The 920,000-nt window shown below is 36.3% G+C and overlaps 2 protein-coding genes, 1 non-coding gene and 3 pseudogenes across 3 annotated transcripts; 4 read left to right on the plus strand and 2 right to left on the minus strand.

The window, feature by feature from the left end:
* Positions 1-6,643: 6,643 nt before the first annotated feature.
* LOC119057931 (nascent polypeptide-associated complex subunit alpha-like) lies at positions 6,644-34,016 on the minus strand (annotated as a pseudogene).
* Positions 34,017-51,826: 17,810 nt separating this feature from the next.
* LOC119057929 (adenylosuccinate synthetase isozyme 2-like) lies at positions 51,827-54,723 on the plus strand (annotated as a pseudogene).
* Positions 54,724-74,913: 20,190 nt separating this feature from the next.
* On the plus strand, positions 74,914-75,036 carry LOC128628235 (uncharacterized; annotated as a pseudogene).
* Positions 75,037-267,325: 192,289 nt separating this feature from the next.
* ARHGAP15 (Rho GTPase activating protein 15) lies at positions 267,326-900,854 on the plus strand. The gene is made up of 14 exons (XM_053670683.1): positions 267,326-267,449; positions 296,898-297,076; positions 343,122-343,190; positions 358,287-358,348; positions 373,918-374,005; positions 395,573-395,662; positions 573,891-573,989; positions 575,237-575,348; positions 633,537-633,659; positions 663,947-664,045; positions 693,885-693,962; positions 767,697-767,831; positions 838,496-838,601; positions 900,491-900,854. Exons 2-14 carry the CDS (start codon positions 296,912-296,914, stop codon positions 900,672-900,674), a joined length of 1,410 nt encoding a protein of 469 aa, XP_053526658.1. The 5' UTR covers positions 267,326-267,449; positions 296,898-296,911; the 3' UTR covers positions 900,675-900,854.
* Positions 352,987-356,612, minus strand: LOC119047885 (L-lactate dehydrogenase B chain-like). Its single transcript, XM_053670684.1, is given in 3 exon segments — positions 352,987-353,244; positions 355,924-356,429; positions 356,432-356,612. Coding segments are annotated over 3 exon segments (945 nt in total).
* LOC119055706 (small nucleolar RNA SNORA48) lies at positions 609,279-609,414 on the plus strand. Its single transcript, XR_005083738.2, has one exon. It is a non-coding gene; the product is annotated as a small nucleolar RNA SNORA48 (small nucleolar RNA).
* Positions 900,855-920,000: the final 19,146 nt, after the last annotated feature.

The following is a 920,000-nucleotide window of genomic DNA, read 5'->3' on the forward strand; positions in this document are numbered from 1 at the left end:
AATTCCAAAGCATTACTATTCTAAGTAGAAATTATTAGCTGGAGTATTAGCTAATACTCTACTAGCTACTTCTTCCCCTACTTCTCCTTTTTTTCCTAAACGCTGTTCATGATTCTGTGAGCAAAAATTTTAGAACCTAAAAGGTACTCTTCAAATTAATGAAATTAAGTTTTATTAATAAAAATTTACAGTGTCCTGGATAGTGTGGTTCATTTGGTAAGGCATCATCCCACAGACCAAAAGGTCACCCTGTCGATTACCCGTCAAGACACATGCCAGGGTTGTAGGTTCAGTGCTTGAGTCAGGCATGTATGGAACACAACCGATTGATATTTCTAGCTAACTCTGATGTTTCTCTCCTTCTCTTTCTTCCTCCCTTCCTGCCCTGCTTCTCTCTCTCTCTCTCAAAAAAAAAACTAAACAAATTAATAAAAACACTTAGAATACTATACCAGTTTTGAAAATCTTAATGGTAAAGTTAATTTTGAACCAGGAAATTAAGTACACATTGATAGAATTTTAAGAATAGTATTTAGGTGAGGCCTCAAATGAAGTTTCTTTTATAACATAACAGACCTATTTATTGCCCCAATATTTTATAACCTTATTTTTCTCTTTAGCTAAGTTAATGATGCTCAGTATATACATTCTTTGCCATTGAAAAAATAGTAAAAGCATCATTTTGTTTCTTCATATATATCCCTGTCTTTCATGACTGAAATAACGTTTCCTTTCAAATGCTGCTTTACTATCTATAGCAGTATAAATTTAACAATAATATTAATACTAATCAGTGAAAGAATTAGCAAGTAAGAAAATATTATTTTTACAAATAAAAAATAGTACCAAAATATCCCATTTGGCTTCCCATTGCATTCACTCAGTATTTATTTGTGACTTCTTTGAAATCATGCTATTATATTCTGTGGCAGACACTGTTGGTCACCTACGCAATAGCATTATTTCCCCAATTTTTCTTTGTTAGCCTATCCACAAATCTACTCACACTTAAGGTGGCCACATGTTTTAGAAAGATGGACTCCTCCTCAGACCTCGCTTGAGGGTGACTCTTGCTTACTGAATGTCATGGCAGTTCTACTCCTCCCAACACTGAATGCTTTACGAAAGAAGTTTTCATGCAATTCCAGATAAGAACAGTGTTGAAGAAAACTTTCTTGTACTTACAGAAAATATTTTTATCTCTCTTAAAGAGGTTCATCTTCTCTTTGTCCCATTTCACATTTAGATGGTTGTATGAAGGTAAAATGTTAACAGCCATTCAGTTATTGTGACACCGAGAAAGGCCATGTCTGAGGATATTGGCCAATAGGCTGAGGATATCTGCACAGAAAAATTAAAACAACTGGGTGTCTGACGATTTCATGAGCCACTGATTTAACAAATTTTGAACGTCCTTCTTTGAGACTCACTACATGAGGTCGTGTGTCCTTATTGTCTAAGCAAATTTAAGGTGGGTGTGGTGTTATCTGCAGGTGAAAAGACCAATATATCTCACATTTAGGATACATGTATATTTATTATAAGATTTTACTTTTGCTCCAAAATCTTGGATCTTTTAAAGAAAATGTCAAATCCATGTTTTCGGAAATCAAACATTCTCTCAGATAATATTGGTGAAGCTGCTACAGGGCAAATTTTGGAAGGATATGTGCTATTTTTCAGGTGTTAAATGTGAAATCAGGAATTTCCATTTAACTTTGGTAACTATACTGCTTAGTACCATATTTTAAAGTATAGAAGAGTAAATAATGTTGAATTAATTAGACTTTAAATTTAGCTATCATTTTAGAAGAGCTAAAATTATCTTTATATACATGTTATTATATATTATTTATCTTCAAAACATCTTAGACTAATCTGTTATCTGTGTCAACATTGCACAAATGATGAGATTTGTATCTAGAGGTCTCACTGAACTTCCAGAGAATAATAGGAAACTACAAAATTTCTTGTTTGAACAGGTGGTCTTTTGATTAATGCTCTAGCACATAATTTTATCTCTGTGCAGCCATTTTATCAAGAAAGATAAGTGTTTTATCCTCTGACTGGTCAAAGAATAAACATCAGGCACCAGTTAAGGTATAAACTAAGAGAATAAACCACTTGGAGACCCATGAGCAGTGAAACCATACCTGCAAGAGAATCTTTCCAGTAGAGAAGATCATGAATTCAGAATTCAGAGAGCTGTGTGAAAAAGTGTTTCTCATTTGTTTATTTTCTGGTCACTGACAATTGTTAGATGATACATGTCTGTCTTAAAACTAGTTGCCCAAATATTTCAAGCAAATCACAAATAACCAATGTAATCCAAGTCCCTTGGACTTCATCCTCAATATTCCACAATAAGATATATACTACCTCGGTACCAGATTTAAATCAATAGAAATGACTGGTGATATTTTTTGACTGATTCATTCATTTACATGAGACATGAAACAGATTATTGCATTTCAGGGTAATATTTTGCATACAGATATTGTCATTACTTTCTACAGTTACACTTTTAAAAAGATTTTATTTATTTATCTTTAGAGGGGAAGGGAAGGAGAGAGGGAGAGAACTACCAATGTACGGTTGCCTCTGGTGTGTCCCCTGCCAGGAACTGGCCTGCAACCCAGGCATGTGCCCTGATTGGTAATCGAACCAAGACCCTTTGGTTCACAGGCCCGTGCTCAATCCACTGAGCTACACCAGCCAGGGCTACTGGAGACATTTTCAGCTCATATATTCACAGTTCATAGTTTAATAGTGTGCAAACATCATCTAGAAAATTGTTGGTATTACTTATACACCACCTCCCATCAGCAGCTAAACATTTTTTCACTAAAAAATTCTAGTAAAAAACTTCAAATTTGAAATGTAGTTATAAATCCACTTACCTTCTTTGAGAAAAATTTGAAAGTTCCTGTAATTTATCTATTCAATTTCAGTGTAGTTCATTTTAAATGTCCTTTTATAAAAAAAGAACATTTTTAGATTAATTTTTTTCACAAGTGTTTTTTCCACAGTTTTAGCGTAGATCATAGTTCTGTTAGAAACAAAGAAGAGGCTCTTCAACTATCAGCTCTGTCCCATGGGCCAAGTGAAAAATCACCAGGAAGTTAGTGGACAGGTGCGGACTCCTGTGAGGATGTTGCTGGTTACCTCGGTCTGCCGGTGCATCTGTTGGATTCAAAATATAAGCATATGTGCTTTATATAACTTCCCAGCTCTGTCATGTTTTTACTATATTACTTAAAGGTAACATACTTACTGGAGACTGGTAGCCCTCCAAAAGCCCAATTTCCTTTCAGCAATGTGTTCATGTGGATATGTATCTTCCTAATTTCATAATTTACTTAGCTCTCCCAGTGAATTTTGATATACTTACTGAATAGCTGCATGAGAAAACTAAGTATCAAGTGAAACTAAGTAAGGAGACCATAAGACTGGTATCTTAGAGAAGAATTAGTCGGTAGAGAGTAGGTTATGCTATGATAACTATCCAAGGTCTCTATTTTAACAAAAACAAAGGTTTCTTTCTTCCTTGTACATAACCTATTATGGATTATGACATATTCTGGACAAACAGAACCCTGGCAATTGAGACTGCACTGGATTTATGCCTCTACTACGTGGCCATAAGGCCTAGTTTGCTGTTGCCTCGGGGGGAAGAGAGAGCTCTAGAGTTGCACGTAGGGTTTCTGAGCACTGGCTGAGAGTGACGCACACGGCCCCGCTCACAGGCCAGAGCTCTTCACATGGCCACGGGGCCAGGAATGCTGGGTGCAGATGGAACATGGAGCAAATGCGACAGTTGCTGCCATAGTGGGAGTCTGAAAATACTCATGTTTCACACTGATAACAACAAAAACAAATTCTGCTAATATTCCAGAAAAGAGTGAAAATGAACAGCAGTATTTTGTAACTCTGATGTAACCAGGCATGAGTTGGTAACTGGATACCCTTTTATTGATTGATTTTATAATTTCCATACTGAAAAGTATTTATATATTTTAATTAAAGTTATTGGAGTAATATGGTTTAATAGGATGACATAGGTTTCTTGTGTACATTTCTGTGATATTAAATCTGTAAATTGTACTCAGTACTAAAGTCAAACCATCTTCCGTCACCATATGGTAGGCCTCCCCTACTCCCCACCTCCTGAGAGCTGACTCTCTGGCAACCACCATATTGCTGTCAGTGTCTAAGAGTTTCAGTTTTATATCCTACATATGAGTGAAATTATATGGTTCTTAGCTTTTTCTGACTGACCTATGTCACTTAGCATGATATTCTGAAGATCCACCCATGTTACCATAAACGGCAGTATTTCATCTTTTCTTATGGCTGAGTAGTATTCCACAGTATATATGTCCCACGTACTCTTTATCCTATCATCTATGAAAGGAAATTCTGGTTGTTTCCAAATCTTGGCCACTGTGAATAAAGCTGCAAGGGACATAGGGTGCTTTTATCTTTGTGAATAAATGTTTCTGAGTTTTTTAAATATGTCTAGAAGAGAGATTGCTGGGTCATATGGTAACTCTATTCTTAGTTTTTTGAGAAATCACTAGACTGTTTCCCATTGAGGCTGTACCAGTTTACATTCCTATACACTAAATAAAGTTTCCTTTTTTTACATCAGCTCTCCATCACTTGTTATTACTTGTCTGGTTGATAATAGCCATTCTAACCAGTGTTAGATGTTATCTCATTTTAGTTTGATTTGCATTTCCCTCATAGCTAGTGAATTTGAACATCTTCTCATATATCTATTGATCAATTATATATCTTCTTGGGAGAGGTGTCTGTTCAGGTACTCTGCCCATTTTTTAAATATAATCGGATTGTTTGTTTGGTTAACTTTGTTGAGTTTTATGATTTTTAATATATTTTGGATGTTAAAATCTTGTCAGACCTATTGTTTTCAAATATCATCACACCTTTGTTTGGCTGCCTTTTTGTTTTGTTGTTGGTTTCTGTTGCTGTGAAAAAGCTTTTTAGTGTAATATAATCACATTTATTTATTTTGGCTATTACTTGGGATAAAATTCATAAATTTTCTCTATGACCAAGGTCCATAAGTTTAGTATCTATGTTTTCTTCTATATAATTTATTGTATCAGATCTTATACTTAGGTCTTTGATCCATTTTGAATTAATTTTTATATATGGGAACAAACTTCAGTCTAGTTTCATTCTTTTGCAGGTGGTTTTCAAATTTTCCCAGCACTATTTATTGAAGAAGCTTTATTTTCTTTATATGTGTTTTTGGCTCTTTTGTCAAAAAGAGCATTATTTGCCCATATGCATGTGGTTCTATTTCTAAGGTCTCAGTTCTGTTCCATTGATCTGATAAATTGAGATTTAGATTAGAGGAACATGAAATGTTAAGAGGCTAGATATTAAACACATCCTAATTCTCCACTTGTCTTTATAAACTTTCTTTCTCTTTTTGCATTGTATTCATAGAGCAAAAAATTAAATAACAAAATATGCCTTTATTTTTAAAATTGTAAAATTTCATATTGCCTTAGCATATCATGGCTTTTAGACTCTCAGTACAGCTGGTGATTACATGCCCATCCCTACTCTCTGTAGGTAGACAGTCAAGGAATCACACAGTGTTTAAATGACTACCATTGTTCTTCAGTTGAAGCACACAGCCACTCTATGTCTTGTGAATCCAAGTCCTGTGCTCATATTTTGCTCACTTTGTTCTATATTTTGAAAATATCTCTGTTTTATTCATCTCACCCACTAGACAGAGTTCTCCTTAAGGCTGAGACATGTGGCTTTTTGGCCTATGTTAATCTATGTTGTATGGATTACTTATCTGATACAGGTGTTCTGACCAGGAATTCACTGTTCTATACACTTCAAATGTCTGAGGGGGCACAACGAATTTTCACATGAGTATGCTGATGTCACCAGGTCCATGTGAAATGTTTTGGCAGGTATAATAGCTGATATCCATTAGCATCCATAACAGTATTATAAAGCTCTAGATATACCAACTATCCAGGATAAGCCACTATTGTCAAAAAGAAGAGAGAGAGAATGGGAGAGACACTGTTCTAGGCATGTTGCTTACATTACATTATGTAGTAGTGACAACAACCATATTGACACATGGGTTAACTGGCTCAGAGATTCAGTGCCTTTCAAGAGTCAGTGTTAAAGCTGAGATTTGACATCATGTCTACCTGATTCTAAATTTTGTGTATGTCCTCAATTCCACAATGACTCTCCCAGATTGAGAATATGTAGCAAATAAATATATCATCATGAAAAATCATCATGGTCCTCCTTCTCTTTTGTTCCTCTGTCCTTAATATTCTACTTACTTTTACATTGGGCAGAGTTTCATTCCCCTATACCAGCAGTAAGACCACCAATGAATTAGCTTTGTTAAATAAGTCTGTAGTGCACGAGGATTACTGTTAGTGCATAGATGTCCTCAGACTAGGTAAACATATTTTGGGGAAAACATGAAGTTTGTGAGAATGGTTCCCTCTCTTAAATATATACCAACCTTTTACAAAATGGTGAATGTATCGGGATTAAAAGGGAAAGAGGCATCCTGCTTTCTTCTGTAATTTTCCAGTCCTCTTTCTACCCCGGAAAAGACTCTTGTGGCAATTCTTCTGTTTCTTCACTGGAGGTCAGAGACATTTCTGGTCCTAGAAAGACATCAGATATGTATTCATTTATTCGTTCACTAAACATAGATGTGTTGAATAAATATTTATTGAATTTCTGAATGTGAGATACTATATTAATTCTGTAAATTGAAAGTATATTTAGCATTCTCTTTCAATTTATAGTAAAAAAAAAAGAAGCAGATGGAAGTGCATGGGGGAAGAAAAAAGAGACGTTATCCCCTCTCTTTCATTTCAAATATAAAATGAACAATTTCAATGTCTAATAAAATTTTCAGTTTGATGATATTGGGACAAAGAGAGCATCCAAAGTCTTTTAATGTAACAGAATCTTGGCTCTCATCCATCTTTCTAAGTCTTGGATATCTGTATCAGAAGAATAAGCCAAACATTCTATCCACCACCCACATTTTTGGTGTCATTTTCAGTCAGTTTCTTACATTTATTATTCTAGCTAGCATCATGTTTTCCAGCCAGTGTAACCTGTTCCTGATTTCTAGGGTTATAGGTCAGGTTGTTTAAGTGGATCTTTGTGCTGAATGGGAAGTGGCTTTTTGATATATGCCTGATCTAAATGATAGGGAATACCTATGTCATGCAGGTGGTATGACCCAGAATTCACTGTCTTAGATACTTCGAAGGTCTAAGGAGGCATCAGGATATGTTCACACTTAAGCGTACACTGATGTCATGAGATCCAGGTTCAATATTCTGAACTTGGGGTAAGACAGAGGCAGGTGGTTCAAGTTAAGGAAACCAATTCTTACTATTGTTTCTGGGTATAATTTGAATGGGCTTTCTTGGACTTGTCTGTTATTCCTGTGTGTATTGTCAACTTTTGATTAGAAAATGAAAGAAAAAACTGCGTTTAAAAAGGTGATGTATTTTTTTTACATTCTTCAAAAGAAAAAAAAAAGAAGTGAAATCTGTATCTTCTCCCCCTGAACCTGACTACTGGGCTTTTGTATCTTGACAAATAAAATGAGGTGAAAGCAATGCTGTGTGACTTCCAAGTGTGGTTCAGAAAGGGCCAGGCACATTCTGCTGTTTCTCTTGGAACACTGCTGTGGGAGCATTAGGCCGTCATGTACAACGTTCACCTTGAACTGCCACAAGGAGATACCATGTTGAGAGAGACAAGGAAGCCCACAGAGTCCAGCACTAGACACTTGAGGGAAAAAGCCTTCTCTGCGCCCTAGCCCAGTTGGTATCTGACCACTACCCTATGAAGTATCTTGAGGGAAAAAATGGCTTAGCTCAGTCCCATCAACTCCCAGATTTGTGAGTAAAAATAAATAATTTCTATTGATTTAAGCCACTGTTTCAGGATGGTTTATTACATAAAAGTAACTAAAGCACACAGATTGTCACTATGATGCTGTCCTTATACAATGCTTACCCATGTTTAGGAAAGAGAAATATTCAGTCGTTTGATCAGCATCTTTGACTTTCTCAGATATAAATAAAACTTTCCATTGATTTACTGGAGAAACTTATTTGTGGAACTGTAGTTCATGTATGAATTTAAATAAATAGAACTTCCCCTTTATTCCTAGTTCTTAATCTATGATATATTAACTCCAATCAATAAAAGGTATATGTGTGTGTGTGTGTGTGTAGATGTGTTTATACATAAACATATATAAATTATATAATATATATAAACATTAAGCAAATTCCTAAGATAGTTAAAGAAAGTGTTTCATTAGAACAAATATGACAAAACAACCTCTGTAGTGCTGAGAAATATAAATGCCTTCACTGTTTAGAGCCTGGGGATGAGTCACCCTCTCAAGAAGAAAGGAGTGCCAAAATAATGGATAGTGAGCCAGTGCCCAGCACTGCAGGTAGGGACATAGTTAACAGGTCAGGTAAGTGAAGAACCTCCTTCCCACCTGAAGATATACAAATGACATAAACTTTTCAATATACATATCTTTTTCAATATGTCAGAGGGCTAGCAAGAGTTTAAGGAATTAAAATTTGATTAACTTTTCAAGCATGTGGCATATTAGTGTATACATGAACTCTACCTAATTGTTAGTTTACTCGTTTCATTCATAGTCAAACAATTTTAATCAGTATTATATATTATGAATTCATAAAATATTGATCAAAATCAACATGCTAACATTATAGCTTGAACATTGTAATGACATCACTAATAATAAAAACATTAAAATATTCTATAAAGTAATGATAAAAGTTATTATTTCATTACATGTTTTGCATATTTAGGTCCAAATTAAAGGAGAGATGAAATAAAATAGTAAAATACATATACTTACATAATATATGGTGTCTTTTAAATATATTTAAAAATAAAATGTGGACTAACAATCTAATTTTATATGTATAGTAAGAATTTATATATATATAACTAAATTAACCTTATAAAAAAGAGAAAAACATCAAATAATGACTCCATTACTTTAAAATTTCTTACCAGAAGTTTGTACCTATAAACTTTACTTTTTTTCTGTACAGATCAATTTTAATGTATGTCCCTGTGCATGTTGGATTGAATTAGATATTTTAACATAATCCTATTAATTATTAATATTTTCTATGAAAACTTAAAAAAGTAATTAATCAAACTAGCTTTCATCAAGAGTGTCTCTATGTTGTCACTGATTGTCTACTTTGAATAACAGAAAACTTAAATAAACATTAATTAAAAAATAGTAAAAATTTCTAATTTGAAAAATAATAATTAACTTGTAAACCAAACTTTATCCTCAAATTAATTATGAGGTGTTGTCCTGAAACCCTCTTTAATTCCTTATAGGAATGAATAAAATCTGTTTGATTAGATGAACAGGAGATTGTTTACAACAGTAAACATTTACAAGGTAATGAATATGAGTAATGTCAAAGTTTAAATAGCACAGCCAGTGTTAATTACCATCCCCAAGTGATGATTAGATTAAAAATGAAATAAAAACGGAAAGTTTCATTGTATGACATACTGATAGTGCACACTGTAGTACAACAGTATAAGAGTGCCTCCAAGTGGAACTGACCAAAACTCTATACGAAAAATTGATACACAAAACCTAAAAGTATCTTTAAATATCTACACTTAATCTCTATTTATCCTCAAAATTGTAGATTTTAAAAAACTTGTTAACTATACTTTTCTGATATAATGTTCAGGAGGTGGATAAGTATTTCATATCTATTACATTTGTACAGTAAGATCTGTTTGTGTTACACCATGCCTCTCTTTTCTAATCTTCTTAGGAATAATGTTCAGATTTGCTAGATCTTAAAGGATAGGAGAGAAAAAGGACTTCACTTCCACTCATAGAATCTTACAGTTGTATGACCATTCAATTCCACCCCTCCAATTTTACAATTAAACATAAAAGTTTAATCGATTTATTCAAGATCATCCTGGTTAGTGACTTAACTAATGAAATCTGTCTTCTTGGAGTTGTAGTTTAGAATTATTTCAAATACATTTGCTATGACACCAAAATTAGAGTCTTCTCCATGCTTCAAATAAATACACTTCTAGTACATGTCATTTTTTAAAAACTCAGCTAAACTCTAGAACATAAAATAAATGTTTGAAGTCACCAAGGCAAGGAGTGTTCAGAAACTGCGAGATAAACTGATAGTTTCCATAAGTCTTCTTTTAAAATTAGTGAATGTTTAGAGTTATAGAATTTTATGTTACAGAAAATTTTAAACCAGGTAAGAAAAAAAGATACCTGGACAGTAATAAATAGGGCAATTGATCTTGTAATATAATTTAGAGACTAAAATTTGTTTGCTCTGGAAAGCTAATCATAGAAGCAAAAGTTATTTTCAAACTAATTTGATTTGTAAATACTACTATTTCCATTAGTTTACCACTCTTTATGATGTTAATTCTAAATTTTATCTGTCACCTTCTATTTTCTCTTCTTCTCTTCTGTATAACTGATTCCACTAAGGCACTCTTTTCCCAAAGTTGTCACAATAATGTCATTTTTTTCCTAATTTATATTCATTTTTTGCATCTAATTGCTTTTTATCACTGTTTTTCTTTCTTTCCTGCCACTTCATGGACAACTGCCTTGGAGTGAGTAAGCCAATATCTATGACAAGATTAAAGCTCAGTCTCGGAGGGACAATGATGTAGATACACAGAAAGTGAGAAATTGTTAAATATAGAAAAGTGCACGTAGGATTGGTATATATAATATGGGGTATTGACTTGTTAATCTATTTAATGTAATGCTGTATATCTATGAAGCTATTTTACTATGAAATTAGAATAAAATATAAAAATGTATCATTTACTTTTACCTATTTCTAAATTGCCTTTCGATAATTGAGCTCACATTATCTACAGTTTTCATTAATTTCTTCAGCTATATTCTATTTAAAAATTAAATATGTTTTAACTTTTTGCCTATATTCTACCCCTTTTAGGTAGTTTTAATAATGACTTTTATTTTTTAGTGGAGTCTTTACTACCTGCTAATCTGGACTCATGTCAGAGTTTCATTACTACACTATTTACTCCATCTTTGAGATCATTAATGAGGCCTCAGATGAGACCAGGCTGACATTCATTGCTATGGCACCCAGAGAACACGACATTGTTCACCATCACTCTGCAATTCAAGCCCAGTGTCCAGATTTTAAACACTATGACAATGCTCTACACAAAGCCTTTTTAAATTAACTTCTCTGAATAAAATTTGTGACTGAAATTTAATGAGACACATCAAAACTTGGCTATCATTAATACAGTAAGTCCGTAGTTGTTAATCCTGCTATTGTTCCCACATTGACTATTCATGTGTTTATTTTTCCCAAAGTGTGTTCTACAGATATTCTCCCTGATATTTGTGTTCATTCTGTTAGTAATGAAAGATAAATGTGAACCTTCATCAATACCTCAGTAACGTTAGTTTGGTAAAGATGTTCAGCTTTTCATATTGCATGCCATCTAAATCCAGATGCCATCTAAATCCAGATGGCATGCATATATCAAAAGTAAATATATAGAATTATAAAACCCAAGTTAATATTTTGCCACATTTTTGTCTTCCAGAATTAGAATAAGCAACTGAAAATGAGTAAACCACATATTTTCTGAGCTTTATGCTAATTAAATATAGCAATAGAGAAAAATCATTTTAAAAGACAAAAAAAACCCTACAGATTAATCTGTACTATAAGATATTTAATTAAATCTAATAGTAACTTATTTGCATATATCAACTCTAATTTTCAACCAGTTGACACTATTTCATGTTATCTAGGGAAAGATGTGAAATCACACACATTTTGTACTTAAGTGAGAATTTCCAGGGAAAATCATTTTGAAATTAATGTAATACAAATATATGTATTTGATCACTATGGTTGTTAGAGACTACTGAGCAACTGCATTTGTTCCACAAATGTCTTAAAGTCTGTGGACAAAACTGACCCCCCTGACTAAATTAAACACAAAAGAAATCTCACCATTCCTGACAGCAGGAATTGTCCAAGAGGGTATCATGCTAAGTGAAAGAAGTCAGAAAGAGAAAGATGAAGACCATGTTATTTCACATATCTACGGATTCTGAAGAACAAACTAAACCAGCAAACAAAGTAGAAACAGACACAAATGCAGAAAACAAACTGATGTTTGCCAGAGAGGAGGGGTGTGGAAGGCTGGGGAGGAAAGGGGAAGCAATTCAGAATTACGAGTCACTATTACAGAATGGTCATGAGGATATAAAATAAAGCATAGGAATATAGTAAATAATATTGTAATAACTATGTATGGGGTCAGTTGCCTCTTGAAATATCAGGGGGATCACTTTGTAAAGCATGTAATTATGTAACTACTATGCTATAAAACTGAGTATAATATAAAATAATATTTAATGCTATCTGGGATGAAAAACTAAATTAAAAAGTACTCAAAGGTAGGAAAATATAGTATTAAAACTAATACAGAATTTTTCACTAAGTGAATGCTATTTAGACTAATGTCAATGAGTTATATTCCCTTAGTCAGTTAATCTGCCTCAGAATTACCAGGTTTGGTTTGTCAACTACTGAATCAAAGTTTCTGTGATATAGCAGATTATAAAACTTCATGGATGAGTTGTGCAGTCAGCAAGTTTGGAAATCATTATCTTACAGGCCATATAAACAATAAATGAATGCATGAATGACTGAATTAATTGACCAATCAAAATATTTAGGTGTTTTCTAAAAACACATGGTGAAAAAACTAGAGTGTTTCTATTACATTAAAAGAGAATAGCATCATAGAAGCTTTTTAAAGTTGATTATCAGCATTAATAAAATTTGACAGCCAGATAATTACTCAATTTATCTGCTTATGCTATGTCTGTTGACTAAATATGATGTATATTATAACTGTTTAATGACATATCCAAAGTGGCAGATTTAAATGGTATTCTTTGAATTAAAATGACAGTTAAAGCACTGGTCATAAAGCTATTTATGTTTATCTCCAAAGATTTAGAGATATTCGTATTGGTCAAATTGATGTTACCCATTGACCTGGAAAACTAAGTCAAAACCCAGTCACCCACAAAGGTATACCTGAATCCCTTGACCGCTGCTTTTAGATTCCAAAATCAATATTCTAAGTCACAAGCTACCTGATTTCTCCAACTGTCACAGTAGGATAAGTGTATGGAGTAAATGTAAGTTTAAGAAAATCTTTCATTATTTACACTTCATATTTGATTTCTTTAAACATGTGAGTTTGAAGAAAATTATGTCTCAGTCTCTTGTTAATAGAATGACCTAAGCCAAGGTATCTTAATTTGTGATCTCTAAAATGGAATGATAAAACCAGTGTGAGGGCTTTCTATCATATAAGATGAATAATTGTGACAAAAGCACAATGTCTGAAACCTAGTGGAGTCTTTGTGAATGTTTTTTCTTTCTTTTTTAAAAAATAAGTGACTTTAAAGTTATCATGATGACAGGCACCCAGAGGTTACTAGTCTTGAGGGCCTGGTTGCAAAAATTTGACAGCTGAGATTCTTGCCTAATATAATTAAACACATGACTCTTATCTTAAGTGAACAGAATTCAGTGAGTTTACAACGTGCTTCTATAAAATTTTGGGATTCATGACTTTGCCCCAGCAGAAATGTTATACTGAGTAAGAAGCAGATGTCAGGGGCAGTTTTGTACATGCTGTGAGTCACATTCCCTAGAGTGAAGACCTGGACAGAAGGAACGTGTCTTTGAGGAGAGAGCCGTGGGGGGAAGGTCCCTTTTGCACTGATGCAAATAGTCCACCTAATCTTTTAATTATTAGATGACTGCAAATTCGCTGTTGGCTGTTAGACATAGCTAAGAGGGTACTACAACTAATACACAGAGCTATGTTGTCAATCTTGTGCATTAACATATAAATGGAATCAAAATAAATAATATTAAGAACTTGTAAATTACTTCTGTTTGTGATGCTTCGGACTTGGTTGTAGAGGTCAAATTCACAGCAAATTTTACAGAAATTACCTTAATTTTCATCAATATGCTGAATACCTAAAACACATAATCACAAGATGATAAACATTTTTAAATATTGAAAATACGAAAAAAGCCTTACCCATTTCTTCAAGGACTGTACAATTTTACCCAAATTAATATTAATAGTTATAAAACATTTAGAAACCAAATAAGGAAAATGTTGTGTATACACACAAAAATAATGATTAAAATAGAAATATATATATAGACTGTAACTTAGAAAAGTTTAATGAGACAAACAGACTTCACTTAGTCATAAGATTTTTGTGAGAATGAGGACCATGTGAAAATTGTGTTAGTTTTATTTTCTCACTTGGTACTTATATTCACATCTCTGTGAGTTTTTTAGAAATGCACATATGACGTATTGCTTTATTTTGAGTTTCTCAAGCATTACAAAATATGAAATTGTGGTTCATCAAATTTAATAAAGAAAAATAGTTATTCAAAATCAGATAAAAACAAAAATAAAAAGTAAGAAACAGATTAAGAATGACAGAAGGTAATATAATAGAAGTGATATTCACAAGTGCTATATACATCAAGTAGTAATATTTGTAAACCAATATCTAATTACCAAAGAAATCAAACACTCTATGTAAAAAAAGAAAAGAAAGGGAATATAACTCATTGACATTTATTTTTACATTACAAAAATAAATTTAAAATATGAATTTTAAAATGTTTAAAGCAAATCTAAAAGACATTTTTTTTCTTTTTTTTAAAAGATTTTATCTATTTATCTTTAGAGGGGAAGGGACAGAGAGAGGGGGATAAACATCAATGTATGGTTGCCTTTCATGCATCCCCTGCTGGGAACTGGCCTGCAGGGAACCAGCCTGCAACCCAGGCATGTGCCCTGACTGGGAATCGAACCGCGAGTGTCTGGTTCGCAGGCCCGTGCTCAATCCACTGCGCTACACCAGCCAGGGCCCTAAAAGACATTTTTCTTAAAGAGAAAAAATGTGTAGTAAGAGAACACCTTTGGTAGTAAAATATAAACAGAAGACCTCATTATTGTTAATGAAATTATATAATAGATTAATAGATTAATTATTTTATTAAGATAAACAGAACTATTTGTTTTCACAGAAATTGTTTTTAAGAAAATGAACCAATGTATCTATGAAGGAGTCATTTATGCTTGGACAGAATATGTACAAAATAATTTAGTTGCTAAAAGGAATACCCATGTTGACATCACTAAGTTTAGCAACTATGTGTTCTATTTAGCTTTCGTTTTCTCTTTAAGCTACCCAAAATTCCCCTCTGCTCAGCTTTTTAAAGAAGACATTAGATAATGATAATGACTCTTCACTGTAAATGAAATGCAATGCTTATTTTTTATGTTTCTTTTAAATTATAAAATTACAATTTTTTAATGAGAAGATCTCAGGGCAGCAAGGTCAAAGGAGAAAAAGGGAATACAACATTTTAATAGTAATACATATTTTAGTGTGAATGAAATATAACAAGTGTTTATAGAAAACATATCATTGTTACAAAATATGTTGGACAATGTGGAACCTTCGAAAATTAACCAGGAAATGTATTTTCATTTTTATTTATTTTATTTTTTTAACTTTTTAAAAATTTAATTGTTGTTAAAGTACACTTTTCTGTCTTTTACTCCCATCCCAGCCCATCCCCAGTGCTCCCCACCTCCCTCCCATTTCCACCCCCCTTAGTTTTTGTTCATGTGTCCTTTATACTTGCTCCTGTGAATCCTTCCCCTGAAATTCTCTCCCCTCCCCCTCTGGTCAGTGTCCGCCTGTTTTGTATTTCAGTGTCTTTGGTTATATTTTCCTTGCTTGTTCATTTTTTTGTTTAGCTTCCTGTTAAAGGTGAGATCATATGGTATTTATCTTTCAATGTCTGGCTTATTTCCCTCAGCACAATGTTTTCCATTTCCATCCATGTTGTTGCAAAGAGTAGGAGCTCCTTCTTTCTTTCTGCTGCATAAAATTCCATTGTTTATATGTACCATAATTTTTTGATCCATGCATTTACTGACGGGGACCTAGGTTGCTTCCAACTCTTGGCTATTGTAAATTGTGCTGCTATGAACATTGGGGTGCATAGGTTCTCTTGGATTGGTATTTCAGGGTTCTTAGGATATACTTCTAACAGTGGAATTTCTGGGTCAAAAGGCAGATTCATTTTTAGTTTTCTCAGAACATTCCATACTGTTTTCCATAGTGGTTGTACCAGTCTGCAATCCCACCAACAGTGAACTAGGGTCCCCTTTTCCCCACAACCTCTCCAACATTTGTCGTTTGTTGCTTTGTTTATGATAGCCATCCTGACTGGTGTAAAGTGGTATCTCATTGTGGTTTTAATTTGCATCTCTCTGATAGCTAGCAATATTGAGCATCTTTTCATGTGTCTCTGGATCCTCTGTACATTACCCTTGGAGAAGTGTCTGTTCAAGTCCTTTGCCCACTTTTTAATTGGGTTGCTTGTCTTCTTAGAGTGGACTCATGTAAGTTCTTTGTATATTTTGGAGATTAAACCTTTGTCTGAGGTATCATTGGCAAATATGTTTTCCCATACAGTTGATTCTCTTTTTATCTTAATATTGTTTTCTTCAGCTGTGCGGAAGCTTTTAATTTTGATGAGATCCCATTTATTTATTCTTTCCTTTATGTCCCTTGCTCTAGGGGATATATCAGTAAAAATATTGCTGTGTGAAATATCTGAGATTTTCCTGCAATGTTCTCCTCTAGGACTTTAATGGTTTCATGACTTATATTTAAGTCTTCTATCCACCTTGAATTTATTTTGGTGTATGGTGTAAGTCAGTGCTCAATTTCAATTTTTTGCACGTAGGTGTCCAGTTGTCCCAACACCATTTGTTGAAGAGGCTATCTTTACTTCATTTTATGTTACTGCCCCCTTTGTCAAACATTAATTGACTGTAGAGAGTTGGGTTGATTTCTGGGCTCTCTGTTCTGTTCCATTGGTCTACGTGCCTGTTTTTATGCCAGTACCAGGCTGTTTTGATTACCGTGGCCTTGTATTACAGTTTGGTATCAGGTATTGTGATCCCTCCCACTTCGTTCTTCTTTCTTAGAATTGCAGCTGCTATTTGAGGTCATTTATGAGTCCACAACCAGCAAAATTCTTTGCTTTCAAGCATATAGAAAAGGGAGCATATAGTTTTACTGCAAAATATAGTGTGGTGTTGACCATAAAGTGTTTCGATTTTGCATAATACAGACATACCTAAAAAGCCTCAGAGGAAATGGTTTTCACTTCACTAGGGAGAGAAATGCATCAATCATGGTATATTAATAAATGTGTGTCCTTTAGCTGGATTTCAAAGAGCATTCAGACAGGAAATATGCATGGGAGAGAAGCACTTTAGAGCATAGTTTTTAACATTGTGGAGACAGATAGGATCCATCTTTGGGGGTAAAAAGGATGAGACGGAGTATACTTTAGAGCAACAAGCTCTTACACTGACTGACCATTGAGTGAGTTCCTCCAACAGGATGAGAGGACTCAGTTACTCACCCACTGCTCACTTAGAAATACAGCTGGCATCTGTACTGAATTTTTCTAACTTGGTGAATCTTTCATATATGCAACTCTCATTCAGGAAACTGAGTATCACACTGAGCAAATTCACTTAGGTTTCCTGTCATTGGAAGTACTTTTATTTTAGCTAAGATTCAGAATTTTTCTTTGGTTAGGTTTGAATAAAATGAAGATTGCAAACCTGGAGCCAATACCATGTTAGTCGAGCTTCATATTACAGTTCATTGTTTTATTTCTTTCCAAGTTTAAAAAAATTTTTTTTTAGTAAACAGCTTTTAGGCTTGCATAAACTATCCAGAACAAACACTGCATTTTGCCAGGAAAAGCTAATGAAGCTCTCATTAAAAAATTGGAGAGGCTTTACTTTCTAGAATTTGACACCAAATCTCAAAATGTACATCTGTGTCATTGTGACAAAATTGCCCAAAAAAGCACAAAGGCATTTGTTAATTATTCATGAGCAATTTTAAATTTCTTCTATAGAAGATTAATAATTATTGTTTTTAATTTATAGCTTTTAACTGCATAGTGTTCAGCATCCAATAAAAATATATTGGGTAAAATTTCACAGTGTTCAGAGAAACACAAGGAGTGAATGAGTGTGAGGTTGTATTGGCAGTAAAAGCTTCCCTCTGAAAAGCAATTCTTTTGTTTTTTTTATCTGCCTCTGCAGATATTGCTTGAAACATACAAGGGTGATCATATCTTTCTCCAATCTACTTTACATTCTGCAATGCCCATCAGAGCATCAACTATGCATGAGTACTAAATAAATATCATTAAAAATAATGTCCATATAATCATGACATGAAAGACTTAGAAAATGGGCCCTAGGACACATATAAAGTAATATCTATGTTAGAGATAATGAATGGCAAAAATCAGTAGTTCTCAAATCTAAATGTGAATGAGAACCATCTGGGATATTGGCTGCCGTCAGGTAGAAACAAAGTGCCGGGCTGGATAAAATTAGGTGGAGGGCTGGATTCAGACCGCAGGCCTTGAGTTTGCCACCTGTGTCTTAGTGTCTTAAGAGTCCACATTTTTACCAACCTTTAGACAACAATGTGCCAGTGTTGATGGTTTGTAGGCCACAGTCGGAGTAGTAAGTAATAGAGGACAGTCAGATAGCCTTGGAGTAATCCAGAAAGGTGTAAAGTCAGAGAAAAGATTTTAATACATATGCCCAAACAAACATGTGGACCAGGAACTCACTGGCTCAGGAAAGAGCATTTAATCCATGCCCAGTTATGACACTATTTGTCAACAAAACTTGTTTGCCAACCATACAAACTAAGCCCTGATTCTGGAAATAATAACCTGGCCATTGGTCTTTCAGCTAAAAAGTTTCTCTTTGTAAGCAGCTTAGCTAAATATCTAGAAAAATAATTAGGTCCTATGAAGAGATAAAGAATTAAAACACTTGAGAAGGAAAACAGAATTAAGAAATGTGAACCAAAAGAAAAAAAAGGTAACTAATCCATTTCCTAGAGAAAATGGAGTGGAAAGATAAGATGGGGAAGATGGCTGCTTTGGTCACATGGCTCAAAGAATAGTTACTTTTTGAGCTTCAACATATCTCTTTTTATTTTTTCTTGCTCAGCTATATTTCTTTCAGATTTTTTCCTAACATCATTTATTAGTTTCAAATAACCTTTTTATTGTCTTTGATTCATAGTTACAATTCCCTCTTAACTTCACTATGCAAGTACAATCTCTATCAAAGCCCAAAGGGATACTTGGGCAAGTTAAGTTCTTGGGGCTTCACTTTTCCCTGTAAATCCAGAAGTTCTCTTCCTAGTTCAACTCTGAGTTAATGATAAAGTCAGGATAACAGTAGAGTTAGTTAAATTTTCAATTCACTTCTCTCTCAACATTGTCACTGTCTTTTTTTTTATCCCACAAGAAGCCATTAGTTTATTAATCATAGAAACAGCACAGATTTCATATCAAGCTGCAGTTCCTCCTTGAAAATATGAAAACGGTCCTCATATTTAGATGCTTACCTTGTTAATTCCAGCAACATTTACAACATCATTTCTATTGTTCTTCAGGGCTCAGACTGCCTTAGATCTCAGCACATTTGCTTGTTACATAACTGATTCTTTGTCCTTAACTTCCACACCTGTCTCATCAACTTCTTTTTCTTCACTCTCCTCTTATTCAGTTGGAGTCTGGGTGCTTTTCTGAATGTTTGAGACAGCTTCACATTGAACTTTGAATTTCTCAGCAGCTGCTAGCTGTGGGCTTGCTGAGATAAATCCTCAGTCTTGGCTTTCCCCCAAACTATGTAGGTATCTGGGCTGGGCTCCTGTAGACATCTGATTTTGTGATGACAAAGATATTTTTAGATTTCTGGATTGGTTACCCTAGTAACCCCTGTCACCTGTCAAAAACCCAGTTTGGACAGAGCCTTTTCTGTCTTCACTCTGGCTTTGTATTTCTTTACTGACAGGTACTTCATCAGTTTCAGTTCATGCTGCCCGCCTGGCTTGTTGTGTGAACAAGCTGGTGTGAACTCTTGTTCCTGAAGCTCTGATATGATTTCTTAACTGTCAGATTCTGTTTCAGACCCTGCTTCACTCTGGGGTCGTAGCAAGTCCTCCTCTGTAGCAGGGACAGTTTCTGTGGCTTCACCAAGTATTGTGCCCAGACATTGGCAGGAAGAGACTAAGCAAAAGTGTCCTGCACTGCGGTTTCAGAAGTATCCCTGGAGCTCTTATTGTATTGGGGTGTAATGTAAGACCAAAGAGCTTGGAATCAGAAGATCTCCTGGGTTCAAATTCTGGCTCTAGTAACCTTGGGGAATTGATTTAATCTTTCTGAACTTCAGTTATCTCCTCTATCAAATAAAGGAAATTTCAAAGGGATGGTTTAAAACAGCATGATAATGTTTGGTTAGCCACCTATAACCACCTCATAAAAGTTATAAAATAAGAATTACCATTAAGCAATAATTTTGCTATTATATAAGTTATTCATTGAGGGATCATAAATTAATGTTTTATAATGCTATCCTAATATGTTTTATTACTCATATTTCAAATCAAACTTATGATTAATAATTTTTTATTCCAAATAGAATTTGTCCATACTTATTTTCTAAAACAAAAGGGTGTATTCTACTAATTTATAATCATAACAAACTCTTTTATGTTCAATATTTTAAATGATTAATCTATTTTTTTAAATATAGTACCTCCCCCCCTTTGCTTCTTACTTGGAAGGGTTCTGCTCATACATTTATCTTCCTTAGGTAGTGGTCTTCCTCATGGCTTGGTGCCTCAGGCCAAATATTTGTCTCAACAAACCATAGGCTGGGAATGAAGTTAATCAGTTTTGTATGATGTAAAAAAACATTAGATTCACTTCTGAAACTTCTCTAGAATTAGACGATAGAAATAAAGATGGCATGACACATATACTATTTTAATTTTGAAAAAGCTGTAGGATTTAATATATAATTTCAAATACATGATTTTCAACAAATACACTTTATTCCCACACATTAACAGCAATACAAGTCAACAATCAAAAATTGAATTTTGACATCTTTGAAATATCTCACCAATATCATATACACAACTAAGGTTTTTCTTGGTGGTAAAAAAATAACTATAATAATAAGTTCCCAGGAGCCCATGCTTGCAAGACTGGAGAAGAGGCAAGGGAGCTGCATAGAGAACAAGCAAATCAGCACTCGTTTTCACTCTTGTTCATGGAATTGCAATAAAATAACCAAAATATTTATAAAAAGTTCTCCACCTAAGGAAATATGTATGGTAAGGTATTTCTACCTTCAGTTTAGGACCAATGCAGTGAGACTGAACTTCAAACATGCTTGATACCTTTTTAAAAATATAATAATACATATTTATTTTTAGATAGAGGGGAAAAGAAAGAGAGAGAGGGAGAGAAACATCAAAGTGTGGTTGCCAATCACATGCACCACACTGGGGACCTGGCCTGCAACCCAGGCATGTGCCCTGACCAGGAATCGAACCAGCAATACTTTGGTTGACAGGCCAGTACTCAATCCACTGAAGCCACAGCAGCCGGGGCTCTTGATACCTTTCTGCTCCTCCCTTGGCCCAACCACCAAAGACAATGCAATGTTTTAGAACATTTTAACTTTTTGATTAAAATTGATTTTAAATAAAAATTTCTAACTTAAAAATAATAAAGGTAGTATTTCCAAGAGAGATTAACTAAGAAATAATTTTCAATTTCTGTTGGTGAGTTCCTTGGAACAATAAAAATAAAAAAATACAAATCAACAACTCCTCTATATCTGCTTTTGTTTTTCATACAAACCTATGGAGTAGTCAATTATCAGTAAGACTAAATGAAAAAATTGTGACTAGCCATGTTCATAACTTACCAAATGTCACACAGCTAATAAATAGAAGAACTTTGTATTCTTCTAAAACTGTGTGTTAAGGGTTAGATCACTTTTTCCTAATCCCAAAATACATTATTACTTTTATGATGTTATAACATCGATAATAATTTTAGCCTTCCTAAAATGAGATGGTTTTTGAATAGAAGCTCTCATTTGCTTTGTAACTCAATGATATCATGTGCCTGACTGGGCTAGACACTGAGAGTATAACTGGCCAGGAATACAGGGTCATGGCAGCATCTCTGAAGCTTGCTGTAAGTGACCTAAATAAAGAAAACTCAAGTATAATAACAGCTCTATTATAATATGTAATAGTGTCCCTTTTGCCTGAGAGAGTTAACATACCTCACTGAATGCCATGTTTGATATCAGGCAGTAAGTGAGTCATTTGGGAATGGAGATCAGTGACATCCCCACATTCAAATCAGTTGTAGAATAATTAACCAAAACTAAAAACCAGGAAATTCAAAAATTGAAGTGCTCTTCAGTGCACTTTTATATCACCAATCATCATTGTACATTAATGTACAGGATGTACTTGTGATTGAGGATAGCAGCCTTGACAATTTAATGAAGAAAAGATAAAGCTCAGTAATCCTATAGACAGCAAAGCTGATCTCCTATTTAGCAACAAATGCATTAGAAATCTTCCATCATTAAATTATACACCAATCATGGTATGAAATGAAAAGAAACAAGTCCAAATAGGTTCTCTGATACAATAAAAGTATTAAGAATGTAAATCCTTATACTTATGTAAAAAAATCTACTAATCTATGAGCTGATTGTATAGTGATATTAACAGGAATAGTTCTACAGTTCTTAATCAGGGAAAAATTCATTGAAATTCTAAAGGATTTGCCTAAGAAATAGACATAAGTTCCAATAGATTGAGCAAATAATACGCACCATTTTTAAACTTATAAGGACATGTATTGAAATAATACTACAGTTGCAATCATAGAGTCCTGAAGGAAATAAAATAGCCTAGCAAGCAGAAAGCAATAAAAAATGTTATGTACTTTATATATAACTTCTTTAATTAGACTCTAGAGGAAAAAACACTGGAAGATTTTGGATTAAATTTCAATGGTTATGATGTAATTTTCTAACAGCCTTCCAAAAAATCAAGTTCAAGAGACGAGATAACATTTCCTTTAATCTCAAAATATCTATACTGTACCCTTAAATAAAAATAAATTTATTGTTAAACTTTTTGCTTTACAAATATTCAGTGTCATCTGTAAATCATAGCCAAGACAGTGACCCATATATATTTAAATATGTATAACTATAAAATTTGACTACAGATAAATATACAAAGTGTAAGATTTTTAATTACTTTAAGATAAACTTATTAGATTATATTATTTAAATGACTAGTATCATTTGTCAAAATAATTTTTTGCTATATTTTGAACCAAGTCTAGAAATACAAATACAAAATGTTCAAAAAGTGTTGGGACTTCTGGCCCAGATGGAGGCATAGTTGGAAACACAGTGCCTCCTTGCATAACCAAATTTAAGGACAGAAAGATTTAGAAACAAAAACACAACCAGAACAGACAGAAAATTGAACTGTACGGAATTCTGACAACCATTCATCTAGACTGGTAGGAGGAGCAGAGTCAGTGGCCAGCTGAGAGGGGTCCTGGCAGGAAAAAGTGGTGGTTGACAGACTCTGGCATAGAGAGGAAACAAGCAGACCCAGGGAGATAGGCAAGATGGTTGGCTGACCGTGGACACACATTTGCATGCAGATAAACCAGTCAAAATGGGCAGTGAGGCAAACTGCACAACCCAGGGCCCCAGTGCCAGGAAATAAAGCCTAAAATCACTGATTGAAAACATTTGTGGGAGTTTGTGGGAGTTGAGGTGCCGGGAGAGACTCCTAACCTCACAGGAGAGGTCGTTGAAAGAAACCACAGAGTCCTAGAATGTACACAAGCCCACACACCTGGGAATCAGCACCAGAATGGCCCAATTTGCTTGTGGGAAGTGGCAGAGGGGACCAAAATCCAAGAGAGAGCAGAACAAATGCCACTGCTCCCTCTCTGACCCTGCCCCCACATACAGTGTCACAACCCAGTGACCTGGGTTGCCCAGCCCTGGTATACACCTAAGGATCTGCCCCTCATATGTAACAGGAACAACCACACCAAAAATTATGACTCAAACAGAAGAAAAAATCAAAGCCCCAGAGCCAACATTTTTAAGCGACCAAGAGATAGCCAACCTATCAGATGAACAGTTTAAAACTCTGGTGATCAGGATGCTCACAGAACTGCTTGATTTTTGTCACAAATTAGATGAAAAAATGAAGGCCACACTAAGTGAAATAAAGAAAAATGCACAGGAACCAATAGTGATGAGAAGGAAATTGGAACTCAAATCAATGGAGTGGATCAGAAGGAAGAAAGAAAAAAACAAACAAAATGAGGAAGAAGCAAGAATTCAAAGAAATGAGGAGAGGCTTAGGAACCTCCAGGACATCTTTAAATGTTCCAACATCCAAATTATAGGGGTACCAGAAGGGGAAGAGGAAGAGCAACAAGTGGAAAAGTTATTTGAACACATAATAAAGGAGAACTTCCCCAATCTGGCAAAGGAAATAGACTTCCAGGAAGTTGAAGAAGCTCAGAGAGTCCCAAAGAAGGCGAACCCAATGAGGAACACACCAAGGCACATCATAATTACATTAGCCAAGACTAAAATGAAGGAGAGAATTCTAGAAGCAGCAAGAGATAAGGGGACAGTCACCTACAAAAGAGTTCCCATCAGAATGTCAGTGGATTTCTCAAAAGAGACCTTACAGGCAAGAAAGGGCTGGAAAGAAGTATTCCAAGTCATAAAATGCAAGGACCTACATCCAAGATTGCTCTATCCAGCAAAGCTTTCATTTAGAATGGAAGGGCAGATAAAGTGCTTCTCAGATAAGGTCAAGTTAAAGGAGTTTATCATCACCAAGCTCTTATTATATGAAATGTTAAAGGGACTTACCTAAGAAAAGAAGATAAAAAAGATGAACAGTGAAAAGACAGCAAACTCACAGTTATGAACAACCACACCTAAAACAAAAGCAAAGTAAAAGGACAGCTAGATCAGGAGTGGAGCCACAGAAATGGAGATCACATGGAGGGTTAGCAAGAGGGAAGTGGGAGGAAGAGAGATGGGGAAAAGCTACAGAGAATAAGTAGCATAGATGGTGGGTAGAAAATAGATAGGGGGGAGGGCAAGAATAGTATGGGAAATATAGAATCTAAAGAACTTGAGACGTGTGGTCATAAACTAAAGAGGGGGGATGGTGGGGGAGGGGGTGTGCAGGGTGGAGGGAAATGAAGGGGGGAATGGGACAACTGTAATGGCATAATCAATAAAATATATTTTTTTAAAAGTTGGAACTTCTCTTCAGAACTATAATTCAGAACCACAGACAGAAAAGACCTATTTTTCTTTATTTTGTTTTTTAGTAATTATAATAACCATCCTGAGACATTTTGTTCACAAAACTTGGACCCAATTGGTTGTAGAATTTTGTAGATATTGTGTTTAATTTCAATGAAAATACAACACATAAAGTAGCAGAGTGTGGTTGAGCATCCTCCACTTCTTGGCTAGGTAATGCTGGGCAAGTCATCTTAACTCTCAGGAATTATTTCCTTATCTTTTATTTGGAAATGAAATAGCTACTGATTTTTTAAAAATGTTAGGATTGTATAATATCAAATTTAAGAGTAATATTATGAGATTTATAAAGGTATGTAGATAATAGCTATTAATTTTATTATTTTATTTTTTTAATTTTTATTTAGTTATTTTTCAAGTACATTTTTTGTCTCTTTCTCCCATCCCAGCCCCCCCCCTGTCTCCCCCCTCTCTCCCATCCCCCCCCCAGTCCTCATCCCTGTGTCTTTCATACCTGTTCCTCAAAATCCCTCCCCATTTTTTCCCTTAAATTCCCTTCTTTCTCCCCTCTGGTTGCTGCCCCCTTGTTCTCTGTTTTTTATTTTAAAATAGAATTGTTAATAAAGAAAACTTTGTCAGCAGACAGATCACTGGAATTGTTCTCTTGTTACCCCTCAGATATGTAGGCACAGAGAACGATTAAGGAAAGAGCTTGGCTTCCTGGACCTGGAGCCTGCGTGGAGTTCTTCTGGAGGAGGAGGAGCTTCGCAAATTCCACTCACCCCTCTCCACGTAGTCACACTTGACATTTTTTAGAATGTGTATTTCTTCATGTTTTAGTGTTTATTCTATTGCAGTTGACCCAATAAGTTTTTAATTTTAAAGAAAACATTTTCCTCATTTTATGAATTGATAGTAGAAATATGTGCCTTCACTCCAAGCATTTTCTTCTTGCTAAGATTTCTCAGTGAGAGTGACTCCCAGACCCTTTTTGCTCATGTGTTCACTCTTCTCCAGGAAGAAAGTGAGTTAACTGGTGGTTCAGTTGTGGAAACTAACAAGACATGGCTGACCTAGCACTGCCTTTTCTCCTATTGCTGGCAGAGTGTGTTCTCCCTATTCTTTGGTCTTTGAGCTTTAAGAACAGGTATCATGCTAAGTGAAACATGTCAGACAGAAAAAGTCAAGAACCATATGATTTCACTTAAACGTGAGATGTAAAACCAAAAGCAATAAATAAATAAACAAGACACAACAACAACAACAAAAACTCATAAACACAGACAGCAGCATGGTGGTCATCTGAGGGAAAGGGAGTTGGGGGGTTATAAAAGGTGAAGGAATCAAATATATAGTGAAAGAAGGAGTACCAACTTTGGGTGACAAATTCACAAAGCAATATACAAATGTTTTATAGAATTATACACTTGAAACCTACATAATTTTATCAACTAATTAATGTCACTCTGATAAATTTAATTGAAATAAAATTAAAGAATTAAAAAAAAGAAAATATTGGGTTGGCCAAAATGTCCATTTAGAGTTTTTTCCATAAAATAAAAGACACATTTTAAATTTTCACCAATAATTTTATTGACTTGGATATTTTGAATATGTCATCTACCTCCCATGTGGTATAACATTGGTTGTTTTCAATTAATGTATTGACTTGATTCCTATCAACTTCAATTGGTCTACCTGATCATGGAGTATTGGGAACCACTCTGCCTGGTTTCAGGAAATGTAACTGCTCCACATGGATAAGGCGGAGTGAGCGACCTTCGGTCTGTGAGCCACAAAGGAGACAAAGCTTATCTCCCTGGCAGCAGTTGCTTCTGCTTCATCCTTCTCTGTCCCCAATGCTTGGTCAGTTAGTCAATGACAGGTAAGATCCCTCAAAGGAGGGGCCACCTAAGCCAGACATGATCACTTGGGAGGCCCTCAAGGAAGGACTTGGGGGCTACAGCGAAGAGGGAGTGATGGACCCTCACCCCCTGGCTATTCTTACATAGCCTGAGTCCCCATTTCCATCTTAGAGAAGCACTTCCTGGCTCTAATCCACTTAAGGCTAAAAACCTATGACTGGGAAAGCAGTGCAGCCCTTTGCCAGCTAGAATGGGTTCCAGGGTGATCGGGCATAAGAAAGAGGTCCTAAAGTCCTGTGAAGCCTGCTTTGCTAAGAGTGCTTCCATTTATATGATAAGGGTCCAAGCAGGAAATGAGTATGTTTCCCAAAGTTTTTGCACCCCCCTTACCTAACAGACATTGACTCAGATTAAGCCCTCAGATCTCTTTGAAATGTTATCTATTGTTTGATCCTTGCCACCTGACATCGATTGATGAGCTTTACCTGTATTCCTGTGTGTTATGAACCTAATAAAAGCCCTTGGGGAAGGGGATCTTGGTCTTTTTCCCATGAGAGATTGACCACCTTTCCTCCCCAAGCAGATCATGTCTTGGTAGTATGATTTTGATCTGTGGCTGATGGCAGGACTTGCGGGCAAAGTTGCCCCCACATCAGAGCTTTGTCCAGAAAGAAATCTCCAGCACAAAACTTTGCAAAAGTCTTTTGACACATTTGATCAGTTACAGAACTTCCGCTATAGACTGAACAAATCTTTTTTTTTGTTTTTGGCTTTTCAGTTGCATTGTTATCTTTCTTGAAATAATAAAGTATATGCCAAAAATATTGCCTTTTTCCTTCCATCTTCAATATTAAAATAGCAACAAAAATCATCAATTTTTATAAGCCTTTTTACATGATAGCTGTTACAATACAATCTAACAAAAGTGCTTTGAATGAAGCTAAAGACAACTAAGTGCTACTAGGGTCATCATCTGGAAAAAAACAAACAAAATTTATGGCCAAGCCAATATACTTCATTTTCAGGTTTGTAGATTTTAGGTCATCATTTGTGAGTCTTTATTTTATTTTTATTTCCCCCCCCCCCAGAATTTTTTTTATTTTATTGATTATGCCATTACATTTGTTCTATTTCCCCCCTCCATTCCCCTCCACCCTGCACACCCCTCCCCCCATCCCCCCTTTAGTTTATGACCACGTGTCTCAAGTTCTTTAGATTCTATATTTCCCCTACTATTCTTACCCTCCCCCTATCTATTTTCTGTCTTTAATTTTATGTTTTAAAGTCGTGGAAGAACAGTTCTATGTATATTTTCCATGACATAGGTATTCATCTTTTGGAATTTTAAAATTGCATTCAAATACAGTTTAAAAAGGGGGTTTAGAATGGCTAATGTGCAGATGGAGTCCTGCCTGGGTCCAGCACCGCTGAGGCTGCATGGGAGAGTCTGCGTGTTTCTGGAATGTACTTAGGAGGCTAATTTGGCTCACATGCTTTTGCCTACAAATTAGATATTACCAGATTCAAGGTGACATTGGAATCTATATTTACAATTTAAAACACAAACAGTCATCTTCTACAGACCCTGGTAGAACCTCTAAACACGAATACTGAAAAAAATCTACCATCAGCTCTGAGAGTAGCTCAAAATAGAAATAACAAAATGTATAAAATAAACTGCTGGAAATTGGTATAGCATCTTCTAGTGACTCCAGATAAGTTCAACTCTTACAAGTTGAATCTTGGCAGGAGTCTTAAAAAAGCCATTCAGAGTTAAAATAATCTTTTAATTTTGCACACAAATATAAATATTTTAGAGTTCTATAGTCAAAAAATAAGAAAATTCTTTAGCATGTTATGTGTATCCTTGTCATTGTTAATCGAGCTCCAGATGAATAGAAATAATCATAAATGCATAAAGTTTAAATCCATATAATTTAAATTTTCTAAAAGCCCCACTTAAAATTTACAAAGATAAAATACATTCCAATAACATCTATGACTGAATATATCCAAAATGTTATCACATATTAACATGTAATCGATATAAAACAATGATAAGGTAGTTTTATTCATTTTTTCATATAAAATATTCTAAAGTCTGGTATGTATTATACAATGATCTCAATTTTCACTACCCACATTTTAAATGTTCATTAGCCATATATGTTTAGTGGATACTGTATTTGATAACATGCAGCTATAGACCTTTAATAAAACATTATGTCAAAACATTAGATACTCACAAATTCAGACCTATTTTAGTAAAACTTCATTAACTAAAATGAGTGAGAAATGAAAAATTCCAGTTGAATTTTTTGATTGACTTATGTTTGGGATATATACACCCACCAAACATGGGTTTGTATAAAAAGTTGTGTATTTATTCTTACATGTTTAACCTTTAGTCACCTTCAAAATACTCTCCATCCGATGTACCATATTTTTCATACTATAAGACACACTTTCCCCTGAATTTGGAAGGAATAATGGTTGTTGATACTGCTGTTGAGTTCTGTTTACATTTGCATTGGTGAAATATTATGTTATTTATATTATTAAATATCTTATCACATTTTTTGCTTTAAGTTTTTTTTAAAAATTTCCTCCTCTAAAACCTAGGCATGTCTTATGGTCTGAAAAATATAGTAGTTCAGCTATCAAGACTTTTTTCCACTGCTCAAAACAATTTATAAACTCATCAATTTTGATACCTTTTAGTACTTCTGCCATTTTTTGTTTCACCTCTTCCACACTGGCAAAATATTTTCCTTTGAGGACCTTTTTTCATCCATGGAAACAAACAAACAAAAACTTCACTGGGATGCGATAGGATAAATGGTCTGGAAGATAGGGCACAGGGGTCTTTCTACTTTTGGTCAAAAACTGCTGAACACTCAGTGTGGTGTGGGCAGCTGTGCTTGTAAATAACTCACGGTGTAATGGGCAAACCCAATGAAAGAATTTTCAAAAAAAATTCAACGAAACTGATTGCAGCCTCTCATGACAGTGCCAGTGGGTACTGTTACACATGGGTTCCTAGAGCACCCACCTAGCGGGGGAAGCCTGTACTACAAGGGGCCTGCCCTCCAGAAGATAATTATTTTTTTTCAGTCTTCCCTCATATATCCTCTTTCTTTGCTTGATTAGGTATCATTTAGCAACAATATTTTTATATTTTTAAAGCAAGTGAGACGATAAACAATTTTTTAATTTTTTTTCTTAAAAGAGAAGGAACAGATGCATGTGGACTGATTCATCTACCATGCAATCCTAGCTCATATAATTTTTCCCTCAAATATCCTGCAACACAACTGGTCACCTAAAATATCTTAGAGATTTAGCATAATGAGGAATCAAATGCTTTGTTTCTATTATTAACATATTCTGGTTCTTTGAGTTGGCTGATTCCCTCAGCTTTGTGCCACAAAATTCTGAGGGTTTTTTTTTTGTTTGTTTTTCCAAAGCAAATAAATGCAGAAACTAAAATTACAAATAGATCACACTTAGGGACAATATAGGTCAACTCAGGGCAGCTGATTCTGTGCTTGTTAAGATATTCAACAATTACATACATGACATTTCATTCTCTTTTTTGTGCAAAATAGACATTTTGATGACACAGCACATTTGGTAAGGACAAACGCCTGATATCTCAGATGATATACAACTTTCCTGCAGATATTTTCTTAAATTAGGCTTTAAGCTTAAATTCTCTGATATTTTCTTCCATCTTTTCATCCACCCTCTTATTCCTCAGGACCTCTCCCAAGAGAGCTAAAAGGGCAGGAGTGAATGTCTGTCTCGGCCTTCCCGGACCCCATTTTAAGTCCATCCCGCTCTCACTATTCAGTCTTAAAGTCAGAAAAACACTTTTAAATGATAGATTGTAGCTGAAAATGAACTTCAGAAGCAGTGAAAATAGTTTACATAGTATGTTATGATTGCAGTTATTTTAAAAGCAAAGGTGTGCATATAAAATTATGAAAAGAAGCCAAATATTATTAAAAGTTGGTTTCTTTGTGTTAAGAGGTATGCTTATTGTTGTTTCCTTGTTTATTGTGGTGTTTTGTTTTTAGCATGCAATAAGCATTGTATTATTTTTAAACCATAAAAAACTTCATAATCAAAAGTAAAACAGACAAAATGTGTAGCATTAGACAAATAGAGAAAACTATTTTGAAATCTCTAAATGCACAAGGGCCTCAAAAAGACTGTCTCATTTTATCAATAGTTGACTGAATTTTAAAAAATGCATTCATACAGTAAATCGGAAACTGTGGAAGGATAAACACCTCTAATACAATTTAACATTGTATCATAATATTATATTCGAAAGAGACCCTGGAATTTATTTTGTTCCTCATTACAGAGTTTTAATATTGATTGTCATTGTTTTGGGTCAAAATATTTAATTTCTATTTCAAATAACCTTCCAAGCAGCACTGGTGTTGCTTATTCTCATTCATTTGCTCATAGTAAAACCTTCCCTTTCAACTATTATATATTCTCCTATTTTTCACAGCAATTATGATTAAATCCTAAACTTGAACATGAGAATGTAACTCTTGCTCAAAGCTAATCACACAGTAAGTGTAGCTATCGATGAACATTCTTACTGCTTTTGTAGCATTCATTTATTTAGACAGACAGGCAGGCAAAGTGTTTATATTTCTGCATCTTTCTTTAATTTAATTTTTAAATGTTTTTATTATCAGACAGAAACAAAAATATTGTGACAGACACATATATTCCATCATCCAGATTTAACTGTTAACATTTTGCCACAGTTACTTTATTCTTTATTTTAAAGAAATAAAACATTTCATAAATAGTGAAAGCTTCCCACTGTGCTCTATTTCCTTCTTTTCTTTTTCATCCAAAGGTAAAAACTATACTCAATTTATTGTATATTATTCTTGTGTATGGTGTCATTTTCTAGTATTTTAAGTTCATAAGTGGTAAATCATATTGTTCCTCATTTTTACTCTCACAAGTGGCATGCATCACTTTGTAACATTGCATGTTTAGTTTTTTAATACTATCACAGTTAACTCACATCTAGCGAATTTATTTTAATCACTAATAATTTATCTATCCATTCTCGTATTGGTATTTAGATTTTCTTTGAAATAATAGGAACATCTCATCATGAGTATCTGTGTGTGTGTGTGTGTATTCCACTAAAGTCGACACATTACAAAAAGAGATAAAAAATTCTGCATCACACAACATGACCATCGTGATTTTTCTAGCTATCACCAAATGCAAATCCATAACAATTGTGTCCATATACATTCTCTCTAGCCATCTACATATGTTTATAGCCTCCAACGAACTTGTTGGAATTTTGATTGAATTTGCAATAAGGTGATATATTAATTTGGAGAGAGTTAACATATTTATATGATTTATCTATGCATCCTTTTATGCATACCATTTATGAACATGGTACATGTTGGGAGAGAGATTTCTCCTTTGGCCTCTTTTATTCCTACTACTTACTTTGCTGGCTGTGACTGCCCCCTGGTGGACAGGGACAGGACATTCCTCAGTATTGTTCACTAGCTGAGAGATGAGGTAATGCCTCCCCTCATCTCAAAAAACAAAACCAACAACATGGATGGAACTGGAAAGCATTATGCTGAGTGAAATAGGCCAGGTGCTGAAAGACAAATACCATATGATCTCACCTTTAACAGGAAGCTAAACAACAAAACAAACAAGCAAGCAGAAAAAAACAAACAAAGACACTGAAATAGAGAACAAGGGGACAGTGACCAGAGGGGAGAGAGAAGGGAAGTTAAGGGGAAAAAGGGGGAGGGATTTGGAGGAACAAATAGGAAGGACACAGGGACGAGAACTAAGGGGGATGGAAATGGGAGGGAGGTGGAGAGCAAGGGGCGGGGGAGGCTGGGATGGGAAAAATAGACAAAAACTGTACTTGAAAAATAACTAAATAAAATTAATAAAAAAAAGAAAAAGAAAGAAAAAGAAGAAACAAAAACAAAAAAAACAAACAAACAAAAATAAGCTCACTTGCTGCCTGCTATGGAAGCAGCGGACTCCTCAAACTCAGTGTCACTCTCCTGTAATTCAGCCCTGCACTGTGCAGGCATCTCACTGGGTCCACCGTCTTCCCCATGATTTCGGAGGGTGAGGTGATGGTGACCAAAGCAATAGGCAGTTCTCTGCTGCTTCCTTAGCTGTTGAGTAGTGAACTTTCTCTGTCTGTAGTTCAGAAGTCTTGTGCCTTCTGACAGAATCTATAAAATAGTAACAGGCTAATTTGCCAACGTTTGAGTAGGGTAAAAAGAAATCTCACAGTCATTAGCATATATATTTTATTGAACCCTTTTTTGGAAGCCACAATACAGATTTATAATTTTCTGTATAAAGGGTTTTATTTTCTCTTGAAAATAGGAAGGAAGGAAGGAAGGAAGGAAGGAAGGAAGGAAGGAAGGAAGGAAGGAAGGAAGGAAGGAAGGAAGGAAGGAAGGAAGGAAGGAAGGGTAGAAAATGTGACACTGAACTGATCAAGCAAAAAAAAAAAGCTTCAGTCACATTTGGGGTTATGGCATGCTGAATGCCACCGCTGTGCTCAACTACCCAACCTGTTTTACGCATGCCTTGTGCAAATTCAAACCTGTCTCCTTAGCCTATTTTACTGTAGTTATTTGGCTGCATTTGTTTTTTCATACTGTCCCTCAAGAGTATAATATGGTCTGTATGAACCTGGCCATAATTTATACACTTGGAATTTGTTATGTAATATGCATATGTCATCTTTCACATACATTTAAGATCATCACTGCTCACTTCAAACTGTAAAGTCATCCATAAGACGCTGATTATATGTATTCTCCTTCCTTTCTATCTCACCAGTTAGCACAATATAGAATTCCATGTGTTTTACTCATGAAATAAATACAACCGACTGACAAACTAACTGATTATCTAAGCTGGACGCAATTTTAAGATGTTCACAACAATTACTCTCACTATCTAAGATTATAATCATAATAATCATTTTCATTTGTATAATGTATTAAATATTCTAAAACCATTTTCATAAACATTATTTAATCTGACCTTATAACAAGAGTGGATCTACATAATAAACATAAGTAGTATACATTCAGTCAGATAAACTGATTATATACACTTCTACACATAAACTAAGCTAACATTATGCAAGAATAAAAAGTCAAAGGATACATACACTTGTAATTTTTTCCTGTGGTGAGCATTCATCCAAATCATTTACGTTGACTTTGATCAAGACACATCATTTCAAAAGTACTTTGATCTGTTTTAAAAGAAAATTGCCCTTGGGGTATTAATAGACTGAGCATAAGAAGGTAAATTATCTTTTCAGATTCTGAATTAGATAGTTTTGCATAGCCAAAATGTCTCAGGGCTGGAACATTACCATTCTCAATTTAATTGATACATGTGGTCATAAGGTTTTTTTCTCCTTCTTCCTCATTCATTTGTAATATTGCTTCCTGCACTCCAGGTCTAAGACATTTCCATGCTCAATCATGTTAAAGTGTAAAATTCTTTCTCAATGTGAACATCACTAGATGGACTGTGTCTTTGAGAATAATTAGTATCTAGAGACGCAATTTAGTTCTAATGTTCAACACAGATCCTCATTTATCAATGTGTGTTTCCCATGTGTCACATTGCTGTCTGGAAAGTGGGTCACAGGAAGAACAGTATTGACTTGTAAGGTCGCATAATCAAAGATGCTGTTGCAGTGAAAATGTATGTTCTCACAGCAATGACATCTAAAGGTCACTGTAAGGACAACCACAACTGCTGTATAATGATGACAGAAATTCATCTAATTTCTCAAAGTGGAAGAAAAACTGTTTTGAACTGAATAATATAATATTATAAACCTAGGGATATGTTTATGTATGAAGAGTAACCTTCAAATAGCCCAACCAGCTTAAAGATAATACAATAATTGATATGACTACAATGTCCATTAAGATTTTAATTTGAGACAATGTTTTCAATAATATAGGTGAAGACATTGAACTACACAGATCAATGAATGAAGATCTGACTATAGAGGAAGGTGTTGCAACCAAAGATAATGTTGACATAAATGATTTTAAATTACAGGTGAAAGAAATATTAAAAGATATAAAGGAACAAAAAAAGAGAGTTAAGGAAGGAAGAAAGGAAAGAAATGAAGGAGGGAGGAGTTTTAAAGACTAATTCATATATACTTTTTCAAAATGGCCATTAAAGCAATATATGATATGTGTCATGTAAACTATATTTGCTTTGGCATAACCTAAATTTTTATAACATTACCAGTTAACTTCTACTTTTAATAAATCTTTTCAGGGCCTATTTTGTTCATGGTAAGTGTTCCCAGCCTTCATTGACTTCAAGAGCTTTCCTCGCTGATGAAGAACGATCATTACTCACAAAAGTAATGCTGCATACACTATCACTGGGAAGGCAAGAGTGATGCATTTTATGCCAGTAAAAAATAAATAAATTACATTGTTTAATTAATTTTAGCATTATAGACTCTTGTCACCTAATTCATTTATATGATAAGCTTTTGAATGCTTATTATACTACTGTCATTCACTTCAGGGATAGAGAAAGAAGGAACAAATTCTGAATTTAAGGAGATCATAATGAAGGTGAAAAAACAAATATAGAAATAGAAATAATTCAATGTGATAGATAGTATGAGAAAAATGAAGGTTTTCCTGGAAAACCCTGAGAGTTTTGTTCCACCATGTATTTCAAGTGTCATCATTAATATGACATTTCTCAATAGGGAGCCGCCATCCTAAAGATTATGGTAAGTATTATAAGGACACAGAACTTTTCACTTTAAATAGTTTTATTTTACAATAAGAGAGAAAAGGTCCCCTGAAGTCCAGTCACACATTTATTTATAAGATGCTTGTACTACGTATGTTAGTCTGCATTTTCCTTAGAAACAGAAACAACCGGAAGTGTGTGTGTGTGTGTGTGTGTGTGTGTGTGAGAGAGAGAGAGAGAGAGGGAGAGAGAGAGAGAATAGATAGATAAAAGGATTTATTCTAAGGAAATGGCCCACTTGATTGGAGGGCATGGCAAGTCCAAAATCTAAAATCTGCAGGGTGAGGTAGCAGACAGTAAATGCAGGAAAAATGTGAGATTACAGTTCTAGTCCAAAGGCAGACTGGAGGCAGAATTTCTCTTGCCAGAGGACTTCTGTGTTTCCTCTTAAGACCTTCAACTAATCGATTGAGAATTAACAACATAATGAAAGGTAACAAGCTTTACTTAAATTCTATTGACTCAGAGGTTAGTCACATCTAAAAATTACTGAAAAAACAATACATATGTGGATATTTTACCAAAAATAGGGAATCATGAACAGCCAAGTTGACACATGAAATTAACCATTACAGTAGCTTAGGTTAGTCGCTGTGTTTATTGTGTTAGGGCTAATAATTTTGTGTGAATGAATTTCAGGTAAAATAGTACACCTGTTGTCTCTTCCTAATATTTACACTCACAGAAAACAAGCAAGACTCCGATTGCCAATGGCAAATGTGTGTCCATCCTTGTCACTGATGGAATTAATCTATTAACAATCTAAAAAAACCTGAAGACTAATTCTCATTCTCTCTCTCTCACATCTCAGATATAAGACAATTCTTCATACGGGCAGCAAGTTCTTTTTATTACAGATATAAAGACATGCTTTCCAATTAGCATTATCAGTACATAGCTGAGATTTTCCACTTTCGCTGCCTCCTAGAAATTGCTAATTAGTTGGTTCTAAATTCATAATAGGGGGAAATAGTGTACTTACTAGTGTTCTAAAACCATAGCAGTCTGTGCTGTGTCCAGGACATTGAGAAATAAACAAAGACTGGTACTTAGTGACTGAAATCACAAGTGAACATCAAACTTTATGGGAAGTCTCATGGGTTTCTTTAGGTTTTCTTCTCAATTAACGCAGATAATTAAGGTGAAAACTGAAATGGGATTGTCCTCAGTGAGGTATTGCAGTTCTTGGGTACTTTGTCTACTAGTGAGTAGCTATCATTACAAACCCAGGGACATTTAATAAGAATTGTCCTGAGTCTGGCTAGGTCCTTAGGAGGGTAGAAAATGTGGATGCTTCCAACTGACCTTCACCTGATTCTTTTACAGATAAGCACCCCGGAGGCCAATATTAGATTGCACAGAATAAAAACCTTGAAGTACTAGTAAAATCTCTCATATAAAAGCCTTCTAGGCACTTGTGGATGGAGTCATTTTTTTCCTACTTTTATTGTAAATATTTCTTAGCCAAGCCTCTAGGCCTGAGCTTTAACTTGGAAGGCACTGTGGTGCTCCGTCACAGCCTTAGTTAATCAGCACTGGATGTGCTGTCTAAATTCTGCTCATCCATTGCTGTCTGGGGCTGCATTCAGGGTCAGTAGAACTGTGGAGGAGCTAACCTCTTAGAATGATGGGTCTCATCCACAGGCTGAGGAGTCAGCTCATTGATTCCACTTTTATAAAAGAATTAACAATGACTACATGGCAGGAACCTAATGGTTCTCTATTATTTAGGCCAGAACATTACTAATTAGAATGGAAACAGTTATCAACTCATATGTGTAAATATTCAGATGTCTACTACCTGAATAGCATTGGAATTACTATTACTAACTTAGAATAGTTGTTCTTAAACTGCATTCTCTGAATCAGCAGCATCAGCACCATTTGAGAACTATTTAAAAATGGAATTTCTCAGGTTTTACCTCAGATCAACTGAATACCTGAATTGAGTATGTTTTAAAACCAGGTATCATGACACTAGAATTAATGTTCTATTAGGAAAGCAGATAGTGAGGGAGCAGATAAAAACCATCAGTGTTTTCAACTGAAGAAAAATTTACAAAACTCCTTAAACAACAGTTTTCATGAATGCAAGTATAAGTGTTAACTCTGGGTTTACTTTAATTCTACTGAAATATTTAAACTAGTTTTATCATTTTGCTTCTCATTTTCCAACCCTTCTAAAAAAATAGCCTTTATACAAAAACTGAGACACTTGCAAGCTGATGATTCATTATCAATTTGTGAGGTATAAATATGCAGTGAAATTTTCAACTAAAGGATATTAATAACTGGCAATTTTGAAACTGTTTATTATATTATTTATAATCAGCAGTTAACAATGCTTTCAACATTCTGGGTTCATCAGGCATTATAAAACTCAAGACTAAAACCAAATTTCTGGATTTAGGGTTAAAATATTACATTTATTATCTATTTCTTTCTTGTGTAGTCTAATTCCTATGCTGAATCTTAAGAATTATACAATTCAATTTTATGTTGAAATTATCTAACATTTCTCTTTAAAAATATATACCAAAAACATACATACATGTCTTTCTAAAGTTTTATCTAGCACATTTGAAAAATACGCAATTATTCTGTTTGCAAAAATATTAAAAATCAGAATTGTGAAGTTATTCACAGTGAGCTATACTCTTTTCAACCAAACTTCAGAGACTGTACTTGAATAAAAGCTTTGCTCCTAATCATAGAGAATAAACACATTGACCTTACCAGATACAGCAGCTGCACTAAATCTGAGATGATTCATTAATATCCTGCTGAGGAAAATTAAAACCCCAACAACCTGGAATTGAAGCTGTAAAGTGACATTGACTGTAAGACACGTTCTAATTTTAGAATGTTAATATGTATAAATAAGTGAGCCTTAGACTGATAAAATCAACTATATTATTTTTGTTTACCTTCCTTTTGGCATTCTTTTAAAAAACGCCAGAGGTTTGTTCAAATTGAGTCCACTACTTCTAGAAAGCATATTATATCTTTAGAAAACTTCTTGTTAGAACAAATATCAAACTCTACAATTTGGATTTTTAATTTAGCTTATCCACAATTTGTAATATGAGACTGAGTCATTGGTCAAAATGAGGAAGACCTAGATTAACATTTATTAATGATTCTTCGTTGCCTATAGGAGCAAGTGCAAACCCTCAGCGTGACCTGCAGGCACTCTGGAGGCAAGCTTCTACCTTCCTTATAACACCTTGACTCAACTTCTCTTTTGCACCATATATCACCCCCAGACACAATGCAATAATATCCAGGGTCCACAAACTATTTCGTACCTTTGTGGTTTGACAGATGCTCTTCCCATTGTAGACTCCATGGAATATTCCTCAACATCCTTACAGCCCTTTACCAGCCAGTTCTTCCTCTCTGAAGACTTTTCTAACCTACTTATAAAAAAATTGCCTTTAGTCACTAAAATTGACTTTAGTTAATAATATACATGGTTTGGGTGAGATTATAGAAGTTTTCTCTCTTTGCTTCATTGTCTACTTTATGAGAAAAGTTCTACAATTAATGCATATTATTTTATAATGGTAAAACCATACTTAAGAATTCATTTAAAACCTTACAGAACAAATTTAGTAACTTTAATGTTAACATATTTCTCAACTTGCTTTCTGACCATCCATCCCTTTTTCTTTTTTATTATTTCCCTTTATCATTTGTATGCAATTTCATAAATGCATTTCTTACAGGGAAAGGATTATTTAATGTGTTTCCCTAGATCTCACAGTGTTAAAACATTTTACTGAGACATGCGGATAAGCATAAAATGGTAAATTATAGATAAAATGTATTGTTTTAAGTTCCATAGCTATTATTGTGTTCCACATCCTTGCAAACTTTTGTCATTTAACAAAGGTGAAACTCAATGGTTAGGCACTTCATTTAACAGAATGGACAGGAAAAGTACACCCACATATTCATTTATTTTTATTTCTCATTTATTAATTCATTCATCTGTTATTCGTTCAGTGCAACTTCTGTTGTAGGTCCTCAGCTTGAGCTAAGTCTCTCTTCCTATTCTTTTAAAATGGAAAGTGTCCCAAATGCATTCTTCTTCTACCTCCTATACCTCAGTAGCTTGGTCTCCATTAGTTTGTACATTGTATTTTTTTTTTACCTAATGCATTTTTCAAATAGGAAGTCTCCAAACTCTAGTGTTGATATAGCATGCCATCTTCTATTACCTGTGCATGTATAAAGGGTGAGGCAAAAGTAGATTTACAGTAGTGAGTATATGAAACATGGAGTTTATTCTTTATTATTTATTAATTACTGTATTTTCCATATGAACAACTGCAAAGCTACCTTTTACAGCCCTACCAAAAACAAAACAAAACAAAAAACAAAAAGGATTCCTTGCCCTGGCTGATATGGCTCAGTGAATTGAGCACTGTCCTACAAACCAGAAGGCTGCCAGTTTAATTCCTTGTTGGGGTACATGTCTGGGTTGCAGACTGGCTCCGTAGTTGGGGACATGCAAGAGGCAACCACACATTCATGTTTCTCTTCCTTTCTTTCTCTCTTCCTCCCTGTTTCTCTAAAAATAAATAAATAAAATCTTTTAAAAAAGATTATTTAACCTGCGACATACAATGTTCGGCATCTATTAAGTCAGGAAAGAAAAAAAAACTAAACCTACTATTTACTTATTCCTGCCTTCACCAACCATCTGAAAAAAAGATTGATGCTTTGAGGTAATATTGACTGTTACAAAGTCAGCACAGAGTTTCTTTTAACATTTTTAGCATAGGTTATGGGCTCTAATTGATTTAGAAGAACTGAAAAGGTTTACAAAATGGAAAACAGCCTCGTTCCTGCCATCAGTTGTGAGCTGCCCTGATACGTCCATGTACAGTCGTACTGGACAAACACCACAACGGCTGTGAACAGCCTCAAGCATCATAACAGTGATGCCAACTAATGAGAAGCAAAGGTCGCTATCAGAATACGGGCAAAGAAAATCATAAAGATGACTGTATTTTTATACTCAAAATTGTTTCATCATTTGCAAGAATATTGCTTTGCATTCTGTTTTTTTTTAATTTGGTATGTTTCCGATTAAGAAACAATGAATCATTTTTATGGAAAAAATACTTCTCTAAGACTATTGAGGCATCAATTTGACATATTAGATTTTTGTGCTATCCCGGTTTCTTAACATTGCAGGCAGGAAAACTTTACATACATAGTATGAGGCAACAGATAGGAATAAGTTCTAATAAAGCCTACTCTGTAAGAGTATTTATTATGCCTCTCTAGAATAAGTATTCTAAAGGGGAATTATGTATTAAATCTACCCAAGCAGCTCTCATTTGTCTTAAATGCATTTGGAAAAATGAAACAAAAACTCATATAGAAAAAACACAAAATAATTTTATGAAAAAGACTATATTCTTACTATAGAATATTGACCATGTTGTTAAGTAAAATTCATTAGAATTCTACTAATCCTGTGCAGTGAAACTACCTTGTCATTATGTCTCACTGAGGAATAAGGGGAATTCTTAAATGAGAGATTTGGTGTTTGGTAATGCTTCAGTCAGGATTATCTTTTTTATTATCCTAATATCTACTCCTCTAAGGTAGATGAGTCTATGTTGGAATGGTAGGCATGCATTATACCAATGCATTGTATTAACTAAAATAATTTCTAGGGTTTAGATTTTCAGTTGTTCAGAATTCAGATTCTAAGCTCTATTGTGACTCCAGTTAGATGTAATAAAGTTCCTTGATTTTTATTCATTCTACAGAATGTTAACACCTTTTCAAATTAGGAATTGTCTCTTTGTGCACTGCTGTTACCCTCAGGTGTATTCCTCCCAAATGTATGTCTGTAAGTAGGTGTCAAATTATAATACTTCTATGGTCTACTCTCACCTGCAGAAGAGGTAGGAATGCAGACTGGTGAAGCCTCTGTGGAAAACAGTATGGAGATATCAAAAAAATTAAAATAAGTCAGTTTTTTGACTAGTGATCTCACTTCTGGGAATATATCTAAAGAAATCCAAAACACTAATTCAAAAGAACCTAAGCACCCCTATGTTTACTGCATTGTTATTTACAGTCACCAACGTATGGAAGCAGCCCAAGTGTCCATCCTTAGATGAGCAGGTAAGCCACCAATGGGACATTTACACTTAGCTGTGAAATTTTACTCAGCTGTAGAAAAAGAAGAAAATTTCACTCTTTGCAGCACCACAGATGAACCTGGGGAACATTATGCTAAGTGAAATAAGCCAGTCAGAGAAAAACAAATGCTGTATGTTTTCACGTATATGTGGAATCCAATGAACAAACTGAACTGACAAACAAAATAGAGACAGGTTCATAGAGAGCAGGCTGACAGGAATTGAAGGTGGGAGTTCAGGTGTTGGAGGGATGGAGCAAAGTGGAAAAAGCACTCATGGACTTGGACAACAGTGTGGTGATTGCAAGGGGGAGGACAGTATAAGGAGGTTAAATGATAACAGAAAAAAAAAGGTTCTGTAGATCCTTGCTTTGAGATTCATACAAAAGTTTTCCCAAACAGAAAATCTGACAATATCAATATGAGTGCACTCTATTAAATTACCTTCTTTTAACTCTGAAATTTACTTTTTGTTCCTATTTTGCATCCATGGCTGTATGTCTGAGTTAAGGTTCTTTGTTTAACACATAACAGGAACTTTACTCAGGTTAGCATTAAAAAAATAGAAAATGTAGCCATTGACTGCAACAGAAGGTAGTGATTTCAGCTTTTGGGTGGAGCAGAGCACACTGGGCAAAGGAGCCATCAGCATCTTGCAAGAACGAGAAGCCAGAGCAGGGCAGATGAAGTCCTCAGCCCAGCAGGGCAGAGCCTCCAGTGGCTGATGCCAAGGAGGATCAGTGTTTTATGGAGCAGCACTCTGGTATGTGGAGCCTGGCTGTCTCGGCAGTGGTCTGGAGCCTCCCTCAAGTGGTGTACTCCACCCCTCTGGGTCTCTTGATAAATGTCTTGACACATCTGATGGCAAGTGGGGAACTTGCCTAGGAGGCTATGTATATGGGTGGTCCTGATCTGCAGACACAGGTATCTTAGGTGTGTCTCCCTGCCAGATGTGTCTGGCATGACTTAGTTTCCCTCTTGAACCAAAGTATTATGGCTGACTGCCAACCATCTTGGTTGACATGAGTGACTCCATTTTGTTTTATATACTTCATGCTATCTTGACTGGACCAATCCCACTTTATCAGTCCTACTCTCCATAGAAGCATACAGCAGGCAGTGCCATTAAACTTGTTCTAGTGCCATACTCCACCATAGACCATCCACTTTGCACTGTAATGCAATGAGGATTATACACAAGAATTGCTTTACAGTACATTGCATTATATTCTCCAGTCAGATAAGAAATGTTTTTCTGGGCCCTGGCTGGTGTAGCTCAGTGGATTGAGCTCTGGACTGCAAACCAAAGGGTCACAGTTCAATTCCCAGTCAGGGCACATGCCTGGGTTGGAGGCCAATCCCCAGCAGGGGAAGCACTAGAGGCAACCATACATTGATGTTTCTCTCCCTCTCCCCTTCCCCTCTAAAGATAAATAAATAAAATCTTCAAAAAAAAAAAAAGAAATGTTTTTCTGAACTTAAAATCAGTACTATTTACAGCATGTAAAAATTCAAATTATTGTTGTATATCAGCTATACATCTGTCTATCTCTGAAATAGATAAGTTTAAATTGATCACAAAAAATAAAATTTTAATTATTAACAATTTGTCTAAAAGTGAAAATGTATTAGTTATTTGTAAAAGTCATATAAACAAGCAAAGAAACATTTTTTCTTTGTTTTAAAATGTGGACTTCTGTTCCATAATAAGAAAATATTACTTGGCTCAAATTAAGCCTGTTTTTTTCCAATCATCACATAAGTTACAGAGACAACAGGAAATACATTTTTTCTATAGTTGGTATAATCAAGTTTCTCCAGTTGATTAAAAATAATATGTTAGCACTGAATCTTTTTCGCAAGATCTCTGACAACCACCATATTCTTTGCTCAACCATCTGTTTTTCTTGGTCATAACAAAAAAATCTTAACTTTTGTAACACCCATAGCAAGCTACCCCCAAAACATATTTCAATTGACTTCAAGAATACTCAGCACTTGGATTCTTACCCATGATGTGCAAAGAAAACATGAAAACTGTTCAAAGAACTATGTAAATGAAGTAGTGTTGTCATTGGGACCAGGCACAGATGCCTTCACTCTTCTGCACTCTGGATCCCAGCAAACTAAGGGCAAACGTTCTTATATATTGAGACATATTGCAAAATAATGTATCTTAAGGAACAAAGTGGAATTACAAACTAACTCTCCATGATGTACTCTAATACATACATTTTTACAAGTCATCCAGTCTATGTGACAGTAAAACTTAAAACTAAGTTTTCCCTTATAAACCCATCAATCATTAAAATGATTATTGGCCTACAACATCTGTGACTTAATTAGAACCAAAACATTTTCTTTCATTGACACCTAACAGCTTCTTTGCTCTAATTCTAATTCTATAATATTTTCCTTCAATAAACATAACACTAATTTGTATATGTTCAAAGTTATGAACACAGGACATGTTACATGAATGATACAAGCAAGGGCCCATTGTGCCCCACCAGTTACCCATTATGCATCAGGGGAACTTGAGTTTTTCTTGAAATTCTGGGCTTCTCTCCCTTAAGTAGCAGGCTCTGACTTCATCTGAGCTGTTCTTGGAGAAACCTTGAGGTGGAAGAGGTTTGTGATAACACAGGGAAAATAGGAAGAAAATAGGTTGCTGCTTTACATACATACATACATACATACATACATACATACATAAATAAATAAATAAATAAATAAAAATAATTTCTCGTAGAGGATTTATAATTATTCTAAGTTTCTTTATTCACCAGCAAGTTAACTAAGACTTCATGTCCTCAGACTGTGGAAGCAACTTCCATCCCTTATAAAGATTATAACTTTTGAGTCTGTATATGTTTTTCTTAAAATGAACTGGAAAGTCTTCTTCAATAATCATAGTAGTTGTTTATTCAATATCTCAATAGTTTGTTTAGAAACTCAGGCACAATCCCTATATTGACGTTGAAAAGCAGAAATTGACTATGTGAATGGCTGTATCTGGAAATAGCTTATTTCCAGCCATATGTTATTGTGTTCCTGCTTCCCTTGTGAGCTGTCTACATATTCGAAGTGTTTTGAAGATAGAGAACAATTGTATTCACCTGTCTTCACCTCTAGGGTATAGAACAGTGTTTGTCACATAGAACAAAACACGCAAGAGATGTATTTTCTTGAATATGAAGGAGAGAAATTAACTCAATTAAGTCTCTGACTGCCCCTTAATCATCCATAGGTTGTACTAAATCAGCTTTGTGATTCTGCCAGATCTCTGTGTGAATATTTCCACATTCTACACAGTAACAGCATTCCTCTTGTTGTTTCTCCTTTTGCATAAAAGCATTTTATTAAAATATTTACAAACAAAGATTTGTCATCCTGACAAAAGCGCATTTTTATTACATTCAGACAGCAATCCTTGCAACTGAGAGTTACAACAGAGTTCTGCCAAAAAAAGTCCACATTTATAATAGCATTTGTGGATTTATGGGTAATACATAAAGAAGGGCCTCAGTGGTATATGGGATAGTGATCATTGTTGGACAAGGCATTTATGGTTTTCTGTAGTCTCAACTACTTCAGAGAACTTAGTAGTCATCCAAAGTTACTCCTGATGAATGATTGCAGCTTTCTTTCAGGCATTCAATGCAGGCCCCATTGATTCTCTTCATGATTTATTAAACCAGGGCACTTTTGTGATAAAGCAACAGAAGTCAGATTTCACTGTAATAGGTTTTGTGATGGTTTGTAAAAAGGTTTATGAAGGAACATGAAGATGTATATTGCTAACTTAAGTGTGCACTTATTCAAACAAATATGACTTGCTTTCAAACCATTTCAAAACTACTCATAGTTGATGCTTGCATCAATATAGAATTTTTAGACAGTATTTTGAAACATTTATGCAAATACAGTGTTTATAGAACAAGTGCTATTTTAACTAGGACTTGGTTAGAAAGAGAACAGTCTCATCCATAAGACCAAGATCTGGGAACCAAATGCCTGAAAATATTCGGGAAAGACCATGGGAGATAGGTACTCATCCTCCAAAAGGACACCTTTTAAGATGTTTGCTAGGCATGTGACCTCAGAAAGGTCTCAAAGTCAGTAGTGAAGACTCTACCATGGAGAAAAGAGACAAGAAAGGAAACATACTCCTGGAAGAATGGAGGACAAGAGAATGGAGGATTTTGGTTCAGTGGAATTTGAATACTATTTAACAAACTGAGGAAGGACCAATTATATGTTGATACAACAGGGTTGCAATAATGAGAAATGCAGTGTAAAGCAGACTGCTGGTCACAGTCAATGAAAAGCCCAGCTTCTAGTCTGGTGCATAAGGTCAAAGTAAGACCAGAAGCCTGGCTGACTTAATCCTGCAGAAAATCAATAATAGCCCAAAGATTTTTCTTTTAACCTAGTCACGGGTTTCACATTCTTTTGAAGAACTTAATTTACGCAAGGAACTTAAATGGCTACAGCATCATTTAAGGGGCAAAGAACTGTAGAAGCTAAAAGCCTGGCAGACTCTGCATTCACTGCATTTGCTGCCTCTACAAAGATTGTGGAGACCTAAGGGCATTTAAAAGAGGGAGAGATTATAAACCCTTAAGTGGCTGTCTAGAATATTTTAGACAAAAGTGTGCAAAAGGAATATAACTTTAGTTTGCTGATATGTTTTGCATTTTTAGAATAAATACAAAGGAATCAGGAATTTTCTGGCCTTTCCAATAAGATAGAATGTTGGATAAAGGAAAGATGCACTCCTAGGTAGAGTATTGACGGAAGAGTTGGCATTTTCATACCTTTCAGTTACTGGTGGAGTCAACTCAGTACCTGGAGACAGGAACTGGAGGAGGGAGGGAGACAGAGACACGCCCTCGTGATGTGTTTCCCTCCCTTTTAAATCCATGCCCTTCCTTATTGATCTTGATTCTTACCATATCACTCTGTGTCACTCTCATTTACTGTGACTTTTTTCTTTTAAAGTGACATTTTCTTTGAAATGGAGGAAAGAATAAGAAACAGAAGGCAGAACATGTTTTAAAAAGGAGCATCAATAATTTTATAAGTGAAGTTGCTTTCCTTATCATCCTTCATCTTTCCCCATCTCCTTTAACAGTTTAAACCTGAAAAATCAATCCACAACTGTATGTTGGTTCTTTTTTCTCTAGGTAAGAAGTAATTAGTGTGTGCTGTGAGCTCATAATTCAGAAATAAGATTTCTGAATGAGATCACTGCTTCTATGAAAAGGTTAATGAAATGGGGCCTGCTTTGGAGAGTGCATTACTTTATGCACAGTGGATGGTGGGAAGCTTCATAATAAAGCATAATTGGACTTTTCATAATACATTTCATAGTTACCATCAATTTTGACAATAGTTATTTTTTCTTTTTAAGTTTGAGTTTCACAACTGAAGTATTTAAAACATATAAATAAACAAAATAAGTCTGAACTGGGCATCAGATCTAAACTCTGCAAGAAACTAAATGCAGAGTTAGTATGAGCAGAACTGAAGACAGGGGGCTTCTGAAATTTCAGGGGACTCCTGAAATGTTTGCCACTTTATACACATTTTATAAGTGGATTAATATGCTTGCCCTTCTTGCCAGCTACCATGCGTTTTCTCTCTCCTCTGTAAGCACAAAGATGCAAATATAGTATCCTCATTTTTAATGCAAAAAGATGAATCTAGGTCATTAAATAATTTATGCTGTTGGGAAAGATTTACACCCTTCTAAATTCTGTGGGAAGAAGCTTGATTTCTTGCTTAGGTGTTTGATTTCAGTATGTGACCCTTGAGCCAGTGTCTTAAACTGCCTGAGTCTGCTTTATCTTTTGCAAAAGCAGGGGCAAAAAAGCCCATTTTACTCTTTTTATCGTTGTCTCTGCAGATAATTAGATTATGCATTGCACAGCCAGAGTTATTTAAAATTTTACAAAAATACAGGGTATCGGGGTTAATCCTGGCATTCCAAAAATCACTTATTTTTCTAATACTGAGACCACTTGAGTTGATTCTTAGAATATTGAGAGCTTTTTGAGGATATGAATGGTCCCTGCCAGCTTATAAAAAGATCTTAATTATAACAGCAAGAGTGCAATCTTTATTCACATAATAAATATTTATTCAATATGTACGATTCTGTACCAGCCATTACATTAGTTGCTACGTACAATGATGAAATAAACATAATCAGTATCCTGGTAAAAGTTACATCTTATGATGAAGCAAATTATTTTACAAGAATTTTATTGAAATGTGAGAAATAAGTTTTTCCATGATAGCAATTACTTTTTGAATGTAGGGCTATGAAATATTCATAAAACCATATACAATTTGAAATCATTCAACCCTCTTCTTTTAATTAAATCTTTGATTCTTAGTATATAGGTGAGTAAAAAAAATAGAAGAAATCATATATATATTTATACATACATATGTATATAACCAACAATTTATTTTTCTCTGTATCATTTAAACCTAGAATTCAAATTCTAAAAAAATAGCTAAGTTGTTTTATATATACATATATATATATATATATATATATATCTTATTGATTATGCTATTATAGTTGTCCCATTTTATTCTCTCCTTTATTCCCCACTGCCCTGTATCCCTCCTCCCACCCTCATTCCCTCATCTAAATTCATGTCCATGGGTCACACATATAAGTTCTTTGGCTTCTCCATTTCCCTTAATATTCTTAATTTCTCCCTATTTTGTAACTACCATCTATGCTTCTTGTTCCCTGTACCTTTTACCCCATTCTCTCCCTTCCTCTTCCCTGCAAATAACCCTCCATGTGATCTCTACTTCTGTGAATCTGTTCCTATTCTAGTTGTTTGCGTTTTTTTTAAAGTTCAGTTGTTGATAGTTGTGAGTTTATTGGCATTTTACTGTTTGTATCTTTTATCTTCTTTTTCTTAGATAAGTCCTTTTATCATTTCATATACTAAAGGCTTGGTGTTGATGAACTCTTTTAATCTGACCTTATCTGGGAAGCAGTTTATCTGCCCTTCCATTCTAAATGATAGTTTTGCTGGACATAGTTAATTTTGGATGTAGGTCCTTGCCTTTCATGACTTCAAATACTTCTTTCTATCCCCTTCTTGCCTGCAAGGTATTTTTTGAGAAATAAGCTGAAAGTGTAATGAGTATTCCTTTGTAGGTAACTGTTCCTTTCCCCTTGCTTTTTTAGAAGTTTCTCTTTATATTTATGTTTATTCTTGGATAATATAATTATGATGTACCTTCGTGTGTTCTTCTTTGGGTCCAACTTCTCTGGGTCTCTCTGGGCTTCCTAGGCTTCCTGGAAGTCTATTTCCTTTGCCGGATTGAGGAAGTTTGTTTTTTTCTTTTTTTCATTATTTGTTCAAATAAGCTTTCTATTTTTGCTCTTTCTCTTCTTCTGTCACCCTTATGATTCGGATGTTGGAATGTTCAAAGTTCTCCCAGAAGTTCTTGAGCAAATAATGGACTCCCAGAAGTCCTCATTTTTTTTGTGAATTCTTGTTTCTTGGTTCTGTTCTTATTGAACATTTATTTCCTCCTTCAGCTCCATTGATTTGAGTCCCAGTTTCCTTCCCTTCAGTGTTGGTTCCCTTTGTTTCACTTTTTATAGCTCTCACTTTTTCCTCTATTTTGTAACCATACCTAACCAGTACTGTGAGCATCCTGATTACCAGGGTTTTGAACTGTGCATCTGATAGGTTGGCTATCTCTTCATTTCTTTGTCGTATTTTTTTTCTGGAGCTTTGATCTGTTCTTTTGATTGGTCCATATTATTTTGTCTCCACATGCCTGTTACATAGAAAGGGGCAGAGTGTGGTGATCACCAGGGTGTGGCAACCCATGAAGCTGTGACATAGCACTGTATTTGGGGAAGGGGTCTGAGAGGTGACAATGCTGCTTCCTCGGCTCTTGGCTGGCTTTGAGTTACTTTCTCTGCCATAAGCAGAGAAAATAAGCAAATTGGACCCTGTAGTGGTCACTCCTGGATGGGTGATTTTGTGTACATTCTAAAATCCTGTGGGTCTTTCCTAGGAACTCTCCTGTGAGGCTGGGAATTTCTCCTGCCGCCTCAACTTCACAGGTGTTTTCAGTAAGAGGTTTTGAGGCTTTATTTCCTCACACTGGAACCCTGGGTTGCAAAGTCTATCTCGATCCCCAATTGTTCCTCCTGATTTATCTGCACACAAATTGGGGACCACCTGGTTCACCAGCTGCTGTCTTGCTGTGAGTCCTCTCCACCCGAGCTGCCTGTCTCTGCCCCTCCTCTACAGGTCTGGATGAATGTTTCTTCCCTAACTCCTTGATTGTCAGACATACATACAGTTCAATTTTCTTTCAGTTCTGTTTTTGTTTGTTTTTTGGTTGTGCAAGGAACCACAAAGTGCTTCTACCTATGCCTCCATCTTGGCCGGAAGTCCCTAAGTTGCTTCTACAGTTTACCAAGATTGACTTAGGTAAAAATAAACAGACATTAAAGATGATTTATAGCTAGTAAATATTTATCAAAATCAACTTAGTAAAGGTTTGATCAAGTTAGTTAAAGTCAACACAGTGATAACATAGCATACCTTAAACTCAGGAATGATGATAGCTTTGAATTGGTGGTCAAGAGAATTGATGCTACATTTTCCTCAGTCAAACCTCAATTCAGCATTCACCAGAAGTTACAAGAAGGCTATGTTCATATTAGTTCTGATTACTATAAGGATAAGCCATAAAATAAAATAAAATAAAATAAAATAAAATAAAATAAAATAAAATAAAATAAAATAAAATAAAAATTTTTCTAGCAGGAATTTTTCTATTTTTTCTTCCTCAGTAAACACATAGATTATTGAATCTTTCATAATTCTGGTTCTTGTTTTGCTTCATGTTTTTTAATTTAGCTATGAAATGCTATTGAAGAAATCACTTTATAGTAAATAGAGAAGCAATATCCAAAGGTATTTTATCATTCATGAAGAATATGGATGATTTTAAAATAAACTTTAGATGTAAGAGGTAATAATTAATATGTAGTGATTAAGCAGATATCACATGGACCAGACATTTTGAGTTTAATATGAATTTTTAAGTTCACAGTGTGTAATATTGGGCTGTGTTTTTGTTTCTTTGCCAATAAAATTAGGATTATCATATTACCTGCTTCATGAGGTTGTTATAGAATTATGTAAGTGAACATTTAGACAGGAGATTGTCTTAGGACAATGCTGCACAATATTTAGCACAGTGATTGTTTCTTAAACAAGTAATATACACAGAGACAAAACTGTTCTTAGGTGTTTCAAAATGCATTCCAAAGCTAAATGAAAACAAAACCAACTAACAAAGAATTTTGAAATATCTTGAATTATAACAGTCTCATTAGAATAAGTAAATGACCCTCAAATATGACCACCTAGAAGAAAACTTTAATTTGAATGTACAAATAGAAGCATGCTTCTTAGAAGCTACTTCATTTCTATTGAATTGCACCTTAGATGATGGCCTAGCTCTGTATGCTAATCCTATCAAAGATGTTGCTTTTTCTGTTCAGCTTCCTCTGGAATGGTAAGGGAGCTTTGAAATTGATGACAAAAGTGAGATATAGTATGGTAGATAAAATAGATAATTCTTTTTCTGAACTAATAAAATATCATTAGCTCTGTAGCTAAAATAAAAAAGTAATAAAGTACAGTTATTAGGAATATGAGCTAGAATTCCTGAAAAAATAGATAGAAATATAGGAAGACTAGAATTTCCCAGATGCGGTTGGCCTGGTTAATACTGCAGAGGGCCTTCTTTTTTTTTTTTTAACAAAATAATCTTTTTTTTAATTTTATTTACTTATTTTTCAAGTAGTTTTTTTGTCTATTTCTCCCATCCCAGCCCCCCTGTCCCATGCTCCCCACCTCCCTCCCATTTCCACCCCCCTTAGTTTTCGTCCCTGTGTCCTTCCTATTTGTTCCTCCAAATCCCTCCCCTTTTTTCCCCTTAAATTCCCTTCCCTCTCCCCTCTGGTCGCTGTCCCCTTGTTCTCTATTTCAGTGTCTTTGTTTTTATTTCTGCTTGCTTGTTTGTTTTGTTGTTTAGCTTCCTGTTAAAGGTGAGATCATATGGTATTTGTCTTTCAACACCTGGCCTATTTCACTCAGCATAATGCTTTCCAGTTCCATCCATGTTGTTGCAAAGGGTAGTAGCTCCTTCTTTCTCTCTGCTGCATAGAATTCCATTGTGTATATGTACCACAGGTTTTTGATCCATTCATTTACTGATGGGCACCTAGGTTGCTTCCAGCTCTTGGCTATTGTAAATTGTGCTGCTATGAACATTATGGTGCATAGGTTCTTTGAAATTGATGTTTCAGGATTCTTAGGATATAATCTTAGCAGTGGAATTGCTGGGTCAAAAGGCAGGTCGATTTTTATTTTTATGAGAAAATCCCATACTTTTTTTCCATAATGGTTGTACCAGTCTGCAATCCCACCAACAGTGATCTAAGGACCCCTTTTCCCCACACCCTCTCCAACATTTATTGTTTGTTGCTTTGTTTATGATAGCCATTCTGACTGGTGTAAAGTGGTATCTCATTGTGGTTTTAATCTGCATCTCTCTGATAGCTAACGATATTGAGCATCTCTTCATGTGTCTCTGCAAAGGGCCTTCTTTTTAAAAACAAAACTGCTCTGGAGCAAGAAGATGGTGATGGAGTAGGACGGAGTGGATTCCATTTCCCCCCACACATGCGAGAAAATTCTGGCCAATCTACAGAGGAATAGCACAAACAGCCAACATTTCCCCAGCATATATGAAAATAAGAGACCAGAAATTATAATGGTCACTGAAAAACCAGATGGTAAGGAGATAGCTGCAGAACAGTAGGGTCTCAGCGACAGGAGCAAAGACAGAAGGAGCAGCAGCCTCAGGCAGCACTCAGCACCCGGTGCCTGGTGCTTCTACCTCAGACTCTTGGGGAGCCTCAGGCCTGCAGAATGGTCCTCGGGAGAGAGCTGGGTTACCAGCTCCCTTCCTCTCTGGCCAACCAAGGTTGAGCAACACCAGGGAGAGATCATTTTGCTTGAGTTTGCAGAGAGGGTGATAAGGACAAAGAGCTCTGATCAGCCACAAAGTCTGTGGTCCCCAGCTTGGGAGAGTTGAGGTGCAGTGTTGGGCTCGGACTCTGAAAGTCACCGATCTGACTGGGGGATTAGGCTGTGCTGAGAGGCAGGCTTTCATAAGGAGAAAATTTTTGGTAAGTAAACTGAAGGATTCTCCTGCAACAGCCACTTGGCCCGCTCCCCACCCAGCCTGGCAGCAATCCAGAGGTTGGGTGGAAGCCCTTGCATTCCCTCACAGAACTGGGAAGGGTCTCGGCCAGATCCTTCAGGACCCAGGCAGCCTGGCTGGAGGGTGCGTACCCCGCCACATCCCAGCCCACAGTGATGACCCCCAGGGAAAGTGCTCTGAAGAGGACCTAGATCCCCTTCGTGGAGCGCTGAGGAGAGGCACCAGGTTAGCTCTTGGGAGAGTGCTCACAAAAGACCACAAAAATCACCCCTCGGCCTGCTGCATCCAGGAACACAAGAAAAAACAGTTTGGCCAGTTTGAAAACAAGAGTTTTTTTTTAAAGTAATCTTGTTGCAACTTGAGGAAAGGAATTTATTTTCTATATGAGGCTCTCCATGAACCACCAAATAAAATCTTGGTAGAAGAGGTAAATACAGTACTTCTAAATATCAATTTTGGAAATTATCCCTTTATAAACTCTTCAAACTGTACAGTTGGAGGTGTTTGTAGCAGATTGAGTATGCCCCTCAAAATGTTGGAGAAGTGTATGGAGTTGTGAAAGTTTACACAACTACAGTTGGTATTGATGCCTTTGCTACAGAGGAAGACAATGAAATTGGAGAATTATTACAAAAAACGGGTGGAGAGTTTGGTGTAAGTACTGGAAGAGAAAGATGGCATGGCTGGTTGGACCTCATTCTGCTAAAATATCCTCACATGACTAATGGATTTACCGTGTTGGCATTTGTTTACAGAAATCAAAGTTGGAGTTGCATACAAGTTAGAAGGTAAACATATTCCTCATTTCCCAGCAAACCAAGAGGGATCGATAAAGTTGATGTTCAGACTCTTCCAAGATGAAACACAGACATATCAAATGTGAGGATATTTAAAGAACTACCTGTTAATGCACAAAATTATACTCAAAGTATTGAATATAAGTTTCAAATTCCAGTTAAATGGATTGGTGTAGGAAAATCCAGAGAATCAATGGTTCAACTCTTCTAAGGATTGCCAATGACGCAAGAAAACTTCTTGAGAGTGAGTAAAAAGAAGTTCTTAAATATGTCATTCATGATCTACAAATTTCAAGAATAGAGACATTGAGTTGTAAGCGCTACACTGTTTCCAGTCTTTTCAGATGACTGGCTGGCATGGAGATAAACTTTGGCACATTCCAGTGTCAGCCTTCCTGGCTGGCATAATTGGCATAATTGCCAAAATCCATGGCTCCTACTGCTCACGGTGCCACATTTTCTTTAATGTTTAGTAATAGTATAATCCATGTAGTTTGAAAGCTAAAATAACTACTTTCTATGTAATTTTTCTTTATTATTGTCATTGTATGTCCATAGATGTTACCTCTATTAAATGATAAGAACGATCAACACAGGTTTGGACAATTATTTGTACATTCTGATTATTCAGTTCTGTCATTGTAATCTTTGCTGTTAAAATGATAATAAACGAGTTCTGTAAAATTTTATAATGCTATAAATTCTGTTTAAATTGTGTACTGCTTACTTTCTTCTCAAACCACTGCAAATTTGAGATTTGGCAGGGGAGAGTGATATATTCATGAGTCCTTTAATTTTTACAGAACACAAAACTTGTTTTTCTTTATCACATTAAACATTTAATTAGATGTACAAAGAAAAACGGTTTTCCTAAAACAATACTCTTAATGTTAAAAATATAGTCATTAAAAGATCTATTGTGATATTTGATAAATATTTTCTTTTATTCCAGACATTAACTCTGACATGTATGGTTTCACTATTTTATCTTGCCATTGTTTCTAAATCCAGTGGATTGATTTTGCAACATTGTGCCAGCCCACATGCCTATAAAATCATCAGTAAGTGTCCAGATGAATCCAAATGATTTTTCATGCTTTTCTTTTTCTTTTCTTCTTCTTCAAATAGTGCTGTTTTAACAATTAGGCTTCCCATATGGTGTTGTAAATTATTCTTCAATGAATTATTTTATTTTATTATTTTTAATCCTCAATCAAGGATATGTTTTATTGATTTTAGAGAGAGAAGAATGGGGGAAGAGAGAGAGAAAACATTGATATGAGAGAGAAACATCTATCAGTGGCCTCCTATATAAGCCCTGCCTGGGATCAAACCCAAAACTTAGGTATGTGCCCTGATCAGGATTTGAATCTTCACATTTTTGGTGTTCGGGATGATGCTCCAACCAACTGAGCCACCTAGTCAGTACTTCAGTGAACTATTTTGTATGTTTAAATTAGGTTCCACTTAAATTTATTTTATCGTACCATCCATAGTTGATTAAAAAAAGGCAGATATTTCTAGTAAGAAAATTATATATATATGGCAGGTTACTATTTAATGGAAGTGCATGACAAATTTAATTTTAAAAATTTTACTTAGAATTCCATAGCTTTTCCAGAGTTTCTAAGTAGTACAGCCTTGCCATTGCTAATCAAAATAGGTGGAGTTGCTAAAACTGTGTTTTTATAGCATTTTGCATAAGATTGGGAAAATAATAATTCACATAATTTAAATACCGTATTTTTTGGACTGTAAGGTGCAATATTTTATCACATTTTTTTGCTTCAATTTTTTTCTTATATTCCTCCTCTAAAACATAGGTGCATCTGAGGTCCACACCATAGGACACACATAGGTTTTAGAGGAGGAAAATAGAAAAAAAATTGTGAAGCAAAAAATGTGGTAAAAAATGCATCTTATAGTCTGAAAAATGTGACACTTAACAGTTAAGCTATTATATTTGTAATAACATATTTGTAGTAGTCAAACCATTGCTATTGCACTTTGGGGCTTAAATAGTTGCAGTGTTAAATCTGAAATACAGGTAGTGTGAAACCCTTAAACTTTTTGAGACTTATTACTGCCTAGTAACTGTTAATAATTACAGGAAACAATCTGTAGCGAAGATTAACAAGGAAGAGAAAATGAACAGTGTAATCACAAGAAACCATGTACTTTATAGCTCCTTTTACCATAATATTAATTGGTATTGATGTATGAAACCCAATTGTTGGTGGTGCTCCTCTGAGCATCAGATTCTAAATGGGCTTCAATCTTCTTTCGGTTACTTCACTGAGAAAGCTAATTTTAAAAGAACATTTAAATTCTCCAAAATCCTATTCACAAATACAGTTGTAACTTATGTTTCTATAATGATGGTTAGTTAAAGTCTATAATTTAGGACATTTCTCTGGACAATCACTTTAGACATAGTAAAATGTAGCATTGATCTTAGGAGAGGCAAAACTATATAAACATTATTTTTGTAGTGTTCCAAGTCTCTGCTGAATTTAGTGGGTTGATAAGATTCATGTGGTATGGGTATGGTTTTTGCAATATTTAAATAGAAGACGTATGAAGATAGTATTAGTTCATTTTTAAATGTAAAATACTGGTCTACAAGTAAAGTGATGGTATACTCAAACAGCTTCCATTATTAGAAAATCATCACTTAGTTAAACAGACATATCTTTAATTTCTTTTTTTATTTTATTGATTATTCCATTATAGTTGTTCTATTCCCCCTTTCATTCCCCTCCACACTGAACCCCGCCCCCACCATTCCACCCCTTTAGTTTATGACCATGTGTCCCAAGTTCTTTAGATCCTGTATTTCCCCTACTATTCTTGCCCCCCCTATCTATTTTCTACCTACCATCTATGCTACATATTTTCTGTACCTTCTCCCCCCTTCTCCTCCTCCCACTCCCCTGTTGACAACCCTCCATGAGATCTTCATTTCTATGTTTCCGCTCCTGATCTAGCTGTCCTTTTAGTTTGTTTGTTTTTTTAGGTGTGGTTGTTAATAACTGTGAGTTTGCTGTCCTTTCACTGTTCATATTTTTTATCTTTTTTCTTAGATAAGTCCCTCTAACATTTCATATAATAAGAGCTTGGTGATGATGAACTCCTTGTATTTGACCTTATCTGAGAAGTACTTTATCTGCCCTTCCATTCTAAATGAAAGCTTTGTTGGATAGAGCAATCTTGGATGTAGGTCTTTGGATTTCATGAGTTGGAATACTTCTTTCCAGCCCCTTCTTGCCTGTAAGGTCTCTTTTGAGAAATCCGCTGACAGTCTGATGGGAACTCCTTTGTAGGTGACTGTCCCCTTATCTCTTGCTGCTTCTAGGATTCTCTCCTTTATTTTAATCTTGGCTAATGTAATGATGATGTGCCTTGGTGTGTTCCTTCTTGGGTCCAAGTTCTTTGGGACTCTCTGAGCTTCCTGGATTTTCTGGAAGTCTATTTCCTTTGCCAGATTGGGGAAGTTCTCCTTTATTATTTGTTCAAATAAGTTTTCCACTTGTTGCTCTTCCTCCTCTGGTACCCCTATAATTGGGATGTCGAAGCGTTTAAAGATGTCCTGGAGGTTCCTAAGTCTCTCCTCATTTTTTTGAATTCTTGTTTTTTCATATTTTCCTGTCTGGCCATTGTTTTCTTCCTTCTGGTTCACTCCCTTAATCTGAGTCTCAGTTTCCTTTTCATCGCTATTGGTTTCCTGTGCAATTCCCTTCATTTCAATTAGATTTGCCCTCATGTGTTCCTCTAATTTGTGACTAAAATCAACCAGTTCTGTGAGCATCCTGATCACCAGTGTTTTGAACTGTGCATCTGAAAGTTTTGCTACTTCTTTGTTGCTTAGAGTTATGGGCTCTGGGGCTTTGAGATCTTCTTGAGCCATTTTTGGTCTGTTTGGGCCATAAGTATGAGGAGTGGAGCCTTAGGTGTTCACCAGGGTGGAGCCTCTCAGGTCGTTGGTTTGTGAGGCTATATGTGGGGGTGGGGTCAGAGCGGGGAAATAGCAGTCCCCCTCTGCTGCCTCTCACAGCTGGGGCCTGCTCAGTCTCAACTCACTGCCCACTCCCTCGCTGGTGTATCTGCGCCTGCAACCACAGTCAACCTGCCACCCTGCGTTCTCGCCGGTCTCTCAGTGGGTCACTCAGTAGGTCGCTCAGTGGGTCTGCCTGTTGCAACCCCATGCCTGGGATCCTTGCGCCTGAGTCCTTCTGACCAAGTTTTCCTGTGCAACCCCGCTCCACCAGCTGCTGGCTTAGCCCCTCTTACCGGTCAGGCTGAAGAATTTGTTGTTATCAGACTTCCGAAAATTTCAATTTTCTGTGTTCTGGCTGTGTTTTCTGTTGCTAATATTTTGTTGTCTCTAAACTTGGTTGTGTGAGAAAGCATGGCATCTCTGCCTATGCCTCCATCTTGGCAGAAGTCTAACTTTAAACTTTTTTGATGCTGTAGATTCCAATCTGTATACCATTCTACATTTCTAAAAGCGAAACTTCCCAAGCAAAGTAATCAACCAAGTTTCTTAAGAGATTACTTCAAAAACTCATAGCTCATACTATAGTCTTAAACCAAGGTATTTTTGAAGTTCAATAGCTGACCTATTTGAAAGAAGTTTTGATGTTTCATCACAGTTTTCTAGTTTTATTTTTCTTCAAAACAAATAGTTTATACCATAAAAATCAAGTGAAAAAATAATTGGTGACATAAGAGAACTTTCTTGTTTCAAACAAGATACAACTATATAGTATAAAATGATATAAATTTTTTTAAAGAAAATTAGATAGTTTTGAGGGCCTCAAAGGATGACCTGACCCTGTCCCACTGGTCACTGCAGCTGCCTACCATGGTCAGGAATGGTTGACAAAAGACCAATAGTTCAAGAGGAACCTAATTTCAGGTCTGATAATTTTATTTTCTTACATTGGAGACTGTAAGGAGCAAGCTCCAAGAGTAAATGTCAGGGCATGAATATTTAGGAGAGATCCTTACTGCTCTCCAAGTCTTTCTGTAAAAAATTTAATGTTTCTTTATCTTTACCACAAGAAGACAGAGATAACTAAGTGCTATATACTTAGAGTGAAAAGGGAGCAGAATGCTTAAATGTTCACAGTGATAGATGGCACAAAAGCCAAATTCTGAAAAATGAAAGTAAAAATTCATGTTTAAAAATCAGTGAAATTATATACCACAGTAGAAACTAAGAAGATGCTTTTTGATGACAGGCTGAGCAAACTTTTCTTTATATGAGAATATGTGAGCCTTTGACTGATCATCCTCACTTATCCTTCCAGCTCTATTTATTTCTGCCTTACTTTGAACCTAGAGGCTTGGTGTATGAACTGCCTCATTTGGGCAGGCTCTCCTGCCTTCTGAATCATGGTTGGGTTTGGACACCGATAGTGTCCAAAAGAATCACGACGAGAGATAAGAGTCAGAAGGAAACAATAGGTGAGGTAACTTATTATACATCCCACTTATCCCTTTCATATTTTACCCCACTCCCTCTGTTCCTGCAAAGACAAGTTTTGGCAGTGGCTGCCTTTTTCTCCATGACATATAACTATCCATTTTCCCTGAGCTCCAGATATTGCCTCTCTTGTTGGATCTATAGGTGTAGGGTTGTAACAACTTCCTCTTTGCCATTCCTTACTAATATCTCTCAACTTTGCTCATATTTCTGTAAATAATCCTGTCCTCAAACTCTCTTTGAGTACCTCTTTGAGTGTGCAATTTATTACCTGATATTGAGTTTAGACCACCCTCAGGAAAGAATGAGAGAAAAAGATGGAGGTAGAAATTACTGGACTCCAGATTAACTATTTACTCAGAAAACATTAGAAGCCATGGGCTTTCTTTGAGGCAGTAGATGCTTTTCCACTAATAGAAGACATGTTATACAAAAAAACAAGTAAAATTCTATTAAATACATAAAATATTTCTCATTTTGTATACTTGAGTTTGAGGCCTTTAAAATTCAACCAACTACATATAAAGACATTGTTTTTCAATTTTTTGAAAGTCATTCAAATAAATTTTGATGCATTCCAAAGGACATCATTTTTAAAAAAATTCACTGTATTATTGTTAATATTATAATTGAACATTAGTGTCAAATGTAGTTAGACAAGTGAATAAATATTCAAAAAACAAATAAACACAACCCACCATGGAACAAGAGACAGTAAAACAATCCACACATTCACAGAAATATATTTCCAATCTCATTAGATTTAAGGAGCAAAGTGAAGAAGTAGTTTTACTCAGACTCGGGGACCAACATTATTTGGTAGAAGCCACAATATATCCATACTAACTCAGCAGCACATTCTCTCTGTATAATATTGCTTCTCAAATTTGGTGTGTATAAAATTTATATGGGTGATTGGTAAAATGCAGACTCCTAGGGTTTGCCTACAGAGATTCTGATTTAGTTGAATATGATTCAGTGTTATTAGGCTAAGGAATATGTATTTTAACAAATATCTTTGATAATTAAAAAATACATAGTCCATTTTCCTGAGGGTTTTTATTATAAACAGTTGCTAGATTTTATCAAGTGCTTTTTCTGCATCTATTGATGTGACCATGGAGCTTTTATCCTTTGTTTAGTTTTGTGGTGAATTTATGATTTACAGATTTTGTACCAACTATGCATCTCTAGAATAAACCCCACTTAATCATGATGTATGATCTTTTTAATGTGCTGTTGGATCCAGTTTTTTAATACTTTGCTGAAGATTTTAGCATCTATGTTTATCAGATATATTGGCTGTGATTATTTTCTTTGTAGTATCTTGATCTGGTTTTGGAATTAGGGTAATGCTGGCCTCATAAAATAAGCTTGGGAATTGCCCTTCATTTTGAATTTTCTGAAATAGCTTGAGAAGTTTAGGTGTTAGTTGTTTTTTTTTAATGTTTGGTAAAACTTGTGAAGCCATCATCAGTCCAGGAGGTTTGTTTTTTGGGAGCTTTTTGATTACTGCTTCAATTTCACTAGGTATAATCTGACTATTTAGATTCTCTGATTCTTCCTGATTCAGTTTTATAAGGTTGTGTTTCTAGACATGTATCCATTTCTTTCATATTCTCCAACTTGTTGGCATACAGACATTCATAATATTTTCTTACAAACCTTTGTATTTCTTGGTGTCAATTTTTACTTCCCTTTCATTTCTGGTTTTATTTATCTGTGTCCTCTCTCTCGTTACTTTGATGAGTCTGGTTAAAAGTTTGTCAGTCTTGTTTAATTTTCAAACAACCAGCTCTTGGTTACATTGATCTTTTTGTATTGTTTCTTTACACTCTGTTTTATTTCTGCTCTTATTTCTATTATTTCCTTGCTTCTTCTCACTTTGGGCTTTTTTTTAAACTTTTTTTATTGTTATTCAAGTACAATTTTCCGCCTTCCCCCTCCACCCCTTCCTGCTGCCCAACCCTTCTTCCCTCCCTCCTGTTTCCACCCCCCTTTATTATTGTCCATGTGTCTTTTGTAATTGCTCCTATACACCCTCCAACCTTTCCCCCCATTATCCTCTCTCTTCTCCCCTCTGGTCACTGTCAGCCTGTTCTCAATTTCAACGTCTTTGGCTATACTTTGCTTGCTTATTCATTTTGTTGATTAGGTTCTTGTTAATAGTGAGATCATATAGTATTTGTCTTTCACTGCCTGGCTTATTTCACTTATCATAATGGCCTCCAGTTCCATTCATGCTGTCACAAAAGGGTAGAAGCTCCTTTTTTCTTTCTGCTGCATAAAATTCCATTGTGTAAATGTACAATAGTTTTTTGATCCATTCATTAACTGGTGGGCATTTAGGTTGCTTCCAGCACTTGGCTGTTGTAAATTGTGCTGCTATGAACATTGGGGTGTATAGGTGCTTTTGGATTTGAGTTTCAGGGTTCTTAGGTTATAATCCTAGCATTGGAATTACTGGGTCAAAAGGCAGCTATATTTTTGGATTTTAAGGAAATTATATACTGTTTTCCACAGCAGTTCCACCAGTCTGCAATCCCACCAACAGTACACTAGAGTTCCCTTTTCTCCACAACCTCTCCAATGCTTGTTGTCTGTTGCTTTGTTTATGATAGCCATTCTGAGCAGAGTGAAGTGGTATCTCATTGTGGTTCTAAGTTACATCTCTCTGATGACTAGCAATATCAAGCACCTTTTCATAAGTCCCTGGGCCCTTTTATGCCCTCTGTGGAGAAGTGTCTGTTCAAGTCTTTTGCCCACTTTTTATTGGGTTGCTTGTCTTGTTAGAGTGGAGTCGTGTGAGTTCTTTATATATTTTGGAGACCAAACCCTTCTTTGAAGTATCATTTGAAAATATGTCATCACCATACAGTTGGTTCTCTTTTTATTTTAATGCTGTTTTCTTTAGCTGTGCAGAAGCTTTTTATTTTGATGAGATCTCATTTGTCTAGTCTTTCCTCTATGTTCCTTGCTCTAGAGAACATATCAGTGGAAAGATTTTGGAGTGGAATATCTGAGATTTTCCTGCCTATGTTCTCCTGTAGGACTTTATATTTAAATCTTTAGCCACCTTGAATTTATTTTTGTTTATGGTGAATGTTGGTGGTCGAGTCTCATTTTTTTGCATGTAGCTGTCCAGCTCTCCCAACACCATTTGCTGAAGAGGCAATTTTTCCTCCATTTAATGCTGCTTCTTCCTTTGTTAAATATTAATTGACTGTAGAAAGTTGGGTTTATTTCTGGGCTCTCTATTTTGTTCCATTAGTCTACGTGTCTGTTCTTATGACAGTACCAGACTGTTTCGATTACAATGACTTTGTAATACTGTTTGATATCAGGTGTTATGATCTCTCTTACTTTTTTTTTTATTTCTCAGAATTGCTTCAGCGATTCAGGGTCATTTACAGTTCCACATAAATTTTCTAAGTGTTTGTTCTATGTCTGTGAAATATGCCACTGGTACTTTTTCAATCTATAAATTGCTTTGGGTAGTATGGACATTTTGATAATGTTAATTCTTCCAATCTATGAACACGGTATATAACTCTATTTGTTTGTGTCTTCCTTGATTTTTTTCTTCAGTGTTGTGTAGTTTTCTTAGTACAGGTCTTTTACCTCCTTGATTAGGTTTATTCCTAGGTATTTTATTTTCATTGCTGCTAAGTCAAATGGGATTTTCTTCCTGATTTCTGTTTCTGATGTTTGATTGTTGCTACAAAAATGTTTTGATTTCTTGGTATTGACTTTGAATCTGACTGTTTTGCCAAATTCACTTATTAGGTTGAATAATTTTTGGTGGAGTATATAGGATTTTCTATGTACACTATCATGTTATCTGCAAACAATGACAGTTTTGTCTCCTCTTTTTCAGTTCAGATGCCTTTTATTTTCTTTTCTTCTGATTGCTGTGGCTAGGACTTTCAATACTATGTTGAATAGAAGTGGTGAAAGTGGACAACCTTTTCTTTTCCCTGATCTTAGTGGAAAAGTTTTTAGTTTTTTCCCATTGAGTATGATGTTGGCTGTAGGTCTCTCATGTATGGCCTTTATTAGGTTGAGGAATGCTCCCTCTATTCCCACTTTGCTGAGTGTTTTTATCATAAATGGGAGCTGTACCTTAATAAATGCTCTTTCTGAATCTATTGATATGATCATATAAATTTTCTCTGCTTTTGTTTATGTGATGTATTACATTTATTGATTTGTGGATATTGAACCATCCTTGCATCCCTGGAATGAATCCCACTTGGTCATGATGTATGATCTTTTTGATATATTGTTGGATGTGATTTGCCAATATTTTGTTGAGAACTTTAGTGTCTGTGTTCATCAGTAATATTGGTCTTAAGTTCTCTTTCTTTGTTATGTTTTTATCTGGTTTTGGGATTAGGATGGTGCTGGCTTCATAAAAAAACTGTGAAAGTTTTCCAACTTCTTGGATTTTTTTGAATACTCTGTGAAGGATAAGGGTTAGCTCTTCCTTAAATGCTTTGTAAAATTCTCCTGTGAAACCATCTGGTCCAGGGCTTTTGTGTGTCAGTAGTTTTTTGATTACTGCTTCAATTTCATCTTCTTTTATTGGTCTTTTCAGGCTTTTTGCTTCTTCTTCACTGAGTTTTGAAAAGTTATATTTTTCTAGAAATTTGTCAATTTCATCTAGGTTTTCAGATTTATTGGTATATAGTTCTTTGTAGTAATTGCTTACAATCCCTTGTATTTCTGTGGTATCAGTTGTAATCTCTCCTCTGATTGTGTTTATTTTGGTCCTCTTTTTTCTTGGTGATTCTGCTTAAAGGCTTGTCGACTTTATCTTTTCAGAGAACTTTCTCCTAGATTCATTGATCCTTAGGATTATGCTCTTAGTCTCTATGTCATTTAATTTTGCTCTGATCTTGGATATTTTCTTCCTTCTAATTGCTCTGGGCTGTCTTTATTGTTTGTTTGTTTGCTTGTTTGTTTGTTTTTAGTTCTTGTAGGCATGGGGTTGGATTGTTTATTTGAAATGTTTCTATTTTTTTTAGGTAGGTCTATATTACTATGAACTTTCCTCTCAGGATGGCCTTATCTGTGTCCCATAAGTTTTGGGTTGTTGTGAGTTCATTTTCATTTGTTTCCAGAAACATTTTGATTTCTTCCTTGATCTCATTCCTGACCCATTCATTGTTTAATAGCATGCTATTCAATCTCCATGATTTTCGGTGTTTTTTTTTTTTCCTTTGGGGTTGGTTTCTAGTTTCAGTCCCTTGTGTTCAGAGAAAATGCTTGGTATGATTTCAGTTTTCTTGAATTTGTTGAGGCTTGTTTACTGTCCCATCATATGCTATCTTTGAAAATGCTCCATATGCATTTGAAAAGAATGTGCATTTTGTTTTTTGGGGATGAAATGTTCTGTATATATCATTTATGTTTATTTGATCTAGAAACATTGTTCAATGCCACTATCTTTGTTGATATTTTGTTTGGAAGATCTGTCCATTTTTGACAGTAGGATGTTGAAATCCCCTACTATAACTGTGTTGCTGTCAATATCTTTCTTGAAGTTCTCCAAGATTTTCTTTATGTATTTGGGTGCACATATATTCACAATGTTCATCTCTTATTAACTACACACTAATATTTCTCTCCCTCTCTTGCTCTGTCCCTTCCTTCCTCTCTAAAAATAAATAAGATCTTTAAAAAAGAGTATTTTAATAACCTTTTCAGACCATTGTGTATATTCTTTAATGCTATATCAAAACTCAGCAAGTGATAGTTTCTTAAAGGCAATTGCAATGTAAAAATTTAATTATATCAATAAGTTTTAAATGCTATTACTTAAAAACCCATTACATTATACACATTAAAGAGATTTTTACCCATAGTAAGATGTGTGTCATGCATCTTAAATATGAAAAAATATTGATTTTTATGAAAAATATTGATTTTTCTCATTCTGCAGTGTTTCCCAAATTATGGACCATTTGTTTTACAATATCAAAATGACAAATTCTAATTTCACCTTGAGAACAAAGACGGTTTCTTCTCTATAGTACTATTGTTTTCTTACTCCTCGAGATGATATTCTGATTCAATAAGTTAAAATATGTATGGTCATCCTGTTATGGGTATACTTTTAATTTACAGTATTGTTATCTGCCTTTTGCTAAAGACTCTTTCAGTACAAAGCATACACTCATAATGTGCCTGCTACGAGATATGTGGCCTTCAAGATCTAAATTTCTTTATGTATATATTTAAAGCCTTCTCAACATCTTGTATACTGCTCTCAGTGTCTTGAATTCAACTTGTTGGACTTGACTTTCCACTTATGTATTCATCCTATTCTGGAAAGTTCTTTATCCTTTTGACCAGAAAACTCTTCCTGCCTACAAAAATGAGATTAGCCATTACATGAGGTAAGCCTCTTTGACCATTCAGAATAAGATATATAAGAGTTCCTTCTTATATATCATCTGATCCTATAACTCTTTTGGCCTTTTTTATGAATTGCAGAAAGGCATGCCTGCTAGTAGGATGCAGAAAGACACATGGCTTGGGAAGTAGATAGTAACTAATACAATGAGACCCAGGCATGTCTTTCTCTTACTGAACACAGTCTCCATTAAGGAACAGGGCTGGGAGAGAAGAAATGGCTTTGATTTTAAACACTATTTAAATTTCGGCCAGGGACCCTTGTAAGGGTACACTATGCAAAATCCTTTTTAGATGTCCTCATCCTATCACAGCACTTTGCAGAGTACAAAAGCATTTCACTAGAAAAATATAAGCACCAAGAGGGGAAAATCTTTATTTGTATTCTCAAGATGCAGCACAGCATTTGACAATTGAAAAGCGCTCACCAAATGGATATTGAGTGAGGAAACATTTGGCAAAACATGCCATAATGAAAAGCTATATACAAGAAAAAAATGACAGTCATCAGGGACATATCTTGGAGCTTTTGTCACAGTATATATGTATTTTCTTTTCACTGACAACTTCACCACATCATCCATCTTCACAGGATAAGATAGTATAGAAAGCTAACACATTAAAATTAAATTACTCATTGGAAAATGTTGTATCTTATTTTCAAAATATGAGTGTAAATCAGAAAAAACACATGAATAAAAATATTTAAATATTAATTTGACTAGTGGCAGAAAGAGAGAAAAACAGCAATTTTCAAACCTGCTCAGGATTAACAAGATCCTGAGGAAGAGAGAAGCCATGGAAAGAATGTTGACAGTTGTTCTTGACAAGTGTGGGCAGTGAAAGGTTTTCTTAGTCTCTGCCCAGGAAGAAATGCCAATCAGCCACAAAGTTAGGCAGTATAGAGCATTATTGGGGTTTGCACGCTCTGGTGAGGTTCTCTGGTCCCCAGAGTGGGGCCAGGGAAGTGAGCCCAATCAGGGAATGTGGTGGGGTTTTATTTTGGTTGGATCTCTTCATGGGAGCTGGGGATTGGTCCCTTTTGAACAAAGTGGCAGTATATCATTGAAGGCTTTCCTCAGGCTCAGGTTGCTAAGCAGATAAAGCCCGCCCTTTTGGCTCTCAGGTTTGATGTCAGCCATCTCTTCCAGGTTATAGTTCAGCCACCATTTTGTCCTACCCCACCCATCCTAACATTCTGACCTCTTTGATAGGCTAAGGGGCGCTGTGTTCAATCTGGCTACTTCCTGCTGTCAGGGGAGCATAGAGGGGAGGGGCTAGAGGTCGGCAGTTTCTTATCTAGGAGGCAAGGTGGGTGATGATGCTCTGTAATCCTTTTAAGTTTGCATGGGAGATAGGAAATTGGGGTTGGGATGAGAAAAGGTGGGGCAGTTTTAGGCGGGTGACAATGAGGGGTGATGAGAAGCTGTGGTTGGGATAGAAGTGTTCCATACTTGTGGGTTGACAAGGGAAGGGGAAATGGGTGAAGCTGCAGGAGGAATTGGACTTTCTAACAGCAGGAGGATAAGAGAGGAGGAAGGGATCAGGTTTTGCATGATCTGAAGAGTGACGCCTAATTGGAGAAAATTCCATCCTAGAAGTGGAATAGAGCAGGAGGGTATGACAAGGAATGAATGGGAAAAGGGAAAGCTGTCCAGACTGTAGCTAAGCAGGAGGTTTTGCCACAGGCAGGACGGGGTCCTGTCAACCCCCATGATGAGATCTGGGAAGGGGTAAGAGGTCCTGAAAAAGATGGTAAAACAGAGTTGGTAGCCCCTGTGTCCACTAGGAAAAAGATGGATGTACCTGCTACCTGCAGCGTTACCCTGGGCTCAGTGAGGGTGATGGGGGCCTTTGAGTCTGGGCTGCTTCAATTGCCTAGGAGTCCAGGAAGGTCCAGTTAGGCCAGGGAAGAGTCCACACCTTGATCAGCTGGTCCGCCGAGTGGACGAGCCTCAGAGGGAACAGGCATCCCTCCAGTGGCCAAGCTGTTGGCAATCTGGGCAAGGCTTGTTGGTGGCCAAGGTTGAAGACACTGGCGGGCCCAGTGCCCTTCTTTGCCACACTTGAAACAGGCCCCTGGTGGGGTGTTCTTTGGCCTGGACTTAAGCTTCGCCCCCATGCTGGTGTTTGCCACCAGCGGCAGGGCCGCTAGCATGGCTTGGGTTTGCAGGGCTACCTTTTGCTGTAGGCGAGCCTGGTGGGCAGCCTCAGCCTCTGCTTCTGGGTTATTGAAAACCTTAAATGCCATATTTACCAGATCTCGGATGGGGTTTGGGGGCCATCCTCGGCCTTTTTCAGTTTCCTTCTAATATCTGGATCTGACTAGGAGATAAAGTAAGTAGCTAAAACAGTGGCCCCAGTGTTAGAAGCCGGGTCAAGGTGGGTATGGAGCACTATTGCCTCAGCTAGTCTGTTGAAAAAGAGCGCCAAATTTTCTCCGGGGCCTTGGGTGACCTCTCTGAGCTTATTGTAATTGACTGCTTTCTGGGCACATTGGTGCATACCTGCTATCAGGCACTCGACCATTTGGTTGCGGCACCTCTGACCCGCCTGTCCTACCTGGTAGTCCCAGTCTGGTTCCGCCTCTGGCACGGCTTCAGCCCCCATTGGCATGAGGGGATTGGTTGTGTGGGTTTGATCTGCATGAGCCCTAGCTGCAGTCCAGATGCAGCCCTGCTCGTCCAGGGTCATGGTGGAAGTTAAAATGATGTGCAGGTCATGCCCTGTGAGGTCATAAGCCTGGACTAGGTACTGGAATTCCCTGATAAAATTGGTAGGGTTAGTGGAGAACAAGCCTAGGCATTTTTCAATTGAAGAGAGGTCATTGAGAAGGGAACATGGACCCGAACAACACCTTCTACTCCCTCCACTTCCTGGAGGGGGCAAATACAGGAGTCTAGGGGCTCTGGATTCAGGTGGGTGTGAGTATGTGAGCTAACTGGGGAAGAAAGGTCTTCAGAGGGAGGGGGAGAATCCGGTTGAGAGAGGAGGGCCAGGGCTGGAGTAGCCGTTGGTGGTAGCTGATAAGGAGGAGGAGAAGAAGCAAGATCTTCAGGGGAATCAGAGAAAGAGGAGGGAGGGCCTGGGGCAGTAGGCTTAGGCAACCGGATGGATTCAGGGTTCCCTCGGGCAAGGAGAACTTGGGCTGTGAGCATTGGGCACACAGATCCGGGCAGGAGTGCAAGGCCCAAAAGCCCTGAATGTAGGGGACCGCAGACCATTTGCCAGTCCGTCTGCAAAAATTATCTAGGTCGGTAAGGGTAACGAAATCGAAAGTGCCTTTAGGAGGCCAGGTTTCACAATTATCGAGCTGATATAACGGCCAGGCCGTAGTGGATAGAAAAATCAGCAATTTTCGCTTGAGGCCAGGATCAGTTGTTAGCAAATTTTTCAGGAGGCACCCTAGAGGTGACTTGGGGTCTGGTTTGGACTCCTGACCCCCCCATTCCTGGTCCCACGAGGAGCAGCAGATGGGAATTGGCATCCCTCTACCCAATCTGCTGCTCCGGTCAGGTAAAAATGGGGATCTAGACCCAAGGATGTCTCCTCCAGTGCCTAGAGCCTCTCAGCGCAGGGAGAGCAGTCATTCCCAGAAGGATTACCCCGATGTAGTGCTGCGATTTGGTGGAAGCAGTCTCTCCCAGCAGACAGGGGCCCAGAATCAGTGTTTGGGGACCAGAAACTTAAGGGCAAGGGCACTTACCCTGGTTCTTTGTCCGGACTAGTGGGGTGGCCCTGAGGTCTCCTCCGGGAGTACGGAGAGGAGCGGTCTTCAGCAGACAACTCCTCCCAGGTTTTGGCACCAAATGAAAGGTTTTCCTAGGCTCTGCCATGGAAGAAAATGTCAATCAGCCACAAAGGTTAGGCAGTATAGAGCTTTATTGGGGTTTGCGCTCCCGAGCAAGGTTCCCTGGTCTGCAGAGTCAGGCCAAGGAAGTCATGCCCAAGCACGGTTTTATTTCAGCTGGCTCTCTTCATGGGAGCTGGGGATTAGTCCCCTTTGAACAAAGAGGCAATATATCATTGGTGGTTGCTATGCGGATATCTGTTTTGGCAAAGCCCGCCCTTTTGGCTCTGGTTTGATGTCGGCCGTCTTTTTCTGGGTTGTAGTTCAGCCGTCATTTTGTCCTACCCCGCCCATCCTGACACATAGCATCCAGTAGTGAAAGGCCACGTGGTTGTTGAATGATGGGGAGAGAGAGAGCCCTGGAGACAAAACCACTATTTTTTCTTCTTAAAGGAGCCAAAGCATAGGTTTTGTGTTCACAGCCACTCACTATGGGCTTGAGTGAAGAAGAGTCTGTAGTGAGAGACACTGGGGAACTATATCCCCTCACAGGGGAGCAGCTGTGGGGATTCCTGTGCCAGGATATACCTTGATCCTATAGCAGCTATCATTCTTGAGTAGAATAAGCCCCTCTCAGAAGAAAAGCAATTACCCCAACCTGTGGGATACTACTGCCTCTACCCTCTGGAATCCTGCTTGCCTCACCCTGAATCTCATTTTTATTTGTTTGCTTTTGTTGTTTTGTTTTCTTTTTTTTTTCTTTTTCTTTTCTCCCATCCTGCATCTTAACCTCAGTTGAGGAGACAGTAACATATGCATACTCAGGGGTGTCAGAGACTGACTTTAGGTTGTACCCAACCCATACACTTTCTCAGGAACAAGACAGTGCTTCTTTTTTATGGGAAAACCACAGAAACACCCTCCTGGTTTCCAGTAGACCCAAAATCTGGGCTCCAGAGGCCCCATGCACTGTCCTAGTAGGCGCTCAGTCCTGCTGAGTTCAGAGACATAATTACAGACAGACTCAGATAAATGGCTCAAGATCAGGGTAACACACCCACTATCTTCCCTGAAGTCTAAAGGCATCTCCCACAGAAGATCCAGGGGCCCCATTTCCCTAATTCCACCTGAAGTTTTTTCCGAAACAGTTGGATCAGTGACTAGTTTAAGACTGATAGGAGATCTACAGGCAATGTTAGGCAGAGGCAGATCCTGAGGTGCCTAAGGATGTTTGTGGACACTCCCCTGGAGCTGTGCTGAAAAAGGGCAAATCTGCAGTGCAGCTTGGTCCATCCTGTGTGCAGCCAAGCCCAGAGGGAAGAGCCACAAACTGTGGATCTCTTGTAGTTTCAAACAGGTTGCTGAGGGCTAGATGTAGACAGCACCTCACATTGGCTTAAACCAATCTCAGACAACATCAGACTCGTATAAGAGGTAGAACCCAGGTGGTAAACAATAACCTCTGCTGAGACAAATTCCACTTTATTTCTTTTCATTATTTTTGTTATTTTTTCTATTTCATGGCCTTTTTTATTATTTTATTTTTCCTTTTCCATCCTCTATTTTTGTTGTTATATTTTTCTTCACATCTCTTATTTTACTCTTACTTTTGTTTATTCCATTTTTCCTTTCTCAGTCCTTTTCTTAATTGTGTTATTCTCTTTCTTTCTTTGTCCCTTTTCCTGTTTTTGTCTTTCTATTCACGGCTCATATAAGTTCTTTTCTTTTTCTGCTCTCATAATCTTTTTTCTTTCCTTCTGTCTTCCCTTATTCTTTGCTCTTTCTCCCTACTTTCTATACTATTTTATTGCTCTTTCCACCTGTATCATTCTTTGCTCTTTTGTCATTGATTTTTCAGTTGGTGTTGGGGGAAGTTTATTGCTTGTTTTGTTTTTTTGTTGTTTTGCTTTGTTCTGTTAGCACCCATACAACAGTGCACAAGGTGAGGTGGGGGTTCAGCCTCCTAGTCAGCCAGCCAGAGGGGAGATCCCACTAACCAAGGGGCCAACAACAATCAGGACCCAAATAAAATAGGAGAGCCCACATAAGCCATCCACAGGATATTCCTAGAGTATCCTGCTCAGGAGATCAAGAAGACTGCCCCACTGGGTCCCACAGGACTCCTAACACAGAAGGTTGCTCCAGAAGACAGGGAGTCAAAGAAGATTTATCTAATACATAGAAACAAACAAAAACAGAGAGCTAAAATGGTGAAGCAAATAAACAACAACAACAAAAAAACCCTCCAAATGAAAGAAAAGGAGGAATTCCCAGGAAGAGAGCTAAATGAAGTCGAGGTGAGCAAATTATCAGAAATAGAATTTAAAGTAACAGTCATAAGGATGTTCAAGAAACTGGTGAGAACTAAGTCAGTATGAAAAGAACAAAGAAACTATGAATAAGAGCCAGGAGGAAATGTAGAGTGCAATATCTTATATGAAGAATACACTAGAAGGAATTAAATGCAGGCTAGACAAAGCAGAGGATTAAATCGGGGATCTGGAAGACAATGGAGAAAAAAGAAACACCCAGCCATAACTACAAAAAGGAACAAAGAGACTTAAAAAGAATGAGATGGTTTCAGGAAGCTTTAGGACAACATGAAACATAATAATGCTTGCTTGATAGGGATACCAGGAAGAGAAGAAAGGGAGCAAAGAATAGAAAAACTGTTTGAAGAAGTGATGACAGAAAACTTTCTTAACCTGGTAAAGGAAAAAGTCACATGAGTTCAGGAAGCACAAAGCCCTATTACGATGAATCCAAAGGGATGCATACTAAGACATATCACAATTACAATAGAAAATTTAAAAGACAAAGAGATAATCTTAAAGGCAGCAAGAAAGAAGCAGTTAGTTACGTACAACAGAGCTCCGATAAGGCTAACAATTGATTACTCAATAGAAACACAATAGGCCAGAAGGATCTGGCATAAAGTATTCCACATAATGAAAACCAAGGACCTCAACCAAGACTACTCTATCCAGTAAGACTTTTGTTTTAAGGAGAGAGTGAAATAAAAAGCTGCCCAGACCAAAACAAAAACAACAACAACAAAAAATGGAGTAAAGGAATACATTTTCACCAAACCAGCATTGCAAGAGATACTAAAGAGTTTCCTCTAAGAAGAAGAGGAACTAGAGTGAGGAACACAAGTACAAAGGGAAAAATGGCAATGAACAAGTACCTATCAATAATTACCTTAATTGTAAGTGAATTAATTTCTCCAATAAAAACACAAAGGGTAACTAAATGGATAAAAAAAGCACAACACATATACTTGCTTTCAATGAGACCCCCTCAAATCAAAAGACTTACATAGGTTGAAAGTAAAGAGATATAAAAATATATTCCATGAAGATGGAGAAGAAAAAAAAAGCTGGGATAGCAATATTTATATCTGACATAATAGACTTTAATACAAAGGCCATAACAAGAGAAAAAGGTGGTCACTACATAATACTAATGAGGTCAACAAAACAAAAAGACATAAACATATGTCTTTTACAAGGTAAGTGCACCTTGTAAACATAGGTGCACTCAATATAGGAGTGTCTAGCTACATAAGGAACATCTTAGAGAACTTTAATGAAGATATCAGCAGTGATATGGTCATTGTAGGGGATTTCAACAACCCACTCTCACCAATGGATAGATCTTACAAATAAAATAAAAATCAACAAGGAAAGAGCTACCTTAAATGACACACTAGATCAAATGGATTTAATTGACATTTACAGAACATTTCTACCCAAAGCAGCAGAATACATATTTTATCAAGTGCACATGGATCATTTGCAAAGATAGATTGTATAGTAGTATGTAACTATACTACTATATACAATATTTGCAAATCAATAAATGTGGCATATCACATGAACAAAAAGACAAAAATCACATGATCATATACATAGATGCAGAAAAAACATTTGATAAAGTCTAGCACTCATTTATGTTAAAAACACTCAGCAAAGTAGGAGTAGAAGGAGCACAACTCAACATACTAAAGGCCATATACAAAAAACCTATGCCAATGTTATATTCATTGGGCAAAAACTAAAAGTGTTTTCCTTAAGATGAGGAATGACAATAAGTGGTCATCTTTCTCCATTTTTTTTCAATGTAGTACTGGAAATCCTAGCCAGAGTGATCAGACAGGAAGAAGAAATAAAAGGCATTCAAATTAAAAAAGAAGAAGTAAAACTGTTATTATTCGCAGATGACATGATATTTACATAAAAAACTCTACAGGCTTCACCAAAAATGTTTTGACCTGATAAGTGATTTCAGCAAGGCAGTGAGATACAAAGTCAATATCCAGAAATTTATGGCATTTTTATGCACCAATAATTAACAGAAAAAAAAAAACATCCCATTTACTATTGCAACAACAACAGCAAAGAATAAATAAATAAAGTACCTAGGAACAAATTCAACCAAGGAAGTAAAAAACTCCTAAAACTGAGGGGTAGTGTGGGCTGAGTAATGAGGAAAAATGGGGACAACAGTAACTGAACAATAAAATAAAATGTAAAAAGACCTGTTTTGGGAAAAATATAGAACATGGTAAAAATAAATTGATGAAATACTAATATGTGGAAGCATACACCCTGTTCATGGATTGGAATAAGTAACCTCATTAAATGTCCATAACACCTAAAGCAATCTATAAATTGAACACAAATTCCACCAAAATTCCAATGCCAAGCTCTGTGCAGTGGCAGTATCGTAGCCAATGAGGTTTATCCGAGGCGCAATTATTGCTAATTGAAAATTCCAATGCTATGTTTTACAGATCTAGAAGAAATATTCCAAAAATATATATGGATCCATAAAAGACAATAAATAGCCTCAGGAACCTTGAGCAAGAAGAGGAAAGTTGGAGACTGTACTACCTGATATTATACTCTACTATTAGGCCACTATAATCAAAACAATCTGGCACTGTTATAAGAATAAGCATTTAAAAGAATGGAACAGAATGGAGAGTTCAGATATCAACTTACATCTTTATGATCAATTAATACTTGACAAAGGAGGCAAGAGCATGCAATGGAGTGAAGTCAGCCTCTTGAATAAACGATATCAGAAAGAACTGGATAGTACATGCAAAAAAATGAAATTAGACCACCCTCTTACACCATACACCAGAATAAACTCAAAATGGATAAAATAGTTACATATGAGTCATTATACTATAAAATCCTTGGAGGAAAAGGTAGGCATTAAAATTTTAAATCTATTATGTTGCAATATTTTTGTGATATATATTGTAGTGCTAGGGAAACAAAGGAAAAATAAACAAATGGACTACTTAAAAATTAAAAAGTTTCAGCAGAGCTAAAAACATCGTCAAAATAAAAATGCAGTACATACCTGCCAACAATACTTTTGGGAAGCATTTAATCTCTAAAATATATAAAAACTTCTAAGACTCAATACCAGGAAGACAAATAGTCCATAAAAAAATGGACAAAGGACTTGATAGACACTTCTCTAAGGAGGACATAAAGATGGTCCATAAGCATACAAAAAAATACTCAGTAACACTAGCCATCAGGGAAATGCACATTTAAAACTCAGTGAGATATTACCTCACACCTATCAGAATGAGGATAATCAATAAACCAATAAACAACAAGTGCTCAAAAGAATGTGGAGAAAAGGGAACCCCAGTACACTGTTTGTGGGAATGCAGACTGGTGCAGCCACTGTGGAAAACAGTATGGAGTTTCCTCAAAAAATTAAAAATGGAACTGCCTTTTGACCCCATATTTTCACTGTTGTGAATAAATCCTAAGAATCCCCAAACACCAATTTAAAAGAATATATGCACCCCTATGTTCACAGCTGTGCTATTTACAATAGCCAAAATTTGGAAACAGTCTAAGTGTCCATCTGTAAATGAGTGGATTAAAAAAAAAACTGTGATACAATTATACAATGGAATACTACGTAGCAGTAAATTAAAAAAATCCTTTTTATGACAGCAGGGATGGAATTGGAGACTATTATGCTAAGTGAAATAAGCCCGTTTGTGAAAGACAAATACCCTTTGATCTCACTTATGAGTGAATCTAATGAACAAAATAAACTAAAGAGCATAACAGAATCAGAGGTAGAGAAACATGAAACAGACTGACAGCTGTAAAAGAGGAGGGGCAAGGTAGATAGTGTTGAGAGAAGGTAAAGGAATTAATAAAAAAACACATGTAAATGAGCCCTAGATATAAAAAATGGTGTGGGAATTGACTGTAGGAGTGGGGGGCATGCTGGGTGCATGGGGTAGGGAGAAAAAATTGGTATGACTGTAATGGCATAAACAATAAAATATTTAAATTAAAAATAAGTATTATTTAAAATAAATCATATGCATTTTTGTTATACAGTTGTTAGTTAATTTATTTTGGTATAACCATTGATATTTTAAAACAATATGACATTCTTCAAGCAAGAGTAGAGAATATTACAATAAGACATCAGGTTACAATACTATAGAAATTGATGCCACTATGGATGGAATAGATTTCTAACTAAATTTTTATAAACTTTCAGTAAATCATAGAAAGCTTATTAGTGATTTGTTTTCTTTTTGTATTAACATCAAAATTTTAATAACAATTTACAATATGTATAATTTACACTGGATATGCTTATAATTTTTGATCATATCATATTTGTCAAAAGTTAATATTACTGTGCATAATACAATTAAAGGAGACAACCAGAATTGAAATATGACATAGCCATGAAACTTTCAATATACTCATCCTTTATTTAATCAGTCAGAATATTTTCCTGTCTGACATTTTCAGTATTTGCCTGTTCTTTTCATCATTCAGTCTTAATCCTTATTTAAATAAGAATAAGCTTATGAAAATATCATAACTTTTTCCCTTTCCTTGATTTTAGCAGAAAACAAAACACTTCACATGGTTCTTTTTAATCCCTCCTGAGAAGTAATTACTGTGAACATTTTCTTGTTTATTCTTCCACTCTTTCTATACATATTTCTCTACACACTATTCTATACCTCATTTATTTTCCTCCAATATAAATAAATCTAACATTTATTTAAATCTAACAGATTTATTTATTCAGACCTATTTCATTTCTTTTCATGACTACATAAATTCCATCATATTAATATGTTGTAGCTGATTTAAATAGTTCTTTATGACAGCTTTTTAGCTTTTCCTAAATCTTTTCTATCTCTACTGCACTGAAATGCATATTTTCATGCATTCATTTTTTACAAGTGAATGTAGCTATAAGATACATTTTTAAAAGTGAAATTCTTGATTATTTCCTGCATTTTTAATTTTGATTGATATTATCACATAGTTGTCCATTAAGCTAGAAGCAATTTATATTATCACCAGCCACATATAATTTTAAGCATTTGTATTTTAGAAAAATAATTCTGTGTGAAACTGGAACATGGCAAATAACATGATATGTGGGATGTTAATTAAGGAGTGAATACAATAGTAGTTTATGCAAGTAGCACAAAGGTAATAAGAAGCAAGGGCAAGTATAATTTCAAGAAGTATTTAAGTAGTAGAGTTGAAAGGATTGATATAATGATACTTTTGAGTGCTCTATTCATAATGGCCTTAAGTATATCTTTTACTAAATCATGGAAACTGGAGCTTTAATAATTCAAGAGACATTCAACCCATTACCATCTCAACCTTTGACTTGTCAGCCTCTCAGTTACTTTTGCCAAATTCATACTTCATTAATGTGCTACTAAAATGAATTCCCTTTGTCAAATGTCTCTACTGTTCGACATTAAGCCATTAACATGGGCCCTTCTCTCTCAAAATCTTTGGCCTTAAAGGTTACCAAACTTGAAATTCAAGTACTTGGGCTTTATCCTTAAAAGTCTAAGAAAAAACTATTACTAAAACTTCTTCCATGTTTAACTTCCAAATTATATCAGGTTCATTATTAACAACTTTATATTCCCTAGAGGAGACCATTCCTCATAATTTCATGTGAAGAAACATTTGAATTTCCTCTGGAGAGACTAAAATTCGTTAAGGAATACGAACAGCAACTCTTGATAGAAAATGCATTGTGATCTCTGTGTAGGCTTACTAAGGTCTTAAATACATCCCCTATGGGTAAAGATGCCTGTGTAGGATGGGTGTACTGCATACTTGGATTCAGCTTTAGGTATAAACTTCATGCTAACATCTTCGTAATCTAAAGCTGACATAAGTAACATTAAAAGAATGGTAGAACAAATATAAAAACTAAACAAACCAGTTATTTTAAAGCAGTCAGGATGTTTTCTGCTTTCTAATTATTAGAATCTTGCATACTCTTTTTAAGGAAGTTGGTTTACTATTCCAGGAAAACTATACAGTGAAGATGTGCATTTTAAAATGTCGAAGCTGTGAAGCAGAGAAGTAACTTTTAGCAAAGTAATTGCTTTGTAAGATAACATGAAGAGTTTAGCCATCTTGCAAGAATTGCATATCTGCAGATTATGCTTCCCTTTGAGGAATTTTTTCCAAGTGTGGATTTAGAATGTGCTATCTCTGAAAATTACATCAAGCCCTCGGGGGAAATTTTTGTAAAAATAATGGCCACAAGATGTGAGCAATAGAGACCTCAAAGGATTTAAGGAAAGATGAAGACATCCAACTAACTAGAGCTTGAAAATAAATTGTACATTGGAAATAAATTGGGCTTGGCTAAACACTGGACTCTTGCATTGAATTGCTGATGTCCCACACTATTATTATTTGTGACAAAAACTTGTTTGTCAGGAAAGGGCTGATGCAAGTCTATGCTATTCTAAAACAATTTTTCAATTGCAGGCATTGGGTTGACCTCTGTGATTGCAGATAAAATCTTCCTTAAAGGAATTAAAAATACTATGACAACCATCCTAGGAAAAGGTCAAGCTGGGGACAATGAACATGCTAAATCTTAGATTAGAAGAAAAGAAAGACACTGCCCCACTCAGGGGAATAGGTAGTCATGTTTAAAACCACTCTTAAGTGTTTGGGCAACAGAGGAATTCCAGGGGAGGAAAATTAGCTATTACCACACAGATACAGAATTAAAACCAAATATAAGCCATTTTATTATGAATGTTCTAATAGTAACTCTGGTTTAGGGGGTACACTTGAACCAACATCTAGTACTAGAAATATATTACAACCCAAATTTTGTTTCTCTTATTTTATATCTTAATTTTCAACGCTCTCAGTGGAAAATTAAGGGAAAGTTTTATGCCCTTGCTTGAGATAAAAGGACAAGTGAGAATAAACTACATTCAAAGACAGCATACTCATTTGTTCATTCTGCAAATGTTTGTCTCACCTGACACATACCAGGCACTATTATAGATGCAAGGGACAAATTGCTGAGCAAAACAGTCTTGCTGAATGAGAGAATGTTTCTCATAAAACTAACATTCCATTGTGAATAGATCAACAAAATAGAGAATGGGAAATTTTTTAAATAAATAAATAATACAAAGAATTTCAGATACTAACTACTCTTATCAGAATAATAAAATCACAATGAACATAGAGGTTCGCATATGCTTTTGAATTAGTGTTTCAGATTTCTTTGGATATATTTCCAACATTGGAATTACTGGGTCAAAAGGTAGTTCTATTTTTAATATTTTGAGGAAACTTCATATTGTTTTCTAAAATGGCTGTACCAGTCTGCATTCCCACCAGCAGTGCATTATGGTTCCCCTTTCTTCACATCTTTGCCAGCACTTGTTGTTTGTTGATTTATTGATGATACCCATTCTGATAGTTGTGTGGTGGTATCTCATGGTGGTTTTAGTTTGCATTTCTCTGATGCTTAGTGACATTGAACATACTTGCATGTCTATTGGCCATCTATCTGTATGTCCTCTTTGAAGAAGTGTCTATTCAGGTCCTTAGCCAATATCAGAAAATATTCCAAGTGCCCACCAGTAGATGAGTGGATAAAAATCCTATGGTACATTTACACCATGGAATGCTACTCAGTTGTAAAAGAAAAAAAATCTTACTCTTTGTGACAACAGAGATGGACCTAGATAATATTATGCTAAGTAAAATAAGCCAGTTGGTAAAAGACAAATGCCCTATGATCTCACATGTGGAATCTAACGACAAAATAATTTAACAAACAAAATAGAAACAAAGGCATAGTTACACAAAACAGACTGACATCTATGAAGGGACAGGTTTGGGGGATGGGTGAATCAAAAGATGAAGGGATTAAGCAAAAAATATATATCTACTTCACACAGACACAGACAGTAGTGTGGTGATAGAGGGAAAGAGCAGTGGGGGAAGGTGAAAGAGCGACAAAAAGAGACTTTACTTTCGGTGATAGAGGTACAGTTCAGTATTTAGATGATGTTTTGTTGAGTAGTACACTTGAAATCTGTGTGATGTTCTTAACAAACAAATGAATTTTGTTTGTTACTCCAATGAGTTCAATAAAAAGTAATATTAATTAATTACAGTAAGTTACTGCATGGTGAGGACATTAGATAGGCTTTTCAAGAATGGCCTCTCTTAGGCATGACTGTTGAATAGGTACCAGAGATTATGAGGATATCTATGGAAAGTTGAGTAAAAAGTATCCTTTGGCCTTGAGGACAAGCAGAGTGGTAAAGTTCAGCAGATGGGTGGAATAAGAATCAAACAAACCAGAACCAGATGAGGAGGAAAAGTAGAAAAATAAAAACCAGCTTGCTCTCTAGAATATGCAAGTATACTCTGGAAATTTTCAGAAATTCTCTAGAACAATTTTAAGTCGGTGTGCTACAAGATTTTTTAAACATACAGTACTTTACTCTTTTTTCCTTAAAATGTCAAATAAAAAATGACAAAGGCCAACACAACAATATCTGTCTGATTTGAATGAATCAAAAAAGGGGAAGGATTTACAGGAACAAGTATAAAGGACGCATTAACAACAACTAAGGGGGGTGGAAATAGGAGGGAGGTGGGGGACACGGGCGGTGGGCTGGAATGGGAGTAAAAGACAGAATACTGTACTTGAAAAATAATTAAATTTAAAAAAGGTCCTTATGCTAAAAAAATTACATCTATTTTTGTCAGATAATTCAGGGTTGTCATTATTGAAATGCAATTTTGAAAGAAAATATGAACTACTTTGATACTAATAGACAGGCAAACCCCGACCATACCATTTACACTTATATCTTTTAATAATGTAAAATAACTAACTTGTTCTGAATACGTATTAACTTTTGAAGTTGATCACATATATATTTGACATAGAAATAATCTTCTATTTCTATAAGTCTTCATAGACTCACTCTTCACAACAAGCCCTGATTTCCACTGGGATCTCTGTTTTCCCAAGCAAGCTGACTATCCCATAATGCTAGGGTTACACTTGTGTCCTACCCTTAACCAATGAGTGCATTCTATTCATTCCAGTGATCTGTTTGAGGATAAGCACTAGCTCTAAAATAATCTAATCAAATTGAATGTCCGTAGGTTTTCAGGATTTCTGAGGTTAACATATAAAGAAGGAAGCATGCAGTCCTTGTTAGGGCTAAAAGCCATCTTCATATCATGAATGAAAAAGTCTTAGGATGATGCCAATAGCATTTACGTAAAGTAGGAAAGCCAGAAAAGAGTCTTGTCCTAGGGAATATCCTTGAATCTCAAAATTAAACCTCTTCAGAAGATAAACTACATCAAATTTTCTATTTATATAAATCAAAAAATTCATTTTATTATTTAAGCCATTTTTGCCATATTTATTTATTGTTACTTCCAAAAGCAACTACAAAAATGTATTATAAATTTTCCTATAAAATGAAGACAAGCTTATAGTTCATCAGAGTGAAATGACTGAAATATTTGTTAAATGATGGAATTATTATGAGAAAAGTGGGTAGACTAAATCTCAAATCAGATCAGAACTATATGAAAAAAGTACAATTTTTGACATTTCTGTTTCAGGAAGCTTGAAAATTCTTAAAAGCATCTAATCAATCCTCCTTATAATATATATCTAAAGTACTGAGGTTATAAATACTTTTATTCATATTTTATATAAGGCAAAATAATTCAAAATTTTTGTAATCCCATTTATCTAAAAAAATGAAACTACTTACCCCAACACACTAAATGTAACTTGGCAGTGAGACATGACGGTCTTGAGTTGCTTTAAAGTTCGATTTATCCCCTGGCTGATGTAGCTCAGTGGATTGAGTGTAGGCCTGAAAACCAAAGGATCAGGGTTCAATTCCCAGTCAGGGCACAGCCTGGGTTGCAGGCCAGTTCCCAGCAGGGAACACACAAGAGGCAATCATACATTGTATTTCTCTCCCTCTCTCCTTCCCTTCCCCTCTAAAGATAAATAAATAAAATCTTAAAAAAATAAAGTTCAATTTAGTAGACAACTAAAAGTGTTAAGTCTTTAAGCACTTTTTAAAATTTTTGGAATGGGAAAACCTGGTGAGGAAGAAACTATTCAATGTTCAATTGAATAAAACATTTCATATGTGCTAAAGTGTATGTACATTTGTGTATGCTAGTTGTACTATTTTCAAATAATACTGTCATCCTCTTAAGACTTAATGTTATTTTCATATACTGAAAAATAACAACTAGTATGAATTCATCACATAGAAGCCGGTTTTGAAATACTATTTTAATAATTATATTAATAATGGTGAATGATAAATTTTATGTTGATTAAACTATTCCTCTCATCTCAGCCTCAGTGTTTCTTTGAACTAATAATGCATATCTTGAGAGGCCAGTTATCAGAGTTAGAAACACTGACTGTGTAAAAATCATCTACTTTAACCAGGTGAGACAATTAATCAACAAACTGATAATCATTGCTTTGCTAAAGTAAGCATATAAATATCATGACTTCTCATAGTAATCTTCTGTGAGTTTTAGTCTCATTGTTTAATATTAAACATTGCACATATGTTGGAATTACAGTTAGTAAACTCATGCTAGGCACATTATCATTATTAAATGAGTGAACCCTGCCTCCAGGAACATCACAAAATCTGGTGCTAATGTTAATGAACTTAACTCTTAACTACTCAGTGACTTCTGTCCAAATAGTCAAGTGTTCTTTAAATGTCTTTGTTCTGTAAATATCTTTGTCAATGGTGTGTCTTCCATTGATTAGTCAAGAAACTAAATACATTTTAAAATTACTTTTTAGAAAATCACATTAAAATGAAGAGATAATTTATTTTTGTAAAGGTAGACTCTTACATGGTGTTCCTGGAAAATGAGTCAACTTTAATTCTTAAATACTTTCTAGATTAATATATGTTACTAAGAATTTCATTTTGGTGTGCACATCTATCAATTTAAGCTTCTAATTGGAATATCCTGGCCACGAAAAGTCACCTTAGATACTGCAAGGTCGTGACTTAGAAAAGTTAAATACTATTTCCAGTAATGTTCTCACAAAATTAATAAAATCTCACAGATTTATCTGATTCAGGTAAAAATAATAATTAATTAAAAATAGTTATAGAAAGTAAAATTGGTATATCTGTTTTTAAAATATTACAGGCTGGTTTTGGAATTAAAATTTTCAATTATACACCACTTTCTAAAATTCTTAAAAATATTCAGGCAATGATATAAAGCAGCTTTTTTGGCAAATAAATACATTTATGCTATAAAAGTTATTAGGCAATGTAGAAAAGTAATTAACTATGTAAAAGAACAGTGTTACCCTGATCTTGAGGGAATTTAGCTAGTGGATTATTGACAAATGAAATGTCTCTACCTTCCAATTAATAGCATTAACAACATTTATCCTTAAGACTTACTTAGGATTTTTTATTTTGAACTTCTCAGTGTAAACAGCACTAAGTACAGGTCAATGGAAACATTCCTGGAGTTCATTTCATAAAGGAATATCACCTTTATTTTTCTAATCACTGTCCCATAGGTGATATGAGCCCACACACCAACACAGTAATTAAATCTTCATGGTAGAGTTTCTCATCACCTCTTTGATCATGATGTATAGTGCAGACATGAGATTCAGTTTTGTGCAGGGGTTTGTAGGGATGACTGAGTAGAGAATGTAAGGTAACGCTCAGGTACAGTGTGTGATTTCAAGGATTAAGTGGGGAGGAGGCAGTTTCAATAAAAAGGTTACAGTACATTATAATATTTAAGGAAAGCAAATAAATACAAGAGTTTTAGAAAACAATTCATCTTTAAGCTCCAAAGAAAGTTTTGTAATTTTAACTCGGTCATCTCATTTTTGAGAAATGATTTTAATAAAATATATAAAGACCATAAGGATTCTAACACCTATGTTCATCATAGATGAACATAGAGATATTGAACATAGAGAAGATGAACATAGAGATATTGTTCTGCAGTTTTATTTCTTTGTGTCTTTATCTGGTTTTGGAATTAGGATGATACTGGCTTTGTAAAAGGAATTTGGGAGTCTTCCAACTTCTTGAATTTTTCTGGAATAGTTTGAGAAGAATAGGAGTTAGTTCTTCCTTAAATGGTTGGTAAAGTTTACCTGGGAAGCCATCCAGTCCAGGGCCTTTATTTGCTGGGAGTTTTGGGGTTACTGCTTCAAGTTCATTAGTTCTTATTGGTCTATTCGGGCTTTCTGCTTCCTCTTCATTCAGTTTGGGAAGATTGTATGTTTCTGGAAATTTGTCCATTTTGCCCGGGTTATCCAATTTCTTGGCATAGAGTTGTTCATAGTAATCTCTTACAATCCTTTGAGCTTCTATGGTATCAGCTGTAACTTATATTTTATTTCTGATTTTGTTTATGTGGGTCCTCTTTTTTCTTGATGAGTATGGTTAAAGGTTTGCCAATTTTGCTTATCTTTTCAAAGAACCATCTCTATTTTTTTTGATCCTTTGAATTGTTCTTTTAGTCTCTATGTTATTTAATTCTGCTCCGATCTTGGTTCTTTCTTTTCTTCTACTCGCTCTGGGCTTTGTTTTATGTTATTCCTTGAGTTCTTATAGATGTAGGGGTACATAGTTAATTTGCAATTTTTCTATCTTCTTTAGGTAGGCCTGTATTGCTATTAACTTTCCTCTCAGTACTGCCTTCACTGTGTCCCATAGGTTTTGGATTGTTGTGTGTTCAATTTCATTTATTTCCAGATACTTTTTGATGTATTCCTTGATCTCATTGTTGACCCATTAACAACTGTATAAAAAGAAGATGGTCTTTGTGGTGAAAATATAAAAAAATTCTAATAATATAATATTCAGTTAGCTTGCTTATTTCATATATGCCTACTCAATAAAAGTTTTCATATTAATCTATTTATTTAACAAGAATTTATTGCCTTCACTACCCTGAGACATATTTTAAGTGTTGGAGGTAAAGTGGTCAAATGTTTACAATTTTGGTCTTATTGCAAGTAACTGCGAATCAGTCACCATCACTTATAATACTCGTGAAAGCTGCACAAACACATGAAACGATGGTTATAAATTATACAATTATTCACTTAAAATATTTACAGATAAGTTAAAAATGTAACAAAAAGCATTCTCATGTATCTTTCCCGTAGATGACCACAAAGATAACATTTTAAATAACAAATTACAACTGTCAAAACCAGAAAATTGAATATAATACCCAGGTATAAATTTAACCAAGAAGGTGAAATACCTGTACACTAAAAACTACAAAACATTATGAAAAAATTGAAAAAGATACAAATAAATGGGAAGATATTCCATGCTCATGAATTAGAAGAATAAATACTGTTAAGATACTTATACTACCGAAAGCAATCTGAAGCTCCAATGAAATTCATATAGAAATTTCAGTGGCATTTTTTTACATAATTTTTCACAGAAATCAAACAAATAGTCCTAAAATTTGTATAAAGCCACACACACACACATACACACACACACACAAACCAACAGCAACAAAGAAAATCCCACCAAAATAGCCAAAGTAATTGTGAGGAAAATAAATGTAATAAAGCTGGAGGCATACACTCCATGATTTCAAACTGTATTACAAAGCTGTAGTAATCAAAGCAGTACTGGATTATCATATAAAATGCACATAGATCAATGGAACAGAATAGAGAACTCAGAAATAAACACACATATATGGTAAATTAATTTATTATAAAACAGCCAAGAATACACAAAAAGAAAGATGGTCTCTTCAATAAATGATGCTGGGAAAACTGAATATTCACTTACAAAAGAATAAACTGAACCACTATCTTATACCACATGCAAAAATAAACTCAAAATGAATTAAAGGTGTAAATGTAATCCCTGAAGCCATAAAATTCTTAGAACAGAATATAGGTGCAAAGCTCCTTGATGTGGGTCTTCATGATACTTTTTAAATCTGACACCAAAAGCAAAGGCCACAAAAGCAAAATTTAATATGTGTGATCATGTCAATCTAAAAAGTTATTGAAAAGCAAAGGAAATCATCAACTAAATGATAAGGCAACTTATTGAGCAGGAGAAATATTTTCACATCACATATCTGATAAGAAGTTAGTATCAGAAATCTGTAAAGAACAAATACATCTCTATACCAAAATAACAACTCATTACAAAATGACCAGAAGACCTGAATAAACAGTTTTTAAAACAAGAAACAAATGTGCAGTGTTACATAAAAAGATGCTCAGCTTCACTAATTAAAAAGGATATATGAATCAAATCCCCAATGAGATATTTATCATCTCACATTTGTTAGAACAGTTGTTGACAAAAAGAAAAGAACCAAAAAGTGCTGGAGAAAAGAAAACCCTATACACAGTTGTTTGCAATGTGTTCTGTTCTATACAAAAGAGTATGGATATTCCTCAAAAAATTAAAAATAGAACTACCATATGATCTTGCAATTTCACTTCTGGGTGTTTATACAAAGTGAAAAAAAAAGCACTAACTAGAAGATGCATACAGGCCCATGTCCATTGCAGCATTATTCATAATAGCCAAGATATGGAATAAAACAACCTGAGTGTGCATCTATTGATGATGATTGAAGAATGTGTGATACACACATGTATATACACACAGGAATACTGTTTAGCTATTAAAAATATAAAGGAAACATGGTATTTGTGACAACATGGATGGACCTTATCATGCTAGGTGAAATAAGTCAGACAAAAAGACAAACACCATATTATCTCACTTATATAGAGAATCTAAACAATAGAACAAAACAAACAAAGAACAAGATCATAAATACAGAAATCAACAGCTTCCTGCTTGTCATATGTGAGGGTGGGGTTGAAATGAATGAAGGGCTATAAAATTCACAAACTTCAATTTCTAAAATAAATAAGTCATGGGGATATCCCCCATGTATAGCATGGTAACTATAGTTAATACTGTATTTTTCAGACCATAAGATGCACGTAGGTTTTAGAGGAGGAAAATAGAAAAAAAAATTTAAAGAAAAAAATGTAAAATATTTAATAACATAAATAACATAACATTTCACCAATGTAAATGCAAACAGAACTCAACAGCAACATTAACAACCATTATTACTGACTTTAAGCTGTAAGTACAGAAACCCCTCTGATCATCAGGGAATCCCAAGAACTCCTCATCACTACTGTCCACATTTATGAAGCTCAGTTCCTCAGAATCACTGGTATCACTGTGATATAGGAGTGATATAATGACATCTTCATAGAAGAAGTCATCCTCAGAGCCATTTAAGGCACTGCTGATGCCACATTTTTGAAGGACCTCACAACAGTTTCATCCTTAACTGACCGCATGAGGTTTTCACCCACTCACAAACTGGGGTAATAGTGGGCCTCTTCATTCCTTTAGTTGGTGTCATATCATGGTTTCCACCAGCCATCCATTTGTACCACTCTTCTCCCATGAAAGCTTTAAATGGCTTGTTGATGGAAATGCCCAAATGTTGCAACTGGCTGGTAAGCGCCCCCAAGAATTACAGCTAGCTGGGTTTCTCTTCTTTAAGTCTCTTTTTTGTGGTTTCAGTGATATGTGCCCTAAACTGTTCAAGCACTAACAGAGCAGATTTATTCAGATGCCCTCCAGGATGTTTGAACCACACTTTTTCTATCCATGTCTTCATCACATTTCCATCCATCCATGCTTTGTCATGAACATGAACAATAAGTCCTCTTGGGATTGCCTCTTTTGGCATGTTTTTTCTCTTGAAAATCAGCATTGGTGGCAGTTTGGTGTCATCTGCACAACAGGACAACACAACTGTGTAATGGGTTTTTATCATGCCCTGAGGTTTTCACAGTTATGGTTTTGGCACCTTTCACATCAACAGTTTCGTTTGATGGAACATCAAAGGTTAATGGGACTTCATCCATGTTCCCAATATGGCTTATTTCAAATTCATTTTTCTTTCTTGCATCCAGAACAAACGTGAAAAGACACAATATTGGATTCATATTCTACAGGCATTTTTTTTGTGCAATCCTAGTTTTGGTGTGCGTAACAAGGCCACATCTCTTTGTAAATCTGTGTCACCATGATGGTGATCCAGCGAAGTCTTCGATGCCTTTCTCTGCAGCAAGACTTTTGGCTTTGTGTTTGATCATTTCTGTAGATACTGAAAAGCCATTGTTCCTGTGACGTGTGATCCACTCTTTCATATCCACTTCTAACTGTGGCCATTTTGCAGCACACCCACAAAAACATTGTTTTGTTTTGTCCGTTTTTTGCAGTTGATCCTCCTTGTTTCCTCCATTCCCGTACCATTGTTTTCAGTTGGAGGTGGCCCAAAGTGTCTCTCCCCTGCTCTGTTCCCCTGTTCTTTGGCATACTTCACTACCTCCAGTTTAAAAGGCATTTTTAATGAAATCCTTTCCTGCTTTGACATCTTTCCACAATTATGGTAGATTCATCAGGAAACTGCGGTACACTATTGTATCTTTCTACAATCAAATACAGTAAGGACAGAACTATCAGCACTGTGTCCTTCAGAGTTATGGGTGCGCTGTAGCTGAGAACATGAGTGGATGACTCACTGTTATGGGGAGATCTGCTGCTGACACTGTTATGGGGGGATCTGCTGCTGGAGGGCCACAGGTTGTGCAACACTCTTGTGCGGGGACAGCAGTGTTGCACAAACTGTGTGGCTTTGCAGCTGTTGTCAAATTACAGCTCGCATCATGCCAACCTTCCCAAGCATGATGGGAGTGGTAGTTTTGCAACAGCTGCGGGGCCACACTGACAGGTGACCCTGCGGTGGAATTTGCCTATGTTAATGTTCATGGAGAACACACGAATCATGTTATGGAAGCACGTAGGGGAGCCACAGGCTTCCTTCTCCTAACGTGCCCGCACAGCCTGTGCCTCCTCCCTAGCACTATAGCATGCTGCAGCGGGGACTCCACTCCTGCCTCCCTTGCTTCGCACTGCCCGGACACCCCCTCCTCCCAGCCCAGGGCCCACAGCATCACTCCACTCCTGCCGCCACTGGCTTCCTGCAGCAGCAACCCTGCTCCTACCTCCTGTGACCCCGCTCCGTTGCCTGGCCGCCAGGTAAGCTACATTTGAACTATAAGACACACCACATTTTCCTCCCAAATTTGTGGGGGAAAGGTATGTCTTTTCATCCAAAAAATATGGTAATGCTTTATTTCAGTTTTGAAAGTTGCTAAGAAAGATTTTAAAAGTTCACATCACAGGAAAAAAATTGTAACTATGTATGATGACCCATTGGAACTATACTTATTATGGTGATCATTCCAAAATATAAACAATATCAAATGTTGTACCCCTGAAACTAATACAATGTTAAGTATCAATTATAACTCACATAAAACTGAAAATGACATTACCATGATACTAATAACTGTAGATCTTAGTGGGCTTAAGATATCTAACTGTAGATTTCTCTGGGTTTACAATCATTTTTGTGCATGTGCAGTTCCATACAATTTTATCACATGTATAGATCTGTAACCACCACCACAACCCACAACCAGGATATGTTAATATTACCTCATTTCAAACAAAATTCATCTTGTTATACTCTTGTCATATTTCCCCAAAACCTGAACCACTGGTCTATTTCTCATTACTCCAATTTTATGATTTTCAGAATGCTATAGAAGTGGAATCATACAATATATAATCTTCTGAAAATAGCTTTTAATTTTTCACTCAGCACAATGCTCTTGAGATCCATGCAAATTTTTACATGTCCAAGTAGTTTGTTCTTTTTTATTACTGAGTATTGTTCTCTTACATATGTATCCCACAGTTTGTTCACACATTCATCTAAGAACATTTAATAATTCATGTCTAGTAATATTAAAGTAACATATATGTTATATGCATATTTTAAAATTATAAGAGTACATATGCTAACTTAAAGCCTCAAATCCTAGCAAGATTATTTAGATTAACAAATATTTATTAGTTGAATTGATTTCTAGAAAAATGGAAAAAAGAGTATTCATTTATTTTGTGAAAGGACGTATAGTGACTTATGTCATGATTTTATTTTCATAGAGATCTATTTTGAGAAGAGCATGGGCTATGGAACCTAAATATTTAGCTTCCAGCTCTTCTTCTTAATAGGTATGATACCTTCAATATCTTACTAATATTTTTCTCTGTACTATAGGTTATCTTTTTATCACAATAAAAAAGTATGAAGTATGATTTTTCAGTTTCAGATAAGAAAATTGAGGCTAAGCAAGTAATTAACTAATACAAATTAATAAAAAAAGGCCAACCATAAGAAAAAATTAAAAATGAAAATTAATAGAATTCCCAATAGTTATTTTTAAATACTAAACTATTTAAAAATATTTAAAATAGTAAGCAAATGCATATTTATCTCAAAGTCAATATTATTTTTAACTATCAGATTATGAAATATTTTTTAAATTAATAAATACCCAGCACTTATTACTTAAGGAATTAAAAGTTGACACAAAATTACAGAGGGCAGTTGACTACAAATAATTTCACTAAGATGGTTTAATAAATCCACCTCAAGTATTTTCTTAAAAAAATAATTATATATGTGCACATACAGTATGCATACTTAGACATAAACACATACATTTATGTGTATGCTTGTATAGTGTATGTTTATACTAATAAAAAGTTAGTTTACTTTAAATATATAAGGAAAGGAGAATGATTATAAAAATAAAATAGCAATATGCATGGAATTTATAATCTAATTAAAATTAGTGATCTCTATAATTCATATATTTCCATTTTCAGTATAGTATAATATTTATATATTACAACATTATATATATCTAAAATAAAATATGCATGTAAAAATATTTACTTTACATTGTAAAGCCATTTTCTATGCTTAAAAATCACTTCTCACTTGTGTCTCATTTGACTTCAACAATAATCATTTAATGTCACTATTGTTCCCATTTTGCTAACAGAATCCCCAGACCTAAACTGATAATTTACCAGTATCTCAAAGATAGTGAATTGATGAATTCCCTTCTAATGATCATGTTTTTTCTCAGCGTGCAATATTCTATGTATTATATCATACTGACAACATATGAAGAATTACAAAATGTATTTAACCCTATTTATGCACTTTAAAACTTGCATTTGCATAAGTAGTAGCTTTAAGTACACAGGCCTAAAATGATTATAGCAATTTTTAAAAAAACTATTCAGCGCTTAACAAATGTAAGCTGTGAGAAATGCATTTTCTATCAAAAGAAAGATTGTCAATTAGCTAAACATTGAATGGAACACTGCCATCAAAATTTCCAATATTTGTTTTCTAGGAAGGGCATTGGATTTCTCTGTAATGCAAGCACAGCCCAGGGGTGCTATATTTAAAACTGCATTGGCATTTCTATTAAAATCTCAGGTTTTCAAGGGTTTATGCAAAAGCCAAAAAAATTCTACTCGACAGAAAGGCAGAATTGAAAGTCTCTGTGGAGACTGTTGTTTTCCCTTTTCATATAAAATCAGCCTACCTGCTTGTTTCCTTCATGGAATTCAAACACTTTAGCTCAAAACTGAATCTTAGATAACTATTAATCTATTATGATATATCAGCACTCTCCCAGTCTGAGGAAATGAGAGCTAGTCATACTGTCTGAAGGAGTGACTATTTGAAATTCTGTTCTGATAAATCTAAAATGCTTTTTGTTGATACTAATTGACTCCAACCCCAGAATATTTTGAATCATTATGCCAACAGTTTACGGAACAAAGAAGTGAAATGGTAGGTTTCCTGTATTATTGAGAAAACTCTGATTTACACTGTATATTTTGAAGAGTGACATGATCCAGTCAGCTATCACTCAGAGTCACATGAATTTAAAAACTCAGTCTTTGTAATTTTTTTCTATTATTCAATTACATATGCCTTTATAAATCCTAGAATTCTCTGCTTAGAATCATATTATTAGTGTGGGAATAGAGAGAATTGATGGAGATAGATAGGTCTGTCCTCAAAGAGCTAACAATTTCATTGGACAGGTAGGGTAAACCCAGGAAGCAGTGTGATTCAAATACATAACTGCAATCGATGTGAAGCATTCCCTAAAAATGTAGGTTAAAAATCTTGTGTTTTTGTGTAGAATTTACCAACCAACCTTACTTCTTAAGGACTTTGTGACTGAAAAGAATATAACACAATGATATACATAAGGAATATTAGAAAATAGGTAATTAATGATCAAACTTAGTTTTCTTATCTAAAAGGCCAGAGTTTAATGTGATCAGTGCTTTTTAAAGAAGGACTTAAAGTTACACCCCTCTTAGTAGTTATGAAATCAATGAATAGGTCACACCAGTAATCTCCTTCAAAATAAAGTAGTATAACATAGATAAAATAGAAAAATATCAAAGTGTATCACATAGGGTGTTATTTCATAAAACTTTAAAGTTGTGTGTTCATGTATTTAAATATATTTCCTTTTATGGGTTATAATAAATGAAGTTTAAATTAGATGAACTAGTTTCATGATGTATCTTATGGTCCATAGTTTTAAACTGTCTCAGATTTCATCAGGCTATAGCAACACTACAGAATATTAAATATTAATTACCACTGGCTTTAAACATTTATGAAGAAATTCCTCCCTTCTAAAATCCTTGTACTCCCAATCTGTTTATTGTATAGAATATGAAAGTTGGTGGTATTTCACATGTATAATATTTTCTAGTATATATATCTTTTCTACACTAGCATTATTTTGTAGGCATTGTCATATCTGTCAATGCTGTGAGTCTCATATCTGAGACTCATTACCAGTCCAATAAATCTCTGCACATCTGTATTTCATGAACCCTATCCTGTTGACCCTGAAACACCAGGGCTCATTCCTGGAGTCTCAACTCACTTTACGAACTGATTTCTTTCAACTTCTAACTTTGGTCTTTTTTTTTTAAAGCCAGAGATCAAACTGTGCCCAGATGGCTGGTATAGCAGTAGATGATGCCCATCTTTTGTATATTTTGTTACTTCATTCTTCTCTCCTGAAGTGTTCCCGAAGAACCCCTTCCTCTTCCTCCAGCCTAAAGATAACAATTCTTTGCATAGATCTTTATCTTATTTGCTCTTAGTCTCCAAACTCTTTCCTGGCTGAATTATATAAAGTCTTGAGCTCAGGGCATTGTATTTCTCATGTCCCTTTGACAGCTGAATATTTGATGTGTTCTTATTGGTAGGAGCTCAAACAGATCAGAAAGTGGGATGAAGAGATGTTTCCTACTTCTGGCTCCTGCAAGCTGGTAGTTGTTCAAGACTGCTAGAAATGCAGAGAGTGGCTGAGCCTGACTTATACAGCCCTATACAAGTTTTAAATACTTTCCAGAAGAATCTTGTTCTGGCTCTGGTTTAATCCATGAAATAACAGCAGCAAATATTGGCCATGGGTTTATTAGTAGCTTTAGAAACTTATTTGTTCCCCAAAGGTACTTGAAGGAGGTTGAGATATTTTTCAATAAAATTCATTCTCCCTTATTTCTACATATGGACTATATTCCTCTGCTCCACAGAAGCACACATGACCACCTGATGTCTTTTGACTCATGTGATGTGATATAGTAACAGCATTGAAGTAGTGAGCCTTGATCTTATTGGGCATCCACATATGTCTGTGAGAACCTTGGGAAGCTCCTGGCTGTTTACCAGAAGAAAATGTTTCTTTTGGCTTCAGCACCTATAGCATAGGAACTCAGAGTAAACATGCATGAAACAGAACCATCCCAGCTTACATGAAGACCTGCACCATGAAGCTGAATTCTCAGGAATAAAAGCTATCATTTGCTAGGGATTTTACAATTGTCATGCAGACCATGCTATTCATATCGTAGATTTCTATGACATTTTAGGTTGGCCTACCTTGTTGACTTATCTTTATGCATTTGCTGAGGTAGGTAACCTTTGCAATCAATATTCATGTAATCATGACCTCGTCATTTTGACCTGTTGTGATTCGCTACACACCATCCAATGATTTCACTTAGAGCCCTAAGAAAGTGAAAATGTGATTTACTTTTCAGGACCTGAATAAAACTTTTAAGAAATAATGTTTCTCAAAAATGATATGGAATTCTGCTTAAACCAAACATTGCTTATCCTTTATTCATTTATGTATTCATTAATCATTATTTCAAGTAAGGGGATACAACAGCAAATCAAATGAAATTCCCTATGAATGAGGTGAAAACAGACTACAAAACCTAAACTCAGAAGTCTGTAATACACTGCCATAGGCTGTTTTAGGCAAAGTGCTCAGTGAAGACCTTTGGTCTTCTGTTAGAGTTGTAGTAAACACTAACAGAGCCTATATCTCTGTGCGTATGTGTGTGTGTATATATGGGTGTGTATATATGTTGGGAACCACCCTGCCCAGTTTCAGGAGCTGTAACCCCCTCCATGGGTAAGGCTGAGTGAGCGACCTTCGGACCATAAGCCACTAAGGAGACAAAGCTTATCCCCCTGGCAGGAGCACCACTTCTGTTCCTTCATCCATAACTGGCCTCCAATGCTTGATCAGTTAGCCAATGATGGGTAAGATTCCCCAAGAAGGGAACCACCTAAGACAGGCATAATCACATGGAGGCCCCAGGGAAGGACCTGAGGGACTATGGAGAAAGGGGGCGATGGACCCTCACCCCTGGCTTTGACAAAGCCTGAGTCTGAGAGAAGTCTTCATAAATTCCTTGGCTATCTTGTCTCCTCTGCCTGACTTAAGCCTGAAACAATGACAGAGGGCAGTGCAGCCCTGTGCTGGAAAGGGTGGGCTCCCCGGGTGATCAGGCCTCAGAAAGGATATGTAAAATTCTGTGAAGCCTGCTTTGCTAAGAATGTTTTTAGTTAAATGATAAAGACCAGAGCAGAAAAAGAGTTTATGTTCCCAAAGATCTGTAGCCTTTTAGCTGATAGACACTGATTTAGAAGAAGCCCTATGGTTCTTTGTATCCTATCTACTGTTCACTGCCTGACAATGATTAATAAGTTGTGCCTGAACTCCTGTGCAAAAAAAATCAATAAAAACCTGTCTAGGCAAGGGTAAGCACACTTTCTCCTTAAGACAGTTGCCAGGCTGTTCAGAGGCACTCCTACCTTGAGGGAGTAGCCGTGCCATCCCTTTTCCTCCAAAGGACTTGGTAGTCCATGTAATTTTGTCCCATGTCTCATCCATGATGCCGCGGACACTGTGGGTGGTGTCTGTGTCACACACACATATATACACATATATATTACATATATGTGTATATATATGCAAATTGCATACACAAAAATTACTTTGTATATATGATTAACCCAGAAATAATACTTTTGTTTTATTCAGTGATCATTTTTTTAAGAGTTCCTATGCCTGTCAGAATACCTAATGATAAAAAAACTTGGCATTTATTAGAAAGTTACACACAGAGTACCTTTCAGAATCCAACAGTAAGAACTGCACCCAGATGTATCAAGTGATTGAAACACAAAATTAGAAAATTATCCCCAAACTGCTTTTTTATTTTTTTTCTTTTTCTGAAACTGTATTGTCTTTTTGTTTTTGTTTTTGTTTTGCTTGGTGAATGTCCACTTTATTTCTTTCTCTGCAAAATGTCTTTCTCTAATTGCACATGACTTAACATGACTACTATATTCCCAAATTGATAGATGTCATACAGAGATAACTGGCATTGGTAACATCCTCCAATTCCAAATTAGCAGTAAAGGGGATATTATCAGCACTGTCCAAACTCAAAACTTCTCTTCATCAATGATTGTCAGTGTGTTTCCTGGATCTGTAATGGTAGCATCACCTGGGAATTTGTAAAGATGCAAATTGTCAGAACCAGGTCCAGGTCTACTTTAGAACTGTGGGGTAGCAAACAGAGTTCTGTGTTTTTTCAAGCTTTTGGGGTGATTTTGATGCTCATGCGTTAAACTTGATGATCTCTGTTCTGTTTTGTGTCTCCAACATTGATGAAATTAACTCTAGGTAGATTACTTGGTTTGTATAAAAAACTTTTTCATATTTCTGACCCATGAGGTGAAGTGGAAAATGGTTATTAAGAAAGAAATTTTCTTAAAATAGAAAAAAACATGCAATAGAGCAGAAAGGGCTAACTTCCTTCATATATTTTCTAGAATCTTTCTCATCAATTATTTTATCTTCGAAATAAATGGTTTCCTTCTATATGAAAACTGGGTTCCTTTTATTACTATAAAGTTTAAATATAACACTTTTATTAAATATAAGAATTGTTTTGGCATTCATGTAAGTCATAACTTGAAACACACAGGAAACATGGGTTTTTATTTATTTATTTATTTTTCACATGGATTAGTTCCAAAGACATTAAAAGGCATTTATATGGCTCCTAACAAAAAGCAGAGTATTTCAATTTCTCCTATATTGAGTTTTGAATTTTAAAATAGCACAAATGTTGTTTTTAAAGCAGTTTGATGACTAAATAATTCCTCGGAAATTCCAATGACACTTAGTTCATAAATATTAAACAAAGCTATTTGACTTTCATAAAGTCTTTCATCTGACACCCTTACAAACTATGTTAGTATTAAATTAATAAAGGCAGTAGTGAGATTTCAGAGCATTACTTGTTCCAACTGTTTTCCAGTGAAAGTATGAATGAAGGATTTGGGATTTGGGGAGGAGAAAATTCTGGTGATTTAAAAATCCACTATTTATTCTGAAGTAGAATAATATAGTCCAAGGCACCAAATAAAGGAAACTACAAGCTATGTCCTTTGTCCTTCAAGATATTACGACCTGGGAACATTTATTTTGCCTTAAAGAAACTGATTGAAGTGACCCAGGGCAGAGCAGAATTCACATAGAGTTTTGCAAGCAGATAATACGTGGGTGAAATGGAAATGGGGAAGACTTGTTTTATATCAAGAGAAAGCAAACTTTTGAAGGGTGGGAGAATTGATCCTTTTATTTGTGCTAAATACTAATAGGGCACAAAATAACTTGATGTCTTTTCAAAATCTCTTCTGTGCAGTTTACTACTTTTGCTTCTCAGTTTTCTCTCTCAAATAACAGCTGCTTAAAGAAATCATAGGAAGTGGGACAAAAATACACTTGCTCTAGAGGCAAATAAAACACATTATAGAGACACATTTCATATAGAAGGAAACACAGAAAGAAGGATGCTTTCATGGTAGAGACAGGGAGAAAAATAAAACAAGACCTGAACATATTTCAGTGACGGCATCCAGGTGCACAAAGAAAACAGTGAGAATTAGAAGGTGCTGAACAACTGAAATCTGAAATGAAAACTGTAGTGTGAAGATAGTGAGCTTTTGCTTTTAAATACTATTTAAACTTTAATGCATACAAAAATGCATACATAAAGAAAAAAGACCTGAACTCACCAATAATGTAAAAACTATAACATTTCATACCTGTGTGCTCCTTCTTGACTTTGTCACCATCCTGATTTTTTTCTTTTATTGTAAAATGGACCCTGCCACATGCACATGTCAAAAGGAAGGTTGATAATTATGACATCAAAATGTGTGCTCTGATAAAGAAGGAGGCAAATCATCCTGAAAGATACATTGTAGATGATTAAGCTTATTTTATCTATATTTATAATTGGTAATATATGAGAGTAAAAGTGAGACAAAAACTCAGCAAAGAATCTGAACAAGCAATATATATATATGACTCAAATAACTCAAATATATATATATCTTATTTCTCATTAATAAGCATAGTAATTTACTTATAAAACATTACTTTATTACTTATAAGATTAGAAAATTTTAAATAATGAATATTAATATGACAACAGTGCATTAACAAATTGTAAGAAAATATTTTTTATTCTTGCAGTAGAGTAATTTTGGATGAATTTGACAATATTTGTTAACATTGAAAAACACTTTTTAAAGATTTTATTCATTTATTTTTAGAGAAGGGAAAGGAGGAACAAAGTGAGGGAGAGAAACATCAGTGTGTGGTTGTTTCTTGTGTACCTCCTACAGGGGACCCAGCTTGCAACTCAGGCATGTGCCCTGACTGGGAATTGAACTGGTGACCCTTTGGTTCACACGCAGGCCAGCACTCAATCCACTGAGCCACACTGGCCAGGTCATATTGAAAAAAATTTATATGTACTTTTGTATACTGTGATGTAGAGACTGTAATTTTAAGTGTTTAGATTAAAAAAGCAAATTTACAAAATATGAAGACATATTAGATTGTTTTATATTAATTTTATGTGAAACTTAGAGACTAAAATAATCACAATTCCAAAAATAGAAAAATAGTTATATCTAGTTTGTTCATCTGATGGATTAATATCTAGGAGCTACAAGGAATCAACTAGACCTATGTGAGTTAGCATGAACAGATTCAAAACACATTTGAGTAAAAAAAGAAAGCAAACTTTATAATCATGTACACTTACACTATTATTTATGTAAAAATGAAAACCTGTCCAAAAATTTTATTTGTTTTTGAATCATGTATGTAGATATATAAAGTCTTTTTATTTTCTCCTAGAGGATACATACCATATTCTAACAAGAATGAGGAAAGGAGATGGTGGTGATAAAAAAAGAAGTTAAGCTTCAAATGTAATATTTACATTATTTTCAAAGACCAAAGCAATAACATATTGCTTGTATAATTTTTAAAAATAAAGATGCAATTAAATAAGATCAAGGAAGCACTTCCAGGGAAGTGGAAGCTTGAATCACATACTTAACTTGGACTCTAAATGTGTATATTATCACAGGAATGAATGCACCAGATTATCGTAGCATGGGACATGCATATATTTGCTCTTCCTATGATTCTATTTTCACCTAGCATTTTAGGGTTTGGTACCTACCTCCAAAGAAGAAGTATGCTTAGCTTAACAGAATAAATGTATTCATTTATTGGATATCGTGTGTCCACCATGCACCAGTCACTGCTCTGCATAATAGGGCTCTAACAGTAAACAACAAGTAATAGTTCCTGCTCTGTGAAGCTTTATTGTGGTGTAATATATTTTCTAAAGTGTTAGACAGTAGCAAATTATATGGATAAAAACTAAATAAAAAAGGAGACACAAAATTTGATGAGATAGTAATTAGAGGTAAACACAAGAATCATTTGGTTACTATAGGTTAACCTGTAGTTAACCTAAGATTACTATTTTAAATAGATTAAGACTTAATTATTAGTTAACCTATAGTAACCTAAGATTATTATCCTTAATAGATTAAGACTTTGATTCTTTTTTTTAAAGATTTTATTTATTTATCTTTAGAGGGGAAGGGAAGGAGAGAGGGAGAGAAACATCAATGTATGGTTGCCTTTCATGCATCCCCTGCTGGGAACTGGCTTGCAGGGAACTGGCCCGCAACCCCGGTATGTGCCCTGACTGGGAATCGAACCTCGATTGCCTGGTTTGCAGGCCCCCGCTCAATCCACTGAGCTACACCAGCCAGGGCTAGGACTTTGATTCTTAATCTGCATTAGATGGGAAGTAGTTGGCGAATTTAAAGCTAAGGAAATTTTACTAGGATCTTTCTAGGTGCTGTGCTGAGGATACGGGAAAACAGAGACAGGGTGAAAACGATGACATTTTTTTAGTAGGTTACTACAGTAATCCAGGAAAGAGTACTTGTTGGTCTGGACTGATGTGAAAGCAGCGGAATGGTAAGAAGTGTTCAAATTCTAGATGTGTGTTGAATGTAGGATGGTTGTGAAGGTTTACAGAAATAGGAAGCCAGAGATGAGTCCTAGGCTTTTCATTGAAGTTATAAGGATCTACTGGCAACTAACTAAAGAGGATAAACCTGTACACAGAGCAGGTTTGTGTGAATGATCAAGAACTGTGTTGAATATGTTCAAATTAAGTTAGATATTTCTTAATATATGGCTGCTCTAAATCTCATTGTAAATTAATAATAAAAATTCTAGTTAATATCTCATTGTTTCAGAGTGGAGTGAGTGTCCTATTCTCTGTATCATAGCAGGGCTATCACGCATAGGTATGATTATGAATACAAACTGTAAAGAAGAAAAAAGACTGGATTTTAGGAAGAACCTCTTAGCAACCTGCTGGTCAGTCTGCCCTGTGACATTTTGTGAGGACATCTATGATTCAGCATCTACCTGCTCTCAAGCATCCAAACTATCGTGGGGAAAATACATGTAACTGAGAACTAATGCACCCAATCCACCATTTAACTTGGAAGAGAAGAGGGGACAAAGGCAAGCAGGTGCTCCTTCCAAAAGCATTTATTTAGATCTACTAAGAAAAAGGGAGCAACTAGCAAAAGAGGAACTATGTGCATGTACTTGGATTTGGCTGCAGTTGGCAGCTTTTCACATGTATCTTCCTGAAGGTTCAAGCATAAGGAAGCAGTCTCATCAAATTCAGAACAAATTCAGTTGCTGTCAGTTTCCTTTTTTATTTATTCCTCCTTCAAAGGCTTTAGCAAAAACCACCTAAACAAAGAAACTTTGGTCAGAAACACATATCTCACATTGAAATGTAATTGCTTATAGTAGTTGCTTCTAAGGATTTTGTCTTCTAGAAATTTCACAGTCCATGAAAAAAAAGATAAAAAAATAGGTTTCAGAAGTACATTTTATTTACTCCAGAGGATGCAATGTATGTTAGGACAAATTAACAATGTGATGCTTTAGGGATGAGCCTCAAAGAAGGTCAATATTCATTTAACTTATGGAACTAAAAAAAAAAACTAAAGTGTACTGGATTTGTTATTTTGATCCTAAAATGAATGTATATTTATCAAAAGATAATATATTAATATAACATTTTAGATTTCAATTTTAAAACCTTACTATAAATGATTGCAAGTTCAACAGAGCCTTCTCTTGAATGAGTGATTGTGTTGAAATCGATAATGTCCACGAACAGCAGTCAGCAAGGTAGAAACTGCAGCATAACTGTCATTGCCCGTACATGGAAAACCACCAAAATGCTGAATGTAAACTTGCAGAAAGTGTGGTATTGGCTTGTCTCCAGTGATAATACTGGAGCAGATGCATCAGTGAAGACACTGAATCCTACAGTGTTTAACAAAATTCCTGACATGGTACTTAAAAGTAAATAATACTCACATAACTTCAAAGTTGTCTTAAGAGCCCATTCATTACTAAAGAGTTTTAATTCTTTTGTGCAAATTTTAAAGAAATGTTATATCATCAACATTTTTTTAATGTATAGAAATATATATTTGTTCTAAGGGTTGAAAGTACGTTTTCACTAACACATAAACAGTCTCAGACCTTGGCACTGGGATTATTTACAAAGGTAAAATTTGAATTATAAATATTTGGGCAAAGAGAAAATTACATCTTCTGTTTTTCTCCCCAACTTGAAAATCTTTTCTCCATAATCGTATGTATGTATCACATATGTTCCATATATCTATATCTATATACAGATATATATTTTCTTTATGCAACAAGCCTCACCACTGCTTCATGTTTTTTAAAAATTGCTCCTTCAGAATAGAATTTAAAAGTATTCTCACATCTTATAAGCTTTAGGCTTTTTTAAAAATTAATTTTATTTAGTTATTTTCCAAGTACAGTTTTTTGTCTATTTTTCCCATCCCAGCCTCCCTGCCCCTTGCTCCCCACCTCCCTCCCATATCAACATTTTGAGGCTGATATTAATGACTGGATTAAAAAATTTGTCAGAGCCCTGGCTGGTGTGGCTCAGTGATTGAGTGCCAGCCTGCAAACCAAAGGGTCACCAATTCCCAGTCAGGGCATGTTCCTGGGTTGCAGCCAGGTCAAGAGACAACCACACATTGATGTTTCTCTCCCTCTCTTTCTTCTTTCCTTCCCTTCTCTCTAAAAATAAATAAATAAAATCTTTAAAAATTTTTGTCAGAAAAATTGCAGACTGATTATGTAAAAACTTTAGAAATAACTAAACCAATGTACTCTGATTATTGTTTCCCTATATGCATGTATAGTACTATTGATAAAAATAAAACCATATCTCCAAGTCTAGAGAAACTTTGCAGCATAAAAGTATAAAATATGAATCTAAGTGAAAATTAGCATTGAATTGTAGTTTAGTTGGCAACATTGTTTTTATATGTAACAGTAAATCTTAGAGTAAATTATGCTTTATAGTCAATGAAATACAATATATGCTTTAAAGCGATAGGTTTCTGTCTGAAGAATGATCAAGTTACCTTCAGAATCTGTCATATCAAGGACATGCATTGGGTGGTAATGATGAGATCTAGTGACACTAACTTTCTGGGAGACACTCTGTGGCAAAGCAATTTTGCTTTATTTTGCTGGTCACAAATGCAAAAATGAAAACAATTGGTATGAAATAAATTATCTGGTCGACATGATTGTTTACATTAACTTAGTGTCCCAAACATGTTTATGAACCTTTTGCACGACTCCTTATATGCAAAACAATAATCCACCTGCACATTGTGGCAGTAATTCTTTCACCAAACACAGAGCAGTGAGACTCAAGATAACCACTTTCAAACTATCTACATAAAGTTCAAATATAATATCAAGCTTAAATCAGTGAAACTATCTTTGCAGGGATGAGAGAAATATGATCCCTCTAGAAAATCTAGGAAAAAAGTATAACCATTTGTTTCTTTGATGATAGAAAAATAATTATTATTACAATTAAACCAAATCTATGAGTCAAGGGTCATTTTCTCTGTACCACATATGAGGTAGCATCCTAGTTATTCCCTGTCACCTACTCCTGCCTTATTGTGGTCATTGCCTCCATTATATTAGTATTTTATATTTTTATTTATTATGACCTTTTCTCAAAAGACAGCATAATCTTTTTGAGAGCAAAAGATTTACTCTTTACTACTGGACTTTTGTCTCCTAGAAAGTTCTTGATGTACAGGAAGTTTTAATAAAAATATTTATGTAATGAGTGAATAAATTAGATGTTCAGAAAAATCTTTCGATAGAAACACCAAGTACTACCTATATGCAATATGTTGTTGAGAGCGAGACACAGGATGGCGTGAACCTTATTCTATATATAAGAAGAAACACATTTAAGGGTATGTGTATATGTACTTTTTGAGGCAAGTAGACTTATTTGTGATGTCCAAGGAGAGAGGTATTCTCAATCTACAGGGTAAGGCAAGACTTAAGAAAATTAAACTTGATCCTTCTTTTGTTCTCTGGCTTTTCTTGTTTTCCATTTCTTCCTGAGATGGTTTAAGAAAAATTTAATGCCATCTATTTTATGACATAGAACAATTTTGTGATAGCTTTAAGAATTTTGAGAATAATTTTTGTATCATACTGAAACTTAAATTACTCTGTTTTCTTTTAAATTGCTACGGTTATCTATTTCTATCATAAACTCTCAAAAAAGAGGTTTTCTTTAACTTTGTAATTTTAACTTCTGCTTAAACTAGGAATAAATGTTTTAAATAAGCTGTAAGTAAAATTACTTATCAATTTTATAAAAATTTAAATAAGTTGCTGTTTAATGTTTTTCTTTAGATCTTAATATTATTCATAAGTGAGGTAAGTACTGATAAATTAGATCTTAGTATTATCCATAAGTGAGGTCATTACTGATAATTTTAGTAATGACCTCACTAATGGATAATAAGTGTGTATTACATTTATTTGTAATACAGATGTGTTTGTATTACACATTTGACCTTAATCCATAATACATAATTTTGTAAAAAGCATTTAGTGGATAGATAATACAATATATGGACATTTAGAGAAACTTACCAATCTTAAAAATATTTTCTTTTTTTGCAATAAGTACTGGCAAGTATATTTCACATCTAGAAATGTATCTAACCACAGTTACAGAATTAATTAATTTTTAAAATTATCAATCACTTTCATACGTTTTCATTCATTATGCAATCCTATGCAGAAGAAACATTAATGAATTCCTGTTAGTTAAGCTTTAGAATTAAAAAAATTTAACCTCATCTCAAAGTCTTAGATTATTACTTCCACTATGATGAAAACTAATATAATGAAGCATCTTCTAAAATGATTTAACAAAAGTTGAATACTTTCTTACCTGGCTCTCTCTAAAGCTCAAAACTTTTTAGAGCATAATAATAATACTAACTATAACTAACATTTTTGCTTCAAATTTTAATCCTCACCTGAGGACACTTTTATTATTTATTTGAGCGAGAGAGAGGAAGTGAAAGAGAAGGGGAGGGAGAGCTCAACATCAAAATGAGAGAAAAACATGGATTGGTTTCCACCCTGACTGGAGATCCAACCCACAGCCTAGATATGTGTAGTGACCCAGAATCAAACCCGTAACCTTTTGGCGTAGGGGATGATTGTCCAACTAACTGAGCCACTCTGACCAGGGCACAATAAACACTTTTTGTCCTGATTCTCACTAATCACTAGTTTAACTCTGTGTAACTAAAGCACCAAATATTCTACACATATTACTTCATTTAATTTCAAAACAATCCTATGAGGCAGATGATATTTCAGAGTCCAGGAAAAGCAATACGGAGAGGTATGTTGGAAAAGCCTACAGTTCTACAGTTGGGTGTTTCTTTTTTATTTTTACTCTGAACACTTATACTTCTGGTTGCTAACTATGTGGGGAATTTGCCTCCCACATGCAATTCTCCACACACCAGCTGGGTGTCTTACAACTCAATTCGGACACTCTCTACCTGGAGACAGGTTAAGGGCTCAGTCTCAAAAGACTGCTCCCCACCACTTCAGATGTCAAGAGCAAGTTATAGGTCCTCGGGTTACCCACAATTCTATCTGAATTAGCTACAAATTGGAAGTTCCCATTACCCCATCCTTGGTTTCCATTAATTTGTTAAACAGGTACACAGAGCTCAGGAAAACCCTTATTGTGTGTTTATCAGGTTACTAAAGACTATGAAGTAAAGAGTGAGATTAAGAGGTACTTAGGATAAGATTTTGGAGGGTCCTAAGCACAGGGTATTCTGTTCCTGTGGAATTGGGGTGCATCATTTTCTTGGCACATAGATATGTACATCAACCTGGAAACTCCTGGGAGCTACTACTCTTGGGATTTTTAAGGAGGCTTCCTCACATAAGCTTGATCAATTCATAACTCCATTTCCAGGCCCTCTTTTTGCTCTGAATAATTTGGGGAGGGGCTGAAAATTCCAAGTTTTAATCATGGCTCAGCCTTTCTGGTAACTAGTCCTCATCCAGCAGCCCACAAAAAGCCACTTCATTAAAACAAGAGTGCTTCTTGTGATTTATATTTTATTTTTTCCATGGTCAATTAGCCCCCTTAAACCTCTTTCTTCCTTGCAATCACCACACTGTTGTCCATGTCTATGAGTCCTTTTACCTTCTTGCTTGATCTTTCTATCCCCTAAATTCCACCCTCCATAGCTGTCATCCTGCTCTCTATCTATGAGTCTGTCTTTGTTTTGCTCACTAGTTCAGTTTCTTCATTAGATTTTTACATAAAAATGAAGTCATATGGTATTTGTCTTTCTCTGACTGGCTTATTTCACTTAACATAATGTTCTCCAGGTCCATCCATATTGTCCCAAAGGGCAAAATTCTCTTCTTTTTCACAGCCAAGAAGTATTCCATTATGTAAATGCCCCATAGTGGTTTTATCCACTCATCTGTTGATGAACATTTGGGCTGTTGTATATCTTCAGTAAATACCACTGCAATGAGTGTAGGGGTGCTTAGCTTAATCACGGAGACAACCACATCAGGCTGTCTTCAGCAGCCTGGGTTCAGCTCCTAGGGGTGGGGCAGAGTGATTCTTGTGGATGGGGGGCTATTGCTTCCTCTCAGGCAGATGCCATTCAGAGAGGAGTGCTCTTCCTGAAAAAGATGGCTTCTGCACTATGGGGCATGACTCGGCACAGGGGTCCTGGTGGCCGTTCCTTCAATTCTCTCCCCAGAGTCATGAGTCCAAGACCCTCCTCACACATCTATAATGTAGTCCGCCCTCCCTCTGGCGGAGTCCAAGGTAAGGGGCTGAAAACAAAATTTTGTGCATTGGCCTTTTAAGAGGCTGACTGCATCTCTCACCATCTCTCCCTGGTGGACAGGAACTCCACTGCTTTTCACAGCCAAATGCTATTTGGGCCCCTTTCTTGTTTTTGGTGCTGTGGGCTGGGGATCTCAGCTTGGAGTTTAGACCCCACATTTCTCTGGGGAACCTTCCAGCCTTTGAAATATCTCTCTGGATCTCTAGCCATCACCCGCGTGATCCCAGCCATCCTTCTCATGCCTCCTCTGCACTTCATCCCGGTATCCTTGTGGTGAAGTGGTTTCTTCCATATGTCCTCGTTTATAAAGCTTCACTCCAGCTAGGGTTCAACTGGTTATTCAGGATGATTTTTCTTTATTTTAGTTGTATTCCAATTTGGTCCTGGATGGAGGTCAGTGTGGTTTCCTCTTACTCCACTGTTATTTTGTCAATCTGCTCCTTGTGTTCTCACAATGTAGAAATTTACAAAGGTTTTAAGAGCTCTGTGCCAGAAACAGGGAGTGGAAACTGATAGATAGTTTTTCTATCATTTCACGACATAAAGGGACTTACCTCAGATTAAAGAGCTTTATACAGAATGTGAGTTGTCTCCAACTCTATATCTTAAATATTGACCATGGTGCTATAAAGAAATGCTCTGTGGTAATTAATTATTTTACATGGTGCAGCTTTGTTAGTAACATAGAAAACTTTATTAGAGTAGAATGTGGTTGATGAACACTGTTATCTCTAACACTTCTATATCTCAGACCTCACTTGAAAGGATTTAAACTGAGCTATATTTGAGAAAATATCTATAGTGGTTAATATACTATCTTAGTACCAAAAAATATACCAGCTACTATGATAGCATATCTGTAAATTAAATTAGATCTCCAATATTTCTTCCTCTGTTATTCTAAGTAAAATATCACGGTGTGTCTTTAACACTTTATAATCTAGTTCTAAACTTTTAGTACAGATGGGTTTTTCCTTTGACTCTTTTTTATTTTTGGTAATCATTACTCATTTGCTGTACAATTTATCAACTATCTAAATATATTTGAATGTAAACTCATTCAAAGTATGCAAACCATATTCTAAAAAATTTTTACTTGAGCCAGAGGATATTCCTTGAAGACCTCAATAGGCCTTGAAAACAATCCATAGAATGACAGTTTGCAGTTTCTTTTATGCATTTGTACTTAGGGAGGGAACATAAGGAAGAGAACAGTCAGGCAGGATAAAGCAAAGCAGGGATGGGATTACACCATCTCATGAGTATAAGTGCTCTTTTTAGGGAGGTTTTTCTTCTGAGAGGTCTGAGAAGAGGAATTTCAAATGCATTAACCTAGAGGCTCGGAAACAACTGCCCAAGGCTTGCTTAAGGCAAAGATAAAGCTTTTTGTTAAAGAAGTTATATGCCTGGGGCATGACTACCCACTGTGACCTGCCCTTTAGTAATTTACAGTCAGATCACCCTGTGAGGTTATTTTCCATAAAACCACTTTTTTTGGTCCACAACGTTTAGATCAAAGGATAGGGGGTTCCAGAACATATATATTCATATTCTTACTTATAGATCATGACATTTCTTATATAATAAATATTAAGTAAATATTTCTAAGAGTGAACAACCATAATAATGGTAGCAGAACTCAAGAGTTACAGATTTGAGTCTTAGTTGATAGGCATGATTGATGAATGCACGCAGAAACTGTTATTCCAGGAACTGGAATGTGTGACCATGGGACTCCAGGAGGTTGAACAGCAATTCATCCTTTGTGCCCCAGGGGGTCTGCAAGCAATGGAGATGGTGTCTGGGCCATTGTTTTCCAGAGAGGAAATGAAAGCAATGTAGATAAAGAATCTTTGAGCAACAGATAAAGAAGTATTAGGAAAACCTCTGCAGGAATATAACTCTTTTCCAATCAAACTTTTTCCAAACTCTTTTCTTAACTTTTTTTATTAAAAGGTTGGCTTGAAATGATGTGTTAAGACAGTTTTTGAAGGTACATAACTTGCTGTCTTCTCAGATAACCAATCATCTGAACAAAGCACCCATAGAAATCTGACCCTTGTCTCAACTTACTGGTTCTGGTAATGACAGGCAGTATGGACACTGACTTTTCTGGTTTCAGTAAGAATCAGAAAGGTAATTTTTCAGAAAAAAATAAAAATAACTCAGATGTTCCTGTACAATATCTACTTATTAGCTCTGCAATTTTCTCAACATGAGAGAGTTTTGATGCGCTATTCCTGTTGAAGTAGGTAGATTACTTGAGTCCTGTGACAATTTTTTTAGGTGGAATTCTTTTGGAAAATATATTTGACAAATAATTACAAACATTATGCTTTAGATTCCTTTACACTCAGTGTGTATTTTCCTTTCTTTTTAATTTTTATTCTCTATTTTTTACTTTCTTCTCTTTTTAATTCCATTTTCAGGGAAGAGGCTTGGATTGTTAGCAGGGGGTATTAACATATGTATTCAGTGCTGTTTTCTACAGTTTGTAGGTTATCTATTTTTTGCGTACTTATTTTCTTCAAATACATAGTAACATAAGCACACAATATATTAATGAAGGAAACAAGTGGGAAAAGATTAAATATAGTTCAACCATTGTGTGTTGTGCCTGTGGACATGATGTTGGGAATCTTCATGGAAATATATAGGTGAGACCCTTGAAGAGGTTTGACATTTGGTCCACTGGGCTAAGACACATGCATAAAAATGAGAGAAAAAATTGCAACAGTTAACAAGCTAATGAAAAATTTCTATTGAGATTAAAACCTAAATAATCAGATGGTAGTTGCTGGTATTTTTCTTAATGTGTATACTTACCATTAAAAAAATCTCTGTAATCTTTTAAGGTTTTGAAGTAAAATTATTTTTTATTTGTTTTTATTTACTTGTTGTTCAAGTACAGTTTTCTGTCTTTTACTCCCATCCCAGCCCACCCCCCCAGAGCTCCTCCATCCCTCCCATTCCATCCCCCTTAGTTGTTGCCCATGTGTCCTTTATACTAGTTCCTGTAAACGCTTCCCCCTTCCCCCTGAAATCCCCTCCCCTCTGGTCGCTGTCCCCCTGTTCTCCATTTCAGTGTCTTTGGTTATATTTTGCTTGCTTGTTTGCTTTGTTGTTTAGCTTCCTGTTAAAGGTAAGATCATATGGTATTTGTCTCTCAACACCTGGCTTATTTCACTCAGCATAATGCTTTCTAGTTCCATCCATGATGTTGCAAAGGGTAGGAGCTCCTTCTTTCTTTCTGCTGCATAGAATTCCATTGTGTAAATGTACCATAATTTTTGGATCCATTCATTTATTGATGGGCACCTAGGTTGCTTCCAATATGTGGCTATTGTAAATTGTGCTGCTATGAACATTGTGGTGCATTAGTTCTTTTGGATTGGTGTCTCTGGGTTCTTAGGATATACTCCTAGTAGTGAAATTGCTGGGTCAAAAGGCAGGTCCATTTTTAGTTTTCTGAGAAAATTCCAAACTGTTTTTCATAGTGGTTGTACCAGTCTGCAATCCCACCAACAATGGATTAGGGTCCCCTTTCCTCCACAACCTCTCCAACACTTGTTGTTTGTTGCTTTGTTTATGATGGCCATTCTGACCAGTGTAAAGTGATATCTCATGGTTTTAATTTGCATCTCTCTGATAGCTAGCAATACTGAGCATCTTTTTATGTGTCTCTGGATCTTCTATATTGTCCTCCTTGGAGAAATGTCTGTTCAAGTCCTTTGACCACTTTTTAATTGGGCTGCTTGTCTTCTTAGAGTGGAGTCATGTAAGTTCTTTGTGTATTTTGGAGATTAAACCCTTATCTGAAGATCATTGGCAAAAATGTTTTCCCATACAGTTGGTTCTCTTTTTATTGTAATACTGTTTTCTTTAGCTGTTAAAAGTTTTAATTTTGATTAGTTCCCACTTGTTTATTCTTTCCTTTATGTCCCTTGCTCTAGAGGACATATCAGTAAAAATGTTGCTGGATGAAATATCTGAGACTTTCTTGCCAATGTTCTCCTCTAGGACTTTAATGGTGTTATGGCTTATATTTAAACCTTTTATTCACCTTGAATTTATTTTGGTGTACAGTGCAAATTGGTGCTTGAGTTTAATTTTTTTTGCACATAGCTGTCAGATCTCCCAACACCATTTGTTGAAGATGCTATTTTTACTCCATTTTATGTTACTGCCCCTTTTGTCAAATATTAATTGACTGTAAAGACTTGGGTTTATTTCTGGGCTCTCTGTTCTGTTCCATTGGTCTATGTGCCTGTTTTTATGTTAGTACCAGGCTGTTTTGATTAAAGTATCCTTGTAATACAGTTTGGTATCAGGTATTGTTATCCCTCCTACTTTGTTCTTCTTTCTCAAAATAGCAGCTGCTGTTCGGGCTCATTTATGGTTCCATATAAATTTTAGAAGTGTTTGTTCTATGTCTGTGAAATACTCCATTGGTACTTTAATAAGTATTGCACTGAATCTGTAAATTGCTTTGGGTAGTACGGATATTTTGATGATGTTAATTTTTCCAATCCTTGAACACAGTATATGTTTCCATTAGTTTGAGTCTTCCTTGATTTCTTTCTTCAGTGTTATGTAGTTTTCTGTATATAGATCTTGTATCTCCTTAGTTAGGTTTATTCCCAGATATTTTTTTGTTTTTGCTATATCAAATGGGATTCTTTTTCTTGATTTCTGCTTCTGCTGTTTCACTGTTAGTATACAAAAATTCCTTTGGTTTCTGGATATTGACTTTGTATCCCACTGTTTTTTCAAATTCATTTACTAGATCAAACAGTTTTTGGGTAGAGTCTATAGGATTTTCTACATACACTATCATGTCATCTGCAAACAGAGACAATTTTGTTTCCTCCTTTCTGAATTGGATGCCTTTTATTTCCTTTTCTTGTCTGATTGCTATGGCTAGTACTTCCAATACTGTATTGAAGAGAAGTGGTGAAAGTGGACAACCTTGTCTTGTTTCTGATCTTAGTGGAAAAGCTTTTAGTTTTTGCCCATTGAGTATGATGTTGGCCCCTCATATATGGCCTTTATTATGTTGAGGAATACTCTCTCTATTCCCACTTTGCTGAGTGTTTTTATCATAAATGGGTGTCGTACCTTATCAAAAGCTTTTTCTGAATATATTGATATAATCACGTGATTTTTGTCTTTGCTTTTGTTTATGTGATGTATTACATTTACTGATTTGCAAATATTGAACCATCCTTGAATCCCTGGGATGAATTCCACTTGGTCATGGTGTATGATCTTTTTAATATGTTGTTGGATGTGATTTGCCCATATTTTGTTGAGGATTTTGCTGTCTATGTTCATCAGCAATATTGGCCTTAAGTTATCTTTCTTTGTTGTGTCTTTATCTGGTTTGGGGATTAGAATGATGCTGGCTACATAAAAAGAGTTTGGAGTCTTCCATCATTTTGGATTTTTTTTAATAGTCTGTGAAGAATAGGTGTTAGCTCCTCCTTAAATGCTTTCTAGAATACTCCTGTGAAACCATCTGGTCCAGGGCTTTTATGTGATGGGAGTTTTTTGATCACTGCTTCAATTTCATCTGCTGTTATTTGTCTGTTCAGGCTTTCTGCTTCTTCTTGATTGAGATTTAGAAGATTATATTTTTCTAGAAATTTGTCCTTTTCACCTAGGTTTTCAAATTTCTTGGCATACAGTTCTTTGTAGTAATTTCTTACAATCCTTTGTATTTCTGTGGTGTCAGTTGTAATCTCTCCTCTTTCATTTCTGATTGTTTATTTGTGTCCTCTCTCTTCTTTTCTTGATGAGCCTGTTTAAAGACTTGTCTATTTTGTTTATCTTTTCAAAAAACCAACTCCTGGATCCATTAATCCTTGAAATTGTGCTTTTAGTCTCTATGTCATTTAATTCTGCTCTGATCTTGGTTATTTTCTTCCTTCTACTTGCTCTGGGCCATCTTTGTTGTTTTTCCTCAAGTTCTTTCAGGCATAGGGTTAGGTTGTTTGTTTGAAATGTTTCTATTTTTTTAGGTAGGCGTGTACTGCTATGAACTTCCCTCTCAGGACTGCCTTGGCTGTGTCCTATAAGTTTTGGGTTGTTGTTAGTTCATTTTCATTTGTTTACAGATACTTTTTGATTTCTTCCCTGATTCCATTCTTGACCCATTTGTTGTTTAATAACATGCTACTCAATCTCCATGATTTTCAATATTTTGAGTCTTTTTCCTTGGGGCTGGTTTCCAGTTTCAGTCCCTTGTGATCAGAGAAAATGCTTGGGATGATTTCAATTTTCTTGTATTTGTTGAGGCTTGTTTTGTATCCTATTATGTGGTCTATCTTTGAAAATGTTCCATGTGCATTTGAAAAGAATATGAATTTAGCTTCTTTGGGATGAAGGGCTCTCTATATATATATCAGTTAAGTCCATTTCATCTAGGGCATTGTTCAATGCCACAATATTTTGTTGATATTTGTTTGGAAGATCTGACCATTTTTGACAGTGAGGTGTTAAAATTCCCAAATATAATTGTGTTGCTGTCAATATCTTTCTTGAAGTCCTCTAAGATTTTCTTTATATATTTGGGTGCTCTTATATTGGGTGCATATATATTTACAATGTTTATGTCTTCTTGGTGGATTCTTCCCTTGAGTACTATGAAGTGACCTTCTGGGTCTCATTTTATGGCATTTTTTTAAAGACTATTTGGTCTGATATGAGTATTGCTATCCCGGCTTTTTTTTCCTGTCCATTTGCTTGGAAAATTTGTTTCCAGCCCTTCACTTTCAGTCTGTGATGGTCTTTTGTCCTGAGGTGGGTCTCTTGTAGGCAGCATATGTGTGGGTCATGCTTTCTTACCCATTGAGCTATTCTGTGTCTTTTAATTGGACCATTTAATCCATTAACATTTAAGGTTATTATTGATAGGTACTTATTCATTGTCATTTTTACACCTGTGTTTCTCTTTGTCTCTCTCTTTTCCTTTCCTTCCTTAAAGCTGTCCTTTTAATATTTCTTGCAGAGCTGGTTTGGTGGCGGTGTATCCTTTTATACTTCTTTTGTCTTAGAAGCTCTTTATTTGGTGTTCTACCTTGATTGAGAGCCTTACTAATAAATTAACCTTAGTTGCAGGCCTCTGGTTCTCATTATTTGGAATATTTCTTGTCATTTTCTTCTTGCTTGGAGCGTTTCCATTGAGAAGTCAGCAGCTAACCTTATTGGGGCTCCCTTCTATCTTATTACCTCCTTTTTCTCCCTTGACGCCTGTAAGATTTTCTCTTTGTCTTGGAATTTTGCCATTTTAATGATCATTGAAGTGAGCTTCTTTGGATTCCTCTTGATTGGGACTCTCTGTGTTTCCTGGATTTGTGTGACTTTTTCTCTCAGCAAATTACAGAAGTTTTCCATCAATATTTTTTCAAATAGATTTTCTATCCCTTGTTCTTTTTCTTCTCCTTCTGGTATCCCTATTATTCAGATATTATTATGTTTCATAGTGTCTTGCATTTCTCTTAATTCCTCTTCATTCTTTTTGAGCCTCTGTTCTTTTTCTTGCTCTTTCTGGGAGTTTTTTTCTACTTCGTCCTCCAACTTGCTTATCTAATCTTCTGCTTCATTGAGCCTGCTTTTGATTCCTTCCACTGCGTTCACCAATATCTGAAATTGTATTTTTTATTTCCTCTTGACCCTTGCTGATAGTTTCTATTTCCTCTTTTATGTTGATATAGTTTTCAGTGAGTTCATTGTAATTACCCTGTAGTTTCTGGTAGCTCATTGTGAGCTATTTGAACTTCATGATAACCAGTGCTTTGAATTCAATATCTGATAGCTGAGTGTTTTCTATTTCATGTAACATTATTTCTGAGGCTTCTTCCTTTCTTTTCCTTTCATTGGGGGTTGTTTCTTTGTCTTCCCATTGTATGCGAGACTCGTTAGCTTCAGCTTTTTAAATTGATTTGTTCTGGCTTCCTGGATTTATATTGTGAAGTTCTGCGGTATAATACCTTTGCAATTAATTGGTGTAGTCTCCTTGATCTCCCAAGCTCACTGGTCTTGTGCTGTCCTTTACATTGGCTCTGAGTTTGTCTTTGGGTTTTTTTTTTGGGGGGGGTTTCTTTTGTGGGTCCTTCCCACCAGCTGGTGAACTGATGGTCCCTATGTCCACCACCCATTTTAATTTGTTGTGCTGGTGAGGGCAGGTTGTGTTAAAGCTAGTTCTTCTGTGTGTACAGGGTTTTGATGATTCTCTTTTGCTCTCATTCAGTTGTTTGCCCTGGGTAATTTCTCCACTGTTTAGTTGTATTTCCAGATACGACTTTGGTTGAGGTTTGTGTGGTTTCCACTCCCTCCTTCACCTTCTTCTGTTGTTATCTGTTGGTGGTTCCTTTGTTGTTGGGTTTCCTTTTCCAGTGGGTATGCTGGTCTTCACCGCTTCCACCTACTCTTTTCTCCTTGTGATCAGTTGGAGGAGAAGGCAAAATCATTTATGACAGCAGGAGAGTATTCTATGATATCTACAGTAGCAGCCAGTAGAGAAGAGATAGGAGATACCCTGGCTATGTACAGCAGTAACAGTAATCTTCAACCTAACTGGCCACTTTTTAGAAAGGATAGAAAGAAGATAAGGCTCTTGTTAGGGAGATAAGTTTAATGAGTTGGATCTAGAAAGCAGTGAGGTTGAGGGAGGTCAGATTATGAGGTAAGGTGAGAATAAAGGATAGTAAATAGGTATAGTGTGAGAGAGAATAGAGTTAACCACTACAGTATTGTAGTTTAGGCAACAATGAAGTGGGCTAAGATCTGGGGTGGGGGGTGTTGTGTAGTAGTTAATATGTGTAGTATGTAATAGCTATTATTTACAATAATATTAGAGCAACAATCATATGACAGAATCTATGAGATACCAAGGTTAGGGAGTATTGGTCCTTCAGTAGTGTGCTAATGGAACAAGGGGAAGTAAAGGGCAGTGAATTAGCAATACACTATGAATGAGGGGACAGGGGGAACCTGTCAAGTGATATAATATATCCAGCCAAGGTAAAGAAGACTATACAGAAAGAGGAATAATACAAAGATACTATTAAAATAAAAGATATAAGAATAATAAAAAGTAATTAGGACAAATACCATATGATCTCACCTTTAACAGGAAGCTAAATAACAAAATAAACAAGCAAATAGAATAAAAACAAAGACACTAAAATAGAGAACAAGTGGGCAGCCACCAGAGGGGAGAGGGAAGGGAATTTAAGGGGAAAAATGAGGAGGGATTTTGAAGAACAAGTATGAAAGACACAGGGATGAGGTCTGTGGGGAGGGAGGGGATGGGAGGGAGGTGGGGAGACGGGGTGGAGGGGGGGTTGGGATGGGAGAAATTGACAAAAGAAAACTGTACTTGAAAAATAACTCAATAAATTTAAAAAAAATAGTACAAATATTGATACAGAGTGCAGCCGGGGGGGGGGGGGGGCAAAAACAGATTTGGAATGGTGTCCAGAATTCAAAGTGTATAGGAATATTGGAGAGACATATTAAGATGTCCTCACCGCCAGGGGGAAGAAACGAATGGAGCAGGGCCATTGAGAGCTGTTTTGCATAACAACAGTTTTGCAGCTAACCTCTGGAATGATTATTTAACATATCTATAACCTTTAACTAGTTTCATAGATATGTTAAATAGCTGTGGCCAAGTTTGGAGTGAGGGAGAAGGGAGTAGCAGGGACTCAGGATGGAACTAGGAGGACTCAAGATGAAACTAAGGGGCTACGCTCCTGAGTGAGAAGGCCTGTGAGAGAGCTTGGAAAAGATGGGCTCTGGGACATGAGGGGATAACTGCCCAGGTGAAAGGGAAAAACCACGCAGCTTTGCCAGAATGGAGATCCCTGCAGCCAGGTGAAGAAGAAAGCCACATGCTTTTGGTGGAGTGCGGACTCCTGCAGCTTTGGTAGAAGAGGCCCACGCGGCTTTGGGGTGCCCCCTTTGGCCGCGGGGGGGGGGGGCTGAAAAAGCAAGAGAGACTTTGACTGGAACTGGGTACAAAGGACTCTTGCCAGTGGACCATGAGAGGGTACCACAGTACTTTGGATTACCTCGAGATCCTGCACAGTGACACAGCTGACGGTGCCAGCGGCCTGCAACACAGACGTGTGCTCTTTTCCTGATTTACGGTACCCGGAGCTGGGACAGTGGGAGAAGGGAGCGCTGTGTGGTTGTAGGTGTTTACCCTAAAGGACTTTGATATTTTAGTGGTGGCATTAGGCCTGCATAGCATTAAATAAACATTTTGTTTCCTTTTCACAAATCTCTGGCATTAAGAGATGTCTTTCCAATTGGCAGCGGACAGAAGGGCCCAATAGATTTTAGTATTTGGTTTTTGGGAGGGGCCCCTGTTGTATAGCAGTTTTGGGCATCCCTAGGTGGGCCGAATATTGTATTGCCCCTCCCTCAGACCTCTTATTCGGTAACAATATGCAGTAACTTGTAGTTTTTCTGATATAGCAAAGTGAAATTTGCCTCTTTGTCTCTACTGTTGGGATACCCCCTCTTTGGGTCCAACTCTTGTCTTTTTGCCATTCCATATTTTTTTTCTCACTTGTGGGGGGGCAAAAAGAGAAAAAGGGCAGCAGAAAGGTGGAAAAAGTAGTAAGTTTGGAAAGAAAGGTAGAAGCAATAAAACGTGAAAGAAGGAAAGAGAGGAAAAAAGTATTGTAAGATAAAACAATAATTAAGGCAAAAAATAAAAGATTACTTAAAAAAAAAAAACAACACCTCTTGTTGGTTTCCAGCTGGCCAAACCGGTTTTTCCGGTGTCACTGGCGGCAGCAGTCTGAGGTGCGATTGGTATGGCCCTTCTCCCTTCTTGGTGAACTCAGCCTGTCTCAGAAGTGTTCTCCCAAGATCCAGACTGGTGCCTCTCCCCAGCCCCCCACTGAGAGCAGGCTTTCCCCAGGAGTCACAGTCCTGGGCTGGGGTGTGAGCACAGGCTTTTGGCCAGGCTTCCCCTGGTCCCACAGGCTTGGGTGTGAACCTTTCCCCATGCTACGGGGAACGCAAGGGCGACTCTAAATTCTCCCAAGCCTGCGACCACAGACTCCACGGGTGATCAAGTCCCCACTGTTTGCTTCCTTGTGCCCATTCCTCTCTCTGACACTTCAAGCAAACAGGTATCTCCTGGTGTTTTTGAAGCTGTGCTGAGCTGGGTAGGGAGGGCGCTGATGACCCTGCTCTCTCCCAAGGACCTTGCTGCCAGCCCTTGGCTCCCAAAGAGTCTGCTGCAGACCCAGCCAGGCCCCTGGTGCTGGGCATGAAGAAGGCGGCAGCCTCGGCCTGCGGCCTCTGCGCTTGTCCCTTGGACTTTATTGACCTGTAGCCACCTCCTCACAGTCTGGTCTTTCAGTGTCTGCTACAATTTCTAGACTCCTATCTTCCAATATTCTTGGGCACTGTTGGCTGTTTGCTATGTTCCTCATAGCAAATCAGCTAGGTTTTTCTCCCTTGTGTAGGGGGAAGCAGAATCCTCTTTGTCCTACTCAGCTGCCATCTTCCCTGGAACTGAATTCTTTCCTGAAGTAAATTTAAAACAAACATTTCACAATAAAAATGCCAATTTGAGCATTACATTTTATATTTTATCCTGAAATACTTATGAGGTCTCTCTTCCATTAAATCTTTACCCCAATAAGTTTAAAAGTCCCCTGAGATTATCCATGTTAGTGCTTGTTGGTTAATACTTATCTTTCAGCAATAAATATTCTTATTTTAAAATTGCTTATGAAAGTGTTAAACTAGTTCAGAAAATGAACACATATTTTTCCCTGATAAAATATTAAGATGATTAAAATAAAGCGGTAGGTGTATGGGTGTTTACCACAACACCACTAAAGCTTAGGTGGTTCTGCTTACACAGTCAACTCAATAATCATCAGTAGAGATCACTGGCAAGTCGATTTGACAATAGCAATGAAGGTCAATAGTACAGATAGTCAAAATCACTCCTCCAATTTCCCTGCTTCCTGGCCTATTTACACAGCCGGGCAGTCATGATTCCAGGTACTGAATTTTCCTCTAGAAGCCTGGTAAATTTCTATGTAAAAGAAATTCTGGTTCATTGTATATGTTATCAAAATATTTTTAAAAAGTGAATAAAATGCAAGGAGAATAATTTATAAGAGCCAATTTAGGATTTTTTAAATATTATAATGATATAGGAAACTTTGAAAAATCTCTGTTTAACCTTTATTTGCCCAGGCCCCAGGCGCCCTGGGGAGAATGATGGGGCTGTCTAGGATAAGTAAACAACAGTGCATTAGCTAGGACTGAGATTAACACCCCTGCTGTTAAAACTGACCCTCAGGTTTGGCCTTTGTCCTCTGCTTCTACCCCTTAGCTAGAGCTAACCTCCGCATTCCGCTTCTGTATCCCGCCTTGCCACGTAGACAGAAGACCCTGTAGACTATAAAAACCCCAAGAATCCTTTGTTCATTGCTCAGAATTTGGAAATGATTCCTCTGAGCCCATGCATGTAAAATAAACCTCGTACTCCAAAATCCCTCGGTGTTTGGTCGCTTCATTTCCCACAACAATAATAGACAATCAACATAGTTAGCTATCAACTCAACAGATATCTATTGGGTGCCTACTCTCTGTGAAGCATATAGTCTGAGGAAGAAAGACAGTGCTACTGACCTGCTGGGAATATATGTAAAGAGGTAAACAAACTGAATTATTTCAGAGAGTGAAAAATGCAACGAAAACTTAAGATGGGGGAGGAATGACGTCAGGTATTTAGGGAGAGTCTTCATTGGATTGGACTTTTGAATTGGACTTTTGAATTGAGATTGTGATGGAAAAGTTGCAGATGCTATGAAAAGTTTGGAGAGAAGAGTTTTCCAGGCAGAGAGAACAAATGCAATAGACTAAAAGTGAGCAAAATGATCATGGTTGTGGAATGGAATGAGGCCAATACGGCTGGAAATCACTAAGCAAGGAGGAATGCGATATGAGTTGAATTAAATTATGTAGTGCCTTGTTGACTATGGAGAAAGTTTGTCTTTTGTTTTTTGTTCACTGTACTTTGCTGAAAGGTTTCATGGTGCAAGCAACACAATACATTCACTTTACACATTAAAAAATAACCCAGGTATGGATAGAAATGGTTTGTACCAGTGGGGAAATATATCTTTAATACATGTAGTTTTCTCCTTTCTTAAATTAAATTTCTCATTGATAAATGGAAACAAAAAGATAGTATGTTGTGCTGGCTGCTGTAGCTCAGAGGACTGAGCTCAGGCTATGAACCAGAGTTGCCAGTTCAATTCCCAGTCAGGGCACATGCCTGGGTTGCAACCCAGGTCCCCAGTTCAGGCCATGTGAGAGGCAACCACACATTGATGTTTCTATCCCTCTCTTTCTCCCTCCATTCCCCTCTCTTTAAATAAATAAATAAAATTGTTAAAAAAAGATAGTGTGTTGGATTACTATTACAAAACTATACATACCTAGCTTTTCATGCTTTGTCACAGACTTGCAATTTCATTCATGTGCATTTCAAATACAAACATTTTTAATCATTAACTTTTATCTTAAAGACATTCACTTCTTCCTAACTAACCTAAATTTTCCTGGATGGTGGGGGAAAATTAATGACAGTTAATTAATTACTCCAGCCCAAAGATACTACTTTCCATAGATGCAACCCTAGATCTCGTTTTACTTCAGCCCTTTTCGGAGAAATGCACATTAACCCTGGATGATTGCAAAGGGTAAAAATCATCACTAGTTCACATCCTAATGGCCCTGCAAAACTAAAACCTGATGGGCTAAGAGTAAATTTAAAATCTAAACCACAGTGTTATAATAATTTCAGTTCTGACATTTAATAGATTTTTTTAATCCTGCAACAAGAGATGTGATAGAAAGAATTGATCTTGTTGATTTTGTTATTCTGCATGAATATAAATCAATATTAACAATGTCATTTAGCATTGCACATTCTGGCAAAAAAGTTTTTATCATTCATAAAGTCAGGTTGAGATTGTTCTCTATTGTAGTGTTACAGCCTGCTTCCAATGGAAAAAAATTGTCTTCAATTGACTAGTCATTTATCTTGGTGAGACATCACGGGCAGTAGATGGTATCAACAAGTAGGTATAGGAAAACTGCCATCTTTAATTCTATTGAAAAGAGGAATTGGGATCCCTGAACTTCTACTGGCTGATTTACAAGGAAGGTAATACAATTTGTGATTTAAATACAATTAAATGTAATATGTTGTTAGTCTTCTTTTTTTATCACTTCTTTAAATGCAGGGTCAACTGTAAGTCTAGGAAATGGTCAGTAGTATGCAACTCAATTTGGGGGTAATTAACTTGGATTTACCACTGGCTTGGCATTCAAGCTTCCTAAAAATTTCATGGTAATCACCTGTGTGTTATGAGTAACTTTAACAAATTCTACACACATGAAAATAAATAAAGAAACTCAAAGACTAAAAAAATATACCTGATACCATAGTTTTTCTCCTACATTTGATTGTAGATGATCAAATTGCAAGAAACATTTGTAGAGAAACACCAAATTTATACTTCTAAACAATTTTCATAAATGTTATTTAAGATAGAATTATGCATTAGTACCATTATTTTAACAAAACAAAGTTTCAGAACATAAAATTAACTAAAAGATTATATGAAAAATTTGATGTACCTTATGTCCTTATCATAAAATGTCAAATATAAGTGGCCCTAATAACTATTAACCAATATTAATTTCATCATTTATGATTTTAGCTATTGTACCTTATCTTTTATATTGTATAAGCTTTAGTTTTCATATGCATTTCTATCTATGTATATATATATACATACATACATATATATTATAATTGATTTTTTACTAATTTTTCTATCTGATGAGTTCTATGGCATTTTGCAATGCTCTTCTTTCCATTTAAACTTATTCATCTCTTTCATACTTTTAGTTATTTAGCAATAAACTTTAATTTTGGCTTAATTGTCTATTTTTCATCTTTAAATATACACTAGTATTTCTATTAACATTTATCAAAACTTTTATATACTGACTAATCCATTTTTACCTTTCTTAAATTAGAAAAAAAATGTTCTAATAAAATTCTGCCATACTGCCCATTCAGACAATTCCATGATTGCAGAAATGAACAATCTTCTCACAAATGGTTTTTCCCAGTGGATTAAATGTAAAATATTTCGAAAATATACAATATTGTTTTCTTAAAATCCTACTTACTTTCAAAAATATTAATTTATAGTTTTTTAATATAAATCACTCATATGTAGAAACACTCACTATCTGTCATCTATTAATATTTACATTTATTAGTTAATGTATATGTGTGATGTGTGTGTATTTTAAGTAATCAGTTGGTTTTATATTTGGAAATTTGTTGGTTTGGTATAATTATCTTAAAATTATGTTTAACCAAACACTAAGAGTAATAATTTAAAAATTATATGCATCTTTTGTTTATATTACTTTCCTCTATTTTCTATTGGCCAGTTTCTATAAATATTGATTAGTGCTGGGGCATACCAGCTAATATTAGTATCAACACTGTTTACCCACTTCAGCAAAGATACTGGTGTTTGTCTTCTCCTGCACAGCATTCATACCAATAACAGTAGGAGTGACCTGCACATATTACAAGTATTTTTTTTGGCTGTGAGAAGTGTTCACTTGTGGAGTGGACAGAGGAGAATAGGAAAATAGCAAAAGTCATTCATCTGCTTATAGAAGCCCTTTCTACATAACTTAGCATCCTGCTGTTTGGCTATTATTTGTTGAACCAAAAAAAATTTGAGATGAGGTCAAAATTCAGTCAGTTCGACTACTATTTTTTTCAGCCTGAGGCACATTCCTACAGGACTGATTTTAATGTAGTTTATCTTCTTCTTCATCCTAATCTTCTCCACTCTCCTTCCTCTCACAGAGAAAAACAAAACAAAACTAATCAATAACTTTAGATTCATCAACCAATGAGCACACCTGTATAAAATACTATACTGTTAACACAGCCTTGTTGCAATGTGCCCTTCACACTATTAAAAAGAAAACAGCGATTCCCTTTAGCTCAAAGGAGCTTATGGTTAAAAATTATTCACATTTTGAAGCCAGGGTCTTTCCCAAGATAATCCTTCTCCGTCCCTACCTGGTATTCCATCTTTCATATCCACAGAAAATTTGTATTAGGAGATGAATGTGATACAGGAGAAAGAGATACTCCCTGAGCATATAATTATTTTCCTATAGCCATAACTCCTCTAGTGAGCCTCCTATGCAAATATTCCTACACATGTGTTATCTCATGGAGAAAGACAGATGAGCAAACCGACACTCACAGGTTGTCTTTACCAAAGGCTACATATTACAAAGAGGCAGATCCTCTATATGAATTGTGTTCTGACTTTAAAGTCAGCATTCCCTCCTCCCTGTCTTATAACCCCTGAAGCAAATCTCAACACAGCTGACAATGTAACACAGCACAGTGAACTGAGTTCTCTTATCCTGCTCTTGAAGAGCTGTTTGGTCTGATTATACAGCATCAGTTTTTTTTTTTTTAAGAAACACAAAACCAAAGAGTCAGTCTTGTGTCCATTAGAGTAAGATATATGCATATTTAAAGTGTTTTAATGTATTTCCCAGTGGCCTGCCTCTGGTAGCTTCAGATTCCAACAATCTGAACTCATTCATTCACATTAGGCATTTCTTGCTCATGGTTCAGGATGCAAATATTTCTGGAACAAGAAGAGCATGGAAATGGGTGTCAGCTATTAGTTTTCTACATAATTGGAAAGGTCACAGGAAGGGAACACTGTACAAATTTAAGTGAGAGACTGAGGAGAATTAAGGATCATACCTACAAACAGGCTTGTCCAGCTCACAATTTCCCTGATATTTGACCTTGCTCATAAATCAAGAGATTATACAAGTTAGAAACATAACTAGCTGATGAACATCTTTAAAATGCAGTGATGCGTACAGGTTTTTAAGAAAAACTGATGTTTTAAAAGCTCTTTTTGGGCACTTGAGTTTAGCGTCAAGTACAACTATGTCTCTCTATGGCAATTTTGCTGTGTCCCACTATGAGACAGGATTCGGATAAGGGCAGCAACCAACCAACTTAGTGTAGCAACTATCACATTTTGACCTATGCACAGCCTCTGCTTTTATGATGCCATCTGCCAAGAAATAAATCATCCTACAGTTGACTGAGTGTGCCCTATGCTCATTTGCTTGACTGCAGTTGATATAATTGACTGACAGCACTAGAAAAAGAATTGGGAAAAGAGGCACCAGTATTGTCAAGTGGATGTCACCTGACCCATAACTTCCAAAAGATGGTCAGAACACAGATGGCCTGAGAGAAGCAGCCTTCCAAGGAAAGCATAGACAAGAGTACAGAGTGTGACCATGTGGCATCTCTCTCTGTGTTGGGAGGGGCTGCATGTGTAGAAGAGAAAACCAGGAGGGGCATTTTACATAATTAGAAGGGTAGTCTCATTGAAATAGGTAGTTCATGTTAACTAATAGATCATTTTAAAACTGTAGAATTCACCAAAGTAATTAAATATCATAATTTGGGTTTATTTTTATGCTGCATGTGACATCTCAGCACAGTAGCACTTACAGCACACTGAGGAAAAATTGTCTTTAATGAGCATTCTGTATAGGCTATGACTTTCATGCTTATTATTCATCCATATAAAAGAATTTGAAATTATTAGAAAGTCAGTGTCCAACCAGAACAGGATGCTTTATATATACTAAAAGTTTGAGGTGCTTTTTGGGAGGACTGAATTAAAAAAAAGAATATGCAGAAGATAACTGAACCCGTATCTGTTATGAGAGTCAAATACATGTTACTCCAAGTATTTACACACAATGGACTATAACATCCACACACTGGAATTTGTTATATCCTTTGGTTCCCTCCTTCCTCACCACCCATTGAAGAACTAATGGAAACCACTGACCAGAATTTTTCGATGATCTGATTAGATTTTTTGCCTGTACATCTCTGTTTGGCTTCAGAATTCTTATTACTCATCATATATTACTTTTTATGTAGTATTTTTATTTTTATTTTTATTAATTATTTTATTATTGTTCAAGTACAGTTGTCTGCATTACCACCAGCCAGTCTCCCCACCCCAACCATCCCCATCTCTCTTCCCTGCTTGCACGCCCTCCCTCAGTTATGTCCATGTGTCCTTTATAGTTGCTCCTGAAAAGCCTTCCTCTGTTCTCCCCCATTATCCCCTTCCCCCTCCCCTCTGGTTACTGTCAGATTGTTCTTAATTTCAGTGTCTCTGGTTATATTTTGTATGCTTGTTTGTGTTGTCATTATATATTTCTTAACACTTTCTTATTAATCACTTCAAGCACTTTTGAAGTTTTAGTTTTGCTATTCCAAGTTCAGTATACTGTGTGTGTGGATTGTTCTTTGCTTAGTGGTCTTCTAAAGTGAGAGAGAGAGGATTTTGGGGATCAAACTTCTCTTGGACTATCTTTTGAATAGTCAATCTAAAAAGAAAAAAAAACTTGTGTAATACTTGTACATCTTGATTCCCTACCTTTGAATTTTCCCAATCTTACAATCTTGAATACTTGGAAATCTGTTTTGTAAGTAGATTATCAGGGCATCTTAATTACTGTAGGGCAGCAGACTATTAAACCCCAAATATGCCACTTGAAAAATACCACATAGGTATTTTTTTTAGCTCAAGGCAATTGAGAATTGTATGCAAAAAGTTCTCTGCCCTCCCCTATTTGTCCAAGAGCAGGACACAAATATAAGAGATGCCCATCCCTTTTCCTGTCTCTGCCAGAAGGGACAAAATTCAATCATTAAAAACAATTTTAGACTCTAGTGGTCAGGAGACAGCACCAAAGGAATTTACATACCAGCTTCACTAACTAGCCTCTAACTGCCATTAGTTTTCCATATATTTGCCTTTTTACAACTTGCTACCTGTAGAGATTCAAGGTCCTTTCTACTTCCTTAAAAATTTGATAGTCTTTGGTAAGGTGATATAAAAGGCTAAATTCTAACCAAATTTTTGAGGTACATCTGCAGCTAGTTTTATGTACTACATGCATGATGAACATGTGGATAAACTTTTTTTTCCCTTATTAATTTGTTCTTGGCCAGTCTGATTTAAAGGTCCTCAGCTAAAGAACCCAAATGGGTAGTGGAAGAAATTTTTCTTCTCCAACCTTAGTTCATTTCAAGATTCTGTGTATTTCTTTGTAAATAATTATGACTATATCATTTCAATATGACATAATATTCAATGTAAGAATCCTGAGTCCCAGCTATACAATGCACCTCACCTTGCCATATAATATAGATCTCAAGATTGATAGTGTGAACAAACTTAGTAAGCTCTCATGCAAGGAGGTAAATGGGAATGTCAGCATGGCAAATAAAAGAAACAACTAATTAATCTCTCAGCATTGACACTTGGTCCTTTAAAGTAGTTAAATAGTAATGTTATGTGGCATCATTGTGACTTCAGGGTTTAGAAATCTGTAGCAGGATTAAAGTTGAAGGAGTCATAAAAACAAATATGTAAGATCTTGTAAGGATTTTTTTTTACTCCTTGTAAGGAGTAAAACCAATGAAGCAAGAAGGTGAAGAAAGACTGAGGGTCACACGTTCTGGAAATAGGAGATTCCACTTAAGAGAAGTTTCATCAAGACAGACCCTTAAGTAATAGAAGATCATCTGTTTATCGAGCAGAAATGCCATGATTCACTTAGCATAAGGGCACAATGCAAGGGGCAAAGAACAAAAGTTGTTAAATAAAAAGCCCTGCAATTAAAAGAGCTTTAAAGTTGTGTTTCTTATTGATAGTCTGTTGATACTCTGCACATAATAGGTGTCCAAACAACACCATAGAATTATCATCTGGGCACAATAAACTATTCCATATTAAAAGAGAAATGGTGGCCTTTCTCCCCTGAATATGTTTTGACTTTGGAGATTTAGAATGAGCAATTCCCATCACTGGTAGAGGACCATACTCTGAATATTGAGTTTACATCTGTCCTTTGCTTGAGCTACATTATAATAGTTTAATATTTAAAACAACACTGCTGAAATAGTTTTTATACAGAAGCCAGTTAATAGATTGTGATATAAGTTACAAGAAAGTGCAATACATTTCTTCAAGGTGCAAAGCAAGTGCAGTTATGTCTCTGCATGTGTCTCTGTTGCTCATGTATTTTAAATGTAAGTTGTTTTCTTTTAAGAGAAAATATTCTATTGAATATTGATGCAAAAAGATTATATGTTTCTGTTTCATTTTCCTGAGTTGTAAAACTCATTTTCTAACTCTAATGAGAGTTTCCTAAAATATTCCATAATGTTTGTAACAAATCCAGCTTTTAAGGAAGCAGATTTATATAAATTACAACTAGAATTTTCTTGTACCTATATGCAGTTTCTTTCTCACATTTTATTCAGGCTTATGATGATTTTATCTATAGATATATCTAAGTATGTTTTGAATAGTAGGAAAAAATTAAAATTTGAATTTGGACCAAGAATTCAAAGTGTGTTACCAAGGCAAACAGGTCTTAAATACTAAATTGTAGGTAAAATAAAATTCTCCTGAAGATGCTGAATTATAGAGTATATATCTGAACAGTTTCAAGTTGTAACCTAGTAATGAAGACTTCTTTATATCACTACCTACAATTACCATCATTAAGAAGAGTATGATATCATATGCAAATGAATGACCAATATAACTCCACCTTAGGAGTTTCCTGGCTTTGGAAGTTGGAGCATCATACAAATGGACACATTTGAATCTGAACATCACCATACATTTGTCTTTGTTAAGTGTGGGGATGTTTCTGCTGGAGATAGAACTGGTTTTGAGATGGACAGAAAGAGCTATGTCTTTATCTCTGGTATGACTGGACATCCGATTTTTTACTAGGTCAAGGTAAGGGGAGTGGAGTTTATAATGTTCTATTTATGGTCAGAAATCCCATGATGACACCCCAGATTAGCTTCTTCACTGAAACTTTGTAAACGGCTTAACCAGTTAAATGAGTCTGGCTTGACTACCTAAAGAGACATTGAGTGCTTTTGAAGGGAGTACTCCCGAAGACAAAATTTTTCGTGCAGACCTTGGCTGTTCAAGTCAGATACTCAGCCCAGTTCCAGCACACAGAGGTTGGGCCAAAGGTGAGCTCATTCTATGACTGTCTTCTGGATGGCAGATGCTTGCCTGCATTTTCTAAACAAAAGCCTCAAGTCAGGGTACTCTGTGGTCTGGTGAGTCAGTTTCAATATCTAAACTGATGAAGACAATATAGCCCCAAAAGTAGAATAGCTGAGTCATTGGGTATGTTCCTTTTTCATTTCAATAAATTACCAAAAAACCCTCCAAAATGTATTTACTAGACCATTTTTCCTCATTCTCTCCAGTTCCAGATGTCATCTGAATTTGTAATTTCTACCAATGTGATTGATGCAGAAGTTATTTCAGCATATCTTTAAAGTGTGTCTCTTTTAAAAATTGTATTGCCTATTCTGGTTTTCCCTTTTAAATTGCACAATTTAGTCTCTTACTCATTTTCTTTTTGTTCCCTGTCTATTTTCCTGAGGAACTCATTAAATATTATCAATATTAAACTTTTTCTAATTTGTTACTTTTCTGTTGGCTGGATCTAATGTATCTCCACTTCAGTTTCCTCCTTTGTAAACTAAAAATAGTAATTGTATTTATAACTCTTTTTTCCTCTAAGGATTGAATGAGATAATGCAGATAAAACACTAGTACAATGTTTTCAATACACAGTACTTTTTAAATTAAGACTCTTTCAAATTAAACTAACACTTTTGTTGGACCTAGATATACATGTAAACTTAGATTTAAATTTAATTTAGTCTAGATTGAATAATTTTTCCAATACTGTATTTAATGCTGGACCAAGATCTCAGGCTAGACACAAGGTGTTTAGAGTATGCACTGCAGTGGTATGAGGAGGTAATGTGGCCGGGAAACCAGGAGTCATTACTCTGCTCTTGAACTCACATTAGCCTGGCACTCTTGCCTGTGTGGGGAGTGACTCTGGCCTTAAACCTGACCTACCTTTCTGCAACAAGCACCACACTGTCTGCATTGGGTCACAGATGTATTAATTAATGCCACGTGTTTATATTTTCAAAATTGCAACACTTTGATCACCATTAGTCTTGCCCCTAGTGCATGATTTATCACCCAACATGATAAAATATTTTGGAAAAAAATTATAAAATATAATGTCTAAATTGTGTCTGATTTTTTTTTTACTGAGAAAGAACAAACCTAGAAGGGAAAGAAAAAAATCACACTGCTAATGTCATGACAGGAACTAGAATCATAGATTCATAACTTCATGAGACAAGATGTTTGAAAAAATTATATTATAGATATTGGCAAATAGAAATAGATATGAAAAATGAAGAAAGCAAAATGTTCTTATAAGTGCATGGAGTTTTCTCTTAGTAGAAACTTTTCCTTTCAGTTATTACTAAATAAATTCTGTAAACATTAAAAATGTTTCAGAAGTTCTCAGGAAATAATTGTTAAAGTAAACTGCTGGTTTTTTATATATCCCCACTCCAGTGTCCTTTTTTTGGCTTTTGCAATCAATATCTCTTGGCCATATTCTTTAGTAGCAAGTAGTTCTGGGGAATATTTTGCACTCATGTATCTATATCAGATTAGCCTGCAGTGTGCATTGTCCTTGGCTGTGTGTGCTCAGCTTAGGTTGGCAAAAACATTCCATCTGTTAAAGTTCATTCCTGAGGAACTCTGATAAGACCAAAGAGCACATGAAGACACAAAGGAACAGAGGGCTGTGTGAGCTCCCCTGGCTGGGACTAGCACAGGCAAAAGGAAAAGGAACAGCTTCCTGTGTGCATAGACTCTTCTCTAGAACCCTCTCTGACTTCCTTCATGTGGGATCATCATTACACTTCCCCGTTTCCATTCGGACACACTTTCAGAATACTTGGAACCATTAATTTTAATCATGGTCTCTGAAAACCTAATAGATTAAATATAAATGTGAAAGGACTGCTTTTTGGGGGAAACTTTCAGATAAGCTAAGGACCTTTATTATATTAATCAATAAACTCAGATAACTAATCAAGTGGATTACCAGGAATTGTGGATTTAGAGACTGTATGTGTGCTAGACATTTTCAAACAAAATTAACCTTCTTATGTGGTCCAGTGAGCAATAGGTGACTTCTGCTGTGTTCTTTGGATTATCAACAAAGACTTATTAGACAGCACACTGTTCTGTAAGCAATATGTCAATAGGCTCAAGTCTCACAAACAAAAGTGCTCCTTTTATCATGTTGCTCTGTAATTGTACTGTGATTCAGATAGAGACAAGAAGCAATAGTAATAGAAATTAGTTATATCTCATATATCATGAGACATTCCTTTAATAAGCAAAGACTCTGGGTCAACTCTTAGGCAAAGAGGCAGAATTTCAAAGAATAAGCTTTTCATAACATTTCTTTAGCACCAAATATAAGCACAATATTTTTGTGGGCATACACTGGAAATAATTAGTTCTTACTATGTGTGTATATTTTCCCAAACACACCTATGATGGCTCATAACAGAGGCAGCATTATTTTTGAGAGTCGGCTGTGAGGGTGTGATAATGAAGGAAGAAGCTCTGATAAAGCATATTCCTTTCCTAGCGCCTCTACAGCTAGAGTTTAACAGTGGGTGGATATATTTATTAATCCAAAGGAAATCTGTTGGATTTATTGGTGGAATTTTCTTCTGTTTTATTAATATTGCATAATTCTGTAATGCTTTACTTATAAAATTTTGTGATAGTAAAATTCTACATTAAAATATAGTTCAAATCCTTGATATTAAAAGATCTTTAAACTCAAGATTTTTAAATTGAACATATTATGTGTGTGAAATAACTTTACTCTTGTCTACTTCTTATGTGCCTACTTCCCTAAGGTCCCATGTTCATTTCCAGTAATGTTGGGTCAAGACTGTAAACAGAATCCCAGGTTCATGGTTTAGAGTTTTGTTTTATTTTTTGTTTGTTTGTTTTTAATTTTCTATTGCATTAGCATAATGCTTCTTTTGCTCTTGATTACAAGTAGTGATATTTTAATATATTTAATTTATGAATTTATCTGGTTAATAATGTATCCAGGTAAATGGAGGCAATGCAGAGGCAATCTGATTAAGTAACTTAATTAATAATATTGAATATCTACTATGGTAAAGGCAGTATGAAAAGATAAAACCTCATGCTCAACTAACAAATAACCTAGTGGGAGGTAATCACACATATGATAAATTGAGAACTCAGCCTGTGCTAAGGGCTATAAAGAGCAGCACAAAAAGTGCTAGTGTTAGGGGGTGAGGAGAAGAGCCGAGATGTTTGCTTAAACTAGATGTTTATTTTTAGACTTAGGCAGAAAACCACACCTGGCCGTGGGCAGATGTTTCAGGGAGTTTAGCCAAGGCCTTGAAGTAATCTCTCGGACACCCGTTAGGGGAAAATTTTTACCTCAAGACATGGCCTGAGCTCTACAATTCAATCATCAGTAAGAGCTCGAGCTGCTCACGAGCTCCACGGTCCACTCATGAGAAAGACCACGAGCCCTGACATAGCCCCGAGCCAATTGCTAACCGCCACCCTTGCTTCTGTGAACCCGCTTGCTTGCCCGCCCCTATAAGAGCCCTAACCTGTGAGCGCTTGGCGCGACTCTCATTTGCAGCCATTCTGGCACTCCTGTGTCTCCAGAGGCACCCCGAGAGTTCGCCCCTGCGCAGGTAAAACTTTGAAACTTTGGCCAATAAAACACCTCTGACTACCCAGCAGTCTCTGACCCTTCTTGCTCGCAAGGACGGGATGTAACACTACGAGTGCAAAAACAAAGGGACTCATGTTTTTTAGTAAAGAAGGAAAATACTGAAGAATAAGACTGGAAGAGAAGAGACAAGGGTGAATGAGAAAGGAGATTAACATGAGATTCTCACTTTAAAAGAAGTGATAGGAACAAGTGCTTTTAATATAGGGGCTGTAAGCAGAGAAGACTGGATTTGCCAATCAGGAAATCTCAGAGGTTTACCAGAGAGGAAGTTCAGTTATACAGAGAAAGCAGAAGTAAGATTTAAAAGGTGCTGGACATTGAGGGAGCATATTAATGGCATCTCTACTCTGCTCTTCTTTCTGAAGCCAAGAGAAAACTAAGAAAACTAACAAAGCAAAAAGAAAACTCTCTTTACTAATATAGTAGTAGCTATAATTCCAAACCACCAGTTGTGAAGAATAGCTGCTGAACACAATAAAGTTTCAGAACTAACAAGTCTGGGTGCAGGTAGTATACTCATATCTCATGTGGGCCCTGGAGTTCTCTCAAGGCAGGTGACATGTTCCAATGGGATGCAGTGACAAATACCTTATCCAGAGCAGTAATTCTGGAAAATTGGATAGGCTGGGGAGCAATCTCTAAACTCCATTCCACACTGAGTATTGGAAAGAGACATAAGACTGGAGAAGGAAGTACAGAGATCATCCATTATCATAAGAAACTGCAATCAATATGGCAATGGAGGAAACAGTGCAGCAATTTGCTATATACACAATAATAAGAATTAGCTAAGTCATGTCACAACACAAAAACCTGTGTCACCTGGACCTAAGCTCTAGGACATGCTGGTTTCTTTCATTAACAACAAGAAAAAAAGAATTAAGCCATACTGGATATATAAATCCCCCTCACACCTCCCAAACACCTAAGTCATGCTTCTGAGTTATAGAAGACTTTAACACTCTCAACACATAATTAATTAAATAAAACGTCATGGGAAGCATTATAAAACAAATAATAATATCTGACTAAACTATAAAAAAAGCTTCACATTTCAGATAAAAATTTAAGTTGATTTTTGGAAGAGGCAATCAAGAGATAAAAGAATATTCAAACCAGAAGGGGGTAAACTGCATGAAGGAAAACACAAGGATTGTGAGAGTTGGGACGAATTCTCATGCTGGGTTTGAGACTACAGCATCCATGGGGAAGAAGGGCCTGAAAGGAGACTCCAGAGGTAAGCAGAGGCCAGAACACAAAGAGCCTTGTAGAAGATGTCAAGAGCTTCATACTCTCTGAATACTGTTTTAAAAGGCCTTTTATGAGCATTTTAAGAGATGATTAGAAATATTAATCTGTGGATGACTTGGAGTTTAGACTATAGGGAAAAATATAAAGACAGAGAAAATGTTGGGAGACCACCCAAAAGAAGTCACGAGGTGATGACAGATTAGACTGGGACAGGCAGTGACAGTGAACGTGGGATGGAGGAAACAAACAAGCAGTTGTACTTGGACAAAGTGAGGGTTTCACACTTTATATAAAGTTCCCACAGGGTACTAAATGTACAGCGAAAACTTCATTTTAATTATAGCAATCAGAACAAATCATAGCACAATTCCACATAGTTTACAAAAACTAAAATCTGAATGACATTTCTCTTATGGTTTCTTAAAGTAGAATCATGTTTTGAGGTAGAATATACATAAAGTGAAATTCATTCTTCTGCTTCTTTTATTCCCGGCAGTTCTCTCAAAAACAGAAAGACAACTTGGAGTTCTAGAAGAGCCCAATTCATTAAGAAACAAAAGAAATTGGGTTCAAGGATACAGTCTGATGTAAATCAAACAACTAAGTCACTGAGAATTCAACTGATTTTACCATGTTCCTTTAATTGTCCATGATGTCTGAGATTATTCATTCATAGAATGCCTTTTCTTGCTCCAGGGATATGCGTGTTTAGTTGGGGCAGAATACACTTAACATTACTTCTTTCTTATGTTTTTACTTCCACAAACTTATTTCATTTTACAGAGAATCTCATTCCAGTATTGATTCTCTGTTCTTCTCATCAAATCACACTGTGCTGAACAACAACTCTATTCTTTCATTCCCACCAAATATAACACAGGCACTAGACTTGTGGTTGTAATTTTAGATGCAATAAAGCTCATATTGCAGGACAATATCATAAGTAATCATCAAGCTTCTTTGTCTATCTCTTTTCTTTCCTGGAAGGTCACTTTCCACCTGCAGGAATCTTAACACTATTTCCAGTTTCAAATGCTAGAGAAGATGGATTGACTTTGGGTGGTGGGCACACAGTGCAATATATAGATTTCGTATCATAAAAATGTACACTTGAAACCTATATGATCTTATTAACCAGTGTCACCCCAATAAATTAAATAAATACATAAGTGAGTAAACAAAATGACAGAGAAACGTTGCTTTCTTTTTCTCTCACTCTTAGTTATATTCACTCTACAGAATGATATGCTCTAGAGAAAACTTTTGGTGTTGGTTTGACCTTTTTCCTTAGTACTCAAAGAATTGAGAGGGCAAAAACTTGCCTTAAACTTTTGAACATATTAAGTCATTTCTGAATCACTAAATACAGTTGTTGTTTTTTTGCCTCACCAAGAAGATAATAATAGTAAGGTTAAGGTGAAACATAGAATATTGGAAGCCATTCCAAGTTAATATAAAAAGATCATAATTTTTTTGTGTAACAGCATAGTATTCCATTGTGATGGAGTATTTTGATCAGTCTCTTATGCTTGGACATTTAGGTAGTTTCCAGTGTTTTTCAAATAAAAATAATACTACATTTAAAATTTAAAATAAAAATTAATAAACTACTACCTAATGCCATGTCTAAGGAATAAAGCACTGTGCAGTCTTTTTGTTTTGTTTGAAGGCATATGAATATGTGCGTGTTTACATAGAGAGAGGTATTAAAGAAAGAAAGGTTTTGGCTTCATATGGTGGCAAACGCTGAAGAAAAATTTGTCTTCTTATTCAATGATCAGCCTGTTTTTAGGAATTACTACATATGAAATCAGTAGAGAATGTGTAAGGCAGATAAATCTTGTGCCAATACCCGAAAAGCAGGTTTAATAGAAAACAATACCTTAAGGTTCCAAATACAGTTCACACAGAGAAGGTGCTGGTATGCTTTCAAGATGTCTCTTCAGGAACCTGAAGGTGATAGTCATTAATCACCTTGGCCACTACAGAATTGGGGCAAAGGGGAAAAATGAGAACAACTGTAATAGCATAATCAATAAAATATAATTGAAATAAAAGAAAACTAAAGATACTATATCAAACTCTTGATAGTATCAAAGCTCCAAATACACAAAACATAAATGAAACAAACAGGCTGGAATCTTTCTGCTTTACATTATTAATTGTAATGTAATCAGCAACAAGGTCATGTTCACCAATCAGAAATATTGTGTATCTTTAAGGAGGGTATTTTCTTTTTCTTTCTTGTTTCTTTTCTTTTTCTTATTAAATTTGAGAACAGAAGCCTTAGTTTAAACAAATTAGGTTAGATTCTCAATAGAGCAGTCATAATGTGTTGGAATTTTATCCCAGGATTTCTAATCAGCAGAGCACTGTGATAATACACCTATATCCACACATCGCATGGCTTTTTAAAGGGCCTTCTTTTCATATACATATGGAAGAAAAGATGCCTCAAATATCAATTATTTCAAAACAAATAAGCAAATATATTTCTTGTAGTGGTTAACTTCTACAGAGACATTTTCTTTTTATTCTCTACATTTTCAATCAAAAAGCAGCTTTAAAATCTAGCAGTCTCAGCAACCAATCACAGAAAGATGCTTAACAAAGTAACTTTTGAGCAATCATAATCCTAGGTTTTGAGTCAGTTTTGCTGACACGTGCACTGGCTCCCAGTGCCCGTGGCATCATGGATGAGACATGAGACAAATTCAGATGGACTACCAAGTCCTGTGGAGGAAAAGGGACGGCATGGCTACTCCCTCAAGGGTGTAGTGACTTGGAGTGGCCTGCAACTCTCTCACGGGGAGAGGGCCCTGACCCTTGCCTAGACAGGCTTTTATTGGTTTTTTTGCACAGGAGTTCAGGTACAACTTATTAATCATTGTCAGGCAGTAAACAGTAGATAGTATACAAAGAACCATTAGGATTTCTTCTAAGTCAGGGTCTATCAGCTAAAAGGCTACAGGACTTTGGGAAAACAAACTCATTTTCTGCCTGGGCCTTTATCATTTAACTAAAAGCATTCTCAGCAAAACAGGCTTCTTTTGCCAGATCACCCTGGACCCCACTCTAGCTGATAAAGGCTGCACCACCTTCCCTGACACAGGTTTTCAGGCTTAAGTGGATAACAGCCGGGAACAGCTTTTCCCAGAGGACATGGGGATTCGGGCTATGTCAGAATAGTCAGGGGGTGAGCGAGGGTCCATCACTCCCTCTTTGTTGCAGCCCTTGAGTCCTTCCATGATGGCCTCCCAAGTGATCATGTCTTGTTTAGGTTGCCCTGCCCTCTGAGGGGTATTACCTGTCATCGACAATGGACCATGCATTGGGGGCAGGGAAGTAATCAGGGGCAGCATTTGCTGCCAGAGACGGGCTTTGTCTCCTCCTGACTCACATTTCAGAAGTTGCTCACTCAGCCTTAGCCATGGGAGATGGTTACAATTCCTAAAACCAGGTAGAGCAGTTCCCAACATCTTGCTTCTTTATGTCAAGTTATACCTTAGACTTTTGAAGTGTGTAACAGGTGGAAAGGAAAAATCTCTATTTTCAACAGTAAAAAAACTCAATTCAAATTAAATGATATTCTAAGAAAAAGATTTACTGTAAAAAATAGATCAAACTAAACTTTCAGTCTAATAAAAATCTATAACTAATAATATTCCAACAATAAACATTAATTATGAGGAATGGACTAAAAGTCTGCAATTCTGATAAGAAATATTTATACTCATTTCACACACTGAGAGCCCTACTTAATGTTGGCTTATATGTATACATTGACCCCATGGCATACATATAAAGTTACATATTGGCACCTGATAGATGAGATCATTAGTATTTGAATTACTTTTAATAACAATTTTATTTTAAATTATTTTTGTATAGATAAGTCAGTTTAAATACTTTTAGAATTTACTTTGTTTTTCATCAAACCAATTATGCACTTCTAGATTTTCTCTTAGTAAAAAGAAAAATACTTTTGAGTTACTTTGTAGCTCTTGTATCAATCTGCATAAATGAAGCCGCTTTCTGGGTTAGACTTAAAACATATAAATAAACTAAATGAGAAAGCAAGTGAAGTTTATAGTGATGGACATTTAATGCATTAAAAATGTTACTCAGAAGCAATCAAATGAATTTTCATACTCTTGAGCTTCATAGCAATCATATTGTAAATTTTTTTCAAGAGGTGAGACTTCCAGCCAAATGATTCTAAGACTTTCAACTCAAAGCCTGAGGTGAGGCTTGTTTGTAGAAAGCTGATACTCTTGAGTTGATCAACTTGTTACACCATATAAGGTCAAGTAAATCTTTAAGGAGGTTGTTACAGGTTGAATTGCATTCCCTAAAAAGTCATGTGCTGAAGTCCTAACCACTACTACCACAGAATGTGACCTTAATAGGGTTAAAATGAGGTCATTGGGGTGGGCTCTAATCCAATGTGACTTATGAAGAGGGTTTTTGGAGATAGGGATACATACAGGAAGAACTCTGTGATCATGAAGACAGCCATTTACAGGTCAAGCAGAGAAGCCTAGGACAGATCCTCCCCTCCCGGCCCTCAGAAAGAACAAATCCAACACCTTGATTTTGGACTTCCAGCCTCCGGAATGGTGAGGTGATACATGTCCATTGTTTAAGCACCCAGTTTGTAGAGCTCTGATATGAAACCCCTAGCAAACCAACACAGACTGCCTATAACAGAAAACAGTATTCTCAGACCAAGGAGGATTTATGGAAAACAGAGACTTGACTGACAGAGAAAATTCACAAACTCTTTCAATCTGTGCTAGAATTTGGAGTGGAGTGACCTTAGGACAAGGGACAGCAACATTTATTATAATAAAATTTTATGAGAACAGGGACGTATTTATTTATGTATTGTCCTGTGGCTCTTTTTATGTTACAGTGACAGAACGAGTCCTTGCAGCAGAGAGAATATGTTTCACAAAGCCTAAAATACTTGCTCTCTGGACCTTGAAAGAATGGGTTTTCCTGGTCTCACCCAGGACAAGATCACTGCTGGGCATCCTATCTACTGGGTCTTTCTATTGCACAATGTCACAGGATCCCTAGACCATGACTTTTTAGAGTAGATCTCAACAGAATTAAAATGGATGAAGAGGAAGAAAATTAAACCCTTCATTTACTTCTTCATCCCAATCATGAGCTGGAGACAAATCCAAAGGAGAAAGAACTTCCAAGTAAAATCAATAAAGGCACTGAAAGCAAGAGTTGTGAAAGGAACAGTTATTCACAGTCTTAAGGCTTAACCAAGATTTTGGGACCCATCAATATTACATATGTTAATTAAGCAGAAAGTAATTTTTTAAAGGTAGAGATTGCAGTAAGCTCCATGTTCTTTGTGAAAAGGCCATTGAATTTCAGGAGAAAACCAAAAAAGATTATTGAGAAATTACAAAAGCCCATGCCCAAAGTGGCAACTCCTACTTTGAAAAAAAAAGAAATTTGAATTTCATCATTTCTAAGATACTATTGATATAGTGGTATATTGATATTTGTCATTTATTCCAGAATTTGTGATCAGTGCAAAAACCAAAGAGGACTGAACAATGAAGCATTTTCTCTTGCAGGGTGGTGTAATGACTCATACAAATTCTAGCAAGTGGGACGAGTCCAGAGCAAGTGCCGACTGCTGAAACATTTTTTTCTTGTCAAAACACAATGATCGCAGGATTTGATGAGTTCTATAGCCAGTGAGCACTGAGGTATGACTGCACACATTTGGGAGAACACCAAATCCTCAATATGCTAAAAGTTTATCAATAGAGGGAAATTTTTCTGAAGAACAAAAATGATTGGTTTATGTCAATGTAGACATGACTTTGGAAGAAAATAATAAATGCAATAAATGTTTTTATAAAGAAGACTCTCCCAAGACCATGAAGGCATATTAAAGAAATTATTCTACAAGGCCTACAAGATGTTGAGCTGTGCAACAGTCAAGCCACTGGCACTGAAACAGTAAGAAGTATGTTCATGCTTTTCACTAAGATGACACCAAAAGCAAAGAAGGAAGCTCCCACCCTTCCCAAAGCAAAAGCTTTGAAAGCAAAGAAAGCAGTGACAAAAGGCATCCACAGTCACACAGCAAAAAGATCTACACATCCTCCTATTGGCACATATGCCAAATAACCTCCAGACACTCCAGGAACATATAAAGAATCCTGTAACTGAAGAAGATCCAGAAGCTAATCACAATTTGAGAATGCTATGTTCAGCTTATTTCCCTTTCCTTTTTATAGAATATGGAAAGAGTTCCTGGGTTGCTAGGAAGAGTAAAGAGAAGGGAGAGAAAAGGAAAAGGGAGAGAACTTTGATACATATAATTACAAGCATAATATTTATGTGCATGATGCATTCTTTGCACAGGAGCTGTCTCAATAACCCTCAAGGGTTCTTTACTGCTGTCACTTGAGTTCTATATCTCCTCTCTTAGCAAACTCTCCTGGCTATTGTTTCTCGTAGTTGCAGATGGGGGGAGTGGGGAGGTGGTGACTGTATAGGAGGTATGTGTAAAGGTGAGAGATCGTTCTTCCCAACCTCTGGTGCCAACGATTCTTCTCTCATTTCTAATCTTACACTCATTTTTCCATAAGAAAACAAGCCATTCTGGCAGTGCTATGGCGAGTGGGGAGAAGCGGGCAAAGGAGAGCTGGGAAGGGGAGAGAAAGAAAATGAATTTATTATCTACACGTGTGGGCCCTACAGGAGCTACCACTCAGGTGGACGCATGAGTTTTAAGCACAATTTGTTTGAAGAGCAGAGGTCTGAGAAAAATTAATGCTAATTCATAATGAGTCATACTTTGGGCCAGCATGAGACTGGATAACTTAGTTTACAATTGTGCTTTTCTCTCACATAAGCACGTTTTAAAACTGACTTTCTAAGTAAAAGAAGTTTCCTACCTATTTGTCTGTAAAAGCATCAGCAGTGAAATAACACAATTAATACAGTGAGGACAGAGTTCTGCCTGAGTGGTTGCCTCCTCATCCTCGATCACCGATGGGGCTGACAGAGGACACATCTCATCTTCCATGTGTATTTATTTGAGTGCTGAGTTCAAATTTGACACATAACACACCAATGCAAAGCCCTGAATTCTAAATAAAATCTTCAATATTTGTTTTCTAGCTCAACAAAAAACTGTTAATGAATCCAATTTAAGTCTAAGAACAATATTTATACCTCTTTTATTGGGTCAGGCTTAAATGGTCTTGATGAAAAAGAGGCCCAGCACCTGTAAAAGCAATCAGGTGGAGATAGATTGTATGTCTGTAAAAAGTCTGCAAAGGTTCAATGAGGTAGTCTAAAGACAATTATATTTCCAAATGATTCGAAGGAAATATAAGCCAGAAATTACTGTTATTCCCCTTATAATTAACAGAACTCTTAGTAGAACACAATTATAAACATGTGTATTTCTGGGCTATAGTTTAAGCACATGGATTAATTGCCAATGAAACTGCATTTTGTACTGTCAGGAGAGTTGTAATACAAACAAGTCACTAAAGTTCTGATTTATTTGAAGAAGAAGTAGATAAAGAGAACAATCTTTCCCTAATGTATTAACATTATACGTGTATAGAAATATATAATGAAAAAAGTAACAAGCCAATTTATCTAGTCAAGACATGTATATGATCATTTAGACTTTTTTTTTTAATTTGGCATATCTACAGCATCTGTTATTCGGGAGTTTAGTATTTGCCTAAATTCTGGTAACTTTTCACTGTGATTGAGGAGTCTGATATACTTCCTGGAAAATTACTGTTTTTAAAACTTTTCTAATTCCTTTGAAAATTTAAAATTGGGAGTAACTGATCATTTAAATTTTTTCATGGAACACATTAAATATAAAAGATCTCAGCAAAAGCTTCTATAGGTATAAGTTATATTTTAAAATTTAAATGGAAAAGGTGAATCTTTTTCACAGAATCTATTGTTATCCTTGGGAGAAATTGAAGTTATTTATTATCTTTTGAGAAGTTAATTATATTAATTGTTTGCATTGGGTTAACAATGCCAAATGGAAGAATGTGAAGTAATTGAATAAACATTTTGTACATTTTCTTCTATTTCAGTTGATTTATCATTAGTGAATAAGGATGAAAATGCCATCTATTTCTTGGGAAATTCTCTTGGCCTTCAACCAAAAATAGTTGAAACATATCTGGAGGAAGAACTACAAAAGTGGGCCAAAATGTGAGTATGATTTCAAAAGTTATCACTCACCATCTCATGTTAGAATTTTAAAAGTCACACTAGATTGTCTAATATTTGAAAAGTGTATAATAGAATTTTAGGACAGAAAGAAATTTTAGTGATTATGTCACTGAACACTATAAACAAGGAAATAAAATTATTGAGGGAGGTGTAAGAAGTTGAGTGAGACTGAAGGCATTTTCTTCCCAAACGGAGCATGATTATTAAGAAGATGCTCCACTGGGGCTTAGCTAAGCAGCTTCACCCCAACCATTCAGGGATCTTAAATCAGGGTCCATTGTTTTCTCCATCCTTTTCCTTCTACTTTTAATTTTCTGCCTGAGAAAACTTTCCCACAATTGATTTACCCAAATGCATAGTGTCTTTAATCTAAAACTTTTCCAATACCCTGATTATCTCTCCTGAATATCCATTGTTTTAATGGGCAGTTTAAAGATGACTATTTTCATCAGTTTCATATTCTTAGCTACATTATAAATACCTAATCTTATGTATTTACTATAGTTCCTCAGTTAACTACTGATAAAGCTAAAACTAGAAATACTTTCAAAATATTTGTAACTATTTACAGTTTTACATATTTAAAATATTAAAAATAAATAGAAATATTTTAAAACATTTTCTAATTCTAAAAAGTAGTTATGAAGGGAGGAGCCAAACTTGAAGGTCATAAACAAAAAAGTTGAGGAGAAAGAAATCAAACCATGTGAGAACTCAAAAGGAAAGCCATTGGGCTCCCATAGAAACCCAGAGTGTCTGTTCCATCTCTCTTTATTCATTTTGTCACTGGCCTTTTATACTTGGAATAGTATCTGATCTTTAAAGTTAGTTTGCAGCTATTAAATAACACTGCAAAGTTCTCAATTTCAGTGGTTAAAATATATGTTCATAACTTAACACAAAATATAGAGATTTATATGATTCATTAAGCCTGCTATTTATCCACATAGCTTTTATGCATGCATTAAAAAATAAATATAACTACATTTGGAAGCAGTTTGTACTAGCAGGTTTTATATATTTTAAATGATGGTTAAAATTAATAAGAATGGTTAATATTCATTTTTGCCCCTAATGTAAAAGAGAGCAGAGAATTAGGTTGAACGAATTTGAACTTCAGAGAATGTTCTTGACTCTTGGATATTCAATCAACTATGCTGTGCATTTTTAGCCTCTAGGTACTTTAAAATATGCTGCCTTGCTATCCTGTTTATATCCTTACGATTATCCTACTTTATTCAGGGAATGGTTGATTATTTTCGAGACTGAAGTTATATTTCTGAATAGTGCCTCTCTGTCATAACGCTTACCCTGCTATAATTACCTTTTAACTTTACATTTTGCCTGTGACAGTAGAATATTACATAATCTCACAACTTCTTTCCTAATTTTTATTACACAGATTATTCTGAAAGTAGGTGCATTCTAATGCTTCAAGCAATGCAAACTAAATTGAAAAAAAAAAAGATTTCTTTTGAGCAAAAGAATAGGTAGCTAGTTTGCTTAGCTTTGTCATTGTTTTATTTAGCTGTTTTGTTTTCAGTGGGGCAAGTCCACATGGTGGCCCTGCTTGCCCACTGATGTCAGTGGAGTGTGACATGCATGACTGCAATCCCGTGACCTCCCACCCCATCTCCCACCTTTGACCTCAAAAGTGTTTTTTATTTCTTTGCTTCTGAATGTTTAGTTTAAAATCCCATTCTGACCTTTTCCTGCTAAGATTCTGCTGGGAGGAAAACTTTTATTCCACCAACTCTAGCTCTTTTGGTTGGGGGCCTCTGCATTAGTTAACAACTACCAGATTAACAAGAGAAAAAAGTTTATTTCACGTGCAGAAGCACTCTACAGGGAGTCGTTCCCTGACCTGCCAGGAGTACAGTCTTATGTGCCAAGCTAACAAAAGGGGCTAGTTTTAGGGCTTCAGTAGGAAAGCACAGAAGGTTCCATTAAGGCTTTTCATGGTGATGATCATGTGCGGTATCCTTCCTGGCTGGAAGCTCCAAAAGAGGGAGACCGATGGCAACAGAATTCACACCTCCCAGTGCTGTGTCACCCACCTTCTGAGGGAAGTCAGTGGCAGCTGTATTTTTGCAAGGCTCTGCTTAAGTTTAGATGCTCTGTCTTTGGCTACTGTTTGTTCACATGCTTCAGTGTAAAGTAATCATGCCAGTCTTGTGGGCTGTTGTACATTGAAATTGTTTAACAGGAAAATAATAATGTTAACAATTTATAATCTAAATAGTCATAAAAATCACAGTGCTTTAACTAAGTGAGATTTTGCTCTGGGATAATAGTGTCAAGTCTCTGATTGGCCATCCATGACCTGTAAGGTAGGAAATGCCACTTGGTTCATGGTTGTCATTTTTTGTCTTAATCTTTTATGGCCTATTGCAGACATACTACCTGCTTATCTACTACCTATTTATAAAAAAAATCACTCATCAAAATGTAGCTTGATCTTATAATTCATGTGGTACAATCTTTGACTGTTACAATAAAGAAGGTCAAGATTTGAGAATGTTTGAGATATTTTAGGACCCAAGTGATTTCTTCTAAAAGTTCAAGTTATTCAAGACAAAACCAAAAATACAGCACTTACCTCCAGGTTTGTTAAATGCTTATTATCGTCATTTCCCAATATCACTTTCAACTCTGTCATTTTTCTAAATTAGATTAAAACATTTACTTTGGAGAATGTATTTGTGTTGTGAGATGACAATATTTAGATAATATTCTGAAATAGAAAATATTTACAGTGATTTGACTCATTTGATATATAATAACTATCAGCAAAATGGTCTCATAACAAAAAGAAAAACAACAAGATTAATATATAACCAAGTAACCTGGGACACATCCACATGGCACCTCTACACGTGACCCAATGATTAGTGTTGAAGGAGGCAGGTTTTTATTTACAGGTTTCCAACCTTGGGGCAGGGGTTCTGGGAGAACTTCCGTTCAGAGCCCTGTTCTCTCACAAGATTCAGCACTTCTCTTTGTCCCCATCAGGCTATAAGCCAAAAACATGCCCAAATGGTCCCCATATTCTTAACTGTTTTTAAGCCAGCTGTGCTAACAGGTCTCCATCCCCTCTGGAAGGTACACTCATGAGTTTCAGAGTCACCTCCTCTCCCAGCAGCTCTCTCCTTTAAGATCAGGGTACATTGTCTAGGAAATATGTGCCTTGTCACACTGGATCATGGTAGAGTCCAGGGAGACACACGTCCCTAAGGGATGTTCTCTGTACATCCCTCAGAGAAGCAGAAGTCTGCACTCCTGGTCACAATTAGGTTCCAAAGCACCACCCATGAATCTGCTTGGTTAGGCAGGTCCATGCACTGCTCCATCAGCTCTCTCATGACACCCTTTCCTCAGCCCACATGGCTGCCTTCCTACCCCCACATGGTGGAATCCTGACTCCTACCAGCATGCCATCTACCTTACACAGCAGCCCTCATTGTGGACCACTTCACTGCAAACTGCATAACTGCTCACTGCTTCCTCTCTCAGGCCTCAGGACAGAATCCCCCTTCAGCCTGCATGGTTGCTTCTCTACTCTTCTGGCACTCACAGCAGAATTCCCTTCTCTTTCAGCCCACCCTCATGTTAAATGCTTGACCTGGGACTTCCTACAGGACCTCACATCTGGTCCCTCCTACAATGTGCTACTTTTTCCTGAGTTCCTATATCTTTTACCTTCTTTTGGCTGCCATCTTTAGTCAGGGCATGAGTTCTCCATGACACAAGAAGTCACTAATTCCCTGCTTCTCACACAGGCTCTGCATAAACTCCCCCAACTGCATCCTGAGTCACTATATGCTCCGAAAGTCATGTAGTCCTTTTGTCCTGAGCAGCAATCTGCTTCCCTTCAGGAAGGATGTGGATATCAACTTTCCACTGTTGTGAAAAGTGTCTTAACTGCCATGTCATCTGCAACCCCTTCCCACAACCATGGGCTGTGGTGAACTTCTCCTATATTCTGGGGACCACTGCTTTGCACCTTTTGACAAATATGAACCCTGTAGGTACACTAGAATGAGCAGGCAATGAGCTTAAAGAATTTTTTGAGAACATTTTATATTAAATATTTACTAATGGTCTAAGTTATGTCAAGGAGAATAACATGGGTTAACAATCATAGTGGTAAAGTGAAGCTACATTACAGAACAGGGACATGGGGGGTATCATATACTATTACTGAAAGGACCCCCCACTAGGTTTGCTATGTCTGCCGCCAGAGGAAAGATGTCTCTCAATGTCAGAGATTTGTGAAAAGAAAAGGAAATGTTTATTTAAAGCTATACAAACTTAAAGTAGTGACCTAATGTCTTCATTAAAATATTAAAGTCCTTTAGGATACCCACAGATACACACAGTCCTTCCTTCTCCCTCTGCCTTAATCTGTGGTACTGTATCTCAGGAAAAGAAGTCCATGATCTGGGCTCCCACCAGCATCAGCTGTGTCATCACCAGGATCTCAAGTTAATCCAAAGTCATGTGGCACCTTCTCATGGTCTACTAGCAAGAGTCATTTCATGTCTTTTTTTCCAGGCAAAGTCTTTCCTGCTTCCTAAGCCACGTGGCCAAGGAGCACCCCAAAGCCACATGGCCAAGGAGCACCCCAAAGCCATGGGGTCCCCACTCTGCCAAAGCCATGTGGTTCTCTCCACCAAAGCTGCAGGGGTCCCCACCCTGGCAAAACTGTGTTGTTCTCTTTTCACATGGCTGCTGAGTCTAGGTTTTAAATCCCTGTGACAACATTCTTCTCTACCCCCATTTCCAATTCCTCATACAATCAGTTACACCTACCAGCACTCCTGTATTATTCCAGGCTTACTGGGCTGCCATCATGAGTCTGGGCAGGTGTGTCCCCATGGTATGGAGCCAATCATCTTCGAGCTCTTATGCAGGCACTACAACCAGGGGGAGCTGCCCCCCCCCGTTGCATGTTGGGTGGAAATCACTTCCATCCCCCTGGCTCAAAGCATGGCCACAGATATTTAACATATCTATGCAACCAGTTAAAGGTTATAGATATGTTAAATGACCATTCCTCCAGAGGTTAGCTGCAAAGATGTTGCCCTACAAAACAGCTCTGCATGTTCCTGCTCCATGTGTCCCTTCCCCCAATTCATACCCGTGGTGGGGGGGAGGGGGAGGACATCCTATATATTTTTCTAATAATTCCTGGACACCTTGAGTTCTGGACCACATTGTAAATCCTTATTTGGGATCCCCCTTTTGTCTGCACATTCTATCGGCTAGAAGGGAAAGATATATAGCAATCCTAAAGAGCAAAATTGCAACTTGAGTGATGTATATTAAGACCCTAAGTTTTAATCACAATATGTTAGGTCTTTTGTGTTGACATATCTGCTAGATAAATGGTTTTATTTCTTTTTCAGAGGAGCGAAAAATTTGCTGTAGTTGTATCTTTATAGGAATCCATCTAAAAAGATAACATTTTACATAGGGTTATTAAAGAAGAAAATAGCCCACTGAATTACATATTGGGAACAAACACATTGTTTTGCAGACAATGACTTGTTTTATATGGCAGTGTGTACAGAAGGGGCACTGGTGAGACCCACAGGAGACCCACAGACACTGCAGTCTCCTTAAATGTGTTTCTCTCTTTAAGAAAAAGAAGACTATTCTATCTTCCTAAGTCTGATAGCTGGGTTTGTGAAATAAAGTGGCAACAGGCAGATTAGCAAGAGAAATGACATAAAAATTTAATAATTTTTAAAGTTATGTATATGAAGGTATCACTGGAAACAGCAAAAGTGATACTCTATAAATGTAAGAAACATCCAAACCGGTAGAGAACTGTTATGAGTTTATTTGGGCCAAACTAACAACAATTGTTGGGAAGCAAAATCTCAATGGATTGAGAAAATGCTCTGGAGAATGGCAGGTTTGCAACTAATTTTGTGCATTACCATCAAAGCAGGAGGCATAGGAAGTTAAGGTGAAGTTGATTGGTAGTAGATTAGACAGGTAAAGTGGGGAAATCTGTGATTAGGTAAATCTAGCCACCTACAGAAGTAAAATGGATAGGCGCTCACTTTTATGCAGGTGGGCGTAGGACAGTTAACATTTGACATTTACGTCAGGTAGAGCTGCTCTGCAGAGAACAAGACAAATAGTGAGGAGTTCCTTGATCTCACGCTCTGCTGGGAGATTGTGCCTTGAGGCATCTGGGAAAATGGGATAACTCCAACATTCAAAGGGTACGTGATCATAGATACAAAAAGACAATAGACAGGCTCAGATAAAGTAAAGACTAACTTTTGTCGAGGAAAACAACAGCCTAGGACATGACTTCCTGCTATGACTCACTTTCAGTTAGGAAGTTTTCATTTCAGACCACCCTCTATGATTACTTTAGGTCTCTGAGTCTGTAAGGCCCACCCTGCAGGCCTCCTCTGAGCTTGTCAGGTTCAGTAGGTGGCTTGTTTTTGTACACAACACCCCCCAAAAAATGCAGTTTGAGAACTTATATGTTACCTCAGTAGGGGAAAAGTGGGGAGGGGTGGCCACTTAGGATGCAGTAAATGATTTTTAGGAAAGACAAATGGGCCCTTTGAAGAATAGATCTGAGGTACAGTTTGTGACAGTTTGTCTGGGTGTTGTGTCAACTTCTAGTCTCCTCTCCTGTGACAAGAGTCAATCTTCCCTGGTTGATGAAACTTCTTGGGGAGAGGATTTATGACAATTGACTTCTTTTTGGAAAATCTGCTTTCAGGCAAGTTAAGGGAAGTTCAGAGACCATCTCTGTATGCATTTGCTATTTTTGAGGTTTCTTCAGCTCAAAATAATCCTATGCCAAAGAAGAAAATTTTAGTGTGGCATAATCTGCTGTCCTTCAGTATGAATAAGAGAGTACATGACATGACATGTTACAAAGATTTTCCTGATATCTCCATTTGTGATCATCAATTAAATCACACACACACACACACACACACACAAACACACACGAGCTGTGATATCATGAAGGAAAACTCTAAAATCATTTATTTACTTATTGGCAGGGAGGGTTTTTTAAAGCAGGGCCACTTTCCCTTTTGTAGGATGGTTAAAGCATAGTCCTATTGGAAAGAGGATCTATGTTTGATTAGATTGTATATCCTGAAATTGAATTTCATGAGCAAATACTGCTTCCTGGACTTCTCAGAGAACACCCCACTCCTGGCCAGGTATGCCCTGGTGTTAGTGGTAAAATGGCACCTGAATGTTACTGGTGATTGGATCTCAGTTCAGCAACCTTGGTATCTGAGTTCCAGCTAAGCACAAATTCCATGCCAAAACTCAAATACAAGCAAAAGTTCATTTAGAAAGCCACAGAGATAGAAGTGAGCCATGGAAGGAATGAGCCAGGCGGGCTGTGTTTGCTCAGAAAACAAGTTATAGAGGCAAAAGAAGGGTCCTGGGAAATTAGGAAAAAGAAGGCAAGGATATATTGATCCGGGGGAAGTCGAGGGGAAAAGGCTTTGCAGAGCTCCAGAGAAAGAAAAAGCCATGCTGAGTTCTTCTTAAGGGCTTTCAAGGGTGAGGATTTTAGAGGAGGTCCCTGGGGAGGATCTCAATAGAATATTCATCAGCTTTCCAAGTGTGTCCTTTCAGCGTGTGGTCTCCACTGATTGGTTGGTGCCAAGGCAAGGGGGTCGGTCATTAGTCACTGCAGCTGGTCCTGATGTCAGCCATGGCATTGCCGGACATGGCCTTGATGGTTTTCTGTGCCTTGAGCTGAAACACAACTGAGGCTTAGATATTATCTTCCAGCAGTTAATGCTTAAGGGAGAAGTTGTGCAAGGGTTTGTATGGAGGTAATGTGGGGTTATTTTCTGGCCTAATGGCTAGTGTCATGCCAGGGAAGGAAAGGTCAGAGGAGGGTCAAAGCCTCCTGACCAGCAATATGAAAGGTCAGGGGATCTAAACCACGTGACCAGGGACCTGCTAGGTTAGATAAGATAGGTCACCCTGTGTGTGACATGCCAGCCCATCTTCTCCCCTTGCTAGCTCCCCAGGGATTTCTGCCTTCCTGACCTTGAATACCTAGCTTATCTTTTCTATTCTGCTCACATCTGTCTGTGAGTTAACCCTCTCCTATCCTCTTTCTAGTATTCGTAAATGAAGATTGCAACTATGTTGCAACTTATTTTAAGCAGTTTTGAATGAAAGTGATGTATTTTTTTCTTTAATATAAATGCTTATAACTGCACTCTACTCTACATCTATTCTTTCCATTGACAGGCCACTTTACTTTGAGTTTATTTGGGTAACAGTTTATAAGTACATTTTATTACCCCAGGCTAGTGGCCTGACAAAATGAAGAAGCAGATTCTGTGTATGGTATTTTAAAGGGACAGAGATGCCAAAAGCATTGCAGGAAGAAACATATTCTTAAAGATTATTACCACTACCACAGTGTCTAGTAGAGTGAGAAGTAGGTGGCATAATATTCTGAGATATAAATTCTCTGAGGCAGAACATAGAATTTTACTACCTAAATGTAATAAGATGTATTGTGCTCTCAGGGAAGGCCATCGAGCTCTGTGTGATTAAAATAAAAAAGGATTCAAGTATCTGCCTTTAACTACCATTTAATGATAATGATTTTTGTCTTTAGCATTTATATTTGATGTCAAGAACAAGCCAAGCTGCAGGCTATCTAATAATAATATGAATAATAATAACTAACAATGGCCCTTCTCTTCCTCTTTAGATCTTACAATTTATGTTTATTCTCATAGACAGCCCTCTTCCCTCATCTTAGTTTATATTGTAATTGAAATATTAGTTTTCAAATTGTCCTGTACAGCACATACCCATGAAAGAAAGGAATTTTAACATTAGATTCACATTAGTAAAGAGGACTCAGAAAAGGCCTAGTGTATAGCAGTATTCTTTTGCATGTTATTTTATTTAGTTTTTGTGGCAATCCTTTCAAGTGCATATTGTGACCCATTTACTTTTAAAGAACTGGAAGATTAGCCCTGATAAACTTCTAACAAAGATAGTCTCATAACCATCAGTGACATTGAACTGGCTCAGACTAGGTGATGAAAAGCAGCTGTTAACTATTCAGGATTTTTGCTGATACCCTGAAGGCAGCCACAGTGGGGGAACTCACACCATAAAAATCAGCCAAGTTTGAAAAACAGGGTGCCCCTTCTCCAATTTTTCCACTGCTCTCTAGGGAAGGAGAAGAAATCCATGCCCTCCACCTTCACCCAGGCCTCCAACCTTGAGTTGTTAGCTGAAACATCTATAATAAAAGACAGATTAACAAGAGAAAAACTAACATATTTATTAGCATGTATCCCTCATGTGTACATATGGGATAGCCAGGGGAAATGAATAACTTCCCAAGGTGGCTTAGAATTCAGGCTTAACTCCCATCTTAATATGGAGAGGGGCAAGAGAGGGTAAATGATTTTTAGAAAAGATGAATAGGCCCATGAGTAATAGATGGGAAATAAGAAGTTTGTGACAAAGTTTATCTGGATGTGGTTTTGACCTCTAATCTCTTCTGCGATGAGTCAGTCTTCCATGGTTGATGGAATTCCTACAGAGGGTATTTATAAAATCTACTTTCTCTGAGGTATCTGTCGTTTGGCAAAGAGAGGAGCTTGGAGGCAGCCTCCCTGCACTTGATGTTTTTCAGCTGTCTACAGTTCAAAGTAATGCGCCGCGAGATATTTTGAAGGTGGCACATTCTGCTACTCTTCAACTCTAAGAACAGGCGTAACAACTCACTACCGCCAGCTTACTGTATTTCATTCCCAGTCTGCTCTATGCAAAAATAAAAAACAAAAACAAAAATGAAACAACAAAAAAACCCCGTGGTTGTTCTTTCTTCCAAGTTTACATAGGTTTTCAACCCCTAAAAATTAAGAACAATTAATTAGGAGCTTCCTAAAATAGAAGTTTGTGACAGCATTCAACCTCCCATCTCTACCCCCACCTCCTGGCTTTGACCCTTTGTTTAAAATATTTATATTGTCATATATTTATTTGCATTCTTCATTTGATGAAAACTTGTGAGTTGAAGTTCTCTTGTATTTTATTTATTCTTCTATTATGCCTACTGGGATACTCACTAGAATAATGAAATTAATCTGAAATATGATAGATGAAATTGCTAGACATAGGTCAAGATGTAATATGAACTTTATTTCCAAGTTTTTTTATCTACCTAAAATGTCATCATAAGTATAACTATATTGTACACACTTTTTAGAGAATGTAACCATAATTTATTATTGAATTTGTAATTACTGTAATGTTTAGCCTCAGGAAAGGTGTGTTTTATTATAGATACTACATAAGCTCCAGGTATACAAGTAGTAACACAAATAGTGTTGACATTTTGAAAATAATTTTTAAAAGTATCTTGGATTCTAAAAAAAGTTATGAATAGTATATGGGTAATTTCCCCTACACCCTGCAAAGGAAGTGAGTCAAATAAATTTTTAAATGCCAAGTTAAAAAACAGAGTTCTCCAGCATTGCCTTTGGTTTTAGAAGCATGTTTTGCATGTAATTATTAAAACATTACAAAGCTCATGTAGAATTGTCCAGTTGCTAATGATGATATTTGAAAATATCACAAACACACACACAGAGGCAAGGGAAGAATGTTTATGCCCTTTTTCCCTTTCAGGGGAAGCTATGGTCACAACACAGGGAAACGTCCTTGGATTACAGGAGATGAGGTTGTCACAGGCCTTATGACAGACATTGTCGGTAAGTACAAAACAATTTATCCGAAAATAATTACACAGACCTTATTATTTAATAATAGACATGGATTATGAAGTCAAAACCTTATTGAAAAACATCCTGATTTTCCATTTTAATCCATAATAGTGAAGAGCAAGCACACTTTTAATTGGGACTTGATTGCTATAGACTAAGAATATAACTAGGTTATTTGGTACAAAAATAAAACATGTTACAGCTTTCCTTGTCTATTTTAAAACTAATATTTACTCTGTAGTAAAAAACACATGCATTGCATTAACTGTAATTAAACAAAATTCATAAAAATTATCTTAAGTGAAATTTCTAAGATTTTATTATATAGTAAAATAAATTCTAGCCTTTACATGGTAAAGGCTTAAAACACCAATGATCTTTTTTTTCTGTTCTTTTCTTTTTTGGTTCCTTACAATTTAATCCATGGAGCTCTGTTGAAGATTATAATGAGCATTATTTAAAATAACAGTTTATGCTGTTTTTTGGTCTATAATGTATTTTCTAAAGTGAGTTATGTGTACTCTTAGTGGTATTCAAGTTAGTTTTACATGGTAAATGTATTAACATTTTGATAAGTATTTACTTAATTGGGTTGAATACTCCATATTGCCTGAAATCTTATATGAAATTTAGGTTTTAAACAAATGAAAAATAATATTTAAGCAATTGGAACGGTGTTATTTGGAAATATATGGAGGATTTAGGAGAATCTCGACTTTCAAAAGGCTTTTTCAAAACTTTTTTTTTATAGGCAAGTATAAAAACATCTTTATTTTACCCCAATTGTATCTTGGCCAGTAATCAGAAGACAAAATCAACTTGAGGTGGTGAAAAAAAATGGAATTAGAGTGAGGAGAGCTGGGTGGCTTAAGCAACAAAAATTTTTCTCACGGTGCTGAAAGGAAGCAAGATGTCCAAGAACAAAGGTTGTGTTCTGGCTTGGCCTCTCTTTCTGGCTTATAGATGCCACCTTCTGTGATCTCACTGAAAAAGTCTTCTCTGTGACACTTGGACGACCAAAGATTCTGACATTTTTTCCCCATACAATGGCCCCCTAGAATCACCTTATATCAAATTCTACCACATGGAGAAAAAAGAGTATACTCATGTTTAAAACAGCACAAATTACCAGACTTTTAAGGATAATCAAAATATTTAAAAAACAAAAAACTTTATAGAATGGTTGCAAGCAAAAGCAAGATCTACATCCAACTAGTTATTTTAAATAATTTTAAGCCCTACGAATTTCTACCTGTTTTATATTATAAAATCAGCATGTTGACTTCTAGTTTATGATAATCAGTGAAGTACAAACTGAAAACCCTTCTATTCCAAACACAGAGAGGTGGTACAAAAATTTAGTTAACAAACATATAGTACCTTTAAAGAATTAAACTGAGATCATTACAAACCAGAAACATTGCCATTGCTGAAGAAAGGAGCAGTGGAGAGTCTGGAAGGGCAGGATCTGGGGGGCCGTGTGCAGGGCCTGAGTCCAGGACTGTCCCGTGAAGCCTCCTGGCATTTTAGCTCAGCTGTTCATGCCGGGGCTTGAAAACAAAAGCCATACTTTTTTGTCAGCCTGGTTCTGAGCATTTGAGGCAAAAACCGAGCATTTTCTGCCAGACCAGCCAGGTTCTTAAAAACACAGCACTTGTTCAGGCTGTGGGCATTAGTAAAAGGAGTGCATATTCTAATGGAGGAACTCACCCCCTGAACAACCCTGAATTGTGTCTAAAGACATAGTAAGCATTTGTTTAATAATGCTTTCATCTGTGTTCACTTTTCAGAAGTCACTTATATTCATTCAAATGTCTAACATGTAAACAAAAAAGCCTAAAATAGCTCCTCCACTAATTTGACCTGAGAATATATGTTTTCCTTAGCTGTGGATCTTTTTTCTCCCTCTAGGTTTGCTTTCAGAATATAAATTCTATTCTGATCCTGTTACTTTGTGCTCAATATTTATCAGTCTCTAAAGAGGAGTTAGGATGTTTATATCCAGTCCAGGGAAGTGGTCAGCCGATATTATTTAGTGAGATTTATTTATAAAGCCAATAAACCCTGCAAGAAGATCTCCTTTGACCATTGAAAAGTATATAGCTCTTTTGCTGCTTAGTAAATATGCATGTGTTTTGTTGCCTAGTAAATAAATATATGTCACAATAATCCCTGAAATTTCAAACCAGCCACCCATCATTATCATTTCTAAGGAAAATGAAAGAAAGTTTGGATTTGTTTAGAAGGCTAAAGACACTGAAGTTACTTAATTTTTTAAAGAATATTTATGAACTCAAGCCTTAGGGTGTTCTTCTAGTCTTGGAAATACCATGCAAAGTTATATAACATGTATGGGACAAAATTATCTTAATTATCTGTGTTTCTGTCATATTTCCTTTGAAATATTGTCAGTAAATGAAGGTAATCTTTATTTTAATTATTATTTTATTGTTTATTTATTTTTTTGTTTTTGATCTGAAATATACCAATTGACAGCATCTGCAAAAGTTTATTATGAGCAATATTTTAAAAGCTTGGTATTTTCTTTTAATTTGAGTAGCTATTAGGCCAAAATTCCTTTACTCTTAAAATTGTATGTACTAGTCAGAGAAATGGTTCTTCAATCACGTGGAAAAAATGAAAGATTTCACTTTGGTTTAGTAGAAACACATCCTTTAGAAGGTGTTGGCATATATTTATCTTGTTTGTTGCAAATCCCATGCAACTTCCTTTTCTGTCTCAGTTGCTAGAAAGTTCTGAAAAAGATTGGTCAACTTTAAAATAGCAAAAATATTTAGTAATACTCATTTGTTTTTAGTTGCATATATTGTACTCTATAACTACTTTTATCATTTTTTTCACACTGTAATACTAGAATCCTGGAATCCTCTTTGAGAGCAGAATTGGTTAACAATCACAAAACACTTAAAATGACGGTGTGGTAAGTACAGTAAAAGTCAGCAGAAACCAAATTTGCTTTTGCTGCTTGCTAGGCAAATGGACGAGTTCTGAATTTTGGTCTGTGATTGACTGACTCCTCCAGGTTCTTAAAACCACAGCCTTTATTTCATCATAAAATATCTCAGAAAGAAGTAACAGGAAGATAATAAAAATTATTGTGCTGTACAAATTGATAGAGTAGATAGAAATGAAGAAGAGACAATGAACAAACAGTATTTACGCATAGACATAGAAAAGAATATCAATTTCAGATGAGAAGAATATGTATTAAGGAAACATTTTATATAGAGCCAATGATTCTTCAAAAATGTAATAATGTTCTCTTATAATTAATATCATATTATCAAGATACTAGAGATAGAATTGCTGAAGAATATTATTAGTACTATTACTAAGCCTACTTTTCCCCGGGTACATGAAAATCACAAAGGTCTAGAGATACATGCATCTCGGCTTATAATATTGTTGTAATGTGAACATAAATCTGCTTTATGAAATTGAAATTGACCCTCAGAGAAGAAGTCATCCCTGAAGGCCCTCCAAGGAGTCTGAATGCTCAGCCATGCACTGGCCACCTTGAGAAGCTAAAGGAATTTGCTGCTTGAAAGATAAACTGGAGAGTTTTCAAACTTCTCCCAGCCACAAACTTTACATCCACAATAATATTTGCATCTGCTTCATAAAATAAACAGAAAAGAATATGGAAGTTGCAAGACCCATCATGAACCCTGTTACCAAGTGTTAAGCATCTGGGCACCCTGTCACGTTCAATTTGCAAAATATTTGAAAATAAATTACAATTAGAAAGATGGAGGAGAAAGTCTGTGAATTATATGGCTTCCTATATTTGATGTACAGAGAACAGGCAATTTTCGTGTAATTGTGAACAAAGACTTTAATTACATTTTTTTCTATGAGAGGCTAATTATTTGTCTTCTACTTCCTGTGAGACTTTGGGCAAGTTGGTTCATCTCTTTGGACATCCTTTTATTCATTGATGAAATATGAGAACTCTAAGTAGATAACCTTATCAGTTTACTATGAAGACTATATGAGATAATACATGTCACATATTTAAAAGTGTTGGCTCATAGTATGGGCTCAAAAAACTTTAGCTTGCCAGGCAAAGAAAGAAGAAAGTATTGTTTGCATATATATAAGCTCAATAAATAAACAAGCAGGAATTCACTTTCTGGATGAGAGATGTGGTTCACACCCACCTCAGATGAAGTGATTCAAATCTTAACATGTACTGCAGTGAGTTACAGGATGATCTTCAAAGTGAAGACACTTTCAGGGCCTGATAAGCTTTGGGGAAGCTTTTTGAAAGAATTTCCCCCAATACTTGTTGATGATGTAACATTATTTTTTAAGCTCTTTAAAAATGAAGAGAAACAAAGAAAAGCAACTTGAAAAAATTTTAGGTTTTATTTTAAAGATTTATTTTCTTAAGGAATGCTGACAATATTTAAATATGTTAGAAAAACAATGATGGTTTCAGAAATACAATTAGAACTGGAAAAGATATGTCCATTGGGTCACTTTTCTATTTAAAATACACTAAAATAATTTTTGGCCATTTGATGTAAAGAACATTTTATTCTTCAGTGCCTTTGGCTTATATTTGGAATGAACACTTCTTTTCTTTTTTTTTTTTTACTAAAGGAACTTTTTTAAAAAGATTTTTTAAAATTTATTTATCTTTAGAGGTAAAGGGAAGGAGAGAGGGAAAGAAACATCAATGTATGGTTGCTTCTCATGTGTCCCCCACAGGAAACTGGCCTGCAACCCAGGCATGTACCCTGACTGGGAATCGAACCACAATCTTTTGGTTCACAAGCCCGCACTCAGTCCACTGAGCTACACCATCCAGGCCATGGAATGAACATTTCTGTTAGTGTTCTGAAGCTGTAGTCATAACACCATGCTCAGGTATACATATGTGTGTGTGTATGTGTGTCAGACTGACCCAGTTCTTCACAAATTTCAGTAGCACATGAGGACAGCATTTTGAGAAGCATCTGGTTGAATTTTTATTTTGAATGTCCCAAGGCAGAATAATTTTCATGTGTTTGGGCAGACAAATTATTCTAGTCATTGAGGGATTCTTTACAAAGAATTGATTCGGTGTTAGTTTCTGAGGGGAGGAGAGCACAATGCCAATTGTGTGTCTGGATTAATTCAGCTCAGTACATCTGGCTCATCTCATTTTCATGCAAGAAAAAAATATAGGTGACCTCAGATGAGTGCTGCATTGTATGGAGGACTAAAGTTTTCCAGGAATTTATAATCATTTTAATCAGAAAGTAATCAAAATTGGAATTAAGCAATTCCAATTGCTTAATTGGAATGTCTGAGCTTCTATAGAAATTCTCCCCTACCCCATCCTGACTCTTCTATTTCTTTAACTGCATTTTGTGATTTTTTGGTGTGTGTTTTCTTCTCCTTGCTCTTTCAATGCTCCCCTTTCTATTAATTCATTGTCTCTTTACTTTTCCTTCCACTCTCCCTGATATTTTATTGCAATAAATGGTTTTCAGAAACCATTGTAAATAACTGTGTAAATAACTAACAGGGAGTTAAGGATAATATTAGATTACAGATCTTAGATAATGCTTTGTTGTGCAAATAATAGCAAAAATTTATACCATCATGCAGAGAAACAAACATAATAGAGCTGGCATTATATCTTTTACCAGGTTTCAAAAAGATTGTCATATGATAGGAGATACATGCCATGTACACATCATAAGCACATCATATCCATCTCTATGAAGTATGTTTAAGATAAATTTTAATTAGTCCTTGGAATGTAGAATCAGATTGTTTCTACTGCCCCTTGACTTCAGATACTGTACATCTCACAATGACCAGGCATACACCCACCTTGCATATCAAACCCTGCATTTCGAATGGGGAAATCCATTTGCCAAGTGCAACAAGAGGTGTTTTTTTGGGCTCTGTGTTTGTTGTTTCTGTATGAAGACACAGCTTCCTTCCTAAATGGATATGTTGAAATTTAAATGCATAAGTTGTACAATTATTTCTAGTGGCCTCCCCTCAAGTAAACTAATCCTGTAATGTATCTTTTATTTAGAATAATTATTCCAATTACTGTCTCTTCTATTACCATGACTCTAGTAGAAGCATCTCTTTGCATGCAGAATAGAGAACTTGTACTATACATTTTTTCTAATATTTAGTTCAGCTTTACAAATATTAAAGCTCATACCCTATTTTTCCCAATGATGGTAAAGAGGCATTATTCTGATTGCACAGGTCTAATTGGCTTCAAGTGACAACATGAGAACTAAAAATAGAAAAAGTATTATTATTGTTTTTAATAGGCTCTGACTTTATTGTCCAGTATGTACTCTAGGTCTGTTTCTACCACCAAAACCCTCAGTAATAGAAATTGAATAAGACATGATTGTGTAGTGGATATCTTAATTTTGCATGTTTTTCCATCAGACAATACTTATCTATGTAAATTATCTTATATCAGTGTGTATAAATAAACCCCAGGGCTATTTAGATATTTGTATTTTTATTTACTATCTCTTTTGTCTTCTAACCTATCACTTAGCTCTCTGGAATAAAAGCGAATTACGTTTGGTGTAGCAGCCTTCTTTTATGGAAGGTGTATTTTAATTTGACATTAGAAACAATCAGCTTAAAAATGTGATTAGATTTCATCTCATTTACAATTTCTTTTGGACATACACTTACCACAAAATTGTGCTCTGGGGGAATTTGACCAACTAGCTGATAATAGAGCAAATCATTTCTAGTTTACAGGAAAAAACAAATGCTTCATTATTTTGCTGTTATTATTTACTATATAAAAATAAAACATATTTTTTAGCTGGCTATGTGCATTAAGTCCAGATATTGTTTCATAAATGAGTCAAGTGGGAAAACTTCCATTTCTTTGTGATGACACATCAGATGTGATCTTATCCCTAAAAACATTAAGGAGGAAAGAGTAAAACCTTTCTACATTGGTTTTTCAAGTATCTTTAGCACTAATAGAAACATTTTAATAATGACATATTTACTTTGTAGGAGCCAATGAAAAAGAAACAGTCCTAATGAATGGTTTGACTGTTAATTTACATATTCTACTGGTAAGTTTCCTTTTCCACCAATGTTTAGTATACATTCATTACAGAATCTGACATGTTTCTATCTTTAATTCATGAGCATCTGGTGGTTTACTTGCTTAAAAATAAGTCATGAGGTTATTTTCATTTTTAGCAGGAAATGATGGACTATGATAAAATAGCTTCTTCATACTCATGGGAGAGTTGACTCTTGCAAAGAGCTTTAGAATAATGAACAACTCTTATCTCCGAATGTAAGGAATAAGAGTCATGGTGGATAAAAAAAAAAAAAAACCTGCTTGCAAGCACGCAAACTAATGATGTACAAATGCTAGCAAACACTGAACTTTATGGAGAGGTAGTTTTTCAATATGCTGAAATTTAGCAGGGGAGGATTATGGATCATTATGGTTCAGTAGATTAATTTTTTGAAATAGATTTTAAAAATAGATTTAAAAAGAAATAGATTAAAAATAGATTTGAAATAGATTTGAAAATAAGATTAAATTGGAGAAAAGGGACCTATTACCTGAAATGAGTTACCATGCTTAAGGTGCTTCTTATACTCTAAGTATTTAATAAATGTCAAATATTGGATTTGCCAAAAAGTTTCCAAGTTTCTTTTTCTCAAAGATGGTTTTAATAGCACTTAGTTGTCTTTAACTTCATTCAAAACAATTTTGTTAGGTTTTATTGTGACATTATGACAACTGTCATACCAGTGTGCATTAAAGAAAAAACTTGTCAAGATTGGTGAATTTTTGTATGGCCATTTTAATACTGAAGATGGAAGAAAATATGCAATATTTTTGCCATATTAAGCTTTATCATTTGAAGAAAGGCAAAAACACAACTGAAATGCAACGAAAGACGCAGAGAAGGTGCTATGAGAAACCAAAGGTGTCAAAAGTGGTTTGTGAGATTCTGTGCTAGAGATTTCTTACTGGACGATGCTCCATGGTGGGGTAGACCAATTGAAGTTGATGACAACCAAAATGAGACATTAATTGAGAACAATCAACACTACACCCTGCAGGAGATAGTAGGCACACTCAAAATATCCAAGTCCATAAAGTTATTGGTGAAAATGAAAAATGTGTCTTGTATTTCATGAAACAAAACAGGTGGACTTTTTGGCCAACTCAGTATATTCTGGATTTGAAGTATAACATCTACAGTAATTGCTTGATGTTTTGAAATTTCTTCTTAAGTTTTTGTTAACATGTCTATATGACCAAGATGCACAATGAAGATATTAATATTTCATTTTAGTAAAATGGAGAAATGATTACTAATACGACTAAAGAAACATACTTATCGAGTATGTTAAGTATCAAGGTAAAAAGCATAGTTTTAAGTTCAGACACCTCTGGGTCTGACTCCCACCTAAGTTACTTAGTGCCTGATTGAATTTGGACAAGTTTTTTGGCATTTTTAAATCCTAATATTATTCTTTCTAAAAATGAGAGAAATAGTACCTCCCTTGTGGGTATGCACAAGTGTGAAATGTAACGCCATGTGGAAATTGCTTTAGCACTCAGACCAGTGATCGGCGCCGAATCACCGCAGTGATCATCTCCGTTGCTGTTACTGTCATTCTCCGCTGGGAGCTGAGGGGAGAAATAAAAGGGCCCCACTGCACAAACGAGCCATTTCTCCCTGCTGCCTCTAGAAATGTGCAATGTTTTATATTAGGGTTTAGGTACTTTTTAGTTGGACCTAAAATAAAATTTCATAAAATAATAAAGCAGTGAAAATATTCTGCACTAGAAACCAAATCTGCAGTGGAAGGTAAGTCAACATAAATAAGACATGTATAGACCATGAGATTTCAGTCTCACAATAGAGAAATTACCACTGAATGCATTGGGAGGATAACTTTTAATTGAAATTTAAATAACTTTAAGGGTTTGTATTTTGAGATTCACATTTTCTCCTGAATTTGCTTCTACATCAATAAATAAAATGAGCCAGTCTTTTTTCTTTTTATAATTCATTAGAAATGAGGCTAATTGGAAAATACGCTCAACAGACACCTAGATGTGTAATTAATGCATTTAAAATGCTGGACATTATAAAACGGTATATAGTTATAAAATAAATAAATATATAATTGTGCGTTAATGCTTTTCTCAATAAATCCATTTTATTGCAGTTATCATTTTTAAGCCTACACCAAAATAGTATAAAATTCTTCTAGAAGCCAAAGCCTTCCCTTCAGACCATGTAAGGATTCTTCAAATTATATTTATATGCTGCCTATTCTTTCTAGAAGAGTGTATCACTTGCCTGACTTGAATGTTTATTCTCTATTTTTTTCAAGTAACCTTAGAATAAAAGATCTGCCAAATGTTTAATTTAGGCATTTTTTAAAAAATAGATTATATCTTTATTTCTTTTGTTCAAGTAAAGCATGTGCTAAAGAATGTAAGAATTGAACTGGGACATTGATTTGTTAGTGTTTTCTAACAACATTGAACAAACTGCTGATCTAAGTCTAGTGCAGTTAGAAAAGCTTTGTTGATTCATGTTACTTTTTTATTTTATATAAAATCAAACTGATACATAACCCATGGCTTAACCCTTTAGATACAAATAGTAATGTAAACTCTTATCTGTCCATTTTGATAGCATGCTAGCATAAATATTGAAAAATTACTTACTAGGTAGTAAAAATATTTCACATGGTTCACTAAAAAATTATGCCTCTTTACCAGCTATTCAATTAAGAAATCCAATCATTCCAGACACAAATACAAATAAAAGTGTATTGCACATTTCCATTTTAATGTCAGAGAAACTTTTGTCTTTATATTTTCACCATTAACTATTCTAGCCCAAATCTTGTAATTTTAAGTCTTTAAATTGTGTCCATGTTAATAGTCATTACTATAGTAAAAAAAAAAAAACAACACACACACACAAACCCTCAGTTAATATCTTGAAAGAATTCAAGGTCACTGTAATTGCAACCCACTCACATCTTGTACTTTCAAGGGAGAGAAATATTGATGTTCTTTCCTTTTACTAGCTTACTCTTTCTTGGGTAAGCCATTTCTGTACGCTCTGTTCTAGACTAGTGAGTTGACAGTACTCACTTTGGTTATTTTGTAAATTCTGTTTTGACTTTCATAAGTGATTTTATATCCTATTCTAAAATTTTCTTGTAATCCCATGAAGCCTAGATCACTCCTGTGTTTTCATGTATCTCTATTATTTAGTGTTTCAAGGAATGTTCAGATTCCTAAATGTGTCAATTAAATTAACCAGTTCTTCTCTAATGTGTTATGTTTATCATTTTTAACCCTGACCTTTGAATTAATATAACAATACACATTTATTGTTATTTCATTATGTATTTTCAGAGTTTATTTCAAAGTACTTGTATATATTGGACTTGATTCAATAAATTATCCTTGTTTTCCAGTATGCTGTTGAATCCCAGCTGCAACTTCACAGACTCAGCATTGAGAAAAGCATGCAGATGATAAAGCCAAGAGAGGTATATGAGAAACAAATAAATATTCATCATGCCTCTATTTAATATTGATTTTTAAAATCTTCAATTTATTATCTTCCTTATTTCAATGGAGCTTTCAAGGAAGTGTAAAGGACCTATATTTGTATAACAGATCATTTTTCTAAGAATGGAGAAGTTACCCAGATATATAATTATTTTTATTTTTGAAAGGCTAGTCATATTACAAGCATGTTGTTTTACTGTGAAATTTTAATTTCGAATGTCATTGTCTACAGATGAAAATAACATTAAAAACTAGTGATAATGTTTTGGAACTGCTGAGTGATGCCAGTCTTTTATCTCTTCTTAGTCTAAGGATCAAATGTTTTCTTCTGAGCTCAGACTAAGGTGCAGGGAGGGATTCATATAGTAGAAAAAGCTTAGGATTTATAAGTGGCTAAGGTACCCCTGAGAAATTTCATACCCACCAACTTACTGGGTAAAGGACTTTAGGAAAGTTACTTTATCTCTCTGGGATTCCTTCATATTTAAACAGGTAACAAAGGAAATACCTAAAAAATTTGAGCATGGGTTCGCGATCTAAATATTGCTCAATTTACATGAATACAGGCATGTCTAAACTGTAGAAACTTTGACACACAAACCCTGCAGCTTGTGAATTTTCACACTAAGAGATTTACACAGAATAAATTTTAGTTTTCACAAATGATGCTACTAGGCTGTTAAACCAATGTTTGAGCAATTGTTCTCTCAACCCCGAATACTTGGAGGAATTAAAATCTACTTCATTCACTTTTATTCGTTAATATGCAATAAATCAGTGAAACAGAAAGTTCCCACACCTGTGAGAGGATATGTTTTTATAGGTCACATATAAATAGCTTATGTCAAACAAAAATGAACATAGCCACCAATGTGTCACGTCTTAATTTTAAAAATGACAAGTGTTGTGAAGCCTCACTGGGCAGTCATAATCTTGGGGGCACTTTGGGGCATCAGTAGATTAGAGCAAGTCAACACAAAAGAGGACCATATCCCAGGAATTTTCGACCACTTTCCTCCATGGCACACATAAACTGATTACTAAAAGTCTGTGGCACACTAAAATATGTTATATTTTTGCCAATCTGACAAAAATAGGTATAATGTTGATTCTTTCTCCTTGGGTGGCTATTGGGTTGACTATTCTCATTTTTTTACTTAACAGCCTCAAGGAAAAAAGGTCAGCATTCATGGCTAAATAGTTGAGTATTGCATGTTTTGAAAATTTTCTCAGCACACCAGTTGAAAATGGCTGCCATATTCTATATTTAATAAATATATTTATTTGCTTAATACTGAGTCTTAAAATAAATACCACATATTATTATATTGATTACTTCCCCTACTCATTTTGAAATTATGGTGGACACAACATATTAGAGTCTTTTAAGAAAAGAAGTTCTATATTACTGTATTATTACTTTTATTGATTTTTGTCAGAATTACTGAAATTATTCTTTTTTGTAAATAAAGTATACATCACTTAACAAGTTAGAGATTTCAATATCAATATTGTTTTTATAGATTCCATTCTGTGAACAAGTCCTAAGCTTTTAGTTGAAGTTAGGGTGTGTATTATGTTTGCGATATACATAATTTGTGTCTGACATGGGATGCAGTAATTAGCAAGCAGAAAGAATTGTCAAAAATTAAACATAACTGAAGGAAAACTTATGAATACAATAACAAATTTTCCTCAGATATTAATACAGTTAATAATGCTTTGACCTCCCATTCATGTGAGATTCAGTCCTGGAGAAGAGTCCTTAACACTTTATATATAGATACAAATTGTTGTGATAACAAGTTGATACTTCCTGTGTAGCTGATTTCTTTTGTTCATGTTGTTTGTAAGACCAAATCTAAATTCATTCACAATTTTCACTGAGTAACCAATCATTAACTTAGCTAGGGAAGTGTGAAGAAAAATAGTCTTAATAATTGAGTTTTATTGATATTTTTCTTCATGTTTGAGTTTTGATCTTCAGATTGCTATGGAGGAGATTTCATGCTTCAGTTAATAGAAGATCTTGGTTAGGCTATATTCAGATGAAAGGCACATACGCTTTATTTCTAAAATATGCATGTGTTTTTTATTTGAGCTGAAAATAATATATTACATTGAAATACTTATTTCTAAAAATTATCTCACTATTGAATATTCCATAAACTTTTACTTCCTATGTTATATTGAATAGGAATAGGAAGGAAACACATAATTGATCGTTAAACATAATATACACTTTATAAAACTTTTTTTACTCTATTTATTTTTTAAAAGACTTTATTTATTTTTAGAGTGTGGAAGAGAGAAAGGAAGGGAGGGAGAGAAACAACAATGTGTGGTTGGCTTTTGCACACCCCCAACTGGGAAACTGGCCTGTAACCCAGGCATGTGCCCTGACTGGGAATCAAACCAACAACCCTTTGATTCAAAGACTGATACTCAATCCACTGAGCCACACCAGCCAGGACGAAACATTTCATTTTAAAGGATGCTTTCTGAATAGATTATGCAATAAAATTACTACAGAAAGAAAGGACCTCAAATAATATTCTGTTAAAATTTAACACCAGTTTAAAGAATATTTGACAATTTTATGATACTATTATTTATGTAATTCCTTATTTATTCAACAATGATTTAGGTTTATACTGTGTAAAAGTAGAGGTAAAATTGCTACAAGATATCTGTGCAAACAGGGTTGTGAAATGAGAGAGAAGAGAGAGGCTTCGGCAAAGGAATGTTTCCATAGAAGTTACATTGCGGTCAAAATCTGCGTTCCCCAGGCAAGTGAAGAAGGATAGAGTACCCTGGAGACAGAGGAGGATTTACGCAAATAGATGGTGGGTACCCCAGAGGAGAAGCTGGAAAGGGCCAGATTCAATGCAGTTAAAGGCCATACCAAATAAAATGAGTTACATTCTGAAGTTAATGGGTGGTTCTTTGAAGAGGCCCAGGGAATCACACAATCAAGTAGGTGATGTAGGGAGTGTATTGGAGGAAGGCAGGCTGGCAGTTCTTAGAATGATTAGAAGACCACGGCAATAATTCCGGGAGTGGTTATAAAGCAAGGTTCTCAATGGTTGTATCAATCTAAGTGTGAGCCCTGTGGGTAATTTTATTAAAATCTGTTAAGAAATATTTGTTTATTTGAAAATTTGCATGAAGTAGGTACTCAAGTATGGGGTTTACATTTTATCCCATTCATAGTTTTTACTTACTCTTTTAAGTAAATTTAAGTAAGTATAAAATTTACTTTTAGAAGTAAAATAAAAATTTTAACTAGCTGGGGAAGTTTGTGGGAACTGTGAGTTCTTTCTTTTTATGATGCTGCCCTCTAGTGAACCTTTGGTGAAATCACTCTGTGATAATCAAGTTTGTATCTTCTGGTCTTTTAATCAATTATGTTTGATGCCATCGATTAAGACAGAATTGTACACACAGTAGAACATATTGTAGGAGGCACAAGTGGTTTTATTTTTAAGTGGTGTCACAGATGTGACCACAGGGCTTTTAGTAATTAGTTAAGTGTGAAGTTCCATAGTTCCTCATTGTGCCATTCTTTATAATAAACTGATAATAAAATAAAAGTGCTATCCTTTCTATTTCTTGAGTTTTCTAAAAGAAGTGTGGTTTGCAAAATAATATCTATAAAAATTAGTCTAATTGAGTTAGTCTAAAATTTTAGTTAAGATGAAAACTCATTGGTCTGCAAAAGCAAGTTAATTGCATTTCTTTTCTATCATTCCTAAACCTTATGTTAGAATGGATAATCTATTGTATTTTTTTAAAGATTTTATTTATTTATCTTTAGAGGGGAAGGAGAGATGGAGAGAAACATCAATGTATGGTTGCCTTTCATGCGTCCCCTGCTGGGAACTGGCCTGCAGGGAACCAGCCTGCAACCCAGGCATGTGCCCTGACTGGGAATTGAACTGTGATTCTCTGGTTCGCAGACCTGTGCTTAATCCACTGAGCTATACCAGCCAGGGCCAATATGTTGTATTTTTATGCTATACATTGCTTATTTTTTTGTGAGAAACAAAGCCCAAATTTATACCCCTGAAAAAATTAGTTATTTTTTACCAGTAAAAACTTTTCTGAGATGCTACTTATGTCCACATGATAATGAGCAAGATTTCTAATTAACTAATTCTTCGATATATTAATATTTGTAAAATAGAAGCTATGCTTTATAGTAAGAATCAGAAATTCTTTTTTTTCTGCAAGAGGTGGGGTAGTAAATAATTTATACTTTACCAGCCATATGGTCTCTGTTGCAGCTACTCAATTCACTTACAAAAGCATCAACAGATAATATACTCAAGCAAATGAGAACTTTGTGCTCAAATATAACTTATATAAAAACAGTTTAATAACTTTATTAAAAATAGTTTCTACCCTCTCTTCTAGGTGAAATTCTTATAATACTGGTTTGGGTTATTCTTAAGTGACGTTAGAACAATCTAAAATTGGTCCCTCTGTAATTATTTCCTTCAAAATATCAATTGGTAGATATTTCTTCAAAGTTGCAGAAAATCTAAAGCTTTGATGTAACATATCAAATGTAACATATATGCTATTAGCAAACTAACAATACAGAACTCAGAGGTAAAACATTTTTGCAAGGTGAACTGTCACCCCTATTTAATAGCCAGTTGTTTTTTGTTTTTTTCACGCTCATGTAAAAAGTTGTCTCTTTTAAAAGATTTTATTTATTTATTTATTTATTTACTTACTTACTTACTTACTTACTTACTTACTTATTTATAGAGAAAGGAGAATGGAGGAAAGAAGAGAGGGAAGGGAAATATCAATGTGAGAGAGAAACATCGATCAGTTGCCTCTCACACCACCCAGGCCAGGGATCAAAACCACAACCCAGGCATGTGCCATCAAACCAGTGACCTTTTGCTTTGCAGAATGATACCCAACCAACTGAGCAACACCGGTCAGGGCACAAAGTTGTCTTACTGTGAAGTGAATCACTATATTCTCTAAGTAAAACTTAACATGATATGCAGAAAGCTAAATGATTTTGATGGTTACTTAATTTAGAAAATTACTACTTGGGTACAGTTTGGATAATACAAATTCACTAATCCAGATTGTCCTTCTGGAAGAATTTGTTTCTAAAACACTGAATTCTACTAGGCAGACATAAAAAACACTTGAAGCCATATAAGTAAGCAATGAGAGAATAAAGTCAGACAATACGAAGCAGTTAAAGATTCAAGTCAATGTATGTAGAGAACACAGTGTAGAGTCAAAAATATTTTTAAGAGTTGTGTGGGGGAGGAACAAACTTTTCTCTATCATCAAGGTTTTCTGGCTGAATAATAATCGAACAGACATAAGACAAATTATGCAAGAGAAAATATTAGCAAGAGAAAATAACTAAGTTTAATGCATATGTCTGTATGGGAATCCTGCATATGTGACAGAGTCAGAGGCCCCACAAGCAGAAATGGCTCAGAATAACAAGGGGATGTGGGCATGTAGGACACGCAGAGCTAGGGATGCAGTGATGTGCCTGGGAGGCTTCAAAGAGTCAGTGGGAGATCATAATAGAAGATGCTTATTAAATACAAGTTATATCTGATGATGTCTTATTACGGGCAAAACCCCAAATTCACTTTTTTTAGGTAGTTAAAGGGAGGTGCAGGAATTTCTCTTGAGTCCGCTGCTAAAGTTGACATTAGCTCTAAGTAATCTGCCTACTATTGAAGCGCATCTTTGTATTTATTTATTTATTTTACATCCAAGTCTAAGTACTTTAAAGTGTTTTTTTAAATAAATTTATTTACTCATTTTCAGAGAGAGGGGAAGGGAGGAAGGAAGAGAGGGAGGGGAACATCGATTGGTTTTTTGTGCATGTTCCCAACTCAGGATCAGGCCTACAACCCAGGCAGGAACCCTGACTGGGAATGGAACTGGCCACTTTTTGTTTTACAGGCTGGTGCTCATTTCACTGACCCACATGAGCCAGGGCATCGCTGAGGCACATCTTGGTGTGACTCATTCTCAGTGCCCCACAGTTATCTTTATATCAGCTGATTGAGGCAGGACTTGGTCTCAGGAATCCTGCTAGTCTCAGCTGAGCTCATGCAGGTATCTCTAGCTAACTGGAGGAGGGTGGGGAGCAAGCAGATCCAGGCTGAGCTCACTAAGAATGATTCTGATCTAAATACATTTCTTTCATCTTCCATCTGGGCAGCAGGTTGGCTCATGCTATCTCTTCTCACAGAGATGGCAAAGGGCAGGAGAGACCATGCCTGTCCACTCAAGTGCTTTTGAGATTCTGCTTGTAATACATGTGCTAACATTCCTTGGACCAAAACAACTTATCTGGCTCATCCCAGTGGCACAAAATTGAACCCTGCCCACAGGGTTATCTGGCAAGGAGCATGAATATAAGAAGGGACAAAGAATTCCAACTGTTAAGGAAATTTGTCACAGCATGTATGCACTTGAGTCAATTAAATTAAATGTGGCTTGATGTGAGATTAAGTGATAAACTAAAAACTTCCATTAATTCCTTCAGTTCAGTAGGATACACTACAGCAACTGTTCTTGAATGTGAATTTCAGTAACACAAAGCTTTTATAAATTTAAAAATCACAGAAGACTCAAAACGGTTTCATGTTACATGTATATCTATTTGTATTCAATGAAATGACAATTTAAAAAAACTTATAGTTTTTATTTATTTCAGAATAGCAAATTAAAAACCAATTACATTTTAACATAAATTATGTATTGTTAGAAAAACAAACTTTTCTGAAACAAGTAAAAAATAATGTTTTAATTTGATAAATTCTTTTATTCTCAGTTTAATAAAAATAGCTATTTTTATATTTACTTCTGCCTTCAATCTCTTGCTTTTTTTATCCTTGTGAAGAATATGAAGAAAATTGCTCCTCGTGTGGATACGGAGTCAGAAAAAGCAGAAGTAGTTTAGTTGAGGATGTTTTTTGATAATGCACCAGAATTTGACAAGTGAGGACTTCTTGGAGTAGTAGTGTGGAATGTGAAACAAAATGACTAAACTTTATCTCCTTTGCTCCAGGAAAATTTATTGGTCGATTTTGCATTTTGAACAGAGCTGTAATCCATGATGCATTACATTAAGCATTGGTCACTTGGTTTTCTGAGCTATGAAGATTTTCCAAATGTTTACATATTTCATTATGTATTATTTCAAAATTATATATCACTACTAAGCTAATTAGAAACATTTTTAAATACTGAGGAAAAAGTAATATCCACAAAAGTGAATACAAGTTTCCTAAAGTTCTAACATCTCTTGGGAAGTTTTTTTCATTGGAAACAAATACTATGAATTGTTTTCCTCGAATTGACCAACTCATATGATTCATACTATTACTTATCAGTTTCTGTTACATGAAAAAAAGTTATTTATCAAGTAAAAGTAGCTTGTTGAGATGCAACTTAAATTATAACAGTAAGTGCATTACTTTGAGACAACCATCCTCAAAAGGTGGTCAAATACTTTATGCATACTTCAACTTTATTAAACCTTAAAAATATGAAAAGTTAGGTTTTGCGTTTTCGTCTTTTGAATGAAAATGATTCAAATGATGGATCTAAAAATTTATCATTTTTGCAGATTTATCAAAGAGCCTTTTAAGTAAAACCATCTTTCTCCCCTGCAGTTGAATGGCTTTAGGATGCAGTGACCACTCGCAGAGTTTGGTGCCACTGGCTGGATTTCTGCTAAGCCGCCAGTGGATGAGCAGTTTTGCTTAACTGCTTTTGCTTAACACTACAAATATCAATGCAGTGAAGGAGGAAAATAACGGCTTGGTATTATGAAAATTGTTTTGACCTACAAGAACTTTGTGAATGCCCAGAGTTTTGTGGTTCTCACATAGTGAACCAGAGAACCAAAGGGTGATCCATATTTATATTGACTATTACAGCAGTTTGTCGAAGATTCTCTTAAAGATATTCACACTTATTATTTTTAATTACTAAGCAAATTTAAAATGTGTTATTATGTTTTTTTTCCCAGGGTTGTTTTGTTGGCTTTGGTCTAGCACATGCAGTTGGAAATGTTGAACTCTGCTTACATGACTGGGGAGTCAGTCAATTTTGCCTGCTGGTGTTCCTATAAGGTACAAAGTAGTTAATATATTTATATTCTTTTATTCCACATTAACATTAACCTAAATTAAAAAAACATAGAGGTGACCAGTTTTAACTATTGGAATTACTTTTGCCCGTTTCTTTTAGTAGTGTACTTCCCGATTTTAGTTAATTATAGTCATACAATAGAATAGTATGATAATTAAATTTGGTGTTTCCATCCACTGTTCAGTATTTATTCCCTCAGTTCTCTGGCTGCTATAAAAAGTCAGAAGGTTATGAAAAAGAAAAAACAACTCCACACTTAAAAGTTATTTTAAGTTAATTAAGGTTTTTAGTTAGGTTTTATTTGGTATGCTGTGAAATTTATGTATACATGAATTATCTTACATGTAATTATCTTATATGTATAAGATCATTATCATGAAATTGAATTGATAGTGACATTTAAAGACAATTTAATTAACAGGGAGCATAGGAATAAAACCAATTTATTTTAATTTAGGCAATTTTAAAACATGATAGTTTTATTATTATTTAAATATTTTTGTGACAAAATAATGAAAATTAATTAATTTTGAAATTAGATGGACTTCAGTGGAACTATTATCTACTAGTCAGGGCAAAATCTGGCCAAAATAATGACTATTTATTCTCAATTAATAATTCTGTGTTTCCTTTGTTTTTCTTTGAATAAAGTGACCCAAAATTCTGTTTCATTATGAGTGCTTAAATAATCACAAATTTTGAACTGGTTAAAAGTTGGCTTCATAACAAAAAAAAGTCTGGTTACATTGTTTATCTTTGACATATATTCAGATGAACCCATGTAATTTAATTTATTTTCAATCCAGTATTTAAATTCAGGAGCGGGAGGTATTGCCGGCGCCTTTGTCCATGAAAAACACACCCATACAGTTAAACCAGCATGAGTATCATTTTAAATTCTCCTTTGGTGATGAATAAATTAATCTGCATTAATAAAATGCTAAATTTATGTGACTTCTTTAAGATGCCATCCATTATGAATATGCATTGCTTATAATTATTTTACTATTGTATTAACAATGATGTGCTTTATCAGAAAGAAATTCAACTGGTTGAGTAAAATAAATCACAAAAGGGAGACTCCAGTGCCAAAAATGAGTTATTGGAATCACGTAGAGCAGATGGTTTAATGCAAAGAGATTTCTTTTTTTCCAAAAATTAGACTTCAGAAAAGTTTTGATTTCTCACATTGATGAATAAATCAAAGGCAACCAAAGATATTTCTAATAGAGCCTTAAATGTAGTGTGTTGTTATTTAAGTCACATCTACTGCTGAAGCTACAAACATAACATGATGGTCTTGTAAGGAATATCTTATGCCCTAAAAGATTTTATAATCTATGAAAACTGAAAAATCGGAACACTAAACAACTGATTAACTACATAAAAACTAATAGTTCTTCTCTGTTATATAAATTCATTTTTTAGAGCAAGTGTAAATGCAAATGTGATACGCCAACATATTTACACATTTTTATGTGACTGGGGAACTCACAGTGTACCTTTTCCTGTTATCTGGTACGAGGGGAAAATCATATTCTGGAAAAAAAAAACCTTTCATAGTTGTATCCAAGTATGTGTGATAAGGAGACTGACTAAACTCTTACTAGGTAATATAATAGAGTTCAATTAATTTTCTTAATCTTCTCAGCCCCTGGCTGAGTGGCAAAATCTTTACAAGAATCGAAGCTGAACTAGTAGTAAAGCTTGGGGTAACTCACATTTCTGAGATTCTGTATACATAAGCCCTAAAAATCTAAGATAATTTTTTATGTTTCATTTACTCATTTCTACAATTTCCTTAAGATTCTGAGTTTTAACATTAAATAGATCATTGTCTCTAGACAGGTATTTCGTCAGGCAGATGCTTTCCTCTACTGATTCTCAATACATTAAATTTTTCCCTGTGCCCCCAATTCTCTGAAAAGAATATAAAGCATTTGTTATAAGACTGCCATGCATGTAGGAGAAAGACCCATCTAGGCAGACCAGATTCACAGGACAGCTCGACTGCTTGCTGGTCCACGATTTGAAGAATGTTTCTTGGTGTCTTCGTGTTCCGTTCTAGCCTCTAGTACAGAGAGTATCAGCATCTACCTCATTGACAGTTGTGTGAGACTAAAATGGTGTGATACACGTAAAGCACTAAGCACAGCCCACAAGTATTATATGTGGTCCACAAATGTAAGCTGAGAACTTCGTTGCCTCTCTGTGAAGTGGCATTTTTGACTTACAGACTTTTGCCTAGCAGAGCTCATTTCTCTCAAGGAGAGAATATAACCCAAACACTATGTTTTCTGACCATTAGGACATTATACAATTTTGTACCTATAACCAAGTTCATTTCCACAGGCCTTTGACAGACTGACTATGCAAGTTTCCATTCTTGATTCTCTCTTTTACAGGCCTTTCATCTTACTGGCTTATCTTACTAATTAATGAGTTGAACAAGATCTTTATGCATGTTCATTTTTTTATTTGTATAAGAGCCATGCTTTTGACTGTTTTTTTAAATACACTTTATTAACTATTGTTGAATTTTAACTATCTGGCCTTAGAGACTGACAAGACTCAAATCAGGCTTGACTCACAAAATCTTCCTTCCAGGAAAACATGGTTGTTGTTAGTTTGTTGTTGTTTGTTAGTTTGTTAAAGCTTCTTTTATGTGATGATTAGTATGGCTAATTTCAATGACCCCAACTAATACCCTCTAGGGAAAGTAACTGATATTGATCTTACAAAATTTGTTGCTTAAAAACGGGTGACATCTAGTGGCTAACTATGTTATTTCAGATAAATAATATCCAAATAACATTTCCTGGTGGAGTCCTTCATTCCTTATCAAGTATTTTTAAAGTATATACATTTAAATTAGTTATTATTCCGTATCATTTGGCTACATATTTATAGTGCAATAATTTAGTCATCAAAGCCTCTGATAAAGAGGTAGAGCAAGATGAAAGCAGGCAGTAAAGTGAGAGGGATTCTAGGTGCAAGGTTAAACAGCCCACACCTGTGTTCATCAGAATGGGGAAAGAAGGGCATTGGGCCCACCTGGCATAGAGAGGGGCCCAGGATATGAAAATATGCACTCTAAAAGTGTAATATTTGGTATATAATTTTGAAATATCTTTGATATGATGTTTCCATTAGCAACTGGTAAATTACATCTCTACCAAGATATTTCACTTCCTTTTTAGTTTGTTTTTTTAAATTAGGCATTTGGCCATTGTTCAATATTGATGTCCTAAGACTTTTTCCAAGAACATTTGCCAATAAAGGGAATGAGTGAAGGTCAGAGTCAATCAACTTCATTACACATCATAACTCAAACCGCTATTCTCAACTAGAATTTGAACTTTTCCTAGTTTATCATCACTTTATCTCATTCCAGTGTCATATGCTAAGTATCTAATGTAGCTACAAATTATATTAAATTGGGACTGATCTTAAGTAAATACTATGTTGTACATTTTTCCTTGAGGGCTGACTGTAATTGTCCATAAAGTTGGTAATTGTTGCTCTGAGATATGAAGGGAAATACTTTCAATTGTAATAATTTGATGGTCAGGTATATATCACTAAAATAAGTACTTAAATACCTTTCCATTTTTATTTTTAACTGTATAAATGTTGTTTTTCTAGTGCACTTTGGATCATTACTTAATCTTTTGATTTTAGTGACTTCAAAAATAGGTCAAGCCCATGGACCCTCTTCTGTAGGTACCCATAGACTGCAATTCAAGATCCCACCATCCCCTCCCCACAGTGTTCAGAGACACTCTAGCATGAATGCAGGAGTGGATCGTATGATGTGTTAACATTCATTCTACCATTTTACTTTTTCCCCTGTCCAGTGACATCACGCATACTACTAAGCTGCTCTTCCTCACTTTCCATGATGCTGCAACATACTTCCCAATGCTCCTACATATTCAATCTGCTGAGCTGCTCTTTTCCCTGGGATTTTTTAATCCCATAAGAATCCCACATTCTGAGTGACCAAGAATGATGACTAATGATCATTTTGATGGCCATGCTAGAATTTCAAATCATGCCAACACATTTGCATAACATCTAGAGGTGTTTCACTGAAGACTTTAAATGGATGGCATTTTTAAAACTTTATTAAGAGCTTCAGTCATCTCCTTTATTGTAATAAGTAATTTGCAGGTCAAAAAGCACCAGCCAAGGAGGCTGGCTGACTTTAGTGTGTGCCTGGGGCAAATTTTAGAACTCAGAAATGTAGTTTTTTGGGGATTTTATTATTACCAGTTGGCAACTTGAAAAAAAGCAAATTATACAATATTTATAAAAGGCTAAGAAAAGATAAAGGTAAACATCAACATTTTATCAAAAAGATATAAAAATGATAAGCCATGCTTGGCCCGACTTTACAATGAAGGCTACATGAAGAGAGCATCTAAAGCATCTTTGTTCTGGACAATGCTCACTTGGTACATTTGATTCCACATCCTCCTCTAGACAATACTGGAGAATGCCATAATCCACAGCTCATCTGTAATTTAAACTATGTTTGGTATCTCAGTAATCCTTTCTGGTTTACTAAACTTTACATCTTTGCCCAGTACCTGCATAAGGTCATCTTGACAAGGACTGAAAGAACACAGACGTATAGGTGGCAGTAGCAAGGTGGTGAATTCACAAGGCTCCTATCCATTGGGATAGGCCGGTATCAGGAAATTCTGAAGTGACAGTTTTCACAGAATCTCTAGTTGAAATGTGACCTAGACTTCTCAGAATATCTGTTCTAGCTATTTAGCTGATTACTGGTGTTAATTGTTTAGTTATTAACATGGATGACTTCTCAGCTATGAATTCTTGACCTCTCAGCAGTATCAGATATACTTGACCATCTCCTATGTCATTAACGTTACCTCCCATGGCTCTAAGCTTCCAGTGTACCATTTTCTCTTGCTCCTGTTCCAAAGTAGGTGATTACTCTTCTATATTCTAGAAGACTCTCTCAGTGCCCCAATCCTTGGTCCTCTTGCCCAGGAGTATTTCTTCTACAATCATGAATGATTTCAACAACAAATATTTGTGGAGGACACCAGTTTACACTTCTATCTATACCATTTGCTTACTTTTTAACTCTTATTTTCATCTGACTGGAAATTATAAGAGTTCCTGATTATCAAAGCATTTCTTCAGTCCCCCAAAAATACATGATAATAGAGGAAAGCAAATGCTGATAGGAAACATTCACTATGAATTACCCACGTATAAAATTAGCACTTATTTGGCATCTTTTCCTCCCAGGTAGTATTAGCATCTATATCTATGAATTACTATAAAAAGTACTTGGCCTCTTGCCAATTATAGATGTTATAAAATATCAGAAAACATAGTGAAAATATAATAAAATGTATTGTAAAGTAAAATATTTCAAGAGATTCAGGAATTCATTATACAATTGAGATTAACAAACTACTGAATCACAAAATCACAAACAATGAGAGTCTGTCAGAGTTAGAACCATTAACAGATGAAGTAGAGGAAATTGATATGGTACTTCAAAAACAAATAACTTGAGCATCAGGAATTAAAAGAAAAAGATGAATATTTAAAAATTTTTTGTAGATATGATCATCTTTATGGTCATGCTGAAAATGTTAAATGTAAAATAAAAAAGATTATATTTTGCTATCATTGCATTTGCCAAAATACACCAAAATCAAACTAGATTTAGTATTTATTCACTTTAAAAATTAGCATATTATAATTTTAATCTATATATCATAAAATTTTAATTTTAAATTTTATATAATGTTAAGCTCTATTACCAGAGCATATCACTGAAATATTTTATTTTTTCACCATTGATTACTATAAAAGTATAAAATTGATTTACTTTAAATGGATCTTTTAAATATTTTATTTGTAATCAAATAAAGAGGACCTCTAATATATCCATATAACTTTCTAATCTCAGGAAACTTCCATTTTAACTTATTCCAACAAAAGTGTTCTTTCTAACATGCTCACAGCTTTATCATATAACAAGAATGACCTGAGTGAATTAAGGACATATAAAAATATAGCCAACAAATATTTTTGTATAAGAAACTTTCATGAATGGAAATAAATATAGGATATGCCTACAATTTTTAAAATCTTATACTCTGTTTAGAGAAATACAGTTTCAATAGTCAAATAAATGATTTGAATAACAGGTCACACAAAGGTAGAAATATGCCACAAGGCAACTCCTTGGTTGGTGTGAGATGGATTCCCAGACACTGCCATAGGGACAGCAGAGGGACAGATGACTTTCACTCAGAGCTGCTTCAGAACATCTTGAGCAGGTGTAGGGCACTTATAGGTACAAATCCTTTACAAATTGGAATGCTATGTTAACTAAATGAATAAAGTTACTCTGTTACTTTGAAAGCTGAAATAGTTGCCTATGACAGAGACTTCACTTGATTAGTTCCATAAATATAAGGAAAACTTACCTAAACAACATTTCTTAAAGGTATATGTCAAGTAATCTTTTCCTTTTCATACTCTTCACTAAAAATTTTATGGAATCTGAGCTATTGGCTTAACATTTAAGATTTCGACTTTTATCAAAAAATTGTTCTTTATCCCCATTCTATACAATATTTTGAAATTACAGAGGTAAAGTTGATTTTGCCTCATGCTCTCACTGAGTTCCAAAGCCATGCTGCAGGAGTAGGTTATACCTGTCCTAACTCCTAGTGCCCAGGCTCTTACTGTAAGGATTACAAAGGGAGACAAATTGATTGAAGGAAAGCCATCGATGGAATTCTGACACATAACCCACACCTCTCTCCTTCTGAAACCTCAAACTTTATTTTCTCTTCTAATATTTCAATCTAGTGTCTCTGAAGATACAGGAGGTCATTTATCCTTTAAGACACAAAAAGTAAAACTTATCAAAGAGCTTCAGCTCTTGTTTTAATTGTTTTGGGTTTTATCCCTAAAGTGACCTTTGAAATCTGTAGGGTTTGTTGTCATTGTTAATATTAACTACGAAGAGTTACTGCTAAACTTTTACTTGTTCCTGTGGAGAAAATACATGTGTCTGGCACTTTATGATTGCCAGAAAGTCACAGTGAGTGCAGCGACACATGCTGTGTGGGGCAGCATGGAGGACTGCTGGTCACACACAGGCCCACTGAGTCCTGGTCGTCCAAGACTGGGCAGCTTAACTTCACACACCTCAAGACCATGTGTAAAACGTAGCTCAGAACAAAGGTCTGAACACACCTGATCCATTTTCTCTCTGCTCTCTTCTTTTCATTGTACTCCAAAGGAGATTTAATTGGATGGGAATTATCCTTTTCCCTAGAGTTGACATTTGTCTTCATCATAGCCAGTTCATGGATAAATAGCTTGCCTTGGTACCTATATCAATCCATCTTCAATCTGCTTTGGCCAATCACAGAAGACTGGATACAAGCCATGGCAACTGAGGCAGAAAAGGACAATTTAGCTATTTTTATTTTTAAAGGAGGCTACTTGACAAATTGGTAATAAATTAATTCTGAAATTCTTAAGTACAGGGACATTGTCACTTTGATCTTTACTTCCATTATCCATAATGCCTAAGAAAATATTTTTTGTTTAATATATAGCTCTTTCTCGACTCTTAACATAATAGACAAACCATTTTCTAGCACATGAAAGCATTTCTACTTTACAAGTTATTCTGAAGGGCTATGACTTGCCAAGTACTGCCAAATTAAATATGTATTTCCATATGCTTCTACAAAGACCAAATATATTCATGAAAACTAGCTGCAGACACTTAAAATATTTTATAAGCATTTATTCAACATGGCAAATAGTTCTTTCTAAAGTTCTAAATGCAGACATTCCTTCTGTGTGCTTTTAACATCAGCACTGACTCAAAGTATTATAAACCAATATTTCAAAAATATAATACATTTTAAGAAAGTTTATTCAGGAAATTTTCAAAGGCCTTATTTGTTAATAAAGCTTTCATACAAAGAATTTACTTAACTCTTGTAAGGACAACACATTATTCTGGAACTTCAGGAAACAATTTTCATTAACTAAAACTCATAATATCAGGACGTATTTATAAAATAACTATGCTTAATATACTGTTAGCTCATTGGACATATTTGAAGATGCTGCTTATTGAATAATATTTGAAGATGTAATTAAATATGTAATGGAAACAATTCATATTAATATAAATAACTGCTTGAAAAGGACGAAGGAGATGTAGATAACCAAGCAGTAATTTTGGAAGAGTGCTCCAGGAAAGGGAATATTTTGTCAAAGGATCCAAGGGCAGGAGTGTGTCTTGACTGTTTCAGGAGCATCAGTAAGGTCCCCATGGCTAAATAGATTGAGCAAGCTGGGGATTAGTAGATGAAATTAAAGAAAGAAAGGGCCCCAGAAATTCAGGCTCTTATAAGGCAATATGGAGACTGGGGACCCATTGCCCATTTTGCCATAAAAGTGATGTGACATAGCAGCTTTTAAAATAATCTTTTTGGTGGCATTGTTAGGAATAGACGGTATGAAGATAACGGTGGGCTTTGGTAGACCTGCTGGGGAACCATTATGGGAAGCAGGCAAGAAGTGACCACAACTCAAGGCAGGGGAGTAGCAGAGAGGTGTGACGAGAGGTTGTAGAATTTCGGATCTATTCTAAAAGGTTGGTTGTAGCACTCTAAATAAGAATAGAAACATGAATGCCAGTTAAGGAATGTTTGCAATCATACAGAAGAGAGCTGCTCATTATCTAAAATATGGCAATGGAAATGAGAGGAAGAAAGCAGGACAGGGTTCTGAGGAAATTGAGAGCACAGAGAGAAAAGTGTGGGTAGATGGGCAAGAATGAAATGAGAATCAAATATTCATTCGATGTTTGGGAGAAAAGATGCTAAATCATCAATCAAATGTCATACAGTTATTTTATTTATTAACTTTAAAAATATTTCTTGAGCATCTACTCTAAGCTAAGCAGTATGCAAAGCACTGGGGACACAGGCATAAATGAAACCCTATGTCCTAGAATTTACTATTCAGTATGAAGAGTGAAAAAGAGAGAGAGGTTAAAGAAATTTTTGCTGAAGAAGTAACATTGCAGCTGACTGGAGAAGTCCTCCTGACTCTGTGTCAGACTGAGGGAGGGCAGGCAGTGATGGGTATTCCAGGCAGAGTGGTTTTACCTGCATCCACTCTGGGCCAGGGCATTGAAGTCTTTGCATTCCAAGGAAGCATTTCAATTTTTATCTTAAAGATAAAGATGAACCATTGACTGTCCCTCTGGAACAAGTTTACAAATACAGGTCTTTTCCCTCACCAGTTCTTAGTTTGCTCATAGGAAAAAATAAATGGTTAGGCCTGAGTGATCTCTAAACTTCCCTTCTAGATTTTAAACTCTCTGATTCTCAAATGATGAAAATGAAGCACCTGAATAAGGGGCATTGCTGGTTGGGATAGTTCAGAATCTAAAACCAACTTGGTCTAAACCTGTGTGTCATTGACTATTCAGTGGCTTTGGTGAGCCTCTTTCCCTTCCCCTTTGTTCGAGAGGTGCATGCCATAAAGCACAGCGAGTACAAACAAATTTGTAACAAACTTTACTACAACTCGCTCATCTTTACCCTTTTCTCAAGTATAAGAAAATTATATGTATATAATTCTTAAAATTTAGCAATCAGAATTTTGTTATGAAAATTAAGAATATATCAAAGCTATGTGAATAAATAAATGTCTCATTACTTTCTGAATAAAACAGCCTTTGTGTTACTTTTGATTTTGTGAAACATGACTATTTGAAAAAGTTTTAAGTAATACACTTTTACTTGAGGTTAGGTTATAGGGGGCACTGGGATGGAAGATGACAGGTTCCAACTTATCCCCAGTTGCTATTGCAGATTTTGCTTATGAATGATGTCGTATCCCAAACGTCCCATGTTTTTGCAATGCTTTAATAGTTTGTCTCACTGAACACACTTTTTGAGACCATGAGCACAGTAAAAATAAATTGTATTTAGTGCCAAGTTGTGGCCTTCAGAGAAAGAAAGAGAGAGAGAGGAGAAGGGAGGAGAAGTAAAAAGAACAGAGAAGAGGAAAGGGAAGAGGACAAGAAAGAAAAGGGAAAAATAAAAATTTGTCTCAGGTTCATATCTCTAAGCATAGACTTATGTTATTAAATGTTAAATGATAAATGGTTAAATTAAGAGACATATAAAAGCAGCCTTTAATGCAATTGTACCTTCTTAGAAAAAGCTGTGATCTCATTTTTATATTTGTTGGATTTTGCTCCAGTGATTAATTGCATATTTAACACAGGCTAAGAAAACTGGGATAAGTTATTTTGTTTAGTTTTGGTGAAGTACAGAATAAGAAGAGGTAAGGGGTTTGCAGAATAAGTTAAATTAATTCAGTGCATGAAATATTTAGGGATTTATACTGAAGATGCTGCCACTAAAGGCTTATTAAAGAGATCGAGGAGAGTTTGGATAACTCATTTCATAATTCTTAGCTTGCAAAATCACATTCAGTGGGTCCCTGGTGGTTCTCTCTTACTGAATCTGAATATTGTGCCTCAAGATGCTATTATAATAAGTGATGCTTTCCATTGGGCAATATTTATTTGAAATTTCTTTTAGGAAATGTATAATGTTCAAAGAACACTAAGCATATTAAAATCTTTCCTTTTTTATTATTTATTGAATTTCTTCCAAGATCTTTTCTCTGAATTATGTTAATATTTTCATTCTAAGTAATCTAACTCCCTGCTTAATTTTAAATTTTTGATGGCAAAGGATTCAAATTTCTAGTTTATGTACTATGAGATTGCATCTTAATTGTTATTGTTCATGTTCAGTTTGTAGGAATGATTTATGAGCTTGTGATAATAGCTACTTATAAACTAATTTAATGGTTTTTAATTTTACTGTATTAACTTAGAATATTGTTCCTTAAGATTCATGCCAAGATTTCATTTAGACTATATTTCTATTGTATTTTGATTTTACCTGTCCTGTGTTCCAAGTGGTGGAAACTTTAAAACATATTTAACTTTTCCCTAGGTTCTTTGTGATGTATTTTGAGTTTGAATGAATAATTTCTGAAGTAAGCACTTCTTGATTTGACTTTAAGCAGCTCTCCATCCATCTGTAAAGACCTCAGGGTATAAAATATGAGTGATGTGCTTACCTAAGTTCCCTAAATTACAGCCTAGTTTAGTGCATTTTGAAGAAGAGAAACTGACTATAGAAATGATAAGAGAACAGAGAAAGTCAAAAGAATCCTTGTTAAGGTGGGAAAAAAAGCATTGCATATGTAAAGCACATGGCTGCCATCTAACTTGGCATGCTAACACTGCATGCTGCAGTGTTTAAGTAATTTGGAGAATATTGCTGTATAGAATTTCAGATTTGTTTTTAAATATTCTACCACTGGTGATTTTGCTTTTGATTATGAATATACTTCAGCATTCTTTCTACATTTGGGCTTCATCTGCTATAATTGTGTTATGTTAAGCTATTTGTCAAGCATCTTGAAACCTCAATTTCCCTATCTGTATAATGAGGGTAATAGTAGTATCTACTTTATAGGAGTATTTGAAGATTAAGGGACTGCTTAGAACAGTGTCTTATAACAAGGTTCACTTAACATTTGTTTTTGTTGCTCTCAGGATTATTGAAAAAACTACAAGAACCTAATGGGAAAAAAAATGTGCATTTCCCTACCTTAAACTTGTTTGACCGTTTTTACAAGACTTTTGCTAACTGAAGAGTCACATCACCTGGGCTCACATTCACATTCTATTATTTAGAAGACAATATGATGGAAAGAATTATCTAACATATTCTTTCAGTAAATAGATTTTTTATATTCTTACTTTATTTAAATGAACAATGTTCTCCAAAATTTTAAACTGGTTGTGCCAAGAGTTATATTATGATGGGCTTTTATATTTAAAATATATAATTGATATTGTTTTTCATGAAAATATTCAAATAACCTAAAAATGTTAGCTATTAAAAAAGTGACCTAAAGAATATTATTATTTCATAAGGGATTATAGATAAAATAAATAAGATTAAAATGTCATTTATTATAATGCCCAATTAAATGATTAAATTTCTTTTTATCGAGTCAAAGTGTATAACAATTTATTTTTAAAAGATGCAATTCTATTTAGAGGAAATAACATTTAGAATTTCATTTAGATTGAAGACAGATAGTACCAATGATTAAAGGAACATGGTAATTATTAATACTTAATATCAGAATATAGATGCAAAGGGAAAAAAGCATCATAAGAAAATCAGTGACAGTTTGAAATAATTAACCAGTACTGACTGTGAAGTACACATGAGATGGAATGTATTTCCCCATTTTTTAAAGGGCTTCTTGGCAGAAAACTGTAAGAGAGTTCGTATTTATCATTTGTTTAGTTATTTTGATGAATATTTTCTTCAGGTAATTGTTTAATCACTGGACATCACTGTCACATCTGGATACTAGACTTCTGTGGTACGTTAAATAGGAAATTATATTATTCTCCTGCTCTGGAGTAATTTGACCCATTTACGACTAGTCGTTAGGGAATTATGGTCTAAAACATGTCTATAAAATCTGTTATTTTCTTCTGCTTCTCTTACTCTACTTTCCTTCTTTGAGTAAATTCAATATTTATGTTGATGAAACTGACACTTATCTTCCCGAGTCTTTGGTTTCATTTCTTTCAGGGTTTAAATCCATTCAATGTCCCACTCCTGATAGGAGTTGTCAGCAACTCTGTCTCCCTCAGCTCTGCTTAATATCAGACATGTAGGTCTGAGTCCATTTTCCCTCTCGATTCTTTCCATTTCACTATGTGCCCTGAATCCTTGCTTCTTATTGAAGAGTCATAGGTCCCACTATAATTAAGAGGAAAAGGGTCACTCAAAGGCATGAACACTAGGAAGCAGGGATTGGGAGGGGTACCTGGCCACCCTTTTGTTGGGTTAACATTTGTTTAATTAATTCTTACCCCCAGCCACACCTTGTGAGGAGGGACCCTTTTTATATGTAAATACAAAAATAATTTTTTTAACAACTGTAGTTTTTTCCCTTCTCTTTCAAAAGACATAAAATGAAAGTACAGTCAATTTTTCTGTTCCAGATGATGGTGAATGGATCACGTTCATTCAGGGAGGAACCCCTTTCCTACTTTCTCCTTTTCATGCAAACACAATCTGAGCCTCAATAGAGAGGCTGAGACTGAGATTTCCTTAGTGCCCAGTACAGTTCCCTGTCTTCTGAAAGGGTCATCTTTGGATAAATACACATTACAATAAACATCAAATAACAATATTTGGTAGGGTGGTTTTCTTTTTCCATTCAATTTTACTCATTGATGTAGCTCACTTATGTGTCCAAATTAAGTAAGCCAGATTCTGATATTTAATGCAAAAACATTTTATTTCAGAACTTTGATAAATATACATTTAATTTTATTATTGATTCCAGTGCATTAGTAAATACACAAAAATGAAAAAGAAAGTTGCTAAATAAAAAAGCATTGAAATAGTCTCTCCATTTTTATAGTGATCCCATTCAAAAGAAATGAAAAAATATTGCCTTTTGTAAAAAATTTGATAATTTTTAAGAGCTATGTATATATATGTCATCAGGTCTTAAACTTAGGTGGGCAAATACTTTTATTTTCTTCATACTAATCTATCAACTTATTTGATACTGGGGATACCATCTTGTAACTTCTAGGTAAACTGAGTAATTTTCTGATTTTTCTCAGTAAATTAATAGTTTAAGCACTGTCGGTAGAGAGCTTGCTTCTTGTCCTTTGCCCTTAGGAAGACATCTAAGGTGGCAGGGATGAATGATACTCAGAGCACGCAGACATAGGTATGGATGAGGCACCTGGTGCATAGCCACCCCCTGGAATCTATTACAATGTACTTGGCACCTCTGTGACCATCTTCTCTCTACTGCTGCATGTTCCAAGATATTTGTGGAATTACCATGACCCCTTCCCCTTTATGCCAACCCTCCAGCTCCAGTGAAGATGATGAGTATTTCAGTCACTTCTACTCCCTTCTCTGAGGGCACAGGAATCTGAGACACTTGGGTCTCTTGGGAGAGTATGAGTCTAGGTTGTAAACGGAGGTACTATCTCAGGTCCATTCTCCTAACATTTTTATATGAAGACTGTGGTATCAATTTAGCATAAAGAGATTATATACAAACCCTTTGGAATGCCTCAGAAGGTGAGGGAATATGGTTGAGGCAATTTTTATCATTAGGTCCTCCTCAACACATCCAAAGTTCCTACTGACCCCTCAACCTCTCACTCCCATCCCTGAGAACTTACTTACCTGGGACAAGGTGTGCAGCGTGGCTCAGTAGTAATAAGGTGAACCCAATCTTTCTCTTCCAACTTTAAAGCTTCTCTTTCCTTAGCGTGAGAAAACTTGAGTTTATTCATGGGTTACATTCATTGTTTCTTCTATTCTCTTTTTTTTTTTTTGCTCTTTACAGCACAAAATCTGTGCTGGGCCATATGAGACATGAGACAATTAGAATTATAAAACATCTGCCTATTGCAAACCAGAAACATTGACTTTTAAAGATGACTGTCTCTGCTCTAAATTTCAAAAGCCCAGTTTAGAAGTCATAGCTAAAAGGTGTTTTGGTACTATCTGCAGTGCTCTCCACTTAACAAATGACCCCGAAGCAATGAAATTTAGTGGTTCACTCTGGAGAAGGAGTGGTAGGAAACCATTTGTAAATGATGAAAAAAATTCTTGATTAATATCTTCAAGGATTTTACTATCCCAAATATTTTCCCAAGCAATATTATATTAATAGTTGTCCCTAAATCCATACATTTTTCAGGTGAGGGGAAACTGGGAATTAATGTATGACCAAAATAGCATAGTAATGGGAGAAGAACCTAAACTAGACCATCCATTTTCTAATCAGATTTAATACTTTATTCTGGAAAAATTATTTAACAATTCTAAACTTTAATATTAAGCACACATCTAGAAATTTAGTGAACTTTAAAAACTAGCAGAACCCATTTGGGTTAAAACAATATAGCACAAAAAGAAGAGTAAGAGTGGGAAAGGGAGGTGAGAGGGGATTAGCCCTCATAGTCTGTCTGTGTTGGGAATGTAAGACAGACCAGGGAGGCACATCATGCAAACTGCTCAGTGAGCCAAACAATGAATTGGCATTTGGTGGTCACTCACAGTGTCCGCGGATACAACTGAAAATCGGATCAGTGTTCAAATGCTAGTGACCGAAGAAAGAGCAAACAGTAACCGCCTCTCCTGGAGGCACAAATATATATGCTACATGTAAGCTGAGATATTTGTTTGTTTACTTATGTGAACAATATTCCTTCTTATTTCCTAGGTAGATTTTTTTCTCTTTCTGCTTTGTTATTTTTTTAACCTGTTTATAGGGAAGAAGGTTGGTGATATGCAGGATTACTGAAATATAATCATTGATTTTTGAGCATATAAATAAAACCATCCCAGACAATTTCCTTTAAAGCAAGACTTTTGGGATGGACAGGAATAAATCACAAAGAATTGGCGATTTACATTTTACCTAGTAACAAATAGTATAGTTTAGGTAGAATGTCAACCTCAAACAATGTGAAATTCATTGTTGAGGTCTTAGAAATAAACCCAGTGGCCTGCATGGAATTTCAAGTAATCCAAAAAAATGTTTTTGCCTGAACTGAGGAAATGCCTTTTCTATTTCCTCCATTTTGAAATATATCCTATCTCCCCTACATTTTCCCACTGACATTTCAAATTCCATCATTTAGCTCTCAGTTCAAACATCAAATAATCCTAGAATAGCCTTGGCACTCAGAGTTTACTGTGTTAAAATTTTGGCAAGTTAACTTTTCGATAAAACTTGCCCTGAGGTTTTGAAAATAAAAAGCAGACATCTTTATAGGTAAAGTAGTAAGTTAATTACTATTATGTAAACTTCATGGTTAGTGATTATTTTGACTGGAATGTATGTAACCATAATTCAAATTGTTTTTTAATAGATACATCCTTCAACATGAAAATATATGTTTTAGAAAAAATTTGGCTATTTTAATAAAATAATTAAGTACTTTTTTTCTATACAATATAAATTCAGATTTTTTGAGTGTATGTTATAAATTACTACCAGAAAAATTTCTGGTATTTTGTTATAACTATCTTTTAAATTAATTCTTAATGTTTTTCAAAGTAGATATACATTATGATAAGTTTCAGCATCTCATATGAAAATATGGCATAAGTTTTTTATTTCCTCTCAGTTTACCCCATAACCAGGATCAAAATGGGATCTGAACTCAAGTCTAATATGAGTTCATATCACAAGCCATGAGATTTATTTTGCTATTTTTATTTATTTTTCAGTTAGATTCTCTGGTTATTCAAGATTTCATTTTATTAAAAAAAAACAATTTATTAAGAAAATAGTTTATTGTTGTTCAATTACAGTTGTCCCCATTTTCCCCGATTACTGTCCTCTACCCTACCCACTCCCCACCTGCCACATTCAACCCCCCACGCTCAGTTGTCTTTGTCTAGGGGTCCCTTATGCATGTTCCTTGACCTGATCTCTCCCCTTCAATCCCCTGTTTTCCCCCTCCCTCCTCCCCTCTTGTCACTGTCAGTTCTTTATTTCCATGTCTCTGGTTTTATTTTGTTCCCTGGTTTGTTTTGTTGAGTAGGTTCCACTCATAGGTGAGATCATATGGTATTTGTCTTCCACTGCCTGGCTTATTTCACTTAGCATAGTGCTCTCCAGTTCCATTCCTGCTGTTGGAAAGGGTAGAAGTTCCTTCTTTCTTCCTGCCGAGTAGTATTCCATTGTGTATGGAATGGAATACTACTCCATTCCATACAATTGTGGTATATACTAATATATACCACAGGTTTTTGGCCACTCAAATACTGATGGACTCTTAGGCTGTTTCCAGCACTTGGCTATTATAAATAATGCTGCTATGAACACTGGTTCACATAGGTTCTTTTGAATTGGTGTTTCAGGATTCGTAGGGTATAATTCTAGCAGTGGAATTGCCAGATCAAAAGGCTGTGTCATTTTTAGGTTTTTGAGGAAATTCCACACTGTTTTGCACAGTGGCTGTACCAGTCTGCATTCCCACCAATAATGTACTAGGGTTCCCTTTTTTGTACAACCTTGCCAGTGCTTGTTGTTTGTTGATTTATGATGGTCATTCTGACCGCTGTGAAGTGATATTTTATTGTGGTTTTAATTTTCATCTCTCTGATGGCTAGTGGTGCTGAGCATCCTTTCATATGTCTCTAGGCCCTCTGTATGTCCTCCTTGGAGAAGTATCTGTTCAGATCCTTTGCCCATTTTTTTAATTGGGTTGTTTATCTTCCTGGAGTAAAGTTGTGTGAGTTCTTTATAATTTTGGAGATCATACCCTTGTCCGAAGTATCATTGGCAAATACATTTCCCCATATGGCCGGTTGCCTTTTCTTTTTGCTGATGTTTTCCTTGGCATTGCAGAAGGGTTTTTTTGTTGTTGTTTGTATTTGGTGTAGTCCCATTCATTTACTCTTTCCTTCATATCCCTTGCTCTAGGGGACATATTGGTGAAAATATTGCCGTATGGAATATCTGAAATTGTTCTGCCTATGTTCTTCTCCAGGACTTTTAAGTTGTCACAACTTATATTTAAGTCTTTTATTCATCTTGAGTTTATTTTTGTGCTTGGTGTAAATTGGTGGTCCAGTTTTATTTATTCATTTTATTGCATGTAGTTGTCCAGATCTCCCAACATCATGTATTGAAGATGCTATTTTTACTTCATTTTATGCTCCTGTCTGCTTTGTTAAATAATAATTGACCATAGAGAGATGGGTCTCTTTCTGGGCTCTCTGTTCTGTTACATTGGTCTATGTGTCTGTTCTTATGCCAGTACCAGGCTGTTTTGATTACAGTGGCCTTGTAATACAGTTTGACATCAGGTATTCTAATCCCTCCTACTTTGTTTTTCTTTCTCAAAATTGCTGGGAATATTTTTCTGTATTTGTGAAATATGTCCTTTTGAATTTAAATTTTTATTTTTTCTATTAGTTTCATTCCATAAACAATAATAGATTTAGCAGGTTTTCTCTTTCTCCTATTTATTCTCTCATTAATCTATATTTCATCAACTTTTACTTTCTTAGAGTTTACTTTGTATTTCTTGATCTGAGTGTATTTCTGTTCCTTTACCAGTGAGTTATAGATTACCAGTGAAATAGTTCACTTCCCTCTACTTTACTAGTTGCCTAGTTTTACATTATCATATAACATTTCCTTTTTTTTATGTTCTGTCTTCACATTTGTTTAATCCTAGTTTAATAATTAAGTGCATTCATTAGTCACCACATATCTTTTTGCCATGATTTCCCATTCTTCTCCTGGCTGACTTAAGTTAACCCTCAGGTAGATTTCAAGAAGAGGTCATGGGAAAATTATTAGCTGAACTATTGTTTGATCAACACTAGTAACCTTCATATAGTCTGGCTTACCCCCCCAAAATATTTATAATTATGTTTTCCTTCTCTTTCTTTGAGTACTATAGGTGTTTCTACAGTATTCTCTGTCATTATGGTTGTATTAGATAAACTTGAAGCCAACCTGACGTTTTTCCTTGGTTCTGTTATCACTTTTTTTTGTGCTTGGAACCACAATTTTTTTCCTCATCTATAAAATCTAATCACTCTAATAAGCTATAAATACAATTAATGACACTGGGTTAAATCTTCCAAATCTTTCAGAGACAACATTGCATTTCTTTCAATATGTTGATTCAAATCAGTTTTTATTTAATCAAAATTGTCCTGAATTACAACTTTTTCAAAAGCTTTTCTTTTGCTTTTTATCTTTGAGAGCTCACTTATTATAGAACATTTTTGTCTGATAATTATGTTTATAATTTTCTCCCTAAACTATTTTAAATCTTTCCCTTTTCTTTTCCTTTTTGTTTATTTCTTTTTCTTTGCAGCTATCTTCTTTGATGTCTTCCTGGTAGTTTCCTGACTGCTTTGCATTCTTTCCAAATTCTTCTCTTTTTTGTGTGTTTTATTTTTATTTTTTTACTCTTTTCTGATTTCTGTGAACTTATTTTTTAACTCTCCTATTGTCCAGCTATATCAGTCTTATTCCTGCAATTCTACTTAGTAATTTTCTGTCTTATAGAGTACTCTTTTATTAAGTTTTTATTGTTTTATTTATTTATTCACTTGCTTTATAGTCTTTTAAAAGTAAAAATTTGCCCTGCCTGGTGTAGCTCAGTGGATTGAGCATGGGCCTGTGAAGCAAAGGGTTGCTGGTTTGATTCCCAGTCAGGGCACATGCCTGCTTGCCACCCATTTCCAGGTCCTGTGTTTAGTTCTGCAACCACACACTGTTTCTCCCTGATCTTCCCTTTCTTCCTCTCTCTAAAAATAAATAAATAAAATATTTTTTTAAAAAGTAAAAATTTATTTTGGTAAACTTGATTATCAGATTTATTGTATTACTGTTTCTTCAATTTTGTGTTTTTCTCTATTTTGTAATTTTTCATCTAATATGCATGCACACACATACATGTATGTGATTTTCCTATGTATCTTGCATTTTGTGTCTGGCCAATTAACATTTGTATTAAAATATGAAGGCAATCAATTTGTTTAGAAAATTATTCAAAAATTTCAACTATTATACAGGTTTTGTTATAGCATTTCTCTTTAGGGTTTTTATTGTAAAAATATTGTTTTAATTGCTTTTCCTTTTTGAGCTTTATCTTTGTTTTAAAATAGAAAAAAACTCACTATTTTTGTTTTTCATTTTATTTTAAATAAAAAGGTCACTATCTAATAGCTCTTTGCAAAAACAATGTAACTCTTAATAGGAATAAATTGATTTTATCCTTATTCTTGATAAGGTTATAAGCATTCATTGTTTTAAGATATCATATAGAATTTACATACTTAAGTATTTGATGGTTCATATCACAAGTGGTTTCACTATGCAGGCCCTGGATTAATGTGCTAACTGTGCTTATTTTTGTAGACCAAAATATCTAATGATGTTATTTATATTTTAGGTTAGTGGGATGGTTTGGTCATGAACTCAGCACTAGATTTAAAATGGATAACAGTAAGTGTACTCCATTTTACTTTGTAATTTTATTTTAACTTTATCTTAATTTTCATCTGTCTTTGTGTGATATGTAATATACATGCCACATGGAGAGGGCACTTCTAAAATGCCACTGAGAATTTTTAAAATAAGAAATGACATTTCCAGTGTAAGACTAAGTGTTTGTAGCTTTTAACATGATTTTGAGTCTATCCCTTTGTAGGGAGATCAGAGGAAATAAAATCTAACATGAAGGGCTCAGATCTCATCAATGTGGAGTATCCAAAACACGAGGCAGTGAGGACAAGAAGCAATTTTTGGCTTGAAGTCAGACCCAGAGAGACTTGGGTATCATTCCTACTTTACTGCTTAATACTTCTGTGATGCTACACAAGTTACATCATCCTGTTTTTTTTTCTTCTTATTCTTCTTACATATCTCATGTGAATAACCTCTCTTTCAGGATTTGGTTGGAGGTTAAGGACAATTTCAAACAGCGAACAGCAGTGTTGTTGAAGAAATGTTCCTTTTTATCTCCTCCCAATTTTTCCTTCTTTTGTAACTTTTGCCACTTACTAAACAGTAGCAGTTAAACCCCAGTAGGTAGAAATGAACGTACACCAGGCACAGTGGGCTCCCAAGTTTCTTTTCCTCAGTAACTGTTTTCAATCACGTGGGATACAAAAAACTTCACAAATGTTGTGAGAGTTCAACTTAAACAAACTTGGTGGTTCCAATTGCTTTCAACCCTGAGATAGTATTTTAACCCAATTCACATTTGTAGAAATCAAGATGCAAAGGATCAAGATGGGCTCTTCTAGTCAAATCAGGAGGTGTCTTTTTTATCTTGGCTGCTGAAATAATTAGCTATATTGTTATTCCAGTTACTTAAATTCTTTGTGCTGGGTTTCTTATCTGTAAATGAGGGAACTGGACCAAGTATTTCTGTGAAGGGCTGGATAGGAAATATTTTAAGCTTTTTGGGCCAAACTGTCGCTGTGGTAAATGCTCAGCTCTGCCCTTGTAGTGCTAAAGTCATCATAGACATACATAAATGAATGAGTGTGGCTCTATTCCAATAAAACTTTATTTACAGAAACAAATGGAGCGTCACGTTTGGACCACAGGGCACACTTTGCCTAATCTGGATTAGATGAATCTCTAAAGATACAGAATCTTCTAAATTTCTTTCAGGTAGTTTTAGTTTTAATTGGGACTCTAGTCAGCAATCTTAACTCTATTCGATTTAACTTTCTACTATTCACTCTAATTCATTCTAATTAGTATACCATCTGGCATTTACCTTTTTACTATATCGCACATAGGCAGATTGTTTTTTTTAGACCTCTTTTATTTTTTTTTCCTAAGAGAAGCCATTTGACCTAGAGCTGAAAGTCACCTTCAGAAGTCATTTTATTCAGATGTCTGTCTTTGGGCAACATTACAATTACAAGCCATTTAAATCCTGATACTTTTCTGTCATTGACATGGTTACATACAGAAAAGCAAAGCATGGAATCGGACAAGGAATATGGCTTTGGGAATAGCAGAGGTAGGGGTCCAGAGAAGCTTCTAAAAGAGGCCATTTTTATCTTCTGTCTAAGGACTCTAGTTTTTGGCAGGTCGACAAAAAGGTGAGGGTAGGGGAGATAATCATTGCCAGTGAATGGGGAAATGTGCCAGTTTTTAGATCCAGTTTTCTCTTAAATATCACAGAAGTCTTGCAGATAAAAATATTTTAATTTTATCATTTGTCTCTCTACTACTTTACTGTTATTGAAGAAAATCAAATAATGAACATTTTTAAAGATAAATTCTATAAACATGACATGATATTAATTTTTCAGAGTTGTAGTTAATCCCCGGGGCCCATGGATTTAGAATTTCAAACCCTCCGATATCGTTGATCTGTCCCTTACAGGCGAGTTTAGAGGTAGGTGATCTTTGCTGCCATCTTCCTGCATCTTTACGTTTTTGGTACCTGACCTGGGCATGTTGTAGTACTTTCACTGATAATCAGTGAGATTTTAAGTGTGCACTGTGCACAAACGCTGTACACAAACGCTGTGCTAAGGGTGGTTTCCTCCTTTAGGACAGTGACTGTGTGCGAATCGTTACCTTTTGTGTAGATACCCAGTCCCTAGCAGAATGCTGGGCACTTAGTAAATGTTAAACAGAACAAATGAAGGGAGACATATTTTTAATCTCACTTCGAATTTGTGTGAACTTGAATGAGTTATTTAATCTTCTATTGGTCTCTCTATGTACAAAATAAACATTCAGTAGTTAATTCTCAATTAATCCAATCATTCAATATTTATTCATCAAGAAAGCGCCATGTGACAGACGATGCTGTGATTACTGGGGAGTCTGCTTCTTCTAGTTCTGTGAACCAACGAGCTGAGAAAGTGCCGTGTGACGAAGCTATCGGAGGACCAGCTTTAAGGAGGGAAAATTAAAAAAAAAAACAAAACATGTATGAGAGAGGGAAGATGGCAACGGAGTAGAACGGAGCAGATTCCATTTCCTGGTACACATGGGAGAAAATCCTGGCTGATCTACGGAGGAACCGCGTAAACAGCGAACAGTTCCCCAGCATATGTGAAAATAAGAGACCAGAAATTATAAGGCAACTGAAAAACCAGACGGTAAGGAGATGGCTGTGGTAGAGTCTCAGGGACCAGAGCAAAGACAGGAGCAGCAGCGGCCTCAGCCGGCACCCAGCGCCTAGCACCCAGCTCCCGGTGCATCTCCCTCGGACTCTTTGGGAGCCGTGGGCCTGCCAAAGGGTCTTTGGGAGAGAGCTCGGTTATCAGCTCCCTCTCACCACCACCACCACCCAGCAAGGTTGAGCACCAGGAGAGGCCTGTGGGCTTGAGTTTGCAGAGAGGGTACTAAGGACAAAGGGCCGAGATCAACCCCGGACTCCGTGGTTGCCACCCTGGGAGAATTGAGAGGCGCAGTGTTGGGCTCTGACTCCGATAGTCACCAGTCTGGCTGGGGGATTGGACTGTGCTGAGAGGCAGGCTTTCTTAAGGAGGAATTTTCTGGAAAGTAAACTGAACGATTCTCCTGCTACAGCTGCTTGGCCCGCTCCCCACCCAGTGTGGCAGCGATCCAGGGGACGGGCAGAAGCCCTTGCATTCCCCCACAGAACTGGGAAGGTCAGCGCCAGATCCCATGGGACCCGGGCAGCCTGGCTGGTCCATGCACGGGCCTGTATCCCAGCACGTAGAGTGGACCCCCCCACCCCAGGGACAGTGCTCTGAAAAGGACCTAGATCCCCTTCATGGGGTGCTGGAAAGAGGCGCCAGGTTACCTCTTGGGAGAGTGCTCACAGAAAGACCACAGGAATCATCCCTCAGCCTGCTGCAGCCAGAAAAACCGGTTTGGACTATTTGGAACCAACATGAGATGTTTTTTTGTTTTGTTTTGTTTTGAAGTAATCTTTCATCATTTTAATGTTATTTTTGTTTTATCTTTTAATACTCTTTTCCTTTCTTGTCTTCTTTCCTGTTTTATTCCTTCTTCCTTTCTCTTCAGACTTGCTACTTTTTTCTCCCTTCTCCTGCCTTTTTCTTTCTTTTACCCACAAGTGACACAAACAACTGGGAACTGGGAAAAGACCAGAGTTGGACACAAACAGAGGGCCTCCCAACAATAGAGACAGAGAGACAAATTTCACTTTGCTAGAGCAGAGAAGCCACAAGTTGCTGCATATTTATATTATTTTTTCATTATTCCCACTTATTTTATATTTTAATAGTATCTTTGTATTCCTTCTCTTTTTATATAGGCTTCTTTGCCTTGGCTGGTTATATTTTATCATTTGACAGATTTTCACTGTTCTCTCCTCCACAGTGTATTACTAATTTTCTACACTTTACACCACTTGTTTTCATTTAGCACACTACCCAAAGTACTATACTCCTTATTCATGTTATCCTGATCAAATAGAGTCTGTCATATGATTGTTGCTCTAATATTATTGTAAATAGCTGTTCTATACAACTGTAAATACTACACAACACATCTCCTGGTTCTTAGCCCACCTCACAGTTTCCTGAATTCTATTACTGTAGTGATTAACTCTATTTGCTCACACACTATACCTATTTATTATCCTTTACTCTCACCTTACCTCAGAATCTGACCTCTTACAACCTCACTGCTTTCTGGATCCAACTCACAAGACTTCCCTCCCCAACAAAAGACTTATCTTTTGTCCACACCTTCTTAAAAGTGTAAAGTTGGGTTGAAGAATACAGTTAACACTATATATAGCCTAAAGATCTTCTATCTCTTCTCTACCTGCTATGACGGTAAATATCATAAAACCCTCTCCCACTGTCATAAACCATTTTGCATCCCCCTTCAACTGAACACACTCACAAAAAAGGAGCAGGTGGGAGTGGAGGACACCAGGATATACAAAGAAGACTGTATGACAGAAGTTCACACTATAAACTCAGGGAGTCAGAACAGATCAATTTAAGAAGCTGAGGCTGAGAAGAAGAGTCTCACAAACAGAAGACAAAGAAACAATCCCCAAATGAAAGGGAAGGAAAAAGCCTCAGAAAGAATGTTAGATGAAATAGAGGCAAGACAACTATCAGATATTGAATTCAAAGCTCTGGTTATCAGGAAGTTCAAAGAGCTCACAATGAGCTACCAGAAACTATAGGGGAATTACAATGAACTCACTGCAAACTACAGCAACATGAAAACGGAAATAGAAACTATCAGCAAAGGCCAAGAAGAAATGAAGAATACAATTTCTGAACTGAAGAACACAGTGGAAGGAATCAAAAGCAGGATCAATGAAGCAGAAGATTGGATCAGTAATTTGGAGGACAAAGTAGAAAAAAACCTCCCAGAAAGAGCAAGAAAAAGAAAAGGAAACACAGAAAGAATGAAGAGGAATTAAAAGAAATGCAAGACAATATGAAATGTAATAATATCCAAACAATAAGAATATCAGAAGGAGAGGAAGAAGAACACGGGATAGAAAACATTTTTGAAAAAGTAATGGGGAAAAACTTCCCTAAGTTGATGACAGAAAAAGTCACACAAGTCCAGGGATTACAGAGAGTCCCGATCAAGAGGAACCAAAAGAGGCCCACTTCAAGACACACCATCATTAAAATGGCAAAATTCCAAGATAAAGAGAGAATCTTAAGGGCAGCAAGGGAGAAAAAGGAAGTAACATACAATAAAGCCCCAATAAGATTAGCTACTGACTTCTCAATGGAAACATTCCAAGCAAGAAGAGAATGGCAAGAAATATTCCAAGTAATGAGAACCAAAGGCCTGAAACCAAGGCTACTTTACCCAGCAAGGCTCTCAATCAAGATAGAAGAGCTTCCAAGTCAAATAAAGAGCTTCCAAGACAAAAGAAGTCTAAAAGGATACACCTCCACGAAACCAGCTCTGCAAGAAATACTAAAAGGACTGCTTAAGGAAGAAAAAGAGAGGGACAGAGAGAAACACAGCTACAAAAATGGCAATGAATAATTACCTATCAATAATAACCTGAAGTGTAAATGGACTAAATGCTCCAATCAAAAGACATAGAATAGCTGAATGAATAAGAAAGCATGATCCACACATATGCTGCCTACAAGACACCCACCTCAGGACAAAAGACCTACACAGACTAAAAGTGAAGGACTGGAAACAAATTCCCCAAGCAAAGGGACAGGAAAAAAGTTGAAGTAGCAATACTCAATCAGACAAAAGAGACTTCAAAAAAAGGCCATAAAGAGAGACCCAGAAAATCACTTCATAACACTCGAGGGAAGAATCCATCCAGAAGATATTAACATCATAAATATATAAGCACTTAGGACCACCCAAATATATAAAGCAAATCTTAGAGGACTTCAAGAAAGATATTGACAGCAACACAATTATAATAGGGGATTTTAACACCCCACTGTCAACAATAAACAGATCTTACAAATAAAATATCAACAAAGATATTCTGGCATTGAACAACGCCCTAAATGAAATTGACTTAACTGATATATATAGAAACGTTCAACCCAAAAAAGCTAAATACACATTCTTTTCAAATGCACATGGAACATTTTTAAAGATAGACCACATGATAGGACACAAAATGAGCCACAACAAATTCAAGAAAATTGAAATCATCACAAACATTTTTTCAGAGCACAAGGGACTGAAACTGGAAACCAGCCCCAAAGGAAAAGATCCCAAACACTCAAAATCATGGAGACTGAATGGCATGCTGTTAAACAACAAATGGGTCAAAAATGAAATTAGGGGAAAAATCAAAAAGTTTTTGGAAACAAATGAAAATAAATTCACGACAACCCAAAACTTATGGGACACAATGAAGGCAGTCCTGAGAGGAAAGTTCATAGCAATACAGGCCTACCTAAAAAAGATAGAAACATTTCAAACAAAGAACCTAACCCTACGCCTGCAAGAACTCAAGGAACAACAACAAAGACAGCCCAGAGCAAGTAGAAGGAAGGAAATAACCAAGATCAGAGCAGAATTAAAAGCACAATTCCAAGGATTGATGGATCCAGGAGCTGTTTTTTTTTAAGATAAAAAAAATAGAGAAGCTTTAAGCAGGCTCATCGAGAAAAGAAGAGAGAGGACACAAATAAACACAATCAGAAATGAAAGAGGAGAGATTACAACTGACACCACAGAAATACAAAGGATTGTAAGAAATTACTATGAAGAACTGTGTGCCAAAAAATTTGAAAACCTAGGGGAAAAGGACAAATTTCTAGAAAAATATAATCTTCCAAAACTCAGTGAAGAAGAAGTAGAAAGACTGACTAAACCAATAACAGCAAATTAAATTGAAGTAGTAATAAAAAATCTCCTGAAGCACAAAAGCCCTGGAGCAGATGGTTTGAGGGGAGAATTGTACAAAGCATTTAAGGAAGAGCTACCCCTATTCTTCACAGACTATTCCAAAAAATCCAAAATGATGGAAGACTCCCAAACTCTTTTTATGAAGCCAGCATCATCCTAATCTCAAAACCAGACAAAGATACAACAAAGAAAAAAGAAACTTCAGGTAAATATTTCTGATGAACATAGACGCTAAAATCCTCAGCAAAATATTGGCAAACCGCATCCAACACTACATTAAAAAGATCATACACCATGACCAAGTGGGATTCATCCAAGGGATGCAAGGATGGTTCAATATTTGCAAATCAGTAAATGTAATAAATCACATAAACAAAAGCAAAGACAAGAGTCACATGATCATATCAATAGATGCAGAAAAGCAGTTGATAAAGTACAATAGCCATTTATAATAAAAACACTCATCAAAGTCGGAATAGAGGGAGCATTCCTCAACACAATAAAGGCTATACATATGAGAGACCTACAGCCAACATCATAGTCAATGGGCAAAATTAAAATCTTTTTCACTAAGATTAGGAACAAGACAAGGTTGTCCACTTTCAACACTTCTATTCAATATAGTATTGGAAGTTTTAGCCATGGTGATCAGACAATAATATGAAATAAAAGGCATTCAAATAGGAAAGGAGGAAACAAAACTGTCACTGTTTGCAGATGACATGACAGTGTACATGGAAAATCCTATACAATCTACCCCAAAACTGCTTGACCTAATAAATGAATTTGGCAAAGCAGCAGGATACAAAGTGAATATCCAGAAATCAAAGGCATTTTTATATACTAACAATGAAACAGCAGAAGCAGAAATCAAGAAAAAAATCCCACTTGATATAGCAAAAAGAAAAATAAAATATCTGGAAATAAACCTAACCAAAGAGGTAAAAATCCTGTATGCAGAAAACTACACAACACTGAAGAAAGAAATCAAGGAAGATACACACAAATGGAAACATATAATATGTCCATGGACTGGAAGAATTAATATCACCAAATGTGTGTACTATCCAGAGCAATTTACAGATTCAGTGCAATACCTATTAAAGTACCAATGGCATATTTCACAGACATAGAACAAACACTTCAAAAACTTATATGGGACCATAAATGACTCTGAATAGCAGCTGCAATTTTGATAAAGAAGAACAAAGTAGGAGGGATCACAGTACCTGATATCAAACTGTATTACAAGGATACTTTAATCAAAACAGCCTGGTACTGCCATAAAAACAGGCACATAGACCAATGGAACAGAACAGAGAGCCCACAAATAAACCCAAGTATCTACTGGCAATTAATATTTGACAAAGGGGGCAGCAACATAAAATGGACTAATAATAGCTTCTTCAACAAATGGTCTTAGGAAAACTGAACAGCTACATGCAAAAAAATGAAACTCGAGCACCAACTTACACCATACACCAAAATAAATTCAAAAGACTTAAATATAAACTGTGAGACTATTATTTTAAAGTCCTAGAGGAGGACATTGGCAGGAACATCTCAGATATTTCACCCAGCAACATTTTTACTGATATGTCCCCTAGAGCAAGGGACATAAAAGGAAAGAATAAACAAATGTATATCATCAAAATAAAAAGCTTCTGCATGGCTAAAGAAAACAGTATAACAATAAAAAGAGAACCAACTGTATGGGAAAACATATTTGCCAATGATACCTCAGACAAAGGTTTAGTCTCCAAAATATACAAAGAACTCACACGACTCCACTCTAAGAAGAAAAGCAGCCCAATTAAAAAATGGGCAAAGGATTTGAACAGACATTTCTCCAAGGAGGACATATAGAGAATCCAGAGACACATGAAAAGATGCTCAATATCACTAGCTATCAGAGAGATGCAAATTAAAACCATAATGAGATACCACTTTACACCGGTCAGAATGGCTATCATAAACAAAGCAAGAAAGAACAAATGTTGGAGAGGTTGTGGGGAAAAAGGGACCCTAGTTCACTGTTGGTGGGATTGCAGACTAGTACAACCATTATGGAAAACTATGGAATTTTCTCAGAAAACTAAAAATGGACCTGCCTTTTGATCCAGCAATTCCACTGCTAGGACTATATGCTAAGAACCCTGAAACATCAATCTAAAAAAAACTATGCACCCCAATCTTCATAGCAGCACAATTTACAATAGCCAAGGGTTGAAGGAACCTAGGTGCCCATCAGTAAATGAAAGGATCCAAAAGCTATGGTACATTTACACAGCGCAATTCTATGCAACAGAAGAAAGAAGGAGCTCCTACCATTTGCAACAACATGGATGGAACTGGAAAGCATTATGCTGAGTGAAATAAGCCAGGCAGTGTAAGACAAATACCATATGATCTCACCTTTAACAGGAACCTAAAGAAGAAAACAAGCAAACAAGCAAAATATAATCAAAGACACTGAAATACAGAACAGGCTGATTGGGACCAGAGGGGAGAGGGGAGCGAATTTCAGGGAAAAGGGGGAAGGATTCACAGGAACAAGTATACAGGACAAATGGACAAAAACTAACAGGAGTGGAAATGGGAGGGAGGTGGGGAGGAGTGGGGGGGTGGACTGGGATGGGAGTAAAAGACGGAAAACTGCACTTGAACAACAATTAAATTTAAAACAAAAGAAAAAATGTATGAAAAGTCAGAGTAAAACCAAGATTGGGTAATATTTTTTCATGAGGTCCAGTAATTTTTTTTTTAAATTGGGGCTTCTGTGCCACTATATCTATATATAATTTCTGCTTTTACTGGCTGAATATTTTTCTTTAAATTCATTCATATTTATTTACTTAAATAAAGTTACTCTTACCCTATATAATAATTTCCAAGGAATCAATTTAGTTTCCTAGATATGCATAAATATCTGCCTATTTCTATGTTTCTAGATGTTCATATGTATCTTTAACTATATATTCCATATGTATTTACCTGTATATTCCAGCTAATTTCTGGATATTAAATTGATTTCCGATTGAGAGTAAATTAATTTAAGTAAATGTATTTTAATAATTATATAGCATATCCTAATATTAATAGGTCTATTAAGAAAATATATACTTTATACACATATTTAAGTAAAAAAAAGTGTGCATATATATTTCTAATAGATATTTCAAATATATAGCTATTCAAATAAAATTTTTAGTTTCAAAATGTAGAACCTCCTAAAATAATCTACTTTATGATATTTTAGGAAACCGTTCATGGAGTGACTGGATAAAGACTCAAAATTTCTTCTAAACCTAAAACTCTAGCAATATGTCAACAATTATAGCAGTTTCTCATTTTGCCCACACGGCGGCAGTACCAAGTTCCTCTGTTTTTAAACAACTACCACTAGGTTTTGATAATCCACTCATTTCATTCCATCCCAGTTTAAAAAGAGCAAGTACTCAGTTTGACCACTAGATGGAACTTGTGCTGTTCAAACTGTTTAGCTTTTTTTTTTTTTTTTTGAAGCTAAAGTAGAAGCAGGAACGAGATTTTTTTCAGTGATATATTTCGAGGGAGAATATGCTTAACAAATTAGATAATGATATTTGAATTGTTTTTATAATATAAATTTAGAAAAATACGTTAATCATTTTTAAACAAAAGAAAGTTTTGCTTACTTTGCCAGTTTATATCAGGGAGAATGAGTTAATTATTTGAAACAGACACAAAGGCATATTAGGAAAAACCTAGTACCTAAAGTTATTTCCTCTTATTTTTTTCTTATCTTTGTAAGTACTCATCCATATCAAGACTTTTTCTTTTATACATTACAGTTGGGTATTTCCTCTACAGTGGGCAGGCTCTTCCAGGAAGGATTCTGCCCCTCTGCAATGGGAAGAGTCAGATTCTTATTTCTCCTACCACTAGTTTCCTATCAGAGTGAGTTTAGTCACCTAGACAAGGTTTGTATTATCATCTGAAATGGGAAGACTGATTTCTCTTTTTCTTTAATTTTAACTTAAACCTAGCAAAAGGACCTAAGAGCCACCAGAAGAGGGAGGTACATTTCCCTGGAGCTTCTTATCACCTAAGTCTCTCTCTCTCTTTTAAAAAGACTTTATTTATTTTTAGAGAGAGGGGCAGGGAAGGAGAAACACAGGGAGAGAAACATCAATGTGTCAGTGCCTCTCATGCACCCCCTACTGAGGACCTGGCCTGCAACGCAGGCATGTTTCCTGACTGGGAATCAAATTGGTGACCCCTTTAGTTCTTAGGCTGACACTCAATCCAGTGAGTCACACCAGCTAGGGCTCACTAAGTATTTCTTTGAAGCCTCATAGAAACACCTTATTGAAGCCATTCACTGTTGAGACTATGTTCTAACTAAAATTATGTTTAAGTAATCAAACCTTATGTTGAAGGAAGGTTTTTTAAAGAAATTTTTCCTCCACATCATAAATTGCAAAATTCTGAAGTTACGAACTTATACATTCCATTGCTTCCCATTCTCTTCCTAGTGGTAAACTATTCTGCTTTCTCGATGATTTTGAGTTTGCCATGTCAGTATGCATGAGTAAATTACCTGTGCTGATACTTACTTTGTTTAAAAGTTATTGCATGTAAAACATATATAATTGAGGCTTGAGTAAATGAGATAAATAAATATGTGAATAAAACTACTTTTCTTTGTTGTCCCCACTTCTCTTTCAAAATATATTGTACACTGCCAACTGTCAACTGCAGGAGAGATTCTTTACATAAGAATCAGTGTTCATGACCATGATCTCAGAGTTACAGTATGAGTTTCAAACAAAGATTAAAATGGCTTTGTTTACAATTATATACATTTGATTGACACTTTCAAAGTAACACCTTATAATCAGTATCAAACTGTCTTTTTCTTTATATTCTTGCCTCTAAATCATTTATGCAATACCTTTAAAAGTATTGTAGGTGAAGGAAAAGAGCCCGAGAGTAGGAGCCAGTTGGCAAATACTCACCCCTCATGGGGACACTAAGTGCGGCTTATACAAATGACAACTACTTGTCCATAGTTTTGCCTCAGATTTTAAAGTGAAGATGTTTAGACCACAGCACTTCAGAGGTCTCCTCAATCTTCCAATTACAAACTGGAAATTAAATAATATCTATGTTGTAATTTGAAAGATCAAATTTGTATGTAGAAATATACTTGTATACACAACTTTTAAATCCTTCCAGGACATACATTTAAAATAAAATAAATAGCTTCAAAATAAAAATTCGACTATTCAAATGAAATACATGGGAAGTCAGAAGAAATTTTTTATATATTGGCACAAAAAGTTATTAGGGAGCCATTTTTAAGAATTTAAGAAAAAATATGACAATTGAAATCATCAATTGTCTATCTTTATTTTTTCTATTTAAATTTATCTAACTTTTCTAGCTTTGCATTCTTTTTACTCAAGAAAAAAGAAAAAGAAGGAGAAAAAACCCACGTAGAGGAAACTCTGCCCAGAATTTTGTTATAAACTGAGTATTTTCAAGCTATTTTTTATTTTTAAAAAATTATTATTTCAGTACTTGTGGGGGCGACTTTTCCCTCAAGTTCCCCCATCCACCATGGATGAAAGTAAACAAGACATGACATGATCTGCCTGGGGAGGAGAGGTGGCCAGTTTCTCAGGGGATAGAAGGCCTTGAGCCCCTTCCTCTAAGGCTTTTATTGGGTTGTAATACACAGGAATACAGGGTGGCAATGATCAAATAGTAGATAACATTTCAAAGAAGTCTGAGGGCTTAGACTGAGTCAGAGTCTGTCAGGAAGAGGGTTTTGCAGAAACTTTAGGGTTTCCTGCTTGGACCTTTAACATATGAATGAAAGCACTCTTAGCAGAGCAGATTTCACAGGTTTTTCAGGAATTCTTTGTGATGCCAGATTTTTTACCCGGGATCCACTCTGGCAAGGCAAGTAACTGCACCCGTCCCCATCAGATATTCAGACTTGAGGGGATTAGAGCCAGGAAGTGCTTCTTCCAGAGGACATGGGTACTCACTCAAAGCAGGGCAGGGGGTGAGAATCCATTGTTCTTTGTTGCAGCCCCCGGAGTCCTTCCATGATGTCATCCCAAGTGATCGAGTCTGGCATAGGTTGCACCTCAGTGTTAGGAGACTTACCGGTCATGGACTTCCAACCAAGTTTTGGGGGCAGGGAGGAAACTGAGGCGGCATTCGCTACCAGAGACAAGCTTTGTCTCCTAAGTGGTTCACATTCTGTGTGTCGCTCACTCATCCTTAAGTATAGGAGGTAGTTACAACTCCTGAAACCAGGCAGAGGGGTCCACAACAAGTACTGAAAGCACAGAAATAGCAAGAAGCAAAGAACAAAATAGGATCTTTATTTCCTCTTTTATTATCTGTTAACTCCTCCTATTAGCCCACCTTGATAGTTTTATGCAATGTTTCAGAAGAGACTTTTGTACTCTGTGAGAAGACCTTTAGGGCATCTAAGAATGCAGCTACCCTTGTAGTTGTAAAGGGGAAGATAGTCTTAGATTTAAGTTATTTTGTTGTTAACAAAGAATAGCAGCAAGTTAAACCTGAAATATTTCTTATAAAATGGTTTCCAGTTACCAAGATAAATCCTCAAGAGAAAAACTTCTTATAAAAAGTATGAATTTAAATAATATTCCCCAAAGTCTTGCTAACCTATGAGCACAAATGAACATTAAAAGTACGACTTCACACATTGCCCCTATCTGCATCTTCTGTGGCCCACATCAGAACCCCCCAAAATTCCAGAATTATTTATTAAAATTTCTTCAAATAATTGTTTATGTCCCAAGTGAAGCTTTAAAAATATCCTCTAAGTTTTTGAATTCCCAACCTGCTAGTCAAAACACTGGTGGGCCACGTCTTGCCTGATGATGCCCCTGTACTCTACGAGAGTGCTGTTTCTTGAACCAGGCTCACTTGTTCTAAAACTTGGAGGATTTCCTTGAGTCCTCATTGTGCCAGATGTGTTACATTCTGTATTAAACAAGGAAATGAAGAGCTGCTTCCTACCAAACTCCATGTAACTGGGGTTACCTGAATCATTAAGAAGTACAAGTGGGGAGTTCTGGCCAAGATGGAGCCCTCGGTAACAATGCTTTGTTTCCTCACACAACCAAAAGAAGGATAACAATCAATTTAAAAACCAAAAACAAGCAAAACTACCCCAAAAATCAAACTGCTTGGAACTCCAACAACCAAGAAGATAAACATTCATCCAGACTGGTTTGAGGGATGGAGACAGACAGACAGGTGGACAGGACCCCTGGCAAAGCAGCGGGCTGCGTGGACAAGGCAAGGGCTGGTGGAGTGGGAGCACCCACATTCACACATAGATGAGCCAGGAGGAGCATCAGGGAGTAAGACAGACCATGAAACCCAGGGTTTCAGTACAGGAAACTAAAGACTCAAAAACCCCTGGCTGTAAAAACTTGAGGGAGTGCAGCTGCAGGATGAACTCCCAGTCTCACAGGAGAGTATGTTGGAGAGGCCCACAGGGTCCTAGAATGTATGTAAACCCACCCACCCAAGAATCAGCATCTGAAAGGGCATAGTCCACTTGTGGGAAGTGAGGAAAGTGACATAAAGTGGGGTGAGAGTCAAACAAGTGGCTTTGTTCCCTCTCTGACCCAACCCCTACAGAGAGCACCACAAGAGCAAAGAGGACTGCCCTACCCTGATGAATAACTAAGGCTCTGCCCCTTACAATGTCATAGATGCAAGACAAAGAAATATGGCCCAGAGGAACAGATCAAAATTCCAGGTAAAGAACTAAGAGATGAGAATATAGAAAATCTGTCTAATGCAGAGTTCAAAACACTCGTAATCAAGATGCTCACAGAAATGATTGAGCTTGGTCACAAAATGAAGGCAGAAACAAAGGCTACAGAAAGTAAAATTAAGGAAAATATATAGGGAACCAACAGTGAAGGGAAGGAAACCGGGACTCAAATCAATGATTTGGAACAAAAGGAAGAAATAAGCATTCAAGCAAAACAGAATGAAGAAACAAAAATTCAAAAAAATAAAGAGTGACTTAGGATCCTTTGGGACAACTTGAAGTCCAACATTCTACTCATAGGGATGCAAGGAGGAGGAGGAGGAAAAGAAGGGGGAGGAGGAGGAGAAGAAGAAAGGGAGGAGGAGAAGGAAGGAACTGAAAACTTATCAGAACAAATAAAGGAGGAAAACGTCCCCAATTTGGTGAAGAAAATAGACTTATAGGTAGTCCAGGAAGCTCAGAGAATACCAAAGATTTTAGAGCCAAGAAGAAACACACCAAAACATATTATCTTTAAATTACCCAAAATTAAAGATAAGAAGAAAATCTTAAAAGCAGCAAGAGAAAATGAGACAGTTACCTACAAAGGAGTTCCCATAAGACTATGAGCTGATGTCTCAAAAGAAAACTTGAAGGCAAGAGGGGGCTGTAAAAAAGTATTTGAAGTCATGAAAGGCAAGGACCTCCATCCAAGATTACTCTACCCAACAAAGCTATCATTTAGAATACAAGGACAGATAAAGTGCTTGCCAGATAAGGTCAAGCTAAAGTTCATCATCACCAAGCCCTTATTGTATGAAATGCCAAAGGGACTTACCTAAGGAAAAGAGGATAATAAAAAATCGCAACAGTAAAATGACAACCAACTCACAACTACCAACAACTGAACCTAAAAAACAAAAACAAACTAAGCAAACACCTACAACAAAAATGGAACCACAGAAATAGAGATCACATGGATGGTTATCAGTGGGGAGTGGGAGGGAGGAAATGGGTGAAAAGGTACAGTGAATAGAAGCATAAATGGTAGTACAAAATAGACAGGGGGAGGGTAAGAATAATATAGGAAATGAAGAAGCCAAAGAACGTACATGTATGACCCATGGACATGAACAAAGTGGGGAGAAGGATGCTGGAGGTTAGAGGAGTGCTGGGTGGAGGTAAATAAAGGTGAGAAAAAATGGGATAGTTTAACCAATAAAATATACTTTAAAAATCATAAAAATGAAGTACAAGTGGGCATCCCTGCCCCACAGAAAGAAAGCAGAATTATCTTCTGGTAGGTAGGCCCCGTGCAGTACAGGCTTCCTCCACTAGGTGAGTGTCCAGGAACTCATCTGTATCAGTGCACCAGCAGCCATTGTGAGAGGCTGCATTCAGCTTCAGTGACTTTTTTTGAAGATTCAGTGCATTTGTCTATTTCATGGTGGGCAATGTATTAATGCATTTGCCCACATCGAGCTGAGTGTTCAGCAGTTTTTGACCAAAAACAGCATGACCCCTGTACCCCACCCTCCCTATTCACCTAATCTTGCCCCCAGAGACTCTATTTTTTATTCACCAGATGAAAAGAAGTCCTCAAAGGAGATTGTTTTGCCCAGGTGAAAAAGGTGAAACAAAAAATAGCAGAAACAACAATAAAAGGCATTAAAATGGATGAGTACAAAACTTTTGAGCAGTGGAAAAAATGTCTTGATAGGAATATTGCATCCATGGAGAGTACTTTGGAAGTGACAAGTTTAAAGATATAAGGATAAATATACCATTTTTAGTAAATAAATTTTATTTTGGGGGGCCCCTCATATACTGTAATAAAAGTTATGCAAACATGGTCTCAAAACATCTGTGCTCACCCTTCTTTATTGTTTCTTTTCTTTTTTCCATTTTCAAAAACTAATTTTTACCATAGATCTTAGGCACTTCAACATAACATTTTTTTTCTTTCACTGTTAAGAAGAGAACTTTTACCTTTTCACTTAAAAAACAAACTTTATAACTCCTTGGCATTTCTGAGTTGCCAGAATCACTACTCTTGCACTTTGGGGTCATTATTAAGTAAAACAAAGACTTGCTTGACTGGAAGCACCAGGATACCATGACCGTCAGTCAATGTGGGAATGGTGCTAAGGAACAGGATGCACAGCATGGAAACACTGAGCAAAGAGATGCTCCCATTCTGGGCCAGAGGAGAAGTGCAACAGGTTTTCGTCATGCTGCTTAGAATGGTGCACAATTTAAAACTTATGAATGGTCTATTTCTGAAATTTTAATGTAATATTTTTGGACCTTTGATGGCAGGGAAAACACCATGAATATGAGGGCATTACTGTGTCCTTCTCACTGGGCTCTCAGATGCCTGCTGAAACAGAGACAAGCTTTACTTGTAGCTGACATTTCTCCCAGCTGTGGACATCATCTATGAGGTCTGGTTGGCAGGAGAGACGGAAGCCATTCTATCCTCCCTTTGGGAGATGAGTGGTTCAGGCAAGAGACATGGTAAAACAGGTAGTTAGAAGTGGTCTTACTTTAGATGTATTTTAAAGATAGAGCTGCCAGGTGTTGCAGATGGACTTGTGTGAAATTGTTTGGGAAATAAAAAAGTCAAGGGTGACACCCAAGTGATGGACCTGAGCAACTGGTAGGGAGAGAATTGTCAAAATCTGAGGAGGTGAGGGCTGTAGGAGGAAGTGACTTTGGGAGGAATATCAGGAATCCAGTTTTGAATATGTTTATATTGAAATGCCTGTCATATATGTATCCAACTAGAATGCAAGTAACAGTGGGATATGTGATTCTGGGTGAGAAAGTCCAGGTTGGTAAAAATTGTCTTGTTTTTCAAATGAATGTTTGTAGAGAAAATAAAAGGTTAGAAAAAAAACTGCAACTCCCTTCCTCTCCTTCAGCCAAATCTATAGCCTCCATACAATAAAAGCAAAGAAAATATAGGCCTAAATTGTTTGGGATTTATTAGAATGCCTGCCCACACATATGTGCATATATGAGTGTACAGACATAAGTGTTTTTACAGGCTTTATAAAGTCTAGCTATCACCAAATGACCCTGTGTTGGCTCTGTGGCGTGACATGATAGACTAAAGGGACAGTAAGTGGCACGCCAGTGCATCACACTCTGTCTGAAGTTCATTCAGCTCTTCGATGTAGGATGTATTTTTAAACTCTACTTGACCTGAAGGAATAAGCTAGAAAAGCGTGTCTGTTCTGACCTCTAATGATCTAACACCAGTTATTGTGTGCCCTTGTCACTCATCTTAATGTAAGACACCTCAGGCAGGGAATTGCAGTGCTTTCAGACCAGTGCTAGAGTTTAATGGTGAAAAAGAATGATGAACGAAGAAAAAACAGAAAAAAATAAAGGAGAAAAAGAAAGTCTGCTGCTTCAGAACGAATAAATGTATCATCTAACATTTTTGCTTTCTTGTCTGATAAAACTTAGCTTTATTATTTAACTGCTTGTTTTCTTAATGTTGAACTGGTGAGATTTAGGAATTGGTAAAACAGTTCTAAATAATATTTGTAATACCAGCTTCCACACATGTGTGCACATGTAGCTCTTATTGTATCATTTTGTGGGCCAAACTTTCTATCACAATAGAAAAAGAGTCTCCTTTGTTATAATTGTAACAAATGGTTTTGGAGAAAGTGTTTGAATTTTATGATACTTAAATTTATTTATTAGGGGATGCTTATACTAATTACACTAAGCTAATTTAAAATAAATCTGAAGGAACATTATATCGGCTTTATTTTTAGTAGGAAAAGACTTAAAAGACCACATGTTTTTACAAAAGGCTGTTTAAAATGGGATGAGTTTTGGAGATATTAAATGTGGTCATTTCTTTGTTTTATGCATGATTTACAGTTAAGTTTTACTTCTTTGTAAATCAAAGGATTAACATTGTTTATCTGACTGTTTCTCGTTCTACAGATCTTTAACAAAGCAACCATGAAAGCATTGAGAAGAAAGTCTATTTTGCTTACTGGTTATCTGGAATACATGATCAAGCATTATTATGGAAAAGATAAAGCAGAAACCAAGAAACCTTTTGTGAACATAATTACGCCATCCAACATCGAGGATCATGGCTGCCAGCTGACATTATCATTTTCTGTTCCAATAACATATGTACTTCAAGAACTAGAAAAAAGAGGAGTGGTTGTAAGTATATCTTTTGCTTCTACTACTAGGGTTTTCTATGCATTGCACATTAGGGGTAAAATCTGGATTATTTGGTTCATTCATTGTTGCTTGTTATTTAACATCAATCAGACAGTTAGTAAGGATAAATTAAGTGCCAACTAAATATTCAGCACTTGCTAATTGAAAGACACGGAGATCTGTCATCTCAGATAAAAGAGAAGAAACTACAAATTTTACATATAGAGAACAGCTTTATGTAATTCATTCACTTTCTTTATAGCTTGAGCAGCAAATATTGTTTCATCATAATTAGGATATGTTTTAAGCCATTTTTACTAGTAAAATTCCTAATATGCATTTATTGAATAAACAGAATTAAAGAACAATTCAATATGATGGAAGGAAAAAGAAGTCAGTCTTATTTTGTTGTTTGATTAAACTAACTTATTTTGAACATTGTCACTTGTCATAAAATATACATGGACATATCTCAGGAATGTTAACATTGTATAAAATAATTTCTTTAACCTTTGGACCTGAAGGGCCTTCTCAGTCTTTTGAAAGAAGCTAGTAAGTGTTAACAGAATAATTTCAGGAAAAAATGGTGATAACAAATCTATTTCCAGTGAGAATGTAATCTAGGGACCGTTCCACCCCTGTGGTCCTCTGAAACTTTTAGAAGAGGTCACCACAGATTCTGGAAGCACAAGTCGGGATATCAGCATTTCAAACCCATCCCTGCTGTGTGCAAGCTATGTGCTCTTGGGCAAGTTAGTTAACATCTGTTTTTTGGTTGCAAATGTGAGGTTGTTCAGAAAGTATCCAGCCACACAATATGAAAAACAGAGACATTTACTGAAGATAAGTAGATACAAGTAACATTTTATATAGGATAATGATGCCTCAGTCCCCTTCAAATTTGGTATTTTGGGACCTCACACACTTCTTGCAGTCACCATCAGCTGTCCTGTTGTATTTTCCTGAATCTCACTGACAGTCTAAAATCTCTTCCCTTTCACAAGACGTGATGCATGAGTGGGCACATTGTTGTGATAAAGCTGCTGATCACCAGCTGCCCATGATCTTCTGAATCATCCGAAGTTTCCACAGAGTAATGTTCATGCTTAACACAAACTCTGATGAGGATTTGTTGTTGTGCTCACTCAATCATATTGATTGTAACTGCCACACAATGCACACGCTCACTCAATGGCGTCTACCGCCCCCACTGACTAGTACAGTGAAGTAGTCATTGTTCACACATGCTCATTCCAGTTCATTCTCCTTGGCTGCCAGGTTACATCAGTGTTGTACAAACTGTTCTTGTTACATTAACAATGGTTTGGCTTTTTCTGGACAGACCTTGTAAACTTTCTTCAAGACGTTGATATGGGAATTAAATGGATCTACACACATAAACCATTTACTATGCTGTCTAGCCTGTAGTGGATATTTCTTAAGATAGTTGTGATGATCTTCAGGCTCAGCCAACTTCTCTTGGTCCATTCATAATATTTCAGCAGTCTCAGTATAAAACAAGATTAATTTTACACTGTAATAAATAATAAAAACATTTATTTGAGCAAAACGAGATACAGCCTGGGAATACAGGTTCAGGTACTAATCTAAATTGTGTTCTCTCTCCATTTCCCTGACAAAAGGGAGGCTGACTTTTATAGTGAAAGTTTCTAACTAGGTTTCCAATTATGTCCATTTTATGTAAATAAAGTATTCAAATTGTGCAGTTTTGATTGGTCAGTGCAGATTAAAATAAGGATACAAATTGTGCTATTCTAAGTGGATTGGCCAGGTCTCATTCTGTGAGAAAGATAAAACCAGGGTTTCCCCCCAGTTGTTGACTCAGATAGCATAAACAAGCTGTGGGGAGCCAAGAGTTTAATCTGAAGTGTTTCTAGGTGTACCAAGTACTTTGCGTGAAGAGCCCCAGTCCGCTAATGGTCACCAGACTCTTATCGAAAAACCAAGCCCTTTGTTCATCCTGGGCAGTCCATCTCAGCATAAAAAATTTTTTCAGTATTCATATCAAATGAATTTTCTTCTCCATGCCCATGCCAGGAGTTCAGTCAGCTCCTTACCTGCAAGGTTAAGAATTACATAATTCAATGCAAGGATAATTGCCTAAGACTTTGAATAGTGTCCAGTACTCATTCATTTAAATTCATTTGAAAGATTCCAGACTTCCCAGGGTCTCCCCACAGACGAGTCATTTATATGCTATATTAAATGTGTATAGAAGATGATTGCTGCCCCCTGGCTTGTATAGCTCAGTGGATTGAATGTGGGCCTGCAAACCAAAGGGTAGTGGGTTCAATTCCTAGTCAGGGCACATGCCTGGGTTGGAGGCCAGGTCCCCAGTGGGGGCCACGTGAGAGGCAACCACACACTGATGTTTCTGACCTTCTCTTTTCCCCTCCCTTCCCTTCTCTTAAAATAAATAAATATAAAATTTAAAAAATGATTGCTGAATGGACTTCACAAAGTACTTTTGCATATTCATGTAATGAGTCATTAATATTTTAGTTATAATTAAAAGGAGGGTTTCAAGCAACAAGAAACACTATATTTTAACTAAAGTGAAATCAATATGACTATTACATATAAGTTTGTCTTTAATTCAGATATTCATTATGAGAATAATGCTAACTGTTGTGACTTTACTTTCCCTCCACAGTGTGACAACCAGGAACCAAATGGCATCCGAGTGGCCCCAGTTCCTCTCTACAATTCTTTCCATGACGTTTATAGATTTATCAATCTGCTCAATTCTGTACTTGATGCTGCAGAAGAAAAAAATAGCAGTGTTTAGAGCAAATTAAGCAAATGATATCAAAAGCTTCTGTGATTATTTCATTATTTTTATTCATTTTAATTAATAGAAATATTAAAACATTATTTTTCTGAGAAAATTCCATACTGTTTTCCATAATGGTTGTGCCAGTCTGCAATCGACCTGCCTTTTAACCCAACAATTCCACTTCTAGGATTATATTCTAAGAATCCTAAAACATCAATATCAAAGAACCTATGCACCACAATGTTCATAGCAGCACAATTTACCTTAGCCAAGAGTTGGAAGCAACCTAGATGCCTATCAGTAAATGAATGGATCAAAAAATTGTGGTACATATACACAATGGAATTCTATGCAGCAGAGAGAAAGAAGGAGCTACTACACTTTGAAACAACATGGATGGAACTGGAAAGCATTATGCTGAGTGAAATAGGCCAGGCATTGAAGGACAAATACCATATGATCTCACCTTTAACAGGAGGCTAAACAACAAAACAAACAAGCAAACAGAAAAAAAAAGACACTGAAATAGAGAACAAGGGGACAGCGACCAGAGGGGAGAGGGAAGAGAAGTTAAGGGGAAAAAAGGGGAAGGATTTGAAGGAACAAATAGGAAGGACACAGGGATGAGAACTAAGGGGGGTGGAAATGGGAGGGAGGTGGGGAGCAAGGGGCAGGGGAGGCTGGGATGGGAGAAATAGACAAAAAAAACTGTACTTGAAAAATAACTGAATAAAATTTAAAAAATATATATATATAAATAAAAAAAGAAAAAAATGATATACATAACAAAGACAAAAGTTTCATAAGTTATTCACCTGTGATCTGATGTTTATTACTCTTTTTTATCTTGTTGCTATAATTGTTGTTTGAAATCCAAAATATACAAAGAACTTACACGACTCCACTCTAAGAAGACACCCAACCCAATTAAAAAATGGGAAAAGGACTTGAACAAAAACTTATCCAAGGAGGACATACAGAACACTCAGAGACACATGAAGAGATGCTCAATATCATTAGCTATCAGAGAGATGCAAATTAAAACCACAATGAGATACCACTTTACACCAGTCAGGATGGCTATCATAAACAAAGCAACAAACAACAAATGTTGGAGAGGTTGTGGGGAAAAGGGGTTCTTAGTTCACTGTTGGTGGGATTGCAGACTGGTACAACCATTATGGAAAACAGTATGGAATTTTCTCAGAAAAATAAAAATCGACCTGCCTTTTGACCCAGCAATTCCACTGCTGGGATTATATCCTAAGAATCCTAAAACATCAATATCAAAGAACCTATGCACCACAATGTTCATAGAAGCACAATTTACAATAGCCAAGAGTTGGAAGCAACCTAGGTGCCCATCAGTAAATGAATGGATCCAAAAATTGTGGTACATATACACAATGGAATTCTATGCTGCAGAGAGAAAGAAGGAGCTACTACCTTTTGCAACAACATGGATGGAACTGGAAAGCATTATGCTGAGTGAAATAGGCCAGGTGCTGAAAGACAAATACCATATGATCTCACCTTTAACAGGAAGCTAAACAACAAAACAAACGAGCAAGCAGAAAAAAAAAAACAAAGACACTGAAATAGATAACAAGGGGATAGTGACCAGAGGGGAGAAGGAAGGGAAGTTAAGGGGAAAAAGGGGGAGGGATTTGGAGGAACAAATAGGAAGGACACAGGGAGGAGAACTAAGGGGGGTGGGAATGGGAGGGAGGTGGGGAGCAAGGGGTGGGGGAGGCTGGGATGGGAAAAATAGACAAAAAACTGTACTTGAAAAATAACTAAATAAAATAAAAAAAAGAAACACAGTAAATTAATTTTTCCACCCACTCATGGGTTCTGAATCATTTTTCAAGGATGTCTCTTATATAAAGTTATCATATTTTCTTTATTTTAAATGGGAACTCTCCCTGATAAAAGACATTTGATGTTACTCTGTCGCTGAAATAGTAAAATAAGTAACCTCATGATAAGTGGATTGAGGATTAGAATTAGGAAATGATTGCTCCCTCACTCAATCTCTATCCCAGATCTGGGAACCTTTCTTATCCATGATGGAAACTTTAGTTGCTCTCAGCCCTGCTGGATTTCCATAGTTTTAGGCTGTCAATGCCATTACCATTATTCATGGATTGACAAAATGTTCCATATTTGAATATATTCCCACCAGGAAAGAGTGACTGTGACATGAATACTTAAATACTGAAATTAATTTGAATTAAATCACTCAGACAACGACTTTGGATGTTAGAGTTAAATAAAAAGATGCAGACCACCATCACCAACACCAGCAGCTACAGACATTTATCGAGAATGTACCATGTACCATGCATTATGCTGTTCTATGTGTGTTATCTTATTTAATAGAGTAGTTGCATAATTGCTTTAGTAAAACTTCCCACTCCAACTTCTAGCAAAATTTATCTTTATATATGGAGAAGTTCTCAAAACCTTAAAGCTCAACCATGTACGACCCCATGTAGAAGAAATCGTTTTTGAACCTCAGCAGGGTAAACAAAAGAGATATGGTTTTATCTCTTCCAGAATATGTAGTAAGTGGGAAAAACAGAGAGCAAACATCTAAACACCCAGGTAAATGTATAATTAAAAACTGTAACCACTATAAAAGACAAACATGATGCTATAAAAACATTTCAGTGGTATTAATTAGGCAATTGAATAGGGAAGGTGTATGAAGGTACTTATGAGCTTAAGTTCTAAAATATTTCATACTAATCAAGTTAAAATTACATCCACTTGTATATACAAACCATTTATGCATGATCAGCACTATGTCCTTATCACCCAGGTTAAGAAACATGGCATGAGAAATTCCCTCCACCCTAGCTTGTATCCCCCTCCACCCCCAATCCAGAAATAATTACCAAATTTCACTTTCTATTAATCATTTCCTTACTTCTTTAAAGTTTTGCACCCATGCGTGTACTCACAAGAATATATCAGTGAATTTCGCCTGTGTGTGGGCTTTGCATAGAGGTATACTCTATTTATTCTTCTGATTGTTTTGCTCAACATATTTTTTGAGATCCACCCACCCATTGCATATTCTGTTTTCATCTATTTTCATTGTTGCTCAGTATTCCTTATGTAATTGAAGTTGTTACTTCATTCTACAATTAATGAATGTTTTGAGTTGTTCCTTTTAAAAAAATATTGCAACAATGCTGTTGTTAACATTCTTAGGATATATGCTCAAAAGTTTGTCCAGGACATAAAACTGAAAATGCTGGGGACAGGACACACACATGCTCAACCTCACTACGTGCTATGAAACTGTTTTCCAAAGTGGGTGCACCAGCTTCTGTTCCAAACATAGGAGGTGAGCGTTCCCTTGCTCCTGATCTTTGCCAACTGTAGCTACCTGTTGCTTTTGTCATGTACGCAGATGAAAATAGCCAAGGTAATTATTAAAGTAATGGAGAATAAATGTATAATTTCCACACAAGTAGCAGGAAATAAACAGAAGGAGACACACTAGAAGCCCACAGACACACACAGGCACGCAGAACACCCGTACATTGCAATTTATGCTTCAGAAACCATTGTTAATCTGTGGATTGAGCCAAGACTAGAATTTAACATGGATTTGACACTTGCTCAGCTCTTTTACCTACCATATTCTCATTATTTCCCTCCTGCATAGTTTTCTTTGTGGTGAACACTCCTTCAATAAAACATAGTTATTTACACATAATTTTGGACCAGAAGATGCACCTAGGTTTTAGAGGAGGAAAATAGAAAACAAAATTTTGAAGCAAAATTGTGATAAAAAATATTTAATAACATAAACAGCATAATATTTCACCAATGTAAATGTAAACAGAACTCAACAGCAGCATTAACAACCATTATGCCTCTCAAATTTAAGAAGGAGGAAAAAAAGTGCGTCTTAGAGTCCAAAAAATAAGGTAAATCTTCACCTCAAGCTCTACTTCTAGGGAACCAGATCTAAGACAGTATTTCCTTTATTAAGTTTTCCTAATCATAAGTATTTTTTATTCTATATCTAGTATATGATGAATTTGTAGTTCTATTTATATATTTTCTCACACGCAATGTTTGTTTCTTCTTGGATATTGTAATTGTTAACTTTAAACTACTCATTTATCTTGACCTTTCCCAGAATTATTGAGAACTGAGTTAAAGTGTGTTTTTCAAAAGATATTGTTGTTTCCACCAGTTGCCCATTGTCACTTCTGAAACAAGAACATTTTTAAAAATTTACTTATTTTAATTGTTCAAGTACAGTTTTCTGTCTTTTACTCCCATCCCAGCCCACCCCCCCAGTGCTCCCCACCTCCCTCCCATTTCCACCCCCTTAGTTGTAGTCCATGTGTCCTTTATACTTATTCCTGTAAACTCTTCCCCCCTTTCCCATGAAATTCCCTCCCCTCTCCCATCTAAAGAACTGACACAAGAACATTTTAAGTTTTTGTCGTCAGGCTTTTTAGATCATATGAATACCATGACACTGGATATATTAATCCCCATGAAGGCCAATTTATAGTTACAAATTCTCAGAAGAAATTAATTTACTTGCTGACCCTTTACATATTCTTTGGTTTTCAACATTATATAAAACTCTCCTATCAGCTCTTTGACCTTGGCCAGTCCCAGGCTTGTTCCATGTCTTGTTTAGTCATCAACATTGAAGGTCAAGGACTCTAGGATTTGGCAGAAACTCTAAGGATGAAAGCCATGCTTTATTCCTAAGTTTACTTTGATTCTTGTTTGCCTCCCAGCTTTCTGCTCTTATTTCCTTTTGGGGTTCTGAGAATTTCTTTCATGCCAACTCATTTTAAAAGACTTGTTTTTTGCTGTTCATCATTTTTTTTTCTGGTGTCTAAAGCCCCATAGAATGCTAAAGTGTCAAAATGTTTAAGACTAAAACCAAAAATATGATGTATATTTTTTCATATGTGAACAATGGATTATGCTTTATCAATAACTCAAGCACATTGATAAAAATGCCAATACTTTTGTAGTTCATTGTGTAGTGTTAAATTATACTTATTGTTCAAGACTTACTAGAAAAAAGGCTGGTGTGAAGTCAATGATATTTGCAAATGAAAAAAATACATATTTTTCTGTAGTTATCTCCTGCTCAGTATCTTTCCACTTACTCTTGAGTTCTACATAGGTTTGTACTCATGTTGTGACACATTTCATAAGCTAAAGTTACTAGAGCATTTCTAAGATTGTTGCATAATCATAAGAAAATAACTTGTAAACACTTTGGAAGCATCATGTCATAAAGCACAGATGGAAATCACTGGATCAGGGGCCCTGACACTGAGATTATGGATTGGATACTAGTAGTGGCCATTGTCCTGTGACTACATGTTTGAGAAAGATGCATTATTTTCAATCACAGCAAGATGTATTCTCAAAGAACAAGATAGTACAGTTTCATTATAAACTAATTAACTTTAACTTTTCTCATTTGTTTTTGGTTTGTTGCAATTCTTATTAATGCTCCAGTTTCATTTTTGACTCGTTAAGGTGGCTTCTGAGTCTTAGACGTCACCTCAACTATTTCTTGATACCTTCATTGCTTGCATGTTGACAAAATGTGGCTTACTTTGTATATTTTCTACCTCAAACTTGACATCACTCAATCTTCTAACAATGCCCACATCCTTTTGAATGAAAATGGTATTTAGAAACCATAATCTTAATTGTAAGAATAATCATTGTAATTGGGTTGATTATTGTTCAGAATTTTCAATGAGCACATTTGAAAAATCCTTATTTTAAAGAGAAAAAGTATTATGTCTTGTTAATATTTAAAATTCAATTAAAATAAGGTTTCCATTTAACTTTATTGATTTTTATCTCATGCTAAAAACCTTTTTCTAATAATATCAGTTATCAGTTTTATCAGACATAAGATATATTACTATTATCATTTGTATATATATTCAGTATTATATTTAATAATAATAAAGATATTACAAACTATGTGATTAAAAGAGTTTAAGATCTTTTGAAGTTTGTTTTGTTTTTAGAATACATTTTACTAGGAATACTAAGTCAAATACTGTGTTTAAAGGCACTTGTAATATTGACAACTCTTCTCTGCATGGTTACCCAACCGGCTACATAAATAGCTTGGTTTAGTTGTTTGAAATATTTTTCAAGTCTTATAATTTTTTTAAACTTTTCAAAATTTATTTTAGAACAATGTGAAATATTTAAATAATTGAAAATTTAAATCTCCAAAGCAAGATAGACTAAGAAAAGTCTAGATTGTGTCCTTGCCCTTTATGCTGTTTCCTCTCACTCTCTCTGCATATTATTTTCTGTATTTTGGTTTATTCTTGTATTATATATATATATGTGCATTATTATATATGTGCATATACATATGTAGTACCTATATAAAATATAGGTAATATGTATGTATCTATGTGAACATATTTCTTTATTAGATATAAGAAATAAGGTAGCATATTATAAATACTTTTTCCTGTTTGGAAAGACAACTTTTTACAGAAAATTACATTTAATTCTTCGAGAAAGAATAATAAGAGGAGACACTATCTAGTCAGAGCATCATATTGTCACCAGCTAAACTCATTGATCCACACTAGTACCACCAAAGTGGAACAACCTGTAACTGATGTGATGCGATTTGAAGCAGGCAGAACCACTTTTGCAGTGTCCTGAGGAAATAATAAGCCCGAGTCCAATCAAATTTTAGAGTTATTTTCCAGCCTATAAAAACGATGAAGAATACAATGATAAGGTAAATGACCCCACAAGAAAGCTACTATGGGACATTCTACATTGCAGGTGATTGATTTTTCTTTTCTTTCTTTTTTTAACAAGTCAATGTCATGAAGAAAATAAGGAGCAGGGAAGAGAGAAGGGACTATATTGGGATTGTGAAACTAAACAGACATAACAAGCAAATACAGTATGTGGATTTAGGTTGGATCTCAATTCAAAAGCCAACTGTAAGACTATATTGTTGAGCCCTGGCTGGTGTGGCTCCATGGTTGAGTACAGGCTTATGAATCAAGGCCTTGCTGGTTGGATTCCCAATCAGGGCACAGCTTTAGTTGCAAGCCAGGTCCCTAGTAGGGGGCACACAAGAAGCAATCACACATATAATGTTTCTCTCCCTCTCTTTCTCCCTCCTTTTTCCGCTCTAAAAAATTAAATGAATAAATAAACAACTATATTTTGCTGAAAGAATTGAAGACAATTGAATGAGAAAATAACTTTTATTCAATTTATTAACTATGATAACTACTGTGGATATAAGAAAATATATACTACATAAAAATTTGGTATGTATATATAATATATATTATATCATTTCATTCATATATAGGTAAAATATACCAATTATGTATATATGCCAAGTACGTATATATACTATATACACACCAAGAATAATTTCATGCATATATATACATATATATGTATGTGTATATGCATATACATATGTATACCAAGTACATAGAAATGAAATAATGTAATTATGGGATTTGCTCTAAAATTCCTCTGACAAAAAGAATGATGACAAAGGAGTTACCACAAACTTGGTGACTTGAAAGGACACAAATTTATTATTTTGCAGTTCTCTAGATTAGAAATTCACCATGGGTGTTACTAGACCAAAGTTAAGGTTTGGACAGGGTTACATTCCTTTCTGGAGTCTCTAGGATAAAATCCATTTTCTGCCTATTTCAGCTTCTAGAGGCTGCCCATATTCTTTGGCTCTTCCTCCATTTTCAAAGCCAGCAATATTGCACCTTTGATAATTCTTTCATAGTCACTGCTCCCTCTAATTCTACTTTTCTGACTCTTTCACTTTTAAGTGACTTTGTGATTACATTGGGCTCAACTGGATTATCCAGGATTATCTCCCTATTTTAAGGCCAATAGATTAGTGATCTTAATTACATTTGCAATTATAATTTTCCTCTATCATATAATGTAAGATATTCATATGTTCTAGGGATTAAGACACAGACCTCTTTGGGGTCATTATTCTTCAGAAGGGAGGAAAAAAGGAAGGAAGGAAGGAAGGAAGGAAGGAAGGAAGGAAGGAAGGAAGGAAGGGAGGAAGGAAGGGAGGAAGGAGCATGACAAAATTTTGATAATTTAAATCTGAGTAATCATAGTTGTGATTCTCTTTACTTTTATTAATGTTTAAAGATTAAGAACAAAAAAAAATAAATGGTGATGACTTACATGAGACTCTATCCAGGACTCTTGCCTCAAAATTCATGGTTTCATGATCATGTTTTTAATCTTTCCCACTTACTCTCACAATGGAAACAATCCCTTCAACCTCCACATATCAAAAATCATGTCCATAATTTTCTTACAATGATTTTGAAAGGACTGTTATATCTTACACTGTATACACACACACAAACACACACACACCTTTCTCCATAATATAAAATAATTGGCTTGGTGATACGGTTAATATTGTGTTTTTCTTGTCCCTCAGTTCCCTCAGTTCTTACCACTGAGCTGAATATACAGTTAGCCCCTTACAAGCAGGTAATTAATATGAACTGGGCATTTTTAATGTTTTATGTGCTGTCCACACTTACCTTGAAGCAACCCCTGTGTCTTTTGTCTCAAAAGAGCATCTAATAAAAAATAAATCCTTTATGATTGAGTCTTGTTCAAACCTGAGTCCACTAGAGTATTTCAGAAATATGTAAGATATTTAGAATACATAGAGATATAGGTATCAGTTCTCCACAGGTAGAAATTAAATTTTTATTCTTATATCAAGGTTGGAGATCATTCCAAGTTTTTCTGAATCAAGGGCATGTAATGTATCAGTTTTGTCATTTACTATCACATGCCAGCCTCTTTGGCCTTGAAAAGGCCTGAGACCCTCTCCCATGTCCCACCTGGGATCCAAGTTGAGAATGATTTCATTGTACTAAATCAAATGAGAATAATGCTTTAAAACACAAATAAATTGTCTTTATTTATCTCTTGAAAGACAAATAAAATAACTAACATTGAATCCTTAGGCCTCAGTTGAAATTTCAATCATATATACTTACAATATTAGTTTAGGTGAAGAGAACTATTACATTTTTGTGCCAATATTTACTAAACAGAGGTCTTAATTGTCTCTTTGCCAGTATGTGGGAGCTTTACTTCCTGTAGTTCTTACATCTTATTGTGTTAAAACAACAGGCTTGTCAAGAATGGAGATATTGCAGTGACATACACAGGTTCTATGGGAGACGTTTCTCTATGGGTTAAAATAAGTAGTTGGATCAAAGTCAGGACATAGATGCTGCAGCTGGTCTCTGAAAAATGGCAATTAAGAGGGAAAAAACAAAAAGGGAATTACAGACATCTTTTTTAGGTAACAACAACAGAACTAGACTTTGAAACTGGTAAGTGACTCCAAATGTCACATTTCTCACTGAATTCTAAATAATATTGCTATTTTTAACTGTTATTCTATTGTGTTAATGGCCATATTAACTTATAACAAACTTTTACATATATTTTATGTACTATATTTGTTATCTTTCTATTTCGCATGTTTCTTTCTCTTGACAATAAATATTTCAGGGGAATGAAGAGAGGCAAATTGAAAGGTATAGAGCATTCCCTTTAAATCATGTGCAGTCTAGTCAAAGCTTGTATATTCATTGTGATCAACCCATGAACCTCTGTGCACTCTAGCATCCAGTACCTGTGGGATTTTCCATTCATTAGAAAATTTTATGTCCTTTGAAGTATTAAATGTATATTTGTCAACTTGTCAATTTTGGGTAGTTGCTAGAGGGGAGGGTGGTATGGGGGAATGGGTGAAGATGTGAGAGGATTAAGTACAAATAGGTATTTACAGACTAGCCATGGGGATGCAAAGTACAGCATAGGAAATGGAGTAACCAGAGAACTTATACACATGACTCATGGACATGAACAATGGTGGGGGGATTGCCTGAAGAAGTGGGGGGTGCTGGGTGGAGAAGGGCATAGGGGGGAAATTGGGACAATTGTAATAGCCTAATGAATGAAATATAATTAAAAAACAAATGCATACTGGTATGTGATTGCAGGGGGATGGCATACAAGGGAACTAAAAGGTAATAGAAAACATACAATAAAATTCTATTAAAAAATTTTAGAAAGAGCGACTAAAGCTACCCTTTTGTTTTTTACTTTAAAACTGACTTACCTGCAGAACCAATAAAAGAGAATGACAGATCCCCCAATGAAAGAGAAAAAAATGAAGAAAACTAGAAAGCAAAATGTTTCAAAGTCCCTCCTCTAGTAAGTTACATAACTTATCATCATTTTAGGGGAGCAAAGTTATTGTATACTAATTTATATTTCCAGGTAAGGTTAGTTACCTGTCTCACAAGAAAACATTAGAGTGCATCAATAAAAGCACCGTAAACATAGAAAGACCCCCCCACACACACATGATAAGGAATAAAAGCACGTGAAAGATGTCAACATTCATCAAAGCTGGGAAGTGGAGGGAACTGACAGCAGAATGAAGAAGGCTGAAGTATGATTCCCTGGGTAACAGGCGAGGGTATCAAAGAACAGTAGTCTGACTCAGGTCAAAGACCATTGAAATATTTAGGAAATGAAGGAATCAGTGATTTCTGATGCCCAGATGTGTGGTGGGAAGAAAAATGGGTGGTTTGAAGTCTGTAAGTTTAGCATTTAGTCCCAGATCCCTTTTCTTCAGCGTCTGCAACTGGAAAATTGCATCTTTCCAACACTCACAAAAGCAAGAATTTACTTTCTAAAAGGAATAAACTGGCGTAGTTCTAGGCTTAGGTATATGAGGGCAGCGGAGGAGATGGATGAGCCATCTGACCGAAATGAAAATAATGTGCCAAACAAATTCTAAGTAGTGAAAGCCCTAACTCCTCACACCCTCTTCACTCCCAGAAAGTTATATCCAGCCCACCTCAGGAATATGAAAATAAATATCTCTCCAGGAAAACAGCTCAGTTCAATTCAGAGCTACAAATGTTTGCTGTCTCATTGTGGTATAATGCTGTCCAGCAGTAAAAAATTACTGACCCTGAACAAAATACTTACACCTGCTTTTTGAGGCTTTAACAATAAATGAACACAAAATGTCAAAGGATATATAACAATAACATTAAAAATGCAGCATAGAATCCAAAAGAACAGAAGGAAACAAATAATGTAATAGAAAGAAGCAAAAACAAAGGTATAATCAACATCTTTTGAAAGAAAAGAAAAACTATGGGACAAGAAAACCATACACGTAAAAGGGTACAGAGAATGAGAAAAAGTTCTTGAAACTTAAAAATATGACATCAGAAATAAAAAAATTCAAAGGAAATTTTGGGATATAAAATTGAGGAACTATTTCAAAAGTAGAACAAAAAAGATTAAATAATTTAAAAATGAATGCAAGAAACCAATGTCTGTCTAATGGTAGTAACAAAATGTGAGACTAGATAAAATAGAAAAGAGAAAATTACCAAAACATGAAAGTCTTCCCGAGAAGTCTTCCTGAAACTAAAATGTGCTTTTCAAAAGAGACTCAATCTACAAACAAGCAAGCAGAATAAAAACAAAGACACTGAAATAGAGAACAAGGGGACAGTGACCAGAGGGGAGAGGGAAGGGAATTTGAGGGGAAAAAGGGGAGGGATTTGGAGGAACAAATATGAAAGACACAGGGATGAGGACTGGGGGGGAGGAAATTGGAGGGAGGTGGGGAGCACAGGCTAGGGGGGCTGGGATGGGAGAAATAGACAAAAAACTGTACTTGAAAAATAACTAAATAAAATTTTTAAAAAAGAGACTCAATCAGTACTAAACATAATAACTTTCATAAACATTATTTTTATGGAATATGAATCACATCATGGGGAAAATGTGAGATGGTAGGGATAAAAGGAAGATTATAAAAACTTTTACAGATAAAATTTAAAATAACAGCAATCACAATGATACAGAGATTCTCACCACCAACTCAGAAAGATAGAGAGCAATGGAGGATGCTTTTGAAATTCACATGTACCCTCTGGTCAAGACGGTGGTGCAGGCAGACATGGCTCACCTCTTGGCACAACCAAATCAAAATTACCACTAAGATATAGAACAATGATCAATCGGGGCACTCAGAAGTTGAGTTTAATGGAAGTCGGACAACTATGAAATTGAAAAAAACACATCATCAAGACTGGTAGGAGGAGCACAGATGTCAAAGAAGCTAGTCTCTCACCCATGTATGGTTGATAAACATCTTGGAAGCAAGGAGTCCCAGCCCCATACCAGGCCCCCCAGCCCAGGATTCCCATGCCAGGAGGATAAGTCCCTACAACCTCTGGCTGCATCTACAGGAAGCAGGGATTGAATCAATGAAAGAAATTCTTGGAGCCCCAAGCAGCTCCTATTAAAGAACCCACACATGGACTCACCTATTCAAACTCACTACCTCTGAGCTCCAGGACAAGGGTGGCAGCTTGAAAGATACCAGTGGCATACTGGGAGAAGCTGAATGTCTGGAATTAGTATGAGCAGAGGCTGTTGTCCCTTTTCTGGGCCCTAACCCCACAGAGCCAGCAAACTGGTGCCATATCTAAGATTCTATCAACTTAGCTAACACTAAGTTGACACTAATAGCTAACACTATTTGACCCACTGTGGAGATCCCCACATATCCAACGCACCCAACTTATAGGCCCATCGAATAAGCTTTTCCATATGAATGGCTGGTTTAGGCTCATGCTTCACAACTTCCTAAACCCTATCAAACAACCAACGGCTGGCCTCAGTGAGTTCCTGGGTGGGCACAAGCAGCAGCCAAGTTAGATTCACAGCTTGGCATCACCTAAAAATCTCCAAGCCCAGCACAAGTAGCAGTCTTCTCAGATTGCTTTACAGCTCAGGCAGGGTGCCCAGGCAAAACAAAGGTGGGGACTGACCTTGGCCTTCACCACACCAGAAACCCCAGGGCCAGCACACCAAGTGGACAACTATAGACACCTTCAGGGCAATACCACCCTGCCCCTGCACAGCTGATTGTTCACAGAGGGTGGAGGTTGATGGTCAGTGGTCACAGCAAATCCTTGCAGCTGACTGGCCAGGGAAAACCCCTCCTGTTGATCTGCCAACAGCAACCAAGGCTTAACTACAAGAGGAGGGTATACTCAGCCCACAAAAGGGTATACTTTGAGTACCCATTTTAAGTAACAAAGGAGGCTGTGCCACTGAACCCTACGGGACACCTACTACATTAAAGCTCACTAACAAGACACAGAGTTAAAGCAGCTTTACTTAATACATAGAAAACAAACAAAACAAAGAGACAAACATGGCTCAAATGAAAGGACAGATAAAAACAGAAAGATGGCAATAAGTAATCTATCAAATGAAGAATTCAAATCACTTGTTATAAAAATGCTTGAGAAACTTAGTGGTCCTCAGCAGCATAAAAAAAAAAAAACAGTCAGAAATGAAGGATTCACTAATTGAAATAAAGAACAATTTGCAGGGAATCAACAGTAGGGTGGATGAAGCTAAGAATCACATCAATGATTTGGGACATAAGGAAGCAAAAAACAACCAATCAGAGCAACAAGAAGAAAAAAGAACTCCCAAAATGAGGATAGTATAAACAGCCTCTGGGACATCTTCAAGAGATCCAATATTTGTATCATAGGTGTGCCAGAAGTAGAAGAGAAAGAGCAAAAAATCTGAAATCTATTTGAAAAAAATTATGAAAGTACACTTCCCTTATTTGGTGAAGAAAATAGAGATGAAAGTTCAAGAAGCACAGAGATTCCCAATAAAGTTAGGTTCAATGAGGACACCAGGACACATCATAATTAAAATGTCAACAGTTAAAGATAAAGAGAGAATCTTATAAGTAGCAAGAGAAAAGAAGACAGTTACTTACAAAGGAGTTTCCATTATACTGTCAGCTTATTTGTCAAAAGAAACTTTGCAGGCAAGAAGTATTCTAAGTGATTAAAAGCAAGGACCTACAACCAAGATTACTCTACCCAGCAAAGATATCATTTAGAATGGAAGGGCAGGTAAAGTGCTTCCCAGACAAGGTAAAGCTAAAGGAATTCATCATCATCAAGCCATTATTAAATGAAAAGTTAAAGGAACTTATTTAAGAAAAAAGAGAAGATCAAAACTATGAACATTGAAATGACAATAAACTCACAGCTAACAACCAAATCTAAAAAATAAAAATAAAAAAAACATAAACAAACTGAGCAAACAACCAGAACAGGAGCATTTGGAGGGTTATCAGCTGGGAGGGGGATGGGGAGAAATGGGGAAATTGTGCAGGGATCAAGAAGCATAGTTGGTAGGAACAAAGTAGACAGGGGGATGTTAAAAATAGTATAGAAAAGAGAGAAGCCAAAGAACTCAAATGCATGGCTCATGGATATGAACTGATGGGGGGATTGCTGGAGCAAAGAGGGGCACTGGATAGATGGGGGCAAAGGAAAAAATTGGGACAACTGTAACAGCATAATCAATAAAATATACTTTAAAAATTCATGTGGAGCCCTGGCTGGTGGATTGACTGCCAGCCTGCGCACCAAAGGGTTGCTGGTTCTATTCCCAGTCAGGGCACATTCCTGGGTTGCGGGTCAGCCCCAGGGTGGGGCATGTGAAAGATAACCGCACATTAATGTTTCTATGTCTCTTTTTCTCCCTCTCTTCCTCTCTCTCTAGAAATAAATAAATAATTTTTTTAAAAATTCATGTGGAGAATTATTTGCAATAAAGTCCATGGTAAAATAAGTTATTAATGAAATGTGAAGATATAATAAGAATATTGGTGATCAAGGTCTTAAAATATTTTTTACATGTACTACTTCTCAGAAGCTTCTGGAAATGGCCGAGCTATGAACAACAACAACAACAAAGAGTAATGGAATGATGGAACTCCCAATCTGAGTACGAAAAGAAGCCCCATGTCCCATAACAGCAGCATCCCAATGTCCCTAGAGAACTGCTCAGGGGGTTCCAGGGAACAGGTAGGTTTCTGTCTGTCTCTGTGTCTCTCTCTCTCTCACACACACACGCACAGAAATTAAACACCTAATCTTTAATATACTTCAGAATTCTGAGAAGAGTTTTAGATTTGCTCAGAACTCATTTAAGATCCAAGTTAGTACAGAAACAATATTGAGGAAATGTAAAAAAAAGGTAATTATTAACTCTAAAATTAAGATTGTACAATAACAGCAACAAAAACCTTATCACAGTAAAACATATAGTGTAGAAGATATGCCCTGTATTTCTCAATTTAATGTTACAAAAATGCTGTTTTCAGTATAGTTTAAACATATGTTCCTATTCTTTCACATGCAATAACACCAGCTGTAAATAATATTTATGTAGTTATAAACATGCAAACAATGAATATTGATGTAATCTAAATCACGATTTCCCTATATTTGGAGGATGAGGGTAGAGAAAGTGTATTTGCATGTATGTGTTAGTGGGCTTTGGGGGAGGGCTTCTATAATAACTAAATCTTCAATTTGCACACCAGGAGGGAAAAAATGTTGCAAACTTGAAGTTGAAGAAATTGCCATAAATTTATATTATTGTAAAATGTGGAACTAAATATAAGCAGAAATAGCTAAAATAATTGAGAACAGTTAGCTCTTGGTTAGTAGGAATTAAAGCCAGGTGTGGACTGGTAAGAGGACTACTGTTTTGAGCATAAAAACTGAAACATGCGTGGAAATACACTGTAAAGGTTAAGTTCACAGGCTCTGAAAACAAAATATAGGTTTGAAGTATTGGCTCTAGTACCTACCAGTTATGTGATTTGATAATTTAAATGCTCAATGCTTTCACTTCCTTGATTGTTGAATTAGACACTAATAGTAGTACCTCGTAGGATTGTTTTAAAGATTATACAGTCTAATTTATAAAATAATTTAAATAATGAGGGGTGCACATTACTAGCACCAGCAGTACTATGTAAGTCTAAACTATTTACACAAATTACTTTGATAAAAATTAATAAGGAAGCATAACATGTTGTATGATACATAGAAAGTGGTCAAGAAATAAAAACAATCATTATCCTTAAAAACTAAAAATCAATAAATAGTCAGTTATTAATGAAATAGAGCCAGCTTAAACTACTAAAGTATGTCTCTCATTATCTAATATCCAAACAAGAACATTTAATTAATTGTACTAAATCATGAAAGATTAATTTTAGTCCATTGTGATTATCCATATACGAACAAAGTGCCTAAGATATAAATTAAAATAAGCTTCTAGAAAATTAGAATATCATTCACTGAAAGGAATAAAGACAGTAAAATTGATTTGAAACTAATAATTAATGTTTTTCAGGGGCTAATTAATAATTATGCTAATATTTCTCCTATTCTGAACATTGGTCATGTATCTGCTTTTAATATGCTCACATAATAGCACATATACCTTCAATGTTTGAAATTAATATTAAGAAATTTGTAGTTCTCAATCTATTTTAACATGTGTCTATACTCTTTCATGTAAAGTAAATTCAAAATTTTAGCAAAACTGACACTGAATTTGTTTTTATCTCCTCAGTAGAAGTTAAGGACTTTTATTTTTAAATCAACTGTGTTTAAAGAGATGTTGTTAAATTGGAGAATAAAACAGGTAATGTTTCAATTGCAGTGATTTTATTGATTTTGACATACAATAAACCATGTTTGTGCTTTTATTTATATTTTCAACATACATGTAAATAAGAACACCTCCAGATATTGTTTTGGAAAACATAAAAGCTGTTCATCTGACAGATGATACAGATAATAATATATTTAACTGAATAAGTTCTGATGGCATCCAAATGGTTTGTGTGTAACTAAACTAAGGCTTTAAAACATTTTAAACATGTGGACAAAAAAAATATAATCTTTATTACTGTACCTGAAAAAGGAAGATTTCTGGAGAAGCTAGACAACATAATCCATGCTTGGACAAATTGAGGAGATATGGTGTCATATAAATAAAAACCTGCTCTTCCCTTTATGTATTTATTTAATATATGTAAAGTGAAAATGGAGAGAACTATTGGATAACACTGTATGGGACTGAACATAGAACTGTTTTTATTCTGAGTGTCAAAAACTCAAGAAAGAATCACAATGAGACATATTCATCTATGAAAATCAATGCATATCCTGGAAATTTCAAATAATATACATTTCATGAAATACTAAAACTAGTGACTGTGCATATTTATATATGTTTTGACTAAAGGAGGCAACTTATACAAAGGACAAAGCTTACCTCATGTATTGATACCAGACATATGACAATGTTGAATGACATATCTAGTAAAAGAATTAGAATACACAGAAACTATCCAATAAAAAACAATTATCTTCAGTGTCCTCTATTCATCCAACTCAAATTATATCTATTTGTACTTATAATTGAAAATATTAATATGTGAAGATTAACAATAGTTTAAATTTATATTCATAGTTTCTTTACAAAACAGAAAATAACACATGTAGGAAAGAAGAAAGAATATATTATTAGAACTGAAAAGGAGAATTACTGCTGTTCTTTTGAAACATTTGTCAGAAAAAACAGTTATATTAGAGCAATGTTTTAATATACTATTGATATTAAGTTCTGTCAATCCAAGTTATATTGTTTTGAAGATGTTACTAGTATTTCTCAGGGCAACCACTAATTAGAAACAAAACAAGGATATCTACTCTTACCACCTTTATTCAACACAGTATTGGGAGTCCTAGCCACAGCAATTAGACAAGAAATAGAAATAAAAGACATCCAAAGTGGAAAGAAAAAGTAACACTCACTATTTGCACATAACATAATGTTTTATATGTTAAATGTATATATATATCCCTAAAGATTTTATCAAAATGACTAGAATTAATAAACAAATTCAATAATGGTTCAGTATATAAAATTAATGCACAAAAATATGTTGTATTTCTATGAGCTAATAACAAACTATTAAAAAGGGAATCTTAAAAAATATATTTTACAAGTGCATCAGAAAGAAATACGTATGAATATATTTCATGGAAGAGGTGAAAGACTTGTGTACTGGAAACTACAAAACATTAAGGAAACACAAGTAAATGAAAAGATATTGCATGCACATGGATTGGAAAATTAATGTTTTTAAATATTCATACTACCCAAAGCGAGTACAGATTCAATGCAATCTCTATCAAACTTCCAATGACATTCTTTATAGAAATAGAACAACTTTAAAATTTCTATGGAACCACAAAATATTCCAAATAGCCAAAGATATCTGGAGAAAGAACAAAGCTGAAGCCACCACACTTTATGATTTCAAAGTCTATTATAAAGCCATAGTAAATAAATTGTACTGCATTGACATAAGAGCAGACACATAAATAAAAGGAACAGAATCCAGATCCCACATTAAACCCACATACATATGGTCAATTAATTTATCACGAATAAGCCAAGGAAATATAATTGAGAAAGGACATTTCCTTCAGTAAAAAGTGTCAGGAAAAGTGGACAGCCACAACATAACAAATGAAGTGGACCACTATCATTCAACATACACAAAATTAACTCAAAATAGGTTAAAGATTGAAAATAAAACCTTGAGGCTATAAAACTTGCAGAAGAAAGCATAGGCAAGTAAACTCCTTGACGTATGTCTTAGTGATGATTTTTGAATCTGACACAGTAAAAGACACAAAAGCAAAAATAAATAAATAAATAGAAGTAAATAAACCTAAAACCTTCTGTAAGCAAATAAAATCATCAACAAAACGAAAAACATACTGAATGGAAGAAAATATTTCCAAATCATATATTTAACAAGGGTGTTATATCCAAAATGTTTTAAAAATACAACACAATAGCAAAAAACAACATTGATTAAAATTTGGGCAAAAGATCTAAGTAGAGATTTTTTTTTAAAAAAGGCTTATTGATGGCCAACAGGCATATGAAAATGTGTTCGACATTATTAGTCATCAGGAAATTCAAATCAAAATTAATATGAGATATTTCCTCATACCTCTTAGAATGACTATGATTAAAAATACAAGAAATAAGTGTTGGCAAAAGTGTGGAGAAATGGAAGCCCTTGTGCACTATTGGTGGGAATATAAATTAATACAGCCACTATACCACTTTTATCTGATGAAAATGAAAACAGTAACAAAAAAAATACATGCACCTTCATGTTTGTAGCAAGCAATATTTACAATAACCAAGGCGTGAAAATAAACTGCTAGGTGTTCATTGATAGATGAGTTAATAAAGGAGTGATGTATATAGATATAGATATATAGATATATAAATATAAATTTCTTTGATATATATGTGTATATATATACACACACGCTATATATAGGTTGTGTGTATGTATATCTATACACATACACTATATATATATATATATATATATAGTGTATGTGTATAGATAGTGTGATGGCTTCAGCTTTGTTTTTCTCAATTGCTCTGGCTATTTGGAATATTTTGTGGTTAATCATGTATATATAGTGATATATATACACTATAGTATATATACATACACACATATATGTCAGAGAAATGAATTCCTATGTTAATGCAAACATATGTACAGAAATATTCATGGCAACTTTATGATTGATAAAAACTAAAAACAACTCAAATGTCTTTAAATGGATGAATGGTTCATACAAACTGTGTATAGACATACCATAGAATATTACTCCTAAGTATAAAGGAAGAAATTATTGATACTTGGAGACACTTAGTTGAATCAAGATAAAATGGCCACAAAGTGGTGGAGTTCAGATCCAAATCTGACAGTCTGTCCCTACAGTTCACAAATGAATGTGTTATTATTCCTCTATTGGAAGACAGAAATTTTTATTTAATTGCTCATAGCTCCCTCACCTTTCACAGTGTACATGAAAAACTCATAAAACACTAACTTTACACACTCATTTCCTCAAATGTAGATAAGATAAAATGACTATTTACTCCATTTGCCTCTCTGAAAAATAAACCAGGAAGCACTTTATAAACTCTAGAGGTCTGTCACAAAGCCTTTTGCATAGATCGGAGACATCAACTGTTTTTTTTTTCTGTAAAAAATGTTACCCTGCTACTTCCTTGTCCTATTTTCAACTGTCACCTTTATATCCAATGCAGTCTTTTTTAATGCAATTTTTAAAGGATTTTATTTATTTATCTTTAGAGGGGAAGGGAAGGAGAGAGGGAGAGAAATATCAATGTATGGTTGCCTCTCGTGGGTCCTCTGCTGGGAACTGGCCTGCAACCCAGGCATGTGCCCTGACTGGGAATCGAACCGCGATCCCTTGGTTCACAGGCCCTCGCTCAATCCACTGAGCTATGCCAGCCAGGGCCAATGAAGTCTTAACTATACTAAATTTTCCAGGCTCTGCCTCACTACATGGAAAAGCAAACATAATTTTTAGAGATATTTATGTAGCTGAATAATAGATATTGATTTATGGGACTGTAGACTCTTCCCTCTAACATGAGCATCCACAGTTTCCTGAAAAGCACTGACAGAAAGGCAAGAACCAGAGCAGGTAAGGGCCCAGACCTCTCCTGTGCACATCTAACAAAGACAACCTGATTTCCTCTGATCTACATAGTCATCCTCAGAAATATGGACTGAGCCCTGGCTGTATACAGACACTGCCCCATACAGGCTCAAGGAGCAGAGTGGTGAACAAAAAGGCCCTTCCATCCCAGCTGCAGGGAGCTCAGAGTCCAGGGGGAAGTGCCACAATGCAAACACACTGCAGATATTAGAAGCGCACAAGTTTCAGTAAGGGCTGTAAAGAAAAAGAGTGGAGTACACAAAAGAAGATGAACAAGGGGACATTTTTGCAGACAGGTTGGTCAGGGAGACCCTTGTAAGGAGGTAACATTTTAATGACACCTGAAGGGTGAGAAAGAAGGAGCAGGGGCCTGGGGAACCAGGGAAGAGTCCGAGTGGTCTGGAAGTTTCATGTGCTCATGAGCTTCAGGCTTTTGAGAAACATATGTAACAGCCTACGGTACAATATATGACCCATTGACTTGATCTTTACAGTCCTTCAATTTTTCTGCACTCATCCCAAAGGGAGGGAAATATTTCTCTATTTTCTCCTACATTCAACTGAGAGTCATGACAGCAGGGTCAGTGGACGATGGCCTGAAGGCCAAGTCTAGTTCACCATCTCTTCTTGTTTGACCACAAGCTAAACATTTTTAAAAAACATATTTTCAATCAATTATTTTCTTAAAATTCACGACACATGATAATCCTATGAAGTTCAAATTTTATTAGCAACTACTTTTTTGCAACTCAGCCATGCTCATTTGTTCAGGCATTACCTGTGGCTTTTTTCACGTGGTAAGATCAGATTTGTGTATTGGTGATAGACCTTATTATCCGCAAAGTCTAAAACGTTTAGTCTCTGGCCCTCTACAGGGAAAACTTACTGACCCCTGTGATGAAACATTTGTTTGTTGAGATTTCATCAATAACACTCTAATGTCACAAAGCTTCAACTCAGTTTCCTGCCGGTGGTGTTAATTATAAGCTTTAAGTTCATAGGAGTTGCTTTCTCTACCTTTACTTTTCAGGAATACTGTCTCATTAACACACCAGATAACCAGATAAGTTTATTTTGAAGGATTTTTCTTTGCTTAACCTTAATTCTTTAGTAGCTTCCTTCATTTTGATATATTGGAAAACTTATGAAATTATATTACAAAAAGTTAACATTAGGTGTCAGTATTTTACATACTATTTAGTAATTGTGTGTTAGTGAAAATGTAATAGATTATTACAGACAGCATTCTCACTGGAAAATTTCAACTCTTTTTATAGTGTTTGCTCTACTATTTGTTTTTGTTTTTGTATTATTGAAATGTTCTTTATGTAATGCAAATGTTGCAAACTCTTCATTTCTTTAGGTACCTGCTTCTTTATTTTTGCCGTATATCTGTGAGTAGGAATGGATAAGTGGCATAGTACTAACAAGCATCTTTTTTTTAAAGATTTTTTAAAAGATTTTATTTATTTATCTTTAGCGGGGAAGGGAAGGAGAGAGAGAGAGAGAGAAATATCAATGTATGGTTGTCTCTTGTGTGTCCCCTGCCAGGAACTGGCCTGCAACCCAGGCATGTGCCCTGACTGGGAATCGAACCATGATACTCTAACAAGCATCTTTTAAGTGACCTCCATAACGATCTGAGTGAGGTTTCAAAATAGAGACCATTTCATGGCAGGGCAGGTCTGTGGGAAGAATACCAGGGAGGCTTTACAGGGAAGAGGGGAGGGTAATGAGTTTGAGCTCCTACTTGTGGTACAGAGAGATTTCCTTAACATTAACATTTATAGCATTTTGAAGGCTATTCTTTAATATTCCAATTTATAGTAATTTGAATCTATATCAATTAGAAAGTTATGACTTAACCTTCTAATTGATAACATTGTAGGTACAATGAGTAACCATCCAGTCTCTACAATGCAAGGTTGTTGTGATGATCGAATATACTAACACTTTTTCATAAGCCACTTGTCAAAGTGACCAACTCAATGGACAACCCACACATGTTAACACTTCCCTCTAACCATCACTGATGTTTCTTTTATTTTTAAATTATTTTGAATATTTGGTCAATATAACATAGGAAAAAAATCTAGCATCTGGCCTTCAAGAAAAAGTTTTCTTTTCTCTAATCATTCAATTGTGCAAAATGCTGTAATTCCATATGTATGTGTGTGTGTGTGTGATGTATTTCCCATGTCTTTTTTGTTCACTTCACTATCTTTGAAAATTTTCCAGAGAATCAAAAATTAAATAAGATCAAATCTATTCCATAGCTCTAAATCTCTCTGAAAATGATTTTAGTCTGAGTTTGTTTTAAAGCTTCCATATTTATATACAAAATATAAGCAAAAAAGAATTCCTAAAGATAAAAATATTGTATTGAATCCTTACAAGTCAATAAGGAAAAATAAATAATAAAGGGCAAAGAATAGGAATAGGCAATTCATATTCAATATAATTTCAATGATCAATAAATATTTACTGTAATGCTCAACTCCAGTTAATAAAAAAATAAAGTAAAAATAGAAACATTCAGTTTGGAAAGCCATTTGCTAAACAATTATTGCATTTTTTTCTTTTCTTAAACAACTCTATTAGATTAAAGGTGGCCAAGGGTTCTCGGTTGCTATTCCCATTGAGATGTGGAGTTAATTCTCTTACTCTTGAATATGAGCCCACTTTAGTATTTACTTGGACAACAGAATGTGGGCCTTTTGTAGCTGTCATAGGATCTTGCTGTTTATACTCATCTCTTTATACTCATCTCATATCATTCTCTCAAAAGGAAGCTGATTAACATGGAAGAAATCCTGCTACCTTCAGAGTGTTGTGATTGAAAAAGCACACAGCCAGCTGACCTGGTTGAACCCAGTCACCTAGCAATTCCGACTAAAGTGACATATGTGACTAAAAAAATCTTGCCTCCTCTAGACCAGTCCATTTGCTATCTGAATGCAATGGAATGTCCTCAGCTAATTTCACATAGGGTAGAAAAACCACTAAGTCATGCTGTCCTCAAATTCTAGACCCAAATTCATGAGGTGAAGTGATTTTAACTTCTGAATCAGTAATTTTTAAACAGCAAGACATAAACAGAACCATTGAGACAATTCCCAATGATGTGGATGAACTGTATGAAAAATATATCAAAAATCTTGAGTTGTCCTGGCTGGTGTAGCTCAGTGGATTGAGTGTGGGTCTGCAAACCAAAGGGTTGCTGGTTCGATTCCCAGTCAGGGAACATGCCTAAGTTGCAGGCCTTGTCCCCAGTTGGGGGTATTTGAGGGGCAATCAAACATGTTTCTCTCCCTCTCTTTCTCCTTCCCTCCCCCTATCTCTAAAAAGATAAAGAAAATGTTTTTTACAAATCTTAAGTTGTGACATAACATGACTTGGTCATAAAGTAACAAAGTAAGAATTTAAATATTATTCTACTAAGCAAAATATGTAACATCTTTACCTCCACTCCAGATAAATCTCTGTTGCTCTGAAGTCCTATAAAATAACTAAGATTAGTGTAGGAAGGGGACTCAAACTTTCTAATTATAGGTATTCTTAACTCATTTGATACCAAAACCTGATGTGGTCCAAACTCATTCAATGTGAATTTACATAAGGCTATTTATTATGTTTATTTTAACTTAATCAAGCTTATCCAAATATTATTTATAAAGGTAGCAAAGTGGAATTAACTTAAATTCACAACTGTAAGGGGCTGGTTAATTATGCTATTATTAAAAAATTGTTTTAGAATGTTTAAATGTTTCTAAATGCACTGTACCCAACATTGTAAATAAAGAAGATATAATTCCTACCCTCCAAAAAAGTCAAGAACTACAAATATGCACCAAAGCATTAAATCTAAGTGATGTTGAAGTAAGTAGAGGTACATGTAGCAGACTTGTGAAAGTGGAGAGACAGGAGAGTTTTGATCTCAGCTAAGAGGACAAATGAAGGTTTGCTCTTTAGTGGCTGAAAATCCTAGGAAGTCCAAACTTAATGACTTTCTTTAAGGGAAGGAGCAAGTCTGTGAAGAATCAATGTCATTTAAGGGCAGAGGCATTGCTGCACATAGAAGGTTTCACCTTCAAAAAGTCAACTAAACATGATCAATCAAAAAAGATTAAAAATAATGAAACCCTAAATTGTGTGGGTGACTCATGACTCTCCCTGTTTTACTGAGCAAGCTGAGGACCCACAGGGAATGTGACAACTTTGGCCCCAATTCCTCCCAACTTCCCAGACACCACTCAGCACACAGGTATGTCCCACATGGGATGGGACTCTTGTGTTTAAAGATGAAGTCTGTTTTTTAATAACATTGTTTTCTAAAATTCAAGCCAGATACTTTATCAGGGTTGTAACCAAAGCATCTTGTTTTCCATAATGGAGGAAAAACTATTCACACCAGACTAAAAAAATATAAATCTCTAACATGTCAGTTCCTTTGTAGATTTGGGGTTTTCTTAGGGATCACTGGGGCCCTTAAATCCTACATCGCCACATTTTACAGATGTAGAAATTCAGGACCAAACTCCAGAACCCTTAAAATCTCACTTTCTGTATGCTACTTTTTCCTTCATCTTCTACACTATATCTGTGGAGATTTCTTAGTTCTCAATTGCTACGCATTCCTCTCCAAGGGCGAAAATGAGGATTACTGGTTATTATGTTATCTGCTTAAACGTCCTTATAAACCTGCTTTTCTCCTTTCAGAAAACAGAATAGTACCTTAGAGGATTCTCTGGCTTCCATCACTAACTACATGCTCATTTCAAATATTATATATTTAGCATGGAAAGAAGGATGCATCTATTGATTCATAGAGAGTTGCTCATTCATACATGAGCAACCCTTTTCATATGCTAACTTCCACCCCAGGCAGGAAGGGCCAATCCTGCCCATGGGACTACTTGCTTTCTTCTCTCCCCAAACCTGTTTCCATGGCTCTCACACTACCTCTGAGGGGAAGAAAACAATAATTTAAGCATTATGTCACCCAAGTTATTTAATTCTAACTTAGTCTCACTCCTGCAACTTAAGGATCAGGGGAATTATTTTCTGAGTACCAACATACACTTGAACTTAAGTTTTCTAAGTCAAAAAGCCACTCAGCCCTGAGAAATACATTGGTCAGCTGTTGCTGTTGTTTTTTTCCTGTTCACCCAGCAAGCATTGAAACAAATGGATAGGCATCAGGGGAAATGGAGTAATCTCACTCCACCCACAAACTTTCACCCAATGTATCATAAAAATTATTAATTAAAATTAAGCAATATTAACAGTACAAACCATGCCTTCTCCCATAACCAACATTCTCACAGAAACAATTTGTCTACTTTAACTGGGATATTACTTCCTGTTAAGTAGCTACATACTTTTTCGATTTAATGATTAACAAAATTAACTAACTGGAGCATCAGTCCTTATCACATATTTGAATAATCTCCCAGCATCAGAAATGTGGAGTCTTCTCAGATCTTTGATAAGCAGCTAGTCTAGGAGAAAAAAAACGATTAATGGTGACCACTGTTCTACAGCTTCTGGGATGCTGCTTACATGGGAACTGACTTCTGTGCCTTCCCCAAACGATCACTCATTCCTCCAAGATGCTGTCAGTTCCTGTCACTGTAGTTCACCGCCTCCTCAATGAGCCTTTGTTTTCTTCCCTATGTCAATGTATTAGTTTTCTGTTGTTGCTGTAACAAATTACTATATCTTTAGTATCTTAAACAGCACACATTTATTATATTATAGTTCTGCAGATTACAAGTCCAACACAGGTCTCCCTGGGCTAACGCCAGTGTGTTAGGGGGACTGTATTTATTTCTTGGGAATTTGTAGCCTTGCCTCTTCCAATTTCTGAAGGCTGCTCACCTTCTTTGGTTCATGGTACCTTCTTCCATCTTCACAGCCAGAATCTTCTGTTCATTGCTCCAGGGTCTCTAGTCATAGCCAGGAAATGTTCTCAGCTTTTAAAGAGCCATATGTTTGGGTGCACTTGAATAATGCAGGTTAATTTTCCCATCTCAAAGTCTTTAATCTTAATCACATCTGCAAGACCCTTTTTGTCATGTAAAGGAACATACAAGCCCTGGCTGGTGTAGCTCAGTGGATTGAGCGCGGGCCTGGGAATCAAGCAACCACGGTTCGATTCCCAGTCAGGGTACATGCCTAGGTTGCCGGCCAGTTCCCAGCAGGGGACACACAAGAGGCAACCATACATTGATATTTCTCTCCCTCTCTCCTTCCCTTCCCCTCTAAAGATAAATAAATAAAAATCTAAAAAAAAAGGAACATACAGAGAGTTTCTGGGGAGTAAGGTGGAGCCATTAGACTGTTCCTGACCAATCCCTCTGTCTTTTCTTACTTTACTTTTCTGTGTTGTAGAATTTCTAACCCGTTTTTACCATGAAACACTTTGCCTTCATTTTCTACTACCTGTCAGTAACCAAAATCATATTTCTTCCTTGGATGATAGTCTTCCACCTCATTCTTCCATGTTCCTTTTAAAGTTTATAGTTGCAGGAAGCAGCCTCAAAGAAAAATTTGTGTGCAGGGGGTTTATTTGGAGGTGCGCTTGAGATCCACCTGTGTCAGTGGGGTGGGGGTGGGAGGACATGGTGAGTGAAGTAGGACTGTGCTCTTGGGAGAAGATAAGTTAATACAGTCACAACACAGTTCTCAGGCAACCCATAGGGAGTATAGTCGAAGTGGTCCTTCAGAATTGCGTTCCAACTGAATTCCTTTATACAGAGCTCCAGCACAGATGCGAGAAGCTATGGAGTGTAGAGCTAGGAGAGCCAAGCATGAGCTATGGATAAGTACAGAAATTTACTGAAAGGGTTTAATCCCCAAACTCCCAGTAATAACTATTTTGAGAAATGAGTGTTTTACAGGTAAAGGATTAAGAAATGGACATTTGAAGTCAGAAAACAGAAACAAAAGACTGAGTTCAGAGAACAAGATCCAAGATTTGGGATCAATCAGGGTGGGCTAGTCTAGTTTTTCCTACACTGATCCCTTGTCCTTGTTAATAGTGCACACAGGTTTATATGAGATGTCAGGCTTAGCTATCAGAAAAGGAACAGAGTTATTGATCTTATTTCTGCTACCTTTCACATTGATTCCCCCTTTCCATGAATGGTTTCTGATCTTTCATCTTTAATCTGATGAGCCTGGGTAGGTGTGTGAATGTGTGCATTCTATGACAAGCCATCCCAAGTTCATGTTTAATATTGAAATGTTATAAAATATAAACTAACCATGATATATACTAGTGGACATGTGCAGTATATACAAATATAAACACACAGAAACACACATATTCAGAAATATCTGTAAACAGCTAATGTGGCTTAAGAAACAAACTGTTTTGGGGGTGGGGACTGTCCTTGAAAATGATTTAGGGGTAGCTGAAATCCTAATTTTAAGTGCTTTTGTTTAAAACAAATAAAATACCCAGTTCTTTTTTAACTGTTACAATAAGTTAACTGCTTTTTAAACTGCTAACACTTTTTTATGTGTAAATCCACAAATTTTAATAAATTTAATAATTAAAAATACTTACAAAAGAAAAATTGTCTCTAACCTAGTGTTGAGCCTTTTAATTCACTGTAGCCTCTAGGAAGAAATTAGCATTCCTGATAAATTGCTTAAGCAAATTTCAGATAAACTTTCAATGGTATTAGACTTCTTTTGGGAAACTAGTTGTCATTTCACTCAGTTGAGTGATAGCTAAGAATTCAGTGATCTTTCCTTAGATGGCTTTTTTATCTTTTTTAATATAGTCAGGAAAAATTTTCCGCTCATCTGTGTGTGTGTGTGTGTGTGTGTGTGTGTGTGTGAGAGAGAGAGAGAGAGACAGAGAGAGAGAGAGAGAGAGAGAGAGAGATTGAAATTATCCAGTTTAAGATTTGCAGCAATTTGGAAGTAAATTTTAGTTTGTGTATATAACTAAATTTTCTGGGAGAAAAACCTTTTCAAAAAGGAAGTACTTTATTGATATTTGGTCTCAGTTAGAAACATAAGATCCTCTAAACCTTTTAAACTACTGTCGTGAATTTAGTATTTGATTTTATTTATTATATATTTACATTGTCAAAAAATTTTCCATGTACCAGAGTAATTCTTATAAAATATACTAAATTAATTTTGAAAACAGAATAAACCTTTACCAAATAGATAGCTTAATAATATATGTTAACTTACTGAGATTTCAAGTTAAGGTCTCAAGTTGATATCAATTTCACAACTGCATGTTTTAAACCAGAGTTACAAGCCTGACCTATTATTCTAATATACTAAATTTTCCTAAATATTTCAAATATTCAAAATAATGATGATGCATAGTTTGATTAACAATAGGAAAATAGCAATAGCATGTATATGATTTTTAAAAACATTTTAACAAGATTTTAATTCTTCCCAGGTTTAAAAACATGGTGCATGTGATGAAACAATGATGACAACAAACACGGTTTGGGGGTCACCTTCCCATGACATTTCTGGAATTGTCTTTTATTTTTCTGGTGCCAGATGCCAGAATATACTGACTATGAAGCAATGGGTCCTTATTTGGGATTCTGATGAACTTCTCATGCATAGAATCCAACAGAGCCTTGCTAACAAGATGGATGGACATTTGGACCATGTTCTTAGATTTAAGTCATATCATTACTAAATTTTCAAATGAGGAGTCTATAATCCTCAATGAAGTATTAAATTTGATTAGATTTTACATTTTTCCTATGGATATGTGTCCATTCCAGCTTTAAAGACCCATGAGCTTGAAGGGTTTTCATATTATCTTAGCATCATACGATGTTAGCAGATTTGAAAATTCTGCCAAACTCATTCTGCATATCTCTCCTGGCCATGTATTATCATCCAATCATAAATTCCAAGGTCATTTGTTGAACACCATCTTTTCTCCTAACATCTTGGATTTCTTGCTTTCTTCTCTGAAAACAAATGCCATAAAGCCTTAATTTCCTTACATAATAAGGATAATAATATTTAACTCACAGTTTGTTGTGAACACTAGATTGGATATTATTTGTACAATTTCTTTGTAACAAAATTTGTGGGGCTATCTTTTACTACAACTACTAATTATCCTTTACTGTATAATCATTAGAGGTAAGACACTACAATAGGAATTTTATGTTACCCAAACTTCCAAACAATGTTAGGTGAAGAATAATGATAATCTTTAATGTTTAAGACCCTAAGTTATTGTTGAGTTATAACCAATTATGTTATGCCTATAGTTATGTTGCTAATGTTGGAGGAGCCAGAATTTAAAGTCAGATCTGATGGACTACAGGGACAGCCCTTCTGACCTCTATTCTGTATGTGCACCAGCTTCACAGAGATTGCCTAAATGCCAGCAGCAACCAGAAATGGAGTGATCAATATATTTACACTAAACCATTCAGAACTTGCTACACAGGTGGTATACTACTTTCACCATCCTTTTACATTTTTCTCCATAGATGATCTCTCATCGCCGTTTTACTGTATCATCTTTGCAGGGCTTATAGTACCAAGTACATAATCTGTTCAAAGACAAGGAATATGTTTTACATTTGTGTAGAGTTCCTTGGTGACATGTGACATCATTCTATACATATGATAGGTGCCATGAAAGAAGTTGAATAAATGGAGCAAAAAGTTATAAAATGAGGGGGCACGCAGATTTATATTGTTAATTAAAGCAGAAGGGATATTTTTATGGAGTCAAAATTAACCTTTTAAAATGTATTTTTCTAGTTCTATTATACACCCAGCATTGGTAATACACTAGGCATTTATACACATATTATTTTATTGAAACCTTTCAGTTGCCCACTGAGACAGATTGTATTAGCTTTATGTATTACTGTTGTGGAGACACTGAAGAAGGTAAGGAATATGTCAAAGATTAAATGTTAAGTGAATGTCATGGCCAGGTTTTGGAACTTTTTTTGATCCTAAAGTGAGTACTGAAAGTTATTTATTGTCAAATTCATTTCCTACCAAAATGCTGTGCATTCTTAGTAGGACCCCTTTTAACAAAGTTCCTTATTACTCTACTGAATTATTTTAAAAATGATACCCCTCATTCTGGACCATTCATTTGAGAAAATGTAATGGCCAAATTGACCTCAATTGCTGCCCACCCCAGGTTTTAAACACCGTTCATTCTCCAAGTACCTGAAGCTTTCCCATCACCAATTGAGTCCTCAGAACTTTCACAGGATACCCTTCCCATCCTTCTTAAATAAATTATAGTGGAACTTGACTGATATCTCATTGTCAACATCATTGAAATTAAACTCACTGTCTCCCTTACTGCCCCAAATGAAACTTGTTCGTGCTCCTCTTCCTCTTCCGTCCTCTCTGTCAAAGGTAATAACCTTACCCTCTATTCTTCTGCCCAAAGCAGATAGTCATTTACTGACTATCCTTTTCCATCAAGCCCCTATATCTAATCAAAACCCAAATTTTATTGATATTACTTCCTCCCATCCCTAGAATTTATTTTTTCGTTTCCATTCTCAAGATCATAATTCATTCAATATTTTTTCTGCCTTGGATTAGTGAAAATTAACCTTATATATTTCTCTGTCTTGGATTGTATCCTACACTTTGAATTCTCTACATGGCAACCAAAAATATCTTATAACAGGTAGATGGGTTCTGGTTGGATACCTTTTTAAAACAGTCCCTATTTCCAGGCATTTGGGGACAGAATCATTTGGGCTCTGATATCCCTTCAGGCCTCATATTTCACCATTAACCTGCTTCTCCAAACTGTTCTTCAATCAGAATTCACCATGTTTTCTCTATTTTATTGTATTTGCCATTGTCTGTTTAGACAACATTTCTCATGCCTCATCCCCTGGTTATACTCTACTTGACCTTCAAGTCTCAGCTACATCTGAACTTGTTCAGGAAATCCTAGCTGATGGGCATCATTCTTATCTCCTATTACAGGGCTACAAGAGCTGTATCTAAATACTTATTGCAAAATTTGAGTACTCCTTTATTTGAGTTTTCATTGCAGTTGTGTACATCTCTATTTATATCCCCACTTAATACATTTGCCTCAGTACTGGACAGAGATATAGAACATAGTAGGCATTCATGTAGGGCTTATTTATTTGAAATATTGGACTGTCTTAATATTTATTATTGGTTAATGTAGTAAAGTTCAGGTAACTGAGATCACTTTAAATTGGTCCTTCTTGTATTAGAAAGTATATATGTGGAGCAAAAAATAATAAATCATGATAAATAAAAGTGGAACATTATGTTTATATGCTTTCAATAGCATGCAAATTAAGATTAATGTAGAAATATTTTTAATAAAAGTATGCTAAGTTAATGGAAGAATAGTTAATGTAAAACACATTTTAAAAATTCTTATATGACATAATGCTATATGTTTTACTTTTCTTGTGTTTCTACCTCTTTTTAGAACATAGCTGAGCATTTTAGTGGATGGCCTTTTGGGTCAATTTAATTAACTTAAACAAGTGCGATACTGAAATTTAGACATATAAAATGAAATGTTAAAGATAACAGAGCATTATAAAACTGTGAAATTGGTACAAATGAAGGAATGTAAAGTGCTCAGTCAGAATAAAAAATATTTTAAAAATATTTTAAAATTATATTTTGCTATGTGTTTGATATTGTGCTATGTGTTTTTTTACTGTATTTAACATATTTTACAAAACCACTCAAAGTCACATGGATTCATAAAATTTTATATTAACTGGGTAGGATACTTATTAAAAAACACAGATATTCTACAATTTCTGCTATGCAGTATGGGGCTAGGTACTATTTTGATGATTTAAGTAATGTGGGCCTTTTCTGGCTTTTATTTTGTTTTGTTTTTTTACCATGCACCAAACTTCCACATTTTATTACCACGCCCTGAATCCTCCACAATGACTTGGTTATAGATCAGTAATTCATGCTTTTTTATTCTTCAGTTTTATTACCTAACTTACTCTTCTAAGCATCGTTTTATGTTTCTAGTTAAATATAAGTGAAAATTGATTGGAGTATTTCTCAATGGAATTTTATCTTTATTTCATCATAATTGCTTCATATTTGAATAATGACAGATGAACTGCCTCATTCAATTGCAGTTTTAAAGCTTTGAAGTCACAATAACAGCGCAGGATTTTAAATCCTCCAGCCATCATATTAGTAGAAAAGACACGGAGGAAAGTGAAAACGTATGGTGCTATCACTTGCTCGGGGGAGAAAAGGACCCAGTGGTTAAAACACATTACTTCCTGAGCAATGTCTGACCTAAGACACTATGACAGTAGAGTGAACTGGACAGCACATTGGGGTCCCACTGTCTTAAACTACTTTGAGAGTAATATTTGACAACTACTGAGCCAAAATTTATATGGCAAATAAATGACACGACAGTTATTCTGCTTCGGGATGAAGCATTATCTCAGTAACACTTGTAATTCCATTCAACAACAATTCAGTATTTCAAAAACAGAGTTCATCAGATCTTGCCTCTTTTCTCTCACATTTACCTCAAGAGCTGAGTACTTGCCAATACTCTGAGGTATGCATTTCAAAGTTCTCTTTGTCTTTGTATTCAGTTTTAAGTAATGACTCAAACAATATGCAAAAGGCTAAAAGTAAAAACTAGATCCTGTATTTAAACTTTCATTAAATGTAACTAATATATTTTGCAGTGGCTGACTTACACATATAACATTTTCATTTCTTTACTAAGACACTATATTTCTTCCAGTGTAATATCAAAGGTTTTCAAGAGCTCAGCACACAGTTGCAGGAGATGCAACGTAGATGGAATAAATAAAAACATGAAGCACATGCTCAGCATAATTCAGAGCACATAAAATTACATAGGAGGAAATATTTATAAAGAATTACAATGAATAACATGAACATGAAAATAACCCCCATTTGAAATTACAGAAAGACTTCATTTTAATGGTGACTTTTTTCAGCCATTCATCGAAGCATGTTGATATTCCTAACAAGTTAATATAATTCTTTTAAAAATATATTTTATTGATTATGCCATTATAGTTGTCCCATTCCTCCCTTTATTCCCCTCTGCCATGCACACCCCTTCCCACCTTCATCCCCCTACTTTAGTCCATGTCCATGGATTGTACATATAAGTTCTTTGGCTTCTTCATTTCCTATATTATTCTTAACCTCCCACTGTCTGTTTTTCTACCTGCCATTGTTGCTGCTTATTCTCTGTAACTTTTCCCCCTCTCTACCTCTCCCACTGTGCCACTGGTAAACCTCCATATGATCTTCATTTCTATGAATCTGCTCCTGTGCTAAATGTCTGTAGGGGACCGGTTTGTCTTGTTCTGGCAAATGTGACTCAGATCTGTATGGAAAACCTACAGATGTGAAGTGGTGGGCAGGAGCCAGACCTTCAAACCAAGTTTTCCTGTGGAAATCAGGCCTAGAAAATACTTACAGACTGTTATGGCTTGCTCTTGCTAAAACTCCATCACCCTGGTCTAAAATAACAAATGTGTATTGTCTATCTTCAAGGTAACTTCCAAAATCTGTATGAGTTCTCCCAAGGACAAAACTAATGAGCTCATCATCATTCCCCTTTGCATGTTATTTTTATTTCCTTCATTGTACCTGGAATGTAGACAATAATATTCTATGTGATAGATAATAAATCTTTTCATGATGTAAGACCCCAGGAAAACAATAAAAGGGTCGGGCACTCCCCTCTTGAGGGAGTAGTCATGCCTGTTCCCTTTTTCCACACAGGGTTGTTGTCACCTGTGAATGATTCTCCTCCTGAAACACAACAGGCGGACTCTGCTGGACAGGGTCTGCAACAGCTGGCTCCCCGGAACAGGGACACAATAGTCATTTGCTTAATTTGTTTTTGTTTTTTAGGTTCAGTTGTTTGATAGTTTGTAGTTCATACTTTTGATCTTCTTTTTCTTAGCTAAGTCCCTTGACATTTCATATAATAAAGGCTTGGTGATAATGAACTCCTTTAACTTGACCTTATCTGAGAAGAACTTTATCTGCCTTTCCATTCTAAATGAAATCTTTGCTGGATAGAGCAATCTTCGACATTGGTCCTTCTTTGTCATTTCATGACTTGGAATACTTCTCTCCAGCCCCTCCTTGCCTGTAAAGTTTCTTTTGAGAAATTAGCTCATAGTCTCATGGCCCTCTATAGGTAACTCTCTCCTTTCCTCTTGCTGCTTTTAAGATTCTCTCCTTGTCTTTAATCTTGGCTAATATAATTATGATGGGCATTGGTGTGTTCTTCCTTGGGCCCAACTTCTTTGGGACTCTCTGAACTTCCTGGACTTCCTGAAAGTCTATTCCCTTTGCCATACTGAGGAAGTTTTCCTTCATTAGTGTTTCAAACAAGTTTTCGATTTCTTGATCTTTCTCTTCTCTTTCTGGCACCCCTGTGATTTGGATGTTGGAATGTTTAAAGATGTCCTGGAGGTCCCTAAGCCTCTCTTCATTTTTTTTAAATTCTTGTTTCTTCATTCTATTCTGGTTGGATGTTTATTTTTTCCTTCTGGTCCAAACCATTGATTTGAGCCCTGGTTTATTTCCTGTCACTGTTGGTTCCCTGTAGGTTTTTTTTTTTTAATTTTACATAATGTAACCTTCATTGCTGTCTGGGTCTTTTTTCTGCCATTGAAGTACCCAATGAGTTCCTGGAGCATCCTGATAACCAGTGTTTTGAACTGTGCATCTGATAGGTTGGCTATCTCTTTGTTACTTAGTTATATTTGTTCTGGAGCTTTAAACTGTTCTTTCATTTGGGCCATTTTTTGTTTGTTTCCTAATATAATTTTTAAGAATACAATTATATGCAATAAAATTTTGTCATAAAAACTATATTTTGTACTAACTCTAAAATTTGTGAAATTGGAAAATCCAAGAGATACCAGTTTCTAGTCTAATAGGAAGAACATCATTAGATATTTCGTCTATAAAATAACATAATAATAAGGACAAAACACCTCAGAGTTCAGCAAAACACCTAATATTTATTTGATTGCATAGATGTTTTCAATGGTAGTAAAATATGTTTAAACTCTAAAACTTTGCTTGTTTACATCTTAATGTTGTTTAACTACTCAGATGTCCTATGTCATTTGGGCTCTAGGGGAGAGGTCAGATTGACAATTCAAGCCTCTCCTTATGTTGCAGATTGCTAAAGAGATCACAAGGTCTTTTGCATCTCAAGAATCAGTCTACAACTTAAGATAAAGTATTTTATAAAAAATACCATGATGAAATGTATATGCATACAACTTAATTGACCATTACTTAATTTCAGAAAATATTTTTATGTTCCATTTCATCTATTCCCAATCTGTTCCTCTTCAATAGTTTCACGTTCCTGCCTGAGTTGAAGAGAAGTTTTGTGCATTTTATCTTTGAATTGAACTTGCTCAATCTTCATCATGTTGATCAATTAATTCTAATTATGTGCCTCAATTTATTGTGATTCAAATCCCCATTTGTCAACTTCTCTCTTGAGCTTCTTTCTTTAAAAAAGAAGAGCAGGCACTTAGGAGTAGAAGTAGACAACAATTGGCAGTGTCAAAAATCGCAAGAAAGAAGATAAAGAAGAACTGTAAGCAGGCTCAGGGCTCTTTGGGCAGGAAATTCCCAAGTCTTCAGTGCCTGCATATGTCTAGGATGCCAGAGAAACAAATCCAGCTGGGTACATGTTCCTGGTCCTGTGGACTCCTCACTCTCAAGGAAGAGTACTGCTGGGAGAAAACCATAGCAAGGACCTCTAACATGTGGGCTTCATCTTTAGGCAAGGATTCTTGTAGTCTCAGTTCATGTTAGAGAACAAGGAAGCTAAGGTCATTCATACTAATATATGAATGGTCAATGATAGTAGTCTTTCAGTAGGGTTCACAGGACCCCCTACTTCTGAAATAAATGAGGTCACCAGATTTGCATTATAGAGATCAATTTGTAATGTGATTGTTTGAAACGGAATTTTGTTGTCAGATGGGGCAGCAAAATTCTGTTTAGTTTACACTAAGTTGAAACTAAAATATACTTTTGAAAAGGAAACACTAATCTTGCAAGACTAGTTAATTAAATTACATGAAAAACATAAAACAAAGGAAGATAAACCCAGATGTCTTTTCGTTTTCTGTAATTCTTCATAATATTTGAAGTATTTCAGTAATAACTGTTCATTGTGACTATAGTTGTTAATATCCTGAGACCATTCAGATCAGAGTTTCCTTAACTCAAGGAACATTATAATTCAAGAAGAGAATTTGAGAAGTGAGCTGTTGGCCTTACATTGTTCTGTCAATTTGAATGTGCGTATCGCTCTGGGGGCGTGACTAGCCCTCAGCCAGCAATGTGTGCAAGGCTGTACTTGCTATTTGTGGGCAATAACTATTAATATCAATAATTACTTTATCAATATCTGTGCCTTACTACTTGTTAAATATTTTCAAAATCCTCTTTGTCTTTTGGATTTCTTCATTGTCTTTGGGCCAAATAAATTACTTAAAATATAATCTTAAATAAGTTGTACACCAGAAAATGAGAGATATAGTTTAAGTATAGTAAAACCTTGCAACAAATCAGAATCAGATATAAATAGAATAGTATTGTATGGTTCTTCACTATTCAACCTTTCATTAGAGAGTAAACGTTCTTTCTTCTTTTTAGGGGAGATCAGGCAGTGGACAAGCAGAAGCAACCCTAAGTCAGGAGACAGGGTGTGTTCTACATTCTCAGTAATTTTCTGTCTAATTCTTACTAGATCAGACTGATGGAAATAACCCAGCCTCCAACTAACTACAGAGTAGCTATGAGACTTCTGAACTTACCACTACGAAACAGGAAGTTTAGGCAGCCACAAAACCCTTATGGCAGCCCATCTATAAGCTGAAGTACCCAAGTGCCACGAGGTGGCACCAAACCACAGATGACACCAACACTGATTTGGATTCAGTTGTAGATGAGTATTTCAGAACTTCCAGCTGGCTGAATGACGGGATAGCCCCTGTCATTTTATTAACTTCACGGTAGTACAAGCCTAGTCTTTACTTCATTTATTATTCTTTGGATCCCACTTATATTGACTTAGAGAGATTTTGCTCTACAAATAAAATGAGAAGGAAAAGAGATGGAGACGGAGTCAATCAGCAGAGTCAAACAGACAAGTTTTGCATAATAAGAGAGACAAAACAGCAAGTTTGAGTGAGCTTGGACAGCTTGGACAGAATTATCTGACAACTGTAAAGGGCAGGTGCATGCAATTCTGGGAAACTTGAGAAAGACTCAATGCTGTTGGGAATAACTATGGAAACCATGGGAGCTGGGTGAAGGGCGAAGTGTAGAGTCTCTGAAGCTGAGCAGACAGCTAGAATAAAGGCCTCTAGCAGGAAATAACAGCACAGTCAAGGACATGGAAGAAGATCAGTGGACACAAAGTCATGCACAAAGAAAAATGTATCTATTTGTCATAAATGCTAAAAAATATTTGTTGGTAAATAAATATATATCTACTGTGAAATAATTCTATCAGTATAGTCAATCAATGATAGTTAGATCTAAACTAAATATTTTTAAATTCTAAATAACTTATTTTTTAGACTTTAATCTGTAATTTATGGTTTATTGACAATAATCTTCTTATTAATAAACTAAAATGGAGCAACTGGATACCAATAGAAATGTCCCTTGATCACACTGATAGATTCTTAAACTTATAACATTCTTCAAGGAGCTCAAATAACCTTTAAAATATTGTCAATATTAGTTTACTTGAGAGTGTTCACAAAACTTAGACATTATAAATGAAACTGAAAGTCATTAGAGTAACATAAGTGACCAAGTCAATTTTTTATAGTTTCTCCACTTTGCTTTATTCATGGGCGGACCTCATCTGATATTAAAATAGTTTTTAAAAATGTATTTAAGGGTCAAGGAATCAACCTCCTTCATTCTAAAACTATGTACATATGTTTGTCAGAACATATAAAGAGTAAATTCTTCTAAATGTTAGTATAATATAATATTTGAGGTTAAAATGAATAAAATGTTTTATATAAAACAAAGTTACTCCTAATATGTCATTTTGGGGAATACTTTTACCTGTAGGTTTTACAGGTAACAGTATCTTAACATTTTAATTTTATGCATACTGTATCTGAACTTAAAGAGAAAAACTGTTTACAAGTACATCTTTACTCTGGGAAAGTAAATGAATTTGCCCAATAACCATGCTAAATGGTTATAACTGAATTTGAGTGAGGAGGTTGTTAGTCCTTCATCTTCTATCACAGAGATATAGTTTATTTCATAATATCTGCAGGTTGTTTTTTGAGTGCATATGAAAACTAATGTGTTATAGCCGAGGTATTGTATTGAATATTACTATATTGAAAGAATTAACCATTCTGAAATAAAAGTGCATGTCATAGGATTTTTTTCAGTGAAGATTTTCTGTGTCCATGTCCAGAAACTCCAATTTAGTAGGCTCTTGAATGGAACTAAAAGTTTTCTTTAACAAAAAATTGCTAATCATTGTGGTGCAAAAGTTTTGACCACATTTGGAGAAAAATATGCAAGAAAACAAGCATTACCCATATCCTTCTAGTTAGCCATTAAAGGTTTTCCAAAGAGCTAACCATGGGAAGACAACAATATTCCCAAGAGCAACAGTATAGGATTTGTGCATTTTGTGGAGGGATAAATATATATTTTCAGATTTAATAAACAAGCATATCTGGAGTGAAAATGTAACCTAGCTAAGAAGTCATTTTAGGATTATTTTTTTAACTGGAAACTTCTACCCTCACACTTCCCTCAGCTGTCTGCAGAAATAGATCACTTCTCCTAATTTTCTGACTTAGTTATAGGCATAGTGTACATAAAAACAGATTTGATTTCCTTGGAATCAAACATAAAATGAAAGCCAAAGCCTTATCACTGAAACAAGACAGCAGTTTTGCAGAGCTGTGTACATCCTTTGAACTCCGATGACATTGTCTCAGAGGAAAAGATGTTTGATGAGTTTTTTACACTTTAAAGCTTTTGCTGAGGAAAATGAGCTGGGGATCTCTTTTGGTAGAATTGAAGGGGGTGGGTCGTTTCGTCTTCAAAAGATGAGGGGAAAAGTGTCATTTTCTATTTCCCTTAAGTACCGTTCTTTCAAATACTCGTGTGACGAGAGGTTCAACAGGCTTAGATTTGGGGTTTTAGTTTTCCAGAAATGCACGGAGGACTTAAATGGCCCTATACATCAAAAGGGAGAGAGAAAGGGGGAAAATCCCCTAGAAAGAAGAAAATAGTGCAGCAAACTCTTGAAAAATAAAATTCATAAAATTGCTTCAATTAACTCAATATCCTACAATTTAGAAGGAAATTAATCATTGAAACTCAACACTGAATTAACTAGCATTAAGTACATATAATTCAAGTTGTCAATGTTAAGCCAAGGGAGAAATGCTCCTTAGAGATAGAAAGTTTTAAATGCATTGGATTCTCCAAAAAATATATATTATGTGCCAAGTTCTGAATGAGGTGCTGTGTTCATAAACAGAAGATGAGATCATGTTTAGTAAATAAAGAATAGCAAAAAATAAGGTAATATAGACTAGCATTAAACAGAAAATCGTGAAATAACCAGAAATTAAGTGATAAACAGTACGAGGAAGAAAAGTCAAAACTGGAAGGATTGGATGTGTTGAGAACTGTTAAAGATCTGAGACTGCACTGTTTACAAGCTAACAAATTGATCTGCTGCAATTTCATAGATGGTAGCAGAAGACAGAAGATTCCTGGTGCAGAGACAAAGGACTTTACTTACAGCACAGCAGGCAACATATTCTTCATGTCCGTGTCAGCTTCCCTTGCTCCACAGGTCCCGTGGAGGCAAGGTGGAGGTGCGCTCAGGTGGACAAAGTGCACCCAGTGGGCTTGTGTCACTGTCAAGGAACACTGAAATTAGAAAACTCTGATCATGTGCAAGAACCAATGTGGTCAACTAACCTTTGCCCCTAAGAGAGACATAATTTTCATTCTTCTGAACATTGAAAAAAACTCTCCTCTATTCTTGAAGAAGACACTATACTTTCCAAGACTGTTACTAAAAACAAATCCTTGAGAAACAAACCCAGAAAAACACCATTATTGTCTGTGGCTCACAGATGGTAAGAAATGCAAGATGCCCATGGAAAATTGTCTCCCAAGAGGCTGTAGAAAGTTCAGCAGCTTCAACTAGCATTCCTGCAACAACATTGTACCACTTTACTAGGCCTGTCTTAGTAGGCCTTTTCACTAGACCGAAAGATCATGGGCACAACTCGTTTTCCACATGATCTTTTTAAAACTCTGTTGCACTGAGTCACTCATGAGAAAGCAATCAAACAACTCTTGGTCAGTTTATAAAACATACAGCTGTATATGACCCACAATGAATTTATTAATATAAACGTAGTTTTAAAGAAATTTTTCGGTACTTTCTTCAGGCATGTTTTAAAAGTGATTTTAAAGAATTCTAATTATTTTGTTTATTCTTATTTTGTCACTGTTTTAGAGGAAAATATAGCATCATGGAGTTTGCCAAGTCTAGCAGCTTTAAACTGCTATTTAAATTTTCCTATGTTCTAATCGTTTCCATTTTGGATGATGAACAAAAAACAAAGTGTGTCAGCCTTACTGTGTTGTTTCCAGAGAGTGTAACAGTGCATTTAAACCAAACAAGTCTATTATGTTTCAAGATGAATCACAGTAGTGATTAATTGTTATATAAAATATTAAAATAATAACCCAAACTCTATTTCTGGTAAGTTATGTAAAGTGTTTGGAGCTTTTTGTTAAGAAAATAATTTTTAGAGGCAAACTTTGTATTGTTGCTTTGAGGACTGATGTTGCTTTATCCCACCCAGAGAGAATACCTTTAGTGGCAATAAAGATATAATAGATTACTAACTGATCCTGAAAACTAAAACCTCAAGTTGTAGCATTTGCCTATTTCTGTGGTGTAAATACCCCCATCATGGGCAACTTTAAGTTACCAACACAATATCATTGAATACAGGATTGAGAAGATAGGTGCACATTTGGCTCTTGAAAGTTGATTTGAGCCTGCTTTAGCATACTACTAGATCGCTCCATCATTTAATTATTTATACATTTCATTTATAATATATAAGTAATTGGAAAAAAGAAAAGCTACAATTTGCTTTCTGGTTGGTGAAATACAATTTATTTATAAAATGAAATGATGAGAAACAGATCATCACAGAGAGAATAAGCACAGTCTTCTTTTGGTGAATATGGTGTTTATAAGTAACTGTATTCAATAAAATACGTGACACAGCTCTATCAATCAGTACTTCCCTCCATGTATATATATACACATGCATCCTAATACAGCATGTTTTTTCAAAACTCAGATCAACAAAATATGAGCTCATGGAAATCATAACTAAACCACCTCTCATCACAATTCACCACTCTCTTTTCTAGTTGTTCCCATAACATCCTCAAGTCTTACCAACTCAAGGAAATCCTCAGGTTTTATCACTTTGCTCTCCCCAACTGTCTTCATCCCTTCCTCTGGGACTCCTGGGAGATGCATTCTGTCCTTCATAGCTCTTATTCTTTCCATCATATCTATTAAAACCCCATACCCATTTATTTTTATCTGGATACTCTCCTTTTTATCCTGTGACGATCATTATATATGACTGGATGTCAAGGCTTCCTTCCACCTACTCAGGGCCGTTGCTTCAGTGAGCACCCCTTTTTGTGTGTTACATCAACATTTTCTTCTTTACTACATCATTCCAATCAGCGCAGAATCAACTATTATTTTCTCATCTGAAAAAAAAACACAACATCATTCACCTCTTGCCCCTCAAGGCACTGCATACCCAATACATATCTAACTTCCTTTTAGATTATGATTTCTGGAAAGAGCTTTGTGTACTTATGATTTGCTGCTCATGCCTGACTTTCTCCATAGCTCTGATTGCTCTTGAACATACTATTTATTAATGTGTTTTGTAATCTTATTTTGTTTATTATCTGTCTCACCACAGACAATGACAGTAAACATTTCATAGAAATTGTAGTTTTGGAACTTGGTGCTGTGTGTAGAATAAAGCAAATGTTCCACATATATTTGTTGAATGAATAACAGACATTGAGTATATACATTTTTTCTATAACAGTATAAATTATACCATTGTGACAAAAAAGTCACAATTTTTTTATTTCTAGTCTTGCAAATTATATAAATATGGTCTTGTCTTCAAGCACTTCTTCTCATAAGAAACTGAATTTCCATCACAGTTTTCCCTTCAATTCTACATCAAACTTTCAGTCCTTCAAGCTGTGTAGGATTCACAGTTGCTGCTGTGGTCCTCAGGGAAGATCCACAGCAATTATGAATGTCTCTGAAATTCTTGTCCAAGTTCAGGGGCATAATTTAAAAGATGTGATTTAGATGGCAAAATATGGTGTACAGAGATTTGTCCAACCTCTGCTTAAGAATCCTCACAGACTTTGACTGTTTCACATCTTCTCTCTCCTAAAACCTTTAATTCTTTGCCCATTTCTCTTCATTCTAATTCTCATTTTCATATTATTATATACTAACAAAATTGTTGCAATCAGAAGAAAACTTTCACAGACTCAAACACCACCACTTACCTGTATATTTGCACCCTGCTTGTGTGCTACAGTTTCATGCCTCTCACAATGAATGAGCTGTACATGGCTCTAGCCAAAGCCAAGGCCAACAATGATATCTGTGCCCAAGGTACATGCCTTCTCCTATGTTTGAGAACAATGTCCTACAACACTTACCTTTGTATCTAGTATCATCAAGTTTTCCTTCTATAAGATCATTCCTTCAATGTCATAACCACATTACGACCACTATTCTCCCATCTAATAACAGAGAACAAAAGCAAATTTCTCTGCCTTGATCTCTCCCTCAAGAAGCCACATTATGTCTTCTACTTCTATTCTTTCCTAAAGAGTAAACTTCTAATAGATGTCTGTACCTGCCGTCTCTAATCTATTAAAATTATATTTACTCACCCATATTTCATTAAAACTGCTTTTATCAAGATTGCAGTGACCCTGTGTTGCTATAATAAAGGTAATTTTGTCATCTTCATTTTTTTGTGAGTTAGCAACATCTGACATTTTATAAATATCTCCTTCTTAAAAAAATGTTTTCACTTGGTTATTAGGACATCAAACTCACTTAGTTTTTCTTTCTTCCTTCTTGGCTGCCCTTTTAAATTCTCCTTTCCTATTCATTTCTCTCTTGATCTTTAAATGGAGCACTGGGCTTAGTCTTTGAAACTTTTCTTTTTCTATATACACTCACTATATAGGCTATCACATATAGTCTCATGGAATTAAATGCTATTTTATGCTGATACTCCCCAATTTATATATAACCTGGGCCCTTCTTTGACCTCCCAATATTTATGTCTAATTGTATGTTGGCCAATGAGTTGACAAATAAGCATCTCAAAGTTAACATGTACTACAACCCCTCAAGGGGATATTTTACTCATAAATCAAGATGTGACCTTCACCCCTATCCCACCCCTATCCCTTAAGACTTCAGAACAAAGTACCTGATGCTCTCACCACACTTGCCCTTGTCTCTTGCTGCCCTTAACTTGCCATGTGTTGAATCTATGCCTTTCTCCCCAACCTCAGCAAGGCCCATTTCCTCCCATGAGAACCTATCACTAATAAAACCTGCTTGTGTGCAACAGACTTACTGATCTGTAATTCTTTACTGCATCAGAAAGAAGAACTGAGTTTCTCCAGTAACATCGTCATGACTCTTTTACTCCTTATCAATTATTTCATCTAACATATGTATTTTAATTATTTATTTATTATTTCTAATTAATATACAGCATACCTAAAGCCTCCTATATTGCTAGGCATATAATAAGTGTTCAATAAATTAATAAGATGTTGCTTCCAGATTAATGTATTCACCTCTGCTGGCCAGCTGCTTGAGAGTGAAGCATAATTCTCTGATGGTGAGGGAAACCCATTTCTCTCTCATCCTAGTCTCAAAGAATCTAACTCTTTCTCAGTCTAACTTAGGTCTTTCTGTTATTTCTTACTTTCCAGTAGTGTCCAACTCACAACATCTCTACAGAAGGCACAGAAACTTCTTGTTCCCCCTGCACTGGATCATATGCAAACACACAGACAATGCATGTAAACATCACCTGAGCCACAAGAACCAAGACCAAAATCAGTCAAATTTTTGTGATAGAGGAAGAAAATAGCTCCCAGGTGAGAAATTTACCTGGACCTTATATTCATACCAGGATTGAGTTGGTAGAAAATAGTACTCACATACATTTTATTTTGTTAATTTTTGCCAGATTGTTTATCAGAACAGTTCAGTTTAGACTCTACCAATAATGTATAGAGTTGCTCTCTCTATAAGTCACCATTCAGATATTTGCCTTTTCAATAAGAGCTGGTTTAACTTGTTTTTACTGTGATTACTGGGGAGTTTGTGCATCTCTTTACTTATTGATCAGATATTAGTGCATTCTTTTTAGTGAGTTATTTATTCAAATTACTTATTTTATAATTGGGTTGCTTATAGTTTTCCTATTGATTCACACATTTTTTTGTGAATTGAGGTATTTTCTACTAGTTTTTTTACAGTTCTATAGCTTCATCTATAGTATTTTATGAATAATAAAAATCCTTCATTATTGTATATCTATACATTTTTACTCTTCTTTTAACTTAGGGATATGTTTAAAAGTTCCATTTTTGTATCTGATCACTCTGTTATACACCTGAAACTAACATAATTACATGTAAATGTTTTTAAAGTATTTAAATAAATATAAATTTTTAAATTTGTAATTTTAAGATTTAAAATTTAAAATCTAAATATAAAATTTAAAACAGTTTTATTTTGCAAAAATATTTTATTTTATTTTATCAGTGTCATGGTTTTACCTTGAAAAGTAGGTTTTAGTCCATGTGGGGTTTATCTTTGCACGTGGTCTAATATAGGGGCCCAACTCTATTTCCTTGGTTTAGTGAGTTTGTGTTGGTGACATTATCTACTAAATAACTGTTCCTTTTTGTTTACCCTGTTATGTCATCTTGGTTATATATCAAGTTTCCAAATAATTTTTTGAGCTACTCCTGAGCCAGAACTAAAATATTTTTTAATATTGCAGTTTTGGACCATGTCAGTATTTGCCAGGGCAAGTCATCAGTCTTTGCTTTTCTGTTTCAATATAAACTTAGGTATTTTTTGACATTTGTTCTTCTACTCAAATTTTGGAGACAGCTTGTTGCATTCCTTAAAAATTCAGCTGCAATTATGATTGGAATCTTATTGAACAATATCATTGTTCTGATAAACAATCTCCAAGTAAATCATATTTATTGATTTACTTGGAGATACTGATGCATTTCCACTGTTAGTTTTCCTATCTATGAACATAATTTATTTCTATTTATTCTGAAAGTCTTTTGATTTTTTCATTGTTGTTGAGACCATCTGGATGGTATACCTGAGTAAACCCATTTAAGGCCTCCACATAAACTTTTAAGATACTGTGGGAAGGTATAAAGAGCTACTCCTTTACAGTCACCCAAGATAAGCCTCAAAGGTTAGTTCCCTTGCTTATTAAATCTGCCACCTACTAATCTGCCTTGACCTCCCTCTTTCTTTGATCTCGTATCACCCTTCATGTGTGGTAGCTAATTCAGATTTTACCTGGGAAACCCCTGAGTTTGTGAACCAAAAATTGGCAAGCCAGCCAGAAGACCAAAGAAATGAACCTTGGGAAAGAGGCCTTTGCAGAGAAAATCCTGAGTTGGCCATTGATTTCTATGTGGGAAGGGGTGGCCTGTATGTCAGGTACCATCTGAATATGGAGACAGCCCCCAAATGCCAGCTGGGCTAATGCACTTGTTTGAGCAACTGTGCAAAGCACACTGTGACAAACAGGAAAACAACCCTCGCCACAGTGAGCTGGCCCCTTCTTTAAGCACCTTGGCTGAACGTGAGTGCCCAACTAGAGGCTAAAACTTGAGTTAGAAAGTTGGAAGAAGAGCTGAGGTTAGAAAAGGATGTATGCGTATCTGCTAACTCTGCTAGTTTTGAGGCTTGCAGCCAAGGCGGGTAAACAAGATAATAAGTTAGAGACCTTTGCATGATGATTTTGAAACCTAGGAGGGCACAAGTTGATGTAACTTAAGGTTTGAGCACTTTTGACAAAGCCAAACTGGGACACTAGGGGTGGGACCACTGGGAAAATGAAGAGAAGATGGGCAAGATGTTGTGATTGGCAGTGAAATGGACAAAATGTCCTGTGCAGTTGGAACCTGTATAATACAAAGGAAAACAGAAGCACAGCAACAATGAAAGCAGGGCAGCCCCCAATTCAGGAAATGTTTGTGATGAGAGAATATAGTCATGCTAAGCTTATTGATATAGCTGCCCAAGTCCTAACAAACTGCAAAAGCTGTCGGGCATGGTCATCATTGGTATAAAATAGAGGGGGGCGTGGCCTTTCTTTGACTGGGCAGGTAACAGAAGAAATGAGCAATTGTCACCCCACACCCTGCCTCCTGGCAACATCTGCTTGGTGTTTAGGGAATTCAAGATACTCAACTCCCTTAGAGATTGGATTATTCTAGCCTGCAGGGAAGCTAGACCCAATGAGAGGCATTGCCCTGGGCACAAAGGGCCCTGGAAATATATAAAGGACAACTTGTTAGGGAGTTGGAAATAAGATGAGCAATCTAGGCTCTTGACTTTAAGACCCTAATATGGCCATATTTGTTGCAGAAGTCAAAGCCAAACTATTCCAGTCCACACCCGGGACCTGGAATGGGGCACTGACATCCATGCCGGCCCAGCTCTGGAACAAAGCATTGACGATGTCGGGCAATGCATTGCTGATCTGGGTGAAAAGGACAAGTACCAGGAATGGGTACAGACTATGAGAAAGGCCCATACCAGAGAGGGAACTGGGAAAGCAGAAAGACTATCCCATTCGGCCTTAAGGTACTCATAAAAGTAACCCCAAAACAAATATGGTTTGACATTTTTGCTGCCAGGTGTCCACCTAGAAAGACAGACCAGCCACTTAACATTGTATTCGTCAGGCTTTGGAAAGCCTTAAATCTAAGCAACAGTTCAGACCTGTGCCAACCATCCCCGAGGCCATGCCTGCTCCAGCAAAGGCCTCAGGGATACAGCTCAGTTAGAGATAGGTGCTTCCCATGCCCCAGGCTATAATCCCTGGCCAAGATTGCCCCCAAATCACTGAGGACACTTGAAGGCTTTATGTTTACCTCACTTTTCAGTGGTCCCCCCAGAAACAAACAGAAGGTGAGGGTCCTGGTTGACACTGGAGTCAAATGTGCTCTAATCATGGTAAATCTCAGAAGTTTTCTGGCCCTTTCAGCACCATAGATGATTACAGAGGGTAAATGGTTATGTCCAGGAAGGTCCCATAACACTACAAATTGGGTGTTCTTCCACACAAGAATACAAGCTTTTCTCTCTTCAATACCAGATAACATACTGAGCATTAACAGCCTGCAAAGTCAAAGTACAAATCTCTATTACTGAATTCCATCTCTGGGTTAGAGTAATCAAACTAGTGCTAAGGGGAAATGCCAGCTGGACCAGTAAATTTACTGCCTGCATGAAGAACCATAACTGTCCAACAATATCAACCGCCTGTGGGGAGGGTGCATAAGAAAATAAGAGAAACTATCCAAGAACTATACTGGTGCTTTCAACAGCCAAGTATGGTGGTAGAAAAGCCAGGTGGCTCATGGCAGATGACTGCAAGTTGAAAGGTAAGTCCCATCTGTGTGTCTGTGTCCCACACTGCCATTATTTTAGATAACTTGGAATGTACTAGGACTTAGGAAAAATTTTTTCAGTATATCCCTGGCCACTGAGTGACAAGATAAAATTGCTCTTACATGGGAGGGGCAACAAAAACTTTCCACTTGCTTCTCCAAGGCTACCTTCCCCACAATATATCATGAGCTGTTATCCTAAGATCTGTCCATGTTTGCCTTCCCCACAGCAGTAAAATGTTCCCATTCTTTTGACAAGATAATGCTAACATGTAAAAAACTTGCTTCTGCTACAGGATACCCTATAGACTTTATTGATATAATTGTGAGATACAACTCAGGACTAACTCACAGAAAATTCACTGCTGTAGTTTTGGGAAATTGTTACAGCAGGTAAGATACACTTTGTCATGCTGGCCTGGTTGCTCAGTTGGTTGGAGTATTGCCCAAGATTGTGGGTTTGATCCCTGGTCAGGGCACTTACAAGAATCAACCAATCAATGCATAGATGGGTGGAACAACAAATTAATGTTCCCCCCTCCCTCTCTTTCTCTTTCTCTCAAGTCAATAAATAAACATTTTAAAAAGTTGCACTTTGTCTCAGAAGCTGTGATTGATAAGATGCAAACCTATAAACATCTAAGAGCATCAAAGAGATGGTAGCCTCTCTAGTTATTTGGGGATTTTGGAGGACTTCCATTCCCACATGGCACAGTGTCTCTGTCCCTTAGGCTGCCTGGTAAAGAAAGAGCGCATGTAAGGCTGGGGGTCAGAACACCAAGCCTCCTTAGAAAAGGCAAAAATACTAGTGAAGGATATTAAAGCTCGGAGATTCTCACAAACAGGGCTGCCATTTGAATTGGATGTTTGTGGCCCCAGAAGGTATGGATTAGGCACTGTGGCAGAGATAACAGGAAAGAGTGTCCTTAGGACTTTGGCTTCAGGTCTGCAAGCAGGCAGAAACCCTATGTGCTTCCAAAGAGCCATCGCTCCTAGTAATATATGCAATGCGCTTCCAGGTGAAGCTCTCGCAAAGCAACAGAGTATCTTGGTGCAAACTTTCCTACCTGTCAAGGGTGGGCTGAGAGTATGTCCCATTGACCCACTTCCACCATGGCCCAAACCCCCATGTTGGCTAGGGAGCATGCTTATTTGCAGCAGAGGAGCACCCTACCTGTCAGTAGTCCCTAGAAATGCAGGTCCTACTAGGCCTTGTACGGTATGTAGATCCTCCAAATGCCTGTGCACCTATTCCTGTGATATCCCCTGTGGCCTGTGGCAAAGGACTGAAAGAAATTCCCACTGATCCTGGTATAAAGATGGATCTACTTGGGGCAAGTCACCCATATGGGCTATAGTCACTATTCAGTCATCTGGATGGAAACAGGAATAAACCAGAATAGCTGCCTCAACTCAGAGCAGTTTGCATTGTGACCACTCAAGTGGCCTGGCCATTAACCCTTTGCACTCACTGTAGGGCTATTCTAAAGAGATTAATCCTATGACTTGGAGATTGGGAAGCTCAGGTGTGGGTCATCAGGAATAAGCCCTTGTGGTGTCAGTATACACGGGAAAACATTTGGGTTCACCTGCCAGAGCCTCAGGCAGTCCTCACTATTTCCCATATCCCAGCTTATAAAATTCTGACACCCCTTGACTATACCATCAGGAATCAATGGCTTAGCTTGGGTACAAACCCTAGCAACAGATCTTCTAGGAGATACAACAGATTGAATGCAGAGAAAGAATGGTCACCATAATGCCAGGGTGGGATAACACATTTCCAAGGATGCTGGATTGCCAATGAAATGCAAAACTAACTCAAATACACCAGGAATATGAGGAGGATAGCCTAGAACTATATGGTCATTCTGTCACATTAAAAGATAGTACTGGTTTGGTATTGACTTGTCATGCCACCTAGGTGTTTAGTGGGTAGCCTCAAATGGAACCCAGTGGTTGTGTGGCACAAATAATTGGCTGTGGCTTCCATGGGGGTAATTGGGCCACTACATCCTGGGTTTTCTGTGGACATAGGAGAATTCACCCCAAGGTAATAAGAATTGCCAGGGTCCCTCTCCTTGCAGATAGATGGGCATATTTTGTTTTCCACTGGTATGTTCATTTGGCCACCATATTTGTTCCATCATTGGCCTGGAGGATGGTATGACACATATAAAATCTTACTAAATTCTCCTGATGAGCCTTAAATAATAGCTGACAGAGCCTGTGTTTACTGAACACTAAAATGTCTCTATGAGAAATGCTGTCCTCCAAAATAAACTGAGCTTGGACACTGTTACTGCTCCACAAGGAGACACCTGTGACAGTATCCAAACAGAACGTTATGTATTCATACTTGATAAGTCTGCTAATGCATTGTCTTTATTAAATCACATGAAGACTAAAGTGAATGTACTGAGCAATTTGATATCCAGCCTAAGAGACTTAACACATCAATGGTTCATTCACATTATGCGGCTCTCTTTTAAAAAAACTTATTTTAAAAATCATTATCTTAATCTATGTTTCTCTTGCATGTGTCCATATTTTTGGCTGTAGTATCTGCCTCCAGTGTAGCCAGATAGCCACCAAACAATTAACCTCCATGTTAATAAAACCCAGGGCTTAGTGGCTGCTCAGGGCCCATTACACACTGGGGGCATATGACTCCTAACAGCCAGTCGTCATTAAGCAGGCATGCCCACTGTTTGACCCAAAAGCTGGACCTGGGCAATCAGAAATTCCTCACACCCTCTGCTATCTTGGAAAGTACCATTTCTGTCCACTGTAGCCACAGTGGGAGTAATTTCCCGGATGCAGCCCCGAGAGAGCAATGTGTTATTGAGCCCACATGGACAACATATAGGACTGAACCCAAGGTAAGGCCTGTGTGTAAATGTTGAAGATTCTGGCATGTTGTAGAGATGGACTTGTCTTCTGGTTGTTCAAGTATGTAACTTTTCCTGCTTATTAAAAACCACCACCTACCAACATGGATATGACCTGCCTCTTTCTCCCATCTCCCCTTGCCCTCTGCACATGGAGGCCAGTTTCAGAGTTTCATCAGGAAACCCCCAAATTTGTGAACCAATAATATTATTCTGAAACAGGGATTTTTTGTATGCTCCATTAATATGGTTAAATAATCTGAATCTCAGAGAAATTAAGTGACTTGGTCAAAGTTAAATAAATACCAGTGTCGGAATTGAAGACTGAATTCTGATTGTCTCATTTTAAATATCCTGGTCTGTAAACTTTCTTCTTGGTGTTACAGAAGCATTGAGTACATCCTGTTTTTTTAATTGGATTGGGTTTTTTTTTTTTTTGGTGTTGAGATTTGTAAGTCCTTTACAAACAATACAATTAAAAAATGAACAAAGAACCTAAATGAACATATGAAAAGATGTTCAATGTCACTAATCATCAGAGAAATGCAAATTAAAAGTGCAATGAGATATCACCTCATACCTGTCAGAATGACTCTCATCAATAAATCAATAGTCAGTATTGATGAGGTTGTGGAGAAAGGGGAACACGCATGCCCTGTTGGTGGGAATGCAGACTGGTGCAGCTTTTACAGAACTGACCCAGGGAGGGGAGGTGAACAACATACTATTACCTAAAAGACCCCTCTTTTGCTCTGAGGGTCCTCCCCCACCCCATACTAGGTTCACCTTGCCAGCCACCAGGGGAAAGATGTCTCTCAATGCCAGATATTGGTGAAAAGGAAAGGAATTATTTATTTAAAAGTTATATAGACTGAGAGTAATGACTTAATGTCTTCATTAAAATACTAAAGTCCTCTAGAATATCCACCACAGACACACACAGTCCTTTTGTCTGCCTAGTCTGGGGTACCATATCTCAGGAAAAGAAGTAGAAGTCTATGATTCAGGTTCCTGGCACTATCAGCTGTGTCACCATCATGATCTCCAGTTAATCCAAAACTATTTGGCACCTCATGGCCCATCAGCAAGAGTCCTTTCACCCCTTTTCTTCAAGGCAAAGTCTCTCCTGCTTCCTAAGCCATGTGGCCAAAGGGAGCACCCCAAAGCCGCATGGTCCTGTATCTCACCAAAGCTGAATGGTCTCAACATAGTCATGGTTTCCCCTCCCGAGTTTAAATCCCAGCGCCAGTCTTCCTCTGCTGCACCATTTCCGACTCCTCCTATAATCAGCTGCAGCTGCCAGAATTCCCATATTTGTCCAGTTTTACTGGGTTTCCATAGTAAGTCTAGGCAGGTGTGGCCCCATGGCATGAAGCCAATTGTCTTCAAGCTCTCACGCAGTTTCAGTAGTCAGGGAGAGTTGCCTCATTACATCTTGGGTAGAAGTTATTTCCATTCCCCTGATTCAATGCATGGCCACAGCTATTTAATGTATCCATGAAATTAGTTTAAAGGTTATAGGTATGTTAAATGACCATGCCAGAGGTTATCTGCAAAACTGTTGCTGTACAAAACAGCTCTCAATGGCCCTGCTCCATGTGTCCCATACCCTAGCTCAGACTACTGGGGATGAAGACATCACATATATATAGTTTTACTAATATTTCCTGGACACCCTGATTTCTGGACCCCATTACACAGCCCCTTTAAGCCCCCTGCCATTGGCTGCACCCACAGCCACTGTGGAAAGCAGTAGGAAGATACCTCAAAAAATTAAAAATGAAACTGCCTTATTTCCAGTGATTTCACTTCTAAAAATTTATCCAAACAAATCCAAAACGTGAATATGAAAGCACATATTTACTCAGATGTTCTTTGCAGCATTATTTACAATAGCCACTATTTGGGAGCACCGCAAGTATCCATTCATAGATGAGTGAAAAAAAGCAGTGGTACATTTATACAATAGAATATTACTCAGCCATAAAAAGGAGGTAAATTTTATCTTTTGTGACAGCATGGGTAGACCTAGAGAGCATTATGTTAAATGAAGTAATCCAGTCAGAGAAAAACAAGTACCATATGATTTCACTCATGTAGAATCTCAGGAACAAACAGAACTAACGAGCAAAATAGAGACAGACCCACAGAGAGAGAGCTGCTAACAGCTCTGAGTGAGGTGTCAAAGGGAGAGACTGAGCAAAAACGAAAAGAAAAGAGAAAGAATGCATGAACGCGGACAATAGGGTGGTGTAGCAAGGAGGGGTGGAGGTGGGAGAAGGTATGGTGGGATAGATGGTAATGGAAAAAGTTAAATAAAACAAAATAAAAAATTTTGAAGAAGCACATTTTGAAATAATAATTGATAGTGAATTCTAGGGTCAATCTGAAATATGACTTTAGAAAGGAGAGACCTAGGGAAATTAGATTAATTTTTAAGGGCATACCATCCTTAACTTGAGCCTTATATACCAAATATATATTTTAAAGATTGTCTTTATGTGTGCCAAAGATTTCAAACCACTAAAAGCTATTATACAGATTCTAATGTAATTGATTTGTGTGACAGAAGATTGTGATTTAATGTGCTCATATATTTGGATGGGAAGCTTTTCCTTTTGTGAATATCTTGCAAATCTCATAAAACCAACAAAGCCTGGACATCCAGAAGCTTATTTCTTGAACTCTGTGGTTCAATGAAGATGCATAGCCTATAATTATTGTTGAGACCCCCTCCAAAAGTTAAAGATATGTCTTGAATTGGTTGAATTTGACATAGATGGATACACAACAGCATGCCAAAAATGATGCCCTTTGGATCCTTTGTTTTATTTTTCTTCTTCAGTCAGGCCACACAAAGAATCATTCAGTTAGACCAAAAGCTCTTCAGAAGATTTCAGAACTGCTTAGGAAACTGCCAGAGAGGACACACCAATAATGTGAGAGACACAGGCAGAACCACACACAGCATGTGCTGGATGGACACCTTCCTTACCCCCAGAGGGCAGCATGGCCCTGGGCTATGTTCTCTGAAGTTCTAATGCTACTTGTCCAAGACCACAAGAACTTACTAACTGGAGTACCTCTTTGTTGGTCCATCATGAGTGAGACAGGAACACCAAATTTGTGAATCGGAGGTGGCTTCTTGGCTTCCCAAGTCAATAGGCAGAGCCTCCTGACAGCATGTGAACATGTTCGGGCCAACTGAGGGTGGTAGAGACTTAGGTTTTAAGCCCTTGCTAGAAGGCAAGGAAAGAGGAAGTTTTCTCAGTGCTCAGCAGGCTGCTCCTCCCCCTACTAAATTTGTAACCACACATTTCCTCCGTTAAATCAAAATTGATCATACCTATATGAATGTGTAGTACCTGAAAATTGAAAATCTCATTGAAAATAGCAATATTGATGACTATACAAGGCAATTTCATCAAATCAAGTAATGATGCGATGTGTGTGGTTAATCGTAGCTACGCAGGAAGTGGTTTTATTTAAAAGTTTTTGAGCTCACACCCAACCCCTCCTTTCTTTTTTTTTCTTCAGTACTGAAATTAAGCAGCATCCAACATAGGCCCACTCTTACGACATGTGACTTCACTGCTTTCCGTTTTTGTTGAAAGAGTCATTAGCAGTTAGAAGTTGATGGCAGTTCCAATAACCAGTATCACGAAGAAAAGGTGAGTTTTAACTTTATATTGAACACAAAATTTAAGCTTGAAAGCACTGAACAGATTATTCTAAACTTTGGTATTGACTTATAAACAATTCTATAGGAATGTAATGCTTTCACCTGTGATTGAAACATCAGTTTGTTTCCTCTGGTGTAGGAAAGAATATTCATATTTGCAGCTGTCAAAGTCTCAGCTTCTTTACTGAAATATTATACTAGGAGAACTTGCTCAGATGTTACATTAAAATATTAAAGACAAAGTAAGGTTTAGTTTTAGTTTGAAAAGTACTTTAAAAATAACTACTAGAGAAAATGTTAAAATTTGCATCTTTAAATGCTTGTTTTATAGAAATATAGACTATTTGAGATCCAGAGAACAAAAGATAAAAAAGGTATTTAATAACATTAAGAAATAACATCTGGATTGCAGTGAGAAAGACTCCCATGGTAAAGTGTATTAAATTTAGCACTGGGAACCCTTGAAAGGGTGCAGATTGCTAAATAGCTATTAAAACACAGGGACATTTAAAATGCAAAAGAAAGCTGTCCATCATGATATTTAAATATATTTTTTTCTACATTTTACTTAAGATCTAACGTGGAACAAGGGCAACTTTTATTTCATGTGCAAAATCGTGTGTTTAAAACAAAAGTCACAGCTGGCGTTATGGGAGGTTACTTCTGGGAAAAGAGGCAAATTAGAAAAATACTATTGTTATTTATGCAATTACATAATTTTCTTTCTTTGAGATTTTTTGAAGTAAAAACTCTAGAAATGAAAAGCTTTTCTTAATCATAAACTGACAATAACTTTTTATATTGCTTTCTTGCTTTTATATGTTTGTGCGCTGTAACATATGTACAGAAAATATAAAAGGATTGCTAATCACAGAGGCAAATAGATAAAATAAATCTGACTGTAGATTTTTGAAAAAATTTTAATAAAAGCTCAAGATATGATTCACTGTTCCCTAATATTATTTTTATTGTGCTGTTGGATGGGGGAAGCAATGGCCCCCACAACACCAATTTTTTGTGTTATTAAAAATGGTTACAGGGTTGATAAGTGGAAACAATTTTCTTTTCTTTTACTGTCTTCTTTTGAAAGACACATGTAAATGTATTTTGATGTGGTCAATTTAGCAGGAAATTATTAGGCATACTAATGGTCTCCATTTTAAGACCTCTTCAGTTGCCAATACTGGATCTAGCTACTTGTTAACTTAAAGTGATCATAAAAATAGAGATTAAGATTTGGTGTTCAATACATTTTTTATTGTTACAATGTAAGAAAACTCTAGTAATATGTATTTGCTTTGATATACCGATTAGCTTTATAATTTGTTGCATTACCTCAACAATGGAAAGCACTATTTAAATCTGTTTCAATATTGTGGTTCTGAGCCTCTGTATCTACAGAAGCTATGTAATTCAGATAGTTTGCATTGATATGTTATTACTTTATTGCATTTTATTATAAAAGAGCATCACATGAATAAGTTTATGCAGTACTCACACATTAGAAAAAAATAATATCCACATAAGCATTTGGTACTGAAAAAAGCAGTCTAGTATAGTTTTTTTAAACTATGTAATATTTTAAAAGCCAAATTCTCTGTAAAACAATTGTTTCTTGCAGAAACAGCTAAATTAACATAAAAACTGTATGGAATACATGCAAAATTAAGACTTCATTAAACAGATTAATATGGATTTATAAAGAACAACTAGTGGGGCTTATTGACACATAAAATAAGCTATGCTCAGAATTTCTTGGAAAAACAGTAATGCATTCATTTTGTCTTGACTGTACAGACCCAGTCTTAAAAAACAATTCCAAATGAGTTGCTGTAGGTTGACATAACTTTGTATATTTTAAGTGAATAATTAAGAACCACATTTTGGTGAAATAAAAACAATGCAGAGGATCTCATTTGGAGAGTTATTTCAAAGTCAATTTATTAAAAGAATATCATGCGTTTCCATTTGGGGCCAGCATTCAGCAATATTAAGAAAGGAAACATGTTTTCATTGATATTCTCTTTTTCTTTTTATTGTTCTGTTCTGGAGTGGCCTACTCTATCCCTAATTTTAAATGCTCCAACCTTGGTACCTAGAAGGATAGACCCTCGTTTCCTCCTTCCATCCCACTTCCATTGTCCTTAAAATTGTGCATCCTATTTCTCAGCATTTAGAGCATCTGATAAAAAGAGTCTAGATTCACAGGAGAAGGCCACAGAGTTTTGTTTCTCTTACCTTTTCAGCCAGGCCTCCCCTCTTCCTCTGAGTAGAATTTTACTAAGGTCGCTCAGCAGGCAGGATCCATAAGAACAGACAAATATTGAGGACTTCAGTCTCGAGTGAGGCAAATAGAAAGATATATTTTATGGTGGAAAGTGTGTTTTATTACTTGTTGGCTCTGCTGTTGGTATTTAAGCACAGAATTTCTGACACCACCTTATAGAAAGGGTTCATCAAAGAGATGTGCCCAATGCTTTAAGATATTCCTGAAGAGATATTCACATTTCTCGTAATAGATGTAAATTACTAGCATTATATCTTCAGACAATTTTGGTACTCCCACAACCTTAGAAAATATTTAACATAATCAATTGCTTTATGTTTGAAAAATAGATGGACTTGAAAAACATTATGCTAAGTGAAATAAGCCAGTCAGAGAATGACAAATACCATATGATTTTACTCATATGTGCAATCTAATGAACAAACTAAATTAACAAGCAAAAGAGAGAGGCTCATAGGTAGAAAGCAAGCTCATAGCTCTGGGGGTAGGGGGTTAGAGGGTGGAGGGGTTGAGCAAAAACAAAAAATGACTCATGGACACAGACAGTGTGGTGATTTCTAAGGGGTGGGTGGAATTGCAAAAGAGGGTAAATGAGGATAAATGATAATGGAAAAAATACAATGATAAAAAATTATTTAAAAAATAATTTACTGTCCTAAATTTAAGTCTTTGAGTAACAGAGGCATATATTTTTTGCTCGGCAAAATAATTGTTATAATGCAATACTTTAAAATGTACTTATAAATATTCTCAATTTCAATTTGCAGTTGACTATTGCAAAATATTTTTAAAAAAATAGTTAAAATCAGCCTAGGCAATAAAGATAGGCAACGATTTATACAACTGAAAAATCCAAGGAAAGCAGAGTCAGGCAGGGCTGGATCTAAGGGTTCACACATACTTATCAGGATAAAGTTTTCTTTTCATTATTCTTTAGCTCTTTTTTCACTGTGCTAATAGAGTTTTTGGCAGAAACTCACACTAAATTGACAAAATCTTTAGCTTTACATCTGACCCTTCCAGCAAACTCTGTTGCAAAAGAGTATCTTTCCTTTGTCACAACAAAGATCTCAAATTGAGATCTGATTGGACCGAATTGTGTCATGTGACCATAGCTGAGCTATCATTGATTCTGGAAGACACCCTAAGTGATCAGATCCGCCCTAGGTCACAGGCCCATTCTTGCCCTGAGGAGTCACCTGCCCTTGCAAAACATGGACTCTTACCTGAAAAGAGGAGCCCCCACTTCACAGAAACTAAAATGTTTTTCCCAGAAGAAAGGTGACTTTATAAGAAAAGCCACAGAACTCTACAAAACAGCCACATGCAGTCACATTTAAAAACATCACTTACTCAAATTGTCCAAATTCTGTAATCAGAAAGAAATATAGTAGCAATTTAAAAGTAGGTTTGAATGGCACAAGTGTTTCAATTAAATGAAAATAAAAATATTTTTAACCAGCTACTTCATGTATGAACTACCTCCCCACAGTATCTTCTGTATCATTGTTATATTTATTACTGTAGCAGAAATAAAATTTGCTACATATGATCAAAAGATACAAGAAATACTCTATTAGGGTTCAGAGAAATTCATCTAGCATTTATTACCAGGTAATAAACTAGAGAATTTCACAGGTGTTGCATCATTTGATCATATATCCTATTAGAAAACTCAGGATTGTTTTGGAAAAAATCTTTGGAGTAGTTTTCAGACAAAGCTAGGACTGAGGAGATGAGAAACCTTCCAAGTGACACAAAGGGACTGTGTCAAGGCACAAAAACATGAAGGAATATCAGAAATTGTTAAGAAAGAGTGGGTTGTCTAGTTTTGTCAGGTCGAAGTATGGTGGTAGAAGGTGAGGACAGAAAGCGAGTTTGAGATCCTAATAGAGTGGACTGGCTGAACAGATTGTGACTAAGGATTATGAATAGTAGCGGGGCTGTTGAGCAGGGAAAATGCCTATTTGAATATCCACATTTTGTTTCTCAATGGGTTGTCTAGCATCAGGATATTGTTGCTTCTTCCATATACCTTATTGCACCAAATGCTTCAGGGTGGCTTATAGAACCGATTGCAGTCAGTGGAGGGAGGTATTCCAGTAAGCTCTACTCCTCAGGGAGCTTTAAGTTCTTATACAGGCTGCGGGGACAATCATTCTTTTTCATTTTTTGAAAGTCATCTCTATATTTATGTTTTGCTTGTAATTAATTTGAGAATAGATAATAGATTGAGGTTCAAAATTAAAATAAAAACTAAATATTAAGACTTTTAGAGAAAAATTTTCTCACTTATTTTTACATAACTGATTCAACCTCACCTTGACAGAACAGACAAGTACATTTTTTAAGCCTTTACATTTCCTGTGTACACATACATGTGTTATACATATCTTCTTTTATTATATATTGAGGGTAGCATAGTATACGTTTTCCTTTTTTATTTAACAAAACAATGGATAAATTTTCATAATAAAAATAAGAAACTATCTAATTCTCTTATATTTTTATAGCTGCACAGTATTCCACTGTATAGAGATATCATACATAATTCCATCAGTCTCTTATTAAAAGTGTCGTGGGTGTTTTCAATTTTTTTGCTAACACAATGAATGTTTTCATGTAACTATGAATATTTGAAAACATATCTATGGAATGAATTCTCAGAAATATGATTTACTTAAAGACCAGGAGATAAAATAATTTTGATGGTTATTGTCAAACGGTTCTTCATTTCAGTCGTAACCTTCTGAACTTCCGCCAGCAGACACTAAGAATGCTGCAGGGAGCTCCATGGTTTTCCAACAGACTAGGTAGTCGTCCTTTCAAAGATTTGCCCATCTGTAGAAAAGTGTATCTCAATATCGTTTTATTTGATATTTATGTTATGATGATCGGGTTGAGCTTGTTTTAAAAGATTAAAGTTTTATTTGTCATTCTTGATAAAAGCATGTATCTTTTTACAACTGTGTAATGAAGAATCAAAGGCATTTGTGGAGTTCAAGCCTTAGGATAAAATGCTACAGGAAGTAAGGAATTGGATCTAGCATACATAATACACTTTTTATAAAGCTTGAAATAGTCAGTCGCTAAAATATGGGATGAAATATGAATGCTGAAAGGAAACAGAGGAGGAAAGGAATAGAAATTTTAAAAAAGCAAAGAAAATATTTAGAAATGCAATAAGGTCTCAGAGGATAAAGAAGACAAATGGGTGTAATCACTAGCTCAAGTAGGTAAATTAACCTGAAACAGAATGAAGAGAAGACTTGGATGCATGTATGTGTAGATGAATTGGATATGGATAAAATGAAGTGAGGAGAGGAAGTTGAGGGAATACGTGCTTCGTGGCTTCTGTCTTCTCAGACATAGTGGGAAATCTCATCTGATGACAGGGAGTACTTACCATATGCCAAAGAAGAGGCAGAATATTTTATTTTAAAATAGCAGGCTTATCAATAACACACAATACAGTTGTGGATTTTAAAATTCATTTTTTCTCTTTTGAGTGGCATCAGCCCAATTCAATTCAATTCTGTAAATAAATTTGAGCAACTAAGTACACTGCGTTGTGCTAGGAATTACTGGAGACAAAAAGAATCAATGTACTTATTTAGCCAGTAAAAACCTTCTAGTTTCACAAACACAATAGTTTAAATAGAAATTTATATGTATAAATACAATGTTATAGAACAAGCATAGAACATGCTATGTCAGAGTTCCAGTGGTTTTGTTCTCCCAAATCCAATGCCTATTTATACATCTTCAGATTATCCATTGTCTGAGTTACATTTAATGCAAGCAAACACTCCTTCCCTTTCGAACCTCTCTCTTCTTTTGACTTGTGAGTTGATTTTCACAGGTTTTCTCCAAACCTACTGGATGCTCTTTCTCTGTTTCCTTTGCTCACTCTTTCTCATCATCCAACACTCAAAGGTTGGAATGTCCTGCACTCAGATCTTCAGATTTCTACCTTTCCAGTCTCAGCTCTTGTCTTCTACATTTATTCCTAGATGATTTTACTTAGTGCCATGAGTTTAAATACTATTTATATCTCAACACCAAACCTTCTCAGCACTAAAATGATAAAGGCAATTGCCTGCTCATCTTCTCCACCAAAATGTTTGAGATATTAAAATTAGTATATTTAAAACTAAGCTCTTAATAACTCCCCACTTACTTCTGACCCACCCTGCTTCTTCCCTATTTTGATACTACATTCATCTGTCTTTTCAGGACAGTAAACTAAGAACACCCTCCATTCCACCCTTTTACTCACACTCCTTACTCAAAACCCAAACCACATCCAATTCATTAGTTATAAGCAGAGCTTGGAAAATATTAACCTAATGGTCAAATTACCCTGTTTCTTTTTCTCAGCAATGGCTATTAAAATTTATATATTTTTTCTCAGACAAGTGGCTCTTATTTTTAATTTTGTTTGTTGGTGTAATGACTTTTCACCAAAAAAAAAATCTACTAGATGAATACTCTACAATGTGACATTCTGATGGCATCCCAATTTTAGATAAAACCACACTTACCAATTCACCTTCTATTGTCAAGTTAGAAAAAACATAAAAAATATATGGAATAATGTTGATTTGCAATTTTTGAATGAATTGAAGAAGGTTGAGGAGGTAGCAACTTCTATATTCTAAAAGGTTGTAGAATCTAGAACCTTTCAGTAAGATTTTTTTAAATTAAAAGTGTTGTTCTGTGTTATAATTTAATTGAACATTCTGAGTATAAGAAAACTTTGTCTCACAATCATTGAAAATTCTGGTGAAGAAAAACAATTCAGGAGAAAGAAAAAATTTTATAAAAAAACTTTTTAATATTATATTTTATGAACATTTTTAAAATGTTTATATTTATATAAACACATTTTGATCATACTCACAAATGTTTGCATTAATGAAAGTTTATTATATATATTGAGCTTTTATTTAACATATTTTTAAAACAGAAATGAATTAGACATTTAGCAAGGGGTAAATATATTTTTAAATATGCCAAATTCAATCACTTCTCACTACTTCTACCATGTTTACTACAGACTTCTCCTTACTTGTTTCCCTGCTTATACTTTTCATACAATATTCATTCTTTATGGAGTAATTAGAGTGGCCCTCTCTTTTTAAATTTTTTAAAATTGTATTTATTTTTAGAGAGAAGGGAAGGGAGGAAGAGAGGCAGAGGAACATCAACACGTGGTTGCCTCTCACATGCCCCCTACAGGGGACCTGACCACAACTCAGCCATGTGCCCTGACTGGGAATCCAACCAGTGACCCTTTGGTTCATAGGCCAGCACTCAGTCCACTGAGCTATACCACCCAGGGCTGGAGTGGCCTTCTTAATAGTTAAATTATATTATTCTTTTAATAAAACACTTTAAATTACTTTCTATTATATGTTGAATTCATTCAGTCCCCTTTTATTTCTTGCAAGGTCCCCTGTACCTCATTACTCTGCTTTTGTTTTCTATAAAGGGAATTTATATGCATATATAAAACTTTAAATATATACATAAGTATTTATTATATAGATACATTTTTGTTAAATTGATTAGTGGTTATCTTTACACAGACTGAATGGTCCATGAGAGTATTCATTTACCTTGTCTGTCTTTATACAGCTGAATACCTAGAACCTAAAACAATAGTAGGCATATATAATAAACACTCAATGAATATTTGATGAGTGACAGAATAAACGATGCAAAATTGACTGTGGCTATAGGATTAGGAAAAGTTATATGAAGATTCATGACTTCTGAGTATGAAACATAGGATAAATTTGGGGGAAGAGGAGATAGAAACACATTTCAAACAAATTACATTTTATGGGTACATTTTGAGTAACCTGACAGCGATGAAAAGTTAGATTAGAATCTTGGATCCATTAGGGGTGTCAAACTCATTTTCACTGGGGGCCAAATCAGCTTCACTGTTGCCTTCAAAGGGTCAAATGTAATTTTAGGACCGTATCAATGTAACCACTCCTTAACTAGGGGCGAGGAGCTCGGTGCTGTTGCTGGGTAGAAACAAAGTGCTAGACAGATGAAACAGGTAGAGGGCTGGATTCGGTCGGGGGCCTTGTGCTTGCCACTTGTTCATTATATGTTATGGAGCCCTTCTGAAACTCTGAACAAATAACATAGTATCTTAGAATATATTGTCATAAGCTGATAAAAACACCACCCACCTCTAGCTATTAAAATTTTAAGCTATTAAGCTGAATCATTTTATGTTTATTTTAAATTCATTTTCTACAAACTTAGAGAACTTTTTGTTCTAATTTCTACTGATGCAATGCTAAGCTGAGAGTCAAAACAAGATAGCTTTTTAGAAGATCTATGAAAGGTAAAAGGCTCAGGAAACTAGGTGCTGAGTCAAGGGAAATTTTTCAGTTAATTTATCTCTCTCTTTAAGTTGGTTTCATATTATAATTTTAACGACTAAGAACTCAGCTCCAAAGCCCATGTTCATTTTTGTGATAAATGTACTGGGAACTCAAATAACCTGAGCTTCTATATAATATCACCTACTCATATCTTGATGATTTTCTTAAAGGAAGCGGAATTTAGGAGGGAGCATGAGTGCTGATTATCTCAGTAACGTGTCCAACACTGTGTTAGGTATATGCTGTTATAAAAATTTCCCAATATTTTCTTATTCTCAAGATGCTTACAGGATCATGAGACACTCATCAAAATAAAGTACTAGGATGGGGTTTTTGCTAATATGCATCATAGCTATGACCATGCTATTATGTGTAATGCATATTATGTACCAGATGTTTTGCATACCTACTAGTATGTAACAGCCACAAAAATCACATAAGGGGTCAGTAGCTCATTTGAAAGATAAGGAAGATAAAACTAAGTGGCTATGTACCCAAATGTACATGTTACTTGGTTGAATGTGTCATGAGGTATAGGGATATCTAGATAATGCAAAAAATATGTTATTTTCACAAAGCAATGCTGCAATTTCTAAGCCTGTTAAGTGCCACCAGTTAAGCAATGCTGGAGTTCATAAGTTCCTTAGTGTCTGAAAGGGTCTGAAAGGATCCCACTTTGTTTGATGTTACACCATGCCATCTGTAGAAAATATGTTGCTTGTTCACTGCATGGATTACTTCATGTAGAAGTGTTACAAAATATGTGAAGAACCCATTTGCCTTACTTTCTGTCATACTGAAAGTATCTTATCTATTTTTCTTCATCTTTTCTGGATCCAAAGTTTCTTCTCAGTCTTTTAATCTTCAAAATTCCTTCTTGGACCACGCTGACCATTATGATGTGGCAGCTAGCAACAAATGGTTATTCAGGACCTGAATAGTGGCTAATCTAAATTGACTTCTAAAATAAAGCTCAGCTTTTGAAGATTTAGTACACATAAAGAGAATGTAAATTATCTCATTAATATTTTATATTGATCATGTGCTGAAATTATACATTTTTGATATATTAGGTTAAATAAAATGTTATTAAAATTAATTTCACCAATTTTATTTTACTGATCTAATGTGTATAGGGGACATTTGAAAATTATATGTGTGACTCACAGCATATTTCTAGTGAATGGCATGATCTAGAGCATTTTCTCTTTTCACCAGACTCCTTTGGCATTCTTATCCATTCTTACGGTTTACATTTGGTCTTTCAAATGTGATCCTTACATTTCTATCTTAGGCCTTGGCTTTTCTTCTAAAATTATTCCTCATTTGAATTTGTTACTTGATACCTTTTTAATGAAGTAATCCTTCTACAGAATCTTTCTTATTCTTCTTTTAAATCTGTTCCTCAAATCGTCTAACCAAGTGATCTTGGAATCTCCATGGACTCATTCATTCCATATATCAATCAATTGCCATGTTTTAGGAGAATCCAGTTCCTTCTCTTCATTTTTAGTTGTCATAGTTATTTATCTGATTGTCCATTAAGTCTTTTCTATACCACAGAAAAGGGATCTTACTTGCTTCCATTCTCCTCTTTTTCATACTGTTTTATTTTGTCTGGCTCAGATTTATTTTATGTCTTCAGTTGGATGGGTAGGCTCAAGTTAATTAATACAAGTAAGAATGTCCATTGTTTACTTATATTCTATTTAGAGTTTTAAAAGTGATTTTTCACACATTTTTCAATTTTTATTAATTAATTTTTATTAATTATGCTATTACAATTGCCCTAATTTTCCCCTCTTTGTTGCTCTCTTTCTAGCAACACCCAGTCCCTCAGGCAATGCCCATACATATGTTCATGTCCATGGATCATGCATATAAGTTTTTAGCTTCTCCATTCCCTGTCCTGTACTTTATACCTCCATAAATATTCTGTGACTACCAATTTGTGCTTCTTAATCTCTTCACCTTTTCACCTATTTGCCCACTTCCTTCTCTCATCTGGCAGCCATCACAACATTCTCTGTGTATCTATGATTCTGCTTTTGTTTTGCTTACTTTTTAAAAGGTAATCAATTGTTGATATATATTTATTGTCATTTTATTGTTCATAATTTTGACCTTTATCTCAAGCCCCTTTAACTTTTCATACAATAATGGTTTGGTGATGATGTACTACTTTCGCTTTCTCTTGTCTGGGAAGCTCTTTATCTGCTCTTCAAGTTCAAACAATAGCTTTACTGGGTAGAGAAATCTTGGTTGTAGTTACTTGCTTTTCTTCACTTTGAATATTTCTTGCTAATCACTTCTAGTCTGAAAGGTTTCTTTTGAGAAATCAACTGACAGTCTCGTGGGAACTCCCTTGAAGGTAACTACCAGCTTTTCTTTTCCCGTCTTTGAGATTCTATATTTAACTTTTGGCATTTTTATTATGATGTGCTTTGTTCTGGGCTTCTCTTCATCCATCTTGTTTGAGACTCTCTGTGATTCCTGGACTTGTATGTTTATTTCCTTCATCAAATTAGGGAAGTTTTCTTTCATTAGATTTTTTAATAGATTTCCAATTTCTTGCTCTTTTTTCTTCTTCTTCTGACACCCCTATGATGTAATGTTGGTACACTTGAAGTCCTCCCTAGGCTCCTTATACTATCTTCATTTTCTTGGACTCTTTTTCTTCTTGCTGTTTTGACTGGTTGTTTTTTGCTGCTTTATATTCCAAATCATTGATTTGATTCTTGGCTTCATCCACCCTACTCTTGATTCCCTGTAAATTATTCCTTATTTCAATTAGTGTATCCTGCATTTCTGACTGGATCTTTTTTTTGCTGTTGAGGTACTTGCTAAATTTCCTGAGCATCCATGTAACCAGCGTTTTGAACTCTGCATCTGAAAAAATTGTTTATCACCATCTTGTTTCGTTATTTTTCTGAAGGTTTGCTTTGTTCTTTCATTTTGGCCATGTTTCTTTGACTCTTCGTTGTGGCAGCTTCTCTGTGTTTGTTTCTATGTATTAGGTAGAACTGCCATGTCTCATTGTCTTGAAAGTATGGCCTACTGTAGTAGGCATCCTGTGGAGTCCCGTGGCACAGCCTTCCCTACCAGCCAAGCTGGGTACTCAAGGTACACTCCCCCTGTGGACTGAGTACACCTTCCTGTTGTAGTTGAGCTTTGATTATTGGTGGCAGGTCAATGGGAGAGATTTAGCCAGGCCAGTCAGCTGCAAGGACTGGCTGTGACCACTGACCATCACTCTCCACCATCTGTGGGGGATCAACTGTTCAGGAGCCCACTCCACAGAGCACTTCATCAGGGCTCTGGTGCCTGCTTATGTTGTCTGTGGCTATTTGGCATAAGCTATAAAGCAATCTATGGTTGGCTGCTTTTTGCACTGGTCTTGGAGGTGCCCTAGTGAAGCCAGATTGTGAACCAAGGCCAACTTCTGCTAGTACAAGAACTTGGGCCACTTGGAAGGGTATGGGGGCTCACTGAAGCCTGCTTCTGCTTGTTTGAGAGGATTTTGGAAGATCAGAAGCATGAGGCAAGATGAGTTATTTACATGGAAAAACCACAGTTAACCACTTGGGTGGGCTGAAGTTGGGTAGGTCAGAGTCTCTGGGAATCACTAGGGTGGGGCAAACAGTATGAGTCAGGTTAATGGAGTATCAGATATGGTGCCTGCTATGCTCTGGGGCTTTACTGGGGGAGGACTCAGAAGAGGACCAATGGCCTCTGCCAGTAGCTCTATCTTAGAGAAAGCTAACCCCCAACTCTTGCCCTGATGCCAGACACTTCAGTTCCTCCCCTTATGCCACTGGTGTTTTTCAAATCGCCCAGCTCAGTGGGAATAGTCTGAGTAAATCTATCTGCAGACCTTTTAAGATGAACTGCCTGGAAATATAGTAGTTTCTTCTACCAACTCTATCTCCACTTGTTTTTTCAACCAAAAGCCATGGGGACTTATCTCATCAGCACTGGAAGGAATCTGGATTGAGGGGCCTGATATGGGTTTTGGATCCTCACTCCTGAGATATCCCTCCGGATTTTTCCTTCACAAGTGGGTGTGGGACCAGCCCATTCTATGTCTTGACATCTCTGTCCCTTTTACCAGTCTGGATGGGTGTGGATTCTTCTTTAATTCTGCGGTTGCAGGACCTCCGTTCAACCTGATTTCTGCCAGTTGGAGTGTTGGTTGTTCCATAGCTTAGTTGTAATTTTGATGCGGTTGCATGAAGAGGAGAGCTGTGTTTCCTAGGCCACCGTCTTGGAGATTTTCGTATACATGTCTGCACACATTATTTTACTTGATTATTTCAGCAAGCTAGTGAGATAAACAGGAGCATTGGATAAATTTAATAGAAGTTAATAATGCATGGAGAAATTGAATTGTGTGAGGACATGATGAGAACATATTTCTCCAAAATTCTAGCTCAGAACCATTTTTATTCCTCATAGTAAAGATATTAACAGCTCAGGATAGGTAGTCAGAAAAACTAAAATCCAACCCTGTTCTCCTCCACTTGCTACATATTTTATGTGTTATTTTGTGCAACTTACTTCATCTCTCTGAGTTTGAGTTTCCTCACCAATAAAATAGGGAGTTTCCTCACAAGATAAAAAGAAAAATAATGTATGTAAAGTATTTTCCTAGTTTGTGGCATATAATAGTTGTTTTAAAAGGTTAAATGTAGTGCAAATAGTAGCCATAATAATTGGTTTATTAGGCTGTTTTGAATCAATTGATGATCGTGTTTTCTCTCATTATGAAATAAAATATTATGCCAGGATATTCTTGGTTCATTTCAATTCTAAGTATTATGATAAGATTAAGAAACTCATCAAAGCAATTTCTTGCTATTGCTTTCATTTCCTCAATGCAGCTGTGTGGGGGTGTATTGTATAGCTGTATGTGGGAGAAGGAAGAAGTCTCTCACTCTTTTCTTGCTTATTTACCAACTTTTGGTTGATATGGAAATTTTTCTTCAAGCAGCTTAACATGTGTCCTCACCAAAAATACCCTTTATTCTTGACGAATTAATAACTATCACACAGTGCAATTCAAAACATGATAGGCAGCTGTTGATTCCTGAACATAAAATTAAATGAAGTAAAACTATGGAGATGAGGAGAGAGAGAAAAAGCAAAATTTCCTTTACCCACTTTTATTTATATCTGATTTTTGCCTAGGGCAATGAGGTGATAACATAGAAGGCTCATGAGGCACATATGCTGGGGTCCTAGCAAAATGATTCTAGAAGGAAAAATAAGAATGTGAACTGAGAGTCCCAGGATCTGGTATGCTGATCTAGTTAGAAAAGTCATTTTTATTTTATTTTATTACTTTTCCCTGGAAAAACCTGCTCAGGATTCAATGTATGAAGGTTGAATGAACACATCAATCTCAGTCCCAATTCTGAAAGCAGTTGATATCGGGGCACCTGCTTAATGAAAGCAAGGTGTTCCAGGGGGAAGTGACTGACCAAATACTGAGGAGATGGGTGGCTCTGGTGCTGCCCTTGGAGAACTGGTTGTATTTTACAGGCCAAAGTACTTAAGGTTATAAGTGTGGCTTTAAGAATGTGAGCTGTAGTTTCAGGGTGGAGAATCAGCATGAAAGGAAAACAAGAGATTGTAAGTGTGGGGTAGAGTACGACTCGAAGTGGGAGAAGGTGAGATGCAGTAGTTATTCTAACTTCCCTTGACTGTGATACACTCTGTCCCAGGGCCATTTGCCAGCTTTTGATGTAGAGAAGTAGGAAAGACACACAGGGATCAGTGACACTTGGGGCTGGGAAACACACCTATTCTAATACAGTGGCAAATCTGAACTTGTTGGAAATGTTCATAGTTCTGGGGAAATTAGAGGCAGGGGATTTCACACAGACACTAAGTACAAGGAATATTCTAGATACAACACACAGCAACAACACTGACAAATGTAGTGTCTCACTTTAAGGAGCAGAAGAGATACACAACTCAAATAGAGAACAGAAAATAATGGAAGCCAAGATATAATTATCTGCCAAAAAGTAACAGAGGTCAGAACAGAAAAGAGGAAAGGGGGAACTAAGCAATAGCAAAGATCACAGCAGAATATCCTACTCTTGGTAATTTGAAATCACACTGAAAAAATTATAAGAATATATGAAGTCATGTTAATCTTCAATGACCGATTCTAAAGTAGCGGTACAAATGCAGTCTTTTGGTTCTGTTCTCCATTTCAAATTCTAACAGCTTGACTTAAAAATAATAAGAAATAAAAAATGACATTGATTAACATGCGGCAGAATGTCTGTCCAACCCACACATCAGAGGAGTGATGCTCCTTGAGGTGACTGACACCGAGAATCACAGTCACAAATGCTCAGACAGTCAAGATGCAAATCAAGTGTGAAGGGCGAGAAGGCTGGATCAGAGAAAACTTGTTCTATTTACAGGATGTAAAAGGCACCGCCCTTGCTGACAGCCACCATGCGTACCTTGATCAGCTCTCAACATCTCATAATTTTTCAAGAGAATACACACAGATATACACCTTTTTAAGTAAAAATCCCCATTTTCAGTGGGAACTCATTCAAGACATTTGAAATCATTGTTCAGGACCAACAACATATGTCTGTGGGTTGAATTTGGCTGGCAGTCTGCCGGTCTCCCATCCCTTCTTGAATTTATGGCTGCTCTTAAGGATACAAGAGCAGGGTGCAATGATTAGAGAGAACTAAATTCCTCCAAATAACTTCTGCTTACACAAGATATTCTAATAAATGTTTAGTGACTGCCTAGTGCATTAGATTTTTCTATGGAAAAATATCAATTTCAATGTAGTTTTTTGCTGTTGCTAATTTAGGTCCTTGTTTTGTCTGTCTAAGTTTCATGCCTGGGTTAATTTTTCTAACTTGAAAGAACAAAATTTCTTCTGCTGCCAATTCTCTTTTTTCAAGTATATTTTATTGATTATGCTATTACAGTTTTCCCAGTTGCTCCCCTTTACTCCCCCCATCCTGCACCCCCAGCCCTCCAGCGTCCCCCCACTTAGTTCATGTCCATGGGTTGTACATATAAGTTCTTTGAGTTCTCTGTTTCCTATACCATTTTGACCTCTCCCCACCTATTTTATGCCTACCAATTATGCTTCTTATTCCCTGTATGTTTCCCCCTGTTCCTCCCCTCCTCCTCCCTGCTGAAATCTCTCCATGTGATGTCCATTTCTCTGATTCTATTTCTGTTCTAGTTGTTTGCCTAGTTTTGATTTTCATTTTTTGTCTTTTCTTTTAGGTTCATTCGTGGATAGTTATGAGTTTGTTGTCTTTTTACTGTTCATGTTTTTTATCTTTTTCTTAGATAAGTCCTTTTAACATTTTATATAATAAGGGCTTGGTGATGATGAACTCCTTGAACTTGACCTTATCTGAGAAGTGCTTTATCTGCCCTTCCATTCTAAATGAAAGCTTTGCTGGATAGAGTAACCTTGGATGTAAGTCCTTGCCTTTCATGACTTGGAATACTTCTTTCTAGCCCCTACTTGCCTGAAAAGTTTCTTTTGAGAAATCAGCTGATTGTCTTATGGGAACTGCTTTATAGTTAACTCTCTCCTTTCTTCTTGCTGCTTTTAAGATTCTCTCTTTATCTATAGTATTGGGTAACTTAATGATGAAGTGCCTCCGTGTGCTCCTCTTTGGGTCCAACTTCTTTGGGACTCTCTGGGCTTCCTGGACTTTCTGGAAGTCTATTTCTTTGACCAGATTGGGAAAGTTTTCTTTTATTATTTGTTCAAATAAGTTTTCAATTTCCTGCTATTATTGTTCTCCTCTTTCTGGCATCCCTATAATTTGGATATTGAAATGTTTCAAGTTGTTGCAGAAGTTCCTAAGTGTCTCTTCATTTTTTTTTCAATTCTTGTTTCTTCATTCTGGTCTGGTTGGATGTTCATTTCTTCCTTGTGTTACAAATCGTTGCTTTGAGTCCTGGTTTCTTTCCTGTCACTGTTGGTGCCCTAATTATTTTGCTTTATTTCATTTTGGGTATCTTTCATTTTTCAACCAAGCTCAGTCTGTTCTGTGAGCATTTTGATTACCAGGGCTTTAAATTCTCCACGAGATAGGTGGGCTATCTCCTCATCACTTAGCTCTCTTTCTGCAGTTTTCCTCTGTTCTTTCATTTGGGCCCTACTTCATTTGGCACACCTGTTAAGTTACAAGAAGGTGGGGCCTTAGGTATTCACCCAGGCAGGGCAACCCTCTTTGCTGCCTGTGGGGGAGGGGCCAGAGAGGGAACAATGCAGCTCACCTGCTGGTCTCTAGCCCCACTTTTCAATGAACTCTGGTGTGAGACTTGGAGTTTTTCCCACCACATCAACCTCTGTAGTCCACAGTCAGCTCTGAGGCTCAGTTTCCCATTCAGTCAGCCCCACCTGTGCAGCGCAACACCTCAAGTTCTCTCCTGCCGTTGCCTTACCTGTCTGGTTGTTCTGGTTGGTTTTTTCTTTAATTCCTCGGTTGTCAGAGTTCCATGCAGTTTGATTTTTCTGGCACTTCTTGTTGTTTATTGATTTTAGATGAGCTGTTATTTTCCTTTCAGTTTTGCAAAGAAATGAAGGTTTTCTACCTACGCCTCCATCTTGGCTGGAACTCCTGAGAATTGGAACTCCTCAATTCTTATCAGAGCACTTTTTTGACCATTAAAAGATGTCTCCAAAAGTTAAATTTTCTAAATTATAGCACATATAGTAATCTTAAGTTTGCCTGATATTTTAAAGCCATGTGATGTCAGTTATAGACTAGGGTGTCTATACTCGGGTGGATGCATTGCTGTAGGGAAATTAAAAGAGAGGCTCATACTATAGATTGGGTGGTGATAATAATAGAAAGGACAATTTAAACACATGTGCACACACACAAATACAGATGTGAAATTTGTAGTATACAAGAGGGGGAAATTTATGGTTTGGGTGTGGCTGTATAGCCTGTTTCTTCATATGTGTTATCTATTAATAGATCAGAACCTTTAAGTTTCAGAAGTAGTCATGACAAAAATATAAGTGAATAAAGGGAGGAGAGGTAGAAAAAGAATTTCCATAACTTTAAATTAAATAGATAATCCTGCTAGCCATTTAAAACTATAAGTATTTATGTATTTCCTTTGGACTTTAGTATGCTCAAACCAAAATCATATATTTTGTTTTGTGAGGAGCCTAAATTAAGATAGAAATTTGGCTACGCTACTACCAATTACAGTGACACTCAATTACCTGGAACCTGGTAAAGCAGATAAGGCATCCAGCCTCCTCTACTTCTCGCCTCCTGGGGAGGGGAGGGGGGAAGTCCCAGCTCTCATTTGAAGAAAAAGAAGTAAAAACACCACTTCTTGAAGTGGAAAATCCAACCCCCAAACAACTCCTGGATCGAGGTTCCTGAAAATGTAGCTGAAGGGCTTCAGGGCCCTAAGGCAACAAAAGAACCAACCTAGAAAGAAAAGGATACCCATTAAGGGATACAGTATATGTAGCACATTGTAGGATCTTCAAAGCCAGGGTTGAAAAACTCAGTCACAAGGATCCCATTGAAATAATGTGGACAGTTAAATAATTTTTTTCTATTTTGATATTCTTGGCTTCATGAAAGAAAGCCACTGGCCCAAAATTTCAGATTAAATTTTAGTGAAAACAAAAATATCGTTTTAATTTTATTTATTTGTTTTTAGAGGGAGGGGAAGAAGGGAGTAAGAGAGAGAAACACCTATGTGAGAAAGAAACATCTACTGGTTGCCTCCCGCATATCTCCACCTGGGGGCTCGGCCTGCAACCCAGGCATGTGTCCCTAGTGGGAATAAAATTGGCGACCTTTTGGTTTGTAGGCCAGCACTTAACCCAGTGAGCCATACCAGCCAGGGCTAAGTTTGAGTGAAAACAACAATATTTTGTGGAATTTGTTTTGTTCTCACACCAAAGATCCCTTGATGTTAAACAAGCAAGAGAACTGCTTTGCAAGTGTTTAAATTGATGTTGTTTGCTCACACTTACAAAGTGCATGACATAAACATTAAAAAGCAACGACAAACACTTGTGCTGAAAGTGATGCAATAGACTCTGATTGCTTGTCTTATGATCTTATGGGGTTTTCTTGTATGTAAGAGAATTCATTGTATAGCAGTAATTAAGACTGGGTGTGTGTTCTGGATCACTAAATGTCATATTTACATTAATATTAGACAGAGATCCACAGTATTACTATCATATGCCTCTGTGTCTATGTATCCATCTCTATACTTACCTTCTTAGCTACTTACCCACTCCTTTTCTCACTATGCCCAACTGTGATCCACACCCCCAACCACCAGCATATTCCCAAGTGAACTTGCCATAAAACTTAATTTGAGCAAGAGTACCAACAAATATGAACCTAGTAACAATGAGCTTTAAAAAAACAAGGAGACACTCTAGTAGTTAGTAACAGTTTTAAAACAATACAGACATACAATTTTTAAAATTAGATAACTCTATAGAAATGTTTCTTAACAAAGTTTAGCATGCATCCAAATCCCCAGGGGTGATGGCCACACATATAGTTTCTTGGCTCTCTCTTCAGTCTTGCAGAAAGGACCTATCTTTGGAAGGCAGTGAAATAGGCATGTTCATGAAGCTCCTCACGCTGACCTTGGAGACTCATTGCTCTGCAGGGTTCTTCCTCCTCACTATTACAGCTGTTTTTACATTTTCACCTGCAGTTGAGTTATTTCTGACCCTAACCCCCAAAATGAATTTTAGCTTATTGCAAGTGATCTTTAATTCCAGTGGAATGAAGTTCTGCGAGTCTGACCACAAATTATAAAAAGTGATCTTGACTTTTGGTCTGCACTTGTGGTATACATATCAAGAGTGTTCTCCGGTTATTTGCTAAGTTCTAGTACCTCAACAAGTCACACTTTCTTCATTAGGCATTTGCTTTGTCCATGACCACAACTTTCTCTACTAGTAACCTGATCATTCATTGCCTCATTCCCTTGCTAAGTCTGAAGACCTACCTCTGTAAGCCAATCCCCCTTGTGGGTAATTCAATTAGCTCTGAACAAATACCCCCCGCATTCAGAGTTGACACGTAGTAACAAACCACCTAGCTGCAAACAACCTGTACGTCTGAATTTCTGAGTATTGCTCCTCTCAAATTACACAAATATAGGCATACACCACACACACACATAATCATAACTATTTAAATGTATTTTATGCATTTTGATTGAGCAGGAGAGAAACTGATTTTTAAATGATTAAAGGAGATATGCTGGAATATTTTATTTTAGTGGTATTGTCATTGTCACAACAATGGACTGTGGCATTACTGTCCCATTCTCAGACAGTGCCCTTTGGCACTGAAATCCAATCCAATAAATTTAGAGTTTGAAGACATGAACATTAGGAAAAGACTAATTGGATACAATAACAAATTTGCTAAATAAAACAAATGTCAGCCATGTTTGACTATTGCCCATTACTGACTTCGGTTAATTAATGTTGAGCACTAATTATGCAATATGCAGCTTCTCCATATTTCAACCTGGATAGGCCAAGATAGAGATAGAGAAAGCCTGGTGTATTGCAATCAATGTGTGACTAGATTTAATCTGCTTGATAAAAGGGCTTTGTGACTGAGTCACATCCTTTAGGAAATAAATACTTATAGAACATGAAATCACAGGAAACAAACAACTGCAAGTTGAGATGTATTTTTCGCACTTGATATTCATCCAGCCAAAATCAGTGAATTAGTTCTGTCCCAGAGAGTGTCTGAGATGCTGCTTGTTTTGCCAATGTTTTCTAATACTGTAGCTGTTGAGCAACATGTTCTATTGCCCATGTTTTCTCCTTAAGTGACATTTCATCATCCAGTGCCCTAAGATAGTCACCCTGTTTTCCCATAATTGATACTTGTACAGAAAAGACGAAAAATAGCTCAGCATTTCTTGCTAGATTAGGTCAAAACTGACAGAGGCAATAGTGAAGTTTGCATTACTTATGCCCCTTATGGTTCTCCCGTGTATCTAAGGAGATTGGCACTTCATAAAATTTCTTATGCAGCCTAAACATAATTACAATGGCACAGACATTTTGCTTCTCTTTGGTTTATTTATTTATTTGTTTGTTTTTATTTAGCTGATCACCAGAGGGAAATTCAGAAGCAGTTCTACTAATCCTACTTTTATGTTTTCTTCTATGCTCTTAATAAAATGTGACCGTACCTTTGGGCCACTCTTTAAATGCTTCAACTTTCTCTTCACTTGATTGGTAACCAGAAGCATTAAACATGCACCTGTAAGTTCAAAGTAAGATTCCTAAAGTTCTAGAGAATTTTTCCCCCCAGATCCCTGGGTGTCCTTATCCTAAAATTGGTGTTTATGAATAAATGCTGTGATATTGATTCTGATTTGAAGTTAATTAAGAAATATTCCATGAGAATGCTAGTGCTAATTGTATAGCCTCAGTGGCTGGGGATCCATTCTTTGGTCTCTTTTCACCACATCTTTTGAGATGGGATTGTGGCTTAAATAAATTCATCAAACTGTCCCAGGATCTACAAGACAAAACCAAAATCTTTAATAGTAGCTGCAAGGTTTTCCAACCCAGCCCTGATTAACTCTCTCCCTAGCTTTCCCACCTAACCACCCACACTCTAACATTTGCTGTAGATGCTCACCCCTCTCTTCCTTACATTTTGTGATCTTAGCCTGTGTTGCCCTTCATATTCCCTCTCTGCCTTTGGAGTCCTACTTATACTCATACAATGTCAAAGTCAACTGTCATCTTTACCTTGACATTGTCCTCAGTCCCGTCCTCCATTGCATGCTCATCACAGTCCTTGGTAGATAAACAAACTCATGTCTAATTCAACCCCAGGTTTTCAATAATTTTTGCAGAAACCATTTCTCAGGGTTGAGGCTTAACAAAAATTTGAATTGTAAAATCAATTGCTTTCCTCCCAATAGGGTGGAATTTAGTAGGCTAAGGTGCCCAGGGAATCAAAAATGGTAACAGAATATTAAGATCTGAGAAAAGAACAAGGTTGCCTACCACACGATTTTTTCTAGAACTTATTTTACTCAAAAACTATATTTTACTTGCCATTTTCATCATTTTAGGATGCCCACATGCAGAGAAAATACCTGCATTGCAATTTATCAATGCAGCTGACTTGCTAGATTTTGTCAGTAACTACATGTATCACCTGGACTCCCTGATGTAAATTCAACAAATGCGAAGCCTTATTATCACATTTCTTATATGCAACACCCACCCAGTCAAAGACAATGTTACCCGATGTGGAGGCTAGGGTCATACTCCTTTACTCTGACCTTCCTTTCTCATTATATTTGACATTTTTGAAACTGAGTTTTATTGTACTCTCTCTGCTTATGAAAGTAGTCTGGGGAAATTAGACTTCATAGAGATGTAGAAGCCACAGGGAAAAAAGAAAAGGAAAAAAGTGAACTGGAAGGAAACTGAAATTAAAATGTTTTGGTAAATGGCTGTTGTGGTGGAAATGACAAACGATTGCAATGAAAGCTAATTACTGACCAGTCAGGCAAGTGTAGCACAAAGGTTGCGTCACACGTTACTGGAGTTACCAAGGCCACAAGTCATTCCCACAGGGGAACAAGCAGACAGTGTTCTCTCCCACAGAGCAACATTAGGTTTTTTTCCAGAGGACTGAGATGAATTTCTCAGAGAAGTAATATCTGTCTGTGGCATTGCCATGTGCTTTTAGCAGACCTGGAGAAACAGCTCTCTCCATATATTTTAATAAATGAGGGGGTTATATCACTACAGTGGGTTCCTGTGTGTTTAGGCAGAGGGGACATAGCTCTTGGAGGCTGGGGTGACCAGACACCTCACTGGCCCCACAGGGAAAACCCTGGCTAACACTCAGTGAACAGGAATTCCTTGAGGTATGCTCAATACTTGCCTCTGAGATAGATCTCCTTAAAGAATGCTCAGTGGCAATGGATGTCAGGCAACTGGGTTCTTCATTTTGGAGAAGGACTATGAAGCAGCTAAAGAAGTTTGAAACTCTAGGAAATATACTCTATTGTCAGAACAGTTAACTCTGCTAAATTATAATTGGTGCTAAATTCACATTTTTCTGAGAAAGAGACAAAAAGTTATTCTGAAGTGGAAACATAGTACTCTCCATATTTTTAAAAAATCATATGAACATCTGAGTATATTTTAATGTTAGCCTCCAAAGAAATAAAATGAACTGCTTTTTTTTTCTACTTCTAACTGATCACAAAATATGACAGTTCATTTGGCCCTCAGAAACTATAGCCTGGGTGAATTACATGTATTTTTTTAAACAAGAAATAAACTTGGTCAAAGACATTTTCCTATTGGTAATGCTTTGCTAAGCTATGTCCATTGACATTAACTTGTTTTCATATCTTTTCTATTTATATATTCAATAAACATTTGGTCTATATTGTTTTGTCAGGGAGCACAAGGCATATTTATAAACGATTAAACAGAACGTCTCATGTACCCAATATGGCTGCCCTATTATCATTTTAAATCTCCAATCTGTGAGATTTCCTTTGCAATTCTTGTTACCTTATCTTCCCATACACAGCTTCCACTTGAATTGGGAGGTCTATGTCTAAAGCAAGGATGTCCGGGGTTTAGGACCTGGGTCCTGTCCAGGACTACTTTTCAACAGACTGCAGCACTTTGGGGAAGCTTCTCTGAGTTTTGGTTTTCTTTGCCTGGCATCATGGAGATGTAGCATAATATGTTTTCAGTACCCCCTAGCTAAAAATTTCTTAATATATTTCTACTCTTAATGCCACTGATAGAAAAGAGATGCCAAAAATTGACTTTCTAACTCAAAAGGGCAACCTACTGAGACTTAATATAATTAACAGAGTGCAAGAAATAATTGACAGACCAGCAATGCAGTTTCTGATTTGATGAACAATCACATTCACCCCTGTTTGGGTATTTGCAGTGAGAGTGGAGACTTGGGCCCAGAACAGCACAGAACAAAGTCTGTTGAGCAGAGCAAGAGTGTGGGCGGCCCTTATGAAGTGCATTGTCATCACGGCTTCCTGTTTTTAAAACAGTATTGAAAGTGGAACTAGTGCAATATCAGAAGCTATTCTTGCTCTTCTCTTGGTACATACAAAATCAGGAAGTCTAAAGAAATTTTAGGCCAGTTTTAAGTGATTTACATTTTAATTTTTAACTCAGAGGTATTTATTTGGAAAGTTTTATAAAATCAATGGATAGGTTAGACATGTGTAAAATGAACTAATTCTTCGATATTTTCATTATTAATTCACCAAAGCTCTGTGTGATTCTTGTAAGAACATAAATGCATAAGACATCAATGTTTTATGAGTAACATTGATAATTATGGTGAGGATGATGATGATCAGATAATATGTTGCAGGAAGAACCAAGAAAATTGAAAATAATCACGTAGATCACATCAAACTTAAAGTTAATATGACTTATAGTTAACAAAAATTTTGCTGACACTAAGTTGCATATAAATACTCATGAATACTGATTTTACAATATTCTACCAAATTTAGAAAGTCAAAGGTCATTGAAGAATGAAAACATGGATAGAATAATAGAACATAATTTCAAACCCCTGTGAATATTCTTATAATAATAATATGGAAAGACTGAAAAAATGGAGCTCTTCACTGCCTTCCTGAGTACATCCGGAACTTCATACATATGTTCCTGGAAGCACATTCAGGAACATACATACTTGACTGGACCCCGGGGTGGAAGGGTTTCTTTTGATTTGAGGTTGGGAAGCTTCATAATGGAGTTTGTTCCTCTAGAACCTTCTTTCATAAAGAGTCGAAAATAAGCTCAGCATGACAGGGCCACCATATCGCACAATTCCAGGGAGCACCATTTACTAGAATGCTAATCAATAGCCTATCCTTCATCACAAATGCTACCTCCAGGGTAGGTAGAATGACCTGACTCCAAGTCTTTGAGTTGACTGATCAAAGCTGGTCTTCTGCAAGATATTCTTCCCACATAACTACAGAAGATCACAGTTTGAGATTCAGGTAAATACTACTCGGTGGAGTTAAGGGAAAGCCTGACTAACCATGTCAATTTATGTAATCATTACTCTCTCCTATACACCCAAGTGATTTATGGAGAGAGTCGGTATATTTCAAGGATTCGGTAAGGAAAAATGGATTAAGTGGAATTTCAGAAGTGTTGACTCTGTGGATGAGGCCTGACTACTTGCTGCAGGAGGAACTTTGACATACAAAATATGAAAGGAAACATAAGTGCCTGGTAGAGGGAAAAAAGAGTGTTTGGAGGTAGGTCAAGGGAAAATGAGAAGTTGAAAGTTGTTAAAGAGAAATGGCTGTAAAATGAATCCAAATACAACTTGCAGAATTTGGCCTATAACCAGCTGTATCCACTTTGTATGAGTGTTTCCTACCAGAATGGAAGAGCATAAATCATCTTTGAACCCACAAGCCTAGCAATTACAAGTTTCACAGCCACCAGCACAGCTGTCGCTTCAGTCCACCAGGTTTCCTTCCTCCTGTGTCCTCCCCTCTTCCTCTTGCATCTCCCTCAGTTGTGCAGGAGGGCACTGCTTCTCTCTCTGTTGCACTCAAATCATCCATACAAGACATTTCGTTTTATACCAAGGAAAGCCCTTTTCCCACATTCTCTTCTTCAGAGGGTCTAGAACACCAACCCCTTACAGCACTAGCTAGATTAAAAGGGGTGGAGTTTTCAGTCAATACTTCAGCCCAATGAAAGGCTAGCAAGATGATCAGATTGACACACACCAAGGATAAATGCTATTTTTAAAAATATAATCCATCATTAGTCTGTTCCTTAAACTTCCTTGGTACTATATTTTTCTTCATAACAGACTTTAATATCTACCTTATAATCTCAGGTTATTTGAATACCTTTGCATCGATGAGCCACTTGCCTGAAATGCCCAACCTGTTCTAACTTAACTCCAGACTGGATGATCTCTTTTGCTGCCTATCTCTCTCTCCACTTCCCAGTTCCACCTGAGTCTGATGCCATTGCTCTTCTCTGAACCTAGACACAGCTCTATTCTCATTTAATTATGACTTGTTTCTCTACACCCTAACAACTGTAAGACACTTGGTTAAAAAAAAAGTGTATTCATCCTCTAATATAGTGCCTCCCACTTAAGAGAATCTCAACAAATATTGAATGGATAATTTATACTCTGCTGATATGAATCTTTAAGAAAAGGTTTTGTATTGTTTTATGTATTTTTTCTCAGTGCAATGTTGTGTTCTGCAAAGTTAGAAACCATGAAATATTTGCAAATATGAGAATAACTATACAATAATACCAAGTTACTGCCATTGTAGAACAAATTACGAGGGAAGCTCAATAAAGAGAACAAGTGGAGGGCAGTGGAGTATCAACAAAATGTGAAATGGGGTCAGATGGGAAAGGAAGTGACAGAGGAGAAAAATGATGCTAACCCTGTAATAGGGGAAGAGATCAGTCAAACAGAAAAATCTAAAGAAGGGAGATTTTGAAAATGTTTTCAGAAGCTTGTCCCTGAGAAATCAGGAGGGAAAGCCAGATAAGAGGCTTTTTAAGTAACGCGCAGCCCTTTGATGGCAGCACATCACTAGGCAAAGTGTGGATGGGTTGTGCAATCAAGACGAGAATGCAAATGTTCATTTGACAGTGCAGTTTGCACAGACTTTGAGGAAGCAACATGTCCTATAAATGGCACATGGCAGGGCTATGTAAATACAGTGGCTTCATGCTCTTGGTCAGAAGAAAGTTGACTTCAGCCTCAGCGATTTGCCTCAGCAACCAGCATTACAAACACAGCATCTAGCATCGTTAGAGTTTGAATCTAATGAGTAATATGGAAGATCAAGCACTGAATGCAATTACAGGAGAACCCATAATTTTCTAGAAAAAAATTACATGTTTAATTATAAATTTCTCCCCACCCAAATCCTGGGGCATGGATTCATACTGAACCATTTATTACATTGTTGCTTGTCTGCCTAAAACTATTGAGCTCTGTAGATCTTCACTAATACTTCCTGAGCTCCTGACTTCATGCACATCAGTGTCAGAACAACACAGGTCACACTGGTGCTCTTGGCTGCCCCTGCCCCCACTATCATTTTTTCCCCAATGGTAAAACAGAGGTCATGGAATTGTACAAGATCACAAAGGTGCGCATTAGCAACAGTGCTGCCACTGAAGTCATGATGGGCACTTTTATATAACCAAATTACCATGAATCCCGGGCCTCCATTCAAAGGGTAACTTCTAGATTCTCACTCCTTCATTCATCTTCGTTTCAATTCACAAAATTATACCCTGAAAAAAAACTCATGATTTTAATAGTAGCATTTTCATAAATGTCAAAAATTCATGGATCTGCTTTGTTATTTTGAAATAAATTTCACTTGGCTAAGAAAAATTAAGAGATTTGATAATAATTCACACACAGAATAAAACCAAAATTATTATGCACTAAGCTATATGGAGAAATAACTTAAACAGGTCCATGTAGTTGAGTTTACTTTTTAAAAAAATTATATATATATATATATATATATATATATATATATATACAATTATATCTTATTCTACTTGGATACAGAGGCAAGAACCATATGCCTATATTAGTGGAGAGATTTGATGTATCTTAAACTCTTCTTAGCAAAGCAGCTGTCATTTTATTTCTATGAATAGTGAAGACAGTCTTCTTTTATTCAAATTATTGCTTCAAATCTTATTGAAAGCACTCTTTTACTCTCAATTAAATACATTTTTATAATACATCACTCACAAAAACATTAAAATGAAAATATGAGTGAAATAAATCTGTGAAGGAATTCTTAAAACAGTATTTTTGTAAACAACTTTGCGAGGTACAACTGAAGTGCAAGTATTTCAAATGTGCAATTTTATTATTTTAAAAATAGGTAGACTACTACTGTTAAACCATCATCACAATCAGGATGACAAAACATCAATAGCCCCCAAAATGTCCTTCTACCCAGTAAAATTCACTTCTTCCTGCAACCCATCAGCTCTCTGCCACTATGTTACTTTATGTTTTGTAGAATATTATATAAGCGAAATCATAAGTGGCCAATATGTACTTTTTTATTTGGCCTGGCTTCTTTAATTCTGTACATAAAATCTGTGATTTATCCATGTGGCCATATGCATCATTATGTCATTACTTTTTATTATTGAGCAATATTTCATTGTGTAGATCAACTAGAATGTGCCCATCTATTCACCTGTTGATAGACATCTGGGTCTTTGTGGGAAAGGAAAATGCATACTCCTTCATTTGTTTCTGTCCAGCGTCCTTGGAAAAGTCATTAGTCACTTTGATCCTCATTTTTTCCCTCTACAAACATGTTTGATGTCTATCTCATAAGTTTTGCAAAGATTAAACCACTGAAAACAGAGCCTGACACATAATACATATTCAGTAAATATTAACTTATTCTTAAGTTATAACTTAATTGACTTACTGATACCAGTTTTAAGGTAACACTTTTCCTCCTATGAAAATACTTTCATTCTTTTCTAATTATTTTCCCGTCCACTTGCCTTGAACATTATCATAATTCAAGCCCCATCGTCTCTTCAACAGACATAGGGTTACCAATAAAGTTGTCATCCTAAAATATACTCCTTTTGGACTCCACTGGCTTCTATAACTGGTGAATTATTTTAAATGTTTACACACATGCCCAGGCTAGTTGTGGAATGTCTGCAGGGGTGAAACATGGAGACAAACATCAGACTGCAAGGGGATCTCTTCCCAGAAGCTTAGAAGCTGTGTTTGCAGTTGTTTTTTCTAAATGAGATGATATACCCTTTGTGGTGCTTATGGGGAGGAACAGTTGAAAAGAATTATGGATTTGGGGAAGCAACTAAAGCCCTCCCAATCCATTTACTGATGCTGCCACAGTTTAGTCATCTCTGTTTTTTTTACAAATTATTATTTCTCCACTGCCACTCCTTTAAATATGCCCACAAATAAATAAGTAAATAAATAATAAATAAATGGTGTTGATTTTCTTTTCCTTCGTATTCTTTGCACATATTATGTCCAACTAAGCTCCTTAATCTATTCAATTGGCAGGTGGTGATGGATGAAAGAATTTTAATTCCCCAGGTGAAATTATGAGGGGAGCACTGGGGCTGAGCATGATGCTAATAAAAGCAAGGCAACATATCTGATAGGGGGACTGGTTTGGTTTTCTTTAATGCCATTCTGCTCAATGAAATTTGACTTGACATAGGTATCTGTTCACCAAAACAGAGTCTTGGTGGTCATGTGTGGAGGTAGAACAGGATGGAGTAACTAACAGATGAAAATATGTGTAAAAAATTGTGTATCCTGAAGAAGACTTGTTGGTAGTATCAGCTCTATATAAGGAAGATTCTATTATATTGCTGTTAGTTCCTCAATAAAATAGGAACTTCACAGAGTATGAGTATGCTGCCTATGAACTCTGAAGTACTCTGGTATCTACAGTACTGACTACATAATTTAATTGATTAAAAAATTACAGAGGAGTGATCTTTTTCTTCACTACCCAGAAAAATGGAGACTATTCACTTCATTCATTACCTTGTTGATTAATAGGGGTAAGCATTCCACCAAGAGCTTTTCATGAAAAAGTACATTTAGAATAATATGATATGTTTATATTTTATCAGGAAAACACCATAATATGCAGAAATCTACGAATTCAGATACCTCTGTGGAAACACTGAATCCTACCCACCAAAGCACTGGACCTGTGCAGATGAGAATCAAAAATGCCAACAGCCACCACGACAGGCTGAGCCAAAGTAAATCCATGATCCTCACCGATGTTGGGAAGGTCACTGAACCCGTAAGTCAATATTCCTAATACCCCAAGTGCCTTCATACAGAATTTCTTAAAAAGCCACACACACAAATTAGCCTTGTTTTATTTGTTTTCCTAATGTGTATTAGAAAACTGTTTTTTGTAATGTATTTATCTTGCCTACTTACAGTCATAATGATATTCCCAGTTGTGAGAGAAGAGATGGGCTTAATCCAGAGTGATAAAGTGGATTTGGAGCTATACTGAAGAGCACCTTTGACTCATTTTAAGGGCCTCCACTATCATGCTTCAGTGTCATAAAAATAATGAGGTTATGCTAGCATGTGGTGTTTGCACTTCCAAATATAGTATATCACTTTGAAAAGCCAGAGGCTAAAATTAGCTAAGAATGAACTGAGAAAAATAAAGTCTTTAAAAAATATGAAAAATTGTTTCTTAAAATCTTCCAGCAATGTACGGTATTGTAAATTAGCATTTGATTTGGAATGAGCCTAAATGATTGAAATGGTGGGGTGATTTAAGGTTTGGAGAGGAAGCCATTTTGTCTTGATAATGTATCATTAGGAAGATTTGAAATAAAATAGTTAGAGATGAACTCTACTGCCAATTGTGTCCCTGCCCCTGCACGCATCCTGAGCCACTAAACACACTGATTGCGATGAGTCTCCTCTGGTTAATTTTCTTCCATAATGGTGGTAACTTGCAGCTGAGGCCATAGGATGTTGCAAAATTATTTATGCAATGTTAGCCACTCTTTTGGACCCCAGATCTATTTTGTTTCTCACAGTGAGAGCAAAAGCGAGAAATAGGTTAGCTAGGGACAGGCTGTGATTCCCATCCATCCTGCAGAAACATGTGAGCTATTAATTGTGTGTTCTGTTAATATCGTGGAGGCCGATGAAACATGCAGCTCCCTCACTGAGTTATTAAATGAAATAAACTTGCTGAGTAGCATGTTACCAATTACATTTATTCCCTGTTTTTCATTCAAATTTCAAGTGCAAAATTAACCCACAGTCATCTCAGGCACCTGAGAAATGTATGATTTTAAACATCCCTTCTTCAGTATTATAGGCAAATTTAGCATGAGGAAGCCAGTGATTATATTTTGGGAGTGAGAAATACATTCTTAGATAAGGTACTCAGAGATGCACTTTTCCTTATTTATTTTCTCCTTTAAAAGTATCGTCTGCTGGGAGGCGCGACACTGCCAGCTCTGTCTCTGCTTTTGAAGCAGCTACAGTGTTCCTCAACTATGAACTTGAGGCAGTGGTTAGAGTAAATTATTGGAATCTCTATAATGTATTATCAGTAAGAACTGTACCTTTGAAAAAGTTTAAAAGTTAAGTATATTTAATGATGCCTAACATATTTTATTGGCTGTGTTTAACAAAAGGCACTATGCCGCAGTTGTTTTTGACAAGCATGAAAACATCACAGCGTGAGACTGCAAAAGGAATTATGGAGAGAAATTACAAGTGATCCATCTCTCAATGAATTATCCACCTCAATAGCCCGCAGAACTCAGCTACCAATTAACACCTACTTTATTACATGTTGGGATGTACTTAATAACTTTCATGTGTTTATGCACTATTACCTTGACTGATGCCTCTTGTACAATTAGGCATAATTGGCATATCAATATGCAAAAGTTAAAAGGATTAACCCTCTTAAAACTAATGAGCATTTCTGTATCCAGCTGCTAAATGAGAGAAAATTAGCATTTTTCACTTTTGGGCAGGATTTTATCATGCAGTTTCTCATTGTTGATATTACCTTGTTACATAACTTTAGTTTCGGGGGTTATATGCTGGACTACTAGAGAATAAGAGTTTTCCAAAGTTAAATTAGCTATAATTATCACAGCTTTGTTTCCTCATTCTTAGCTTGGACAATATGTATTCCTCGATAAGGAACAAAAATGAAAGTTACTTTGGTTATGTGTGCTTAGTGCCTAATTATATAAAAAGGGTATTTCAGGGAGGATATGTCATTTTGCCGAGAAAACTTGGCTCAGAGATGCTGTATTGAGAGCCCGCCATGGTGCTAATTTTCTTTCTGTCTCAGTTCTTTTCATCTCTTTTTTTCAATGCACAATTTTCTGACTAGATACTGACAGAATGTAAAGTATTTTGGTGTATTTATTCAAACAAGCCTGTTAAAGATATCTGCTTAAGCTAAACTAAGAGCTTGATTTTTCAGAACTTGAAGATTGGGGTGAGGTCAAGGAGGAAAATTATGAACTTAGGAGAAATGGGAGAAGATGTATACTAACAACGTGTGCACATGTTCACATGTAGCAGGGTTTGTTGTAACAGAGACTCATGCATTTCATCTGTAATTTAAAAAGTAAGAGTACTTAGAGACTACATATATGTTATGCACTTTATTTAATGTGCATTATGTATACACGCACACTGGCCTGCTAATCATACAAATTTAATATGGACTTATTGGAGTACACAATAACATAAGAATATGATATTTTATTCAGAACAATTTAACTTATTTAAAAAGGTTCCAGGGTCAAATCAATTATATAATTTGACACTAGTTCATAAACTCCTCTTTTTATTATTTTTAATTATATATTTAATATAGCTATGAACTCAGAAAATAATACAAAATTCTCCAAATATGTGATAAAAGCCTATTTGTTAGTTTTTAAATTTAGGAGTAATAGTTAGAAATGTCAATATAAACATATATTAACCCTGATCCCTGCAAACATAGGTGACTTTACTTGTTAAATTAAGAGTTTTGATTACCTAAGTGTTGCAGGGAAGCATTTCAATAAAGTAAGCATTGATACCCCATTGCTATTTTATCAGAGGTATGCATCATTTTCTTTACTCACCAAATTATTATTTTTATGTGGTTAATAAGATCAATGTCTTTACAAAATTCAAAGAGGCCATTCTACCACCTGGGAAATATTGGAGAGGTAGGAAATTTGGACAAGGGAGGACACAGCTAGCTAGAAAATGTCTTACCTGTGAGAGACATCGGGAGACCTCTGATTGGTGGGAAGGAGTGCTCTTTGATCTTAGTGATATGTTGGCTCATCCTCAGCACCAGAGTGAGCCCACTTGAAGGTGGGCTGCAATTTACCTGAATGTGCCAACCACAGAAGCAGACAGGAGTGTAAAGTAAATGGGAAAAAGAGAAGTGTGTCCCTTTACAGGCAGCAAATAGCTATTGCAAAGAGTTTCATGTGGTTTTGATGTTATTTATAAGAGGGATGCTCCAGCCTAGTAGTTATTTTAGAATGACTATTAATGAAGAGTTTAAGTAGTCAAAGTCAGGAGACTGCAGACAGAGGATTTGCAAAGAGGAGCAGTTTCGGCATTTAATGCTGGTGGCTTAAACAGCAACACGTATGAATATTCACCATTTCCATCTTGTAAACCTCACAGAAGTTCATTAATTCATTCATGGCCATTTTGGACAGGGAAGTATCTTTCTATCAGTGTTCAGATAAAGACTTAGCTTGAACCACTCCTAAACATTAACACTTAAGTTTCCTTTTGCTTCCATTAACGGTCTGGGTTCGTTCATGTTTCTTTTTAATATATTATAAGGAAAAAGAGGAAACAACTTTCTTTTGTTTCTTCTGGTATTATAGGATACTTGCCAAAGTTGTGGCTAGCCAAAAAGGCAGACATAAAAATTGCTACTAAAAATATACGCCTTCTGTTTAGCAGAGTTTTTGAGAAATATTATGAGACTGTAAGACTTGTTCATGTTTACTTCAAATCAAGCTTATAGTTAGGTTTGAGGCTTTGTTTGTGTAAATTGTCCTGAAGTGGATTCTGATATTTAATTAAAATGACACTAAATCACTTTGAATTGATAAGACTTGGCATCTCAAACAAAGGTAATTGCCCGTATTGGTTTTGTGCAAAAATAGCACTGCTTGGAAAATGTGCAGCCAACACAGACTGTCAACTCCATTTATAGATCAATATGTGAAAACCATTGATCAGGCAGGCATGTATAACAGTAACACTTTGCATTTATTTGTTGTTTTTATACCACATTAAGGCTTACAGGATTATAGGCTTCCTAAATATTTTGACTTTCTCATAAATATATGATCTGTTGCATGTTAATTAAATGAGAATCTGCAGCTATTTCTAAAATTGTTTTTAGTTTGATGATTTTCTTTTATTACTGTGGATTGTATGATCTGAAAATGGATTAGTTTCCTTCTGCATAAAGATTATTAAAGCTTATTTTAATGTGTCCTACTTAGTGTGAGATGTGGTTGTCTTTTTGCTTTGAAATATATAGATACAGACAATTATTTTCTCTTAGCAAGTGGCTGATCTTTTTTTTTATTATTAACTGGGCATTCTCAGTGCTCAGGGTAGAATTATTTCCTGATATATTCTGCTCACCCTGTAGATAACGGGTCTTCTTGATTTCTACTGATAGAATTTGTTTCCTTTCTGTCTTTTTATCTAGCTCTGTAGTACAAGCATCTGATCAAACATTATGTAGAAAATAAACTGATCATTTCAATTAAATTCTAGACACACACGAATATAATCTGAATTCTATTTCTCTGATTCAAGAGCAAGCCTTATGAGCTGTTGTTATACACTGCATTCTGCAGTTAAATCTTTCTTATCTCATCAACGTAAGGACAGTGTTTTGTTCCTAATCTTTATTGGACTATTGTGGATGACATTTGTAAGCCATTGTGGTTTATAAGGAAAAGCTGGATGACAGTGAAGTGAGACTCTCCACAGATCCAAGCCTCAGATATGACTACACAATACTGTGTCCTCCACAGCAATTTTTTTTGCCACTGAGAGGTCAATTTTGTTGAGAAATCTTTTTATATCCTCCATATACATCAGGAGTGCTGCTTTCAACAAAATACTTGCCTTTTTATATGGTATTAAAACAATGGTAAAAGCAACAAGATTTCAGAAAAAGCAAAAAAAAAAAAAAGATTATGAAAGTCAAGGGTTACCTAAGGTAAGTAGTCTGCTGTAGAGCAGATGAAAAAGTTTACTAGCCTGAATTTGACTTTTACATAATATGCCCTGTGGGGGAAAACAAATAAAAAAACACCACAGATTTTTTTCCCTTGTCTTTGCCATTCCATGTCATCTCATGCTGTGAAAATCTTTAACTCTGTTTACCAAGCACAAATTGGACTTGTCAAAGGTTCAGAAAGTTTACAGCGACTAAAGACTTGGTACTTCAAAGGATGAGCCTGGGCTCTTGAATTCACATACATGGCTGTATCGTTTCCATTTTAACTTGAGCGTAGCTAAATTTGTTTGTAATCTCCTACTGATTGAACATGGTGCGGAATGTACACGAGATGAGACATATTTTTTTAAAAGTTAGTCCTATGATTACTAATTTGAATCCCAAACTCTAACCTTGTTAGCATCTGGACTTATTTCCATAATAACAACCCCTTCAGAACCTACAAAGTAATGAATAATTGACAACAAATGAAATGTTTTGATAGTTGTCGGCACAAAGCATGTTTAATGTTTTGTGTTGCTTCCTAGCTAATTATGTAGATGACACATTTGTCAGACCTTGACTGCCATTAGAAACGTGTTTCCAGAGGGGAGAAAAACAGGCTATTCATAGAGTAATTAACTAGAATGCTCAATGACCTGTGAGAGATTCAAATCGCTGCCAGTTCAGACATTGTTTTGTTACAGAAGCAGAGGGGTAATTAAAATTCCAAATTATAGTCCTATGATGGAGCATTTGTTTGTTGACAGTATACTCTTACTCTAGTTTGTTAATTCTTTTTTAAATTGCTTCTAATCCATTTTATAGCTTTAGGAGTCCCGTCTTTGAATTTACTGACAACTAATATTACGGTAAATTGTGCTTCAGTGGAGTGCTGAGTGCTTCACGGTTTCATGGGAGCACAAGGTGGGTGGGATAAAAAATGGCTCCTTCCCCAAACTGGCGTATCAGGTGCTGTCAGTGGGAATGGCACTAATGTCGAACATCTTGTTAAATATCTTTTCCAATTCTGTATTAGTGGGAAACATTCTAGCAAGGAATACAGAGTTAACGAGGAAAGCAACAATGAACCTGGAAAACGAAGAAGGAAACCTGATTTCTAAAATAGAAATGACCGATGAAGGGGCTTGATACCACGAAGAAGGAGAGAGGAGTCAGGGCTGAGAAAGATTTGGGGAAGCATGTTGAGCTCAATGCTGAGGGTGCAACAGTTTGTAGGGAAGCTCTCACAAGTCACCCCAAAATAAGGGCATGTTTTTGCAGAAGTACGGACTTTGCATCTCAGGTCAATAACAACCCGCAGGGTAATGGTATCACCCATGAGATTTTTCAGGGAATCATTGGTATAACTTACAAATCTAGAAAGCTACCATAGTCAAAAGAGTGAAATACTTATTTAGGTTGCTGAAAGTGAGAATATAGTTTTATTAAAAAGATCTGACAGAAGTCACATGGTATTTGAAGCAGGCGAGCTGACAGAGGCATCCAGTGAGCGCTGAATTATCCCGAAGTCACTGTCAGCTAGGATTGATTTTCGCTTTCCCCGTTTATGTAACGGTTCCTGTGATACAGCTGACCCTGAATCACGTTACCTTGTCATTTCTCTGCATGGATCAAGAAGAGATGAGCTGAAAATAGCTAGCTAGACACTGACCTTGAACTTGCCAGAAAAGTGAGAAGTGACAGTGGGGTTTTTCTGTAGTTCATGTACAAAGATTAAGACGAACTGTTTTCTCTGTTGAGTTCACTGTTGCAGCACAAGGGGGCAGAGCAGTACTGGAGATTATAGGTAAAAACAGCTTCTGCACCAGCCTGTGAAGGCTCTGAAATCCCAAGTTAGAGCCAGAGGTCTTGCTTTTACATCTTAGTGTGGACATAAAGGAGAATTACTGATGAATCAAAACCTTAGGTCCCCTGATATTCATAATCAGTAATCTAGAAGTATACATTCTAATTTAAAAAGGGTACCTAAAATAGTCCATGTGGCAGCAACTATGCTATGCCTCTAAATTATTTTCAGTGCCTTATTTAATTCATTTAATACATTTTACTCTTAAAATAACATTAGAACCATAGTCAATATTATTAATATAGTTTTATAGCAAATTCCTAAAGTGATATACATCATTTTTTGGTACAATTCTATCAGAAGTTGGCAAAAGCTCTTTCATACTTATTAGGTATCAAAACCCCCAAATTTAAAAAAAAAATCAATAAATAAAAAGAAATGCCAGTAAAAAAATGGGAAAGGAGTGGGCTCTTGAAGCTTGGCTTAGTGGAGAATAAATTTCTTAGCTGGGGATAGACAACCTGGACAAGGCGAATATAAAGTTGATTGCCTTATATTGAAGAAAAAGAAAAATATGTAAAAAATTCTTGTATAGAGTTATATGGTGATGTAAACCCACAAAATAAAGACTAAAAATGATGTCTTCCGTGTGATTTACATTTGTCTAAACCTTGCAAATTTTCCAATTTTAATACTTGTGTCAGTTTTCAAAAATGTCCTTTGATAGATCATCTTTATAACCTCAATTCATCTAAGACACAGGCTGTCAAACGCTGTCCTTTGCTTGCTCGCACTTTAGTTAAAGCTAAATCATTGCTGTAGTGACGCTGCATGTTTCTCATAAATGGCACTCGAAGAACTTGCCAAGTGGAGCAGGGAACTGAAGCAGGTTGAGAAAACAGAAGAATACTGAGTTGATTATCCCCCAGGTTGTAAGTGCCTCATGTAATGGCAAAACAGCATCATTGCTTTTGTGATGGCACAATAGCACCGTAAACCTCCGTGGTAACAAGATCCTTTCTTGCATATACTGGATTATTTCTGTGCAGGTGCACACACACACACATATATATACACATATATATCTATTATACTTATATACATACAAGTATATAGTGAATATATATACACTCCTCTATTTCTCTGTAAACACATATATACAGAGAGATGTATATAATACTTATTTGAGCTCATTTTTACATTCTAAGAAAAATAACCACATACATCAAAAAGCTGAAATATCAAGATTGCTTCAATTCTCCTTTTCTGCAGATTAACTCAAGACAAACTGCAGACAACTGTAATCGAACAACAATAAAATTATTTTTTAAAAAAAGACAATGTTGAGTAATGAGAAGTAAGAAGAATTCCCATTTGTTTCAAGGATAAAATAAATAGGAGACCATTCTGTTGCCAAGAATGAAGTTGAAAATATTCTGAATGTTGTGTTACCATAGGAATCTATAATACCTAGTTTCTGGCCTCAGGTAGAAAAAATAGCTTTGTGCTTCAAGCATAAGCTTTCCAACCTAGAAGATTCCCGTGTGTACATGTATGTGTGTTGGAGGCATGGGGACTTAGTGAAGTGACAGTTACAAAGTCAGTGTGTCCAAGATGGACATCTCTGAAGGCAAGCTTGAGGCATAGTCGAATTCCTTGAGTTTCACTTGGCGTTCCTGCTCCTCGGAGTGTGCAGAAGACCTCCTGAGTGTCCTCTCCCAGGAAAACCACTCTAATGCTTGACTAGCTTCTGCTCCTGAGGTCAAGGCAGACATAAAGATGCTGGCTGCAAAACCACTTCCCCAGAGTTGTTTTCTCCTTTCCCTTCGGTGCATAAGGCTTTTAATAAGGGCCTCCCATCCCTGATGTGTTCAGATTCCGTTTATTGTTACCATCTGTTTAATTACCCTCTCAAGTTTGAGTTGGGAAACATGAAAGTTTTTATCCAGCCTTTGAATCCCTGTGCTCCTAAAGAGATGTGGGTAAAGTACTTGTCAGTTTGCAAAAAGCATATTGAAAACTGATAAGCGGAACCATCTCTAAACAATACCAAGTAAGGAAAAGACAATATATATATATTTTAATTTAATTTATTTATCTTTAGAAGGGAAGGGAAGGAGAGAGGGAGAGAAATATCAATGTATGGTCGCCTCTTGTGCATCCCCTGCTGGGAATTGGCCCCTGCTGGGAACTGGCCTGCAACCCAGGCATGTGCCTGATGGGGAATCCAACTGCGATCTTTTGGTTCGCAGACCCATGCTCAATCCACTGAGCTACACCAGCCAGGGCATAAAAGGCAATATTCTTTACATTAATGTGTCTTGCAAGTAATTAGCAAATGTACAGTGGCACTCTCTCCCAGCCATGATGTCATTTTCTTTACGTACAATCTCATGTGCTTCTCCTTTGAGGTGATGAATTTTTATGATTCCCTTCCCTTCCAATGCACTGGCAGTAAGTTTATTGTGGAAGAGCTATAGGCTCTCAATGTATCAGGAAGAATGGTTGTTCTATGTCAAGCAAGTTTAAGGATGTGCTAAACTAAAAAAAAACATATATAGGGTGGGGCAAAAGTATGTTTAAAGTTGTGCACAAACTGTGAAACAGTTTCTTCTTATATTGTCATTTATTAACTATTGTATTATTTCATTTGAACAACCGTAAACCTCCTTCTGCCATACCTTTATATCCTCAGTAAAGAAGGACAGAACCTTTGGAGGAAGGTGAAAAAAAACACAGAAGAAATTCAGAGTCATTTTATAGCTTTCACACTTTTTCCTCTTTATTATTATTATTACATTCTACCTTTGTTTTTCCTGGAGAAGCATCAGCAGATCATCTCTAGGGGCCACTATAATCACGTGATGTGGTGCATCTTTCACATGAAAAATGACTTTGATCATAAAAGTTACACTGCTTGACACAAACCTCTTACCCACTTATGTCTAAATTATTTTATTTACCAGCATTTTGGTGTCATAAAAAATAACATACAATTTAACAAAGCCAAATGTCAATGTTTAGAGTATCAAAATGTTTTAAAGTTCTAACTCTGAAAACATATATGTAGTTAGGTAGATACACAAATAGATTTTACTTTCTAAATCAAACAAAGAGGCCAAATGGCTGCTGTATTATTTTTATTTGTCTCTTAGGAGTTTATTTTAATAAGTGAACAACATATTTTTCCTGAGCTTCCAAGATGATATTAGATTAAAAATGTGTCTGAAAGTGTTTGGGAAGGATAGTCTTGGTGTTAGGTGAGTGCTCTTCCACAATACCATAACTATAAACAATGGAGACGTCGTTTTCTCTTTGTCCTTTTATGTCGAAACCGGTGCTGTTCATGCCTCAAGATCTTATATTATTTCTATGAGGGAAGAGAAATAATGATGACACTAACTTTCCTCCACTACTTTTGGACACCTGACCTGCTTTCCTTCCCACAGGGTAATAGGAAGCTGCAGTCTTCATATTTCCAATGAGAAGGGACATGTGTCTCCTTGCATTGAATTGTCTGAGATCATATCACATAGCACAAAGTGACCCAATACAGGGAGACACGAAAAGAAAGTGACAGTTTTGTTTGTTCATATATAAATGTCAACATCAAAACATGGGGGCAAATCCTAAAGGCCCACTGCCGGAACGAAAGAATTAAATAGCAAGAGCTGATGTTCTGTACTTAAAATGTATTCAAGGCATAGTCTATAAACAGCGGTGAAAGGATAACAAACAAATAAGTTTAGCTCAGGTTACAAAAACCGAGTGTAACCTGCTGTTCTCAAGATCCATGGGAAAGTGATTCTGGCTTATACATGATAATACATCACCCACTGTGGTTTTACCTATTGATCATAGCCTGACAATGGGTAACCTTTCATGGCAACTTCCTCTTTTACCATGAATTATTGACAGTGTTAATGCCAATAGCACATGATCAAATAGACAGGAAAGAAGTTTACATTCCTGGGTGTGCTATCCTAAACCTCCATAGTGTAAAAAGAAAGAAAGAAAAGAAAGAAGAAATGTTCCTTCTTGTCTTGAAGATACTAATGAACAGCTTTTACTTTCGCACAGATTATTAACATGACATTTTTATAATTCTCATCTACAACATATATAATAAAGCCTTATATTGAAAGTAACTTTGTAATTGTTATTTTTACCCTACTGTTCTCTATCTTATACAACAAATATCATAGGAAATGTTACTCTAATGGTATGTCCTGAGATCCTCACATTAATGATTTTCTCCTCACCAAGTGGTCATCACCCAACCCTGCCTCTGAGTTCCTCTAAGAATCCCCAAAGTGGAAAGCAGGTCAGCTACTTTCATATGTTCATTCAGTAGTCTAGGCTTTAATCCATGCAACAGATACGTATTGCCATTTATTTTACGTCAGAGCCTGCTTTAAAAGCTGAGGGCACAAAAGAAAAAGATTCTCCATCCTGTTGGAAGTAAAAGTCCAGCAAAGCAGGCTCCTTTTCCTGGGATAGCCGGTCTCAACCCCTTCAATTCCTTGACCTTATCATTGTTGCCACCAGCACCTCCTCACTCTCAACAACAGTGTTAGCATCATGTACTTTACATTTTGTTGTAAATATAGTTGTACAGTGCTTAAAATTGGCTTTTGAAGTGAGACCTTCATTCCTTTTCCTGTAGATGGATTTCTGTGGGTTGGTAAATCTCAAATGAATTTTTAAAATTTAAAATTGTGCGACTCCCACCATTTTTTAACCTACTTTAAGCTCTCTTTTGCACACTGACATATTTTCTTTCTTGTCTCCTTTGGCACACTGTTATTAAAGTACTTTATTTGGTAACCAGACAAGGTGCAATATTCTTATCTGATTAAATTTTATCCGTCACCCATTCTTATACCACCTTCCTTAGTCTTAATGAATGCATGATAAAATTTTGAGTAGAATTTTTTGAATACAAATTAAAATGTTAGTATGTTTGCTTGTCATCTATGACTGTTTATCCTTTCAAAATGAAAATTGAAAGCTGACTAAATTGAAAATTAGACTTTTACAGAACACTCAAAATTTTCACCTAGTTCTTTTTCTTTCATTTTAATTTTTTTCCTATTTTTCCCATTACCATTTAATCTCCTTATCCCCCCTCTACCCATAATCACCATACTGTTGTTGTCCATGAGTCTTTTTTTCCTTTTTGCTCAGTCCTTCCACCCCCTAAACTCTCCCTCCCTTAGCTGGCATCCTGCTTTCCATCTATGAATCTGTCTCTATTTCTTAACTAGTAAATGGTTTTATTGTGAACTTTGCTTTTGGGGTCTGGCTGAACACTATCCTCCAAGTAAATCTGTCAAATTTGTGTTGTGTTGATTGGGAAAAGAGTGATCTAATTTACAAACCTACCTAAGTAGTCCTTATCATTAGTGTTATTCTTATCCATTTAAGAGCTTGCCATAATAGCCCTTAAAACCTGTTGCCAGCCCTGATACCAATGTGCACCTGAATTAAAACGGGGATAATAACATTGACCATGAAGCAAAGATCAGAGCACATAGCTCAGTTGTCAGTATAAGCTCTTTTGAGGATTACTTCATTCTGAGAAACAAAAAAGAAAAAAATCCTTTTGAAGGGTAATTTCTTCAAATTGCATAGACAAACTAGGGCCAAAATAGAATAACATCCAGGTGCTGAAGTATACTAATAAATTAACCCGTTTAAAGATTTAGCTCTGCCTAAGGTAAATTGATCCTCAGATCTTTTTGATTGCTTGACCATGCCCAAAATAAGCTCTTCTGAGACCATACAATTCTTTATTTTTCTCAAGTAGGTGTAATTGGTAAGCAGTCATGCTAGGAGAATGGACAAGGAAGCACATCAGATTCTAGATGCAGAAGGAGAGCTGTTTTGTATCTTTTGCTGTGATTTGAGTTCCTCTCCGTTCATGCTCTCCTTTTCACTTCTGAAACCCCCAGCACCTGCCTGACTGCTTGGCAGAAACCTGTGTTGGAACATCCATGCTTCCCAAGATCACCAGCACGCACCTAGAACTCTGAAAGTTTTTTTTTTTTACCTATGTTTCAAAGACCTGTTTAAGAACAAAACTGACTTCATATGTGCTATTTACACATTAAACAGTGAGGCTAATAAGTCTAAAGCAGGAGTTACTGCCAAGTGACTAACTCAATATTGCCCATAGTATTTTTGCTTTACTGGGATGGTGTTTTTAAATTTTTGTATTTGAAAGTGTATTAGGGTTATGATATCTTCATCAATTTATGCAGAATGCTTGACCAGCCCTGAAGACATTTTAGTTTGTAATCTTAGTCATTTCTTCGACTGGTCTTCCCAGGTGAGAGCACAGTGTGGTGAGTCAGAAGCCGACGATTGTTAGTTATAAACTGGAAATTCAGAGGATGACAATTGTCAGTCAGACATTTGGAAATGTAGTCTCTACCACATTTTACTGACAGTGTAAAAACAGTCTGTTATATAACTAAATATGAATAATTTTCTTATTCATAGTTTCTCATTTGGGTTTAATTTTAATTTTAGACTTTACATTATTATAAATTAACAAACATCTTGGTGCCTTTTAGACAACACTAAAAAATAACTGTGATTATCTATGGGAATGGTGTTTTTTTGTCACCAAGTTATAAATACTGTGTTTATTCTGGGTTATCTCCGATTTAACTTTTGTGGGGTTTGTTAAGTAGTTCTGCAAACTCAATGCAAGCAACTTTGTATGTGGTGAAGCAAAGTACTTCTAAATCTTATGAAAAAGAATCACGCCAGGCCCTTAAAATTGAGGAGTGATGCTACCTAGCAGTTTACAGTATTATACAAAATTTAAGTCAGCTTATATTTGATTAATCACCTTATTACTTACCATTCATTTTACATTCTTTTAAATTAAATTAAATTAAATTTGAATATTTTAAAACTTTGTTAGAATTTTTCATTTTGTTTTTAATTGACATTCAACATACATAAGAAGTGAAACAAAAAAGTGAACACAAACAATCTCAATTCAGTTTTTTATAGCCAAACTTTCTTTTCTGGAGCATCTGTTCCACCAGTCTGAAGCTACACGCCTCTATGAAGCAAGGACAAGTTCGCACAAGGAAGAAAAAACTCCTTTAAACAATGATCAATGGGTTTTCAGAGATCTCTAGCCTGGCATCTTGCATGTTGAACCTGGAAAAAAACGTGTTTTATTTGGCATAGATGGTGCTTTTTTCTTCTTTCTTTTTAATTGAGCAGACATCTTAACTCAGCATTGTGAGCTTTCACATGAAATTTTGTATATGTGACTTCTCTCAAAATACCCCGAAACTTTTGACATTACTATGCTGACTCCCCAAAGAGCAGGAGGTAACCAGCCCACGGGGAGTAGCTACTGCCCATCTAGATGGCCTAGTGCCGTCTACTTCACATCAGTTGGACCAGGCGCCCTTCACGGGGTCAAGGCTCCCACCTAACACTTGATTTGGCAATGCCAGCTTTGCATGATCTATTCTGCCCCTTTTTACAAGCCTGCTACAGACCAAAAGAAGCAGACTTGTCATTCAGATAACATCAAAATCATGTCTCCTTTTAGTATAACTTTTCTGTGTTGCTCAGCTAGGTCCGAAGGAGGTTTTGAAAGAGGAAGAAATAGTTCTTTTATTCAGGGGTTATTTACATAAACGAAACTTTGGAAAATGTTATCCTTTGCTGATTCTCAAAGACACTAATTAGTGTCCCTGTGGCGTAGAAATCTGCAATGACAAATCAAAGATTCAGTCATGGGTAGATGTGGCAAGCCTCTGTCCCTGAAGTGTCCCCTCCAGGTTCAGTCACAACTGTCAGTGGCAAGTGTCATAAAGGAGCTGTAATGCCCTTGTTTATTAGTTATGAGTTTGATACATATTTAATATTTTGACCAGTAACATTTGACTCTAACCAATATTAGAATTATATTTAGTCATTGTAAGCTTAAACTATATATAAATTATCTTCTCAAGTACGTCTACATGATTGTGACCTTCAAAGTGCTTTTGACATCCTTGGGAGCAAATAGGAGTTTGGTGATTATGACCATGGACTTCTTTTGGGCAAACCTGTGAGAAAGTTCTGGCTCTGGCTCTGCTTCCTACTTTGCTATGTTACTTTAGGAAAATTCTTGATGGTGTTAGACCTTCTTATTTAAAGTTTTACATGAATGTAAAAATACCAGTTACCTATAGACTAATGAAGATTGAGGAAGATAATGTACATAAAGTACTGAGTATGATACTTGGGCATCTAGAAAGCATTGAAAAATTATAAAAAATATATTATTATCAGTATGCTACCCGTTTATATAATGTCCTTTAGCAGACCTGGCTCTGTAGCTTTAAGCTGTCTTGTGTGCTCCTCTGCCATTTGACCAATACCTTTCAGCAAACTAGCCCCTAATACACACCTGTATTCAGAATTGTTTTGATTCAAACCACATTTAACTCTTACTCAACCTATTCTTGACTCATTCTAGCTTCTGATTTCTAGACAAATCTTCTCTCATATCTGATACTTTTCATACAATAAAGCCTACTGGCTTCCATCTTCAATATGATTTGGAGCTTTTACAATAATACAAGTGTTGACCATTTGGAGGCATCTCCCATGGACTTGGCACTGTGCTAAGTCCCATTACCAGAAAAGATTTGAACAAGCCCTCACACCAATAAATAAATGCTAGAGCTGAGATGTGACCCCATGGAAGTCTGACACCAAAACCCAAGCTTTGGTCAATGTAAGCCACAATCTGAGTTATAGACCCTGCACCCTGAAATCTTATTCTAGGCTCCTGTGTATAACAGAGCATGACATTCTGTTATGTTCACCTTTGCCCAGAGAATAAGTAGGAATCAGATATGTAACCTACTTTATGCCAATTAAAATTATACTCAAATTCAAAGAACCAATTAAAACTCAATCTACCCCAAATTTTCTCCAACTGGTTGTTCCCTCATGTGAACTCCTAGATCAATTATTTATTTGATTATTTAATTATTATTTACAACTTTAGTGTATATCTCTGTTTTATTTCAAAAGTATACTACTCTTCACTATTATTGTTCAACTTCTAACTTTTTTATAGTATGTATCCCCTACTAAAGTCCTTAATGTCAGATATCATAGCTAACCTCAACTGAACCTGGCTAAAAATAAGCATTGAATATTTTTTATTAAAATACTTTAAAAAGTTTCAAATATTATGTGGCTAGTAGCACCTAATGGTATCTCTTCTCATTTCAGAGAACAAAACACCTCTGTAGACACAGAAGGAGCAAAACATTTATTTTTTTAATTATTTTTTATTTAGTTATTTTTCAAGTACCTTTTTTTGTCTATTTCTCCCATCCCAGTCCTCCCATCCTGTGCTCCCCACTTCCCTCTCATCTCCCCACCCCACCCCCAGCTCTTGTCCCTGCATCCCTCATATTTGTTCCTCCAAATCCTTCCCCCCTTCCCCCTTAAATTCCCTTCCCTCTCCCCTCTGGTCACTGTCCCCTTGTTCTCCATTTCAGTGTCTTTGTTTTTATTCTGCTTGCTTGTTTGTTTTGTTGTTTAGCTTCCTGTTAAAGGTGAGATCATATGGTATTTGTCTTTCAACACCTGGCCTATTTCACTCAGCATAATGCTTTCCAGTTCCATCCATGTTGTTGCAAATGGTAGTAGCTCCTTCTTTCTCTCTGCTGCATAGAATTCCATTGTGTATATGTACCACAATTTTTTGATCCATTCATTTACTGTGGGGCACCTAGGTTGCTTCCAACTCTTGGCTATTGTAAATTGTGCTGCTATGAACATTGTGGTGCATAGGTTCTTTGAAATTGATGTTTCAGGATTCTTAGGATATAATCCTAGCAGTGGAATTGCTGGGTCAAAAGGCAGGTCGATTTTTATTTTTCTGAGAAAATTCCATACTGTTTTCCATAATGGTTGTACCAGTCTGCAATCCCACCAACAGTGAACTAAGGACCCCTTTTCTCCACAACCTCTCCAACATTTGTTGTTTGTTGCTTTGTTTATGATAGCCATCCTGACTGGTGTAAAGTGGTATCTCATGGTGGTTTTAATTTGCATCTCTCTGATAGCTAATGATATTGAGCATCTCTTCATGTGTCTCTGGATGTTCTGTATGTCCTCCTTGGAGAAGTGTCTGTTCAAGTCCTTTTCCCATTTTTTAATTGGGTTGGGTGTCTTCTTAGAGTGGAGTCGTGTAAGTTCTTTGTATATTTTGGAGATTAAACCTTTGTCTGAGGTATCATTGGCAAATATATTTTCCCATACAGTTGGTCGTCTTTTTAATTTAATACTGTTTTCTTTAGCCACGCAGAAGATTTTTATTTTGATAAGATCCCATTTGTTTATTCTCTCCTTTATATTCCTTGCTCTAGGGGACATACCAGTAAAAATGTTGCTGCGTGAAATATCTGAGATTTTCTTGCCAATGTTTTCCTCTAGAACTTTAATAGTGTCACGGCTTATATTTAAGTCTTTTATTCACCTTGAATTTATTTTGGTGTATGGCATAAGTTTGTGCTGAAGTTTCATTTTTTTTTGCACGTAGCTGTCCAGTTCTCCCAACACCATTTGTTGAAGAGGCTATCTTTACTCCATTTTATGTTATTGCCCCCTTTGTCAAATATTAATTGACTGTAGAGAGTTGGGTTGATTTCTGGGCTCTCTGTTCTGTTCCATTGGTCTATGTTCCTGTTTTTTTGCCAGTACCAGGCTGTTTTGATTACAGTGGCCCTGTAATACAGTTTGATATCAGGTATGGTGATCCCTCATACTTTGTTCTTCTTTCTCAAAAGTGCAGCTGCTATTCAGGCTCGTTTATGGTTCCATATAAATTTTTGAAGTGTTTAGACAGACAAAACATTTAAAAAGCAAGAAAAAAGTTAAAATCCAGGGTGACCTCATAACTATAAGAATAAAAAAAATTAATTGAAGGGAAGAAAACACCAGTAGTCCATGTGTTGTTCATTTCATGAATAATAAAGTCACCAACACATTTACTGAAAATGTAATAAGTAACTCATCTCTTTGACTTTCTGTCTATAATTCAAAACTTAGAGAGTGCATGCCAAGCAAAAACTAGGTAAAACTCCTTCTATTGCACAGTGTTATTTTCTGAAACAGGCAAACTTCTGTTCCTCTTCATCTTTCCCCTTGCTTTTTATATCCACTCAGAGATCAAAACTCCCAGAAAACAACATTGTCAGAATAGTAAGGAAATGTAGGATAAGACATCCCGGGAATTATAGTAACCACAAGTATACTGCTAAAGATAGAACTGGAGTTATAAGTAGCACCAGAACACCAGTAGAAGGGCAGGTTGATGATTTATATACACAATAGACTAATCAAATCTTAGTCTATTTTATATATATATATATATATATATAATCAAACTGCATGCACATATATATTAAAATATATATGTGAATATTATACATTTATTTATATTAGTATATATTTTATATAATATATATATTTAATTAGTCTATTGCATCAGAGAACAAGGCAGGAAAACCTGTATCTATCAACACTATACCAGGTAGCCTTATCAATGAAAAGTCTGAGGGATGATAGAACTAATCAAACTGCTCTCAAGCTGTCCCTAACTCCAAGAAGAAAATTCAGAATCCTTATCTGAAAAATGGATTCAGTCCAGAAATGGTCACATGACCTTTTATAATCACCACAGACAGTATTTGGCCTATGTAACAGAAAAGTAGACATATTAGCTTAAATGAGTAGTGGGGTTAAATTTTTTGTGTAACAATAATCCAGAGGTTGTATGAAACATACCAGTAGTTGCAGTGCTTCGCTAAACAATATATCAGAGACACTGGCTTCTCTCTTTCTACACGATGTCTTTGAAATGTGGTTTACATCCTATTGCAGATCTTCTCATAGCCAGCAGATGGCTACTTTACCTTTAGCATTTAGCTGCATTCCAAGCAGGAAAGAAGACAAGCAAAGGGCAAAAGGCCTGTGCAAACTAAACCTAGCTTTTTTTTTAAAATTTATTGAGTTGTTTTTCAAGTACAGTTTTCTTTTGTCAATTTCTCCCATCCCAACCCCCCTCCGCCCCGTCTCCCCCACCTCCCTCCCATCCCCCCCCTCCCCACAGACCTCATCCCTGTGTCTTTCATACTTGTTCTTCAAAATCCCTCCTCATTTTTCCCCTTAAATTCCCTTCCCTCTCCCCTCTGGTCGCTGCCCACTTGTTCTCTATTTTAGTGTCTTTGTTTTTATTCTATTTGTTTGTTTATTTTGTTATTTAGCTTCCTGTTAAAGGTGAGATCATATGGTATTTGTCCTTCAATGCCTGGTCTATTTCACTCAGCATAATGCTTTCCAGTTCCATCCATGTTGTTGCAAATGGTAGTAGCTCCTTCTTTCTCTCTGCTGCATAGAATTCCATTGTGTATATGTACCACAATTTTTTGATCCATTCATTTACTGTGGGGCACCTAGGTTGCTTCCAACTCTTGGCTATTGTAAATTGTGCTGCTATGAACATTGTGGTGCATAGGTTCTTTGAAATTGATGTTTTAGGATTCTTGGGATATAATCCTAGCAGTGGAATTGCTGGGTCAAAAGGCAGGTCGATTTTTACTTTTCTGAGAAAATTCCATACTGTTTTCCATAATGGTTGTACCAGTCTGCAATCCCACCAACAGTGAACTAAGGATCCCTTTTCCCCACACCCTCTCCAACATTTGTTGTTTATTGCTTTGTTTATGATAGCCATCCTGACTGGTGTAAAGTGGTATCTCATTGTGGTTTTAATTTGCATCTCTCTGATAGCTAACGATATTGAGCACCTCTTCATGTGTCTCTGGATATTCTGTATGTCCTCTTGGGAGAAGTGTCTGTTCAAGTCCTTTTCCCATTTTTTAATTGGGTTCGATGTCTTCCTAGAGTGGAGTCTTGTAAGTTCTTTGTATATTTTGGAGACTAAACCTTTGTCTGAGGTATCATTGGAAACCTAGCTTTTAAACAGCTTCCATGGAAAGCCCATTCAGTGATATGTAGTTACATCTCATTGTTCAAAAACTGCATCATCACACTGAACTCAAGGAAGACTGGAAAGTGTACATTTTAATCAGGATACTTGCTGCTGCAAACAAAATACTATTAGACAGAGATAGTGCTAATAAATGATAAAGTGTATTGAGTGAAGTAGAGGTGGAGAAATTTCTTAGATTGTGCAACATTTTGTAGTCTGCTAGAAAGAATTTAGATTTTCTTATTTGATGCGCAATCCAAGCCTACCAAAAAATTTTAAGCAGATGAGTCTCTGCTTAATCAGGCTTGATTAGGAGAGAAGGTGAGAAAACATGAACACTATTAAGAGTCAAAATTATTCTTGAACCTATAAATCCTGGTAGGTTGTGCTAGACTAGTTGAATGGAGACAAATGGAACAAAACAAACTTAAATATATTTTAAGCACAGAACGTTAAAGTTTTTCAGATGGAAATGAAGTAGGAAGGCTTTGTTCCAGGTATCCAGATGGAGAAATTGGATAGATGATAGTGCTAATCACTGAGATGGGAAGAACCAAGAATGGAATGGATTTAGCAAGGTGAGATGTCAAATAGTGAAAATTTGGCATGGGAAGTTTGAGATTTCAGTGACGAAGCAAAGTCAAAGTGTCAAGGTTATCCATTATGTGAGTTTGGAGCTCAGGAAATAGGTGCACCCTGGAAATACAATGTTGACACTAACGACCAACAGTTAATACCACAGAAATAGCCCAGATCCCATTGGACCAAAATGTAAACATAAAAGAGGGCTCAGACCTATAAAGAAGGTAAAGGAGTGACTGGAAAGTTGGGCATGAACAAATATATATATAAAGTTCAAGAATAAAGGGGTGCCTGAGACTACTCAAATAATCACACACACACACACACACACACACACACACATATATATATATAAATTGAAATATACACATTTCACTTAAGTGCCTCTAGATTCTATTACTTTAAAAGCAAAAATACTTCATTATAATTGAAAATGAGATAAAACTAGTGGATCCAAATTTTAGTATTATGGACTGGAGATGTAATAAAAGTAGAGGTGTTTGTTTCACATGTATTTTAAATATAATTTACAGTCATATATGACTTTGCATACAAACATAAGTAACACTTATCCAGATACATTGGAATATATGCTCTGATAAAATCTAGATATAGTTATATATTTTGAATATTATTTTTCTTCTGCTGGTGGAGAAAAATTGAAAATTTATTTTGCACTTTTAACATTCCTGTAAAAGATGTCAGATTCTGGTTCAAGAGAAGCAATCTTTCACTGCAACATTACAAGGAATAGAAAAAAAGTTCAAATGTCTGGAAAATGATAACTGGCTTTAACATGCAAAATAAATGTTCAAAGATAGAATCAAAGGGCAAACATCAAGGTAAAGATAAATAAATAAACTACACAAAGATAATAAAGAAATTCACAAAACTTTGAAAAGATTCTAGCTTTATCTTGAGTAAACTGAGCGGATATTTTTGAACTTTATTTTTCATTCACGGTTTGCCCTAGGATAAAATGATAAGCTCTATTAATCAGAAAAGGTTAATGGTACATTATCTCTTTGGTAGATTGATAACAGTCTCTGACCATGTGGTTTATAACTTCTGTCCAAGTGGACTATTGTACCTCAGCAGCATATCACACGAAAATGTCAACCGTATGTTTGATTTTACTCACTTAAAAAAAAAATCCCAAGAGGAACATTATCAGATAATGGAATGTATAAAATTAATTGTTTTTCAAGGGGTCTTTTCCAGCTTTATTCTCCTTTATTGAATTCCCTTCCCAATTTGGCCCTTAGATATACATTATCTTATTGGAAGATATGTTGCTGGGGCCTGCACTAAAGCCCACTTCGAGTCAACTCGCATTTATCAAACAATTCCCTCTCACCCAAGTATTCCCAGTGCAGTCACTACTAGCAGTTCTCCTTTCTTTGTACTCTCCATTTGTACCTGGTAGATTCCATATTATATTAATTCATAAAACCAGCTCTGCCAGACTCCCTACGGTTACAATTATTAAGGCTGTAGCTGAAACGATATCTCTCATATTGATCTTCAACCAGAACTTCTTGTCCTGAAGCTTTTGTTTCACATTAAGACACTAATGATAGCCTCGGCCAAATGAGCCGCTTAATAGTCACCAAAAGCTGAATGAAAAGACTTTGATCATCACCTCTGAGAGCACTGTATTCCAACAGCTTTCCCACCCATAATTGGCAAACGCTAACAGATCTTTTAATTTTAAAAGCAAAATACTTAAAAAAGCATTATTTTTTACAAAGTTTTTTTCTTTCTTGTTTGTTTGTTTCTGCCAAGTAATTTGAGCCCTACACACTCTATTTATAGTTTTCTAGGTCATACAAAGACAGCTTGCCTAAGTGTTATTTTTAATGGTCTGGTTTTTAACAATATTTTCATTGTCTGTCTATAAGGACTGAGTTGTTATAAATCTGTTTGAAATGATAGAAATTAAGAAGTACTTTAGAGTGCCTATCTGATTTATTGGTTAAAAGAATTGGTACAGATTAATCAATGTAGCCTCCCCCATGTCTAGAGGGATGAAAAAATGACTTGGTTTTTTCACATTCACATCTCCTCCTGAAAAAAAGTAGAGTAACTGACTCTAAAATGAAGCTTTTATAAAAATGCAATGTATCCTGAAAAAATATTAACAATACTTTTTTTGTAATTGATCAGAAGGGGAAAAACCCCTTTAGGTATTAAGTAGACATATGAATGCTATCACTTCACTGCTAAAAAAAGTAATAACACTAAGGAGACTTTTCATATCCAAGTTTTAAATCAACTTCATATTGTAGATTTTTAATTTTCCCAAGGATGCTGCAGATGCATAATTTGGAAATGGACACTTTGTACTGATGGACTTATGCATACATAGAAGGAAAACTAGAGAGGGTTAAAAAACATCAAGCCTGAATTTTTATGGGTCATTAGCTCTTTAATGCATCTCAAGGGCTCCTAAGCCAATAGACTGAGAGTCTTGGGAAGCCCCTCGTCTGACCCGAGTGGAAGAAATGAGGAAGAGCACAAGTATTACCAGTGCTCAATGCTATTAAAATATTCACAGAAGACTAATTTGAAAATGTATTAACCACATAGTAAGTTAAGGCCCATCACAGATCAAAAGCTAAGTTTTGGGACAGAAAACAATTGGTGTATGAAATTGGCAGATATTCAGGGAGGGAAGACTAAAAGAGAGAAGACTGGGATGGAAAATTACCTGCTAGTCTTTTAAGGCCTGTGGTTGGCCGAGATCCCTGTGATAATGATCTGCTTTCGTTGATGTTTCTTCCCTTAGGAGACAAATGTCTAAAAAATGGAAGCTCTGATGTCTCCATGGATATGGAATAGGCTTCTGCTAAGACTGAGGGGAGAAAAATTATCCTCACCATTTTTATTCTAACCACAGATTTGGGGGTAAATAATGTACACTAAAGTCATCTTTGGAAGTCACTGTAACTCTTTTATTCTTAAGGCTTCTTTTTCAAATTTAGAAATCTGTACAATAGTTTTAGCAAAGCCTCTCTAAATACTGCAAACTACCAGTATCTCTAGGGCTTGAATGATGATCAACTTGAAATTCCAACCTAATTGCAGATGTATATTCAGTAAAAAAAAACCAAGTCAAATTTAAGTCCATAGAATCAGAAAATAATTGTATTTGAATAATATAATAATAATAATATAAGCAAACAATATAATGTAAACAATACCTGAAGGAAATTAATATTTTGCGATACATTAAAAATGAAATGCATATTATTGTTTGGAGAGAACTGTTTTTAGACTTGGCCGATTTCAAGGGAATCACCACACTGTCAAGCTTGAACACAACTGAGTTTTTCTATCTCGAATGGTTCCTGCATACAACCAACTGATTGTGTGGGAAAGAGAGATGACTTCATTCTCTGAGGCAAAATACTTCAGGTTGTTTTTTTATACAAGTATATGGACTCACAAAGATGATTTTATATTGATGGAAAATGTTGAGTGGGCAATGATATGGGAAACTTTCCTGTTACCTATACAATACTTTTGTAGTTGCAATTTTCAAAAACAAGAAAATTACTCAAGAAAATAAATCTACTACTTTGTTAATTTGGCTATCTGCTTCACATAATTCAAAAATAAACTAGAATTGATATTCATATGTGCAAGGCAAGCTCTTAATAACTTAACTATTAGATATTCAAAATAAGTTTGGGCATTGGGCATCTCCTTGAAATTATTAGATGATAGCAAAATAAATCCCCTTTCTCCTACTTTCTCTACCACTTAATATTAAATAGTGAAAACCAACTAAAAATAGGAAAATCTATACAGAAATCATCTTATATTTGTCAGGTCTATTTTATTTTAACTAGTGTAAATAGAAAAGAAAAGCATATATTGTCATTCATAGCATGTGCACAATAAACCATCCCCAAATGTTTATTTAACTCACAAAATCCAATTTAGGCAGGACTCAAGACAGGCTCATCCCTCTGGCTGGAGCAACTCAGATTAGCTCTGAATGATTTACTTTCATTATAACTCATTCATGTGGCTGTAAAGTCAAGGCTACTCTCTCCTGAAAGCCCAACTGTGGCTGACAGTTGAGAAGATGAGGGGGATCCTATTTCCTTTCACATGGGTATTCTGTGGGCTTCTTCAGCTTTTTCATAGCTAGTGACTAGGTTTTAAGAGTTTATAGTCTCAGGAGTATCAAATCAAAGTTATCAGAACTTCTATATACTGTTTTGAAAGTCACAAAGTGTCATTTTTTGTGGTGGTTTCAAACCTCTTAAATTTAAGAGAAGAGAATATAGGTTCTTAATGGGAAGAGTGTCAATGTCATATAAAGTATATGTGGAATGAGAGATCTCATGGACTCTTTGAAAAAAATCTCCCACATAATCAAAATTTAGAAATATCTTCTACCATTTCCATTTCCCTTTTCTAAATATTACTTCTCTCTCCCCTACTATAGATAGTCTTTCTATGTTAAATGGTTAAGATGAGAGATGATAGTTTACTTGCTTAGAGTGGTATATTGTAGAAGAAAAAGTAATTCCTCTCCATCAGCCTGAATTAGATTCCAGGAAAAAAAACTCTAATTGGCCTTGCTTGGGTCATGAAGGTATTTTTAGACTAATGCCTGATCCAGTTGAGTGTGAGATCAGGACTTAAAAGGCATGGTTATGGTTTGGATAGTGCCTACCAAGATTATTTCATTGGCTTAGGAAAGACTGTCCTCACATTCACCGAAAGGAATTGCATTCAGAAGAGACAAGATAAAGAATATCCACTACAAGAATATCCACTACAAGATTTGATAACAGAAAGGAGCTTTTGCATCTTTTGCCCTTTAATTTCTATTGTGTATTTGTTCGTTCATGTATTTGTGCATGTGGATTTGCCAGGCAATGTTTTTGTTGGGTGACCTAGGGATCCCTGAGGACTCCTCACCCTTTCGTGAGGTCCCAGAGGTCAAATATAATTTTCATAACAAATCTAAGATATCATTTGCCTTTTTTACTCTTATTTACACACTGTAACTTGTTACAGTGTGAAGACTTTCAGAGGCAATGTGTTATGTGATATAACAATAGGTAATAAGTACAGAAGAAGATATGAGATTTCTGCTGTATTTTATTAAGCCAGCCATTAAAGACATTTGCAAAACTTTAAACCAACAACTCTCTTCTCACTACATTATTCTTTGTTTTAAGAAAGAGTTATTTTCATAAATATATGCTGTTTATGCTAACAAAACTATGGGTTTATTGTTGTGTATAAACTGATTAATACATAAATATTTTAAAATTACTCAATTTTAGTTTCTAAAATAGTAAATATTCTTACATATAATCATCATTAACAAAATGTTAATGGTCTTTAAGGATCTTGAGCTATTTTTAGTATAATTTCCTCTGAAATATGTTTGAGAAACTTGGCCTAAGTCAACAATGTGGCATCCGAGAAAGCAGACAATGTCTCCACACCAGAGCGTAGTAGATATGCTAACCTCCCTCCCAGGGGATTTCAATATTTATCATGCTGCATTGTATTCGCCTATCTGCTTGTTGTCCCCTGTAAGACTTTAAAATTTTAGAGGGCAAGAAATTTCCCTGGTCAATATGATTTGGTGGATTAAAAATGTGAGCAAATGACCTAGGTTCAGATCCTGGTTTAGCCATTTACTTTTTATCCTCTTTATGTCTCAGTTTTCTCACACAAATAAAGGAATAATAACAATTTCTCCCAAGACGTCGTTTTGAGAGTTAAATGACTTTAATACACATAAAACTCAAAATAATTCACATGTCAAGCTCCAATAATTGTTATTTTCTCTTATTTGCAAGTCAGTGCTCTGTTCTTGCCATGGTTTATAGTCACACTTCATAATTTTTTGACTTGCTACAGTATTAATAGTGATGACAATAACATGATTTATATCTTGGAAAGACTCTTGGGCTGCTGTTCAGAACTTTTAACTTTTGGTATAGGTCCTATACAAATTTGGGGTATCACTTTTCACTAGTTTAAAACTGGAGATTTGGAAACTTACATCCTGTTCCAAATTTTGTATGGCAAGGTTTAAATAGGCTTGGGCACAAGGCAAAGTAGGTGGACGACCTCAGACCACCTGCAAATGTTCTGAGCCTGGGTGGGCTAGTTTGCTCAAGTAGAGTACCCTCACCAAAGAGCTACATGTTCACAGCATACCAGTCACAAATGGCCAGAATAATTCAGTTCAATAATAATCACCATTTACAAATTCCTCAGAAATCTCTCTAAAAGGCAGATACAAAGAGAAAAGGAAGGTTTAATTAACAAACACCTTTACCTACATTAGCAAGCCAATGATTGCCAAAGCTGCTCTTAACTGAAGAGGACCTTCTTCCTTATTAATTGAAATATATATTTTTATTTTGGCCAGATTGTGGTGATTCTTCTGTGGATAGGCATTTCATATTAATTTTCATAATTTGGATTTCTTTCCAAAATCGATCCAGTCTAAGAAAAACAAAATGGGAATTTCAAATTTAAATGGCTAATATGTATCAAATATTTACTATATGTTTAGGGCTACACTAAGCACTTTGCACATATTAAAAGATTAATCATCAAAAATGCACTATGAGGCATGCTTATCCTATTGCTTTCTTATAAATCAGGAAACCCAAGTTACACATCAAGCAAACAGTAGTGCACGGATTCAAACCCAGACCTGTCTAATTTGACAGCTAGGTTCTTGGTAACCTATACTGTCTTAGAACATCTCAACACCATTCTCACTTTCTCCCATGGTCATAAATTTGTTGATACTAGACAGTAGGCACAGCCACCATTGCTTTCTCCATTGCCTTAGGCGTCAATTACTTTGGGGAGTGGGGAAGAAAAGGAATATGTGACATGAATTGAGCTAGGCATCAGTGCCTTGTTTACATAGTCTCAATTACTCTTTGTGTCTCTAAGGTAAGTTTTAGTAATAAAATCACTAACTTAAGGTTACAGAACAATGATATGGTCCTGGAAAAGGATGCAAATCTCAGGGTGTGAATAGTGCCATAACTCAGGAAGTTTTCCTGCTCATTAAGTTATTTGAGGTTTATCCTTGTTTATAGTTAACTAGGTAGTTGCAGTGAATATATCTGCTTTAGTTTCATCTTACCAGTATAAGGAGTACACCTTTTTACTTGCAAAGGCATTATCCATTGCCTTTACAGATGTTCCTAGGAGTGTTTCCAGACCCTTTCATGGGCAAACCTAGTCCAGACAGCCATTCAGGACCTAAAACAAGGACAGCTCCTTTCTTTTGGCTTTTGCTCTTTCATTCTTGGAAGTGTTTTCCACCTGTGGTGTTTTTTAGCACCCCTTTTTATTCTCAGTATGAGATTACCAATTTATTTTCTTTGGCATAAATTTTGGGATTTCCAAAAGCCAACACCTAAATCCTAGAGGCAGGGTCTTAGCTCACTTGAAATGAGAAGTACTCTTCTTCTATCAGGCTACAGTGCATGCAGTTATGTAAGGTACCCAGGGAAATCACCACCATTTTGTGGTGTGGTAATTATAAACTTTGACTGATTACAAGAATCACTTGAGAAGCTTTTTAAAATAAAGTTTCCTATTTTTAGCCTTGACCTTAAAACTCAGAATCTGGCTTCTGTTATTCACTGAGAATCAAATCTTTCAGGCCTCAAAATTAAACAACCAAATACACAAGCAAAACTAAGAAGATTCCCCTCTACTAGCCAACCAATGCTTTGAAACTCAGCCTATGAAAACCATAATACTAGACCATACAACATCACTTTGCATTAAGAATCTAGAGATGTCTACCTTCTATGCTGCAAGGCTCCAACTCTTTCTATGTCTTAAAAAATTATACTTTTTAATACTTTCTATGTAAAACATTTCCTTAAGGGGAAAGAGAGAAGAGGACAGGTTGTTGAGTTATTTTAGAACCAACATGGCATCTTCCACATGACTTTGCAAGGTTTGTAGGGGCTTCTCTTGTCTTTTGCTGTGACTTACCAGAAAAACATATTATCTATTTGGGTGGAAATTAATATATTTTTAGGGATGTGCTCTGGTAAAATAAATGCTTCAGGGTGAAAAAACTTAAAGATATTTTAGACAATCATGTTTACCATCTGTTTCAAGTGCCTGGAAGGAGCAAGGTTACAAAGGATTTAGGTGAGATAGTATTTTGTAGTACAAAATCTTTCTATATGTAGCAGTGCCCCAACTCAGTAGCAAAGACAGTAAATACGTTGTCTAGGCCCAAGAAAGAAAATGAGCAGGATCTCAAAGGAGGCAGCCCTTCATCTACCAAAAATGATTCTGGGCAAGCATTCTCTATCATACAGGAAAATTAGGATGCTAAAGTTCAGTTGTCAAGGATGGGATATCAATCATACAGACTAAATTTATACTAGAAGCAGGCAAAGAAGATACAGAAAGACCACAAGAATTCTCAAATTCGGACCTAATGTCTGAGTAGCAGCAGAGATTTCAGGGTGGGTTGTTCATGAATTCTGGGTCTTGAGAGGCTCACTGAACATGTAGCCTCTCCAGGTAAAAGACATAGACAGCTAACATCTTCTTGCCCATATTATGACTGGGTCTGGAGCCAAACTACACTCATTAGAAGACCGAGTCTTCAGAATTAGGATTAGCAAAGGTTGGAGAAATTCAGCAGGGCTGTTGCACATTGTCAAAGATTATAATTTATTCATAACCAAGGAATTATTTATTTATAACCAGTGATTAATTACTGCAGCTAAAACAGGTCCATGTTTTGGGAATTATAGAGATTTAAATTCCCTTTCACATTTATGTCATGTCTCTTCTATGTAAAGGGAGTAACAGTCGATATGGAAAGTGGGAATGACTTCAATGGGCACCGTCAAAGACTATTATTTTTCTTTTTATTGATATAAATATTTCTCTGAAAAAATAAACAAGTACATTATAGTATCTAAAAAAGATCTTATAAGAAATAGGATCACAATAATTGGAAATAAAAAGTTTATAGCAACTGAAAAAGTCACACAGGTCCAATGTAAGTGTCAGAATAGGACATGATCTAAAACACTCCATTGATTGGTATTTTGGATTATTTGGGTTTTTTCTTCTTTATTTTAAAGACAAAGATAAAGCTGTCATGTTATAAGTTTTTTTACTAGAAGAAAAATGTAAAATAAAAAGATAATGTTCTTAATTGAAGCTGAAAGTCAGAACCACATAAAAAGGTAGTTTTTATAAATCTTCAAGTTGGCATGGTGGATTAAAAGACAAGAATGTAAGATTAGACAAACCAGAAGTTTGTCAGCCTTACTCTCCTTGCTCTTCAGAGTTCTTGCTTTCTCTCTGACTAGTAGCCCATGGCAGTTGACTGCAGCTGGGGAGGTCAGCATTCTGGCAGTCCAAGTCTCATGAAAGAAAGACAAAAACATTTAACCTGAAATGACATGGCTGCTGATGCAGCTTGTTGCTCTGCTAGCTTATATTTTGAAGTCTATCGCATGAGTTGAGTTGCAAAGAATAACATTCGACAGGGTGAATAGTTGCATACACTAAAGAGATGGCAATACTCTTGGTGAGGCAAAAGTATGAAGAACAAATGCCTTTAGCAACAACTGAAAGTCTATCTGTATAAATATGACTTCAAAAAATTAGACAACTTTGCATAGCCAATAGTGGAATAGCAAGCCAGAAAAACTTATTTAATTGTGTTGCTTACTTAGGAATTCTCTCCGATTACTTTGGCTTAAATACAGGCAGAACTATTGTCTTTATATTTCCATCCATACATTACCCAGATGTTTGGAGATGGAATGGTCCATTGGAAAAGAACTGGTAGCTTCTATTCTATGTGGCCTTGAGAAAATATTTTGTTCTGGTATATGATCAAATGATAAGATAACAAATATCTGCTTAACATTTTTGAGCTTCAGTGTAGGAATCAGTGATACTTACTTAAGGTATCAGTTGTGTCAATCAAAAGAAATTTTGGATATAAGTAAAAAAGCATTATTTATTGTGATAGTAACTCTATCTGACCTTTGTGAGACTCAACGCAATGTTTTGCTCATAGAAATCACCCAAGGAATAATCATTTAAACTGCGGCTCAATTTCCTTATTTTCAAAATGAATATAATGCTTTCTTCCATATCATATAATAATGCTTTTATAAAATGGGTTGATACACATGAAATCACTTTGAGAAGTAGAGTGAAATATTTTTTTAATTTTTTTTATTGATTATGCCATTACAGTTGTTCTATTCCCCCCTTCATTCCCCTCCACTCTGCACCCTCCCACCCCTACCATGCCCCCCTTTAGTTTATGACCATGTGTCTAAAATTCTTTGGATTCTATATTTCCCATACTATTCTTGCCCTTCCCCTGTCTATTTTCTACCTACGGTCTATGCTAGTTATTTTATGTACCTTCTCCCCCTTCTCCTCCCACTCCCTTGTTGCTAACCCTCCATGATATTTTTATTGATACTTTAACATTCAGCTTAACATTTATTCCATGCCTACCCCATACCAAGTATGGTGCTGATCTTTGGGATTATTGGGATCAACTGCATATAGCCTCTACAATAAAATAAAAATAAATTTCTTCCCTTTATAATTTACTTTATCCTTAGTGAAACTTCTTTCCCCATTGCTTTTATTTGATAACATAGATTGAAGCTCATGTCCTTTAAACATTTTCTGTGTCTTCCCTTGCTTTAGACTTTTGGTTTTCTCATTGATTTTTAATCTAGGATCAGGGTAGAAGCATAATCACACTGGGAGTTTTATTCAACCTGTGTTTCCTTTGAAGATTCTGCAATATTGTCTAGGAGTGTTACCTGATGCCATAGTCACTGCAATAGTAACAGTTGTTACATAGAAGTGTGTTTGCTTCAGGTATGTTTAGAGGTACAAACAGATTTGAGATGCTTTCTCTAGACATATTCTTGTTTGATGGCTGGAATGGATTTTGTCTTCTTCACCATGCACTGTAGACCCTTATTATTAATTACTAATGTAGGAAATTTTTTCCATTGTCAGTATCATCAGAAGGCCTTCATAAATGATGTGAAAGTGGTTTCTCCTAAGCAGAATTTTTAAATAATGTCTCAGAACATGAAGATAAAGTGTTCTATCCTAAGGTTGCAAGAAAGTTATGAAATATGCACTTTATTAAGTTTCCCAAATTCATTAGTCACCATGCCCTATCTAATCCTAATCTTCCTCTTTTTCTTCTTTAAACTGAGACCCCAAATTAACATGCCCTGTTCTCTCAGAAAAAAAAACCCCACAAAACTCCTGTAAAGAATTCTTTACATTCCTTAGGGACTATGCTATTACGATTCTGTTGAGCTTTTGGTCAATAGTTAAAAAAAAGAAATTCTCACCTTTTAAAAAAATTGATATTGTTTTGGGCATGTCTTTTATTGTGGCTAGCTGAGGAAAATCAAATAAGTGTCAAAACCAAAAATCACCAAGGAAATTTAAGCATATGTAATAGAAGCAAAACATATCTTTGTTTATGATTAAAGCTTAGCAATCACTATTTAAATTATCTCTATATTCAAAGGCTAAAATATGCCTTTTACATGATGTAAACTCTTATTTTTAAAGGGTATTAGGTTAAAGTTTTCTGTTTTAAAGTGTAGCTATATGTACTTTTTATTTTAAGTGTTAATTTACAAAATTTGTTTAATTTGCATACATTTTCTTTTAGTACATATCACCTAAATCATTGATCTTAGGTTTGTTTTGCACCTGTTTTATATGTAATTTAAGGTTATTATTTTTCATTTTTGACTGCCACTGATTTCAAATCCCTGTCCTTAAAACACTATAATGACCATGCTATGTCCCTTTATGATCAAAAGATTTCCATTTGGTACTATATTTTATCAGCTTTCCCATTTCCCTTAAAATATCTCTTAAATGAAGCACAGAGGATTCTGCCCTAAATGGTCAGGATCACAGTTTGGGAACCATTACTTTACGTGAGTCACCTCTCCCCAAACACTTTGATCATTTAAAAATGAAGGTCCTTGCTGAGAGCACTGATGAGCTGACTGTGGTGGTGTGGTGGGTACACAATGGAGGATTAAATAATGGCTCAGAGTTAGACTCCCTCTTTATCAATCCAAGGGGAGTGCTAGCATGTTATTATTATTTTTAATTGATACAATTTTAGAAGCATCCCATAATTTGAAAATGAAAAGGTAACAAGTGAAGGGACTTTCTCTTTGTAGATTTTTGCAAAAAGCAGAAACATGAAGTTTTCTATGGACATCATAAAATCAGGGAACTAATGGCACCTCACCCACTAATAATAACCAAGAGGTTATTTCCCAGCCTCTTCCACTTAATGTCCAGAAACATAAGTATCTAGTTAAATAATAGCATAATATTTCCCCCTGATATGGTACTAAATGCAAACATAAGCATTTTATTCCTTGGCTATTTGTTTGGGAAAAATTCATTTGTCTGAGTGATATGCCTTCGCAGGGCAAAACCAGAGGAGATAGAAAAAGGCTACAACCCCACTTCTTTTTTTTGCCTTTGACCCTGTTTCATCACCTTTAGGTTTGGTGTATCAGGCAGTGATCCTCAATCTGAAACCCTAGGAAGTCCAGAGGGCTGACACAGCTACTTTGAGGGCTCCTGTTAGAGTGCAAGATTCAGGAGGGGTTTTTTTAATAATAATAATAGCTAGCATGTATTGAGCACTTATTACCAACCAGGTGCTCTTGAAAGCTCTTTGGAAGTATTAATCCATTTAGTTATTCCATAACTCTATGAGATATAAACTATAAGCTATTACTGGTATATTCTCTATTTTATATATGAAGGTACTAAGACAGAGATAGGTTAAATATCTTGCCCTAAATCACACAGAATTAATGGTGAATGCAGGGCTTAAATTCACTACTAGGTGAGTGTGTCTTTTTCATAATTCAGATTGATTTCCAAGAGTCCTGACTGGGCGTTTATCCAATTAGGTGTGAGAATTGCTTGCTCTCTTTTATTTTCTCTCAAGATTATTTGATGCAAATTTCATATTTTATTGATATGTTACCCTTAATATATGATCAGTACTTATTTTCTATCAAGTTATACATGAAGTTAAGACATTCCTCTAAAAAGCTTTTTGATTAAATATAACATTATTCATTCTTCTCCATCTGTCTATTTAACAATCTTACTTCCTAAAGGAAATGACCTTCAATGTCTTTAGGTCATTTTCTTCTGTGTGTTTTTTTTTTTGTATTAACTCCATATTTTTTAATACTATGCATATACTGCTTCATCCTGTTTTACACATTTTAGGTATTATGTATTGACTTTCTGTAATGATAGTTTAATAGTAGTTCTCATACTCCATACCTTCTTCTATTCCTTCCATTTTTCCATTAGAGTTCTATCACTAGTTGACATTATTGTGATTTTCTAAATATTTCTAGTTGAACCAAAACATTAAATAATCATAATTATTTTACACTCAACTTCCTTTCATGTAGTTGATAATTAACTTAGTTTAATTTACTTATATTTTGTCATATCTAGAGCTAATTTCTCAAAGATGTTAGCAAATCTGTCAAACTCATATAGATATTTTTCTTATTTCTTCTTTCTTATAATTCATTTCTTGTATTTTTACTATATCTTAAAATATTTATTATTCCCATCTTCAAAACTTATGTTGCTTTAACAAATATATTTCTATATACTATTAATTTTCAAATGCCTCTATTATTATTGTGTCTATTTCTATGAATCCTTTATGTTTTTTTTATCTTTTGATAATAAAACAATAGTATTTTTTTAATATTTGTTTTTCTGTATTATTGCTGCTTTGGGGGGTTCCTTTTTATGTTTACTTGGGTTTATATTTCTACTACGTTTTTGTGACTTTCTCCAAAGACATTAAAGCAGAGATTATTTTATTCAGCACTTAGAACAGAGCAGTGTACATACTGATGCTCAATACATGTACTCAATGAGTGCCAGTCATCAAAACCACTTCATAGCATGGATGTCACACAGTACATGTTAAACACAAACTATCTGTAGCACCAAAATACCTGTGTTTGAATCCTGTATCTGCTGTTTCATAGTTGATCTCAGTCGAGCTCAGCTTCTTTCAAAATTGGATTTAGGTGACTCTATTTTGGTCTCTGAGCTGTGACACAGTGGGATTTACATTTAAATGATGAGACTTTCTGCTTTGAATTGATGCAGTAATGAGGTGATACTTTTTGATACCTTGGGAAAGGATACCTTTTTTCTTGCGGGAGGAACATGAACAACTAGGGTCCACAGGTAGGATTGTGGTAGGCAGAATTCTAAGATGACTCCAAGATTCTTGCCTCCTGGTATGCCTGCTGAATATAATCCAGTCACCTTGAGAGTTTGGAAGTTTTTCTAATAAAATTGTCTGGGTATCCTAAAAGGAAATGATTCGAGTTTCTTACAGTAAGGTAAGAAATCACTTTAAAGGAGTGATTCTAGAATCATGAGATAATATTTTATAATTACATTGGCTTAATGATAATTCCCTATTGACTAGAATATACTTACCCATTTACTAGATGGATTGATGGAAGGTTGGTATGGGGGAGATTATAACAACGAGAACGTGCTCTGTGGTTAAAGCTGTATATTTATTGATTTCCCTACTTCTAATGCACTCCTATGAAGAACAAGTACTATACTATCCCACAGTTTACAGCTGAGGACATAGAAACAGCAAGAGGTTAAATAATTTGCCTAGAGGGCAAATGATTATAGAACATAAAACTGTTCAAAAATAACACTCTATATAATTGTGTACTTATATTTAAAGGCAGAAATATATTCATATCTATATTCATATCTCTACCTACATATATATATATATATCTGCATATGTATATTTTCTCAGTTTTTTCTCTCTAGAAGAGGAGCCTAAGCCCAAAACATCATATATACTACACAGATCAGGAAACTATTATCCAGCGATCATTAATTTCAATGGTTGAATAATGGGGGGTTGGAGGAATAATTTTGGATATTAAACCTTATTTTGTTAAGAATAGATGGTAAATATTCTATGGGACATTGTGGAAGTTATCTGGGAAAGAATCCTGACTTGGTCCATATTTGGAAAAAAAGACGAATGCATTTCTAACAAAATATCTTTAGGGCAAGACATTAGAGGCTACTGGAGGTCTTGGAAAATTCAATGAATTAACAGGTCACATGTATAATGAGAAGGAATATAAAGTTTGAAATGAGCAATCCCATAATATGTGTTCTAGACTATTTAAGATTAGTAAAACATGGCCCTTACCCTCAAGACACACTAGACAAGACATCTGCTTTTCTTCATTTTTCATAAGTTAGTTGTAAGTGATTCTTGCTGTTATAACCTCAAAGTGTGATAAGTCTTGAGGGAAAACAAATTTGGTCTAGGAATCCTTAGAGTTATAGCATAGCAATCAGATTGAGCAATTTCGGGTGATTATACTCATTCTTTGTCTGTATTTATCATAAACTCCCAAGATAATTCAAAATTTACTTTAACATAAATATTTGTTCAATCTCTAACAACTTACCTCTTCTTTGACTGGTTCTCTTTTAAGTGTACATCTAAGCAAGTTATGCTAACTTGAAGGTCAGTTGGGAAGACAGAATGAAGGGTCTGTCTTTTATGAAACCAAGTTGCCGTTAAGAATTTTTTTGATAGAAAAAAGATGGCAGGTTTTCTCTTAGAAACCGTATGTTCTTGCATTTCTGATATCTGAAATCATTAGCTTGCCAGAAACATTTCCAATCAAAAGCCAGACTAACCCATGAAGGTGTCCAAAGAAGTCTGTTCTGATTACTGAAGATGTTGAACTAGTCTGGACTTCAAACAGTAGATATTTCCACACTTTAGTGGTATATGACAGCTCTATTCATTCCACAATGTCAAATTCTTTGGTTTTGGCCATTGGGCATTTATGTGTTTCTAGCTAGGGAAGCAGAGAAACCTAATTTGATTCTGGAGCCAAAAGTTTTTAGGCTCTGTTCCTTTGGAACTTGGACGGCAGGATTCTGGCACTGTATGAAGACTAGGACAGAGCAAGTAGTCACACATAACTAACTGACTCAACAGCACATATTCAGGGAGAAAGATCATGCCTAAACATTGGATAACCATTCTCCTAGGCAGACTGACAACACCCTGAATTCAATCACCCTTAAATAAACACACAAGGAAAGCATGGCTTTAACATACCTCTCAGCACTGCTCTCCAATGCTGCCTGATTGGTTTGAGTGCCTTAGGCCAGGCTGCAGACAGCCATTACTGTTGTTCTTACTTATGTCTGTCTGCTGTCTGCTAACAAGCATTCATATGCTTTGGATCATTAAAGTCACAACCTCCTATGCCAATCTATTCCTCTCTGAGGGTTTGCTGTAGATTGGAATGAGAGATACTATTTCTCCTTTCTTTCTTTCTTTCTTTCTTTCTTTCTTTCTTTCTTTCTTTCTTTCTTTCTTTCTTTCTTTCTTTCTTTCTTTCTTTCTTTCTTTCTTTCTTTCTTTCTTTCTCCTATTAAGACCTCTAGTCAGGGTTTTTCTGAGGTTTGAATATTACAGCTTGCACCCTTGCCCCTATTGAGCATATAAATTGTCTTCCCATTAAGCTTGTTCTTTTTGCCTGATTTATTTCGATTGCTGTTGTTATGTGCCTTTTCAATGTAAGGCAAGTGATTTGTGCTGGAGCTGCAACAGACAAAAAGTACTGTAACTTAAGCTGTTTCCTGGTGTCATTGCTATGTGTGAGAGGTCTGCCGTACTTACACCCATGCTAAATTTCTTCTGACAGACTCCAGGTGGTCGGCATTTTCACAATCCAACCCATTTCAGTGTTAGAACTTGTCATTCGGAGCTCTGTGGATTCTTCTCTTTCATCTCACTGTTGGTAGCGGGCTGGGTACATTTATACATCTACCTGTACAAGGCTACATGTGTCCACAGGTATAATCAAAGGTGGAGAAACACAACTTACTCTTTCAGAGAAAGCACAAAGGACAGATATATATATACATGTAGAGAGAGAGAAAAAAAATATCTCTTGTAGTATTATGCAGGCTGCCCATCTAAACCCATCATTGCCTGGCACCTACACACTAAGGGCAAGGATCCAGCCAACTTGTGAGTGGGCACCATGCCATCTGAGCAGATGGGCATAGAAGTCGGCAGCCAGCAGACCATGTATGTGCATCAACGGTGGGTGTTGAGGGCACGATTCCCAGAGGAAAATGTCCTAACAGCTGTCTGGCCTGAGCCAACATACTTACGACCAAGGAAAAGTGCCATCCTTCAATCCTGCTGAGTTGGATTAACCTTCAGAACTAAATCTGCTTTTTCTGCAGCAGAAGGTGAGTTTGGGGGGTCTAGGAAAACCTCAAAGAATAACTGAAGGAAGGGAACTGGAATGGTGAACTTGTTAGATATTCACCAAAGATTCTCAGGGCATTTTTGTGCATTTTTAAATTATTTGATGAGAAGACTGTAAATTCTTATAAAAAAGTCATAGTTATTAAAAGAATTGCCTCCCACTGGGCTTTCAGAAGTGACCCTTCCACATAGACAGAGCATTTTCAGTAAGTCAGATAGTACATTTCCACCTTTGCATTAAGAAATGATGTATGAGGAAAGGAGTCAAAAGACTAAGAAATCGGACTATGGATAAATAAATCTCTTTGTCAAACCTTACATATTATGGGTCAAACTTGATGCATCATGGATTATAGCTTCCCAAAGAAGAAAAAATGCTCTTCAGTAATTAAACATATGCCTGAAAATACAAGAAGGAAACTTGAAATTTTAACTTAAGCCCTTTTGGACAATAAAAGAGACTTTACATGTGTGACTGAAAATAAAACCTGATTCTAATTTGTTGAGGATTTCCAGGCAGGTAAACTTCACGAAATTAGATGTAGGATGTTACTACCCAACATAGCAAAATGACGATTTGACAATGATTTGTTCCATTTAGCTAAAAAGGTAGACCATTTTAATGATTTAGACCCTCATAATTGCTTATTTTCTATTTTATTTTGAGGCGTTTGTGTTGTTTGTATGAGAACTTTCTTGGCATCATTTTCTGTTGTCTTAAATCATTTTATTTAAAAGAGAACACATGACTTGCAGTTGTAGAGACAATGCCGGCTTGTCCCAAGTATTCTGGATATCCATCTATATTTTCTATTATCTATCATCTATCCTCTAAACTGTTTTATTTTGTTTATATCAACAGAGCAAATATCTCTGTTATAAAGAGTAGAAGAGAAATAAATAAGCTATTTTAACTGCTAATTTTAGTAACTTTATGGGTCTAACATATTATATATCTTTGTTGTAATACCATTAATAGTATTATAAGTAGAATGAAATGTTTATGGATGTATTTTGGCTATGAGTTTCTCATTATATTGATTTATAAATACAAAGCTAAATATAAATGAACCTCCAGAGAAAGAAGAAAGTAACTAAAAAATTAAGACAATACATACATGTACTTCAATGAAGAAATATAGAGAATTCTATTACCCAGGTATTTTTGTGTTATTTGGTTCTGGTAGTTTTCATCTTAAGAGCATTTATTTTATGTTATTATTTTAAAATTACAGTTTAGCCCTGGCTGGTGTAGCTCAGTGGATTGAGTGCAAGCCTGCAAACCAAACAACCGTGGTTTGATTCTCAGTCAGGGCACATGCCTGGGTTGCAGGCCATTTCCCAGCAGGGGATGCATAAGAGGCAACCATACATTGATATTTCTCTCCCTCTCTCTTTCCCTTCCCCTCTAAAGATAATAAATAAAATCTTAAAAAAAATAAAGAAATAAAATTATGGTTTAGTTAAAATACAATATTATATTTATTTCAGAAGTATAATATAATGATTCTACATTTATATACCTTATAATATTATCACCAAAATAAATCTATTAACTCTAATTGTACAAAGTTATTAAAATGTTATTGACTATATTTCCAGTGCTGTACAGTATGTCCCTATTACTTACTTATTTTATAACTGGAAGTTTGTACCACTTACTCCTCTTCAACTTTTTTTACCTATCTGTAAGAATATGTTTGAAGGCTAAAAATTATGGTGTGACCAAATTCCATACCAACAACACCTCTCAGCCTGAGAAAAACTCTTTTGGAAAGAATATTCTAGTGAAAGCAGGAGAGAGAAAAGAAGGAAGGAAAGGAGAGGGAAGAGAGAGAAAGGAGAGAGAGAGAAAGAACACAAGGAAGTAGTATTTAGCAATAAACAAGAAAGTGTCCACTGTATATAATTATTTTTAAACAGGAAGTTATGGGACAGTTTGATTTTCTTCTTAGAAGAACACATATGGGTGGGACTAAATAAAACAAGTGAAAAATATTAAGAAGTTAAAATCATTCCAACAAATGCTTCCCTTTGTCTTTCTGGGAGGTTGGAAAATGTGGTTAAAGATTAATTTAACTCAACTAGACTTATCCCAGGATTGGAAGGCTGGTGAACAAACACTGCAGATGTCTCAGTGTTAGATGCTGACCAAACGATATTCAACAAATTGAAAAAGAAATGTAGTAAATTTTACTACGTCCTCCAGAAGGTTTCTGAATCATTTGCTTTCATTTGCTACAGGGCAGAAAAGAGATAAGAGAGAACATTAGATTTCTGATTGACAATATATAACCAAAAGAGTTTTACAAAAAAGCCAAAAATCAAAAAGGGACATTTGGGGATGGATGTCCTCTGTGGTACTTGGATGATAATACAGGCAAAGGGAGGAGAACAGTAATGTTCAACAATATACTTGCAGTGCACTAATAAGAAACAAACCAAAAGAATTTGAATTTTTATGATTTACGAGTGTATCTTTACCTCCATTAAGACTATAACAGACATATTTAGTTAGTGGTAGAATAATTATGAGGCACAATGTTTTTACATTTGTCCACAAATAGACAATACCAGAGATTAAAAGCATGATAAGGTAATGTCCTCATATCTTAATTTTTTTCCTCAAAAGTGGTTAGCTCAAATAAACATGATTTTAAAAATATAGCCAGCACTTAGGTTAATGTTTATTTTTTCTAAACAACTGAATTTCTGTGAATACAAAAAATATTGACCATGTCTCTACATTTCAAAAAATGTTTCTCTGACTCTTCTTAATTTCAGATTGCAATAGCTTCAAGGAAAATAATTTTGCAAAACAAATGAAATATTTAAATATAAGACTTTCGATACACCAAAAAATAAAATATAAAAATTTCTGAGACCCTATGAAGATAAAAACTTAACCATGGATTTAGTTCTGTTTTTGGTCCAAATATCCAGGGAGGTTGGTAATAGGAGGTATGCCTCAGAAAATGTACATGTCTGCGAAAATGTTGGAACAAACTAATGCTTTTATTCAAGTGATTTTCTTTCAATTCTGAGCCACAAGACATAAACTTTCATCAAAAATGGTAATCTATTTGAAATCAGAACTATGTGGAATGTTTTATGTTTATGTATAACTTTCATAGTAGACCTTCCTATACCAGGAAAATGATATGCTCAAATTACATTACTTTTACTGTTTCTAATAATATAAAGTACCATTTTCACCCATCAGTTTTATATTCTTTAAATAGATAAAAGTGAAAGAAGAATAAAACAAAAATAGACACCTTGAAGAAAGTGACTTTTTAATTCCTTTTTTTGAAAAAAATTATTTAAAAGACTTAATTAGCCTGCATATTCTAATAAGAGCAAAAAAAACCTTAAAGGAAAATATGCATTGCACACTCTGAATGCTCCATTTTCCCACTTCATTTTGCACAATTACAAAAGCCTCCTACTGCCTGCATTCTGAAACTTATCCAGAAGTAATTTGCAGAATGTAGGTTTATGATATCAGGTACATTTAGAAATTATGAATTTGTGGGGAAAAATTGGGACTGTCCAAAACAAAGTGCTTTCTTTGCAATGTTAGTACTAGAAATATTTTATAATATTAATAAAGAAGTACATTTTGAGCACCTACTATTAGAACTTACTGCTATACAAGTGTACTAAATACCAGATGTGTACTGGATAAATTGAATGGTTCATAAGGACATCTAATGTCTTAAGTGAGAACATTTTTCAAGGATGTGTCCCAGAATGATTAGCAAAATTACCAGGTGATAATAATAAGCTATTGGTAAACTATTATATAAGTACTAAATTATTTTTTTGTCATTTAAACTATAGCATAGAAAAGACGTTCCCCTTCAAATTTAAATCAAAACTTGATTGACCTCAAGTTTTTTCCACAATTATTATTATATAAAGGCAGATCTCCTGAAACATCCTAACTTTTCCTAATATCCATGCAAGACAACTGAGCAATTCTGGATCCAGAATTTCTAAATAATGTTTCAGTCAGGATAACCTGATTTGGAATGATGACATATTTCTGTGCCTAATGCTTAACTGAGAAAAGCAGAAAAGCAAAAGACAGGTGATGAAAATCCTTTTTTCCTACATCTTCATAACTTGGTCAAACATGATAGATAGGATAGCTTAATAATTTGGGAATTAGCAGTAATATTACTTCCCCTAAAGGAATATTAAGGTGATTTATAACAGATTTGAACCTTGATTTCTAGCTTCTTATGTGACTGTGTACAAATTTATGATTGACTCTTCAAATTTCTATCAGCAATATCCATTTCTGCACATGGTGGATTTCAGCTTTGTAGTTCCCTAAGCAGTTTTAGTGCCTGTCTTCATACACACACATTTATATTGTTGAAGAAACAAATTTCAGTCAAGTCCTGCACTTTATTGAGGGATTAGATCTATGTTAAAACATCATCCATGCTTATCACTGGCTGTGGTTTGTCATTTATCACAGTTACTTAAAATGATCTGTGGCTGTGTTTCTAATATTTATGAAAAAGAGATAATATAACTGACCTCTTAGGGTTTGGGTGAGAATTATATATATTAATAAATGCAAAACGCTTAGAATCATACCTGGCAAATAATACACACTCAATAAATGTTAACAGACAATATTATTGTATTATTTATCAATTTGAATTTTGTTTATACCATGGAACTAATGTTTTCCTACAAGGGTGAAATGCATGTACTCAGTAACTGGTCATTTCTGTTCCAAATTCTTCTCGTTAAAATGTATGTCCCAAACTTCAGTCATTCACTTATTGTTTGAAAAACACTTGGAGTTTTTTCATATTTCATGGACTTAAATAACTTTGTTAATAGAAAATATATTTTACCACCAATAAATGTGATCTTTTTTCCACTACATTTTAAGATTATGTAAATAATTAAAATTAAAATATTCATTAGCTAAAATAATCTCTTGTGCCGTTGGTGATATGCACGCAATACATTGTGCAACATTACCTCATAATAAAGCTTTCTACAGGTGACTAGAAGGAAATATTTAGAGGACAGTGGGCCACTAGACCCACCAGTACCTGGTAATGGTAGGACAACAAAATATGGCATGGGCGTGGCTGTAGAAGAGTGATAAGACTGACTTGTGAATGACCAGGCACCCATTCTTCAATACTATAGAGGCATTTTCTTGCCACTGCTTTCTCTAACATTTAAAGCTTGATGTACTTTACAAACAAGCACAATGACTTTTACCCCAAGACTAGAAATCCAGCAGTGTTTCAGGAAAATTGAACAAGAAAACTCCTATCCCCGGACCTTTCCACTCTTCTCAGTTGAATATAACATACATATTAAATTTTCACTGATTATAAATTTTATTATGAGTTGTAGTTAAGAGTAATAAGTTTTATCCCTGACTGGTGTGGCTCATTGGTTGGGCATCATCCAGCAAAGCAAAATGTTGCCAGTTCAATTCACAGTTGGAGCACATGCCTGAGTTGTGGGTTCGTGCCTGTTAAGGGCACATAGGAGAGTCAACTAATCAGTATTTCCTTCCCTAACTTTCTCCCTCTTTTCTCCTCTCTCTGTAAACACATACATAGGTACATACATACATGCATACATAAAATCTTTAAAAGAAAGGGTAGTACTTTTTAAATGTATGATGATATAAAATGAATTATTGGTTCCTTAAGAGGTCTAAATTCCAAATATATTTATATCTCCTCCCTGCTAAGAAGCTAAAATATCAATGAATGACATGTGTGAAGTTTTTGTTTCTAGCTCTCACATCCCTTATGTAAAAGACTTTTCTTTTAGACATTGATTGAGCATCAATTATAGTTACTTTATTTAAGGTAATTCTATCAGCCATAAAATTCTCTACAATGGATGATGGTTTCAAGAAACATAAGTTTACTTCTTACTACATAACAGTTAGAAGGGAGTTTTCTGTAGCAACTCTTACTCTTGGCAACTTTCCTCTAAGTATAAAATTTTTCCAAAATAAGCTGACCTGCGTTTGGCTTCTCTTGACATGAAAATTTTTTATCTTTCATCTTCCTCCTCCTGTAAGGCCTCATTCAATGTTGTCTCCAGCTAGCACAGAAGGAAAGAGGAAATGCAGTGGGAAAGCACTCACTGGTTGTCTCACTTGATAGTCTCTATAAGACTATCAAGTCTTATACAGAGAGGTTCTTTTTGTTTCTGCTTGCTCTCCATTGGTTTAAACGACTCCATTCCAACTGCAAGGCAGGCTGAGAAATGCATCTAGATATGTGCCCAGGAAAGGAGAGGACAGAATGTGGTGAGTGACCATTGGACTCTGCCACAGTGACCTCTCTCTGTATACAAGTTTGTACCTGTCTTCCAACCCTCAGTAACAGATTCATCTGCTTTTTCAAAGGAGACAATGGAAAGTCCCAGTGACTTCATCCAGCTCCAGTTCCAAAGTCAGTGGTGATAAGTAGCTTTCTCCACCAGACCAAATTTCTCTCAAGAGGGTTAAGGAGTTAGAATTTGAAAAATAAGCTCTTTGTCTTCCTTTTTTCATCATACCCAATAGATAATGCTGAAGCAAAAGCTTGAAGACTAGAAAAAATAAACAAACTAACCAAAAAAGAAACCATCTCATTTGTAAAGGAAATAGTAATAAATGGCCAATAGTCATCAAACCAGGATGATAATTAAACCCTACTAGACAGGAAGGCCCTGGGAGACTCATCCTGGCAGTAGAGACAGCTCCTGGTTGTCCTGTCTCTCCTTTCTGGGAAATTTTCTGCGTCCATTGATTTCTAGGGGTTCTGGCTCTATATTCTGGAGGTTATTCCCTCTCCATTGTCCTCCATTGGTCATATCTGAAGCGGGTATTAGATAGACTGGCTTCCTCGAATTTCGAACTGCTTTTGCAATCCAGTTTTTGTGAAGCAAAATATGGTATCCAAGGGTTGGACATAGTCATGTTATTTTGGGGCCAGGTTTCTGGTTTCTTTGGTAATACAGCACCCTCCAAATCTTAGTAGACATTGATCTATTCATTTTAGTGCCAGCAACCAGAGACAAAGACATCCAAAGATCTTTTCTAGACATAGTCCTCAAGCTTGTGCTTTTTTCGTAATAGTGACCCTTCTTGTGCCCCCATCCTGTCCCACCCATTCCCACCCTCTTCTTACAAAATATTATGACATTCCCATTTAGTAAAATATAACAGTACTATTGAGAACTTTTAAGTTATCAAATTGTACAATATTTAATTATGCATACCTTCTTTTATTTGTTTTATTAGAGAATCAGTATTTGATGCTTCTTTAGGAAAGAGAAACCAAGAAAAGCATTAAAAATTAGTTTTAAAAGCTCTTAATTGTGTGACTGCTGTATAGTTAAATGGATAGTAGTAGAAAACAAGAAAATTACTAGGCCATTGACTCTGAAAAAGCTGAGTTCACGTCATATCACAAAGTGTTTCAATATTAAATATTTTGTTCTAATTATTGCAGCAATGTAAATCACCCTGAAATATAGAGGTATAAAACTATGTTATTCTTATAGAGTATGGTTAAAAATTCAGATAAGTCATAGCAGGAACAGCTTGTCTGCACCACATAATGTGTTAGGTCTCTGCTGGGAAGACTTGAAGCCTGGGGTTGACTAGATGGCTGGGAAAAGAAATCACCAGGAGATCTTTATGCTCACATGATTCATGGTAGATATTGGCTGTCTTCTGGCTCCTGAGCTAGTCTGTCAGCCAGAAAATACAGAGTTTTCTCCTGCTGGTCTTTACCTGTAGGATTATTTAGCCTTCCTCACAACAAGGTGACTAGTTTTCAAATGTGAGCATTCAAAGAGAACATGGCATTTTTACATCCTAATATTTGAAGTCATAATCATTTCTGCTGTACTTTTTGTTTGAAGCAGGCATAAATGTCTGTCCTGGTTCAAAATGAAAAACATAGATGCCACCACTTATAGAAGGTTACATGGTAGAAAAGAGCATGTGGGATATGAGATATTATTGCAGCCAGTCATCTTTGAGTACACATTTCATTCAAATTAGTGAATCTCTAAAAGATTTATTTCCTATTTTATATCTACTTTATTCGCCATCTTGAATTAATCTGAATAAAATTAATTTTGTGTATACTCATTAATTTATAGTCTTTAAATCATTTGTAGCTTTTTAAAAAGAAAATTGGAATAATATCAAATGTCAATATTTTTGTAGATATCCCGGCACAGAAGGAATCATTCACAGCATGTCTTGAAAGATATCATTCCTCCATTGGAACAATTGGTAAGTGATATTTTCCCTTCAAAATTGTATTCTTTGCTGCTACAGAGTGAATTACCTCAAAACTCAGCAACATAGAACAGTGTTACCTTATGATTTTGTGGGTCAGAAATTGGCATGGCTTAGCAGAGTCCCCTAACTCAGAGTCCCTCAAAAGTCTGCATCAAAGTTTGAGCCAGAACTGGGGTCACGTCTGAGGCTTGACAGGGGAAGTATCAGCTTTCAACTCATGTACATGGTTGTTGGCAGGGCTGTTCCTCCAGGGCTGCTAGCCAGAGACCGTTCTCAGTTACCTGCCACATAGGCTTCTCCAGCATGGCAGCTTGCTTTTCAAAGCACGCAGCAAGCTGAGCAAGCATGGGAGTCTACTAACAAGATAGAAGTTGAAATCTCTTGTAACCTAATGATGGAAATGATATCCCAACAACTTTGCCACATTCTTTTGGTCAGAATCCAGTCTACATTCAAGGAGAAGGTATTACTCAAGACTGGGTATAACAGAAATCATAGATTTTCTGGGGTGGAGCTTATGGAAAATGTTGACAATTTTATTAAGGAAAAATCAATCTTTTCTTACTAAATTCCAAGTCCATGAGAGTAGTTTTTTTTCTTTTTTAACTTTTGTTTATTGTTGTATCCAAATGACCAGAAGAGTACCTGAAACATTATAAATACCACAAATGAATGAAATATTGGAGATATTTTAAAAACATGAATGTCTACCTGACTGGTGGATTGAGCGGATTGAGTACCTGCCTGCAAAGCAAAGGGCCACCAGTTTGATCTCCAGTCAGGGCACATGCCTGGGTTGTGAGCCAGGTGCCCTGTAGAGGGAGCACACCAGAGGAAATCACACATTGATGTTTCTATTCCTCTCTTCCTCCTTCCTTTCCCCTCTCTCTAAAAAATAGATAAATAAATAAATAAACCTTTAAAACATCAAAATATGTAAATCCAACCTTTCTAATATATTCTGATGCTTTTTCTACTAATGACATCCTTTTTGATAAATACTTCTTGCTGTATTTCACATTGGTCAACATGCTAGCAGTGCATTGGCTCACAGGATACTACACAGTGATGACTTTATTCCCATCTATCTCCTACTATTCCATTCCATTTATCTTTGGACTTTCTCATCCTTAACACCAAAAATATTTTCCTGAATCAATCACCTTACTTTCTTCTGCTTTGCATATTCTAGATCACTCATCTTCACTTTAGCTATTGCTCCATAACTCTCCACTGCTTTAGAATAAAAATTCCTTACAAGAATTATCTACCCTTACTGCAGTTAAATTCTACCCTCAATCTCTTGAACAAATTTCATTTAGGCTTTTATTCCAACCTCTCATCCTCTATCAAGGTCATCAATTGTTTTCATATTGCTAAATCCATCTGTAAAGTTTCATGTTTTCTCCTCAGGAGACCTGCCTGGTATTTAACCCAATTGATAACTCTCTTTTTTAAAAAATATTTTTCTCGCATGGCTACTAATAAGCCACTTTTCATGGATCTCCAGTTAATTAAATGACTACTCATTTTCCAACTTCTTAGCTGATTCCTCTTAACTTTGTGGCTCAGTTCTTAATTTGTCTTCTTTTTCTTTATATGTATTCACTAGAGTATCTCATTCACTTTTATGGCTTTATATATTGTGTTATACTAACTAGTTTTCCATGATAGACCACTGCCCTAAACTCCAGTAATATATATATATATATATTATGACATTTTCATTTAGATATCTAACATATATTTCAAACTTAATACATCCCAAATTAATTCTGATTTTGTTCTTAATACAGTTTTTTCCATTTTATAATATGCTAAGGTAATTTTCCAGGTGCTTCAGTCCCTGTTACTCCATCTTTAAAATTAGCCTGGATACTAATTTTAAAGTTCACTTCTCACCACCTTTATACTATGTCATGTCTCACCTGGTTTATTACAATAACCTCATTATGGATGTGCCCACTTTAACCCTTGCTCTCTACTTTTTATTTTTAACACAATAGCTCAAGTGAGCTGGCTAAGATACAAGTTATGTCATGTCACACCTTGGCTCCAATTCCTCTCTGGCTTCCCATCTATCCCCAGGGTAAAAGCTGAAAAACATCCAGTAGTTCATCAGATCCTATGGGTCCCAGTTACCTTCCTGGCCTCATCATTTTCTTTCTTCTCCTGGCTTATTCTGCTCCAGCCAAGCCGACCACCTTTCTTCTTGCTCTGGGTCATTAAAACTGTTTCTGTCTTTGCTTTTGTTTTTTATGTGCCTGGAACAAAATAATTCACTTGATAACCAGAAATTTGTAAAACTCATTACTTCATTTGTTTTATATTTCTATTCAACTATCACCTTCTAAGGCAGGTCTTTCCTAACCTCTCTTAAAAACAAAAACAAAACAAAAAAATTCCTTCCTACCATTTCTGTCCACACTCCTTTTCTCTGATCCCAGTTTAATTTTCTCCATAGAACTTACAACCATGTAGCATACTATAAATGTTATTTGTTTGTCATTTCATTAGAATATTTTGTGTAAGCAGGAGTACTATCTCCTATTTCCATAACTCTATTTCCATGGTTTTTATAATAATTGCTAGAACCTGATAAGAACTCAGTAAATATGGTAAATGAGTGCACAAATCAGACAGTTAATGGCTTTGGTTTTTACTTCAAAGCCTATAATACACAGATGTATTCTTATATACATTCTTCATTATCTCATCCTGCCTCTTGAACTGCTAATTAGTCATTTGTTCTCCTGTGCCTCAGTGTCATTTCAGAAGTGAAATCTCCTAAACTGAACCCATCATCACCTTGGTGCCAAACTGGTTCCCATTTGCACTGAGACCGTCGATGTTATTGAGGCTGAGAACACATCTTCTTTGGAGCCTGTATTTTCTCTATGACTCTTCACCTATGTTGCCATTAATGTTTCAGATCTCAGTTCCTCAACTGGCCCCCTGTACTCTGTGGTACACAGCCTCAGGACTCTCCCACACCAACCTTCTTTAAATAACACCTATGTTATATCATTCCTCTTCTCAACATGTTCAACAGCTTTCTATTTTCTTTAGCATCAAGTCTACATAACATTCTCATGGTCCCTGATTTACCTTATTTATTATCTACTCCAAAATACATACCCTCGAGCCAACAATAGTAACATGATCAGGACAGCTGTTACTCTGAAGGAGCTTAAATTTCCTGTAATAATTATATTTTCTTCACCCCAGCACTCTTTTGTTGTTCACTCTTATTTCATGGGTAATAGGCTCATATCATGGCTAGACTGCAAATGCTTTGAAGTTAGGGGTCATGACTCGTATTTTCTTTATTATATCATACTTCCCCCTTACATTGCTTTTGGCTTTTTTAGTGTTTGTTCAGAAAGGAGATGTTTGTCGATTGATTTAATATTAAGACATTATAGGTTTATTAAAATAATATTGTTGATTATAGATAATAAATATATGCCTGTTTTTCTTAGTGAAAGCCAATTTTTTTCAATTTAAGTAGATATAACAGTATCTTCTTTTCATGATCAACTTTTCAGGTCTCAACTTAGAGAACACTTATTTATTTTTTAGCAAGGATTTCTCTGATTCCTCAAATTAGAATCTGTAGCCCTTTTTTATTCTACCTCTCTACAGCAGCTTTACTTTTCTTCATTACGTTGAACTTAATATTTAAGCATGATTTTGTAAGAATTTTTTGGTGGATATAGCATTTTTTTTCTTTTTAAAACTAAATTTACTGGGGTGAGATTGGTTAATGAAATTATATAGTGTTCAGTGGTACAATTCCATGATACATCATCAGTATATAGCATTATGTGTTCACCACCCTAAAGTTGAATCTTTTTGTCACCATATATTTGACTGGTTTTATCTCTCCATCCCCCTTCTCTCAGGTAAATAACCATACTTTTGTTTGTGTCTATGAGCTTTTTATTTGTGTATTTGTTTTGTTTTCTCATTTGTTATTTTCAGTTTATATGCCACATATGAGTGCAATCATATAGTTTTTAACTCTTTCTGTCTGACTTACTTTTGACATAGTATTCTCAAGGTCCATCCACGGTTTTGCAAATGTTCTTTCTTATGGCTGAATAGTATTATGTTGTGAATATGTACCACAACTTTATGCATTCATCTATAAAAGGACACTTTGGTTGTTTCCATGTCTTCGCCACTGTGAATAATGCTACAATGGACATAGGGGTAAGAGAAGTGTCTGCTCAAGTCCTCTGCTCATTTTTAATTGGGTTGTTTGTTCGGTATTGAGTTGTATGAGTTCTTTATATATTTTGGATAGTAATCCCTTGTTGGAGCTGTTTGCAATTGTGTTCTCCCTTTTGGTTGGTTTCATTTTGTTTTATTGGTGGTTGCTTTCACTATCTCTTTGCTGAATGATATGCTATTTGAGGGGAGGGCTGTGCCTCACTCACTATTTTACTGCTAGGACTTTATGTAACGCATGTCATTATGTAACTGTCCAATAAGTAGAGAAGTAATTGCATTTTCCCCATACCTTTGGCTTATAAAACAAATAAAGTACATATACACCATTATAAAGAGAGGTATATTTTAAATATGAAAAAGGAAATGTTTGTTTTGAAGTGCTTAATGAAACATGGCAGAAGTTAGACTGAAAACAGAGCTACATGAGTCTGTTTGTAACATAAATATACATGTGCAGTTATATATATAATATATGCATGCAAATATATGTACAATTATATTTGAACAGTGCTTTAAGGTGTCTGCAACCTTAAGGTGTTTTACAAATAGTAATTACAATTTTAAAAAAATCAAATTATGGTTATTATTTAAATTTAACCAATAACTAATGGCATATTTGCACTGTATCTACATATCAAAAATAGGCTAATAATAAAGAAAGTAGAATATTAAGAAATGATTTTCTCAATTTACCTTCTTAACATTGAGGTTATTGGTTGGTTTATTGGCCTGTAGTTGGCTGTGTTGACTCTGGGGCCTCAATTCTTAATAAATAAAATTTATTTTGAATATCCAAAAGTATGGATTAGTACATTGATAAATAACATATCTATGTCTCCAGTACTCTTTGTTAGGTCAGAGAGGTGGCATTGGCACTGCTAAATACAAGGGGAGAATTTGTTAAGCTCTAGTTTGTAATGTCTATCAGTCTTGTTTTCTCTCCCTTCTACTCCCTCATGCACACACTCACACATACACACATATGAATACATTTTTGCAACTACCAACCAATTTACTTCCTGTTGCTGACTGCTGACTTGAGTTTCCCTGGATCCTTCATCTCAGTACTTGTTTATCTAGAACTGCCCAGTGAACAAAGTTTATATTCAATTTTTACTCTCTACTTTAATGATTTAATGTGATTTTAAAGATAGAAATGTTTACCTTTCACCCACAACTTTTATTTGTGAGTTACTCCATTATGTTGGACAAGGACAAAATAACTACCAGTTCCCCCAAATAGCACATTCTGATTCTTTTTCAACTATTACAATTTACACCAAGAACTGAGTTATTTTAGAACATGTAAAGTTTTCTTTACCTATTACTAATCTAGATATAAATAGAACCAGAGACATAAACATAGAGAACAAACTGACAGTGACCAGAGCCAGGGGGAATAATGGGGGAAAGAGGGGAAGGGTTGTCAAGGAACGTGTATAAAGGACCCATGGACAAAGACAACAGCGAGGAGGACTGAATGTGGGAGGTGGGTAGTGGGTAGGGCAGGGTAGAGTAATGGGAGAAAATGGGGACAACCGTAACTGAACAGTGATACAAACATTAAAAATAAATAAATATATATAAACACTATATTTATACACATACATATTTTTTTCACAAATCTGACATGTTCCTTACTTCAATCCCTACAATTCTCCTTCCTTCCCTCATGCCTCAATGTTGGTTATGGAGTAATGCACAGGTTTTTGCAGTAGTTTTCCTTGGCAATGCCTACCAGCATGAGCTACCATGGATGAAATAATATACATTAAAACACTTTAGAAAATAATAAAATCCTTTAAGTTAGTGTTATTACTCTTTATTTTTATGATGTGGATTTTTCAGATTATTTATGTCCAACATTTGGTGCCATATAAATCTCATTTTTTTAATCTCTCATGTTCAGAACTTTCCTGAACATTTTCCAGGAATCATGAGAGGCTTTGGCTTTAAGCATAACTGGCAAAAGTATCCCATTAGATGTATCCCCTTTGGAGGAAAGCAATTCATTTACAAAAGTGGAATATGTCATTTTGGGTGCTCCAGAAGATGCTATCATCCTTCAGTGGCCATGCTTTACATCTGAATGTTCTCTTTAATAAAGTAGATTGTGACCAATGGGATTAAACAGAAGCATAATGTATTTCTTTTGAATGTTGTCAAAATACGTTCCTAACAAGAATCTAAAATCTCATAGTGGAAACTATCTAGTTCACTGACATCATTTCTGCCACATGATATTCAAATCCCTACATTATCTATGCAAGAGGCCTAAGTTTTTTCTGAGAATCTATATGAATGCTTAACAAATACTATAATGTGTTAACAATTTCAAACATGAAACACCAAATACACTAATATATGTTTCTTTCCTGATCTTGTATATTCCATATTATAACTGTTCATGAGACTTGATTATTTTCAGGGCATTTTCCTTTTATTTCATAAGGAAATGTTGAATAAAAATAACCCTGTTTAGAACATGTTAAAACTTTATCGTCTTTATTTTTCATCAAAAGGGTATAAGGCATGTCTGTGGATTACCCTGCAGGAGTCAAAAGCCTGGGGCAGGTTTCAGAGAATCATCTGCTGCCTCCGGAGCCAGGAGGATTTGGAGGACAGAGCTCAGGAAGTTGTCATGGCTTGGGGGTAACACAGGTTTTTGCAGATAAACGTTAAGTCACAGATTGTACCTTTTGGAGCTGGGTATCATTTTGTGGATTAATTAATACTTACGAGGGTTTTAAGGATGAAAGGCATTGTGAGCATACAGTGTTTTCTTATTTGAAAACAAAGGACGGCATCTCTGGAGAAATAATTCTATGGATCAGGCCATGCTTTCCTTAAACTGCAAAAAAAATTAGATAAATAAATAAGTCCAAAAGGGCTTCAGTCTCTCAAAATTTCACTTTGGAAATATAAAATTAGGTCTTCTGAAATAACTTTTTTCTAGACCTTTAAACTGGTAGTATGTTAATAATAAGTTATATAGTGTAATAACTTTAATAGAAACCATCTTCAGGTTTTTATTGTTTCATGTGCACTTCCTTTTCTCAAACAGGCATATGTTTATAAATTCTAGTATTTGTCGACAGCATTCCTATACTAGACACTGTGTTAGTTCTGGGTTATGCAACATTATGGTCAATAGTCATGTATTTTCTTGAGGGGCTTTCAATCCATGGGTAAAGAAGAGTGTTCGACAAGCAAAGAAAAAAGTCCTTCTATAAATACACATTACAACAGAAATGTAAATGTTAAATGCTTTAACAACAGAAAAACAAGGTTTTTTTTAGAGAGCGAAAGCCTACATTGGGTTGACTAGTCATAAAAGCACTCTTTGAAAGGGACATTTAAATTGAGATTTGCAGGATGGGTAGAGTTTGTCAAGCAAAGAACTGGAAAAAATGATGTAAACAAAAACAACAGTAAATACAAAGGTCTGGAGGTCAGAACAAACTGCTACATTTGAAAAACTGCAAGAATCACACACACCGGCTAAAATAAGGAAATGAGTCAGGCAGTGTGGGGAGAGACAATGCTTAGATCCTGAAGGGCTTGGAGCTGACAGTGAGGTTTCTAGAACATATTAAAACACAGAAGCAGGTTACCATAATTTCTCCTATTCAAACCCACATTTTAAATTCATTTCACTCTAGATAAAGGAAAAAGTGCGACAACAAACTACAAGACAATCAACATTGCGTAATCCTTTCTTCCTTACTGCCTTGACTGAAATTAGGTTATAATTTAAAAAAAAAAGAATTCCACTAATAAATTTCCCAAGCAGTTACAGGGAAAGCCATTTTTAGTAAACTCCAATGGCAGGCAAAAAAAGAGCAATGTAGTTATATTAAGACACAAAGAAGTATAATTTGGGATGGAAGAGAGAAACTAAGAAGGAGGAAGGGGAGTTGAGACACAGGAAAAGCCTCCAGAAGACCTGGAGAAAGTTTCCAGGAGAAAGTTTCTGAGACACAAAGAGGTGACTTCATCAGCCCATTTCCCAAACAGAACCTGGATTTTTTGGTGTGACCAAATGAAACACAATGCTTAAAAGATGAAAGTCTCAGGGAAAAGGCTATGGAGATCTTTACACATCAAATAGTTTTTCTAATGACATTTTGATGAGTTAGGGGTAAATAAATCAGAGACATGTGGGCAAAATTTCCTTTGAAACACATAGGGGTTTAAAATGACGGGGGAAAGCACTTGGCAAGCCATAGCATGTGCTTTGCCAAACCCAGCATTTGAGAAATGGTTCAAGACATTCAGCAGAACCCCAAAGCCCAATACGTTCTCTCATCCTGACTAAAAGTAAGAAAGGAAGAACATCCGTGAAAGCACCAAGCAACATGTATCCAGATGGTCATAAATAAGTCACGATGAGCAAACTATGCTTAAATCTGAGACCTGAAATCAAGACCAGCTTCTCAGGAACTTCTTGCAGAATGCTTAGTCGGTCCTACCCAGGCAAGACGCATGCGTGACCTAGAATCACTTTTCTTCTGTTCTCCTTGTCATGTAATCACTGCATCTAACTAGAATTCTGGCTTAATACTTTTTAAAGGTGGGCAGAGTAAATTATGTATTTACATTAGAGAAAAACATTACATTTCATGTACCTAAAATATCACATTTCATTCTTGAGCTGTATGTAAGGTAGTTCTGTAAATAGGCATTTAATTCTTTTTTTAAATTAGCACTTTTTATGATATACAGATAAGCTAGATTTTTAAGATGATTCATGTCCCTTGTTTTTATTTCTGTTTCTAATGAATTGTGTCCACAGCAATTCCACACATAAGGTCCACAGATCTGAGACAGCAAGGGAAACAATATAAAAATAATTGGAGGCTGGGGGGAAAAACACAAACAATGAGTCCCAAGAAGAGAAGTGGTGCATCCTGAAGACAGTGTCATGAGAAGGAAAGCCAGCAGAGTTACGTAGGACGAATGTGTTCTGGAGATCTGATATATAGCACGGTGATTATTGTTGACAATATTATATTATATACCGGATATGTATACCAAGAGAGTAGATCTCAGGTGCTTTCACTATAAAGAAAAGAAAAGAAAGGTAACCATGTGAGGAAATGGATACATTATTTAACTTGACCATAGTAATCATTTCACTACAAATATGTATATCAAAACATTATATTGTATGCTTTAAGTGAAATTTTAATTTTAAAAACAGAAAAATGAAAATGCATTTTAAAAAAGGAAAGACAGTGGAAAGAAAACAGACTAAAATATGTTTCTGTGGGTAGCGACCTAAAAAAAAAGATTTAAGAGGAAAATGGAACCTCATTTAGGGGGTAAAACCATATAACCAGATGTGCCCTCACTCTGAGCTTCGTAACAGAAATCATCAAAACAAACGCAACTATCGCAAAGTACTGTGATCTATTAAAAGTTCAGAAAAAAAGAAAGCCAGCACCTCATTACTAAATAGAAAAATAAATTCTAAATATGTTTAAAAAGGATGGTAGCTCCAGGTTGGAGTTATAGAAAGATGAGGGAAAGTCCTTCAGGGAGCAGAAAGTCAGTCGTAGAAAGTTTCACAGGTTGGCGCTGCTTTAAAGGGCTCGCTCAGGGTTAGGGCTGTAACCTGTCTCAGTTTTGTGGGTGTAGAAAAATTATATTTATCAAAATTATCAGGGCTTACAGAGATAATGATCCGAGGGCCTATTTCACAGTAACCAGATCTCATGTAGAAGAGTCTGAGGTATAAACTATAATTCTGATTTATAAGTTCATAACCGTAAACATACTGAAGCTGACTACTTAAGTCAACCACATCCTACATCAAAGGACCTAGAAAGCTGAATTAGGAGTCACAGGGCTGCCAATGAACACAGAACCAGAACAAAGGGGAAAAGAATAATGGCTGAGCAAATATTATAAGGGATATGGGCTTTGTGGTTGTGGTATTAAAAGCCAATCCTTTCTCAGCAAAATCTGGTGAAAGCCTTCGATTCCGTTCATTTCCTTTTATTAACATGTATTTTCATAGAACTCTTTTGGTGGACTGGTGCTGATGAAAACCTATGGCTTTCAATTCTACTTCTTTTATCTGAGAACAACATGGAGACCACATAAAAAATTGCAGTGTCTGTACTTATGATTACAGGCTGGTCTTTCTGCCACAATTGTTACATTAATCAGAGGTTTTCTTCTGCTCTCCTGCCTTGTCTATCCCTCCAACTTCGGTTGATAAACAGGTGCTATCTGGATATCCTACTACCATTCATTCTTTTCATGTGTATCTGAGCAGAGTTGTGTCTGCTGAGTACTTCCTCAATTGCTAGCAGACTGGCTGGCGTCCAACCTGGACAAATTGCTGATCTTTCCTACCACTTAACATTAAAGAGGGCTTCTATGGGACAATGGACAAATCCCTCAAGAAGCCAGATTCAGCATCTAAAGATTGGTTGACATTTCTTACATATACATAATTTAGGGAGTGTCACTATCTTAAAGGCCTTCAAGTTGGCCCAGAACTTGGCATAATAATATCCTCAGCTTAGAACTAAAGCTGTAAAAAGTTTGTAAATCACTAGAGACAAGGTCACCTGAGTCCGAGGTGACTAACATACTCGAATGTAATTTATATACTTGTATCATTTCAAACCATGGCATTAACATAAAGTAGAGATAAACAATCAGATTAAATAAGATGGCACTATATATGAATCCACATACAAAATACACGGAAATCTTTTGCTTGCCTTAATACTTCTTTTGGTTTCTATGAGCTTCCCAGAATAACTGATTCTTGGTACCTGAAACATGGTGAGGTACTTCAAGTTATGATGACAAGGAATACTAACGTAATTACATCTACCTCATGAAAGATTTGCTTGCCAGAATGGGACTCAAAATAATGCAGTGCTTTCAATATTGGAAACCTTGTTGGAGGCTTTTATTAGAGCAAAAGCTAATCCAAGTCTCTGAGATGGCTGTTGAGGAGTATGGTATCTTGTCCCCCTAAAAGAGGAACCCGAATATCTTGAGTGTGAGTCAACAAGGATATAAGCCTCAATAAAGTTACAAGTGCTCTGTTAGTCTTCACAACCCATTGTGAGCAGAGGAGCTATATTCAAGAGGAAGGGAGTTTTCTATTTGGAAAGTAGCTGAAAAATGAATGACTGCATTGGTACAAAAGAAATAATGTGAGAAATGAACACTTGATCCCAAAAGAGGGAATATGTGCAGTGTTCGGACATGTATAAACATGCACACAGATACATGTAGAGATGCTAAAACAAGCCCATTAGCAGTAGTTGTATAGTAGGTAAGAGTACACAGTGCCAGGATTATTAGCTCCTTCTAATGACACAGAAGGCATTTGGGACTTTAGAAGATGGTATAAGAAAATATAACTAGCTTGCTATTTATCTTCTCTTCTTTCATTTTTCTACGGCCTATTTGTGGTTATACCTGGCACTTGTATTGCATTGACTCAAGACCATGGGAAATGGCTCAGCATGTTTGATGGCAGTGATGTGGCATTTATAGTCCTAAAATGAGAGATACAGAGCCTGGCCTCAGTCTCACACACGTTGAAAAGGTCCAGCAGTGTCTGGACTAATGTAGCTTACATATTCAAGGAAAGGGAACTTTAAGGTACATAACTTAATGCTGCTTTTTTTTATTAATAATGCTTATATGGCTTATACTCACTATGGCTTATAAGTTGATACTCATTACGAGCCCTTAAATATCCAAAAGAAAGAGTATTGGCTTTTTTTCTTTCATATTCCTCTTCTTATTTATAGAGAGATAACTGACAAGAACACATTTCTGTGTATAAATGTCTACCCAGTGGCTTTTTAATGAATTTGGGGGGACTAGAAAGGCTATATTCTTAGCTGAGAATCCATGCATCACTTTTTTTTCTGATGGGTTAAGAGATCTTGTAGCTTTTTGGTGGATAAATTCAGGCTTTGGGTAACTATTTTCATCAGAAGAAAGCTTAAGTAAAACAAATTCTGTCCACAGTTACACAACAAAACTCAACATACACTCTTAAGGAAAGGGACCCCCTCTGTTTTGCTAACTGCTCCTGAAAATGTCTTTTTCCCAAACAGTTGCAGGAACCAGTGCTGCCCAGAGTTAAACACCCAGCTTATTGCATGGGTGTCAGTGTGTACACAAATAAGGTTACTTGGCACCAAGAAAAACAAACAGTATACATAGAATAAGAGATGGGAAAGCAAGTAAGTAGATGTACCCAAGTACAAAAAAACCCACTAATGGACATCATGATTCTAAAAATTTTATAAGAAAGCTTTTTGGATTCTTTACACTGTGGAGAGCATACTGAAGTAGAAGGAATTTTCTGGAAATATAAATATGTGGAAAATATTTTGCTATGACTATCACAAAATATCACTATTATCTTCACTATTATTCATTCAAAATGTCTTCCTCAAATATATTTTATTATCTTTTTTAATTTTATTTTTATTATTTTTACCACTTGATTTCTGTGTTCTCCCAAAATCGACCCATGGCAGCTGCTTGGATGAATGCCAAGTTTTTCATCCATAAGGTAGCAAAATTTAGCAGAATCCAGATTACATCCACTTCCAATCACACAGTGCTTAGGTAATCCACTTAGTTTCCAGGTAACATAGGTGAGAACACCCACTAAATTAGAAACCACAATTATGATACAGTCAGAGCTGTACTCAGTGATCTGAGGAATAATGAGTTTGAACACTTTGACATTTCTCGGCACCAGGATGAGACAACTCTCTCCCCGTTGCTGGTGACCTCCTGCAGTTACCACCACAGCAGTGTTCACAGAGTAATTGTTATCTGCCCTAATTTTTGGTATATGAAGAAACAAGCTCCCATGCTGCAGGTCCACCATTTATCCTTCGAGTTTATCTTCCAGTCCATCCACAAGAGCAAGCTCATCAGCCAGAGACTTTGCCAGAATGCCGATGGCACACACCATCCCAACTCGTCCAACACCACGACAGTGATCTCATTGTTTGTGACCACGGTCTCTTCTGCAACTGGTGCAGTCAGTTTTTCTTTAAGAGTTGCCACTGTGCACGGGAGACAGAAGACACTCCAGATCTTAAAGAGTCCCACCAAGGAAACAATGTCAGCTGCGTGTGTCCACCTCTGCACAGGGTCCACAGCCCTCAAATACATTTTGAAGGCTAATTACTGTGCTTTGTATTAGGAATATAATAGTCAACACGTCAGAAAAGATGTCAGAATGAGTCTGTAAATAGCCAATTATCTAACCAGTGAAATTTTAGTTATTTAGGACAACCCATTTACTGCTAAATATCTCTTCCTTTCATCTGTCACACTATAGATTGATTTTTGGCTTTCCCAATCACCTACAAAGATTTCAATCCACATTTAAATAGTTATTTAGCCATCCACTCATTTATTCAAAAAGCATTTATTATTGTGGTTTTGATGCCATCAAGTACTCTAGGTTCTGGGAATCCAGGTGTGAAAGGTAAAGTCACAGCACAGGTGCAGCCTGAAACAAATAAGTGGACCATGACAAGTGATCCAATAAATGCTATTATAGTGACAATGGCAGAATGAAAATGGAGGTTTGGGACACAGGTCCCAAAAGAGATCACAGGGAAATCATGGAAAAACTCTCTAACGGACAAACCGCATTTAAAGTAGATTGAATACATTTAGGAGTTTTTGCAGTGGAGACATGGTGGAGGTGGGGCATTACAGTCACAGGAAAGCTTAGAGGGTGGCACTGAGGGAGTGTGGCCCTTTGTTACTAGGCAGGTGACTTCTTAAAGCTTTTGGCATATAACATGGGGGAGAAGGTGAAAACAGAGAGCACAGGATAAGGTCTTGGTGTGGAAGGTGTGAGAACGGGGAGGTAGAAATAGAGTTCCAAGAAATTAAAACTCTTATTATAGACTTTTCTGGGAGTCATCACATCACAATTTGCAGCGTGTGTGCATTTACATGAGAACTCCACAAAACTAGGCATTATAAAAATTATTGAATATCCTTTTAAAAAAACCTTGTTAGATGGCCCCAGCCTGTGTGACTCAGCAGATTGTGTGCCAGTTCAATTCCAAGTCAGGGCACATGCCTGGGTTGCAGGCTAGGTCCCCGGTGGGGGACACGTGAGAGGCAACCACACACTGATGTTTCTCTCCCTCTCTTTCTTGCTCCTCTCCCCTTTGTCTAAAAATAAATAAATAAAACTTTTAAGAGTAGATTAAAAAAAACTTTTAGATGTGTTTGTAATAAAAGCCAATGAATACAAATAGGACAATAGGCAGACACAAATCGTTGAAGAAGGTAATAGGATGGTGTTGCACAGTGTATCTTAGGAACTGAATGAAGTGCCTGTAATATCACTGTTGTAAATGTATGGCTGTGGTTCGAGTGGTTCAGTTACCTGGTTCCACTGAATTTTTGGTTGATCCCTGGCCTTAGCAGGTACATGAGGAAGTAGAGATGAAGAGAAAAAAATGAACTTTTCCAAGAATCACTGGTAAAATTCAGAAAGGCATAAAATTTTTCTTTGTTTTACTGTTGTCAATCAATTTTGTAAGCAAGTTACTTCAATGCACAGAAGGAAAAGCAAGTAAAGGTGTATCACTATCTAACAAATCATTCACATTACTCTTTGTAATCTTTCTTTTGGATATTTAAGGGCTTGTAATGAGTATCATCTTGCAGGCACTTCCCATAAGCTATATATGCATTATTAATGAAGTTCTATGACTGGAAACTTCTATCACTGCAGTGACTATTGGAAAGCATAGGTTCATTTAAACTAATAATGCATGGAAGTTTGTCACAGTTTTAACATATGCATTCTTCTTGCAGATGGTTGAGAAAGAAGGTTATCTTCAAAAGGCTAAAATTGCCGATGGAGGAAAGAAATTAAGGTAATAAAAGTTCTTTAATCCACTTTTATGTAACTGTGCCTGATTCCCATCTCCTCAACTTGTGTCCCCACTGTTATTCAGGAAGGAAGGTGGGAGAATGGTACAAGATTGGAATATACTCTGTTATCATTATAATCATTATTTTTACTATAATCATAGTTTTCCAGTAAAGCACTATCAGATTCTATATGGTTGCACACAACACATGAGTAAAGTGTTCTTGTCCTCCTAGGACATGAACTCTGTTAAAAATCTGAAGAAATAACATAATGGGCCTTGATTTATTTTTTTTTAATTTTATTTAGTTATTTTTCAAGTACAGTTTTTTTGTCTATTTCTTCCATCCCAGCCTCCCCCACCCCTTGCTCCCCACCTCCCTCCCATTTCCACCCCCCTTAGTTCTTGTCCCTGTGTCCTTCCTATTTGTTCCTCTAAATCCCTCCCCCCTTTTCCCCTTAACTTCCCTTCTCTCTCCCTCTGGTCGCTGTCCCCTTGTTCTCTATTTCAGTGTCTTTGTTTTTTTTTTTCCTGCTTGCTTGTTTGTTTTGTTGTTTAGCTTCCTGTTAAAGGTGAGATCATATGGTATTTGTCTTTCTAAGAATCCTAAAACATCAATATCAAAGAACCTATGCACCACAATGTTCATAGCAGCACAATTTACAATAGCCAAGAGTTGGAAGCAACCTAGGTGCCCATCAGTAAATGAATGGATTAAAAAATTGTGGTACATATACACAATGGAATTCTATGCAGCAGAGAGAAAGAAGGAGCTACTACCCTTTGCAACAACATGGATGGAACTGGAAAGCATTATGCTGAGTGAAATAGGCCAGGTGTTGGGCCTTGATTTCTGAGATTAACAGATTAAGGGATGAATGGACTCATTTTGCAATATATAAAATTTCCCTACAGTAAGTTGGAAGCATATTTTTTAAAAAGTGAGGATTAGCACTGTGGAGGTGACTTTGCCCTCAAGTCCCCCTAGTCCACCACAGATGAAAGTAACACTACCAAGACAGGATCTGCTTGGGGAGGAGAGGTGGCCAGTTTCTCAGAGGAAAAGGGCCAGGAGCCCCTTCCTCCAGGGGCTTTTAATGGGTTGTAATACACAGGAATACAGGGCGGCAAGGATCAAATAGTAGATAACGTTTCAAAGAGATCTGAGGGTTTAGTCTAGGCCAATGTCTGTCAGGAAAGGGGGTTTGCAGAAGCTTTAGGAGACATACTCATTTCCTGCTTAGACCCTTAACATATGAATGAAAGCACTCTTAGTAGAGAAGGTTTCACAAGTTTTTTGGAAATTCTTTGTGATGCCAGATTTCCTCAGATCCTCTCTAGCAAGGCAAGGAGCTGCACCTCTCCCCATCAGGTTTTCAGGCTTAAGTGGATTAGAGCCAGGCAGTGCTTCTCCCAGAGGACGTGGGGACTCGGGCTACGTCACATAGCTGGGGTGCAAGAGTCCAATGGTCCCTCTTTGTCACAGCGCCCCAAGTCCTACCATGATGGCCTCCCAAGTGATCTAGTCTGTCTTAGGTTGCCCCCTGCTGTGAGGACTCTTGCCTGTCATCAACATCAACCATGCTTTGGGGCAGGAGGAGTAAGCTGAGGCATCATTTGCTACCAGAGACAAACTTTGTTTCCTGTGGCTCGAATTCCAGAGGTCACTCACTCATCCTTAGCCATGGAGCGTAGTTACAACTCCTGAAACCAGGAGGAGCAGTTCCCAACATAGCACCAGCCAGGTGACTCAGGTGGTTGAAGCATCATCTTATACACCAAAACACTGTGGGTTTGATCCTGGTCAGGGTACATACCGAGGTGGCAGATTCGATCCCTGCCCTGTGGGGTATGAGAGGCAACTGATCAATATTTCTTACACTTGACGACTCTTTCCTCTCTCTCTCTCAAATTGATAAGTATTCTTTGGTTAAGGATTTTCTTTAATTGAGGATTTGACATGCATTTGTTGCCCAAATAAAAATTATTTGAGAAAAACAAAAGGAAAAATAAAATAATCTCTCAGATAAAATTTGCAAGTTGTCACATTTGGTGGTGAGATGAACACGCAGCAGGTGAGAAAAATTAGAAAAGTTAGTAAGTATTCCTCAGTCAACAAGAGTAAAAACCTTGAAGGAAAAAAGGATTAATAAGAAAGGGAGAGGTGCTAGAATATTGTGTATGCATGGAATATTTAGAAATAATCATCTCTATTTTAGAATTTTTCCTATTTTCTATACAGGTTCTATTACAGTTGACCATGGGACAGTGCAGGGGTTAGGAACCCCATTCCCAACGTAGTAAAAAAACCACCTATAACTTTGTCTTTAAAGGTGGCCCTTCACATGGGAAAACTTAACCGACCTTGGATTGGAAACTGTTTTTGCTCAGCAGTTGGGAATGTGCAGTAGGGAACCCGAGGCTGGAAATGTGAAAATAGTGCTTTCTATCCACTTGGTTGAATCTGCTAAGACAAAACCAGCGGACAGGAAGGGCCAACTGTATTTATAGAAAATAAATCCTTGTGTACCTGCACTTCAGACTTGTGTTGTGCTAGGTGATATGCAGCTAAAGGTATGTAGATGAGAGATAAGGCATTTACTCCTGACTCTGCTATTTAAAGTTAGAACCCTGAAGGATAAAATGTGCTAATTAGCTACACAACGAGACACATGTCAATTGCATCGCACAATTCATTACTAGAATGGCATTTTGGCCAACATCAAAGAAAGTATGCTTTTTGTTTGCTAGCTATAAAAAGTAAAATTGGAGACGACATTCATCCATAATTCTGTTACTTAAAATAGCTGTTTCAGTTTTAAAGAACAAGTTCATTTTCTGCCTATGTTGTTATATTCTAGGATAGCAAAGAACAAGGCCTTGAATCCTTTCCTAGACTTTTCCTCTTCAGAAACTCTACATGCACTCTCCTTTGAAGGGTGCAGGAGAGAGATGCACAGGAGACAAGATCAAACGCAAGGCTGCTTTAAGAGAGTGGGCTAGAGCCTGCTCCATGGAGAACCTGACTCAGTGAGTGAACTGGTTTCTGACAGAGCAATAGGAGAGAATCTTCCACCTTCACTAGCCCAGCATAGTGTCCTCCTTTCCCCTCGTCCTCACTTCCAAGTGTATCAGCTCCTGGAAGTCGTGGGGAGGTGCAGTAGTGACTCTTCCTAAGATGAATGTCAGACCCCCTCCTACCTTACCAACTATGTGCTCGAAATTGCCAAAGAGGGACATAAAAGGACCAAAGGACTTGTTTAAATGATCCCTTCACTGGGCTGTAGTACTTACCCTGTAGCCTCATACAAGGAATAGGAGGGGACTCTAAAAAGAATTCCATAAAAACATGATGCCCCATCACAGTGGTTTTGTAAAGTGCCCTTGCTTATAAGCCATCATAAAACACCTTTGTGAATTTTTTTCCTAGAAGGTGGTTTCAAGAAAAAGCAAAAGAGCAAAACAGAATCTTTTCCCTAACTGACTCAGGTGAAATTATTTTTAGGTAGTTTCCATCAGTTTGTATATCATTTTGTGTTTATTTGTTGTTACTTTAATCAGTTTGCATACTATGTCTGTGTTCTAATTTCTATTCATATAAACATTAGTTGGTAGTCATAGTTATTTCAATCAGTGTGCATTCCATTAAGAATTATTTTAGCCTCTTTCATTTAAAGTTATATAAATTTTAGTTTTGCTTTTTTTTTAACCTCAGGTGAACAGAGAGTTGATTATACTCTTCAGTGTATGGCATTGGCTTAACATCCTCCGGGCAGGACCCCTGGCTGGTTTAATTTCACTCTAGTCTCCCTTGTGCAATGTGTGTTCATCCTATTCACTCTCCATGTATTTGTTTATCTGCATGTGTGGCATTCTGGAAAACAACATGTCGTTGAGTGCGTGTGAATGTGTTCTAAATTGCATAAACCTATTTGTCCCATAAACCTCATTTTGTTTCTTACTACATTCATTTAATGTTAGTGTTTGGATAGCTATCTACACTTACATATTTAAAATGAGTTCATTTCTTCCAACTGCCTCCAATTTTGCCATTGTGTACAAACACCAAGTTTTACTTACCCAGGCTCCCAGAAGTGAGCACCTAAATTATACCTAACCCCCTTGATCACAAACAACATTGAGATAAACCACATATACACGGCTCCTTACTGACCTGTTAGGAATTCTGTCTGGGGCACATCCCTGGGAGTTAAGAATTGCTTGGTCATAAGGTACACACATATGGATTTATATCCATCGAGTGCTGCTGTCAGACTTTTTCCTGGATAAGTGCCCAGGTTCACATCCCTTCTGTGTGCAGAAGGGCTCCATCTCACCATAATGGCATCAGCGCACAGCTTCATATAACTCTGTTTCGGAAGTTGATGGCCTCAGAGCATTGCTTCAGGTTGCTTTTGTTGTGATTCCTCTGATTGGTATTTTAGTTGAGCATCACTTCATCTCTTTTGAATCAGTCTGTTTCTTTATTCTGAGAATTGCCTCTGCATTACACTTTGACTATTTTCTACTGAGTTTCTGACTTTTAAAACAATTTTTATTTATTAAAATTGTAATTATATTTTATTGATTATGCCACTACAGTTGCCCTGATTTTCTCCCCTTTGCCCACCTCCACCCAAGCCCTTGGAGGATAAGAACACTTTATTAATGTATTCCATGCAACCATGTAGAATGTAGTACTTTATTGGAAAACTATAATTATAGTAAAAATAATGATTATAATGATAACCCCCTACTCCCTCAAGCAATGTTCATGTCCAAGAGTCATGTGTATAAGTTCTTTGGCTACCCCATTTACTACACTGCACTTCACATCCACATGGCTTTTCTATAACTACCTATTTGTGCTTCTTAATTCCCTCACCTCTTCATCCATTTTCCCCCACTCGCCTCCCATCTGGCCACCATCTGGAACTAAACTTCTTTCCTCTTGCTGTTTTTAAGAGTCTCTTTATCTTTAACCTTTGGCATTTTAATTATGATGTGTCTAGGAGTGAGCCTCTTTGCATCCATCATAATTCAGACTGCGCTTCCTGGACTTGTATGTCTATGTCCTTCGTAAATTAGAGAAGTTTGCTTTCACTATTTTTTTAGATAGATTTCCAATTTCTGGCACTTTCTCTTCTCCTTATGGCACCCCTATGATGCAAATGTTGGACCTCCTGAGGTTGTCCCAGAGGCTGCTTATACCATCCTCATTTTTTTAATTCTTTTTTCTTCTTGTTGTTTTGATTGGTTGTTTTTTGCTTCCTTATGTTCCAAATCATTGATTTCAATCTCAGCTTCATCCACTCTACTGTTGTCTCCCTGTAAATTATTCTTTATTTCAATTAGTGAATCCTTCATTTCTGACTGAATCTATTTTGTGCTGCTGAGGTCCACTAAGTTCCTGGAGCATCTTTATAACCAGTGTTTTAAACTCTGCATCTGCTAGATTGCTTATCTCTGTTTTGTTTCACTCTTTTTCTGCAGTTTTCATCTGTTTTTTTCCATTTGGACTATGTTTCTTTGTCTCCTCATTTTGGCAGCCTCCCTGTGTTTGTTTCTATGTATTAGGTAGAGGTGCTTTGATTCCATGTCTTGGTGGTGTGCTCTAATGTGGTAGCTGTCCTGCAGGGTCCAGTGGCACAGCCTCCCCTATCACCCAAGCTGGGTACTTGAGGAGGTGCACCCTTTGTGTGAGCTGAGCTCACCCCCCTCTTTCAGTTGAGCCTTGGTTGCTGTTGGCAGATCAAAGGAAGGGATTTACCTAGGCCAGTCAGCTCAAAGGATTGACTGTGACCACTGACCACCAATCTCCACCCTCTGTGGAGGATCAGCTGTTCAGTGGCAGAGTTGTGTTGCTCCAAAGTGTTCTATAGCTGTCCACTGGATGAACTGGCCCTGGGGTTTCCAGTATGTAAAGGCCAAGGTGAACCCCCATCTTTATTTTGCCTGGAGCACCCTGCTTGAGCTGTAAAGCAATCTGAGATAGCTGCTATTTGTGCTGGGCTTAGAGATTCCCAGCTGAAGCCAAACTGTGAATCGAATCTGGCTGCCACTAGGACCCACTGAAGCCAACTGTTGCTTATTTGTTATGATTTAGGAGCCAAGCCATTTTTGTGGAAATGCAGCTTGGGTAGGCCCATAAGTTGTGTGGGACTAAGTCTCAGGAGATCTCCAAGGCAGGTCAAACAGTGTTAGAGCCAGGTTGATGGAGTCTCAGACATGGCACCAGCTTACCAGCTCTGTGGTGGGAGGGTTTAGAAAAAGGACGATGGCTTCTGCTCACCTTGATGCTGGACACTTTGGTTTCTTCTTATATGCCACTGTTGTCTTTCAAGCTGCTATTCTGGTGCTGAAACTCAGAGGGAATGAATCTCAGTAGGTGAGTCTGTGTGTGTGTTCTTTAAGGGGAACTGCTCAGAGCGCTAGCAGTTTCTTCAACCAACTCAATCCCCACTAGTTTTTGCAGCCACAAGTTGTGGGGATTTGCCTTCATTGCATTGGAACCTTGGGCTGGGGGACCTGGTGTGGGTCTGGAATTCCTTGCTCCCAAGATATCCCTCCCAGATTTTTATCCGCATGGGTATGGGACCAACCCATTCCATGTCTGCACCCCTCCTACTAGTCTGGATGGATATGGTTTCTTTAATTCGTTAGTTGTTCGACTTCCATTCAGCTCACTTTCTGAGGCTCCTGAGGGATGGTTGGTTCTACATTTTAGTTGTAATTTTGATGTGATTGTGCAAAAAGGTGAGCCATGTTTGCCTATGATGCCATTTTGACCAGATCTATTTATTAATTTTAGAGATAGAAAGGAAGAAAAGAAGAGCGAAGGAGAGAGAGAGAGAGGGAGATTGATTTGTCATCCTACTTATTCTTATATTAATTGGTCAATCTTCTATGTGCCCTGACTAGGGATCAAACCTAAAACCTTGGTGTATCAGGCTGATTCTCTTAAGCACCTGAACTACCCAGCCAGGCTGACTTACTATTTTTTTTTCTTTTGAGGCAACTCCTAGTATATTTTACATAGTAATACCTTGTCAACTTTAGATTTTGCAAATATCTCCCCTAAGTCTCTTATTGTCTATTTTCCTTCCTGATAAAATTCTCAATGACAAGAGATCTTTAAATTTTATCCCAATCATTGCATAATCTTACTCTCTATTATTCGGGGGGGTTCTTTTGTTTGTATTATAAACACTTTACAAATGGATAATTGTAGATAGTCACTATGTTTAATAGCATGATATTCTACCATGTTAATGGGACTGTAATATTCCAAACCATTCCTATATTCCTCTTCTATTTGATTTTTAAATTGATTCCAGTTTTATTTTCAGAAGTTATAATTGCAGTAAACCTCCTATTACTTGTCAATTGTTCTTTTATACTTTCTTCAGGTAAACTCTAAGCCTACATTACTTGATTAAATCACATGATCATTTCTTTTTAATGACTATTATGTATGATTGCATTTCTTGCCCAAGGAATCTGTATGTTGTTGTCATTGGCAACAAAATGGTCAGTTTAATCGTAACCTTAAAAATTGTGTAATTTTTATCCCATTGATAATTTAGTAACTATTAAATAGTATACCATAATTGCTATAATTTGCTTCTTCTATGTAAAATTTCTTTTGATAACTTTTCCCCATTTATCAAGGTACCTTAAAATATTTTATACAATTTAATGAGTTATTAAGCAATATTAGTAAATGTTTACTCTGTCAAGCACTTGGCTAAATTTTTCCCCAGTAATATTGAAATCATAGTCTAAGATAGGCTGTATTATTACTTTCAATTTTACAAGTAGAGGAATTTGGTCACTCACCTTAACCTCTCCTTTCTCCCAAATCTTGTCCAAGTCTTTAGTGTAAGATTTTAGCCCTGTCCTCTGAAATGGGTGTAGGTTAGTTTTTTTCTCTCTTGCCGGAAGCCTTTTGAGGCCAGTGAGCAGAAATCATCTTTTTATTTCATACCAACAGCAGTACCAAGGACTTAATTGCCCCTTAACAAACATTATTTTATTAATATTTATAAAATTTCACTGTAAATTCATAATAATTGGTCACCACATCATGTATTGTATCCTTACTTTTATTTCTCTTCTTCCTCATTTCCCTTTGTTTTTAGCTTTTCTCTTTCATACACTTTTTCTTTCTCTCTAAGAAAAGTTTGACTTGTCTCTAGCTGTGAACAAGAGTGGATAAAGAGAAAGAGTACTCATTGGCATTATTTCACATTCATAAGGGACCATTAATGTAGCCTTATTTTGAAATGAAGTTCTACCTATTTCCCCAGTGATCAGCAACAGGATTGAAAGCCAAATATATTCACCACTCGACTTTAATTTTTAATTGTGTACATTGAAAATCTGCTATGACTTTGCTGATGGAGTTTAAGGATTCTTTCACTTGGTGAATTTCTGACCCCAAATGTGAAATAATCTCAGCCTCTCTGGGGCTCCATGAGACCCTAGTGAAAGTTATTTTCAATAGTTTAATTTACAAAAGGCATCCTTTCACATGTCTCTGGGCCCTTTGTACATCCTCCTTGAAGAAGGAGGATGTTCAGCTCCTTTGCCCATTTTTTTAAAAAAATGGGGAGTGGAGTGGGGGATAACTAGAGAAAGAAGGGGAAGGGGCATCAAGGAACATGTATAAAGGACCCACGAATAAAGCCAAAGGTTTGCAGGACTGAGGGAGGGAGGTGGGCATGGGTGGGGCAGGGAAACTGGTGGCAGGAAAATGGAGACAATTGTACTAAAACAAAAAAAATTAAAAAATAATTTACAAAAGGCACTTGAAAGCATGTACACCATCTCTGTACCCTTATCTCTCCCTCTGCACCTTTCTTCCCATGCCTGCCCTTTCCTTTGTTGTCTTATCTGTGGTTCTGCAATCTTACCACACGTACTTCTTCCTCTGCTCTTCAGACAGGCCTGAGAAGTACTTGGGGCAGCAGGGCGGACAGAGGAGGGAGAGGGGAGGAGAGGGAGGAAAGGTGGGCAGGGTGGTGGCAGTTGGGTGCCCGTTCTCATCCTAAGGCCCATAAGCTATTAGACTTCTTTGTTTCTTTTTATTTCTGTTTTTTTAAACATTGTTACTCAGAATAGACTTCCTATAGAATGTTATATGAAAGCACACTTCTAACGTGACTTTATTTTTTCTTTAGCACTTTCTGCTCAGGATCTCAGTAAATTATTCCAGGCTGAATATGTCTTTATTTTTGTGTTCAGTAGTGAGGACTGGAAGGAAGGTTTGGAGATTACATAATGTGGAAGTTAATTTGTTAAAGGTTGATTTAGTTTTATTATTTTCATCATCTGCTCTGTTATAATTTCAACATCTGATAACTCTTTGAGTATGTAAAGTTTTTCCATTTCTTTAAATATTGACAGAGATATGTGTGTTTATATCTCAGTGTCTGACCCTCCTTTTAGAAGTGACAAATTACAAGAAGCTTGGAATATGAAAGTGAAGAAATAAGTTCCTAGCTTGTTAATTTGAGAACAAGTCAGAACACTTAACAATATCTGAGTGACTTTGTGGTAAATCAGTCATGGACACTAGAGTAAGTCATTTCCACTCCTACCACTGGTGCGGAATCATGTCAGATCCAGTGTGACCCAGTCAGGTAACAAAAGCAGGGAGCCCAAAGAGAATGAGAAATTTACAGGAAATCCCAGATATCTTTGCTTCTGACATTTTGGTCAGCCATCCTATCATTACCTAACAAAAGCATAAGAGAGGTGAGTGCAGGATACAAAGCTTAGTATTAGAGCAAATGACTGTGTTAAACCTGGAGTTCAAGCTAACAGATTCTTATAAAAATAATGAATATTTTAAGGCCCATTTCCCATCAAGTGTTCTTCAGATAAGCCGTTACAAAGTTGCTGTTATTATGTGCTGCCATCTGGTGTCCGTTCCGTAGAATGCAAAGAATTTTAAGCCAAACTGATGCCTGTGGAGTTTTTTGTTGTGTTTTGATTAGTTTTTTAATGGTGGTTTTTGTTTCATATTTTGTTGTTTGTCCTTGATTTTAGTTTTTCCTCTTTTTGTGGGGGTATTTCACCTTCACAACTCACAATTTGTTTCAGGAAAGTTCTGTGAAGTACCTCACCAACTGCATAAATTGTAAATCATTGTCCATATGTGAATTTAGTTCATCTTCCTAATTGTAGTAAGCACCTCGTCCCCCATATATGTAATTTTGTTTTTATCCAAAAAATTTAGAACAAATGCCTGCAGTTCTTGTATTTGTTTCCTGCACCAAGTCTCAGCATCAATACCTCACCTGACTGTTAACCATCTGCATTTGTGAGACTGGCTCTTCTGTCCCTATGACCTCTGAGTTACTGAAGTGGGGTATCTCTTGAGCTACATGTCTTCCTTAATCCTTAAGTCTATTGAACAGTTTTTTTCTTTATGTGTGGAAAAAAAGATTGTCCTCAGATTTAGGATGAGGCATTAATTGAGCTCCACCAGGATATAAGTGTACCTGTCAGCTGTGATAGGAAGGTAGGAACGAACGGGCTTGCAGTTCAGAACTGCAGGACAAGCCAGGTCACTCCATGAAGTGACTTTCCTCCCAAAAGAAAGACATTCAACAACTGACAACAGTTCTGTGTCTTCCTTTCACAGAGCCCTTTGTGGGGCTCTGCACACATCTGACTGAGGGAGAGCTGCATGCTACCTGCTGCACAGACAGCTGACACGGCAGAGTGTGCGTGGCCTTGAGGGTGGAGGACGTGTGGCCCGAATTTCATATTTATCCCTCCTATGACCTTGGGCAGGCTGCAGCCTCACTAAGCTTCCGTTTTCTCATCTGTAAAATGGGGGTCTTTCCCACTCCCCAGTCTTGTTGGCAGGATTTGTTTCCATGTTTACTGCCTGTGTCCTCTGAGTTACAGGTAAAGTTCTTGAAATCTCTCTTATTTGCCTTTAGGTATTCAGTCCTTGGAACTGTGTCTGTCATGTAGTAGATGCTCAGTCGGTACTTGCCACTGACTTACAGATTAAATCACCTGATACATACAGAACACCAGGTCAATTTAATGGCACATGTCCAAGAAGTCAGGAAGACCTCTAGAAAGCTCAGGTGTTGACACTAGAATTATAAACTAGCAAAAATATACTAAACCAGAAGTGTTAGACAAGTTTTTTTTAATGCCAGGAGTGACATGCCCAAACACCAGAGAGCTAAGAAGCAGAGAAAGCAAATGAAGGAAGTGGGTGTTTCTGCAGTTTTTATTAATGAATAACAGCAAACACAGAGCAGGAAAAATTGAGATGTGTGACCCTTCTGAAATTTTAGAGTCCATATATTTTTTTACTCAATCACTTTTAATAGGCTCTTACTAAATGTCAGATTTTGTGCCCAGAAGTGAAAAAACTATAAAAGGTTAGGGATGTTTATTTGGCGGAGGGAAATAGGACAGAGCAGAGGGTCTTCCTTTCCATTATGAAAACTGCTTCATCCTGGAAAGGTCTATTTTAAAAGTTTCAACAGATCCTGCTAAAGTCCCCTGACCTGCCTAAGCCCTCAAAGCCTGCAGAAATTATTTACTTTCCAAAATGTCTCCCAAGATACTGAACAACAGTCATCTATAAGGGTTTTGTTGCATACAGAATCCATGAAAGTCTCATGCTGGCAAAACCTTGCCAACTGGCCCTTCTTCACCCTCTCTCCAGAGTTGACAATGCTCTCAAAAGGCTCAGCATGTTAAGAGTAATGGAGTTAAATTCTTCCACTGATACCCTGAACAATGAGCCAAACCTATCCGACAGGGAATGGGCAGGACAGATACTGTGAGGGCGATGGTCAAGTCTCTAGAGTACTTCATGCAGAGAGGAGTTCCGATCTAAGTCACAGACTGAAAGTTGTTCCTTTTTGGTGAATTCTCAGTCACTTCTCAACCAGAGGCTTTTGGCTCATTTTCTAGCTTCATGCCCCCGACTGAGTGCAGGTGAGTGGGTCTGCTCACCGCAGACAGAACACTTCCACGCAAGAGAGACTGAGGACGCACCCTGACAGCAGCACACCTCTGCTTCTGGCTTCTCGCAAGGGGTTGAAGGGCCCACCGTGTGGCTCTTTAAGTCAGTGCAACTTCTTAGGGAAGAGGAGAGTGGTGGGCCTTTGCCCAAATCTTCTAATTAGCGTCAGGTAAAATAGTTCATAGGAGACACTCCTGGCTCACCCCTCATTATAAGCTATGCACACTAGCTTTTATGATTTGAGAATTTTGATTAAAACTATGATGAAATCTGACATTGACAGTCTCCTTATCTATGATTGTGCTGCTTAATTCTTTAAAAAAAGGGGGGGGAATAAATTATCAAACAGAGGACTGTACGGGCTTCAGAGTCAGAGAAACTGGGTTTGACTCTAAATCAAAGTGTGTGGCCCTAAGTTACCTAACTCTATGAACCTCATTTTCCACATTAGTACCTTCAGTATCTTTTTTTGTGAAGCTAAACTTCCACTAGACCATCAAACTTATGCTACGTACTCAAAATAGTTTATGCTAATTATCATTTTTAAAGCAATGATAAAAATTGAAATTGGGGCATCTGAAAGGTTGACAACAGTATTTTATTCTTCCTTGTGAAACAAAATTGTTTTAAGCCAATTGGAAAAGTCTTTTCTCTTCTTCTAACACCGTAAAGACATCATTTGAAGTTTCTAAATTCAAAGCAAAATAGCACTGTATGCAAAGTGTCAGGACAATTCCTGTTACTAAGGTTTCAAGGCTGCACTGCTTACCCTCTTTGGCTTATTCATCACATTCCCCTCACAGGGGACATTTCACAGCAGTTCAAAGTTCTAGCACAGAACCATGAGGTAATTGAATTTCATGCAACTTTAGTTCTAACCAGTTCCAGTTCCAAGTTTAAGGAAGGGAAGGCTAATGCCAACAAGTCCTATAAACGATCAACATCTGAAACAGATTCAAATCAGAACTATTTATCTAGGGCTTGCTATAGGCAGGAAGCAAATAAGGTATAGTATCTCTCTGCCAGGAGAAGAGAAGTACAGTTGGAAATACAAAGGCAGCTAAATATGGGTCTCATCGTGTCTGAGGGTGTATCATAGTCCATGTCACATGCAGTCAGAATAATTACTGACTGGGTAATTAAAGATGTGGGTATAAAAGATGCCCACTCTTTTTAAAAAATACTTTATTTATCTTTAGAGGGGAAGGGAAGGAGAGAGGGAGAGAAATGTCAATGTATGGTTGCCTCCCATGTGCATCCCCTGCTGGAAACTGGCCTGCAACCCAGGCATGTGCCCTGACTGGGAATTGAACCGTGGTTGCTTGGTTCCCAGGCCCGCACTCAATCCACTGAGCTATGCCAGCCAGGGCTAAAAGATGCCCACTCTTGAACACCAGTCCTTCTCTGTTCTCCAGCGGGGCCATCCTAATATTACAGAGTCATCCCAATATTGTGGGGCCTCGACTATGGCCTGAAAAATGAGAAGGGTATGGCTGCTCTAATTCACTTGCTGCTGCTGACACGTAAAAGGAGAAATGGAGGCAGAGGCTTTTTTCTTTTTTTTTTTACCACCTTTTTCATTGTTTGATTGTAAAAGTGACTCTTCATTCAAAGGAAAATGGATTCGAGAATATAGTGCTCATAGTCACAGGTTGTAAAATACACATTGTGTTTTGTTTTCCGTTTGTCATGTTAGCTTTTTTTAACATGATGGTCTATCGTGAAGAAAGCTCAGGAGTGCCAGAGCAGCCTAATCTTGTTGCAAATATTAACTCTGTCGAATCAAACCATCCTTTCAGTCAAGCCCCTAGGTCCTAAGAGGCAAGTGGAAAAATAAATCACACAAATATCTTAACTGGCCACTTTAAACATATTTTTGTGTAGTTTTCTATTTCCTGCATAAAATTTTTTGGTAAACTTATTTTTTAAAGCCACTTTTGTAAAATGAATTCAACTATTTTGAAATAAGTAATAAACTAAGCCAAACTGTAGCAATGTAATATAATGAATGGAAACTAATTTTGATGAACACCAAGAAATACAAAGGGAAGTTTCAAGCTGAGATTTTATCACCTGAAGTAATTATTGTTATACCCAGCTTTTTTCCCCCATTGCCTAAGCTCAACCACTGACTCAGTGAATCCACTTTCAGTGCCCACGTCCCCGCTGTGCTAGGTGCTTGCGGTAATTCTGTAAGGATGAAATGCACCCTATCATTTCAGGCTCTTTACATATGGGGGCAATAGAAGTAAAATTTATAGAAATTATTTTTTTAATTTATCATCAATACTATGTGAGGAAATTATAAAAGGCACATTGGAGGACATAATATTCAAACTGCCAATAAGTGAAAATAAAAAGGGTCTCGAATGTGTAGGATGATCTTAAATAAACTGCACAGCATAGTGTTACAAATTACATATTTTGTTATGGTCTGCATTAAAAACTTCCCATATCAGTATTTTCTATAGCAGAGGCTTCATTATTCTATTATATGAATCTGTTATGTGCATTTTACATATCAATTTCCTTTTTTGATATTTTAGGTAGAGAATTAATAAATTATGGTGCACTTCTTTCTTGTGCACACAAATCTTAGCAACTTATGAGATGATTTCTTTAGGTTAAGTTTAAATTCATAGGAATGGGTTTGTTTAGCCAAAACCTATACACACTTTTAAAGATTTAAAAAAAAATTACCATCCTGGCTGGTATGGCTCAGTGGATTGAGTGCCGTCCTGTGACCCAAAGGGTCCTTGGTTTGATTCCCAGTCAGGGCACAAGCCTGTGTTGCAGGTCAGGGCCCCAACAGGGGGTGTGCAAGAGGCGTGCCATACATGGATGTTTCTCCCCCTCTCTTTCTCCTTCCCTTCCCCTCTCTAAAAAGAAATAAATAAAATCTTTTAAAAAACCCAAAACATTACCAAATTCACTCCCCAAAAGATGTGCTAGCTTATATTTCCACCAAAATTGTACGGGAGAATAAATTTCTTCACAAGCTCAGCAACCCTTGGTATTATTCCTGCAAATTCTTGCCAATGTGATTGGCAAAGAGGGAAAACATTTCACTCTTTTATTTGTATCTCTTTGATTTTTAGTGAAATTCAACATTAAAAATATTTTGAATTAGGCAGTGACACATTAGCTGTTTAGATTTTCAGACTCTGAAATACCCTAAATCAATGATGAGAAGTAACAATCAAAGATGGGCTCTGATTCTATTTTTGCTTCACTATCTTTGGCTTGCTGTAGAGACATACACTTTCTACGGAGTGGTTGTTCTATGGAACGGGGGGGGGATGACAAGTGGATTTTTAGCAGCTGAAAAGGATTTGGGGAGGACATGCAAACTGTGAAAATTTACTATAAATGCCACGATCTTTAAAAATTACGGAATGTCTTTATTATCACCCAAATTCCATACCACCTATAGACTTTGATAAAGAAAACACTTTTAGAAATTCTAGTTAAAAATATAGTCTCTACTCATTCTAAATGTTGCTCATATTATATCTATGAATAATTTCTTAAGTGATCATGCTTTTTTTTCCTTTTTATTCCCCCCAAGGAAAAACTGGTCTACTTCCTGGATTGTTCTTTCAAGTCGAAAAATTGAATTTTACAAAGAATCAAAGCAACAGGCTGTGTCTAATATGGTGGGTATTTCTCTGTTTCTACTATTATCATCTTAAAAATATTGTTGCATTAAAAGTTGGGGTTCAGCAAAAATCGCACTAAAGCCTCCAACCCACCGCCATTGGAAAGCAGATGGAAGAAATGACTCAATAAACTTTTAATCAGATGAAGGGAAAATAGAACTTGGTGTCTGTTTTATTAAGTGATGCATTTGGAGGATAATCACAAAATAAGATGAATGGTGAGCTGCTATCTAGCAATACGAAGGTAACATTTTAAATTAAGGTGCCATTTTATAAATGCTTTATTCTTATTTATGAAATGATCACTAAATGCAGCTACTTGCTCAAATAATGTATTATAAAGTATGTTATAAAATGCATTAGTAATAAATGCTTAAAGAATGAGACTATGGGAAGCTGTTTTAAAGAATATTATAAGACGTAAATCGTATTAAACCATGCATGTGCATCTTTAATACATGAATTTAAGTTGTTATCTAGCATGCTATAAAGTGCCTCACACATTAATAAATAATAATAAACTGTTTATAAGTGGCACCTTAATTTAGGGTACTACCAATGAGGAAACCCTCTAAGTTAACAAAGTGATTTTTTATCTTAGTCTAGCTGTGACATTCACTCTATCTGGCTAACCTTTCTGAATAAATCGATGACTCCGTCTAATGGAGCTAATACAATTGCTGTATCCTATAGTTATTACAAAGTGAAATTTGTAGGGGGTCTATCGTACCTGGGGGAGGCCCTCACACATGCCCACAGAGATTTGACAGTGGTAGTAAGTTGGAGCAATTTTGAGTTGGTCGGCGGGGCAGTCCAGGCTCCAAACCTTGCTGCCCGAACGGCAGAGCTGCCGCAGGACGTAGGAGAGATAGTGGGCAGGCAGCATATCTGACAGCCTCCTGATTAGGAAGGACTGCAGGCAGGAACCCACCTGCCATGCCCCATCCGCCTGATGGGAGGCAGGGGAAGGGGAGGCTGGCAGGAGTTAACCACAATGAACTAATTTGTATTTGGCAGGTAATAAAACGATGGAAAGTTCTTTGCTTTCGAGCCACTAGTCGTGTATGCTATGTAATCCTCTTTGAATAGGAAATAGAAAATCATTTGCTAGGAGATGTTTTTTAAAGAAGGTTTTAGTAAGAACAAAAGGTAGCATTTGGCTGGCTCCTGATAATTGCAATAGCCTTCATCCCCAAGTGGTTTGCTGATTTTGGAGTCTTGGTGCCGTCCAATCTGTAAACTAATTAGGAATAAATTAAAAATATATCTCAGGCCTTTGTATTTTTAATTTAAACTGCCTCAGAAATTTGTTTTAGGGTTTTGTTTTGTTTTTAATTTTTGGCTACAGTAGGGTTGAGATAATCATTTTAAGAAAAATAAAGTACCCCCACAGGCTAGGCACAAAACAGCTCCCATCCACTCTCTGGTCCTTTGTGTCCCCCTGAATGAATTCTAAGGCATAAGGAGGCACAGTAAGGCAGGAGGGGCACTGTCCTGACTCAGTTTGGCTGCTGAGAAGATGATCTTCGTCCTGCTGGGCAAGAAGAATTCCACTGGCGTAGAGTTTGTGTGAATGTGCTGGGAAAATAGGAGAGATTTGATTCCAAATCAAAGCATTTGGTTTATTTTTATTATTTTAATCTCCTTGTACCAAGAGATATCATTATCAGCTCTTTAATTTTACACAGGTGAAAGAGAACTGCCTCTTAGATATAGGCAAAACTTGGAAGTCAGCTTACTAGTTCCATGCCTCCAGTTCAACCTTCAGAACTGTTGTAAATCGGCAATAGATTTTACTCTTAGAAGAAATTTGTTAACAGTTTTTTTTTTTGCAGTCCCTATTTGGTACTTCTGGCCCCATTTTCAATGTTCTTATGGTTTTTCCCAGGCATTCATTGTCTTCAAAGTGAATTCAGGGCAGAAACTAAGTAACTGTGTTTTGCAGTAACAGGGAAGAGAATTACAGATTCATGTCTGTACTGCGTGAATTGTCTTCTAGTCAACTTCTTGGATACATTTCATACCAAGTATTAAAGGCCTATGGGGTAGCCTACATTTACCAGTTCCAGTCTCAGAGAAATGATATGGTGATTGCCAGGCCTTGATTAAAGATGCTGTGGTTTAATTTTGAAAGATTTATGTCCTAATTTCTGAATTTTTCTTGGACCCCCTAACACGTGTCTGGGTATTTTTCAGTCTGTCATTTCCTCCAAGGGGTCAGCAGAAACTGCCTGAGTGCAGAATGTGGTGTGAAAGAGTAAACAGCATTCTAATCTTTTTAGAAATGCTGTTTGAATGTCAATACATGGTGAGACAAAGCAACAAAGTAGCCAGGAGCTGGGCTTTGAAGTTCGACCACAGGGAACATCATTCTAGTTTTGGCCATTAAGAGCTGACAGTGACTCAACTTTTTTGCGCTTTGGAATGCTCATCTGTAAAATGGGGACAGAGTTAACTGCCAGCAGGATTAGTAAGGAATGGAATTAATAAAACAAAATAAAACCACATAGTAGCTATAAAATACTTATTAAATCCTATCATAATGTAATCTATTAAATATATAAATATATTTCTGATATTCTGTAGTACATAACTAGAGTATAATTACAAGATACTATTCTCCTATGTTAGCTTTGTAATTGAACAGATTCAACACATGTATAAGAGAAAACATATTAATTCAAGTTACACAGTCTGTCCATCCTCCAGGAAGAGAAATATATATATTCATAGCAGCATAAAATGTTTCGTCTGAGCGCTGAATAGTTCTGATAATGAAGCCATCTCTCTGTTTGGGCTTTAGGTATAACCTCCTGCATGTCCTTATACATTGCCCTCCACTGGCTCTTACCCCGAAGGCTTTCACATTTAATACAGCATGTCACGAAATGGTGTGGCTGATGCTACAATCCATGTTTAAGTTCATAAGCAAGTCATATATTTTTCCAAAGTTGTTTTCCCCTGAAAATAGACACAGAATCACTTCACTGCTGTTTGTCAATTAGAGATTCTTAGGCTCTGGGTCCTCAGTCACCTATTGAAGGAAAACGAGAATTGACCTGTCTTTTTAATTTTGTTTGTTTTTAATAAAAATATTAAACAGTAACTTACCACCTACTGCCACTGTCACTTTCTAGCAGAAAAGGGACATTATAAACTACCCCAGTCCCAAACTGAGGTAGGATAAAGCCTCAGAATGAAGGACGTTCTTCAGCAGAAGAGGAGAAATGTCTCCACTGCGTGGCATTCACATGGTTTCTGGGTAGTTCGCCCGGGCCCAGGGAAAGGTGGTCCTGGCCTCGGGCGCTGCAGGGGGCGGAGCACGTCGGAACCACCAGAGTCCCTGACCTGGGTGTGCTGGACTGTGCAGGAAAGGAGAGTGTTTACGTTCACACCAACTTTTACGCATTCTGATTTTTAACTCAGTTTAAAATGTCTAAATATTGTCATTGGAAAGCAATGCAGAAACCATCTTTAGTAAAATGTATTTTATATATATATATAATTACTCACCAAACTCTGCATCACCACCCCCAAGTCAACACAGAGACCCTGCCAGCCCTCCAGCAACCCTCTGCCCTGCCATTTGCCCATGTCCTCACAGCCTCTTCCACGGCCACCGAGTTTGAACTGTGTTTTAGTCATTATTTCATTATCTTTAATTATTTTTCCAACTATATCTACAATGCTAAAAAATAGTTTACTTTGTCTGGTTTTGAGTGTATATAAATGGACCCATGGTGCATGTTTCTTTTGGTTTTTGCTTTTTCCCCTCAATGTGTCTTGCTTTTTCTTTCCTTTCATTATTCTATATTTTTCTCTACTTTGGGAGCAACACACTTTGTTTGTTATTCTGATAGTGGCTTACCGAAGATTACAACAATGAGACTTATCAAAGGCTGAAGCTCATCAAATCTTTCACCCTCTTTCAAATATTAGCTTAGAATATGTTTAGTCTATTTATTTCCTTCCCAATGTATATGCATTTGCTGTCTAGTATTTTAATTCTTTCTTTTATTTTTTAACACCACTAGACATTATTTATTCCATTTTATAGAGTCAATGTTGGTTTCCATTTGTTCAATATTTACCATGTTCTTTGCTATTTATTTCTTCCTGCATCTTAGACCTTCCTTTTAGGATCACTTTTCCTTCTGTTTGAAGTGTATTCTGAGAAATTCCTGTAGTAAGGGTCTTATAGTGACAATCTGTCTCAGTGTCTGCTTGTTTCAAAATGCCTCTATTTCTCCTTCATTCTGGAAATATATACTCTCTCTGTACATAGAATTTTCACTGGGCAGTTATTTTCTTTTGGCACCACAAAGATATCATCCCACTGTTTTCTTTTTCTTCTTTTGATGTTTGATGTTTGTTCTTATTTATTTGTTACTCTTAGAACAATCTTATTTTGGGCTGGACTCAAACTTAGAGGTAGAAGCTCTCAGAGAAGACAACTTGTGTCCCTTGATAGTCTGTTCCTGGCATTTTGGGGGGGGGCTCTTTTATTCTCTTAGCCAAAACCTTAGCATATTCTGCGGCCTCTTCCTTATTTTTCTTAACACATTGTTTCTTCAGATCAACGTGCCATTTGCGTGGCTGGACACGTGGAGTTACAAGACACAGAACCTTGGGTGCTTCGGTCCTAGGTTTCTTATCTGCTTTGTTTAGGAGATTTCTCACAGCATATTGGCAGACATCTTCTTTAAAGAGACTGAAAAGTTTGTGAATTCTGTCAGCTCTTTTGGACCCCAGGCACCGAGGCACAGTAGCATCAGAGAGACCAGGAATATCTTTCTCCCCTTTTTTACAATGACCAACTCGAGAACCCCGAGAGTGGCATCCACAGTGCAGCCCTGAACAGAACTGTGCTCTCTCTGCAGTCCTCCTTGGTCTGTAACAGGAATGCCCCTTTACTCAGCAGCAGGCAGACACAACCGTGGGTGTAGACACCCACTTCATGGGGAAACCTCATTTGTCATTTACACCATGGATTCAAACCACATAACCCTTTTATTCTTCACCCAGAGCATCAGCAGCAACCACTGTGGTCATACAATGCTCAAAAAAGGTAGGAAGTTCATGTTCATTGCCTACGTCAATGAGTTCTGGCAGCCAGTGGCTGGAAAAGAGATGTTTGGCTTCATCCTGAAGCAGCCGACTGCCTCCAAGGCACCACAAGAAAGAGCTCCACTGTTTTATGTCATCTGTTACTGCGATCAAGAAGCTACCTGTTAGCCCAACTGCTGTTCTCTGTCTGCTCGTGGTATTTTTCATTACTCTGTTTGTTCACAGTTTCACCACGATGCATCTAGATGCCAATTTCTTTTTCTTTTCCTGTCTGGATTGTTGGGCCTCCTGAAATTATTTATAACTGATATTAATATATGTTAGAAAATTCCTAGATATTCTTTTTTCAAACATAGTTTCTTTTATATTCTTCCTCTCATTTTCTTCTAAGCCTCTAGTTAAACTGTTTTCTCACTCCATCCTTCATATGTTTTTCATTCTTCTTTTTTCCTGTGTGTCTTTCTGAACTGCATTCTGAATAACTTTTCTTGATTTATATTCTAATTGTTTAATTCATTTTCCCTTTTGTGATGCACATTGTTTTCATTTCAATGATTGCAATTTTCATTTCTAGAAGTTTCTTTTTAAATTCCGTCATTTGTTATATAGTTGATTCCTGCACATATTTTCAAGACTCTGTTTTATTTTTTTAAAATTGTTTTCTATTCTCTGCTTGTGATTCTAATACCAGAAGTTTGCATCAAGTCTCTTTCTGCTAGTTCTCACTCATGTTGCTATGCTTCCTTTATGTCTGATCATCTTTGCCTGTGTGCTAATCATTGTTATTGAAATACTGTGGGAGGTTTTCTGAGACTTAAACTAAATGTCCTACTTCAGCCTCTTTTGCATTTTTCTCAAAGGTTCTTCTGGGACACTCCCAGTGGCCAATTAGCTCAATGTAGATGAACAGTTTAAAATCCTTAGAGTATGTGTACATAATGTGAGGTGTACAGCTAGTTGTACATAATATGAGCTATGTAGCTACAACTCTAAGAAACAGAATTAGTCTTTACGCTTTCTTTTTTCTTCTCTCACATTTCTCAAATACAAAGGCAGTCTTCTTTATAATTTCCAAGTTCGGATTGGAGAAAAGCAACACATTTAATATTGGTTCTTTTTTCTTTTCTCCAGACCCCAGGCAACCTGTTTTCCATTATTCTGGGAGGTCAGTTGACCAAAGTTCAAGTGTATAGTATAAGCAGATGCCCTCAGGCAAAGTGCAGCCATGTTCATTTGATATTCACTTTTTCTCTCTGGGTTTAGAGTCCTACCTCCAAGAGACATAATCCTACTATCTTTTCAGCATTTTTGTTCTTTAAGGTAATAAAAAAATTATCCAGCATTTTTCATTGCTTTTAGTTGGTGTTGATCCAATAACATAGTTTCTCATTACAATCCACTTCACTTTCATTTAAATATGCATTTGGTTAATCAAGTTTGTGCTATTTATATAAACCTTAGTAGAAAAAGGCTTCATTAGAACATGCATTGAAATCCTACAATGAACAGCTTGCTCGTTAGGGCTACATATAAGGCATAGAGATATAATCAGGAATAATCAAGATACAGTCTTTGCTTATAACATTTCTGCCAAAAAATAGGGTGAGATGAAATAAGAAACATAGAGGAGGTTGTTTGTTTGTTTGCTTGTTTGTTTAATAGAGATTTAAAGGAGAGAGCACTCACATCTGTGAAGATTTGAATTGGGCCTTACAGGATTGTTATAATTTCAATACCAGGAGATTTGTAAACAAGGAATTCCAGTGGAGTGAAAAACATAAACAATGGCATGAAACTGAGAATGGACAAGGTCTGTGAGCTAAAAGAGAAATAAGTTTATTTTCAGATTTGTTGGAAAATAAGAGAAAAGAACAGGACTGAAAGGAGTGTCATGGGCTAGTATTTGCTACCAGCAACAAATCTTCAATAAGGTGTATTCATCCCCCGGACACCCTCCCCTAGAATAATCTACCATAGCGATTCTTTAAACAAATATATACTGAACAACAGTATGACTCCAGTGTTATGTGTCTTAAAAGAACAAGGCCCACCATGGGAAAAAGTCAAGAGAGGAAGCTGATTCATCCAGGATCAAGGCTTCATCTCATGTAGATCAAGAACAAAACTGTTACGTGAAAAACACCTACAACATTATTTGTTTCATATGGTGCTAGAGAACTCCTAAAAAAGCAAAATTGTCAATTGGGCTTGTCCTCTAAGGCCTTTCCTCACACACCTTGCATTTTTCAGGTACATGTACCTATTTCAGTTTCAGTGACGTATTTCCAAGGCTCCAATACTTCAGTTGCAACTTGCCTCCTAGGTGTCTGCTATGCTTTGTGATGTTAGAGCTTCTGTTTGATACGGAGCTGACCCTTGACTCCAGTCATAGATATAGTCAAAAAATGGGAAAGAAACTGTAATTTAGAGCATCCATTCATTTACCTATTATGTGAATAATTAATAACTCCTAACTGATGTCACACAATGTGTTTTTAAATTTTGGAAATATCCAGATGAATAATATATGATTTCTGCTCTCAAGGTGTTTTATTATAATAAGCCTACATATGATTCTGTCTATTGTGTATAAAAATATAAGAAAGTGAGAAAAATATAAGAAAACATACTGGGGATCCATGTATTTATATGTAGCTCATCCGTTTAAGTAATGAACTGTTGTTTTAAGTAATTTTCAGACTACACGTCTCTTCATTTGCTCGCTCTGCAAATATCACTGACAGTCCTGGAAGTTCAAGCTGCTCTACAAGGTGTTTTGGAAGATACAAAAAAAAAATCTAATTTTTCCCTGGAGAGTCTAGAAAGACATAGAAAGCATGTTCCTGAATCAAGGAATTTTATAAAAAATTGGACATTGATAGTTGCTCCAAAATGGCATGAACAGGGGAACAGGTTAGTTTTATCATAACTCAGAGAGGAGAGAGTTTGCTTCCAGCTGGAAAGAATCTGAAATAGATGCAGTGAGTAATTGATAGTTGAATATGTTTTTGAAGAATAAATTGGATTTTAATGCAGAAATAGGGCAGCATTCTATGCAGAAATAGGAGAGTAAACAATGATAAAATATGGGAAATCAAATTCTATATTTATTTGTTTATTTTACAGCTATGTGTTGCTCTCTCACCTTGTCCACTGCACTGTGGTGTTGGTCATTGCCCTTGAGGTCTAGGGTGGATGTGTTCCAATCCAGGCAATTTTGTGTTTCTTCTAAAAGCTGCATGGGCACACTGTAAGGGACTGCCTCAAAATAAGTTGAGGAACTGCACTGTGGAACAGCAAGCACTCTAATTTGGTCAGAAAGTCACTGCGGAACCAGTTTATGAAAGACCTTGAGCAAGATCGTGAGACAAGGTGATTTCTTCTGTAGGCACTATGAAGCCCATTGTAATCAATACTCAATATCCTCAAATTAAGAGGGATTTGGAGTTTTCAGAGACAGGTTTGGGGAATTGAGATTTTTTTCTAATTTTAGTAAAAAGAAGATATGACTTGTTAAATTGTCCAAAAAACAAATTCTAAAAAATCTATGGAGGTAGATAAGAAAAATAAGACCTCTACTCTTACTGGCAAAAAAAAAAAAAGGCAAAACAGCTAAGTTTGTCATCACTATGGCCTGGCATCTTCTCGCTCAGAAAAAAAAATGATAGCCTCATATGCCTTTGACCTTTTAACAGTATAGTCATTTCTAAAGAAGGTCTAGTACAAAGAAAGCAAGCTGGGCAATTTATCTAAAAACTAAAAATATATTATCCCAAGAACATGGGTGTATCTGCTCATCAGTGAGCACCAGTAGCACACCTGGAAGTGTTTTCATGTGATCATGTGATCATGTGATCATGTTCAGTTTTGCAACCTACTACAGTAAACACAATGTGCAAAGTTTATTCCTGGTTTAACAAATATCTCTTGCCTGCACAGCCACCAAGCATCAGAGCAAACGCACCTCATTCCCACTTGTTAACTTTTTCTATTTTATTTCTCAGAGTGATCTCAGAAAACTTAGCATGACTTTTAACATAAATTCAAAAGCACTATAGACATTAAGAGAATATTTATTGTCTGGAATTGTATGATTCTGTAGTCAGTGTGTTCAATTTGGAGCTTATATGTTAATTTTGTATCTAACTTTTTGCTACTTTTATGTTTTTTACTTTACATTGTACTAATACTTTTAGTCAGAGGCAAACACTGGCAAATTTTACTTCAAGTGTTAGAAAACTTTTTTCAAGGCATTTAATAAATTATTAGTTTTTCAAAGTTTTATTCCATTCATTCAGCCTCGAAAGCAAAAAAATAGTAATATCAAAAGTGTCATTAAAATAATCTGTTTACTTTTTTAGTATTATTTACTTGCAATGTAAATAATGAACACAAGAATTAATTAAATAATACAATGCACTAATGTTCATTCACTGTGTATGACTTTAATAACAAAATGGACTTATTTATGGGAGTAAAATGATGTGATTTAGCAAAATGATTAAAATAGTTTCAATCAGAAAGCTATTCATGAATTATTGAGTATTCTGTGTAAAATGAATACGGAATGATTTTATCTCTGTAAAATGAGTGTTGAGCCCTTATTCAGATGCCTGCTCAAAAAATCATTAAAAAAATGGAAGGACAAACAATAGATCTATCAACCTTAGCCTAATTCAGACATTTTAAAATTCTCTTTGTATTTTAACTTTCATAATAACAATGTTCTGGCAAAGTCATCCTGGTAACCATCGGGCAGCTTATTGGTATAGTCGTACCTTGCACTATCGTACAGTCTCACCACACATTTAAAAATTAGAAAAAAATAGCAGTTGAAAATCTGGAAACAAGCAAAAGGACAAGCAAATGGAATTCTAGTATTTTATTAACATAAACTTGGTAAGAAAAAAATGAAATCAAAGGATCAATATTACTATAAATGAAGCCATGTTCTCTGCTTATAATTTCCTGAAGATTTGGCCATTAATAACAATAAATTTTGTGTCTTACATAATTTTTAATAACCACAAAAATCTATGGAATTGATAGGATGCTTTATTAATGGATAACAGCTTATTGTCCAATAAACCTTACCTTAGGCTCTCAGAAAACTATTTTAATCATGAAGCTTGACTCTCTGTGGTTTATCATTTTCATCAATTCAGGGCATCTGATTTAGAGCTTACATTTCTCTAAGATAAAAATAGGCTTTTACCCCATAATGCACTTTTTAATTTACTGAATAGATATATTTAGTCTTTCTTAAAAATTCACTATTAAATTGAGATGTGCTAGGAAGCAATATACCTTATTAGGTAGAAACAGGGGTTTCAAAGTCAGACTACCTGGATTAGGAATCACAGGTTCACATTTTTTTGTTGCTGTAATCCTTGAAGATCTTGACTTAAGTATGGGTTAATAAGAGTAGCTATGTCAGAGACTTTTGGCCAAGATGGATGTGTAGGAAGACACACTTTGCCTCCTCACACAGCCATAAGAAGGATCACAACAACCTCAAAGCGGAAAAAAAAACACCAGCTAGAACTACCAGAAAATTGAACTGTGTAGAAGTCTGATGACCAAGGATTTAAAGAAGGAATATTCATCCAGATGGGTAGGAGGGGCAGAGACAGAAAGTGACAGTGGAGAGGACATGGTGTGGTGGTGGCAAGGTGGTAGCTTGAGGAATGGGCCATCTCACATTCACATGTGGCAGACAACAACCTGGAGGGACACCTGGGGAGCAAACAGTCACAGCCCCAGGCCACACTGCAGAGCCCAGGATTCCAGCATCAGGAAAACAAAGTCTCATAACTTCTGGCTGTAGAAAACTAGTGGTGGTTGGGGCAGCAGAAGAAACTGCTGGTCTCTCAGGAGAGTTTTTTGAAAGGTCTCCCACAGTCCTAGAATATATGCAAACCCACCCACTTTTGGAACTACCACCAGGGCAACAGCTAGAGGGGTGCCAGTTGCACATGGGAAGTGGGTGAAGTGACTGGAAATGGCATTGTTCCCTCTCTGAGCCCTCCCCACACACATAGCACCGCAAAACAGGAAAGCATGTTTTCCACCCAGGCAAATTCCTAAGGCTCCTACCCATATAACATAACAGAGAGTCAAAGCAGCTTTATCTCATACACAGAAACAAACACAGGGAGGCTGCCAAATTGAGCAGACAAAGAAATATGGCCCAAATAAAAGAACAGATCAAACTCCAGACAAAGAACTAAGCAAAAAGGAGATAAACAATCTATCAGAGGCAGAGTTCAAAACATTGGTGACAAGGATGCTCAGAGAACTCGTTGAGTAAGGCAAACACGTAAGGGAAGAAATGAAGGCTACACTAAATGAAAGGAAGAAAAATCCACAGGGAACCAACAATGAAAGCAAGGAAACCAGGGTTCAAGTCAACAATTTGGAACATAAGGAAGAAATAAACAGTCAACCAGTATAGAATGAAGAAACAAAAATTTGATGAGAAAATAAGAAGACTCTGGGACATTTCCAAAAGTGCCACCATCTGAAATGTGAGGATGCCAGAAGGAGAAGAGGAAGAACAAGAAATTGAAAACTCATTTGAAAAAGTAATGAAAGAAAACTTCCCTAATTTGGTGAAGGAAATAGACAGACAAGTCTGGAGACACACAGAGTCCCAAACAAGTTGGACCCAAAGAGGACCACACCAAGACACATCATAATTCAAATGCCAAAGACTGAAGGTAAAGAATCTTAAAAGCTGCAAGAGAAAAGCAGAGAATTACCTGCAAAGGAGTTTCCATAAGACTATCAGCCAATTTCTCACAAGAAACTTTGAAGGCTAGAAGGGGCTGGCAAGAAGTATTCAAAGTGATGAAAAGCAGGGACCTACAACCTAGATTACTCTATTCTGCAAAGCTATCATTTACAATGGGAGGGCAGATAAAGTGTTTCCATGATAAGGTAAAACTAAAGGAGTCCATCATCACCAAATCCTTATTACATGAAATGTTAAAGGGACTTATTTAAGAAAAAAGAGATGATCAAAACTATGAACACATTGTCTGAGCATAAAAAAAACCTATGAACATTAAAATGACAACAAGCTCACAGCTATCAATAAATGATTCTTAAAAACAAAGACAAACTAAGGAAACAACTAGAAGAGGAACAGAATCTTAGGTATAGAGATCATATGGAGAGTTATCAGTGGGGAAGGAAAAGGGGAAGAATGAAGAAAAAGATGAAGGGATTTAGAAATATAATTGTGAGCTACAAGATTGACAGGGGGTTGTTTTTCATTTATTTATTTATTTATTTATTTATTTATTTATTTATTTATTCATTTAAGGCTTTTTTAAAATTTAGTTATTTTTCAAGTACAGTTTTTTGTCTATTCCTCCCTTCCCAGCTCCCCCCCCCCCGTCCCGTGCTCCCCACCTCCCTCCCATCTCCACCCCCCCTAGCTCTCGTCCCTGCGTCCTTCACATTTGTTCCTCCAAATCCCTCCCCCCTTCCCCCTTAAATTCCCTTCCCTCTCCCCTCTGGTCACTGCCCCCTTGTTCTCTATTTCAGTGTCTTTGTTTTTATTCTGCTTGCTTGTTCATGTTGTTGTTTAGCTTCCTGTTAAAGGTGAGATTACATGGTATTTGTCTTTCAACACCTGGCTTATTTCACTCAGCATAATGCTTTCCAGTTCCATCCATATTGTTGCAAAGGGTAGGAGCTCCTTCTTTCTTTCTGCTGTATAGAATTCCATTGTGTATATGTACCACAGTTTTTTGATCCATTCATTTACTGTGGGGCACCTAGGTTGCTTCCAACTCTTGGCTATTGTAAATTGTGCTGCTATGAACATTGTGGTGCATAGGTTCTTTGAAATTGATGTTTCAGGATTCTTAGGATATAATCCTAGCAGTGGAATTGCTGGGTCAAAAGGCAGGTCAATTTTTATTTTTCTGATAAAATTCCATACTGCTTTCCATAATGGCTGTACCAGTATGCAGGGGGTTGTTAAGAATAGTATAGGGAACAGAGAAGCCAAATAACATATGCATGACTCAATGACATGAACTAAGGGGTGGGGCAGGGTGGGGGGATTGCAGGAGTGAAAGAGGGTACCAGGCAGAGGGAGATCAAGGAAAAAAATTGAGACCACTGTAATGGCATAATTAATATCATATACTTAAAAACAGAGTTGCTACATCATATATCTATTGTGAGATTATATAAGAAAATTGATGTAATATGCCTTGCACATAGCAAATATAATAAATCTTAACTATATTTATTATCATGGTTATTATTACTCCACGAAACAAATAGAGTATAGTGGTTAAGATAACAAGCTTTACAACTAGGTAGAATTTGGGATTCAAATAGCCAAATTTCCACTTAGTAGTGGTATATTTAAATCTCTTGTTGTTGTTGTTGTTTTCAACAATAACACAGACTTGCCAGGTAAGAGAACACTGCCTGTTACCCAAATACAACCTAAAATTTTTGCAGAACCACATTTCTTACCCATACCACAGTCCAAATCTGATATCCCCAGTCAGCTTTATGCTACATGGTGCTTCTACAGTTTTTGGGTTCTGCTACGTGATAGTGTCAGATGAGGGAAAATTAAAGAGAGCATGACGAGATCTGCAAGCTCTTTAAAATTGTGAGTCCCAAAGTGTCCCACGTTGCTTTTACTCACATTCCAGTGATGAATGTGAGTCATGTGGCCATGCTCATGCCACTCATGCAGGAAAAATACAGGGTGTCTATCTGGGGAGTTGCTTTGCAACGATAGCTCCAGTCTCCTGAAGACAGCACTCAGCACACATTTGGTGGAGAGCATCCACCTCTACCACAAGGAAAATAACATTGTTTCAGCCCTGACTTCCCAGAAAACGAAGCCTGAATTAAGCATCCACAGTTTATTTGGGAGGCATGAATCCAGGATACAGAGAGTGAAGTAAGGCATGAAATGATGGGAAGAAGTGGAGGGGCTGTGTTACCTTGCTGGCTACTGCTCTGCAGTGAGTCTCAGGGATGCAGAGCATCACTGAGCAGAGCAGAGGAAGAAAACGGATTTATCTGCCATGCTTCTTCCTATCTCCTGCTTCCTTTTGGCTAAAGTTTACCATCCAGTCTCCACTGCCTTCATTGTGTAGATCCCGGGTCCACCCTTGGATGGCTACTCAGCAAGTCAGATCTTACACTCGGTGTAGAGGCATTTCATCCAAATGCGGAAGTGGTTGGGGAGCCAAAAGCCTGTCTGCCCTCTGGCAGCCCAGAGGGAGGGCTCAGCATTCCATGAAGGTGACTGGTCATCCTCAGGAAATGGGACCGTACGGGTTCATTCAGGACTGGTCACCTATGGGGACAGCTGAGTTGGGCTGCATGGAGATGGATTTAAGGAGGGATTGTTCAGGGGGCACCTAAAGCATCAGAAATGTGCCCAGGCAACTCATCTTGCAGAATTAAATAGGGTTTTACGCAATATGAATGTAAGATAGTATCAGCATACAACAAAACTAGACTAAATAAAAGCTATAATATTTACTCGAGCAAGATTTTGATTCAGCAATAAATGCAATAGGTATTCATTCCTTGAAAAGGGGAGAATACTTTCTCCTTAAAATAAACAATCAGACAAACCTCAAATCCAAACACATAAGATTCTTGTGCCTTAAATCACTAACAAAGATTTGCTTTTTCTGAAAATCTGGTTTGATTTGGTCTTGTTATCTACTGAGAAATTTTACTGTAGAAACAATTTCAGTTATTATTAACATCATTTATATTCATATATGTGAAACCCACATCTTACAATCAAAATATCCTCTTCTGTCTTGACAGTGGACATACTTTAGACATTAATAAGATCAGGTATTCTTCAGCACTCTCTCCTAAATCATCTTTTGCAAATGAGAATTTATAAGTGAGTTTTATCCTCCCCCATGAATGATTTTCCAGAATCAAAACTGGTTATGTGCTAAAATTTAGTTTCTTTAAATAGATTTTATGTTTCATGTTTCAGACTGATAAGGAGAGTCTGAGTCTATATTCTGGAATACCAATTAATCCTAAATAAAAAATGATAGCTAATATCCTGTTTCATAAAATTTGAGCCTTGTCTTTATTTTTTTTAACCATATCTAGTAATAATGATATGAGAACTCAGTAACGTGTTGCTCAGGCATATGTCCGATCTTCATTGTGGAAAATATCATCAGGTAAAAAGAGCCTCTGGCCTTTCATACTTTATTAATGTACACAAAAAGGCCCTAAATATTCCATAAAAATGGGAAACTTAGTCCCAAAGGTTTAATCTAAGTCAGAGAAAAATATATTATAGAAAGAATACCCTGTCAGCTATTATTGGGAAATGATGAAGATGGTCTAAGAGAATAATAAAAATCAGAAGTGGACAAGACCTAGGATCAATTTTTAATGATTCCACATTGTTCTAACAAAGAGGCTTTTATGTTTTATTGTCCAGAAGCAGTAACTTTTAAATAATTCTATTTAAATATTTAAAAATCAGTCATTTATATTTTAAGTTTACCCCCAGATGAGATATGATATGCACACTCTTAGGTTTAAATCCTTATTTAGTCAATTTTCTAAAAAGATATTTTTATAATGATGTACAATATAATCCATTGGCATTATGCAGTTCATTAGCAGACTTTTTCTTGTGTTTTATATTTTATAGCTGTAGAATCAGAAATATGTTTTTTATTAAAGGATTCTTCAATTTAAGGCTTCTTGAATAAAATCTTGATTATTTCCAAATAAATTCTATGACTTCTCTGAATAACTTATCCCACTGTTTGGTAATGCGTAAACACTAAAAATGTTCCCTTACAATGAAGCCTAGTCCCTAAAGTTGTTCTTCAAGCCTAGATCTTTCTGCTTTAGCTTTGTAAAAGTGAACTATTGATTAGAATCATTTATTAATGTAGTTCTATATCTTTTTATTTTATTTTTTTCTTCATGAAACCAATATGTTTATTTGCTTGAACTTTATTCAAGCCAATCTAGCATGTTCTGGAATAATTCTGAATTCACCCCAAGCCTCTATTATTTGCTTTGATTTGCTATGTAAGATCACTTCCTATCAAGAATCAGTATAAATTGAAATATTGTACTTTTACTTCCTGTGTATTTCTCATTTTGTAAGCTACCCTTCTTGGGTATATTATTTGGTTTTACTTATTAATACATTAAAATGACTCTGGAAAATTTCCATTGTCACCTCCACGCAGTTCATAAACTCATTCATCAGTTAACAAATATATGTTGAGTACTTATTTTGGGCCACTTTGCTAGATTTGGGGAAAATAAAGAAGCATTACATAAACTCAGCTTGTTCCCTGATTGTATAGCTGAAGAAAAGAAACACACCCAAAAAAGACTTGTGATGTCTAGATAACAAAAATAGTTATAACAAAGTGTGTTTCAGAGCAGGTGAAATGGTGGGAAGGAGTGAGTAACTGTGCTCACAGAGGCAAAGGAGGGTCTCATGGAGATTACTTCAGAGTTACATTATGAAAACCAGCAGGGGTGGCACAAATGGCAGGCAAGGAAAGTGGATGGAAGATAAGTGTGTTCCAGAAAAAAGTTGTGCGTGCACACCTATATCACCATGTATGAAGTAGTGAAAGTGTGCTACGGTTTGGAAATCGCCATCAGTCTAGCAGAGCCAGTGTGTAGAAGAATGGGGCAATGGACACACTAGGGAAGAGTGTTGGGGGGATTGTGAAAAGGTGCCTGTGTTCCCAGCTAAGGGATTTATACATTATCCTGTAGATAGTAAGTTTTTCAGAAGAAATATGGCAAGATGTGTGTTTTAGGGAAAAATAGACTGGTCTCAGAGGGACCAACAAGGAGAGAAAAGAAGAGCTCAAATGAGGTTGTGGTCACAAGATAAAGAAGAAGAGACAGTTCTGGAATTCCAGCTGTGTGTGTACCTTTTAGTAGCAAGTGGTAAGAGAAAGGGGATGATTAAGAAAGTGATGAAGGTGAAACCAATACAGGAATAATTAACCAAGACGAAGAATAGAGAAAAAGGGGAAAGCGACTGATAAGAAGACAGTGATTTTACTGAGGTGTCTATATCCTAATGGTACAGCATCGTGCTCAGACAAATATGTAAAATACGAGGCGGTCCCCCTGACGGTTCTGGCACCCAGCTGACACCATACATAGTTATTACAGTATCAACATATAGTTATTACAGAAACAACATAAATATGACTATATCCCCATGCTGCACTTTACATCCCCATGACCATTTTGTAACCGCCAGTTTGTACTTCTCAATCCTTTCACCTTTTCCACCCAGCCCTTCAAGCTTTCCTCCCATTGGACTACCCTCAGTTTGTTCTCTGTATCTGTGAGTCTGCTTCTGTTTTGTTTGCTCATTTATTTTGTTCTTTAGATTCCACATGTACATGAAATCATATGGTATTTGTTTTTCTCTAACTTATTTCACTTTGCATAATCCATACATATTCTAGGTCCATCCATGCTGTTGCAAATGGTAAGGTAGTGACTTTGCATTGCCTACACTGGTACTGGGCAAGAAAAAATCTTTTCTTTCTCCTGCTGAGGTAGTGAAGTGTCACTTCAAAGATGCAAGATAAGTCCCTTCTTGTTGGGATTGGTCACGTGCAATGAGTGATATGTGTGTGAGAGTTCTCTCTTCTTGCCTCCTGACTCCACTTTAAATGAAGTTTCTGTTTATTAATTCTCATAGTACTTAGTTAGGAAATACAGTTCTGTCACTAAGAGGAAGCTGAGGGTCAGAGGAACCATTGAGGAGTAAATGTATTGTAAGTAATGAATGAGAGGCAAGTTTAAAATCCAGAAGTGTGTAAACTATGAGGAATAATGAAAGCCGAGGACAGACAGTAAACCAGAGATTATCAACATTTACATGGCAAAAGGAAGAGAATTCAGTAAGGAAAAAACAGAATAAAAAGTTTGGAGGGTGAAAGAAGAATTTGGAGAGAAAATGTCTGACAGCTGAGGGACAAAGGGTGTTAAGAAGCAGGGCAGCAAAACATATTAGCAGAGAATTCAAGTACAGTGTCAGTGGGAGAGAAGGCAGCAGATTGTTTTTTTGACCTTAGTATTTAAAGTATTTTAGATTAGCCAAGAATAGGAGTAAAAGACTGTAGTAGGTTGAGAAAAGAATGGAATATGAGCAGAGAATGTGAATGCCGAGAACTCTGAAGAATTCTTGCAATAATGGAAAGGAAATAAACAAATGAGATATACAAAAGTGACATTATGGGGTTGATGCTTGCTTTCTTTATATTTTTAATAAGAGAGATCTGAATATGGTTATAGGCTAAAGCAGCAATTTTCAAGTGGTGTGACACAATAATTTTTAAAACACGTAATACCTGACTATTTCGTCAGGGGCACTGACCTCTTTTCCCTGAGATTTTCAAATAATACAAATGACAACAGCTAACATAACAATAGCCCTCCTATGTGGAAAAACCAAAATTATACTTATTCATTTTGTCAGATTGACAAAAATATATTTTCTGGCATGCAGCACACTTTTAGTAATTGATGTATGTGTGCCATCAGATGCAAAGGGTTGAAACCACTGGGCTAAAGGGTATGATCTGTTTAGAGTAGGATGTTGGGAATACAGGAGCATATAGGTGAATATAACTCAGAGAATGAGGAATGAGATGGGATGGCGTTAGGAACTAGAAAGAGCAAGCCATGGGCGGGAGAAGGTACATTGCTTCCTCTGAGGCAGAACAGGACACGTCATGGTTGCTGATGCACTTGTCTGGCTCCGACAGGCCAGGTTCCTTCAGTGCTTCTACAGGCCACTGTCACCCCAGGCATGGGAGCTCCTCAGGCAGGCGGGTCAGAGTCACAGCTCCATGTCCAGCATTCTGGGAACCAAGAGGAAAAATGGGAAATGGAGACACAAAGGGGAAATAGAAAATGTGAATTCTTATCTTTGGATCTAAAAAGGGTAATCAGGAGTGCTGAAATGACACTAGTCTACCTGAGACAGCTGGGGAAGACCTCTGACAAGGTGACAATTAGTTGGGGTCTGAGGGAGAAGAATCAGCCATGTGAGAATTGGGAGGTACTACAGGTAAACAGGCGGTGTGAAGTCCAATGGGAAGATCAAGTTTAAGAGGAAAGGGAAGAAACAACATAAATATGTCTGTATTAGAGTGCAGCATGAAAGTTATATCTTTTTCTAAAATATTACATGTTTTTAAACAAGTATGCTTCTAGTGTAAACCCCGTTTTCAAGGCCTGCACAGTGGTTAGGAGCAGACTCTGGTGTGACAGTGCTCACATTTCAATCCTGGCTCCTCCTTTCCTACCTATGTTAGTTTCCCTAACCCTTCTGGCATATGTTCTTACCTGTAGCATGGTGATAGTAGCATACAGTTGTTAAAATAGTTAAGTGAATTGACAGTCATACTGCTTGGCACATAAAACATGCTTCTTATGCAAAATAATTCCATCTTTGTTTTCCATGACTGCGTTCTATGGGAAAGAGAATCTCTTTTGTTACACAGTCTTAATGATTATTTTTGTTGGTTCTGAGTATTCCATAATTTAATTAACTGTAGAAGAAGCAGGGTGCTTTGTAATTTCTTTTATGTCATAAATCACTCAATAATGATCATATATTCGTGGTGGATATTTTGCACAATAGTGGCCACCTGAGTGACAGAGTGCGGATGTGAAAACATTTCAGTGACTGAAAGTGTCTGTGAGAGGCACGCTCAACTTGATGGGTTCCTCAAAGGGTTACTAGCAAATAACAAAAGAACGATATGCTCTCAGCAGCTGTCCTGCCAGCTGAATTTATTCTGAAGGAAAGTTATGCTTGGCTTGTATAGTGTCTCCCCTGCAAAAAGCAATGACTTTATTGAGTTCCCCCCAAAACTTTGCAATTTAGTGTAAAAAAGCCCAGATATCTGGCTTCTTCTGAAAAATAGTCTATTTCTATTAAACTGATAGAATTTATCATAGTGACTATAAAGCAACGATTGTACAGATTTTAAAAAAATTTTTACCATTCTGTGATAGTTTTAGGTTTTAACCTAAAGGGTATATGTTAAAAATTACATAAAATTATTCTAAGACTTATATACTAAAATTTTATTCTATTTTAGAATAAATGGTTTGAGAAAAGTACTGAACATATAGAAAAGTTTAGAGTAGCTCAGAACATATGAAAACAGTGGCATCTTTCAACTATAGTAACTTTTTAAAAAAGTGATAGTCATTTTCTAAACTAGTAAGCTTTTGTCTAATATTTGGAGTTATGAAAATGTAAAGTTATATAAGTGTGACTCACTTAAACCAAGTGAAAATGTGAAGAGGCAAGTATAGATGATACTCTCACTGAGTATTATGAATTAAAGAAGTAAGAACAGCGTTTAAGTAACATCCACACCATGCTGTGTAAAAGGAAGCATATGCTAAAATCCACTTGGCCTAAGTTAAATTTATTAAATACAAATAAATATACACTCATGTGTATAGTCGTAAAAGTCTAAAAAGTGAACTTCTAAAAGATCACAATTGCCACTTAATAAATAGTAATTAAATTTGCTATATTTCTGGCTTTATTGAGGTACAATTGACAAAAAACTGTAAGTTTAAGGTGTATGAATTGATATATGTAGAGGGCGTAGCAAAAGTAGCTTTACAGTTCTGTGTACACAAAACAGAGTTTATTCTTGCCTTGATATTTTATTTATTGTATCCATACGAGCAACTGTGAACCTACCTTTGCCCCACCCCATATATGTTATAAAACTATCATCACGTTAAGGTTAACACATCTAACACCTCGCATGGCTACCTGTGTGTGCATAGCATGTTCATAATTATTATCCGCCCTCTTAGCCACTTCCAAATGGACATAACAGTGTCAGCTCTTATCATCATGCTGCACATTTGACCCCCAGAACTTGTCTCACAGTTCACAGTGAGAGCCCTCTGACCAACAACTCCCCGGTTCCCCACTCACGCGTGATAGCCGCTCTCTGTTTCTTTGAGTTCAGCCTTTTGGATTCCACATGTTTAGTACAGGTGAGATGATGGAGAATGTGTCTTGCCCTGTCTGATTTAATTCTCTTAGCATAATGCCCTTGAGGTTCATCCATGTCATCACATAGGGCAAGATTTCCTTCTTTTTAATGGTGGAAAATTTTTTCCAGGGCGTGTGTGTGTGTGACATTTTCTTTATTCATCCATTGACAGACAATTAGGTTGTTTCAATGTTTTGACTATTGTAAATAATATTACAAAAGATGTAAAGGTTCAGACACCTCCTTGAAATGTTTTTAAAAGAAAATAAATGAAAAGAAAGAAAAGGCAGGCAGGCAGGGAGGCAGGAAGAGAGGAAGAGAAAGGCTTAATATTATAAATATGGATAGCTGCTAACTCAATAAACATTTTTCTGACACATATCACCAACGTTGTATACTTTTTATTCTTGTTTCATTTTTGTTTTTACAGAAAGCTGGGAACAAACCAGAAAGTGTGGATTTGTGTGGCGCGCACATTGAGTGGGCCAAGGAAAAATCAAGCAGAAAGAATGTCTTTCAGGTAAGGCTGTTACTTATCGTCAGTTGGGTCCTGTTCCCTCTACATCTGAGGTATCTTGAGTATTCAAAATAAGACTATTTTGTCATGGTTTGTCATATGTTCATGCACATTTTCATTGGCATCAAGTTGTGCAAAAGTCATTGTGAAAAACTGACCTCTTCCTTGTCGAATTTTGGGTTGCTTTGTTCTTTTACTCTCATGACTGGCTGCTATATAAACAACAAATATATGTTGTGTGTTGATTAATTCTATACCAGGAAGTCATTGGATTTTGCAATATATTTACTAGCTGTTTGGGGTTCAAACTTAAAATGCTTGACTTAAATAGATTTTATGTAGGTCTTCACTAATTATGATAAACTATTTACATTCATTGCCATTTCTGCCACCTAGTCGTAAATTATACTTACTAGTGTGATTTCGGGGGTGGGTAGAGAGAGCTGAGCAGCTATAAAAACTGGATTTTTTTATATTGCATAATTTAATTTTGGGGAAAGTAACTGTGATTTATAATTTCAATCAGGTTTCATTGAATGGGAAGAACCAGATGAATTTTTTGAAAATAAATAAAAGAAAATGGGAAAACTTATTATTTAACATTTGATGTTACTAAAATCCCTTTGGCAATTAATAACTAGATTATGAAGGTTGATCTTTTTCTATGTTAAATGATATTTAATTCACTTTTATATTCTAAAGTAATCAATAATTTCAAAGATCTACTTTATAATTTATATAATTTAGTATCCAAGGAACTTAATTATTATAATTAATATATGTAACATCTTCTAAGATTATTTTGGGTCTTGGAGAAAATTCAGCACCATGGAAATTAATATACTTGGTCTTACAGAAGTATAGGTTGGTGACATTTTCTATCTGAACTCTCACTGGGAAAAAAAAAACTGGTTTCTAGTTCATTCTGCATTTTTTCAGACATTATTTCAGGTTTATCCAAATACTTTTGACTCCTGTTAACTAAAAAAAAAACCACTACTTTCAACATATTTTGGAATAAATTATCTATCTGGAGCTAGTATTATTCTGTTTAGAAATTCATTTTGATACAATGTTTTATCCCCCCCCAAAAAAAGATAGAAAAAAAAGAAAACCAAACATACTTGCCTAAAAATCATAAAACAAAAGTCAAAAATTAGTAGAATGTGAATTTTTCAAAATCAAGAAGGAAAAATGCATTTTATGTTAAATTGAGAAATTGTAGGTCAGTGATATATTCCATCTCCCATCATCTTACTATTTTTGTTATTCTATAAATAACAAAGTTTGGAGTTATAATCCTAGCCTCACGATTAGTTCTGAACTGGGTTGTGAGAGCTGAGTTATTTAGTTTTATTACATGTTGTGACTTCAGTATCCTAGTCACCAATGTTATAAAATGAAGACATGAAAATTTGACATTTAAGTAATTCTTGGACAATAGAATTCTTGGAGTTGGGCTAAGGCAGCCCTTTTTAGTTTCTTGTAATCAAATTTACAAAAGTTAAATTAGATTAAAAATGAGGATGATAGTCAATATATATGATATATGTGTAGAACCACAAATATCAAAGAAAAATTTTATGTATAATTTTATATAAGTAAGAACAAAGGAAACATAGACATTTCAGCCACCTGTATTAATGATACATATCATCCTAATCTTTAACTGAACATGACTAACCATCTCCTATCATATGTTGCACTTGTTTTTCATATTTGTGAATATAGGTACTTGTAAAGATACTTAAAAATGTTCTCACTTTTGGTAGCTTTCTGGAGGTGACCGTCTTGACAGTTAGCTGTATTTGTAAGGCACCTGAACAGTTCCCAGAACTTCACTGTTCTAACATCCAGTTTATCTTTTCTTTTTGTTTCATAAACCATTTAGTTTAGAGACACAAGATCTGATTATAAGGATGTTGTGATTAACAAAGTTAATGAAGGATTCAAATTTTATTTCTGCTTTGTTCTTTTGGGGGTGAATTATGTGACTTATTTTTTGTCATACTGAAACCTTTTTATCACCTAAACACATGAGTTTAGGTAAACACATGAGCTTAAGTAACATGTAGTAATGGATATCTATAGATACATACCATGAGAGTAAGCCTTTTGAGAGAAACAGAATAAATAGTTTTTATAGTTCTGTTAGAAAAAAAAAAAAAAAACATTGGGAAGATTTGCCAGAGAACTGACTTGCATCAATATTTGATTAGCTACATTAGCTGGTCTAACTCTCAAATGATCAGAATAAACAGGATTATACTTCAAAAACATGGTATTAAGACATTGTTGGATGTTGGAATGCATGTGTGCAAGGCTTTCATTACCTACAGAATAATGAAGTGTTCCTTCCTGTCTGAAAAAGTCCATCACAGCCTATGTGCTATGTCAGAAACAGCTTTAGAATCCCTAGTTTGAATTAGGCTTGGTGTTCAATCTTAGTCTATGAATTATAGATTACAGATAGCAAATGGCGATTGAGATTTTTGGTTCAAGAAAAAAATCATAGAAGAGAAAAATTAGAAACAATTAAAAATTTGAAATCTGTCTTTAAAAAGTTGATGGATTAGCAGTTATATGCTACATAATTACAGTGTCTGCAGAGAAGTCAAACTTAAAATGAGTAGGAAAACAAACAAAAAATTATGTGCCTGAAATATGCTTGAAAGACTCAGATGCACACATTTGTGACAAAAAGAAAAAAAGAAAGATTTAATTTGTTTTGTTCCCTTGTAATATGCCATTTGGACATTTGAGTTGTTCATTTTCTTTTCGTATTAAAAGCCAAATTTCCTTCATAGTCAAAGTTTTATTCAACTCTTGATGTAGATTCAATCTTATTTGATTGGTACATGGTAACATAATAGTGACAACATTAATTAAGTATTAAGGCTTAGTATTCAACGACTCTCTGTAAAGCAGAATGATGTTCTCTGGCTGAGTTCAAGAACATCTGTCTGTATTATTAACAGAACAGTCTTTGGCTTAATTGGTACTTCTTAATAAATAATACATTTTAAAAAATTATTAGAAACTCCTATAATAAAGTATATACAGAGAAGTTATATTATGTGTTTAAAAAGTGTAAGCGTATATAGGTACATGCATATACAGTGTACATATGTATGTACCCACATCCAATAGCTTGACCTTGGGAAACTGACCATTTCTACACATACACACAGAAAGACACTTTGTCATTATAAAAGGTTATACAAATTCTAAGTTAAATTAGTAAATGTTCTCTGCTGCTAAGTTTTGTTTAATTGTGCATTTAGCGTAATTGTCAAGGACCATCACCAGTTTGATGTAGCTTGAGAAAACATTTAGTGATCTAGAAATTTGGAATGAACTGCAGTGTGGGTTTTCTTAGTTAAGAGCAACACTAGGTCTTCATCGGGGAAGGAGTGAATAAAAAGATTTATGTTCAAATCACATGTTTTAAACATTCCCGATAAGTGCTAGTTTGCTGTTTGGTGTTTAGCTTGAAATTTAAAGCACTAAGGATTAGAAGGATTACAACATAATCTTAAATAATCCTAAATGTCATTTACGGAGAGAGAGCTGTAATAACTAAATAAAACCATGTTGAAGGATGGCAGTGTTGTCAGATGGCATCCTCACACAAACTGCTTCTGTCACCTTCCTCCCTTCCTCATGGACACACTGGGCTTTCACAGAGCTTTTCAAATGCAATTCAACAGAGAAAGTGGCTGCAGAATAATTTAAAACAATCAGAGATTTTTTTCACTTCTAACATCTTCTTGTTTCAGAGTTACAGGCAAATGTTCACTTAGGTTTTCTTCTTTCCTTTGAATGTAAAGCTCTCTGTGTGAAAAGTAGTTTTGAAAGTCAGGGAAAGGTTTATGACATAGTTATCAGATAGACCCATCTCAAAAACATCCTTGACCTCCAAGGAACGACCTACCCCCTTATTAAATATAAGATGGTCTTAAACCCTGTAATTCCATGCCATTTAATTTAACACTTAAATATTTTTTACTTTGTCATGTAAGTTAGTTTTGTCTCCTCAAAGAAAATATAAAGACAGAGACTCTACATTCAATTCTGCTTTATACATATTTAACCAGAGGATTGGACACCTTTTAGCTAATCCAATGGTTACTGCTAAGGCTAGAATTTCTCTCTTTTAGTAAAAAAAAATGCTGTCATAAAATATTTTGGACAATTTTGTCCACAATATAGACTCAGTACTTCCAGCTGATTTCCAGTGCCAACTCTATTCCCTTTTGTAAATAGGAGAGCAAAGAAAGTGAAACAAGCCAGTCGGAGAAAGACAAGTACTATATGATTTCACTGATATGTGGAATCTAATGAACAAAATAAACGAAGTACAAACAGACTCATAGATACAGTCTGGTCATAGAGAGCAGGATGACAGATATCAGAGGGGATGGGTTTGGGGGAGCTTAGTGAAAAAGGTAAAGGAATTAAGCAAAAAAGAAAGAAAAACTCATAGATACAGGCAATAGTATGGTGATTACCAGAGGCAAAGGGGTTTGGGGTGTAGAAGAAGGAAAACAGGTCAATAGTGATGCAAGGAGACTTAACTTGAGTGGTGAACACAAAATACAATATACAGATGATGTATTGTAGAATAGTACACTTAAAATCTATGTAATTTTACTAACCAATGTCACTCAATAAATTCAGTGACTAGGTCTCAGTTTTTCTGAGTTTCCTTTAACATGATTTTTTAATGTTTACCCATAACATTCAGTGGGCTCACCTATCAATTATATGCTTTAAATAAGATGATTCTACTATTAATGAATTATAGCTGATTAGAACTACATCTTTTGCCTTCTTAAAAAATAAAAAATGTAAATGACTCAAGAAGATGAAAATCTGTTCTCCTCTCTCAGCATCAATGGATAACCTTGACAAAAATCATAGCCAAATTTCTGGACTTGAGTTCTCTTTTAATACATAAAAATATCTCAGGGGGCAGGCTGTATTCCTAAAAGTAAAGTAAATCTCGAAATAGGTTTATCATTACTTATGTTAGTTTTCAGACTTTGGATGGAGTCTTCTGGCTATAATATATATCAAACACATTCATGTAATATTTTCCAAGGATATGCTTTACATTTAAACATAATTTGATTGCTCTTCCTGATCTGAATATGCCTTAACTTAAAATGCTTAAGTACTCCTTAATTTTATTAATGCGAAGATAATTTAATAACATCTTGGAAAATGTTATTTTAAGCAAAAAAAAAAAACTGGTATTTTGCTTTTATCCATTTCCTTCTGTTAAAAGTGGTGGTTTAAAATAAATCTGAGCTTTTACCAATTTTCTCTTTCATTTTTCACTGCTCTTAGACTAAATGCAGAAGGATGATTCTTCGCATTCATATATGCATTAGATTTCAAGTAAGGCTGGTTTCACTTTAGAGAATTACAGTGTCTTAAAAGGCATGGCATTAAAAATAAACCAGAGTAAGAACAGCATTAATATCTAATACAGCTGGGGGTTTTATTATTTAATTATTATTATTTTTTCTTTCCATCTTGTCCCCAGTCATTTTATCTCCCTAGTAGATATTCATTCACCACTTAGACGGTACAGCGGGGAAAGAGCTCGAGTCTGGGGACCCGCGCGCCGGCTCTGCTGTGGGTCCTATCTGCCAGTCCTGTCTGTATGTAGAACCCAGAGCAGGATCCCTCCTCCAACTTACGGTTTTTCCCACCAAGGTTGTCAGGAATAACAGTCCTTACTCCCCTGCCTTCCACTGGTGTTAACGTTCCAACGAAGCAATTCTGGTTTTGACAGCAACTCCAAAAGATTGATTTCAGTATTCATGCACCTGAGTATTACTGTTCACGTACTAGCCACATCTCTCACAACACTTTGAGGGCAACTTCAGTTGTGAATTTTGGAAGAATCTATCTGGTCAGGGGAGGCAGATATCTGTGAAATACAGCTCAGGATTTCTGCTCCATTTCTGTTCTCTGTATGGCCTTGTGAACTTGACCAATGGACTAAGAATTAATGCAGCATTGGAAAATCTTTTCATTCACTGTGTAACTAAGAATATGTATCCTCAAAACTAGCTGAAATTATTTTAATATTCTATTCTTACAAAGAGTGTAATTAATATAATTTCTAGTCAATGTAAGTTAATTAATGTCTTACCCCACTTAATACTTTAAGAAAAGCATTTTGCCCTGAAAGCCTCTCCCAAGCTATTGATAGCAAGTTACAAAAGGGAACTTAGAAGCAAGTGCAGAAACTATGCCCCAAAATGAGAGGCAGTGGGAATTTTTTTTTATTTTCCTACTGAGATATCAGAACAATACTTCTTTTTGATTAAAGAGAAAGAAATATGATTATTTTTATGATTTTGGCTTCATTTGTTGCCAGTGGGATTGCACGGAAGAATTTTGATGAATGGAGCGATATAATTTTATAATTGGAGCTTTGATTTAGGAATATTAATGTCAGGAGTGCTTAAGATTTCCTGCAAAAGAGAAAGCCTGGGGGCAGGAAGCAAAACTGGTTGTAAGAATTTAAGGTGAGACCTAAAGTGCCCGTGAACCTGGCAGATGAAAGGAAAAGTAGACACAGCTGATGGACCGAAAGGTGCCCCTCCAATGAAACGAGCTCACTTGTTCAGATCACGGGATTGGGAGCCACTGTACTTTTGCAGATTTAATGCTTGAGAAGTAAAAAAAGTTCTCTTTATAAAGAAAATATAATCTCAAATATATACTTAAAACACTGATAAATTAAGTATATTATTAGAGGAAACTATATCAAGTATATGCTGTCTGATGATTCCCTGAGGCTTAGTGGTCTATGAGGATATGCACTCATTTCCACATTTGTTTTTTTCCACCAGCTACTAAAGGATATAACACTATCTTTCTATAGTCGTTTTTTTTCAAACTCCCATCACAGCAGAATGCACCCAATGATAGTAAAGGCTGACGATAGCCATATTATTAAATTTTAGTCCCAAATTACCCAAGGGAATCCAGCATTTAAAATAACAAAAGGAAATAAGTCAAAATTAAAACTGTAAAAAAAAAAGAAAATATCAACTTGGCTTCTTATGCTTCTAAAATTTTACTAGAGGAATGTATGCATGTGACCTAATGCACTTAGATCACTGGTGAGCTCACTCCACACTGCCTTCTGGAGTGGCTGGCTCTGTCTGCTCAACGGTAAGAGTGGTGCTTTTGGAATAAATTCTGGATTTCAGTTTGACACTGGGATGAAGGAAACATGCTGTTCTTCACCCACTGACATCATGATGTAACCCTCCCCCTGTCCCGGAACATACTTTGTTTCTTGATGTCCCAGAAGAACCAGTGTGATGCTCCCTGCAGCATGCATGGGTGGACAGTGTGGTTCCCTGTCCACAGGGCCAGGGTGAGGCGAATTGAGCTGCTTGGAATCAAAGCTGGGACTTCAGACCATACATGCCACCTGAGCAGAAGCAAGTACTGCCCATGGGGAATTTCATGGGATTGAAGTAAAATCACCAAGTGTTTTGCATGGTCTTGCCATTTGTGATTTTTATCTTGTAAAGCACAGAAGATATTTATTACACTGATACTGGCAAGACAACATTCAAAGAAACAGATCCCTCTATCATGTCTATTTCAAAAGTCTTATATTTTTAAAAGAGGGCAGCCATGTTTATTTCAAGGTGAATATGGTTATTTTTAATAGCATACAAGCCTCTTCCAGAAAAAGGAACAATTTAATCCCTAAAGCTGATACATAATAGATGGCGCCAATAAATGGTATCACACTTTACAGCTTGTCCATAAGGATGACACACAGGGCGATATAAAACTGAGAGCTTTTGGGTAGTGTAGGATCACTGGCAGATAAACAGCTAATGCCATTCAGTTTTTAGAAACACAAGATAACGAGGCTGGATCTGAAGACGAGAAAAAAATATATATATACAATGTTTCTATGCCACAAGCCACTGAGCAGAAGAAAAATCTGGGCAGTGGTGAGCAAAACTCTCAAACCTCAAAGAAATGTTTAAAGCAGTATAACACAATAACAAAGCAACATTCATACACAAAGGCTTGAAATGAACACATAAATTTTAAAAAACTAAGTTTAAGATGAAAGAAAATGCTGACACTTATACAGAAGTGCAGAGGGCACTTATAGAATGTGTGCATAGAATCTCTCAATATGTGAGTGAAACACATTACTCAAAATTCAATAGAAAATAAATATTCAAAAGTAAGGCTTACAAACTCTGCACAACAGTCAAGGCTTCTCAGTATTTGAAGAGGAGAGGAGGTTGCTCTTTTTTACCTTAACAAAACAGGATGCTGAGAGATAACCTATGTGAAAGGATGAGATGAAATGTCTGATGTTGAGGAGAAGTAGGAAAGAAGCTGTTTGAAGTGTTTTCAAAGGATGGATCAGAATGAGTGACTTGACCAAGGAAGGGACATTCGCTTCCTTAAGGGTTCAGAGGAATTTTCTTTTCGTAGAGAGCTATTAGATTCTTAGCCTTAGTCCCACCAGTTTGTCTAAGGTTTCATTCCCAGCTCTAGAAGAAATGAATAGTCTGATTTCCTGGGAGAACATGTGGAAACCCCAAAATTTACAGTGGCAAAATTAATAAATTGCTGCTAAAAGTTCCAACGGGGAAAGAACCACTGATATTGAGATTCTTTTCCCAAATAATTTGGAACTTGATAGTTTTTTTTAACTTGAATTTAAGCAGAGCTTCATTTTTCAGAATTCTCACACCCATGATCAATTGAAGAGCAAGCTTCTACCATCTGAGATCTGTGATAGACTTGAAATCAGTTTGTGGCAAGGGAGGTTATGAACACCCTCTTCTGATGTGTAGGATGTGCCGACCAGCGTGGCAGGAAATTATGTGAAACCCTTCCCTTTTGACAGTTACAATGGAACATTTACAACCACAGATATTATTTGTCCATCAGAAAGGAAAATATTTGTTTCAAGCCACAGGCATTTTCTACCACAATATCAAAATGAAATTCAACAATTTAATGTTCAATGTGCAAGAAAATAAATATGGGCGGGGGAGGCAAACGCTAGTTGAAAGCAAGTAAACACCGTAAACCACACAAAGTATAACTAATGACGTGAAAAAATGGCGGGCTTAATTACGAACAAATCTGTCCTTTTACTAAATAAAGGACTGTTCTATTATTAACATAGGAAATCTTAGATGGACTGCACAGAATGCTGCATTATTCATAAAAGCATTGCTGCCATCTGGTGGCTTGTTGGCGTTCCAGCATTGACTTTGCTGTTGTGATTTGGCTAGGTGTTCTGGCGTGGTGTTCGTTGTGTGGTGAAGCACAGACCCGAAATCCCCTGGCCCTGGATGTCATTCACTGGATGGCAGGCCTTTGCCTCTCTCCTTTCATTGAATGGAGGGTGCAGGAAGGCAGTGACACGCATGTATCTTTTGTCCTAAACAGGAACTTCTGTTTTCCATGGCTTACCCAAAAAAACTACTCTTGGCTGTTACTGACTGATGCATTTTATTCTGTTAGCACATAAATATGTAGTCAAATATTAGAAGATTTATTAAACCTAAAGGTGCACTGTATTGCTTAACTAAAATATATAGGTAAGATTGTGTAATCAGTCATTTGGATCCAAGCATGAATTTTTTAAGGTTACTACTCACTGAGTTTTATTTTGGAAATAACATAATTCACAGTGTAAAGAGAGAAATGCATAGAGTTTTATAAAGTTCAAGATTTTTTCCAGTCATTTAATTGTTATATTGAAGAAATCTGATTGTTAATGACTTAAAGACCAATGAAGTCATCTTTCTTCACAGATTTACAAATTAAATGAAAAATATTAATTCAGCTCATGCTGTACTTTTTTATAAAAAATAAAAGTTAAAATGGATTTTTAGAAATTTTGATGATTCTGTAGTATCAGTGCATTAACACATTTTTAATAAAAAGCAATACATTTATCTTTGTAATTTTAGTATATGTTTTAAGTTTCTAATAACTGTAGAATGTCTCCTATGCAATTAAAATAGTGATTCTTATAGTGCATATTTATATAGATCACAAGTCTTTGAAGGTTATAGGAGACAGTGAATCAAAATTATCCTAGGAGAAAAATTGAAGTTTAATCTTGATTTCTCTGGGATGATATTTAGTAGTTCATTTTCATTTCCAGTGTATATTTGCTTATATCATGACACTACTATTTATGACTAAGTAAAAGTCAAGTAACAAAAAGCCATTGCACTAAATTTGGAAAATTACATCAAATGAGTATTATTCCTTTACAAGAATTTCCATTTTTTAAAGTAAGACTGTGTTTTTTTTTTAATTCTTGGATAAGATTTTTACTCTGTGACTGCCTCCCTGATATTACCCTTGTCACTAGCTACTTTTTGTCACTTAAAATGTTTTCTTCCTCAAAACATGAAGTTTGACTTATGGAAGAACATTGCTAATCTCTCCTGGGAAGATTGCTCAATTCTTTCCCATCTCCTCTCTCTCTATTTAGGAAGAGAATGTAAAAAAGAAAAATAAAATTTTATAAGGGATTGTAAAATTGATAATGATTATGTGTTTCTTTCATCTATAAGCATATAATTTCGAGTAATCTATTCTCTGGATACCACCCTACGCTAGTTTCCAATGGGTCCATAATAAAGATAGTTGCTATGGTAAAGATACCCTCAGACTGTGGTCAGAGGCCGCTAATGTTTGTCTCAGTAACATTTGCTTTTTTTCAGCGAATTTTACAGCTACTTAACACTAAATTCGTACTTAGTCAGAAGAATCATTCATATACTATAATGAATGATGTCACCTTAAATTCTTTAGTATGTAATTGCTGGATGTCACATTTTCTAGTGGGGTTTTTGATGATATATTTGTTTATGCTAAATTTTATGGCAGTGACAGCTATACCACAGTGGAAAAATGACCCTTCCCTTTCTTAGGGAGCTAGTTTTGAATTCTGTTGAAGCAAATAGTTTTGCCATATATGTCTTCTGGCTGAGTCTAGGTTCCTCCCAAAGCAAAGTTTGAGACTTAGAATCCTGTTGTAACAAGTTTATTTGGGAAGTGATCCAAGAAACCAGGAATTCTGGACCAGCAAGAAAGGGTACTATCAGGGCCACTACTGAGTTGGTCACAGAATGTTTAGGACACTTGTCAGAATTTTCCAGCCAAGGATTGACAGGATAAAGTGCTTTTCCATCAGCTTCTCATGCCTTTGTTTTATGGTTGCCTCTGGGATAAGATGACATCTTTAAATCGTCCTTTTGGGCAGCCCATGTGTGGATATGCCAAGAAGGCTCTTTCAGATGTCCTACTCACAGAGTCAGAGAATAGATGTAGCAAAACGGAGCATGAGCTTGAGGCAAGATGCAATCGGCGCAAAGGGAGTTGCAGTCTGTCTAGAACTGTGTACAACAGCTGCAACTAGAGTCGCAGGTAAAGCCAAATGGATAAAAAGCAGGACACAAGAAATCTCTGGTGCAATTTCTTCCTTGCAATACACAAACTGACTTGTACCTCACATTAAGTCTAATCTTCAAGATGGCGGCTGGCCTCAATCTCTACCAAAAAAAAAACTACCAAAAACATCTTAGTGGCAAAAGCTACACTCCTCCACTGCAACTGTGTCTGAGGTCATATTTGATATTCATCATCCACCACTCATTCTAGATTTCTTTTTACTCTCAGTCAAGACGATAACTGGTCTGTGTGTTTTCCCTAAGAAGTACGTCAGACTTTCATATCTAACAAATTTGAGACTTTAATTTGTGGACATTGCCAGGTTCTGTTTGCTGCAATTGATAGTTCACTACCCTCAACAGGCATGGAATCACCAAGAGGCATCTCAGTGAATCCCCTGAGTTTCTCAGTTATTTCTCCTATACCCGTAGTACAGGAGCAACCTTACCTTCTCATTAGAATTATGGCCAATTATCCTCATAAGTATAGCCGCTATTTTATTTGCCTGTTGGCCCACAGTTTGAGTTCATAGTTACCAAATAGTGGTCATAGTTTTAAGTTTGGTGTTACTTCTCCCCATCTCAAGAATAAACATTTATAATGCAGTAGAGCCAAAATTGCAAACATCAAAAGCATAGATGCTGCAAATTGGTTACTACAGGGGCAACTTGTACTTCTACTTCTTGGACATTAGACTCATGTGTTCTAACACTGCAACGTGTACCAGATACTGATTCCATGTGTATACTGCATGTTGGAATATAGCAGCCCAAACAAACAGGGTCTTGTCCCAGGCTACTCCCCTAACTGAGACTTTAAGAAGTCACTTCATTATACTATTAGGCTTATTGCTTCTAAATAATGTGTTATTTAGTAAGAACAGAGGATTTTAGCCTCATGTGCCAAGAGTTAAGTTCCCATCACTTCCTTGGTTTGAGACAATATAGTGAATTACCCCATGTTGCTAAATTGGGTATTTTTAAATCCATGGAATAGTAGGGAAGGTGACACCATTAGACAGAGAAGGCAAACCCATACCCAGTGTTGATGTCAATTCTAGGGAAACTCACTGTTCCCCCAAGGATGGAAGGGGTCTGATGTAGTCAATTTACTATCAGGTACCTGGCTGGTCTCCTTGAATGGCTCAATGTCTGTGTCCACTGCAGGAAGCCAGAGCACTCAGCAGTGGCAGGAGTTACATCAATCTTGGAGAAAGAGAGCCACAGTGCTGGGTCTGTGCATAGTCTCCATCCTGGAAATCATGGCCATGCCATCCACGGGTGTATTGTGCAGGCTTCAAGTGGCTAACAACACAGGCTAGAGGACTTCAACTAACTGAGATGTCTGGCCGACTGCTTTACTGTCAGTAGACATGAAGACAGTAAGACGACACAAACGCCTGTGTGTCCTGTGGCCACTCCCACAAGTTCACTGACATTTGCCAGACTTCTTCATCTCTAGTTTTCCATACTGTCTTCTTCCTGCCTCTGACCAACAAGCAGAACCATTCTCTACTTTCTGCCAATCACTCTATATTTCTGCTGTTTTTAAAGTGAACAAATTAAATTGATTTTTATATCTCTTCCTGCAAGAAGATTTCTCCTTCTCCTCACCACTGTCTTACAGGATCACCCCACGGTGGGCCTACAATACAACTCCAGTCCATTTTTTTTTGGTGCTCGCCAACCTATTGAGGTGACCCATGCATGACAGGCTTGAGTTTTTAATCCTTCATGAGCTAGCTGTTAAGAACCCCTGTGAGGCTGTAGGTGTGAAGCTCAGGGAGACACAGTGGTATAACAGTGAAAGATAAAATGGGAGCTTGAGCCATATGTTCATGTAACCTATATAGGTCTGGATCTGCTTGGGCTAGATTCCGAATGTAGCATTTCCATCCATGAACTGCTGCACAGTATCACGATTCAGCAGATTTGACAGTTCTTCATGGAAGCTGCAGTCACATAGTCACTTGATGTCCTTTGATCAGGTGCTCAGTCTCTATTCTGACCCAGCACTCTAACTCCTCATTGAATGTTCCGAGTGATAGGCCCAAGAGTCAAGGAGCTTTCCCCACAGCTTGGACTCGCCACAGGCAATGATAAGTTATGGGTATTCATCTTGGTGTATGAACGGCATCCAGAAATACCCCTACTGACTCACCTGATAATGAGTCCAGAATTTGTGGTCATAACACTATATGAGAATATCTAACTGTAACTCAAATTCCAGATTGTGAGTAAATAAGTGATTGTTGTTTTATGCCACATAATTTGGGGTGTGTTTGTTATAGAGCAATAGCTAATTGGTACAAGTAATACATCTACAAATATAATTCACTGGCTTGACATTTATGAGAAAAAATGACATATTTGTAAGTAAATTTCAATCATTATACAGGCCTTTCAAAAGATTACAGATCCCCATCATCAGCTTCTAATAATTAAACACCAGGCACAGGCTCCTTACTGGGTCGTAGAGAAAATGCAGTGGTGTTACATCTGGCCATGTGTCTCTTCTATTACACAGTTTGTTTGTAGAAATAGCTGCCTAAGAAAGTTAACCTCCAGGAAAGATGCCAGGTTACACAGCACCATACCAGAGCCTTAGAATCACTTTGGGTGAAAGCCCAAAGTTTTTGCAACATTAGGTGGAGGCAACATAGTTTGGCTTGAAAAGTTACCAGGGAAAAAATGACAGTAAATGCTCATGGAACAGTATGTTCAGAGTCTTTAAGACAGTATATTCTGTGGCCTCTTATAAGTCAAAGAATAGTGTGTGTGTGTGTGTGTGTGTGTGTGTGTGTGTGTGTGTGTGTGTGTGCTATCTTTTAAAATAGTCTGGACCAACAGGATCCCATGTTGTCAGAGGTGAATGTTAGGCCAGCATCTATAGAGGCTCTAACCCCAAATGAAGGTGCAAGACGTAATTGCAGATAGAGCTACAGTTGGAAAATCTAAATACAGCTGAAAAGTTTTGGCACATCAAGAGTTTCTAGGAGAAAGAAAAGAAATTTGATTTCTGAGCTGCTGATGGAAAAGCTCACAAATGACCTAAGAAAATTATATTTGTCATATTTTCATTGCAAGTGGTATTCTTAAATTTTTTCCTGTAAGTTAAAAATGACCTTACATGTTAAAAAGCATTAGTTAAGAAAAATGTGAAGGTCCACACTGCTTTGGATTTTGGAATTAGAAATAACAATTTCTATAATTTACTATATATATATATATATATAGAGAGAGAGAGAGAGAGAGAGAGAGAGTGCTGTTATTATTCCTGAGGATTTTTATAAGATATGCCACGTCAGAAGATATTTGTATAAAGTAAACTTGACTTCATTAATGTATTTTTGGTTTCTTATTTTTCTTCCCAAAATATGTATTTCAGGAGGTTTAATTCATTGATTTTTTTCCTGGGTTTTTTCTTAAACAATGGAACCCAAAGATAAGTATAATACACTCATGTTAAAGCTGTATGATATTATGACTATTCTGTCTTGGATTAAAATTTTATTTGAATTCTAAAATTAAATTTTCAATAAAGTTTGTTATTTCTAAATCTGTGTTAGGTTAACTTTAAGAATGGAAACTGATGAAAAACAGGGCATAAAGTTATTCAGTTACATCAAAGTCTGGGATTTAAATGATTTTTTCATAGTTAGTTTAGAAATTGTGTGTTTATTTATTACTTTTTCACAGTCCTGAGTAGAACTCTCAGGTTCTTGGAGGAAGTCAGTTTTCAAAAATATCTAATTTATGTTTAAGAAATTAAATAACATGCAACTATTTCCCATTTATTCCCATTATGTTCTTTGTTTTACCATTTAGTTATAATCAATTTTCCAACCCCTATATATAAAATGCCACTTTTATACACATGTTATTCTATCTTCTAAAGTCAAACAGAACAATTTTGGCAGTATAATACAAATCAGTCATTGTGAACATTTCTGTGATTGGAGGAAGTAGCTGAGGTGTTTTTCAAATGTGAGATATAAGAAAGTAACTAATACTTGGGTTGAGTAGCTACTGGCTTTTTGCTGGTGAATCTTACTAATATTGCTGGAACTCAGCGCAAACTATATGTGGTCAGAAGTTCCCATTGTAAGTAATTAAATTGCTTTTACAATGGACATTCTTTAGAAATAACATACACCTGTGATTGCTAATTCATACTTATATATTTGTTCACTTGGCATAGGAATCAGTTAAATTTATTAAAAGTGAAATATTTCGGAGTTTCCTACTTTGATGAGTCCAGTCATGTTCAGAGTCAGAGAGAAGTTAGCAGGACCACTCTTAAATGATCACATAGCACTTCCACTATAAACCCTTATACTTGCTATTAAAAAAAAAACTTTGCTCAGTATTCATGTATTTCCAAATAAATAAAAGATTAATTATTTAATGAAGAAAATATTAACAGAATAATACAAAGGGCTAACTATCATCAAGGTTTTGTTTTACCTTAGTTCAATTTAGGGTCCTCTGTTACTCAAGCTAAGTTAGGCTCAAGGAACAAATTTCTGTTCAACTCTACACTGTTGTTACTCTGGGTTGCAGGTTGATGGGACCACCTATATTGGGGACAGATATGACCAACCTTATTCTTGCATGTAAAGCTCCTACCTGGAAGTGGCATGTGTCAGGTCTCTGTTCACCTGGTGGGAGGAAGGAAGTCACTGAGCTGACAGCCGGGGAAGTCTGGCCCTGCCACCTGCAAGGCCCCTGCAGGGATAGGCGCCCCTGTAAACTGTGGCCAGTAGCACAGTGTGCCACAGTCCCCACACAACTGGACTGCCAAATGCCCCGATACGGCCTTCCCAATCTAAATAAAGGGTTGTTGTCAGTGTTTAAATGGAGCAAAATTTCATCAAGTCATCCCAGACAGGGAAGCACACTGAACATAATTAAACACGTACATGTAATTGGTGGTAACAAAGTGACTCCCTTAAAAGCACCAGTCAGCTCCTTTGATAAATACTGTTAAGAGTGAAACTAGAGTTCAAGTTATTCCGCAATGTATGTCAATATGCATACCAATTCATATCTATTTTAAAATTAGTTAGAAGCTGTTGAAATACCAAAAGTTTGCATTAATAACTATTTAAGTCCAAGTGAGATGGTGAATTACAGTAGCTAAAGGTCAAAGAACTCAGGGTGAAATAGGTACTTCCAGAGGGTCACAGAAAGAATTAGATAAGGATTGAACTGTGTTAACAGGTTTATTCCTTTTATCAGTGGTAAATGAATATGGCTTACAACATCAAAATATTTATATTCTAGCCATATATATTTATATACAAAGTTTAAAGATGTAAAGTGTGTAAGTACTGTGCCTGATATTGTCAGCCTGACAAGGAATGCTCTGCTGAGAAAACACTGTGGAGTGCTTCTGTTGTGGAAATAATTGGTTCCTCAAATACAAAGAGTTGAAATAGGAAGTTATGATTTTTCTATAAAGTTTTTTTGAATGATATCCTCTTGCTGCATACCCTAAATAGTATTCGATGGGTGGAAGAAGAAATGAGGGCCATTAAAGTAAATCGTTCAAAAGTAAAAAGAATACATTTTGCTGGGGAAATAAGCCATACATATTTTTAGAAGGAAGCATAAACCTCATTTTTAATGTTCACGATTTGTTACAACAAACAAAAACTACTTTGATTTTAGGAAAAGTACCAACTAATGTCAGTGAGAAATGATTGCAATTCAACTCTATGTATGTAGCTATCATGGCAAAGTAATTTTACAAAGTATAGTTTGTTGTTTGTTTGTTTTGTTTTTTACTTTGTAGGCATTGGTTTTCAGTACTATTTTTCTAATCCAGAGCATATTGGTATAAAACAAACAAACAAAAAGGCTCTCTGCCACAGTCCCAGTAAACCAAGTCGCAATTAACTGCCACTCCTGGGAAATATTCTAGTATGTGTTCCTGGCACTTGAAAAATTTATACCTTCTGAGGAAAGGCAGGAAAATTCTGTCAATTAAACTGATTGGAATTCCCTAGAATGTAAAAAAAAAAAAGTGAATTCTGTGTTAGAAAAGGATGGTAAATAGTTGTATATACTGATGTGAACTGGAACAGAAAAAGTAAAAGACTTTTTTGCACTTTGTTTAAACCAGTTATTTTTCCCCTTTAAAACAAATGTAATGCAAGTCAGGTAAAAACTTTTAGTATTGATTTATGAAAATAAAAGATTATACATTCTAGATTTGAAAATGTGGTTAATTAAATTACCTCTGCATTAGCCATACAATGGTACACATGGCATTAATATTTTTGGATAAACGAGATGGTGATGAAATCTATGGATGAATATACACTTGACCTGAATACACCAGGTTGGTTAAGGCAAAATATGAGTATGTTACCATCAAGTAATGTAGAAAATACAAAGAAGAAAGCAAATATTTGGATAGATAGTAAAATAAAAGAAATTGCCATTTAAAAGTTTAAATTAGGGTTAACTGTGATAGTATTGATTAAAAGACAATGAGTCACTGCAGTAAAAAGACCCTGCTATATGCAGCCCTTTCTAATTAATATACTTCAAGTAAATATACTTCAAAGATTTGTAAAAATATATAACATCTTAGATTCTTAAGGAAATAAAAGAAAAAAATTTTTTTGGTTAGAAGGCTGTGGGCTTGGCAGCCTTCTCTAAGCAAGAGAAAATACTATGGTTTACAGGTTTTCCAGCCAAATAGTTGTAAGTCAATATTTTCAAATATGTGTTCATTGTATTCACACTGAAGTTATGGACAGAAGTGGATAAATTTGACATCGCGAAGATGTTTTCCCAGTTGCAGACTTATTCCGAATCCATCAAGTTGCACACACCACAGGCCTGCATCTTCCTGTAAGTCAAACAGAAAGTGATGGATGGACATCACCTCCATGAAGGGACTGGCACCCTTTTGGTGTGTGACACCCCATGAGGTTCATAAATACAGTGTCATGATTTAAAATAAAAAGTGTAGCCATTAAAATAATGTTTCCCAAACTTTTCCATTAATACATCTCCAAAGAGAGAATATAAAACTTTGAAAGTTAGGGAGGGATTAGAAATAAGATAGATTTAGCAGTCTTCAGGTGTTATTTTCAGATGGTATTTAGCACATGAGGCTGAACTTTTGCCCTTAAAGCTGAAATTTTTTGTCATGTATAACAGTAGAGAATCTTCCACCAGTCATGATTTTTACAATCGACTTACACATCCAGTGCTCAAATTTCACTCAGTGATCTTCTTTGAGTTCTTAAGAGGGATCCTTTGAGCTGATGGTTGAAACTCTGGGCTTTGAATTAATAACAGTTCAATGAATCATTTTTTATAACAGAAGAATTCTTATTCACCTGATCTAATTTGTATCATTTTCCATGCAGCTGAATAACAAAATAACACCAAATTCAAAAACTCTGACTTACGTAAACACCTTCAAGTTGAGAAAAAGGAAGCAAGTAACTTCCTATAAATTACAAATTTGGTTAAAAGGTTTTTAAAAATATTTATCATTTTTAATACTTTATTGACCACTTTGAGAAAATGAAGAAGAAAATTATTCAAAATAAAATTATTCTCAGTGAATAATATCGTGGCTTGGAGTGTGTTCAAAGTGAGTGTTAATGGCTGATTGTACAGACCTGCCTATTACATTGATTTACAAGACCCATTCTGTGCAAGTATTAATAATTTTTTTTAAAGTTCCATAATGCAGTATATTAATTTTGTTAATAATTTATAAGAATCTCTAAGAAAATATTAATATTTGCTACATATCCCTTACCAACTACACAATTTTGATTTTGACTTTGCTGAAGTTGTAACTACTTGGAAACTTTCAACCTTCTGTAGACATTTCTGTTTCATTGTATATAACTTCCTTTACATTTACACTTTAAGATAAATTTCTTACCCATCCTGAGATTAGTAACTTTTGACCTGTGTTGCCTATTTTTGAAGGACTTCCACATTTTTAACATTTAATTATTTTTTTCATTGGTGATGTTTAATTTGTTCATAATTATTTTAGTCTAGGGTGTGAAGCAACCCAAGTGGCCCAACATTCAATACCCTTCTGTAAATAAGGCATCCTTGTCTACAGTTTGGTGATGCTTATTTGTTAATGTATTTCAGATACCAGTTCTACTTCATTGATATTGCACACAACTTTACTGTTTTCACTACTATAACTGTATAATTTATTATAGTTACTGTTAGAGCAAATCACCTGGTCAGGTTTTCTTTATCAACTTTATCTTAATATTGCAGTATTGTCTTCAGGCAGTAGATATAATATAATATGTAAACAATCTGGTTTTGTTCTTTGTAAGTAACCTGTTTTACCTCCTGGTTATATCTTCACTGTGGAGATTTAAAATCTTATTTATTTGTTCACTAATTTAGAAGTTGCGTTCAAAATATTTTAATGCACATTAGAGTTTGAGATCAAAACAGTTTTTTAATTAATGTTTATGTCATGCATGACCACTTTAAGTTGTTTTTTTTCATCCTCAGTAGATTTAACTTTTTATACCATCGCCCCTCCCTTTTACTGATGTCACTCTTACCTCAAAAGTTCTCTCTCTTTGCCTCTCTTCTGTGTTAGGAATCGCAATGTTCCCTGTCTGTTGTTGGTATACTTTTTGCAGTGCAAATCTTGTTCCTTTCTACCTCTAATAAATATTTTAATTCTGGAATTATGTATGCATATAATTTCACTGCCTCATCTTTTCTAGCCAACTGTGTATCTCACTCTGTAGAAACCCATAACATTAATTTTTCCATGCATGTCCATATAAAGTTCAAGTTTTTCTTCATTGAGAAAGTGACGCAGGTTCATTCCTGCAAGGTCCATTTCCTACACTACATCTTTTTCCCCCTCAGATATTCTTTTTCTCTGTATCTTTTAACCATTGCTCTCCTCTTCTAGTTCACAAACTCTTCCTATAGGACCCAGATTTGTATACTTTCTGGCACAGTCTTTACACCTTCAGTTCCGCTTGAGGACTGACAAGCTCACTCTGTCCACCTTTGAGGGAAAATTGACATGTCAAACATCTTTTCCTGTTACCTGTTCCACTGATTATCCTTAGACGGACTTACTTATAAAAATGTCAAAATAATTTCTTCTTTTTCTAAACATGAGCCTGAATCTCTAATTCTCTAGAAGAATACAACATGTCCTAGATTCTTTTTAATCTGCAGTCATTGATTTTACTCAGCAAACAAATTTTCTCCTCTCATTGTGCTGGATCTGTTGCTGCCTTGGAAACAATGGTGGTGGTGGGAGAAGGAGGTGGGGTGGGAAGAGGAGTGTGAATGGTCCTAGTGGCCCTAGAAGGCACCAGTTTTCTGGTAATTCCAAAAAACCTAGATATTTAAAGTCTGGCTCCAAAGAGGAATTTATTTTATTTTATTTTATTTTATTTTATTTTTATAAGATTTTATTTATTTATTTGTAGAGAAGGGAATGGAGGAAGGAAGAGAGGGAGAGAAACATCAATGTGTGGTTGCCTCTCATATCGCCCCAACTGAGGGCCTGGCCTGCAACCCAGGTGTATGCTCTGAGTAGGAATCAAACCGGCGACCCTCTGGTTCATAGTCTACACTCAATCCACTGAGCCACATCAGCCAGGGCAGGAATTCGTTTTTTTAATGAATAAATGCATTTTGCACTTTTTTTCTAGAGTTCTAACAACTTTTAATTTGTTACTAAGAAACAACCTTCAGTATAAATGAGCTTCCCAGAAAACTAAACTTGTTTTTCATTCAGCCACTGTTCAATTTATTATAGTCACTATTTAACCTTTAGTTTCAGATTTCAATTGAAATGTTCTGTGCAACTTTCGTTACGTATGTCAATTAGATGAACACTTTCCCTCATTAAGTCCTATGCTGTGTAAAAATAAATTCTCTAACAACTTTGCAGTCTACATGTAAAGTGCCAAATTTACCTCTCTGCTCCTTGTTATCTGTAACTAAGAGAGCTATCTAAGTCCTGGCTGGCTTCAGAGACCACAGTTTTAGGCAGACAAAGCTGTCTTTAATAACTGGTTGGTTTCCAGAGAGAGAAAAAAACCTAAAGCATTACATTAATTTTCATTGTTGCATTAGAACTAGCTTTTCTCTGGTCTTCTCATCTGTACTTCATTAAGTCACATTCTGTGGTATAATGTTGCAAGTTTGAAAATGCAGAAACAGTTCAAGAAATTGATTCTATTTGTTCTTTCTGTTCAATAGACCTTTGATCTGAAATGTTCAATGGTGCCTGGCTGTTCCTCGCAAGCCTCTTTTAAACCATTGTTCGCATTGTAATAGCCTTGTTATCAGGTTGTGTGAATTAATTCCATCACATTAGGAGGAGGAAGTTAGGATCGCACAGCACAGTCTAATAACTGTTACTGGCCAATTGATTGGGTAACAAGACGACACAGCACGTTCATAATTCAGTTGTTATGCAAGGTGGTCTTAATTTCAGAATTTCAGAATGGCAATAATAAATGTTGGTGTCCCCAGGACACCTTGTCTAACTGGCTTTGAGAAGCTAACAATGTATAACTGAAAAATGCCACAATGAAGCAAGCCACCAGTCTTAGGAAAATTCCTGAATCAAGAAGAAAACACAGAAAAAAATTCTTCTGCGCAATGAAACAACCACCCACAGGCAAAAGCAGAAACCACCCATACACTAAAAAACTGCATCCCTGACGGGGAGAAAACAAATACTTTGGAGAAATATCAAAGTTATTCAGGCAGCTGCTGTCTAACCTTGGGCGGAGAGTGCCTCTTTGCTTCGATTGCTAGAGAAAGGGCAGGAGATCCCAGGGACACCCCAGGCTGAGTGCACCATCACGGAACTCGTGACGATGAATTGGCAAAGGAAAAAAAACAACGAGGCCTGTTGATATCTGACCACCTATTGCTGATCTTGACAACTATGAGATGCAGTTAGATAAATAATTTGAAAATGGTGATTTAGAAACTGTTCAAATGGACACATAACAAAATAATTATTTGATAAGTGGAGTTTATTTCTCCACCTAAGTTTGTGTATGTGAATATAGGACAATTGACTGATCACTTGATTTCCCCATCTGCTTCAGAAGATCCAGTGGGCAGCTTTTCCCTAAGCTCCTACGTCTGCAGGCTACCAACCCGAGGGAGATGGCTAAGTCAGTTCCCTGACCCGTGTACCTAAGGCTCCTTCCCAGCATATTCTTCTGCGAGGCAAGGTTCCGTGGATGCAGCAGCCCTCTTATGTACAATTTGCTGGTGTCTATATTCTTGGTGACGATGCACGGCTTCCTTAAATAATTGGCAAGCCCTTTAAAGCTACTGTTTATTTGTTTGCCTGCTCACTCTGAACCCTTTCCATCCTTGGTGTGCCTTCTCATAGCCTCTCTTCCAGTTCAACTCCTGCGCAGCCTGTATAATAAGTTCTGCTGTGAATTCTTCTCTGGGTCTTATTACTAGAGTGAACTCTTCCCACCTCTAACCTTTGGTGGTCCGCATGGCCTTATAGGGGTTGATACAGAAATTAAATGAGGTAACTTAGGCAGAACAACTCCCACACCAAAAACATTCAAAAGCATTAGAAATACTTGTGAAGAACCTTTATTCAGTCTGTTATTTCTAATGTCATTATTACCCTTTACCAAGTAGCCTTGCAAGGGCTCCACACTCAGGGGGGCGCTTCGCCTGTATCGTTTCTACTCCTCACAGCCAACCCACCAAGTTAGGTTAATCTCTCCTCTAGCTAAAAAATGACAAAAAGGACTTACAGAAGGTTTGGTTACCTTGCCCTCTTCTGTGCAGATCTTATGACAAAGTGGAGTTTCAGGACCACAAACAGGTCGTCCTTTGTGTCCATACCACTAACCCTTACTTAATGCTGCCTCTGAGTGAGATCTCCAGCGTCATTCTGTGTATTAGTATTAGTAATCCTGTTTGTTAGACACATTTTTCTTGCCACCTGGAATTTTCCTTAATTTTTTTGAAAATTTTTTTTGTTTTCTGGAGAGAGAGAGGAAGGGAGAAAGAGAGACACACACACTGATTTGTTGTTCCACTTATTTATGCCTTCATTGTTTGATTCTTGTATGGACCCTGACCGGAGATCAAACCCACAGCCCTGGTGTGTCTGGACCACACTCCAACCCACTGCACTTCCCAGCCAGGGCCATTCCCCGGAGCCCCACGCATGTCTCCGTGAGCCTGTGCATCATGTCTCTAACCACAGTTCACAACTTCAGAAAGCAGGGCCACAGCTACCACTGCTTTATTTTTTTTTTCCTTTCAGCGTCTGACAATAGTGTCTTGCATAGTGATGCTAAAAAATGTGTTTATTCTTTGTTTGGTATAATTTTGTTTCCTCCTTAAAATATTGGCTCAGCATTAGAAACAAGCCAAAAAGATGTAGCATGGTCAGAAACTCCATCACTGGAGGCTCAGCAATACCATGTTATCATTCTACTCACTCAGATGCCTCGTATTTCTTAGTGTTCCTTGCAGGGGTTTTGTTTTGTTTTGTTTCGTTTTATTTTGTTGTTATTGTGGTTTGTGTTTTGATCCTGAGGTTTATTGAAATAGTCTTAGACCCTTCTGAACTTTCTTTGCTTTTCCCTCCCTGGTATACCCAGGGAACCCAGCGGTGGAAATGAATTCATTCTTAGCTATTTCGCTTTTCAAATAACAAGAAATGAAGTAGTTTATTTATCATTTGTTGTGCACTCCTCAATAAGAAAAAATGAGCAGTTTTATTACATATCATTTGTTGCTTATTTATTTAGTGTAACTGGCAGACACGGCTTGTTTACTGTTTGAAAAATGCATAAGAGGTAGACAGATTCAGGAATTCACACCAGAATTCTGCATGTACCTCCCATGCCTTAGAAGTACGTCTGCTTTGGTACATGGACGGACTGCCTGCCTTGGCATTTCTTTAGACAGGCAGAACTTTTCAATCTTAAACCATTAGTTATATGTGGGCACCTTTCTCAGAGAACTTTTAAGCAAAAAGACATCGAACAAATATATAGAAAATACTGCCTTGTTTTGTTTATTAAATTCGCATTCACAGGAAAACCTTGACATTTGCTCTATAGACCTACATGATGCACTGTGGGTGCAATACTTTCACAGTCTCCATAATGTCGGGATTATTCTCCCGGTCTAGGGAGAAATGAACCAGGACTTCTTCCATCCCTCTGCCTCTGCTCCCAGTCTTCACACCCCATCGTCAGCAGCTCCAGTAGGGACCTCTGTCTGCCCAGTGTGTTTCCTGTGGTTTATTTAGGGCAAAGTACAGACGGCACTTTTCTATTCTGTGAGAAAATTTATGGGTATAGTCTATGCATCTCTGACATCTCACAAACCTCGTGCTCATCATGTCAATATTATCACACTGGTGGACACTAGCAAGTCTGAGACTCTACCAGAAGTAATGACATAGAAATAATTCTGAAAGCAATGCCTTCTAGATTGTATTAGTGACAACTTATCTCTATAGAAAACCTAACATTTCCATAAATGATATTAACTTTATCTCATGTAGAATAAAAGTACCAAGATGAAACAACTCCAGGGTAGGTTACTTCAATAGCTCCATGACATTTTTAAGAAAACAGAGTCATTTCTCCTTCCTGTTCAGCCATCCCCGCTGTCTGCCTGTCTCACTCATGGCCACATATTCGCTGCTACTGGTCCAGGTGGCCCGTGAAGATCTGACAAAGTTAAACAGATTAGAGGATTCTTTCTTGTGCCTCTTGAAGATCAAAGAAGCCTCTCCCCCCCTGGGACTGTGGCACCCTCGTCCCCTTGTGACTCACTGGGTGGACCTGGTCACTACCCAACCCTGTACCGTGAAGTGAGAGAAATGGGCATACTATGATTGACAAGGGAGGAAGAATTACATCTCCCCCCACTGAGTTCTACTGGCAAAGAAAGGAAGAAAATGACTTTTTGGTAGGTAACAGTGTACCTGCTCACTTAGTCCCTTTTTTTAGACTCTGTCCTTTCTCATTATCTATTGTCCTTCCGGTTTCCTACCCCTGAGTGTTTAATTACCTGGTCTAAATGCAGATTTCCTTCCATTCTCTAACAGAGAGTTCCACAGCCCCTCAGATATTTCTTTTCTGATACTCACAATGCACATTCAACTGTTCAAATAATGCTAAATTGACTACTACAGCAATTTAAAAATACAAGAAATCTTTTTATTTATAGTTTAATAAAAATAACCTTTAGCTTCTTGGCCCAAAAGCCACTGCTACATTCAAAAAGACATTCTGAGTTACAGATATTTTGTTCTTTGTACCTAGCAACACCGAAGACTTCTTTGCCAGACTACATGTAGGATGGATTAAAAGGAAGCAGATTTAATGTACATTGTAGGTGCTCTTTTTACACAAATAGCAGAGAATTTATAGCCCACTTATTTAAGTGCAAATGCTGCCTCCTACCCAAGTCACTTAATCAGGACACTTTAATTTCTACAACTGCTAAATTCAGATAATAATACCTGCCCCCCATATACCTCTCTGGGAAGCTGGGAGGATTAATTAGATAAAGTATTTAAATCTCCTTGGAGAGAAGTGGCATATGTAAAAGATGTTATTATTTCTAGGGAAAAATGAAGCAGTGTCTCTTTTATGGACAGTCCATACTTCTAGAATTTTTTCCTCTCATGCATTGCACTGAAGTGCCAATTTAGTAGATTTTAATTCATCACATAAGACCCTTCTCATTCTCAAGTAGTTGCACTTAAAGAAAAGATTTTCAAGTAGTGCCTTCAACGATGGGAACTGCCTGTGATTCCTGAGTTTCTCTGGGTTTCTCAGAGCATTGCTTTGCACATTGGTGTATGTGCTGGGATCTGGTTACATTTGTAAAAACAAGCACGGCGGTGTTGGACACTGTGACCTGGACCCGCTATTGAGGCCATGCTAAATTGCGGCGTCTTCCATAAAGCATTGGCTAACAAAGGTAGTTCTCACTGGTCTCCCTTCCCAGAGAGTGCCTGTGACGGTCAGAGCACACAGACACTTCACCCTGAATTTAGAACTGGTTCGCAACCACAGGGCATCAAACTGGGGTTCGTTGTGAATACAACAAATTGTTCTGAGCTTATTTGCTTTGTACGGAAATAAAAAAAAATGTTTTCTACCATTTGCAATAAAAATGGGCCAAGTCTGATCATTTTGAACATAAAAAGAAGACAAATTCAAGCTATAATCCTTATTCTCCTATAAACCTTGTAAAATAGTTTACATTGAAATACCTTTTAAGCCATATGTTTTCCTCTTTGGGTCACAAAGCCCTATTTCCCATGTTCTTCCAGAATTCTCAGTTTTAGTTATATACTTTAAATTTCTCCACTTTTTCCACCTCTACTCCATTTCAGAAATTTAACTGTGCTTAACCTTTAAATCGCTTTATTAAACATTGAACACTTCTGTTAACTCTCACACTCGTGGTTTCTAGTTTAGAATTTCATTCAACAATCCTTGCAGTTCTCAGGACTACCGCTGTGGCTTGCTGCCAGCAAATGTGTCCCAAGCGGTGTGGACGCTCACTGCAGGGGAGGCGGGGCCTGTTTTCCCACGGCAGGTTAAGAAGCAAGTACATCACCGCAGGTATTACAGGCTTTAAAAAAATTTTATTTAGTTATTTTTGAAATACAGTTTTCTGTTTATTTCTCCCATTCCAGCCCACCCCTCCCCCATGCACCCCACCTCCCTCCCATTTCCACCCCCCTTAGTTATTGTCCCTGTGTCCTTTATACTTGTTCCTCTAAATCCCTCCCATTTTTCCCCTTAAATTCCCTCCCCTCTCCCCTCTGGTCGCTGCAGAGGGAAGCTATTACAGGCTTGAGAAGTGCCTACTGCTGGTGACTTCACCATTTGCTTTCTTCACTTACCTAGACTAATTTCTTATAACTTTTTATCATTCATTCTTTCTAGCAATACATTAAAACTATGATTCTTAACAAATCAAAGCACTTTCTTCAAAGCATAAACATGCCCATAAAATATATCTAAATCTGGTCTTCATATTTATATGCCCTTAAAAAATGCTTATTTTCTTCATATGTCTGGTTCTAAAGGAAAAGAAGATAAACGGGCATCACATTTTACTCAATAATTCATTCCAAACTTGCTTAGGCAGCAGCCTTCATGACTGGCAGCTCAGAAGGAGAAGAGCTGGGGAGGGTGACTCCAGAAGCAGCTGGTCAGTAGGGGAAAAGCCGTCTTACTTTACCTTGCCAGAAGCATAGAGTAAAAAAGAAAAGAAAAAATCAGGTCATGTATAGGTCCTTCTAACCTTGAGAAACAATACAGGGAGAAAGAGAGAAAAAAAAACAAGAGAGAAAAAAGAGAGGGAGAGGTCTCTTGAAGACTTTGTGACATCATCCATTGGCTTGAGCCATGTATTGGGTTCTCACCCTTCTGATCATAAACTCTTTCACCCTTAGCAGAAGCTGGAAATGAAAGCAGGTGGACATGAAGCTGGGAGAAAGCAGATACATTTCCTTCCCTTTTGTGCTCATGTGACTGGCTCAATTAATGCTGGCTTCATGCACCGCACATGTGCTGTGAGTGCCTCTAGCGTCCTCTTTTCAAGCGTTGACAGCCAAGAGACATGCCAAGATAACCTATAAAGCTAACTTTTATGAATTTGATCAAGGATTTGCTGAGTAGTTTTGAAAAAGGAGAATTTAGGTTTTTAATGTTCAGATACTACCTTAATAACATTCAAATATTTCCTTAATACTACTTTACTACTCTATCAAAAGATGAATATTCAATAATTTATAAGAAGGTACCTACACTTTAGTTTTTGATTAAAAGAGGCAGCAATGATAAAAATAGTGTCCTCATTCTTTTTGCTAGAAGAAACAACTTTGGTAGATATTTCTACAATAATATTGTAGTAGAGCTAATTTATATTTTACTTACCGTACACTAGACATTAAGGACTTGACTTTTGTTTATTAATTTAATTCTTGGAGCATCTCTGATAGAATTGTTATGCCCATTTTACAGAACAAGAAGAGTAAGGCTTAAACCATTTATATTACCTACCCAAGGTTATATAATTAGTAAATGATAAAAGCCAAGCTTAAACCTACAGCACTCCATCTACTAAGTTCTTGATGCTGACTACTCTGCTACATATCTAATGAAGTAGTTTAAAATGTAGAAAATAATAAGTGCTAATTCCAGTATTCAAAACATGTCAAATACACACATAGAAAGAATGATAATCACAAGATATTATTAAGCTATGTTAATATAAGCAGACCTAGAGCTCAGCTAAATTCTATTATAGAAAAAGTCCTAAGCAGCAAGTCAAGATCAAAAATATTAGAATAAGCCCTGGCTGGTATGGCTCAGTAGATTGAGCGTGGGCCTGCGAACCCAACAACCGTGGTTCAATTCCCAGTCAGGGCACATGCCTAGGTTGCAGGCTGGTTCCCGGCAGGGGACACAGGAGAGGCAACCATACATTGATGTTTCTCTCCCTCTCTCCTTCCCTTCCCCTCTAAAGATAAATAAATAAAATATTTTTAAAAAATATTAGAATAAGCATAGGGTAGGACAATATTTAACTTATCATTAGGTTTTCTTTACAATTAAGAACATTTTCTTTAAAATGAAGACATGTTTCACGAGAGCCAGATGGCTCATGTAGGATGGAACAGGTGCATGGGACTGAAACTGAGGGAGCGAGCACCCTACAGTTCCTGACTCTCGTGGAGATCATGGACCCAACTTCTCCGACACTATAATGAAGCTGCAGACTCTGCACAATGGCCAACAGTTACTGATGCTGCTTCGTTATGATAATACAATGCCCAGTTGTCATCCACTGACTAATGCACTTCGTCAAAATGTACCCATGTTTCAAACACCACAGTTTTTGGTAGCAGTTGTGATAGACTCCAAATATTGTAGTTTCTATTTTTAAACATTCTACTATTAAGGTAAAGAAAAGAGGAAAATTCTTACTTTATTTGTTCTTTAATGCTTTTTTAAAAGCTAAACTATGTGAAAGGGTTACTTAGCCATAAAATTTTTTAAACTTTTATTTAGTTATTTTTCAAGTACAGTTTTCTATTTCTCCATAAATATTTTTAAAGTTGTCTGTGAATCCGGTAGGCATAAGTGTATGTAACTCCACTGTCAGGATTAAATGAAATCGTGATAGATGAAATCCAATAAATTTACCATCTACCACATAAAAGACTTCTTTCTTTTAGTAGTTCTATTTTTCTTTCTTTTTTTCCTTTTGTTATCTTCACCTAAGAACATGCCCATTGACTTTAAAGACCAGGGAAGGTAGGGAGAGAGAGAACAGGGAAGCATCAATGTGAGGAAGAAACATCAACCAGTTGCCTCCCGTAGACACCCAACCAGCAATCCCACAACCCAGGCATGTGCCCTGACTGGGAGTCCAACCCATGACCTTGAGGTTTACAGGAACAACACTCTTACCAAATGAGCCACACCGGTCAGGGGTCTTTAAGTGATTCTTAATTTTAACAACTTTTCTTAGAATTATCTCTTTAAAACTGCATTTCCAATCTCTTGTAAATAACTTTTTGAATTCACAAATATCATTTATGACATACGTAAATTTTTTCTTTCCCAGAGAAAAGTCCATAGACTTTCAATTTGGCCTTTTATGGAACTCCTATTGCTTTAATAAAAATTATGTTTAAAATAATAAAATAATAGAAATACCATGTGTCAAGTAGGCATCTACCTGTTAGTATTTAACATCAATATTAGGTAAATATTAGTTCTCTCATTTTAAATATGAGAAAACTGGGGCTGAAAGAGGTTCAGTAACCTGCTAGATTTCATATGGCTAATTAATGAGTGAACCAAAATTTGAACAAGGATCTGTCTGTCTGCAAAGGTTGTGCTTTTTCTATCCTGGCTGACTATTTAGAAGTCTGGCCCTTCCCAGGCTCCTTCTTTGCTTTGTACAGTCAGGGCTACATACACTGACTGTATGTTTGCATTCGGTGCTGCCTCCCGCTGACCTCCCCTGGTATTACAATGAAGCCCACCTTTCAATACAATTCAGTGAAAACAATCTGTTCTTGTTGGGAGCAGATCATTTAGGAGTATTGATTCTAAATTTGTCATTGTTTTCCATGAAAGCTAAGCATACAGTATAAATTGCCACTCACCACATAAAGTTGATGACTTTCTATGCCCAAATGATTTGACAATTTGTGATTTCACCCCCAGGAGATTTTTTGCTAACATTTTTCAAGGCAAAATATTCAATCCCTGTCTGAAATGATCAAATTTTGCCCTGCGGCAAACTTGTAAATTTTTGCAAGGACTTGTGAAACTTCACAAGGCAAGAGATCAATAATTTCACACTGTTCTGTTCTCACCGTTTTCCTCAATGTACACTATTTAGTTTGAAACTGCCAAGATGAGAAAGTAAAAATTTAAGGGACAAGTAAGGAACTCCCTCCCCATCCTTTATAAATGTAAATGCTATGTTTAAAATAATGGTGAGCAATCTGTCATCAAAAATTTAAAGAAAGCCAAGAGTTTCAATTCTGATATTTAAAAAAATTAATTTTACCAGAAGAAAGCAAAACACATGTTTCTACTCTTATAATATCAGATACTCAGAAATGTTTTTAGTATTCTACCTATTGTATCCAACAGCATCCAGCCTTTGTTGCAAATCAGGATGTAGGCAAAGTGCCTGGATGAGCTTTGAGCTGTTGTTTTGCCAAGGCACCCAGACAGTTTGGTTTTACCTGTAATAATATTGAACCTTTACTCTTCACCATTAATTTTATGCATACCGATCTCTCTTTTCCCCATACTAAAAAAAAAAAACAAAAAACTCCAGTACATTTGAGTCAATAATAATGCAGATTTTATCACTCTTTGTCTTCAAACTTTCTGTTCTCTATTAGGTTCTTTATCCCCAGGTGCATGGTCATTGTGAATATTTCCCTATGTTCAGTGGTTGCTCTTTCATTCTTCTTGCCATCTAATTTCTCCTTCAGAGCACTCATCCCTTTTCATGGCTTCACCTCTGCCTTTACTTGTATGATTCCAAAATCGCCACCGCCCCCAATTCTTTCCTTTCATGTAAGCACTAGTCATTTATTTCCAATTGTTTACTGGACATTTCTACTTTGATGATTCACCTCTTCTTCCAAATAAATACGCTGAATCATCCATTTCACCCCCAAACTATTTTTTCCTCCTGGTTTCCTTTGACATTTTTCAAGAATAGAAACACGTTTCCAATCACCCATACTTGAAACCTCAGACCAGGGCATAAGGATGGCAACAACTCAAGTGTGTACCAAAGCCAGGAGTGATTTACAGCATTAAAGCAGGCCAAACACAGGTGAATGAACTGGGAGTTTTTGCCCCCTGTTACTCAGCACCATCTAATGGTCATCGTATGGAAGAGCAGGCCCAATTTTTCCAGATCTTATTTTACCAAAATATATATAGGCGGGTGGGGTGGAGGGAATGCGAAAAGCCTGGAATTCTCTTCTGGAGGACTGGCCCTTGTAGTACCAGCTTCCCACGCTATGTAAGTGTTCTAGGAACCCATCTGTATCAGTGTACCCATTAGCATTGTTGTGAGAGGCTGCTTTCAGCTTCAGTGAATTTTCTGAAGACTTTCAACAAGTTTGCCCATTTCATCACGGTGATCTAGGAGTGCACCTGCACACACTGAGCTGTGTGTTCAGCAGATTTTGACCAAAACTTGCATGACCCCCATGCTCCACCTTCTATTACCAAATCTTGCCCAGAGCAACATTTTTTGTTTGTTTGTTTGTTTACCTGGCTGAAAAAAGCCCTCAAAGGGAAATATTTCACCAGTGAGGAAGAGTTGAAACAAAAAATGGCAGAAGCACTAACAGCATCAAAATTGACAAGTTGAAAAACTGTTCTGAGCTGTGGAAAAAAGTCTCAATAGGTGTAGTACATCAAATAGAGAGTACTTTGAAAGTGGCTGAAATTTAAATATATGAGAAGAAAATACACATTTTTAATAAATAAAATCTGGGGTTTTTTGGCCCCTCCTTGAATAATCTTGATTTTGTAGTGAAATCTATCAAATATGTTTAGATATTCTTTACTGTTAAACAAAATTTAACTCTACGAAAGCCATAGGAAGTTGGCATATGAGCATGTGTATGTATCTCAGGTGATCATAACATAGGCACTGAGCTCAAAGAAAAGTGGAAACAATATAAATAAGTTACAGGTAGGTACTCTTGGTTATGATAATGATGATAGAGCTGCAGAGCCCGCCCCGCAGAGCTGGAGGCATTCCAGGCCACCCCAAGGCCTTGGACCACCTAGCATAGTGTTCTAGATCAATGTGCTTAGCCAACTTAAGTAGCCAGGTAACTGATACTGAGCTAAAACCCATAAACCTGAAATTAAAAAGGACACATTCTAAGTCAGTGAGAAAAAGTAGACAGAAGCTACAAAGGTGATCTTGATTCTTTGAAAATACACTGTGATTTGTATCTCTTCCCTTCAGTGTTCTCCTAGGCGTGGAAAACTAGTTTCCATCCTAATACTAGCAGACTTCAGTGCCTATGCAGTTTCCATGTCTCTAATTTCTTATTTTTTTTTATTTTTGGAAATAATTTACATTTGAATGTAACATAAAAAGTTACTTTAGTAAATTTCTGGAAATAAATGTGGTAGATTTCTCAAATCAGACGTTTAGAGATTGATTTACAGATATACGCTGTACTGATGATATAAAGCAAACCTTGAGAAGATCTTTTAAGACATCAAAAAACATGCAGATGAAATTAAGCACATTGAATTCATTCAATAGTTACAAAAATTAAAATTGTATTCTACATTTGGGGGCTATACTTGTAAATCAAATACTAGTTGAGAAAATTTAAGGACTGTGGAAATTTAATTAATTATTTTATACAGTAGAAATATTTTTTAAACATAAAAAAAGAAAGACTATAAGCATACTAAAATCTTCTTAAAATTGTATAATTAAACACCCAAACGAGTACAAAATCCATGTTAATTATAAATTAGCTGAGTAACCAAATGAATAATACCAAATCTGTGTTTTCTGTGTATGCTCTAGAAATATCCTTTATCTTCAAATAGCTTCTTTACCTAGATCAAGAGATGAATTGATTTGCTTAGGAATATTTTAATGATGAAATGGAAAATACATCGTGTGAAATACCATGCTATAGGGGCTTTCAAATTTTTCATAGTTGTCATTGATCTATATGCATTCACTTTTAAAATTTGAAAACATCTAATATTTTGTGAGAAAATGACATTCTTTTAAATTGAGAAACCAAATTTCCAAGTAAATATAGCATCAGTTTATTGTACTTCAGATTTCCAAAGCACAAGCATTTCAGAACTCTGAAAGACTATATTTAGAGTGAGATCTATGTATTCCCATGCAGATGGAGTAAATCCATGAATACACGTTGGTATCATTCTTGCCAGTCCTAATAAGACTCTCTCTCTATCTTTAGTGTGTCTGAACAAGGCTTATACATGAAAACGGAGACATACACACACATGCATGCATGCAATGGATTCTTATAGAAATAAATTTACTGCTGCTTTCTATTTACTCCAATAGGAAAACTGCTGTGGTTCAAAGAGGAGAATGGGGAGGGAGGTGGGGAGTCTCAACAGACTCGTATGTAGGAATCAAAGGTTTTAATAAAATGAAAATAGATAGGCAGAAAGACCTTAGTTTGTTATTGCTCTTTTAGTAATATATAGTCAGGTATATAAAGGCCACCTGGACTGTAAATGCATAATTCTTAGAGGTCTGAAGTCCTAAAAGTGGGGTGGATCAGGCAGAATGTTCTAGAATGGAATATTACACTGAACAAGTATATATTTCTATTCTTTTAACTGATACAAACTTGTTCCATGGTAGTATAATTGTCTGGCCACGTATTCTGTATAGCTCGTTTTTCTTTAGTGTCAATGTAAATTTGTCTGGTAACAATAGAAATTATAATTTTGCCATTAGGAGGGAAATCTGCTTTTGACTTCAATGGAAAATGTGCACAAAAGGATATTGGAAGAGATCAATCTTAATTTAATTACCTGTCCTTGTAGGTACTTATGACAAGTACTTTCTTCCTTTCTCAAAATCCACTTTGTCTCTGCTTGATTTCACTATAGACTTGAAATCACACTTTAGGGCATCAGCTTGTCACCCTGAAAAATAAGTGCTATCCCAGATGTGTCATTGAAAGTTTGCTTCCAAAATGAGAGGAAAATAGAATGCGCTCCCATGGACTTGTGATTCTGTTTAAGGAAATGTCTGAGGCTTTTGCTCTGCATTTCTCTTCAGGGGAGACTAAACCCGAGAGTAAGCTCAGCCCTTGGAAGCCACCTCTTGTGCCAAGGGAGGGGTGCTTAGTGTCCATTTCTGCCAATTTTTTTCTGATCTTTCAAACTTTGGGAGACTGTATCACAGTCACTATTTGAAAGATTATCTCCTCAACTCTTTGGCATTTTCTCATGATTCTCAAACACACACACCCATGCACACACTGTGTAAATGCATTTTGCATTTATGATAAGTGCAGAGAACCAAACCCAGTGCAAGCCCATGTGGGAAAAAGTGCCACATGATTCAATAGCACTTGAATCCACCTTGGATGGTGACAGAAGGTGTCATTCTAGGCCACAGGCCATGGGGAGAGTGCCATTCATATGTATGCACACTCAGTTGTCTTGTATGCATCCTACACTTTCTAACTGCAGATCAACCATTTCCTCTTTGAAGTCACGTACACAAAATGCAGAACGTTTGTGCAGAAAAAAAAAATCCATGGCAACAGCACATACAGAGCTTCTTGATTTTATTTGGAAAAATAAGCTTACCTATTTTTCATTTTTAACTTTTAAAAATATGTGTTTCTTTATATTTACTTGATTCCAACTTGAAAAAATTGCACCGTACAATATTTTAAGCAATAGCTTATCTTGAGTTTCATAAACAACCTAAAGTGTATTCACTCTCCCCTTTCAGAGACCTTGGAGCTATTTTCCTGTGCTGTGTACATTTTCATCCACAAGAATATTTTCTTCTCATTCTACTAGATACCTTGGGACATTTTTTTCTCTGCAGATAACTTAGAGGACTGTTTAAGACCCTATCCACTTCATCTACTCTTAGCTACACCTGAAGGGCAAAATCCCTAAGATCTTGACACAAATACTGATAAATACATGGAATTATTGAAGGTGCCATCTCAGCAAAAGAAGGTTGCAGCTGCCTTTGTTCTCAGGGGAGTACATATTTCACCCAGTAGCCAGACACCCAACTGCTGCTACAATCAGAAATCTCTGAAATGCCTTTAAGCTAATCATCTTTGAACATAAGCCTTTGTTGTTGAATCAGGGACCTTCTAGATTCAAGACACAGAAACCTTTTTTATTATTATTTTGTTTTATTCTCCACCTTGCACAAAACAGCATCCAGCCTGTCACTATCACCAGCAAGGTTCACTGATCTGTCAACATTCAACCCTGATGAAGACAGTGAGAGAAATCTGTAGCTCCGGAGAGTTCAGGAGAGAACCAAACAGAGTGTTTGAAAAAGAGCATTTTTATGTGTTTTCTTGTGACAGCACTAGTTTAACAGAAAATAGTTGGAGTGTGCCAAAAAAGGGAAAAAAATGAAAGACAGTAGTAGTAAGTTAGGCTAGCATGACATGATGGATCTGGGCTATGACAAACCAAATTGGAAAAAAGCTTCCCTGGGGACCAACTATACCAGGTTTGCTGAATTGTATTTCTTGATTTCTTACTGTGCAACAGTGCTTTTTACTGTTAGATTGACTAGGCTTCAGAATATTTTTAAAATTGTACAAATCAAAATCCATGTAGCTTAAAAATGAAGGATGTAAAAGGTTTAAGAGTTTGATGTATTGAAAGGCATTCTGTATTCCCTCATGTGAGTACTAAATATACATCTTGTCTGTCTGATGAATTTTAAATCTTTGTGGAAGGCCGTACACACAATAGCAGTTTACAGGGCTGAAAACCCTGGTTGGAGAGAAGGACACAGACTGCAGAGGTTCAAAAGTCTTTCTGCCTTATCCCACTAAGATATGCCCAAGAATTACAGCATGCAACCTCTGTACATTCTCATTTGTTCTGAGATGTTTATATAAAGGTCAAGTAAAGAAACATTAAATCTGGGCCCCTCTTAACAAAAGTGTGAAGTCTTGTCTTTATTACTTGTCCTCTCAATTCTTATGCAGTAGCTTTCACACACCCTCAAGTGAGGTCAAAAGAAAATAAAAGAGAGAGAAGAATTATTTCATTTGGCTGGTCCTCATAAATCACATGACGCCAAATAACTAGACAGTCTGATTCTTTCAAATAGTCATCCATAACAAGCTTTGAATAAACTCCTAAATTAATGGACTATATTAGATACTCAGATGACTTTAGATACTTGACCTATAGAAGCATAAACAATTTGAATATTATTTTCAAGGAGTTTACAACAAATTTGAATAATTCATGAGATTGTCTGAATGTAATGGGATAGGTACCAAGTGACAGTCAAGCTGAAAGCAGACAGCAGTCTATCTGGTGGGCTTAGCCAACACAGCGCCAAGAGTTTTACCATCAACTACTGACCCTGACTAGGTGTGGAGGATGTGGGTGGTGAAAGTGTTCTGGTTGAGGTTTAGTAAAATAGAATATCTAAGCATTGAGGAATGCGAGCTAAACCATAAGATGTAGGGTCAAAGACATTCAAGTAGGAACCACAGACTGAAATGCTTGTGGCTAGTAATGTAAAGAACTAAAATGGCATGATTTAAGTCTTGGGAAAAAGACGACAATTGCAGATTGGAGTGTGCTTGTCCCAAGTGAAAAAGTAAAAAGCAGCTGCTTTTCAGCTCAAGATCAGTGATGCTCACATGATCATGGAGTAAAATTGCCACATCTTCTGTTTTTATTTTTTTTAGGAGAAGTCAAAAATCTGGGTATTTTACATGAACTCTCTTGATTTAAATATTAGCAAGTAATTTAAATATTTTTACACGTTATGTGAATCAAGAAAATACACCTCTGATTTGTGTTTTTGTTCCACATAGTTTGTTACCTCTTTATTAGTGCAGTCAGCTTGCACTATGGATATGCAATGTAGAAACTCTTTGAGTTTGAGAATGTGGAGAGTGAACTACTCTGGTAAATACCTCATAAGATGCAAATGGTTTTAGCAGTAGATGGCAGGGTTGGGTAGGATGGAAGAGATAAAAGGGAGTGGAAGCCAGGAGACACAGAGGTTTTTGGAGGGTAACTGAAGTAGCTGGGATGGTCGAGGGTAACACGGTAGAGAGGAACAGCAACAGCTAGCTGTTGGCATCCACAAGAACTAGGGAAGGTTCATCTCAGAGGTCTCAAATGATAGAAAGATTTATGAAGTAAGTGGCATTGAGAAGATTACAATGAAATTCCTGAAGAATACAGAATTATTAACAAGACCAATAGAAAAAGCCTAAGAGATTTTGACTTGGTAGTTTCTGTAAATATATATGTTCAGATCAACTGGTTAAATAAATTCAATTCATTCACAAAAATATACTAAAGACTTAATTTGTAAGGTTTAGATTAAATATTTTCAGGCAGTACAGGGCACAACAGTGCCGATGAAGATGTGTAAGACAGTCAGCCTGTCCTCAAGGTGTTTAAATCACACACGCATGCACACCAACACACACACCCCTGTGTTTTGTTTGTTTTGTTTTGTTATTGTTAAGTACTAATGTTAAAATAGGAAAAACACTTTTATAGAAAAGTTCAAAATCAAATGACTGTTTTTAAAGGATTGTTTGAATGATTATAATCTGATTAATATCTATATCCATATTTATATCCATTTCTATATTAGCATGTTGTAAAAAGAGAAAGAATACATCTAATTGTTTCTTGACAAGCATTGATACTTTTTTAAGTTAAATTACTTATCAATGCATTTTTCAATATGTAATGCAGGAAGATGCCAAAATTACTCCATTATTTTGATCCATTTACACCTTAACCTAAGGGAATAATAGGTGTGCCGTCCTACTATTCACTCACACTTAGATTGGTATCCTCCTGGGTTTAGTTTTATTTATGTATAAATATGCATAGTTCAAAACTTGTTAGTAGCAGCAGTAATAATGTCATTTATATACTTCACCTTGTCCATTTAAAATGGATTGTTCTATTTATAGAGTAACAGCCTGTAAAATTAAATTAAAAAATTTAATAGAAAAGACAGTCCCTTTAAAAATTATTATAATAGAAGGAAGGGCAATTTTTTTCATAAATTACTCCCAAAGCAACTTTTAAAAAATCTTTTTTTTTTAGTTTTGAAACTTTAAAATAGTCTTATTGATTTTAAAAAATAATTATTTATGTAAAATAATTTATGGCAGAGCTTTCCGTATTTGAAATATATATTCTTATAATAGGAATTTTATAAGACCATTAATTTCAGCAATGCTAGGAAACAGAACTATAATTTAGGAGCTATTGTTGATTGTTTCTAGAAATAGATATTGACCCCATTAGTTTTAAGTGATAACATTACTAAGCCAAAGTATTAATTTAACAATACGAGAATTGCTGATTTTAATCAGTGTTTTTATTTAATCCCTCCCTTTAGCATTTAGATTTCACTTAAGTTATCATACATAAAAGTAAATGTAAATTTTAAATAAATTATCTTAGAATTCTCATTTTAAACCTATTACAAAATTAATTCCCGTGGAAGCTCCAGTATCTAAAGTCTTTTGTTTGCTATAATCCCTTTGGTGTGCATTTTGGGCCTGGTGGTACTGATGCTACCCTCTTGGACATTGTTTTATTCATCAGAAGGGCACCCTGGGGTCCTTAGAAGCCCTGTGGTCCAATAATCAATCATTTGGTCATTTGTTCATCAAGTTATACTTTCAAGGAGAAGAAGTAATCATCATCAACAACAGCAACAAGTAGAATAGAACTAACATTTATTGGGTCCTCATTATGTGCCAGGCATGCTTCCAAACTCTTAATATGTGTTAAGGTATTTCGTTCTGACAATAAATGACATCATTTTTAAACGATTGTGTCAAGTTTGTTAGCTGGATTTACAACTGTTAAAAACATAGACATAGGACATGTCTATCTCCATTTCTTGTTTTGAGGCCTGTATATTCTGGGAGGGGAGGTGCTTGATGAAGGCTCCTCTCAGACACGTCCCTCGTGTACCCATCAGAGCATGATCTATGTTGGCAGTGGTTAGATTAACGCTGATTTTGCAGTTTTAAACCACCTCGGTACTCCAAAGATGTCAAGCTTTGTGAGTGATGCATGTGTCACAAGCTCCTGCTGAGAGGCAGGGACTGAAGGTGCCTCAGATACGGGGCCTACGGCTGGGTGTTCTGGGAGGGAATTAAAAAGTACTAAATGTGTTAAAAGGATAAGGTGGCGATAGGTCATTCATATTCAAATCCGAGTTTATGTTTTAATAGATGATCTACTAACACACATACACAAAGGTATTTATTTGTATTACTATATAAACCCTGTAAATGCATTTGATGGAAATTTATTAACACTCTGGAACTTAGTGGCAAATTAGTCTTGTTCAACTTCCTAAAAGTCCTTTGGCCTTTGTCATCATGATGATAAATGATAATTTTCTCATCTAAGCCTTCCCTTCCCCCATCAAAGGATCTTAATAAGTACCTTTAAAAATCCTAAGATGGTCTTTGCTGTAAATACCACTTATTTTGGAACACAGAGCACTTAAACTTATGGAAGAATTAAGAAGCAGTGGTGAGCTCTTATGCAAGTTAACATGATTTTCACAAAATACAAGAGCTGTGTAAGCAGGAAGATATTACTACACATATTTACTTGATGCTTCTGGAGTTTTGATATTTTATGGGTTAATAATTAATTTTGGGTAGGATGTGTTGGCTTTCCTCCAGTTCACTTATAGACAATATATTAGTTCAGATAACACTAGCTGCCATAACAAGTAAACCCAACAATAGATCATGGATCAAACAGAGTAAGTAGAATTGTATTTTTCGAAGTATAAAGTCCAGCATAGGCATTGCTGACTGCAGGCTGCTTTCCTGCAGGAAGAAAACCAGGGACCCAGAGCCTGTAACCACTGGTTTCTAAGGTCTCTGTGTGTTTCTGCATCAAGGTAGAGAAAGGGGAATGAAGATGAAAGGGAATGAACTAGATGAGTGTCACAGCTGCACCTGAAGTGACACATATCACTCCTGCATATGCTTCATTGACAAGAATATGACTCCCCATTTATAGTCTAGGGGACAGCCACTTCCCAACAATAAGCATATGCTGGGGATGGGAGATCAAACATACTTGGTGCGCTGTCGTTATCTTCCCAAGGCAATCCAGAGGTATCTGAGGTTATCCTCAAAGAATCCTGGGCTGGTACATGACCAACGGGTTTGGAGACAGCTCCTCTAACATCCAGCCTAAGGTTTTAGGTACTAGATCCCTGGTTTCCAGTCACTGGGACTCTGCTTTCAAAGCACTCACCCTGTTTTGGGCATTGTCCTAAGCACGTTGTATATGCTTGTTTAATTAATACCCAAGGTGATGCTAGAGGCAGCTATTTTTATTAGGCTCATCCATTTCACAGATGGGGGAAATTGAGGCACAGGGAAATGAGTAAATTTCTCAAATCCATATGGTAAACATCAAGTGCAGTTAGAATCTGCACTTGAATCTAGGTGGTCTAATTCCATGAAACTTTCTTCTCTCTCATGAACCATAGAAAAATATCATTTAAAAAGAAAGGATAAAATTGTGAGGAGCAGTTAGTTCCTGAAAGAAATTTCCTCTAATTACTCTTGGCTTAGGTTATGCAGGTTATCCTTTTGTGCAATTTGCTCCCAGCCAGCAGACTCCTGTTCTTTCCACACAGGATGTTTTCTGCCTTGTCCACGTCATGTGGGTTCAGCAGAGGTCAGGATTTGAAAAGGGCCTCTGATCTGAAGGAACTTAGATTTTGTTGAACAGAAAAGAGGGTCTAAAATAATCAAAAAGGATGCTCGTGATTTAAGGACAAATAAATAGCAGGCAATGGGATATCCAGGAAGGGTAGATTACTACATGTGAATTATCAAGAAAGAGTTCATGAAGGATGGAGACTTCAGCTGGTGCTCAGTGAATGGGCAGGATTTCATCAGCAGAGAAGCATGGAGGATTTCAAAGGAGAACATTTATGAGAGCGAAGATTCAGGTGGATGAAGGCAGTATCTGTAGCAGCAGGGCTATAATAGAAGGCAATTTTGGGAATTAGTGAAAGTTATATCTTTATCCATTTTTTACTTTAGAACTTACTTTTGCATATATTTTTAATTCAGTGTAACCATCTGGTAAGGCCTGGCACACTACAATTTGTTGCAATAGTGGTGTTTATCTAAGGAGCTACGTTTGCAGGCACAGGAAAATGAATGCTGGGGTCTGGGAACAAAGACTGGGGAGGGCTTTCCAAACAAACTCCACCTTCCACTCATTTCAACAAGTGTCAGAGTTCAGGGATGTGCTTCACTCATTATGTTTCCAGGCCCCTAGTGCTTGTTACAGAGAACCTAACAAGACTTCAGTGTTCAGCCTGTTCTGCTTCTAAGTACCTTTAGAATAACTGGCCATCCTTATGTACCTATGTCACTTCCCATCACTGCTTCTTCATGCAGAGAATACTACACCCCTCCTTCAAATCAAGGGATGAGCTCCTGGAGGACATCCAGGGAGTTCTGAATTCTCTGAGGAGCCACCTCTGACCATTGCTGTTCCTCTTTGTCAATCCCAAAGCATTTCTAGTGACATCATAGCTGTTTCCAGTACTATGTTGTTTCCGTAGGCAGCGTGAAACTGACAAGGGTAGCACTGAGAAGAGCTGAAAGGGCACCTCTACTTTTACGATGCATCTGACACCTGTAGTTACGAGAAATAAAACAGCTCTCATAAATATATTGCTGATCGATGCAGAAGGTGAATGACTATTTAGAAGTAGCTTTTTAATGTAATAAATAGCTCAGTGAACTCTAGGCAGCTATTATGCACTTTTATCCTAAGCATATCCTTCTAACTAGAACCAATCTGGTCATGTAATTTCTAGAAGTCTCCAGATCAAGATTGGGTCATTATTGAAAGCTCAGGGAAAATCCAGAACCTCTTGATCTATGGGATGAGTTTGTACTAGTTCTGATTTTAATAAAATATGCCTTTTGCTTTTAGCCTATATGCTTGAGTGTTTCTTCTATCAGATAAGTATAGCTAGGTAAGCGAGTGCTCAAAGTTCAAAAGAAAAAAACCACACACTCTTATCTCTTTAGGTGGAGTCTTTTCTAAGAATGAGCAGAAAAATCTGTCTAAATTCAAGTAATCATTATTATTGTAACAATAACAGCAGGTCTGACAAGTAAGCAAAAGCAAATGAGGAGACTTAAACCCATGTAAAATCAGTTATATTGATAACTTGGGTAATTTTGACACTAAGTGGATAAATTACAAAATTGGGAAGTGATTGATCACACTATGCTAGAGATCACAAGTTCATATGACATCAATAATGCATTGAACTCAAGTAGCCATACTGAGTCTACAGTATTCAACAGTGAATATGGTTGACCTTTCTAAATTTTCACCTTCCTGTAACAGCCCACAGTGCAGATGCCTTCTTGATAACTCTTCTCTGTGGCTTTTGTGACACTGTCATCCTGGTTTTTTTCCCAGTTGCCTGGCCATGATGGCTTTCCTGTTTTACTTTACCCTGTATGTGTGGAGAAGTGTTCTAGTTTCTAACAGCAACTCAGAGCATTTTCAGGCAACACTGTTGACTGCCTTTCTTACCAGCACATCTTCTATTTCAGGCTCATTATGGTGAGTACAAGAAGCCCGATGAGAAAAGCTATCATCAGTCTTACAAGTGCTACAGGAAAGGGAAAAATAAAATTCTCCTTGTAACTTTTTGCATTTATCCCGAACCATGGCAACTAAGAAAAATTACAATTATTGAAATACATTTATACAGCACATGCCAAATATATTCAGCCTAGAGCCTCAATATATGTCATATATTTGCAGTTCAGTAAAAATAAATACAAAAGAGATTCACAACAAACAGTATTATTGAGTACTAAATTAGGTGCCAATTACTAGGCCTATGTTTGACATAGTATTTTGTTTGTTCCAGAGCCAAACTTACTATGCACTATGGTGATCTCCACTTAAGAGATAAGAAAACTGAGGCATGTCCAAAGACACGCAACTAATAATGTCATGGAGTTTTCATTCTTCTCCACTGGAGCCCTACTTTTTAAATAGATTTCTCTTTGAATTGTCTCACAGGTAGTGCGTCTCATTTCTGCCTTTTGCTCTAGCCATTTCTCTACATTGTTTTTATCACTTCGTAGACTTCCTACTTTAATTCTTAAATTCTATTGCTCTGGGTTCATAAATATTACTCTTGCCAGTGCAGTTCCCTTACATTCTCCAGCCCACATTTGGTTGGTTATCCACTACTTTAAAACATAGATAGCTAGAGTTGATTTGTGTTCTTATTACTTTCAGCTCCAATTGACATGTTCTCTATTACGTCCTGTTCTCAGATACTTCATCCCCTTGTGCATTACCATACAGGTGTTGATACTTCAATTTCAGCTATGAATATCCATGTGAGAGAATTAGTAAAAAGGGAATGTTAAGATTCTACCTCAAATGGTTGTAATCTCAAGTTAGCAGCTTACAATACTGAAATTCTTTATTTCTTCTTAGCACCACGGCATTGACAGCACTTGGTTTTACCCTGTCCTGTGACATTGTCTCTGAGAATTTCCACTTGAATCACTACAAGGTGATTATGGCAGCTTCACTAAATCTCATTCATGTGAATGGAAAAGTAGTGCCATCAAGAAAATTCTTTTTTCTTAACATCATTTTTTAAAAGATTTTATTTATTTATTTTTAGAGGAAAGAAGGGAAAAAGAGAGGGAGAGAAACATTGATGTATGGTTGCTTCTCACACACCTCCTACTGGGGATCTGACCCACAACCCAGGCATGTATCCTGACTGGGAATCGAACCAGTGACACTTTGGTTAGCAGGCCGGTGCTCAATCCACCAAGCCACACCAACCAGCGCAAAAAAAAATTCTAATAATTATTTTACAAGACATATTGGTACTTCTCAATTTAAATTCACTAAACTAATTTGAATCTCACTTCAACAAATCCACATAAAGTCTTTTTTACTAAGTCAGTTTAATACTACTTTTAGGTACATATTTAATCACAAAATGTATTAGCAAAATTCACATGTGTGACCTTAACCTCATCACAAATATAGCTATAGTGTATGTACATGTATCTCAATACTTAGATGACTAGTATAAAAACAATTATACAGTAAATTTTATTATCAAAAATAATCCCCAAAGTAAATAATATGCCAGATATTGTGCTGGTTGTTTACACTTATTATCTTATTTAACCTGTGCCACCTCCCTATAAGAACTTTTGTCCCCATTTTACAGAGATGGAAATTGAATGTCAGAAATGTTGAGTAACTTGCTCAGAGTCACACAGTGTGTGGCAAGGACCAATCTCTATCATCCTTGTTCTTCTAACTTTGCCACACTGCTGTGTTAATTTACATTTCTAGCACTGGGTCTTCCTTCCATTCTTTTTTATGACAAAAACAAAAGAGAGGCTAAGGATGAGTGTGAGGTAATAAATAATAAATACTGGAATTTCTTAAGTTCTAGGTCAAGGTCTAAAAAATAATAATTTAGGAATAATTAAATCTTACTTCCTCAACTTACCCATTATAAGAAATGTTTGAGGAGGGGTTGAGCAAAGAGGAAAAAGGACTCATGGACCTGGACAGCAGTGTGGTGATTGCTGGTGGGGGGAGTTTAAGGGGACTGAATAGTAATGGAAAAAAATACAAGAAAAGTTAAATTTAAAAGATAATGGTCAACAGATAAAAGAAGGATGAATAGAGGATTGGGTAGATAAATAGAAATATAATGATACAAGTATAAAAACATTAATGGTAAAATCTAGGCAGGGGTGTAGTGTTTGCTATAAAATATCTTTTGATTTTGCTGTATACTTTAAATGTTTAATAATAAAATATATTTTAAATAAAAATATTTGGACAAATACATATTACAAAAATTAAAATCAGTATGCAAGTCACAGAAAGAGAGTGAAATTGCACCACTCCGAAAACTATGTTTGGATGGTTACATTTTTCCAGTGATGAGATTTTCCTCTTTAAACAGCAATAGGTAGTGTCCGACGTTGTGGATAGACACTCTCCAAATATTTATCATATCTTCTCATGCCTTGTATGTACATAATTTGGCATAATACATTCTTGATGACCTCCCATTATAGACACATATTATGTCTTATATTTCATTGCAACTGGCCATTGATGCTTATGGAAATGAGAGAATTATTGACTTTTACATTGAAATTTTCGTATTTTATAAACTTTTACCCCTTAATCTCATCCTTATCTTTAATTTCTTTCCATTGAGGGTGTTTCATTCTGTGACACCCCCTCTCCTTTTCCTATTTTCCTCTGTGCTAAGAAGCCTACTTTCTTAACAGTGTGTCTGAAATAAATGTCCGTTGGCCTTGAATGAGGACCTAAGGAGTTACCTAGGCAAAGCACAAGTGTTTTCCATGAACAGATAACTCAAGTGGTGAAACTTTTCACAAAGTTGTTTTATAGTGAGATAAGATACATGAAGCTATTTTTTTGCCTGGGGAATATTAATGGAAGATTTTGGAAAAAAAAACATTTTGGAAAAGATATTGGAGTCATACTGGGGATGAGAGGAAGGATTGTTATTTTCCAGACAGAAATAAACCTAGAAAGTCTTTTTTCCTTTCTCCTGTATAATAAGAGTCTAAAGCCCTTGCTAATGCACCAGTAAAGTTTTATTTGATAGCATTTGATAAGTAAAAAATCTGTAATTATAAAGGGAAAAGGATTAACCTCTGTTTAGACAAACCAGAAAGCTTAGTTTTAATTTGACAGATATTGAGCTCTCCAGAAACTTCCTAAAGTGTTATCAACCCACTACCTACAGGAAAGAGGCCCGGCCTTCTTGTACTAGTGTGGCACACAGAAGCCTGCCATGAAGTTTGATCAATAGATTTAGCATATTGAACAGTTAAAGTGAAGCACGGCCACAGCCGGATCAGGTAGGGCCTCAGGGAGGCAGAATTAATAGGCAAGACTCTATCCTATGTAATTATATGTTGTTATACATAGTAACACTGTATAAATTGTAGATAATTTATTTTATACATGGGTTCAAGATATCTCTATATATTGATTCTGTTATTTGTATAATATTCTTAACATATGAGTTGGTGTCATTATCAAAATGACTGGTATAAAAAAATAGACCCAAATGCGTGGTGGCTCAACTAAAACAAACACTTCGGTATTGAACTAGAACAGGCTTATAAACATTTTGAGGTAGCTCTCCCTCAAGATAGGGAGCTCTCCCCCTTCACCCTTGGATAGGCGATGATTCAGAGCCCTGGCCCTTTGCATTTTGTGGCTGCCTCACCCCTGAGCCCCATCACCTTTGTTGTTTACAAAGAGAGTGTAGAAAGGGCACACCAGCTGCTTCAAAGCTCTGTCCCGGGAGCAGCGTACATCACGTACCCTCACAGTCCTGTGACTAGAACCCAAACATGATCACTGCAACCTCAGAGAAGGCTGGGCCGTGGAGTCCAGTTGCGTACAAATTAGGAGAGGAGAAAACAGCATTCTCAGCTGCATTATATGAGTAAATGAAATTATTACAGGACCAGTATCTAACCTAGTATTACCAAACAGCAAGTGTAGCAACTCCATCATTGTATTGATAGATTAACTACAGTGACAAATACCTTAAAAATATGTGCTCGAAGTCTGACTGCACTCGTTTCTGTGAGTCAAGCCCTCCATGTGAACTCTAATATAATGTCTTTGGGTTTTCACTATCATTTTTCCCCCCTAGTGACTAATTTTTGGTTAAACTCGAAGTGGGTGAATTTGATAAGAGGAAAATATTGATGAGGTATTCCCGGAGTAACATGTCTAATAACCAAACACCAAGAACATATATCTGTGAATAGAAATTTAATATTTGTTTTATTTCACAATTTATTTATTTATTGTATCTCAGATAATCAAAAGAGAAATGTTAAATGTCTGTACAATAATAGGCTCTGTAGATAAGATAATAAAAAACCCATTTCTCAACTTTATCAATTTATCACTTTCTTAAAGTTGACAAGAGTACTAATAAACAAAGCAGCAAACAATATGTTATAAACTTTATTTATGTTATGCAAATGCCTCCACAGGTAACTATGATCACTTGACAGATAAGCTAGACATTTTGCCACTGTTATCTCTAAAATATCTTCACTCCGAGAGTTATGCCATAGGATATATTTAAAGTCAAAATTGTTTCAAAATGAAAATTGCTATTGAGCAATTTAGTATTGACTAATTTGGCACCATCCATGGGTTCAAAAAAATTACAATGTGCCCTGGCCCATGTGGACTAGTTGGTTGGAGCATCATCCCATAAACAGAAAGGTCATGGGTTCAATTCCCAGTCAGAGCACATGCCTAGGTTGTAGGTTCAATATCTCTCCTTCTCTCTCTCTCTCTCTCTCTCTCTCTCTCTCTCTGTTTTTGTCTTTCTCTTCATCTCTCCTCACCACCAGCCTCTGGAATCAATAAATATATCCTTGAGTGAGGATTTAAAAAAATGAGTTCCAATGTTACAGTGAATTTATGGGTTTTATATACACACATGTATATATACACATATATGTGGATAGATAGGTAGATAGAATACTCGTGGAAGGGTTTAAGCAATGAATACAGTCCCACTTGACTAATCTAATCAAATGTTTACCACATGATTATATATGAAAAGTTAACTTCAGTTACTATTATATGATGTGTTTGGTTCTAGTCTGTTACTTACTTCCAAGTATAACCCTGAGTGGATTTTAATCTTGCTAACCTCATTTCTTCACCTGCAGAGTAGGCCTATAATCTCTCCTACACAGACATGTGGAAATGAGCACACGAGATAATGACCCTCCAGTGCCTGTGGAGTGCAGTCTTGGTGTCCTGTAGCTGTCAGTCTCCTCCTCATTCCTTCTGTGTGATTCTGCATTGAAAACGCCACCACCAGCATGATCAGTAGCTCCACTCCTGACTCCACAAGACATGGCTAAAAACCTGTAATGCGACTGACATTCAAATTTTATTTTTCCCCAAGTTAAATTTTTGTTAAACTTTTACATAAAAAACTATAGCAAGGTATAAATAATACTTCTTGCTCTGACTAAAAATAATTTTGACACTTTATATTCTTTTTGAAAATTTCAGTCCAATGTGGTGTGAAATTCTGGGCTGAAAATCTGCATTTCTGGTGAAAATACTTATTTAAGTAAGTGGCATAGATAATATGGAAGGTGGGAAGAAATTCTATTTTATGATTTCATGACAAAAACTGCTTGGAAGAAGAAGATCAGGCGTTCTCCAGTTTGCAGATAACTAAATTCTCTCAGGTAGGGAAATAGCAACACTTTCCCAGTTGACAGCTGAACTCACATGTTATTTATGCATGTCTATTCTTTCTTCCATTTGAACTAAGGAAAAGTAGACCTGCCCTTTCATGAAGTGACCCCTTTATCAAAGAGAAAATTCAATTGAATAAATCATGAACTTGACCACAAGTAAACTCTTGTGGTTTTATTATCTAACCCTTACTTTGTAACTGGTGAAGATAAACATAGTGACATATCCTTGAGGGTATATATAATAAAACTTCTTCTTTTTAAATAATTACAAAATTATCAGGTAAATAGGCACATTCATAGGATGTTAGATCCACTTTCTTATCTTTAACTTGTCCATTTAACTTTTTAAGGCACTTTGGATTAAAAGCATGCTCCGCTTTAAAGCAGTGTTCATTGAGTTTTATGGATACTTCAGCATCATTATTGAAGTCTTTTTTGAAGCCAAGGAGGAACACACCAAGGCACATCATAATTATATTAGCCAAAATAAAAATGAAGAAGTGAATCCTAGAAGCAGCAAGAGATAAAAAAGATAACCTACAAAAGAGTTCCCATCAGACTGTCAGCTGATTTCTCAAAAGAGACCTTGCAGGCAAGAAGGGGCTGGAAAGAAGTATTCCAAGTCATGAAAGGCAAGGACCTACATCCAAGATTGCTTTATCCAGCAAAGCTTTCATTTAGAATGGAAGGGCAGATAAAGTGCTTCTCAGATAAGGTCAAGTTGAAGGAGTTCATCATCACCAAGCCCTTATTATATGAAATGTTAAAGGGACTTACCTAAGAAAAAGAAGATAAAAAACATGTATAGTAAAGTGGCAGCAAACTCACAATTACTAACAACCATGCCTAAAAAAAAACAAACAGAAACTAAGCAACCACTAAAAAGGAACAGAACCACAGAAATGGAGATCCCACGGAGGGTTAGCAACAAGGGAATGGAAGGAGGAGAGGTGGGGAAAAGGTACAGAGAATAAGTAGCATAGGTGGTAAGTAGAAAATAGACAGGGGGACGGCAAGAATAGTATGGGAAATGGAGAAGCTAAAGAACTTATGACACATGGACATGAACTAAAGGGGAGGGAGAGTGTGGGTGGGAGGGGGTGTGCAGGGTGGAGGGGAATGAAGGGGAAAAATGGGACAACTGTAATACCATAATCAATCAAATAGATTTAAAAAAAAAGAAAAGTCAAATGAAGTTGGTCAAATCTTGGCCTTCTACACATTTAAAAAACATAGTATTTCCAAAATCAAAATCAACTCTAATCAAATGATGAAATTATAATACCCAAATGTTTAGATACATCAAACTTGAAATATAACCAATTTTTATTTTGCATTGCTTTGTCAGTGGACTATTAGGAGAAAACAAATCATTAATGTAAAACAAGTAGTAGAATATCAGTGTTTTAGAGAAAAATGGAATTTCAGCAACTGTTATAAACAACTTAAGGGAAACTTAAAAAACATAAATATAATTTTGTGCCAAAAGTATGACAATCAATAAATCTAGTTGATACTTAAGTTCTATAAAATATTTTCTAAATAAGTATATTGTGTAGCTTATAAATAATTTATTTCATTATAAAAACAGTTTGTGGGGAATAGCTAGATTAATTTTGCCAAGTATTTTTGTATATATTTTGAAAAATATTTTTTGGTAAACACCTGTTTTCTATCTCTACATTAAAACTATTGGAATGATCTCAGTGGCATTATTGAGCATATTATAAATTTCTTAAAGAAGGAAGTGCTGCTTTTATTCAAATGCTGCATCAAGGTAAGAAAATGTCTTAATATACTGAACAAAAATATGAGAAAGACATAGAAAATCTCTCCAAGACTTATGGGCAGAGACTGAGAGAATAGTGGTTATTGTAGTGCTCAGGTTAATAGAGATAGAGAAGAATGGCTGCCCGTACAGAAGAGAGAAAACACAGCAATGTTACGAGGTGTAGAGTTGGTTAGACCCGTGTTTAAATCTTGGCTCTGGCTTTCACTACTAGCATTTTGATGATGGGCACATTATTTAGCTCACATGTATCATGTACTACATCACCTGATCAGAGAGCTGGTAATAACGCAGATGTTTCAGGGTAGTGATCAAAATAGATAATATGTGTAACATGCCTTGTACAGTGTCTGGTACCTAATAAACACTCAAGAATATCAGTCCTTATTAGTTTTCTTGAGGAGAGGCTTTTAAGGGAAAGTGTGACTAACCTGGAGACAATTAGAAGTGTGCTTGAGTAAAATGGACTCTAAGTCCTGACCCTACACTTCCATTTAATTTACCCACATCTTCAGGAGGAGAAGAAATTTATTTGTCCCCTGCTACTTCAGGGGAGTAGCAATTAGGTAGTTGTCTTCCTACTCTTTACCCCTTTTGCAAATATCTCACCAACTTGCTGATCCCTTGTGTTAGCTGTCTATTGCTGTGTAGCAAATCACTGCAAATTTGGCAACTTAAAACAACACAAATTTATCTTGGTTTCCATGGGTCAGGGTTCTGGGCCCGGCCACTGGTCAGGGACTCAGAAGGCGGCTATCAAGATGCCCCATCCTGTTGTCAATGTGGCTGCAATCTCCTCTAAGGCTCACTGGTTTTCATAAGGTTCTGTTCCTTGTGGTTGTAGATTGATGCCCCACATTCCCAGGTAACATGGCTGTTTGCTTCTTCAAGGCCAGCAGGATAGCATCTTTCCTGCTTCCATTCTTTAAGGAAAGAACTGATCATCTTTTAAAAGATACATTTGATTGTTAGGTCAGGCCCACCAGGATTATCAAGTTTTTTTTTTAATTAATTTTATTTAGTTATTTTTCAAGTACAGTTTTTTGTCTATTTCTCTCATCCCAGCCTCCCCCGCCCCATGCTCCCCACCTCCCTCCTATTTCCACCCCCCCTTAGTTCTCATCCCTGTGTCCTTCCTATTTGTTCCTCCAAATCCCTCCCCCTTTTTCCCCTTAAATTTCCTTCCCTCTCCCCTCTGGTCACTGTCCCCTTGTTCTCTATTTCAGTGTCTTTGTTTTTTTTTCTGCTTGCTTGTTTGTTTTGTTGTTTAGCTTCCTGTTAAAGGTGAGATCATATGTTATTTGTCTTTCAAATTTCACTCAGCATAATGCTTTCCAGTTCCATCCATGTTGTTGCAAAAGGTAGTAGCTCCTTCTTTCTCTCTGCAGCATAGAATTCCATTGTGTATATGTACCACAGTTTTTTGATCCATTCATTTACTGATGGGCACCTAGGTTGCTTCCAACTCTTGGCTTTGTAAATTGTGCTGCTATGAACATTGTGGTGCATAGGTTCTTTGAAATTGATGTTCTAGGATTCTTAGGATATAATCCTAGCAGTGGAATTGCTGGGTCAAAAGACAGGTCGATTTTTATTTTTCTGAGAAAATTCCATACTGTTTTCCGTAATGGTTGTACCAGTCTGCAATCCCACCAACAGTGGACTAAGGACCCCTTTTCTCCACACCCTCTCCAACATTTGTTGTTTGTTGCTTTGTTTATGATAGCCATCCTGACTGGTGTAAAGTGGTATCTCATTGTGGTTTTAATTTGCATCTCTCTGATAGCTAACGATATTGAGCATCTCTTCATGTGTCTCTGAATGTTCTGTATGTCCTCCTTGGGAAAACATATTTGCCAATGGTACCTCAGACAAAGGTTTAATCTCCAAAATATAAAAAGAACTTACACGACTCCACTCTAAGAAGACACCCAACCCAATTAAAAAATGGGAAAAGGACTTGAACAAACACTTCTCCAAGGAGGATTATCAACTTTTGATTAATTCAAAATCAATGGATTTGTGTCCCTAATTACATTTTCAGAATCATTTCACCTTTGCCATATAACAAAACCTAACAATGGGAGTGATAAGCCATCATGTTTCCAGGTCCTGCCCATACTCAAGAGAGGGGATTGTCCTGGCCAGTCATCCCAGGGGGCTGGAATCTTGGGGACCATGTTAGAACTCTGCCCACCAAATCTCTGAACTATTTTAAATAAATACATACATGAATAAATAAATACCCTAATAGAAGGCCTTTCATTTGACAATTACGGATAAGATTTAATGTTAAAGTATTTGTAGCAATATAATATAACCAAAATACAACTGAAGTATAGTCTACCAATACATTCTGATTAGAATCTCCTGTTTCACATTACAAACTGAAGAGAAAAAGAAGTTTGGCTGGAAGTAGCCTGGAGATACTATCAGTGCTAAAGGAGAGAGAGAGAAGAAAAACTTTGCCACTCACCTAAACAAAGACAGATTTCAAATGTTTACTGCAAACCTGTTTCAAGTCTACCCAACTAACCTTCTATTGACCTGGGGCAGAGAGAGCAGGCACAGTGGAGGCTTGATCAACAGCTGATAAAACAGGCAGATCTACACAGGCAGCATAATTATGAATATTTTCTTGTTTTCCATGATATAATTCTTATGGTATAATTAGTTCCAATTAAAGGAAGCTTCACCGCATTTACTTATGGATTCTTATATTTGTTGAAAAGCCTTAATCAGTCCTAATCTTTCAGGAGCATGAAATTAGATACACAGTTTTATACCTTTCTTGATGAATACGGAATAAGTCACAACCCCTTTCCTCAAACAGGCACACTTAAGTAACATTAAGAAAGAAAAGGCATTACACTAGTCCCCTCTTCTCCATAGGGATATGTTTCAAGAACCCTAGTGGATTTCTAAAACTACAGATAGTCCTGCACCCTATATATATTATGCTTTTTCCAATATATGCATATACTTTATGGCTTCTCTTGGGCATATTCGAATTGTCAACATCACTGCTCCCATGCTGTGGGACCATTATTAAATAAAATACGGGGTGGTTGAGCACAAGCACCATGCCAGCTGATCTGACAGCCAGATGGCTACTACATGATTAACCAGAGGTCGTATAGGCAAAGGGACAGCCGGACAAAGGGCTGATTCACATTCCAGGTGGAATAGGGAGAGGTTTTATCACACTAATCAGAATGGCACACAATTTAATTGATAAATTGTTTATTTCTGGAATTATCCATTTAATATTTTTGGATCATTCTTGATCAAAAATATTGTAACTGAATCTGAAGAAAGCAAAACTGTGGATAAGAGAAAAAAAACCTTGAACTGTGTGCAATTGTTTTAATATCTCCACACCCCACACCTTCACAGAATATGCTATTCTGATAGATCTGTGGTACAGCTGTGGGTGGGAGAGTTGAGAAAGAAGCAGAATGGGAGCGAAATGAATTATTACTCAATAAATTCAATTAAAATAACCATACTAAAAATTGAATTAAATCACACCTAAAAAGTGTGTTTTTTGAATTTGATTTCCTACTCTACTCATATTTTTCATTGCTTTTATGCATTAAGTGAGTGGACTATGAAAACAAGTGAGAACAAACAAGGACTTTGCAGTTAGAACTGTGATGGGATTCAAGGTCAACCACTAGGTCACAGGAAAATATTAGGCAAGTTACTGGCCCTCTCCAAGCTTTCAGTTCTTCACTGTACAGTAAGGATAATTGTGTCCAGTTTGCAGGATTGGGATAAGAGAAATGATAAGAGAAAAACACACAAAAATACAACACAGTGACAGTGTGTGGAAGAGCTTTGGTAACTACTGTGATTACAAGCCTCTATGCTGCTATTGACATGCTCTATTGTTTTAAGTTATGAATATGATAGAAAAAGCATCCCTGGTAACCTATTGTGAAATTCCAGGGAATGCGACACTTACAAACTCACTGAGTAAATGATAGGAGGAGAAGGTGCATGCTAATTATTTCATTTTAAAACCATGTATTATATTTTTATTCTATGTCACATTTAAGTAAACTTTCTAGAAAACATAGGCAATATCTATTTAACTAAATCATTTATTTATACATATACCCCCACATCTTTAAAAGACAGATAGTAAATCAAGGTAATGAGAATGAATGGTTAAATATAAGAACTAGTGTTTTTGCTGCAGCTGAACTTCCTGTTTGGCTCTGACTTCACTGGCGGCCAAGGCCAAAAGGAAGCAAATAATACTTTTTAAGAAGCGAAAACTTTTTCTGGACTTTAATTTTGAAAATATTATCTTATACTATTTTTGTATGACATATCCTTTGTATTATGTAGTTTGTTTTTCCAGTTCCTATCAAGAAGCTTTAGTAGAAGTTATGAAAATATGACTCAACAAAGATATGCTCACTTAATGACATCTAATTAAAATATCCCTGCAGAGTCAACCTTTCTCCTTCACACTTCACCTCTACTTCTTAAAATTTAACAGCAAACACCATATTCAAAGCAGTTAAGGCAAACTGGAAGTTAACCAATATATGGGAAAACACATACAGGTTTCTTCAACCTATGCAAAATGATCCCTTGGACCACATAAGTCTTTGTTGAGGGAGGTTGTCATTGCAAGATATTTAGAAGCCTCCTTGGCTCCTCCCCACCAGGGAGAGACCAGTAGCACTGCTCTTCTGGTTGTGACAACTAAAAATGTTGGGAGATATTCAGACCTCATTTTAGAAAACTTGTGTGTATGAGCTATACATGTGTACAGACTGATAGACAGTTTCATCTGATGCATATTATTTACTGTAATTGAAATTAGCAGATATGTAAGTAATTTTCATTGATTAATTTTATATTCTCCCATGATATAATAGGTAATTAACACAATTAGCCCAACTTTCACTTCTTATTTTGAATATAGAATGACTGGCATCTAAAAGAATCAAGTCTTTTCAAAAATTACAGCTAACATACTTCATTCTCTTGCTTATGGTTCTTGATAAAATCATGCAAACATAAGCAGTTTGATGTTATTTTTTGTTTACAGTATTACTATGTTGTTTTGGTTAACAGAATGAAAAACAGCACCGTAATACCACAAGTAAAAATGTTTTATTCTTAGTTTGTTTCATCAATAAAAGCTGACATTTTTGCAAGAAAGATGTTATACTATTGAAATTAACTCTTAGTCAATTGTAAATAATTGTATTATATTGGTATGTTATCATGAAGATTAGAAATCATTTCCTACAGAATCATGTTTTTGCTTCCTCAGCACTGTTTCAATTGAAAGGAATTTGAATGAAGTGCATCTCATTACTAACATAAAGTAGATGGAGCTTGAATAATTTTTATATTTATTTTCCATGGATGGCTATTACATTTCTTACCCTATCTATCCAAATTTTATAAAATAAATTGTTTTAATCCATTCTTTGGAGAGGAGCAATGAATTTATTTTTGCAAAAGCTATGTATCTGAATACATTGTAATATTCATAAAGCTCTGTTAACACAGTTATTTATATAAAAAGTGTAGCTGCCTTACCTTTTATTTAATTTACATACTTTATTTACTTTCTGACAGGTTTTTCTCCTTGCATTTTTATTTACATACCAAAAATGTCCTTTCAGATAAGTCAAGTAAAACTTTAATGTGCTGTATAATTTAAAACTCTATAAAATGTTTTATGTATTATATATTGTTATATAAATTTTTAGGCTGATGATATAAAATTTTGGAAACATTTCATCAACAATTCCTATACAATAATACCATATTTTTTAAATATGATCAGAAATAGAGTATTGTCTATTGTAGATCATGTTTAGAAAGAATTATAAATGTACTTAGTCTATGTGTTTTAAACTGGAAAAAATCTGGCTATTTTTAAGGATTGTAATTTTTTTCTAAAATATTATTATGAACCTTATATAATATGGCCATTACACAGCCTTAGAAAACTTGGTATGTTTGCCCTAAGCTATACAAAAATCATTATTTTTCTATTCAAGTGTTAGTGTGTTGCCCTTATGTGTTTCATAAGCTGTAACAAGTATCATTCACCAGTAAGGTAATAAGTCCACAGTATGTCAGTTTGAGGTCCAGATTTAGAAATATAAACTTAACCCTGACTCCCTCTTTTTTTTTGTATTTAGATTTTGTAAGTATGGTTTGTATTTGCATAACCCACCATTCATATTCTTGTGAGTTCATGATATAAATAATTTGAAAAATTTCATTCAGTTCCCCAAATTATTCTAGTCATTATGGATGATTCATGAAAGGATTAATCTCTTGGATGTGACATAAAACTAAAGAGGAAAGACACTACCTATCATATCATTTGCAGTTAAGAACATGCTGCATATCTTTAAGCTTTACTTAAAGTGCTTATAGTAATTGGGTGTGCATGCCTTAGCTCTGTTAAAACCCAAACAGCAATATGGGAGAGTGTGGTTTGTTTTTTAAATGTGCAAGAAAGGAAAATTAGTGAAATCTGTTTGTCACAAAACTGCCTCATTCAGGACCCAATTCAGCAGCATGGAAAAAGTAACTCAAGTTAACTGTACTCTTAGCATATGTCTAAGCTCACAAATTTCAATTCACTTCAAATTCCTTTCTTTTGCCATGGATCTGCCTTCAAAGAAAAGATATCCGAAGATGGTAAACCAGTTCAATAGTTCATTAGCCCTGGATTTTCCCAAGGTCTTCAGAATAAAAATGTGTCCAGACACAGGCCCAGTTCCTTGTATGTTGGAATGGTTTTCTTTTTATCATGGTCCTTTTCTCTTTCCCTTCCCTCCACCCACACACAAGGTTTACACATGCATGCATATAGAGTTAAGGGTATGGTATATTTTGATTTTATCCACACAAGGAAAATTTGGGGAAAGAAGCAAAACTTAGCTAATGAACAATAGATTTAGGTATTAAACAGAGATTGTGGTTTAGTGACCTAAATTGCACAACCTTTTAAAGGGTTAAAGTATTGGGATAGGAGAAAAAAGTGTCTTTCTGTCCATAATGGCATTTTTGAATAGGGGTATTATTGGGTATGAGCTGCATGGTTGCAGGAGATATTTTTCTCTGTATCTTTCAGCAATTCAGAATGTTCTCAGATACATCTGAAAAGGAGTGCTGAAGAATTAGTCTTCATTTATAATCAAACATTCTTGAATAACATTTTCTTCCAATTTTTGTTTTAAAGGTCTAACATTTGATCGTATGTTTTCTTTAGTTAACTTTCTATATTATATGGCAATCTCTGCAATTATTTTTTTCAAAGATAAAAAAGCATGCTCAAAATGTAGAAGTTATTTTTGCAGTAACGTATGTCATGATTTTTAAACATTCAGGCCTTTAAACTTTTTTTATAGTGTATGTTCTTGCCAATCCCAGCACAGTTCTACAAAGTAAAATATTTGGCAGTGAATTCATATTAACAGATGGAACAAGAAATTAACACGTTTTTGCTTCGCTAATTCACAGTTCTTTTAATACGCTAATTCTAAATCACCTGTTCTAACTTTGACAGGCTACAGACACCTGTTTGGGGTAATATTCCACAGCTAATTATTACACTAGAAATTCAGTTTCCAACAAAGAGTTTCTGTGTGAAATTGTCATGGTTAAAAAATTAGTAATACCAAATATATTACTGATGTATTCATTTAAATACGGCTAATCTACTACTTGTCTTGATCTAAAGAATGGCTTATGAAAACTAGAGACTGTCCTCTCCATGTTTGAATTCTGTCTATCACACTTTACGCTATGTTTGCACTGATCAAGTCAGGATATTCTTCCCGGTAGCGGTAATTTACTGTAATAGTGTATTTTAAATGGCAGGAAAAGAGTATAGAATTTTCAAGTGGCTGGAAAAATTCCTAACTGTATGTTAAAAATGACTCAGGAGAGTTAAAAAAGTACTGACAAGATGTAAGAGAAATAAAAGAAAAATTTAGCCTGGGGTAGCATCATATGGAAGATAGAGAATAAATAAATAGAGAGTTCACTGAACCAGAGTTTGGCATGTGAGTGACTCACGTGAAGCACCAAAAGGACCACTGACTTGTTTGCTGGAAGAAAAGCAAAATTAGCATGTCAGAAATGTTATGAATTTAAAACCAAATCGCCACCCCCACTTCCTTGTAGCTCAACCTCTCCCCAGCCAGACTACTCCTATTTTCTGCTAAACCCTGATTCTCTTACTCCCTTCATGTTGCTCTTTGTTATTCCAAAAGGGTCTTTCCCCCTCTGTTGCCTCAAACAATTTCCTTTCACGGTCATTCTTTTTCACTTCAATTTTCCCACAAAACCCTGCCCCAGGGGAATGTAGAAGCAAAGATGTATATACAAATGGGGAGGTAGGTTGGTGGAACAAGAAGCAAAAAATCAGAAACGTAAGGTTTTCCCATGTTTGTAATATAACGACAGATGCTGAGGTAGAGTCTATCTCCAGGCTTGCCAAAGGTTCCATTTTGTGTGTCTGTTTTTTGATTCTCTCTAATTGCCATTCAGCTTTGTTTGTGGCTTTGCTAATGTGTCTTCCTTAGCCATGTGAGGGGAGCAGAAAACTTGTCGTTTCTTTAATTAACCTTTACATCTTAGGACCCCGAGAGGAAAGTTCATCAAACGGGCACTCTTGGAACTAAGATTCATGGTGCTATACTTTGATTTTGAAAAGTCATTGTAGAAAGCGTATTTTTAAAATGCATTTTTATTTTGCAAGAATTAAGGTGGAAGAGAAAGCTTGTTTTTCACATTTAGCCTCCTTGTAATTTTGTTGTTTTTCTCCCAATTGCTACTCTAGAAAGCACATGGTCTTTCTCTAAAACCATGCTTTATGACATTGCTATTTGCAGAAATTTAACTGGCAGCCCACCCCAGGAAGATAAAATCCTGTTTCATCCAAGTTTGGTTCCCTCCTACACCCACACCTGAAACCATATTTCTGCCAGAGCCTACATTCTGCTAAGGAGGAAACCAATCTTTTATAATGCTTTAACATACGTGAATTTTATTTTATTTTTAATTAAAAAATTGCATTTCTCATCCAAAAATGCTAGATGACATTTAAAGCTAGAAAAGAGTTTCCAAATAACTCACCTTTACAATTAACTCTTATCAGAACTAGACAGTTACTTCACTGCACAAGGTTCAAGCAAATGTCTATGACATAGCCCCGAAGCTGAAAGGCCTCCTTCACCATTCAAGAGATTTACTCAGGGCTCAAAGTCTGAAGGGGAGTTACTGGCACAGAACTGGAAGGAAAGCAACTTTTATTTTTAGTTAATAAGATGCCTCAAGAATAAACTAAACTTTGCGGTCTTTAAGAGAAGTAAAAAAGAAGTCTAGGAAGCTTCTTCATCAACTTCCCAGGTTTCCCTGAGAACAGATTTAGATATATACTTGCTACCTCTATAACAACTTGAATGAGTTAGATCTAGATTATAATGCGAAATATTCAAGACTTAATAGTTCAAAGATAATGATCTTAAAGAAGTGTGTTTGGGATTTATAGTCAATATGCTATTCTTAAGAAAATTGCTCAAGATGATGAATGACATTACAATGAAGTTTGACTCATCTGTCCTCAGTTAAAATACTTTTGGAAATCAGTTAATTAATAAGAAAAACAAATATCTCCAATCTGTCTTGCTTTAATATATTTCATATGTGTAGTACAAGAGAAAATTATGTCATTTTGCTGTAGGCTAATACATATGTATATATTTTTGAATATATATACACACATGTGTACATACACATACATTTTAGGGAGCTTTGTTTAATCCTTCAAAGAGAATTGCAGATTATAACATTAAAGAGTGGTGGCAACAATTGTATTTCACTTAATCACTTTTATGAGCAAGTAAATGTTCAACATATCAGATCTATGAAAATAAATCTGGGAAATGTTTGTTTTATATTACCAACAGATGCCATTAATTCATAATCAGCATTTATTTTTTATACATATTTTTAAATAGTCGCATACATATATATAATTCAAGGTGTTATATTCACTACCTTATAGAATATTTTAGAATGTACTAAGTAACCTTCACTTAAAATGTAATTATCTTAATATAATTCATCCTATACTACTTCTATTACTATATCATTTATCTCAGGATTATAATATTATTATATGATAGCTTATCTTTTGAGCACCTAATGAGCACCAAACATTCTCCATAGGTTATTGCTGACTTTAGGATTATTGTTCCATTTCACAGACTAGGTAGCTGCGATCCAAAAAGATTAATACTGTCTCTTCCAGTCTCAGTGCAGTGGCCAAGGTAATAAAATCCCAACCTGGGACTCTGTAATCTCAAACCCCATCTTTTCTCACCCCTTGATACTGATGATCAACACTCAGGTGACTGGATATGTAGAGTTTGGGGTTAGCGGCAGCCATTTGCAAAAACAAAAAAGGCACTTAGTTTGTGATGGAGTCTACACATGAACTGCCTACATAAGATCTCAAAACTAATCTGCATAAAATGTCCACTGAACAAATTGCTTTGCCTTAGTAATCTACAGGCAATTTGAATGCACAATAAAGTTTGAGAACTTCTTGTATATCCAAGCTGTTAACCTTTGATTGTAAACTAATTGTAAAGACTTCCCGGTGAAAAGATTTAAAGGAAGGAAAGAAGGGAGGAAGGGAAGAAGGGAGGGAGGAAGGGACAAAGGGAGGCAGAAAGGATTCTTCAGGATGTATAGACACATGGCTTTCCCCACTTTTGAAATACAGGGCTCTCTCTCTCTCTGTCTCATACACACACAAATGCACACACATTTTCTTTCTTTATGGACCTTATCACTCTCTTTAACCATATTGGTCATATCATTAACCAGTTTTTGTTCATCCTTCACACCAAAATATATACCTGTCTTCTCCATTGTATATAGAATCCACATATTAAAGAATAAGTAATTATAAAAGCTTGAACATTGTTTTTGCACCAGAGTAGCAGTGAGGAACCTTGGAGCTATACATGTGCATAGAAGTTTACTACCTATGGTTTATGTTTAATATGAACCAGGGGAAGATAAATATTTATTGTAGTAGAGTTTATTTTATTGATAATGAATTATACACTATGCAACTGCCACTGGGCTACATTAGATTGATATCCTTAATGAACTTGGGGTTTATGTGCTAGCTTGCTCAATTCCAAGCAAGGTGCTAGGGTACACAGAAGTACAAATTTACCAGAATTTAACTGTGTTCAGCATGATCTAACTAGTTACAACTGGAAAAAAGAAAAATATAATGTTTTTTGGAGACTTTATTTGAATTTGCATTCGAGTCAAGTCCTCATTCTGATAACTGACTCTGATGCATAACATAAGATCCTCAGATCATTCTGTTTCCTGATGTGTAACCTCACTGTGTGAGAATATTCACCATTCTTTACTGTATTGCTGGAATCTCACCATTACTTTCAGCCTAGATTACAGTAAATAGCTCTGTCCCTGCTTCCATGTTTGACCCTATTATGATTTATTTTCCAATAAGTTGTGAAACTCACGAACATTTTGAAGACCTTAGGCTTATTTTCCCCTCCTAAATCGATCTTACATAATTAGAGTGTATGTATCAGTTATCCATCAAATGGTAATACCTCAAATAAATTTAAGCTAGACTTCCTCACATTCTCTCTCTCTCTCTCTTGCATTTTCTTTGTTTATGGTCCTTATCACTCTCTTTAACAATATGGGTCATATCATTAACAGCTTTTGGTCTTTCTTCACACCAAAATACAATTCAGAAGATAGGAACTTTATCTTTCTTGTTCATCCATCCCTAGAACAAAGTCATATAAATAACACATGCAGAAAAATAATTATTGAGTAAATGTTGAATGAAATTAGTGTTCTGGGATATCCACAGTATGTGTGGCTATATCATCATCAGAAATGTCTATCAAGCACCTATGACATTTCACTGTGATAGACCAGAAAATGGCACATAAGACATAGCATATGCATTCTGGGACACACATTAAAATTGAGTGATAAATAAGCATGTAAAAATATTGAGGCATATTGTAAACAAAATAAACTCTTCAGGAGTTAAGAGGTGATTTCAGTGGCAGGAAGTAAAAGAAAGTAAACCACTTACATAACTAGATAATATGGTGCTGGTATTATCAGAAGGACAAATGGTAAGCTTTAGTTTGAAATATATGCAGCATTTTTCATGAAATGATGAAAGTACCTGTAAAACCCATAGTCAGTCAGAAAGATAACCAGTAACCAGCTTACAGTAGCTTTACCTTTAATCCAAGGAATTTGTGCTTTATTGTGTAGATGATTTATTAATAAAATAGTCAGTTACTCAAAATGATGATTTCAGAGGATTCATGCAAAAGATGAACTAGATTGAGAAGAGGCTGCAAAGAGGAAGAATTGACCAGGAAATTGCAGATCATACACGGAAGGTAGACTGCCTACATTAAGGGATGGCATTCGGAGTATAATGTACTAAATGTGATAATAACATATTAAATGTTAGAAGAACACACAGCATGGAAAAAATACTATATGAGCAATTGTTATCATCATCATCATCTTCTCCTTCTTCACTATCATGGCACATAAAAATATCCACAAAACTTTTTCATAATCAGAATTCTGAGGGTATTAATATAAGCTGTGTAGAAAGCGGTTCTTTCAGAAATAAGGATATTAGGGTTTGCTGATGATTAGGACTCAGATCATTGGGCTACATTGGCATGCAATGGTTCTGGCAGTTAGACATCTAAACACAGGAGTTTATTTGTATATTCTCAGAAAACGTCAGAATCTCACTTCCTGATAAAGAGCCTTTATTCAAATAGTCAACACAAAAGAAAGCATTACAAAGTGCCTTTTCTTTGTTTGCCAGATGGGAAAACCTTCATAGGCACAGATATTTTATTCTTTGTTGTCTCCTATTTCAGAATAACAGTTTTCTTAACCAAAAAATGAGAATATTAAAATCATCCTGGCAGGATTCTGATGAGGGTTAAATGATAAAATAAATGTAAGTTAAAACGTAATCTCTGTGCCAGAACAGAACTTAAGTATCTGGTAACCTGCCTTTCCTGCCAACACATGGTGACCTGACAAATATAAGGCTCAATGATTGTTTATCAAATGAACGAATGTTGCTGAAGTTGCACTAAGCACTTAAATCATTGGCCAATTAAACTCCAGTGATTAGTTTCAGGAAGCCTACACGTCTAAACATCTTCTAATATTGAACCTCAACGATACACTTGACATTTTTCCTTAGTTTCTTCTAATCCACAAGTTTCTCTTCCTATCTATTTGTGTAATTATCTTCTTTTCCCAGCAACTTTCACTTTAAATGTCTCATCTACTAGCCCTAAATTTATCATTTGCTAATATAGATTTTTGATGGTCTTTGATTTGTCTATTTCCATTTGGTCCCTTTTACTTTCTTCTTGTATATTTTACAGTTTTTCTTTATGGAGTCCCACATTTACCTAATGCTGTTAATTTATATGTTTACAATGTACTTAATTTCTGTTCCCATATTTTATATTCTATATATCCTAAACCAGTCATTCCCTTCTATTTACTTTTCTTCTTTTATAAACTCTTTTTCAATCTGTTCTATGAAAAATATTTCCGACTCATTGCACATTTTGTCTATTGCCCAAGGTATTGTATTCCTAATTAAATTAGAAAACTCATCTTTATAGGGCCTTTTATGTGTTTTGTGCACTTATGGTTTTCTGTAAACAAAAATAATAAATAACAGGTGGGTAGCTAAATATACAACTCACTGGGAGTTGAGCATTTCCAAGAGGAGGGAAAGGCGATATCAGAAACACTTTACATAGATTTTACTGCATCCAGTAGAAATGTAAATAGTCTTCAGCTGTCACTTTTAATAGACCAAAACTTGCTATTTATTAGTCTGTAAAATACAAATATTTCTACTTACCTGATATTTTTTAAAAATGTATTATAATAAATGTTATTATAATTGTGTGCTTTTTACAGAACCAAACATGAAGCCTCTCTTCTGTCTTGCCTTGACCCATTCTTGGTAGGTAGACAGATAGGCCCAATAAAGGATCATTAAAACTGTGGCCAATAACCCAAAAGTATAAGTTTCTAATAAAGAATACACAGCCTAGTCGGCATTCTTTAACTGTAGCAATTTCCCTTTCCCATATCCCACCTCCAAGCAGACAAAGAGGAGGCCAGGAAGGTGGTGGCTGGAGCTGCCAGCAGAGATGGCTGCCACTGTGTGCTTTTCCCAACTTCACATTTTGAGACATCATGTCATTAGCCTGAATGGCCCATGGTGGAAATCAGTGAATGCTACAAGCCAATACTTTCTTTCCCAGAGAACCTATGATAAACTTCAGGAGCATAGCTCTGGGCCAGGGCCTGAAGGTCTGGCCAAAGATAGTCACTCGGAAGTTACTTGGCTACAAGCCTAGAGAGTTATCACTGAGAGGGAGAGCAACAGAATGGGAGGATTCAGGGAATCAGTAAGATTCAAGTCTGGCAGAAAAGACCAGAGGAAGGAATTGAAGGTGAGGCTAAACAGGGAGGCCTGGGGTCATTCTCTGAGCAGAAAGAGGGGAGCTATGCATTCTTGGTATTGAGCAGTTGCAGTCTGTTGGGGGAGGGGAGGAGGTAATGCAGTTGGGCATTAAAGACTCTAAGGTGAAAGGTTCTGAGGTTTTACACACAAATAAGAGATTTTTTTAGGGTCATAGTACAGCAGAGGGTACAAGGCTTCTGACAAGTTAGTACAGATTTACATGGTAAGACAAAGCTACTGCACCTGAATACAGCTTTGTCTGGGAGCAGCAGCGCCTCAGTGCACAAAGGCTGTGCCTGGAGCCCCGCAGCCTCTTCTCACCGCAGAAGGGAGACACAGCTGCCACAGTCTGAACAGCAATGGGTAGACCAGGGCTCAGGGTGCCTTGCAGCTGGGGGTAGGGTCACTACCACTTTTCTGCTATCCTTTGTACTCTCCCTGAAGAAGGGGGATCTTGTGTATGTAAGAGGAAAAAAGGCCTGGACACCGGAATCAAGATGCTCAAGTTTATACAAATTATATAAACGCGGGTTCCACCTAAAGGCCTCGGTCCAACTTTACCTTGTGGGAAATAAGGGCCTTTTGGCCGCAACTGACATAGACTCAACTCAAACTTGTGTAAGCACAAAAGGAAATGAATTGACATGCCCGTCTCCTCCTTTCTTGTTTTTTGGTTTTATTTTTAAGAGGTTTGCTCTCGTAGAGGCTTCACACTGATGGGAACCGCAGCACTCAGGCAATCAGCATAAGAGAGACTGTTTCCAGTAAAAAGTCCTGAGGGGGCTTCTCACTGGCCTGGCTGTGGTTACATCCTCTTCCCTGAACCTATATTCTGAGCAAAGAAATAAAAATTACCCCCACTCAACCTGGGGCTGGTGGCCATATATGGAGAAGACCTCGGGCCCCCAGGACTGAGAGGGGAAAGGATATTTTCCCCAAAGGAAAAGGTACAGACCGAGCACAGAGAGACATCCATTGTCATTGTCTTCTTAGTAGAGTTGCAGGGGACCTAATGATGTCTTCCAAAAGTAGATAAAATCTTAATTATAATCACTTTAGCTACAATATTGCTTCCTTTATTGCCAGTGTTTAAATGCTTATGCTCATTTTCCCAAACTCCATGCCTTCTAAAATACCTTTGCCAGGTTGTGATATCTCCATGGCTGGACTCAGGCAGTTTCTTTCTGTCAGATTTACTGAGGCACTTATGAGAAGCTCGGTTTCCTCAGCCAAGAAAATCCATTGCTTAAGTGAGAAGAGGCTGCTTTATTAACAAAAAGAACTAATATATGTACTAATATATATATAATTTTAAAATTTTAATCAGTTAAATACTATAGAGGTTACCTGCTTTTTAACTCTCTCTAGTTCCCCTGAGATGTCTGAAAAAGAGCCTACAAATGTAGGAAATGACTTGCACTTGACAATGGCCACTGTGCAGCAGGCAAAACTGCAAATATCTTAGAGAGGGATGAAATGCCCATGAGTGTGAGGAAAATTTTTTTTCAGATTGGAAATCAGTCTTATCTCAGAAATGATTCATTGCTTTGTTCTGTTTTATTATATTTTATAATTTAAAAAAATTATAGCTAGGCATGCAAAGGGTCACATATTAATGCATTTCAGATCGCAGGATTTCCTTAAAGTGCCTTGTAATTTCATTCAGAAATCTATATAAAGAGATATAAACATGGAGGAGAGGCCAAAGCCATGTGTTATGCCAATTTACAGACCTGGCATTCACATCTCAGCTTTACCTTTCATTAGTTTGGTTTATGGTTCTTGGATTTTAAATTGTGTTATTAATTCACCATGCATGCATAGAAACACACTCACACATAAAACTACAGGGAGAACATAGATTAAAAATGTAATCATTTCTTTCCTTAGTTATAAAATTCACTAAGGTTAATATTTGTCTGTTTTATATTTTGTTTTCCTAACATATTTGCTTCTTTCTTGAAATTATAACACAATCTGCGTGGACTGGGAAAATTCTCCATGGCTTTCTTTAGGGTTTACGTACTTAATTCCTGAGGTGAATTACCTGCTAAAATGATTTATATTTGTCTTTGATGGCCCACCACCAGCATAGAACAACTGAGATATTCTCCATGGCAGAAATACTTACTACTTTGTAACCTAATACTTATTTTTGTTGCCTTTTAGTGAGGAAATGTAGAGAGAGTAAAACTGAATTTGTTAGTTCAGGTTTAAACATTTGCTGGTACTTTCTTTTCTGTATTACACCAGCTTAGCTGCGAAAATGTATCCACTGGTTTTGAAGCCATAATCTTACCTTCTGTTTGTATGCTGGTCCATTGTGTCAATAAGAATTTTTAAGCACTTTAACATTTTATCAAAGTAATAGGGCACTTGATTTTCATTCATCCATATGAAAACAATTAGGAAAAAATGCCACTTATCTTAAAGAGTATTTGTCAGATTTTCTTCATCAAACTTGGTAAATACAGATCTCTTGACATGTTGATGAATTTTCATCACTCTGTGGTAAACCTAAGTGACTAGGCTGTGGCCCGTGAACAGCTTTTGTTTCTATGTGACATTAAAATGTATTTTTTTAAAAAACATGATTATAATGAATATTCAAAATTCGATCTATTCTGCAGCATGTGCACAACAGGTCAGAAGGCAGGGCTGGAGAAGAACACTTACTAGTCAATCTTGAGGTTTTATTGTTTCTTATGAATCTCATCTTTTCACATGCTTCAGAGATATAACATCAAAGAGGAAAGCCGGCTAAATGTATACCAGTTTCCGTTTACCTAGACAACTTTGAAAATTCATTTCACATGTAGTTAAGTTAAAAGTTGGTGTATCTCTCTAGCTGTATATTATCTTGACTCAAAATTTCTTGGACCGTATGTTCAAGACAGCTTGAAACAGACATTATAAATGAAGAGTAATCAGTTACCATAGTTCAGAGCATTTTCTTCAAATACTCTTCAATTTCTGGTTCCAGCAGAATTTTATTTACTCAAATACAAATCTTTTTTTAAACACTCTAGAGCCTCATCCTCAACAAAACACCTTATTTTAGTACAATTGTTTTTATATCCTGTCATGGGGTGATGATGATAAATGGTAAATGATTAAATACATTGTTTGTCAGACTTCTACTTCACAATTCAATCAATATTCTGAGTCCTCCCTTGTCGCCTTACTTACAATGCTTATCAAGTGGAAGCTGTGTTTGCAATCAAAGGCGAAATCCAGTTTTTTTATTTTGGTTGTTCTTCTTTACCAAAGATAAAATATGAAATAAAACTTTGGATGCTTATAAACCAAGTAATCACATAGAGATATTAAATTCTTTATTTGGCAACTTCGAGCTATTGTATCTTACATATGAAAAACTCACTTGGAGCTTCTGTCCAGAGGGAGATATATGTGCAATTCAGTGGGAGGAATGCCTGTAATGTAATATGATTGTATTTTTGGTGCACTTCTAAGCCTTAAATCACTGGTTTGCTCATATAATGTACTTACTCCATGAAAGTTTATTATATCCACTATTTATTAATCACCAAACACATTACTAACAAGAATAAACAAAAGAGAAAACAAAAGCCAACCTGCCCCTCAGGGTCACCCCCACTGGCTGTTAGGTTCCCTGATATTTCCACTTTGTCATTCTGGTTCAGAGTGTTCTTAAAGTTGCTGACATATTGATTATGTCAGGTACAGTAAGGCGACACATTAGAGATATTTAACCAAGGAAAGTGCATCGCTGGGGAACTTAGTGATATGAAACACCTACATTTTTATAGCGCTTGATAGTTTTCAAAGTCATTTGCTTATTTAGTATTGTTGTCACTATATTTTTCCTGTTATCCTGTGAGAAAGCAATCCAGAAAATAGAAAGCAATTCTATTTTCTATTCTAATCTGATTTTCTATTCTTTCATTAATAGCTATGATATAAGTTTTTACCTTTTTTAATAAGTGAGGAAGGTGAGGTTCCAAGAGTTCAAATAATTTACCTACAGTCACATGACTACATACAGACAGAACTAGAATTCAAACTCTCTTCTGCCTTGCTCTCCACAGCTCTACTGAGAAAGAGTGATAAACAGCCTAATAGGCTGAAGTTCCCCTCTCTGCTCCATTCAGCTAACACTTTGTATCTTTTAGGGTCCAGCTTAAATCTCTTCTTGAATGGGGCCTTCTCCAACAATTAAAATTCATTTCAAACGATTAATGTCCTGTGTCCTTTTACATACCGCCTATTTTGACGTTTAATCATAGATTATGTTTCAATATTATTTATGAGGGTTTGCATTTTTTATTTCTCTCCCCTGTGATAATAAATAAAAGCAACATATCAATGTGTTTTGTGCTGTTTTTGCTCTAAGGTTGGCCTGGATTCCTGAATGATACAACCTTGTCCTTACTAATGTTTGGGTGAGAACCTTACTACGTTCAGATAAGATATAGGGCAGTAGGCAAATTCTAAGGAAAAGAAGACCTCCATGATCTCTGCCTCCTGGCCTTACACCCATGACTATGTTACATAATATGGCAAAAGTGATGATGGTACTCCTTTGATTTAGTAATGTTTCATGGCAGTGCTGAACAGACTTTGCCATAGTAGCAAAGTGTAATTTAGACCTCAGCGTAGTTGACTTTTATCAAAAAGGAGATCATCCTGGGTGGGCCTCATTTAATCAGGTGAGCCCTTTGTGAGAGAGTCTGGATGTGAATGACAGTCTCCTTCTGGCCTTGTAGAAGCAAACAGCTACGCTGTGAATGACCCACAGAAAGGAGTGTGTCTCTAGGAGATTGTGGGCCTTAGCCCACAACCATAAGGAAGTGAACTTTGCCAACAACCACATGAACTTGGAAAAGCATCTCTGAGCCTTGAAGAGCTAATAACCTCCTCTGACACCTTTATTACAACCGATACAATTCTGAATAGAGGACTCAACTAACCTGTGCCTAAACTCTTGACCCATGGAAACTATGAAATAAGAAACATATATTGTTTTGAGCTGCTAAGTTGGTGACAATTTGTTACACTGTCATATAAAACCAATACATAAAGTCATGCCTATATAGCATAAAACTTGTCAATTTATATGGAAATAATATATTCATATATATAAAATACAAATTATTTATGTACAACTGCACACAGCATGCATGCCTAATTTAGCAGCAGAATCTCTATCTTAGAGTTTTAATTGCTAAACACTACAAAAGTTATGAGAGAACATATTTTAAAAGAAAGTGCTTGGTGATTAAGAATAATTTTAGGGCAAAAAAGAAACTTGATATTAAATGTAGACGTTTAGTATCTATGTGTTGAAGGTACAAGAGAAGAGCTTAAGTAAAAATTGACCTGCAAGATCTATAAAGTACAAATAATGTAGTACAAGGTTAGTATTTCAATGTTCCTGCCCAAAAGATTTTATAAATATATAATTTTATTATGCTACCATTTTTCCATCATGTGTTAATATATAAAATAAATTTGCATAATAGAAATAAAATTCTCAAGTCATACTTCACAGACAAATATATGACATACCCATATTCATATGTGTGTTACATGTATAACTATTTCATAAGTAGCTATGTATGATTGCTAAGTCCCTGTTACTTTACAGTTGAATACAGGGTATTTTTTTATCTGGCTTTTGGGGACATTATGTAAGGTCTATGAAACTTAGTGAATCATGCCCTCAGAATTTTGAAGGAACACATATACATTATTGCTATACTCTTTATGCAATTTCAAGATATTACCCAAATAGAATTATGATTTTTTTCTAATTCAATTTGTCCTCAAGGTTTTATTTCTCCATCAGTGATATATTGGAAAACTCCTCTAAGCAATGAATATACATAGGATGAGTTGTAATTTTTCATTTCTAAAGTCATATGTTTGGTACCTGTCAATGTCCCCAGATCAATTTGAATATTCATAAAAAATTTATTAGCACAATAAATGTAATAGCCTATAATGTATATATGTTCTTTTTAGTTTTCCCCATGAGGCTATCCAAGTAACTATTGCTAAACCCAAGGCACTTTTCCCTAAAGAAATCATTTCTTTGGTTTGCATTACAAGTGAGTTGATGTTCTCATTCTGCTCTTAATAAGATATGGATCTTTGAGTTGATCATCTATCCATGTACTTCAGGTCCAGGGGGAGGGAAATACCACCTATGGCAGAGGAGGGAAGGAGGATCAGATGTGAATGAAGGAACTTTGCTAACTTCAAACCTATTCACAAACAAGAGCTGTAAACATATATTCCCTCCGCACTTGGAATTACATTTTAGTAATATATTTTCATTACATTCTATTTTTGCGGCCATACACATTGATGAAAATTTGGTGAACATTTCTTCATGCTCTCGCTCCTCTTCCCAGCCGTCATCTTTTGTAACTGTAGAGTTTGCTTGTCTGTTTCCTCTACTAGACTATCAACTCTTCAGCACAAGAACAGATTCTTGTGCATTATTTCTTTTTTCAAAAGCCACAATGCATAATAATCAGTCAATAAACAGTTCTGATTTTTTCTTTGATAAAGGAATAAAAGAGTAAATACTGAAATTCTTAACAGTCAGGTTGAAGCAAGGTTTACATAGATCTCTCATTCAATCCTGCTAAGCTTTCTGAGAGGAAGTGTTGATACTAAAACAACAACAACTAAAAATATCCTTATAAAGTACAGGAGAAAAGAGTTTGAAAGGATAAGGTCATCTTCTGGAGTAATAAGGGAGATAGTTTGACAGTAATGGAAGGGTTAATATCATTTTTTCAATCTGACCTCAGATTTAAATTGTGATTCTAATGTTAATCATTATAAGACATAAGCTTCACACCTCATAAATTCAGTCAGTCTGTTTCCACTATCCAGAGCCATGTTAAATAAAGAACAGTTTCACAAAGCATACATTTCTAGAAAGCCCTTTCTTCACTTTTTCACAAATTATATTTCTTGTCGTACAAGCTACCTTTCATAAGCTGTCTTCCACGAGGCCCTAAAAATAATGCAGACATTGGAGGCAGTAAATGACCATCTCTCTTTCAGTCAACCTAGGATATAAGTAAAACTGCAACCCCCCCACCCCCACCCGTTTATTAGTAAAACTGCAACCCCCCACCCACCATATTTCGGTCACGATATCAATTCAGACAAAGAAAGGAATGTCCTAGAACTAGGCATACAAATATTGTACATTATGTCTTCCCTTTGAAGTGAATAAATGGAAAGGAAACTAATAATAATGTGACATTGTTGCCCATTCACTAACTGAAGCCTGGAACAAATAAAAAAGCCTTCCTTTGGTTGTTGCGATGGTGAGATATAACTGGCTTTCATAATGCTAGAGGTACAAATACCCTCATATTTTAAAAATGTTTGATAAGATTTTTATCTGTCATATATTTCAGTCAAGGTATGATTTTATGCTGTACATTGTGTCTAATAGGCCTATTCACAAATGAAGAGTACATGAGGGGAAAAGATGAGCATCACTTCATAACAAGACATTGAGATAAACTATCCTAAATTATGAAAGTCACCCAATGCATATGGCCTTTTTATTCACGGCTTTTACTATTCAAATATCAAAGTGCTTCAAGTGGCTTTGATGACATACTTATGAATTCATGAACGTGTTTTTCATAATATGCTCACCTTTGGTACTTAGAGGTTATGTGATTGTTTTTTGAAAAGAGGGGCTCAGAGTGGGTTTGCAGGCGCGTAACTCTTGAAAGCAATTTCTTCCGTTGTTCTTCGCTACTTTTCACAGACTTGCTGGAACTCTCTCCCCAAACGTCAGACGATGATAAGAATAAATGTTAAATACCTGTTCTGGAGTATAACAACCAAATTTTTTTTGACTGCCTGGTACCTATAAAAAATTTGGGACACTTCAAGCGACTCTTCACTATCATTTAGTCCTTCCAATTCAGAACAGACATTTGAAACAAAAATAAGAAAGAAAAGTGTGGCCCTAGCTGGTGTAGCTCAGTGGATTGAGCACGGGCCTGCGAACCACGTGATCGCGGTTCGATTCCCAGTCAGAGCACATGATTGGGTTGCAGGCCAGTTCCCAGTAGGGGATGCACAAAAGGCAACCATACATTGATGTTTCTCTCCCTCTCTCCTTCCCCTCTTCCCCTCTAAAGATAAATAAATAAAATCTTAAAAAAAAACACACTGTGTAAAAAAAAAAAGAAAGAAAGAAAAGTGTGCCATTACATGGAGGTGGCAGATGCAAGTTAACCTTCACGGACAACCTGATAAGATATATTCCATACAATTAAATAAGGGAACTGTTTGAAAATCAAAATGACAACATCTTGGGTAATCCTTTGTGAGTAATGGAGGGAGAAGGAAAAAAGGGAAGAGAAAAATGTCCAAATGTGATTAGCGGTTGCCCTTTATGGGAAATTTTCTCCACTTCTCATTTGACTTTTCTGGAAAGCTTTAACAAATATTTTCCTCAGTGATACTGTTTGTTGTTGTAAGCATCAGCATGGGTTCTCATGGTTTTTACCATATGAAGACGATACATGGGCAAACTATATGAAATACCTGGCCGCTCTTGCCAGGACATACTGTTAGCTCATGGAGCAAGCTCATCTTGTCCCCGCTGCAGAAATCTTTTGCATAAATGTTAAAGTAATAACAATTCAAAAAAAAAACAACCCTGAAATTTCCTAAGACTTGCTTTATGAAGGCAAAGCCTTGGAAAAAAGCAGGAAATATAGTACATGGAGCAAAGTGAAAGACAAGGTAGTTTAACTTGTTGGTTTGTTTGCTGAAATTCCAAAGTAAATATACTGTAGCTGAAAGTGTTCCATTTTTATCCGCCTGCTGCGGTAATGGTTGTGTTACTTCAGGGCTTCTACTTCAATAATTGATCAGGGTTTGTATAGCACCGGCTAAGAGCAAAAATAAGAGTGTTGCTTTGAACAAACTGCTGCAATGTTATAGCATTAGGCACAGAAACAAGATTCGGGAAATATAGATATAGGAGAAACAGGAAAAAGATGGATACATTGCGTGGTAAATACTGCTTCAGGCTAGAAAGTAATGAGAATTTTTCCGTAGAGAGTTTTGACCTGCTATTCAAAAATTGTTTCTTGTCTTAATAAATCCTAAAAGTGTAATTTACTTGCAAAAGGGAAAGAACAAAGGCACCAAAATTCTTTTGATAACAACACTTGTTAAGGTTGATAAGTTGGGTTTCGAATGTGTGAAGAAAAATGTGTGACAGTTTGTTTTAAGGTGACAACCTAAGTGTTCAGATACTTCCATCTCTTGCTACTTATCAAGCAGTAGCCCAGTGGTAACTTCCACTTGCATATTTGCAGCGTAAACTGTGCCAAAGTAGTGTGAGCTGAACTCATACTAGAAAAATGGACTTATATTTATTGCTAAATTGATCATCACAGATCTCTGTAATTTTACAAATCCTTTTTTTGGTTTGGTTCTGATTTGTTGCCATTACATATAAGAAACACCAATCCTTTCAGAAAATACATTTTTCAATATAGAGTTTTTCAATGATAGTTATTCTGTCTTTCCTTTTTATTCTGGATGGACTCTCACATGACTTACAGAGTTATCAATTGTCAGATGCAAACTATGTCATGCATATACATGTCCATTCAACCATGCTTTGCATTTGTTTTATAAGCTATTTAAGAATTTTTCATTTAGCCTTCTTGATTGTGAGTGTGTGTGCATGCACTCATGAAAATGAACTTTAACCTGGGGAAGCTTAAAGTGATATGTTCTAATTTTAAATTAAGAGCCATGCCTTTGAAATAACTACCTTATAAGATTACCAAACATAGTGTAGAAAAGAAACTGATGTTCAAAATAATCATTTTGATTTGTTCCATTAAACACGTTACAAAGGAGTTATTTATTTATTGTATGCATAATTATCATGGACAAGAAAAAATGAAGCAGTTATATATGTGATGCCAAAGATTAAGCAAAAATGCATCTAAAATAACTTGTTCTTAATTGCATAGACCCTTCAACATAAAAATATCCAAAGTACTCACTTCAGATCTGCATTTTGCATGCATCCATACTGTGTAATTAAAAGGCAAACATTAGGTTGAGAATCTGATGATCAAGATTCGCTTTTCCACAATGAGTTCTCAACACTGCTCGTAGAGCTCCACAATCAACCGAGTGTAAGAATGTTGTACTAAATAAGAAAAAAACAGATTTCTTTAATGGAGAATTTCTCAGGGCCCTTAAGATGTTAGTGTATACTACAAGCCTCCATGAAGGGCCAGAATGCAGTGTTCCTCACCATACCTCATCATGACATTTTTGTTCAGACTCCCAAGGAATTAGTGAGTTGGAACATACTTTGAGAAACCGGGATCTTAATCTGTACCAGCACCAACCCTGTTTAGCTACACAGTGAGAAAATCACTTTCCTTGTTCTTTACCTTTATGAATTAAAAGAGGTCCACAGAATTCCCAGTCTATTTCACAGGAATTGAAATGGAAAGTCCTCTTAAAAATTATTATCACCATGCCCTGGCCTGGTGGCTCAGTTGGTTGGGGGATCCATCACCCCATGCAACAACGGATTGCAGGTTTGACCTGATTCCAGGTCAGGGCACAAACCTAGGTTGCAGGTTTGGTCTTGCATCGGGGTGGGTTTGGGCAGGAGGCAGCCAGTCAGTGTTTCTTTCTGACTTCGATGTTTACCTCTCTCTTTCTCTCTCTCTCTCTCTACCTCTCTGGCTCTTTCTCTCTCTTCCTTCTCCTCTCTCTGACATCAATAGGCATATCCTCAGGTACGGGGGTTAAAAAACTTCAAAAACTGTCATAATAAAAAATTAACATAAAAATGGCAAAACTGTTAGATGCTGAACTCAAAGTGGTCGACTAAACTCTCTAACCAACTAAAGGGTGTTTGTGGGCAGTAGTGTCCCCACATGCGTTGATTTGTTCAGGATTCAGCAGAGTTCCACACGGCACACACTTTGGGGAATCTCACGACCAGTTGAAATAATAAATATTAAATGTTTAAGTGCCAAGGAATGGTGTAAGGGGAGTTGAATGTTTCTTCTACTCCTTCATTGTGAATTTATTATGAGCGGCAGTGATAGAGAAGTGGGGACACAAATGCAAAACGCAGAGTCTGTATTTAAGGAGATACTTAAGCAGGGAGTGTGGACAAAAAGAGCAGACAGTCAAGCACCATTCCGTGTGTTAAGTCCAATGGTGAGGGGAAAACTAGAGAGCTCTCCATTGTAGGGGCTTGGGTAAATTATCCAGGCTAGGAAAAGCAAATGGTAGCTTGGAGCTGCTTCATGAGGGAATTTTTCAGGCAGAGAAAGAACATTCTGAGAAGACAGAGTGGCGAGTACACGGGCACAGGCACGAAAAAAATGGTATGTTTCATAATTCAAATATAAAGCTCAAGGGCAGGGACAGGAAACTGGAATGGTAAGCGGAAGTAACAATAGGGTTTTTCAGTGCCATGCTGGGGACTCGCTTGTTTTCCTCTGGGTAGCAGAGGAACTGCTGCAGTACCTGCATCCGGGAAGGGAGAGCGATAATTGAGAGGCAAAGCAGAAACAGACGATGATACCTGTGTTTTCTGTCATGTGTGGATCCAGGAGAACATGACTGCAGATGGGACTCGAGTTTAGGAGTTGAAACATTATGCCAGCTAACAAAGTTTACCGAAGGCAGCTTGCTATGACATTTAGAAACAAAATAATGAGTCATTACATGGGTGCATTCTATATCACTGATTTTCAATTTTTTTAAATTATCTGAATGCTTTGCTCATCCATTGTGCATTAAGGAAAATGTAGTAGAAAAATACTAAGAGAGGATGGATATGGGTATGGAAGGCCCCAGGAAACAGCTGAAGTGAGCTCTGGGGATTTAGACAGCAAGCCTGGAACGCAATAAGGTGTTGCTTGAAAATCACCCTTCTAAATATTAAAGAATAACATGTCTGACCAAACATGCTGCCTTATTTTTACTTAAGAATACTTTTTGCTTTCTTTTTAAAATTATGTTAAAACTGTGGTTTTCTTTCTTTATTCCACCATATTAATTGAGAACATACTACTTGCCAGATCCTGGGCTAGATGCAGGGAAATCACTGGTGAACATGACAGACGTCCTTATGTCCGAGGAGCTTTGAGTTAGAAAAAAGACGAGTAAATCATCCCTTCCGTAGGTAGGAAGCTGACACTCTGCAAAGTGTTATGCAGAGACATCCAAGGCACCAGGCATGACTGTGGGATCGACTATGCAAGTGGTAGAGCTGATGAATGAGGTCAGAGGAGGCTCCCTGAGAAAGTGTCCATGCAAGCAAGATGGGCTGAAGGTAGAGCAAAATGGGGTGGGGAAGGAGTGGCTGGATGTGAACTTCAGTCTGTGGCAGAGTGTGCAGAAGGGCTGTGAGTTGTTTAGAGGCCAGTGTAGCTGGTGTGGGGTGGTGAGAAGAGGCGGGGAGATGATAGGAAGCTGGGAAGGTAAGAAGGAAGCATCAGACTTTGGAGAGTCTTACAGACTGAGCTGTTTTAATATTTATCTAAAGAGCCTTGAGAAGCCATTAAATGAGTTAAGGCAATGCAGTGTGGCATTGTTTTTTGTTTTGTTTGTTTGCTTGAGGCTACATGTGGCAATTTCTATAGGGCTTTATGTGGGGTATCTATCAAATTGTGCATTACGAAGCTGACTAGGTGTTTCCGTTAGTTGGAGCATCGTCCAGTACATGAAACGCTTACGGGTTTGATCCTTGGTCAGGACACGTACTAGATTTTGTGTTCAATCCCCAGGCCAGGCGTTTATAGGAGGTAACTGATGGAGGTTTCTCTCTGACATCATTCTCTCTCTCCCCCCCTCTCTCTCTTCCTCTCTTTCCCAAACCAATAAATATGCCCTCAGTGAGGATTTTAAAATATACATTTGCATCGCATTAGTGATTCATAGTTTTTTGCCTTCCTAGGTTTCTGACTGCCATTGAACTAAGAACCAGGGATGTTTAGGAATGTAACCAATGTGAGTAACACCTTCTGGAGTGCTTTTTTAGGTTTCTATGCTTTTGAATCACAGGATTTATTTTCAAAATAACTCTAGATCAACTCAATTCAGCAATGACTGGCAAAATATCAAACATTTTTTTAAAAAGAATGAAAGGTATCTGCTTTTATGATAGAAAAATTCTATCCAAACACTGGAAGGTAGAATGCCATTGACCTATGATAATTAACTTGAAGAGGAAAACTTGGCTTTAAATTAATTGCTCAGCTGGAAACTATTTAGTAATTCTCTGACTTCTAAATCCTAGGGGTTTTCTTCTTCATATTATATTATTAGACATCTTACAATCATTTTAAAATATAAATTTTGGAAGCCATTACTTTCCCTCACTTCTAGTTGGCAAGTGTTCCTTTATGTGTCTAATAATGATAACAAACATTTCTTGCATGCTTGATATATGGTGAGCACTAAATCTAAGCATTTTGAGTGATCTATCTTATTTTAACCTCACAATTACTTCCATAAAGGAGGGATACTCTTACTGTTATTTAAAGACAGGAAACAAGCTTTGGAAACAAGATTTTTACCCAAGGCTACACAGCCAGTGAGTAGCTGAGTGGAAGTTCTAACCCTGGGAGTCCACAGGAAGCCCATGGATTATGACAATGTCCTGCCTTAGTAATTAATAAAAATAAATGTAAAAGTGTACATTTCGTGTTACTCAGCAAAGTTCTAATGTGTGGGGAGACGAAGAGGACAAACGCGATCAGCTCATGGTTAATGTGGGTCGGTTCCATGGCCCTGCACATTCTAAAGATGGTTATTAACAAGGAGAAAACAACACATCTCAGGGATTAGAATTTGTTAATGTAGGCTTCCTTGGCATTGAAACACTATGTGCAAAAGGCATCAACCACCTCTCCAAGCAGTTGGATCTGGACCCTATATTTGGTTACTACTTAAAGAGCAGTAGGAGAGAAATAGGCTTTTTGAAATTAATGCAGTGACAAATTCTTAACTAATGGGAATAAAGAGAGCATTGAGTAATGGTTTCACATACTCCATTTAAATGCCCTCTTGCTAACCTAGTTAACCCCTGTGAAGCAAACAGAAACCTCACTTTAGGGTATGCTTTCCTCTCAGGGTTTCATCAAGGGAAGGAGAGCACAGAAATGTGCAGGGATGCCAAATCATTAGGATGCCTGGTTCAAATTCTGCTTGAGTTACTCACTTGCCCTTCAGTCTCTCTAAGTCTCCACGTGTTCATCTATAAAACTGACATCACTTCTCTCACTGAATTGTTGATAAAACCCTACATTCATTAGACTTCGGAGTCCATCTTCTTTCCACTATGTCATACTCTATAACAGAAAACAAGACCTGAGACCAAAGCAAGCAGTGGACATGTGGTAATGTGTTCTCTGTTGGGGATAGCAATCCATTTTTTCATGCATATTGATTAAATGCCCATGACATGTCAGAATAGATTCTGTTGGATATGCTCTTTAAATGCTATGCTAGCTTACAATGTTGAAGTGAAGAATAAAAGGGGGTCATTATTATCGCTGTTGGTGGGTGGAAACATGGTGCGAGGTAGTGAAAAAAATCACAGATATAGCGTCAGTGATGTGAGGTGCAGGCCCAGTCCTCCCAGGTGGGTGCCCTTGAGCAAGTCTGTGTTCCTGGGCCCTTCATCTCTAAAGGGAAGGGCTGGATGATATACTGGGCCAGATATTATCCACAAAATTTATGGTCAGATTCACAAAATTTTGATAATCAAATACACTAGCTAAGCAAAGAGATGCAATGTGATAGCAAAGGGAATTACCAAAGAGTGGGTGGCACTGCTTATTGGTAACATCAAGCACACCTACAAAGTGTCAGAAGTGCTCTGACTGTGAAGATAGATTGGACAAGGGTCTAGAGAATCTTGTGTGCCCGGAAGTTACTCCTTTAGGCAGCAGGGTCAGAAAAAAAGGCAATTTCCAAATATTTCTCTGAAATCAAATGTGGAGTTATCTTAGATTCTGTATTGCTTTTCTTTGGTATCCATGGTCTTATCTACTGAGGACAAGATTCTCAAGTTGCAGTTTTATATATGTTCACATAAAATACCATAACATAATATACTTTAAAATGTAGCCAGCTATTATATTCAGCAGCATCATTGTAATTTGCATTTGGATGATTTAAGCTATCTTGTGTCTCACTATGTGAAACTCTATGGAGAGTATTTTGGGTGTTCTCACACACAACTTTCATATGGTCCATAAAACTACAGGGATCTTTTTGCTGTTGAATCACTTTTTCTTTCTTGATTTCTAAATTCCCCAGAGTCACATAACCTAAAGTAGTGTTCTTTTCTTCTCTTTGAAAACTACGATCAATAGATTTAAAACAAGCTGCTCTTTTACACACATATAACAAACAAAAAAATGTGAGTTTCAATTTCTTGCATCCCAAGAAGGAAGACTGTGTTTTTGTTGGGGCAGATACCTGTGGGGCTGGGCTGTCTACACTTTTATTGTGCTGATTGGAATAAGGGTTAAACTACAGAACCAGCAAAAACCAAGACAGATTAGAAACCACTAAGGATGAGGGTGACAAAGAATAGACCAGGCCAGTCAAGAGAACAGAGGCTGAAAGAAAGAAGGGTCAGTGTGCTGAATTCTAAGTGAGAGTTTTCAGAAGTTTTGATAGGGATGGTAGGGTACCTTGGATGTGTAATCTACTGTGTGAAATATTGGAAGAGATATTTAAGTTTTTTTGTATCTTCCTAACATGAATTCTGGCAGTTGTCAATGGAAGCATATAATATCTACTCCCCACCCCCCAAAAAAGTTTTACTGGTTGATTTTCTTTCTTTCTTTTTTAATTTAAAAGAAATGGCTCTAACAAGAGTGTCTCCGTTGGTTGGGTGTTTCCCCACAAAGCAAAAGGTCTCTGGTTTGATTCCCAAGCAGGGCACATGCCTGGATTGCAGCTTTGGTCCCCAGACCAATGTTTCTCTCCTTTTCTCTCCATCTCCCTTCCCCAATTTCTAAAAATAAATAAATAAAGTCTTTAAATTTAAAGGAAACAAATACTCTTTACTGGGATGGCAGCATGCTAAAACGGAGGGGCAGCACTCAGAAGTGTGTTCAAGCTGATTAGAAACCACACTTCTGGTAACCTGTGTTGGAGAACTAATGGCATTAGGAGCAGAGGTTGCTGGGACACTCACTCCCCTCATTTATCTGAAGGAAGGCACCGTTGGTTGGAATGACTTGCTCCGCTGTTCATATCATAAGAATCTGGTACTAATGGCCAGCTTGGGTGTCGGCGAGCATAATGAAGATAATCATTGAAGAGAGATTTCTCTTTTCCTGTTCTCACATTTGAGTTAACAAGCCTAATAAAATGGTAGAAAAAGTATATAATTAAAAAAAAATAGAAACTCATCTAGTAAAAAATCAGAACACTGAAAATTTAAAATTATGTCAGTTTACTCAGGTAAAATAGATAGCTTTGTATTTTTACACTTTGTGGGGGAGCCTGTTTTTTCCATCGGACTTTATTTTTGTTCATTGACAATATGTTTCCCATGAACATGAAGCCCTTGTTTCCTTGAGAATATTTAGGAGCTGACTAGTTTTGTCTTTATGATTTTGTTATTTTGTCCTTTAAGTGCTACACTTGTTACCTCTGACTTGGAGTTCATTGAGAAGAGGCCCTAAGTCACTTTTCATGGATCTTCGCTATCTTAAAAAATAAATAAAACCCTGGATAGTAGCTACTCATTAAATGTCTGAAGAGTCACTTTTAAGTGAACTGCATTTGAATTGAGATCTTTCATGTTATTACCTACTGTCATGAAAACATAAGAAAATATTGCATCTACATGACAATTTTACAGATAAATCTAACAGACTCTTCAGAAGTCTCTGGCAAAAGAAACCAATGCATGGGGCTCTCTCTAGGGTAAATAATTCCCTTGACATACCGAGTAATATATTTTCTGAAAATTATTTTGAAACAATAAATGATCAATCTGTTTATCCCTGTCCTCAGATCCCTCATGTCCTCCTCTTGCCTTCTTAGTCTTGGCTGTGCCTAATCTCAAGCAATGAGTGCATCATAAAAGACTGGGACAAGAAATCCCTCTGCATCAAATTGTTTCACCAAAATCATGGAAGAATTTCTCTTACATTCTGCATTAATGACAAATAACAGCACACAGAGTGTCCTGATTTTTACCAAAGGCATATTAATTGTTCTCCTTATGTATAATTAACAAATTCAGTAGATCCAAATAGCCCTAAACAGAGTAACAAGAACCATTATTAAAATTGTACAAAATACAGACTTTAACAGAACCCTTGTTATCCTTTATTTCTGTCAACCCTGCTTTTTAAGAGTCTTAACATGTAAATTGTTTCCAGTTTGCTGACATGAAAAATTACATTGTTTTGAACTATTGAACATTAAAAATAGTTTTAATCATCGAAAATAAATACTACTTCATATTTGGCCTATCCCAAATTCTTCACAATGCACGTGTACAGAGAAGAATTGGAGACAGCTCTGAATTTATGTTTCCAAATGCCACGAGACTCAAGCTATATACGTTCATCTAAGAGCAGAATTTCACTCATTGTATGTAACCGCATCATAGACAATTGTGATGATTTGGAAACTCTTGAAAACTTCAAGCTATATCTCAAGTATCAACAGACTGTTTCTGGGCTTTTCGTGGAAATTATGGGTATCACTAGTATTTTTTTGGAAAGAAAAAAGTTCTCATAAAGGATATTTGTATGTCTGGAAATGCAGGACAGGATAGCCTTTAAAAGGAAAAATACTCATTTATCTGTATAATATTTCAAAATCAAACAGAGTGCCTGAAACTAGAAAGATTATCTATTTTTATATTAATAAAGCCTTATTAAATGTATATTAATGTGAATACATCATGATAATTCTTTCCTGTATGGCAATAGAGTAATTTGCCTGTTTAGAAGGTATTCTTTCAGACACGTGATTATTCTTCAGTGTTATTGTATAAGTGATTGCATTTTAAAAACTATAAGCTTAGCCCTGGCTGGTGTATCTCAGTGGATTGAGTTCTGGCCTGTGAACCTAAAGAAGTGTGAGTTCAGTTCCCAATCAGGGCACATACCAGTACGTGAGAGGCAACCACACAGTGATGTTTCCCTTTCTTTCTCCCTCCCTTCTTCCCTGTTTAAAAACAAATAACTAAAGTCTTTAACAAAAAACAATAAGCTTCACAGAGTCTATGTCTAGCACTGAAGTTCCAAGAGGCAGAAATAAATAATAACATTCCACTCAGCGCTCTGACAATCTTTAACTTTGCATGGAATTATGTCTTCCTAAGTCCCAGATTCCATCTGTTTGCTGGGTTCTGGGTAAGGCAAAGAGGTGACAAAGCCTCATAAAAATTAGCTTGAAGACTCCTGGGAAAGACACCCTGCTAACATATGGTTACTAGATATCTCTGCTCAGAACCTCTCCTTGGTGAGCTCTTTCCTCACCACAATATCAACAATAGTAATCGTCCCTCCAACATGTCACATCTTCCTTACTTTAATTTCCTCCTAGAACTTTGCACAATCTAACTGAAAAAATTATGTAGCATAACATTACACAATGTATAGTGGAGAAATCTATTTTATGAAGATCATTTTTCTTATTTTCTCTGTCTACAACTTGAAGGTAAGTTCTGTGAGATTGGAAAATTTTATCTAATTAATTCAGTGATATATGCCCAGTACTAGTTCCTTTGGAAGCCTGATGAGTAGTGAATGCTAAGCAAATGCAAACAGTCTGATGGGCAGTATGATGACTTTACAGTGACGAAAGCCCAAACGGGAGCCCAGATTAGTTAAGGTTTACACAGGGAAACTTTATTTGATCCGGGTTTTGATGGAAGAGTAGGAGTTCACCTTCAAACCAGGAAGAGTGGGAAGAGACTAATTCAGAAAGAGAGAACAACAACTCTGGAGCACGGAGATGTGAGTAATGAAGCGCCGGTGTGTCAGTTCTGGAATAGAGAATGAAGTCAGGGAGCAATTGAACAAGAAGGAGAAGGGTCAGGAAGAGTCAGAGGAGAAGGCTGGAGAAAGAGGATCCAAAATCAGGCAGAAATCAGACCATTACAGATCTTTTGTATTATGGTGAGAAGTTTGAATTTCATCCTTAAGGTAATAAATAATTGCTCAAAGATTATTTTCCAAAGGGAAAGATCAGATTTGCCTTTGAAAGGTCCCTCTGTTGGCACTGTGATGGGTGGATAGGAACTCCATGTTTGCTGAGTTAATGAATGATTTCTCAACATTACTTTAGATCTTACAATTTGTTGATTCTTCAAGCTTAACTATAAATATTGACAAAGTGAGAAAATAAATAACTATGAATGATGGAGCAATTTTGGTGAGGAAGACTAGATTACACCCAACTTTTCAGAACATTAAAAATGAAGAACTTTCCCTATGCCTCTCACTGATTTCATAGCTACTCCTATCATTGCACTAGTCTTGACTATTTCTATTACTGATTACTCTTCTTTGATAATCTTTTACTGTCTTAAACAGAAGCTTTCTACTTTAAAAACAGAAACAACTTCTTCACTTTCAGCTGTCTGTCAAAATTGATTTGCTACATATCAAATTTAATGTACTTTTTATTCATTATGGAAAGTAGTTAATGCAGATTTAAATATCAATGCTCCGAACCACAGATAAAAATAAACTTACATCAAAACTGGATTGCCGGGCAGGACTTGAGGAGTCTCTGATGTACACACATTCAGAAAAACTACTCATCCTGAGTTCTTTTCAGTAACACACCTCTTGTTCTCTCACCGACCTCAGTACTATGGGAATTGATCTTAAACAAAAATAATTTTCTCAAATGGTTGTTTAAAGTAGTTAGCATGTTTAACCCTGAATGGAAAAGTACTACAGACAATTTGGTATTTTTTTTCTTTTAAAGGCTATCATGGTTAATGTCCTTATCCAGAAGATGAATTATGGGTAGTCTCACAATTGCTATGTATATCTAAATGTCAAAAAGGTTGCTAGGTTACATGGGTTGGCTTGATTCAATTTTTTAATCTAAGCCTCTATTATGAAAGTATTTATTCAAGAAAAAGTTTAGGTAGCAATGCAGTAAAATAAATATTAAGGAAGTACTAAGCTACTTTTCTCTAATTAAGTGAAACCTCTATAAGCCAGGATTAGCACCCTGTGAAAATATTTGTCATTAATAAAACAGTATTTTATGGAAAACTTGACAGAAAGTGCTGGCAAAGTGATATGAGGCCAGTGAACTCTGGCCATGTTGAGGAGAATTTGAGAATATCTAGCAGACCAAGCTTATTGTGAGGGACATTGTATAGGTCACATTTATTCATTTTACACCAGGGGTGTCAAACTCATTTTCACTGGGGGCCACATCAGTGAAAAGGGCCAAATGTAATTTTAGGACTGTCTAAATATAACTACTCCTTAACTAGGGGCAAGGAGCTCTACATTCGGCCCTTTGAAGGCAACCTCAAGGCTGATGTAGCCCCAGGTGAAAATAAGTTTGACACCCCTGTTTTACATACTTTTAGTGACTGTCTCACAGATGTCAGGCAGATAGGAATGAAGAAGATCAATAAGGATAGGATCTTTCTCTGAGGCACACTTCAGTAAAAAGGATAGAAAGACAATGAACAGATAATAACTACAAGAAATATCAAGTAGTCGTTGGGCTTCAATGAAAATAAAACCAATGAGGAAGGCTATAGGGCTACTCTGTAGGGCTATTCGAGGGAAAGTGGCTGAGAAGACAAGACTTTGATTCCGATTTTCTGGGATGGTCTCCTTTACTCTAACAATGTCTAATTCAGCAACAACAAATCACACTAGCAGATTAAGCACTTTGGGTTGATCATTTGTCAGGTTTGTACCTTACACTATTAGCATTTGAATGTTACCTGGCTCAATTAGCAAAGAAACTTATTTTCAATCTGATTTTCTGTTAATGGAATTTTAAACTACCTCAGAAAATGAGAAGTATCTTATGAATTTGGAGCATGGGAAATCAGAGAAGAGCTACAATTAGCCTAAGCCAGTATCAGTGCAAGCTTCCCCCACATGGTTTTACTAATACCCTTCAAATTCTGACTTCTGCCATTCCAGCCATATGTCTCTTTAAGCAGATACACTCTACAGTGCCAAAGTGTGTCAAGGACATCGCTAGGTTACCAAAATCATTTTTATGTTCAACTTTTTGCAATATTCCAAAGTATTCTTCCACCTGAACCCCACCCCAACCCTGAAAATATAATTTTAATAACACACATTAAAATGTCATGCTGATAATAAACCCAGAGATATATTACAGGGAATCTGTCTGCCGTTTTTAACGCCTTTTGGCACTAACATAATGGCGTAAGCACATGGACTCACACACGTTGCCTAATTTTTTTTGCAGCTTTTGCGTATAGAGTAGTACAAAAATTCATCATGATGTTATTCGGTGCATAAATGTCAATTTAAGAAAAGCTCTGAGGGTGGGAATACAAATTTGTGTTTGAGACATGTACTAAGAGAAGGGAACTTCACTATGTGGTGGAGCTTTTACTTTTTGATCGCAGTTTTATCATCATATCCCGTGTTGCTACTGGGGAAAGCAACAAACAGTGGCTTCTGCCATCTCAGTGAGCAGAGATCTCTGGTAATTGCACCTGTTCATTATGTGAGAAAGCCTTCTGTGGGTAAAGAGGAGGAATTCGGTTTTATTCTCAAACTGTTGCCTAATTCTTATAACTTGTGCATATTTTTTTGAGTCATGCTTGTACAATCTGCTACCCATTTGGGGATAAAAACATTATTGAAATTGAGCATACTAACTTTAACCAAGCTGCATTTTTTTGTGAATTGGTTTGTAAAGCTGACTGCCACAATACAGCCATGTCCTGTAAAAATTAGCATACACACACACACAAACACATGTACATACTGTCTCACAAACACACCAGGGAGGGCATCGTTTAACACTTGGAAGCTCATTACTCTTCTAAAATAAAGAGTTAATTTTTTCCCTACTGCTCTTCCCATCTTTGTAACACCATGAGACACAGTACTTCCCATTTAACAAACACCACGGATTCTTTATTGTCTGTGAGGCTTCCATGTTCTGCAGTAAATTTGAATTGGATATGTTTGGTCCCAATTGACAGTAGTGATTAAGCCAAAAATAAGTGCATTCTCCTTTAAATGTTAGCTGCAGCATCAAGTAACATTCCCGATGTTATGCCGTATCCAAACAAGTCAGTCTGCACAGACCAAAATGTTGATGGATATACAGCAGATCAAAAAGAGGAGAGTCATTTTGAAGTACTCGCTGCCTGTCGGAGACGATAGGCTTCTGAATTTGTACCTCTTTGCAAAAGAGACTTCATATTATTTTGTCAGTTTGTTTCAATTTGAGAGGTGTTAAAAATTGGTATTCATTTTTTTGATATAATCCTTAAATTGTACAGTTTAAGAAAACGGGCTGAAAGAGATAAATTTAAATGGGTAGAAATATTTTCAAATCAAAGACCAACTGACATATATAAAAATGATGTATGTTTCTTACACGGTCCACAGGGAGAATTCTGCAGGCTTGCTATGATCTCTACAATTTGCTTCAGGGCAAACTAGATTCTGGGATATTCTATTATCCCTTTGGTCTGTTTATCATGGAAACTGATGTACAAATCCAGAGTTCTTTTTGGTCTCCTTCTTCACATATGGTTGGAACTGGTAAGAATTCACTTATCTCATGTCCTCACCTTCGGCAAAGTGCTACAGAAGAGTTCAGTGACCAGTAATCAATTATTATTGAGAAGCAATCAATTGCTAATTTCCATAATTATGCACATCTAAACACTATGAACAAGAAAGAGAAACAAAGCTGCACTCCAAGCATTGCCTTGTTAGCAGTATTTTGTTAACACAGGCTCTAAAAAAAGCTGCCGCAGCTGGTACCACAAATGTGTTTCCAGTATTCAGGCCATCAACGTGATTCGTCGCTAAATGTATAGAATCAGCTTCTTGCTAAAAACTACAATTACAGGTGATATACAGATTGAAATCACAGGGCTGGTTTGTCGAAGAAAATTGTCCTAATGATGGGTTTTCGGATGGGGAACGCAGCTCTTTTCTTCCTCTGTGATGGGTTGTGAAGGCAGCTGCACCTGCCTCTATGCTGTATTCTGCCGCACTTAATGATATCTGATGATATCATTAGGCAAAGTGTTCATAAACAGATGTTGAGCCTGTGCCTAAATGCTGTCAGATGAGCGGTTGCTGGCCTGAAACAGTATTATTTATATAGAACATTTACGTTTGTTATGTTAATAACCCCACTATTAGCTCTCTGGATGTTACGTTAGGAATGTAAATGTAGTTAATATGAATAACAACCTCTTTACTCTTTGTGCTGCAATTGGGTATAACTTTTAGGCTTTGGGAGAGAAACAAAGATACCCTCACCAAGTCCTTTTGACATCTTTTTTTTTTAATTTGGTCATCACTTATTTGAAAATTTGATCAGAAGATAAATAGGAAGAATTCATAGGCAGATATTTAATGTTAGGATTTGATTTTCCTAACGGTTAATAACTTGTGATTCTGATTATCTGTGGGTTTTCCTGAGTGAGCCCAACCTGTGATCGGAATGTCCAAGTTGTGATGGGGACAGCAAATGGACAAGCATTCACTTCGAGGAGGAAGTTCTGAACAAATAGTTGGACAGGCCCATCTGGGTCCAGCTCTTTCTCGGACACTACCACATTTCTTTCCTATCAACGTATTGGGGCACACTGAAGTAATGGGTCATAGTCATATTTCTGCATTTGTGTTCGTGATTTGGGTGCAATCTTGATGTCATGGTTCCAATGCTTAAATGTCACATGACAATTGCTGTCTGCGTTTGTTTAAGCCAATGTGGAATTTTATACCTCATAGGTAATTCATACAGAGGAAGTTTTACAAATTCTGACAGTCATCAAACGTGCAGCTTTCTGTGAGATACTGTTCTACTCATACAGCCACATTCATTTTTGAAAGTGACTTGTCATTTCTTATCATTTTAACTCTTTCAGGGGTTTTCAATGCTGAAAATTATATCCCCTATTTTCAGAATCAGAAAAAAACTGTTATTTCAAGATTGTAATGAAGAAAGAAACAGTGTTAAACTGGTATTTCATTTTGACCATAATTAGAGCTTCCAGTGATTTTTGAAGTGCCATCACTCTCATCCCAGGGCTTATGAAATTGTTCCCATTGCCAAGGGTGGTAAAAGTGTGCTTGTTTCAAAGACTGTAGGTGAGGACAATGTACTGGAGTCTATATTTATATGTGTGACTTCTTTCATTTTGTCTTAAACCTAAGGGTAGTCAGACTAACTGCGATTTTAAGTAACCATAATGGAATCTCAATAGTGACGGTCTTTCCTATACTTTTACTGTCCTTCCAATTCTAAACTTCTGGGAGATACTAGATGCTTCTGTCTCTTTTATGTGGAGATTTACTATCATCTTTCAAATGGGAAGATGGGTAAATTAAATCAGAGGATATTCTATTTCGTATAAATTGCTTCCTATCACATTGACATGAATATTTTTCAAAATATTCTTCTGTCAATTCTTCTTAAATTGGAGCACATAGAAGATAACTTTCCTTTAAATGTGGCTTCAGGTAGTAAAACTATAACAAACTTTGCCTTTAAGAGAAACTTGGGTACTGAAAGGAATGAAATGACTCTCAACCTACTGTGAACAATACATGCAAATATGAAATGTCAAAGGACTCTGAGCACCTATTGAGTTATTTAGACCTTTCCAGATGCCCATGATGTCTTTCATTAAAGGGTATCTAAAGCAGGGAGTGAGAAGCTTCTACTATGGCATTGTACTTTGATTGGCTTGACTCTACCCGAAGTTGCTTAGGAGAAACTTGACGATTGCCTTTTTATTTGTTCATCCAGCCAACACTTAGGAAAGCTATCCAATAAAAATGTTCATTCTCAGCTCTTCAGAAATTTAGATTGATTTGAGTGAGAGGATAAAAGGAACTGCTGAAAGCATCAGTTATTATTGAAACAAGATCAATTCATCAAATCTATTTAAGGGGCATGGGAGTTTACTTCTACCTCCAAGAAGTCTTCGTGTCCTGGTCTTCATTTCAGTAGCTGTAATTCTGACCAGTTCCTGAGGATGAATCCATGTACATGGCAATATTAATTTCCCTTCATTCTTAAAAATGGCAAATGATGCAGTCATCTAGTTTGTAGGCTTTCAAACTGTTTCAGTTTCTCATGATGAAGTTGGATCATAGTCACTTTATGAAAATATTTCTGCCAAGGCCAATTGGTACATTTGTTTATTTTTCAATGTTCCTATCTACCCAAAGAACTAGACTTTTATGCAAACCTCTTGATGCATAATGAATATAATTTGTATTTTCCTGGTGACATCATCACCATGTACATGAGTCCAAGTTTCAGTTGAAACTTAGTGGGCCCTGGCTGGTATGGCTCAGTGGACTAAGTGCCAACCTGTAAACCAAAGGGTCACCAGTTCTGGGCTAGGTTCCCAGTTGGGGATGTACGAGAGGCAACCACACATCGATGTTTCTTTCTCTCTCTCCCTCCCTTGCTCTCTCTCTAAAAATAAATAAATAAAATATGCTTTAAAAAAAAAGAAAGTACAGTTAGTACTCTTATATTAAAATATAACAGGCCTTTTTGAGCAAATACAATAAATACTTATTATAGGATATTTCCTTGTGATGATAGCAGAAATAATCTTATCCTTGGTTTTGTTAGTCTTTTGTTATCATTTTCTTAATTTTTTGTTTATGCCCCCAAAATGGAGAGGAGGTACATTAAAATATATTTTACCAACACAAATAATACTGATTTGTTTATTGTCAAAATATCCGCCCCCTAAGTCAAACTTACTTAAAATAAATCTGTCTGTTTGTGTTTATAATTAGGTTAATTTTCAGCATGTTTTTTTAAACATGCATTTGATTCATTAATATGGCATTTGTGTCTCCTTTTTGCATTATCACTGAAACAACCAGGGACTTTTGTCACTTGCTTGAGTTTCAGTATCTGTGACTGTTAAGATCTTTCATGTAGAATGTTATTCATGGATAAAATTTAAGAAAAATGTTAGCCTTTTAAAAGTGAAGCTAGTATCTTCAAAAATGGACCATAACTAGTTTTATGTCAAAAACAAGTTATAATTGCTTAGGTGATGCTAATTAATTCAATATTTTATTTTACCATTATTTTTGTAATTTATAAAATTATTTATTTTGTTGTTAGAGCAAATGGGAAATATTAAATATTTAGTGGACTGTCCTTGTTTTCCTTGTACATCTTACTGGTCTTTTAAAAAATACCCATGATGTGATTACATGTATGCAAAGCCTATTTGAAGTATGTGGCTTGTACTGTTTTCTAAAGTCACTGAGGTTTGTGTAAGAGGAAACTTGGAGACTTCAGGTCAGTAGACACACCATGGTCACTTAAGGTTAACAGTTTAAAAATAGAAAAAGTATGCAGGGGCTGTTTTTGCCAGTGAAAAAAATGTTAAAAGTGTGTGCATTGATATGAATTCCTAGTTGTTATTTAGCATGTGTAAGAACTACTGGTATGTTCCCACAGTTTTGTGTTGGTGCCTCAGTCTAAAATGGCCACAAGCAATTAACTAATAAGAAAAGAATTCTTAGAATCATTGTGATACATGTTTCTGATAAGTCACATCCTTTCATCGGATGCTTTAACATCATCGAGGAATTGTACATCACCTAAGTAGTACTACAAAGCTGATTTTTGTCAAAATGTGTGAAGGATAAAGTAAAGCCAGGGAATTTCTAGATATAATATTCACCATACCGGCCTTCGTTATGCAGAATTCTTAAATGGATAAAATATGTTTGCCACAATGACCAGAATTTTCCTCAGGTGGTCAGAGTCACCAGTTACTATGGTTCATCTCTTCTACAAAGGCAGGCATTTTAACTTGGGAGGATACATGATCACTCTGATGAAGGCCTGGATCTGGGCACTTGTAATTACTTCAACTTGCAATTAAGCAGCCTACTTGTAGAGGAAGAATTAATGTCAGAAGATTCTCCATTTTTCAATCTTGTGTCTACATCAGTAAGATTGAACTAATTGCTAATTGACATTTAGAAATGAACTAGTCTGGTTCCCTGGAATCTTACTGTAATATGGCATGGAATTAAGAATATTGTATTTATATATTAGATAAAAATGATATTTTCTAGGAGTATCATAGAGTCTTGTTATAAAATTTTTATCTGTAACAGAGCCAAGCATATGAACTACTACAGGGGTGTTTGGGGGGCCAGTTCATTATTTATAGTATATATTTATTCACAATATATAAATTTACTAGAAGTACTTTTGACAAAATTGTTGGAAACTCACATTATTCATCAATAATCAAGACAAACCTTTACCTTGAATAACCCTGTTTGTCCAACCACCATTACAAGCATTCTTTGCTTTTGATTCATATGGTATTACAGAATTTTACTTTTTTAATAATTTTAATTTGGGAAACATTTATTTAAATAAGTTTGTTTATGTATATTAATCATATAAATAAATATTCTCAAGAAGTTACCACTAGAATATTATATTATTAAGATTTACTGAATATACTTGCCTTATCCTACCTTCTAGAGTCATTGAAATAAAATGATGATCTTTAAATATGGTTTTACAAAGCACCTAAGTAAGTATTAGGGGGTTAATTTTAATCATTCTGATTAACATTATTTGTTTTAGAATAGTATTTTCTAAAATGTGATTCATAGTACCCGTGATGCTCTGTAGAAAAATTATCCATTGCCAATTAAATTTGAGAAAATTCGTGTGCGCTATTACCCTCACAGACACTCACACTGCAAATTAACATTTAAAAAGAATGCAAGAAGCCCTCCATAACAGTATATCTTGGCCTAACTCAATGTTTTAAGAATTTATATAATTACGAAATTCCTTTCTCTTTTTGGGTTATATACTGCAGAACTGCATGTTGTTCAACCCATTTACTTTGAGAAAACATTGTTTTAAGCATTGTTTTTCATGAAAACATAGGCAGATTACATGCACATGAATAATCTGACTCATCTTAAAAATTCTAATTTCTTTTACATTGTCTGAGTCTGTTCATTGAATATCTAAAATATGTTACCCAGTTGGATACCAATCTTTCTTAAAGAGTAGAATGGTCTTTGAAAGTTTCATCACATCATTAGCATTAAAACTCTTATGTTCAACTTTACATTAACAAATACTCTGAATTTTTAAATTTAAGATTTTTCATACTGTGTGACGGACATACAACATTGAATCAGAGCACAACTTTATAAAATAATTTAAAGATGATAATGCATTTTTAAAATTAGAAAATGCATGAACAAGAAATGATTGACATTAATGCAAGGCCCAAATGAGATCAGGCCTTTAAGAAAACTTGATAAGATATAAGAAATTTCTCTGCTTTTTTGGCAAACAGGGAAAGTGCAACAGTGTGTTGATACCCCATTGGTGATAGGTGAACATCCTTCTGGTCTTTGCACCCTATATTTAAGCTAAATTTAGGATGCGAAGGTAGTTTTTCATTCTAAAGATCTTTCCTTTTTTTTTTTTTTGAGACTCTCAAAAATTTACTCATTCAGTTATATAAATGAAGAATCTAAGAATTATATGTCATGGGAGAGATATCCAGACACTGCATGTGCGTTTTCAACTTAAAACCAATCATCAAAAGTTTCTTTCCTTTTCAGGGATCTAAAATTATGAAACGGGTGCAGCTCGATTTTGTTATTTCCTTATATCTGTTGATTGATTGGAAAATTAAGGCATTATAACTGTAATTTAGAAACTGGTTTGAATACACTGAGGTGTGTTAGTAATTGATCTTATTGATAAATATTTCCTTGGTATGTCAGTAAGTGTTTTTCAGTTCAAGACTGTCAATGATCAAATCGTCACTGAAGTGGTCCCATAGTTGTCCTGAGGGAGTAGGCAGTAAGGCTCTAATGAGATGCCCCCATAGTGTGATTTTATCTCTTTTGTTTTATTTTGTTTTGTTTTGTTTTTAATAAGAAGCCTTCGTCTGTATTGGTTTCAGTGAATAGAAATGGCCCTCTGAACTACTTTCTGATGTATGAATTCCTAACAGAAATGACAAGTAGCTCACGTTCATAGATTAAAACAAGAAATTCCTACAACCTCCAAGTCTCTTTACAATTTCACACAAAACTGGTGAGCTCTGAGGTTAGGTATGGGAGGTAGAGTTTGAAAACTGCAGCTCCTCCTTCCAAAGAACTATGCTTTTTCTTAGAGTGAAAATGTAGAAATCTGTGACATGCTAGTGGCGCTATTTGTGCAAACAAGTGTCTCATTGAAAGCAAAGAAGCACTTTGCTTGAGAGGATCCCTTAAAACCTTGAAATGAAAGTATGGCTGCCTAGGAAGACACTCATGCACACAGTAGTATTTCAGTACGGCTGGCTAAGCTAGCCAACGAAATATGGTTCAAATGGTTTAACAACCCTAGGAACGGAAGGCACCCGTTTAATGAGGTCTCCTCTGCTTGAAATTAAAATGGAAGGAGTTTTACGGAGAACAGTATTCAATAACAAAATATTAAATGATAAACACAGATTGCTTAAAATCAGACGGGCCATTTTAAGAAAAACATTTTAGCTCATCATGATATGTAGCACCTTATTTAAATTAGGAGGTGTTAATTCGTAGCTTGAATAATATATTAATATAATATGTAAAGTGAATGGCATTGTTAATCACAGTCGCGCCTGGAACGACTTTGCTTCTGTGCACTGAATGTTAATTTTGCAAAACATTAATTTCAAAGATTTTGCAGCAGTGCTTTTGTAATTAAATATTAATGTCACATGTTATTGCAGTAGCATGTTTATGAAAGCCGGCAACACTTCAAGTCAACTCATTTGTTTTTATATTTATTCTTGTGCATCTGCAATCCCTTCCATTCCACAATTTCAGAGTGAAGGCCATTTTGAATAGTCAATATGTGAGCATTTTTCATTGTAAGCGTTTTTTAACATCCAACAGGGTAAATATTTAATGTTGTGTTTTTAGCTGGTATAATTTTTCAGAAAATTGGCTATAACTTTTAACAACTCAAAGGTACCTAAACTGTCTCCAGTTTGGCTTAAGTGATCTGAAAATAAAGTAGCAATAAATGTGATGAGGCTGTGTAAAAAATGTTTAAGAATTAGAAGGTTTTATATGAAAGTTTGAAATTAGAAATGCAGTCCTGTGATATCGCAGCAGTTACTTATTTTTATATATTTTCATTATGACTCTGTCTTATCTCAAGAAAATTTAAAAAATGGAATTCACTTTTGGTTAACTTTGTTTGAGTTTCATAGCTAGACAAATAATAGAAAAATATCACTTTGTAGTGATGTCCTTCAGCCTTATCATATGTTCTGAAGTTACTCATTTGCTTTAAGAGAGAATTCTCTTCACGCTCACCAACTTACTCCAAGTGCACACAGAATATATGCCGTTAGGTTGGTTTGACCACAACTATTTGACTACATTGCTACATCTGGTGGTCTTGCCCATGATATCTTCAATCTGCTAATTACATTTAGCCTTAAAACCATGTGCAAAAATTTCCATTTTTGAACCTTGACAACAAGATGTAACATCCAAGGGATTGTAGTTTAAAGCTATTATTTTATCCATCTGGTAAAGTTATATTTTTTAGAATCAAGTCATATATATACACACACACACACACACACAATATATATATATATATATATATATATATATATATATAATTATGGAAACTGTTACATATCCTACCAAAAAAAAACAGAAAAAATCAAGATACATCATGTTTGGCTATGGGCACATTTAACAGTTAAAAATTATATCTGCACCTGATGTTGCATGTTAACAGCTAATGCCATTTGACAGTGATGAAATTAAAGGATGAAGAAGAGATACAAACTACATTTTACAAGCATGATGGGTCTCCAACAATGCCATTTAAATATTATTTGTCACTATTTAAAATGAACCTTTCCCCTTTAAGCTGTGCCATTACGCTCATTTGTCCTGTCACTGCTGACAGGCTATATGACTCACACACAAAAATGGTCATTAGGTACTGCATCTTCATCTTGTTTAAAAAAAGAGAGAGAGAGAGAAAGAAAGAAAGAACGCATCCTGATGCCTCTAAAAGCCTGTAATTATTTTCATCCGAAGAGATAGTGTTGCTCGGAAGGTAATTTAATAACCTTTTGCATGTACCTGGGGAACGCCTCTCCAGGGGACCAAGGTGCCGACATGCCATTCAGTCGTCAAAACATGACCTTTAATGGTTGCTTGGAGAAAAGTTAGCGTGCAGGGCTGTACACCGTGCAATGCTAATTCTGCTTTCTAATGTATGCAAAATTTAGTTCTTGAGCAATGATCTTTGTAAGATGAATTAATATAGGTACTGCTCTAGGAAACAAAAGAAATTACAAAGTGAAAGCTTCCCTCCACCACATGATCTTTTATACTTCAGTTGGAAGTAGCTAACAACTTGTGCAGTTTGTATAAAAAATGGTGTGAAACACTCCAGAAGTCGTTTGCTTCTTTTCCCCCTTTAAGTTGGTTAATGAATTCTATTCTATATACTATGGCAATGTAAAATAGGATTAAAGGGATTTCTTTGATAAGTTAATTTCCCAAAATAAGGCACTGGCCCCAATGCCATGAAAAAGAAAAAGTGACGCTTACCTTCAATATACCCTCTCTGTTTTATAACACAAGCTATGTAGCTTGATGAAATTACTAATGCAGCTACTGAGTCAATTAGAAAAAAAGAAATCCTTCATGGGGTTTCCTGTTAAAATATAATATTCTGAATAATCTCATACACAGAAAAATGCACAAACTGCTTCCTGGTTCAGAAACTCCTTATTTTGGTAGTCTGATATCAGATCCCGCCTTAGTTAGAAATGCTGGGATTTCAACTCCTACCCCTGACATGCCATCCGTCAATTTATTAGCACGCTGGTGCAGTAAGCCACTGAACAGGCTATATCAATTCATTTAGTTTTTTTCTTTAAAATGTCTGTAATCCTCAGCTCTGCTCTCTCAACCGGTCAGCATTAAAGATTTATGTTGTACTTTTTTTCATTGCCACACCTGAATATGGATTACTTAAATGGGCTGTAAATAATTCATATCTGGGAATAAGTTTCCATTACTGACCAGTGTTGTAATTTAATATACTGTATTATGGGTTATACAATTTTAGATTGTTTTCTGTGTGCATTCAGCAGTCAGGCAGACAACAGTTTAAGTAAAAAGGGTGAGATGTTTGTTCAGCTTATTTTCGTGTTCATTCTGTGTGCTCAAATCAGCAACAGGGCTAAAGGAAGCAGAAAGCTACTTTCAATGGCATGTTTTCCTGCTATTTATGGAAATCTTTTTAAAAACCACTTGACCTGAAACAAAATACGAAAATGTGTAATAGCATATTATTGATAAATTCAAGAAAAAAAATAAAATGTGTTAATGTAGGTGGCAAGAATTCTCTTAGTTTTTGAGAATTGAAAAATTATCTTGATTCTTACACCCAGAGGTTAACTTCCCTGTTCAACGCTTGATTATTCTATGCACAAGTTGGCCATAATAAAATTATAATTTATTTGACAGTGAAGTTTGAATGAGGCTACTGGATCAAATAGGCAAGATGCTAAAGTACAAGCCATCTTTAAAACATAAGCAAGTGTTTACTCTTAAAAGAGCTTTAAACAATTTAAGATTAAGTTGAGTATAGTAAAAATTAATAATAGATTAATACATGAAAATCTATGAAGACCCGTAAGATAATGATTTAAAAAGGAATAATTTAAAAAGATGAATTAAAAAGTTGAATCAGAAAAGAAGGCCAGCATAAACTAGGGAAAAACATGCTGTGAATAAAGTCTGTTAGATCTTGAAATAGGAGAACTGCTAAATAATGCATAGTTTTATTTTTCTATAATTTGCATAAACCTTAAGAGAGTATTTATTTGTGTAAAACTTGATGTATCGAATAAGGAGAATGAAAAAATGGCATTCATTTTGTTTTCATTTTGGTATTTAGGAAAAATATTCTGTTACATATGGACTACTTAGACCTAATCATCTGACTGAATGTGATGTGTGTCCTGAGCCAGGTTGGAAAGGGGCTGGCTAGAGAACAGTGCCCTGGTCTTGCTGCAGGCGATGCAGGTTGGCCCATGCTCTGCTGGGGAGCAGATGGTGAGCCAATGCTTGTAGTCACACTTACCTTCCTTGCTAAATCCATAATCCCTCACTGGACACGGAGCCAAGGCAGGCTTTGGAGGCAGAAAGGAGGTTACAATCTGGACTTGGGTAGTGACTGCCAGAACTGAGAAAACAGCTCAGAAATTTCAAATGCTTAACAAGTTATCTGTCTTGTCCCTAAGCCAGTGCAGCATTTTTAAAAGTAATTAAGACATGATTGAAAATGTGTATGCCATCTAAATACAAAAATCTTCAAAAAAAATCATCAAAACCAATAATGAAAAGCCACATTTAATATGACATTATATTAAAATCATTTTAAATGAATTATATTTTTGTGATTAAAAGGAAATATATGAAGTAAAAGCAAACAAGAATGAGAAAACATTTATTTTGTAAGAAAAGGTATTTTTTCTTTACAAATCTTGACCTTATAAAAGAAAATATTTTGTATATGTCTGTAAATATGCTGCATGTATGAAATATTTTCCTTCTCTAAGGAAATGCATAGCTATGCAACATCTAAATCTGTATTAACATATGTTCCTCTATATAAGTTATTCTTTCAGGATATTAAATGATTATAGTTAATTTTCTCTCTCTATATTGATAATATTATACTTGTGCATGTATATGTATGCTTTTATGTATGTGTGAGTGGAGTTCATCATCAACACAGACATTATAACTCAGAAAGACAAAATAAAATATTGAGTGGGTAGCCAAATTCTTATCATTTGTAATAAAAGGGATAGTAAGTGCCATCTGTTTAACGTTAAAAAAGTGATAAAATGAATATATATCTAGTAAATTGAAACCATGGCATAATTCATATAAAACAAATATATATAAGATGTCAACATATTTCATTAGGGTGGGATTGACTTAAACATGTAGTATCTACATAATAGTATGATGTAAGAACAAGTAAAATCTGACTGTGGTTTGTGCTATACCACAAATATTTTTTTTAATATGCTCGAGTTTACTTTAGTGGATCTAGAAAAATTTCTTAGTTTTCTCTACTGAATTTTCATGACCCTCCTTCTCTTAGGCAACACTCTTTCCTTGCAAATCGTTCTCATGCATACTTGCATCGAATTTCATTCACTTGAACAAATGTGTTATAGACTTCATTAGTCCAATGTAGGCTGTATATTTGCCAGGATGGTAAAATGCTACCAATGCTCTACTCATGTATATGAGTAACCCGAGCTCCCACTCTGAGACCATCGCCAGCTCCTTTCATTACTCTCCTTTCTTCCCTTTTTTATTGTCTCTTTGTCTCTCTTTTGGAAAGTGTTTAGTATCTTTACCTATGCCTAGGAAATATCTTAATTTTTCTCTTCGTAAATCTCCTTCAAAATTCAGTTCTTTTAAGTCCTCTCCAGTCCTCAATATGCCCTTCTCCGGTAATACTTTTACCTTCAAAAATTAATATAAGGATATGAAGAAAAAGTTTGAAGCATCTTAATCTGCCTTACCTTGGAATCCAAGACATGTGCCTTGATAAGCAGTATGTTTAGATCCGTATTTATAAAAAGAAACATAAGATAAAAATATTCAATGTTACCTCATTTTATAAATATTATATATAGTTTTAACTATATAATAATATGCTGATTATTTTAACTTTTATCTTAGTCTACATTCAAATAGGAAACTCCAAAATATTATATTTACAACAAACTGATTTTTATTATTTTAGTAGGAAAGTTTTATTGTATAAAATGTCATGGTAAGTAATTTATCACTTCACTTCCAAACCTGAAATGACAAATCTTATGATATTTACACCCATTTTTTTTGAGGGACGGATAACCTCCTAGGCTTTTGAACAGTCTGAAAGAGATTGATTTAATGTGATTTCTGTTTTCAGATGAGAACAGAAAGGAAAAACATTTAAAGGTTACTTTTAACACTTCAAGCTTTCTAAAATCACCTTTCTGTTGTATCAGATGGTTAATCTGAAACATTGTGTGCTTCAACAATTTAAACACCAACAAATCAACAGAAGATCTAGGATGATTTACCAATAGCTAAAGACAATACAAAAAATAAAAAACAGTCTCTCTCTTTTAGAGTTTTAAGCAAACATACTGGACTTTAGAACAAGAGGTCTGAGTTTTCATCCCACCTCCGCTTCTGGCAGACTACAGACATATCAACAAGCATCTACATTTCTGACCCTCAGTTTTCTTATCCACAGAACTATAACATTTGCCTGATAATCTAGTGTATTGATCAACCTAAACACTGGGACCATGTAGACCTGGAAAGACAAATGGAAGCAGTAAATAACAGAGTTAAGCTTCAATAAGTAGTGCAGAGCCAATGATATATGTGGGAAGCTAATGAGTAATTACTAAATAACTGGCTTAGGCAATACTAGAAGCAATTTAACAGGATGAACATTTATATGTGTTCCTAATGTTTTATAGTTTAAATTCTTCATTGCCCAATTTTGGATACATAATTTCAAACACATTTTGGCCAAATTAGACTGAGACATTAACAAAGGGAAATGTTGCAAAGATAGTCCTCCAAGCAAAATGTTGTAATATGCCTCACATCTCAGGACAATGACATGAGAAATGCCATGACCATGGACCATACGAAGGTCCCAGAATTTAAGAAGAAGGAGCTATATTTATGAACACAGGGGGGACAGTGAGTGGCAGAAGTGAGCTACACAAGCAAAAAAAGGACAATACATTGAATTAGAAATCTAACTTACCGAAATCTTTGAAGGTGGTTTCTGAACTCTAGTTGAGTTTTTGGCACTTTAGAGAGGTATATGCCAATTCTTACATCATATATGAAGTCTCCAAATAATTACTGCATTATCCATCAACATTATCACAAGTGTTATTAATTAAGAAAGACTTCTGTATTTTCTTAAAAAGAAATAGTACTCTTATGGCAAATGACCTATGGTAGAATTGGAAATGACTACTTTGTCAGAAGTTGTATCTCTTGGATGAAGCATAAAGCAGAAATCTTGATGTTAATGGTCATGGATGAGACTGTGTTGCCATCTGTCAGGAATTATTTACCAGTTTTTGCTGACCAAATTCCAATTTAAGGGGCTCCATTTACTGGGTCCAACTTAATTCTCTATCTTAATTATAAATAGTGTCTACCTTTACTATTTATGATCTGTTATAAGATGCATGGACTTTGATGGATTTAGGTAATAGTCTTTAAAATTCTAATTCTTCTTTAAGCAGTCATCTTTTCTTGATGAAATTTCTACCACAGGTTCCTAAACAATATTCATATCAGCCTTCCTTACTAATTTAAGCCATACTCCTGGGGTTGGCTGACACAGAAAATATTTTAAAATACACACTGATTTCATAGCTGGCCACTCTTTCTAATTTCTCAATAACTCCCTTAGTCTTTATTTTTAAGTTCAAATGCATTACTGTCTTTCAAAGATCTTCATGATATGACTCCTGCTGTTCCCTGTAGCTTTATATCTTATAATGAATTTAAGTCCTATCCATCCCCAAAGCATATCCAGAGTAATCAAACTTTGTCATTAAACTCTTTATTACATTCCTTTTAGATGACAAGTCCTCCAAAAGACAATTCACAATTGCTCCCCTCAAAGTCTCGGCAGCCATATCCTTCATAAGTGCTCCTATAGTACCTTGAACTATCACAAGTACACACTGGAGTGATTGTTTGTTTGTCTTCCTATCCACCCAATCTGAATATGAACTTTAAGTTCAGGAATTAGAATATAGTTCTCTTTGCACTCCCAAGGCCTAGGTTATTGTGTGGCAAAAAAGGAGTATTTGACATAGCTCACTTCTCTATTCCTGAATATAATCTTATCTTGGCCTCTTTGGCATTATGCTCTCAAGAACATTTCTTCTGTCTCTTGGTTTTTCTGCCTCCTCCTTGCCATCTCTTACTAGGAAGTTAATCAGGGATTGATTTTCCACTCCTTTATCTCCTTAATATTGCCAAATGTCTAGTTGGTCTTATTCAGGAACATGGCTTAAAATTACTATCTACTTGTCACATAGACTCCAATCTCTACATCCAGCTTTGACCATAGATTTTCAGACCAACTGGTTCCTTGATGTATCCATTTAAGATGTTTAATATATATACTAAGCTAATAAGACAAAAGAGAAATAATGGTTTTCCCTTCCACTCAAAATCAGTTTCTCTCTTGGTATTTACCATCATGACAAATCACTCCAATCACTTAGTCACTCAAGGTTAAAATCGAGAATTCATTCTATATTCTTATCTATACCCAACCAGTTCAAATCACTGGTTTGAGCTCTCAGGCCTACACCAGGGTAAGCTAAATGCACCTACCTTTTTCCATCCCTATTGGACCTCCCTGGTTTGAGTCACCATCATCATTTTCTGAGTACCGTAACAATCTTCTAGTTGTTCATCATACGTCTGTCTGTCCCTCTTACTATTTATTCTTCAGTAGTATCCAGAATGACCTTCTAAACATATTAATGAAAATATACCATTTATCTTCTCAAAGCTATATAATAACTTTCTATTCAGAATAAAATTAAAACATTTTATTCTGGTTTAGTGAACCCTGCATGATTCATCCACTTTCAAATGCTTTAGTCCCATCTCACTCCATCCCCCTCTTTTTAATTTGTTTCAGTCGCACTTTTTTTTCATTTTCTTAAATATGTTAGATCAACTTTGCCCTATAGGTTGTATCCTCTGTCTAAACATTCTTGCTCTCTGGATCTTTGTATAATTTTCTTTTCAGCATTCACATTTCACCTACTTGCTGAGGATTTTCCTAATCGCCATTTATGAAAGTAGAGACTTAGTCATATTCCATCATCCTATACTACTTTATTAGTCTGTAAAACACCTATTATTATTATTATCTATTTTTATTTGTTTGTTAATTAATTTTTGGCATATTTTCTTCAAACTCACCAAAATGCCAGCTTTGTCAGAGCAGAGGACTCGCAGATTTTGTTTAATGCAGTAATTCAGCATCTAGAACTGGGTTCTAAACCGTAGAAACCCTGCAAATACAAAAACTCCCTGCAAATACATGTGAGATAAATGAAATATCATCACATAGGAAATCAATTCAAATGAGTAAAATTTGGAAAGTAATGAATTTGAAGATTGCTACTAATGAATGAAGAATAGAAATGACCATGGCTGTTTTCTCAAATTTTAGAATGATTGGTGATATTAATGAGCAAGCATTAAAAAATAGATTGCTAGAGTAGAGAAGGACTTTATTCGGTACCTAATGTTGTCCTAAGAAGTGCTGATGAAGCCAAATCTTCTCTTTTAATGATTTCTTCCCAGAGAAAGAAGAGAAGTCAGAGATTAAACCATAACAGAAATGACAAAATATTTTTTATCTGTCCATTATATACACTAACAGAAGTCTGAATAATTCTCTTTGGTCTCAGAAGTCCTGAAGAGCAGCTCATGGTTAACATCAGCCTATGACAAGATTATTTGGTTTGTTTTAGACATAGGTCCACTTCAATCTTCTTGTGCTGTTACAAAAAAAATCTTGTTTTCTTTCCTGGAACTCTTACCTGGAAATTATTTTGTTCTACCACAGAAATGGCTTAGGAATCATCTAAAGGGGAAAATACCCCACATTTTACCATTTATTTAATCAAGGAATATTTATTAAGTTCTTTCTAGGAAACTTTAAGTCTAATAAAATATATAAAACATGAGCATATGCTTGTGATTTGTGCAGGGCAATTATATTTAAAATGTGTTAAGTACCAAATAAATGCTAAGAAACTTAGAAAAGGGAGAAGTTTTGTTCCAGTCACAGATTGGTAGGATTCATGTATTACAATATCAATATGGCTTGGCTTTGAAGTCTACAAAGAAAATTACCATGTACATAAAAAAGGAACCAGAGGGGGGAAACAGAGGGGTGAATAGGAGAAGAAGAGGAGAAAGAAGGAGAAGAAAGAGATAGAGAGGGTGGGAAGGAGGAAAGAGGAGAGAGAAGACATTTCAAGGAAAAAGAACAATTTGAATAAGGTATGAAAAAGGACTATCATGGAATATGTGTAATAGCTAAAATAAGTAGTTTTATTCTAAGCAGCACTAGGAAGTAAGAATGGGATAGTAGTCTTTGGGCCTTTTATTACAGAGGATGGGATATGCCAGAGGAGGAGAAATGTTGCAAATGTTCTAAAGTTCTCTGTAGTGTAAAAGACAACTAATCATCTAAATTTTGTTAAAACTCTACATCACCTAATACCTATACTTTTTCTTATCTTTGTGATCACTTCTTCTACCTCTGGCTTCTGTTGCATCCCAGCCCTAAGAGATAAAGTCGATTAGATGCCATCAGAGCATCTATGTGGACAAATTGAGCACTCAGAAAACACTTTCAAAAAAGACTCCCAAATATTTGGACAAAGGTTCTGTTATTGGGTCTTGGTGAGATTTAATCTAATTTTTCAGATTAAAATCTCTAGATTATTGCGTTAACTTTCTGCTGCTCTTTCTGGCTGGTAATTTCTTCACAGACAATGCTGATACCCCCATTTGGAGATTGACACCATTTGGGGACTTACTGTGCATTTCATGCGCTCAAGGATGCTGTGTCCTGAACTGCACCAACATTCACTGCATCCTGATCTCTCACTCATATCTTTCTGCATATCCCAGTTAATCCATCAGCAAGAAGTTGATTGAAAGAGCTTGGCTTGCAAAAAAAAGAACTTCCTGGAATTACATTTTGGCTCCTCATTTACAATGTAGGGATTTGGGGCAATTTGAAAAAAATTTTTTTAACTCTATATTGCCTCATACATAAAAGAGAATAAACTTACCACCTCCTTGTTTGGATTTCCTGATCACTTCATCTGGAAACTCCTCAATGCATATTTCCATCTGTCTAATTTTTACCTTTCCTTCAATATATAAACTCTATGTATTCTGAAATATTTTTGGAATGACCAGTTGAATAAAAGGTTTATTGTCACAAATCTCTTTCTCTTCCAGATAACCTAGGCATTTTATTCAAACCTCTTTTATGGAGGTTTTGTTCTCTCCTTTATTATGTGTCGAGTTCCAGTTCCAAATTTGTGTCTTCACAACATCAAATATGGTCTTTTTTTTCATGTAATAGATCCTGGTTATGTAATGTTGAATCAGTCTTTCTGAATAGTATTTTTATATAAGCCACTGAAAAATAATTTAGATTTGGGAAATCTATACAATTTTGTCTAGAACATTTCCTACTTGAGTATTTTATATGCTTTACTACAGTCAACCAACTAGTACACCAGTAAGATATGAACTTTCTTGCTTTCTAGTTAAATTGATATCATTCAAACTACTTGAAATCTATGGTCTCTTTATAAATATTTAAGAGCGTATATGGTATGAAATTTAGACCTCAGTTCAGTTTCTACTACACCTGTGTAACAGAATCAAGATCACAAATCCTTAATAATAATTTTCATATTTGATAAGGCCTTCATGTCTTAAGGTCAAAATTATAGTATTGATAATTTACTTAAAATTTCCAAAATTATGCATTTCAGGATCATGTTTTTTTCTCCTGTGATTTTTTTGAGAATTTGATTGTGTCTTAAATAATTCTATAAAATAATATCCTTATGATTCAATTTATTATTTAAAGATTCTTCTAATAGGCTTATGGAAATTCAAGAAAACTTAAAAGCAAAATTGAAAATAGTTTTAAAATCTGATTTGAAAAGTATTAGTTATGTAATTATTTACTTCTCCTGAAATTCAAAATAAAATATATAAAGCATGACCTTTATATTTCGCTGTGTTCAGCCACATATTTTAATTCTTCTCTGTTGGCCTAGTGTTTACTGGACCTTTGTTAAGGATATTTTTTAAAGAGTCATTTTCATTCTTTACCTAATTGGCAGGTTACTCGACTTGTAATCAGCTCTGAAAATGCTTATAGTAGCTGAGATAAAGTAGTAATACCATTTAGTTTTACTGTTTGTTTACAAGTAGAATAAAACAAGAGAAAAAAAAGCACTTCAGTTGGTTAGACATTTTATAGCAATCTTACTTTCTTTCATTCCTTTTTTTGGTATCTCTTTGGAAATGTATGCCTGTGTTTGTGATGCTAGCCTCTCCACTGTTTGTGGACACTGAGGCAGGAAAAGTAATTTTATCAGGTCCTCTACCTTAGCTGTCAATAAATTATCTCTTCCATCTCTTCAGGGGTCTGAACTCTTGTCCACGCACAGTAGAAAAAGTGTCATTTTATTTATATTTATCATGGTCACAGTTTTTGCTTTATTTACCTTATTTCTTATCATTTCATATTCCCTTCACTTCCTTTATAATTTTCCACATCCTGTTTTGAACCTCACGGAACTTACCCTGCATATTGTTCTTCTTTATTCCTGACTATTTTTGCATTTTCTTGTTCATACTAATTGGCTCCATTTTCATTTTCTTTTTTATTTATTACTAAATGCCACTCATTGCCTTTGGGCATACATTAATTTATCTTTCAAGACTTTCTTTCCATTTCTTCTGTGTTTTTTATATGTTTCTTTTGGCAACCTCCATTTCACTTCACTTTTCTCATAGGTGTCAGTTTATTTTTTGTTGTTGCTTTTCAATATGCCTTCACATCCGTAATTTATGCTTTCATGTATTATTAGGATGGTTTATAAAATAAACCACTGTATGTTTCTCACAACGAGAAGTAATTTGCATTGTCTAAAAATAGGTTCAATTCACTGTACTACAATTTGTGCCACCTTTTTTATAGCCGTATTATAGGGTCTAACTAAATGAATAATTAGAAGCTAATTTTGCAATTTAAAAAGACTATTGGTGTTACCATTTATGGACCTGAGGTCAGAAAAGAGGAGTTCATTGAAGAGTGAATAAACAAAATGCAAAACAACGTATTTCAAGAGAAATACATTTAGACCTTTTAAGGTATTTAAGTGATAACAAACTTATCAGTTTACAACTGATATAAATTATATATATATATATATATACATGTATATATAGTTATAATCTTCACACTTTTCGATGTCTTTATACACATAATAAGGTAACATTTTTAGACCAGATGTATCTTCAGTAAGAAAGCCTCTGAAAAGCATGAAATTTAACGAGGCAAATAAAATGTACCAAATAAATTGCTGTGCAATGTGATAAATATTGTAAGATTAAATAGAAATCTACTTAGTATGCAATGGAAGCAAAGAGATACAAAGAGTGTGTTGCAATATTTCCAAGAGTAAATGACATTGCAGCTGAGTATCAAAGAACACACACTGCCACCTGGAGATGAGGTGAGGGAAGTCTTCAGAGACATTACTCCATGATACAATTGAAAGCTATGATTCAACAGGAAGAGTGGCTGTAAATGGAATAAAAAAATAAGTTAATGTTTTACTAGACGTTTGGGTTTTTCTGTGGCTCATTGGAAGTTATTGGAGATTTTAAGCAAAAAAAGTGTCATTAGATTCATTTTGGAAAGAAAACTTCAGGACAGTTGAAGAAACTACAGGCTTGGGAGCACCAGGAACTTTTTGTAAAAGAATAATATGGATGAGAGTGATTGAGGGTCCAAACTAAGGCATAAACTGAAGGGATAATCAGAAAAATATGTCCTTGAAAGGGTTCAGTCAAGTTGACTTGGGAACATTTGGACATAGGTGCACAAGAAAGTAAGGGAGTCAGTACTTTTGTAGAATTCAGAAACACTCACTTAATTTAAAACAGAAAAATATAATTCTGAAATGGTTGTCTCTTCAGTTCAGTTTCATCCAGATAAATTCTTCAAATTCCATTGCCTATTTAGTTCACTACTATTAGTAACTACCATCTCATGATAGTAGTTAATGGATTATGATTAACAATTGATTGAATTAAATGTATAATCAACAGGGAACATAAAAATAACAAGATCGTGGATTAACATCTTTTTGCATAAATGAATAGTGACACATCTAGATTTCCCAATATGCCACAAGGAAGCCCCCCAAAAATGGTAAAAAAATATTGCACAGATATTCAGGCAAAATGAACACTGATGGTAGTAAATTCTAAAAATGGCAGAATTTGGTTCTAAATCAAATGCAGTTTCCACATTTGCATACTATGTTCAAAAGCATCTCATAACTATGTTCATAGTATATTGTTCAGCTCATTTCCATAATCTAATTCAGTGATACTTGTATTTCTCAAATAGTATTCACTGATCATCTTTTATCTCCTTTTCATTTTAAATTGCGGTTCTGTGAACTATAGAGTGCATCAGGGAAAGATAGTAAAAATCATAAATATTATGCCAATTTCCTTAAAATGGTAAATTATGTAAAATTTATTTTCTGGTTTTTCTTGGAAGAACCAAATTAGACAAACCTTTGAGCTCAGGGTATATTTTAGTATCTTATAATTCATGGCATAGTTTTTAAAATCTTTTTATTTAATAAAAATAGCCATTTTAAGAAAGTAATCATGTAATTTAATGCTTTTGATTTTAAACAGACTTCAGTTTGATCAACTTTTTCATCATAACCTGAAAATTTTTCAGCATAATTGTTAGATGAATCTGCAGTTTAGTAATTCAGGTATTTGTTCCAAAGATATAACATACTATTTACTCATGCTGTTTATTTATTTTCAGTAAAGTGATGATTGTGATATACTTATATCATATTGGGGCAAAAATACTCTGCCAGGTACTTTGCAAAGACTACATTATATAATACAACCTTCCAGAGAAAGTAGGCAGCAATGGCAGTAAGAGCAGTTGGCCCCTCCCCGGTCTTCCTCCTCTTTCATTCTACTGCTCCTCCTCCTTCTTCTTCGTCATTTGCTGTTATTATTATTACATGTTATTCCTTTATGTATCAGAAATAGAATGGCAGGGAGAGTATGTAATTTGCCCAATATTTCTGTGTTCATAAATGTAGACCCTGGATTGGAATTCATACCAGTCATTTTCTAAAGCCCATGCTTATTTCCACTGGAACACTCCATCATAATGGGGTGTTAGCACTCTCATTGTGGGAGCAGTTAATATGCACTAGGGCCTTTAAAGTTTTTATTTTGTGCAAAAGAACTACATTAATTTATGCACCAAAAGGGTGAACCACGTGAGCCCCTAGGAAAACACAAACCTTAAACAGCAAATATGGTCTAGCTAGGACTTATGACATGCTGTAAGATATTTTCCGTTGCAATTAGGCCTTTACCAAAAAATTACATAATTAGGAGATAACATCCTATGTTCTATTCTAAAAAAAATTTATTATATGTATTTAACAATGGTTGGAATTTATAACTCTGACAGGCATAACCAAATGGGACTCAAGTCCATTTTATTTGCATCCACGCTTCACAGATACCCACAGTATCTATTTAGGTTTCTTCTGCAATGATATTTGAGTGAGCGCTGCATCTTTTCATTTATTCTCAACTATGGCACACAGGAAACCCATGGGAAGTTTTATGTTTAGTTTCTCCATGTTTCTAATGATCATGCTAGGTAAGAGCCTTGTTTCAGCAATCACTAATTTTTATCTCTTTTGAATATCTTGGCCTAAAGTGACATCAGACTATTTGCCTAACATTCCCTATTCAGTCAGGGAGAAAAGATTGTTGGGGGTGATGGTTATTTTTGTTTCTTGTTGTGGTTGATGGTGTTCATGGTGCTGGTTTGCCACTACAGAAACCTATTTCAGGTCTGCTTCTGACAAAGAATGTTATTGGATATGGAAATTAATTCAAGTATCATTGATTATGTAAATTTCTAAAAGACATATAACAGTAAGGATCAGTTGGTAAGGACCTTTTCTGCAACAATGAAAAAGTGATTTTTTATATTTTTCAGTGATCTCTAGAACTTCAGTGTAAGACTCCAAGATGACATAAAAATCAGTCACTCCCACTTTCTCTCCCCACGATCTCTCTTCACCCCTCTCTCTCACATACATGCCCACACACAAACACACAAATATAACAGAAACTAATATACTCAGAATAGATACATATAGATTTGGCTTGATAACAATTTAAGCACTGAGCCAAATATTGCATTTTTTCTTTGTGTTTTTTGTTTTTGTTTTTGTTCTTGTTTTGAAGGCTAGCTTAAAATGGTACAAGGATCAATATGCACCAAATCTTAAAATTAGAATCCTGACTAATAGGTCTATGAAACATAGGACTTCAAACCCCTGTTTTGAGATATTTCTCTTTGATTGAAACATAGCATTGCAACCACTATTACACTCTGGCAACTATAATTTTGTTGATCTACTCTTAAGCAACCATGATCTGTGTACTACTAGTGCTGAAGACTTCAATAGAGCCTTTCAATTTACACCGTCCATTACCAAAAATGTATTCAGAAATAACTTAATGGGACCTGGCTGGTGTGGCCCAGTGGACTGGGTACAGGCCTGTGAATCAAAAGGTTGCTGGTTGGATTCCAGTCAGTGCGCATGCCTGGTCTGTGGGCTAGGACCCCAGTAGGGGTTGCGCAAGAGGAAACCCATTGATGCACCTCTCGCACATCAATGTTTCTCTTGTTCTCTTTGTCCCTCTCTTCCTCTCTCTCTAGAAATAAATAAAATCTTTTTTTAAAAAAAGAAAAGAAGAGTTAATGATTTATTTCTTAACCCAAACAATTAATTCCATTCCTAAGATTTCTACAAATCTATCATTAGTCTCTCAAGAAGAGGAACCAAGTATTCTGTTTCACCAACACTACAACCACTTTCAGTTTACACGTGTATTTGTGTATGTCAGTGTGTATATTCAAATTTCAAAAGTTTCTTGTAGATAGGGTAAACAAAAGAAATAATAGTAATAGCATAGTACTTTGGGTTTTCTTGTAATTTCTTACATAAATTTCACATAACACATTCCAAATGGGCCTGGAAATTATTTATTTATTTATTTGTTTGTTTGTTTGTTTGTTTGTTTATTCTTTATCTTTAGAAGGGAAGGGAAAGAGAGAAGGAGAGGAATATCAATGTATGGTTGCTTCTGGCGCATCCCCTGCTGGAAACTGTCCCCTGCTGGGAACTGGCCTGCAACCCAAGCATGTGCCCTGATGGGGAATTGAACCATGATCTTTTGGTTCACAGGCCCGTGCTCAATCCACTGAGCTACACCAGCCAGGGCGCCTGGAGATCTTTTAATTGTTGCGGAAGTTAGAAGATTATTTCTTTACTATTTTATGTTACACAATTTCATTACAAATTTGATGAGTGATATGAATACTTGTCTCAGAAAAAATTCCATATAAACAATTTCAAATTATGGGATTCCTGAAGTTCATTCATTGGCTCCTTGGAGTCTTTCATTCCAATGTTGTATCAGTTGACATTTATTAAACTGCCACCATATGTTTAGCAATTCTTAAGATAGTTTGAAATGTTTGGTGTATAAGGAAAAATTACATGTTTCTGTATGAAATAAAGAATACTCTTTCAGGGAGATGCATGCTTGAGCAAGCAATTTTATTTAAAAGATAGATAAATTGATGATAGATAGATGATAGATATAAAATAGTACATACTTACATAGTACTTTTATATGTCAGATAATCTTATAACTCCTTTTATATATGCATTCCTCTATTCCTCAGGAACTTATTAGTAGGGTACTACAATTATTCCCATTTAATAGATGAGAAAATCGAGGCACAGAATGCTAATGAAACTTGCCGAATATAACACAAGTAGTAAGTGACAGGACTTACCTAACTTACTAACACAAGTAGTAAGTGACAGGACTCAGAAGCAAGTAGTGTGTTTCAGGACTCCATGCACTTAACTATTATCTGCTTGTCATGAAAATAAAGCAGAAATGTGTAGAGTGGCAAAGAAGATATAAGAGCAATTAATTTTGCAGTTAGTATAGAAAAACTCTCAGACAAACACATCAAATTTGAGTTTGGCAATGAAGAAGGAATAGAAGAGATATATAGTACCTAGATTGTGATGTTTTCTCACTGAATAAAAATATGTTTTATCATGCTTAATTTAATATTAATAAAGGTGTACCTCTCCTGATGGAAAAAATCATAATAATAATTGAATTAGTCATGAACAAGAAATCTCAGATAAATCTTTTTTTGGACATTCCAAAGCTGCAGAATCATTTTACTGAGGTTGAATTGTTATTGGAATCATGGTTAGCTCTTAAAAATACATCCATAACAGTAAATATCAAATGTTGTGTATCTATGAGGTAAAGTTATCCTGTTAAATCACCTGTAGCTAGATTTATAATTCTGCTACTTCTCAGACAGTTGGCAAAACGTACTGTAAATTAAGTTGTTGAAAGCCATTATAATGGGTAAAATAAAAGGCAGAGGGTAAGAAAAAACACATTTCCTAAAAGGAAACATATTGCTCATTTCTTACCTTTAAAAATGGGATAGAAAAATATTGTAGGTGGATTATGGGATGTTGTTCCTGGAATGTGCCCTGCTCAATACAGTGCTGCCATCAGCCATCATTAGACACCTGCTCTTGCCAGCCTCCCGCCCCATTTCTTCCTAGGTGTGTCCCGCCCTGGCTGATCCTCTGCAGAAATGATTCATTCCTTCTTTCTGGTTTGGGCTGCAATAGTAACTTTTACACGTCATTACTAGAAATGCCACTCTTGGGCCAGAGAAGCTCTTTATAGAAAAAGTTGTTCTCCCCCCACCAGACTAACAATTTCTCTAGGATGGGTACGGTCTATTTTCTCCTTACAAAATTCCAGAATTTAACATTGTTAGTAAATATGTGCCAAGTAATTCATGATAAAATGGAGAAAAATGAGAAGATGAAGGCTGTCACAGCTTCACTGCAAGAAGAAATCACTAGAGAGATCCAGATTTGTAAAAAAACCAACAACAAACAACAGATTATGGAAAGAAAATTTGGCTGGATGTGTTGATCATAGCTGTGGACCACAGAATGCATTCTAAGTGATTTTCTGATAAGATAGGTACTGATCTATGACACAATTCATGCTACTTATAAACAAGATGTTTATTTCATTTTTAAAGTTATCATTCAGTGTAATCACACTAAAATGTACATTGTATTATTAGTGTAATACAAATGTACATTGTATTACACTAAAATATACATTGTATCATCGTGCTAGAATCAAGACTCTCTACCTGCCGGCCTGTGGAAGTGCCTGCCTCCCCTCCTCTCTTCACCTCCCTTCCTGTCATACCTCCCTAGGGCCCTATTAAATTTAAGTTTCCCCGAACTCTTTTTTTGTCACTTTTTATGTTCTGAAAGTAAGTAATCTGATTGGTGATGAAAATTCAGAACAACACAGCCCAAATACCCTGGGAATCAGAGTTCTGCCAAGCACTTATGAACTAAGAAAAATATACTCTCTTGCACATGTGTAATGTTGGGGGGACTGTGCAGCTCACTAGGTGTTAGAACAACAGTGCAGGAGTGTCCGGTGGCGACATGCATAAAGACATGACCTCCCTGAGAGCTCCAGGGAGTTAGAAATGAAACCTTAGACTGTGCTGTGAAAGTTGAAGATGATGTTTCTTTAGGAAAGGATGGAAATTGTATAGGTTTAAGGTATAAAGACAGCAAACCCACTGACAACATTGCCATGGGTAAGTGTTCCTACTTAAAACTTCTATCAACACCATGGCTCTGAAGGGTTCACTCTGGAGGCAGGAACAGAGCAACGCCAACTAAGAACTCAACTTTCCTAAATGTTCATTACATGTATTTTATTTTGCTTGTGGGAGGGTGCTTGGAGCTAGGAGAGCCTTGGGAAAGAGCAAATGCTGCTTTAAAGAAAATCTGTTGGTAAATGATGACAGGACAAATTCACATTTTAAAATTGATTATGCAAAGAGAAAAACAAACAAACAGAATATCCAGTATGGCCCAAAGTGCGTATATATTCATTCTCATCTTCAATACCTTCAACCTCCACATTTCTCACTGGGTACAGTCAGAACTGATGTTTAAAATCATGACTGCCATGTACTGTAAGATTCTTAACATTACAAATATAGTCCATTATGCAACCCTTTAGAGTGCTAAAAGTAGAGAGATGAGCTAAAACATTTTAAAGATAAATATAAATTAGACAGAAAAGTAAAGAGCTTTTCATTCACTCTGAGCTAATCAGGAAAATCAATTAACTAAAATCCCTCAGTGCCAGAACACTCTATATAAATGTGTGCTATAATAATTTGAGTTTTACTTAACTTGGATTGTTTTTACCCTGTCAATGATGATATTTACTGAAATAATGCTCAAGTCTATCAATCAGCACTGATAGAATTCACTAATCAAGGCCTCTTCTCTCTGGCATGTGTGAGGTTAATGTAGAAAAAAAAGCTTCTAACATTGAGATACTGACCTTAGCAGGGCTTTCTAAGCCATGGGCTAAGGGCATTTATTTTTATTAATTTCACTGTATATATTGTAAGACTTCGAACATACAGAGTTAAATTAAGAAATTAACATGTACCATGGAGGCTAACATTAAGCATTAGAAAATCTGATCTTAATTAGATTGCTTTTAAAGGTTATACCATAGAAAATCTACCATTAATATTATGGTAATATTCTAATATTTTAATTTAATTAAAATTAGTATTTTAATTACTGTGCTTTTCTTCTAGCTAGGTCTTTCTCACTTTTATATTTCTTTACTAGCTAGTAAAAAGATGACCCCGGTCTTAGTCCTAGTTGAATATTTTGAAGTGTTGAGTATTTAATTTGAAAAAACATGCTTACCCACTTTTAAAAAGCATTTCTTCTTTGCTCTTTAGATTACACATATAAGCATAAAGGTTAGATTGTAAACCCTTCCACTGTGTTTCCTATTATTGGCAGTGTAAATACTTTCCTGTAATCACTTTTCAGTATTCTTTGTAAGTAATAAACTGAAGAATATTAATCTATTTCCCTGGCATTAATCTGCTTTCTTATGGAGGAAGTACACATTTTGGATTTTATTTACAAGTGGCACATATGGACTACTTTCCCCAACATCTAATAAAATTTTCATTTTTTAAATTTAATCTTTGTTGTATTTCCCCCCACTACCATGTAGTGCCCTTGTACACCCCTCAGTGAGCATTACCACACTTTTCAAAAACGGCATAATGTAAGTAAACTATATCTCAGAACATTTGGGTAAAAGTGTAGTCCTATAAAGAATATGTACTTTTTTAAATGTACAGCCAGTACTTACCTAATGAAGTTATATGCAGTACAATAGAATTTTAGGAACAAATGTTAGCAATCATTTATTCCAGTTTCTTGTTCCAACTATCATACTTAAAAAACTCTTTTTATAAAATTGAAAAACAAAAAAATGCTTAGTACATTTTCAGTTATTTTCTTTTTTCCTGATTAAGAAAAATATTTTATAACACAATTATTTTGGAAAAATTAGAAAAGAGAAAAAAGCATAAGTAACAGTTTCCAAAGTATTATTCTTAAATAGATTATGCCATAGAGTTGGAAATTTTCTTTCTACCTTTATTTTTCTTTATTTGAATTATAGTTGGCACACATTATTACTAGTTTCACACGTATACCCTAGTGATTAGACATTACATAACTTACTAAGTGATCACCCCAATAAATCTCACACCCATCTGACACCCCATATAGTTATTAGAACACCTGATAACTATGCCTGTTACTGTAATGACTGCATTCCCTATACCACACTTTACATCCCCACATCTATTCTGTATCAACCACTTTGTACTTCTTAATAACTTCATCTTTTTCTCCCATCACCCCCAACTCCCTTTCCATCTGGCAACCACGAAAATGTTCTCAGTACCTATGAGTCTGTTTCTGTTTATTTTTCTTTATGTACATATTTTTTATTTTATAAATTGTGATTCTATAGATAATTTTGATTTTTTATTTTCTTTCACTAAATATAGAGTGTGAAAGTTCCAAGACACTGACTATTTTTGAAAATTCATTTAATGGCTACACATTTTATGATAATATTGCAAACACAATGTTAAAAAGTTTGTATATTACTTTTAAAGCAAAAATTAGCACAGTATTGTAGTAAAAATATTATAGAAGATATGAGGTCTGTCCAGAAGGTATCCAGCCATCTAATATGAAAAGAGGCTCCATGTCAATAATCATCGGAGAAATGAAAATTAAAACCATAATGAGATACCATCTTATACCTGCCAGAATGCCTATCATCAATAAATCAACAAACAGCAAGTGCTGGAGAGGATTCAGAGAAAGGGAGCCCTTCTGCACTGTTGGTGGGAATGCAGGCTGGTGCAGCCACTGTGGGAAGCAGTATGAAGTTCCTCAAAAAATTAAAAATCGATCTTCTCTTTGACCAGCCATTCCACTTCTGGGAATATATCTGAAAGAACCAAAAACACTAATTTGAAAGAATATAAAGCACCTCTTTATAGTCAATGCAGCACTATATACAATCACCAAGGTACAGAAGCAGCCCAAGTGCCCATTAGTAGATGAGTGTATAAAACAACTATGAGACATTTACACAATGGAAACTACTCAGATATAAAAAAGAAGAAAGTTTTACATTTGGGATAGTATGAATCCACCTGGAGAATATTATGTTAAGTGAAATAAGCCAGGCAGAGAAAGACAAAACCCGTATGATTTCACTTAGATGTGGAACATAATAAACAAAGTGAACTAACAAGCAAAATGGAGACAGACTCATAGAGAGCTAGACAACAGCTGAGAGGGGTAGGGCAGTGGGTAGAGGGATTGAACAGAAAGGACTCATGGACATGGACAACAGTGTGGTGATTGTAAGAATGTATAGGGGGCTAAATGGTAATTAAAATGCATAAGACATTTAAAAAATAGAGACATTTATTGAAAAAGATATAAGATATGAGAAACACTGTACATAGGACAATGACCCCTGAGTCCCCTTTAAAGTAAGCACCTTAGGACCTTACACAGTTCTCCCAATTACCATCAGCTGCCCCTTTGTATTTTTCTGAATTTCACTGACTATCTGAAGCCTTTTCTCTTTCAAAAGTGATTTTAATTTTGGGAAAAGCCAGACATTGCAGGGTACCAAATCTGGGCTGTAGGGGAGCTGAGTCACCTGTGTGATTTGATGTTTTACCAAAAAATTCTGCATGAGATGTGACACATGAGGGTGTATGTTGTTGTGGTGAAGCTGTCAACCATCAGTTGCCCATAGCTGCAGCCTTCTGAATCATCCAAATAGTTTTTGCAGTGGAACGTTCAAGCTTAAGGCAAAATTTGATGCAAATCCATTGTTCTACTTGCTCAGTCATTCTGAATTCAATGGCCACATAGTACACATGCCCACTCAATAGATAGTACCACCCCTACTGACTAGTGCAGTGAAGCCATCATTGTTCACACATGCACATTCCAGTCCTCTCTCCTTGACCGCCAGGTTACATCAATGTCCCACATACCAATCTTATTATATTAACAATGGCTGAACTTTTTCTGGACAGACCTCATATAAACTTGCATCATAACTTTTCCATTTCATTTTAGGTTCTTCAGGGTTAATTTTTCAAATGAACTAATTCCTTGAATGATGCTTATGAATAGCCTCTTTTTATATATAGTTAATTCTTCCTCTGATACCTTATTCCCTTCACAACAATCACATGAAGTTATTATCTCCAGTTAAACACTAATAATTAATTTAATACATTCAATATGTCATAATAATTAATTAGTAGATATTTCTTGATTGAGCAATAGCCTTTGAACTCATGGGCATGGACAACAGGGTGGTGATTTTGGGGGAAGGAGGCTGGATGGAGATCCAAGAGGGTGTAAGGTGGATAAATAGTGATAGACAAATACAATACAAAATAAAGTATTATAAAAGAACGAAATAACCTTTGGAAATAAATGCAGAAAGAAAAACAAACAAACATTATGTTTACTAAGATTTATCAGAATGTTGAAGTTACCCCTCAATCATGGGTTTGGATATCTGTTTTTGGGAGATGTGTTTCAATTCAGCAAAGCAGGCACTCTGATAATAGTGACTGATATGATTAGCACAAGTGAAAGTGAGATCATAAAGCACAGTTTCTAGAATCGTTTAGAAATAATTTGAGTGTGATTGAAAGTTCAAAGCCATTCTTGAGTATTTATTAAACAGATATTAAAGTATTTCTAAAAACTTTAAGAATTAAAGATACTTTTCTAAAACTCTGGTCTAGTATTAAGGCTAATGTTATGTATCCATGTTACCTCTTGGCATATTCAGGTCAGTTTCCAGTTATCTATCCCAGATGATAATACAACATATCAAACTTGTGATCCTTCCTGTTTTGAATACTCTCCCTGATAACAGTGGTAGTATAGGAAAGAGCATTACTCACCCTTAGGGCCTTAGAGAAAAATGATATATTCAAAATCAATGAAAACCTCATATCACTCAAAAGTGTCACTTTTTCAACAGCTTCCTACCTACCATCCTCTTGCAGTTCTGCTGAAAGCAGAAAATTTGATTGATGTGCTGTTTTATCTTCTCCACTGCCACCCTCTAGCAGGCATTCCAGAGAGAAGGGATGCCCTAGAGTCAGGTTGCTTGAGGGAAATGGAGAAATCAAGGACTGGAATTATATCCACAAACTGGATAATCAATCTCAAAAGTATTGCAAGTTGACTGTTCCAGAGAAGTAGAGTACATAAATGATAAACATTACATTGCAGTTTGTAAGTTGAGGAAGTTAACATATTGAAGAGAATAGGCACATTGATTGGCAGCAGTGAATCTTGGAACCAGGAAGCTGTTGTTGTTTAAGAAAATGGAGACTTCCAGAATTCTCAAGTTAAAGAATCCTCAATAAATTGTTGGGGATTAAAAGCAGAGATGATAATCTTGATAATGTTAACTCGTCTGTACGCAACGCCGTAAATGGATCAACCTCCAAGCGCACATCTTGGCTGTTGGCACTGGCCAAGCTGCGGCTAATGCGCAGCGCAATGATTAACGCTGCCCATTAGCAAGGCCACTTTCAGGCGCTGAGAATGTGGCCAGCTTCATTGTGGCGCAGTTCACAAAGTTTTCTCTTTGGTTTCTTGAAAAGCAATCTAAATTTCCTACTTTGAATCTTCATTACTTTTGGCTTCTACAAAAGATATTTTCAATTTTAAAGAGGGGTAAACAAGCAAAAAAAGTTGTAAAACCTAAATTGAAAATCAAGGAATATAAATGACAAGATTTTCCTTTTTAGAGAAAATACATGTACTTCACAATGATTAAGCAGAAAAAGGAATGACTTAGTTTTTCTTCAAAGAAAAGAAGGAAGCCAATAAACAGGTACAGTTTAAAGAGGATTTTATTCCACATCCATTAAACAGATGTTTATTGTGACAGGAATTGGATGCTCTTTACAACCCTCAGCATAGGTAGTGGAATTGAGCAAGAATAAGAAAATTATCACTTTTGTAAGTATCTACCTTATGTGGAATGTTATACTACTCACTTTGCAAAGAAAATGATAAAGGAAGGAATGAAAAGAAATATATCAGTCCTCTGGTTATAGCTTTTGAGCAGATCTAATCTAATTGGAGAATTGAACATGCAAGTGATAGTGTAAGCAAAACAGATTAAATAGATTAATAGGGAGTACTACTATAATAATATGTTAGTACTCTGGTTCTTATGATTCTCCTGCTTAGTCTATTCTGTTTAAAGTAACAATGCAGTGTAATAGAGAGAATATTACTTTATGTTTTCCATTCCTGGCTCTGTTACAAACATTTGGACTGACCTGTGGGCCAATCATTTAATAACAATAAAGTAGTTACCACTACTTTGTTCTTAATCAGTGGTAGTTACCACTGATTTGTTTGCCTTGGCACCCTACACACATTGTTTCATTCAATTCTCACACCCACCTTATGATATCCATATTGTTCTGACAATATAAGTGACTATAAGTTTGTCAGGGATAGGCCTGAGTTATTGCTACTGTCCCAGAATAATTATTAGCATTCTGTTTTTACCCTCTGTGGGTAAAAGGTGTATCTGTGTTTTGATGATATATTAAATTGTCTCCCCAAGATGAGAAATTTTAATAGTCACGTTCAAACACTAGTAGAGGCTGAGTTGATCCTAGGTTGTTGATGGACAAAGCCTGTGCATGTAACTCTCTCTGTACATTCTCTCTAGTTAAGTAGGTCCATTGCTTCCTTGTCTATAGGTAGAATTAAGCTATTGAAGTAAATGATCTCCAGGATTCCTTCCATCTCTAAACTCTAAGACTCTGATAGCAAAGAGACATACACGTGGGCTCATGATACAGGGGTGCAAACTTTACAGCATGGTTAGCAAATGCAATTAGAAAACAGTGAAGGAAAGAAGGGGAGACAAGATGGAAGATTTAACATATTACCTATTTCATTATACAAGGGTAGCTCTGAATGCGTAAGAAGCCAACCTCTCCTAGCAATGTGCATGGCAAACAGATATACATTAAAGGGAGCTGTACCTCTCCATATCATTCTGTGTTAAGAGCATTACACGATGTGTTATCTTGTGCCTTATATTTTAAAAATATGTCACTATTGTTTTATTGTTTTAGAATTTAAGTCTGTGTTTACTTAAATTCTAGTTCATAAGATAGTGAGACCTGCATTTGAATTCTTTATCTTGCAAAGTATAATACTGCCTACAAAGAATTGTTTGGCTTTCCTTTGATTTTAAGGTGTGCTTCAGATTTATATTTTCCTCAGATGATTACATTTTCCAGGGGAAAGCTGATGCCTTACCTCCAGCTTTGACTTCTCATATTCCTCTGATTTCCCCCCCTCATCTTACTGGATGTTTGCCATCAGTATTAAATTGTCTTGATCCCAATTTATCCACCTATTGCTGCTTTTGTAGTTGGCACTGATTTTTACGCCCCTTGAAAGGTACTTGTGTGGCAAAAGATTGAAAAAAATTGGCAGTTGCTATCAGGGTTAACATAGAAAAATAAATCTCTTATACTGCCAGTTTGGATTTATTTTTCATTTTTAATGGCCCCAACAGATGTTGGAGGAATCCTCCACTTCCTGCACACTTCCATTTTTACAGCTGGTACTGCTTGACTGGTTCTTGACTTTGGGAGAGCAGTTCCTGGATGTTTACACAGTGATTTACAGATACCCTCTCACTCCAGACTCTGACCATCCTCTAGCTTTCTCTCCTAGTTTCCGCTGAAACAGACTGACATCCCTGTGTCACTGAGCAAGTTTCTGCCTCTGCGTTTCCCAGCACTTGAGTCTTTCCGCATTGTGGAGCATTTTGAATGTTTGGATTATTAGGTAAAACACATAAAGAGGAGGAGGTATTTGTGCTTTTCAACTTAGCAATCCATCTTTTTTTGGTACCTTCTTTGATATCTCTTCCTTGTTTTTTCAAAGGTACTGATGACAATTTGCATTTGAGTGGTTCACTTCTTTAAGACGTTTTACTATGTTTTCTTCCCTCTTTTTCTTTTTTGAGAGTCTAGCCTGAGTGGCACTGTTTCACAAACTATTTGTTGTCCAAGCTGCTCTAACAAAGCACCACATGTTCGTGGCTTAAAACAATAGCAGCTCAATGTCTCACGGTTCTGGAGACTTGGGTCTGAAATCAAAGCATTACCAGGGCCAAGGTCCCCTTAAAACCTGGAAGAACCTCCTCTGCCTCTTGTAGATTCTGGTGGATTGCTACCAATCCTTGCCATTCTGTGCTTTACAGCTGCATAGCTTGAATCTCTGCCTTTGTTGTCACATGATGTCCTCCCTGTGTGACTTCACATAGTCTTCATTCTGTGAGTGTTTGTTGCTGTGTCCAAATTTCCCCTTTTATAGAGACACCAGTCATATTGGATTAGGGTCTACTCACATGACCTTGTTTCGACTTCATTGCCTATATTTAAATAAAAAAACAATATCCAAATAAGGTCACATTCTGATGTACCAGGGTATAGGACTTCAACACATCTGATTGACGCTGGGGGAGGTGGATGATTTAACTCATAAAATCAGCTAAGAACAGAGTTCTTCTCACACTTGCTTCCAAAGAAAATGTTGACAGCTCTTAGCGATTGGGAGGGTCCCATGGCTGGAAGGGCTGTGCGCAGCTGCTGTCTCGTCTGCAGCTTCTCTGTGCCGTTCGTTGCTCTTTTAGTTTGTGAGGTCTACAGAAAAGGTAGAGTCAGAGACAAGTCATGGACAATAACATTTGCTTAAGCCTCAAGTTCTTACAATACCTTATAAGTAGCTCTTTTATATACTTCTTTTATAAATTTATGTAATTTTGGGGGGGTTAACATCTCACCTGAGGGGAAAAAAGCTATCCAGCACTGTGAGAAAGGACATTATCAAGTATCGGTAATACCAGGCATGGTTTAATTTCCTCACAAGATAGTATACTTAGACATGTATCAAGGTTGCAGACGATTCCAAAGAAGCTATCAACCTACAATTTTAAAGCTTTGTTCCAGAAATCAATGAAATCACTTTAGACATTTTTGAATTATACTAGGGAAAGTAAAAAGAGAGAACACATTTAAAATAAGTAAAGCCATTTCGAGCCAGAAGCTGCTGAAGTTTTCTTTTAGTAACAATTTATGATTGTCAGTGTCATCTCTAAAAAAATAGAAGAAAATAAACCATTTTACTGAAGCAGATGTCTTGGCTCAATTAAATAACAGTAATGTGGTAATGCTTTTATTTGAATATATCTGTAATAAAAATTATGGATAGCCATCAATGAATAAAGTATTCTTGATGTTAGTAATAATATTTAAGTGTGTTAATGTCAAACAGAATTATATTTGCACACTGACCATGTGGTTCAGTTGGTTGGGTCAATGTCCCTTATACCAAAAGGCTGCAGGTTCGATCTCCAGTCAGGGCCTATGAGAGAGGCACCACATTGATGTTTCCTCTCTCTCTCTAAAATCAATAAATATATCCACAGGTGAGAATATCCTATCTGCAAATCCTCTATTGCTAATAATTCAGCTATCATGCCATGGTGGATCCAAACCGCTTCTCTTGGAAATAATTTCTGAAAGTAATTATGCCAAACATGGAAAGTATACAAAATAACTTGTCATATAGCCCATATTGAGCCAAATCCTTGCAGTTCTCAAGCAATTCTCCAGTGTGTTGATTTGATTTTTTTAAAGGTGATTCAGGAAACAGTTGGCAAAAAGAAATAAGTTAAGGCAGTTGTTCAGACAAGACCAGTAATTACGTGTTTAAATTATTTTGCCTCCTAATTCATTTGCTTTGATATCGCATAGACCTAGTCTTATCTACATATGGTAGCTGGTACAAGATCACAGGGTATTACGCAGTGAGTCACTAAACAGCATACAGTGGGCAAACCTAATGAAGTCAGGATTCTAGGGGCAGGACTTACAGGATGGTATCTTGGAATAAGTGATAAAATCTTTATAGCAGCACTAATGGAACAGAAATATATTGGGAAAGAAACTAAAACTAAAATTGACAGCCACCCACATGGTCTTCTAGGGCCATCCTAGGCATTTCCTACCCTCCCGTGAGACAGGAGAATGGTCATCATTAGGCTTCCTGTGGTAATTCAAGCTTTCGGATGACTGTGCTTACACTTGGAAATGGTTTGACAGTATGTAAGTGAAAAATAGTGAAAGAATGTTATTTTAGAATTTTATTTAAAAATTTCAGGACATTTAAACACACAGGTTTTGAATTTTCCTTTTCGTCGATTTTTCATGGAGTTGATGGAGATAAAAAGATCAGCCTGGCAGCTTGCTGGCACGGAACTGGAGTGTTTAGGGTTTGTTTTGCCTTTTTGCAAGATTGGTCCACAAGAACTTTAAAAGGAGAAAAAGACGATGCAAATTAAATACGTTAGAAACGTATGTCCCATCTGTTTTTATTTCATTTTTAGAATAAGGTTTTCATACCTTCTTTTATTTTTATATTCTATGATACCACACTATAATGTTGGCCACCTCAGAGACAAACTAAATTAACTATCCTGACCATATGGAAAGGAAAAGCTTTACCAGCTAAGGAAACAAATTTAACTCAGGCAAAAAGGCCTGTGTTTTAGAGTTTTTAAAAAATGTTGCTAAGTACATAGGAGAGGAATGTAACCCACCTGCATAAGTAAAATTTGAAAAGAGGGTTTGGGAATTCCAAAATAGCTATCTCTGTTCTTGGCGTCATTCAGGAATCACCCATATTAGAAGTAAACTTCTGTTGCATGATATCATCTGGATTTCTTTGTAAGTAAACTCATGATCAAAGACATCGAGTCCCCTTGAAAATTTATCGGCTCCTTCCTTCGTATCCAAGTGGAATTAAACCTAACCTGTCCAGATATATCTCATTCCATGATGAAAAAAAAAAAAGCTTCAACACACTTCAGAGAAGAAAACTTTCCCCCTAATGTCTATTCTTTGGAAAATTGAATAAGACATGCCTTTATAAAAAAGGAGATTTTATTTCATTCTACAAAGGCCAATAGTGTAAAGCATTTGATAAAAGCCCTAGGCTACTATTTTATTTTACCTGGAGAGAAGCTTCTCATAAATTCAACATGTAAAATTGATGGCTGCTTCAGAAATCTCCCAATCTTGGTTTTTTAAACAAACCACAGTGAGGGAATAGAGTTTGCAGAGGTCAAGCATGTGTTTCGAGCCACACAGAGTAGAGGAATGCCTGCCTGATCGAGGACTACTTTAGATTGACAGGTGCAGTTATTTATGATGATTGAGAGCATCAGGTTTTATGCACAACCTGCAGAAGAAGATAAATAGATTGGTAGAGAAGCTTCAGCTGAAAGAGAGTCAACTGAAGTGTTTGCTGTCCCCCGACTGTAACTCTCAGCATGGCCAAGCTAGGGCTTCTCAACTGTGAGAACACTAAAGTTAAAATTCACCATATTTCATCCAAATAACAGCTAAACTTATAAGTGAAGGCATACGTTTTGAGAGTTTTTCTATTTTTTTCTGGACACTCCTACCAATAGGCGTTTCACCAAAATGCACACTAATTACTAAAATTACCTGAGTGTATTCAAAATGTGTCTCGATACTTTTTTTCTGTGCTAAAGGAGGTGGAATTACAGTAATTGTTCTCCTTTTTTAATCATGGGACACTCAGTGCACCATCATCCAGCCTGCAGGATAACTTTCCAACTCTTAGACACCAACTTAGTAGAAGAGCTTTGACGTACCTGCAGGCACTTCAAATGGACTGATCAAGCAACTGTGATGTAGGTTTATAAAGTGGGATGTCTTAGGCACATATTAATCTAGATCCTTTTGGTTTCCCAATCTCTACTTCCATTAATATTAAGATACCAGTGGAGGCAGAACTATAAGCATCACACAAAGGACCATCTCAGGCCCAGCAGTTGTGCTTGACAGTGGAACACAGTGTTAATGCTCAGAACTACAAAAATAAATACTTCTTCCCCATCGTTTCTTGGGACTTCTTAATGTTGACATTCAACTCTAATCATTGTCATGTTCTAGTTTATGGCCAAGCATAAAATATAAATGGTATCCTTAAAACATACATGATGCAATTCACATTATTGACGAGAAGAGGAAATGCAGATAAATTCCACTTGAGGTATATCACAACCTGAAATTACTTGGCCACCTACACAGAGTTTATAGATCATCTGACTATTGTCAGGTGGGATATTAATAAGTAAACAAAAAATGGCCAAGGGGTTTTCCAAGAAGGAAGATTGTTAAAAATCTAAAATTGATATGGCTGAATACACTATTTGTATTCATTCTGATAAAATAAAATAAGCTATATATCAAAATCCGTTTTTTTTTAACTTAGAGCTTGTTTTGCAGTTAAGCAGTGAACTTTTGGCAAAGCCTATTGAGAGGGGAAGAAAAGAAAGCACAATTTGCCTTACATTAAAAGGAGAAAAAAACACCCACTAAAACCTTATTCAAGAAGTTATCTTATAAACAAATAGTAGGACTTGTCTTCTGAATAACATTGAAATTAAAATACAGGAAAGAAATGGACTGGGATTGGTCCTCCGTAATATTTTTGCCATGTGTTCAAAATGTCTATTAGAAAAAAAATCTGAAGAGACATCTTGCATAGGCATCCACCTTTGTTCAGAATGGACAAGTGAGCTTATAATTTTTCATAGAGGGTACTTGTTTCAGAGCATGACAGTCTAAAATCTCACTATTCTGCCACAAAGTATAACATTTAATCAGAAATATGTGGAACACCTTAACCATTAAGGAAAAACAATATAGAAAGGGGGTAACATAGGAATTAAACATTTTTGTAGTGGAGGAATTTCATCATTTTAAATAAGGAAAATTAGGAAGAATAATGAATATTGAATTAATGTCATTTTGACCTAAATGTTCTTAATACTCACTCATTAACAGGTACCAACAGTTTTGAATAGTCGAATATGATGTAAGAGTCTCAACTCAGGGACTGCCTTCATATTTGTCATTAAGTCTTATCTCTAATGAGTGAATATTTAAGAATAATGATTAGATGGTTATAGCACTGATAATGCAGATATGAGTTATTTAGTACCCACTATAGGCTGTGTTTTGTTCTATGCTCTTTGCAATTGTTAATCCACAGAATTTATAAAACAAATTAACATTCTGTTATCGCCAACATTTCACAGATGAAGAAACTGGAGCACAGAACCTACCTAACCTCATGTAGCTAATAAACTGCTAATACCAGGGATGAACCAGGTTCTGTGTAGATCATAGAGATTTTTAAAAAGGTGTGCCTCTCCAAAATAAGAAAAGGAAAAGGACCCTATCAATCATTATCACAAAAAATTGGGAAAAATTTGAGTTCTCGACTGCCCCTCCATCCCTTTACCTCATTCTTGCCATTAGTGTGGAGCACACATGCGCGCACACACACACACATACACACACATTCACACACACACAGCAATGAATAGATACTCAGAAAATCTCTTACACAGTCTCACTTAAATGCCTTGAAGATTAAATAGCACTTCCTCTCTTGTTTCTAAAATGTTCTGGTATCAACACTGCACTGTGCTAAATATTCCCCTTTCCAGTATGCCTATACTATTATATGTCTAACAGTTGAGTAGAGTGTTTATGAAGAAACCTCATTTTTTCTACAGAAAAATTTACATTGTTTTTATGTATAGAAATACATAATTTAATTAAACATTTTATGAACTGGTGACATAAGAACGTTCAACAAAAGGAAGCTATTATTTTCCAAAGGTGAATACTTTGGAAAGACTTAATAAATGAGTTGCTAAAGGAAATTGTGCCAAATCAGGTAAGGTCAAGGCAGCTGTAAAAAGTTGGAAAAAATCTTAAAATTTCAGAAGTATTTTTCACTTCATTTACTTTGCATGTGTCACTGAATTGGTATTCTATTCCAAAGAAAAGAAAAATAGAAATTCTACATGTATTACATAGGTTTATGGAAGAGAGAGAGCATAAACCCCGAAATTTGACCCTCACACAAAGAAAAGTTTTGACTGTAAAAAATATGTATTGCCCTGGCTGGTGTAGCTCGGTGGATTGAGCGCGGGCCTGCAAACCAGAGGATCACGGTTTGACTCCCAGTCAGGGCACATGCCTGGGTCTGCAGGCCAGTTCCCAGCGGGGGACACATGAGAGACAATCATACATTGATGTTTCACTCTCTCTCTCCTTCCCTTCCCCTCTAAAAATAAATAAATGAAAATCTTAAAAAAAATTTTAAATATGTATTTGTTTTCAATTTAATTAATAAGCTTACATAGGTATTATGTATGTATAATTCTATAATAATTCCTCACTTAACCTTTTAAATTACTCAATATTGATCTTAATTGTCTCAGATAAAAATATTTCTATGCTGATTAGATCTAAATTCTATACTTACTCTGTAATTTCTAACTTAATTTTATGTTCAATATAAAGTAAGAAAAACCGAATTTTTCACAAAGGCCTGCACCATTTGAAGTTTTTTAAAGGTTTAACTCAATTATGTTAAAGACATATATGCTAAATTAAATAAAGACATCTGCATGAATACTTTTAAACCTCTAATTCACTTTATGAGATGTCAAATGGAGAATTTACTTTTTTTTTACGTTTAGCGAATGAATAGTTTAGAGGCTTCAGGCTAGGTAGTCCTTTAAAAGCATCTAAGTAGACTGAGAAACTTTCCCATATGTCTCACTAATTTCAATTTTTAAAAGGAACATCTTGAAATTTGTGTTTTTCTGCATTACTCGTTTTTGTAAATTGTATTCAGTGTGTTTCTGAAACACAAAAGTGGCATGCTTCCGTATCTGGTGCATTCACTAATAAACCCAGGTCTGCAGCAGATGGGCAGGTTGAAAACGTGATTATGAAGTGTGTGGCGAGGGCTCCATCTCCAAATCCACGCCTCGCCAGGTTACTTGGGTGTCTGCTGTGTTCATGAATTCACTTATGGTTATCCTTAGAGGTACTTAAAGAAGCAAACTTTAGCACAAAAGTTCTCTAGAGGAAGAAAAGCTCCCTCCTTTAAACAAAATCACAATAAATGCTTCTCCTTGTTTCATAATAATCAAATAACTAGAAAGATGTCAGTAACTTCCCCTAGGAGGTTTAGGACTTTGGTGCTAAACTATTGGAGAGCAAGAGTGTAGTGAAATTGCAATTTCATAGGTAGATGCAAATTGAGTTATTGTTTATACCTTGCTGCATCATACTTTTGTGAATAACACATGGGGCAGGCATAGCCAACCCCCATCCAGGTGGCTGAATCCCCCACATAATCATTTGGGCTGAAACTTTCAAATGTCAGGTGCCTGGAGAGCTCATTTAATGAAAGGGTTATCTCTGCCAACCAGTCAGTAGTTGACATTTTTTTCTCCAGAAGTTGTGAAATATTATTTATGTATGTAGAAGGCAGGGGCTTCCTGCCGTTGTTGTTTACTGTGGGTTTGGGCAAGTTTCTTCCTTTCCGGAAAGCAAGTTTTCCATAAAAGCAACTTTGCAGCAGCCTCACTCCTTTTGTTTGGTACCCCAGGCAAAAGCTTTTCATGGCATGGAAATCATTTTCATTTAAAAACAGGGAGCTCAGATGAACCAGTTCTTTATCAAAATAAAAAAAAAGAGTCAGTAAGGTATCCTTGGTTAACTTTTTAGTTATTTAAAAGTAGCTTGTTGAAGATTGAATATTTCTATGTTTCACTAGAGCCTTTAAATATAAAAGAGATATGAGACTATATCTGACACCATCAGGCATATTATATTAAAATTTATGAACAACTTCATCAAAAACCACTTTCCCTCTCCTGCATAGAGACAGATTTGTTCTGACATAAACGTTACATGGCTGGTTGCAGCCTCAGATTAATGCGAAGACCCTGGCGATTCCTTTTAGACGTTATTTTATGAAATAATACCTGTCAGCTGCTGCCTGATCCTAGAAAAGGGGGCAGGTTTTTCAGGTCATCTTGCCATCTGTCAGCGAAAGCTCATCTGTCCCTCCACATTACCACCTGATCTGTGCTAACAGGCCTCACAGGGAGGCCTGCTTCATTGGCCCAGTGGGAACCCGGGAAAGAGACTGTGTGAGGACATCACCTGTGATGCTGAGATTTAATTATCGCTGAAGTGATGAAGATGTGCACGCAGATTGAAATGCTTTTGAATAAATTCATGGAGCAGGATATGTCATGCCCCTCCACCCCCTCCTTTCACTTCCTCCCTCTTTACCCCCGGCCCCCAGGCTAGTGCGCTCACTAGTTTTAACAAAAGCATGCAGACTCACCCCTAGGTATTTGCATGCACGCTCTTGGAAAACACAACACACTCACACTCATAAACAGCTCACAGGCCCAGGAAAGTAAATACAGTGAAATAGGTCCGCTAAAGTATCAACCTGAAGTGAAAGAACAAACCACGTAGTTGGGAGAAAATCTGCCTCAGCTTTTTACAGCAAACCTGATTATTTTCTGCCAAAGTTCCTTGTTATCAAATTTTAAAGCCGTATTGATTGTTGCTGGCTTGAAAATCAGATTTCATTGTGGGGCCGGCATTTTACCTATGGTTTCCTCAGCCTGTGGTAACAGCAGCACCGAGTTACCTGGGGTCTCCCGGGGAGAGTTAATGCGAGAGTCCACCGTGGAGAGCGGAGTGTGGGAGAACACAAAAGGTACAGAGGGATACAGAGTGCCCAGAAACCTCTGGGACAGTGGGCTCCCTCCTGCTCTCTGATCAATACCCTGCACAAAAGTTATTACAGGACCAGGCCTTTTTGCCTTCAAAGCTGCTTAGGCAGTATGTGGCATTAATTCCCTCCTGTAGAAAAATGTAGTTGATAATCACCTGGCTGAGGAAAGGATTTAGGGCTGGAACAGCAGATTTCCTCACAGATTACAGAATAAAACCTAGTTTCTTGAGATAAATCAGGATAATTAACTGTAGTGAAATACCTTACCCTCGTTGGTTCATGTCCATGTGATACCTTTGTTAGAAGCCACTGCAGAGAAAATTTACAGCATTATGTGAAGAGAGATCTGATTTCTACCCTGTTCTAAACAAAAACTGCTATGCTGCACAATACAACTTTTTATTTCCTTAGTTTGGGGAACCTGCTCCTTTAGTATGGAGGCCAATTATTAAGCAAGCACTTAACTCAATTGACTCCTATTATAAACAAAAGAAAATGATACGCTACAACCAGTCCCTTTTCTTGCCACCCTGTGAGCTCGGTGGCACGGTCCTGAACCACCCCTCAGTCACACGGCTGTCAGAGTTTATAGAATTTCCTTCCCAGCTTCACTTTTAGAACTGGATACTCCCTTCCCTGAGTTGGAAGAGATGTAACTGTTAAAGAAGACCCAAGGGTTTTTCCAATACAACAGTATACTGAAATTGTATATTTTCTTGTATTTTTTAAGGGAAATCATGAGCAAACATTGCCTTAATTCACATTTCAGAAATAATTACTACAGATTCAAGACATTTATCATGTTGTCATTGGAACCTGAGAAAGGTTATTCTTCTGTTACTTCAGGTCAAAAACAAGAACATATTATTAGAAAACAACACACAGGCTATCCAAGAGATTCCTGGGGGGCAAATAGAGGTCCACTGGCTTTGAAAAAAGGTTACAAGAATGAAATAGGTAACAGGGGCCCACAGAAACTTATCAGGCTTTGAGTGGTCAATTACCAAAGTAATTTCTATCCATTACATTATGTGGCTCTTATGAGAACATGTGCGGAAAGTGTAGATTGTCACTATTATATTTTTCCAAATACTTACTACATTTATTTCTGGGATGGTATGGATTTTTAGAAAGTGCCATTTTTCAATAATTCCAAAGGAAATTTAAATGTAAATCAATATAGAATATAAATATAAATATTTTAAACAGAAATATTATCTTCCCAAGTCTGTGCCAATTGGCCCATGTCTTTAACATTTTTTTTTATATTCAGATATATGTACATTGAAATAATAACTTCTGGAAGAATTTATTATTCTTCCAGAAGAATAATATTGTATATTTTATTGTATATTTTGTTAATCAGTGTATTACTGTTAGATTTAAAATATTATACATTTTATGGACTGTTATATCCAGTCTATATTATGTGAACATGCATTTAGAAATGAAAACTTAAGTAATGAGTGTCTTCCCACAATGCACACCCTTTAGCTCACAGTAACACTTATATGCTCTGCTTGTAGAAGGCAAATGAGATTTATTTTGGATAGTTTTAGATGGATGTAGTTGTTTCAGCAGCTTGAGGTAATGCAATGAAATCAGCAAATGAAGTAGAGATGGATGAGATGTTAAAGAAGCATAAATAGAAAACTAATGAGCATGATGAGAGTTTTTTGTTGTTTTGGCTTTTGGGGATTATAGGAACAATTCTGTATAACATGTAGGGATCTTTGATATGATTTCGATCTGTAGGTGACAGGGTCTAATTTTCACCAAAAGTCATTATCATTTGAGAATTTGTTCAGTAATCAGTGAGAAAATGTCATATTCTTATGCTAACTCATTATATATGCATGTCCCAAGATAGAAATCTTGACAGATAAGTGTTCTTAAAAGCTCATACTCAGATTTAAAAATGTAGAGAATATATATCTGTATGTTCATATATATACATATACATATATAAATTTTTCAGACACAGCTTTTTTCCTCTCTCTTTTACAAAATGAATTATAAAATTTATATATTTACTTCCAAAGAGATTATTTAATACATGCTTTATTTTAACTATCTCCATTTTTATTTTTTGTTTTGGATTTGTGAAATAAGCAAAAGAAGTTGGATCCAGACAGCCCAGCAGATCTAGACTGCCAAAGTTAACCTACTTTCTGCTTTGCCTAGATTAAGGGATTTCATTATTATAATCTAGATACTGGCAACTCCAACACTGCATTCCCTGCACTAAGAGCTAGGATGTGTATCACCAATAGTGATATATCCTTTGTGCAGGCATCATTAACATTACTAAGAAGAATGCAATCTATCCATAGTTCATCTTTTGAGAAATCTCTCTAGATAACTTACAAGAAATCTTGTTATTACTCAATTGGTACTTCAGAAAAAAGTAGTTATGAAAAGTGAAATTTTGGGGAAAGCCATTAAAAGTTTTCTTTTACAGGACTGTCCTCCCGGTTGGAATATAACGAAAACAGAAAGAGACACTACAAATTGCTATTACCGTAAAGCCAGTCTGACTGTAGGAAGAAATATCTACCAAATGTATCCAAGGAGTGAGTTACTTTGCAGTAACCTTTGTCAGCATTGACATTCTTATGTGCCAGAGGGTCTTGTCCAACCTGCCTTTATATTTTGGGACATAGACCACAAATTAACAGTGTTTTTCTTAAAACTACACCCTTTGTAATAACAAAGGTATTAACTATTGATGCATATACACAATGATCACTAAATAAACACATAGTATGTACTATAACAATTTAATTAGAGCTTTTCAAATGGAGTTAATTGCTCACCTAATGAGACACATAAAAACTTCCCTACAACTTTAACCGACAACTTTATTATACCCTCCATAAACTAATAGACTCTTAAAGATGAAAGTACGTGTGTCTTCAGACAACAGCATGGTGATTGCCAGAGGGAAAGGGAGTGAAGGAAAGTATAAGATAAAGGAGGGATAAATGGTGATGGAAGGAGACTTGACTTGGGGTGGTAAACAAACAATTCAGTATACAGATGATGTCTTGTAGAATTATATATCTGAAACCTATGTAATTCTATTATTCAATGTCAGCTGAACAAATTAAAAAATTTATGAGGTTTGTCCAGAAAAAGTCCAGCCATTGTTAATATAATGAGAACCGTTGTGCAACATCAATGTAACCTGGCAGCCAAGAAGAGTGGACTGGAATGCACATGTGTAAACAATGACGACTTCACTGTACTACTCAGTGGGGGCAGTAGATGCCATTAAGTGAGCATGTGTACTGGGCAGCCATCACATTCAACATGACTGACTGAATAGAGCAATAAATCTGCAACAAATTTCCTGTTAAGCTTGAACATTCCTCCGTGGAAACTATTGAGTGATTCAGAAGGCCCTCACCATGGGCAACTGGTGATTGGGAGCTTCATCACGACAGTGCCCCCCCTTGTCGATCACATCTCATGCAGAGTTTTTTGGCAAAGCATCAAATCACCCAGGTGACAGCCCTGCTATGTGCAGATTTGGCACCCTGAGACTTCTGGCTTTTCCCAAAACTAAAATCACTTTCGGAAGGGATGAGATTTCAGACTGTCAATGAGATTCAGGAAAATTTGATGGGGCAACTTATGGTTATTGGAAGAACCGTGTGAGATGCCAAGGTGCCTACTTTGAAGGGGACCAAGGCATTATTGTCCCATGTACAATGTTTCTTGTATCTTCTTCAGTAAATGTTTCTATTTTTTATATTACATGACTGGATACCTTCTGGGCACACCTTGTATATATTTTTTATGTATCCTTAACCATGCTAGTCTATGAAGCATGCAGAAATGTCCAAGATGACTCAAGAGCTAGTTACAATCAAGGCTAGAACACACGTGATTCTTTTCCTTCTTTTCAAGTTGAAAGAAAAAAGCGAATACTGTAAAATACAAATCTTTTATTGCAATGGTGGGTCCATGGAAGAGCATTGAAGACCATGGCCACAATACGTGCTCAGGGTGTGAGAGTGGTTCTCAAGGGACCCACACTGTGTTGTGATTGCCTTATACACTGAGAATCCCAACTTCAGATGTACTTTTAATAATGGTAATGGTAAAAAGACAGTCTTTCAATCTCCCATATTCCCAAAAGTAATACTTAATGCCAAGTACTGATTTTCACCTATGGAAAAAGTAGAAATGAAAATATAAAGGATTTCCAGATAATGACGGCCCTATTTTAGAAGTAGGCATCTTTTTTTTTTAATTTTACTTTAGGGCTTCTAAAGTGCAAAGAATCATCAAATATACTTCAACATTAATTTCATTTCATGTGTTTAAATGCTTGCTGTTATATTTAGAGCTAAGAAGACTAGTGAATTTCCAGATCATGTGGTAAAATTTGTGTTCACAGAGAAATGGAACAATTTATTGATCAGCAGAAGTTTCTCCTTAGTACACGTTTTGATAAGAAGATGATAAAATAATTTAAGATTCTATTCCATATATTATCTTCAAGAAAAAAATAAGGCATGAAAGCAGTTAAAAACTGCCATTCATGGAAGATGGAGGGAGGAGAAGGCAGTGAGTGTTTGAGAGCAAGAGAGAAAGACCACTATGGTTTGCTTAAATTAGGACGCTGTCCATCTGGATCACCTGCCACTATTGTTTAGTAGTAAACAACATAAATAATATAAACTCAAAGCACCTAAAGTACATAATGTGAAGAATATAATATTTTTTAAAATGAATAGTTGGTGACATTAAAGTAGCTTAAAATTTGTTGAGCAAAGGCATTATTACTGGCATACAAAAATATGAAAGGGGGATTAAATAAGATTGTGGAGGTAGGGGTAAGCCAATAAAAAAGATGACATTTTACCTTGACCTTGAAGAATTGTGTAAGGCAGTGAAAGAGATTTCAAGTGAGATGGGAATCACCCAGTCAATAATTTTTGAGCCACTCTTATATTTCAACACTGACACAAAACTAAGAATTCATTGGTGAGCAAAATGTAGTCCCTGCCTGCATGATTTTTATGGTCTATATTAAAAGACATGTATTAAGCAAATACTTAAATATTCACGTTTGCAGAGTGATTTCCAGGAAAATTACAAAGCACAATGGGAACACACCAGCAATTATCCTCAGAAGGTCTTTCTATATAAAAAGCAAAAGACCAGCTTGGTGTTAAAGGCTGTCTTTAGCCTATCTAGTCTAGAGGGTCAAGGCAGCATCTTTCAGGAAGGATGTCTTCAAATTACGAACAGGTGAGTGGGCATACATGAGTGATAAGAGAAGCTAATAGAATTATACACACAAGGAGCAAAGACACTGTGGCAGGGAAAATCATGATATATTTGAGGAACCAAAAAGGTCTGGAAAGAATGGAATGAAGAAGACAGAGCATGAGATAGCATAAGGCCATAAGGTAGACAGAAATCAGGTAATGCAGGTCTCTGTCAGCTATGCTAAACACGTTTTACTTTTATCTAAGAGCAATGAGATGACATTAATGGTTTTAGCAAGCAGAGACAAGCTGAATCTGTCCTAGATTGCAAGGCACAGAGTGGGGAGAAGTAAAATAATGCTACGTATTTATTTTTTGCTTTGTCTATTTTATTCAGTTATTGTTGAGGGCAACAAAGAGAACTCCAACATTTGTACTATCACTGTTGATGTGCTTTTATAAAATTTCTCCCATTTTAGTAGACCAAAATTATCACTAGAAATCTATGAACCAAATCATAAGATTTTATCTGGGACATGATTATATTTTTCAATAACATACGTGGTTGATTCAGGAACATAGCATCACCTGTTAACATAGCATTACCTTAGCAGTGAGTCTCCCATTCAGGTCATCCCTAGTCACTAGAGAAGCATATAATTTAGTGATGCTACGACAGACCAGGTAAAGGGTTTTTTGTTTTTTCACAGTGAGCTCCATGTAAATTCTAAAGAAAACGTGACTTTTTTCTTTTAAATCAAAGCTCGTATCTCCAGGTTCCTGAATGGTTCATGAGCTTTTTCCTAAAGAAAAAGTTACAGCACATCCCTCTTTTGGGATATTCATTGCTTTGCTAGATGTGCATCAAAGCCCAAATAGTTATAGAACATTCAATCAAAAAAATTAAGCACCCCAATGTCCACTACTCCAGGAACATCCTCAACTGTCTTAACAATTGTGAATACAATCATTTCTCTCATGAATATAATAGCTCTCTGAAATTTGAAAGTTATTTTTACATTAACTATCTCATAATTCTTCATATTTACCAATAAATACAGTGAGATTTAGTAAGACAGTAAGACTTTATGACACACCCAAAGTTACAGATAAAGGAGATGGGAGGATTGCTGAAATGGCCTCAACATTTCCTTGAAGATAGAGTTCCTTTTCCCCATGTTATTTCAATCTTTTCAGAGCTTCAATGGGTAAAACGCCTACAAACCACTTTTTTCCAGCTTGGGTAGAACTTGGAGACTGAGGAAGGTATATACAAACTCTTGGCAAGAGAACATGGCTAGGAGCTGGATGATATAAAATCCTAAACATAATATAAACAATATTCTATACCAGTGAATAAAGTATGTTTGTGAACAATAGTGAAAAATGTGAATGATGATAAAGAGAAATATGAACAATAAGAATAAATAATGATGATAATATGTATTTTCAACTTAAGTTTCATATGATAAATGTGTGAATAGTACCTAGGTTTTGGGTCATTTTTCTTAGGTGGAGCATTTTAAATATATTTGAATAATAAAAAAATAAGTTGATGCATTAAAGATCCTTCTATGAAAGTAACTAATATCTTAGAGCTATCTTATAACTCTATTGAGTTTTGGCTTAAAATAAAGAAAATATGCAATATGACCCTAGAATTTTTACTCACAGCTTCTTCATTTTTGATTAATTGCTTTCATGGCTATTAAATTGTAACAAATTAAGGATGCTACAAATTCTACCAATTTAATCAAAACTGGGCTCTCCAATATGTTTTGCCTGGTATGGTGCACTAATTTGAAATTTACCTAATATGTAGTTCTATTTCACAATGTTTATCTTCATTTGGAATATTTAGACTATTTCTCTGCAATTATTTGGATGGTGTTCAGATGGATTCATACCTTTAATGAACTGATTATAGGATTTCTAAAAAAAAAGCCCAACAGCAATAAATTATTTTTCTGAGTAGCTAAATAAAAGCTGAAAACTGAGTGTAGACCATCACCAACTCTTTTCTGCCTGAAATAGCTGCTTTCTGCTTTGAATGTTGATGTCTTACATAATCTGCCTTTAAAAACTTTCAGATTGTATGGAAAGCCCCACATGTATGAGTCATCTTTGTGTTATCTTTCCACATTGCAGGCATAAGAGCAAGAATCAAATTTCATACTCCTTACCACTAGCAGTTAGATTCCACTGTGGACTTAAAAGAGGCTTGTTAGGGTGATACAGTTTTGTGATTTACACAAAATTAATGTACCCCTCCGTTATGAGGTAAATGTCATTCACCAAAAAACTCTAAGAGAATTAGACTTTCCCAGAATTTTATTGTCTCTACTATTGCTAAACTAAGCAGCCTAGCTAGGGTTTGGGAACCTTTCAGTGCTGAGCTTTTGTAGTTGCTAACTCAGTTTGTTGTAAATGCATCCAACCTGTATTTCCATCTGCAGCCTTGTTGATTTCCTCCAGAAAGCACTGAGACACACTCAGTTCAGAGGCACAGATGACTGGGTTAAGAGCTTCCTCCAAGCATAATGCTATATATGATTGAATGTAAACGACCAACTCTGATCATCACCCACACAATGGGATGGAAATAAGAGTTGCCGAATGATACTGAATTTTCTGGTTCATAAACAAATAGAAAATAGCAAACCTAATATATTTCATTTTATGTGCAGTTTGGCCATGAGACAAACTTTTTTTTCTCCTTGCAGTGTTTAATGAGAAGCATCCCTTTCATTGCACTTTCATTTTAGGTATAAACTTCTCTATCTCTAATAATCAATCGCTTGTAATAAGTGGAGAAATCCTTAAATTTTTTGAAATGGTTGCTGGCATCTAATTACATAGAATTTTTGACCTGGCTAGACTGATAATGTTAACACAGCTTCAATACTAAACAAGCCTGAACATGTGTGTGCTTGACTTTTATTAAACTCCTACTGAAGAAACAGATTAATTGGAGGCTGATTCACTGGTGAACAGGCGTTAAAGACAGAAGGACCTTCTCACATTTTGTTCTGTTATCCAGGCTTATGCCATCTCAGGTTGGCAAGGAGATCCCAACTGTAGTGTTTTGAAATATAACTGAAAGAAATTGTAGAATAACAGGTGCAAAAAAAATTCAAACCACTTATAAAATGTTGATCTGATTCCTTTCTTTTTCTCATGCCAAATGGCCACCTGACACTTTATGGACTCAGGTACTGCCCAGATAGCATTTCACATAATAATGTTACGTGGAGACTGATTATGGAGGCTTGCAGCTGTCGGAATTATTCCTAATACCATTATTATATTTTTTTCCTTTTACAAAAAAATTTTGGGAAGGACTTGGGTACAAGCTGTGAGGAAACCATTTCACATAGTCCCAAAGAATACTGAGATGAAAGAAAATGCCCTTTGTCAGCTTTGCTTATATCTAAAATAAAAAAAGCTAGAATTTTCTACACTGATGTTTTTATCCTATTGAATGGTTTATATCTTGTGAGATAAACAAGGCAATACATACATACACACATACAAACATACGTATGTAAGGAACTAGGAAGTAAGTTGCTGGTGAGTTGAAGAAAGGACTCAGGATATGTCTGTGAAACATATCACAGTTTATAGGGCTTTCCCATGTACTATCTGATTCATAATATCTCTGAGAAATGGGTGTCACCAGATTTTTACAGCTGGGAAAAATGACTCTTAAAAAAGTTAGGAGACTTCCTAAAGTAACTCACTGAGTCAGGTGGGCAAGCAGAACTCCCGCCCAAGCCATCTGACTCCAGGCCTGTCTAGGGCAGGAGCATGGCGGAAAGATGATCTTTCAGTCTCCTCTAGCTTCAAAACGTGACTTTGAGATTTGATTATAAATGGCTAGAATGAGAGAAATAAGCAACAGTTTAGTCAACGAATATCTGTTGCAACTGGACTCTAGGCAAGCATGACCGGTTCCCTCTCAAGGTCACCAATGGCAAACCCTCATGTCTCATTTGCTTCGCTTGGAGGTTCTGATAGCTGGTTTCTGCTTTACAAAGCTCCATTAGCATCACCATCGTCCTCTCTCTATGTACTTCTGTGCCATCCATGGGTATGAATGTTGAAATAACTGTAAGGATTTCAGTGTTAATTATTTAAAGTCCCAACTGTGAGAAATTAAATACTAGCATGGAAATCTGAATAGGTTACATATTTTATTACACTTCAAAGAGTTTAAGGAAAGAAAATAGTTCATTGGTTGAAAGTGAAGGGCAGACAATTAAGGTGGTGATTTCCCAGGAGGAATTTGCCCCTTTCATTAGTCTATTCACCCCCAAAACATTTAGTAAAAAATTAAATTGAATTATTTTTTATAAATAAATATGACTAAATTTTTTTAAAAGCAGGATGAAAGCCATTTACCTTGGAGACACAGAAAAGAATGATTAGTTATTTTGTTTTTTGTTTATCTAGGTACAGGGCCTAGATCTTTCCTGCATCTTTCCATCAAAGTTTTGAGACATCCTGTAACATTACTTTTAAACTGTTATTTAAATGTCCTGAAACCAGCTAGTGAATATTACCTGTCATATAAAAATATTCAAATGTCAGGCACATTAATATATCAATTTAGGTCAGACTAAGGTACATGCAGCTAAAATGAATCCACAACAGAACAATAATAAAATTCTAAGTGAAGCACTTATTTTCAGTAAATACCTTTAAAAAGATTATTATTATTGACTCTACTTTCAATTGGTTGTACTGGTTGTTCAGTTCTTCCTGCTTAGGTTTAATCCTGGATAACAAGTAGTTAACATAAATACGATGGAAACACAGGCTCTTTTCTAGTCTTCATTACTAATAGAAGAGTGTAGTAGACTTTTCTATGTGTGCTCTGCAACAGCTGATTAGAGCCTTTCTAATTTTTTACTTAATTTTAATCCCAATATAGAATGGAAGTCCAAGAACTGAGTGAACTTTTTCATATCTCAACATTCCAAGCCTGGTAAAACCGTTCCGCTTACTAAATGATGTTATAAATATCAAGATTAGTTTCTTCTAAAATTACCAGTGCCAGGTGCATTCCATTTCTCATGTCATATAATATTCTGTTACCAGTATTCACAGTGTAAAAGAAGGCTTAAAGAACGAATATACAGAGAGAAAGGGGGCGAGAGACAGCCCAAGGGAGAGAGGGAGAATAAAGACATTTAAATGTGACAACAGTAGATACACAACCTACGTGGGGGATGCTGAAGAACAGGATTTTTTAGTCTTGTCTTTGTTTTGCTTAAGTGGGGTGGGACGGATGGGGGTAGAAATGCATAGTTCTGAATGAGCTGTTGTCTCCATCATAGATAGGTGCAAAAGTTTAAATACATAAATCAGTTGCAAACCCATTGTTATTGTATTTGTTAGTTGCACTTTCCATGCATAAAATCTTAGCACACAAGATGTCCCCATAAAATCCTTCACTAAACCTTTGTTTTAAAGTATTTGAAAGGACATCATTCCATGTGGGAATATTACATACAGCCACTGATTCAACAGTAACTGAGAACTTATGTACAAAACATTCTTTACATATTGACAAATATTTCTAAAAAATGAATTGGTATTTTTTGTTGTTGAGTGTTTCATGAATGACCTTTACCTCTGTAGACATATGCAGTTTTCAGTTTTTTGGGTGAGACTTTCAAAATATTTTTTTTAGAGTGTTCAATGTTAGCAGTGACATTTTTACAGTGATTTCAGAGCCTCGTAGTTTAGAATATTCTATTTGCTTTATTTCTAATTACTTATACCACCCTCATTTTAAAGACTGGGCAGATGTAATTGACAGTGATGATATACAATATGTATGAAATGAGCTTTTCTCTATCAGTGGTGTATGTCATGAAAGACTCCATTGCAATATTTACAGTTAAACTAAACTTTTTAGAAGGAGCAAAATTGCATTTGTTTTGCAGATTTGCTCATCATTAAATGTGAAACATTTCACATTTGTCTTTTTGAGTAATTGGCTTTTTAAAATGATAAGGTGCTCTGAACACTTGTTATGTGGATAGGTCTGACGTTGTATCCCAGAAATCCATATGCCATACAGACAGAACAGAAGAAAGATATTCACAAGCATGTCACAGATTGGACTGAAGCAAGCCAAAAACCCAAGTGCCATGGCATTAACAATAGCACCAGATTTACTGTCAGGATCACAATCTGTGCTGCATCACAGACAGAAGGAGAACTTTTGATAGGTAACACCTCGGTGTTTTTTTAATCTTTTTGGCAAATTATCATTTATCATTATATTTTTGCCTGCCATATAATATTATTACAATGATAAAAAATACAGGATAAGTTTAAAAGGTCCCAACAAAAGAACTGACTTATTAGCCAAGCCATGAAAAATTAGGGAGGGAGGGAGCGAGGGAAAGAGAGAGAGAGAGAGAGAGAGAGAATGAGACTCTGTTGTTTCATTGCAGAAGAAACTAAAGTTGGGAAAATAGAAATAGCTAAGGTACTCATGAGGATTTTAGCTTCTTTGAGTTCACAGAAAGAAGTGGCTTATTAATGTGAGGGAAAACAAAAGAATTACCCCTCCTGAAAATCTGAAAACTCGGATGTTCCCCAAATATGTTACTTCTCAGGGTAAAAACTCAGAGCTAATTTTATCTTCCAAATTAAAAGGTGGGTGGGCAGGGATATTTTGAGATGTGAGAGTGTCCGATCCTTTCTGATCTGTGTGCATTTCCCTATGATGCAGATATGAAGAGACCACAGTTCACAGATGCCCCAATGGGGAATAAAAAAAGATTTACAAAATCACAGCTTGCAGGCACAACTTCATGTTGGGCTGATGCAAGGAAAAACTCTAGAAACACTGCACAGAGCATGCTGGCGTCAAACAGAAAACATCCGTAGATTGTTTTCTTCTTAATTGAATGCTACTTTTGGACCTGATTGAGAAGAATGTTTCCACCTATCTTTTAGCTGTCTACCTGGATGAAAAATATTTCTGGAGAACAGCCTCAATGGGTATTGTTTTCTTACAAAAGAATGCATTCTAAAGTTATCCAGTTTTGTTGACATAATTAGAAATATTAAAGCTGGTTTCTCAAAGATATAAAAGGAGTTTTAAGAAAATTAATTAGCAAGATGCTAAGCTATTCAAGTAGAGCTTTGTGGAAACAAAAGAATTTCAATCCATAAATTAATTTGAAATTGAGTTGGCTGAAATGAAGAAATTTGGACAACAGAAATAAATATGGTGTATTCTAAAGTAAATAAATAGATTTCTTTCCTTTTTGAATCATGTGTTCACCAAAATTGTGTATGTATGTGTATATATACGTGTGTATACATATATATACATATATGTATATATTCTTTGGTTTCAAGACTAACAGATATATATATATATATATATACACACTAAGGAGTATATATATATATATATATATATATATATATATATATATATATATATTAAGCAGTGTGACTTGACTTGGTTTCTCCTTAGACTTGAAACCAGTGAATGCTAGATTTCTAGTTTTATATCAATTTGAAGACCTGGGCATTTGCTGTATTTTCTTTCAACATTCCACTTGCAAATGTCAGTCTTTCTTAAAGCCCTGAGGATTATTTACTGTTTACTATTTCCAGTTCACTTGCCTTACTTTCATAAGGCTTAATGTGTTTCTTCTTATTTTCAAACTCTGTCAACTCAAACTCTGTTAGCTTATTAATCATTATTGCAGAGATAGACTAAGTATTGCGAGGGTTACCAAGAAGTACATAGTAGTTACTGTTTCAAAAATATATGTGTTGTTACAGGGGAGTAAACAAAAGGCAAGAAGAAAACCAGCCAAGATAAATTATAACAAACTGCTTAAACTGTTTTTTAAAATCGGTCATACATAGTAATAGTGAAGTTATTGGTCATACATAATAATAGTGAAGTTATACTCAGAAATGGAAGAAATTTATGAGTGGGATATCAAAACAGACCAAAGAAGGAAACTTGAGGGAAAGAGATCAAATATGACTTTTTATCATGTTTTACAAAACAAGTTCTGTAAAATCACTCACTCTCTTTTAGTGTTCTACTGTGAGGATAAGAAGCCAATATACCCAAGAATCAAACTTTCACCAGAGACTTAAAACAACTACTGATACATGATCTCATGTAGCAGCAGCACAGAGAGGATCATGGAAGTGATACTAAGATGTGAAGGGTTTTTTTTAAAGCCTATTTCTTAAAGTTTAATTAAGTGAGAATACATTGAAGTTTTCCCAATTCAAATAGAAAATCCTTGAAACATTAAATTGTTTAAGGTTCTGGGATTGGTGAAAACCATGATGCTGCCATGATATTAAAACAAAGGGCTTGGGGTCTGGCAGGCCCGTGGGGGCAACCCTTGGCCTGAGTACAAGGAGGGTGGTGTCCACTGGCAATTCCGGACAGTTGGGACAAAGGAAATGGAGTACATAAGAACAATAGAGTTGTAGAGCAAGAACTGAATGAACAATGCTGGCATTAGAATTATAAAACTCTGGAAAGTAAAATATTTTAGGGAAGAATATTTATTGATGAAGTGAAATTTGATGGAAACCCAAAGATAGGTGTAGAATGTGAAAAAAATCTGTTGACAGAAAAATACAGAGATCAAATTATAGACTTAAACATTCTGATGGGTGTTAAATTAATCTAATAGAAAATGCTTACAATACTTGTAATTTTTAAATAAATGTATACATGGCTCCCATTAGATTTGTACCAGTTTATTAATATTTCATTTAAACTGTGTTCAGTTTATATAGCATGTAAACTATGAAGTATTGATTGATTTATTCATCGCTCAGCAAACATGTATGAGTTCCTTCTATGTGGTTTTGGTTAGGGGATAGTTTTTGGAAAGGTCAGGGAACAAAGCAACCAAAATAAGATGAGTGCCTCATTGGGCAACAATGTTAATGAAAATCAGTAAATTGAATTGAGTTTATAAAATAAGAAAAAATAAATAAGGGGACTCCTGGTTATAATCTTAAAAAATAAAATTATTAATTAGGTAGTGGTAAGAACTTACACCTTATGTTCTTATGCCTTAAGTTTTTAGTTCTTCAGTTCTTACAAGATAGGTTAAAGTTTATCAAAGGTTACCTGAGATGAAACTCATATTACCAAAATATATGGCTTGAAAACCTATGGCTGTAGGTTAAATCTTTCTCTTTTTTGCAATGACTCCAAAGTATGAAGATAATTTCTGAAAAGTTAAGCTAAATTTAGAAAAACAGAAATATCATTACTCAAAAGACTTGAAATACAACAAATCCTTCCAACAAATTGATTTAAGGAATTTTAAATCAATTTTACATACAATGGGAGAATGAATTTTAGGATGCGCATTTAAAAAGTTTGATCATGGATTGAGTGGGGGCCTGTGAACCAAATGGCTGCTGGTTCGATTCCCAGTCTAGGGCACATGCCTGGGTTGTGGGTCTGGTCCCCAGTAAGGGGGCGGCGTGTGAGAGGCAACCACACATTGATGTTTCTCTCCCTCTCTTTCTCTCTCCTTTCCCCTCTTTAAAATTAACTAATAAAATCTAAGAAAAATAAAAAGTTTGATCATTTAACATAGACTTTCCTATAACAAAACAAATAAACACCTATGAGAACATTCTCATTGGTTTTTTGGTATGTTTTACATTGTAGTCTTCATCAATTTTGGTTAATACTTTGTTATTTTTTTATTTCTGCCCTATTGAAATTAGTTATTTTTGCAGTTATGCACGTGAATTGAATACTTGCTTTGTGAAGGCAGAATTGATTACTTTTAGGAAAATGAGAATGTGTGCACTTAATACTCCTGCTGACTTTGCCATAAATACCTATAGATGTGTTCATTATATTTTTATATTGTCAGGCTTACAATAATTATATTTCGCTCTGTCATTCTAATTTTCAGTTTTAGCTTAATTAAGGATTGTCTCTAATTAAGGATTTCATGCAATAATATTTTGGCTTGAAAATAAGTATTTCCTTTGAACTGTACTTCCATGTATATTGCAGTATATTCACAATAGGTAAGACATAAGAACAAAACATCTACCTGTGGATGAATGGATAAAGAGAATGTGATTTTACATATATTTATATATAAATATATATAATATGTGGCTTTACATTTATATATAGATATATATAAATGGAATTTATAGATATATATATGGAATCTTTTTCAGCCATAAAAAGGAAGGAAATTTTGCCATCTGTGACAACATGTATGAACCTCACAAGCATTATGCTAAGTGAAATAAGTTGACAGAGAAAGATAAATATTGTGTGACCTGACCTTACTCATATGTGGAATTAAAAAGTCAAACTCACAGATGCAGAGAGTTGATTGGTAGTTAGTTGCCAGGGCTCAGGGGTGGGGGAAATGGGGACATGTTCATCAAAAGGTACAAACTTTCAGTTTTAAAATGATTAAGTTTTGGGGATCTAATGTATGGCATGGTGACTATAGTAACAATGTTGTACTGTGCATGAAAGTTGCTTAGTGAGAAATCTCAAATGTTTTCACAAGACACACACCCACACCCACATGCACACAATGTGGCAACTATGTGAGGCAATACATATGTTAACTAATCTTACTCTGGTGATCGTTTATACCTGTCCAGAAAATACCCAGCCATATTATGTGAAAAATAGAGACATTTATTGAAGAAGATACAAGAAACATTGTACATAGGACAATGGTGCCTCAGTCCCCTTCAAAGTAGGCACCTTGGGACTTCACACATTTCTTCCAATTGCTATCACCTGCCCAGTCTTATTTTTCTGAATCTCATTGACTGTCTCAAATCTCCTCCCTTTCAAAGGCGATTTTAGTTTTGGTTAAAGCCTGATGTTGCAGGGTGCCAAATCTGAGCTATAGGTGGGCTGAGTCGCCTGGGTGATTTGGTATTTTGCCAAAAGCATCTGCAGGAGATGTGATGCATGAGAGGGCACGCTCTTGTGGTGAAGCTGCCAATCACCAGTTGCCCATGGCTTCAGCTTTATGAATCATCCAAATAGTTTTTGCAGAGGAGTGTTCAAGCTTAACACAGAATTTGATGCAGATTTATTGCTCTACTCACTTAGTCATTTTGAATGTGACAGCCACACAGTAAACATGCTCACTCAATGGCATCTACCGTCCCCACTGACTAGTACAGTGAAATCGTCATTGTTCACATACGTGCATTCCAGTCCACTCTTCTTGGCTGCCAAGTTACGTCGATGTTGCACAAACCATTCTTGTTATGTTAATAATGGTCAGACTTTTTCCAGACAGACCCTGTATATTATATAAGTAGTGTGCATCTTGGAATAATGCTATGAAAACACATTAAAAGACAGAAAGTAAAAAGGAAAGAGAGAGGTCTTTTTGTTGTTGTTAGTATTTCATTGATATATTTGCAAACTTAATTTCAGCCTCATCATTCCATTAGGTATGTCTCTTGAGAATAGTATATTGATATATTTATTGTTTAAAAAAACCCTCAACTTCATTACCTCTACTAATCAATGGGAAAATATAACCCATTCATATTTTTAAAATTAATAATGTTTGGTATTTCTATGATTTTACTTTTTAACCTATAGGTTGTTATATCTTCATTTTCTTTTATCCTTATGAAATTGTTATTATTTTGGTCTATTTTTATCTATTTGGTGGTTTAGAAATTAAAGTTGTCTTCATACTTGTCCCAAGCTATACACTTTAAAGCTGCTATTTAAATTATAGATTTTATTTAGTTATATTATCCTTTGAATGAGTCAAGCCTCTTAAAGTGGGTTTCCTTCCACTACTAAGAAAAACAGAACAAATTTTAAAAATCATGAAATATTCTTTATGGCTATTGTTTTTGTGATTATTACTCTGATGTAATTTGACAAAAATGTAGAACTAGTTAATATTCAAGCTACTATGTTTATTAAATGTCTCCAATATTCTCTCCAATAGCTTTGATCCCACTGTTCTTTTGCAGTTTGTATTTACTTTCAGCATACAATTTTAACTATTTGCTATTTCAGTATCATTTAATTTTTCTAATAATTTTTGTTGTGACATTCAAATCTTCTTTTAAACCCTGAAAACTCTCACTTTACACTTTTGCAAAATTATATTTTCCTTGACCATTCATGCTCATTCTTGTGTCATTGTTTCAATAGATCCAAGTTTTCATATTTTTCCTGAGGGGGTAAAATATTGTGAAATATTGTCTCCTGTGTTCTGGAATATTTTATGTTCTGATATGGATTTTTTATGACATCGATTATTTTTATTTTTCTCCACTCTCTTCTGAGAAAGTGAGGATAAGAATTATTGTGTCCAGTCTCATGGCATGCTCTCTGCTTATTAATCTTGTAGAAATGCTTTAATTTGAAGCATTTAATCTGAAAAAAAGCTGCAAAGTTCTTAATTGACAATCTTAATACCCCTCTGTATTGCTCTCCTTCCCTCTCCTCATTTTTCAGTCCATATGCTGAATGTGTGTACTTTCTGATTTCTGGACTTTTGTTTTCATTTCTTCCTTATTGAACACTCTAGAAAGATTATGGGAGTCTTTTCTACCTTCAGGCTATGTATATGTAAGTCTCCCTGAAGCTATTTTTCATATTATTATATCTTAGGAATTCTTTAATCCTATATAAAAGTTGAGAATGAATTAAGGATTACCCAGCCCTTGCTTTCTTTGAATTCATATTATTATTCTAGTAGAATTTGTATTATTCTTAAAATTCATGTTATTCTAATAGTCCTCAAATCACTTTTGCCAAATGAATTAAAAACTCTGCAGACAGTACATGTGCTTTTTAACTACATCAATATTGTGTATGTGTTTGTGTCTCTATTATGTAGATTGCTAAAAGGAAAAAAGTGGCTACTTTAAATACAGATGGTATTTTGGCATTTGATTAGAATTTATATGGAAGTATAAAACAATCATGATACTTTTTATATGTTTGAAAGAGAAGATGATCAATACAATAATGAAACAGGAAAAAAAGTAATGATATTTTGGTAGGAACAGTGGTGGCTTGAGTCAATTACATTCATTATTTTAAGATTTTTGTTTAGTTGGGACTATGGATAAATGAAGAGGATATGTTTAAATTTGGGTTTGAAATATATGTCTTACATGTATTCCGTGTAGCATAAACTATGCTCATAATGACAGTGTTTAATTATGAGGGTTTGATATAAAATGGCACTGATCTCTGACCTTTTCATTATTTCAGAATAAAGTGGAAGATGTACTACTTGGTAACCAGACCCATTAAGGTGCCACCACCTTCTAGAAATAGCTTATTGTAAGGCAGCTTTAGCTTCAGGGAATAGCTAGCCTAAGTAAAGCATGTTCCTAGAAGATACAAGTCTAACACATTGACACATATATCACACACCCACACCTACCAATGGAAAAACAACAACAACAACCTCATTAAATTTAATGAGGCAAATGGTGCTATTTTTGATGGGACACTAATGAGAGAATCTTTTTTTAAAAACAAATAGAATCTTATTAATTTATGTCAGAAACAGACGTGGAGATGCAGTTGTATTAGAAGTGTTAATTCCACAAGGGAGTATCTCCAATGGTCCTTTAACCAGGCTTAACCACTTATTTAGTCAAACTTACTGAGGTTCATGTTAATGTTACATGACTCAAGATCATTCCTATATCATAGTGTGTCCTCCTTGAAAACAAGAATTATGATTATTCATCTATAAATTCCATATATATGCCTTTGAACATTGTAAGAGCATTACTTGTTCTCCCATTGTACATCAATAAATTTATTTTACTTTTATAGTTTTTGCAGTTAAAAGTAAATAAAATTGAGATGCTGATTTTTTTTAAATCCTACCAAAAATCATGCTGAAACTAGTATTGGCATCCATCATTTAAAAAATAGTGTATGAAACCTGAAAATTAATTATTTTAATCTAAGTATACTACAGAAATTTGTCATTTAAATTAAAAGTCAGGTGAATTAACTTACAAAATTTAATATTCTTGTAACATGAAATCTTCTACATTATTATTTGCTAAGTCTAAAGATACATGTGATAGTCTACTACTCATGTAGATGAATACATGCACATAGTCAAAAATTTAACATTGCAACTAATGCAAAAATATATTTATTGATCAACAGCAGCCCATGTGTGGCCTCTTACAATATGGCCTTTCCTATGTCAGTATTTTCTAGTACTCTGGATAGAATCGTAATGTGCCATACTGGAATGGGAAAACAGGTGCAATGTGTGATCATTCATTCTACACATGTTTAATGGAGCATCTCTGTGTCAAGCAGTGGTGTATACCATTCCACTCTCATAGAACGCACATTCTACTTTGGTGAGGCTGGAAATAAGTAAAACAATAAGGTAAAGCATACTGTATACAGTATACTGATGTATACAGTATACAGGATACAGTATACTGATGTTTTTGTGGCAACTGGAAAATTAAGGCAGGGAACAGTAATTAGAAATTTACATAGAATGATGAGAAAAGGACTTACAAAGGTGATATTTGAGTAAAATCTGAAGGAAATAAAAGTTAATTAAGGTTAGGGTTAAGTTTTATTGATGGCCATGATATAATAATCATGATAGCTTCAATTGCAATGATAATGAAAGAATATATATTTTAAAGGCCATATTTTAAGAACTATGGCCTTTAACTCTGTGTTCATTAAACTACATAGAAAATGCTTGTCCAAATATAAATATCTAGGGTAATAGTTAACTAGTTGTGTGAAGATGGTAAATTAATCAATTTCTTTTCTATAAAGAGAAGAATATAATGTAAGAATTTACATTACTGTATATGAACATTGTTTCTCTATTATAGTTACCCCATTGACTACAAGTTATTTATGTGTCCATGTGTTTCTATGAGTTTATTGAATATAAGGACACTGTATTGATCTTTTCATCCTTCACACAAAGTTAGAATAATGTATGGCACCATTTACTATAAGTTTTGAATAAATGGATTGATTAATGTATTGAACAGATATTTATTGAGATACTGTTTCAAGAACAAAACATACACTGGTGACCAAGAGAGCAAAAATTCCTAGACTCATGGTTTTTTTGCGTGTTGTCAGAAAATAATAATTGAAAGGTATATGTCAATTAAAATACATTAAGAGAAAAAATAAAGTGAGAAAGGAGATGGAGGATGGAGGAGGGCAGCAAGAGGGTGTAATCTCTGTAAAGGGTAATCAAGAAAGATTCTCTGATGCAGTGATATTGAGGCAGAGTTGCAAATGGAGGGAGCCAGTCAAGAGCAGTCCTGAAAGAGGGGACCAAAAGTTCACAGGTTCCGCAGTAACATCTAGAAATCTAATGCAGCTGAATGACAATAAAGTGAAGTGTGTGACAAGGGTCAACATTATAGGCAATCTTCAGATCACATACACCTTGGGCACTGATAGAATTTTATCTTCAACCATTAGGGTGTTTTGAGGAGAGAAGTGACATGGTCCTATTAGCATTGTTTGATGATAATTCTGTCAGCTACATAATGAAATCGAGTGTAGAGAGTTAACAAGAGAAGCAAGGAGGCCACTTTGGAAGCTCTCATCATGTAGATGAGAGATCATTCTCATCTTGCTGTTGAGTGGTAGAGCAGAGGTGACTCCAGAGGGAAGAGAAATGGAATAAATATGATAGTACAAAGAGAAATTCTTTAAAAACATCTTGTTAGACTTTTCAGCACATGATTTCAAGTAACTGTATTGATAGAGAAAATGGTGATATTTAAATTCTATCTCTGAGATGTTTGGCAGTTTTGGGTAAAAATTCCAGATATTTTAGCAAAAATAATTGGAATGAACCTCAAGAAATGGTTAATGAGGATGTGTACTATCTTTTCCAAAGTTTCTTATGGAAATTTTATTTTTACTAGTAATATTAATTGATAGTATGTTATTGCTCATATAACATCACTTTTTCTTCTGGGTACTTCTAAGATATTTTTCTTTCTTTTTTAGAGTTTTTCTGTTTAATAGTGCTATAATAAGGCTGGTTTTCCTTGTATTTATCTTTCTTGAGGTTTGTGGTGAATCTTGAATCTGATATATTGAAAGCAGCTTTGGAAAAATCTCAGTCATTCTCATTAAATACAGCTTTGTACCATTCTTCCTTCCTCCTCTTTCTGAGACACGAACTCCATAATTCTCAGACCTTTTCTTATATCTTGTGTTCTGTGTTTCTGTATTTCCCATTCTTTTGTTTTCTGTGCTCCAGCCTGTACATTTTATTCTGACCTAATTTCATTTTTCACTATATATTTAATCTGCTGGAAATCTGTCTTAATTTTTAACTTGTTATGTTACCGAACAACAAGAGGTGGTCCGAGGGAGGGGCAATACAATATTTGGCCCACTTAGGGATGCCCAAAACTGCTATACAACAGGGGCCCCTCCCGAAAACAAAATACTGATATCTACTGGGCCCTTCTGTCCGCCGCCAATTGGAAACACATCTCTTAATGCCAGAGATTTGTGAAAAGGAAACAAAATGTTTATTTAATGCTATTCAGGCCTAATGCCTCCACTAAAATATCAGAGTCCTTTAGGTTGTACACCTACACCCACATAGCGCTCCCTTTTCCCACTGTCCCAACTCCGGGTACCGTAAATCAGGAAAAGAGCACACGTCTGTGTTGCAGGCCCCTGGCACCGTCAGCTGTGTCACCGTGCAGGCAGGATCTCGAGTTAATCCAAAGTACTGCGGTACCCTCTCATGGTCCACTGGCAAGAGTCCTTTGTACCCAGTTCCAGTCAAAGTCTCTCTTGCTTTTCAAGCTCCGCGGCCAAAGGAGGGCACCCCAAAGCCACGTGGGCCTCTTCTACCAAAGCTGCAGGAGTCCGCACTCCACCAAAAGCATGTGGCTGTCTTCTTCACCTGGCTGCAGGCATCTCCATTCTGGCAAAGCTGCATGGTTCTTCCCTTTCACCTGGGAAAGAGGGGGTCCGCACCCTGCCAAAACCACCTGGCTCCCTCTTTCACCTCACCTAGAGGGGGTCCTCACTCTGCTGAAACTGCGTGGCTCTCTCTCATCTGGCCAAGCGGGGGTCCTTCATGTCTTGGAACCAGTCTTTTCCAAGCTCCCACCCAGGCCATCTCGCTCAGGAGCGCAGCCCCTAGTTCCATCCTGAGTCCCCAAGCCACAACCTTCTCCCTTCTCAGGAGCGCCGACCCTAGTTACATTCTCCTGAGTCCCCTGCTACTCCCTTCTCCTTCAGTAGTGCAGCTCCTAGTCCCCATCTTAGAGTCCCCCTAATTCCATCTTGAGTACCTTCTGCTTGGCTCCAAACTTGGCCACAGCTATTTAACATATCTATGAAACCAGTTAAAGGTTATAGATATGTTAAATAACCATTCCTCCAGAGGTTAGCTCCAAAACTGTTGCTATGCAAAATAGCTCTCAATGGCCCTGGCTCCATTCATCCCTTCCCCCTGGGGGGGTGGGGGCGGTGAGGACATCTTATATGTCTCTCCAATATTTCTATACACTTTGAATTCTGGATACCATTCCAAATCTGTTTTTTTGGGCCCCCCCCCCCGGCTGCACCCTGTATCAGTAATATTTTCATTACTAAATTTCATTTCAGTCTATTGACCATTGCTGATTCTCTACCAAAATTTTCAATGTCATCATTTATTTTCCTGCATACATTATATGAAAAATTATAACTGGATTATCTAGATATGTGTAGGTCTCTTTCATAACTTTTTCTATTTGATGTCAATCATTTATCTACTGCAAACCAATGTCAAGTCAGGACATTGTATACGAAAAATTGTAGAGACCACTCAAGAATCTATACAATATTTTCTTTCAGGGACAATTCATTTTTTTATTCATAGCAGGTACTTCAGACTGGGAGCAAATTGCATTAATTTGAGTAGGAATTAAGCTAATCCTGTTCTGGGTTCCTGCATTTGTGAGGGCTGGTATATTCCTGATTCATTTTCATGCTTAGGGCTCAATCCTTCAGGGCTCCAGTGAAAGCCTCGGGCCTCTTCATCTCACCTAAACTCCAATTGTGTCCCTCAAACTCTGTGAGATTACCATCAATTCAAATCAGCCTCTCAGCCCTTCTCGCACTGCTTTTAAATGCAAACTCGCTCTCTGTTTGGGTGGGGGTGGGCAGGGGAAGAAGACCAAATTCTGACCTCACTTCCCTGGGCTTCAATTACCTTTAAGATATTAGTGCATAAGTTTTCTGTTCCTTGTTGGCTCTTTAACACTTTTAAAGAAAAGTGGTTGTGTGTGTGTGGGGGGGGGGGGATTATGTTTCTCTGGCCAAAGCTGATCTGAAGGCAATCATGCATTGCCTGAAACTTTTTGTTTAATGAAAAGTAATAATGGTAGAATACAAAGTAGGTTTCAGATGAATCTTTATATTTCAATGCATATAGAAATAAAAATAGAAGTAAATAATTTAACAAAGATTTAAAGGAACTGAAGTTATAAAAAATAAAAAAACAAAGAAAATGTAATTAAGAACCTTACAAAGATTAAAGCAGGAAATAATAATGTAAACCACAAATGAAGCATATTTTATCAATAAAACCAAAAACTGATCTCTTACAAAAACAACAAGTTTAAAAAACTGGCAATTATAACATTGTTAGAAATAAGAAAATAACTACAAATAAATGACTTACAAAAACATTTTCATAAACTTGCTTAATAAATCAGAAAACCTAGATAAAATGGATTAATTTTTTAAATTAAATATACAGAGTTAATTCAAGAAATAGAAAAACAGAATAGGAAATTATCATAGAACTTTTTTAAGTAATAAAATATCTACATGTGACAAATCATCAAGAACAAGTGCTTGTATGGATATATTTCACGAATCTTTCAAAGACCAAGCATCACGGTTACATCATCTCTTCCGCACAGGAGTGTGGGAAGCTCCCCAGTTTGTTCCATGAGGCTGGCATTGTTACCGAACAAGAGGAGGTCCGAGGGAGGGGCAATACAATATTCGGCCCACCTAGGGATGCCCAAAACTGCTATACAACAGGGGCCCCTCCCGACAACCAAAATACTAAAATCTACTGGGCCCTTCTGTCCGCCGCCAATTGGAAACACATCTCTTAATGCCAGAGATTTGTGAAAAGGAAACAAAATGTTTATTTAATGCTATTTAGGCCTAATGCCACCACTAAAATATCAAAGTCCTTTAGGTTATACACCTACACCCACACAGCGCTCCCTTCCCTCTGTCCCAACTCCGGGTACCGTAAATCAGGAAAAGAGCACACGTCTGTGTTGCAGGGCCGCTGGCACCGTCAGCTGTGTCACTGTGCAGGATCTCGAGTTAATCCAAAGTACTGTGGTACCCTCTCATGGTCCACTGGCAAGAGTCCTTTGTACCCAGTTCCAGTCAAAGTCTCTGTTGCTTTTCCGGGCCCCGAGGCCAAAGGGGGCACCCCCAAAGCCGCGTGGGCCTCTTCTACCAAAGCTGCAGGAGTCCGCACTCCACCAAAAGCATGTGGCTGTCTTCTTCACCTGGCTGCAGGGATTCTCCATTCTGGCAAAGCTGCATGGTTTTCCCTTTCACCTGGGAAAGAGGGGTTCCACACTCTGCCAAAACCACGTGGCTCCCTCTTTCACCTCACCAACAGGGGGTCCTCACTCTGCTGAAACCGCGTGGCTCTCTCCCATCTGCCCAAGCAGGGACCCTTCATGTCCTGGAGCCAGTCTTTTCCAAGCTCCCACACAGCGGCCCTTCCACTCAGGGGCGCAGCCCGCTTACATCCTGAGTCCAAGCCCTCCTCACTCAGGAGAGCAGCTCATAGATCCCATCTTGAGTCCCAGCTACTACCTTCTCTCTCCTTCCTTTCTGCCTGGCTCCAAACTTGGCTACTGCTATTTAACATATCTATGAAACCAGTTAAAGGTTATAGATATGTTAAATAACCATTCCTCCCGAGGTTAGCTCCAAAACTGTTGCTATGCAAAACAGCTCTCAATGGCCTGGCTCCATTCATCCCTTCCCCCTGGGGGGGGGGGGGCAGTGAGGACATCCCACATGTCTCTCCAACATTTCTACACACTCTGAACTCTGGATACCCTTCCAAATCTTTTTTTGGGGGGCCCCCTTTGGCTGCACCCTGTATCAGCATTACCTGGGAACAAAATCAAACAGGAGACCTCCCAAAAGGAAACCAACTGCAGGCCAATCATAATGATGAATAGGATGAAAAGATTTCTAAATATAATTAACAATCAGATCTTATTAACAAAGTGAAATATTTACCCCAAAAGTGTAAATATTTCCAACTTGAGAAAATCCGCTTTTGTACATTCTTACTATAACTCACTGGAGAAAAACATATGACCATCTCTTTCAATTAAAAAAATGGTTTCGATAAAATTCAGTATCTTCTTAAAAGATAGTGTTCTATCACTAGAAATAAATTCTTCAAGAAAAAAAAGACTAACATGTATAAACATAAAATTTAAAACCTTTATGTGACTAAAGACACTATGAATATAGTAAAGGGAAAATGGTAGATGAGAAAAATATGTATTTGAAAGAACAGATTGAGAAAGTACCTCCAAATGATTAGGTAAAGAAGCATGCCAATAGAAAGTGAGAAAAAATGTAAAAAAAAAAACAATTAACTAAAAAATTTAATACATTTAAAAAGAAAGTTTAACTTTACTAGGAGTCAGAAAATTGCAGCTTTAAATAGGACACCATCATCACTCATCAAAATGGAAATATTTGAAAAGTCAGCCCTAGCTGGTGTAGCTTCAGTGGATTGAATGTGGGCCTGTGCGAATCAAAGGATTGCAGTTCAATTCCCAGTCAGGACACATGCCTGGGTTGCAGGCCAGTTCTAAGCAGGGAATGCACAAGAGGCAACCATACATGAATATTTCTCTCCCTCTCTCCTTCCTTTCCCCCTCTAAAGATAAATAAATAAAATCTACAAAAAAATTGAAAAGTCAATAATGTCCAGTTTTAAAAGAATGTTGAGAAATGCATTCTCATTCAATGTGTAATTTCAATGTTCAAGTAGAAACTGGCAGAATTTATTAAAGTTAATTACCTATTACCTTTGATCCTGCTCTTCTACTTTTAAGATTTTACATACACTTACACTTGTGTAAACATTTATGCATATAATATATATTTATATAAATACATATATGACATTATAACATTGGCTCATTGTAATAAAGAGTAATTTCACTAAATATCTATTTATAGGAATGTGGTAAATAAAATAAGGTACATTGGGAGAAGGAAGTGGTGGTTGGAAAGAATGTCATGCTAATCTGGGATGCGCTGTATCTGTGGGTACCACATGAGGAAACATCAGGGCTGGAGGGCGCCTGGGAGCTATCTAGAGTGAAAAAAGCACTTGACCCAGGAAGACGCATTTCAGTGTTGTTTACTAAGTTAGCAAAGCTGACTGACAAGTAGGTGAGGAATTAGTTATTAGTAGGTGAGAAAGCCAGGAAGACAGATTAGTCACGGCAAATGATTAACTCAGGAAGTTACTGAGATCATCAGATATGAGGTAGATAATTGTAATGGGGCAAAAAAATCACTGAACAACAAAAAAATTTAAACGAATGTCATTATACTCAATCCTTTTGTTCTGGATCCCCATTTCTTTGGGGTGGAGAGCTGAATGAATATAACAAAATTTAAATGACGTATATGTTCTAATTTCAGTTTATTCAGTCTTCTGAAATGTTACCCCTTCATGAATTTGCCGTCCTGGGTATTCTTCCTAGTAGGTATCTGGGTGAAATGGGGAGCCTATTTAGCTTCATGACAAATAAGAGAATGGTCTCTAGTTTCCTTCTCTTTTATATGTTTATTCATAGTATATACTCAATAAGTATATTCTCTTATTATATTTTTTCAGTATTTACTCAGTAAAGTTCTGAGCATGCTGCAGTGAATAAAGAGGCAAAAATCCCTGCCCTCATGGAGTTCATGTTCTGGCACCATCACTGCTGGTCTGTACTTTACTGTAGTTGGCCTTGCCTGTGCCCTGCTCTTTTCCGAACTCGATTATAATTCCCTTAAACCCAGTTTCTGTTGTTGTTCATCTGTCTGCTGTGTTTTGTTTTCTGGTTGTCATCAAACTGTCCCCACAACCCAAGTTTGCAATTTCTGCCATTTGCTTGAATTCTGAGGTCACTTCTTTCTTCAGCCTCCTTGTCTTGTCCTCAGGTTGGAGCTTTCAGTGCTCTGTGTGGCACAAGGACACAGGGTTCCCCTTCAAGCTTTATACAGGTTATGGGGACAAGGAGATCCTCCTGGGCCTAGTCACAAACACTGGCCCCTGCCCCTGTATCCTGTTTACCACATTTCCTACCCCCAACTGCCACACACTGGAAACCTAGCACCAGGCAAGGGTTTTCCTTCCACACATTGTCTTACCCCTAACCCTTCTTTGGACATGGGTTGGGACCACTCGTTCCCTTCTAAGGAGCCCTGGTAGGCACACTCATTCTAAGTGTGATTCTGCAAAATCTCCATGTCAGAGGTTTTTCATGCATTGTTGTTTGTTGCTTGAAGTTGCTGCTGTGCTAACAATGTCTTAGAAACTCAGAGTTAGAGAAAAGGTAAGGGTGTGGTGCCTAAATGAGCAGAAGGAACAGAACCCGAGACCCCACCCAGAGTCTATAGTCAAGTCTTTTTATACAGTGCTACATAGGAATTAGCTCCTGCAGCCCACAGTGTTATGATCATTAATTCCACCCATTTTATAATATGAGTCATGATGAGCATACATGTGGATTGTAGAGGTACCCCACACATGTATTTGCCTATATGTAAATGGGGGTTCAAATTTTCCCCTCTCTATTCCCTGTTTAGCTGAATGCATTTATTTTCTTTTCTAAAATAAGCCAGGAACATTAAGGGGAGTAGGGTGAGAGGTGGTCACAGAGATACTTTGTTTTTTACCTGTATGTACTTAACATGGGAATTATGATAGTAGTTAATATTTTTGCCAGATACTTTGTCACAGGATTTTCATGGTTTACATTTCATTATCACCATGATCCTATGAGGTAGCTAATCTTTTTTATCCCCATTTTATAGGTGAGAGCGAGGCAGCATGTGGTAAAGTGCTGTGGACAGAACTTGGGCTTCTGAAAGGAGACCTATATGGGACCATCAAGTGTTATCTGTAGAGTCCACATATTTAAACTGGAGTTAACACCATCTCAAGTCACACTTCCACTTGCAGGTTCTACATTTATACTGAATGCTGCTGGATCTCCTTTTGTTACACATTACCAAGATACAAAATAAAGAACAGCCCAAAATTTGGATATGGGATGTGATATATCCAAATGATAAAATATTACATGACTACTAATAAGATTTGTATGGAGAGTTTACAGTAGTTTGAAAAATAGAGCTTGCGAATAATTTGGAAAATAGAGTTTAGGAGAAAGGTAAAGGCTTAGCTCCAAAATCAGTGGAAGATTTTTGCAGCTGCGGGTGGGGAGAAGTATTTACCTGCCATGATTTTAAAAACGAGAAACTCAGACCAATAGAAATGATACAACATGAGTATTAATAATGATTTTTATTGTCAGAAAATGAGTATAGCTTTGGATTAGATTATTGTATTAGTGCCTGTTAGTTTAGAATTACTTACAGAGACTGTGTGCCATGGGAAACGCCTTCCAGGGCCAGATGCTAAGATGCACAGGGGAATGAATGGGCATGGGCCCCTGGGGCCATCAGCCCAGCCAGGGCGGGTCTCCTGCTGAATGCTGCCACAGAAAAGGTCCTCCCCATCCTTTGTTTCTTAGCCTTGTCTTTCTCTGGAGTCACAGTTTCTCTTTTGCTCTAAAATACTCATTACCCTCACATTTTCTTCATTCCTCTTTCAAAACTGTGTTTCAAATACCTAGACTAAGAGTACCTAGATGAGTAAAACTAAAAATCTACCAAGAGATATAAACAAAACCTTAGAATAGGGGACATACTTTGCTCCTGAAGAGGAATTCTTACTATTGGCAAATTTTTATATATCCCAAAGTAATACACAATCCAATCAAAATCCCAATGTGCTATTAAAAGGAAAGAGAAAAAATATTTAAATTTATTTGAAAGGTTTAGAGTCAATAATAGTTACAAAAAATCATGGAAGCAATAACAAATAGGAAACGTGCCTTATGATATATAGGGGAAAATATAAAATAAGAATTATTAAAGGTTTGAAGTAGCATAAATCAAGACAAAAGCCACACAGCTCAGTAGAGAGCCCCCAGAGAAGACCATGGTCTGTATGTAGTAGTAGAGAATCACAAACCAGTAGGAAAAGATTAACCAATAAATGGTGCTAGGTAACAAATTATGTGGAAAAATTTAAGAAAGAGACTCTCATATACTCATAAAACAAAACAAATTTAAGAAGAATTAAGTAAACAATTGTTTTAAAAATAATAACAAATAGTGGAAAAATATGAGTCAAATATATCTTCATGGGGAAGGAACTCCTCAACAATTAAATATGAATTGAAAAATTCAAAAAGGAATAATTCTAAATTTTACAATGTAAAAGGTAAAAATAGTATATTTGTATATAAATAATTTCATTAGCCCTGGCTGGTGTGGCTCAGTGGATTGAGTGCCAGCCTGCAAGCAAAAGAGTCACTGCTTCAATTCCCAGTCAGGGTATATTCCTGGGTTGCCAGCCAGGTTCCCAGTAGGGGGCCCTAGAGAGGCAACCACACGCTTAATGTATCTCTCCCTCTCTTTCTCACTCCCTTCCCTCTCTAAAAAAATGAATAAATAAAAGAAGTGCCATTCAAAATAAATTGAGGAGTATGTCTATAACAATTATGACCAAAGCTTTACAATCTTATTGAAGTCCTCTTTCAACTAAATCTTTAAAATCCTATGATTTAAAAAATGCTTAAAAATCAATAGTACATATTCTTAGAAAATAATTATAAAGAAATGTGAACCTAACAAAAATATTTTCTAGAAAATTTGCTAAGTACACAATATTATATTATTGTACTTCATAGAAAATACGAATTGAAGTGGTACCATATTTAAATTTCAGTGAGGTGATACAACTTAAAACAACCTTTTAGATGTAATTAGGAATGTATTTAGCAGTCTTTCAAAACTACAATATTTGACATAGTAATTCGTGCTTTAAGAATCTCTTCTAAGAAAAACAAATGAGAAATTTTTAACAAAAAATGTTGTTTATGCAACATGGCCTCATTTGTCATGACAAAAATGGAAACAACCAAATTATGAAAAATAGAAAAACTGAAATATACTGCAATAAATCTCTTTGACAGAATACTATGAAGCCATTAAATTAATCAACTCCAAGAATAATGTCATGGAAAATCCTCATAATACGTGGAATGTTAAAAATAAGAACGATATACAACATTGTACATTTAATTTGTCATATGTATATATAATGCATATATTATATGCCTTGAGAAATCTGTAATGAAATATATTAAATATTAAGAGAACTTTAAATAGTGTGATTAGAGTTGTTTTGATTTTTATTTTACAATTTCTGATTTTGCTTATTTTTAAAGCATTCGTATACAGTATTTACAATCAGAAATTATTTGACTTAATCTATTTTTCAGGAAAATATTATACAAATATATGAAAAAATAATCATACAAAAATATTATTCCTCCACTTTACTGTTTAAAAGTTTTCCTCTAAAGGCATACACTGACTATTAAAATTTCAGTCCTGAGGCAGTAGCTTTGAGGAATTAGTCTGTCATCCAAATGCTCCTAGAATCACATGACATGGCAATTGACAATGCTGCCAATATAAATTTTAGGGTCAGGTCAGCATATGGAAACTAAAGTCTCACTTATGGGAAATGTAGTTCATTAGTATATAAGGAGATTATCCAAGTTCTTAAATGTAGTGGCAGTTTTAGAATAGAGTCATGTTAATGAGTTCTGTAGAACAGACTCAATTCACTCATTTTCGAGCCTGAAAATTTTGGGGAAAAAATGTCATGGGAACAGAATGGAAGACAGAAAAGAAAAAGAGTGTAATTTCAAAGCAGCAATTACTGCGCATTGTAGTCTTGTCAAAGATGGCATAGAAAAATCAGCATAGCTAGGGTTAATTCTATGAACATCTGAAACATACCAGGTTTACTTTGTCAGCCATCTGCCATCGTATTGTCTGGGTTACATTACATGAACATGGAGCCTAAGTCTCTGGTAATTTTGGTGCATAAAGGACAAGTAAGTTTTACTATATTCAGTTATCACAGTGGCACGTGTTCTCCGAAAGTCTTGATGTAGTCTGCGCTTCTGCTGTAATTTACCAAGTCTTTGGAGTCTACTTTTAAATATAACATCCTGGGCTCGTTGAGAACCCCGACTTTCTGTGGCATATCAGATATCTGCCTGACATCATGGGAGAATAGGGCATCTGTTGATGGCAAGGAGAAGACCATGGAGTCGTATTCTCTGATAATGTTTATTCCACATCTGTGATTTGTGTCCTACAAGGCTCATGGGACTTAAACCACATGTGCTGTATTTGCATTAATGGGAACTTGAGAAGGAAAGGCCATAACACTATTAAAATGTTTAGTTTTCGCTCCCTCATCACACAGACACATGCTAATAACTACTCCCAGGCCTTGTGTCATGGAGCTGCAGGATGCAACAGGGAGTGCACTCATTGTTTCAATACAAGGGACTTCAAAACAAATAGTTGCCATCTCTGCCTCTGATAGTTTGCCAGGCTTTTAACTTCTTTGGTTTTTCCCTCTTTAGATCATGGTGAGCTATTTCAGATGTATTCCAAACAGCGCATTACCCTCAGTCTTTGTTTCTTCTTTTATAAAGAGACTCTTGCTTTAAGGTATATTTACAAAACCCAGAGTCTAAGCCAAATTCCAAAGAACTACTTTCAAATGGCAGGAAATTACTTATCAGAGCAAAGTCCCCCACACAGGGTTAGTTATTGATCAGCCAGGCCTAATTGTCAACAATATAACAAATATTCTGGAGTCTTTCCACAGGGTAGAATATCCAACTGTCAGTTTATATATGGGGACATTTTGAAGCCTCTCATAAACCAGGAGGGAGAGAAAGAGAGAGAGAGAGAGAGAGAGAGAGAGAGAGAGAGAGAGAGAGAGAGAGAGAGAGAGAGAGAGAAAGAAGAAGAAGAAGAAGAAGAAGAAGAAGAAGAAGAAGAAGAAGAAGAAGAAGAAGAAGAAGAAGAAGAAGAAGAGGAGGAGGAGGAAGAGGAAGAAGGAGAAAGAGAGAGAGAGAGGTAGACAGGGAGAGAAAAGAGAACTCCAAAGAGCAGGGCTTGAAGATTGCATCTGTTATTTACTCCTCAAGCCATGTATTTTCAAATTTCATTCAAAACCCTTTAGTGGGTCACAAAATCAATTTAATAAATTGGGATCCGTGTTTTTTTAATGAAATGAACTAAAGAAAGTATACACTGGAAGAAAATAATCAGACTACATTACAAATAGTAAGGGGAAGTATTTCATGAAACTTTTGTTTCAGTTACACAGTATATAGATATACACACACACACACACATATATATATATATATACATATACAGAATACATACAATTTTACTATATAGAATAATAGGTGAATGGCTGGTACGTAGATGATAGATAGATAGATAGATAGATAGATAGATAGATAGATAGATAATAGATAGAATTGTGTGTGTGCTTCTGATAAGAAGAAAGAGAGACTAGTTATCAGTGTAAAATATAGTTCATACCATGGATCGTGGCCAAAGAAGTTTGAAATCTATCCCCAGACTATACCTTCTGGACAGAGACTTCTTTAACTCTGGATCAATTCTTCCCTTAATGCTTCTCTCATCTGCTTTCAGGTAAATACACCAGCTACATATAAACATCATCTAATTAAATCTCAACATTTCTAGAAAACTTGTAGATTAAACTCAGTGAGATGTGGATCAAATGTCACAGCCATTTATAAAGAGTAGCAAATTAAAAGCCAGATACTGCTTTTAACAATGGGAAGAAGTTCTCCTTAATAAGCTGCTCCTCAGGATCATAGAGAAGAATAAATCGCACAATAGTGCATAGTGAGTCTCAAAAACTGAGGGAGCAACTCACTGTATTGAAGATCTTTATATATCGCTTAGTGGGAGATTGAGATTTCTTAATATCAGGAGTAACTCAGTTAATGGCTATAGAACCATCTTGATGAAGCAGGCAAAAATCTATACTTGGGACAGGTGCTGGGGAAAAGTTTAAACTGATAATATTGGAAGGAAGTATGTCTTCTGGACAGCATACAGAACCAAAAACTAAGATGACAGAAAACAGTCCAAATCATTAGAGTTAGTCTGTGACTTCCAACCACAAATAACAAGAATATTTAACAGGCAAATTGGATAATCAATGAGAACATGGAAATGGTTCATTTTCAGGTACTCATATAACCATCTGCCTTGAATGCAAGGATGGATTCTTGTTTGATTTAATGTCTAGTTATTTAGGTGGATGAGGCAGATGTTGGTGGGGTTAAAGAAGGGGGGTTGAGCTGAGAAATAGGGAGATGCTCAGCAGAACAAGAGATACTGGCAAAAAGGACCTGGGCCAGCTGTGAGGGTCTGTGCACTGGGGAAGCCACCAGAATGGGAATCAGAATCACAGAAACAAGATGAGGGTCGAGTTCTGTAACTGAGCTTCAATGCAGTCAGAGTATTGAGAACTCAATGCTTTGTCAGCTATCAGTGCCCCACATCAAGCCAAGTCTCCTTGGAGTGAGTTAAAAGTCTGAATATAAATGCTAAGCATCTCAAAAAGCCTACATCTAAAATCAGATGCAGAGAAGAAAGCTGCTAGGGCTGTGTGGAAAGGAAGGCAAAAAGGCTGAGAACCAGAGAGAGCCTTAGAAATTCTAGGAGGCCACAGCAGAGTGGACTCTACATCAGATAGACGTGGTGTGTCTGGAATATCGTCTTTCAGAAGAACTGCACTGGCACAGCCATGGATGACAATGCCGTGTTGACAGTGCACCTGTGGTGCAGATCCAGCCTCAGAAGAACATCTCCACCTTTCTGACTCTGTGGAATGGCTTTGCTGATGTATCTGCTCAGGGAGCTAGCACTGTTTTGCTCTCACCTAGCATGCCACCTCAAACATGTTTTCTCAATTTTAAGGTTATTTGTTATCTGAATACCACAACTCTCCAGCACTAATCTAAGTCAAAGGAGCTATTATTCATTGTGTAACCCTTTAGTGAAGGCCTGTGGTAAGCCAGGTGTCCAGCTAAGATCTTTACCCCCAGAGAGCTTAAATATAGCAAGGGCTGGAAAAGAAAATAAGTACAATAGTGAAATGGCCACCATAATGGAATAAGAACAGGCTACTGGAGGGACACTTCCTTTTTGAACTTCAGAGGGTGGAAGAGCTTTTTCTAAGTAGGTGATGTCTGAGTAGTTACCTGAATAAAGAGGAGGAATTGCCAAAACCCAGGAGACTATCAATGACTCAGTCAATCAATCAGATAATAGTAATCATATTTTAAGTGCTAGATGCTATGCTAAATTATTTTCCTGAATTATATTTTATATAAAATGGTCCTCTGATCTGATGTAGAAATTATTACTTTCCTCAGATTATAGGTGAGGATATTGAAACACAAAAATTCTGAATAACTAGCTCAAAAGTGCACAGTTAATAATTAAAAGGACTTGAAAAGGTTAGAAACACAAAGAGTATTCATGAAGTGCTTGGTAATCCATTTGAGGAGTTCAGTTTTTATGTGGAAGACAACAGTGATCCACTCAGCGACTTTTAAACTGCAGTAGAAAGATAAGGGTTTAGATAGATAAAGCATTTATGTATAGTTACTCTGGTTAGGTCTGGCCTAACCCAGCAATCATGTACAGAGCTCTATAAACAAATGTACTTCCTTGGTCCTGCTCCAAGGTTCTGATTCTTTAGGCCCCTGTGAGCATGAGAATATGTACTTATAAAGATCTCCAAGGATGATTGTCATATCAGGCAAATTGGGAATTCACTAATAAGTGGATGTAGAGAGTAGATTGTAACACAAACTGACAGGAGGGAGATCTGACAGGAATAATGGTATATTATATTGGAAAAGATGCCAAGAGATCTAGAGATATAAAGTAAGAATGTGTCAGTTTCTAATTCTGATTAAAAAAACAAAACAATGATGTGGGTAATGTTATTCAGGAGTGTGTTCTCAAAAGAGAAGAACTGTGACTTGCAAGAGCATGCTAAAGAACATTTCCATTTAAAGATGAGCAAAAGGAGAAGAGCCCACTAAAGGGATCTGGGAAGAGTTTGTTTGTGTTCCCTGAGATTTGATATTCTTTTCTGCCTCTGAGTCATGGTACAGGTTGCTCTCGTTACCTGCGTTATTCTCTTTACCCACTTCTTCCACTAAATCCCGTCAGTCCTCGTCAGAAGCATCCCCAACATTCTGCCTTGAGGACTGCAGTTTACTCTCAGAGGCACTTGTTTGTTTCTAAAAAATTAGCACATATGTGCCATCCTGAATCACAATTGATTGTTATCTTCTAGTTGTTTTCCCATGTTGGTTTTGTACGTCACAGTAGATTTTAAGCTTTATGAGAGCAAGGGGGAGACCTGACCACTGGTGGCTGTTGGTGGAGCGTCATCCCGCAAAGTGAAAGGTCACTGGTTTGATTCCAGACCAGCGCGCATGCCTGGGTTGTGGCCTTGATCCCCATTTGGGGCCCATGCAACTGATTAAAGTTCCTCTTCATACACTGATGTTTCTCTCCCTCTTATTTTCCTTCCCTTCCCCCCTCTCTAAAAATAAATCAAATCTTAAAAAAAAAGAACAAGCATTTACTGCTAACATTTTTAGAATACCTCACAGTTTCTAGAATTAAACCCTAGGAGGGATTCACTGGGCACTAAAGATCAGTGGTTGCCGAATGGCTCCCTAGTGTTGTGTGTGATGAATATACACAGGGTAGACCTATTGTCCTGGTGTAGTTGTTAATAGTACCCCTTTTGCCTTCAAAATTGTCACATGTAGACAAATTATATAGTCACCCTTCTGATACATGCAACCAATATATATTTTTAAAAGTCTAGCATTTTTAAATGGTATTATTTCTAACATAAATATCATTTTGGGGGAGGGTGAGTAAGGAATGTTAAGGTATTTCTTCATACATTTAGCATGGAGCTCTGGGTGTGTCATTCCAATGTCATATATCTCCATTACTGGATATAGGTGTGGCTGCTGCTCAATGAACAGATGTCATTGTATATTATATATTCACAGTTTTAAAAAATACCACTTATATGTATGTATATATGTCACAAAATTATAGTTTTAAAAGTGCCAGATACTTTTTCATGTTTGTTTAAAGATAACCCTTTTGAAAAAATAGTTAGGGCTTTTTCAAAATATGCAGAATGATTGCTTTTGCAAATTTTCCAGAAAAAAAATTAGCATTTTAAATTTATTCAAACTATAATTCTAGGGAAAAGAAAGATTTCTCCTCATTCACGCACTTCCCAAGTACCTATGTGCTTAGTCTATCATCCTTATTGAATGATGATGGTATTTTATAGAGGGCAAAATCCAGCTTGTCAAGCTATTGGTTAAATAAAATTCCAAAATCTTCAGAAACCAAAAGTAAGGTTTTACTATAGTATTAACTTTACTTCTTTTCAGACCATAGCAGGAGACGTCTCAGAGAGAAATAAGACCATTTTTCTCATAACCCATACACTCTCCAAGGGCCATTCTTAGCTCCCCCATTTTCCAGGTTAAAGTGGCATTAATCCTGTGACAATAGTTCATCTGTGACCTGGTGAATCTGTATTTACTAGAATGGCACTGAGGCTCTCTATTGATGTCTGACAAAGTAGTTATAAATCACACTTCTTTTTCAGATCAGAAATACACATTTATCTTTAGAATATATCACCAACTGAATCATTCTGATGTAAATATTGCACCTCTTAAGTATGAGTTTAATAGATGCTGTGAATCCACAGATTTTTGCAGGATCTCCCTTTCAATAACTGAAAATATTTAAATTGCAGAAGCTTTAACGTCCTATAAGGAGGGGCAGACAGACATGTCAATAGAGCGGAACCTACTATTTCCTCTGAGTAATGAATAAGGCAGACTTACTTGCTTCTGCTAGGGAATTATGGTGCTTTTGCTAAGCTGACAGGTTTTGGTTGTGCTGTGACCAGCAACCCAGAAGTGACTGGTTCAGAGAGAGTCCTCTGTTTCTCTGCTCTTTTCAGCTCTGTTATCACATAGAAAGGGCTCAATGGCAAAGGGCTATATATAGCACATGGTGGGCAATAGTCTGCAGATTTACCCATCTTTGGACAAGAGGTCTCTGAGATGATGGAGAATCTAGGTGGCAGTGGCATTGCCATCTCTCACTTGCTTGGCATCCTTGTCTGGAAACTCAGTTGGCTGTAATTTTACTTGAAGATTAAAGCACAGATTTTTATATGTATCTTCTGTTCTCCAAATGTTTAAAAAAATATAAAATACACCTACATTCACTTCTAACTGGCAGTATTGTAATTCAGCAGATTTCTGTTTTTCACCGAAACCTGGAGTTGAATTGTCTTGAGCCGGAAGGCATCCAAGCTGCTGTTTTCCACTCAGCTATATTTCTCTATAAGTATCTAATTGTTTCAAAAAGTGATGTACAGTATGCAAAAACCTGAATCTAATGCAAATAAGTCTGTACAGCACTAAAGTTAACAGGTGTTCTCATTAATGTAAGTAGACATGGAACAATTCTTGAATGTTTTATAAACACTCATAATCATAGCCAAATATGTTACAATAGCATAGAGATACTTACATACTGCAACATCTTTCATTCCTGTTGTGCGATTTCAGCACTTATTAATAGGAGACATTTGTGAGCATTTAACTAGTGATGCCAATACCTGTTTCTACTTGGTCTCTGTATCTTAAATTAGCCAATATTTCTAAATAAAGTCATTGGAAACTTGACTAGTGGCACCTGTCCTCCCACAGTTTGCTTGTCTATTAATATTAATGATGCTTTTATGAAATAAATGACTACAATGTTGGTAGACCAGCGAAGGGCACCTTACTGAAGCTCTCTGCAGACATTATCCATTAACCTAAGGATTAACTCTTGAAAATCTTAAACTTGCCTCCAGTATCCCATATTAGCAACTCTCACTAAGAAAGGTCCACATGTAAGGTGAGATTCTTAGATGATCTAGATAGATTATCCCTGCAAAGCACATGGTGGCTTTGCAATATCTTCAGGAACATTCTATTCTAGCTCTATGCATTGATATACAGACCCACTCTATTGGTTGAAGTCTAGAGTTTATTGACTGACAGGGAAGTGTAGTCTCAGACTGCAGTTCTTTATGTGCAAAATGGATTGCCTACTTTATTCTGATAAAAGTGTTATCAATAGTTATCAAGAGAAAAAATAAAAACTACTTATAGAGCCTGGAAGAACATAATACTATTGTAAATTTCAAAATTCTTCATCAATGGAAGATGAGTTAAGTATACTATGGCATATTAAACAACAGGATATACTGCATTCACTGAAATGCATAATATTGGTAAGGTTTATTTATTATTGACTAGTGTCCCTTAGGTGTGGGTTCTTCAGTTGCTCAGTGGGTGCGAAATTGCCCTTGGCTTTACTGTGATTACAGTGTAGTTGGGGGGAGCTGAGAAGTCCGCAGGGCACTGTGATATCGACCACTACATCCTATGATGAAGGATATCGTGGGACCACATTAGAGAGAGATCTATTTCAAAGAACCCTTTCCTGGAAAGTTCACATTTAAATTGATTTGAGTAAGAGAGAGGAAGTCAGAGAGTTCTGGGCAAAGGGAATAACCTGCTCTAAGGAAGATACAAGAAGTAGATGCCTGGATTGCAGAGATGCAGAGGAAAAGGTGGAGCATGGGGCTGCAGAGCTGGTAGGTGGCAGAGCACACAGGGGCTGGCCAGCTGAAGTTAAAGAGTTTGCATTGCACACTAAGAGCTGTGGGGAATCTGAGAATGACACCAGGCCAACCAGGGGAATGGGATGCTTGAATCCGAATTTCAGAGAAGGAAAAACAGATAATATAGGGAGAGGATTGAAAGATATTATTATAAAATTCATGCAGGAAAATTGGCAGTACAGTGGTTAAGTGAATAAAAATGCCTTCACAATAGGGCACATGATATTGTTAAAATATAAACACATAAATAATGTTTACCAATTAATGAAAAAATATAGAAGGCTAGACAACAATTCATCCTGGGGAAAGAGAAATTTTGTGTTTGTTACACTTTTGTATTTGTTTAAATTCTTTAAGTTGGGCAATACTTAAATAAATAGTAGAAATAATAAAATCATTCTTCTTTGAAAGTAGCAAGGGCAGCAGATTCCTGAGTGTCACGTAACTAGAGGAGTCACACTGCACCCTGAATGTAGCTCAGGCTAGAAGCTGTTCTGCATTTGGCAGTGACTGAGTGTTAGGTACCAATGAGCACAAGTCCCAGTACGATTAGTTTATCTAGGTGAAACTACTCCCCCCAAGTTCAAAAATTAACATTAACAGCAATAAAACTCTAAGCTGGTGCCTTTGTACACCAACTGCTTCAATTAGTCACTTTTAAAGTTGTTTTTTCATATGAGCACCACAGGCAAAAGTTTGGGTTTAGCGTACTGCAAAACTGTGGAAACTGCTAAACTCTCTACTAATTACTTGGATAGTATTCTTTCATGAATATTGAGAAGACTGTTTCTCAGTGCTTCAAACATTTACTACAGATGAAAGAATGAACGTGAGTTTCTGTTTGAAAGGAATTTGGGGTTGGGTGTTTCATTAATAAACAGAAAGGTACAGTGGGTAAGTGATATGGGGTGAAAATGCTCACAACAGGGCAATTTTATTATGCAGAACAAATCTTTGTTGTAAGAAATCACGAACCAAATTTCTTGGGTGTCAAAGGTACAGCTCAATTTCAATTAAAAAGCACTGTTTCTTAAAAGGTTGGCCTTAAACCTTAGATTTCGGAATGCACTTGAGATCTGTCGTATATGTAGTCCAACGTTTGTTTACTTTCCATTAAATAAGAAATTGCTTACACGGGCAGGTTGTTTTGATATGATGACACCGCTGAGGGTTTCAATAAATGTACAGGCAAATCAATCAACCCCAAACACATTGAAAACATATCCAATAAACATCTGGAAACTAATGAACGCACATTTGTTAACACAGAGGGGATTGTGGAAATGCAGGATCCATTTTTGCTCAGGCTTATTTAGTAGCATGTGGATTTAAGAACATTTCACAGAGTCAGAAGAAACAGGGTAATTATAACATAAGGTTCAACATCTTTAGATATGTAGAACATTTTCCATTGCTTAAAACAAATATTCCCCAAGAAAGTATAAAACATTTTTCTGACTTGCAAAGTTTTTGCAGTCTATCATTTAAATTACTTAAATAAAGGGAGCTTTACTGCTCCCCAAAGCTGAGAATATAACACCCTCCATGCATATTAGCTTGTTCTTCTTGACAGACCAGAAAAGTGTCTGTGTGTGCCAATTAAAACAAAAATGGATCCCCAGTGGCTTGTTCCTCACACAACTTCTGAAGACTGCTATCATTGTTTGCTAGGGTAACCCTGGATAAGGCTGCTAGCCAAAGTAAACAAACTTTTCAAAACTTTCATGACAGATGGGGGTTACAAATGCATTTTAATAAGAGAGTTGCCAAAGCAACTTATTTTTTATAATCAGCATATATTTACTTAACATCTAGCAACATTGGGAACACAAGGCAGATACTTTCTCACAAAATGTTTTAACAAGTAACATTTTTGGAAAGACAAATTGAAGACCTTTTACTTCTAACTGATATTTTACCCTCAGTTTTATGTTAATTTTGCTCAACATGTTCATAAAAATGTTAGGAGTTACTCAGACCTAACTGTAATTTGAGACAGACATGCAGCTTGGTAATATAATTTCTTTGGTGGTCATAAACACCTTTGAGACCAAGTAATTTAACTATTACATATAACCATGACAACCTTCATTCTATCAGCTATGTCAAGTGCTGAGTATAATGGAAGATAAAAAATATGAATATGAAGGTTTTTAAAAAATTGTTGATTCAATGTTAGCTCTTTACGTCTTACTATTATGTAGCCAAAACATATCTCTATATATTTTTGCTGTTAGAAGTCGATGAAGATATGGTCAAGCCCTGACAGATGTAGCTCAGTTGGATGGGCATTGTCTGGCAAAAGGAAAGGTCACTGGTTGGATTCCCAATCAGGGCACCTGCCTGGGCTACACACAGTCCCTGGTCTGGGTGTGCATGGTGCATGTTGTATATGTGAGAGACAACTTACCGATGTTTCTCTCACGCATTGATGTTTCTCTCCCTCTCCTTCCTTTTCCCTCTCTCTAAGAATAAACAAACAAACAAATAAATAAATAAATAAATAAGCCCTGGCTGGTGTGGCTCAATGGATTTAGGGCTCACAGTTCGATTCCCAGTCAGGGCACGTGACTGGGTTGCAGGCCATGTCCCCAGTGTGGGTGTGCGAGAGGCAACCACACAGTGATGTTTTTCTCCCTCTCTCTCCTTCCCTTCCCTTCTCTATAAAAATAAATTTAAAAACTCTTTAAAAAATAAATAAATAATATTTTAAGAAGATATGGGCAGTATTAATAACAAAAATAATTTATATTCACTTTAAATACATTTAGTATATTTTGACATGTTATTTTTATATCCACTTAATTCAAATATAGTAATTTTATTATTAAGTCCAAAGTGTCTCCAAACATAATAGTAATTAAATTCCATTTCTCTTAAATGGGTAATCCACTTATTTGTAATACATCACTTAACGTTTTTTAGGGCTCTTTGGATATCTAACCTCCTTTATTACATATTTTCTATATACAATTTTAGTTTCATTAAGGTGAAATAAACACTCCTTAGGTCTATAGTCAAAGATAGATCCTAAGCAAAATGTGAAACAGACTTAGTTCAAACATGGAAGTGTTTCAGTGCTTTCTGGGACCTCAGGAGATTTCCGGATGCCCCAATTCTGTTGTAGATGTGTGTTTTCATACTAGGGTAGTGGTCGTTTTTGAGGTAAGTTAAAAGAAGAAATATCTGAGTAAGAATGTTGGCTGATCTTTTAAAAGTGTGATATTTTTAGTATAACAGTAAAGAGAAAAGCAACTTTTGTCTAAGGTTTATACTCCTAATTTCTCAACTAAAGCCAAAATCATCACTGTCCTTTCTCATATGCAGAGTGTCCTTGACTGTATATAACTATTTGCTGAGAACTAGTGAACTAGAAATCAAGATCTTTGTAATCTCTTAATTCTATCATTTAAAATGATGCCAATTTGATAGAATGGCATTCTCATTTTCTTCATTTGGTTCATTTTCTTCATTTGCAAAATTACTTTATGATAGTGGAGGGAAGCTGCATTTGAAGAATGTTTATTATGTGCTTTGAGATCATTAAAGCTGATTTCACTTTGCATACCAAGTGGTAGTATTCATATTCTCAATATACTAAAGTTCTGATACAATCAACCTTTAACAAATAACATATCATGACCAACAGTTTATGCATAATTCCATGATGTAAATGTGTCTCCGGTAATTACTCCCTCCTCTGTAATCTTGACATGAGTATTGTCTGTGCCACTCACATTGGGACTTAGTGTAAAACATTTTCTATTGTTATTTATCTTTATATGCATATGTCCTATTTATCCAAACAGATTTTGAGCTCCTGAGGGTGGGGGCTGTGTATCCTAGCTTCTAGCAATGTGTCTTACACTTAATGGATGCTTAAATAGTTCTTGCTGAGGATTAGGACACTGTTTGGTCAGAAACACAGCCTCTCAGTCTCCTGAACAAAGAATTATTTGTGGGACTGATTCTATAATAGGAAGAGCGCCACTGTGCAAGAGAGAACATATATCACTCATTATCCCCTATGTCTTCAGTAGTCTCTCACCATGCACTGGAGTCAACCAGAACAGAAGTAGCCAATAACATTTAACCACCATATATGTTTTACTGATATCTTTCGATAGTGTAAAGTTGTCCATTGATAGTTATTGGATTTATTTGATTATTATTTATAAAAGACAGCAATAACTAAATTAAAATGTCTACAATGTTTACTCTGAATCTATGAATAGTTTAATTTGCTTTTTCTTTCTTTATTTTTTCCAAATTCTCCATAGTAAATTCAATTATTCTTATAGCAAGGAAAAATGTGAAGTTCTAAAATGTTTTTTTCTATTCTGATAAACCAAAACATGAAAAATTTTAATAGTATAAATGCCATTCTATATATTAATTTCTCATTTAAATTGAAATCTAACATGGGGGAGACTAACTGCCAGAATCCATATTGGCATAGGTGATAGTTAACTGACTATATTGAAAAGGAAAAGACTATTAATGTAAACACTGTTTGTTAAAATTCCTTTAAGGTCTTTTAAATTAATACAATAATACTACATTTGTTAATGAAAGCCCAACACACACACACACACACACACACACACACACACAAATTTATCCTCACCTCCAATCAGTAGAGTTTGGAGCTGGGATATCCTTGCCTCCAAGTTCAGAAGAACCATCTCAAGGACACAGACCAAGGCTCTTAGCCCAAGGGAAAACTGATAATACCCAGAAGACTTAAGGAATTCCTATGTTAGACATTTGTCCAGTGGATATGCTGATATGATTGCCTAGATATTTGTTACCAGCAAGAATTCAGATGGATTCTCTCTTTTAGTGTGAAAATGTTTTGGACAAATTTCCCTGGACAGGTAAATTAAAGATATGTTATTAACAACACTAGCACATTTCATTAAGACTGATTTGGTGCCAGGATGTATCCCTTCAAAATAAGACTTGGTGAAGGATTTCAAGAGACATTTGTCTCCAAGAGGATTCAAAGCAAAATGGAGACCAGCAGCTCATGACTAAATTCGTCATATTTTCTGTAAGGTCTTTCTTTAGCAAACTCACCTGAGCATCTGTCACTTAAGCAAAACATGATATAGAAAGAAGACTTTAGTATGGCTTAATATCAAATCTTTTATGCCTGTTATTAATCCTACATCACTTTAGATTGTCATCAGGAGTTGTTCAATCAAAAGGTTCAGTCAAAGCTAACAGTCTTTACTGATATCTTTTCCCCCAAGAGTGTTGAAAATTCGATTGTTCAAAGTGCAAATATGATTCAGAAAATCATTTATCAGAAAACCTAAAGAGGTCATGTAAAAAACTAGTTTGAGAACCTGAATTGAAAAGGCTTTGCCAGTCAGCCAAAGACTTTGAAACTGCCTTCCTGTGAGTGACTGGAATGGAACAGAACAAAGTCAATTACTGACTGTAATTAAGAAATGGATGCATTTAAACTGTAGAGAGCAGTAGCAGACTTCTCCAGACTGCCTAGTAACTCAAAAGATTAGTGGGAAGACAGAGGAAGGATGTGAACTGTATCTCTCTGGTAGTATATTTTGAATGAATTGCATTCATATAGTTCTCTGATCTAGCTTCTCAAAATGAATTTATAAATCAATGATTATGTATGATTAATACAGTAAATATTTGGACAAAGAAACTTTTTAAAATACATTTTTGCTTTTGGTTGTTTTAGCAGTAAAAGATCTCCTTTGCGAAGCACAGAATGCACCAAAGATACAAATGCATGCTTAAGTACTTATACTTTATCACTGTTTGAACTTACTAGCCTAGAAACTGAACTAAGTTGGCTCTTTCTAAAACCCTTAGAATATAGTAAATCTAATTATGTTTGTTTCTTGTACTTTGAAAATGTTCCTTTTAATATTTTTAATAATGGTTTATTTATAATGGCTGGGAAATATATTGTAGATTATGTTTGGGCTAATTCATGTTTCTCTTTATATGTTAACAAATGCTGCTGTGATATAACCCATTCACAATCAAAATATTTACATTTAGATTAGGATGAAGGTAGAGGTCAAGGATGTTACCAGTGTTCTCGGGTTAGTTAGAAGTGACCTTATATTTTTCAGATTACTATTTCTGTGGCAACATTTTATAAAGTAAATATTTGGGACTTTGTGTAAGTAAAGAACACTGCAAGGGTGTTCAGATAATTAGGCAAGAATCAGCTTAACTGTCTTTTACTAGAAACATAAAACAGAAGACTATGTGGAGACCACTTTGAGCCATCCCAAATCTTACATGCAATTTTATTTTTAAAAAGAGTGATTGGCCCAGGTTATCTGTCAAATTCTAGTGTGGGTAATTAATTTTCTCTTAGTTTCAAATCTTTCACTTCTCATAATTGCATACACTTCAGATAGTTCTCATTACAGTTGTAAAACACAGAATTCCATCCCACTCAGGAAGGGATACATTGCAGGAGCGAGTGATGTTGCATCTCTATATAGTTTTTCTAAAAACAAATGGCAAATGAATATTTATGTATGAGTGTATTCAAAGATTTCTTTAACACTCTGGGATCACTGTTATTAAATGTTGCTATAAGACTTACTGAAACCTTCAGAGTGAGCTATTTTGGGCAGTAATTGTCACTTTAATGATAGAATTATGGAGACATGCTGAAGCTTGATTTGTGATTTCCTGAACCTGTGCCACATTTCAGTGCTCACCTCGTATTGAGAGCAAGTAAGGCTGAGAAGAGGTGACCGGCTCCCGATTCAGTATGTGGAAATGTCAGTCCTCTAAACCTCTGAAGTCTTGCTTGATGTGTGACAGCAGTTGGGAAATGTTCATCTTCCTGTTGAAACAAAAAGTCAACAATAGAAAGGGAAAATCTTCATAGTTCAGATTGATGGCCTAATGCAAAAAGCTTGCCCACACCCACTCTAATCAAATTCTTCTCGAAGAAGCCCTTTATGTGTGAAATCAAGAGCGTTGTTCTGGTTCTATAGGGTCCCCTCTTCTCTCACAATTCAGCTTCACTGAAATGGAAAATGCATAGTTACGTGGTAAATATTGCCACCTATTTAAGAACCCTGGGCATCTGGAACAGGGATGTACATTCGATAAATACTCTCTGTGAGAGGTTCAAATATGTAAATAAGTGTCTATTCTAATATAATTTCTTTGTGGGGAAATTGGTTCTTTATTCATTTCCTATAGATCTTTATGATAGGAAAGTAGAAAGAGCCAAGTATTACTCCTTTGAATGACCTCTTACAAAAGGCTGCATTTAGTCTCTTTTGGTAAATAATCTGCTTTAGAGCCCTCCATAAAAGGAAATCAAATATGAAGATACTATTAGGTTTGAAAAACACAAACAGGAAAGAGCCAGAAGTGCAGAATGAATTCCGACACACCCGGGTGTATTTTTCTAAGGTTCTGACTTAAGTGCATACTGTCTGCATCATTCCGAACTTCCTGGCTTGCTTCTCCTTGGGTTGGAGTAATTCAGCTTTAGAACTACTCTGAGCTAATCGTTCTATTATGAAAACAATAATGTATTTGTTATGACATGAGAAAACAGTTTATAGTGAGCAGTTCAAAATGATCCTAGTCTCCCAGTTCCCAGAAAGACAATTACTGGAATACAAGCAAATATTTCAATGTATTGAAGTGTGCTTTTGAAAAAGGATATATATATATATATTTTTTTTTTAAATGTAAGAGATCTGTTTCATCTGGTTTGGTTACCTGTCATTTTCATTTTTTCAGATCACAACAGCATCAGGAAATGAGTTCCTTCTACAGTCAGATATTGACTTCATCATATTGGATTGGTTCCACGCTATCAAAAATGCAATTGACAGATTGGTATGTATTTGTTTTGTCTGTTACCTTTATTAATTAAAACGCTGTCATTAAATCTCATTGCTTAGGCATATAACTCACAAGTATTTAAATGGGTCCTGTGGATTGAGAGATATTAAGTTATTTTAAGTTTAAATAGAGTCCACTAAAAATGTTTCAGCAGACAGGATTTGTGGAACTGAATGTCATTTGATTTTGCTCTTTCATAAACACAGTGCATTCATTTTTAAAAATGAAATAACATGGACATTCATCTACTGGAGATTGTAAAAACCACACAAGCGCTTAATAACTACTGAATTTTCACATTTTCAGTTTATGCAGTATGTAATGCATATTCTTGGAAATAAACATCAGTGTATTTAAGCCCATATTCCCCATTATAATACCAGTAAATAATAATCCTTTGTACTTATTTTCATTGTTTTTTCAGTTAAGCTAGCTAGATTGTTCTCAGGAAAGTTAACATATCTAGGATTTCATGAAATTACACTAAATCACACATTCAGAGTATGTCTCTAAAAGAATCATATTATTTTAAACTACTAATTTTATATTGATTTTAGACCAAGCCTCTAATTTTAGGACACCAATATTTCAAATTCTTGAGAAATATTTTTGATTGTTTTTAATAAGGTATACACAATAGGAAAATACACTTTCTGTGTGATTTTATTGCTTTTTAATTTCAGTCTTCCATTTTCATATCATTTTCACTTTGGGACTGAAACACTAACAAATAATTAACAAACTGACTTTTCCCTATCTCCAATATATGCTTTTTCTACAGGTGTGAGTTCTTGTGCCCCCCTGCACACAGGCACACGTTCATAAGCACACACATGCAGATTGTCATTAAAAGTGAACTGTGGGGTCAGATTGCCTGTGTTTAAATTCTGGGTTTATCATTTACTAGCTGTGTGGCCTTGGACAAATGACTTATCTCTTTTGGCTTCAGTTTCCTTGTCTGGAAAGTAAGGTTAATAATAATCATGATAATAATAATAATATCTACCTCATTGTGATGAATAGCATGTGAATGCTGGGGTAGTATGCAGGATTTGGTAAGTACCATATATATAACTATTATTAACTTTTAATATGAAGCTTAGCATAAAGGCCCCATTCCAAAAATAATTATCTTATTTTAGATGTCCCTTTAAATATAACATCAAAATAGACCCCAAAATTATTTTTTTAATTCTTTCTTCCATGTAAATTTGTTCTGACTAATTATTTGGTATTTCTAGCCATCAAGAAACCTGGAATTATTTAAAATCCAGAGATCCTCCAGTACTGACTTACTAAGTCACTATGAGAGTGATATAAAAGAACAGAAACCAGAGCACAGAAAATCTTTAAGTAAGTATATTTCTAACTTGCTCATTTTGAATTTTGCTAACTTACTGCATCCAAATGCAGTGCTTATAAAATATAAATGCATTAAAATGAGACTTGAGCCAAATTCATTCTGCTCATGGAAGACTCGTGGCCTTCCGGGCCAGGGATTTATGCACTGGAGGGCAGCCTGGGCATTTTGCTCCCATCATTGTTGGTAATGCCTTTTGAGAAAATAACTGTTCCTAGGTCACGGTCTTCACTTACACCAAATATCTGAAGCTCTGAGTAATAGCCATGGCATTCAGATTCGTGACTGATTTTGAGAGCGGGAAATGTCAAGCATCTCCAAACCTTGGTATGCTGACTATTTGATTGCCATACTTTAAAAAAGTGCGAGGGACCATCATGGTTGGTCCAACTTAAACCAACAGACTCTGCAACTTTCCATACTTTCAGATCCCCAGGAAGGCTTAGAAATGTGGAATGTAAATTAGATGTTCTTGAAGGTCACATGTAGCTCTAAGAGAAATGAGTTTAGAATAAAAAGGACCAATCTAGCCATTTATATCATGATCTTGAATATATCTTATAACCTTTTCCTACCTACTTCTTCCTCCATAAAAGGGGGTTATTAAAAGGTGTCAGTCACACTTACCTCAGAGAGTTGGCTTGAGTCTCAGCTTCCTGAGAGAAGTAGATATCTTTGGAATCAGAGAAAACCAATTTCCCAAAGTGTGAAAAATTATAGTACCTCTCCTGTATCATCTGCCTAGCTACTCCAATCATCTGATTCACCATTTTTCTGCTATTTTCTCTGAACAAAATTAAGTATAGTTACATATTAGCTTTTTTAATTTAGGGAGAACTCAGTAAGTTGAGAAGGGATGCTAACAGAATATCTACATATGTAAATAAGTACATGTTTTATATGATTATATGTGTATATATACACACACATATTTGTGTGTTAGGAAAGATTATATATATATATATATATATCATGCATGCACATTCATACACAAGAGGAAAAAAGGAAATAGCCACATAGAAAGAGAAAAGCTATTTGTATGTGATAACTTATCTTCTAAAGCTAAATAATTGGGAGCCTAAAAATAGAGAAATGGCATGATAATTTCAAGTAGATTCACCCTTTTAAAAGTGAGTCATTATTTTAAGAACTCTTTCATCATTTCAATAACTGCTAGATACATATTTAGTAAGCCAGTTGTTTTAAGTTGCAATTTAAAATGATCAGTGTTAATGTCTTCAACTTCACAGTGCTTTGCAAGTATGTTGTGGAAAGTTAGCATTACATTTAAAAAGATTCTTCCACATGACGGTACAGTTTGCAGTTATGTCATTTGAACAGTTCCCTTTAACTCTTGGTCACTGTCCCCTTTTACTTCATATGGGATCAGACATAAGATAAGATTTTGGAATTAGAATTAAATTGTGAGCTTATAGTTTATGTTAATTATATAGCCATTTTGAAGTATACATAAAGGATGGATGAGGTAATGATCAATAGATCTGGAATCTCAGGTAAAATTGCTGCTTGACAGATCTCACACATTTCTAAAGCCTGGATCTTGGAAAAAATAGGGCTACAAAAGTGTGTTTGAGAAACATTCAGGCAATGGATTCTTTGTTCGGTAATAGCCACACAAAATGTTTTAGGATGATACTGTAGATAAAATTCGTACAGACAGAATACCACTTCCTCTTGTTTAGAATTTACTTTAACTTTTTAAAATTTTAAATGGTTTGTATGTTTTATTGAATGTATTGAGGTGACATTGGTTCATTCACAAAACCATACAGTTTTCAAATGTATAACTCAACAAAAAACCATCTGCTCACTGCATTGTGTGCCCATGGCCCCAAGCAAAGTCTTTTTCCATCCCCATTTTCCTCTCTTTGCCCACCTCTGCCTATCCCCAACCTCCCCTTTGCCTCTGGCTACCACCACACTGTTGTCTGTGTCTTTCTCTTTTATATAAATAAATAAATATGTGTTTGCTTCATTCCTTCACCTTCTCTCATCCAGTCTCCCAACTCCTCCCCTCTGGCAGTGGTTAGTCTGTTCCATGTCTCCATGCCTCTGCTTCTATTTGTTCACAGTTTATTTTGTTCATTAGATTTCACATATAACTGAAATCATATGGTACTTGTCTTTCCCATACTGGCTTATTTTACGTAGCATAATAATCTCCAGGTTCACCCATGCTGTTACAAAGGGTAAGAATCCCTTCTTTTTTACAGCCATGTAGTATTCCATCATGTAAATGTCCCACAGGTTTTTTATCCCCTCATCCACCAATGGGCACTTGGACCATTTCCAAATCTTAGGCATTATAAAATACTGCTGCAATGAACATTGGAAGGTGCATATATATTTTTTCAAATTAGTGTTTTGGGTTTCTTCAGATATATTCCCAGAAGTGGGAACATTGGGTCAAAAAAAAGTTCCACTTTTAATTTTTTTAGTAAACTCCATAGTTTTCCACAGTGGATGTACCAGCCCACAATCTCACCAACAGTGCACAGCAAGTTTTTTTTTCCTCCACATCTCTACTGGCACTTGTTGTTTGTTTATATATTGATAACAGCCATTCTAACAGGTATGCGGTGATGATGCTCATTGTGGGCTTAATTTTCATCTCTCTAATAATTAGCGATCTTGAACATTTTTTCACTTGTCTATTGGCCATCTGTATGACCTCTTGGAGACATGTTTATTCATGTTTTTTGCCCATCTTAATTGGTTTGTTTGTCTTGTTGGTATTGAGTAGCATAAGTCACTTATATATTTTGGAAATTAACCCCTTATCAGATTTATCATTAGCAAATATGTTCTTTCATTTAGTGGTTTGTTCCCTTTTCATTTTGTTGATGGTTTCTTTTGCTTTACAAAACCTTTTTAGTTCAATGTACTCTCAATTTGTTTATTTTTTCTTTGTTTCCCTTGCTCAAGAAGATATATCTATGAAAATATTGCTATGAGAAATATATGGAAATTTACTGCCTGTCTTCTAGGTAGAATTTATTTTTAATCGAGAAAGACAATTATCTGTTTATTTTGGGATTAAACTCAAGCCTGCCTAAAGTCAAAGGCAGAGACACATATGATTTGCTCTATTTAATTTAAACTATACCTAATTGTATGATAACCTTAAATTCACCATTTTCTTTGTAGTTCAAAAATAATGATTGCTAGTAAATACTGAGCACTTACTGTTCACCAAGCATTGTTGTAAGTGCTTGTCTTATACTGACTTAATCATCCCACTAATCCAATGAGGTAGGTAATATCATTAATTACATTTTATAGATAAGGTAACAGGCACGGAGAATATAGACAACTTGTACAAAAAAGAAGTTATAGAGACAATTTTTGAAGTTAAGCAGTCTTATACTAGAGCCTATGCCCTGTACCATTACACAACAGTGAAGAGAACAAATGAAAGTAAAGTTAGTTTATCAACCTTGGATTTGGGTAGAAAATTTATATTAAAATGGGATCCATAGAAATCAGTAAACTGAAGCAGGGACCAAAAAACATATTAACAAAATAATTAAAATGAGATATTTACTTTGGACTTTGATATCACTGTTAAAACAAAAGGGTCATTTAACCTTTATGCCAGCCCTAATTTTAGAAAATGCTTCTTTTCTCTTTTGCTGTATATTTATAGTTGTAAGCTTTCATTAGGGTTAGTATATTTTTCTACAATGTAGGATATGGTTAATAGTCATCTATCACTTTGAATTAAGTATATTCAGTATTTATGTATTCATTTTCATTTGAGAGCCATACTGACTGAACCATCCACACAGTATCAGACTATACCTTTGCAATACTAATAGGCATGTTTATATTGGTATTTTAAAATTTTTTTCAAGTAAGAAATACACTCTGTGTAACTCCTTTGATCTATCCTAGATAGATTTGAACACCAAAACTTAGTGTCTTAAAAAATGTGTTCGGTTTTATGTCACTCTCCTGAGACAAAATAATTATGTAGAATTAGTGATTCACAATATCTCCTTCCTTATTAGTAGTCCGAGCACAAACTTTATTGCCAGTTAGCTGCCTTTGGCTTCCTGTGCCCTTCAAGTTCCCACGAGTTTTGTCGCCAAGATTGTAGACAGATAAAGCCAGAATTACTTTTTTAAAGGCATGTGAACATCATTAGCAGCTAACAGGTGGTCATTTCATTGTCCAGTTTCTCTGTATAACATAGAAAAATATGTACTCTCAATGAGTGAATTCAGAAAATTAAGTGCCTAAATATACTTTCATTTTTAAAATATGTTTTTAACCTGCCAACACTATTAAGTACTAATCAGATATTTTAAGATATCAGTTGAATCTAAGAGACAAGAAGCCAGAAAATTCAATGTAAGGGCCAAATCACTGTGGGAAATTTAAGACACCAGCATGGGATGAGAGTGGGAGAGCAGCTCTCCGGGGACGGCTATTACGGAAAGTGCAGAGTCAATCAAAGAAAATGTTAACATAGTTTTCCAGGGAAAGAGAACTGTCTTCCACTGATGGCAAAGAGAAAGTCCCAAATACAAATCCTCCATCAAATAAACTTGGAAGGGCTTCATCACCATTCTGAGCTTCACTTCCTAAATCTATAAAAATGGGTTTAATACTGTCCTTGAAGGATCATGTGAGAATTTGAAATTAGGTATGTAAATACTTAGCTCACAGCAGGCACTCAATAAGTAAAAGCTCTTATTATTATCCTCTATGTCCCCAAGCAGATGGTATCAAAATAGGGCATGAGCCAAGGGTGGTGCCTGATGGAAGACTGGAGCAGGGCATATATACTTGACATCCGCTCTTGGAGTGTAGAGAAAATAGAGGAAATGAGCCAGGATTGGAAATGGGAGCCATAGCTGCAAAAATCTAAATATGAGCAGCTGGTCTTTCCCCTGGCGACTCCCCAGGTGAAAATGGCAGCCAGGGCATTCGTGGGAGCAGCACACCAGGAAAGAGTAGGAGGCAGCCAAGAGATACACTTGACTCTCTTATACCCAGAAGAACATGTCATTTAAGAGGTTCCAGTTGATAAAAAGGATTCAGCATCTAGTCATTTCACTATTTCTTTAGACAATAGCTCTAGTTTATTCATCCATTCATGTTTTCATTAATAGGTATTCCTGAAGGTGCACAGCAGAAATTCTTGATTTCACTTATATATGCTTTCATTTGTTTAAATATTTTTCTATTTGGTTTATGCTTTACAAGTAACATATCACATATTAATCAATTGCTAAACTGTAAAGATTACTTTTATAAACATTCAACTTTTTAGCATTATAAATAAGTATTCCCAAATGAATATGATTTAGAGGAATAATACCAAGAGTTAAGGGAACTAAAAGGAAATGAGTTTCCCTCTACTGTCTTTATTAAATTATGAAAAGCAAACATGTTCTGGGTGAAATCCTAAAAGTATTTATAATAGATATAGATTTTCCAGGTTGATAGCCCTTTCATAATGTGTATAATAAGGGTGTATGTACCAGACTACAGGGTAAAGATAGAAATGGAAAAAATTGGCTTGAGATATTTATATAATGTAGAAAATAAAAATGCTTGTGAACCTGTAATAATATCTTTGTTTAAAAAAATTGTCTGCATAGAAAACATGACCATGACAAGTGAAAAAAAAGTGTGATTGAGAAGGCAGTTGATTTTTGTACCAATATAAGTAATAATAAATAATACTGGTCATCCACAGCTGTTAGTAGAATATGTCAAAATCCAATTGTAAACTGGTAGCTGTGACCTCAACATATTTTCACAAGGAAACCACATACAATACATAGAGCACACTTGAACCTTATGCAGTCATTTAGACTGTTGCTTTTAGGGAACAGGTCACTCTGCATTTGCTGTTCCTCTGACCATATAAGTTAAGACTTCCCAGTAACATTGCTTTCCATCTGGTGTCCTTTTCCTCCTCCCCTACTCCTGCACCAGCTCCACCAAAGCTATTAGGATTCTCAGAACAGCTTTGGCTAGGAGGGTCCAGAACTCTTCAAATCTCCAGTAGTGGTGGTGAGGGAATGCTGTCTCCCAGCCAGAAGAAATAGTTGGAAAAGGAGATAATGGAGGACTTGGGAAGAAGTTTATGCAGCATGGGTGGGGAAGTGAGTCCTCAGCAAGGGCAGATGTTTTTTTGTGAGAAATGTGTGTAAGGACAGATTAAGTCTAGCATTATCCCAAACGTCAACATTTGAGGAATCTAGGTGGTATGTATATGAATGGATGAATATTCATGATGCTATTTTTTTTCAGTGTGTTTGAAAATTTTCACAAATTAAAAACTGGAATACATACACACATACCCACACATGCTAGGAATTATCCATGTTCATACTTCAATAAGAGAACATACATATTTTCTAATTGCAGTTTCAAAACTTTTAATGAATATCAAATTTTCTGAATATGAGTTACATTTACTTCTATGTAGTTAATAAAATTTGAAAGATATTAATTAGTATCCAAAATGAAAGAGTCATATGAGTGTCTTGGACAAATAGGTAATTAGCAATTGTTTTAAACACATATTGTGAAGCCTGTTCTGGAGACTCACATAAATACATACTTTAAAGTTTGTTCTTATTAAGTATTTTATTTAAAGCAGACTAATTTTGCCAATGCATGAAAATAATAAGAAAAGCCATCTGCCAAGAAAATAAAGACAATGTTGTAGAAATAAATTATATCTAGCTTTGAAGAAACAGAAAATAAATCTTTACCTAAAAAGGATTAAATGGTCATAACATTTGTGTTATGAATATTATGGGTTATTGTGTTGTCAAAGAGACAAAAGTTTCTGATTTTTGTCTCAGATGGTCAACTTCTGATTTTTTTCTAAAGTCAATATTGCCATCCCAGTTTCACAAAATATCTTCTTGATAAAAGTAAATGATTGCATTAAAGTGTAAAAATAAAGGTAAGTTTGTTTGACTATAGTTATAAGACAGAATATCTAAGAAACACTTAGTATCACTTCTCCTCTGGATCATCTTCCACAAGTTAAGGGAACTTTTTATTTCAAAGTATTCTAGTTGGTGAGAAAAATGTAAGGTTTTAAATACAAATTCATGGTGTTAAAGCTGAAAGATTTAAGCATTTCAAGCTGAAAAAATGGTAAAGATTAGACACACACTTGATAATCGAGCATCTGAATTCTTTGTCAAAACAAAATTATTCGTGAAGGTCCCAGGCCCACACTGAGGTTCTGTGTGACCACAGTGATTGCTCTAATATGTGTTCCCTAGATAGCCAAGATCTCAACTTCCCTGGGACCACAGAGTATTTTCTTAACATTCAGTTTTCCATGAATCATTTGATAAGACTTTGTTATAAGCTGAGCAAAGAATGTTCTGATTCATCTCTTCTTTCTCTTCTGAGGGGATGACCTTGCCCTCCGACCTGTAGGTGTCCACTGTCATGTATCTTGTGTAGCGTCAGCGACTCTGAACGTCTCTCTAACCCCATCAGCTCTCAAACACGAGATCACCCCACCTCCTCTGGACCCCGGCAGTAACTTGGTGACCATATTTACCCTTAGATGAACTGCACTGAATCAATTGCTGATTTCATTATGTCAAATGGCATTTTTCTTTCAATAATAGGCCAAGTCCAGAGGGTTCATTGCTCTAACTCTCAAGCAATATTTCCTTAGCATTAATACACAGCTGTGATTGTAAACAAAAGGAAAAGTGCTCTTTGATCTCCTCTGAAAGTTTTCCTCTGTTTATTCTATGACTCTAGAATAGGCATATATTAGCATTTCCTTGTAAAGTTAGGGATACAATATTTGTTTGCTTTTGTCATATCATGTCTAAAGTATTTTAGTTAAGCACAAGATTTGAGGCATTCTTATAGTGAATCCCTATGCAGGGAAATGCATTCCTTTGAATACAATGATGACCTCTTTATGAATACAAGATTTATTTTGGTATACTGCTTCTGGTTTCTGCAGTATAGGGACAATGCTACGGTTCTTCAAAATCCTAAAAGGAAATAATTTGCTTTTTAATTTATCTGAGTGTCCCAAATGGGGCTAATGGTATGCTTAGGAAGAAAATATTTATTGTAATCATATAATCTGTGAGAGTTTCTTGGAAAACAAGTTTATTTCTCATTACTCATAGTAAAATTCACATCCATGTGAGGAAAATCAGGTATTTCTCCACCCCAAAGTACAAGAGGTATTGAATCAGTCTCTAAATTAATCTTTTTTGATTATTTAAGTAGAACCTGAAGCTAAATACTTCTGCTACCTAATTTCCCTAAAGTGAATACCTACACTCTTTTGTATACAAAATCCATTGTTCTAAAAAAATAGAGGCAAAACAATGGATGCAATCCTACAAGAGAAAATATAGGACTGGAATAGTTCCATCAGAGATGGCATCCTCCAAAACTGAAGTCAAAGGTGAAGAACAATTTCTAATCAAATGACTGTGTTGGAATGGCTCTGGCTCAAGTTACTCAGTAGAAAGCTCTTTATGACCTGTGTTCTCTTTTCTACATTTTCCCACCACACCCTCATCCATGATTTATGTTCCAGGAAAACTGTGTTTATAATCCCTGATGTATATTTCTTCTATTCTGACTTTTACCTTTAAGATCTTCTCTTTGCTAAATTAATATCCTATAAAATTCAATTGAGGCCACACCCTCTCCAAAAAAACTCTCACATTTTTGTGGTAAGTTAGGAGATCCTCCCAATTTTCTGGCCATATCTTTATCATAGCAATTGCTAAAGTGGGTTTTAACAAGCTCCTTATGGCTGGCTATTTGTCTATTCTAGATTGTCAGTCTCTGAATAGGACTCTATCTGTTTCACTCACATATCCGCAACTAGCAGAGTGGCTCTATGATATCTGAGAGCACAGTTGAACCTTGAATGACAAGTCTTTGAACTCTATGGGTCCACTTATGTGCAGATTTATTTTCAATAATACTGCAAATGTATTTCTCTTTCCTATGATTTCACCCACAAAAACACCTTTTCTTTAGCTTACTTGAAATGTAAGAATAGAGTATAAATACATATAACATACAAAATATGTGTTGATTGGCTGTTTATGTTATTGATAAAGCTTTTGGTCAATAGTAGGCTATTTTTAGTTAAGTTTTTAAGGAGTCAAAAGTTACATGTGGAATTTCCACTGTGGGGGGTCAGCACCCCTAACCCTTGTGTTGTTCAAGGGTCAGCTACACTCGGAAATGTGCTGTGTTAAACCAGTAAATGAATGAATGAGGATATTCAAGTGACCATTATAATGTACTTCTTATTCTGTGCTAAAGATGAAGATGGAATTTCTGAAAATTGTTTGAAAAATAATAATGAATTATTTCATTTTCTTGACTACTTGAACTGGTTTAATATTTTAAGATCACTATTCTATCTCTCTCTCGATTTCCTCTTAGGATTGTAAATATTAAAGCAATGGCATATTTTATTCAGGTCTCACATACTATGCCTAAAAGAATCATGTACAAATAGGTACTTTATTATACAATGAGATGAAAATGACTAAAATCTTGACAGAAGGGAAGGGAAAATTTCTAGTAGTCCCTTTGCTTAAAGCTACTGTTTGCTCAACATCTTTTAACCTGGGGAAATGTTTCTGTCATGAAATCTAACCTCCTATTTTATTTGAAAGAATTACTCTGATCCATACTTTCTATTGCAGCACTTCTATGGGCTTGTAGAATTTTCAATGCTCTACTGAGGCAAGAGAAAAGGAGAAACCCTGTATTGTACAAAAAAATGAAAAGACTAGTTTTGATCATTTTGAGAAGACTGTGAGAATAATTTTTCTTTAGGTTGACTTATTTAAAAAATCTAGTTTAACACAAAAGTTGAAAGATATGTGCATGCTATTCAAAAGGTGGTGTGGGACTATGTCCGAAATATGGCTCCAAGAGTCATAAAAGTTCAGAACAATGCTCACCTCTAGGATATGCTAGCTGCAGGATTCAGACAAGTTCATTAAGTTCCCAAAATTGACTTACCAAATAAACGTAATGGGTACTATTGTCTAAATACAAAGTAATATAAAAATATAAATATGTATTTACATATAATATAAGGAGGTCTAAGGAGATAATATAAATATTAGTTCTATGGAAAACATTCATGAGGTCTGTCCAGAAGGTATCCAGCCATGTAATATGAAAAACAGAAACTTTAAAAACAGATTTTATTTATTTATTTTTAGAGTGGGGAAGGAAGAGAGAAAGAGAGGGACAGAAATATCAGTGTGTGGTTGTCTCTCATATGCCCCTACTGGGGACCCGGCCTACAACCCAGGCATGTGCCCTGACTGGGAATCAAACCAGTGACCCTTTGATTCACAGGCTGGCACTCAGTCTACTGAGCCACACCAGCCAGGGCAGAGACAATTATTGAAGAAGATACAAGAAACATTGCAGGTTGGACAATGATGTCTCAGTCCCCTTTAAATTAGTAGGCACCTTGGGACCTCACACAGTTCTCCCAATTACCATCAGCTGCTCCCACTGTATTTTCCTGAATCTCACTGATGGTCAGAAATCCCCTCACTTTCAAAGATTATTTTAGTTTGGGGAAGAGCCAGAAACCTCCGATTGCCAAATCTGGGCTGTAGGAGGCTGAGTCACCTGGGTGATTTGATGCTTTGACAAAAAATTCTACACGAGGTGTGATGTATGAGTGGGCATATTGTCATGATGTAGGTGCTAATCACCAATTGCCCATAGTTGTGGCCTTCTGAATCATCCAGATAGTTTTCACAGAAGAATGTTCAAGCTTAATGTGAAATTTGATGTAGATGCATCACTATACCTGCTCAGTCGTTTTGAATGCAGTGGCAACACAGTACACATGCTCACTCAAGGGCATCTACCACTTACACTGACTAGTACAGTGAAGTTGGCATTGTTCACACATGCTCATTCCAGTCCACTCTCCTTGGCTGCCAGATTACATTGATATTGCACAAACTGTTCTCATTGTATTTACAATAGCTGGACTTTTTCCAGACAGATCTCATGTACTGTATCTAAAATATCTCCAAGAACTATGTCTATTTATATTCTAATATAAATATTAAATTCCTGATTTCCAAATGAGTTTAGTATGAGCAAAATGACCATAACTTTTATTTGTCTATTATAAATCCATCAGTTTCTCTCTTTAGAATTATAGCAAGAATTCCCTCTGCCAATGATCTAAACAATTGACAAAATCCTATTAACCAAATGTTTAACTTACCAAAGGTTTACTTTTAAAAAATCTTCATTATTCTATTGACTTAGGGGATCATATATACTTTTACCTTTATTTTCTTTAAGTATTTGAGTTTTATGAGGAATAAGTGCTCAGTTTTGTCATTCCTGAGTATGATCCATTTTATTACAATCTCTATACATTAAACTTTATAATGTCAGTTGCCTTTTCCTTTTCTGTATGAAATAGTAAAATAATAATACAATGGTAAAATTTTGACAGTTATGTAATTCACTTAAGAGCAAGAAAATGTTTTAATTTTATTGTTTTATATGTGTGTATGTATCTCTATTTATGTATACACATATATTAGAATCAAATCAAATAATTTAATGCATCTGGTGACTAAACTAAAAATATCTAAATTACATTAATATAGAGCCACTTAGAAGGAGTGAATTTAAAATACAGTGCAAATCTGGTCCCACTAAAGCCCACACTCTACTGACAGACTGGCATGCCTGGATTCCCATCATGTTAGCTGCATCTGAATGAAGAGACTTTGATATCTGGGAGAAGTGATCTTGACTGACCAAGGCTTCAGTCGTTGCTGAAGCCAAGATCTCTCTATCCCATTAGACTGTAAATGCCTGAAGGGCATAAACTGTGACCTTCTGATAACTCCTCCTCATCCCCATTACCTAAAACAGACTCTGAAACATAGTGCTGTTTAATGTTAAATGTCTGAGTGACTGAGTAAATAAGTGATTGAATGGAAAAGATGAAAAGAAGAAACCAGTTATGAATTTTATGTGTGGGAAATGAAGGAAAAGTTTGAAACGTGAGGCATTGACCACTTGATGGATATTTGACTTTGGTTCCTCCCAAGGCAGTTCCTGAGACAGAATATGAGTGGGGGTAATAATGTTGAAATGTGATCCCTGTAAATATAGGTAGGAGATGGGGAGAGAGAGCCAGAGCCAACAAAGGGACAGAATTCTTTAGCAATGGAAGTCCTGGTTGTAGGACAGAATCTCATGTCCTACCCCAAGCCCAGTGAACAGAATCTGAATTTAACATATGATTTATATGCATATTAAAGTTTGATAAGCCTACTGCTATAAGACAAAAATGATTTCCCTAAGTAGGTTTTTGAAAGTCCAAAGCCAGCGTGGCCTTTGAGACCTTGACAAGACCCACTTAGGTAGAAATCTAGTTTGCCTTTGTGCAGAATAACCTTGCATATGGTTAACATTCCATTGTTTTGATGACATGACAATGTTTTGATGGTACATATGTATTTAATCTCATAACTCCTGTTAAGCCATGAATGCAGACTGAGACAGAATCAGGATACAGTCTTCTTGTAACTTTTGCCTGTACTGCACCCAAATCATGAACTCTAAATTATCTGTGTCAAAAAGTCAATCGTTGCAGCCAAACAACAAAAACAATAACAATGAAAATTAAGACAAGAATAAACTACCCTCACCAAAACAAAGAGCCAAGGAACCAAAGGTCCAAACAATTTCTTAGAAGAAATCCATGAATTCCCTAGTTGTTCTTATGTGCAAAGTCCATCTGAATGGACAAATGCTATTTGTTCTTTATTTTCCATTTGACTTGTCTTGGAACATACAATCTCATATGTAGCCTGACATTTGTTTTTTTCCCAAATGCAAAAATTGTATCTCATTGCTTAATGTGTTTTACTTTTGTATTGTTTTGGGGTGCTCGAACTCATTTCCCATTGGCTTTTCAGATTAGATACCTTAATTCTGAATAAGCCACATCCTTGCTGGCTTACTTACACAGTAAGCGCATCTGCTGCCCCTGCCCAAGCAATCAAGCCCACCAGCCTGCACTTTAGTCAAGGTCTTTGAAAAATTGTGAAAAAACAAAAGTAGGTTCACAGTTTAGTTATCAAAAAAGAAAGCATAGATTCAAACTGCAGTCTAATTAATTTTTCTAGCACTAAGATTTCACTCACTGGGATGAGCTGATAATGACTATTTCTGAAATTTGCTGAAATAAAGCATCATTTCTCAGGTTCACCTTTATCTATTCTAGAAAATGAAAACCAAAATGATGAAATAATTGTTCTTTTCTAAGTAAGAATCTTTCTCACAAATTTGTCTCCAAATGTCCAGACTTAAAAATGTGTTGGATAGTAATGAGATGGATTGAAAGAGTTTCCTCTAAATTTTAGTAGTGCCTGGATTCACTTCACTTATTAGCTTTATTATTCCAAGAAAGCTCACGTAAGAACATTAATCTTCTTCCCCTCCCCTCCTAGTCAGTACCTGGGTTTGTTATTGAGGTTTCAACCTTATTTTTAAATTATACATAACCGACTCCACAGAAAGGTTTGGCCGAGAACCTATATGATTTTTGCTCAACTCATTTTCATTGAACAACATCCAGAATTTTTGTCAAGAAGCATTAGATATTAATCATATGTGAGTGGGATCATTGAAATTTCCATACCTTCCAAAGCAGCAGGTCATTAGGGAATCAAGAAGTGAGCTCACACTCTGGCTGGTGTTGCTCAGTTGGTTGGACCTTTGTCCCATAGACTAAAAAGTGGCAGGTTCAATTCCTAGTCAGGGCACATATCCCAGTTGTGGATTCAATTCCTGGTAGGGAGCCTACAAGAGGGCAACTGATCAATGTTTATCTTTCACATTAATCTCTCTCTCTCTCTCTCAAAAAATATCAGATGAGGATTAAATGAATATATACATATATTTTAGAGAGGTGAGCTTAATAATCTTACAATAATCTTTACAATTTTACAAAAGCAATTATTTTCATAAGTCTTAGAATAATATTTTAACTGTTACGTGAAAAGCAAAATGTGATATTTTAATGTATTATGTTGTGTTATTATAGGTGTGACTTGTGAACTGAAAAAAAGAAATGTTTTCTGATGCAAGACTCAGAGGTTATTGTTTCCAGCATGAATGAGTTTACACATTAACTGTTGTAATTATATTCTTTACATGGCAAGTAGAGTCTTTATTGCTGAAATATAAATTCTAGTATCATTTCTTAGTTATTATAGTCTTAACTGTATAGAAAATTAGAGGAGAAATGCATATTTTACCCTGTAGTTAAGAACAATTGGTGACAATTTAAGGTGAGTCAGTTAAGGAGAAAAACTGAAACAAGCCTCCCTTCTAAACTGTTACTGCCTTCCTCCTTCCTTTTCTTGAAACCACTTCTCATCTCTGACTTTGAAACCCAACAGTTTAAACTTGGTTCTTATTGCAGTTGGCTAATCCCTTTCATAAATCATGCTCAAGAGCTGAAATAATTTGCACATCATTTAAAGAGTATTTGCTTTGAAATATTCACCTCAAGCCCTTTTGTATATCCTTTCTCTCTAAAGATTTGTAGTATTTGTTTTGTTCTCTGAGGTATAAAAGACCTGGATAAACTTTATTCCTGTTGTTTCAAGATTAGTTAACGAAAATGCATATTAATTCAGCAGGGACCGGAACAAACCTCAATAAAGATGATCATACACGTGCCTCTTGGGAATAGCAAAGTACAAAATGTTAGTCTTCAAATCTCCTTGGACTTGCTCAAAAAGAGCATTGAGGGATTTAAATTTCCAGAATATGTCTACAAATGTATTTTCTTTGTTGTGGAGAACAGGAGCTGTACTGATTATTTTTCCCCAGAAAATTGATTCTAATTGGTATTTGAACAAAAACTAAGCTATCTACAAAGTGGCTCTTTAAGAATACAAAGAAAAACAGCCACAGACAAGGTAAATTTAATGCTAAAAATTATATACCTGATAGACCATAGTTTTAATTTAGTTAATTTCTAACCTCAAGTCCTCAAATAAAGTTTAATAGTAGAACATCTTTTTTTCATAAAAACAATTAGACCTCATAAAATCACAAGTTAACATTAATTAGGCAAACTTCCATGATGCTTTTACATGTGTAAATTCAAATGTCAATTTTCTGGTAAACTCGGGGAAAAATGCCTATGCCTCCAAATAATATATCTATTTTCTATGTCAAGAGTTGCCTTGTTCTGTTCTTAAACTGAAAATGACCATAAACTTTGGCACTTAAGTGCTTATCCGGAAATGACTAAGTGGATTCAGGAATAATAAATCACTCATATGGATCCAGCCACCCACAGACCTGTTCCACTTCTCTTCTTTACAACTGTAGTAATAGACATTTCTACAGTCCTCAGGGTGCCAAACTTTGCACCATTAGGAAAATCTGCAAGTGGCTTGATTTATCTTCCTCACTCAGTTAGCTAAGACCCAACTAAGTAAAAATCAGCAGGAATGAACTGGACTTGTTAACTTTTTAAATAGGGAGATGCAACAATTACAACTTTCCTCCTCTGCCACTTCAATTTACATTGGATGTGAAGCCCCTTGTGAAAAATATTCAGATGAGATCTCAAATTATAGGCGCATGGCTGGATGATGCTGACTCTGAGTTTTCGTTATACACAGAGGATTGTCTGCTGTTTGCAATTAATCCAGACACAATCCTCTTGGTATTTTGGGAGGAATGTGGAAGAAATAGCCATGTTATAAGTTGTAAACTCCTAAATTACCCTAAATTAGAGACACTATTAATTGGACATTTAGATATAGATAGGATCTGCTTATTGTGTGGGCTCATCTTCCCCTGATGGGGAAATCAATTAAATATTTAGGATGTGGAATACCTTCCAGGTTGGATAATGCATTTCATTTAAATTATGGTCTTTCAATGTGAAACATTAAAGGGGATCTTAACGGATGGAAGCACATTACTGTCTCTTGGACTGGGCACATTAACACTTTAAAAATGAATGTGCTTCCCAGGATTTCCTATTTGTTCCACCAGCTGCCTGTCAATGTGCCAGATAAACAGTTTAAGGATAAGTATGTAAAAGATACATGTATAACATTCTGTGTGCCGAGTTGCACCCTTGGAGGAAAAGTCTCCAAATGTGGCTCCTTTGGTTAGTTTTTATCAATGCCTTAGCAACCTACAATAAGAGGTCTTATTTGACCATGAGAGAGCGAGAAGAAAAATCAATAAAGGGATGTAATTAGCCCTCTCACAAAGTATTCTGTGTTTCTAATCTTGTATCATTTCTTCCTAAAATTTGTTGTAATAAATAACTAATAAGTAGCACAAGAAAATATTGGGACAATATGGTAGAATTTGAAATAAGCTTTCGCATTATAAAAATATTTGGCACAAAGACAATCCTTTGATTTTCACTCAAGGACCATTACTATGCTGAATTTATGAAGAGGACCATAAGAACAAAGCTCTCTTGTCCTTACGTTATAGAAGTATGGTTGGTGTAGAAGGTGGTGAGAATGTTAGACTGCTTACCAGACTATAGGCCTTGTTCCAAGCAGTTGTGCATGTTCTCTCTCATTTAATCCTCTCAATACTATGAGGTATAGTGGCCCTCTACCATCATTCCCTCTTGGGTAACAGAGGACCTGAGTGGTTAATCAGTGTGTGACAAAGCTAAGAGATGGCAAATTTAGTATTTGAAACTGAACATTCGGACCCCACAACTTGGAACCATAACCACTGTTCTGTGAGGCTTTTAGGTTCTGGAGTGAGGCTGAAGGTTTCTGCTGCTTACTAGCTCTGTAAACTTTCAGCCAGGTACTTAACCTCACTTAGTTTCTGTTTTATGATCTTGAGAATGTCAATAATAATAGTACCTACCTCACCAAGTTGCCTGGAAGCATAAATTAGACTACATATGTGATTTTTATAGCAGTGTTTGGCACAATGTAAGCACTCGGCGAATGCTAATAATAACATTGGTAGAAATACTCCATTTTCTCCCATCATACCTTGCAGAGTCCTCCTAACTTGATTAAGAAAAGGTTATGTTAAAGAGAAATGATAGAAATCTCTAGAGATTAACATATTTTCAAAAATTATTTTAAATTTATTGGGGGAAATACTATATTGAATGACTTATAAGAAATTACAAGCTTCCTGAATGGAGTCAGACATGCATCCTTATTAGTTACCATTTATAAAATTCTTGATTCAGAATTGACACAAATATATTATATTAGCTTACTTAGCGAAAACAAATTTACCCAATCATAAAAGAGATGATGAAGATAGGGGTCAATTTCTTTGTTTCTAGAGCAGACTACTCATACTAAATCTGATAGAGCACATGTTTCAGTGCATTTGCTTTGCTTCAGAAGACAGCAAAAAAAATTAGCTAGCTGGCATAATTATATAAGTTGGATGGTCATATTGAGGAATTTAAACATTGGCAATAGAATACAGAATTACGAATTTCAATGAAGTTGCAGGAATTTAACTGAAAAGAAATTACTGATCAGCTTTTGTAGGGGGAATAAACTAAAAAGGAACAAATTGATCCTTTCAAAGTTGGGGGAAAGAATGTTCCAGAAGCCTTTCCTTCTAATCACTGTCATTGAGAAACTCTGAGGCCTCTTATTTGTTAGTAATTAGTACCTAGATCTCAGGCTCAAATACTAAAGACAACTGTTATTTAAAGGGTTTTTCAGGAAAGTTAAGAATTAGTTAGAATTCTTTTTTATCTACCCAAGTTCACTGTAAATCAGGGGTGAATCCTATGCAAATACTTTCATCATTCCAATGCATTAGAAATCTGATTCATTACCACTCCCTACTTCCATCACAGTTGCAGTTACCTGCAAGTCAACTGTGGTCCAAAAACATTAAGTGAAAATTTTCAGAAAGAACAATTCAGAAGTTTTAAATTGTGTGCTATTTTGAGTACTGCAATGTAATCTTGTGCTGTCCTCCTCTGTCCTTCTCAGGATGGGAGTTGTCCCTTTTCCAAAATAGCCACTCTGTATACACTACCCACCCATTAGTCTCTTAGTACCTATCTTCGTTATCAGATTAACTATCATAGTATAGGCAGCACTTATTATGTTCAACTAACCTTTATTCTACTTAATAATGACTCCAAAGCCATTCACATGACTTTGATTGCTGTATATTAATCTTTGATTGCTGTATATTAATCTGCTATATATATCAGTTGTTATTAATCTCTTCATATGCTTAATTAATAAGTTAAACTCCACCATAGATATGTATGTATAGAAAAATCATAGTGCATGTGGGGTTTAGTATTGTCTGTGCTTTCAGGTATCTTACTGGGGCCCTTTGAATATACCCTTATGGAAAAGGGGTGACTGCTGGATTTAAAAACTGCCAAAAATATTCAACATTTGACTAGGGAAACAAGCTGATCAGCAACAACTCTATATTTGCTTGTTTACACTTTTATTTGGAGGTCTTACAGCGGAGTTAAGCTCCTCATTTACTCTTAAGCTCAGTGCATTTCTTCCACTGAACACTTAGGAAAAAAAAGGACTTACACAGAATGATAATACAGGAATGGGACCTAGGCCCAGTCAGATAGATTAGTCAATGAACTCTGAAAACCAATAAAGAAACAAGTTACATAAGAGCGATACCCTTCCCAATGTTTATGTTACCTTCATAATACAGAGGGATTAAAATTTCCTCTGTACAATAATATGTTGGTAATATTAATGGATTAACTAAGATTAGAATGATCTGGGGACTGAGGGAATGCAAAATAATCTCTAAAAAGATAGAGTCTATATTTGCGGTCTAAGCAAAGATGCTATAAACTCTAAAAAACCAGAGTAGTGGGGAGCAAGCACTCAGTTCACACATTCCCATCACAGGCATTTATTGAGAAATTGTTTTGTTCATGCTGTTTCTGAAGCACTAAAATTGAGAAAGTTCCAAATATTTTCAATTCTACATTGACAAAGAATGTTTATGATGTTTTAATAGACATTCCCTATTCTTTCTCATGATAATCTCATTTAATAATAAATGTATACATAAAATATTGTTAAAATATACTTGCTTGATTTTAGCAACAAAATGAATACAATGATGACTGGTTATGCAGGCTTTTGACAAAGAACTTATCTATACTTGAATTTAGTAGAAACTTTGCTTTCGCATTAAGAATAAACTCCCATGTATGGCAAGTTAGGTAACACCATGATCATGGTCCACTAAGAACTTATAAGTGAAATTTAATAAATCAAAATGCTGCAAATTTGGGTCCCAATGTATTTTTTCCAGTGTTCTAGAGGCTGGAGTTATTGCCTAAATTGCCCTAGGAATAAGAGTCTGTCACTTTTTAGTAATAGAAACAATGTCAAAAGACCTACCGCCCAGCTGTTAGGAAACAAGTACTATAATTAATTCCAGATTAGGGCAGCTCACCTGGTTGTTTAGCTACAGTTTAGTGATGAAAGCATTGATGCTAGAGCCAGATGGCCAGGGCATAAGTCTTGGCCCTGCCAATACCATTTGTATGGCCTATGCAACATTTTTCATAGATTTATAGTAAACATGAAGTCAGTTAGCCCCCCAAAATGCTTAGAGCACTGCCTAGAATAGAGTAAGTGCTCTTGAAATGCTAGTTATTCATATTAGTGACTTCTGTTAGACCAAATAAACCTAACAGTCTATATGACCTGAATAACTTTAAACCCAGGATGATAAAATTATAAACCACAGAGTGGCAAATGATAGAGGTGGCAGAAAAAATTAGAATAATTACAAATGAAATAATTTTGAATTTTCTACTAGCTTGTTGATTAAAGTTAAATATATCAGGTAATGGTATGAAGTAAAAAATAAATATAAAGTGATATAGCTACATTATTTTCAAAAAATTAAATTATTTTGCCCTGGCTGGTGTAGCTCAGTGGATTGAGCGCGGGCCTGTGAACCAAAGAATCGTAGTTTGATTCCCAGTCAGGGCACATGCCTAGGTTGCAGGCCAGTTCCCAGCAGGGAACACATGAGAGGCAACCATACATTGATATTTCTCTCCCTTTCTCCTTCCCTTCCCCTCTAAAGATAAATAAATAAAATCATAAAAAAATAAAATAAAAGGTTAAATTATTTTTTCCACATGGGGGAAGAACTTTGATCAATCTTTCTGAATTAATAAAGACTGCATAAGCATTAGATGTGCCATATACTGTTTTAAGCACATAGCATGTATTTTCTCATTTCTGATCTTTAAAACATGCTATATTATAAGCACAATTTTACATTAATTTGCAGAGGAGAAAACATAAGTAGTTTAGTTTTGTAGTCCAGGTAAGTTAATCAGTCTAACTCAGAACACATGTTGCATCTGTAAGGCTTTGAAAAATTTTGTTTTTATTTTCTCTTGCTTTTAAGTTTTGCTTGTTAATATGTATAAATAATTATATTGTTAGATGTTTTTGTGCATGTGTTTTGAAAGACAGAGATTTTTATCCAGATATAAATGCATGTGTGTGCATATGTGTGTATATATATGTATACATGTATATTAAAAATAAATTTTAAGGGCCATATTGACAGATGGAAAAAGCACAAATGTCAAAGAAAGTTGATTCAGAAAATAATATATAATAACAGAAATAAAATTCTTGCATTTTTTGATTTAACAGATGGTGAGTTAAAAAGTAAAAACAAAATCTTAAAACATAATTTGATTTTTAAACTTAGTAAGATTATTTTATAAACTTGTTCAGAAAATTGTTGATTTCCAATTATATTTTAAAAGACTCTAACCTTTAAGTTCCCAAACAAGTTGCTTCATTCATTTGACAATTACAGTTTACATACCTGCACATACATATTTAGTATCAGAATACAAAATATAATTCTAGATAAATATTCAAATAATTACAGTAGAGGTAAAAACATATCTTACTTATTTTTATTATTGGTCAATAATATATACTAAACTTTGTACCCTATGTGCATATACAACACATTATTATTATATATCTCAGATAACATTTATTATCATGCATGTACTAAATCTACAAAGAAAATTTTAGAAAATATTCTAAATGCACAAATCATAAAGAAATGTGATCTGGTAAGAAGTAATATACAATAAAAATTGAAACTGATAATAAGATATTAAAGAAAATGGCCCAAGTTACTTGTTAATTGAATATTATTCTAATAGTTCTTTCAATTGCTTTTGTAGTAAGGAGTGGTCCAATAAATATAAAATTTAATAGTATGCAACCAAAAAATATTCAGAGGCAAATGTATAGTATTAAATGTTTTAGTATTAAAAAGAAAGAAAAACAATTCTTGAGAAATATGTAGCAAGTAAAAGAAATCTAAAGGTAGAAATGATAAAATTAAGGTAAACCAATTAATTAAAAAACAAAAAAAAATCACTTGAACTAAAAGGTAGTTCTTTGGAAAATAACCAATCTTATTAAGAATGAAATAAAATTACTGAAAATATAATGTAAAGGATCATAAAGTACAATTAAGTAAACTTTAAAATGTGAAGCAGATACAAATGTTAAATCTCAAGACAATAGTATATAAAATTTCACTCTAATAGATTGAGAACCAATTAAATAGGTTATTTTGAAAACATATAATCAGTGTAACTCAAGAAATCAGAATATCCAAATAATACACTTTTTTGAAATCTGCCTCAAAAATGTTTTAGGTCCAAGAATTAACTGATCAGTGATGTCAATGTTCTACTGATAGGCAACCCTCGTTATTACAAAGTACACAACTATTCAATAAAAAAATCTTAAGATATAAATGTAACTAAGGAACAAAAAACAAAGCAATAGACAGCATGCCGCCACCACTGCAGCCACAGCTGCCATGAACAGCAGAGGTGGTCAGCACAGAAATGAAGGGCAAACATGATAAGAGCTTCAATCCTGATTTTTTAAGAAGATTCTCAGGGAAGTGAACTCTGGAGACCAGCACACAGTCTCTTCAAGCACTATTAGCAGTGGGTTCAGAAAGCAATAAGGGGAAAGAATCTTTCTGCTGAAGAATGGTGGTCATAGGCCATGGGAAAGCAGAGTATGAAAGGTCCTTATGTCCTTAACAATGGAAATGGACTTTGCAAATCTTGTAATTTATTTTTTAAATATATTTCATTGATTATGCCATTACAGTTGTCCCATTCCCCCCTTCATTCCCCTCAACCCTGAACACCCCTCCCCCACCCCCTTTCATTTATGTCCATGTGTCACAAGTTCTTTAGATTCTATATTTCCCATTCTATTCTTGCCCTCCCCCTGTCTGTTTTCTACCTACCGTCTATGCTACTTATTCTCTGTACCTTCTCCCCCCTTCTGCTCCTCCCACTCCCCTGTTGCTAACCCTCCATATGATCTTCATTTCTATGGTTCTGCTCCTGATCTAGCTGTCCTCTTAGTTTGCTTTTGTTTTAGGTGTGATTGGTAGAGTTTGCTGACCTTTCACTATTCATATTTTTATCTTCTTTTTCTTAGATAAGTCCCTTTAACATTTCATATAATAAGGGCTTGGTGATGATGAACTCCTTCAACTTGACCTTATCTGAGAAGCACTTTATCTGCCCTTCCATTCTAAATGAAAGCTTTGCTGGATAGAGCAATCTTGGATGTAGGTCCTTGCCTTTCATGACTTGGAATACTTCTTTCCAGCCCCTTCTTGCCTGTAAGGTCTCTTTTGAGAAATCAGCTGACAGTCTGATGGGAACTCTTTTGTAGGTTATCTTTTTTTATCTCTTGCTGCTTCTAGGATTCTCTTCTTCATTTTAATCTTGGCTAATGTAATAATGATGTGCCTTGGTGTGTTCCTTCTTGGGTTCAACTTCTTTGGGACTCTCTGAGCTTCCTAGATTTCCTAGAAATCTATTTCCTTTGTCAGAATGGGGAAGTTCTTTTTTATTATTTGTTCAAATAAATTTTTCAATTGTGGCTGTTCCTCTTCCCCTTCTGGTACCCCTATAATTCTGATGTTGGAGTGTTTAAAGATGTCCTGGAGGTTCCTAAGCCTCTCCTCATTCTTTTGAATTCTTGTTTCTTCATATTTTTCTATTTGGTCATTTTTTCCTTCCTTCTGGTCCACTACCTTAATTTGAATCCCAGTTTCCTTTCCATCACTATTGCTTTTCTGTGCATTACCATTCATTTCAATTAGTTTAGCCTTCATATGTTCCTCTAATTTGTGACTAAAATCAACCAACTCTGTGAGCATCCTGATCACCAGTGTTTTGAACTGTGCATCTGAAAGGTTAGCTATCTCTTGGTCGCTTAGATTTATTGGCTCTGGGGCTTTGAGCTCTTTTTCTGCTTGAACCATAATGTTTTGGTCAAGTGATGCCTATTACATATGAGGGGTGGAGCCTTAGATGTTCACCAGGGTGGTGCGACCCAGTCTCTAGGTTTTGACTCTGTATGTGAGGGTGAGGTCAGAGAGGGGCGATGGCATTTGTTCCACTCTCTCTCAGATTTCAGTCCCCTCTGCCGCTTTCCACAAGCAAATTGGGCCCTTCTGTTGCTGGTTCCCAGGTGTGTGGGCTTGTGCACCCTCCAGTTAAACTTTTTTAGTTAGATGTAGTCCCATTAAATTTTTTTTCTTTTGTTTCCCTTGCCTGGTGAGATATAGCTGATAAAATATTGCTCTAAGTAATATCCAAGATTCTGCTGCCTGTGTTTTCTTTTATACCATTTTTATGGTTTCAGGTCTAATATTTAAGTCTTTGATCCATTTTGAATTTATTCTTGTATGTGGTGTAAGCAGGTGATCTATTTTCATTTTTCTGGATGTATCTGTCCAATTTCCCCAACACCATTTATTGAATAATTTGTCTTTATCCCTGCCTTGTCCTCTGTCTTAAGGAGGATGCTTGTAGATTTTGCCCATTGGGTATGATGCTGGCAGTGAGTTTGTCATACATTGTCTTTATTATGTTTATATATGTTCCCTCTAATCCCACTTTGTTGAGAGTTTTTGTCATAAATGGGTGCAGGATTTTATCCAAGATTTTTTTCTTCATCTATTGATATGATCGTGTGGTTTTCATCCTTCATTTTTTCTCATTATACAGTTTTTTAATGTTCCTTACTAGAATATTATAGTTTTCTTTGCAAAGTTATTTTCCATATGTGGTTACAATGATTTCTGTGTACTTGAAATAATTTTGGGTTTCATGTATAAAGAAGCCTAACATATGTAATAATGACAATGATCATTTTTGTTATCACTCTTTTGCTATTGAACTACCCAGCCCATAATTTGTAGATGAAAAACTTATCCCTTTCTTCATAACTTAAGTAATTCAAATATATTTTGATGTTCTTCAATAGCTGTGTTTCCTCAATTTCCTAACTATATTTTAATTTTTTAAATTTATTTATTTTAATTGTTGTTCAAATACAGTTTTCTGTCTTTTACTCCCATCCCAGCTCACCCCCCAGTGCTCCCCACCTCCCTTCCATTTCCACCCCCCTTAGTTTTTGTCCATGTGTCCTTTACAACATTTGCAAATCAACTATTGATTTGTAGCAATCTTGCGTTCCCAGAATAAATCCTACTTGATCTTGGTGTATGATCTTTTTGATGTGTTGCTGTTTTTGGTTTGCTAATACTTTGTTGAGAATTTTAGCAGCTATGCTTATCAGGGATATCGACCTATAATTTTCTTTCTTTTTAGTGTCTTCATCCGGTTTTGGAAGAAGGATAACACTGGTCTTGTAAAATAAGTTTGGGAGCCTTCCCTCTGCTTGAATTTTATAAAATAGTTTAATAAGGAGAGGTATTAATTCTCAGAATGTTTGATAAAACTCACCTGTGAAGCCATCTGGTCCAGGGCTTTTGTTTCTTGGGAGGGTTTTTTTTTTTTTTTTTTTTTTTTGATTACTGCTTCAGTTTCACGAGCTGCAATCCGTCTATTCATATTCTCTGATTCAGTTTGGGAAAATTGTATGTTTCTAGGAACTTACCCATTTTGTCTGGTTGTCTCGTTTGTTAGCATATAGTTGGTCAGAATATTTTCTTGCAATCCTTTGTATTTCTATGGTATTAGTTGTTACCTCTCCTCTTTCATTTCTGATTTTATTTATTTGAGTCCTCTCTCTTTTTTCTTGATTAGTCTGGTTAAAGGTTTGTCGATCTTGTTTATCTTTTCAAGGAAACAGCTCTTGGATTCATTGATATTTTGTATCATTTTTAAGACTCTGTTTCATTTAATTCTGCTCTGATGTTTATTTCCCTCCTTGGACTCACTTTGGACTTGGCTGTTTTTTTCAAGTTCCTTTAAGTGTGAAGTTAGATTGTTTATTTAAGCTTTTTCTTGTGTTTTTTTGAGATAGGCCTACAATGCTGTGAATTTCCCCCTTAGGATTGCTTTTCCTGTGCCCCACAGATTTTGGGTTGTTGTATCCTCATTTTCATTTGTTTTGAGAAATCTTTTGATTTATTCCTTAATCTCTTTGTTGACCCATTCATTGTTTAATAACATGTTATTTGGCTTCCATGTTTTTGCATGTTTTCCCTGTTATTCTTATAACTAATTGCTAGTTTCACAGCATTATTATCAGAGAAAAATGTTTGATATTTCAATCTTCTTAAATTTATTGAGACTTGTTTGTGTCCTAACATGTGGTCTATTCTAGAAAACATTCCATGTGCACTTGAAAAATACTATGACATATTTCTGTCAGTCTCTCCCTTTATGTCCATCAGGATTTGCTTCACATATTTAGGCATGCCTATGTTGTGTACATAAATATTTCTAGGGTTATATCCTCTTGATTGATTGTTCCCTTTATCGTTATCCAGTGTCTTTCTTTGCCTTTTACTATAGCCTTAATTTTAAAGTCAAATGTTGGATATAAGTACTGCTACTCCAAGGGATATTTCAGCATTCAGGGGGTTCTGCCTTAAAAGTGTGGGGTCTAAACCTCAATCTGGGCTCCTCAGCCTATAGCACTGGAGCTGGAAAGAACCCAGATATCATCCAGCTGTGAAAAGTAGGTGGTTTTCTGTCTGCTAGAGAGAGACAGAATTTGAGATACTCTTAAAGGGTCAGAGCACAAAATCTGGTTTGCAGCCACTTACTCTGGGTTCCAGCAGAGGTAGGGCAGAGTGGACTAGAGATGCTTGAGGATATCTCTGGAGCTGGCAGTTTGGGGTAGAGAATTGAAGGAACAGCTGCCAGGATCCCTGTGCTGAGTCATTCCCCATACCGAAGAAGCCATCTCTCCCAGGCAGAGAACTCCTCTCTGAATGGTATCAGCCTGAGGGGAAGCAACAACCTCACCCACAGGAATTACTCTGTCTCACCCTGTGGAGCTTAAACTAAGTTGTTGATTACAATTTGAGGCTATATCATTAATTAGTTTAACAACTAAAAGGGATCTCTGGGAGCTCTAGCACACTTTAGCTGGCTGATGCTGATAAAACTCAGCCCTGGTTTGCAGCCTGGTTCTTTCTGCACACAGACAGGCCCAGCAGAGGGAGCCACACACTGTGGGTCACCGACAGCTCCAAACAGGTTGATCGAGAGCAGTCACAAGCAGTGTCTGACAAAGGCCTGCCCCAGAATCTTTGAAGATCAGTCTAATATATAAAAACAAATACAAAGAAGCAGCCAAAATGGGAAGACAAAGAAACAGACCCCATATGAAAAGCAAGGAATTCTCCAGAAGAGCTAGATGAAATGAAAGCAAGCAATTTTTTACACAGAGAATTTAGGGTAATGATTATAAGGAGACTCAACAGCATGAAAAAAGACACAGAAGCTATAAAAATGTACCAGTCAGAAACAAAAAATGCAATATCTGAAATAAATAATACATTGAAAGGAGTAAACAGTGAGTTAGATGAAGCAGAGTATTGAATTAGTAATTTCAAGACAAGGTAGAAAAAAACACCCAGGCAAAGAAACAAAAAGAAAAATAATTTTTTTAGAAAAGAGGAGCACTTAAAGAACATTTTGGACAAAGTGAAGTGTAACATATATATTATGGGAATACCAGAAGGAGAAGAGAATGAGCAAGTGATCAAAAACCTATTTGAAGAAATAATGACTGAAGACTTCCCTAATCTGGTGAAGGAAAAAGTTGCACAAGTCCAGGAAGCTTGGAGAGTCTCAAAATATGTTGGACCCAAAGAGGCCTACACTGAGACACATCATCATTAAAATGACAAAGCTTAAAGACAAGGAGAGAATCCTAAAATCTTCAAAATAAAGCAGGTAGTTACATACAAGGTGGCATCAATTAGACTGTCATTTGATTTGTCAAAAGAAACATTTCAGGCTAGAAGGGAGTGGGGTGGAACAGTCAAGGTGGTGAAAAGCAAGGACCTACAACAAAGGCTACTTTACCCAGCAAGGCTGCCATTTAAAATTGAAGGAGAAATTAGGAGCTTCTCAGACAAGAAAAAGCTAGAGGAATTGGTTAACACCAAACCAGTATTGCAAAAAATGCTAAAAGTCTTGCTTTAATAATAATAAGAAGGAGAAAAAATAGTCTAACAATAAAATGTCACTACCTATCAATAATCACCTTAAATGTAAATGGCTTAAGTGCTCCAACCAAAAGAGAGAGGATAGCCAAATGGATAGGAAAACAAGACCTATCATATGTATGTAGTCTCCAAGAAACGCATCTCAGATCAAAAGACACACAGACTAAAAAGTGAAGGCATGGAAAAAGATATTTCATGTATATGTTTATTTTCCAATGGAAGCAATTGGCTAGATCTTTAGCCTTACAGAACTAATGATCTGAAAATCATCCTAGCAACATACTTTCAATGTGTGGAGACATAGTTTTATATTTTTATATACTAACTTAACAGTTTTAAAGATTGTTTGTGGCTTGGGTCAACCAAAAGGAAGACAGCTTTTAAGTCTGTTTTCTGCCTCAACAAGGAATATCAGATGAAGACGTGAACACTGCAAGTGTACAGGTCCTGTGAATGCCATCTCAGAGCTGCATTGGTGTATGAGAAGCAGGGTGATTGGACTAGACATAGAGGAAGGCTCAAATTGCAAAGACTTCATTTGGCTGGAGTTCAATTCAAGTCAAAGGATCCAGACACATGCATAGACTAAGGTGCTAAAATGACGCATCTGGGCAAATGGGGGATGAAAGAATGTTTTACTTGCCTTTGTTACCTACCCCACCCTGTCCTGTAACATCTAGAATCATAAAGATGGGATAAATCACTTCAGATACTTCAGATATATCATTTAAAACCAAAAAATACAATTAAACACATTTTTTATAAGTTGTATCAACTACTACACACACTTCCTTGCACCACAAACATTTAGGTAAGAAGTACACCTGTCTATACATAAGTATAGACATAAGAAGTACATAAGAAGTACACCTGTCAGTACATATAAGTACTGAACCTCTAGTGTTTATGTGTGAAGAAATTCAGAAATTTGTACTTTCCAAACTCAATTTCAGTTCTGTAAATCTGTTGAAAGGAAGTAATAACAATAAGCTAAAAGTCCGAATTAAAGTGATTTTGGTCATAGTGAAAATTTTGAAATAATCCTACAGTGGGCACTCTTTTAAATAAATCATATTGCATCTATAATGGTGGTATATTCTAGAGCTATGGGACAGTTGTAGAACGGGTGTGCTTCTGGCATAATACAAAGTGGGAGGAATTAAAAACAAGCCACAAAACTTATTTTAAAAGGACTGTGAAAGCAGGGACCTGGTCTGCTTGTGCAGAGATGTATGCCTGCTCAAGGTAGGGGCTCATTAAATAATTGTTAAATATATGAAGAAGTACATGGTATAAAAGAAAGTCTGCCCAACTAGCAACAGCAACAGCGATTAACTCTAAGTAATAAAGTTTTCATTGTCTTCTTTTATAGTTTTGTTCTCTGTTCTTTATGTATCTCCTAAATTTTTCACAATAAATAGATTGTTGTACCCAAAAATAAAATAAAACTATAAAAGTATGTCATTTTTGCAAAGGAGAAACAACATTGTTTATAGGAAACATAACTCGCAAAGTGCCTGCTGTGCTGTATTTGTGAGTATTTGATTCTGCTCAGATTTGGAACTCCTGGGTCAGTTCATACCAATTTTCTCCTCAAAACTTCCCTTGTCCTAACACATGACTAGTAGATAGATGGGAAGAGACCGAGATACAGATATATGGGGACTACAATGCATGCTACTAGTTTCATTAATTTCACTTTATCCTCTGCATGCATGAAGGCATGAATGATGCATGTATGAAGAGATATGAATCCAGAAACTGGAAACATAATTTATCTTCACCAGCTAGAATGTAAAAGTTTAGACTACAAAGTACTTGAATTATATTAAGAATATGTTTTTCTTTTTTTAACTTATTTAATTATTTTTCAAGTATAGTTTTCTGTCTTTTACTCCATCCCAGCCCACTGCCCAGTGCTCCCCACTTCCCTCCCATTTCCACCCCCCTTAGCTGTTGTCCATGTGTCCTTTATACTTGTTCCTCTAAATCCCTCCCATTTTCCCCCTGAAATTCCCTCCCCTCTCCTCTCTGGTCACTGTCCCCCATTCTCTATTTCAGTGTCTTTGTTTATGACTTTGTTTAACTTTTTTTCTTTTTTAAAAAATTTTATTGATTATGCCATTACATTTGTTCTATTCCCCTCCCATTCCCCTCCACCCCACACACCCCTCCCCCACCATTCCCCCCACGTGTTCATGAACACGTGTCTCAAGTTCTTTAGATTCTATATTTCCCCTAGTATTCTTACCCTCCCCCCTATTTTCTATCTACTCTCTATGCTACTTATTTTCTGTACCTTCTCCCCCCTTCTCCTTCTCCCACTCCCCTGTTGCTAACCCTCCATGTGATCTTCATTTCTATGGTTCACTACTGATCTAGCTGTCCTCTTAATTTGCTTTTGTTTTAGGTGTGGTTGTTGATAACTGTGAGTTTTCTGTCCTTTCACTGTTCATCTTTTTTATCTTCTTTTTCTTAAGTAAGTCCATTTAACATTTCATATAATAAGGGCTTGGTGATGATGAACTCCTTCAACTTGACCTTATCTGAGAAGCACTTTATCTGTCCTTCCATTCTAAATGAAAACTTTGCTGGATAGAGCAATCTTGGATGTAGGTCTTTGGATTTCATGACTTGGAATACTTCTTTCAAGCCCCTTCTTGCCTGTAAGGTCTCTTTTGAGAAATCCGCTGACAGTCTGATGGGAACTCCTTTGTAGGTGACTGTCCCCTTATCTCTTGCTGCTTCTAGGATTCTCTCCTTCATTTTAATCTTGGCTAATATAATCATGATGTGCCTTGGTGTGTTCTTTCTTGGTTCCAACTTCTTTGGGACTCTCTGAGCTTCCTGGATTTCCTGGAAGTCTATTACCTTTGCAAGAATGGGGAAGTTCTTTTATTATTTGTTCAAATAATGTTTCCACTTGTAACTGTTCCTCTTCCCCTTCTGGTATCCCTATAATTCTGATGTTGGATTGTTTAAAGATGTCCTGGAGATTCCTAAGCCTCTCCTCGTTCTTTTGAATTCTTGTTTCTTCATATTTTTCTGTTTGGTCATTTTTTCCTTCCTTCTGTCTGCTCCCTTGATTTGAGTCCCAGTTTCCTTTCCATTACTACTGGTTTCCTGTGCATTACCATTCATTTTAATTAGTTTAGCCTTCATATGTTCCTCTAATTTGTGACTAAAATCAATCAGTTCTGTGAGCATCCTGATCACCAGTGTTTTGAACTGTGCATCTGAAAGTTTGGCTATTTCTTCATCACTTAGATTTATTGGCTCTGGGGCTCTGAGTTCTTCTTGAGCCATGTTTTGATCTGTCCACCCCTGTTACATATGAGGAGAGGCGCCCTAGGTTTTTACACTAACCAGACCTCAGATTTGAAGCACAAATTTTAGTTTATTGCCTGATATGGTAGTTGAATTAGGGTTATTATTTACTCTAATTTCAATTTTTTAGTTAGAGTTAATCCAAGAAATGAGTTTTTTAAGGAAAATTTTACTAAAATTTTTATCTTGTTTGACATATGTGTGATTCTTCCTCTCCTTAACAAAAATAATTGGGAGAATAAGGAAAAAGCTGAAATGTTGTCATTTTAGAGGAAACTTAAGAAAGGAACTAGAGTAGGATGGCCTCAGTCAGTTCTGTGCCATGTTGTGATTCAGAGAAAGGGCCCTGCCCGCTGAGGCAGAAGAGCTGGCATCTCCCAGGGGTACTGCTGCCACCCCTGTCAGAGAGGATTAGACACACAGAACACAGGGAAAACCCCAGACGTCAGCCCTGGAACAGAGATCTCTTCTCAAGGTACACCTTAGCCTTTCTCATCTCCAAATGTTTAGTGAGTCTGGGAGACTCAAGCTCACCTGTATAAATCTTGAACAGATTCTTGAGATTTTACTTGTAATATAAGATGACTCTGACACATCTGTGAGGGAGTGAAGTTATGACATGGAATCTTTATTTCTCTGAACTAGAGGTAACCCCAGGAGCATGGATATGTATCATTTCTTCATTTGGCCGAAATGTCATAAGAACATTGTAATGGCCAAATGACTGTAGTTTTGGCACCATTATAAAAAAATTGTTTTTTCCTCCATTGTGAAAAGAAAGCAAACTAAAGTAATGAAATTTATCTATAAGTGTAAGAACCTCAGTAAATTCATCAGAAAAGAATTCAAACCGACAAAAAAAATTAACAACTTTCCAGTGTCCATTTTCTTCAGCAGGACCTAGAGTAACTATGTCTGGAAAGAAAATTTCTATATTTATAAAACTAACGATGCTATTTCATTCCGCTTCTGAATTGAAGTGTCTTCTTTAGCACAGTATGTTAAACCGGTAATCATTAACACCAGCTCCAACAGGACTGGAACTACACCATTGAAAATGGACTGTGTTTAGGTACACGTAAGATGCACAGATGGAGTGGGACAGGTTGTATATCAACTGGGATTGACTCCTCATCTTCATTCAGGGATATATGTTGTTTGCTTGTCGTTTTTTTAAATATATTTGTTTTATAGTATAAGTTTGCCTTTACAAAAGTGGCCGCTTAAAGTTTTTAACTCTAGGAAAAAACTAAAAGGCTGCAATGAACAATGGTTTCTGGTTATGAAATCTCCTGCAAGGGCTTCATAGGAAAATACAAAGCTTCACTCAGGGTTAGATATGCCTTGTATTCTCAGTACACAAGAAACAGAGTCCCATCTGTTTGCATGAATGCATAATTCATTCATTTATTCATTCAATATGTCAGATAATGTTCTGTCCACTGGAGATAAAACTATGAACAAAAGAAATTCACATCCAGCCCTGGCTGGCGTGGCTCAGTGGATTGAGTGTCAGCTTTCAAACCGAAGGGTCAGTGGTTCAATTCCCAGTCTAGGACACATGCCTGGGTTATGGACCAGGTTCCCAGTAGGGGGCGTGGGAGAGGCAACCACACATTGACATTTCTCTCTTCTTTCTCCCTCCCTTCTCATCTCTAAATATGAATAAATAAAATCTTTAAAAATAAAAAAATTAGCTTCCATTCTCTAAAAACATCCTATATGTAAGAGAATGCTGACCCTAAATTGTGGTCATGCATTGAGGGTTGAAAGGGAACTCAGACTGCACCTAACTCACCTTCTACTTTACAAAACACAAAAGTTAGACCAAAAAGTTACTGTATAATTTAAGGTTTAATGGCAGGGGGCAGGGAGGTAGAAAACTGTACTTGAACAACAATAAAAAAGTTTTAAAAATGTTTAAAAATAAATTAAATTTTAAAAGGCACCAAAAAAAGCAAGACCACTACTAGGAGGAAGGATGAAAAGCTAGGTGAATAGATGAACAGACAAACAGGCTGAGAGAGAGAGAGAGAGAGAGAGAGAGAGAGAGAGAGAGAGAGATCAAGGAATGGACTTACACAATAGCGTGAGCTGGCTAAGCAAGCCTGAAGTCCATAAGGACAGTCAGGGATGGTCAGGCACAGACTAGAAGTCCCTAGGCAGGGACTAATTGGAGTCTGTGACTTCAGGAAGGGCATAAACCCTTTTTTAAAGAGCTCACCTGATAGACTCGACTTCACCTGATTTAATCTCTTCTGATTAACTTAAAGTCAACTGATTGGAGACTTTAATTTCCTCACAAAATTTCTTTAAAGCAGCACTTAGATTGGTGTGTCAGTGAGTAGCTAGCAGCTATAGGTTAGCCTAGAAAGTTTGACATATAAAAAAGTCATTACAGGTACATTCACTTGCCCAGTGTCACAGAGTTGTCAAGTGGTTGGCAAATTCAGAATTAGCTCCCCTATTCCCCAGTTCATTCTGTGGTGGGTGGCCCTGGTAGGTACCTACACACTTCAGTGTTCTATTCATGAAGACATCTCTCTTCAACAGTAAAATTTATCTTTCAACCATGTTTCACCATATTTCTAAAAAGTGGTATTATTAGCCCTGGCTGGTGTGGCTCAATGGATTGAACACTGGCCTGTGAACCAAAAGGTCAGCAGTTTGGTTCCCAGTCAGGGCACATGCCTGGGTGGTGAACCAGGTCTCCAGTAGGGGGAGCACGAGAGGCAGCCACACAATGATGTTTCTCTCCTTCTCTCCCTCCCTTCCCCTCTGTCTAAAAATAAATAAAAGCTTTTTTTAAAGGTATTCTTAAGTGACTTATATTTGTTGTAGTATCTATACATTTAATTATATTTTAACAAGACCACTCATTTAGCTTTGATTTGGTGAGGGTGATGCTAGTCAAGACCAGCCTTGCTAGAACTTCTATATCTTAAAATTATAGATTATTTTTCTATAAAAAAAATAAGTAAAATAAGCTCTTTTATTTCATTAAATTGTGTCCCTGATCTGGATAAAGTTGTACCTGGCTAGGTGGTGCTTGTCTTATATCAGCTAGGGACAAAGTAACTCCTCGTTTATACCAGGTTGGCTTTTGGTCTGTGCCCATGCCTGGTTCATGCCTTGGACACATGGATAATAATAATAATGTATTAAATTGATGTTAGAAGAATAAAAGTCAATAATTTATTTAATTATGTTTATCTAAATGGTAACTTTGTAAGTTAGACATAATTTAATAGAAATTAAGAATAGGCTGAAATTGTGTATTTTTATAGAAAATGGCATTCTAAGCATGAGTTAACAGAACAAATTGGATTAGCGATTGAGGACATACAACAACATAACCCAAAATGAATTTTTATTAATATGCCAAGCAAAAAGTAAAATTAAATAAATAACTCTCTATATATTCACGTAAATTAGGAAGCTATGCTTAGTCTTGCCAAGCAAGTAATTTCCATTCTAAACGTAAATAACAAAATTCTTTAGGGCAGCTCCTCATCAAGACAACTTCTGATGCAGTGAAAATGATGTAACTAAGCCTAGTTTTACTTCTTGCTACTAGTGTTCAAGCACCTCAAGAAGTTTATGTTGGAGGACTGGGGCTTTTCTAGAGATTTTCATGAAAGGCTGTGGCTTCATAATGCTTTTTACTTAATTCTTTTCCTTTATCTTAGGTAACATGATACCAAATTCCTATTGGCTTACTTTCGATTTCTACATCAACTTAAAGGCTTTTATTGAGTAATTTTTCTTGCAAGAAAATTCTGTTCATCTGCTAGAAAACAGTGATGTCATTTTTTCAATCAAGCACTCATTAAAACAAGTTTTACTTTTGAAACTTTTAAAAAAACCTTTCTTTTAAAATAGTTCCTTAGGTTAATGAATGTGTTTTAGCTTTAAAATGTTCCCCCATCATTCCCTCAAACAGTTCTACTACCCATCCCATTTAACCCATTGCGATTTTATTTTCCACTTCTGTATTTTCTCCTCCCTAACCTCCTATTTTTGTTCTGTGGCTTTCCATTAATACTGTTCAACACAATTCAACGAGCACTAACAAAAATTCCAAGGTGAACAAAGGCACAGGGCAAGGAAGGCAGGAAAGAGAGAGGGAACAGTGGGCATGGCTGCCAGTCTTCAACCAGTGTCTGCCGCTGGCTCTCATTTCCAGGGCTGAACCAAACTCTACAGTATTTGCTAAGGTGGCCAGAGAAACCAGAGATAATGCAAGGGTAATAAGATGACTACAGTCCATGAATCATGGATTGTCACTATAATCTTTACCTTTAATGTTATGCATATGGGCTATTACAAGTAAACAAAACTAAGGGGGGATGGAAATGGGGAGGAGGTGGGGACCCACAGCGGGGGGTGGGCTGGGATGGGAGTAAAAGACAGAAAACTGTACTCAAAAAATAATTAAATTAAAACATAAAGTGCTGAAAAAAATAATAAAACATCAAGTACAAAAAAAAGTAAACAAAATCTAGACACTGAAGGTCTCTATGGTGTCTATATCTATATTTTTAGAGTATGACTGACAGTATTTTAGAAACCTTATTTACCCCGTTTTTTAGCAGAAAGCTAATGCTTTATTTTTCCCCACTTTAAAAATCTGAATGCTGATATATACAAAAAAAAGAATTAGATGTTGGAAAATATAATTACATTTTAGACACTGTTCATGTGGGGAAAAGTATAAATATGTTTTCCTTTTCACACTACTTTTTGACACCTCAGCACATAAAAATTAACTAAAAGCCACCTTTTGTTATATTAGCAACAATGTCATTCTTAATTAGATTCAGGACCTCCATTTGTGCTTAGGTACGACGCGGCGGCACCTTATCTCTCTAGTTCTTCCACGAGGAGGACAGAAAAATCCCTCACACACCTCAGATATGTTCTTTGGGTCTCTTTCAACACACACCCCCTGTTTGCCAATCAACAAATGGTTTCCTTGAATAGCTATGACTTAATATGACAACTGAATCCTCTATTTCTCTTCCTTCCATAACATTTTTTGGTAGCTGTCACTGCTTTCTCTCCGTGGTTTGCCTTTGCTACACTAGCCGGGAAAGGGTGGGGGCAGGGGGATTGGTGGGAGGATGATACAGTTATTTCAGAACAGAACTTTTATTTTAATGTGCTATTGTATTTTCAGTTTGTCTGGTTCCCCACTTCCATACAGGAGGACAAGTTATTTGGGCCAAACAATACAGTGCAAGTTTGGAAACAATGCCTTCTATGGGCACAATCTTATTCTTTCCATATCCACTTTTTAAAAATTGTGAAAATCAAGCCAACATTTTTTTCAAAACAATGCAGTTTCTCAAGACTCGTGGAAAAGACAGCTTGGGTTGAATTTTTTTCAATGTAAGCATATGATAAAAAAGAGTGGGTTGTGTAAAGCCAGCATATATATGTGTCCAAACATTCGTGCAGTGTGTTTTGAGTATTAATGGAAGAGAGTATTTTTTTGATGGACATTGTCTTCTTACTTAGTTCTTGAAACTCCTGACTCCTAGTCCTATACTCATAAATCAAGCATATTCAGGCACAAAGCAGACAACTGAGGGGAGCCATTCACCGGCTAATTCCATCGTCTCTTTTGTGTGCACATTTGCAAATACAAGTGATTTGCATCTGTGCAGACTCCCTTGAGGGGCTTGTCTATCCTCACATCATCTTTAGACATCCCAAAGTTTCTTTGTAAGACTCTCTTTCTGTGATGCCAGATGGTTGATGCGCCCCTACAAAACTGTATTTTGAGAAAGGAGAACCACTTTAGCAGGTAGATGCAACAGCACCCATTACCGTTATTGTCCCATCTCCCAAGTCAGTAATGGCAAAATGTACTTCTTATCACATGTTCACTCCAAACACAGAAATAAGTAAAATTGTCATGGTTTTCCTTTTACACCAAGAATTCAGCACAGCTGCTCTCTAACACACATTAAAGGGGAAAATAAAAGATAATAACATCTTTAATTTCTCATGTTTCTCAGCATCTCTTAGAATAATAGCTTCATGATACATGGCTCAGTGGCCTGAAAATACCTACTTTTTAAAAACACTTTTGAACACTGTCTCCCTTCATATTACAATGGGGGCAGGAACATTTTTTAGTAAATGTAAAGACTTGGGATCTAAGGAACAGAATCTGAAAACTGATATAATGCCTAGTCATGCTATTCAATTATTCCATGATTTTTTTCAGTCTTTTATTTAATCACTACTCTATACCCATTCATTTACCTTGTCTGAGAAAAATGTCAGTAGCTGACTGGATGAAAAATATTAAGTAAAAATGAACATTTAAAATACTTGTTAGAGTTTCATTTTTTCTCCCATATAATTAAAATGCATTTATCAGATAAGTAATAGTAATTGGCTTTGGATTATATAATCTTCAGAGAAATATACATATATACAGTAAATTATGTTAACAAAATAAGCGTTTCTTACCAGATTAAAGACCTTAAAATAAACCCGGGTGTCCAAAACCATTGTTTTCCTCCATGGGGAGGAAGGGTTGGTTAGAAACTTCCCTGAAACTGCTTTCAGAAAACAGCACGGACATACGACATAATTCAAGTGATTAGTTTTTTCCACTTAGGCTCACAGGTCTTATAGACACAACTATTTTACAAGAACAAGATTTTCATGGAAAATATGACTTATATAGTCATTTTATTGAGTCTTTATTGCTAATGCACATGGGGTTCAAAACCATAATGACAATATTGAGCACTTAAGTCATTAGGCTGTCATATTACAGCAAAATTATTTGTACTATATAATCATTGTTTCCTTTTTTATATTACACAGATCTAAGTTCAGTTCGTCTATCTTTGCCATTGCAGGACTAGTTTGTTGTTGTAAATACCTATTTTTTTGATGATTTGAGTATGTTTATTGTAGTTCAAGTTCATGTTTATTAGACCTTTGCTTCTGTAAAGCTGGGAAACACGAAGGAGAAAAGTTTGCCGTCTTCCCCATGGTGCCTTGTTTGATTACGTATTGCTTCACAGTGCTGATTGCTATATAGGGTATGTTTTAAGTATTTGTATATACACCAAAAGTTTCAAGGTCAATGAGAGCCAGTTCATTTTTCTAGCAAACATTCCCATCATACTCATCATACTTAAAACACACTCTTGTCTTTAAAGTTAAAGTGGCATTCTGTTTGTATTCAACTTTATCCTTTAAGGAAATCTCCTTTAAATTTCCTTTAAGGACTTTAAAGATGAACACATTTACATGATCTCTGATGGTTATGTGTAAAAAGAACAAAGTCATTTAGGAAGAAAAATAAAACTGAACCTGAAAACTTCAGCTGAAATCATTTGTGAGCATCAGGTGAACATAGCTTTGGTTTTGACAACTGGTTCCAGAGTTTCATAAACCTTTTGTAGAAATGGATATTAGTTATCACTGTTTTAGTAATCAAACTGCTTTCTCAGAATTTGCTTTGCTTATATTCCATGTATTAATGGATTATATATTTTATTGTTAAATTCTAGGGATTATGGCACAATATTGCTCACCGGGACAATAGAATTGCTATTGGTTTCTGTGTGTGTGTGTGTGTGTGTGTGTGTGTGTTTGTGGTATAGAAGTTGGGAGAGGCACACACTACCAAGTTTTGGGCTGAGACTATGTGAATTGATTCCCATATTGGGGAATGGTGTTTAAAATCAGTAGTCTATTCAAATCATTGTATGGTTAATCCAGCTAAATATATGGCGATTAAGAGCAAAACCAAACTTTAAGTTAAACAAAACCTATTTATTCTGTAGTCTGGTCTAAACTATGTCTAAGCACACACCTCCAGCTTCTCTCCCCAGTCCAAAACCATGATTTTGAGAATGCATTGTAAACCAGTCTTTCCTATGTTAAAATAGATAATCTGAAATTGGCCTTTTGTGAGAAGTTATTGTTTTTACTTTACCATGAGTTTTCAAAACTAAAATGCTGTGTGATTGGGATAAATAAAACTAGTATAACTGTCCTAACCCCAGAGAGCACAAATTATGTGCTTGAAACACCCAGCACCACTGAGAACCTATAGTTTACCCATTCGCTCTTCCCAGGTGTATTTTAAGGCCTGGGTAGAAATGCAGTTATGGAGAGACGACTAGCCAGTGTTGAATGTCACAGGTAGCACACTACCACAGAGCAGCACTTGAAAACCGGCATACCGAAATTCAAAAGCCTCACTCTTGCAGATACAAGGATAAAGTGTAACTTGTCTAACCTGTTCTACCCACTTGAGATACAGTTAACATCATCTTGCTTTTTTCTCCTAATTGGTATCTTTTTCCATGAATCACTCTGGCTCCACACACACACATCACCCTACTTAGATACTAACCTAAAGCCAGGTGGAGAAAGAACTGGAAATACAAATCAATTCAGAAATAGTCTCGGGCTTTGCTGGCTCTGATTCCTGTCACACGCACGTGGCCTTGCAGTTGAAAGCTACTTCACCTGACACCTCCCTGCCCACTGTTGTGGTGGAGCCCTGGCAACTGCAGCACCGCCCCATGCATGGGCCCCAGGGGTTGTCTTCGTGCTGGCACATGCTGTGTTCAGACGGGACACCCAGAGGCCTGCTTTAGAACTGCACTGTCCAGTATGGCTGCCCTTAGACATGTGCAATGACTGGGCATTTGAAATGTGGCCAGTCTGAACTGAGATTTGCTTGCTGTGTGACATACATACCAAATTTCAAAGACTTGACACAAAAACAATATAAAAATGTCTCATTTATAAATTTTATATTGATTATGTGGAGAAGTGATAATACTTAGGATAGAGTGAGTTAAATCAAACATTACTAAAATAATGTCTGCTATTTCTTTTTAGTGTGACTACTAAAATATTTAGAAGTACATATATGGACAGTGCTGGATTAGGGGGTCTGTGATCTGAGACACCTGCTAGGCCAGAGTTAGCCTTTACAGAATATTCTCTCTCTTTCTCTCCTTAACTGAAAAAAAAAGAATAGTGTTATCATCTTCATCATGTCATTCTTATAATCATTTGCCTGAAAAGTCTCCAAACTCTATAATTATCTTCCTTTATCTCTCATCCACCACCTGGCATAATTTTAATATATCCTTAGATATATAAGCCTTCTTAAAAGATATTTAATGTTGCCCTGGCTGGTGTGGCTCAGTGGATTGGGTGCTGGACTGTAAACCAAAGGGTTGCCAATTCGATTCCCAGTCAGGGCACATGCCTAAGAACTGTTCCCAGTAGGGGGCATGAGAGGCAACACACATTGCTGTTTCTCTCCCTCTCTCTCTTCCTCTCTTCCTCCCTCTCTAAAAATAAATAAATAAAATATTTAAAAAATATATTTAATGTTGATTTTATATAAATTCCCTCTTTCTTTAATAAGATAGAAAAAATAACAATGTCATTATGTACTCATATCTGTGAATAGGTAAATAAGAAAGGAACAGTTGTTTTATTCTTTTAGGTGTAGGTTCCTTGTTTGAAGAAGAGAGACTGAGAGCCTGTTTCTCTTCTCAGACCTGTTGTGGGTAGAAAGCCAGACTGCCATTCAATGGTAATAAGCAATTATAATTGTCTTTCTTCATTAAATATTAGGGGAAAGTTTACTTTTTTAGCACATAGGGTTTTATCTATAAATATTAAAGATATAAAAAGAGGAGTAAGAGTTTTGTTTTTCTAAAAATGAGTTCAGAGTATTATCATATTTATTAAACAAATCTATACTGAACACTTATTATTTGCCCAATATTGTTCTAGGTACAGGGACTAAAGTATCTAAAAAATAAACAACATAAAATAGAATTAAATACAGGCAAAAATTCTGCTTTCGTGGAGCTAACACTCTAGTGGGGGAAAGGAGATGCTAAAAAAGGAAATAAAATATACATTAGCAAGATAAGTTTAAAAACTTTTTAAAAATAAGGAAAAGATATAGAGAGCATCTAAATGAGGAAATCTTGCCATTTTAAATACAGGAGAACCTTCAGAAATGACATTTGAGGGAAGACCGAAGGATGTAAGGAAAGTAGCTATGTGGCTATCTAAAGAATCAATACTTGCTTGGGTCAGTTTGTGCAAAGGCCCTGAGGCAGGATATGCTCAGGAGAAACAGCAAGAAGACCATTGTGCCCAAAGTAGAATTAGTGACTAACAATAAGTATATCCAATTATTTCCATCTGAAGGTATGGAAGCTTACTAGTGAGAAACTCAGTCTGAGAAGATTTTTTTAAATCTCCTGGTCAGAGCTAACTTTGCTTGAAAGTGGTGATATAACCTTATGACCTCAAGCAGTAAAATGAAATGTCTTCTGCCTAATAACCTATTGCCTCATATCCACCATGCTCATAATTTAGCTCCTCAGATCTTTACATTCTCCTTGGAACTAACATCCATCCCATCTATGACTAATGAAGTGTTAAGGATCTTTAAAAATCTTATTATGTGAAATATGCTTTCTCTGCGATTAGTAAAGTACATATCTACGTACTCTAAGGCTGTATGGCATGGGAAGTACTTCTGAAACAATTCTGATAAGAATTATCCTTATATAAAGTAATATTCCTGGCATATTTATCAAAGCAGAACTACTGCTATTTGGATGCACATAAGACTTTAAGTCTTACATTAAGGTATAAAACAAAATGTTTTTATATTGGTTATTTTAAAACTGTTATTATTAGCAAAAGTTGTAGTAGTCACCTATACCATGCATTCACCTGCCAGAATTGTACTGACAGTAAATGTATTGCCAACAATGCTACAACTACTAAACATTCATAAAATTGGAGAATTTGAAAAAAATGATGTATTGAAAGTGTGAGAAAATTTACTCTGTCTCAATTTCTAGGTCTATGTCTGTCACATGGACATAGCTCTTTACCAACAGCTACTTTAATATGTTTCATTTAATTTGTCTATACTCACTCCAAATTTGTTAAATTATCCTATCCATTTTCTGTTTTGACACAAAAGTATTGTGACTTCTAGTTGTTAGCTTCCAAAACCCAAGGGCCATTTTTATTTAACTCACTTTATAGAGTCTAGTGCAAGCCGTGACTTACAATAATGATGGTGACGATGATAGAAACGAGGAAGGAAGATAGGAAGAGGTTAAAGCTAATAATTTACTTGTGTACATACAAAGCAATGTGATCTTTTACATCAAAGTATTTAGTCCTTAAAACATCGCAGTTGAGGTATTTGTATTCCTGTTACACAGATGAGCTCATTGAAATTCAGGGAAGCTAAGGTTCACATTTTCGAGCAGTAGATCTGGGACTCAAGATCAGATTTCTTAACACAATAGCCTATGTGCTTTCCACCAGGTGTCTTGCTCAGACACGATTCAATTATCACCCATTTTTTACCGATCACCAACTACCTATCAGCCTCAATGAGAGTGTAGAGAGCACTGTTAAAGTTCGAACTATAAGGTGAAGGTCCACCTCATACCACCCTCATCTTTCACTTCAGCATGTTTTCCAAAAATCAGTTCATTTCATGGGGACTCAAAAAGAAACATTTTTGCCAAACTGTTAACAGACCCAGAGCACACATGTCTCAGGTGGTCACTCCCTCACAATGGAGCAGTTATGTTCAGTTTGCCTTTGCAAAGGCACACCCATGATTCCCTGCTCTGTCTTCCTCTGCTTTCCTTATGTAAACGAGCACCTCTGGGTTGTCAGGGGTGTTTTCAGACTGAAGTCCACAGGTATGGTTGTCGTTGTTATTGTTGTTTTTATTTTCTCTCTCAAGCCATAGAGTCTGAATAGCTAAACTTACTTTCTAGTGACTAATTTAAAGGAATATTTCCTGATGGAAATTTCCTAACTAAAATGAGAAGACGAAAATAGGAAGATGTTAGATCCTGCCAGCATATTTTTCTTTTTTGTTGGTTGTGCTTTGACAGTTTGAAGGATTAAGGGATAACAATGAGAGTAGCTCTTATTATTACCTAAGTTTTACCATGTCCTTTGCACCATCCACGGTGTCCCTGTTGGAATAGATGCCGATGACTACATCTGTTGTGTTATTTAAAGTAGATCTTTAAGTCAAAATGAGGATGTGTATGCATCGTCTCATTTTGAGCTTGCTTAATATTTCCAAACATATTTTAGAAATAAATCCCAAATGCTTTTTTGCTAAGTGCATTTCCCTTTCAATTTTAAACCTATGTGTATTTTAAAGGTCACTTAATCCATGCATTTCCAGTTCCTCCGGTCTTAAATCATCACTGTGTTATTTTATGTAAGAGGTACTTAATGTCTCAAGAAGCTTTCGGAGACCTTTAAAACCCCAACACATGTTTTGCAAGACCAGAAGTTCTATTTTGTCAAGGGTAAACAAGCTTGAAGAAAACCAAGTTCTCAGCTTGTTCAATAATCCTGAAGTTCAAATTTCAGAGAGGTTGGAACTTGGCGACATGCACTGTCCCATTCATAGCTCAGTCCTCTCTATTCTTTCCTAGTTTAGGCCAAAACACATGGGGAGGATATCCAGGCAAACCCTCTCCTCAGTGGCATCTGTGTCTGGAGGAGCATCCTGACAGTCACCACCAGGATCCTCTCCCCCAGCACAAGAGAAGGCTTCAGAGCCCCAAATGTAATAATCTGTTACAGACTTCAGGTTACCAAAAGCTAAAGAAAAGCAAAACACTTAGCACTGCTACATGTAAAAAGGAAGGCTACTGTAATTTCCCCCCAGGGGCATGTATTTTTTTATATTATTATGCATACTTATGCATAGTTCTGTAAATATACACGTAAATGTATTTCCATATTTAATTCAAAATTGTCTAATTCTAAATATGTAGAATAAAAGAGCATTAATTGATGGCATGACTGCATTTAGAAGCAAATCTAAAACTTTTGGTCACAGGAAGAATTGGCCCAGCAGTGTGTGCCTAAAGCAACAACATAACTGGCTTCTCTGGAACATTCTTCTGGATTTAGGAGCTGTTTTTCTAAAGACATGAAACCTGGGATTAGAGACACATTAAGACGTACTAAGAAAAGCCGAGAGATGGTGGCTAAGAAATTTGTACAGAATATTTACCCTGCTTCTTAATATGCGGGCCTTAGGCAAGTGATGTAAGCAATTTGAGTATCTTTTTTTTGAGCTCAGAAATTAGGAGAGCATTCACTCTACGTTCCTTCAAGTTTACTCTAGATTTAATATTTCATGTGTCTGCAACTCTAATGTGAACTGTGCCCAGGAATGGGGTTATCTGATGGTCAGAGACAAGGAAAAGCTTGGCAACTTAATTACAATGAACTCAGGGAAGAACATAAGATACTTAGGATAATAATCAGTTTGGGTCAGAAAATAAATCTCCCATCTCTATTTTTTTGATGGAAGAAAGAGTTAATTTGAAGGTGTGGCTGGAAGGCAGCAAGCTGTTTGTTCGTCACAGATGTGGTGACCAACATCTCAGCAGAGACACCAGGTAGATTCAAAATGGACAACGAATGTAACAGCCTATGTCCTGACCACACACATCTGAGTAATGTGGGGTTTCCTGGTCTTTTTGTGGTATTTTTCCCTTCTTTAGAAATGTATGTTATGAATTATGATTATTACGGTGGAGCCAAGTATTCACCAGGCTCCAGCTAGATCTTTGTTCAGGGAGCATAAGCTCACTGCCAGCTGCAAACTGCAGCTGTCTGTCAGCATTTGTGAGGACAAACCGCTCCACTACCCCTTGATCACTTAGCCATAGACTACATACTGAGTCCTCATATCTGCTCCCCACACCCTTTGCATTTTCAATACACTTCCTGTGGGAGGCGGAGGATCTCAGTGTTTTGCATGCATGTTTTGGAGTAAATAGCTTGAAGCTCCTGTCAAACTGAGGCCTCTAACAGAGGATCTCATCCCAATAAAACTACTTTGCAAGAGACTGACTGACTCTGGCCTGACATTTCTTGATTGCCAATGTCCTGAAAAAGGCATGGGAGGCTGCAGCTCTGACAACCAACTGTTCTTCAGGACACAGTGACCCCTGCAGAGAGTGCCAAGAGAATGGGCTTAAGGCCAAGAGCCTGTCTCAGTGCTAGGGAATGTGGGGGTGAGAAGGCCAAGGCCAGGGGCAAAGCCAGAAGAACAGTGCAGCCAGGGTGCTGAGTGCAGCCATTCTCCTGGGCTAGAGCGCAGAGCAAGGGGCAAGACTCCATGGAATCCTTATCTTGGGAGAAATGCTAGTCTAGAGCTTTCCAGTAGATTTGGAACTCTGTGCTTAGGAAGGGGTTTTGAAGAGTAGCACATTTTGCTCATGTAGCATTTGTCAGCCTTCAGAGCAATATTTTTTCTTTAAATTTCCAGGCATGCTTAGAATGGGAAAGAAACCGGCACTACCACGCCAGATTTAGTTAGAGCATTTGTAAAGTTAACCAAGGTCTCCCCTGTTGTTTTTTTTTTTACCAGCGTGACTCATGTAAGATATACAGATCATTTTAGAAAAGGGCAGCAGTTTTAGGAATACCCCGAGAATCATACCCCCGAGAATTTAGGAGCACCCCACTCTCCGCAGGCATTTGCATACAGTAAACTGTGAGCTTCGTGAAGGGTGAAAACTAGGACTGAAGTTTCCGTGGGCCCTGGAATGCTCTTAGTACATTGCGGGAAGCATGATCTATGATCAGGCAGTACTTGTGGAAGTTATGTTTTTAGGTTTTGTTTAATAATAGTATTTTCAAATAAAAATAAATAAATCTGGAATTCCTCCCACTCATGAGGGTATTATGAGAACTGCTTTTTTGTTGTATAAGACTATTTTTTTCAGTAAGAAATGTGCTCTCGGGAAGAAAGGCACACTGCAAATTCATGCAAGAACTGAACAATATGTAGCATACAGATGGCCAAAGCTTGCCTGAGTCCGTCACCAGAGAAAGCACTCTGAAGTTTGGGAAAAGTCACATCACGGGTGTGTGTGTGTGTGTGTGTGTGTGTGTGTGTGTGTAACTGTGTATGTTTGTGCACAGGGGATCAGCAACCCAACGTAAACACTTTCTTTCCCACAACTTAAACATACACAAAGTACTTAAAATAGTTTCTTTCTGGGGTGGAAACCATTAGTGTCTCAGGGTCATTAAACAATAGCAAAGCTCTGTTAGTCTGTGATCTTTCCATATTCAGAAGGATAGTGAAATAAAAACAAGTCTCTGCAAGGGATCAATATTGCCCAAAGAAAGAGCAACTTCGGGATGAGAGTATTTGGACTGCTGGATTGCTAAGTGCCTTCCATTCTCTCCGTGTTGCAGTTTTCTGCTTCCTTCATTGTGAAGCCTTTTTGCTGGATGTGTTACATGAGATGAGCTTGGGTGTTATAATAAACAGAGAGGAAGGCTGCAATAATGTATTTCAGTTAGGAAGAAGCACTTGAAAGAAATTGGTTTTGCTATACACATGATGTGAGCCGATCAATAGCGGTTTAGTCTGACAAGCACTGTCAATATCCATTGTCACAGTTCAGAAAGTCTTTAATGGATAGTTCTTCAAAACCCAATGATTTCAACACATGTTCAAAGTCTTGAAATACACTCTACCTGGCAGAAATTAATCATACATAAACACTTGGGATTGTATACAAGTATTTATTTTAACTGAACGCCAGATACTAGTCAATTAAAATTTTTAACATACTAATATATTTATATGTATTTAATTTTACATAAATAAATAGATACTTACATTTATGCAACAACTAAGGGCAAAATCTAATAATAGCAGATATATTGGAAATACCTAGTAAATGTTGAAAAAATGAGAGGCACTGGCAGGAAGGGTGAAGGGGGCACTTTTCACACCACTTGTGCTGCTCACTTACTTTTTGTTACAGCCTGACCATGACAGGAGGAGGGCCACCAAACCAACACTCATTACCTTTCAGTGAATGCTTATTATTCACTAGATTCTGTGCTGGGTGTTTTGCATATATTGGGCATTTAATTTACACAACAGTCTTTGATGTGGATATCATCAGCCCCGTTTAACCAGTTAGAAAATAGAGGCACAAAGAATTTACGTTTCTTAAACAAGATTCTACCTCTGATAATGACAGACTTGAAATTCAAACTCCAAAACCTATAGCATTCAAAAGAGAGATTGAATGCATGAGAGAAAAAGAAACACACATATTTTGAAAGGAACAGCATTATTGGAAGTAGGCCATATATTAGTGATTCTTACTAACCTTCCCCCTAAACGGTGACCCTGAGCTCTTATTCCTGTGAAGTAACCAGAAGTGAAACAAGCAGACTCTGTGGTTGGGCACAGAGAAGAATGTGATATCCTAGTTCAGCTGAGATAAGAGGTAAGGGGTTTGTAAACATGAGTGTATGTGCTTGCACTGTTGTGGACTAAGTGTACATCTGTCTATCTTTGAAAAAGATTGTGTGATGGCCGGGGTCCAGAAGAAGGACTAAGACAATGAGAGGTCAGGCTAAGCACGAGGTATTTTTGCCTAAAAGAAAGCCCCAATCCCCACCCTACTTACTTCTCTAGTTCTATATTCGCACTCATCTTGCCACGTACAACCTGGGGCACCGTAAGTGGTTCTTCTCTTTGCTTTCTGCCCAGTAACGGAAGAATTCAATTTGTGCTTATGGTGGTTATGGCTGCATGAGACACAGATGCCTTCCTCAGTGCTTCTGACCAGCACTCTGGAGGGCACTCAGCCATTAATTCTAATGCTAGCTTATGATTCACTAATTTCACCTAAGGCAGCTCATTTTCTCTTCTAAGTGTACAGCAACAGACTTAAAGTAATTTCAGTCAGTCATTCAAGTATACCAGATGATTTAAGCCCTTAGGTCGAAAGTGCTAGACTACAGAGCAATCTCTGCACGTCCTTAGAACTTTGACAGCATTGCCAAACAGATGGGGAGGGAGGCGATGGGACGGGTTTGGAGTTCCCATGGGCTCAAAATCTGACAGCCCGTGTTTGATTCGGGTTCTGCCACTTATTTGCTATGTGGCTCAGCCTTTCTGATGCTTAGATTTTAATCTGTAGAATGGACAGCAATAAGAGAATTTACCACATTGAATGATTATGAGGGATTAAATGAGAGGCCTGGGATATATACTCTTCTGACCTAGTTCAAATTTTATGTCTGAAAATTAAAGATACCTGCAGCATATTGTTGATTATGCACAAGGCCAGGAATTTAGGGATTACAGAAAATGATTCAAAGTTGTCATATATTACTCCTCTGAATACCCACTTAGAACACAGTGTCTGTGCACACATTTTTACAAAAGTGAAAACAAATGCACACATACACACAGTATATAGTGATAGTTTTCTCTGTTTATGGACAGAAGATTTAAATACTGCCCGACCAATTCAAACACTGCTTAGCATGGTCTAGTATCTGAGTCAACATGGAAAAATCAGCATTGAAATTGTCTGATGCTCTTAAATATGAATATTATGTCATTCTCCAACCTGACTTTTTTTCAAAAGAATCTAAATGCTAATTGCTGAAAATCTTGCTATGCTCTTACTTCTATAGTGAAATTACCAAAATAAAAAGTGAAATCTACTGTTTTGTGTTTTATTTTGTTTTCTATAAACTGATGTGCACATTTACCTATAAGGTCTCTTCCTTTGATTTGGCCGTGGCCTGTTTTCTGTCACCAACAGGAAGCCCATCACTCCTTTCAATGTACATACAGTATTTCCTCAGGGAAAACACATTTCTACTACATGATACCCTTTGTCTGCATTGAAGCCCCATGGTATTTTTTTCTTTTTTTTTCTGGTAATTTCACTTTCAAAATAAGCTACTGTCTTAGCTCAATAACCACTTACTTTATTAGCAAATTTATCAAATGTTCAAATAGTTCTCAAATAGTTAGCAAATAGTTTTCAGTAAAACAAAGTTTTACTGAAGCGGTATCAAGTCGTAAGAAGGCCAGATAAAATATCTAGTCAACAGAAGATGCCTTAATGGTGTGAATCTTTACTCCACATCTTCTACTGCATTTGACTCTGTTTCAGGGGAAAAAAATGTCATCAGATGTCCTGTACAAACCACAGCTTTCTGCCATTTAGGTTTATTTTCTATTTTCCCTTCTTTGTTTTCTGAATATGTAGTATTTCCATAACGTTGGATACACAGATATTTTTTAACTCTGTCTCACAAAAAGAAAACAGACTTACAAATGGAGGAAAATGACATTTGTGATGATATTACTCAGTATTTTTACCACAGTATTGAAGTTATCATCATCTTCATCACTGTCATCATCATAACCACCATTAAATTTTCTCATTAAGCAACTCAAAGCAATGCTTAACGCTATAAAAAAAGTAAACAAAATACCAACTCACACTGTAAAAATCATTATTGGCATAGACACACCCTAAGATATATTATCATCAAAATAAAATTATTAAGCCTATACATGAAGGATTTACACCATAGACATGAATACATTAGAGACAGAAACACATGGACACGTATGTATATTACTCGGAAAAGCACACGTGGAATTTCCATATGGCTGAATAACAGGGACATGACAATAAACTGCCAGCTCTCTATTTTAGATTTGGCTATTGAGAAAGTAAATATTTTCTATTGTATGAATTCTCACTTTAAATGGGTAGATAGAATAAATAGGAATCATTGGGTAGATTATGCCCTTCTGTTTCAAACTATTTATTTTGTATTCCTACAATGCCTAAGTGGGAATTGAGTGGTTAAAACAAAGCACTGCTGTTAAAATGTCCTGCATTCCCTCTTGCAATTATTTCCAGATTTAATCGTGATTTGTGTTTCAAGTTAAGTCACTTAAAGTTTCAATAACTTAGTTTCTCAGGCTGCGAGTTGGGGGTTGAAATTATGACTGCTATTACATGGAGCATGTGAAAAAAAGGAAAGACGTATTAAATGGCCAGCAGTCCATTAAGCCCCATCCTACCCTCTCTGCCCACTCTGACACAGGGAGTTATGTGCAAAGTTTTGCAAGCTCTAAAACCACATGCTGGAGAGAGCAAAACAGTATTTATTACAGCCTCATGAATTAGCACAGCCGTGTATACCCTGGAAAAGAATCAGGCAGGAGGCTGAAAAGAAATTTAATAAACTTGATTTCTCTTTTCAATCAATTTTGGGCAATGGTGCTCTTATTTCAGTCATTTAAAAAGTGGTACAACAGGGTAATTTGGAATACAAGAAGGTCGCATTGGAAAACATGAGTGGAGACCATTCAGTACTTTGTTATGTAATCCGTGTGATGGTTTGAGTGTGTTTTGGAATCTCTGGGGATTAAGACCTGATATAACCTTATTTTGTCATTTCTTTCTGGATCGCCCTCTCTGGACACTGCAGTGTGGTAACATGATTGCCCTAAGCAACTGTCCTCACCTTTGCTCTGGACATCCTCCTAGACTTGCAATGTGGGAGCTCTCCTCGGCTAAGAAAACTGTCTACACGTGATGTTGACCCCTATGTAAAAATTCAACAACGACGTGACAAGTAGCCTAGAAAGTTGTTTGTGTTAGCATTTCTCTGCTTTCTCTTAGCAACTCTGACATATTGGCTCTCTCAGCATTTCCAAATTAAAAAAAATAATAATAACAATAACATGTAATTGTAACATGGGAATACCATGAGAACAGAAGTTTGGCAGAAAATGGGAATATTTCAAAATAAGGTCTACAGCAAGAAAAATTCTGGCAGATGTACAATTCTGGGTCAGATTATCCAAACTGTTGGATTTTGGAAGATTTCAGGGTTTTTGTTTTGTTTTGTGTGTGTGTGTGATTCCCACCCCTTAATAGAATGGTAGTGGATGTTCATAATCCAAATTCTGTTTCTTCTCCCTCCCATTACTAAAGTTGGAAAATAAATATAGCAAAGGGTGCCCAGGACAATAACATATTACCTCTAGATGCGGTTTTAACAACATGGAAACTCTGTCAGGTATAAAACTTTGTTGGGCTAATGCCTACTCTCATATGTAAAGATATTTATTGAAGATCATCTTAAAAAGCCCAAGATCCTAACTATTCTCTGGTGTGAGCCACTTTAACAACAATTAAGTCTCTCAAATGGTTAATAACAGTGCTTAAAACGAATGCCTTTGTCCCATGTGTATTGAGACTTACATTGCACATTGTTATTCACAATTCTCAGGCTTTAAAAATATTCTATTTGTTTGCATTTGAAAGAAAATATCACCCATCAATGGGAGAAAAAAGAGGAAAATATAAAAGAAATAAAAGTAAATTCTAGAATACCTGGAAAGCTCATCCAATTCAGGTTAATTTCTCAGAGAAATAATTCCTCTGTGAATCAGACTAAATGTTTTGGAATTTAAGCTCATATCTCTTTAGTCTTTTCATTTTTCAATAATAAGTTTAGATGGGAATGGAAAAAACTGCTCATTGGCTTAACATAAATCTTTAAATTGCAGCAAGCTTCACCCTCAAAAAGTAGTTGGATCTCTGAGGAAAAAGGAAAAGCTGAATTTTATTTTTCATAAATGATGGATTATTGTACCACACTGTGTATTTTCCAGTAAAGTGTCCTTTTATTTGCACTGTGCGATTACAAGTCTCTAAAAGTATGTGTGGGGTCACTTGGGTGCTGTGGGAAAATGGAAGGAACACTGTTCTGTTAAAATCAGTAGTGAAATCAGAAGCAAACTATGTCCTGATTATCATAGGCATGTGTTTAAATTTTGCTTTCCTTAATTGGTTATGTTGTTTTTACTGAAAATGAACAATTTGGCAAGTTTTTGTCCCTTGACAATAGAAAAGTGTAAACCATTTTATAAGTTTGGCTGTTAAAAATCAGATTGTAAACCACAATATTCTAATACTTTTAGTGCTGTTCACAGGGACCCAGGGATGGGCTTTGCTTTCTACCCATACATTTTTTACACTTTTAGTTTGTAGTTATAGCACTTTCGAGTTATTTTGATAATAAAAAGTAGCCCAAATACTCATATTATAGTCATCTATTGACTTTAACTTCTATGTAACTCGCCTTAGAACAAAATGAGTGAAATGAATGATGGCCAAGGCCCTGCAGTTTGACTGGTCGTCTGAGGATGATTATTTATGGCATCAGGAAATGGAAGTTGAAGATCTATTCTGTCTCCAGGAAAGTCATCACTGGAGGCAACTTGGGAGAGTTTGGCTGCGTTAAAAACTGTGAAACAATATCCAAGTCTCTGCTGGCTTCTCAGTCTGTATGAGAGGGACACAAGATAAAGCATTTGAAAACGTGTTTTTTATTTCTTATATCTCGGATTTTTTTATTTTAATCATTCATTTTTATCATATTTATTTTCATTACCATTCATCCCCCATACCCTCTTCCAAAACCAACATACCTTACACATTCCTCACATGTGGGGCTAGCATTATTGAAAACAAACAAACTGTGCATATATGTATGTGTGTATATACATATATGTATATATGTGTATATGTATATATGCATGTGTGTATGTGTATGCACATATGTGTATGTATGTGTGTTCATGTCTTTGTGTATATATGTATATATACATGTAATTAAGAATGCTATTACCAGAGTACCTAAGGGGTTTCAAAAGACCTAACTAACTATATAATTATTTTCATAATCTTAGATTTATAGTATGTGTATATGTTTTAATTTGCTATGTCCCTCCTAATCACATCATTTTTACTACTTCCAAAGTGACAGAAAAAAATACTTCTTTGGTCCTGTATTTCTTGGCATTCTGTCATGGACAAGGAAAAAATCCTGAGCTGAGACTAGAAACAGAAAATATCACCTCTGGTAATGATTTTCCATATCATTTCAAAAGCGGACTTGAGGCCAAAATTATGAGGCAGATTCTTTTCTGAAAGATGTCAGTGTTCCTTCAGCCTCTGACATAGAACCCAGACCCATGGGCTCTAATACAGTTTCCAGTTAAAGCAGATCAGGTATGACTATAGTGGTCATAGCAATGACTGGGCCCAAGTGGAAGTCGATAGGATAGCTTGTGAGTGCAGTACAATCAGATGCTCAGAATGACAACTCAGATGCTGAGTTGTATGACTCTTCCAATCATACAACTCTGAACCAGTTAATGTCTGATGTCTGCGGTGCTATAAAAGAAATTATTGCTAACGGCACTTGCAATTTCTCCCAAATGACCTCAGGTTAATTCCTCCAGTAAGATCCCTTAGTCTCTTGTACTTTATACTCCTTATCATGCTGTATTATAATTAATTACACAGGCCATATGCATCGTTATCCACCACAGTTAAATCCAACACTCTCATGCATGTAGTAGGTGCTCAATGTGCATTTGTTTATCATCTAGCAACAATATCCAGAAATATGTGTCACCTGTGTAATTTAGAACCTTCTAGTATCCACATTTTAAAAAGTAAAAAGAAAGGTTTTCATGGTATATTAATTTTAGTAATTGTTTTATTTAATCAAAAACATCTAAAGTATTATTATTTCATCCTACAGCACAAGCTGCATTTCAAGTGACTAGTGGCTCCCATATTGGACAGCACAGATCTAAAGCAGTGCTTTTAAAACTGTGTTCAGGTACATATGGAGTAAATGGGATAAATGAACGAGACTGTTCATAGCCAGTGGCAACAGACCCAGAGGCTCAGGCTGCCTGGGTCCTGCTTAATTTCCCTGAGAGCTGAGGGAAGGAAGGAATTTTCCTCTGCCTGAAAGGTTCCTTCAGCTGGTATAATAAGTCAATAGACATGACACACATTAGTGAAGAGAAATGACCAAATTTAAATTGCATACAATGTAAGGGAACCCTGCTAACTTAAGAGAGTCAGAAACCACATACAGGACAGGTTCAGAGACAAAACAGGCACCTGAGGTGTACTGTCCAAGGCCTTTTGAGCTAGGGAGGAGGCAATGCACTGTGAGACTTCAAAAGATAATTGCGAGGAGAGCACATATTTAGGAATTACTAGTTTGCTCTGCCATATAGGAATGTAAAAAGTCATTTCTGGTGGTAATTCTCATTGTGACCCAACATCCTGATTTAGATTCTTCTAGATAGTTAAGGGGCAAGCAGAAGTCTCTCTTGAACCTGTGGTGTCTAGTTTGCCTTTAGCTCAAAATAATCTGCATCCCAGTGAAGCACGTCTTGGGGTGGCTCGTTCTGAACCCCTACACCATCTGTAACTCTTACCCTTATACATAACCATTCTGCCAGGCACAACAGTGGGGACGTATCCGCCCAGGGATTTCCAACCTTTCCAAGTGATAGACCCACTGACCCACGTACATGATAGTGGCTGTACTCTTAGAACCAATTCTTAAAAAAATAGGTAGCAAATATATGATAGACCAAATATATACACATCTAATATGTGATCTATCGTATCATGATATATGCCTATAGAGTGATATCTTTTAGAGAGGTGCTATTAATTTTTTTTATTTTTTACTGTTTACAGTTTCTTTATATTTTCTTAGTGTGTGAACAGACCTTGTACCACCAATAAATGAGAACTTAAGCAGGTCTTATAACTTTTCAGTTTAAGGCAGTGATTCTCAGCCATAATACTTTTCCTTCCTCCTCCTTGTCCCCCAGGAGACACCTGACAAAGTCTGGAGACATTTTTGACGTTCACAACTAAGGAGGGCTACTGGCATATTATGGGGAGGGGCCAGGGAAGCTTCTCAACACTCCATTCCTCCTGCACAGGACAGCCCTGCATGCATACACACACAGAGAAAACTGACCTAAAATGTCAATAGCGCCCAGGTTAAGTACCCTGCTTGAACGTAGTATAAAATATTATGATCTTTTAAAGTGGCATATATTGCCTTCATTCTGTATTGAGCACTGTCCAATCTCATGTAATAATCAAAACTTTAACTTAGTTTAAAATTAAAATTCTACTCTTTCCCTAACTGGAAGGAAGGCAGGAAGTTTTCCTTTCTTTCCCTAGCCTTACACTTCATCCTGACTTCCCATCTTGCTAATACAAGTTTGCAACAACTTAGTTGCAACAAGTTTGCAAACACAAGTTTGCAAAAGAGGGGAAGAATGATGCAAAAGCATCCTTATTTGACCAGTTATAATAAAGCTTTTCATACTCTAGGCCAAGGATACTTTTTATTTTTTTTATTTTTATTAAATTTATTGAGGTAATACTGGTTAATAAAATTATATGGGTTTCAGATATACGATTCTATAATACATTAGCTGTATGTTGTATTGTGTGTTCACCACCCCAGTTCAAGTCTCCTTCCATCACCATTTATTTCTCTGTACCCTCTTCTTCCTCCCTCCACCCCTCTTTCGTTCTGGTAATCACCGTACTGTTGTCTGAGTCTATGAGTTTTTTCTCTTTGCTTAATGCCTCCACCTTTTATCCCAGTTCCACAATCCCCTTCCCTTCTAATCTGGTCTCTAAATCTATGAGTCTGGCTCTATTTTGTTTGCTAATATATTTTGTTCATTAGATTCTACATGTAAGTGAAATTATATGGTACTTGTCTTTCTCTGACTGACTTATTTTCATTTAGCATGATACTCTGTGAGTCCATCCATGCTGTCACAAAGGGTAATAGTTCCTTCCTTTTCATGGCCAAGTAGTACTCCATTGTGTAAATGTCGCCCAGCTTTTTTATCCACTCGTCTAGTGATGGGAACTTGGGCTGCTTCCAAATCTTGGGTGTTGTAAATAATGCTGGTATGAAATAAAGGTGTATGTATGTATTCTTTTGAATTAGTGTTTGGGTTTTGTTGGATATACTCCTAGAAGTGGAATAACTAGGTCATAAAGCAGTTCCATTTTTAATTTTGGGGGGTAATCCCATACTGCTTTTCACAGTGGCTTCACCAATCTGCATTCCTACCCACAAGTCACCAGGGTTCCCTTTTCTACACGTGCATGCCAACACTTGTTTGCTGATTTATTGGTGATAGCCATTCTGGCAGGTGTGAGGTGATATTTAAGTGCCATTGTGGTTCTAATTTCCATTTCTCTGATAATTAGTGACTGTGAGCATCTCTTCATGTGTCTGTTGGCCATCTGTGTGTCCTCTTTGGAGAAGCATCTGTCTACTCAGGCCCTTTACCCTTTTTTTAATTGCATTGTTTGTTTTGGTGTTGAGTTTCATAAATTCTTTATAAATTTTGGATATTAACCCCCTCAGATGTATGATTGGTGAATATTTCTCCTATTCTGTGGGTTGTCTTTTCATTTTGTTAATGGTTTGTTTTTTTTTCTGTGCAAAAACTTCTTAGTTTGATGTGGTCCCATGTATTTATTTTTTTCTTTTGTTTCCCTTCCTTGTGGAGATACATCAGAAAAAAAATATTGCTACAAGAAATGTCCGAATTTTCACTGCCTATGTTTTCTTCTAGAGTTTTTATAGTTTCAAGTATAACATTTAAGTCTAATCTATTCTGAGTTTATGCTCGTGTGTGGGGTGACAAGGCGGTCTAGTTTCAGGCAGACTTTTAAAAGCAGACAGTCTCCCTTAGACACTTCTGTGGGTTCCTCTGAAACCCCATTAGGAACATTTAGAGGAACATCCCCATTAGAGGATTTGACTTCAAATCCTCTAATTTCAGGCAACTTATTTTTTCCACCATCAACTCCTTTCTAAGTCCCCCCACCCCACCCCACCCTCTTTCTCTCTCCCTCTTTCTGAGTTTGTCAGAAGGGAATAGGATAGCTCAAGTCTAGCTTCCTTACAAGGAGAAGCTAGAAAAAGTGTTTTTTTTTAAATCCAGTAACTCCTTTAGAAATGTATTTGATTGAAATCTTTCAATTTTAAAGGAGTAAATGAGCCCCTGATATTTTTATTTCCCTCCTCCTATTATTTCACCAATACTCAAATAAATTAGGATATCAGGTGACAGTTCTGTGAGACTGATCCCATATCCAGACTCAACCTCAGACAAGTTACTTACCCTCTTTGCCTCAGCTTTATCTCTAAAATATGTATAATTATTTTACAAAAATATTTCAAAAGGTCATTGTGAGAATTGATCCAGTACATTTTGCTATATGCTAAGCAATATTTGAGATATTGGGGACACATTAGGGAAAAACATTTATAAAAGTAGGTTTAAAAACCTACATTATATAATAGTTACAAAAAGTCTGGATGATTACATAACATCAAAATAAACATTTTCAGGTTAAAAAAAAAAAACCTACCCACATGGAGATACATTGCAGTAGAATAAATTTATATCATGTTAGCTTTTTTGGAAAATACCAAGCACATAGTCAGTTTTCAATGCCTTTTAGATATACATATTAATCCACTTGAATGATTGGTTTATTCTAAAGCATGATTTGAGAGGAAAATAGGTTTTTGAATACCTAAATAAATACGCCAAATCCTCGTATTATGTCAATAATTGGGTTAAGACAATAGAGGGCCCAGTTAATATCAATGTATTATCTTATAGAGATAATGAATGCCTATCAGTTATTCATAGTAAGATACCTTCAGTATATTTAGACTCTATGTGTAAGGAAGGTCCAGACCTTAAGTGCTAGGCTGAATTGAATTTATAGCCTTTAGCATGGAGGCTGATGACCAGTAGTCATTCAGCAAATATTTGCTCAGCACTGAGTTTGACACACACGTAATTTTGAAGGTACAAGTGAGGAGAGGGAGCTGAGGATAGGGGAGGGCTGAAGACATGGGAGAAGTTTGAGACCAGTTCGTGTTTCAGATTTCCCCTGTAAATGCTGGTGATTTTGACATCAACAAGAAGAATAAGAAGCATCTGCTTCAGAAAAAGAAATCACTTTGGATTAACATTAAAAAAAAAGATTGACAAAATTATTTTGGCAAGCGGGGCATTTGAAAGTACCTGAGTTACCTACAGGACCTATACAATCATAATTAATTGATAACAATTCTAAAGTGTTTCTCTCTTGTTTAGATGAGTTTTTGTTTGAGGAAAAATTTGTGAATAGGTATAGATAAGTAGAATTGTCCAGGAAGGGTTATCATGTTAACTACCAGGGAATAAAGGTGAAAGTGAATTGTGACTATAAGGAGCTGAGCACATTCTCACTGCACATTCCTGTTGCGGCAGAGCTAGCACGTTCCTAGGGGCAAATTGTTACTCATATGCCCTGTCTGGGCAGGAGGGCTTAAGCCATTAATTCAGGGAGTTATTCCATAGCTACTGTTTTCTATTCATATTAGCATAAAGTAATAATCATAAAGGAGAAATTCACTGAAAGTCTCTAACTTTTTTTTATCTCCAGTGTTCAGACTGCAACATAGTGCTTCTGATACAAGCGACAAAAAACGAGTTAAAAGCAGATTAAAGAAGTTTATTACCCGAAGACCTTCCCTGAAAAGTCTACAAGAAAAAGGACTTATTAAAGGTACAGGACATTTTGTACTTTTAGTATAATAGTGTTAAATGAATGTGCCTCTGTGTCCATAGCTAGTCAGATATAAAATAATATTAGGAATAGTTTATTCTTTTTTTGGTTACTTATTAAATGTTCTGCTCTATAAGAGAGAAAGAAATAATCGTCCAGAAAACATAATCCTGAGAAGATAAAGGATGCATCATGGGATTGTTGTAAAAAAGCTACCCAGTTTTTTCCTCAGAGGATCTGAGCTCTGCAGCAAGAATGAAGAAGGGGTGTCTTGGTGGCCCATCAGAATGACTCCACATCTTAATACCTCTGGGCAACCCCAGTTCATACCTATTGCCCCAGTGTACTCAGTAACAGCAGCCCTTTCCACTCTCAGGCATGTGCTGATTTGCACGATCAGTTATCTGATCACCCTAGTCATAGTCTGAAGGAATTGCCAGGAAGAAGTACTGGGAAGAAAGTCCAAGTACAGACTAGCACCATGAAAATTTGGGAGTTTGAAACCTGGAAGACGGAGAACTCAAACTAGCTTAAATAAGCAGGTTCTTTTGCAAATATACCTGCAGGAAAGATGAAATATTCTAGAGCAACCTAGCCACCAGAATAAAATAACATCGACTCTGTCATTAGGCTAATTAGAATTCAGACCTTGGTTCTACCACTCATTTGTAATGATGTTGAACAAATTACGATCTCTCTGAGCCTTGAATATTGTAACTGTTAAATGGAAATAGTTATACCCACCATTGAAAGAACTATTGAGAGAAGTAAATGAGATAATTCGTGTAAAGCATTTTTCTTTTTTATTGTTACTCAATTACAGTTGTTCTGATTTCCCCTTACTGTTATTAATATTGTTATTATTTATTATTACTGTTGTTATTACTGTTAATATGACAGATAGATGAAAGGATGAATGGATAGATCAAACCAGTGATATAGATTTCTGTAACAGGAAATTAATTTACAGGTGAAACAGCAAAAATGTATTATTTTTCTGACTAAGAAAATACATGTGTCAAGTTCATTATTCTCCCTATTTTTCACATTTTCTAACTTATGAATGTGATTTGTAAATTAAATTTAAAAAACTTAGAAAATGGATAAAATAACTCTTGAAACAAACTCTGAGAACAAAGTTAAAAGACTGATTCTTATAGAAGTCAAAGGTGATTTAGTGTACAATAATTTTTCAGGAAGAGGGCAAAGCAGATTCTCATATTTTTAGCAATACTTAATATGAGGATTATTTAAATAGTGTACAGTATGTAACCTACCAATTTTAATCCATTTCAAAGCAGTTTAACATATCACAAAAATCATCTGTATTCTGAACCAATCAGAAAGGTGAAATTTTGTGATACACATAGGTATCACTAAGAGGGTGGAAGATTCTTAGAATGTATGAATTTGTGGGTAGAAATAGCACATACTCCAAAGCTATTCATCTCGGACTGCATCACTGCAACTGTCCTTTCTAGTGCCCTAGACAGTATTTGGTCCTCTACAGATTCAATTATATATAGTAATATACTACTACCTTTATTTCTACGTTAGAGATCACCCCATAGGTCACCATTTTCTTAGACAGGATTCAGTCACAGATTACCTGCCATCTTGAAAAATATATGAAGCCAGATCATTAGCCTGAACAATCTCAATCTGACATAAAGTTTAAAATTTTTCAGGATGCTGGCAAAATGAAAATTCTTTTAATTCAGTGGCATGTTCTGGCCCAATCAAAATGCTAAGGAATTAGTAAGAATTAGTAACTGCAGTACTCTCGAATTGGCCTCCAAAAGTGGCAGAGGACTCTGATGCCTAGTGCAGTCTTCATAGGGATGCAATGGAACCTCTGAACACTCTCGGCTCTGCACACTCCCTATCTCAGAGTGCCATTAAATTCACACCGTAGTGGCCAATGAGTCAGTATTCATTAGTAGGGCTATGGAAAATCTTTGTGAAATTCTGATTTGGTAAGCTGCTATTGTTGTCTTCAGTGAAATTTTATTCCAAATACAGATCGTTATGCAAATATAGCCACTTCTTGGGTTACTTTCAATTTTCACTGTGGATTTTTTAAAGGCTTTTTACTGAGATTTTTTTTAAGTAAGTAAAAAGCATTAAACCAATTTTTAGAGCTACAGGCCCAGTAAAATTGAGTACTTTAAGTTTCTTTTCTCAGCATATCTAAGGCAAAGACTTTGAAAAAGCAATGAAATAAGGGTTTTTGAAAGGTTATAAAAATCATATAAAATAAATTAATGATGAATGTTAAATGGTTAATTTCTCCAAGTTACATGACTTAAGTCTTTCGAGAAAAATTATTTAGGAAAAAAAGGATAATGGCTTTTTAAATTTTCCTGCAGTGTATTTGTTCAAAGATTATGGGTCAAATTCTTGAAACTGTCAAACAGCCCAGATCTGGAATACAGGCCTTCATTATCAAGGTCCAGGAAGCTGTACGTGGTAGTTTGGGGCCAACAGTGTACGGGGCTCCAGACACTTCGCAGGGTTTGATTATTCAGGTAACATCACCAACAAGTTGAGAGGCCTGCACTTCGAATTTGGCCAGTCTTTACGGAGCACCCACTGTGGGTCAGGGAAGGCTGTGCTTTATTAACTTTATAATGCCCCGCATAAATACGAAAAAAGAATTGTCTCAATATCATAGAGTCTAAACTCAGTCACAAACCCTTCAATTTTTTTTGTACTCATGGAGACCTGGCTAATATGTGATTCCACTGGCTCAAGTCTAGATCTGGGAACAGTCACTTGATCCTGCTGCATTTTCTAATTTATTTAATATGACTAATGAGAGGGGTAATTGTGATGCCAGAAAGGGCTAGCAGGTAATTCTGAAAGATCACCCAGTGGAAAGAGATCTTCATAGTTCAAGCGAGTGTCGCATTCATTGTGCCATTTCAGTGGTAGCTCCCGAAAAGTCTTCAATCTCTCCATGTACTTTCACATTTGGCAAGGGGGGAATGGTGAGTGCTTTTTATTACTTTGTTCTTCTTTTTTATTGATTTTATTGGGGTGACACTGGTTAACAAAGTTATACAAGGTTTCAGGAGCACAATTCTACAAGATATCATCTGTGTACCGCACTGTATGTTTATCGCCCCAGTCAGCTCTCCTTCCAGCACCACTTATACCCCCGTTACCCCCTCCACTCCCCCCACACCCCTCCCCTGGCAATCTCCACACAGCTGTCCATGCCCATGAGTTTTTACTTTTTTTCTTTTATTCTCAATCCCTGCCCCCTACCCAACTCCCAAACAGTGAGGGCTTTTTCAATGTATGAGTTTATTGCCTTGAACCTCTCATTGGAAATAAAACTCTAATCAGTTTGATACATAAATTATAGGCCAGAGGGCACATTTTAGGGTGGTAGGTGTGATTGTACATACCCTCTATTTGCTTTTGAAACTGAAGTAATAACCCTTTAGCATCAACCAAACTACACTATATAATCTTTCAATTGACAGCATTGACATCCAAGAACAGAAAACAATTGGACACAACATTTTCAGAAAATATAAAAATTGTGTATTATTTTTAGGAGTCACTAGTGTTTCTTTATATCAAGTGATAGAGTTAGAGAGAATTGTATGTTTAGAAAGTGGTTTCTTTCATTTTAATATGGGCAAAACCGTACTGGATGGTATTACTAGAAATTGAAAGCATGCTGGATTACTTCTATTTTTTAAATCAGTACATTACAAAGAAAACCACCTGTTTAAAGATTAACTAGTATGTCTGCAGGATATGATACAAGGCAGAGCTTTCCTCCCTCATCTCCGTTTTGATCCTTCAGGCCACACTTTGGAAGCACTTCTATTTCTAGTTCTTCTGGTGGTTGCTGCCATATCTTACATTACTGTTATTTGGAGCATAGGCTAGTTTATTTTTGTCAGCATTTTCCTTACACGTCTTGATTTGTCAGGCTTAGATATTACCTCATTTTTGTTTTTTGTTTTTTGGGTTTCTTTTACAATAGCATGAATTCAACTTAATTAAATGAGACCTCATCTACCTGGCCCTTCTCCTCCCCAAATACTCATGCTCAAATACAGCTGGCCTGGCTGCTTCCACTGGCTTTCTCTTCAACATTCATAATACTTAAATCTCTATTTATTGTTCTATTAGCCACAGAAGATGGAGACTTAATGCTTCTATTGACATGATGAGAAATTTATTGCCCTCTTCCTTTCTCATCTCTGCCTTTGCTATCGTGATGTATATTTCATCATGAAAATTTGTATTAGTTCACTAATTTCTATAATTTTAACTTTTTTATAGTTGATTCTAAAAGTTAAACACTAAAAACAGCATTCATAAGACTGTTTGTCTATAACATTGTTTACTCCGATGCCAAGCATTGCCTTCCTTCTCTGTTCTTACAGTATCGTGAGCTCTGTGGCTCTCAGAGTGATGCCCCTTGATCACAGGGGAAAAGATTCTCCTTTCTTTTACATTTGAAGCTTATGATAGTGTATTTACACTATTTCAGAAACACAATCAAGCCTCTCATTACCTCCATAGTTTACATCAAAATGTGAAAAAATTAGTCAACAGCATATATTTTATATTGATTATGTAAATAATATGCAATCTTTGGCCAAGTCATGTGCCAAATTGGATTAGTACATCCATGGGTCCAATGCTGTGCCTTGTGTGCTTACATTAATTACATTCTTACATTTGAAGCTTGTGCTTCATCACTTACTTATAATCAACCTCTATTTGAGTTTGATATATTGTTTAATTGAGAATTTCTCATACAGATTTTTTCCCCACAGTTTAATTTTTTATTGCTTTCTGGGCCTTTACATCATTAAGAGTTTAAGCATCTCAATTAAACAGTCTATAAATTCTAGTCCCTGGAATGCCTTTTAGAGTCCTTCCACCATCTTACACTAATTTGAGTTGGTTGCTTTCCAGGCTTCACCTTTATTACCCTGTGACTTCCTTTCACTAACTTTCTGAGTTGTTTTCACTGTCTCCTGAATCCCATGGCTTATGTTTATGGCTCTAAATTCTTTTATTATTCTGTAACAGCTCCAGTAACTCATTTAGATCTTGAATGTCTAAAAATATCTTCAGTATCCCCACACACTTGATCAATAGTTTAGTTGGGCATAAAATTCCATTGCCTTTAGGATACAAAGTTACAGTTTCCATTTTTTTATTTTTGTTACTTTGATTTTTTTTTTCAGAATCTTTGGGATTTTTGTCTTAATTTGAGATTATATCATCAACCTAAAAGTGGGCAGAGTTTAAAAAATTTAATATGCTTGCCATTTAACTTGAAGAATTGTGATTCTCTTCAACTCTGAAATGTTTCCTCTTTGTTATTATGTTGATGTTTATATCATCAATTTTCTGTTTCCCCTTTTTCACGGGTTATTTATGATCTATGAGATCATCAGAATCGATATTTCTCATATGCTGACAGAATTCTATATTTTATCCTTCTGTCTACATATAAATTTCTTTTAAGTTTAGCAATTTATTTCCAATTTTAGATGTCTTTCTTATTCTCTCTCTTTTTTTTTTTGCAAATTTCACTCTGTCACATGCCACAAGTGCAAAAACTTTGTTGACTGCACTAAGAATGAGGATTGCACTTTGTACCTGATAAATACTAATTGAATAAGTGGAAAAATAAAAAAAATAAGTTATATCTTTGGTAACTTTTTTTAAAGATAGACTAAACTTGTCATTTTGGACTTTTTAATTTTTAGTTTAAAGTATTCTTTTCAGTTCTTTGATTCATCATTTTTATATAGGTGTAGGGGCGACTTTTCCCAAAAGTCCCCCTGTCTACCATGGATGAAAGTAAACAAGACATGACATGATCTGCCTGGGGAGGAGAGGTGGCCAGTTTCTCTGAGGAAAAAGGCCTTGAGCAGTGGCCAGTTTATCAGGGGAAAAAGGCCTTGAGCCCCTTCCTCCAAGGGCTTTTATTGGGTTGAATACACAGGAAAACATGGAGGCAAGGATCAAACAGTAGATAACATTTCAAAGAAATCTGAGGGCTTAGTCTGAGTCAGCGTCTGTCAGGAAAGGTTTTGCAGAAACTTTGGGAGACATACTCATTTCCTGCTCAGACCCTTATCATATGAATGAAAGCACTCTTAGCAGAGCAGATTTCACAGGTTTTTCAGGAAGCCTTTGTGATGCCAGATTTTTCCCCAGGATCCACTCTGGCAAAATAAGGAGCTGCACCTCTCCCCATCAGGTATTCAAGCTTAAGGGGATTAGAGCCAGGAAGCACTTCTCCCAGAGGACATGGGGACTTGGGCTATGTCACATAGCTGGGGAGCATGAGTCTATTGCTCACTCTTTGTTACAGCCCGCCCCTCACCCACCCCAAGTCCTTCCTGATGGCTTCCCAAGTAGTCGAGTCTGGCTTAGGTTGTTCCCTGCTGTGAGGAGACTTACCTGTCATGGACTTCCAACCATGCTTTGGGGGCATGGAGAGGAAACTGAGGAAGCATTTGCTACCAGAGACAAGCTTTGTCTCCTGTGGCTCATATTCCAGAGGTCACTCACTCATCCTTAGCCATGGGAAGTAGAGTTACAATTCCTGAAACCAGGCAGAGTGGTCCACAACATATAGGTTCCTATCTTTCATTTATTTGTCTCATATTGTCCAGCAAATTAGTGACTTCCTCAAATGTCTGATGGGCAATGATTGTCCATTCTTATCACACAGCAAGGCTGCACAGAGACTAACTAAAGCTCTGTGTATACAGGTAGAACTTCTTGATGATACGTTTTTTGCTGTAGGGTGATGTTTAGAGACTCACAACTCCCTCAGACACCAAGTATTTCTAAAAGATACAGAATAAATTATACTCTTGATTAGCTGAATCAACGTTTATAGAATTTTTATAATATAAATTTTCAACTTCATTTTACAATTAAAAAATAATATATTTGAAAATACAGCAGCTTTGGAGTTCGACTAAGCTAGATTAAAATACAGATTCTGCCATTTACCAGATACATTCCTTAATATTTGGTTATTGCCTTTCTAATTTATGATATTTACATTGTGAAAGTTAAGTGAAACCTTCCACAGTGCCCAGCTTCTCTCTTTAAAAAAATTTAAATAGTTCATTTTTATTGTGTTTGTTTCTATTACCATTTATCCCCCTTATACCTCCTCCCACCTCCACCCACCTCCTTCCCCACCACAGTTACTATGCTGTTGCCCAGGTCCATGAGTCCTTTTTTATTTTGCTTGATCCTTCCACACCCAAGTCTTCCCCTGAGAGTTGTCAGCTTGTTTTCTATCCATGAGTCTCTCTCTATTTTGCTGTTATCAATAAATCAACAAACAAGTGCTGGTGAGAATGTGGAAAAAGGGGAATCTTTCTGCATTGTCAGTGGGAACACAGACTGGTGCAGCTACTATGGAAAGCATATGGAGATCCCTCAAAACATTAAAAATAGAAATGCCTTATGACCCAGTGATTCCACTTCTGGAAATTTATCTGAAGAAACCTTAAACACTAATTCAAAAGAACATCAGCACCCCTCTATTTATTGTAGCATTATTTACAGTAGTCAAGATTGGATACAGCCTAGGTATCCCTCAGTAGATGAGTGGATAAAACAGTATGAGTGGATAAAACACTAGCATTCCTAGTGTCCATCAAGATGGATGGATAAAACAACTATGGAACATTTACACAATGGAATACTACCTGGCCATAAAAAAAGAGAATAATTTTACCCTTTGTGACAGCATGGATGGACCAGGAGGACATTATGTTAAGTGAAAAAGCCAGTCAGAGAAAGACAAATACGATGTGATCTCACTCATTTCTACAATCTAATGAATAAAGTGAACTGAGAAGCCTAACTTACCTTAATCATTCAACTTTATTTCTTCCTCCCATCCTTCCTTCCTTTCTTTCTTCTCTACTTCCATCTTTCCCTCATTAATAAAAATCTCTCTTCTCTTTATTTCCCTCTTCTTTCTTTTGCTACTTAGATTCATGGAGCAAGATATGGCCATGATGGCCCCAGAAAACTATTCTGCCAAGTATTCCTTTAAGGATTGAGAAATGAATCCAAGTAAGAGTCAAGGAAAGGCAGGAGTAATTTGCTTACTTCAAGGGAAGCATAAACATAATTTATGTTGGCTTATATTTGTCTTTTTGGTAATTTTTATCATGGTACTCTTTATACATAAACGAGCATGAGCTCATTTTATTTCCTAGTTATACCCACTTACGTAGTGTCATCTAATTGCTGGAACATTTAAGTAATTACCGACACAGATGCAACTAATTGTTTAAGGTTTCTGTCCTATGATAAAATAATGTCTTTGACGTTATAGTACTTTTGTAAAATATGTCAATTGTATTCAGGAGTAAAGAAATATTTGCCATTTGAATTGCAGATACAAGTTATCATCCCTAAATTTTGTTTATGAATAGAAAAATCATTGAGTTAAGAGGAAAGTATTTTTAGATAATTTGTTAGAACTGATATTTGACAGACTAACTGACCTATCACAATAATAATTTAAGCAAGAAAATAAATGAGCAACACTGCAACATACCTCTGAGCAAAGATATACTCCAACTTTGCCGCTTGATCAGTGTTAGTCTGAGAATAATTGTGTTTGAATTTATGGACTGGGGCATGGTCTACCATTGCTTGGTCCTGAAATGCTCTCACAACTTCCACAATATGCACTAATGTGCTTAAAAATATCTTGTAAATCTTCTTCCCTTTAAACTTTTATATGGTTCATAATTGAACTGTGATCCTTACGACTGAGCTATGCCATGATTTAATATTAGCCAAAATTAATAGCCAACCTTAAGCTTCCTTATCTTGGCCTATAAGCTTCCTGGTTCCCTTGCATTTATAGTTCCCAGGCACTTTCCAATATTTAAAGGCTCTTGGGAGCAAATATGTTGGTAATAGAGTACCACATAGCTAGTTTTTGTTCAATAATAAAACACAGGTCACTGTGAAAGATGGCAAATGTTGAGAAAAAAGTACACCTGATTAGCAGGTTAAGCCCATGTCTTTTAAAAGCCTGTTATCCGGGGAGGAAATGACCCAGTCCTTATGAGCTATTGAGAGCAGAATAACTTTAAAGCAACAAGAGAAAAATGGGGTCCAGAAATGAAAGCAAATTAGGTAAGGGGAGAAAGAATAAGCCAGAAAAACAAACTGATTTCCCTGTGGTTCAAGAACTTACTTTCTTATGGAGAGAGAATTTTTTAGACAGGCATTAGTTAGAATTTAATAATATTTGAGATTATGACTTATAAATACTTTATTTTAAGTATCTAAAAAACGATTTTACCAATAATTTTCTGGCATAACCCACTATATTTTGTGTATTTACAAATATAAATAGAAATAATTCTCCTTTCTCCTTCCTTTAAATTATATGTCTTGCTCTTTGAGTCAAGCTCTTAAGATCTTTCTCCTTTTTTAACTAAAAGAAAAGGCCAAACAATATCAGGCTTTAGTCCTAAGCCTGACTGGGTGCCGGGTAATAGCCATGCTTAATGCTGGGAATAGAGGGTAGATAGGACCCAACTGATTCATAACCAGCATATTGGCATTTTATTTTTAGCCAATGACCTCTAAACCCCATATTAAATCTTGCCCTGGCAGAAGATGCTCATTTTATTTCTTTCATGGATTATCTATCCTTAAAAGATTTTGCAGAGTTTTGGCATACTACCTACACAGTTAGTCTAATCCTGGTGCCAGTTTGAGATACTGTCTGTAAGCCTTCCAGTTTCAGGACTGGCAGGTCTCTACAAAATAAGAACTAACAGAGCATGAATACCGGTAAGAAACACTAACTGTTAAAGGCAGGTTTGCTTCATAACATGAATCTATACCATGTTTTAAGCATATCTTGTGCTTGGACTCAAATTGTATGTGGGCATAGATTGTAGAAAAGATGTATAACCTCTCCTTCCATCCCTGACATCACACCAGTCAAGATTTGCAAGCTGTCTCAGACACATCCTCTACCAGTGGCAGATGACCATGAGTCTCACTAACAGGGTATTTCCTTCCTGTGTCAGGAGGCTGCTGCCCCCGCTGGAGACGTGGTCCATAACCATTTCAATCTTCCAGTCACATCCTAAGTCTTTCTTCCATGAAATCCCTTGAAGAGAAGAAAGACGTACAGGGCCCTCATCAGCTTTCACAAGAACCCCCTTTTTAAAGATTAGCATTTATTATTGATATGCCACTGCTCCCCAGCAGGTCTTCTCCTACCACTTAGTTCCCTGTGAACCCTAAACCCAGCTTCGTAGGCAGTGGGAGATTCTTCAACTTAGTTTTTCTTAGCCTTTCAGGGCCTCTGTAAACCGTATGAACTCTACCCAAAACTAGCGCTGGCTCTTTATTTTCTCCTCTGCAGTTTTTATACTTCTATTGCTTACACAAAGTGCAGGCTGGCAATTTTATTTGTCATAAGTTGAGATAATGGAGGGGAGGAAAACAGAATTTCTTTCTCACCTGAAATGGGTAATCTAACCAAATGAATGAATAAAAGCTTCCTATGTAGTGAGATGCATTGAATTTTCCATAACACTTGAGAAAAGAGGTCCCACTCCTCTTTCACTCATGGTACGATTGGGATTTGTAAGTCCACGTCCTGTGCACATTAAATGTGTCTTAAAGAGAATACGTATCAGAGCTCTCATAACCATTATCTCCTCATCAGGGTCCACATTCAGCCGAATGCATGGACTGCTACAAGCACAGGAAGTATTAATATTGACAAATCATTTTGACATATCCTAAGATGAAGATAGTGCTCTTTCCTTTCCTCTAACATCCCTGAAAGTTTGGATTACAAATATTTCCCTGCAAATGCATGTCTATTATAAATCAGTTATATTGTACAAATTCTCAAAATAAAGACAAAAGGAACTATATCATTTTATTTGGGGGGGGGCAAATTTTGTTCAATACAAAAAATCTCCCCCTTCGGACTTGTTATTCTACCTGGTTAGTGACATTGAAATTTAACCAGCCTTTGTAAAATTAAGTCACCAGAAAAAAAAAATAGCTCCTTGTTGCAAAAGTGCTACATTAGCACTTCCTATTTTTCTGTGCAGGGAGGAGGCAAGAGGCCACATCAGAATTTGAATGATCACAATTGGTGGTCTGTCAGTGTCAGTTAAATTGCAATGTGAAGAGGTGTATCTCCCAATCTTTCTTTGAAATTGACTGTATTGCTCTAAGTGTGTTTTATCAAAGCATTTTCTGGGGCAACAGATCTGAAAACATAAACTTTATGTAGCATTATTCTTCCTTAGATATTTCCCTTTAATCTGTTATTTCTTTTTGAAGATAAAATAGAAGGACATGAAAGATTTCTGGGAATAGGCAGCTATATGTCATGAACACCCTTCACTCCCCCTGGGCCAGGGCCCCTAGCCCCCGAAATTTGGAAATGATTTGATTGAAGTGATGACGGCCTTGATCTTGTTGGAATACTCCTCCTTCTTCATTGTCTTCTTTTTCTCTATGGGAGGCAACAACCCTGTCATGGAGTCATTCCGAGGAGAGAACGAGGTATTTCAAGTCACCGTATTTTCCAAACACAAAATTGAGACACATGGCCTGACAATGACATAATATTTGAAATAGGGGCTGTGCTCAAAGATACAGAACATATGGCTGAAAGAGTTTTCTTATAAAACACAACTATTAAGAGAGTTTCTAGATTCTTATTCGCAAAAGGCACATTCCTGCATCCCTTTTATTTGCATTTAAAAGCACTACCCACAAATTAGAAGGCTGACCAGTTTTCCCTCAAACATGTTGTTTTGCTGGCGTGAGAAGCACCCTGTTGACTAGAAAGTTAAATGCACAGCCATCAAGGAAGCAATGCAAACCAGACTGCCAAACATATTATGAATATATTGCTCTTCTTAAAAATGCTAGTTGGTTTTTCATACTGGAGTATTGACTAACTGTCTGTGTTTGATGTATGGTTTACCAGCCTGATGTCGACTTATGGTTAGAGCTTAACTTGTTAGTTCTGCTTTTGCAGCCAATTCAGAATAACTACAGATGCCTCGAGATATTAAAATTGACTGCTCAAATGGACTCAGTGTGGGGGTTTCATTGGTTTTAAATTGATAACAGCTGAAAGAGTGAATGATTAAAGTGTACATGGCATAGGACACAGCTCTTTCACAGGAATTCTTGAGAACGAACTCCCTGAATGTGGGAATTTTTTCTTTCTTTTTATATCACAGTTATTTCTAAGCAATCTTGAGTTAAATTTTTAAATTACACAGGAATATTCAGGAGCCTGCAGACAAAATAATTTCTGAGAAACTGAGATAAATTTTGATGAAGTGGGTTTCTTGTCTGTAGGGAACATTTAAAGTTAAGTAGCATTCCATAAGGTGGTAATTGTGTCTATTTCCCAGGCATGTGAGTTAAATAAGCTGTATAGGAAGCATGAACTGTCATAATAGAAGGGTTGGAGTGTTGTGTACATCTTTCTCTTCGACTTACAAGAACCGAAGCTCCAAAGTACCTTATCCCAGATAAGTCAAACAAAGCCTCTCCACGGCTTCCTTGTTCTCCTGGGAGCAGTTATTTGTTTTCATTATTTAAAAAGATGACCCGAACACTTTCTCCTTACACAGGAAAAAAACCAAAAGAACACAAAACAGAATTAAGAAAACTTTTCCCCATACTCTCAAATCAGCAACACATTAAAAAAAAAAAAAAGGTTTTCTAAAGTGCACTTTCACAATTCAACTATAGCTTAGGGGGAAAGCTCAGTAAAGAATTCAGAGAAATGTAAAAAGGTTTATAAGAAAGCAGTAGAATGCCTGTTTATACATGCCTTCTTCAACTACACTGTTCCAAGAAATTCAGTGCTCTTACTACCCCATACTGGAACTAACCCCATTGTATTTCCAATTGTTTCTAGAATTTTACCTTTGATATCCCATGAAAAAAATATTAGAAGCACTTTATATAGCTGATAGAGAAATATCAACTTATAATAAAACTAGGCTGGGGTTTATTGAAGTAGTATAAAGCTAAGTACCATGTACCTGTTTCACATATTAATATTTAAATAAAAAACTGAAATGCTGTTCCCAACTAGCATATACCAAACATGTAGCAAATATCAAGTGTAAATTACAATTAGTGGAATGAGAGATTTAGATCTATTTGACAAGAACATCGGTGTATACTAATGCATATGCATGTTCAGACATGTAAGACAGTCAAATTATGAATAATTATCTAATTCTGAACCAAAGTAAATTCTTCTGTATTTGGCCAGAATGTATAAGAAAATCTGTTACATATTTATTGCTCAAATTTTGCATCAAATATAACCTTAAAACTGCCTAATTCTGCCCCACCTGAGCTGCATGTAGCCACCGAATCACGCTCTGTGTGGGGAGACTGGTAACTGGAGCAGAGAGCCGTCTAACAGCTGCTGCAAGGATCGACATTCTCATCAGGTCTATTTCCCTTGGAAATGTGAAAGCCCAGAAGAAAGAATTTTCATTCTCTTTCAACAGTTGTTGGGCTCCAATATTTTAATGACTTTCTTATCTACCCCTGTTAGACAGGAGGGAGTCTTTAGAGGAGATGTCATCCAAGTTAAACACATGTGAGGGTCATTAACTTGAATATATCACTCCTAACTTGTCCCTTTGAACTTGGAACTGGAACTCATAGGAGGAGAAGGAAAGATGGAGGCAGGAGCTGCCTGGCCTCATTTAACCTCACCATGAAAAAAATCTATCATGCAAGTAGAGGCTGAGGCATAAGAAAGCAGAAGGCCTGAAAGTATCTTGAGGACATCTACATATCTTCATATTCCAAATAATCTAAATTTCAGACAAACTTTTCCTCCCTGAGACTCCTTCATCATTTGTATCACTTCGTACATTCATTCTCTGAACAGTGAAATACTGTGTTCCCTTCTTTGGTGACTCCACACTTTAAATGCACTGGGGCCTTGAGAGTGTTATAGTCGTTCCATCTGAGAAAAATTAGTTAGCATAGGAGAACATTCAATATTATGTAAAGAATTTGACAAGACTTCCCTTAATGTTTTTTAGAAATAACTAACATGTCAAAGAGGAAGTGAGAGCTCATTTCGTTATAAATCTGTTTACATAATTTCCAGTTGAAGAGGACAAACATTTACGAGGTGGAGGGGGGAGCAACGTTTGGCCCTCCCTTCACCAAAAACAGAACTCCCAATGACATCAGGTGTCTCAGATTCTCTAGCACATTTCCTTTATATGTGCACACTTCCACCAATGCCCCTTTAATCAGAAAGATTGCATACTTATAGTATGCATGAATAATCTTGAAGAAAAGTAATATTGGAAAGAAAAAACATCGCTAATCACATGACAACAAACAACTACATTGGTGTGTACAGTTATATTGAATTCAACATGCCACAGTGGGATGGAGAAAATATTCCAAGGGTGGTTATGTAGTAAAAGAATATAAGGATTCCAGGTGTAACTGCACAGTGCCACCTACCAGGATACTACATCAGTAGCTATGCCTGTCTCATGCTGTAGCACAAAGGACAAAATGGGCAGCAGAAGCCCTGGCCAGGGAGCTGAGGCCTCAGGAGGAACTGATGGACAAGAAGTGGATAGTGGGAGAAAAGGGACTACAACCTTGGTCCAGGACCAGAAGATAGAGAATAAATAGCCCATTGGAGACAGTTTGAGAGGTGGGGTGTCATAGCTGAAGAAGTGTGGAGATGTAGTAAATACTTCTGGGTAAAGTTTTAGCAGAGAGCACTTCCCTGTGATAACCCAAAGCCATCTATTCCACCAATCGGTTATTATAGTTTGGAACAACTAAAAGCCTCGAGGAAGCTTCTATCTCCCAGATGCAATTTTCCCAGTCAAGAGTCTGAGATGCCACGGTGGACGTGCTGAGCCTTAGTTTCACACCATGAGCTGGATCATGGACACTTGTCTGAGATCTGCTGCAAGGAGTCTGTACTGCAGTCTGTACTGCAGAGTCTCCAGCCTCTGCTGCAGAGGGGCCCCAGCCTGGCAACCCGAGTATGGCCAGCCTAGAATCCTAGACACAAAATGGGGCTAACAAGAAATACAGTTCATTCTTGAGAAAGAGAAAAACTCAAACACAAAACTGGACTTAGTTTTATATCATGCTTAAATATATAAAGAATGTTAGAAATAAATATATGAAAGCCTATTTAGCGTATTGGGTCTGGGTACACAGCACGAAATGAAGAGGCCGTGGTGACAAACACTGCCGGTGTGGTTTGAGAGCCACAGGTGCTTCACTTCACTTGGGACCGCAGTGTGTTGCAGCCATTAGCCCACAAAGATCACCCACCCTGTGTTGAAGCAGATTTGAAGTCTAGTCTCAGCACTGCTACTTACTTACTTGCTTTGTGAATTTGGGCAAGGCAATGAAATTTCCTGCCTTAACACTTTCCAGATAATACCTCTTAGGACTGTTGATACTATATAAAGATCAATTAGCATAGTAAATAGTAGCTATTCGTTTTTCTACTCTATTCCTAATTCTACTCTTACTATGGCATGGCATATTGCAAATGTTCTTTCTCCCGAAGCCATAGCAGGCCTTCCAAAAACTGCAAAACAGATTAATTGTGGTGAGATTTTTGTGACAAGGCACTAATAAAGCCAACATTTTGAGCATTCTGTGTGCCTAGCACTGGGCTTGTAGCATTGCACATACTATCCAATAATAAAGATGGAGAACTGTGCTTTGATTGTTATTTACATTGCCTGCTCTCACGTATTTTTTAAATCACTATGTTCTAAGAGGATACAAAGTTACATAAAAAGGAGTCCCCTGAGTAATGAGTAAGGGAGATAAATGTACAATAAACACAGCATAATGTATCAAATGTCAGATGCTTTCAGGGGCATTCAGGTCACAGATTGCAAGTGGGAAAACTATGAGAAGACTAATGTTTCCTTTATCATCTTTAAACTGAGTCTTGGCTTAGGCATTTGAACGTGTGGAAAAGCGGGTAAGATGTTCAAGGTGCACTGTGGGGGGAAATCAGGGGAAACAGGGCTGGGATATAATATAGAGGGTTTGATGAAAGTGTCTGTGGCAGGTGTTTTTCATAGTTTCAAGCTAAGGAGTTTGGACTTCATTATTCACTTAGTACCTGTTATTAATTTGGTGAGCTTTTATGGAGGAGCTACCACATAACAAGTGATGGGCTAGACATTGACTGGGTCCACAAAGATGTGTCCAAAGATGTCATTCCTTCTTTCAAAATTTTGACACTGCTTAGAGAGAAATATTTTTAAAAATCACTTCCAAACTCTGCCAACTTGGCTTAATGTTAGAAGACCAAGGAGAAGATATATTAGAAAGCTATATTATGGAATTAATGCTTTTTATCTAAGTTTACTTAATTCCTATCTCTCCTCAATGGGCCACGCCCCAGCAGCCTGTGGATGTGGACAAAGAAGTAACACTGATATAAAACACAAATATCCCAAGGCATGGCTCCTACCTGTATCAACTCATAGCAACTCAGCCTTTCTTTGTTTTCAAGATGTACCCAGCTATTTCCGGGAGCACCTGCAGCCTCCTGTATACGATAAGGATGGCCTGCCTCATATTCCTCCTCTTTGATAGCTCATTGCCTTCACACTGACCAGGGAAGAACCCTCACCGTGGCCATGTAGCCAGCACCCTCCGGGAGACAGCTGCCTCGCTGCCTAGGTGTTGCCCAGGAGCCTCTGAATCTACAAAATATTCTAGGTTCCAAACAGTGCTACCATCCCTCTGGTTCCCAGCATTTCCAGATCCACTCTGATGCCAGAGCAGATGGGAAGACTGCCCTTCTCCCCAGCCACCTGCATGTTAATTTAGGGCCTAAAGCAACAGCTCTTAGATGACTTTGAATCTGACAAAGTAAGAAAATAGTATCTTGCCATTCTGTCTGAGGCCTTTTCAACAGAAGTCATATCTACTCCCTGGGATTTAACTAGAATACAGTACTGTTTAGTTATCTCTTAGAATTGTCTTTGACCTCCATAAGCTTTCACCAACTAATATTAATGCTTGCAATTAGACACCTGGGTGGTGAATGTCATTCTGCCAATCCAGTAGGCAGACCCAACTGAGGTACTTCATTTCATTTTTATATGTCATCATCCCCTGCCATGTGAGGTCCTGTTAGCTAGAAAAGAAATATAAACAAAAAGTGCAACAAACACAGAAAGTGTGCAATATGCAAAGTGCATCTCACAGTGAGATACTGTTTGTCCAATTCTGTGGGTAGCTTTGGGACAGGATATGCTGTTTTAGAAATTGTATTGCATAGAGAACCCTGGCTGGTATGGCTCAATGAATCGAGTGCCAGCCTGCAAACCAGAGAGTTGCTGGTTCAATTCCCAGTCAGGGCACATGCCTGGGTTGTGGGCCAGGTCGCCAGGTTCCTCTACTGAGGGGCACATGAGAGGCAACCACACATTTCTCTCCCCCCCATTCTCCCTCCCTTCCCTCTCTCTAAACATAAATAAATAAAATCTTAAAACAACAAAGAAATGTTATTACATAGACACTTTCCATGGTAAGAAATAAAAAAAAATAGAAACACACATTATATTTGACTGGAAGCCCAAAAGAGACAAAGTGTTTTCAGAAATGCATGCAGCATGACCTACCAGTTTAGACTCATAACCCCTTCTTTCCAATTACATTCCTGGAAATGTTTTTTTCAGTTTCTTTGCATAGAACAACCAGTGGATCGCACTGTTCAGAGCAGCCCGCAGGAACAAGCAGAGCTGCTCAGAGCTCACACCACACCTCCACGGAGCTCGCTAACGTGTCCACAGAACCTCATGGTTCCCCGGCTCTTAATATGGTTTATTATAAAATCCTCTACCTGCCTCAAAGCACTTTTCATCAAAAGCCACTTTTAAGCAGAAGCTGAAGACTAAAGGATGCCTTTAACAGAATCTCGAAATAGCTTTTAACCTGAGGCTGAGCAGAGAAAGTGCTTTTAACCTAAAGTGCTTTCCTCTTAGGTACTTCAGTGAGTACCTAGCACTCAGCATTAGTGGCTGTGAGAACACCCTTAAGACCCAAATGAAAGAGACTCCATTATAGATATTCAAACCTGTTATATTAATATATTACAAGTAATATTTGAAATCATTAAGCTGTTTTACTCCAACTAAATTTGAATCTTTTCTTATTGAACTATGCATTCATGCAAATAAATTGAAGTCTTCCCACCTGGGATACTCACAAATCTATGCCACAGTCAGGAGCAGTACAGTGTTCTTTCCTAGATTTTACTTAAATTTGAAGTGAGGCAAAATTTCCCCCCTCTCTCCACCCTAAAAGAATCTTTCAACTTTTATCAGTCACTGAATGACATTTCCAGCTTCAGTCCATATTCATCGAGCTAAAAAAGGGAAATTAAATTATTCAGAATTAATTTAATCACACATCTGAATAAATTGTATGTATTAAGTTTTCTCTTTAGAATTGTCACTCGAACAGAAATAAAAGTACTGACTTTGTAATAGTCTCAACCCCCAGTGAAGTTTCTAGTTAGTCAAGTAAGTAGACAACCTAATCAGTAAGTGTTAACTTCAGAGTAAGTGAAGTAAGTTATGGAATTGAATAATGGAATTCTGAATCGTTTTCTATTTTAAGAATATAAAGTGTCCACAAATACAGAATAAGGTAGCAAATTTGGACATTTTCAAATTTGATCCCTCTTCCTCCTTTTTAGCCCCCTCTCTAATTCTTATAAAACGAAGACGGGCTAATGAAAGCAGAGAGTATTGTCAACCAAAAATCTAAATAATCAGTCTTTACTAAACAAAATTTGGCTATGTTAATCTTCCAAAATGCACTAATGCAAAATAAGCTGGAACATATTTCTCTCGTAACTAAGAGATTGTAGCACAATTTTCACATAGAAATCACTTTCTTTTATACAGTGTATTCATTCATTCATTCATGTATTCATTTGGCAACCAGGATGAAAAGTAATAGAATATAAGAGAAACACAAGAAATTACATTTATCTTGTTCTACTTTACAAAGTTTTCTTCACCTTGAATATTCTTTCCCAACTTCTACCTAAAAACTTTTATTCATATCTACTCTTCCAGCTCAAATTTACCAAGTCCATGATGTCAGCCCTGACTTCCTTATTCTGAACTAGCCCTCTCTTCTCTTTATCCCCAAAGTACAATTTTATTACTTCATCATTTTAATGTCTTCTTACTGGAATGTGAGCTATCTCCAGTAGACTAGAGATCCTCTTAATCCACTCTACTTCCTGAGAAGGTGTTACCCGGAAAGAGGTAGAAAGGCACTGAAACAGGATATGAAGTCTTTCAGCGATATTAGAATTGTTATTTATTTATAGTTTCTTCTTCCTTTTGGAAGCATAGTGGGCACTGCTTTGGTGGAGTCTGTTTTTCTCAGTTGCTTCATAATGCTGGGCTTCTCCTGTGTTAACTCCTTCGAGTTCTCTTTCCATTCCCCTTCTTAGACTCCTAGGCACTATTCAGATAGTACAGGGTTAAAATATTCCGGTGCTGTGGTTTCAAATTCCATCTGTAGATGTTCCAAGCTTAAAACTTCGCCTTTAAGTTCCAGACTTACAATTCAAATGTGCATCTGACTCTCCTTGGATGTTTGGTAGATGCATCATATTTATCCAGAGCAACCCCTGATTCCCCAGCTCCCACATGTTCTCTGCCTCAGAGAATATCGCCACCATTTGCCAGCAGGAGTCACCCTCAGTTCTACACTGTCTCTCCCACTCTTTGCAGAAAATCTCATCTTAAAAATATATTCTAAATTCAACCCCTTTTAGTCACTTCCCTTGCTACCACTCTTATCTAAGCACTATCATTTCTCCCTGGAATATTGTACCAACCCTCAGACTGGCCTCTCTGCTTCTTTTCTTGACCCTCCAAATGTAGTCTTCACACAGGAACTATAATGGAAGGGTCATTTAAAAACAGAAATCACATTATGCCACCTCTCTGCCCAATAATCTCTAATTCCTTAGAATAAAATAGTACTTGAAATGGTATTTAACGTCCTCACTGACCTACAGTGTCCTAGCTGCTTTGGCCCCCAGGCTACCTTTCAGTCTTATCCTCAACCATACTTCTTATCTGTCACGTTACTCCAGCCGTGCTGGCCTTGCTGCTCCGCTAGCGTACCCCACTTGCTCCCACAGCCTTAAGCACTTCTTCTCTCCAGCTTGGATGCCCTCCCTTTGTGTTGACTCATCCACTCACTTTGTTTGGTCTCTTCAATGTGCCTGCTTCGGAGATGTCACTGCTGACAACACCTCCCACCAGCTCTCTATCCCCCCGCCTTGCTTTTTTTTTTTTTTTTCGCATAATGCCTATCACCATCTGACATATATTATATGTTAATGTATATATGAGTTTGTTTTCCCCATTTACAATAGCCTGCATGAAGACCTTGCGTCCCATCTACTCTTGTATCCCTAGCAGGCATCGAAAAATACTCAGGGATGGATAGATTGAATGGATGGATTTAAAAATGCGTGAAATATTCACTTGGTTACACTGTTCTCTGTACTGTTGTGATTCAGAGCATATACTTGTGTGTGGGAGTGTGTGTGTGTGTGTGTGTGTGTGTGTGTGTGTGTTGTGCTGCTGGGTAAGCAGGAGGAGGGAAAAGCATTAAGACAAAGTTGCTGCCTAGAGTAGGCAAATAGAGAAAAATTACATGCTCATTCCTCTATTTGGGTTAACAAACTCTTTATTCAAGCTACAAATTTGTTTCTGGCTGGCAGACTTACCAAAATGTCCATTGTATTACTTGGAATGAAAATGGGTTGAGTTCTCTTTCTATGTGAGTTTAGGAGCCTAGAGGAAGGAGCCAAAGGGTACTTCATGGAAATACTATTTGGGGTTCTGGGTGAAAGTGGGAAAGGTGAGACTGCTGGAAGCCCAAAACGGGAGAAGGAGAACATTGGGAGGTGCAGGGAAAGAACTCTGCCTGGCAGCTGGCCTGTCACTGAAACGAGGCTGTTCTGGTGCAACAATGCTACCCCTGCAGCCGACTGCCCAGCCTGGATTGGAACCTGTGGCCTATGGGTGTTTGGACAAGGCTTCTCCACGGAGCCTGGGCAAGGCTCCCCCTGTCTTCCCACAGTAGACATTATCACTATCCACCGAGAACTTTAAAACCTGTTAGGTTAGATAAGATACAAAAATGTGAATAAACATGTGGAGGGAAACTATACACAGAAGTGTATCTATTTAGAACTTCTATTTATTTACATTCTAAACTAAAAAGTTAAAAAAATTAAGCTTTTCCCCTGTACTTGCCTTTTTCTTATGAGAAAAAAATCGCAAGTAAACAAGGCAATGAGAGAGATTAAATTCCAGTGTATATTAGAGATTCAGCACAGAATCAGCCCAGTTTTCAATATCTGTGTACCAAAAAAGCAGTAGCTGATATGTTTAATCAAAGCCCAAAGCATCATAAGATGATGCAGGGCTGAAGGACTTATGTTCTGAAGGACTTAAGATAGAGTGAATTCAGTAATGTTTTAGCATTACGAGTATTTTTCTGCATCTTAATTCAAAGACATAATCCACCAGTAAAATGACAATGCTTACTTAAGTCACCCATTTCTCCAAAAATTCTCAGCCAAGTTGCAGAAAACTATCTGATGGATACTCATTTAGGGAGTATTTTAAATGAGAAAAAGAGAAGGTGGTAAGGATGAAAGTGGAGAAAACATAAAAGAGTAGGAAGAGGATTCTTTGACAAGTAGTCTGAAAGTTTTGTCCTGAAACCAACCCAACCCTATAATGAAAAACTAAATGTCACTTATAGTTTAAAATCAAAGGATGAATTCCATTAAATTGCTGACATTACCCATGTTCAGAATATTATTTGTGCCTTTCAGTACCAACTGAGCCCCCCTTATACGATAGCAACTCAATGGGCAATAACCTGCCAGCTGTGTGTGGCACTCTGGAGAGAGAAAAGTTCCAACTGAACACTACCTGCTATGGAGGCCATCAGGGCTGTATTTTTTTTTCTCATCCCAACCCATTGTAAACTTAATCCCAACCACTGCTCATTCTCTACTGGAACTCCCAGTCTTAAGTATTGGGTAAATAGAAGCCATTACAACAATATCGCTGGTGAACTGACAGTGAAAAGAGCATCCTGACCAGCTCTCAGGCTGACGAGACCATTGCTGTGTTTCTTGCTTCTTATTGTAAGGATCTCCTAAGCCTGTTGGATTTTAAACATCTCTGAGACTGTTCCCTCTGACTCCAGTAATTTCTTTGAGTAATTAATAAATTACTTTGAGTTCCCAGTAAATTATCTGAGTTTTCTTCCACCCCCATCTCCCAATATTATTCAAATATTTTTTCTTTGCTTAAGATGGCCACAGTTTTTTTTTTGTTTTTTTTTGTTTTTTGTTTGTTTGTTTGTTTGTTCTATTGAAGCAAAACAAAACCCTCACAAGTACAGCTCATGACCAAAACAACTGCCTGGTATGTGTCTCTGTGTGTGTGGCTGAGCAGCTCAGTTTGTGATTTTAGGTGCTTTGTTTTTCCTTTTTAAAATTTGCTTGAGAAACTGCAATGGCCCTCTGTCCTGAAAGCAGAATAACATCATTTTGAAAAGCATATGGAGACTGTCTTCTGGTTAAATGATGATAACACCGTCACATTATTTGAACATTTAACTGCCTCTATTGAGTAGTTTTCCTCATAGTTTTGATTCATTTGGAATCTAACTGACAAAGATCCCATTACTGGGTGTTCTTTCCATAATTTGTCAAAAATATATAGCAGAGATGAGGGAGAATGGAGCTAATTTGTAATCTGGGAGACTTAACCTGGGTTATGCTGATGAACTAACTAAATCGGTCAAAACTTTGAGAGCTTAAAGATTAAAATCCACCATTTCCTAGTTAAACTCTAATTCATTGTGTAAACAACATGATTTATAAGTGCATTCATGTGGAAGGCCTATTTATTTTTCTCACCAAAAGATGCTCTCAATGAAAAATTGCAGAAAATGGATTTTCTCCAACCAATGTGTTGTCTGTCACCCCAGTGTACACGCTGGAGCAGCACAGTAGAGTGAAGCTATAATGATCACACTAGCCAAGGCCATAGGCATTTGAAGAGCATTCCAAAAATATTGGCACCCCTAGCAAGAGGTGTTTGCTAAATACGAAGAGTTGTTAAGAGAGGAATAAAGGACTACCAGTGAGCCCACAGATGGGAATATAGGTGGGGAGTCGGGAGCTCAGGGTTCTGGGACTGCTCCCTTTTTGGAATACCATAAGGAAGGGGAACACAGAAATACGCCTTAGTGTTGTGCCAGGATATCAGGCACGGAAGTTTAGGGGGCAAAAACTAGTTCATGACAGCTCACCTAGAAAACAGACCATCTTCTCTCTCCTATCCCCTTTCCTTGCACTATTTTAAGATGAAGGTTCTGTGGTTAAAACACATTTCTATAATTTAATAATCCTTCTTAGCTTATCAGACTCTGGACTGCATCAGATCTATAGATGAATGGCAATCCTACAATAGCCCTTAAATTTGACAATGACATTTTAGCTAAATCTCTATGATTTATTTTCCTTGAGTAGCACTTTTTACTTTGCAAAGTCATTTCATGTGCATTATCATCTCTCTATATAATTCACCATTTTATGTTGGAGGCTAATATTGTAGGCAAGATTCTTTCCATTGTAATTGACATAAATGTTTCCAAACTAAAATAAGAATGGAATTTATTGGACCACTTAATTGAAAAGTCCAAGGGGCAAGGAAACATTCGGGCATGGCTGGATCTAGGGGCACAAAAATGCTATCAGATCTTTATTTCCTCTATCGCTCAGCTCTGTTTTCCACTCAGTTGCCTTAATTTTCCAGTACTTCTTCCCAACAAGTGGCAACACAACTTATGGAACCTCAAACTCACATCCTCATAGCTTACCAACACCTATAGAAAGAGGGACCCTCTTTCCCAGTAGCACTAGGTTTTACTTAACAGATCTACCTGGACCATGTGTTCATGTCTGAACCAATTACTGTGGCCAAGGAGACAAAATAGATGTTCATCCCTGGAGCTGGAGGCAGTGGAGTCAGCACTACTCCAAACAAACAGCAGCAAAATGGGAAAGGTGTCAACCCCAAAGGGAAGATCAGGTATTCTCACAAGAGAATAGAATACTTATGGGGCCAGAAGCACCAACGGTCGTCCACCATAGTTTTCTAACCAGTGCCACCTCTGAGAGTAGATCTCTCAGGGCTCTCTTGCCAAGCCTGGCCCTTTCCATTGGGATTGTAATCTGTCTTTTCAAACATTAGAGACAATGTTTTGCCCATGTTCTAATCAAGTGTATTTGGTTGCACTAAACAGAAATTCACTCTAATTTCTAATGCACCTCATGGCAAAGATATATGGTGCCTGGAGTTGGGCATCAGAAAGTCGGAGTTGAGGTTTATCTGTTTCATTCACCACTCCCTGCAGATTGGTTCTTTTGCCCACTCACCCACTGCACAGGGTCCTCTCCCCAAATGGCTGCCCCTGGCCTCCAATGTCTGAGTGTAGGCAGCCTTACAATTCAAACCCCTGGCACTATCTACCTCAGTGTGCAGCATACCAATTCTGAATCTTTTTTTTTGTATGCAGACATGCACTGGCTCAGTTTGGGCCACACGACAACCCAGCTGGAAGGCTAAGTCCTTACACACCAGAGCTGTATCTTCCTGGGTGAATGCAGCCAGGTTAAAGAGAGTCTAGAAGTGAGAAGAAAAATTTTGGCTCTTCTGGTAACTAGCGAAAGCAAACATCTCCCTTCTGTCTAATGTAAAATTCAATAAATCTTGGCTCCTTTCTCACCAGGGTGCTATTAGCAATAAGGAGGGGATAGTTTTTCCCTGCAAAGGATTGCCTGCACTTGCCAGGACCCCCCAGTAAGTGGCAGTAATGCACCTCCCCCATTAGAGCAACAGAAAATAGCCGGCAGTGTTGCACCTCAACCCTCAGAGCACCATGGCAATCAAAAGTCCCCAGGAATTGAAATTCTCTGCTCTTCACCCCAAGTCAAAACCCTTCCCCAAGTCCAGTCATTCTGTATAATTAATTTACACTATGAAATTTCTTAAAGGAGTCTTTGCTGTCTCTGCATCTTTTCAAATTTTGACCACAGACATCTGCTGTTCAGTTTCATTCTTCTACTAAAGTCATTCTCTTTAGTAGAAAGAAAACCTTTAAATATTGACAAAATCCATTGAGAACTTCTCACCTTTATCTCCCATCACCAACCTGCTGCACCTAAAATGCTTGTGTTAATTTCTAAATATCAATCTCACTATTCTCCAAACCCCTAAGTTTCTGCATCTTGAAACAAATCCCCTGAATCACCTCTTTTCTCTATGGTCTTAGTTGGGGGGGCCCTCTCTCTCCATATAGGTATAGCTATAGATATATAGATAAAGATATAGATGTATAAATACAGATATAGATGATATAGACATAGGTATATAGGTAGACTATATATATATATATATATATTCATAGAGACTGATGCTTTGTAGCTATAGACAAAAGACAGTGTCTCTATGCTTCAGAATTAGTATGAAGATTAAATAAGTTATATATGAAGTACTTTGAACTTTGCCTGGCTTAGTGTAAGGGCACAATAAATCTGCATCATTATAACACACCCTTGCAATGGCACTAATCACATTATAAGTGTTGTGAGAGTTATCCTTCCCCCATAGACTGTAGGAGATCATGCTTCATGCATCATTGCATTCTCAGGCTGGAGCACAGTGGTGGCTCATAGTGGGCATGTAATAGATAATTAATGAATGAATGACTCTTTGCTTCCTTCACAACTCCCAGCATGTGGTACGTGCTGAAGAAATGTTCACTGACTTGAATTCGATAAAACTGAATTGATCTGGAGAGAATACAGAATAAGAAGCTCCTTGATATTAGGTGAGGCATATTAAGTGTACATTTTCAGGTGAGAGCAACTTCACCTGAAAGGCTGTTCCTTAGGGTTAAATCTAAACTGATGCATAATTCTACACTCTTACCAAATTCAGAATAATTTTTTCTCTACTCATTTGCTTTCCAGTGTCAGTTTCCATATTCTGTCAACTTTTTTTATCCTCACAACATTGCTTAGATCACGAAAAGTCACCTTTTGTAATTTTTGTCAGTTAGCTATTGCTGAATAACAAATAAACACAAAATCTCAGTGGCATACAGCAAAAAACACTTTTCCCATGCGTGCGTGGGTCAGAGAGTTTAGAATGGACAGTCATGTTCTGAGCTGTAGGTCTGACTGGCTTTGCCTCATCATTGATGGTTGGCTTCCATTCTGTGCCATACACATTTATTCTAGAGCCCAGACTGAAGGGCAGTAGCTACCCAGGGAAGCTCTTGTCTCAACCACAGCAGCAAAGTAAGCAGAAAAGCAGAACATCTATACTGGATCTTAAGGCCTCAGTCGGGAACCAACACAGTGTCATTTCTATCATACTGCGTTATCCAAAATAAGACACATGGCTAAGCCTAACTTCAAAGAAACAGGGAAAATAAAATGTTACCCACTTTAGTGGGTTTTACCAGTCACATGGCAAAGGATTTAAATATATAAATATAAATCAGAGAACATGAGAATTGTAAACAATTATTAAATTTACCACACCTCTGTCTCCTGATTCTGGTCTCCACAACATCTTTCCTAGGCAATCACAGTAGCCTCTAATCTCCTCATATCCAGTCTGCCACATGGTTTGTGCTCCAGATTTGATTATGAACCTCTTTGTTGCAGGTGATAGAATACCCTGTTTAAAATGACTTATATTATCTTATATAACCAAAAGTCTAGAGAAAGTGTTTTAGGATTGGATTGAAAGTTCAACAATGTCACTGAAGTCTCAGGTCTTTTTGTGGATTTAGGTCTTTTTTATCATTCTATCTTTTGTTTACACCTTTGTTGCCTCACAGAGACAAGGTTGCTGAGGTAGCTCCAAACCTCACATGATTTCACAGTGATGTTCAAAACAAGAATAAAACAAAAGCGTGTCTTTGTACACCCCTCTCTTTTTATCAGAGAAAAAAAGTCATCTCTTGTAGCTCCCCAAGTCACTTCTCCTGACGTTTCACTGACCAAAACCATCTAATCACCCAAAGCTATAAGAGAAGCAGAAGTCACTGGAGAACATTTCTAGGTTCTGTCTTATGAGTGGACTCTAAACACAAGAAAGAAGTTGGAAGAGAGGAGCATGTGTTTAAGAAATCAGTGGTATCTGCACACTCTCAAATAATTTAACCTACCTGACTTAGGGTTTAAGAGGAGTTTTCATGATGAAGTGTTTCCACCAGTTTGTTTATATGCTGCCCTACTAGACAAGAAACTGCAAGCACAGCTAATGGGTCTCGGTTGTTACATCACCGATGCCTTTCCTAGCTTCTGGCACACAGCAGGCATTCAGGATTTTCTTTTGCAAATAACTAAATAAATCAAAGAGTTAATGCCCTAGAATGCTTTCATGTCTTTCTGTATCTACCTAATGATAGGAACTTTCTCCAGATTTTAATATGATTTTTTTACAGGAATCTATTTTTTGTAAGTGACTCTTAACCTCACAAATGTCTCCCACTCCTCACCACATACAATCCTATCTGCACTAAATGTCGCAAAAGGACCTGTACTACAGGACACCTTTCTTAGCATTTAGTATCTTTTCTGACATCACTTACATTCTGTTTTGAGTATTATTTGTCTTATATAAGCTCTTCCAAGACTATGAACTTCTTGATTATTCTTTAAAATCTCATATACCTATCTCATTGCTATAAAGATAGAAGGTAATAAATATTTGTGAAAGAGATTTGAATTATCATTTTCATTAAAGGGTTTTATACTTTATAACAATTCTTTCTGACTATAAAACTAACCAGAGTAAATTATTCTGTCTATAGTTCTGGGTTATTTTTCGAAAATACTTTATGTCATTCTTTCTTATAATGGTAGCTCACTACTTTGAATGTATCTCTGATACTTATCCAAAGTATCAAAGTATTCAAAGCGAATATCCATGATTATTTTCTATTTTCTATTTTCTACACTTGGTGAGGTGTTTTGAATTTATCTTCTTTTTGTCTCCTGAATGAAAGCACACATTTTCATATTATAGTGCATTATTATTAATGCTTTAGCCTTAATTTTTCCCTCTCTGCTGGGTTGTCCCAAATTTGAGTCACCAATTTTTCTAACAAGGGGATAAAAATCATGACATCCCTGAAGTCTCATCACACTCCATTATGACTATCCTTTTGTAATAATGAATTATTTAGTTTTCTATTATGTGGCACTTTATATTTTCTCCTCAATTCTACTACAAATAATTTCTAAGTTCTCTGAAAGCCTCCACTGACCATCAGATGATGCCTTGCAGTCCATTGTTCAATAAATGTTTATTGAACTTCTAGTATATGCTAAGCATTGTTGAGTTACTGGGAATCCAGTAATGAAAGAAATAGGTATAGTCTAATTCTCCTGAGTTTTGCATTCTAAGCAAGGGAAGCAACTAACCAGCAAGCACTTCAGTGTAATATGCCAAGTTGAGAAGTGCTCTCTATTAGTAAGACAGGGAAGTGACATGTAGAATATCTGTTGGCAGTGGTCACCATTTAAAAAAAAAAAAGATTGGTAGGAAAGGCTACAGTCAGAATGTGCTGTTTGATCAGAGGCCTAGAGCAATGGAGTTCCCTGCAGAGGAGGTCAGTGCAAAGTTCAGGGGCATCAGTGTGGACGAGGATCAGCAATGTGGGCAGGGAAGCTTCAGGCAAGTGATGCTGGGGAGAGGGATAAAAGGAAGCAAATGAAAGCCATTAATTGGTAGAAGGTCTGGTCATGTGCTTGGAAGTGGTAATAGAAAATTGGATTTCATTCTGAGCAAGATGGGAAGCCTTTGAAACTACTATATATCTGTTTTATTATCAGGAATAAACATTTATGCTGTTTATAAAAGTTTTGGAAATCAATTTGTGGTGTTGCACAACAATGTTCATACGTCGAATGCCATTGAACTATACATGTGAAAATGGTGAAATGGTAAAATTTATGTTGTGTATATTGCACCACAAATTTAAAACTCTGCGGGTGAATCTAGTGGGCCAGATCCTGTGCAAAGCACTGGTGACTATAATAAGAACACAGAGATGATACAGGCACTCGAAATCTGCTTTGAGAAAATCTATACCACGCATCACAAATATAAATACACAATGCAATGTAGCATGAATCATGTTCTAAATGAGAGGGCTAAGCTAGGATTTCACCTAGAGTATTCTCAGAAACATCAGTATAGAGAGATGCCCTTTGAAATAAAAGGATCTTATTCAAATAAGTGTGAGAAGTGGTGTGTCCTCCAGCCCCTCATGGACATTCCCAGCACACACAGGCATATCACAAGCTCTAAAATAAATATACATAAAAGAAACCTGTTTAGCTTTGTTTAATCCAATGTTGCTAAACCATTTTGATCACAGCACTTTTCCCCCACATCACCTATTAACATCCTGAGGAACTAATTTTCGAAAAAACCAATGCTCCTGGAGGCACAATGCGGAGAGAGGAAGGATTGAGTTCATGTAGAAACTGCTTCTGAGTTGAACCCTAAAGGAAACAGGATACTTGGATTAGAGGAGAGGAAGGGTATCTGAGGCAGGAGGAAAGTTTAGAAATTCTCTTCAAAGTTAAGTCTCCTGAATCTTGCCTTGTCAAGCATCTTTGAGCCACAGAATGACTCTTCTAAGTATACTGTCAAAAATCGTAATTTTCGTAATCATTGAACGTTTTTTAAACACTCAAAATATCTATTCATTAAGATTAATTATTTTGTAGAATTTTACTTAGTTCGTTGTCATTATTTTGTAGACAGCAAAGTGAATTCCAGAGGAATGATAATGTACTCAGTCACCCCTGCGTAATCAATGACAGTGTTAGTTTTCTTTCTCTGGGGCTGGAGTCCTGTTCCACCAAGGAAAGAGTTATGGTCTTTGTATGTGTGCAGTAGACACTTCGGAAGTACAGCAAAAAATTGATTCCTGAGCAAGATGCAGGTTTAATCATGCAGTGGATATGGAAACAAAATCAAATTAAAGAACAACGCAAGCTTGGATTTTAATGAAGCTCATCTCTGTTTCTTTTGCAGATCAAATTTTTGGCTCTCATCTGCACACAGTGTGTGAACGTGAAAATTCCACAGTTCCACGGTTCGTAAAGCAATGCATTGAAGCTGTCGAAAAAAGAGGTGGGTAACTGAATATGCAGCAGTTTCTCCCCTTACGCCACCCTCCGCACCACGGTGCTAAGTTCACGGCACCACTTGATTTGTCTGGGAAGCCATGCAATTAAAACCTGACTTTTGTTAATCGGTTAAGAGGATCAAGTTTCTTATTAACTTCAGTTTGTTTTTACAATAGGGACATCAGTAATTCCCACTAATGTTCTTTTTTTTTAATATTTTGTCTGTCTGACATGTTGTTGATTCAATTGCAAACTTCTTGTTTTCAAGCCAGTGATAAAACATTCATAAAATATCAGCACTCAGAGTGTTAGAACCCTCCTAACATTCGTGCTGGTAGATGTGCCAGAACAATTTTTGGTAAGCCCCCAACATTACCCAAGTGAAGCAAATAGCATTTCCACTTGCAAACAGTGATATTCCATCTTCCACGTGTTTCTGTGCAGCCAGAATACAGCTAACTGGTTTTCCTGGAACAATTAACAGATGTACCTCCAATGTTAAGATGAACTTTGATCCTTCTATTTCAACATTCAGTCTTTGATCTGAAATTATCTCATCTTACTGAGGGGAACAAAACAAAACCCAATTGACTCATCATTTCTACGCTAGTCTGTCTGTGAGATGTTTTTCCTTCAGATTATGACTTCATTCATTCAAGGTCATTTTCCCTGGAAGATACATACAGTAGATGAGGAATCTAAAAAAAATGTATTATATAAAAATATGAAGCTTCATCACCATCTGTTACAAGTTTACAACATATTCCCAGGATCTAGGGGGATATATATCATGTAAAAGACAGAGGTGTTTTCAGAAAAAGAATTGGTGAATCTATTCCCAATTTCAGCTCCCAACCTCTTAAGACAATAGAAGCAAGGAGAAAAAATCTTTACCAAGTTATCTGCTAGGGCAAAGCTATTTTAATTCTCTCAGTGTTACCTGGCTTTATTATAGAAGCATAATAAAAATGGTCTGCAATTTCCAACTCCTGGAAATTCATACTTTAATTATACTGTAAGGATAGCCTTGGGATCCTATTATTCCCCTATCAGTAGGGAATGGAGAATAACAAGAAGGGGATGAGTGGGTAGGGAAAGTAGATAAAGGGAGTGGCTTTGGGGGAACGCACATCAACTCATCAGAGACAAGAGCAGAGAGTTCAGAGCGAGAGTAGAAAAACAGTAAAAGCAGAATGAGCACAAGGAGAGATTTCTGTGAAGAATGGAGTCAATTCGAGTTGAGAGAGAAATGTGTTTTTATTGCATGTTGCAATCTCATTTAATTTTATAAGTACACATTTGAGGAATAAATATTATTTAATAAGTCCTTAAAGCCAAAATGGATCACTGAAAATGTTATAATGTTATTATTGTCAATAGCTAAATGATCACCTTTAAGAAATCTTCATTCACTTATAAATAGTACTGACGGTGTGAGCTCTGTTATATTAGAGCAAAAATCCAAATAGGACTTTGGGGGAAGCTGTACATAATGAGATGTGTGCACATATGAAAAAGGACTCTGTACCTCCTATTCATGTACATACCCCAGGCAAGATGAAAATTCTGCTACATAAAGCCTTGTGGTATGCAGATAGCATAATATCATACAGTAGAAAATGTCTGTAAATAGAAACTGCATCCTTTGTTCATGGCATTTGGTGGGAGTTTTTAATAAAATAAGACAATGTTTTTGCTGACAGGAACAACCATATCTGGCATTATATTTCATTGTCCTGGTGTTTACCCTTAAAATGAATTTGTAGATTCAGTACTAAACAGGCACTAATCACACATGATTATTAAAATAATTTCTAAGCATTTTAATGAAACTCAAAGAGCACAATTCTGCAAAGAAACTGATAATTCAAAGCACTTTGGCAGTGTCAGCTTAAAGGAACTCTTTGGAAATGTTCGATAAAAACTCCGAAGCACAAGATAAACCTCTCACATTATTGCAAGATTTACGAGTGTGTACTTTTGATTATATTTTTCTATGATCATTTTGTTGGATTAATATTCTTACATTTATACGCCAATTCTATTTACTCAAAGTGCTGTTTTTACTAAATTCTGGCATAAAGCACCTTAGGACAGAAATAATTTATGTGAATCTAAGTCCAATGTTTATGCAGGCTTCTGATGACATTTTATGCTGGGGTTGGTATTAGGAAGTAGCACAGAAAGGTGCCAAGTCTCTCAGCACGGCTGGGACTCTGTATATCTAGAGCCCTCTTTCCAATGGCCAGATCCTCTTTCAGCCAAGATACTCAACTGCAGAGTCATGGGAAATGTTTATGGGCCAGTTATGGGAAAGGCACATTTAATGAAAACTGTGCATTTACTCTCACAGTCTTCGGGAATGGCCTCAATATTCACTACAGCAGTACATCGGCTGTTATAAAAAAAAAAGATCTGTTTCCTTTCTCTCTTTTTTTCTCAAGACTATTTCCTTAGCTTAAAAAAATCTATAAACCATAATTGTATTTTTTTAAATGCTCCTTATATGCTTTATTTCAAATGAAACCATGTCTGGAAAGCAGATCTCACCATTTATTCACTCATTCATTCATTTATCCATCCATCCACCCTTTCATTAATTCTTTCATTCAGCTAGTTACTTGCACTTGGCAGAACCAAACTGCTCATGCTTCTGTAGTCTCCCCAGGGAAACTTTTACCCAGTGCTTGGCACAAGATGCATTCCTGGTAAGGTGGTATTAGTCACATTTTAAATGTTGCATCTCTTGGACATGCCTATAAGAAAATCTTTTAGTGAGCTAAATGTAAACCAATTTAGCGAATAACTTGTTTAGTATGTTTCCTTATCTTGATTTAGTTTTCTTCATTCCTCTGACTCACCGGAGCATTTTCTTCCTTACCAACTATTATAACTGGATTAAAATCACTTCTCTGGTTTCTGACCCTGCCTGCTCAGCCCAGAAAACAGACACAAAACTTGGAGGACAAACCTTAAAGGAGCGTGTTAGTCTTCAAGGCTCTTCCAAGTGGCCCGTTCTCTCTTGTCTTGCCTTTACCATGGCAGACCATGTATATGAGATATCGTAAGTGGCCAATGAACATTTTAATTTATGTTCCTTCTTCCAAAGACTTTTCTGTGAAAACATCAAATTTTTTTTCAGCTAATACTCAATCCATGTGGCAAACTGAACAAAAGCAAGAGACCACCTGACCCACCTTTCTTTTGAAGTCTGGGAGAACAAGCATATGGGGGGGGGGCATTGTGACATACAGATGGCACGTAGTCTAAACAGTGAGACGTCCATTTCTTCACTGTTTTATACATACTTTGTGTAGTTTACGATGGCTTCAAAAGTGTACAGATGTAGCTTACTTAAAAATTGGGCCTTTTGTATTTCTTAGAGACAAGGGACTAGGAAATGTGAAGTAAATGAAGTATATAGTCTAAACTGGTGTGATTAGTATAAGGGCCTTAATCCACAGTCCCTTTTATCAAAGCATGTAATTAACAACTCTGTGAAGCTGCATTATTTGAAAAAAGCCATACATATATAATATGTGACACATTGTAAGCACTCAGTAAAGATCGGTGGCATGAAGTAACAGGCACTAGGCATCCATTGCATTACTGCAAGTTATTCAGTATCTTCCCTGTGCCATTCTCTATACCAGTGATTTTTTTAACCTTTTTCATCTCATGGTACACATAAACTAATTACAAAAATTCTATAGCACATCAGAAAATATATTGTTTTTTCCAATCTGACAAAAAATAGTTATAATTTTGATTCATTCACACCAGATGACTATTGTTCTGTTGGCTGTTTTCTTTTCTTTTTTTAATTTGACAACCTAGGGGAAAAGAGGTCAGTGCCCCTGACAAAATAGTTAGGTATTGAGTGTTTTAAAAAGTCTTGTGGCACACCGATTGAAAATCACTGCTCTATACTACCAGCCGAGAATATGAAGAAAATACACATTAGACGAAAGGACACACACATAAAGCACAAACTGTGAGAACTGCTATGAAAGACAAGAACATACAAGAAGAAAGAATAACCACTGCAATTATATATATTTTTGTTCTAGGAGACATTTGCTTTCAAGTGACTTAACTGCAAGTGAGGGAAATGGGGAGAGATGTTGGCCAAAGGGCATAAGCTGCGGTTATGTGGGATGGATGGGCCCGGGGGTCTAATGGACAGACATGAGGACCACAGTTAGCGCTGTGTTGAATGGTGCAAAAATGCCAAGGGAGTAAATTTCAGATTTTCTCATCACACACACACACAAAAATGGGAGCTGGCTAGAGAAATGACATGTTAACTACCTTGACTGTAGTAATCCTATCGAATCGTCATGTTATACACCTTAGATATACATAATTTTTACTTTAAGGATGTCAATGACATCAGAAAGGCAAATTAATAAACACATACTCCTTTGGTTTTTGACTCCTGTTAAGACCAGGAGATTAGTCTGGCCTTATTTCCCAGGTTATTTTTTCTTGACACATTGTGGCAATGCAATGTAAGGAGTCATTCATGTGAGACTCCCCAAAAGAGATTCCCGAAGTGGTAAGCCAATCTCCTGTCTGCCCAACACCAGCAGACATTGCAGAAAACTTCCTTTATGAAACGATGGAGTTGACTAAATAAGTGGGCATATTTCTACCTTAAATGTATTTTTATGCATCCAACATATTTTTTGGTCAAAGAAAAAGACTATTTTTAAATAGTTTGATTTTATTTGGATTGGCATTCATCCTTTTAAATATGTTTTAACAACTCATCCTTCCTTCATGATTTTCAGTTCTGGCTAATTTGCCCTCAAACTATTTAACGACATGACAACTAGAGATCCAATGTGAATGTACTCAACACTTCCAAACTATACACTTAAAAACGGTCAAGAGGGTATAGTTTATGTTATTTTTTAAATTGCAGTAAAAACTAAATGATACCAAGTTTTTCAAATTGGATGACTCCAGCTATAAGCTACTCTGTAGAACGCCTCAGCAGATGCTAATCAACAAGTTTGTCATCTTATTTGTTTTTCTGGAACACAAAATGCTATGACAAGAATGATACACAAACTTACATATTTGACTTGGTGCCTAAAAGCCACCCTGGGATCCATAACCTTGCTTAAAGATTTAAGAAAGACCTTTAGTCTACTTCTGAGAAGGTCCTTAGCCTCGAAAACTTTATCTCTCAACTTGACTTCTTAGCAGCTGTTATATTTTTTTGCTGTCGTTTGTTTGACAGGATCCAGTTATAGGTTCCGATGTCTGTTTAAAGAAACAAGGAGGCTGTTGGCTTTAAAATTCCCTCATTGCTTGTGTGATCAGCATTTTCCCAGGCTTTTCTACATAGTTTGCCAAGCAAAGGGACTGACCTTTTGTAGCAAACACTTTTTCATTTCAAAATGCTCACTTTGATTTTTGTCCCATTTTATGCTCATTCCAAACTGTTTACAACCCACTAAAAATGACTGTGAATTATATGTTTGTGTAATGGATTCCTTTTGTGGTCAGAGTGGAATGTTTACTTTGAACAATTAGTTATCTTTGGGTAGATTATAGCATCTTGGAAAAAGAATGGCTAAAATTATTATTATACCTTAACTGTTTCTTTTTGGTAATTCTTCTGCTGTTACATGGAGTTTGAGAGAATGTCACATTAACCAGCCCATGACATTAGAAACAAAATGTATTTTCCTATGTTAACATTAATTTGGAAATATTTGTTAATATTATCATAAACCATGGTTATACACCTAAGCTAATCTGATTCATAAAAATTCAGAATATAGAATCTACATAATTATATAAACATTTACTATATATGTTGCATTTTTATACTAGGTAAGAAATGTACATGTATATATTATTAGATAAATAACAGGCATGATTGTAGTGTAGCTATTATGCCAAGAGATTCTAAGCGGTATACTTGTTAATATCATTTTCCTCATACACAATTCAATGTACCAATCTGCCTCTTGAGATCCTACCAAGTGTTCACTTGCAAAAATAAAACTTTACATAGTCTTTTCCCATTGCCTGAGAACCCAGGCCCCTAACGTGCCGATCGTATTGCCTTCGCTAGACAAGCTCTGCTCTCAGTTCTGCTAATTTTGTGCTGTTCATTCTTTCCCACTTTGGGATAATCTATTATAGTTGGATCCAGGCACGCACTAAAGGCTGATACTTCCATGAAGAATGTGCAATTTGTACTGTTTAGTTTGTGACGAGATTCTTGAAAACTTTTATGATTCTATCGTGTTCCAGAGAGACTTCTGCTTGCTAGTTTTATAAGCAGTGAGTGGGGGGGGGGGGAGTAACAAAAACAAAACAAACTGATAAAAATTACGTGCTCAAAAAAAAATCAAGAGTTCAAGATAAGCACTTTTTCTTTTTCCCCAGAGAATATTTGTGGACTGAACAAAAATGTTTTTGAGGGCGCTGACCTATGTGTTGCTTCTATTTTTTTAAGTACTTGCTTTTCATGACTAAAGTCAGGCACCCACATGCATTTACAATAGAGATGATCCTCAGAGAGTCTCCATGAAAGTTTGCAGTGAATTTTCCTTAGTTTTTCCTTCTGGGTTAAAATTAAGCCTGGCTTGGTGTTTTGGTGTTTTGTGTTTGGCTCTGCTTGGCTTTGTTTCAATGCAACCCAATGGTGACCACCTCCCTGACAGTGATAGTGCTGTGCCAGGTCCAAGCTGACACTGGCTGTTTGGGGTAGTCAGGCTGGGGCCTCTGTGTCTGTAAGAAAGCCACACTCAGGGCTAGAGGGGAAAACGAAATCAAAAAAGAATAAACAGGAAACAGCCAGCAAGAGTATAAAAGAGAAACTGGAAGAAGACGACCAAAAGCAATCACACGTGACAAGGTGGACAGAGAGGGTGGGGGGAAGCTGTGTTTTGCAATTAAGAAAACCAATGTAGATAAAAGAGCGCACTTGTGAGTTCTGCAATGAAGAGAAGACAGACTATTGAACCAGTTACCATCTCTGCCAGAGGTACCCGGTACCTACTCCTTTGTTCCAGAGAAATTTATTCTTGTTCGAGAAAGTGCTTGTTAGGTAAATCTTGCTGTGAATGGCAAGCTTACAATGAAGGTTCACAAATTCCATGTATAGACATTGTTAGTAATTAATTCACTGTACTTATTAGTGACATTTAATGTAGTTTATTACACCTAGCAATACACAACAGTCTTATCATCAAAGAAAAAGATTAAACATTACCAAAGTTAATGTAGGAATAAAGTGCAGTTCACCAACCGAAAAGGCTATCTAATGCATCCAGCATGTGGCTCTGGTCAAATCAGTCGGCGGATTTCCCACACTTTCCAGGCCAGAATGTATAAGGATAAATAATGTCTCTCCCCAGATAAAACCTGAGTCACATTTCCAAACTCCACCCCCATTCCCACCTCCATTCCAAAGTTTAGGTTTTTAATATATTTTTCCCTTGGAGTCAGTTGGAAGGAAACAGTGCCAAAATTAATACCCTAGGCCAGCGATTTTCAACCTGTTTCATGACATGGCATGCATAAACTAATTACTAAAATTATATGGCACATCAAAAATGTATTTTTTGCTCATCTAACAACAAAGTTGGTATAATTTTGGTACATTCACACTGGACAGCTATTGTTGTATTGGCTTTTTTCATTTTTTTGACAATCTAAGGGAAAAGAGGTCAGTGTCCCTGACTATGAAATGTTAAAGGGACTTATCTAAGAAAAAGAAGACCAAAAATATGGACAGTAAAATGACACAAAACTCACAACTGTCAACAACCAAGCCTTAAAACAAAAAGAAACAACCTAAGCGAACAACTAGAACAGGAACAGAATCACAGAAATGGAGATCACATGGAGGGTTATGAGTGGGAGGGAGAGGAGGAGAATGGGGGAAAAGGTACAGGGAATAAGAAGCATAAATGGTAGGTACAGAATAGACGTGGGGAGGTTAAGGATAGTATGGGAAATGGAGAAGCCGAAGAACTTATAGGACGACCCATGGACATGAACTAAGGTGGGGGAGGGGGAACGCTGGTGAGAGCGGGCCTACAGGGTGCAGGGGAATAAAGAGAAAAAAAACAAGACCACTGTAATAGCATAATTAATGAAATATATTAAAAATAGTCAGGTATTGAATGCTTTTTTAAAATTCTTCAGGCACACCAGTTGAAAATCACTACCATAGACTATGAATTCTCCTTTTATTTAGAAGGGAGAGTTTAAATAATGTAACACCTCAACATGCCTAGATGCAATGCTCTAAAATATCCTATCGTGGTGTCATTTCCATTATAGGAGGTCTGGGGCTGGGAGTTTTTTTGTTATAAGCCCCTATATTCGGAAGTTAATAGTTCAACCATAAAAACAATCTTGGCTGAAAGCAAGATAATTTAGCTTGGAAGCAAATGTTTACAATTTTTTTTAAATGAATGCATTTGGAAAGATTTCAGTAAATAGGACCTAATAATAATAATGATGATGGTGATGATGATAATGCAGAGGTTTTCAGATATTTGGCACCCTGGGACTCTAAAATGAACTTGTAGTGTTTCAATAGAATTTTTAAAAATTCTTAGTGCATAATGTGAACCAATTGATTTTTAAAAATAAATTATCAAAACTTTCACAAGCATGTCACTCCATTTTGTAAAATAATCTGTTGTTTATTGATTGAACAAGTACCTATACATTATATTTTCATAGGCATTTCCCTGGAGGTTGAAAGTTTGTGAAAATTAAGAAGTATTAAATTAATTCAGGAAGCTATGAATGAGACCAAAACATTATATTCTTTTGTGGGTTTCCTAATTAATATGTTTCCCTTTTAAAATGTCTAGGAAAAAAATTGTCCTTTCGAAGGATTTTTTACACTTTCAAATGAAGTGTGTCCGACTTAAGCATTAATCATTAATCTACATATAGAGTGAAAAAGACATGCATATTCTAGGAGAAGTGGTTGTATTAGTCTATGTAATTGAATATGGCATATTTTCCTCTGTAGGATATTTTAGGGTAATTTATTCATTTCCTTAAAAATTTTGTCTTGGAGATTCTTCTAAATTCTGTGGACATTTATCTTATATTCTAACAGGCTGTGGAGTTAGAAATTTGGGGAAGGGAGGTCAAAATAGTCTTTCTTGCTAGTTTTATTCCTTTTTGCTGAATTTTGTACTTTGCAAGCCACTTCCTATTTTCAGTTCAGCAAAAAACAAACAAACAAAAAATCAAGGGCAGGACACTTTGAGAAGAAAAATTAACTGTGCAAGACCAAAATAGCTCTGAAATGATACCACTGGAAGAGTCCTTGAGATTATAGTAGACGTAGACTCAAAATGTAAAAGCATATTTCTTTTAAGGAAATACAAATGTCCTAAGATTTAGGGCAAAAGCGCAGCTTATGAAAAAATAATATTTAAAATATTACCTTTAATATATCATGTAGTCTTTATATGGAGAACACGGATTCATTCTTATTTCTTAACAGTGGCTTATAATAGATTCTCAATAAGTGATGAATAAATGGATAAACTATATTCAACACCACTTAAATGATTGGAAAGTTGCACACCATTGCCACATCTGCATACGGTTGACACTGAAAAGATCAGTGAGCAAGGGCTGTTGGTTGAAGGCAGCTGCATGATGTGTAGAGAATAACGAGGTTTGCAAATCTGCTTTTTAAACATTTAAACCATTCCTGATGACAGTATATTATGTTTTTTGTAAATGATATCACTCTTTCCATCTATATGCAGCTATGCTAAAGATTGGAAATTTTGTTTTCTTACAGATTTTATGCTCATCAATTTTTGGATACTACATTTAAGTTCACCATCCAGCAGCTAAAAGAATATTGATTCTCTGCTCAAGTTCATAAGAGGAAGTCATATCCTATTAGGCATTGTTTCAACACCAGTAGCCTGCTGTTTTTAATAAAGTAATTGAGTGGCAGCTAAGACTTGTAAATGACATGCTTGAGACTAGAGCAGCACAAGCTCAGGCCCCATAACCACACAGAAAGCTGAGCACATTTTTAACTCAGACAAACTTTGAACACAACGTTGGTATAGTTCTGTGTTAGTTCACATCCCTGTAAACATCTCACCTTCTTGATTCAGTGTTTGTTTTCTACGTATACCTCAGAAAATTTGTATTTTAATGATGTTTTTGTGTTGAAAGAATCTGTCAAAGAATTTCAAATGAGAAATATATAGTCAAATATATAGATCTTTCAATATGAAGCTAATGAAGACAGGATACCAATATTCTAACTTCTAAAATGATTTTGCTATTGGATATTGATTTCATTTTCTACCAATTTACTTCACAGCATAAAAAAGTTAAGCTTTGCTGATACTATCAAAAGTTCTAGTACAACTTTGAATACCCAGTGTCATTAAAATATGACTATATATTTCTTGTTTTTGAAATGATGCCCTTCTTATGATGTTTTGATTTTTGACAGTTTGGGCTAAATTAACTCTTTAGTCTCCCTGCAGAGCAGTGGAACACTTAACAGACAATATTTTAATCACTATAGTAAGCTTTCTTTAATTTTGTTTAGAAGGCAGGCAGTTAGTTGGCATGAATTTAAAATTGCATAGCATAATATCAAAGTCCATGTGTTTGGCCTAGTGTTTGACAGCATAAGAAACATGCATTTCCTCTGGATTTAATTCTTGCCTCTGGTATCTTATACTACTCATTCCCTCAGTATAATTTTAATCATGCTTAAAGCTGAAATGATTCCTTCTGTGATGTCAAAGCTCCTATATGAGAATGACTGCTCCAGCTATTTCTTACACTGAGACCTGAGGTCTAGGAGCAACCCTTCTTGAATTTTCCCCTGGCATTGCAAACTCAAGTTTTACAAACTGACCTTATCACATTCTCTAACAAACCTGTTCTCCCCCTTTATTCTTTAACTCAGTCAAAGGTATCATGACCTATTTTTCCCACCGCCCTAAAAAATGTTGGATATCATAAATTCTTCTCTCATGTTAGACACTAACTACATCATTTACCTAATCTAATCATCTCTATTTTCTTAATGTCTCTTGAATCTGATTCTTCCTTTCAGCTTCTGTGGTCCCGACTTGGCCTCCATAATTTATTTCAAGATAAACTTCCTAATTGATAGCACTGTCCTTGTTCTCATTTCTGCACTGGCCACCCTCCTCAAGGCTGCCAAATTATCCCTCTTAAATACAAATAGGATTGTGTCATTTCTGCGTAGAATCCTCAGACAGTTCTCCTTCCCCATCAGGATAAACAAAATTCCACACTAAAAGTTCCCATTAAAAGGGATAAACATAAGGCTTCTGTCTACTGTCCACTTCATATCCCCATAATCTGATTTTTATGTACCAAGAAAACCAACTACATGAAGTTTTCTAAAAGCTTATATTCCTTCTAGGTGCTATTCGCCTTTAAAGACTCTCCTCCTACCCATCTACCTGTCAAATGCATATTCATCCTCTTGTGCATAACACAAGAGTCACCTTCTGCCGGGCCTGTTCTCTGACTGATATCCTCAACCACCTCTCCTTGTCTCTGGGAAATCATCGGGGCATCCCTCCTGCGCTCCAGTGATAGCTTTGCTGCTGCATGGGATCGTAACAGCTGGTTTCCCCTTCGAGAATAAGACTCCTGGGGTCCAGGGATCATGTCCAGTTTGTCTCCTCAGTGCTTAGCTCATCTAAACTGGCACTGGGTAGGCACTCAATTCATGATGGATGATTAAATGGATGAGAATATAGATATTATTCAAGATTTATTTTCATCAATTCATCCATTAATTTGTTCTTAGAGAATCAAATCCTATATACTGAAGATACATCAAACTGCTAGAAGAGATCGTGGTTAAATGGCTCTTTAAACGTAATGTGATGTTACATTATCCCAAAAATAACTACCCTTAAAAGTGGAAGTAAGGTGTTTTGGGTTTTTTCCCCTTTACAATACAGTGTGATATGTATCTGTATCTATGAATATAAATACCATATTAACACCAGTCTTTAATGGTATGGGACAGGACAAATCTGGAACAGTGACTCAGGTGTTCAGTACAGGTTTGGACAAAGCACACTCCCTCATCCTCAACAGGGAGATAACAGTTCTCTCAACAAATAGCATTAAACTGTTCCACAATCCTGTGGGATTCAACTAACTGAAGCCAAATTTGATGTTTTTGAGAACTACTGGTATCATCAGAGTAGCACTATCATCTTTCTGGCTCAAGAATTACGTTCTTTTGTACATAACCCCCTAGGCATCGTGACTACTCCCCTACAAGCTCGTGTATAATTTTTCCCATTATCACCCCCTAGGTCTCTTTTACCATCAGCACTTTGCAGGCATCCACCATCCAGTGACTAGCCATGTTTCTGATTATCTTTTCCCAAATGTATTAGCTTGCATTATTTAAGGCTGAATCTCATTTTATTATTTCCTGCTTGTATTTCTAAACTCCTTAAGTCTATTTGTATGATTCTTTTGTCTTCACAGATGTCCACAGTTCCTCCCAATTTAGTATCATCAGCAAATTTAATTAATGCTCTGTTTACCTCTCCTTCTAATGAAACCAGTCCCTTGTTTCATTTCATCATACAAAGTAAAAATGCATTGGCAATAAAATAGTCTGAAGAAATGTTCCATCACTGTAGGAGGGGAAGTTCAGGATACAGCAGAGATCCATGTGCTGAGGAGTGGACGGGGTAGTGGGGTGGTGAGCTAGTCTGCTGTTGCCCTAAAGCAAAACCTTTTTTACAGTAACCACACTTTGGCAGATTGCCTGGGTTGGTGCTAGTGTGTGGAAGGTAGTTATATTACCCTACAGACTTTTAACTAGATAGATAGATAAAGAGAGAGAGATAGATGGTAAGTAGATAGATAGCACCCATATATATTATACTTAAATCTAGAAATACTATTACAGATATAAGCTAGTAATGTTCAATCCACAGCATAGCTACAAATCCCAATATAGATTCACACATCTGTATATGCACAGACTCACAATCATTTTCAGTGTGAGTTTTCTAATATTCCCTACTGTCTAAGTTTTTATTTCAGTCCTTAACTTGATAAATGTTTTAAATTTAAATTACCCTCTAAATTTAACTAAAATTCCTTACCAGTGGTAGATTTATAGAATAAGGTAAGATAAAAATTTAAGTGTATCCAACAGGCAAATGTCAGTAAAAGAACAAATATTTTAATGTCTAGAATGAATAGCTAGATAATTGAGCTTAATCAGAGAAATATTTTTTGCTTATTAACTTTAAGGTAGGCAAGTTTATGTTCAAAGAACCACATTACTAGTCTTTAAGGGCATGGTCATACAGATGCAGGGTGATTTCTGTAAGAAAACAAAGATGGCATTTCTTTTGCACTTACTGTGTGCCGCAGGTACTGCTTTTCAGTGTGAGTCAATAGTACAGATTTAAAGCCTATATTAATTACTACCTGATACCTATAGGCTGTATTCCTAACTCCAATAAAATCCTGGAAGTATTTACTATGTCGCATATGAAGAGTCTATCTTTGGAATGTTAGCATTGGTATAAATCCATTAACTCCACAAAACATGAATCCACCAACTCCACATAAACATTCAAGTTTGTGCTTCCATCACAGCAGACAGATGGCAGACCAATCTCTATATTGTTAGGTGCTGAAGATAATGCACAGTCACAGTGTTAGAATGAGGACTGGCATATACTTTTCATATAGCACGAGGTCACCAAACATGTCATCACCAATGAATGGTGTTAACGAAATAGTGACTGGGAATATTGTTAAGTAGTCACAGCCTTGCATTGTTTTTCTAGTGAGAAAAGTATGATGCATAATACATTCTTATGAGAGAATTTTCGCAGATGCCAAGACTTTACAAGCATAACTTCTATAAGCTTTAATGGGGGTTTCTTGCCGGCACCTGTTACAGTATAAAGTTCTTACTTTTCACACATAATCCAAGACTGGCTTGGAACACTGACTTGGAAAAACTAATAGAGTGAAACTTTCTCGTAATGTTTCCTCACATATAATATTCATCTTTTAATCCTTGGTCTAATATATGTATGCGTCTGTCCGTGTTTTCTATTCAAATTTATTTCCCACTGAAAAGGTTTCTTTGCACAAGCTTTTCATAGATAGGAACAGATAAAGCAATTTTTCTTACTGGACAAAATGTGCCTTTTCTTAGTAGAAAAGACACATAAGGGGGAAGTTAATAGGCTAGAAACTGAATTAAGACTAGAAATCAACTTTTCTTAACTGAAACTAGTTGTAGAGATTGAGTGTCGATTTCTGAAGAGCCCAGAAAAACAGCTAGAATACCACAGGCAATAAGTTATTAGCTAGTGCCTTAAATTAAGGATCACAGGTCAAATTCATATATTTTGGCAAAATGTTCCCATATCTTTACAAACTAAAATACAAGGAATTTCAATATTTTGAAGGATATGTATTTAACCCCATGGATCAATCAGCTGGGTAATGTTTTATGTAGATGAAGAAGAGTTAAAGGAATTCTTAAAATTCCATATTTTTATTTTATTTTATTTTTATTTTTTTAAAGATTTTATTTATTTATCTTTAGAGGGGAAGGGAAGGAGAGAGGGAGAGAAACATCAATGTATGGTTGCCTTTCATGCGTCCCCTGCTGGGAACTGGCCTGCAGGGAACCGGCCTGCAACCCAGGCATGTGCCCTGAGTGGGAATTGAACTTCGATTGTCTGGTTCGCAGTCCCGTACTCAATTCACCTAGCTACACAAGCCAGGGCAAAATTCCATATTTTTATTTTAAAACTTCTTCTTTTATTGTATTTTTCCCATTACCATTCAATCCCTTTATGCCCCCTTCCCCCCACCACCACAATCACCATGCCTTTGCCCATGTCCGTGAATTCTTTTTCCTTTTTTAAGGTAACTCCCACAAATTCTCATTACTAAAAGAAAAAATGTTACAGTACCTCTTTAATTAAAAGTGTTGAATATTGCACAGAAATTCTATTTTATGAATAACCACCTCGCTTTTAGAGGTGTTTTACAGACCTGCTCACCTACTATTTCTAACATACATGGTGTGTGGGACCAAAACACTCCTTCACGCTCACACTCCTGAGTCACTTATTGCCATTCTCTTGTTTAACAGGATGGGGGGAAGGTGTGGGCAGGAGGGTTGCTTTCCACTTGTTGAATATTGCCAAATAGCGAAGTTTTAACTCCATATTTATCAGAGGATTTATCACAGGATTTACACCTGTGATAAATATGACATGGAAGGAGTCTGAAACCGTGGAACCATAAGAAGACAGTTACAAACCTGTTAGTGAAATTTCTTAGATGGGGTCTGAACAGGTACCGCTCCAGAATAGATCATGACATATTCTGGGTGACTATTTGCCCCTTTCCTTTTTTTCCTTTGCGAGGTAGCCGTATTACTACACAGCATGCCCTTCAGCACTGTGTCTGACCTCCAGTGCCCTCCCCCTGCCAAAACTGCCTCGGGAAGATCATTTTCACCTGAGCCTGAAGTCTTACCCTGAGTACAGTTGCTTTAAAATGCATCAATAATTTAGCATTAAATGGCTTTGTCTCCTGTTAGGGTATTTTTAAGCATCAGGGAAGAAAGGGGTTTTGCTTGTTTGTCTGGTTTGGTCTTGTTTGATAAGTCAGAGAGGGGCAAAGGGAGGCATACTGCCACCCCTAAAAGCACGCTGTGTCCCCAAGCTTTAGTACCCTCCTTCTCTTTAGAGGTTTTGCTTGCAGCGCACTTTGCTTTAAACTTAAATAAAATAAGGTCATTATTTTCTTTTAATATTTTGGCCAGTAAAATGATAGGAATGCATTTGTTTCTGGAAAGAGCTTTTGTTAACAGTCTTAGGTAAGGTGTGTTTGAAAATTTGAAAGTGGCTTGGGCGTCCAGGATCTTGAGTCAGCCATTGTTCAGGACCACGTGTCTCCAGCTGAAGCCAATAAGCTTCGAGCTGAGTTACTGGGGAGACTTGAGGCACCAGAGCGATGAGAAGTGTCATCAGATGGAGCCAGTGTCTACACACAGCAGGTCCACATACACTGCAGGTGCAGAAAAAGAACACAACGGAAGAAGCCCCCAGGACAGTTTTCTGCAACCCTGACTAAAGAGGAAACAGGCCCCGTTTTCAGAGATCTCATGATTGGGAGGAAGAATGATGTGCCTCTTCACAGAGTTTCATTCTGTAGAGCAAAGCTTTACATGGATTTATGTAAGTTCAGCCCCTGAAACTTAGTTTAGAACATTATACTCACCTAAAAGAAAAATTGTATAAGCTGTCCCTGAAGAAAGATAGATTATTTATTACATTTTCTATATGATGGAAATTGTTATAATGATAAGAATAAATCATGTTTAAGGATAAATTGTGTTTAGTCAAGTTGAAAAATGTGTCCCTTCTCCTCCAAATCTTTAAGTATAGTAAAAACACTCCATTTCTCTGTATCTTAGTGTATCTGAAAATATCAGGAAATCTGGGCAGGGTAGGCATATGGATAATAGCAACTACCCTTTTGGATTAGCTTGAAACCAAAATGATTTCAAATTTTTGTCTCTGTCTTCTTTCATATATATCTCCTGTAGCACTTCAAGAGTCTGCTGCAGTGACTGATCATGGATTTTCTCCCATTATTCTCAAAATTCAAAATCTGCCGGTCATTGAGGAAAATGGGAAAATTAAGACACTATTTACATTTCATGCAATGGCAAATGTTAAGTGTATTTGTAATTCGATTCCTTACCCTTAAGACAATCAAATATAGGAGGTAGACAGTCAATAAATATTGTATTAATGAACATCAACTTATGTAACACACCTTAGTTTAGCATATCCTCTTCCCATGACAACAGATTTTAAAAATATAGATGCTAAATATCTAACAATAGGTGCTAATTATGTGTGTATGTATATCACACACAAATACTTCAATAAGACTTCTGATGTAGACGTATGTGACAAAATCACCCAGAAGCAGGAAATCTGCTTTGTATTACACCAGTGCTGGACAAGTTTAAATAAGGGAACAACTGGTATTGGAAGTCCTTTTTCCTAAGTCAACAAGAAATGTTTTAAGTAATTAGAGTAGTGCAGTTCTTTCCTAGATGGTTAACAGCCCTCAAGTAGTCAGAATGAAGCTGAGAAAATAGGCCTTTCCTATACCCCTGAAAAGAAACTTTTGCCAAATATCTACTTATAGTGTGATAATAGAATCAAGAAAGCCAACTCGGGGCCTTTACCTATACATTTTTGTACCAGTTCTAATCATGAGTGACAGTGGTACAAATTTTCCAGGGACAGTTAGAGCTTCTAATTAGAGTACGTGGCTATGTCTTTTCAGCTCCCTTCCAGAGACCTGGTAGTTGTCTCTCCACATCTGAGTGTGGTTTGTCCAATAATGGAATCATTGTATAATACTTATATTTTGAGATTTCTACTGTGCCTCATGAAAATTTGGAATCTGATATCATGGGCCTTAAAGCATTGCCTAGCAAAGTTAGATACAAAATAGAGCAATCAAGGAGACAGTCAATTTATGAGGTTAACCCAACCCTTTACAAGTTACCCTATGAAAATATAAAACCATGTCAAAATTAAAAAATGCAATCTTTGTCATAATATTTTGGAAAGAAAATAAGTATTATTACTGTCATCTATTCTCAAGAATAATATATGTATATTTATATACATATAAATAGACATACACATATTATAAAATATTTGGGAAATTAATAAAATAATAAATACATCTAGAATTATTTTATAACCCCACTATACATAGATAATCATTGTTAATAATGCAGTGTTAATAGTATAATATATAATATTATATATTAAAGGTATAAAATATATATAGCGTACATTGCTTAACGGTTTAGGATATAATGTGAAGTTGAATATATGTCATATTCATATTTATTTCTCAACTTGGCTACAAAGTATATACCAGTATGAGTGTATTGCTCAGATGTGCTGTATATGAGAAAATATTTAAAGATGCAGGTGCCATTGCCACGAGAACATGAACTTGCACATGGGATTCACTCATAGTGCCTGAAAAGAATGCTGACGCCAGCTCTGTAATAACTGGATCGTGTGCTCCTTGTTCTTTGCTCTGTGTATTCCAACACCTAGCACACTATTGCTACATAGCAAGTACTTAATCAGCATGTGTTCAATTGCATAGAGAGTTGGAGCTTATCAACTCAAAGCCTTTCCATCTAGAATATATTGAAATTTTTCTTCCCTTCCATTTAACTACAATTCAGCACAGGTCCATCTACCAGACAAGGAGATGGATTATGCAATAGTCTGATCTTTGTATTTAGCAGAAGTATTAACAATCCCCGTGTGATTGTCTCTTCTGTCTTCTTAAAAGCAATCTCTTTGTGTGCCCTGAAAAAAGGAAAGTTGGTTGTTTCAGTGTCATCTGCTTCCTGGTCAGGAGCATCTTTTTCTGTGACTAGAAAGAGTCTAACTATACCAGAATGTCTGAGCAGTTTGGGAGAGCATCAAGAAGTTGAAAAGATTTAAATAGGACTCTGCTTATGGTTAATATGTTCAAACAGGCTTGTAGGCTGTTTTGCTTTTGTGTCTGGAATTTAGTTTATTTAACCCACTTTAGAAACAGCAGCCAGAAAGGGTTCTTTCTCACCTGAATGCTTAGCAGAGCAAGCCATCAAAACCCTCCAGGAAGTGTCTAGCCCAAGGGTCTGAATTAGAGGCACCTCCCCAAAGAAGATCAAAAGTTATGTTCCACCAACACAGAGACACTGAGAAATGGTTGAATGTGTTCTAAATTAAACTGCCCTGGTGGTGAGCAGAGATCTGCCAAAATCTTTCAATTAATCACTTTTACCTTCAGGGCAGAGTTAGGCCTGAGAGTATTTCAATAGGTTTTTATTGGAACAGGGTTAGTTCAGATATTAAACTATGTTGCACAAAGTAAAAATAATGTTATTTTTAAGTTGCTACTCTTGTTAAATACAAGTTGGCAAGCATTCTTGGGGTCCGTATTGTGTCTGTGTATTTGTGTATGTGTGTGGCTTTCTCCTGGGCCATAAGACTCGTTTTGTATTTTAAAAGTGAACAGCAATGAATTAGTTGGTAAATATATTCCTATAATCATTTTCATTAATAATGGTATAAATAGTCAAAGGTTTTAAGAGTGTAATTCTCTACAATACAATTGAGAGATTTTTTTTCCCTCCATCTTCAGCAGTGAGTTAATTAGAATCACCTGCATTTCCTTGGGTGGACACCAAATGGATTGCAAACAAAAACAGATTAAAATAGCTGCTGCAACTCATGGCATACAGATGACAAGATTCACAAAAAGGACAATGAGGCACTGAAAATGTTCGCTTTTCAAACAATTTTAGAGGAAATTTAGCTCTTGCAACTTCTCTGTAAAAGCTGCTTGTAAGTGTTTTGCTGAAAGGCTAGAATAGCTTTGTTTCTGATCCCTTGATGAGTGAGAGAAATGTTTAAGAAAGATCACTTTACAGAGAGATTCAGGCTGAAATGCGATGACTGTGATTCAAGCCAAGCCAAAAATTACAGTTCAGAATGAAAGGGGAGGTACGTGGTTTGGGAATCCATTTTCCCACATTCCTGAATCTCAATCATCCCAGCCAATGTTTAAAAAAAAAAGTCCAGTGGAAAACAATGAGGTCACTTTGTTTAGATATTTTTAAAAATAGGTGTGGAAGGATTGAAAAGAATGAGAGCAAATATATGAATTTTAAATCAATGTCTATTTCACGTATAGTGGGATCAAAGGCTTGACTTAATTTAACTATTATGACTTCACCACAGAAGGAGCCATTTTTCAGTGTTTTCTTGTTTGTGGACGTAAGCCTTTTATTTCTTGTCTTTAACTTATGAAAGAGTTTGCTGCTAAATTTTTAAAAAGAAAAAAGAAGTGTACGTGGGCCTAGTCTGCAGATTTCTCCTTCCCTGGCTCCAAGCTCTCCTTATGAATAGCGTCTTCAACTTACATTGGCATGTTTGCTTACAAACCACCAGATGATAATGGTTGACCAAATTCAACTATTTATTCCTATTACTCATATTTATTTTAAAGAAACACTCTGAGCAAGGCACATGAAAAAGGAATGATTTATTTACACCAACATAATCACAGCATAACATAACAATGAAACTCATACATGAAAGAATCTTAGAGAATGATATGAAATGAACCAAACACAACCTCTAACTTCAATATCTTCCAGACACATGAAGTTTTCCTTAAAGACAAGAACTCTCACTTGATGATAATCACAATCATTGGCCAATATTTGTCTTCAAGACTGATTTTTAAAAAGAAGAAACATGTAAGAGAATTTATCAAAGACTATTTCCAGACACTTTGGTTCCCACGTTCCAGAAATCATTTCAGTTGATTATTGTTAGTCTTATCAAATCAAGGGTATGAGATGCCTCAGTGAAATTTCACAGGCAAACTCAGGGTCTTTCTGAGATGCCTTTTTACTTTGAGATATTTCCAGAGCCTGCCTGGCATTATTCTATGAATCTTATTTGTCTACCATGCTGCAGGCTTTATAATGTTAGGCCTCAAATCCCTAGTTGAGTTTAGGCAGACATGTAAGAATTAATGTATAAGAAATGAGGAACTGCACGAGGGATAACATCCTTAGAGTCTCATTTCTTCCATCCTGGCATTAGGCAGCATGTGTTAATGGCTTCCACCAATATCACATTAACCAGATTAGAACTTGTTTTCTCCTTATAACCTGTAATCTTGAAAGGCATGATTTTAAGGCAGTTGGCCCAATAATAAGTCTGAAGGGAATATAAGTTGAATTAAATGTATAGAAGTCATCTGTGAAAATAAGTCCAAACATAAAGAACTCATAGCCAATGGAATCTAGGTTCTAGCTCTCAGTAGTCATGTGAGTTTTCACAGCATCTTTTATATACTACTCTTTACATTTCTGGACCCTAGGGTATGGATAAGTATTTCAGAAATCATAAAAAATTTTTTGAAAATATTATGGCAAGAACTAAGTATAAAAATAAGGGAGAATTTTCAATAATGAAGAATGACTGTGTATGTTGAGTGGCTTTTGTGTTCCTGATAACATTTAAACAATTTGGTATAATTTGCCTCTATTTATTAAAGTGCCCAGTATCTTCCTCTGGGAAACTAAGGCAGTACATAGTTTTCCAACAATGAAACTCTATACAAGAATATTTAATAATAGTTAAAAGCAAGATAGCAAGCCCTTTCCCCCCCAAAAAACTCCCAATCAGCACACTCTCAGATCTTTTGAAGGCATGAATGGTGCAATACAGAATCACTAAGAAATATAACCAGTAATGCATTTAACACTTTGAGATATTTTGTCCTTTTCCCTTCCCAAATTTAAGTTTGTCTCCTCAGGTGATCAAAAAAGACAAATCTAATTGGGAGGTAAGGACTGGACAGAACTGAAACTATGAGATGGTAGATAGATAGATAGATAGATAGATAGATAGATAGATAGATAGATAGATAATAGATAGACTGATGTTTTTACCTAGGACTGATCCATTTTATTTTTTAGTGTAACAGTTTAAATCAATTGAGAGAGGAGGTTTATAATGATGTTAACTCCCCAAATATTCAGTGAAAAACCCTTTGAAGAAAAACTAACATCCCTCTTTCTGATTCAAGATTCTCTAAAGTGCTAATATCATGTATCATTTTTTTTACTTTGTGCTCCTTTCATGCTAGGATATTTATTTAAATCTGAAATTTGCCCATATCTAACACTGGCTACACAAACAATGTAAGCCAATGTTTATTTATTAGCATCACAGATTCTAAGCTGTTTTCTCAGAAATTTTAAAAAAAAGCACTCTTCTCTTTGTGACTTCTTTTCAGTCTAATATTTAAAAAAATAGCAGTAAATACTTGCTATTTCTTCAGCTTATGAGGATAAGTTTTGTATTTTCTTTATGAATTGACTATAAAATATATGGTAGATGAAAACATTTAATTCATGAATGAGTAATCAAAAATTGACTGTTACTCAACTCAAACAAAGATAGTGAAGAAACATTAATGATAAGACTTTTAATACTTTTTTAAGATTTTATTTTTATTTATTTTTAGAGAGGCAAAGGGAGGGAGAGAAGGAAAGAAATATCAATGTGTGGTTGCCTCTCATGCACCCCCTACTGGGGACCTGGCCCCCAGGCATGTGCCCTGACGGGGAATCAAACCAGTGACTTTTTGGTTCATAGCTCAGCACTCAATCCACTGAGCCATACTAGCCAGGAAAAATTTTCATATCATTTTTGAAAGAAAAAGGAAAATGTGTTGCCACAGTTGCCTGATGAAACAAGCATTTATAGCAGAGATATGAGGATAGTAGGACAAATTATTAAATTGAGAAGAAAATTATAAAGAAAGGACTAATGAAACAAATAGAAGAGAAATATATATCACTCTCAGTAATGAAAGGAACATTGGAGAAAGCATAAATTACAATAGGAATTTCTCTAAGCATGGAAAAGTATAGGAATGAGAAAATGAGGGATATACTGATCCTAAACTGTGCATATTTCCCCAACATTAGAATTGGAGACACATAATTAGTATTTTAAATATTTATAATTTAATAACAGGTCATTTATGTTCCAGTTGCCAATAAAGAAGAAAATTATCCTATAGCAGTATCTTCACAATCTAGTAACACTTTCGTGTTGGCATTAAAAAGTTCGTTTTTATGAAAAACAATGCAGGCCTCCATTTAAATAGACAGACTGAGAAAACATGTATGATTCTCCTTCCTTCAAAAAAAATCCCAATGAAATAATAGAAAAGATGTGTGGAAAAAATATATAATAATGGTGCTGAAAAACAGAAAAGGTGACATCAACAGACCAGAAATAGAAATTCCAGGAAGACAGAAAGCAGATGGGATCAAACAAGTAAAGAAATTATAGCAGAAGAAACGCCATTCCCAGACACCATAATTAAGCACAGTTCTTTCTGGGGACGTCCTCGAGAATATCGAAAATTGGAGTTAACACATAAAAAGAGCAGAAATTGGCAAGAGGATGATTAAAAAAGTAATTTACTAAATATTGGATCTAACATCTGGGAGAGCTGGATCCTGCTCCTTTTATCCTGCACCAAGGAAGAGCTTGCAGCAGCTGCTTGAGTCTGAGAACAAGTTCTACAAAGACAGAGGGGAGGACACTGGCATCTGAGAAGGACAGTGGTAGAGACGGAGTTATCTCAGGTCTTTATGACATGCACTGAGTAAGAGAGCTTTGCCAAGGAGCAAAATAGTTCACATACTCCATATTCCGAATAAAGTCCTCCTTACTTTGGTCACCGAGGAAGCTCTAGCTACTGTCTGCTCATCACCCACTCATTCTACAGCAACCTGTCATTCGGCCTGTCCGTGTCCGATTGAAGTTAGTTGAGGGGCAGGAGGGAAGAGAGATGTGTTCAACTCTACCTGTTTTTTTAGTCATATGTGTAATCTGATATTTAAACAACATTCATTCTAAAGTTCTAGATAGAGAAGAGAGACGATAGAGGGAAGGAAAAGCAAAAAGTTTTCTGATTTAAAGAGCCTAGATGTGGGCATATCTGAGTGCAATTTTACTTCCATCAGTTTACAGAGAAAATCTTTTTCTTCTTTAAAATCTTGAACAACAAAACAATTTACCTATAAGCCATCAAGAATCAATTTGATATCAGACCAGACAGCAATAGTGCTAAAAGACAATGGAACATTATTTTTTTTAATTAGAAAATTTAAAAATTGTGAAAGTCAAATAAATATTCAAATCAATTAATTATGAAGCAAAAGAAAGCAGTCATTGAGATGGAAGAAGTAAGAAAAAATTCCTAATTACTTTTTTCAAAAATTAATTCAAAAATAAATTCAAGTATAACAGGAATACAAGAAAGGAACAGTAGTTGACTCTAACCTAGAGCTTCATTGTCCAATATGGTAGTCATAAGCCACATGTGGTTGTTATTTAAAATTAAATAAAAGAAAAATTTAGTTGCTCAGTTCCATTAACCACATTTCAAGTGCTCAGCAGCCAGCCATATGTGGCCAGTGACTACTGGCTTGTGTAGTTAATATATAGAACATATTCATCATCACAGAAAGTTCTATTGGAAAGTGCTTAATTTGAAAATATAAGAAACCCAGAAAGAATGCAGGAGAGGATACACTAGAACTTGAATTTTTGGAGATCTCCATTATGAAACAAAATTTTAATGTTGAATACAATCACACTCCTTTAAAAAAATAGTGACTAATATAGTGCATAGATAAATCACAAGATATTTATAAAGCATAGTAAAATATTCTAAACTTGGAACAAAAAGATAATAACATAAAGAATAAAATTGGAAGTGATGAGGAAGATAAGAGAAAGGAAGAGGAAATGTACCAAGTGCCTTATTTTTAATAGCAAAAGGTAATTTATATATTGAATATAGAAATAGACAAATGTAACTAACAATAACAAAGAGAAAGGGTATGTGGTCAGTGCTAGTAACTATCACTAGACTCTAACTTGTCTGATAGGGAGTCAATAATACCATTCGTTGGTAGTTATTATCATTATTATGTAAATTAATAAGCATAAATGTGACACATTAACATAAAATGAATAACAACTTAAAGAAATAAAGCAGAACTGTTAGCAATGACTACCTTTGAACAGCAGACTAGACTAGTACTAGTTCTCATTGTATACTCTTCTGTGAGGTTTCATTTTCATTTTTACCAAGGAAGTATATTGCCTAATGGTGAAAAAAATCATTTAAAATACCTACTATACATTCATAAGGTTTTTATATAGAATAAAATTATTCTTGTTTGAAAATCAGAATTGTGTCAACTATTTCCTAAGACAATCATTCTTGAAGGACGGGCATCTCAAGAAATCAGTAAAGTCAGCAACAGGTATAACATAAATACCAACCACTGAGACAGAGTTGAAGTGAAATTTAGAGATTCAAATTATATCCTGTCCTCTCAGTCATTGACTTTAAAGTGTGTGAACAATTCATTTTACAACAAAAGATTGGATACATTAATTTAGAGAAGGAAATTTGTGCCATTCAGAATGGCACAAAACCTCCCCTCATACTCAGCTCTGAACCCAGCAGGACCTTCAGAAAGATGGACAGGAGGGTGCAGCAGTCTTCGGGCAGCCTGGGTGTTCCTGCGCTCAAAGGTTCTTGCCGGAGGGTAGAGCAGAACACCAAAGTATTGCGAGAATGGCTGTTTTTACAGTAGCTCTGGCCTCCTGGGAATTAGGAAGTGCCATAAATCTCAAGAGAGGGACTGTTTATACAAATTTCCCAGCCCACATTTCAGACTCCAGAGGTTCAGATGCATTTCTTTTATGTTCCAGAAAAACAAGCAGGCTTTGGGGGAACACTTCTCAACCAGGCTCAAAGTTCACGTCTTCGTGATTTATCCACCATTTGCGCTACCAAGAATGCTATCCAATCTACAGTTTGCAATTATTTTTAATGGACTCATCTGCATTGTTAAAAACTACCTGTGTTTTGACAGATAAACCAGTCAACTCTGGAAACAGTGCTGGCCTCTTAGATTTCTTTTTGGAAAATGTCTTAAATTTATGATGGGAATTACTCATGGAAGCTGCGTTCTTTCCATTGGGTTTAGACCGTCATTGGATCTAGTAACCCCTAATTGTGTGTCTATTCTAGTCTAAGCTTATTCGGATGAAAAAGCATGGGAAGACTTTTGAAACTCCCCTACAGCAATACCTGGGGACTCCTGTCAACAGTAAACACTATTTTGAAACTTCAGAAGGGCCACTAATGAACATAATCCTCATTTTAGTGAATGTAGATTTCTTCAGAGAATTTTCATGGCTGCCGTTAATGCTAGTCCAATTTTTAAAAAGTGAAAAACGACTTAGTTTCATCGTGTTCCCAAGGTATTTTTAGCATAACAGGCAAAATTCCTGTCAGCATTCACAGTCATGGTATTTTCTTGAAAGAAATACCTCTCAAAGTGATTTTTCTCCAAACGCCACCAAAGTACACCGTGGGTACCTTGAAGACATTGCACATTTAAAAATCGTAAGAGGTCTAATTATATTTCCAAAATAAGTAGTTTCCAATCCAACGAGGATAATGTGGTCATGAGAAGGATGTCCAAATCCACCAATTTACATCGGTTTGGTTTGGCATAACTTTTAAAGTTCTTGGAGCAAAAAGAGGATGGCACGTGAATCATTGTAATTTGGGTAATATTCCCAAACCTTGGGGTTTGCCACTCTGTGAATAATTCAGGGGAAAGCTAATCAACTTCCAGACTGTCCCTATATAATTTATAACTGCTAAAATTCACTGATATGTTCCAGATTATTTTGCACAATGTAATACATTCCCTTTTAATATGCACTTTGTCATTTTCACTCTATTTATGTAATTTTAAAAGTATGATAGCAGGGGAGCATGAGCCATTGAAAGCGGGAGCCAGTAATGTCAGAGATCGTTATCCTTCACAAGATAAATAGTATTGATATCTCTGCGTCTGAAGGGCTTGCAAGTTGTGTCAAGTCAGATTCAAACTGTATTCAATAGTTTTGCTTTACTTCCTTTTACTTTCTGGTGTTTATGTTTAGCCACAAAGCCGCTTCTCTGCTGGGACTTAGTTCTGCAACCACAGTGGTGGTGCTGGGCTGAGGTAGCCTCGCTGTCCTCATTCCCAGCCCTCCATCTTGGTATCCAGAAAGAAAATTGGGTTATTAATTTAGGATGAGGCTGCTTTGTTTTAGTAGTATAGTGCTTTTTCAATTGCTCATACATAATATATCTAACCCATACTGTTCTTCCAAATGTTTCTGATTACTGAACTTGAAAAGAAAAAAAAAAAAACTTCTACCAAAATTTATTAAAGACCAATGGGGCACTTCTTATGGTATAACCGTAAATTCATATAAGAGAAAAAGAAAGTTTTTTGCTACTGAAGAATTTTAGTAATTGAAATTCAGTTTATAACACTAGACAACATGTGCATTTCAATAACAGATAAAATACTATTTAAAAAAAAGAGAGCCCTAGTCTGAAAGTAAAAATATACTTGGTTTTATACCTCATATAAAGAGACATGTATATTAAAGTAAGGTTTAAGAAGAATCTTATTTACAATAAAAATATGTTGAAATTAAAGTAGTTTCATTTACTAATAACCTCTGATAAGGATCCAACTAATTGGAAAACAAAAATTAATTTAAAAATGCATATAGTAAATTTTCTCATTTTTATTGTAATAGATATTGACCTCTCATCTATAATCATTATTTTAAACAGGGAAAATTCAACTGATTCTTTTTTAAAAGCATTAAGATTTCTCATTTGGAGAATATAGACCTACATATCTCATTGATGTTTTTATTTTCTAAAATATTCTGTTTCTCAAATTCCTTCAGAGCAACTGATAATTCATGGAAAATATCAGGATCACATTCATTTGGCCAAACTGTGTTTGTATTGGCAAGCAAGATAGCATTATTCACCATTTCTGGTTCTAAATGGCCTTCAACTACTTTCAGATCCAAAACTATTACAAAAAGGCCCTAAACTTGCTGTTTTGAACATATTTCTATAGATAATATGGAGCCCCTCAAGGTGATTTTAGAGAATTCCAAAATATTTTCCTCCATGGCCCATATTTCAAAAAATTAAGCATAATCCCAACAAGGAAAACTTTGAAAGGGATACACTTAGTTGAATACATAAGTTTTAATATTTTTTAATTCTATCACATTATTTTAAAATTATATTTAAAACTAAGTACCCAGTACCATCTAATGACGAAGCAAGGAAAAAATGGTTAATGAATTATAAAGTTCTGGATATATGTGCATAAATTAACAAACAACATGGTTCTATATCAAAACTAGAAATCAAATATTAGAAAAGTGTTCATTAAGGTGACTGTCACATTTAAGTTATTAAATGTATAGTGTACTTAAAGCAAAGAAACTGGAGTATCTTTTGATTAATGGAGCTATATTGTGCATCAGGAAAAAAGAATGTATTTGATTTTCATTAATGTGTATGTTTTACACTTTGACTACAAAGTGTCCAATCTTATTTCAATTCCTTACAAATTCATAGTTTTCAGAAAAGGACACAGTCTTGGTAATTTATTATTAAATTATTCTAGAAATACAAAACTCACACTAATTAGTAAATTTGCTAATAGCTATTCTAAGTTACTCTGCAGTTTATTACATGGAAGAGCAGCAACCATTGTGAAGATCACTCTGCAGGGAAGAATTTTTATTTCCACTTTTCAGTGGAAATACTTTGTATGGCACTATAATGATGGATACGTGTCATTATGCGTTTGTTCAGAACCATAGAATGTGCATTAAGGTTGAATCAGGATGTAAACAATAGATTCTGAATGATTATGATGTATCAATGCAGGTTCACCAGTTGTAATAAATGTGCTCTTCTGGTGGGGAATGTTGATAATGGAGAGGCTATGCTCCTGTGATAGAAATATTTGTACCTCCCTATCGATTCTGCTATATACCTAAAACTGCCCTAAGAAGATAGAGTCTTGTAAAAATAATGAATGATTAAAAAGAAATAATAACCAATAAAATAAAATCCATGATTTTTTAAATTATGCCATTAATGCCAATGTTAAGTGTTTTGTTATTCTATCCTGATTCACTGATGAAATATTTTGCACAATGACAGAAATTTCCTAAAATAAAATATGTAAAAGCAGAGATGATAAACAATGAAAAAACTCACTTCATGTCAGTAAAGAGCTTTTCAAAGACTTTATGCTATTACACTATGACAATAATTTCCACCAACTTATTTAATACTATGATTGTAAATTACAACATTCAGCCATGGCATTGTACCACCTTAGAGACTCTGCTGAGACAGCAACTTCTGTATTGGCCGGCCATCTCACCCCAGTTCCCTAAGGGCATGGACACATCAAGGAATATATACTCCTGACATTAAAATTATATTATCAATATTTTAGGGACAATGATACTGTTTGAATGTGTCTATCTTTTTTATTTTTTATTTCTTTATCTTCTTGATAACTTGGTATTAGAAATAACTATACACTGTAATAGATGTGTGGAAAACAAGTGGTTGATTATCCAAAGTCATTGCCAGCATAAATTATTTTGAATTATAGATGACCAGTTTTAAAGTAATCTGAAACTAATTTCACCATTTTGTCAAGTATTCCTTTTTTATTTCTCTCCATACATAACAGGGTGCCCAATTAACTGTAATACATTACAGACTATCATACTGATTGTATATCTGGAATAGAAACTTCATACTATAGTTTGAAATCATCAAGTCAATACATGTTACTGAAAACACCTTGAGTTATTCTATCTTCCCAAAAAGTGTAATAATACATGAAGTTTCCTCTTCCCTACAACACCCCACTCCCAATTTAATTCCTATATTTTCCTTGGGAAAGAATCTTAACCATATCATGAAACCCCATGCTATCTACTGCTTCTTTATGTGTCAATTAGACTCAGATGTGTTGATCATTAACTGTCACTGAACTTCATGTGTAGTCTTTTGGGATCAAAATATTGAAGTTTGCTTGGTTTAGGACATAGGAATGTTTTATCTGTAACAGAGAGATATTTGGTGGTGATTTACTACTGTCTTTCTTCCCATATTTATTATTTTTTTTCTTTTGACCATCTCAGTTTTCATATCAGCAAATATAACACATGCACTTTTATTTTCAGGTCTAGATGTTGATGGAATATATCGAGTTAGTGGCAATCTGGCAACAATACAGAAACTAAGGTTTATTGTCAACCAAGGTAAGGGATTTATTTAATTTTTACATTTTTAGTAGTTTTGTATGCACCAATATTTCATATTCTGTGCTGTAGGCATTGTGAATATATAATAATAAAAGTTTTAAAGGGGGAAGGAGAAAGTTAATGAGATTACCAGTTATCATCAGAGAAGTAAAAGGTAGTTTACAAGAAGATAAATAGAGATAAGGACCAGTTAGCAGTTTATGTGAAATAAATAATGAGAGGATATGAAAAACTAAAAATGAAGAAAAGAATAATAAAAATGAAGAAGAGTATTACTGGCACATTATATACATTTAATATATATTGATAACTAAATGCATAAATGAATGATAGAAAATTTGAAAATCATTTACATGATGGAATACTATGCAGCAGAGAGAAAGAAGGTACTCCTACCCTTAGTGACAGCATGGGTGGAACTGGAGATTATTATGCTAAGTGAAATAAGCCAGGCAGTGAGGGACAAATACCATATCATCTCATCTGTAACTGGAGCATAATCAACAAAAGCAAAAAAGCAAGCAAAATATAACCAGAGACACTGAAAGTAAGAAACAATCTGACAGTAACCAGAGGGAAAGTAGAAAGGAATAATGGTAGGAAGGGTTATCAGGAAAAACTATGAAGGACACATGGACAAAACTAAGGGGGAGGGTGGAAGTAAGGGAGAGAGGGGGGTTTGACTGGGGTAGCAAAGAGCAGCATAGGGAAAACGAAGAGAACTGTAATTGAACAACAATAATTTTTTTTAATTTTTAAGTCAAAATCACAGATGTTAGAGAAGTAACATAATTGATAAGTCAAAGAACTGAAAATTAGGAAATGCATATATCATTAAAGGGTTGCAATCAAAGGCAACATGAAACCCCTGCCCAGTTATTAGAATATCTAAAATCTGAAATACTGACAATTCCCGATGCTGGCAAGTATGTGGAGCAACAGGAACTCACATTCACTGTTGGGAAAATGCAAAATGGTACAGCCACTTTGGAAGATAGTTTGGCAGTTTCTTATGAAAATAAACATATTTTATTATGTTTGCATGTAGTATGGATATTTTTACCATAATACACAGCAATTGCACTCCTTGGTATTCACCCAAATGAGTTCAAAACTTCCATCCCCACAAAAACCTGCACACAAATTTTTCAGCAGCTTTATTTATAATTGGTAAAACTTGAAAGCAACCAAGGAGACCTTCTTCAATACATGAAGGGATAAACAAACCATGGCACATCCATATAATGGAATATTATTCAATGATAAAAATAAATGAGCTATCAAACTACAAAAAGACTTGGAAGAACCTTAAGTACATATTGCTAAGTGAAAGAAACCAGTCTGAAAAGGCTTCATGCAAAGTTATCCCAACTGTATGACAATCTGGCAAAGGCAAAATTATGCACAGTAAAAGTTCAGTGGCAGCAGAGGATTTGAGGGAAGGAGGGATGATATGTGAGCACAAGGGAGGTGTATGGCCATTGAACTATCCTGTTTTGATATTGTGATAGTGGATGCATGACATTATGTTTCTCAAAATACATATAATGCACAAAATACAGAGTGAAACTTAATTTAAACTGTAGACCTTGGTTAATAATGAAATATCAGTATTTGCAAACTGATTGTAACAAATGCACCACACAAATGCAAGATGTTAATAAGGGAAACTAGGAAAGGGGTTGGGGGAACTAGGGGAAGAGCACAAAGGATGTATAGGAACTCTTTGTTTCCCATTCAGCTTTTCTGTAAACCTAAAATTTCTCTTAAAAAGACTGAATTGGAAAGACAGATTCCAATAGTATTATTTTAGGACAAATATGTGTAGGTATACATAGAATTTGCAACACTTTTTCTATGTACCAGAAAATTTTGACAAATACTGAGACATTTATTTTATTATTTTGTGTAGAAGTATAGTAAACTATTTCTAAGGTTGTTTAAAAAGATTATGAATTAAGGCCCTGGCTGGTGTAGCTCAGTGGATTGAGCGCGGGCCTGCGAACCAGACAATCGCGGTTCGATTCCCAGTCAGGGCACATGCCCGGTTGCAGGCCGGTTCCCTGCAGGCCAGTTCCCAGCAGGGGACTCATGAGAGGTAACCATACATTGATGTTTCTCTCCCTCTCTCCTTCCCTTCCCTTCTAAAGATAAATAAAATCTTTTAAAAAAAAAGATTATGAATTAAAATAAAAAATGACAAATTAGAAAATGTTACAGACTAACAAGGATACTAAAACATCATGTGGTGTTACAGACCATTTATAGGTTTAAAATCAGACATATGTCCTTGGCATTTTTTTTAACTCTCTGCACTGTTTCTTATTTGTAAAGAATGGGGTGGAGCATGGGGGGCGGGGAACTCCTTGGAAACATTTGAGAAAATTAAATGAGATAACACGTGGCATCCCTTAGTGACACAACAGACTCACCCGGGGTAGTTGATTAAAACGTGTGAGTTTTCCTTTCACTTACAAGCAGTCAGTGGTGTCTCTGCCTTCAGGAGAATTTACACAAAGTCTACACAGACTCCTACTCTGGCTTCACATCTAACTTCTATCTAGCTTCAGATCCTCTGAATTTCCTTCACAGTTCATTTCCCATATTTACGTGCTGTTGCATTACTTAATGATTTTGCATAGTCTCATCTCTCTACTTTCAATATCCTCTCACGTTTTCTTTCCCACCCACACATGAGCTTCCTGACTGATAGATGTCTCCTTATTCTTCAAGGCCCAGATTATAAATAATTCTCTCCTGTGGTCCTGTTTCACTAGGTAGTTGAATTTCCTGTACTACATACACATATAACTTCCAAAATTTCATTTATTATAAGACCCAGAAATATAATGCCATCTTTTGAAGGGAACAGTATGAAATGTACTCAGTGATTATATTTTACAAACATTAAAATCTCAAAGTCTTGGAATGAAAAGAATAAGATACCAGTTGAAATATCTGCCACTTATATAATCTCTACATACCTAAGAAGGTAAGACCTGAATCATCCTTGAATCTGCCTCTATTGACCAGTAGAAGCCCTGGGTCTTCATAGAGGGAATTCTTAATTAATAGTTACTGAATAATGTGTGTGTTTGGTGAGGGGGAGGTTGCACGTAGAAAGGGTATTACTGAGAATTCATTAAACTCAGGTTGAACCACCCTTTTAAGTGTTGACTGCAGTACTTCTGACTGGCAGCCATGTGACTCATTTCTGAGAATCTCTGTAACTGAGAATCTCCACAGCTCTGCTTGCTCACTAATGTGAACCTTTGCATTTCACAATTACTCTCCTTCCTGGAGGATGGGGAGGAAGAAACAGAACTAAAAACTTTACCTCCGTTACTCATACCGGCCCCATTAGACTGACCCAGAGCACCCTCTTTGTGGGTAGAAGTTGGAGAAAATAGACCAGCCTTATTTGCATTCCCGCTTATAACCAGTTAAAATTACTCTTGCAATATATTTCATACTGAAACCATATCCTGATTGGAATTCTAGACAGCTGGGCAACACATTTCTTCTACAAAGAAGAAATCTCAAAACATAAGCCATGGTAGAAACAAACACTAGTTGTATTTCCTGCCTTAAAAAAATTATGCTCAGCAGTTTGAAAAGGCAAAAGAAAATCTGCAATGAAAACATGAAATCTGTCCATCTTGTCTTTTGCAATCCAAACTGCGGCGTCCTCTGAGGCTGTGTGACTGCTCATGTTTCCATGAGTTGACAACGTAAAGCTGGACAGAGGCCTGGGTTGGTATCTGGTAGCACAGAATTGTCAGTAAACTGTCTTCCTGGTTTATAGCATTGTCAGAATGCAACACACTCAACACAAATTATGCTACCTTAGGACCTTTGATACTGGTGGTTTTGTCCAAGCTGTGCCATGGAGTTTTTTGAATGGATGGTAAAAGAAATGCATATACCAGCTTCTCTCAAATTTTGCTACCCTGATACAAACACCATACCTTCCCCTCTATTTGCACACTGGTCTCTCTCTGATAGTAGAGCTCACTTAAAAGAGAATCAGTGCTGGGGTCAAAGGGGGCTGCATGTGTGCATCATGGCCCCTCCTCTGTGTGTGTAATATGAAATAAAGCGGCAATGTGATGATAAGTCTATGAAAGGCACAAATCATATGTGAATGCAATGCACTGTTTTTTTATGTTCAAAGATAGAATATGAATGTATACCCTCTTTGTTTTAACACCTTTTATCTGTTCCATGTTCACATTCCACAATGTTTCTTTTTTTAGAAGGTTCTAAATATACGTATTTAAAATGAACAAGCCCTACCCACCATTAGGCTAGACAAATAAAACTGATTTGGTGGATTTTCAGGAACAGTTCAGTTACAATTTATGTATTTCACTAACTTTCTTGAATGCTTTAATCATCAGCAATTCTAAATACACTAGTTGAATGATTTAATTTGTTTTGATTTTTCTTTTGACTCACTAACTTGGTAGGAATTGTATATACCCTTATTATACTTCCAGATCTGATGGCATACAAGCTAAATTCAAAGACCACTTTTGAAAAGACTATCCTAATTATAACTACTAATGGTGGTAATAATAATTAGTATTATAAAAGTAGCTGACATTTTCATAATTGTGTGGCAGGTACTTTACTGCTTTTCTTAAATAATTTAATTTAATCCTTTCTACCATTCCATAAAATGGGTACTATTATTGTTTCTACTTAAAAAATGAGAAAACTGAGGTTCAGAGATGTTAAATATACCCTAAGGTCATACAGCAGGTGAAGGAGCTAGATCCCAGTTCTCTCTGGCTCAGAGCCTATGCTGAAAACCACTGCCATGATTGGGCATTCTTCATTCCTTAATTGTTGATTACTTCCTTATAAAAGTACATTTCAGTCTTTTAGTGCTACACACACTTGCTAATGACTTTCTGTTTATACCTGCTTTCTAGTATCAGTAACTGACAAAGCACTGTCATAGGAGTTTGGCTAAAACTGTTCAAAAAAGAGAAAGGCCTGGGAGAATATGAAGTATTGAAGTTAGAAATAAGCTTGGTGCTGCTCTGTAAGGTTTTATGTATCTGTGTTTGGACCAAGAACTGCTTTAACACAATATTCCCTTGTAGCCTTCAGGAAAAGCATCAGGACTCACAATCTGCTGGGCTGTTGGTATATTAGTGGGCAGTGCTGTGCCCTGTTTGGTGTATTTGGTGACATCCATCAGGGACATTCTGCTGATACAACACTTCACTCTCTGAGGGCATCTCCCAAAGAGAGCTGTTCCATGACCTTAGATGTCAACTGGTCATCAGCCTGTGACACTGAGTTGATTCTTCAGAATGATCTGTGACCTGATGATTTTCTCGTGTGAGGGTACTTTTGCAAAGAACAAAAGAACAGACTTCAGCATGAAGAATGTTGCATAACTGTCCTGCAAACTTTTGTCAATGGGTCTTAGAAAGCCCACCAAACTGAATTCCCTGATTTCAAACACTCTGGTTTGAGCTGCACATCTCGTCTTATTGCCCCACTCTAAATTCAGTTCAGACTTTCTGTAGCATTACTTAGAACTTTTCTTTCACTGTGTAGAAAGGGGACAAGAAAGACTGGCATCCTTTTCAGAAAATATCAACTATGAATCTTCTCAAGCCCATGAGCCAATGGAAGAACATGAAGTAATGCAGGAAGAACTGACTGGGAATTTTCTAGACTGGTGGTTCTTAGTACACTAACACACATTCCCTCTAATCATTTCTCAGAATTGGAGGAAATTGCTTCTTATCAGGATTTTAGGCATGTTCTTCACATATAGAAAAAAATTACAGGAAGATTCTAGGAACATTCTCTTTTACTTTTCACACCAGGAGGAACAAAGTATCTAAATGCCGTAAATCTACATGGCCAAGAATCATAATTTTATGTGCGGATGTGTGTGTGTGTGTGTGTGTGTGTGTGTGTGTGTGTGTGTTGCTTTAAATGAAAGAGGTTCTTTTTTTCCTATTAATTTGTGGTTGCACTTTGCATATTTTTATTTACCCAGATCTTACCAGCATAATAATCCACATTAAATATTGGCTTAAAGAGATAAATTTGCTTTTTTGAACATGCTAAGAATAAGATAAATTGAATATAAAGTATTATAGAAGTAATTTTGCACTATAAACTATATCTAAAACTTTTACATAGATTCATGTTACAAAGTAAAGCAAAGCATTAACTTTAGTAGCTCTCCCTGTGGTTTTAATATTATCAAAAATTGAATTAAAAAGGAGAAAGAAAGAATGTGAACAACTGGCCATTTTATCACAAAATAAGCAATTGGATGAAACAGAAAAAATATCTGGAAAAGGATTTCAAAACTTCTGGGTCTGGTCTAATAAAATAATGTTTGTATCAAGTCCAGTCATTTTTCTATTAAGTGTGTTTATATTGCCCTCATTGCTTTTAAAATGATGTGTTTCCTTAAGCCTACTTACTCTCACGGTAAACCATAGCAGCAACAAAACAAACGGTATTATTTGCTCGGTGTCCCATTCCGCAGGGTGGTTTTTTGGTAAGTCTGGTAAGTCGAATCATGGATATTATACCTTTCTGGCTTCCGTGTGACAAGATTAACTTTTAACAATGATTTGTTTTTCCTATTATGGCTGAAAGATCACTTGATCACAAAAGAACCAGACTCTAAGATCGTTCAGGGCTTTGGAAACTTTCTTAGACCTCATTTTTCAGCTGCACTGAGTCAGGGAGCTCCAAGACCACTGATGGCAAAATTTGTATTGCTTTTGAGCTGCCTAAGGAAATATATTGTCATTAGTAGATAATGCTGAACACAGACATCAAAACAAATGAGCTCTTGACATTCATACACATTAATACAGTCTTTAGTTTCTACATAACAGTCTAATAACAACTTCATGAATATTTCTAGTCTATGGACTACACAAATTCTAACTACCTATTTAAAGCAAAATTATACCATGCATTTGTTATAAATTATACTTTATAATTTATTACATACTAAGCCATAAGTCCTGACCTAATGTGTGGCAAACAATTAAAGGCAGAAACCCTCCAGTGGGAGAAAGTACGGGATAAAAATCAATGGAACAGCTTCTTTATCTCAATTCTGAGCTGTTTGTTGGTCTAATAGAAGCTATTTTAACAACCCCTGTGAATTACAGACTCTTCATTTCCAAATTAGGATTAATAATGGAAACATGAGGACTTTAAAAACTCTGAATCAACCAAGTGATACTTAGTATTAATTTAATTAAGATGAAAATATTTATATAAAATCAGATGAGTATTACTGAGTTTTCTCAATATAAATATGATACTCAATATTAATAATCAAGTATGGCTTTTGACTTCTACATGACTAAATTTCCTTAGACTATAAGAAAACTTTGGAGACTTCCTGTTATTAAACAAGTAATCTTATTACTAGCCAAATTAATAAGATTGGTTCCTAGACACAAAAGAAAAATTAGTCTTACATTATGAATAGGCTTTTCAGAGATTCCATGTTCCAAAAGAATAGCCCCGTGATCACTGAAGAGGGCAAGTCTACTGAAATGTTAGGTTTGAATTCTGTTGTGGCCATTCCACATAGGTTTGGCCATTGCATCCAGAAGTAAAAGAAGCCAGAATGATGCAATTCCCAAGGAATCTTATAAAAATCTATCACCATCATGAATAGTCATTGTCACCATCCGAGTAATGAGTAGCTACTAAAAATTGTGGTATAGCACACCAAGCTTACTTGTGCCTAGCTATGCTCTGTGTAGCTCTAGCTCCCAGCCCTGACCACATTTCAGAATTGTGTTGGTTAGCTACTGCTGCATAACAAGATGATCACCAACTTAGCTGCTTAGAGCAACACCTTTATTATCGCCCTGTTTGGGGGGTCAGAAGTCTGGAAATGGATTAGCTGAATCCTCTGCAATGCTGCAATCAAGGTGTTGACAAGGGGTGGTTTCTCATCTGGAGGCTGGATGGGAAACAGTTCTGCTTCCAAGCCCACCTAATTGTTGGCAGGGTTAGTTTCTTGTAGATTGTTGAACTTAAAGTCTCCACATGACTAGCCATTGGCCAAAGTCTTTGTGGAGTTCTCTGTGGGCCATTTCACATCATGACAGCTGGCTTCATCAAAGCAGCAAGGATGAGAGACTCATAGGTAAAGCAGAAGTATAATCTTACATAAAATCATGAAGGCTACAGCCTGTCTTCTTTGGGTCATTCCGAGAGTTAGAAGCAAGTCACAGTTCCTATTTATTCCCTAGATTTGGAGATTACACAAAGCATAAACCCAATGAGTAGGGAATAATTAGGGGTCATCTTAAAGTCTGTCTGCCACAAGAATTAAGTAGTGGAGGCTTTCAAAAATAAGGATTTTGGAGCCCAGTTATAGAAACTCTGATGTTAAAAGTCTGGAGTTGGAACTATAAGTATGTGTTTTAAAAGAAAAACGACTTAGTTGAGTCAAGTGCACGGCCAGAATGGGGAACCACTGCACAATACCCAGCTGGTTTTATTCTGGCTATCTAATGGAGATATGCCCTACAAGCTATAAGACATGTGAAATTTTTGTTTGAGGAAAGTATAAAGAGACTATGAATCCCTTTTTCATTTTCTAGTTTTCTAGTGATATAAAGTTTCTTCTTTGGCTATTGATTGATATAGTTAACTAACTTTTATAAATTCTGAGTCATAATTTGGGGTATAATTAAAAATGCCACAGATGTAACTTGTGTATTCATAATATGATTAAAATTATTGACACATTTTTTACAATGTAGATTTTTGTAAATGTTCATTTTTTACAATGTTTCCCTTTGTTGTAGATTCTGGAATAAATACAAAGAAAAGATGTTTTGCCCAACTATATCTTAGAAAACTAAGAAGTAAATAATATTTTAACATGTAACAGGATAACACTGATGCTAATGATGGCTAGCATTTAACTGAGAATCTACTACATTGTGGGTATGCAAAGTTAGAGTTATCTCTAACTCTCATAAAATTTTGTAAGGTAGATATACTTTATTATTCATGTTATTCATACAGAAAAATTATGGCTCAAAAAGATGGCTTAGAAAGTAACTTTTCTAAGGCCACAAAAATAATATGTTCTGAAGACAGTGAACTCATGTTAAATTTACTCCATGGGGATGGGGGCAGAGAGACAGTTTCTTCTTCTCCTTATAACACTATATTCTCTTTTATAATACTATATTATAATACTATAGTACCAGTCTATATGACCCTTATATAAGAGAAAACCTCATTTAAAAATGTTATTTTAACGAATAATCCCTAACTGCCCATGACTTTATCAAGAATGGAAAGTTTGGTTCATCTTTGTTTCCCCAGTATAAAAAAGTGCCCAATAGTTTGTATGAACTAAGCAAAAATTTTCTCTTATAAAATCAAATAATGGCAAACTTCTAATAATAAATAGTCTCATTGGTAGATTGTATTAGGTGACATGTCTGGGTGTTTCAATAAAGAAAACTCAAGCTATGTTTTAGATTATGTTTTCTTCCATACTCCTATAAATTAGTCCTTCATTTTAAATTGGAGAATCATGGATCAGAAACAAAGTGTTTAATAATCTTGTATCCCCATTCTCTGCTTCTTTCCGACAAAGCTTGACAAAAGATGACTGACTAGTTCTTAACATAGTATATTGATTACAATGGGCAAGTCCACCATGATATTGGGAGGAGCAGCATAACCTGGCTTGCCATGTTGGCTCTCTGAAATGCTGAGAGTGACTAGAAAGAAAGAAAATCAAAATTAAATAAATAGTAATGAAACTGTATTGTTCTTATTAACCCTATGCACGGAATTTTGAAAATACACTTTGTTTTGTTTATGTATAGGAAGTCCCTGTTGCTAGTAATTACATTTTCAGTGACTCATATATTTATATAACACCTCTTTTTCAAACTGCTCCACGTAGTTTCAAAGTATTTCCTAACAAAATTGTGCTGTAGATAAAAAATGTATCCTCAAAGCTGCTTCTTAAAAGGAATAGTTATGATAGTGCCTAGTCAAGAAGGAATTTTTTCAAGTCCCCATGCACACCCTAAAGATAAGTGACCAAAATTTACAAATGTAGGGGCTGAAGCAATGCTCAAATGAAAATTTGAATGACTTGGAGTCACACAAACTTTAAAACTCATTTTCTTTTATGTCCTCCCATTCATGGGCCCACTGGAGAAAGAGTGACAGGTATCCCTATCAGCTCTCCTCTTCTCTGAGGGTCCCAGGACATTGGAAAGAGCCTGGGTACGTAGGGTGGAGCATGTTTCAGGTATGTTAATCAAGGAAGGCCTTGCTAAGAAGATGACTTGAATGTTGAGAAGAGTGAGTCTCGTGAGGATCTGAAGGAAGTGCATTTCAAGTTGACAGGAGCAAAAGCCAAGCCCTGAGAAGGAAATGAGCTTGATGTGTCTGATAAAGTTGATCTGGGTGGCTGAAAAATAATGAGTTGACAAAGATATGTGGTGAGAGTGGAGAGGTAGAAAGGAGAACCTGTGGGGCCTGTAGGCCCTGGTATTTTCTCACTAATTTACATTTAATAAGTCACTAGTCTTGGTTTTGGGACTGGAATATTCATGGAAATATAAGCTCTACATGAATGAGAATGTCATTTATTGTATTTGCTGTTACATTTCCAGCATCCTACATGGTACCTAGCACATATAGTAAGAACTCTTCAGGCACCTGTCAATGAACAAATGATATAAAAGCTGAAATGATATTCTTGTGGTACCCACCTCTCAGTTCCTGTCCCAATATCTTCTTTTCTTCTCTTCAAAACACATACTACCTGAAACTGCCTCGCTTGTTCAGTTGTTGCTTCAGTGCCTGCCTTCCTCCCTACATTATAGCCTGTGTGTGAGCAAGACCTTGCTGGTTTTGATCACCTAGTTCTCTTGCACCTGGCACATAGTAGACTTCAAATAATTATTTACTGAAATATGAACAAATTTAATAAGTAAATTCATATTTTTAAATAATTTTATTTATTTTCTTAGATTTTATTTATTTATCTTGAGAAGGGAAGGGAGGGAGAGAAATATCAATGTATGGTTGCTTCTCATGTGACCCCTGCTGGGAACTGGCCCCTGCTGGGAACTGGCCTGCAACCCAGGCATGTGCCCTGACTGGGAATCGAACCATGATCTTTTGGTTTGCAGGCCCGTGCTCAATCCACTGAGCTACACCAGCCAGGGCAGTAAATTATTGAATAATGTTGAAACAGAAAAAATATATAGCCACAAAAAAGAAAACGTATAGAACTTTGTCCAGTCAGTCCAGTGAATCATATATTTCTCCCAACCACTACCTCCCACTTCCACATGAAGTTACAATTTACCACCCAACATTGACCACATAGGAAAGACTTGGCAAAGAGAGGAGGCAGCTGTCAAGCTGGAAGACCAGAGCCACTGCTAACATCCTGCTCCACTGGGCCAAGAAAGACTACCTAAGCAATGAATGGCTCCCAATCCAAGTGGTACTGTGACCATAGTCAGTACTGTCACCTGCTTATGTGAGTTTCCAGACTGTGATCTCTGTCAGTGACATTGCTTATTGCCAAGGCCTAGCCAGCTCCATTTCAATCTGCCAAAGGACACCTCTGGCACAGATTACAAGTGACTTACCTGGTTTTGCCACGGCTCAAATAAATAAAAACTGCAGAGTATTTGAGAAGAATCAGGAAGAGAGGAAAATTTGTTTAAAGAATAAAGTGAGGCTTTAATTTTTCTAAAAAAAACTTCAAATCAGGATTTAGTCACTTAAAAATATTTGTTGAAAACCTTCTATGCACCAGGCTTTTTTCTAGAATCAGGCTGTGGTGAAATGTTCATTTTAGTGTCGAGATAGATAATAAGCAAGTAAACAATGTGCGTACAGGTCATTTCAAGAGTCAAGAAAATAAAATAACATGATAGAGATGTGGATGAAAGGACTGGTTCTTAGTTTGGATAATCTGAGATGTTTTTGAGGAGGAACCACTTGAATGGAGACTTGCCCTAATAGGAAGGAGATGTGGGGTGAGAGCAGAGAAGGTGGAAGGAAAACTGGCCCCAGGGAAAGAAGGCTCCTGTGAGATGAGGACACTAATGTCAAAGGTGGGCAAAGCCAGCCCAGCAAGGCTCTTGATATCAAATTAAGAAGTTTTGTCCTTCATTGTAAATCACTGTGGTGGAGGGGGATGCTAAGGAGGAAATAATCTGATATTATTTTTTAATCATTCTGAATTTTATGAGAAGAATAAATTTAGATGGCAAAAGTAGAAATAGAAAAACAGGGTGTGAGTTGTTATAGTTCAATCAATATTACTAATGGTGACTGATTTATTTGAGTTAAAATCCATATTCCGATTTGTCTCATTTTCCATGTACTTTTTGAACCATTTCCTTTAGGCAATGAGATTCATTGAAAGTTCTGACCCAAAAGTTAGAAAACGTGAGTCAATTTCCGCATCACCTCTTACTAGCTATGCCATCTTGCCTGAGTCACACAGCCTTTCCAGGGAAAGTTTATTGTCTTTAAAGCAAGACTATCTGTTCTCTTAGAATGAGTCAATCACATGAGAGAATGAAAGTATTATGTTGGAAAATGCCACACCATGTAGAAATGGAAGTTATTTTGAAATGAGTCTTTCATGACCATCCTTATGGAGACATCTATTGTGATATAACGAGGTATATGGTTTCTACAGTTGTTGGGAATTGCTCTGCCTTGTTTCGGGAGTTGTAACTGCCCCCTCCCCCCCATGGTTAAGATTGAATAAGCAACCTCTGGAATGTGAGCCACAAAAAGACAAAGCTTGTCTCTGCTTCCTCCCCTGCCCCCAATGCATGGTTGGTTAGTCAGAGATGGGTAATACCCCTCAGAGAGGGGCAACCTAAGCCAGACACAATCACTTGGGAGGCCATCATGGAAGAACTCCAGGGGCTTCAACAAAGAGGGAGTGATGGACTCTCGACCCCTGGCTATTCTGACAAAGCCTGAGTCCCCATGTCCTCTGGAAGAAGTGCTTCCTGGCTCTAATCCACTTAAACCTAAAAACCTATGATGGGGAAGGCAGTGCAGCCCTGTGCTGGAAAGGGTGGGTTCTCCAGGGTGATCAATCCTAAGAAAGAATATGTAAAATTCTGTGAAACCTGCTTTGTTTAGAATGCTGTCATTTAAATGATGAGGGTCCAAGCAGGAAGTTTTATGGCTCTTTAGCTATCTGACCCTGACTGAGAATAAGACCTCATAGTTCTTTGAATGCTATCTATTGTTTGATCCTTACCTGTATTCTTGTGCAAATGAACCCAATAAAAGCCCATTGAGGAAAGGGCTCTTGGCCCTTCTCCTTTGAGGGATCGGCCACCTTTCCTCCCCAAGCAGATGGTGTCTTGGTAGTTTCACTTTGATCTGTGGTTGACTGAGGGACTTTGTGGGCAAATTTGCCCCACATACAGTAAAGAATACTTGATAATGAGCTAATCTCATGTCCTCCTTGGATTATTCAAATATAACTCAAATTTTCACTGGACCACCCCAACCCACAGAAATCACTAGTCCTTTTAGATTTTATGCTGGTCATTTCAGCTACTCAATACACTATAATCTCATACTGTATATGTTGTCATATTTCATGAGCAAAAATTATGTGCATAGCTTACCTCCTCAACACACTAAATACTTAAGAGAAGAGTTCATATCTTTTAAGTCTGTCTGTCCTACTTCAACTCAAGGAATTTCTTGATGAAATCTTTACGCACATTTTAATTGATTAGTTGATTAAGCCCAGGGCTGAGCCATTTCTGAAAAAAAGGCATTTTGAAAATACTAGATATCAGTCTCAAAGTGGACTGTTTCACTGTATGTTGCTGAACTCCATTCCAGACACAATGGCAAGAGATAAATAAAATGTTAAGAATCAGGTGCTGCTGATTTTTATTGTCTTTTTTTTTTAGTTTCCTAATTTCCTAAAATATTTCTCATGAAATAAAAAAGGAGATATATTTTGTTTTAAAGAATTAGGTAAATCCTCTTAAAGGCATGGCATTTACTCCTTAGCATATGCCAAGAGAATGTCAGTACTTGAGTTCTGTAAGGCACTTTCAAATTCTGTTTCACTAGATCTTTACAAGAAAGTTATCCACTTCACGGATGAACAAAAGTCCCTATGAAGTTAAATGAATGGCTGATAGTTGAATTTATTCATTCAGCTGATATTTCAGGAAGATACTGTGTGAGTCATGGAAATCTAGATAGTGGAAATCAAATCTGAATTTGAAGCCTAGCTATGGTCTTCTAATGCCTGGTTTCCACTGTGAAGGCTCCAAGGCAGAGCAGGGTGTCCAATAGTCTACTTAACCTACAATCTGTGAGATTCTAAAAGGTCTGTTGAAATAGTTTTGCTTAAGTAATCATCTTTTGTGCTGTTTCTTCACCTCCTCATCTTTTACGTTTCTTCAGATTGTCTTTTTGTGGCCTCCTCACCCCCTGCTACATTTCTCCTTAGTAAGTGCCTTGTTCTCCCTTCTTGTTAATATAAATTCTGGCAACCATGAGGTACTCACTCTCTTTTCTCTGCTTAGGATGCTGGTATTCAACATCCCATTAGCCGTAGGGGCTGTAATATTCATGTATATTAGTATTGACTGGTCCCAAAGGAAGGAGCAACACATCTCTTTTTCTGAGTAAGAGAAATCACCATTGTTTTTGCTAATTGATAAACTCTCCTCCTTAATGCAAATCTCATGATTTCTGGAATAAATCTCAATAGGAATTAGGATCCATGCCACTGTGTCCCCATAGTATTTTATATCTGCAGTTCAGCACTGGTTTTAGTCTATTTCATATCACATCTCTTTCCCTGTCCTGACTGTTAGATGCTGGAGGATGAAAAATAGACTTCTGGATTCCCCAATATACTCATCATGTGCCAAGCACCTCCATGAAGCTGCCCCTGTCAGAACCTCCTATTTTTTATTTTAATTTTATTTTTTATTGTTCTTCAAGTACAGATATCTTCATTTCCCCACCACCACTCCCCACACACCAGCCATTCCCTCCTCTCACCCTCGACCCTACCCCCCTTTTGTTTTGTCCATGTATTCTTTATGGATGTTTCTGAAAACCCTTCCCCCTTCCTCCCACCATTACCCCCTCCCACCTTCCCTCTGGTTACTGTCCATTTGTTCTTAATTCATATGTCTCTGGTTATATTTTGCTTGCTTGTTTGTTTTGCTGATTAGATTCAGCTTATAGGTGAGATCATATGGTATTTGTCTTTCACCACCTGGCTCATTTCACTCAGCATAATGCTTTACAGTTCCATCCATACTGTCACAAAGAGTAGGAGCTCCTTCTTTCTTTCTGCAGCATATTATTCCATTGCGTAAATGTACCATAGTTTTTTTTGTTTGTTTTCTTAATTATTGTTCATGTACAGTTTTCTGTTTTTTACTCCCATCCAAGCCCACCTCCCTCCCATTTCCACCTCCCCCCCCCCAATTTTTGTCCATGTGTCCTTTATGCTTGTTCCTGTAAAACCTCCCCCTTTTCCCCTGAAGTTCTCTCCCCTTTCCCCTCTGGTCACTGTCAGCCTGTTCTCTATTTCAGTGCATTTGGTTATATTTTGCTTGTTTGTTTGTTTTGTTGTTTAAGTATCATTATTTTTTTATTTTTTATTTTTTATTTTTTTACTGATTATGCTGTTACAGTTGTTCTATTCCCCCTTTATTCCCCTCCACCCTACCCCCCATGCCCACCATCACCCCCCCTTTAGTTTATGACCATGTGTCTCAAGTCCTTTAGATTCTATATTTCCCATGCTATTCTGCCCCCCCATCTATTTTCTATCTACTGTCTATGTTACTTATTTTCTGTACCTTCTCCCCCCTTCTCCTCCTCCCACTCCCCTGTTGCTAACCCTCCTTGAGATCTTCATTTCTATGTTTCCACTCCTGATCTAGCTGTCCTTTTAGCACCCCTAGCTGTGCTTTCGTTTTAAGTGTGGTTGTTAATGACTGTGAGTTTGTTGTCCTTTCACTGTTCATGTTTCTTTAACTTCTTTTTCTTAGATAAGTCCCTTTAACATTTCATATAATAAGGGCTTGGTGATAATGAACTTCTTGAATTTGATCTTATCTGAGAAGCACGACTTCCAGGAAATCCAGGAAGCTCAGAGAGTACCAAAGAAGTTGGACCCAAGAAGGAACACACCAAGGCACATCGTAATTACATTAGCCAAGATTAAAATGAAGGAGAGAATCCTAAGTATCATTATTTTTTTATCCATTCATTTACTGATGGGCACTTAGGTTGCTTCCAGCACTTGGCTATTGTGAATTATGCTTGCTATGAACATTGGGGTACAAAGGTTCATTTGAATTGATGTTTTAGGGTTCTTAGTGTATAATCTCAGCAGTGGAATTGCCAGGTCAAAAGGCAGTTCTATTTTTAGTTTTCTGAAAAAATGCTGTAATGTTTTCCACAGCGGCTACACCAGTCTACATTCCCACCAACAGTGCACTAGGATTCCCTTTCTCCACATCCTCTCTAACACTTGTTTGTTGATTTATTAATGATAGCCATTCTCACTGGTGTGAAGTGGTATCTCATTGTAGTTTTAATTTGCATCTTCCTGATGGCTGGTGATGCTAAGTGTCCTTTTATATGTCTCTGGGCCCTTGGTATGTCCTCCTTGGAGAAGTGTCTATTCAAGTCCTTTGCCCACTTTTTAATTGGGTTGTTTATCTTTCTGGTGTAGAGATGTGTGAGTTCTTTGTATATTTTGGAGATTAAACCCTTGTCTGAGGTATCATTGGCAAATATGTTTTCCCATACAGTTAGTTCTCTTTTCTTTTTAATGCCATTTTCTTTAGCTGTGCAGAAGCTTTATATTTCGATGAGATTCCATTTGTTTATTCTTTATGTCCCTTGCTCCAGGGACATATCGACAAAATTTTTGCTGCATGGAATATTTGAGATTTTCTTGCCTGTGTTCTTCTCTAGGACTTTTATGAAAGAACCTTCTATTTTTGGTTGCCAAATACTAGCTAGGAGAAGTGTATGCCTTGACATCAACATTATACTTCTACCCTCAGAGATCTACCTGACTTGAAACAGGGGTCAATCATTATTCAGAATATAGAGGGGCTAAGGGTGCCCTTGGAACCTTTAGGTCGCCCTGCCCTGATTCCCAACATCTCCAAGATAGGAAATCTTAATAAACCTCCTTTCTCCCTCTTCATGTCTAAAGCACATTTCTTCTCAATTTGTTTTCTACTTCTCCCCTATCCCTTATCCTCTATTGAACTTTATCATCCCCATCTCCCAAGAGTCTACTCAGATTGTCCAAGGTGACAATTTGTTAATCTGAGTGTGATAGTTCAGGCTCTCTATGACTCCCTGGAAGTATAATTTCAGGGAGTCATAGGCTTTGCTAATCAGGCCAATGTTGAGGATATGGAGTTACCACATATGGCATTTTCAACAAGTTATGTTGACTAACCTCATAACACACCACTTAAAGGACTATAAAGCTAACCTCGCCTGAAATTTTCTTTTTATGACTCAAAAAATGTTGTATCTCTCATATGTTTACCCTTACTTCTGAATTAATGTAAGCCCTACTGAATCTGAAAGACAGGGGTCATTTCTGAGTTCAGTGTCCTCACTGCTAATCTAGTTTCCTAAGAATTCCTCTTAATTAAACATTTTTTAAAAGATACAAAGTACAGCTGAAACATTAAAAAGCCATTTAAAGCACTTTAAAAATGAAGTATACTGTGTAAATAAATTCAGAACTTCAAATCACAAAACTGGAAATTCAAAAGTGAACAAAATCTTTCTAGATATATTTATATCCATTTCTTAAATTATACCACTTTTTGTGTTTATAAAAAAAATAATATTCAGGTACTTCCCTGGGATAAGAAAAGGGAATGTTAACTATAGCGTGGCTTCCTTACTTAAAAGTCTGTAACTGGTGTTAATAAACTTTAAAATGCTAATTTTAATGCTTACCCCAACAGAAAGATGCCTTAAAGCAAAACCTCTCATTTCTTATTTGCTAAAGCAATGTGCTTGCATCCCTTACAAAATAAAATGGTTGAAAGAAGGTTTTTTAATAGCTTAAAGTTTCAATGACTTCTCTTCTTCACTGTTGTTCTTCTAGAGAAAAGAAATGAATAAAATCACATATTTTAATGGTCCCTCTGTTTGAAAATTGAAGTGCTTCAAAATATGTTCCACTGTAAGAAAATCAAAAATAACATGTAAACTACAAATATGTTAGCCAATTGAGAATATTTATTAACTAAATAATTTAATAATAAAGAAAATGCCTACTTGATTAATTGTTACAGAGTAAAAATTACAATAAAACTGTCTTGATCAGTGCTTTGCAGAAGCGCCATTACTGTCTGTGCAGTTGTTTAACAAGGATTTAATTGGAAAGATAAGTGAATGCACATTTAAAAGTATTGTTAATTTGCTTTATAATCACCCCATTCTTCACAGTATTGACAGCACAAGGCACAAACCCCTTTCTGTTTTACAAGTATTATTTTCCATATGTGCACAATAAATTCTGAAGCAGTAATTGGAAATTTTATGGGTTTCAACATACCTAGTGTAGTGGGTTTAGAGGTACACTCTTCCTTTATAAGAGGTAACCAAGTTCTAGCCATTATAAAGATGTAACAAATCTGATTTATATATTTCCCTCATTTACTGTAGATCATAATCATATTTTGTCCACTTCTAGAAAAAGTTGCATATTTTATATTTTATTTCTAATAAAATAAGGTATGAGAGGAGAAAAATGTCTGTATTACTTTCAGTCTGTGAATATTTATGTTATTTTTCTTAAAAATATACATAAAATTGCAATTTCTAACCCAGGATAGTTTCCGGACTCTATGACCATACCCAAATGCCTTTTTCTGAAAATAGTTGCATGTGACCCTATTAAAGGCAACAAGAAGAGAAGCAAGAACATCTTCTGTGCATGATCTCTATGGGTTTGGCCATGGATGTAGACACTCCCCTCCTCCCCTCGCACTCCTACATCCCCCAGAGTTGGGAATCACCTGGTCAAAAACCCCATGGGTGTGGTTTTCAAAGCAATGTGAGTGTAATGCCTCAAATTTCTAAAAAGTGGGAAGCTTGCTGACCAAGTTTAAATCGACTTGGGCCCAGAGATCTGCTTTATTGTTGAGTGTCTAAAGCTGCTTTAGAAGTAGGTCATTTGCTTAGCCCAGTGAGGATACAGAACCCATTAGATTGTTATTTATATGTTGATTCTGAATGAGTCAAAATCCCCAGACTTTATATCAGAAAAAGAAAAAGAATGAGAGTACAGGCCTTGTCTTGAAAATGGTGAACTATAATTGAACCTGTTCCAAAAGCAAGAGTTGTTCCCATTATATATTGTCTCTAAATAAAAGCTACACACCTGATCGGGATGAGAGGGGGTGTCCCCAAAGTGTCTCATATCACTAGCACTGAAACTAGGACAAGATATGGGGAGCACGCGTAATGTCCCCTCGGCCACACCCTCATTATACTGGAGTTGGTAGAAATATCTTCAACTTCAATTAACTGTAGATGTATTTCTGTAAACAGCAAGAGCTTCAACTATGAAAGCTCAGAAAATCTCCTGAGAACATTTTTCATTAGAATCCTTTTCAGCATAAACCCTTTGCCCACATGATAAAACATGTTACCTCATATATTTCATGGGAAAAATTATTTTTATCTTTAGTTTGGCTATGCCTCTAAACCTCTCAAATTTACATTAGCTTTTTACACTTACAGAGTAAAATAGATATATATTGAGTTTTATGTATCTAGAGATTTGCAAATAAATGCTAATACCCAACCATTAATAACATCTCACAATCATGATTCCTTTTTTCATTTCTTCCTACACATACACACACACAAATAAAAATAACTTTTAAAATGTACATATGTGTGCCCACATGTTTCTCGCTCTCTCTTTCTGTAAACACAAACGTGCATATGTGCATACTTTAAAGATCATTTTTATTTCTTTTTCAAGTTTCTTCATCAGAAGCATGGATTTCAAAACCATTCATCTCGGGTAAAAGTGTTTTTGGGATCGAAACCTTTCACGTGCCCCGTTACAACCAGGCAGAGCTGAGTCTGGTGCTATAACAAAACGTCCAGCTGTCCTTTAATTAACTGAAATGCGGGAAATGCAATGTTTTGATGAAAGAACCAGGACTTTGTGCAGGATAATGGGAAGACGGTATGTTTCTGTGCCTTCCTGCATATGACAGATCTGTGGGGTGCAGGAAAGCGATGAGGCTATGTTATGTTCCAGTAGGGGGAGCTTTCTTTTCCCTACTGTACAAACAGCATGGTGCATGTGTTTAAATACGCCATCCTAAAATGCAGACTTTTCATTTTCATTTTGCAAGTGGGAAATTTCACTACATGATGTGCACATTACTCTTCCCAGCGACACATTTTGTGCAAACTCATTTGGGAAAGAATAGGAAATTTAGAATACTGCCTTCATATTTCTTCTGGAAATGTTAGCCTGAATCCATTATTTCCAAACCTGATGAGGATTACAGTTCATTTGTATTTCTCAGCAACCCATATTGTATTCTGTTTTGTGAAGTAAATAAGAGATGATACCATTCTAAGAGTGCCTATATTTTGTTTGCCATATGAATAGTCGTATTGTGGGGGCAAGGGAGGAGAAAAAGGAAGCAGAGACTGAAGTACTTGATTTAGCTTTCTCTAGATGGAATGTGTTATTTTTACCAAAAAATTTTTATAAATAATCTAAACTGGAGGAAGAGGAATATAAACTCACTTAGGTCACTGAATGCATCCATATTCAAATGACAATATAAAAAGCACTGTTCAGTAACACCCAAATCTATATCTCTTTTTAAACTATGTTTAAAATACTCATGCACTGGCCCCAGTTAATGGCAGTGTAGGTGGGTGCTTATGTGCCAATAAGAGATAGACTTCATATGAAAAATAATCTCCCACCCATCCTTTTACTATGCCTGAAATGCTACAATTATGAAATCAATTTATCTGGCTAAGGCAAGAAGGCAAATAATTCCACCCCTAATACTAAGTACAGTTGATTGTTAGTGGCTGATTAGATGTTTGTGTTAAGAAGTATCCCAAGTTAGAGAACATGTTCTGCAATCCATTAGGGATGTATTTTGTAGGAATTTTTTAAAGATCTTCATTATGCATGCCACAGATTTTTTTCTGGATTATGGTATTGGATTAATAAAATTTGACTATAGGAATGCAAATATCATATGAGATTTATGTATTGGGAAAATATCACAAACAAAAAACTGTATACCAGGCAGGATAGCATATAACCCAACATACCTCTAAGAAACTATGGGAAAGAACAGGAAATTTTTGGAAGCATCAAAAAAGGGAGGAGTATATGATAAATAATGAAGAGCTCAGAAGTCCTAAGAAGCTTAAGAGCAAAGAAGCCTTGACTCTAACAATGAGACCAAAAAAAAAAGCCACATTTGCTTAATAATTTTGCCAAGACTAATTCAATTTTATTCCCTACCTAAATTCTTCCCTGGGTGTAAGGTAAGGCAGACCCTGAAAATAATAGACTAATATCCACTGTCTACACTAGATTCCAATATGCAATTATCTCTTGACTTTTAATGGGCTTTTAGCCCTTTCCTTATATCAGGTAAAATATTATCCCTTTCAATGGGGACTATCATGAAATGTTGACTTTTTCACTTATTGACATATTTGGAATTTTTCTCTATTTTTATTGTTGACATATTTGCTCTTTCAGTATGTGAGAATGCAGCAGTTGATAAACTCAGCACTGTTAAAGAAACAGAATAGTAAAAGAAAAGTACAAGTTAATCGGGACTTCGTCTTTTTTTTTTTTTACTTTGAGAGAGGTAAAAGCAATACAAATTATCTTAAACAAAAATCTTTTTTTCTGTATAACTGAAAAATTCAGAAAACAACAAAAATTCCACCATGATTAAATTCTTAAGGCTTAACCAGCCTCATCTGGACCTAGTTTTTGATCTCTCAGCTCTGCCCTTCCCCATGCTAGCTTCTTTTTCATGTTTCACGTAGTAGTAAAAATGCCACAGTATCTCTGGATCCCTGCTTCTAGTTCATCAGGATCTCTTTTCCCCATGTCTCTGAAGAACCACTGTGACTAAGGAATGGGGATGGGCTGACTGGCTTAGACGAAGGTCACATGCTGCCCTGAATGTAGAGGTAGAATCCCATCCAGAGCACATGAAATGAGATCAAGGAAGGGGGAGGGCACTTTCACAATACAGTATGTCCAGAAGTAAGAAGCTCTGTATAACATGTAATTGAGCTTTTATAGGTAAGACAATGAATGTCACGCCATGGAGATTGGTGTGTGGAAGAGATGTCAGGCATCACCCCCATAATGCTTTTATTCTCAAGAAGTCCTTAAACATGCTTAAAACTCTCTAGGAAAACTAATTGTACAGGGTTTGGGGGCTTTTCTTAAACATGCAATAATTGCTTTGGGAGATGATATACACCAACTTTGCTGTATTTGACAGTTTCAGGCAAGGGATAATTGTGTCCCAATAAGTTGGTCAGGCTTTCATGTCTTCTCAGCATTCCATGAATATGTCATCTTTGAAAAGCAAAACTCTTATGCTTTCAAGGTATTCTAGGCTACCAACATTGAAAGAAAAGAGTAACTATCCTTGAAACCAAGCACACTATGCTATATAAGCATCATGATATATAAAACTATGACACAGAGTATGAAATAGGAGAGACTTAACCTTGGACAGGTGAAGGTAAATGTTGGGAGGGTCAGAATAATGATGTAGAACTATGTACCTGTTAACTGGGTTAAAGCATGGAAACATATACCATCCAGGAAAAAATTTGACAGAGTGATATTGTGGCTTTTGATGATTCCAGGGTGGCCAGAAATCCCCACGACTCTCTAGACATTGGGGAAGGTGCCTTTTTAGGTTGATGGTTTTTTGGCTATTGTTAGTGTCATCTTTGCAGAAGAAGATGCCATCATACAAGAAGGAAAAACTGTTTTTATTGTATCAGGGACACATAAGAAAGCATTCAAATATAATGCAAATAATTGCAAAATGATGTATCCAGCAGTTAAAAAATGAATAAATAATTTAGTTTTTACACACAGGTGATCCTTGCTAAAAAAAACTATAAATCATAATCCTTTTATCTGAATCTATTTTATTTTGTTAATAGATGAGCTAATATGATAGGCAGTTAATTGTATAATATATTATTAGCCACTTTCTTTGGCATACCATTAATTTTAAATAGTATTAATATTTAACATTGCATCATACACAACAAATTTCTTATTTTTTCCAGCCAAACAGAAAATGTGCATTGAGAGTAAATTTCTTTAAAGTGAGTTTTAAGATATTCAATATGCAACACCTATTTCATTTATAAAGTTTTATCAAAAATATTTAAAATGCCACAGCATTAAAAGGCAAATGCTGTAAGATGACAATAATGCAAAACTATTATGATTTTGTATTCAAATACAATGTATTGCATAATTAAGCATAATTATATAATTTGAATATTTATAGAGAGCATTGAAGATGTGACAGGAGGCATCTAATTACATCAACTTCTCAGGGATGGTTAAATCAGAGGATGTAAAAGTAGCAATTTCTATTTGCTACTGAATGGGAAGCAAACACAAGTTTGGTGGAAGAGGATTTCCACCAAATCCTCTTGATTTGCTGACTCAAATCATAGGCACCAACAGATTCAGACAGATCTGAACTTGTTTGAATTTAAGCTACCAAGGTTTTCTCTCCTTTAGAAAACACTGCCTGTATTTAGTTGAGTTAGGACACAGTACTTCAAGTCTCTGGGTGGGTCAGTTTAATGCTTTGTATTCCACGGTTACAAATCGTGGCCTTAATTCAAATCAGCATTCTCAGAAATGTGTGCTCATGATTATGGGGGAACTGGACCAGAAAAAATAAATGGAGCGACACAGATCCATCCCCAATTCCAGAAAGACTGCTCAAAGGACATGCCCCAGGTTGAGAAAATCAGCTAGATACTTTCTCAAGAGAGGCTGTTGCTAGAACACAACTTTTTAAAGAGAAGATGAGTCATGATTTCTTGTTATTAAATATTTTGGACGGGTGTACTTTGTTGTGAGCAAAAATTAATGTTCTGAGCTTTTCCTAGCCCTCCCTGCACAGAACTAGCTTCTCTCTCTGTTACCATCACTGCAACATTTGTTTTTGTTTGGCTTTATTTTGTTTTATTTTATTATAAAAACACACTGCTATTGGACACAGGGACGAGAACTAAGGGAGGTGGAAATGGGAGGGAGGTGGGAGCACAGGGTGGAGGGGGGGGCTGGGATGGGAGAAATAGATAAAAAACTGTACTTGAAAAATAACTAAATAAAATTATTTTTAAAAAACACACTGCTATTGAGGAAAGGCTTTTTATTTCCATCTTGCCTAAATTTTCACTGATCTGAGTACAGAGCCAACAGACTAAGTTTATGGTACCTTCTAAAATTATAGGAGAAACTTATGTAATTTTTTCTATTTTGTATTTATTTAGAAGCAACTTAGTTAAAGGGCCAAAGTTAGATAGGTAAAAGTAATTGTCCCAGTTCAGAGTATTGACTAGGTCCACTTTTTCAGAGATTTGTGCTATCACAATTAAATAGAAAATGAAAAGACAAAATTTAACTGGAGATCTCCTGCATCTGTTGGTGCCAAAGCTAAATAAGTCTCTCCAGAGTTCACCAAGCTCTCTGGAAGCTGACCACATCCAATTATTTTCAACCCACACGCAACAGGAATCTTCTGCTCCTGCAAGTGAATGTAATTATTAAGGGCAGGAAATACTGTATTTGTTTTCACCTCTATGTCTTGCTGATGACAACAGATTCCATATTCTAGGTCTTTTGTTTCCCTAGGATTTCCTTGCTTAGCCTATTTTTCAAAACTCAACTCAAGTTCCAAATTCCTTTGATGAATTTAGCTTATTTCCTTACTCTCTAACATGTTTTTATTTTAATATGTATTTATGAAAAGTAATGCTTTAAAATATATAGTGTTTTAGTTTTTAGTGCCCTGTATATATAAGTATATATGGTATATGGTACTGATTAATATATGTGATTTTCTCTTTTCACTAATTCATACACTTATGCTTTGTTTCCTCAACCAAAAACATCTGGATCCTCATGGATAGAATAATATCTTATGCTAAATTTTTACACTCAAAATGCTCAGGAGCATTTTGAATGCTTAATGTTGATAGTGATAGCGATAACTAAAGTTTATTGCTGGGTTTAGTGCTAGGTTGTGTGTGCTAAGGGTTTGACTGGCATTACCTTACTAACCACCACAATAATCCTCTGCAACAGGTGCTAGTGTCATTCTCATCTGTAGATGAAGAGACTGAAAATAGTAAGATAAGGAATTTGCCTAAGGGAATAGAGCTGGCAACCAGATTCAAATACAGATATGCTTAAACAGAGTGTATATTTTCAGTCATAGTTGATTGACTTGCAGACCCGCTTCAACAAATCAAAATTCCTTCTCTTAATTGGACTCAACCTCCTTAGAAGATAATTTAACAATATTTTGGGGCCCTAGCAAGTGTGGCTCAGTTGGTTGGAGCATTGTTCCCTTAACCAAAATGTTGCAGGTTCAATCCCTGGTCCAGGCCCATACTAGAGGCAACCAATCAATGTTTCTCTCTCACATTGATGATTCTTTCTCTTCCTTCCTATCTCTCTTCCTCTCTCGAAAAGCAATGGAAAAATATGTCCTCAGATTAGGATGATAATAATAAATAATAAGAATAAGAATAATTCAGGTCTTAAATGATTATTGCAAAAAATGCATGTTATTCATAAATGAAAGTATCTGTACCAGTAACAGAACGGCACATTCTGGGTCTTCTGTCATTTCATCCAACTTCACATTCTCAGAATCTTTGGAGAAGCAAAAATCTCTCTTTCATAGACAATTTCTTAAAATTTTCTAAGGATTGGGGCTTCTCTCACAATCATCTCATTGGTGGGGAAGGGATGTAAAGGGATGGGAACAAGGCTATCTAAAGACATTGGATTAGAATAGATTAAATAACTAAAGACTCTAGAAAGTGGCAACTGCCATTTAGCATTCTTTCATTTAAAGTGTTTATGATGTGATAGAGTTCTTGCTTCAGCCTGCTGAGCAGTCCCATTCAAGTCTAATGTTGGCTATGTTATAAGACATGCATGTCTTTTACATTATAAGGCTTTATGTTTCAGTCTCCTGTATCTTACATCTATGTCTTTGACAGCTGGTGTCCTGCAAGGCAATGGCCAGTAAGAGGCATGATTGCACTAAATTGGAAGCATGAGGCAAAGGGGTGTGTTTTTATTAGGGGGCAGGGAAGGAAACTTGAAGGTAGTGGGTTAGAAGAAATCATCCACAGATGCTGATCTCTGTTAGTGGATGGGATTTTTGAACTGTCTCTGTGACAGTTCATCAAAAATTGAGGGCACCATGTTTGAAAATTAACCGTGGTTTCATTTCCAAACTAGATGCAGACTCTGTGCCTTTGATTACTAGAATTATTCAACTCACTTATTGGGCAATCAGGAGGGGTATTGGGAAATATCAACCCAACCAATATTCTATATATAAAACATTCATTACTGAAGCAGAGGCAGCAGTAAAAACTCCATCACCTTTTAACAAACATCATCTAAACACATAGCAGCAACCAGCGAATGAGCCCAAATGAGAATTTGGACATTCATTTCTCTCCTTCAGAAATGTCTTTGTGAATGAGGGAGAAGTCGATCTGAAAGACGAGGAAACAAACTTTTCTCTGCTGGTATTAACAATTCCAGACGAATTGTGGAAGGTACCTCAGAAAATGTCTCCAGGTTTCACTCTCCCTGTAAAATTCTTTCTATGAAATACATTTCGCACCAGCTTGCTCATGGGCTAGGAGGAGAAAATACTCAAAAACTTTTCACAGATAACACCAGTTTTATATAGCTCCTTTCTTTAGCAAAAGTTTAAGCTCAAAAGCTGCTTCCTTTTCTTTTTTTGTGCTCATTGTTTTCTTTTGAATTGAATTTATTAGAGTGACAATCATTCACAAAAACATACAGGTTTCAAGTGTACAACCCAACAAAACATCATCAGCACACTGCATTGTGCGCCCATCCCCTCAAGCAAAGTCTCCTTCCATCTCCATTTACCCTCTTTGTCCACCCCACCTACGCCAACCCCCTTTTTTCTCTATCACCACACTGTTGCCTCTCTCTGTGTATTATTGTAATATATACAATAACATATACTCTATATAATATATAATGTATAATATATATGTTGTTTGTGTGTTTTTAATCCCTTCACCATCTTAGATCCAGCCTCCAGCCCCCCAACACCCTCCCCTCTGGCAGCTGTCAGTCTTTTCCATGTATCCATGCCTCTGTTTCAACTTTGTTAGTTTATTTTGTTCATTAGATTCCACACATAAGTGATATCATATGGTACTTGTCTTTCTCTGACTGGCTTATTTCACTTAGCATAACACTTTCCATGACCATACATGCTGTTACAAAATGTGAGATCTTCTTCTATTTTTATGGTAAAGTAATATTCCATTATGCAAATGTACAACAGGTTTTTTTATCCATTCATTTACTGATGGACACTTGGGCTGCTTCCAGATCTTGGCTATTGTAAATAATGCCACAATGAACATAGGGGTTCATATATTCTTTTGAATCAGTGTTTCAGAATTCTTTGGATATATTCCCAGAACAGGGATCATTGGATCAAAGAAAGTTCCATTTTTAATTTTTTGAAGAAATTCCATATGTTTTCCACAGTGGCTGCACCATTCTGCATTCCCATCAATACTGCATAAAAGTTCCCTTTTGTCCACATCCTCACCAGCACTTGTTATTTGTTAGTATATTGATAATTACCACTCTCACAGGCATGAGGTAATATCTCATTGTGGTTTTAATTTGCATTTCTCTGATGATTAGTGACAGTGAGCATTTATTCATATGCCTATTGGCCATCTGTATGTCCTCTTCGGAAAATGGCTTATTCATATCTTTGCCCATCTTTTAATTGGGTTGTTTGTCTTCTTGGTGTTGAGTTGTATAAGTTCTTTATATACTTTGGATATTAATCCTTTTATCAGATGTACTATTAGCAAATATACTGTCTCATTTGGTGGTCTGCCTTTTCATTTTGTCATTTGGTTTCCTTTGCTGAGCAAAAGCTTTTAGTTTAATGTAGTCCCTTTTGTGTATTTTTTTCTTGGTTTCCCTTGCCCAAGGAGACATATTGGCAAAAACCATGCTATAAGAAATGTCTGACATTTTACTGCCTATGCTTTCATCTGAGGTTTTTATAGTTTCACAATTTATATTTAAGTCTTTAATCCATTTTGAGTTTGCGTACGTGTATGGCATAAGATAGTACTCTAGTGTTGTTGTTTAGCTTCCTGTTAAAGGTGAGACCATATGGTATTTGTCTTTCAACACCTGGACACTGAAATAGAGAACAAGGGGACAGTGACCAGAGGCGAGAGGGAAGGGAATTTAAGGGGAAAAAAAAGGAGGGATTTGGAGGAACAAATAGGAAGGATACAGGGACTAGAACTAAGGGGGGTGGAAATGGGAGGGAGGTGGGGAGCACGGGGCGGGGGGGGCTGGGATGGGAGAAATAGACAAAAAACTGTACTTGAAAAATAACTAAATAATTTTTTTTTAAATTCACAATTTTACATAAATTTATCAATAAAAATGTTACATTTTCTCACTCAAATTGGGAAAAAGAACAAAAATTAAGCAAAAGAATAACAGAAAAGAAAATTATAAAGATAAAAATGAAAATTTATGAAGTTGAAATTAGAAATAATAAAGATGGTTTTTGAAAATAAACAACAAAAAAAGATAGTAATCTAGTCTCTTTCTTTCTTTCTTTCTTTTTGCATGTATCTGTCCAAGTTTCCCAACACCATTTATTAGAGACTATCTTGACTCATTGTATGTTCTTGCATTTTTTTGTCAAATATTAATTACAATAAAGGTGTGATTTGGGGGCTCTCTCTTCTGTCCCATCAATCCATATGCCTGTTGTTGTGGCAGTCCATGCTGTTTGTTACTGTTCACCTGTAGTAGAGTTTGCTATCGGGTAGTGTGACACCTCCAACTTTAAATGTAAATGAATTGAATGTCCCAATCAAAAGATAAAGAGTAGCTGAATGAATAAGGCAACATGACTCATATATATGCTGCCTACAAGAGACATACCTCAGAACAAAAGGTGTGCACAAAACTCAAAATGAAGGAATGGAAAAAATATTCCATAAAAATGGAAAGAGTATGAAAAGCTGAGGTAGCAGTATTTATATCAGCCAAAACAGACTTCTAAACAAAGACCATAACAAGAGAATAAGAAGGTCACTGTATACTACTGTGATCTATCCAAAAAGAGAATATAATCCCTTCAAACATATATACACCCAACATAGGAGCACCTAGATATACAAAGAAAATCTTGGTGGACATTAAGGGAAAGGTGGACATTAAGGGAAAGGTAGACATTAATAATACAATCATAGTAAGGGATTTTAATACCCCAGTGATATCAATTCATAGATCTTCCATACAAAAAAATCACAGTGACCTTAAACCACACACTATATCAAAAAGATTTAATTGATCGATATTTACAGGATGTTTCATCTCAATAAGAAAGATACACATTCTTCTCAAGTGCATATGGAACATTCTCAAAGATGGACCACATGTTAAGGCATGAAGTAAGTCTTAATAAATTCAAGAAAATTGAAATTATATCAAGCAACTTCTCTGACCAAAATAGTATGAAACTAGAAATCAATTGCAATAAAAAAATTAAAAAACACTCAAAACACATGGAGGCTAAATAACATGTTATTAAACAATAAAGGGGTTAACAAGGAAGAAATCAAAAGTTATCTGAAGGCAAATGAAAATGAACACAAAACAACCCAAAAATCTGTGGGACACTGTAAAAGAAGTCTTAAGAGGGAAGTTCACAGTATCACAGGCCTACTTTAATAAGCAAGAAAAATCTGATGTGAACAATCTAACCCCATCCCTAAAAGAACTAGGAGAAGAACAGTCAGGCCCAGAGGAATTAGAAGGAAGGAAATAATAAAGATTAGAGTGGAAATAAATGACATCGAGACTAAAAAACAATACAAAGATCAATGAAACCAAGAGCTGGTCCTTTGAAAAGATGAATTAAGACGGATAAACTTTTAACCAGACTCATCAAGAGAAAAAGAGAGAGGACTAGTCCTGGATGGTGTGGCTGAGTGAATTGAGTGCCAGCCTGTGAATCAGAGGGTCACTGGTTGGATTCCCAGTCTAGGGCACATGCTTGGGTTACGGGCCATGTTCCCTAGCATGGGGCTCGCAAGAGGCAACCACACATTGATGTTTCTCACCTTCTCTTTCTCCCTCCCTCCCCCTCTCTAAAAATAAATAAATAAAATATTTTTAAAATAGAGACAGAAAGAGAGAGGACCCAAATTAATAAAATCAAAAATTGCCCTGGCTGGTGTAGCTCAGTGGATTGAGCATAGGCCTGTGAACCAAGGGATGCGGTTTGATTCCCAGTCGGGGCACATTCCTGGGTTGCAAGCCATTTCCCAGCAGGGGCCAGTTCCCAGCATGGGACACATGAGAAGCAACCATACATTGATATTTCTCTCCCTCTCTCTTTCCCTTCCCTTCTAAAGATAAATAAAATCGAATAAATAAATAAAATTATGAAAAAATAAAATAAAAAATGAATGAGAAGTAAAAACTGACACCACAGGAATACAAAGGATTGCAAGAAAATACCGTGAACAACCATATGCCAAAGAGTTGGACAACCTGGGCATAATGGAAAAATTTCTAGAAACATACAGTCTTCCAAAACTGAATCAGAAAACCTGGATAGGCCAATTATAACTAATGAAATTAAAGTAGTAATAAAAAGAGTCCCAGCAAACAAAATCCCTGGACCGTATCACTTCACAGATGAATTTTACCAAACATTCAGAGAACTAACTCCTATCCTCGAATTATTCCAAAAATCTCAAGAGGAGGGAAAACTTCTAAACTCATTTTGCAAGGCCAGCATTATCCTAATTTCAAAACCAGGTAAAGACACTACAAAAAAAGAAAATTATAAGCTAATATCTCTAATGAACACAGATGCTAAAATCCTCAACAATATATTAGCAAACTAAGTTCAGCAGTACATTAAAAAGATCATACACCATGATCAAGTTAGATTTATTCCAGGAGTGCAAGGTTGGTACAATATTAACAAATAAATAAATGCAACACACCAAATAAACAAAATGAAGGATAAAAATCACATAATCATATCAATAGGTGCAGAAAAATATTTGATAAAATCCAGCATCATTTATGATTTTAAACTCAGCAAAGAGAGATTAGAAGGATCATATCTCAACATAATAAAGTCCATATATGACAAACCCACAGCCAAAGTGCAAAATAAAATATTTAAATGGAAAAAAAAGTAGGGGGCGAGCCCCAAAAAAAAAAAAAAAAAAAAAAAAAAAAAAAAAATTGGAAAAGGAGCAGGAAAAAAAAAGACAGTGGTTTAAAAAAAAAAAAAAAAAAAATTAAAAAAAAAAAAAAAAAAAAAAAAAAAGAAAAAAGAAACATCATTGCAATATTCACACCCCCCAACGCAATCTACAGATTCAACAAAATTCCTATTAAAATACCAAACCCACTTCCCTCCCTTGAGGAAATAATAAAAAAAGAAAAGAAAATACCAGTGGTGTATATACAGATCTAGAACAAGTATTCCAAAAATTTATATGGAGCCACAAAAGACCCCAAATAACCTCAGCAATCTTGAGAAAGAAGAACAAAGTTAGAGGTATTGAAAGTTGCTTTCCTTTCATTCTACTAAACACTGACTGGGCTGAAGTCCCAACTTTCTCTTCAGGGTTGGGAGAGAACTCAGATGGAAAATGTGTGGAAAGGGAGAGGAGATGAGTGTGTGTTGGCCATATCTCCTGCAAGAAAATTGCTTCTTCCTGGTCTCCTGTAGAGCTCTGCTGTACTTGTGCTGTTGCCGAGGGGCACATGAACACCAATGTACAGAGACAGGACTTAAATTGTAGGAGAGATTTGAAAAGTTGAAGAGAAGCAGGCTGATGATTCACATGGGAACATGTCAAAACTTATTTAAGTGGCCAGTAATATAAACATCATGCTACTAACACCGAACAGTTTATCACATAAATATAATTGTCTTCTTTTAGAAGAATAATAAAAGCTGAATCCATATGTTACATATTATTTAAAATTGTTTCTGCAAGATGTATTAGTCCCACGGAAGGAGCAATTCTTCCACCAGAGGAGGACAGCAGCAGTTTTCTTATATTACATTGTCATTTGTTTAATGTGTTTGTTCCCAGTAGTAGTTTTGCAGATTTTTATGAACTGTTACTTTTATAAAAAGTCAAGGTATTTATGATTAATGTTGCCTGTGTTCATTAAAAAATTAGGTCTGAAAGGTAGATGACATGAATTTACTTAAAGGAATAAACCAATGTTCCTGAATTTGTAAAAAGTTAGGTTAGAAAATTAATGTAAAAGTTAGGTTCTGTTAAGAATAATTCTAAGATTTTCATCTCAGTTTCTTTAAACATGGAGATCAACTTTAAGCTCAGATTGGAAGACCTCTGGTGAGCAAAGATAAACAGAAATTCTTGTATTATAATTAGACATAATTCTGAATAAAAGCATTCTCCAAAGTTTTTTTTAACTGGTTACTACAAAATACAAATTTTATTTACTTACAATTACATGTCTGCGACTAGCTTTTAGGTGTGTGTGTTAGTGGTTAAGAAAATGAGTTTTTCCTGTCATTTCTCACAAGTTCGACTAAAACTTATTTTATATTAAGGGTCCAGCAGAAGTAATGCCTGCTTGAGTGTGGTTGGTAGGGTAATAATATGGATGTAATGACTTAGTTTTTATTTGAACATTTCACCTAAAATGTCATACAGTGTGCTTGAGTGTGATATTGTTATGTTACAGAGTTACATGCTTATGATTTTATAATTAAAAGGGGTGTTATGTGTGCCAGACTCTGTGTGTGCGTATATGTGTATGTGTGTGTATGTGTATAGAGAGACTTTTCTAAGTAAATTTGAAATTTTTTAAATTGACAAATTTTGCCCCAACTGGTGTTGTTCAGTTAGTTGGGCATCATCCTGTAGGACAAAATTTCACTGGTTCGATTCCCAGTCAGGGCACATGCCAGATTGTGGGTTCAGTCCCCACTCCTGTCCCATAAGACAACCGATCTGGGTTTCTCTCTCACATCCTTGTTTCACTCTCTCCCTCTCTTCCCCTCTCTCTAAACATAAATAAATGAAGTCTTTAAAAAATAAAAATTGAAACATTTTAATATGTATTTTCTATTAATTGGTGGATTAAATGAGAAATTGTCACCCAAGAGTCATCACCCCCATTTTTGAACCGCTAAAGGTGCTTCCCTTTTAATTCAGACATTTGGAAAGGAGTAGGTCCTTGCTTTTCATCACTTTGAATACTTCTTGCCAGTCCCTTATAGCCTGCAAAGTTTCTTTAGAGACATCAGCTGACAGTTTTATAGGAACTCCCTTGTAGACAACTATTTTCTTTTTTTTTGCTGCTTTTAAGATCCTCTTTTTACCTTAAATCTTTGGCATTTTAATTATGATGTGTCTTGGTGTGGTCCTGCTGGGGTCCATCTTGTTAGGGACTCTCTATGCTTCCTAGGCTTATATGTCTATTTCATTCACCAAATTAAAGAAATTTTCTTTCATTGTTTTTTTTCAAATAAGTTTTCAATTTCTTGTTCCTTCCCATCTCCTTCCAGCACCACTGTGATTTGAATGTTACTACATTAGAGGTTGTCCCAGAGGTTCCGTATTCTGCCCTCATTATTTTTGGATTCTTTTTTGTTTCTTGCTGTTCTGATTGAATGTTTTTTTCCTCCATATGTTCCAAATGACTGATTTGATTGTTAGCTTCCACTCCACTGTTGATTCCATGTAAATGTTTTCTTATTTCCCTTCGTGTAATTTTCATTTCTGCCTGGGTCTTTTTTATGTTGTTGAAGTACCCCAAAAGTTTCTGAGCATCCTTATAACCAGTGTTTTGAACTCTGCATCTGGTAGCTTAATTATCTCCATTTTGTTCATTTTCTTCTGGAGTTTTGTTCTGTTCTTTCATTAGGGACATATTTCTTTCTCTCCTCACTTTGGCAGCCTCCCTGTGTTTGTTTCTGTGTATTAAGTAAAGAGCTGCTTTGACTCCCTGTCTTAGTAGCATGGCCTATTATAAGAAAGCTTCATTGACAAGATGGATGGGGCAGAGCCTTAGGTAATTGCCAGGGTGGGGCAACCCATGTTGCCACTCTGTGGCTCTGTCTTGGGGAGGGCTCAGAGAGAGGACAATGCTACTACCTGGCCTCTGAAGTTTTTTCCAGGATAAAGCTGTCTCCTGATACTCGCCCTGCTACTAGGCACTTCAATTTCTCCCTGAATGCCACTGTTGCCATTCCAGCTGTTTCCCTGGTACTAAAGCCCAGAGGGAGTGAGTCTGTATCCATCCTAAATCCACTGTTGGCCCTTTAGCAGGAGACTCCTGAGAATCCTGTAGTTTCTTTCACTTCCCAACCCCCACTAGTTTTTATAGCCAAAAGTTATGGGGACTTATCTTCCTGACCCTGGAATCCTGGTCTGGTGTGGGACTAGGATCCCTCACTCCCAAGATACCCCTTCCAATTTTTATTCATCACATGTGGGTGTGGGACCAACTATTCCACATCTCCATGCCTTTCTCTACCTCTCTGCAACTCTCCACATCTCCACCCTTCCTACCTGTCTGGATGAATGTGGCTTCTTTAATTCTTTGGTTGTCAGACTTTCATACAGCTTGGTTTTCTTATTATTCTAGGTAATATTTGTTCTGTAGTCTAATTGTAATTTTTTGCTGTGGTTGTGAGGCTGCAAGCCATGTTTACTTACACTGCCATCTTGACAGGAAGTCCTAAATCCTGTAATTCTAAGTCATCCCAAAACATTTATACTAGGTTTTGGAATACCCTGAAAATATCTTTGTATTTGTGCTTTATTTTTTCCTATGAAAAGCATTTTACATTACCTAAGCATATTGATAAAGACACAGGGAGATGGATCAGAAATACACTGAGTGTTAAGAAATCATACTGAAACTTAAAATGTTCTTTCTAGCCCTGGCTGTATAGCTCAGTGGATTGAGCATGGGCCTGTGAACCAGAGGATCACAGTTCGATTCCCTGTCAGGGCACATGCCTGGGTTGCAGACCAATTCCCCAAAGGGGACGCACAAGAGGCAGCCATACACTGATATTCTCTCCCTCTCTCCTCCCTTTCCCCTTTAAAGATAAATAAAATCTTTTTTAAAAAAATAAATAAAATGTCCTTTCTAAATATAGACAAATACAAGAAATCCTAAGGATCATCACAGTTCCAGAGATAATGAAACTAAATGAATGCAGAGACTTGCTTAGCTTCAGGCCTTTTCTTTATAATTGTTTATAGATTGACTGTTAAAAGAGTATTTTAAAATTATCTTTGTATTAAAATATTAAGTAACTTACAAAATTCAAACAATAATTGACAAAGAAAAAATTGCTAACTGGTCACTCTACAAAATAAACACATACATGAATAAATATGCTAATAGTGAACAACATTCTATATAAATGGCCCTTTATATATTGATATAGACAGAGACAGATAAACAGGAAAAAATACAATTTTACCATAATAGTTGTATTTCTTAGTGAAATACTTTCTGTATAGTTTTACCTAAATTTTAAGACAAAAAAGACATTAAAATGAGCTTAAAGAATTAGCTAAACTTCAAATAAATGTTTATTTAACCCCCTAAAGTATTAGCTCCTAAATGAAAACTTAACCTTAGAAAAATCTTAAGAATTTGAAGTTCAAAACAATTATTTTTATTTTATACCCAATTCTTTCTTATCCATTTATAAGGAAATTAGTGCATCTTACCCTTTCTTCCAGATGGTCTTCTTACTGCGATTTTATTACTGATACGATTAACAAGTGCAATAATTTTCCCAGTGTTGTTTGGATTTAGTTCTATACTTCAACAGAGAAAAAGTGCTCACACCTAGTCACTTTACCAGACAGACTTTCTTCATTCTTGTGTGCTTCATTTTAATTGTCTGTTTACTAAATTTCATCATTTAGTTCCAGTTTCAAGAAAGAATTACAAATATGTTACTCTTAATTTTCTGGGTGAATTTCTCTGCATTTTACACACCTTATCTGGCACTGGGTGTTGCCATAAGTATTGTGAGACCAACATTTTTCCCCTTTTTAATATGATTTATCTGTGTTGCCTGGAAAACCATATAAATTTTTCTTTATTCTTAAATTTTATTAGCTCCAATAGGATATGTGAGATTGATCATCTTATATAAATTTTTCCTAGGTCTAACTGTATGCTTTCAGTAAGCAAGTTTAAGTCTTTCTCTGTTTTTAACATATTTTCTTCTATTACATCTTTGGTTGTTTTTTTTCTGATATATGTAAATAATTTCTTACAAATTATAGATTACTACTGGAACTCTCCTGGTTTCTTGAATAATTCCTCTTGTGATTTACATGCCTCTGCCTCTTTACTCTGATCTAAACGATGATCCTGTGGCACTCCTGTGATCCCTCCTTATCTTTTTCTCATTGCTACTAATCCTTCAATAGGATCATTCAATTAATCAATCTCAATCTTGTTATCTCTCTAATCTCTACCTCGGTCTCTATGTCTTTCTCAGCAAGACAGCTCTGTGTGGGAATCTAGCAATTTCTGTCTCCTCTCCCTCCTTCACGCAGCTTTCTCCTTTAGAACTCTTCCTAAGCCAGAAGACTGGCAAATAAACAGTAAAATGGCTGCGCCTTCTGTGCAACTTTCCTTGACATTCTGTGGTATAAAATTTCTTGGGTTATTTTCCTACTCACAGGATGCATCCATTCCCAGGGCCTGATAAAACAAGATTATCGGACATCACTCTCAAAACTATAACCCATTTAAGAAAATCTCTTTCTTCTTCCATTTCTGAAGTTTATGTTGGTGCTCACATTCTCTCCTCAATTTGGTACAGACTCCACAGTATATCATGGTACACCGGACTGTGTAGTTGCAGGCTGTGACTATTTTTGTTTCATTGAAGATCAAGGGGGTTTGTAGTGAGTGTGGTTGTGGTTTTCTGTTTTTCAGATTTTATATTGTTTTTGGTGTGTTTTCAAATGCTTTTTAAAGAAAATAATCTAGGACCCTAGTTCCTTTGGACTTCTGAAGTTCATGTCATTGTGTTTTGATCTTACTTCAAATATTCCTGAACAATCTTTCTTTCTAATGAATTAATTCAAACAAATCAAATACACTAATCTTTCCTAAATCTTTCTTGCTTTATCCTTCTCCTAATGAAGGATAAAGAACTTTCTATCCTTCATCTTCCATCTTTCATAACTGTTTCTGTAATTCCAGTCCCTCCATTGAAACTGAACAGACAGACCTGTGGGCAGCCCAGCTGGGCTTACAATTTTGCAAATGATCACATTTATCATTTAATCACTGATGTATACCTATATATGATCATTTTATTAAGCTGATATGAATATTTATTAAACATATTTTAGAGACAAACCCAAGTATTAGGTGATAGAAGTGCAGAAGTCTACTGTTGCCAGTACCTCAACTTGCAGACCCCATTTAATAAGTCAAAAGCCTTTCTCTTAATTGTATTCAACCTTTTAGAAGATGATTTAGCAATATTTGATTTTAGTCAAGCATAACCAAGTAGGATTTTAGCCTCTCCCTTCCTTCTCAAAAAACTTACCATATGGAATTTTCCTCCTAAGAGAATTTCTAGTAATATAAATTTCCCCTGCTTATTATATTTCTAGGGATGTTTTAGAATCCTTTTGGATTGGTGGTCAGGGCATTAATGGTACCTGCCGACAGTCCTCCCTCTGACTCTCTACCCTTCATCACAATTTATATCCGCCATCTCAATTTCTCCAAGTTATTTACCTTTGTCTAAATAAATTGGATATGATTCAAGATTTCCATAAAAACATATCACACTCCATTTCATCTCAGTTTGTTATTACAAGAAGAAAAGAAAGGTGTGGTCTTATAACTAGTTAGTTTAGGTTGTATGCATCCTGAGCATGCCATCAGATATTCTCCCACAAAGCAATATTGCCCACACAATAATGAGTAATACATCATTCTCCAACCAGTTTTATTTCCTGCCCACTTTAATTTGTCTGTTTTGGGGCTTGGGCAAGTTCTCAATGCTCTTTAATAAATATACATTCATGTTTTTCCTCCCCAACCACCCATTATCTTCTATGGGTTTTATTATCTACTTTCTGATTCAAGATATTTTAAAAGCCTTAAAAATACCTCTGCTGCATATTTCACTTACTGAACTAGGTTCAAAAAAGTTCAACTTTGGGTCCTCTTCTCTACCCACCCCTTCCTCAGAGAACTTGCATACTTCAACTGTCAAATGCAATCAAATTATTCTGAAACCTATTTTTCTATTTCTTACATCCTACCTTTTCAACATATTATTAGTAGTGTGATTTTTATTGCCTGAAAATATATCTCTGTTGAGAATTTAACCCCTATTCCAAAAAATCTACTTTTTCTGCATATACTTTACTGCCTACAAAAGTTGACTGCTTTTTCTATCTTAACAGGACAAGTTTGAGTCATTTCCAGTATTTGCTTTCTGACTATTCAACCACTTTAGTTTTAACAGCATTTTTTGAACACTTTTGTGTCATGCTTGGTATTGTATACTTTATAAATATTATCTCATTTAATAATTACAAAATGCAAAAAGGTAGACATTATTATCTCAGCTTACTGATAGAAAGTGAGGCTTAGTGAGGTTAATTTACCCAAGGCTGTATAAGTAGTATATGATAGCAAAAGTTGGAACCTGGGATTGACTGAATTCAGATTCAATCAGATGCGTATTGTTGCTTAAATTCTATCTCTCTTTATATCTAGTGTACACTTTTTAAGTCTGCAGTCACTCTCCCTTCAACAAACATGAACTGAATGCCTATTAAGTCTCAGGCACAAGGCAACAGAATATAAAGATAAATAAGATGTAGTCACTGATTAGAAGACTGTGAGGACTAGTTAAAACACAAAAGCACAAAATCTCAATGGAGGGATGGGCACTTTTTATGAATCGATGAGTATGAGGGCTTCTCTGTCAAATACTTCACTCTCAGTAGTTAATTCATTTACCTTTTCTTTCCCTTCACTCTGTACCTATTGCAGATTATAATCTCATATGGCACAACACAAATTCTCATTTTGTAATTTATATTCTACTCAGGAGCTAGTTGCAAAATTTAGGCGTCCAATCCAAGACTTTGTGCTCCTACTGATTTTAGGATGTCATGTGTATTCAGGAGCTGGGAATTTTTTTTGTTCATTTCAAAAATAAAATACCAGTTTGGTGCACCACATCCACTACACTACTCACATTTGCTTTATCACTTTTACTTTCTCATTTAATTGTTTTTGCTACTAATCCTTTCCTAACAACTTCTGTTCTACCCAGGGGATCCTCTTCCCCAGTCCACTTGGCCTTGCTTTTCATTTTTCAGTAGTTTCCAAAATGCATTCATTAACTCCAAAAATTAGATTTTGACAATCACCACATTTTATTTCTAGTCACAAAATAATGTGCTTTAAAATGTGAGTCCTGGAATGACAGTAACAGGATAAATCTGAGCCTTCCTATGTAAAAGTGGCACAACCTTGAATAGGTCAAAACATCTCAGGACTCTGCTTTCTCAGTTACAACATAAACTTAATAACACTTCCTATTTTGTGAAATTTTGATGTAACAGACAAATGAGATAAAATTTTTTTATGATTGTGTAAGAGTCACTGAGATAAATTTTTAACTCTATTTTAAGAGGAAAACCCCCACCCCACCCCAGCATCAGATCACGAAAGGCAACCATACATTGATGTTTCTCTCCCTCTCCTTCCCTTTCCCTCTAAAGATAAATAAATAAAATATTTTTAAAAAAAGGATTTATATTTAAAGAAATGTTATTTTTTCATTTTGCCCAAATTAAGCAACATACTTCCCATCTCTATATAAATATTATTATATTCAATCTTTCCTGGACAATGCCCTTTCTGAATGATGGTCAAATACTACTTCATTATGCCCTCTTTCAATTTTTTCAAATGCCAATCCTAGTATATCTTAGGAGAGTGAATGAAAAGATTTACTTAGAAGCATTTTTTTTAATTATACTCTGATATAATTAGGAGAGCTATATATTTTTTGATATTTATTACTTTGTATGTGTTTAACTTTACAACTCAGTAAGAAATTATAGTATCATTTGGGAAAATCTCCAGTCAAACTCTGATCTTTGCCTATGATGTATCTGGTTTTATTTAACTGAAATGGGGGAATTGAATACTTTTAGGTTTTTCTGCTGTTTTTAGTTGACTATTTGACTTTTGTTGTGTCATTCTGTAAGAAACCTTGACAAGTTAAATTTATCCACACAGAAACCTGTAGTTAAGAGACCTGTGAGACGACTATAATTTCCTTCCCATTAGTTTCAATGAATTCCATGCATGTGAAAGAGAACGTGGAAAGTGGAGTCTGGAGCCCTGCGTTTTCCGTTTTGCAGGTATATTGAGGAGAGAGATATAGTCCAGGTCTCTTTATGTTGCTCCTCTGCAGCACATTACTCTTAATCCTCCTTTGAGCAAATACAGACTAAAGCAGCTATGCCAAGAATTGGAGACTTAACTCTTTGAACACAATAGGCCTATGGACATGTAGCTTACTCTTTGCACAAAATCTGTGAAATGGTTAATATATAAATGTGAGTGTCTATTGTAGCCAATGTGAACAAGAAGAATTGAGCTGTAGCCAGCATTTATTTAAGCATCATTTTTGCCATCTGGATTCTTTTGTAGGGAAAGAAACATTTGTAGGGAATTGCCTTTGGTCACAAAGGTGATTTGACTTTCCTCCCTATTTATATGTTAATCATCCCTAAGGCGCCATTGTTCAAAGTTCCATAGAGGGATTTTTTTTCCGACTACTTTTTTTAAATTTTATTTTCATTGTATTTTTCCATTACCATTTATCCCTCTTACACCCCTTCCCCACCACAATCACCACACTGTTGTCAGTGTCCATGGGTCCTTTTTCCCTTTTGTTCAATCCCTCCACCCGCTAGGTAGCTGGGAGATCTTGAAAAAGATATGGGAAAGTGTCTCATACTTTTCTGTAGACAAGTGCATCGGCCTATATGCCTTATGTAAAAATCAAATGAACAATTTAATCCCAGTGAAAAATCATGCAACAGTCACTTGGAGAGAACCAATTAGACTTTACTCATTGGCTCTTTCCTAAATCACACACCATATGATATGAGAAATCATTTGGAGATCAATGATCAAATTCAAAATCATACCAGACACACACCACCAGTTGTTTTAGGTACTGATTTAATTTATTCCTCAACATGGAAGCAGAACACAAAAATAGGACCAGAGCTTAGAAATCATAATTTCTAGTCCCCTTTGAACTGGAACAAAGCAGAATAATTCAGGCAATAGTAAATTGCTGTCACACGAATGTTTAAAAAATTACAACTTGAGAAGATTGACATCCACATCTGGGAATTATAAATTTCATTCTCATGTTTGAAGGAAAGGCTTTTACATTAGTATGGTTTAATTTATTTTATTGCTATGTTTATAGGATTTAGAACCAATAGTTATTTTGTGATTATTATAAGATTGGGTAATTGTTATCTCACATGAGAGCCCCTTAATAATACTGTATTAATTAAATCTCTCATCTGAATAAAGGGCTTAAATAGTGCAATGTGCAGTGAGGAAGGTTCATGGGATTCCCAGCCATACAACATATTATTTTAAAGTATATTAAGATAAAACTCTTTATTGAGTACTAAATCTTGGAATATATATATATATATGAAATACCCACAAGTAAAGTTCTTTTAAACCAACGACAAAGTAATAGATCAACAAATGCAAAATAGTATAATTTATACAAAACATTTTTGTACTATTCACATACACATTAAAAGAATGGTTGAAATGGAAATGTAAATTATCAGTATATAACTACATATTTACCCCTCATACTCTGAATTAGAAATTGATACCTTTTTTAAGTCTTGAGCAGGAATGTGTGATGTTAAAAAATTAAGAGAAAATTATAAAGTCAGAAAATAAATGTTAAAATACATACTTGTGTATATGTGTGTGCTTTTGTCTGCGTGTGCAGATGTATTAATCTCATCATTAAAAGGAGGAAAAAAGAGCCTTTAAAGTTTCCATTATCCATTATGTCAGGTAGCAAATATCTTCTCAATGTAACTCCAGACATTAAATCTGTCGAGAGGAATGCTGTAAAATAAATGTCTGGGATACCTTCATAAACAAAAATCTTATTTCCATAATTCATACAGCTGGCTGGCATTTATTGGCACGTCAGGTGCAATGGGGACATTTCAGGAACATTAACATGTACAGCATCATTTGTCAACAAAGCAACAATGTAAGCAAATCGTTCAGAACTCATACAGATTTACAGCTTTCTCTGCCAGCTGCTAATTACGGTGTGCTCTGCCTATTTGGTATGGTCTTTTTATTGGAAAATGACAAAGGGGTTATAGTATTCCAGTTTGGAATATAGATGTGGCTTTTAGTAATAATATGAGTGTAATATGACCATGTAGTTGGAGTTGTGATCCAGTTTTCCTGGTCTTATAATTGATCAGCTCTGATTGATGGAGGACAAAGAGAAATTCGCAGCCTATTTCATTTCTGATGTAAGTAACCTCTAAAACAAAGGGAAAATAGAACCAAAAAATTATCAAAGACCATGTCGTGGCAGTTCTTAATGTTTTCCCCTGTGGAACATGACATATAATATTTACCTCTCAAAGAAAAGCTGATGTGTTGATTGCTGATGGAGCAAATGTTACAGGAGCCTGTACCTTTCAGATTCTAGGTTGTGCTTTGAACGATCAGAAAGGCTTTCCACAAATATGCTTAAATAATGTCAAGGTTATGACATCAGGTGACAAATGTCAGCACCGTCAAAGTTAAAATCTATAATCACCCCCTGCTTAAGTAGTTCAGTTGTAGGAAAAGACACAACTGTGCAAGCAAATGATGAAGTGTCAACTTTACCTTCAAATTCCCCAGATTGTGTCAAGATATATTATAATCCACAAAATGAATAGTGTGCTGCCTTCATGCCCACCATGTAAAGCTGTATTTAGAGATATAAATGTTTCCTATTTAACCAAATTATAAAAAAGTTAAATTGGTAAATACTTACTCAAACATTATTGAGATTTATCCCATCCCCAACCTTATTTTTAAGCCATTAAATTCTGGAGTGAACAGATTTGACATTTAGCAAGTCAATTGCTGTCAGAGCAGCTGACTTGACCAGATATTTAAATATTTTAAGCCTTACTGGCACCAGGTTTTCAGAGACAAAATGTAGTGAGGCATTTCCAGAGCTAGCAATGTCAGGCCAGCAGTGGTTGACTGAATTTGATGTGCATTATACTAAATAAGTATCTTCTCATACTCCTATTTAATAAAGATCTAACTCCAAACATAATGTATAGATAAATGGAGTTCTTCCGTTTTACATAATCCTCCAGTGGAATCCCTTACAGTCTTCTGTGAAATATTTGTCACCATGTATTTGGATTGCTGCTTCCTACCTCCTCCAGTAGAATAGAGTTCCTAAAAAGCAGAAAATATATTGTATTCCTTTTTGGGCCCTTAATGATTAGCACTGTCTAAAACACAGTAGCTGCCAAATTAAAGCTAGTCAAATGAATGAATGTATACGTGCATGCATGAATATTGGGCAGCCCTCTGATAAGATTGTGATGAAGAAGAAAGTTGTTTCAATGTTTCACCCACTTATTCTTTCTTCAGAGTATCCTCTCTCGAATCCTCTAAGAAGCATGTTTTTCATATACTCCTTTATTTTCTCCTCTTCTGAAACTCACTTTCAGAAAAGTATCTGAAATTCACAAACATTAAGATAGACATTATAAAGAATCTTTTAAAGTTTATCTCTTTTCCAGGGGAATTTATATTCTAACAAAGATTTATCTCTTAAATTATGATTGAATCTTAATTTGAGATTTTTAGGCATTCCTTTTTATGTACAGAAAGTTTTGTTTTTAAGAAGAAGGAAATGTTCTGGTTTCCTTTAATAGAGAGACAATCACAGTTTTTGCCCAAATCAACCCTGCTTTGTACCAAAAGGGATGGCGGGGTTGACTCTACACTCCAGAATTATGTAGCATCCAGATTATACCGGGAATTCAAGCATAGCCCTTAGAATGCAAATGTGGATTTGCTAAGGAAAAATGCTAAAGTCTGATTCACATTAAAATGAAATTTTTTGGTTGAGTCAATAAAAAGGAAATCATCTAGATTGTTACACGGGAGCAGAGCTTTTTCAACATATCTAGTCACTTCCTGTGTGAAATAAAACTCTCTACTGAAATGAGAAACTGGCAAGAATTTTATGTTTTAATGCTCAAAGAATGCTAAAATGCTTTCTATTCATGTCACAGGGTGATGGAATCTGATCATTGGGAAGAAAGGCACACCAATTATTTGAATAAAATCCACCATTTCTTAATTTGTCCATTTTTCCTAAAATAGAAATTACTTCTGAAAATAAATTATTTGTATAGACAATAGTATTTTTGTTAACTCTTACTGCAAATTGTTATCTTTAGTTTAGAATCATTAAGCCAGTTCCTTAGAATATTCTGTTTCATCCTTCCAAATAATTTAGGGAGCACTAATTAATGATTCATAAATATTTGAGATAGAATGGATTGATGTGTACCTGTTTAAAAGTCTTCAAAGAAAATGCTTGCAAAACTCTAACATTTTTAAGCATTCAGAAGTATCTGTCTTCACAAATGTGGTTTCTAACTATAAAACCTTCATTATTAATCATTCTCTCAGATCCTCTGAGGAATTCCATGAAGAATCACTTATTATCCTCAATAATACATAAGAATGCTGTTCTAAACGACCTCTAAGTTGACTCTAAGTTTATTTCTCACTCATTTAAACAGGTCTCTCCTTTTCTTTCCCTCTTTGTACTCCTCCCTCCAATCACCACCTTTCCCCACAGTAATACACATCTATTAAGTACACTGAAAATATGCATGATATGAAGAATTTTTTAGAATTAATTTATAATTCAGGACAAATGGCATAATTCAGGATTTATTATAGCTTGAGTTGATTTGCTTAAATACCAAATATGATAATGAGATCATATAAATTTGATGTTCTTTGTAAGACAGACAGAAAAATTATAATTTATGGTTTTTATTATATATAAAACTACAGATGTTAATACGAATGCAGATACAGGTAGAAAATCTACCTTTAATCCAGTGCATGAGGATGTGCCCTCATGTGGGCCTTCCAAAAGGAAGCAGGAGTCCACTCATAAAGACTATCCAGCCTCGCTGTCCCTTAAAATGCCTATCAGCAGCTTGATAGGAAGGAACATTTAATCAACCCAATAATTCCCTCCCATTGTTTCCTTCCCAAATCTAATTTAAGAGAGAGAGTAACTTTAACCTCAAAAGTTGAGTTTTTAACTTAAAAATGACACAGAAAGTTGGGAAAGATGAATTTAATATGTAAATAGCAGCTCTGGCAAATATGGTTCAGTGGATTAAGTGCCAGCCTGCAAATCAAAGGGGGTCGTTGGTTTGATTCCCACTCAGGACACCTGCCTGGGTTGCAGGCCAGGTCCCCAGAGGTGGGTATACAAGAGGCAACCCACACAACTGATGTTTCTCTCCCTTTCTTTCTCCCTCCCTCCCTCTCATTCTAAAGGTAAATAAATAAAATCTTTAAAAAAATAAGTAGATCACATTTAGTTTGTTACATGAGAACATATTGTTCAAACTAACAATGTATGTCTATTTTTTGAGATTAGTAGCAAAATAAATACATTCTCAAGCAAACAATTCTGAAAGTTTAACGTCAACAGACTCTCTGGAAAATATAAGAATGTATTCCAGGTAGAAGTTAAATTATACCAGAAGGAACATGTGAAATGCAAGAAAAAACAGTTAGCAAAGTACATCTAAACCTGCAGGTCAATCAAATGAAACTCTGTTAAAAATGAGAAGTTTGTGGGATGTATATGACAGTCTGGATTCAGATAAAACGTGTTCAGAAATAGTATATAAAGTTGGTAAGGGAGTGAACAAAGTAAAAAACTTACAAGGTCTTCAGTGATCCTAGAAGGATATAAAGACTTAAGATTGTAAGTGAAATACACATGTTACTATTTCTCAGCCACTATGTTATGTTCCATGCCCACCAATAGCTAGAAGGTATCAATGAAAAAAGATTAGGAGCAGGGTTGGACCAGCACTCAATAAGGTTGCCAAACACTGTACATCTTTTATCATAACCTGCTTTTTTCCCCCTATAGCAATGAGCAGTCCACTCTTTGAAAATACGTTTTATTTTTGTTGAGGATAGAAAGTGTGCAACCAACCTGTGGAAGATAGAAATCCTAAAAAATATATTGGATACAAGGAAAGTAGAGGAACTACACTTCAAGAGGTGGAGAGGGGATGCTTGAGGGCTGGGTGGGGCGAGTGAAGGGATTAAGGAAAACACCTCAGAGACACAGTGTATGGGTTACCAAAGGGAAAGAGGGTGGGAGCAGGTAGAAGAGGGTGAAGTGGGGATTAATGATGATGGAAGGAGACTAGACTATGGGTGGTTACTACACAATAGAATAAATAGTTGATGTATTATAGAATTGTACACTTGAATCCTATTTATTTAACCAATGTAATGCAAATAAATTCATTCGAAATTTTCCATTATTAATAAAATGATTACTTTAAAAAAAAACAGCGAGTTTGAGCCCTGGCTAGTGTGGCTCAGTGGATTGAGCATGGGCCTACAAACCAAAGGGTGGCTGGTTCGATTCCTAGTCAGGGCATATGCCTGAGTTGTGGGCCAGGTCCCTGTTAAGGGGTGTGTGAGAGGTAACCACACATTAATATTTCTCTCCCTCTCTTTCTCCTCCCCTTCCCCTCTCTCTAGAAATAAATAAATAAAATATTTTAAAAAATAGTGAGCTTAAGTCTTAACAAGAAGGAGGTCAATGTACTTCCTTAAAAGCAAAACATCAACAGCTAACTGAACACCAGCAATGTATTCTGCAGTGGGGGGGGCGGGAAGGGGGCAGGAGATGGGGAGAGCTAGCTATTGAAAAAATTATTGGTTTAGTCACAGAATGCTTCACATTAGAAGAACAGCAACAAATCATTTTAATAAACATGGACATTCAAATAATGTTGTTACTGTCCATAAATGATAACCTAAGTGACTTTTCCACCAGCAGAAGACAATGCGCCTTGAGAAACACTTGTGTACCTGTAAGTTCCTATTAATGCACATTTCTTTCAAAAATAAATTTGAGTACAAGTCATTATGAGCATTTCAGAGTTAGAAGGAAAAAAATGACTTTTGTAGTAATAAAACTACGGTGAAAAAATTGCCAGTGAGATACAAGTAATAAATGATAAAGAAATGAAGGCATCACTACCAAAACCAGAAAATATGCCTCAGAGACCAAAAAAACCACATTCCAACCAAAATCAAATATTCAATATTTTCATACAGTTACAACTCATCATAAATGTTCAAACTAACCTATTCTAGCCTCTTTTTATTTCTACCAGTGGACATGAATCACTTTCTCTAGTCTTTTTTTTTTTAAGTTTGCTATTTTCCATCATATGTAACTCTCTCAGTGAATTTTAAATGACTAAACTGTTTGCTTAGAATTCAGGTGTTTTTCTTAGCAGATTATTTCAAGCTGGAGCTGGTCCTTGCACATACTGTTGAATTTCAAATGTCCCCCTTAAACATAACTATGAAAGTCATTTCTTTCCTATCTTCATCAACACTTCAGATAGTTAATAGCAGCAGGCACATGTTATAAAAGAAGTTGCTGAAGAAGGAACTTGAAGTGAATTTGGCATAGAGTCATGGATGGTACTAAACACATGGGTGAAGTTATTTACTTCAGATTTTTCTCGTCGGCCTGATTTGGCTATATTTTCAAAATTGACACATACTATGCTGTAGACTTCTATTTTCACTAGCTGAGAAACAGAATGATTGCAGACTTTTGCATGTTATGCATTTTTAAATATCACCAAGTTAAACTTAGATTTTGATTCTGTGCCCAGGACCAAGTGGAAAAATCTCCATCTTCAATAGTTCCTATTATCTTATAGTCACTGGGTCACATACCGTATTTTTTCCACAAGTAAAACTCCCACTTGGAATTCCAAGAATTGCATAACCAGTGGAGTATTCATATTATATGTAGCTCCGTAGACTTTCATACCCACAACAGACATTTTATCTCCATGATATTCTTTTCTGCAGTTAAAACTCTTAAAATCATAGTTCAGAGCAGAGCCAACATTTAAGTCATCCAACAAATATTTATTAAACACCTCCATCTACTACTAGTATCACAGCTATGACTACTGCTTTATGTGGATCTTCACTGCTTTAAATTGCTTTTACAAACCCTATCTCACTTAACTACTCTGTGAAAGTGCCCACTGTCTTGAGCTTAGAGTCCCATAATACAGATTAAGTCAATTGCCAGAAACACTGACCTTTAAAGTCCTCATCTATAGTGAATTAAATGGTGTTGGCTAAGGCAGTATTTTAGGTGGTTTTGATGAATTGACAAGTGATCTTGATTTTAAAAAATTCACCTGAACAAATTTACCCTTATTTTATTATGTTGCATTCATTTTATTCCAAAATAATTATTTGTTAAGGATTAAGAAAATGCACATAAAAATAGTACTAAAAATGGCATCAAGAATTACATATCTTGAATCATGTTATAATTGAAATATGGATGGTTTGATTTTTAAAAGATTTATTTATTTATATTTTTAGAGAGAGGGGAAGGTAAGGAGAGGGAGAGAAACATCAATGTGTAGTTGCCTTTCGTGTACCCCCATACTGAGGACCTGGCCCACAACCCAGTCATGTGCCCTGACTGGGAATTGAACTGGTAACCCTTTGGTTGAGAGGCCAGTGCTCAATCCACTGAGCCACACCAGCCAGAGCTAAAATATGAACAGTTTTAAAAGTAAGTTACCAGTATGTGTATATAAGCTAAATTTGGCCCATGGGCCACAGTTTGCCAGTCCCAGCACTGAAGCACTAGTTTTGCAAGTTTGGCTGGAGAACATTAATGACTATAAAGAAGTCCCTAGATGGTCTCCATGGCTTAGAACAATGGACTTGCTAAGTTTGAAGGCATCTCAATAACTTATCTTACTCTCAAACATGACTCATATAGTCTCTTTACACCTTTAATATTTGTTTTACATTGTGGTGGTTTTATATTTGTTTCAATTTCAGAAGCTTATAATGTTTTGCTGTCAGCCTGTACTAGTGTCTCTTCAAAATCTTTATTGTTCTTAATCTTGGAAGGTCCCCCCGTCCCTGGGGAAGTCAGGAATAGTCCCAATTAGAAGTACAAAGCAATAGAATAAATTAAGAACATAATGCTGTTTCCTCTGATACAGTTAGTATGCATAAACCTTAAAAATTAGCATGGGCCACTAATCAAGCAAATGTCACCAGTTTCCAATACAAGACAGAGGAGGCTGCCCCAACCACAGGACTTATCCATGTAAAGCCTGAGCTGTTACTACTATTCTCTTAAAGTAAGTTGGGGACTCTCAGTTTTTCCTTGTAACTATTTGCCTTTTATATCCTAACTCTAAGAATGTAATGGGACATTTTTACTTCATCTAGTTTTGAAAATTTTGTATGATGCAGGATTTGAAGTTTTCCATCTAATTCTTAAAAACCTTATTACAAGCTACATTCTATGAGGTGTGCCTCACTTAAAATATGAAAATTATTATAGCGTCTAGCTTGGATTTTTTTAAATATTCTATATCCACTCAATTGTTTGTGACTTTCTTCGGGAATGACTTGTTAATTTTACCTCAGTTCTATTTGTGTGCCTTCACGTAACAATTAATATTGATTACTGGACATGTATCTTACCCCTTTACAAGATATATTTTTCAGTTTTTTCCCCATATTACATAAAATAGTAAGGTATTCATTAATCACTATTAAATCCATTCTTTTTTCCTTTTTATTGAATTCAAAAGGCAAATCACCTAGGGTTTTTTTTTTGGCATGCATCAGCAAAAGTATGTTATTTTGAGGTATTCAAAAATAATATATCTTCATAAAACAATATAGGTGGAGGTTTAAAGAGAAATAAGGAAAGAAATTGGAACCATCTGGATATCCAAAGTAGAGAAAAGTTTTTGCTAATGGTTGTCATGTACACGTTACAAAAATAACATTGTATGCCTTGCTAACTGGACAGGAAAATGCAGAGCTATCAAAAGTTTAAAAAGAAGATAGGTCTGGGGTGTAGCAATTGAGAAAATAAAATTATTCTTAAGACCTATAGTTAGAAGGAGAGTGGAGATTCACACTTCTTAGGTCAGTAGAGATTAAATGTATCTCAAAGACTCTGGCAATGGAAATACAGCTATGTTCCAGACACAATGGAGGTGGGAGGCGGATTTTTTTCCTTGGCAGAGGTGAGCGGGGAGATCAACTTTTTCTGATTTGCTCCTAAATCAGCCTGACAAATTGGAGAAGAGTAGATATTTCTTGAAAGAAAAAATATGGATATGTGCTTTAGAGATAACAGAGGAAATGAAAATATAGAAAGGAAGGATGAGAGGGGGTGAGGGAAAGGGGAGAGAGAAAGGGAGGGAGGAAGGAAAACAAGTAAACTGAACTCTCTCGCATGTAAATGTTACATACAAAAAAGCGATGATCTTGGAAACTGATTTCAACAGACATTATTTAAGTATTTAATACATAAATTAAATCAATTTTAGGAGGATTATTCACCCAATATGAGCATTTTTCTGGCTTTACTTGTCCTTGTCATTTCATCACCAAGTAACCACTTAGGCAGAGTATATGTCTCTTCTTAAATGAGATTAGTAAAGGTGGTCCAATCAATTATTCCTAAACCAAACCAAATGAGCATGCCCTAATGTTGCCTATTTCAGTGTTATGTTGCCCAGCACAATAGAATACTTATTTAAGCAGGTATATCAGTCTCAGAGATCTATGTGTGTAGTTTACCTTGAAGTGCATTGAAAACAGAATATCCCTTATTGATTTTGCCTGCCCAGATGCTGTATGTAGTCAATGGGACTCACAGGGATGTAAATAGAATGAATCAACTCCTTGCTGGCCCAGGGCCTCTTGGAGTCATGTGAAGTAGGTTTCTGATCCTTTATGTTCAGGCACAGCCAGGAAGACAAGAGTGCTACTGTCTTCTGCTGGTGCACAGAGTTACCTCAGGCTATGCAGGAAAATGCTTTTTTCTTATTTTTAGACCTGAATCAGTCTATGCCACTAAATGTATTCTTGTGAATACAGATAGCACTTTGTTGTCATGCTCATGGGAAGGCGATGGAGTAACCTGTTTGGATGCAGCTGCAGGCCACCTGTAGAGAAAGTCAAATTAGGGAGAGACCCCACTGTTCTTGGCATTAATGCTTTTTGTATTGTTGTTTGACTTTTCCCCCTCTGTCTATGTATCTTTTTCATCTGGGGAGATCGGGAGCACATTTTAAGGCCTTCTGTCCCTTTAAGGCATCTAGTGATTGAAAGGACTCTAAGATTTGAAAGGCTGTAAAAACTCCCCAGTTACCAATGAATGATGGCAATACAAAGAATCTTAAAGCTGTTGAAGCTGAAGTAGCCTTCTTACAGATTTAGTTTGTTTGGTGAACTTTCAGTGGCAGCTCTTGAAGGGTACTGTTCAAATATTCCCACCTATCTCTTCTGCTTCTCCTTGTAAAGATTTATCATGTTCTCAGTGGAGAAATAGTCGTCCATATTAGCAGTTAAGTTTACTGCAGATAAGAAGAAAAAAAGAGATCCTGAAAGAGAAAGGATAAATTCTCCTTTCTTTCCTCATCTACCAATTTGAAGCTTTAAAAAAGAAGCCCATAAATGAAATATCTACATTAGCCATAAATATTAAAGGAGGGAAATGTGCAAATAAAACTTGTTTCTGGAAAGCTTGATTTTGGCTGAATATCAAAAACCATTTCCTGACAATGAGATCCATTAGTCTACAAAAGAATCACTCAAAGTAGTGGTTGCATTGAATATAAGATTTAACATTTAAGGCTGGACTGAAGACAGCCACAGACATCAGGCTCAAATGAAGAGTTTTGTTCTGGCAGTTGGAAAAACCAGCTTGTTTTGAGCCTTGTTGTTTTTTGTTCTTTTGATTGAAAATCTATGTTCGACTGTAGGACTGGAATTTTCCAAGATTCTCCATCACCGGTCCTTACAAGAAAACTGGGATGGGACTGTGCGTGCAGACCTGGTTGTGGCCGCACCTCTACAGATTCTCCAAGCATCTGAAACAGGAGGATCAGCACAGTTATCATTAGAGAATTCCCTCAGTTCAGCTTCCCAGTGGTTATCCAGCTCCTACATCATCTTAGCTAAACATCCTGCAGTTATAAAACTCAAGTTTTGATCATTAGCATTTAAATTTGTTTAAACAAAATGCCCTGTCAGAGAAAGTATTATATCTAGATAGCTACTGAGATATTCCCAAGCAAATATTTCTAGCTGAGGCTACTTAGCAATGGCCATGATTTGAATTGCTCTATACATGTAAGTTATACATGTCTATGAAAATTAATGATAAGAAATGCAATGTGTTGCAACTAAATAGTGACATTTGGACAACTTTAATTCTCAAATATATGCCATGCATCCTGAAAAATCTGATCTGTACTTTCTCCTAAATGTTCTATCTCTTCAGAACCCCTATTCCAGTGAAGAAAAGATTGGAGTAATACTAATGTCTTCTATATCATAGTCTTTTGCAGATTTATAGATTGTTTTTATTATATATTCTTTTTTTAAAGATTTTATTTATTTATCTTTAGAGGGGAAGGGAAGGAGAGAGGAAGAGAAACATCAATGTATGGTTGCCCTTCGTGCGTCCCCTGCTGGGAACTGGCCTGCAGGGAACCAGCCTGCAACCCAGGCATGTGCCCTGACTGGGAATCGAACTGCAATTGTCTGGTTCGCAGGCCCGTGCTCAATCCACTGAGCTACACCAGCCAGGGCTATTATATATTCTTTATTAATTTCTCACAACACCCCAGCAACTGAAGTTAGGAAATTAAGGGACAGAGCCAAGACTTGCAGTAGGCAGCCTGACTCAGCCCCTTCCTGCTCCTTCCACCTTTGCTCCCACAGCTGAATCCTACCGTGGAAAACATTGTTCATTTGGCAATGTCTTCCGCTGGGACGGGCACATAATTAGCACTTGAAACTATATATCTAGGGAAAAGCATAGCCCTGAAGGAAGAGGCTATAACTTACCAAAATTCACAGAAACAAGGCACTTTAAGAAGTGTAAGATGCTTAAACCCAGGGTTGGAAAGAGGACAAATCCTAGAGAGAAAAACAAACACAAAACAGTAAGTGATCCTGAAGTAACAATGATGCCAACATAGACTGTGCTGTGAAGCAGATTCAGGGCATTTAATGTGAAGACGCTTTTGTCTTCCAGGATAAGGAGATGAAACTGATGGGTCACAGGGAGCTAAATAAGACCTACCTTAAAACCATTCATCTGTACCTTTCAAACTGCCTGGTTTTTTTTTTTTTAATTTGAAATGGTTTTACTGATTATATCCCTAATACTTTCTTTCTGGTACAACTTAAATTTGTTTTAACAATTAACATGAAAAGTTGTTTTAAATAGTAGCAATGATGTTATAATGGTGCAATAAAAAGAAAATTTGTATTCAGAGACTTGGTTCAAATCCTGGATCTCCAATTCACTACGTGTGTGTAGTTATTTCACTGAACCTCCATTTACTGTTCGGTAAAGTGCAGGGAATACCAGCTAATAACTTTTCCCCGGACAGTTGTGATTTTTAGATGAGATACTGAATGGGAGAGTGTTTTCTGCAGTATGTGCTGTATCGACTTAATCTATTATCATACTTTGCTTTGCTTCAATTAGTTCAGTAGCTTAGAAAAGTTATTTCTTAAATTACCCAGATAATTACCTCTTTAACACCCCAGTTTGATCTCTGTGTGCACTCAGTCCATACCAGCGTAATTAACAGTGAAATGGAGAAGAAATTCGGAATTACAACAGTCCTTGAACCACTGTGTATGGACAGCCTCTAGTTTTTGTCCACTTGTGCATGAGACACCCACATCCAAACTTAAAGCTTACTTTGTAAAGGAGTTTTCAATGCCAGAAATCCCATATGGTTTTGATGGAAGTAAAAGGTGTACATTTCCCTCGGGGTCAGTCTAAAAATTGGACCACTGCAGGCTCTGGCCACATGTGTACAACTCTAAAGGACCTGTGATCTCACCTGTCTCAATCATATGCTATCATTTACTCCACATGCCTCTTTTGAATAGCTGTAATTCTGGCCAAACACAGTGGATGAGAAAGTTAAATAATATTGGGAAAGTCAATACACATGAAAATACTAAATTATATGCATTTCGACATGATGCATTATGCAGCACAATTATAACTTTACACATAATTCAGATCCACATAAGGCATCGACGTGAAGCATTCCTTGAAATACTTTCTTTCCCCAATGAAATGTTAGTCTTTCTTAGTTTTAATTTTTGCAAAACTTGGAAAATGGTTACCTCTTACAACATAAACAATTACTATAGGTACCTTTCAATCACAAGACTCTAATTTAGGAAGAGAAATAGACCATAATTCTACAATGTTTCAAAATTCTACCATGTGGGGCAGAGCCTGAGAAGACAACTCAGAGATTAGTTTCAGCAAAAACCTCCAGATCTCTCTTATTTCATTGGTATTTTTTATAATACTTGTGTTTGGACCGTGAATACTTGCCAGAGAGACTTTGCTTCCTAGAGCAAATACCCTGATATTTTAGACCCCAAAGATATCTCATTATTTTGCAAACATCTAGGTATTATCAAAAACCCAGTGAATTAGTAGTCATTAAAATACCAGTTATCTATTTCTTCTGACTGCTTTTACATTTTAATTGCTCCTATTTCCTGTCCTGACCTTAATGTTTCACAGAAAGGAAGGCAGCCCACAAAGGAGAGTGATCTTTCATTTGTGAACTGCAAAGCTTCATAGGGTCCTAATCTGGCCAGGGTTTTCGGCAGCGCCTTGGAATGCTGTTTTGCAGTTTCAAAAGTGATCATACTCAGCTTCCCAGAATTTTTTTACGCCCGGAGGATGCCACAAGAACAAGGGCTGCCTTGTTAACAAGTTGCAATCTCTCAAAAACAAGATAGGATTCCGGATATAAATCATCATTTCAGCTCACAAAGCTATGTTCTCCACCCCACTAAAGGACTTCATTTACATCTAAAATGGTTAATACGGATCTCCACTAGAACTCCTAAGTGGAAGAATGCAGCTGCCATGTGCTTAGTGACTCCGGGGTTAGGGAAGAATGACATCACCAAATTTAAGCATATTATCCTGCTGACATAGAGGCACCTTGTTTTCTGTTCTGTAGATAGAACGGGGATTGTGTTCTGTGTCTTGTTTTTTTCCTCCCAAAGAATACCTTTCCCCCTCCCACCCCCAAGCTCTTAGCAGCTGCTATGTAAGAGGTTGAAAATGTCACTTCAACTAATGATGAATGATGCTTGACCTCTGGATGGGTTACTCTGAATTTTATGCAATGCTAAATTAATATGAAAGATCCCAACTCAAAGGACTTCGGCTGTTATGAATTGCTGTGAGGACGGATTTGTGGAAAGCAGTCCATAGCTCTAGGGTTTTTTTGTTGTGTCCTCGGTGGTAAAGGAGTGGGTGGGTCTGCGGGGGCTTGAGCTCTACAAGCAAGGTAAAGACGGTGTGCTTGATGCCTCTTTCATGTGATTTCTCCTATGAGATGGATATCTTTTCATACCAGAAATATCATCAGTAAGCAAAACTAGTTTGTGGGAGAAAAAAACCACATTCTCGAAAGGGCAACTGGCCCACATGTCTTTGTTGTTTTTATTTGAATATAATTAATTATGTAAAACAGTAGTTAGTAGGAGATTAACAATTAGTAGATTCTGTCACGTAGTCACACGGAAATTACTAACTAATTGAACAACGGGTCCTCCATTGTGTCAGAAAGCAGTGCTGAGTGTCATTCTTCTTATCTTTTTACTTTGTTGTTTTCACAGATCCCTTTCTCTAAGATGTATGTTTCACAGCAGACAAATAAATAAATAACCCTGGTTGCAATTTTATAACATGCAAAGGGGGTTGAAATAAAAACACCTGTTTTAATTAGCATTATGGTTTGCTCACTTTAAAAAAAAAAGTGCTAATCCTGATGCAGTTAGCTGGCATTTTTAAAGCTTTGGATTTCCATCTGTATCTTATATTACGATGTTTCAGGATTGTCAGGAGTTAATTATGTTAACTTGGGAAGCATTGCTTGCATTTAGAATGAAAAACTTCAGCTTGAATAGACAGAAAAGCAGATGCTATCTTTCTTGTCAATTGCTTTGTTGTGAGCTGCCTTGCAACTTTTTCTCTATTTCCCCATCCAAAGGGAAGTGTAAATCTCTATTTATTTTAAGTATAACATAAACTACACAATGTCAGTATTCTTCTGTTTTGGCTATACATGTCTTGTGTATCCTTACATGTGTAGCTTTTCTGCCTCAAAATCCAAAAACCTGCAGTCAAATGATCTCTTCTTTAATTCTTAATTTGTTTTGTTGTGTCTAGTCATTATGGAGATTAGAGCATAATAAAATTTAAGACTAGGACAACTCTACATGGCTCAATCCTCTCTCCAGTTAATTTTTCTACCACCTTTTTGCTTTTGTACATCAACCTTTTAAATGAAGCAAAAATACATTCAGCATCTGGGCACAACAAGGCATGTTAAGGATGGAGTAGGCACTCTAAGTAGGAATTTCCATGCTTTTGTGAGCTTAATGTTCTTTTAACATAGAGAGCAGCTGTGTTTATGTCAATAATTACACATTGAAATAAATGCATGTACATGTGTTTCTTTATGGGATTAAGGATGTTAAGAATGGCCTTCCACAAAAGATTTTTGTCCCTCTCATCCCCACCCAGAAAGTTTGCACCAAATTCAAAACCAAGTTATATTGTTTTGAGATTCTGGCATATTTTGGGAGCAATTGGACTTCTAGGTTTCCACTGACAGACTATTGGATTGATATGCTTGTAATTTTCTGTTTGCCTCGCTACCCGACATCTGTTCTCCACTCTTCATTGTTTTAACTCCACTCTTCACTGTTTACTGCCCAGGATCTGACCTGTATGCACTCCATCACAAAGGCCCCCTTGCCAAAAGACGTCCAGCTAGATTGGGCCAATAGGAGGTGTCTGCAGGAGAGCAGAGGGCAGGAGGAGACAATGCAGGAATGCTGTGATTGTTAACGCTTAATCCCCAAATTAGTGTCATAGGCAATAAATGCACAGTTTTCAAAGCAAAGTGAGATCAAGGAAAATCGATCAGTCTAGGCAGGATCCCTGGACATGTGAAGTTTCCTTTGGGTTTTAAAAAGAATTGGTAAGATGGGGTAGGAGGAGGGAATGGGCATGATGGTTTTGGTCAAGAATGAGCAAGAACTGAAGTATGGAGGTTGTAACGTGCAGTTCTTTGGGGGGATAGCAAGCACCCAGTTTGACAGAAGCAAATGATCCACGTCTAAGTGAAGAGTAGAGTTGTGATGAAATGGCAGGTTGTATCACATGAACACATGAACACAGCCTAACTTGAAGGAATAATAAATCCTAGTCTTTAAAATATAGGATACAGGTGTGTTCAGCATATAATACAATCTGTAAATGTACCATGGAGTAGAGGTTCATTCAACTGCCATATCATACATCCAAATTAATCATGGCTGTTCTACCACTAGAAATAGCTGTGTTGATGAAAGAAAATGTCACCTAGATTTTCAGAAAAATCAAAACATCATATTTCTTAAAACTTTTTGTACCTTTAACCAACATTTATAATTTAATACTGTTTTCCTAAACATTTTAAACTCAGGCCAAGTGTATAAATCTGATGGGTTACCTGTACTTGACCAACCAGGTTTGCAATTTTGTTGCAAACTATGAACTGGTTGTTTGCATAGATGAAATTAGATGTGTTAGACCACTAAAATTTATGCCACAGTAATCATTATTAATCAGTGATACAGCAGAGGTCATTGGGTTCACAGTGACCAGTGTTTCTCAGCACAGATAACCTGAAGTACAAAGTGCGGCTTGTTTGTGCACAGAAGACTACTTCTACTACTCCAGAGCCAAAACTGTCGTGGATTGTCTCTTGTCAAACAAGCTGACTTGTGTAGATGCTGATTATTGGAGGTAAACTATTAACACAAGAATCCATGTTGCTGTCTGGATATTTCTTTCATATCATTCTCTGGAGCTGTTCCCTTAAAATCATAGTTTTAATTCCAGGACATAAATTTAAATGACACTTTTTTGCTGTGTTTTGATATAATCATTTCCTCTGATCTTGTTTTAGATGTCTTGCAAAATAGTTTGTGAGCGAGACCACCATGTTGGAAACTTAACTGTGACACTAACTTCCTGTCCAAACTTGAACAAGTTAGTTCATTTCTCTCTGGTCCTTAGATCCTCACATGTTAAATGTGGCTAATTCTACCTTCCTTTTTTTTCTAAGGAAGTTAAATAATATCATGTGTGTGAAGTGTCCATCACAGTGACTGGCATACTCGAGGTGGGGGGCTAATGGGTTTTTCATCATTGCTGTTGTTCTCCTTCTTCTTATTCAATTTTTACTTCTATGGTGATAATTCTCAAATTGACCTACCCCACCTTCATCCCCTTTACTACACTTTATATCCAAATATCCAAATTTCCCCTGGATATTGCCACATGAAATGTCAATAACACACCTGAACCAAAATCATTATTATCTTTGGCATCTTCTTGTCAAGAACAAATTAAATGAATGTGAACTCACAGCTACTCTTGCCTAGGTGTCCAAAGTAAGACAATTGTACCAGCACATTAACATCCTCTGGCTAGAAACAATACTTTTTACTTGTCTCTCTTTTCTCTTTACCATGGCTACTTTGATTAGATTTTAAGGTCTCACATATTCAGCCTTTTCTTTGCACGTCTACAAAGAAATACTTAATTCTGGCCTTCAGGATGATTTGGTCTATAGGAATAGCTTCCTAACTAATTTGCATATTCCTACCTTCTCACCTCTCAAATGCATCATTACTGACTTAATCTCATAAAATACAGTCTGAATGATAGTATTTCCCCACTTGAACTTCTGCCAGTTCTCTCTTGTCTAAAGGAGAACATTTAATCTTTTAGCACAACGGTTAAGGCATTCCACTGACTTCCAAGCTAAGTTCTCACTATATTTCATAACCCATCTTTGCACTAGCCATTAAGAGGCTGCTTGCCAATAAGCACGCTTTTATCCATTTCATATCTGTTTGCTAAAACAGTGCTTCTTAGACTTTAGCATGCATCAGAATTACCTGAAGGGCTTATTAAATCACAGGTGGCCAAGTGAATGCACTACGGGGATCCTGATGCACGAGGTCTGAGGTATGATTTGGTCATTTGCGTTTCTGACAAGATCCCATATGATGCTGATACAGCTGGTCCTGGGACTTCATCTGTACAACCCTGGCTTAGAACACCCTTCTTCACTCCTCTCAGTCCACCCAAATCCTATGCATCCCTTACTGTCATTGCCTTGGGGAAATTTCATCTGTTGCCCCACACGGGGTGAACCAGTCTATACCCTGGGAGGGCAGAGTGACTAAGGTTTCAGGCTGGGAGCCAGACTGATTGAATTCTAGCTAAATACCTGAGTAAACTTGAATGAGTTGCTTCATCCCTGAACCTCCATTTCCCCATCAATGAAATTGAACTAATAATAATACTGGAAGCACATGTCTTTGTCAGGATAAAATGAATTATACATATGAGGCACCAAGAACAGTGCCTGACAATGGCTCAACTCCATTATGTGTTAACTAGTAGTTCATACTTTTAATCTGAGGCTCCACTCAGCCATGTAGTGACGTCTGGGGTTTGCAGACCTAAGTCCTCTTCCACATGTTGAATTCCCTGTAAGCAGAGACTGCTTCTTTACAAATCCTCAGGACAGTAGCTCCAGGCTTAGCACTTTGCAGAACTCCAGTAAAAAAAAATTAACTGATTCAAAAATGGAGAAAAGATTGGAAAAAAATCCTAAATAAGTAAAATCTTCTAAACAATAAACAAGCCAGCCATTTACTTCCCCCTCATTATAAAGATAAAAAAATGAGGTCAATTATTAATAATACATTGAAAGTATGTTTGCTCTTTCCTTTGAATTTTCTAAACTCTATAATTAAAACTACTTCAAATTGAAAGATTGTAAAGAAGAAATTAATCTTACTGGTAAGTAAAAAACTAAATCCCATGGTTGATGAGAGATATGACCTGTTAGCAACAGTTACACATTTATACTCCTTTTCTTACAATCAGCATGCGGAGACCAGTATAATCCAATTAACTGTAATTCCCTTTTGTGGGGTCCATAAAATAGTGCATGATACTGAAACACCAATGAAGTCTTATCTCTGCCCAGATAATCCAAAAGGATTCTCATTTTCCAACTACCAGCAGGTCTTTACACACTTCGGGAAAATAGAATATTTTGACTTCCCTGAACTTATGATAAATGCGATACACAATAATTGGTCTCTGAGCTTTAATCTTTTTACTTACCTAACCATCAGTTTTCAAGAGTTCTCTCTCTGCTAGATAATGGTTTCATGAATATACCTGAGTGTCTTTCTTCTATTTCCTGACCTCCTAAAAAACTTTTTTACAGTGAATCTGTAGTATTTTAACACAACAGGGCTTCTCAGCTGAGCTACTTGCTCATGGTGCCTCTTGGACACCTTGTTCCTCATGTATATACTCACTCTGGCGCATCCTGTTTTCTCCTGCCAGAGCACCTATCTCAGATATTACTGTCATGTTGTAGTCGTCCAGCCTATTCAACTGCAAAGTCCTTCATGCTCCAGCAGGAGCATTCCCGACACTCTAAATATGGAACCTAGAAACACCTAATCAATGCTCTCAATCAATTAACATTTCAAAAAATGCACCATGTTCCTCAGTCCTTGGCGTGAGTATTACTTCTAATGTTCTTTATATACCTCTTCCCTCCCTCTTCCCCACCCCACCAGTGTCCCACAGATGTTCATAAGTTAAGATGATGCTCTGTGACTCCTCATCTGTGAAGCTTCTTTTGACCAAATTTTTATATTGCCATAACCATCAACACAAAGTTATATAGTAATATTTACCATGATCCAATGTAACTTTTTTCTATTTTTCTATATTTTCCATATATTGAAAAATTTTTTACTTAGAAACTTAAGTTTTTTTAAATCTATTTTTCCATCCCAGCAGTAACAAGATGCCTAGCACAAACTTTTAGTTTAATAAATATTTGATAAATGAAGAATGACTGAACAACCTAATTATGTCTTCAGTGTTAGTTTTATTTGGACTGATTTTGAACTGATTTGAAAATGTGCTTTGAAAGGAAAAGATGAACAAAGAATACAAATCTTATGCTGCATAGTATGTGTTTATAAGTATAAATATATGTACATGTATATACATACTTATAGCTATTGTTATTATTGTTGTGCTTGAAATAGTATCTATAATCAAAGTGGTTAAAATTTGACAAGCAATGCAGATATATCCATAAATAGTAAAATAGGAGTACATCAGGCATTAGGCACTAGGCTAAGTGCTGAGGGTACAAACATTAATAAGAATAAACTTTTTTAGAGTTGGACTACAGTATAGTTAAATAACTTAGGGGATGTCCCGTGAGCCATGAGATTATCAAGCTAGGATTCAAAACCTAGTAAGCAGGATATGAAATGAAGCTCATTGTAGACCAGAGTAAGGATTAGCAGCATAGATATCGGAGTGACAACAAGAACCTAGGCAGAGGCCCAGGAGTTAGTTAAGCACCAGACATTTGTTTAGTGTGAGGCTGGAAGACAAGTAAGAAGAGTATTTGGTTACAGAAGCCTATAACTCCCACATAAGATGAGGTCTGTCCAGAAAAAGTCCAGCCATTGTTAATATAAGGAGAACAGTTTGTGCAACATGGATATAACCTGGCAGCCAAGGAGAGTGGACTGGAACACGCACGTGTGAACAATGATGACTTCACTGTACTGGTCAGTGGGGATGGTAGACACCCTTGAGTGAGCATGTGTACTGTGTGGCTGTCACATTCAAAATGACTAAGCAAGTAGAACAATAAATCTGCATCACATGTTTGCATTAAGCTTTAAGTTTGAACATGCCTCTGTGCAGACCACTCAGATGATTCAGAAGGCCACAGCTAGGGGCAACTGGTGACTGGCAGCTTCATCACAACTTCCCTCCTCATGCATCATGTCTTGTGCAGAGTTTTTTGCCAAAACATTAAATTACCCATGTAACTCAGCCCACCTACAGCCCATATTTAGTGCCATGTGGCTTATGGCTTTTCCCAAAATTAAAATCTTCTTTGAAAGAGAAGAGATTTCAGACTGTTCAGACCATGGATGAGATTCAGGAAAATACAACAGAGCAGCTGATGGCAATTGGGAGAACTGTGTGAGGTCCAAGGTGCCTACTCTGAAGGGGACTGGGATGTCATTGTCCTATGCACAGTGTTTCTTGTATCTTGTATCTTTATTAATAAATATCTTCAGTTTTCATAATGCATGGCTGGATACCTTCTGGACAGGCCTTGTATGTCATGAGAACCTGTATGATGAGGTTAGCTCAAGTGCATCTCTGCTCTGCTGAGAGAGGAGAGGTTCATATGGGACCTGACAGCCTGGGCTGCTTGGAAATATCTCAGTAACAAGTATCCTAGGACCATAATAAATCATGTCCTTCTTTCTACAAGAGGAATGATAGAAAACTCTCAGGCTTAGGAGTTTACATGGTCATCATCATCATCATGTTTATTTAAAAAGGTATTTATTAAGCAACTAACTGAACTTGTCTGTGCATTTATGAAACCAATATAAAAATAAAAGGGGTAGGTCCTTCCATAGAGACAGTGCAATCCCAGTAGTGATGCTAAAGAGAGCTTGAGAACTGTTAGGACATCAAGAGATTATATATCATTTTTAGACATTTTTCTAGATTCAATAATTTCTATTTGTTGGCACACGCTCCTTTTTCCCTCTTATATCTATGGCACATTTCTCTCTTTTTTTTGCATTTTTTTATTGTTGTTCAAGTACAGTTGTCTCCTTTTTCCCCCAACACTCCCCTCACCCCAGCCATCCCCACTCCCTTCCCTAATCCCACCCCAGCTTTGGTTTTATCCACACGTCCTTTATACATGTTCTTGGAAACCCTTCCCCTCCGTCCCCCATTATCCCTTGTCACCTCCCTTCTGGTGACTGTCAGTTTGTTCTTAATTTCAATGCCTCTGGCTGTATGTGTAAAGACAGAATGTGGAGTAAAAGATACTTTCAGACATCTTTTAATCCTTATTCTGTTTTTATAACTGTGTTCCCATCCATACCCATCGCTCTTTTCATAACATCTGACTCCTAGTAGGTGTCTCCTAAATCATTACAATGAATTAATATATTACTTAGTTTAATTGAGATTTTATTGTTTGACTTCATATGGTTAGTTGTAATATTGAAATCGACATTATAATGGCAATTTAATATATAATGTCAATTCCACATACAATAAATGGTGAAATTCTACTCATTCATTTTTAGCAAGCTGTTGCTTTTCTTTCCTTTTGACTTTGTTTCTATGCAGCTTCTTAATTCATCAGAAACCAGTTATGTTATTGGGCCTCATTTTCTCATTTGTAATTATTATTGTTATACATGTATTAAACATTGTTTACCAGTTATAATTTAAATATTTATTTAAGCACTTCGCTTTATCAGAAATGAAAGCTCCTATGAGTCCCTCATATGTTGAACAAATATTTTATGTCTATTTTTAGTTCAAGTCTCTGTATCTCTCCTCATTTCAACATTTGTTACATATTTTTTCAGCTGCACAAGTCAAAGTATAATTTACTATGGTCATCTGAGAAGAGTTACACTCAGCAATGAATATATATTCTGAATGAACCATAATTTCTTAAATACTGTGATGGTAAAAAAAAATTGGTGCACTAACCATTAAGGCAATTTGGCAAGGTCTATCAATATTTAAATTATACATGCAACATTTGACCTAGAAATTCCAGGTACTAGAAGTTTGTTGAAATCACACAGGCATATACTTATACTTACTTATAAATAATCTAAGTAAAAAATCATTCAGACTAGCACTGTGCAAAATATATGACAATTAAAACTGTTTAAAAGTATTATGCATACATAAGCTTAAATATGTAGCTGTAAAAAGTTAAAAATTAAAAAGCTCTTTATGTCCTGACTTTGAAAATTTCTACAATATATTGTAAGTAAAGAGCATCAAGATGCAGAACAGCACATAAACTATATTACTATTTGTATTTTTTTTAAAGTGGTGCTGGAGGGTAATATTGTTTGAGTATAGAAAATGTCTTTGAGCCTTGATTAGTGTTGATCAATGGGTTGGGCATCTTCTTGCAAACCAAAAGGTCACCAGTTCAATTCCCAGTCAGGGCTCACGCCTGGGTTGTGGGTCAAGTCACTTGTTGGGGACATACAAGAGGCAATCAATTGATGTTTCTCTTGAACATCCAAGTTTCTCTCATTCTTTTTCTCCCCCATCCATCTCTCTAAAAATAAATAAAACCTAGAAAAATAAAAAAGAAAATTGTCTTTTAAAGGATACATTGAAAATTGATAATAAGTGTTTTCTCCGGGGATATGAACTGGGTAGTTAGGGAGACACTAGAAAGTGAATTCTACAGTATAACCTCATATATTTGTAACTTTAAATTGTGTGAATCCTTTCTTTCAAATAAAACAAAAAATTTAAAATAACAATAAGCACCACACTTTTCATATTAAGCAGTTATACATTTTCAAGTATCATATTACCAAGTGTTTTGACAATTTTGATCAACTGGTTTTTATAGCTCTTTTGTAATAAAAACAACCCACACTGAATTATTTATATGAATTATGATTCTCCAAAGTTATGGTAGAGACGGTCACAGAGTGATTTTATACTCCATATCTTTGAGAGCTGGAAGCCCCTGGAATCAGGCAGGCAGACTCTTCTGAGGTTAAAAAAATCTCTAAAACTTTTCATTCAGAAAAAAGAAAAACAGTTATTGATAATAGAAAGATTCATTAAATACTCTATACCACTTCTCTGAACTTGGAACATTGTATAATTGCAGAATTAAGAAAATGGTGTTATTCTATTTTTTTAACAAAGAACCTCATGCATAAAGAGCTAGCTAGGCTGTATGACTTTATGCAAGTGGTTGTAAAATTTATAAATTTCCTAACTCTTATGGCAGGTAACTTTGTAGAACCCTGGCTGTTCTTATGATACAAAGTAGAAAATTTACTTAACTTCGCTCACGAACCAATTAATCCAGATAATTTAGGTAAAATAAGAATATGATTCTTAACAATTGCTAGAAATCTCTTCATTTCAGTTATCTTTAATTGACAACTACTGGATGTCTTGTCTTCTTACCTAAGAATAAGATGGTTTCAATGAATGAGAGTAACACTGTCTTCATCCGTCACTTTCATTCACCTTTGACTTCTGTTTTCCTGATAGAATACTTTCAGATGGATTTCTAAGCTAGCAAAAAGCCAGTTCTTTCCCTACTTAAATGATACTATTTTTAGTCCCACATACACCAACAATGTAATAAAAGGAATGATAAAAGCCAGAAATTATATTAGATTCTGGAAACATTTTGCCAAAGTCTGACTGACAAAAAAAAGATAATGTCCAAATAGAAATTTTGATAATATTATAACAAGCCTGTACTAAATCTTTTACGTATGCTTCTTTACTTAATTCTCATACAGCATTGGGAGGAAGAGATGCCAGGTCTCATTAGAGAACTCGGGACCTAGCACATTAAGAACATCTATGTATTTTCCTCTGTTTTCTATATATGGGCATTTATAGGGCTTAGTTATATTTATTTCCTAGATATCATTATGAGATATGTTTTGATCTGAACTTCTGCTTGATATTTACAAACGTAATGTAACTGAGAGGGAACAAATAGCAATGGTGTTGAAATTTAGAGCAGATAAGAAGGAAGCTCAAAAATGACTTTGTTGAAACTTAATCCTATGAATTCTCTACCCTTTGAGTATGTAATGTGAAAAACCATTCATGGAATTCAAGCAAATTTAGAATCTGTTTAGAGAAGATGGTCAAATAAAATGAACCATTGTGTGTAGTGTCTGCAGAGCACAAAAAGCCTTTGAATGGAACTAAGAGCAGTGCTGGAAGCTCTAGTGTGGGAGGAATCAAGGAAATGTATGAGTATATTGGTACCATGATATACAAGGTATGTCCTTTCTTAAAATTTATGATCCCAATGAATAAAGTCAATTCATTGTTGTTGTTGTTAGAATCTGAACAACACTACCTCTCCTCGATATCTAGACAAAAAAAAAAGAGTATCTAGAAGCCTGGGGAGAATCATAATATCAATAACATCACTTTATAAGGTAGCATTATACATGGAGTTATGATCATGGAAAGATGTTTTATGTTATGCCATTAAAAATTTTAAAAACGCAAAGCAATTACATATTTGATATACTTTCTATGTGTGGTGCTTGCTTCACAAGTTTCAGATGTACCTATTCATTACGTTATTATTCAGTCAAATGAAATCTGGGAAAAACTAAAAATCAGACATTTTTGTTTCTGTCTCAGTTTCTATACTAAATGTAGAAGGCTGTCCCACCTCCTTAAAAGAGAATAACTAAAGACACTTATATTAGCCTGTGACATTATTTGCATGCCTCGGTCTTCTTAGGTGATGTCCAAAGTAATATATGCAGCCTGATGTAATAAAAAGCAAGCCAACATGGCATGCCAAAATATCTCATTGGATATTAAGAAATAAAAGCTTTTATGTTTTTGAAGTTTTAGTCTTATAGAGTTTCTGGTGATTTTCTTGGTTCCACACAGTTTTAGAGGCTGGAAGTCTAGGATCAAAGTGTTGGCCAAGTTGCTTTTTTCTATGGTCACTTGCTTTGGCTTGTGGATTCTCATCTCCTTCTTGTGTCTTCACACAGGCATCTTAATCTCCTCTTCTTATAAGGACACCAGTCAGATTAGATTAGGGTCCATCCATCTGACATCATTTTACCTTAATTACCCCCTTTCAAGGCCTTATTTCAAGCTCAGTCACATTATGAGATACTGGGGATTAGAACTTTAACATATGAGTAAGGAAGAGGGAACCCCATTCAGACCATAGCAGACCACATATTTGGGGTGATATTCTTTGAGTTTATTGAGTTTGTTCCTGCTTGTACTCAAGGTCAATAGAGCATTATTCTGTGGGACAAAAATAAGATGTAACATGTCCAGAACATGATCTATATTCACTTGAGTAATATTTCTGAGCACCTGGTGAAGCCCTCTCCTTTGAGGAGTATAAAGCAGCTCAACAGCTATAGCTTTGAAAAGCACATTATACAGTCCCTGGTATGTAGTCTTGACTGAATCTCTGTTTATTTAATAAAAATTAAGTGGACAAACAGATTAACTGGCCAACTGGTCTAGTTACCTAAGCATGTCCTCACTGGAGTTTCATGTTGTAGCCAAGGTATATAGGAAGCAGCATTAGCAAGTACAGCATGAAAAGATTCTGTTTTGGGCACAGGGTTTACATTACCAAGTTTAAGGATTTGGAACCTCTCCAATCCACCAGAAACCGTCACTTTAAGGAGCCAACACAACAGGAAAGGTTGAGCTACACCAATGATTCAATGAACTTCCTTTTGATCCTCTCCTTTAAATGCTTAACTAAAACCAAGCTATACCCTTATAGATAAAGCATTTTAACCACTTAAATGTCTAATCTTTCAGTTTAATTTTATGGCCAAACATATTATTATTTTTCAGACCTATAGTCCCTCTGGCTTCTCTTTTATTCATGATGTGACTTTCATGTACCCAACAGGCCTTTCAGATAAAGTTTCCAAATGGTCATTAGCACTGGATGCAGATACCACATTCCTTATGAGTTTCACAATGTGATAGGTTCCTATCACTATATTAATGAAATCAGAGCTATTTTCTACATATCCTGGGAAATTTGAGGTATCTTTTCCTCTTTTTTATTACTATAATGAAATAAAAATTGGAAAGAAGCTTTAAAAGTACCATGGGAAAAAATTACAAGGTAAAAGTGCACTTATTTTTCAATACACAAAGAATTACCTCTTTATTCTTGGGCTACTACTATTCCAGTCTGGATAGTTCAAGTTATCTGCAATGACATTTCAACCAATATTGAATTAATATAGTGAATTTAGTTAAAATCAGATCTGATATTGCAGCTTCTGATTCTACACATCTATAAACCAATTTTCTGCAAGGAAACTGGTGATTAAACTATTACTTGTATTTGTATATTACTCTTAATTTATTTTTGTGAGAGAGTTGTCACATGTGGAGGAAGTTGCTATTGGAATCTAGTGGATAGGAATGCTGCTAAACATCCTATAATATGGAAGGCAGTCCCTTACAGCAAAGAATTTATTAGTGATATTTAGATGTGCATTTTTCCTTGGAAATGACTGTGGCCTATTGTAGGCATCAAAGATCCATTTTTCAGTTCAAGAAAGATTCCTAATAGCTATTGTCAATTTTTTTCATCACATATGATTGTTTTCAGCTGGCGTAGATAAGTTTTTATTTTAAAAAATAAATAAAATACACAAAAGACCCTTCAAGAAAGAGCATTTCAAAATGGCCTTGTTTAGATACAACATTTAGGTGTATTTTTTGTAATCTCATAAAACACACAGTATTTGGATTCAGGAGTTGTGTCCGTCTTCAACTCTGCCTTAAACCAAAAATCATGCCCAAACTTAATTTAAGATAGCCTAAGTAGGAGAGAGGTCAAGAGAAACCAGCCCAGATGGACAGAATGAGGATCATGAGGTATCTTGATGCAACCAGGCTTCCTCACAGTAAAGTTTTCATATGACAAACAGCATCACACTGAGGTGAATCCTCTGAAACAACCAGGATCATGTAGAATGTCTGTTCCAGATTTCCATTGCCTCAGTTCGTTACATAGTTTTGGTCTTTATTCATCTTCCTCATCACATTGGTGTCTCTCTTGGATGTATCTGTTCATTAGTGCTTTCCAAATGATTTTCAGATATGCTTTCTCATTTGATACCAAGAAATACCCTTCTAACTATCTTCATTGCACAAACAGATACATAATGGATTAACAGTACATCCAGGCCTAGTATTTTGTATAATTTTTCTCACTCTATCCTATTTTTTACTTACCCCACCACCACATAACAATTTGTCCCATTTTCTGCCCCTTTTCTAATGCAGTTTCTTTTTATTGCCAATTTGTTTTACACCTCTTTATATAAAAATCTGTTCCTTCTATAAGTGGGTAATTAGAAAAGATGGGTCAGTTTACAGGTAAAAGCACCACCTCAAGTAAGACTTTTAACGATAAAATCTAAAAGTTACTCTCTGTGAAGTAGCAGTAAATCTACTACCACTGACAATCACTATTTATTTCCCTTCTCCCTTTCACTTCTGCTGCCACGTTTATGTCTGAATACAGGGTCAGGGATGGAAGGTGGAGCTTATTGGCTCCTTATACTGGATTCATCACTTGTCAGCCATGGAAAAGTTAATTAATCTACCCATGCCTCATTTTCACTATTTGTGAAATGGAGATGATGATAACAATGTCAAGGACCTCACTTTCTTATTGAAAAAATATCTTAGATAACAAATATAAAGTGTATATCATAGTCCTTACTAAAATGTGAGCACTAAGTAGTTGCTTGTTATTGTTTTTTATAGCAAAGTACCCTGAAATGGGGTCATGTGATTTTTTTCTGTAAAAGATTTTGATTTTATCAATAAAAATTACCAGCTCTTAAGGTCATATTAAAGACATCTCACTATGCATGTATCTAGGTTTCTAGTTCTCTATCTACCTAAGGTCAACTTCATAAATCAATATTCATTGAGTAATTACTACAGACCCTTAAAGGTTTTACTACAGTAGTTCTAAACTGGGGGTAACTTGCATGGCAAGGAGATATTTGGCAATATATGGAGATAGTTTTCATGATCACCATTGGAACCTGCTATGGCATTGGGTGGGTTGAGGCCAACGATGCTGCTGAACATCCAAGAATGCAGGACCACCCCCACAACAAAGAGTTACCCAGCCCTAACCATCAATAGTGCATCATCATTTAGGAGCCTTACTCTTCTGGTAAAGGAAGAAGCATAAGAGGTCATCACTGCAAGCAGTTTAGTTAGAAAATACCTGTCAAATAATACATATGTGTTTAGAATGGTACCTGTTAACACAGAAATAGGGTTATGGTCAATTCATCTTGAGAACTGGTTGGATTCATAAGAAGGCATATAAACAGAGACATAACTGGGTGTTTAGATAAGTCGCATGGCCTTGAAAATATATACCTTAAAAGCATCTGGTTTACAAAAATTTAATATAAAAATAGATATTATATTTTCAACTACTTGCCATATTTTTTCTTTGAGCTACTTGTTGGAATGCTATAAATACTTTTCTTTAAATGAAGACTACATACTCTATAGTAGGGATGCAGGTTTAAGTAACACAGGTTGATATTGATATTACCTGGGGCATTTCGAGTTGACATAATAAACTGGTATTTATTTATTCGTAGATTTTTTAATGTATTTTGAAATATTCCATTTCATAATCATTTGCATTAACTGGTGTTTATGTGAACATGACCAATATCAATGGCATGTGCATTTGATCACACAATCACTGTACTTGTTCTTGTTCCTACTCAAGAGGAAATCAGTCTCTTTTTTACCTGACTGCTTTTCTTCTACAATTTCAAACCTATCTATCAGAATGGCATTTCATGCTGGACTTTTCTGATAAATTTTTGGTAGAGATAGTTGTATACAGGAGCACATATGTGTGTGTGTGTGTGTGTGTGTGTGTGTTTAGGTTTTCACTTAAAGTTCAGTGCCAAAACTATAGTACTTCCACATTTTCTAAACGTTTTAAGCAATAAGTTGTGCAACATTTTTAGAACATGTGTTAAGCTATTTCTCTAAGAATGAAGCTCTTAACAAAACATAAGCACTCTGCATGAGATCTTAGCAGCAAAGTGCTTAAAAGATAAAGTAAGAATTGGTACCATGGGAAGAACACCAGCTGTAGAGCGCACAGGTCCATTATGAGAAGTATGGTAGTGGGTAGGGAGAAAATGATTTAATCAGGAGTAAAACCAATTTTATTATAAGGGCACGCAGGGGGTGTGGCACCATAGTGAGAGGGACATTTCAAAATATCTGACAGATTTCAACAATGTGAAAACCCCGTTCTTTAAAGTGACAGTAAACCCCATCAGGTCTCCCTTTTTGATGCTATTGTTAACAGTTGACTGTTTAAAGCTGGCCTGCTAAGATGCTGTCGTCCTATTTCAATAGTGTGTAGCCAAATAAAAGACTAATTGTTGAAATACAATCAATCACAAATGATTTCAAGACAGAAAGAAGGTCTCCTCTGCTGATTTAGTTGTGGATCATATTATTGTGTTATGACTGAGGTAGGACTGATGACTGAAAAGGAGGAAAAAATAGGCCATCAGAAACACACAGATCCACCTTCAATGCTTCTCATTGCACACGTCCTAGTGAGCAGAAGCATCACTCGCTAGCCCTGGAAATAATAACCCATGTAGAAAAAAAAGATCTGATAAAGATCTCAGCTAATATTTTTAAAAGGATGTGAACAGTATTAGCAAAACAGTTCACGCAGAGATTCCCTACAGTGACAATTCTCAGCTTTTAAAAAAAAAACCATTTTTTGGTGCAAATTCTTCTCTGCAGTGAAAAACTGACACCAAGGAGGCATGTGAATGTTAGGTTAACACATTGATAAAGAAACAAAATTCCAGGTGACCAAATACCTGTTAAGTTCTTACCAGGATATTCAGCTTTTCAATTAACCCTCAGGTTGTCTAAAATGATTAGCTTTAGTTTTCATTAAGTCCAAATTCCAAAATTTTTTCTATGTCACATAGAAAACTGGACAAATGTGATGGATCAGCAGCGAAGCTCTGTTGCCTTGAGTCCTTTTACTTGTATGTAAGGATGTCATTTTCAGACCCTATTGTACCCACTTCTTGGGTGAAAATGATGCTAGGCTTTCATACTGAGAGCAAACAAGAAAACAATAATTGCTCAACATCTCTTTATTTCATATCATAACTTCATTTTGGCATTTATTTCCTTTAATATTTCAAATTTTCAACTCAGGCTTCCCAAGCAAGCATTTCCGTTGTTTATAAGAGCAGTTGGTAAGCATTTGTGGTTTGTCTTTAGTGTGTTATCATTTTGACAGCTTTGCATAGCCTACACAGGCCAACAGGGGTCTGTCTAATATTGTTGCTGGGTACATTTTCCTCGATGAGATGAAAACCAAAAAAAAAAAGATATTTTTGAAGCAGTAAGAAGGAATTAATATCCTTTCTCACTCAGTATTCTATTCCTTACTGACTTTATATTCAGAAAAAAAGGAAGAAAGAAAGTGTTACCCATTATTCCCTTGTACATAGCAAGGCTAACACATGTAAAGCAATAACTCATTTTCTATTGCCATGTTTAGCATATGTCTCCTGTTGGCTCAGCAAGGCCTTTAGGCCGGTCCCTTGAGCCGGCCATCATTGGCAACTCTTAGCCCCTCGGCCTCAAAACCAAATAGCTTTGAATCACGTTGAGCTGTGATGCTAATTTTCATACTGATGCATTATGGGAATAAATGTATCTGACATACTGTGTCAATGGCACTGTCTCTTTGTGTCTCTTGTTTTTTTGTTAGCTGCATTCCTACAGATGGTATTCCATTGAAAACGTTTCCTTCCTACGGAAAAAAAAGGGGGGAAAAAACATGCACAGCACCAAACCTCTAGGTGCAGAAGGCTGTTAACGGTTGCTGATGATAGTAGGCAAACATTAACATAATAATTAGTGTCTTGTAATTGTTTCATTAAAACCAGTTGTTCCATTTCTCCTCGTGTTTTCCCAGAAGAGAAGCTGAATTTGGACGACAGCCAGTGGGAGGACATCCACGTTGTCACCGGAGCACTGAAGATGTTTTTCCGGGAGCTGCCTGAGCCGCTCTTCCCTTACAGCTTCTTTGAGCAGTTTGTGGAAGCGATCAGTAAGTACCTTACACACAGGCGCGCTTGCTGGAATAAGCTGGCAGCATGGAATTATTAAGCAAATAATAAGAATTTCGATAACAGCAATCATGGAGATAACAATATTCCCAGTGCTCCACATCTTCCATTTTAGTGTTTGTGGTTTCAATGGCTTATTTTTATTTCTGGTCCTGTAATGCCATCTTTTATTTTTAATTAAGAAAAAAAACTAGAAATTCTATTCAGGATGGCCAATTTTCAACCAAGCCTCCTTGAATAAAAGTAGCTTCTCATATACTCTGTTTTAAAGGGGTCACCATTGGCATCCCCAATCCCTTCCTTTATACTCTGAGTATAAAGGAATCTTTAAAAATAACTCCAGTGCATTAAATATTACATTTCATAAAGAAGTGTCAAATCATCAACTAGGTCATCACCTTCTCTTCACTCACTCACATCTCACCCACCTGCACTAGTAAATATTCACCTGCAATTTGCTTATGAGCAGTTTATTAAATTAAGTAATGGCAAGTTTCTTCTTCTATTAGGCTGATTACTTTGTGGGAGGTTGAGTTATATCACTTACTAGCCAATTGTCACTGTTCACTCTATGAAGCTTTCTTTTCTATTGCTTTCTCATCCATAACACACGCATATTTCAGTAAAAATGAATGAATGAATGAATGAAAAATTTTCCAAACGCAAAGGAAACCTGTGCTATTGATTCTTAGGGAAGAGACTCCTAGTTCATCTCTCAATTTAATAGTTTAGGGTACACTGACTCTTGTGCCAGCTTGGAAAAATTTCCCTGGCAGCAAGCTGATTGAAGGAAGAAAATGAAAGAAGAAAGAAAGGTAAAATAAAAAGCCTGCAAGCCTGGCAGGAGCTTAATTAAAGTCCAAACTAGAAAAATCTGCAAGAAAAAAATGCTCTACTTAGGAGGTCTGATCTTGGCTGGTGGTGTGTGCTGGGTTCCCATTAACGGGAGTGGGGATTTGGGGAGCCCAGGTTGGAGAACAGCCCCTTGAGATGCCCTTTGATTCTGTTTTTTATTTCACAAAAATAAAGTTCTGACAAAATGATACCGACAGGAATAAAGCAGAGTTTATTCTCCCAAATTCTTTCTATTGTTATCTGCTCATGATTTAGGATTGTGTTGTTATTGTTGTTGTTATTATTGTTGTTTGGCTGGTATACACAGTAGCTCTGCTCAAATGATGGGTTTTGAGGGAAGGCTCTTATCTCCAGTCATAACATTTCATTTCATGAGTCCTCTGCTTCTCGAGAAAAACAGTATTTTATAGTTCCCAGACTCTTTTAACTTAAAAGGAGGAATAAAGAAAAAATAAGTAAACTCGCATGTCCATAACAGCTGAATCTGATGTTTTGTCTTGGAACACACAGTATGGATACTATTCACAATGAGAGGATGGTGTTCTGGTAGGAAGTTGGAGAGACTTGCCTTTGGGAACCTATCTCTGTTTATGTGTATTTAAAGAGGTCATGCAAATTTTATATCATGGTTTCCAAATATTTAAGTGAAGGTGATGTTATTTGGCAACATACTTGTACATGTGCTGATTTGAGGGCTTTAATACAGGACACCCATTAGTTAAGCTTCCCTTAGTTTACCAGATTTTAATGTTATCAGGCAAGCCATTCCTTTACCTTAAGAGATAGAGGAAGCAGGCCCTCAAAACTCAGGTGAGGGTGGGCTCTTTGAATTTCCAGAAAGAGTAGGACCATCTCTGTACTATCCTAGGACTCAGGTCCAAACTGGACAGAATCTCAGAAACATGGTCAGAACGAGGCAAAGCTGAGGCGGGACGCATGCTGTTGTGACGATGGCTGCTGTCAGTACTTATAAAACGGGTGATGGTGAGAATGGATGAGATGGTGCTTAAGAAAGTCCTTTTAAAATGTGAGATGCTGTATACATGCCAACAGCTGTACTTGAGAAATCAATCTGGAAGTGAAGAGACAAGAGAGTTTTCCTTCATTGTTCATTCAGGCAAGGGGAATCAATTTGAGCAAACTTGCCTTATCTAACTCAGGACAGTACTTAATATGTAAAATGAAGGGACTGACCAACATAGCAATATGTCTGAGAAATATGTTATGAGGATGGACAAAGGTATATGTTTACTAACCCATGTATTTATGACATAACCTTGGATTAGTTTTTGTGATCTAAACTCAGCTCTAGGTTGTAAATCATATTGAAATATCTTCAAGAAATGAGAAAATAGCCACCTATTTCTTGTTAGTGGTAAAAGCACACCAGAGGGAGTACTTTTACCCCATTGTATGCCAATTGAGTAAAAAAATTTTTCAAAATATAAAATATAAATATGGACCCTCTGGGTACATCCAGTCCCAGAGGTACACTGCATTTACCATAGCTCTCACTGCCTCTTGTAAAATCTATACAGCAAGAAGCTCAACAAATTTGCCCATGAGTTCTTGGCTTTTTTATAAGAGGAATAAACCAGGAATTGATCAAGTAAATTCACAGGGGAGATGACCATGTACATGGCCTCTCGGCCTCTTTGGCCATTCTCATCCTTCTCTTCTATGCTCTGCATGGTTGGAAGCTTGACCTTAGCCGGCTGCTCAGGTGCTCTTAGGGTTGTCTTCCTGCTACTGTAGTCCATGGAAGCCACCAGCAGTAGATAGCAGGAAGAAGAGAAAGAGAAGGCAAGCCAGTTTATTAGTTTACCTCCGCACCCCCTCTCCCTTGCCCATCCCTCTGCCCTAGTTGGCTTCTTTGCCTAAGGTTCCACCTCCTCCATGGCTCCAGCTTGGGTTGGACAGACTCACTCTGGTTCCAGCTTGTCTTGTGATGTTGTGCTGCCTCTCTCTGCCCCTCCAGCATGGTAGTGGCTTTCTTTTTTGGTTTCTTCTCTCCTCCTTACTTGGCTATTAGCTTCTTCATTACATGGGTAACCAGTTCCCTGCACTAAAATAATTTGCTCTGTTGGCATAAATACTTGATGTGGTTTCTGGTTTTTTGTTTGTTTGTTTGTTTGTTTGTTTGTTTGTTTAAATACTAGCAGAACATGAAGCCAGTCAATGTCACAGTTCATATAGCTATAACATTATTTCCCTTTTCTCTCTCACTGTCCCTAAGCCCAGTTTGTGATGGTTTAACATTTTTATTTGGTCCCAAATAGAGAGATCTTTCACCCTTGTAGGACAGAGTTGAAAGGTGAATAGACCAAAGCAATTGTACATCCATCTGAAATGCTTTACCTCTGAGGAAGAAATTTTATTTTATGTATAAGCAATTAATGACTACTTGTGCTATTTAAATTACTGTTAATTTTCATTATATGTTTGAAAGTCATCATTACACATTCCAAGAAAAGAGAACAGAAGGCATTCACTTTTTAAAATAGTTTTTTTTGGACCCAAAGCAAACAGTGTGATAAGAACCTGCAATTGCCATAGTGATCCTCTGTCTGATAATACCCATTGGGGTAACAAAAACACTAGAGATTGTTTTATATTTCAGAATCCAAGTACCAGAGTATTGATCTGAAATTCTATATTTAAGGTCAATGCAACTGGGTCACCTGCAGGGTGTTTTAGTGGGGATTTAACCCACTGACTGCAGTGACTAATTCTCTGGAATTGACTTACGCTGAAGGCATAATTAGTACTATAAATGTGAACTTGGTACAGAAACCCAGCTATAGACTTTAATGATAGGTCATACAATCTGTGGCTAAAGGCCTGAAGAGGTCTGGACATTTCCACTTTTCAAAGGATATTCCTCACCAGTTCAGGTAGAATTTATTTTATTCCACTCCAAATATTGCTTAAATTCTTGGCCGTATTTCATTTCCTTTGTTGGATCATGATTTTCCTGTATAGATTTTTTTTTTAGTTTACAGTTGCTTTTTCCTCATATTTTTTTCTTTTATAATGCCCTTACTCTTTTCTGACACTATTGTCCAAAGTCTCATTTTTTCCAGGATGTCTCCTTTCTAGAGCCTTCTGTCTTCTAATTCATACTCAATGGTTGCTTCCAGGGAACCTCAGGGATTTCTTTCTGCTTTCTGAGCTAGAACCACCATTTCTTACAATACATGTGTATTAGTTTTCTACTGCTGCCAAAAATTGCCTCAAAGTTAGTGGCTTAAAATATAGTGATTTATTCTTACGGTTCTATAAGGAAGAATCCTGACCCTTGGTCTCACTGGGCTAAAAGCAAAGTGTCAGAGGGACTGCATTTCTTTCTGGAGGTTCCAGAGGAGAATCCGCCTCCTTGCCTTTTCCAGCCTCTAGAGGCTGCCTCCATCCCTTCGCCAGTGGTGTCCTTCCTCCACCTTCACAGGCAGCAATTACCTGACATCGTGCCACTCTGCCCTCTTCCATAGTCAAACCTCCCTCTGATTTTCTTTCTCCTCCATCTCCTATTTTTGAGGACCCTTGTGATTACATTGGGCCCTCACAGATAATCCAGAACACCTTCCTTATCTCAAGGGTCTTAACTTAATCATATGTAAAAAATTTCTTTCACCATGTATGGTAACATATTCACATACATATTCATGCTTGGGAGTTAAGGTGTGTACATGTTTGTGGAGGCATTTTTCTTTTTTTTTTAATTTTTACTATTTTATTTATGTATCTTTAGAGGGGAAGGAAAGGAGAGAGGGGGAGAAATATCAATGTATTGTTGCCCCTCATGCATCCCCTGCTGGGAACTGGCCTGCAACCCAGGCACGTGCCCTGACTGGGAATCGAACCGCAGTTGTTCGGTTCGCAAGCCCACACTCAATCCCCTGAGCTGCACCAGCCAGGGCGACATTCTTTCTGCTCCATGTTTTGCCCTCTCTTAGTTCCTCTGGTTAGCACCTGATTTACCTCCATGTCATAAATGCTCTTAATTCATCAATTCTCATGTGCCTTCTCTTAAATACAAATGATCAGAGTTGACGTGTCAGTGAAACTGTACACTAATTAGTAGATGATAGAGAAGTAAAGAGAATTTACCTCACATATTTACCTACAAGATGTGTTATCTATTATTTCTGAGGGGTAGTCTTAAAGCTTTGACACAAGCCTGCACCAAATTTCATTTATTCAAGGACTATCTGATAATTTCATTTTGGTCAGCTTCTTCACCTCTTTGGTGCTCATAATTGAGCATATGAATTTGTACTTATTGACATGTTATATTCTGAGTTTTCAAATTTGCCTTTTGTGTACAAAAATAATTAGTTTTCTTCCCACCCCTGAGTAATGTTCCATATATTTCCCATCATGAGAATGAAATCAAAGCTAACTTTTAGATCAAAATTAATTAATTAATCAGTTAATTAATTAATTGATTAGTTGTTATGCTAAATTATTAAATATTTGTGTTAATTGTATTACCATATTTTCCAGCTTCTCTTAAGAAAAATATCATATATAATGTTTGTATATATCATGTTTATTTTATATTTGAGCATATACAGATATGTATGTGTGTATGTAACAGGTATTAGGCAAGCACTGATAAACTAAGACAGAAAAAATATTATATACAAGTCTTCAATATAAGGGCTGTAGTCACAGATGCATTTGAAAACAATATATTTTTTAATCTCAGAGTTTGTTATCTCTGGTTAATTAAGAGGTAAAACATACTATGAGAAATGGTATTCATAAGATTGACTGAGCACCACTCAGTGCTCAGACTGTTAGTCACCAAAGGTAGAGCTTACCCCATGCCTAATACTTAAATACAAGTCATATATCTGTCATACATATAGATCATACAGATTAAATATTCCTATATATATGTGTCAGTCACACCATCCTCATCTGTAAATATTTTAAATTGAAGACATTTCCACATGGCAGGAAGTGTCTGTTGCATGTCCTCACAGCTCCCACCATGGCCTTTATGCCATTCTACCTTTAAAATATACTTTCAAGAAGTAATCGGGAGAGAAAAAGCCAGTCATGCACATTTGCGAATATTTTCTTTACTCTTGACTTTATCTTGCCCTTTGTTCAAACTGTTTCTGATGCATCATCAACTCCATGACGGCAACTCTTTGGGAGAAAAGAGACAGGGCTTGCAAGACACTGAACTACCAACAGTCGCTAAACTTTAAAGCATGATAGGGACAAATCGCCTTAAAACTAGAGAGAGTACAAAGCAGCATTTGAAGGGCCACCACAAATAAACCGGAGGGGTAAAAATAATGTAGTATAAAATTATTCTCCATGCAACCATTTCAAAAAAGGTTGCAATTAAATTAAAGATAGATTTAACAAATACTCCCCATCTACTGAAGTTTCCACTGCAAGCTAACATTCTTACCGATTGGCTGGGTTTTTTCTTGAGGTTACTTTTTAATCAGTGCGTATGTGTGTATGTGTCTCTTCAACAAACTAGAAATTTCATGGCTGATGATTAGCTTGCCTTTTAACTCATTCTAATTATATTCATAAATAAATGGTTTAAAAAATAGTTGACTAGAGCCAAATGGCTTGCACAGGTGTCTTTTTGTAGGAGTGCTTTGGTTGGTAGAAAATAAACAACTGGACCTCCATCTACTTAATTTGGCTTAATGAAAAGTCCTTTATAAGTAAAACTAAAAGGTGATTCAGAACTAAAATTGCTCCTTAACTCTGAAATTAATTGAGTGGTAAAACCAGCTCCATTGAAAATGTGGTGTTTGTCTTTTTGTTTTTCCTTAAAACTTTTCTTTTACTTGCACTCCTTTCTTCCATATTCTTAAGAGGTCACTTTTCCAAGCAATAAACTCTGAAGCTGAGCAATCAGCCAGTAAGCCTTCATGAGTCAGCTTCCTGAGCATCCCCTACTCCCACCAAATAGACATGCTTTCAAAAGACATATAACAAAATGCAGGATTTCTCAATACCTCAGTGGAAAACAGTTATCTTGACCCATTCCTCTAATGGTAGATTTAAGTGACTAGTTTTCATTGCCTGTTATCAAGTTCACTGCATCAGTAGATTCTAATGAAACTGAGGGCTTGTGACCTTTCATTTCACACTGAGACGCCTGCCTCACTTCACATTCTTGGGGTTGGCACTGACACCACATCGTGATCACCACTGAGGGAGCCTTCCAAAACACTTTCCACCCACCCACTTCCAACTCTGACTGGCCACATCTCCAGGAGAATGCCCTCTGCTCCTTTCCCAGTAGGTTTGTCTCGTCACCTAATCCAGTGAAATTTTAATTATGAATATTATCTAAATGCTGCACCCAGCTTTCCATTTCATTTTGAAGAAAAGCCAGGTCCTTTGTGAGGCTGTAAAGCCCTACAACGGTCTGGTGGTCCACACGTTTCTTGCTGTGCCCTTCTCATTCAAGCCCATTGGTTCCTTTGGCTCTCTGTTGAGTACCTCAAGTACGTTGGGGGTCTTTTCCCAATCCCTCTACTAGTGGCATAACTCCAGGTTGCCACTTGCGTGTTAACTTCTCAGTGAGGTTATTCTCATCAGTGAAGCCAGAATTTGTACTTGCACAGCATAGCACTATCTCCATTCAACTTCTGACTCCACTATTCACTATTTGCGAGAGCTAGTTGTACCAACTCCCCACTGCTCTAAACCTCAATTTCCCCATCTATGAAATGATGGAAATTAGTATCTTCCCCACAGGAACTGTAAGGAATTTAATGAAATGCTAATCATGACAAAGCACTCACAGATTTGCTGGCACATTGTATTCAGTAAATATTGGCTAGCATTATAGAGTCAGAGTGCAGTCATACTGTCCTTAGACCACACTCCCAGACGACCTTTTGTCCATTCTCACAAACCTTTTCACTCCTCTAGTAAAGCTGCCTTAAGTAACACATATGGCTGTCTTTATTCTGATTTAATACTTGTTTCCAGAATTCCAAACAGTACCAGATATGATTAGGGTAGTACTACAGGATAGTCTATTAAGTCACGCTTTCATTGTTTCTCTTATGACACTTCTCTTTTCTTCTGCTAGTCATTCCCCGGTACAACTCCACTTGGTGAGTTCAAAGCCTGTCACTTTATTCTGGAACACATGTCTTAATCACAACCCAGAAGCTCACCATTTTCTCCAACATGATGCTGCCTTGCTTCTATTAAATATTGGTAAATCTGTGACTTTCACAGTGACACCAGAGGTGACAACTTCAAAGTAATTCTTGCTCCCTGTGGGAAATCAGTTTCCTTGCTGATAGTGGACCCTGTGTTTCAGATTGTGAAGGGTCATAGGCTCATTGGTAGATGAAGAGTTTAAGGTGTGTCAGGACCCACCATATACCAGCCTGTGCAGGTATTTGTGACATGGTAGATCTTTCTCACAGATAAAAGCATTAAAAGTTACCAATTAAACCACACTCATGAGGCAAGCCTCCTTACAAACACATAGATGGACACAGAGACACGCATGCACACACATTCATTCTCCAGACCTGAAAGGTTTCATCTTTTTTCTTTTCAGCTCTCACAACTTATAATATTCTAGCTTTAAAAAGGTAGACTTATTGATTAATTTTGTACAATAACCTCAAGAGAATTTTTGCACTAACCTCCCTTGAGCTATTTTCAAACCCTCCCTTGAGCACTGCCTTTACTCTGGTTCTCCACCTCTCTGTCAGTAAAGGAATTTTATCTCCACGGCTTCTAAGATGATCATGGACTCCTTAAAATGTGGCATGTCCTCATTTGGCTCATGTCTTAGTATTCTGGAGATTTGAACTTCAGAAGTGATGTCTTCTGGAGTTCTTCAAGCCTCCTGGGGTAATACTGTTCTTGTTGCAACAGCAGAACATCCTCACTGAAAATTGCCATGTAATTTGGAGAATAAAATTTGCCCCTAAGGACTGACTCATACATTTTCTACCTATGGTTTGGAAAACAGAAACGTGGAAAATGAAAGCAAGTAGCAGTGCTGATTTTAAGAGTAAAAGTAATATGTTTAGAAGAAAAAAAATAAACATTGTTTTAAATGTCCATGAAATATAAATATGTTACATTGGATAATTGTGAGACTTTTCTCCTTTTGTTGAATTATTTATAGTTTTCCATGTAAATGTGCAGCTCCCCCCTTTTATTTCATACAACACCTTTATTTTTCAGAAAACTCAAATTCTTAAAAGACCCTGAGTCCATGATTACCGTCTAACCAATCAGCTCTTGGCCCCTTTCTCTCTTTATCCTCACTTTGCAAGTCCAGCAGGTGAAAGGTTGACTCTCAGATCTCAAGTCTATTCCTCTGCCAAGTGACGGATGGGCAGACCTAATTAGTGCCATCTGTTGTGCTAGTTGTGGGTTGATACTGTCTCACCAACAGATGAAATCAACAATCTTTTGGGCTTCTCCTTCAGGCTCCTAACTCTGAGCTCCCTAGTAAGATTGCTCTTTGACATGTTTTGTGTAGCTTTTCCTGAATATCTAATTGGCACCTAGGAAGGCACTATCACCTCATTGAAATATTTTTCAAAAATCTCTGTTTCTTTGTGCTCCATTATGAAAATGTTTTAGAGGGGAAATGGAATGATCCTAAGCAAATATTAGACACAGAAGGACCTCAGAAATCCCTGTCAGTGGTGCTCAAACTCGTAAAACTCAGGACTTCTGAGAGCTGGACCCCAGGAAAAACAGAGAGCAGTGTGAGCCAAGCCAAAGGCCAGGGGCTCTCCACAAACAGGAAAGACAGACCAGCTAGAACATAGCTGGAAAAATCACGTTAGTCAATGTCAGGATCCAAAGCACATCTTTCTGTAACAGTCCCTTAATATTTGGAAATATTTAAAACATAAGCTCCAATTCTTGTTTAGGGTTCTTCTTTCTTTCTCTGCTCCTTCAGGGACGCACTAATCCCATCATGAGGATTCTCAACAAAAGCCAGTGTCCTCAGCAAAACCCAGTTGCCTCCAGAGGCCCCCGCCCCCAAGTAACCATCACGCTGCGGGGCAGGGCTTTAACATATGGACTTGGAAAGCACAAAAAGTCCATAACAGAAAGTAGACTTCAATGTACCATTTTAATTGCACGACTTTATCAGTGCATATGAAGTTTCCTTCCTTATAACTTTTCATTATTTCAACACAAGATTTAATTAGCTCTTTATTAATATTATCTAATTATATTCTTTGGGTATGAAATTGAATTTAAATCCAAGGTGCCCATTTCTCTCTCATGTTAAGTTTGAACCTACATGCCAAAACAGGCATGTAACTATGTCCCATGTGCCCTTTTCCACACAATCCCAGGCTGCCAAGGCAATAACACTAGCAGGGATTCAGGCTTTAAGTTCTAGCAGTTTTGCATATTCACAAGACTTATCTCACCTTAGTCATGTCACCACTGAAACTGGGACCAAAACCCATGTTATTAACTATAAATCCTTCAGTATCATCCAATCTTGCTCTCGGCATCATTACAGTTGTAACCTGAGCAGTCATCTGCCATGCCCACCTCCAGGTTCTGAAATGCATTTAAAGATTATATAACACAGACTGGAAGGCCATTTGAGCAATTAGAGATAACAATTCACTACATTTTGGGAAAAACTTTAAACACTGTAGCATAAGAAGAGTAGTAGAAAAGGGAAGTCCAAATTTACAAAACAGAATTCTTTAGACTTTTGGTCCATTTTTAGAATTAGTTTTAATATTGAATATTGTAAGTTAATAGAGCAAGGTTAATATATAAATAAATCTTGGAGCCATTCATAATAATTACAGTTCTAAATTATGGTATACTTACCATATTTCACTTGCATATAGCCAAATGCTACATGTACATTTTACCATTTAACTTAATACTGACAACACTCCTTTGTGGTAGATATTACTGTTCTCATCATTTTGATCTAGGAAACTGAGGATCATAGACGCTAATTAGCATGCCTAAGGCTGCCAGGTGGGAAGATGCAGAGTTGAGATCTGAACCCAGAACTGGAAGATTCCAAAGCTGTTACTCTCAACCATGAAACTACCACTCCTGCCTGATTTGGACAGAGTGATAACAAGTGTCTACTTAGAAATGAGTGCATTAGTAGATTTAGATGTGGCTCAGATAAACACTATGTTGTAGAGAACTACCATGAGAGGAAACTAAATCAAACACAAATACATTTCTCTGCTCATACACACGGTTTCAAAACCCCATCATTTAAGAAAGGCTTCTGTCTTGATTACTCAATTTTAAATGAAGTTGAAAATTTTGTAGTGCTTTCTGAACACAAGGCAATATAATAGGTGCTCATTCTTGCACCTGCATCAATTGAAAAACTTTTACAAATAAAATTAAACACCAGTGAACACCAAACACACCTAGCAGATGGAGAAAGAAAAGCTTTAAAGTGTATGCAGAAAAAATACACTGTGTCCTTACTACATCTTCCAGCAAATGAATTAAGAAACAACATCATAAACTTTCTGGCAACTTTTCATCATATATGCTGTTCAATTGGAAGTCGGGACTGGAGCAAAGCAGCACTTTACTTAGAAATGTACTTTCATAAAATCTATAAAATAAATTCATTATTTTCATAATAGTAAAAGCCAAATGTATTTAAAATGTTGCTACTATGTCCACTCACATTCAATAATAAGTCTCTTTTTAAAAAAAAAGTTTATCTTTGCTAAAACAGAGCAAACATGCAGGAAAGGACACAGATCATGAGAGTATTATTAATAGGAAATTTTAAAATAATTTCCAAGCTTCTTTGTTTCCAAGCTTGTATGTTTGTGACTCATTGCTCTGACAATTGATTGTAAATTAATTCTGTTGAATTTTTAAATATGAAACTGAGTATTAGTTGTCTTGCATCTAGGTATTTAGTTCTTATGTCTAGGTATAGAGCTACACAATATTTTTTTAATCTCCTAATCTGACTTGTCTGGGGTAGGAACTGAGTCCTACCCATCTTTGTAGTTCCAGTGCTAGGTGAATGGAAAACATAATTCGCTGTGTGGTGGTTATTTCATGTACTTCCTCCTTTAACAATTCATGGTAAGCAACAGCAATGGACTGCAGGAAGGCAGAGTGGGAAGGATTCATGAGTAGGTGAGTAAGAGAGGTGGAAAGTGCTTACTTTAACCCATTTTACTGATAAAAAATTAAAGAATTAACTGCTTAGCTCCCTCCAAATGTCCTTATCTGGCTCTTAAGCTGTTATACAACTACCTTTAAGTGAATATGCTGACTCTAGTCTTCATGTTTGCTATATGTCGATCTAGTATTCACCATATAATTTACAGAGATCTCATCTCGGTGGTTACAAAGTTCATGAGAGAGGAAGGGGGAAATTAAACAAGCAAATACCATCCTTTGATTGGGTAGTGAACTTTGGCAGCCTTGAAAGGGTTACCTGAACTACTGCTAATACAACTCACCAGACTTAAAGGCAGAGCAATGGTGGAGAGAACAGTGAAACTGTACTATAAAAATAAATTACTGTCATGAATATTAAGCAACAAGAATATAATAAACATGACTGTTTGCATGATTCTGATTTATTGGTACTGATACGCGTATAAATTATGACACTAAGTGTTTATTGTAGTTGTTTCAGAATATGGGCCAAACAAAGCTGGGTGGACACTTCCCGCAGACCTTTCCATCTGCCACCCAATTCCTGTTTCGCCGCTCCTGTTGCTGTGTTTCTTCTGTCCGTGGCATCAGGACCATGTGTGAGCAGCCATTCCCTTTAGTTTACTTTGCAGACTGAAGTAGATTGCCTTCCCAGACTCTGGCATTACCTCCATACCCATCACGAATCCTGTCCCCTCACAGTGGAACAACTCCAGCTGCAGTGTCTCCAAGGCTGTTCTTACTTGCTGTTAAACAGTGCTCACTTTTGACACAAGAGGTTTCATTACTATTTATGAACCTTTTGGCACCAGATTTGGGATTTCCCAATGCTAAGCAGCACTGCATTTTGCATACTTGCTTAGCAGTGGGTGTTCTAGGTCACTAGTTCTTAGAGGTGAGAGAGAGGAAGAGAGAGAGAGACTGCGTATCCACCAAAAAAAAATCTGCCATAATGTAACTGCACAAGTAGCACAACATTGCTTTGCTGATATTCACAAGAACGAGTTATTAAGATTAGCCATCAGTGTTAATTGACACTATTTCGAACCAGATATTTGTAAAACAGATGGCTAGAATACAGTAACGCCCAAAGAAATAGCATTCTCCTGCCTCAGGTTTTTAGCTTTTATGTTACATCTCATCAAAGTTTACTTCAGGAGATTAATTATTTTGGAGCTTTCTTTTCTCTAATATTGGTGGCAATCCACCAGGAAGATAGCCAAAAATGTAATAACTTTAACAAAAGATGCAATTTCCACATAGTAAAGAATACTATAGGGGTATAAGTTGAAGATACCTACAAAAAACTGCTGATGATATAAACACTTGGCTATGCATGAAGTGCCAGCTAAAGTTCATGATGAGCCAAGAACTGCTACCCACTGAGAATGGGAACTCGTACAGGATTCTCGGAGGGCATTTTAGCTGCCTGTTTCAAGAAGCCTAAACCTAGGCATAGGCATTGGCTCTTACCTATTGAGAAATTTACTTTAGGAACTTTTCAGAGATATACACAGGAATGTATACAGTCTTCCTTCTCAAAATGTTATTTATAAATGGGAAAAATGTGAAAGTAACATATGTGTCCAAACTTAGGGAAGCTTAAATTATGGCACATTTATATAATCAAATATTATACCATTGTTCAATTGTGTTGTGGAAAACATTACTTCACAAGGGAAAATGCCAATAAATATTAAAAGAGAGCATAAAAGAGAAAGCATAACATGTACAGTATAAATTTATTTAAAAATACATATAAACATTTTAAGTAGAGAAAAGTGAAAGTATTTACTTCAAAACATATTAATAAGGGTTGTCTGTGAATGATTATACAGTCCTTGTTTTTTACTCACTTTTTTGCTTTTCTATGTTCTGCTAGTTTCTAAACTAAGAATAAGTATATTTATAATGATTTAAAAACTAAAAATAAAAAGTATAAAAAGAGTGCAGTTGGCCACATTGTAAGAGATCTAAGAAGCAGTCACTGGGTTTCCAAATGTGGTTTTGACCCAAATCACTGTCGCAGAAGCAGATGCCTGGACATCCTGTGATAGATTTTTATTCAATGTGCTTGGGATGAGATTGAGAAGTTTTTCTTAAAAATCAGTGAGCAAATCCTCACGTTATTCCAATGTGTAGTCATACTGGGGAAACATCGATGTCAGTCCTTGTCCTTAATAAAAACGAGAACAAGGAGCTCGGCTCCTCCTTCTCATAGTTTCTTGACATCACAGCATCTGACCTCAAGCCTGGGTATGCATTTCCTGAGAGGGATACTGAACAAATAAGAGGTGAATTCCATGAACTAGAGAAGAATATGCAACTACATGTGAGCTAGCAGCACAATAAGGATGAAAATGGTAAATGCTCTAGGGAAGGGAGTGATAAAAGTGCATTTGTTGGGATGACATCACCAATGAGTCATTTGTTGTATATGAATTTTGAAGAACCAGCTGGGAAAAGAACAAGGGCACGTGTCCAGCCATCAGGTGGGCGTGTTGTTTTTGGGGAGAGTGAAGAATCTGAATAGAATGCAGTAAAGATTTTGGAGGGTGCACCACAAGATGGGAAAAGATACAGTTAATCCAGTATTATAAATCCCATATAGGTTGCAGCCTGCAAATGTAGTATTTGATCTCATATCTTCCTGCCTAACACAGTGCCTTTCACAGAAAAGCTACTAAATAAATGTTTGGTCAATAAATTAACTAATAAATTGCAGATAATTCAATACTATAGAAGGGTTTAAATTTTAATATACAGCAATGAAAACCCCATTAAACTTTTTAACCCCATTAAACATTTTTACTGCTCAGTGAAAACTGTTTTAGAGCAATTGTGGTGGTGGTAACTGGCAGGATAAGTTTAAGAGAGATAGAAAGCAGAAAACCCTGTTGCACTGTCTACCTGGCACTACACTTGGCTACCAATCAGTGTGAATTGGGGCAAAGGACCCATTTGGTGGGGGCCCAGTTTTTTCTCTCTGCAAAATAATGAAATTATACTCTATCAGTATTCTGAAATTGAAATTCATGGATATGCAAGAGGTTCACAGTCTACTGCCAAAATGGTTGGCCAGATTTGTGTTAATGCTCACCTATGTGTTTTCTGGAACAAGATTCTCAGAAGATATGTGACCTCAGAAAAGTTATAAAATAAGTGCTACTCACAGTGTGGTCTACAGACTGGGAGCATCAGTCTTGTTAGACATGAAATTCCGGGGGCCCCATTCCAGACTTTTTGAATAACAGTCTCCGGGAATGGAGCCCAAGAACCTATTTTTACAAGTTCTCCAGGTTTTGGTATTCATGTAAAAGTTTAGGCATCTAGTAGCTACATGAGTTCTGTGCCCCTCAGCAACTTAAAAATCATTGGCTATTTTGTGAAAGAAGGAAAGGAAAAAAGAATACATATGTGAGAAAAACTACAAAAAAGAGAAAGGTTACAAAGGCTTAATAACCATTTTGATAAGCAGGCATGATCAGGTTTGAAACCTAGCTGAGCAAGAGGACATTATTTGATAGAAATAGTGAAGCTGTTGTGGTGAGTTATTTTATATACACTAGAAAATAGGACCAAACACAACTTACCAATAAACCAATTTTTTTCTTGGCATCATTTTTGTAGACCTAGGATTAAGACAGTTTAAATTACCTTTGTGCTGCAGGAAATTATTTCAGGATCATCCAACTAAATATGGCTATTGAAACACCAAAAAGCTGATCAGAAGTTGAGAATGATCAGAATGAAAATTTTGGCAAAACTGAAGATTCCATGATATATATGGATATGTGTGCCTGGGTGCACATGTGTGTAGGAAAAAAATAAAGCAAAAAATTTGATTCCCATGTGTGAAAGAGTAATATTATTTGATGAATATGTTTATTTTGAAATCCCTATTTCATAGGCGAGACTGTTTTATTTGTTTATTTTTTTGGTGGGATTATTTTAAATTTTTAAACAGAGTATTGAGAAATCACCAAAAATTGCTAATTGGATTAGCAAAATTGAATCTTGGCTGATTTTGACATAAGCTTTCCAGCACTATAGCTCTATAAGTCAAAAGATATCCTTAAAGTAAATTAAACCAACTTCCCAACTTCTTTGATTCAAGAAAGAGAAAGGATATACAGATTGAAGAGAACTTTTAACTCCAAGTATACACTATCATTAAGTGCACTTAGATTTGCCCCATATAATTATTATGATTGTAGCAATTAATCAATCAACTGATTAACATGCAGGGTCAGCAGGATCCAGTGATCTTATCTGGGAGCTTGAATTAATTAATTATGCTTTCTTCCACATGATTATTTTCTATTTGTGTGCCCAGTGTGTGCTGGTTGCCCCTATTGACAAAATATGGTTTTGTCTCTCTACTTATCACAGCAGGTATGAGCAGCACTCCCTGAGGTATTTTGCTGATACCAAGTCAGAATTATAAGTAAACTGAAATATTTTCAATACTTCCGGAAGGAATTGCTTTGTTATTTTTATCATTGAATGCGTTATATAAGTTACACAAATTAAGATTCTTTTGAATTATTTTAACATTCAATAACTTTGTCAGAGTAATTCAAATTCAGCAATATTATATATCATCTAATAATTATATTACTCAGAAAATGTCACTTATATTGCAAGAAATGCCCAAAGCTGAACTTTGAAAACACCTGCTTTTTAAGGAAAAAATTTGAAATGTTTTCAAATATATAATCTCTTTTGCTAATTTTTTGTGAAATCTTTAAAGCTGCATTATTCCCATTTGTTAGATGAGGAAACTGAAGCTAAAACACATGAAGTGGTTTGCCTGGAGTCTCCAGATGGCCGAGAGCAGTTCTGGAATAGAAAACTTTCCCACCAGATATGTGCTGAATGACTCCTTAAGCACACACTGTGTTGAAAGTTAGGGACAATAAGATGAACAGGATGTGCTGCCAGTCGCATAGAATGCACAGTCCAGCAAGCAAAACAGGCATGTGATGAGATATTTACAAGTGCAACTGTAATGAAAACATGAAAGGCTGTGAGAGCATGAAGGTATTCTTTTTCACTGCTTCACTGTTTCAGGATGACACTTTTGATGAAGTTGCTCCATATGAAACAAGGTAGAACACAAGAGGAATATATTGTGTTATGAGACTGGCTGCCTATGTCATAGCTGTTTTTTTTCGTTTTTACTGGAAGCCACTTAATAGCAAGGCCTGTCTCAGTTGGAGGCTCTGCCTTTTTGCTTACAGACTGTCTGACGCCTTTGCAAAGTGGGCCACTGCATTGTTGATTACTGCACACCAGGGTGGTCCGCAAGCCGCTGTTGTCTGCCTTCCCACAGTGAGACAGCGTCTTCTGAAGTTCTAGTCTCTTATGTCCTTAGAGCATGGTTTGTGTTTCCTAAGAAGCTTAGGTCTGGAGGATTTACCATTTTAAACTCCTTGTGTTGTGTAATGCTTGGGCTGAGATTTACGTCAGCTGGAAACAGTTTGTCAGGTCTGTGTTGATATTCAGCTATACATTGTGTTGTCCACTCTCACTTATCCATGTGAGTGGAGAAGAGAAGATGTTCATGTGACACTCAGTAATTAGAATCTCAAAACCATGTGTTCTATCTAGCGAGAAGTAACATCATACACTTACTATAGATGCCCTGGCTACTGACCATAATCTTTTACTCAAATCATTAAGTGTTTTGTCAACTCAAATTAGAAATTTTTAATTTTGACTTGAAGAAAGAGAGCGGCAAGTTGGGTTAAGACATGAGGTGGTCAGAGTTTGATTCTGTCTGATTTGAGTTCATTTTCTCCTGTTCACTCTTTTCTTTTTTTTATCCCAAGCAAAACAGCATATTTCCAGGATATGAGAGTTTGTCAAATTATCACACACAAAATGTTTTTCAAAATACTTAAATCTGTGAATGAAAAGTGAGCATTTACACCCATAAATATTAAAAGAGAAATGATATACAAGAATCCATAGAAATGTGACTATCACTCTATACTCACTGAAACCAGAAGACCCAGTGGATGAGATTGCTAATAAACTACACGTGGTGGGTGTGTGGGTGTGGGAACGAGTGTGTATGTAAGATGTATCATTTCCATAGTGTAAAAGAGTTGAATTAGCTTCCACTTGACTAGATGAGAGCTCTTAGTTCTTATTTTGAAAGCAATCAATTGAGCATGGTTAATTAGGATATCACCAAGTAGTTAAGGGGAAAAAAAGGCAAGGCACTTATTAGAGAGTATATTTTAGATCTGCTCACATTACAGTGCTGATCGAAGGATTATGGAAAGAATTCACCAAAGGAGTGGCTGTTAGGTGCTTTCTGCACAAACACATTTTTGTTCAATTATAACAAAATTATTATAGTTATTTTATGTGGTGCCACAGGGCTACCTTTATGGAAATCATTGAGTTATAAACAAGGAACACATTTCAGTCTTCAAAACAATAATTATAAGAAAACAAGGCAAATCTCATTTGGGGAAAAAATATCTAAATCTGTCCACTAGAGCACTTTTCACTTAATTTACAAATATACATCATTTTTATGTAGTGTTAAATTCAAAATAACTATTCACATTAACTAGTATCTAAGGTTTATATTGTACCATTTTATTCAAGGTGTGCATTTTACTTCGAAGTGTTTCAATGTTCCAAATAAATTAAGTGCTCTCATTAATATGGAAAATGAGAATGGATTCCATATTTTCATGTACGTGCCATCTTCATTGTATTTTGATGGTGTATATAATCTTTTGAAAATAGTTTCAGAAATCTATCAGCCCAAGAGGGTGAGTATTAATCATCAGAATATCTGTCCACTCAGAGGATAGGTCCACCACTCAGATGATTCCCCACATACACCACGAGGTCAAGGGGAGTCTTCTTAACCTTGAGCAAGGTTGAACATTCGCATGGCTTGAGGCTTGCAAACAAAAATACACAGCACTACCTTCTCCCCAATGCTTGGATGGCTTCATGTTACTTAGGTTTCATATTTGAGCTTTAGCTCTCTATTTTGCATTAGTTCGAGTTATTGTGGACATAGTATCCTATTTTGTGTTTGCATGCAGAAAAATACAAATATTAAGATTTTACATGCATTCTCTAGTTGAGTACAGTATTGGGTAACTTCTAAGTATTAGTAACACAGGGCAACTCAGATTTTAACATATTTTTTCGGCCTTCAAGAGACTCTATCATTTTCAAGAGAACTTTGATGGACAATTTTTTATGGCAGGAAAAGAGGCCATTAGTCCTTGTTCCCATGTCTGAAGCTAAGTGAGCAGGACAAGATCCTGCTCAGTTCTGCATGTTTAGGTCAGGCATGGGGAGTCATTCCCTATTCACATAACTGAGTCTGGGCTGTTTTATTTTTACATTTTCTCATATTTTATTTTAAAATGCTTAAATTTCCCTACAAATAAGTGGGAAACTAGGTAACTAGAATCTAGATAATCTAGAATCTAGATAATCAAAAATGTAACTAGAATGTAATCTAGGTAACTAGAATCTAGATAATCAAAAATGTAACTAAAATGTAATCTAGGTAGCTAGAATCTGGGCAATCTAGAATCTAGACAATCAAAAATAATAATTATAGATTTTCAAATAAAATTAGTTACCTTGTATCCAAAGTTATAGCAGCTTGCACCATGACTGCAAGCAAATATAAAATTCCTAGATTTTCACCCACTCATGGTTTTCAAAAAACTCCATGCTCATAAAGATTCATTGTTAGCATATTTTTGCATCTTATTTCTTGCTTTTATTTTTATTCTTTTTACCATTATGGATGTGAATAGTCACACAGTCTTTTCAAGTCAACTGTGCAAAAGGGCCGTAGCTACATGAACATAATGAGACAGATGAGGGACACTTGACCAGATAACCAAGGCCACTGTAATTCTGACCCCATAGTGAAAACAATGCATTTAGTGCCATGCCAAGTGACTTACAACCAAGTCAAGGCATTTCTCTGACCTTCCTTTATAACCCTTAGTCCACTCTGTTTTGGCATAGTCATGGTCCTATAATGCAAAGTATTTTTTAATAATTGCTTCCATTTCTTTTTCAAATACTGTACTAAAGCAAAACTTCTTGCCCTGGCTAGTGTGGCTCAGTGGACTGAGTGCCAGCCTGCAAACCAAAAGGTCACCAGTTCAATTCCCCATCAGGGCACACGCCTGGGCTGCAGGCCAGGTCCTCAGTATAGGATGTACAAGAGGCAACCACACATTGATGTTTCTCTCCTTCTCTTTCTCCCTTCCTCCCCCCTCTCCAAAAATAAATAAATAAAATCTTTAAAACAAAAAGCAAAACTTCTCTTGAGAAACAATTCTCTTCTGTTTCATTCATCATCATCATCCTCATCATTACATCAGCATCCTCAGCATCTATATAACCAGTTAAGGGACCAGCATGTGTTTCTGCCCTCTAATTGCTATTTGTTGAAGAAGCAAGAGGCTGAAATTCAGATCTTTTGTTCATTTCAAAACAGTTGTCAAGTTCTCCTTTGGACTGGAAAAGAAAACTTTGCAAAAATTGACATCTCAGTCACTGGTTAGGAAGTAAATATGGAAGCGTAAAATGGCATTTTTAAACAAAACTGCTCTTCTGACCATAACTGAATTTTCACATTGTCAGCACTTCCATTATAAACATTTTTTAAGTTTGGAGTTTATAACGCAAATGTAAAGATTTGCTATGGGCTAAATCTCAACCCAAGAGCAAATGTTTATACCAATTTTGAAAACAATCAGCTTGCCCATTTGTAGTTATGCATGTGTTCATCATCTGTTATTGCTTGTCCAATGCTCTCCAACTTCTGGGAGAAATAGCAGACATCTGGAGAGAGGAAACAATGTTTGCTCTCCAGCAGATGTAGTCTGTTTTCCACAGTCATTGAATAAGGAAGGTATTGAATAAATGTGTGCTCTTCAATACAAGGAAATAAAAATGACAAAATTCTGCATGTTTATCAATACTGTTGAAATACGTTATTGGGCATTCTAAGAATTGATCCCTTGGCATCACTAGAATCCAGTTATACCCATTTTACAGATGGGAAACTAAGGGACTAAGACACTACCATAAATTAAGCAATTGCAATGCCCTCTCCTATAAAACGCATTATACTTCAGAGATTGCCAGAGTAAGTGAAGGGGCCAAAATTATTTTCTGAAAGATTGTAAATTATCACCTGTTGGTAGTTCATGTTGGTAATTTTTTTCTTTTACATTCATTCATTAACTGACATGTTCAATTAGCACCTTGCAAAAAAGCCAGAAACTACTACCTGAAAAAACTCTGAAAATGCTTCCCAAGTGTGGGTTCTTATAGGCTGGGGGATTAAAGTTCGGTTGACACAGATTTTTTTTCAATAATATGATAAAATTTCATTGGGTCCTTTTCTCACCTATATTCCATAGAACTATGGATAATAAAGGACAAATACAGTTTACCAAGAAAAGAGCAAATTTGAAAGTGATTTAAACCTTTCTTGTTTAGTCTCCAATTAGCTCAACCACATCAGAATTCGTTTGTCCTCTCAGATTTCATATTTGGGGTTATTAAACTAAGTAATCTCTAATTATCTGTTCTTGCTCTAAAATTTTATGGTTGCATGATCTATTTTAAAATACCTTCCTCAGATATTTGTAGTTCTTGGGGAATCAAGTCAAGTATTTTGTCTGATTTTCCTGTAGTCTTATACATTTTTCTCAATAAGTATTCTCTAGATCAAGAACACAGCCAAATGAAGGAAATTAAAGAGGCTTTGCCTTATTTTGAGGAAGGTGAAATTAAAGATCTTTATACATAGCAAATCCTGATTGCCAGTAAATTCATTTGGTATTGGTGAGGATTGTATAGTACTGAGAACAAAATTAAATTCTTGATTTAATTTGTAATATCTATAGGGGGACACTTAATGTGCCTCTCTATGACGTAGGAAAAGTCCAGCCATTGTTATTATAACAAGACAGAGAGCATTATGCTAAGCAAAATAAGCCAGGCAGTGAGGGACAAATGCCATATGATCTCACCTTTAACTGGAACCTAATCAACAAAACAAACAAGCAAGCAAAATAGAACCAGAGACACTGAAATAAAGAACAAACTGACAATAACCAGAGGAGAGGTGAGAGGGGACAATGGGGGGGAATAGCACAGTGTTTTCAGGAACAACTATAAAGGACACATGGACAAAACCAAGTAGGGGTGGCAGCAGGGGAAGAAAGTGGAGATGGCTGGGGTGGGGGGAGTTGTTGGGGGGTAAATGCAGACAACTGCAATTGAACACCAATAATTTTTTTAAAAGAATGGCTTATGCAACATCAATGTAACCTGACAGCCAAGGAGAGTGGACTGGAATGCACATGCATGAACAACGATGATTCCTTTGTACTAGTCAGTGGGAATGGTATATGCCACTGACTGAGCATGTGTGCCATGTGGCTGTTCTATTCTAAAATAAGTAAGTGAGTAGAGCAACAAATTAGCATTAAATTTTGTGTTAAGCCTTCACATTCCTCCATGGAAACTTTTTGGATGATTCCGAAGGCTTTTGGAGAGGATGCGATAGGTGCGGTACAAATAAAAGTGTCGCACAAATGCTTCAAAGAATCTATTGGAAGTGATCCATGTTCTGGAAAGCCTGCAACAAGCAGAACACCTAAGACTGTTGAATGTGTACAGGTGCAACCAACAAAGATCAGCGACTGACAGTGTGAGAATTAGAAGCTGATCTGGGGATTCCAAAAATTCCCATGTTCAAGATTTTGATGCAGGATCTTGGCATGAAACGTGTCTTGGAAAAATTTGTTCCACGGCTTCTGCTACCAGAGAAGATGAACATCATGCTTCAGTTGCCAATGACTTGATTCAAACTGCTACCAATGAATCTGATTTCCTCAAGAAGGTCATAACTGGAGAAAAATAATGGGTCTATGGCTATGATCTGGAAATGGGGGCCCAGTTGTCCCAGTGGAAGTCATCTGGTTCTCCACACCCAAAGAAGGTGCAGCAAAGTCGTAGCAAGATCTAGACCATGTTAACTGTGTATTTTGATTGGGAAGGTGTTCTTCTTCACGAGTACGCCCCTCCAGGCCAAACAATTAATATGAGTACTATTTCCATGTTCCTCATTCGTTGAGAGACACAATATGATGAAAACAACCACAGCTGGACAACTGGTGATTGGCAGCTTTATCTTGGGACAATGAGCCTGCTCAAGTATCACATCTTGTGCAGAATTTTTGGGCAAAGCATCAAATCATCGAGGTGACTCAGCCCTCCTACAGCGCAGATTTGGTGCCCTAAAATTTCTGGCTTTTCTCAAAACTAAAATCACCTTTGAAAGAGAAGAGATTTCTAAACATTGATCAGATTCAGGAAAATATGATAGGATGGCTGACAGTGATTTTTTTCCCAGTGATTGGGAAAGTTGTGTGAGGTTCCCAAGCTACTTACTTTGAAGGGGACTGAGGTGTCATTGTCCTATGTATGATGTTTCTTGAATCTTGTATCTTCTTCAATAAATGTCTCCATTTTTCATACTAAATGGCTGGATACTCTTTGGACAGACCTCATATAATTAGTTATCATTTTACAACCAGAGCCTTAAAGTAAAATATTGTTTTTAAAATTAATTCCAAAGTCTGATTATATAGCACTCATTATGTACCTTATTTTCACCAATATCCGCACATTTGCATATGTTGTCCATTTTTTTGGTAAGTTAAAGAAACCTTCTCATGCTGACCTAGGGGACTATTGGAGGAAAATTCTGTATTTTTATGCACTAAGTAGCTTTTGAATACATAAAATCATCAATTACTTATGCCTTGTCATCAGCTGTAAAGGTCAAATGCAATGGCTTTCCTATGATATAGGTTTTCCCAGGCTTACCCAGGAGTGAAGAACAGGGTACATTTAAGTTTGGTTGCTTTTGTTGTATGTTTGTTTGGGTGTTTTTGTTGTTATGGCCATATTCATTTTTTACTGTAGTTCAAGTACAGTTGTCTCCATTTTCACCCCACCGTGCCCCACCCATCCCTGCCTCCTACCATCAAACCCACCCCTTTTGGTTGTAAGTTTGTTTTGGATAAAAACAATAATAGTAAACAGTAAAAGGGCTCAATATTGGAGAAGTTCATTTGGATTTTTCCAGCTGTTTTAAGGTATAATTTGCTGCACAGATTTAGCATTCAACTTGAAAAGTTTGACATAACTTGACATATGTATATGCTATGAAATCATCACCACGATCAAAATAATGAGCTCATCCTTCATCCCAAAATGTTTCCCCATGCTTTTTCCTTGGTACCACTCCCTTATAACAAATGATTTGCTTTCCATCACTATAGATAAGTTTGTACTTTCTAGAGTACTATCTAAGTAAAATTATATGATATGTACTCTCTTATTTTTTTGGTCTGATTCATTGCTTATAGAACAATTATTTTTAAATTCATCAATGCTATGTGTATTGAGGATTTATTCATTTTTATTTCTGAGTATTATTTTATGTATGAAGTCACAATTTGCTTATCAATCGACCTATTGATAGACATTTGGACTGTCCAGTGTTTGATTATTACAAATAAAGCTTCTATAAGCTTTTGTGTATAAGCCTTTGTATGGAAATATTCTCTCATTTCTCTTGTGGGAATACCTAGAAATAGAATGATTAGTTTACATGGTAGATGTATGTTTAACTTTATAATTAACTGTCAAACTGTATTTCAGAGTAGCTACATGATTTTTTTATTCTCATCAGCAATATATTAGACTTGCATGCAATTTCTCCATATCCTCATCAACACTTGAGATGGTCAGTCTTTGTTTTTAATTTTATTTAGTTATTTTTCAAGTACAGTTTTTTGTCTATTTCTCCCATCCCAGCCTCCCCTGACTCATGCTCCCCACCTCCCTCCCATTTCCACCCCCTTAGTTCTCGTCCCTGTGTCCTTCCTATTTGTTCCTCCAAATCCCTCCCCCTTGTTCCCCTTAAATTCCCTTCCCTCTCCCCTCTGGTCAATGTCCCCTTGTTCTCTATTTCAGTGTCTTTGGTTTTTTTTCTGCTTGCTTGTTTGTTTTGTTGTTTAGCTTCCTGTTAAAGGTGAGATCATATGGTATTTGTCTTTCAACACCTGGCCTATTTCACTCAGCATAATGCTTTCCAGTTCCATCCATGTTGTTGCAAAGGATAGTAGCTCCTTCCTTCTCTCTGCTGCATAGAATTCCATTGTGTATATGTACCACAATCTTTTGATCCATTCATTTACTGATGGGCACCTAGGTGGCTTCCAACTCTTGGCTATTGTAAATTGTGCTGCTATGAACATTGTGGTGCATAGGTTCTTTGATATTGATGTTTTAGGATTCTTAGGATATAATCCTAGCAGTGGAATTGCTGGGTCAAAAGGCAGGTCCATTTTTTAGTTTTCTGAGAAAATTCCATACTATTTTCCATAATGGTTGTACCAGTCTTCTATCCCACCAAAAGTGAACTAATGACCCCTTTTCTTCACAACCTCTCCAACATTTGTTGTTTGTTGCTTTGTTTATGATAGCCATCCTGACTTGTGTAGAGTGGTATCTCATTGTGGTTTTAATGTGCATCTCTCTGATAGCTAACAATATTGACCATCTTTTCATGTGTCTCTGGATGTTCTGTATGTCCTTCTTGGAGAAGTGTCTGTTCAAGTCCTTTTCCCATTTTTTAATTGGGTTGGTTGTCTTCTTAGAGTGGAGTCATGTAAGTTCTTTGTATATTTTGGAGATTAAAACTTTGTCTGAGGTATCATTGGCAAATATGTTTTCCCGTAGAGTTGGTATCTTTTTAATTTAATACTGTTTTCTTTAGGCACACAGAAGCTTTTTATTTTTATGAGATCCCATTTGTTTATTCTTTCTTTTATATTTCTTGCTCTAGGGGACATATCAGTAAAAAAGTTGCTGCGTGAAATATCTGAGATTTTCTTGCTGGTGTTCTCTTCTAGGACTTTAAAGGTGTCATGGCTTATATTTAAGTCTTTTATCCACCTTGAATTTATTTTGGTGTATGGTGTAAGTTGGTGCTCAAGTTTCATTTTTTTTGCATGTAGCTGTCCAGTTCTCCCAACACCATTGGTTGAAGAAGCTATCTTTACTCCATTTTATGTTACTGCCACCTTCGTTGAATATTAATTGACTGTAGAGAGTTGGGTTGATTTCTGGGCTCTCTGTTCTATTCCACTGGTCTATGTGTCTGTTTTTATGCCAGTACCAGGTTGTTTTGATTACAGTGGCCTTATAATACAGTTCGATATCAGGTATTGTGATCCCTCCTACTTTGTTCTTCTTTCTCAAAAGTGCAGCTGCTATTCGGGGTCATTTATGGTTCCATATAAATTTTTGAAGTGTTTGTTCTATGTCTGTGAAATATGCCATTGGTACTTTAATAGGTATTGCATTGAATCTGTATATTGCTTTGGGTAGTATGGACATTTTGATGATGTTAATTCTTCCAGTTCATGAACAAGGTATATGTTTCCATTTGTTTGTGTCTTCCTTGATTTCTTTCTTCAGAGCTGTGTAGTTTTCTGCATACAGGTCTTTTGCCTCCTTGGTTAGGTTTATTCCCAGATATTTTATTTTTCTTTCTGCTATATTGAATGGGATTTTTTCCTTGATTTCTGCTTCTGCTGATTCATTGTTGGTATACAAAGATGCCTTTGATTTCCAGATATTGACTTTGTAAGCTGCTGTTTTGCCAAATTCATTAATTAGTTCGAGCAGTTTTTGGGTAGAGTCTATAGGATTTTCCATGTACACTACCATGTCATCTGCAAACAGTGACAGTTTTGCTTCCTCCTTTCCTATTTGGATGCCTTTTATTTCCTTTTCTTGCCTGATCGCTGTGGCTAAAACTTCCAATACTATATTGAATAGAAGTGGTGAAAGTGGACATCCTTGTCTTGTTCCTGATCTTAGTGGAAAAGCTTTTAGTTTTTTCCCATTGAGTATGATGTTGGCTGTAGGTCTCTCATATATGGCCTTTATTATATTGAGGAATGCTCCCTCTATTTCCACTTTGCTGAGTGTTTTTATCATAATTGGGTGTTGTACCTTATCAAAAGCTTTTTCCGTGTCTGTTGATATTATCATGTGGTTTTTGTTTATGTGATGTATTACATTTACTGATTTGCGAATATTGAACCATCCTTGCATCCCTGGAATGAATCCCACTTGGTCATGGTGTATGATCTTTTTGATATATTGTTGGATGCGATTTGCCAATATTTTGTTGAGGATTTTAGCATCTATGTTCATCAGCGATATTGGCCTGAAGTTTTCTTTCTTTGTTGTGTCTCTATCTGGTTTTGGAATTAAGATGATGCTGGCTTCATAAAAAGAATTTGGGAGTTTTCCATCCTTCTGGATTTTTTGGAATAGTCCATGGAGAATAGGGGTTAGCTCTTCCTTAAATGCTTTGTAGAATTCTCCTGTGAAACCAAGATGGTCAGTCTTTTAATTTGAGCCAGTCTAACAGGTTTATACTGGTGTCTCATTGCAGTTTTTGTTTGCATTCCCCTAATGTCCAATAACGTTGGACATCTTTTCATATGTTTATTTGCCATCTTGATGACTTCTTTAGTGAAGTATCTCTTCAAATATTTTGCTCATTTTTATTAGGTTGTTTGTTTTACAGTAAGAGTTTTGAGACTGATTTACTTACATATATTCTGGATATTAGCTGGTATTCATTCTCCTGGCAGTGTATATTGAAAAATGGGAGCTCTTGATAAAGTTTCATTTACATTTTTTTCCTTTATAGATTGTATTTTGGTATCATACTTGAGAAATCTTTGCCTTACTCTATATCACAAAGATTTTGTTCTATGTTATATTCCAGAAGTTTTATAGTTTTAGATTTTACATTAGATTTATGATCATTTTAAGTTCATTTTTGTATGGCTTTTAAAGGTATGGATCTCAGTCCACTCTTTTTGGCATATGCATATTCAATTTTTCCAACACGCTTTGCTGAGAATACTCTCCTCCGCCCACTCAGTTGCCTCTGCATCTTTGTCGTTAGTCTGTTATCCATGTAATGGTAGGTCTACTTTGGAATTATTTATTTTGCTTCATTGAACTATTTTTGTAACTCAGTGCTAGCCCCACAATGTCATTATTACTATAAATCTAGTAAGTCTTAAGATCAGGTAGTATTAGTCCTCCAACTTGGTTCTTTTCAAACTTACTATTTTATTCTAGGTTAGTGATTGACAAACTTTTCCCCTCTAAAAGCAATAGTAGTTCTCTGATAGTGAATAGTTTTAAGGTTTGCAGGCCATACAGTCTTTTTTGTAATATTCAACTCTGCCTTGTAGTGGAAGAACAGTCATGGGCAGTATTTTTAAAGTGAACGTGGCTATGTAGAATAAAACTTTATTTACAAAAGCAGACAGCAGGCTAAAAATGTGCTGCAGGTCATAGGTTTTACCCCCTTTTTGTCCTTTGCATTTTCACATGAATTGTAGAATCATCTTATCAAGTTATACAAAAAAAAGAAAGAAAGCCTACTGAGATTTTTATTGGCTTTGATTTGAACCTATAGATCATTTTTGAAGGAACTGACATTTTAACAGTATAGTCTTCCAATCACTGAACCAATTATATCCATCATTTATTTAGGTCTTCTTTAATTTCTCTTAACAGTGTTTTAAATTTTTCTTTTTACATATCTTGAGCATCTTTTCTCAGATTTACCCTTGAGTATTTAACATTTTTATTGCTATTATAAATTGCTTTCTTATTTCAGCTTCTTATTGTTCATCGCTTTTATATAGAAATACAATTGATACTGTGTTGTAACATTGTGCTACCAACTTATGGATCATGGTTTTTTTCCTTAATCCCCACTAGAGGATATGTTCATTGATCTTAGAGAGAGAGAAAAAGGGTGGAAGGAGAAAAAGAGAGAGAGATGTGAGAATTATTGATTGGTTGCCTCCTGTACACACCCTGCCTGAAACCAAACCCACATACCATTCATGTGCCTTGACCAAAAATCCCAAGCCACAACATTCTGGTGCATGGGATGACCCTCCAACTGACTGAGCCATGCAGCCAGGGTAGTTCTGGTAGTTTTGGGGGGCATCATCAAATTTTCTACATTGACCAAAAGCATTATTTTGTTTTGTTTCATATTTGGATGCATTTTATTTCTTTTTCTTGCTTCAGTGCACTGGCGAAAACTTCCAGTACAGTGTTAAGTAGAAATATGAGTGGACATCTTTGTCTGGTTGCTCTCTTAGATGGGAAGCATTTGTTCTTTCATCATTAAATATGATGTTAGCTGTAGGCTTTTTCTTCTCATCTATTTCTAATTTCCTAAGAGTTTTTATTAGAATAGATGTTGGATTTTGTCAAAAGTTTTTCGAATCTGCTGAGATCATCATAGGGTTTTTCTTTTTTAGTTTGTTAATTGAATTAGTAGTCATTCACCAAGTTCTGAAAGCTTTTCTGTGATTTTTCATGGAGTTTGGCCTTTATCCCTATGGCACTGGAAACCCACTGAGGGTTTCAAACAAGTGCATGACATAATAAAATTTACAGAGTGACATGTATTCCGGGGACAGGAGGTGGTGAAAAAGGACAATGGAGGACAGGGAGTCAGTTAAGAAGCTACTGGTTATTTAAAGAATGTTTAGGGAATAGAACTTACAGACGTTGACTACTTATAGTAGAGAATAGAGGAAATTAAATATAGAGAATGAGAGGAAAATGGAAGTAGAACAGATTTTCAGAATTATGGCTCAAGCAATTTGTTAAATTGTGGTGCCATTAAGTAAATTTAAAAATAATGGAGTAAGAGGAACTTTTACATTTCAAAAGGACAGATACCCAATTTGTTACATATATAAATCAGCACTTGGATTCTTTTGCCTAAAAGAATTCTCATTGAAGTTGCCACAGCCTGCCTTGAAAAGGAGGCAAGAAAGGTGTAACATATTTATAGGTCCTTAATAATGTTTCATTGTCAGTATAGCACTGATTCAGCCTGGTAAATACAATAGATTCACATAAGTGTGTTTCCCAACGAGTGAACCACTTCTTTAAGTATGGGATTTTTTTTTACTTTCAGCCTAAAATGCATTATATTCTTCTCTAAAGCATTCAAATTTTCCTCTTTTTTTGGCATTTACTCTGGAAGTATTATAAGCACCTTCATTTTCCAAAAATAAATTAGAACTCAGATAGGTTAAGTGACACTGTTAACATTACAAGTCAAAACTGTCAGTCTCCAAACTGGAACCCAGGTGTTACTCTGAATCTGGCTTCCTTTCACATTCCTACATTACAACCACGTGCATTATGATATTATCCAGGGATGTTTTCATTACTACGTGGGTTAAATATTCATAAGGGTGAAAGTATAATCAAAATTTAGAATAACATTCTGAAAAACTCATGGTGAAGGGAGTAACCTGTTTTTCTAGGGAAGCATTACTTAGTGGGGAAAGAAAGCATGGTGTTTTGGAAAGAGAATGAGCCAGTTTGAAACCAGACAAACTCGGGTTCCAATTTGGGCCCTTCCACATACTGGGAGACATTGTGCGGCAACCAACAAACACTCAGCACCTCAATGTTCTCATCTCTAAAATGAGTACGTTACCCAGATGGTAGGATTACTGTAAGCATTACTATAAACACTGGTGACGTGAACTGTAATTTCTGGGCATTATAAAATGTTAGTTAATTTCCCTTTCTCCACTATAGTAAAGAGTTTACTTTAGCCTGGTGGTAGGAAAGACTTCACAAACCTCCTTAAAAGCCATATATTACCATCCAGTTTTGAAAAACTAATTTCATAGACTGAAAATATGAATCAGTTTCCTTTTGCTTATATAGATCAGCAGTTTCATTCTGCCCCCCCCCCCATTCTTACTAAGGTTGCCCCAGCTTGACAGTGAAGCAGAAGAAAAAGTTTGAGAAGGAAAACAAAGCACCTCAGCATTCCATATGGCTATTTTTTGGGATTCATTTCAACAACTAGAGAATATCATTTGGTTTTCTTCCTGGACCAAAGACCATTAGCTTCTACATAGTATGTGGTTTTTCACTCCTGGCAGGTCTCATCTGAGAATGTTCTAACTCTGAACTGATTAAGTGCAGCTTGATTTCTGGATGGCAGTTGTTTATATTATAACAGTTTTCTTAGTTATTGTGCAGAATCCACAACGATACTTACCTTGCATACAAGATGATATCTTTGTCTGCAGAAGTCATCTTTGACCACACTAGCCACAGGTCTAGAGTAAAAGGACACCACAAATGGCCAAAAATGTCAACATAAATAACTATCAATAATTATTATGGAATACAGCAAAGCATTTGGAGGGTGTCTTGCTAATCTATCAGAGCGAACGGTGTGGCTATTATTGTCACAGTTTAGCTACACACAGTACTTATAACGTGCCCATCACCATGGTATCTAAACACTTGGGCAATCTAATTAAGCTAGTCCAATTACTTGTGTAGAAGTAGAGGAGGTGTACTTCCTTACATCCCACTCCACTGGAACCAATTTGATTGTTTTTAAAAGCAAGAAAAGCCTTCTGTGAAAATAGCTTTCTAGTCCCCCTTGTTCCAAGATTAAAAGACTATCTGGGTAAAGAAATGACTGCTTCTTATTCCTGAAGGTGATACTGTTCAGAATCAAGCAACTCTCCAGCGGTAGAAACACCACAGCCCAGAGATCTTGATAGAGAACATTCTACTCCCTTTTCTTTTGAACTTCACTCTGGGGGCAGGTAACTGAAAAGTGCTTTCTAAAAGCAGTTTACCTGAAGGAGAATTATTTCCAAGGACTTCCTTGGTGGGAAAACTCTTCTCTCCTGGCCTATTGAGTCACAGTCCTTCTTATCCTCTCTAAGAGATTTAACTAGGTCAGACCTGAATTTAATATTGATAATAAAAACCTCCCCTCAGACTTGATTTCTTACAGATAAGGAGAATATAGGACATATTTTCTGGTGTGTGTGTGTGTGTGTGTGTGTATCAGTATGTTTTAATGAGGCACAAAGTGGCATCAGTCTGAATTCAGAGTCTACTTTTTTATCTCTGCTCATGTGAGTATGCGGGTCATGTTATCTATTAGTAAAACCACTAATAAACAATTTTGGAACCTCAAGTTACTTGAAGAATTTAGGAAGCTGTTTCTGTGCAGAGGCAAACTGTGAATAGCATGGTTATATGGAAAAACACACATATACCTCAAGATAAAGAGCAGCGATCCTTTTGTACTGCAGACTGCTGTCTGAATTTATCACTAATTCAGGTTGATTCTAATCTAATTTATCTAATATTTTATTTTATTATATGTTTCCTAACTAAGTAACAATCAAGTCAACATGGCCTGTAATATTTCCAAGTAGAATTTAAAATTGCATAAAACTGACATTTACCTTGAAAATGGGCAGACTAGGATTTGTTCTTTGCTCATCCCATCTATGTGATGCAGACTGTTCGTTGTTCATTGTCTTTTCAGGTTGGTTTTAAATAGTCCCATTTTCTCTTTGTCATCTCTTAATCATCAAGTCTCTATATGTACCTTATTGATTTGTTCTTGAACTTAATTATGAATCCTTTCATCTAAGTTGATACCCTTGTAGTGTCTTCACCCTCCTTATCCTCTTCTCTCATTTTGGCACTTCTCTTGTATAATCACACTGGACTGCGAAGCCTTTTCTCTGTCAGTATTAATTTCTTTAAAAATTTTCATTAATTCATGGAAAATATCTCTGCACAGCCACATCAGTTCTTTTGGCTAACTATTCTTTGTCTTTCCCCTCAGAATCATTTGCAATTGCATCCTCAGAGTTTCACTTTTCAGAGTGTTGTATTCTTGAGCCATCTTCCTATGCAGAATTTCTCACCAAGGGATGTTAAACACATTTTCCTCTGGCCCTTAAAATGATGGCTACAATTATTGAACAACTCTTTCATGACAGGAATTTGATGTGCATTATCTCATTTATTCTCAACAATTATCTTATAAAATAGGTTCATTATCTCCATTGTACAAGTGTGAATTGAAGACTAGAGTTCAGAGAAGACAAGCTAGACAATAATGGACAGAGCAGGGTCAATTTCAGGTATATATGGCTCAGGAGCTTATACTCTCAACCATTTGTTCATTTCTGGGATACTCATCTGAGGACCCAGAATTAAATCTTCCTAATTTATATTCTCCTGTCTAAAGTACTGAGTAACTTAACTATTCTTATGTGACTATGAAATACTATATCGGTTGGATTGTGTTTGACTGCAACTGACATAAAATCAGCTCAAAAGGTTTTAAGCAATAAGGAAATTCATTGGTTCATGGAAGTAGAAAGGGTTGCATGAGATTACAGGATATACCGATATAGGGATTCAAAGATGCACATCATAGACCCAGGTCCTTTCTATCACTGTTCTGCCATCCACGGTACTGGCTGCATCCTAATGCTAACCACCGTCACTCATGTCGAAAGACCACAAATAGCGACACAAACATGCCCTTCTTCTGCTACATCCAATGGGAAGTAGAGGAGCATATTTCTAAGAAATCTCAAGCAAACATCTCCTTTATCTGCTTGACTTAAATTGTATCACATGTTTATTTCTTAATATAGCTAGGAAAAGTACATCGACTTAGGTTAAGGCTGATTCTGGATCAGGGCCTATGGTCTACCAATCATGAGACAATTGTATAATAGGTACCTAAACAGTAACAATTCTGTTTAGGAAAAGGAGAGGGGTAAAGTAGGATAGGTGGTCAATGGCATCTCCACTCCAACTCACTGATGCAACACTTACATGCTCCCTTCTGCTCCAATACTTACCTTCCAAGATTTCATTTCTACTTGAAACCACTCACTCCTCCTCCCCAAAGCCTCATATAGCTACTGTAGCTGGTTCCAAGAATCAAAGTTTGTGTTCAGTTTTCTTTATCAGGTATGATGTGACTTCTGTAACTAGAGTATAGATAGCGGCTACCAAAGCACTTACTATTCAAGAGTAGGGAAAGAGAATGCAACTACCACTGAAATTTCTATTTATAAAAGCAAACGATGGGAAGATTACGGTAGTTCTTGATCCATAGGATACATGATATTCTGCTGAGCAGGAAAAATGTGAGCTCCATGCCCTGGCTGTGGAATAATTTTCTGGGTCAGCCCATCTAGTAGCTCCTGATTCTACTTTGTGAAAAATTCTCACTTGCCATCATCTCCATGGTCACAGTGGAGAAAGTATGGTGAAGGATTTCCTTTAGCAACATCCTTGCCCCCAGGGGCCCAGGGAAATGTTAAAGAGTCATCTGCCCTTCTAGCCAGATATGGATTTACTTGGCAATAAAACCCCTTCTAAAAAGTTGAGAAGCTTCTAGTTCATTTGTTTATAGTCAATTACAGAAGCTTTTAGTCATCCAAGAGATCTATTGTAGTCATATTCTGGAACCTTCAGACTCTTACCACCACGTTTTTGCAATCTGCCCATCTCTCTGGCCTTGCGCTTAGTTGATGCTGTCTTCCTGTTACAACTTTCCTTAAGAGAAAACAATAGGTGCACATTCTTATAAAAGGACACTTAGAAATAGCAAACATGGACCAACATACTAAATTTTGAATTTTCTTAACAGGGTAGTATGAATGGCCACATGGTCTGTATTTCAAAACACAGCAGATGTGTCTAATCAAATTTTCGCTGCTGTGTGACAAGATTAATTGCAGACTTCACAACCTAGAATGTGGGGATCTTTGGTGCCCTCCCCTGTAACTCCTACATCTATACTATCCTCTGTGTAAATCTGTTACTTAATGTATACTCAGTTCGATTTGTTTTTTTTTTAATTACACGTGAGTATATTCCTCCCTCCTCTTCCACACTCAATATAATTTTTCAACTCTCGAATGTCTTTCCACTCTCTACTCCCAGAAATTCGGGGAGAGCCAATGGGGACACCAACTGGATTTATGAAAAAATCAATTTTGCTAATATTACTTTCAACAAAATTTTAAAGTTCCATATTTCTGGGCAGCTTTTTGGGAAACCAGAAAAGAGATCTTCTGTGCCCTGAGAGTTTAAAGCAAAATTAGTGATTTAGGACTCAAAAGCTCAAGGGTAAAAAGGACTCAAGGACTTCATAAAAAAATAAATCATCAGAACAAGAATCAATCCTAAAATGCACAGTTTGTGAATTATTAGGAGAAACTATCAGGGAATTACTTAGAGATAGACCTGCATAAATCTCAACGAACTGAACATCTGATATATCTCTACTGAGATCATCCTTTTTTTTTAGTAAAAGTGTACTAAATTACAAAAATAAGGTCTAAATTGTCACAGAAAAAGTGGCCTTCTATCTGCGAGTGGTAGCAACAAAGAGAGTTTGTGTCACCAGCAAATAACACAGGTATATGTCCTAATAATATCTCATTCCACATTGTATTTGTGGAATGTGCTGTTGCTGTTGCCGCTTTTAAAAATGACCACAAACCTAATGACTCACGATTTTACAGTTCTATAGCTTACCATTTTAACGCATGTCTCATTGGTTTAAAATCAAGGTGTTGGCAGGGTGGTGCTCCTTTCAAAAGACTCTAGAGAAGAATTCATTTTCTTGCTTCTTCTAGCTTCTAAGGACCTCCCACGGATGTTTCCCAGCTCATGGCCCCCTTCTTGCAACAAAGAGCAACTCTATGTTTCTCATAATATTCCTCCATAACACATCTCCTTCTGATCAGAGCCAGAAAATCTCTCCTTTTAAGGATCTGTGTGATTAGATTGGGCCCACCCAGGTAATCTGAGATAATCTCCTCATCTCAAAGTCTTTATTTTAATCACACCTACCACATCCCTTTTGCCACGAATTCATAAATTCCAGGGATTAGGACCTTGGCATTTATTCTGCCTACTCTACATGTTAAGTAGGATATACCATTGCCTAAATAATAAATACTTGAAATCCTGCATTGTCCTTGCTCAAGTTAATGCAACAACAAATGTTTAATGAATGTCAACTATGAATGGAGCAGTAGGAAGAAATAAGGAAAGATACAAGTATAAAAAATAAAATAAAAGGACCCTCCCCACTTAAGGAGTATGTATTCTTATTACAAAAATCAGATTATCAATGATAAATACATTGGAGATGTGTTTAACACACGTATGTTGATTTAATCTTCAATAAAATATAATGTACCATAATTTGGTATAAATCATGATAAAAGTTTATGAAAGAAACTACATTAAAAACAAACAAGGGAAAGAGTTGGGGGAGTGTTCTGTAGATTTAATAATACTAGACTGGAGGATAGTTCATACTGTTGTTAAGTTTACATGCAGTCCAGGTTTCAAATCTCATAGCATGAAAAATTCTGTGGAGATAGTCATCTAATTTTAACAATACTTTGATGTAATACTCTTATAGCCTCCCAAACGGTTTTCTCTCTCTTGATTCTATTTTCTTTCTATTTTCAATTGTTGTAGTGTTTTTAGCATACAGAGCAAAATTTGGCGACCGCTTTGAGTTCTGAATGACTAATGAATTGTTCATCTGTGTGTAGAATCTCCCTGGTGCAAGCTCTGTGTGAGTCTCCATTCCTCTCTATTCAGAGATGACATCATCGATTGTGGTGATATTACCCATGTATACAGACCCAGCTGAAAAGACAAATGAGAGACCAGCATTCCTTTCTAAAACCCCATGCCCTTAAACTATGTGCTTTGTCTGCAGGCGCAATTTGCTGTTTGACAAGTCTGTACTCTGAATCTTCCTTTTGTGCAGCCTACATGACCATCTCACTCTGAATAAGTCACCCGGCTTCTTTTTCTGCAGTTGATCTGTCAGTTATTTTTGTCCTACAGAAGCCTGGGATTGTGATGTCCTCGCGCTTAGAGTCACCCTTATTCCAGTCCTGTGATGAGTAATTTCAACTTTCTATTTGCAGCTGAATGCATAAATGATCTCTTAAAGTCAAGGATACAGGCCACAGAAGGCTACAGAATCATTCAAGTTCACAACGCAAAACTTGGGTCCCAATAGCACTTCCCAAAAAGAAGGGTGAGAGAATAATTAAATAACTTCAAATGTAGCCTTCTCTCCTCTTACAAAAGAATCAGAATGATAAGTATTTTTGGATATTGGAATTAGTTGCTAAGTTTAAAGTTTAAATTTCCATCAGGGCTCAGATCCCTGAGGTTAGACCTTAAGCACATAATTGTAACATTTATTGAGTATTTATTATGTGGTAAGTACTAATCTATGCCTATTGAAAGTATCAATTTAACCCTTACAGCAATCCTAGGAGATAGGTACTATTGTCTTTATTTTACGGAAAAGGAAAATTGAGCTGCTAAAGGTATCCTAGTTCACTCAGCTGTGCAATAGAGGAGCTGAATTCAGATGTAGGCAGTTTCCTTACCACAAATCTACACCACCTCTGCTATATCTCCTATCTCAGAGTGGAGTTTGACCTCAGCGTGTTACCTGCCCTAGGGCGGAGCCCACTGAGAGACGCTCATACTAAAACTAATGCCTAGAACAGTGCCTTGAACACAGTAGGTTGAATGAATGAATAACAAACCAACTAAACCTACCATGTAATTGGTCAAATGTTTGCAGGACAGACACAAGGGTAGGTACCATATGGAAATCCAAAAAGATAATGATAATAACAGCCATGATTTGTTGTACACTAGCTGTCATACCTAAACTGTGTTAAAGACTTACAATACAGTCACTGTAACAAACAACACAATGAGGCACCTCTCAGTCTCCCAACTTTACAGATAAGGAAACTAAGACTTAGAGAGTTTTTGTGACTTGTCCAAGGTTTTTTCCAAGGTCAGACCACTAGTGACTTATAGATCCAAAATTTAAATCCAGGTCTGCTTCTATGGTCCAAATACTTAACTTCTTGTATGCTAAAAGGACTTCAGTCACTGTCAGGAGGCATATCACATGAAGCTATAAAGGTGAATCTAAGATTAGGCTATATTTTATAATTCACGCAAACAACTGCCTTAGCAAACATGGCATGTCTTAGAATGCGGGACAGCTTCCAGGCCTGAAAACTGGAAACTGGAGCTTTGAGTCAAGATTTGCTTCTAGGTGTGCATGTAATGTGCTCTGTTTCTTGACTGGAAATTTCTACCTAAGAAAGACAGAGAGAGGACCACAGGGCTTCAGTGACTAGAGGGATCCTGAATATATTTGATAGCATTACCAACACAAAGATTCAAGCAAAAGAGGACCAAATGGAAGTCTAGTGTATCACAATGAAGTTAAACTCAGTCCAAGACAAGCAGCAGAGGTAACACACCTTCCACATTGTGCATGACGGGTTTGTGGACTAGAGTTTCTTGTGTCCACTACTGCTTAAGCACAGGGCAGACTTTGTACGCCAGGGAGCAACTGACACATAGGTGGCAGTTAGTAGTCCAATAGATAGACAGAAGAGACTTGAAAACTCTTGGAATCAGGCTTCACCTAAAAAGGTTCTCCTCAAAGTTTTTGGAGCAAACCTAGCCTCTGGCCTAATCTCATTCCAGCTTGCTTTATTTCTATCCTCTACTTTTTGGTCCTTTCACAATACAAAGACATTACCTCTTTATGTGTATTTCTAGTGCTATTATATTTCTTTTTGGTGTTAATAGATATGTTACCTTCTATTGGAAGCTGAACTAAGACAGGTGACAAAATTTAGCTGAAAAACTGGTGAGACTGATGACTCAGAGTTAGTTGGAGTTTACCAGACCAGCAGAAGGCAGTGAAAAGGATGCCCAAAAGCAAGTGTCCCATGAAGGCACTCTGACTGTCCCTGCCTGTTCTGCACCTTAATGTCATAGTTTCAACAGCCAAGCACAGAGTGCGGAATCCAAAAGGTCACTGGAGACCCGAACCTCCTGTGAGCATCCTACTCTTTGTACTTCTCACCCAGTGGTGGTGACTACATCAGCATTGGAGCACACCCTACAACTGTGGTTTAGTGTGAACGCCACAGTTGTATGTGCCAAACTCCCCCATTGCCTCTTATTCCCGGATCAGGTCCCCTCAGGCAGCTGGACTGGCCCTGACCTAGTAAAGAAATCCACGAAGAAACTAAATTCTGTATATGAAGTTATTTATTTTTTAAAAAATTATTTAGCATATTGCACTTTCAAATATGAACACCTCATCTCTGTTTAATCAGCAGTTAAACTGACCCAACTCACTAAACAAAACTAGCTAACTGGAGTAAAACATGAGGCCCAAGCCAAAGGAAACCACGGGCAGGAATTACTTGAAAGGATACCTCAGGAAAATTCAGCTTTTCTGGCTTTCACTATACGACCTCCTTTCTACAACTATATTTTCTTTGAGAACAATGTGATGATGGCATGCCTACTGAGAAAATGATGTGTCAGAAAGCTAAATAAGATACTCTATGTTATTAAACAATAATTGAACATGGCTATGAACAATGTTCGTGCAATAGAACACAGTGAAGAGGCAGCTTTAGGTTTTGTTTTGATTACTTCTCGGCCTTTTAGCTAAGGTCAAGTATAGGTTTTATTCTCAAGGGTCCTTCTGTGAAACTGTTATTCGGTTTCAGTGGTTCAAAGTTAGGCTTTAATAACCAGTTTGTTTATATCAGTGAGAGATTTGCTTCTAGGTGCACACGTCTGATGCTCTGAGTATTTCTACTTGTGTGGTCGCCTAAAAGAATAGCTCCTTGGAATCTGTCATTAGTGATGGCTCTTCTTGACATACCAAGGCAGGTGGCTACAATGTATCAGTCTTAATTTAGGAGATAATTTTGCTTTTAATGATGACAGTGAAGGAATATTGATTTAGGTAACAAGTTCATCTTTATGGATATCTTAAATAACATTACATCAAATGGGATCCTAGCAGAAATTTGGGGGTGAATGAATAAGTGATACATGTATTTAGTTAACACAGTGGTGGAAAAAGAAAAGTCAGCTTGGCCAGTGTAGCTCGGTCGGAGCATTGTGCCGTAACAAAAGGGTTGAGGGTTTGATTCCCAGTCAGGCTGCATACTCAGTTTGTGGGTTCCATCCCTGATCAGGGCGCACATGGCGGCAGGCAACAGGTCAATGTCTCTCTCTCACATCGATGTTGCCCTCTCTCTCTTCCTCTTTCTCTAAAAGGAGTAAAAAATTGCCCTCAGGTGAGGATTTTTAAAGAGTCTTGTACTTTTGGTCAGCAATGATCTATACTAAAGTAATTGAACTTGAGCAATGAGGTAAAGCGATGTTCTTGCGTTTCTTTTGCTAAGGGTGGTTCCATGCCGTCAGGTTGTCTGTCATTTATCAATATTTCTATGTAATCTTTGAAGAATTAATTTTGCGGCCTATTTAACTGCTGTCTAACATTTACTTGAAATGCTTTTGATTTTCCTTAGATATTTACTTACTTAAATATAATGAGGAATATTTATATAGGTAAATTCATAACTGTTGTTTAATGTGAGTTCTGCCCTATACTCTCCTCTTACACCAACAGCTGAATATAAGGGAATTATTGTTGTTGATCAAGTCTTCACAATAGAAACTTTATAGAAGTTTAATACATCTCAAAGACAAATTGTGTATACTGGTTGCTATGAAAAGCCCATTATAAATAATTCGTATTAATATACTAGTCATTTTAACCTTTGCCATGTCATGACTACTCTAACAACAAGAATATTTTACCTAAACAAAGGCAGATGAATAACATTATTTGAAACAGGTTAGTAGTTTTCATTTTAGGAGAGGGGTAAGTAATTGATAGTGAGAGTAACTTGAATCTGGTAGAACTAAAATATTGAAATACAGCATTCATCACACCTATTGACATTAACATCAGTGTAAACTGATATTTTCAAATCCAAAAACTAAGTGAAGCAGAAAAAGACATGTGGTAGATAATGCTCAGAAAATCGCTCATTGATCAAATGAGGAACAATCATATCAGAGAAAAAGAACCCGAATATGAGACAAATTTTCTCATACACATATATTAGAAGACTTAAGTAATTTTTGATTAATGGTCCTTCCTACATCATATTATACGAAAGAGGTAGTATTGTTTGATTTCAAAATTTAGCAAGAATGTGTACTTACATTAAATTGGTTAAACTTAATAAAAAGGGTGTAGAACCTCCACTCAACCCCACTGATTCATGTGCAAGAAGGGAATGCTAGGTCAAGAACACAGAATAATTTTTCTATGATTTGAACTTTCTTTTACTTGTTATGGTACCCTTTAATGATCCAGTCTGAGGGTAAGATAAGTTAAATGAATATCTACACACTCTTCTTTGTCTCAAGTAGAAATATACAAGGGCAATGGTAAAACACATAATTTATACATATAGTGGTTTAAACACTAATATGAATAAAGGAGCAGATCAAGAAGTTATTGAGATAATTTGGCATTTCTATTCTGTCTACAATTACTGAACAGTTGTTTTTTTAAAAAATATAGACCTCGGAGGACAGTGTTTCTTCTCTTAATAATAGAGTAACTGTTAGTGGACTTTCCCTCCCACACTAAATAACTATATAATTTATGTACATGGCATTAAGATATTGAAAAACTAAAAGAAGGATATCGTGCGAAATGAGTCCAATGATTGCTCTGGCTTTTTATCTGGGTATACTTTGATGGAGCAGCATAAGGAAAATAAGACCAAAAGGGATGGTAGTGTTGTTGAGTTGAAGCAGAAGCCAAAGTTCAGGACTGCTAAATCGATTGGAATTTGCAGAGGATGGTAAGAAAGAAAAAGAAACTCTTCAAAGAGGGCTTCCAGAGTCATCTTCATGATGATTTGCTCTCTATGTGTGCCTGAGAGCTGGAGAACATGTGCAACAGCCAGGAGTCCTATAGTACTGAGATCCATTGGAGTTTAGATCAGTCATAGAAGAGAAATCTCTGAGTAATGTCAAAACTTAGGTGAGACCTCTAAGAGCCTACAGCTACCTAATAAGACTTAGAATTGGGTTCAGAAATGAATAGACCTACCCTAACAGAGATATAACCAAGGTTCACAAGACTAAACAAGCCTGACAGTAATTTAAGTACCCTACATTAAAAATATTTAGTCTTTAAAGAAAGGCAATATAATCCAGATTCTCTGCAACATATTATCCATAACAACACAATAAACATTGCTAGAGATCTCAAGAAGCAGAAATCTCATAATCAAGAAAAAAGCAGACAACATAAAAAGACCTTAAGAAAGCCAGGATAATGAAGTTATCAGACAAATATTATTAAGCAGCTATTATAAATATGTTCAAGAACTTAAAGAAAAAGGTGATTATCTTCATTAAACAGATGTAAAACTCAGTAAAGAAATAAAAAATCCTAATATAAGTTTTCAAACTAAAAGTTTTAAATTTTTCTAAAGTAGAAAAATGCAGAATTAGCTTAGTAATAGATAGGTATTTAAAATATAAAGCATCAGTAAACTTGTAGATAGATATTATCCAGAAAAAGAACAAAAGAAAATATATAGGGGGAAAAAACAGAACAGAATATCAGTAGAATAAAATCAGTGCAGGATATCTAAATTTGACATACAGTGGATGAATAAAGAATGAGCAGAGAATGAGTATATGTGTGTGTATCCCTGAATGTTTTTATTTTTAGTCATATTTTATTGATTATGCTATTACAGTTGTCCTGATTTTCTACCATTGCCCTTCTCCACCCAGCACCCCCCAGTCCTTCAGGAAATCCCAACACTTTATTCATGTCCATGGGTCATGTGTATAAGTTCATTGGCTACTCAATTTCTTATACTGTACTTGACATTCCCATGGCTATTCTGTAACTACCTATTTGTACTTCTTAATTCCCTCACCTCTTCACCCATTCTCCGACACCTCCCTCCCATCAGGCAATCATCAAAATGCTCTCTGTGTCCATGATTCTGTCTGTTCTTTTTGTTTGCTATATTTTTTAAATTTTTATTTAGTTATTTTTCAAGTTCTTTTAGATTCAATTATTGATATTTATGTATTTTTGCTATTTTATTGTTCATAGTTTTGATCTTTTTCTTAAATAAATCCCTTTAACATTTTGTAAAGTAATAGTTTGGTGCTGATAAACTCCTTTAGGTATTTTTTTTTTGTCTGGGAAGTTTTAATCTGTCCTTCAATTCTAATTGATATCATTGCTAGATAGGACAATCTTGGCTGTAGGCCCCTGCTTTTCATGACTTTGAATTTTTCTTGCCAATCCCTTCTAGCCTGCAAAGTTTCTTTTAAAAAATCAGCTGACAGACTAATGAGAACTTCCGTACAGGTAACTAACTGCTTTTCTCTCTTTCTCTCTCTAACTGCTTTTAGCTTCTCTATTTCTAACCTTTGGCATTTTAGTTATGATGTGCCTTGGAGTGGGACTCTCTGCATCCTTCTTGTTTGGGATTCTGTGCTGCCTGGACTTGCATGTTTATTTCTTTCCACAAATTAGGGAAGTTTTCTTTCACTGTTTTTTCAAATAGATTCCTAAGTTCTTGCTCTTTCTTTTCTCCATCTGACCCCTCTATGATGGAATACTTGAAGTTTTCCCATAGGCTGCTTACATTATCATCGTTTCTTTGGATTCTTTTTTCTTCTTGTTGTTCTGATTGGTTGTTTTTTTTCTCCCTTGTGTTCCAAATCATTGATTTGATTCTTGTCTCCATCTACTCTATTGTTGTTTCCTATAAAGGGTTCTTTATTTCAGTGTATCCTTTGTTTCTGACTGGATCTTTTCTATGCTGCTGAGGTCCTCACTGAGTTCCTTGAGGATTCTTATAATCAGTGTTTTGAACTCTGCATCTGATAGATTGTTTATCTCCATTTTGTTTAGCTCTTTTTCTGCAGTTTTGATCTGTTCTTTCATTTGGGCCATGTTTTTTTGTATCTTTGTCTTTGCAGCCTCCCTGGTTTTGTTTCTACGTATTAGGTAGAGCTGCTTTAACTCTGTGTCTTGGTATCACGGCCTAATGTAGTTAGTGTCCTGTAGGGTCCAATGGCACAGCCCACCTTATCACCTAACGTCAGTACTTAGATGCACGTCCTTCATGTGGGCTTAGTACACCCTCCTTTTCTAGTTGAGCCTTGGTTGCTGTTAGTAGATCAATAGGAGGGATTTACCCAGGCCAGTCAGGTGCAAGTACTGGCTGTGACCATTGACCACCAACCTTCACCCTCTGTGGAGGATCAGCTATACAGGGTTGGGGCGGTGGTGCTCTGACATAGCCTATAGCTGTCCACTGAATATGCTGGCCCTGGGGGTTCCCAGGTGGTGCAGGTAAAAGTCAGCCCCTGCCTATATTTTGTCCAGAGTCACCCCACCTGAACTACAAAGCAATCTGAGAAGGCTGCTACTTGTGCTGGGCTTGGAGATTCCCAGGTTAAACCAAGCTGTGAATATAGGCTGACTGCTGCTAGTGCCAGGTCTGGGGCTCACTGAGACCAGCAATTGCTTGTTTGAGAGGACTTAGGAAGTTGTGCAGTATGAGCCAAGACCAGCCATTCATATGGAAAAGCAGCTCAGGTGGGTCTGTAAGTCAAGTGGACTCGTAAGTCTGGTGGACACTTAAGTCTAGGGATCTCCAAGGTGGGTCAAGCAGTGTTAGTCAGATTGATGGGGTTTCAGGTATGTTACCAGCTTGCTGGTTCTTTGGCTCAGTCTGGTTAATGTGGTTTCTTTATTCCATAGTCAGACTTCCATTCAACTCAATTTCTGATGGTTCTGAGTGATGGTTGTTCTGTATTTTAGTTGTAATCATGATGTGGTTGTGCAAAAAGGTGAACAATTTCTGCCTACACCACCATCTTGACCAGAAGTTGACTGAATGTTTTTAAATTTGATGAAAAATGTCAACTTATAAATTCAGGAAGCTCAGAAAAACTTAAGCAGAAAATTCATAAAACAAAAACATAGTCTAAAATATATTTAATTTAAAACCAAAATAGAATAAATATCTTAAGTGTTTATAGAGAAATAACATGTAATTTATGCATATGTGGAAAATACATGAATTATGACTGACTTCTCACCAAAACCAAAGGAAAGACATTCTTAAACTCCTGATAAATAATTGGCTGGGTTGAACAAATAAAGTGCTGAAAAATAAATCAAGGTCTTGACATTTCTATTCAAAATTATAATAGATTACCTAGTCAATGCAATTAGGAAAAAGTTTTTAAAAAAAGTAATTCATAGGTAACATTACTATTACATAGAAAATCCTAAGTAATCGATAGAAATATTGGTGATGAATTGGATTTGATCAAATTAGATGAAATAAACTTTGTAGATAATGAAGTCACAGACTAGGCAATATTAATAGAGATTTTAGAAATTGAATTCATTTGAAACTTCATATAAAAAGGCTATTGAATACTTACTATGTGTAAGACACTGAGACTAGCGATTTAAAAAGTTAAAGGTATCCCTGGCCAGTGTGGCTCGGTTAGTTGGCGTATCATCCCATACACCAAATGGTTGTAGGTTCAATCCTAGGTCAGGGCAAATGGAGGAAGCAACCAATCAATGTTTCTGTCTCACACCGGTGTCTCTCTCTCTCTCTCTCCTTCCTTCTCTCTATCTCTCCCCCTCTTTCTCCCTCTCTCTCTAAAAATCAATAAATATATTTTAATTTTTTAAGTTAAAGGTAAATGAGGTACAGCTCCTACATTGCAAAGTTCTACTAGGTTTTCAGGGAAAAGACAATGTGTATAACTAATGCACAGTAAAAAGTAGAAAGTCATGTGCATAGTGAGAGGAAGAGATGCATTCTTCTGACAATCCAAAAGAGAATATGTTTGCCTCTATTTTCACTCTCCCATTAGAAAGCATTGTTGTCCCTTTCAATAAAATTTAACTCATGTTCCGTGTATGTATTTTGGGGAAGCTAAATAATGGAAGTAAGAAGTTTCAGTGATTCTCTTGTCAAAAAGAAAACTTAAACCTTATACAGGGAAGAATATCCAGCATTCCTTTTAGAAATCAAGGACGAGGGAATGGGAAGTGATGCCAAAATTTCCAACTGAGTTTGTTCCTTTCTTCCTAACAACAGAGAGCACTAGCCTGTAAGGATCCCTGGCTTCTAATTGCATCTTTGCCCATAACTAGATAGGCGGCTTGGTCATTCACTTAATCCCTCTGAGTCAGAGCTTTCACATTCATAACATTAGAAAATAGAACAGAATGGCTTCCAAGGTTTACTCCAACTCTAAAAACGTCAGAATTCTGTGTTCTGTGGCTCTTTCATTCTAGTTACCTTGATAAGATCTTTTATGTGATTATCGTGATTGGAAAGAGATTGCTGGGTTTTGCAAATGCCATTCATCCACGTGCTAACTTCATTAATGGTATTGTCAGTAATATCAACGTTAAATATCTTTTCCTAAAATCAAGTGACTTTTATACTGAAATACATCTACTTCTATCCCAAAGAAATCATATAATACCCAGGAAATCATACATTTTGAGTGTTACTTATGCTTTCCTAATGTTCATTAAAATAAATGCATAACCATTAAATCTTTCTTCTCCTACCCAAAATATGAGTGTTCTACTTTAAGAAACACTGCTTTACTGTAAAGAAAGACTTAGCCAATGTCTTTGCCAGTTGACAGACAATCATAAATACTGTTAGAACAAGTCAAACTATATGCACCAATATCTATAAAGAATATATATTTTTCCCTCAGTCAGAGTCTTCTAAATCTCTAAATCATGAGATTCAACAGTTAAGTGGGATGTGCACTACCTGGAAAACAATTTGCAAAATAGATTTTAAAGTTCAGAGTAAATTGGAGAAAAGGCTACATTACATTTGAACCTTAATAAATACTTAATAACCCATAAGACAAATAGCCATGAATTACTAGAATGATTTCAAGCACAGTGCCTCCGAATAGAGCCAACCCGCTCTCTTATTTTTGCTCATTATAAAATAGGAGTTATAATATTGCAAAGTTTATTAGCTCTGTTGATTTGTGTATTTTATAAAATAAGACATTTGAATAATATGGAAATAGAACCATTAGGAAAATCTGTTTCCTTTCTCATCTCTATCTAGCCTCCTCTGCCCAAGATAGCTTTAAAATGTCTTTCTCATAGACAGGGGGGAGCATGAACATTCCTCTAACTCTACCCTTTTTTATAGAGGTTGTTTATTTCTTGAACGAGAGTGTGTGTTGTGCAAGCCTGTGTGCATGAGTGAGTGTGTGTGTGTGTGTGTGTACAAGCTTAGGTCCTCAGGTGGAACCGTGGTTCCTGTGCTTTCGTCCTCGAAGCTGTTTTTCTGGAAGGGAATGGAGGCAGCTGTGTTTACAGCTCAAGTCTTGGCATACATTTACCAGAATCTATTATTCATATCATTCAGTATCAGGGAGAGATCTCAGGCCACCTGTCTATCTGACAAATTCACCCTTTTGTGAGCTTTCTGTTCATAGCAAATTATGTTCACATTGATGAATTGAGTTTTTATGAGCATTGCTAACTAACATTCTCACAGAAGGCCAGGGGCAAGAGCCTGCAAGTGTTTCTGGTCCACAAGTAAATGATAAAAAAAAAAAAGAAAGAAAAAAAATGATAGTGTTTAAAGACAATTTGCCATGGAGGGATAGTTAAATCATTTGGCAATGACTTAATATTTATAATTCCAAGACTTTCCATAAATTATTGCAAATACTCTGCTTATAACAAACAAAAACATGGAAAAATCTACACATTATTTTTCTCTGTGGCACAGAATATTTTTTAAATTTTTTTCTACATTTTGACAGGTAACCATCGACCAGGGCAGAACATAGAGTAGTTGAAGTATGTGCAGCATTAATAAATCCAGCAATTTTATACTATAATGTGGAAAACTTGCAGCAATTATAGCTTAAATTCCAGCTTCATATTTCCATAGATAGAAATGGATTTTTTTTAATCTCTAGAAACCCTATACTGGTTATGAAGCTAAGCCATGTGGCATGAGTTAAATAAATGAGAGCAATCTTTCACAAAGACTACCAGAAATCCTTCTAAACGGTGGGTGGGGAAATACACAATGTTCATGATAGAAATGAAGGTTTCCTCCTGCTTAGATATAGAACTGGTTCTTCTCTCAGGCTTCTGAGAGAAGTCCCCTGTATTTATTCGGACTCTTACTCTGCATTTCATTTAAAGCAGCTGAAAAAAAGGAGAGGGTTTCACAAGATAGACACATTCTAGCTTTACTATACTCACATTTCAAAGCTCTAATGCAGTATCTACTTAAAATGATACACTTGCTTTGGTGACAGATCCTCTACTCAGTATGTATTTAAATTAAAAAGGCCACAAAACGGAAATTTTACAGGATAGTGAGAAATGTCAATAACAACTCGAGTTCTCGGTTTGCTCCCAAACTGTGACCCTGTTGTCCCCAAAGTCAGGTTCTTTCAATAAAGTACAATGTTATTCTCTTCAATCGTAGTGAAAGTAGGTGGAAAATTCTAAAGCTCTTCACAGTAGCCTGCCAAAATGTGTCAGACACATCACCTTTCAGTGCAAAGACACCACAGCACAAAGAACACTTGGCATTATCCCCTGAAAACGCACACCTTTCCGGGGAGCAAATGGGAAGTGTAGTCTGTTAAACACCATATGTGAGGGAGTAGCACCAGTCTCATTTCTCCTCCAAATGCTACAAGCATCTGCCTCGTTGTGGTGTGTGTGACTCTGGGGTGAAACTGGTGACAGCCAACTACCTACCTGGTCCTAATGTCAGTAGGCCTGCTGACCCCTTGAGATACCACTCGATATGATGCTATGCTTCAGTGACCTCAAAAACAGAATGTCTTTGTGTTAGTTTAGCAGCCTGTGTGAGCCTTGGCAAACTTTCCAAGTGGCTGCCATTGATTTTTGGGGTAAAATGAGGAGCCTGGGTTCACCATCCTGAAAGTGGAGAAAAGCAGAGGCAGTTAGTGTTTAAAAAATGTCCTTGACTTTTCCTTCTATTCTAAATATATTACAGATAGATGCTTATGTCTTATTAAAAATCAATTTTGAGAAGGTCATGGCAACAAAATGCTGCAATCACAGGTTTGCTTGGAATTTTCGGTGATAAGCATGGTGACCCCTCATCCTGGATTTTCTATTGCTGTTCAGTTTGCAAAGGGTATATCCTTTTGTCCAACCATATGCTTCTATTTTAGTTCAGAAAATATGGCATATAGAGATTTAAGGCAACAAGACAAATTTACCTGCAAAATTTTTTCACTCAAAAATGGGGAAAATTAACATAGGAGGCAGATGATTGAGGGTTTTCATCCCTAAATAACCAATCTGAGATAGAGTGCATTGCTCTCAGTGGCGAAGGAGTGGCAGGCAGCTCCTGAGCTGAGGGCCCTGTTCATAGTGTCAAGAAGTAGAAGGACCACCATTTTGCTCTCTGCAGCTGCTACTGCATTTCAGGCATTGCTAGGAGGCTGGAGTTGGCTGCAGCTGGCAGAGCATTGTTCTTTTTTTAACCCATGTGATAGGTATCTTCAACAGTGTCAAACAAATTTGTAGAGCTGGTGATTAGTTGCCCAAAGAGCATAATGTATGCATTATTAATTAAAGAAGGTAAGTTTGGCTAATTGTCATTTCTATACAGTAGCAGTGCACTAAGATACATTTTAACAATCTATAAATAATTGATAATTTTTTTTCTTTCATCTTCCTCCCTAGTTTGCATAAAACTAATGACTTGGTAAATGTTACTCACTTCAAAATATTCCACCACTTCCACGAAAATTAAACTAACACTGTAACCTCAGCAAATAAGGATATATTTTCCCCTTTATTTCAGGTTTAAAAAAATATAAGAAATACAACACTTGTAACAAAAATGTGATTCTCTGAAATCCAAATGAGAATCATAAATAATATAAAATCAGCATTAAGAGTGTGACTTTAATAAAGAGTTGACTAAATATATATGTATATATTCTAGAGCCCCAAAGTCCTGCTTGTTCAGCTTTTAAGAACCTCAAACTATGACCCAAAGGATATCTTCCATGTCTGGTGGTGATATTTCAATACCTACTAATAACTACATGAATAATTCTTTAAATCTAGTTGGCAGAAGCCACAAAATTTTTCTCAAATGAGATGTTTGAGTGTGGTTTCTGCATGCTTTGTTAATTTGATTATAACACCTAGCTGGATCCTTGTAACAAGAGATTTACTGCAGCCAAGGTATCCACTCCTCCTTTTTCTGAGGAGTTCTGTTATTTTTACAAATCTACAATCTGCCACTCTTGTGTAATAGTATAAGAGCTTACTCCAATTCTCAATGCAACTGAATACATTCCCAGAGTTATTGATGGCAATATAATTTTACATTTATTTTGTTTGGAATACATGTAGCTTAAAAAATTTTTTAAGAAGACCCACAAACTGAAGTATTGGTTAAGTGACATATTGTTATTTAAGCCTTTGTTGAGTCTTACATATGCTTCATTATGATAAAAAACAGGTTGTAAGGACTGATTCTATGACCTTTTTTTCTCATTTTAGCCCTACTGATATGTCACCCATGGCAACCTTAAACTGATTTTAATAGAGTCGATCCTATTATTCATTTAAATTGAGGTGCAAGAGCACTTAGACCAAGGAAATTTGCATTCAGCAAATGGGGATTTGATGAGCAAAAATGATAAGATATATGTTGTATAACATGGCCTATTTTGCTAGCAAATAAACAGCTCTTGAAATTGATAAACTTCAGAATATTTTATCCTCAAATGTTTATACATAAGTGATTAAAATGCATTAGCAATTCTGCTTTTGAAAAAAAAACACATATTGGGAAAACAACACAGTTGTGTTGCTTAAATTTGTAATTAACAAATTTATTACTAATTCTGTTCAGTTCTTTAATATGCTGTATTCCTGAAGAAGAACATTAATACACAATGGCAGAAAGAAGCTAATTTTAAGACTTTGGAGAAATGAATGTCTTTTAATGCTGTGTGTTTCTCTTATCTACATGCCACATTATTGTAATAAGTACATTCAGGAATAATTTCTTTTCAAATATTTTTACAAATCTTGCTCTTATTTGCATGCAAGTAAGTTGTCAGCTTAAATCTTTGAAATGCAAAATATATCTCATTTCTATATTTCATCAAGGAGCCTTTCATGTTTAATAAATTACAACTTAGATCCTCCAAGACTTTGTTTTTCATTAACTAAAAGCAAAAGGATACATTTAAAATCTTAATCACAACCTGCAAGGGTATTTGCATGTTGCTGATATTTGTCTTGATGGGACTTTTAATATTTGCAAACTAATCAGGATAGCAAGGTTATACCAATAATTTCTGAAGACAAAAAATACTTTCTGCATTATTTTCTTTATTATATTGAAGCAGAAAAGTTTTTTCAAAGTTCCAGTGCCTTAACTCCAATTATCTGTATGTTTTTTTGCACATACTCCTAAAGATTTTAATTGGAGGAATGGCCACATCTCAGAAGCACTATGGAAAAATGTGTAGAAGAATGTCACATCTGGGTTCGGTCTAGTCTTTTATTAGTGCTCTATCAGCATATATTGGACAGAGTCGTTAACAACACAGAACAAGCGAGGTAAACCTCCCACTACCACCACCCGGATAACCAGCACGTGCCACTGTGTGCGAGCTGTGAGTCTGGGAGCAGTCGAAGGATACCTTCACTCTTTGAATTTAATCCCAGTTTAGACTGGAAGTAAGGGTATTCCTGTTTTGGGGGGTGGGATTTTTGTTGTTGTTATTTTTATTTTGCCCAAACATCCTGTCCCATCCTGCAGAAAGCCCTCTGGAATCTGAAATAGGATGGATCATCTCATCTCAGCAGAGGCAAAAAAAATCTTGACAGCATGATATGCTTTCCTGGGGTAAGGGAGAGAATCCCATGGCCACAGCAAGACAATGTCACAGAAGAGGCAAACTTCTGCTGAACTTGCTGCCCTGAGACCTTTGGTTAATCTTTTGCTCTAGAATGGAAGATCAAAAAACCCGAGGCAGTTTAAAAAATATGCAGCTAATGTCACACAGTTAAACTGATGTAGCATGCATGTTGTTTTGCAAGCTAACAGGTTAAATATGGCTTTGCTTTAAGATTCCCATCAAATTTCGTTTTTATAGAGAAATCTCTGAAAGCAGAAGGGGTTGAGGGAGGGCGAGGTAAAAAGAAATAAATCATTGTAGTCTCAGGAACAGTAATCCTTGTTGAGGATTTTGGCTGATTGATATAAATAACATCGTCCCCGCCATCTGTCCGAAGAGGGACCTTTCCAGTCAGTGTTAAGCTGCAACGGCAGAATAATTAATGAATGGTGTCCTTTGTGCTGGTAATAAAGACAAGACAAATTATGTTATAATCCAACTGCTGCTCATTTGTCACAGCCAAATAAAATGTCAAATAAAAGTGAGGGGGCACTGTATTTGTTTAATGGACTGCAAGCTACCTGTTTTTATTGTTGACAGACAACTAAAGTGTAAGTTCTGAATGTTGTAGGAAAGAAAACCCTGCAAATGGAATTCACAGTTCCTCGGAATGGGGGTGGGAATGTAGGGAGACCATGGGGGAGGACTGACAGAGAGACACTGAAGTAAGTTTTAATTAGAGAGCTATAATACCACCCTCTCCTCTGAGTTAGTTGGTTGCAACGACTGTGCAAAAGCGCTGCCTGGAAAGTCCAAGTTCAAAACATGGACAAGCTATTTGCAAATCTGTAAGAATTTGGTAGGGCTCTCATCTTGCATTTTCAGGATAGACATATTTATCCAGTTGCTAGGAAAGCCAAATAATGAAAACATAGCTGGGATTTAGCAAGTTCCACTGGGAATTACCTATGATAGAGGGCAGGGCTGCACTTCCTCAGAACATGCTCCTGCTGTAAAAATTCACAAACCTGGCATTCATACAGGCATCTGTCGCTTGCTCTAATGCCAGTTCATAGTATACATACAAACATCTGCTTCCGTGCACAAAGGGATACAGAGCGCTTGACAGGTCTGTGTTAGCAGGGTTCGCAATGCCAGTTCTTTATGCAAAAACCCTAATGCTTCCCGTCAAGCCATTAGAAGTGATACAATCAGCCCAGGCCCCATTAAGCCATCAGTGTCCACCTGTGATAAAGATGGCCATTTGTTTTCTTAAAGCCCACTTAATGTCTGCTTAACTCAATTTGTCAGGAAATGTAGAACAATTTCCTCACAGCCTGAAATTTGGTAGTGGTTCAAAGTCAAAAGGCCAGGTCTAGTCCTATTCAAATGATATAATAAACAGTCTTCAAATCGAAATCTCCCTTGAGGAGCTGATGTTTACTTTTTAAAAAATTATGTTAGCTGGAAAAGAATAACATTTGCATCCTTTATTATTTTTTTTAATTTCTAAAGTCCTGGAATATGTCTACTAGTGAAAAGGGCCATTGCTTGATTATACGAGAAAATAACTTTATTCTCTTTTTAAATTCAGCCAGAAATTAAATTGGTTTTAGAAAAAACAGAAGAATCTTTGGAAAGCATCAGTTTCTTCCTGAAACAATCACTTCCACCCTCTGTAAGGAATCCCACTGTAATATGCCCAAACTTTCTTTCTAGTCTAATTTAATTTAAAATATTCTCCATATTGCTTACATATCTAGCCATTTGTTGGAGATTGGTATTATTTTTTTTATATCCTGTAAAAGAGAAAATTAAACAATGGTTTTTGAACATATTTTATTTTAAACATGACATGAGTCAATTTTTGAATAGTATCAATGGAGGTGGACTTTGCCCCCATCCCAATGCATTTTGAGTCACGTGTCCAGTTGCATATTCTTACATGAACCTGTCTGGTCATTTGGAGGAGGAAAGGAATCAGAAGACATATCTAAGATTAACGAACAGGGGTCTCTGTGAAATATTCCAGATATTTTTGCTCCCTATGGTTCCAAATTTATAGTTCATACAGATCAAACATTGTTTTTGAATAAAATTAAAATGAAAAAAATAATTTTTGTTTGTCCAACAACTTTTACATTCAAAATGTTTAGTTTTTGGTTTCTTGTGTTTTTGATTAGTAAGACTGGAAGCTGACTTGATGCTACCTCTAAAGAATAATTTCTCAGCTCACTATACGCATAGGGTGTGACCTGAAAAACTGAGTCAATTACCTGGATAATTTGAACAAATGATATTTATCACGCAGCTGATATGTACAGAAAAATTGAGGCAAAAGTAAGGTGTAGGGATGAAATTATCCAGATACGACCTCATCTCTCAACTCTTTATAGGTAGAAACAGTATTAACAATGTCGCTTCCAAGCAGAAGTATGACTTAAAGGGGTTGGTATTGGAATAAAATGTGTTTAAATAAAAGATGAAGAGCAGACTATTTTTTTGACTTAGAAATACTATCATAGAATCTCATCCAGGAACTAGTGTTATGTTTATAGATTTTATTTTCCACACTTCAGAGATTTAGTTCAATGGGCAATATAATTCTCTAAGAAAAGATTTGGTTAGGAAGACTCAGAAATAAAAATATGGAACTAGAATATATGTGTATACATGGCAATGCAGCACACTTGGTCTTTCTTTGGGTTGCAAATATGTAGTTGTACAGCATTTTATATTTTCTGTGCCCTCCCTGACAATACCCTACACCCGCTGTTTTTATCCAGGTGAAGAAAGTCTCAAACTCCAACTTTGCTTTCTTGATTATGGAATATATTCACTGAATACAAGATTAACTGCAACAAAATAGCTAGAGAAAAAGTCCAGTATATTAGTTTCCTGTAAGTGGTTTAATCTGTAAAAAGTTTATTTTTCTTGCATAAAACAACTAAAGGTTGCCATCTATACCAAATACAGAATTACTTTTATTGTCAAGATTATACATACTTATTGTAGAAAATTTGGAAAATACATTTTGCAAATGGAAAAAGTCACCCATAATTAACTTATCATGATCAATATTTTGGTATATTCTAGCAGTCATTTTAATTAACTTCTTAGCAGAACCGTAATTATATGGTACCTAAGCAATTCTACAAACTTACTTTAAATTGTTTCTTTTAACAAATTACAAAAACAATAAATGTTTGTTAAAGCTAGCTTGAACAGAAAAGTAAAAAGAAAAAAATTAAAATCATTCTGAATTTTATGCCCATATTTTGAGGATATTTCAATCTGTTTGTGCTACATTTTTCTCAAGCCTACTTAATTTTAAAACTTATATAACATGGAACATGTTATATGAAATATTTATATGTAATATTTTATCATTGCTTGATTTTTCAGTCTTTCTCACTTTAACTGCCCCCAAACTCAGTTTTGAAAATACAATTAGAGTATAAAGAATGTATTTTAACAAAGATTCTTAGCAATCAATGGGAACAAACATTCTTCTGTTCTCTGAAGCTTTGATTTTTAAGAGGGAGAAAGAAAACTTATTTAGTAACTCTCCAGTGCAATGTCTTAATAATGGTGTTTGCTAGAAAATGCCAGAACTGAGTCAGCCAGTCACCATTTGAAATGGTCGGCGCATATTCACAGAACTTTCACCTGAATTGTGAAGAATGGACTACAAAACCACTTACTGCTTACTGAGAATGAAATGAAAGCCAGAGGTAATCTAATGGAGCCTTCTGAGTTTGGGGTCCAAATAAGTAAAGAAGATACTTCGTTTTCTTTATAATGTCTCTATTTGTGAGTTACAAATTTTGATTAATCACTTGCTAGTCTTACATAAGCCTTCAAGTAAACTTTGCAAGAAAGCAGTGTTACTATGAATCTTTGAATAGATGAGAATATCTTTCTGTTGGCTTAATATGCAAAAGATAAATTAAGTATGCACACTGTTTGGGGTCACAATCCCCCCTATAAACAATATATATTGTTTTGTTTTACCTTAGAATTTAGTAAGATAAGTCCCAGGAAAGCCTAGGTGTTTACTTACTTAGTCTTATTTTTGTTCGAATATTTGTAAAATAGTGCTTGATCTTTATCATTTCAAAGTTTTATCAGAATATGTCAAAAGAGTGTATCTATTCAACAATATTTTTTAAAACCCAACTATTGTTTTTTACTCTGAAATAGTTTTTCTTTATCTTTAATTTGGTACTTGATTATTATACATTTTTTCAAATGTTCTGGTTTCCTTGAGTATACTTATAATTGTAGATAATCTCTCAACTCTTTGACCTCCATCATGGCTTCTCCCCATCATTGTGTGTGGGTGTGTGTTCACATTCTGGGGATGCTTCTCTAGTCTCTAACTTTTTTTTGCAATGAAAATATGGCCTCTAAATGCAAATTTATTTTGTTTTGCACTTTTAGTTTTCACACTGTCTTCCTTTACCACTAATTCCCTTATCGTCTCATACTAGTACCTTTGTACCTTTTCATGATACCCTGGTCTCTCTTTATGGCTTGCTGACCCTTTTCATTAGACTCCTTGATGTTTAAATTCTGTTAAAGATGTTCAAGTGTTTCCTAATTGACTTGTGGTCATTGTGAGAGTTCTGTGCTTCTGAGCATTGTTCTCTTATCTGAAATGAGTTTTTTCACAGGTCATGCACTGTCGAAAATTTTGTTATGTTTACTCATCTCAAAAGGTAGAAATAGAGCCAACATTCTCTGCATGTTGCCTTTACCCTCTGCTTCAGTTCTGGTCTAACTCTCATTTTGAAGCAACACCCAGGTGACAAATCAGTAACCACAGCTCTTACATTCATTTTTATCTAACATATTTATGGCCTTGCAGCCTTACTCTCATCCAATTTCCCCTGCCATGTTCCTTAATTGACTGTATTCTAAAAGATGAAATATTAAAAAACATCAGAATTTCAACACTTTATTCCCGATAGAAGTTTGCCAGTCCCCATCCCTCCTGCGATTTACATACAGAAAACACAATACCTATGGCCCCAGTAGTCATGCCACTATTAGGGCATCGCTTCTGCTTTCCACTCACAACTTCAAGGTTATTTTGTGGAAATTGCTATCTCCAAGTTAGCACAGATAAAAGAGTAGTCTTTGTGTACAGTTAGGAGGGGAAACAATTGGTGAGAAAGGCAAGGTGGAAAGCATTCACACCGCTCAAGAGCACTAACCGTGTAGGACAGTGCTACCCAGTCCTTCAGGTTGGCATAGACCTTGAGTTCTTTGTCCTGAAACCAGGGAGCTGAAGAAAGATAAGGGTATTTCTATCTTCTTTCAGAAGAGTAGGTTTTCTAGTTCAGCAGCTCAGTAGCACAGCTGCTCCCACCACTGGCATTTTTCAATTAAGTTCAATCTGTCCTGAAGGAAATTACTCCGAACCTTTTGTCATCGTGTTGGCTGTCAGTCCCTATTTATTTTAAGAATTCTAGCCTATTTTCTTTGTCTTCAAACATATTTATTGACAAGAGGTGGTTTAGGTGTTGCCCACCAGATGCTATTTTAAACCAAAAGTCAAGATTTACATCGCCTTTTTTTAGAGAATATTACATTGAAAGTTTGCATTCAAATTCTCCCTTGGAGTATGACCTTTGCCTATGACTTCTTTATATTTGCACCTTTACCTAGAAGTGGTAACAGACCTCAGAGGAGGGTGTTGGTTTTTAGCCCAGCCATTTGCAAGGCCCTCTGAGCTTCCACGAGATGCTTAGAATCACAAAATGCCAATCAATCATTTATCATAATGATACATCTCAGAGTATTTTTCCATTTGGGTGTTTTTTTCATGATCTAAACTACACCTTGGTTCTTTATAAAAAGAATTTTGTACTTCGCATCATAGAAAAAAGTTTCGATTGGCTTGAATTGCTGGGAAGGAGGTGTGTGAATGGCCCGAAGTTATACATTTGCAGAGGAAATATCATCCAGATGCTCAAGTCAGCCTTTTCTTGGCAGACAACTAAGAGCCATACCAAAACTAGGTTTAAAATTTTTAACAAAAGAATTCCACAATCTCTTACCTTCGGAATGAACATTAATTAAAACAAACAGTCATATCCCCCATGATCAGAGTTTAACTACTATTAATCAGAGTTCACCACACAATTAACACTTTGAACTGACTAGCAAATGGAAATCATGGCAAGGAATGTTCGGGTTAGAACATGGAATGGACATAATCTCTTGCCCAACTCAGTATCCCTTGTCTTTTAAAAAGAAAAGAATTAAGCACTCAGAATGAATCGGGCAGATTTTGTTTTCGGTGAGGTGTTTGCCATTACATATTGCACATAATGTATGGCACTGTTAAGAGGAAAAAATTGGAGTCAACGTGGCTGAGAAGTTAGGTCTGCTCTGTAGCACTGTGAGATTGTTGACATCTGCCGAGGCTGGAGCGCTCGGTGAGCAGGAAATGGGGTGTCACTCTGAGTGGTAGTTTACCATTATCCTGGCATCCTAATGAAGTGTCTGCAGTGCACAGAGCTTCTGGATGGCATCTTAACGCACGGCTAAGCAAAAGCACTTCTCTCCCTGTCACTGTCATCCATCTGCCTGCACCCTACTGTAGCCAATGGGATGGAACCATGCTACAATGTGCTATAAGCCATTTAGAGTTGCACATTGCATAATCAGTCCCATCAAATATGTAAAAAATGGCTATTATTGGTTATTTTCCTCAAACTCTGGCACCTGGAGTTTGATACATTAAAGTTAAACTTTTCCAAGTGCTGTTTATGCTATTATTTTCCACTTTCGCCCCACTATCTAAATGGGAATGAGTTGCATCCTCATTGTCTTAAGTTCTGTTAATGAATTGAAAGACTTGTATGAATATTCATCTAAAAACTTCACTGTACATCACACTTGGTGAATTCATCAATTTACAATATAATGGAATGATCAGTTTCTTTGAGATATTTGTTTTTAAGAAAAAAACAAAGAATAAATCAACTCAAATCACAGATTGGTTGTTTTCATCTTACAGCATGTTATTTAGTTTACAGTGATAGTTTGAGTTTTTTCAATAGATTTCTTTAAAGACACAGTGCATTTCACCACGTACATTTGCATTCTAAACTAGTACTGTCAACGCTGGATGATTACATTTGGAGCTTTCAGATGATCTTCAATGAAATTCAAATGCAGTAGAGAGGAGGATAGCTGTTGTTAGGTGGCATAAGTAGAGCAAGATGTGTGTATAACCCTCTTGAAACTTCTGGGTAGACCGTGTGTAATTCTCTAGACATGGCTGCAGGGCAGCTGGGCTCTCATGGCAAGGACCGAGTAGCTGAGATGGCCACAAAGTTGAGAAGGAGCTTTCTGTAATAAGGACAACAGGAATCTGCAGAATTGGGGGAGGGGTTGGGTTAGATAAACAAAAAGGCATAACATAATTTGGTTGCATCAAGAATTTTTTCGCAGACATTAAAACTATGGTAAACATAACAGCGGGGAGGCGTGCACTGCAGCACAGTGGGAAGCTTAAAGCGTCTGCCCGCGCGCTGTGCTGGCTCCAACCACTGCTAGAACTCTCCGACTTTCATTAGCACTCAAGGATTCACCCAGTTCCCCCAGAAAAGGACGAAAATCCAAGCAGCAAAGCCCCATACTAATTATTGTAAATGCTCCCAGGTTACAGTATTTGGGGGGCAATAATGGCAGGATGGTATTAAACTAGAACAAAAGAGTCATTCTGAATTCAAAAAGAATAAAGGGGTTTGTGTGTTTGTTTTAAATCAGTGTAGCCTTTCCTTCCATTGGTAAGGCAGCATGTTGAAATAGTAGAGGATCCTTTTACAATAAAATTTTAGGCCATCCAACAAAAGTGTGTACAACTCCTTCAGAGCAGTAAAAGTACCAGTTAATTTCACAAATGACTCCTCCACCACCAGCCCCCACCCCAAATTTATGTGAGCCTGTCTCACAAGTCTCCGAAACAGGAACTGTTTCTTTCGAAGGAAATTGGTAATAATACAAAAATTAATGTGGAACCAAATGTAACAAGGTAGGCTAACTAATGCACATCACTGCAAAATACTGCATGTCAGGTTCAAGTATTTATTTACCCTCCCTCCCCAAATAATGGAATTATTTGAGAAAATATTGGCTTCTTCAAGGAGGGAGTGGTTTTCTATTGATGCCCAGAAACATTTAGAATGGCAAAGTTTTTTTTTTAAATGGAATCATACACATTTATTTTTGCTAAATCTAGTCTTGGGAATCCGGTTTCTTCATTCATGCCTCTCTTCATCCCGGCTGCTGTCAGCGTTATAGCACATCAGCTTTCCTTCATGTTTGAATATTTCTCCAGAACTCATTTGCAAAAGAGTCAAAGCAATATTAAACACCACATCCAAGCCTCTTTTAAACACACAAAGAAATGGGAAAACACATCAGAACTAGACCATGGAGAAAATCCTCCTTTCGAATTTACTGTCTGCTTCACATGCTAGTATAAAATAGCCCACAAAGTCCCGTTTGTGATCCATTTGAAACAATCTTGATTTGCTTAAATTGTCACATTTTTCTTGCACATTTCTTCCTGAATGCAAAAATGGAAAAGAATTCTCTTCCCTCTTCATTATAAAAGTGTAGAATTTCTGGCTTGTTTATTCCTAATGGAACACTTGAGAAAGAAGAAAATATATAAATATCTCTTTCAGAAGATTAGTTGTCTCAATCTTTTTAAAAGAGAGTATTTGTTCATTTATTCCCTGTAGTAAACAACTTGGGCTTTTTATTGTAATTTTCCATTGTCAAATTAATGCATTGCACTTTACCGACTTGGTCCCATGCTTCTAAAAGATCTTACCTTTTAATATTCTTATTTCTTTGTTATACTATATATTAATAGATGTCATTAAGATATAGATAGTTAGGAATAGAACTAAGCAATTTTGTAAACAAATTTGTTAAAGAAACCTTCCACTCCGTTGTAACTCAAGAAGACAGAATGTGAAAAAAAAAACTCAATCTAAGAAAATAAAACTATAATTTACTCCTCATGAAAACCTTTTCCCAAGCCAAAGATTTCAGGCAAGAAATGGCATAAGTGTTTTTGAGTATTTCAGATCTAACCTCAGAAATTTTGTCTGATTTACTGGTAAATATTCTATTGATGAGGTCAAGAACAGAGAAAATTCTGGTGACTAAAACAAGAGAGGAAATAAGCATTAAAAAAAATAGACGGTTTACCCACTTCAGTTTCTATGGTCCTATGCAGTTCCATTACAGAGTGGAAGGAAGTCCCTTGGCCATAATGAAGGTGCATCTGTGTGGCATCTGCCATATATGTGGTTTTTCAAAAATTATATTAAGGATGTTAATGAAAAAAATGGCTAATATTTTCAAGAAACTATAAAGAAAAAAGAGAGAGAGGGAGAGGAAAGCAAGCTGTGGCAAAAAACCTGGGCTCAGCAGCTTTCTTGGGGAAATGGTGAAATGTGACTATGTGATTTATAATGAGAAAAGGTATCTACAACATACAATTTTCTACCTAGCTGCAAATAATAATTCATAGTGATGTCCCTTCCAGATAAAAGACCTTTGCTATGTAGGACCCATGTGGTAAAATGATCATGATAAATGTCAGACCAGTGCAGGTAACGGCTTTACAAACCATTAAGATTAGCTGGCTCTTTTTTCCGATGATAACAGTAGCCATGCTGTGACTCTGTGTGGTAATAATATCTCAGTCCTGATAAATGCCAGAGCCAGGCAGAGGTGTTTATCATTCCCAGTTCAGAAATGCTGACTAAAGTTGCCACATGTTGCCTGTTTTTCTTCTTTTACAATAGTCTCACAATTAAAAAAAAAGCTGAATCATAAAATTATTTCATTCCCCAGTTCCTAAAAGATTTTGATGTCTGTGCTGTTAACTGTCCCTGCTCCCAACGTCACTGCGTGGCCCTGGCAAATGAAGCACCCAGAGAAACAGTCCCCATGCTAACCAGAATCTCCTCATGGGCTCTTTGTTCAAGGTGCATAGTTATGGATAAAGTTTAATGTGCTTCTTTAAAAAGGTATTTTTAACCCAAACGACAGGGGGAGATATTTCCTAGTTAGCATTTGTTTTAATTGCGTGACAGATTCTAGTTATTTTCAAGTGAGATTTTTAAAATTCCCTATAAGCTTAATTTGCCTACCAACAGAAAAAGATAGACACACATTAAAGATTTCATATTTAGAGAAGTATTTATAGGGTTTCCACCCTTGTAAAGGCACAAAGATCATGCTAAATATAAAGAGCTACTTGAGTATTGGAAAATAATCACTGGGTTTTGATTAAAAAATGTCAAATGACTCAAAATGCTAAGCCTTGTTTTTTTAAGCTTGTAAAGCTATATGTATATAAAAATATGACTAAATATAGTTTAATGAAAATTCTCACAGGAGACTGAATTTCAAAGAAATAGTCCAGTGAGCTTTATTTACTCCACACAAATTATGGCCTAAAGGTGAATCGGTAGCATTTGTAAGTCACAGAAAGGTACTTGGCCTCCACAACACCTGCAAAATTATTTTGAAAAAAGAAATTCTGGGGAGGACAGCATGGTCATGCGTTTCCTGTGAAGATCGCTGCTGGGGCGTCAGCCATTCCTTACTCTCTAGTCTAGCGGGACAAAGAGTTTGCATTGCTGCAAAATTGAGGAATATGGGTGCGAGAGACAGTTCTAGGGTGCTGAACTTTAGGAAATGTTATCATCCTAAAAAGCAATACCATTTATGACAAGTTACTGAAAGTCCAAAACGTGGACACTTGCCCTCAGTGTGAGGGCAGTGCACTAGAAGTCACAGAATAGCACAGATGAAAAAGAAAAGAGGACGTCATTACTTTCCAGAATGCATGTGGGGCTGTACAAAGAAGCTAAGAATAATAATTGGAAGGCCTTTAGAAATTGATTACATAAAATTTACTTTTCTTGATTTAGTATGCATTGCATTTCTCAAATCTTTTTTATTTATTTTTGGTATAACAAGCTGACACCTCAGAAGCTTTTGTATTTAAGGATACCTTCAAGGATCCCTTCAGTCAGAAGAAAGATATAAAATCCACTGATACTTATATCATAGTACACCTTAAACTTAAACACCTCCTTATGACATACTTTGTATTTTATCTGCCCCTCTGGACTATAAAATGATAGAAGATAGGGACCAGCTCTGTTTGTATCTGCCACAGGTAGGACAAAGGCCTTAATACATTTGTTTTCTTTAACCATTCATACATGTATGTTCAATACTTCGAAATGATTTAAGAAATAGATTTTTATTAAGAAATAGAAATTGAATTCTTTTTAATAATTTTTGAACTGCCAGAGCGTGAAAGGAGAGGTGACAAGAAGTAGAGGTTGCACTGGAGGTTAGGTTGGCTCCTCCCAGCCTGCTCTGGTCAGGCGTGCTCCTCCAGGCCCAGGACCAGAAACGCCCCTGATGCTCAAGCTCCACTCACAGGTGAAAGAATCCAGGGACTCGTGGCAATTCATCGGCCAGAGTATTTTGGTTACTGACATTTATTAGTTATAGAGAGCTAGTTTCATTTTTTAAATTCTTCATAAAAGGTCTCCTTTATTCAAAAATCAGACAAAATATTGACATCTCCTGGAAGGACGAGCCATGGACACAACAGGAGAAGCCTGTTCGCCTGTGGGGTGATGAGCTCTCATTCTCAAGTGATACCCACCAGAGACAGAAAAAGGTCTCACCTGAGTCAATTAGATTCCATTCCTGCTGCATCTTCCCTGCCCTGAAAGTCACATACCTCTGTTCTCAAATTGAAATGTTTTGACATGGATTCTCAACACCTAAAGTCAAACATACCATCACAGGAATTGGAAATGTGCCTTCCTTTTAAATTAAATATAAAGTATGACTTTTCCAGTTTGGAGATGGGAGGGGGTACAGAAACTTAAAAAAGGGCAAACTGCCCACACCAGGTTGGCATGAAGGCCATTGTTTATAAGACGATGACATGCCTATTTATGATATATTTGTCCACTTAAGAATTATAAGCAAACATTCTTCAATAATGGACAGCAGTCTATGTATTTCCAAAGTATCACATAGTGTGGGCTGCTTCTGTTTTCAGAAAAAAGTACTAAAGAGTAAAATTTATGGCCTCAAATGATTTTGGAAATAGCCTTAAACTATGAGCAACCATTCATTAGGGCTGATACAGAGGATGATTCTAAAGAAAAATTTTAATGTAAGGGGACTTACATTTATTTAATGAGCACTTACTATATGTGCATTTATGTACACTGAAACATTTAATTCTACTAACAATCCTATGAAATATGTATATGAGTTTGGGGGGTTTGTTTCAGTGTATTTAAGTAAGGAACTAAAAACATCAAGAGTTCAAGCAACTCTCCCCAAATCATATTGTGAAGCAAGAATTCTAAGCTAGTTGTTTAAACACCTCTGCAATATACTGCTTCTCTTATTTATAATATGAGTTTGAAGTATATGTCTGTTTGTATCCATGAATGAGTCTTGCATTTATCCTGGGAGTGTCCCATCCTAAAGTAAATATAATTATTTAAAGGAATTTATCAAGCAAGTGTTGTCATGACTTAAATGATTCCTCAATTCCCAACTTAAATTTTATAAATTAAAACCCATATCCCCAAAGAGTTGTAACTGGTTGCAAGGTACACTTAAAATGTTCTCTAAAGATACTCACTTCTCCTTTAAGCCAGGACAGTCTCTAAACTACATTCTGAAATGGACATGACATGAAAAATATAAACCAGATAGAACTTAAACTGATTTCTTCCAAATATAGCCCTAACATGTAAACGGCAACCATTTTTTACACAGGATGCATTATATATTCCAGAAGAACTTTCAGAAGCAGAACAGCTGTGATACCGCCGACCTCCTCATGACAAAGGGGTGCCATTGTCCTTTAAGAATTACACATCAGTGGAATGAAGAGTGCCCTTCATACACTGGTGACAGGAAGAATTTGGTCTTTTCTTCCTCTGGAAGGACCTCTATAAGAGAAAGCACAATTTATTTTGAAATATGATTCAACATGTGGCTATAAATAAGTTAAGAATAATAAATGGATGGATGATAAGGCCAGAAAAGTGTCCAGAGGTCAGAGGTCCAGGGTTCTGCACTGAATAGAACTCTTTCCATCACTGTAAAACTTTATCTTATCTCTTTGCAAAACAGCATTTGGTTGTAAATATCCTTGTTTTAGTAGCAACATTTCATGCAGATAAATGCAAATGTAACCATCATAAACCATATTTTTTAAAAATGTGTCCTCAAAACCATGAATCAGGGGAAAACTATAAAGCCACATCCTTATCATAACATTTAAGGCTATTTCACGTCATGTAAAAGATGTTAGTTACTTCTCTAAATAGTCTGGAGTTGCTTTTGAAGAAGCTCATTTACAATGGAATTCAGGGTGGTTCGAGAAAATGGGGCCAGGTGGGTGAAAAGTAGGTATCAATAAGCAGCAGATTACTATTTTAATGTCTACATGTTCATTATGTATATACTTTTTTCACTGGTAGATGGCAAAAATGAAGTTCCACAGGAAGGTTTTGTATGCAATTGTGGGTTCACAGCTTAGACTTTGGAGAGGCTACTGGGATATGGGTGGGAATCTGGAGTAGAGGTATTCAGAGCATGGGGTAAATAAAAAGGTCTGGAAATAAAGGTAAGAGCACATGTAAGTGAAGGGAGAAAGAATTACAGAGTTAATTATTACTGGAAAGATTTCTTTAAGTTGATTTTCAAGAGACAGCGGAAAGGAGAATGAGAGAAAGACATTGGTTTGTCATTCTACTTATTCATACATTCATTGGTTGATTCTTATATGTGTCCCGACAGAGAATTGAACCTACAACCTTGAGGCACTGGGACGACTCTCTAACCAACTGAGCTATCTAGCCAGGGCCTGCAATGATATCTATATAAGCTGTTTGGTATACAATTTACTGAAGAGTTGCTCTAATTTCCATGTAGAAAAAGTGCTTTGTTTCCCACTTTAGTTACAACGTAAAAAAGTCAGAGATATCTCAGTCTTCTCAAAACTCTCAATACTTCACAACAATGAGAAACCATATGTGGAAAGGGAAATATTAATAGAAAACGCTGTCTTTCACATGCTCACTGAATCAACTGAAGACAGTTGACAGGTCTTCAGTAAGCCGTGTGTGAATCTTAGCTCATTAACCACTCCTCTATTATGTACGCGATTCCAAGTCCTAATATGACACATCAATAAACCAGATCTGAAAAGGTGTCATTTCGATTTTAATGTTTCCAACTGTATTTTTAGATATTCCTCCACTTAGAAGTGTGTGAGTTATTTCCTGATTTCACAGGCTACAGGACAGTGGGTGTGGTATTGATTTGAATGGGAAGCCACTGCTTTTCTATAACCTTTTCAAAGATTTCGTTCTGATTATATTGTAAGAAAATAAAGGGCTACTCCTTGGTAACTTCAGCTCTCTCTAAACCATTGTTCAACTCCCCCTCCGTGTATTTATAATTTACCCACACACATCTGTGTACCACAGTTCAAGTGTCCAGTTCTTCACGTGTGGCTGAAAGTTGACAAGAGAAAAAAATCCTTCAATAAAATACACTTTAGGTAGGATGTTTCTTGTAAGTAGATATGGAAACCACCATATACTTTACAAGGGTTCTTGCATGTAACTGACTGCTCGCCAGTCAGATCATCAGTCCTCCAGCCTTTCCCAAGCATTTAGCGTTGTGAAATGTCAGAATGTCAGAGCAAGTGCATTGTCACTACTGGCACCAACTCAGTTCAAGTACAAACACCTTCAATTTGAGTGCTCACCTGAGAGGATGATTATTACTGAAAATGGAAAGTAAACCAGGCCCAGCATGAGCCTCAGAAATGGTGGGGAGGTGTGAACATTTATAAAGCAGTAACTTTTTATTAGTTGTTGCACCAGGTACATTACATACTATCTTGTTTAATCTATCAAACTGACCTTTTACATATTATTAAGAGAAAATAAGAAACTTGTCCAAGACCACATAGCTAATAAAAAGATGTTACACAATTCAAACCATGCTCTGTCTATTCTAACCCATGTTTGCATCTTTCATGTGTTCACTCATTCTCTCTTCATCCATTTAACCCACTGGATGCCAGTGTAAGAGCTTCCTAGCTTTATAGGAAAATCCCTAGTTTAATGTGAGAAATCAGTAGGCATTCAAGCCATGGTAATATATTCTTTAACTTTTTAAATTACAGTTTACATTCCATAGTATCTTGTATTCGTTTTAGGTGTACATCCCGTTGGTTAGACAATCATGTGCTTTACAAATTGTTCCTCATGATATTTCCAGTACCCAAATGACACCATACATAGTTATTACAATATAGTTGAATGTATTTCCTATGCTGTACTTTATATCCCCATGACTGTTCTGTCACTACCAATCTGTACTTCTCAATCCCTTCACCTTTTTCACCCAGCCCCCCAGCCCTCTCCACTCTGGCCACCACCAGTCTGTCCTCCCTATGAGTCTTTTTTCTGTTTTGTTTGTTCATTTATATTGTTCTTTAGATTCCACATATAAGTGAAACGATATGGTATTCATCTTTCTCTGAGTGACTTATTTCAGTTGGCACAATACCCTCTAGGTCCATATATGCTGTTGCAAATTATAAGATTTGTTCTTTTTACGACCAAGTAATATTCCATTGTTATATGTACCACAGCTTTTTTATCTGTCTATTGATGGGCACTTGTGTTGCTTCAAGCCACGGAAATATTATGTGAAATGTTGTATAAACAGAATGTTCTAAGTGAAACAGAACACAGAAGAAGGAGAACTGACTCTGTCTGGGGAAATTCATAATTATTTTACCTTGTGGTTAAACAGACATAGTAAAGTTTTCATTGCTGCCAAGGCACCATGGCAGTGACCTTGCAAATTCACATATTTTCAGTTTAGCAACCCTCAACCTTTCTTGAAATTCACTGTTGACTGGATCACATGTTCCCTAAAACTGAAGCTTGCTGGATATAACTATTTGAATCACTCTTTGTTTATCATCTCTGCAGCTTAATGTATGACTGCTACTTCTGCAGTCCTCAATGTCAATCGATCACTTTTTTGGAGATTCTGGCTTTGACTCGGTCATTACGATGGCCAGAGATTTCAGTAAAGTTCACCTCTCCTCCCTTCCCTTCTTCTCATCTCTACCACCTTTTTTTAAAACAATAAGTGTACTTCATTCAGGACTATTGGGACGGGTATAAGGACTACTACTATCACCTCCTCTATTATCCTCTTTATTGTCTGAACCAAGTGGTTCACCAGATTTTTAGGTAAATTCTATTACTAGAATGGGCTATATATCTTTGCATATAGTCATTCGTGTGTAGCATTAGCTTCAGATGGTTAAAGTCAAGGTATCCAAGTATCCCTAAGAGCTCTGTCCTGGTCATACTATACAAATTTTACTCTCATCTTCAGACTTGATTTAGTTCTTTTCATGAGTTTCTGGTATCCCATAGGCTCCCACTGGTCTTATGAAGCATCACACTGTCTTAGTATCATTAAGCTACAAGGGGACTTTCTACCCTTTTGGCAGGAAGATTAGATCTACTGTCTGCTATGATGTTACAACTGGCTTTCCTTTTCTTTTTTTTCTTTCTCTCTCTCTCTCTCTCCTTTGTCTCTTTCACTGGCAGTTGTCCAATCCATATTATATTGGAACTCTTCTAAGAATAACTGCAATTTTGAAAGCTGTGACTGTGGGAGGTATTATTTATAGGCCTTTGTGGTTTTAGGAGGAAGAAGAAAAGCTTCCAAGCCCAGTTCTAGTAGGAAGACTGCCCCCATCCCATTTTCGCCAAATACCATCTTCTGCAGGATATTTTTCCTATAATTTCTTATTTTTAAAAAGTAGGCTTTTGGCAACAGGATATTTGAACAAAACCTGCCAATTTCTGAAGTAACTCTTTCTTACTCTACTTTATTAAGTTCATCTACCTAGAAACAGGTGCCTGCAAATTGGGCTTTAGGAAGTACATTGTATTAAGAACCCTGTTTGGCTTTAGTATAAGAAAACCACTCATAAAGGCTTCAGTAAACAGAGCTTATTTTCTTATGTATGAGAAACCCAGACACAGACAGTACAGTACTGGTCTGCCTGCTTCACAGATTCAGAGAAGTGCCTTCTACCTTTGTGTTCCTCTCTGTTCGGTCTCAGTTCTCTGTGTCATCTCATGCTATAACCATTCTGTCTGCATTTTAAAGAGCAGAGGTAAAAAAAAGCTGAAAAGCTAAATCAGACCCCTATACCTAATCTTCCCAGGAGTCCCACAGAACACTGTGGCTCAACGGCCAATCTTAGTTACATGCCCACTCCAGCTGCCAAGGAAGCTGGGAAGGTATATTACCATTTCCTCATCCATGGAAGGAGAATGGAAATTGTGTGCTTGTCATCTGGAGCTCCAGGCTAGAAGTTAGAGATGAAAGTATAGAAAGGAAAAGTACCTAAGTCAATATTCATAAAGTGTTTAAGTTCAGTAAATTATTACAATTCTATACCCTGGTTAAAAGTAGGGTAAGATGAATTCCCTAGTGTATAAGTAACTTGGTTTTTATTATACCATTCCTGCCCATAAAAGTAAAAAAGAAACAAAATGAAAGAAAGCAATCCTTGTGGCATGCAGTGTTGAAGAACTTATTTTTTAAATATGTGTTAAGTTTTATACTTTCAATTTTTTCACTTTCCTAATTTGTAGAAAAAACAAAATGTATCATAAAGACAGGATAGCAGAGTACAATAAAAAATTCTTTACTCTTCCACAAAATCAAGCAAACAAAAGAATATTGGCAATTAAATCACAACGTGGGTTCTTGTGTGTTGGTTCCTTTTGCTGCTGTAACAAACTGCCACAAACTCAGTGAGTACAAACAACAAAAATATATTCTCTTACATTCCTAAAGACCAGAAGATGGAAATCAGTTTCACTTTCTTTCTCCAGTTTTTAGAGACTGTCTTCACTCCTTGCCCCGTGGTCCTTTATCATATAACCTTTTCTCTTTCTGCCTCCTCTGTCACATCACTTCTGTCTCTGACTCTATGATCCCCTTGATTCCTGCTCTACCACCTTCTTGATTACACTGAGCCCACCCAGATAATCCAGCAGAATCTCTCCATCTAATAATCCCCAATTTAATCTCACATGCAATGTATGTTTTCTATGGAAGGTAACATATTTCCAGGTTTCAGAGATTAGGACATGACATCTTTGGAAGTTCATTGTTTATCACACCATACTTCGTATAATAGTAAAACACTAAGATTTGATTCAATAGCTCAGTCAGTACCCTTTACATCACCTCCCCAGGAGTCCTTCATAGCGCTTTGACTTGAGCCTCAGTGGCTAGTCTTAGTCATATGGCCACACAAAGCACACTATTACTGCTTTCATGGTACCACGATCTAATTCAGAGTCAAAATGAGGAAACTCCATGACAATGTTGAGTACACCTTTTCCCTTTGACTCTTGAGTAGGGCTTTAAGCTGTTAAGTCTTAATCTAAAACTCTCCTAAGAAATTCCCTCATGTAGCTATGAGATCTTACTTTTTTTTCTAACCTTTGTTTTTATTGTTTTTGTTTTTGTTTTTCAGAAAAGCAAGATAACAACACAAGAATTGAAACTGTGAAGTCTCTTGTACAAAAACTCCCTCCACCAAATCGTGACACCATGAAAGTCCTCTTTGGACATCTGACTAAGTAAGTTATAAAGGTTTCTGGTTGTGTTATTGGACACTCATTTCCTGAATGAACAACATTTAATTTCAGATCTCTAAGACGACGGTTTCCAAATGTATCTATATCAGATGTTTCCCTCTCACTGGTTTAAGTCTTTGTACAGAAGATGGAGAATGTACTAATTATAGGAAGAAGAATCTACGCAAGGAATGTCTGAATGAATTTATTTTTCCTAGTCTTTTCCACAAATAGATATTTGTTGATTGATTGTCTGAACTGCAGCCAGAGCCCTGGGATGGCCTGTCTTTACTGTGTTATATAGTATAATAGAAAGAGCATGAGATATCTCAGACATGAGTCCAAAACCCAGTGCTGCCATGCACCAAATGGTAGGACCACAATAACTTACTTAAACTCTCTGAAATTTTATTTCTTCACCCGTAAAATGTTGACTCAGATTAATAAGGTGCCATCCTTGTAAACAGCTAAGAGAAGAGTATAAATGTAAAAGCCCAGAGGATCCAAAGACCTTGATATATTTGAAGAGCAGACCAGGATGGCAAAAGCCTTAACAACTAGGGTGATGGTGGTAGGAGTCAAGGTCACAAATGTTAAATGGGTATCAGGTCACACAGCGTCCCATGGGCCACAGTTAGACATTTTTATGCCATTGGAAATACAATGAACAAAAACAAAAAGTGCTAAATTGGGGAAGTATAAAAGATGACTCTGGCTGCCATGTAGAGAATGGATTGCAAAAGCAAAAGCAGGGGAACCTATTTGGAGCCTACCACAGTAGTCCAGGCAAAAGATCATGGTTGCCTGAGTGGAGGCCATAGAGATATTCTGGAGGTGGGTCAGGTTGGATGTGCCTGATCAGGATGCAGTGGGAAAGAGTAAAGAGAAATCAAGCGTGCCTCTTAGGGTCTAGGCTTGAGTGAATGGAGAAATGTGTACAACTGGGGGAGGAGCAGGATGAATAAGAACTGCAGAATGGAGAGGTCCGTTTTGGACATGTTAAGTTTAAATCACTGTCACTCATTTGCCCTCTGTTAGTGCCTTCCTCAGGTAAGGCAGAGCTCAGTATGAGTGATGAGGTTTTACCTTTCACCATGTGCATATAGTAATGTTGAAGCCTGATAGAGGTTCAAATGTATTGGGCAGCTCTGCTTTTGTGAGATTAAATCTCCTTAATCACCCATTCCCTGGATCAGGCCATTCCTACAGATTATCCAGCTAGTTCATTACATGAATTGTAATTATAAATATAATACATGTATTGCACACACAAAAATTTAAACTGTGATGAATATTTGATTAAAATTTGAAATTTGCCTGCTAGTCACTCTCAGCCTGCTAAACAGAAGTAACTAACATGTTTGTATATATCCTTCTACACCCATTTCTAAACATATGAAAACACATGTATGCGGTTGTTGCTTGTGTTAAAGCACATGCAGCACATGTCCTCCTGCAACTACTTTAGAACTCACAGTCGTCCACGTCATTGAACAGACTTATCTGAGTCTGGCCATTGATGATACAGTATTTCATGGTATGAACATCTCGTAATTTGGTTAGCCAGTCACTGCATTAAGTAGCATGTTTTAATCTAATTCGCCATACTAGTTTATTTCTCATTTTACTCCCAGAGGAGAACTTGTGTCAAAGTTCAGAAGACCTCTTATTAGAATGTCCCTTCTTGTCACCTCCATATTCTGGCTACAGTAAGAAACCTAGTGTGAGTTAATGAAAGGATCTTAGGCTTTAAAGAAGTGGATAGGTCCAGAGTCACACCGTTATTCTATACTTTACTCCCTTTATGATCTCTGGCACATAAAATCGAATTTAATTTAATAATATCAACCATATCTCGTGGTTATGAGAATTAAATGAGATAATGCATATAAATGCCTGGCATAAGGTAAGCATTCCTCAAATGTTCATTCTTTTCCATAGAATCCAGTCACACTATGAAAGGCATCTCAAGTTACAAGTAAATACTGGAATGCTTATCTCAGTAACTTTAACTGGACAAAGTCATAAAACAAATGGAAAACTATATTTCTAATACTATGCAATACCCAGTCTTGCGGATCTTGAGAAATACCAATTACCCAATCTCAATTATTCCATTATTTTTGACTGAAAAAAAGCAGCTATAAAATTTAAAAATTGAGCACCAGCTAAACTCTTCTTTAAAAAAATAAAACACACTCATGAGGACCCATCTCTTTGTGCCATACATTCCAGTATGAACAATTAATGTCTGATTGTGTTTTTACATGTAAGTTAATTTCCTGATTTTGTTAGAACTTTCATTTAGCTCAGAAAAGATGGAAATAGATGTTTATAACTATGATTTAAGATCAGATTATTATCTCACCTTAACAGCATTCACATTATAAGATTTTTCATCATAGGTAGAGAGAAAAAGTATTATTTATTAGCCACCAACCTTCCATGAGTGGCATGACCATACTCCACTGTGCACTGATTTATAAACTGGGTTTAATTATGCACAAGTGTGTGTACATGATTATATCTTGTTAAGCATTTCTTGCTAAGTTTTTGATAAACAGCCAATCGTGGCATGTCATCAAAGCCTGAGAAGACTAAATAAGAAGATTGTTTAACGAGAATTTAAATATATTCATGTTTGAAAGAATCATTAGAATGTTTTCCTTAGTCTTGATGCATTTGGTAGTTCTTCAGAAAAATCTATGATCAACACTTGTATGTAGTGTTTATTCCAAATGGTTGCATATATATATATATATATATATATATATATATATATATATATATATATGTGTGTGTGTGTGTGTGTGTGTGTGTATGTGTATATATGTATGTATGTATATATTGAAGTTTGTTTAGTGAGGGTCAGGAAATGTAATGAACTGCCAGAAATTCCACTTGACCTATGTACTCTACAGCCAAGAGAACATAACTCCATTTTTGCAGAGAACTGAGTTGCACATTCCCTTGAAAGCACAGTGACTACCAGCTGAGAAAACTCAATACAGCACAGTTGGACTAGAAGCTGAATGCAAGCTCTGGCCACAAAGCCAGAAATTTAAAGGGTTATGATTCAACTAAACATAAGATTACACAATGGCTATAAAAGTTAAATAGTCTCAGAGCCCAGAGTCCTCATTCTTGATCAAACTCAAGGTCAAGTTCTATGCTTTTGCTGTAACAGCATGAGATCAGGAATTCAGAATAAGCTATCGTTTCAATATGCCATCAACTAGAAACCCTTATTAACAGCCACTTTCACAAATTGACATTACAGTGAGAAGCATGGGAGGTCCTGGGTACCTTCTGAATCATCACATAAATGGCAAGTTCTATCTCTGTGAAATATGTGTCAAGTGCGTTTTCCCCTAGCCCTCTTCTTTGAAAAGACAGAGAGGTAAAAGGAGGACAAAGTCGATGGGAGGAGGACCTGGAAAGATAAGGTTTACTTCCTGGTGTTTGGCAGTTGGCGGTTGAGAGGCAGGCAAAGGATTAATCTAAGGAATAGAGAATTGCCGGAACTTTATCTATCAGACAATTGCATATGTGCTTAGTGCTTATGAACAAGTCGCCTGACAGCAGAGTGCAGGGCAAACGAGACAGACTGAGAAAGGAACACAGGAGGCCACACGGGAGTTGTCAGGGGATTGCAGTGGTGATCATCAAATGGAGGGAAATGGTCCAGATCATGAGACTTTTCAAAGAAAACTTCCACACAGTTTTTATTTCACTCATTTCTCTTTTGCCCATATCTAGTCAGACCTGGAGATAAGTCTGAGGTTTCCAAGCTGAGTAACTGTGAAAATAGTCCCTGTGACATTAACTTTAAAAAAGCAAAAGTAGGTACTGTTTAGGAGAATGCAACCTTTTCTCTATTTTGCAAATGCATCAAGGGGAAAAACAAAGATGAGGTTACAGAAACCTAATGAAATAGGATGAGTCCCATTTTGTCAGGTGTGTACTAAGCCAAGCCCTCTGCAGGCTGCTCATTGCGATGTACCAACCTGTGTGTACAAAACGTTGTACACATAATATATCTCAAGAATGAAAACTTTGAAAACCTTTGTACCTTTTGAGTGGTCATCTTCATTGCTGGGATCCTATCCTAAGTAACAGGAGGCGGTTTATGCAGATAAAAGCATTTACAACAGGAAGTTTTCACTGGTAGAAACCAGGAGACAACCAATGTGATCAGTGATAGAGGAAGGTTAGATAGAACATGGTTCATTGTGTCAGAGCACATCTCGTTTTTTTTTACTGAAAGGTAATTCACAGTTCATTGTTTGTTTGTTTGTTTTTAATTTGGAAAAATTCTTGTGTTAAGTTAGATAAAGTCAGGGATACAGTATTTTATATACTCAAAGAGAGTGTAACTATAAATATATAGTTACCCCATATTAGGTTCTAGATAAGCATTATACACTGACATATACTATTGTTATAGTAAGAAAGACATAAAATAACATTTAATGAAATAAATATAGGAAGAATTGCGAAGGCGGGGTTGTCAAATTTCCTGGCTTCCAGAAAACTCATCTCACCACAGAATCTTTTTCCCAAAACTGTAGTTTCCATGCTGGCCTGACTCAGCCCATGTCTTCAGTCTCAATGAGGCTATTTCCACATGTTCTACAAAACTACATGACACCTCCAATGCCATGCCCAATCCCCAGGTGAACTCCCCAGCCTAACGCTGTTGTCTCACTGGCCCTATGTCCACCTGAGCCACATCTTGTTTCATTTTCCCACATCCAACCCTTTCACCTTCAAAGCTGGAGGATAACCTAGGCTCCTTATTTTTCAGCAGGCATGAGGAGGCTGAGGCAAGCACAGACCTTCCTGTGCTTCTCCCGCAGAGCCTCGCCGAGTGCAGGAGTTTCCTAGGGACAGTTCTCTTGCTTGTCATCTAACTTATCAGAATGTTTCTCACAGCGAGAGTTTCCTGCCAGGCAGAACACCACACTAGCTTTGTGGAAGCCTGGTAATTGAGATATTTTGAAGCCAGTCGGGCCTTCTCTTATTCCTCAAATCCCCAGTGTAAACCCTCCTCAAATCCTATCAGCTACACATCTATCTAGAACTGGCGCTGAACTTGTGAAGTCCTGGGATTCCTGTTATCACGAATGTCAGGAAGGGGTTCTAGCTATTGCTGAAGACTGTTCCCACATTTTTATTTCCAGCATATAATAACATGTGATAATTACAGAAAATAAATACAAAAATATACAGCTAACCTGAACTTGTTAGCCAGATTTACTTTGAGGCGTGTATTTTGAAAGACAAAACAATCTCACATTTTTGAAAGGGGTGACATAAAAGTACTTCCAGTTCCCATGTAGTCAGATATATAGTGTTCAAAGAAAGTCAACATGTCTTTAAAATGTGTGGCTTTTAGAGATGACTTATGAAATAAAGTCATCCATTGGCTTTCAAAAATAGCCTTGGGAATATACAGTGTCTGGCACAAATAACGCCCCTCAGTTATTACAAAATCATAAGCGTGTGATTCTGTAACATAACAATGTCACACTCAAGCACACCATGTGACATTTTAGGTGAACTGTCCAAATTCAAACTATAAAATATTACACCCATATTATTGCCCTACCAACAACACTCAAGCAGGCCTTACTTCTGCTGGACCCTGTGTTTGCTGCAGATTTTAGATGCAAATAACATATAGGAGACTTGCCCTTTGTAAAACAGGCTGAAAGCAGAGCCGAAAAATCTTCCCTTTTGTATTGACTCTCAGAAAATCTTCCAGCTGTTCGCAGAATTCCAAGGTGAAAAAATGATATGGCTGAATAGACAAATCTCATGGAAGCATGCCAGTTGAATGCCTCGTTGAAAGGCGAAACTATTGAGCTGTGGCTATTTTGTGAGAGTAAACTGATATTTAAAGCTTCTCTGTGGTCTTCATGGATGTTGAATAAAATACTCTACAAAAGCATGTCTAAGGCAACTCAAATGATGATGATCTAGAAATATAAGGGGTGTCTGAGGAAACAATGGCAAGGAAAACAATCCATCTACCCTGCCTTGAAAATAACATAGTGGGCATTTCTGATATTTGGGGGTAGGGGACATGAGACATGGCTAAAGAAAGACCTGGAAAGCCCACGAGTCCTTGGCCTTCTCACTGATCACGAAGAGCAGTGCCTGGTAAAGCTCTCTGCCTCCCCAGGCCTCTGAACACTCAGTTCTGCTGTGCCTTGGAACAGGCTGTGTTTTTCTATGCTGTCTTCTGGCACGCCACCCTTGTTCTGTACACTTTGTCTCTCACCCAACCACAATACCTGATATCCAAAGACTTGCAGGCCATGGGTATTTTTACTGGAAAATGAGGAACCTGTGCAAATTGTTATTTTCTTTTTTTTCCTCCCTGAGGGACAAGGGCTGCAAGTTGTTTGAAATAAGCCAGAAGCCTAATAGCTCCTTTGCTTGTGTATTTGAAATGGCACCCTAATCACTTTGAAGAGCTAATGTACTTCCTATGGGTCTGAAATTTCTCAACTGGACTCCCGTGGCAGAATTTGACCTGGTAGTTAAGAAAATTAATTACTCTGATCTTGAGGATGAAGCAAGAGTTCCCAACTCCCTGTAGTAATCATTAAAATGTCATCTACTTAGAAGACATCTTGGCACAGGATTTATAAGGTTTGTGAGCTGGGGACTAAGGTTCAATGATCCTTCCAGTGGTGGATCCTTGTTCTGAAGGAAGGCTTTAAGAGATAAGGATTTTTAAGACCGGAGTGAAATTATTACTTTTGATCTTTTGATTTAACATTTTATGGTAACATTAACCACCGAATAATAGGAAACAAAACAAAACTTAAAATGGCTACTGCCCATCTATCACTGTCTTCTCTCCTGTCAGTGCTGGCCCACCCCTTGGAGGGTAATTCTCTCATGAGAGGTAGGGGATTTTTAACTTGCCCCACCCTTCTCCACTATGAATTTTGGCCTTTTACCTAGTGGAAAGAACCAAGGATTTGGAATCAGAAGACATAAGCTCACATCCCAATCTCAGCCCTTAGAAGCTGTACAACCTTAAGAAAACCTTTTAATGTCTCTCACCCTCCCTTCCACTCATGTGTGCAATAGGTCAAATAAATCTAAACTTGTGAAAATATTAACTATAAAACCTTATCCACCCATTCCTTTAGGAAGTTTTAATGAGTGGCTACCGTATTCCTGGCACTGAACTAGATCAGAGATCAGAAACTATGGCCTATGGAACACACGTAGCCTGCTACCTATTTTTCTCAATAAAGTGTTACTGGAAAGCATACACACATATTTATGTATCGCCAATGGTTACTTTTATGTTGTAGCGAAAATTTATATAATTATAACCAGTTACACTAGGCTGAGAAAAAATATTTCCTCTCTGACCTTTACACAGAATGTTTGCTGACCCCTCAACTTGATACTAGAGGCAGAAAGAGACTTTTACCCTCATGCTTCCTTTAGTTTCCTGGAGTAAATTATAAGATAAACTATGCTCGCTCGGATTTCAGTCCATTCTGCCACTTCCCACAACCAAGAGATAGCCATCCTATCAGATGCACAATTCAAAGCACTGTTGATCAGAATGCTCACAGAATTGGTTGACTTTGGTAGCAAATTAGATGAAAAAATGAAGGCTACACTAAGTGAAATGAAAGAAAATGCACAGGGAACCAATAGTGATGGAAAGAAAACTCAGACTCAAATCAATGGAGTGGACTAGAAAAAAGAAAGAAATAACCAAACAAAAATGAACAAAGAAACAGGAATTCAGAGAAATGAGGAGAGGTTTGGGAACCTCCAGGACATCTTTAAATGTTCCAACACCTGAATTATAGGAGTACCAGAAGGAGAAGAAGAAGAAGAGCAAGAAGGGGAAAACTTATTTGAACAAATAATGAAGGAGAACTTCCCCAATCTGGCAAGGGAAATAGACTTCCAGGAAATCCAGGAAGCTCAGAGAGTCCCAAAGAAGTTGGACCCACGAAGGAACACACCAAGGCACATCATAATTACATTACCCAAGATTAAAATGAAGCATAGAATTCTAGAAGCAGCAAGAGATAAGAGGAAAGTCACCTACAAAGGAGTTCCCATCAAACCGTCAGCTGATTTCTCAAGAGACCTTGCAGGCAGGAAAGGGCTTGAAAGAAGTATTCCAAGTCATGAAATGCAAGGATCTACAACCAAAATTGCTCTATCCAGCAAAGCTTTCATGTAGAATGGAAGGGCATATAAAGTGTTTGTCAGATAAGGTCAAGTTAAAGGAGTTCATCATCACCAAGAGAAGATAAAAAATATGAACAGTGAATGGACAGCAAACTCACAGTTATTAACAACCACACCTAAAATAAAAGCAAACTAAGCAAATGACTAGAACAGGATCAGAACCACAAAAAATGGAGAGCACATGGAGGCTTAGCAACAGGGAAGTGGGAGGAGGAGAGAGTGAGAAAAGGTACAGAGAGTAAGTATCATAGAAGGTAGGTAGAGAATAGACAGGGGAAGGGCAAAAATAGCATGGGAAATGTAGAAACTAAAGAACTTGTGACACATGGACGTAAACTAAAGTGGGGGACTGTGGTGGGAGGGGTGTGCAGGGTGGAGGGGAATGAAGGGGGAGGATATGGGACAACTGTAATAGCATAATCAATAAAATATATCTTTAAAAAAGATCACAGTCTTCTTAAGTGTTAAGGATAGCCTGTAGGAAGCCAACACTAGATGTAGTGAACCCAGTTAGTTAAGAGGCTGGCTTGATAGTCCAAGCTAGAGACCCCAAATTAAGGGAGAAGGAATGGGGAAAAGGGAGGGACACAGGAGGTGAAGAGGAGGTTGAATCAGCAAGATGTACTCACCAAATCCGAGAGATTAGAAAGCAGGAAGAGTTCGGGGTGGTACCCAAGTTTTGGACTAGTCAAGTGATGATATCCTTAACTTACATAAAGGAAAAGACAAAATTGGAGGGATGAAAGAGGTAGAAATTTTAGGGACATGATATGATTTGGTTATTGTTTATGTTCCACTCATTAGTGAAGTTGATTAGAGGATAAGAAATATATGTTTAGAAGGCTGGAAAGATTGGGATCTAGGTATGAATTTGGGAGTTATTGGTTGAAAGATGGCAATGGGGTAAGGTCATAAATAACCCCCAAAAGATAGTGTGAAGAGAAGAGAGTTGAGGACAGATTCCTGGGGATGTCTGACACTGAAGGGGTCATCACAGGAAGAGACTAGGAAAGGAGTCTGAGAACGACATGCATGCTGACTGAAAGAAAACTTGGCAAGAGCAGAGGTATTATTTTTGTGTGGTTAAAAACTATTACTTCCAAAAGAAGGCCTAGAAAATTCTCATGACAACAGAACATCAGGCAGAATTTCTAGTGACAATTACCTAGTGTTTTAAACTTCAGTTTTTGGCTGTTGAAAATTACAGGAATAAATATAACAATCTAGAAGGAAAATGTTGGTGCAGATGGAAATCATGAAGGACTGACCTGGTCCCCTCATAGCAAACAGTAGACCACAGGCTCCAGGAAGGCAGCAGTTTGGGTCACTTGGTCTCCTGCTACATCCCTAGAGCCTTGTGCAGAGTCCCACACATGACAAACATTCAGCAATTTTTGTTGAACAAATGGAATCACATCACATCACTGAATGAGATGACACTCTAATAGCCGGTGATGGTTCCACTTAAGACCAACTGGAAACTTGGAAACTCCATATATTTCAGGTTAGGACTAGGAAACATTACATGTTGAGGTTGTTGGTTCCTAAGCTCTTCCTTTCGATTTTTCTCCTCACGCAATATTTATATTTTCATCATGATGAAGAGAAGAGTGGCCCTGATTATAAAAGAAGTAATACGCATTCATATTAAGATTGCCTGTTATGAGCCCCTGAGTACAGTGACAAATGGGTGGTGAAAGGGGGCTGAGCCCACTGAAGAAGCCTTGGTCAGGGAGCCTGGGACCACCCATCCGTGCCGGTACCTGTTAGATCAGTCACTGCCGTCCAGAGTGGGGTTGCCCTTTCTCCTGACTTCTTGATCATCTGGGACTTGTAACAGATTTTGGAATATAAAAATTTAGTTTTTAATTTTCTGGCATACCCCCTCTACTAAATTAAAGACTATCACTCCTGTCTCCCATTATATCAACCCAAACTGCCTGTCCATCATTTTTTCCAGATCTACTATTGTCCTCTGTAGTACTACCTTGGATTATTTAGCATTAGGTGAAGGAAAAAGAACACCTTGATTACAAAAGCTTGCCCTCTGCTATGAAGTGTATAAAGAACTTCAGTTTCCATTTCATGAAGCAGAGAGAGTGAACTTCAAAGTGAAAGGGGGGGAAAATCAACCAGACCTCAAGTCACCTGATTTCCAGTTCACTAGACCACACTCTGTTTTCCTGCCAATACCAATACTCAACCGCATTTCTAGGGAAGAAGGAACAGTAAAACAAAGAGCAAGAGACACGAGCCAACTGTGATAGAATCACAAGTCCATCACTTGAATGCTCTTTTTTTTTAATTGAACACCAACTATAATCTCAGCTCTTTAAGTAAAATTACTTAACTAGTGACTGACATATAGATATAAGGGTTTTTTTTCTGAGGTCTGTGTTCTCCCCGCCTCTCTGTTCCTCTCTCTCTCACTCTCCCCTTCTCTTTCCCTTCCTCCCTCCCTCAGACACATTGCTTTCCACCTAAAAAGCAGTGAGGAAAATTTTATTTTTAGGGGTTCTTTTTAAAAACAAGTTCCATGTGCACATTCATTAATGCTGTGTGTGCGTGTGCATGTGTGTGAGTATATTTGTACACTTGGGTTACATTTTTTACAAGGCAGTGAAGGTTCTGCCTTTTACCACCTTCTTTCTCCTCTTTAAATGGAAAGCGCTGAACCCAGATGCCCGACCAGGGAAGATACTCTTCCAGAAGCAGCATCTGGCTTCCTGGCAAGCCCTTCAGGAGAGTTGTTTGGGGAGCTTTGCAGTTGTCTCCTGGCCTGTCACATGCCTCAGATACCATGGCATCTCTGACTGGCACGTCCAGGCAGCTGCCAGTTCCTTTTAATTCACCTTTAATTCTGAGAACTACTTCCCTCATTTTCATGTCTTACTGGACTTATTTTTCTCCCCACTGCTTATAAGAATTCCAGGACAAGACTAATATCTCAGTGCTGTCTGCCTGACAAATTCCTCACCAGGCCTCTCTGTCTTTTGAACCCGAGTGAAATCCAGAGCCATTTTGTCCTCAATTAAAATAGGTTATTCTTAATAATATTTCTTCGCCACTTCTTGTCAGCAGAGCTCCTTATAAACTGTGGGGCTGTTCCCTGAAAAGAAAAACAAAACATTCCATACGGATAATTTATTCTGGTCTGTACACAAGACATGAAAGTATTCTTGACATTTGTGTATTATTTAGTTCAATCACATTGGCTCTCTGCACCCTTGTCACACCAGGATGGAAAGGACTTCACAGGACTGGGAACAGTGAGGTGACACAGCAGCATTTACTAATGGCACCCACTACAGGACATGACGCCTCTTTTAATGGAGCTTCATTTTTTTTACCTGTGTGTGTGTGTGTGTGTATACATACATACATATAACTTGCGAAGGATTCTGCGGAGTTTTTCACTGGATAATTGTGAGGAACGCAGAGTCCGATGGTAGCCCACGCACCAGGGAACCGTGACAAGGTGCTGACAAGTCCGCAGCAGCACCCGGAATGCAGAGGAGAAAGCAGACATGAGAGCTGCAGGGTGATATCCAGGAATACTTAACTCAGGGTAGCTGCACATTTCCATGCTGTTGGGGTTTTTTTTCCTCTCATACAAGAAGACGCTGCAGATTATGTACAAGATTTCAGATCTCAAGTCTGTATTGTCTGGGTTAAGAAAAGACTGCGCTTTAGCAGTGGACAGGAAGAAATCTCAGCCACAAATAATACCTGCTCTGTGCCAGTGGAAGACTCAACCTGACACTTGACTTCGGAGGCGTACAAAACTAAAACTATGACAGAGACAGACTCGTAGATGGAGAGCAGATGATAGCCAGTGGGGAGGGGAAGTTAGGGGGTGGAGGGATTGAGTAGAAAGGAAAATGGACTCATGGGCAGGGACAACAGTGTGGAGATTGCTGGGATGAGGGAATATAAAGGGACTAAATGGTAATGGAAAAAATACAATAAAGATTAAATTTTTAAAAAAAAAACAACAACCTAAAACTACAGACTTGCCTGGAATGAGACCCCCTGGAGAACAAGAAAATGGTTTAGGGGATGTTTGTATCAGGACATTGGAAGAATCTCCCTCAAAACCATCTATGTGTAATGATAGAGCTCAGACTTAACATCACAATATTTATCTCTGCCTCAATGACATGTTTTTGGTCTGTGATTTTTTTTCTCAGGTTAATTTACTAATATATACAAAAGAAGTTATAAATACATGCAGAACTTAGAAGCCTTACACTAAAATACTGCCCTTTGTATAGAAATAACTGTTGCTGAATTCCAGTAATTTCTTCTCTTCTGTGTCATACATTCTTTTTCACCAGGCTGTTTTTTCCTACATTGTCCCCTTTCTTTTTTCTGCAAATACTTTCATTCACACCTCACTCTGAGAACTCTCTTCATCTTCAAAGCATTTTTGCCTCCATCATCTGTCACCCATTTATTCATGATACAAATACCTCTGAGTACGCATCCTGATAGACACAGAGTTGGAAATGAAGAAGCTTTTATCAAGATAACCATCAGCCCCCAGGATTTGAAAATCTTATTCAATCAGGTTATCTACTTTCCGGTCCACTCACAGAATGTTTACTTCCCCGCCAATCTTGCTCTCACTTCCCAAAGCTCTGAGTCTAGTCCTTCCTTTTCTCGAGGGGATTTGCAGAGCAGCCTCTGTGTTATGGGCATCTGATTAGTCCATCCACCGGGTTAGAGTAGAGGAATCCTGCTCCGTTTTCTTTCCCATTTTCAGTGACATAAGAAGTAGGCAAGAAGAGGTGCTGGCACCAGGGTACTAAAGCCACTTTTTTTTTCCTGCTTTCCATAAACTGGAAGCCAACATACATCTCTTAATAATAGTCTCCCCTTTATTGATTTTGGTGTTTTATTTGTTTATTCTTTTTATTTATTAGCTAATTCATTTATCTTTCATTGTGTTTGGGATATGGGAATATAAAAAAATTACCCCTGCTCTAAAGGAATTTTTATCTAATTAATTTGTGTCTCTGTGCTTGGACATCAAAACAGAATAAATTTACTACTGCAAAGTGATATTTCACTGAAATCTGATATTTTTTCTCCTTCGAACACTTTTTCTTTTTTCCTTTTTAAATTTTATTTTATTTTATTGATTATGCCATTACATTTGTTCTATTCCCCCCTTCATTCCCCTCCACCCTGCACACCCCTCCCCCACCATTCCCTCCTTTTAGTTCATGACCACGTGTCTTGAGTTCTTTAGATTCTATATTTCCCCTACTATTCTTAGCCTCTCCCTTATCTATTTTCTATCTACAGTCTATGCTACTTATTTTCTGTACCTTCTCCCCCCTTCTCCTTCTCCCACTCCCCTGTTGCTAACCCTCCATGTGATCTTCATTTCTATGGTTCTGCTCCTGATATAGCTGTCCTCTTAGTTTGTTTTTGTTTTAGGTGTGGTTGTTAATAACTGTGAGTTTGCTGTGCTTTCACTGTTCATATTTTTTATCTTCTTTTTCTTAGATAAGTCCCTTTAACATTTCATTTAATAATGGCTTGGTGATGATTAACTCCTTGAACTTGATCTTATGTGAGAAGCACTTTATCTGTCCTTCCATTCTAAATGAAAGCTTTGCTGGATAGAGCAATCTTGGTTGTAGGTCTTTGGATTTCATGACTTGGAATACTTTTTTCCAGCCCCTTCTTGCCCGTAAGGTCTCTTTTGAGAAATCTGCTGACAGTCTGATGGAAACTCCTTTGTAGGTGACTGTCCCCTTATCTCTTGCTGCTTCTAGGATTCTCTACCTCATTTTAATCTTGGCTAATGTAATGATGATGTGACTTGATGTGTTCCTTCTTGGGTCCAACTTCTTTGGGACTCTCTGAGCTTCCTGGATTTCCTGAAAGTCTATTTTCTTTGCCAGAATGGAGAAGTTCTCCTTTATTATTTGTTCAAATAAGTTTTCCTCTTCTTGCTCTTCTTCTTTTTCTCCTTCTGGTACTCCTATAATTTGGATGTTGGAGTGTTTAAAGATGTCCTAGAGGTTCCTTAGCCTCTCCTCATTTTTTTGAATTCTGTGTCTTCATATTTTTCTGTTTAGTCACTTTTTTCTTCCTTCTGGTCCACTACCTTGATTTGAGTCCCAGTTTTCTTCCCATTACTATTGGTTTCCTGTGCATTTCCCTTCATTTCAATTAGTTTTGCCTTCATATGTTCCTCTAATTTGTGGCTAAAATCGACCAGTTGTGTGAGCATCCTGATCACCAGTGTTTTGAACTGTGCCTCTGATAGGCTGGCAATTTCATGTTTGCTTAGATTTATCGGTTCTGGGGTTCTGAGTTCTTCTTGAGCCATGTTTTGATCTGTTCACGCATGTTGTGTTTGAGGAGAGACACCTTAGGTGTTCACCAGGGCGGGGCCACCCAGGTTGCTGGTTTGTGATGCTCTATGTGGGGGCAGGGTCAGAGAGGGAGCAATAGCGGTCCCCTCTGCTGCTTCCCACCACAGGGGCCTGCGCAGTCTGTCTCAATGCTCATCCCTTCACTGGTTTATCTGCGCACAAATGTGAGACCACAGTCAGCCAGCCACCCCACACCTTCACTGGGTCTTCCCGTCACACCCTTGGCTGCCTGCACACTTGGGTCAGGGGATCTTTTTTGCCCAACCCGCTCCGCTACTGGCTCTGCCCCTCTCACTGGTTTAGCTGAGCAGTTCTTTGTTGTTGGACTCTGTATTGTTTGATTTTCTGTGGCTTAGCTGCATTTATTATCGCTAAAACTTTGTTATTTTTAGATTTGGTTGTGCAAGAAGGTAAAGTGTTTCTACCTACGCCTCCATCTTGGCGGAAGTCCTCCCAGAATCATCAAAACAGACATCTGTGTGTCCCTCTATATGTCCATATCTCATCAATTTTCATGTCGCAGGCATCTTTTCCTTCACCCAGCAAGATGCTTGCACCTCCACAACTGAAGAAAGGAGAGGGAAGCTCCCATGCTGGGACGACTCCCATGCTCAAGGTGTGCTCCTGAACACTTTTTCTTAGCAACCATTCTCTATCCCAGAAAAGTTCTACTCTCAGACTGATAAGTATACCTTCTCTCTGATGACAGCCCAGCTCTGTCCTCTGGGCTCCCTGATCGCCCATCTTTTCCTGGTTTCCATTCATTTCCAGACAGTAAGTGCTTCCTTGGTAGTGACCTTTGAGTTATCACAAAGGGAGTCCATTTGCTCCCCTGGTGCCACATTTTCTATTTAGAACCAGACATTCTCCCACAGAAATAATGAGTTATTTTATGGGTGGTTTACATGTCCTGCTATATTTTTTTAACTAGTAGAAAAGGAGAATAATGTCCTCTTTTCTCTGACTTCACTCTCCATCCACTTCACACTGAAAATAACCAAGTCCTAGGGTGTTGAATTCTTCAATATCTCATACTTCCTTGACAATATTAGGACTTTACCCTTCATCTTGGCTGAAGAAGTCCTATTTTACCACATCTTTGCTATTCTCTCCATGAGTTTCCCCTATACTGCCCTGTAATAGGTCTAGGTAGGCCTAGAAGCATGTGTATATAGGGAAACTAAGGAAATATTCATTGTCCCACTATAGCAATTTCTGATCCCAAAGCACTTTTATCTAAGAATGGTAATGTAAAAGAAAAGAGGTATCTGGTTGTTTGTGGGATCGGGCAGGTGGAGATGGTGGGGGCAGGGGGGGAGATGACCAGAGTGATAGAGGTTTTCTTCATCATGAATTCAGCCACCTGAAACACGCCAGCTAATTAGCATTCTGTAGCCACACAACACAGCGGTTTAGTACAAGGAGTGAACAATACTTTACCTATTTGAAACTACAGAGCAGACTTAGGTGGACTGCATGCAATTACACAGATTGGAAGTCAGCCAGGACACTGAGGTTAATAACCCCTTCTCTCACAAAAAGCACCACGGGAACTTTAATGACCACAGGTGGCAAAGGGCCATCATCCCCGCAGCTCATCCAAAAGGCCTCGCCTCTCACAAACCCAGGTTCTATCAGAAGAGCTTAATGGTGTCAACTAATTGGCTGGAAAAAAAGAGTGCCCTCTATCCGTGCTGTGTGACTAATTCACCCTTCTCAGGAAACAGGCTTGAAGTCCTGTGTGGAGGGGGATCCTAATGATGGGGGATATCCAGGGGTTTAAGTGGTGGACAAAGGGCGTTGTAAAGGCTCTTCTGACTGCTGGTCCTACGGCTGATATTACCGCCACCCAGGAATTTCAGAAAGATCTAGCTCGGGGTTTTCCCAAACTGTAATGTGCATACAAATCAAGTTGCCTAGGGATCTCGTTACAAATGTAGATTCTGATTCAGGAGGTCTGGGATGAGGCCTGAGATTCTGCATAGAGAACAAGCTCCAGGTGCTGGTGGCCGGGGAGCCACACGTTCACAAGGCAGTTTTTTACAAGGGAGAGGGGAGAAGTTCTCTGTGAACCAAGACAGCAGTGGCTGGGCAAAGAGAAAGAGGACTTTAAAATCAGATTTAACACCCAGAATAGTTAGGTTCACTTTCATTTTTCCTAGCAGAAACATGGAGAGTCCAAAATAATAAATAATACAAACCACTCTTAAAATGGCATTCTGTTGACGGGTGGCAGAGGATATGGTCCCTCAGCATGTTTCATGAATGAGATGCCTACTCTGAGCAGGGGTGGTACTTCTCACTCACCGGTTAGAGCTGTAGCAAAGACACACCAGCCAAGAAGCAAACTGTCTGTTTTTTAAGATGAGTCAAGAGAAGACAAGATGGCAGAATGCAGACTTTAAGGTCTGACCAATGAAAGTAAGGGGGTAATAATCTTCCTTTAAAGCTTTGTAAAATAAAATCAGAGTTGCTGGAAACCATCAGATAATGTGCCGTTTTTCAGTTCATATTATGCAAACTTAGTTTATTACTGTATGTTGCAGAGGCTTTCATGCTAAAGCCTGCCTGTGCCATTAAAGGCTTAATTATTGGTTGGATTAATGATTATACTCTTTATCTAGTTATTTCCTAAGTATTTCTCATATTCATATCTACATATTTTAACTTCTTAATGCTAGAACTCACTTTATACATATGGAAAGAAGCACACACACAGACATGGACACACAGAGATACACACTTCATAAGTCTGGCCCAATTAATCCCTGATGAAAGCAATATCAGTTCCTATGTTCAGACATGCTATCAACTGGATAAGGCTGGAGTTTAAATATACATTTATCCTAATATATAGTTCATCACTCTAGCTGCAAAAATGCCATTACTTGCCAAAGATATATAAATTTAGGATATCATTCAAAATATATCCTTTGGAATGCTAAGCCATCTAATGCCAGCAGGGTGAAGTATATATACAGAAAGGAAATTAATATGAGCATCAGTCAATGAATCCACAGTATCTATCCATGGAGTGCCTACTCTGTGTTCCTCACTACACTGAGGAGAGTGAGGAAGATTTTTTTAAATTATAAGGTTCTACCTTCACAGAGCCACTAATATTACAGAGGACAAAGCACTTAAGGAAAAAAAAGTGCAGAGAATAATTAACTGTTAAACAGTATATGCGAGGAGAAATAGGCCAAAATAGTCGAGAAGTCTCTGATGAAAGGTGGAGCTGAAGTTTGATTTTAAAGCATGGATGGAATTTGGGAAGCAAAGGGATGTTCTGTAGGTCCACTTGAAAAAAAGCTGAAGGATGCCAGGATGCAGCCATGGCCAGCTTGCACTGTCTGTGATCTGCAGCAAAAGAGAAGAAGAGACCCAAGTGTAGGGAGGAGCCAGGTTATGGGTGTGAACTAGAAGAAAAGCTGGAACCTATGTCTCAAACCATAGCAAGCCAAGACAGGTTATGGAGTAGCTGAAGAATATAAGTTTTGCATTTGTTTTCATTTAAGTTTTTCAATTTATAGAAAGATCATATGTAAAATGGATTTGGGGGTAGAGGACCCAAAGACAGAGGCTGGAGCAAAGCTGGAAACTGAGCAGTTATCTTGACATAACTAGAGAGCAAGTTATTCCCATGTTGGCTGTGGAGCTCAGTACAAAGGGGGGAATTCCTAGTAGGAACTTAAAGGAAGTCAAGAGAATTTGCTGATAGAGGTGATATGACATATGCATAACTGGAAGAAGTTCAAGACAATGACAACGTGTTCAGCTTGTAAACCGAAAACAGTGGAGAAGTCATTGATAGAAACTGGGTCATCTCTGAAATTTGAGCATCAACTTTGGGTCAGGCACTGTTCTAGAAACTTAAAATACATCAGTAAATTGAACAGAAATCCCCATTTCTTTCACAGAGTTTGCATAGTATAATACACGGAATATCAACAAATAAATGGAATAAATATAATAAACAAAGAAATGCCACAGCATAATAGAAGATACAGTGGCTAAGAAACTAAGGAAAGTAGGAAAGAGTGCTGTGTGGTAGTTTGCAGTCATAAATCAGGTCATTAGGGAAGCAGGTGAGATTTGAGAAAAGACTTGAGGGAAAAAGGGAGTTCATGAAGTAGACACCTGGAGTCAAAGTGCTCCAGGCAGAGAGAGCATCTAGAGTCTTGGGATCATGGCACTGTAGCAAAGCAAGGAGGGTGCTGTGGCTGAAACCAAGGGAGGGTAGGGAGAGAAGAAAGGGAGTCACATCCTTGACGAGGCCAGATCCCATGGGACTTTGGGGGCCATTGCAAGCAATTCACCTCTTGCTCTGAGTTAAAAGAAAGGGGGCGCCAATTGTAGAGTTTGGAAGAGGTATAACATGAACTGCCTTCAGTTTTAAAAGAATCACTATGTTGAGAATTCATTCTAGGAGAATAGGAAAACCAACTGGAGAACTATTTAAATTACCCAATCAATCTAATTAGGAACCATTCATGAGTAGAATGTGTCTCACACATTTGGCTCTGACAGGTTGAGAGAATCTAAAGAACTGGATTTCAGCCCCAGCTTGAATATGAACTTCCCAAATAACTTTAGGCCTGTCGCTTCACTTCTCAGCTATGGCTTTATCTTTAGCATAGGAATAAAGCTTACTTTTATCCACTTTGTAGTGTGTGTATGTGAATGTGTGTGCATGTGTGACAACTGAGATAAAGGGAGTGAAAGGCAAGAATATATAGAGTTATTAGAATTTGACATAACTGGAAATTTAAGCAGAGAATCCAGCCCAGGCATTTGATCTGTTACCAAATCCGAGAGAGAAAGTGAAGAAAGCACTGGATTCAGAACCAGAAAACCTGTTTCTGTCCTGACTTACTGACTTCTTAATTGTGTCACCTTGGATAACACAGTTCTTACAGCATCAGCTTCCTCTTCCGTGTTAAAGGAGATTACAATGCCTATATCTCAAGGGACACTTGTAAGCAAAAACCCACTATACACTATAAAGCACCAAAGACCTGAAGGCCCCTCCCCCAAGCTCCTAGCACAACCATAGACAGTTCTACTCAGCCTGCGGTAAACTGTAATTAATTCTTTCCCCATGCCTCGTACGTAGGTTAACTATAATTCCTTGACGGCAGGAGTCATTTCTTCCTGGACTTTGCAGTGCCCCGTGTAACTAATACAGGCTAGTGCAATGGGAGGTATGTAACATTATGTCAGCAAGTGAGCCAGTGAAAGTATGATGTTAAAGGAGGAATTGTAAACCTGAGAATCAGGCTTTTAGAAGCAGTACTTCAAATCATGAAAATGGATGCATTCACCAAGGGTGTTCGAAGCCTGAAGAGAGAGGATGGAGTTAAACACCACTTTGGGGGCAAGCACAGTAAGAATCATTAACCAGCAAAGGGAAGAAAAGTAGAAAGTCAACAGATACTTCCAAATCATCAGCATTATAAAAACCTGAAGTGTATCATCAAATACTATAACTCAATAAATAACTAAATCACTCCAAAGGGATCCAAACAGATTTCAATTAGCTGTCATTTCAGCAGTCAGAAATCTCTAATAACCACCCATTTATCTGACAACTGCACTCTGGCACAGAGATGACTCAAGTTCCTAATGAAAGCTTCAAGATTCAAAAGTTCTTTGTGAATTATCAAAGGATGATAACATTGTGTCCGTTGTAATTTTAATATTAATTGTATTGTTTGATTACAGCTAATCCACATATGATAATGTAATATTTAAGTGTTTTTCACTAGAGCATTTGGTTAGTCAAAACCTTATATTCCTCAAGCCTTCTGAGCAAAAGAAGTTTACTGGGAATGAAGGAAAATTACACATAAAGCCATGTTCTCGGTCCATTTCTTAAGCAGCACTGAGCAGGCCACCTTGCCGCACCCCCACAGTAAACTCTGTCTTCTTCCAGAGCTGAGTTCTATGTGTGTGTGTGTGTGTGTCTTTTTAACTGACATTTTGGAATTTACCTGCGAACACCACCAATTCACCAAGACAAAACTTGGCCTGTAGGGAAGACACCAGGTTCAGCTTCAATCTGTAGAAAACAATGTAGTCAGTTCCTTTATTCATTAAGATTTTAACATTTATTTTAACCATATCCCAGTTTGAGAACTATACGTTTGGTTCTAGGAAAGCTGGCTTCTGGACAACAAAGAGTTAAGGCCAGAAAGTTTACTCCTGTGCCCTATTTCAATCCCTTCTTCCCTGTGGTACCACAAAATGAGTAATGCCTTAGACATAGTTTTTGCAATGCTAATATTTGAACAGTAAAAGATACCTTAAGACCTTCATCAAGATTTTTTAAGGCCTCATTTAATGTCAGTGTCAAGGTTCTCTGAGGAATAATTAATATAACAAAACAAGGTCTATGTGCCCATCGATCGCCAGGGGATTTATGCAGGTAACTCATTAATGCCGCGGGGGGTTCTGCATGTAAATCCTGAAGCCTCAATAGGAAAATGGGACCCAGTGATTTTTCCCCCTATAAAAAACACAAACAATGACAAGTATAAAAGCAGATAACCTGAATATCTCTACAAACGGCTCTATGGCTCGTACAAGTTTTTCATTTCCATCCTGTCACCTCTTCTTTTCACATGTATAAAAGATGGGACAATTATTTCAACAAACCTATGCATATAAATCAACGCAGTTTTTCTGTGGGAAGCCTGGGTGTTTAAGGCATTTAATATTTCAGCATTGCCAGATTATCACTGGGATCCATTTCTCTTTGTGGTCAAGGGCATGATTAGCACTGTGACAGGATATTGGCCATTTTCGTATGAAGATCTGCAAATCCTAGTAAACAAATACCAGTTGGAAAAATTAAGAACAAGTCTGTGGACTGGAATGCACCCTACTTGTAATGGGAACAAAAAGCTGGCAATCAAATCTAAAGAAAAAGCTAAATCACAGCAGAATGACCTACTTTAAGGCATTTGCCAAAGAGGCAATGTTTTTAGACAGCTCTTCTGAAGTAGCGTCTTTCTGTCTATGCCATCTGCAGATTTATTACTGCCTGAAAAAAACAACCAAAAGAAAGGGGGGTAGAAAAGAAAAGCTCTATTTGAATGATGCTAAGAGCCTGGTCTATAGGAAAGATTCCAGTATTGTGGGCGCCACACCCACACCTACTGATGTGGTCCACGGTTTTGCTTTAGAGGCACCTAATTAAGAAACCCTGACTCATTTACATGGAGACGTTTGATCTAAATTACACTCCAAACCGCACCAAATTGGGAGCATCTGTGAATGTGAAATGTTTGTTCCCTGTGACGGCTAGAACAGGGCCAGCTCTGGACGGCACATGTTCAAGTGACGAAAAATATTTCACATGTAACGTACTTCTGAGACCCACTTTTCCACTAATAATTCATAGTGATCCTAACCAGTATCTGTACTTCCACAATTACTTCAGGCTGTGAAAAATTATGTCACTTTTTTTTTGTACAGTTAGAAAGAGATAGAAGACCACCTACATTGTTTGTTGTCATTGATATAAAACCTTTAGGTGCAGCCAATAGCAAAAAGGCAGAGTGGGGTAGTGTAATGGCTGGTCATATATAAACTTTAACTTGGGATCTGGAAATGCAGAGCGGCTACCTAAACGAACGCATCCTAAGGACGTCTCCCTCTCACCACTGCCTGAACACCTCCACTTTTCCACTTGACTTGCTGGTTCTCAGCAAAGCTTTGCCTCCCAACCCCTCTGCGGCTGTATTTGTGTCCAGAAGATACAGCTTAAAAGGTGAGGCTAGTTAATGATTAGAAGTCACATTACCTGCAACTAGAGGGTATTCAGATACTGTCCATCTCATTTCCATCAGATAAAAAATCTAAGAAAATAAAATAAATTAAAAAAAAATATTTCTTCCCTTGGATGTTGTGAATACTGCTCAGCCCATAATTCTCATGAAGGAGTATTTCAAACACAATAAACAGTGCTTTTGAGATACAATGAACCCACACTTTGACACCTGATGGCCACTTTACCTTATTAGACCCTATATCACCTATGTTTCAGTGGGAGTGTAAGGCACAAGTAGGAAACTTTAAAAAATAATTCCAGGTTCTTTTGCCTAAGAAAATATTAATGCATCGATCTGATGTACTGTTTTTTTGCGGTAGCTAGAATGAGTTTGAATATATTAATATTTTCAGCAGCGGAGCCCAGGGAGCCCAGTTAATAACTTATGCATGGATACAGAGATAGACTTCAGACAGAGGTAAGGTTTTCAGCTCTCATGTTAGTAATACTTAGAGAGATCGAATGAAAGGGGCTGTTTTCCCTGAATCTTTGTTGTGGGCTTGCATTGTGACAGTATGGAGCCAGAGTTCCTCTGGTTGTCCGTACAGCCTGGATTCAATAAACTGTTATATATGCATATTATGACAATGTGGTCAAGGAAACCAGATTTTTTTACTCTACCTTCAAGAGCCAGCCTATGTAGCCTAAATCTGGTGCTTATTTTTCTTGTCTCCATTCAACATGTTAACATATTCATAATTTAATACAGATTATGTTCATTTTATAATTAAAGTTATGGACTTAGTTGGGAAAGCCCTCAGACTATATGCTGCATGAAAAAATCTCTACATGGCTCAGTATGGATCCTAAATCTAGATAACTCCATGGGGGTTTATTAGTTTGCTAGGGCTCTCATATCAAAGTATCACAGACTAGGTGACTTAAACAATAGAAAATTGTGTTTTTATACTTCTGGAGACTAAAAGTCCAAGACCAAAGTGTCAGCAAGTTTAGCTTCTTCTGAGGCCTCTCCCCTTGAATTACAGATGGCTACTTTCTCACTGTATCCTCATGTGGTCTTTCCTCTGTACGCAAATGTCCCTGGTGTCTCTGCCCAGTTTCTTCTTCTTATAAAGATATCAGTCGTATTGGATAAGGGCTCATCCTAATGGTCTTATTTTAGCTTAATTACCAAAGGCCTTGTCTTTAAATAAAGTCACATTCTGAGGTATGGGGGTTATGGCTTCAACATATGAATTGAAGAGGGAAGACATGATTCAGCCTGTAACCCAGACCAAGGTCATAGTCATTTCCACGCGGCTGGTATGCCCCATGCCAAATACAAATTTATTCGATATCAAAACTAATAAAGTGGAAGTTTTAAAATCTGCAGTAATTTTCCAGTATGATTTTCAGTCACTTTCTCCATCAGTAAGAAACTATGATGACTTTTCAAGGTATAAGGACCCAAGCAGCAGCGTGACTCTGCTCATACCTTCTTGCTAGACTGGAAGGAAGCAATTCTGAGTACAGTAAGTGTTACCACAGTGCCCGCCTGAGCTCCACCCTGCCTTCAGGGACCCCTGGTCTACAGGCATAAGTGCCTCCTTCTCCATTACTGCTGCCCTCCATTAGGAACAGATAATGCGAGAGATATCACTTTCACAATAAAACATTGCACTTACACCACACCTTTCAACTCAGCATTTCCAAATGCTTTAAAAATCATTATTATTTTTATTATTTATCTGTGGAATCCCAGCAGTCTACTCAGCACTGGGAAGTGCAGTCAAAGCCACAGAGCTATGGTCTCAGTTTCACAAACTTAAACCAATGCTCAAGTTTCCCTCTTGATGTGCCAGTAAAAAAATCTGAAGGTAGCTGTTTGTATGTGCATGCTTATGTAGGGAAAAATGGAGAAAAAACTTACCCTGCTACTTATATAGCTGAAGGAATTTGGAAAAGAGCCATCGTATAGTGTTGTTCTGACAAACTTAGAACCAAACCACGAAAAAAAACAAGAAAGCAAATGCATAGTTTGGGATGTAAAATTCAGAAAGTGGAAATGAATTGCCCTAATCAAGGGCAACTACAATAACACTTTAAAAAGGGTTATTAAGCAATGCAGGAAGTACAAATCAATCATGCTCTACATATTGTTCAATGGCCATTATTTCCTGGGTCAAATCAGCTTGACATTCAATTTAATACAGCCTTTCATCAAGCTGAAAGGCCCCGGAGAAACTTTCACTGGCCACCCACATATTCTGACAAGGCTGTCGCCTAGTCCACCTCATTTTGTTTTCTGATTCCCATCATTGCATATTCTCCTTCTCCTACTGAAAAAACTCGACTGCTTTACACGACTTCCAAAGTGGTGACTATGTGTTGTCCAATGCTATGATCTGGTCCAGTCAGTGCCTGGCATCTAGTAGGCGCTCAATAAATATTTGTTAGGTGAATGGACAACAGGTTTTCAGAGTACTCTACAAGGCAGTCTTTAAAAAGTACATTCGACAAATCCTGCAACCTCAACAAAGTTATAAGCTAAGACAGATTGCAACAGAACAGAGATAGTCCAGATGTACTTTAAAAATCTAATGAAATAATCATTTAGATTGCTTTAAATCAAAGTGACCGAAGGCATTTGTAGAAAGTATATGCTGCAAGTTATCTTGACTAGTCTTGAATTGAGCCAGGGAAGGTTTTCAGGAAGGAGTATGAGTTCAGGAGTCTTTGTTATGATGGGAGGGAGAAATTAGAAACTGAGAAGAGTTCTAGAACATGGGGTGGGACCACAGAGGAACACGGAAAGTAGAAATAGAGATCAATAACTGGACTTACGAGAACAGAGGAGGCAATGGAGGTAGGAGAAAGATTATTTGGAGTATTCTAATAAAAGGCTTTCAAAGAAAATAAAGACCACCAGGTACTGAGAGCTATTTTAAGGATATTTTAGTAACATGGGAACATCATTAGTAATGGGGCTGTGGATATACTAAATTAGGAATTTCGAGAACAAAAGCTGTCACAACACAGCCAAAAAGTGAAGAATGCTGCTCTGGTTCCATGCTTAGTGCCAGCCACCTCCTTGGAGGATCTGCCTTCTCCCCAGAGCTGAGAGCTTAGAAGGGACCTAGACACACACTAGGGGGTGGAGATGGGTGGAGGCAGGCAAACAAAGGGAAAATGGGGACATCTGTAGCAGTGTCAACAATAAAAAATGTAAAAAAAGACACACTATAATCATATGTTTTTCTCAGTCTACATGGAGAGTGAATCACAAAAGGGCATTTCCTGTGCTTACAGAAAAGTATGCTACGTTTCTTTGTTTTACCATTTCAAATTGGTAATGTGGAAAGACTATGTGCCCTTCTGTATTGAGCTACTTCAAGGCTTAAATGCCCTGAGCACCCCTGAGGAAGGATGTTTCAAAGTAGAGGAAAATATGGGGCACCTTCCGAGAATGAGTGAATTAAGTCACTCAGAAGTTGCTGGTCTCATATCAAAACCCACCAGGTAACAGCAACACAGCTAGAAACAGAGTTCAAAAGTCAAAAGTACCCTAATACACTAAATTAAAACAACTACAAAAAATTCAAATGGCACGAATCAGTTCAAGCCATTATTATATTTTGCTTGAACTGATTCTTCTTTATTATATTTTGTATTTAGACTTCACTTGTTTCTATTCCAAAGTGAGATATCTCTTTAAAATTGTGTCTGTTGTGTTTAAAATCAGGAAGTAGTGCAGTGGCTTCATAGAAAGGCGCATATGGAAGGTTTTTGTTTTGGGGGCGGGAAGAAGTTGGTTTTGTTTTTAGTTCTGTGGAATTTCAGTCCAATCAACACCTAGGCCACTCCTGTTTTTAAAAAAAAGAAAAAAGACTTTTTCTTTTTATATTTAATGATTCAGTGTGCAGAAGATTTCTTGCAGACATCTGGGAGTTTAACCAGAGACATCCAAAACCAGAGGTACAGTAGGAAGAGTGAGCATCTGACCTTCCTTCTCATTTTTAAGGGGGAAATGGGTGATAGGTTTTCAAGGTCTCTGTACTAGAAGGGAAGCTGTCCATCCCTCTCATTTCAAAGATGAGCAAACCTAGGACCTTCCCAGGTCATCTCACCAGTTGGCAGGTCCTATCACCCAGGTGTACCTTAGCAATGGAAAGGAAATAGATATAAACTGCCTTGAAGGCACTTGAGTTCCACATTACTAATTACCCTAGGTGCTTAAGTACAGTTAGGGGTCTCAGATTTTCAGCTTCCAGTGGAGGTAATTTCATCACAAAGGTCTCTTTTCAATAAAATTGTCAGGACTCCCTCACTTTCTTAGCTCTGCCTGGTACTTTAACCATCACTTCCATGCATGAATGTGTCATTCCACAACACAAATGGATTTCTCATCAACTCCACTTATACCTCCTGCATCCCCGTCTGGAAGGCTTGATCCATGCCTGCCTGCTCCAATCCAAGGTCCTCTCTGTTCTCTACTCATCCTAAATTCTACCACTCCCTCAAGGAATCTGGTTCAATGCCCAGCACCTTATTTGTCCAGCTCCAAATGTTTGTGAATTTGATGAATGGACCAATGAATAAGTTAATATGAAACCTGTTCCCTGTACCTATCTGACTTGCAAAAGAGGAAATTATAAGAAATTCTGCACCTTGGTGCCTCTGAACAGATGTGATCACATAGACACCACAAAGAAAGCAAAAAGGTTCTCAGATGTTGACAGCAAAGTCGATCACTGGCAGCTTACCTGGAAGTGATGTGAGTCACAGGGAATGGAGCAAGCCTCCAGTCAATTTTGGCAAGAGTGTGGAACATTAGAGCATGCATCTCAAATATTCTACTAACCTCGTCCCCTATTTTTTAAACTTTTTGTATTGAATGCATTTTCATATACAACAAATGCTTTTATTTAATAAGGTAGAAGTATATGTCAATTTACCACACAACAAAATTAACCAATGAAATAAAATTGGTGCTCTAATTTACACAAGTTCAGAAATGCTTCCTAAAAGGATAGAAATAGGTGGCTTGTGGCCTCACATATCATTTCAGTGAAGCATAGGACTATAATTGTGAAGTTGTATTTTAGGGAAGATCTGAATGTGAGTTCCAGGAGGTATTTAAAGATACAGCTTGTCAGCTCTGGCCAGTGTGGCTCAGGTGATTGAAGCATGGTCCCATACACTAAAAGTGCAGAGATTCGATTCCTGGTCAGGGTATATACCTACGTTGCAGCCCTGGTGTGTATGAGAAGCAACCAATCGATGTCTCTCTCTTACACTGATGTTTCTCTCTCTCCCCCTCCCCCTTCCTCTCTCTGTAAGATCAATAAGCATTTTTTTAAAGATACTGCTTGTTGGTATTAAAATTAAAAGAATTTAAAGGCCAATGGAAGAGAAGTGTGATTTTCAAAGAATGAAAAAAAAGTTCCATTAGACACTACAGATATGTCTGAATTTGAAAATAATTTTGTCCTCAAATATCATAAGATTTGCAAACTAATATTTTGAAACACAGAGGTGATGGTTGACTAAGACTGAAAGACATAGTTAGGTTGAATTTCCTTGGTAAATTAATATCAAGACACAAAAATTCATTTTATTGCCAATTTGGAGGCCACCCAGTGGCATTTCTATTACCATCACCAACCCTAATGGTACCAGCAGCTGGGAACTACCGGTGTTCTCCAGTCACATCGCAGGAATATCTCAGTTATAATAAAGAAAGCTCTTGTCTAGATTTTTCCTGTTGTGAAGACCACTGATGTTGAGGCGACTTTCAGTTCATGGGAACCAACTTAGTCCAATGAATGAAACATAAAAAGAAAGTCAGGAAGAGGGAGGCGGGTATTTCTTAACAAATTGCCATCGCCCTCTGCTCTGTCAGTGGGTGTCATTGTCTACGACAAATCTTCAAAGACCTCTGAAGAATCAGAGTCGAGCCCTTTCCAGGAGTGTTGGGAGGATGGGTACCTAATTTGTTTTAATGACAGGCATATGTGTGATTCGATAAAGCACATCCCAAAAGCTCTTTTTCCTGATGTACGTGCATATTACAGCATTTGTGCTTCATCTGAGCCCATCCTGGGGCGTGAAGTCCCTTCAAAAGTAATATAATGTGTGGATTGAAAGTTTGACACTCAAACACTCAGATTTTAATTCCAACTTACATCAATGAACTAATTCAGTTACTAATTTATTACAATGCTGAAGTAGAAAAATAAAAACTGCCCCAGCTTCACTTTTCAGAAAATACTGTGGCAAATTTAACACACCAGTTCCCTAACTCATGTGTTGTAAGAGAAGCTACTATAAATTGTCAGTCAGAAACTGTCTGTAGACTTATTCAGAGGTTAAAAGAATTTATTTCCCTTTTTTCATTTGCTCAGTCTGTGCAATTATGATGCAAGGATTTTCCTTCCTCTGTGTAAAAGGATGTTGACATCTATCTATTAAAACAAAAAGGGTCTGTGTCTTGAGAAGAGCTTGGGGGAGTATGTAGAATTTCTAAGATTGAATTTCCAGAAGTCTTTCAAGTCTTTAACAGGCATCATCGAATTCCAAACTATAATTATAACATAATTATAATATGAGATCGTTTTCTTAAAAAAAAATTTTCCTGCCCTAAATTTATTTTTACCAATACAATTAAATCTAACCTAAGATAGCTAGCAAATTCAAATAAATCTGTATTCTAAATTTAATTTGCTTTTAAGTTGGCCTACCCTTATTCATGTTAGCATTTGACTGATAAGCTTGATTTTGTCATGAAGTGTCCTGCCTAACTGGTCTAGGATGTGAGGGCAGTGCTTACCTTGCTTTAACTGTGCATGAACACTAAATTCCCCTCAAAACAATCACAGTCATTTTCTCCTCAGAGATAGCCTGGGGCAGCAGCACAGGGTGAAGGAGATCCATCATGAAATGTCCAGTGTCAATGTGTTCTCCCAATTTACTAACTGACCTGCAGTATGCAGCTCTACTCCTGACCCCATGAGATGGAGCCTGAGGGTGAAATAGCACTGAGTACCAATTCCTAAGTCCTGTAGTTTGGTCTCAATTAAGTGCTAATTAATTACCACTGGCATCTTTGGCATCGCTTGTCAAATTGCATTTAGGAGTATCTTTTCAGTGTTTAAATATCAGTAGTCCAAAATCCGCAGCTAAAAATGCCATGTGTTACTATATCCTTCTTTTATTTTTTACTCTTCAAAACTGCTTTAAAATTCAACAAATTTATCTATAACCACTGCAGGTAGCTTTCAAATACAACAAACAGGAATTGGTATTGTCAATTTTGATTAATAGGACTTCATTAATAAGCATCCTGTTGTTCAGTCTCCACCTGCACTTGCTGATGTTGCCTGAAATCAATTAACTCATATAATTTGATTTATTTTACAAAGACATTTTGGGATGTGCTGTGCTGATGATAAAGGTCCTATTTTAGCAATTCTTGATTGCAAGTTAGATTGTACCTGAATGGATTTCTGTTTCTGAGTGGATATTTATACATGAGTGTATGTTTTGCAAGGGAATTGGAAGAAAATGCCACTTGAAGATGTCTCAAATTAAAGAATTTGTTTTAAAACAGAATCAGGGGTATTACTCCTGACCTGAATATTCTGACTTTATCTGAAGACTCCTAGGAAAGACAGATACTAAAATGTTATGCACCCTCTCTCTTAATCAAGGCATTTTATGTAGCAGATTAGTGAGTCTTCCTTTAAATCAAAAAATAAAATAGCATTACAAAGCACCCAAGTTAAAACACCTGCTATGTCTAAGATACTAGAACCAAACATTAGATTCAGTTTAATGTAGCATAATTTTGTTTTCCTTTGTGTTATTTTAGATGTAATTTCTCTCCCTTAAAAATTTATAAGCCATGGTTTCCACGTCAAGTGATCTGATCCCAATTATGCCTATACGAAAGCATTTCTTGGGCTTCTATAGGTACTAGTAAGTGCTAAGTTTGGTACAAGTGACAGAAGTCCAACTCAAACTGTTTAGGCAAAAAAGGGAACTTTATTGGGTTATTTAACCAAAGTCCCATAATTATATGTGACTTTGGGTATGACTAGATCCACATGCCAAAGAATATTGCCAGGAATTTGACTCTTTCCATCTCTAAACTCTGCTTGTCTCTGGATTAGCTTCATTCTCACTTAAAAGCTTTCCTTCTGGCAGCAACAAGATCCTATCTCGTCAGCTTAGCATCCTCAGGGACAAGCAAACGCTCTTTTCCGTGGGAATAGAAAATTCTCAAGAATAATTCTCCCTGGCCTGGCTTGGATCCCTTGTTTATTTCCTATTTGTTCCTGATCTGTTCACCGTAGTAGAGGAATTCATGGTTCTTGTTAGCTGGACTTCAAACCCAAGCCCATCCCTGGACTTGGGGACTGGGTCAACTACACTCACACCACCAAGAATGGGAGTGGGGGTGATGTGATTTCCTCAGAGATGGTCTTATAACTAGAAGGCAAAAAAGAGAGAGAAGAAAAAAGGAAGGAAAAGAAAGGTCCGATTGTCGACGAGTTAATTATAACTATAATATCTTATGTTCCCAGCCTTACTATCCTATCTCTGATCATAACAATATTTCAATCAATAGGAGCACTGGTGTCTATAAAGAGGAAAGGTTGCCTATCTCTCATTTTCATTTTCTAGAAAATTGACATCAAGGCCTATCAAAATTGAGGTAATATGTACCCATGCATGTACTCCTTCGTCCATGTAGCACTGATGGGTCCCTGCAGTGAGACAGGCACTGAACTGGTCTCTGGGGCTACATAGATAAACAAGGAAGCTCCTTAAAGCACCTGTGTGTAGAAGTAAGGTAGTATAGTCACGAGAGATACAGCTTCTGAGCTAAATAAAGCTGAGGCCCAATCCCAGCTCTTCTACTTAGGAGTTGTGTGAGTGTAGAGAAAGTTTTTCCTGTGCTTTAGTTTCTACATCTAAAAATAGGTGTATTGTAAGAATTAAATGGGCAATGTATATAATCTACTCTGCATAAAGCCAAGCACATACAGTAATTGTTTAATAATTAATACTACTGTGTATATCAAATGGAATAATACAAACAAATTATTTTACACAGTGCCTGGCTCATAGTGAGTGCTTAGGAAATGGTAGTTAGCAGCTTATTATCATATGAAATAAAGTGAAAGGCTAAATCTAAAGGGGACACACAATTTAAAAACCCAAGACATGTCTATGTTGAAGAATTTGGAAAAGGCCCTGAGACTTCACCCAGACCTATCCTCATCTACAGGGAAAACCCTTTAGTAATTTCAGATATAGTAAAACTTAACTTCTCTTCAAAGAAAGTGTTCCCAAAAGCAACTCTCTTCCTTTTTGCTCTCATATTTCATCAGTTTACATAATATTTAATTAAATTACATAATTACAATAATAAGTACAACTGGCATAAACTTGTTTGAGACTCTCTCCTGGGACTTCCCTCTAGTGGGAACAGATGTGCACAGTTGAGAGTCATTAACTAGCCGCCAACATTCAGTGTGTTGTGGGCACTGGTCAGTGTATTTCACAGAGGAGATAGAGAGCTGGTTAAGCAGAAGTCAGCCACAAGAGCTCTTATGTTATTACAGCAGTCTCCTGCATTCTCTTCATCTTCTTGAATGACTCCTCATTCTTGAAAATTTGTCTGGTATTTGACATATATTACTTGTATTTGTTAAGCATCCTTCTATAGCTGATATGCTCAAAGTTTTATAACAAGAATTTTAAACATGCCTTCTGGAATCAGTTTTTTGCTCTATAATAGAAATCATGTATTAGGCCAAAAAAGCAATGTGAATAGGAGAAAATGGTAGCACATGAAGGATGAATACTTGATGCTTCCCTACATGCATCTTTAACTCTAGTCTTAAATAATAGGTTACATATTCCTTTCTAAGAAGGAAAAGAAATTTGTCTCATACATTGAAATGACACTACCAATTGGGTAGGACCTAAAAGAATATTAAGTATGCTTTCCACATATGTCTGTCCAAAGACATGAAATTAAAGGACCAGTCTTTCCATTCTTCATGCTGATTTCATGAAGTTTTTAAAATTCTATTTGTTTACCATTCTGCAAATGACAAAATCTGAGTGCTGCAAAAATAGGAAGACTTGGCAACATGTACATAATGCCTTCGTGTTTTTAGGTAGTAATCCTTAAAGGCTGAAACTAATGAAGTTCTATTTTCAATCAGGTACTTCTGCAGAGAAGAGCATTAGAAGTAGTTCAGTCTGTGCCTCAGGAAGTTAAAATTTTGTGATCAGAGTAGAAAATTATCACGTAGAATCAGTCAAATCAGAAAGACACATGCCTTTCACTGGTGGTCTGTGAAATAAGTTTTAAATTTCTAAGCAGTAAAGGCATATTCCAATATTCAAGTGTATCAAGAAGGTTTGATAGATTTCTTGGAGGATTTTTCCCCAAGCAGTCACTGGCCATCCAGCAGACACCAACGTTCTATAGAATGGCTCACTGGTTAAACAAGACTCAAGCAAGATCAATTTCTTTAATTTGTACAAACTTTAGATCTCTGTTTGAACATCATAGAGACTGACTGATTTCCCTATTTAAGTCAAATATTTCTTCTATAGCCATTACAATTTCAAATATTTTGATGTAAATAGCAATTTAAAATTTAATAATTACTTTTGGTGACAGAAAGACTTATGAGTCAAGGCATCCATTTTGGTTTGTTTTTCTTAACCCATGACTTGAAATAGTTACCACCATCCAAATTGCCTGTTCCACTCTATGAAGAGCTTACATCCATGGCCATTGCATAGACTGGAGTGTTCCTCTTAACTTGAATTTAAGTGCCAAGAATGGCAGCTGGTTGGTCCCCTTCCTTGGTTCAAGTCTTCACTCGTGGTCTACTCAGCCATAACACAATATAGGTCTACTCATCGGGAGAAAACGGGATACTCTGGGGAGTGCTTGTAGCAAACATTGGATGATGGTCACTGAAAAGAGAGGTTGGAACCAGGTTATGAAAGGAGTATTATGTCCTAATGAGGAGCACTGGGCTTTTACCTAATAGAAAACAGAAAGCCACTGCTGGTCTTGAAGCCAAGAAGATTAACCTACGTAACAACACTAGAAGAGCCCACTGCATGTAGACTCCATCTTGGAAGACTTTCTGACTTGTGTCTGGGGACAGGCAATGATAGCAGTCCGAGGGTACTTGGCAGAACAGGAAAAGACACCAGCCCTAGTGAAAGGAGCTGGCAAAAATAGGAGAGTGAGTCAGGTTCTCCAGCAACCCACCTCGTATTCAAAGCTGGGTTCTGGGGCTCAAGGGGAAATGAAAGACAGAACCAAGAATCAAAACCACAAGCTGAAAGGTTGTTTGGTAAAACTGGGCACATACAGTTCAGTCCTGCTGCATCCTGGAATCAGTGAGTTGTCAGGACCCATGGGCTCTTTAGAGGAAACTTAGGTATAACTGCAGCAGGCAAGAAATGGCATTGGGAACCCTTACGAAATATCCTTTTTGGTTTGCACCATCGTTCCTATTAAAAATTAAAGTAGAATGTGTTCAAACCCCCACTTCTTACACAATTAAAAAGCCAGTATCTCCAAGTTATCAGAAAGGATTTATGTTTCACGACGTTGTGTTTGGCTTGATTTCCTGCTTTGACTGAACCTGCAACTCATATTGCCGCACCATTCACCTGCATTCCCTTATCTTGACGATTCATTTGCCTTGCTTTCCAGAGCTCACTCAAGGACATAGCTCTTGGTGGATGTGGACTGGAGATTCATGGGGGCCCTGGCCAGAGTGACTTACTTGGTTGGGCATTGTCCCACAAACCAAAAGGTCGCGGGATCGATTCCCCACCAGGGCAGATGTTTAGGTTCTGAGTCTGATCTCCGGTTGGGGCACATATGAGAGATAATCAATGTTTCTCTCTCACATTAATGTTTCTCTCCCTCTATCTCTTCCTCCTTTACTAAATAAATAGATAAATATTTTTAAAAAGAACCATGGACGATGAAAAGATTGCCCAGCCTAGCCAATAATTTAACATTTAAACTATAATAGCCATCCCTATTACTAAAATGTACCTTGGTTATTCCCCCTCCACCTTCCACTAAGAAATTTTCATGGGCTGTCTGTTCCATTTAGCTTCCAGCTTCCAACCACGTCATTTTAGCCCAACATTCTTCCTTCATACTCTTTTTTTTTTTTTACACACAGCCTCCATAAATCCATTTCATGTTCTGCACAGAGAATTTGGTCATCTCCTTTTCTGGTTATGCTTTAAGGATTATCTTTTCACAATCAAAATGGTCCAACGAAATGTTCTGAAGAAAGAAGAAAAGATGATTTTCTCCCTTAAGAATTCTGCTACCAGCTATCAAATAAGATTTTTCCCCTATAGTGTACTTGAATCTGTAAGTTGAGCATAATTATATCTTTTTGTGACTCAGCTATGGACTAATGTATCTAAACTGAGCCGCAGTGCTCTGCTGGGCTACCCCACGTTGCCCTGACCCTGCTGGCCCTCGCGGTCTGATGCGTGTTAGGAACAACACGCATGTCAGAATCTACCTCTTGACTTTCCTCTTGACAATTTATAGACTCAATGCTATTTAGACAGGTAGAGAGGTAATGTCACCAGCGAGGCAATTCCCTTGGGCCATTTACATGCAAGATATTACCTCAATTGGAAAATGGTCTGGGAGGATTTTACTGAGAACTCCAGCAGAGAAATCCCTGAAATGACAGTGTTGAAACCAGTAAAAGGGCGCTGCTGTGAGAAGCAATATTCTCACCAGGCTTGTTGATACCGTTTGAGAAATTTACATCTTGAATCAGTGTCTGATGGTGGTGATAACAAGCACAGCGTCAGCCATGCTCCAGGTCTGTCCATTGATCTCATTCCAGGTAAAGCAGGGGCAGTTTACTGTCTTATCACAAAATAAATGGGGGCCTCCAGACTGTCAGGAGCCCAGCATGATCTCTTTAGTGTCTAAAAGAGAATGAAATCCTCTCGGGAAATGATGAACACAGGGACTGTTTAGTTTCCAGTGTGAGGCTGTCGTGTTTGGGAGTCGACTTAAACTGACTCTTGTTTTCCAAATACTAAAACGATTCTACCCATTTGGGGGAAAATACTGATGTTGTAGATAATTGAAAGGAAAAAATAATAAGACAGGAAAGGATCTAGTAGCTACACTCAATGTACTGTATTGCTAAACTATCTCAACACTCTGTCACTCATCCCCCTTGCCCACACTGACCCTCCCCCACATCACGGAACCAAAAGAAAAGCTGAAATGTGAAAGAGCAAGGCAACTCACCAGCACTGAGCATTCATGGTCCCTTGGCCAACATGGTAAAAGTATCACATAAGCAGGTGACACACACTTGGGCCTTGGCTAGAACCTTAGAGAACAGTATTAATAAGGACTAATTAGATAGCTTTTGTTGAAATGTTTCCAAAGTGATGAGCAAAATGCAGCCAACCCAAAGGAAATGTTTAAAAATCTCCCACTGAGCATGCTCAGAGAGAACATTTTAACTTCTTTTATTTTTAAAATGCTCAACCATTTTCTTCAAAAACTTGGCCTGATCTCCCTGATTCAGTGATAACTGAAGTTATGCCAACTTTGATGTTTTTAGCTTCAGCTGTTTTAGGGCTATATGTGATCCCCCCCGCAAAAGGTTGGAATGAATTTTTTTCTGAGTGAAGAAGGAAGCATATGTTTTAAACGCTCATGTGCCTTTTTTGAAAAGGATGAATTAACATCCTATAATATTTTACCTTTGGGCTTAAAATAAAGAGTTTAGTTTAAAAGTCAAAGAGACATTTTTAGAAATTAAAATGGAGACTCTGGCCTTCAGGATTAAGTCTACGGATTTTGTCTGTGTTACAAATGCGTTTGCTGACTTGCTTGTCGGCAGCTATTGTGTTTCAAATGGCAGCAGAGACAGGGCAGTTTGGAGACTTGAGCAAGATGGACCACACAAGCCTAATTTAAGGACGTTAAAGGACAATAGAATAATATGCAAAAACACTGGAGTATCTGGAGTGTGTTTTTTTCTAACCAGATAAATGACAGGAAGACTAAGAAATAAGCATGAATACAGAAAGCTTTAATCCACCTCACAGTCTAATTTTTAGCTTATAGAAACAGGAAGGGAGGAATAAACAATGAGAGGTGAGAGGGGGAGCGGTAGCAAGTGTAACTCATGCCACTGAAGGTGCGTGAACTCAACTCAAAGCAGACAACTGCTCTCAGGCTGGCTTCTGAGAGCCACACTTACACTCTTTGACTGTCATGTTTACATGCCAGGGCTTCCCTCGGATATTCCCTGGGACCAGTTGGTCATTGGCTCTTCTTAGGACACACCAGAGATGACAAGGGAAGGAAATCAGAGTCATTGTGGCTGATACAATTAGCAGGAAAGGTAGACAACAATGTGTCGAATGGCTCCCAGCAAACCCTGTGGTTGATACGAAACCTACATGAGAAATGGCTTCTGACTGAGGGTGGGATATTCCCCAGGTTACTGTAGATGGAAACGTTTAGATGATATCAGTGCTTTCGGATCAGACCTAGGTCATTTTTGCAGATGGCTATGCAATGTCAAGTCTAGTTGTTTCAAGTTCAGTTTCACTAACTCCCACTATATTCTGGTATGTACCCAAAACTCTGGAAGAACAACAAAAGGAAAGAATTGGTAAAGAAATGACAAATGTCTCACTCTTTTATAATGTCAAAAGAACTATGGGCAGAAAAATTGAAACCAGAATGAAAGAAAGGTTTAAAAGGAAATTGAGTCTGTATTTACAAAAGGATTCCAATTCTGGGCAAATTGTCCAACTCAACCAGTTGCTTTAGAGAAACATGATTAAAGTGATGACTGAGGTGTTTTGTGTCCTAGCCTCAGTTTCCTTTATTCCCCTCTGAGTCCAGTAACAGCCAATCAGAAGGGAACCTGGCCTGGAGGCTTGTCAGTGATAATAATTGAAAACATCTGTCCATGTAACAAGTGTGGGAAGCCAACCCAGCTCCCTGACAGAGGGAGTTCTCCGACAGCACAGCCATAACCACCACTGTGCTCATATTCTCCTTCACAGACTTTTCTCACTGCCAGCTGTCTTTATTCTCCTGCCAGGAAAGCAGGGGGCCTGGGGATGTCACCAGGGCTGGGGTTAAGTGAGCTCGGGGAAGGAGGAGGACAGGCTGGCGCAGTGCTGGGTGTAGAGACAAGGGCTATCTGATTGGGAACTAAAAAGACCCAGGACTGAAGGAAAAGAATAGCACACAAACCAATGCGGTCGAAGGACAGAGGGATAGCAGTGTAAGAAGGGTTCAGGTTCTGCACCCAGGTGGCCTGGGTTTAAGTCTTGCCACAGCCATTTCTGTGTGACACTGGACAACCTCCCTGAGTCTCAAGCTTCCCATTTTAAAGTGGGACTTATGATTGTACTTCTCTCATACTTTTTTCAGATACTCGATAGCACTTGAAGTTTAGAAGATTAGAGGTGGAGTCCTCCACAGAAGGGCCCGATACCTTTATCATAAGGAGAGACGTTCCTGCTGATAATGTCACATGGACTCAGACCAGCTATTTTCAATTGGCGTGCCGCATAAATTTTCAAACATGCAGTACCTGACTATCCAGTCGGGGGCACTGACCTCTTTTCCCTTAGACTGCCGAATAAAAAAATGACGATAGCCAATATGACAATAACCACCCAGTGTGAATAAATCAAAAGTGTACCTAGTTTTTATCAGATAGACAAAGTATATATATTTTTGGTATGTTGCAGAATTATAGTAACTATTTAATGTGTGCCATGAGATGAAAAAGGTTGAAAATTGCTGACTTACACAGTGGCCATGTTGTTCCAGCAAATACTGCTCATGCCTGACTGTGGCCTTTTAAAAGCCACTTTACCAGCCCGTGTTGCACTTAGTGGCTTAGGATCAGTAGTGGCTCTTTCTCTCAGCCTCTCTCTGCCCCTGGAGCCATGTTCTAGGAGGCACAGCTTCCATCTCCTCCAGCCGACTGCTCCTCGCTCCTAATGTAGCGACACCTCACGCCCTGTCCTAGCAGTTTGTCAGATCTTTCAGCATGGTGCTGAGCATATCAAGGGAATATATGGTCAGAAGAATGCCAGTAAGTGACATTATTTCAGCCAACTGAAGAGAAAATTCCAGATTGCAGCTTAGAGAAAATTTAGAACAAGGAAAGTTGGAGTAAAGAGCGGAAAGAAAATACAGTTCTTAGTAGGGAGATTTAGATGTGTTCCCTGACTATAGGGGGAAAAACACTTCCTTGGGACTAAACTGAACAAATAGATTTAGAAATAAAATATAAGCAGAAGATTATAAAGGACAGCATTAAAAAATAGCAAAATATCCAGATGATTTCATTGTTTAAGATACCTTCTGTAGATAAATTAACCGCCTCTGGAAACTGCATTAACAGTCACATCACCACAATTGTATTTATAACTAACTTACAGTTATTTGATGTATGATATTCACTTGGAAGCTAGAAAGAATAAATCCAGCTTGCAAAAAAAGCAGAACTTACTTTTAGGGTGGGGTTTAGGTCCTGAGAAAATTTTGCTTAACACATGGGTGGCAAGAAATAATACAAAAGGAGAAACTTGGGGAGGCCGGCTTTGTATCATTAGTTAAGAACAGTTATGTATTGTATATGTATCCAACATAAACACTTGGCTAAGGATGTTATTCTACTGACAGTGTTTGCCTTTCCTTATGGTCATCAGCTGGTGACTACCGCTACTTGGCTGCAAAGCACTTCATCCATAAAGAAAAGCATCATAAGTAATAATGAGTGCGAGTTTGTGTTCGCTGCAAAGCAAGAATTCAGATTCAACAAGAGTTTTTCATCCAATTGAAATGAATCAAACTGTTTAACCTAATTGGGCTTCTATAAATCAAGAATGTTGTCATATTAGTAATCCTTCTAGATAAGGCACTGCAGTGAGGCGCCGTGCAAGAGTACAGATGTATAAACACAAAATAAATAGAATCCATTGACCCTCTTCCATTCAGCAGCCTTGCCCATCTTCTCCATCTCTATTATCACTATTTAATAAAATGACCACTTAACAACTAACATTAGTAGGTCTTTTTAACCACTGAGAGACTATAGTTTTCCTTTCTATAACTATGTCTTTGATAAGCATACAGAACCGCAGAAAGGCCTGATCTTGTGGTAATTATAAGACAACAAATCATGGGAGAGGGAGTAACATTGCATCCATGCGTTTTAAAAATGCATATTATGAATATGTGCAATTGTGTTTTTATAAATGACGTGGGTATATAGATGTGCTCATTTGAATGGATCACCATATTTCTTTAAATCTGCTTTAAATGGGTACCTTTAAAAATTAATTATACTCCTAAATCCACTACTCATCTACTTTGACACCTCTTTGCCCTATAATCCTTTCCTGTATTCACACTTAAGAACAACAGGGTTCGAATTTCCCCAGGGGCTTGCCTCTCATGTTCCCAGATTCCTTCCCGGCCAGGAATACCTTGTATTACTTCTGTGGATGTATCTGATTTCCTTTTGCAATTGCTTCTCCACTGAATGGCACATTCCTGGCACATGTGCCACCACCCTCCATTCCAAACCCCACTGTAGACATTACTAGTTGCTCATATCACCTTTTCACACTGAAACTTCCACTTCAGGGTCCTTCCCCACAGAGCAGAGAGCCTCCATGAGCCAGGTAGAGAAAACCTGTGTGTCATCCCTCTGCCAGAGCGGGCTCTTGGTCCAGCGCCACCATTCTCGTGTGAGTGTTATGAAAACAAAAAAGCAGACTACAGACACACCCTCATGCTTCCAAGAGAACAGGAGGCTTGTGTCTGTTTCTCTAGAAATCCCTAGTGTCTGCTTTTTTGTTTCATTCTTTATTTTAATAAATAAGTGTACATATTATCATAATGATATACACATATACCCTTTACATATATATATAAAGCATGTATAAACATTTATTTAAAGTATACACATATATGTATAAGCTATTACTACGTATCAGAATTCCCTTATTTTACAATTGATTACTATGTTTGCCCTGTGTTTCTGAGCTTGTCAACTTTCCTTGCAAATTATTTTAACTTTGAGGAAGGAAAAGGGGGTTCAAACTCTTTTTAAGTAGTAAATCATTCAACAATAAGACTTAGGAATTAGAATTTCTCCAGCCCAACTGTCTGGTTTTTTTCCAGATGAGAAAGTCCAGCCTGAGGAAGGTTCCACCAATCCCTAAAACGGAGCCACCCAAGGAGGCTATTTTGCACTTACCGAATTCCCTCTTCCAAAAACTGCACCTAAATATTGCATCAGATTGTTGTATTTCCAAATTATTTCTGTAGTCATTCTCTGAAATTTTTTTAAAGAAAGCAAAAAAGACAAGGCAGGAGAAAGGGAAGAGGGGATGATGTGAAAGAGGACTTACTAGCTTTGCTGATGAACGTGGCTGGCCATCCCTCCTAAACTTACAACAACTAAAAAGAGTATTTGTGGAGGGCTTTGTTCTGACTGTAAGTAAAAAAAATATTGGGGAGGACCTTATTTCTGTTCAGTTCATCTCCCTTTCTGCTGGGACAAAAAGGCAGCCAGATGAAGAAAAATTAACCTGCCAGCCACCTGTAAAGTAAAAACTACTCAAAACAACAGAAAGATATAGAATGGCAAATTTTGTACTGCACATGAAAAGAGGAGGAAAGCCGAAGTCAACGCACCACCAAAACTCAAAAGTTTGCCATCAGATTGAGAGATAAAGCATATGTGCATGAAATAACTTAGAGATAAAAATAAAACATGTCAACAACAATGTAATACAATCTGAGTGTTTAAACACCAAGAAAGCAAGTAACAAAGTGATCAGAATACAATTTTTAAAGGCTTTCCAGTAGAGACAGGCTTAACTGTTGTTTTGGATATGGTGACTGGCACAGACTACAAAGCAATTCAAGTGTGTGTGGCCACAAGGACAGTTGAGCAGGAAACTTGACCTCTGGACCCTGAATGTATATAATCTGCTTTTATTATCTTCTTTTAATTAATACATTTTATTTTACAGAACAGATTTAGGTTTACAGATAGCTGGGCAGAAAGTATAGAATTCTCATACACTGTTTCTTCCACCACACACACACACACACACACACACACACACACACACACACAGAGTTTCCCTGTCATTACATTATGCATTAGTGTGGTACATTTGTTGCAATTGATGAACCTATATCGATACATTATTATTAGCTAAAGCCCATAGTTTATATTAATGTTCACTCCTAATGTTGTAATTATATAGATTTTGACAAATGTATTACTATAATGACATGTATTCACCACTATAAAATCATATAGAATAGTTTCCCTGCCCTAAAAATCCTCTGTCTCTGTGTAAGTCATCATTTCCTCCACCCTAACTCCTAGTAACCACTGATCTTTTACTGTCCCCAGAGTTTTGCCGTTTCCAGAATGGCAGGTACTTGGAATCGTACAGTATGTAGACTTTTCATGCTGAGCCCTTTCACTTAGCAATATGCACTTAATTGTCCTTCTGTCTTTTCATAGTTTGGTAGTGCATTTCTTTAAATACTCAGTAATATTTCATTATATGAAGTCCCACCATTCATTTATCCACTCACCCGTGAAAAAACATTCAAAATCTTTTTTTAGTTTAAAAACAAAGTTTTATAGGCCCTGGCTGGTGTGGCTCAGTGGATTGAGTGCCAGCCTGAGAACAGGAGGGTTGCTGGTTCAATTCCCAGTCAGGGCACCTGCCTGGGTTGCAGGCCAGATCCCCAGTGGGGGGCACGAGAGAGGCAACCACAAATTGATGTTTCTCTCCTTCTCTTTCTCCCTCCCTTCCCCTCTCTAGAAATAAATAAATTTTAAAAATTATAAACAAAGGTTTTTAAACCAAAGTTTTAACTTGTTTTTTTAACCATGCATTGCTCAGGCAGGAAATGTGGTTCTCAGAATACATATTCTTTTCACCCGGAGACTTGTGTGTTGTTGTATTCTGCAGCGCAACACTAGGCTATCATTGCTGTTCTTAAACTCCAGCCATGGGCCACTTCACCTTCTCGCCTCCGTCCTTTGGTGACATAAAAACAATGTGTTTTAGAATATACAGCCAAAGTGTAATAATTCTGAACCTAAATTGTGAATTTTTAAATGAATATGGCTATTAGTAAGCACCTACTGGGTGTCATGGCTTTCCCTTTCTTCTAGAACTACAACAATGTGTTGTCTTTACAGTGAATCGGATATAAATCTAAATTTAAAGTTGTGAGAGGGAAAAAGAAACTTAACTCCAGAGATTCTTGGTCTACTAATCAAATAGATGTGAGATGGACTAAGAGACTAGCAAGAGAAAATAACCAAATTTGATACATACATATGTGTGTGTATATATTTCATACATTGAGAGTCAAAGATCTCACATGCACAAGAGGTTCAGAGACAGAAAGAGAACATGGTTATAATGAGGTGGGACTACCTAAAAATGGAATTATCTTCTGGAGGGCGGGCCCCTTGTAGTACAGGTTTCCCCCACTAGGTGTGTGTTCTAGGAACCCATCTGTATCAGTGTACCAGCTGGCATTGTTGTGAGAGGCTGTGTTTGGCTTCAGTAAATTTTTTTGAAGACTTTTAAAAACATTGTTGTTCAAGTACACATGTCTCCACTTTCCCCCCACCACTCCCTTCTCTACCCACCCCCACCTCCTGCCCTGCCTTTGGCTTTGTCCATGGGTCCTTTATACACATCCCTTGATGACATTCCCCCTTCTTTCCCTCATTATCTCCTTCCCCTCCCCTCTGGTTACTGTCAGTCTGTTCTTTATTTCAATGTCTCTGGTTATATTTTGCTTGCTTTTTTGGTTTGTTGATTAGGTTCCAATTATAGGTGAGGTCATATAGTATTTGTCTTTTACCGCCTGGCTTTATTTCACTTAGTATAATACTGTCCGGTTCCATCCATGCTGTCAGGAACGGTAGGAGCTCCTGCTTTCTTTCTGCTGCATAGTATTCCATTGTGTAAATGTACCATGGTTTTTTGATCCATTCATTTACTGATGGGCACCTAGGTTGCTTCCAGAACTCTTATAAATTGTGCTGCTATGAACATTGGGGTGTGTTGGTTCTTTTGAATTGGTGTTCCAGGGTTTTTAGGGTATAATCCCAGCAGTGGAATTGCAGGGTCAAAAGGCAGTTCAATTTTTAGTTTTTTGAGGAAATTCCATACTGGTTTCCACAGTGGCTGCACCAGTCTGCATTCCTACCAACAGTGCACTGGGGTTCCCTTTTCTCCACATCTTCATCAGCACTTGTTTATTGATTTATTTATGATGGCCATTCTGACCAGTGTGAAGTGTTTCATTGTGGTTTTAATTTGCATCTCTCTGATGGCTAGTGATGCTGAGCATCCTTTCATATGTCCCTGGGCCCTTTGTATGTCCTCCTTGGAGAAGTGTCTGTTCAGTCCTTTGCCCATTTTTTAATTGGATTATTTGTCTTTCTGGAGTGGAGTTGTGTGAGTTCTTTCTATATTTTGGAGATCAAACCTTTGTCCGTGGTATCATTGGCAAATATATTTTCCCATCCAGTTGGTTCCCTTTTCATTTTGCTGATGTTTTGTTTAGTCATGCAGAAGCTTTATTTTGATGAGATCCTATTTGTTTATTCTTTCCTTTATGTCCATTGCTCCAGGGGACATATCAGTGAAAAGACTCTTTCAATGTACTTGCCTATTTTATGATGAGTGATCAGAAGCATACCTGCCCAAACCACACAGTGTTCAGCAGGCTTTGACCAAAAACAGCATGACCCCTGTGCCCCACCCTCCCCGATCACCTGATCTTGCCTGGAGCAATTTTTGTTTGTTTCCCTGGACTTAAAAAGTGCTCAAAGGGAAACATTTTGCCAGTGTGAAAGAGGTGAAACAAAAATTGGCAGAAGCACTAAATGGGATAAAAATTAATGAGGTCAAAAGCTGTTTTGAGCAGTGGAAAAATGTCTCAATAGGTGTAATTCATCAGATGGAGAGCACTTTGAAGGTGACTGACATTTAAACACGTAAGAATGAACACCATATTTTGCCATGTAGAAGTGTACCCATGCTTTTGGCCCAAACTTTCAGGAAAAAAAAAATCTTATGTTTTAAATTTTTAATTCCATTTCTATTTATTTATATTTAGAAACAAAACTGTTTATCATATTCCAGTGTGTTATTTTGCATATGGATGTCATTATTGCTTTCTAGAGTTTTACTTTTAATACATAAGCATAAAAATGAATTTAAAACATGTATATAGAGACAGAATTGCTACTACCCATGTACAATGTGCACCCTTATTTTTCCCTCAAAAATTTTGGCAAAAAAGTGCACATTATATATGGCAAAATACTATACAACTTTCTTTGTAAATAAATTCAGGGGTTTTGGGGGGTTCCTCCTCTTATAACACATCTGAGTTAAAGATGAGGTAAGGCACCCTGGGGCTTCAGAAGGCCTTTTGCGGGGAGAGCACGCATCCAGTCATTAGTTGTTTGCCCTGCTGCATGTGTGCTATAGGTCAAAAAGCTCATCTCTAATAATTTCTTATTATAGGCAAGGTCCATAATTCATGTTCTTCTATTTAGTAAACCGAGGGGCAGAAATTTCCCTTAAGCCTGTTGTTAAAGTTGCCTTTAGTTCAAAGCAATTCACACACCACAGAGGAACATCTTATGGTGGTCTGTTTTGAACCCCACCAAAATGATCCTTCTTCTCTCTTATTTAGTTGCAGTATTAACTACACCACACACACAAAAAAAGTCTTAGAATGTCGCTTTCAGAAGTTGATCTTCTAAGCAAAACCAAGAATTACCTGGCACACCTGTGTCTTTCTGACACCAAATAACATTGATGAGTGAATTATTATTAATAATAATAGTAATAGTAATAGTAATAGTAATAGTAATAGTAATAGTAATAGTAATAGTAATAGTAATAGTAATAAAGGTTGCCCTACCATTTGAAAAGAATTTACAACGAAACCATTTACTTGGCTCGGTGATTATTTATACACGTTGATTTTAAGACAGCACACAGGAGGCTTTGCCAGGAAAATTTAAAGTTCAAGCAGAAAAAAATAATCACAATATCTTTCAGTCATTTGCTGCTTATATTTGTTTCCCTAAAATGCACAGCTAAATGCTCTCCACATACAGCTATCACTTGGTAGACGGGGTGTATCTTATTACTGGGTTATTTTCCAGTACATTTGGTGTAGTTAAGGTAAAGTGTATTAACTTTCTCTCAAAATAAAGATGAAAACAGAGTTGTAGGGGCTATGAATACTTCAGCCATTGTCAGGAAGTTAAGAACTGACAGGAACTCCGAATAATCAACTCTGCCTGGTGCCTATACTGCCGTTTTCCCCTGGGATATCTGGTCTAATCATACAATGTATCTGACTGGCATGAATGTAGAATTACTTTCAATAAAGATTTTATTTCAAGCTTGGATGATTTCCCCCAAAACATCTTGTCACTAAGGCAAAGTATATCATAGAATATCTGATTTTTTTTCCCCTACAAGTCAGCTTTTGAGGGAGAAATATACACATTTCAACTCAACTACTCAACTCAGGTCAATTCACTGTAACAGATCAGATTTTAACATATCTAGACTGATTAAAGATTTGCTGTGTTAAAGAAATCAGAGAGCTGTCAAAGAACGCTTACCCTACAGTCTGCAAATGTAAAGAACACATAACACATTCGCTCATCTACAATTCGCTCTCTCCCTGTAGTAGCCTCCGATCCCACAGCAGGCAGGACAGATGACTCCACGGGCTAACACCCGGCTTCTAGAACATTTGTCTTTTTTGCAAGTAAGGAACATTTAAAGGTCACATCTTCCAATAAGTTCGAGATTGTTTCCAGGCTATATGAGAAATATGAATGGCCTGGTCGTGATCACACTAAAATGATCTTCGGTTCTCTTATTTATCCCTTCTCCCTGTCTTTATCCTGCTCTCTTCCTTCATGATGCTAAATTAAGACAGCGTGTTCACGAGAGCAGTGCAGTAGCAGCACATTACTCTATTTTGGATTCACTGAAATGCTTCATTTTGTGCTTGCTTACATTATTTCAGCCTTGGTGTCACTTTGTTTAATTTATGCTTGGTTCATACAATCTTAAAAATACCTTATGTTACCTACAGAGTTTCACCTCTTACTCACTAAAACCACACAAATCACATGGTTTAGTTCTAATGTGATAGGAATAGTTATTTAATATTTAATAATCATAGCACATTATATTTATGCAGTGTTTTAAATTCAAAATCCTTCTTATCTCTATTAGTATATTTTATGACGAACATACATAATATTATGTTAAGACTCATGTGCAAGAATTGCAAACTCAGCGTGGAGAAAACTCACAAGACATGGGAAGGTCTAGTAGATCTGAGTCTTGGCTTTTTGACTTCATGGGCTGTGTGACCTTTGCACAGGTCATTTTACCAAAAATCCTTCAAACCCAGTTGCATGCCAAATTTATCTGTGAAGCTTTTTTGAAACTCAGATACTTGGGCCTCAACCCCGGACCACTCAATCAGAATCTCTGTGTGATCCCTTTGCTTTTTTAAACGCTCCAGCCAGAATGGAAAACCAGTGAGTCCTAATCTCCCTTTCTTTGTTTGTAGAATAACAAGTGACAAACGCAAATGTAATCATGTGTAATAAACTTCAGTGTTTCTATAATTTGCAAAGGGTTTAGCACACATTTTTAACTTAACCTTCAAAGCAACCCATGACGTCAGTTTCTGGGCAAGGAATCCAAGGCTCAGAGAACCTCAGAGAACAACTTATGATTCTGAGATTCCAGATTTCAGGTTTTCCCTGGAGCAGTGGTTCTCTCCCCAGACAAGATAGAATAACACACAGTGTTTATTGAACCCATGCCTTACTGCAGGCCAAATGTAACAGACTGACTCCCTGACACTGACATGGTTCTGAATGTGCTGCAGTTGATATTAACATGCAGCAAGAACTAAGACTCTGCTCCAGAATGACCAGAGCAAATTTAGAAAATATAAAGTACTATACATAAAGCATGCTGGTTGTAACCCCATTTTGGTGATGATGAAACATGAGTTTAGAATGGAAGGGAATGGTTCATGAACACAGAGCTGATTGTCATTTTAGGACTAGATTTTAGGTCCCCTCTTTGAGAAGCTAGTTCTCCTTCTACTAGAGCTTTTTCTGGTTCCCCAGAGCTCACAGCTACCATTGCAGGTCGGATATAACTTGGCACCAGTTATCTATCAGCTTCAACAGACAGAGGGGTAGAGCACGACAAGAACGAAAAAGAAGTCAAACTATGACATGGGGCCAGTGAAGCTTGGCCAGCCCACATTGTTCTGAAACATCTATGCCCCATCCAAGTTGTCAGTAAATGGACCAAAATGACTCAGTCTGTCTGCCCCCACTGTGATCAGTCATTGGCCACGGACTGCCCTGGGGAGTGTTGGGTGTGGCTCTCTTTAGCCGAGGTAAAGCTTGCAGGGGCTGACTGCTGACACCAACTGCCAGCCACCACCACCGCCTGCAGCTGGGTGCTCTTCCTTGAAGACACATCTGGGCGGAATATTTTCTGTCTATCACAGTCCACCATTTGTGACATCGTAATCCATTTTTTATGTATATTCAAAGATTAGTTCCCCCAGTACTACGAGGGGCCTCACTCCCCAAGGAAACCTTTGAAGAAGCAGCTACAGTAGGGGAAATTCCAGCTCTGCAGCTCAAGCTGGGACTGAGCCCAGAGCAGACACTCATTGTTTCCCTCCACCATCCATTCTGGGAATCTCAGTTACTGTCCTCACCCTCGGTTACAGCCTCTGCTGGGGGTGGGAGCTGACCCAACACAGTGACTCCTGACCTCATCCCTGAAGGATTCACGCTTCTAATCACTGTGTCTTCTCAGGCAAGGATTTCTGCACTATCCATCAAACATCGCAACTCACCAACAGAGAACTTTGAGGCTTGGGTGTATCATCTGGATTCCACACACATTGTTCCCTATTCGCATTATGTAACAACAACACTACTTCTTTCATCTGATCAGGGTCAATGACCCCTGACTCAATGGTTGCTTTCCTTTTTGCCTGCTGGTCCCTGGACCCAAGAAGCTGGAAGTGCCCAGGAAGCAGTAGTAGCTGATAGAACAATGACTAGATGTGTTATTCTAATGCAGAGATACAAGCTGAATAGCATCCTTGTTGGCTACCTATTTATTGTGCCCCTGGGGGATTCCATGTTCTACAATATTAACCATCTTCACAGCTCTGAGTCCTCTTGGTTCTCCCTTGGTCTCTACTGGTTATTATTATAATTGTATCTACCTGGCTACTAGCAATTAAACCCACCACCTGATTTTTATTGTTTCATTGCCACATCATCTCCAACACTATCAGTAAGCCTAGTTCTTTAATGGGCTTTCCTACAGCCAACTCTTCTTTACAGGGTAAAGGCCTATAATTTCAAACAACTTTTTTGTGGAGTATAAATGGTATTTAGCAATAATTTTCCAATCTCACTGACCTTGCAGTTACTATGCACAATCTCCTACCATTATTTTAAGTGCCTATTACACACTATTCCTCCATGGGTATACCATCTCAATTTGCTACCAATGAGAATTTTAATATTTGGACTACCACCTTGTGCCAAGACCCAACTGTACCTGCCTGTCACCACTGACAGACCCCTCAGTTCCAGATGGCCAGCAAGGGACTGAGCTCTAAATCCCCATTTTTGCTGGCTTCTTAGAGCAGTCCTGGAAGCAATAATCACAGATTAAGTTCTGAAACAGCTTGATATGCAGGCATTTATTAGGGATCAACCATTATAGAGGGGAAGCAGTGGGAGCAGGACTGGCAGAGGCAGAAGTTGAACCTTGATGTGAACCCAACGTGGCCTCAGCCAACCGCACAGGGAGCGCTGGGGTGCACACGGTCCTTCATTCCATGGGGGGTGCAAGGCTCCCTGAGATCAGTCAGTGCACTTGGGCAAGGTGGCTCACTGCCAATGAAGCAAACCTTGAAGAAGAAGACAGCAGGAGTCCTTCTACTAGCCTCACTGTCCCCAGACAGACACAAAGTCCTCCCTTGAAAGAAAGTCTGAGTGACCTACCTGTGTGTCTAAATCAGCCATCATCATTATCCAATTATTAATATAAGAATGGTCCGTTAGCAGCCAGGGAGTAGGAAAGACCCTTTTACAAAGCCCACTATAGAACGTGATAATGGTCTCTAAAAAATTAGACATTTAGTCCTCCCCATAGAATTTACTATACAACAGCAAGATACAGATGTGTGTGCTGGACAATAAGAGTTGTGAATTAGACCAACATTCCTATGTTCAAAGACATAAGCACAAACTGGCACTCTCCACCTCAACACAGATTATAAGTGTATATGTATGATAGATAGCAAAATAAATAGTTTCTATCTCTGAGCCAAATGTTGTATACAGTTTGGAAGGGTTTGGATTTCTACAGATACATTAATCATTTTACCTAAAATAGAATTTGATGGTCAGATTTTAGATAACCAAGAAAAATGGTGTCACCTTCTTTGACTTCAAATGCCTATGGTGTAAACCAGATAAAAATTACATTCTATTCTAAATTCCTCTCACCAGTTTTCTTCAAACTGGGTACATGTTGGAAACTCATTGTCAGACAGTGCACCCTGCACCCTTATAGACTGTCCCCTAACAAGCTCTCAGGAAATACTAGCTCTCTTTGTATCAGTATTTTTGTTCTTATTATCTCAGAGCAGATGTGAAATTCAGGTGTGCAAAAACATAATTATTGTGCCATAATCAAAACTAACTTTTCTGTTAAGGTCCATTCTTCTAAATTATTTCAATCTAGTCAATTCATAGTCTCTTGTAGACATTTTCCTGGCTGTTTCTAGCCCTGGGGGACTACACACAACCTAAGCATCTGGTAGGGCCAAGAAGCATCCATTTATACAGTATTTCAATAAGTTTTTATTGAGCACATAATACTATGAGCCAAAAACACTAATCTTGATCCAGGGATACTGCACTAAACAAAAACAAATAAAGTCCTGGTGTTCAATATGTTTACAATTTACTGAAGAAAGATAATAAAGAAGATAAGCAGGGTAGGAAGTGTCTGGCTTATGCCATCCATCTAGGCTGGTCTTCATTTCCTTTTGGTTTTCTGTCATCATCCCCAACTTCCAATCCCAGGTCTCAGTTATGGTCACTGTTCAGGCAGAACTCTGTGAAGCTATTTTAATGCCACCTTTGCCTTGATAAACCATGCAGTAACTTACTTGATGATTCCTGATATACTGAACATGAGGAATTCTGGAATATTGCTATATCCCCAAGTTTTCCCCAAGAGAAAAATATGGATCAGTCTGATCTCAGAATCCTCAAACCTTCTAACAGCCTGTACCCCAGGGAAGAAGGACAGGAAGGGCGTGGGACTCGCCACCTCTGTGGGACCTCCCCAGCCTCTCGGTTCTCCTCTCTCTAACTCCCCTTCTTCCAGCCCAGAAAATCTTTATTTTCTCTAGAAGCAGGGTAGCCTGGCTCTTTGTCTACCTCCCATTCCATTGGTTGTCATAGTTGCAACTCTGAGTTCTTAAACATTTCAGTTTTTGAAACTCAAAGGTACATTATTCTTTGCAATTCAAATACCATCACTTGCAAAATTCCAAAATTCTTTCTCTGCTTTTCTGCTTTTCTCTCCACTAAGATAAAAAATGCTGCTGACTGAATCTTGGGGAAAGGAAAGAGGTACAAGGAAGGGAAGGAAAGAAACCTCAGTTATTATACTTTATTCCTTCTCATCTCAAGTGATATTTTGACTTTCCAAGAATGTGTACTCTTTCATCATTAATCTGGGAGCCCAGATGACATTTTAAATGTCATTTACTTCCATCCAATACAGGAGTCATAGACATTTCTGCATGCTTCTTGATGGGAAATTCATGCCCTTTTTATGCACAAAATTTTAATAACCTTGATAGATACTCCTTGTACCTTTCTAGTGTACATATGGAAAAATCTATAACAACCAAGTATTAATAGTAGTAATAGCTAATTGATGGGGTTATGAGGGATTTTTATTTTCTATTTTCACTTGTCTTCATTTTCTAAGCTTTTTAAAATAAATATAAATTCTTAGTAGCACCCTCATCTATATTCACAACCATAATTCTCAACAGGAAAGGGACATTGGTCTCTGGGCCAGTTCTAGGAGCTGAATTTACAAGAGGACAGCCAACTTTTTCTTCCACATCATGGCTCTCCACATTCAGTCATCATGGCTCCCTAACTATTCTTTTTTCCCAAATCACATTTGGGTGGCCCCATGGCTGCACTGTTGAGGAGCATATCCCTCTGCTTGCTGCTCACACTCTCCTTGGGCTCTCCAGTTATGCAGAGTCTCTCTTAAAGATGAGTCGCTGCAAAAAATATCTAAAACTCAATTTTCCTCAGACAGTAAAATTAAGCATGGACAATGAAATGATGATAGCCCAATTGCAAATGGTTTCTTCTAGCTATTCAGGGACCTTTAAATGAAAAGACAACTTTCAACTGAGTGCTGAAGATTTGATGTAGGTGCCTTTAGTGGGAAATGACATAGCTGTTCTCTTCACCTATGTGAAAAGGAAAAATAAAAGGGAGGTTGATGACCTTCTGACTTTGCATATTGATAGTGTTCCTTTTACTTTTTGCAACATCATAAGGCAAATATTTAGGTCCTATATTTCCCACTAATATCTTGTAATTGGTGCCTTAGTCTACTCAACCTAATTAATGCTGACCCTTGCACATCCCTCAACATTCTGTATAAAGTGCTACTAGCACATTCTAGCATTTTTAACCATCTATTGAACAAATTCTGGGAGTCTTATCATTTTTTCCTTTGTAAAAATGTTCCCAATGTATATTTTCTAACCTTTCTCCCCCAAATCCGGGATGGTGATATTATCAGTGGTGCTGATAGATCAGCAGAGCTCAGGGAATAAAATCCAAGACTTCTTCTCCTGTTGGCAGGTCAAACATGGATGGCCAACACCATTTTGAAGCCTGAGAGAAAACACCTAAAGGAATTTGTAGCAGAAATTCTCAGGCTGTCTTACCAATATTGTGGTTCCATTCACAATGACAAATTAATGCTTTCAAAAATTTAAAACACTGTGAATCTGGAGGAAAAGGTTGTTTTTTCTTCTACTTGAATACCTTCTTTTCTTTTTAAATATATTCTTGGATGTTAATTAAATGATTAAAAAAGTAAAATATATCTCCTAAGACTTCCTGCTGACTCTCTGATTCACTTTCCTTCCAAGTCTGTCTCAGGCCTCAGGCCTCACTTTTGGGAAGCCCTTGAGTTCAAATGCAAAATTTTTGAATACCTGTTATTTGATAAAGAAAACATCTATATCCCAGAGGAATAACAATCTTCATCTTAATCTAAGGGCTGTCACTTACTATGTGGCTTTGATTAAATCATTCAATCTTTCTTTAGGTTCATTTTGTTCATCTGAGAAAATACATCTAAAAATTGTCTTTCACAACCAAAAAAACAAAACATGGTTGGAGGCATATTCCTAATATGTATTAAAGTTACAGTGATTTAAACAGCAAGGTGCTGGTCTAGAACACACACAGAATTGTGAACAGAGTACAGTGCACCCAGTGTGTGCGTCTGTGAGTATAGAGAACTGGACAATCCAATGGAGAATGGGCAACTTTCTCAACAAATGTTACAGGGTGATTAGCTAGCTTTGGGAGGAAAAAGTTAATTTGATTACCACCACACTTCACACAACAAAAAAGTATTTTAAGATGAATTAGAGAATAACAAAATGAAGTCATTAAAGAAAAACTAGGAGAAAACATTGATATTTACCCAATCTCTTTAAATGGATGAACTTTATAATAACAAAAACAATGGTAGAAGTTCCAAAAAATAGTGATAGATATGACAACATAAAATTTTAAATAAATAAAACTAAGGAACAAAAACATTCTGGGAGAACATAAATACAACAAAAAGAATAAAATGTCATGCTTTTTAACACATAAAGAACTCACAAATCTAGGTGCATAAGATGTTCATTGAGCATTGTCTATAATAACAAAGAGTCAGAAGCAACCAAAAGCCCACCAGAAGAACATTGGTTAAATAAATTAAGATATTTTCATACTATAAAATATAACAACTTTTTTAAAAGGATGAGGTATTTTTATATGTACTGACTTGGAAAAATGCCCGCAATATATACTTAAGGGGAAAAAAAGCAAATTGTAGCATTTTATGCATTTTAATCTCAGTTTTTATAAAGAAAAAATATATATATGCAGATAGGTAGATGGATAGATAGATAAAAATTCCAGAAGGAACACCCATCTGTTAATTATAGTTAACATAAAGGAATTTTAATTAAAAATGAGAGAATTTTACTTTTTTACTCTACATACATCTGATTGTACATTTTTCAAAGACTATGTATTAGTTTCATTGTACAAAATAAGTAAATGGATTAAACAAACAAACTGACAAGCTCCCAGTAGGAAAGGGGCAGAGGACGGGAACAGCTATTCTTAGAAAAGAAAACCCACATGAGTGATTATTTCTTATTTTTCCCCATTTACTAAATTTAAAGAAAAACAATTTTAAAATCTATCAAATTGACAATTACTTTAAAACGATTAATACCAAGTGATAGCAGTGATAACAGGACTGTATGTTACATGCAGTGGAATGCGCTAACATTTCTCACATTATCATGTTCTAAGAAAAAAAGAGCCCTGGCTGGTAGTTCAGTTGGTTAGAACATTGTCCTGATACACCAAGGTTGTGGGTTGGATCTCTGCTCAGGGTACAAACAAGAATCAACCAATGAATGCATTTTTAAAAATCCATATTTCTCACTCATTCTCTCCTCCCTCCCATTTTCTCTCTAAAATCAACAAATAAAAATTTAAAAAAGAAAAGAAGAGCCATAACTTAATGACTTAATGCAAATTGTCACGTGTGGTCTCCTGACCAGCACTATCAGCATCACCTGGGAACTTGTGAGAAATGCAGATTCTCAAACACCCTCCCAGACTTGCTGATTCAGAAATCTGGGAATAGAGGCAAGCCAATTCGTGTTTCAACATGGCTTCCAAACCATTCTCATGAATGGTATAGTTTGAGAACCACTGATCTAGTTGTTGCATTTCTGTTATTTTATCTTATAGCTAGGTTTTTTCAACAGCACCACTCTTGACATTTTGGGCTAGTTAATGTTTTGTTGTGGGGGACTGTCCTGGGCATTGCAGAATGTTCAGCAGCCTCTTTTGCTTCTCCCCAAGAGATGCCAGTAGCAGTCCCCACCCAGTCATGGCCATCGAAAATGTCTGCAGCAATTGCCAAATGCCTCGCGAGGGTGGCTAAATTGCCTTTGGTCGGAAACCACTACCTGAAAAAATAGAGTCAAATCTTGGTTCTCAAACATCTTGGTTCTTGAGCAATTTAGTTCTCAATCAATTTTTTCGTGGAAAAAAGTCTCAGTCACGTAACAAAACTTTGGGTCTTGATTCTTGACTCGAAAGCCCTTTCACGCTAACACCTCTATGACCAGTCGCACATCTCTCAGGCAACAAACAAAGGAGATCTGGTTTATGAACAAATCACTTCTCAGTTTTCTGAGGTTCCACTATACTCCAAAATATAGAGGAAGAGTACATTGAAAGGTGTTTTAACATATCAGTTTCACTTATACTAAGAAATCATTGATTACAATCTATTCTGTCCCATACAAGGTAATAAATAAATAAATATCACGTACATAAGTAAATAATAAAGATTATGAATATAAGATAAAAGTGAAAAATATTTGATATAGAAAGGATTTTTAATAGGTAATAAATAAATTTTTTATATGTACCTTTGTAACAACTGAATCCTGGAACTCATTCTGCTCTTAAACACCAAAGAATGAATTTTCATTATCTTTAGAATTAAATCCTAAATCCCTACCAAGGCCCATAAGTTACCCCACAGCCTCTCCTACCCTCTTTGCCTCACTCCCAGCCACACTATCTTCTTTGTCCCTAGACCCACCAAAGAGAACCTCACCACTGACTTTCTACCTACTCATCCCTGGCTGGAGTTCTCCCTTTCCTGGCGTGCATCTAAGTAGGTCTCGGCCTAGGCATCCTTTCCATAGGAAGGGCTTCTTCAGTGCTGAGCTGAGCTCCTTGACTGCCTCATGTAGCACTTCCACCACTCTGCGCATCAGAATTAGCTGGGGCTGCATTATCCGCAGCCAACCAGGCCCCACCCACACTAAATAAACAAGCATCTCTGTGGACAGATTTGAAGATACTAGCATTTTTAAAAAAAAAGATCTCCAGGGTCAATGGAAGAACAACTACTCCTCTTTTTCCTAGTTTCTCTGGAAGTATGTAAGTGCCTAAAATCGTATTACATACATTGTTTGTTGTCTGGGTCTCCTGCTAGATCACAAGCTTCCTATGGGACGGGACGATGTTGTACTTATTGCACTTTCCCCGATGCCCAGAGCAGTGTCCAACACCTCGTAGGCACTCAGTAGGTGTTTATGGATGGTTACATTGAGTTACATTTATAGTTACCGGTGGATTCTTTTTCTTTATTATACTTTTCTAAACTTTTAAAATTCTCTTGAATTGAATGCATTATTTTATAATCAGAAAAAATAAATTGAAGCTGATTTTTTAAATCTGTCTTTCCAATTTTTGATATAGCTTAAGAATCATGATTAGCATGTAATAGATATCTAACAGATAATAATAACTTTTAGTGTTCATTTATGGTGTTATCTACTATTTAAGGGATTTGGCTATAATAACCCAGTTATCTATGGTTCTTATCACTATATAGGACACATATTACAACTGGAAATAAGTAATTTTGAAGTCTGTGGGCTATTCATTCTTTTCACTTTATCATTCCTATTTTATTAGATGTTCTGAATATTACTTTAAAAGATACTTTACAACCTCCCTATAATGTCTAATCAATAAAAATAAGAAACAAGTGAATAGTCAAAAATATTTAATCTTCTTCACTGAATTCAGTGCAAAGAAGGTACTTAATAAATACAAAGAATAAGGCCATGTCAACTATCAACATGTAACTGCCAGATAAATCTCCCTTTCTATCATGTGCTTCAAGAATTACATTCACATGGCTTTACAGATGATTTGAAGCAAAAATGCAGGGCCCTGACTGGTGTGGCTTAGTTGGTTGGGTGTCATCACACAAAGCAAAAGGTCACCAGTTCTATCCCTATCAGGGCACATGCCTGGGTCGTGGGTTTGGTCCCCGGGCAGGGCATGTACAAGAAGCAGCCGATTGATGTTTCTCTCCCACATCAATATGTCTCTCCCTCTCTTCCCTCTCTCTAAAAATAAGTAAATAAAATCTTTTTTAAAATGGTAAACTTTATTTTTTAAAAAAAGCAAACATGTATGAACATAGCAATAATTCCAATTTAGGAGAATAGTTGCTAGCTTGTTTAGAAAATAATAATAATATTATATTTATATATAAATGTAGAGACTTTACAATTAATTTAAACTAACTGATTCATAAATTAACATGTACAAATAGTTGAATTGCTAGTGAATGACCACCTCGAAATACATTAGAGTTAAATGCAAAGTCATTGGTAAATGCTCCTCTGTTTTATAATACTTAATTTTTTTCTGACAATAGCCATAACTTTAAAGGAGAAGGTAGAATTCCTGCTAAGTTCCCAATTACATATATATATATATATATATATATATATATATATATATATAATGTCCAGTGTAGAGAGCAATATAACTTGTGCAAATTGAGGTTAGGCAAGCATATGGTAAGCATGAATTACCCCCGAAATAGCTATAGCACATAAGAAACATAAATTACACACATTGAAAATTTATTTCATTTTTAACAGCCTCTTTCATTTAAGTGGTCAAATTCACAATGAACATTTTACATACGGTGGCTGAGCTGTATTTTGCAATCCAGGTGTGACCTGATGGCAGAAGTACATTTACCACCACACTTTCCCTGTTCAAGTTAAACCACCTTCAAGTTATGTGTGTTGGAAAATCACAGCATTACAGAGATAGGGAAGGGGACACTTTTAATACACTTCCAATAACTTGAGAGTTGTCCTGCAGGCAATTATGTGGCTTTCAACTTCCTTTGCAAGTCATTATGGCCACAGCCAAATTCAAACTTAAAAGAAACTTTGCATCCATATATTTGTTTAGAGCTGGACTATTATTAAATGCTTTGGTCTTCTTAATTCAGCATTAATTTTCAGTTTTACAGGAAAGCTCTTTTTCAGTTTGAGTCATTTGGCTATAATTTTAAGCAACTAAGAAATTTCTCTGGGTTAGCAATTCAGCTCACTCAAGAAAAACTTACCCAGTATAAGGCTGCAAGGATTTTTTTGTCTGGAGTCCAACATCTGTAGCACCGGATTATAGATTGTTTCTAAAATAATCTTAAATTGATGGATCATTGCAACTTCCATTTGGGCTCGACAAGAAGTAGCTCTGGCATTTCCTCCCCTTTTTTATGCTGTAAATTGTATATCATCCTTTTAAGCTCTTGCCAGAAAAATGAATTCTTACCCACTTCAAGATTTTATAAACTTGAATTTTACTTAGTGGTATAAGGATTTCTTTTACAATGAGTATATATCAAGTGCTGTTTCATGAACAAATTTATAAAATAATAATTATTTTTGTCAGGCTATTTTAAACTAAGCAGTATTAATAAATAGTCTTTCTCAAGAGTTGCACTTTGGGATCTTTTTCCTACTAGTGGTGTGTTCACAGGCACTAAACTTTGTGCTCTTCATGTTGTTTAGAATCAGGTACTTTGCTCTAAGGATTTTCTAGGAGTAAATTAACGGTGGGTAAACAAACATGCAGAGGAATTTCTAAATATTGACCTAAGGTCCAAATGTTTTTGCACCTTCTTAGCCATCCATCCTTCACTGCTTGTTAATCTCTCAGCCAAGCCTTTGCGTTCACCTTTCTTTTTCAGATGCGCCCATTTCCATTTTAGCCTCTTATTTTTACAATAGAAGGGGAGTGTCTTTTCATTTTTTGCTAAAAATAGGTTAAATTGTAACTTGACATTTATATCGCTGTTGTGAAGTCTAAGGCCTAATGAAAGCAGAGCCATGCCAGGGGGGTGGGACTCTCTGGGAAAAACCACAGTCTGACCCTTGAGTGAGCTGCTACATCATCCTGAAGCCAGAGTGGCACAGAAGGGTAGAGTCCATAACATGTTCAGACTTATTTAGTAGGCCCTTAGCAAAGCAACTAGAGCAACCTTTTATATCTGCTCCTCATTGTCACTCAGGAGAATATATGACATTCAAGTAAGTTGGGGAACACACAAGACACACCAAGATAAACAAAGATGGTTTCTGTAGGGTTTGTCAGAGCCTTTATTACACTATTGTGCATTGTGAATTTTCAAGAAGAAAAATGCATAGAGTTTCTTCAAAACTTATTTTATTCTGGAATGCTATTTTTGTGAAATATATCACAGAAATAGTGTGTTGCAGAACTCACTTTTGTGAAAGCTGTCCTGGAGATAGTAGTGCCAAACACATAGTAAAAATGTATTTGGTTTCTGAATCGGACTCCCCCCACACCAGTAATACAACTCAACTTTATTTTAAGCAACTGGAAATACAACTTACTCTTTTTGGAGTTTTTCATCTTAAATGGTAGATTGATTTTTTTTGGCCATGCAGAGCTCTTATTTCTTTCAATAGCCTCTGTTTGCCCTGCACATATCTTTTACTAGTTGAAGCCTTCAGAAATAATGGTGCTTGCAGTGCTTAGCTTTTCCCACCGAAATTCTGGTATCTGTTGTTTTGAGGTTAAATAAAAACCATAGGATTTTTTTAAATTGTAGGATAGTAGTCTAGCTATTTTTTGAACTTGTGGTTGACTTTCTATGTGGTCCTAAACTAACCACTTAACTATTTAATAATCTACTGTGGTAGAGACTAGGTACATTCCTATTTGAGTAATGAAGTTGATAATAGCATTAAAACATTTTCCCAAACACCCCCAGTTTGGGGGCCTTCATTGCTAGAAATGTCTATTTATACTGTCTATTAGAAAGGAATCTCAACTAATTTAAGTGTTAATATGAGTACATATATCGCCTATTTACATGAATCATATAGTTTAGTAGTTGGTAACTTCTACCCCAAATTAGTCTTCACTATCAGCATCTTTTCTAACATAAAGCTTGACTAATTTCTCAACACATCAACCACCAGTTGGTTGATAGTTAAAACATAAATTGCCATTAAAATCTATATATTATATGCATGCAAACAAGCACACATTTTGTAACAGTGAATAAGAAGGATAGCATGTATTCTGTGTAATACACATTCACATTTTTTTACTTTTTTCTTAACTGCATTTTTTAAAAATTTATTGCAAGTAACTCGATTTTCCCAAGTCAGGAAATAATTCCAATCTAAAAAAATTTAACCTGCAGTAATGCAAATACAGTAAAAATACAAAACTATATGTTATTTAGTAAAATCTACTTATAAGTGATTATTTTAAAGCATTCACAAGTTAAGTTGGTGTCATTAAAATTGAGTAAGTGTGCAGAGAAATGGGCACAGAGAATACAGGTTTGAGATGAATGATTGTTCCATATTTACACGTGCATAAAAGCACAGCATGAACATTTGTACATAGAAAATGTAGGAAATGGATGCACTGGCAGAAATACATCACAGGAGCTCCCTTCCAGGCAGGACCCACCAGCTAAGGTAGAACCCTTTCCCCAAGAGGGGTGCTGACTTGCAGCTCCAGCCTCCTACTCTCCACCCTATGTAAACAGAGTCTGGGTGTCTTCCTCTAGCTTTGGCCATGCTCTCCATTCTGAGGCCAGAACTTTTGCTGAGAAGGAAAAGTATAAAACTCTCTGGAGAAATAGCCGACCATGAAGTTGTGCTGTGGCAAGTCACAAATGCACAGCTTTGGTCCTTCTCAATCTCTTTAAGGAGAGAGAGGCATACCTTCCTGGTCACAGAAGTGGTGCTTTAGAGATTTATGTTTGTGAAGGGATAGAAATAAAGCAACTCTGCCTGCCTTGTCTGCCTAGGGGCTAGGTAGGTCCACATAGGTCAAATAAAGAGTCCTCCAAAATCCAATCACTGTGCCAGTGTCCAATAATGGGCTCTGAGACCACAGACCCCACTGCCTTGCAGTGAAGTGTTCCTTTGCCTCTATTTATTCTCTGTGCTCATATATCCCTTGCCTTGGGATGTCTGGTCGAATGCAGAGTTCAGTATTGCTTAGCATCCTGTCCTTCCCTGTCTCCTTAACATCACTAAATTCTCTCTCTTCCTAATTTTAATGTAAAACCAAGCAGGCCTCAATATTAATAATTAGCATTTTTAAAGTCTCAATTTATAGAAGAGGGCTTTACTTTCTCTGTAAGAATCTTGTGTTGAAGCAGGGAAAGTATTATCAATAAGAAAACCACATCCTAATGTTTCATTGGTATTCCAGCTCTCAGTACAGTCTTCACATAAGCAAACATTTCTGATTCCAGTGGAACTCCTCTCCAATGCAGATGGTACAGGATTTAGCCTTGTATCCAGATGTGAGCTAAATTGGCCGACCAAAATAAATGCAGAGACTTAGAATTGTGCCATGCATCCAAACGTCTCAGACCCTACCTTCTCCACTACACATATTCCGGTTAGCCTTCGTCAGGAACTCTCTGCTCACACTAAACACTAAAAATATTTTTCCCAGCCTTTGTGTACACTTTCTATTATTAATTGTACATGTAGTTTTCTACTTTTCTCATTTGGATTCCCATTTATTTTACCCATGTCTCACCTGTTTCCTTCATTGACTATAAACACTTCAGAGTCTGAATCCTGTTAAATCTGCACAGTAATTTTTGCTGTCTCACATAACATGTATTCATTTCACAAACATTCATAGAGCACCCACAATAGCCAGGTGCTATGAGGATAACAAGCTATGAATTCTTTCCCCCAAAAGTCATTAGTTCTATCTCCATACAGAGAAGTATAAAGAATAGAAGATGAAATAGTTGCCTTAGACATTGTTTCTCTGAACCTAGAAAAATTTTGGCTTATGTTGCATTCCCTGTTTTGTCAAAGCCAATCAGTGCCTTTACTTTCCTTCTCTAAATTGAAATTTAAAAAAAGAAATCAAGAATGCAGAACTTTATAATTCAAACAAGCTACTATTTAAAACTCCAATGAAATATTTTTTTTTCTTTCTCCTTCTCTCTCTTTCTCCCCACAGGATAGTGGCCAAAGCCTCCAAGAACCTCATGTCGACCCAAAGCTTAGGGATTGTATTTGGACCCACCCTTCTGCGAGCTGAAAACGAAGCGGGGAACATGGCGATCCACATGGTATACCAAAACCAGATAGCGGAGCTCATGCTGAGCGAGTACAATGAGATCTTCGGCTCGGAGGAAGACTGACAGACAAGACAACTCACTGAATATGTTCACATCTGTCTCGATGCCTAATATTTTTACATTTCTGTAAACATATTTCTGAAATATTTTTTTCCTTTCAAGCGACAGATGTCTCATTTTGTGAAAACTTAATGATGATTTTGTGTTCAAGTTCCAAACATTTGAATAAAATAGTTGACAATATTTGCCTATATGTGTTCTACATTAACCCCGTCAGTGCTCTTCCTTCTCACACTTCTAGCTTGTACATCATGCATGCTCCGCATTATTCAATAATGTTCGGAGTATGGCACATACCCCCCAAAATAATTTTAATGGGGCTCCTGGGCATGGGGTGTGTGGTTGTATGTGCATAGATATGTGGGAGAGTGTGAGCATGGTTGAGAGCACCAGGTGTGCACACAGGTGAGCCTTCTCATTACCCTGGCTGCCTCCTAAATGCTCCCACACTTCTCCTTATATGTGAGAAGAACCAAAAGAGGAAGGAAGGCAGAAATTAATACATTTTAAATAGAAACAAGGAGGTCATGTTCTTAATGAAAATGGACACATTTTATCTTTCAAGAACATTTTTATATGTGTAAATATAGTCTAGACATCCTTCCTGCTGGATGGTAGAATGTACAAATTATCACTGAGTGACAATTTTTTTCTGAAGAAAAATGACAGTTCAGAACATTCGCCACTGGATATGTTTTTTACATATACTATTTGCTGCCCCATAAACATACTGTCTTATAAATTAGAAGTAAAATTAGTGCCCTGCAATTTTGGTCTTTATATTATACAGGAATTGCATGACTGCTCAATTTTAATGTTAACATCCATTTTGAAGCTTTGTCAAACTGTATATCCTCCTTTTCCCTTGGCTGTGTCATTTTATGTAGAATTTTTATTATGCTTCTGAGGATGCTTTATTGGTGAATTACATTAAATCAATCTAGAAAAAATCTTTTTTAAAAGGCCTTTTTTCATATGCCCTAAGGATTACTTGACTAGACTTGGATTGCTTTCTCCATTTGATAGTTAGTTTCAGTTGTCATCAATAAACAAAAGGGTAACTGTCTAGGATATATCAAACATTGTTTTATTTTGAAAAGTATGTTCTAGCTGAACACATCTCAAACCGGTTTTGTAAAACATTCTGCTGATACAAATGTAGACTTATGTCTGACAGCGTTTTAATCAAATTCAAACGGAATAAATAAAACTAATCCAGTATGATAAAGAATAAGTCTAGTTATCGATTTGTTCATAAAATGAAAAATAAAGTATGTAAATAAAACACGTGAAGCAAGAATCCAAGAGCAAACACCGAGAGCAATAATGAGATCAGAGGCACAGGGGCCTGCGGAGATGGAGTCCACGGCAGAGAGTCTGCTCAGGAGAGAGCGTCATGTGTACACAGCTCCAGCTCCCACAGAACTGCCTGAGGAAGGAGAGACTTCCCTTGCCCACTTGAATGTCTTCATTTTGGCAATGGCGCCACTACATCGGCTCGTGGCCAAGAACAGAGAAACAACCACAGTAAGTGCTGAAGTGTGGTTTTATCAAGTGGGATGTATACACATACCACAAAGCCAAAGAGAATCACATGAGGCAGAACCCCATGATCTAAAGGCACTGGTAACAATGAGCTAACAGACTTGTCAGCTTTAAGCTCGTATATTGAAAGTTGTACTTATGCCTTTCGGAAAAACATGGAGCTGTCAAACAAGAGTTTCTGGTAGGCTATTTCAAGTCCTTCTCATTTCCATGGCATTCCATATTATCAATTATGCCTTCCTGAAGACTTTAACCAATTCTCTTTTTGAAGGGGAGAGTAGGGTTGAGTTCCCAGCATTAAACTCTTACCCCTTCACATGGTCATCTTTGAAGTAACTCAGGAAGCATCAGCCTGAGAGAAGCAGCAACAACAGCCGAAGAGAAGTGGCACTACCTGCTTTGAGGGTCTCCCACCCCTCAACTCTGCAGCCTTCCAGATCCATAATCTCCAAAAGCACCAGCTTCTTGATTTTCAATCGGATGGGATTTAGCTGGATTCAAACCCCAGCTGCGCCCTGTCCCTGACTGCTAAGGACATTTAATCAGAGACTGTATTTCCTCTCCGGGAAAAGACCATTCCAAGGTGCTGAGCCAAAGTGCCCATCACAGGATCTGCCTTATATACATTCTAAAGGCCTGGAAAAGGTTAGACCAAAAGGTCATTGGACTCCACAACATCTCAAAGCCAGCAACGATGGTTATATCAACTAACTCTTCCAAGTTTAAAAGCCACGATTGTAGGTATCATAGGTTAATTCATTAAGGTACTAGATTTTGTAAAACTGATCAATATTCTCCATTCAGAACACATGAAAAGACAATGAGTATTTCTTTTTCATCTTGTTTGACCCAGGTGCGAGTTTAGACTCTACTTTTTTTTTAATATTAAATTTTATTTAGTTACTTTTCAAGTACATTTTTTTTAATCTATTTCTCCCATCCCACCCCCCCCCCCCCCCGCCCAGTATCCCCCCTCCCACCTATCCCCCCCCCCAGTCCTCATCTCTGTGTCTTTCATACTTGTTCCTCAAAATCCCTCCCCCTTTTCCCCTTAAGTTCCCTTCCCTCTCCCCTCTGGTCACTGCCCACTTGTTCTCTATTTCAGTGTCTTTGTTTTTATTCTGTTTGCTTGTTTGTTTTATTCTTTAGCTTCCTGTCAAAGGTGAGATCATATGGTATTTGTCCTTCACTGCCTGGCCTATTTCACTCAGCATAATGCTTTCCAGTTCCATCCATGTTGTTGCAAAAGGTAGTAGCTCCTTCTCTAGACTCTACTGATCAAATATAAAATCAGGCAAATATCCCTACCCTCTCTAGTTTCGCAGTCCAGTCAGGGAGATAATCAATTAAGGGTTCGTTACACTTCAATACAATCACGAACTGCACTGTCTTGGTAGCCATGTAGCCCCAGGGATCAGCACTTATACATAGAGATGCTCAAAAAGTATTTTTTATCCAGTTTTACTGATGAAAAGGTATTTCTGAATGAATGAATGAATGAATGAATGAGTAGAAGCTAGTACAGAGATACTAGCAAAGCTCAGTGGTTGACAAAGAACCAAAGAACAGGTTGTGCCTGGGGGTGGCAGGTGAAGAAGAGTCCATGGGAAGGTAAGCCTTTCAGTCTAGTCCCGACCAATGAGTGAGATTAACCAGGCAAAGAAAAATATAGAAGATATATAAGAAGCAGGAATGGCATGAACAGACTTGTGAAAGACCCTATATCTCCAACATAAAGTGAGAAGTTGAGTGAACACAGGATGGAATGCAGGCCTGTACATTTTGGAGGATGGAAGTGAAGAGAAATGTTGGGGTCAGATATAGGTCATGATAAAATATTTAGATTTAATCCTCTAGGCATAAGAGATCCATATAACCAAGAGGTTGTAAAATAAGAAAGCCACAGTGAAACTTTATCAGAAAAAGACTCTCTAAATTCATCAGAGGGCAGGAGATACATCACTTTTTGAGGACCCTGGCATTCTCTTGTGTAGGCATTTGTATGATCGTATGTATGAGCTTGTATTTGGGTATGTGTGTATACTTTGTAATATTTTCTAGGAATGAAATTATAATCTTGTATTCTTAGAAGCATTTTTCTATTGTGATGAGCAAATATTTTAACAAATTATAGCCTTAAGATAAAGGAAGCACAAGTACAAACAGTCTCCCTGGAAAATCAAGCTGGGTAAGGGCATCCCAATTCAGCTTGGTCTTACACAGACTCACCCGGACATGGGAGGCTGCCCTCCCCTACTCACACAAAACCTTCTTGGAGATGGTATTTATTCTGTCCTGTATGTTGAGAGAGCCATATGACAGGATCACCATGCCACAGCTAGTAACTGAAAGCCATGTGATGGTCCTCCCTATCCAATTAGAAAACAAAGGATCCAATTAAGAAAAATTAGAAAAGCTGTTAAAAGAGAACAATCACTTGCCAATGTTGCTGTCCTTATAGTTTAACACAGCCAGAAATGGACCTGTACTTTTCCTTTTCATATTTATTTTTGTGAATTATAAGTTAATCACCTTGTCAATTCCTAATTAAAAGGTCCTGCCAAGATATTCATTCAAAAACACTAGAGTTCTGGGTCAAATTGCTCTGTTGTCAAAAATAAAAAATAACACCAAAGCAATATCAACTCTCCTGGGAAAATCAAATCTTAATACAAACACCAAAGACTTTCTTTGAACATAATAATCACATATATATTTACTCAACTAAAATGTTTCATCTTACCTTTAGGAAATAGTGGATTTTTTCTTTCTTTTTTTTAAATACAAGTTTTACAAACTCGAATGCTTATTTGTGCCAGGCAGGTAATATAAGTAATAAGGAGTGGCAGGCTTCAGGCATTATAAAGTGGTAGCAGCTGGGGAAAGCTTAAGCCAACCCCTGGCCAAAGGGGTCGTTGGCTCAAGCACCATTGCTTATGTGGGAATGTGGGCGCAATTTGCCATTCCTTCAGCTCTTTCATGGGAAGCCAGAATTTCAGAAACTTATGTGAAACCTGATTTCTAAGGGCACCTAATAAAACATATCTGCATAGACTCAGCCCAAGCACCTTCATTTTCATGAACTCACTATTAAATCTTCGATGTTGCAAAGCCTGCTCCCCAGAAAATGTAACACCTGAAGCAAATGGCGGGGATGTGGAGTTGAGCCACAGTAAAGTGTATGAGGACAAAAGAGGCAGACTAAGCCCTCAGGACTGGCTGTTTGCATCCTCGGCAAATTATCTACTCTATCTGGGTCTCAATCTTCCCATTATAAAATAGAATATGTAATATTTACCTTACCTTGCCTTTTAAGAACTCTCTATTGGAATCGTGGAGAAAATTAAAACAGGTAATACACCATGAAACTATACATTGCTCCTACTGGATAAGATGATAGCCCTCCAGCTCACTAGCAATTAACTTTCATCATCCTCTAAAGATGATGAGAAGGAAGGTTGGAACCAGGCTCTGGAAGGCCTTGAAGGCCATACCAAGAAGTTTTATATTAAGTCTATAAGTCAATACGGAGACCCTAAAGGTTGTTTAGCAAGAAAGTGATTTTATCAGAGCTGTAAAGATTCCCCTGGCAATTTTATGGAGCAGTGTTTGAAGCAGGGAAAAGTTATAGGCACCATTGCCAGACAGAAGTTTTTTATCACAGTACTGTTAATGCAGATCTGAATTCAGACGCTGACAACAGATATGGAAATCAATTTTATGGAGCATCGTTCTACTGAACCTCTGAGCTTCATGCAGCATCTCCTAATAGAGACTGCTGAGTGCGAAGCACTATTTGTTGCCCCACAGAACTCCTACAGCAGGCCTGTTTCCAGCTGAATTGCTGTGTTGGGGAAGGGACTGATTCCGGTACTCTGACAGTGAATTGGCATTTGTCAGGAACCACCTTAAAATATTCTGACCAAGTCATGCCCAGGTCGGATGACTATGCATGTTATACCGTCTGCTTCCTGATGATCATAAGGTCATTTCCATCTCATTGGCTCTGATGTCTCCTTGTGCAAACGGCTCCTCTGGCCTCCCAGAAGACCCCCAAAATAAATTAGTCCCAAACACTAATTTTGATTAGCTAATATTTATTGAGTGCTTGTTCCAGGCCAATAACCGCATTTTACATGTATTGTTTTATTTCAACTTCACAACTCTAAAGAGGGAGGTATTATTATTATCTTAATTTATACTTGAGGAAATCGAGGAGATATGATGAAACTATCCAAGTTCATGCAGTTAGTAATTGTCAATTTCGTATTTGAATCTAAATAATATGACTCAAAAGTCCCCTACCTTAACCACCATACCATCTGATCACTGGAATAGAAAAAGGAACTGAAGCAAACACCAGCACATGAACACCCTAAATATTTATACTCCATATGTGGATACCTGGTCACTTGTCCTTTAAAACACCTGATGAGAATTTTATTTTCATGAAAGAGCAAGAGGGATATTAAGTGTTTCCCCAAAGAAATACAGAGCACCTTTGTTGTTAGGGGTAAATGACTAAATCTCAGTCATGTTCCTGTCATTACGATTTTAGATTCACGCACCACTTCATTTTCCTACATGTTTTACATACATTGTACTGACCATTTCACTATGCTGTAGAGGGAGCAGAATGGAAGCCTCTTTGCCCACTTTTTTGAAAGTACTTGTTTTCGTGGCTTCTACTCTGTTGTATCATATCACCCGGGGTGGATCAGGTTTGTCAATGCCTTGTTATCATCCGTCATGCCATACTGCCTCATATTGTATTGCAATTCGATCTGGCCCTTTAGGGGTTCTGTGTGAGATGAAAAAATGGGTCCCCAGCAACCTTTCTCTTTAAAACAATTGAAAAAGAGGCAGGCATCAAGACACACTGGTCCCATGGTGCCAGAGAGTGATCCCTAATCATCCAAATGATGAGAGTACACTGAACATCTTGTACAAAAAGATGACGATTTTCTGTAGCAGTGTTGTCAAAATGAAAATGTCTAGCTGTCTTGATGAGAGACCTGGCAGAAGGATGCACACACACATGTACATGCACACACCCCTTATCCAGCTGATTTTTGCAATCTTACACTCGAAGCGAAAAATGCAGGGTTCATGGAATTCTTAAGCAACCAGCCACATTCTATACAACATTCTTCAGCCGGTTAGAAGAGCAGTGAGGAATAGTGGGACGCGATGGCCATAGTTGGTGCTCAGTATACATTTGTTGGATGACTGAACCATGACAAACACCCAGAACATAAGCAACATTAAGTATCAATATAATTCGCCATTGGGGGTCCTATCAACTACTCATATAGCAAGTTAAACCTAGTCTCAAATTGCTGGTATTTGCACAAACTCCTAGTCCCCCCACAGAAGGATCATCAAACAGATATCCCTTCAATTCCCTCTTTTAAAGTCTAAGTCCCCAAGAAATGCTTCTTTTCAAAGTTCAGCAGAAGAAAAACGGTGAGGTTCACTAACTCCTGCAAGCCTAACAGAGAATTCTGACATCCTGCTTTGGGTCAGGAAGAGTCTAGGCCTTCATGACACCCAGCAATATCTTTCACTGCCCTCCCTGCCCTGGAAAATGCATGATTTAGGTATTAGATAAATGCTATACAGCATAGGCTTTCTGGCCATTGTATGAAAATCCCAACAGCCATGAAATCTGGCAAATACAAAGCACTGATCTGAAATAGCCTCACTCTCCTCTGGCGCCATTTAAACTGACAAATTTACTTGAGACACACACACTCACATTTTAAGAGCAGGACTTGTGCTAACCATTCTCACATCACCAGAGAAATGTGTTCTAAGTCCATATTGTGCAGCATACTTGAAGACGTGTGGATTTTTCCACATCATTTGGTGACATTTTACACAGTTTAATTTCTGCTCTTTATTGCTAGACCCTACCTTTTTTTCCCCTTGCAAACATCCACCAATGGGATCTCCGTTAGCATTTTAACCCTCGGCTCAGATTCTTTCCTCTAGTTCAGCATCTATTTGCGAAGCTGCTACACAACTTTGCCATGATGTGACCATCTGTTGAACTCCAGCCTCCCCGAGTGAGAGGAAGAAGACGGAGGTGTTCAGCTGCTGGGGAGAGAAACAGAATCAGTGGAGGAGCAGCCAGTCTCTAGGGCTGTGAAGGGAAGGAAGCCTTAGACTGCCAGGGAGAGGTGAACGTGGAAGGCCCCAGGGAAACATGGGTCAGCTCGGGAAGTCCTGCTCCTGCGGTCTCTCCGCAGGTCCAGGTGAAAGGCAGCTTTTAAGTTGGAGGGGGTGAAGAACACAATTGAAACTAAAATTAGTTTGAGCTCACTATTTTTCTAGCTATCAGTTCTAAGGTCACAGTCACTAAAACTGGAAACTTAAAAATGACTTCAAAAAGGCAAACGCTAACTAGATTTCACACTGGATTTCATTTTACTTGGCATTACAGAAAGAATGCAGGTATTAAATAGACTGTTTCCTGTATACAATAAGGTTAATTAGTAGTGAGGGATGGAAAATCAGTGTAGACGTAAGTCTTTTCGACAGGTATCAAAAATAATCCCCTGATCCCTACAGACCCCAGCTGCATTGAAAGAGGAGCAATATAAAAGCTTCTTTAAGCACAAAATTTTCAAACATTCTCCAGGTGTCCGCAGCACCAGTTAAATAGGCCCTGAGCCCCTGTGCATAGGCTGGCTCTTCACTCCCTTCTCCTGCTCTAACTTAAAGGCACAGCTACTGCTGCTGAATTTTGAGGTGCAGCATAAAGGCTCTCCATACAAAGCAGCTGGGATTGCAAAGGGAGATGGACAGGAGAACAAAAAGAAGAATATATTGTGGCCTGAATGGGACTTCCCTAAGCTCCTTATCAATAAGGTTAATAAGGGTCTATGCAATTTACTGATCACCAAGATGGAACAACCCTCTTCACACTGCAAATCTCCACGTTGGTGCTGGCTTTTAATGCTTTTCACAGCCAATCACATAAAAGCCCCTTTGCCCCACACTCCAGAGAATAAACTCTGGTTCACTCTCCTGGCCTCTGTAAAATCTCCGGTTCATTATTACACTTCTACCTGCCCTAGTTAAGCAGATTAACAGTTATTTCCTAGAATTTGATCTATGAGATTCTTTGTAATTGAAGCTGGAGTACTCAGATATTTCTAAAAAGATGTATTTCTGAAAAGTGCACTCCTTTTTTCCCTGGTTTAATTTTGTTATCCTCAATCATAGGCATGGTATAAAAAAAATCCAAACTTCTATCTCCTCTATAAAATACATGTCATATCAAAAAGGTGACAAGAGGGGGAAAAGTAATTAGTGAGTTCACAGAGTTCAGTAGAAAAGTTAAAATGGAGTAACACATTACTTTTTATGTTAAGATTTCACAAGACAAATCTTGCCTGTGTTTTAATTGCATGTGACCCTGGCAGTCCTACTCTGAAATGAAGTGCCGTAAAATTAAAGATGACAGACGCTCAAAACAAGTCTTGTGATCTTGATTAGACTACAAAGACCACACTCTCTCTCTGCTGCAACTCAGATATCATGGACTGTTTTATTTGGGGAATTGCTTCATTAATGCCTTCTTTGACTAGACATGTTTATTACTAAAAAAAATACTGAATATGGTGATATCCTGCATAACTAAATAATTCCAAAAAGCAAGTTATAAATGAGTGTTTAAAATAATCCTGAGACCTAATATTTTTATAAGTACTTACATGTATATAATCACATGGATATGGGTGTATGTGAATGACTATGTGTATGTGTATGTTAAATATCCATCTTTGATACATATAGTACCTATTCTGACCTAGGAATCTCCGTTATAGCCTCAGAAGCAGCATAAATCATCTGTCGTATTTCCTTACAGACACGTAAAATTTCCCAGGCCAACAGAATGTGCACAACTATACACTGTCCTGTAAAAACTATTTCTGAGAAACACACCTTGGAACTTTAAATTCTCCAAAAAGCATAGTCTGAGAAAAGAATTGCATTTGTCTCACACCTAATTCTTCAAAATTGTCACCAAATCATTCTAAGTTATATCAGCCAGAGAGCACACACTTTTAAGTCTCACTTCTTCCTGGTTAAACAACAGCAAGGACTTGGCTGGGGGCAAGTTCCCCATGGAGTAACATCCCCAGTTCTCCTCTGCATGTCCCCATGGGCCACCTGGAGGATCTGCTTCAGTCTCTTACACCCTCTAGGTCAGGCCTTCACCTTGACCATGAATAAGTCAGATTACTATTCATCTCTAGGATCCCTTGTATTCTGAACTTCTATGATTCTATTATTGTGTCCCATTTCAAGAACACTACTTTCAATTCGTATATTTGATTTTAGGAGACAAAAGGATTTGTGCTGGTTATGCAGATGCCAGTATACCAGGGACATGGGTTCGACCTGGGATCAAACCTGGGAAATGTTGTTTCTGGAGTCCATTATTTTATTGTAGGTATGATTCCAGGAAAGTCTATATAGATATCTGTCCCTATTTTTTAAATGTCAAATACACATAGCAATTTTGCCTCTACCTAACAAACAGGGCTATTGTGAAAAAATATATGACAACATATAAGTATAAGAGATAAGGCTTTCTAATTAGTAGAATTCTCAGTACAATTATTCTGTGATTGGTCTTCAGTATACACAAAAGGCTTTGTCATTTACAAGCCAAATGGTCCTTTAATGTATAAAGCTGTGTCTTCAAACATCCTAGGTACTTGCCTTTAAGATGAATTCTTTGTCCCTGAAGAGTTTCCAAATACTATAAAAAATCTTCAGATGTGAGATGTGTTATATCTTCCGTAGATTTTACCCACCAGAAGAACCCAGGAATATGAACATCAGAAAGTGTCTATTAGAGTCTAATTGGGCATAGTACTGAGAGGTTGTTGTGCCAAGAGAACAGGAGCTGTATCTACTTCCTGTCTCTTAATCTCCCTCTGCCTCCGTGTTTATCTCTCTCAGCCTCTTTGTCTTTTTCTGTCTCTGTGCTGTTCCTCTATCTGTCTCCCTGCCTCATTAGTCTCTCCACCTCTCTTCATTCTTGCTTCCTACCCGCACACCCAGAGCAAGACTCTTGCCTGGGATTCACGATTTCCTGGACCCCTGGGCTTTGGCAGATATATGAACTCTTTCATGCTAGATGATTTGTGCATTTTTCTGAAAGTAAAGTCCAGAGTTTTCATCACATTATCAAGAAGTTTATGGTTTGGCATTACTTTTCTGGAGCTGTTTCCCAGCTTATCAATTCTACTCATGTACATCTCAATGCACCTTTACACGAATCACTTCCAACAAAATCCCAACATCCACCTGGCCTGGTGCAGTCCCACGGCCTTGCATCTGACTGCCTGGCAGGACAGGCTGGTCCAGGGAGGTAAATACACCCAACAAAATCAATTACTGCGCATCAAAGAATGATGATTCAGTGTTAGAGGAACTCTCATTTAAAACAGAAGAAAACAGTAAATAGGGGCATTCGTTAATTTAAACAATATTTAAATAATATCCTCCTATTATTTAAAGGAGGATATTTAGTATTTTGAGAACAAATTCAATAGTAACACAAATAGTCCATTCTCACAATGCCCACATTTTAACTGTGCCAGACACATGTCCTGTGTCTGCATGGTACTTCTACACCATTAGCTGCCACAAATCAAAGGCAATGTCATTGCTTTTAATAGGATTACATAGAACCCAGTAACAGGCAGGAAGACTAGCTTTAGGCTGAGTAACTGGCCAGTAATTTGGATGTTTAACTAAATGATTGGCTGCCAAATTGACAGGTCATCCACACTGAACTAGCCACTATTCTATGAATTTTCATGACCAGGATCACAATGGTTCATTTGCATGTGTGAAATTCTGCTGTGAAGCTGGCTTTTGAACTGGCTAGCTCAGCCAAAGATGTGTTTCACAGGGCCATGCATTAGTGCCCTAGAAATACCACCACATGAAGTAGCATAGATCTTCCCAAAGCCTTCTACTTAAACACAATCTTTAAGAGGAAGGCCAACCAATGAGAATGATAATTGCTGGAATGTAAAGAATACAGGGGAAGTTGGAAAATTAGAAAAGTAAAATTAGCACCTAAAAAATGACCACTTGGGTGAGGAGAGAGAAGTTTAAAGTCTTTAGTTCCCAAGAAAAAAATTGGATTTGCCTGGGACCATTGCTAAAAATATCTTTGTGAATACTCTTTAAATACTGAGACATCATTGTCATCGTTATTAGCAAACAGCTGTTAACCATTGGGACAGACATGAGGACCACAATCACAGCGATATAAGACAACGTTTTTCACTGTGGAATTTTTTATTTAGTCGTAAGTGAAAAGACATAAGGCAAACAAATAAAAATAATAATAACCCGCATTTATTATCAACTTATCATGTGCCAATTATCTTACAACAAGAATGATATAGCAGTGAGGTAATGAATATTTCAAAGATGAGAAAAGGTAGGTTTAGAAAGGTTATATTATGGCCCAAGGGAATAGAGCTAAGAAGTAGTTTTGAACCAGCTATGTCTTCCTTTAGACAAACATTCTTAGTTCTTTTACATTAAAAAGATAAGAAGTCCAAAATATACTTCCTGTAACATATAACTATAAAAATATAAATATCTGGTAATATAAAATTGAATTTAACTGAAGAGGGGAATATTTATATGATGAGATATTATGAAGACATAAAATCTATCATGTATGAATACTATTAACAAGAGAAATTTTGCTTAGAGAAAAAACAGATTGTGAAATCATCAGTACAGTATGATGCCACTGTTGTTATAAATACTGAATATGTTTATAAACACACAACAGAATACCAGCAGTGGTAGTCCTTGTGAGATTATCAGTAATTGATGTTTCCCTTTGTGTCTGATGCATTCCCAAGTTTTTGTTTTGAGCATTTGTTACTTTTGTACCTAGAAAAGCCCAAATACAATTTTAAATATATATATATATATATATATATATATATATAGTAATTTAAGACTATATATTGAAAATAGACAGTGAGATCTGAGGAATTTCAAATCGAATTATGTTAAACAATGGCCTGAAGAAATCAGGAGAGAACATGAGAGCGATGGGTTTTGAAGGAAAAGCAGGTCCATGGAAGGCATCGAGGCTAGGATGTAACATGGGTGGAGTCCCAGGGGCAGAAAGTGGAAAGATGCATTTGGGGAACGATAAAAACACCAATCTCAAAGAACCTATGCACCACAACGTTCATAGCAGCACAATTTACAATAGCCGAGAGTTGGAAGCAACCTAGGTGCCCGTCAGTAAATGAATGGATCAAAAAATTGTGGTACATGTACACAATGGAATTCTATGCAGCAGAGAGAAAGAAGGAGCTACTGCCTTTTGCAACAACATGGATGGAACTGGAAAGCATTATATAAGCTGAGTGAAATAGGCCAAGTGCTGAAAGACAAATACCATATGATCTCACCTTTAACAGGAAGCTAAACAACAAAACAAACAAGCAAGCAAAATAAAAACAAAGACACTGAAATAGAGAACAAGGGGACAGTGACCAGAGGGGAGAGGATAGGGAATTTAAGGGGAGAAAGGGGAGGGAGGTGGGGAGCACAGGGCGGGATGGGCTGGGATGGGAGAAATAGACAAAAAACTGTACTTGAAAAATAATTAAATAAAATTTTTTTAAAAAGAAAAGAAAAAAAGACTTATTTGTTACAAAGCAGAATCCGGAAGGGACTGGATCAGAGCAGGGACTGGAGAGATAAATGACTTTATACCTTTGACGTATCACGTTTTAAAAGGTGGAACTAAGTAAAACCTGGATGCCTTTATGTGATGATTTTTCTAGGACACAAAAGAATAGAGCACCAGACGTGTCCTTTGGTATAGACACTGGTCCTCAAGTCAGCTTCACAATGGAATTTTATACATGAGAAGATAGACGAGGCCAAATTTGGGAAGACCTGAAATGCCAAGCACGTAAGTTGGACTTTATCTGGTGGGTACTAGGAAATGTCTGAAGTTTTAAGCAGGGGGTAATGAGAGCAAAACCACTTTAGGAAAATTAATCTGACAGCACTGGGTAAGTGGATTGAAAGGGAAACAATTACATTTCTTTTTATGCTTCCTCATGTTGATTTTTTTCTGTGACTCTCCTGGCGTCCTCAAGTAGGATTATAAATTCCTTGAAGATAAAAACTAAATCTTATATTTCTTTGTATCTCTGGCATTTCCAAGCAATAGATGAAGTTTTATACAGTTGTTAAAAGTGTCTCCTTTGAATTCAGAGTTCTCTGTGGGAATCCCAGCTCCTCAAAGGAGCAACCAGACCTCTCTAAGCCTCAGTGTGCTCGTCTGTAGAGTGGGGACAGTAATACACGCCTCACAGTACTTAGTGAAGATTAAGTGGGGCCATGTAATTCTGTGTGCAAATCTCTTACAGTGGACGTAGGCACTGATTGGTAACCATTGTTCTAGAAATCATGACCATGCCAAAAAACTTAAGACAATTTGTTGGTGAAGATAATGATGTTGATGTTTGACTCTGACTCTCTAACTAAGTGGATGAATTGACCTAGATATAACTTGGAAACCAATTACTGTGGGCAAGGGTAAGTATTGGAAAGATTTGAAGGACAAAGATGGAGCCCACCGAACCTAATATGTAAAGAACCCAGCAAGATAGGCATTTGTAAGCCAAAATAAGTCTTTGGTAAGTTAAAAAGAGAAAGCTCGCTGGCATGGGCTTGCTGTGAGAGGAATAGGCCATATTCCCATGCCTGAGACTGAACAGTGATGTCTGGCAGCCTCTCATCCAAAGAAAACTTTCCACTGAATTTCTGCTAACCAATATCATCACAGTGCCTCCTTACTTCATTGTATCCTGTACATGTAGTTAAAATTGGCAGATAGCTTCCTAACTTAGAACAGAATTTCCCAAGAAATAACCCAGTCTAGGTCTTGGGCAGGAAATGCAGAAGATGACTCTAGAGCAGCTCATTGTGCAAACACACACACACACACACACACACACACACACACATTAATGATGATAATGTCAAAAGGACACCAGAGCCAATTCGATGAGACTCTGCTGGCCTCAGATGGGATAACTTAAGCACCAAATGTATAATACTTGCAATAGATTAAAATATATCAAATATGTTTTTAAATTCCAAGTAATAACACTAACAAGAGAAATAAAAATTCACCACTTGCCAGAAAAAGTATACTTAGGAAACAAAGCAGAACCCTGGAAATTGATGTATAAATGAAACAAACCAAGTATTTATTCTGACTTTGTTGCCTGAATAGTATTTCAAGATAATTAAACAATTGATAAGGGAAAACATTTTTATAAGAAGATTTTACACATACTCAAAAGTCAATAGAACAGAATAATAAAGGTCAAAATATTCACCACCTAGTTTTAACAACTGTTACCAACTTTTAAAAATATTATTTCATCTGCCACTTTTTTGTGCTTGAGCATTTTAAAGCAAATTCCAGATGTCATCTCATTTCAACTGATTTTAAAAAGGTTTAGGAAAAGTTACACAGTTATAGCATCCAGAAAGTACATTGAAGGTACAATAAAACTATATCAGATAGAAGTGGTTTGTCATTAAGTATCTCACCTCAACATCTAACCAACTCATAGAACATAGAAGTAACAAGCTAAACTGCTTTTCCTGAGCAAGGCTGGGGGAAGGTACCATGACTGACCATGACTCTCAGAATGGACTTGGTCCCTAAAGAAGCAATAGAGATCCCCAGAAAATATTCTAATGGACCAAAGCTAAAGGCACTGGTGCATTTTCAACTTACTTGACAATCAAGAAGAACTTTATTTCTAACTAAATATCTGGCTGGAGAGTACTCCTGCTATCCCCATCACAAAGTGACCCTCCAGTGTACTTGGGAAAAAATAAAAAAGAGGTCACAGGGGAAACATTTAATCTTAGAAATTTTCCTTCATATGATCTAATCTATCCTTTCCCTTTAGATGAGTTATTTAAAACTTCTACAAGTAGATCCATTCTCCCAGGTGAGCACAAAGTGACTTACAGAACTACCCTCCATATCCATGAAATTGATTTTTTGTTAGCTTTTAAATTCTTCCAAATCCCGAGGAAGGCTTCAAAAAAGCCTGTGGTGTTCCAGTTGCTGCTGTGGTGGCTGTAGCCCCTGCCAGCGGTCGGATATTTAAAAGCCCACAGGTTCATATTCCAATGAATTAAACAAAATGATGTCTCAGCAGCAAATGAGGGAAAACACGCGTCTACCTACGTTAGTGTAAAATTGTATTTTTCCATTGATTGGCGTTCATAATTTCCATGTTTCAATTTTTTTAAATGTTCTTTCTCTTATATTTTTAATGTCATAGCTACCGCTTTAAAATTCCTTTCTTGGCTTACTCTTATATATCTCTAAATTATATTTTCTATCTGCCTTCATTTATTCCCAGTCAGCAGTTGAAAGACAAACTTCTATCTACATACATCCAGAGAAAGCAACCCCCCCACACTTCTCAATAGTATCCAACCTGCTGGTCTGAACGCCAGAATACAACACACAGAGAAAAGGCAGCAGCACTATGCTTTGAGACACGCATATAGATCATTTCCCCTAAAGTACTTTCTCTATTGTTATGGCATAATGCCTGACATTCACCATGAATTTCGCCACAGTAATCAGAGTCACCATGTGGGGGTAAGTGAGGAAGACTTTTTAAAATGTGTTAGTAATTTTTGTATATTGGTCATTTTATATTAATTAACTCAGGAGCCCAGATAAGCTTTTCTGACCTGGAAATAATAAGGTTGAGCCATCTGTAAGTGCAAGGATACAGTGGGAGCTATTAGGAGTGATACCCAGGACCAGTACTAGAGACTGGGCCCTGGTACCCAGACCAACATGAGAAGCTCACGGCCGCAGGAGATGAGTGGGGGCAGGGATGAGGCCCGGCATGGGGGATGGCTGTCAGAACAGTGTCACTCACTCAACAAATGATGGCAGAAACCCTGATCTAGCTATTTTGGGGGACAAAAAAAATGAAATGAATCCTGAGAAAAATAAATCTTTATTACTTTGCAAAGTTCAGCCTTGGTTAGCTTAAATCCGAAATTTTATGAGTACTGCTCTTCATATTATTCATCTGTTGCTAAATTTTTCCCACTTTCGCTTGATATTTTTGCCAAACTCATTAAGGTACATACACACACACAAATAGAATAACATTTTGACACTGTTTCTACTGTTTTTTATCCATGAAATCCAGTTTGTAACAGGGATGCTGGGTACTAAGTAATATGACTATCAGTCTTTTAGATCTGAAATTCAGCTCCATTTAAATAGGTATTGCACGAAAGGTATGGATTGTTGACCAAATATGTGAGTAAAAGGAAGGCAGCTTCTAAATCCAAAGCAAAGTCTGAAATAAAAAATCTAGAAGTTAAAGAGGCACTGTAGTCAAAGAGCAGCAGATGAAGTTGTGGAACAGAAAACCCACAAGCTGTGGTTCAGATAAACTTAGCTTCAACTTCTGCGTCCACCGTCTGCTGACCACGTGGCCTGGCACACGCCGTCTCTAAGTCTCAGTCTTCTCACCTGTAACACAGGGATGGTAAGACCCGCCTCAAAGAGCCTCCATGAGCATCGATGAGCTAGTGTCCAGAGGGTCCCTACCAGGCAGCACATCCTCCATAATGGACAATTGTTTTTGCCACTGTTCTGTCAGGAGGATAAAAAAGCCAACCCTGGAGGAACGGAGGAAAGATATTTGAATTAGTGCACAGATGTTTTCCCTCCAATTTCCACATTCCACACCACTTCAGTCTGACCCAAAAACACAGACGCCAGCCAGGAGGGAGCCCACCCAAGAATTATAAAGATAAATGCCAAATTGAATTAGTTAACCCTGATTTAAATATAAGGACATTATATTTTATGAATCAATTCCTTAAGTTCCCTTCAGACCACAGGTATATAAAGCCCTTAATGAAGTTTTTTTGTTAATGTTTAAAGTACAGTAATTATAAAGAAAAATATAATAAACATGCATCAACCCACCCAACTACAGAATGTTAGCACTTTGTCAAATTTGCTTCAGACTGTTTAAATAAAAGAAAGGAAAGCCTGCAGATGAAGCTGAAGTTTCCTTTGTTCCCTGCTTGAATCTTTTTTCCTTTCCGTCTCAGAAGTCACCATTATAATGACTCTGATATTGTGCCTTCCAGGAAGTCAACATTTTCTACTTTTACCACATAAGTTGCAAACATAAACAATGTATACATTATGTAAGTTAGCATTTTTTTATGCATGAATATTTTCCTTGTCATTCTGAAAGTTGATTTCTCACTGCCATTTTGTTTTTCAGATCTGAGCCTGCTTTTACATATAGGTCTAGTTCATTCTTATTAAATGTTACATTGTAATTATTTTTTTAACCAGGGAATTATGATTGGACAAGGAAAATTAAACCCAATATTTTTCACCAGACTCCCCAGGACATACTTTTACCATTCCAGAATTATTTCTGTTCTCTGTCTCCTTTATCTGTGTCTCCTTTTACCTGCGAGTTCCTTGGGAGCATTAATAATCACTGTTCATTCACTCATTCAACCTATATTTATTATAAGCCTTGCACAGGAAAGGTAGTATTTAGGCAATGAGGATACAGAAGAGTTTATATCAGACAAGACCCCCAGCCTCAAGTAACTTATAGTCTACTGAAAGGGATGGACAACACACAAGTTATCAAATAAACAAGACAATCTGTTTGTGATAACTTTTCTCAGAAAATGAAGACAATCCTATTGTGAGGATAAGAGGAGTAGTGAAGAGATTCCTACTTTAGACAGGGTGGTTAAAGAAGGCTTTTGTGAAGAGTGGTTGCAGTTCCATGGGGATTTGGGGAATAAACAAGGAGGCAACAAGTGCTGAGACCAGGGAGGGGCAATCCAGGCAAAGGCAACAAAAGTGCACAAACTCACTCGCCATGTTCATGACACAGAACAGAGGGCAATGAGGTGGGAATAGAGTGGAACAGGGAATTATAAGGAGTTCAGATCCTTGTCTAAGTGATACTGGAACCTAGGATTATTGCAATCAGGGGAGCTGCATGGTTTAATTTAGAGGTCCAACTGATCATCTTAGCATCTAGGTAAAACAAGTGGGTTGTGAAAGTGTAAGAATGGAAGCAGGAGACTAATCAGGGCACTGTCACAGTAGATCAAGCAAAAGATGCTGATGGTGTGAACAAAGATGGTGGCAATGGAAGTGGGAAAAAGTGAAGAGATTTGAAATCTCTTTAGAGGATAAAATCAAAAGGACACATTGATGGATTGACTCTAGAGGATGAAGGGGAATGAGGAATCAAGAAGGACTCCTAGGTCAAAGACGCTGGATTCCAATGCCATTTATTAAAACAAGGAAGAATGTGAAAGGAAAAGGTCTAGTCAAGGAAAAGTCGAGGCTTGTGTCTGAAACACATTTAGTGTCAGATGACTAGATGCCGATACACATCCAGGGGGATATCTTAAGAAGTCTGTAAGCACCTAGACCTCATGGGAAAAATCAATACCGGAGATTAAGTATGTAGCCACTATTTAAAGTCATGGAACTAGATGGTGTCACTTCTAGAGAGAAGGTTAATGAAGCAGATGAAATGCCCCATGGCTAATCCTGGCAGGACTCCAACATGCAGAAAAAGAACAAGGGTGGAGGAGTCATTGGGACGAAGACTGAGAAGGGGTAACCAAAAGGTAAGGGGAACC

Source organism: Artibeus jamaicensis, unplaced genomic scaffold (genome assembly GCF_021234435.1).
Source record: "Artibeus jamaicensis isolate MK-2021 breed Jamaican fruit bat unplaced genomic scaffold, CSHL_Jam_final contig_603, whole genome shotgun sequence".
NCBI lineage: Eukaryota > Metazoa > Chordata > Mammalia > Chiroptera > Phyllostomidae > Artibeus > Artibeus jamaicensis.

Coding starts and splice junctions, on each gene's coding strand:
- ARHGAP15 (XM_053670683.1), top strand. CDS start 296,912: ATGCAGAAATCTACGAATTCAGATACCTCTGTGGAAACACTGAATCCT. Junction 343,191..358,286: donor TTCCTCCATTGGAACAATTG/GTAAGTGATATT, acceptor TTCTTCTTGCAG/ATGGTTGAGAAAGAAGGTTA. Junction 767,832..838,495: donor GCAGTTTGTGGAAGCGATCA/GTAAGTACCTTA, acceptor TTTGTTTTTCAG/AAAAGCAAGATAACAACACA.